Here is a 1,153,433-nt window from a genome sequence, read left to right as displayed (position 1 = left end):
GCATGCAAAGATGGTTCAACATAAGAAAATCCATCATATAAACAAACTGAAAAAGAAAAAACACATGATCATCTCACTAGATACTGAAAAAGCCTTTGACAAAACCCAACATCCCTTCATGATAAAGATCTTGGAGAAATCAGGAATAACAGGAACATACCTAAACATGATAAAAAACAATATACACCAAACCAACAGCCAACATCAAACTAGATGGAGAGAAACTCAAAGCGATTCCTCTAAAAGCAGGAACATGACAAGGCTGCCCACTTTCTCCATATCTCTTCAATATTGTACTTGAAGTTCTAGCTAGAGCAATAAGACAAGAAAAGGAGATCAAGGGGATACAAATTGGAAAGGAAGAAGTCAAACTTTTGCTATTTGCAGATGATATGATAGTCTACATAAGTGACCTGAAAAACTCTGCCAGGGGACTCCTACAGCTGATAAAAACCTTCAGCAAGGTAGCAGGATACAAAATTAACTAAAAAAATGAGTAGCCCTACTATATACAGATGATAAATGCAATGAGAAAGAAATCAGAAAAACATCACCCTTCTCAATATGCACAAACAACATAAAATATCTTGTGGTAATGGTAACCAAAAAAGTGAAAGACCTATACAATAAGAACTTTTAGCCTTTAAAGAAAGAAATTAAAGAAGATACCAGAAAATGGAAAGATCTCCCATGTTCTTGGATAGGTAGGATCAAAATAATAAAAATGGCAATCTTGCCAAAAGCAATCTACAGATTCAATGCAATACCCATCAAAATCCCAACACAGCTCTTCACAGATGTTGAAAGAACAATACCCAACTATATAAGGAAAAACAAAAGACCCAGGATAGCCAAAACAACCCTGTATAATAAAGGAACTTCTGGAGGTATCACCATCCCTGACTTCAAGCTCTAATATAGAGCCATAGTCCTGAAAACAGCTTGGAATTGGCACAAAAATAGACAGATAGACCAATGAAATCGAATTGAAAATCCTGATATAACCCACACACCCATGAACACCTGATTTTTGACAAAGAAGCTAAATCTATACAATGGAAAAACAATAGCATCTTCAACAAATGGTGCTGGCACGACTGGATTCGGACATGCAGATGATTGCAGATAGATCCATATATATCATCATGCAGAAAACTTAAGTCCAAATGGATCAAAGATCTCAACATAAATCCAACCACACTGAACCTTCTAGAAGAGAAAGTGGGAGATACCCTTGAGCAAATTGGTACAGGAGAGTGCTTCCTGAACATAACACCAGTAGCACAGACATTGAGATCTACAATTAATAAATGGGACCTCCTGAAACTGAGAAGCTTCTGTAAGGCAAAGGACACAGTCAGTAAGACAAAACAACAGCTCACAGAATGGGAAAAGATCTTCACCAACCCCACATCTCACAGAGGGCTGATTTCCAAAATATACAATGAACTCAAGAAGCTTGCTACCAAAACACCAATCAATGAAATTAAAAAGTGGGGTCCAAAACTAAGTAGAGAATTCTCAACAGAGGAATCTAAAATGGCTGAAAGATGCTTAAGAAAGTGCTCAAAATCCTTAGCCATCAGAGAAATGCAACTCAAAACAACTCTGAGATACCATCTTACACCAACCAGAATGGCTAAAATCAAAAACACTAATGACAGTCTATGCTGGAGAGGATGTGAGAAAAAGGAACACTCCTCCATTGCTGGTAGAAGTGCAAACTTGTAAGACCACTTTGGAAGTCAATATGGCGGTTGCTCAGAAAATGGGAATCAGTCTAACTCAAGATCCAGAAATTCCTCTCATGGGTAAATAACCAAATAATGCACATTCATACAACAAGGACATATGCTCACCCATGTTCATAGCAGCATTGTTTGTAATAGCCAGAACCTGGAAGCAACCTAGATGCCCCTCAACTGAAGAATGGATAGAGAAAATGTGGTACAGTTACACAATGGAGTACTACTCAGCAGAAAAAAAGCAATGGAATCTTGAAATTTGCAGGCAAATGGATGGAACTAGAAAAAAATCATCCTGAGTGAGGCAACCCAGTCACAAAAAGACAAACATGGTATATACTCACTCATATATGAATTTTAGACATAGAGCAAAGGATTACCAACCTACAATCCTCTTCACCAAGGGAACTAGGAAACAAGAAGGACTCTAAGAGAAAAATGCACGGATCCCGGGGAATGGGAAGGGGCAGGATGTTCTGATCTAATTGGGAGCATGAGGAGCCCTCATCCAGTGGCTGATGGAAGCAGAGGCTGATACCCACAGCTATACACTGAATTGAACTCTGGATCCCAGTTGCAGAAAGGGAGGAGTGAAGATCAAAGGGGTCAGGCTGGTGAAACCCACAGAAACAGCTAGCCTGAACAAGGGGGAGCACATGGACCTCAGACTGCTGTCTGGGAGTCCAGCACAGGAAAGATCCAGACCCCTGAGGGTGGATTTCAATGAGGAGGCCTCAGCACTCTATGGGCCCTCTGGTAGTGGATCAGTATTTTTCCTTGTTGTAAGAAGGGACTTTGAGAGCCCATCTCACATGAAGGGATGCTCTCTCCACCTGGACACATGGGGGAAGGCCCAGGTCCAGTCCAGGATGATGTGGTAGACTTTGGGGAGCCCCCATGTAGGGCCTTTCCCTCCTTGGGGAGCTGAGGGGAAATGGGGTAGGAGACTAGTAGGGAACTAGGGGGGAGGGGAGGGAGAGGGAGAAGGGATTGACATGTGAAGCAAGCTTGTTCCTTATTTGAACTAAAAAAAAAAAAAAGGTTAAAGAAGCAAGAACTAAAAAAAGAACTAAAAAGAAGAATTACACTAATAAGCAGACCCAAGAGAAGCAGTAAGTAGGAAATGCAGTTCACATGTCCTTCCATAGTAGCCAGGCCTCAGAGACTAGCTTCCTGAAGTCAGAGAAGCAAAGCAGCTAGCCATTAGCTCCTACCTCTACCTCAGCTCAGACCAAAGAGGCAACACTCCAACTGCTCCTGACTTCACTGCTCCTCAGATTCATTCAGACTGCTATGCTCTCCTCAACAAGGTTAAAGACTAATTCTTCAATACTGACTTTGCTTCTTCTTTTTATACCTCTCAAATCCTGGGATTAAAGACTTGTGATCCCAAGTGCTGAGATCACCTTTGTGTGATCTGGTTCTCTTTAGGACTGGATCAATTTCATGTAGCTCAATGTGGCCTTCCACTAACAGAGATCTGTCTGCTTGTCTCTTGAGTCCTGGGATTAAAGGTATGTGCCACCACTGCCTGGCTCTATGTCTAGCTAATATGGCTGCTGGAATTAAAGGTGTATATCATCCCTGCCTGGCTCTGTGACTTGTGACTAACTGCTTTCTGTACTCTCAGGCAACCTTTAATACATCATAAATAATATATCACCACAGGTAACTTAAGTATGAGTGTATTAGCTCCTTTTCTCTTGCTGCGATAAAACACCATGGCCAAGGCAATTTCGAAAAGGAAGAGTTTATTTAGGCTTACTGCTCTAGAGGTTTAGAGTCCACAATGCAGAAGAAGGTGGTTGGAACAGCAAGTTGATGAATGTTGTGACTGTATTTCCAGCAAGTTAAAATATGTCTTAAAAAAAAATAAAACACGTTATGGGAGCCCACTCAGAGGCAGTTTCTACTCAGTTTAAAGTCTTTATTCCAGCTGTCTGAGACTACACTTAGTATTTGGCACCTAAGTGTAGACCCCCAGCATTTGGACCAAGAGGATGTTAAAGGCCAAAACCACATCCTGGTATCTCACACAGCAGGGGGGATGGTTGCACAAGCAAGCAGTTTAACAAAAGCTAAGATGAGCTATTTGGGGCATTTCAGCCTCAGGTCCTAGAATAGAGTTGGGTAATTTTCCATGGGATTCTCCATCAAGGAGACCAAATTCTAGTTAAGCCTAAAATCGCCTTAGCAAGAATACAAGATGGAGGAACCTCTGCACTGTATTGCCCTGTCCCATTAAGGCACTTTTTTAGTTGTAATACTAACAATGAAACAGAAACTCACTAGTTGTGATCCGCCACTCCCCAGGATATGTTACACATGCCTCTGCCCTGTGGAATCAAGCTTACAGTGTGCATCTGCCTGCATAGATTTGTGACACAGCCCATGTCCAAAACACAAACAGAGAGAAAGAGGAGCTTTTCTCACTGAGCTGAGTCCCAGCACACTGTGCCTCTGCTTGCCCCCATTTGGAACCTGAGCTGCCTACAGAGACTGCCTGAGGCTGTCCTCATGGTCGCTTCCCTGAGAGACCTGCACCACATGTATTCTCTCACTGAAGTTAGATGAGATCTCAATGCAGCTGGTGGAGAAGAGATGAAGACAACACTTCTCTTGTGTCAGGAGACGTGGCTGACTGAAGGAAGCCAAAAGGCCCTCCAGCAGGGATGAGCTCTGTAGCCAGCAACACCACAAACCCACAGAAGTGCAAATCCAGATCCTAGAAAAAGCGCTCCCCTGAGATAGGTGCATAGTTCTGAAGATAAGCTACCACAAAGCCCTTTATTTCAAAATTGCCATTGTACTTGTTGATGAGGTCACTTGTGTCACAGGCAAAGCATGGACAAAGGCTGACACAGCAGTACCCTTTCCTCAGGGAGAGGAGAACCGGCCACAGAACAGAATCCCATTGGTCTTAACATGCTGAATGAAGAAAAGGAAGGGGTGATCGGCACAGAAGCAGGGGAGACGGGACAATGATGACCCCAGAATGAAAATGGCAGCTGTGGCAGCTGCAGCCTCTGTGCCCTCCTCGTTGACCTCCACAAAGGACTTGTGCACTACCTTGGACAGAAACAGGCCTTGCTTAGAAGACATTCCAGAAAAGTCTGCCCTGTCCTCAAAGGCATCAGTCATGCCCAGCTTGCACAGCACGTCCTTCATGTCATAATTCTCCTCCAGTTTAAACTGTGGGAGGAAAACCTCCACCTTTTCTTCATCCATCTTGTCCAGCCTTGTCCACTCTATTAATTCTCATAAGTTTTCCACCTAGAAGAGAGTCTAAGACTTCACAACAATGTTGTCACACAGGTCACTTGAGATGCTGGGGAGGCTCTACTGAGGGAAGTGTGACTGAAGGGAAATATGGCAGCTGGGAGGGGCTAAGGTGCAGCTCAGTGATGAGCATTTGACAAGCATGCTCTGGGACCTGGGTTCCACCCCAGCCTCACAAATAAGTGAAAGACAAAACATGATCATGGGAGCCTAGGAAGGCTGCCCCTGCAGAAACTCAAATGCCACTCAATTTCTCTCTCACAGCTCCATAAAGGTCTCATGATCCTTACCGTTCTCAAGTCAATGTGCTCATCTGGAAGCATGATGACCATGTTCAGCTCATTGCCAACATAGGGAAGCAACAGAACTGTGGTGGATCTCTCTTCCACATAGGTCATTTTAAAAGTAGACTCCTTTAACATCATTTGCACAGGTTTCTCTTCATTCTGTGAAGGATGGATAAATTTCAAGTCAAAACAAGACACAGGGGATACTTTGAACAACAAAGTCAGCCACTCTGTCTCTAACAGCACTTTGATTAAACTTCCAGAACATTCCATCAGCCCCACTTTGATTAAACTTCCAGAACATTCCATCAGCCCCTCAAACCTCTGGAGTAATTTAGAACTTACATGTGCCTTAAAGGCCAACTTTTTAAATCTTGGTCCTCAGAATAGAGTTTTGGGAGGGAGTAGCATCTTTAAGATTTGGGGCCTGGTAGGGGATGTTTAGGTCATTGGGATATGCCCTTGAAAGGGATTGCAGGACCCTGGCCTTTTTCCTTTCCTTCATTTTCTGGCCTTGAGGTGAACCATTTTGCTCCCCATCTGATCCCACTTCCCAGTCAGAACCCCCATAATAGGCCTAAATCCTGGATTCATCTCATCAGGAAGTGGAACCCCTAAAAATGTGTCAAATGAACCTTTTCTCATCTTAAGTTGATTATCTCCATATCTGTTAATACAGTGTCAGAGAGATGACTGGCCCAGTCCCCAAACAAGTGTGATGTGCTGGGCCAACAATTCTTCTCTACTGGTAATCTCATTTATTCTCAAGACTTTAAACATAATTCCCAAATTCACTGTTTTAACCCGGGCTTCTCCCTAAGACTCTAAACATACATTTTACTTTCTGTTTGACTTTTTCACTGAGAAAGAAAGCCCTGACTTAAGATGTAACCAAACCATGAGCTCCATATTTTCCTTGGCAAATTTGATCCACCTTACAACTATTGTCTGTCTTAGTCAGTGTTCTATTTCTGTGAGGAGACACCATGACCACAGCAACTCTTATAAAGGAAAACATTTAACTGGGTCTTTACAGGAAGCATGTAGGTGTGCAGCAGACATGGTGCTATAGAAGAAGTGGAGACTTCTACATCTGGATCAGCAGGCAACAGGAAGAGAGAGTGCCACTGGGCCTGAAACCCCAGTGACACACTTCTGTCAAGGTCACACCTACTCCAACAAGGTCACACCTCTTAGTGACACAACATTCAAGTATGACTCTGCGGAGGCCATTCTTATTTAAACTAACACACCGGCCCTCATACTCCCAGTTGTCACACCTGTCTGTTGTAGGAATCTATCAGAGTCACTGTATCAAAAATAAACGTTAGAACAGAATAGTTGTTGTTCACTGTATCTAAAGTAAATATCATGATGAATAGTTGTTTTATAGAAGTACTTTGATCTAGGAGAAATCATGATGGAAATCAGGGATTGTTTTCTGTGATTTATAAAGTTGTTTTTCTGAAGCAGCTTTACAGCCTTTGCATAACTTTCATCACAAGACAGTCCTGGCACACCTGGAATGGAGCTCTTGGATCATTGGGCACTGCAAACAGTACACAATAAATACTAAAGGGGTAGGGGTATGACGTTTTTCCTTCAGAAAAACATATAGATTACATCAGGGACTTTGGTATGAAGAACTTGTTTATCACAAAATCAACTTTGTATAACCATCAATAAATATGCCTTTGAACAGCTGTTTGAGGTTCAGTCCATCAGAGGCTGTTCCTCCCTGCTGCCAAGGCCTAAAATTCATCTTGGAGTGATCTTTTTTCTTTGATCATCTCATGCAACAAAAAACGTGTGACATTATAATGTAAATATCTGATATACAGATATCATTTCTTTCTCACACCCTGCATCTGCCTCATTACCATATTTTATCATCTATTCTTTGAAATATGATCAAAATATGACTTCTTTTTAAACTGCCACTGCCATCAGTACAGCCCTGGGATACTGTGATGATCTCCTTGTCATTGACCTCAGCACAGGATCCAGAGGTCCCAGCACAATGCAATGGTTCAACACCCAAGTGTGGCAGTACTCAAGTGCAGTGGTTATCAACTTGTGGGTTGCTACCCCCACAGTGGTCACAGACCAGATATCCTACATATCAGATATTTACACTATGATTCATAACAGTAGCAAGATTACAGTTATGAAATGGCAACAAAAAATTGTATGGTTGGTGGTTACCTATGTCAGGAAGCTCCACCCAGCCCCACTCCTCTCATTCCAGACCCCGCCTCTCAGAAAGCCTGACATTGGCAGCTCCTCCCCCTGTTTGCAGTGTGTAAAGTCTATGTACATATGGACATTAGGATTCTCTGTATAGCTCTAACTTCCTCCTTATCATCAAAGGGTAGCATCCTCTCTGTTCTCTACCATAGATCTACAAGCTGCTATTTAAAATGTTTTGGTAGTCTCTCTAAAATCCTGCACAGAACTCTCGTACTTCCTTTTCTGGCTTCCATAAATTCCTTTGTGTGCATTTTGAGCGATGCCTACATTTTAGATCATTTCAAATGTCATCATAACTAACTTCTAGCCAAGTGTTGCTTCACATAGTCATCCAAGTGGGTGTCAATATGTGCTTCCAATTAAGTGAGTTCTGAGAAGGAAAAGTATCCTGGAATGAACTAAATTCCTAAAAAGGCAATTGGCGTACAACGACAAAGACATGGGTCTTTCGGTTAGTTATGGAATCCCCCTCCATAGGAATGGTACCTGATAGAGATTCTCTGCTGATTCCAACTCCAGTCAGTCTTCAAAACTTATCTATGTACTTCTTGGTAAAAAAAAAAAATCCATATTTTTGTTGTTTTGTTTTGAAATAAAGTCTCATTATATAGACTAGAATAGCTTCAAACTCTGATCTCCTGCCCCTACCTTCCGTTGTTGACAGTCAAGAGCCATCATGCCCACCTGTAAAATCTAGTTTTTGCAAGAATTTTTGTTAGCTAACTAACCCCCCTTCAATACCTGCTCAGTCTTGATATCTAATCAGCCACCATGTCTTCCCAGACAGCATCTGCTCACCCTGACCCATCCTCAGCAAAAGCCAAGAATTGCCCATCACCTCTGGTGTTTGCTCCCAGTAATTTTCCACCTACCACACCATCCAATCTCTCTTCGGCTATAGATTACATGCTATACTGTGAATTGGGCACCAGTCTCTGTCTCCTGCCATAGTACCCCCATTGTTGATCATGATGATCCTTAGTAATGGTTTTCATGTTACAAGTCTCTCAGAATAATTAAGGATAGAATACTGTATCTTCTCTAATAATTTGTCAGAATTTTTTGGTTAGTTGGTTTTTTTTTGTTTTTCTTTTATTTTCAGATTTCTGTCTCTCATTGTTTCTCTGTCTCTCTGTCTTTCTCTGTTTCTGTATCTCTCTCCCTCCCTCTCTTTCTCTCTCTCTGTCATTTTCCACCCCCACATATGTGTGTGTGAGTGTGTGTGTGAGTGTGTGTGGTGTGTGTGTGTGAGTGTGTGTGTGTGTGTGTGTGTGTGTGTGTGTGTGTGTGCTTGTGTGTGTGTACGTACAGGGACTCACAAAGCTGAGGATAACTTGAATGTGCTTTGTAGCTGGGTGTAATCTTGAACCTCTGATTTACCTGCCTCTATCTCCTAAGTGCAGGGATTACAGGCTTGTAACATGATGGACCTTGGAGTTGAGGGAAGGCCAGCACGAGATACAGAAACAATGTGGTATCTATGAACATAGACAAGACAGAGTCATTCTGTCTCAGATGTTGCAACTAACATGGATCCAACCACTGTTTTCTAAAAGGTAGTAACCCAAAGCAAGACACTACTTGAAAGCAGTGACCCACACATGTACTGGGGTGCAGTGACACATTTTGATCTCACAATCCCATCTCCTACCACTCCGACACTGTGTTTCCTCTGTACTCTGATAGCTGCTGCTCTCGACAGTGGTCTATGACTGTGGTCTATGACAGTGATCTGTGGATGGACCGTTCAGCTTCTGTCTTCCTGCCTGAGAGGCTGAGCAGTCTGAGGCCTCCCATCTGGCCTCACCACCATAGCCATACTCACAGGAAGCCACACAAGCTTCTTCCCCAGCTTAATACCAAATGGCTTTTGCCGCACACAGTGAGCACACAGCTGGCTTCCAAGCAAATAATAAATGTGGTCCCATCATTGAGAACTTCACATTTGACCCCATGGCATCTCATCTTTACAATCTGTAACACAAGTGCCATTTGAATAGCTGTCTAAGGAGTGGGCATGGGAAGAGGGCTAGAGCCTGGGCTCTACAGGCTTCCTCATTTCCCAAGAGCAGGAGGAACCTATACTTCTAAGCAGAAGGGGCTTTCTAGACTGATACTCCTGCTCTTTCTGCAAGTGATGGTCTCTGGCCTTGCTCACGGTGAACATAGAGTTATCTGTGCGAGGAACTGACCAAGAGACACCCAAAAATAAGACATAAAAAAAACAAGAGGCAGCAGTTACTCTAGCTGAACCAAAGATATTGTTGCTGTCATGTCCAAAGGAAATTCCATTTCCCCAAATTCCAAAAGGCAGAAGGGACAAATGGCTATCTGTGGTACCTATGAGTATACCAAAGTACACACTGGCCTCCAGGCTCCCTCAGTATCACATTTCAAAGTCCATGCTGGCAGCCTGACTGTTCTCAGCTCTTTTTCTCTCTCCCACTTACCCTAAATTCCCTCCAGCTCAGGAGTTTCCCTCACTCCAGCTACTTGCTTAGTCTCCTTAAACCCTGGCTTTTCAGCTATGCTCTCTCTTATACACACATTCTCTCTGTCGTACTCTTTCTTCCTCACTCCTTCCTCCCTCTCTGCTCTCCTGCACTCTCTATCTCTCTGCTCGGCTCCTGCTTCCTTCATGGCTAGGTCCAGTCTGGTGTCCATGTTTATTATACTATTTATTTCTCCCTCTGGGCTCCTCTGGATACCTCTGGCTGTTCTCTTCCTCATATCTACAATAAAAACCTTCCTGTCAACCACACTGAGGAGCACAGGTCCTCTATACAATAGAGACTTCAGGAACTCCAGTGGTGCAATTGGTTATCTCCAGGAACTTACACAGTAGAGAGTCAGTGAAACAGAACACAAGGAGCACTTCATGGTGGTGGCTTCCAGCTGTATCAGCTGCAGGCACTTGCTGCCAGCCTTTTAGGATGCCCTGCTCTGGAACTCCAAAAGGCCCCTGATGGCCTTTAGTCACTACGTCAAGCCTGCAGTTACCTTGGATTCCAGAAACAAGATGGCTAAACATCTTTATGACAAGTGATTAAAACCACCCCCAACCAATCTTGAGACTCAGAAGACAGAGCATGCAGTTCTTTCTGGCTTCAAGGCTGCACCCAGAGCTGAAACAGTTGGAGCTGAAACAGAAGCTACATGCCCAAAGCAATGAGGACTTTATTGAGGCAACTTTCAGAAGCAGACTGGAGATAAAGATCAACCAGATTCTCCTAGACCAGAACTGATCAACTATGTGGACCCCTTGACCTCTGTCTGTTTCAACAGGGTTCATTTCAGCCTCCTGAAGAGGAACTTGAGGTCACTGGAGTCCCTTTTCTGTTCCTGTCCCCTGTGTGGCTGCGTTGATTAAACCTCCATTTCTGTATTTCACCATGACTGTGTCTTCCTTAGTTTGCTTATTATGACTCCTAAAACTGGGCTGTTTGTCCTATTACACCAGTAACACTATCATGTGTCAGCCCCATCTATCAATGTGAGCTGGAACTCAAAAGGCACAGTGTATATGTGTGGTCTGTCTGTCTGTCTGTCTGCTAATTCAGAGGGAGGGAATTTAGTCCCAATTTCCTCCAAACTTTCTACTATCTGGGCCAGCTGGAGGACAATTGCAGGCAGTCTGTCTGCAAATGTTTCTATCCTGGAATCCATGGTGAAGGTACCAAAGTTAACAAGGAGAAAAGCATCTGAAGAATTTCAATGGAGATTATAATCAATAGACTGTCAATGATATGCTTTTGCACAGTCACACAAATGTACACACTTACATACAACACATACATGTAGGGAGAATTCCCACATACCTGTAGCGCTGACCCTGCCTGTTTGGGCGTGGTCACAGGTATACAGAAGGGATGGGATAAAAGGACTGAGGAGGAGGCTCTGGCTCTCTTTCGGGGATTTCTCCAGTGAGTATTCCTTCTCAATAAATCTACCATTTAATAACCATATCCCATGTTCGATTCTGTTCCCTATCAGCTGTTCAGCAGCTGTTCAGGAATTGGCCCGAGATCCCGCGCCCACTTTTGCGGTGGTCGCCCCAGAACATACATATATAACCATACAAACACATTCACATACATGTACACATTCACATACAACACACACACATCCCCCCCCCCTCTCTCTCTCTCTCCTTCTATCTCTCTCTTCTTTTTTTATTTTTCCAACAGGCTGGGACTGATCACCCTACACCAAGGCAAGATGGCCATGACCCCAAGAAAGAGGTGGGGCTTCTTTTAAGCCTTACTGAGGGGAGTGTCTAAGGAAGTTAGGTCAATTTTTATATGATTGGCTTAAGCAAATGACAATCATATTAGCAAGTTCTAATTGGCTGGGGTTAGTCAGGTTCTAGTCAGGGGCTGGTCAGGGCTATAGTTTTCTATTTTTGGGGCACGCCTGGGTAAGTCCCAGGCCCTGTCCTTGAGCTGCTGTGGAGGCTGGCTCAGGCCTGGCCTGGCCAAGTACTGTATGTACCAGACCTCCTCCTTGTTGTCGGATGCTGGAGATTGATGTCCTTTATTTGTGGCTCTTCTCAGAAACTGCCTGTTTAGTCTCATGAACCTGAAACTGAGCCCTACTCTCTGAGAGAAGACTGAGCAGCCCATTATGGCATCTGCTCGGTCCTTTCAAGCCTGACTCACCTGAATGGCAAATCTCTCTCTCAGTCAACAAATTTAAATTTTATTGGTGTGATTATGATCTCAATTTCATTTAGTTCTCTTCACTTGGGTCTCTTTTATTCCTACCATCTTCTGTCGGTTCCAGTGCCAGCTATTTAAATAACCTTGCTTGGCTCATACGTTTTAATTTTCTTGCCTTTCTCAAGTGTGAGCCTGGAGAATGAGCAAAGGCAGATAGACTTGACTTTAAGGAGCTACTAAATGATAGTGTTAATCCCACCAATCAAGGATAAGACCACTACCACAATTTACAGCCAAAGTTTAAGCAAGCTTTAATTAAATACTGGCCAGGTGGATGGGTTCTGGCCAGGTCCATACTCAGGTTCCTGGAAAACACTAGAATCAAGTATGGCAAGGGGTTAAGAAGGAAAACCCACAATTCATTGCATTTCCCATCAGGTCCAATCAGGGGCAAGCATACATCCTGGTGTACCTCCAGCCTACATCCAATCAGGGGCAAGCTTACATCCTGATGTATTTCCTGCCTGGGAACTTCCTGCCCTTGTGTGATCAAGTACATCTGATACAAATGGATCCAACAAACTTGTTTAGGGGAGTGAAAGCATGTGGCTTGTTATCTGCCATAAACAATAGCCTCCAGTGTTTCAGGAACTATCTGTCCTTGAGCAAGAAGTTTGCAGATCAGAGGCATTTTTGTTTCATGGTTCTCTTGGGCATAGCAATTAAAACCTAAAATGTAACTTTGGCTCTCACATAGCAGATACATTTTAAACATTTTGTTTCCAGAATGAAGCCTTCATTATATGTCATAGAGCTAAAGACCACCAGGAAAAAACACAGACTCAATCTGAAGAAACCAGGTCCCCATTTCCACAGCCATAACAGCCTAACACATGCTTGCCTGACCTTACCTTGGTCACTAGGAGGTCAGATGCCTGCCTCATGGCAAGGAACCAATCAGAAGTTAGCTGGTAGTGCTATGCTTTACGGCTCTGGATGTGCTTTACGGACAAGTGCACAGCAATGATGTGCAGAGCATAGCAGTTGCCCTGGGAGGGCCTATGGGTCATAACAACTGGTTGGCCAATCAACACAGGCCAAGTCCTCCGAGCCTGGAGGCACACTAATCCTGAGCCTGTGCATACCCATAGACACTCCCCTTATGCTGCCCTATAAGATCTCGGTTCCGTGGCTTCTCGGGGTCTTTCCCCAGCCATCCACCATGGTGGGAGGATGAAAGGCCTGAGCTAAAAACCTCTTGCTGTTTGCATCAAGTTTTTGCCTCTGCCTGGTGATTGGGGTCACCAAAGTCCTGGGCCGAAATCCTGGGGGCCTGAGCCTTCGGGGGTCTTTCAAATCCAAATTATAATTAGATGAATTTATTGATGCTGCTCGCAGGGTGAGATCCCTAAGGCCAAATCGGAGAGTTGCCTCCCAAAATGGGCTGGGGAAAGGTTTTTAAAGGTGGAGACCATGACTGTCTCTTTCCTGTGGAATTGGCAGCTGCATGAGAAACTGCTCCACTCCCCTCACCTACACGAAGAGCTGTCTCTCTCCTCTGCACACAGGGATAAGGGGGCTGTGTCTCTCTCCTCTGCACACAGAGATAAGGGGGCTGTGTCTCTCTCCTCTGCACACAGGGATAAGGGGGCTGTGTCTCTCTCCTCTGCACACAGGGATAAGGGGGCTGTGTCTCTCTCCCCTGCACACAGGGATAAGGGGGCTGTGTCTTTCTCCTCAGCACACAGGGAAAAAGAGGCCAAGGGAGTTGTCTCACTCCCTATTGTACAACAAGAAGCAGGATTACAAAAACCAGAGAAAGAGGCTAATTAGTTCATAGCAGGTACATTATTCTGGGGGAGTAATGGGGACTGTACTGTGTATGTTTATCTTATTGATTGTTAAATAAAGTTCTGTTTGGCCAACGAAACAGCAAGTTAGACAGGACTAAGTGTCAAAGAGGATTCTGGGAAATGTAGTAGAGAAGTGCTGTTCCAGGCAGGAAGTGACATACCAAGGAGACTCATAAGCAAGGAGAAAGAGGAAGTGTCCTCTTTCCCCTTCACCTCCTTGAACGGCAGGATGTGAGCCACCAGCAAGGAGGGACGCCAATAAGGCATCCGATAAGATAAATCTTATAAAATATATAGATTTATGATAATTGAGACTGAGCTAACAGATGGGAATCCTAGTCATTGGCCAAGCAGCATTTGAACCTTGTATTAGGTTGTATTACTTTTCTGTGTATTCATTTGGGCCCTAACTCAGGCGGGCAGCTGGCGTAAAGCTCACAGGTGGCAGTGTGGCTCAGGCAGCTTTTGGCAGAAAGATTTATTGTAACAGGGAAGCTCATCTTTCAGTAGTTTAGGTTAAAGGTCCTGGGCTACCAAGAGACTGCCTGGTACAGTGGAGAGTCCTTAGCCATCACAATGTGTAGGGCAGGGCACAATTGTGAAATTATACTATGATAATATTTTCTTGGTTTGTGTTTTCACCCATTGTGGGACACTTAAAGGAATTTTCCCTTGTTGGGCTATTTTTCTATACTCAGAAAGTGACTTTGACCTTTCAGACTTTAATATTTTGTAAAATAGTTTTTTAAAAATACTATTTTAGGAGGAATTAGTGGATTCCCATCTTGGTGAGTGTAAAGCCAGTGAAACAATGTCAAGACATAGAAATCAGAGGAACCCCCATTTCCTACAGCAGACGAGGACAGCATAGGAGATATATCCAAAGCAATGCCCATGGCACTGTTTTTCAGAGAGTCTGTGCATATTTGAATGGGAAAGTGTATATGGTGTGGACATATTCCCAAGCATGCTCAGTTAGGGAGTAATATTCCTAAACAGGTTCAGTTAAAGGTCCTGATGTAAGCAGGAGAGATGAAAGACACAATGTAGGCATTCTTTGCTCATTCCTTTGCATCATTTCTTAATTTCTAATTTTCCCATTTTTCATATATATACATATGTAGTTGTCCTGACCCACGGGACAGCAACCTAGGGCAAGATATCCAGGGAGGGGAATGGGGGCAAGAGATTAGGAGAGAATGACCACAAGACAGAATTCTGATCAAGTGGCAAGTTTTATTTTTCCCAGGCTAGCTTATATAGTCAGTAGAGTAGGGTAAAGAGGAGAGGGAGAAGAGGCCAAGAGCCAGGTGTTAGTTTAAGCAGGATATCAGAAAACTATAGAAGGAGGATGTTGGCAGGGTAAAAGTTCATGGGTGATGGGGTGAAGGAGGGTTGCCTAGGTAAGTGGGCCTGTGGTTGGAACAAAGGATTGATGTCTGGGTCATATCATTCCTTCTGGGTGCTCATGCTTCTAGAAGCCATTTATAATCAAAAGACAGTTCTGTAACTGTGTGGCTTGCCAAGTTTGGCCTAAAGGTTCATGGCAAGCTGTATGAGTCCCAACACACACACACACACACACACACACACACCTACCACAGAGGTACGTCCTAGCCTTCAGGATTTTTTGGTTGTGAGCCTAGCCTTTAATGGCTGATCCATTATTCCAGCCCCAGTCTTCAGTTTTTTTGAGACAGGATCTCACTATGTGCTCCAGGTTAGCCTTGTACTTACCCTCTTATAGCCTTTTTTTCTGTTTCCTGAGTGCTGAAATTACAGGTTGCTTTAGAACATCTATATCTTGTGTGGTTTGTGTGTGTGTGACAGGAGGGAGCGAGGGAAGGAGAAAGTAAGTAAGGGAAGGGGGAGGGAGGGGAGAGAAAGACTGAGAATATCATCAGAGAGAAAAACAGTTTTTAGGGTCATGAATAAAATTTTTCTAGTTTCCAAAATGTCCTTAACAGATATTTGCCCAGGGGTGGTATAACTGGGTCATGTGGTAGGTAGTTCTACTTTTAATTTTTAATAAACCTCTGAATTGATTTCAATAACAGCTACACTAGTTTGCACTTCCATCAGTGGGAAATATAGATTCTTCTTTCCTTGTGTCTTCACCATTTGTTGTAAGAGTTCTTTCATTTTTTACTAATTTGTTTTTTATGTGCATATGTGTATGACTAAGTGTAAATATGTATACCACATGTATGCTTAAGCCCATGGTGGTCAAAAGAAGCCATTGAATTTCCTGGAAAAATATAGAGGTGATATGGCTGCCATGTAGGTACTGGGAACCAAATCTGGGTCCTCTGCAAGAGCAATAATTGCCCTTAACTGCTGAGCCAATTCTCTAGCACTTGTTTTAGGTTTCTTTAAGCCTATGACTGCCATTCTCATTCAAACCACCACATTCCACTCCTTGGCACCCATAGGCTCATGGCCATATCATAATGCAAAATGCATTTAGTCTAACTTCAAATTTCCCAAAGACTTTCCAGTCTCCACACTGCTTTAAAGTACATGTCTCTTCTGAGCCTCAAGACAATATTAACATGTTGTCTATAATCCTTTGTAAAAGCAAAGCAAAAAGCAAATTGCATACTTCCCACATATAATGACACAGAACATAAATTAACATGCCAAAAGAGAGCATAATGAGGAAGTACTGGGTGAAAGCAAAAATGAAACTGCAGCACAAATAATAAAAACAGAGAGACAGATATTGGTGTTCAAGCTGAAGATCAGAGAAGCAAAGCAGCTACCCACTAGCTCTTACCTCTACCAAGGCTGAAATGGAAATCCTGTCTCAGCTGTAACTGGAAACTGAATCTCCCATGAGACCCTTTGCTTCTTCCTTATATACCTCTCTAGTGCTAGGATTAAAGGAATGAGCTGTTACTCTTTTAGAGTGATTCACTCTCATGTAGTCCTGGGTGGCCTGAACTCACAGAGATTCATCTGCCTCTGTCTCCTGAGTCCTGGGATTAAAGGTATGGCCACTACTGCCTGACCTCTATGGCTGACTAGTGGCTTATTAACGTGTGTGGCTAACTAGTGGAATAGCTTTGCACTCTGATCTTCAGCCAAGCTTTGTTAGATCATAAACAAAACATCACCACACTTGACTTGCTTTGATGGCTAACTGTGATGTGTAAGCATGCATTAAAGAGAACAGAAAATATTTATCCACACCAACACAGGTGCACAATGTTCATGGCAGCATTATTCATTAATAACCAAAACATGGAAACACTGTAAGTACCTACAACCTCATGAAGGAATTAAAAAAAATCCTGGCTCTTTAAAAAAGACCAGGGAGAGACGGCAGGGGAACAAAGGAGAAGAATAATTGTGGGTTTTTTTTTTTCTGGTATTAAGAGAGACCTTCTGGGGAACCCTCACTCGATCCATTCATGGCTTCTCATTTCATGTCAGGCAGCTGTGTGGTATCATTAGCTGGAGGGAGAGATTAGATAAGTCCAGGTCATTCACCTTTATTCACAGTTTTAGAAGACAACATCCTCAGATGATCAGCACATCTACACGGGGAGCTGAGCAGAAGAATCTAACTCAAAGGCCAACTCAGCAAAGGTTTCAGACACAACATGAAGACCAAGCCTTTGCATCCATTCCAGCCACCCATTAGATATCTGAAGAGGCAGGGAAGAGTCAGTGTTTTCAACAGAGAAGGTGACCATGTCCCTAAAATGCACATGGCCGAGGTCTTTTCAACAAAAAAGCAAATGAGATGGTAGTAACATGTTGTCTAGCTGGGTGACCTCCAAAATGAGTGAGTTTTAAGTCGCTTAGAATGTGTGAAGATAGAGATTTTATTTAGTTTTTCCCTCAATAATAACACTAGCTACACTAGGCAGAAAGAATTAGAAAGCAGTAACAGTTATGCCATACTTCTGAATGTAGGTGACGCTCTACTAATCCATGGGCTCTTACACTGATTTTATCCATTTGTTGCTACCTGTAAATTCTGAAGCAGCCTTGGCCTCTCAACTTCACAGCGTTAGCCAGCTCTCCATTTCTACAACAAAATGCTCCATCTAATTGACTTATAATGTGACATTCCTTATCTGGCCCAATTTTGGAGGTTTCACTCTGAGGTTCACTAGCCTCATTGCTTTGAGCCTGTGACAGCATGGCATATCAAAGTGTGCTGCAGGAAACTGCTTAGTTCCTGGAAGCCAGAAAATGGCCAAGAGGACAATCAGGTGGCTGCAGGAAGTACTGAGTACTACGTCTTTAACAGAGGGAACTTTGATTATATAAGTAATGCTTACTTCTTGTTAGAAAGGGAAGTGAGATTACAGAAGAATGTGGTGTGAGGTCACTATTCTGACTTAATACCTGCTATACTTTTGCATTATAATTTTGAGTTGATTATAGTTTCTTTCTCCTCTCTCTCTCTCTCTCTCTCTCTCTCTCTCTCTTTCTCTTCTCTCTCTCTCTCAATCACTCTCCCTATATAAGTGAGAGTCTCTCCATCATTTGTACCCAAATTATCCTCTCCCCATGGTTCACTGTCTCACCCCAGCAGGGTCTCAGCTATCTGGTTCTGTGAGCTGGGCTTCTGGAAAGTTTCTTGTATTCAGTCATTATCTGAATCAATGCATCTGTTGCCCGCATTATCGTTTTCTTCTACATTACTGTCTTCTTTGCTTCTTAGCCTCTCTTCTTGATTCTAGCATGTCCCTTCACTGTGATTCAAGGACTCATACTTCAGACAGACCAGTTTTTACAAATAAAATTCGATTTGTGTAACTGAAGCTTAAATTTTAAGTATCTATTTACCTAGATATATACATACAAAATTCCTTAGTGCAGAAAAACCCTTTCATGATGCAATAGGCAAGGCTGAAATAAATCTTGCCAGGCTGATGGGGGAGGTCCTTCTTTGTAGATGTTTATCTTATGGTTGATAAATAAAACACTGTTGGCTAATAGGGAAGCAAGTTAGGCAGGGCTAGGAGAGGAGGATTCTGGGAAGTGTAGTAAAGAGAGGAGTTTCTATGTGATCCCCGGAAGAGAGGACACATGCCTCTGGCGTCCTCTACGAGTCTTTATAAAATATATAGATTAATGGTTGTGGTTGATACTTAAGACAGAGCTAGCAAACAAGAAATCCTAGTCATTGGCCAGCAGCATTGTAACTAATATTAATCTCTGTGTGTTATTTAGCGGCCTTATCTTGGCAGCAGAACTCAGGCGGCTGGCGCAGAGAGTTATCTTTACACCAGGCAATACACAGATGTGGTTGTAAAACTGGTGAGCTTACTGGGAGATTCTGGCCTTCTATGTCTCTAGATTCCAAGACATCTTCTGAAAGAGTTAAATACATTCCTGTCATTAGTGCTACTACATTTAAGCCCACAGCTTTAAATTCCACTAAAGATAATTGTGGTTGTCAGGCAGTCTTTCCTTGATTTTTTTTTTTTTTTGGTCAATTTAACACAACACAAGCTACAGTTATCTGGGAAAAGAAACCTCAATTGAGAAAAATGCCTCCATCAGACTGCATGTGTTGTTTTATTATTATTAATGACTGATGTAGGAAGATGCAGTCCATCAAGGGTGGTGGCATCCCCTAGGCAGGAGTTCTGGATAGCAGATAAAAACAGGCTGAGTAAGCCATAGGAGCAAGTCAGGAAGCAGCATTCTTCTGTGGCTTCTGCTTCACCTTCTGCCTCCAGGTTTCTGTCTTGAGTTCCTGCCCTGATTTCCTTCAATGACAGAGTGTGACCTGAGAAGCTGGAGTAAAGCCCTCCCCTCACACAAATTGCTTTTGGTCATGCTGGTTTTTTTCTTCACAGTGATAAAAGCCCTTTAATGAAGATACAGAGGAACCCTGAAACATAATGACAAGATCACGGAGAAGACTGTCCAGTGAGAAGCTGTACTTTTAGTGAACTTGGAGTTTCACAGGAAAGTGTGACTGGGTGAAGCCTGACCAATGCTATCACTACAATTGTTTATGTGCTTCCCTGGTTCTGAGGCCAGCAATGCTGTTCCATTGTTCTGATCTTGAAGTTATGATTTTTGGAAAAAAAACATATTAACATGGTGTCATGAACCCAGATTCCCGCTCTTCCCTGGACAATACTGGGAAATCTCAGAAAAAATAAATAAAATGTTCCTTCCTTTGACCTCGGTTTACCTACCATCTGGAAAAAAATCCTTGAAAATCAGGCAGAGAGGGGAGCATTTTCATAGATTCTGTGATGTACTAAGAATAACACAGTGGGGGATGATTTTGAATGGATAAGTAATCTATTCATATTCTCTTAATTATTAATTTCTTTGTGAATAGGCTTCATGTCTCTTGTGTGTCATTTTTATGAGGGGTATAAGAAATGAGAGAAGCTAATTATTCTTGACTAATACTTTATTTAATAATCTTTGTCCAGATCTAACTTCCAGCACTAGTCATATTATTTGCAACAAAGGGAATTTCCAGTAAGCTGTGTAGGACAGAGATAACCAACATATTTATGTTATTGTCTTTTTCAATTTTGGGATGGTTTGAACCTTGTAGGCTCAAGTGATCCTCTTGCCTCTGGGTCCCCAGTAGCTCAAACTATGGGCAGTGTCAACACAACTGGCTTCACACCATATTGCAATGATCAACATTTACTAAGACCCTTTTGCCAGTGTCAACAACCACATTAGCTATTTGATGCCTTAAATCATTATACAATTCTAACAACCAAAATGTCATGCTAGATATTAAAGCAAACTCTAAGGAGTTCTCTGTACTCCCTCTGAGTGTCAAACAACGAAGGTCATGACGTAGAGTGGCTTGCCATCAATTTATTAATAGCACATATCTCAGATATGGTAAGGCATGGCATAAGCTTGCCCTGGTGGTGCACAGCTATAGCACAAGATATTTGAATGCTTTGTTTTTCAGACAAGGCTTCTTTGTTTCACTCGGGTGGCTTAAACATTGAACTACTCATTTCAAGGGACTCTTTCAGAGTCCCTGGGACTATGGTGCTCCACCCTGAGGTGAAGGCTCCTCTAAGGCATAATGCCTCATGAAGGAAGTTAGGCCACTCTGTCTAAAGAAAAAATAATAATAAAAGCCTTAGGTAGATGGTTCAGTAGATAAGAGTTCTTACTCATAAGCATTAGTGTCTGAGTTCTAATGCCAAGCTTCCATATAAAAAGCCAGGTGTGACCACACACATTACACCCCTAACTCCTCCCTGTACTGTTTGGGAGTGAAGACAGGAGAATAACTGGAGCTTGCTGATTGACAGCCTAGCTTCAGGTTCAGTGAAATAATCTGCCTCAAAAAAAAAATAAGGTGGGGGGTTATAGAACAGGACATAGATGTCCTTTCTGGCCTCAGCATATGCAAATAGTGCCTCCCTAAATGCATACCCACTACACATTTTAAAATAAAATGTATTTGGTGTTTTTAAAACTTCATGACTCTGTACACACCTGTGAATTGATACAAATAATGACATAACTAGGTGACTTGTCAGGAAAATGTACAATTCCTTTGCCAATGATATCTTTTCTAATGCAACATTCTCCACAAAGGAATGGGCTAATGTTCCTTTTAAATTGGAGAAGTGAATTGTAATTACAAAGTCCATGGGAGTGCTCCTTAATGATGATGCTCAAAACAGGGGAGAAGTCCAGAAGAAGAGTCCTAAAAGCAATACTAAAACTCCAGTAAGACTAACATTGACGTATTTACCAACCTATTCTCTTTCCCAGTAGTGTTTGATCTGCTGGGGAAAACAGACAGGTGCAACTTGGGTGGTGGAGCTGCCTCATGCAGGTAGAGAGCATGGTCATTTGTGCTGATATTTTGTTTGTGATCTACAAATAAACTTGCCTGAAGATCAGAGAGTAGAGCTAAGCCACTAATTAGTCATAGAGGTCAGGCAGTGGTGGTACTTACCATTAGTACCAGCACAAAGGAGACAGAGGCAGACTCTGTGAGTTCAAGGCCACCCTGGGCTACACCATACCGATGCAGTCTAAAAATGAAACAGAGCTCACACAAAGGTGACTTCAGCACTTGGGATGACATGCCTTTAATCCCACTACTGAAGAGATGGAGATAGGAAGGGATATGCCTGGGCATAGAGAGGAATACAAGACAGGAGGAGACAGGAGCTCATGGCAGTCTAGGCAGTCAGTCTGAGGAGGCATTCAGTCTGAGGATTCCTGGACAGGATCATCCCTTTGGTCTGTGATAGAGATAAGAGATGGTGGCTAGCTGCTTTGCTTCTCTGATCCTTCAGCTTTCACCCCTGATAGCTGACTCTGTGTTTTATTTATTAAGACCTATTAGAATTTGTGCTACAGTCATTCTTACCCCCAAGACACCACTCATTTATCTGTGGTGAACCCCGAGCAAAGGGACAGAAAGTCTGTGGGTTCCAGCTGGGGCCACTCAAGAGCATGTCAGGAGTTCCCAAACTTAGGGTAGTCACCGGCACAGACTGAGGATTTCTTAGCTGAAATTCTTGAGACTAGAAGAGTTGTGTGTTGTTTATTGTTTTTACTCTTTGCTCTTTTGGGGGGCCACCACCCAGCTCCCAAATAAATCATACATGGAGGCTTATTATTTCTTATAAATGCATGGCCTTAGCTTGGTTTGTTTCTTGCCAGCTTTTCTTAACTTTAAATTATCCCATCTATCTTTTGCCTCTGGGCTTTTACCTTTCTCTCTTTCTGTATATCTTTTCTTTCCTTCTTATTCTGTGTCTGGTTGTGTGGCTGGCTCCTGGAGTCTTCCTCTCTTCCTTTTCTAGCTCCTTGATGTCCTTGATAGCCCCTTCTAGCCTCTCTCCTGCCTTGCTATTGGCTGTTCCGCTCGTTTATTAGGCCAATCAAAGTAACACAACTTTACAGAGTAAAACAAACGTAACATAAAAGAACACAACACATCTTTGCACCCTTAAACAAATGTTCCACCGCATAAACAAATGTAACACATCTTCAAGTAATACTCCACAACAGTTGTGGTTTCAGATTTTTTTTTTTGAGATGTTGGAATATTTGCATATATGTACTGAGTTACCGTGGGGTCTGAATATGGAATTAATTTATGTTTCACATACGTCCTGTGCACATAGCTGATACTATATGGTGTTTTAAATGATTTTGTAAAACAAAAATGATTTGAACTTGGGAGGTTTTGTCTTTTACACAAGAGAGACTTAGCCTTCGGTGCTAGATGAACAGCATCAAGTGTCTTTGGTGAGCACAAGTATGCCTGGCCATTGAGTACCTGAGTGTAGAAATGCCAACAAGGACCAGTGTTGATGCTTACAAGAAAGAGTTCCAAAGATACACAAATATCATTCTGCATTCTAAAGGGAGGGGCAAGCTGGGGTCCTCATAATTATGGGACATTAGCATGTACTTGGATCACCGTGAGCTCAATTGTGTCCCTCCATATTCATATTTCAAAGTCCAAATTCCTGGTACCTCAAGAAGGGACTGCATTTGGAGATGGTCTTGGTGGTGGTGATTAAGTTCTTTTTAAAGGCAGGAAAGAGGGGTCTCATTCAGCACAAGTAGTGACTTTACAAGATCACGTACTCCTACAGCATTCCAGAGTTTAAGAATCGGCTGTGGTTCCTGGTAGGACCTGCCTCCAGCACATCAGAGTGCAGGACACAGATTCCCAGGGTACTTTTGTTAGTTAAGAGGCTCTTGACATTAAGCCTAGTTATGAGAGCTGCCATGGCTACTCAAAAGATTCAGGAGAGGCCAGCAGAGCTGATGTGTGGGAGGCTGTGTGCTGGTCAGGCAGAGGTCAGGCAGATTCTCACAACAGGCACCTTAGAAGTACAGAAGGATGGAGCCAGTGGAAGTGCTGCTACAGGGGTGAGCCTAAAAGCTATGCCTTAATGCAAACTTCCCCATACCCCTGGAGGATAGGCGGTGCAGACTCTGGCTTCTAAGAAGCATTCTGGATCCCACTGTCTTATGCATGCTAGGCTGGCTAGCTTTGTGTCATCCTGACACAATGCTCCACTAGATTTCCTGTGGGCAAGCTGGTGACGCATTTTCTAAGTTAGTGATTGATGGAGGAGCACCTAGGCCATTTTGTTGAAGGAGAACTTGCTTCTGTTTATGCACGTGTTTCCTCATGGTCATGGAACAAAAGGCCAGAGAAAAGAGAACTCCGTAACACTGGAGTATGCGTACAGTGTAAGGATTCAGGCATTGTGCTCGCCTGGCCCCTGTCACCTGGCAGAAAGTACTCAGGCAGCACCCTGGTCAGTCCAGGGTTCCATGTCTGCTACATAGTCTGCATGAAGATGCAAAGGACACTTTAAAAGAAAACCCCTCACCCACTCCTGCTCTCTTTCCCACTGTTCCTCTGAAGGGGCAGACGGGACTTTTCTTGTCTTCCTCTTCTCTTCTGTCCTCTCTCTGTCTCTGTGTTTCTTTACTTCTTTTCTCTTTCCTTCCTTTATTTTCTTGCCTTACCCTCAATAAAACTTTCAATATGAGTCACGTCTACTGGTCTCTGTTTTCCATCCACCCGCCATCCATCACTGTACAGCCAGACCACGATCCTGCCATACACAGTCCCAGCCTGAGCCACTGTATTCCTAACATACAGACCAAAAGTAGGAGAAGGGAGAGAGATAAGTAAAATCCCCACTCTGTTCATTCTTTTTTCCTTATGGCTAAATAGTATGAGTGATGGGTCTGGTCGGGCGGGCAGGCAGGCAGGCAGAATGGTTCAGGAGGATAGACAAAGATCCTGGAGGCATTACCCATTCTGAATCCCTCAGTTGTGACCTTCCCTCTCTTCCTGTTCAAAAGATTCATGATAGTTTTTTTTCTCCAATCATAGTATGTATAATTCTGATTCATGACTTCTCTTTTTTTCCATATCAAGCTATTTCTCTGAGTTACATTGATGTGCAATGCACAAATATAAATTTGACCAGCTAGTCATACAAAAACTTACAATTAGGCACCCAATTTGGTGGCCCAAGCCTTTGATCCCAGCATTTAGGAGGCAGAAGCAGGCTTATCTCTGTGAATTCAAGGTCAGTCTGGCCTACAAAGTGAAATCCAGGTTAGCCAAGACTACATAGTGAAACACTATTTCAAAATAAACAAGCAATATACATATATGCATTTTTAAATCGGGCAGATTATACTTTTTAAACATCTCCATATCAGGTATTTTCCAGATCCTCTACTCTGGTGCCAATAACACAGAAGAGAAAATGAAAGGTTAGGTGTATTTATAAGAAAAAACATCTGCAGAATGCCTTGGACTAGAATTCACTGTCTGTTGAAGCCTGCTCCAACAAGTCAGCTTGGATACCTGAGTAGGTACATGAGGATTGAGAAATTGCAGATAAAAGAAACAGAAACAGAAACACAGGATAGATTCGGGAGGACTGCCCAGTCCATCCCTTTCGGCACACTGGACACCCGGAGTTTAATTTAGGACCTGTTTTTATACAGACTAGAGGCAAAGCAGAACAAAGAACAGCATAGTCAATAAATCATCCCCTGCTCAGTCCTTGAATCAGAGCAGGCAGGCTTGCTAACTATCATACGAGTCCTACTAGCAGCAAGCAGCTTCATACCCTATCTCTATGTGTCTTCTCTGCTGGCCTTCACCAACCTGCATCTTAAGATAATATGTTCTTTCCCATGGGCTTAATCAGGAATTTCTCACAACTCTCAAAGAGACTGAAATGAGAAAGCTTGAATTCAAAGGACCTGTAAGTGAAAATAGACTCCAGATGGAAACTGAGTCATTTGTGGGCTCCTACAACTGTCTAGTTGCATAGGTGCCTGGTTTAGCAAGCAGGGAGGTGATGTGGACACATGACGTCATCTGGATTTTAAGATTGACTCTGTTTTTCCACATAGAAAAAATAAACTACATATGAGAATTCCAGACTCTGGCAAATACAGGAAAGATAGCAAAATAAAGTTCCCTATTATTATAAATCTTTCCTCCATAAGCCGCCTGAGCCCTGCTGCCTGCCTGAGTTAGGGCCCAAATGAAACTTGTATTAGGTTCAAAGCTGCTTGGCCAATGACTAGGATTCCTCATCTGTTAGCTCAGTCTTAATTATCATAAATCTATATATTTTATAAGACTTATCAGATGCTTTATTGGCGTCCCTCCTTGCCGATGGATCACATTGTGCTGCTGGAGCAGGAGCAGAGGGGAAAGGGGACATACTTCCTGTTTCCTGCCTAGATCCTCACTTCTACTAAATTTCCCAGAATCCTCTTTGACTCCTAGTCCTTGCTTGCCATTGGCCAAACAGTATTTTATTCAACAATCAATAAGATAAACACACAAAGAAGTACATTCCCCATCAGTTCCCTTTCCAGGTTAAATTGGAGAAAACCAGATATGGGTGACATTAAAATTCCAGTCCTTTCTGCCTCTCCTTCCCTATTGCTAGGTTTGTTGAACTGTACTACCACACAGCTGAGGGAGCTCTGGAGATGGAATTCAGAGACTCTGCACATGCTCGGTTAGTGCTTGACAACTCAACAGCATCCCCAGCTGGGTTTTTTTTTTTTTTTCTGAGGTGTTGAATAGCTGGTCCTTCTGAAAAGCCAAGGCCAGCTTTTCTGGAAAGTGGACTAGGTCCCATGTTCATTATACCACAAGGCAGGATGTTTGAACCAAGTGGAGAACTGTAACAGTCCTGCCAGCCCAAGCATGAGAATATTCTAAAGAGATAGTGGTACTTTATTTTGGCTAACAACTATTTAAACATTGTTCCCCTATAAATTTCCATTCATGCAGGAACACCATGCTGGTGAAAGCAAAATTTCCAGAGCTGCCTAGAGAAAAACTGTCTCCCGGAAAGAGGTTTGATAGTTGTCCTTGCAGGACAGAATGGTATCAGGAAATGATGGGCAATGGTAGGCAGGGCCCACCTTGACTGCTTAGCTCCATCTACTCAGGTCTTCTGCTTTTAAACTCAGGTCAGGAATCTGACTGATGGACATGTGAGGTCACTGGGTCACTCTGTCCCTCTCCCCAATGTGGTCACATTGATTAATCCTCCTTTGTCTTCCTTTCACTATGAATTTGCCTCTTTTAATTTGCTTTTCAAGGAGAGATGGCCAAACCTGGCTTGTTAGGGCTGTGGGAGCACAGGCTGTGACTCTAACTGTTGATGGCATGATTGTTGTTTGTTTGTTTATTGTTTGTTTGTGATAGAGTCTCACTATGTAGTCCAGGCTTTCTGGAACTTGATCTATAGATCAGGCTGGCTTTGAACTCACAGAGATATACTTGTCTCTGCCTCTCAATTCTGGCATTACAAATGCCTGATTTATTTATTCATTTCAGTGTAAGTATATGATGATGACTCTTATTTGGGATTCATAGTTGGTGTCTTGTTAAACTAATTCTTCACATCCCAATCTTCACTTAAAATATATTGAGTCAAACTTTCCTGTGTTGTTTCCCATACAACATTTACATTAGATACTCAGTTTCCAGCCACCAAAGGTTGGGCACTTCCCAGCCTGAGCCAGCCTCCTGCCACTGTGAGGTCCACATTCTGATTCCAGGACAGGAGGAGGGTCAGAGGAGGCTGGGAGGTTGAAAAACTTGTGAGGAACCATGGACAAATAAGACACATTTATTCACTGTAGGTGAGGACCACTAGGCAGCCAGCCTCCAGAAGACACCCAGGCACACAATGACACATTCAGTCTGAACACAGGAAGGCACAGGCACACACACGTCCAGCACACAGGCCACATGGAAGTAGGGACAGAGACCTACAGGCAGGCTGCTGAAGGCAAAGACTCAGGCTCCTGCCTCTGAGCTGAAGGAACAGAAAGAAAACTGGGTTGGGCCTTGACGGTCTCTGAACACAACTTGAAAAAAAAAGATGCTCCATAGTGAGAGCATCTTTGGCGTTTGGAACCAGTGAACCCTGAGAAAGGGTCTGCAGTGGACCAATGAAGACGCCAATGATTACATCTGATCAAAGGAGCTTAAGTGAGAGGCATGAAGGCATGAAAGGAAGTTCTCTTAACAGAGGTCACACAGGTCTAGGAAGTGGCAGACAAAGGTTGTGACTAGGGAGGGCTAGGAGGATCTTTCCATTACCTGTATCTCACAGAGATGTCAGAGTCACCTGACATGTGCCATAGGGTGTAAGGATCTTTAATCTTGGAAAGATTTAGAATTTACCACAGAGATCTAGAAGTTAACCTGAACACTCAGAGAGTTGTTAATTTGGTGTCATGCAATTAAATGACAACATGATGATCATGATCATGGTGACTGCCCAGATAAGAACAGTAAAGGCGTTTGAGTAGACATTCTTGCAGGATAATCTATAAATGTCCAGTGAGCACATGAGCTTAGGACTGACATCATTATTCAACAGGGAAATAAAACTCAAAAACCATGATGAGTAAAACCACTTCACACCCATTGCTAAAATAAGAAAAGACAACCCACGCATGGAGAAACTGAAATTCATACCTGGCTGGTGGGGACATAAAATTTCATAGAAGTTTTCAAACTCGGATGGGTATTTCTTCAAAATGTTAGTTGTAGAGTGGCCACATGACCCAGAAATTTCTTTCCTTGGGCTGTACCCAGGGCAATTCCAGGAAATCATATGTCGACACATAAATTTATACATAAGTGTTCATTGTAAACTCAATAGTAGATAAAAGACAGAAACAATCTAATGCTGACCTTATCATAGACAATATTATTAATAATACCTTTAACCAGGACAAAAAATGAATGAATGACAAATGCTGTATTGACACAGCACAGAAAGACCAACAAAATTAAGAAGATTCAGAAAGAAATGAAGCCCTTCACCCTGAGTCTGATTAAGAGTGTTCTCAACCCAGGTAACACTTCCTTTGAAGGGTGGCAAAATATGCACAATACTCATTCTATACAGAGATGTGTCAAATGAGAATGTTAAAACAGTGATCATGTTTATAGCCTAAGCACACACAGTGTTGTTCTTTTGCTTCAAATGCTAGGATAAAGCTGGAAGGGGGTCCTGCATGGGGGATTATAGCAGATTCCATGGCCTACGAGGGTGGCTGTGGGGGGGCGCCAGGCAGACAGAGCTTGAGTGAGAAGTTTTATTAGAAAGGGGAGGGAGGGGAAGGAAAGAGAAAAGAGGTAAAGAGACACAGAGACAGAGGGAACAGAAGAGAAGGAGGAGACAGGAACAGAAAGAGAGGCGACCAGGGAGAGAGAAAAAGCAGAAAGAAGGGTAAGAGCAGTAAGAGAGCAAAAAGAACAGTACGAGGCAGAAAGAGCAGAAAGTGAGCATAAGTGAGCTGGGGTCTGTCTTTTAAGGGGTCCTTTGCACCTCCGTGCAGAATAGTTCTCATGGAACCCTGGGCTGACCAGAGTGCTGCCTGAGTGCATTCTGTCAGGTGACAGGGGCAGGTCAGCATCTTTGTCCTTTTGCAGAATATATCCTGCAGCTTCCTGGGAATCTTACAAGAAACCTTATTTACAATACAAGGCATGTCTAGCAGCCTTGCAATCCATGCTTTTATCCTATCACATTACAGTTGGAAGGCATCCCTAAAGTCACACACATGGGAACAAGAACTAGATCTTTGGTATGTGGGTAGCAGGGTAAGTTGCTGTAGTCCTGCCGGTTACAAGCCCCGAACAGAAACAATGTGGTAGATTTTGCGTTCAAAGGATTTTCTGGGTGGGAGAAGAGTGAGAACCATGTGCCATCAAACAGAAAGTACAGTGAAGTTGATGCCAATGATTTACTTAAGAAAGATGACATAGATGGCAAAGATCTGTGGAATCTGTGCTCTCAAGAGTGAGCATTGTTTTAAAGGGCGGGCTGTCTTCTAACAGAACTACATATAGAAAATGAAAGGGGAAAAAAAGGCCAGAGCATTTCATCCAGGTGGCATTGAGTAGCAAGTCTGTGTCCCATGCCCCAGTCACTGATGCCTTAAACCTTTCCTTAATGCTGAGTTTTGGAAAAGTCGGATTCATAAAAGAGGACCACATAGGACTACACATTTCATTCACAAGAAATGTCAGTGGCTGGGAAATACAGGCAGAAAATGCATTAGTGTTTGCCAGGAAAGAAGGGTGGGGGTAGTAGGGAATGGATATTGATAATAGGCAACCTCCCTCAGGGCGCTATTAAAATCTAGCATTCTCCAGGCAAAGGCATCTCCTAATACTTTCGCTTTCAGTTCTTGCCCCACCCCCTTGCATCCTCTTCACAGAGGCCAGAGCAAACTGCTTTTCTCCCCGCCCCTGATGACCCAGGGCTCTGAACAAGAAATCCCAGCCCTGTGGTAAATAAGGGGCCAGCTGACTCTGGTCGGCTGCTCAGCTAAGTTCCAGGGACATCCAGTCTGCAAATGCTGCTTTGAGAAGCCTCGAAAGCAGTAAGTGAGGGTGTCTGTCTCGGGTTGGGGCTATGGGACCCACAGTGGTGAGGTTTACAAGGCTGAGTCCAGAAGGGAACCCCAGAATTGTAGAGTTAGAAAAAGAGAGTAGACAGTTGGTGTCTGATGGGAATTTAAAAAGGCGATTTTTCTAGAAACCCCAGCTGGACAATGGCAACAAGGCTGGTCCTAGGGCTGGTGTCCTAGACTTGTCTTGGCCCCTCCTCAGCCAGACCTAGGTGCTGCAGGGTATCAGCAGCCTTCCCCACTGGCCTCTGTCCTGTTTCCTTTTGGGTCCTATCTCCTAGACAAGTTGACTGCCTCTGCTCTCTGCTCTCGGACCTGAAAAATGTGTCTTACCTCAGGGCTCTAGTACAAAGCGGAGCACTCTTTGTTTCTATTTATAAAATAATTCACTCATTGTTGACAAGAAGCCGCTTTATCTGGAGCATGCTTCCAGATGCTTAAAACCTAGGTGTCAGATATCTCCCTTGCCTTCAGAGAGCTCCAAGTATGGTGGGGACAGCAATCAGTAAGATAAAGGAATGCACTTAGGAGTGATGAACTGCCCTGGAATGGGACAGTTGCCCCAGAGTAGCAGAGCAGAGGAGTGAAGGAGAGAAGGGTGAGTAGTTTGAACTCAGTGGCAGAGGTGGGGCAGATGACCTTCTACTTGGAATAAACAGCACTTCAAGAATAGAAGCAACTTTAAAGAAACAACAGGATGGGCAGGAGTGTAGGGGTCGTAAGCTGAGTCAAGTGAGAAGACCAACCAGAGGGTAAGTCATTGAAATAAAGCAGCCCCTGCTTTCCTGAAGAGCCTTGGGAGACTTAAGGGGAGGAGTCAGAGGGTCTGGATACTCTCTCAAGATGCTGTGTCCATCGCCCTTGGGAGAGAGAAGGATGTGTCATGATGTTTAGAGGTTCCCTGAACATTTGAACTGCATTTTAACACAGTAAAAAGTGCTCTGGAACACACTTCCAGTGTTCCAAGGTCATAGGACAGCAAAACCACAGCCATGGGATGTGCAGGGACTCAGATCTGGGCTACAGTGCCTGGGGTAGTCACTTACTCTAGGCCACGCTGTCCATTCATCTGGAGTGAAGCATGCTTAAGAGTAAAGCAGCCTGGGTGCCATCGGCTGATCAAGAACACCTGAGCAGTCACTGCAGGTGGATGGTCCCTACTGCACAGCAGAGCTGATGACACCAGCCTGACTTAGGGTCTCATTCAGCATCTCAGTGTCTTTCCTGCAGACACTGCAAACATGGAGGCAGTGTCTAGTGTGCACCTGAACATCTCAGGGGAGTCTTCACAGGCAGACTTGGATGCAGCTTTGCTGAAGCCAGGCTGGAGGACCTGGATGCTCATGCCTGTTTTCTTCTTCCCTCGCTCTCCTCCTCCTCCTTCTCTGTATCCTTGACTCCACCATCTTCAGAGAGAGGAGCTGGGCAGTATGGAAGGAGACTAGAGTCCAGCTCTCTTGGCTGTGTCCTGGGTGTGCAGTCCTGATAATCTGAACTTCTGCCTTTGCAGATAACACAGACAATAGTTTTGTCTGCTGCCTTGACCACTTTTGATAATAATCTTAAAACTGAACAGACTTCAACCAAAAATGAATTTTTTAATCCAATTTAAATACTTAGGAGCTTCGAAATGAGAACTAAGAGTAGAGTCCTAGATTTCCTGAGTCAGATAAATGAACCTTCAATGTTGTGTTGAGTACCATTTCTCCTTTGCCTCCAGACTCTGCATCATGAATACTCTGTGTGAAGCAAATGGCTCCTTTGCCATCCGTCTTTTAAAGACCCTGTGTCAAAACAACCCTTCAGAAAATGTCTGTTACTCTCCTGTGAGCATCTCCTCTGCTCTAGCTATGGTCCTCTTGGGGGCGAAGGGAGACACCGCGGTCCAGATAACTCAGGTAAAGTTGTCTGATGCCCCACTTGCCTGAGAGCTGCTGAGAAGGGAGGGTAGGAATATGCACACATGGTTTCTTGGGGCAGGGGCTAAAGAGGGAGGGACAATGAGTTTTCCTCAGTAGTAACTTAGAGGGAACTCTCAAAATTTTGTCCAAACTTCACTTCAAAAATGGTGCATAAATAATTTCATTCTAGGCCTGGTATCACAGGTCTTTAATTCCAGCTACTAAGAAGACTAAGACAGGAGGATGCCTATTTAAGACTAGCCTGCGCAACTTAGTTTCAAATAAAAAAGAGTTGTTTTAAAAAGACAGCCGGAAGCTGTTAGGATTAAAGCTTAGGCTCAGCCCCAAGTACAGCAAAGGGAAAAGGGGGCTGAAATTATTTGAAACACAGGTTGCTCAATCTGTCTTACTTTTACAGCAGCAGACTTTGTCGTTATCCATTGGCAAGGAAGGGTAATTCCTGTTCTTAATTGTGTCCAACCTGCCTTGCGTCAGCTAAGATATTAAAGGGGGTAAAATGTGTGTAGCTAGTCCACATCCTGCCTGGATTAGCAGGTTAATTTATAGAGCCTCCTGTGAACATTGCAGATGATTAAGAATGAGTCTCTCCCATTCCGTATAAGGGTTGACATGCTCAGCCTTAACTCAGCGGGGAGGGGTTTGGTCCTGTCCCAGCTTAGTAATGTGCCAGACTTTGTTGACTGCCCATGGTATACCTTACCTGTTCGGAGGAGTGGATGAAGGGTGGGCTGGGGAGGCACTCGAAGGGTGGGTGAGAGGAGGGGTAGGAGGGAGAACTTTGGTTGGAATGTAAAATGAAATTTTAAAATGGGTCTCTGACCCCAGGGGTTCCAGGCAGGAGGCATTCAGCTGAGAAATAGCCCTTTGCATACCTGTCACAGTGGGAAATAGTGGTCACTGTTGCTGCAGGGTTTGCCAGGACTTTCTTTCTCATGAAGACCTTTTCAGGTATAACTGTTTATTATTATCATTTCCAAACGTGAGTGCGTGAGAACATGAAGATGAACACATGGAAAAGGCTTCTTCATAATTATTCTTTATGGTCTTTCTAGGTATTAGGTTCACTAATAAACACAGGGAGTTTGTGTATGTATATGGCACATGTGTGTGTGTGTGCATGCCTGTGTGTGTGTGTGTGTGTGTGTGTGTGCATGCCTGTGTGTGTGTGTGTGTGTGTGTGTGTGTGTGTGTGTGTGTGTGTGTGTGCATGCCTCTGTGTGTGTGTGTGTGTGCTTACACGGTGATATGCACTTCTTTAGGCAGAGGACAGCAGTAAATGCAGGTGTCTTCTCATCCCAGTGCTGGGATTACAGCCATATAGTACTGGACCCAACTTTTATGTGCATAGTGAGAATCCAACTCAAGAGCCTCATGTACTTCACTACCAGAGCCATCTCTTCAGCTTTAAAACTCCTTTATGCAGCCAAAGTGCTTTATCACTGAGCTCATAATATTTCATTCTTTTTCTTCACAGGCACTTGGTTTAAACACAGAAGAAGACATTCATCAAGGCTTCCAGGGGCTTCTCAGTAACCTGAACAAGCCCAACAGAAAGTATTCACTTAGAGTAGCCAACAGGCTCTTTGCAGAAAACACCTGTGAATTAATTCCAGTAAGTTGTGTCAGTAGAATGAAAACAATTGTATTTAAAATATTTATTGCTGTAGTCCTAGGAGAACAACCCTAAAGAACTTGAGAAAATTAAGGTCCAAGTTCTAGCCAGTGTGGTGGTACACATCTATAATGTATGAATTTGGAAAGCTGAGACAGGAAGGTCACAAGTTCTAGGACAGCCTAGTTCAAATAGTGAGACTCAATTCCTCAATTCCTTAAGCTTCCCACAATTCTATAATAATATTTTCAAATATTTTAAGTTTGACTACTTGTTATTTTCATTTATTCATGTCTGGTTATTCCTAGCTACAATGGCCTAGTGCACAAAGATGTTTGTTGCTTAAAGTGGCATCTCCACTAATTTTAGTTTAGTTTTGGTTTGTATTTTAATGCTATAGTATCAGACAGTCAGGAAGCTTGCTGACACTATAGTTTGCAATGTTACCTCCCTGAACATTTTTCTCTCCAAAGGCCTTTAAGGAGTCCTGTCTTCAGTTCTATGACTCGGGGATGGAGCAGCTGTCCTTTGTCAAAGCTCCAGAGGAGTCCAGGAAACACATAAACACGTGGGTCTCCAAACAGACTGAAGGTCAGAACTTCAAGTTATTTCACACCCCACATTCTTGTCCTTTCCATCCAACCCTCCCTCTTCTTCCTTCCCTCCTCTTTCTCTTAATTTCTCCTTGCCCCCTACTGACTAATCTCATGTCATTTCAGAGAGTCAAAGTGATGCAGACTTGCTAGGCTGCCTGGTATAATTCTGACCTCAGTGAATTCATGGAGGTTCTACTCAGACACTCACATTTTAAAAACAGACTTGTTTGTGCATTTCCTCAGGACAGAGGGGCTGATACAAATACCATGAAAACTCATGGACCCAATTTCCAGTCTAACAGGCTTTTTTTTTTCCTTTTCATTAGGATAAAAGGATGGTCTACAGGGTATCAGGGTCAAGTGACTCCACCATCTCTGAGACTGAGATGCACATGGAGACCTTCCCTGTATTATTGCCCTGGGGCTGCTTCTTCACACAGTCTGTGTTGCCTCAGCTCTCACCACCTTTACTTCTGAAGAGGACTCCTGTCTCTACTTCCACATTTCCTGCCCCAGACCCCTTACTTATATTTGATGGAACTAGACATGGTTTCCATTGAAGACACTTTGTCAGGGAGGCTCAGTAATATTGGCCTAAAAGAGCTTCCCATTTGCGGTTGAACCTTATTTGTTTTTATCTCTGATATGACATGTTCCAGGATTGGTCTTGGGGACCATTGGGATCATTTGAACCCTTCAGATGTCTCTGTACTACTAGACACATTACAATTTCTGCTAACAGAGAGAGTATGTGTGTGTGTGTAGAATGAGAGTCTTAAAGATTCAGCAATTATTTGCCAATTCTTGTTGGAGTCTTTACCTCTTGTGTGCTCTTGATATTGTTAGTTAGCAAGGATTCTGTTCTCCATTGGAAGGATTCTCTTTAATATAGAGGAAGGGAATCTGACCTGCATCATCTTTTCCAGGGATGGACAGCACTCCAAAGTATATAATAGCCATACCTCCTCACAAACTACTTTCTGCCTTTGAGCCTTTGATGTGTTGTGCTGTGTTAGAACTGGGCATGATGACGGAGTGGTAGGTGAGATGCTGTATTAAATGTTAGTGTATTAGTCAGAGCACAATGAATAAATATTACTAAGGGGATTTAATAGATTGGCATACACAATACAGGCTGAGTAGTCCCACAATGACCACTTGCACGTGCAAAGGGTGAGACTCTGGTAGCTGCCTAGTCTATGAGGCTGGAGACCTCAGCAATCTCAGCCTGGCATGGAAAGCCTAGAGGATCCAAAGAGCCACGAGTCTCAGTCCACATGAAAGCCAAAGCTACTGGGCCCCAGTGTCAGCTGAAAATGACAGTTCAGAGGAGTGAACAGTGCAGATGCACTCACCAGCAAGGACTGAAGGCAGGAGACAAAAGCAGGGCTGCTTCTCTCTCAGTCCTTTATATCAGGGCAGCACGGGAAGGAATTGCCCACTCTGGGGAGCATCCTCTCCATTAGTTACTCTATCTGGGAAATATTCTCACAGTCCTGCCCACAGGCATGTCTCTTAGTTGATTCCAGATCCAATCAAGATGGCAAGCAGCATTAGCACCCAGTGGGAGCTCTGGTCCCCTGGGACCCTTCCACATTTCCTGCTTCTTTGTTCTCCATCCCAGAGTCACATTTTCTGCTTTTCCCAAACCTGTTTTCCTTGAGAGACTTGGAAGTCTTTCACCATCATCACCTTATGTATGCTCCTCCAGTGTCAACGACCTTAAGGCCGACATGGGTGTTGGTGTCTTGCTTTGATTAGTTTTAATATTTTTATCCATATTCAGCAAATTTGAAAACAAGCTGCTTGGATCTACTCAGATGTCACATCAGTTTATTTCTCACATGTGTATAAAATGAACCTGAATGAAGTCTCTGCTTCCTCAAAAGGGAAAATTCCAGAGTTGCTGTCAGGATGCTCTGTTGATTCAGAGACCAGGCTGGTTTTTGTCAATGCCTTGTATTTCAAAGGAAGGTGGCATCAACAATTTCACAAAGATTGCACAATGGAAATGCCCTTTAAAATTAACAAGGTAAGGAATAGGATACAAATTCTTGCCAGTATGATGAAGAGCTTGCATGGAAATGTGGAATCCTGAATATGGCTCAGTGGCAGAAATGCACATCCTGTGTGGGGTGCTGGGTTCGATCCTCAGCCCAGAAAAAAAAGAGAGAGAAAAAAAACCAGAAAACCATTTGAGACTTACAATTCTGAATGAAAGGTTAATACCTATAGGAAAAATTTATAGGAATAAAGAATATTTTAAAACCTCTGTTATTTTAGATTCTGTTTGTGGCTTTTACATGTCCTGATAATTCCTTGTAAAATTATTGCTCCTGCTTCATTCTAGAAACTAAATTTTCCTTTAAGTTCAAGAAAACAGAAAGTTATATGTTAAGGTAGTATAATACTTGTATGGAGCACAAGGCAGAGTAGAAACAAACATACATTTATTTAATTTTTAAATTAAATTAAGTATTTTAAATTATTGGCCAATTTATCATTATTAAGCAGTATATATTGATTTCTTATGTTGAAACATTTGATTAAGATCACAATCTTAATTGGAGTAAAATTTGAATTAAAGTAGATTCTATAATACTTTTCCCAATCACTATAAAATATAATTTAATACATTTTGGAGCCTTATGAATGTTAAATTCCCCCGTTCCCTTTTTATTAGTAATAGTTTTAAAACTTTATAAGAGAATGAATTCTTTTATTGGGAAATTTAATATGTATTATTCATGGTCTGTAGAAAATTTTTATTTTTAGCGTACCACTGTAATTAAAATCTTCCCTGATGGCACACTTCTATATTTAAAAAAGATTGTTGGACTATGAGAACTGAACCAACTGGGTTAAATCACAGGAAGATTCATGAGGCTCTGTCCAGATGGCCCTTATCTTATAATTGGTTGAAGAGAATTTTCTGCTTTGTCTTGGGTCATGAGACTAATTTTATCAAAGAGATACATGGAGATCTGTCTAGACATTCCCCAACTTGTAATTTAACTGGGATTTTCCTTCTGTCTGCCTGGCTGGCAGGATGGAGCTGCACATGAGTCTGTGAGTGCCTGTGATCTGGAGCTCTCTGCTCTGTAATGGGTTAGAAGGTTGTAACCCATGGTGTACCTTTGAGCATGTGTGCTCCTGCTGCCAGGCTGTTTTCTGAGAGGATGGATCTGTGTGCAGTCCCGTTCACACCACTGTGAAAGCATTCCAGTCTACTTGATGAACGCTTTGCTGTTATTTATAGTTCATTATGCTGTTTCCTTAGATATGATGGTTGACCATAGTAAATGACAAAAATCCTACGTCTGATATGATGGTCATCTTTACATTAGTGTTTATTTTGGCTCATGATTCCAGAAATTTTAGCTGGGTCAGTTGTCCCAATCACTCCACGTTGCGGTGATGCAGTACAGCATGGTGAAAATGCGTAGGGAAGCTTGTTCAGCTCGAAGCAGTCAGGAAGCAAAAGAGAGAAACTGGAAGGGGCTGCAGAGCCAAAATCCCCTTCAGGGACACCCACTCTCCAACACTAACTTTCTCCCATCAGGCCCTACCACCTAAAGGTCCAGCTAGATCTCATTAGTGCCAATCTGTGGAGAAAGCCTTTGTGGATTATTTTAAAACTAAGTAGGACTTTAAAATATTAATATTTGAATGCCACATTCTTTTTTTCTGTGTAATGAATGCAACATCTTTCTATAGTTAGTTCTTGTCCTAGTTGTGGGTTTGGTTTGTTTGGGGTGTGTGTGTGTGTGTGTGTGTGTGTGTGTGTGTGTGTGTGTATTAGAGAAAGAGAGAGAGAGAGAATGAGGGGGAGGAGGGGGGAGGGAGGAGAGAGAGAGAGAGAGAGAGAGAGAGAGAGAGAGAGAGAGAGAGAGAGAGAACTTGACACAAGCTAGAACTATCTATTTGAGAAGAAAGGCTCTACATTGAAAAATTGCTTTTATAGGACTGGCCTAGAGGCAAGTCTGTTAGACACTTTTTTCATTAGTGATTGCTGTGGGCCCAGCCCACTGTGGGTAGAGTCAATCCTGGGCAGGAGGTCATGAGCTATGTAAGAGAGCAGTCTGAAAAATACATGGGGAACAAGCCAATAAGTAACATTCCTCCCTGGTTTGTGCCTGAGTTCCTGCTCTAACTTCCCTCAGTGATGTAATGTAACCTGAGAGTTGTAAGATGAAATAACCTCTTTGTTCCCTAAGGTGCTTTTGGTCATGGGGTTTTATTACAACTGTAGAAACCCTATCTACAACAGTCCCATATCTGCTTACACTCATTTTTTTTTTTATGAAAGCAGGAAGAGGCTGGCAGACATTGACTAAGTGTTCACTGGACCATGAATGGTTGCGTTTTCATTGTGAATGGTGAAAGCACTCCTGGCATCAACTCAGCTCATTTAGAAACCTTATGACCTCTCTCAATAACATCTTTTTATGTTCTTGATTTGTCTGTTCAGAAGGAGAAAAGGCCAGTGCAGATGATGTGTCGGGAAGACACTTTTCACCTCGCCTATGTGAATGAAGTACAGGCACAGGTGTTGGTGATGCCCTATGAGGGCATGGAGCTGAGCATGGTGGTCCTGCTCCCAGATGATGGTGTGGACCTCAGCAAGGTGAGGCAGGAGAGTCCTTAGCAATCACCACTCTAAATGTCTACTAGAAGAATCCATTGTCCCCATTGTCCTTTGACATTAGGACAGAATTCAATGTTTTTACCTTTCCAACTGCCATTTGAGTGGGTCCTACTCACAGACTGAGCCTCGAGCTGTGTACAGTCCCTGTGTCCTGGGATCAAAGCTGTGTCTGAGAATCCCATTGTGGGGTGTATGACCTTGACATATGACATAAGTCTAGCACAGTGAGTAGAACATAGTCCCCCCTCTGTAAATATAACCTAAATCATGATCTTTGTTATTGCTTTATTTTAATATCTGAGAAACAAAATAGAAGAAACCTAGCACTTTGACTTAACAAAGTGGAAGAGCAGAGGCCACCTGGCGAGGACAGAGTCAGGGACATCATTATGACACATCTTGTTCTTCTTTGCAGCAGATTACCCCACAGTGTGCCAGCCATCTTCTGAATTGAGGCCACTGGAGTGAGCATTATCTAAGGGGTCTTTGTAAGCAGAACAGCTCCCCTGGCTCTTGCCATCTAGCTCCTTGACTGCAGCATGGCTTCTCTAGTGTTAGCTGGGTTTTCGTCACTGACAAAGTGCCTGGCATGAATACCTAGGAGAGGAGGGATTGGCATCGCTCACAGATTCAGAGGGCTCATTTCAAGTTACCTGGTCCATCAATGGTTTCCATGGTGACAGGTGCATGTGGCAGAAACTACAGACCTTTAGTAAACAGGAAGCAGAGAAAGGAGAAGGGACAAAGGACCAAGGATGACCTTCATAGGTCCTTCCTTCATTCAACTAGACCCCCTCATGCCTCAATTATAGCTGCCTCCTAAAATGTTACCACCAGCTTTAGAATAAGGGTGAACCCTTGGACAGAATTTACATTCAAGCCATTAATAGCCCACAAACAAAACATAGAATCCCAGCCTGGATAGCCCTCCCTTCTAGTGTGACTCACACCATGAGTCTTTGCCAATTTTTATTTTTATTTTTGTTTTTTATCATCTATGGTTTATTGTCTTCAAAACTAAGTCTAGTTAAAAAAATAAAAAGCAAACACAACCTAAACCATAAACACCTGTACATGGACACCCATGAGAGTAAAAGGCGTCTCAGAAGGGATTTAGGAGAGGACGGCTAGGTCTTCCCAACCCTGAATTCCTTGGTCTCCATACCCACCAGGGAAGCCACATACAAGCTAGCAGGACAGTGAGACCTCACACTGGCTGACCATCTGAACAGGCAGTGTCCCCTGTAGGATGATGGAGCATACTGTGACCAGGAAGTGACTATGTGGTTCTGGCTGAGACCTCAACTGTGAATCTGAAAGTCTCTCATTCTGCTTTGTCAGCTGGAAAACAGTCTCACTTTTGAGAAGTTAACAGCCTGGACCAGACCAGACTTTATGAAGAGCACTGATGTTGAGGTTTTCCTTCCAAAATTTAAACTGCAAGAGGATTATGACATGGAGTCCGTGTTTCAGCAGTTGGGGATGGTGGATGTCTTCCACAGGGACAAGGCTGACTTGTCGGGAATGTCTCCAGAGAGAGACCTGTGCGTGTCCAAGTTTGTCCACAAGAGTGTTGTGGAGGTCAATGAAGAAGGCACCGAGGCTGCAGCAGCATCGGCTGTCATTGAATTTTGCTGTGCATCTGTTGTCCCAACATTCTGTGCAGACCACCCCTTCCTTTTCTTCATCAGGCACAACAAAACCAATAGCCTCCTGTTCTGTGGCAGGTTCTCATCTCCATAAAGGCACATTTACTCTGTGAGGAATAATTATCTCTTCAGCATTTCCACCACTCCCACAGCTCTGTGAGGACGGGCATATAGGGGACACCATGATTCAAGATGAGGTCATTTTCCTCCTGGCAGCCTGATCTTATGATGCCCATATTTATCTCCCCATATCCTAACACTCATCTGTGCCCTTTCCAGGTCTCAGGACCACAGAGTGGTTTGGTTTTCTGTTGTGTAAACAACAAAGGAGACACACAAATCCCACAAGATAGCCTACAAATTTCTCCAAGGTAATCCTAAATAAAGGCCCCCACTCCTGCACAGACAAGCCATGCCAGCTATATACACTGTGCTTTCCTGGCTCCTCAATTCTTGCCATCACTTGACTTAACCTGTATGAATGGTAGTAAATTCTTCTGTGGATGATAACAGCTACTGCAGTTTTCTTAGTATTGGTCCTTAATGCACATTTTAACTTTATTTTGCCCTGGGTGCAACACTGTGTTAGGTTGTGGATAGGTGCAGACACTGTGGTCCTCTAACTGCTGACCTTCAGATCTGCTTTCAACTCCTCTAGCTGTCATGACAGCTAGCTTGAACATGTAGAAGACATGCTTGTGTAGACCATCGTGGTTTTCTATCACTATTATACTTAAATTCTATGAAGTCAGTAAAGGCTATTTAAAATAAATTTCTTTTTCTCACCAACCATATGTGCACTTTGAACATTAATTGTGCCACTTAGAGCAGTTGCTTTATCTGTTAACCTTCTGCATCTTGGTTAATCACCCAATGAGACTCCAAGGTCACCAAGGGTCAGGGTTATATCTTACCTGTATGTGCTATATAGGCTCTACTGTGCCACTTACAGGGAGTTGTAAGTGATTTCACTGTGTAAGAGTAACATAACGGGGGCTGGAGAGATGGCACAGATGTTTTGGCTTCTGCTGGTTCCTGTATGCATACGGTGCATGTATCCTCACTCAAACTCACACACATGTAAGTTTATTTAAAAATAAAGAAATTTTTAAAGAAGAGTGCCATTAGTTTTATTAATGGTTGGATAGTACTACTATTGTGACTCTTTTTTATTTTTATTGCCATTATTCTTCTAACAAAATCAACACTTTATGGGTAAGCATCAGCATCTGTCAGTGAAATGCCGTTATCATATTGTCATTCCCGTTCAATCACATTGTGTCACCATCAAGCAATTCCTCTCCATTCTTCCTTCTTCTGTCTGTGTAACCATCAAGCTCTCCGTGTCTGTAGATTTACCTATCCTGGATATTTTATATACATTATGTCTTTGCTTTTTTCATGATGCCTTGAATGTACACAGATTTCTTTTCAATGAAGTTCTACTCATTTTCTATTGTTTTTGTCACTCAGTCTATCTGTCCATCAGCTAAGAATCCCACAGCCAAACTCAAGATTACAAAGAACTGCCCCTGTTTCCCTCCAAGGCTTTCAAGGTTTGTGCCTTTTATATAGATCACTGATCCAGTTTGAATTACATTTTATATAGGTCGTGAAGTAAGAGCCCAATGTGATTCTTTCATATATGAACATCCCGCTGTCCCAGTACTTGTGATTGTTTTTGAGTTGATGAGAAAGTGTTGATGACCAGTGAAAAAGGAAAAGCAATGCTTCAACTAGTGGGGTAGGGTAGAAGTTACTCACTTACATTGAATAACATTGTGAGACTGAAATAAAACATCAGAAATCAACAGGAAATGAAGAGGGACAGATAAAAAAAAAATCCCGGAAATTGACTGAGTATGTGAAGGTGCTTGCTGCCATGCCTAACCCTGGAGTTTGATTCCTGGAATGCAAGCAGTGGAAGAAGAACTGACTCCAGCAGGTTGTCCTCTGACCTCACCATGAGCACCACAGTTTACACACACACACACACACACACACACACACACACACACACACACACACACACACAAAGTTACTGCAAGTCAGATGAAATGAATCAGTAAGTTAATAATCAGAAAAATCAGTTTCCTATCAGGAAGTTAGTCTTCCCAAGGGAAGCCAGGAGGTCCGTATCATGACAGTGATAAGGCTAAGCCAGGACACACCCTGGTAATATCCTCAGTCAGCTATGTGTCCTGGGTTTCAGAAGGTTCACTCTAGGACATATCCCAGTGATGTTATCACACAAGTCCATGAAAGAAGAGTGAATTGGATGCTCTCTGAAGCTACATTTGTAGCAGCAAATGACAGACCCAATGTCCATCAGACATAGTAGATACGGGAAGTATGATGCACACTAAATTATGAATAGGAGTCAGAAAGCTATTGCTGAGTTCTTCCAGACCCTTAAAGAATTGAAACACCAGTGTTCCTCAGACTAAACATAAATAATAAAGGATGGAATTCTGTCAGACTTTTTCTTAGAGCTAGCATTATCTTGATACCAAAATGAGATAAAGACAGAAAACACATACCAAAAAGAAAATTATAGATCAATCCCCCTTAACACAGATGAACACAGATGCAAAAGAAAAAAAAAAAAAAACCAACAAAGTCCTTGGAAACGGAACACAAGAAAACATCAAGGAGATCATTTATCATGATTAAGCAGGTTTGTTCCAGAGATGTGGGAATGATGGCTGGTTAGTTTGTATCAACATGACAGAAACTAGAATCACCTGGGAACTGCAGTTGAGGAATTGACTCCCTCAGATAGGCCTGTGGGCTTCTCTGTGGAACAGTTTCTTAATTAAGGATTGATGTGGGTGGGCTCAGAGCACTATGGGACATGCTACCCCTGAACAAGTGGTCCTGGACTGTATAAGAAAACACCTTTAGTCAGCCATGGGGAGCAATCCAGTAAGCAGCATACCCCATAGTTTCTGCTTCAGTTCCTACCTCCAGGAACCGCTTTGGGCTCCAGTTCTTGCTTCTCTTGATGATGTAACTATGTAACCAAAGAACTGAAATAAACTCTGTTTTTCCCAAATTGCTTTTGGTCAGTGCCTTATCACAGCAACAGAAAGCAAACTAGGACAAGTGGTTCAATATATGCAAATCAATAGCTATAATACATGATATAAATGGACTCAAGGACACAGTCATATGGTCATCTTGATAAATGCAGAAAAGACTTCTTGACAAAAACTTAGATCCCTTCATAATAAAAATCCTGAAGAAACACAAGATAAAAGAAACATATCTGAACATAAAAAGCCTATATCTGGTGAGTGTAAAAATTAATATTATGCTTGGGAATATTAATACTTTTATGGGAAAAAACAAAGTATTTGCACTAAAATCAGTAATATAATGAAGGTTGACAAGGCTTCATCTTGTCAATGTAGTGTTGAAAATACTACCTAAAACAATAGAAGACAAGCAAATAGAAAAAATATACTATTAAAGGAAAAAGTCAAAGTATTGTTATTTGCAGATAATATGATTCTGTGTGAAAGAGATCCTAAAGACTCCACCAGAATATTCTTTTTTAAACTGATCCATTTATTTGTATGCATTTGAGTGTTTTGCCTGAATGTATGTCTTTGCACCAAGTGTATGCCTGATGCCTGCAGAGGTTGAAAGAGAGTGTTGGATTCCCTGGGACAGCAGTTACAGACAGTTGTGAGCTGTCTTGTGAGCAATGGAAATCAAACCTAGGTCCTCTTATAGAGCATCCAGTGTTCTTAACCACTGATCAATCTCTTCAGCCCCCAGGAAAATTCCGAGAGCTTGTGCAAACTTTCAGCAAAGTGACAGATTAAACAATTAACACAGAAAAATCAGCATCATTCTTATCTGCCAAAAGCAAACATGCCAAGGGGAAATACAGGCAAACAATCTCATTCTAAATTGCCTACAAAGATGACTTGGAATAAGCCCAACGGAAGAAGTGAATGACCTCTCTAATGGAAACTTCAAAAGACTCCAGAGAGAAATTGAAGAAGACAGTACATCAATAAACCTCCTCTCCCAGGCTCATGGCTTTCAACAGCATGAAATGGCCATCTTACTGAATGAATCATACAGATTCACTGCAATCACCATCCAACTGCCAACACCATTCATCATAGAAATAGAAAAAAGAAGTCTGAATAATTTGGAAGCACAAAAGACCTCAGATAGCCAATGTAATCCTGAGAAAAACCAGTAATGCTGGAAATATCACCATACCTAGTTTCAAGTTATACTACAAAGGACAGGGTGCTATTGCCCCCTAGGCAGGTACATCCACAAATGAAATAAAGTATCCAGACATAAGCCCATGTAGCTACAGCCAACTGACTCTTGACAAAGATGCCCAAAGCATAGAGATTGATAGTGCTGGGGATACCTGACATCTTCATGTAGGAATGAGACACTAAATACTTTTCTTTGACCTTACACAAAAATCAACTCCAAATGGAGCAAAGGCCTTAGCATAGGATCTCTGAAACTGCCGAAGAAGAAAGTGAAGACTGCCTTCAGAATGGGAGGCAGAGCATTAATACCCAGAATATATAAAGAACTCAGAAGCTAAATAAGAAAACAATTCTTTAAAAATGGACTAAGAAGCTGAAGATGAGTTTTCAAGAAAGTGAGATGAGCAGTCAGTGAATACTCCTGAAGACTTTAAACATACTTAGTTGCCAGGGAAACACAGCTGAAACTACTTTGAGCTTCCAATTCTTATCAGAATGGCTGCCATCAAGAAAACAAATGCCACCAAATGCTGGTGAGGATGTGGGAAAGCGGAGCCCATATGCACTCACTGTTTGTGTCTGAGAGTATAGATTAGAGCAGCCACTGTGAAAACCAGCACGGAGTTTTCTCAAAGAGTTTTCACAAAGCTACCATGCAACCCTACCGTACAACTCCCGGGTGTACAACCACAGGACTTTACATACTTAGATTCTTATCCACGTTCACTACAGTCGTGTTCACAATATCAAGGAAACAGACTCAACCTAGATGTTCATCAATACTTAAGCTGCCAGAACTGTGACACTCTCAGTTCCTCTTGTGCCACCTTCTCTGGTAGTGATATGTGCTCTGACACAGAGGTCACACTACTACTGACACAGAAGTTAAGAGTCACAATCATTCCCCTAGGGTTTCCAATGCAAATAAACATCTCAACACCAGAGCCCTACTTCTCTTCAGTGGCATCATGTGAGCACTCTGAGTCAAGTTTATATTTTAGTGAGTTGGACTTTCTGCCTTCTTCTTCCTATTTTTATTGACATTTGCTTCCTTTTACAAGAGCACTTCAACACAGATGACTTGTCTAGGCGCTCAAGTTTCGTGTCCCAACGCAGGAGACTTGCTTCACACTGTGCCTGTTACCTCCATGGAAAACACAGCTTTTTCAGCACTTGCTCATGAAGATTAGGAATTGTTTGCTTTAAAACAGAAACAATAAACCCCTAAGCACATTAACATTTTAGGGAGCCTATTTGAACATTCATGAACTGGGGCTAGGCCTCACTCAGAGGGCCTGATGGGAAATGAAGAGAGCATCTACAGACTCCAGATAAGAAAAAATAGTTTCCATGAGTTATAGTGGATTGTCTAGTTAGAGGTTAATTAATAATTAATAAAATTTCAGGTTGTTGCTTTTGAAGGACCCTAAGTTCTTGGTCTGGGCCCTAACTATCTTCACAGGAACCTGTACTAGGGACTGCGAGGGAATGAAGAAAGGACAGAGACATAGACACATGTTCAGAAAAGCTGTTGTCCAGTGGGGTGTGGGTGCTTTGATGGAGTCACACCCACTACCATGGCAACCCAGAAATTCAGCCAACAGGGAGAGGTTGGCTGTTGTAGGCAGGAGATCTCTGGAGGCAAGCAGTCTAGGGCTACCGTCACCTGGGAGGAAGAAGCTGCAGTTGCTAGTTTTTGTACACACTGGTCTCATGCTTGCACTCAGGTCTGGGAGGAGAGCTTTGCCATCCCTCTTAGCCTCATCCAGGTAAGACTTTGCCACTATCACGGGACTGAGGAATGAGGTCCTTGACACATGGCCATGCCCATGTCAGCAATACACATTCACGCAGGACTCCACTCTCTCAAGACCTCCTCCAAACCCTGTACCCAGCAGAGCAGATGAAAAACCTAGATGGAGTCTGTCACAGTAATCAAAGCTACCAAGCAAAATCTAAGTTGTCATCTGACCTTCAGACAAATCAGGAAAGGTAATAGTCAAGCTTCCCAAATCTGCAAAGCCACGAAGTCCCTCTGCTTTGGCTCTTACAAAAGGAAGTCAGCTTTCCCTCCTGTTACAAAATCAATAATTAAAAATCAACCAATCAATCAGTCAATCAATCAAACAAACAAAAAACTACTGTACTTGAAGGCCAGACTCATTGTGGCTCATTTTCAGAGGTCTGGATCTGTGGTTTCAGTAGTTTGGAGGCCCACAGTGTGGGAGAGCATCGTGGCAGGGGTGCAGGGTATAGGAAACTGCTTTCCCCACAGCAGACAGGAAACATAGCAGTTCTTCCAGGGCATACCCCTCAATGACACAGTGTCCTTCAAATTTTTTTCCTCTAAAGGTTATGTCACCTCTCAGTTGTGCCACAAGCTAGTGACTAAGCTTTTACCACATGGGCCTTTGAGGAAGAGCCCAGGTCCAAACCCTAGCACTGAGGTTAGTCAGTGAGTTAGTTTTCTATGATTCTGTCTTCTTGTCCCTGCTTATCAGGAAAATAACTTTAAAATGACTAATCTGTTTTTAGTTCTATCTTTATGCATTCCTTATCTTGTTCTCTGTGCATAAACACAGCCTCCTCTGCTCAGCTTTCCAAAATTCAAGTGCCCCCTCTGCTAATGATGCAAGCACTCTTAGGAGATAATTAGAACATCGTGTCATTCACATACATAGGAGTATGTTGTCTATTTCAAAAGAAAACCTTGTCTGTCTTTAACCCAAGCTGGAACACAGTAAGGCTGTATGTAGAAGATTTCTACAACTGGAAATGCAGATCTTTGAGAACGATAGCGGTTCTCAGGCCAGATGTACTTCACACAAGGACTCAGGTGCCAATCAACTGTCACCAAGTCAATCTGGACAGTTGATTTGAGTGTGTTGTCTGCTGCTAGTAATGACTAAGAACGAACACACACACACACACACACACACACACACACACACACACACACACACACACACTCACACAGGCAAACACACTTGTACAAGTAACCCAAAGGAAAACAGAGAAGCTCTCTGTAGTAGGGGGATTCCAAACTTGGAGAAATGCTGAGTTGCTTGTCAAGATTTTTTAAAGGTCTTAGGGCAGGAACCAAAGACTGAGATAATTCCTACTGAAATTAGTTCTCAGATCATCACATGGGTGGAGCTGATGGGGGCCAACAGAATCTGCATATTCCTCTGTCCCAGGCAAGGAACTGATCAAGGGCTGTTTATACACTGCTCATCCAATGGTGGTCATCATTGAAGCCCCATTCTGTCTGTCTCTGGATTGCTCTGTTAGCTGCTAATCTTGGCTCTCTGTTGGCTGCTATCCTTGGTCAACATTGCTAACCACTGCCTTGCAGTTCTTGCTGGTATTGACTGGTGTCTTGCTGATTCTTAACTGAACTATGCTCTCTTTTTTTTTCACGTTTCTGCACCCACTTGTGTTCCTACTTTGGGCCTTTCATTTACTCCCTTGGGGACACTAATTCCTGCCTCAATGGATACCAGAGTGCATGCCTACCTGTCACCAAAAACCCCACCAGAGACAGAGAGCAGGGAATACTTACTCTGCATTATGGATTGAAGTTTTGTCTGATTCTAGCTTAAGAATAAAGCAAGTCAAGTTTTTAGAAAGAAATTTGCTGAATGTTTGCTTTCGACATTGGCTTTTGTTTGGTGAGGCTTCCAGCTCCCACTTGCTATTGATGTTGGGCTTTGCTTTGCTCACATAGAGATGGAAAGTGTCACGTCCATTTGACTCAAATGGCCACTAAGTCAGATTATTTTCAACAGCTTCAGACTTCTATATAACTTTTAATTCACATCGCTTGACTTTCTGATTTAACTTAGCATTCTATCTTCTGGTTCCCATCTATGGTGTTAAAAGTGCAGGATTTCTTTCTCATTAAGGCTGAACAGAGTTACATTATTCCTGTATACACACATCATGCTTTATTTCCCTGCCTGCCACCATGCTCCCCATCATGATAATAATGGACTGAACCTCTGAAATTATAAGCAAGACACCCCAATTTAATGTTTTCTTTGTAAGAGTTGCTGTGGTCATGGTGTCTCTTCACAGCAATAAAGGCCCTAACTAAGACAACATGGTGGCTCTACTTTCAAATTTTGGAGCACACTCTATAGTGATTTCTGTAATATGTGTACAGATTTATTTTTCTACATACAAAGGGTTTATATGTAGTGTAAGAGTTTATCTTCTTCTTATCCTTGTGAAAATAAATTATCTCCATTGTTTAGGTTTCAATTTATATATACATTTTTAAAGTTTCATTGTATATAGTCATTGTACATGGTACTGTGCTAGAGAATGATGATTTCACACAGTGTACATTGTATATCGTGCACATCTTCCTTTTCTCTTGTCTTTATAACAACTTGAAGCCACAGGCAAGGCGGGATTCATATCTTCTTATTTTATATCTGAGGAACTGAGTGGGGAAAGGGAGTAGCTTGTCTTAGCTCAAACTAGACTCTTGTCTAAAATCATATGGATTGTAAACAAAAGTTGGGATGTAAGTTTAGGAATTTGACAGTGAAGATACAGGCAGGAGACAGAAGAAGGAAATCCAACTCCAAACTCATGGAAAGGGCTGACGCTTGAACATCCAAAAGATACACTAAGAAAAGTTGAGTAGTGCTCAGAGAGGAGCTAGCAGCACTCAGAGTCAGCAGGGAGACTCAGGGCGACTTGGTAGGTACCACACAGGCTGTGCTCACACTGAATTTCCCGTGTGTGATTGGGGTCACTGCACAGCCTCATTGAAAACTGGAACAGTTTCACTCTCCAATTCCAGAACCCAGCTGGTTTCCCGGCATGTCAGCTGAAGTATTTAATGAATAAACAATTCACATCTGACTCAGAGGATGCCAACTGAGGGAAGAGGCTGATGGGAGACTGGGAAGCAGAGGTGAAGGTGTAGGAAAGGGAAACCTACAGAAAACAAGGTGCCTCACCTGCTCAATGGGATCTCAGTGGCTTAACAGAGCAGTCACCTGCAGTCAAGTAGTGAGACTAAGAGATTTTGTAGGCCTCCAAGTAGAACTGATTCTTTTTCTAATTGTCTGATCAAAGAAAGAAACAGAGAAAGCAGGAGGGAGAGAGGAGCAACAAGGGAGGGCATGGTGGTCTAGTTCCTTCTGTTTCAGTTTCTCCTGCACCAGGGGAAACAGGAAAATCCTTCACAAACCCTTGTTTATATCTGCTGTCTGACATTCTGAGTGTCCTTTCCTGAGAAAGGCCACCACACCCTGCACAGCCTTTTTAGTCCTAAGCCTCCCATTCACACACATTGCACTATTTCTCTGGTGTGTGAATTCCTTCTAACTGAAAACCGTATTCCATGACAGCAGACCTAGGGTCCCTCCTGACTGATGCTGAAGAAGCCATTTTCTTGACATACAGGCTTCATTGACTTTGGCTGTGTACCTGAGGGTGGGATTGCAGGATCACACCGTAGTACTGTTTTTAGTTTTTGAAGAATCCTCTGTACTGTTTTCTGTAAGTCTCTATTGATTATATTATCCCCTCAAATACCGGGTGGGGGGGCACTCTTTATGTCACATCTTTCCTGATTTTTTTTTTTTTTTAGCCAACTCATCCAACATTTTAAGAACTGCAGGCCATCACTCTTTTTCTTATGTAGAAAATGTCTTTCCATCCATAAACACCTTCCCAGGCAGCAGACCTCAAACGTTCCTGTGGCAAGAGGTACAGAGGCTGGCTCTTAGTGAGAGGGTATGGTGGTCCCAAAGTTCACGTATTTGAACATTTGGTTCCCAGTTGGTGGCACTGTTTGGGAATAGAATGGAATCTTTAGGAGGTGGGGAAGTGCTTCACTGGGAAAGACTTTAAAAGTTAGCCTTACTTTTTGTCCTATTATCTCTCTGCTTCCTGTGTTTGGGTCATGTGGCCAGTCAGCTTCCTGTTGCTGCCACCATGCCTCAATCAGTGCCCTCCCCAACATTATACACACTGCACAGCCCTCTAGAACAGTGATTCTCAACCTGTAGATCACAACCCTCTGGTGGTCAAATGACCCTTTCACAAGGATTGCCTAAGACCATCAAAAACAAGGTCTTAGGAACTGAGACACCACTCCTCTAACTGTCGCCAGGCAGGCCCACATAAGATATGCAGATTTAAGTTGTGCAAGTAATGAACCTTCCAGACCAGGGATATGTGAACTATAGCCCCCAAGTCAGGCTCTTGGTTTTTTGCAAATAAAATTTTAACACACACACAAAGAGTACCTAACCAACTGAGGGGTGTGTGTGTGTGTGTGTACCCTTCTTTCTTTATGTTTTCATGACCAGGACTTTGAAACCTGGATCTAAATTCTTGTCCTGCTGCTAAGTCCCTGCCACCTTTACCTGGCTTCCAGTGAGTCTGCAACCCTCTTATGCAGACCAGGTCACAAACTGCATATATATATCTTCCCCTGGGCCCAACAATAAGCCACAGATTTTTCCCCAATTCAATCAATGCTTTTTCCATCATATAGCCTTTAGATATTGTTTTTATTCCTTTTTTATATCTTCTACCTCAGCTTTTACAGTGAAGGCATAGGGATCGCAGAATAGTGGGACAGCTTCTACCTCTAAATTTGCAGTGAAGCAGCTCCCACTCCCCTGCCAAGGACCCTTTTCCTATGCTATCTAATGGCACAATGGAAGATAGTGCTATGATAAAGCATGTGGGGGACCTTGGTGGATTCCATGCAAGAAGAGGGTGACCAATGGCGGGGGGGGGGGGCGGACATGCCAGGCAGACAGAACTTAGTGAGAAGTTTTATTAGAAAGGGAAAGGGGAAGGAAAGAGAAAAAAGGTAAAGGGGACACAGACACAGACACAGACACAGACACAGACACAGACACAGACACAGACACAGACACAGACACAGACACAGACACAGACACAGACACAGACACAGACACAGACACACAGAGAGGACAGAAGAGAAGAGGGAGACAGGAAAGGTCCTGTCTGTCCTGGGAAACAGCAGGAAAGAGAGAGGGAAAGAGGGCAGGAAAGAGAAAGTAGAAAGAGAGAAGCGTAAGTGGGCTGGGGTCTTTCTTTTAAAGGGGTTTTTTGCACCTGTGTGTAGACTAGTACTCATGGAACCCTAGGCTGACCAGGGTACTGCCTGAGTGCATTCTGCCAAGGAAGGGGGCAGGCCAGAATAATGCCTGAATCCTTATAGATGGTCTCCAAAGATATCTCCACAGTCGGTTTTAACTACCACAATCTCATCTTTCCCTATTCTGCAAGTAGATTGAAAATAAGGCATGGATACCATGCTGGCTTGGTTCTCCTTGGAGATTACTTGCTTTTTTCTTTTCTTTTCTTTCTTTCTTTCTTTTTTTAAATCGGACAAAGCCCAGTTGGTTCCACCTCTACACAAACTGTTTAGGCCAATCGACCATAGTGTAAACTTTTTGGTCCGAGTTTCATTTTCATTTTGAAGTGGAAGAAAACACAGTAAGAACAAACCCCCATGGCTGGCGAGCCCCCTGGAGAACTCTTTCTTAATGTGTATGGGGGCCTGGGCTCTGCGCCTAGCACTGAGATAAAGAACATCATTTCAAGAACAAAGCTTTCTCAGGTTTCAGAATTTCTCAGATATGAGGTGTAAAGCTTCTCATGACCCTGGATTCTTTGTCATGAAGATGAGAGACTTTTTCCACTCAGTTATCAGACAACATCCACAAAGGTTCAGGGTGTCCAATAATACATGAAACAGTACCAGTTAACTAGCTAGTGACAAATCAAATCAACTGGATGCTAATCTTAAACCAACTTCAAGGTACAGGAGAAGAGGACATTCTTAAGTTTCTGTTCCGTTTTCACTTGTGATTTACAACAAAGTGTACACCTCCCTCTGTGGTTTACAATGAAATTTGCACCTCCTTTCATAGCCCAGGGCAGAGGGGCATTAGTGTTAGGATGAGCTGCTACCTAGTACAGGCCCCAAGATTGAGGCTTACTTTAAGTCTCAAAAAAGACTTCAGGGATGGCTTAGTCATTGAAGTGCTTGCTGTACAAGCACGAGGACCAGGTTCCATCCCAAGTACCCACATAAAAAGCTGGTTTGGTGGCACATACTTGTAATCCCAGTGCCGAGGAGAAAGTGACAGGTAACAATTCCCTGGGACTTGTTGACTAGACAGCTTTGCCAAGTAAGGAGGCTGGGATTCTAGTGAGAGGCCCTATCAATAATGATGCTGGTGATGATAATTATAATGATGATTCCCAAAGAGGAGCACTTGAAGATGTCTGTTGGCCTCCACATGAATAAGCACTGACAACCACCACCACACATACTACATACATACATACATACATACATACATACATACATACATACTCAAAAGGACTTCAAACTAAACCATTGGGAGTATTAGTATTTTTACTATAAGTCCCAGCATCAAATACATTGAAACGATGAACAACTAGGAGTGTAATGTCCATCTCCAGTGTCAGTTGCTTGGGAGACTAAGGTGGGCGCTCACTTGAGTCCACTAAGGGCAATAGTCTCAAAACATATTGCACAGAAAATACCCTGGCACAGAACCAGGGTAATGTGTTGGCCCTAACCAGCATCCACCCCATCTGTGATCTGCTGGAGCATGTGAGGGGACCAGTCCTACAGACCTGCCGGGGTCCAGACTCGTCTGGGGTTCAGGACCCAAGGCAGGGAAGGGGTGCTGGCACAAGGAAAACTTCTGACCACCAAGAGAATTGCACTCAGGTGGCCCCGAATAGCTCACGCTGTCTTTACTTATACTTTTAACAGAGCTTTTCTCACCAGGGTTTTAAGAACAGCTTTATTATTGGCTTCTGCTTTTTGCTTTCAGAAATACATCACAATTTAAGAAATACATCATAATCATTATGAAAGTCCCATTTTCCCCTTTATACTTCCCCAAACACACCTCCCCACTCCCTACATAACTTTATTCTAGACACAGAGTTCAGCATTTTTGCCACTTAACTAAATATTGAGCCAGAGACATCTTGCTCTTGCAGCACTTACGTCAGCTGGCAGCTACTTGCAGTTACAAAGTTAAAAAGTAATAGACATGAGTACAATGCTTTTAGAACAACACCATTCAAGCCCAGACAATTCTTTCATGTCTGCAGACAATTTTTATAGAATTCCTTTTTCTTTAAGAGGGTCCCATGTCTCAATCTCTCTGTAAAAGATGGACCTTGGTAAGCCACTCTTTTGTCATCTCACTATGCCATACCTCTCCTGCCAAATATAAGCTCCTGTGTATGGTAAAGATGGGTCTATCCATCTCACGTTTTACATTGCATTTTTTTCCTCTTGGAGCATACCGGATCCTACCAATGGATCTATGTTTGGTGTCCAGTTGGCACTAAGTGTACTCCTGAGGCTTTTCCCCTATTCTGTGAATGCATGCCCTGCTCTTCTTTCCAGGACTGTGAGACATGGTTAATGTCCCAAGTATTGTTTTCTCATACATACCTAACTATTGAGTCAGAAAAGTTCCCAGGATTGGGAGTTGTAGTTAGTAATTCCAGATAAGAGATTTCTGAAGCATTAGCTCCCTGGTGAATCTTAGGGGGAAATATTTGAACAGGAACGGAATCTCCAGGGGAAATGACAGCTGTTGCATGTGTGACAACATAAAACTAAAAACCACCCAAAGAATCACCAATGTAACGAGAGAGAAAAGAGCCTGTGAGCTGCACAAATTTGCATATTCCTATGCTGCCCCATGGACTGCTGATCCTTGCCAAGTGAGAGTCCATTTCTACAGGTGCCTTTCCCCGAGGAAACCCACTGGACAGGTAGTCATATGCTGATCCCCTAGACTAGGCTGCACAGCTCCCAATACAGACCCAAAGCTTCAGGATCTCCACAACACAGGCAACAGGATACCTAAGAGGAGTCCCAGTGAGGGCCCAGCATTGATAGTATAGCAGAAACCAGAGACCTTGAACCAGACCAATGACTCTTTGCAAACAACATTTGCAAAATAAATCTTTATCCATAAAGATATATGGATAAAAGGGTTTACTGCATGACTCACTGTGTCATATTAGAGCTTCCATGATAAGATTAATTTTTCCTTCTCTTTTTTTCCCTCTTCTTTCTTCTTTTATTTTTTCTCTTAAATTTTAGTTTATGTTATTTGGGGCGGGGGTTGCAATGACAGAGGTAGATGCAAAGGGACAGGGAAATGAATGTAATGGAGATGCACGATGTGAAAGACACAAAGAATAAATAAAAAGAAAGTAAAAAATAGGCCAGGCAGTGGTGGCGCATGCCTTTAATCCCAGCACTCAGGAAGCAGGTGGATCTCTGTGAGTTCAAAACCAGCCTGGTCTACAAGAGCTGGTTCCAGGACAGCCTCCAAAACAATACAAAGAAACCCTGTCTCAAAAAACAAAACAAACAAACAAACAAACCCCCCCAAAAAGAATGCCCCATAAAAGAAACTACATAGCAATGTTTTCTGAATCTTATCATTGGAGATAGCACAATTTAATTAATGAATATAAAATTAGAGCTATGCCACATGGTTGGCATTTCTTCACTTTATTAAGTAAGCAGATAAAAAAAATTGGTCATGGGAGCTGAAGAGATGGCTCATCGTGTAAGAGTGCTTGCTTCACAAACCCCCAGCACCCTACGTAAAAACAGTTGGGTGTGACACTCACCTATTACTCCAGTGCTGGAAGGGTGGGCAGAGACAGAAAGTGTGCTGGGTCTTTCCAGCCAGCCTAGTCCAAAACTGGTGAACTCCAAGTTCAGTGAGAGACTTTGTCTCAGGGATAAACCAGATACTGATGGTTTCCCCTAATGTTCATGCATGTATACAGGTGAATACACACACACACACACACACACACACACACACACACACACACACACACACACACACACACACACACACACACACACACACACACACACACACACACACACACACACACACACACACACACACACACACACACACACACACACACACACACACACACACACACACACACACACACACACACACACACACACACACACACACACACACACACACACACACAGCACTCTTGGTCAGGGGCCTAGGACCCTGAGGATTTAAGTTTAGGGAGAATAAGAAAAGCAGTGTCTAAATTCTGGTTCATGTCTGGGAACTTAAAGCCCTCTTCTCTTTTCTTTCAGATAGAACAGATTGTCCAGCTGCCCAAAAGTTGTGCTGAGATCTCCAGGGTTGCAGCTTTTCTGGATCATCTTTCATGTTGAGGTGGGCTTTTCAGAGATGCAGCTGAATTTGAGTCATCCACGCTCCTTGTGAGTATTCCCTCACCCTTATTTTGTAAGTAGCCCCATAAAAGCTCATGGTTTACCAAGTTGGACTTTGGTAGAATGCATCACTATGAGTTCCCTATCTAGGGTGAATAGACATAGGGTGTGTGTGTGTGTGATTTCTCCCCAGAAAAGCTCCACACAGTGTGTGGGCATGGGAAAGCTAAGTCTTAAATACGCCTCACCACGGCTAGATCTCAGGTACCTATGGGAGAGAAAGAGCAGGTACAGGGAAGGTGACTGAAGGGCATGTGCTCAATCATGGATTTTTGTTGCTGTTGTTGTTGTTTTGTTTTGTTTTTGTTTTTGAGACAGGGTTTCTCTATGCAGCCCTGGCTGTACCAGAACTCATTTTGTGGACCAGGCTGGCCTCAAACTCAGAGGCCTGCCTCCCGCTTCTGCCTCCCTAGTGCTAGAATTAAAGGTGTGTGACACCACCACCCAGCCTCAATTGTCTGTTCATGTAAGCAATCTATGTGACTCTCCATAGGATGCAAGCTTAGAAGATGGCATTTAGTTCAACCTGAGAGATTGGCGTTTGCCGCCCCCGAGGTTCTACACAAGCCCAAGTGGGAAGCTGGCGGATTTGACAAAAGTAGTCCTTGTGTTCACGAAAAGTATCCTAGGCAAGTATTAGCCTCACGAACCACAAAGCACATGTGTTATCCACAGCAAAGGTAATTACAAAAAGCCTTAAGGTTCAGCCTCAAGGCCTTCACTCAGGGTACAAAAAGAGACACTACAATAAGCATGGGCTCCAAGTCTCAGGGCTATAGAAAAGAAATTTCTCACAATACATTCATCTATACATGTGCTCTTTATTGTTCTCTCTTTACTGTTCTCTATTCTAATTCTTTGTCCTAATGTCTATAATTTCTCAGCTCTAATTCTCTGTCTCAATTTTAATTCCAATTCTAATTCTTCTCCTCCTCCTTCATTTTCCTACTTACGTCTTCTTTCCACAATCTTATCCTTATTAGTATTTCTGCTAATTTCTGCCAGTCTTTCTCCAGTTACTGCCTCTCTCATCTCTCAAAATCTCTCTTCTCCCAGAGGCTTGAAGCAAAAGATAGGAGTTACAGAGTTAGCTCAGAGGGCATTTCTAAGCTAAGCAATAAAGGCAGAGTCATTGCCATGACAACATAAGGGCCCAAGGCCATAGGAGCAAAACTTCAACCAGACAGGGAGAGCACAACACTCAATGACAACTTTAAGACAAAGATCTGTTGTTAGTAGACTGGAAGGTGAAGAATAGGCATGCTTTAAGGTTAATATGAGTTTAGCTGAAGACAGCACTTTGCTATCTTCTGGCAGAGAGAATCTAGGACACTCTTATTTTCTGTCTCTGAGAGGTAAGGCTCAGCAACTGTAGACATGCTGTAATTCTTGTCCTTGGGCATCTATGAATGTCTCAATTGAGGTCTCTTTGTCTGGACACTATCACTGACCTACTGTCTGTCAAGGAAGATAGCTGTAGGAGGGCAGACTTCTAAGTTTATGCAAGGACCTGGTTGAGAGAGTAAAGGTATTAACTGTGATTACTTTCTTGCCAGAATCACGCATTGCTGGGGAGAGTCACCCAATATACCTATGCATAGGGAGAAATGTGCCCAGTGATTGATTAATACACTGCTGGAGTTTGGGGGATGAATCCCACCACAGAAAGGGAGCACTATGGCTTCACAGGGAATTTACATAAAGCACAGTGACTATTCATAAAGCAAACGCTCCCACCACCCTGCGTGTGGGCCTCCTCCGTCAGAATGTGTGATCCTGGTGGGTTAGCTTTGTGATTTGTCAGCTGACTCTCACTGCATAATTCTGCAGTCTGTAGCAGGGAATGGGAGGGTAATGGCATGTAGCTCAGCCGTATGAACTTTAAAATCAACTAAAAGGTGTAATGAGTTAAGTCTTGAAGGTTCTCTATAGGCTTTCTCTTGATTTGCCTTAGGCCTCTGGATAAAGATCTTCAACTAAGATGTCCAACCCTTCTAAATATGTCTTAACCATATAACCAAGAGAAAGAAAACAGTAGAGAGATTTGGGGAAATAGGACAGTCCATGTTGTACGTTTGGAAACTTTTATCCCGTGAGGATTGAGCTAATGTGAATGGACTGTTCATCTTCCCTTGAATCCCATCTATCTTAGGTACATGGTCTTAATTGGCATTATGGCTTCTATAGTTTAGAACTTAAATACTGTCCAAAAGCTCATGTATTGAAGGCTTAATCTGAGCTGATGACTTGAGGCAGTAGAAAATTTAAGAGACACCTGCCTCCCCTCCTCCCTCCTCTTCTCTCCTTTCTTTCCTCCTCCTCCTCTTCTTCCTGGATTTCATTAAGTGAGCATTTTTCTCTGCCACCTGTTTCCTGATGTGATGTATACTTTGTCACAGACCCAAAAGCAACATGGCTAGCAACCATAGACCAAAAACAGGAGCCCAAAGATCCTTCTTGTAAGTTGTTTCACCATAACAACAGAAAGAACACTCTCTCTCTCTCTCTCTCTCTCTCTCTCTCTCTCTCTCTCTCATACACACACACACAAAAAAAAATTGGTACTGAGAAATTGAGTCATTAATACAACTAGACAGGATGAGGTAGTTCAGAAGGCCTTGGAATTGGCATGCAATAGAGGTGTTTGGAGAAACCAGATAGAGAAAATATAGGATGTTATAATTGGAGCTTAAGGGAAATTCTAATGGGAGCTCAGAAGACCAGAATACTGGTGGTATGGAATGTGGAAAGTCAAGGCTATATTTTTGTTTTAGATAAAAATGAAGATACTGTTAGGAATTGGATCAGATACCAATCACATGATATCCTGGCAAAGAACTTGTCTACCTGTTGTTGTACACACCACGACGAGGCTGAGTTCAAAGATGGTGAACTACTTGTTTTTCTGGAAGACCTTTCAAGCATGATAGCTACCAGACAGTGGCATGGGTATTGCTGGCTCCTGTGGATAAGATTTAGAGTGAGAACTGGGAAAGCATAATAGAAGGATATTTTTTAACTTGCTACTTTATCAGAAAAGGGGGTATGTTTGTTAAGGCAATTAGCACCATTAAAAAGAAATCCAATAGGCACTGGGAAGATAGCTTAGTGGGTAGAGTGTTCACTCTGCAAGCATGGGGACCTGAGGTCAAATCCCCAGCACCTGAGTAATACCCAGGCACAGAGTGTGCATGTATAAACTCAGCACTGGGGCCGTGGGAAGACAAGTGGATCCCCAGAACCCACTTACTAGCCAGTGAGTTTTGAGAGATCCTGTCTCATTAACCAAGTAGAGAGCAACAGACAAAGACACCAAATGTTGGCCTATGGCCTCCACATGTACACATATAAGATAGCCACACACACACACACACACACACACACACACACACACACACACACACACAATACTTTATATGGGACAATAGGAAAGATAGCTGGATGCCATCACAGACTGAAGAGAGTTAACTTTTTTAATGACTTTGTTCTGCGGGGTGAGTTCTAACATACCCTGCTTGCACAGAGCTGCCTGGGGATTTTTCTTTAAGATGCATTTCCTCATATTTTATCCACCCCAGTACTCAGAAAACACCAGAGCCATGGTGCAAGTGGGCCTTCCCCTCACTACTGCTGGCTGGGATTGTGTAGGCCTCTACTGAGATTTCAAAAGAAAGCTTTGGAGGCCAGTGTGTGGCAGGACCAGTGCTGCTTCGAGAAGCCAGTCAAACATGGAAGAGTTAAGGTGGTGTTCCACACTCCTCCGCTGCCTAGGAAAGCTGTAGACAAAGAATAGATTCAGTCTCAAAGAGCAAGAGCAGCTGCAATGCACCAGCCAGACCACAGGAATGAGGATTCCCAAGCTGGTTAGAGCTTGTATTGTCCATCACATACTCTGGATGCCTGACAAAGCCAAGGGATTTAAGCTTTGCTGTGTTGGCCTTTGTTCTCATTCTGGTCTGATTCCCCCTTACTGTTTGCCATCCCCTCTTTTTGCAAAGGGAATGTTCACTTGCGACTGGATGTTGGACACAGGTGTAAGGTTCTTTGTGGTTTTCCATAGCTTCAACACTAAGTATGTCATGGGTCTCAGAGGACATTTGCACAGTGTTGGGACTGTTAGGAGTATCGGGGATTCTTAGAGACAGATTGAACTCATTTTGCTTTGTATGGGGGACATCGGCATTTAGGGACCTGGGATAGATTACTGTTTTGTATTTTAAATGTTTCCCCAAATTTATATGCTGAAGTTTGCCTTTCAGCTGACAGTGATGTTGGAAGACAGAGGAAACTTTAGGAGGTAGGGTCTCACTGGGAGAAGTAGTGGATGAGGTCTGCCTGTGAACGAGATTTTGCCACCTCAACCTTTCCATTCTGCATCTTTCCCTCTGGTCTCCACAGAGTGAGTAGTGCTCCATATGAAGCACTCACAGCTATGACATACAGTCTCATGATGGCTTCTGTTGGGCCCAAAAGGGGGACCAACTTCGGGAGACACACTTCAGAGTCACTCACAGGATGAAAGTTCGATGCAAAAGCAAAAGAATTTTATTCCAATGTGTTGCGGTCGCTCCCTGGGAAGAGAACAACCCCGAGTTTCCAAAGCAAGCAGTTTTTATGTCTTTTTGGTCACTAGAAAGGTGTATGACAACATACTGATTGGCTATAAACATACATGAGTCATTTACTGATTGGTTGGGAACTGAACTTACCATTTTGCCCACGATGGGTTTGCAATGTTATTTTGGTTTTTACACCTGCAAGGCCATGGGACAGCTAGTGGTTTTTCTGGGAACAGGGTGACTTATACTTATTTTCAAAACTTGGGTGCTCTGAAGCAGGGTAACCCATAACAATATTTAGAAACCAGACAGTTGTTGAAGATAATAACATTCCTTGGAAACTAGTAATAATAACAATTTCCAGAGACTGGTCAGCATGACGGACATTTCGTGTGTTCTTTTTCCCAGAGCTGTGTGTGTGTGGCCAGAGTGATTTTCAAATGCATGCTGGTGGGTATCAGGCTAGGTTGAGTTGCGGTCTTTCATTTCTAGGAAAATATGAATGAGTAACCACAGACTGAACTTCTGAGGTCACAAGCCAAAAGAAGCCTTCATATTTTGGAATGCTTATTCCATTAATTTTGTCACAATGCTAGAAGTATGACAGATATAGAAACTACCCCTCCCCTCAGCGTGTTCATGCTCTAGGGGTGGGAGGGGGTGGGGAGTGCTCTGCTAAGTTGGTAGCGACTTCTGGTTTCCTTAAAAGACAGAGGATGTGCACACTGAACTTGACAAAGAAAAAAGAACAAAGGAAGTTAGACCTTTGGGACACCTTCACAAAGTACAGCAGAGTGTTTCTTGTAAGAAGAAAGTGCAGGGCTGGAGAGATGGCTCTGAGGTTAAAGAAACTGGCTGCTGTCGCAGGATTTCTTTTGGGCCACCAACCAGCTCCCAAATCAAGAAACAGACTTATTAGTTATGAATGCTCGGCCTTATCTTAGCTCGTATTTTAACCTGTTTCTCTCTATGTTTTGTCTCAGGGCTTTTTTCCTTCCTCTCTCCTTCCTTCCCTCCCTCCCTTCCTCCCTCCCTCCCTCTCTCCCTTCCTTCCTTCCTTTCTTTCTTTCTTTCTTTTTCGTTCTTTCTTCCCATCTGTTCGTCTGTCTGTCTGTCCAACTTTCCTGCTTCTTGTGTCTGTCTGTCTGGCAGAACCTGGCTTATGGTTCCAGGGGCTCCCCCATTTCCCTCTCATTCTCCTCTCTCTCTCTCTCTCTCTCTCTCTCTCTCTCTCTCTCTCTCTGTCTCCCCCCTCTTTTTCTCCCCTTCTCCCCTAGATTTCTCCTCCTACTTATTCTCTCTGCCAGCCCCACCTATCCCTCTCCTGCCTAGCTATTGGCCATTCAGCTTTGTACTAGACCAATCAGGTGCCTTAAGCAGGTAAGGTGAAACAAATGCAACACATCTTTGCATAATTAAACAAATGCAGCACAAACAAATGTAACACACTTTCATGTAGTTAAAGAAACATTCTGCAGCATAAACAAATGTAACACATCTTTGCCTACTTAAAATAATATTCCATAACAGGATGCTCTTCTAGAGGACCCCAGTTCAATACCCAGTAATTACATTGTGGCTCATAACCATGTGTAACTCCAGTACTAGGAAATTAAATGCACTCTTCTGGCCTTCTCAGGCCAGGCACATATATGGGACACATGCCATATGTTGGCAATATACACTGAAGTAAAAAATAACTTAATTATTTTTAAAAAAAATAGGACATTGTAACAGTAAAGGTCATTTTCTGTAGAGTTGGTATCTCTTTATAATTTTGATTTGCATTCCCAAGTGATTATTGATTTTGAAAATTTTTTTATATTTTTTGTCTACTAGAATATCTTTTTTCATTTTTATTTTATTGTAAATAATTCTTTTTCATAAAATATATTCTCATTATGGTTTCCCCTCCTCCACCTCCTCCCACATCTTCCCCACATCCCCTCCTATCTAAATTCACACCTTTTGTTTCTCTCTCTCATTAGAAAAGAAATAGGCACCTATAAAGCAATAATAAAGTAAAAGAAAATAAGATAAAAAACTGGAATAAGACAAAAAAAAAAACCAGACCAAAGAAAAAACATAAGAAACACATAATAGACACAGAGACACACACATTCACTTATTCACAGAAATCATATAAGAACACAAAACTGGAAACAATAATATGTATACACACAAATGAGGTTTAAAAAAATAAAAATACCCAGACAAAGTGCATTATGAAACAAAGAACCTCCAAAACTGCCATTGAGCTTGCTTTGTGTTGCCCCATCTCCTACCCTTAAGAGCACTTGTTTCCCCAGTGAGACTCTGCTGAAGAAAACTAATTTTTCCTTGTTGAGTAGTTATAACTCGAGATAGGTCTTGGTGTATGAATGCTGTGTGGTATTTTGAATGCATTCTGATGTTTCTGAGACTGCCAATAAAATTTGTTTTGAGTCAGAGGGTGGGGCTAGCTGCTAGCTGACCAAAAATAACCATAGACATTTTGGAGGACTGAGGACAGATAGGCACTGGAAGTAGTAGGGCAGAGCTTACAGAGGGCCTTGACCTTTTTGGATCAAGGAACAAGAGAAAGAGGAGGAGGTCACTGATTGCTGCTCTGCGATGCTCTGATCATTCTGATACCTGACTCCCAAGTTTTTATTGATAAAGAATAATTAGATAAACACTTCATATGGGTGGGGACTTGTGTGCACTTTCCCTCTCAGCACTGAGACTGCATCTGGCCCACACTCATTCATGCCCTGTGTATGCTCCCACAGTCTCCTTTAGATCAAATGTGCACCTGTCCTGCTGTGTTTACAAGACCTTGTTTCCTCAGTGCCCTTCATCCTCTCGGGCTCTTACAATCTGCCGCCTCTGCAGAGTTCCCTGAATCCTGAGAGAAGGATTTGATGGAGACATCCAGTTAGACTGAGTGTTCCATGGTCTCTCATTTTCTGAACATTGTCCACATAGGGGGTCTCTATGTATGTATGTATTTGCTCCCATCTGCTGCAGGAAGAAGCTTCTCTGGTGATGGCTGAGCAAGACACTGATCTATGAGTATATATAGTTGGATGTCATTAAGAGTCATTTTACTGCAGCATTCCTTTAGCAGAACAGCAGTATTTGGCTTTCCTTAGGTCCCAGGCCTATCAAGTGTGGTCAATTTTGGAGAAAGTTCTTTGAGGTGCTGAGAAGAAGGTATATTCTTTTGTGTTTGGGTAAAATGTTTTATGAATATCTGCTATGTCCATTTGACTTATAATGTCATTTATCTCTAGCATTTCTCTGCTTCGTTTTTGTCTGGATGGCCTGTTTATTGGCAATAGTGGGCTACTGAAGTCATCCACTATCACCTTGTGAGGATCAGTATGTGATTTTATTGTAGTAGTGCTTCTTTCATGAATTGGGATGTCTTTGCATTTGTCATAAATGTTTAGAATTGCAATATCCTCTTAGTAGATTTTTCCATGGATGAATATGTAGTGTCCTCTATCTCTTTGCACTCTTTTTGATTTTAAGTTTATTTTGCCTGATATTAAAGTTACTATACCTGCTTGCTCCTTGTGCCCATTTGCTTGGAATATCTTTTCCCATTCTTTTAGTCTAAGATGGTAATTCTTGATGTTAAAATATGCGTCTTGGATGCAGCAAAAGGATGAATATTCTTTTCATATCCATTCTATTAGTCTGTGTCTTTTTATTGGGGAATTGAGACCATATATATTGAGAGTTATCAATTAGCAGTGTTTATTTATTACTGTTATTTTGTGTTGTTGTGGTGGTGTGGGTCCCCCCTTTTAATTTTCTGGTCTGAAATTATTTATCCCTTCTGTTTTCTTTGGTATGGTTAAGACCTCTTCAGGCTGCAGGTTTTTCTTCTAGAGCTTTCTGAAGGACTGGATTTGTTTATATATACTGTTTAAATTTGGTTTTATCATGAATTTTTTTCTATATATTGTGATTGAAAGTTTTGTGGGGTATAGTTGCCTAGGCTGGCATCTTTGGTCTCTTAAGACTTTCTAGAGCATCCATCCAGTCCCTGTTGACTTTTGGAGTCTCCACTGAGAAGTCAGGTGTTATTCTAAGAGGTTTGAATTATATATATATATTATATATATATATATATATATATATGCCACTTGATCATTTTCCCTTGTACTTTTAATATTCTTTCTTGGTTCTGTACATTTAATGTTTTGATTATTATGTGTTGACAGGACTTCTTTTTCTGGTCCAGTCTATTTGATATTCTGTGTGCTTCTTGTACCTTGACAGGTACTTTCTCCTTTAAGTTAGGGAAATTTTCTTCTGTGAACTTTTTTTATATTTTCTGCACCTTGACCTGAAGTCTTCTCCTTCCTCTATTTCTATTACTCATAAATTTGATCTTTTTAAACTGTTCAAGATTCCTGAATGTTTTGTGCCTGGAATTTTTTTAGATTTAACATTTTCATTGACTGAGGTATCTACTACTTCTACCTTTTCTTCAATGGTCAAGAGTCTTTCTCATCTGTAGCTTGTACTCTGTTGGTGAGGTGTACCTTTGGGGGATTTGCTTGACTTCCTAAAATTTTCTCTTCTTTTGTCTTTTTTTCTTTTCCAGTTTTACCTCGGTTTGCTTAGTGATTCCATTCCCACCTTCATGTCTTGAACTGTTTTCTTCATTCCATCCCGTTGTTTGTGTTTTCATAGATTTCAGTAATGAATTTACTCATATCCTCTTTACGGTCCTTGAATATATTCATAATGGCTATTTTGAAGTCCTTGTCTTGTGCTTCAACTATATTACATTGAGCTCTCATGGAGGCATATTGTCCTGGATATTATTGTGATTTTATGCTGGTTTCTAGGTATCTGGGTAGGGAGTGAATGTAATTCTAGGTGTTAATATCTGGTCTTGTCTTTGTTGGATGGGTGTTCTGTCCTTTGATTTCTGTTGCCTCTCTGATTCTTAGGAGAGTGTGGTGGTTGTGAGTTGCCTACTAGGAGGTACTTCTGACTCCTTGCCATGTGTGGCCAATAGGGGTCCTGGGTAGAAAGTGTTTCTAAGTATTGGCAACTGACTGAAAAGGATGGAGATGGGTTGAGAGGCTCCACATGAGAGAGGAAAGCTGGGTCTGCCACAAGGATCTTTAGAGACCCCAGGGAATGGAGGCAGAAATGAAAGAAGCCTATCTGGAATTCCTTGAGAAGTATCTGTTCATGTCCTTTGCCCATTTTTAGGGGTGATGTCAGACCATTTTATTCAGAGGTTTGGGCAAGAGCTGAAGGAATCCACACAATCTAATGTCCTCAACAAGGCAGAGCTTAATAGGATCACCATTGCTAAAGCTAAAATATTATTTTGTTGTTACTGTTACTGAGAATTTTAAGTTCCTTACATATTTTGGATATGAATCCTGTGTCATCTCACCCTAGTTAGAAAGACTATTATTTTTTAAATTGTACACAAATAACAGCAATTGTTGGTGAGGCTATTGAATTAATCACTTTTCCATGACTGTGGCCAAGATACCTAAGGGCCAACTTAAGAAGAAAAGATGTGTATGGTGTTAGTCTGGTTCATGGTGGGTTGGCCCTGTGTGCTTGGCAAAACATTCTGTTTATAAGTTAGAGCATGGGAAAAGTCAACCCGGATGCTGACTACTCATCACTAGGAACTGAGAAGGGTCGGAATTAGAGAAAGGCTGGATAATGGCTACCAGAAAACAGAAGTAATGAGTTCTAGTGTTCTTCTACACAGTGGGGAAACCAGAGTTCACAGTAATCTGTTGTATGTTTTATGCATAATTAGACAAGAGGAGCCTAAAGTCTTCAAACATAAAGCAATGACAAGAAAATGGAAACATTACTCTGATCTGGTCAACACCTATTGCACACATGTATTGAAATACCACGTTGCATATCAAGAATATATACAAGTACTGTAATTTAATCCAAAATCTTTTAATATGTAAGGAGGTAAAAGTGTTACCTATCATCATTTGACACTGTGTATGCTCACCAAATTGTCAGACTCTGCTCCACAAATTTGGACAACTAAAATAAAAATTTTAAGTTTTCTCTTTAGGACTGAGGTTCATTTCTATCATACAACAAGAAAATTTCCGAAATCTCTGGAAATGTTTAAAAAATCAGTGTTGGGATTTCATACATAATTTCTGAACCCACAGGTGTGGCTGCCAAGGTGACTAACTAGCAATGTACAGAGATGGGAATGAAACTAAGAGGCTTTCTCTGGAGGAATCGTGGCATCTCTCACTTGGTGTCAGTGTCAAAGAGACGTGCATGTCTGGATCCGGTTGAGAAGTAATTTTAGTAACTGAGCAATAAAGTGTGTGATGAGATGGTGGGAACCATGTCTGCTACTGTGGATAGGAAAATTACATTGAAGAAACTGAAAAACACTTCCTGGGCCACAAGGTCATCGTCAACGGCAATCAGTGACAGTGATATGATGAGATACGACGACAATGGCACTTTGTCTTTGTGGTCTTCCCCTAAAACCCACATTCTGGGTTGAACTATGAGAAAAATATCAAGCAGTAGGGAGACGCTACAGGAAGGGGCCAGGAAGTGGGGAGGACACACCCGCCGGCGGGAACACAGACCTCTCATTTGTCTGTCCCTGGCTCTTCACCTTCTTGGCCACAAAACAGTTGCATTTTGTGTCTATTGACCTGCCTTCAGAGGAACACAATCTAATGAAATTCCAGTCTCTCTGGTTCCTCCTTTTCCTTCTGCTATCTGTGCTTGTACTTTCACATTAGAATTCCCCATATCTCCTCATCCAGGAAACCTCAGAGACCCCCACCCCACCACCACCACTGGGGCCTGACCTTGCTATTAGCTAAACACTACAACTAAACAACTTGTAGCTATTCAGCTACAAGATCAACCTCTTTGCATAGTGAGCCCCTTCCAGAGACTTAGTCTTTGAGGATTTTGACTCAACCCACCTTCTTTTTTTTTTTTTTTTTTTTTTTTTGAATTACAAACAAGATTGAATTACATGACAATCCCAGTTCCCTTCTCCCTCCCTTCCTCCCCTACCACCCCCCAACTAAAACCCTACCTATCATATATCCTTTCTTCTAATCTACACCTGACTCAACCTTTCTGCTCCCTCATGACCTCTGCATCCTTCCTCTTTTTCCCTTCTCATTCTCGTAGTTCCCTCCCCCCTCTTCCCAAGCTCTCAATTTGCTCAGGGGATCATGACCCTTTCCCCTTCTCCAGGGTACAAAGTTTGTCTCTTTTAGGGTCCTCCTTGTTTACTAGTTTCTCTGGCAGTGTAGATTGTAGGCTGGTAATCCCTTACTCTATGTCTAAAATCCACATATGAGTGAGTACATAACATGATTGTCTTTTTGTGATTGGGTTACCTCGCTCAGAATGGTTTCTTCTAGTTCCATCCATTTTCCTGCAAATTTCAAGATTCCATTGTTTTTTTCTGCTGAGTAGTACTCCATTGTGTAAATGTACCACATTTTCTCTATCCATTCTTCAGTTGAGGGGCATCTAGGCTGCTTCCAGTTTCTGGCTATTACAAATAGTGCTGCTATGAACATTGTTGAACAGATGTCCTTGTTGTATGAATGTGCTTCTTTTGGGTATATGCCTAGGAGTGGAATTGCTGGATCTTGTGGTAGACTGATTCCCATTTTCTTGAGGAGTCGCCATATTGATTTCCAAAGTGGCTGTACAAGTTGGCACTCCCACCAGCATTGGAGAAGTGTTCCCTTTTCTCCACATCCTCTTCAGCATAAACTGTCATTGGTGTTTTTGATTTTAGCCATTTTAACAGGAGTAAAATGGTATCTCAGGGTTGTTTTGATTTGCATTTCCCTGATGGCTAAGGATGTTGAACACTTTCTTATGTGTCTTTCAGCCATTTTAGATTCCTCTATTGAGAATTGTCTATTTAGTTCTGTACCCCACTTTTTAATTGGATTGTTCGGTGTTTTAGAGACTAGCTTCTTGAGTTGTTTGTATATTTTGGAGATCAGCCCTCTGTCAGATGTAGGGTTAGTGAATATCTTTTCCTATTCTGTGGGCTGCCGTTTTGTCTTACTGACTGTGTCCTTTGCCTTACAGAAGCTTCTCAGTTTCAGGAAGTCCCATTTATTAATTGTTGATCTCAGTATCTGTGCTACTGGTGTTATGTTCAGGAAGCAGTCTCCTGTACTGATTAATTCAAGGATATTTCCCACTTTATCTTCTAATAGGTTCAGTGTGGCTGGGTTTATGTTGAGGTCTTTGATCCAATTTGACTTAAGTTTTGTGCAGGGCGAAAGGCTTGGGTCTATCTGTAGTCTTCTACATGTTTGCATCCAGTTATGCCAGCACCATTTGTCGAAGATGTTCTCTTTGTTCCAGCGTATATATTTGGATTGTTTGTCAAAAACCAGGTGTTCGCAGGTGTGTGGGTTAATATCAGGGTTTTCAACTCAATTCCATTGGTCTACCTGTCTATTTTTGTGCCAATACCAAGCTGTTTTCAGGACTACAGCTCTGTAATAGATCTTGAAGTCAGGGATGGTGATGCCTCAAGAAGTTCCTCTATTGTACAGGGTTGTTTTGGCTATTCTGGGTCTTTTGTTTCTCCATATAAAGCTGTCAACCCACTTTCTATATCAAGCAGCTCAAAAGGTGTCTTGCTTTCTTTGGGATTATGTGGAAGGTGATTGGAGCTATTACAAAGGCACCTGGCCCCCTAGGCAAGCAACAGGTTTAGGAGCCCCTGGGACTACCCACATGCTACAGGAAGAGGTTATAAATGAAGTGAGACGCAAAAGCCATTTCTCTCATAGTCTATTTTAGGCTTCAATAATGGAGTAGCATGGAATTAATTATCCTAATGAACAGAAACCTGTTTGGCACATGCTTCTGAAGGCTGAGAAGTCCAGGGTCTAGAGGTGTATCAGGCCATAGCCTTCTAGAATCCTGTCATGGCTGAAGATGGGAGGGTGAAAGGGGCTACACAAAGCAAGAGGTTGTCATTAATCCATTGGTGAGGGTAGAGTCCATGACTTAGCAGCTCTCTTCAGTGCCCAGTACTGTTGTGTTGGGTCTGGGGTCACACAGTGACCATAAGCAAACTTTATTCTAAGAAAAAAAAAATCATCAAGGGTCACAGCTAGCTGAGACCACAGCCAGAGTTCGGGCTTCTGAAACTGTGGCAATGGGGGCGGGTTCTGGTCCCCTTTTTATAACAAGAAGTAAGCATTAGGCATGGACAAAAGAATTTTTACAATTTCAAAGTTAAGCTTAGAGATATTTTGCTAAGATTTACAATTTTCTATAGCAAGGTTTTAGCTAAATTGAGTTTACATAGGCCTGCAGAATTCCTTCACAATTAATAGTGTTTGCAAGAACTTTACAGCTTTTTCTGGCGAAACTAGTTTCCCATAGCAGGGAAGGATATGAAACAGTGGAAAGCCAAAAGTCACATAGGAGAGACTTATCAAAAGGTAACCTTGGTCCATGGCAGTTATCAGCTGTAAAGGGGAGGGAAGTTAGGGCTAAAAGTTAACTCCTGGCTGCTGACACAGGTGCTAGGTGTAAGGCAAAAAGCCAATGTTAAAAGTTAATTGCTTGCTTCTTTTACAATTTGTATCCCCTTGATCACCTTTTGTTGTCTTATCGATCTAGCTAGAACTTGGAGTACTATATTGAATAGATATGGAGAGAGGGGACAGCCTTGTCTTGTTCCTGATTTCAGTGGGATGGCTTTGAGTTTCTCTCCATTTTAGTTTGATGTTGGCTGTTAACTTGCTATATATTATTTTTATTATGTTTAGGTATGTTCCTTATATCCCTGCTCCCTCCAAGACCTTTATCATGAAGGGATACTGAATTTTGCTGAAGGTTTTTTTAGCATCTAAAGAGATGATCATGTGGGGTTTTTTCTTTCAGTTTGTTTATATGGTGGATTACATTGATGGATTTTCATATGTTGAATCATCCCTGCATCTCTGGGATGAAGCCCACTTGGTGGTGTTGGTGGTGGATACTTTTCCTGATGTGTTCTTGAATTCAGTTAGCCAGTAGTTCATTGAATATTTTTGCATCAATGTTCATGAGGGAGACTGGTTTGTAATTATCTTAGCTATGTTTTTGTGTATCAGGGTAACTGTAACCTCATAAAAAGAGTTTGGAAATGTTCCTTCTGGTTTCTATTGTGTGGCATAATTTGAGAAGTATTGTTATTAGCTCTTCTTTGAGGTTCTGGTAAAATTCTGTGCTGAAATCATCTGGCCTTGAGCTGTTTTTTGGTTGAGAGACTTTTGATGACTGCTTCTATTTCCAGGGGGGTTATAGGCCTATTTAACTTGTTTATCTAGTCTTGATTTAATTTTTGTATGTGGCACTTATTCAGAAAACTATCCATTTTCTTTCAATTTTCCAATTTTGTAGAGTACTTTCTTAATGCTAATGAGAAAGGACAAACAGCTGCAGAAAGACACTGGACTACGGAAAAAAACTGCAGAACTGAATCAGCCGGTATACTTCAAAGATGAACTGACCTCTGTATGGAAACCAGGACATGTGTTTTTCTGGGGAAGGGGTTTAGCCTTTGTTTCCACAGGAGAAGGAAAAATTTGGATACCATCAAAGTTAATCAAGATTTGAGTCGAAAACGAAAAACCTCTCAATGAGGAAGAATGACAGGTAACATACCAAGGTATATCTCATAAACTGTATAGAAACCTCCCAAAGGAAAGGGAAGTTTTTTGCCTTTATCTTCACAGGACAACTCATCTCCAGAAGTCAAAGGACACTGCCTGGGTAGATACTTAAAGAAGAAGGTAGCTATAACCATCAAACAAAAGGAATGTGCCATATGGTTAACTGTACAGCTGTCTCTCAGAGAACCCTATTTCTCTTTATTTCCTAGTCCCTATTCAATTAAAACAATGCTGGCTTTAGAGTTGGATTTGGCTTTCCTCCTCTAAATCCAAGCAACATTGTTAAAATAAACTTCAGAGTTTCTGTATTATATCTAGAAGTCAATTGATGTAATACAGAATAGGAGAAAGATTAGGGACTGTCATTTGTCTTTTCTTGGCTTTTCTCTCAAGGTGTACACCCTTTCATAATTCTTATTTTCCCATGGTTGCCTTTCCCGGTATGAATACATATACAAACAAACACTTCTCTGCTAACATTTATGTTTGAGTCCCACACAGCCAATGAAGACCTGCCTGACAGCAATCCTGGACATTTCAGAAAGAAAATGGGCCACACCTCCTCGAGTACACTGGATCCAGCTTGCTTTGTTTCAACTGACACTCTGTCCAGAACTTCGGGTACTGACTTCAATCAACACAAGAACTTCAATCAAGATAAGGACTTCAACCTGGACCTTCAATAAAGCATCTCCCACCAGACACAGATGGGATATAACCCATTCAGGACTTCCATCATACTAACATTTCTTCCCACAGGACCCCACAGGCTGCCGTTGTCCCAGTTCAGCAGGAAGTAGCATGGAGAATACTACACCCCCTTTCCTTACTGTTGACACCTAGTTAGGGCGTCAGCATTAATCCTATTGTTTAATGTTGGGTTTGGAAGGAGGTGTTCAAGCTTGGACATCTCTTTCGGATGACTTTACGGTTTAGTTGGAATAGTTATAGTTAAGATGTGACATTAGTAGATTATTATAACCTTGTGTAATTCACCCTTATGATTTTTTTCACACATATAATACTTTAATTATTTTGAACAAAATATGAACCTGTCAGGTATTTACAATCTCCTTTCTTCTTATTGATTTGTTTGTGCAGCCACTCATTCATTCACTGAACAAACAATTATCAAGTGCAAATAAACTGCCATTGACTGGACCATTAGGATGCATCCAGGATTGTTAATGCTCTGTTAAGGAGAAGGAAACTAAGGAGCAGGAAGCCATGTGTTCAGAGTCACGTAAGTGATAGAGCTAGGATTCAAACTCGGGCCACCTGAGGATGCTGTTGGTGTTCAGTTAGTTTTGTTTCTGTATTACAGTATCACACCCACATAGCAGTTTATAACGATCTTTCTGCAGTGGATCTGATGCCTTCTTCTGGTCCTCCTCAGCACTGCATGCATACAATGCATAGACATACGTGCAGGCAAAACATCCATACACATAGAAACAACAACAAAAATAAGCAACCTGACATTTATACAACAGCAATGGTGCTGCTGTTCAGGCAGGGGCTTAAAATGAAGCATAAGCACTGACAGGTTAGAGCACACTAGATCAGAACATGTCACCTCTGTACCCTGAAGTGCAACACCTGTCAGAACCAGTTCTCCTAAAGGACCCACTTAGATGATGCATAGCCATGTGACTCATGGTTGCTATTGGACCCACACTAAACTCCAGGACCTAAAGCACACTGACCATTTCTCCAAGCACCTTTTCCTTGGCGTCAAGTGATCGAACCCGGTTTCTTAAAGCCAGAATCTCCTGGTCCAGCCTCTGGTTATGTTCTCTTGCTCTCAGTAAGTCAGCTGCATCACTTTCTTTCAGTTTTATCAGATTATTTTTCAACCTTTCAATTTCTAGTCGAGCATTCTCAAGTGCATCATCTAACTTCTTCTCTTGTGGCTCCTTAGCTCTCCTCTGGATCTCCTCCAAGGCCGCCTCCAGTCTCTGTGCCATGCTTTCCACTTCCCTGAAGAGGCAGTTCTGAGGCTCATTATCTTTAGTCAGGTCTTCATTCTGACGCTGAAATGATAAGTTAGTGATAAGCTAACAGCAAATGTGCTCTTAAGACACGTGGCTCCTGTCCGGCTTCAAGAACAGTAGAGAAAAGTGACGAACAGTACTAATACTCACGTGCATTTCTTGTATTAGGTTGAACCAATCAAAATCCTTGATACTGAAAGACCCCTGGAGGCTCAGGCCCCCAGGATCTTGGTCCAGGACCTCGACAACCCCAATCACTGGTCGGAGGCAGAAACTTGATGCAAACAGCACAAGGCTTGATTGTAGTTGTTTAATGAGCTAACCCCATGTTAGCTCAGGCCTTTCATCTATCCACCATGGTGGATGGCAGGGATGATAGATAATTTACACTGTTAAATTTTAATCCTCTTTTAGACTAAAAGGGGAATTGTAGGGGAAATGTTAGCTACACCTTCTTGGGGGCTGGTGCAGGTGATGCAGACCACGCACACTAGGGAATGGTCAATGATGTAGCAAGACCTTAAATATGAGGGTCACATGCAGGTGGCTCTCTCTGTCCCATGGTTCACCTGGTTGTACAGGACTGACTCCATCTCGTGAGTACTTTTTCTAATAAACTTCTGTTCATCAAACTTGCTCTGACTCCTTTGAGGTACATATTAATTGTGCCCCACTATAGGTAACTCTAACCAAACAAGTGAAAGACCTGTATGACAAGTCTTTGAAGAAACAAATTGACAAAGACATCAGAAAATGGAAAACTCTCCCATGCTCTTGGATAGGTAAGATTAACAGTAAAAATAGCAATCTTACCAAGAGCAATCTACAGATTCAATGCAATACCCACCAAAATCCCAGCAAAATTTTTCACAGACCTGGAAAGGACAATACTCAAATTCATATGGGGAAAAAAAAACAAGCCAAAACAATCCTGAACAATAAAGGAACTTCTGGAGGCATCACCATCCTTGACTTCAAACTCTACTATAAAACTACAGTAATGAAAACAGCTTGATATTGGCATAAAAACAGACAGGTGGATCAGTGGAATCAAATTGAAGACCCTGATATGAATCCACACAACTATGAATACCTGATTTTTGACAAAGAAGATAAAATTATAAAATGGAAAAAAAGAAAGCATCTTCAACAAATGGTGCTGGCATAACTGGACATTGACATGCAAATAGATACTTATCTCCCACCATGCTCAAAAATCCAAATGGATCAAAGACCTCAACATAAAACCAACCACACTGAACCTAATAGAAGAGAAAATGGGATGCAGCCTTCAGAGCATTGGCACGGGGAGACCACTTCCTAAATATCACATCAGTAGCACAGACACGTAGAGCAACAATTGATAAATGGGACCACCTGAAACTGAGAAGCTTCTATAAAGCAAAGGACATGGTCAACAAGACAAAATGGAAGCCTACAGAATGAGGAAAGATCTTCACCAACCCCAGATCTGACAGAGAACTGATCTCCAAAATATACAAAGAACTCAAGAAACTAGACATCAAAAGACTAAATAATCCAATAAAAAATTGAGGTACAGATCTAAAAAGAGAACTCTCAACAGAGAAATCTCAAATGGCCAAAAGACACTTAAGGAATTGCTCAGCATCCTTAAACGTCAGAGAAATGCAAATCAAAACAACTCTGAGATACCATCTTACACCTGTCAGAATGACTAAGATCAAATCTCCGATGACAGCTTATGCTGGAGAGGATGTGGAGCAAGGGGAACCCTCCTCCATTGCTAGTGGGAGTGCAAACTTGCGCACCTGCTTTGGAAATCAGCAGGCAAATGTATGGAACTAGAAAAAGCCATCTTGAGTGAGGTGACCCACACACAGAAAAACAAACATAATATGTATTCATTCATAAGCAGATATTAAACATAAAGCAAAGGACAACCAGACTACAACCCACAACCCTAGAGAACCAAGATAATAAAGAGGACACTAAGAGAAGCATACATGGATCCACCTTGTGCATGCAGAGGCAGAAGCAGGCAAAACAAACAAGCAAGCAAGCAAGCAAAAGGGGGGAAAGACAAGATCTCCTGAGTAAATTGGGAGAGTGGGAGGCGGGGGGAGGGTGGGAGGGGAGAGGGAAAGAATGAAAGGGAGTGGGTAGAATATATAGCTCAATAAAAAAATGGCAAAAAAAACCAAACCCAAAGTTAATCCCTTGCTGTGACAAAGCTGATGACAGTCTGCTCCCATTTCTTTTAGGCTTATAATTTTATATTTTTACATTTCTATACCTGGACCCTTCAGTTGGATTGGGGACCAACTTCCCAACCCATGCCATTAGGGTGTCTATCCAAACCATGGCAACTCCACTACTGAAGATTGCACAATACTGTGTGAGGGTTTGTGCTGTGATGTGTACACTAAACAGGGCTATGGAACCATGACCCACCTCAGAGACAGCTGACTTGTGGCTTGCTATCCAGCTGAGCAAACTTAACCCAGGGTGTCTGAAATTCTCTGTTTAAAGTGTATTGTCAGAAAAGTAGCTGACTCTGAGGATGGGTAGAAACTTTGACATCCCCAAATGTCTCATTTCAAATCTGTCTCTCGTGTTCTTTGTTTCTCTGAACTGGCCTGTCTGTCCCTGCTGATGAGTGATTGTAAGCGCAGAGCCATGGCTTACCGATCTTCATACAAAAGCTTTAAGTACTGCTGAAGTTTCCAACATGATGGGAGTTTCTCTGATTATTCATAATTAAGGCCTCTGGCCATATCTGGGTGTTTGCTAATGGAGGGATCATGGAAGACCTACAGGGAGTTTCTAGAAGAGAGGTTGACTGTGCCAAGTAGACTAAGTTCAAAACTTGAGAAACTGATTGGGGAATAGCAGTTCCTTTTTGTAATTATCCAAGAAGAGGAACTTGGTCTCATGCTGATTAAAAGAGGATTGTAACACAAATAATAAAAACCCAGAGACAGATATTGGGGTTCAAGCCAAAGATTGGAAAAGCAAAGCAGCCAAGCTATGAAAGACCTCTGACCTCTACCAGGGCTGGGGAAATCCTGACTTCAACGTGACTGGAGACTTAATCGCCCTGCTTCTGAATGCCCTGCTTCTATCTTATATACCTCTCTAGAGCTGGGATCCCAAGTGCTGAGATCTGCTTTGTGTGAGTGTTTCTGTTTTAGAATGATTCACTCTACATAACCCTGGGTGGTCTTGAACTCACAGAGATCCATCTTCCTTTGTCTCCTGAGTCCTGGGATTAAAGGTGTGTACCACCACTGCCCAGCTTCTATAGCTAACTAGTATGGGTTGGTGGAATTAAAGGTATCACTACTGCCTGGCTCTACGGCTGTGGCTAGCTTTGCATTTTGATCTCCAGTGGCTTTATTAAAACATAAATAATATATCACCACAACTGCCTGGGACTGGTTGTGATTTCTCACTTCTTTTTCTTAGAAAGCCAGAAAGCACCTTAGGTTCAGTTTGGGAATGTGAAGTTTAGCATGAAGAACTCCATTTTGATTTTTTAGTCTGGTATATTGGTGCTTAGTGCAGGAACTTAGTCCAAACCAATGACCACTTGAAATGCATGCTTGACCGGAGCTTCTGGATTGGTGACCACATCACAACACTGTGGGGCAGCATATCTAGTGAGTCCACAGAAACTCTACGTCTCCTTCCCAGATCCTTGCCCAGTGCATCGGCCCCATGATACAATTGATTCTAACTATACAGGATTTCTAAGTTCTCTGAATCAAATGAGACACAGGACTGAAAGTAAAAACCCAGAGGCCTGAGAAGGAGCATTGAGCAGAGACCAAGAGTAAAAGTTGTGCATGCAGAGGCAGAAGCAGGCAAAACAAACAAGCAAGCAAGCAAGCAAAAAAGCCAGTGCTCTAACTTGAGACAGTGAAAGAAAGCCTAGGGGCAGGAGCAGAGGAAAACCTCAACTGGCTTTTCCACGCTGTTTTTCCAGGCATTATTCCAGTAGTAGAATTCTAGCCGCCTGAGAGAGCAGAAACAGCTGGGTGGAGAGGGAAAAGCCATATGATTGTCAAGCATCTGGACATTCCAGAAGTCAGCCATGTTCATTGTAGAGTGGTGAATGCCTCCCCCTGGAGGGAGAAGCTGTACAGTGCAGATGAGTAGTAATATGTGTTCTGTTCTGGAGAAGAAAATGAAAGAACTGAAAGAGAGAGACCCTGAGAGGTTGGTGTTCCTGTTCTTGTGACTTTGGTCACTCAGCCCAACTGATTTATTCACAGGCACTTTTCTAGAATTGCCTTGTTTCCTACAACCACAGTCCACGGTCCAAAATTGCTCGGTGTCACCCAGCATCCTCATACCATTACAAGGAAAATTTGATCAGTTTGGTAATTTTGAGATACTCTTGTCAGAATGGCTAAAATCAATAACACCAATGACAGTCTATGCTGGAGAGGATGTGAAGAAAGACGAACACTCCTCCATTGCTGGTAGGAGTGCAAACTTGTACAACCACTCTGGAAATCAATATGGCAGTTTCTCAGGAAAATGGGAATCAGCCTACCTCAAGATCCAGCAATTCCTCTCTTGGGCATATACCCAAAGAATGCACATTCATACAAGGACATCTGTTCAACTATGTTCAGAGAAGCATTGTTTGTAACAGCCAGAACCTGGAAGCAACCTAGATGCCCCTCAATTGAAGAATGAATGTGGTACATTTACACAATGGAGTACTACTCAGTGGGAAAAAAAAAATGGAATCTTGAAATTCTCAGGAAAATGGATGGAACTAGAAGAAACCATCCTGAGTGAGGTAACCCAGTCACAATAAGATAAACATGGAATGTACTCACTCATATATGATTTTTACATATAGAGCAAAGGAGTACCAGTCTACAATCCACACTGCCAGAGGAGCTAGGAAACAAGGAGGACCCCAAGAGAAGATTGCATAGTCCCTTGAAGAAGGGGAGGAGGACAAGAACCCCTGAACAAAGTGGGAGGGGGAGTGGAGAGAAAGGAGGTGGGAAGGGAAGAAGGGGGGGGAGGAGAACAAAAGGACTGAGACAGGGGAGGAGTAGAGGAGGGCAAGAAAGGAGATGCCTTGATAGAGGGAGACAGTACAGGTATGGAGAGAGGTCTGGCACAGGGGAAATGTTAGGGGATCCACAGGGATGACCCCAACTAAGAATCCAGTGGTGGAGAAGATGCCATTGATGCCCTTCCTCTATAATGAGATTGATGTCTATCTTGGTTACCATTCCTAGAGCCTTCATCTAGTAGCTGTTCAAAACAGAAACAGGCACCCACAGCAAAGCACTGAACCATACTCCTGGAATCCAGTTGTGGAGAGGAAGGAGGGATGAGCAGAGGAGTCAAGATGGTGCTGCAGAAACTGGTAGAAACAGTTGACCTGACCTAGTGAGAGCATGGAGACCCCAGTCATAAAGGTTTGGTCTTGGACCAAACCAAGCCCTCTGAATGTGGTTGCCTGCTAGGCGGCCAATACAGTCTATGGGACCTCTAACAGCAGAGCCAGTCTTTAACCCTAGAGCACAAATGGACTTTGGGCGCCCATTCCCTATGAAGGGATACTATTGTAGCCCAGATACAGCAAAGAGGGCCTAGGCCCTCCCCCAAATGATATGACAAACTTTGAAGGTCCCTGGTGGAGGGCCTCACTATCCCTAGAAGAGTTGGGGGATGGGTTGGGGGGGCTGGTGGGGAACACGGGAGGATGGGAGGGCGAGGGAACGGGGGGATGGATATGTAGATATGATAGTAATTAAAGAATTTAAATAAAAATGGAAAAAATAAGTTATTTAAAACAAGTTAAAAGGGGCTGGCCTATAGCTCAGAGGCAGTTCATGTGTGAGGTCCTGGATTCCATGTTCAGTACCACAAAACAAACAAGGAAAAGAAAAAAAGGTTCAATACCTATTTAGACAAGTATTAAGTTGATTTTCACATTTCTCTTTAATATATAAATATAGACTATGACATACAAAATTCATTTTTAAGTGTTAATATTTCACATTACTTGAAGTACTTATGGATTATAGTAAACTATGTTTCGATTTGGAGTTATTTTTGTCTGAAATAAAATATAGTAGGGACCAGTGAGATGGCTCAGTGGGTAAAGGTACCTGTCACCAAGGCTGACAACTTGGGTTGGATCCCACATGGTAAAAGAAAAGACTCTACCTCTCCAAGGACTCTGATCTCCTCTTGTTCACTATATGTGGTGAACACACTGGGGTGTGCTCACATACTTGAACACCCACACACAATTAGTTAAAATGTAATAAAATTAAACATTATTATCCAGAGAGTAAAGTCATGGAAATCATTTGCCTTTACAGCCACTTTTCCTGTGGTGTGTCTTCATAATGCTGTTTATTTAGCTGTAAAGAAGAAGGAAATTCTGTCTTTTGCAAGACAATGAATGGAACTGAGATCATCATGTTAAGTGAAATAAACCAGTCTCAGAAAGAAAAATACAGCATTTTCCTTCAATGTGGAACCTAGATTTGTTTTTAAGACATGAAAGCAGAGTGACTATTGGGAAGGAGGACCCATGTTCCCACCAACAGAGACAAGAGACAGTAAAGCAGGTGTCAATCTGAGTGAAGTATGATGAAAATGTAATAATGAAAACCATTAGTTTGCATTATATAGGCTGAGTTTGAAAAAGAATCACACTTCACTATTTAGCAAAACACTACTGTGAGACTCATAATTCTTCATCAATTTAAAGTGTCACAAGTCCCCGCGAGACAGTTTCTAAACTGAATGTGAGGAGAACAAGCTAATACAAAATGCTTTCAAAGAGCGAAGGAAAGACTGTAAAGGTGTCTGTGGGAATTGTGAGCAATGGGTGTTGGGCACATGTGAAGGTCAAGACACAGCTAAGAGTAAATCACTCCTGCTTTCACCAGTTGGGCAGTAGCAGTGGCTAAGCCCAGTAGTGTCCCTTTTCATGACTTCAGTTACCCACAGCAAACCATGCTCCAAATATACCAACTGGAGAAGTCCGGAAATCCCAAGCTAATCCACCCTGTGCTACTTTGAGTATTGTGATGGAATTTTACACTACCTCATTATCTCGCCCAGGACATGCATTATTTCCTGGTCCAGAGTGGCCACGCTGTGGACACTAGTCACCTCTCAGCCACTTGGTCACCATCTTGGTTACCAGCTCCACTACCATGATCACTCAGGGCTTGTGAGGAGTTTGTAGTTTCTGACATCCTCCCCGAGGGAGCGGGTTTCACAACTCATCCCTCTGGGGTAAGAGAAAAACACTGCAATTAGAGTTAGGGAATAATAGGAGGAAAGTCCCAGAGAATTGGTGTTTTCAGTGATATTATAGGACAAGATGTGCCAGGAAGACTGGCAGGATGGGGCATATGGCAATACCCACACGTTTCTCCCAGATGACAGGGCTATAGATGAAATCTTCTAGCAGCCCAAGGTCAGGGAAGCTTCTTGTAGCAGCTGAGAGAAAGGGCAGAATGGGATGGAAGTTGTGTTCCCACATAGCCTAGGAGATGTACTTTGTTCAGAGGTCGTCCACTCAAAACCCATATACTGATGATATTCAGCCACTAGTATGGTATTATTAAGAGCTGGGGTCCTTGAGGACTCGTGGAGTGGTGGAGGGATCCCTCACATGTGGGATCAGGGCCCCTTTAGAGGGTTTCCCTGGTTAGTGTTTTGTCAGTGTGATATAAGCTAGGGTTATTTGGGTAGAGGGAACATGGATTGAGAAAATACTTGTTATAATAGCCGCACTTAATGGTAGGCCCCATGCCCAGCAGTAGATGACCAACACAAAATGAACTCGATAGTATTTTTATAGACTATGTGTGTCATATGTCTTTATTGGAGCTTGTTTTTTCCTTACCAGCCTTTCACTTGCATATTATAGTTTTTGATTTGGTGATTTTTTGAGTTGTGTGTGTGTGTCTCTGTGTGTGTTTCTTTGTTTTGTTTTTTAATTCTGGTTTGTTTGAATTTTGTTTATTTTTCTAAAGAGAGAGAAAAGGGTGTGATGGTGGATGGTTGAGGGAGGGTCTGGGGGCTTCAGAGAGGGGAAACCATGATCAGAATATATTGCATGGAAAATTATTTTTAATATGTACCATGGAAAGCAAGCCAGTAAGCGACAACTTCTGTATGGCCTCTGCTTCAGTTCCTGCCCTGAGCTCCTGTCTTGACTTCCCTTAGTGATGGTCTGTAACCTGAGTGGAAACCGAAATAATCTCCTCTCCAAGTTGCTTTTATCGTGGTGTTTTATCTCAGCAGTAGAAACCCTAACTAAGTCAGAGGCTTTGCATTGGTTGACATTTTCATCTCTTCTGCTCTGTGAGGATGATGTCCCTCCCCCTGGAGCACTCTCTGCTCTGTGAGGATGATGTCCCTTCTTCTGGAGCACTCTCTGCTCTGTGAGGATGATGTTACTTCCTCTGGAGCATTCAGCAAGCAGGCACCATCTTGGAAGAAGAGAGAAGCTGTCACCAAACATAGAACCTCCCAACACCTTGAACTTAAGCCTTCAGGCTCTGAAAGTGAGAGAAACATTTTTTTTTTCTTTTTTGAGGCAGGGTTTCTTTGTGGCTTTGGAGACTGTCCTAGAACTAGCTCTTGTAGACCAGACTGATCTCAAACTCACAGAAATCTGCCTGCCTCTGCCTGCCGAGTGCTGGGATTAAAGGCGTGTGCCACCACTGCCCGGTCCAGAAATAATTAAAAAAAAAACAAAAAACTACTCCATTTCATTATTTAGTTACAGCATCACAAACTAAGACATTAGCTTCATGTTTGTACTGTGGCTACAGCAACCACCCCCAAACATGACAATGGATTTGGCTGTGAGCGGTGGCAGAGGCTGGATGAGTTTGAGATGCACAATAGAAGGCCTCTAGATTTCTATTGATGGAGCATCAAGGATGACAAAGGTGACAGATCAGAAAGGGAGAGCTGTCGGGAAGATCCAAGCCCTTTGAGAGAGTTCTTAAATGCCATAGATCTAAATGTTGGCAGAAACATGGAAGGTGATGGTGGTTCTGAGTGTATCTAAGATAGAAACGAGGAAAACTGTGTGGGAAACCCATGGAAAGACTGGCTTCTCACAAAGTGACAGTGAACTTGACAGAATTAGGCTCATACCCTGATGCTTTGTGGGTGATAGGATGCAAAAGCAATGAACTAAGATATTTGGTGGAAATGAAAACAACAAAAACTCTGAGAAAATTGTTAAGAGTACTTGATTGCTTAACGTATAATAAAAGACGGAAACAAGCTAAAGACAGAATTTACAATCAAAAGAGAAGTCAGGTGTGATGTCACTCTGGGTGTGTGTGTGTGTGTGTGTGTGTGTGTGTGTGTGTGTGTGTGTGTAAGAGAGAGAGATGTGTGTGTAAGAGAGATGTGTGTATAAGATGTGTAAGAGATTTGTGAGAGATGTGTGTGTGTGTGTGTGTGTGTGTGTGTGAGAGAGAGAGAGAGAGAGACAGAGACAGAGAGAGAGAGAGATTGAGGGAAAGAGGGGGTTTTAGGCCCGTCGCGGATAGATTACCAGGGCTGATGCCATGTTGCTTTCTGCCGTCTCTTTTGCCAAGAGCAAGTCAAAAACCATTCTGGTGAGGTTAGTGAGCCAAGCTGGGATAGTTTTCTCCTTCAACCACAAGAGAAGCCGACACCAAGAGAAGCTGACTCTTCTGCATTATGATCCAATTGTGAACAAAGAAGTCCTCTTCATGGAACAGAAAAAAATACGATCCCTCTAAGCAGTGGATTGAAAATGAATTTGACTCATGAATGAGAAAATCCAGGGTGAGGCCCTGGCTCAGAACCCTGCAGTGTGTAACTGAAGAAGAGGAAGCCCACAGCATGGCCGCGGGTGAGGGGAAGGTCGTTGTAAAGGAACAGTGCCATGAAAGAAAGTTCTTCACAGAGACCAGATAGTTATCTTTCTGGATTTTTAAAAATTGGCATTAATAAAAAAAAAAAGTCAAAATAAAGAAAAAAAAAGAAAGAAAGAGGGGGTTAGGTAGGCTAGAAAGTACATGCCCAGGAAAGATGATAAAGGGTGTGCCCCAAACCAACCTTTGATAAAGAGATTAACATGGCCAGAAGCCAGGTGCTATTCATCACTACTGCAAGGACGAATGAGTCAAAGTCATCACAAGGATTATTCCAACTGCCATGCCCATCACAGACCCTATTACTCAAGCAGAAGAATTTCAAGGGAGGGACCCAGGGAGCTATGGGGCTTGGGATACCTCAGCTGCTTCCGCATTCCAGTGTGGCCCTCCTTGGTTCTGCTGCCCTTCGGGAAAGCTTTGGTGCTGAGTCAAGGTGTCTCAGGCCAGCCAGGTGCAGTGTGGCACGGTCTTCTGGATTTCAAGGAATTCCCAGGACCTGCTTAGAAAGAGAGTGGCGGCAGAGGTGGAGCCACCACGGAGGAAAGCCTACTGGAGCCGGGTGGTTGTGCCACTGTAGAGTGTCCGCAAGGAAGATGCTTCACAGAACTAAAGGTTGGGTCTCTTCCAAGATTTTGGACTGCAGAACATTATAAAGTGCAGCTGCAGTCTCAGAAAGCCACAAAACACTGGACTAGGCCCGTAAAAGCTGCTTCGTGAGCTCCACCTAGTGGTCAAGGGATGGAGTCCTCCAGAGCCCTGGACTCCCAACTACCCCGCCTGCCCTGAATGCCTGGCAGATGGAACCAGGGAGGTCTGACGCGCTTCTTCTCAAGCCTCAGACTGTCACAGTGCTTGTAACGCTGGGCTTTGGACGTTTGTGGAGACTACCACTTCTTTTTCTTCGCCTGTCACTGATTTCTTAAAAAAGGAATGTCTGTCCTAAGCTGGTCTCATTGTATTTTGAAAGAAATTGGCTTGTTTGATTTCACAGGCTCACTAAGAGTAATATTTAGAATCTCATATCTGATTTTGGTAATACTAGAATCAAGTTGGGGGCATGGAATGAATTTATTTTGTATGTGAAGGGGAGAGGGTCCGTTTATGTTATTATAATAAAACGTTTGAGGCTGGATAACCATGAATTCTCAGGGTTCGCGGCTCGGCATCTGAGACGACGCCCAAGGAAATGTACCGCATCACAGGGTAAGATTCCAAGATTCCAGAGCTGCTGAACTAACAGCTAAGGTACAGGGGCAGCCTGGCAAAGTCACAAGCACTGGACTCAAATAGCACTTAAGAGCTGGGGCGTGCGCGCCACCTAGTGGTCATGGGAGTGGTATTCTAGTATTCACTCAGGGGTCCCCACCCTGAGAACCTAACGTATTCTTTTTGTTTGTTTGTTTTGTTTTGTTTTGTTTCTCGAGACAGGGTTTCTCTGTGTAGCTTTGGAGCCTATCCTGGCACTCACTCTGTAGACTAGGCTGGCCTCGAAGTTCTTATTCACTTCTCGAAGCCCCCACCTCCCAAACACCACACATGAAGTTTCTACCTTCTAATAACTCACAATGGGGGTTATGCTCAGGGGACACACGCCAACCATATCCTAACTTTAGTAGACATGAGTTTGATGAGACCAAGACTGATGCAAGGGGACTGTTATTTGCGTGTTTGTTTTGTTTCTAAATTTCATATTGAAACTTAATCTTCTAACAGTATTAAAAAAGTGTGGGTGGGATTGAGACCCTTAAAAGAGGCATTCTGTCCTTTTTGTGATTCCACTTTCCATCTTTGAGTACACAGCAACAAGGTGAATTTTAAACGGGGGGGGGGCATGGGTGTGCACGCTGTAGCCCCTACACAGAGGTCAGAGGACGGATTTCTTTCTCTACTATGTGGGTTCCAAGCTTCAAACTCAAGTCCTTAGTGGTGCTTGGTGGCAAGCATATTGGCCCACTGAACCATCTCACCATCTTCATGGGCACCACATTGAAAGCAGACAGCAAATCTGCTGGCAACTTGACCTTGCAGAGCTGTCAGACAAATTTTCATTGTTTATAGTCCTCCAAGTCTTGGGTATTTTGATATACAGCACAATTGGGTTAAAACAGATAGGCACAACAGAATTCAGTTGCTGAATGGAAATGGTATATTAAAGATTGGACCCAGATGAGATACCAAGGGATCAATAGGCTCTGCAGGTGTATTTAGCAGGGACCGAGGAGTGACCTGTAATGGATGGTCTGGCTCCTTCTGTGGTTTAAGGTCCAGGGCTCAGAGGTATGCCCACTGATGGCTCTGTAAAACTGCCATCGTGTGGGTGCTCTGGGCATGGCTGCCATCTGGTCACTCTGTGGCTATCTTCTGACCTAGATGGACATAAACAATCTACCCAACAGGCCCTGCATAATTCAGGCCATGCTGGCCACCTCTACCAACACACCAGGCTGCATCTTTACTGGCTCCCATGCCATTGCCAACAGCCTGGATGCCTGGCCAGTGTGACAGCTGAATGAATGGACTGTCCAAGGATCCCTGTGTGGGGACATTGTTGCTCAATGGGGACATACACAGGTCACTTGTGTGGAGTTTGGGACTTCATGGCCACCCTTAAAAGAACTATGTTGTGTGTAAGTTCAGATCTCCCGGGGGGCTTCCTTCACTGGGACAAAGAAGCATCCTTCAATGTCCAAGCAACATAGCAGTGCATTCACATCCATGACACAGAATAAATCTGCATATCCTGTCACTCTCAGATCAATGGGATTATTAAAGGATGGAACATGGCTCCAACAGCAACTGAAGATGGGACCTCAAATGGCCTACTAGTCGGTGGTAGCATCTGACTAGGGCACATGGACATCAAACCTGCACTTCCAGTAGAAGGAAGTACTCTGCAGCACATACTGAGCTTGTATGTGGAGGTGGACAGGATAGCTCCTGACTACCATGCTTTGGTATGTATACCAGCCATTCTTTGACCTCTGCCCCTGTAGAGTGTACATCTTGCGGTTGCTGGTAGCTCAGGTCCTCCAGTGCTCCAGAAAGGAGCTCTGACTCCACCCTGGTGATGATGCCTTCCTTCGATGGGATCCCATGAGTGGGCAATGGAAACAAGGGATGTCAAGGTGCTCAGACCCCTCAGTACCACCAGGGCCACCTGGTCGTGGTAATGGTAGACATTATCACAGCTGTCAAGTTTGGACAGAATGTGACTTCCTTACTGAACTAGATTGATGAGTAAAGCAAATGAAATGAGTACATGGCTGCTTCAAGTGAGCTAAACATGGCCAGTAGACTGACCTGTGTCATAGGGGCAGGGAATTGAGAGAGGAGGGGGCAGGCAAGAGGAAGGACCAAGAGGCAAGAGAACCAAGAGAGTGCATGGCTGAAAGTAACAGGGTTATATAGGAAAGAGAACCTGGGGGAGGGGAGGGCAGGGAAAGGGGGGGGTGAAAAGGGAAGGGGAGGAGGGGAGGGAAGGGAAGGGAAGGGAAGAGAAACCCTGGGCTGGAGAGGTTTAGGGTAGGGGGCAGGCTAAGAAGAGCTGAGAGGAGCCTCTGGTACTAAGCCTAGAGACCAGCATTCTCTTTGGTATGCTAATAGGCACCACAGTTAACCATTTGTCCAGAGTTTCTTTGAGACCCAACACAAAGGTCATATTTTTTTCCAATTTCACACACACACACACACACACACACACACACACACACACACACACATATATATATATATATATGTACACTTATATGAAGTGGTTTTGATCTAAATGTGTTAGAGTTCAGGTGAACACAAACTCAAAGTATCAAGAAAAAAAAATTTTCAGAGCACTGTTATCCTTTTCTTTTGGCTTGTGCTGGGAATGGAACCTGACAAGTGCTTTCCCATGGAGCTGTACCTCCTGCCCCGTGTCTTGAATTTTAGTCTTTGGATTTTTATTTTAGCCTTTTTGGCCTGCTGTCAAGTAGGGGGCTCTTCAGTTTTTTTGGAAATAGCAGTGAAGTTGCCAGATCTGATCAAACCATAGCAACCTGACTATGGCAGCTGTAAACTCTATTCTCTTGTTGGTTTCCAGACTGAGCCTCTTTTCTTTGGGGGGGGGGCAGAAAATGGTATGTGTGTACACGTGTGTGTGTGTGTGTGTGTGTGTGTGTGTGTGTGTGTGTGCAGGTCCATGATATGTGTGCATATGGAAGCCAGAGGTAACATTGTGAGTCTGCCTCTATCATTCTCCACCTTATTTTGGGGGATAAGGTCTCCCACTGATCCAGTAGCCCACCCGCTCAACAAGACTAGCTGGCCACTGAGATGCTGTGAAGGATCTGCTTGTCCTACCCTACCCCCAGCACTAATAATTCAGCACTAAGAGATCTGAACTCGGGTTCTCAAGCATGGGTAAAGGAGTTACCAACCGAGCCATCTCCCCATCTCCCTTTCTCATTTTCATTAGGAATAAGTTCCCAGGTCCAACAAACACCAACCCACGAGGTGTGACCCTCACTAACAAACAGTAGGACTCTTTCTTTGTCCTTCTGAAGAGAGCCAAGAAGCAGTGAAACGGTCTGTGACATTCTAGATCCAGACACTTCAAGGGAGAATAGAGTCCTTCAAGGTAATGATGGCCTGTGCAAGTTAATTCTAATTTTAGTTCGATGGGGAGGAGATGTGTTCAAAGTTGTAGTTTAATAGTCGAGAATGGTGGCTTGGGGGCTTCTTCAGCCTGGTGTGGGCATTGAACTAGTCTTGGCACCTGAAAGGCAGAGCAGTCAAGGATGTTGCTTGGAACTGGCACTCTGCTACCTTATCCAAGGGGATCTTTTCCCCCAAGAGGCCACAAATATGCTTCTCCACCTCTACCCACAAGCCCACAAAAAGGACTCTTAGAGTTTTGCACTGTTTCAGTGGAACTCAAAAGGGAATCGTCTGACCTGTAAGAGGTGACATTTATCCTCTCGGGCCATTCCCACAGCTCAGGAAGTAATAATTTATTAGGTCTCTGAGAGAGAGAAAGGCTTAGAACCGAGTACGGATCCCCTAGAGTCCGCGGAAGCTTCTGCTTTCATTTTGCTAGCCCTGCAAACTGAGACTTAAGCAGTCACCCAGGAAGGAGCCTCTCCACCCCGCCCCAGCCTGCCAGGACGACACTCCCCTTCTGCATACTATAAGGGCTACAGCTGGCCCTGGGCGCTTCTTCCTAGAACTGCAGCAGCTGGAGCTGGACCTGCTACAGCAGGTAAGGCCCGCGGGTGGCTTCGTAGGGAGGTGGCTGGCAGGAGGAGGCCAGGCTTCTCCATACCGGTCTCTGGAACCTGCATGGTCCCTGCGCAGCACCCTCACCCAAGCGGCAACCAGGGACGACTCCGTGGATCCCCAGCGCCACCTCATGCCCAGGCCAGGGGAAGGATCCCAGCCAGAATTTTCTCCCCCTTCCCCCAACTCCCTTTTTGTACCTTGAACTAAGGGACAGTGCCCTGCAGCCCCACAGGGTCAATCCTGTCTGCAAGGAGGCTAGGAGGGGAGCGGGTGAGATCCTAGATCCTCAATAACGAGAACTGGACTTGGCCCAGGTTGCTAAGCAGCCACACACCTGTGATTTTCCTGAACGAACTGAGGCTTTGAGTAAAGAGACCCAGACTGGCTAGCAGGCGGCCCCCAAGCAACACTAACCCACTGCAGGCACCAGTTGTTTGCAAAAGGGACTGGGGAGAGTGTTCCTCTTCCTGTCACCCACAGCCTGACTCTGGGAGCCTGGCTTTCTGAAACTTGCCTATCCCACCACAGTTGAGAATGTTGAGAATGCAGCCTTGACCTCAGGCATGGAGAACTGAATCCCCAAAATGATAACATTGTTTTCTTTACCATGACTAGCTTGTGTGCAGAGTAGGTCGATGTGGTTTTCTGAATTCATTTGCCCAGATGAACAAGGAGTTGACTAACACTGGGGGGGAGGGAGGGAGAGAGAGAGAGAGAGAGAGAGAGAGAGAGAGAGAGAGAGAGAGAGAGAGAGAGAGAGAGAGAGAGAGAGAGAGAGAACTGTAATATGAGGGGCTGTGCCAAGGTCACATAGGTATCCAGAAGGTTAGAGTCATAAGACACGGGCCCTGGGCCTGTGTCACTGCTGAAGTCTGGCCTCAGCTTTGTGTGCTTAGGGGAATATTCTTGTCTCTTGGGAAAGACCAGATAGGTCGAGACTGAATGGGATGGGAAGCCCAGGAGATTTCAAACTGAGGTCTTAGGGGTGGTTGGCAAAGCTGAGGTAGATGGCCTTGCTGGTGTAATAGTTAGCAAGGTTCATTTCCCCTCTGTTGCAGCCTTCACCATGGAGCAGCTGAGCACAGCCAACAACCTCTTTGCCTTGGAGCTGTTCCGTTCCCTGAATGAAAACAACTCCACAGGAAACATCTTCATCTCTCCCTTCAGCATTTCATCTGCCTTAGCCATGGTCTTTCTGGGCACCAGAGGCAACACTGCAGCCCAGCTCTCTAAGGTTAGTGGAAGCAAAGCTGGCCAGCTCTCACCCCCTGCCAACAGCTGTGCCTCTGAGCTCTTCTCATCTGTGTTTTCTAAACCATGTTGAAGTGGATTCAGTAGCTGCTCGGGGTGCAGTCAGGCTTTCAGAAAAGTCCCAAAGAACAGTTCATTTTCTACCAGCTTTAACTGAACATAGGGCACTGTGAACAAAGACAGCAACAAAACCTGCAGGCTTGGTGCTCCTATTCCCGGGAGTGAGTCTGACAGCTTTCCTGTAAGCCCCATTCCCCACCTCCTCAGAGATGGCTGTTTCCTGTCTTCATTTTTCTTGGACCACCACTACTCATAAATCCTGCCTGCAATAGTATCACCTTTAAGCATGAGTGATGTGTAAACACGCTACAGTAGGCAGTTGGTGGTGGTTTGTAGGGACCAGGTAAAAGGCCCACCTGTCTGTGTTCCCATGGTTAACCGCCTGACTCTCTCCAGCCTCCTTTGACTGGCTGTGACTCTGCAGGAGGAGGGATTGGACAGTCCCTGTGGCCTGGTGAAAGGTTCTAACACTCCACCCCACCCTGAGAGAGAGAGCAGATCACTTTTGCCCCCCCTCCCCGAAGCTTCCTAGTCTTCCTTAATGAGTGTGAAGGGGACTCCTGCTCTTGGTGTTGAGAGGGGAATCCTGCTACCTTTGGAAGCCAAATAGGAATAGGGAAAGTGTTTCTTAACTGACCTGCCTCTAGACTCTGGACCTGAGGCTAGGTGCTTCTCAAAAGTTACATGTGAAGCAAGCTTGTTCCTAATTTGAACTAATAAAAAAAAAAAGTTACATTCACTTCAGTGTTGAAGGTTTTACAGGGACTGACAACTTCAGGGAAAAAAAAAGTCTCAAGGCTTTTTCCTCCCTGTTTCATTCTAGTAGGTGCATCTAAGTAGCAAACCCTGGTACCTCGGTGTGTAGCATGGACTGTGGACCCTCTGTGCTATCTGTCCTTTGTGTCATAGAGTGAGTAACCAGGCCAGGGCTCATAAAACCATAAAGAGCCCATTGATTTGCAACTCATAGATGAGGAATTAAACTCTCACCAGAGTAAACTTAGGGAAGTTATCTTTCAAGGGAGTGAGTTATGGACTCTAATAAGATAACCAAAGAAAAAAGCCTCAGTCAATCAGACTTACCGTTTAGGTCTCACTTATTTCACTGTTTATTTGTTTCTGAAATTTTTTTAAAAGCACAATTGTATATGCCTCAGAATATAAACATGAACATAATATAAACATTTAATCTCTTTTGGGGAAAAATCATATATAAACATTTAGTGTGTTAACCGTTCACATTTGTGAGACATTAAAAATTATTTAGAAGCCATGTCTAATGTCATTATTATGTCTCGCCAAGCCGTACATTTCCAGTTCATTTTGTTTGCTTTCCCAATTAATAAAACACTAGGTTGGAGCAAATAGTATTAGGATTAATTTGATGGAAGCAGACACCAGGGAATCACTTTATAACTTCAAAATAAATCATCGCATAAAGAATGTTTTCTTCACCTTAGACCTTTCATTTCGATGCCGTGGAGGATGTCCATTCAAGGTTTCAAAGCCTGAACGCCGAAGTGGGCAAACGTGGAGCCTCCCACATTCTGAAACTTGCTAACAGACTGTATGGAGAGAAGACCTACAATTTCCTTCCTGTAAGTGCCTAGCACTTCACATCCTGAAATTTCCTTAGGTGGTACAGTGATGGGGGATGTCCTTCTGTCAGCTGTGAATATGTTTCTCTTGTTGGTTGATGAATAAAGCTGTTTCAGCCAATGGACAGGCAGGATTTAGCCAGGCATGAAATCCAAACAGGAATAGAGAAAGGTAGTAGGCAGAGTCAGAGAGAGACGCCACGTAGCTGACGAGAAAGCAAGAGACCCGGGCATCACTGGTCAGGACCACATTCATATACACAGATTAATAGAAATGGGTTAATAATTAAGAGAGAGCTAGCCAATAAGAAGTCTGAGCCTTTGGCCAAGCAGTTTATAATGAATATAAGTTTATAATTAATATAAAGTTTATAATTAATTATTTGGGACTAAAATGGCGATGGGACCAGGCAGGAAGAAACTGCCGTCGATAGTACAGGCTTTTCCCAGCATGGCCATGTCTCAGGTCATTCATAAAAACAACAGAGAATGCATGTGGAGCTTTCATCTCATAGTCTTTCCATGAGATCTTCCTCCATGTTTTATTAAAACAAGAGCAGGACTGAGATGATGGCTCAGTGATAAGTGAGCTTCCTGTGCAAGCGTGAGAACCTGGGTTTGGGTCCCAGCACCCATGAAAGATGCCAGACATGGTCTCATATTTTCCTGTAAGCCCAGAAGTGTGGGGAATGGAGTTAGGAGAGTCATGGGCTTGTGGACCACCACCCTAGCCAGATTCAGGGAGAGACCTTGTTTGGAGGGAATAAGGCAGAGAGTAAGAGCAGGGTACCTGACACCCTTATCTGGCTTCCACAAATGCACAGGTTTGCACACCCATATATACACATGGTCACACACATACACCCCCCCCCACACACACACACACGCACCCACACACACATATGCACACACACAAAGCAAAAGCGGATCTGAAAAGCCACTTGAAGTTTAATCAACATTTGATGATTTATGAAATGTTGATGTGAGATTCAAAAAAGAATTAGTAACCTTTGTATTAACACCAGAAATGTTAAATAAAGGGCTGCACTTATCACTATTGGACTATAACCTTACAAAATAGTTGGGACAGTAAATTAGTGTTGTGTGCTTTTCAGTCCAACAGAAAAGTATAAAGGTTAGGTTTTAATTAAACTTTTTAATTACTTTTTATGACTTCTTTTCTTTTGGGGATTTTAGAAAACTTCTGCAGGAAATAGAAGTTATTCATGGCACTTTCTTTTCAAAAAAATAGGAATTCTTGGATTCAACTCAGAAAATGTATGGGGCTGACTTGGCTCAGGTGGATTTTCAGCATGCCTCTGAAGATGCAAGGAAGGCCATAAACCAGTGGGTCAAAGGTCAAACCGAAGGTGAGAGGCTGAGCAGCTCTGGCTGTTAGTCACCGTTCCCTTGCCATTGCTCACACCTAACACAATTAGCTTATGGAGAGAAAAGGCTGATTTTGACTCACAATTTTGGCAGTTTCAGTCTATAACCAATTGGCCCTATTGATCTGATCCTACGGCAATACAGTGCCTTGTGATGAGACAACATGACAGAAGAGCCCTGTTCAGCTCACTGGTGAATAAAAAGAAGGAGGGAGAGATCAGTGTTTTACCATCACTTTCAATAGCTGCATCCCTCCAAAGTAGGTTTGGTGATGAAGACCTACAGTCCCAGCACTTGGGAGACTGAGACAGGAGGATTGCTTTGAGTACATATGGCAAGACCCTGTCTCAAAAAAAAAAAAAAAAAAAAAAAAAAAAAGATAACACATTCCCCAGTGACCTAAAGACCCCTGACAAGCTCCCATCTCTTCTCTCCATACAGCCTTCCAGAGCTGTATGGCCCAGAAACAAAACCTTTAAGAAATGGGCATTCCAGGGAACCCTTCTGAACCACAGCAGAGCCATTGTGCACAGAGTCTTACTCCCCCTCCCTGACTTATGTGCACTGACACTTGGGATGCTGTTCCCTTTAATAAGGGACAACTTCAGATGTCAGAAGTTTATCAGTGGAGAAATGCAGACATGATTTAATGGAAACAGCTGAGCACCTATGGGTTCCCATAAACTACAATGTAAAGTAAAACCAACATTGAAATGCAGAATAAAATTAATAAAAATGCCTGTCCCAAAGTGTTTAGTGCTTGTATTGAAAGAAATGGGTTGAAGTCAGAATATTTTTGGCCAACATCTTTTCCAGTAATGGGGTAGTGAGTGACTCACCCGCTGGGCTCAATTCAGCTTTGGGATGGATGGATGAGTCAGCACCCAGGGGATCCCACCCAGCAGTGCATCAGGCTGTGGGGAGAGTGATTTCTGTTTCAATAGGCTTCTCCATTGCATAAGTCTCATCTCTTGGATGTTTGTTAAAAGTCCTTTTCATGCAAGCAGGTTTCTACTTAGCAGATTTGAAGACATAATTTGCCAGTGACCACTAAGAAATTTTGTTTTCTGTAAAAAAAAAAAAAAAAAAATCATTCTCAAAATAATGACTATTTGTTTAACATTGAGTTAAAACAAAATAAAGTGTGAAGTCTATATCTGAATCACATTCCAGGGTTAATAAATGATCAGTTCAAATTTGGAATTCCACTGTGGAGTTTTTAAAAAAAGATGGCTTTATCTTTTCAGGGAAAATTCCAGAACTGTTGGCTGAGGGTGTGGTTGACAGCATGACCAAACTTGTGCTGGTGAATGCCATCTACTTCAAGGGAATGTGGAGGGAGAAATTCAGGAAAAAGGACACAACTGATGCTCCCTTTCGACTGAATAAGGTCAAGTGACACTACCTTCCTGGGATGTTCATGGTTGTATGTGTATGAGTGCCAGGGATATGCCACAGGGCCTCACCCATTAAGCCAGGCTGTTACCACCAAGGACTCTACCCCAAGACCCCAAATTCCTCTCTTGTCTGAAAGACAAGAGGGAATAATTTGAGTGATTTTTTTTAACCATTCAGAAAGACACAAAAACAGTGAAGATGATGTATCAAAAGGAAAAATTTCCATTCGGTTACATCCGGGATCTGAAGTGCAAGGTGCTAGAGATGCCTTACCAGGGCGAAGAACTTAGCATGGTCATCCTGCTGCCAGAAGACATCGAGGATGAGTCCACGGGTCTTAAGAAGGTACCTGGTTCTCAGCATCATGACTCGTGTTTCCTTTCACTGTACTGCACGCACACTTCCCATGTATACACGCACCATATAGGCTTGCTGTGCATCCATAGACTTTACTGAAAATGCCTTGCCAGTACACCGCCATTGTTGTTAATATAGTCCATCAGAGCTTACCCTTCTGAGGCCTCATGTTTATACTGTTATTGGTATTATTATTACTTATTACTTGAAGTGCTCAAGTGCCTTGTGCTCAGTAAGTATTCTGTCACTGAGCCACACTCCCAGCCCAGAAGCCTACAGTTTAAATGTTCAGAATATCCGCTGCTTTCAGTGAGCCCTTGTGATAGAAACATCTAAGGATGTTAAGGGAAATGTGACAGTGATCAGTGGCCCCTCGCAGAAAGTCTCTCAAAGTAGCTTTAAAGAAAGTATAGTAAGAAGTGATTTACATCTTTGGGGATTTGGGTGTATCTTGACAGGATTAGAAGTAGACACAATTGTGAAGATTACAGTTTTCCCTCAGAAATCCCAGGCCACTGTGTGGCTTAGCTCTTGTTCCTTTCCAGCCTGCACTTGCAATCAAGAAGGACCCTGCTATCATTCTTGTGTACAGGATGGGGACTAAAATGAATGTGGTCTTTTTGCCTGTTGTATCTTCTTGCTAACTTTTTATTTTGTTACAAAATGATGCTCTAATCTCAAGAAAGACATTTTCACTATCCATAAAATAAATGGTTCTGCTCTAGTCCAATAGCAGAACAATAATATTTGATATTTACATGGTACTTACTGTGTGTCAAACCCTTTACATACGTCAATTTATTCAACTGTCACAAGAGTGCTACAAGGTTGGTGCCATTAGTGTCCCTAGTCTACATATCTATTCTATGCCATTCTACTGTGTTCTAACCTACTCTACTCCACTCCATGGACAAGGCCTTGCTGTGTGACCTAGATTGGCCTTAAGCTCACTGCTTTCTGTCAGTGGCTCCCAAATGCTGGGATTGCAGGCTGTGTGCCCCACGCCAGCCGCTTGTCCTTGTTTAAAATGAACTAAGACCCATACATTTTGTTCTTTTTTTATTTTCACCCAGGAGTTATTAAAGGTCACTTTAGCTACAGTGGAGCTTGAAGATCTCTACAACTTTAGGAGGTTTCAGAATATACACAAGAAACTTAGAAAATTTCCCTTGTACCATTTAAGCAAGTATGATAGTAAAACCTGTAATGGCCTAGCAAAGTGATTCAGTGTGATAGGGGTTTAGGAAACCTTGAGTGGATGGAGGAATTGATAGATTTGGGTGGACTGGATGAGGAGTAGAAGGGAAGAAGCTAATGAATGGAAGGAGTGAGTGAAGGAAAAAGAGATGGGTAGATGAGTGGATGATGGATGGAGAGAAAGATGGATGAGCAGATGAGCAGGAGAGTGGATGTGTGGATGACAGACACCTGTTCAATGTCTTTGTACTTAGACCCTCAAGGACCTAGAAAATAGTTCTTTTATATTCCACCAACTGACAGACAAAAATGAACTCTTCTAAGTAGAATCTATTTGGGCAGAAAGCTTGAAGGAAACCCTATGTGCAGCAGCAATTGTGAATCCATTCATTTAAATAGTACTGTATTACAGTCAACAATTAACTTTTTTCTGCCTTACATTGATTCTAGATTGAAGAGCAATTAACTTTGGAAAAACTTCGTGAATGGACCAAACATGAGAACTTGGAAAACATTGATGTCCATGTCAAATTGCCCAGATTCAAGCTGGAAGAGAGCTACACCCTCAACTCCAACCTTGGCAGCCTGGGAGTGCAGGATCTCTTTAGCAGTAGCAAGGCTGATCTGTCTGGCATGTCAGGATCCAGGGATCTTTTCATATCAAAAATTATCCACAAGTCCTTTGTGGAAGTGAATGAGGAGGGAACAGAGGCAGCCGCCGCCACAGGAGGCATTGCTACATTCGCCATGTTGATGCCTGAGGAAGAATTCACAGTGGACCACCCGTTCATTTTCTTCATTCGGCACAATCCCACGGCTAATGTGCTCTTCCTTGGCAGAGTTTGTTCCCCATAGAAGAGACTTTCGTGGTACAAGCCAGAGCTTAAGAGTTTTATCCCCTGAGATTTTAATGATGATACTTTTCTTTTGTCCTTGCCAATAAAGCCTCTACCCAGAAACCAATCTTTAGTTTTCTTTGTCTGTTTAACCCTGTTGGCTTTTTATATCCATGTCTTTTGGTATGGGTATCTATATTTTTTTACACTGAAAATAATCCACTGGCTGGTGTTGAGTGCAACAAGTCTATTTATTCTTTTGAATAAGTCAGATGTATAGATTCTTGACCATGAGGTAACCTATGGAATTGACATACTCTTCTGACAGGCATGAGAAGGTATGTCTTTTTTCAAAGACAGTTGTTTCTCAGGCTAGAATTAGAGTAAGGAGAGAGAGAGAGAGAGAGAGAGAGAGAGAGAGAGAGAGAACCAATAAGTAATTAATGAATCCCAAATAGCAATTGAAACCAGATGCACGTCTTTGGATGGGGCTTGAGATGCTGCATTCTGTTCTTCCATAAGACTGTTGATTCATTAGACTCTGCAAGTCAGATGATGCCCATTCTCCTCTCTCTCTGGTCCCATGCAAACTAAGGCTACATTCACAAGGGCAATTGGTGAATGAGGACAATTGGTAGTGATGACTCCGTTGCTTAAAAACAAAACTGTAACATATCACCAGGGAGCTTTTCTTCCTCTTCTCCCCACTCCCCCATTCAAATACTATCACCTACCATACTCCAGGTTCTCCTAGACCTAGGAGAAAAGAAAAGCAGTGCCTCTAGCTCTTTCTTTGGGGCTGTTTCCTTTATTTTGGATCTGGAATGTTTCTCCCAAAGACCCATGTATTAATAGATTTGTCCCTGGAGGGGATTACAGCCTCAGTTTCCTCTTTCTTCTACTCTGTCTCCATGTGAACAGTGTGGGCTTACTGCCTGCTCTGTGTCATTGCCATGTGGCTTTCCCACTGAGACCATGTGATCATGGACAAGAGTTTGAGACTGAGACCAAGTCATCCTTTGCTCTTTATAGACTGTTTATCTAAGGTACTTTTCATGGTAATGGGAAGCTAACACACTCGTCCAGCAAAAACCACTGTTTTCATTCTAAGTAGAGCTCATCATACAGAAGGGAAATTTCAAGAATATAAGCAACTCTGCTCAAATCCTTTTTACCTATGAGGTAACTACAACTATGTTGTCAAAGGTCAACCATATTTTAAGTTCCAGATCACAAAATGGATTCTGATTCACATTTTTTTTTTATTTTGGTGAGGCACATTTATTTCAAGTCATGATAAGCCAGTTAATGCAGCCCTTAAGACAACTAAAATTCGAAGCAATAATATAGTCAGCAACAAAATGCTAACAGAATGAGAGAAATTATTTCAAGAGTCAAGAGAAAACTGCAAACCCAGTGGCAAATTTGGCCACCTGTGCCTCAGCAGCACTTGTCAGTATGGTGGAGGTAATAAGGACTACATGGTGGATTGTATCACTGTTGAGGCAAAGGGGAAACAGAGTTTAGCCTTCCAAGAGTGGGACCCCATTTTCCTCCTCTTCGGCTTTTGCATGACCCCCAGAGTGTGCATGAAAAGTTTACAGTGCAGCTGTGCTGAAGCCACCAGACAACCCCAATTTCCTATCCTAGATCTGGATCTGCTGCCTGTGGGCGCATGCTGATGCAAACTAAAGTCACCTCTGTGGGGGCAGGAAAAGTTATCCTTAAGCCTCAAATCATCATTACAATCAACTTTCCGAGTACAGTATCCAGAGTATAATCAAAGATAACTGTTTGGGTGGGGAGCCATAGCAACAAAGACCCAAAGCAGCACAGACAAAAGAGAATGGAAATAATTGAAGACTCCAGACGTTGCCACCTCCCATACAAACTAGAGAACAACAGTTTTCGAAGATCAAGTCTATGAAAGCCAAGGTCAAACATTTCGGAAGGCAATTGCCAGCTTGCAAAAGACACTGCAAGTCCAATTGAAAAGGGACTGGAAATCCCACAGCTTAAAATATAATAGTAAATTATTCCCATAGAAAAACTCAGATAGCAAGAGAAAGAATTTGTGAATTTTAAAGTCTAATGAATCAAGCCATTTGAATGGTTAAGTGATTGACTAATTTTAGTTTCTTCTAGAAAGTCAAATGTAGTCAATAAACCTCCAAAATCAAAAGTATGGAAAAGACAGAAGGAATGGTAAGCATCTCCAAAGAGTTAGGATGAAGATGGTTAGGAGGTGGAGAGGGACACAGAGCAGAAAGATCTATAAAAAGCAAACATTTGGCCAAGGGAGATGGCTCAGTTGGTGAACTGCCTCCCTGCAAAGATGAAAGCCTGAGTTTGGATCACCAGCGCCCACATAAAAATACCCTGTCTGGAGGAGTACATCTATAACCTCCAATACTCTGCTGAGGGAGGATCCCTGCAGGCAACTGGCTCGTCAGCCTAGCCAGTCAGCAAGGTCCAAGTGCAGTGAGAGACAATGGTCAAACCATAGGGTGGAGAGTGGTGAGCTGTGGCCCCCAGTTCACATGCATGCATGTGAGTACACTGTAGATGGAGTTTTCTCTGGGCCACCAGCTCACAATTAATGATGGAGAGACTTCTAATTAATTATGAAAGCTTGGCTTTAGCTTAGGCTTGCTTTTAATTAGCCTTTTTAACTTAAATTAACCCATTTCCATTCATCTACATCTGTCCTGTACTGCCCATCCTGCTCCCTCTGTGTCTCTCTCACTCACCTAGATTTCTCCCCCTACTTGCTCCCTCTCTGCCCAGAAGACCCGCCTAGACCTCCTGCTTAGCTATTGGCCAATCAGCTTTTTATTACACAACCATAGCAATACACAATGTACAAATATTCCACAGCAATACACATACACATACACATATGTCCATGTGTAGAAACAGCCCACATAGGCAGACACCCATACCAACCAGGCATCTGTCCCCCATACACATACACAAAAAGAAATGCAGCTAATATTCAAAATGTATGTTTCAAACAAGATAAAAGGCATCAGTGCATACTCTAAATCCTAGTAGGGGAAACAAATAATTCTGTAGCATATGCAGAATTATTAAGAGAAGTCTTAATAATGCAGAAATCTTAAGACAAAGATCACAAAAAACAACCAAATAAAAGGTACTCGAGACAGAGAAGCCACACTGACAACACACAGCCACAGAAACTGTGAAAGCCAAGCCAAAGAGGGTTCTTCCAATGTAGGAGGAAAAGAAAACTCCAAAGCCTACCAACTTTAACTTAGTCCATATTTCGGAAAAATATTCTTCAAGATAAATTCAGATAAACAAAATCTAAGAGCATTGACTAAGCAGACTTTGCCTTTAAACCACTCTGAGAAATATTCTTATGCACAAGGAATGTCAGAGTTGAAAAGGGAAAATAAAGAACAAGGAAAATGTGCATACACGGTGAAATTAAACAAATATTGACCACATAAAACAGTAGCAATAGTGTCTAAAGAGTTTCCAATGTATATAGAATAAAAATAAATGATAATCCAGGTTTGGAGGCTTATGACTATAATTCTAGGTACCTAGCATGCTGGCACAAGATGATTATTTGAACTCACGTGTTTGAGACCAGCTGGCACAATATCACAATGTATTTAGACTATAATTCTAAATAAATAGAAATAAATGTTAATGTAGAGTTCACAGGATGGGGAATGGAGTTTAGTGCTCTCTGGTTCTTGGGCTAGAGGTATAGTTAAGTCTCTAGCACTTTCTTCCCTTAGAGAAAAGTTTCCCAGGTCCTTGCATTGTGTGGGAAGATAAGCCAGGGATGAGTGCTGAAATGCCTAAAGTCTAGAAGAACAGTATAGTGGTTCGACAGCTTCTAAATTAAACCAAAGAGAAGTAAAGAATGCACAATCAATCCAAAGAAGGCGAGAAAGAGGAAAGAGATCAAGATATAACGGGCATGAGAAACAAGATGGGATGTGAACCTAAGTATTTAAGTAGTTGCTTGGAATGGAAACTGACTAAATGTCTCAGTGAAGAGACAAAGGTGCCAAGTCTGGCTTGAAAAGGTATAATATTTAAAGGAAACAGAGATTTTCTATATGTTTGAGTAGGAAAGGTACTTTGCAAGTTCATGAGTTACACATGCAGTCCTTAGCTGTTGGCTCTATTTGGGGAAGTTCTGGAAACTTTAGAGGTGGGCTGAGCTGGAGTAAACAGATCACTGAGGTGCAGCTGTGGGGGCTGTTGTCTTATCTAGGACCCTTTCTGTCTCTCTCTGCTTCTCGTCTGTCCAGAAGTAAAGCAGAATCTCAGCCATGTGCCATCCACCGCCACAACCATGACGTAGTGCCAGGCTCCTGGGCTGAGAAACCAGGGAGTGGAACCTCTGGAGCCATCAGCTCACCCATCTTTCTGCCATTAAGTCACCTTTTGGGTGTTTGACTGTGACAATGAGAAAACGGACTTCTGGCCAGGACCGTGTCATCTTGTAAAGCTCCCCCACATTGGTTGAATTGTGGTAGTTACTTTAACTTTTTTATTTTAATGTTTAATTACATTAATTATACATAATAATAGATTTCATTGTGACAATTCATAATATGCATATGACTCAATACTATTTGCCTCCTGTCACCCTTTCTTTTTTTTAAATTTATTTATTTATTTATTTATTTATTTATTTATTTATTTATTGGTTTTTCGAGACAGGGTTTCTCTGTGGCTTTGGAGGCTGTCCTGGAACTAGCTCTTGTGGACCTAGGCTGGTCTCGAACTCACAGAGATCTGCCTGCCTCTGCCTCCTGAGTACTGGGATTAAAGGTGTGCACCACCAATGCCCGCTTAATTTATTTATTTTTAATTACTCATATTTACATATCCATCCCTCCATTCCCTCATCCTCCCCTCCTCTCCTCCTACCCAACCCACCCCAACCAACCCCCCAACTCCTCTCCAGGGATAGTGAGGCCCTCTACCAAGGACCTTCAAAGTCTGTCATATTGTTTGGGGGAGGGTCTAGACCCTCCTTCCTGTATCTGGGCTGCAATAGTATCCCTCCATAGGGAATGAGCTCCCAAAGTCCATTTGTGCTTTAGGGATAAACACTGGCTCGCTGTCATGGGCTCCTAGCTGGTATTACAGACCAATATCCCTCATGAACGTCAACACAAAAATATTCAACAAAATACTGGCAAATCGAATCCAAAAACACATCAGAGAAATCATCCACCATGATCAAGTGGGCTTTATCCCAGGAATGCAGGGATGGTTCAACATACAAAAATCCATCAATGTAATCCACTATATAAACAAACTGAAAAAGAAAAACCACATAATCATTTCGCTAGATGCTGAAAAAAGCCTTTGACAAAATCCAAAATCCCTTCATGATAAAGGTCTTGGAGAGATCAGGAATAACAGGAACATACCTAAACATGATAAAAGCATTTACAGCAACCAACAGCCAACATCAAACTAAATGATATTTGGTTTTTAGAGTCACCTTTTTCTCTAGGTTCTTGCCTTCCTGACTCATGGGCCCCAAGAAATGACCAACCAGGAATAATGTTTACCAATTACGTGATACTCTCTGTATCCTCAACTAGCTCAAAAAGAGAAACACTTCAATCTACCCTCACCTCTTTTCTTGAAAATGTGTAAGGACCCTTACGCCTTTATGAAGAGGAATCTATCCTCTGTGTCCAGCCATGCTGCTGTCTGATTGTCCACCTACAATGTTAATAACTCTTCTAATATCAACGCAAAGAACAATCTGACTCCAAGTCCCCCTTAAACTCCAAACTGGAAACATTTCACTGATGAACACACTTTGCAAACCTAACCATAGAGACAGATGTAGCTATATTAGTGCAAAGCAAAAATAACTTTTCCTATCCTAGAAATAGACATCTTATAAGACAAAGATTCAGTACACTAGGAAAATAAAAAGCTTTTAAAATTGTATGCACTCAGTAACATTCCTTCAAAATAAAAGAACAAAAATAGAAATTGAAGGAGAAATGTGTATGCAAAATGAGAAAAATGCATGTTCTTAGTAATTAATAAGATAATTAATAATTGATAATCTAGCAAGTTAATATAGTCTAGCTGATAGTTACTCAAAAATATAGAATTACTTTCAGAAAGAAAGGAGAAATTGCATAATGTTTTAGATTATTTTGTTAGAAAATTTAAATTATTAGTACTGAAGTTCAGTAAGATAGCTGGTTCAGTTTACAAAACTAATTTTTATGCCCCTATAATCTTAACACTTAAGTTTTTTTAAAGCACCATGAAGAGTAAATCAGAAACTACTCTAGTGTCCAAGAGTATGTCCAATAAAAGATGTTCAGGACTCTATATAGAAAACTACAAACATCACTGAGAGAAATATGAAGGAGATATAAATAGAGAGGTGTTTATTATTCTGGTCATTACTTGGTGATTTTAAATTTGTATTATTTTATTTGTGTGTTTGCGCATGTCTGTGTATGTAAACACATTCTTGCCTGTGTGTTTGTGTATGTGGAGGCCAAAGGTGTATATGAAATGTCCTCCTTTATTGCTCTCCATCTTATATTTTGAGACAAGGTGTCTCATAGCATCTGGAGACACCAGATGCTTTTCATTAGTTGGGCTGTCCAGAGGGCCCCTCTGTATCCATTTGTCTTCATTCCCAGTGTTGGTGTTGGAGATCTGACCTAAGGTCCTCATGTGTGTGATGTGAGCACTTTACTCACTGAGCTTTCTCCCTAGCTTATGATCCAGTATTTCAAAACATTATCTGTATCTGGAGCTATAAACCTCAATTACATCCATATCAGCTCCCTTTCGCTTTAGCTTATATGCTTTACCTTGAATGACAATGATCCCCATAGGCTCATATATTTGAATGCTTAGTCTACAGTTGGTGGTGCTGTTTGGGAAGGATTAAGTGTGCCTTGTTGGAGGAGGTGTGTTACTAGGAGGACTTTGAGGTTCCAAAGGCCCAGGCCATTCCAGGGCTCACCTCCCTCCCTCTCTTCCTGCCCTACCCCTCCCCCCGCACGTCATGATTGTTGTCTCCACATGTAAGTTCTCAGTTACTTACTGCTCCAGTGCCATGCCATGCCTGCCTGCTGCCATGCTCTTGCCATTATGGTCATGGAGTCACTCTTTGAAACTGTAGGCAAGCCTCCAATTCAATGCTTCCTTTTATAAATTGCCTTGGTCATGGTGTCTCTTCACAGCTACAGGTGAGTAGGTAAGACACCTTCTTTCCTATACAATGTGGCAAGTGCCTCTAATAGTTGTGTAATTTGAAAAGGCCAAGAATTTCCAAGACCATTGGGAAGATGAATCAGTAAGAGACACCACTGAGTCAAATGCTGTGGAAAAGATGTAGAACGATTTATGTGGAGCACGTTCAGAAGTGGAATACGACAGGAAGCCTAGAAGTCATCCCACACATTATGAGCCCTGTTTTCTGATGAGGAGGACCATTACTCCATTTCCCATTAGAGCCTGCCTGTGCCTCTAATTCAAGTGTGATCCCAGTTGCCCCAGATACTTTGGTGTCATATCACACAGTCAGTAAACTGAAGATGAAAAATATCCTTGATTTGTGTCTGTATTGGGCACATACAGATATTTAGTTCTTGTTATAACCCCCCAATCAATAAAACATAATGATGTATGTGATGCATATACTGTATCAAGATTCAAAGTCATTTAAAGGTGACTCAAACTCATATAGGGAAGGAAGTACATAGTTATGATATGGAAATGAATATTTTGCATTAGTATAGATTTTGGTTTATTGATACAAATTTAAGGTCAATTTGCTATAGGTATATTTCTTCTCTTGTTTAGGTATTGTGTTTATACAGCTCATTTAAACATATAATTAAATACAGATTATATATAGTCACCTGTAATAGTCAAAAAGAGGTTGGTTAGTTAGGTTTTCTAGATATATGGAGATATATTTGAAGGTCTTCAAACCTTTCAAAGACCTTCAGAATATGGCATTTAAAATAGTTTATTAGGGTTTTTCATGATTATGAGACACAACTGCTCCTGGCAATACCAATTACATCAGAAAGGAAGATGGGCATAAAAAAAACTCAGTATGGAGTTGTCTTCAATATGGCAAGACTAGCCATTGGGCAAGAAACTGCTCTTGCCTAGACTGTTTTGGCTGTATGGTACATAAACTGGACATGAAGGACCCACAGAAAAGTGACTGCTGAATTTGCAAAACAAGATGGGACAGTCCTTCAGGATTCCTGCTTCATGGGAGCGTCTGCCAGACATTCTGCAGGACACAGAGAAAAATGATTGACAAACTGCCAATACAGGCAGTTTAAATTTCCTGCTTCACTGAGAAGTCTGCCAGACACACTATGGCCTATGGGTTGAAGATGGAAGCTCCACAGTTAAAGAAGAACTTCGGGTGACTGTCCAGGCAGCGAGATGTCTCTGTCCAAAATTTCTGATTCAATCTGAGACTCAAGAGAGAGTACCTACCCCTGTGCTTCTCTACCTTCTGGTTACATCCACACCTGAAGCCACGCCCAAAGGGGTGTGGCCACTAACACAAATTCACTGGCAAGACCAGATGCCACTACATATAGTTATACAAACATTACCCCATTTGATATAAGGCACTTTAGTTCCTCTGTTTTCTAGCCACATGGGGCAGGAGGATAACCATATAGGGTGAGCTTGGAACCAAACCCCTACAGGTACATGGGGGCAGCTATTCCCATTGCTGCTTGTTACTCTCCACATTTAATTGATTTGAATTGAAAATCGCATGGCAGCTCTCCAGGGCAGAAAGTAAAAGGAGGAAACTTTCCATAAGTTGTTTTGGAACATTAGGAACCTATGTGGAAAAAAAAAAATTGTGGAGGCCCATATGTTTGGAAATCAATTCCACCCTGCCACGAGTTCAGGAGAGCATTGATTTCTAATGTCTTTCTAATGGCTGCAGGATGTCCTGGATTCAATGAAGAATGGCTCCTATCTAAATATCAATAGACTTTGGCCAGTGGGAGTTTGCACCCACCCGGAAGACTAAATGATACCTGCTGGTATGAAGTACCTGAAGGTGTCAGTACAGGCAGCTAAGGAGTATCTTTTGGATTAAAGGAAGTAATTGCTATCTGCCCTTAATACACAATAATAGATGTCTTCTGCCATTGTCCCCACCTTTGGATGATTACTTAAGATGATGCATAAATAAACTGGGCTTTTAGTATTAACTGACTGCCCTCCTGATATGATATTATGTCTCTGTCTTTTCTTTAATGCTGGATAGCTAGCCTTCTCTCATATACACTTCCCCACTCAGGAATGGACCCGGAGCAGTTCTGCTGGTTCTAATCACAGCCCCGAAGACATCAGTCCATGACATGTGGCCCCGCAACATGGGGCTAATACAGACAGGACCCGACAAAAAATGAAAGTGATTTTTATCTTACACCCTATGCAGAAATTAACAACAGAAGAACAACAGAAAGCAAAACAACAAAACATTCAGAAAGTTACATAAGAACAAATATGTTATCAACTTTTGGAAATAGTGTTCTTTTATTTGACTTTATCTTTTTAAAAAAATATTTATTCATATTTATATTTTAGTGTTTACCTACATGTATGGTGTACCTGTTGGCCATGGAGGGTGGCAAGAAGGTTTCAGTTAGGAACCTGGAGTTAAGGATGGTAAGTTGCCATGTGGTGCTGAATCCAGGTCCTCTGCAAGAAGAGCAAATATAAGGGCTAGAGAGATTGCTCAGCCGTTTAGAGCATTTGTTGCTCTTGAAGAGGACTTGTGTTTGATTCCCAACACCCATGCAGTGACTCACAACCATCTACAACTTCAGTACCAGAAGATCCAATGACCTCTTTTGGCTTCTGAGGGCACCATGCACGCACATGGTACACACACACACACACACACACACACACACACACACACACACACCAACCACACATGTAGGCATAAAAACTCTTGCATATAAAAAGAAAATACATAAATATCACACACAAAAAAGAAGAAAAAAAAAACATCAAGTGCTCTTAACTTCGAAACCATCTCTCCAGTTCTAAACAGTTGGACATTGTTCACGGCCCCACTGGGCTCAAGCCATCCTCCCACCTGAACCTTCTGAGTGGCTAGGTCTATTAATACACACCAACACATTCAGCTGCATTTGGACATTTTAGTATTTAGCTCAGATAAATTTACATTTAAACAAATTAAAAGTAAAAATCTCAAAGTTCTGCAAAACGCACCATTGAATTAAATGGCAGGTATCCTGATGGGAAACAGCCCCAAGGAGAGGTAAAGTCTAAATAAGGTCTGAGAGAATGTCCTGTGGCAACATCCCAATTCCAGAATTTTTCTCAATTTATCTCAAATGAAATAAAACACAGCTGAAGGCGGGGAGAGCTTTGTGACATCACAGTGGTATAAAACTGGCTTTCTAATATCTTCAGAGTTTTTGTAAGACTATCTTCAGTGACACAAGGAAAAAAATGACCACGTCTAAGAAGTTGGCAGGAGGAAAAAAATAAATAGAACAAAACTGAAGGTGTTTTTCATTCATTTACCTTTGTAAGGGTGCTTTACAAATCATTAAAATTAAGATAGATGTTTGATACATTTTGTGCTGGTCTGTTTCTTTAAATGTGATTACCCAAATTTTTCCTACTCAAGAAAATCAGGACATTGTTCCCTGGAAGTCTCATCTGAACAGAGCCTCATTTCCTGTTTAGGGTGAGAGAAATCACCAATACAGAACCAGAAATAACTTGGAGTGAACCTAGAGCCCAGGGCTGACATTTGTATGTCTATTGAGTATTAGCCCTGACATCATGACTTAGGTGCTATGGTCCTCATCCCATGGAGTAGCTTAGAGGAGAATGGGGTGGGGTGGGGGCATGTGCCTCCAAGCTCTGAGGTGCAGAAACCAACCTGACTCATTATAGAATTGAGTCCGTGAAGAGGAGCAGGTCTGCGCTATCCTGGAATTTTCTTACACTTCAATACCAACGCCCTTTCACTTGCTGCCAATTAAAATGAAACACTGATAATTTTACAATCTCCAATAAACTTGCTCTCAACAAGGCAGCTGAGACTGATGGAAGACAAGGTAAAAGACATTCCAGTGAACCTGTTGAGTTGCCATCTTTCCATGACAAAAATTCCAAATCTCTACAAACAGTCAACAACAATGACAACAAAATAACTGTTCACCTGGCACCTGGTGGTTGAGTCTGAGTTTAGCATGTCCAGACCCTGGATTTAACCTCCAGCACTGAAGTGAATCTACTAAATCAATGAGTGGGTGATCTAGTACATGAAATGAAAACAAGAGAAGGAGTTATTATATTTCAACCTTAGAGAATCTGATGGCTCAGAGACAGGTAGAGATTGTAAAGTATAAGAGAATTTCTGCAGCTGAACTCTCAGGGCCCTGATGCTATGTGTTCAAGGCGACAGCACTACTAAAATGCCAGGAATATGAACAAAGAGGTGTGTGGAGAAAGAGAACACAGTGAGGGAATAGCCCCAAAGGAAACCTCCAGTGTTCAGGAGAGCTATGCACTGTAAGAGCAAGTGGACCTTACTAAACAAGGCTTTCAAAGCGCCCTTGCGCCTGCCCTTCCTTCATTTTGTAGATTGTTACGCAAGACCCTATTGAGACTTTGTTTCAACGGAAGAAACTGTTTCACTGTATTTAAAAAGTGTAAATATTTTAACATTGCACATACTTTAGAGCCAGTTTTAAAAGAACGAAGATGTGTCACAAATTTCAGTTTTCTGTGTAAAATATCATATTAGTTTTAAATATTTAAGAAATTAAGCCTGTTGTGGTGGCACACACCGGTAGGATTTGCCCAAAGAAATTAAGTAAGATTCCCTCCCCTCCCTCACTTTCAACAAGGCTATGTTTCTTCCTTTGTCCTTCTCTTGCTGTTTTGAGACAGAGTCTTGCTACATATCCGAAACTGACCTCACACTTACAATTCTCCTACTTTAACCTTCTATGTGCTTGTATTTCATGCTTATGCCACTCGTTCATCACCTACATGTTTCTATTAAGATAATACAGTAAACATTAGTAATAGTTACCTGATTTCCCATGACATACAAAATGTTAGGATTTATGCATGTTTCAATTCATTATGTGCATGAGGGTGTGAGTGTGTGTGTGTGTGTGTGTGTGTGTGTGTGTGTGTGTGTGTGTGTGTGTGATAGTGGAGGTTCCTATGTATACAGGGACTCATGTGTGTTCAGGTGTGTTAAGCTAATGGAGCCAGCAAACCCCAGGGATCTGCCAATCTCCACTACCCCAGAGATGGGATTACAAGCACAAACCACCATGCCTGGAATTTTTTAAATTGATTATGAGCGTCAAACTCAGATCCTTGTAGGGCAAGCAAAATACTTTACCAACTAAACCATTTTCTCAGGCACCACTGATTGCTTTTGTGTTTAGTTAATAAAACAGCTCTCTAGTAACTAACTTGGCTAACTCATTGCTTTGGCTCACAGCAAGTCAATGTGAGGGCTGGTACTTTTAAATCTTCAGTATTGAGTGCCAACATTCTAGGAAGCTTAACCCCTACATAATCTAGCAAACTTGCATTCTAAATGTCTTTGTATATTTTCTTTTTCTGTCACAAAATACTTGAGGTGAGGTATTGACTCACTGTTCTGGAGGCTGGAAAGAAAAAAATACTTTCTGCCTCTGTTCAACATATGAGTCCTTTAGTGCTGCATCATAACAAGCGGCAGAGACAACCATTCTCCCCAGATTAACCCATAATTCCACCATAGTCTCTAATCAGAATCCCAGTTTACCAAACCAATTCCTTGGTTTCTCTGGAAGTGTAAACCAGTAAAAGAGGAGAGGGGAGTGGTCCTGTAAGACCCCCCCCTCGGAAAGCTCAGGCCTCCAGAATCTCAGCCCAGGACTTTGGCCACCCCAATCACCATGCGGAGTCGAAAGTTTGATGCAAACTGCATGAGGCTTTATTGTTGTTTAACGAGCTAACCCCATGTTACCTTGGGTCTTTCATCCACCCGCCATGGCGGATGGCCAGAAAAGACAGCTCGAAAGCGTCTGCATAGAGATCTTATAGGGCAGCATAAGGGGAGTGTGTAGAGGTATGCACAGGCTCAGGATTGGTGTGCCTCCAGGCTTGGAGGGTTTGCCCTGTGTTGATTGGTCAACTGGTTGTTATGGCCCATAGGCCCTCCCAGGGTGGTTGCTATGCTCTGCGTGTTATTGCTGTGCACTTGTCCAGTAAAGCACACCCAGAGCCGTAAAGCATAGCGCCACCAGCTAACTTCTGATTGGTTCCTTGTCACGAGGCAGGCATCTAACTTCTTAGTGATGAAGGCAAGGTCAGACAAGCAGGTGTTCAGCTGTTATGGCTGCCGAAATGGGGAGCTGGTCCCTTCAGTCCACCAACAGTCTTCAAACAGTCAGAAATGAGAAGCTGACAGTTGATAGAAGAGGACTCCATCCGGTGAGAAGTGCAGGAGAGAATGTGCCAATTGGTTGTCTAATCAAGGTGGTACCTAAAATCTGGGGAAACAGTGGGCCGAGCAGACGTTAGGTAGGGCAACTGTCTGTTCTCTGGGGGATAAATCAGTCTCACTTCATACCCTGAAATTTTCTTTCAAACCGATTAAAGAGTTAAATCTAAAAACCAAAATTCTGCATGCACAAGTACTGGAATAAACATTAATGTGCTGGTCTTCTGAACGACAGAACCTCAACTTTGAACTGCCTTCGTGAGATTGACCTATAGGCAAGTCTGTGGGGGCATTTTCTTGATTAAAGATTGATGTTAGACAGCCTGTCTCACTGTGGACAGTGCCACCCCGAGCATGTGGGCTTTGGTAGTATTAAGAAAGCAGGCTGAGTAAAGCCACGAATAACAAGCCAGCAATCAGCACTCCTCTGTGGCCTCTGCTTCACAGTTCTTGCTTGTGGTCCCTGCCTTGACTTCCTCAGTGAAGAATTGTGATCAGGACATGTAAGTCAAGGTGGTCGTGGTCTTTACAACAGCAGTAGGAAGTAACTGAGACAATTAGTATGGATTTGGTATCTCGGAAGACTGAAACTGACAAAAGATGTGACATGTGGCCAGGAGAGTGGCTCACTGTGGCCATATATCAGGGATAAAATGTTGATTGGATTGCCTCTCTATGCCTCTGAGGTGTAGGAGGCTCAAGATCCAAATGGAAAGTTCACTGTCCATCTATCAACAGATGAATGAAAACCTAATACAAATTCCTTCTTGCCATACATAGTTGCTGAGATTAAACTGTGGTAAGAACACAACTCAGAGCCCCAAGCGGTGTCAGTCTTGGAACCCACCTCCTCATGTTACTACTACACAGTTCTCGTTGATAATGATTTTGTACATCAATTATTGCAATTTCCCACATAAGGGTTGTCTTTGACTCACAAAACACATAAAACTCTTTATAAACATCATCAACTGTAGGGGCCATGGAAGTCTTTGTGTTCACAGGCATGAATTAGAGGAACCCGGAACGTTAAGCACACTGAGTTGCAAAACCTGTTTTCTTCCCAGAAGACTGGAGTGGATGTCCTTTGTATCCTGGCAACTTTTGTGAAATCTGTGTGACCAGAGACTTTTCCTAAACTGGACCCTCTGAGATCCTTCTCAGAAACTTATTTTTTCTCAATCTATAGAAGCTGTCTTTATGGAAGGTGTCACATGTACTTTACAAAGAGTTTCAATGTAGTCACATCTGATCTCATTTAGCTTACTTTGCTCCTCAGAGATTTAGGTATGCTTTGTTGTATACTGGGGATTGAGTTAAGCATCACACGAATCTTTTTCCACCAGTTGTGCGGAGTTTAAATATTTCTAAAATAAACAACTTGTGTTCAGACTCCCCAAGTTTGAATCAACACCAACTACTTAGTTGTGTTGACTCGAACTTCCTTCTTTCCTCTGGTAGCATGTCTCTCTGATACCCATGAAGGTCACAGGGGACCCCACAATCAATGATTTGGTAAATGAGGTTGTCTGCAAGTTGGCTGGTACCTCATGCTCAGTACAGTTAGCTAGGACAGATCAAAGATGACTCACAGAAAGAACACACTTGTATACTTGACCCCCAATCAAGAATGTCACCTTTCAGCACTCTGGAGGCTACAAGTCCCATCTAGAAACTGTCAAGGCATTTTGTCCATGTACCGTCTTCATTTTTATAGGCTGGGTCTTGTGCACATGCATGCATGAGCAACACGATCAATCCATTTTGAGTGAACAGCTTCCCTTGGGTAGGCAGCAGCATCCTTTGGCACTAAGGTGGTGTATTTGACTTTCAAGGGTATGTAAAGTCACAAAGAATTCCTGCCTTGAAACATGTGACATGAAATTCAAGGGACACCACCAAGAAATAAGAAGAGGAATAGTAGGAAGAATTTGGATCTTATTTTGTTTTTCTGGCCCTAGTCTTCCCTTTTCTCTTGGATGTTAAGAAACACTTGCTGTGGATACAGGCAATCTTGTTTCCCGTTACACAGGAAACCATTGTCTTCCTGAGCGGTTCAACCACAGTTTTGTTGGGATGACAAATCAAACCCCTGGAAGTCCTCTTTGTCAGCTAATTTTCTGGAAAAAAAAACAAACTGAAATCTGTATCATGTGACAGGTCGCAATGAAACAAAAGCAAAGTGATTGTTTAGTTTATACTCTTAAATATCCCACCAATCCAGAAATCAAGTGCTTCTCCCAGAAGAAAGACACCTGTCTCCCACCCCCACCCCAGCCCCTCCTCCCCTTGCATTTTACCTTCAGTCTTGAGCACATGACTTCCTAGTCCTCTGGGAGAGATTTTGCTTCATCTTGATCAGGAATACTGGCAAAGATTCTAAGAGGAAGGTATATCTCATATGATGTGGTACTTAAGTACCACAATTTTTTAAGCTTCACAGAAGCTTGTTTAATCCTCTCATCCAGCTAATGAGTTGGACATAATGTGTCCTCACTGCATAGATGATGAAATCATCAATAAACAGATGTTGCCCAAGTTGTCAACGGTCCCACAAACCAGCATTCACCCCAGAGAGCCTGCTCCCTACATCTGTGTGCTACACTGCCTCATACGAAGCCTCGCACAGCAAAGGGAGGGTGGGACCTCCAAGTGTGTCAGGACAACTGTAGTTGACAAAGCTTTGCCACAGGTCTTGGAGGTCATTGCTCAGATCCATTTGTCAATGTTTCTGCATCTTAGAAACTGCTAGCAACTGGAGAAGGGATGAGTAGAACAGACTTTGCTGGCACAGAGTATTTTAACAAGGAAAAGACCGGATGAGGACTCTGAGCATAAAAGCCAGGGTCTGTGAAACACAGATTCAAAGAACAAAGGAGACAGTCAGTCATCGTGCATATCCCACAGCCATGGAAACAAAGACTGTGACCCAATATATTGTAATGTTCCTTCAAATTCAACATCCTACAGACCTCATGGGCCTTGAATACATGGGACTCACTGGTCAAATGTTAGTGATCTAACCAGGGCCAGGATGATAAAATAAGATAATGTGGCATAATCTGGTGTAGGAAACAGAGGAAGGCTTGAGTGAGTGAAATCCTGAGTGAATGTGTATTTTGACCCAGTCCAGGCTTTGTCAAGGACACCCAAGGCCTCTCATACACATGGGAAGTCAGAAAAGCTGTTACCCATATGGTTCAGGCTCAAGAGAAACTGCAAGGTGTTTCCTCAGGAGTTGTGGTATGAGTGTTTAAGAAGACTGATCAGTGTGTACAATGACTGATAACTGCATCTTCCTCCTTCCCAATGTTTACAGCCTGACACTGCTCGCCCACAGAGATCTCCTGCTCTGGGATTAGTTATCCCCTCCCCCTGAATGGCCTAATAAACAGGCTGTGGTTCCAAGCTGCCACAGTAGTGGTTAGAGGAATACCTCCACACCACCCGCCACTGGAACCCAGTTTCGCTGTCCATGTCTCTATGTGTCTGTCTTCATTCCCTTGCCACCTCTAGCCAGGATTCTGAGACCCAATTCAGTAGGGATGGCGGCAATCTGGTTTCATTGTGCTAAGAAAATATACTCTAGTCACAGTACAATTCTAAACACACAAGAGACAAAAAACATCCTGGCTAGTGAAATGGATGTGTTGTCCTCAGAGAAGCAGAGGTTATATGTTTACAGATGGAATCAGGGAGCTGGATCCTTTGGCTCTTTGGAAAGTGTCCACCCTGATCTAGTCATGGCACAGTCATTTCTAGCTCAAAGATTTATGGGCTAATATAGAAGATTGCCAAGGGGTTATTACTGAAGGCTATCTCTTTTGACAACGTACCCTGTTGCCTGGCAACAGTTTCCTTGTTGATTCCTTATCTCTTCTTATCATTGTTCCTGTAACTTCTGCAAATCTGTCCTTATTCTGTTCCCTCCCACAGGAAATAAAGTTCCTTTATATCCTGGGATTGCCAGGCAGCAGGAGAAAATGAAGGATTCATCAAGCTTAATTGTGACATGAAAAGCTGGATACTTAGCTATTATTGCAGCTTCAACTACAGTTTGAGCTTAAAGCATTTCTCAAAACTCCCATCGGCTATTAAGGCACCCGCCTGCAAAGCCTGGGACAGCAACTGCAGTGAAGATGGAAAAAAGCAGGATGTGTAATTTCAGGGTTCAGGTTCCTGTGCTGGGACGATCTGGTCAGAACTAGACTGCCTACAGAGCAAGGGAGATCTGATCTTTTAATATAAAGCAAGAAGGCGCAGTCCCTTCTTTTAGCAATCAAAACTCTGGAAGAGTTTTAAGTAGATCAGATCAGGTTCATTTAAGTCAAGAGGAATTACGTTTTCAAGTATGTTTGTGGTCTGAGTGCATGTATGTATGTGTGGGTACCCGTGTGGTGTGTGTGTAGTACATGTGTGTGGAGGCCCAAAGTGTCTTCCTGGGTAATTCTACCTTATATATCAAGGCAGAGTCTCTCACTAAACCAGCAGCATGCCATTTCAGCTGGTCTAGCTAACCAGTTTGTCCTGGAATCGCCAGCTAGTACTACCAGTGATTGTCATGCCTACCCAGCTTTTCCATGAGTTCTTGGGCTCTGGAACACCAGCCTCACACTTGCCTGGCAAGGACTTCACCTTCTGGGCTTTTTCCTAGTCTCCAAAAGAAAGTTGGATAATTATTCCTGGTGGATCCCAAAGCTTCTAGCTATCTCTGACTAGTGCCAAGCTGCATCTGTTATCTTCAAATTTTATATACTTGTAGTTTGAAGTTGAAACACTTTGAACATTGTCGCCAGCTAGTGGCGCCATTTTGGCATGCTGCGAGCCTTTAGAAAGTAGGTCCTAGTGGCAGAAGTCTGTTATGGGATGGACAAAGAATGCCCGGCCCCCAGTTCCTGTGGAGCTCTCTGTTTCATTGTCTTCTGTGACATGAACAGCCTCTACACTTCCTTGCTATGTTTGCTAAGATGCTCTGCCATGCATTCCCAACATGATTGTCCCCCAAATCGTTTCTTCCTTAAAATAATTTTGCCACAGCAATGCAAAAGTAACCAATATAGGCCTCTTTAAGATGAAAAATGCTTGCCATGAAAATAATCATTAGTTGCCATTTACATCTTGGTGAAAAACAGTTATTTCTGTTTTTGGTGGGGATGAAGAATATGAGTTCAATAGTTGACAAAAGAGGAATCCCAAGGGCTGTGGGCTCAGGAGGAAACGACAAAACGATGCCTGACTTGGACACACTTGTTGTACTATGGCTTTTATAACACCGAATCCACAGATAACAATTACAGATGTATCTTCTTCATCATCAGCATTGCTACTTTCATCGTCCAAAGATCTGTAATTATAGATCCCTGTGGGGCTTATTAAAATCTATGCACATAACAGAGACTCAAAATACGTCAAGACAAAACTGGTGAAAATGAAAGTAGAAGTTGGCAAATCCACTATTACAGAGATCATGGCACACGAGTCTGGGAGACAGGACTTTTGAAATGGGCTAGCTTTGTAAGGAGGATGCCTGAGTTGGGTGGTGAACTGCAGGGCAGTTCTTCAGGGACCTTAGACCAATCTAGTCCCCTACCTACTTTTTCTTCTTTTTTGTTTGATTTTCAAGACAGGGTTTCTCTGTGTAACAGCTTGGCTGTCCTGGAACTTGCTTTGTAGACGGGGCTGGCCTTGAACTCACAGAGATCTGCCTGCCTCTGCCTCCCAAGAGCTGGGATTAAAGGCGTGCACCACCACTGTCTGGCCCTTACCTACTTCTTATTCTCAAAAACCTACATTCCTAAGAATGTTAGGAATATAATAGCACAAGAAAGAGGACTCTTCTAGAAATCAGCTGCCTTTCAGTGCTTTAGGTCAGTTTGTCAATTAGCCCTGGGAAAACAAATCCTTGGATAGCAAGATTTCAGCCTTTCCCAGTGGTGGGACAAGAAAGGCTTTCATGGCAGAAAATCTATCTACTCAAGCATTCCTGAGACTTGGGACTCAGCTCCAGGGGCACCCTGGGCTTCCACAATCTTGTGCTGCCTGCCTGTCTGTATATTTGTCTTCCCAGTTACTTCCCACTTCCAGGTAAGTGGAAACCAGCACACAGTAAGATGGCATCACAAAACCTTTCTGGACCTGTTTCCAGCAAAGATGTAGAGCCTAAGAGAACTAAGAGAAGGTCATGGGAGTTGGATTAAGCATTTGGAGTGGAGAAGCCAGCTTGGTTACTCACATGCTTTTGAAAAGTGTACTGTCTCATTAGTCTCTGTATCCAAAATTCATTTTTTTTTAAAATGTGCTATTTTTTGTGCTTGCAGACAGTATTAAGCAGTTAATTGGATGAGGGCTTGGTGTTCCTAAGCCTGCATAACTGGAAGAAGTTATGATCGAATGCATCATCTGTCAAACTGTAATTCTGATCTTTTTATCTCCACCCCGGTCAAGTTGCTGTCACACTGCAGGAATTAGATTAAGTGACTCAGACGTTCCTTTCCTGTCCTATGATTTGTCCTGTGGTGGAATCAGAGATTGTTGCCCAGCTCCACTTATTTATGTTTTAAAACACAAGGAAAGCAATCCTCAGAAGGACATCACAGAATGAACATTAAGCACACCTGGCTTTGCAGGTGTCAGAAAAACTACACCTGGACAGGTCCAAGCACAGCAAAGCAATGCCAGCCACTTCTGTAAAAACTCAGGACCATAGCAATACTCAAGACTACAGCGAAACACCTTTACTACGACCAGGATGGTGACTACACCAGGGACTTGGGAGTTCTATCACAAATACTTTTTCTGTACCCTGGCATTTTTGTCATTGTCAGTTAGTGCATGTCAAATATGATGGTGGCAAACCCTCTGAATGCGGGTGCCAGCTAGGAGCCCAAGACAGTCTATGGCTCCTCTGACAGTGGAGCCAGTCTTTATCCCTAGAGCACAAATGGATTTGGGAGCCCATTCCCTATGAAGGGATACTACTGCAGCCCAGATACAGCAAGGAGGGTCTAGACCCTTCCCCAAATGATATGACAGACTTTGAAGGTCCTTGGTAGAGGGCTTCACTATCCCTGGAGAGGAGTCGGGGGGGGATTGGTTGGGTAGGGAACATGGGAGGAGGGGAGGGCGAGGGAATGGGGGAGTGGGATATGTAAATATGAGTAATTAAAAATAATAAAACATTTAAAAAATATGGTGGCAGAAGGAGATTGTAACGAAGCTCCCACATTCCCATGGCCTAGCTCCATCATACACCCCACCTGACTTGTGCTTGTGGTGTGGCTACAGCCAAGACACACACTACATTGACTGGGATACAAATTACACAGCTTGCTTCGTGACAGGTCATGTGTATTTTGAGACAGGGTCTCACAAATTGAAGAAGTGGATTCCCAGACAACAGCAGAGTATAGTGTGACAAAAGCAGCAATGTGGTAAGGTTTTAAAAGTCATTATCAGAAATAGTAGACAGTCATGATTACACACACGGGTGTTTCATCTCTCAAAAGGCTGAGACAAGATGCTCGGTGCTGCAAGGTGACACCCTGTGAATTTCATTCTTCAGTGATGAGGTTGCACTGCCATTAAGTTCTACAGATGAATGAAGAAGACATAAAATAAAGATGGTAACTTTGACCATGAAATGGCCCAGGTATACATAGATGACTGGTCTGCCAACGAACTCTGGGAATGGGGACAGAGGACAAGGCTGGGCAGGGAGTGTGCAAAGGTCTTTATTCTTCTTACGAACTCCAGTTTGCAGGCTGTCCATCCTGTCACAGCCTATGTGGGTGGCACAGCTGGAGGTGTGCAGAACATGAACTGTGTGCCCCCTGGTGGCTCTGACTGCAGCCATCAAAAGTCCTGTGAAGACTGTTGTAGGTTGTGGAAAATCATGAGATGAAATAAGAAAAATCAAGCCATGAAACAGGTGATGTAGGGTCCCAACTTTCACATGCACACATACATTTGAAAAGTACCCAGAGAACATATAGTGCACCATTCATTATAATTGCCAATGAGGCAAATTGTCCCCCCCCACCTTTCTTTTTTGCATAAATGTTGCAGTGATCAAATGCTGCTTTTGTAATCAGCGAAACAGGTTCTGTTTAAAGATGTGACTTTATCTATCATGTTGATCATAAACACTAACACAACCTTGGCCAGCATTGGTCACTGGGCAGGTGGACTGGGTTGAGGTGCAGCTTCAGGAAGTTTGCTCCAGTCTCAGCCTGACTCTCACTGAAGAACAGCTTTGAGGACTACATCTACATAGGCCCCAGGGAAACATGATGCGTTCACTTTCTTATTTAGCAAGTATGTACTTTCACATTCTATATGCTAAGCAAGATGGAAATACAAAAATAAATCAAAGGCAGGGCCCATTCAGGAACCACACAACCTTTCTGTTCCTAGCACGCTTTGCCTCCTGACCTCCTTAGTTACAAGTTCAGTTTTGGTTGCAGCTGAAGGTGTGACATATCTCTGGGTGTGTTATAGGTTGTAACAACTAGCAGCCAAGAAGCTACCAACTTGCATGTGTGGTTTACATCTGGCCATTTGATTGTTCAGATATTTTCTCTAGTCCCTGAGGTGTGCAGGGAGTCTTCTCCAAGGTAGCAGTTGTATTCTCCACCATTCCCCTTCACACCCTCCTGTGTGATGTGTGTGGGTACATGTGGTGGCTGTGCAGACACTTACATGTGGAGACATGACGTTGATATCAGATATCTTCCTTAGTTACTCTCTACTTTAGGGTCTCTCAACTGAACCCAGAAGTTGCCAATTCTGGTCAAGCTAGCCAGCTTTGTCCTTGGAGTCCCATCTGTTTCCTAAGTGCTTAGATCGTAGGTGGCTATCACACCCTGCCTGCCTAAGGCACCTGATTGGTCTAATAAAAAACTGAACAGCCAACAGCAAGGGAGGAGGTATGGGTGGGACTTCCAAACAGGGAGAGTAAGTAGGAAGAAGAATTTAGGCTTAGAGAAATTTTTTAAAAAAGGAGACAACATGGAGATGTCAGGGGCCAGACAGACAGACATGGAGGAAGCAGGAAAGTGGGACATACAGAATGAAAGAAAAGTAAAAAGCCCTGAGGCAAAAACATAGATGAATAGAAACAGGTTAACTGAAAAGAGCTGGTGGGACAAGCCTAAGCTAAGTCTAAGCATTCATAATTAGTAATAAGTCTGTGTCTTTATTTGGGAGCTGGCTGATGACCCAAAGAAAAACTCCAACTACAAGTACTACAGTCTTTCACAGGCCACTTAAAACTACACAGGTACAGTCCTTAACAAAGAAAAAGAAGAGCTGGGTGTGGTGGCATACACCTGAATAATGCCAGCACCAGAGGAGCTGAGTGGGGAGGACTACAAGTTGAAGGGCAGCCTGGGCTACACAGGGAGATCCTGAATGAAAAACAAAAAACCTAATTTTTTGCCTTCCCAATCTTCTGGGGTTTTCTCATTCACAGTATCTATCCAGTTCTTGAAATGCAATGGTGGCAGACACCGGTGCCACCAACCCAAGGAGGAGGAACACTGAAGAGCTGAAGAGTACTTTGAAATAGTTTATTGGCTCATAAGACCTTTGCATATAAAAAAAATACCCAAATCACTATGCAGTATTAAATCACAATTACGTTTTCTTTTACCAATCAGAACTACCCAGAATATACATTTTTTAAAAGAAAAAAAAGCCTACTGAACAGAATTTTGAAATGACATTATGACTTAAATACTATGACAAAATAGATAATTCCTTATAACATTAATTAATTGCACAAAGCTGCCAGGTATTTTCATAAGCATAATCATTGCACAGAGTGCAAATGAACACAATTTCAATGGTACACATTTAGTTGAAGTAACCACCTCCATCTATGGAACTCTTAAAATCTGGCACAAAATGTTGGTCTGTTTTAACTTTTCCCAGGCAACATCTCCAAGATCCAGTGACTTCTGGCCTTCCTCAAGGTACAGGCATCCTAGTCATGGCCTAAAAGTCAACACCGCCTCTGCTTAAAGAAGTCAACCCCTCTCAGTTCCTCAGGCAGGTAGTCCTGGTCCACAGGCTCACTGTACATGGGGTTGTATTTGTAGCCTTTACCATAGCCCAAATCCTTCATTAGTCTGGTGGGTGCATTCCTCAGGTGCAGGGGTACGGGAGGCAGGGGCCCCTGATGATTCCGAAGACAGGCTTTCACATTGTTGTAGGCACTGTACACCTCAATGGATTTGGGGGCTCTGGCAAAATAGACCACACACTGGGCCAGAAGCACCTAGGACACAGAAAGGCATGTCACAGGAAAGATGCCAGAGTATTTTATGATCTCTTCTAGTTAATTCTAAGACAATTCCCATGTTTGTTTTAAAATTCATTTCTATAGCCCCGCCTCTTTTCACTTAGTCTGGACAATTAATAACAAATGGAGAAAAAGTCCTATGAGGTAAGAGGGAAGCTAGATCAATGATTCTCATTTAACCTAAGAACATCTCACTAAATGAAATATTTCTTAAGGAGTGATTCATAAAACAGATGACTGGGAAAGTGGTCCTGCATGGAGGTCAACTCCCAATTTCCTGTCCCCAGAAAGTCTGGAACACTTCTGAGCCCCAGGACACCTGAGGACAGTTTGAAAGCATGGTCTTATTTCTGGTGTAGTCCTATAATCTCAGTCACTCAGGAGGCTGAGGCAGGAAGACCTCAGGTTCAAGGCTTGACTGGGCTAGAGAATGGGTTAAGGACTATTTTGAACAACTTATAAGACCCTGTTTCAAAAAGCTAAAACAGGGCTGTGGCTATAGCACAGTGGTGGAGCATTTGACTAGCACACATGAGTTCTGGGTCTAAGCACCAATGTTACAAAAACAAAATCAAACCACAACTCATTGATAGGGAAATTCTCATCTCTCTAGGAGGCTAAGATTCAACATAACAAAGTTCAAAAGCTAAGCAGCTTGCTCAGTGGGCCTAGCACATCAGTGATGAAGGCAGGACTCACATCCAGATCCATAAAGCACAGGGCATAGAACAAAACAGATTTGCAAAGAACTGAGCTGGTACCTTACCTCACATTCAGGCATGCCTATAAAGTGACAACCTTGGTAGGCAGCAACTGCTTGTGCTAATGCTGACGGATCTGCCAGACCTGCCATGCATAAAAAGACCAAGAGAAGTTTAAGTCACAGCCCACTGCCGTCTGTGCTGCTGCCACCAGCAACTACAGTATGAAGACTTAGGAACACAACACCCAGCACAATTATACCAATTTATCTCTGATATCTGACCACATTAAGCAAAAAATATTTATTGAGTTATTGTTAGTGTCAAAAATGGCCTCTTGTGGATAAATATACAAATGCCATGAAGGCACTCACAAGATTTTTATGAAAATATGAAGTCTACGAGATTAAGAGGAAAACTTTCCTGATCTTCATCTTGAATGGTGTCCAGAATCTCCCATTTCTACCTCAAGAACTATCTGGCTGCAAAGCAAACCAAAAAATATCTCTTGTATTTCGTTATTCTAAATGATCTTGAAAGGTCATTCCCGAAGAAGAAACAGAAATGGTAACTATGCAAAGGACATGCATATGAAGAAACAGACCACTGAGCTCATGACATGTCTTTCTTTTCCTGCCTATTCTGCATGATTACATGACATTCTTCGTCCAAGAATAACCACACACCTCCTCTCACAACCCCTACTCCCACCCCACCCCCGCCCCAGACTCTCCTCCACTTACCAATGTCCTCACTGGCAAACCTCACAAGCCTCCTGGCTACATAGAGTGGGTCCTCCCCTCCCTCAAGCATCCGTGCCAGCCAGTAGAGGGAGGCATTCTGGTCAGAGCCACGCATAGCCTTGTGTAGGGCAGAGATGCAGTTGTAGTGTTCTTCTCCTGGACACCAGAGAGAGCACTGTCACTTGGCTGCCTTGTGTGCCTACCTGACATACAAAGCAGCACTAAACAGGTCCCAGGTATGTTGGGGAAGGCAGGTATCATAGCTGCCCTCCAGCCGTATTCAGTGAGGTGAACCCTGGATTATCCCCAGAGGACCTCACTCAGGGCCCCAGGACTGTTTTATAGCAAAGGCTTGTTCAAAGGAGAAACTCCTAGTGGCTGTAGACACTGGGGACACACAGACACAGATGGCAAAGGGAAGGGAGGGGACAGGCACTGTCAGCAGTGATCTCTACCACAGAGGATTGTCAGAGACAAGAGATGTGGGACTGACAGAATCTCATGTCCTGGTTCCATCTTCTGCCCCCATAGTCTATTTGAGTAAAACTAACTGGGCCTGGCATAGGCATTGGAATGGAGGCAAAGTGGCAGGAGCAGCTGTTAAAGCCCATTTGTTCCTCCATAACATTGCCAGCTGACACCCTGGTATCTGAAGCCCATGGTCATGAAACAGACTGGGGACACTTGTGAGGCAGGATCTCAGGAGACTGGCAGATGAACTAACGGTTCTTATCCTACAAGTATTGTAGCTCCATCCTCACCCTGGCCTCTGTCCATCCTTAATCCTCAATTCACAAGCAAATCAGCAAAATGTACTTTAGAAAAAACATTTAAGTACAGGAAACTAAAGCTAACAGTTGTTAAAAATAAGCAGTGTTCTCTAGCCCTTTTGTGCCTTTCTGACCATCCTCTCATGTAAATTTAAGGACAGGACACCTGAGACGGCAAAGAACACTCACTAGTCCTAAGTCCTTACAGAGAAGCACCTGTTTTGTGGTCATCATGAGCTACAACAATGCAACTGTGTTCTGGTGGGCACAGAACTCTGGCTCCAGAACAAATCCCAGCAGCTGCTAAGATGACATCTGGTCTTCAAATAGAAAGACAAGAAACTAGTCTGCCAAAGGGAAAATAGCTGCTAGGCTGATTGCAGGGCCCCAAACCTCCAATTCCTAAGGCAACTCAAGCCAGAAATGGCATGAGCCCAGTTACTAAACTTTTATGAATAATCAGTGCCCCCCACCTGGGGCTTCTCCAGTCAAGTGAGTCATGGACCCTGCCTAGATCCAAGTATCCTGGGTGATCTATATGGCTTTGGCCCCTTCTCTACCTCTCTGATGAGGGTGCTCCAAACCCTGCTCCCTCTACAGGGCAGGGCCTAGGGCTGGGAAGGGATAAGCAACCACCTCTAGCCCATTACTTATCTGTCAATCCTATACTCTCTAACACAGGCTACTCATCTTTACGGAGTTAACACAAGAGGTAATCCAGCTGGTACAGTGATCCAAAGAACAGGCTCTGGCCGGAGAAAGTTTGGACTTGAAACTCAAACTCACTATCAATGAAGACTTTGGCAAGTTTTCTATGCTTCGGGGTTCTCAATGGGCAAAATAGGGTTGTTTGAAACACACAGGCCTTGTACAGAGCAAGTACTACGGAAGAACTAACTATACATATTAGTGTTAATTGCTAACTTAAAACTAGAAATAATTCTACTTTTCCTTTTATTATATACTGCTTGATAGTTGGAAATTTCATATTAATAATCTAAAAGCCTGAGGTCAATTCAGGGCAGACCATTTGTTAGCAGTCAAATTCTTTCACTCTGATGTAGAGACACTTGAACTATTTACTGGATCCTACTAGTGGGCAACTGTGTTGTTTGTGACATTAAAAAAATAACTAAAAAGCCCTCTAATAATAGGGTTTGTTTGTTTGTTTTTGTTTTGCCTCATTGGTTATAAAAAAGCCCCAAGAGTCTAAGCTAATACATTTCCAGGGCAATGACTCTACAGTTCTTACTTATGGAGCAACCTGTAAAAGCATATTTCTTGAGAATGTAAATTATATTTACGTGTGTCTGAAAATCCCCTGTGGAGCAGACATGCTGGCATGGGCATGTATGAGCACACTGGTATTAGAAGAGCATCATGGATGGAGTCCTCAAGGCTGTGCTACCACATAGCTTCCACTGCCTTCAGCTCCTCGTGGGACAGCAAAGAGCTAGAAAGACAATGATCCCTCATACACAGCTCCGTAGGGCTGAACACCTCCAAGAATAACTCCTCTCAGTGACACAGTCTAGGTGGGGTGACGTTAGTGACTCTCCCAGGAGGCGTCGCAGAGGCACATGCAGGCAGTGAGAAAGCACATCTTGGGAAGTAAATAAAATTGGATTTGAGGATCACATGCTTTGTGAACTGAGTTTTCTATAAAGTAGGAATAATACTAATAAGCTACCTTCTAAGGTTGTTCTGAAAAATCTAAAAAAGAAAAAAACTGTAAAACATTTTATGGCTTTTAACCAGTGATCTGATAAATGTAAAAGATGGTCCAGTCAAAGGAAAGGCTCTTCTGGGACACTCAAAATGGAAGATGAAGGTCATTGCCATCGAGCCTCCAGGAAAAGGCATGAGCATTTGTTCACTTCTGAAAAGTGTTTGGCTTGTTCTCATCTCATGTTAGTATTTGGCTAAAAGCAAAAAACAGAGCTATGCCTAGATGTTTTACTTCTCAGGCTTTTCAAGGACTGACAAGACATTCAAAGGAGAGCATGTGAAAAGTCTCCTGGCTGAGGCCACATCCAAGACAACACAGGTGGGATGGGGTGCTCGCAATATGTGCTAGCGCTATTTTCACCACACAGTACTATTGGCTAGGAGTGCTTTGGTCACTCAGGATGTGCAACAAGCCAGCTCACTTGTGAGAAGGAGTGGCCAGGACCAAAGTCATTCTCCAGTCCCTCCCCAATCCTCTAGCCAGTAAGGAGAACTCTCACCATCAAGAAATACCAGAATAGAGGCATAGTAAATGAGAGACCTGGAAGTTGCAATCATCAACCTCTTTTTCTAGTAGGACTTTTAAAGACATGGACAAATGTTCTAGAATAGAGTTCTGCCTAATCTTCATTTCTACCTTTCATAAAAAGTTGCAAATATGCTGTGTTTATGATATTCATTTTCAGCTTACAGATTGAATAAGAGCTGGGATATCTGCCATCTATAAGCATATTTCTATGCAAATACCTAGTGCACAATGAAAAATTAAAAATTTTGAGGCTACTATAAAACAAAACTACAGATATCTTTGTAAACTTATCTTTTAGACTAAAAATGGAGGATTTTAACTCTCAAACAAACCAGTAAATCTTTACTCACTTACTTTGTAAATGACCACAAGAATCACTGTTAACTGAATTCACATGCTTTCAAACTGCTACGTTCTACCATGTGCTACCAGGCAGCAAGGGGAACTCTACATCTAACAACCTCCAATTTCAAACTCCCAAGTCTTCTTGATTCTTATCAGGGCAGCTTGTTTTATGCCTATTTTCAGAAAGGTCAGTCCTGTGTGTGGGGCTTACTTCTATGACAATATGCAGATTAAATTAAGAATCCGGGGTACGCTTTGGAACTGACTAAAAGTTAGAGGCTGGAAATAAGCCGTGGGCACGTGCTTGCCCCAGCGGTTCTCCAGTTGCCCTATTTCAATTCCTCACCTGCTCGGTCATATAAAATGTGGGACCGTTGTAGGCCTTCTTTCACATCATTCTCGGTGATCAGGACTCGGCTAGGAGAATAGGTTTGACTACTCTTCTTACAGAACATCTTCCTAGAGCTCAACCTGGCCAGCACTGCCAGCTGCAGTCCATTCAAGCCAGTCCGTGCATCACCATCACTAAGGTAAGCCAGAGTGTCCACTGCTTTATCTTCTATGAAGACAGAGGGCCTGCAATAGAAACCAGTGTTCATCACCAATGCATTCAAGTCACACCTCAGTCTTAATTAAACTTTAACTTTAATAAGCGTTCTAGTTCTGAATTCATATTGTTAACCTAGATAACTAAGCATTTTTTAGACTAAGAACTGACCAGATTTCCTAAGTCCTGAAGGTATGTCAGTACACTTTACCAGTCATGAGTTACAGGATATCTCACTCTGTCTCACAAGCTGGGGCTATCACATTCTATCTTATTAGCCATAGAAGACTTCACTGTTCAAGTTCCTTTACACAAGTTTGTACAAGGTAGGACACAGATGCTATGCAAAGTCACTATTGACAAGTGGGCTGTCTGTTTTTCACCTATAGAACAGTGAAAACTACAAGACATGCTAGCACATCATAACAGTGTATGGAAAGCTATTTCAAGGGTAAACCACATCTGATGACATAGGAATACGAAGATCACCCTCCAGACAGGATAAAGGCAGCTGCCTCTAATCAGAAAACCCAAATCCCTCATCTTACAAACAAACAAGGATCTCAATTGCTCTGGCAAGGAACAGGTGTTTGGAATTTTGGCTGTGGCATTCTTGGATGGCAGCATGTCACTTTCTGTGGGTACCAGTCACGCAAAACCTTTCCAGTGTAGTGAGGAGCAGCCTGGGAACTGATTAGAAGACTCTTCCAGAATTTGGGTAAGCCACATAACCTGTTAGGACTGGAATTAATACTAACACTTATTCATTTACATATTTTATTCTGTTTTGGGAGAAAACAGGGTCTCTCTATGTAGACCACTGTAGCCTTAACTTACAGCAATCTGCCCACCTGACTCCCAGTGCTGGGATTACACTACACGGTTCTGTCATTCGCTCTGAACACAATCACACTTCTAAGTTCAGACATTCATAAGGAAAGTCAAACTATGATTACTTTTCAAGCCTGATTTAGTAGATTTTCTCTTCCCAATCTAGTTAGCCATCTAACACATTTTATTATTTATGATATTTCTGATTGAGTAACTAGTTGTACTTTTTTGAAGGAAAAATATGCTTTTTTAAAATTTACAGTTCATTCTTGTCATTTCCCATCTTTGGTTGAAATTATTTATAGTAACAGTAAGTCCTGACCACAGCTGTTCAAACTAGCTACCTGGAAAACAGTGCACAGGGAACTAGGCAGGGCTGAGAAAGGATCTTCCAGGAGAAGAGGGATCCCGCTTATCTGCTCTTGTAGCATAGTGAGTTACTACCTACCCACCCTCAGAAGTGACTTGCAATCTCCATTTCACTCACAGGAAGATTTGTGTTTAATGTTTTAAAAACAGCCTCACAGGAGGGAGATAGAACTAGAAACAACAAAAAACTTACCAAAATTTACTTGAAAAAAGCTATTATGAAACTTAATCCTTTATATAGTAATACAAATAATTTTTAAAAATATGACACTCTTTTCTTTACCAAAGGTGTCTCAGATTTCTAGTTATTCATTACGTGTCTTAGGGTTTCTATTGCTGGGATTACACACCATCATCAAATGCAACTTGAAAACAAAAGGGTTTATTTCATCTCATATTTAAGGGAATTAAGAACAGGAACTCAAGGCAGGAACTGAAACAGAGGCCATGGAGGATCACTGCTTATTGGCTTGCTCTCCACGATTTCCTCAGCCTGCTTTCTTATACAACTTAGGACTACTAGCCCAAGGGTGGCATTGCCTCCCATGGGCTGGGCCCTCCCGCATCAATCATTAATCAATAAAATCTGAAACATTACCTAGAGGCAGGGACTCTCTCCATCCCTCTTCCCAAACGACTCTAGTGTATTAAGTTGACAAAAAAAGTAAGGACACTACAGTTCTCGTCATGTAGCTTTGTAACACTACTTTCTTTTCCTACTCTTAAGGACCACCTGAGTCCCAGAGCCTATAGTGACTGACCTTCTTCCTTTCAAAGGCGGCTCCAACCAGGGGACACATCACCAGGATAGTCAACATACATCTAGACTACACTCTTACCATCTGTCAAGCCTAGGAAACATTTCTCAGCTAGAGGTGGGACTTTCTGGAAGATGAATTAAAAGAAAATCAGAAGACACACACTAAAGAGAACATGTAAAGCAAGGACTGGAATCAGAGGGGTGCAGCCCAACTGTGTCTGAGAGAGAAGGGCATGCCAAGGAAGAAGGGGATGGGAAGAACAAAATTGCCTAAATACCCCCTTTCTGCCTTGGAACTAATAAAAACAATGCCTTCCATCTCCTAGGAAATCTTCTTAGCAAGTCAAAAAGTGGGAGCCCTAAACCATGAGGTGTGCTGTTGATCACTATTTTCATCTCAGCATCCCCCCAAAACACTGAATGTCATATTAGAGAATGTCAATTTTTGAAATTACTTCTAGTATCCTACAAAGACAGCAGAGGTAGAGATCTATCCTTCTGTTGGGATTCCAATGCCTGGTAGCTAACAGGCATTCAGTGCTTGGGTAATGAGTGGGTTAATTTAGCTTTCTAACCATTTTATGGCCAAACACTCATTTCTTTAAAAAACAAAAATTAGAAACCAAAATTTCTGTTTCCATAGAGATAACAACCACATTCATTTGTTAATTTTCCTTTATGACTGAACCAGCCATATTAAGTATAGCCAATGTTTAAAACAAAACTGGGATCATTCTGTATAGTTTTACATTCTTCACTTCCACAGCAAATGCACATATTAAACCTACAAAAAGTCAAAAAGATAGTAAACCACACATTGCCGGACTACTTTAAAATTAGCACTGTGGTATATGTGCCTTCCATGAGTGTGTCCTTTATTGTTTCAGAGATTTACAAACAGCACACTGACTAGGGCTTCAAGAGTGAACATGGGTGTATTCTCTTGGGAAAATCAGGGCCCTTCCTTAGACATTTAAACTTTTAACCAAATTGTATGTGTGTGGACACGTGTGTTGGTGCATGTGGAAGCCTCAGGCTGATATCTGATATATTCCTCAATTGCTATCTGATAGAGCTTGAACCCAGAGCTTGCCTGTGGGGCTCATCTAGGTAGCTGTCACTACAGGCAAGAGCACGACCCCAGGTTCTAAAGTACAGGCCATCTGCTATTGCAGTTTGCAGTCACAAGAGTCATCACTTCTTCAACCTTTTAGATATGATTCACATTGACAATGTCACCCATCTCTCCAGAGTATTTAAAAAGCAGGATAAAACTGTCAGCAACTCTGTTCAGGGGCTATGTTGATAGTACTCAATGCTCACAAGCAAATCACAAAATGAAAATCTCCTCTGAAGAATACTGTGCAGAAAGTTCTAAGGTGCTACCCACCACTTAGCTTCATCTGAACTCCTGCTTTTATAAGCTTGGAAGAGTAATGATAACATTAAGTGTATTAAAATACTCTGGGAGCAGTGAGATAGCTCTGCAGGTAAAGGTGGATGGTGTGTGTGCAAGCCTGGAGACCTGAGTTCAATTCTGAGGACCTATCTAAAGGAGGAGCTCCATGATACACACGCACGCACGCACGCACACAAATAAATACTTAGGGGTTAGAGAGATGACTCAGTGGCCAAGAGCATGTAGTACTCTTGCAGAGGACCTGAGTTTGGTTCCTAGAACCAACGTGGTGCAGCTTGCAACTCCTTAAAGCCTTTAATTCCTGCTCTGAGGGGGTCCAACACCTGGTTCTGGCCTCTTACAGCACCTGCATATACACACACACTGTACAAGCACATGCAGAGACACATTAATAACAAAAATCTTCTAAAAATTAAAACAACCTGTGATTGAATGAGACAAGGAGACAATTTATACTAAGAATGATAAAATAGGAGCCAGTGAAATAGCTTAGTGGGCAAATGTGCTTGCTACCAAGCCAAATGGTCTGAGAGTTCTCTCACATGAAGGAGAGAACTGACACCCAGAAATTGCCTTTTGTTCTACACACACACACACACACACACACACACACACACACACACACACACACACACACCCACCCACCCACCCACGCTCGAGGGGGTGGGGGCGGAAGAGGACTCACTTCAATTTGGAAAGAAATTTCAAAAGTTATAGAATTGAGAGTAAAATCTACTTAGGGAAAAGGCTGACCAAAATTTCATAGCCATCCTAGAATAAAATAATGAATAGTAAGTTATATGCCATTATGAAGTAATAAACGGGTTGGTAGGATGTCTTAGTGAGTAAAGGCATTTGCTGCTTAAGCCTAAATTCAATTCCTAGAACCCACATGGTGAAAGCAGAGATGATGTAAGTTGTCCTTTGACCTCCACATACACTTCATGGCATGCATGCACTAAAACCCACACACAAAATAAATGTAAAACAAAATAATTAAAAATAAATAGTACAGCCAAATGTGGTCGCCCATGACTTTAGGCAGCAGAAGCAGTAGCTCTGAGTTGGAGGCCAGCCTGACCTACACAGCAAGTTCTAAGAAGCCAGGGTAATACAGTGAGATGTCTTTTTTTTTTTTTTTTTTTTTTTTTTTTCAAACAAGCAACAACAACAAAAGGTGATAAAAGCTTCTGTAATGAGGAAAAAATGGCTAAACAAATGCATTGGAAAATACATTCTTGGTTAACAAGCCACAGAGGTAAAACAGTTAGTTCAAACTTCTCCACTTACATACAGAACAAGCTTTGATCCTAGCAGAGAAACACAGAAAACTCCCTCCCTCCTCTTTTCTAGAGGCCTGAACTCTTCCCCACATTAGTTGTTTTTGTTTGTTTGGTTTTTGTTGGGGAGGGTGACAGATGAGACTGCCAAGTGAAATTCCTTGTGACTTTATGGGAGAAGCAAAGACAGGCTGGTACTAAAAAGAAGCCAGGGCTGAAATACCCGCAAAGGTGCAGCAAGTGGCACTCACATATTGGTGTAGCCAACAGCTGGACTCAAGGTCAACTAAACAGGAGGGAAATCACGCCGGGTACTAGAAACCTTCCTGGGGCTAGTGAACCATAGATGGAAACCTAGCCCCCTTCCTGGGGCTAGTGAGACCACAGATCTTAGAAGACAATATACTACAAAACCAGCATATCTTACTACATTTGAAATGTTATCCTTATACCTACAAACAAGGGCAGCTATCATGCCTCATCAAAGAAGCTTCTATTGACAGCAAATGAAACCATCACAGAAAACCACAACTGGACACAATGCAGAGATCAACAGATCACAGAGCCCAGCCCCAATGGACAGATACATCCACATCATAGCTCCTGCATCTAGGCTTGGGGAGCAACACTTTGGGCAGGGAGGTTTGTTTCCAGGGCTGAAACACTAGTTAAGTTAGCTGTGAAACAATGTCTTCTAGAAACAGCTGCATAAACAAGACCTGGTCAATGGTAGTATCAACAGACATGCTAACCTGGGAGAAAATTTCACAGGGTCCCACCCCTAGACCAAAAACTATAGACAACTAATGACTGCTGGAGAAGAAGAATTAGCCTCTGGGAGGGAGGGGCTGCAGGGAGGAAGAGAAGGGGTAAAGCAATACAATTCTAATAATTAAAAATGTATTTTAAAAAGAAGATACAATGTATTCTATACTCATAATTTACTCTAGTTAGTATCTTCTACTGCAGTGTTTGACTATCTTTCTTTTGCTATTTGAATGGTTGAAAACATGTCAGAGGCAAACAAAATTTTTAAAAAATTAAAAAAAAAAAACTATTGAGAGAGAGTGGTAGAAATGAGGTCCTGTTAGCAGGTGTGGGGGTGTGAGAGGGGGAGTAAACAACATTTATAGCTCTCTTGCTTGGGGTCCATGAGGCTACCTTGCTTAGAATTCCTGGACTATAGACAAGAGCCATTACTTAGACACAGCAGCCTATACAAGGACAAGCACCCTGTTCACCTTCCATCCTGCTCTTAAAACCCTGCCTAGCTAGACAATCATGCAATTCTGGCTTTTCATGCCATCCTCTTCATCTCCACGGAGATGCATTCTACCTAGTTCCCAAACAACTGTTTCTTCAGAGGTGTTTTGCATATACACAAGTCCTTGATCTTCAGTCTTTATTGGCAGGTAATGTAGGATAATAGCAGTAGTTTGTACTCTCATTAGAGTACAAGATCACCATCCACAGAGTATACTTAGCCCTGCCCCCCCCCCTCCAAAATTAATGAAGCACACAGCACATTTCATTTTTCTGTATCATGGAATCAGAGTGTGTTTGCTATTCAACACATTATATCCAAAACATGTTTGTAATCCCAGCATTTGGGAAGTAGAAATCACTACAGATTACATTAAAGGCTAACCTGGATACAAAAGACCCTGACTCAAAAAACCAAAAGATAGATGGATGGATGGATGGATGGATGGATGGATGGACGGACGGACAGACGGACAGATGCAGGCAGGCAGACAGAACCTCTTTCCCTTTTTGAGATAGGGTCAAATGTAACTCAAGCTAGCCTAGGATGACTCTGAATTTCACATCCTCCTGAGTGCTGGATTATAGGTATATGTCATCATGCCATTTTTGCAGTGCTGGGGACCAAACCTAGGACCTCATGCATGCTAGTAAAGCACTTTACCAATTAAGCTACATCCCAAGTCCCAAGACAACAATGACTTCATATTTTTCTACTGTCATTACTCAGCATGTAAGTTTCAATTACTATATCCTTTGTTTTGTTTTAGACAAATACATTCATCTCATTATTAGCAAACGAGCTTTCATCTTCAGTGACAAAAATCACACTAGGCAACTGTTTTAAAATAATTTAACTAGGTGTAGTGTCACACCCCTTTAATCCCAGCACTGCAGAGGAAGGGGAATCTCTAAATTTGAGGCTAACCTAGTCTACAGAGTGAGTTCCAGGATAACCAGGACTACAAAGAGAAACCCTGTCAAGAAAAACAAACAGAAAAACAACAAAATTTAAAAAATTATGAATTATCACCAATCAAAGTTTGATTTGGATACCTGTCTTATACACTCAGAGTCTACAAATTCTTGGATGAAAAGGGTCACTAGTGTACAAAGTTTAAGGAACTCTCCTGTACACATGACCATAACTGGAGCCCTTTGCTCATCTGACTTCGATCACACTGCATGCTCACTACAGACACAGGAATGCACTTTTCAGCACTCAGCCAATATCTAGCATATGCAGGACTTTCAATGCTTCAGGAATTCTGAGATTAAAGGCCTAAGGAATTTATTTATTTATTTATTTATTTATTTATTTATTTAAAGAGCACGCGGGCGGGGATAGAGATGGGTGGATCTTAGTGGCTAATCTTGTGAAGGACCTGGGTGTGAACCCCAGCATCAAAACAAGCCAAGAAACTGAATACTTTTGTCCTCCTGTAATAGAGATGCACATATATACAGTGTGAGAGAACTCTATTTTACAAATACAGTCAAGTGGAGAAATAACACCCAAAGTAGTCCTAGATGCCATACCCATCATCTCACACACAGCCTTCAACATTCTAGAATTTCTCTGTGCAAGTTCCAGTTTCAATCTAGAGCACCAAAATACAACACATCAACACAATGCACACCCACTCTCCCAGAGAGGAATCAATGACTGGGGTCAGAGTCTTCTCTTCTAGCTTTATCAGTGTAACCAAATCTGATTACTATGTGTAAGAATGAACACACAGCTGACATCAGTTAACAGAGATTTGAAAGGAAAATTTTATACACAATTAACTGAAAGGCAACACATACTTTATTCTCATGGTTCCAGTACTGGAGTCATTAAGCAGTCTTGGTCAGCTTTCTTACCTATATTACTAAAAAAGGGGGGAGGGTGGCCCTGTAGTTCTCATCACCGGACAACTGCTGCAGAAACTTTGACCTCTCATGGTTTTATTTAAGAGTGAGTAAGCTGATGGAAGGGAGGGGGAGCATTATCCCAGCTCCATTTTTGTGAAATTGACAGTTGTTCTCATCAGCATGGCCACTGCTAATTGAACAATCTCATTCATTTATTAAAAATAGTTGGGGGCCATAGAGATGGCTCAGGGAGATGTGTTTGCTGTATGCCTGACTACGGAGTTTGATCCCCAGATCTGACAGTAAAAGGAAAGAACCTGAAAGTTACAAACGCAATGGGATACATTTGTTCTCTCTCTCTCTCTCTCTCTCTTTCTCTCTCTCCCCCTCTTCACTCCCTCCCCCCACATGCACACACACAAACTGCACAGGTTTAAAACACAATCTTACAAAATTGTACCAAGTACACTGTAAAGTATGCTGTTGGGTGATAAGGCACAAGAGCCACTAATTCACAGTGACTGCAATGTGGTTAGGCAGACATCAAACAAGTACACAAACAAGCGTGCAATTAAAAACTGTAAGTGCTGTAAAGGGGCTTAAAAGTATTCTGGGAAATAGAGAGAGTCAAGTACAGAGGACTATTTATTACATAGGGGCTTCAGTGGCTTATCTAGGCTACCAATAGGCAGGTCAACTTCAGATTCAGCCTACAAAGTGGTACACACCTTGCAGAGAACCCAACAAGTAATAACAAAATCATTTAAACTCTGTCTGCTCTTTTATTATGACTATGTGCTGACTGCTGTAAACAATGTCAGCAATAAAATACTCTCTGGCAAACTAAAAAAAAAAAAAAAAATTATTGGCAATTGAGGTGGTAGCTACTTCTTTCAGGAAGTCATCTAAAATGTGTTTCTTTTCCGGTGACCTATGACATATAACTTCTTGTCAGAAATGCTAGCAAGTCAGTAAATTATTGTAGCTAAGGCTAACTGCTATGGAACAATCTTTGTACACTGTAAATGTGCATTGCTCTCATTGTTAAAAAAAAAAGCTGACTGGCTGATAGCTGGGCTGATTGGGTCAGACAGCCTGACACAAAGAGAATTTGGGAAGGAACAGGGTGTGGTCAGAGGAGTCACCAGCAGTAGATATTCATGTGCCATGCTAATAAAGGTACTGCCAGGGCAGAGTATAAATAAGGAATATGGGTTAATTTAAAATGTAAAAGCTAGTTAGTAATAAGCCTGCGCTATTGGCTGAGCATTTATAAGTAATACTAAGCCTCTGAGTGGTTATTTGGGATATGGTTATTTGGAAGAGAAACATCCAACTACAGCTAATAACTTACTGTGCTTGTAGAAGATAAAAAGGAATATTTTTATTAAAGCAAAAGGTTCTCATACCTGGGCAATTATCTCCCATGAAGAGCAAAGAATAAACTCTCTCATATTAAAAGGTGGGATTTACTCATGACCTAACCAATCACCAAGGATGTAAAATATGCTTGGCAGGATTCTGTGAATATAAACAAGGACAACCTCCTGTTTTTTTTAACATTCCCAAGAAGGTGAAGGACAGAAACAAGCAAGAATGAAAAGAAGCCATAACTGGGATCAAATCTAAACCAATAATTGAGGAAATGTAAGACATGTCAGATACGGGAGGTTTGTACTGACTGTAATACAATTTTAGCAGGTCATGAGTGGCTGATTTATTCAGTATCTGACTCCCAGTTTAGTAACTATATGAAATCTGAATTCTTCTGCTGGATCTGCTCACACTACATGTGCCTGCAGATCACATAGAAATCTCTTAAAGCACAGAAACCCTTCTCATGGAGGATGGCTCCACAGTTCTACTGACTTCATTTCAATCATGGAAAAGCAGTGAGTGGGAAGTCTGGGAGAACTTGGATGATTCAGACCCATGAAACGACACACAAAGGACCCTGAATAAGCAGGACATAAAATTGCATATACATTACAACAACCAGCACATAAGATAATACCTACAGCTTAGGTAATTTTCTTTCCTTTCCTTTCCTTTTCCCTTTTCAATTTGCCTTTACCACATGCTGACATGAGTCTACAGTTGGTCCATGGATTCTCTGTATCCTCAAATTCAATCAATCTTTGACTGAAAAAGATCATTTTATTTATTGCATTTTACTAAACATGTACAAATCTTTCTCCCTTGTCACTAGTCCCTAAACAATAGAGGACAACACCTATTCATATAGCATTTATATTGTATTGGGCATTATAATCTAGGGAGGGTGGAAGCATAGCTCAGTGGTGTAGCATTTGTCTGTCATAAGCAGGGTATTGAGTTAACTGCAAAAAAAAAATTTAAAAATTTAAAACAATCTAATCAGAATTGAAAGTATGTGGGAATGGGAGAATGTATAAATTTAATGCAGACTGCATCTTTTTACATAAAGTATATATAAGTGCCTGCATATTATTTGTGAAGAGTCCTGGAACCAATCCCCTCTTAGGAACTGAGAGAAGACTATACTAGATACAATGACCTGAGAACTACCAAAGCCCCAGCCCACAAGGGCTTCTGATATGAGCACAATGGGCAGGTAACAGCAGGCCCTACACTTTTTTCTGGCCACATCCTAATGGCCATTCCATCACGACACTACTGTACTCTAATAGAAAAGCAACCTCATTCTGCCCAGGGTTCCTTGGCCAAATACTTCAACGTTTTCATGTGATATTCTTCCTACAAGATCTAATGGGAGAATCTAGACAGAGGGAGAACTGTTGAAATCCAAAACCCGAGAACTTTAACCCTCACTGAAGAGTGGCCCCACAACTTGGCCTTGGAGCAAGCAGCTGTCTGGCCCACAGAATGAGGAGGTGGGCAACAGTCTTTCCTCGGACCACACTGTGCCACTGCATTGTTTCAGCCAGCAAGCGAACAAATGACTTCTGAAGAACATTCCTAACAATAAAGGGAAACCTCTGACCCAAGAAATCAAATGGATTAACCATGACAAATGCTACAGGGTGGCATGACGAAGAGCTAAGGAACAAAAGGATTGAGACAGCCTCTTGTTTGTCACTTTCAATTAACTTCTTTATTTTCATGGAAATGAGTTTTGGAGTATGAAAAATGTTTTAAGCCCTTGTATGATTACAGTTATATTAACTTTCCCCCAATACTTTGAGAAACACACTGTGGAACAAAAAGAAATCAGAATCTAATGCAAATCTCCAAAGATTTATAAATTAATTCTAGAATAAGTATCTACTTCCTCTATTTAAAATAAGGCTTCCTATAGTCTTTCTAAACCTTTAAAACAAGTGAATGAGGAAACAGCATGAAGCATAAAAGCAAATGCCCAGTAACTACAATAACAAGGCAACATTAAAGCTCAAAGAGATGTAGACACACCTATTAGCCACAAGATGCACCTAAGAAGGGAACCTGAGGGAGGTCTTGAGGGCAGGATTAACACTTTCCTCCTTTATTTTCCTTACAGGCAGATGGACAGTTCTTCTCTGCCACCACCCCTCCACTGGCTGAGGCCCAGCCCTCTGGCCCTCTGCCAAGAGATTCTCAGGGAGGTGTGGGCGTCCAGGAGCTGCACACAATCTACTTACTCAGAGCTGCAGTTGCTGCTGTGGCTCAGAGGGTCAGTAGGACGGCTAGAGTCTAGGACATGGATTCCCAGTGAGTTGATAGCTCTCATTAAAATAGTCACCATTGCCTCTACTGGAAGCTTCTCAAGAACAATCACCCGACATCGGCTTAGAAGAGCAGCATTGACCTGGAAGGAAGGGTTCTCCGTGGTTGCACCAATCAGTGTGATCGTCCCACATTCCACGTGAGGAAGGAAAGTGTCCTAATCATGGGAGGAAAAGAGAAGACAGTGATTCTACTCAACAGTCATGTACAGAATCCTACGTAAGTTGTCTATCCACTCTTTCATTTTCCTAACTTTACCTTTTCAGTATACTCATCAGATACTGCAGATCAATTTCAAGAGTATCCTTCTTGAAATTAGTATATGTAAAGCTCAACTTTTGGGTGCAGTATCTAACCTGGTCTCTTGCTGGAAGAGTATGGTAGAATACCTACCTATAAGTACAATTCCAACAATTTCAACATAAACTGCTTTGCTTAGAAAAATACCTTCTACCCAATGCTGAACTGGTACACAGTGTGCACACCTGCACACCAGCTTTTTACAGAAGACCAGTGTTAGTAATTTTAAAATGGTCTTCCCCTACAAGTATTCAATCATCCTGTTACTGTTCTTAACATACTATTGAGTATACAACCACCAGACACTGTCTAAAAGGGAAATGCCAAGTCAATGGTCCCATATGAGACCTTGAAGTCAACATCAGGCAGACCTCTAATGTGTTGTTTTTACTCAAAAAGATTCAATTCCTACCTGCAGTTAAAAAGCTGCAACAATGTAAATCAAAGGGAAAAGTATGCCTAAAAAGCGATTTTTTTTTTTCTATTTGGGTAATTCAAAATGAAGCTTTATATAAAAACAAACTGTATCATCTTATTTATACAGGCCTTTAAATATTTAGATTATTTTACAATATTTATCTTGACAAGAGCTAGAAGGCACAGAAAACAGAAATAAGTTTAAACTTAAAAATACTGAGGAGAAATAAAACCATGAGTTTGTGTGTAAGTGTGTGTGTGTGGAGGGGGGAGAGGGAGGTTGTTGGTGGTGGTAAGAGCTAGAATCCAGAGTTTTCATAAGTTTGATCAGTGCTTTATACCCTAGCCTTAAAATGATCTGTAGATTGAGTTCAACTGGTCACAATATCCTTTTAGATGAAAAGTTCTAAAAGTTGGAAACTGGATCAAAAGATCTTTTTCTTACATGGGAAGCCCAGAGATAGAGCAATCATTTCATTTATCAGAGGGAGAAAGCATTCTCTTGCCATCTAAAAATACTTTATACATATATGCCTGAAGGATCGTGAGAAGAGTTAACATTGTTGCATTTGTATACTGCTTTATACTTTTCAAAGTGGTCTTAAATTCTATGTATCCTATTTTATGCACATAATATCTAAAGAGTAGTAAAAAGTTAATATACCTGCTGAGATTTATTGAACCGATGAATCTCATCAATAAAAAGGATGGTTTTCCTTTTGAAAAAGCTCTTTTCATTCTGAGCCTGCTTTATGACATCTCGCACGTCATTGGTCTTGGCATTTGTTGCAGACAATGTCACAAACCTTATGCTGTGCTTCTTGCTGTTGTTGGCTATGATGTGAGCCAAAGTGGTCTTAAAGAAGATGATAGACAAAGTTTGAAAACCTCATCAGACAGACTGGGCAGCATGCACAGGTACCACAAGCAGCATCATAACTATTTAACCAAATACACTGAACACAGAATGCTGAAACATAGAGAGTATAGAATTTTAAAAACATTACAAAAAAAAATAGGAAGATAGTTAATTCTGATTACCACCCCACCCCCCTAACTCCTTTTGATTCTTTTTTGGTAGACTCTTTAAGATCTTATGAATCCCGATAAAGAATAGCAGTCTTGATTTAGCAAAGCCAGGGTGACAGCTGTGACCTCTCACCAAAGAGAAAATTCTTTCTCCTTTGGCCAAGAGTATAATGTTGAAGGCCCTAGGATAAGAGCTGATCCCTGAACCAAGCTCAAATGGGAAGCCAGCAGATTAGCTGAGAAAAATAAAATGAACAGCTTCTGAGGGGGGATGATAAGCAGCTAGCGTGTGGAGATGGCTACGTGCCATTTCTGAAGTCCACTCTAGAAGGAAATTACAAGCAACAATTTGGTCTTATTACTACTCACCAGTAAACAAAGGAAAGACTGAAGAAGAAAAATCTCTTAATTCAGTACCTGGCACTTAATGGGTGCTCAATAAATATGTATTTGCCATAACTAACATAACACTACTGTTAGCAATTCAGTATTTAAAATGGGAATGAAGAAAAAGGCAAGGTTGCTTACTGAATGACAAACTATTCCTTAAGTGAAAGGTAGCACTTTATTTTCTGAAAGTTGGTACAGTTGAGTGCCATTCGATACTGGCTGCTTGGTAACAAATCCCAGCTTACCTGTGCCTTTTGGAATTAGGCTCCCCTGTCATATAGGCTTGTGACCATCACCAACTGCCTAACAGAGCAGACTTAGCCCAGTAAATCTCTTGCATTCAATCCCCCATGACTCACCACTCATCTCCCTGGGGACCTTTCAAAGCCTACAAGCATCAATAGCTGAATGCTCACTCTCATATTGTCACACAAATGTCAGAATTACTACCAATGCTACTGACCTAGCCCCTAAACAGAGTAAGCACCAAATCTGGGAGGGGTTGGCAAGATATCAACAACTAAACAATTAACATGTTATTTTGGAGGGTGGGGGAGTGGGCAGTAGCTCAATGATGGAGTAGAGTGCAAGGGCCAGGGCTTACAAATTTTTTTAGCTGGGGTACATAGGATTTATGCTTGACCAGAAAGAACATGAGTACAAGGAGGCACAATAGGAATGATGTATTGCAGAAAAATAAAGAGGTGTGGCTGAGAGATGAGCTGCAAAGAAAAACAGGGTAAACATGACAAATGTGCTTGTATATGAGGCAGCCTGAACCTCAAATCAAGAAGCCTTCTTTGCAATACAATCCTGAGTTCATTCTTTATTGTCCTATGGATGGGGCAACCTATAAACAGAATTGTCAATTTATCACATTTCTTCCAGTGACCTGTTCGCTAAACCCATAACATCCTGGACAATCTCTTCTGGCTGTGGTAAGATGACACACAGAACAGGACACTACAGCATTAATGCTTTTCTCAAGTGGAAGCCAATATGAGAAAGTTATGAAAATGCCTGTTGAAACGATGCACAGAAAGGGAGATTTCTATTAGTTCAAAAAACCAGTTAGAATAAACTAACTAGTGGAAAGGAAAGGAAGTATAACAGACAAAAATTTAATTACTTTTCCACAACAAATGGAATGTACAAAATGTTTCTTCCCCAATTTTTGCAGCATGCCCCTTGCTTGGAATTAGGTCACTAAAAAAATCAGGGACATGGTGGTACGTAGGAACAAAGATAGCTGGAAACTCAGTTCACATCTGCACATAAACCAAGAAATTCAGGCATTTTCCTTTGGAAAACGCCCAACAAGGAGGTCTTGGGAAACTAGGGGAATGACATACTAGCTTCCTCATTACAAACTCGGCTCACGCACCGGGACCGCGCCCCCAGGCTTCCCTCTCCCGAGGAGGGGTCGGGAATTCTGAGGACCGCACCCGGCCCTAGGCAAGAGTGGCACTCACCTTGCCGCAGCCTGGCGGGCCCCACAGGATGACCGAAGGGATCTCGTTGGTCTCCAGCAGCGAGCGGAGCAGAGTCTCCTGCCCCACGGCCCTACTCTGCCCGATGTAGTCCTGCAGCGTGTCGGGGCGCATCTTGTCTGCCAGCGGCTTGCCCTCCAGCATCTGTCGGATCTCCTCGGCTGCCAGCGCCCGGGGATGCGAGCGGCCCGCGCTGACTCCGAACGATGCATCGGCGGAGTCCGCGTCCCAGTGCCCGGGGTCCTCCTCGCCGTCCACGTCCGCGTCGCCATCGCCGTCCACCCCCGCCTCCTCCTCCTCCTGAGCCTCCGCCTCGTCCCAGCTGCGCGGAGAGGCACTGCCCGCCGCGGCGGCGGCCGCCGGCCTCTTCCCCAAGCCCTTCCGAGCCGGGCTGCTGGAGCGGGCCACCGGGAAGTCCGGGATGAGGCGCGCGCCGCTGGGCGTGGGCGGTGCGTCGTAGCTCTCACGGCTCTCGGTCTCGCCGCCGTCGTCGCCCTCCTCGCCCTCACCCTCGCTGCTCTCGGCCGCCGTCGGGGTGGCGGGCTGCTTCAGCGCCGAGCTCTCCGACAGCCGACGCCGCTTGGCGCCGGGAGGCGAGGGCCCCTTGGCCCGTTCCCCGGCGCGGTGCGAGCCGGCCGCTGGTTCCGCGTGCCCCGCGGGGTGCAGCAGCAGGCAGCGGTCCAGGTGCGAGTTGATGTGCGCGGCGGGCATCATCTGCTGGCACACGGGGCACTGCACCTGGTGCAGCTGCGACAGGAAGGGGTCGTCTTCCGGCCCGCTCACCTCCATGGTGGCCGCTGCCCTCCCCGGCGCCCGCGCGGGTGCACCTGCCCCTGTGAACGCCGATGCCCGCCGCTAGGCCCCGTGCCGCGCGACCCTCGCGCGGGGAGGCAGCAGGACGCGCGCGGGCCGAGGGAGGGCGCCGCTCATGCCTCACTTCCCGAGCTCCCGCGTCAACCCGCCCTCGGCCGGCAGCTGGCAACGCCTCGCGCGTCGTGTCGGGAAGTGTAGTCCAAAGCGGGCGGACTAGTCCGCAACCGTTTGCCCCAATCGCCGCCGGCAATTTCTCGCATTGCACTTTGGGAAATGTAGTTCCCTGCCACTAACCGGGCCTTTCCTCTGGTTCGGTCCCTGGGAATGGCCTTTCAGAGGCGTTGCTTGGACAGGCTTGGTGCGCGTGCGCACGCCTGCTCAGTGCCTGAAACAGCCGTCTTCCGCCCTTCGAGTAGTGCAAAAGCGGAGAGGAACTTGGGAACTTGGCTTTCCAGGATTTTGGCCTTCTGGGTGCGGAAACAGAGAGATGCTATAGTCAGGGGGAATTATTTGTATTAAAACAGAAACGAAGTGGAAACACCCCAAACGTGACTAGAAAACTGGAGAAAGGACCTCGGCCGGAAAAACGCAAGCCGCTAGCTACACAGGTGGACAAAAAAGTTCAACTCAGAAGGCAGCTCAAGAAAATGCAAATAAAAGGGTTTCTCTCCGTTGCCCCGTTATTTTCACCTAAAAGCCTGTCACCCAAAGTACTTGCTTAAGAGCTATCTCGTTGCTGATATAGCTGTAAGCTGGGAAGCACGCATTTTGTTCCCATAAAATGGTGGTGGGCATCCCTTAAAGGTGAGTTGCAGCAGACAGAAACGGGAAAGGAGTACCGTAGACTGTATAAAATCCTCGCTGGGTGTGGTGGTGCCTTTAATACCAGTAAAAAGGAGGTACAGACAGCTGGATCTCTGAGTTTGAAGCTAACCTAGTCTACATATTGAGGTTCAAGCCAGCCAGGGCTACATGATGAAGCCCTGTCTCAAACTTTTATTTTTACTTTTTGTTTAAAAAAAAAAAAAAGGAGGTGTGGTAGTCTACATCTATGTATTACTGTTTGTGATCTTATTATGCTTTTCTGTAAGTCACCCTTTTAAAAGATGCAAAGGGGGCTGGAAGAGGTGGCTTAGTAGTTAAGAGCTCTTCTTGCTGCTCTTGGAGGGGACCCTCATTAAGTTTGTTGCACCCACGTGGTGACTCAGAACAGGTAACTCCAGTCCCAGAGGAGCTGACTCCTTCTTGCCTCTGAGGACACTGAGCCTATATATACATACATACATACATACATACATACATACATACATACATACATGAGTGAGTCTTGTTAAGTTGCTACAGCTGTAGTTCTCAACCTCCTAAATGCCTTGGGGTACCAGAAGTATCAAACTTCCATTATTGTGTCATTGATAGTCAGAAATTACGTTTATTAAAGGAAAATGTTTATGAACTTTAACAAACACTGAGTATTTAACATACTACCCAACAGTATACCATTGAGAATTCTATAGAAACTCTTTACTGTTTCCCCACTGAAGGTTTAATTATATTAGTCTATGAAGTAATCTAGAAATAGCTAATGTGAAATGAAATGATTAATTCTGTTACTTTCCAAAGACGTAATAATATTAAATAAGAGAGGAACAAAGTGACAGGCTCCTCCTATTGGAAGAAGTAGCGTTTCTGGGGTGAAAGAAGGTGGCCCAGTCTCTGGGAGGGCCCCCTTTTTAATTTTGTTGTTTTGTGATGGAGATTGAAGCCTTGTGCATACTAACCATGTGTTCTACCCTGTCTCCATCCTAATCCTTTACACATGTCTTTTGTTCACATATAGAAACAAGCAAATTCTCCATATTCTATTTATAGCTATCTTATCTTACCTATCTATCTATCTATCTATCTTTATATCTATCTATCTATCTATCTATCTACCTACCTATCTATCTAATTAGCTAATTTACAAGACAAGACAAGAATAGAGTTGAGCCATTTGAATGTATTAGGAGGTTAAAATGTACTAGATTTAATTTCAAGTTATCTGGAATTGAGTGAATCACAGTGCGGCCCTGGGAAAAGCTACTAAACTTCTGGTCCTGTTTCCAAATATTAAGGAAGAATAAGGACCTCACCATCCATTGTGAGACCTAATGAAAGTAAAATGAGTATAATGCCCCTGCATTTCTTCTCAAACTTAGCTCTTTGAAGTTCAAGGTTTTCTCCACTAGATGGTGATGGTACAAAAATTAACCATACCAGCAAGCACAAAAAAAAAAAAAAAAAAAAAAAAAAAATCATTCTTTATTTTGTATTGCTTAGCCAAACTTAGTTTGTTTTTGAATCAGCATAAATCCAAATACTTGTGAACCCTGTGGTGAAATTACAGGAAATGAATTCTCTTCAAACCAAAAACCTAGAATTGGATTTTTCTCCTTTAGGACTTCTCTGATGGTTTTCAGCTGTCCTATAGTGCTTACTTTGAGCTGTGTTAACCATCTTCCTTCTCCTGCCTTAGAGTCAAGTGGGAACCATGGGGTTATCAGAGGCTGGGATAAAACCTTCTAACCTAGAAGTTCAATGAACACAACCATAATGTTACCCTGACTGCAGTACTTCGAGCCTCTTCAGGCTGCTGAACCTCTGAGCATTGCCTTGGACCCTCATCTCCATATTCAAATTTGGTGAATTCCATTCAGCCCTGTGGTCATTTGCCATTATTGCTCCATGATTCCATACCCTACAAAGTTCATGTTTTTCTTTGCTGTATTCTCTTGATTCTATGCCACATTGCTTATTAGGCTTATTCTATTACGTGATAGATATTTTCTTGGTACTGCAAATAGGACGTTTAAAATTCTCTTTCCTTACCTTTATTGTTATAAAAAAAAAAAGTATGGATTTTTAAAAGCTATTTCTTCCATACCTGTGGCTTCCTGGTAGTTTTAAGTGCTTTTAGGTCGACACTAATAATACCTGATCACTGTCTCAGGCACATATAAGCCAAGGTTATGGTGTCAGATTTTTTAAGACAGAAAGAGCTTCTGTTGAAGACTGACACTGACACAGGAAGCCTGTTCAGATTTATCATGCCATTTGTTAGCATCAATCCAGTTTATAGGAAGAGGGGAGAAACTGCTTACTAGCAGAATGGTAAGCAGTGGACTGTTCATGTGTCTTGTGCTCAAGCATAGACAGTCATGCCTTATCCCAGGTTGCATGTTTTATGTGCTCCTTTCAGTGAGAAGTATCTTGTTTTGTGTGAATGGTGAGTTTGTAACAGCAGAGGGCATCAGCTGAGCAAGCAGGTATCTTTTACCCATGCTCAACTTGAGATAGCTTAGCTCATGTTTTTTGCTGGTTTCTGGCAGGTTATAGAGGTAGTTCCGGCAAAACAACATCAAAGAGCTTTGTGCTTATTTACTTTATACCTAGTCCCTTGCCAGTTTCATTTTTAGCAAAGAAAAAAAAATGTATCTGATCTTTTTCCAGCTGGCACAGATTTTTCCAAAACTGGGGTTTTCCTGAGTGATAAGATGCCTGTGTTATGCAAATAAGGCAATGCCCAGTGTTCCCTAAGGTTGGAACTTGGACAGTGATTTAACAAATTTTGCCTATAGGATGAACCTCTAATAAAAAAACAAACCCAGTGGACTCTTAGTGGTGAACACACTGAAGTGAGGGAGGTAGCATGCCTTTCTAAGCAGAAAAGAAGGCATGGAGCACTATGCCTGGACCCCAGGCCATACTGCTATAGTTTGGAACTGGCGTGTCCCCCAAAGCCTTGTGTGCTAAAGCCTTATTTACCAACCTGTGGCACTATTGGGAGATGGTGGAACCTTTCTGAGATGAGTCCTAGTGGAAGTCGGGGCTCGGGAGGGGTGTCTTTGAAGAAGATATTGGAATCTAGCCCCTTCCTGTTTCCTTCCCTGCTCCATGGCTGCCATGAGGCAGTATTCTCCCCTTCATTTTTCTACCCTGATGTTCTAGTGCCTCACCACAGGCCCCAAAACAATGGGGTCAACTGATTCTGGTAGAACCTCCAAAACTGTGAATCCAGATAGCCTCTCCTTGTTTAAAGTTGTCTTAAGCATTTAGTTATAGCAATAGAAAGCTGACTATTACACCCTGCGTTGAGTAGTTGCAGGAATGGAATGAAGAAAGGACAAACACACACACACACACACACACACACACACACACACACACACACACACTGTAGCTGGAATAAGGTGGGAGTTTCTTTTATCTCTATGCCGGCAACCTGAAATCTCAGCATGTTTATTATATACATCCCAAAATGGGGTGGTGTGGCAAGAGGTGTTTGTTAGCCTGGTAGGAGGTTTCTGGAGGCCAGCAGTCTCAGGCCTTAAACATCAGGGAAGACGGAGCTGAAGTTGCCAGTCTTTGCACACACTGGCCAATTGTTCTTTAACATTGTACTTGGACTCCCGAGGAAAGCTTTGCCACCCATGTTGAGCCTGGCCCACTTGGGGAACCACCTTTGCCAATGTCCCATGGGTCCAAGGTTTTGGAGTGCTTGACAGGATTGTGTCCGTTGTCAACAATACACAGCACTTCATTCACTCAGGGCTTGCCCCTCTCCCTACACACACTCTTTGTGTCTCCTTTATAATGAAACTTTAGTCACTTACTCATAGTTTTTCTTTTCAGTGAATTCTGCTAACATTTCTACTTAACTATACCACATTTGTACCTTACCAGTTAGAAGTGAAGGTAGTTTTTAGGCTGTCAGTTTAGTGGGAGTCATTGTTTGGAGAGCATTGCCCTTAACCAGAGTAAAGAATGTACTAACTGAGCAGTTCAGAGTCAGAATTGAATTGCAGAAAACACAGCTGGTATCAGGATAATATTTTTTGAGTATTCTATTCTAATACAAAATATTGTCAAGTTTTTGGAGAAAGCATGTCTCTTTATCTTATGAACACTTGACAACATTCTGTATTAATCCTGACTTACAAGAAACAAAACTCTGTTAAAGGTACTTCCTTAACTTTGTGTCTTTTTTGCTTCAACCAGCACTGTTGTGATGTTTAATGATCAGAAGCACTCAACTCCCCGCCCTTGCACACCATGCCTAGAGTCCCCTGGGTTTGGAATGCTGGTTTCTTTCTGAATAGAGGTGTTATTGTTAGCATCTCCCTGGCCCCAGGCCGATTTGCTGCTCTTTGCCATATGCTTATTTGACCCTGACTGTCCCTCATAGCAGTTACCTGGCAGTATCCCTACTGCCAGTTTCTCTGTCTGTTTCCACTCCTCCTGCCAACCTCCACCAGAGGGTAAAGTTCTTCCCCTTGCCAGCTCAGGGCCTCACATGCTGTGGGCTGTGCTGGAACAGAATCAGTGGGTGAAAGCAACTGGGCAGGCCTAATGAGTAGGCTTAACTCATTTTGCCCAAGGCTAATGTTTGGAACATTCTGTTTCTTCTGGGAAAACCACCTGACTAGGGCTTCTAAAGAAGTAAAATACGATGAAGACTTACTGCTGATTTGGATATTTAGAGACCCAATAGAAAGGTCTTCAGCCGTGGTCTCACTAATGGACAGTTGTGAACACAGCTGAGTCTTTGAGGAACTTCTAGAGCTATGTAGGGGATATACTGGGCTCTGCTGGGTGCCCTCTGGGTTGAATGGCAAAGAAAGGAGAGATTAAGATACATTCCTTTAAAGGTATTTAAATTTTATTTGGAGATGAGTAATTGGTGCTGCCAGCATTTAATTATCCAGAAGAGAGAGAAAAGGAGTGAACATTGGCTCCTACCTGATCCCACATGACAAACAATGAATTCAAAATAGGTCCCTGGTCTCAATGTGAATTCTGTAGAACATCCACATCTCTTCATGGTTCTGTGTAGATGGTTTCTTAGAGAGGACACAAGTCGATCATTTGTTGAAAAGACATCTTTGGATGCTGGTCATAAAGACTCATGCCTATAATCCCTACAATTAAGAGGCAGAGAATAAGCAATCTCTACAAATGCAAGGCCAGCTTGGGGAACAAAACTTTTTTTAATTGAAAAAGGCAACTTTAAGAAAATGAAATTATAATCTACAGTTGAGGAAATAGAGAAAATAAATCTGTGTTCTGAATATGGAAAGAGGCCTTACTACAACAGTAAAATAAAATAACTCCATGGTAAATGGGTAAAAGTTCCAAGACAAGGTATTTGAATAACCAAACAAGGATACAAAATCAAATGCAAATTAAAACCACAACAGAGGTCACCCAATCCAAACCAGAATGCTATAAACAAAAACTACTGACAATATTACATTTCAGCTAAGAAAATAAATGATAAATATCAGACTATTTCTACTTGATGCTTCACTAGAAGCACTGTGATGTAAGAAAAAGAATAAAGAATAAAAGGGTTGGGCACTGTAACAGAAGAGTGACATGTCTTTATTCGTAGGTTGCATACACCAAAAAACTATGTATAGAAATATTACTATGAGTGATATCAGCTCAACAGTTTATCTGCTTAAAATATTCAATATTGTAAATAGGCACAGATAGAAATAAGCCTAAAATCAAAATGAGGTAGCATCACAAATATGAATTACCTAAGAATAAATCGATGAAAGATATGAAACTAGTGGACCTACTCTAGTTCATAAAAATTCCTATATGGAAAGTTCAAATTATGATATATTTAAAAATAAAATATAATAATATCAAATACAGTATAAATTTAAGTATAAATATTATAAATAAAACATAACATACCAAACAAAATATTTAAGACATATTTGAAAATTCTTACATAGTGATAAAAATAATAGAAAATTTATCAAAGCATAAGATTAAAACCCTTACATATACATTTATTGGAAGCAAAACATGCATATATGTATATACATAATATATGTACACATGTAAGAACTTCAACCATTTAGTCCTTAGAGACACAATTTAAATGTTTAAAATGCTATATTATTGCATGGTCACTAAATTAGCAAAAAATGTTAAAAGCAGAAACAAAGAAGCATCACTAGGACACTAGTGGGAATATATTGGTACTTATGTTTATATGCACTATAGTATGCATAGCAGCCCCAAACCAAAAACATCACAAACCAATCAATAGTATAACAAGAGCATAAATGGTATAGCTTTATAATGGGATGTTACATAAGTAAAACTGGCAGACAAAAAATATAATAAACTAGAGAAAGATGATTTGATAGATAAAATAAGTACTTAGATACCAATGAGTAACTTTAGAAAAGCATAGATCATATCTGTTGCAACAATCTTGTCTGACATTTTTCTATTATTTTCCCTATGTATTATCATTTACTGAATAATTATTGATAGTGTATCTTTTTATCCATAAAAATTAGGAACATAGCTGGGCATAGTTGCACACACCTTCAATCTCAGCACTTGGGAAGTAAAGGCAGGTGGATCACTATGAGTTTGAGGCCAGCCTGATCTACATAGTCAGCTCTAGGACAGCCGAAGCTACATAGTGAGCCCTGTCTCAAACAAAACAAAACAAAAAAAATTTGGAACCTACTACAAATACTGTTCTATAATCTTTCATTTTCTCCAAACTTGACCACTACATTTATTCTTATATTGACACATATGATTAATTAAACGATGTTTCTTTTTCTCATGGAAATACTATCCTATTTAAACAACTCTTATATTAACCTTTGATTTTAATGTTTTATTTAATGTATTATTATTATCATTATTATTGACAGTGCTGGATATTGAGTACCAGAGGCAGATACTCTTACCACTGAGCTACATCTTTACCCCCTAATTAATGTTTTAAATATTTTGAAAAAAATGTCACTATGATGCTGTCAAGGACAATATGTTGGTACAATCTACTCCTTTGAATAAAACTCTTAAAAATACATTGATGTGTTCTAAGGGTGTGCTCAAGGTGCCTTTCATAATGATTAGCTGACCTTTCATTTCCTACCAAGTGAGTGAAGAGTAGTAGCATCCATCCCACCTGGCCCAGCTTCTTTCACAGAGGAACCGGCAGTGCCTTTCAGTCTCATATTGGCTACAATGTGTCTTTTCAGACCACTGAAGAATCAATACTTTTGAACATAGAGAACAAAAACTAGCAACTTACTCTTAACTATTCTGTAGTTGCCCAGTTTTCCTTTACCTTTCAGAGTAAATAACAGATCCCAGACATGGATGAGGTTTTCACAGGTCTCTCCCCCATTACCGTGTCCCCTACTGCAGTGTTTTTCCTTGTGGAAAATTTCTCCCCTGAGCCTTGCCCTCTGGAAGAAGCTCGCCAGCTTTGGTAAGAAAGCATGACTTGAGGTTTGCACTTCTGTAATTTCATGCCTGGTTGCTATCATAAGCTGCTTCTAGGTCCTGAAATCCTCTTCCAATTTAGAAGGTAGAAAAGCATTTCTAAGCATGTCAGTATAAATACACCGTTCTCCCAATTCCTAAAACTAGAAAGCGATGATTCATGCTGTAGGATGAGGGTGTCACAAGTGGGCAGCAGCCTCCTAGACGCCTTGCACTTGTTTAGAATGCATAGTCTCAGCAGTAGTGTGAATTTTACCTTGTAGCAAGCTTCTTGCTTTCTTCTTTCTTACTTAGGCTTAAAGAACCAACAGAAGGGAGACACAAATGGGGGATGTGGAAAGAGGCAGGAAGAATCCTACAGACTTGGGATAGAATTATAAATATGTGTGATTAGTACATGATACAAAACACTAATATTTTCAGTTATGATCAGAAGCAATGACACCACAGTAGCAAGAAGCATCCTTGTGCCCAGTTCTTGATTTTTAAAGAGCATCTTCATGCAGTTTTGATTTTGATTTTGAAATGTCTTTCTTCTTTAAAAATAATAATAAAAAAACCATAAACACACAGAGTTCCTTGTAGCACTATACATAAAAGACCCAGAGACTGATATTGGGGTTCAGTCTTCAAGCTGAAGATCAGAAAAGCAAGCAGCTGGTCACTAGTTCTCACTCTACCTCAGACTGAAAGGCTATCCTGGCTCCACCAAACCTCAGACTGTAACCACTCCTCAGCATGCCTGGAGAATCCTGAGACTTCAATGTCTTCCTATCCTCAATGTGACTGGAGAATGAATGCTTGATACTGACTGCTGAAGACCCTGCTTCTATCTTTATACCTCTCTAGTGCTGGGATTATAGGCATGTGATCCCAGGTGCTGAGATCATTTTTGAGTGAGCTGTTTCTCTTTAGAACTGAATTAATCTTGTTTAGATCTGGGTAACCTTGAACTCACAGATCTGAGTCCTAGGATTAAAGGTGGGTATCACCATCTCCTAGCTCTGGCTGCTGGGATTAAAGGTGTGTGTCTGGTTTTTAAGGCTTGTAGCTGAGTTTGCTTTCTGAATCCTCAGGCAAGCTTTAGTAAATCAAAAATAATATCTCACCACAGTTCCTTTAAGGAATAGAAAATTCTAGAAATAGGGTAAAATGTAGAGGAAGTAAAGAGTAATCAAAAATAACATTGGTGTATCAAAAGTGCACAATAGCTAACACAGACACTCTCATTGACCAAATAGGCAACGATTTGAGCATCAAAATGAAGAATGTAAGGTGTTTTTTCATTTCTTCTTTGTGTGTTTGGTTTTGTTTTGTTTGATTTTATACTGACACTTAAAAGGGAGCGATACTGGTTCAAGATGGAAGCATTTTGATTTAAAAGAATACCAGTTAGTGGGTGTGGAAGAAATGGTAGGCTATTACATACACAATTACATAATCACCATTGTAACCCATCCAATCAAGAATAGATACTAAAGACCTAGGCAGTGAATTGCTGGAACACAGGATACTCATAGAGTTCTATAATATACATATCGCTTAGAAAGATAACTTTACATTAGAGAAATCTGGTGGATACCACCATAATCATATCATCAAATTTACCTTTACTAACTAATGATGGCACAGGTTGACATCATGTGCCATCTGTTGTGTTATCCTGAGAAAAATATAATATTTCTTTGGCTTTCTTGCCACAATTCTGACTTGATTCCATAAAGACACAATCAGGCAATTCAAACTGTGATAATTTATGAGGCTAAATTTGTCTGGAGTTTTCAAAAATAACAATTTCATGTAGAATAAAAGGAAAAAGAATGGGGTGACTGCTTCCTAAGTAGAGAGAAGAGGATTAAAAATAAAAAGACTTCACAGAGAATGCACTATGGGATATTTGATGGACCCTGTTATGTGAGAAAGGTCTTCTGAGGAGACATGCTCATATGTGTAGGGATGAAATCCCGTAAACAAACAAACAAACAAACAAACAAACAAACAAAACCCGGCAGCTTCCAGAAGGGAGACATAAACATCAGATGTGAAAAACTCTGACACTCAGTGATGAGAAGAAAATCGAATATGGCTATTTACTGTACTCTTCTTGTGATGCCTCTGCAGGTTGAAACTTTAAAATATCTTAAATTTATCCATTTTTAATTCAATGGGTGCCGAACCCAGGACTTCATGCATGATAGGCAAAGCACTTTCCTATTGAGCTATGTCCTCCTGCTGGAGCCATAGCCTTAGCCTCTAGGCTTCTCCCTCCACCCCCCAGATTAGAAAACAAAGGTGCACAACAAAATGGTATAAAAATCATATAAAGCTCTGGGAACTTATTCCCCAATTTATTTATGAACAGTATTGCAAGACGTACTTTGTTTCTAACGAAATATCATGTGCTGTTTTTTAATCAACATATCAATGCAGTGATAGATATTTGAATTCTACAATAAATAAAATAGAATACAATTAAAAGAACAACTAGCCCAACCACTATAGGAATAATTCACTAAAACAGAGGTTTTTAGTCTGTTTAAAGTAAATTTATTTTACATGATCTCATTTATATTTTATGCAGTTTTGTAGCACCTCTTTTGTTTTCATGTTTTAAACAGTAAAAGAAACACAGAAAATTTATTACATGCCTAGGAAATATTAGGTTTTTTTTTTTTTTGGTGTGTGTGTGTGTGGAAGGTCCTCATTTATGCTAGAAAGAACTCCGCCGCTGAAGTATGCCCACAGCCTGCCTAGGAGTTTTAGACTCCTTGGTTTTTGTTACAAAATATTTAGCTACTTACTCACTGTCACTTGGAAAATTTAAAGGTCTAATATCAAATGGACTGTAAACAAGTCTGGACACTTGGTAATATCATTACCCTCTTGGCCAAAAGTATCCCATCTACAAGGAGATAATAAGTGGTAGAAGCTAACTTCATACAGCACACATTTTATTAATTACAAAATCTCATGTTACATGGCATTTGTAATAGAGGAAAAATATGAGATTCCAGCTCTCTCCCACTCATCCTTTTCCCTTCCTCAGCCCCAGGTGACCCAGTACTGTGGGTTTAATTTATGCCTCCCTGGATCCCAGCCTTGGTCACTTGGAACAACCAGCTCCAAACTGCCCAGTAGCATTCCCTGCTCCCACTGCTTTTCACAAGATTACTTTTTATGAGTCATATTAAAACTATGTTTTCTTTTTCTTTGTGACATTATTAAAGTGTACTTTGCAGGTCATAAAACTCACTTATCTTAAGTATACAACTCAATAGTATTTTAAGACATTTGGTAAGTTGTGTAAGCATTAGGTAACATCATGCACCATCCAGTGAGATCCCAGGTACAGCTAATTCCTACTGACTGGCCTTTTTTTTTTTTTTTTTTTTTTTTTGATCCCATAGTATGTGGTCTTTGTCTCTGGCTTTTTTTTTTTTTTTGCACCATGTTTTAGTCCAGTTGTGTTATAGCAAACATCCATATTTTGTTTTTGACTAGTATTCCATTTGCATGGACATCCCACTTTGTAGTCTCCCCTCACCAAACTAACCAAAAGATGTTTGGGTTGGTTCTAATTGTGGCTATTGTGTGTACTGCACCCTCTACCATTTATGTTCTTGTGCTTTCATTTCTCTTCCCTATGCACCCAGAAGAACCAGACTTACAGAAAATAACTTAAACTGATATTCCACTTTCGAAAGCATCTGTGTCATTTTCCATTCCTATCCCCTGTCTGGTGAGAGCTGCCTTTCTTCCCATCCTAGCCATGCTTGTTTTCTCTATCTCTTTAAAACTAACACTTTCTTAGTAGAAGCAAATGCTATTTTTTTGTGATTTGATTTTTCATCTCCTGATGACTGATTCTTAGTGTTTCTATATTTATTTTCCCCTTGTCTATTCAAATCCTTCGTCCACTTTTAAAATTGGGATGTACGCCATCCTGTTAGTGAGTTGTAACAATCTGTTGTATGTTCTGGATACAAGCCCTTTATCAAATCTGTGCCATCAAAATTTCTTCTCCAGGCCATAGATGGTCTTTTAATTTTTTTCTAATGCTGTATTTTGAAGAGCAAATACTATGAATTTTGACAGAGTGCAACTTAACAATTTCTGCTTTTAGGGTCATAATCTCTGGTGCTTTAGGAAAGGTGTAAAATGTAATTGTTAGGTAGACAGCTGCAAGGAGGCAGTCTTTCATCTGCACTTTGATATCCATGACAATTGCTCCACTTTTGTGTGTAGAAGCCTTGGTGTTCTGGTGACATTCGAAAGCTGTGTATAAACAGAAACAATCAACATTTCCTGGCCTGCTTTGAATGCCAAGCAGAGTGTGAGTGTCAATGATGCTAGTTCATTGGCTTTTCAGATTTCAATCTCTTCCTTGGGTAGTGCAAATGTTGCCTGAAAAATCAAGGAATTCTGTGCTTCTGTATTCTTTTTTTGTTTTAGAGAATACTTTATTAGTTTTTGTAATCAAACCCACGTAAATAAGACCTTACATATTTAATACAGTGCATTGCCCCTGTACAAATGGAAAAAAAAATCAAGTTCAACATTTCTAGACCAATATGGCTGTTAATTTCTGAACAATGCCAACTCAACACAGTAAACTGGATACTTTTTTCCAAAGTTGACAGCACAGCTAAAGTTTCCAAAACTTCAATATATATATATTGAATATATACATATATATATATATATCAATAATAGCAGTATGCTATGCATTAGCAGCAACAGCTTTTCCAGGTTCTGCAGTCATTTGAACAAAATTGTAGAGACATCCAGCACACTCCATTTAAAAACAACAACAACAACAACAAAAAAGTTAGAAACAAACTCCCAGAAAACAGCACAGTTCTGTTACTCTTGTGGTACCTGGCACCAATTAGCTTCTCAATCATCATCTGGAAGGAAACCATTCTGAGCAACATCATTAAAAACAGCTCTGATAAAGCATGGTCACTACTATGTATCATAAAGCAGGTACACATAAGAGTGCGTACATATCACGTTTGTCCTTTTGTGATTGGGTTACCTCGCTCAGAATGATTTCTTTGAGTTCCATCCATTTTCCTGCAATTTCAAGATTCCATTGTTTTTTTCCTGCTCCATTGTGTAAATGTACCACATTTTCTCTATCCAGTCTTCTGTTGAGGGGCATCTAGGCTGCTTCCAGTTTCTGGCTATTACAAATAGTGCTGCTATGAACATGGTTGAACAGATGTCCTTGTTATATGAATGTGCTTCTTTTGGGTATATGTCTAGGAGTGGAATTGCTGGATCTTGTGGTAGACTCATTCCCATTTTCTTGAGGAGTCGCCATATTGATTTCCACAGTAGCTGTACGAGTTGGCACTCCCACCAGCAGTGGAGGAGTGTTCCTCTTTCTCCGCATCCTCTCCAGCATAAACTGTCATTGGTGTTTTTGATTTTAGCCATTCTGACAGGAGTAAGATGGTATCTCAGAGTGGTTTTGCTTTGCATTTCCCTGTGGCTAAGGGTGTTGAACACTTTCTCATGTGTCTTTCGTGCTTCTGTATTCTTGAGAATTTCATACATGTATACAATGAAATATATCCACCCCCATTTCCTCCTTCAATTCTTCCATATTCTTCCATGTCCCCGTCCCAACTTCATTTCCTCCTAAAAAGAATGATTTTCCCAGGGCTGGAGAGATGGCTCAGAAGTTAAGAGCACTGGCTGCTCTTCCAGAGGTCCTGAGTTCAATTCCCAGCAACCACACAATGGCTCACAACCATCTGTAATGAGATCTGATGTCCTCTTCTGGCCTATGGGGATACATGCAGACAGACCACTGTATGTATAATAAATAAATAAATCTTTAAAAAAAAAGAATGATTTTTCCCTTCCCCAGCAGTTATCAACTGCTAGCAAGAGGTGGGGTACAGAGAATACCCTTTTGGCCGGTTTGATCTTGTGCAGTTAACTCTAGCTGCAGTGAGTTCGTGAGTGTGAAGCCATTACGACAGCACATTACAGCAACCCTCTGTATCCTTCAGCGCTTACGATGCCTCCTTTTTAGTGATGTTCCCTGACATGTGGTAGTGACATGGTCGGGAGAGTGGTGGTGTGGATAAAGACTGAGCACTCAGGTTTTGCAATCAAGGATTTCTTGGCTCTGTGAGAGGCTGTTTTCATTTTGTCTTTATTTTCAAAAAGTCAAGTAAGCTTAAAATGTCAAGGAAACACTGAAAAAAATATTTTGATCATAGCTTTACTTTTAATTTTTCTAGTCATAATGAGCATCTTTAAGCATTCAGAGTATGTAGTGGTTATAGACTTCAGGTCTTGAAGCTACATAAAGGAGTATGAGGGTGCACAGAACACCTAGACTTTTGTGGTCAGCAATTGTATCAAGTGGCTTGTCCTTCAAGTCATCAAGCTTGAACAGCATGACTTAGCTGAACTGGGTCATTGTCACCAAAGTTTATAAGACAGACAGCATGAATTCTTTCAATTAACTAAAAAAATATTTAGGACATATAGATACAATCAAAATTGTTCTCTCCAGAGATTAAGTAGCAAATACTGTTGTGGAAATTACTTTATGTAAAGGTGTGCTACAATTGTTTATGCTGCATTTGCTTAACAGGTAAGGGTGTGTGTTTAATCATGTAAAGAAGTGTTGCATTTGTTTCACCTTGCCCGCCCAAGGCATCTGGTTGGTGTAATAAAAAACTGAACAGCCAATAGCTAGACAGGAGAGAGATAGGCTGAGTTGGCAAGCAGAGAGAATGAATAGGAGAAGAGAAGAGAGTGACAGGGAAGAGAAGGAGGAGAACGAGGGAGGCATAGAGGGACGTGCCGAGGACCAGAAGCCAGGCAGCTGCCAACCAGATAAAGAGAAACAGATTAAAATCAGAGCTAAGATAAGGTCAAGCATTTAAAACTAACAATAAATCTCTGAATCATGATTTGGGAACGGTTGGTGGCCCAGGAGAAAACCTGCCACAACATACTTATTGAGTACATATTCTATATGGGAATATCCATATGTAGATGGCTGTGCAAATTTGCATCTCCACCTTCACCCCTCCCATAGATCTCCATTTCTATGTCTACAGAGCTTGAATGTTTAATGAACTTGTCAAAAACTGAGCTCCAGACTTCCCACCTTAGCACCTCCCATGGCCATCCCATTTCACGTCACCTTTGTCCGTCACGCGCACAGTGGAAATCTGTAAATCATCCCACCAACTGTCTTTCCTTTGACCCTGTGTCTAATCCATCACAAATCCTGTTGACTCCAGACAAAATGTGGAAGCATGCATGGGATTCTAGAACCAAAAAAAAAGTTTTAGGGGAAAAATGAAGAAATTTAACTATTGGAGTTTGTTCATAGAAGTGTATCTGCTGGCCCTGGCTCTTGAATGCTTGGGACTTGGAGCCAAAGTGGTGGGAATCACGACTTCATTTTTATGGCGTGACTGGAGGATGTGGCTGCATGCATCTTCCTCATTCTGAGAAGGATTTGCCTCGCCAGCATTTGTCTACAGTTTAATCACACCTACAAACGGTAATCTGAAGTCAGTGTAGCCTTCTGAGGATACTTTATTGAATAATGTATCTTCTTCCTGAAGAACTACACTTTGGAATCCTAGAAAAATAGCAACAGTTCTGCTTTTCAAATAAGATTCTTCTGGGATCCTTCAAATGCCACTTAAAATGGAAAACACCATTTTTGTCTTGACTGGAAAACATTTATCTAAATTTAAAGAAAGGGAGGGAGGAAGAAGGGAGGGAGGGAGGGAGGGAGCGAGAGAGAGAGAGAGAGAGAGAGAGAGAGAGAGAGAGAGAGAGAGAGAGAGAGAGAGAGATCAAGCAAGGGTTCCAGAGGCTGTGGTGACAATGGATCACAGAGGGAGTAGTAAAGACTGAACAAAGGGTTTCAATTGTCTGTGTCATGAAGAATTAGAAAGCTGTCTATAATTCAATTTGTCAACAATGTAAGTTTTACATCAAGTAAATAAATCTAGGAACAGTAGACCTGGGAATGTGTTTTCTTCATCATGAATCAGGAAGAGTCATGGTGTCACCCATAAGGACAATTTCTGAGAAATCCACCTCTATTCTTTGTACCTACCTGGATAGGTACGCCTTTGACCTTTTTCCTAAACTAGAGAGAGTGGGAGACCTTTTAAATACAATAAGGATTGAGCAAATTAAACAATGCTTGCTAAATGCATTCAGAAGACACCACGCTACACTTGGATCTCTTCATAATCATCAAAACAAATGTTCATGTAACTGGGCTCCCATACCTTGCATCCTGGTAACTGCAATCAGGCCTGAGAGGGGTATGTGATCACCAAACACAAATCCAGCCCTGTAATTACAAGGGTACTGAGAGGGAAAGGTAAAGGTGATATTTCATCCAGCATTCTCAGTTCATCCTCTCCCTACCTGACCTTTGAAATGGAGCCATCAGCTTTGAAAGGCCTGGCATCTAAAATTAATATACTTCCCCATCTGACTAAGGAAGCAACAGCTGAGCAACATGAGATCAAGGAGCATATTAGTTTGAACAGGGGCTCAAAGTGGCATTTGGAGCAGCCACTTCCTCTGGTGGTAGACACTTGTCTTCCCAGATGACTTCTGCCCACTGAGAGTGAAGACTTACCAGAGAGTTCTGCAGTCTATTTGAATTTTGCAGATTCCTGTTATCTGCTGGAAAGAATCCTCTACTTGTGGAGTGGTTCAAACTCCAGGATGTCCTCCTACAGATGGTAATCACTTTAGTTTATTGTTAGAAGCTCTTTGCCAGTCTCTCTTCTCTCTCTATGTTGCTTTAAATAACAAGTCGCTCCAAACTTCAGGCAGAGTCAATGCTTAATATTTCTTTATGGAATGGTAATGTGTTAACCCCCCACACTGTTTTAATATGTTAATTTTCATGGCTTCCTGATCTAGTTTCAGTATTGCCTGTAATTCAACATTATATCTTAGTGACAGTTCATCATTAAATAGACATGTATCTGTCTTCTTATTTTAATAATTTTTTTCAGAGAAGTTTACAAAGTACTAATAATGATATGCAATGCATCTGTAGAGTTCTGGTTGATGTTATTTGCATTTTTTGAACCTAAGTTCTTTAGGCAATATATAGGATCTTGTAGAGCATTGACTTTACAATACTATATAAGTTTCGTACATTATTTTACTCTATGAATTGTAAAAATGAAAGGTGAAGTTTCATTGGCAGGATTAGAAATGATTGTGAAATCAAGCAAATTTCAGAGAATTTCCAGCAGGGGGCCCCGGGGACTAGCCACAGGAAAGCACAAATTCAAATCTTAATCTTTCTCTCTCTGTATAGCCAAGTAATGTGTAAATACACAGGTGCATGTATGTGTCTAGAATTGTTATTTGGTAGTGTGTGCATTACCTAATTTGTATGGAGAATATTTCAGAGAGAGCATGCAAAGCTGAGCTCAGTGCAATAAAAGGTGCTGGGTGCATTCTTCATATGAAATGGATTTCTTTTGAAAAATCAATACCAAATGTCTTAAGATGTAGGCAGGAGGACTTGGGGTGTGGCTCAGAGGTAGAAGTGCTTGCCTAACCTGTGTAGGTTATTGAGTTTAATCCCCAGCACTGAATAATTTAAAGATGGGGAAAAGGGGTTGCTGGTAGATAATTGTTGTGGTGGAGACACCACCCCCAAAGGTGGCACAATTTGCGAAGGAAGCCCCTCTTCCTGGACAAGCCTTTTTGCAGGACTGTGAGAAGCAAGCCTTGCAACCCCAGTCAAAAGCCCAGTCCTCACACTGTGTTTTAATCCACCACTTGATATGGCAGGAGAGTTTTAAATTTGCCCCTCATCTCCCACAGCTTGGTTGATTTTAGTCTGTGAAGAAAAAGCCTGATAATGAATAGATATCTAGAAAAAAAAACAGATGCTCACTGCATGAGAGTATGAAGCTCAAATCGGGGCAGCAGAGCATCTTTTATTGAGAGCCTGAAGGGACAGGAGTTTGGACTTCTGGGGTGAAAGCAAGTGAGAAGCCTCTGGAAGGTCGAGGGAGGGGTGAGTAGACATCCAGGATGCAAATAAAATCTTTCAGGTGGCAGCCGCCTGTGGTCATCTCCGTGGGGCAGGGGCTGGTCCCCTGTCTGATCTTGCTGTAGGTGACTCAGTCTTTCCTGGGTCATTTATTGCTTTTTAATGTAGATGGATATAAACTTCCTTTTACAAAAGGATTTTCCCAGCCACTCCTGTGTGTACAAAGGTCTGTGTTTCCTTTGAATAACCAACTTGAAATAAGCCCAATAAATATAACTGGGGTCTGATGTCTTACTTTCCATGTTATCATGTTTGGTTCGGTGAAGGATGTACTAGTCACCTGGGAGGGTGCTTCTTACTATTTGATTTTGTGGGAAAATGTAAAAATAAAAATATTTTCCTTTGAAAGTTCCAGCAATGGAGAAAGTTTCAGTTAGAATAGCAGCATTGCTCCTGATTTTGGAAGTCGATGGTGAATGAGTAACCTGAACTTGTCTCTCTTGTTTCCTTTCTTCCAGTCAGGAGAAAAGAGTACTGAAAAGTCAGGACTGTGTCCTGATTTACAAACCTGAGACTGTGGGAGATGAGAGCCCCACTCCTGACAGCAGCCTGCTCAGACTCACAACCAGCATGCTGAAGGTGAAAAGGCTGGAGGAGATCAGCTCCTGCCACAGCAGCAACCCCCTGGAGAAAGTGGCCTTTTTCCAGTGCATGGAGGAGGTGGAGAAGGTGAAATGTTTTCTGGAAGAGAATTCTAATGAGCTGGATCTACAAGCTGGAGACCATGAGGTAACCCTGTTGTCCCTTGTCTCGTGGGTGGTGCTCTTTTGACCCCTTTCAAGTTCCACGTTGTCACTTGTGTGTAGAACTGAAGAAACTGGAGAACGGATAGGTTTTATCCACTTCCCTGAGGCCTGTGTGTTGGGTTGGTTTTCAGAAGCCTTTGAATGTGCATTTTACCTGCAGTGGTGGAGGAATTTTGAAGTGAGTTTCTAGGCACTGGGAGTGTAGCTCAGTGGTAGAGGGTGTGCATAGCAAACCAGAGACCCAGGGTTCTGGATCATCACCCCCTCAATCAAAGACACATGCACACATACTCAGATACACATGTATATATACATGCATATTTATGGAATATGCTGTGGGCACACACTTTACAGAAGGCTCATGTTTGGGCTGAAAACAGAGAAGCACCATGGGGGACCTCTGTGCGGCTTCCAATTTCCCAAAGATCCTGAGCTCTGTAAGAAATGGAGCTATTGACAGCAAAGTCCAGAGAAGGGACATCATTCCTTGCTGCTAGCATGATGGTGGAACCCAGTGCCCACTGTGCAGAAGAAATGCTCTGAGCAGCACCAAATTCAAATTTGGAGTTGCCTAATCTGACCTGCGAGATGATAGGTGCTGTGAAAGTCAGCTGGTCAATACATCCAAAGCATGGTAAGCATTTATGGTGTGTGCACGGGGGGAAGAGTTGGTGTCAGCGTGAAAGGGAGAGTGGTCTAGTACTACCACCACAATATTGAAGAGACACCCCCACCCCCAACCACACCCTGCCAGGGGCCTCCACTCAAGCAAAGGCATATCCTTGACTACACGGTAGAAAAGAATTTCAAGATGATTAGGGAGAAACAAAGTTGGTAGGTTTATTAAATAGAGAAAAGAGCTAGTTTGTGCACAGACATTGGTGTGTGTGTGTGTGTGTGTGTGTGTGTGTGTGTGTGTGTGTGTGTGTGTGTGTGCCTGTGTGTTGTGAGAGAGGGGTGAAGGAGGGAGAGGGAAAACAATACATATACAAGACATGGGTATCTAAGTGTCTGCACAAAGGCCTCATATATGATTAAGGAGGTTTCTAAGTTACATTGTTTAAATGATGTGGGCTAGAGAGATGGCTGAGTGGGGAAAGGTGCTGACCATGCAAGCCTGGTGGCCTGAGTTAGAATCCAGGGACCCACATGAAGGTGGGCAGAAGAACTGATTCCACAGTACTGTCTTCTAACCCCCACACACGTGTGGTGACCCATGTGCTGTACCCTGTTTCTCTCACACATGTATAATACATAGGAAAAACTTAAACATATTGATTTACAACAGGTTTAAAGATTAAGGAAAACTTAAAAGTTAAGTAAAAATTATAGGGGCTAGAGAAATGGCTCCATGGCTAAGAGCACATACTGACTTTGAAAAGAATATGTGTTTGGTTCTCAGCTCACAACAGTCTGACTCCAATTCCAGGAGACCAAACGACTCTGGCCTCCTTGGCACAGCACTCCAGTGGATATACCCTGTACCTCAGACACATGATAAAAATTAACTTCTTTACTTATTTTTTCTTATCTTAAGGAATTTCCTTTTGCAACTGAAAGTGTAAGGTTATTTTACAATGTATATGGAATAGATTTGGGGCGACAGGAACACTAATATGATAAACCTCACAGTTCTAAACTCCTGGGCTCAAGCCATCCTCCAGCCACAGCCTCCCAGAGAGCTGGAACCATCTAGGTGCATGAAACCCTTCAGCTACTTAGATACAGAAGACGTAATTGTCATAGGCAAACTATGAGACACGAAAGACACTCTCGTAAGGACCATTAATAGCACAAACAAACAGAATTTATTTTCTCCTCATGAATTTCTGAAAGAAACAGAAAGACATGCATATTTCATCACTTTGCACAACAGAAATCAACTGACAGTTTATATGGATTTGATTATTTGTCAAGTACACTTGTTTTCATAATTCTGTGATATAATTTTGTTGCTGTTGTTGTTTGGATATTTTGAGAGAAAGAGAGGGGGAGAGAGAGAGGAGAGAGAGTGGAAAGAGAAGAGAGAGAGAAGAGAGGAGAGAGAGGAGAGAGAGGAGAGAGAGGAGAGAGAGAGAGAGAGAGAGAGAGAGAGAGAGAGAGAGAGAGAGAGAGAGAGGACCTTGTGTTGCTCAGGAAGTCCTTGAACTCCACATGTAGCTTAGGATGTCCTTGAGTTTCTGATCCTCTTGCCTCTGCCTTCTAAGTCCTAAGATGACAGTTATGTGCCACTGTGCCAAGGTTACGTGCTAGAACAGTTTAATTAACTGTCTTTCAAGTGTGAGGTAATGGTGAACTGGACTGTAAGCTTTCTTAGGAAAAATTACTTTTATAATTACCAACTGTTCTGAAAAGTTAGAAACCTAATTTGGAAGTTATATATTTTGGGGTTTGGGGGAAACATCGAGTCTGCAGAGACCCTAGAAGAAGTAAACAAACATTTTGTAGCAGGGTCTTTCTGGCTTCCATGCTACAGTTGACACCATTGAAGGTAGAAACCAGTGACAAGGAGTGCCATATGTCCTGTTCAGTTTTTTATTTATAAATGGAGAAGGCCCAGGGATGTCAGCAGTCAGCACCCTGTCTTCCTCTGGCCCTGTGTAGAATGGACAGGTACAGGGATCAGAGGCTCAGAGCTCTTTCTATGGTGGTCAAAGCCCTTCTATGGGTGCAGCACAGCCAGCAGGGCTGGCAGCTTGCAGGTAGAGAGGCTGCCTCAGCAACTCAGGTGTGTGGACACAGCTGGGCTACCATGGCTGTCTCCATCTTCTGCAGGACTGCAGGAGATCTTGACTGCACCACTCTTTTTTCTCCCGGGACTATTAAAAAGACCTGTCAACTTTCTCACTTCGCTCTCTTTTCTCCCCCTTCCCATTCTCTTTCTGAGAAGATTAGGGCTGCTAATGGCAGAAACATTTGCTAGCCGCACTGAAAGGCAATTTTCACTGGATTTCAGACACTCTGGGGACACAGCTTTGTTCTGGAAGCTTGAAATACAGTTTCCAAAAGCAACTTTATCTGCTCACAGTCCCAAGAGCAGGAAAACTGTATATAAATTTAACAACCTGTATTTGTTAAAATAGTTCAGTGAAACTCTTTTTTCTTTTCCGGCTCTTAACCAGGATTTTCTATTTCATTTATTTTCCCTTCACGGAGTTTATTTTAAACTACCTTTCTCTTCCTCTAGTTTTTTTTTTTTGGATGAATTATTAAATACTTCATATTCCACTTCTCTGTACTTGAAACATTTAATTTGTTTTATAATCTTAACTTTGTTTCTTTAATTTTGCTTCATTTTCCATTTGGTTCTGTTTTCTAATATCTTTTTCCTTTTTGTTACAATACTGTGAATTTAAAAAGGTTTATGACTTAAAGGGGCAAGTCATAGGCTTGCTTCCATTTTCTCATTTTCCATTCCATGGCTCAAAATTAAAGACTTTGAAGGGTGGCACAGGCCTCTCCCCAAGCAAGGAGCTGGAAATAGACAGAAAGTGACAGTTATCATCCCTAAGAAGAAGGGCACAGCTCACCTTCCCATCCCTGAGTCATTTCTCTTCTTCTCCCTTTATACCACACCTAGGAGCACTCTGATTCTTCAGCTCAGCCTCAGCCTCCACTGAGCATTAAATCTGTGCCATCACCAACACCCTGTATTCATCACTTCTGGGTCATCTCCAACCTGATTCCCCAGCAGCATCATTGTCTTACCTGCAAGATTTTGCACAGGTCAGGGATGTTCCCATCCTCTCTGAAATGCTCAATATGAAGCCTAGATTTTATATTTGCTCCTAGGCCATGCCCATGAGGACATCCACAATACTCCCTCAAAAGATCATCCACAAATGGAAACGGAACAAATAGATGAATAAAATATGCTTCCAGTAGATAGCCACATACCACTACACGCTAGATCTAAACTTGTTCAACATATGCATTGAAGTCAAGTAGCACTTAGCCAACAGCTGATCTGAGTGATGCGCTTAATAGCCACCAGGAAGTTATAAATACTAAATAGTTCTCACAACTATAATTACAATTACTTTGATATAATCAAATGCAGAGTTTTAATTAAATGATTATATTCATACTTTTGGTGCCAGGGACCCAACCCAAGGTCTCGAGAATATGCTACACCCTCAAGCCATACAAGAATATGCTATATCCCCCAAATAATATTTCTACATTTATACCTAAGATGATCTATGCCCACCTCCCTTGGTTTTCCCTACCTTCCTGTGTGATCCTATTTCCTGTTATTTCCCCTGAAGGCTTGGTCCCAAGTATAAAAATTAAGGGGCATTAGAGTATGTATGGATGGTCCTTTTACAAAACAAAGTCTTTGTGGGCCACTCCTCCAGAATTGTGCTTATAGGGCTTATTCAAGGGGGGTTACTTCTGAATCCACACTAATCATGATTTGAATGGAAAAGTCTCCTTTAGTAAGATCCAGGTTTCAGGGGTGGGAATGCGCTACAGTCGGTGGATGCTTCCATAGCATGCACGAAGCCTGAGTTTGAGCAGTAGCACCACATAAACTGGGCATCCCACTCTGTACCTGTAATCCTAGCATTTAGGAGGTAGAGGAGGGAGGATCAGAAGCTGAAGAGCATTCCGAGCTACACAGAATGTTTGAAGCCAGCCTGGGATGCATGAGACCATGTCTCAAACACAAAAGACACAAAATTCAAAATACAATACTACCAGCAACAAAAACAGGTTCAATTCTTCCATAGTCCCATCTAGAGGAGAGATTAGGATGGCCCAAATAAACACAGGCTCTCACAGTCCCTGGGATGTTTAAATGCTTCTCACAGATATTCAAAGACAGAACCAAACAAAAGTATTTCCTAGCCGGATGGGCAAAAGATGAGAGAGGGTTGGGTGAAGCATGGGTGTCTCTATTTTGATTGAGTTGGTTGTTTTAATAGCAGTTGACATTTCCTGACAGCTGGTGTGAAATTTTACCACCAGCCATATTCATAATTACTATTCTTAGATCTCAAAATAGCATAGTTAAGGATGACGATTTTTAATTTTTGAAGTTACATTCTTTCGAAAACCTTCCCCCCTTTTTTTTGCTCCTTGCCCTGAAATGGCAAGAGAAAGCTTCCTATCTGGCATTGGCCCAGAATAGGCAGCTGATACCAGTTACAACGCAGCTACTAGTCCTTGACCAGGGGACAAACACATGTGTGTCAGTATAAATTATCGCCAGCGATCTCCCTCAGTCCTTGCACCTGTCTCTGATCTGTCACAAAAAGCCATCATGTGTTTCCTTTTAAAGAAGCAGAGTATTAGTTGGTCGTGTAACCAGAGACACCCAGTGTAAGACTGCGCGCGCACGCACACACACGCACGCGCGCACACACACACACACACACACACACACACACACACAAATCCCATTGTGCTTCATGATGCCCACTCCTCAGAGCAGAGCAGGGAGCACAGAGAATTTAGAGAGTGGCTGTGCTGGATCAGGGCAGGGAAGGTGCCTTATAAATCCAGGGACTCCACAGCTGCTCCCAGAGAATGGACTCCACACTTCAAAGAAAAGACTTCTGGATTGTAGGTAGCGTGTGCCTTCTGTCGTCTTCAGTCTTCTGGCGCCTGTTTCGGTCAATGGTGACATGGGGAAGCCCCAAGCAGGCACCTGCACTTGAGGATGCACAGGTAGTGAAATCCTTTTGAATGAGGGCAGTTTCATTTGGCAATTTTATTTGAACATTTCCAGCCCAGGGGTAGTGTTCACCAAAGGCAGGATCCATGCCTTGCTGGACCTTGGCCCGGGATTACTGTCTCAGGAGGGGCTGGGATAATAATAGTGACATATGGCACCTTTCATCATTTCTAGCAATTGGACCAACTTTCGGGGAAATCTTGAAGCAGCTGTGTCAGGAATTAATTTAAGTTTGGGTATGAGAGCTAAAAATGATGTTGGCATCACTTCATTTTTGTTCTTTTTATATGTCCTAGTTATAAAAGAAAAAGATGTAAGATTTGTCCTGTTGATAAGAAGTCTGTTGTAAGCACAGCAATGAGGGGTGCCGAGTCCTTGGAATGTTGCCTTCCATGCTTTGGGCTGCTGCTGATAAGGTTTTTTTTTGTGGGACACAGAAGTTATTCCTGTGATGGAATTCTGTGGGCAAAATAGAATTCTAGAAGAGAAACAGTTCTCAGCCTAAAGACTGTAGTACTTTCCGAGAGAAGGTGTTCACTCCCAGGAAAACAGCTTTCTCTGTGTACTTGATTACCATCTGCTAAATCATTTCCAGACACGTTGGACAGTTTAGCAAACACTGCAGAAGACCATGTGGGCCAGGTCAGCACTCCTTTTGGGAGGCAGGCAGGCAGCAGTGTTTCTCGGCACCTTTTTGTCTTCCATCTTCTTCCAGCACTCCCTCCCCGCATGGACCTCTTCCATGAAATTTTACTTCCTTTCCTCATTTTTGTTCCTGAAGAGCTAGAGAGAGAGCTCAGTGAAGAGAGTTGGTGAAGTACTTACATTGCAGCCATGAGGGCATGATGAGTTTGACCCCAGAACCTGTGTAAAAATGACAGGCATGGTGACCCATCATGTAATATTAATGCTGCATCTCAGTGCTTAGTAGCTAGCTAGTCTAGCCTAATTAGTGAGCTTCGGATCAGTGAGAGACCTTGTTTCAAAGGGTGGTAGGTGATGTTCCTGAGGACAATGTCTAAGCACCCCTCCCAACACACACACTTACACAATATTGTTTGTGTGTGTACAGTGCTAAGAGTCGATCTCGAAGCCTTGAAGTTTCCAGGTAAATGTTGCTGAGCCACATTCCAGTCCTTCCCATGTAATTTATTTCTACGGATACCCTGTTTGATATGTATCTACCCTTGGGTACCTTGATGCATTCATTATGTGTATGCACATGCTTTGCACATACAAAGAAGAAGATTTTCTTCATCGCCTCTCCCCAAAGAAACAATGCCCCACTGGAGGGCTACTGCTGCAGTTGACAATACATGATTTACAGTTTAAAGATTTCCTGAAGGGGTGGTTTGGTAGCTGTGCATCCATGAAATATTTACATCTTATCCTATGAGAAGCCACAAGTTCTGCCTCTTGGTGGTGTTCAGATGACACAGCTCTATGCTTCCCCAAAGTGTGAACCTTTCTTGGGGTCCCTGCTACATGGACACTTGTGTGATTATCAAGTTCATATTCAGAAGAACAGCCAAATCTTGGAATAATTTATTAAATTACTTTATCCATCTTAGTTGAGGACAAGGTAAAATCAGTAGGAGAAAAACTGCAATAAAAACCTGATTTTAGGCATCATAGTTATCTATCTATTCAGACCCAGTCAGTTGCTGGTTCCCAAGCATTAATCATGTCTGGTTGTTTAATGCATCCTTTATGGGAAATATCAGAAGGACTGCATTTCTTCTGTGAGAAATTCTGTGAGGGCCTTCAGCTTCTGTGTAGAAAAGACTGGCATTCACTGAAGCTCTGAGGTGAGGACCACTGGAATTCCTACCTCTGCTAGCTGACAATGAAAAGGTTAGCAAGCATTTAGAAGTACCACACATGTGTTTTAAAGGTTCTTGTAGATTTTTAACTGTAAAGGAAAGCTCATTTATGTCAGATTTACAATGTAACTCTCATCTTTTTTCATCACTGGTGATTATTTACAACATTAACCACGGATTATCTTTGAAATTTGCCCAAGCACAGCAGTTTAGGGATTTTCTTTCACAGAGATGCCAGAGAATCCATTTGTAATGTTAACATGCTGTTTCTAGTCAAGAGGTAAAGGCTTTCCAATGTACTGGGTATAGATGTCTGCTCATGTAAAGTTCTATATGTGCTTGAATAAGTATACAGATGAGTAACCTTACTGTGTATGTTGTTTCCATGCTTCTGGATAATCAAAGTTATAATAATTTTATAAAATTTTGTTAGTTGTTATAATGTGAAGAAAATACCTTTATTTTCTGTCTCTAAAGTTGAGACACCATAATTAAATATATAATTGTTGCTAGTTATATCTATGTTTCTAGGCAAGAAAATGCTTAACACATGTGTTAATGAAATTCCTAAATATAATTTACCTGTGTTACTATCCATTTCCCCCAAACAATTAGGTTTGTAAAATGTCCATTTATCTATTAGCATTATCCAGACCTCTATTTTTCACAGACTATCTTCATAAGTTTCACTACACAATTGACTCTCTGTATCCATGAATTGCACATCTGTGAATCTAGCTAGCCATGGAGGAAACATTATGTCTGTACTGAACATCTGCAGACATTTTTCCTTATAATTATTCCCTAAATAATAGAGAATAACAGCTATCAGCAATAACACCGTGCTAAGTATTATAAGTAAGCCAGAGATGATTTAAAGCATAGGAGAAGAGGTACACGGCCATATGTCAACCTCGTGCCATTTTATACAAAAGACTTTGAAAGACTAGGGAGGGGTTCCAGGAACAGGTCTCCCAAGTATATGCCAAAGGATGTTCTTTCATGTTACTTATTTTTATTAATATTTTAACATGCCAACCCATTTAAAACATTTTTTAGCAAAAGCCAAAATGCAACAGTGTGCTAAGTACAGATTTTTCAAACACACAGCAACCCACGCACAACATAAATTTAAAAATGATTTGTTAGTTCGTGACCTCAGAGAACCTAAAATCTCTCACAACTAAGGTGGTCCCTGGGGCACCTGCAACAGAAACTCTTTCCAGATCTTTGCCCAGAGGCATTCATTCCTCATTTTCTGTCTAACATGTGGCAGTAAGTCCGAGGGATCTGAGGTAAGCAGGTAGCAACAGTCTTCTTTCTAGAGAAAAGGGAAAATTGATAATAAGAGGTGTTTACTATATAGAACATTGATATTGTGAAAGTTTTCTTAGGGTTTTTATGTGGCCAGCACAGTATGTCTAGTGTCTCCAAATTGCCACTCCTGAATTCCCACCAGAAAGCAGAACCTGAAACCAGGGCTTATGTTTGGATCCTTAATTTGGGAATTGACTCCTAGGAATAGGCATGGGACTCCCAAGTGTGAGTTAGTGAAAGAAGGAAGCCCCAGCATGATGCTCGCTAAGCTGATCACTATAGACAGGAGGCTCATAGTTGCATCTTTGTTGTAGGACTGAAGTCCACCTGGCTCTGTCTCTTTTGATAAGTTTAACAGGGCCTATAGTGTCTTCAGTTGCCTCTGTGTAAACATAACTCACCTGGTGTTCTCTCAGAAATGCCAGAGAACTCTAGGGAGGTGGCCAGCAGCTGTAGCTGTGAGGGGGACAGGAAGAGTCCCCATTTAGTTGCTTCAGCAATAGCTGGAGCAAAGGTAGATCAGACTGTGTAAAGAGCAGAGAGAGGAAGACATATTCAAATTCACAGATGTTTCAACATTTAGCCTTTAAGGTGTTGCAATCAAGATAGAGTTCTTTTGCTCATTGGGGAATTGATTTTTGTTGTTGTTGGTACCAGCTTATTTTTGTTTTGCCAGTTTCCAGCTTGTGGTGTTACCAGCTCATTTTTGGTATTGTTGGCTTTCTCAGGGAAAATTGCTCAATTTAAGATGAAAGGCCCATCAACTGAAACAAAGGACACCTGACCAATGCAGTAAGGATGAACTCAGAGTGGCCCCTCCAAGCCAGTGCTGAGGACTGCCCTGAGAACAGAGACAGCTTCCAGTCTTAACTCTTCCTCCCCAGGGTGTTCTTTATGATCTTTGAATAATGGTGTGTGCCTGTCCCTTTTTGACACACTGGCATACTCTTTGGGTAAAATAAAGTAGCATGTATACGTGAAAATGCTCTGTAAAATGTGAAGGCTGTAAATATTACTATTTTCAGTGCATGGCTGTCTTCCACATCTGGGCCTCAGACCCTTATGTCTTTGTACTGGCTGCTTTTGCATGTCAACTTGACACAAGCTAGAGGCGTCAGAGAGGAAGGAGCTTCAGTTGAGGAAGTGCCTCTATGAGATGCAGCTGTAAGGCATTTTCTCAATTAGTGATCAATGCGGTAGGTCCCAACCCATGGTGGGTGATGTCATCCATGAGCTGGTGGTCCTAAGTTCTATAAGAAAGCAGGTTGAGCAAGCCAGGGGAAGCAAGTCAGTGAGCAGCACCCTTCTGTGACCTCTACATCAGCTCCTGCCTCCAGGATCCTGCCCTGTTTGAGTTCCTATCCTGACTCCCTTCAGTGATGAACAGCATGTGGAAGTGTAAGCCAAATAAATCCTTTCTTCCCCAACTTGCTTTTGGTTATGGTGTTTCATTGCAGCAAAAGAAACCCTAAGACAGTCTTCTCATACATGGAGATGGCCTTAAGCATGGAGACAGCCTCTGTGTGTGTACTGTCTCCTAGTATTTATTTTAACATTTCTTTCAACCTTACCTACTGTTTTTCAGAGGGAAAAATCACCTGATTTATGAGCCCATTTTATACAATTAAGATGATATATGCTTTTTAAAATATATTCCTAAATCTTAAGTATTAGTCCTTGGCTCATGGCTTTACCCAGTTGGAGGTTCTGCTGCTTGTAGATTATGGTGGTGTTTTTTGGTATTTTTTTTTCATGTGTGTTGCTGCAGACCCCCCAAAGCACTGTACTGAGGTTGTGACTCAAAGATTGGGACTTGGGGTTCAGTTCTATGGTCAAATATGTGCCTAAGATGCACAAGGCTTTAGATTTTATTTCAGACAGACAGACAGACAGACAGACAGACAGACACACATACACACACACACACACACACAGAGAGAGAGCCTTAAAACATAGATCCCAAGGGACCTTGGAGGCCAGCTTGTCCAAATCTTCAGAAGGAGGACTCAAAACCCAAGAGGTGAAATGAACTTGTCCAGGATTCCTGACAGTGAGGGAGGACTCTGCTTTCTGAACATAAGGATTCTCTTCTGACTAATCTTCTGTGCTGCCAGAGCCTGTAGCATGAATAAACAAAAGACCCAGAGACTGATATTAGGGTTCAAGCTTCAAGCTGAAGATCAGAAAAGCAAAGCAGCTGGTCGCTAGCTCTTACTCTACCTCAGACTGAAAGTCGATCCTGGCTCCTCAGACTGTAACCTCTCCTCAGCATGGCTGGAGAATCCTCAGACTTCAGTGTCTTCCTATCCTCAATGGCTGCAAAATGAATGCCTGATACTGAGACCCTGCTCCTGTCTTATATACCTCCCTAATGCTGGGATTAAAGGCGCTTGATCCCAGGTGCTGAGACCATCTTTGTGTGAGCTGTTTCTCTTTAGGACTGCATCAGTCTTGTGTAGATCTGGGTGGCCTTGGACTCACAGAGATCCTTCTACCTTTTAATCTTGAGTTTTAGGATTAAAGGGGTGTACCACCACCTCCTAGCTTCTGGCTGCTGGGATTAAAGGTGTGTATCGTCACTGCCTGATCTCTATAGCTTGAGGCTGGCTTTGCTTTCTGAATCCTCGGGCAAACTTTAATTAATATATCACCCTAAGAGCCAGCATTTTTTTCAGAGTTCTTATCTCTATTGTCAGCACCACACCCCCAGTCCCCTGGCCCAAGATCTTCTGCAGCTTCCCACACTGGATCAAGAGCTGGCTCAGTTATTTGAGCCCTGCAGTCTGGTAAACCACCAGCCAGGCCCTGGAGCTTACACCTTGGCTCATGGTTCTAGCTCTGTACTAAGTGCCACTGGTGCTTAATTTCCATGGGTCCCAGTACCTCACCCAGCAGTTCTCTGAATGCCTGGGCATGGGAGCTGGAAGCCTGCACAGCAGGGGGTAAGTTCAGGCGGCAGTCTGTAACAGGTGTGGGGTTAATGGTCTTGTCAGTGGCCCAGACATCAGAAAATTCTAAAAAAAGGAAGTAACTAGGCTAGAAGTCAGTAGTGTGTGCACTCACATTCTGACGTATCTCACTACCTGTTACCTTACAGTGTTTGTATTCCACACATGAACAAGCTAGGCCGATTCCTACCTTTCCTATGAAGCTTAATGCTCCTATTAATAAAATTAGGATAAGAGGTAGGCATAAAAATGAAATATTAATGCATTCTTTCAATTCACAAATGTATCTAACCCACCCATATCAGAGTCTAATTAGTCACTTAAATCATTACATAGATTTTATGTGAATTTAGTTAAAAAGCAACTATTACCAAGCTAGAAGTGTTGGCCTTGCTTAGAGGCCAATAAAAGTTGTCAAACCATGACTCTAGTTTGAAGCAAAAATGCGTGAAATCCACTGACAAAAGCAATTTCATTTGCTCATGGTCTCTGATAGTCTCAAAAAGAGGCAGAACCTGTCAAAACAAGACTATTCCTGTAGGCATTAAACAGGATTAGATTGTGCCTTCTTTTCCTTTTGGGGACCCATTCAGATGACCTGGGAGGCCTTTATTATTTAGAAACATAAAGACTGATGGCATTAGGTCTCATTTAGTTCCGAACTTTCTAGAACAAGCATCTTACACTAAGGTATTATCCATCCCCAGTGTTGGGGATGCATCCTATGGTGGCTTGAATTTTGCACACATGCTACACCCCACTCCAATTTTTATGTTCTTAGGGTTATGTTTGCTGGTTACCTGTTTAGGATTTTTTGCCTTTAACCTTGTTGTAGTTCTTTATTTACCCAGTTATTTTATTGACAGATATGTAAATAGTTCTCACTGTGTGTCAGTACTTGCTCTAAGTACTTTAAAAATCAGGGTGTAATTCAGGCCCTTGCCTAGCTCTGTAAAGCCTTGGGCTCAGCCTCCAGTAATGCAACAGCAAAACTCTGTGACAGCCTCAGGAGATAGACCCGTCCCTGACTGATCTCTAGCGTTTATGCTGTGTGCTCCAGACATTGTGCTAAGTATTTCCCACAGTGTGTGTTCACCTTCACAGTAGCTCCATGGTGCTCTCTGTCATCAGGTACATGAGCTAAGACTTACTGGGACTAGGAACTTGATCAAAGTGGTATAGCGGCATTTCTGCCTGAATGCATTCATTTGCTCAACATTTAAAACTAGCACATAGGCTTAAGTGCAGAAACTTTTGCTAGAGTTTCTTTTAAAAAATAAATTTGTTTCTAAGAGAAGTTTTGGGCTCGTAGAAAAACCAAGAGAAAGTTACAAAGTTATGCATACATAACACCCCCCCATAGTTACACCCCCATAGCTGTGCATACATAGTCCATCTCCTACAGCACAGACCTATGAGCAAGTCTCCTAGCAGAACAGTGCTTTTCTTCTAACAAACAAGCCCTCACTGGTACTCTGTGTTTTATACTGAGCCTCACCCCTGGTGTTGTACAGTCTGTGGATTTGAACAAATGTAAAATTTCATGTGTATACCATTATAGTAATTTAAATAAAAAAACAAAGACATTAAGCATTTGTAGACAAACAGAATTTTCTAAAGGTGATTTGTTTTATCCTCATATGATCTGAAGTATTTTTTCAATTTAACAACTGTTTTAATTGTTTGCTCTTCAAATACCAATGTAGGAACCTGGTGGGTTTTAAATGTCTACAATGCCAACCAGCAAACCAAGGCTCTTGTTAGCAAATGTAACAGCGACCTCCAGTGGGAAGAAGTGGCAAAGACTCGTGTGTGTAAGGACCTTTCAGGCTTTGGGAGTTTTTCCTGCTGCTGAGGAAGCAACCCAGGGCCTTTTGCATGCTTGGCAAGTGCTTTACTACTGTGCTGCACCCCAGCCCAGGATATCTTTGTGGTTGTTCAAACCAATGCTAGCACTTTCTCAGCTCTGCTTGAGAAAAGACGAAATATCCTGGATCTGATTTATTTAAGTATACATAGTAAGGCTAGATTTTTGTTTTGTTTTTGTTTTTTGTTTTTTTGAGACAGGGTTTCTCTGTATTGATTTGGAACCTGTCCTGGCACTCACTCTGTAGACCAGACTGGCCTCCAACTCACAGATATCTGCCTGCCTCTGCCTCCTGAGTGTGGGGATTAAAGGATAGCACCACCAAAGCCTGGCTTAGGACATAAACTAATACCATGAGCTCTTAAATACTCTACTGTTTTGTCAATAGCTCATTTGAATTCAGTACTTTATCAACCCAATATAAGTCTTGACTATCAGCTGCAACTGACATTTCACCAAAGCTAGCTTTAGGAAGGCAGATAGTCCCAAAATATACTTCTTCTCTTTTTATAGCATGGCTTGATATTTTTTTCCTGGCAGACTTGCCTATTTGTATTTCACTTTACCGTAGTTTCACTTTGCAATGCAGATTGACATATGTATGGCCACATATTTGAATTTCATGTGGCCTCTTGCTGCCTCTGTGACACTAAGCATGTTCTGTAGAGCTCTTCAGTGCACCGAGATTAGTAATCTTAACCTCACAGAGTTATTGCCTAATGCAGTTTACGTGGTCCCTGGCACAGAGAAGACAATAAGCCCAGTAAAGAAAACAATACACTGCACTTGTGTGTAGACTGGACATGTGTGTAGACTGGACATAGGACCTCACACAAGCCTTCTTCATCTCTTAGCTCTGCCCTGGGCCCAATTCATTGAGCCACTGGGCCATTGCCCAACTGTCGGCCTCTTCTCTGGATCCTGATCTCTTTCCTGCTCAGAACAGAGCCCCACATTTACTGTCCTGGAAGACAAGTCTTCTCATGTATCATTGTGGTAGAAGTTTCCATGTTTCTGAGGCTCCTGGGCTGTGATCTTTAGACATCTTGATACTACACTATCAGGCTTGACTTTCCTCATCCCCATCATTACCTCTAACAGACGTCAGTACCGGATGTGATTTTTTGAAATATGTCTTACAGTTTTTCATCCCTATTGGAGTGATGGCAAAATGAGTTAGATGCATACATAAGAGTTGCCATAATATACCATGAGGAGGGAAAAAGGAGTTCCAGCATGAATGTTCTGCAGGACCAAGACCATCTACCTATGAATATGCAAATACTGTGTGATGGGATCCTGCTATCTGATGTGCATAAGAATCAAGCAACACAGGCTTCACAGACCTGAGTCAGGCAGAGGCCATTGTTTTTCTGGTTACACACGACTAAATATCCCTTGGGAGCCAGGGAGTGCACACCTAGGTCAAACCTGACGCACATTGTTTATAGAAATCACCAGCTCCGAAATGACAGTTACTATTGTCAGCTTAACAAAAGGAGCAGAAGACATTCTGTTGGTGTCAAGCATCTTGTCTTTCCAAATGATGCAGGGCTGTACCCGACTTGTACTTAGCTGGAAGACGCAGAAAAAGCTCTATTCTTCACTCTCTGCTTTCTTTGTTCCCTGAGAACTGTCATGAGTCCCAAGTTCAGGAGGCTGGTTACTGACATGGCATTGTATTCTAATGAAATTTGCTGGGAATAAATGGAAGACTGGAAAGTCAATGGCCATGACTCTTAATCTGGTCAAGTGTGTTCAATAAAAAAAACAAAACAAAAACAAATATCAGTCTTGCCTCATGTTCTGTGAAGACTGCACTGTGTTTGGTTCTTATAAATTAAATGATAGGATCCTACCACACAGCATTTACTTCATGCTTTTGGTTTAATAAAGGCATATTCATGTGAATGAAATTAGTTCTCATTTAACATTTTATTCATGCTAACTCCTACTACAGTCCATAAAATAAAGATTTATAGATGAAACTCATTAAAGTTTATTTTCAACTATTCCACTTCATTATTGTTTCCCAACTCATAATTAACAGCCTAGGGATCTATAAGATGGATGTGGGGGTTCATTTCTTTATTCTGGCATCCTTTGTACCCAAATCCATATCACTGGGGGAAATCACTCAATAGTTGTGTGACATTAGTCATTTGATTTTTCTTTGTCTCAGTTCTTGTGTCATCACATTGGTATAATAATGCCAACTTTGTCAAATTTTATGGGGGAAGGATTACAAAACCTGCTGTGCCTATAAGCAAGTGGCTTGGTGCCTGGTACAGAGATGCAACCTCCACATTGGCTCCTATCTCTGCTTCTTGGCTGTATTCCACACCTTTGATCATTTTCTCCCCCTGACCCTGAGATGGCTTTTGAAACCCTTGAAGACCAGATTCAAATCTCATGACAGTTAGTTCTAATCAACTTGGTTACAAGACCTTTCATATACACTGTTGAGGTACCCCGTGCCAGGTGTGTGGCTACTGTGGGTGTCCTTTATGGTCATTGCTGTGTTGCAGGCAAACCTTCCCGTGGCCAGGAGGCTAGAGCTCTCTCTCTCTGGGGATTATTCCCTGTTTATTTATTTTTGTGTCATATCTTTCAACAAGATAAGTTCATTTACATTTTGTGTACTGTTTATCTGTGGCTTTTAGGTCCAATTTCTTATTTCAAGTTTTAGACGTGAAGGTGACTAATATATTTACTCAAATACTTAGACAAAGTAATGAGTATGGCCAGTCAGGATATTTGAATACCTTTGGGTTTGCCTATTTTTTTCTGAGATCATCAAGAGGATAAAGGAGTGAATTTTAAATACGGTCAGTGTGGCCTGACACACTCTGACTGTCTTTATTAAATATCCAGCAATAAGAAAGACATCTGTCGTTCTGGGGGCCTTGTGTCCCCTCTGAAAAAGAAGGCAATCTGTCTCTCCTCAGTCAAAATGTGTTAACTGTTGTTCTGCAGTGACGCTAGTGCATTGGGAATTGTCTTCAATGACAGCAGTAAGGCACTGCCCAGGTTCTGGTGTCTCTTTTAGACTCAATCTAGAAAGATTAAACCAATGTAAATTATTTTATAGGTTCTGCTTGTCAGTTACTTTATGGTGATACAAAAATGGCCATTCACCACACACAGGGATCTCAGTCCTTAAACAGAGGCCATGCCTGCCAGGCAGCGTTGGTGTGGCCAGGGCATTTGTTCCAGATAGAAGCGCTCAGGCCCGCCCCATGTGCTCTCATCTAGGTGAATGATCGAATTTGAAAGCACCAGAATTTAATTACCTCCTGCAGTTGAAAAATGAGGGACTAAGTTTTTTTTTTCCCCATGAAAGCTGCAGAAATGTGACACTAGTAAAGCTGTGCATATATGCTTATCTAAGCAGTAGATGCAAGGACATATCCACATACATGTACCTTGAGTATATGTGTGCTTATAGTGGTGTGTGTGTGTGTGTGTGTGTGTGTGTGTGTGTGTGTGTGTGTGTGGTGTTCCCAAGCCTCCCTCAGGCTAGTCCTTGAGAACAAGGCAATATCCTTTCTTGAACATTTTAAGAGCATATTTTCCTTGATAAAATAAATATGTCTATTAATAGTTGTTTCCATTAGATTTCCCAGGCAGACAAAACATAGAACTTGTCCCTTAGCCAGTCAGATAAGCTGGGGTGAGGGGACATGTGAATGGCAGCACACCCTGCCTTCCCTGGAAGGGTCACATTCATCCCCAGGGAGGTGGTCTGGACATTAAGTCCTTTACCCATTAGAAAAGAGGCGATTGTGTGACAGGACACCAAGAGACTGTGCATCATGGAAATTCTTTGGTCTGCCCTTGTCAGCAAGGCAGCAGGTGGTTTAATTAAAAGCCATGTGTGTGCTGAGTAAAAGAACAGGCTGTGAGATTCTCTGTTGTCACCGAGTTACTCCTGCCAGGTGCTTGCTGGCAGGGTTTGTAAACATAAGTGGCAGAGAGCCTCTGGATTTCACTGCATTCTGTTGATGCTAAAGTTAGGTTTCCAGTACCCAGAGTCACATGGAAAGGTCAGTAGGGTCTGGAGCTTGGGGCTCCATCTGGGCTTTGCTCCTTTGTTAGATCAACCACCTTGACTTCTGGTGCATTATGAGACACTCTGATGAGTTATGTGTTAGGGAGAAGACCACTGAAATAAGCATCCCATGGGGTAAATAATCAGACTCCTAGGCCCACAAGAATTCTTTAGCAGAAACTGCTAGAATGGGGCCTGGGAGTCCATGTCTTTAATAACCCAAGGGTTCTGATGAAGAGCTTTGTTAGTTAGTGCTCTTCCTGGGCAGTCACTATTTGGATTTTGCTCTTTTTCCCTTTATGCTGTGGCTGGTAACTAAAAAGATAGTATGTAAATTCTGGCTATTTTTTTAGGCTACGAACCATTAAGTTTTAAAATACTGACTTCTTTCTGGGCTGACTACTCATTAACTCTGCCTCTTTTTATTAAGTTAATCTTTTGGCTGCTTAGATATCTTTGCAGAGTGATGCTGAGGACAAACATACCTTAGATCTCTTGAGTAAATGCTATAGGCCTAAGAGCTGATTGAGTTTTCTTCTTCTCTTGCTTGCTTGGTTTCTGTGGTCTTGCCTTACCCGATGGACAACTCTGGGGACTGTAGTTTTCACACACACTTTTCTATTGTCATTGTTATCGTTGTAACATTTTCTTTTTCTGGTTTGGTGCTGGGCATGGAATTCAGGACCTCACTGAGGAACATTGCAGCACACGTCTCCTACCTGTGTGTGAGTTAAATCAACACTAGAATAAGAGATGTATACGTGATTAAGATTTTGGTTAACTCATTGCCCATTGAATGAGAAAGCTTTCTTGATAAAAGGCTAGCTTCTTTTGAGGTTTTGTGTAAGGGAGTTAACAGGTAGATGAGGTAGCAAAAGCAGTAAGTTAAAAATAATTCTGAAGGATATAAACTATGATGGACTTGGATGGAGACTAGAGAATACCTTTGCTCTAGGTGAAAGCAGGTAGAAGGCGTCTTTCTGAACAATTATAAAGCAGTTCATCTTTCTGACATCTACTGAGGACTGACTAAAATCCATTTCCAAAGCATTAGCTTAAATCACATCTGAAAATAGACTTAGAGAGCAGACAGGGACAGAGGTCAAGGAAGGCTTAATGTCTGGGAGGAAGAGCCAAGACTGGGTGGAGGGAAGCCCAAACTTTATGAAACGTGGGTTACTCCCAGGAGAACCGAGGCACAGCCCAGTCCCTTTGGCCTTTCTTTCAAGACACTCTAGACTTTCAGTTTTAGCCTTAGTAGAAGACTGCAGTCTCCTGAGATGTTGATCTGACACTTTCCTGGACCCATCAGCTTTGCAGGCCTCAAGTATCACTTAGCACACATAGCATAGCATTGCAACCCCAGTGTCATTTCAGAGCTGGGTGATGAATTCTGGGAAGATCAGGCTCTTCTTGGGCAGACCCTGAGTCTGTATGTGGGGCCCAGGTTTCAGCTTCTGTAAACTAAAACACGAAGATCTGGTCTACTCTGCATAAGCTGATTCAGAAGGCTTCATGAAGCATTTCCTGTGTATCCAGATAGCCACAATGATCTTAGAGGAGGCCAAAGTCACAGGATTTCCTGTGTCTACCATGACTGACTATGGAACCTATACACACTTCTCCACCTTTCTGTGTAGGTAATGAAGCACAAGTTAATGTGTTTGCTCTCATCTAGACTTCTGTGGAAGATAAACAGAAACTATCTATAGAATGGTTAGCCCTGTGTCTCATATAAAGTTAGACTCAGCAAATACTAACTAAAATAATTATTAATACTATTGTTAATGTTACTCTAGGAAGTTGTTATTTTGTTGAGGTTGAAATGACTGATTATATAAATCAGGATGAAAACAAGACAGAAAATTTGAACATGGGTTTTGGATCCTGTAAGCTTCTGGGTGGGTCCTGTAATCTTCCAGGTGTGTCCCACAGATGCAGTCAAACTGATTTGGCTAGGTTGACTTCTGAGTCTGCTAGGAGGATTTTTTGTGTTCACTTATGTTTTGGAAAGTGAAATGCCCTCACATCCCATCAGCCTAATCGCCTGTGAACCTAACCACTATATAGTGGGACAACATTGTGATGATCTATTTTTTATTGATTATCTTCCTCTTGCTGCTACTTCATTTTCTTTACCAATATTCTCAAAATGCCAACTTCAGAACCAACTCTCCAGGTCCTTTTAGAATAAAATACAAATGAGGCATATGCTTTAGTTGGAATGCTCCCCAACACACACACACACACACACACACACACACACACACACACACACACACACACAGAGCCAATGTATTGGCCAGGTATGGTGGTGCATGCCTTTCATCCCCGCACTCAGGAGGCAGAGGCAAGTGAATTTTTGTGATTTTGAGACCAGCTTGGCTTATATAGTGAGTTTAGAACAGTGGGGTTATGTAGAGAGACCCTGTTTCAACCCCTCACCTCTCCAAAACACATATGTTAAAGGATTGTCATTGAGTTACTTCTGATGATGTTTGTTGCTGCTGTTGCTTCTGCTGCTGGTGGCAGCAGCGGTGGTGGTGGTGGTGGTGGTGGTGGTGGTGTGTGTGTGTGTGTGTGTGTGTGTGTGTGTGTGTGTTAGAGAAAGAGAGAGAGGGATAGAGAGAGAGAGGGAGAGAGACTTACAGAAGGTGGTGGACCTTCAGGAGGTGAGGCCAGCTTGGCACTATGGGAGGTGGTGGATCTTTAGGAATGGGGCCTATTAGATGGCATTCAGGACATTGGGAGCATGTACTTTGAAGGAATAGAGTGACCCTAGTTTTTTCCTACTTCTAGTCTTCACTTCTATGGCCATTTTTCTCTGCCACACATTTCTACCATGGGTACTGTCTCACCACTGACCCCAAAATAATAGGACCAAACGATGCTGTCTTGAAAGCTTAAAAACTGGGAGCTCAACTCAAGCATTGTTCTTTATAAAAGTTGATTGTCTTGAGTATATATAGTAATGAAGAGCTAACACAGCATGGAAAGCTGGAGTTAGAAGGAAGGACATCCACTTAACTTCATGAGGATTTACTGGGAATATTGGGTAGATAAGTGGTGAATAAAAGAACCCACTCAACCAACCACATCCCACCCCGGTCAGGTGATGAAGAAGGTTGCTAAGGGTTAAATGTAAGAGCAGGCATAGGAGAAGTCTAGCAGGGGGATTTAACCTAACCTGTAGAGTTAGTTAGAATGACTTCTTGAGCAAGAGTGGTTTTAACTGGCTCTGAATGATGGCTAGGTTAATCCAGGATGGCCTAGAGAAGGTACAACATGAAGGCTCAGTGAGTAGTTTATAGAAGGTAGGTCAGAGAATAGAGTGGTTGGGGGCCTTTTCTGACCTACCTTACTGGAGTCTCTAGAGAGTGGGATATCAAGGTGGCACAGTTTCCATTCTTCAGGCAGGACCTGTAACCTGTAATATTCTTCCCATATTTTGGTTACCGTTAAAAGTTAATTCTGGCAATCCCATAGCTCATTCCTGGGACGTCTTTGAAATAAAATTATACGTGGTGCCATTTCCCTTCCTTCTGAAATTCCTATTGCTATATTTTTAGTACATTTGGGGGGAGTAAAAAAGCATCACTTACTCCTAGTTTTCCACACAACCTCTCCTGATGACTACTTTCTTTTAAAGAGGTTTTCAAAGGCTCTGCAGCCTGAATTAGCTTCTCTGTGAGAAAAGGTCTTTTGTGGTTTATAAATTTTAATGCAGGATACTAACTGCCAGGATATTTTTGGACCACAACCAGGGCTTTAAGCAGCCTCCTGTAGCAGTTGAAATGAAGCCAACCTGACCTGCACCTGGACATAGGGTCCTTTCATCCTTCAAGTTCAAAGTCAGGGGACCTCCTGGTCTCGACCTTAGGACATCAAGACTTTCCTCTTAAAATCTGCTTCCTGGAAATAGGTCTTTGCTGTGCTGATGGATAATTTTTCACTTCATATTTTCTTAAGCTACATAAATTCTTCTGGCAAATAAGGAAAAAATAAGGTATGAGGGTCCACAGTCTCCTCTGTAGGAAACAGCACAAACCATTGCTGTCCTAGATTTTTAAATTCTTCATTAGCAACAGGGGATTCCTACACTGCTCTATTCATACCCTAGTCCTCTGTAGACACTGAACTTACTATTTTGATTAAAAGTGCTGAGTAAGAGAATGCTGCTGAAAATTACCCTCCTAAGCAAATGCCTGGGCCTTTAACCACACAGGGACCTGCTCTGCTCCCATGGCTGTGTGAAGGCCTCAATCAATGTGGCAATGAAGAAAAACTATGTTTTGAGACTTAGTGCCTGCCTTGTGCTTCATGCATCCCCTTTCCTTCTCCAATACCAGGAAATTCTCTTGGAATAGAGAGCCACTCCAAGCTAGCCAAGTGCAGTTTTGCAAAATTTAAAAAAGATGCTCCCTCTGGGGCCGTAGATTGACAAGGGCATCCTTCTACGTGCACTCTAGTCCCACATCTTGGCCAGCTGACATGCTCTTCTTTGGGCTTAGCCAAGGGAGCACAAGCTGGCTCACAGCAAATTTGACTCTCCAAAGAGCAGCTGTGTGCAGTGTCTGACCCATGCACTATGGGTGGCCATCTCTCTGGACACATCCCCCGTGCTTGGCCTTAGCCAGCTGCCCATTGATTGCAGCTGAGCTGCTGACCTTCGTCAGCAGGATGGATGGTGGGGTTTGGGTAAGGTTTAGGGAGAAAACCCAGCATTTAAAGATCAGCAGCTGCTTTCTGTGTGGAGGTGGGATGATCTCTTGAGCTAAGTGGTTCTTCCGAGGGTCGGGGACCTTTTGTGGTTATTTAAATGAAAAAAATCATAGAAGCCATTGCTTCTGAGATATATCCTAACAGTGTCCATTGTGTTTGTCAAAAACTCCCCTCCCAATGATCTCAGTGTGTAAATGCTAAAGAAAGCCCTCGAGAAGGAGCCTCCTAGAAAGAAATAAAATGAGGGTCAGGCTTACATAAGCACATTTGAAGAACTGAGTTCTATGTGAACACAGATGGCAGACATCAACAGGAAGTGGGGACATGCTGGGGACCATTGCATTGCAAGTAGGAATAGCAGCCACCAGAGACTTCATTATTATACTGTGCACTGGGGATGCAAACACAAGGCAAAGGTACCCAAACCCAGATACTGATGGGCACAGTTAAGGTTCTCCAGTTTCTTTCCTCCGGTTTCTTGGGGTCAGATCTGGGTAGATTCAGTAAGATCAAGGTCTCAGGGAGTCTTCTCATTGGGAGTAGAGCTAGCAAGTGCTTTGAAAAATAAGAGAAAGCACATATGAAGCTGAATGATTTCCATGTCATGGAGAAGCATACCACGTGCCAAGGAATTTTTGGTTGCTGTGGCAACTGGAACAGAAGTCTATTCTGTGGGCCCTCAGCTGGTTCTTAGCCTTCGCCTCCCCTGGAGTGTTCATGCCTAGGAAGCCAGAGGAGCAAGCAGGAAGAGAGAGGTCTTAGAGGGAGGGAATGCAGAGCCCACATGCAGATGGCCTCAAACAGGCTGAAGGCAAGCATGGGAAGGCAGATGGTCTTAGGCCACAGGGAACTGATTAAGGAACTTTCAACTTTCAAAGGCCAGGCATTGCCAACGTGTTTTATTTTGTTTCTCTTTCTGTGGATAATAAATAAAGGGTGAGTTAAATAAAAAGATGTAAAGTTGACCCTCTGGAAGGGAACTAACCCTCTGCCATTCTGCAGAAAATAGCCGGGTTTCACTGCACTGCTAGGTCCCCATGAAAAATAGTCAAGAGCAAAGTGCACTGCAGTGGGATTTGCTGCTTACACGTTCACTTTTATTTCCTGCTAGAGAAGGAATCCAGGGCTTTTTAGTGTTAGGCAAGTGCTTTACCATTAAACTATGCTCCCTCGTTCTTGGAACTGTTGTTTAAAAATAGGTATCAGTTCTGCTACTTAGCACTGTATGGCCTCAAATACATTACTTAGCTGTATAATGGGAGGGGGACTTAGCATGTATGAGTTAGAGGCAGACATTAAATAAGGACTCTCAGGACCAGAGTAAGCCCATCATAAATGATAGCTATTAATAGTGATCATAATGAGATAAGAACTAACTGTGCCCTTTTAAAAATACATTAAGCATTCCTGACCTAGGCAATAAAAGTCTATGATCTTCATGTTCAGATACAACTCTGAATTCTTATTTATTTATTTATTTATTTACTTATTTATTACAACTCTGATTTCTTAAGTATTCTGAAAGTTTAAATCACTGATATTGAAAAAGAGGAATGTTTTTTATTTATTCTTTCAGATTTTCATGCCATGTTTTTTTTTTTAAATCATATTCATTTTCCTTTCGAATTCATCCTGGATTTTCTCCCACCTCCCTACCAACCAAACTTCACATTCTCTCTCTCTCTCTCTCTCTCTCTCTCTCTCTCTCTCTCTCTCTCTCTCTCTCTCTCTCGTATGGCATGCTTCATGAATTTGGGTGTCATCCTTGCACGTGGGCCATGCTGATCTTCTCTGTATGGTCTCAATTTTAGTTTATGTGCTACTGAAGGGAACTAAGGATCACTGGCTTCTTTTCTGGGAAAGAGCACTGTCCCTAGGAGTCAGCTTCCAGCTCTCCTACCTGGAGTCTGGGGGCGTGGGAAGCAAGGGTCTCTGTGTCTCCCATTCTGCAGCTGACATCAGCCCTCCTGCACATATCTCCCTACACTTCTCAACTTCCATTTCATTCTAGAAGTTTGGGAGGCTTTCCAGAGTCTCCTACTTTTCTGGAAGGCAGACTCTTAGAGTAGCGGAAATTTCTCGTGCTCAAAGCAGAGCTGTAACTTTGTTTTGTTTTGGAGGGCAACAAACAGCCTTTGAGTTTTACTTAATGGAGTTCATTCTTTAAGACTCAGGAAGACAGGCAAAGAACAGAAAGCAAGTCCCAGGTGCCTTTTGGGTTCTACCCTTCTGCCTGCACCTCTGCAGTATGCAAAGGCCACCTTTTAGACCACACTCTGGGATGTCCACAATTTGGGTGCATTAGCTGCCACAAAATGAGTCTTTCCTGCTGTGAGGTAATAATGCCATGTGGAGGTATTTACTGGACAATTTATTGAGCCAGAGTTGTTTTTGGTTAAGTGTAGACAGAGCTGACAACCAGGGGCTACTTTGGTTTGCAGTTCCTTTGAGCCATTTCAACTTTTCTCTGTCCTTGCTCGTCTTTGGTGAAATCCCATCAACTCTGGGCATGGCATTTGTCTCCTCTGCCTTTGAGTAGTTTTGTCATGGGCAGAAAGGAGAGCACACCAGAGTTAAGCAAACACCTAACCCTGGAGATCTGGTTTCATGCTGTTTGCTTGCCTTCTAAAAATGCTTAAAATCATTTCTCTAAGAAATGAATATGGTTTTGTGTGCCCAGATCCCTTCTCTTTTCTCACCCACCCCACTCCATCTTCTCTGTTTTTATTACATCTGCCTAACCTGAAATGCTTCACTTGTTGAAATTCTGTCAGCAGAGTCTCAATACTATTATCGGACTTTCAAATGCAGTGCATTATTTCCTAAACATACCCAATGTGTGGACAAAGCCTTTTTTTACAAGCATTCTGATGCTCCTGCCCTCATGAGGTTTTTGGTATTACATGCAGCTGATAAAGCAATAAATGAGCCAAGAGAAAGATAGCGCCCTGGGGCAGCCTGCTTCTTGGGAGACCCCTCAAATCAATATTTTAAAGATAAGCGACCAGGAATGTTGGCCTCGGTATATAAAAACAGAACTTCCAAATACTGAGACAATTCTAACCCAGAATAGGCTTCTAAAGTAAGAATCTTGTGGCTAGATAGCCACCTGCCAGGCAGATCATAAAAGGTCAAATGCTCTGTATATACATGGTGCTTCTGAACTACATCTATTTAAAACAGGAAACCCAGACAAACTTTGAATTTTATTGATATGCTCTGCCAAGCACATCAATTTATTTAAAATGCTCTGCCTATCAAGATTTAACTTGAAAGAGAAGTTACAACATCTTACTTATCTACAGCGTACTTTCAAGATGCTTGAGTTTTGTGTTTCCTGTGTTATTAGAATAGGAGGCTCTCCCCATCCCATGTTCTTTATTACTAGTAGGACATTTGATAATTTTCTCTTTGTGTGGTGTGAAATTTGTGTCCTGCTTAAAACATTAGATTCAGTAGGCCTCCACTATTAACTCCATCATCACAGAATAGATTGCTCAAGATACCCAGTAAATGATAAGCTTTGGAGTAGGTTCCAGTGTCTTGGCCTTTTTTGGCAATAGATTAAAAAGAAAACAAGGAAGAAAGTCAAAGGATGAATTTCTTGTGTGTAGCCAGATGTCACTGTAGCTAATACTTAAGATAATCAACCTACAGGAGGACAGGGTTACCCGAGGGTCAGTTTTTGAGATGCCAGCTCATTGATTGAGCTGACTCAATGTTGTTAGGCTCCTGGTAGAGTAGCAGTACATCATGGTAGGAGTGTACAGCAAACCAAACCACTCATCCCTTGGTCAATAAGTAAAAGAGAACAGGGAGGGGTTGAGAGTCCCACAGTCCCCTTCTAAGACATACCTCCACCATCACCTGTGTCTTCCACTAGGCCCTCCCTCTCAAAGACTCTACTGCCTCCCAGTGGTACCACCCTGGAAGCCAAGCACATGTTCTTTTCTTAACAAATTCCTCCTGGCTGTCATTTAACCTTCATAGATCACATCTTAAGCATGGGCTGACAGAAGATTTCCAACTACTTTTCTATATAAGCCAGCTCTCAATTTCTCCTTAGTGGGATCAAAACCAGAGGTGCCTTTTTATAGCTCCTGCATAGTGGACCCTCTAGGATTCCTGTCCCTGTCCAAATCAAACCTTTATGGCTCCTTAGATTGCAGATGACTATGCAGTTACTAGAATGTCCAGTATGTGGATGGTTAATCTGAGGTAGATGCCGGACAAAGAGAAGTGTCACTTTTGTTTACAGGAAGAGAAAAATGTCATCTTTAAAACACTCAGCCAGGGTGTCAGCAACTGATCACAGGTGAGACTTGTGTGAGTGTTAGAAGCTTGATAAAGGACATCCCTCTAGGCAGAGATGACTGGAGCCAAAATGATCCATAGCCTGGCCATCTCCCCCCTGAGATCTCAATGATTGTCAAAGGCCAAGTTGTGAGCTTCTGAGGCTCTCTGACTAGACCATGAGTGAACAAGAAATACGGAAAGACAAACACAGACCCAGCACTGTCATCAAGGGCAGGAGAACCTTACCTAACTCAGGGCAAAGGAGGTCACCTGGCTATTTTGAGAAACCTTTGCATCTTCTCTGTTTCTGCATATTTGGTTGCTGGATTTCTTGAGTAGATTTGTTTCAAATCAGAGAGTTAAAGAGGACTTTCCTCCATCTTCTGGGAGGATGGGAAATAGAAGGACTATGTTTCAAATCTTACTTAGCCACTTTAGCAATTGCTGGCATTCTCATAGCCTTTTAAAAGTTAAGGAAAGGGCCTGGAGAGGTGGCTCAATGATAAAGAGCACTTCTTGTTTTTACAGAGGGTCTAGGTTCAGTTCCCAGAATGCACATGGTAGCTCACAAACATTTGTAACTCTAGTTCCAAGAGGACCAATATTACCTTCCGACCTCTGTGGGCACCAGGCATGCATGTGATATACACTCAAATATACAGACAGGATACTCACATGCATAAAATCTAATATAAGATAAAATTAAAGAATTATAAATATAAGAAACTTCTATTTTATTGAAGAAATGCTAATGATTGAGACGATATAACAATGAAGGTGCTAAATTTAGGAAGATCTATCTGTAACTGTAATATTAAGTGTTTAATATTGTTACATATGTGTATTTTTGATATAGTTATTATATACTTATGTGATCTGAAGACTCATAAAATTCTAAAAAGGTTTCAGGAGAACAGCAATCCTTACTCCTTTTCCCATTTCTTCTTCACCAGAGGTGCACATTTTCATTTAATTTACTGGTTCTTTTGGTACTTGCCTTGTATATCCAAATAGTATGTGTATGTTCTATTTGATTTTCATACTTAAGTTTTTTTTTTAAGAAAATGACTTCTTTAAAAAAGAAGATAAGAATTAGATTATCTCCCACCTTCCACCTACAACACACTCCTCATACACACAGCTTTTATCTCCAATACAGGTCCACACACACACACACACACACACACACACACACACACACACACACACTCACTCATAGATGGACATACATATATATATACTTATGTCATCCTTCCTGGTCCTGTTCTTCCAACATGGTGTTATTACAATTTTTTAAAAAATGCTAATCTGGAAAATCCTACACATGGCTGATAACAAGGTGGAAAATTATCATAACTTTATTCCTTTCTAAACTGTTCCCCCAGGCCTGGAGCTATTGGTTGCCTTGATCTAATTTTTTTTTTTTTTGGTTAGTAAAGAATAACATTTGCTCAAAACTGAGCTATATACTAATTATCAAGAACATTTCTACACACACTCAGATGTATTAGATAGTATACAAACTTATGTTCTTGGAGGAAATTCTTCAGATCAGCTTTGCTCTGTCTTGACTTTTTCCCACTGTATCCAAAGCACAGCTGGTGTGGTAGGAGGCTGTCGTTGGCAATGGATAGTCTCAGTTGCAATTTTTTTTAACTTCTCATTTAAGTGGACTATAATCTCCAGCTGCTTCCCGAGACATGATGGAGAGTTGTAAATTATTTTTAGACCTTATGTTTCTGAGTGTCTCTATTTTTCTATTTAACATGGTAACAGACTTACAGAGGTTCACTAAAGAACTCAAGATGCTTCTCCACCTTTTCTCTGTTCTATTTATGATTTAGCTTTCTTGGAGATGTTTAGTTCCAAAAATTCTACTCGTTCTACCTCCTCTCTAATCTTTTGACTGCGCTGTGTGTGTGTGTGTGTGTGTGTGTGTGTGTGTGTGTATGTGTGTGTGTGTATGTGTGTGTGTGTATGTGTGTGTGTATGTGTGTGTGTATGTGTGTGTGTGTGTGTGTGTATGTGTGTGATGTGTGTGTGTATGTGTGTGTGTATGTGTGTGTGTATGTGTGTGTATGTGTGTGTGTATGTGTGTGTGTGTATGTGTGTGTGTGTGTGTGTGTGTATGTGTGTGTGTATGTGTGTGTGTATGTGTGTGTGTGTATGTGTGTGTGTATGTGTGTGTGTGTATGTGTGTGTGTATGTGTGTGTGTGTGTGTGTGTGTGTGTGTGTATGTGTGTGTGTATGTGTGTGTGTGTATGTGTGTGTGTGTATGTGTGTGTGTGTATGTGTGTGTGTATGTGTGTGTATGTGTGTGTATGTGTGTGTGTGTATGTGTGTGTGTGTATGTGTGTGTGTGTATGTGTGTGTGTGTATGTGTGTGTGTGTATGTGTGTGTGTATGTGTGTGTGTATGTGTGTGTGTATGTGTGTGTGTGTATGTGTGTGTGTATGTGTGTGTGTATGTGTGTGTGTATGTGTGTGTGTGTATGTGTGTGTGTATGTGTGTGTGTGTGTGTGTGTGTGTGTGTGTGTTTATGTGTGTGTGTGTGTGCCATTCTCAAATCTCCTTACTGCTGTTTTAGTGACATCTGAGGAAGCAGCAAAGCATACTCTTTTCCCTCCTCCAACTCCACCCCCTCTTGCTTCCTTCTTTGTTCCCTGATATGCACTCAGTACTGGCCCGTTTGTGTGATGCTGGCTGGAGTAGTTTCCCCATGTGTGGGTGGACATAATTCAAGAGTGCTTGGTAGAAAAGGTGAAGAGGTGAGTTTCAAGTGGGAGTTTTCCTACTAAATGCATGTACCATGTTAGTGGCATTGGGACCTTACTATTCATTATTCTACTGTGAGGACTCTGGCATCATTGTTAGATACCCATTGATAGACAACTTCACATAGACACTGCTCATTTACAGCTAGAGATAATGGACTCAGTTAAAGTTTATCTTATTTGACTAGAAGAAAATTCAGTTTTAAAAGAGCCCTGTAGGTGTAGGTGTGGGTGTAGGTGTGTCTCATTGATAGGACCTATTGTCTAATACATGAAAGGCCTTGGATTCTATCCACAGCACTAAAAACAAAATTAATGGACAAGCTTACAAATTGGCTGCTAACACAGGTCAGAGAAAATCCTAGTGGTTATTATTGGAACCTGTGTGGATAGAAAAAAACAGTTCTTCCCATTACAAATGCTGCCTAGATGATATGAACCTGATGTTCCACACAGTTCGGTAACTTTCTAGTAGACTTCTTATCTATGTGAACTTTGGATTATTTTGGCTTATCCTTGTGAAAATGGTGGCAAGATCAATTGTGAAAGGTCAGGTGTCAGCAGAGGCAAACAGCACAAGGCTAGATGATACTGCATATTCACGAAGCCTGTTAATACTGACTTATTAGCACTGTCCATTTGGTATTTGGACAGAATGTTATTGTGTATTTTATTGCTTTAAACTGATAATTTTCCTGGGCCAAGCAAACTATGTCTCTGCCTTCCTTACAGTGTTGATGTTTGTTTTTTCTTCCCTTCCTTTCTGCTCCTCTTCTCTTCCTCCTTTCTCCTCTACCCCAGCTTAAAAAAAAATCTGTGTACTTTTTGTACGTGTGAAGCTGACGGGAATGTTTTTCCCCATGAGTGGGTGGATATAACTCAAGAATGTAGCCTGAGACTTAGCTGCACATCCTGCCCTTTGAAGAGTCTTTTTGTGAAGAATGCTGCCGTTTCCTGGGAAGCCAGGCAAAGACTTCGCTCAGAGCCAGCACCTATTTTCATTCAGTCTAGCACATGAGTGAGAGGGTGTCGGAAGGGTGAGAGAACACCCCATTGTGATTCTAGAACCTGGCCCTAGAAAGCCACCCAGAGACCTGAGGAGACAGGCTTTTCAGCTCATCAAAAGTTAAAATGACCTACCAACCCCTCACTTCTTAATGTAAGAAGGAGAAATATTCACCGACTCCCTCATAATGGCATCTGTGCTTCTGCTATTTGCTGTTGAAGAGAACAAAAACATGTCAGATGGCTATTTTTATTCATTATTCTTTCAAGTGAATATGATTTTTGCTAACCACGCAGTTATAAAGGCAACAGGATGACCCAGCAATCAGACATTCAGTGTTTCTGGGGGTTGTATGCATCTCCTTGCAGAGCCCTAGATATGGCAGATTGCATATGTAAAAATGTAAACCCTGTAACAAAGAAGTCCACAGTGCTAGTTAGAGTGTTAGTTTAGAGCCCAAATCTTTGACCCCACCCCCACCTCCCATGAGTCCAAAGTAGCTGCTGAGCTCCTGCTGCCATCCCGCTCTTCCCGAAGCTTGAAAAAGGAGAGATGATAGAAGAGCAGACAGTTCTCTGTGGAAGACTTTGATTCTTTCATGCTTATTTTACTGGCCACCATATCTGCAATGGAACCTGAAGGATGTGGCTTCACAGATATCTGTGTGGACAGCAGATGGGAGGGAGGAAATTTGCATAGATTCCTAGCAGCCTTTGGATTGTCTGGTTGGCAGATAATGCTGGGCTACATCTAGAAGAGTCTTGCTGTGTGGGTTGGAGACCACAAGACTCCGCACATCCACAACACTCCATGGATCTGGGAGAAATCTTAGGTATTGGTTCAAACTAGTTCTCCAAACAGGCCTTCGAAGATAGCAGTGAAGAACACGAGATGTGAAGTGGGAACGTGTGGCTCTGAGTCCCAGCTATTTCCTCCAGGAGAAGAGAAATACACATTGAGTGTTCCTTATCTGAAAAGCCTGGCATTGGACATGCTTTATATATTGAAATATTTGCATGTTATAATGACATATCTTGGAGATGGGGCTGAGGCCTAGTGAAACCCATGTATATTATTGATGCACACAATACACAGACTTACACTGTGGTTTTAGTATGTCATATGAGGCAGAGTGTGGTGTTTTTACTTGTAGTATTCTATGGCATTCCAGAAATTTCAAGTTTTAGATAACTTTGGTCTTCTGTTTTTTTGTTTCGGCTTTTTTTTTTTTCTTTTGTGAGAGTGTCTTAGTTCAGAGTCTCAAACACATCGTCCTCAATCAATAAGACTTCCAAGTTGAGTTAGCCCAAGACTTCCAATTTAGGAGTGGGCAAGAGCCCCATCTCTGAATCCCACTTAGTAGCTACTTGGGGTGGTACAAGGTCACAGGCCCTCTGTCAGCCACAAACACCCACAGCAGGTGTCAATTAGATTTCAGAGGTATGAGGCAGTCCATGCCCTGGAGGTCTGCTGGGGGATTGGCCTTATAGTTCAGGGTTTTCAATTTTTATACTAGCTCATTTACAGATGTTTGATCAGGTGTGAATTTCTACCAAGAAGACTATAAAAAAGAAATTTAACACATGAACCTGAAATGTCTTACGGAGGGGTCAGAATTTATGGGAACTACCGCTGGACTTTTAAAATATGAACAAAGTTGTTTTCTTTTTCATTTCCTTGTGCTGCTCTTGGAAGGAAAGTTCAGAAGTTCACAGTGGCCACACTGATTGCTGTCACAGAGCCACCTTTGCTCCTGTCTTTCCTTCTTCACCTTAACCATCTATCTGACATGTCTTTGAGTTCCAAGCCTCAGGAATTAAGGACATTGCAGAAAAGATCCCCTGCTCTTCTGGTGTGACACCTGTCTCTTTCCATTAGTAACAGAGGTCTGTAGAGCTCATCACATGTTGACCCAGTTGTAGGCATCTATTAAGTGATTATGGAAACCACCAGGCATAGAAAGTTGAGGCAAAAAAACAAAACAAAACAAAAAAGGCTTAATAGCTTGCTTAGATTGTGTGCTAAGAAATTACCAGGCCAGGATTTGAACCTAGGTTCTCAACCAATTATGGAGCACACACAGCAACCATTTTAATAAATGTGTCAGATTCCCCCGAAAAAGATCTGACTCTGTAGCCCAGGCTGGCCTTGAACTCATGGTAATCCTGCTATGAAAGCCCTCATATAATAATAATGCTGGGACTACAGGGGTGACCTTTCACGTCCACCAACTTTCAGCATCTCTCAGTGCACAGTTCAGGCTTTAAGTGCATTCATATGGTTGCACCCACTGGCCTCAGCTGTCTCCCGACACCCACTGACATCAACATCCCTGGAAGGCTTGATCTTCATAGACTGAAAGTACACCCAATAACTACCTGTTACCTTCTTAGCCCTGGGAAAATCTTGCTATGTTCTCTATCTTGTGGCTATATCTATTCCAAGTTCTCCTGTAAGTGCAGCCATATACTCTTTATCCTGTTTTGCATGATGAATTTCACTGAGAATAATGTTCTTCAGATTTGTCTATGTAGAAGCATGTTAGGCTGTCCTTCCTTCTTAATGCTGCTAACTATTACATTGTAAGTCTACTTATTCTTCTGTCCCTAGATGGTTGGGTGCCACCTCTTGATTGTTGTGAGTAGTATTGCTGTGGGCACCGGTATGCACCTCACCCTTTGTGATGACAGTTTTAGGTCAGTTTGACTTGAGCTAGGTTGTTTTGGAAGAAGGAAAGGAACCTCAATTGAGAAAATGCCCCCACCAGATTGACCTCTGGGCAAGCCTGTGCTGCCTGTTTTGATTGTAATTGATGTGGGAGGGGCCAACTCATTGTGGACAGTACCATCCCTGAGCTGGTTGTCCTAAGCTGAGAAAGCCATGAGGAGAAAGCCAGCAAGCGGCACTCCTCCATGGCTTCTTCAGTTCCTGCCCTTAGTCCTTTGATGATGGACTGTGATGTGGAAGTATAAGCAAAATAATCCTTTTCCTTCCCAATTTGCTTTTGGTCGTGGTGTTTTATCACAGCAATAGAAACTGAGACACTGCCTTTCGCTCTTTTGTGTATAGACCCAGAAGTCTCAGAAGTTCAATTGCTGCATCTCATGGAGGTATAAGTTCCATCTTTTGAGGGACTTCTGCATGCCTTATCATAGCACAGTACCATTTACTTTCCTGTCAACAACATACAAAAGCTCCAGTTTTTCCACTTCCTTAACAATGTCCCGTTCCTGACAATAGTCATTGTTGTAGAATGCACCTCATCATGGTTGGGTATATATTATTTTTCACACGAAGAAAAAGTCATTTTCACTCTGACTTTGGATGGGAGTGGTCATAACTTCTGCTTTGAAGAGGAAAAATTTATAAGCCTGATCCCCCACTGAATGGCAACCGAGGACACATTATCAGCCTATGCTTAGGCTAAAAGAGGGATGTGACCTTTAACAGGTACTGGCTGAGCCACCATCCTTGCTGTTCCTCACTGATCTCCCAGGAGAGTCTGGGCTGTGAAACCCTGTCCTGACTCCTTGGGTGGGGAATGTGCTGCCTAACACATTACTAGGGGCAGCTTTCTGTGGCTGTTATGTAAGACGGACAGTGTCTTTCCACGTGTGAGGGTCAAGTATGGACACTACTCCAATTTCAGAAGAGGTGACAAAGACTCAACACTGAGACCCACATATGGAGAACCTTCTATTTTAGCAGTAGACAGAGTATCAATGCACTGCTATGTTTGTGTAGTTCTTGAAAATGCTATTCAAGGGAAGACTAAATTGAGTTAACACTTCCTTATTTTCTTCTTTCTACACTTTCACTGTACATTATTCTCACAATTCTATGGAATACATTCAACAGACAGAGGCGGATCTTGTTTATGCCTTGCTCAAGGACACATGCTTGGTCAGAAGACATGGGATCCGATCCTATGTGCTATTCAGCTTTCTAATACTATGACAGAATACTTGAGATATTAGCTTATTAGGAGGAAAAGTGTATTTTGGTTCATGACTTCAGAGGTTTCAGTCCATAGTTTCTTGGCTCCATTGCCTTAGGCCTATGGCAAGGCAGGCCATCATGTGGGAAGTATGTGGTAAAGAAACTTTTCATGGGTGGGGTAGGAGGGGTGAGGGTGAGGGAAGGGAGAGGGAGAAGGGATTGACACGTGAAACAAGCTTGTTCCTAATTTGAACTAATAATTAAAAAAAGAAACTTTTCATCTAATGGTGACCAGAAATTAAAAAGAGAAAGGATGCTGAGGTCCCATTATCTCCTTCAAGGGCACAAGCATAGTGACCTAGGCTCTACCTCTTAAAGGCGCCACCGTCTCCCAGCACCATTGACTGGTGTCCAGACTTCTTACACATGGGTCTTTTGACAATGTTTATTCAGACAACAATATCCGGCATCCAGCTCCAAGTCAATCTTTGGTTTTTGACAGAGATGATCCCATGGTATGAACACTTGATGGATTTGAGTACCTTGCTTTCTCTAGGACTTTTTTGGGCTTGAGGAAAATTACTCTGTTGAGTGGTACAGAGAGTGCTCTCTTCTGCCTTGGTGTTTTAGAAGTCCAGTGCAGGAGTTCAACTTGGTGAAGATAGGCATATCCCAAGGAGTCATAGCTACCAAATCCCCCTGCAAACCATTAATGCTTCATTTGGTTCAGTCTCTTCTGTTTATCTTAAATTTATTTCTTTTTTGGTGTGTGTGTGTGTGTGGGGAGAGAGAGAGAGAGAGAGAGAGAGAGAGAGAGAGAGAGAGAGAGAATTTGTATGTGCTCATGTGTATAAATGTGCATGCAGATGCCAGAGGTCAAGCTTGAGTATTATTCCCCAGGAGCCATCGGTCTTATCCTCTGAGATGAGCTCTCTCATTGACCTGGAGCTTGCTGATGAGGCCAGAAGGCCCCAAGGACCTACACTTTTCTCTGCTTCTCCAGCAGTGGGATTTCAAGTGCCCACCACTATACTCAACTTTCTAAAAGAATTTTTTATTTATTTTAACTTTGGGGGGCATTGTATATCAACAGTGTATGTGTAGAGGTTAAAGGACAGGCTGGAGGAGTTTGTTCTCTTCTTTTAATTTGGACATCAAATTCAGGTTGTCAGGCTCTGCAGCAAACACTTTTGCCTGCTGAGCAAGTTTGTCACCAGCATTCCTGCCCTGTCTTTCAATGGTGGGTTCTAAAGATGTAACTTGGGGCCCCATTGTCTAACAAGCATTTTATCAAAGGAGCAATCTCTGAGATCCCCATCTTAAGTATAGAAATCATTGCAAATGACTATGATGATATAAATGACACCTTCTTCAAACACAATGGCATAGATTAATGAATTCATTGTTACTGTTGCAGTCAGAGAACACACCGACTACACACTGATTGTATCACTGGCAGTGTTCTTTGAATTACTGTTGTCTTTCAGCTTGGATTTCAGTGGTCTGAGGTTGGCACATAGGCTTCTAGAATTTGCTAAGTAGTCCTGTTTATCACAGAGGGTACATGGATGCCTGTGGATGCAGTTTATGAAGCCAATGAAAGACTAAAGGGAACCAGCTTAGCTTTCCAGCTCCTCTCCACAGAGCTCATCTATCAACTCAGGCAGTCTCTGCTGAACATGAGCCTCAAAGCATGCTGTTATGGGGACCAAAGAGCAGGGCTTGAGGGTGTTGGCTTAAAGGAACACTGGCAGAGACATGGTGATGGTTTCTTTAAATAAATCAGCTAACAATAGTCTCTTTCTTCTGCATTTTAAAGAAAAGATAGATAAAACTATTTCAAATGGCCCACTCTGGTCTATCCTCTGATATATATCTACATGGTATAACCTATGTTTCATGTTACAAATCTTAACCCAAGTGCCACAGTGCCATGGATAGACATCATGATTGGAAACACTTATCATTGTATGTTATTCTGGAAACATTTATCATTGTCTGTTGCTGTTTGGAATGAAATTCTCAGAACCTGATTTAAGGTTACATACCTTAATTTTTCCTTAAAAAAGATGTTCAACTTCACCTTTCTTAAAAGTTCCTTTCAGTTAATAGATAGCTGAATGTGTGTTTCAAATGTCCTTTATACTTCCCAGCTTCTCAGCACTGGCTGTTAGAGGCTGTGCAATTATCTACCTTCCACATTCTCCATTTACTGTAGCTCTCTGCAGTAAAGCTCAGGCAGGATACCCAGACAACTGTTCTTCTGTGTCAAAGCAAATGTGCAGTTACTTTGGAAAATTAAGATAACCTTGTCCCCATTTCATTTCATCCTTACTAAGCCAAAAGCAAGAAACTTGAATAAGACATTGTAACAGGAAATGGCAGCAGGGAGTGGATGCACCTCATCATTAAGTTGGGTTAATAACACATCCAAAACATTAAGACAAAGAAAGGAAGAGGGGAGAGTTTTAGAATCATGGGCATAGTAATGTATTGTTTATGATAAGATAGCATTTTTAATTATTAGTTTTATTATATGTATGCTTTGCCTGCATATATGTCTGTGCACCAAATGTGGGACTAGTGTCCTTGGAGGCCCAAAGAGGGCCTGAAACTGGAGTACAGACAGCTGTGAGCTGCCATGTGGGTACTGGGAATCAAAGGTGGTCCTTTGCAAGAGCAACAAATGCTCTTAACCATTGAACCAGCATTTCAGACTCTTATGGTAAACTCTCATCAGTCTGCCTCCTTGACCCTTGCCAACCATTTGAACAGCAAGTTTAAAGGGTACTGAAACAAAGCTTCTAATCTAAGGAACTGAGCAGCCCGAGAGCTCCCGACAGCACAGTTTCAAGCACCTGCTAGACTGCTGTCTCACTTGAAACTGAAAGTGTGCCCAGTGCCAGAAAACTTGTAGATGAGGAAAGTGTGGTATAGATGGAAAGTTTAGATGAGGAAATATGTGCTTTAAAAGTTTCAGTTTTAAAGACTTTACTTTTAATGTGTCCATCCTTTGAGATATCCTCTTGGTTATCAGAAATGATAATATCTAAAGGCTGATTTAGCTAAACATTTTAATGAAATTATCTCTTGTTTTACATTTATTTCTTCACTCATTTGTTATGTGTATGTGTCGGGGCAGGAGGGATTTGCTACCATATGCTCATAGAAGTCAAAGGACATCTTACAGGAGTAGGTTCTCATCTTCAGTCTGGTAGATCTCTAGGAATGAACCCAGGTTACCAGGCTTATTGGCAAGAACCTTTACTCACTGAGCAATCTTGCCTGCACCCATTTTTTTTCTTGAAATTCTATATATATTCATATGTGGAAGATTTTAGTTTGGCCTTGCACTATAGTTGACAGAGAATGAGGATGGTACTTTGCTTCTTTGTTGGCCTATGCTAGAGTCTCTCAACACATGCTGTTATTGTTTGGTGAATCATTAACCAAATCCAGAGAGGCCTTGGCTAGGGCTATGAAAGTCTGTCTACTAAAGACAAGGCAAGGTTCTCCAACTAAAAGTGATGGCATTTATACAGGTAACCCTAGGACAATTGTTCTCAACCTTGACTGAACATTAAAACCACATCAATTACAGGAGAAAAATGGACAATACTTAAAATGGGTGTTGAGAGCAGCTTTACCAGATTCTTAGCTATGTCCTCTGCTTGCTTATTGGATTCCTGATGCCATCTTCATGCCTAACTCCTGATGCTTGCAATGACCTTAGCTCCAAGTTCATTGAAAGGACCCCATTTCAAAGGAATAAGGTGGTTAGAACAGAACATCCAACATCCTCTGGCCTCCATGTACAGACAGGTGTGTGTGTGTGCGCGCGCACACACACACACACCCACACCCACACACATACACCCCCCACACACCTTTACAGTATAATCAAATGTTAAGATTTAGTAATTATTGTTTTAGAGGAATAAAGATACATTTTGAAATGATAGGTGTAGAGTTGAAGGCTGGACGAGTTTACCAAAAGGAACAGTAGCCGTGGTGAACAAGTCCAAGCATCTCCTAAGAGGATGGACACAACCTCAACTTTAATAGCTGCATGACTTGTAAATGGATCTTAGACTTTGTAGACTTTGTTTTAAAGGGTCCTATATCAGAGTTACTCATTGAGAAAGAAACCCCATGATTTTAAGGATTTGAGACATGCAGGATAATGTATATATTCCGGAAGAGGAACTCAGCTCTTTGTATAATATCAAAATTCTATGTGGAAGTACCCACTTCCTCTGTGGGAGCCAGAACTTGTAGTGATAAGGCGAAGGGCAAAGTAACAAGCTAAGAGGTGAAGAGGGCTAGGACACAGAGTCTTTGCTAACCAAGAGCTGCAGCCCTTGTCAGTAGCTGTGAGCTGCCAGGATCCTTAAGCACTGGGTGATTACCATGGCTCGTGTCAAAGTAAATACATACAGTTTCTGCTGTATGATCCCTTCTGTTTTGCTAACAGTTGATTCATTTCTTCCCCCCTCTCACAGTCAAGGTGACAAAGAAGACTGTACTGTGGGGCAAACCTGCAAAGTTAAACTCTGATAAGCAAAGGTCAACTCTGTATACACTAAAAAAAAGTCACTCACATAACCATTGCAGAAGAGTGAAACCACATGTAATGCTCAAAGGCCAAGTTTTAAAAGTGGGGTTTTCATTAAAGAATATTACTCATGAGCACAAACATAAATTTTCTTTATTCCGTGTGTGTGTGTGTGTGTGTGTGTGTGTGTGTGTTGTCTGTGTCTCAGAGTTGTCCTCTCAGGACAACTCTCAAGAGTTTGTTCTCCCCTTCTACTATGGGTCTGAGGGATCAAACTCATGTCCTCAAGCTTTCATAGCAAGTCTTTTTACACACTGAGCCATCTGGCTGGCCTAGCCACATTTTTAATATTTCTAAATACAAATATATTTGTAGATGCACTGCCAGATTTCCCAGCTTTTTTATTTTGAGCCAGTGTTTGAATTCAATAGGGGAACTTTCTTTAACATTGGTTATTCAAATGAAACATGGTTTGAAGAAAGTATGTCTCAGTATAAAGTTGAGATTATTGCTATCAGAATTCCTATTTCTAAATGTTAATAAGTTGGATCTTTTAGAAGGGGAAAGGTTATGTGTACTCTATGAACATGAATTTAGTTGAATTGGTACTAATAGAAACACTATTTTAGTAAAAACATAATTTAAATGGAATGCAATTTCATTAAAAATAAATACCCATTTTGTATAATAAACCAACCTTGGTTATTTCATCATTTGAAGAAATACAGATTTTAGAATTTTGAGTGGAAGGTTGGTTTTTTTTTTGGCACCTGGAATTTATTGTCATAATAATTTTAGTAGAGAAAAAAATTCAAGTGATACAAACTAAAAGAATTCATAAGATGTTCTCAACATATTTATAGCATCTACCTGGAGCCCAAGCTTGCTCGTTTTCACACCAGATTACTAGTATATTAGATAGGAGACCTTCATGCCAATACCATTAATTTTGTGGGAGTGAAGAAAAAATGAACAACAATATAGCAATTACACAAAAAGCACCTCTGTGCTCAGCTTTGATGGATGTTGCCACAGTGAGTTACGTATTTGAGCACATCTGCTCCACCAATAATGAGATCAGTTTGAGAAGTGTATCAGTATAGAACTGAATCAAATCAAAGTGAAAATTTTTATTAGTGATTGTTAAATGACAAATTGAACTGATCTCACTATATGTGTAATATAAGTATATTTAGGCCACCACTTAAATTTTAATACACAAAATAAGGATATATAATCAAAATAGCTGGGGAAAGTTACTTGTATGTTTTAAAGAAGTTTCTCATTTCACAATGTAGATTTCCTTTCTGCAATTTGTTCAACTATCTCAGGCGGTGATTTGTGTCCCATAAAAGCCTTTAGTAACTGGAAGAGAGCGCATGTATACAGTCCCGTGTTGTCTCATGCAGTGCTTGCTCGTGCTATGTGCTTCAGGTGGTTGCGTTTGTGCACTTCTGTAGGGCAGTGTTCACAGGGAAGAAAAAGTTCATTAAGCAGTTGGGAAAGCGCAGCTGCATGTAGTAAACACACATGGGGCATGACTTTATACGAGACTTCTAACTGGAAACAGACTTTAATTCTGCTCTTGGAATAGCCATAATTGAACCTTCCATCTGTGACTGTGGTGTGCTGCAGAAGCCAGCTGTCACCTCATTGTAAGCATTTATTTACTGCTGCTCTTGGTGTAGTGGAAGAAAGAGCAAATCTGTATCCATTTGCTTCCTGTGAGCACAGGCCCTGCCAAGTACATCCTTTCTTCTCCTCTGGAGAGTTCCTTTGGAGGCTTCCACTGCCAAGCAGGGGAGGTGGCTCTCATAGTTTTCACCCACTGCCCAGGCTAAGGCTGAGTCCAGTGCCTGTGGTATACAAGCGTTGCTAAATTAGATATCAAGCCCCCTCCCACCATGTGCAAGCCCTAGGATTTACAACAAATGGAATGTTGCGTTTGTGTTGTACTCTGTTCACCCTCAGAGAGAGCCTCAGATAGAGATACTTGGGAAACTTTGGTGACTGCGTCCAGCAGAACCCTGATTAAAGTCCCAGATGCAGTGAGACCCTGATCTTAAAGCCCAAGTTGAGCTTTTGTCTTCGGAGATGCAGACGTGAACCACAAATTTTAAGGAAAGAAGTATAGACTGCTTTTTGTTCCATGAGCTACAGAAACATTATTAATTAGGAGCCCCAGCACTGGGAAGCCATCTTCACAATGGAAGGCAGATTCCAGGAGTGAGAGTAGTTGACAAAGTACCTGAGAAGTGGGTTCTTGCATCAGAAGCTTCAGGGTATGGTCATTTATGTTGTCAGGCTTTCCTCTAGTTCCCCCACCATTCTGTGAGTTTTGTAAAGCAGAAAGGACAGTAGATAACACATGTGATGTATAATCAGACTATTACTTAATGGGTATTAAAAATATAGTAAAGACACTCCCCCTCCAGGCAAGTCTTCCTATGTTAACTAGGCTAGGCTAATCCTGAACTGCTGGGCAAAAGTGGCATTGCTTCAGCCTTATATACAGCTGGGACAATAGGGATAGTGCTCCCATGCCTGGATGTGAAGGACTTTAACAGTAACATGAAGAGACATTTATTTCACACCTGATTCAGTGTTAGGCATAGAAGTTTCATCAAATATTTCAAAGGAAATAGCTGCTGCCTGCTCTCGCCTTCTGGAAAAATTAGATTCTATAATTGCATTAAAGTGCACAATGGCAGTGGCAATGACTAACTCAGACCTCATCTTTCTCATCAGAAGGATCTGCTGTGCTAATGTCTCTCTGTGCTAACGTGTTAAAGGAGTTACATGTTGAGGAAGTTACAGCCGGTGCAGAAATGTAATAACAGATCTTAACCATGCACATTAAACAAATGAACATTTGTAGTGCATGTTCTGATTTTCATTAGGAATAATACATTTGCTGAGAAGGTGGCCAAATGGTAAATTACTTTACAAAACCACACTAGGAGTAGAGTTCCAGATGTTAGTGGTGACACAGACATTTGCAGTCCTATAAAGGTCCAAAAAGACTATAGTTTTTTCATAGAGGTACAGATTGGCAATTTTCCCTACATGAAAGTACTTTTAGGCACTAGAGGATTCTGGGAGCTGGGTATCAGGGTCTGCTGCTGAAAGAGAATAGTAAAGTGTATCCTATTGCGAGGTCTCAAGAAACATTTTATACAGGCATTCAATATGCTCGGTCACTGCCTGGAATTCGTCTCTCCCAACTTACTAATGAATGAAGCAATCACTCAACACTTGTCTGTCATATGCCGGACACAAAGTTAGATGTTAGAGATACTAATACGCCTAGGCAGGGTCAAACAGACCAATACTTCCACCATGGTCTGATGTTACACATGCGTGACATTCATGACTGACCAAGATAGAGAATGAGGATATGGGAGAAGCATTTTTGAGAAAAAAATCTACAGAGGAGCACTTTGCCAAGTTAGGTCTTGAATAAATGCATAGGAACTCCGAATGCTTTTTCAGACTATGCTTTATGCACCACTTACATGAGAATCACTCGCAAACCATGTTCTTGTGGCTCTAAGCCAAATTAAGAATATCACAAGGAAGGAGATTTATATATTTTAGGACCACATTCTTAAATTTTAATGTCCGTAGAATTTATCTGAGGACTGACTGAAATTCGGGTTCTAGGTAGCGAGGGAGGGCCTAAGGGCCTGAGATTATTCCCTCCCTCCCTCCCTCCCTCCCTCCCTCTCTTCCTCCCTCCCTCCTTCCCTCTCTCCCTCCTTCTCTCCCTCCCTCCCCCTTTCCCCCCCATCCCTTCCTTTTTTTCTTTTGTCTTGTGGTGACTGGACCCAGAGGTAAGCATGCCCGTCACCTGCTGTGCCTCTGAGCTGCTGCCCCAGCCCTTCTATGCATTTCTAATAGGCTTTCAGGTAATGCTACTGCTGTCCAGTCCACAGATCCATTTTGAATTGAAGGGGCCAGACACCTAAGGTTTAGTGAACTTAGGATGAATTAGGTTTTAAAAATATTTATTTACTTAATGCTATGTGCATGCTATGGCATGTGTATGGTCAGAAGACAACTTCTGGGAGTTAGTCCTCTCCTTTCACTATGTGGATTCCAGGGATTCAACCCAAGTTGTTAGGCTTTACCGGCAGAGCCATCTTACCACCCCTACCTCCAGTTATTTTTAATATAGGGTTCATTTTACTTATACCAAGTTTAGGGACATTTTGAAGAGCTTCATAGCTACCCCTTGCTTTAAAATGGTAACCTTCTAAAAGCCATTCTGATTCATAGTGAATTGCAGTTTTCCTACTTGTAGGGAACAAGCCATTAGGAGCTTTCAGTATTTTGCCCATTTAGTCTAAGTTTAGAAGGATCTCTGAGGTTTCTACTACCCAAACGCCACACATCCCCTCACCCTAAGAACACTGTTCTTCTGTCCAGGCTTCACCAGCACAGGACACCACAGAGAACTGGTCTGGGGGATGGAGTTGACAGGATTAATGCTTGGGGCAGGAGACAGGAGATGAAGGAATAAAAAGTCTAAAATAAAATGCATACTGAGAACACCAAGTGAAATGAATGCTCTTAAAACTGTCTTCAGTAGAAGAAATCAAAAGGTTTATTGGGTGATGAAAAAACACTGTAAACTTCATGGACAAATCTTCCAAGATTTAGTCTGATGTAGTATAAAAAGAATTTTACGTGTAAGACTCAGTTTAACCAGGTGACAGTAGAGGAACGATGATTCCATGGGAACTTGGTTTTTCATTCGCCGGCTCATGTCCACAATTTCTTAGATGCAGCACCACTGCTTTTAACATGCTCAAGTGTTATCCTGCCACAGAACCCTAAGGGGGCTAAAGGATACCGTGGCTTATGGTTTTCAGATTTACTTTTATATGAAGATCTATAAATAATCCTGGGACTTGTCAGATGATGTTTCTCCTCATCAGCTTGAGTCTTTCCCTGGCTACTTGAAACATTATGACCAAGAAGCAAGCAGAGGGTCTTCGGATAAAGGATCATAGGTGTGGTTAGGGATATTGGCTTTTTTATTTTACAGTTCTCCTTGGTTACTCCATGGTTCACTTTTGCAAGGGGATTTAGGATCCCCAGGGTGGTTCTTTAGACTGATTGCCACCTAATATTGTATACGTGGGTCCAGGGTGAGAAAGAGGAAGGATTTGTAGATGCTCTGCCCTGGATGAGGTCGAAGATGCATGCAGGTTTTGTGGGATTGAGGAATCAGCACTTGACAAGTAAAAAGGGAAACAAAGGATAGACAAGCCCAAACCAACACAGGTGATGGCAGTACCTTACAAGGGCTGCAGTATGTTGCAACCACACAACTGTGAGTGGGGTTAGGAGGACCTCAACATGCAGGATCCACTTCTTTTACTATCACTTTTATTCAAATCTTCAGGGTGGGGGGTCTACGCATTTAGAGCAAGAGTGTATGGAGCAAAAGAGGGCAGGCTGGGTCAACAGGTTTGGAAAAGTCATTGTCTGAGGAAAAGAATGAAGTCAAAAGGGCTCAGCATTCTATCTTGGGGCAGAGGGAAATAGAAAGAAACACAAGGAACTGAGAAATGGCTAAGTGGTTAAGAGTACTGGCTGCTCTTCCAGAGGACCTGGCTTTAATTCCCAGCACCCACCTGAGACTTACAACATAACTCCACTTCCAAAGGAACCAACACCCTCTTCCAGCCTTCTCAGGTTCTAGGCACACATGTAGTACATACACTCATAGGCAAAACACTCATACAATTAGGTAAAATAAGTAAAATTACAAAAGGAATATGAATCTTTTATAAGGTATCTTAGTCTAGTTCAGCTCAGCCATCTGGTATAAGATAAAGCAAAATTAGATTTGCATGACAGAGTACCCAGTGGGACTAAACATTTGGAAAAACGTATAATTTTCTTGTTTTAAACTTTTTTTTTCTAAAGTTGACAGAGATAGACTGGATAACAGTGTGGAAGGGATCATTCACAGCTGTGACCCATACATAGCATGTACCCTAACAGTGGTGGGGTAGACACTGGGGTTCCACACTCTTGTCTTCTGTGGCCAGCCTCTGTCACTGGTCTTCCAAAACTCTTTCAGACATATATCTGTGTAGGCTTTTTGTTTGGGGTTTGCTTAGCATGCATGAGGTCCTAGGTCCAACCCTCAATTAAAAAGAAAGAAAGAAAGAAAGAAAGAAAGAAAGAAAGAAAGGAAGGAAGGAAGGAAGGAAGACCTTTGTCAGCAAGGAATAGCCAAAGAGGATGAATGGAACAACATTGTACTATACTGGCTATTCCTCCCGGAGAAGATGGAGGAATAAGGCAGTTTGCTTTTAAAAATCAGAACAACAACAACAAGAAACCCAAAAGTCCATCTTATATGTTCATGTGTCTTCATTTGACAGTCTAGTTAGACTTTGCTGAACAGGCAGCTTTAACATCAGACCCTGAAGTCCAATTTTCATGGTTCTGAATGGAACACTGTTCACAGTTTTGTGGACACGTCCAAAGGCTTTCATTTTCTGGGCAGGGTTATTTACTCAGGTGACTGATTCTGCTTGATGTCATCCACAGCTCAGGGAGGAGCCGCTCCCTCCGTTCTGAGGTCAAAGCCAACAATTTCCTTCCTGGATTCTGTTGGTGAGACCCTGTCCTAGCTTACTCCTTGCCAGTGCCCACAGCCCACAGCACAGGCTGGCTGTGTGAGAATTCCTCCAGTCTGACCAGGGTATTTCCTTCATGTTTACAGCACAGGGAATTTGAGAGCATCTGCAGATGAAGATAAATAAATCTATTTGCAAACAATCTCTAAAATTAATCTTTGATCAGACTGGTGAGATGGTACAACAGACAAAGGTACTTGCTTAGCAATCTGTACTCAGTTTCCAGCCCCCACATAGTTGAAGGTGAGAATCAACTCCAGCAAGTTGCCTGCTCAGCTCCACACTCTGCTGTGGCACAGTAACTCTGAATAAAACATAAATAGACACAAGATTTTAAAATTAATCTTTTAAATTCAAATAGGGGAATGTAAGTATTTTGACTGTCTTTTTCTAAAAATCTTTCTCTTTGTGTCCTGTCAGGAATTATTTGTTCTCATTTCTCCCACTAAGAACCTAGTTAAAATTTAACAAAGTCATTTAAATTGTTATAATTTTGTTTTTATTACTAGACATTAGGTTAAAGTGACCAGAAATTGTTCACCATGGCATTGCCATAGCAACGAGATACAGAGCCACTCTTCAGGGTGCAGTTTTGGTTATGTCCCATGTGTGATGTTGTGATTTTACTGTTCTGAAGCAGCTATAATCCCCAAATACAGGGATGTGATTATCATGTAGCGTTTGTTCTAAAGTGAAGCAGAGGATGTGAGCAGCAAGTGGCAGGATGCGTTAGCAATGGTCCTCAGGGAACCCTGCTTGCCTGTGATGAAGTCTAATGGCGGAACACCCTCACCGGCAGAACCATTTCTTCCTCCCTTCATTGCACACTGCTTTCCTGAGCATTGTTTTAGAGTCCTAAACTCTCCTGTTCAAGTTCTAGAGAACCAAAAATAGAAGGCTCCATATTCCAGTTGGAGGACAGATGTGTCACTTGGTGGCACAAACACACAAAAATTGACTACAGTACTGTTGAAGTCTAGTGATGGTTCACTTTTACTGTCACTGTTAAGGTGAAGTCTTTTTTTTTTTTAAATTGGTTTTTAAAGAATAGTTTTTATTGAATAGATATGAAAGGAGTAGGCAAAGTTTTTTGTACTTGTGTGTTAATTTCCTGTTCAGTCATCTCACTGCTTCCAGGATTGTTGGGATGCAGCCCTGAAGTACAGGACAGAAAGGAACTCATGCCTGGGTAGTGGGTGCTCACCAATGTGCATGGTCGGTTCCTTTGGCAAGGCAAACTCTAGAGACAACAGGGTGTAAAGTGTGTGATGAGCAATGAAAGCAGGCATCTGAGCAGTGAATCTTGACCTCATATAGAGAGCAGATTGTAGAAAAAGAAAAACACTTTGTAAGCTCTAATTATGTACTTGTCCTTGAACCAGCTGACTAGAACTTTTTTTCCTCTTTCCAAAACAGAAAATTAAGAAAACTCAGAATATGAATGGGATAGTGTTGTCTAGTATTCTAGCTTGCTTTCTGTTACTGTGGTAAGCACCACGACTTGGGGGAAGAAAGGATTTGTTCAGTTTACACTTGCTGATTGCAGTGGATCCTCAAGGGAAGCCAGACCAGGGACACAAGGGAAGCAGAGGCAGGAACCATGGAAGAATGCTGTTGCTTACTGGCTTGCTCTCCATGGCTCCCTTAGCCTGCTTTCTTACACAACCCAGGACCGTCTGCCCAAGGGTAGTATTATTGCCACAGTGGATTGGGCTCTCTCACATCAATTATTAACAAGAAAATGTCCCGTAGACATGCTCTCGGGCCAGTCTGTTAGAGGGAGTTCCTCAGTTGAAGTTCTTTCTTCCCGGTGCTTAGTTTGTGTCGAGGTGACAAATCTAACCATCCTGCCTACAGAAATGTGTCTCTGAACTCTTTGATTTTACACAGTTATCAGTAAAAATTTATCACACTCTAAAATATTCACCAATTATATAGATTGCTAATGTGTGTGCATATTTATTTTTAGAAACAACATTTATTATAGTAACTCATAAATTATGTTTGCCTAATTTTGTTAATATATTTTTAAATATGTGAAATATAAATTTAATAAGAATTGTTATAAAAGATATCGGTAGGCAGTGGCAAAGGTATCTATGTACAAATACATACATATTTTTTTAATGACCGAATAGATGAATCTAAATGAAATGAACTCTTGTTCATCTCAGCCAGAACCGTGAATGCAGCAGAGGAGTGTCTTTCTGATTCACCCCTTTGCAGGATGATGAGAATGATTTTATGAATTTCTTCTTTAACAGCACCGACCCTGACTTCTACATTCATAGAAAACAAATGTCACTTTTGGACAACAGGTAAAATGATCCATAGAGAGCCATGTCCTGATTGAGGAACTCCTACAGAGGCCTTGGGATGCAAACTGAAAAGGCTGCAGCGTAAAGGTCCACGTGGTTGCTACACAGGGAGAGGAAAGGAAAAATACTACTTCTGTCTGTTAGAGACACTTCAGTTCCTCTAGATGTCAGCATCACACAGGGAAATGAAACTATAAATAGCCTGTGGCAATGAATGGAGCCTTGCATTATTTAAAGGGTAAAACACATGTGATGCATAATTACAAAAAGGAAAAGCATCCCTGCTTGGTGACTGGCTCCTGTGTCTTCAGCACTGACAGTTTCTGTGCTTGGCCAGGCCAGACTCTGCCTGAAGAGTGTGGACACCTCATGCTCATATTTGCTGCTGGATACTCGTGGCCTGACTAGCTCCACGGAGATAGCCAAATTCTTACTTTTACATATTTTGATGAGTTGAAATAAATGAACACACACCAGGTTTAATCATTATCAAGTTCACGTTTGCTCTTTCTGTAGTATCTATGCCACACAGGATAAATCACAAAGCATGGTGCCTACCACTATGCCAGACATTTTCATTTCAGAAGAGAAATTACCAAGAGACAGATATAAAATGCCATCAACACAATTTGTTAGAGTGCCTTATTTGACTAACTTGAATATAGACTTTTCAGAACTAAAATGAAACCATTTCTTTCTGCCCTCTTCCATGTAAATTGTAATCTTTTAGCTAAGGAACACATACGTCTTCCTTGCTGTGTTAATGTTTTTATTTTATGCCCCCGCTCTTCTTATTCTATGGTGTCTATTCTGCAGTAGATCCACGTCAGCTGTAACTATCCAGGTTGGCTAAAATCCTTTTCTATACCAGGAAAATAGTACAGAGTATGCTGCCACTTAGAGAACAGACCAAGTAGAGAGAAGAATTAGAATCCAGACTTGGTTATAAAATGAGCTTGATAGCCTCTCTCAAAGAGTTTCTGTGAATCATGAGTGAGTTAACCAAGTGCACTGAGGAATTTCTAGTAGACTTGTCTGTGCTCAATACATGTTAGCATCATTGTCATTCCCATTCTTATCACCATCATCATGACCACACTACCATCATCATCTTCACTGTTATCCCCATCATTGCAACACCATCACCACACCTCCATCATCACTATGCGATGTCTCTAGTTCGAGCACCATGGCCATCATAAACCCAGCACCTAGAAGGAAACAGACTGGCAAAAACAGTTCAGTGAAGTGTTACAAGGGACACTGGTATTGGCATAAGTGCCAAGTTCCGTGCCCACATACAGAAGCAGCTACTGACTTCACCTAAGGAAATTGAAGGACATTTTTCACTGACATCTCTGTACTTGACATAAAAGGGAGAGGCTTTCTATGGCTTTGATCTTCAACCTTGGCTTTCTATAGATGTTCTAACTGTGCCTTTGTGTGGTGAGGCGCCCATCTGGAAAAAAGGAAGCATTCCGAGTTATAAGCATATTTGCAATTTGTCTTTGTCCCTACAGTTGGCACTTACATGATCTCTCATATTTGCAGGGCAAATTGTGTTCTGCTCCAAAGAGTGGAGGGACTGATTTTCTGTGGCTTCATGGGATTTTATCAATTTACAATGTATAATTTAAAATTTGTGTGGATTAGGCTATTCTTTACCTTTCACACAGTGTATGGAAGGGTTTGTATGCTAATCTGGGAAGTATTGTGAGTACCGGTAACTGCTTGGGAGAAAGCTATCTTCTAGGGAAAGGAAGAGCCAGCTGTTAAGAAGCTCATTGCCTGGAGTGTGGGAGGACAGGAGGGACAGGGAACAGGGATTGGTATATAAAATAAGATTGTTTTTAATTTAAATAAAAATTTATTTTAAAAAAAGAAGCTCACTGACTTCATCTCCTGCAGGTAGTTTAGAAGTCATTCACATGTTCTCTGATTTTTCTTCAAATGATAAGTGAACCAAATCAAAACAACTAAAATGGAATTATATAATATAGTAGTTTCAACTTGGAACAATTTTTCCCTTAATCCTGAGGACATTTAGTAATCTTGGGAGATATTTTGCTTTATTAACATTATTTTTTAAGAAAATTAGCAACATTTCAAATAGACAAGAATAAGGTTGAGATTTTTTTTTTGCACTACAGGGTAAATATAGTCAGTAATAATGTATTATAAACAGTAAAACTAATTAATGTCTGGGGTCATTTTTGGTCACCACGGCTGGAAGGCAGAGTTCTGCTGGCACTGGTGAGGAGAGGCCAGGTATAATTCTAAATGTCCTATGGTGTTGTGATGCTCTGTACACAAAGAATTGCACAGCCCATGTCAGTAGCACTAAGGCTAAAGTGTGTATACAGTAGGTAACCTTGATTGCTTGATTGTACACCAACAGGCTGAGGAAAACGTGTGGTCCAACCCTGCACTGAATGAAAGGACAATTGTCACAGGTGGCAAGACATCAGCCTTCACAGGTAACATCCTTAGGAGACTTAATGGTTATGGAGATAGTTCTGCTATTACTCTTACTTGGTAGAAATCATATATTCCTACCTCCTATGGGGACGAGTGGTGTTTCTTTAAATATTTTTATCTGATTGGCTTTGGACTTAGAGTGACAAATAAGAAAATCTCTTGACACACAGTTTTCAGTCAGTTGGGCATATTTCATTCTGCTTTGCTTTTGAAAGCTTAAATCTGCTGTTAAAAAGAAGGTAGACTAGAGATGCCATTAAATGAAGCCAAAATTAAAGTGATCACGTGTATTCTTCATTAAAATGTTTTGTGTTCTGTGGCTTCTAGAGAGACCTGACCAGAAAGACCAGTTCTCCTCCGAGAAAGAAAAGGTTACCCAACTCAACAGGAAAAATGCGGAGAAGACCAGCACCTCTGAACTTCAGAGGAGTTGTGCCGTTGGTCATAAAGAAAGACAAGACAAGGCAGATTTTGTTCTGAGGAATTCCACGGAGCTAAGAGAGAATGCGGGTGGAAAAGATGGTCCATGCATAGGAAGTCTGGAGAGACAAGAAAGCAACATCCTGGGAGATAAACAGTACACTGTTCACAAAGGAGGGAAAAGTGGGTTTCCTTCTAAGGAAGATATCAGAGGAATAAAAGCTGAGCACAGAGTTTCAACAGCTGCAAGTGAAACAGTGCTGGACAAACATCCAACTGCAAATCAGCACATTGATGAAATGAACGGTGGCCCAACCCATGAAAGGTAGTGTTACGGTATTGCACATCCACAGCTGGTGTCTTTTATGGGCCTTTGTTCTATGGCATTTGAGGCCATTTTGAAAGAAAAATGAAGATGTTTTTAAAGGCAATGTTTAGAATGCACTCCTATCTTATATTGATACTTCATGGATACATTTTCCTATTATTCTATTCTTCTTCTTTCTTCTTGCCAATATTTTCAGTTATTTCCTTCCCCCTTCCTCCCCCACCTCTCTCCTTCTGTCCCTCCCTCCCCCTCTCAGTCCTTCCTCCCTCCCTTCCTTGCTTCCCTCCACTGGGGCTGGAGCTCAGGGCCTTGTTTCAGCTAAGCCTGTAATTCCTCCCTGACCCCCATTTGATTGTTTCTAAGTCTTACACCAACACTGAAATCACAAATTTGGGTATCTCCAGTAATCAATACTCTTTAAAAAAAACAAGTAAAAAGTTTTGTTGTTTAGCAATAAAAATCATATCCTCCCTAAGGCCAAGAATTAAATAATGATTATGTTGAGTTGTAAATTAAAAACCCAAATCTGAAGGAGTTGACCTAATCTATTATACGTTGGTTGTTCCTTGTATGAAGTAGACAATCAACCAAGTTTCTTCCTTAAAAGTAAAATTAAGAAGTGTCATGTACAAATTTAGGAATCTTTGTATCCAATTAAAGTTAGCTGCTTTAAGTATGGTGAGTATTTGTTTGCAGCAAAGGGGATCCAAATACCTCTGATGTCTTTTGGGGGTCTTTAAGACATAGCTGTTTCTTAGCTTTAATATAATATATTTAAAATTAATCTTGAAGAAATCTAATTTCTACATATTAAACACTGGTTATTATTGAGGTCCATCATGGCAAGATGTGCTTAGGAAAACCAGCAACTGCCAAAACATGCCAATTAAGCCAATTCTTCCATCAATAATAGTTCTTCTGTGGCTGTCAATCTTTAGAGAGATCACTGCTATAATTTCTATAATTTCTCTCTTCTATTTAGTTAGATTTCATAAACTACCACTTTTGTACTCAGAGTGAGGTCCTTGGAAGACTCTCTGTATCTTGTAACCTACTTGGATTTGATGACCTCAACTGCTGGACTAGTCACCTCTGTGTCACAGATACATCACCTGCACAAACACCATCCTAAGAAAGTTTCAGTTATAAGAGTTTTGACAGTATGAACATTTTGTCCTTGAAACATTGAGAGCTGCAAATGTATTTTATTTTCCAGGTGCATCAGTAATATAAAGGCCATTTCTACACCAGGAATCCTGGGAAATTCAGCATCAGGATCCACCTTCCAGAATGCCGAACAGACAGAGTCTGCTGGCAGCAGTAAGCGCAGAGTGGCAGAGGAGTGCTTCCTAAGTGAGGACAACAAAAAGAGCAGGATAGATGAAGTGAGTACGGGGGAAGAGCCCACAGCTAGCACAGAGGAAACCAGACAAGCCAGGTGCCTGGATGACAGACCCCAGGATGGAATGACAACCTCTAGAGAGAAAGACACAGCAGTTCTACTAGGTAGGAAATGCTTTTTGTTCTGGACTTTTAAAGCTTCCTAACTATCCCCAGCAAGCATTCCAATAGAATTTCTCTTATCTTAATAGCTTTAAGAAAACATATGCCATATTAATGCTATTAGTATATTTAACTTGAACACTCTTTGTGGGGTCAAAAGAAACAGTCCTATCTATCTATCATCTATCTATCTATCTATCTATCTATCTATCTATCTATCTATCTATCTATCTTAGGTGTATGTGAATATGTATGTAGAATATATGTGATGCTATAAACATGTGTGCTCAGGGTATGCACCTGTACATGTATGGAGCCCAGAGGAGGACACCAAGTGTCCTGCTCTATCATTTCCCACTATATTCCTTTGACACTGGAGCTTGGCTGGATCCATCAATAATGGGCACAACACTAGACTTTTGACATGGATCCTAGGGACCCTAACTCATGTCTTTAGGCTTGCACACAGAGCACTTTTACTCACAGAGAATCTTCCCAGCCTGAACAAAATCTGAAGCAGTAAATACTTCCTGAATAATTCTCTCCTGGATTTATTTCAAAGTATATTTATGGCATGAGAGGTGAATGTTAGACATCAAATTAGATACCATGAGATTTGTGCTATCTAAATATAAAAATGTTAAACTAATTAAACAAAATCAATATTACTATTTGGTAGTATATCTACAACAAGCTAAGTGACCACATGAAATATATATTGGATAAATGCCAGGTTTAAAGGACATAGCTGTTTTGGAGCCAGGCAGTGGTGGTGACCTTTAATCCCAGCACTCAGGAGGCAGAGGCAGGCAGATCTCTGAGCCAGTTTGGTCTACAGAGTGAGTTCCAGAACAGTCAAGATTGCGCAGAGAAACTGTCTCAGAAAACCAGTAAGTGAATAAATAAATAAATAAAATAAAGAACATAGCTTTTAAAAAACTCTCCTTTCTTTGTACCTTTGCTGTGTGTGTGCTGTAGCTGTTTTAATAAGGAAATGGGGATGAGCAAATGTGTGGACAGCAACTGTGGGAAAATATGAAGACCATTAGGAGAAGTATTATTGAGCAGCTATGCCTGGTAGCATTCATGCTGATACAGACCATCACTTAAGCATATGGGGTGGAAGGTGGAGAGTGGGAGAAACTGGATTGTAGCATATAACTTACAGTTTTATTGGGTGTTTTATTTCCATTCAGCCAGGAAAAATTCATCTCTGTACTTGAAATGCCTCTGAAATAAAGGCTAAAACATTTTAGAAAGCAGGGTACAGTATCAAATATTGCAATGACACAAGGAAATAATTCAACTTTCTCCAGTTTTCCTCTTTGCTTTAATTAAAATGTGAATCATACAGGAGCATTTTCCAAAAAGATGAATCAATTAATTTCTCTTGGTCAAATGAAAAGTGGTTTCAGGCTTGAAAGCATGAAAAGAAAACTGTGGTGCTGGAGATCAAACTAAGTATCTCTTCCATGCTAGGAAAATGCCTTCCCACTGAACTTCAGTTCCAGCCCCGATGTGTCTGACTGTCCTGGGATTACAGATTTTCACCGTTTTGCATTTTGTTAAAAGTCACCCTAAAGAGTTTGTGGATAACATTGTTTCTCAAAGATACCCGATAAGATATTCATGAGTCACAGACTATTCATACATGAAAAGGAAATTTATATTCTAGGGTCATTAGGAATAAGACAGGTGGCTGATTGTATACCAGTTTAACGAGCTGACCTTTATTATGAGACATGCTGCTTGATGCTGGAAGAAGGTCAGCCTTTTCCTCCTCCCCTTACAGACGATGGCCCTGCTCCTGCAGCCCCATTCGATCACCGGATTGTACTGGCCAAACATGCTGCAGTGGACAGTTTGTACACCGTGAGCAAATCTGAGATCCTAGGAGGGTGAGTGAGGCCCAGTTTGAACAATGTCTCAGTAAAAGCAGAGAGTCTTCCTGAGGCGGAGCCCAAGGTGGCAGAGATGTTTGTTGCTCTTGACTGGAGAACTGCAAACACTATAAAACAAACATTTAAGAGTTTTTAACCATTTTTGAAAATTGTCACTTGTCCCAGATGGTTGACGTGGTAGCTATACTTCCCATTTAGCATCTGTTTTATTTACCTTGTCATAATGTCTGAGAGTGGGAAAAACCCAGTATGAGTCACAAGAAGAAGGTCCTGGAACTGTCCAAAGCCAGCTTTAGCCCTTCAGGGATGAAATGCAGGAATGTTCTGATCTATGTATTTCCAGTGGTGTGCATTTCACCTTTCTATCATTCTGCCTGGTTTTCCATTTAGCTGTTACAGCATGAGGTGCTATTTTCGTTTCAATTGATTGCTTTCCTCACTGAAGAGCTCATCTGAGTGTCATCTAAGTGCACACTTTCTCTTAAAGAAGAAAGATTAGAGTTCATCAGGGGTCAGGGTTACACTGGGGACCTTTTCCTTTCCTCATTCATCCACAGTCTCCTGTAACTCAAAGCCTGCCTAACAGGATTTACTACAGGGGGTAACAAATTGTAGCATATATACAATCAACCCATGGGGAATATACATGATACCTCAGAGTGGTTTCCTCAGGACATTAACAGGCAACCAGTTAATTTTGTAAAGCCATGTCCTCTCCTTACCATTCCACATTCCTTTGCCCTCTGCCATGTAGAAACACCTGAACTTTTTCTTCCTTGACAACTGATCTTGGAGAACTCTCTACAGGCCCGTGGGGGATGGGATGAGGGAGAAATGAGGATTCAGAAACCCAAGTACAAGACTGTAGTGATTGTGTCTTCTGGGACGTCAGTGGCAAACCAGCAACTACACCTCTGAAGGATAATCGTTATTTGCAGAAGAAACTTTGAAATAATTCCCAGGCTTTGTGCTGCTTTGTGGGCCAAGGTTTGTCAGTGGCTCCTTTAAAAGTTCTCATCAGCCTCTTTGGGTGCAGTTGACTTTGAGGTCTGCCATTGCTTGTTGTTGGCTCACCTCAGCATTGGTGGCCATACCGTGCTAAACAAAAAACAAATAGGTGAGAAGAGCATAATTAAGTGTGTATTGTTTCAAGATGTGACATGCCCACCAAGTACATGTTGCTGTAAGTGGTGAGGATTTCTTACACAGTGGCTTATCTTTTACTCGGAGGAGAAATTGAAACAGGCTAAATACCATGGAATTCTTGGCAGTTTTCCTGGGTTCATCTCCTGTTCTGTGTCATTTGGGTATTTATATATTTGTCTCATCATTACGTTAAAAATCTCTCCCAATGTGTATAAAAGCTCAGCTACTAGGTGGCATTATTGGGAGATGGTGGAGCCTTTAAAAAGATGGAACCTAGCTGAATGAGATCAGGTCACTAGGCATATGTCCTTGAGGGCAGTAGTGAAACCTCAGTGACTTCTCATCCTCTTCTACCCTTTGCTTCCCGGCTGCCAGGAAGTGAGCAGCTCTTCTGCCACCATGAAATGCTGTGAGGCTACACACCCAAAGCAACAGGGCCAGTTGCCTGTAGCTAGAACCCTCTGAAATCATGAGTCAAAACAAACCTTGGTTCACACAATGGAATTCTGATGAACACAATGCTTCATGCCTGTGTTCGGGCTAGCATGAGACTACCAGTATGATATTCCAGCATGGATGCTATGAGGTGACCTCAATATCAAGGTCCTTCCAGAATAAATCATGTGAGATGCCCAGCAAGGAGATATCACTGGAGTCAGACAGCGATAGGACATCACTGCTGACCAGACAGTTCTAAGATTAGTGCTAATGAGGGGTAAAGACATCTTCTTAATGACAGTTACATGAGAAGTACTTGGGACTATGTTCATATGTGTGCCAGCACAGAGGGCCTCTATAGTGAATGTTGGAATTGAAGTCACCAATATGTTTTTGGTAATGCAGAGTAATTCTCCAAGATCCACCTACTTCCGTGGAGTTTGGGCTGCTACTACTCCTGTACACGCCAAACACAGTCACTCTTATCTCTGCAGGCAACAGTAATGTGGTCTTTTTCTGGTTCGTTGTTATGGAACCTTCCATTTCACTCTCTTCCATGTTAGCCACCAATGCACAAAGTAGAGACATGTGCCTTGCCTTACTTTATTAAATAAACATTAAGGGAAGCAAATCAAGTTGCTCATATGTGTGCACTTCTGAATATGATTACATAATTGAGAAGCTATAGTATTCTGTTTTCTATTATAATGAAATACTGAGGTCTGAGCAATATATAATGGACACAGGTTTAGTTAGTCTATAGTCCTGGAGAGTCAGGAGCATGGTACCAGCATCCACTTTGCTGTGGTGAAAGGTCCTTTTGCTGCATCACATCATAGTGCACATCATGGAGAGTGAGAGAAAGAGCTAGAAAGGAGGAGAGAGAAGAAGGGAAGAGACAGAGACACTAAAGGTGATAAGGTTTGCTTTATAACTACTCTTTCTTGAGAACTAACTAGAGCCCAATAAGAACTTTAACAATTCATTCTGAAGACCTCTAATGACACCGTTACTTACAACTAGGATCCAACTCTTTAAGGCTCTACGCAACTACCAACACCACCTCTGTTCTGATGACTCAGTTCTGATGACCACTTGAACCTAAGGGGATACATGTAAGCCATATCCATAGAAGCAGCTCTCCTGTAAAGCATTAAACTGACATCTGAGCTAACCTAAGAGTCTTCCTTGGGTCTCTTTGGCTACAATATGTACTTTTGATTTTATGTATCTATGTGCAATACTGTTATTATTTTATTTAAATGCAGTTTCTAGAATGATTTTTGATATCCCTGATCCACAGGTTTATTGATCATATGCTTACAAATTCCAATTTTCTACATTCATATGTATTCAGAAAGACTCTATGTTATCTACAGTAGTGGGTTTTTAAGTTTTTGTATCAAATCAGCTGAAAGTGCAGATTCTGGGGCCTCATCTTCCTATGTGCACAGGACAGATGCAGGGTCAAGGAGACTCTATTCTTTTTTCCCCCAGAAGTTATTTTTAATGTCTATGCTAAATAAATAACATTTCAACACAGGATAAGATTGTCAGATATTCATCTAAGTAAAATGTACAGAGATACATTAACAATTCAAATTCTAAAATCAACCATCTTCATAGGAAAAAAAGCCTTGATTAAAATTTTCAAGTTATTCCTCTTTTAAAAGTTAAATTTCATATTGGACAAAATAGATCAAATCTACCTTCCAAAATGAATTATGGCTTAAAATTAATCAATTACTTCAATGCCATGAGTTATGAATGCAACTTAGTCATCACTCTGCTTTAACCACCATCCTTAATTCAAAATTCAAGGGAAACCTGTGTACACCTACAGGAGATAGTGATCAGATTCCTCTGCCCCAAACAACACTAAATATTAGCATCCTGCTGAGGCAAATTAACTTCTAGGATTTAGGTCAAGACAGCAGACATGAATATAATTCAGGACATAAGATTTTTCAGGGCTTTCCCATTCCCTTTACATACCAGAGATTTGTAATGGACAATGTTTCTGACTTGGAGGAATAACAAAAGACAATCACAGCTTCCATGGGGCATATAGGAGACCCATAGAATTCACCTTGGGCAATGTCATTCCAGGTGCCGAGACATGCTTGCAATGCCTGGGAACTCATGTTGTCCACCTGGCAGGGACTGCTGCAGAGCCTTGTAGACTACCGTGCCTCACTAACTGTCTGTTCTTTGGCAGGGGGCGTTTTGGCCAGGTTCACAAGTGTGAAGAGAAAGCAACTGGCCTGAAGCTGGCTGCTAAAATCATTAAGATCAGAGGTGCAAAGGACAAGGTAAAGGCCACGGGAGGTGTCTCCTCTCCCTCTGGGCCAGCCTCCACCACACTAATGAACTCTTTCCTTCTCCTCAGGAGGACGTGAAGAACGAGATTAGTGTCATGAACCAGCTGGACCACGTGAACCTCATTCAGCTCTATGATGCCTTTGAGTCCAAGCATGATATCATTCTAGTCATGGAGTAGTAGGTGTCCTGTCCCTCCCATGCACCTTCACACACCTTCTGCACAACACCATGACTCAGCCAGAACCATGGGCAGTGCACCATTGGATCTGAGCTGCAGAAGACACGAGATCTTGTCAGAGTCAGAGGGGAAATTGCTTCTTAGTGCAATCTCCCAGTGTGACTCACTGATCAGATGCAGCAGGACAAAATAGATGGGGCCTGTATCTAAGCTCTGTTGTCCCAAACCAACTGTGCAACCTAGGGGAAAGTGGTTTGTGAGCTTTGTTTCCTTCAACAGTGATTTCCTTCACCTTTGGGCATATGTTCTGAACCTTTAATGGATGACTAAAATTGGGAACAGCGCTGAGCCTATCAGTGCTTAAATACCTATGGTAAAGATTAACTTATGAGTTAGCAGCTCATCATAAAATAAGTTGATTACAACAATATATCAAACAAAAATTATGTGAATGCAGTCTCTATCTTAGAATAGCCTGTGCTACACTGATCATAGGTGACCATGAGTAGCAAAATGAAGCTATGGATGGGGGGTGCTGGTTAAGTATTCCAGAACACAAAACACATCTAAAGCCCCTGATACCAGGCTAAGCAGTTTCATTTCAGAATCACTTATGTAAAGACTCAATAAGCTCAGGTGGCCTAGCATGTGATGCCCTGGTTTTCATCCAAGGTCTACAAAGTCCTACACCAGCACACCCACCACGAGTAGTTCTCAAGTAGTTCTACACCTAACATACATTGGAAGTGGGTTTGTTTTGTTTGCCATAGTACATTAGGCATTTGGAAAACTACTGTATCCGGCATCAGCCACATAGAAGCACTTTGCCATTAGACTTAGTCTCAAAAGGTGAAGACCTTGACTCATTGTCTGTTAATACTGGAATCCCACCTGAGTGTGTCCTTGAGTCCTCTTCATCCCCAATATCTGTTAAGTGACACACACAGACTCACCTAGAGTACATGCAGCCACTAATGACAGGGACTTAGAGACTTCGGTTGTATGACATTGAAGGTATATAATAAGGTACACTGAAGGTGTTCAACATAAGCATCGTGTATTCCATGCAGCAAAGAAGGCTAGGAAACAGCTGTTGCAAGAGCTAGAGGAGCTTGGGCAGCAACTTAGCACAAGAAACACATGTGGTGTTCATGGATTTTTCACCCCTTCCCTCTGCAGTGTGGAAGGTGGGGAGCTGTTTGATCGCATCATTGATGAAAACTGTAGTCTGACAGAGCTGGACACCATCCTGTTCATGAAGCAGATCTGTGAGGGGATAAGGTACATGCACCAGATGTATATCCTCCACTTGGATCTCAAGGTAGCGCATCCTTTTCACTCCATGAAATGTAGAGCGTCATTAGCCCTGGTCTGCATGTTCAGGGAAACATTATGTACCAGTCTTGGAAAGTTGTGTTGTCTCTGGTAATGTTCTCAGGAATTAATAATAATATGGAATTTTTTCCTTTTTTTTTTTTTGAGAGGTGTCTTGCCTCTTCACCTCCCCCAGCCATGAACTTCTGGGTTCAAGCTATCCTCTCAAATCCAGCCTCCTCATTTGGTGGGAGAGACTCATATCACACCGCCTAGCAAAATCAGGATTTTTATCTTATTCTCAACTCCTGTCACTACCTTCGGGGACTAATATTTGCATGCCCATCTTTAGAGCCTTTTGTTGAGATTATTATAAATGACCTCTATTAAATCAACACAGTTGGCCATTTCCTCACAAGTGTACAATTCAATCCAGCACCATCCCCACACTATTCCTGCCATCTCCTTGCTAGCAGGGGACATGGCAGGGGTCTTTTACTCTTCGATTCCCAAGTTGTAGCTACTGTTTCAGATTCTAAGAATCCCCAGTAGCCTCTTGAATTCTCCTAGGACATTCTGGTTTGGGATTTACTTTCTTATGGATTTGCTAAAACACCAAGTAGAAGCCCTAGAGAATGGAATTCAGGGCAGCTAGAGGGTGGGGCTGCAATGCCAAAGAGAAGGGAGGGTAGTTGTCACAAACCAGAAGCCCTGAGGGAAGCCAGTCCATTTCCTTCCTCCTCTTTCTCTCTCTTATTATGAAGTCTCCATCACTTTAGATACAACCAACAAAAGACTCAACCCTCGTAAGGCCGATCCAGCCTACGTTAGAGTTAGTATCATGAAGTGCATCTTCTTGTGTGGCTTGATCACTTTCTCATTTCCCTGTTTGCACAGCATGCCAGTGAGATAAATTGTGTATTCTATGTAACATACCATATATTGTAAGTCTCCAGGGAAGGTACAGCTGGATAAATCTAGCCTCCTTAAATAGGTTTCCATGGGCCTCTCTCTTCCCACAGCTTGGCTTCCCTCACTGTCTTGATTTATGTGCCTTGACTTTCCCATTTACCGTTGCATAGCGGGAGGAAGGGGGGGCATGGTACATAAAACGACAAAGTCAGAGGTTAAAAATCATTAGCAAAGTCCTTAGCTACAAACTCAATATGATAATGTGCATTTTTCAAGGAGCACTTTTGTTCACTGTGGATATTCTACAGATATTCCTAAAGGGATTTGATTGGCAACTGGAGCCAGGAGCTGACCTAGCATAAGTCAAATAGCTCCATCTGTGGCTTTGTAACATTGATTGAAGACTTGCAATGGGCAGTTTTAGTTATGGTTTATATATAAAGTTAATAATAAAGGTGACAGCTGGATGGGTCACGAAGGACCAGGTTTCTTCAGAGAGCTCCTTGGAAGAAAAAAGACTGAAGACATTGAGTTTGCATCCTTGCAGGGAGTCAAGAAGTGACTTAAAAGTATTCTTTGTAAATTTATTTTCTGAAAATCTTATCTGAGATGATAGACATTCTTAGTTTTAGTATCACAGAAATTATTTTTTTGAAGGGCCCTCAAAGATGTTTCTTTATATTCTGCAAAGGAATTTTGAGGATACCATGGTTTTCTTTGATAATGGAACAGCTTTTATTTGTTCAACCCATTGTTTAAATATGACTCCAGCTACTCTAGTATGGTACCCATCTCTGTATAAAATGGTTTTTACTCTCAGACATCTGTTTTAGAGACACTTTAGGAAAGGGCTTCCAAAGATATTATACACAAGCAAATGGACAATTAGATGTTGATATGGAGACACTACATCATTTCACAAAGTGTGTCTGGGTTTCTGCCTTGCTTGGAACTCCTTTCCACCAGACTGGATGTGGAAGGAGGTGTGGTCCATGTAAAGGATGGGTATAAAATCCCGGGTACCTGGCAACTTTGCTACGCCCCGCTCTTAGTGGAGTTGAAATTACAATTTAAGAGTTCTTGGCTCTTCTTTGAATATGCTATTTCTTTCTTTCTTTTTTTAATGGATGACCTTGGCTTTAAATGAAATTACTTATTTTTCCCAGACTTAAGGTTTTCTATCTCAATAAATATAGCTATATCGGCAGGACATTCCAGGGACACTAAGTAGTAGTGCTGTAGCTTGATTTCATCCCCTCCCCCAAGCCTGTCAGATTAGCAGGGCCAAGTTTTACTAGTGTCTAACTTCCAAGGGAACGCTTAGTCAAGGACTTTAAGCACTGAGACCGAGCTCAGCAAAACCTTGGAATTTTGGAGATGAAGAATGAGTAGGAGACAAAACCCTTCCTTTAGCATGCGACTCTCCCATAGACAAAGCACAAGGGAAAAATCTGGAGGTCAAAAATGTTGGCATTATATTGCGGATTCAGTGTGGCTGTTTAAGTGAATCAGGCCTTTTCTCTTGGAACTCGTAAATCTTGAGGGAAATATTCCTCCAAGAAGGAAATACACTTAATACTTTAACAGGAGGAGGGCTCTTTCAGTTCTGAACTGCGCTCCACCAGCCCGTTTGGAAAGTACTGGAACAGCCTCCTCTGTCTTTCTCTCCTCTAGAAGGCCCCTGCTTGAACTTGTCCATTATGGCAATCTGTAAAACCATGAAGAGGGACAGGCAGGGTAGTGCAAGGTTGGCAGGCTACCCACAACCTCATCCACCACATAATTAAAGGAGAAAATACCCACACAGACAAACCAGCTCCCTAGTGAAAGGCCTGATATGTTTTCCTGAGCATCTTGTATTTTTAGTTGTGGTTCGAGGACAATTTGAGTGAAAGATGGTTGTTTTCATTGCTAATGTGTCTCTTTCTCCTGGCAGCCTGAGAACATCCTGTGTGTGAATCGGGATGCTAAGCAAATAAAAATTATTGATTTTGGATTGGCCAGAAGGTATGTCTGTTCAGCTGTAAGTACAGGGATAGAAGTAGGAGATGAGATGCCAGTTCATTCTTTGCAAAGACTATCTGATATGCCCCAGATCTCATGCCTTCATTTAGAATTAACTTAATGAAAATTGCTTTTACCCTAACCCTGTTGGACTTTAGGTATGAACATTGAGAAGTTTCTATAATGCATGTTATAAAAAAGAAGTGAAAACTTAGTCCAGTGAAGTTTATTAACTTATAATGCATAAATCCAGAATTTGTGTTTATCATAATTTTTATATTTGTTCCATTTATAAAAAGAAGGTTTACTTTTAAAATGTTAGTAGTTTAAACAAGATGTAGAAGGTTCTGATTTCTTAGGGGAACAAATAATTTACTCGGGCATATTAACAGCTCAGCACATTAATGCCAGAAGTCAGATGCTGTGTGTTATTGCAGCATTGTGTCAGTTTGGAAGGATTTGTTCTGCCATGTGCACGCGAAGGACTGTGTCAGGGTATTAGTTACAATACCCTGTTTGGATGTGTCAGTTAGTCAGAGTGGCTGTCTTGTAACTGCTTCTGAATGAATATTAAGGTTTTATATTTTACTTTTGAACCTTTGGCATGTTAATCAGTTTTTAACACTAGCACAGATATGCAATTTCTGGTAAAAAGTTTATGTTTTGTTTACTGCATAACTGAAGTTAGTTTTGCCTTAGAGATGGTGCTGTTTTCAATGTTCATTAATTTTGATTTTTGATTGACACACCCAACCCTCCCACCTTGTTCCCTCAATTTCAGATACAAACCCAGAGAGAAGCTGAAAGTGAACTTTGGAACCCCAGAATTTCTTGCCCCTGAAGTTGTGAACTATGATTTTGTTTCCTTTCCTACGGATATGTGGAGTGTGGGCGTCATCACATACATGCTGTAAGCAGCTCTCCAGTCTCTCACACACCCATCCTTAACTCGGGAATATTCTAGGAGGCTTCAGATCTTCTAGAATAACACAGTGCTGTCTCCTATTGCTAAGGTTTTGTTGAGTCTTATAAGTGAAAGGAGTCAATTCCTTTTTCCACTGTATCTGAAAGAAAAAAAAAAGAGATCTGCATGTCTTCTTCACAGGTCACTTTGAGTCCCAGGATATCACTAAGAGTCCTGAACATAGTTTTAAAAAAAATCCTAGGCATTGATCTCTTCGGATCAGTAGACACTGATCTGCTTGGATTGCACCTCAGCAGTGACATTCTGGGGTTTGCCTTCTGAGTATGTGACAGTAGCTTTTCTTACCAGCTGTAAAATATTGGAAAAGACATTTTATTTGATTGTTTGAGATTTATTCAAGTATAGCTACAACCTTCAGTACTGCAGTTGCTTACTTGGGAGTTGGAATATGAAACATAGGCATGGTCCTGACAGCAATGATGTAGTATCTAAACTGCAACTAAAAACTATCTGTAAAAGATTGAAGACTGTTGAAAAAATACTTACCATGAATTCTGTGTCTTGTAGACTCAGTGGCTTGTCCCCTTTTTTGGGTGATAATGATGCAGAGACTCTGACCAATATCCTGGCATGCAGGTGGGATTTAGAAGATGAAGAATTTCAGGACATCTCAGAGGAGGCCAAGGAGTTCATCTCTAAGCTCCTAATTAAGGAGAAGAGGTAGCCAAATTCATCTCGTGTTGTGGGAGGAGTAGATGATTAGGTGCAGTCTGCACCCTGGAGTTAGTAGACCATTCCCTCAGTGACATCCATAATGCTCGAATAGGCTCTGGATGCAATGATGTTTGAATCCTTGATCCTTGCTAGAACTGTTTCAGTCATGAGGCTGGATGGGACTGAAGCACTCGTCTCTTTTTGACTTTTGTAATGAAGTTCCCTCCAGCAGTCAAGCCCTTCTGGTCGACCTCAGGTGACCTGCCCTCAATCCTTTTCATGTCTATCAACGTTCATGGGCCAGACAGTGCAATCTGCTTTTTGGACATCATTTCTTTTAATCACAGCCCTTAAGTGCCAGAGGAAGAAGTTTCTGTTGTGACTACTTTATGATGAGACAGTATGTAGTTAGCCTATGATCACATTGCTAGGAAGGGGCAGAAGTGACACTAAATGTAAGTTGATCTTCCTCCAAGCTTACATTGTAGGCTGTCAGATAGCCTTACATTTTTCTCGCATGCTAAAAACACATTAATTTAAATGTTAGTGGATGAACAAGTATGATATTAAAATATAGGGACTTGATTTTAAATTCATAGAGTGAGAAGGACGCTGTGAGTAGCCACTTTAGATGACTTTATATTTGAACTATATGACAGTAAGTCACATTTAAGATCTTCAGAGCCAATAACAGCTGCTTTATTGTCCTTATAGCATTTGGGCCCACTGATAAACATAATTGTGAAGGAATAGGAAAGAGAAAGTTATGGACAGTAGGAGAAAAAACCTAGGTAACTGGTAATGGTGGGGGATTCTTTTACAGTTAACTGGCTGACTATCACTAGGAAATAAGTCAAGAATGGTCTGAAACTCAGCTTTTACACTAGGCTGGCCTTGAACTCATAGAGATCTGCCTGCATCTATCTCCCAGGTGCCTCCTGAGATTAAAGGCATGCACCATCATGTCTGGCAAGATAGTTCTTTTTATAAAGAAATGATACAAACCAGTACATAAACCAATGGGGCCAGATCTGAGTCTCTAGAGCAATGGTTCTCAACCTTCCTAATGCTGTGACCCTTTAATACAGTTCCTCATGTTGTGATCCCCAACCATAAAATTATTTTCATTGCTACTTCATAACTGTAATGTTGCTACTGCTGTGAATCATAATGTAAATAATTTTGGAGATAGAGGTTTGCAGGAGTTGTGACACACAGGTTGAGAACCACTGCTCTAAAGTGTGAGGAGACTTAGCCGAATAATAACACCAGTCTGAGAAAAGGGGCAATTTAGAGAGTTAATTCATTTGTCCTTGACTTCTAGAGGCAATAACAGCCAAGCTTGTTATTGTTTTACATTTAAAGATCCTAGACAATACAGAGATGGAAAAATGCCAACTTTTTTCAACTTTGGAGGTTGAAAAACTGCATTTACTGTGAACTCTCTCTCTCTCTCTCTCTCTCTCTCTCTCTCTCTCTGTGTGTGTGTGTGTGTGTGTGTGTGTGTGTGTGTGTGTGTGTGGTGTAACTCCTGGAAACTGCTGTGATGTGTGGAGGTAATCACTGCAATTTCATGTAAGGAAAGTGATGCTGAGAGTCACCGAGTCAGAAGGCCAGTGCAGCGCAGACCCAGAAGCAGGTTTTCTGGACTCAGGCATCTTTAGTTCTGCCTACTCCCACAGTCTGGGGGCTCTTTAGTATCCAAGAAGTATCAGATCACATTTTGACAGATGAGCACCTAACTGAGTCTTCAAATCAACACTTGGATGAAGCTCAGGCCAAATATCACTGTCATCAAATAAGTATCTGGGGTCCAAAACTGAACCTGAAATATTATTAAAAGTCAGTTATGAGTACGGTCTTAGTGACTTAATAGATTTGAAACATTTTTCATTAGAGTTTAGGAATAATTATCTTTCAGCACCATCCCTGTGGAGTGGTCAAGGGACCCAACAGCAAAACCTTAGGGTACTAAGAGATGAGATTGGTGGAGCTGAGTTTTTAGTAACTTCTGTGAGGTCAGGGTCCTATAATGGTGATTTTTTTTTCCTCAACAACTTCATTGCAAGTAAAGACTGACATTTTGATATTTGACATCCAATAAAGCAATTGTATTGAGGTGATCCTCCACATTGAGGCTTCATGACTGCTAGAAAATATTTGATATTTTTCAGAAGTTGCACTCATAGTTTTAATTTGAATAGTTACTTTCATGCGATATTTTTCAGCACACCACGTAAGTTTATAAAGTTTAGAGTTAGGATGCAATATGGGCTTTATTAATCTTCATGTTATTTTTTGAAAATTTGTAACCTCCCTTTTCATCTCCATGAGAATATAGTTTCTTTTTATAAAGTAATCTAATATATTCTATTATGATTATGGTAACTCTTCCAGCTCTAAACTTGCCAAAACTCCTTCATTCAAAAGTTAGCAGACATATTGAAAAGACTTCCCATGCAAACAGCTTCTGTATTCATTGAGGGTTACTGTAGCATTTATCCTTATAATTAAGAGATGTGCATTTATTTCTTCATGGTCTAGTAAGAGTTCAATTTATGAAGTCCACATGTCATTTCACAGAATAATTACTTATGTTTGAAAAAAACATTCAATTATTATTAAGAATTTGATTATTGTCCTGATTGTATGACCAATGTTGTCACTGTGGTTAGAGCTATAATTCACATCTGGACATTTTCATTCCACACAAATCCAGAAGACAGGCTTCAGTGTGAGTTAGCCACTCCACCAAAACCTGTGAACAGAGCCAAAGAGAAATTGCTGATGTAGGCATGATTCGTGGGTTCCTCTAACAGGCTTCTGAATTTCCCTTTAGTTGGAGAATAAGTGCCAGCGAAGCTCTCAAGCACCCGTGGCTGTCAGACCACAAGCTCCACGCCAGACTGAGAGCACAGGTGACCATGCTTCCTGCTTCCTCTCCGTTTTCCACTTGCCTATCTCATCAGATTCTATAGATAACTCAGCCTGAGTTGAGACGCTGTGAGATTTCTCATAATGTCTTTGCTCACAGCAAATCTTGTGCTAGAAATAAATTGCTATTTGAGACATTAATGTTATATTTTATATATGCTTCACAGATTGCTTTTAGCATTATGAAATCATTGTATCTGTTGTAAAATGTATTGCACCACAAACTCACACACACACATATACAGATATATAGCCCAGGATATATAAAAACAGTTTGGAGAAGATATGTTAATATACATTTAGGAGAATTCTCTCTCTAACACAAAATTCACAATTCTAAAATCCATGTCTATCTTGTATACTTTATTCTCCTCTGGGTACCAGATCTTTGAATGCTCAGCTTGGTATGAGCATGTTTTAGCATATGTGAAAGAGATTTATATTGGAGACTAAAGTATTTATTGATGATAATGGAGTCCCCACTATTGTAATCTCTTAGGGTGAAATATCTCTCTGTTCCCATCACCTTAGTGTTTGCATTCCAACTCCCTCATCTTTTTTGGGGGCGTGGGTGGGTACAGATTTCATACATCCTAGATGTATCCACTTGGGTCTTCTCAGCCCTACATCAAACTCATTACCATCTTACCTCACTTTCAACCATCCTTCCAGCAAAGAATGCCCATTATATGGTACCAATCAGTCCATGAGCATCTCTTGTTTCCTTCCTGTCTCTGTCCCCCATTGCATATTTCATTAATATCCAAGTTCTGCACCTTGTATGTTCTAATTGCTTTAGGAATATCTCCAGCTCTCTTCAGTCCATGTTGCCCTTGCCTGGGACACCTGCTTCTAGAATTGCTACAGTAGCCTCCTAACTGCCTTCTCTGCCATATATGCTTTTTCCTTCCAAATAACCATGTTTTTTTTTTTTTTGAGATAACACAAAGGCAGATGTACCACATTAAGTAGCTTTACTCAACACTTAGGCTTAACTGGGATAGATGAACATGGAGACAGCAAGCAACCCCACCTTCCAGCCTCTACCTTATAAGGATGTCTCTGCTGTGTGCATTGGTTGAGTGGCCGGTGGCAGGCCTGGGACAGCACACACTCTCCACATTTCCATTTACTCCTGCTCTTCTCTTCATTGTCCACACTCCCTGGGGTTTGGAAAGGAACTTCTCTCCAACCAGCAAACCTTGGAATAACTACTTTAGGTTCTCACTTTTTCCACATCCAGTTTTTATTGAAATTAAATCTACATCTAAATTCAGCATCAGTACTGCGTTTTATTTGTGTCTGAATATACCTTTCCTTGATAATTGGTACTGATGCCAAATAAAAATAGACTTATTACCTAGCCAGTACTTCACCCAGACTGCATAAACTGCTTATTAGGGTGACCAACCTATTTTGAGCTCATTTTCCACCAATGTATTTTTAACCAGGAGTCTAAATACACTTTGACATGTCAGGACAATATAGAAACCACAGCCAGGAATTAATGACATTATACAGACTAAAAGCATTCAAAAGTATTTTTAATCATGTGACCACAACTACAAAAATCACCTTTTTGTTTTCCCACCCAACTGGTGACACTGAAGCAAACTGATATCACAGGAAAATAATTTTTAAAATTTCTGTGCATAAGTCTAGTTATTATTAAAGTTATACTTGCTGATGGGACATGTCCAGAACTTTACATTCAAATCACACCAAAGTGCACAGCAAATTAAATAAAAATATTAATACCTTAAAAAAATAAAGCTATGCTTGCATGGAGCTGGCTGTAACTGCTTTACAAAGATCAACACATGTAACCCTCACGCTGACCTCGTAAACCTGGAATTATTACAATTGCCATTATGTAGATGAGACCACCGAAGTGGAGGCAGGGGAGTGCTCGTGTATGGGCAGAGCTTTCTCATACTCCTGATGGATGGAAGGGGCTGGGAGCTTGTTTCCAGGCCCACTCTGGTGCTGTATATGTTTACATATGTTTGCTGTACCTGGGTGCCCAAATCCTGCCAGTGTATGGTACTTTTCAGTAAAATACAGGCTGAGCATCCCTTATCTATAGTGCTTGGGACAAGAAGTATTACAAATGTTGGATCTCTTTAGATTTTGGAATATTTTCATATATGAAATGATATATTGTATAATGAAAATCTATTCATCTATCTACATATATTTTCACATACATATGTATGTGTATATCTTAAGAATGGGACCCCATCTGGGCATGGAATTCCCTTGTTTTATGCACACTACACGCGTGCCGTCTTCAGGAAGTAGTGTGCAGTGTGTTCAGGGCACCTGCACTTTTATTATTAGCATACAAAGTCAGGAGTGGACTTTTCTACTTAATGGAGCTATGTTGTTGGAACTCAAAAAGTTTTAGATTTTGAAGCATTTTAAATTTCAGATTTTTGGATTAGGGGTACTAAACTTGTGTTGATACTAAATTTTTGCATATTTACCTTTGAAATAATCTAGTTCTTATATGTTGTCTAAAATAAGAATATACTTTGTATTAAAATGTCTATCTCTTAAATCTTCCCGTGCCCCTCAACACCCCTATCCACTACACTAGTCTTAACCAGAAGCAGCCATGCCCTTTAGTTGTCATAGCCCCAACACCATGAGTACTGGCTCTTCTGCTTTGCTAAAGTGGGCTTTGAGCAAACACACATTTGCAAATTAAATCCAGTGAGGGAGTGAGTGGGTTGACGCCGCTTCAGCGGAAGGAAGGGAACTGATGACTGGATGTGAGGAACAGAACAGGTGTGTCTATCAGAAGGTTGCTGACAATATTATCCTCTTGGATGTCTCTGGAAGATCACCATGAACCCAGAAGCAAATGATCAGTTCTTCACATGCTCTTCTATTGTAAATCAGAAACTGACAAAAGCTGTTCCAATCCCTCCTCCAATGTTTTGTTTCCCTAGAAGAACTGCAACTCTGGTGCTCAGAACCTCACAACCAAGTAACTCATGGAAGGAGTCTATTCAAAAGGTTGGTCTCAAGTTTCCCTACCTCCTCCCATGGGAACAAATACCATTACATTTGTTTGGGAATACCTGGGATTGCACCCCAGGAAAACCAGATTCCAATCATCATGAAAATGTACTCCTCTGTTCTTGGGAGCGTTTGCTGAGTGGTGTCTGTGTTGCTTACGTGAATGGGGTAGGAGGGAAACTGGGTATTGCTTGCACAGATACTGAGTGACGCAGACAGTGTTTGGGCTGGTGGGTAGGAAAGGCTCCAATCAGATTATTGTGTTTTCTTCTCTCCAGCTTTATCATGTCCTAGGAGAGGAAGTGCAGCTCCCTATTGTGTGGGTTGTAGGTAGTCCACTGTGCCAGCTTGCAGAGTGGCCCCACTGAGATAACACAGACAGAGACCTGAGAGTTCTTAGCTCAGTAGGCCCCAGGATTTGCACAGAAATTGTCTCAGGTTACCCTTATAGTTGTGATACCTGGGCAATGAAATAGCTCACCAGAGGCTATGCAAACTTCACCTGAAAACTGGAGTGAGATGCCCTGATATTCTAGAAGTTAAAACCTGCATTCCCCCACACAGCAGCTGCCTCTGACCCCAAGAAACATCATTCCACACAAACTCAGGTATGGTCCCTCAGTGCCATGTTCAGTTTTGTTGCACTATAAAAGATAGTTTGGGGCATGTCTTCTTTTATACCAATAATAAATTCAAGGCATCTTCTAGAGATGATAGAACAGCAGGGCACCAACCAAGAGATTTAGAAATCCCAACATTTAGGTTTTAGAAAGGGATATCTCCCTAATCTTAGACAGAAAGTCCACAGTCATTCTTGCAGCTAAATTTTAACAACTGCACAGGGCTTACATTTTTGCAGCAGGCAACTTGGTCTTTCTGCCCCTATCCCTACCCGCTTTTCATCTTGTGGTGCCTGGGACAAATCCAGAGCCTTATGTATGCTAAGCAAGTGCTCTAACCTTGAGCTCTTAATGGTTTTAATCTTTCATTCTGATCTGTATTTTTCTGGGCCCAGGGTTTCTGCTTGTCTGTCTGCCAGGATATAGTCTTTTAAGTGGCCTTGAATCTTTTAGAGAATAAGATGGAGAGGGAATAAATCAGTATATTATAGTCAAAAGGCTCAAACCAAGGTTTGGAAAGCATGTAGCCTTCTTTGTCAGGGTTATTTAAAAGTCTGCCATTTATTTTGGAATCTATGGACAGTCAAGGAGAAAGTTTGGGTTTTCTGTTTACAGGGCCATTCTTGTTTGTGAAAAATGGTTAGGGCAATAAAGTGAGATAGGTAGAGGAAGGAATCACTTTAAAGTCCACAGGAGCCCCAGGCCTAAGTGACAGCACCCAGCCACAGCCTGCGCCGACAGCTGTGAACAGCGAGGGCCCCAAAGCAGGCAGCACCAATCCCCATTTCCCCTCTCTGCAACCCTTTCCTTTAGAAGCAGTTTTATCCCCAGCCACCACAAACCCCCAGGGTTTGCCACAAACCACCTTCCCACAGAGAGCACTGGAGTCACTTTTGAGGCCTGGTGGGAATGAATGCACTGGGTGACAGGAGGTTGCATTCCAAGCGGGCCTGTCGCCAGGGTCTGTGGGGAAAGAATGAAGAGGAAATGGTGGTGGGAGGAGGTAAAATCCTTCCATGCCAAAGCTGTCACTTTGAACCCAGTGTGATGGAAGACAGTGCAGCCAATGTAGGGACAGAAAGGGAAGTAGTGAGCTGGTCACACCATACGACTGGGTACACTGCTGGAATTACTGAGCTCAGTCAGGTTTGCTTCCTGTCTGCCTCTCTTCCATGGGCTCCTCTAGCCCACTTTGGCCTTCAAGGATCCTTACGGGCCAGGAAGAATAATTTCCAATCTACACAATCAGCCTGCTTCATTATTTGCTTGCTTTCTCTTTAGTCTCAACTGTAGGGGTAGAACCTAGGCTCATGATTAATGCACAGGTGGTCTACCATGGTGCCCCTATTTTTATATTAAAATTTAAGTTTAAAGTATTAACTCAGGATGGCAAACTCCAGACCAGCCTGGCCTATAGAATGAGTTCCAGGTCCAAGCAGACAACTTACTAAATCCTGTCTTACGTTTTAAAATTATAAAAGAGAGGTGGGAGGCTACAGCTCATTGATACAGCTCACTCGGTATGTGCAAAGCCCTAGGTTCAATTCTGTTCATCACGCAACAAGAAAAAGGAGTGTGTGTGTGTGTGTGTGTGTGTGTGTGTGTGTGTGTAGGCAAGTATTGACACTGAGTAAACCCGCTTAGAAGATGAATGAGGCTTTTGGCAAGAACTTGTAAGTGAAACTAAGTTTGAGATGAATATTTTAAAAAACCTGGTGGTTAAAGGTTATTCTTGTGGAAAAGAAAGAGATATAGGTTCTATGAACAAGGCACAGTTCACAATGTAAACCGAGGTAAATAAGTCTCCTTCAGTTTGTTAGCGATTTCTTGATGCACCAATAAAACACTCAAGACCATCCTGGTGGCTTTCTGTCAGTTGTTCCCAATCTTGAGTCTTCTCCCATTTAGGAGGCATAAGAATTTAGATGCTGCATAAAAGTGAGTCCGAAGCCGGGCGGTGGTGGCACACGCCTTTAATCCCAGCACTCGGGAGGCAGAGGCAGGTGGATCTCTGTGAGTTCGAGACCAGCCTGGTCCAGTTCCAGGATAGCCTCCAAAGCCACAGAGAAAACCTGTCTTGAAAAACAAACAAACAAACAAAAAAGTGAGTCCAAGAAGCAACAATGTACAAACCTTGATTAGAATATGGTCTGCTCTCAGCCTTAGATCCATTCAACTATAGATAGAAAATAATTGGAGAAAGGAAAAAAAAAAAAAAAACCTGTAGGGAAAAAATGGGGAACTTGTCATCATTCCCTAAACAATGGAACACAATTATTCACAAAAGCATGTATGTTGCTGGTTAGTCACCTAGACATGATTTTAAACATGTGAGAAGCTGTTGGGTTCTATATAAATTTTGTGCTACTTTATGTAAGGGATTTTGGTTTCTGTGGATCTTGGCATCTGTGGAAAGGTCAGTGGGGAACTCCCCCCCCCCATACTGGGGACCGAATCCCCTGCCTGGCCCAAATTCTCACTTTAATGCTGAAATCAGGCTGGCTGTGGACTGATGACAACAGCATAGGAGTGGCTGCCGGTCCTATGAAACAAAGAGGGCCTTGTCTTTCAATATTGCAAATAATGTTAAAATGCTCACAGGGACTTAGAAAAAAAACCAACCAGCCCTGGTGAGCAGTGGAATCTGTCAAATGCTTTCTTTCTGTCTCACACACATACACACATACATTATGAAAAATCATCTGTGGTTTTCCTAAGGGGCACAACTGGCTAATTACAATTTTAAAGTCCTGCTGAATTAACAAGAGTGGTATTTTGTTTGCTTTGCAGGAAAACTGCTGCGGTTGTTTCTGCTTTGAGAAGGCTTCTGGAAATATCAGCAGTTCTGGTGCCTTGACCCCTGTGATGACTGGCAGCCGTAGCACTTGGGCAGCCTTGAACTTGAACTCAGAGAGGCTTTGCTGTGCTCAGTGGGTGACCCAGGGCCGCTCCTTAGGGACTCAGGCAGATGCCTACATCCCACTTAGTGCACAGAGGGGAGATGATGCTGTATTCTTGGCTTCTTGTTTGCTGATGTCCATTTTTAGTTTTGGATGTTAGTGGGGCAGCTGGTATGCGATGCTGTTTCTCAGACTACCAAAGCAGTGCTTGAGATGTAACACTGTGGAGGATGCATTTGGAGAGCGAAAACAGCTTCCAGTAGTTCGTTGCACTATGTTTCTCAAGAGGACAATTGTATCACCAGAAAAATTCTAAAGTTGGACACTTTGATTTGCATTTCTATGTGGTTTGAAATGGGATGAATCCTATGGATAGTCAGCTTGCTGGAACAGAGGCTTCTAAGGCAAGAGACATCACACGTGGCACCTTCTATGTATTCTGAACGCTCTCCCACGCGCAGCAGTTTCTACCCAGTAGCTGACTCCATGCTCAGATTCATAGCACACTTTTCACAGAGTGCTCTTTGCTCTGCTCGAACAGGCAAGTTTATCCCCATTAAACATGGTGGCTTGAGAAGGTGATGTAAAGGTGTCTATTTGTGGTTAGTCCTTAAAATGACAACCTTCAAAAGACAGTCACAAGAGCATCCCTCAAGGCCAGGTGTCACCAGTAGGAGATGGATCTGCTCATCCTGAGGAAGGACAATGCACGTATTCCAATGCTGGTAACTAGAAAGTGGCCCTCCAGCTTCTGAGAAAACTGAAACATTTAGAAGACCAATAATCACAGTTATGCAAATTCATGGCTGAAAATTCTCACAGGAGTCAACCGTTGTAAGGTGATAAGGCAAAACTGATTTCTGGTTATAAACTTTTCTTTTTGTTTTGTTTTTGAGACAGGGTCTCATTATGTAGCCTTGGCTGGGCTGCAATTTGCTATGTAGATCAGGCTGGCTTCAAACTCATAGATATCCATTTGCATCTGCTCCAGAGTTGTGGGATTAAAGGCACATACCACCATGCCTGGCATTGGATGCAAGCTTCTTATTTCCTAGCTCATGGGCTGTCAGATATTCAATAAGGAACATGAGCACTACTGTAGGTGACATTTAGGGGACAGAAAGCATTGGGGCTACAGAAAGCAAAAGGAGCAACATATTTGTGAGAAGATAAAACTTTGCACAGCTCCCTGAAATTTCACTGTGCATTCAGCCTCTCATTTCCAAATAGCTGTTGTGTTTAGCTCAGCAAAATAATGCCCCATTTTTAGCCATAAATTGATGTCACAATCTCAATGGGTAAGAATAACCTAGAGGCCCTGTCATTGAGGGCCAACTGAAGGCACATGGCTAATTGTCAAACCCCCACAGCCATAAGCATGCCCACCAATAACTAATGCCTCCTTATGGTATTTTCATTCCCAACTCTGAAGTAAAGGGGAAGTGCGTGCATTTAATGAAGGTTAGTACCCATTTTGTTGTTGGGCTTCCTCCAGCCAGTGTTCTCTTGCTGCAACACACGTCTTTCCTCCTTTGGTCCATTCTTTCATTCAAGATTGGTTTCTCATATCCCTATTAAGCTTAAAATCTTTGTCTTTATTCATTCATTCATTCATTCTTCCTTTATTCTTTTCTTTTTCATTTTTTTCACACATATATGCACACACACAGGAGCAGGGATGGGTCGGGGGAGCTCTGACTTCAATATTCTATTACTGTGCTATGTTTAGCTGATGCTGTTCACTGAATATGGAAAAAAATACAAGCCAGTGCATGCATTAATCCTCCTTGACCACAGCAGGCTGGCATTCACTCAAAAGCTAAATGGGACACAAGGGTCTGGTTGGAAACCCTGCATGGAAGGGCATTTTCAGTTCTAGGCATGAACTCTCCCCCAGACTGGGGCAGACATCTTCTGAAAGACATCAGCTTTCCTTCCAACTCATCTTGGCAGACACTTGGGCCTGCCACACGTGGAAGGGACAACTTAGGTCACAGATAGGCATGATTTCTTGGCCACCCCAGTCTACATGATGACCCCAGAATTAGTGGGTATGATCTCTTTAGTTTTGGTTTTCCAAGGTTTAGAAAGTAGACACCTGAGAGTGGCTCTTCCAATCTGCAGTTAAGGAAGGTGGGTAGCCCCAAGCCAGTGGCAGCATTTTATAGCCTAGTTCAGTCACCAAATTGATGATTGCAGACTGAGTTACAGAGGTGCAGGAGATGATCAGTCTGGCTTTGCCTGTCCCCTGGATCCACAGCCACACGAGGCTGCTCCAGCATGAGCCTGTAACTTGTTAGATGTCAGCAGCCGTGGGAAAGGAGCTTTGCAAAGCCAGGGAGTCAAACCGGGTGCCAGTGTGGACTCAGATGTGGAGTCTGGCTGTTTTGGGGCTCTCGTCATCAACTTTTCCAAGAGGTTATCAGGATTTTGAGGGCTGTCTCCCGCCACCTTCTTCATGAACCAGGAGGGCTCCGCTCACCTCCCTCTGATGCTCGGAGAAGCTGTGTTTGCTTGAGCTCATGGAAGCCACAAGGCTCTGGCTGGCACTTGCTGAGCACAGAGAGAAATAGCCTACAAATAACTTTGAAGTGTGTCCATGTTTGGAATTTGGAAGACACCAACACTTAGCCATGATAATTAAGAACAAGAAGAAAAGGGCTTATGCTCCCATTTGCTCCATAAAAAAACCTTTGCAAGAAATTCTTCCCTGAGAGAGCTTAGGGCAAAGCTTTACAGGTTAAATTAGGTAACACATATGTATTGAGACCCATTGGTTTATTTTTGGTGGCCTTTTTGTACAACTGATATCAATTTATTTTGTTTCTTTAAGAATATAAATAGGCATGTATACTTTGATGTTTTGAAGAACATGTGAAGGCTTGTGGAAATGAACATAGTCAATTTTCTTCTTGTTTTAGAATCAAAATATGGATTTTATACTAAGGAAATGAAAACTATGCTCTTAATTCATTCCTTCTCCTTCCCCTGCATCCCCGCTGCTCCCCGTTACTCCCTCGACTGGGCAATGGGTTGCCAATGTGCATAAATGTGCTTGTTTACTTTAGGCTGTGGGCCGGCCCATTTGGAAAATTTATTCACAAAAGTATAAGCAAGAGGGGGAGGCAGGGGCCTGTAGGCTGAAGCGGTTAGGCTCAGCTCTGTCATTCCTGTGGGTCTCACTGGCTGAAGCTCACTGCTCGGTGTCTCCAGAGCTCAGACACTGTGTGTGTTTTTACAATTTGTTCTTCACTTATTTCTTTTTTTCTTTAATTAGAATTAAGTCTGTCTTCTTCATTATGATATTCCTCTAAGAGCCAGCCAGCTGTTTGTCTGCATGCCTCCTCCCCCCTCCCCTCCCTCCCTCTTCCCTCCCCTCTTCCCTCCACTTTCCATGCTAGAAATGGACCCCAGGACTTTGCACATGCTAGGTGCATGTTGTACCACTGAGCTGCACATCAACTCCTCTGGGACTTTTTGAGATGAAAATTTATTTTCCAGATGGCAAAGTGCCTTCAGTGCCACAGGAAAGTAGATAAGTGACACATTCAATGCTGGCTTCCAGGTTCAAATCGTGTCCTTGTGCAGCTTGAAGTCTGCAGCTCCTCCAATGAGATGTCCCCAACATGTCCTCTTGCCCCATTTTGGTGAGGTGTGCTTTTCTAGGTGATTCTTATGTATACATAGTCTCACCTTCCATGAAGACATATAAAGAATGTGGCCACCAGCCAGGCGTTGGTGGCGCATGTCTTTAATCCCAGCACTCAGGAGGCAGAGGCAGGCGGATCTCTGTGAGTTCGAGGCCAGCCTGGTCTACAGAGTGAGTTCCAGAAAAAGCTCCAAAGCAATACAGAGAAATCCTGTCTCGAAAAAACAAAACAAAACAAAACAACAACAAAAAAGAATCTGACCTCCCATTCATTCAAAAGAACAGCAGACACCTGAGCCCTTAGTGCAGAAGCTGGACACGTGTGCATTTTGTTGTCACTCTTGCTGACAGATGTTAGTGTGTCCTGAAGAGGTTCATTCACACAGATCAGAACTGAAGTGGATTTTGTGGTGACCTCATATGTCATGTATATTTTTAAATTTCTGAATGTAGAAGGAAACTTCAGCTGTATTTCTTTGCCTTACGAAGGTGTACTGTAAGTCACATATATGTGTTGCATTAAAGAACAAAATGGGTCTTATTTCTCCTTGTTAATGATCTAAATTATTCAATAAAGAAGCCTTGGCAAATGCAGCACAAATCCCTTCCTTTGTGATGGTCTGATGATACCTGGCATTAGGATCTCTAAGGTGCTTCAAAGAAGCTTCATGTTTATAGGGGTTCCAGAACTAGCAGACAAACCCACAGGAGAAAAGTAGCTGTCCCACTTGAAGACATGGATGTTCCAATGTTCAGCTCTTTTTCCTATTGATCCAAAAATATTGACCACTGTGCGTGCCTGCATGTGTGCGTGCGTGCGTGCGTGCGTGCGTGCGTGTGTGTGTGTGTGTGTGTGTGTGTGTGTGTGTGTGTGTGTGTGTGTGTGTGTTCTGGGCCATAAAGAGTGGAGTATAACTGCCCAATGTTTTTAACACAGCTTCATGAGACCTCAGCATTCTCTGGTAAGAACTCCACACCATGGGGCCTCAGTGCCAAGTGGCTGCTCTGCCATAAACTACAATATTATTTTTTGGGGCTGAGTGTCAGCTCTGCAGATATGATTATTCAGCTCCCAACTCTGTGTGTACAGCTGGGGCAATGCCGGAACTGGTTGAGGCCTGCAGCCATGTGTTCTTGAGCTGTAGTGTCCCTACCCAAGCCAAGACATTCGTTTTCTAGTTCCTCTATTGAGGTGGGAAGGAGAAGCTTATTTGTTGCCACAGTAATGACACTCCCTTCTTGAACCCAGTCTCTCCAGCCTGAACCTTCATGTGAGACACTGGACTTGTTCTCCTCAGGAAGGAAGTCATATTCACTCACCACATCAGTGTTTATGAACCCAGTCCTCCTCAGATATAAGTTCTCAGTGTGCAGTCTCAAGAACCTGCCACTTGGGGCTGAAGGCCAGTCAACTCCTGTCCTCTTTTGTGAGGACAGGGTGAACTGGAGTAGACAGGTTTTTCTCTCTCAATATTCTGCAGAAGGAGGCTATCAGACCCTTCCTGGTTCCCTTTCTACTCCCTACCAGGAAAGTGGGACACCATTCTGGTCTTATAACCCTAGTTCTGAGAAGATAAAGGTTCCTTGGGGTCTTCCTGCCAGTGACTTCTTTCCACACCTCCTAATGTAGGTTTCCTCATTTTCAATTTTCTCTGACCATCACTAAGTATAAACACAGTCTCATATAAGAATTTCCTTTGTATGTTGGCTCGTGGGTCCCTCAACGATTACTGCTATTTTGGAAAACATACAAAATATTCTTCTACAAGTTAGGTAGCAACATGTCAGGGAGACAGGCCTCCTGTGGCAGGATAGCACTGTGATGCACCTCCCTGCAGCTACTCTGGTCCTTCTCAACACTCAGGCCTCCAGCTAATGGTGCTGCCACCAAGCATTCCTCCAGCAGAGACAAGCTGTCAAGGATGCAGTGCTAAAATTGTTCCCAGAGTCCCCATCTCATCAATGCAATGGACACAGTCAGGCAATAGAGCCAAGAATAGTCAGCACACAGCACTGGCCTCATTTCCTGTGCTCAGATAAAACTAAGAAAATAGGGACATAGCAACCATTGCTCTCTTCTCTGGAGCAACTAAAAGCTTCCAGTAGTTAGAAGCCAGTGAAGGTAATACATAGATTCTCCACTCATCCACATAACCAGTGTTCTAAGCAGGATTTGATACAAGGAGAAAAAAGGTTGGCTGAATTAGGAGACACATGCAAATGGTGACTAGCAAGTACACTTATGGACAGACAAACTTCTGTGTTAGTATGGAAAGGCTCTCACTTTGTAGCTTCTTAGGGTCTATGGAAGTGCCCCATATGGAGGGTTCACCCAATAGCAATATGGCAATATCTGCCGGTAGTAAAGTTACAGTCATGATTGAACCTTGGTTCATTCAACTGTCTATCTGGATCAGGCGACAGCATCCTAAATGAGTGGCTGAACAAAGAGGCAATGGAATTTGAAAGTCTGAGAGTCACTCTTCAGAGCATAGGCTTCTGGGATTTCAAATTCTTTATTACTTAGCATCAGATTGCCATGGAGCAGCATGGAGCATGCCTGTGGTCCCAGCTGCTTAAGAGGCTGAGGCAAGATGATCGATCATATGAACCTAGGAGTTGACGAGTAAGACCATGGATTATATTCCTATTATATTTTATTCTCATTCCTCATGTAAAGGTGCAAATATAAGTGCTGCATTTCTCACCAGTCACATATTAATTAGATTCTACTCATTTCACCAATTAAAAATAATTGAAATATCCATTATGCTAATTTAAAAACTTCTGTTATTGAACAAATAAATATAGGGAAAGAAGACAGGAATTCTAATTTTAAATGTTCCTTCCCAGCCTCTGGGGTACAGTGCTGATTAAGTCAGTATTTTCTGGATCTTTCCTCAGTTCTGTTTGAGTGTTTTATAAGAAATCACAAATAAATTCACTCTGCTTCGCCACAAAAATCTCACATAATCCCTCCTGGGGGGGGTAAAATCCTATTTTAGCTTCTCCCTTTAGTTTCTCACTGAGTTGGCTGAGGGACACACAAGTCCCTAGGAGTGGACATTCTCTGTTCCAAAATGCAAATATCATTAACACCCCACTCCCACCCCCAGCCCAGCATATCCAGAGCCCTTGCTGGGGACTGAACTGTTAAAAGAGAGCATTTACCCTCTTATGTCTAATGGGGAATGCTCCAGAGGAGACAGGAATCACCAAGGAAGACTGCTCCCAAGGACTCCAGGGCTACTCCACACCCCAGCAGAATGGCCTTCCTGAACCTCACTCCCTTTTAAGGTATTAAATCCTACAGTTTCTGTGGCGAGTTGAAATAGCAATGGCAAAGGTACCTCTGTAAGTCTCCATCTGCCTCCCTCCATGGCACACACTTCTTACCCTTTCACCTCAGTTTTATCATTGGGGAGCCTTAGATGGAGCACCCTGTAGAGATCTCAGGGTTCATTGCTGGTCTCCCGGGCTTCTCTCTTTTTTCCTTGAGTTCTCCACACTGAGGATCTTTTTATTTTACTTTCTGCAGTGTTGGGGATCTGGTTCAATGTCTTGGATGTGCTAAGCACATGTTCTACTCTTATCCAAACCTCCACCCCATGATTTATTTTTAAAATATAATCAGGTCCCTGTTAAAGGTTAGAAATTCTACAAGTATTGGTGTCCTATTAAGGTTTTTCATGTGTCCACGTGATAGCTTTCCCACACCATCTGTGGCATTTCCCTCACATCGTCAACCTAAAGCTATGCTAAAGCCACAGCTTTCTAGGCTTCTGATGGTTCACACTATGGCAACCTTTTCATGATTGGCCTTCATCGGGGGAATGTTTTAGATATTATAATGTAGATTCACCTGCCTTTAGAACACATGGGTATTGAAGGGTTAGGTCAATGGTGGTGGTGTTTGTCTTTATTATAACCATGAATAGAAAATCCATGTTGGGGCTGGAGGATCCATTTCTCAATGTTTCAGTGCAGAGCTGACAAACTGATACCAACCATGGCCGAAGCCTCAGTCCCTTGCCAGGTAGACTTTCCCAGGGGGCTGATTCTGTGACAGCAAGCCTCTCAGAGTGCTAATCTGGCAGGGAGAGATTAGCATGAGGATCCTTGCAGCAACACTCCAGAATTCTCACAATGCCCTTTAGTATGGAAGGAAACAGAATAGGAAAAGAGAATCATGGGGAGCATTCTGAGGCTGCTCATCGCTGTCCAATGTAAACAGTGGTTTCTGTCGCTCCCTGTCCCACAGAGGCTTAATATTAATTACAAACTGTTTGGTTTATAGTTCGGGCTTATTACTAACTAGCTCTTACAAGTAAATCAACCCATTTCTATTAATCTATGTATGTGGTTGTGGCTTTTACCAGTCTGCAGGCATGTTGTTTCTCTCTTGACTCCACCCCTCCTCATTTAGTCAGTTAGATTGTTCCACCTAATCTTATACGGCCTGGCTATTGGTCAAACAGCTTTTATTATTAACCAATAGGAACAATACATATTCACAGTATACAGAAGCATCTCATAGCAGTCCACCCTTTGGATCCCCAATGAGAAATGATCCTACTACTCAAAACATCCTCCCTCTTCAGTGCCCCTCAAAGTCAAGTTCCTCATGGCATCATCCCAAAGTCAAGAATATTATCTTCCAAGTCTAGTCTCACTGATGATGTATTTTCTTAAGGGAAGTTCTTCTTCTTCTTCTTCTTCTTCTTCTTCTTCTTCTTCTTCTTCTTCTTCTTCTTCTTCTTCTTCTTCTTCTTCTTTTGTTTTTTTTTTGTTTTTTGTTTTTTGTTTTTTTTTGTTTTTTGAGACAGGGTTTTTCTGTGTAGCTTTGGAGCCTATCCTGGCACTCACTCTGGAGACCAGGCTGGCCTCAAACTCACAGAGATCCTCCTGCCTCTGCCTCCCAAATTCCGGGATTAAAGGCCTGCACCACCAATGCCCGACTTGAGGGAAGTTCTTTAGATTTAGTTCTTGGAGTACAGTTTCTCTCAGTTCAGAGACAAGAAAACTGAAGAGAAGAGTTATTCTTCCCCTCCACAGATCCATGATAGGCAGTTGTAGACAGGTTACTACAGCAAGAGGAGGAGAGGAATCAAACCAGATGATCCACTGATCCAGAGCTGCTATGCAATTGAGCATATATAATGGGAGGCTCATTTTGGATTCAAGTTTACTAAGTCTGGTATTGTGGAAATTTGGTTCAATAGCCAGTTGTATGGGGTGCTGTGGCCCAATGGGCATAGTCTTCTCTGGAGATATGTGACCCAATAAGGACCGGGGGAAGGATCACATGCTCTTTCTTGGATGGTGTAGGAGCTGACAGATCCATGGCTTGGAGCTTCCTCATTGCCCTTTGGGAGCAAGGTTATGGTACCAGCGGTGGGGAGCTGGTCCCTCAATGGGAAGATTGGAGCAGCTAGTGACACAATCCAGATTCCTTATTCTGTTTTGTAATCATTGTTCACAGATTTTGATATTAATAAAAGGTAACACAATCCCCAGACTTCCCTTTTTATCTGACACCAACATGGGACTCTATTTGTAAACAGGTTTCTCTGTCCCACTCCATCCTGTAGCCACTTTCAAATAGTCACTCAAAGACTTATATTAAGTATTGATACTCAACCAATAGTTCAGACTTTTTATTACCTAATGCTTACATTTAAATTAACCCATATTTCTATGTTTTTGCCACATGGCTCAAGGTTTTTTACCTCATTATCTACACATCCTGCTTGTTTAGTGTCTGTCTGGCATCTCCTTTGACTCTGCCCTTCTTCTCCCCATCATTCTCAGTTTGGCTTTTCTGCCTAACTATCCTGTCTGTACTGGCCAGTCAACTTCTTCAGCAAATCAAATCAGAGCATAATTTACACATTGTACAGTAATATTGCACAGCAGTCCTAGGTCTGAATTCCATAGATCTTGGCTCCACCTTCCAGGCTTGGTTTTATCCTCCAAGTCATTCTTATCTGTTCCCAGGAAGTTGAGTGTGCAGGTGCAATTATGCATATCTGCCAGTAGAGTTCCATTCTGCAGAAGTTTGAGAGTACAGAGGTCATGTTGCTCTTGAGTTCTATCCTGCTACTTCAGTATAAGCTGATGATACCTCTGATGATATGAATATCCTAGAAACTTTATAGATTTCCTGTGGATCTTGAGAATGACTCCATTAGAAAAAGACTGTACCTGCAAGTCCTTCCAGATAAGCCCCTCTTTATTTTCGTTTTTTATAAACCCCTTGAAGATCTATTGTTTGACAGAATGTTTTTCTAAATCATAGTTCTTGGCATTTCTGAGGTCTTAGAAAGAATTTTAAGTTCCTGTTTAGGTCATATTTTTTACCAGCTTGCCTGGATTTGATCTTTGCTCAAAAGCCTATTCTTTGTCTTCCTTCCTTCCTTCCTTCCTTCCTTCCTTCCTTCCTTCCTTCCTTCCTTTTTTTCTTTATTTCTTCCTGCCTTCCTGCCTGTCTGTCTGCCCACTGTCCCATCTTCCTGTCTTCCTGTCTTTCTTCATTTTTAAGGGAGAAAAGATTTGTTTCAACTCCACAGTTCAAGGGTACAATCCATCATAGTAGTGGTTGGTACTGAAGCATGCAGTTTTCACTGCTGGGTGATACCATGAATGGTTTTTCTATCCCAGTGGCTTTCACAGCACATCTGGCACTATGAAAGCTAACCTGAAGAAAATTCTCAGGTCAGTTCCAGGTAGAGTTTTCTATGTTCTGCTACCAAAGTGTATTGTGTCTTCATCAATATGGCCTTATTGTCTAATTCTTGTGGGCAACCAAAAGCAACAGCAATAGCTTTCACTGGTGGGAGGGGGGAGTTTTGGGACCTTTCTGATGAACGTGGGAGGCATTCCACACCTGATACTGAGATTTTCACTTAATAACCCATGCTTTCTAGGGGAAGCACTGTTTGCCCATTCTGGATAACTGTGTTCAATCTCCTCTTGTGAAGACTTATATTTTAAAGTTAATTTATAAGGGAGTAGGTTTTCATACACCTTCAGGTTTGGTTGACTCATTTCTAATCCTTCCTTTCCCCTGTCCCATCACCTCCACCCCAGCTTAAACCTTTAACTGTACTCCAAAGTCTTGCCTCTCTCCTTTCATGACACATGTGTTCTACTATTCTTTCTTCTCTTCAGAAATCTTCCCTTCCCCCTCTCACTGGCCATTTCTACTTCCTGAGATCTACATATACTTCAAATTAGACACACAATTCTAAACTTCAAAGCTAGGATCCACATATAAGAAAACATGGGATATTTGTTTCCCTGGATCTAGATTACCTCAGCATAATATTTTCTAATTTCATCCATTTCCCTGCAAATATCACTTTATACATGCTTTTTTCCAAGGTTTATTTGCTTAGAATTCCCTTTTCTAAACTTTTATCCTGATAGTATCTATTTTCCATGATAACCTGTGTTTTCTGTAGACAACAAATAAGTGGTTCATTCTATTTTGACCCGACCTTCTAGTCTGAATCTTTTGGTTGGGTAATTGAGCCATTACTACTCAGAGCTATTTTTGAAATGTATATGTTAATTTCTGCCATTTTATTGATTTTGTAGTCTTTTTTTCTCTTCTTCTCTTTCTTAGTACTATTCTAGAATGGTTTATTCTTTTCTGTGGCCTTTCGGTTGGATTTTTCTCTTCATCCAGAAAAGTGCCTACAAGTATCTTCTGCAGAGATGGCTTAGTGCTCATAAATTCCTTTAGTCTATTTTTTTTTTCTGAGACAGGGTTTCTCTGTGTAGCTTTGGAGCCTATCCTGGAATTCGCTCTGGAGACCAGGCTGGCCTCGAACTCACAGAGATCTGCCTGCCTCTGCCTCCCGAGTGCTGGGATTAAAGGTGTGCTCCACCAACGCCCGGCCGTCTTTAGTCTATTTTTATCATTGAAAGTTTTTCTTTTCTAATTCTTCATTCAATTATGAGAGATAGCTTTGCTGGTTATAATATTCTGACCTGACAGCTGTTGTCTTTCAGAACTTAATATATACTATTCCAGTATCTGGGGGCTTTTAACATTTTTCAATTGAAGTTGAAAAATCTGGTCATCATTGTGATGGGCTTGGCTTTATTATGGCAACCTGTTTCTCTTTTGCTGCTTCCAATGTACTTCCTCTGCTCTGTATATTTACTGTTTTAATTATGACAAGGGAGTTGTTTTAATTTTGTTTTTTCTGGTTTTGACTGTTTGGTGTCCTAAATGCCTCCTATTGGACTGGCATGTTGTTTCCTAACTCTGGGAAATTTTAGTCATAATTCTTTTGAAAGTGTTTCCTATGCCTTTAGAATGAGATTCTCTTATCCACGTAATGAGTAAAGCTGGTCTTGTCACAGTGTTCTCTGTGTGTGTGTGTGTGTGTGTGTGTGTGTGTGTGTAATTCCCACTGTATCTTCTTATTAGTTTAGCTTTGTCCTTGTTGGATTGTCCCAGTACCTCTATCTTGTCCTCAAGCTCAGATATATTGTCCTCTTCTTGAACATCTATTGCTTAGATGTTTACTTTACAGAGTCTATTTGACTTACTGGCTTTATTTCCCACATTTCAGATTGGTTTGTCTTTAGTGTTTCCATCTTTTTGTTGAATGCCTATTTTGTATTATCCATCATACTTATAACCATTATTTTGAACACACTTATTACCATTATTTTGGATTATCTAGGATTTCATTTAATTCACTCTTAGTAAGTGTCATTGTTATAGGGTTGATAGTTTTTGGAGGAGTGTGTGTGTGTGTGTGTGTGTGTGTAGTAAGTGCATGTGTGTTTCCCTGTACATGTTTCTTATGTTACTACATTGGGATTTACACATCTGGTATTACTTCTTTGCTTCGTTCATTTTTAAAATCATCCATATTCTTTCAATTGAGGTATCTGCAATGTTCAAGTGGGACTTGGATGTGGTAGCATTGATTGTAATTTAGGAAATATTTTCCCAGATCAGGAGACCTGGGTGCCTGGTGTAAGTTTTATATTATCCCCTGCGTATGGTTTTAATTGGGAGCTCAACCACAGCTGCTATGATGTTACCATCATGCAATTTTCATACAATGGACCCTTTGCCTTCAGTAACCATTGAAGTGTAAACAAATAAGGGGTGTTTGGGGGTATATCTTGGTTTTAGTTAATAAAATTAGAACTGATAAGGATTAGTTATTAGGTTGGATTTGAAAAAGGCAAATACCTCAGGGTGGGTAAAGTAGCTAGGAGGGGGTCCACAGATTTTAGAAGTTGTTAAATTTCTATGGAAGTTTGTAATTAAGATGTGAAAGGAGGGGGGTGGGTAAAGATGAGAGAAAGAAGAAAAGGAATAGGAATAGAAGGGGAGAAGATGAGGCATGGCTGAAGTGTGGTAAACAACGCCTTACGGTAAAATGGGTAGAGATACAACAGTCATAAAGCCTAAATGAACAACGTTCAAAAAGAACAAAACCACAAGATGTATATGCAAGAAAAGAACTCAAATAGTAGAAAAGACAAGAAACAAACACCTATGGAAGGAATTGCTGGCACAGCTACACTGAGTTGAAAGGTGACATCCTTTAATCCCTCTGCTTTTAGTAGCTTCCTAGTGAGGCACCGCTGTTCTCTGCGACCCTGGTGTTCTCGGGGTTCCAGTCTGTGGAGAGAGGGAGGTTCCAAGTCCTTTACTGACAGCTGCCTGGACTCTTACACGCCAGTGTTCCTACTCCTGCAGTTCTGGTATCGCAACACTCCCCTTGTAGTTAGTTTCTGCCACTGTTCTCCCGGCAGCTTTATTCTGCAAGCCAGAGTGGGCAGGTGTGGAGAGGGCGCCTGCCTGGCTCCAATCTCAGCAGTACCGCTTGCTTCCCTGCAGAGAGATCCCTCAGACTTAATAAATTGAGGCAGAACCAAGCTCCTCCCCACTGCGTCAGGGCTGAACGAGGCATCCCACCATAGGGAATAGGTTCCAAAAAGCCAGCTCATGCTCCAGGGATAGGTCCTGGTTCCACTGTTAGGGGCCCCACAAACAGACCAAGCTACACAACATTGCCCACGTGCTGAGGGTCAAGTTCTGTCCCATGCAGGCTCCCTAGCTGTCAGTCTAGAGTCCATGAGCTCCCACAAGCTTGGGTCAGCTGTCTCTGTGAGTTTCCCCATCATGATTTTGAACCCCCTTGCTTATATAATCCTTCCTCCCTCTCTTCTACGGGACTCCTGAAGCTTGGCCTAGTACTTGGCTGTGATTTTCTGAATCTGCTTCCATCAGTTACTGGATGAAGGTTCTATAATGGCAATTAGGATAGTCACCAATCTGATTACAGGAGAAGGCCGGTTCAGGCATCATCTTCACTATTGCTAGGAGTCTTAGCTGGGATCATCCTTGTGAGGGGAAACTGTTGTTAACATGTAAAATAAATTAAAAAAATAATAAAAGGTTGGTCTACAGATGGTGTCTCCTGCTAAGACTATAAGATCAATCATACTGTGTGTGTACCGTTTTTTGCTGTTCTTTTTCACTGAATTTCAATGCAGTGGTGAGGCTTCTAGTCCGCCACTTTACCCAGAAGTCCTCTGTGTCAGTATTTTAAATATTAAAGCGGTTCCTTTTCCTAGGTGTTAACACCATTTGATGCCTGCAGTTGGAATTTCTGAATTCTCTCCATCTCCATCTCCCTCTCCCCCTTCCCTCCCCCCTCTCTCATTTATCAAGAGGCAAGAAGAAATTGGGAGTGCTGTCTGTGCTTCCTGCTGGATATCTCAGGTAGAGCATATAGTCCAGAAGCCCCCATTATTGCAGAGACATCCCGTTCCTGATGAACTTTCTACCAGCGAACAGCAGATCTTGTCTCCAGTTTCAAAGGGAATTTGCTTCACTGTCCTTAACATACTCACAATCTTCTCAAATGTTGCTAGGATTTCATGAATCACTCTTTTGGGTTCTTCCAGCTGTAAATCTTTTCAAAGTCTTCCCAGCTTCTTTGCATTGCTCTATATCAAGGCCTCTTTGGGGTTTCTCATGAAGTACTTAACTTGCACAGTACCTGGCTGAACATAGTACTCAGTCTACCGAGCAGTGTTCTACTGAGCACAACACCTTGGGTGCAGTCTTCTGCCTCACAGTGTCAACACTAGTGCAGTAGGCTTCTTTGTAATTCTAAAGTTATATGCATCTTCACTTTCTTTAAGTAATTTTTTATGAACTTTGAAAAAGAAAACAAAACTAGTCTTGTCTATCTGATGAACATCTAAATCCACCATTTCCCCACTCCTGGTGTCTCCATGACATTTTCTCTGTGTGGAAGTTATCATTTTATTTTCTAGCTATATTGATTTTTCTCTTCTACCTCTCCTCATTTCCTACAATCTTTGAAACACGGGAATTGAGGTCTTACTTTTGTCATATCATTTTTTTCCTCCAGTTCTAAGCAGATATAATCCCTGAGCATATATGTCCTTATTTGACTATAAGACTTACTGGGTAAAGTCCAAAATTATTTAAAAATGTATTTTCTTTTGCATTAGACACCTATTTTGTTTGCTTTCTATGTTTCATCCAGCAACTGATGGCAAAAGTATAAACCATTATAAAGTTAACTTTTCCTTAAGTAAGAATTATGGTCTGTATTCGTAATTTTAAATATTTTCTTTATACATATGCCTTAATATGTCAATTTGAAAGAAAATAACCCAACAAGATATCATAATTCTTACTAATTAATGTCTGAACTTTTCCCCTTCAATTATTTCACACACCTGTTCACTGTAAATTTCCTCATCCATTTTTATATCATATTAGAGTTGCTCAGAACTTGGATACACAGCTGAAGTTTTTCTGAATTTTAATTATTTTCAAATTAATTTTACTATTCTGGATAATTTTGAAATTACCCATATGTTTAATAAAATTAAACTTTATATTTGAAAATTAATATTTCTCTAAGTTTTCAAAAGATAGCATATGGTCTGCTTTTATGAATGCATTTCAAAAACTTGTTTAAAACTCCTTTCACTAAAAACCTTCTTATTTGTCCCAAATCTTATCATCCAACAATTAACTCAGCAGCTCACAGATTTCCATGGTGAAATACAAACTCATGCCAAGCCCACCTCTGCCAAGTTTACACAAGTCAGGTTCCAGCTTGGGTCACTGTTTTCTTGTGGAGGTTTTCAGTTTCCTTCTGCTTCACTCAGTGGTCTCTTGCTGCAGAGAGTGATGTTCTGTAAACTTGACTAACAACCACATGGGTCTCAGAGCATCACCTGCTGCTTGATTGAAGCCCTTGACAACACTGAGAACTTGGTGATGCCATGAGGAAGAACAGATTAGATAATGATGAGATGCCTCTCTCCCCAGGCTTTGCTCCTGTTGGACTATCTGTATGGACTTGCCATTCTCAAAACAGAATAGAGGGCACTAGGTTCATATAGGCAGACTGAGGTTTCTACCTGCTTACAGTAAACAGTGTTTACCCTGTATGTAATAATTTGTAAAGCATAATAACCAGCTATCTTCATTTGTCATTGGTAGTTGTTCAGTATGGTAGTACAGAGCCAACTAGGAGGATATAAGTGAAACAGATGCATTCGGCACACAAACCTTTTCACTATAAAAGTAATCACTTCATTTGACATATTCACCTAGACACAAGTACACACATTCTCAGAGTTGTGAATAGATGGTCCATTCTAATAGACCATGGTAGAAAAATAAAATTGACACAAAATGGAACTTCATTTGATCAACATAAACCTGACCTAAGGAATCAAACTCCTAAGCCAGCTCTCATCTGCTCATCATTCTGACTTCCTTTTACTGAGAAGCAGATAGAGTAATAACCATTGGATACCATGGGCCACATAAAGTAACCAGGAGTTACCGAAGGCACACTCACTTTGAAGCATGCCTAAAGCTTACACATTTGAGGGACTGTGGCCCTCCAATGCCGTCCTCTGTATCCAGGGTACTTTCTCAATGGTTTTCTTTGCTTGAATTATGTTTGAAGAGACTTTTCAGGAATGTCCCTGTGTCTCACATTGTCAAGGCACTGTGAAATCAGATGTGTTAAGGCCAGTGTGGCCATGTTCTGCTTGGGGTCTTTGGAACATCTTGATGCTTTTCATCAGATTTGAGAGCTTCCAGCCATTCCTTAGATACTATGTTTGCTCCCCCTTCTCTCTCGTACATCTAAGACCCAGTTGCGCAGGTAATGCCGTCCCACAAATAATCAAGGCTCTGCTCATCTCTTGATTCACTTTCACTCTGTCTTGCAGACAGCACAATCTCATTTGATCTGTTTTATGGATCATTTATACTTTATCCTGCTAATCCAAATCTATTTTTGGAATCCCCATGGTAAAATTTTCACTTCAGTTATTGTACTTGGTCAGCTGTAGACTCACTAATTAAAATAATGCTTTTGATATTTTCTCTTTGGTGATATACCACTTTCATATTTAACTTCTTTGGGCATTGTTTTCTTTGAAAATATTTCAAGAACCTATTTAAAAGGCTCTCTGTGCCTGGCATGTTGGTGTAGGGCTGTAAGGGTAGTACCTGGAAGGTGGAGGCAGATGGATTGCTGCAAGTTTAATACTGCCTGCACAGTGAGTTTTAGGTAAGCTGAGCTACATAGCAAGATCCTGTTTCCACAAAAGGTCCTGTGACAAGTCTCAGAATCAGACTCATTGGACAGTGTTGGACAGTGTTGGAAGTGCCAATTGACCATGTTTCTGTTGGACAATGTCAGTTGAGCATGTTTCTATTGGACAGTGTGTCTACCCTTTTGTGAGCCACATTGGCTTTTTCATTCAGGGTCTCATAGATTTTATTTTCATGAGAATTGGACATTTAAAGCAATAAAATGTGGCTACTCTAAAATTCAGATTCCTCCCTCCCCAGGCTCTGCTGTAGCTTCTTTGAGGATAAATGCCTGTCTAATCATTATTTTGTACTAATTCTGTGAAGTTTATATTCCCTGTCACTTTTGACCTCTTAAGTCTCTGCTTAGCCCCCTTAATTGGGGATCAAATTAAAGATTTGAGGAAGATATTTTCAAAGAATAACTGAAGATGAATTTTAAAAATAGTGATCATATAGAGAATTAATTTTTTAGGCACTTTTACTTTTTGCTGAAGAGCCTCCTCGGGACTGAGCCACATCTTAAATGCAACAGTAATTTAGATCTCTGCCTTAATGTTCACTTCCCATTTCCAAAAAGCTCAAAGCTAGAGGTGAGCGATTGTGTTTCTTGGGCATTTCTTCAGGATAGAGGCAGCCTGCACAGCACATGGGGACAGTATATGTCAGTCCTTTCCAAAGTCCCATTTGAACACTGAGTCCTCCAATTTTTTGTTTTGTTTTGTTTGGTTTGGTTTGGTTTGGTTTGATTTGGTTTGGTTTTTTTCGAGACAGGGTTTCTCTGTGTAGCTTTGGAGCCTATCCTGGCACTTGCTCTGGAAACAAGGCTGGCCTTGAACTCACAGAGATCTGCTTGCCTCTGCCTCCTGAGTGCTGGGATTAAAGGCGTGTGCCACCAATGCCTGGCTCAAATTTTTCTTTACAGCCTTTGTACAGTCTCTTATTTTGCACCAGCTGGCAACACCATGTCAGGCAACACAATTGCCAATGACTGTTGTCAGTAGACAACTGGGGCACAGGACTCCCCATACCGGCCGTTCATCCAGTGGGCTATCAGCTTGGTTTAAACCATAACAATCTCTGTGCAAGGGAATTCCTCCCAGATTTGCCGGTTAGATGTGATTGTGACAGTGCCCTCAGAACGGAAGTCTGAAGGGCTGTCACAGACATTGCACCCTGCCTGGAGTCCGTTTGGCTGCTGGATTTCAAGACCACTGTATGAATTTCTTCTCTCATTGCTATTATAGGCTCCTGACAAGAAGAAGGCGTTATTTTCACCTCATGATAGAGGTACAGTCCATCAGGGTGGCGAAGTCAGAGCAGCAGGAGCTTGAGGTAGCTAGTCACACTGTGTCTGCAGTCAGGAAACAGAGTGATGAAGGCCTGTGGTTTTCTCATAGAAGTACACATATGAACGTCCCATGCAGCATCCTCACAGATAAAGCTATGGCTACATTGACTCCTTCATGTCTGTGCTCTTTTGGTCGCAGAGTAGTGTCGCTGAGCTTTATACTCTGCTACCCCAAGTTAAAGTGAAATCTCGATGTGCTCGGAGAAGCAGGTCTGCCCAATGAGAAACAAGCCAGGGAAGCACTGAAGCATGTTTACTGTGCGAAAAGTCTTCTGCTGTCCAACATTCACAGTTATCACAGCTAACTGAGCTTATTTATACTTTGTGCCTGTCACTGTGCTGAGATCATTGTCTTATTCAGTCTTCAGAGCTATCCACACACTGTTAGGTCTTTGCTATAAACCAGTGGTTCTCAATCTGTGGGTCATGACCCCTTCAACAGAGCTCCAGATCCAAAAATATTTCCATTGCCATTCATAACAGTAGCAAAATTACCGTGATGAAATAACAACAAAATAATTTTAGGGTTGGGGGCCACCACAACATGAACAACTGTATTAAAGGGTTGCAGCTTTAGGAAGGTTGAGGACAAGTGCTATAAATCAATATTGTTTTTCAGCTAGATAACTCGAAGGTCATTAGGTTAGGAAGTGGTAAATTGAAGTTCACCTTCTGGGCTTTCCAGACTAAATTCTACCACATAGCTGCCAGAGCCCATCCACGGGCTCATGATAAACATCAGCCTGTGAGTGCTGGCCTGGCAAGCCAGGAGAGACTCAGGGAAGAATCCATTCGCTCAAGTTTAAACGACTTTCTGTTGTGGAAAACCTTCCCAGGGGCTCCTGAGAAGATGGTCCTCTGACATGTGATGGTAGCAAACAGCAGCTGTGCTCATCAAGGCAGCCAGCACCAGTGAGATTCTTTCTGATGTTTTAACTGGTAGCATGCTTCCGTTCTCTGTAAACTCTCACACGCTTGCCTCCCCACACAGTGTGTTATCCCTGGAAGGTAAGGATTGATCACATGCGTTCATATATGAAATGTCACAGACCAGCAATGATGAGGATGGATGGAAATCTCTCTCTCTCTCTCAAACACACACACACACACACACACACACACACACACACACACACACACACAGTGCTTCCTGCCTCTATGCTTGCCCTTGTTATGGAAGGCTATGATTCTAACCAGAAAGACAAGGATAGACATTTGAGAGAGTAGCTCAACACCTATCCTGGGTCCAGCTCCTGTTTACCCAGTTGGTTGTGAACGCATGTGTGAGCTCACTAAGGAAGATGCTTTGTGTCGATTGTCTGGTGTAGTGTCCATCTGTCCCATTAGTTCTATATTTGACTCCTAGTCCAAGGCTTTGTTCCTGTTTGTCGGCCATTCTGGGGCTATTTAGATTAGTTCAGGCTTTTTGTTGAGTATCATGTCCTCCTGAGGGTAGGCTGGCCTGGCACTTACCCATGGTGCTCAGTCAGGTTCTGGAAGTTTTGAGACAGACAAGCACCACCATTGGGCAAGGGCTTTGGTATGAAGAGCCTATTTACTATCTCCCTCATCTCACCCCACTGCTCTTCTAGGACCTGCCTGGAGTTGTGAGTCTCCTTTGCTGAGAGGAGTAGGCAAGAGTATGTTTCCAGATGTAAGCTTCTCAAAGAATGAGACCTTGACTCCCAACTCTGACTGGGGTGACTTCCCCTGAACAGGCAGGACACATTCAACTCATACTTTGAATCATGGCAGAAATAGGATGGGCCCTTCCTGTCAAAAATTTAAAGAGCATGGACTCATGCTCTGGCCTTTTGGCAACTGTCTGATCACCTTGATGCTCTGGTTACATGCCAGTGTATGGGGAACAACTCCAGGGTAAGGCTAGAGTATCAGATTGTCCCAAATACAGCTCACCTTCCATGTAGTTCTGGGGCCTTCACTGTAGGTGCAAGGCACAGGGGCAGGAAGTGTGCTTTGGAGGACCTGGCCAAAATTAAAGTTAAGCCACTGCATGTAACATGAATTAATAAAAGACCTAGAAACAGATATTGGGGTTCGAACTTCAAGCTGATGATCAGAAAAGCAAAGCAGTTGGCTGCTAGCTCTCACTTCTAGCTCAGGCTGAAAGGGCTGATCCATGAGCTCTTCACCAAGACTCAGACTGCTGACTCTCCTCAGTGTGGCTGGAGAATGAATGCCATCTCTGAGATCTTATTCATGTCTTAAATATTTCTCATGAGTCCTGGGATTAAAGGTGCATGATCCCAGGAGCTGAGATCATCTTTGTGTGAGCTGTTTCTCTTTAGGATTGGATCAATCTTGTGTAGATCTGGGTAGCCTTGGACTCACAGAGATCCATCAATCTCTTAATCCCGAATCCTAGGATTAAAGGTGTGTACCACCACCTCCTAGCTTCCGGTTGCTGGGATTAAAGGCATGTGCCTGACTTCTATGGCCTGTGGCTGACTTTGCTTTCTGAGTCCTCAGGCAAGTTTTAATAAATCATAAATAATATATCACCACAACTGCCCTGTCTGCACTCGTTCATTTGGGATGTGGTGTGGTCTAAGCCTCTTTTGTCCTAGAGTGGAGGAGACTCACAAGCTGGATCTACATCATAAAACTCAAGGGCCACTGACAACCCGTGGAAGTCTTCATGCTCACCACACTGCCTCCGAGCAGCCCTCCAGGGCTTAAACAGCAGCTCAGAATTAACTGCCCTGCCCTGTAGTTTTTCTAGGGCTCATATATTTGTGCATTTTTAGTCAGAGAGATTGCCCCTGACAGCTTTCTTCCCCTGGGCCCTGGTGTTAAGAAGCGGCCCATCCTCTGGCCCACCTGATTTCTGTGTGGCTGAAGCAAGAAGCTCTCAACATGCACAGGTGGGTGCCCTAGCCGTCTCCCTTCAGCCCCAGGATCTTTCATAAATCCCAGATAGTACCTTGTTCATGTGCACAAGGCCTGCAGCAGAGACTTCCACCAAAGGGAGTGTGAAGCCGGTGGGAAATACCAAGCTCCTTAATCCTTGGCAAAAAGCATTACTGCAGTTTGGATCTGAAATGACTATGACTCTCAGTGACCTGTGCTAGAGGCTGGGCTCCCAGCTCAGTGTCATTGTGAGGGGATGGAACCTTAATGGATGGGCCCAGTGGGAAGCCTTCTGATCACTGAAAGTGTGCCCTTGAAGGGACTACTGAGACCGAACCCCTCCAACTTTCACTTTTCTTCCCATCTGCCATGAGGTGAGAATGGTTGCTCTGCCATGTGTTCCCTTTGAGACATGCCAATTACCCACAGCCCAAGAGCAACTGGGTCAACTGGTCATAGATTGCATTCCAAAACTGTGAGCCACACTATGCTTTCTTAACAAGGTCATTGTTGCAGGCATCCATCCCATAAATGGACAATTTCTGATGCATGTTCTTCACGGTTCACAGCAGGTCACTTGAGGGCCAGCCCCGCTGCCCACTGTAGCCCAGTCACAGTCTCGGCTGACTTCTTACCATTCAGTCTCCTGTCTCAGGTCCTCACCTTGCTTTCTGGGATTGCTTTCCCAGCAAACCACCTGTATCAGCTACACATTCCAGACTCTGTTCTCAGAACAGTTCAAACTCAGACACCAACTTGATGACCCTGAAGCTGGGGCTACCGCACAAACTACCTGCTGGTAGAGTTGCTTCAGCTCCTCTAACGATGCACACAGGAGAAGAAAAGATACAGGGTTCTTTGCACAGTAGCCAACACAGTTATTTAGTTTTATTGTGGTCTTAGGATGAATGTTGCTTCCCCACTTCCCCTGCCATCTAAGACCTCCTCGGGAATTTCTGTATTCAGGATTCACTCTGCAGCCAACCAAGCTGATGGCTAGGACTCCTTGAGAATGGTGTTTATAAACTTTCCTCTAACCTGGGAAACAGCCACTTTCTCAAAAGGTCCCTGAGCCCTCACCAAAGTCGAGAGCCACAGAAGTGAGTGACACTGGTCACCAGTAGCTGAGGAGCAACACGTGTTGGCTGCCCCAGTGCAAATGCCACAGTGACAGTATTAAAAAGAGGCTGGATGGGGAGAAATGATCTGTTCTAGCTTTATTGAGTCATTATTTTCATGTCCTGAAGTTCAGATATTTGAAGCATACACTCTCTACATAGGGACATACATACCATAGGGACAGTGTGGTGACAGTTGGTGATTTCATCCAGCTGTCTACATATTCAGAAATGGGATGTTTCTGTGACTCTAGAATTTCCTAGTGTCCCTTTGAAGGCAGTCCTGTCCCCTGATCACGGATCAACAGTCCCTGGAAACCACTGACTACCTTGAGCCACTAGTTTTGCCTTTCCTAGATGTTTCCATAAAGACATCAAGCATCAAGCAATGTGTGCTCATTTACCTGCTTTCCGTGACTATGTTAGTGTGGAGCTGGGCTCCACATGCCCTACCCCACCCCCTTTCCCATGGCTCAGAGGTGTTCAGTGCTTAGCTTCTCAGACTGTTCATTTATCAAGCAATGATTCAATTGACCCATTTCCGGCTGTATCTGTCTTATAGGGACAGGAACAGTGACATTTGAGTCTATGTGGATTTGTGATTCATTTCGCCTAGGAAATCACCTGTGTGTGACCTGCTGGGGTCGTATGTCAGTGCATTTGTCCTATTTCCATGAGGTTTTCCAACGTGTTTGTACCAATTCTCTTTCCTGTCAGTAGACTGTAGGAGTTCCCATGGCCCCCCAGAGTCACAGCCATGCGGTGAGAGTCCGTGCGGTCTCCATGTGCTTTGCATTTGTATTTCTCTGATGTGTGGTACATTGAACAGCTTTTCAGATGATTATTGTTCGGCTGAGACTGCTGCTAAGCAATATACTAAAATACCCTTAAGGGATGCACCCACCTCTAGGGTGGATCTAATTACCCCTAACTTTTGGATAAAGATCCAAACTCTTTAGTAGTGGTTAAATGACAGAACCTCATTGCTCTTTGCAGAACTGGGGTTAAGACAGTACATTGTTCCCATGTTCCTAAAGGGGCTCGCAGGTAGGGACTCTCAAATGACCTCAGATTGAGACAGGCTGGTGGCAGATTCTGATTCTGATTCGTCTATTTTGTCATCATTTGGCAATAAGTGTCTGACATTGCCCCTCTAATCAGCTAAGCCCTCTGCTGTTTCTACCAGACTTAACAGATGGTGCTGTCTCATGCTTAGTTAGCAAGCCTGACAGTTGCTTTGCTGCGAAGCATTTCCTTCCACTGATATGGTCCATTTGGGGTTTGTAGGAAGGAAGACTCTCATTTGTTGTCCTGAAACTGGGAGAGCATGAGAAAGGCCTCATGTTGCTTGGCTCTTGGTCTCCAGTCTGTTGATGCCTCAGGTGTTTTCTTCCAAGTTGAGTCATTCTTTTAACTAAAGGCTTAGACTCCTGTGGGTGTAAATGTCTACCCAGACCTGTAAGTAGAGATGTAAGAGGGGACCTTAGAGGAACCAGAATCCCGAGGAAGGTAGCCATAAGGTAGGAATGCACATGAGAGGCAAATGAGATGGAATGAAATCAAATACAGATGCTATTGGGCTTCCCAGGAAGCAATTCCCAGGAGGCAGAGGCCAGTGCAATTCCTTGTCAGGGGAACCAGAGCTAAGGTGAAAAGAATCTCATCTTGTTTGTCAATTCAATAACCTTACCTATTTCCATGTATTGTTTCAAAGAAACACTCAAAAGCTAGGGAAAAAAAGACCCATGAACATATTTCTAGGAGAAGTTTAGAAGAGAGGATCTGGGGACTGCTGAGTCTTTCGAATAGCAAAGGGAAACCTCACCTTCTGGGACCTTAAAGGAGATGGAGACTCAAACAATGGTCTGATAGAAGAGAATGGCTGCTTTCCTAGTTGTGTGTGTATGCACACAGATGCACATGTATGAATGAGCTCATCCCCCACACATGGTATACCTGCATATGAACATGCACACGTATGTACTCATGAGCAAGAACACGTAGAACATGCTTGTGTGCAAAGGCACCTTGTGTGTGTATGTGGGGTGAGATGTGTGTATGTGGTGGATATGTGCATGGTGTCTGGGGCTCGCGGGTTGGGTGTGGGGGGAGGTGTCAGTGGGAAGAGTCCAGCAAAGGCAACTCTTCGGTTCTTACTGGCCCTTTACTCTTAGGGCAAGTTAACTGTCTTTAAGCCCTGAGCATTTTGAGTGAGGACAGAAAAACGGCATTCTAAGGCACAGTGTCTGAGGAATAATCCTTTGAGCAAGGAGGGGGTGCACAGGGCTCCCTCTGTTTGGGCTCTCACACCTGTGTTAATGATTTGTGCTTCTCTTTAGGACTATCATCTCACCCAGAGACCAGCACTCACTGCCACAGCTGGAGACATTAGCTCCTCTTCCTCCTTCTTTTTTAAGGTTTTCATTTTTAAAATGATTGATGGATCTTTTATTTTTATGTGTAGATGGTTTGCGAGCCTATGTGCCCCACAAGCTTGCAGGATCCCATGGCACAGAGGAAGTCATTGGATCCCCTGTAACTGGAGTTAGACAGTTGTGAACTGCCACGTGGGTTCTGGGAATTAAACCCCAGTCCTCTGGAAGAGCAGTCAGTACTCTTAAGCCCAGAGCCATCTCTCCAGCCCCTCCATCATCTTTGGCATTCCTATTGCTATACGAACGGTTGGAGTCTGAGTTGCCAAGATTGCTCATCCATTAAATCTGATCATGGCACCTTGTAAGCTATACTTACATGCATCGAGATACCACATTGGCTGGATACAGTGGCTCAGACTCATAACCCTAGCTATATGGGAGGCTGATGAAGTAGGAGGATGACAAGTTCAAGATCTTCCTGGGCTTTAAATGAATTCAAGCAACTGAATGAGATCCCATCTAGCAACAACAAAAATACAAAAAAGGGATTGGGGATATAGCTCAGTGATAGTGCAGGGGGAGTTTGCCTAATATTGAGATGCCCTGGGTACTGGAAAAAAGGAACTAGAAAGACCACATTATACCCAGCCCCTCATTTATATAGTTAAGTTACATGTCAGTTAAAAATAAAAGTAACTAAAACTAAGATGAGTTTTTGCCATCAGCATGCTCAGTTAGAGCAGCCCCTGAGTTCCATGTGCCACTGCCTGCAAAGCAGTCCTCTCCAGCCACAGTACGACCCATGGCTGGGCCAGCCAGTTTCAGCACACCACCCCAGCTGCTCGGAACTGAGCCATGAGGGTGCAGCCTGGTATGCAGCCTTGAGAATCTGTTCAGGCCATTTTCCCATGTAGCCTAGGTTAAAGACAACTGGTGGAGACAGAAGTCTGTGGCCCACGGAGTCTGGGGAAATGCCACCAACGATAAGTAAGATGATGAGGTGGGTTCCCGCCAGAAATTCTCACTGTTGCTCAGGCATTTGGCTAGCTCCATTGTCCCAAATAAAATGATAAGCATGACTGGGGCTCCCCATTCCCCCAGCATTTGCTCATACACGTTTGGTACTTACAACCCTTTGGGTAAATGAAGTGTGGCTGTGGAGCTTTTCATTTGGAAACTGGAAGTCAGATGAATATTAGGATGTGAAAAACAAGTAGTTTCTTCAGACCTACTTTGTTTTAAATATTCAAACACCCAACAGGCAGAGATGGCAAGCTTCCATGGGAAAGTCTGCCCGTCTTCCAGCCACAGCAATAGTCTGGGGTTTTCCTTCCCTGGTACATACAATAAAAGCACTTCAAATGCAAGTAAATACCGGTGATAAAATGCTGGTTTAGTCATTTAGTGGTGTTGCAGTCACCCACTCACACACAAACAGTGTCTGTGAGAGCCCATCATTGGCTGTAAACAGACTATATTTAGATGACTTCCCATCCCGTCTCCTTCCCAGACCTGGCCAGGGCTATGGTGGCTTCCCACTCAGTCATTTTTGTCCTTTGGGTCTTGTTCCCTCATAATCCAGGGTTTCTCACTTTTCCCAGGCTCCATGGAAACCACTGTGTGGTTGGACATCGGCATAGTGCCCCACCCAATCAGCACGGCTACCAGACCATGGGCAGCTCTGGCCACAAGAAGGGTGACTTTATGATGTTGGGGATGTGTGGTCTAGCCTGGCTGCTGCTCACCCTCCAGATGCCACCCAAGCACTAGGTCACAAGGGCTCTGAGGTTCCCCAAAGTCTGAGTGTCCTGCTTCCATCTTCCAGCCTACTTTTAGTTGGTGATGTCTGGGGTGTAGCAGAAGAAGGAAGCAGAGATAATGGGGAGTTCCAGAGGAGGCTGAGTCTTATCATGAACTGGCTCTCAGGAGATCCTGACTAATTCCACCGCTACTGCATTGCTTTCTGTTCTGAGACACCACAAGGAGAAATCGCCTTTTTGTAAAGCTCCCAGGCAGAGTGTGATTGCTATAGCAACCAGGAACAGGCAGCTGAACCACCTCAAGATGGTTGTGATAAAAACCCAGAAAATCCCCTTTGGCCATGGACAGGGGTCTGCTATGAGAAACAGCACAATTCTACTTTGGGGAAATACAGAATTGAATGTAGGGACTTGAAGGGATGTCTGCATTTCTTTCCACAATGGTGTTATTTACAGTTCAAAGGGGCAAATCCATCAATGTCTGCTCACAGGCAGATCTGTGCAGTGGGACACAATTCAGCCTCAACTAGAAAAGAGATTGGGACACGTGCTATTTGGATGGGACTGATGACTTAATGCTACATGCAACACACCAGTTGTAAAAGGGCAAGTATTATGATCCCCCTTCAGCGGGGAACTTGGAGTACTTAAATGCATGAGGACAGAATGTAGAACACTGGATGCCGAAAGCTAGGAGTTAATATTTAGCAGGTGTGGTTTTGGTCTGAGATGATGAAAAGAACCCAGGGGCTGGATGGCAGTGATGGTTGCGCGCAGGTGAATGTTCTTTTGGACAGCGACTGCCTCTACAAATGGTTAGATGGACAACTTTATATTAGGCATATTTTCCTACCATTTACAATAAGAAGATGCCTTAAAACCAGTGGACACTTGTTTCGATGGTAGAGGAATCACCCCTTCCCCATTTCACCAGAGCTCTACACTAGGCTCATCACTTGCCAGGTCCATGGTGGGGAAGGGCTGAGGCTTCAGAGCAAGGTTTGGCATTCACACATATTCCTCCCTTTGCTCATTCAGGGTTTCCTTTCCTGAATTGTGTTATTTATTACTTCATTCTAAAGCGTCATGTCTGGGTCTGGAGAGATCTCAGTGGTTAAGAGCACTGGCTGCTCTTGCCAAGGACTCAGGTTCAGTTCCCAGAACCCACACAGCAGCTCCCAGCTGCGTTGTAACTCCAGCTGCAGAGGATCTGACACCTTCTTCTGGCCTTCCTGGGTAACAGGCACACACGTGGTATACAGCCATACATGTAGATGAAACCCTCAGACATATAAAATACAAATATGTAAATCTTAGAAAATTAATCAACAATGAAACATCATCACTTGTTTTTAGGACTAACACTTCTACTGACCAGGCAACATGTCCCACACAAGAAAACACAGCCAGAAGGAAGCTTTGTTGTTTTTGTTTTGTATTGAGACAGGCCTCATGCAGCCCAGACTGGCTTGACCTCTCTGTGTAGCAATGACCTTGAACTCTGGACCCCTAGGTTTCCACCTCTGATAGCTGGAGTAACAGGCCTTTGCCACTGCCCCCGCTTTGGAGTTCTGTCACTAATATGCGGTATTTTTCTACTTCACATAAGCTGCCTTTGGAAGAACCTCCAAGGAAGGACTCTTTAAAAAGCCTACCTTACCCATCTTGTCCACACAAAGGTGTGGCAGGGTGAGGAGCAGGGATCTTTCAGTTTATGGAGAAACGGAGAGTTAAGCATCCACGATTATACTGCCTGCAGTGAAAAATACCAAAAGGAATATGCTGTTCTAGACTCCAGTGCTCCACCCAATTCCCAAGCACACTTCAGGTCTCTTCCCACCCTTAGGCTGGAGGAGTTTAAAGGGGCAGCCTGGGAGGAGGCTCCATCACCCGAACACAATCGCCTACCAGTGACTGTTCTTACTGGACCTAGAGGGAAGTACTGAAGTCAGGTTTTGGCTCATGGAGAACCTAAATTATAAGTTTATAGAGTACACAAAGTGAAAACTAAGCATAAAAATGTACAATAATGGAATGTGGCATTTTTGCTAATGCAAAAAAAATTAATAACATACTGTTACACTCTAACACAATGGAATTCTTAAATGGGTTTTTGTCTTCTGAGTCTTCATGGCCTCAGAGCTTCATTGGGGGAATTCTTCACATTTCTTAATTATGATTTCTTTGTGATTAGTGGGAAAATTTAGTACAGAGACACCCCCACACCCTGTGCAGCCTGCATTCTATGTGTGTCTTCCTCAAGTTGACCTCCAGAGGGCAGTGTTGTCATTCACTAGCACTCTGTGCCCCACCCCGTTGGGGGCTCTGGAACTCCTTCCAATCTCTAGTGCTTATAGTATTTTGTGTTACTATTTTTTGATTTATAAAGCGCCATTCCTCAAAAGATCTCTCCTCCCCTCCTTATGACCAGTTTCAGAGTACGTTGCAGAAGCAATCATGAGTAAGACATACAGGCCCCTCAAAGCATAGGGTGGTGGACTGACGGGAGTGTTCAAGTGGATAGACACAAAACAAACAAACAAACAAGCCTGGAGCACAGAACCTGGCCAGAGGCCAGAATCAGTCCTCGGATTGGTCCAGTCTTGCCCCTGGCTTCAGACTTGTGCTTCTCATGACTCAGGGAAGGATGTAAATGAACCCAGGGGGCCCACAACAGCAAGGCTGATGGCTGGAAGTGCTAACCCTGAGGGCCTGGGAGTAGGGTGTGTTATCAGTGGGTCTTTTTAAGGAGAGCTGAAAAAGATAGTAGCCTGTGGATGGGGGTTGAAAAAGAGCAGGTCATTAGTGGGGCAAATCAGAGATGCCTAGGTAGATGGGATAATAAAAATGAACAACCTGGTCAAAAAAGTAGTGATTAGAGTCAACAGATAACAGGAGATGGTGGAGTTGGCAGGTTGCTTGTGCCCAGCCAGGAAGAACAGGGCCCCTCCAAAGCTATTTGCCCCAAGCCTCTTAGCTCTACAACCAGGCTGCCACGTTTCATTTTCAGAAGTTCTCACAACCCTCCACCAAAGTGGGTGTTAGCTTCATTGTTTTCCAGATGAAAAAGCTGTGGGTCACATGTTCAAGGCTACACAGCCAAACAAGAGGAGCTGGGACACACATGCCCACTGGCTCCAAAACACCAGCTTCTGGTAAGGGTTTTGCTGGCTTCCCAAGCAAAGCTGTGTGACTGAGCACACAAGGGTGAGGCACATGAAGGATGTTCACCTTTATCACATGAGAGTTCTTGCCAACTGAGAGAAGGAGGGATGTTAGTGCTGGCCTTGACTGTACTTCTTACTGTCCTTGCCCAAGGGTGACAGGTAGCCTGGATGGCACTGGTCTAAAGTGGTCTGAGTTCCACCCTGCTCTTGTTCATCCTTCTCTGCTCAAGAAGCAGGTAGGAGAAGTCACAGTCTATAGGGACAAGGAGAAGACCTTGTCTGAGCACACATCCACAGACCGGTCAGAACAAGCCTCAAAGGGTGACATAGGCCATTGTCAGGCAGGACTAGCAGGTGGCATGTAAACCAGGTTAGAGAAAAAGGCAAGTTAGGGCTATAGGAGAAAAAGCCTTCAATGTGAGCCATATAAAATATCTTCTTTTATTATTTAAATAAGATCAGTCTTTCAGTGGATTGAGAAGTCTCTCTCTACTACAAAATTTTAAGATGTGATGGGAAAAGTCACCAGGAGTAGTTGATCGCACAATAAAACACGACTGTGTTCTTGTAGTGGGATGACACAAAGGACAACTGAGGTCCCAGAGAAATAACTTCAGCTAGAGGGTGTGGAACCAGGTGTCACTGAACCCCTTCACTCCCCTGCTATTTGGGTATGGATGACACGCCTCAGTCATTGGGAATTTTAATCTAAAGACAGGCAAGCTAGCCAAGGCGATTTGTCACCAGCTAACCTGTCAACTTTCTAAAAATTGGATCCCAAAGAATGGAAGGTGGGGGCGTGGCAGAGAAAAATAAAGAACAAAGGTGCTGTGGGTAGAAAGCTCAGCCTTGCGTATGGCTGAGCTGTCGTTTCCATGGTGGGCCCAGGTTTCGGTTGTGTAACCAGCAGCCAACTGTCATCTCTCAACAATGAAGCCCTGGTGAGGGCTCACTAGCCTATTTTTGTCTAACACATTCATGGACTCAATTCAAAAGCTCTGTGGTGCCAAGTGAAAATGAAGACAGGTTTGAGTCACAGCCACCTGGCTCTGCCCTTGGTGGGTGGCACTGGCAGGGCAAGATGGCCTGGAGTGGCATGTGGGGGTATGTGCTTGTGACTTGGGCTGGCTTCTACACTAAAAGGTAGATGTGTGGAAACAACATTCTCTGTCAGTGCAAATAGCACCCTCTGACACCCTTGCAACCCATGTCAGAGCATTAGAGTGTGGCATCAAACTTGTCAGCTCCAACTCTCTGGGGTTGTTGACCCCGAGAGAAGCATGGCTGTGGAAAGTGAGTCTCTCTGAGGACTTGGCTTGGAGTGTTTAAAAAAAATTGTTTAAAACCTTCACCACTTTCTGATCCTGCTCCCAGATACCTGGCATATGATTGACTTTCCATTTCAGATAATCCAAGGAGATAAATACTATTACACCCATTCTGCAGATGGAGGAACGGAAGCCCTCAGTAGCTGTATGGCTTATGCAGGTTACAGCTGATAGGGGCAGGCTTGGAATCTGAAGTCAGGTTTCTGATTCCCAACCTCTCCAGCCTCCTCCTTATTCCCATGTTTTCTTCTCATTAAAAAATACTTCATGAATTTGGCAAAATAAAGTGAAAACTCAACCCAAATGCCACTCTCTGTGGACTATAGGTGATAAAGAATGAGTTTGCACATGCTGGTAATCTCATCACTTGGAAAGGAGAGTCAGAAGATTGTGAGTTCAAAGACAGCATTGGTTTTGATAGACAGATAGATGATAGATAAATACATAGATAGATGATAGATAGGTGGTATGTGATAGATAGATAGATAGATAGATAGATAGATAGATAGATAGATAGATGGATAGATGGATAGATGGATAGATGGGAAGAGAAAAGAAAAATGTAAGAGAAAAAAGAAAGACTAGGTTATGGCTTCATCAGTTATAACCAACAAACAGCTCCACACTGCCCTGGTGAAGTGTCTCTTCCTCTTTCTGAAATGTCAGTAAACAAACAAACCCACAGGCATCTGAGGGCAGAGTGAATGGCTTTATAACACTTGGCATCCAGCGCCTCAGTGAAAGTGACTTTGTTTTTACTATTGACAAAATGTGTTACAATTTGTTTTTCTGAGTCAGAGGAGAGACACAAACTATTATTTTGCTATGGAGTGTTTGTGAGGTCCCAGTGGAAGAGGCTGTAATTTGATTTTAATGCACATTGACTGATAGCTTAATAATCCTAAAGAGAACAGACAGAGACCTGATAATAGAAGAAGAATTGGGGTTGCAAGATCTAAAAATTGTGATATCCAGGGAGGTCAGTAGATTAAAGATGAGATAGTTGTTTCTAGGCATTATATGTATCAGGAAAGAGGGCTTGCTGCAGAACAAACACATCCTGAGGTCTCAGTTACACAACTCAAGGGTCCCTGCTGTGTGTGGTCATTCACACCTATGCTTCCTGCAGTTAGGAGATGATGGAGGTAGAAGAAGAAGTTCAGTTTCAACTGTGTAGCAAGTTCAAGGCCAGTCTAGGCTTCATGAGACTCTGTCCCAACAAGCCAATAAATAAAAATATAAAAGTGTACTTCTTGCTCATTAAAGGCAACATTAGGTTGCTCTCCAGGACAGCTCTGGTCTACCTGTTGCCTTGACATTTGGAACACATGGCTCCCAAGGTCATCAAGGCAAGGAACAGAGACTCAGAGGACAGGTAGCAGCTTTTGTGATCATAGCCTAATGCCAAGATTGAGTTTGTGATCTGCCCAAGAAGGACCGGAGTCAGTTGGGGCTGCTGAGCCAGCCAGCTTTCAGCACGGGCTTTAAGTGGGGGGTCTTCATTTTTTCTAGGGTGTGTTGGCATGACTTGGGGTAATGGTTCTGGAATTTTGGAATCAGAACTGAATTCTGTGCTGGAAATGTTCATCAGTGGACTCGGGATGCACCTGAGCCAGACTGATGTCACAGGCAGGACCCTAATTACATCTTTTTCCAGACAATGCCGCATTCATAGGTTAAGGTGGATGCATGTTTTGGGCAGGAAAAGGAGTTATTCAACCCAACACAAACACCATTTGGGAAGGACAAATGTTACCATCATGTCATATATGGCCCAGACAGTTTCACAACAGAACTAAGCTTTTCTGATAAAACTGGAACCTTCTTTGGGTCCCCTTTTAGTCCCACTTATTTACGTGTTTCCTAGTCGGTCACAACCCCTGCTTAGTCAGATACAAATCCTTCCAGCCCACATTTTTTTGTTTTTGTATTTTCTTCTCAACTTATATTTTCCATAATTGAAGCTTAGGAAAGTTTTGTCTCCAGAAATTTGCATAATTGGCATCTTGTTAAAGTATTATTTAAGCCTGTTTTGCATAGTCAGCATTTCATTGGCAAGAACTATTCATATGGAAAGTCACACACTTAATCTTTTCATTCTGATGAATATTCTGTATTATATGAGTATGCTAAGTGCTACTTATCAAATCCATTGATGTTAGCAGTTTAGATTGTTTTCTTTTTTTTTTTCTTACAGACTCTATTAGTGCTCTTCAGAGAAATAGGATCAATAAGCTATACAGAGAGAACTTAAGTTATCTGTCTCTCTATCTAACACAGACAGAAATAGAGGTGAGAAGAAGGAAGAGGAGGTGGAGGGATGAAGAAGAGATAAAGAAGAGAACCCGAAGGAAGAGGAATAAAAGACAAGTGTGTCCTGTCTTCATATGCTGCAGTTTAGACCTCAATCTTCCCACGGACCCGTGTGCTAAAGGCCTGGTCCTGACCCATGGTGTCCCTGAGAGGCATTGGAGCCTTTAAAAATCAACCTAGGTTATTGAGAGTGTGCCTTGAAGGGGACTGCAGGACCTATTGCTCCCCTCTCTGTCTTTTGATTCTTTAGCCACCGCCATCCTGGTGTTCTGTCTCCCCCCAATTCCAAAAGCAGCAGGAGCAGGGTCAATAGACCTTGAACTGCAGCTTCTTTCAAAACTATGAACCAAAGCAGGATGTTCCTTCAAAGATCTATAACTGTCTCATTCTATGTAGAGTTCACCACACTTAGTTCATCATCTCAGCTGCACTGTTAGGGTGGAAGAAAGCAGCTGACACATTTAGAGGAGATACAACCACATACCCCCATGAGCTCCGGCAGCTCACCATGACAGCCACAACTTCTTACACGCTCACTCACAATTTGTAGGTTCAAACCCAGATCAACAGTGACTCTCTGGTCCTCCAATCCATTTTCAGGAACTCTAGCCACCCGGACATTTCAGGAACCTTCTCAGCATCTATATTACTCTTCAGAGATGGTGCCTTGCTTTCTCCCATCCATGTCTGTGCTTCCATTTATTCTTCCCAATGCTCTCCGTAATCCCAGCACTGGAGTTTCTCAGCCTTGGCATTCTTGGCAGCTGGGGACAGAGAACCTTTGTGGAGTGGAAGGGTCAACCTGTGCACTGTAGGATGTTTGCAGTGTCTGTGTGACTCTACCTACCTACTGGATGCAGGAGCACTCCCTGTTTTTTTTTTTTTTTTTTTTTTTTTTTTTGTGTGTGTGTGTGTGTGTGATGATCACAAATGTCTACAGACATTGTCAAATATATCCAGGCTAGCCCAATCACCCGCAGTGAAATCCAGAGACAAGGGAAACTCTGAAATACAGCAGATACTTCCAGGAAATCCTCTCTGACTGGGACATGCAGAAAGAGAGAGAAAGAGGGTGGGGGAGGTAAAAACATTCCCACCACCACCTGGTGCCTTCTCCAGCAGTACCTGCTTTCTGGTTGATCTAAAGATTTAGGTTCTGACCAGAATTTTCTGCCTGATTTGTAGAGGGAAATAATAACTTCATGAGTGAGACAAATCAAGAGTAAATACAGAAAGAATCTGTCTTTTATTTTGATGGCAGGAAATGATAGTAACCTAACAGGGAGCTTTGCTTAAATTTTCTGTCTCCTTAATTGAATTTTCTCCTTTGCTTTCACAGTGGGGACTGAGCTAGCAGATGTTATTATTGCACTCTGCCCTTTGATGTTAAGGAAGTTTAAGGCAACCAAGATAAATAGGAATAAGAGTCATCCTTTATTTATAGGTCAGCTATCTGTCAGTCACTGCAATGCAAGGCAAAGATCCCAGAAGAAGCAAAGATATTTTCCCTTTACCAAGATGCACACCATGCATTCACAGAGAATTTGTAACTGTGCTCACAGAGAGCTTTATGCAGTCAGACTGGGAGTTCATCTATTGACTGTCCATGTGGTAATTCAGGAAACAGTGAATGTCACAGCAAGTAGAGAAAAATGATTGCTTATACCCTGCTGAGAGAAGATAAGTAACAAAAACAAACAACAAACCACAAAATAAGAAGAGTAAGACAATAGTATCTTTTTTTTTTAAAAAAAGTTTATTTATTATGTATACAATATTTTGTCTGCATGTTTGCCTACACATCAGAAGAGAACACCAGATCTCATTATAGATGGTTGGGAGCCACCACATGGTTGCTGAGAATTGAACTCAGGTGGTGGCACACACCTATAATCCTAACAGAGGCAGGCAGATCTCTGTGGGTACAAGGCAAGCCTGGTCTACAGAGGAGTTCCAGAACAGGCTCCAAAGCTACACAGAGAAACCTTGTCTCAACAAACAAACAACAACAACAAAAAAAAACAAAACAAAATACAAACAAACAAAAAGACCTCAAAAAGAAGCTTGAGGTTCCTTAGTATACGGGATAAACAGCCATAGGGAGTTATCAAGACAGACTTAATTTACATTAAAATCAATCAGCTCTTATATCAAGGCAATGTTAAGGCAGTTTAAATATGATTGATTGAAGAACAGTGAAATGGTTGGACAACAACACAAATGTACTTCAGGAGGCTAGGGAGATGGCTGTTTGGATAATGTGTCTGCTACATAAGCATGAAGACCTGTATTCCCAGGGGCCATGTAAAAAGGCATGTTTAGTAGTGTGAAATTATAATCCTAGTGCTAGGAAGTATCACAGGGTCACAGGGGCCTGCTGGACAGTCAGTCTGACCAAATCATTTAGCTCCAGTTCAGTGATAGACTATTTCTCAAAAAGCTAGGTGGAAAGAGCTAGAGAAGACATACAACATTGACCTCTGGTCTCCATACACATATATGTGCACAGGTAAACACACACACACACACACACACACACACACACACACACACCACGTTCTTCATGCAACTTGCCTGTAGAATTAAAAATGAGCAGGAACTTCCTTTCATTATTAGGGATTGAATCCAAGGCCCTGTGTGCTAGGCAAAAACACTACCATTGAGCTCCATTTCCCAGATTGTTTTGATTTTTATTTTGGGACAGGGTCTCACTAAATTCCCTAGGTTGGCCACAGCCTGACCTAAGATCCTTTCATTTTTATTTTATTTTTTTTTGTAGCTTACAATTTTACAACTCTTTAAAAATATTTTAATTAACTCTTTGAAAAATTCATAAACATATTTTACTTATATTCCCCCCATTACTTTCTCCTCTCAGATCTACACCCAACCCCCCCACCAACCCAATTTTGTGTCTTCATTTTTTTTTTTTTTTTTTAACATACAGAGCCCAATTTGTACTGCCCAAATACTCTTGGGTGTGATATCTACCCTGGAGCTGGGTTGACCTACCAGGAGTCACACCCTTAAAGAAAACTAACTTACCTTCTCTTAACAGATATCAATTGCTGATAGCTCAGCAGCTAGGGGTGTGACTTTGGGTTATCCTCTCCTCCATGCTGGGATTTTGCCTGGCTTGAACTTGTGTAGGTTTTGAACATGCTGTTGAAACTGCTGTGAGGTCATGTGTGCAACTGCTGCTTGTGTTGTTGTAGTATCCCCTGCCTCTGGCTCCTCTAGTTGATGATTTCTGAGCCTTTGGGAAAGGAGTTTGATATAGATGTTCTACTTAGGGCTGAGCACACTGCAGTCTCTTATTCTCTATGTGTTAATTAATTGTACATCTCTGTATCGATTCTACTACAGGAAAAAGCTTCTGTAATGGAGATTGAGAGATATACTACTCTATGGATATAACAATAAGCCATTAGAAGTCAGTTTATACAACCGTTTAGCAGAATAATAATAGTTAACACCCCCTGACTACTACTGGCTAGCCATAGGTTCTTGACTCCAATAACAGTGCCAGGTGTGGGTTCCGTTTTGTGAAGCAAGCCTTAAAGCCAATCAGGAAATGTTTGGTAGCTCTAACCACATTTGCGCCACTGTTGCACAGGTGGGTATATCTTGCCAGGCCAATCATTATTGTAGTTCATAATGTTTGTAGCTGGGTCAGATAAATGTTCATAGTACTTTCCAGAACTATGACAGCTAGCCAGGAGCAATGAAACTTCTATGGCCTGGAATTATTTTATCTTCCTGCTTTAGCCTCTCAACTGTCTGGGATTATAGGCATAAATCATTCTGCCCAGCTGTATTTAATTTATCATAGTTTAAAAACTTGAGTTTCTAAGACAGTTGAGGGTTTCCCAATATAACCTAAATGGTTAAAGTGAAAAATAAATGTGCTGAGCTGGGGGTGTAGGTCAGTGGTAAAGCATGTGCTTAGCATAAGATTGAGTTTAATTCCCAGCACTAAAAACAAACAACAAACAAACAAACAAACAAATAAGATATGCCATCAGGTAAATGCATGAAACTAGAAAAAAATCTTGATTGAGGTATCTCAGACACAGAAAGACAAATATTGTATGTATTCACTTTTATGTGGATATTAGTTGTTAAGTCAATGGTAAACAAGCTAAAATCCATAGAACCACAGAGGTTAGATATAGAGTAAGGGACTAGAAGGTACAGATAGATCTTACTTAAAAATAGAAATAGAATATATAGTTATGGATGAATGGAGGTGTCTAGGATGGTGAGAGAGAGAATATTGGGAGAGACAGCTAAAACTAAGGGCTATTTGAAGAGCAGCGTGGAAAACGAATACAGTAGAAGTTTCCTAAAATGCACTCATATATGAAGGCAATCTAAATGAAATTGCCAAATAATGGAGAGACAAAATTCCAACTGGCTATCTCTTGCCAACCAAATGAAGCAGCCAGTACCAGAAATGGGTTACATCTTGTTGGCCAAAGAAGTCCCATGGGAATCCCCAAACAACACAAGCTGTTGGCAAGGCTATATGTTGTTCTTCACAAACTGATGGCCAGGCCCTATTGCTGAAACACCTACACAACTCATTGAACATGGAGCAGTTGATCTTGAGCCTTCACCCCCACATTCTAGTGTCTTCGGTATAGGAAGGTACTCAGCACACTACCAAAAGAGAAACATAAATACCAACCCAGACACAAACTTTTTGATCTACAATGGTGTCCTGCCTGCAAGATATACTAGGACAATGTTGTCACAAAGCTTGGGGGAGTAAGCAACCAATATTTGATTTGACATAAGGTCCACTCCACAAGATGGAACCCACACACCCAACACTGTTTGGGTGACCAAAAACCAGAGACTAGATACTCCAGAGACTTAGTATAAAACCAAAAACTATTATTGTTCTGAGAAAAAGGTAGACATTTTATGAAAAAGTGATTCCTAATGACATTCTGCTATACTCATAGATCTATGCCTTGCTCAGCCATCATCAGAGAAACTTCCTGCTGCAGCAGATGGGAGCAAACACAGAGACCCACCCTGGACAATGTGCAGAATTTGAGAGACCTTGGAACACTCAACCCTAAATGGGGTGTCTCCATTAATTCCCTTTCCCTCAGGGCTCCGGGAAACCTGCAGAAGACAAGGCAGAAAGTAAGAGGAGATGGAGGGTACCAAGAAAAAAAGGCCTTCTAAATCAACATGAACAAAGCTCATATGAACTCACAGAGACTGAGGCAGCATGCACAGGGCCTGCACTGGTCTGCCTCAGGTCTTCTGGGTATATATTATGGCTTCCAGTTTAGTGTTTTTATGGGACTCCTGAGTGTGCAAACAATCTGATTCCCGTGTCTTCTCTTGTGCTCTTTTCCTTCTCTTTGTTTGTCTTGTCTTATCTTACTGTATTTTATTATTAGCCCCTAGAATCCTGTTTTTTTTTCTTCTAATGAGAGACACAAAGGGAGTGGATTTGGATGGGAGGAGATGTGGGGAAGAACTGGGGGGAGCAGAGTGAAAGGAAACTGTAATCCAGATATATGGTGTGAGGGAAATAACTTATTTTCAATAAAACAAAAAATAAAAATAAAATAAAATAGAACACCATGACTAAGGCAAACATAAGTATGAAATAAATAAGAGCTTAAGGAGTTAAAAAGAATTGCTTTGATGGCTTTCTCATTAAGCCTTTATAAAAACAATCTAGAAAGTAAAATGCCACTGGAATTTTTTCAAAAATAGTAAATAATCATATTCTAATAAAAAGAATGAGATGTCATGATTTTGGGCGACTGGGTTTTATTTTTAACTCTGACAATGAAATATGACCACAAATCCAGTGGTTTGATAATGGAACTTTCCCATACTCTGAGGCTGGCTCTTCTGATGAGTGTTGGCTAAGGGTTTCCACATGAGCAGTGAGAGCTGATGGATGAATACATCCACTGTCTCAGATGATAACAATGAACAGATTCCCGGTGGCATAAACTGGGAAGAACATCCATCACAAGTTTCTGGATTCAGAGGCATAGCTGTAGAGACTTACTAGCAGTCCATGGCCAGGCTTAAGGCGCTGATGCACATCAACCCACGCCACTGTCATGTTCCCAAGACCACACACACTGTCTTGGTACATTGTCAAATGTGCAGGTATGTCTCAGTGTCATATCAAGTGAGAACGTTGCTCATGCCCACTTTCTGAACCTAGGCTGACCGTGTATTTCCCTCAACAGTTCTGTGGTCCCCAGAAAAGCTGGAAGAAAGCCACAGAAGGGGCATAGATCATTGGCCAAGACATACACTGTATTTGGAAATGTGTTGATTTGTACAGATGACCCTATCTGGGTGCTAACTGTTTTATTGTTGTTATTTGTTTATTTATTTATTTTTAAGACAGAAAGGTTTGCATTAGAATCCTTACTTTTTCCCCCTTAAACATTCGAGAACCCTAATGTTCTTTTACTGATTTTAAAATGCATCTGATCTAGTTGAAGGCAAGGAGATAGAGTCAAAACCTTTCATTTCCATCACACACAAATCTTAAAGCACATTTCTCAGCTAGGACAAGGGTAGCTGTGAGGCTAAGCAGACATCTCCCACTCAGCGGACACACAGTCTTTGGGGCAGAGTTTGAACATATCAACTGTCAGTCCACTGGGGAGCTCTGGGAAGCCAACCGGGGTGCCATTCACTGAAGAAAGAAAGGTTTTTCTAAATTGTTTCCATAGGAGAGAACTAACCACATGAATTTTTGCTTCAGACTATCTAGGCTATTTCTCAAAGTCTATGGAGGCTTTTCAAACCAGTTCCAAACATTTTTGTCAAGTTGAAATGGCTCTGACTCTCACTTCCAAGGGCAGAGACATATTTGAATGAATAGGGTGTGAGGTAGTTTTCTGAGAGTTGTTTGGATTTCAGGAAGTGAGCAAGATAAGCTGAATGGCCCTTTCCTGCGCTGACTCTAAAGAAAGAGAAAAAAGTCTTGACTGTGCCCAACGATGCTTGAGACAAACCACTAACATTTCCTAAGTTCAAAAGAACAGAAAAACCTAAGGAAAAGGGAAAATTACAACTAGAGGCTTGGGATGCAGCAGAGACATAGCAAAAGGGCCACACAGACTGTGACAAATGGGGACAAACATTCAGCTCCTGAGCATCTGTGTTTAGTGCTGTTTGTTTTTGTGTGGAGACTATTCGGTAAGAGGAAATGGAGGACACCTGCGGGTCTGCCCTGCTTCCCCTCCTTTCTCTCATAGTTTAGCGGGAAGAGAAGTCCTTGGTAGTACTGATCTACCATTCTATGGGCCATTTCAGAAAAGCTCTCTGAAGTAAAAAAGATGGTGTAGAGCTAGGGTGTATATTTCCTTTCATTTACTCATTTATTTATTTAAGACAAGCAAAGAGGCAGCCCGGTGTCACCTCCATTGTAGGGCAAACCAACATGTATAGGACGGTTTACATACAGACTTCTTTGGATGCCCTAGCTGCAATCCAAGCTCTTGGGCAATAAGAGGGGAGCTGTACTCTGATCTCTCAGGAGCTAGGCCTTGCAAACAGAAACTCAGGAATCCCAGGCTCCAGTAAACACCCACTCCTTACCATCCAGACAAACACTGTGGCCTGCAGCACTATCTGGGATGGAATCACACTGTCAGGAAACTTGGTTTGAAGTTTGGGGATGAGGGTGGAAGTGTGGGCTCCTGATGACTCCCACAAACATCCGTTCCGTGTTTCAAAGGTGACATGGTTTCAGTTTCATGGCTTCTGACCTTGGGCACATTTGGGACAGAGTCATACCACACCATGGGGTATGAAACTGCCCAATTCTCACTGTTCCTGCAGCAGGGGCTAGCTAGAGTTGGACCCCAAGAGTCTTCTAATAACTATTTATAGGAAAAAATCAAACCCAAGCCTTTCCTTTTCATTGTATTCCACAGAAGCTGAAAAATCCATAACAGAAAACATTCCAGGGCTGAGAATATTGCTCAGTCATAGAGCCCTTGCTTAATGTTTGTGAGGCCTGGATAAAAACAACCCACCAATCAACCAACCCATTTCTCCCAAGGAAGTGCCCAGACACTGATGCATGTACTGTTTGACTGGACTTGATTCACAAAGCACAGAGGGCCTGGGATCCCCACCTGGTCTGTTCTGGGAACTCGGCTATTTCTGGGTCAGCCAGTGAAGGGCACTGGCCAGGGCAAGCACACTATACACAGCTCTATCTATCTCTAGTTGCAGCTATTGACTGTGAATGGAACTCACATCACTGAGCCTAGTTTTCTCATCAGTAAACTCAACGGGGTTATCCAAACCCCACGGCAGACATAAAGCCAGAGAAGAGAATCTAGTGAAATGTCCAAGGACCTAGTGAAATGTCCAACCAGACACTTCAAAGACAATCTTTTTGTCCCATTTCTGCAGAAAGGTTGCTCTGGAGAATGGCTGACAAATCCAGTGACAGAAGGGACTGTTCCCTCTCAGAATAGGCTCACAGACAATTGTGTGTGTGTAAGGGGGGGGTACACAGTTTCCAGCCATCACCTTGCTAAGACCCTCACAGATCAGTCCATGAGCAGTTTCCAGGAGATCAATGATGATTATCAATGAATTTCTCTTTTAAATTGGTCCATCTGGGATAGTTGTGGGAGGACCAACAAAGAGGTTGGGCGAACAGAGGAGTGTTTGCCTCTCACCAATGTTCATGGATCTATGCTTGGCCTATTTGAGAACATTCCACTCTCTCCCCCAGAGAATGGAATCATGTTTTCTTATCTCTTAAGATCCAAGGGCTTGTGGTGGCACCTAAACACACTGTTGGGCCACATCCAAGTGTCTGTTACTTGGGTGCCTACAAGTGGCTTTCAAGCTCCTTATCCTTTCCCTGGCTCCGCCTCATCTCTACCCCTTAGGTTTCTCTCTACTCCACAGCAATTTCTGTGAGACCTGAACATGTCTTCCTTCACCCATGAATCCCAAAATAGCAACCAGGTTACTGTCTGATGGTAGAGAAGGCCGTAGAGACCATCTTCATACAAGGGAGACCAGAGTGACATTTGCTGAGGTCCCTCCCTGCATCAGTCTCAAATGTACCTTTCTTCCCATGTACCAGTTCATTTGAGATGTGAGACCCAGCTGCCCACCCGGCGCCTAGAGGAGAGGCTCTCTGGCTGCCTTCCCAGAGGGGTCACCTATCTGAGTCCTTCCTTGTTATGGGAGGGAATAAGCACCTGCCAGTGCCTGCGGCCACTTGATCCTAGCCTCACAGCACCCTGTGGGTGGTGAGAAGGCCAGAAAGAAGAGCCAGCTGGTGAAGGCGCCAGGCTTTGCCTTTTTCCCTAGTCACTAAGCAATTCTCTCGTCCCTGCAGGCACTTTACTGCTGAGATTCAGGGCGAAGGTATTTGAAGTCATGCCAGTAAAAGCTCTGGAAACAGGGATGGGAGCTTGTGCTGGAAGCCAGGACAGAGCCCCATGCTGATTCCCTATTCCTCTTATTTATTTGCATGATCTGAACTAATTTCTCAGCTGTAATCTACACCACCCACCACCTAGGAACTTCCCAGAAGTGTCCAGCAGGGGAGGGGTGGGAATGAGAAAGAATGTACCCCACTCTTAGGCAGTGTCCATGTAGCCTAAAGACTATTCCCAGACTGTCACAGCAGATTTAAAATAAGAAAAATATGTTGGCAACAAATAATCAATGGAGGATGCCCCAATTTTATAAGAGGACAGAGGTCTGACTGTATCAGAGCGTGAGTGGGCACACACAGGGACCAGGACTTACGTTCTGGTCCTTTTTCCTTGGATTTGTTTGCATTCATTCTGATCCTTAAAAGCTATTGGGACTTGAGGTGCCACTTACTGGTGAGGCACTTGCCCAGGTTTGTGCAATGCTTTGTGTTCCATTTCCAAGACTGAAAACAGAACAAAGACGTTTGCATTAGAAAACTTAAATGCATGTTGCTCAGTGAAAGAAGCCAGTCTGATATGGCCATATTATGTAAATTCCAACTAAATGTTGCCCTGGAAAGGACAAAATGAAGGAAATTGTGAAAAAAATAAAAAGCAAAAAGAAGAGAGAGGGAGAGAAGCTTAAGCAATTACTCAGAGTGAAATTATTCAGTGAGATACTATTGTGGTGGACACACACCACTATGCATCTGTCCAAATCCAAGCGCCTGCAACACCCAGAGTAAACGCTCGTGCAAACTCTGGTGAGCTTGGCGATGATGATATATTCATGTAGACTCATCAGTTTTAACAGATGTACCATGGGGTGAGTGTTGGTGGGGGAATGACTATAAATATGGGGATAGGAACGTATGGGAAATCTTTATACATTCTGTCCAATATTGCTTTGATCCTAAGATTGCTCTAAAAATAAAGTCTGATAACAATGAATTAAAAACATCATCTGTGTTGGGTATGGTGGTTTTTAACTGTAATTCCAGCACTTTTGATGCTGAGATAGGTTGGCCCATGTAAGTTTGGGGCTAGTCTGAGTTATGAGCTATGGAACAAGTTCAGCATGAGCTACATGGGGAACCCCTCTCTAAAAACAATCAGACAAATAAATACATGCTCACTATCTAGGGAGGCAGTGCCTCGTGGACTTGTGGAGACAACAGGAATGGTGTTTGTGCAACACTTTAGATGTACTTGCCACCACTGAGCTGCACACTTATTATATTTTATAGTGTGTGTTTCACTGTAATTAAATATTATCATTTATTTTGATGACTGACTTTTGGATGTCCCTTTCAGCTCTCCTCTGGCCCTGGTCCTGCTCTCCTGCCTCAGAAGCAGTAGCTGCAGGGTGCTACAGTGGAGAGCCATCCAATCCCTGAGAGTTGCTATCTATATAGTATGCAGATACCAAGCTGTTCAGCTGTTAAAGACTTAATCATCAAAACCTTGTTAAATAAATATTATTTTACCTTAAAACATGCAAGGGATTCTCTTTTTTATTTAGACTTAGAGAAATAAAATTATTCTCATATGTCTTGCTACTTTTTATTATATGTACATCAAAGGTAGAGAGAATCAGAATAAGCGAGATAGAGGGAGAAAGACAAACACAACAGCCCCTGGTCTCCCTGGGACACTGGTTCCAGGATCCTAAAAGGACACCAAAGCCCGCACATGCCCAAGTCCCATATGTGACATAAATAAATGTTTGCATAGAACCCACCCAGAGCTTTCTTTGCACTTTAAATCATGTCTAGCTGACTTACAATATGTAATACCAGGAACATTAATCTTGTTATACTAGATTATTTAAGGAATAATGAAGATAAGTCTTCACATGTTCAGTAAAAGCTAAATATTTATTTTCAAATATTTTGCATCACTGCTTGGTCTAAGTGGAGGATTTAGAAGCTGGAGGTTAGGGGGCTAACAGAACGACGGAAAAGCAGCTAATGGGCATTTGCTGTGGAGTGATGGATGGCCCAGGCTTACTAGCTCAAAGCAACACATGTGCAGGATGGGTCTGCAGCTTACTGAGTCCACAGTATGGAGGGCTGGGCTTTTGTTCTCAGTAAAGGCTGAGGTCAAGAAAAGGACTGAACTGGGTCCCCTGGAGGTTCTGGGGGAAAGTGTCTTTCCATCTCCTTTACACTCTGGGCAGAACCCAGGGCCTGTCATGGTAGAACTAAAGGCGCCATTTCCTCGCTAGTCATCTGTTGCTCCTCCATGACTTGTATTAGTTCCTTTGTGATGCTGTGGTGAATTCTTGATGGCTTCCAAGGGAAAGCTCACCTGGACTCAGGTTCAATCCTTCATGGTGGGAAGGCAAGTTCATGGTTGTGGGAGCACATAGCAGAGGCCCTTCACATCAAGCTGGACTTGGAAGCAGCAAGTGGCTGTGGCTAGAGTCTGGGTACTATATTCCAAGGATCACCCCTACTGACTGCCTAGGAATCTCCTGGCCCTATCTCCTAAAGGTTTCACAGTCTGCTCAAGTAGCATGACCAACTGGAAACAAGCATCCAAAACTTCAACCTCTGTAGAGTACTACAGATTCAAACCATGGCTGCTAATCTTTTTTTTTAATTGCCCCCCCCCCCGCCAGTGTGTGTGTGTGGGGGGGAGGGGATGAGTGTGTGTTTGCATTGTGTAATTGCACAAATGTGATGTACATGGATTTGTGTGCACATGAAAGAGTGGGGACCTGAGGCTGATGTCACATGCATTTCCATATCACCCTCTACCTTGAACAATGAAACAGGGTCTTTCCCTGAACCCAGAGGCCACCCTAGTTTGACTACCCAGCTGGACTTGGCCACCATTCCACTCAGACATTTACATGTGTTCTGGGGACTTGAACTCTACTCCTTGTGCTTTTCTGGCAACTGCTTAACCCTCTAAAACATCTCTCTCCATCTTCTAAGGATGAACTGGGTTTTCCTCTGCATCTTTCATCTTTGAGCCTTTCCAGCTAGGGTCTCTTACTCAGATTCAAGGGACATGGGTAATTGAGTTAGGTCCACAGGCAATTTTTCTGTCTTAAGGTGATGTGGTCCTGGACCATAATGACATCTATAAAACTCTTTCACAGCAGTACTTAATGTTGACCTGAGTGACAGGGAGACATATGCAGAGAATGCCTAGACTTCCACCTGCCCTAGGGGCCTTTGGGATATGTGAGGTTATTGGGTGAGTCACTTTGGGGTCCTCCATCCTGTGCTTGCTCTTCTCACATGGGTGGCGTGCTTGACCTCCATGCTTTGCTCCTGCAGACAGACATGAAGCCACAAGAGCTACTACACCTTCAAGGCCTAGAAGGAGAGCTGTGGAGTCTGTCTCTCTTCCCAGGCAGTGTGAACTTGGGCCAAGACCACCAACACAGGTGGTAATTGTGACAATTTTCTTTGAGATCAGATTACTGGCTGACCCCATCCCCTCCTGTCACACTCAGCCCCCACCCCTCCTCAGATGGAAATGATTTGTGGACCTTAAGTAAGTGTGCTCTAGAGGCAGAGCCCTTCCTAGGTACTTGCAAATGCCTTTGGCTCGGTCCCCCCATTCTCCAGGCATGCAACACACTTTGGTGATGCTGGTGATGACTGCTCTGAGATAATTGCTCAGAGGTGCGTATCTTTCTAATGGACAGTACAAAGAGAAAGGAAAGTGTGTCAATTACCAAAATTGTGATTTGGGTTAGGAGAATTAACTAAAGTTTGCTTTTGTTCTCTGTGGAGAAAGACTAGGGTAATTGTAAAAACATGGTAAATTATTCTGCCTAAAATGCTGTAAAGGATTAAAAACCATTTCTAGGTAATCCGTGCACTAAGTATCAACCATTTACTTGGATGAAGTGCTTTCTGCTTGCTTCCCAGCATTCCTATGCCAAGAAGGGGGATTCTTCTACTTGACTCCAAAGTAGCTTTTGTGAATGAAACTGTCTCCAGCTATCAGTGAACTTTCCAGAAATGGGGTCCACGGTAGGCTTTGTGTCCTTCCTCTTCTCCCTACTTCAGAGGTGAGCATCTGCGCGGAGTCTGTTGTTCTGGGTGGGAGTCAGGCTCTGCAGGTACAAATCCTACCACTAGAGATCTGCAAAGCCCTTGTAAAACTGTCACTCAAGAGACTGGCATACCATACAGAGGACAAAGCATGTGCTCCTGCCCTGCTGTCCTAGGGAATACAGGACCGTTGGAAATGTATCCTTGTGTCAAAGTCACTATACCATGCCACATACTTGCTAGAATCTCTCTAAATACTCTCTATATAGCTTTCTGAACACATTCACCAATCTTTGTATATTATGTAGTGCTAGATTATGGTTAGTCTTTGAAGTGTATATTTAGATTTCTTATAAAGCATCTTGGGAAATCTTTCTTGTTTAGACTTAAGAATAGTGATTTTATTCTCTCTCTCTCTCTCTCTCTCTCTGTGTGTGTGTGTGTGTGTGTGTGTGTGTGTGTGTGTGTGTGTGTGTTGCTAAGGACTCAACCCAGGGCTTCCCATATGCTAGGCAAATGCTGGACTACAAAGTTTCATGCTCACCTCTCTCTGTATTTTTCCTCTTTTTAGTCATTGTAGTCAGATTATTGTCAGCTAAAGAAGGCTACGGACTTCATTACCCTTCACACTGCAAAGGGCAATCTATTTGCTCCTCTGTAGAATCTGAGATCCTACTAGATTTGGGGCAGTTTGAAATTAATAATATACAACCTCTAGAGCAATTTTAAATTGACAGAAGGGTTGACTAGAAAGTATTGGGAGTTCTCACACACCTGACCCTCTGTGGCCCCCCCTCAAACATTTCCTCCACTGTTACACTTAGTGTATTCTATTTGTTACAGTGGAGAAGTTCTATTATTTAGATTTTAAGTGTTCCCAAAGGCCCATGTGTTAAAGGCTTGGCTCCCAACTTGGCACCACTGGCTGTTATGGAACCTTTAAGGGGTGGAGTCTACTGGGAAATTTTAAGTAGCTGAAGCTTGTGGCCTTAAAACGGGTTCTGGTACCCTGGTCTCTTTCTTCCCTCTTTTCTTTCCAGCTGCTGTGAGGGAAGCAGGCTGTTCTGCTGCACACTCCCAACCACAGTATTCTGCCCTGCCAAAGTTACAGAGACAATTAAATGTGGCCTAGAACCTCTAAAACCATGAGCTCCCAACAAGCCCTTTCTTGTGTCAGTTGGTACAACAATGCAACACCGACTAACACAAGGATTGGGTGCTGATGCTTCACTGTTAACTGAGCTGTGGAGTTCATGCTTTGGTTCATTCTCCGTGTTGTAACACCATAGGGTTTGATAAATGTATGGTGTCTTGTAGGTTTACTGCCCTGGAAATCTACTGCGTCCACAGACTCATCCCTCCCTCTCTCCCAACCCTTGGCATCACTGACATCTTTACTGCTTTTATACTTTTGCATTTTACAGAACTTTTCATGTCACTTTGTGTGTAGCATTTTCAGATTTGCAAATGCTAGATATAATAAGAAAAGTATGGTCTGTCACTTAGGTGACTGCATTAGCCTCCTCTCTGCTGCTGTAATAAAATACCCTGATGAAAGCAACTGAAGGAAGGAAGGATTTATTCTGGCTCACAGGTCCCCAGCAGGCACAGTCCGTAATGATGGGGACGACGTGGCAGCAGGAATGTTAGGCAGGGTGGGCAGTCAGGAAGCTGGCTGTTTACACTGCATCTCCACACAGGAAGCAGAGACAGAACAGAAGTGGGGACAGAGTATCTAACCTCAAAACCTGCCTCCGCTGATGGGCTTTCTCCACCAAAGCTCCACCTCCTAAAGGCTCTAAAACCTTCCCAAATGGCCTCACCAGGTAGGGACCAAGTGTTCTATCATGTGAGCCTATAGGGGACATTTTATATTCAAACCACAACGGTGACCAAATGGACTCTCCACATGTACTTTCATTAACTGAGACCAACACCACCATTTGTAGGAAAAGGGTGATTTTCTTCATATTTCAGCAATCTTGGGTATATGCGTGTCACACACATTTGTTTACAACTGGTCAAGTCAGCAACTTTCTCAGAAATAGGAAAATTCAGTTTCATGGTCATTATGAGAGTACTCTCACCAGCTTTCAACATTTTGGACCTGTCCGTATAACAGGCAGAGCATTTAACATCTTTACATGTATGCTCCGTATATTCACAGTTACAGCCTTCCTTTTCCCCTTCTCCCCCAAAGAGGAAGAAATGGAGGCTTACCAGTGTCACCTATCAGCAGGTGGCAGTGTTGGGCTTGGGACCCAAGTTATTTTTTGATGAGAGTCTATGGATTTAACCACTTAGCCGCTCATCAAAGGTGTATAAGAAATAGTATTTTGCATACCTTCAAATGGAGCCAAGGAATTCCCTAGGCATGGGCCAGTCTTCAGCTCACTGTGGGATTCTAGCAAACTCCTCCATGTGTATCATTCATAGACCCCCTACACATTCAACAGACCATTTTCTCCCAGCTTCTGTGTCTGGCACATTTTTGCTGCATGAAGTATGTAGGAAGATTAAAGAACTGGAAAGAACAAAGCATGAGAAAGTCTGCAGACTCACCTCCTCTGGATTTCAACTCCAGTTAAAATGCCTGAGGGTGACGGTGCCCTTGGTTACCTTTAGACTCCTGGAATGCCCATGTTCTCTAAGGCCAAACAGAGCACAATACTCTTTAAATTTCAAGTGTCCTCAAATTGAACTTTGTCCTTTATAATGGATGCTTGTTTAACAGGGGTTTCTTTTTCATGTCTTCTGCTCCAAGCTAAAGCCAGAGACTTTATGCGTTCATTTCTTTATCAGACATGCCTTGAATCCATCCTTGTATCAAATAGGAAGTGATGAACATTAGTAATCAAATGCTCCAAGTGCTATAGTGGAAGTCACCATCAGTACAACAAAGATACACAGCAGGGATTAATAAATTCTGCCTGTGGGTCATGGAAGGGTGGACCCAGGAGATGTTGCTTGGACTGATATTTAATAGGTATGATTGGGATGCATCAATGAAGAGTGGTGGAGAATAGCTGATCCTTCATACCTTTGGGTCTGCACAAATGCAGCATAGACAATACTTCCCGGCCAGACATTGCATCTACGCTGAACATGTACAAACCTTTCCTTGCCATTATTCCCTACACAACACAGTAGAATTAATTACTCTGCATTCACAATGTGTTAGTTATTACAACATCCAGAGATGATTTTTAAAGATATGGGAATATATGATTGATTATATAAAAACACCACTATTGCATTTTATGTGGGGGAGAGGCATATCCTGCTTTTTCTGAATCCTGGACCAATCCTGATCTTCTGAGGATACAAAGGATAGCTGTTTACATAATGTGTGTAGGGGGTGGGGGATAGTGGCACACTTGTTGAGTATGACACTGTTGGCATACCTGAAGTCTATGATTGGACAGGGGAATGGGGGTGTGGATTGAAGACTGGTGGCTAGGGAGTGGGGCAAGGGTGTAGCTATTGGACATGTAAGACATGCACTTGAGAAAGCACCGTATTTGTATATGTAAACATTAACTTCCATCTGGGATGTTTTCTACACTTTAAAAATACTCCTTCTCAATTCCTATTATTGTTCTGATACCATCATCAAATTCTTCTGCGATGTGGTGTTTATACCACCACAATTTTTGTTGTTGTTTTGACCAAATTCTCTGAAAAGTGTTATTTTCCCTATAGATGCAGGAAGTTCAGTTTTGAAAGAAAAAAAAACAGCTTTGAAAACAAAGCATTTCCTCCACTGAATTTAGAGCCCAGGAAAGTCTGCTGTGAGTCATCAGTCCCAGGCACATCCTGGCTCTGCCACTAAGTACAGCACAGCGCCCCCACCCAGTCACCTGAGCCTTCTGGGCCCCAGCTACTCTCGTTGGAAGATGTAAGGTGGGGCAGTTTACCATTCATCTCTCTTTCAGATCTCCCACGGAATGGCGGCTCTACCACACTTACTAACCTGTACACTAACTACCCTTGACGACACATTGCTATTTTGACAGTGCATAGGGTCTTTGCTGTGTGTCAATCTTCCACCTAACTCAGCTGGAGTCCATTAGTGTAAAGCTAACTCTCAGATCCCGGGCATCATAGCTACCAAAGGGAAACCACACTGGTGTGGTTAAATCCCAGCAGCTTCCAGTGGCAAGTCTGGTCCATGAAATATCTGTCTCCTTTGGTTGAGGCCATGCAGCACAAAGGTGATATGTTCCCATTTTTTTTTCTTATGTAAAAATGCTTCATTTTGTGTGCCTGTCAAAATAGTGTCTCACTGGATACACAGGAAGATCCGTGAAATATATGCAAGCAGCCGTGGTAGCTCTAGATTTGCTCAGAGAGTTTTAAAGAGAAACAGAGGGTTGCCACAGAATTTAGAAGTTGATGGGTTCTCTCTCTCTCTCTCTCTCTCTCTCTCTCTCTCTCTCTCTCTCTCTGGAGCACATTTGTTTTTCTCAGTCCCTTTAGTCTCTAAACGTCAGTAATAAGCCTCCTATGAAACATCAAGAGTCTGGTATCCAAGTTCATTTGCCACACAGACTGAATGGAGAGAACCTTCAGTCACAATGAAGAGCTTTCTATAGTTCGATGGAACACAAATACTCAGGGATGGCAGGGGTGGGAATAGAGAGGCTTTAACCTATTAAAAGGGTGTGTGTGTGTGTGTGTGTGTGTGTGTGTGTGTGTGCGTGTGTGTGTGTGTGTGTGTGTGTACACTTGTACACTAGCACACATGTAGGAATCAGAGGACAACTTGGAATCAGTCCACCTTGTGGACTACAGGGATTGAACTCAGGTAATCAGGCTTGCTAAACCGCCTTACTGCCTATTCCTTCCCCCTTTTATGTAAGAGCAAAACCAAGGAATCCCAGACTTTGCCTGTTCTCAAGTAGAATATTTATCTTGCAGGGAAAAAAAAAACTTGACAATATTTCTGTGGTAGTTGAATACTAATGGCCCCATAGTCTCATACATTTCACTACTTGGTTCCCAGTTTGTGGATTAGTTAGGAAGGATTAGGAGGCATGGTTTCATTGGAGGAGGTGTGTCACTGGGGGTGGGCTTGGATGTTTCAAAAGCCCACTCCAGACTCAGTCTCCGTCTCTCTCTGCCATGTGCTTATGGATCAGACGTGAACTCTCAGCTACTGCTCTGGTGCCTGCCTGCTGCCACGCCCCCTGCCATGACAGCCATGCACTCCCCCTCTGAAACTGTAAGAGAGTGCCCAATTGGATGACTTGTTTATTTTGTAAGTTCTCTTGGACATGGTGTCTCTCTTCACAGCAGTAAGGCAATTTCTGTAATTAAAATAAAGTATACTATAAGATAACCTCAAAGTGTCTTTTCAGATAAAGCATTTTAATTACATTTTCAAAATACTTCTGAAACATCATCTCTAGCGATAATGTATGTGGACCACATTAATACAAAGTAGAGGGCTGGGTATATAGCTTGAAGATAAATCACTTCTTAGCACACACATGGTCCTGGGCTGCAGCATCAGCACTGCAAAACTAAACAAAGAAAAGTGAAAACACTGGCCGGAACACCCTCAAACCTTTTTTCCTGAGAAAATTTTTACGTATTCCCAGATATATAAGTATATAAAATAGGTATATAAACCAAACTTTAAGTAATAGTAAGAGATAAAAAGTCTTAAAATAATTCTTTGGTGCTGCCAAGATAATTCAATGCCTAAAAGTATTTGTCATACAGGCTAATGATTCAGATCCCAGAACTGACTCTACAAAGTTGACCTCTGACCTCCACATGCATGCCAGGCACATGGACCCACTGATAGCACTACTATATAATCAGCACCAATACTATTAATAAATTTTAAATAGTTTTGGATATATATATATATATATATTTTAATGATAAAAGTCAATTTGTGCACTAATGAGGTGGATTGCTTGTTTATGGCCATATAAAGAGTTAAATCTTGGTTTATACTTGATACTACAGAACACAGGGCATCTTCAGCCTTTTTAAGTTGATCAATATTTTGATTTTATGATTGCCAATACTGAGAAAGCTTTTGCATAAATACACATATGAAGTAGCAGAAGTAAATTTAGTGCCAATTTTGAAATGGTTGAAAATTTTGTCTTAATCCCATGCCAAAATCATCAATCTTTTTAATGGAAATTAGGCAATTCAAACAGCAACTTTTTAAACTATCCTAACACAATAACTCTATTGTAAAAAATAAAACAACCAAGAAAGAAAACCCTTGCCAACTAAATGTAGATTCCACCCACGCCATCCTTGCCACAGCCCAGTGTTATCTTCCACAGAGTTGTGGGATGCTCTTTATTGTGACAGAGTTCTCCTTCCTACGTGTGTGGTATGAATGAGCTTGGACATCTGAGCTTTGACTGCAGAATATCTATAAGAAATAATATTTCAGGGGTGATATCTCAGTGTGTTTAGTGCTTACCACAAAAACATGAAGACCTGAATTCAAAACCTAACACCTACATGAAAAAGGCTGAACACAGTGTTGCAAACCTGTAATCCCAGTGCTGGGAGGAGAGCTAGATTGTTGGGGTTCAATGGCCAACTCTCTGAGCTTAATCAGTGAGCTTCAGGTACTCATGGGGACCCTGTCTCAAAAACTCAAAGTGGATAGTTCCTAATGAACAATATCCAAGAATGACTTCTGGCCTACATGGCACATACCCAGCTCCACCTGCACACACACACACACACACACACACACACACACACACACACACACACATCCAGTCACACACACACACACACAGCATGCATATGCATGAGCATGCACACATATCAGCACCTACACATACAAATACAAAAGAAATAATATTCTTATAGCACCGCAACACAACAGTAAGTTTTTTCACAGCTTGAAAAATTATGATACAATCCACGGTCACATTAATTTGATGCTTTCAATCAGAAGAATGGTGTTAGCAAACTATTCGGTATCTGTCCTATATAATTAGAACACCATATTTCTTTCTAGAAGAGCAGAACTTTGTACTTATAGTAAAGGCATCATGATTCATAATCTACAGAAGTCTTGAATCTGAGCCAAAGTATTGCAAAAGGCTTTACTGGCGATGCTGGTATGTTGGCATTGGCAGCTCAGTGTGCACACGCTGTATGTTCAGAATTCAAGGCTGAGGAGAAGTGGCATGGTGCAACACAGGCAAGTGGTGCAGAAATGTCTTAGATTAATTATACTTTTGATTTGGAATTAATTTTTGGCCCTGGGTTCCAAAACCTTTTACTGTTGCTAAGTTTTTGTCCCCCAGATTCAGTTATGTGACCCCCTACATGGGATTGGAACCCATAGTTTAAGAAGTGTGGACCTATACTCAAAATAGATGCCTCTGGGGGTTGTAACAGTTTGAACCTACAGCTCATGCTTTGAATTTTTGGTCCTCAGCTTGAGGTGTTACTTGAAGACTGGGGAGCCTTTAGGAGATGACCTTGGTGGGCATAAGCTCACTGTGGATAGATCCTTCTCAGTTATCCAAGTTTCTGGCTCTGTCCTGGACTCTCTGTGTCTTGTCAATGATATTCCTTCCCTACTGCAATGGCCTGAAATGAAAGTTCCAAGTCACAAACCAAGTAAACTCTTTCCTCCTCAAGTTGCTGTTGTTGAGCATTTTGTCATAGAGATGGGAAACAAAAATAAACAGTGGCTTCTGGATTTTAGTTGACTTTCATTCTTTTGAGTCTGTGTTACTGTATTTTTTAAAAATGAAAAACCTTTAAGTGTTTTCATAAAATGTTCGATTTCTCAAATCTTAAATCAGTATTTATGACATTGCTGAATATCATAGCCCTTCCTGTGGCCTCAGGGGCCATTTCATCCTTTGTTTTTAACTTTTCTTAGCTGGAAATGGGTTCACAGATAGACCTCATTAACTCAGAGACTGGTTTATCATGTGTGGAAGACAGCATAAAGATGACCATTCACTTCTTAGTCCTTGAAGTCTATGAGCATGGCCCCCTGGCATGGCAGAAGTGGCTTTGAAATTGCAAAGTTAAGATGTTACATAGAGCTGTGGAGTTGATCCTGGATTCCAACATTCCAGGACACTTACAAGGGTCTCAAGAGAGAGGAACAGAACATGACATGATAGAGGAGGAATTATGGGATGTGAGAACTGAGACTGCTGATTTAGGCTTTGAGTTTTGATGAAGTAAATCACAAAAGACATTCGTATATTTAGAAAATATTGAAAGTGTGAAGTGGGTTCTTCCCAATGCAACACAATTCTACACACAACTTGTTGTGGCCCAATGATACTCACTGTAGAATACTGACCTCCAAAGTAGTACCATAGCTGTCTTACATTGCTTTAAGTTATCATGCTTGAGAGAGTTTGTTACAATAGTAAGAAAACATGCACATCACTGTTCTCTCACTGAAGGTTTAGGACTAATCATAAAATATGATTTTCTGTCAGCATCTGTGAGCTATAGAGTCCAGGACAGATACCAAAATCCATGGATCCTCAATTTCCTTCTGAAACTGTATTTATGTGTGACCTACACATATATTTTTGTATATTTCTGTATGATTTAATTTATATCTTTCTTTTGCATGGGAGCCTAATAATGTATATCCTTTTTTAAATCAAATGTGACTTATGCATCTCCACATAAATAATCTCTAGCATCAACTCCTCCACTCTGTGCTGGGTGTCATCAGTTGTATGGGAAACCCCCTATCTGTAGCCATTCATCTTGCCATATGCTCTTCCTCAATCTTTATTTTTATTACTATTGTTGTTACTGTTTGTGCATTTGTGGTGTGTGTGTGTGTGTGTGTGTGTGTGTGTGTGTGTGTGTGTGTGTGTGTGTGTGTGTGCGCGCGCGCGCATGTTTGTTGGGAAGTCACATATCATAGAACTCATGTAGTGGCCGGAGGACAATTTTGTGAAGTCAATTCTCTCCTTCCATCTTAATTTTGATTTCTGGAATCAAATTCAAGATTGCCAGGCTTGGATAGCAGGTTCCTTTACTTGTTAAGCCATTTTGTGAGTCCCCTCCTCAGTTTTATGTATAATTTGTCTTCAAAAATACTACCAAAGATAAACCTACATTTGACCTCACTCTATCCCCCTAAATTTTCTCATATCCCAGTTCCATTTTAGTTCAAACAAAACTTTTCTAAGATAATTTATTCCTGTGACATCTCAAGAAAATTGTCCTTAACATTGCTGCATAAAAGCCAGATGTGTGTTAGCATATTGATCTATGACTGGAGTGGCCTTATTCAGTTCATTTCCCAAGGCTTAGATCACATATAGCTGATATTGAATGGAAAATGTCAAAAATAAGCAATTCAAATGTCTTAATTTTTATGTGACCCATTGGTCACTTGGTGGCAGCTCAGTTATCAGATCATCTACCATGGTGTTGCAGAACTATGTTAAAGTAACCATTATCATACTTAGGAGTATCCTTAAAGTGTAAGAGTGATGACTCTAGCAGCTTGCATACAACAAAGAAAGGGTACAATGTGTTCTCTTTGAGTAAAAAGGTGATAATTTATCTTAGGTTTCTGTGAATAGGAGCAAACATTGCTCATGGAGTTTGATACAGTCTGCAATTTAGGCATAACTGAGGATCTTAGACCAAGCTCCCAAAAGAGGTGAATGACTACACTTACTTTCCCTTTAGTCTTCTATGAGTCTGGTATCCATCCCCCCACCCACTTTGACCATTAGATATTCTTGAGGATGGGAATGGTAAAGCTTCATGTTGCTCCAGATTTACCATGCCATACTATGTTCATCATAAAGTTGTTGAACAGTAGATCAGCAGCTCCTAAGGAAAGAAGCATGGTATGTTCATTGACCACTGTTCCAAGCACCCAGCACCTGCCACAGTGAAGGCTCATGACACAGCACCTGAATCAATGAATGACTAGAAACAATGGTTATCATGCAAACACATAAAAAAAGAGACAATAACCAGGGCATAAAATTGGGTTCTAAGTTGATATGCACAAGATGTCAAAGCAATCCTATTTCATCAAAAACACAGCTAAATAAACAAAGCCTCACTGGGTTATAACTCAAAGGATTAAATATCTATGATCCCACACTGATAACAAACAAATGACTGAATAAATAAATGGTAAAGAATACAAACCTTTTGAACAGAAAATTCCAAATAGTTTGTATAGATACTCTGCCCTAAAGGAGGGAGAGCCTAACTCTCCATAATAAATTTGGGCTCAGACAGCACACATGTTATTTCTAAAATTACAGAAACTAGGGTTGCGATGGGCAGAACAATAAGTTTTCCTCAAGGAATATATACTTGCAGAATAAATCATTAGGAAAATAATATGGAATCGAGGGGTCTATATATCTATAATTTTAGTAGATAGTTATAAATTCCCTGTAATAGTTGAACTCATATTTTAGAAATGACTGTCTTATTCCCTTGTCACCATGATATCTTTTAAAGAATAAGTTTAGATCTGGCAAAATGGAATTTAAGAATAGTTTTATTCACATTTTAATTATTATGACTGAAGTTGATCATATCATGTACTTAGCTTTTTTTTGTCTATACAGTTTGGATCTGTTGTGTTCCCAAGACCCACCTGTTAAAGGCTTGACCCTGAAAGTCCATGGTGAGGTGATGGAACTTTCACAGCTCAACAGAAGGAAGCTAGGTCACCAGGGGTGTGAATAAAGGCATACTACCACTCCAGTCCTTCCTATTTCTTTCTTCTTCTCTTGGGCACCATGAAATGAGCATCTTGCTCTATCATGTGTTCCTGCCATGATGACCTACCTCCCCGAAGGCCCAAAGGCATTACTAAAGTCAAGTGGGAGAATGACCTGATACTACTGAAATCGTGAGCTAAAGATAAACCCTTCCCACTTTTCAAGTTGATTGACCTCAGGTTGGTGATGAAAAACTGTTTAAGACTCGTCATTCTCCCAGTAATCTGCTAAGAATTTGCATTTTTCTTGTTGACATGTGGGAATATTGAGAATTAGGCAAATCATCCCTTCACCTCTGTATGAATTGCTAGTACTGTCTTCATTTGGCTTATGGAGATTACTCTTGGATTTGGATTGACCCGGAACTGACCATGTTTTGGATCTCCTCGAGGATTCTGTTCTGTAGACTTGTATATTGATGTATAAAAATAAACATGAAGCTCAGTGGTTGCATGCTTTCTTAGCACCTGCAAGGCTCTGGGATTGCTGGAACTGCTCCAAAGACTGAATGGTGTGTGTGTGTGTGGTGTGTGTGTGTGTGTGTGTGTGTGCACGCACATGGGTGTGTGTTCATGTGTGTGTAGGTGTGTGTGCACATGCATGTGTTTTATTTGATTCTTTTTTTGGTATCAAAAGAGTAGGGTTTTCCCTAATTTGCAAGAATCTCTATGTAACACGTGTAATATTTTCCACCAGTCATTCAAATAAAATAATATTTAACATTTTCTCTGCATAAGCCAATCTTGGCACCCTGGCAAAATCTAAAATTTGCTAATTAAAGAATATTGACGCACAAAAATACTGTTTCATAACTCATGGATATAATTTTAATATATTTTGGTCCAAAGAAGAAAAAAAAGACATTAGAATTCTTTAAAGCTTTACAGAAAACATATAGGGATGATCACTGACTTGGAATCATTCCACTTATATTTTCAAATTTTTATGGTAGTGCCAAGGTAATAAACTGTGCTGTGAATTTTGAATTTGAGCCTTTACAAATCAAGTAAATGATAAGCAATCCAATCCTCCATTCCAGTGAACCACAACTCCCAGTCAGTCCCACAATCCCTAGCAGAAGCTAAGAATACACTCACTATTTCATCACTAGGCTAGGATGCTCAGTGAGCTAGGCAGAGTAAATGCATTTCAGTTTATGATATTTCAAAGGAAGATGAGCTCATTATTGTATAACCCCTACCACAAGTCAAGGAGCATCTATCTGTCTTGCCCTATTGCCTGCCAGTCCCTGGGCCATCACTAGCAGCTTTGCACTGAGTTGTGTTGTAAAGTGGTGTCAGGCAGAGCCCTCATCCCAGAATTCTGCATGTACATCTCTCGACAGCAAGGGTCCTAGTGGCTGGACAGCCCAAACGGAAAGTTACGGAGGAACACATCCTATCACACCTGCCTTATTCATGCTTTCTGCTGGCATCTAGGAGCCTCAGAAAAGCCCATGACCTTAACCATGGAGGTGTAGTGGAGCAGCATTCTGCTCCCTGAGGGAAGAGGTTACAAGGCTAACATTTTGAATGATTTTCTGTTGTTAAAAATGTGTGGTTTATCACAACCCTAAAAAATGCCAATGACTGGGATTATCCCATTTCTCCTTTCCTGTGTGCCTTCAATTAGCTGAATGAAAGCAAACCCAAGGCTTTGGAACATGAACTAGCTGGAGCAAAGTGACGCACACTTCAGCGAGATGAAAGAGTGGAACCCAGAAGCCTAATTAAAAGCAACTGAGAGACTAGTATTCGATCCAGAGTTTACTCACCTGAAAAAATAAACCAAGAGCCCTGGCAAGGCTGTACTGAAGGATTGTGGGAGAAAGGCTGAGAGGTTCATGAGGTCAGAGGAAGGCCTGGCTTGGAGGACACAGAACCTCACTATTCCTTCACTCTCAGAGTCAGAGGAAGGTCAGCCAGAGCCTCAGCCATGACTACACTGGGACTTCAAGACAGTTACCAGGAATGAGAGAAGAGGCCTCTGTCCCACATGACAAGGAAGCTAACTGTCTGTCTTTCAATGATGTGCCTTCTGTAACCTATCGAGAAGTACACAGTTAGTTAAACAGCATGCCCTCCCTGTTTTCCAAGCTTCCTTTTCACTTCATGCCCCTCCATTTCCTCTTTGCTCCCCACAACACATTACCTGTATTAACGTCAGAACATTTTTGTATATTCAGCATATGGACTGTTTTTGATGGCATGAGCTATCAAGAACTAACTGACAGAATTAGCCTCCTTTACCAAAAGGAAAATTCTCTTGGTTTTGAGATAAATCAAGCCCCAAGGTCAGTCAAGAGAGGAAAGAAATAAATGAGTCCCTCTTTCATACACTGCATATTTTTAACTTACAAATCAGCTCTCCAAGTGGAATACTGGCAAATAAAAACAGTTCCGTGATCGTTCTAAATGTAATTGCCATCTTGTCCAAGATTTTATTTGGAGTCAAGAGAAACGACTTAACCTAATTTTTTTGGCCCTTAACTGCAGAGGTGGGGGGGGGGACTTCATCTTTTTCCCTTCCAAGTTTGATATTCATTACCTCTGGTAGGGTGGGAGGTAGGGAATGTGGAAAGATGTATATGGTGTCTCCGAACAAATGCATCGGTTTCATTACTACAAATAACTGAGATGGCATTCCGTTGCTTGGAACAGTCTGCTCAGAAAGCAAACATGGGATGCTTCCAGCTCTGCAGGGTCATGGTTTGCTCTTCTCAGCTTCAGGCTTTGTCAGATAGACTTCTGTCTAACTGAGACGATTGACACTGGAGTGGAGTTCCCATTGCATGTTACAGAGCGGACTTAAGAAGTGACAGTCTGCTAAGAAGACCTCACAATGGCATTACTGCTGCCTCTGAAGAAATCTGAGAGCATCAGGTACCTCACACTTGACTGGTGTTTGCAGAGAGGTTTTTTTTCTTTTTTTTGAGCTACTGATGCCATGACCCTTACCTGAAAGCAGTTCGCCTTTATGTTTATGGAAACCCACGAGCATTCACTCTTATTCTTAGAGTTCTGTTCCCCCAACCTTCCTACTGATAAATAAAATCTGTAGTAGGGCATGGATTTGAATGGTATTCTTGTACTGGACCCAGCACACCAAACCAATATGGTGATGTTTGTACTAAAAGCAACTAATTCCTTCAGGAGTGTTTCTGGCAGTTTCAGCACCGGAGATTTAGTCAATTATAAGGGTTGGCTGATTCGAATAAGATTGTGGCATTGTAACCAATTAAATTGTCTTTTTGCCCGATTCCATTTCTCTGTCTATAAATACTGCCTGACCACAAAGCAAGCCAGAATGTTCTGGTTCTGATAGCTGCCCAATTCACAACCTCTGCTCAATCCAAGCATCTTTTGCAGGTGTGGGGTGTGGGAGGGTCTTTTTTTTCTCAAATTCAGTTAAATTTAAATCTCTCTAATGTCTTTCCCTTGACTCTCTTCTGCCATGCCTCCCACCTCCTTCCTTTTTTTTTTTTTTTTTTTTTTTTTTCTGTTTCTGCGTTTCCTGGCCTCTTGCTACGGTTTGGACAGGTGCCCATAACCTCATATGTTCAAGGCTTGGCTTCTAGGGTGCTGTTACTGGGAGACTGTGAAATCTTTAGATGGCTCAACTCGAGGTCCTTGAAGGATTATGGGGCCCCCTCACTTTCTCCTTTGCTTTCTGGTCCTAAGGTGAGCAGCTTTGTTCTGACATAATGTCCCTCCATAATGTGATACCACAGATCCAAAGCAAATGAGGCAATCAGTCACAGACCGGGCTCCAAGTTAACCTTTTCTCCTTGCAAGCTGAGTATCTTAGGGACTTCATCACAGTGATGGAAACTAACACGCATTATCTATTTCCCAGAAGGCCTGCTTTCTAAGATGGTTGTTTGTTCTTGTTCATTTTGGACTGCTTGCAGGCAGAGATTTCATCCGTTACATTTCTCAGTCCAGCTAGCACTAGCCTCTTTGCTTGATTCATATTTTCCTTTTGTCTCCTAGTTCCCAGTTATTTTCCCACTCATATCTTTGGGCACAGTGTAAGACTTTCATAGAGTCTATAAGAATTAGATAAATCATACATTCTTTTCATATGTGTGCAAATTGTTTTGGATGCATATGCATCAAATCTTTAAAAAATCAGTTAAATTATTTATTTATTTTATATCCCAGCTGTATATATCCCCTATCTCCTCTCCTCCCAGTGCCCCCCCAGCCCCTACCCCTCAATCTACTCCTCTGTTTCTGTTCAAGGGCAGACTGCCCATGGATAGCAACAAACATGACATATCAGGTTGCAGTAAGACTAAACACCTCCCCTTGTATTAAGGTTGGTCAAGGCAACCTTAATACTTACAAGCATGGGGAATAGAGTCCCAAAAGCCAGAAAAAAGAGTCAGAGACAGCCCCTGCTCCCACTGTTAAGAGACTCACAAGAGGACCAAACCACACAACAATCTGGACTTTGGAACTACAACAGAGATACAGGGTACTCATGAACAATTCAATGGACCTAGTTTTGTGTATTTCCTTGTATCCCTACTTTGGAACTACAACAGAGATAATGGGTAGTTATGTGCTATGGGTAGTTATGTGCCAGTTATAGCCTAGGTCAGTCGCAATATGCATCAGCTTCTGTAGGTAGGTGGCATGTAGTATAAATCATTTCCTTTTCTTTTGATTTTTCTCATACAAGAGAATGCTTTTAGGGATTGTCTAGTTTGCTGCACACAGAGCTCATACTACAAGTCGCTGCATAGATGGCCACTGTTCACAGGCTATGGTGTTACCACTGCTCCCTCCAAATACTGACAAAGGGAAGCACAGATCTTCTAGAGTGGGTGTTAGAACAGACACAGCCACACACAATAGCAGACAATACAAAAGCAATCTCTGGCCTTGAATCAATGGATAACTCTGACTGGGGGGTGGGGCAAAGTAATAACTCTAAAAAACCCTCTGTGATTGCCCATGTGACCCTGTGGACTTCCCTTTGAACCACATACCATGTGGTTATTTGGGGGTGGATGGTAAACATCCAAGAGCCCCTGAGGTCAGGACTGTGTTTTCTTGCAGACTGCTACCTGGCCCATCAAGTTGCTAGGAAACAGCTGAATCCTTATCAATACTTATTAGATGAGAGTAGTGATTAGCAGTTGAATTAATAATAATGATAAAAAAAAAACATGGTGCTTGAGGTCAGACACAAGCTGGGGTCAGCTCTGGCTACTCCACTGAATGATGTTCTCAACTGTCCTGAGTCTAGCATCTCCCCTAGAAAAGGGAGAGCAGAGTCAGGATAGCACAGCAGGGGTGATTATATGACACGAAAATGGCAGAGTGGCTCAAAAATACCTTTGCACTTAGATCTAATTCTGAGTAAAAGGAGTTATTTTCAATCCAGTCCTATAAGGGTTAATGTTCCATGAGGGCCATCAGAGAATGTGTATGCATAACTTGTCAGCTATAGGATACAAGGGCTTGCCGGATCATGGGTGACGGAGTCCTGACTCAACAGCACCAATCATTTCTAACTAGTCCAGGGAACACAATGAAGACTTTATAGATACGGCCATAATGTTACCTTAGGAACAGGAACACAGCAAGGGGCTGTACCTGTACAACAGGTACAAAAATGTTCTAAGCCCAACTTCATTATTGTTGTGTTACAGGTGCTTTATGGCATTTGGAAGAAGGTGAAGATGGATCAAGCGACAGACAGGACACAAAACCCAAGAGTTTTGTTACAAAAGGATTCAGCAAACTGTGACCTGTGCTAACTGCCCCACAATCCACTGCTGGTGGGATTGTCCTGTCTATGGCTACTTTCAAATGGAAGAGTTCACTAGTGCAGCAGATGACCTTGCCCTGCAGAGCCCGAGATGTTTATTCTTGGTCCCCCATACAGGAAGTTTGTTGGCTCTTAGCTTAGAAGGGGACACAGAACAACTATGTTTAATCTAAGAATCAGGTGACACAGTTATAACAGAAACATAATGATGGTGAAGCATCATTACAAGAGTTAATTTGTGTGTGTGTGTGTGTGTGTGTGTGTGTGTGTGTGTGAGAGAGAGAGAGAGAGAGAGAGAGAGAGAGAGAGAGAGAGAGACAGAGACAGAGAGAGAGAGATCTTTTAATAAGCCCATCCCTGAGAAGCTCAGACAATTCATTCTTGACAAATGCTTTTTCACAACAGAGTGGCAGAATATGTGACTTAGCTGTGAACTTGAGAGGTGAAATCCAAGCTCAAGCACACAGAGCTCTGTTTTCACATCCTCTACATTCTCAGCTCAGCTCAGCTTCCTTTATGAGTGCAGTGTGAATCCAGGAGATGGGTCCCACCCTAAGCCAACTGTACAACACACCTGCCTTACAGTCCCCACCAAAACTCCCTTTCTCACTAAGGTCCTCAAAAAAAAAATCCAGAAACATTTATTAAGGCACCCAAGGAAAAAAGAGCAAAGAATTAGATGACAGATGATGCAGATCTGAAAGTATCTCCCCTTTTAACAATAAAACCAGTAACTAATACTTTCCCAACTTTATTTTCCCAAACTTTTCAAGGAGAGCTGTTGCTACTACATAGAACCATGGAGCCATTTAATCTGTAGTTGTGTGCGTTTCATTTGGAGCATCTATAGAATCTGTGAAGCTAGAAAGAGACTATTGGTGTGGGGGGAGAGGGTGGGGGGGAAGCAAGGGGAGTTGGAGGAAAGACCTTGATGGAGGGGAGATAGTAGAGTGCAGGAGACATGAACGGGGAATAGAGGACAATGGTGAGGGGGGCTTAAAAGGGGAGAGCCATGGGAAGGTGGGCCGAGGAGTCCACTAACCTTAGGGCATCTCCCATTGGTTAGCTGGAGTTTGTGTTTCTGAAACAGCCAGCTCAAAGGGCACTGAAAGGATCTCTACCCACACTGACAGGCCCAGTTTCTTCTTCATTATTCTGACGGAACCCAGAAGGCCAATGTGAGTGTCTCTGAGTCAGAGCATGCTGGGAATATCACCGAGGTTCTTGTTGGTGTAGAATGAGATCAGTTTCTGAGCCTGACACATAACTGGCCCCTTTGTGGACTTTTTGATTCACTCTAATTCTCTAATGTGTGTCTTAGAATATTTTGGATTTTGCTTTATTTTCTTAAGGCTGTAAAGGACCTCCTTATGTTTCCATTCACTTTATTTTAACAGCAGTTTTTTTCTCTTAATGATTTTTTTTTCTGGAGCTATTTCTATGTGAAGGAAGTGTGGTTTTGTATTTGGAGGAAGCCATGTGTCTGTGGCCTGTTTTCTTTGACTGGTAGCAGAGTTTCAAATAGAAAAGGGCTTCACACACTGAGGAGTGTGGGCGGGGGCTATGGTTTTAGTGGTTCCCTAGACCCTCCCCTACCCCAACCCTCACCAGGAAAGGACGAGTTCTGTTGGAAGTGTACAGGAGACTGTATTTGTCCAACACAACACTTCTCACAACTGCAATAAACTAATTGTTGTGTAATTCGAGTATAACAACATATCCACAGCCATGCAATCATCATGCTGTGCACCATGGGTTTCAGGGAGAAGCCCTGCTGTGACCCTGAGGTGGGCATTGTGCTGGCACCTACTTATGAGACCTCCTGTAACCCCTAGCCTTGCTCACATCCTATCCCTACGATGTCACTCTCATGTTACAATGGATGGCTTAGCTGGGCTCACCCAACTTCACTATTTGGAGGATCTGACAGATATGAAGGGCAGGCTTTGACGTCACTCAGTGACAACTCAGGCACTTTCCTTCTACCAGGGACTAGTAGCTTACAAGGAACAATTTTTTCCATGACGTATGTAATTCTCTTTAAACAGGCCTAATCCAAAGGCCTGGAGAAGTACAGGGCAATTTTCTCACTGGGGCTTGTCACACAATCCACAGAACATGTAACCCACCACAGATTCCTTCTGGACCACAGGAGCTGATAGCAATTTGATAGTTGGTGTTCTCAGAAGCAAGGCCTTGCACCATAGTCTACTTTGTGCAGCATTCCAGGCTTGCAGCCCTTTTGTTTCATTTGATGTAGTAGATTGGATTATATTCCTCCAAAATAGTATTCTCAACCTTCCTAATGCTGTGACCCTTTAACACAGTGACCCCTAGTGATAAAATTATTTCCTAACTGTAATTTTGGTATTGTTATGAATTGTAATGTAAATACCCAATATGCAGGCTATCTGATATGCAACCCCCCTAAGGGTCACAGCCCACAGGTTGAAAACAAGTGCTCTAAGAGTTGTGTGTAGGTGCTAACCTCTGGCACCCATGAATGCATCTTTTCTTTCTATAACCGAGGATCTTGAAATGAGTTCGTTTTGTATTTGAGCTGCTATATTAGTTACTTGCTGCGTTAAAACACTATGACCAAAGAACTTATAGAATAAAGGGTTAGTTTTGGCCTTATAATTTCAGAGGGTCAGAGTCCTTAATGGCAGAGTGGAGGTAGCAGGTGGCAAGCACCTGAACCAGCATCTGAGAGCTCATATCTTGAACAACAAGCAGGGAAAAGAATGCAACAGGAGTGGCTTGTGGCTTTTGAAACCTCAAAGCCCGCCCAGAGTGACACATATCCTTCAACATGGCCACATTTTCTAATTCTTCCCAAACAGTTCCACAAACTGAGGATTGAAGGCGGGGTTTAAATGAGTTCACCAGACCCAAGATAAATGAAAAATAGGTGTTTTATTTGGGAAGAACTTACACAGATAAGATGCCACTACAGAGGATCAATTATTCAAACATATGAATCTTTGGGAACATTCTCATTTAAGTCACCACAGCGGGGTCCTGAATCCAATGGCAAATGCCCTTAGACAGAGGGGAAGATTTGAAACATATAGAAATAGATGTGAACAGTTGTCACATGAAGACAGAGGCAGAGACTGGAGTCCACTGCCATAAGCCAAGGAGACATAGACTATGGAAGGAAGAATATTTTCCTAGAGCCTTTGGATGGAGTGTGGTCTAGCGGCCAACATCCTTAGACTCCTGGCCTCCATAACTCAGAGAGAACAGTTTATGTTTTAAGCTACTTTATTGGTAGTATCAATTTGTTTCAGTAGCCCCAGGAAATAGTATATATATGGTCCCTGACCTCTGATGGAACACCAATGCATTTTCAATTTCATGAAACAGTGGAAACAGAGCTTCAGATTTGGAATTTGTCTCTTTCCCAAGCACCTTATTCTTTCTGGTCAGAGGCAAGTGGTATCTGGATTGACCCTACTGTGGTGAGAAGAAACCACCCCACCCACAGTGTGCTGTTCTAAGCTATGGTGGTGACTATGTTAGGGGGATTAAATGGCCTTTTGACTTGCAATATTTTCAATTTATGATAGGTTAGTCAGTCTAGAAGCACCTGTATCTGGGATATTTGCCAGGGATTATGCCTGCTATCTCCAAAACCTCTCAGATATTAGCCCTCCTCTTCATAGTAGATGTAAGAAGCAACATGTCCCTAACTCTGGAAGGGTGCCACAAGACACCAACCCCTGCATCTATGAAGCCTTTTTGATGATATGGTAGAGGCCAAATCATCAAGGAGCTTCTCCCACACGTTGCCATGGATGTGTCTGATCAGAATCCCCAATAGATCATGCTCTAATTAGCAGGGAATCCTCAACACAGTGGGAGATATGATATCCTATAGGTATCCAAGAAGTCTAGCTTTCCCCAGATTTTATATTACCAGGCAGGGCAGATGAGTGGTTAAAGCTTTGGGCAGAGTTGTGCATATATACTGCTGTCTGTTCAAGGCAACTGTGGTTGTATTCCTTTATATAAAGAGATACATATCAGTGGATACATTGTTCACCTGCTTTTTAAAAATGTCACAGATGATGAAGCAACTAAAATTGAGACAATGATTTTGAACTTTATCATTTGAAGAACTTCGTTCCCCTAGGCAGCAATGCTGATAGGTGAAATGGAAACTTGAATGGGGTTACCGACCCTGTGTCCTTCATGCTTTAAAGGATGGCCCAGCCTCATTTCTGCTATTTCTATAGAATTCGGTGTCTCTTTACTGACTCTTCTCTGGGACAGGGGCAGTTTCTGAGACTTCTACATGGCTTTCTCCATGACAGATGTGACTCCAATGACCAGTGGTACATTTTAGGGACAGGAAAATAAACTGATAGTCAAATGTGTCAGTTCTAATATTACCCTCAGGAATGGAGACAATGACTTCCAGTGGGTCTGTGAACATGTGTGCATGTTTGTGTGAATTTGTGAGGCCAGAAGAAAAATTCTAGTGCCATACCTCAGGTACCATCTCATTTTCATTTCAGACAGGTTTCTCACTGGCCTGTATATCTCCACATAGTTTAGACTGGCCAAATCATTGAGCCCCACGTGGGCATCAGCATGCCTGGCTTTAAAGTCAGGCCCTCCTCCTTGAGAGACAAGCACTTCACCTACTGAACTAACTTCGAAGGCTTCTTTAGTTGTGGGTTTTTTGTGTTTTGTTTTGTTTTGTTTTGTTTTGTTTTGACCTACTTTAGTCCTAAGCCAATGACCTACATCTAGTAGCTAGAAAAGGGGACAGCTGCCTGGGTCTCAGGCTTGTTCATTGTCATTACATTGGAGACTAGGAGACAGACCAGGGATATGGTGTAGATAATTGCTGAATTGTGGGGTAGTCTTTGTAGCTGTGCCCAGATTCTGTACAACGGTTCATTTTGGAGATAGGAAAATAAAGAAGAAATGAATAAGTCAGGAGAGAGATAGCATCGGTGCCTGGGGGCTTGACTAAGACAACACTAGGGCAATCAGGAACTCTTAGGAAGTCCGAGACTGGGAAAGAAGCAGTGAGGGATTTGAAGGCTGTGTTTGCATGTCTTTCAAATTTGTTTTAAGGCACAACATGATAAAAGAGCCTTTCAGTGTTTTGGTTCACTTTTCCTGTCCTTAATACCCTTTTATTGGTTTCTCCTTCAACTTTATACCTTTAGTTTAGTTTTGTTTGATGAAAAGTGGTTTTGGAATTATAGATCAGAAATGGAGAGATTCTTTGTGTGTTCTTTTCCTGGACCCAATAAAATCGTGAGACAGCTGTTGCCAAATGCTGTGGTTTGGGGGTCTCTCCTGCCATCTTCAATCCTTGCTCATGTGGGGTCTGAAATCATGAGTCTAGGAGCTGTTGTTACTCTAGTGGTTTTCCTATCACCCATTTTATAAATTCCATGAAATAAAATCACATTTTCCTATCCATTAACATATTTGATTAAATAACTGTGACCCCTCACTCCCTCATCCTCTGTTTCTCAGGGTTCATGTTCACTGTTATAGATAATGAAGTACCCCTTCCTCTCTCCTTCATGTACATGGGTGACCAGAAGTGTATACATTCAACTACTTACTCAGTTCCCAATATTTCCCAGCAATGTCCTGTATCCCACCTCTCTCTCTGTGTGTCTCTCTCTGCCTCTGTCTCTCTGTCTCTGTTTCTGTCTCTCTCTCTCTTTCTGTGTATGGTGGGAGGTACCAGCCATAACAGGACACAGTAGAAAGATAACATTCTTTTATCCTTTGAGAACACACGATTTAGTGGGGTAGACAAGATGGCCATATTAAATAAAGCAAATAAAGAAAGAAAGCTGTAGTGAGGGAATAAGAAAAATTATAACCATGACAATGAGTATTTGTTGAGCAATTAACAGCTAGTTGCCAAGCATTGTCTTAAGCACATCATGTGTGCTTAAGAAATATGAAATATTTCTTTTATTTTTTTAAGGTAGGAACTGTGATTGGCCCCACTTCCCAGGATAGATGATGAAGGCGCTGAAATTTTATATGACTTGGCCCAAATTGTACAGCAAACTGGTGGCATCTTGTTCTGGAGTCTGAGCTTGTAGTACACAGCCAGGTTGTTGCTGTGTGCGACAGAATACCAGAGAGTTACAAGGGAGGAGGATTCATAATGGCTGAGCCAGGCCTTGAGGAATACTCAGAAATGAAAGGTACAAAATCAGGGCATTTCCACAGACAGGGGATGATGGGGTGTCCATGTTATGAAGAGGAACACAAGCGGAGAGCAGTGTCATGGGGCCTAGATACAGGAACTGGCAAGGCAATTGCAGGTCCCAAGAAATGGTCTTTGGTTTATCAAAGTCTAGGGTCCCACAGGCCTGAGCCAGTACTGTCCTGGGTGAGACCTGTGCCTACAGCATGAATATATGAAATCTCCCAGTTTATTCCAATTTTTCTGTTTTGAAATTCCTTTTCTTTTACAGTATCTTTAATTTTAGCATGTTTCTGAGCAATGGCTTTGAGATCATGACCCAGAAGTCAGAAAAAGAGACATCATGAGATTGATCACCCAGAGGGCTAGACACAGATTCAATGGGAAGAAAGGGGAAAATCAAAGGCTCTGCCTGAGTCTCTGGATGTGTGCTCATGCTGGCAGAATTAGGAAAAAGAGACAATTTGGGGAAAGATGATCTCATTCTTGGATAATTTAAGTCTATGTGACACCAAAAAGGCCAAGGGGAGCCATCCAGACAACAGCTGGTGAAACAGTGGGAAGTCATTACTGATGATACAGATGTGTATTTTCTTCCCATTTCCAAGAAGTTCTATATTACCACTCCTACATTCTCTCATTGAAAACAAAACTCTTCTCTTATGGATGGCTATCAGAGTTTTGTAGAAACTTTCAGACACTTGTAGTCCTGTCTCTGTATCTGTGTTTCTATCACAAGCCTGGTAAATCTGCCCCTCTGGGGAAAGCAGTCCTGATTCCCGGCCAGGCCATCTTTTTAGCAGCCACAGACTCCTTTGGTGCTCTGGGAGTATGGCTCATTCATTATTTGTTGAGCTCCTGCTATCTTCACAGAGGGGGCTCTGACTTCAGTCAGATGATGCACTGTTCCAGCAGGGTTGGCTACCAAAGCAGAGCAGAAACACACAGTGACAGTTTCCTTTCACAGATGCTATCATGTGTGAGGCTGCTGCTGACTGGAAATGTGGATCATGTCAGGACCAGAGAACTCACTCTGAAACCACAGCCACAATGTGTGACTGTACAGGCCTGTGCTAGCCAGAGGTCAGGACCCAGGCCCTGTGGCAATGGGAGCTGTGAATGCATTGACTGAAATATGGACCCTGTTAGCAACACTTCATCCTCTCAGCCTCCATCCCCATGAGGCCTGGAAGACTCCATGAAAGTCTTTTAGTGCTGAGAATATACTTCCTGTGTTCCAGAGTCTCCTACCGACCTCCCCAGCCCTGAAAAGGCTTGGATTACAGCTCTGAAAGTGGCTTAAGAAAATACAGTGTTTAACAAAACTTATGAAAGCCAATTGTTTCTACTAGGTTCCTGCACTGGGTCCAGGAGACCAGACCTAACCAAAATGGAGTCTTTCTTACTAACTGCCAAATAAGTGAACTGAAACCTAAAGGAAGCAGATGGATCTGCTTTAACTCAAAAGGAAAACGTATCCTCAAGTAACCTGGTCTTACACACCAACAGGCTGTATGTGTTTCTAGTGCTCTGTTTTCATAATCTCCCATCACAAAAGCAACTATTCTGCCATTATACATGGAAGCTTGCACTCTATTTTTTTTTTTTAGAATAGAGGCTTGCATGATTCATAAATATCAAATAACAACAACTAGATTTACAAAATAGCTTTTTTGACTTTTGACAATTTGCACACAAAAGCTTTATGTACTGTCTTAATAGGCACAGAAGACAACTTTGGATCATCTCTGGAGTCCCTTTACTAGATTTTTATAAATCCCCTTAAAATAATCTGGAATTAGGGCTAATTATTTCTTACAGCCTATAGTTTGCTGGTGCGGTGGCCATGCCTGTGTTCTCCTTCACAGTGATGTGCCTTCTCCCTGCCAGGTTACTTGTAAATGGCAGACACCCTTCCTCATAAACTCCTATGACAAATGACTTTAGAAAGTGCTCCAAGAACAGCTTATGTCTTCTCTTCAAAAGGCAGCTCTGGATTTAAATGAGAAGAGATGGGTTGTTCACATGGACCTCTCTGGTTACTTTTCTTCTCATCTATCACAATATTAGACAAGGTGACCTCCAAAGTTCTCTCAAAATCTCAAATTACATTATTTCTGTAAAAATTGGGCCATTATTGAGCCTTAATCAAAGCATTTTTTTACACTTGCTAATACCAAGAGCTGGCAATGGTGGTGGAGGCCCTTGAACTCTGATAGACTGCATATTCATTGGAACTTTCTAGAAAATTGCCAGGCAATGTGAATTTAAAGAAATTAAAGTGTTGCATACATTTTTACCTTTTAAGAATCTATCCTAAATTCCTTCTTCCTGCTCATTAGTTGCCCCCACTCCCATTGAGGCACCATGCTCTACAAGGTCATGATGCCCTCCCTCTGTCTTGTGCACCCTGCCTGTGGCTTTCCCCAGTCTATATATAGTGTCTACTACTGCTCTGTTAGAATCTACTAGTGAATACCCACTAGAATAAATTTGTTATCTTAGGTCAAACCAGTTATAACCCATTAGACTCAACCAATGACTTTTCAGAATCAATCAGTGATGACCTACAAGACCCAATTAGTGATGATCTATATTCAGCCATTAACCTGTTATACTTAACCAGTGAACAACCAGAATCAAATTGTGACACAGTATAATTGTGTTGACAGACGTTTCTGTCCCACCCAATCCCACAGTTGTTTAGTCCCAAATAAACATACAGAGACTATATATCAATTATAAACTGTTTGGCCAATGGCTCAGGCTTCTTATAGGCTAGCTCTCTCTTAATTAAAAACCCATTTCTATTAATCTTTGTATCTCCTCATGGTCTTGGCTTACCAGAGAATGCCCAGATGTCCTATCTTCCTTGTAGTTACAAGGCATCTTCCTGATAACTCACTCTCTCCCTTCCTCTTCCCAGCATTCTGCTAGTCTGGTAGTCCCACCTATATTTCCTGTCTGGCTAGATCCTGCCTGCCCATAGACCAAAACAGCTTTATTCATCAACCAATAAGTGAATACAGAAGGACATCCCCCATCAGAATTGACTGCTGATCAGGAGCCTTTTGATGAAGTGGTATTAACAGATGGTCTAGAGCAGTGGTTCTCAACCTTCCTAATGCTGTGACCCTTTAATACAGTTTTTTATGTTGTGGTGATCCCCCACAACCATAAAATTATTTTGTTGCTACTTTATAACTATACATTTACTGGTGTTATGAATCATAATGTAAATATATGATAAGCAGGATATTAGATATGTGACCCCACAGTGGGGTCACAACCACAGGTGAGAACCACTGGTCTAGAGGTTAATGTGGATAGACATTCAATTACTGAACTTGACCAAGCCACAGAGCCAATGTCAAACACAGATGTGAATCAGGAAATCACACAGACACTGTGTCCTCTTCTGGCATTGAGACAGTCATCTCCAGCTTTCCAGAAAAAGCCAGTGAGGCCAGAGATGGTTACACTACAGACAGAGAGCTTCATGAGTAAAGACTTTAACCAGACTGGCACCTCAATGGAAAGAAGTGAGCATACCAAAGTGTAACTTTAATACAAAACAAAGTTTTCACTATCGCTGAGCTCTCCTCTACTTTCTGAGAACACTCTGATTTAGGAACAACACTACCTACCACTACCCTTCTGGATATTGTGTGACTGTAGAAAATGATGTAAATCTGAGATGCTCCAGCAAAGGAGAAAAAGTGAGGAATGAGGAAGTGATCCTGGGTAATGACTGTTGAATATTGTGCAGTAACGGGACAAATATTTGTGAATTATGTTCTGACCTTGTATGGGATTAATAAATATATATTCATTGGAGTCAGAAAAGAATCTATCCTAGAGAAACTGAAGCACAAATAAGATATATGTATATTCATTATTCATTCTGTCCCTATAGGAAATTAGAAACAATTTGACATCCAAAATGGGGTAGTGGTTAAATCAAGACACACGAATGACACATAAAATCTATGTTGTAACAGAATATTTGCGAGAATCATACTTGTTGTATGTTAGATACAATATATAAAGTAAATTTATAGTAGTCCTTACGTTTAGGAAAAAGATGAGTAATATATATGTGAACTTCAAAAAGCTGAAAATAAAATAAGCGCTAAAGTCATTATATCAGAAAAGTCACTTAAGTTTAAAAAATTCTTCATAGGGGTTGGAGAGATGACTTTGAGACCAAGAACAGTGGCTGCACTTCCAAAGGTTCCTGACTTGCTTCCCAGCACCAACATGGTGGCTCACAACTATCTGTGACACCAGTCCCAGACGATCCATTGTCTTCTTCTGGCCTCATGGGCACTGCATACATGTGGCACATAGCTGTACATGCTGACCAAAACACATATACATAAAATAAACAACTTCTATAAAATTCTCTGTGATTAAAATTTTTCTCTAATTAACATGCATATTTTATACTTAAAAAATAGGACAAATGTCACTCAATAGGACTTTAACCTCAAGAATATTTGTACTTTTCCCTAGTCCACCCTCTAAGTACAACTAAAACATCTGGGTATTGTATATAAAATAAATATGAAAACTTGAAGCACATGGAAAAAGAAGAATAACACTGGGAACCAAGGAGTAACACAGCAGTGAAGTTTCCTGGGATCTCTTGTCTTAAGACATCCAAGCTTTGGGGCAGAAGACAGCAATACCTCAGAAGCATCAACAGGCAGGGGTGGGAGTTGGGGGGCAGAAGGGATTGATTAACAAAACTTGTGCTCTCTTGGCCAAAGGACCAGGGATAGGGCAGATTCGCCAGCCAATCTCCACAGGAGAGAGCATTGGCCCCAACCACACATGAACAGCCAAATAAAACAGGGGAGAGCATTGCCTCCCCCCACACACAACAGCCAATCACCACAGGAGAGAGCATTGGCTCCATTCACACAACAACAGCCAAACAGGATGCCCAGTCTTCTTCCACTCTTGAGTCAGGAGCAAGGCCCTTCGCTCTGTGTCTAGGCTGAGCAAGGTATCTTTCCATAGGAAATGTGCTTCAAAAAGCCAATGCATGCATTAGGGATAGATCTTGGTGCTGTTGCCAGTGACCCCACAAATGCTCAAGTCATCCACTATCATCTGCATTCAGGGGTTCTAGTTTGCTCCTATTTAGGTTTCCCAGCTGTCAGTCTAGAGTTAGTGAGCTCTCACTAGCCTGTGTCTGCTGTCTCCATCCAGGTCTTGCCCTTTGCTTGTATTTTGTCTCCTCCCCCTCTTCACCTGGACTTCAGGAGCTTGGCCCAGTAGTTAGATGCGGACCTCTGCATCTTCTTCCATCAGTTACTGGATGAAGGTTCTTTGATGACTGTTATGGTAGCCCTCAATCTGATTACCGGCAAAGGCCAGTTCAGGCGCCCTCTCCACTATTGCTTAGAGTTTTATCTAGGGTCATCCTTGTGTATTCCTGGGAAAGTCTCTAGTGCCAGGTTTCCTCTATCAAGGTAATTCATTCCTTGTTCTCCCTCTCTGTCCTCCTACTGGACCATCCCATTCCCTCCTGTTTACCTTCACACTCCCCATTTTCCTTCCCCTCTCTCCTCCCATCCCCCCTCACTCCCATGATCTCAATTTATTCAGGAGATCTTGTTTATTTCCCCTTCCTAGTTGTATCCATGTATATCTCTCTTAGGGTCTTCTTTGCTACCTAGCTTCTCTGGGGTTGTGGACTGTAGGCTGGTTGTCCTTTGCTTTATGTCTATTATCCACTAATGAGTGAGTGCATACTGTGTTTATCTTTCTGTTACCTCACTCATAATTCTGATGCGAAATCCGTAAGGTTAGGATAACTTTTAATAGATAAATGCCAGCCAACATCAAGCCAGAGCGTACCAAAGCAGCAAGGCGAGAGAGTTCCCATGTGCCTTTAAAACCTCTCCCTGCGTCACCCCTGACATCACCTTGACCATACCCTTAAGGGCATGGTCCAGCACACCTGTAGATTCTGTATCCTGCCACATTGCTGCTAGGCGTGAGAATGCCCTCTTTTGAGTTGTTGCTCAAAGTGGTCCAAGAGACTTTTAAAACATTATAGACTATTTCTAGTGTCCATGGTTGCCCCCCAGAGATAGAAGGTAAATCTCTATTGCTGAAGATTCCATGCACTTAAGACACAGGGCCCAGATGCCTCTGAGCTGAATCTGACCTGAAAGCCCCCTCCCCGAGGACAGGCTTTTATGGTATGAGAAGGTGCCATGCGAGCTTCCAAATGAAGGAGGCAATCTACAGTCTTTCTCAGGTATAATGCCTATGAACCACAGCAGTTACCAACATTGCACAGTTACTCTCAAGGTTCAATAGTGACACATATACCTTCACCGCTCTATAACTGGACTTAATAAGTGTTCAAAAGGGGGGAAATATTCCTGTTAGTGGAAATCTAGCCAGCTACCCAGAGCTAGTAAAGTCAAGGATCTAGGAGGAAAGCCTACAATTTCCACTCCACTACACCATCATAGTCTCAAACCACATTCTAAATATGTGTCCTTATACCTATAGATGAGTGTCATCCATACCCCTCATTGAGGAAGCTTCTTTTTACAATAGACAGAGACTATGGATACAGAGAACCACAACCAATCAAAATGGAGAGTAGTGGAGCCCAGTCTCATCGGATCTGTCTACTACACAACTCCCACACCTGAGCCTCAGGACGCATAGTGGAAGAGGGGGAAGAAAGACTGTAAGCGACAGAGGACCAGGAGTTTGCTGTGAGACTGTCACTTAGGAATGTCAGAAACTATACTCATAAAAGCTCACTAACATGAGTTGAACAAGGACAACAATAAACATGCTAAAGTGATTAGAGGAAAGATGTGTGTGTGTCTGTGTGTAACAACTAATAATTACAAAAAAAAGAGGCCATGAAATTGAAGGAGAGCAGGGAGGGGCTTATGGGAGAGTATGGAAGGAGGAAAGGGAAGAGAAAAGGTAAAATGATATAATTAAACTATAATCTCAAAATATAAAAGAAATAATAATAGCCAACTTAAATTTTTAAAAAATAAGCAATAGTAAAATATTATTGGAGTCATTGCATAAGACTATAAAGAGTGTTGGCTAAGAGAATATAGCATCCTCACATAGGCACCAAACAACGGTGTTGTAAAATATGTAAAGAAAAATTAAGCATATAAATAGAATTGAATAGACAAATGGAAAACTCCAGTTATATTTAGAAATTCCAATAATGTTTCTCTCAGCAATTGGTGAAACAACTCCATGAAAATTTATCAAGGATTCAGCAAACCTCTATGACAGTATCAATGAAGAAGGTCTACTGGACAGGAACAGAACAATAGAAGAATGCAATGAAGCATTCACAGAAGTATATAACACATTATTGGCCAAAACATACCTCAGGAATTGTTTAATGTTTTAAGTCATATAGAGTACATTTCTGACTACAGTGAAATCAAACTATAAATTTATGACACAAGGATAGCAAAAAAAAAAAAAAATACCCAAGCATTGGGAAAGTAAACAACACATACATAAATGGCATGTAAGTTAAAGAGGAAATGTCAAGGAAATTGAAAAAAATATATCGAACTGAATGAAAATGAAAATTTAACACATCAAAATCCATAGAGGAGTGATAAAATCATAATGGCAGGGAAAATCTATCCTTGAATATTCAAATAGAAAAATAAGAAAAGGCTTCAGGTCAATAGTATTAGCTCCCACATCAGGAATCTAGAATGATTTTTTTTTAAATGAACATAAAAATTAAGAAAAGGAAATTAAAAGGGCAAAACTATCAAGCAATAAAACTGAAAAAACGTTTAAAAATCAGTTGACGAAACTCATTCTGTAGAAGGTAACGGTCAACAAAACTGACAGTCTGCTTCAACAGTTCAGTGCAAGAAGAAAGAAGTAAGGCATCATTGTGAATACCAAAAATGGCATGGATCTCACAAGCGATCCTGGAGCTGCCAGTTGGGCAAGGAAGCAGCACACACAAAAATAGAAGTTTGCCAACTTAAATAAATAATAGGCCAAATGAACCAAAACATTCTACAACTTGTCGAAAACAAAATATGTTATTTGAGTAGGCAGATCACCTGCAAAATTGAATTCAAAATTTCAAGACCCAAAAGTGAAATCTCAAGGCCCACCTCTTTTATTAGGGAACCCTACTCTATGTACACAGGACTGACATTAATGCTATGTAGTTCCTTTCAGAAGATACAAGTGAAAGAAACTCTTCCCAACTAGGTATTATTTAATTGATGTAGTATGTGGCTCTCATATGTGCTAGGCGTGGATTAAACTCAGCTACATCCCCACACCATCACAAGTATGTAGTGAGAGATCTATCAGATGCATCTGCTGTGTGGTCACAGATGCATATGTGAGCATGTGGGATTTGCTCTGGGGTCCAGGACAGGCTTGCTCTCTCTTGGTTCCGGTAAGGTCACAGAGAGCAGCTGGGCATTGATCCTCAGAGCTGGAACTTGTGGGTTATCGGTTTCTCATGTAAGTGACTTCTCCCCGAATAAAAGTAACCTATATTATCCTACTCCCATGTATCTCAATCTGTACATCCACACAAGAAGTTTTGTAAAGGTAATATTACTCTGATTAAAAATTCAGAAAAAGATATCATAAAAAACCCAGAAAATAAAAGACCAGTACAGATACAAAGTCTACTAGTAAAATATTAGCAAATAAAGCTTGGTAACACATTAAAAACATACATCATGACCAGGTAAGGTTTATTTCAGTAGTATAAACCTATTAAGTATTCAAAAATGAATTAATGTGACATTTATTACTAACATATTTTGAAATAAATAGTTAATTAGATAAATTAATACCAAATTAGTTAGAGAAAAGATGAGTGAAAAAATTTCTAAACCAATTCGTAAAAACTCAGAAAAATATAACCTAGAACTTCCTCACTTAAAAAATGTATTTTTATTATTTTATTGTATGGGTGTTTTGCTTGCATGTGTTTCTATGCACCACATGTGCCTGTTGCCTTCAGAGACCAACAGAGTATGCTGGATTCCCCTGGAACTTGCAGGTACAACCAGTAGTGAGTCACCACGTGTGTGGTCTGGAAGAGCAGACAGTGCTTTTAACTGTTGAGCCATCTCTCCAGCCCAGAGAACTTCTTCAGGTTGATAAAGAAAATCTACATAAAGCGTGTAGTTAACAGTACACTTAATTGTAAAAAACTTCATGCTTCCATCCTAACATTAGAAGTAAGGAAACTCTCATACATACAAGAAGTTTTATCCAGTGAAATAGAGCAAGAAAGTAAAACAAAAGGAACATAGATCACAGCAGAAGAAGTAAAACTATTGCTACTTGTAGATGATATGATGATCTAAGTGAAAAACTCGAGGGTATCTATAAAAATTCCTAAGTTAATAATATTAATAGTAAGCTAACAAATTCAGGAATGTTATAGGACTTATAAAAGTCAACTGAATTTCCATTCACTAGCCAAAAACATATAAAAACAAATGTAAAATACAACACAATTATAATCACTAAAAATAAGAAATAATGCAATGTAAATGTAAAAAGCTGCGTGGAATCTGCATGCAGAAAACTATAAGCTGATAATGAAGGAAATGAAAAGCAATCTAAATAAATGTGAAGACAGGCCCTATGTTAACAGAGTGAAAGAACCAGAACAATTAAGATGTCAGCTCTCTTTAAATTGATACACAGGTTATGGTAGACTAGGAAAAGTTATTTAAAAAATCGAGCTCATAATTCTGGGAACCTGTAAATATTCCCTTCTACAGTAAAAGAAGCTTGCCATGTGTGATTAAATGAAGTGTTTTAGATAGAGAGATCCTACACTAACTTTTCCTGAAGAGATGGGAACAAATGTCTGTTCACCACAGAAGAACACCAAATGACAGATCAAGATAAATACAGTTTCACCCAGGTACAACTTGGTAACACGAATGAATTCATTGAGCTTTACAGAGCATGAGCAAACAGTTCCAGGAGCAGGAGTGACCCTCCACCAAAAAACCCAGCTCCATCACGGATTACCTCAGGGAAGCAGCATCATGGAGTTCCACTCTCAATTAGCTTTCTACTTCCTATATATTCCAGCATCTCCCAAGATTCCTTGCATCTAAAGGAGGAGTAAGAGTTGGAATCCAAGGTGAGTCTCATGGCTCTCCTTAATGAGTGTTCACAGGGCATTTCCATTACCATAGACATGTAATTTATACCAACCAATGTGCTAAAAATGTCATCAGAGAGCATCAGAGGATGATTAGCTGAGATCTTTCTACTTTTTTGTGATCTGACTTCCAGCTATTTCTGCCAATGTTTTTGAAAAGTCTATTGATTTATGACTTTCATTGTTCTATTGAAGATGAAGTTTCTGTTGTGCCTGGTCCTGCCTCCCTTCAGCCGCAAATAAATATACAAAGACTTATATTAATTACAAATGGTTTGGCTGATGGGTCAGGCTTCTTATTGGTTAGCTTTCTCTTAATTATTAACCCATAACTACTAATCTATGTATTTCTACATGGTCTTATCTTACCGGAGACTGTCCAGCATCCTGTCTTCCCAACAGCTACCTGGCATCTTTCCCTCATGGCTTCTCTCTCCTCTACCCAGAATTCTCCTCATCTGGTAGCCCAATATATACTCCTTGCCTGGCTACTGGTCAATCAGTGTTTTATTCATCATCCAATAAGAGAAACATATATACAGAAGGACATTCCCCATCATTCTATTTCTGTAAAAACTTCTTAAATTCTATCTCATTGGAACACAGAATTTTGGATCATCATCTGTGCTCCCTGGGTATTAGTTATTTATCTTCGTCTTCAGAATAAAATATCTCTTATACCCTTTGACATAAGAGTCACATTTTGCTTTGAAAGCATTATCAAGTTAACAATTCCAATTAGCTGCAGAGCAAAAGCTATTGCTATAGGGATCAGGCTGCAGGATAGTCAGGGTTGAGAGTGAAGATGTAGTCAATCACAGTGACAAGGGAGTAGAACCAGGTTAGAACAGGAAGCTCCAAATAGGCAGGCAGGTGTCTAGACAGACAGATGGTGGTAGATTATTTATAAGACTTCTGTACTTGTTACGATCAGGCTCCGTACTACTATAAGTAACTCCACATTGTATAAAGCAGTGTTTTGTTTTGTTTGGTGTGTGCTTTGCCCTCGGTGACTCCGTTTTACAAAACTGACCACATTTTAAACGGTAGTATTGAGTAGGCATTGTAAACAGTAGGAGATCAAGTCAAGCAGGAACTCTAGAACAGTTAGAATCCCCTACCTGTTGGTCCTTGAAACATATCCATTGGCCAGTTGGTCAGTTGGTGGGGCCCGACCACACAGTGCTAAATTTTTAGCATTTAATGGAGTCTGTGTGAGGAAGTCGTAGCCTTCACTTGGTTTGGCATGTCTAATAAGTTCTTGAGTCTGGTTTCCCTGATCTGATTTTAATACACTCATGTTTCCTTCCATTCTTTCATCCCCAAAAGCTTTTAGAGCAGCACTCTCAGGATTAAGTCATATATCAGCCTATGCTATATGTGTGGTGCTGAACAATGGTTCTGTTTGCAGTTCTACTCAGAGATGTGTTCATTTTCAACCTCCAAAATGTGGTCAGTTTTGTAAAATGGAGTTACCCAGGGCAAGACACACACTGGAAAAAAAAAAGCCCACTGTTTTATACAATATGGAGTTGTTTACAGTATAGTACATAGTCTGATCGAAACACTTACAGAAGTCTTATTCTTAATTGCCAGAAGTTGAAGATGTCTAGTACGTAGATGAATGAGTAAAGAAATTGTGATGTTTTGTTCTAGTTTTCTTTCTGTCACTTTGATAAAACACTGACAAGAATCAACCTTGTGGAAGGTAACTGAAGCAGAAACCATGGAGGAACACTGATGACTAACTTATTTCTTCTGGGTTTCTCAGATACCTTTCTCATAGAACCCAGGACAAATTGCCCAGGGATAGCACTACCCATAGTGGGCTAAACCCTCCTGCATCAATTATCAATCAAGAAAATGTCCCACAGGTCAATATGATGGAGGCAATTCTTCAAAATTTCTTCTTTCCAGATGTCTCTTGTTTGTGTCAAGGTGACAAAAGCTAACCAGTACATGGGTGTCCCGTGCACGCTGTATTTTCTCGGCCGGCAAGAAATACACGCAGGACACTCGGATCCTTCTGCAGACAAGCTTTAATGCATAAGCTTACCAGAGCGGAGACACTGAACTAAGAAACCCATCCCTTAAAAAGGCTGACCAGCCGCCTGGGACGTGTTACCCTATGAATGGCTTCAGCTCCTCAGGCCAAATGAGCCACGGGATAGGCAGAGATCAAAGGAATGGAGATTACCCAGCGCCTGTGAAGTAATTTACATCTTGGTGTCTTCAGGCACCATTATTGTAATGGATAATGCAGGAACCGGCTCCCTACATATCCCCCTTTTTTTATTAATTAATGAAAAGGCTTTATATTTTTACAAGCAAATAGGTCACCCATATGTTGAGGGATAGAGGCAGAGGTTGAACCTTCCCAAATCAAACATTAAGACTGTGTACGAGAGTCGCCATCAGGCTGTTAGCTTGACCCGAAGTACTCTCGACCTGTCCTCTGCCGTTTTTCTGGGAAAGGGAGTCTCGGGGCAGGTAACCCTTATGCAGGTCAACGTACCTCTCAGAGAAGCCTGTATATTAGGCAACTCTGTGCGATGCCTTTGCTCAGCATCCCTCATTGGGGCTGCTCAAACCAGACACTCTACCCTGTGCAATGAGCCTAGGCTCCGGGTGTGCAAGAGCTGTCTGGCCGGCGGCCTATTGCTTAAGCATAGTTAGCCAAAATATAAGCGCTTGGGCGATCTCTCTTTAGTTTTGAGCCCTGGAGCTTACAGACCAGCCAGAGAAGTAACATCAATCCGCAAACGGCTGCATCAAACAATTCCACCCCCACCCCTTTTCTCATAGGCCAGCCAGAAGTAACAGCAATCCGCAAACGGCTGCATCAAACAATCCCACCCCCACCCCTATAGCGATACAATCTCTCCGCCAAGGACAGGAGTTAATCTGGATAACAATAGCGGCTCTCAACTCCCGGGGAGAGGGTGGAGTTCCGACTTTTGAAGGTCCGAAGGGGCTCTTTGGGTTGAGTCTTTTTGGGATCCACAGGGGATTCTCTTCATCCTGTGGAAAAACACAATATCGCTCCCCTGGATCTTATGAGAATAGGATCCAGGCCTCTCCAAAGATCAGTTAAAATATCTTTCCATTTTACCATTTCCTTTTGGCCTTTTAGGTTTTGAGGTGAGACGCTTGGCCCGAGCGTCAATGTTTATGAGGCTTTAAAGCCCCAGGCATTCCAGGCCTTTAAGAAGTGTTGAATAGCAGGCATGGCCTTTTCCCCTATTAAAGACTGGGAAAGCCATCTGTAATTTTCTCTGCTCCTCTGATGGTAGAAAGGAGTCGGTACCAAATAGTGGGGGTGCTGATGGAAGCACACCCACTGGATTAATAGGCGATGGCCTCATATTTGTTTTCACTTTTGGCAGCCGATATCTATCGGGGTGGTATCGTGCTGTCTCCTCCTCTAGCTCTGCTTCCTTGCTAGAGTCTAAAATCTCAGAGTCTGAGCTGCTCAGCTCCAAGGCCTCTAGTTTCGTTGTAGGGCAGAGGCTAGGTTTTGAGTCACCTAGCTGAGCTGTTTTCTCTAAAACTTTATCTCTTGAGCTTTTAGAGTCATCAGAGCTATCAAGATTTAAAGCTTTAAACTTATTTACAGAATCATCTAACAAATTATTCACTCCCTTGTCAGTAGACATCCCAGGAGGTCCTTTTTTCTTATTTGTTGTTGTTTCTCTTAACAAATTATTCACTCCCTTGTCACTAGACATCCCGGGAGGTCCTTTTTCCTTATATTTTATTGTTGGGCGCGCCCCATCTCTCACCACATTCGGTTTCTGATATGTAATTCTGGACTTCTTTAAGATTGTTACAACAGTGAGAAAAGTCAAAATAGCTCCTAGTAAAAGCATAGAAGCCTCTATATTAACCTCCCAAAATAGCAACATTCCCAAGCCAAAGTCCAGAAAAAACATACCTCTCCGAATTTACCACCCTGCAGTTCTGAATCTGCCTTGTAGCCAAGGTGTCTCCGCGGTGCCAGAGATGTTCACATGTTCCCGGGTTTCAGCACCATATGTCCCGCGCACGCTGTATTTTCTCAGCCGGCAAGAAATACACGCAGGACACTCGGATCCTTCTGCAGACAAGCTTTAATGCATAAGCTTACCAGAGCGGAGACACTGAACTAAGAAACCCATCCCTTAAAAAGGCTGACCAGCCGCCTGGGACGTGTTACCCTATGAATGGCTTCAGCTCCTCAGGCCAAATGAGCCACGGGATAGGCAGAGATCAAAGAAATGGAGATTACCCAGCGCCTGTGAAGTAATTTACATCTTGGTGTCTTCAGGCACCATTATTGTAATGGATAATGCAGGAACCGGCTCCCTACACATGGGTTTGTACAAAGGGACAGGATTCAGTCATGTAGAGTGCTGTTCTTTCAAAGGACCCGAATTCAGTTCTTAGCATCCAGGTTTTGTGGCTCCTGACTGCCTCTGACTCTAGATCTAAAGGGATCAGACTCCTTTGGTTTCCACAGGCATCCTCAAATACATTGGAGACATCCATACTGATATTCATAGGTACACATGAAAGTAATGAAAATGAATCTTAAGAGAAAGAGGAACCTAAAATGCTGATTTCTGAGTAAAAGAAGCCAATTTTAAAAGACTGCCTATTATGATTCCCTTTTATATGACATTTTAGAAAAGATAAAACCATAAAAGTGAACAAGTCCATGGTTTGGGGTATAGAGAGATCTGAATAGACTAAACAGAATTTTTTAGAGTTATGACATCTTTTTTTTTTTTTTTTTGGTTTTTCGAGACAGGATTTCTCTGTGGCCTTGGAGCCTATCCTGGAACTCGCTCTGTAGACCAGGCTGGCCTCCAACTCACAGAGATTCGCCTGCCTCTGCCTCCCGAGTGCTGGGATTAAAGGCATGTGCCACCAATGCCCGGCTGAGTTATGACATCTTTTATGGTGGACAATGATACCACGTCTTTGTCAAAACTTACTAGACCAGACAAAGATTTTCTTTGGTCAATAAATAGAATAATCCTGGAGGGTATTCTTAGCAGAAAGAATGGACCTTAATGCATAAGAATTTTTAAAAATAGGTTTAATGAGCCTTTGATGGAATATAGGCTACAACCAAACAATCTGAGAAAATTGTATGAAACTTTACTGAGAAGTCTAAAGGGAAAGGGTACTGATCTAAGCAACTCAAAACAAACGGGAAACTAAAGGTAAATTAACTAAGAATGTACCTAAACTATAGTGGACAGAGTTCTTTTTGTGAAAATGTAGCTTGCTGTCCTCTTTTTAAATTGTTGCTGCCTTTCAAGCCTCGTCTATCTGAATCAGCAACGCAGCTCCCTGCTGTCAGCAGCCTGAGAACTCAAGAGTAGCAGCAAGAGTAGCAGCCTGAGGGAATGCTACTCTTTCAAAGCTACAAAGGGAATATATCTAAATCTCTGTCCCTCTTAAAGAACTCAAGATTCAAACATTGAGGTGGAATTCTGCTCCTCTGAGAGGCTTAATAGCAAGTAGCTCACTACCTTTCCTACTTGAGTTTTTCCAGAAGTTCTAATGCTTCTCCTCACCCCTACTTAAAAACCCTTCTCCACCTGGCTCCTCCCTACCACTTCTGTCAGCTAGTGGCTGATGCAACCTCCTGGCTGCAGGTGAATTTAATTTAATCAAACACATCTTTGGATCATTAAACAAATGTTCTAGAGCATCAACAAAAGTAACACACCTTCAAACAATATGCTTCAACATTAGTTGGTCGAAAATCGTATGCAATCTGGTAATTGAACAATTAAAGTAGATGATACTGTTGGAAGTAGACAGACTGTTGGAGGCTGTAGACAATAATGAGGAAAGGTCTGAATGATGTGTATGACTGAAACAAACCCATGGTTTGTTAGAGAAATGTACAGATGATAGACTGAAAAATGCCTTTGGTTGTCTGCATATACACGGGTTTTCTTGTTCTGTTAGCTAAGAATGCCCAGAAGCTATGATGCAAGACCCAACTCTAGCACCCAGATCTATTCTCTAATTAATGTGTCCTTGTCATAGAGGAGTCAGATAGCTTCCATTTTTTTAGGAAGTTAGATAAAGGAGAAGGGGCCAGTAGAGAAGGAACTGGCAGAACCTGTTTCTATGTGAGTTTGACATAGGGTCGAGCCTTAAACTAATCTCAGAAGGAGACCTCTGCAAACAAGCTGAATTGGCTTCTGGTTGAACTCTACACCAACAGACACTGGATGCAGAACCTGAATTAGCTCAGCTTAGCTCAGAAGTTGTAGTTTTAGCTCAGACACCTCCCTCTGCGTTTGAATACCAGACTGGCTGTGACAGCATAGCTTCTATTGAATAAAATGTCTTCTCTGCAAATTTAGCTCAGAAGCTATGGATTTTAAAAGGCGCTGGCTCACTATCAGATGTTTGACCATGACCATAGGCCCTTGTCCTCCTTGGCTTCATGGTTCTTCTTCCACTTTAAAATTCTTGGTGGGTTTTTCTCCCATCAGGTGGGCATTTCCTGGTTCTCTGTTCTCCTACCTTGTCTCCCACCCAACCAAGTTCCTTACACCCATTCAGGTCAGAAAAAAGGAAGCCTCCTGTGGGGAGTGAGTGGACCCCTATAAGGACAACAGGACTTGAGTGTGGCCAGGTCAAGGACCCCAATGACTCAGACTCATGGGAACAAAGCCTTTTACTGGTTTGAGTACAGATATTGGCACCATGTGCAGAAAGTATCAAGCACAGTGTCTTAGTCACTGTTCTATTGCTGTGAAGAGAACCCATGACCCCCGAAATTCTCATAAAAGAATATTTAACGGGGAGGCTTGCTGACAGTTTCAGAAGTCCATTATCATCATGGCAGAGAGCATGGCAGCAAGCATGGCCCTGGATCAGTAGCTGAGAGCTATGTCCTTATCTGCAAGCAGGGGAAGGCAGGCAAAGAGAGAGAGAGAGAGAGAGAGAGAGAGAGAGAGAGAGAGAGAGAGAGAGAGAGGTTGGATATGGGCTTTTATAATCTCAACACCTACCCCAGTGACACACCTCCTCCGACAAGGCCATGCCTCCTAATCCTTCTTAAATGGTGCCACTCCCTATAACAAAACAGTCAAATAAATATATGAGTCTGTGGGGGCATTCTTATTCAAAGAACCACACACACACAGTTTTATAATACGAATAATAAAAACTCAGATGTTGGGATTCAAGCTGAAGATCAGAAAAGCAAAGCAGCCAGCCAGTAGCTCTTACCTCTACCAAGGCTGGAATGGAGATCCTGTCTTCCTTGTGACTGGAAACTGAATCTCCCATGAGACCCTTTGCTTCTTCCTTATATACCTCTCTAGTGCTGGGATTAAAGGCGTGAGCTCTGTTACTCTTTCAGACTGATTTCGCTCTCATGTAGCCCTGGGTGGCTTTGAACTCACAGAGATACATCTGTCTCTGTCTCCTGAGTCCTGAGATGAAAGGTGTGTGCCACCACTGTCCAGCTTCTATAGCTAACTAGTATGGCTGGCTTTGCATTCTGATGCCCAGGCAAGCTTTATTAAATCGTGAACAATATATCACCACACAGTTTCTTTTTCTGGGGACTGCAGTGGAAAACTACTTTCTGACAGATCCCCTACCAAGACTGGCTACCCCCTCCTCATTCAGCTATATATAATAAGCTCAGTGAGTTTCTGGGCTGTTGGTACCTCTTCATCAGAGCTCATGACACCTGATCCCAGCTTTTCTGTGCCTGTACCTGTTGCTTCTTCCTTCTCTGTTACCCCAGTCAGGTCAAGGCTAATTCATGCAGGTCGCTGCAGCCTTTCCATACAGGAGATCCAAGTTAATCAGGCTGTCTTAGTTAAGATTTCTATTGCTGTGGTGGAGCATCAAGTCCAGAAGCAATTTGAGAAAGAAGGAAAGGATTTAGTTCAGATCATATTTCCACATCATAGTTCATCATCACTGAAGGAAGTCAGAGCAGGAATTCAAGCAGTGTAGGAATCTGGGGGCAGGAGCTAAAGCAGAAGCCATGGAGGAGTGCTGCTTACTGGCTTGCTCCTTTATAGCTCACCATCATCTCAGAGTTGGCCCCACACACAATAGGCTGGGCCCTCCCACATCAATAACTAATTAAGAAAATGTACCATGGACTAGCCTACAGGCAAATCTCATGGAGGCATTTTCTCAATTGAGAGTTTCTCTCTTCCCAAATGACTCTAGGTTGTGTCAAGGTGACATAAAGCTAGCTAAGACAGGTTCAGGTATTGGGCATAAGGTTACCCCACTGAGGAGCCAGGCCGGACCCAAGCCTTGACCCCCTCCCTTGCTGTAGGAAGTTGCTTCTCCACTCAACAAAACTTTGTTGTGATAATAACACAGTGAACCTGGGAGCCACTGGCTCAGACTGACTTGGGTGGTTGTTGAGTTTCCAGCATCCTAGTTGTCAAGGCAACCTGAATGAAGAAATAGGCTATTTCTCTCACTGGGAACCCTACAACACTTGGGGAAGTTGCTGGTCCTAGGGTTGGGGAAGGGAATATTTAAGATGATCTTGGCTCTGCACTGTCTCGGAAACTTGTACATTCAAGTCTATTCCTAATAAAAAATACTTAATTTTTAAAGCAATAATCTATCCTTTTTTAAGATCTAGTATTTATATTAAAGATCTGCAAATCATACTGTTGTTTTAAAGTTAGTCATAGACTAACTTTAAATATATATATATACGCACACACACACATATATATATATATATATATATATGTATGTATTATATAAGGTAACACAGTATCTATGTTTTTAACTTCCATTTTGAGCTGGTCTCCAAGTTCAGACTGTATGCTAAGTAAGAAATAATCCCTATCCTCAGTAAATTCACATAGCCTTGATCTTGTGACCAGATGTTTGCATGTCTGGATGCTCAGAGTTGAAGAACTCACAACTTTCTTCATTGCCTAGCCCTAGGTATGTGACCCAGCTCTTAGGACCTATGTAGCATGCTCAGCCCGATATTTATGGGGGTTTTGTTTGTTTATTTGGTTTTGCTTTTGAACTATTGGTTGGTATTTCACAATCTATTGAGAAAACAGATAGCCAAAACTTCAGTAATGTAAGACCATCTAGTACTCTTAGCAAGCTGCCTAGTAATGCAGAAAGATGTAGAAAAATTCCTAAAAAGCCTCTGTGAACTACCATTGCCTCTTTATTTCTGTCAGTGTGGTCTTTCTTCTGTGTTCTTGGTCTTCACTAGCAATCCTGCTAGTGCCTGTTATATGATTGTCTCTCCGAGGCATTATACAGTTTCAGATCAGGGAGCATGCATGCCTCCTTTACTTAGCATTGCATTGTAAGTGCCCAGCACAGGGCCCAAGGGTCAATAGGTACTCAAATGTTTATTGAATAATCAATGAATTAAGTCAGTCCCTGCCCCTCGACATTTCCACCTTCTGATTACAGCCCTATGGATCAGAGCACACAAAGCCTGGAGGCGAGAAAGAAGAAAATACAAAACTGACTGTCATTGGGTGGAAAAAGCAAAGAAATATAATTTAAAAACAAACATGCACTACTATCGTTGGGAACTGTTGAGGTTTGAACGAGAAATGTCCCTCTTAAACTCTTGTATGTACACACGTGGTCTTTAGCTAGCAGTGCTGTTTTTGAAGCTTATGGAACCTTTAGGAGGTGTAGCCTTGGGGAGAGTGAACGTCACCAGGACTGGCTTTGAGCCTGGTCTCACTGCATGTGTGTTCTCTTTCTCTGATTCATCTGTGTGGAAAAATGTTATCAATCTTCCTTATGCCTGCCAGGACAGTCTGGGGCTACTATGCTCTCCCTAACTTTCTATTGTCAGACAATTTTATCACAGCGACAGAAAAGTAACTATTGTAGGAATATTTTTCTGCCTCCTTAAAGTTTGTAGTTGTTTTAAAACCCAGGTATGGAACATCGTGGGTGTTACTTCAAGGTAGCAACACAAAGCCACTGTATCTAGAACTCAAGCATCTGCTTTTGTTTCTGGTGCGATTGCCAGTCTATCAGGGGGCTTGGACTATAACATTTGATCCACCACCATGTAACCGGAGTACAAAAGTATCTCACTGCACAACCACAAACCAGCACTGACACACATCATTCTTTATTCAAAAGGTACGTGCTCCTGAACTCCTGCAGGCAGCTACTGGGTTTCCGCCACCTTTCAGAGCCAGGAGCCACTTCCCTAAGCCCCTTTTAAGCCCAGGTAAAAGCTCTAAATAATGTAATCCCTTCTGTGCTTTCAGCTTAACTGACAACGCTATTAATATTAATTAGTGCTAAAATGGAAGCAGCAAACAGTCTGTTTGTGGCTTCCCGTGTCACTCATTTTCTGTCTCTTATTTGGGCCACACATGTGGGTGGGAAGGACTTTTGCTTCGGGAATTAGTTAAGAATAAAAAGGATCATTTTGCATCCCACAAAGAAAAGCAGTTGCCTGTCTGCCCCAACAATCACCTCATACATTCCCATTGCCGTCTGCTGGAATCACAGGCGATTTCGATCCTGCCAGTTGGCAACTGTGGATTGCATTTTTAACTCACTGGGGAGTGAAGCAAGGAAAACATTTTTGTAAGACTGTTTAAAAATTATTTGCAAGGGAAACAATTTGAAAAAATGTGTGGCCATTTTCTTGATGTTGAAGAAATGCTATATCCAAAGTCCAATTCCAGTGGGCCAATTTTCTTCTGTGAGATTTATGAAGCAAAGGCTGCCAAGCAGACAGAAATCTAAATAGTAACATGTTTCCCTCTAACAGGACTCTAACTTAATAAGAATAATACGCAAAATACCCAGACAGTTTTATAGCACTCCAGTCATAGTATCCCACTTTCGCTTTGGAGCCCTGGGGATGACAAATACACTCTTGTATGTCACCACCAGCAGCCGCCTGGTAACTGGCTGTCAGGATGGCCCTGGCTGGCCTTTCAATCTTCCAAAATTAATTGGGAATTTCATTTCTCAATGAGCACGATTATGCCACATCTCTAGGCAATGCAATGTTTCCACTCAAAAGTCCCCCACTTGGTCTTGGCAGATTTCAGGTTTGAGAGTAATTCCCCGATTTTACCCAACACACAGCAGATTATCTGCAGGCTCTAATAGGACAGTTACACATGGCTTTTCTTTTTACTGTTTTTGGGGACATAGTATCTAAACCCAGCAGAGACCCTTCATAAAGTTGCAGACTAGGGCATCTCGGTATACATCAATATTCTAATCTGTTACTGCCTTTGACTTTGCCTCTAAGTCTTGTTTTAATTTTGAGAATGAGCATTTGATCCATGCTTCACACAAGGCAGTGAAAGACGGGTCCCTGGTACAAGGGATTCTGTTGCATTCACACTTGCGGCTGAGTTAGTCTGCTTTGAGCTGCGATTTGACCGTGCATTGACTCATTCTTGGCTGTGGTCTGCTTCTGCAGGATTGGCATGCATGCCTCTCTCCTCTCCACACAAGGCACACACCAACCTATTGCAGCATTATTTCCTGGTGAGAGCAAACATGCCTTTAGAGTCCTTCTCAGCACAGTGTTCCTTCTACATCAGCAATCCATTAAGTAAGCTCAGCATTGCCACCTACCCACTGCTTTTCAGGCTATTTACTTAGATAATTCAAGCAAATTACTCCTTAAAACAGTGTGGGAAAAGCAGCTTTGTACTCCATTAGGTAAAACAAAACAAAACACCCAATTCTGAGTGCCTGTCTTCTGCTCTTGCCCTTCCCGGTGGGCTTAATTTGAGCTGCTAATGTTACTTTCAATCTGTGGAAGAGCCATTTGCCTCTTCTGCCAAGTGGATTCCCTGCAATTTAGGGATACCAGGCTATGTCCCCAGCTCCAAGCACAGGATGGGAACATTGTTGATGCCCTGTGGATGTTCAGTGACCTAACCAAAAGTATCAGATGCCAGTGCCACAGCTGCAGTCCAGAGTTTCTGCAAGGGAAGCTACAGGCTTTCAAGGGTCCAGGATGCTCTTATATCATGGGACAAAACCAACCACAGCTAGAAAGGCATGAGTGGGGGCTCCTAGCTTTTTAATTGCAATTAGAACCACGAGGCAGCTATCAAAGTGCATTTGCTAAGCCAAAGTTTATCCAAACCCTGGGAACGCCTCAGTCAGCAAAACTGGACAGGAAACCCTCCCGAGAACAAGCTGTCTCAGAAGATTTCCGTTACCTGCTGCTTCTCGTCCGACTGAAAATACCTCCAGGGCAGCCTTTTGCATGGCGGTTTTGGCACTTCTTCCCCCAGATGGAGCCCAGAAGTGCAAAAGTGCACAGAAATCAAATGTCCTGGGAGGGGAGTTGATTAAATGTTTTCAAACCTCAAAAAAAGAAGAGAAATGAAAACGATCAGTTCAGGTAGAGTTCAAGTTTGGGGGTCAAGCTTGGGGGACCCCTGGGGCTCTTTTGTAGCAGGGCCATTAACTGACTCCTTGAAATTGTACCCTGGAGATCAGACCACGGGTGGCACTGCTAGCTCACAGCACTGCCATCTTTGTTTCGTGTGGTCTGTTGGTCACTGAATGAGTCCGGAATCCGGCTGTATTCTGCCTTCTAAAGCATCCATTCTGAGTCAGATGCTGTTTTTATTTTGCACATTTCCTCCCAACAAACTCCAAATGGCCAACTCCTTCAAGGACTGGCCTCTCCTGCCGAGAGAGACAGCATTGCTTCAAACTGCCTTTTCAGACTTTTAGCAGTCCAGTGATAGACTCCCAAGATGCTGATGATGGCACTGGCAAAACAAACAAAACGAAAACAAACAATCAAACAAAAGCTCAGCCTATGTACATTTGGTACTAAAAGCTTCCAAGGTTTTGGCCAGTGCTGAGGCCTTCCAGATGTCTGCTGTGGCTGCTTCCAGGTTGCACTGCTGTGTTCCTGGAGAGGAAACTCACTTCATTTTCATCTGGGTACAAGAACAATTCATGAAGAGACTGCTACAGTGATGGAGCTGCTGCCTCTCCCAGAGCTCTCCCAGTCTCACACTGTGGAACTGGCTACTTTTGCTAACCTTTAATTGTCGTTAGTGACCTTTATTTTCTATGTTGCTAGCCATCAAAAGCAGGGCCCACAGGATAGAAAACATCCTAGCCATGTGTTCTATCACCAATTTATAGTCCCAGACTATACTGGTTACTGTTTACAAAAGAAGGCTGATACCCCTTCAACTGAAAGAAAATGTATGTCAGAACATCTACAAATAACTAGATAGCAGACTGTTATAACTACTAACCACTGAGAAAACAGCTGCAGATAATGATTAAACAAATGGTATGGCTATGTTACAATAAAACTTTATTAATAAAAACAGGCTGCAGACCAGATTTGGCCCATCAGTTATTTGCTTATCCCTGTTTTAGATTCAACTATTTTTTCTTTTTATTTCAGTGTTGAGAGTTTAACTAGGAGAAGCTTCTCTTCACCTCCAACCCTTGACTCAACTTGTGTTTGTTCATTTGACACTTGATTTTGATAAAGGAATAAGAACCATGATGATAAACTACAGTTTACGCTGCCCAAGTATCATTTAAACACACATAATTATTTTACATTTTTTTCCATGCTTAAGGGAATTTTTCCTTATAACAGGCAGATGTTTCAGCCTAGCCCACCCTACTGAACAGGCCCCTCATATCATCACTCAGCAAGATGACCAGAGCTTGCTCAAGCTTTGACCTTGAAAGTAAACATTAGAAGTGTATAAGCACTTTTCATCTGAAGTCAGGAAACATTTCAATTTGATTGGTTCACAATCAGGCCTGTTTCTCACTTAGACAGAAACCTTCCTTCTCCCCCATGGATTCAGTTGTGACATAAGACTTTGTTCTGTGTCCAGACCTGCCAAAGCTGAGCCTGGTCCAAGGACCCCTACCGAGTCGGGTCTACCTGTGCCCAGAACTACAGCCCCCACCCCAAGAGATGGGATACAAGAGGTCAACCAGAGGTCACCTCTTCTCAGCACATCAGAGCATGTGCAGAAGCTATCTGATTGCACAGTTGGTTCCATTAGGTTAACATGTGCACAGCCAGCCACACAGGTGAAATTGATTTATGCCAGGCTTCAGAGGCCAGGGGCTGCCCACCATGTGGGAAGACTAGGATCCTTCTGACTTGGAAATTGTGAGAAATTCAATTTGAATGTGCACCCTTTTCACCCCTGAGGCAAGCCTGAGGCCACCTGAATCAAAACCAGATGGTTTCTCAGGCCTAAAGATAACAAATAGCAGTTCAGAGTCCCGTCGGCAGAGGACCACCAGAGCAAGGGCCAGTCAGACATGCAGCTGGCTGGCTTCTAGAACTACGCTGCGATGCATATTAATGTTCAGCAGATCTGGAGCGGAGTCTCAGCCCTCCCGCGACCCCGGTGCCTAAGAACATCCCATCATTGTAAACTGGTTATTTGAGACCGTTCAAGTGAAGCGCGGAACCCCTGTGCGCCGAGCCCCACTTCCTTGGCCATCTGCCCCGTGCAGGGACAGGTTTGCTTTGGCAGAGCAAGCAGGTGCCCTCCCAGCTTTGAGATCTGAGCTCCATCAGTCAGGAGTCAGCGGTGACCCAAAGTCTTGGGTGGCCGCCTTCACACACACACTTCCTGTCAGCTGATCCATCTGCCACCCACACACTGAATGTCCTGAGCTCCGAGATTCCTGAAGGAGGGGGCAGCCCACTCACAACCCCAGCCTGTCCCACTGGAATTACCAGAGCAGCTAGAAAATAAGGATCTGTTTTTCACAAACAAGGGAGGTGAGAATTTCAACATGAAGCCTGCGAAATGTGAGCTTTGAGCTGATCATTGAAATGGGACCTTATAACAAAAATTGGTAATGCCTAGAAGCTTCTTCCAAAATCACTTTTGAAAAAGAAAGAGGGAGTCATATAGGTTGTTTTTTTTTTTTTCTGTAGCTGGGTTTATTTGGGGACCCCAATCACATGGGCATCACCGAAATACGTCTCTCTTCCTCCTACCAGCCTATGGTTACATTTCTGTGTGTCCTACCAGAGACTCAGGAGAGCCCTAAGGAGCTCCATAAGTCACCAACCCAGTCTCCACTTCGTAAAAACAAAGCTGGGGAAGGCCCCAGGAATTTGGGGAGCTTGGCTTCTATTTATCTACTCAAAGTATAAGTCATTCATTTGAGTACTGAAGGCATAAATCATGCATTCAGATTACATCCCCTGCTGGACTTGCAAGTGTTTTCCTCCTGTTGCCCAAGCTCTGACCTTAGTCTCAACATGGAAAGTACCCATGAAATCCATGCTGACTTCAGGGACAGTGTGTGCTGGTCTGTGGACCTGGTACAGGCATAGGGGTCAATGCCTGGTAGCCAGCATACCCAGGCACCTGACATTTACTCCCCAAGAGAGAAAAGCACAGACTTAGTGGGGCTTTGCCCTCTCCATCTTTTCTCTTGCCTCATAGCAAGAATCAAGTGCAGGTGGCACTTCAAATTGCTTGTCTGCAGTGCAGAAGTGTCTTTGACATCTGGAATAGAGAGGGGAAGGCCTGCATGCAAGCATCCTCTCTGAAGACAAAGCTCCCAGAGGGCTGTGCCTAAAGTCAGGGTCTCACCGACCCTGAAATAGAAATAAAATAGACATCTGCCTTAGAGTCTTAACGAATCCTCTACAGTGTTAAGTCAGCCCAGGAAAGAGGGCTGTCCCAATTGCCACTGCATACAAAGGACCACTGAGAAGGGTGGTAAACAGGAAGGCTCTGTGCTCTGGGAAACAGAGATGAAGCTCCTTAGTAAGGACTTCCTGGATCTCTGTGGCATATGGCCCTTGTTTTCAAAAGTACTATACGTCTAGCACTTTGTTGGTGCTTCGTGTGCTTTAATTTTCACAGCGTCTTATATTATATGTGCTCGCATGAGAATAACAGCCTTCCAGAAAGTGTTTGGGCTGTGATGGGGGGCTCATCTATACAGATGGTCGACAGAGTTGCTGAGGGACCCTCACTCTTGTCCAAACTGTGTTCCTCAGGTGTCATCATGGCAGACAACTGCCTCCTAGGTAGCCATATTTGCTGGCCTAGTTTTCTTTGGGATGCGCTTAGGGTGATGGAGGTAAGGAGAAGCTCGAGATGTTGATCCAAGAGAAATGTAGGTATCACTCCCAGCAAAGACAATAGTTGCTGCCAGAATAACCATGTGAGTGTTAGGGTGTTAGGAAGCAGACACACATGCAGATGCACATGTGTGCTCATGCTATATACACTTGAGTATCTATACTTCAAGTGCTTACCCGTGTGGATAAACTGAAACTGTCACGGTACCAGGCTGAGGGGTTAGGAAGGAAGACAAAGAGGAAGATACTGAAACAATAGCTCCCTCAGTTCCATATTAGTCTATTTTTACTGCTGTGGCAAGACACCATGACCAAGGAAGCTTATACGGGGTTTATTTGGGCTTCTAGTTTCAGACAGTTAGAGTCCACGATGGCCGAGCGGAGGCAGCCGGCACAGTGGCTGGAACAGCAAACTGAGAGCTCACATCCTGAACTGCCAGCAGGAAACCGAGCCACCTGGGAATAGCAAGAGAATTAAAACTCAAAGCCCGCAGTCAGTGAAGCACTTCCTTCAGCAAGGACACACGACCCCACACCTACCTAAATAGCGCTACCAGCTGGGGACCAAGTATTCAAACACCTGAGCCTATCATGGGGACATTTCTCATCCCACCTTCTACCTTCCCACACGTTTGTCTGCACACCCATCACTTCAAGGATGTGTCAGGGGAAAGTCACCAGAGTGTTGGGAACAGAATCCATGCTCTGAAATGCCATGCTCCCAGACAATGCTGATATGAGGTCAAAGGAGAGTAGCCAAGGTGGCTGTGCTAGAAAAGAGGGGACAGGATTGGGTCCTGTCACGGAGGGAGTATGTGTGCACTTGCGACTGTAGGTAACTCCCAAGGCCTCTGTGGGTTTTCTGGGGAGAAACAGCTGAGGGGCAAACAGTGTTGGCAATGCCAGAGGTCTGAGGTTGCACCTTGGGTTAAGATGGACCAAGGACATCCACATCTCCACATCTCAGGCAAACTACAAAGGCGAGACAGTATTCGCTGAGTCCAAACTCAGAGTATTCAGTGCAGATGTTCAAAACTCACCACTGGAGTAGAATACATTTGAGTTCTTTCACGTGTGTGTGTGTGTGTGTGTGTGTGTGTGTGTGTGTGTGTGTGTGTGTGTCTTGGGGTGCACATGGAGCTAAAGTGTGAGGCGGGGAACAAATAGAAACAAGAAAGAGTCCACAATTGTTGACTATGGCTACTCCAATACCACAGTGGAATAAAGCCTCAGAGCATGGAAATCCACTCAAATCATCTAATCAGATCCTCTTGTCATGGTGCTGAGCCCTGGGCAAATTTTAAAGTCCTGCTGCACCTGATTACACTGTACAACATATAAAGACCTATTGCACAGTCTGGTGTTCCATGAATGGTGGATCAGGTTGGCATAGTGAGCCCAGGGTTAGGATGGGGAAAAGAATATAAATCTCAGAACTGACCTGGAAAACCTGATCCAGTGAACAAAAGCTTATTTGTGCAATTATGTGTTGGCAGTATTTTGTGCTCTCGCTCTCTCTCTCTCTCTCTCTCTCTCTCTCTCTCTCTCTCTCTGTGTGTGTGTGTGTGTGTGTGTGTTTTATTGGGGAAGACATTTAGTTGGCTGTAATTATGTGCACTAATTAAAACAATCTTCTGAATAACTGAATGGGAGTCATTGGCAGTGTTGGTACCCAGCCTATTCCAGCTGCAGAGGGCGCCAGTGATCCTACAGCAAGCAGCAAGGACAAATAATTAACACTTGCAGCTTATTTTTGTACTTTGAAAGAAACAGAGAAAGGGGTGAGTGGGGGGGGGGGGAAGAAAGATTCCTTTAAAGAAGCCTGGACCAAGATATATCTAGAAACCTACAAATGGCTAAAGCATGACTCCTGATGTTGGTAACAAATGCCATAGAACTTCTGAAGTAGCCAGCTCTGGAAGCCCCTAGCAATCCATAGAAAAGATTTCAGAGGCTCTTACAACACAAACAGGAAAAGAAAAAGACAATGACCTATGAAAGATAACATAGATTTTAATTGCTTTCTTTTACTAATTATCCATCCATCCATCCATCCACCCACCCATCCATCTACCTATCTACCTAAATCACAAAATATATGGTACACCTTACACATAAACAATACAACATAGTTTTAAAAAGAAAATCAAAGCGGCTGTTTCTGCTCATGCTGTCATCAGAGCAGGTCTGGTGTGGAGGATGTGGAGGTCTGGTCTGGTGAAGGCGGATGGGCCTTCACTGCTGCAGGTGACTGGAGAGATGTCTGCTCCAGGCTGGACACCAAGCAGCCAATCTGTTTTCACATTATTTGAAACCTTTACCTCAGGTGTAGTTTGGAGGAATGATATCAGTCAGTCAGAACAACGTTTGTGTTTGTATCCTTTCCCTTTGTATCTGATGGGTACAAGACTAGAATCCAGGGCCAGCTCACTCAGTAGAAGCTGGGTAGAACCAGCAGTGAGGAGGCATGGGACAGGATCATTGTCCATCAGGAATCATTTTCTCAGCCCTTACAGCTGAGTAGTAGTCCACATTGCATGGTTTTGCTCCCAAACCATTTTAAAGATTTTGGTGGGCAAAATCACAGTAGAAATTTAGCAAACAGTCCCACATGTGCCGTCTCTATATAAAATATATTTTGCTAGAGATAAAATTAGACTTCAGAAAAAAACTGAATCTTTTATTGGCAATTCACACATATTTTTCTGGAGTTTGGGCTTCTGAGTTGAGAGTTTATTTTTTCAACTATGGAGCCATTCCTCTTCATCTCTTCATGTGCAGCAACCCAGTGCAGGGGTGGGGGCTTGTTTGTTTTTTAACCTATTTTCTTTACATTTTTATACACCCTCCCTTTATATTTTTAAAGAAGTGTTGATGAATACAAGTGCCCATTTAAAATTAGGTCAGAGTTTGAACATTTCAACTCTCAATAGAGAGTCTGTAATTTTAATTTTTAAATTATGTATTTATCATTGTGTGTGAGTTGCAGAGACAGGCAACCTGGTCTTTGTATAGTGGTCAGAAGTTGATTCTGTGGAACCATTGCTCTCATCCCACCTTTATGTAGGTTTCAGGGATCAAACTCAACTTGTCATGCTTGGCACAGTGTCTTTAGCTGTTGAGTCATTTCATTGGCACTGTAATTTTAATTTTTAAATCCAAATCTGTTGTGGTCCATTGCAGAAAAAAAAAGTCTTATGCCTAATGAGGCTGTCAACCACCTTAATCCCTTTTTATGAACAGGACCTGCTAGTATGCACATGTGGATATTCACAGGTCAATTGCAAAACTGGTTCATTTACTGTTATATCTCTATGAGGGGAAAAGGAGAGAGATCGTAATTCATTTTAGGATGCAATAGAAAGCAAGGCTGATTAATCAGTTGACTAGTTCACAGGGGACTTTGGGGACGCAAATAGAGCCTGTTAGTAACCAATAAATCAGCATCAGGACTTTGGACAACTTCTTTAACCCAAGCCTTGTGATTTCAGCAACGAATTGAAATAATATAGCCATGGTTAGTGTGCTGCCTATCAAAAGAAATGATGGCTAGAAAATGTTTTGTGAAATCTAAATTACTACCCACTTCTGTATATAATTCCACACTATTACTATGTGTTTTATTACTAGTAATTTTCTATGTGTTTTTATATATGTATATATATTCATATATATGACTGCATTCTTACTAAAATTGAGGTTAAGCCATCTCATTTCATAAAGGTAAAACGTATTTTTTGACTTTTGCCAAAAGAAAGGTTTTTGCCCTTGGTCCAGTAGAACTGTATTCATTTTTAAAAAGAGAAATTTCTTAATGTGATTCTTATTTAACTCCTGTTCCTAAGACCAAGCCCCAGACACTAAAGTTCTCTATAAGGAACAGCACCTTTTTGTTTTGTTTTGTTTTGTTTTTTGTTTTTCGAGACAGGGTTTCTCTGTGGCTTTGGAGGCTGTCCGGGAACTAGCTCTTGTAGACCAGGCTGGTCTCGAATTCACTCACAGAGATCCACCTGCCTCTGCCTCCCAAGTGCTGGGATAAAAGGCATGTGCCACCAATGCACAGCACAGAACAGCACCTTTTGTGATCCTGAACAGACTTCATGTTTAGGTCTGTAAGATGGAGACCATCTGATGGCTGGAAAATAAATTACTTTCTCTTTCAAGGAATGTATGACCCCTGTCCTTTTTATTTTTTGGCTTAGGATGCAAACATTGGAGATGTTCTCTCACCTATAAATTCAAGACACACAAAGAAAGATACAGGCCAAGGCCTTCAGGCTTCCCGAGCCAGGCGCCACTGAATAGCTACCTCAAAGGTGGGCAGGACTGAGAGCTCACCAGACCTTTCATCAAGTTCACCAGAAGCCACAAGTACCATGCTGGACTCCGGAAGTCTCTTCTAGTTTCTAGAAAGGTATTCCAAGAATATAATCAGAATATGGGCAAGACTCTCACACAGGCTATGAATCAGAGTATGTTCAGAATAGCAACAGAAAAGGTGTTGTAATATATTTTTGCATGCATATGTACAATCATTGACATAGTATTTTCAAAGTTTGTTTACTAGGGTTGGAAAAGACTTCATGCTACAATGACTGCTAAAAGCTACAAAGTATAAGATCAAGAATATAAGGACTCTGGTTTCAAAAATGAAGATGTACACAGGGAAATACAAAGATTGAAAGAGGGTGGTTCAATGTTAATTCTTCAAAGGTATGTGTGTTTGCGGGGTAGACCTGGGGATAGCTTCATTGGTTAAATGCTTGCCTTGTAAGAATGGAGGCCTGAGTTTTGTCCCCAGAACTCATCTAAAAAAAAAAATGAAGAAGCAAGGGGTAGTGACACACACATGTAATCCCAACACCTAGGAAGCAGAATTTGAGTCCCCGAGGTTCACTGGCTAGTCAGTCCTGGCTTACTTCATGGGTTCCAGGTCAGTGAGAGACTCAGTGTCATGAGGATGGTGCCTGAAGCTGACCCCTGGCTTTCACCGCACCCCCACAGGAATATACACATATTCACATATATATGTACAGGCCCCAAAATAGATGTGTAGGTGAGACATTATACTGCTGAAAATACATTTTAAAATATAAGCATGGCAGTCATGCTTATAAACCTAGTTCACAGGAGAGAAGAGAATTGAAAGTTCAAGTCTAACCTAGGCTACTTAGCAACAACCTATCCCCCCAAAAGAGAGAGAGAGAGAGAGAGAGAGAGAGAGAGAGAGAGAGAGAGAGAGAGAGAGAGAGAGAAATTCAGGAAGAAAGGGAAAGAGAGCAAGGGGAAGAAAGGAGGAAAAAATAGTGGGTAATAATCATGGTCACTTTCTGGTGATGTATATGAGAAAATGCAACGCTTTTCTGGGTTATATAGATTTTTCTATAATAATCGTATGTTCTAATGGGGGCTGTTTTTTTTTTTTATCAAGAAAGTCTTTCAAAAGTGTAGGTTTTATCTGACTCAACAATGAATCTGTGAAATGTAAGAATACTTTGTCAACATTGGCTGACCTTTCTATAGCTTTTGTTCTTTTCAGTGCTGGGGAATGAACTAGCAGTCTCAATAGACTAGACAGACACTTAGTCTCTGAGCTATTTTCCTAGCCCAGCCACTCTTGGGAAATTACTGGTCATCTACTGAACTACTTGCTGTGTCTGTCACTAGGCTGTGACTGTGTCAACTTCACAAGCAAAGTAAGTAAAGGGACTTGAAAAGATAAATACATTTGCTTGTTGGTCCCGAAAATACTTTTAGTGATTTTTTTTTGTTGTTTTTTATGTTTAACAACTCAGTTTGGAAGCATGAACTAGACACCCACACCCCCCCCCCACACACACAGAGAGAGAGAGAGAGAGAGAGAGAGAGAGAGAGAGAGAGAGACAGACAGACAGACAGGCAGAGAGACAGACAGACAGACAGACAGACAGACAGACAGACAGACAGACAGACAGACAGACAGAGAGCTTGTGGCTTCCTGCTGCATCTCAAATGGTAGGGAAGCATTATACCACTGAGTTACATCTCAGTCCTCCACCTTCTTTTCTTTTTGTTTGAAACAGAACCTCACTATGTAGCCCAAGCTAGTCTCAGACTCTGCTGCCTTTGCCTGTAGTACTGGGATAACATACGTCATCACTGGGTGGGGGGGTGCTCTTTCTTTTGGAGACTGTGTCTAGCTAAATGGTTCTCAGAAATGGCAGTTCACATTTCTGCACAGGCTAGCACAACTCTTGATAGATGACCTTGACATCTTAAATTCAAATGCATTTCCTGAGCATGTTCTGAGTGGCACACAGCGTGGTGGGAACCTTAGCTGTGGGAGAAAGGTATAAGACACTGACAAAGACTGGTATTTCAGAAATGACTGAAGAAAGGGGGAGGTAGTAGGGCTCCACCCTTCTCTGGCCTTGCCACTACGAATTTCTGTACCTCAACCACTCTCCTTTCTTAATATTTTAGGTAAAGTTTACATGAAACCTACCCAGTAAAATGTAACATTTCTCTTCTGTCTGTAAATTGTGTGAAATGTCTGTGGTCAAGAGAACACACGGGAGATCAGAGATCATTGCTTCCTCTAGTCTCCTCTCTGACATATAAAGAAAACTGTATCACTGTGGTGGTTTGAGTAAGAATGACCCCCGTAGGCTCATATATTTGAATGCTTAGTTATCAGGGAATAACACTACTTAGGAGGGACTAGGAGGTGTGGCCTTGTTGGAGGAAGTATGTCACTGGGGTTGGGATTTGAGATTTCAAAAGGTCAAGCCAGGCCCAGTGACTTTTGCCCTTTCCTTCGGCCTGTGGATCCAGATGTAGAATTATCAGCTACTTCTCCAGCATCATGTCTGCCTGTGTGTTTCGATGCTTCCTGCCATGATAATAATGGACTGAATTGTTGAGACTGTAAGAAAGCCCTAATCAAATGCTTTCTTTTATAAGAGTTTCCAGGGTCATGGTGTCTCTTAATATCAATAGAACACTGACTAAGACAATCCAGTCAGCCCATATTATTCTATTAATAAAACATTAGCACTAATAATTAGGATCACCCAGGAATTAGAGTATTGTTCTTACTCCTAACAGCACACAGCTATCAGCTCATAGTTTTCCCTGATACTCCCATTTCCATGATACTTTGAGGTCCAGTCTTTGATGCTTGGGGTTCAGAACCGATTTCCTATATAGTGTTTAAAATATATCATATCAATAAAAAAGCCCTCTCCTCAGTTTATTACCAGTTTAAAAGACTCTCAATTAGTTTTCAGTAACCTGGCAAAGCTGGCAAAATCTATAGGGTGAACTCCTAGAATACATACCAGATCTATCAAGAAAATATTCTTCCAATTCCCTGTGTATGCTAAACACTTTTCATGTAGGCACAATGTATGTTCAATGTACATAAAAATGTACCTGTAGTGTGTGTTCAGTGTTCAGGCAACACTGTACAAACATCATAGTTTTTGTCTGAATGCATGTACCACATATGTATAGAGATACTCTATATGGCAATATATAAAGCACATGTACAATGCATGTGTATGTGTGAAATGGTTGTAAAGCACTTGTCACACAGCTGCTCCAGTTTTTATATGTACATAAACTCCTGGGAACCTCCTAGGTCTGGGAAGAGGGGCCTGACTATGTCCATGTAGCAAGACCCCCAGGTGTTGCTATTACTACCAGCCCATGAGCCCCATTTTAGTCAACAAGGATCTTTAGATTAATTTTGTTAAGAGAAATAAGAACATTGGAGGGCAATCTGAACTGTCAAAAAATAAAGATGTTCCTTTGTAAAGCATAAAAATGTGCCTGGGGGAATACTCGGAGATGCACGTGGGAATTTCATCTTTGGAAGGCTGTGCAAGGTTGAGTCACTGTTCCAGTGCATGTGAGACTAGAATCTCACAAAAGCCCTTGGGGCTGGGAGTTGCCATGAGTCAAGGATGGTTTGGCAGCTCAAAGCCTTGCAGGTAGGGTGTGAAAGTAACATGCCTTCAAACACACAGGCCAACTGAGATATGAAGTATACAAAATAAATGTCAGATGATATTATCTTCATCATTATTTTGCACAGTGTACTGGGTCCTGAGTTAGTGAGTTTGAATATAAAAGACAAACTATTCCTACTCTAGAAAACACTGGGTGGCACTGGAGATCTTTACCAAGAACTTAGTGTGGCATAGGCTTTGGCCATAGTGCAAGCTTTTACTTCCTTCTAATCATCAAGCAGAGCGTGAATGAATTTGTTTGTTTTATCATCAGTCTTAAGTAGACAGGTTGGTGTCTGTCCCTGGCCCCCATTTATATTTCTTAACCACCCATTTGTCTGTTTACCTGGTTATTATCTATTTATTCATGTATGTGGGGATATGCATGTATGCATGTATTCATTTTGTTCTACATTTACAGTTTCATGAGGTTGAAATTTCTTGGTGTTTACAGCTGCATGGGACTCATGGTATTTTATTTCATTCTGCTGTATTATGCATTGATCTTGGACACTGAGCAGGAACACAACTTTCCACTTGGGGTATACGATGATCTCTCTTTATGCTTGTTGACTACTGTCAACAGCAACAGCATTTGCTTAAGAGTGGGAAATTTGTTTTTATTTGTCTGAGTCTCTGATGAAAACTCTTTGGGAGGATGGGATTACCTAGTTCTTATCAGAAACTTTGTACTTTATCTGATTGGCTATGTCTAGAGAACTGTAGAGACGAAATGGGGCTTCAAAGTCTGAATTGTTATCAGTAGACTTGGCTGGAATAAAAGTGAATAGAGAAGCTCTGATCAAATATTTGTAGCAGCTGATACAAAGAACAAATGCATGCTCCAGTATGTTATTCCTTGTCTGTTACTTAGCTAACAGCCGGTTACTGACTACCTACTATCAGCAAGGAAGGATCTTAGTTGCTGTGGTGAAATATACAATGTCTTGACCCATGCAGTGCTTACTCTCCATATACGCAATGTAATGGTATGTGAATATGCACTGAAATTAGAATGTCTGTCCCAATGTGTATGTGCCTGGTGTGCATCTGTGGGTGTGGGTGCATGTTTATGAAATTGCCCATGCATGTAAGCGAGGAGTACACTCACAGGTTTGAGGTAAACATCACACAAGAGAACAGCAGAGGTGAGGCTAGAGCACAAGGTTTAGAAGATAAAGGCTCCTCTTGGGGTGACACCCACATTGGGACTTGAAAGACAAAATGAACAGGAATATACAGCCAGACAATGCATATGAGGAACAAAGGTGTTTTATCAAAGGAAAAATTGTACCAGAGGCCTAAGGAGAGACTGTTTTTGAATTAATAGAGCTATGAGTGTGGGTCAGGAAACCTTCGAGGTTCAACTTGGGGGAGACAAGTAGAGAAAGACCTAGGCTGAAGGATGCTTCAGGAGCTCATAGAATGTTTCATAACTCACCTGCAGCTAGGACAATAACCCCTGCAAGGCTCTTCTGTGCTTGTTCCTGGTAGAACCTGATCTTCAAACTTTGTCTCCACCCCTCCTTGGTGTAAGCATTGTGCAAGACACAAAAAGATCTAATTGTGGCAGGTGTGAGACAGAGGAGGAGGTTTGGCCTTTCCCTACACTCTTTGCAAACAATGACTGTTTCTATTTCCATCTTATAAAACATCCAAGGAAAGCTGTGGTTGCAATTCAGTAGTATTGCTCTTTCTGGCATGTACAAGGTCCCGAGTTCAACCCCCAGAATCAGAAAATTAAATACCTAAGACATAAGACATCAAAGTAGAATGAGACATTGGAATAAATGTTTTAATAGATACCACACTCCACTCCCCAGTACTGTCACAAGCATACAAGGTCACTTTTGTTTAGCCACCAGTTTGGACTATAAAGTAATGGATATAAAAGGCCTGATGGGGCTGTTTGGGCAGGTTTTCAAATAGTTCATCTCCAGCCAGGTGTTGGTGGCGCACACCTTTAATCCCAGCACTCGGGAGGCAGAGGCAGGCGGATCTCTGTGAGTTCAAGGCCAGCTTGGTCTCCAGAGTGAGTGCCGGGATAGGCTCCAAAGCTACACAGAGAAACCCTGTCTTGAAAAAAAAAATCAAATAGTTTATCTCCTATGCACACATAGCATTAGTGATGCACGGATGCAAACACAATGAAAGAGCCCCCAGGACAGCTTCAGTAGTGACCCCACCAAGAGGACTTAGGGCAGAGGTTCTCAGCATCCCAGCCTCTACTAAATTTAACACTACTTGCCAAGTAAAAGTCATTATTGAGAAAATGTGAAAGTCCAGCCAAGAGCTTGAGTGATGGAAAATTAAATATAGTTGAGACATAAAATTTTACAATACAGGGATTGTAGGGCCATTGGATGTCTTTCATAGTTTAAGAATGCAGTTCAGTGGACCATCTCTCAGCATTATCCTGAAAGCTTATACTTCTGATTAAAACCATAAAATCTATCCAGGAAAGAGTGAGCATACCTTAAATCCAAACATTCTACCACCTGGATGGCTAGTAGTCTCATTTTCCTTCTACCTTTAATTTAATTAAGGCAACCATGGCCAAAGCTGGAATTCTTGTATGTGAACTTTGTGTAGGAAATTCAAAGAAATCTGAGACTTTTAAAGATTATTTAAGAGTTTACACATAGGATCGTTTTCAGGGGTTACAAGCCAGGCCCAAATTTAGCCCAAGGCTTGGAAAAATGACCCGTAATCTGCCCTGGTGCTGCTTATCTGGAGGGGTGAAGGTTGTGTGGGGACACCAGCTCGGCTGTGTGAGTTGTCCTACAACCATCAGGCACTGGTGTGGAGGAGCTGGCAGTAGAGAGGGAGGTCATCTGGAGACAGGCTGGAGTTGAGTCCTGGCCATGGTCCTGCCCAGCTGTTGTTCAGTTCATTTCTACCTTGTCTGCTTCATTTACATCCACTTTCCCAACTCAGCCAGAATCACACGTTCTCATGTAATTGTACTGGCCTAGATGATGAGAGCATGGTGAGGTTTGGAATTACTGATGCCAAGATCCGTCACACTGGCGAGCATTGTGTACCGTGAACAAGAAGCCCAGAGGAATAGAAAAGTAATAAAATAATAATCATGGTTATGAGGTGTTTAGCAAATTCAAATTTCCATGAGATGAAAAATAATAAAAACACTTCTCAAGATCCGTCCATCATAACAGGAAGGAATCCGCGCTATTAAATCAGTTGGTTCCGTTTCAAAGGCATTTATCACCATCTTCCTATACCTGAGGTGCTTCAAAACACAACAGGAGTAAAAAGATGAGTCATGCATGCTTAGTCCTTCTCCATTTCTCACATGAGCCAATGGCAACACAGCCATGGGAATGGCAAATTTCAGTTGGTCACCAGCTCTGAGCCAGGGACTATCTAGACCCTGAGGCTATAAAGTTTACTGGGACAAATATTAGAAGCTCTTCCCCAGGATCTTACAGCTACATGACTAATGCCTTTGTTTCTGCCATATTAAAAGGACACCAACTCTCAGGACCAGAAAAGTCATCCTGTAGAACCATTACAGAGGTCTGAATGTTGTTAAAATTTAAGTCCAGCTTTTGGAAATCTGACCAAGAAGAGCAAACCAAATAGAAAAGTTAGAGAAATAGAGAAAAATTCCCAGCCACTTCTGCATGTTGAAGTCTGAGGTCTAAAGCATACACCCAGGTCAGCCACTTTTATCGTTCAAGGCTAATGGCTTCCATGCTCTAAAATAGGCTGCAAGGTTTGGCAAACAACAACTGCAAAACCAAAGAGCAAACGCAAGAAATGCAGATAAATTTCAATTCCAAACCAAGTTCCTCATCCAAAATTCAGATTCAACTGAGTGTCCTGTATGGAATCCACTAACCCTAATTACAACCCACCCTCCAGAGGAAGAGAGTGCTGAGTTGTGGAGGGATTATGTTGCATTTGTTGGAGCAAGCTCTATGCTGGAAGTTTCTCAGTATCGCCCCACTAACTTAGTCTTGCTCTCTGATATTTTAATTTTATTCACTTCTGATAGAAGCCAAAAATGTGTGCCTGTTTCTCTGAGGATGTCTGTAGCCTGTTACAGTTTTTTCCTACCCCTCCCATGATCCTTTGTCAGTTTCATTGGGCATCTATCAAATTGTTCAGTTCCTCGTTGTTTGAAAGAACTGTTGCTATGTGTGAAATCAGTGAATTAATGGTACATGGGAAATGATGCAGTACCTAGAACACTCTGGAAAAACCACTTGCCAATAGCCTAAATTTGTCTGAAAAAAAAAATCCAGAAAGGGGGAAGAAGAGGATAGCATCTGGGGATGTTCTGCTGAGGGTCTGGGACTAGAGCCCTCTATAGACAGCGCATTTGCTTTCAGACACAATGTCTACTCTCATTCTGATTGGTTAGATCTCTTTATTTGCTCAGCTGTAATTGAAGGCCCACATGGGAAGCACCACACTGGACAGGTAAAGATCTAGTGCAGTGCTTCTCAACCCGTGGGTCTTGACCCTCTGAAGGTTGAACAACGCTTTCACAGTTGTTGCATATCAGATACCCCGTATATCGAGATTTACATTACAATTCACAACAGTAGCAAAATTACAGTTATGAAGTGGCAACAAAAATAATTTTATGGTTGGGGCTTACCACAGCGTGAGGAACTGTATGAGCCAGCGCATTAGGGAGGTTGAGGAGCCTACTTTTGTGGAGCAATGGACCAGAGCCATGATGAAGCCTCATGGCTGTCAACCTTGTGTGGCTACTCTAAACTTAGTTAATAAAAGTCACATGTGGGGCCGTGAGTGTAGCTCAGTGGTAATACACTTGCCTGCTACATGTCAGGCCCCTGGATTCATTCTCAGCATGACACAAATGAAGTTAAATAAATAAGTAACAAGCAAATCACAAGCTGCTCTAGTCACATTTCAAGTACTCAGTGTCTGATCATGTGGGGCTGATGGTAGCAAAAATTATGTAAAATTTCCCAGAGTGTCACAGACCTGTGGAGCAGCAGGTTTCTGAGGAAAACAAATATGGAATGATTGAGCTTTCAATTCATTAACTGTAGTAATTATGATTATGTTGCATGGCATAAAATGGTCATTCAAGAAGTTGTGTGATGGAATAGAAAGAGAAGCCTCTTTGGAGAAGGGATCTTTGATGAGAAATGGGAATTGTGGGTTGAAAGTCACACACAATAGCTAATGAGCAAAGAGAACTGCCCAAGGACAATCAGCATGTGGTAATGTCTTGAGGTTGGCAGAAGAGGAATGTTTAAAGAATAGACAGAAAAAATGAGAAGAGGAGAGAGATGCAGGGAAGGCTAGAAAATGAGCCCAGAGCCTGAGGTGAGGACCTAGTCCTTATCTGAAGAGAGATCTACTGAGATGCCCAATTACAGTACTGTTCTGCCTGCATGGAAGTCAGAAGGGTGTGTGCATCATGGTCCAGTGAGACAGGTCACATAGTCTGCTAAGGGTCCTGATCTACAGAGCTGGCAGTCAATACCACCAGCCTGGTGGAGCAAACACAGAACTGTGTTTCCTTCCTCACAGTTCTGGAATCCTGAATTTAATATCAAGGTATGGGCAGGTCTGGTTTGTACTGAGGCTCCGCACATTGGCTTACAGATGCTATCTTCTCCCTGGATCTTCACTGTGTGTGTGTGTGTGTGTGTGTGTGTGTGTGTGTGTGTGTGTGTGAGAGAGAGAGAGAGAGAGAGAGAGAGAGAGAGAGAGAGAGAGTGTGTTTGTAAGAAAGAGAAAGACAGAGACACAGGGAGACACAGAGAGAGAGCATGCATGTATGCAATACATACATGTATGTGTTTGCGTGTATATAGATACATGTGTAGGGCAGGCCAGAAGTTGGTGTTATGGCTCTTTCTCTATCTAACACTCTTCATATTGTTATTGTTATTATTTTATTTTTAGATAGGATTGCTCACTGAATCTGGAGCTTGCCAGTTTGATTAAACTGATGGAGAACAAGCCCCAGGTATAACCTGTCTCTGCCTGCCCATTGCTGGGATTGCAGGCACATTCTGTCTCATTTAGCTGTTACAGGGATGCTAGAGATTTGAACTCCAGTCCTCATACTTGTGCTGCAAGCACTTTTTTGACTAAGCCACTACCCCAGCTCCTATTTAATGCATTTTCAACTGATGATGGTCTCAATTTATGAGTTAATTGAATTATAACTCTATGACCATACCCTCATCCATGACTTACCATTCATGGTAAGTCAAGGAACATCAGTATATAAAACCTGTTAATGAAATATCACAAAGAAGACAACGCATGGAGATGAGAAGGTCTCCAAATTTTTGATAGCATTGTTTTTATTTACTCTTCCATTATCAAACATTTTTGGAATATGTATTGGGGTTCAGGCCATATTTCACCACATGAGGAACATCAATGCACAAAACAGACAAAGGTACCTCCTCTAAGGAGCACATTACTATTTATAACAGTATCAAAATTACAGTTATGAAGTAGCAACGAAAATAATTTTATGGTTGGGGGTCTGCAGAGGGCCATGAGACAGTACAGCAGTGACAACTAGTATTTAACAAGTCAACGCACTACACGTTGTTGGAGAGTCCTACTTGGCAAAGCTGACTCACCAGGTGTTATTGGGGACCTCCACTTGGCAACATTGTGGGTTTATTGACTGTAAATGACTAGTTGTTTTCTGTCTGTAACTTTCTCAGGTATCGCTGCTATGCATCCCTAATAAGAACAGCTGTGGGGTTCTTCCCACGGCCCTTTGGTGGTATGTTTTATACCTGTTAGGTACACATATAACCGTGGATGGCCAGAAGGTGATTTTCTGCTTAAATTGTATAATATTGATGAACAAAAATAATAATTCCTAGTCACAAAAACAGTCTTTTACACAGACAAGCTAACCTTAGACTTCAGAACAAATTCAAAGCAGGCTGGTTGGCCCTGGAAACAATATCTGGTTGCCCCTAGAGACAAATACACAAGGTCATTCTCCCAGGTGTTGTTTACTGATTCAAAGCCAGAGCATGAAGCAACTTTAGTCTGCATGTAGTCCCAGTCTCAGGCTCAAGGTCCTGCTAACTAATTGTTATTGTTAAGTCTTGATTTCCAATGTCATTTTTTTTTTTTTGTCCTGGAAACCCTCACCAACTTAGAGCTACATGCATGGGTCAATGTGACATTCCTGATTTGAGAGAAACTACATGGGTTAAGTTTGCTGTGAGAGAAGAGACAGTGTAGAAGAGGCAGGAGACAGAGGAGAGGGAGACCACACACACACACACACACACACACACAGAGAGAGAGAGAGAGAGAGAGAGAGAGAGAGAGAGAGAGAGAGAGAGAGAGAGAGAAAGTGCTAAGAATCATATATAGAGCAAGATGGCTTTTTGAGAATATGAGGCCTAATCAAATCCTGGATGGGAGTGTCAGCCCAAATGACAAAGAGGGAAAGTTTCTAGGGCTAGGCAGTTTAATATCTCAATGGGAACATCACACCACAGTAAAGCGTGAGCACATTCAAATGTGGTGAGGCAAGCAGAAGTTTTTAGAGGAAAAAAAAACGAGGAGGGCTTTACAAGCTATTTTGAGTCAAATTACTCTTGGCTACAAGGCTGTACAAAGCTCCTGCCAGTCCAAGGGCGAACTGACGTTTGCTGTGCAGAAGTCCTCAGGAAGTGCTTTCGTGCAGGGTTGACGTGGTTCTAGAAGAGTCTTTATGATAGTTCTTGTTACCACGTTTGCATGGTAACATGAACTTTTAGCTTCACTGTTTTGTTCTCATGAGTACTTGACACAAATGGCTTCATTTCAATGCCAATGATTTTCACAGATGTAATGGTGTTACAGATGTGGATCGAGGGCAACAAACATTCCAGCCAGCAACCCTGAGATGCAAAATACCTGGAATGTTAAAGAGAGCAGGAAGACCACAGACGGCATCTACCTAGAGTTAATAAGGCTGTGTCAGATTTCATGGAGGTTTGGGACACTTCTTCAGGCCTGGAAGCAGCGTTTGAGCAGAGTAGTGTGGGCCACATTCCAGTGGGACTGAGAGAGCCATCATAATAGTAAGAAAACACAGGGGCAAGGGGAGCAGCATAGCACCATTTCAGAAGTCCATGGGAGTGACCCAGAAAAGAAAGCTGGCAATGATGCTCATGGTGTGGAATCCTGTGTCCTGGACAGAGCCTACAGCAACACCAGGTTTATATACATGGGACAGACTGGTTTACTTTCTAATTTTACTTGTAGTTGTCCCTCATTATCTTTAGAGGATTGGCTCATAGATCTGTAGGTACCCAAATCCTCATGTGCTCAAGAGTCTTGTACAAGATGGTATGTCATTCACATAGAACCTAAGTATATTTTCTCATCTATTTTAAGCGTTAAATCACGTGTATATTTTCTCTAATACCTAATACAATGTAGATGATATAGAAATAGTCATTATAGTTGTTTGTTTGAAGACCCTGTTTCAAAGGAAACATAAATACTGTTGTGCTTATGAGACAAGGTCTTGCTATGGAACACAGGCTGGCTTCAAGTTCACGGTTCTCCTTCTAGTCTCAAAGTGCTGGACTCTGGGAATGTACTACCACACCTTGCTGTGCTGTGCTGCTTGCTTGTTTTGCTTTGTTTTCAGGACAACAATGAGAAAAAAGATTCTGTCCATCTTTAATTCATGAAAAACTTTACAAGTAATTTTGACCCGTTGTTGGATGAATTAAAAATAGAATGTGTAGCTATTGAGAACCAATTATGAATGTTTCTCATTTAATGACTGTAATAGCTACATGAGAGAGAAAATATCTCTTTTTATAAATCCAAAAATGGGCTTTCAAAGTACAAACAACTAAATAACAGAATGCCATGCATACTCACATCTTACTCAGTGTCTTTATTTAAATTTATTCTTTATCTGTAAGTGTATAATATAGCATAACATAGAGTTTGCCATCTTAACCACTTTGAAGTACACAGCTCAGGGACGGTAAGTCCTGTTCTCATGCCGGTTGAGCCATCACACTTTCTATCTTCAGATAAACTCTGTATCCATTAAACAGCATCTTTTCAGTTTAATTGTTTGAAATACATTGATGCATTATATTACATTTACAAAAACAAAGTCACCTATCTCTACTCAGCTATTCTAGAGGTAATAAAAATTTGATGAGACTACAACATTTTTAATATTCTTTTAAGTTTTAAATCATAGTAAGTTATATACCAGGAGAACCACCTTTCTGAATGACTGGATAAATAAGAGGGAGAGCTGCTATGAAATGTAGTCACATGCCCTCTCAGTGCCCCCCTAAAAAGCCCCATTTTTTGTAGAGGCCCTGGAGGTCCAGAGGACAGTACACAGGAGTCTAGAAAACCAGAGACATTGCAGAACAAATCAGAGTCAAGTTAAACCAACTATCCACACCTGTACATAGCCATCCCCACAGTGTGAGTGCTGGGCTGTCAGTCTCACCTGGACAACCACAGTGCAACTGGCTTTCCAAAGGCTCTCAGAGTCACAGTCTTGGTTTTTTTCTTGCCACGAGCTCACCTCAGATCTTCCTGAGATGGTCAAGTGCTTTCCTAAAGACTTACTTGACTTTGAGGTGTTCTTATATGGGGGAGAGGTAGAAGTTTTTTGTATAGGAAAATAAAATGTCTTCCCAGAAACCCCAGCTAGAAACAGAAGACCTGGGAAGATGAGAAGGCTCTGTGGGTAAAGGCCACCTGCCAACAAGCCTGACAACCTGAGTCTGCTCTATTGGACCCATAGGGTAGGAGGAGAGAACCAATTCCCACAAGTTGTCATCTGTCCTGCACACGTGGGCTACAGTGAGTGTGCACGCACATGAGCACACACACACCCACACCAACCACTCTTACTTGTGTGCACACAAACACAAAATAAATTCAAGGTAATGAAAATTTAAAAGGAGATTGTAGGGGATGTTTTCGGCTTGCTGTATGGACTGCTGCCGTGGTGGCTGGCTAGGTAGCTCTGTAAGTAAAGCTTTTTCCCTATTAAAATCCCTTGTATTTTTACCTGGCTCTGTATTGGTGATTTCCCAATAGGAAAATATTGGAGATCTAAAAAGTATAGGAGATCTAAAGTAATCAAGAGTACCAACTGGGCACACCTATAATTCTAGCACTAAAAAGTGTACAGGGGAGAAGAGTACAGACAGTTGAAAGCCTGTATGGTTTATACTTACTTTTCCACCGGGTACTTTACTCTACCATTCTCAATGCCTCAATATTACTATCTGGCCTCATTGAGATAATTTGAGTATAAAAATCTATACAAGAAAAACACATTAAATATGCTTTAGTTCCAACACATAGCACACATTTGGTGAGTCTGTGTGTTGAAGTGAAACATAAGATACAACAACTTGGAGAGATTTTTTTTTTTATTTCTCCTATGAAGCAAGAATAACAGCTGCCTGTTGACCTTACCCTGAAGCCATTAGGACAGAACATAATGAAATGTGGATTTATATACAGAGAAACTCAAGGGAAACTTCAATTCCCATCAAGTATCTTGGTAAACACCACTTCCTTGCTAGGCAAATGCTCATATTTTCTGAACGTTTGCTTGCCTTTCAGTTTGGCCAGAACACAGATACCCAGTCTTGTTTCTCTCCGTAAATACCTCTGTACTGAGCCAAACAGCTGATAATGTATTAAATACTAGCCATCAAGCATTGTTATTTTATGTGTTACCTCATTTCATTCCCATAACAACTATAGGAAGTGAGTGTTGTTACCCTTTGTGGCAGTTACTAAGCCATTATAAAATCAACTCTGAAAACCATCAGGAACCTCGGACATGTTAAAATAAGTCTGTGAAGCTGGTCAGAAAACACCACGTATTGCATGACTGCACTTGTACTGAGTATGGAATGTCAAAAAGAGGAAAATCTATAGAGACAGAAATAGAGTGGCGGTTGCCAGGGACTGGGAAAGGGTAGAATGAAGAGTGACTACTAGTGGGTTCAGGGTTTCTTTTGGGAATGATTAAAATAGTTGTGGTGATAGTTGTGTGACTGTGAATATACTAAGGACTATTGAACTGTACACTTTAAATGTCCCAATTGTGGGTTTGTGATCAGTTACAGATACCAAGATAGTAGCAGCTTGCTATTTCCCCCAAAGTTCATACATTAAAGTCTGGATCCTCAGCTTGGTCCTTATGGGAGGTGGTGGATCTTTAAGGGCCTAATGGGAGGAGTTTAGGTCATTGTGGGATGTGCTCTCAGTGGGTATGCTGGGATGGATGATGGTCTTTTTTTTTTCCTTTTTTGATGCAGGTCATGAAGTAAAAGACTCTGCCATGTGATGCCACCCTGCAATCTTCCCTAGCCAATAGAGTCAATCAGTCACGGCTTGATCCCTTCAAACTGTGAGCTAAAATAGAGGTTGTTTCTCTCTCTCTCTCTCTCTCTCTCTCTCTCTCTCTCTCTCTCTCTCTCTCTCTTTGGTTTTTCCAGACAGGGTTTCTCTGTATAGCTTCGGAGCCTATCCTGGCACTCGATCTGGAGACCAGGCTGGCCTTGACACTCACAGAGATCCACCTGCCTCTGCCTCCCGAGTGCTGGGATTAAAGGTGTGCACCACCACCGCCTGGCTGAGGGTGTCTCTTTTTAAGTTGATTTAATTTAGTTTTTGTAACAGTGACAATTGACTACCACACAGCTACATGTGTCTTTATATATTTATGCAAATATTTTATAGATAGTTGTGTTAACTAAAGTAGAAGAAAACTATATTCAGTATCATGAAAACAGTTTTAAGGACCATAACAGGGTTTTGCCTAAAAGAGGGCCCATTAACTCATGTTCTCTTCTGGAAACTCCACTGGCTGGAGCTGCTCATGGAGACTGTGCCACCATTTGCCACCTCTATTTGGCTAGAACTAGGTATAGACAATGGGCTTCTTCCTACAGCTTTTGGAGTCTACACCAGGATGGTCCTCAACATTACAGCTGTGGGATACATCAAGTTCAGTGTTATTTGGATGGCAACTAGCTGCATATTTTGTGAATCTTGACACCACTGGATACACTTTTCTTTGAAGTCTGCAAAATTTCTTCAGGGAAGGCAGTTAACAGCAAAGTCTCAATAGACAGTACCCAATTTTCCTATGCTATGTCTATCCTCTGTGCTGACCCAAGTAAAGGCTGCAGCCCAACTGTGGTGCCACTGACCCAGAAAAAGGCAGCAGAGGAGGTGACCTCTGCATGCTTCCTACCACTCCCTATCGAGATGATGCAGGGAATAGTCGGAATATGTTGTGGGGCTGTGCCAAGAGTAGATTAGTTCTTTGTGTAACAGAGATGAATAATGAGCAGAGAGGCCCTTTAACTGGTCCTTGTGCTGCTGGCTGGTCATCCTCCTGCATCTGATCTTTTGAGACTGAACATGGTAAAGTCTGCAGGCAGGCTCATTTCCCTTCCTCCTTGAAGAGAGAAAGGAGTTGGCAGGGTCTTTGGTAAGGAGGGAAAGTATCACTTTCAGATAGACGAGCCTCTTTGCTTGGGTCATGCTATCCCCTTTTTGTGCCTGGCATTTGAACAGACAGCAGGATGCCATAGTTTCATTGCATTTCTTATTCAGAAAAGAGTCTTGGATATGACACTCATCAAAGCCATGCCTTCCATGATTGCAGGATCTGTACAGATGGGGACTGTCTCATTCCAGTGAATGGATAGACCTCAGTTGCCTCACAGAAACCACAAGTGCCTGATTATTTAATTTACTGTTGGCCTAAGCCTGGGGTTTAGTGTTAATAAGCAGCTGAGGATGCCTCAGTGGTCCTCTGGAAAGTGTTCAGCCACATCTCTCTACACTTACACAGTTCAGAATCTCCTGCCTGTGGAATGGTGTCACCAACAGTGGCCTAGATCTTCTCCAATGATGAACACAATTAAGATGACACACTCAGTCGTTCATGCACACAGGTCAACCTGGTGTAATCATTTAGTGAAACTCTTCCCAGGTGACTCTTCTTCTTTTTTAACATATTTATTTATTTTTTTATTTTTCCTTTTTAAATTTGAATTAGAAACAAGATTTTTTACATGTCAATCCCAGTTCCCTGTCCCTCCCCTCCTCCCCTGCCACCTCCCCAACTAAAACCCCACCTATCACATATCCTTTCTGCTCCCCAGGGAGGTTGAGGCCTTCCATGGGGGGGGGGGTCATCAGAGTCTGTTGTATCCTTTGGGATAGGGCCTAGGCCCATCCCCATGTGTCTTGGCTCAGGGAGTATTCCTCTACGTGGAATGGGCTCCCAAAGTCCACACCTATGCTAGGGATAAGTACTGATCTACTACAGGAGACCCTATAGATTTCCTTGGTCTCCTCTCTGACATTTGATATTTAGGGAATTTCACATGATGTGCCCTGTTTCTACTCATTTCCCAGTCCTTCCATCTCTGCTCTTCTATCCTGATGGTGGTTTGATAGAAATTGGCCCCCAAATGGAGTACTAATATTAGGAGGTTTAGCCTTGATGAAGTAGGTGTGGTCTAGTTGGAGGAAGTATGTCACAGTGGGGGTGGACTTTGAGATCTCTTAAATGCTCAAGCCACACCCAGTGAGACAGAACACTTCCTGTTGCTTTTAGATCAAGGTATAGAATTCTCCAGCACCATGTCTGCCTCCCTGCCATGATGATAATGGACTAAACCTCTGAAACTGTAAGCTGCCACCTCAATTAATTGTTTTCCTTAATAAGAACTGATGAGAGGGGGCTGGAGAGATGGCCCAACAGTTAAGAGCACTGACTGCTCTTTCAGAGGACCCCTCCACAGAAGTTCACAACTGTCTGCAACTCCTTTGCACCAATGCACATGTTTCAGGAGTTCATAGATGGGGTGGATGTTAGGGTGAGCCAACTCATTGCCCTGGATCTCTACCTAAGTGGTAGCTGAGTTGGTCAGCCTGTCATCTGCCCTGCATCCTCATTACCAGAGCAAGCTCTCCATCACTGCCCCCAGCTAGCTCATCCAGTGTCACAGGCAGCAAGTAGCAGGGCCCTCAAGGCTAGCTCACTAGCATCCACATCTATAGTCAGCTCTACTGTGCAGTCTTGGCAAAGTGCAGGGCCAGCTCTCCTGAGTGGCTGCAGCTGGTGAGGGGTAGGGCCAGCTCTCCTACTCTCATGTCCCTGAGACCAGTTCTCCTGACTGCCTCAAGTGGTGAGGGGCAAGGGGGAGGGCATCTTTCCCTCACCCTGCCAACACATGGCAGACAAAGAGAAGGGACAGGAGACAGCTCTCCCATTCTCACACCCTCGGGGCTGGCTCACCTGTACCCCTGCAACAGGGTGGGCTCTACTGTGCTGCCCAGGTCATCTCCCAATTACTGCAGTCAGTGGTGGTAGGAACAGCTCTCCTGCTCTCATGACTCCAGGGCCAGTTCTCCCGCCTACCAGATTTTATTGATTTTCATTATTATTACTTATTCCTGTTTTGTTGATTTTTTACTCCTGATATCAATTATTTCCTTCTGTCTACTTTGGGTTTAATTTTTCCCAAGGCCTTGAGATGTATCATTAAGTTATGTATTTGAGATCACTCTGATTTTGTAACATAGGCTCTTGGAACTAAAAGCCTCCTTCACTGTATTCCACAGATTTTGATATATTTTTAATTTTTTATCCCTTCTAGTAGTATTTTAATTTGCTTTTGACTTCTTCAGTGACCCAATTGTTGTTCAATAACAGTTGAGTCTTCATAAGTTCATGTACTTTCTGTGGTTTCTTTCACTGTTGATCTCTGGCTTTGTACCTTTGTGGTCAAATAGAATGCAGATCATTGCTTTAATTTTTCTGTATTTGTTGAGACCAGATTTGTGTACTAATATGTCAGTTTTAGAGTGTACTCATATACTATTGAAAAATGCATATTCTTTAGTATTTGGATTGCACATTCTATAGATGTGTTTAGTCTAATTGATTGATGGTGCCATTTAGCTCTACTGTTTGTTCGTTTTTCACCTAGATTACTTGTTTATTAGAGTGGCTTATTGAACTTACCTAATATCACTGTGTTGGGGTTAATGTGTGACTTTATATCTGCTAGTATTTATATTATGAAATTGAGTATGACTGTGTTCATTGTGTAGTGTATATAATTAGAATGGTTATGTCATCTTGTCTGCCTGTTATCCTCATCAGTATGAAGTAAGATTTTTTGTCTCTTCTGATATGTGTTGGCTTGAATTCTATTCTATCGGTTGTAAGAATGATGATTCCTGCTTGTTTCTTGGATTTATCTGCTTGCAATACATTTGTTCCCCTCTTTAAGCTAAGTTGGTGTCTATTTTCTTTGTTGAGGTGTGTTTCTTGTAGGCAGCAAAAAGTGGCCTCTTGTTTACTGATCCAATCTTCCCATCTGTGCTTCTTGATTGGGGATTTGGGACCAATAATACTCAGAGATGATACTCAGAATTATTATTGAAAGGTGCATTTTAATTCCTATCATTTTTTATTTTGTACTGTTTATTGTTTTTCTTAGTTTTCATTTGTTTAACTAATGTATTAACTTCTTTTGTTATTTATCTGTCGTTTGGGTGTGTTTACTATTCTCTTCCATTCAAAGTATTCATTCCAGTAGAAATGGCTTATCTTTGTAGAGATGTTTTATTGGATACAAATTGCTTCAAGCTGTTTTGTCATGGAAAGTTTTTGTTTTGCCTTCCATTATGACTAATAGTTTTCTTGAATATAGTATTCTGGTTGTTGTCAACAGTCTTTTAGGACTTAAAATGCATTGTTTCAAGTTATTCTGGATTTTAAACTTTACATTGAGAAATCAGCTGTTATTCTGATAATTTTATGTGTGACTTAAGCCTCTTTTGCGTCTTTCAACATTTTTTCCCTATATGTTTAGTGTCTCAACTATAATATTGCTTTACTTGTCCTGTCTATTTGGTATACTGTAAGGCTGTTGTACTTGGATAGCTGTCTTTACTTAGATTTGAGATTTTTTTCTATTTTTAAAAATGAATTATTTTGATTCTTCTCCTTCTATGTGAATAATTTGTAAATTTCATCTTTTCATAGTATTTCACTGATCCTATATGTTCTATTCATACATTTGAAAAATTGTCATTGATTTTAATTGAACAATCTTCTTCTATCTTATCCAAAGCCTGATGTTCTGACCTTTATATGACTCATTCTATTGGTAAGGATTTCCATTGAAGTTTTTATTTGGCTTATTGACTTTTTCTTCTCAGGTATCATTTCAGTTTGGTTTTTCTTCAGTATTTCTACCTTTTCGTTGAATTCTATTTTCATGTCCTTAATTGGCTTCTTTACTTAATTCAGCTATTTTTGTTTTCTTGGAATTCATTCAGAGGATGATTTGTGTCTTCTAAATTCATTCATGCATTTGTTTTTGTTCTCTTCGAGATTTTTGGACATATTTATTGTAACAAATATCTAAATTGTTCCAGAACAATTAAAAACTCAGGAGTCAGAAATTGAGATAAAGACCTGATAAATCCATATCAGAATGTCGATTAGCTGACTCTCTCTCTCCATGTTTTTCTGGAACCACCAGTCCCCAAATTCCCCCTGGAATTTCCTCTTCTCTCTTCCTGTCCCTCTCTAGCAAATCTCATCCTTCTTCCAAGAACTCTATGGCTAATCTTGGTCAGCTAATCACTGATTCTATCTTTGATTCAGGTATGTCTGTACAAACAATTCTCCTGCAACATTTCCTCCTATTTGTCTAAATATAAAGGAAAGGTTTTAATTCTAACACAGTAAAACTATATAAAATAAGAACAATTATCAAGTAAGAACTACATTCACAATGTCCAGTCAATTAGTATCTGGCAAATTCAAAGAATATATTCTATTATTTATCCTATCTTGATGAGTTCAAAGCTCTGTACCTAATTTAACTTCTGTCATACTAAGAACAACTGTAACTATAATTATCTAGTCTTAACTCCATCAAAGACCCCAGAAGGATATACTATTACCTGAGTAAACAGAAAGTATAGAGCAAGAAACTTCCAAAACTATAGAAACAACGGAGACATCTGGCTGCCTGGGCGGTAACCCAAGGTTCCTCCAAACTCTAAACTTCACAACTCCAATTTTACCTTGAATATTTGTCTTGGGCATGGTAGCTGCTTCCCACAGTTTCTTTCTGGAAAGTACCTTTGGCTGTTTATGTGGCAAAAAATTTTATTCTACTTCAAGTTTACAATTGATAGTTATTGGTTATAGTCACTTGATCTCAGAATACACACAAAATAAACTCAAAGTGAATTAAAGACTTATATATAAGATTTGAAGTCACAAAATACACAGAAAAAAATCTGGAGGGAACACTTCCTGATGTTGGCTTTGGTAATGAAATTTGGGTATGGGACCTAAAGCAAAACAAATAGATGTGATAATATCAAGCTATTAATAAAATGTTTCTGAACAACAAAGTCAACAAGAAAATGGAAAGACAGACTGCAGATATAGATAAAATATTTGCAAGCGAAAATTATCATTCAGAATGTGTAAGGAACCCATATAACTCAAAAGAAAGCTAATAACCCAAATTTTTAAAGAGCAAAGAATCTAAATAGACAATTTTTTTGAAAAGAAGACAAAAACACATGCCCAGCTACATTGTGTTAAGACAAGGAACCACTGGGAAATGCAAATTAATACCTCTGTACTCGTTTCTAACTGAACCTTGGCCTATATAACTATCTTTTAAATATGGAAATTAAGTATGAAGGGGTTAATCAACTTGCCCCAAGTCATAGAACCAACAAATAGAAAACCTAGGGTGGTGTGATTGTACAAGTTTTCAACCATAGTACAGAGACTAAGACTCTAAATTTAACTGATCACTGCACATGGAAAATGTACAGAAACCAGGAAAGTAGCACCTTTCCCTCCAAAGAGGATAGCTGCCTTCTCTTACCCACCTTTTGTCTTTGTAGGTATTTGTAACTCATGTCAGTCCAGCTCCTCTGAGAAGCAGAGCATCTGAGGCAAGCCAACGAGGTAACTTTTACTAAAGTTTCTTACTGGAAGAATCCCATTTCTGGACCTGCTTGAGAACTCCAGCCATGCTTAATCAATCTTTGAGCCACAGATTTTGGAAAACACATTCTTGGCAATGCCATCATTGGCAAGACCACAGGGGATGTGGCTTGAGGTTAGGTTTGCTATACTAGATTTCCTGGAAGGCAGTGTCTAAAGACTGCTTCACCATAGCTGCCACAATAATCCATTTCTAGATGCACATCTGAGGAGTTACTCATGACTTCTGTGAGCTTTCCTTCACTGAAATATGATGCCTAACTGAAGGCAGAGTTTAAATGAGTTCACCAGACCCAAGATAAATGATAACTAGGTATTTATTAGGGAAGCACCTACACAAATAATAGTAAATAACCACTGTGGTCTTCCTGCTCCAGAAGATACAGTCTCTGCCCTTCCAATACTCTCACCACAACCCACGAGAGTGACCCAGCTCCTCCTCTACCTTATAAGGGGTCACATCTGAACACCTGAAGCTATGCCCTTAGGGTGTGGCCACCACCACAAGTTCACTGGCAAAGCAAGATGCCACTACATTTTCCCTTTTTGTCTAAATAAGAGGGTTTTAAACCTGATACAAAAACCGTATAACAAATATCAAATATAGTCCAGGAGAAGGAAAGGTGAAAACATACACAAATTTAGACCTACAACCAGCAAGAACAACATTAAGCAAGAAACACATACTAAATGTCCAGTCCCAGGGTAATGGCATATAACAGAGATTACTCTGATGGCTGTCCTAGTCTAGAAAGTCTGAGTCCTGTCCTAATATGTTCTAGCTAAGATAAGAGGGGATATTAGCTGTGACTAACTGGTCTTCAACCTTATCAAAGACATGAAAAGGAAAATAATATTATTAGGCTAAGCAGGAAGTGCAAGCGAACAACTTCCTAAAGGTGCAAGAAATGACAGAAACAGAAGGCTACATGGACAATCACCCAAGGTCTCACAGTAATGTTGGGGCAACAACTTTGGCTAAGGCCTAGAATATCTGACAGACCATATCAGAAGCAGGAAAATTTGAAAGACTGTCCTACCCTGACTTGGCAAGCTTCAGCAGTCTCTTTGTGTTTATTTCCTACTAGTCCTGTCAGGTCAGTATGCCCAAAGTCAGCATTCGAGGCAGGGGCAGTTCTTTGCTCAAAAGGCCAGTATTTACAAGAAGAAAACAAACTCTAAAAGGAGTGTCATCAGTGCCCATCATACTCTCGGGAATAGTTTGGTGCTGTGTCTCATGTCAATGGAGTTCTAAATTATTAAAACATTTAAGTGCCATATTCTGTATGTCTTTGAAGTGTTTGGAGATCAAATATCTATGTTGGGTACATCTCTAGCACATAGAGAACCTGACTAACATCATTAGGTGTAAGAAACATGGGTAATTAGAAGGTTACATTGAACCTTCTGTGTTGACTTAACAGAGCCACAGGTACCTAGACCAACATTTTTGTGTGTCTATGGGATTAGCATTTGAGTAAATAAATCAGTAGACTGACCTCATTATGATAGCTAAGGGTATGAATAAAACAAGAGGTAAGAGGAAGAATTCATTCTTTTTTTTTTTTTTTGTCCTGCCTCACTTCTTGGGCTGGAAGATCCCATCCCAGTCTCCAGTTTGCAACATATTATGGTACTTCTAAGCCTCTATACTTACATAGGCCAATGCCTTGTTATTTGTCTCTCTCTCTCCATCTGTCTGTCTACTTGCCTGCCTGCCTGCCCATCAGTCTGTCTGTCTGTTTGTCTATCCCTCTATGGTGTTTTAATGAGAATTGTTTACCAACGCTCAAGTACTTGGTCCCCATTTGGTGGTGCTGTTTGAGGAGGTGGTTCTAGGTGAAATATGTCACTAGGGCCAGAGTTTGAGTGTTCATAGTATGGCCCCACTTGTATTGGCTTTCCGCTTTGTGTTTGGGCTTGATGATGTGACCTCTCAGCTTCCTGTAGCAGTTGCCATGCCTTCTGCTATCTGCCAGCTGCCAAGCCTCTACATTCTGATGGATTCTTATTCTTCTGAAACCAAGTTAAAATAAGCTCATCCTTCTATAAGTTGCTCTTGGTCATAGTGTTTTATCTCATTAACAGAACAGTTACTGATACAACATCATTCCAAACACTGTGTCCCTGCTTCTGTGATAAACTCTGACTGGTAGACAGAGTCAACTACAACCCTCAATAATGCAGTTAGTTGTTAGTTGTCACAACTAATACTTAGCACATCTTTTTCATCTATACACAATACACTGCAATCATGGATTCATGTTGTCATGATGGTCTTTGTGGACTGGAGATGGGACTCAAAACTTGGCATGTAAGTGAATGGCATCCACATTTCCATTCCACACTTACCTTTGGATGCCTGACTGAACCACTTGAGCTCTGTGCATAGTCCTGCTGACTTCACTGTGCAATTCATTTGGTTGTAGAAATCCCATTATATATGGGGATATTATCCACATATGTGTTGCTATGACCACAACATCTGTTAGGAACAACTCAAGGGAAGAAGGACTCATTTCACCATAGTTTTAGAAGTGTCAGTCAGTTGCGGCTAGGAAGGCAGGGATGGAGCATCTCAGACTGTCATGGCAGGAGCATGTAGCAGAGACAGTTCACCACGAGTAGAGAAGAAAGCAAAGAACATGTTGGAGTGAGGAACAGGTATAACTGTCAAAGGCTCATCTCTAGGTTCTGCCTTCTAAATGTTCCACAAACTTCCATAAATACTGTTGCTTGCTAGGAAACCAGCATTCAAAACATGAACCTGTGGGAGACATTTCAGATTCGGGTCCTGAATGTCCTACAACCAGTAGCTGTATCTGCGCCTTCTTTCTCAAAGAACATTCTGCAGACAATGCTCAGTGCATATGTCTGTGCTTCTAAGGGTCAAGCATTCTGCAAGCGCCTGGAGAGTGGTACTTACCAAGACTCACAAGGCAGATGAGGCAACCCATGACTGGAAGGGGTGCCCACCCTTAGAAATACAAACTAAAGGCTCTTCCAGGAGAAAAGAGGGCCCATATTAACTTTTCTCATTGTGTAGATGAAAACACCTGACACAACTTTAACAAGGAAAGGTTTTTATTTTGGCTCATAGTTTGGGGGTACAGCCTATCATGTTGTGGAAGCCATGGCAGCGAGAATATGAAGCAACAGGTGACATTATGCCCACAGTTGTGAAGCAAATAGAAAATAATGCTGGCACTCTGTTTGCTTCTCCCTTTTTATTCAGTTCAGGACTCAAGTTTATAGTGTGGCACCACCCGCATTCAGGAACAGATAGGAGCTGAAAGATGAGTTAGGTGGATTAAACAACTATGGTTATTGATTGATGGATAGGTGCAACTTTCCACATTCTTCTATCATACTCATCATTGGATCCTAGATGTGCCAACCCTATCCAGTGATGGAGAGCTGCTCTAAGCCCATCCAATGCCATGACTAGGTGGCTCCAGTGATAGTAGATAGTGGCCAGCCACTCATGACTAAATATCTTTACTTTATCCAGTCCTTGCTTCTGGTTAAAGCTACTTTCACCAGGTATTAAATGCCATGCTACATATGTGGTTGGCACAGCTTCACTCAGGACCTTTGAGAAATGTTCTGATATTTCTACTCGGGTTCAATGTGAATTCCCACTGCACACAGATAGTCTCACCGACATCTCATACACCACAAAGTCTGGCTGATTTCTCCATGGTCTAGTCTTGTTACAGGCATCTCTTAAAGGTAGCAGCCTTCCACGCTAGCCAGTGCTGGGCCAAAGCATGGTTTTGGTGTGCAACGCTACCTGAAGATCACAGCTCTAACTATGCAATGCACTCCCTCCTCTGGGGTTAGAATACATGATGCAATCACTTATTGGTTCCTTTGGAGAAGGTATCTTGGCATCTTAGTGACTCCTGGACTTCTAACCATTTACTCACCTGTCAGTCTTCAATTTTTCAGTGATTTAGCCACTACCTTTTGTACTCTACCACTACATTTGCCTCCAAGCAACTTGTCCTTATCGAGAGCATGAAGCTATCAACTGAATGAGGCAGTAGAACATTTTTCTGGATATCCAGTGTCTTTAGTTCCTTGGCTTAACAGAGGAAAGTTAACTAAAACACTCATGTACATTTCACATAAACACAAATGGTTCTGGTCTATTGTTTTGAATGGAAATAGAAAATACACCCACCAACTCAATATCAATTACCCGAGGCCTTATACACCTCCTCACCTGGCAACAGTACATCTGGCCCCGGACAGCATTTGCAACTGAAGTTGCTACTTCATTGAGCTCAGGGAGTCTCCATAATACAGAAGAAGTAGGAACTGTGTGCAGTGTTACATGGAAAATTACAAGACCAGAATGACTATGTGCAGAAATGTTCACAGCTGCTTGTGTATGGTAACACCTTAAATTTCTTCCTCTTTGTTCACTGGTTGGGGTGCTACATCAGTTCCTGCTGAGGAGATTCCTCCATTAGGTCTTGCTGCTCAGATGGTACCAACTACCAACTAGGTTTCTCTGCCTTTTCAGCAGAGCAGTTAGCCTGTATACATCCAGTTGCAAAGTTGCCTCGATAAAAAAGCAACATATGGAAATACCACAAATCCAAAGGGAGTACTGCTGCATAAAGTATATTTTGTCATAAATCACAGTTTTAACATTTTAAAACTATCTTTTCCTAAAGCATAGCCATTCAACCCAGGCTACACAGTTCCACTTTACTCATTGTCATAGCTCTAATTCAAGAGCGATGCTGCTCCTGCAGCATTTGATAGCAGTTACAACTTTAAAAAGGAGAAAGGCGACCAACATAGAAGAGATGACTTCTGAGGTCAAGTTAGCACCAACCCTGAGGCGGTTCAGAGTCAGGGGCCTCACTATTTGCAGTAAAGACCCATCACCTTTATCTTCCTGATGCCTCAATTAAATAAAGGCCCTGAGAGAGGGAGAGCCACCTCATCTTCTGACCCTTCCTTTATCACATTTCACAAACCCCACCTCATCCTCCAAAATGCCCACTCATTCCCTGCCAAGGAGAGAATTATTAGGTGCCAGCACATTCAATAGATTTGATTGTACTTGAAAATCTTCATTTACTGTAGCAGCCTCATTATTCTAAAAATATAATTGGAACCCAGACTGTTCCGACCTCAGGAAATAGGATGTAGCAAAGCTATGCAGAAATATTAACTTCACTGCAAAACAGGGCAGTCCTTTCCTCAGAGAAAGTAGAAGACCACCCCTACCTCCATCACCCCACCCCCATCACCCCACCTCATTCCACCCCCCCCATTACCCCCCTCCATCACCCCACCACACCCCCATCACCTCACCTCATTCCACCCCACCCCATCACTTCACCCCATCACCCCACCCCATTTCCCCACCTCCATCACCCCACCACACCAAACCTTGTCTTTGTCTCTGCTGAGGAACCCATGGAAGGCTGGATCTCAGGAACTTCAGACCACTTCTAAGAAAAACCTGCAGTCTACCCCCCAAAAGACAGAATTTCCACTGTCCTAAGACCATTAGCTTTTGGAGTAGACAATTGACATGGAACACTTTGGGTATGCGACATGGAAGCTGAGCGGACCATATGTTGTGATGACAAATGCCTAAAACATTTCAAAGGTTGAAGAAAAACAGAAGGAGGAGCAGTAAAAACCAAATCTGTGTAAGAGTTTATAAAAAGTAAGATGATAAGGGGCTGTCCAGCTCTGAAATCCTATTTCATGATACTTACCATGTTTTTGAAAATTGTTCATTCAATGGAGTTTAATTTATGTTTATAACACATAGTGCACCAAATAGTCAATGAAGAAATCTGGCTGGAGATTAATGATTTAGACTGTAAACTCTTCAGCAAGGAGGTTTAAAATAATTAGATGTTATCCCAAGTAAATGAACAAGGCCCAGGCTAAGCATAGCCTTTACATTTAAGCCTCAAAATAGCTGTGTCTTAGAGACCCCATTTGAGTTTGGTTTCCCTTTTTGGCATCAAGTTTTATGACCACATGTGACTTTATAAGAAGGACATCATTATATGCTCTCACTTGTACATATGAGCCATATTTGAATTTTCTAATTCCAGCCTGAACAAAGACTAGTTTGTAGTGTAACAAGACATATTTACTAGAACTAAAATGGCAGACTTATTGTAAGTTTTATAACATTAAAAATGCACTGGAAGTATTTTAGACCCCAAATAATTTATAGTCCTTAACATTTTTCAGTTGGGTTAAAAATACAAAGCCAAGACTAACTTCCAATAGAACTGAGCTTAGGATATGAACAGATAGTTCACAGGAAAAGGAAAATAGAATGTGTGAAATGTGGAGAAATGTTAATCCTATCTATTATGAAAGAAATGCAAATGAAACCTAGAGTGAAGTGTCACTTTCCACTCATTGGGTTGGCAAAATCCCATAAGCTATTGAGCTCTTGATATTTTGTACTAAGAAAATGCACACTCCTGTGCAGCACTGCTGGGGAGTGCCAGGGGCCACAGCCATAATTAAGGTTTATGTGACCGTGGAATGTTTCTTTAAGGGGTGGGCATCAGAACACAGACAGAAGGCAGAGGGGGAAAGGGTTGAGAGTAGAGGAAGTGATGAAAGAAGGAAATAAGGGGCAAGAGAGAGAAGAGCAGAGAGAGAGAGGAGATGTGAAGGGTGCAGAGGGCGGGAGGGAAGGAGATTTCGAGTGTAGTTGGATGATCAGCTTTGTGCAATAAGCTTTTATATATTTATTTATGAGTTTTGATTTGTTTTGCTATATATGTCAAATATATGCATAAGATACATTTTTCCCAAACAATTGCCGAGCCTTAAATGAAATCGACTTTTCTGAGGTTTGGGAAAGCATACTATTTGGCAGGGATTTTAGTCCTATCACCACAGATATGACAGAACCAGAGTTTTGTCTCTCTGTGGGCTTGCATGGTTCATGTTTTGAAATAGCTGTGGAGTAAAACAAAAATATACCCTCAATCATAAAGTGGGGAATTGTAGGCAGGAGTTTCTGTCCCACCTGGTCCCATAACCATTTAGCCCCAGATAAACACATGAAGACTTACATTGATTAGAAACTGGCTGGTGGCTCAGGCTTCTTATTGGCTAGCTCTCTCAATTATTAACCCATTTCTATTAAACTATGTATTTCAACAAGGCTGTGGCTTACCTGTAATGCTCCAGCATGCTACTCTTTTTGGCCCGCTACATGGCATCTCCCTGGTGATTTCTCTCTGCCTTCCTCTCCCTAGAATTCTCCTTGTCATGTAGCGCTGCCTATACTTCCTGCCTGGCTACTGGACAATCAGTGTTTTACCCATCAACCAAAAAGAGAAACATATATACAGTAAGACATCTCCCATCAGGGAATGTTAGAATTCACAAAGGAATCCACTTTAAAACAATTGAGCTTGCAGTCCCCAATACTAATATAATGGCTGTGAAACACCACAAAACACAGCACAACATATTAGAGTGACCCACAGGAGATGTACAAAGCAATATCCAGAAGTTCGCTGTGAGTAGGAGAGTTACACCATGTTAAATCTCACTCAGGCACACATCATGTGTACATGCACACGGTATACAATAAAAGACCTAATCAACCAATCATAAGGCAGTTCTGATTGCTATGTATCAAACTCTTTGTTAAATTTAAAAAGAGAAAATATGTCTTGTGGTTGTCATGCAGTAAAATTAGATACCAATAATAAAAATAGAAACTAATAACTGCTATTTAGGAATGAACCTACTATTTAGAACTCTTTTAAAGATCTTCTTAATTCTTCAACCACTTAAAAATCAAACCCCAAATCATAGGATATTTGGAAAACCATGTTAATGAATGTTTATATATTCAGTTTAGTTGTTCACCATCTTCAATAATAACAATCACTTACAAATGTAAACTAAGATTTAAAAGTAAAAAAAAAGTTAATGAAAACAAGATGGGTCATGACAAATGGAGCATAATTAAAGCAGTGATCAAAGAATATATATATATATATATATATATATATGCATATATATTGCTATTTGTGTGGTTAAAATAAACTATAAAAGCTGAGGAAGTTCCATGTGTACTTAAGAACATAGACAATAACAGAATAGACTGAAAGAAGTTAGAGAGAGTGTATTTCTATGGATAAAACTATAAATGACCAAAGTGCAAAACAGAAAATCAGTAATGTCAGTTAATAAACCAGCGTGTTAATTTTTTCAAAACTCCCATCAAAAGCACAAAAAGCAATGAAGGGACAAATACAAATATAAAACATTAGAAACTATAATGCAAACATAGAAAGGAATTATTGAACTATAAGATAAAACTTCATATAAATTTATATTAATTAGTGCATATAAAAATGTATTCACTATCAAAATTGACCTCCAAACATAAAAATCCATTCGGACCAATAGATATAGAATTAAAATTATTATTACATTATTATAGGCACTTTTAAAGTGCCCTAAATCTGAACAGATTTCCCCCCCTACCCTATAATGGATTTGCTTTCATGATCTTGGTATATAGTTCAGACTCGTCTCAGAGTGGAAGTCCTTTGACCTTGCCCTTCCCGTGCTGGCATGGTATATAAATACCACTCTGACAGTTAGCTTCATAGATTTTTAGCAAATGCTAAGTTATAGAAAATCCAATGCCATATATATTGTTTTAAAACATTCATATTCTTTATATGCAAATAGTATAACATAAGTTTGATAACAAAAGTTCCGCAAAATAATCACATTAAAGAGGACCCTGGTCAATTTAATGTATGAGTTATCATGGAGAGAACATATACAACAGTGTAAATAAGGTACAGGCTCATCTGAAGCAGAATCACTGGTGACGCTGAGCACTACAGGCTGGTGAGCAAGCCTTCAGTACATGGACCTTTGAGGCACACTAATCCAAATAATAACAAGCAGTATTTGTCACATCAGCAATAATAATTAGGAAATAAGAGTACCTACACCACTGTGATGACAAAAGGTAGCTCAGACATTGTAATTAGCCAGAACTGAGTCTAAAACACTGTCCTGAAGCCACTTTCCATGTAGCATGGAGGAAGAGTTCCATTTCTGGAGGCCAGATTTCATCAGCAAAGAGCTGAATCAATTAACGTTTACCTGCCAATTAGTAAACAACATGCAAAAATACAGAAAGAATAATAGGCACTTATGCCAAGAATTCAAAGACAATTCAGTTCTAGGGATCGCACCAATTAGTATCATTTGCCATACTAATATGTCTCAAAAAATGCTACATGCTCTCCAGGGATAATGAAATGCGTTGGTAAACCCATGATAATACAATAAGTAGTCCTTAGAAGAAAGTCCTTTTCTTAGCACACAATATAGAAGGCACCAAAACAAAAGATTGGTGAATCTTGTTATATAAACATTTTAAAAATTATTTCCAGGAAAGAATTCTACAAACAAAATGAAAACACTAAGCAATGAGATCTGAAACACCATCACAAGTCATTAAATAATAATTTTTATAACTTTCTTAACAGGGGAGAAATCCCCACAAAGCAATAATAAAAAGAGCCAATTACCAAAGGAAAAAGAGACAAGGATAAAAAAAAAATCCACCAAAAAGTGTATTATAAATGGTCCCTAAACATAGAAGAGAGATGTCCAACTTCACTTAAAGTAAGAAAATGAAGATTCCATTGTTTTTTTAACCACTGAGTAGTACTCCATCGTGTAAATGTACCACATTTTCTTTATCCATTCTTCAGTTGAGGGGCATCTAGGTTGCTTCCAGGTTCTGGCTATTACAAATAGTGCTGCTATGAACATAGTTGAACAGATGTCCTTGTGGTATGAATGTACATCCTTTGGGTATATGCCTAGGAGTGGAATTGCTGGGCTACCTTAAATGCCTCATAGAGCCTTCATCCAGTAGCTGATGGAAGCAGAATCAGAGATTCACAGCTAAGCACTGAGCTAAACTCCTGAAACCTAATTGTAGAGAGGGAAGAGTGATGAGCAAAGGGGTCAAGACCATGTTGGGGAAACCCACAGAAACAGCTGACCTGAGCAAGTGGGAGCTCACAGACTCCAGACTAATAGCTTGGAACCTGTATAAGACGGAACATGGGTATCAGTTGAGGGGCTTGGACAGTCTATGGGGCCGCTGACAGTGGAGTCAGTAATTATTCCTAGTGCATGAACTGACTTTTTGGAGCCCATTCCCTATGGAGGGATACTCTCTTAGCCTAGATACAGGGTGGGAGGGCCTTGGTCCTGCCCCAAATTATATGACAGACTTTGATGATCTCCCATGGGAGGCCTCACCCTCTCTGAGGAGTGGGTAGGGTGAGTGGGAGAACGGGAAAGAGAGGGAACTGGGATTTGTATGTAAAATAAAATCGTTTTTAATTTAAATAAAAATTAATAAAGAAAAGGTGAATACTATACTGAACTAGGAAACAAAGTTTTTAAAATGTAGCTCATATTTCATGCACATCATGAAATTTTATATATATGTATACATTTGCATTATACATAGATAGATGGATGGATGGATAGATAGATAGACAGATAGATAGATAGATAGATATGGATATGATTGTTGGCTGCCTGTACCATAAAGTAATGTCACAAGCCCGAGAGAAGACTTGTGCTAACTGTGATTCGTGCTTACACCATTTGTTAAAAAAGCATGTCTTGGGGAACTGATTCTAACAGTCTTAGGGGCAAATTCATAGATTTTAAAAAACTAAGAAGCTGCAGAACAGTATGCTAATGTGCTAGAGACTCAGCGAAACCCAGACACTAAGGAAGCCCCTGTAAGATGGGCTTGGACAGCCATGGTGCTTAGCTTGTCGTCAGGAGGTGTAATGTGACCGTGGGCTAGTGATGGGGTTCTGGACAATTGTGTGCAGACTCACCCTTCACCTTTCACTGTAAGTGCTTGTGCAGTTTTTGAATATTTGAAAAATCTATGCATAATATTTCTTTGAGAACAAAAACCTAAGCATCTGTCTCTGTGTTCTTTTTTCTCTGAGAAGGCCAAGGCTTTCGAGATGATGTGAAGAGCCATGCAGGATCACACAAAGTGCTAGATAGGGAACGCAGACATCACTTTCTACACACACCATCCCATTCCTCAGGTGTTTAGCCAATGTGGTAGAATATGCTATATGCTCCATATACATCACCTTTTCTAGCTGCCCCACAGCCCTTTGACTTTGATATTTGAATCTTTCATTTCACAAGTAGTTGGGCCTTCCAAGGCTCAGTGGAGAGCTGTCATGTCTGTGGCGGGCCTCACCTGCTTCTCCTCTGTCAGCACAGACTCTCATTCTCAGGCAGAATCTAGGACTGAGGCACAGGAGGAGGTCTTCTGCTATCAGTCAAGCGTGTGGGGAGCCCATGCAGCAGCAGTATGCTTGGAGCCTAAGCAAAAAGCCAAGCTAAAGTGAGTGTGGACAGAACCAGAGCCCAATCCAACCTTGGTACTTGAAAGGCAAAGTTTGCTGAGTGAGAATGGTCACAGGGCATGATGGTATGGCCTTCTCATGGAGGGCACCTTGGGCTTTGGAGCCTAAGGACACCTCTAGGATTCTGTTCCTCAAGGAAGAGCTCTCCATGGAGAACACAGCCACAGCTCAGCCACAGCAGGCAGGGGAGTGCTCCCTATGATATAACCATTCCATACTCAGGACAGGTAGGAGAGTAATCATCATGAAGGATAAGGACCCTGAACTCTCAAGACAGGAAAGAGAGTGTTCCCTAGGGAGGACACAGCCACAGCACACCTATGACAGGTAGAAGAATGCCCCTTATGGGAGACACAGCCATAGCATACCCAGAAGAGGTAGATGCCAAGGGTCTTCACATCTAGTGTAAGGATGAGTATACTCTCTCAGTTCCCACCACCCTGTGTGTACCTCACTAGGGCTTCCTGTTCCTCAAACTCACCTGGATTCAAGGACAAAGAGCTAACAAAGGACACAAAACTGACTAAAGAAGAAAGAAGAATAAATTTGGGAGGGTAATTAGCACTGCTTTTCTCACCAATCTCAATCGTTCAACAGTTACATTACAAGCAGAACTTCTAGGCTTCTCTCTTACTGCGTGTTCACAAGGGATTGATGGGCTCACTCTCTGGGTAAGAATAGTCTAGGCAGTTGAAGTGAGCTAAAGAAGACTAATATGTAATTATGAGCGCAAAACCACTCCAAATATCCAGCACATGTGTAGAAACTCAAAAGGAAACAGTCCAGGCATTTTCTATGATAGTTTTGTGTGGATTCCCATGGAAGTCAATACTAAAAGCACAAAGCCAAATGCACTCCAGAGACAAACTCTATCATTGTAAACCAGGATCACCACCGTCCCTACAGGACCACAGGGAGAGGGATGAAATCAAATCATAATTGTGAAAGTGTTTGTTCAAATAAAATGACCTAGGAAAACATAAGGTCATCTTATTTGATTATATATGCGAAAGAAATAATTTAATGTATACTCTTCCCAAACAGGCTTTTGGCAAGTACCTACCAAGACTCTAGTTACATGTGAGTGAGGAGCCCAGTAAGCCTGGAGGTCAGAAAACTCATCAGTGACTCAAATCATTCTTACCAATTTAAATAGATTTTAATCCAAAGAAAAACAGTAATTCATGACATAAAATTATACAAAATACAAATTTTATGTCCATAAATAAAGGTTTCCTTGGAACACAGTCTATGTGTTTACTGTTGACTATTGCATTTGGGAGCTGTAACCACAGGGAGAGCTAGCCATCAAGACCAAGACTGTGTGGCTTAAAGACGAAAATAGTTATTAACTGCCTCTTTACAGAGAAAAATATTGCTGGATAAGCGACAAAACATGAAACAAATGCCTTCAGCTATTGTGAGTCAAGTTTATTTATGACTAGCAAAGGAAGAAGTGGATCTGTATGCGGAAGGGAAAGGGGTTAAGCAAGGGGAGCTGGAAATGGGGTTTGTCTTTTAAGAATATACTTGCCTACAATCTGGGCTACTCAGAAAACTGAGGCAGCACGATTTTCCTGTCAGCCTGGGAAATACAGTGAGACTCTGGCTCAAAATAAGTAAGTGAACCAAAAACATAACAAAACAAAACAAAAACAAACAAACAAAAAAAACAAGTAAAACAACAACAAAAAAATTGATCTGAGGCATGTGCACAGCTGCAGGACTTTCTTGGAGTAGGTTCCCAAGGCTGATGCTGGTTTAAAACGTCCTATAAAGAGCCACTCTTTTCTCTGGGTGTGCACTTGCCGTACTGCTAAGTTAACAGTTGCCAAGACATTTTTGAGACACTGCATCTAACTGGATCATTGAAAAATAGAAGCCATTCATTCCAATCTTGGGATTTATCAATGGAATGTCATCAAGTACACTGACAAGTAACAGATGAAGGAAGGGAATTTGTCATTGGAGGGGGTTCACAGATGAAGAATAACCAAAAGAATTGGTTGGGAAAGCAAAACCAAAAACCAGAAGCCACCTCCCACTCAAGGAAGACCTGTGAATGGGAGCTAAAAGCCATGATTAAGGGCAGCAGAGAACAGTGGGCCTAGCAAACACCATGCCAAAGAGAGCAGGCTGCCAGAGGACATCACAGAAAACAAGCCTCCTGAAGCAGGCGGGATGCAGGAAACTCATGTCTTTCTTCTATCCCTGTCATGAAAGGAGGAAGGCCACTTATTTGTAGTGGGCTAACAGTTCTGACACCATATTCTATGAGACAGCTTGGTGCTGGTGACAGTGTTTATGTTCTACTTGTTACACACTCCATCAAGACAGATGCTGGTAGAGGGATGGTTTCTGATAGGACCGGGAAGGATTCTCAAAGAATAACAGAAAGAAAAGGACATTTGACAGGAACACAGGATTCACGGTAAACCCTACCTCCGGGAAGGGAACTGTAAGAGCAGTGTGGGTTCTATTGAAAGGCTCTGTGGAAGCCTTCTTCTCCTACCTAAGCTCCAAAGGGCTAGCCTTACACACCCACTTGTCGTTTGTTACTGTGAAGTGAGCTAGTCCTAGAATCACAGACCAGCATCAAAGGAGCCGTATCATGGACCCGACCCAACACTCCCTATCAAAACTGTTCTTACCCATCTTCCCAACTCCATGATAGTAAAGAGCTAAGGAATCTTCACGCATTGCACCAGCTCATTTCTGTTCTCCAGAAACTATGCTTCATTCTCACCTTTAACCCTATGACACTTAGCTAGGAGCCACAAGGGAACCTTGACAAGACTTGGTCCTTAACTACAACAGAGCTGGTCTATAGTATTGCACAGATGTCAAAGGCTTACATGAGTAGCTTTATTATAATGCTACAGAGAATATTTATTCCCACTTTATGGATGAGACAACTGAGGTCCAGGAAGGCAAAATGATTTGGCCTAGAAGCAGTAGCTGGTGAGCAGTGGACACAAGGCATGCCTGACTCTTCAGAAGCAAAGTCCTCAGCAGTCTCCAATCCCAGGACACACACTAGGAAGAAAATCACTGCAGGAACCCAGTACATTCCACAATAGTGACTCTTAGAATTTATATTAGCCCGACTTGTCTGTGGTTTGACTTCTATTTCAGTTACCTGAGGTCAAGTGCAACTTAAAATATTACGGGGAAAAAATCCCTAAATGCATAATTCAAAACTTTTAAATAGATTTTATTAGCACTACAGTGTATTATAATTATAATAATCATTTTATCATTAGTTACTCTCTTATTAATCTCTTACCATGGCCGATTTACAAATTAAGCTTTAGGATTTAGATGTGTATATGGGGGAAACTCAGTATCTGTCTATAGAGCTCTCTACCAGCCACAGACTGAGGCATATGCTGAGAGTCCTGAAATCATCACCAATGACAATGGCAGACAACTGAATGTCTATGTGACCATCCTCAAAGAACGGGTGTATCCTTTAAGGGGAAATAGCAGCTAGATGCTGAAGAGGTTGAGTATGGCCCCGTTGGCTTAGAAAGTCTTATGCGTAAAAGCTGCCCACCCATTCCCTTTGTCACTTTTCACTTCCTACAACTGAATGTTTAATATTCCTGGATGGAAAGACCTGCTACTGTTTCCAGTTTTCTCTGGTACCTGCGAGTGACAGAATCACAGTGTTCTGGGGAGGTAGACAGCATGAATTTGAATGATCTGATTGATGGCCAGGGAGCTTCCTAAAGTGAACTTGTGAACCACTCACAATTTTCCTTGGAAATAATCTGCACGGAATGATTCATCAATTTTATCTTTCACTTAAGAAATTCCATTGGGAGCGCTACACTCTGAAGTAATGCAACTCTTTTTTGGTTTGTTTTTTTGTTTTTTTGAGACAGGGTTTCTCTGTGTAGCTTTGGAGCCTATCCTGGCACTTGCTCTGGAGACGAAGCTGGCCTCGAACTCACAGAGATCCGCCTGCCTCTGCCTCCCGAATGCTGGGATTAAAAGCATGCACCACCAACGCCAGGCTAATACAACTCTTTTAAAGTTGCCTTTTTTTTTTTTCCCTAAATGCCAAAGGCCTTCTGAGGGTCAATGGTGACTTAAACACCTCAAGTGAGCAGTGCTGGAGATGTTGTGTTGAGTACACACTGCAGAGAGGCACCAGCAAGCATTTTCGATAACTGAACACAAGGCCACATTATGATCCATGTTTGCAGATGGGAAGCCAGAAGTTGGAGTTTAATGCTAGGAATATGCCCAAGAGCACATAACTGAAAAGTGGTGGAGCTGGCTTCAAAGTGCTCTGCCTGGCATGGATTCTTGCAGAAGAAATGCCAACTCTTTCCCACCTGTATCAGGGTGTCACTCTTCCCAGGCAAGGATCCCAATCTTCCTAGCTCTTTCTTGCTGTCTATATAGAAGGCAGGCACCCACTGCTCTCTTGCCTTGTTTTCTTTTGAGTCCACGAAATGAAAACAGCTCTCAGAAAAGACCCAATAAACTCACTGAAGGATCAAAAGTGCCCAGAGAAGCTCAATGTGTTCTGACTCTCAGGAGGCCAAAGTCCGTGGCCAGCAGATATCAAAGGCATGGGTCAATGTGGTTGGGATTTCAGGCTTCAGTGAGCCAAGGAGAAAATATTTTGAAAGGCAAGTTTCAAAGTCACACCACTAGCCAATACCCATAGAACCACACCCATTCTTCGAGTGTCATTTCTGTCCCTTGCTTCCTTGTACTCCTGAAGTTTGAGGTGTGTACACGGCTCCTTCCTGCAGTTGAAGGTCTGAACTGTCTTTACTTAAACAAATGACCCTCCCCCACCAACAAATCCTTGGAGGTATTCTTCACAAACTGAATATTGTTCTAAGCACCTTAGAAATGTAGATCCACACTCTCTTCATACTGCTGCGCCCATTTCACAGAGAGGGTAAGTAACTGGTCAGTGGGATGGAGGTCGTGGAACAGAAATCCAAGCCCAGTATATGTCTTTGATCCATTCTGATATTCAAACACAAGACTAACTGTTTGGTTTTCCTAGCCTGAGGGTTGTTCTCACATGAAAGAATGAAAGAGGACCACTGGAAGGGAAGGAAAATCAATGTTGATACTAACTCACTAAAACCAATAAGGGCTGAGGACCATAATTATATGCTGAAATTTCTCATATTAAAACCACAGAGTGAATTCAGTGAGCTGACAGCCTCAGCCTCAAACTCTGAGGCTCATGAAACACCGCAAGCACAGAAGACACATAGTGAATATGAAGACTCTATGACGTGTATACATTTAAAAATGGTGTGTGGTCCCTCTGTTTGAGGACAGCAAAGGGCTGGACTAAGTAACCCACTCTAAATATCAAAAGAAAGGGGAGATAGAAAGACACACACAAGTCACCTCGACTGTCTGGAATGCCACAGACCTGGTAACAACTCTGTCCTTGTGAGTTGCTCAGGGAGGAGAATTCTGAGCCTGGAGGATGGAAAGGCTGTTTGGTCCTTGGCTTTACCTTCCCATCCATCCATGACAAGGAAGATGGTTTCACCAGTTTCTCGTGCATGTTTACGTCAATTGTGAAGAGCTCTTGAGAAGCAGTTAAAGAAAAGAGTGCTCATAAAGGGAAGTGTATAGACTGTGGCATAGATTTTATTTACAATTTCCCATGGCAGTTTTAATCCTATTGGCCCTCCTTACCTTACTCTTCAGAGAACTTTTATCCACGAAACACAGTAAATTGTCCACCCTTGAAACACGAGATAGTTTTGTGACTCTGAGAGCATTATGGAAATTATAAATGATAAGGACGCTCTGAGCCAAATTTAAGTTTTATGTGACTCTCTATGATGAGAGCCTGACCCTTTGAGAGTTACAAATGTTCCCGAGACAGAGAAGATCCGATGTGCAGAAGCCAGCCTGCACTAAATCATATCGTGATACAATTATCTCCCAACAAAACATCCACGAATTGAAGGTCGAGCTGTGGGTTGCGAGGATGGTTAGGGAAACAGGGTCCCTCTTGTTAAAACAAAGCAATTAGTTTAATATATACTGTAGGGAAAGGAGAGAAGGGAAGGGAAATTCCCCTTGTCAAATGTCAAACATTTAGAATACTGCTTAAAGCAAAAGTAATAAGGTTCTCTTCATGAAAAAAAAAATTGGCCATATACCATGTCTAAATGCAAACATGTGTGTTCTTTATGTCCTAATTCATTTCAACTTCTGTTAACTGGGAATAGTTTTATGTGCCTTCTCAGCCATCCCCCTTCTCACTAGAACAAAAAATGTGTCAGAGGGCAGGGGCAGGAATGATGCCCACAGTCTCAAGTACATTTAGTTACCGTAAAATATTTAACAGCTCTACTATGGCTAAGCACCACCAAGCAGCTAGACAAACTTGAACTTACGGGGGTGGGGGATGTTAGTGCCTTGCTGCTGTTAATGTATCTCTTTTAGAGACACATTACATTTACAATTGTACACTTATAGGTTCTGACTCCCTTTCTGTGGATCAAGAACCAAATCTTCATTTCTCGAAGTTTGTGTACTTTGTCATTGAGAGGAGCAGCACTTCTCCTAGAGTTTTAGTCCTTGGTCACCTGCAGAGATTTTTTTTTGGTTTTTTGAGACAACTTTCTCCAACTCAAAAAGAGTTCTACCTCTGCCTCTGCCTCCTGAGTGCTGGGATTAAAGGCGTGCACTACAAATGTCCCTGCAAGTTTGTTGTTGTTGTTGTTGTTTCTTGTTTTTTGTTTCTTTTTTGAGACAGAGTCTTACTATGTAGCCCTGGCTGGCCTGGAACTTGCCCAGACTGACTGCAAACTCACAGGGATCCACCAGCACCAGCCTCCCAAAATGTTAGGATTAAAGACACGTGCCAGAAAGCCTGCTGGCCTGTAGAGGTTTTGTTGTTGTTGCTGTTTTTTAAATCAACCATGAAAACAAATTACTTGGATTCAATTAGGTTCATAGTCTATGGGTTCTTATAGGAAAAAAATCAAAAATAAGTTCTATATGTTACATGAAACAAAAGAATGATTTTCAAAAATAATTATACTGTAATAAAGACGTCTTACCCAAATGGGTGTCTACTCAGTTTATCTAAAAATGTAGAACATGTAAAATAATCTATATTTGAAAAATGCAAACAAAAAAGTTCATAACAATAGGTTGATCTTGTTAGAATGGGCTGAAATTGATGATGAAGGGCCACATGGAATTTTCTGGGGTTATAGAGGGTAATGTTTTATATCTTCTTAAGGATTTGGGTTACATATTTTTCAATATTCTGCAAATATACACTTAGGGTATACATTGCACTTTATGTTGATTTTATGTCAAAAGAGAAAAACTGTAAAACTCCAGTCAATGATGTACTTAAGGAGAAATGCATTGATTTCTGAATTTACTATTAAATTCATCCAGAAATAAGATGGCTTGAGGGGCAGGGAGAGAGAGATTTGATAATGCAAACACAGTAAAATGTAAAGAGTGACTATATGCTTTTCTATTAAACCCCTTCAACAGTCTCCTGATAAAGTGAGATTCCTCATAATGAGAAGTTACAGTACAAAGCAGAGAAGCACAAGTAGCTACCAAGCCAGGCCCACAGACCAAAGTTCAGAATGTCTCAGGCAAACTGGACACAGCACTATTCTAGATGGAAAGAGAAATCGTGCTTCTTTATTTAAATGTTCCTCAAGGCTGTTCTCGGGAGGCTAAGATACATATTTCCTCTAGATTATCTAACTATCTATCCAAGTCCACACGAAATAGCCTGGAGAGATGTCTCAGTGATTAAAAAAAAAAAAAAAAAAAAAAAAAAAAAAAAAAAGCACTGACTGTTTCTCTTCCAGAGGACCCAGATTCGATTCAGCATCCACAGGATGACTTACCACAGTCTATAACTCCAGTTCTAGGGGACCTGACTCACTCTTCTGGCTTTGCTGATACAGACATACATGCAAGCAAAACACCAATATACATGAGATATTATAATAATTTTTTGAAGTTCTCAAAGTCCTGCTGTTGAGGACCTATTTCTACCATCCAGGCTCCAGCTCCAGAAGGGTCCACAGCCTCCCCAAATAGCATCACAAACAGAGAAAGAAGCTCTCAAACTAGAAGACTCTGGAGCAACATTTCAGATCCAAACCCTAACACTTGTTTAGCATTTTTGTATCAATTCTGGTTAAAGGAAACATAAAAGACAGGCTTGAAGAATAAAGAAGCTAACCCAAGAGAGGCCAGGAATGGGTTATAGAATGAACACAGAAAATCATTAGTAAATAGCTAACTCTGGGGTTCTATTTGTTATATATACGGGTATGTATGAAGACCCAAGGGTCTTTTAAAATGAGTTTTTATTGTTTTAAATTATGTGTATGTGTGGGTGCCTGCAGAAAACTGAACAGTTGAGTCCTCCTGGAACTGTAGCTATAAGCAGTTGTGAGCTTCCTGGTATGGGTGTTGGGAATTAAACTCGGGTTCTCTGGAACAGTAGTAGCTGCTGAGCTGTCTCTCCAACTCTATGGAGAATTCTTACAAACCAACTTCTATATGTGCCCAGTAGATGACTGCATTTGGTAGCCAAAACCAGTTGTATGGCATCTGGAGGTAAAATCATGCTGTGTCCATTGATATCTTTGTGACAATAATATCAAACCCCATTACATCCAGAACTGAACTCACCAGGAGGAGGTAAATGAGGACAGCCTTGTGATTCTACAGGTGTGGCCTCTGCTCTCCAGTCCCAAGCTCTTTGGCTAGGATTAAGAGCAATCATTTGAGCAAAATGAGATCTCCCTTTATAAAAACAGATGAGATAGAGATCTTTACCTTTCATGTTTCCCTGAAACTGCTGGCTCCCTGCCATGTGTAAAACTCCTATCTGCTTGTGTTTTTAAGAAGGATGGCATCACCAAGCACTGGTATGCAGGACACTTTAGTCTTTCGGCATCCTGAGATTGAGCGTGGCGTTGTTCTGATATTGCTTAAAGCTGCCATCAAGAAAGGTGGCAACACTTGGCAGGGTGTGGGCAGTGAACAATGGGGCCCAGGCAGAGCATGCCAGGCAGTGGTGGCATCCTGGAATCCACATAGAGAATGTCACTGGCACTTGCTTATTATACAAACTTAAGATAGTGTACAGATCTTCCAAAGTCAAACTTTACCACTTTGATAAGGGAAGCAAGTGGCCTGGGGGGTCATGAATCTGCAAGTCTCATTAAATCAAGAGCAAAAAGGTGACCAAACCTGTGTTATGCCTAGAAAGGATTGTTTTTTAAGGTATTGGTGAAATTTGCTTTATATAGATGGAAAATTGCCAGACAAATACCAATGGTGTCATTTTATGGTAATTGTTTTGCCCTCTTTTGGTTTTGAAAACAACAGCTGTTTTAACAACAGGAAACGGTAGTGTTTTAGGTTTAAAATTCCTGCCCTCCCTTAGTCACACACAAGGTTTATAAGAAGCCACTTTATTTCAGTCTGTGGTGGGTGCATGTGCAATGGGTGCATTGTTATTGGTGAGCATGCAATGGGCACATGTGCAATGGGTAGCCACAGACAATCTTAGTCAAACTGGAAATTCCCATTACCTAGAGACATCAGAGCTGCCATAGCTTTGTGGTCCACTTCCTTCCTCTTGTGTGTGGGAACACAGGTGTGAACACACTGAAATCAGCATTGCAAAGGTACAGGAAAGGATTACATAGTGTTATACTTGATAACGATAAAGAAAAAATACACTGTCAGTTTATGAGATTACTACACCGCCCTTTCCATTGTTTTTGAGTGTGCTCCTTCTGCTTAGAAAGATAGGAGGCTGCAAAGCCATCTGTGTGGCACCAGCAGTTGCCTCGGCCATCTCTTGTTTACTGTGTCTCTTTGCATTATTTCCTCATGTGCCTCATTTAATCACATGCTATTTTGTTCATTATATCCCTAGAAGAATAGAATAGGCTGTAGGTGTGTGTGTGTGTGTGTGTGTGTGTGTGTGTGTGTGTGTGTGTGTGTGTGTGTGTGTGTGTCATACAGCCTAGGTATGTAGTAGTCTACCATCTAGGCTTGTGTAAGTATGGTTCACACCATAGCAAAGTCTCCTAGCAACAGATTTCTCAGGGCACATCCCATCACTAAGTAATACGTGACTACATTTATCCTCAAGTTAGTCAGTCAGCAATTATGCTGGGCTCTAACTCTAGTAATGAGGTGGGCACAGAGCTTAGATTGTTGGATATCTACATAATCATCACCTCAGCTTCAAGTGTGAAGCTGAACTCAGCTCAGTGCAGTCATCTGGGCACGTAGGTCTTTGACACAGTTGCTTAGTTTCCACTGATATTCAGCATTGTTTAGACAATGGCTTGTTACCTGCATCACCTACAGTAACTCTGTTGCTTTGATGCCTATTTGAGTGAAGGATGAATATATATGAAAAACAATTTAAATTAGAAAAGCCATAGAAATTGCTTTGGTAGAATGCCTTAAGATGTGAATTGAGTTCTGTTAATTAAACAGTGAACCAGATGCACAACAGATGCAGCAAAGTTCGTCCCCACAGTCCTCTTCCTTTTAATGGCCCAATCAGATGTCAGTCTCTGTTGTGGGATATTTTCATCATACCCTGACACTCTTGAGACTACCCAATAAAGTTATACCTTGAATCAGGGCATGGAGCCAGTGACTAGCTGACTGGGTTTGGTCACAAAGAAGTCAGCAATGTGGATAGAGAAGACTCACTGGAAGGAATGGGTGTGGATGAGAATTAGCACTTCCTCTTGGTTCTGGGAAGAGGGAAGAGATGAGTCTTTTATGGTATCTTCGGTCAAAAAGCAAGGTCAGCTAATCAGCCTCTCTACCCTGGCAGATTTTCACCCCAGCCTTTGACTTCTGATTCTTATCGATAAATAAAATGATAGAGACTTAATTTGTGGCATCAGCAGAGCCAGGGCTGCAGGACCAGAAGCTGCAGCTATGCCAGGCCGCCACCTGAGTGACCTGTGGGGCACTGACTGAGGTACAATGCCCACACCCTCCACAGATGATAATTAAAACAATGGATTCATGTGCAGCTGCTAAGCCGACAGGAAAACACTGTCTCCCTACAACTTCTCTCCTAGTTCTCTCCAAATTACTGCATGCCAGGGTTAATTGATTAATTGGTCAATTCCTTTGGTCCATCTCTCCCTTTCTCTTTTCCTATTGCTCTGTGGATATCAAACAGCTCCTTCTAGGTTTTCCATCACTCTTCCATGACTTTATCTTTGTCCAGTAAATACTTACAAGATGGGTAGGCCAAGACAGCATCCCCTTGGTGAGAGGGAGTCAGAAAGTGCAAATACATACTAATGATTTTCCCATCACATCCATGTTGATGGGGATAAAGACTCAGCTGTGCCACAAAGCAACAAAATGTCATTGTGATAAATGTGTTATTGGGGCCATTGTATCATGTGCAAATATGACACAGTGTGCTTACAAAAGCCTCTGTCCTACACACTTGGGTTATGTAATATAGTTATACAAGTAGACATTAATTGACTAAAGTGACTGTATGAATATTCAAAAATCTCCTTAGCCAAATCCTAACCCCTTTTCTAGGCTAAGAATAGAGCAAGATGGATAGACTGGATCCAATTCCTTCTATTAACTTCCTCTCCAGGCTTCTTCCCACAGAACTGGCTACAGGGGGTAAGTGGGAAATGTTCCGTGCTTTATCTTCCTAACCCAAATGTATGAACCATCAGGAACAAGGTGAAACCCTAGACTGAATCACGGCAATGGTGATCAGGTCCGTCCTTAACTCTGCCTTGTTAAATTGTCCATCTCCTGAATGGAAATGACTCGCTTTTACCCTCACATATTATTCAGAGATACAAGGATTTTTCTGGAAGGAAATTCACAGTTGGAATATAATCCACATGCTACTGGACTAAGGGGGATCTAGTCCCACGGAATCACTTAAGTCAGTAATATGGAGTCATCTACTTGTTCTCATTCTTCCATCTTGCAGGGTCTGCACAGTGTGGGTATGCAGCAATGAATACGCTGAAGTACCACATTTTTATTTTCATAAGAGAAAGGCAGATTGTTGCTTTCTGTGCTGAAAATGCCAGTGTGAGGTGGCAGGCATTTGATACTGTGGTCCCCTCCTGCTACACACTGGCTAGGGGTCAACTGCCCTGAGTTGACTCACCAGCATTTTGTCTCATTATGTACTGTGAAGCAGCCAACTGATCCACACCCTCCTAATCTTTCTGTCATTAGTGATTGGCCCTCATTCTGGCAGGTTTCTGGCTTGAAACTGAACACTTGTGACAAGTTCTACAAAGATGAGAATTTAGCCAAGGGGCTCTTTCGTCAATTAAGACATTTCATCCCACAATTGCCACCAGGGGCTTTCCAGGGCTCATGAGGCTCCCACTGCTGTCTGGATTTCAAGAATGAAAAGAAAAATGCAATCCCTTCTGAAGGCCTTCGTTCCATCACAGGGAAGGGGGTGCCTCACCCTCTCACTTAAACACTGGCTAGGAAGGAGCCATCCACACGAGAAGCACACTTCCCCATGAGTGACTGTCCACTGGTGACTTGAATTATCTAGACAGCCAAAGAAAATAAATCAGACCTGAGATACCACTTTGGGTCTGAATTATCCAAACTGGCTGTCTAACCAGGCTGCTAATTCAGACAGGTCCTAATTCACAGGAAAATTGCTGACATGTCTGCTACAGATGTTGAAAGTCAGCCTGGAGTTTCTCCATATTATGTTACACGATGAATGTATAGACATGTTTTTAAGTACAATATGCTTATTATATGGTGGTGCATATGTGACTTAAAGTCAACAGAAGCCTCAGGTGATTCTCTGGCTTATTTGTTCATTCATTTGTTTGTTTATTTGTCTATTTACTGTTGCTGTTGCCTCCCAATTCACAATTGGCTGTTCGGTGTAAAATACCCGGCTTTACTCTGATTGGCATTTTAAAAACATGCTTGTTTTTCTCAGGTCATATTTCCTTTTGAGATGATTTAGGAATTTTAATAAACTATAATCCAAAAGCTCTCAAGATGTTCTCGGTGGTCTTCTGGGAAGAAGATGAACCCAGGGCTGAAGCTGAATTATGTTTGAAAATGTAAAGGCCAAGCTGTCAGGTTCGTCCTGGGAGCCAGAGCAGCTGATTTATAGTATGGCCAAATTCCCCATGGACGTATAATCACTTCTTGTTCCCACTGCCTTTGGACATGTTGTGTAACTTAAGAATTTTAATGCAGATATAGACTCTGAAGCAAACACCAGCAAACACAAATCAAGCTTTGCTCGGAGCTTCAACTTCCACTCAGTGAGTAGCTCCAGTTAGCGATTACCTTCCATCTCTAGCATGCTGGTGAAACCAGACACTTGATGACAAATTTGGCTTCATGTACTAAATTTGTTCCCAAAGTTTCAGGTAGGTTATGTGAATGACATTGGTGAAAAACAACAGAAATCTTAGCTGGCTCTGAGGTGAATTAGCTTGGGTTTCAAGACATTTCATGGCTGGGTTTTGTGCAAAGCTGTCCTTAAACTTGGTGTTCTCCAGGCTCCTGAGACAGCTTTCTCTCAGCGCATTCTCAGGTAAGGTCCAGTTGTACCAAGAAAACAAACTGAAGAGGAGCAGAGGGAAAGTCCACTGGGGATTCTCCTGCAGAATTCATACATTCCTGCCTTTGTCTTGGGACTAACATGGTAAAAAGGGGAGAATTAAAATGTCTGGGTAAATGTCCAAAGTTAATATCTGAGAATCAAATGTTATCAATGATCTTACAGGTTCATTTTCTATAATTAATATAATTGTTTTTAGATTTGCACTTCCAAGGATATTCTTAAAACAACTGTTTCCCCTTCCTTCCTTCCTTCCTTCCTTCCTTCCTTCCTTCCTTCCTTCCTTCCTTCTCTCCCTCCCTCCCTCCCTCCCTCCCTCCCTCCCTCCCTTCCTTCCTTCCTTCTTTCTTTCCTTCCTTTCTTTCTCCCCCCCCCCAAATTCAGCAAACCACAAAGGGTAAGTGTGGTTGGGAAATGGAGGGCCAGTCTTTTCATAAATACAGTGATCACAAAATGCAATCAACAATGTCCTACCCAGTGATGATTCAATCTGAAAATACAGAGTGCAATACCAGTAACTGTGCCTGTGTGGGACTTACAGTCCCAGGGTGGAGACAGCCATTCTATATGACAGGAATGGAGTTAAATTACAGTTTTGAAAGGGACTTCAAAGAACAGACAGCACCAAGGTCTTCCAGCATGGAATTTGGCCCATTGGCAAAATTAAGAATTGACTCCCCTGCTGAGCCTGTGGAATGAGCAGGGATGGGATTCAATTAGGTAAAGCTAGGAGGAAATCACTGTTCAGGCACAGATGAATATTTGAGAAGGGACTTGTCAGAGGGTGAGGCTGGGGTGGGTCTGTCATTCAGTTAGGAGGGTTAAAACACATATGAGGTGACTGCAAAGATGACAGGCTCTTAAGCCACAGGAACACCATGTTCTCCTGAGGACAAACAAGAGAATGTCACCAATGGTTTTGAGTGTGTGTGCTTTTGTCTTACTGAGACACTAATTACAAATAGAAATGGTATAAGCCTGTTGTTACAGTTTGGATATCAAGCGTTTTCCTCATATATCTTATGTATTGAAGGACTGATCCCCAAGCAAAATAATAGCATGACACTCTTTTGTAAGATTCTGGAATCTTTCCAAAGTAGATCATAGCTAAAGGCATGTTTTAAGGAACAGCATCTTTTTCTATGACTCTCTTCCCTTCTGTTTCCTGTCCACTGCAATGTCAAGAATCTCCCCCAACACATGGTCCTGTATGTCACATTGGTATTTTTTCCAAGTGTATACGATGAAGCAACCAGGTACTGAATCCTCTGAAAGCATGAGTCAAAATAACTTCAAAATAACTCCTTCCTTTAAGTTATTTGTGCCAGGTTCTTTGTCATAGCACCCAGACAAGCAATTAGTATGCATATGGTGTGCAATGTGATATTTCAAAATACAAAGATGACATGAAATAATTATGACCATCTAGTGTTGTGTTTTGAGATTATTCTATCTTCAGGTAGGGACTCATTTTCGATTATCAAAACCTTCTGGTTTAAATAGAGAGATCGATGTCGATTATAGTGAGCTAGAGTACCCAACACTCCAGACTGCAGAGATAGGGGTCCTGATACAGGGAGAAAGGATGAGGAAGAGAGAGAGGATGGGGAGGAATATGGAAGGGTGAGGCAGGGTAGGGCATAGAAGGAGTAAAAGTCAGGTTGAGAAGAGATGAAAGAGAATAGAGGAGGGTTTAGATAGGTGAGGAGGAGGAGAGATGTCCAGAGGTTCAGAGAGGTTAGGATGGATGAGAGATGTCCAGAGATACAAAGAGGTGAGAATGGAATAGAGTGTAAAAAGATGAGGAAGGAGATAAAGAGGGAAGGAAAGAGTATGGAGGGGTGAGGCAGGAAGCAGGTGGCGGGGTAAGGAGAGTAGACACGTGGTGGAGAAGAGAAAAAGGTCAGGGACAAGAGACAGGGAAGATGGAAAGGTCAAAATGTCTGCTTGCTTTCACCTTGTGTGGGTTAGGAGTTATATACTCTTTTAGACAATGAACCCAGAAAACCCTAGGCTCCTAAGGGGAGTTGTCTAGAACATGCACAGATGGAAATGTATCTGCTGGCAATATCTCTCAAAGGTGAGCCAAGTGGTTTGAATCTCAGTGGGGAGGTCCAGGCCAAGAGCTACAGGGGTGAGTAAGTCTTAAACTCACAGAGGTGAAGCAGAAATATAACCCAGATTACTAATCTCTCTGGCTGCAGAAAGAGGGGGAGCAAAGCCTGAAATGGAAAAGCCACCATGCCACTCTGTTACTGCCTGGGGCTTGGAGGGGTGACATAGTCTCTAAGGCCAAGTGTGTGCCCCTCAATCCATCATTTCATTATGACTCCAGAGGGCAATGGGCTGGGAGAATCTGCCTCTGCTTTCACACTAAGAAAGTTCCCCTTTAAAATTTATTATTTTTATTTTATGCATATGAACATTTTGCTTGCATGTATGTCTGTGCACCACATGTGTGTCTAGTGCCCAAGGACACCAAAAGAGGACATGGGATCATCTGGAAATGGAGTTACAGATGGTTGTGAGCTACCACATAGATGCTAAAAATAGAACTCGGGTCATCTTAAGCATCTAAGAGAAGTTAATCACTGAGCCATCTTACCAGCCCCTAAAAATCATTTTCTTGTTCTCGGTTAGAAACAGGAATTAAGATCTTTCGGCTGAGGAAGTCACACTATGCTGATATCTTCTACAGAACATTGCTAAAACCTAGCTCTTCAAATGGCTGGGATGATACACATGTAGTACCATGCTTCCTTAAACTCTTTAACCCTCTGTCTGTGCTTCTGTAGAATACAGATGCTAGCAGCTGACTTCGCAGGACAGTATCTTTTAAAATTGCATGTTTGTGTGCATCTGGTAGGCTTACACCTGTATTACTGTTATCGTATTGCCATATTAAGGCAAACCATTATTATTGATACAGTTCCCAAATCTTTATTTCTGTAGCTTTCTTAATGTCCTTTACTTCTTGAAATGATCTGATAGTGTTATCATTTGCATCCTTCCTGTAGCTGCATGTAGAATGACAAGAGGGCTTGAGCTGTCTTGTAATACCATGGGATTAAAAGATTGGAGTTTGGGGTCAGTGAGATGTGTTACCATCTGAAGCCAAGCCTGACTATCTGAGCTCAAGCCCCAAGACCAACATGGTGGAGGAGAGAAAGACTCCTGCAAATTTTACTCTGACCTACAAAAACATGTGCATATACACTCATCTGCACACACACAGGAACACACACACACACACACACACATACACACACACACACACACACACACACACACACACACACACTGTGGCTCATATGCCCCCACTTCTGACCATTAAAATAAATAAATATAAGTTGTTTTTTTAAGTTGGACTGGGGAAAGGGCTCAGTAGGTAAAGTGCTTGTGTGAGCATAAGGACCTGACTTTGGGTTCCCAGTGAGCGCACGCTCACACACACACACACACACACACACACACACACACACACACACACGATTGTGGCCTTTGAAGACAAAGAAACAGTGGTTAGACACACCCTCGGCTGTGTCCTGGAACAAATACTTAACCTCCTTCACACAGTCCTTAATACAATCCAGCCTCAGAGGACATCAAAATTCAGCAAAGCACCTCTTATACACCAGGCACACCATTAATTTTCCATTAGTCCTTTTTTCTTCTTTTTAAACTTAATTTACTTTTATTTTATGTGCATTTGTGTTTTGCCTGCAGTTATGTTTGTATGAGAGTGTCAGATCTTGGAGTTATAGACAGTTGTTAGCTGTCATTTGGGTGCTGGGATTTGAACCTGGGTCCTTTGGGAGAGTAGTCAGTGCCCTTAACTGCTGAGCCATCTTTCTAGCCCCCCTTTTCCCTGCTTTTTCTGCTCTTCCCCAGTTTCCTTTTAGTGTGTGTGTGTGTGTGTGTGTGTGTGTGTGTGTGTGTGTGTGTGTGTGTGTCCTACACAGAAAGATGTTTCTCAATGTTTGGGACCCTGGGAAGTGTCTGCCTCCATGAGTTCCTGACTACTGACCACAATTTCTACACATAGTACGCTCAACACCCTGAGAGAGTTCATGAACCCAACAAGGCTCCCTGGGCAATTCCAGATCATAAAAACATGAAACATTAGACAGCTTTCAGAAAATCATTTCTAAATGCCTTTAACTCCCCAGAAATACTGCACCCTGGCCACACACTCTTCTTGGTGGTGTCAGCGGACACACAGCTGGCCCTGCCAGCCCTACAGCAGGGTGCAGCATCCAAGCCAAAGCCTTCAGCACCTGATGTTTCCATTGAACCTGCTCTGAGCTCAGTCTCCTGCTTCCTCTTCTTTGAGAGTCTCTGCCCCTTCTCTGAAAGCCCATCCAGATAGGAGAATAGCCACCCTGCACCCAGGATGCTCTAGCCTTAGTGTTCCTGGCTGTTTGCCAAGCTCTTTATGACTCTGACCCAGCATAAATAGGCGCAAACCCATGGGCAGGATGGTTATTTTTGGAAAGGCAATGATGTTTGCTTTGGGAAAAAAAAGTCATCAAGCAAGGAGTGAGAAATACTTTTCCTTTCGCTCAAAGATCACTTTTCTGGGGGCAATGTGGCCAGAACCAAATATCAAGGTGATTTTCTTTTCAAAGGATCAGCTTGTGAAACTTGCATAGGGTCTGTGTTCCATACTCCTTAGTCCCCAGGAGGTTGATGAGAGGGTGGGTGATGGTTTATGGTTGTCTTCCCAACTTGACATGTTGGTACCTAAGCCCCAAATTCACATGTTAAAGGTATCTGAGGTGACTGGATCCAGAAGACTGCCCTCGTGGAGAGATTCATCCATGTGTGGATTAAGTGACTGGTGAATTATCAAGGCAGTGACTTTATCATCAAAGTCACTTCCCACTGGCTTGCCTGCTCCTTCGGGCTGCCTGGTTGTCTCATCATGTCAAAACCCAGATGCAGAGCTCTCACCAGATGCCACACCATCATCTAACAGCCAATTTAGAGGAACAAAAGGAAGTTGTTAAGACCACCAGGGACGTGGAGTTTTCCTATTTTTCCTTATTAAGATAGTTTTTTATTGATTCTTTGGGAATTTCACATCATGTGCCCCAATCCCACTCATTTCCCAGTCCCTCCATATCCACTCTTCACCCTTGTAGTGTCCCCCTGTCAAAGAAAAAGCAAAAATGAAATGATAAAAACAAGATAAAAATAAAATATAAGAATATTAATTTAAAAACAAACAAAAAATAAAAGCAAACAAACAATAGCAACATTAACAAAAAAGCCCACCTCACTCCTCTATCTTCTTGCCTCTCTATTACCTCCTTGTCTTAGTGGCATTGGGAGCTGCTGTGTATCATGCAGCAGCCCTTCTGTCTAAACAGCTTAACTGTGTAATGTGTTGTTGGTCAGGTTCAAGGCCTCTGACTTCTGGTACTCCACCAATACTGGACCCTCCCTGAAACTCCTCTCAGATATCCTGCTGTTGCTGAGTCATGGGGATCCTTCGGTTATGGTTCTGCAGGACCAGTCCCTTCATGTGCTCCAGCAGGTCATAGATGGTGTAGATGACGGAGAGTGACAATTCAAAGCCCTGGATGTAGGCATGGGTGGGAGTTGAGTTGGTCTGACCCCTGAATGGGCTGCTGGGACCAACCACTCAGGTGAGGAGTAGGGCCAGTTCTCCCATGCTGGGGTCTCAGGGTTGGTGATGGGCAGGGTCAGCTCTCCTGGCTGGGTGGGACAGGCGTCTCCCCGGCCAGTGAGAGGGCAGAGTCAGCTGTGTACCTCAACACATTACCCAACATGTGGTTTAACACATGGTTCTCACGGGCCCCTGTGGCAACACAGGCAACAGACATCAACAGAGACCCCAGCTGAGGCAGGCCCATGGACACGGCCATGGTCAGCAGCAGCCTGGGCTCAGATGTCACCATGGCCCTGGGTGGCAGCACAGATCTCTCAGATGGGCTTGGACCCAGAAGTAGCATGCTTCCTGGACTCCAACATGGTCCTAGGTAGGAGCCCAGAACCTAGGAAGTCTCTTGGCTTTTGGATAGAATCATGGGATTTGTCCTTTTTTATGATTTGGATGCAAAGTGGGAGCCTGATTGAAAGAAGTTGATCACCAGGGACATGATTTTAAATATTATACGTAGTGCCTTGTCCCTCTCTGTCTCCTGTTTGCAGTCCACTGTGAGATGGGTACCCCTTCCATATGCTCCCCCTGTCATGATACATAGGGCCGAATGACCACACACAGAAGTCTCTGAAAAACCAGGACAAAAGTAATCTTTCTTCCTTTAAGTTGTCCTTTCAGGCATTTAGGTCACAGCTACATAAACCTAAGTAGCACACTTTCCATCACATTGTTCTTCAGAGTCAAAGAAAATCTAGGCAGTGTAGCCATCTTTTTCTGGTCAGTTGGAGACTCACCTAAGCTCCCCACCCTTCTGCCTGGGCCTCCATATGGCCTGCTCTGTGACTGTCCTTCCCATGTAGATGAAACTCACATTATTGTCACTCTAAGGGGATTGTCCATATATTTCTATGCTGTGATGATCTGTCATCCTCAACATCTACTTCCTAATAAAAATGAAAGAAAGTGCTTAATGGGTGCTAGTTAGGGAAGACAGCCTATAACACTGGGTGCAGAGCACTAGTAGTCAAGATATATGATGGTGCTGATGGTTACACCACATCATAAATATCTTTAGTGTTGCTCAGAACCTAGTACAATTAACTAAAAAATGGTTAAGATTCTATGGTATGCATGTTAATATATCTGGTTATGGTTTTGGTATTACTTATTGGCATAAAATACAAATAAAAATACTTAAGAATCAAGAAAAAACATTTTAGATCCCCACCCAAGTGTTCCTGCTCCATTTCGGGGTGTAGTGTTCTGACTTGATGCTGATGTTTCTGTTACATACATGTATCCCTTAAAACCAATCTTCTCATGGACTTATCTCCATCTTCTCCTTTGTAGGAACATGTACACAATGCCTGTCCTGTGATGGACACTGTGAAATGAAAATGGAGGAATCGCCCATGGAAATGGAGGAATAAAAGAGAAGGTGTGGAGCTAGCATTTTTAAGAGAACCCTAGTTAACTTAAATCGATCACTAAGACTTCTACTGTAAACACATTGTTATCTGTTATCTGGTGCTTCAGAGATTCTAACATTGTTCAGACATTTTGGGAGGCTGCTTAAATTTCTTATTAGCAGCTCAGAAATGCTCCAGAAGCCATTAGCTTACGTTAGTTTAAGGCCTCTAAATTCTTTCCTAATTACAGAGCCATTCAAAGTGGCTGGTTCAAGAGATGTACAGCTAACTTTACATTGGGAATATTTTGAGGGCAAACTAGTCCTGGGGATTATATTCCTTAATGACCTCTCTCAGTCACCCAGAAGGACTTGTCCTGGAGATTGCTGGAAAAGAGTGTTAGTTACATTGGCCAATGGGAGTCATGTTCAGTTTCCCTCTACTTCAGAACTCCCAGAGACATTCCTAGGACAAGCTGTTTGCTGTTGAGTTGTGGCAGCTTAAGACTGTAAGCCACTAAAGACAACAGGGTATATTATATATGAAAACCACCTTTCATCTGTCAAACACTTGGCAACCATGGAAAAATTATTATAGCCAATTCTCCCATGTGTGGCCTAAACTCTTGAATAAACTATTGCTTCTGAACAGAGCAACATCAAGTATTTGCCACATACTTTTTTTCCTAGATTCCCATTTGTGTTGTATACAAATCACAAAAGCAGAACAAAATATAACTGTTAAAGAGGTGGAAAACTGAGTCCCAGGTGGCAAGGCTTTCACCCAAACTCAGACCTCTTAACTCTTAACTCAGAGACATGCACTTGAAGGGTCCTCGGGGACTTTACTAATATTCGATTTCTCAGGGACATTCTGTGCTTTCCTGGGCAATATTTGATTGCTCCTCAAGAGACCAGCCAGCATTTAAGTATTGCACAGGGTGGAGGAGAAATAACTGAAATAAGAGGATTTTACTCTTGGACCCAGAGGCAAATGCATAATGCTATTCCATGAGTCAGAAAATAAAAAGTTATTTTCACATCAGTTTCTCCCAGTGAAAGTAGTTTCCAGGACTATGTTCATTCAGAGAGTACTTCCCATGTGCCAAGCCCTACTTCCAATATGTCACCTGCATCATCTCCTTTCCTCCTCGTGCTCACTTGTGAGCTGGATCTTGTCAAGTGCACTCACTACTGGAAGCAGAAACAAGGCACAGAGAGCAGCCCATGTAGCTTGAATTCAGCCGTACTTGAATCATTAATGTGTGGGTTTGGAGCAAGCACAGAGGGGGTTGCATCCTCCTGAATCCATGCAGGTGGATATCACTGTTTATTCAAAAAGCGTGTCACATCCATTCAACCTACCCAGCTTAGCTTACTTAATAAACATACTTCAAACACACATGTTATATTGAGCAAAATCATCTAGTTCAACACTCACTATTAAGTATAATATAGCACACCTGACTCATTGAATGCTAGACTGAAGGTAAAAAGCAATGGTTGTATGAGTTTGTTTTTGTGTCATTGGAAGATTGGAAATTCTTAAATATTGGGCCTGGAGCAATGGCTCGGCAGCTTAGAGCACTGGCTGCACTTCCAGAAGACCCGGGTTCGATTCCAAGCACCCATATGACAACTAGCAGTCATTTGTAACCCTAGTTCCAGAGGACTCCATGCCCACTGTGGTCTCTCCAGGCAATACATACACATGGTACAAAGACACATTCAGGAAAAACACCTCTATACATAAAATATATTTTTTAATCTTAAGTATTCTCAATATTCTTAACCACAGTTGTAGTATGTCACTATTAAGATATGTTTTATAAAAAATAAAAATCTTCCACAAACATCATTATAAAAATATCAACTTACCTTCTTAACAATATACTCATTAATTATACAGCAGAGAAGTGGGGTTTCATTTTTTTTTTTTTTTGCCAAATGCTTGTTTTATTGATTTCCTGGGTGGGGCAGGGTGGGGTGGTGGAGAGGATTAGAAAAGGTTTGTTTCCAGCTTCAAAGGACACTCACTCCCAAGCAGACCTTCATCCTTAATACGTGTGAACAGACACTATTCCTCCTGCTTTCAGGACACTTGAATTTAAGATGATGTGGACAGAATGCCTCTCTCTGAAATGCAGTGCACTCATCTGGACAGATGGGCACTCCATGGGCTCTAGTTCACAGGAGAAAGGGACTGGCACTTAAGCTTCAACAACAAATTTACAATAAAAACAACGCAACTTGTTTGACTTGTGGCAGGACTGATTACTAAGGGACCATTCAGCAATAATGGTCTTGAATATTTATAGCTAATGAAAATGCATTTAACCAAGGGACTGTTGATCCTAAGAACTGTGACATTTGTGAGTAAGGAAGGAATTCTAAGTCTGGATGTCAAATTTAGAGTAAAGTATCAGTAATTTCACAATGCAGTATCTATAAATAAAATACATGGATCAGAGAAGAGTTATATGAGTAATGTTAAAAAGAAAGTGCATATAGAACCCAGGAATACCTTTTCTGTTAGTTAATTTTGTCACTTATTCTAGTTCAGTAAAATGCTCACAAGGAAAATAACCTCTTAAGACAGAAGCCTGGTTATAACATTGCTGTTCAGAGCTTCATGATAGCAAATGCATGGATATTGATCAATTTCCCTGCTTTAGACTGATACTCATCTTGAAGCAGGTTATTTTGTAAGATAGAACATCCATGTTATACCTTGAGAAGTCAAGGCAGAAAGTCCAACTACAGGTCAGAGGGTTCACGAGAGCAACTAGACAGAGGTCTGTTTGTAGTTTTTGGTGTCCAGAACCTTTTTGCCACACATGGCACAGATGCCTTTTTTGTGAGCACAGCCTTGACAGTAATGAGAACCGGGCTGGTGTACAGAACTTTTACGGATCCTGCAAGTGGAGAACTTATTCTTTCCATATGGATCAAACCTTGCTTTTCTCAAAGTCAATGCTTTGTTTTCATTCAGCTTCCTTCCACCACTTTCTGTGGTGCTCCATGTATCATTTTTCCATGTATCTGGAGTGATAACGGTGCTGATTTTCTTTTCACATTTTCGCACACCATCCTTCTACAAACTGTCCCCTCAACAGCCTAAGCGGGAGCAGCTGCCAAAAGACTGAGAAGTGAGGTTTCTTGAGAAACCTATATTCACCCTTTACAGTGTGTTTCTCTCTCTATTGTTGCCCAGCCTTAAGTCATACTAGAGCCTTTTCTTAGTAAACCCCAGCTTTTCTCTACTACATAAGTTAAAAAAGCAAAACAAAACACCTACTTAGATAAGGCACACACACCCACCCAAAAGGACAAGGAAAGAATATGATGCCTGTCCCTTTGTGTTTTGACAACATGCAGATATATCTTGGTGAGGACACAGTGGATCAGCATCCATGTTGGTTTTGAGGTTTTATGAGACAACTCAGCAATGAGCTTGTCATTGCTGAAGTGGAGACAGGTAGGCTTGTTCCTCTTTAAACTATGGCTAATTCTCTCCTCTCTGTCTGTCTAGCATCAGCTTCTGCTGTGAGTCTCAGCCCAACTGTTCTTTCCAGACTCTTGAGGTCAGGTTAGACCCAGTAGTCATAGGCAATGAAAAACAGATCGTCCACAGAGATGCTTGAGAAGGCTGAAGGTGTTGAGGGTAACTAGTCCACTATGAAATCGCCTCAAGGAGATGACTAATTCATATGCCTTTGTATTCTTGAAACCATGACACAGTCACCAGCATTGAAAAACTAAGGATGGCCTGAGCACATGGACAGGGTGTGAACAGAGGTCCCAGCTGCTTGCCGTGTCCTAGTTTGCATCTACAGAGGCATGGAGAGTCTGAGATTCTTCAACTTCTGTGTCTGCTTTTGGACACCATAGAGTGAAGAGTGTGTGATGTGAGAATCATCTGGGGTTGCCAGGTCCCCCAAGACTCAAACAGAACTGGCAAAGCCTCAATCCCACATCCTGTGGGAAGCCCACAGCCCTGCCCAAAAGTGCTGCAGACTCTGTAGAGTGACATTCCCAAGGTCCTCTCTTGCTCAAATTTCCTGTCCTGTAGATCTCCCTATCTCATCCTTAGTTCATCTCCTGCCAGTGTTTTCTTCTCTTTGTCATGTGTTAGCTTACAACCATCCAAACCTTTGCTCAGCTTCACCCAACTCACACTAGTCAATGGGCATAGGCAAGACTGTATCAAGAGGACTAGAAGCAGCTATTTGGCTTGTGATGTTTTGTTATGGCAGCTCTAATGAGCAGGTGAGTTAAGAGAAGATACACATCCTCTCCCATTGTTGCCCCAATAAATACTTCCTTGGATGACTTTCCCCTCTGTCATCCCTGGGCTGCCCACTGGAAATGTTTCCAGTGTCTCACACTTTTTTGTGTACATTGTTGATGTCTAACTACAGTATTCGTTCACTTCCCATACAAGACATTTTATCCATCTCCGAATCATACCCTGACCAAATCATATCCTGACCTACAGACCATACCGCCATCTTTATGAACCAGCATGCCCACCTAGACACACTCCTAAGAAGACGTCTGAAGTTGATTCTTAAGAAGCAATGTCGACAACCAACTCCAACAGGAACTGCATGGGTCTGGGATACAGTGGGGGAAGATTGGTAATGAGGCGAATGAATTTACTATGAAAATACTGCTCTTATCTTACATGTGATGGTCATAAGAAAGTGCTGAGCCCAACATGCTCATATTGCCTTCATGGAAACGTGATTCTGAATGAGACCTGAGGGCAGCAAATCTCCATTCTGGACACAACAACAATCTGAGAGTCAATGTATTAGCAGGCTCTCACTACACTACCTAAGTCACCACCAAAGGCCTTGTTTATTCTTTGAAGAATACCCATTTTGTGCAGTGACCCATTCCATCCATGGTGACACATTATCTCTCGTCCCAAAACTGTGTCCCAAATATGTGTGTCCCTTTAAAATTCATGTGTTGAAATCAGTCCTCAATGTAGTGGTCTTAAGAGTCGGGGCTTTGAAAGTCAACATTCCAGGTTCATGGAGCCTCAAGTAGAGCATTTGTGACTTTGATAAAAGCTACAAAAAAAAAAATCCTTCATCCCTTCAAGCATGAACACAGTAAGAAGTTAGCCATTTGTGAACTAAGGAAGCTCCCCACCTCACCCCAGACATCAAATCTGCTGGTACTTGGTTCATGAGCATCTAGAGTCCCAAAATGTGAGCCATAAACCTGTTGTTTATAATCTGCCTGCTTTGTGTTATTTTGCTACAACTAACCAAATGGACTAAGACACTGTATTAATAACTTTTCTGTTGAAATACCATGACCAACGCAACTTACAGAAGGAAGGGTTTATTTGGGCTTACGATTCCAGGAAGATGTGTCCATCACCACGAGGAGGAAGGGCAGCAAGCTGCAGGCTCAGCAGCTGGAGTAGAATGCTGAGCACTTTCTTCTTGAATCTCAAGCAGGAAGCAGACAGAGCACTGGGGATGGCACAATGTTTTTTGAAACTTCCAAACACCTCCAGTGACATACTTCCTCCAGCAAGGCCACACCTCCTAAACCTACCCAAATAGCACCACAAACCTGGGGCCAAGTGTTCATTCTCATTCAAACCATTGCTGCTACCCAGGAAATATTCTGATTCCTTGTAACCCATTTTGTTCATCGCATTTCTCCCAGGAGGTAATTGGTATATTGATAAGGGTGAATCTCTTCGATGTCCCCTTCTGTTCTCTGGTGGGTGCTTGACTATGCAGCCTCCATGCAGCTAGCCAGTGGGTGGCAGGACAGACCAGAGGAGAACCTGGGTCTCCAGTGAAATTAATGAGCAGCTGTTCATGAGGTTGTAAATGCTTAAGCTGTTCAAGCTAGTTAGGACCAGACCTTAATGTTGTTTATCATTGAAAACATTCAATATATCCAGAGCACAGGATTCCTTCTACAAAATACGGATTAGATTGGATCTGTACCTTTCCAGGAGCAGTGGGGGGTGTTTTTAGTTCTCACAATAATTAGAGGGAATATATCTTATGATGTATCAGAGTATTACCAAAATAATTATTATTGCACATTCTACAAATTCTAGAATGTTCTGCAATACAGTTCTGACAGTGAAATCTTGATTATAACATTGAATATGTCTAGAATTTAATTCCATTTGTAGTAATATACAATAGCAACCTCTTATCTGAGGTTTTAGTTTTCCATGTCTTCAATTACCCAAATTAATCACAATAGGAAAATAGTAAGTGGAAAATTCTAGAAATAAGCAATTCTTAAGTCTTGAATAATTTTATTACAATGTATTATTATAATTACTCTAAAGTTAATGTGCCTAAGGTATACAATAAACACTGTAATGGATGTGTACTGGGAAAATACAGGAAATATATACATAGGGGTGAGAACTATCCTTTGCAGATAATGAAGTGCTAGAACAAGCACCAACTGTCTCAGCATAGTCTCACTCTGTGGGCATCACAACATCTGGGAATCTTTCTTCCTTCATTGCTGGAGTGGTTCCAACACATATGCACTCTTGGAAAGCTGTTTGGCAACTGCAACGTTGCTGGATGTGCAGCAGCCCCCAGGAAGCTGTTCCCTTTAGCATTATTGCAATCCAGATGACACTACAAAACACCCGCCTGACTTCCAGTGCCTCCTGGGAAAGCACTACTGAGCAATTATAATGGATAATTATGTCAATTTTTCAAATATGTTTTCAGGGGGGGGGGCTATATCATCTATTCATTTCTTCTGTGGGATGTCTCAGGGTGTTTTCAAAAGACAGTGGTAGTGGTGATGGTCCTAAAGATGTATATGTGTAAAAACTGGTTGAATCCTATCTGAGTCACCTGATCCCATCACATTGCCTTTGCTATAGTGTGTAGGGAAGAGCTTTGGGTCTGACAAAGTTCACAGCCACTTGATTAGGTCTTTTCCCAGACCAAAAAAAAAGTCCCCCCAGTTACATCACTGTTATATGAAGAATCTTGAGGTAGTGGCTGTAAACAGGTAAGCAACTCGCCAAAGTTATGTCTGCATAGAGCGCACAAGTTGACATTTTGGGGTTTAAACTTCTATTCAACTTTGCTAGATGAGAGGTTCCATGATAGCCACAGCCTGATTTGTGAGTGAAGGATCATTCCTGTGCAAATAGACAGAGCATCCTCTTGACTTGCCAAAGATAGATTTTAAGAAATCCAAGTGTGAAATCACTTTCAATTCCCTCCATGCCATTCTCAGGTCTGAACATTCCATGCCACTTTTAGGTCTGATGCCAATTAGTTTGTAAACTCTGTTATTCCTGTATATAGTTTGCATTTAGAGACTACTGCACATTAGACTCACTGACCCTAGAGACAATTGTCTGCTTCTTTTACACCTCCACTTTTAATAGACTTATATTGGTAGCTTGAAATCAACAGTGGAGGTAGTTTAACACCACAGAAATGGGCAGATATTACATACTGGGACTTTTTACCCCTGGATAACTGGTTATGAAACATGAAGAGCACAAAAGTACCCAAATCATAGGTGACACCTCTAATTGTCTGTTCCCTAAGATGTGACCAGATTTTGAACATATATCTCTAAGGTGGCAGACTCCTGTTTCGAAAATAGCACACTAACTATATATTTCTTTGAAGACTAAGAGTCTCCCTCTCTGTGACCAGACTATATCATACAATACCCTTTTCAGGAGGAGGTAAAAGATTTCCAGAAGGTGGTGGAAAGGTGAGCCTGAATAGGTGAGTTAGAGGAAAGTGAAAATGGGAGCCATCTGTGTTGTGGAAGGAAGCATGAATGTGGTGTGTGAGTATGCGTGAATGTGAGCGTAAGTGTGTGTGAGTGTGTGTGTGAGTGTGTGAGAGTGTGTGTGTGTGTGTGTGTGTGCAGTGATGGGAGGATGTATGGTACATGTAGTGGGTGCACGTGTGTGCATGTGTGAAAGCTGGCTAGAAATCAAAGCTAACAAACTCTGGCTCCAGCTAAGAGGTCTAACACAAACGGGCCAATTTCTGGAAGTTCATTAGCACTCTCTTACTGAATGGGGCTTGGCAATGGGCTTGTTTTCCATTGGCATGAGGCATTAAGAAAGGAACTGCCAACATATGTTTTAGCCAACCAGATTGTGATCTGGTTGCCCCACCTGAATCTCTTGCCAACCCAGCCTTTGCAATTAACACCTGGAAATCTCCAGGACTGGGTGGAAAGCAGATAAAAAGGCTCAGGGTTGGGGAAAACATGTGAAGGGGCTGGACTCATAAACAGACTTCATTGGCAGCCCTGTAATGTAACTAAACCTTATATCATGAGACAGGGAAGGATGCCCTGAGCAGGAATAGCCATGGCAAGTATAGAGTCTCTAGCACCATAGGACATCCCCAGCCAATAGAATACTCCCAGAGATCTCCATGCATCTGGGGCTTTGATATAAGTGTTGAAAGTGGAAGAGTGTAAGTGTTTCTCCTACAGCCACTCTGAAGGATTCTCTGCCCTCTTCCTGTCAGTTATCTGCTGTCCCCAGCCTCCCTCAAGTACACAGTCTTCTGGCTTTCTCCATTTCACTTCAAACCCATCCTAGAGCACGGTCTCAGGTCCACAGACTCTCCCTGCTAATCTCAAACCCATGCACATTCAGTCAGAAGGGATACTGGTCAGATGCAACTGCATGGCTGGCGTGTCATTCATCAAGGCACACCAAGAAAACACACACACACACACACACACACACACACACACACACACACACACACAAAAAAAAAAAAAAAAAAAAAAAAAATCCAAACTGTTTGTTAGGCAAGAAGACCTCAAAAATTCCATGGTAGAAATTGTGTAAGTTGTGTTTGTTTTCTAACCTTATAATACATAATTATATTATAATATGTATTACAATTTTAAGATCTATTTATTTCATGTGCGTGTCAATGCCTGTATGTATATATGTGCACCATGCGCATGCATGCCTCTAGCCTTCTGAGGACAAAAGAAGGTGTCAGATTTCCTCAAACTGGAGTTGTAGGTGTCTGTGAGCTGACCTGAACCCAGATCCTCTGCAAGAGCAGCAAGTGCTCTTAACCACTGAGTCATCTCTTCAACCCCTATCACAACTTTAAAAAAAAAAATCATCATCATAGCTTCTACAAAATAAACACATCAGTGTTTTTTTAGCATCTTTAACCAGTGCAGTAACCAATAAGGGGTTATTTGCAACTGATCAAAATAAGAGTTTAACAAGGATGAAAGAGAGCAGTGGAGGAGGAGAGGGCAGACAACGGCCATCCAGAACATGTTTGCATATTTCAAACTTGTCAAGAATTTCCCATTTTGTGTGTGTGCATGTCATTTTTATTGAATTTTTGTATCCCCAGACAAAAGCTACTTGTTACAGCAAGAACTCAACAATAGCTATTTAACTAATTTTGATTTTTTCCAAAAATATTTAGAGAAACATGTTTACAAAGAAGGATAAAATTATGGGTAGAAAACAGGTCATCGTATCAAGCAAAATAAGCCTTCCTCAGAAAGGCAAGTGTCTCCTGTGTTCTCCCACAGCAAAACTAGATTTAATATATATACAGAAACCAGGTATGGTGGTACATACATGGCATCCTAACCTTGGGAGACAGAAACAGGAGAATTCCCACAAGTTTGAGGCTGGTCTACATAGTGAGTACCAAATCAAGCAGAACTACATAATAAAACCGTGTGTCAAAAACTAACAAATGAATCCTCAAATCCATTTGTGAGGGTGAGGGTGTGTGTGTGTGTGTGTGTGTGTGTGTGTGATGAAACCAGGAAGGAAACCATGTTGGGGAAAAAAGTCTAAAAGAAGGGGGAAAGCAAGGGATGATAATGGGGAAATAAATACAAATACATATTTTTATCCTATATGTGAAAAATATATTTAAATGTATATCTAAATCTGCCAATTAATATAGCATGAAAGCTATGGGGCAAAGGGAACCAGGGGAGAGGACAAGGAAGGCTGGATGGGGGAGGGAGGTGAACATGAGAAAAGTACAATGATGTGCTTATATGAAATTGTCATAATGAATCCCATTAACTTTAACTAAAACACATTAATAAAAATAAACACTGTTGCCATAAACAAGTCACAGTAAGTGAGGGATTTACTGAAGCAATTCTGCTCAATTCTTTGAAATTCTGATTGTATGCCAAAAACTACATGGTGATCCATAATAGAAATTAGTTAATGATCCGTCACCTGTCAATCTAGATTTTCACTAAACTAATTAGATTTTATGAAAAGCAAAGAATTAGAAATAATCTCCTTGTTATCCTTATCTGAGTCATTACTTTCTCAACAATATTCTGGTGCCCCCGGGACCTGTTACCCCAATACAGTGCTCCATACTTAAAATGGAGTCTGATTCCAGTGAGCTGGTTTTATCTACTCAAGTGTCTATCTTTCTTGCTATCTATCTGTAACTGGCACATATAGGATTAAAGCAAAAACCTAACAGGAATCAAAATCAAAGAATGAATAGCTGTCAAGAATAGGCTTACTATAAAACAAACAAGGCTCAAGTTTCAGGTCCTTGCTTGTGGAATTTCTTCTGTGTTCATCCTTGATGCCAGAGGAAAGTGTCCATAGAAGCTTGCTACTTGAATCATCCTTAACACCATGCCCATGTGTTCACAGATTAAAAAAATGATAAGATAAAAGTTATAAAAGCAAGATCCTTTAATGCCAATGAATTGAGGTTTTTGCTGCTGCCTCTTAGAATCCATCTAAAGAAAACTGATGAACTGTTCCTCGTAGATAGATACATTTATGTTATTATTGCTACTTATTCTACTACACGGATGTTATTTAGGAATGTCTCTGTGGTGCACCAAATGGCCATCCAGTAGGAAAACCTGAAGATGCAGGAGCAGAGAGGAAGGTGATCACTGGAGCACCCAGCTGTGCCTGGTGGAAAAACAAGCAGCTCCAGCAGGTACAAATTCAAACCCTAGTTGAAGGACTCTTTCTCCAATCATCACTTACATCTCATTGCATACCCAGGCTTGTTAGCATCTTGTCACAACCAAAGTTCATTGTGTCTTGTTTTTTTTTTTCTTTTTCAATTGAGTGACATAGTGGATAAGTTGTGGATACATTCTTACAGTGTAGAAAGAGGAAGCATCCAGGATTTCTTTAATTTTATTTATTTTAATTACATACATATGTGGAGGTAGGTTTACAGAGGTACAGGTACCTGAGTATCAGAGGAGAGCATCAGATCTCCTGAAGCTGGAGTAAAGGGTAGTTCCCACATGGGTGCTGGGAACCAAGCTTGGGTCCTCTGAAACAAGCATTATGTGCTCTTAACTACTGAGCTATTTCTCTAGTACCAAGAGGAAATATTTAAATAAGTGAAGTACTGGTGTGGATAAATAGGAAGTGTCTTCTTTTATCAAGCCTAAGTGCAGTGGAATTAAGAGCCAGGGTGAACAAGGCCTGAGAGAGCAAATGGAGATTATGCTAAACTGGAGAACTGAATATTAACCAAAGATTATTCACAACATTCAAAGTAGTTTCACCAAGATGAATAGATTCTGAGTCAAAATTATGAAAAGGCCAGTGGGAATTTAATCAACAAAGGCTTAAGAATTGTACAGACATTCTGTCTTGTTGATCTGAGACAAATTCATTACATTAATGAAAATAGCACCAAGGAATTAAGAGTTATAGGAGGTTATTGTCTTGGACTTAAACTCCTTTGTTGGGCATTAACAGACCAAGAAGAAAAGAAAGAAAGAAAGAAAGAAAGAAAGAAAGAAAGAAAGAAAGAAAGAAAGAAAGAAAGAAAGAAGGAAAAAAGGAAGGAAAGGACAAAGAGGTAGGATGAGACACAGAGACAGAGAGAGATGGAGACACCAAAAGAGATTCTCAGTAAAGTTCCAGGACACCTAGTTGAAATGAAACTGTGTACCTGAACTTCTGAGAATTATAGGTAACAACTAAATTTCCCAAGCATGGCATTTTTCTTTTCTTTTCTTTTTTTGGTTTTTCAAGACAGGGTTTCTCTGTGTAGCTTTGGAGCCTATCCTGGCACTCACTCTGAACTCACAGAGATCCGCCTGCCTCTGCCTGCTGTTTGCTGGGATTAAAGGCGTGCACCACCAACGCCCAGCCCAAACATCACATTTTCAATCAGAGTGCTAATGAAGTCCTCCTGCTTGAATCCTAATGCATGAGAAGTGGCCAACTATCAGATGCTAACTAATCAGCATTTTCTCTGTCAGTCTCCAGGTCCCAACCCTTCAAGGATAGTATTGAGATGATTTACACATCTTTGTTTTTGTCTCTGCCTTCTTCAGCCTTTCTCTGTTTGTAAAATCAAACTCAGTCAGGCCATGGTAGTATACACATTTAATCACAGCACTTGGGTGGCAGAGGCAGGTGAATCTCTGTGAGTTCGAGGCCAGCCTGGTCTACAGACTGAATTCCAGGACAGGCTCCAAAGCTACACAGAGAAACCCTGTTTTGAAACAACCAAATAAAATAAATAAATAAATAAATAAATAAATAAATAAATGAACAAATAAATAAATAAATGAACAAATAAATATATTCAAACTCTCAGGCCACATCAGTACATATTCTGTTTTGTAAGTCAACATCCCCTGATTCTAGAATTGGAAATAAATGTAATTAAGATCTTCAAATGTTTTTATTCTTGTCTTTGGGCAAAGCTCAGAAGGTTGGCAATAAGAAACTTTTAGTAGAAGAATATGGTTAAATACATTTCACTAACATGAAAGTTTTTGATAGATGTTTCCCCACATTTTGACAACAATCATAAAATGTTCATTATATAACCAGGATTGAGTTGAAACCAAAAAGTTGTTTTTTTTCTAAATATTAAATAACAAAAATTAATTTTATATTGACCACTCTAAAAGGATATCTGAGTTATCTTTCTATTATCTCTGTAGGAGATGTACTAACAACTCTTGTGTGCCAAGGAGAGGCTATGACTAAAAAGGACACAAACAAATAGTGGAGAATCATCTTGGGGATTTGTCAAGAGCTGATGTAATTTAAAGAATTGTTCGTGGTTTGTAAAAGCTATACTTTTGTTTGAAAAGGTCTTATCATATGACTTTCTGTTATCTGCAACTGTCCTAGAAGAAGAGAAGCAATTGAAGACAGACATTTGTGTCTCTCAGACTTTGTCTATCAGACTACTGAAACAATGGAGTTCCCCAAGTAAAAACATTTCCCAGGAATCCCCTTTATGGAGCAAGAGAGAAGCAGAAGCCCAGTCCCAGCCAAAGGAGGAATTTGTCTTCCCAGAGGAGAGATTTCTACAGCTCTGATGATTTACCAGACTGATTGCTTCGAAGGACACATAGAGCTCAAAGATAGCTTGAAGATGAAAAGCCACACCTTAACTAGTACTATTCAGTTATGCATACCTCTTGCCATCTATTTAAACATAAACCCCATGTTAGACACCAAAGATGGACTTGTGGGGGTCAGTGGATACCTTTCTTTCTCTTCTCAACATGGCCACATTAAAAAAAAAAATCTCCTTTCTCTGCTTTTCACTATGACTTGTCTGTTTAATTGGCTTGTTGGAGAAAGATGAGTGAGCCTAGTTTACTGGGGCCTCCAGGGGTCAAGTTTCCGCACTAAAAACTTGAGGAACAACTTTGTTGAGTTAGCTAGGAAAAAGGACACCTTTTGAGTGCCAAGCCACTCACAACCAGTTGATTCCAAGTGAAAGATTAAACAGTCCCGTTCAATTGGTGGACTTACTTTATTCCAGGGCATTTCTTATCATTCCACTTTGACTGGCATGGCTATTTACTACCAAGGTATTCTATACCCATAGACTGGCCTGTGGTAAATTCTTCATGACCCATGTACCTTGGCACTCACCTTGTCCTTTCTAGGCTCATTTGATCTGGGTTCTTTATAAAATAGGTTGAATTTCTGCCATCTGTCTGACAGTAAGTCTAGATTCCTTGTCATTTGGGGACTTCTGAGCCATTAAGTTTCTACTGAGGCATTTGGGTGACTACTGCTTATGTGGCAGGAGTTATCTTTGGAAATTCTTAAGCAAATCTGGGATACTGGAGAACTATTTCTTTGAGTACTCCATTTGCATATGGCAGGAAGGCTTCTGCTAATAATTAACACGGAAGGGCTAAAGGACCACAGAGAAATGGGGCATCCAAAACAATCTCTACTGTAATTTGTATGACCATGAAAAGTATAAAGTCTGTTCTGTCCTGGTGCCCCCAAAGAGGGTTCTAACAGAACAATCATTTGTAAACTTATGTCTTCTCTGATTGTCCACTCTGAATTTGTAGGTGTTGTTTTAATGTGATTTTTTTTTGTGTGCCTAAAACAGTGTGAAGCAAAATTCCTCTAGAATTCCTGAAAATAATAATAACCGACTAATGTGCCTGTGGCTGTTTCATTTTTACCTATTTTCAAATCCTTTTGCACACTAAAATTACTATCCTTGGAAAGCCCAATTTAACCTTGTAGATATATGAGTACTTGGGTGATGAAGCTGCCCTCCCCCACCAGACACACAGACATCAGGTAGCTAAATGCAGGCATTTAAGAGTTAACTATAGCACCACTTGTGATAGCCTTTAATCCTAGCTAGGCAGAGGTAAACAGATCTCTGGGAGTTTGAGGCCAGCCTGGTCTGCATAAGGAGTTCCAGGCCAGCCAAAGCAACATAGAGAGACCCTGTTAAAAAAAAAAATGACAGAAAAAAAAAAAGAGTTAACTCTAGAATGAAAAACTGACTATTCGAGGTCTTTATCTCAGTCAGCTCTGACAAAAATACACAAAGTGAAATCTTAACTTTGAGCTTTGTAGTGGATCTTGTGCTTTCAAATGTAAGTAATGGAAACTGGGGTTGACAAGAAAAAATGTAGGGGAGGGGAGAGGGGACACAAAATGATTTGTGGCAAAGATCTAAAGCAGATGATCACCATTTGTCATCAATAGCTGGGGCTTAACTATGTGTTCCAAGACCTGATAAACCTACCTGCCTTAGAGAATTAAGTACTCTTAACTTTCTGAAACCTATTCAAATGGTATTTGGGGACCTATTAAAAATGTTTCATAAATCATTAAAATATTCTGAATATAGCACAAAAGGGTAGCTGATTTAAAGTTAGCCTTGTAGAAAGACAGTAACCATCTAAGATGTCCCACTGAAAGTACAATCTGTTTCTGTAAAGCATAATTCATTGAAACGTAAAATAACTTTTTGTTGTTACAAAATTTATTATTGGCTCTATAGATTTTGGTAAATATTTTCTTCCAAAACAGATTCTAGGAATATATTAAGTGTATTCATTTTTAATAATAAAGAGCAACAGAAATAAAAGGACAAAGGTGCTTTACATTAATCAAAATGCTACAACTGAAATTATTTTATTGGATTACTGTCATGAGCTCTATTCCAGGAATATCTTTTTTAAAAGTTCCTTAAAAAGTTTGTACAATAAGTTTTAATCATATTCACCCTCTTCCTTCCCTCCACCTCCAACTCTTTCCAGATTCAGTCTCCTTACCTTCCCACCCAACTTTGTAGCCCCCTTGTCCTGCAACAAAGACCAATTTGTGATACCCAAATATTCTTAGATGCCTGGCTTTCTGGAGCATGGTTGATTTGACAAGTGTTACATTCTTAGAGAAAACTGTCTTTCTTTCTTAGCAGCCAACATTTGCCAGTCAGTCCTAGACTAGGGGCTGTACTTTCCTGCCAAGTCCTCCTCTTCATGCTAGGATTTGGTCTGACATGGGCTTGCACAGATCTTATGAATACTCTCACAACTCACAAATACTCTCACAACTACTGTGAGCTTGTATGGGGAATTGCCCTGCTATGTCCAGAAGAATCTGTTCCCTTGTAGTCATCTACCACCTCTGGCTCTTATGTTCTTTGCACCCCTTCTTCAGCAATGGTCCCTGAGGCTTTAGAGAAGTGGGTACCAAATGTGTGTATCCTTTAAGGATTTTCCAGGAGTACTCATATATGTGATTGCTTTTATGAGATTTTTTTCTTACTATGACTATGTTACATATAAAACAATGGATATAGGGGGCAATGAGATGGTTCAGAAGGTAAAGGCACTTGTTCCTGGAACTAAAGGTCTGAATTCAACCCTCAGGACTCACATGATGGGTGGGAAACTTATTCATAGAAGTTGTCACCTCTCCTCTGACCTCTACGTGCATACACACAGACACAGACACACACACACACACACACACACACACACACAGACACACACACACACACAGACACACACACACACACACACAAATAAATGTTCTTTTTAAAAGATGAATAAATATGTTTGTCAAAGATGTCTTCTTAGATGTCCTTGTCATAATGAGAATTACAGGAGATATAGCACCTAAAGTCATTAACATTGGAATCTGAGTGAGTTATTATATTACTCCAAGTGGAATAGAAAAAAGGACCATGCCATTGAGTCTTACCCAAAAGAGAGATGGTGATTACTCTCTTGTATTTAAAAGATAACTAAATTGTTAGGATGATCTTTTGTTAAATCCTCAAAACATCTTTATTTTTTCCCTCATAAAAGTTTGAAACTGCTTTTTTCTAGGTGAATTTAAAATGTAAATATAAAAAATACATCTTTGGGGTGGGCCTATGTTGAGAGACATTTTTACAAGGCTTCTGTCTGGGCTCATGTATGTTATCATTGTTGAGATGCGTTAATTTTGCTTCTTAGAATAAAAACATTTTCATCAGCAGTAATCCATTGCTAATTATATATTTTATTATGGTAAATTTTATGAAATTGCATACATTAATAACTAATCTGGTGTGTATAGTATATCACATAATAAAATTGTCAAACTAAAACTCTTATTCACAGAAAAGGCAAGATGAGATTTAGAGCCTTTGTGTTTATTGGATTGTTCAAGTCAGTATTTATGCTGTAGCAGAAAATCTTCTTGTAGACTATGTAATATAATGTAACATAAATGCTGACAGTTGCAACAACATAGCAAAATGACTTTTGAAATTTTGATCTTTCTATTCTTCTTGCTTTTTAGATGTTATGTTTTAATGAGTGAATAAATACACAATGGTTACATCCTTAAATGACATTCCAATTTTTCTGGAGTATAGATATAAATTTATATTATGCTTATAAAACTGCATCTCTAAGAAAAGATTTATAGGTAATTAAGTTGACCTTAACAAAATGTTGTTTGTAAGGGTATTTTTTATGCTTTATATTAAAAGCAATTTTACTTTGTTAGACTGTTGGCCTGCTCTTAGTAAAATTTTAAAAGGGCTACCTTTCAAAAACCAGAATCTGATGTTTGATGTTTCCTTATTTGTTTTGTTTTTTTTTTTTTGGCAGATATTTTAACAGTATTAAGGTTCACTGAAGTTTTTGCTGAGATGGAAACCTTTTTAATGACTATGTGACAGATCTGGCTAAATAGGACTGGCACATAAAAGAGAAATACTTATACAAGAGGTGATAGGTTTACTTATGGTCGTTGATGCTACTCTCATAAGAATTTGTAACAAATGTTTCAAAATTGGATTGTGGGAGGAGATCAAAATGTAATGCACGGATGTAAAACAAAAGCCTCCTCTGTGTCTAAAGCAACACTGTGTTGTAGAATATTATTTTAACTAGGCAAAGGTGTGTTACATTTGTTTATACTGCATTTGTTTAATGATGTAAAGATGTGTGGCATTTGTTTCACCTTACCTGCTTATGGCACCTGATTGATCTAATAAAGAGCTGAATGGCCAATGGCTAGGCAGAGAAAGGATAGGTGGGGCTGTTGGACAGAGAGAATAAATAGGAGGAGAACTCTAGGCTTGAGAGAGGAAAGAAGAATGAGAGAAGGAGGAGAGAATGAGGGAGATGCCTGGGACAAGAAGGAGTAAGAAAGGTAGCAAGACCTAAGGCAAAAGGTAGATAAAGAGAAACAGGTTAATTTAAGTGGAAAAACCTAGTCAGAAACGTGCCTAAGCTAGCTCGAGTATTCAAAACTAACAGTAAGTCTCTGCCATGATTTGGGAGCTGGTTGGTGACCCAAAAGAAAAAGTCTGGTACAACACTGCTTTATTTAAAGAGTTTTACTTTCACATATTCCTTTTAATTAATTGATTTATTTTATGTCTATGTGTGTTTTGCCTGAATGTATGTGTAAGTGTACCGCATGTGCTCCTGGTGCCTCCTTTTTGTGGAGGCAAAAAAATGGCATCGGATCCTTTGAAACTGGAGTTACAACTGGTTGTGAGCTGCCATGCGAGCGTATCATTTAGTATTCATCATCTGTTTTCGTGAACTCCGAGCTCTGAAATTATGAGACGAGTTTGCTTGGACCAATGTCCTTGGCCTCTGAGTGAGCAGAGGCAAATGACACATGGAAACCACACCACCTCCCACACAGACACCTTTCTTGTGATGTAAATAGTGTGCCAAGAGCTTCCTCACAGAGATGAGCAAGAGCAAAAAGCAATCCTAGGTGCCCTTTACCTCCCACGTGTTCCCATGTATGCACTGCCAACTCTACTCCACCAACTCTCTCATGAATTTTGCAACCAAGTTTCTCCACAAGGCTATGCAAAGTTTTTCTTCAGCATTTTCTTTGCAGCTGAGAGAAAGAGGAAGATGAAGAGAGAAAGAGCCTTCTGGCCCTGGCCCGAGTCCTCAGCAGGGTGCTGCACTGGCCAGGGGATGACAGATGTTACTTCTTCCCTTGTGTGCTAGGGAGGCTGCTTTGGCCTGTTCCTTCCAAGTTAGCAAAACAGGGGTGGCTGCCAAGACAAACAACCGAGGTATGAGAGTTAACAGCTCGGGCGCACTGCGGTGTGAAGCGAACCCATGAAACGAGACATCAAGGATGCTGCTTGGAATAGCTTGAATGTCGAACATTCTTTCCCAGTGGAAGGACAGAGGGAGGGCTGCACATAGAAGTGTGGGAGACCTATCCTCGGCTGGACACAGAAAAGACCTCCAGGTGTCTCCTGGAGGAGAGGGATCAGGAGACGGTGCCCACTGCTCACCCACCTCGTGTTCAATACTCCTGCCATCCCCATCAAAAATAACATGGCTAATAAAAGGGCCTATCAAAAGAACCCTTGTAGTTTATAATCACTTTCATCTGGCTTCGGGAAACACAAGCATAAAATGTGTGTCTGGCAACTGCTGGGGCCAGGGAGCCAGGTTTATGTTAGCCAGGGCTGAGGACATTGGTGCGACTGACAGGCGAGGCAGACGATGGTTTATGGTCTTTAATGCCTGTGCTGACATAGAGGATCGGGACAAGATTTATTTTATGCCCAGGCCATCACAGAACACTGACACGCAGTCATTACAAGCCAGATGACAACTGGAATGCAGTAATCACTTGACGGGATATTTATTTGGTTTTTAAAGTTTTTTGATGAATCTGGTTTTCAGAGAGTGAGAGACCACTATTAAGTCGGACTATGCCATTATTACATCCAAACCATTATACGTTCTCTGGCCAATTATGTAATCCTATATGGAAAACATAACCAGAAGTAGGAAAAGCCCTGAGACCTGAGGGCTCGTTATTATAGGTCTCACTACCATAACTTCATTTGTGGTTACTACACACCCTAAATATTATTAATGGGCCAAGAGAACCCAATACTTGTAAAGTCTGGTCAGTATCATTAAATCTACGGCCCACTGTGACGGTGATTTTGATGGAGTGGCACTATGTATTAGATTACTTTTCTTGTGACGCATTCTACTACATTTCAGGTGATAAAGTAGGGAAATCCAAGCTGGACAGTTTTATTAAGTCCATTGTCAGCCTCAAGAATTCAACTCAGTTTCTGCAAACACATCCCCTTTTACATGAAGCCACCCAAAATGTTAAATATTTCTGCCTAACTTGTCTACATCTGACATTTTTAATGTTTCATGCTTCATTCAGATAAATAAAAGAGATCAGACACAACTGAGTGCTAGCCACTACTCTTATAAAATCTGGCATATCGCTTCCTGGGTAATCTTTGGTTCACTCCAAAGCAGTTAACTATCTTGTTTTTCTTTCTTTTCCAGGACTCTGCAAGCATATTTCACCAATCATTTTTTCTCCCCAGGAAAACCCATCATTTCCCCCAAAGCACCAGAAACAGGACTGCTCTGTGGTGGCTGCCATACACCTCTCTTCCCCCACCTCACCCATGGTTCTATGTCTGACTTGTCGGCTGAGTGCCCACAAGGCTCTACAAGACGTCAAAGCCTGATGTCTGTCTCTTCAGGCATGTCCACAGTATAAAAATTCACTGAGCTGTTTGCTTATGTGGGCATATTTCTGAGTTTAATTCACACCCCAAGAGAATAATTCGTGTTTTCAATATACATGAACCATAACCACGGAAGTGCTCTCACCATCTCTTCCTTGTTTTTAAGGCTGAGGACAATATAAGGCAAGCAATATCCTTTAATGTGCACTGGGATGTTGACAATGTGGGTGCAGCTTGTCATATTGAAGAGAAAGGGTGTAGGGGAGATCCAGGGGCTAGAATCCCATCACCCATCCCTTCATTGCTATTTTCAGTTCTTACTCCATCTTACACATCAGCTCTTGAGGCTGCGGGTGTGTCTTAGTGGTACAGCTCCTGTCTAGCATGTGTGAAGCCCTAGGTTTGGATTCTTCAGCAACACACACACACACACACACACACACACACACACACACACACACACACACACCACAAATGCACTTACTCATTGACTCTTCCCAGGTCACCTCTTTGCCCACTCTCTATTCAATTTCTACTTCTTTCTGTTTTAAGTTTTGTTTCATTTGTGCTTAACAAACTTCAAGAAGGGGAAAAACCAAATTGTATTGCTATGTATTTTCCCTTGGGTAAATCTATCCAAGGGATTAATTCTGGTGTTTTGTTTTGATTTTGACTTTTGATTGTGTTTTTGAGACAGGGTCTCTGAAACTTAACATGTAGACCAGGCTGACCTCAAACTCATAAAAATTCTCTTGCCTCTGCCTCTATAATTCTGGGATTAAAGCAAGTGTCACCATGCCTGGCCTTCATTCTGTTTAATTTAGCTAAACACCATTTTGTGATAACAGCAGACAAATCTCTCTCTCTCTCTCTCTCTCTCTCTCTCTCTCTCTCTCTCTCTCTCCCTCCCTCCCTCCCTCCCTCTCCCTCTCTCTATGGTTTTTTTAGGCATTTTCACTATATAGCCCAGGCTGGCCTTAACCTAGTGACCCTTTGCCTTGGCCTCTCAAATTATGGGATTACAGGTATGTTCCACCATGTTTCGTCACCTGGAAAAGTATTTCTAAGATGGCACCTAAAGCTGGAGAGTTGGGGTGCTCAGTCCCATTTTGTTCTCCAGGAACAGTCATGGGCCTCCTGAGCTGCCCTCAGGCCCAGCGTTTTAAGCCACCAGATTGTGTCTGCATATACCTTCTGTTCTGGTCCCTGTAGATCTGCTTTTCTGCCTTCTCCATGCCACCCAGGCCTTGCCTGTGTGCTGCCTCTGTTCTCTGCCTTCCAGCTGGATCTGGTATGGAGGATGAAGTTAGTCTACTTACCCTCAGCCCCCTTGATGAGAGCTGCTTGATGGGTTTCCATAGCTTACAAGTGGTTCCTCCCCTGAGTGTTCATGATAAGATGTGTGGTCCTCAGGCTGGTGGTATTGGGGATGGTATAGAACCTTTGGGTTCTTTAAGCTTTTGGGACAGCCATCTTTGGGAGCGATTATGTAGCTCCTGTAAGACTCATGACCTTTCATAGGGCAAATTATTTTGAGTGAGCACAACCCCTGAATCACTCTCTTACTCTGTGTTTGAAGTATGATCTTTCCTCTCCCACCTGCTCCCAGCAGGGTGCCATCCACAGCAGCTAGGAACTTGCCAAATACTGAATCAATAAGGCTGTCCAATCAATACTGGCCTCCCACCCTTCAAAACTGTGACCTGAATAAACTCCTTTTCTTATCTTTAGAAAGTAAGCCTGCTTCGGGTATTTCATTGCAGTAACAAAAATTGGTCTGGGACCCTTGAAGTGAGATGACAGCTCTTCTCAAGGTGACTACTAGCCACCCTCATCCCATTAGGTATAGGAGCACAGTGGTCCCAGCTGTAACCACAGTAACCCTTGTCCTTATTTCCTTGTACTCTACTGCCACCTTTATCAATAATCACCTCATTAACTTCCGATCAGGTTATTAACATTGGGGCACATCATAATTTCCTGTGGTGGCCCAAACTGATATGGATCAAAAAAGCAGCTCTGATCAAGCTCATTCCACAGCCTGAGTTTCCCCAAGGCTCAGGAGGATGCTCATGGCATCAGGAAGGAAAGAATTTGTGTTGCTCTCCAAAGTGTCCATTCAAAGTCTACATATCTAAGGGTGTTCTAGAATGCTTTTGTCCAAGTCCTTGACAGTGTACCTCACTATTCTGGGGTGTCTACACTGTACTACTGAGTGTTACTGGCCTCACTGGGAGGTAGAAGGTGGCTGGCCCACAGAGTCCCAAACAGATGATGCATACTCTGTATATGCAAGTAATAAACTGTGTAAGATTTCAAACAAGGATTTTGCTATGTCAACAGCACTAGATGACAAACAGATGTAACTGGCACCCTCCAAGCTGCTCATGGCTCTAGTCACACCACTACCAATAGTACCCTAAAGTATACCTTCAGCCATGGTTGTTTTCCTGGCTTTGTATTTTATGTGCCTTTTGTATTTTTGCTATTTGATCACAGTGTGGTTGTGGCAGTCATTGATAATGTTGTGCTGTTTGCTAACATGGCTCCACAGTTTTCCATCTTATGGACAGAACACAATATCCTTACGTATCATATTCTAGAATGTGTGGGTTCTTTCTATGCTGGGGATTATGAAAAAGTGTATTGCTGTGGCCTCTTCCATGTGTTTTTGTTGAATGGTTCCAGCATTTCTGTGGACATGTGTTGGACTATTTAAACTCAGGTGTTGGGAGATCCCAACAATTTTCTGAATGACTGTAGTATTTTTTATCCTCAGCAGACTTACGGTTTTAGTAACTTTCTGAATAAATGCTGATGTTAAATCCCTTTTGTTGGAATTCTGGGCCAAAGAAAGGCCCTGGTTTAAGACCCTTATGCAAAGACTTTTCCAGGCCCCTGGACATGCTGGAGAGAACTCTCAAATAAACTTGGAAGGGAAATCATCACAGTCTTGGAGCAATGGACCAGTAGGTCTCCACTCCTTCCTTTTCTAGCCCATGTTCCTAGTGCTCCTCAGACTAACCACATGCTCCCCTCTGACTAGAATTTGGAGAGGAGGAGGAGAGACAAAGTATAGACCAAAGCTAAGTGTAAACTTTTGGGAGTGAGTTGGAAAACAACTGAAGAAAAAACAGATTAATCCAGTCCTTAAAACTGTCCATTCTTTGTAGCATCCAGCTGGGGTGAGGAGTGGGTGTGTGGTGTTCTTCCAGAATGAGCTCCTTTTTTGCTTTCATCATCTGCCAAGAAGGAAAACAACATATTTGTTCTCATTGCGGTGGGTGTATAGGGAAATGTTATTGGATAAGGAATAATAAATGAAAAACAACTGTAGAGACCCCCCCCCCCCGCAACAGTTTTCAACAAGATGATTAAATGCTACTGGAATCTGACTAGTATGGAGTCTCTGTGTTTGGTTTTATAACATGGATAACTTAATAAGGTCCTTTTGCATTTATTCACAGCTCTAAACCTCTCTATTAATTTCCATTGGCTACACTATTGGATTATCTCAAGCTGTGTGGTTTAAAAAAAATAGTCATTTATTCTCTCAGCATTCTTATAGCCAGAAGTCTGAATCCAAGTAGAGAGTGGAGCATTCCCTTCAGTATCTTCCAGAGATGGTTGGCTCTATGCCCTTTGCCCAGCTCCTGGCAGTTGCTAGCCATCCCTGACATCCTTGGCTTGTAAAAATGTCATGTCAATCTCATTCATTCTTCCCATGACGTTCTGCCTGTGTGTGTGTCTGTGTTCAAATTCCCCTTTCATAAGGACATGTATGTTGAACTCAGGTTTCACCCTTCTCCCACATGACCTCACCTTGACTTAATTGCATTTTAAAAGACCTCATTTCCAAATAAAGTTCCATCTATAAGTGAAAGATACTTTTCAAATTGACATAACTCTTACATTATTCCTTCCTCCAAACAAATGTTTCTCTCAGGATCATCACTTTTGCTATTGAGATGGGAACCCAGATAGATGTCATGAGCCTTGAGCTGGAACCAGAAGGTGAGCTGGGGATAGAAGAGAGGATTTTTGACCCTCTTGTGATGCATGGAGCCCTACTGTTGCTATGAAGGAAACGGGAGATGAGAGGAGAGAGTAAATACAGAGGACAGCTTCAGGTAACCCTAGTTAAGGTCTTACAAGACAATAAACCTAGGAAGGGAACTGCCCAGGAGGGAAGACATTCTCTTCCTATACCCAGGGAGAAACAGGGACTTCCCACATTTTAGTAGCTAATCAACACTTGTTAATAACTCAATTCTTGACAACACAGTGAACCCAGCCCACCAAAGTAGAATATCTGCGAAGACACAGTCTTATCCATAGAGACTGTGTAAGCTTTCGTTTTCCCAGGAAGTTTCTCTCTTTTTATCAGAATATCTATCTAGCTGGGAATCTCCTGCAGATCTAGGAATGGTTCAGCTAACATCAGATTATTCACTGCCTTCTCCCAGCTTCTACTGAGTGTCACCATGATCTAGGACAGCAGATCTGCAAAGTCTGGTGATAGTCATGTAACTCCTGTGGTTCACAGTGAAAAACAAAGAAAGAAACTTCAAAGTCAGACACCTATTGAGACAATAAGGAGAAAATTAGTTCCAATTGATCATTTATATTATTATCCTACTAAAGGGTGTTGTTCATTAGTATAGCATATGCTTATCTACATGAGGCCCTGATTTCTTCACCGAGCTCCAAGAAAGAATAAAAAACAAACAAATAAGCAACAACAACAAGAAGAAAAACAAAAGGCAGACAGCTCTGATCAAGATGTGGATGTGGGGATCTTTTCTCCCCAAGCCCTAGATTTATTTACCTCAGGGCAGAGATACATTACCATGAGACATGTGTGGTCTCTCTCCTGCTGGGGATACCATGCATCCAGGACCTCCACTCCAGTTCACTGATACATGTTCATGGATAACCACAGCTGGACTGTGGTTTTTAACTGGCTTTCCTTTCTATTAAACTCACAAATACACTTCATGAAAGTGATATTTAAATTCAGTATAATGTCACTATTTCAGATATTCCCAACAGCATGTTGGGTGATAAATAATGACAGTGTCAAGTTCTGTATTTATGCCATTAATATACAATTAATAGTTAACACAATTAATGAAGTCATGGACAAAGGGGGAACAGATACATTTATGTTAAGAACTTAACAAGCTTCTCAGTGGTAGAAACACATCTAAAATTAAAACTAATGAGCTTAAGTAATCATTGGTTTTGAGAATGCCCTAAATGTACAGACTGTCAGGAATAATTTTTCTTTTAAGATTTATTTTATGGCTGTGTTTATAGCTTACTGGTAGAGAACCTGTCTATTCTGTACAAGGCTCTTGGTTTGATTCACAGTATTAGAGGAGGGAAGAGCTAGGGAAGAATGTGTCACCTCATGTTGAAGGGAAATAAGTAGATACACACTACAGCTTGAAATAATGGATGAATAATAGGAGATTTGAAGAGAGATTGTGTATCTGTTGTTGTCACCAGATAGTGGGGATAAACGCAAATATAATTTTTGAAACTATTATCATATACCAAATAAATAATAACTCATTAGTGGAGAAAATCCAACAAAAAATTTTGCAGCATAAATAAATAAATGAATATATGCTGCTCAGTACAAGGTCATTCTTGAGTGTGCGGTGCTAAATCATATGTAAGTCACAGAGAGTGCTAGGCAAATGCCCACCTACTGAGCCACACCCCCAGGCCTTTATTTTAACTATCTGAAAGTAAAGCATTAGACTTGAAACAAATTCTGCCTGGAAACAGAAGATTTTGGCAAGCTCTGTGATCTTTAGAGAATTCTCTGCCGGCTCCAAAGCCATGAGAAAACAGTCTCTGGATCAGCTTCAGTAAATCTTGCTTACTTTCACCCAAACACACTTTCTCTTTGTCTCTTGTGGATGTGACAGTGAACATCTCTCTAGAGTCAAATGACTTGCCTTCGACGTCAGTCAGAAAAGCCTGTGAGACACAACTCACCTGTATTATGAAGAAAACTCAAACAAGATATAACCTTTCCTTTCATCTATAATAAGGAGTTTTGTTCTAAAGAGATGGGGAAAATGATTATCCATAGAATCTTCTTCCACTCTTCCCCTTGGGTTGAGGCTTTATGCCCTGTAGAAGTAACTTGAGCAAGCCTACCCTAGCCTCACCTGCAGGCAACATAAACACAACCTGCAGTTAGAGAGCCAGAGAGGGTCTACAAGCCTGTGTTGGGGACTGGCTGCACACATGAAGAGCTGTGGACATGCTGTCCTTTGCCTAGGGACCAAAAAATGACTTGTTTCCCCAGGAACAGAACATGGGGGAGAAAATCTGATTTGATAGAAGCATTTTTAGTGTTTCAGGAAGATGCAGAAAGCTATGAGATTTCCTGAGATTGTCTATTGCCAAGGAGCACCTTAACCCCACCGTACATACGCGCATGCACACACACACACACACACACACACACACACACACACACACACACACACGTGCGCACTCGCACATGCGAACACACACTGTCCTGTGCATACACTGCTCTGTTCCCTTCTATTGGTTGGGGGTTGCCTTCCATACTTCCATACCAAGCTTCTGTATCTCACAGCACTTGTCCCTTTGAGGTCAGGTGTATTGTCACACAGGGTACAGAGGAGCTAAAGCAGGAGGCTAATCAAACACAAAGGGCTCCTTACTAAATAGATATTGTGGTTCACATAAGTTTGAATCCAGCCTGGACTACATGTTGAGCCCTAGTCTCAAAAACAAAAACAGATTGTTTTGTGTGTGTGTGTGTGTGTGTGTGTGTGTGTGTGTGTGTGTGTGTGTGTGTGTAAGAAGGCTTGGATTCTACCATCTCCCTCTCCATCCTGCCCCCAGCACTTCTTGAATCTCACCTGGGACTTTCCTGAGATGCTAGACCTCAGCAGAGCAAGCCAATGATTTGTCATGGTCATGGACGTGTGTGTGTGTGTGTGTGTGTGTGTGTGTGTGTGTGTGTGTGTGTGTAAGTGCATGAGAGGCTTGTGAGACAGATACCCATGAGGACTGGGTTGAGACTGCAAGACTTGTTTTCCCCTCTCAGTCAGGCCAGAACTGAATTCAGGAGCATGTGCCAAGCCACCCTGTCCTCTGTAATAATAAGTGCCACATCTACTTCAGGCTGAGGTTCTGGGAAAGAGGCAGCTGGGAACAGAGAACCGGCTCAACATTCCCCAAGCCAGGCCAGTGGGCCCTGCTCCACGCAGCTCCCTCGAGAGCACTTGTTTACTTGTGGTTCACATCCCTTGGTGTGCTACTTTTACTTCAAATCCGAGAGAAGGACAAAAGGCACCAAACGTGATGCACATTCTTGCCATAGTTCTCATCCATTGAGAACTCCAGAGTGTCAGGACTCTGTGGGAAAGGCTCTCCTCCAGAGACCTGCCCGCACCATGCCCCCTGCCACCACCGATTTCCTAATTACTGTGGTCTGGAGGGCTTTGCCTTAGTCGTAGATAAGGTCATCATTCTTGGCTGTTTGCTGGTCAAGTTCAAATTCTTCTCAGGTTCACATCAATCATTCCCACAGACAATCAAAACATTGCACATAAAAGAATATGTTGTCTTTGGTCTGAGTGTGTAAGGCTTCTGTCTGTGGAAATGCATGTATTTCTCGACTCCATCTCCCACCCTCCTCTCCCTCTCTCCTCCTACCTTCAGTTTGTGCGCTCTCTCTCTCTCTCTCTCTCTCTCTCTCTCTCTCTCTCTCTCTCTCTCTCTCTCCTCATTCTGGCCTTTCTTGTTTACCCTCTCTTCCACATTTCCTTCCCTCTCCTCCTTGTCTTTCTTACTTTTCTCTTCTCCTTTTTTCTCTTCTATCATGTCTCTCTCTCCATCTGTCTTTGTCTCCTCTCTTTCTTTTGCCATTTCTGTACACCTTCATGTCTTTGTGTGTCTTTCTCGGCCCATTTCTTTCTCCTCTCTCCTTCTTCTTCCTACTCCTTTCTTGCCGTCTTTCCCCTCCCTCTCTTTTTCTCTCTCTTTCCTCCCTCTTTTACTTCATGTTTGTCTCCTCTCTTTCCTCTGTTTTCCTCCCCATTCCCCAAACCCAAAGCCTGCCCTCACCCCAACACTGAGCTTCCAACCCAAGTGCCCTATTCACCAAGAAGAAACCGCAGAATGGAGAACAATTAGAACAGATACGATCCAGTGATCAAATATAGCTAATTTGTACCCATAATTCTTGGGAGTTACTTGTTCTGCTTCAATTTAAAAGATAGCTTCCAGACCACATGGTTCTTTTCCATAGGGACTGCCTTTTTGCTTTTAATTATTGAGTTTTAAGAATTCCTGCTGTAATTTGGGGTTAGCTTATAATTCCTGAAAAAGAAAAAAATCTAGTCCATAAATCCTGCTGTATTCAATCACTTCCAATAATAGGCTTCTGAGGTCAAATTCACCATCAATTAGCTGTGTTCTTCACAGAGAGGGTAAACCCAGGAGAGGCACTACAGACACTGAGCCCATATCCTTAAATGGTGGTGTGGTGGGGGGCTGGAAAATCCTTGGCAAAGAGCCTCGGCTGCATAAAATGTATAAGAAGAGCCTCAAAAATAGAATGTGCGGTGAGGGAAAATGAACTCTAAATACCAAGATTTCCCCTCCCACCCTAAGATATTCCGAGGGCTCCTCTGGTTGGCAGTTGGGTAATATTATCATACTTTGTTTCTTTAATGAATTCTATGGCTTCCCCTGCCTGTGGGTTTGACCCTGGAGTTAGAAGGCAGTGTGAACTCTCATTCCCACCCAGGTGCAAGTAGTAAAAGGGATCCTGAGCCACCAGCACTGGTGACAAAAGTGACAAAGCCTGAGAACCTCACAAGATACTAGAAGACCACACACACACACACACACACACACACACACACACACACACACACACACACACATTCGCACTCTCAACAGATGCCATCTGTGTGTACTTCATCTACTTTGCTTTTGTTTCCCGTACTCGGATGCTTCCACACACAGGGTTTCACTGACCTTGGTGTGCTCCCTCACCAAAATTGTTGGCTAACTCTAATTTGTTGGAGGCAGTCAGAGAGCCTGTATTTACACGCAACCAACTAACATAGAGCCCTTACCCTAAACACAATTTGTATTGGGTGCCACACCGGGAGATACTATCTACCTGTCCTGCTAGTCTTTGGTACTGAGTCCCAGATCACTCACCCCGGCCCACAAGCCTTTGCTACCACCTCATCTGTTCCTTCCCACAGAAGCAAATCCTGCTACAAATCCCCCTGGCTTCCGCTGCCTCCTGAAAATCCCAGTTCTTCCCCTGGTCCCTTACATGGTGTGTCCCCATTTCAGGAAATGAGACCAATAACCTATCTCTGCAACAGCAATCATTTCCTGACCCATTGGCCTCGCTGCCCTTGAATGATAACAAAATTCACCTTTGAAAACACAGGTGTTTCTAGTCACACACATCAGTGACGCAGGAATTAGCTTCTCAGGAAGAGCAAGTCCACTTTCCAGCAAACTGACCAGAGGAGAGGGGGTAAGAAAGGACACTAAGATATCTTTGAAGAATAAATATAGCATATATATATATATATATATATATATATATATATATGTATATATAATAGCATCCCTAATTCTGAATGTTTTCTGTTACATTTGCAACAATGTATATATTGTAAGAACCCATCCGTTAGATAACGCAGCCATTCATAGATCTCTGTGAGAACATTAGCAATGCTTCTCTGGAAAACTATTGAGAAAAAGTATGGTGTGTGTATATGTGTGTGTATATATGTTCATATACATGTGTGTGGATGCACATGCTTGTGTGTGCACGTGGAGGCCAGAGGTGGATGGCAGATGTCTTCTTCAACTATTTTCCACCTATTTATTGAATCATATTTTTATGTATTCTTTGAGTTGTTTTTTGCTTTGATTTTGTTTTGTTTGTTTGTTTTTGAGACAGGCTCTCTTACTGAACTTGGAGCTTGAAAATTCAGCTAGACTGGCTGGCCAGCAAGTCCCAGGGACTCTCCTGTCACTACCTTCCTGGTGCCGGGAATACAGGCTTACTATACCATCCCAAACTTTTACCACAGGTGCTGGGGATCCAAACTTGGGTCCTTGTTCTTATGCAGCATTTTACCCACTCTGCCAGCACTTCCTAAGCCCCTGGCACAAGTATTTAAAGACTTAAAAAGGCACATAACCTTTGATCCAGAAATTTGTCCTTTGCGAGTTTCTTAAAGAAAAACTATAAGTAAATAACAACATGATTGTCTGGAAGTATAGTTTGTAATTGATAAAGCGAGAGAGGCAAGATCACCAAGTAAACGGCTAATAACAGAAAACTCAGAAAGCAATGGTAACATAGAATATGGGGTGCTGTTATTCCATTAAAATGTGTTAATGTTTTGCAATGTTTGGAATGAAAGTTTAGTTTAAAATTTACTGCACAGAAACTGTTATAAACTGATAGGATCAATGAACATAGCCATGTAAGCCTGGGGATGTGATCCTTCAGCTAAAAAGCTGGCTGTACAAATGTGAGGACAGGAGTTTGGATTCCCAGAATCCATGGAAAAGCTGGGTGACCATGCTGGCCCACCTACAATTCTAACTCATCTATCTATGGGAGGCAGAGAAGGAAAATTGCCTGAGCGAACTAGTTAGCCATGAGTCAGTGAGAGACTCTGCCTCAGTGTATAATGTGGGAAGTGATTAAGGAAGACACGCTACAGGAGGCTCTGCCTCCACATGTACATATATCCATCCATACATACATACATACATACATACATACATACACACATGTGCGCCACACATATACATATGCAAAAAAAAGAAAAGAACTATGTATAACTCAGAGAATCCCAAATGAAGAGGTAAAGGACTTGTTACTGTGTGTTGTGACAAATGGAAAAGCAGTTATTAGTCAATAACGCCTTGAACACCTTAAGAGCACAAACCTCCAACCTGTGGTACCAATGCCTGTGAGGGATAACAGTAGCATCCCAGGTCTCTAAAAGGCTATCAGGGCACTGGGGACAGATATGTTACTCACAACAGGGTAGACAATGCTTATCTTTGGATGAAGAACTCATGATATTTTAAATTTTTTCTCCATTTTATTTGCTTATCTAACATGTCTACAATGACCATACTTCCTCTATACGTATAGACAATGTTTAGGACATATTTTTAAAGTTATAGAAGGAAGAGTCAGCCGGGCATTGTGGCACACGCCTTTAATCCTAGCACTCGGGAGGCAGAGGCAGGCGGATCTCTGAGTTCGAGACCAGCCTGGAAAAAACAAACAAACAAACAAACAAACAAACAAACAAAAAGAATGAAGAGTCAACTCATAAGAAGTAATGACATGCTTCAGCCAGGAGAAGAAATCATTCCAGTTTTAGTATTCCCAGATTACTGAAAATCACATGGGTATAAATGAGACTACCTTGTCTCATACAACATAGTTATTCCCACTTATCCAAGAGGGCTATGTTTCAGTACTCCCAGTAGATAATATGTTTTCTGCACAAATGTCAATATAGACTTTTAAGGTTATACCTAAAAGAAATACTTTACAGCTTCTCATATACAAATAGCCAGCTCCACCACTCTCACACTTTGGGTCCAGAACCTATGCTCAAGTAGTGCAATGCTGTGTGGTTAAACAGGTATTTAAGATAATATTAAGTGGCTGATGGATGAGGAGCATTTATAACATAGATATCCTGGACAAGGGATGTTCACCTCCAAATGTAGAACATGACAGAGTGAGATTTTTATAACACTATTCAAAAGCAGTAAATCACTGAAATCTTATTGTTTACTTCCAAAACTTTCCATTTTTTGTTTCCAGACTGCTGTTGACCGTGGGTAGCAGAATCCCAAGAAAGCAACTCCACAGAGAAGAGGAAACCTACTGATTTCTGGCCAAAGAATGAGGCAGAGTGTGGCTCCTGCTCTTTGGAAGTAGGATGGTCCCCCAGCCGGATGGCCTTGTACTTGCTGAAGAGCCCAGAGAGCAGCAGAGATACAAAGCTGGGGCCTATGGAGGAATACCAAACTGACAGGAATCCATTACTGTTACTACAAAGCTGAACCTGTTGTCTCTTAACAAACTGCTGCTCTGTTCACTACAAGCCAGCAACAGGATGGTGGCTCTCACCTGCCAGGCAGAGGCTGGATTCTGAGGGCAGAAAAGTGGACAGGACACAGATTCCATCTGTCTGGACAGATGCTAAACTTCAGCACCTTCTCACCAGATGAGGCAGAAAAGACAGTTCATGGAGAGATGGAAGCAGGTAGGATGAGATCCAACAAAAGGTTAAATTCCACCAGCTACCATGAAAGTTAAGCAGCCTGAGCCCTTGTAGAGTCCACCTCTCAGGCAATGAAAGATAATCCTACTCCTTGAGCACTTTCAGACAAATCAGCACATTGTATCACAAATTGTAGCCAAGACATCCACATCACACAAACCCCGGGTGGCATTACAAGTGTCAGGAAATTGTAATGGCTGTCCAGAAAATTGAAATAGAGTTTCAGTGCAGGAGACCTATGAGCTCAAGCTTTTTAAAGAAGAGCGTTTGACCCCCTAGGAGTGACTACATAGTGGCCACAGAGTGGCAAAGCATTGAAACCAGGAAGGAATTGTGAGCTAAGTTTGCAGACAGTGGGAAAGAGTTGGGAGCATGAGTTAGCGCATGGGTCAGTTCACAGTTAACAACGAAATACCATATGCTTGGGTAAATTAACCAGATACTGGGAACAACTTCCTCTCAAGATTTCAGGACAGAATTCAGAAATTTCTTTTTGATCTCACAAATTAGAGAACCTGCGAGTTACCCTCAACAACTGCAGCTCTGTGCCCATACGGCCGTTCTCATGCAGTTTGGCCTTTTACTTCATGTATAATTTCTATCTTTAAATTTTTTTTGATTATTCTGGGCCTCCAACGTTGCTTCTTATGTAGCTTGTAGACCTCCATAATGAAATCGTTCCTTCTTCCCAAATATGCTGCTCTTTCCAGTGAGTTCAGGTATTAGAATTCCTAATGATTCTGCATATTGGGGACAATTGCCTGGTTTAAAGATACAACAGGAGAAAGAACATCTGGAAAGAAATAGCGTTGCTAAATACTGAAGAGGAATACCTGTCAAAGGTACTTTTCCCATGGGAGAAAGTGCAGGGGTCTGAGGTGAGGAGACAGGCCTCTTGCACCTCTTTCTGTTTCACAGCTCCAGCAAGCATTTGGTGATTAAGGTGTGATGCAAGTATTTCAAATGGATCCCCCATTTTTTTCTCTCCTTCATGTTGTTAGTCTTGAAGAGCACTGGGTGTTAAAGATAAGCCAGGCTTTGAACAAAAGTTGGAACCAAGTATGACCAATCACTGTCACCCGTGCAAGGAGTCCTCTTCAATTAGCAACCTCACCCTCCTTCTCTACCCAGTCATGTCTTGCCCCATCCACCTCCAAGACAATACTTTCAATGGACAGTAATTTCATTTAAGGCCATACATGTCTATCCAGGTCTACAGTGTGCCGGGAGTTGATCGAATGTGTACCCACACTGACAGCTGCTCTCTCTGGGTGACTCCAAGAGTCCCAGCCTCCAGAAGCAGATACTCTGCTCAAGTAGCTACAACCCAGACCTTGTGCAAACCAACAGAGTGTGGGTAGTCCATTTCTTTATCCATAAAAGTGAAAACTGGCAAATATATGGCATGCTAACTCTTCCCATTCCCATGTCCATGGAGACATCATTAATCTATCTCTTGTGAGATCCATTGTGAAGTTATATCCCTTTCAACCCAGGGCTGTAAGCAGCCATTACCAGCCAACTCTATTGGCTTTTTAAATTAAAAATAAATGATCTGTGGGCTGAGGATGTAACTCAATGGTAAAGTTCTTTCCTAGAATGTACTTGGCTCTGGATTTGATCCGCAACTCTGAAAAATAAAATAAAAAATAATAGGCGTTTAATCCTGGGACCAAGCTTCCTCCAAGATCAAATGATCTATTGCTGCATTAGAGGACTGCAATGACAAAATAACATTAAGAAGGGTGTGGCAGACCTAATGATGTGTCCATCTTTCTGCTGTTAACATTAAGTGAATGCCAAACAAATTCCTTTTTTTTTTTTTATTGTATGTCTTTATGAAGTACATTAAGCATTTCTGTCCTGCCAGTCATCAGATGTCTTGGGAATTTCCTGGTCTTCTTTTATAGTCATTTAGAAATAAAGCATAAATATTTTCACTAATAGTTGCCCTACATGCAAAATTTAACCAAGAATGACTTTTCTCTGTTTTTTGGTGCCGCTTTCTGGCCTTCCTTCCACCCATCCTTCCTTTATGCTTCCCAGTCTCTAGTGACTAAGGATATATACAGTTCAGAGATAGAACACTGAGTTTGCAAGTACACAGCCCTGGATTTGATCCCAAACACACAGAGAGAACAAGGGGTGGGGGAGAAGAATGGAAGGAAGGGAGAGAAAGAAATTATCAAATTCTTTTAACATCTTGGTAAGCTAACTCTAAATTCGGTGATAAGCCCCATGCTGTTTAGTCAGGACAGTAGCACCTCTTCACATACTTTGAACTTGTTCCCAAATAAGATGTGTCATACCCGGCACAGTGGGACCTGTAGCACCAGTCTTCACTCCAGTGGAGAGACATGGGTCCCTCCTGTAAAGCATCATTTCATTGCTCAAGTGACCATATCTGATCATATTATGCAAGATCTTTTTCTTCTTCCTAATGTCATTTTTTCAAAATCTAGAAGAATCAGATGAAGACAGAAAGAAAGAACATTCCACCAGTCAAACAACTGGATGGATCTAGTAGTCTACGCATGTCGTGTTGTAATGAGAAGACAATCCCAAGTGGCGAGAACCCTTCACCTTGGTGGTTGGAACATCAGGCTGAGGGGCTCCTAACCTTAGAAAGCATAGTATGTGCTTTTTGCCTGTTACATGATGGGGAACTGATACTTTCCATGAATCTCTCTCCATAGGTCTGAAGGCTCTGAGGAGACAGACCCTGCTGAACCCATTTCTAAATCCTGGAGCCTGGGGTAGCACTCAATCCATCGCTGGTGCTTTTTGAGTGACTGGTCCTGTTAATTGTTCTTCCAGGAAGCAGACCTGGAAGTATAAAGGAGCTTTAGAAAGTGGCCTGCATCCTATCTGAGATGCATATCCCCTGCTGCTAAACAGTGAAAAGATCCCAAGAACCCTTTATTTCTCAGGACAATTTTTCTGGAAATATGAGCCAGAATATTGCTTCCAGGCTTGACTACAGTTTCTATTAGGTTGGTCCAATTTACCGCCTCTCCAGTGGGTACTTGATGTCCAGAGACATGGGGGAGGGTTGAAGAATCAACATCAGATGTGAGGACCATCCCAATCTTGGCCCTTGGGCAAAACACATCAACTTGAAATGGCAAAACCCCCAAGAAAGTTCATTAGAACATCTGGCACCTTATCAGGGATTTATCAAGCTTTCCCTGCATTGATCCAAACTCTGGTTTAATGAAAATCGCCTGTTGATGGACAATGAATGCCAAAAATATTTCCTTTTCTTTTCTTCCTCCTTTTGCTCCTCCTTCTTTCCCTCCCTCCTCAGCTTGCTCTCCTATAAATGTTAACTCTAAAATAGTGAAGAAGCTTCATATTTCTAAGCCTGTATAGACACTGTTTTTATCGAACATTTGTGCTTAGGTTAACCACTCTGTGTCAACATAAAATGAGTGTCATGGACATCCATCATTCCAGCGTGAGATGGGGAATTATGTGAGGTTGAATTACCCCCAACTTTTGCAACTGGGTTCTTGGCCAAGACAACATAACCTTTTGGTCTTAATTTGTATAAGTAAGAAAGATTTTCATATGTTTTACTGAATTTTAAGCTGGTAACTTTAAACCACTCACATGTTTCAATGAACTAATTGTTATTCCACTCTATTTGTGTGTGAGATGATTTAGCTCTAGCAGTTGCAATTATAAAATTAAAATAAAGAACTATATTCCAACAGAGTACAGCCCATCCACACAAATCAACAACCTTTGTTCACAGCCTGGGGGCAGAGGGTAATGGCTTTTGAAGCATCAAAATGTCCTCCCCATATGATTACCATATGCTCCTTTATTCCAAGCTCTCCTCTACGCCATTTGTATGCCTCAATTTTTATGATTCCTTCATTTACATGAATAAGTTACAATGTCATCCACCGAGACCAAGAAGAGGAGGTACAGTCAGAGACTAAATAAGGCACAACAAGACTTCAGGACCAGAATTCTCGGAGGTCTAAAATGGTCTAAGGATGGAAACTCAAGAGCCCCAGTGGTCTGGAAAACATGAAAGATACCAGAGTCTGGAAAGAGCAGTTAAAAGCCTAGGTCCTGGAAAACTGATGGGTGAGATTAGCAGATGGGAAAGATGAGTGGGCCAAAACCCACTCTGTTGGATCCTGCAACGGTGGCTACCTGCCATTATACATGTTTCCAAACCCATAGACTGTACAGTATCAAAAGCAAACCCTAATGCAAACCGTGGACTCCAGGGGATAATGACATGTCAGTGTGGGGTCATCGGTCGTAATGAATGTGCTGTCCTGGTTGGGGTGCTGGCAGCAGGGAGGCTGTGCACAATGAGGCATGGAAATGCTTTGTACTTGCTGCTCAGGTTTGCTGTGAATCTACAACTGCCCTAAAAACTTACTTTTAAAATCTAGTATAATCACTGGATTTTAAACAAAGATAATCTAAAATCATGCCATGTAGGGGAAGCTTGTGAGGGCGTGGTCAGGCACATCTGTAGCCAGCCCCTAAGTAGGCGTGGCTACAGCTTCCCCTACAATGCCACAAAGAACAGGTATAAGTTTGTCTAGGAGATATGGTATCACGTATGCACTATGAGATGTCCCTTTAGCAATAGAAAACTGGAGCTCATTGGTGACTACATGTATTTACTCAATGAATAATAAGTGTAAGTAAAAGCCAACTAGTCAAGTAAGAAAGTCCATTGGAATTAAATGCCAAGATAAAGTTTGGGAACATTAGACATGCCTTTTACATGGTATAAATGTGAAAAGACCTTTAGAAGTGATAAATGCCCACAAGAGAAACAGAAAAGCTCAGCCTACCTTCTGAAGTCTGTAAAGAATTTAATTGCAACCTAGCTCTGCTGAGTGCCAAGAGATGGAGCTAAGGCAGAGGATCAAAATCCATGGGCAAAGAATGTGGACAAAAGAGCAGAGGCTTCATGCTCTAGGAGCAGAGAACATATGGACCTTGACCACTAAACCTACAAAAGAGAGGTGTGATGCTTATGTTTCTCATTGTCTCATTTTTCCATCCTGTCTCTATCCCCATGTAAATTGTAGGCTATCTGGTCAACTGTCTTTATTTCATTTCTTTCCTTACTTTTAAGCTTGTTTTTCTTTAAATTTCACTGACAGTATATTTCACATTATAAAATCTTCAAATGCTATGAAGTGAATATCCCACCCAAGCTTCCCTCAGCTCCCCCACCAGAGCATTGCCTGAGAACTAGCGCCTACACATACACCTTCCTTCAGGGGCGTCCACTGGGATGAGATCTACATTTTTTGAATATATTGGGTGTTGCCCTCCCCTAAAGGGCCAGAAGTGGCTAATTTAAAAACCATAGAAGTTATAAATTAAAAGAAAGATATTGACCAAATGTAATTCTTGTGCCTCCTCTGGATCCCTGATGCAAACAAAAGAGCAGTTAGCACATTAAAAGGACATGGCTGAGGCCATATCAAATGTGAGCCCAGATGGGACATGAGGATGGCAATAAGGAGTGACATGTACAATGGATTCATGTCTGCGTACTTATGAATCCTCATGTTTTAAAGAAATAATAGGAAACCATAATGAAAGAGGTTACATAAACCCTGGGATTTGTTTCAAAATGGCACTGGGCAGGGGAGAGGGGGTAGAAATGAGACTGGAACAGGACTGACCATGAATGCGTGGATAATGGTCCTTGACGCTGCCTGGAGGATCACTGGAGCTTTGCTTTTGCATGTCCTTGGAATTTTCCATAACAAAATTTTAAAAAAAAGAAAAGAGCATGCTGCTCTGGCTGTTTCCCTGGCCCCACCTTGAATTCTTGCTGTCCTCAAGACCCGTTAAGTCCAGGACAACTGAGAAGTCTGAGGACTGGTGATAAGTTTGGCAAACAGAATTGAGAAGAGACACGGGGAGTCTAGGTGACACCGCTATGTAACCTGACAGCTCTGCCAAGATGAATGCTGGACTCTGGTGGGAACTCTGAGTGACATCCTTGCAGTGACAGCTTGGAGGCCCATGTCATCTTTGGGTAGGATAAATTCCCACATCCTGACTTAATTTGAAACATCCCTGCCCCATTGTGAAGAGGTGGAGATGTGAGGGCTTTAGAACAGCCAAGCAGGCTCTGCAAACGCACAGGGTAATTCTGCCTGGAATGTGGCGACCTGACACGCAATACTGAAGCAGATGTGGCTGGGAAGGGCCCGGGACTTTGCCCAGGAGTGTGCAGATGAGTGGAATATTTACTTTGAAAAGTAGCCTCTGTGGATGGGAAATGATTAATTCAACCATGAGGAATTTAGAATTCTACAGGGTGATGCCCTCGGGAAGAGAGGGCCCCTGTGAGAGGAGCTGATTGAGACAGCTCTGTGGTGTCCAGGCACACTGAAGTCCCTTCCTTCCCACACTCACGGGACCTGGACCGTGTGTCCAAACAGAAAAAAGTTGTGGTAAAAAGGGAGGAATGATCTGCTTACCTACTTTGAAGAAACATTTCCAAGAGAGTCAAAGTCTACAGGGTGGAAGGAAATATCTGGAATTTCTGTTAAGGAGTTGCAGTTAAAGCTTAATATCTCCAATATTAATCTCCAATTAAAGTTTAATATCCAGACTATCTAAAGAATTTCTACAGCACATCAAAAAGACAACCCAATACTGAGATACAAAAAGGTCTCAGATGTGTCTTCAAGGAACATACACAAATGCCCCTAATGCACATGAAATGATGCCAGCATCTTTGGTCACCAGGGACATGCAAATGAAAGCCACAAGGACATATCACTTTATATCCTCTGAGATGACTGCAATAATATTGTTTTAAACATGGAAAACGAGTACTGGTGAGGATGTGGAGAAATCAGAGCCCTCACACATGACTGGAGGGAGCTTGGGATGGCACAGCTGCAGTGGGAACAGTATAATAATTCCCCTAAAACCAAAACATAGAATTACCATGTGAATTCTGGGACACCAAGCTAGGACTTGGAAGGATAATTGTACATCAGTCTTGACACCATGTGGCCATCAACAGATGAATGGATAAACAAAATGCAGAGTGCATGTACGTGAAGTACTACTCAGTCATTAAAAACTATGAATTTTGATAGTCTACGTGGATGAAACTTGAAAATATTAAGCCAAGAAGCCAACATACAAAAATGTAAGTGTTATGTGGATCCTCTTCCAAGACATACTTCCAAGACACAGAAAAACATGGAGGAAGAAAGTACAGTAAAGGCTGCAAGATTGCTAAAATGGCACATTTAGTTATGTATGTTTTACTACATTTTGAAAATGTATTATAGATTTTTAAATTATACACTTAAAAGCAGGTGAATTTTATAAGATGTGACTTATATCTCAATAAACTGAAAACTTTAAAAATAACAGAAGCACATGCTGTTAGCCCGATGTCCATCAAGGCTGTGACTGCAGGAAGGGAGTCAGTCACCTGGCACCCACTGATAAATGAGGGGGTCTCAGCCCCAGTGGTGCCATTTCTGGCCATCAGAACTCTGTGCAGCCACTTCTCCATGGGAGTGAAGTCCTTCTGTGCCCTGAACAGCAATGCAGATGAGCCAGGTTCCAAGGCAGGTGTGCATCTTCAGATCTCTACCACTTTCGGGGAAGGGCCTCCCTTTATGCCTTATTAGCACCTTTGCCAATACGGGCCAGCATTAATATACTCAGCTTGCCTCTCACTCTGATGAATTTGAACAACCTAACCATTCACTCATCCTTAGGCGAGATGAGCTGCTGGGGGACACCTCTGGGAGGCTGGCTTGGGTCCTTCTTGCATAATTCAGGCTGGTGGGGAAAATCCTGTGAAGATCAACCTTGTCCTTCCACTGTGGCCTACTGCCCGGCCTCTAGACTCTTCTCCCTGAAGCTGTTCTTTCTCTGCCCTGGTAACACCTCTGCAGATGCCCTCACTCCCCAGTGACATGGGCCCCACTCTGCCTCCATGCAGGAGATGCATCCCACAAACATTTTCTGCCTGGCTAACAACACTGTTTCCTCATCCTGAAGACTTTCAAGGCCCTAGGCCCAGTTAGTTGACATTCCCTTGTGATCCCACCTTCCACACAGCTTAGAACACCATGTCTCTCTTTGGCAAATGGAGGTCTGGAGGACAGGGACACATGTCCATCCCTTTATTTCTTGGCACAGCAGCTGACAGATAATGGGCTTCCAAGTATTTGATGAGTGACTAAATTTTGGATAGATGGAAAGCAGGATCACCGCCTTGTTCTATCCAAGGATGACATTCACTCTGAAGGAGGGCAGGAGTCACTGCCCTTCTCTTAGAAAATGGTGTAGGTGGGCACTGGACCCGCACAACTAGAAGAAAGTGAAGAAGATCACATTTCTCTCCATTTGGTGTCCCCCACAGGGGCTTCCACTCTCCTCAGACCATCATGGAGCATGCCTCCCTTAGCTTTCAAATCACTAAAGACACTCCAAGTTCCTAAATATAATCCTCCATCTAGACCCATGAGCCGTGTCCCACCATACCCACAAGACAGATTAGATGCTGTTCTCTGGTACCTTCCACATGGCCTCTCTGTCACACCAGACATGTATGTTGAGTGGGCAGTGCAAAGGGAGGGAGCTAGCTTCTGTTTCCTTTTCTTCCTTTATCACACTAACATCTCCAAGATGCCTCATCTATGGTTTTCAGTCAAAACCATAGAAATAAAATGCCAGGCACGGTAGAGTCCATCTCAGCATTGAGGAAGATGAGGCTGGAAGAGCATGAGTTTGGATTACAGTGAGACTTTGCTTCAAAATTAAAAAAATAATAATTATAATGAAGGAAGAGGTAGCAAGAAATAAAGGAAGGGAGGGAGGAAATCATATTTTCTAATTTTCCATTTTCTACATATTATAGTTGAACATGAAAGGCAACAGTAGTGAATGTATTCTTTTCCGTGCCATGTCAGAGGTCCTTTTAATAGGACATCAACTATAAATCAGATAGCTTCCCAAGTCAAAGATGCTTAGCAATAGCAAGTCATCCACACTAGTCTAATTCCTACTCTACTCTCAAATCCACCCTAAGATTGCCCCAGGTGTCCCAGGGCCTAACTAAGTCCACTGCGCACCTCTCTTCGTGCTAATATGGAAACTACAGTCGGCTAAACATTTATTGTTTTCTCTTTAGTAAATGAGTATGTGTTGGTGATTTTTTATTGCACAATAAAACCAGCAGAAAATGAACTTGCTCCAGTGTGTCCCACTGTTTAAAACCACTGTACCTCCCCTCCCTTGCCCTATTCTTTATCTGGCATCCTGCCTTGACCTCAGCTCAGTGTTCAGTAGAGCGATGGCCACAGCCTCGGGCAGGGTGCTTCCACTGGCCAGGGTGTCCTGCTGTCTGCCCATTTGGGGATTCACATGGTATGGACAAACTCTGGGATCAGTTTGCACCCCAAGGGGACTTGGCCTCTGTGGATATTGCTTTTATAGACTCTGCTTGTTTCTGACTCTCGGTGTTTTTTTTTTTTTTTTTTTTATTACATTCCTTTGCAATTCTAGCATCTGTTTTTGTCAAGTCTTAATAAAGTTTGAACTGCTAAGCGAACTTTATGGAAATTGGTCACAGAAGCATATGCGGCACCTTTGGAGAAGCAGAGGCTAAACCGCCCCTGGGCTGCAGTGACAAAATAACCCGACAGTGTAGGTGAACAACATGGTTTGGCAGTGGGTTTCTGACGGGGTTTCCTAACTAGATTTCTCACAGCCTGCTGTCCAGCAAACTCTTCGTTTCTTTACGTCTGCGGCATACCACGGTTTTTCAGAAGTGCTTGTCTGCACAGCCTCGCTCCGGGAGACGCTTTACGGGCCGTAAGCACCACGTCTGCTTGGCTTGGCTTCTGCCTCGTGCTGTTTCCCCTGTAAGTCAAAACTCAGAACAATCAGACAAAGATACAACAGAATTTGTGTCTATAAGAGATAAAAATCAGCATCTTCCTTTTATGAAGTATGCTAAAAGTATGCTCTGTGTCATTCGGTCCACTGATCTGGCTAAGGCCACAGCCTGATCCAACAGTGTCTTGTGAGTCCTGAAAGACTCTGACCTCCTTCTGAATATACCGGAGCTGTAATTTCCCCCTCCCACCTCACACACTACCGTGGTGAAGAGTAATTCACCAACAGACCCAAACTAAGTGCTCATCTTTCTTGGGTGTGACTTTACCCATTTTCTTGAATAAAACAGATTTACAGAGCAATAAGCTCTGGCAGGTAACCCACCTCCCAAACCCTTCCTTATAATAAAACATTGATGGGACACTTTTTTATTTTAAAACTAATTTTATTATTATTATTTTGTTTTTTAATCCTGACCACAGTTTCACTCCCTCCTCTTCTCCTGCTCCCTGTCCTCCACCTCCTCTCTGCCCCACTCCCATCCTTTCCTCCTCTATTTCTATTCAGAAAAAGGCAGGCAGCCCACGGATAGCAACCAAACAAGACATAGCAAGTTGCAATAAGATTAAGCTCCTCCCCTGGTATTAAGGCTAGACAAGGTGAGGAACAGAGGCCCCAAAACCAGCAAAAGAGTCTGAGACAGCCCCTCCTTTTATAGTCAGGAGTCTGACAAGAAGTCAAATTTATACAACTTTAACATATATCCAGAGGGCCTACCTCTGGCCCCTTCAATCCCACCCACCACCCCCCATCTGCGGGATTAGATGGGACACTTTGAGAAACCATTTTGCCACCAACAACTAACTAAAATCTAGCAGTGCTGCACTGGAAGAAATAGAAGATTCTAGAATAAAAGACTTTAGACAAGGTTCTTCAGACCTAAGATATGACAAATGTAGCATGGGACCCAGAGGCATTTGAAAGCCACACTTGGCTAACACCGGGTGTTTACTCAGTGTCACGGTTAGAATACTAGGTGACCTCAGAGGTCAGCCTAAGTGATAGTCACCCTTGGGAGGAGGCACTGCTCCCAGACCTTGGTGACTCGAAAATAAACAGACATTTCTGCCCTGCCAAACAGACTGGGTAGAGGACACAACAAATGCTTGGATGTTGCAGGCCCTGAGTCAGCACTTGTCCAGCTCCTGGACTGGCTGCTGAGAATTGCCTTGGGTCTTTCCTTTTCTCTGTCATAATCTGATGCGATACAAGCAGGAAGAACAAACACGGCAAGAGTCTTACATCCTTTGTGACAATGCCACGCTGAAACTCACTAGAGACGGTTTTCAATCCCTTTCTGAATTCCCATCCAGAGTCTGCACACTTCACGCTGTTTTGCTTTTTAGAAAACTAATGGTCCAAATCCAGCCCCTCACTTCTGTTGACATTCTCACACCTGTGCTTCCAACAGCCAACAGCCAGGGGAACCACCTCTAGTTTGACAGACCTACTTAAACACCTGCCTTCGGCTTTCTCTACAGGCACACACAAAAGCATGCACTCCCTATAGTGGACAGTGGAGGGCGATGTTGTACCGATGTGTTCCCACACATCGGCCTCTCAGGAAACTTCCTTTCCAAGGGAAAAGGGCTCTTTCCCACAGTAATATGAACATGATGAACGATAATGAAAACAATAACTACACCAACATATTTTCCCCAGAAGTTCTTTTTATTTGTTCAGAGTGTGAATGTAGGACCCTTTAACTATGAGATGCTGAGATAAATGAATGGATTTTTGGAAAGGAATGAAAGCATCGAAAATACTTTCAAGACGGGCTTCCCAGACCCTGTAACTTGATGATTCTGACTACTGTATATTAGGAGTCTCATTACAAACCATTGTTCAGCAGTTTAAATATAATATAACAGCAATAAAACATAGAAACACTCAGATTAACATCTGGCCACAATCAGCCTGGTGTTGTAAACGAGACGCGCTGACTGCATTTCTCCGGGCACAAACCTGGCAAGAATGACAGAAAGACACACTTCTAAACCGAGAGCTGTGACAGCTGAATGTTATTTTCGACTGCTACACTTAAGATCCTCGCTAGCCACTTCTCCATTCCCTCCCCGAAGCCTAAACTCCAAAGACCCAATTTAATTCCTGCCTTTTCCGTTCCCACAGCAAACTGGCTTCTGCTTGACAGGGCCTCCTTTGTAGTTTCTTACTAGTCTGGTCGGATACTGCTCCACACCACACAGGTAACTTAATAAATCAATTTAAGAAGCATAGGCAAGTTTATGGCATGCTCAGAATATTCTAGGAGTACAAGCAGAGAAAGCTGGCTTTAATTCAAGCACACTTTCATAATTCCTAGGAGGGTTGCCAGATAGAATACAGGACAAGCACTTCAATTTGGTTTTCAGATAAGTAAGATGTTTTTAGTATAAGGAGATCCCATGTAATATGTGATCCCCACTTAACACTATAAAAGTACCTGTTATTTATCTGGAACTCAGATTTAATTGTTCTCTCCCAGGAAAGATGGACACTCTAAGACAGCAGGAGTTCACAAATGGAGTTCACAGTCTGTGTTGTGTGGAAATGGAAAGAGAAGTCTATGCATTCACATGCATTAAAAAATGCCCGCCGTTCAGGTTTGGGGAGAGATAGGAGACAGGTCTTTTTTCCCTTCATTACCCAGAAAGTATGCTGCTGCCAAGAGCCCGATGGAGATAATTTGGCTGATTTAATATTTGTAATGGTTTGAATGCAAAATGTTCCCCCACAGGCTGGGTTTTGGGTGTTTGTTCCCCAGCTGGCAGTACTGCAGTACTATTAAGGAGGCTGTGGAATATTTAGGAGGTGGGTCCTAGCCAGCAGCCCACATAGGTTAGTTACTAGGAGTTGGCTTTGACACGTTAAACCTGGCCTCTAGTTCCTGCTCCATTGTCTATTTCCTACTCCATTATAGTGATAAGCAGCTTCTGCCACTGTTTTCATGGCCGCAAACTGAGCTGCTCCACGGCATGCAACAGGAACTGCTCCAAGTCACAGAATGAAAATAAAAGGCACGGCTGCCCTTCCACCAAACATAGGTGGCAGAGCAAATAATCCATCTCAAATAACAGCTAACATGGCATCTGCTGCTCATGAACTTCGTTTCTATCTTAGCTGGACAAAGAGCCAGCCTATGCCCAGCAGTCAAGCGAATTAAGCATTTAAAAATGTTCCATAAGGCTTTCAGCAAACAAAAGGCAACCTGACCTACATGACACCACCCTCTGCCCCACCCCACCAGCAAGTTATATTTTTCCTTGGTGTAAAAGCAGAGAGAAGGGAATCCTTGTATACCATTGATGAGCTTGTACCCAGTACAACCATTCAGCCTAAAGGTTCTTAAGAACTAAAGTGTAGAGAAACCTTATGGTCCATCAACACTCTTCTGCACATGCATCCAAGGGGACTGTAGTCGGTATGTCTGCTGTCTTGGCCTCTGTATTCACTATAGCATAGTCCAAAGTAGCCAAGAGATAAAACTGAACCTAAGAGTCTGTTGACAGGTGGCTAGGTGAAGAAAATGTGACACACCACACACACTCACAGAGAGAGAGAGAAAGAGAGAGATGGTGAATAAAAAATTTTAAGTGGATAAAATTTTAAAACAATTGAAACTAATAGAAAAATAAAATTCTATTTTAAATTCTAAAAATTCAGCAGACAAATTTTTCTTTTTTCTTTGTAGTTCTGGGTATTGAACCCAGGACCTCACATGTGTCAAGAAAATGCTTTACCACTGAGCTACAATAACTTCATCTTTCCTTTTAAAAGACAAAAAGACTTTCAACCTAATAGAAGCAGAGTCACGTATGGCCTGTGCATTACAAAAGCTGTTGCTGTTGATGACATGCAAATCAAGGAATTCAAAACCCTTCAGACAGCAGTAACTAATGCCTCAAATCATCACTGGCTAATTAACTATAAATTAAGCAAAATGTGATGCCTTCTGCAGTCTTGGGGGTGAGAGCAGAGGGCAGGGTGAAGTCAGGGACAGAACATTTATAGAGCTTAGAGCTCTGGGTACAGGTTTGCAGATCTTTCATGGGAGAGATTGGTACAGGAATCATCACCTGGGGTCAGTGGGCTCAATGGAATGGTTGTTTTGACATGCTTTTGATGAGTAAATCAATGTCCTAATAACTAAGCTTTTTACCCAGGTGAGCAGATTTAAAAACAAAACAAAAAAAACCAATAAGTGATTATAGTGATTTATTGAAGAGTGAAAATTAAGCTTTGATTTCATCCTTATCTTCCTTGTACCATTTCCCTGGAACAAACATTGTGGGCATCCTGGTGTAAATGGACCCAAGTCTGTCTTCACACGGCAACCTTTGGTTTCACTGCAGCCCAAATGTAGTAATTGCTTAGTGAACACCTATCATATGCAAAGCTTTTTCCATATTTCATATACAAAGGTGTCTTGGATGTTCCTATTGCTTGGTAAGGAAACAAGTCTGAAAGGCACTGAGTTATCTGCAAAGCCCTCTTGCACCAATCACTGACTGATGATCTAGACTTTGCAATTATGTCTATCTTATTCATTATAGCAGAAATATAATGTGTTTACATAGATAGATACCAGTGTAAATAGGTACTGTAGAAACATGACAATTATTAGCAATACTAAAACTATTGGAAATTAGATTTTGTCCACTAAGATTGACAAGCAAAATATTGAGTCTGGCATAGACAGAAACTGAGGCAGGCTTCAAGCTTTTCATCTTAGTCTTCAGCAATGATTAGGACTGAAGGATGTAAAGCTGGCTTCCTTGGACCTCTGTCTGGAAACTTTCCCTCCCTTTGAGTACTTCTTGCAATGAGGAACATGACAGTTTCTGCCAGAAGTTCACCATCTGGCTCACTCAACTTAACTCTGTCTATTCTATTTACCCTGAAGCAGAAGGCTACCAACACCCCCAAACCCAGCTTCCAGCCCCAGCTTGCTGCTCAGAAATTGCCATTTAGACTTCATCTGAAGCTTGAGAAACTATGGGCTTACTTTCCTAAGGAATTAAATGGTTTTGAGCATTGTAGCAACTCCTCTTTCCCAAGGTAATCCATCAAAAACATGGCTTAAGTCACGATAACACCAAACCCCCAGTTTTCAAAGTCAGACATGAAATTATATCTCAGTGACTTCCTTTGACCCAAAAGAAAAATGCAAACTGGCCTTACTTAGTTCTTCATGTTAATCACGAAGGAAGAATGTTTTAAACACTGAGCCGATTAATGCTGTTTTTCAACCTTTCCCTCCTTGTGTTGGATGCCTGTTAAACTGCACTGTTTGTTTAAATCATCGGCTCCAGTGACCTTGCTCTCCATATTTATTATGCTTCGGATGAAATAATATTGTGGGCGTCCCCATTTTTTAAATTCCATGCTACTATAAAATATACAATGAATCTATCACTACCTTGGATGTGGTCACTTCTTTGAAACCGTCCCTGAGCTAGCTTCAAACCGTCCCTTTCTGAGAAACAAAGACCAACTCCTTCATTTGCTTTGGGAAGAGCTATCTGCTCTATTTTAAATGTAGAGCCCAGATGTGTGTTTTCTTTTTAATGGGGTTTTCTGTTTTTCTCATGCCTTGCCCAGACAATCTTCTATGGAAAACTGTTTTAGGGTAAATGCTGGCACCACGGGTTTTTACCGTAAAACATGGGGTCTTTGTGAATAAAAGGCAACGGTTTTCATAGGGCCTCAGAGCTCAACAGTAACAGCAACACTATACTCTGTCCTAGGATTTTACGAATATATTTCAGCATATTTGTATAATAATGATAACTTCAGTTTTAACTGTTCACGGTTAAAACATCTATGCTTATGTTAAGTCCTGTATTGCCTAAAATAAGATGACCTGGTCTTATAACTCTTTCTCTTTTAAAGAGGCTGTATCATTATAATAGAAATATACTCTATTTGCACAGTTAAATGCCATTTAAACACAAGTATTATAGTAACATAATTGTTGGCAATACTAAAGATAGTTGAAATTAAATAGTCATATATTGTGCATTACTAATCACTGAACTGAACTGGAATCCAGATGCAGAGAAGAACGATTGAAGAGCAAAGGGGTCCAGAGCAGGCTGGTGAAACCCATAGAAACAGCTGACCTGAACATCCGGGAACTCTTGCTCCCTAGACTGATAGCTGGGATACCAGCATGGGACTGTTCCAGACCATAGGAACATGGGTTTCAGTGAGGAAACCTCGGAAATCTACGGGACCTGCTGTAGTAGTTCAGTACTTATCCCTAGCATAGGTGTGGATGTTGGGAGCCCATTCCATATAGAGGAATACTCCCTAAGCCAAGACACACAGGGGTGGGCCTGGGCCCTATCCCAAAGGATATGATAGACTCTGATGACACCCTATGGAAGGCCTCACTATCCAGGGGGAGCAGAAAGGATATGTGATAGGTAGGGTTTTAGTTGAGGGAGGGGTGGTAGGGGAGAACAGGAGTGAGGGAACTGGGATTGTCATACAAAACAATCTTGTTTCTAATTAAAATAAAAAATCTCCAAAAAAAATTTTAATGAGAGAAAGGAGTATTTCGGAAGGGTTGAAGAAAGGAAAGAGGGGGGAAATAACGTAATTATACTATAATCACAAAAATTTAAATAATTGGCTATGAAACATGTGGTAAGAGAAATGGGAAAAAAGATTGACAGACAAGGATATTGGATAAACCATTTATTTCTACCCCTTCCAAACTATACGATCTCTTTAAGACCAAATGGAATGAATTATCGACTGTGAATTATGATTAGTGTTACAAGGAGCAAGTTGTCAAAAACTACGTAAACTCAGAGCCTTTATCTATTGCTACTCTGAAGAAGGAGCCCTTCCTAGATACTTTGTCCCAAAAGAAACCCCTCTCTGAATTTCTGAAAGCACACTAACATTTAGTGTACTATGTGTTTGTCTGGGGCATACAGGAAAGAGGAGAGTCTTTCACCACCACCCTCAAAAACTGAATTTTACTCCCTTTGGAGAAAGCATTGCCCTGTTGATTTTGAGGGCTTTAAAATGTAGAGAAAGATAGCAGCCACCAAAGTGCTGTGTAGAAAGAAGTTTATTCTACTTTTCTTTTATTAGTGTCAAAAGAATAAGAATAAATTAAAATAATAAATCTACACTTATTTGTATTTTGGTGGAGAAACTAATTTCAATTCTGAGCTGATTTTTTTTTCTCTTAAAGATCCCAGTTGCAATCATAGAGCAGCTGATCTGTACGAACTGAAAGTCCATATTGACCCTGCATCCACCTGGACCACAGGTCTATCCATGCCTCCTTTGCTCACCATCCACTTGTCAGCGGTTTACACTCCCAACAACCTCCATATTAAGAGACAAAGATTTGAAACCAAATGACCCTCAACTTGGGCTTACTCACCCACTAAAGAGACCACAAAAGTCCTAAGTGATTTGAAGAAGTAAGCAGTTCTGCGTGTTCTGAAACACCTGGAATCTAGAGAAAGCGTGATCCACCATATGGCTAGACTCAGAAGCTGCTCAGCATGGGAGTGTTTCCATAGCCCAGCACAAGATACAAATTTAGAATTTTAAGTATGATTTCTGCCTCATGTGATTGCCTTCATGTCGTGTCATGTTTTCATGTCACTGTTAATTAAAAAGTAACAATAAATTCAGCTATCAAATGTAGGGAACCATCATGTTACTAAAAAGAAAGATGGTGTCAAGTGACGATGGTGCTGAACCCCTCACACAGTCTGATGCAGTCTCTCTTCCGGTGGATATGCAAACCAAACTGCCGACCTCACTCATCCATGAGTGGGCTAACAAATTTTCCTTAAAACCCAAGTTCAGATGACAGCTTTAAACCGTACATAAAGGAATGGTGAGGAAGCCTTGGTGGAGGTCAGATTCTACTTCGAACTTAATTAAGAATTTCAACCATTCTAAGTTAAAATATGAGTTCCCAAATGGGGACAGCCCAAATGCAGTTTCAGAGCCAGTTGCCTCCTCTTGTTTTTCTCTCCAGCTCCATCCTCAGGCATGCTCGTAAAGGTTCACCTCCGCATCCCTGAGGCTGTGGGAGGACCTGCAGCTTTGGCAGGCCCTGGGCTCACTGAAAGCAGCTTTGCGCTAGCACTCCATTTATTTCTGAAATGCTGGCAAAGCTGAAAGAGGCTTCAATCCCACAAGGGGCAACATTTTTCTTCAGAAAAATTGTCAGCGCAGGTAAAACAGCTGTGTGCAAATTAAGAGAAATTAGCTATTGCGTCAAATTCCTGTAGTTGAGGATGATTTTCATTGACATAAACATACTGTATTCTAAAGTCATAAAAAGTAGTGTTTCCCAAATGAGATCCAGAGATACCAGTGATAGCGCGTGTGTGATCTATGGCCCATCTGAGAACGAGGCTGGGGAAATCACATCATCTCTAACTATCTGGCTGTTCCCACTCTTGTAACGGGGTACCCAGGCTCTGCAATTAAGTGGTGGGAGGAAGGTCACCCCAGGTGGAGATATGAGGACAGATTATACGCTTCTGACCCCCAGAAGGGAGCTGATGTCTTAGGTTGTCCCAGAGGTTGGCCTTGCCAAACACACAAGACAGTCCCCAACTCCTCTGTGATTTAGTAGCTGCTAAGAGCATGAATGCTGTGAGACAATTTTGAAACATATGTGTAAGTATTATAAGAAGTCTGGGACAAGCAATGGGCCAAGAAAGAAAGAAAATGCAATAAGACTTTATTTGTTAGTCTAGATTTTAAACTTGGCTACTATCTGTACAAAAACAAGAACAAGGGCATGTTTGGTGCCACAGGGTGAGCAATAGGAGAAGAAATTAGGAAAAAGGACAAGTCCCGTGGGAACAACCAAAGGGAGGGGACTAGGAGACTGTGGTGTATACATCCCTGTCAATCAGGGCGTCTCAAGGTCAGTTGTTTACTTCATCAATAACCAGGTACAGCCCCTGGACCAAGAGTTACCTATATTCATCTCTCAAGTGATACATCAGGATACATTTTTGATACTGAGTTCTGTAAGTTCCTACAGCATGGAAAGTTTTATAGTTCTTTATGATGGACTCTTTGTGGAGCCAGTTTGTCACAAAGGATTGATTAATTTTCAGGAATTTACAAATAAGTTTCCAAAAAGCGGTTATTATTAAAAATATATAGGTTTATAATTAAATAAGCTATATTGAAAACAAATAACAAGCCTGTTTAGTGATGCATTTATTTTAGCTATTACTTTTTCAGCCTAGTCTTTCAGTTTATATCCTGTGTTCAGAATTGCTTGTTGTATTATTTGAATAATGGTTTCCCCAGCATCTGTCACCTGATTCAGAATTTGTGTCCTCTCGTTAGCCTCTTTGGATCACCTTTCACCACTTGAGACTTTTGCCCTGTTCTTCCTATGCCAATGATTGTGACCTAGACATTCTAGGCTGCTATGGATGAGACCTGACAGGATCTTACTTGACTCCTATGGAAAACTGGTACTCTAGCTTTGGGAAACAGTCAAAACTACATAGGTGCAGGCATAAGTTCTAAACCACAATCTGCGGACCATGGCTTCGAGGCTGGTTCAGTTTTCAAGGCCACGCAGTACTAGGTGGCCGTGTCCTCCTTGTGTGGCATGCAGTGACTAACCTCTGACCTAGACCATGATCTTCAACTTGAGTCCTCAAAATATCCTGCAAAGCGCAGGGCGAACCTAGAATTTATTCATAAACAACTAGACAGGGTTGGCTTCCAGGACTCCTCTCCCAGGGTCTATTGAGTCTTCTCCGGTTCCCGCGGGCTGTGTTTTTTTGATCATCCATCTGGGGCCCTAGAACTTTAGTTACTTCACTCGGTTGAGCCCTTCCACAGCTGCACGCACATGCTAGACACAGAAAGAGAGCTGAGAGGAAAACAGTAAAGGTAGTCACCTCTGTCTCTGTTCTTTTCCCCATCAGCTTCCCACTTAAGACTCCTTGAAGAGCCTTACACCTCTGCTCTAGCTCCATAGCCACATTCAGTGAGGACAGGAAGGAGCCTACTGCTTTATATCCGGGCTCCTGGCTGCTCTACATCCGGGGCTCTCTGCCATCTTCTGTCCTCCCAACCAAGGCTGCTAACTATTCTGTATTCGTAAACCCCCATTTTTTTTTAATGACTCCTTTGAGTTTGTCCTTCGTGGATTCCTCCTTGTCACATATTCATCCCCCTGGACTTTGTCCAAATTTGAATAACTTCAAGCTATTGTCTCCCTCAGTCCAGATTCTGTAAAAGTAGTCGGGTGTGTGTTAGTTTTATCAGTAACTACATTTCCTTGTTCACTTGGACTAAAGTTTTAGAAACCCCATGTCTTTTGCATATGAATATCAGGCCTTTGTTACACTATTGCATTTGACCATTTTCTCTCAATTGCAGGAATCTGGAACTGTTAACATTCAGTTTTGGCTGTAGTTGGTCATTCTTGCATACTGATATCATTGGGAATTCTGTCACTATCATTTGCTTTCTGGGCTATCTGGGTCTCATGTAGCAAACACAAGCCAGCTTTATGTATTCTAAGGAAGCTGTGGAGTAGAAAGAGGTTGAGAAGGCTGCATCCTTCTTTGCATACTAACTTCCCTCAGCCCCTATAACACAACCCATGCCCTCCCTAAACATATCTAATTGCCAGAGTGCCTCTGCCGTGTCATACTGGGGTTCCATGTTTCAATGACTGACGAGCACATGATTTTTCAAAGTATAACACGTGGATATTTGACAGTTGTATAGGTCTCTAACCCACCACATACAGTGGAAGAAACTGAATTTGAGAAAGCTCTGGGACAAGTTCCTCTGGAGGATATGAGACAGCGAGCCAAATGGCATCAAAAGAGGAAAATAGAAGAAAAGAAATGTGAAGAGAAGAAAAGGAAACAGTGACCCAGCAGAACCTACCCCTGGCCCCATCAGCCTAGGTCCTTAGGAGGCCAACCTGTGCCATTGCCCAACAGAGCTGGGGTCCATCTAGCACCACGCAAAGCATAAACAACATTGCTGTATCCTGTTGGGATTTCTTTGTCAGAGATAATTAACTGGGATAAAAATGATGACTGTTCAGAAAAAAAAATCACTAAAAATGTAGAAGAGAAAATTATGGATCAATAAGTCAGAGACTGGTAAGGAAAAAGTTTCTAATCATGGAGAGAATTGAAGAAAACATCTTTTATAAACAAACTTCAATCATATACAAAAACATGACATAATAACCCCCAATAGGCTTCAATAACAATTAGTTGGTGACCAAGCTAGTTTTGCCTAGACTCTCCCTTCCTGGGGCCACCCACACTACCTCACTCCACTAAATAGTTTTGAAGCAAAATCCAGATCTGGAAACATTCCCTTCTCAACCCTGCAGAAATATGTGAGGGAGGGGGAATCTTCTCCAAGAAGCTCCATCTTCACTCCAAGGGAAAGTAACAGCTGAGAAGTGTGCAAGTAAAGCCATGGTGGGAAGTCTGCAGGAGAGAGTGGAGTTAGGTGAAGAAGAAACGGATATATCCTTAGGAATCATCCTCAGAATTTTATGTTTTTACGGAAGACACAAGAGTCCATTGTTATTTGTTTGTACTGAAGAAAGCATACACCAGAAACCAAGTAGTTCCTGGGGGACAAAGTCTGATTCTGAAGGAAGTCTCCCCACCCCATTTGGTTAAACATGAAAGAAACATATCTGAGCTGTATTGGTCCATGGTGGCAACAGGTTTTAAAATATATGGGCCATGACCATATTTTTAGAGTTTGTATTTATTTTGCTTCGTTCCACGAGATGTAAACTGGGATATTCAGTTATAAACTAGTATTTTATTGCTTCTGGGTAATTCCCCAAGAGAGGAAAACAAAGTACTTTGCCTACCAAAAAAAAAAGTGATAAATGCTTAATGAAACATCTAGACTTTTCCCACTTAAAGGTTAGACATGGTTTTAGAATGTTTTTATAAGCATCTGATATATTCCACCTGAATTTAGCTGATGAATCAAAGTCCAGGTATGTATACTGAAAGAGGAGACAGGCTTGTGGCATCCACATCTGGATTTATTCTTTAGTAAAAGGATTCCTATCCAGTGTGCATTCTATCATTAGGAAGGGTTGTGAGTTTCCCCACCCCCACCAAAAAACAAACAAACAAAAAAACACCAACTAGGAAACACCAGGGTTAACTAAATTACTAGCTACTTGGAAGGGAAAGTATGTCTATTTTCTCTGGTCCACACAGACACATCCACATACACTGTCCATAAAGGGATTTTTAATGTTCAGTTGTTTTAAAACTCACCTACTTCCTGAGAAGTGTGGGAAAAAAACAGAAATAAATAGGACAATGGGCCTTTGAATATGCAAAGATTTCCAAGCAAAAGAAGCAAACTAGCAAGGCCCTTACAATTCTGTCAAACTTAGTCCCTTTCTCAATGGGTACTAGAGCCAGAGGCCAGACCACGGACTAGCCAATCCCACTCATTCACTCCCAAGTCACCTCCAGGAGTGTGACTGGTAAAAGCTGCAGTTGTGAGCACCTGTGTGCAAATGTGCGCTCTGTGTGCAGAGCGTGGTCTCTCCCCACCCCTCCCCCTTATATTTCCTGTTACGGTGTTTTCTGCTGCCTCATTTTTATACCTCTGGTTTTCATTAAATAAAAGTCAGGAGTAGAAGACTGTAAATCTCTTTATGTTGTACGCAGCTCCAGGGCAGCAGGTCCTCATCCCTGCCTAAGGACCTCACTGCCAAAGCCAGGGTTCCAGCCCTGGGGGAGGGAGGGAGGCAGTGGGGCGGTAAGGGGGCCTTCTTGTCTAGGGACTGTGAACCTGAGTACGGTTTCTCTTCTGGGTTTGTTTGCTCAGCTGGAGGACACACTCTGCTCCAGGACTACCAGAGCTAGTGGAAAACAGCTTTCTCCAAGACCCGACAATCCATTTTAAAGCAGTTTGGAGCTAAGAGGGAAGCTGGCTTGATAGCCCATGCTCAGCTTTCCTTTTTTTCTCTGTACATGGAAATGTGAGCCTTGTAAACAGTTAATATTTCACACCCCACCTACATTTCACACCCCACACTACCCCTACAAAAATGGGGGACTCTCTAGAGCCTCCCCACCTTAGCCATGGGTGTCTTCGTATCGATCTCCTTGTTATGCCATCGTCTTGCTTTTCTCCTCTAATATACACAATGGCCACTGTCCATGTCCCAAGAGAAAATGCGTATCTTACCAATGTGTGCCATCCTTACAATGTCCTGCTGTCACCATGGGCTCAATATAGCAGGTGGAAAGTCTGGGGCCCATGAACACTCCAATGAGGATTTTAACCCATCTTTCTTTGTAACTGGCAGTGAAAGTTAACTCTCCAGAGCCTTGCCAGTGACTTTTGAGGAGAGACTCAAGGGAGATGGAGAAGAAACCCTGCCATTGTTCCTTCTCTCTCAACTGGAAGTGGTCCTAGAGCTTTAGTCAAGACTCTCAGGTGCCTTTTGATGAACATAGAAAGGACACCTTGGAATAAAGGCAGTGAGTGATCAGAGAGGACTCAGAAACTTCACACAGCTACTAACTAGGGGAGGGTCAGAGGAGCCAGCTCCAAACACCTTCAAGGTCTCCAGCTGTGCCTTCTACTCCACAGAGGCAAGGCTTGCTAACCTTCATGTGTCTCCAGTGAGGAGACAAACCCTACCCCATTAACCAGTAGTCCCAGCCTGAAAGCAGAGCCCAGAGGAAGAAGCATACTCGGCATCTATAATGTAAAGGCCCGTTCCAGGGGTCCTCTCCCTGGGCTTGGAAGGGGAGAGGAAAGCCTCTGTCTAAGCCTTATATTCTCAAGGACCAGGAAAATGTCACTAGGTAAAAAAGGGAAGAAAAGAATGGAAGAGAGCAATGGGAAAAGGGAGAGCCAACACATGACACACAGGAGGACAGGGAGATGTTCCTTGGCCTTGATTTGCCATAACTCTAGCTTCTAATTTCTAGTTGTCAGGATTCATTCCTATGATATAGAAGCTGAAGGGAACGCATACTCATCTTGAGAAAGACCCCACAACATCTCCAGATGTTTTGGGTTATCCTACAGAGAGGAGAAAAGCCTAGGCTGAGAGAAGTAAATATGTTCATTCCCTGAAAGGAGGAAGGTCACCAAGTGGGAATGGCTTCTACGCCTTTGGAACTATCACATTTCATCTGAGGAGCCAGGAATAAGATATCACTTGTTAACTCTGCTAATCCAGTAAGTAGACATCGGACAACTGAGCCATTATTTGGCCCTCTCTGCTCAGCACCCCCCCACACACAAGGAAACAATGTCCTGCTGAGGTTAGGTGTGGTGTGTGCTAAGATGAAATAAAACTTTCAGCAGCTTTAGAAAAGGCTGATTTTTGTTTTAGAGAACAGAACACGCTGAATCAGTAAGAGAGAGAAACTGTGGTCTCCCAACCCCTCCTCAGGAAATCTATCACTAGGAAACAATTGCATGGTTGAAATGGTGGGTAGTGATTTTTATCAAATCTACCCCCCCAACATGGAATTTGCAGTGTGTGTGTGTGTGTGTGTGTGTGTGTGTGTGTGTGTGTGTGTGTGTGTGTGTGTGGTTTTCTCCCTAACAAAATGTCTCAGAATTACGGGAGCACTCTTTAAACTAAAAGTCCCAGGTTCTCATTCTACTGATTAGAAAACCCAAAACCTGGGCAGGGGCCAGGGACACAGGAGCATGCAATTTCATGTAGCAGCATAGCCAGGACTGGAAATATGGCAGTATTTAGTAACACCAGACACCAGCGGAGAAACAGTAACACAGACACAGGAGTGGTAGGTACCCTGGCCACCTCAGAATTCTGCTCATTGTCACATTTCATCTAGGCTTTGGATCAGGGAAGTGGCTCTTTCTTTTCTCCTAGCACTCCTTCATAAAGTTTGAAAAAAAAAACACAATAAAGTTTGAACAACTTTGAGGGATGAGGGACAGGAGGTGGGAGCCAGAGCTCTGAGCCAGATCCCATGTGGAGTAAGAGGGATATGTGAGCTGAAGTTCCTGGAAACCTGAGCCCTCTGTAGCATTGTTCTGCATGACTTATAGGTGATTCACACACACTGGCCAGAGCTGGCTGGCTGTACTATCCTTCCTCATTCCCATAACACAGGACAGGGCATGACAGGTAAAGACAGAGGGTGAATTGAAAGTACAGGTTCAATGGCTCCTTTCTTTGGTGCCTGATCCCCTGACAATGACTGGCTTACTAGGAAGTATGATGCTGACAGGAGAGACAAGCTGACAGATGGAGTGAATCAAAGGCTAAACCACAATCAAGAAATCAGGAGTAGGCCCAGAAGACCATGGAGTATTTGCCAGCTCTGTGGCATCCCTAACTTTTCTTTCCACGGGCCTCCTGATAGACTTGTGTTATTTTGCCCATCCATGAGTCTTTCTTCTGCAAACAGTACCTCCTGGGGGAGGACAGGGACAGGGGTGGGGACCCTCTGTATACCAGCTCAGGTATTTTGAGGGTTGGTTGGACACCCAGCTTCTGGGCTTTGGAACACATACTGGACCACCAGAGCATTCCATCTGCCTGATCCCAATAATGGGCTTAAGGTGAGTTAACTGGTCAACCCAAGTCAAAGAGACTCTCCCTAGGGAAGTTTACTAGAAAGGAATTTCTACCATCCATGAAGGTAATGTGAGCCCACAGCACAAATCCAGGAAGTGCAAAGGCAAAACTGGGATACAGAGGGCAGAGGAACAAAGAGAGGCCATATCGAAATGACTTCATTAAAGTCTGTTATGGTTCAAATGTGTCTCCCAAAAGTTTTTGTGTTGCAAACTTAATCCCCAACATAATTCTAAATGTATGTGTTCATGGCATACAGAGGCTGAGGCCCTTGGAAGGTGGTTAGAATAAAGCATGGTCATGAGAGTAGTGATGAATGCCATTGGTGACTGTCTAAGATGAGAGAATACGTGAGTATGCCTGCTCTCTCCATGGAATGCCTTCCATGTGTTATGATGCAATGAGAAGGCTTTTGAGGATGCTGATGCCACACTGTTGAACTTCCTAGACTCCAGAATAATTCTATTCTATTTGTGTGCATGTATATGCATGCATGTGTTGCCCATATGTTGGTTTGTGCACATGCTTGTTGAGACCAGAGCATGATGCTGGGTGTCTTCCTCAATCATTCTCCACTTTGTTTTTTGAGACAAGATTTTTCACTGAAACTGTAGCTCATTGATTGCTTTGGATGGATGGCCAATGAACTCCAGGGATCTACCTCTCTCCAGTCCCCTGGCTCTGGGGCTATAAACAGAGGAACTTTCACACACAGCCTTTACATGGGCACTGGAAACCCAAACTCAGATCTTCATATTTTACTGACTGAGCACTCTCCCCATCCCTAAAATTCTATTATTTATTAGTTACCCAGTCTCAAGTATTTTGTTATAGCAACACAAAATAAAGACAAGTCTTTGGATGCATTGTGCCCAAGAGCAAATTTAATATTTACCCAATCTCAAGTATTTTGTTATAGTAACAGAAAATAAAGACAAGTCTTTGGATTCAGTGTGCCCAAGAGAAAATTTAATATAATTAATTCATTTCTTTCTTTCTTCTTTTCTTAACTGAATAGTAACATTTTTCATTTGACCAGACTAATAAAAGTATCATAATGTTAATGTCCATACATATCTGTGGAAAACGACAGGGCATTTCTGAAGCAACTTCAAATGTTCTTAGATTATGTCTGAGAATGTTAAGCCTAATTCCACCAAACATCAGAGGGGCTGCCTTCTTGCTAAGGCTGTCCTCAGCCTTGCTTGGGAGTGAAATGAAGACACAGTAGCAGGCTCCTGTGTATTCTTGCTTTCAGTGAAGCATGAAATAGGCAGCTAAGACTACTGTAGAGGCAGGTGTTGTTAGCCAGAGGAAAGAAAGGGGGAGAAAGACTACAAAGAGTGTCTTTGCAGGGCAGGCACATTTATAGATCATGACTGGAGAGCAAGAGTCAGGAAAGAAAAGAAAAATAATAGTAAAGGGACAGGCAGAGGGAGAGAGGGAGGCAAAGAGGCAGAAGGAGGGAGAGGAGGAAAGAGAAAGGAATGCAGTAGGAAATATCACTGCAGTCAGGAAAATAGAGAACTTTCAAAGATGAAATCCATTGGCAAAATCAAGAGCCACAGAAATGTCATAGAGTGGGAACACTGAAACATCCCCTGTGTCAGGGACCTTCTGACTAGCCTTTCCTCAGCATAATGATGCCATCACTTACACTGGGTATAGGGAGCTGTGTCCCTCCAGAAATCCCCTACGTCTCCCAAGACCACAATCTATCTTTCCCTCTCTCCCTCTTCTTATTCTCTCCTCCTCTCTCTTTCTCCTCTCTCTCCTGTCTTCTGCCCTTTTTCATGCTTCATGAATGTCTCTTTGACTCCCTCTGTGGTACACTTCGTCTTTGAAGCAGCACCTACCACACTGAAGGAAATAGTTCCTTCAAACATTTTCCTCTCTTACTAGATATGAGCTTCTCCAGGTTGGGATTCTGTATTGTTCATCATTTTCTTTTAAACCATTGGATTTAGATATAATTTACAAGTAGCAAAATGCACCATGCAAATCTTTTTGTTTTCATATATGTTCATCTTCATAGGCCCACCCAGATCCAGACAAACACATTCCTGGGGCCCCACATTCCTACCCTGACCCTTCTTAGTCAATATTATTAGAGATGTTAAATTCTTGAGCCATCTAAAAGACTTCCAGATGCTGGTGTACAGATAGCATAACTGTATGCAGCTCTCAATGTGAAAATGGAAATAAATGGAAGATATTCAATTTGAAATCAAAGCTACTTAGGCAGATGAGGCTGGCCAGGGAAGTGATGGGATTCATATTCCTCCCTGGAAGGACATCTGGATTAATGCAACTACTTTTGCACACACACGCAAATATGTCCAAACCAGGCCTTTGGCAAATACCTGGGGAGTAACATGACAGTCAACACATCGGATTCTGTATTTCTTGCAAGTAGCTGCTCCAGTTTTAGCTGGCTGGAGGTAAATACTGCTGGGATACAAGGAAAGCCTCAGATATCTCTGGGACAGCTGCGCTCAGACACCACAGTTTGAAGTGAGTGCCACTCCCTCCTGTCTCTTTCAAGAACAGACTCTGACCACAAGTTTGGCCTGCAATTGTGAGAGAAGATGTAAAATGTACCTTAAGGAAGGGATAGGAGGAACTGCATACTATGTGACTTCTGGTTTGGACCCAAGCCTTCTCATCCCATCTTACTGCTCTTGCACCTGCCCAGCCCAGCACCCTGGGGCACGGCTCTGATCCAAAGGGATTTATGGGTGTTTTTCTAAGTCTGTTCAGCCTCCTTGGAAACCATCCCAAGGGGGGAAGTAAGCCCCTGAATATTTAGCTTATAATGTTGATACAAAGTAATTAAAGAAATAATTTACCCAACGGGGGTGCTGATGAATTCAGGGTCATTTATCCTTGGTGGCTGGCAGATGGGGGTAAGAAATAGAGGACAAGTTTGAAAGAAAACAAAAGAGCACAAAGAGAGGTTAGGCCATGTGGCCTGGGGTCTGTCTCCAGAGGGAACAGATGCAGGTGTCTCTCAACACCCAACTGTCTCAGTCACTGCTAGCTAAACACAACAGCATTCATTTGCTCCACCATTCCACATTGATCCCATACCAGAATTTCAGAAGAAAATGGCCTGGAAAATGCATTCTAGGAAACAAAGACACTGAGTTTATCACTGTGGTAGAAGACTCTGAGGAAGTAGTGACACCAGGACAATGAATGGGTGGCTTGCTGGTGTTGGGGACCAGCTTTCTGAGGAGCTCTTCTCTCACAGGTTAAAAATTATGTGAGGGCTCAGAGACACTATTCACAAATGCAGGGACACCATTTGTGCTGGGGTCTCCTGGGGACCAGAATATTACCATGGTGGTTGTGTTGTCTTACTGGACACTGATGGATTTTAAGTTGCTTATTGCATTGCCTTGGTAAATTTATTCAGTTGTGTCAGGGGCCACAATACCTATGACTTGGAGCTTTGAATATACATGCACAATTAAGTTTACAAAGAGAGGGGCTGGATGGGTTACAGAAGCCTAATGTTTACCCACCAAATAAACCCCCAGCACATCCCTGCTGCCAGCACCATCCTCCTTCTCTATGCACCTGGAATTCCAGACAGTCCATAGACCACTGTTCACTGCTTGGCTAGAAACAGAAGGTGTAGGTCCAAGTAAATCAACACTTCCCCCAAAGGCAAGCACACAGTCTGCTAAGAAGTAGACGGTGAATAAATAGTTTTGTACTTGAAGCTATTATGACCCTCAGTAATATGCCCAAGGTCTAGTTTCTGAAGAATTCGCCTTATTCTAGTGACACTTGAATGCTTAGTTCTGACAACCACTTTCCCTTTCTTGCTCTGGCCCAACCCCAGTTCTCTTTGTTCCCACCACTCTGCTAGAACTGCTCTACCCAAGGACACTATTGTCCTTCATATGGCTAAATTGCATGGCCAATTTTCAGACCACTTAAGTGGTTGTTAGCAGGTTCACCCATCACCCATCACTCTTTCTCCTTGTTTCACTTTATTCCTTTAGACTTCAAGATGCTACACAATCTCTGTCCTGTTTCCTCTGGCTCCCATTCCAGTCTCCTCTGCTTGCTCTCCTCTACTCTCTGACCTTACATGGAGCTCCTGACGGTCACAGCTATGCCCTTTCCCGTCCCTCAGATCTATATTTGTGCCCTAGATCTCTAACCTGCCCCTCAGAAACTCATCCCAAAGACTTTATAGATGTCTAATGAACATCTCAACTTCCCTGTGTCTAAAAACAGATGAATGGGCTTCCCTCTCCCAGTATCAGCCTCCTGTCTCAGTTGATGGTGCCTGTGTTCAGATGGTGTTCATACTTCTTTCTCTTATACATTCCATCCTGTCCAAGTGGGGATTCTGTTGTCTGCTTTCCAAACTCATCACTTTGTTCTAAGAACCAATGCTTGTTCTGGCCTCTAACTTTTATAGAGCAGCCTTCCTGGATCATGAGTCTATCATTCATACCTTGGTCTATTTCTCCTTTCTCACAGCCTTCCTCATCTACTAATAGACCATATAACCTACTCATTTAGTGTATTAATTACCTGTCTTCTTTCTCTGGAAGATGAGCTGAAAAGGCCTGGGTCTTTGTCTTTTTGCTTCCCATTGCTCTCCAAACACCTAGATTAGTTCTGAACGCCGTAAGTGCTAAACTGTCTTGAGCAGAGACAATCTTCTTGGACTTCAAGAACCCACTTTGGGCAATTGTCAAATGCAGACTGTGTCTCAATCAGTTAAGGAATGGGACTCTGGGGGTGAGGTTGGGAAGCTGCATTTTGATTTAAGAAAAAAAGGGGGGCAGGGCCCCCCTTTTTTAAAGTCAGACTCCTGTCAGACTCCTGTGTGCCCTCTATCAGACTTCTGGCAGCCCCAGACCTGCTTCCTTTAGGAAACTTTTATTACTCTTCCTAACTCATTGTTTCCTTGTTAAATGAGTTTCTCTTGACTGACATTCAAAATGCCTCCCCTTGAACATGTAAAATACAAACTTCCCATGGGTAACCAACTTTCTACTCTCCCACCCTCACCTCCACCCAGGCTCACCAGGCTCTCCTGTCTTCTGACCATTCTGGTCTATTGTCAGCCTCTGACCATTTGGACCTTGCTGTCCCGGACTACACTTATCCCATTCACCTCTCTGCTTATCCCTTTTCTCTATCATGCTTTCTCAATCTATCAAATGTTACTAAGGACAACAGCCATTACAAACTCATGCTTTGTAGTCCTCATGGGGAATAGGACCTGCACAATAACCATATCTGGCCAGTTCCCCTATCTTCCTCCACCCACAAAGTTCACTCCTACTCTTTTACATTGATGACTAACATCATGAGCAATGGCCAAGATGTTAAATGTTCTCAATGTAAAATGAGAATCCTATTAATTCTGTACAACCAAATCAACAGGTAAATTTATAGTCTGAAGTGGGTGCTTATGTAACTGACTATCCAGACTTGGATTTCTGATGTGTGTCATCAAAACATCAAGTGGCTCTCAATATTGTTTTAATAAGTGTTGTAAATGTGGACTTATAAAACTGAAGAATGCTAATAAACTGAAGGGGGAATGGTGGTATTCCGGTTTAACCTGATATAACCTCTGGAACTTAACAGAACCATGTGGACTGGGGAAACGGCAAGTTGGCCTGGAAGGAGGAGGCCGATTCAGCAAGAACACAGAGGAAGCTCTTGGCTCCCAGATCCACCTCTGACTGAGTTATGGCTGCAGTCTTGCCCTTCTGGTTGTGATGGCCTGAGTCTCTCACCAGAGCCCTCATTTTCCTGTGCATTGAGCTAAAGTGTATTTCTCTGTTATAGCTAGGATGGACATGTACCTTTGTTTGCGTCAGACTGCCCCAGTATGAAGATGGAGAAAGTGTCCTTTCATTCCTCAAAGTATCTTAGTTTTAGATGATAAACTATTATTATCCTATGACAAAGGAATCCCAGTCAATGTACAAATCACTCTTCCCATTATCTTGAATAGAAACGTCTCCTTGGATTCTTCAAGGAGCCTGAAGCATGTGCCCCTATCACAGACAGCCTTAAGTTCATGTGGCTCCTACTTAGAAAGACCTTCTTTGTAAGACATCCTAAGTTGATGGCACAACACCAAGGATCATGCTGCAAAATAACTGGCAACTCATGTTGGTTGCCTTCCCTTAACAGTTCTGCTACTACTGCACCAGTAAACACATTTTGCCTGGCAACTTGGTATTGTAGTATGCAAGATCAAAGGCTGAGTAAGTGGACTTCTGACATTTCTCCCCCAGCTGCCTGCATAGCCACTATGGCACTGTGAAGGGAGCCAGCACAGAAGAAACTTCTAGTTTAGTTCCAGCATGGTTTCTTGGTTTTTCTGCAGTTAAAATGTATAGGATTTTCAGCAATAGGACCTTCTCATCCAGTTTTGATGAGCAAACAAGGACAATGAGCATAACCTTTATGGTGTGGGAAGGCCTCTGCAGGCTTCCTCTCCAACTCCTAGGGATGTAGCCCACCCCTGAAGCTTGTATTTTCTTTGAATAAGCCATGGCTTCTGGAATATGCTTTATCTATCATGCATGGTATCTCTGTCCAAAATTTTTCTAAAATTATGTTGGGTCAAAGAAAATATTTACGAGCATCTAAAAGACTATTTAAATACTCCCCTTTGATACTATTTATCTGTATGAGGCTATTTTTTTTTCTTCATAATATTTCAGTCAGAACATTTTACAACAGAATGAATACCAAGTGGATAGTGATTTGAGGGGGTGAGTTTCCAACATAATACAGAACAATAACCTATTTTGGGGCCCATAAAGATGGTTCCACTCCATCTTGACTAAAGGCCAGAGAGTTCAAAACTGTCCTTAGTATTCAGACCTAAATCTATTCAGACCTAAAGGTCAAAGGCATGGCTACAGTAGGATGTTTGATCGTGGCCTTGGGTGTCTTATCTAAATAACAACAGACTTGGTCTGAGGTGTGGTTACTCCTGACCCTCAAGACCTGATAACTAGAAATTAAATATAAGGTGTGGTTACTGAATCTTTGGAGAATTGAGGAAAAAAATGACTGTTTGTTCTATATGTATGATAGCATGTTCCCCTTTTTGGTTGAAATATTTAAGAATGGTGAAAAATAAACTGGGGGCATTCAGTATTGCCTGAATTGCCTTTCTGACATCTATCCTATGTCTCTATCTTTTCCTTTAATGTCTTTAGCTAGCCTTTCCCAAGCCACACTCCCCTCTCAGGTACAAAGCCTGGACAAGTTGGCTGGCTGCTACTGCAGCCCCCAAAACACAGCTTCCCACAGACCTACATGAACTTTCTTTCTTTATAAGGAACTGGCATATTGCCTCCACCTAATGTGCCATGTGGCAGCATGGGTGAGAGAAAGATGCCCTCCCCCATTGCCACCTGGCACTGGGGTCCTAAGAGTGAGCGAACTAGTCCTGCCCCTTGCCCCCTGCCCCCTGCCCCTGGCCCCTGCCCCCGCCCCCTGCCCCCTGCCCTTACCAGCTGCAACACACAGGAGAACAGAGCCCTGATCAGCACACTGGAGCTGGCCCTGTTGTCAAGGGCACAGGTGAGCCAGCCCTCAGGGTATGAGAGCAGGAGTGCTGACCCCTTCCCTTGCTTGTTTCCTACAGCAATTGGGAGAGAGGGCCCTGAACCTCACCTGGGCAAAACAGTAGAGCTATCCCTGGTGGTGTGAGTGTGGGTGACTCAGATCTGAGGACCTGAGAGCAGAACTGGCCCCACTCCTTGCTGCAGGCTACATTGTGTGAGCTAGCCTAGGCAGTGCAGGAATGCTCACTGGGGTAGTGACAATGAGGGAAAGCTGGCAGGCAAACCAACCTAGCTACCACCCAGGCCCAGAACCAGGGCTATGAGTTGGTCCACTCCAACATCCACCTCCTCTATGAACTGTTGGAGAATGAAGGGGATGAACCTACAGATCCAAAACAATGGGATCTCCACGACATAGGACAACAGCAGGATATCCAGGAGGAGTTCCAGAGAGAAGCTGTTATCAGTGGCAGTGGCAATAGTGGAAGCCAGAGACCTTGAGGTAGACCAATGACTCCTGGCAATGAACACTTGCAAGTAAAAGATAAAAGGGTAAACTTTGTGATTCAACAGGCCACACTACAGTTTCCATGACAGGATACTTCTTTTTTGCTTGTTTGTTTTTACTTTGTTGTTGTTGTTTGATATTTTTTTATTTTCTTTTAAATTTGATTTTATTGGGGGGGGCGCCGGGGTTGCAAGGGCAGAGGGTGGATATGAGGGGCCAGGGAGATAAGGGGGAATCAGAATGCCTGATGTAAAATCCACAAAGAATCAATAAAAGTAAAAGTAAAATAAAAAGAATTGGTCTAGAACAGTTTGTTGTAGCCACAAAAAAAAAAAAAAAAAAATGGATTCAGCTATTATTCCACAAGGCATTACTTTACATCTATTTTTTCCCCAGAAGTTTCCCTGGCCCTGAAGTCATGTCCCAGTTACATCTCCTCGAGGAGTTCCACTCACTCAAGGCAACTTTCCTGAGCAGTCACTAAGTCACTGTGCTGTGCTTTCCTTCTTTAGGTGCAGCCCTTTCTGGAATGAACGGTATATATTCACAGAGGGGAAAAAAAAAATGACAGTAAGCTTTCTGTGAATAGCTACATCATTTTCATTCCACTTCCTGTTTCCATCATTTAGAGTATTTATAGTTTTCCATTTGATCCCTTTTTTGGACAGACTGTTCATTTGGAAAAAGTGAAAAGACAAAATGATGGCTGAATGAGGTAGAGTACCCAGAACCTGGAGCTACCCACAACCTCACCAGCACTGCCTTCCGGCCCAAGGGTGCACTGCACCACAGAACCAGGCTGTGAAGCAGCAGGAGTGCCTATCACACAGAACTGGCATCAGACCTGCACAGAGCACACAGCATTCAACATGTAATGTCAGTGCTCCTGGAACAATTCATCAGCATCCGTGTGTGTGTGTGTGTGTGTGTGTGTGTGTGTGTGTGTGTGTGTGTGTGTGTACAAACACACTTGCAAAGAGTTAAAGCCATTGCCCAGAAAACGGAGCTATCACAGACAGATCAAATAGCTCTGTGGTTTCTGTCCCAAAGGAATCCAGAAAGGGAAGGCCTTTTAAAAGCAGCCTCCAGACAGTCTCTCAGGAGACTTTATTAGTAGAAACTAAAACCCAAATAACATGAGGTGAAAGCCATAGAATCAGGGTGCTTGTCCCAGAGACTTTTCCAACGGTCCATTTCTCAGGGCATGGTGACTTTTTGTGCCTGGAACAAATGATTCAGCACATTTCCCAGAATGGTTTTTCTAGCTTGTTCCTCTGCTGGGTGGGAGATGCAACCCGTCCATTTATAACATGTTAATTTTAGGGCAGAGTGAAAGCCACAGATCCAAAGTTCCAAAGCTAGCCCCAACCCAGAACCAAAATAGAACACACTAATACAGGTTCTGAGCTTTCCTGACTGGTGCCCCCCTAGGCCCTCACCCCACCCCCACCTGCTGCTGTAAAGCTTTCCCTACATTCTATGTTCCTCAGAGGAAAATGCCTGATTTCTTTGGAATCTCTCTGTTACATTGTGGGCCACTTCTTGGTTCCTTTCTTTTTTTTGCTTATGTCTAATCTGTCTGACCTTTAAGAAGAAGAAAAAAAATACCTCTAGACTTGGCTCCAAAAGCAGTCACCACACAAGAACAAATGCCGGGAGTGCCCAAGTTAAGTCACGCAAGGCCGAGGCACTCTCTTGTTGAAAGTGTATTTCCCTTAAAAGCCCCTCTACAGTCATGGCTTGCAACACAGTGATTAGAGAAAGCTGGCTTTCCCAGACAGTACAGAAAAGGGAGTGAGTCCCATAGCATTGAAGCCATGGGAGACACTGTGGACTGCTCCCAAAACGCAAAAAGTGAGAGGACATTGGCACTGTGGTTTGGTTGTCTTTTGTTCTCCAAGAGCTGATGTGCTGGAAGACTGGACTCCATGTGAGACTCTGAAGGTGGCTCTCTGAACATTTCCTGGGGAAGAGATCAAAGCTATTGAGGGAATGTGTCAGGTCTGGTGGGTCTGGATTTTTGCATCAATATGGATTGGTAAAAGCCAAGTTCAATTTTCTTAAATCTCTTGTTTTCTCACATTCCTATACTTCCTGCATGCACCTGCTTAGCCACTGTGTGGTAGCAGGTCCAGCGCCTCCAGCTCATGCTTTTAGACTTTCTAGGATAGTGAGCCAATGAAACCTCATTTCCTTATTAATTGCCCAGTCCCAGGTATTCTGTGATAGCAAAGCAAAATGGAACAAGAAGACTTGGTGCATTCTCGGGGGCATCTCTTAAAAGGGTGAGCAAACTTTGCACAAGACATCCTTAGGATGTAGAAGTAGCAAGGGTAGCATCAGGCAAGACTTCCACAGCCACTAAGAAACAGCTGTTCATGTGAACTCAGGTAATCCAACAAAAAACACGTGCAAAGTATGCTCTTCTTGAGATTTTATTTAAATGACTGTATAAAAATCGAAGCAAGGTAGTTAGCCTTATTAAGTAACTGAACCATTTGTCATAGTAAAGGAATGGGAATTGGGAGTTAGCATACTTCTCTACATTTCATTCAAGGGAGAAAGATGAGGAAAAACACATAATATATCTTAGGAACAGTAATGTCCTGTTATTGTTAAAAACTGCTGGGACCTCATTAGAGCCTATGAAAACATCCTCTGTGAGTGCTGAACGGCATAAATCTTCCATTGCCAGAAATGAAAGGAGGCAAGAGAGGGGAGAAAAAGGAAAAGAAAAAGAGGAAAATAAAACACGGGCTAGAATCATAGTCTACCTGCTAGTTTTCTGAACCAGAGGCTTCCAGGTTTGCCTGCCAAGTGGCTTCCCAAGATGACTTTCAATTCAGTGGCTTGATACAGTTGATCAGATTAGTAAACACACAGGACAGGTCTTTTTTCTTCATTGTTCACACCGCGGCCTCTCATGGATCCTAGTCCTTCCTTGAGGTGGCTTTTCATAAACTTCATCCTGAGACTAAAGCTGAGCCAATTAAAAAAAAAAAGCTTTATTTTTATTTTATGTGTACGTGTATCTCTGTGTCTATATGAATACCATGTGCTTCCTGGTGCCTGCAGAGACCAGAAGAGGGGAGTCAGACCCCCTGAAACTCAAGCTAGAGACCATTGTGAGCTGCCTGCTATGAGTGCTGGGAACTTAACCAGGATCCCTTGTAAGAGCAGCAAGTGCTCTTAACCCTGAGTCATCTCTCCAGCCCAAGCCAATTCTATAAAATTGAGCAAATTACCTAAACAAAGTCTCTAAAGCCAGTTACTGGCATACAGCCAAGAATACTCCTTTTGGCCAAATACATTTACAAAACTATAGTGAATGCACAGTCCATTTGGTCTCTTGTGGAACTAAAGTATGGCCACAGGTAATAAGTAATCGTGTCTTTTAGAAGCCAACAAGGATTATAGCTTCAGCAAGGAGCTACAGGGAATCAGCAGAACCTTCCTGGAAATGACACAAGCAGAAGTTATCAATGGAAAAAAAAGGAATCTCCTGGTGAAAAGATGTTTGATGCTCAATAAACACCATCCTTTTCTCTGTAAGAGAGATCAGCTGGACCCTCACCTGGCCCATTGAAACTGAAGTTTCAATGTTATTATCACATGCATAGAGGAAATGTGTTCCCCTGGTCTCTACATTTTACTGGCCATTAGTTTCAAGAAACTGAAGTTTCTCTGAGTATTATATAATTTTCCTAAAGTTTAATGTGAAAGGAAAATAATTAGATCTCCATTACAATGCAAGTCTGTAAGGAGTGGAGTGGAACTCGGTGGTAGAGCACTCACTCCCATGTCCAAGACCCTGTGCTGGAAATACTAACAACAATAATTAATTTAACAAATCAGTTTTCTGTTTACCTAAACATTAGATTTCTATATTAAAATTAAATGAATGTTCCAAAGATTTAATAAGTGTGGAGTCTTATTAATTTGTTAGGTATGTTAAAAAATTTGTCAAAATGAATCATTATACTCACACATTAACTAATCTACTAGAAACTAATTCCTTCTCTTAAGTTACTTCCCAGTTCTTTTGTTTGTATTCTACTTTCTTTCTAGAGTACAAATTTCACTTATTTAGCCAAGAAAGCCAGGCTGTCTTAGATTAGATATGATTGCAGATATGAATGTTGGGACCAAAGATCAAATTAGGCAATTTTTAAGAAAATTGTTGTCCAGCCACTTCTTCAAATCTCTTGAGACCTCTTTACTCAATCCATTAATACAGAAATTCTCCCTTTCATTGGTTTTGAAAAAATAGAATGTGTTTTAACCTTTCATGATCATAATCATCTTTTTACCAATACCAAAATAATGATCATTTAGCATTTTTGACTATTCAATACAAGCTTCGCTATGGTTTGAGTACGGGAAGTGAACTCAAATTTGGGTTCAGGTGTCAAGGGCTCTGCTCCCAGTGTGGTGCCATTAGGAGGTTGTGAGGAGTGGAGTGAATGTGTGCTGTTGACACGGGCACAGCCATGTTAAGGACCCAAATGCCTTTGACCCATGGGAGAGATAAACCCTTCCCCTGGTGAGGCACAGAGGGATGCCAAAGCCTTCCTCTAGTCCAAGTGCAAATGTTTTTGGTGTACACAGAAACCATCAACCGCAGCTTCCTCCTCTGGGATGACCACAGATGGAGACCAATCTGTAGAGAGATCCGCTAACATGATTAGCTAACCTGCTTCCTGTATTCAGCTGTGTGTTATAAGTCTGCCTCCTCCACTCAAATGGATGAAATAAATGGATGAAGTTTAGGGTTGCTGTTGCAGTTGGTACTCTCTATCAGAACAAGTATAGCCCACCGGATCCCAGCTTTCCTGTGCATATGTCTGCCCTTTTCTTAGTGTCTGTCCTTTCTTCATTCCCTTGATACCCCACTCAGGTTTCCAGGAGTAAGTCTTGCAGGATGCAACAAAAGGTACTGTAGGCTCTGAGCATGTAAAGCCCCAAGGCAGGTGTTCAGGTCATTGGGAATATGCCTATGAAAGGAATCATAAATTCCTAGTCTCTTCTCCTTATGTCCTAATTTATGAATGGGTACGTTTACCCTGCCTTTCACTGTTGCCATGATGTGCTGCCTCAACAAAAGCCCAAAACAAACGGGCCACTCTACCATGGACTGGGAGTTGCAGAGAATGAGCCAAAACAGACCTTCCCACTTTTGAGTCAACTGCCCAGAATAAGTTTCACTACAGTGGTATAAAGGGTACTGACAGAAGTTCATTTCTCAATTCCTGTTATATGCAAACCTTGGTCTAATATACCCAAGTCTAAAATTTTTGGTTTATTTGGTGACTAAAAATTATATTTTTTGCAATTATTAAAATCTATAATGTTGACATAAAGACATCAACAAAAACCCAATAGCACTTTCTCATCTACCTTTGTGTAGAAGAAGCTGAGGTCCTTCACATCTTTAAAACCCCAGATCTGCATTTTTTCCTCCATCTTCCTCTTTACAGGAAAACTTGATTAAATAAGTGCAACATGGAAATGAGCAGACATTCCCCATAGACATTCCTGGGCGAGAATTACATTAGTTTTCCTGTTACTGTAACAAAACACCCCCGACAAAAGCAAGTTGGGTAGAAAAGTGTTTATTTCAGCTCACAGTTTAATGGTATAGTCTACCACAGTGTGGAAGTAATGGCAACAGGAGCTTGAGGTGGCTGCTCACACCACATTCACAATCAGGAGGAGAAGAGTAGTGAATGTTCCCGTCTAGTTCACTTTCCCTTTTTCAGTTAGTCTAGAACCCTCAACCCAAGAATGGAGCCCCCACAATTAAGACCTGTCATCAGACTTCAATTAACCTAATATCAATGATCTCTCATAGGCTTGCTCAGAGCCTGGTCTTCTAGGTGATTCTATAGTACCCAGGAGGATGATCTATATTGGCCATATTTTCTGTTAAGCTTAACTTCACAGTTTTCATGTAAAAATGAATAGAAAACTTGGTCATAATTATGAAGCTTTGTCATCATTTCTCATTGCTTCAGCACAATAGTTCTCTAGGCATGGTACCCAGTTTGGCAGCATCACCTGGAAATTTGGAAGAATTAAAATTCCTGAGGGCTAGGAAGATGGCTCAGTTGCTAATGTGCCTACTGCTCAAGGTAAGGACCTGAGTTCCTATCTTCAATACCTATGTGCAAGCTAGATGCAGTGGTATAGACCTGTAACATCAAAGCTGGAGAAACAGAGCAGTTGAATCTCTGGAGATCATTGGCCAGCTATCCTAGCTAAATCAGTAAGTTCCTGGTTCAGCAAGAGAGACCGTGTCCCAAAAACTAAGGTGGAAATTGGTAAGGTGGCTAAGTGGGTAAAGGCATGGGCCACACAAGCCTGGTGAGCTGAAGTCAATACCAGTAGCTCACATGTGGAAGGAGAGAACTGGTTCCACAAAGTTGTCTCCTGGTCTTCTCACGCACACACTTACCATAGCATCATTCCCGCACACAGATATGTACATATGCATACAGAACATATAGTCAATAGTAATAAATTAAATTAACATTTAAAAGTTGTAGAATATATGAGGAAGGTATCTGATGTGAATCTCTGACCTCTACATGCACACATACACATATTCATGTGCACTCACATGCATGTGCATTGTGTACACACACACATACGTTCATGTATATACCTATATAGGTCCCACAAATAAATAGATATGTAAATAAACGATTCCCCTGTCCCTATCTCAAACTGAATGAAAGAGAAGTTCTCAGACCAGGATGCAGTGGTCTATGTCCTGGCAAGTCCAATTGTGTGCCGTGTGACCCTGGCACAGGATAAAGTGTGATGACCCTTGCACTAGAGAACTTTAACTTTTCTATAACCTCCTTGGTCATAAAGAGGTTTCCAAAATTTCAAGATCACTAATTTTTTTAAAGATGAAATCAGCAGGGATAAGTTTGTTATGGTCATAAGTAATCTGTTCTGGGAGAGGTGTTACCCCACATGTAAGAGTGTCCTTCTCCAGTCACGTCACAGGAGAGGGATGCAGTGGAGAAACACAACACTCTACAACCAAATTATAACTTGCGTCGAGAAAAATGAGTTGGGGATGTGCCTCAGTGAATAGAGTGCTTGCTTAGCATGTGCACGGGCTTGGGTTCAATCCCCAGATCTGGAAGTAAAGAAGACAAATGAGGAAGGGAGATAGACAGGGAATGGTGGGTGACGAAGGACAGAACGAAGGAAAAATGAGTCATTAGAGGGATGCATAGGGAGAGGAGGTAGAGATTTTTTTGCAAATGACCAAAAGTTCTAACACTAGAAAGACAATCTGCCTGCACAGGGCCTTCAGCTGCCCCCTCCTTACCTCTTCTAAAAAGTGGCCAAGCTACTGGGGCAAACTCACAACAGTGCAAAGGAAAGCTACCACGAATTCTTGATCTTTAGCCTTGGTTGGATTAAGAGTAAGTTCTCTTATCCCCTGTTTGTCCCCAGTCTGGTGGCCTCTCTGTCCCCCAGTGAAGTTCTTTCATGTGATCTTAACTTACCAAAACTCATCATCGCCACGTCGCACAGCCCTTCGTATTCTGAAGACAAAAGGAGCCACTCGGTTCAGATCACCTTTTGTAGATTAGCAGAGCCTCCCCTCAGCCACCTGAAGAAATCTGCCTGTCCCTCTCACCCCTCTCTACTTGTTCTTCACTGTCTCCTATGCAAGCTCACTTCCAACCACACATCAACATCAACAGACTAGCAAATTACTCTTGTTCTAATTACTTATTTAACTATTCAATCATTACATTTATTTATGTATCTTATATGCATGTGTATGCAGCTGAGTGTGTATGACTGCATCGTGTACATGCATGAGCCCTCAGTGGTCAGAGGAGGGCTTTGGAACTGGAGTTACAGGCAGTTGTGAGCTGCCAAGTGGGTGCTGGGAACTTGAACCCTGGTCCTTTGAAAAGGAAGTATTATTAACTGTTGAACCATCTCTCCATCCCCAGATCCTTCTTGCTTTAAGTCAAAACCACCCTATACCCCATGTTTTCCCCCAACTACTTGTTAATCTAATATGAAACCTGTGTAGGCAGACAAAGTAGCATATAGCTATAATCTTAGCACTCCAGAGACGAGGCAGCAAGGTAGGAAGATGGTGAATTTCTGAGGCCTGCCCAGTATACACAGTAAGATTCTGCCAAAAGCAAACAAACCCTACCCTAGGAGTCTGTATGTTAAGTTTCCTAAATTTCTACCTATTCACTCCGAACTGTTGTGTGATCTGATCACCAGAAAGGAAAGGAAGACTAAGCAAACATAATACCTCCCCTCAAATGAGGTCATGAGAACATACACCGAATTCTTCCTTGAGCCATTAGTGTGTTTTTTTTTCCCTTCTTTTCCACAGCAAAAACTCTGAACTTTGAAGTCTTCTCTCAGCTTTGTCCTGAAGGCCTGGGGGAAAATGGGGTTCTTCCTCCTTCGATTCTAGGCTTTGTTCTTCCGTTGCTCTTCCTCCTCACAAATCCCCCCACCTATGGATGAAGCAAGAGAGAGCAGAGGCAAGGCAGGGGAACTCTTATTCGACAGGCAGTGCATGTATCTAAAAAAGTGCTCTTCCATCCACAGGAGATAGATGCCAAGACCCCCCGTGGATGCCTGAAACCACTGATAGACCAGAACCTCTGCAGCTATGATTTTTCTGTGTATACAACCAATGATAGAATTTAATTCAGAAAGTGGGTATGGAAAAGCATCAACAGCAATAATCATCAAAGAGAACAATTATAATTACTCTAAGAGTTGAGATAAATCTTAACCTTTTTGGACCACAGTTAGCCATGGGAAGGTGAAGTCGCAAAGAATAAAGCTGTAGATGAGGAGAGACCACTGTGGGGGTCCCTGAAAAACTGCAGTGTTAGAGTCAGCTGCTACTCGGGCCACTGTACCTACCTACAGCAGCCCTTCCCCTCTTACAGACTGACAGGGTACCTACTGAGACATTGCCTGTGAATCTCTAGCTAGCAGACTTCCAGGTGCCAGGGTTTCTCAAGGGAAATGAATTTACATTAAAGAAAGCTTACATCCTGCTCCTGTCCTTTTTTCTGCCTCCTGCAGGAATTCCTCCTGGGAAGGAGAGAGCCCTGCAGTGCAACCACCTTCACCCTCAGAAATGTATGAGAAGAGACCCCCACTTCAGCCATGTGGGCCCTGATTTCCTGTCTTTACAGTCCCCACCATGCTGCCTATCTTTGGTGCTGGGGCTTGAACTCTTCTCATATCCCCTGTCATGCTGTTTTTTGTTTTTTGTTTTTTGTCTGTCCATGACATTAATAATTCTCCTAGTAAACTCCATAGGCCCAGTGATTCATCGGGGCATTACTCTTGAATGTCCATCTGAGACCTTCCAGTCTCTGGTCTTTGAATATGCAAAACTGACTGTCTTTCTGGTGCCTGTCTGTGGGACTAGTCCTCCAGATGTGTGCCTCTCACAGACTTTTGAGTAGTGCTTCCTTGAGCCATTTAGTATCCCTGATGTTGCAAACAACAGAGATTACCTTGTCTCTCTATTGGGGTCTCGCACCCTGCAGGCAGTCCTCTCATGTAAAGCCCACTTAAATTGTGACTCTGGACATTTATCTCCATCTATATGGAGGTCTTAGAAACCCTAAATGACTGAGCCTCCATTCAGAAAAGGAAAATAAATGAAGGCTGGATAAATATAAACCAAAAGAAAATAACATTTTAATGAATCAACGTGCTGGCAATAAAGTGAGGAGTCTATCTCACTTTGAAACTTGGAACCATCCGGGAGTTTCCAGTTTCAAAGTAAGACACAGAGCCTGGGAACCACAGAAAGTAACCAAGATCCAAACCCTTGATCTGAAGCTATGTACTGAACTCCGATGACCTTTCCTTTCCATCTGAGGGCTACATAGTGACATGAGAAACAGGAAATTAAGCCTTGAGCCCACCCAAGGTGAAGAGACTGCCACATAGAGTGAGGTCTGTAAGGCCACAGCCTTCTATGCTGAGACCAGGAACAAACCCAGTGAAGAAAGGGAAAGTTAAAAACATGCCTGTCTTAACTACAATCCTCTCTCACATGCAGATGCATTGGTATTTTGAACACAGACAATTTTAACTGAATCTGCTCTTAAATCCGCCATGCCCCTAGGCAACTGGTATCCGCCACCCCATCCAATAATAAATTCCCATAGACTCTCAAAAAGAACCCAATTTCAGTACAAGTCTCAAAAAAAAAAAATTCCAACAAAGTTTCAATGAACGTAAACACAGAAGGGAACATGGTACTGTTAAATTGAATTAAGTTTGGCTAAAAGCCACTTCCACCTATATTTTAATTTTAGCTTAAGGGTTTCTCTGTGCATCCTGCACTGTAACTTAGCATGTAATAAGTTTGCATTAAAGTGTAAGAGGACTGTGCCCAAACTAGAAGTAGAAGCAGTTGAGTCTCAGCCAATCAGAGCTGCTGAACTGTTAGCCAATCACAGCCTGAAAGCTGCCATATACAACAAATGCTAACTGCAGCCCATCAGGCTGTTTCTGTATGTATTTCTTTTTCTCTGGCTATAGAGAAACCTGCACATAGAGTGAAGTGGAACATTCTGGACTGTTTTCAATCTGAACAGCTGTATTCATAAAGCATTTCCTTGCATAAATAAATTATACTAAATTTAATTTACCTGATTTAAAATTTTTTATGTATATGTAGTGTGTGTGTGTGTGTGTGTGTGTGTGTGTGTGTGTGTGTGTGTGTGTGTGTAGTGTGCACATGTGTGTGGAGGCCAGAGACTGACATTTGGCTATCTTCCTCAATTACTCTCCCCTTTATATTTTGAGGCAGGGTGTCTCATTGGAAGCCAGAGCTCACCACTCAGCTGGTTTGGGTAGCCATCATCCTCTGGGGAATTCTGTCTTAGCTTCCCGAGTGCTGAAATTACACTGACTCTTATGTGGGTGAGGAGGATCTGGATCCTGAATGATCTTCACACTTAAGCACTTTACCCACAAAGCTATTTCCACACCCCCCGAAATTCTAATTTTTAATATCGTCATAAGCAACACCAAAGCACACATATACAACACATTCACACAGACACACACATTGCAGACTGAGGCCAACGGAAGGAGTCAAAAGACCAAACCTTGGGATATAAAATGTTTGCTAAGATCAGCAACTCTGAAAGGAAAAGAGGAAGCAAGACTAAACAGAAGGAGAAGGTGAACTGCAATGAAGCTTCAGCAAAATCCACACAGCCCAGCAGGGAGGAACTGGTGAGAAAACTACTTATGGGATGTCTAACACTGGGTCCAAACGTCCCTGAGATTCTCATCTAGGCCCTGGTGGCAAGCTACCTTGAATGTGACCAAGGAGCCCTTCTCTAAAAGTAAAGGCATTTGCTGACCTTCTTTCTCCTCAGTGGTAGGCATCAAATTTATCCTTAAAGAGGAATGAGGTGGTGTGCCTCTGTGTCTGATAGAGGAATGATAGACAGCTTGATAGACAAGACAAAGATTTTTATATAAAGTTTGGAGAGCTGGGTTGATAGCCAGAAAGAAAAAGACAAAACCTTCGAAGAAGATGAGTGTGGAGGAGCTAGGAAACAAGGAGGACCCCAGGAGAAGATTGCATAGTCCCTTGAAGAAGGGGATGGGGACAAGAACCCCTAGCCAAATTGGAGCCCCGGGGCAGGGAGAGGGAGAGTCTTCATCCAGTTGCTGTTCAAAGCAGAAACTGACGCCCATAGCTCAGCACTGAACCATACTACTGGAATTCAGTTGTGGAGAGGGAGGAGGGTTGAGCAAAGGAGCCAAGATGGGGATGAAGAGACCTGTAGAAACAGTGGACCTGACCTAATGATAGAATGGAGACCCTAATCATAAAGCTGAGGAAACAGAATAGGACCAAACCAAACCCTCTGAATGTGGGTACCAGCTAGGAGCTTAAGACAGTCTATGGCTCCTCTGACAGCGGAGCCAGTCTTTATCCCTAGAACACAAATGGACTTTGGGAGCCCATTCCCTATGGGGGGATACTATTGCAGCCCAGATACAGCAAGGAGGGCCTAGGCCCTCCCCCAAACAATATGACAGACTTTGTAGGTCCTTGGTGGAGGGCCTTACTATCCCTGGAGAGGAGTCAGGGTGTGGGTTGGGGTGGGTTGGGTGGGGAACATGGGAGGAGGGGAGGGTGATGGAATGGGGGGGATGGAAATGTAAATATGAATAATTAAAAATAATTAAAAATGGAAAAAAGAAGCTGAGTGTGGGGGCATATGCCTGTCATCTCAGCACACAAGAGGATGAGGAAAGGTTTCAAGTTCCTGGCTACCTTGGGCTACACAGTGAGTCCTACACCAGACAGGCTTCCATAGGAGACCCTTTCAAAATCCAAACCCAAACAAAGCAAAATAAAATCATAAAGGGAAGAAACTGCACAGAAGTTTAACTTATCAACAATAATCAAAGCCAAGAATGAGGGAGGTCTCTTCTCAGTACGCTGAGAGGAAATTACTGTCATATTTATTCAAATCCTTTTTCAGGAATGAAGAGATGAACTTTTCAAACAGATCACTCTAGAGAAAGTTTTTACTCTGATGTACCCTTACAAGCAGAAATATGAAAGTATATAGAAACATACTTTTTCTATAATAGAAAGCAACATATTTTATAGCCCTAAAATTCAGAACTTATTTTTCATCATAGAACTCTCTGAAGAGAGTGTAAACTACACCAGACTGGGAAAGGTTGGAAGAAGACACTCACAGCCTACACAGCTCACAAAGCTTGGTAACCAAGTGCCCGCTACTGATGAGAACAAAACAACTCAATGCAAAAGTGGGCAAATGACTCGAGCAGGATAGGAAATTCAAATGGGCAGTAAACATATTTCCAGCTTCTCAAACTTAGGAGTAATACAGGGTGTGAAAAACTAAAAATACAATGAGATGGCACTCTAGTTATCAAACTTGTTGAACTTTGATGACAGCAAATGCACGCTGTGGGGGAAGCACTTGGAACTTCACTGTTGTAGGGAATGTGAGCTGAGAGTGGGTGCTGCAGCTGAGAGGCATATTCTCAGGTTGGGAACTCTAAGACAGTCTTTTTCAAAAACTTCAGCTGGGGTTGAAAACAGACTGAGTTGGTCACACTGAGTAATTCTAGGAAGAGAACAATTTGTGAAAGAAAAAAAAAGCCTAATGGTAAATGGCTTGGCATGTTTGAGGGACTGAACGCCAGCCATTGTGGCTGGTGTAGAAGGAATAAAGGGCACATGGCCAGAATGGCACAGTATTAGGCTAAAGAGGCAGGTGGGGTCAGCCATGGTTATGATTTTTTTCAGATGGTTCTACAAATTTGTATTATAATCCCCCAACCAATGAGAAGCCATTAAAAGAAGTGACCATATCATATGTGCAAAGACCAGTCTGGTCAACACTAAGAAAAATGAATTGCTTGTATGTATGTATCTGCATGTGTGCGAATATGCATGTGTGTTCATGTGTGTTCGTGTGTGTGTGTGTGTGTGTGTGTGTGTGTGTGTGTGTGTGTGTGTGTACGTATATATAAAAGCAAACATAGAAATAATTCAAGGCATTAGCAATGGTGGCACAGTCTACAGGGGGGTAAACTGATTTTGAATATTCAAAACATTGTTAGCTGACTTTGAGGGTTCGTTCATGATAGTGAGGAAAGAAAACTTAAAGATATGCTCCGCTAGTGTCAGGGGTCTGGCTTGTAAGGCCAATGGCGTTGTGTTTCCATCCACTAAGATGAGAAGCAGTGGAAGATGACACTGAGTTCAGTTTGAAAGGTGTTGATTCTGTGACGATAATTGGCTGCTTACATGCTTGTTTTGGGTGTGTTTGATGAATAAATTTAGATTCGTTAGTGTCCTGGCATTGCTTACACTGATTCGTGGAGCCACTTGTCTTAATGCTGCGTGCAGGTTATCACTAGAGTACACTAATAGAGTGGGGAGATTATTTATACCTTGGTATTTGCCGAATGTGACAATTCACTCAGGTGATTGTGATCGTGATTCCTTCTCCTCCAGAGGGTGATTTGCTATCTGTTGACCAGCACACAGGTTTGAGTGTCACTGGGCAGCGGCTGGAAGTTCCCAGCTGTGCTTCATTAAGTAGAAACTCATTTTTCACACAGAGCTGAAGGTCTTAGCGTGGAGTTTGCTCATGCCCGCTCCATGAAGCTGCCCCTTATTGACACATGAATGGCTGCCAGACTCTCTGGACAGGTTGGGAATAATTTTATTAGAAGAGAATTAAAAAAGGAATTCTGTCAAAGAAACTCAGTTCTCCTCCTGTTTGGGGGCCTTGGTGATGTGGCAGGAATGTGAAAAAGTGTTAGGGGTTTACGTGCAAGTTTCATTTACTGCCTTTGGAACCATTTGTCCTTGCATCTCCTGGAGTGCCGTGGCCTGGTGCCAGTCCTGCATACACACCAGCACCAGGTGGCAGACCTCGTGCACACCTAGCCCCACCTGACCTCCCATCAGGCAGACGCAAGCAAAAAGCTCTGCCAGCGGCCTTCTTTCCACCCACAGAACCACACTTTTCCAGAAGCGCATGGGAACAGAGTTTAAGAAAATACAGTGGTCAAGGTGTTGGACAACTGGAGCAAGACGTGTGGCTAGTGCTACTGGAGGGAGGGCCCCCAGGGCCTATGGAGGAAGCACCAGACCTCCGTGGTTTGGTAGCAGCAACACCACCCCCATGTGCCTCTCTGGAGCCAGTAGCTACAATAATGGACAGGAGTACTTTCCTCTGGTTTAGGACTTCACACTTCCTCAAGCAGTTTCCCATTTGTTTTTTCCATTATCACTATAGAGTAAGCGCAAGTAGCAGTATGGCCCCCTGTTTTACAAATGTGGTAGCTAAGATCCAGAAAGTCTTGTGAGTGCTCCATTCCAGTCCCTTACAGTTAACACGGACCACCCAGCAACGCTACACTAAGGCTGGGTAAAATTCACCCCAAGTATTTTCCATTCATCTTCTCTCCAACATCTTACTTACTGTTGGCATCTCTGGTTTCCTAAACTCTCTAATTTCCCGGCCTTCTGTTAGTTCCAGGAAATGGCTTATATATTTGCACACACAATGGATCATTCCGTATGTAATTGTATCTATTAGTAACAGTATTCATTTCACCTAGTGAAACATCTGAACCACACAGGTTGTTTTTTAATACATTCCTAAGTGGAGTTCCAAGAAATGGCCATCTATGTTCATGTTTTGAAGGCTGGGGTGATGACTCAATGAATAAAGTAGTTGCCACACAAGTGTGTGTACTGGTGTTCAGATCCCAGCACAAATGCTCAGGCTATGAAAGCATCCTGCTTGTAATCCCAGGATTTGGGAAGTGGAGACAGGATCACAGAACAAGCTGACTATCTGGCCCAGCCTGAGAGCTCTGGTTTCAAATGGAGACTTTTCCTCAATACGTAAGATGGAGAGCAATTGAAAAGAATATAGCAGATGTTATCCTCTGGCCTCCACATGCAGAGGCAGATAGCTGCAAGAGCACCTGCACACACACATACCCCCCACATGCAAGCATTAATACACACATGCACATACACCACACACACACACACACACCAAAAGAATGTTTAAGTATGTTTATTCTGATTATAAGAACAATACATGTGTTCATATAACAAAATTAGGGAAGTCAGGAATAAGTCATCATCCATAATTAATATGCTAACAAAAATGTTAGCTGTGATAGGAACATGGTGGGGATAAATATATAGCCTATAAAGATGGCAATTTTCTTAGAAGAAGAGTCATTTGAGTATATAAGCAGCAGCACTTTCATGTCTGACAAGTATTTATGAACGGGAATACTCATATATATTTATATTAAAACAGTCTCACCCAGATGTAGCAGGCTTTCTTGGAACACCAGACCCCAAATGACAAGGAGACTTATTTATTTATTATGAATGTTCAGCCTTAGCTTAGGCTTGCTTCTAAATAGCTTTTTTCTTTGAGTTAATTTAATCCATTTCTAATAATCTATGTGCTGTCCTGAGTCTTGTTTATCTCATCTACATACTATCCATCCTGCCTTCCTATTTCCTCTATGGCTGGCTGGCTGGCTGGCCCCGGGGGTGGGCTGGCCTCTGGCAAACTGGCTTCTGGATGGCTCCTGGCTGGCTGGCTAGCTGGCTGGCTCCCCTTTTCTCTCTACTCATCAGCCCCACCATATCCCTCCTCTGCCTAGCTATTGGCTGTTTAGCTTTTTATTAGACCAATTAGGTGCCTTAGGCAGGTTGGGTAAAACAGCAGCATATCTTTACATAATTAAACAAATGAAGCATAAACAAATGCAACACGTCTTTACATCATTAAGCAATTATTCTACAACACAAACGAATGTAACACATCTTCACTTAATTAAACAAATATTCTGTCTCACAACATCAGGACACTTCCCTTGAATCTTTGGTGGAGCCCTGGGATCTATGGTGTTGTAAAATGTGCAGTGACTATGGTATTCACTCTCTAAGACATCCCCAACCATCCTTGTCTCCTGTTATTCATGCTCTTGTGTAGTTTCCTGCTATATTGGGCAGGGTTGACCTGTGTAAACAACAGGATATTTCCAGAAAAGCATGATTCATAAGGTCATATAATGAGAGCATGAGGTATCTTCCTTGATCTCTTCTGGACATTACACTGTAAGGAAATTCATGCTGGGAAGACCCCCATGAAGCTCCATAGACAGTGAGACATGGAGAAAAGCCAAGAGTGCCATCTTACACAGAGACCCTCCAGCTCTTTCCATTCTGGAGATGACCATGTCCCCAGCTGACCACTTTCCATTCACCTCAGGAAAGAATGTGACTCAAGCTACCCAGTGACACTGCTCTTCATTTCTGATTCAAGGAGACAAATCAAGACAAAGTTGACTGCTGGGGCTAGAGAGATTATTGGCTAAGAAGAGCACTGGCTGCTTTTCCAGAGGACCCAGGTTCAGTTCCCAGCACCCACGTGGCAGCTCACAACTGTCTTGAAACAACAGTCCCCAAGGTTGTCTGATTCCTTCTTCTGGACTCCAAGGACACTGCAAGCACATGGTGCAGTCATACATACATACATATATACATACATACATACATACATACATACATGCATGCACCTATACATATAATAAAATACATATAATAATATAAATACATCTTTCAAAAATGAGTGTTGGTCAATGATTTAAGTCACCAAGCTTTGAAATAATCAACATAACAATAGCTAACTAACATACTGGCTTTATATCAAGCAACCAATCTTCAATCTTGACTCTTGGAAACATATCTGGTCTCTTATTTTTTTAATTCTTTAAAATAGAAATAATAGTATCTACCTCAACATGTCCCTTTAGCAAACATAATCATACAAAACAGAAATTCTTGGCACACAATGTTTCTGGAGTAGCTGATTCATTTCCATATACACAGAACTTTCTTGTCTGCAGCACTAAAAGTCTTCAGGCCATGAAGACAGCGACAACTAGTCAATCCTTGAATTTGTTTAAAATCTAGTGAAAGTGAGAAATGTCAGTGGCAGATGGAAAACTAGAAATCTGACTACCAGGTGGACCTAGCCCACATCTGACTGGCCTGACATTCAGAGAGATGCAGTCGGTAGGATCTCTTTGCCATATCTCTGGAACCTGTTTCCCAGGTGTTATCTTGTTTCTTAGACATACTTCAGGACTTAGGAAACTCCCAGTTTTCTGGGAGGCTCTCCTGGATCTATCAAGGGATTACATAGTGGGCTCACCAGGCCTACCTGCAGTCATTTTCCCCAGCAGATGCAAGAGAGGCTGATCTAGAATCCAGATTTATTCAGAACATCCTACCAAACAAAGAAAGATCTGGAGATATGGAGGAAGCAACGCAACTCCACTAGAGAAAAATGCCTACACCAGCCTTCATCTGACCTCAGAGGCCTTCTCCAATCAGGGTCCTGACCATCCCTTTTGGGCCTCCAGATAACCCCAGGCATGTCTCAGACTCCTCAAAGCCTACCATCCTTAGGACCGTCCTCTTTTAGGTCTCCCTAGAATTTATGGCTTTACTCTTTTCCTCTTTGAGCATCTCTACAAATGCACACAGAAGCAACTTAAGGGAAGAAAGGTTCATTTTGGCTCATGGTTTGAGGGAACACGGTCAACTATGGCAGCTAGGTTGGTTCATCTTTGGCAGTAAGAGCCCATGGTAGAATTTGTTTATATCTCAGGGGATCAGGAAACAGATGGAACCAGAAGTAGGGCCAAGTTAGACCCCTTAAGACCCACCCCTAGTAGCCTACAGCTGCCAGCTAGATCCTACCTGCAAAATATTCTACAACCTTCCAAACTAGCCTCACCAGTTGGAGATCAAGTATTCAAATACAAAAGGCTGTGGGGGAATATTCCATGTTCAAACCATAACAAACACACCACCAGCTCTTTCTCATTCTTCAGGTCCACATCACAGCTAAAGCTCCCTGTAGAAAGTTCTGCAGACTTCAGGAAGCTGTTCTTGTGCCTGGTGTCTGCCCTGGGAGTGCTCCTGCTGTCGAGGCTTTCTCTCTGGTTATCCCACCAGCAAACAACAGGGTACATAAGCTCATGACTGTTCTTACTCAGCCCTTTGAGGGTACCTACCACGTAATATATACTAAGTAACCACTGGTTTAATGAATAAATATGTACATAGATGTCTGTCCCAATACTCTGATTTTTCCAAAGCCAGGCATTTGGAAAGCAAAACAAAATGTGTGAATGGTATAGTTTGCTCAGCTGATAAGCTAGTGGAGGGAAAGCAAGGCAAGGACTCCAGAGTTCTTTCTTTCTACCCAGAGGTAGATCACAATTGGACAGGCTACTCTGTAGCATTGGAAACACCTGTCCCAGAAGAGGCCAGGGGTGGCAGTAACTCATACAGAACATCCTGACATCTGTCTACAAAGATTGCTTAAGACGTCAAAGAGAAAAGGATTGAGTCTTGAACTTCCTTGCTTTCCTTTGGAAACAATATGACTAGACTCTTTGACAAACTCCAGTACCAACAGATTCTGCCCAGCAGAGGTCGGCTCTCAGCTACTGCATGATCCACCTGCAGACACAGACCTGGGTAGTCAGACAGGCTGGCTGACACACCAGAGAATGATTAGCAGGCAGATGCTGAAGCAGCTGGCCCTCTGGATGATTGGAGGCATGAGTGAGTACGCGTGCTGTAGCAGGGGCCTGTGGCTGGATTCCAAGGACTCCTACTTCATGTATCACGTGTCTGGTTGAAGACAAGGGAAAGAATGTCTTCCAGAAATCTCAGTCACCGACATCTGGTTTAGTGCTCTTTGCTGCAGCCCAAATAAAGTTACTTGCTACTTTTAAATCAGGTCAAAGTAAGTAGAAGGGAAAGATGTTGTAATAAGAAGACTTCATTCCATCTGGTAAACCAGAAAAAGGGCAAGGAAATGAGGAAGCCTTAGAAACAGGAGCTGGGCTTGAATGGGCAGCCAGCAGTCCATTCAGGGGGAGTAAATAGCGAAACAGCCTCTGCGACAGCTTGTCTGCCGAGGTGCTAAGCAGAGTGGGAAGCAACTCCACACTCTCAGGTTTGTTGCACTGGAATTTGCTGTTATTTGGAAGCAAAGCCAGAGGCTGTCTGTGGTTCTCCAACACAGGCTTGTTACCAAAGCATATAGTGTCAAACCAATTGGCTATAGCTCTCCCAGGGTAAGCAAAAGGCTCTAACAGTAGTTGGATGTCCTCATACATTTATGTATATTCACTAGTGTGATAGTTATGACTAAGGAGGTGCTGCCATGTCTGCTTCATGCCATAGAATTAAGTCCACACAATTAGAACTTTCCCAAGCCAAGGACCAAACTCATGCCCCCCACTCCCTATCCCCCACCCCTTTGCTTTATAGAGTCCACACTGTCTTCTGGTTCCACCAACACATTATCATCTTATGCCACTTTACACACAGGGCTGTGTGATTTTGGTTTCTAGCTCCAACTGGGATTCTACTGGGCTGCTGGATCCCAGTCACAGCAGGCTACGGCTGTACCATTCCCAGCAAGAATAAGCCTCCAAGCTAACTGTGTTTCAATTTGCCATCCTGCCTTCTGTGCTATTGGGATTTAGTATATTTTCCACAAGATGGAGCATCAAGGTAACTACATAAAACTCACACTCACTTATCCTTTTTTTTTTTCAAATTTGAAAAACTCAATTCCCCATATACTCACAGAGCCTTGTCTGGAATTAACCAGACAGTGATCTCCTTACATTATAGAGTGGGTGCGGAGTTAAGGATGTGAATTGAATTTACAGCGGTGGCCTTTTCTTGCCAGGAAACTCATCCAACCGAGATTGGAAAACCAACCCTCAAATCTTGGGTATTAATTGGACCCTTGGCCAAAACAATCATTCTATCAGCCAATTAAGGTCCTTGGATCAAGAGTACACTGTCACCCAGAGCCAGCCCCAAGCCCTCAACTTTGCCCCTTTGTCTCTAGTGACTTCGGTTTCCTCTCTTCAGTCTGTTGGCAAAACCTAAAGAATTGTTAAAGCTGCCCTGGACCCAGCTACCCAAGGATATATTTTTTAAAAGAAGCCACAGCTAGTTTGTTGAAAGTTGTGAAATGTTTGTGTGTATTCAACAAGGCTTCTGAGAGTCTGTTCTTCTAGAATAGGGCAAAGATAAATGGGGAGACAAAGGAGTAGGGATTTCAGAAGCCAGTTGATGGGTTGAAATAACATAGACAGCTTTTCAGATCCCCCTACCCCAGCCAGTGATAGAACTCGGGTTTTCCTGTCTGCTAAGGGGGGTTTTGGCCACTGGGCCACACTTCTTCTCCCTCTTTCTTTCCCTTATAGAGACTGGGTCTCAGGACCTGTAGTCTTGCTGTTTCCAGCCTCTTATGGCTGGCAAGCTCTAATGACAGATTTCCAGTAATGTTGACCATCTCTCATTGAAAAGACACAAAGGAATGCTCCAGCATCCTCTGGCCACAGATTAAGATCCAGACTCCATCATGTTCTGGTTATAAAACCCTGAGCAAGGAAATTAAATTCTCTAAAAGTCCCATGCTATGAACTTGAGGTTGCCAAAAGGTTTAAATGAAAACGACTTGACACATTTAACATATATAACTTATATATGCAATAAAGTTAGTAGCTATTATTCTCTTACAGCCATTTTTTCTAAATCCTCCCAAACTCAGACTCTTCTCTCTTGAAAAGAAGTCATAAAGCAGGCATTTCTGTGAGCTCCACCTCAGGATAATTGCTTTCTAACTTGGAGCAGTACTGCTTCAAAATAGCATGAAGAAGGACAAGGAAAACTGCTGTGGAAGACACTCTGGAGAGCTTCATAGTGTGCATCCCAAACTCCAGGCACTTCCCACTGGGTTTCCCCTGAGAATTTTTTATGTGACCCCATCCTATAGAGGAATATAAAGTAAGTATATAAAATCAAACACTTATTGAAAATAATCACTAAGAAATTAAAATAATTTTGGTATGCATGTGATTTTACTACCTATTAAAGATAGATAGCTGTTTATTTTTACATAAAATTGAAATGTTGGTCGAGTATTTGATGAGGCAGGATGCAGAGTATCTAACAATTTTCATAGCTCAATTTTCATAGATCAAATTCGGATTTTTTAAGTCAGTGATGAGAAAATGCTGATTAAATTAAAATATATAATATAATATTAAATAAATATGAAGTATGTTTAGGGCCATTTCAGAAGTTGCCAGAATTCTGTCTTAATCCCAAGCCAAAATTAATTTAGCAGTTTTTTTTAAATGAAACTTGTTAGCAAATCAACAAGTTCTAAAATCAAATTTTCTAACACAATAGAATCTAAAGATATAGTAATATTTTATAATTGCATTTTGAGAGATGATGCTAGAAAATATAAAAGGCTTTGTCTTCTGGAATTAAGTCATTGTGTTTCTAAAAGACCATAAAACTTTGTACTTACAGTTAAACACTGCAATTCACAATATACAATCACAAATCTGAGTCATAGTGTTCCAAGAAATGTTCTTTGGAGGTGTGTGGTGTGGCACACACAAAGCAAAGTATGTGTGCTGTCTGTTCTGAACAAAGGCTACAGTGAAGTCAAACATGCAACATGGGCAAACACTACCAGAAACACCTTGAATTCATTTTAGATCACTGCCTGATCAGAAGTAAAAAGCTGAGATGTAGACAGCCACCCCCAGGTACATGAATCAGGAAGTCTCTTTTGATATATGGCCAGAGAAGTAGAGAAATAATGCAATCATAATAGTTTTGGCCAAAGAGACCATGCTCACTTGGAAGACTCCAATCATTGAGGGGGAAGTGAAAGCTCTTTATGGATTTTATTATCTGAGAAGTGGCTTCAGGCACCAAGAGCATCTGAAACATTGAGGTGATTTCCCAATAGCATATAATCCATATGGCAGCCATAGATGCAATATTCACCAGTAGATAATAGTACTGGCTTGACATGAGCTAGGGGCATGGTCTCCAAATGATGATTATCAGCACAAGGCTCACTGGAGCAAGGAGCCATGAGCTGGCTACATGATGGCACCATTGAGCATTGTGCCAGTGTGCTCTGGCTATATGGAACAAAATTGGGTGCATGCAAAAGCACAGAAATATTTTGCTTAGTCTTTTCTGACATTATCTCTGATGGTTATCTAAATTTGTGGATGGTTGCCCAAGAATAACGGAGTGATTACTATCATGAAAACTCATGAAGTAACCTTGGAGTTCTTCACTTCTGAATCAAACATGAAGATTCTCATGGAGAAAAAACCATCTCTGACCATTTCACCTATGTTGTCTTCCTTGCATCTGCCCTGACCATCTAATCAATACTGACAACATAATTTATTTACTATTATATCAAAGTTATATGCCAAAAACTTCAAGGATTTTTTTTTATCAGAAAAGAGAAATCGTTCTTCAAGGCCAAGAGACCTAACAAAGCAGACTGCAAATTAAAAACTCAAGTGATAGGGAGTTCATAGGTGTGCCAAACATGACCTTGAGCTAGTACTCCAACAATCTCTGCTCTGTGTAGCCATCCATTGCTCTCATAACTATTAGGCAGTTCTGCAGCTAAACTAGGATACCTGCCCCCACCCCCAACTGCTCCAGTACCTAATTCACCACTGAAGACACGTCCAAGAGACTCTGAAGCCCTGTCACATCTACTTCACCCCAATCCTAGGAATAGCCCATGTGACCTGTAGACCCAATACATACCAAGATATCTAGGACAGGATTTTGTTCCAGGAGACATTCATTCAGAGTATCTAAAATTTAGAACCATAAGTATTACATTTAAAACCTGCTGTACTTATTAGCTGAAAATTAATTAATTCCTTTAGTAGTAGAGAAATAATAACATTAATAAAAATAAAAACAGTTATAAAACCACAAAAGTGAGCTGTTAGTCACATATACCCACTGTGCCAAGGTCTGTGAGTGAGTGTCTTAGTTTGCTTCCTATTGCTGTGGTAAATATCACAACCAAAGCAACTTGGAGAGGAAAGAGTTTGTTTGGCTTACACTTTTATGTCATATAGCCAATCATTGAGGGGAGTTAAGGCAAGAACTCAAGCAGAAGTAGAGACAGGAACCCTGGAGAAAGGCTGTTTACTGGTTTGCTTTCCATGGCTTGCTCAGATTGCTTTTCTCATATAATACCACTTACTCAGAGATGATACTACTCACAGTGGACTGCCCCCCCCCACTCCCTCAATTATTAATCAAGAAAATACCCCCATAGACTTGCACAGTCTAACAGAGATATCTCAATTGAGATTCTCCTCTTTCCAGATGACTCCAGTTCATGTTAAGTTGACAACAAACTAACCAGCAGCATAAGGCAGTCAACAAGACAAAGTCATGGTGTCTGCTTGGTGCTACCTACACTCATCTCCACCTTGTTGCCTAGACTTCTCACATCCTTCCTATTAAGAGCACAGCCTGGACCTAGGTGCAGGACTAAGAAGAAGAGAAAAGGAAAGTGACTATCAACTCTATGGTTAGTAGCCAACAATAGGTCCTCAGAGCTCTACTATACCCAACAGTGGGTCCTAAGCACTCTATTATACCCATACCTATCTTTTATCTTTTCTGAAACCCTTTGAGCCTCAGCAGATTGGCCCAATTTCCCATTAAAAACAAAAAGAAACAACAACAAAAACCAGCCCCTAAGAATAAGAACAAGTCAACTTCCTTGCACCAACACAAAAGCAAGTGCCATATACATTACGGAAGAGAGAAAGCTACCTCTAAAGATATCCTAAGGTCATTTTGGGTCATCTAAGGCAGCCCAAAATGAGGCTTTTGGATCAAGACTCTCCCTTGGGAGTGGTGCTCATTTCTTAGTCTGTGGCACTTCCTCCCTTCTGGAGCCTTTTGAGGACACTTCACAGAAGCTAAGTTTCCTTTTCACTGAAAGCATCCCGAGAGATTCTTGAGAGTAAGGTTAGAACATGGAAGGACTCTGCAATGATAGCCCTTGATACACAGAGTTCCAGTTCCTCAAACCACTTCCCACCACAGGATCAGATGTAATCCAGAAGCACAGAAGTGTGCCTGGCCTGACCAGATGCAAAGGTTGTCCTTCCTGGAATCTCTTCTTGCATTTAACTCCCTCCTCCCTTATGGGCATCCTCTCTATTCCCCAGCCCAAAGCAAAAGACTGGACTGGGCAGTGCCCTCATTGCTGGCATGAGCTCATCCATCCTGGAGAACACTCACAGTGTGGTGACCACTGAGACCAGTGTGGTGAGAATTGGGCAAGAGACCTGCTGCTGTCATCCTGGCTTTCCTCAGTTTGTGGCTGGAAGTTCTAGAGAGTGATTATTCCATGAAACCATTATATATATATATATATATATATATATATATATATATATATATATATATATATATCGAGACAGGGTTTCTCTGTAGCTTTGGAGGCTATATATATTCGAGACAGGGTTTTTCTGTGGCTTTGGAGGCTGTCCTGGCACTAGCTCTTGTAGACTGGTCTCGAACTCACAGAGATCCGCCTGCCTCTGCCTCCCGAGCGCTGGGATTAAAGGTGTGTGCCACCAATGCCCAGCTGAAACCAGGCATTATAATAAGTGCTACATGACTGGCAAATATGTAAATTAAAGAAAGGAATGGTTTAAAAACAAACAGAAATATGGTAAAATGATAATCAGTGAATGTATTAAGGTAGAGTATAAAGATGGGTAGACAGATTAAAGATAGATGGATACATAGATGATAGATATATGACAGATGGATGGATAGAAAGATAGATAGATAGATAGATAGATAGATAGATAGATAGATAGATAGATAGATAGACAGACAGATGAGCTTCCTATAAGCCACTGTGATTGTGTGAATATGAAAAGTCCTCTATGGGCTCACATTTTAAATATTTGTTCCCCAGAGGGTAGGACAATTTTTGGAGTTTGAGGAAACTTTAGGAAGTGGGGCCTAGATGCAGGAAGTAGGTCACTCGTACAGAGTCCTTGGGGGTATGTGCTGTGGCTCCTTTGGTGTTGCTTCTTGTCACCATGAAATGAATAACTGTCCTCCACCACATGCTACTCTCAATAATATCTTCCCAAAGCACTTGGAACCACACAACACAGACTGAACCCTTTAAAGCTATGAGCTGAGACAAAGCCTTTAACCCTTAGGTCACAGCTGAGAAGCTAACACCATCACCATAACAAAGTAAATACTTGTTGCTTCACACAGCGGTAATCTGTTGTCTCCAAGCACAGAAGTCAGAGATAAACTCATCAGTAGAGCATTGCTGCTTCAGAAGCCTTAGGAAAAGTCTGTCCTTGTTTTGTTTGGTTCGTTTTGTTTTTGTTTTTGTTTTGGTGTATGTATCTCCAGGTGTTTCTTGGCTTGAGGCTTCATCAACTCCCATCTGCCTGATGGAGATGTCCTTCTGTACGCTGTTAATGTGTTTCTCTTATTTGTTGATGAATAAAACAGTAGCCAGGCAGGAAGTATAGGCGGTGCTACCAGATGAGGAGAAGGACAGAGAAGCAGACTGAGAGATGCCATGTTGCCATTAAAGGAGTAACAGGTCCTGGCATTCTCCAGTAAGCCAAGACTACAGGCAGATACGTAGTTTAATAGAAATGAGTTAATAATTAAGAGAGAGCTAGTCAATAAGAAGCCTGAGCCATCGGTCAAACAGTTTCTAATTAATACAAGCCTCAGTGTGTTTATTTGGGACTAAGGCTGTGGGACCAGGCAGGACAGAAACTCATTCTATATCTGCCTGTGGTGGCCATGTGGTCTCCTCTGTGTCTGGCTATCCCTTCTCTGCATAGCTCTTACAAGGACATTTGTCATTGGATTTAAGATCTATCCACCTCATCCAGAATGTTCTCATCTCCAGACCTGTCACTTGATTATACCTGCAAAGACCCTCTGGTCACATTTACAGGCTCCAGGGATCAAGGACTCATGTATCTTTTTTCAACTATGTGTGTATGTGGGGGTGGGGAGTCACCATTCAGCACATTCCAGGTAGACAAACAATAATAGATAGGATACATATTATTTATATATATATATATATATATATATGTATATTATTATTATTATTAAATTTCACCCAGTGTCCAGTTTTACTTTTTTTTCCGCCTTAGATTTGTCACCATTGCAACTTAAGCACCTGTGAGTCGCTTGTGTTCATTTTACCATATCATGTTGGGTCACAAGCTCACGAAAGACTACATTTGTAAAAAGATAATTGCCAAACCAGATGCCAGAACTTCAGTAAGACACCCTATAATTCAAATCATGAGCCCCCCGGGCTGTGTTTTAAGAAGGCCAGTCCTATAATAACCGTATTGTGTGCAGCTCCCCATGGCCCTCCACATGCATAGGCACACAAAGGCCCCGTCACCTGGAAGCAGCTGACTCTCTAGGACCTGTTCAAGTGGACGTGCAGAGAGTGCTTGCTTGACATGTTTTTCTGCCAAGAAACAGTCTCCATGCCCACATCCCCCAGTACATGTGATCCTGGTCACGTAAGGTATGTCTGCAGAAAAGAGATATTTTCAAAGAGTAGCCACCTTTCTTCAATCTGATGCACCAGTGAGGAGGGAAAACTAAAGATTTCTTTCCTGCTTAATTTCCCATGTGCCAAGATCTGAAAGAGTGCCTTTGGTTCTCTTTGCCTTCCTGATTAGTCAGAGTGGGTATTTGCATCTGGATTAAATAGTGGCCCAGTTGGCACACACTGTACCTTGCCCCGAAGAAGGGGAGAATGTGAAATGGCTGAAATGAAAAAGGAAAGTTGTTTTTTTAAGTTTATAGCAGGAAGATATTTAAACATACAGTAGTTAGGCATAACAAGTATGTTTCTCATTTTAATCAATCAAACATCACTCATTTGTAACATCACATTTTTCTTCCTTTTGGCAAAAAATTCTATGATTCTGCCGATAAGACAGCAAATAGTCATATATTATTATTGCCACCAGCCAGCCACATTCCCATCAGTGTGCCAAAATCCTAGAGAAATTACCATTTTTATTTTTACAAGGAATTAATTCAGCCACTGTACAATATTTGCTTAGCCACGTAGCACAGAGCATGCTTGGCCCTGCGACAGAGGTGGACCTTCCACAGCTCCTCATCTCTAGGACACTTTTTGGCGTCTGGCTTGTGTCTGCTTGGTAGGAAAAGTTTCTGTTTTTATTTTTCATTTTATGCAAATGCTTTGGATCTCCCCAGATGTACTGCACATTTTTATTCAATATGCATGTGTGCATATCTGTGTGTATGTGTGTGTGTTTGCATGTGTGTGTGTATGATTAAGGCCTCGTGTAGTCCGATATTTACCCCTATACTGACTGCTATGACCATAGAGAGTAAGGAAATGTCTCATTCCCTGAGTGAAGCCCCTTACCTCTCTGAGAGCTTGCAAATATTCTATACAATGAGAATATTTTTACTACAAGAATCTTTGCCATGTCTCAACATCTCTTCATTTTCTCCTCTGAGTTTCTGTTGAAAGCTTTTTACTTAAAAAAAATCTTTGACTAAAAATTCCATTAATATATGAGAATTATGTAGGAAATAAAGTGAGCTAGGACTACTGTTATTCACTTATACTTAACAGTTTAATACCATATTATTAAATTTTCAGTTCCTATTAGTAAAATGGCATTTATATCCTGTTCAACTGACTGAATAAAAAAAACTCTATTCCTTAAAATCACAATGCCCAAATGCAAAATAAATTATAATGCTAAATTGCTTCTATTACTGAACAAAAATATAAAGCATAATATAAATGGTAAATTTTTCAGAAAACAGCTGGAAAATATTGTTCTCCTGACAGAAGTTACTTTAATTGTGAAACAATTCCCAAGCCAAGATATCAGCATTTAAATTCTTTGTCTGTCCCGTGGGCACTACTTTATGATTTTATGTTTAGCTAATAAAGGTTACTTCTGTTGTTTATTGACAGTTATGACTGTCAGTTACCAAACCAATAAAATACATGAACTCTACTATTTATCACAAGAAACTGTGTGGCTTTATGGACATATATGGTACTTTTTTCTGTGCACTTTATAGGTTTTGTAACCGATACCAAGGCTCTAAATATCTGAAACAGTGTCTGCCCTGAAGGCACTATTTCCCAGCTGTTACATTAAACTTAGTTACTACTTAATTGTAAGATGTTTTAATTTAATAAGTTTTATGGCTGTGTATTTAATTAGTATTCTACTCAGTCATCCAATTTGGTTTGTGCTAGGTGCCAGGTGCTCTGCGGGATGTAGGGGCTAAGTAAGATCTTCCCAGTTAAGGAAGAGTCAGACTTCCTGGTCTGCCTGATACTGATTTTCTAAGATTCCAGATGCTTTCGGATACTGAAATCGGAGTAGGGGTAATGGCCATTGCTTAAATAAATTAAGTTTGGCCTAAAGCTGCCTCCATATATGATGAACTGCAACCTAATTTGTCATGTAAACAGACTGTAACTTACCCTTACAATAAGTAGCTGAGTCTAAATTGCAAGCAAACAACTGTTTAAACTATGTTCAAATAAGGTCCACATAAGCTGTAAGTAATTAGGCTATTTGTATCTCACGTCCATTTTCTCTGGCTATAAATAGATGCCACTGTAGTGAAAGAGGGCTTTCTGATCCATTTTTTTTTTTTTGGTTTAGATTTCTGCCTGCTTCTAGAACCTATAAAGATATTCAAACCTAGGTTTGCTAGAATTTTTTTCTTAATTCATGTGCCTTTCTGCTTTACTCTAAAGATCATTTCAAACAAGAACACTTTACCATGGAGATCACAAATGTCAGTCACAGTAAGACAAGGAAAATAACAATATGATCTGAAGTCACCATAACCAGAAATGCTGTTTAATTTTATTGGATTAGAATTCTATTCCAGTGAACAGAAGGAAGCAGTGTTCAAAGTTGGGCATGCATGCATTGTGCACAGATTTACAGCTTCATCAGAAGTCTCAATGCTACCTAGATGCAGATGAGACATATTTACATGCAATATATATAGTTCTTAGTGTTCAAGATACATGGAATGTTGAACCATTTCCCCTTAAGGGAAAATAACCAGTAACCCTGGCTTATATGAAAATCTGATACTCGAGTCCTGTCTATAAAATGGCATGGCACTTGATTTAAATCTGTACACTTCCTCCCTTGGTGTTTTAGTCATCTCTAGAAGGTTTAACATATCTAATACAATGGACGTGCTGTGTAAATAGTTGTTATGTTACATTGTTAATGGAATAAGGATGAGAAAAAGAAATCTACACATTTTCAGCAATACTTATTTTGTTTATTTTTTTTTCAAAATAGTTTCCACCCATTAGATACACAAGCATGTGCAATCTTCAGACAGAGGTTGGGAATGTATTAATACATTCCTCTGGTCATGTATTTATAAACTAAGAGCCTTGATCTTTGTGTGTTTCCATTTAAAGATGCCTTGCCTTCCTTTATATGTATTGATGTGTTGGCATTGAATTCACAGCCAGTAGTGTCCTAACTCACACCTGATCAGAGAGAGACTAACACACACCACTCCATTAGACACATCATATCTCTCACACTGAGAAACAAGACAGCATTTCAGCAAGGTTCTCGTTGGTCATGTTACACAGCAAAACCACTACAAACTGCAAATAAATAAATAAATAAATAAATAAATAAACCAAGAAAAAAGCCGTGAGTGCACATGCAGAGCAGGGTCTTGGCCAGCCTCAGGTAGGTCTGTGCATGGCCACAGGCTTCCAAGTGAGCCCCAAATTGCTGTTGCGGGTATTAACTTGGAATTATTTTTTTTTAAATCAAATGGGCAACTTTGCAAACAGGGAGCATAATGAAGAACCAGTGTGCATGAGACATGAATACATTTCAAGCTTTTTATCCAGAAAAGGTAGACAGATTATTTCTCTTCTCCCTTCATCCCTCCTTCCCTCCCTCTTTCCTCCTGCCTCCCCCCGTTGGAAATGACGCCCAGGTCCTCACAAGCTAGGCAAAGCTCTGCCTCTGAGTTATATACTCCACTCCTACATCTTTGCATTGCCTCTATAATCAATATATTTCAGGAGACAATGCCCTCGAAGACTGCTTTCCAGATAATATGAAAACTGACACATAGCCTACCTAGTGCATACACCACCTATGACCTAATATTTTTCCAGTTTGTTTGAGCATCAAAAATGAACAAAACCGTGATGAATTTTATAATAAACAGGAAACATAATGAAAAGTAATTCATTGGGTAACATACCCACGAAAGATAAGTCCAGGTACTGGAGGGATGGAGCAGTGATTAAGAACACTTGCTGCTCTTCCAGAGGACCTCAGTTCAGTTCCCAGCACCTACACTGAGTGACTTTCAACCTATAACTCTAGCTCCAGAGGTTCTAGAGTTCTAGGGGTTCTCCAATGCCCTCTTTTGATACACACACACACACACACACACACACACACACACACACACACACCAAATAAAAATAAATCTTAAAAAGAAAAATACATATTTATGTTGGAAAAATAAATGAATTAATAAGTGAAAAAGTCAAGTTGGGGATGTAGCTCAATGGCAGACAGCTTGCTTAGAGAGAGAGAGAGAGAGAGAGAGAGAGAGAGAGAGAGAGAGAGATTTACCAAGGATATGTAAATTTTATTTTGTATCATTAGAGTGTTGCCTGAGTCCAGAGTAACACCATCAGCCAAATGACTTTGAAAGGTCTTTTGATGAGCCCAGGCAAGCCAACATCTATAGAACTGATCAAAAAAGGTTAGTTAAGTACCCTGGCCAGAAACATCAGGATGAATTCTAGCTGGTATGGGAAAAGTGCACTTCAGAAGTTATATAATTTTAAGCAAAATCCTCTCTAGCCTAGAATCCACGCTAAATGTAAAATAAATGATTAAAACAAAATTATTAAGAAATACAAGGAAATCATTCCTTTTGGACAAAGAAACCAAGTTCTCTGTGCAAACATTGTATTTGTCTATTATCTTTTTTTTCTCCCCAAATCTCACAGCACGGTAGCTACTCCAACCACAAAATGTGAAAAATAATTTCTATGCTGTTTTGTTTTCAAGCCTGCTTTCCTGAAATAAGTACAGAAATTATGCCACTAGTCATTCAAGTGCGGATTCCGCTGAGCACGTACCTGGGCAGACCCGCAGAGACAGGGCTTCGTGCCCTGCCTGCTTCTGCCTGCACTCCCCCACAGCCGGAGAATGCCTCAAGTGTTGCTGACCAATTTTCCCCGATTCGTGGTCATCGTCTGCCTCATTCCTGGAACAGGACAGTCTTGCTAAGTTTGCCCACGATCATTCAGACGTGGCAGCTAATCACACCCTACTCAGCGTTGCCTGGACTACTACCTGCTTTTCCCAGCCTTTGATTTGCCAGAGACCAAAGTGGAAGAGCATGAAGGGGAGAAGGGCTCATGAGCAGTAATTGTCTGTCCTCGATGCCTGAGGAATGGCAGGGGTTATTAGAATATGACAAGAATCTGGCAAGAGGGGATTAGGAAGCCAGGACCTAAACCAGAAGATGCAGTGGGGAGCACGGTAGAGAGGGTATTGAGAAGTAAGCCAGGATCAAATTAGAGCCGCTAGCTTTGTCCCTCATCAGCCTGGCGCTGGCTTGCTTCCTGAACCACACATGCCATCCATCTTCATTTCTGGCAGCTGACATTTGTCTATAACAAGGCATTCGTAAAAACGACACGATCCCAGAATGCCTTTTGTTTACGGGATGATATTCAACACAGTCCCTCTCTCTTACTCCATGTACCTAAAAGCATATTATGCCTCTTAATTTAACAAAAAACAATATCTTGTGCTTTCATGAATAGTCTTTTCACCTGGTTAATTTCAGTGTTACCCATTCATTTGGTGGATATGTGACTTCATTTTGAAAAAGAAGAGATTATAAGGGAGAAACCAGACTTGAACGGGCCTGGCTGTCAAGCTTAAGATCATCGTCTAAAGATTAATGTTCCCCTAACCATCTCTGTTAATAATGAGGGAGAGACCACTTTATTCATCCTATTGGGTTACATTCCTTAGTGATTTTTTTATCCTACTCTTAGAAACCACGATATCCAAACCATGACCTCCTTATTCAAAAAAAAAAAATTAAATTTACTTTATTTCAAATCAAGGAAACTTTCCCTACCAAATTAGACCGACATATGTTCATGCATAATCACTACATATTATTAGTGGTGCTGCAAAAGGCACTCAAGTGTGGGTCTTTCCTAACTCAGAGAGGAACTTACTTGTGCTCCTCCTGCACTCATTTCTTCCATATTCCACATAAATTCCCTCCCAAATCAGAGTATGTGCATCTTGCATCTCGTCTCCCACCACCTTTCTGACTGCGTATGTGTAAAGTATGTATATGTGTTAAGATCCACCTTCCTTTATCATCAATCCTTTGTCCCTAACTTAATGAATTCCTTAACGTGACTCAAGCATTCCTCTGCATGCACACATGTGATTTCACAATGTACACATAATTTGAATTCTATTGTATTTGCTTATCCTGAAGGCTCACCAACCTGGAGCTGCATCACATTCTTCATTCTTTCTGTTGGCTAAGGCTACTGGGAAAGCCATTCACACCAGCTCTGTGTTTGGAGAGGGGAATAAGATACTATGATTCCATTTCAACAGAGCATGGCCAGAACAGACACAAATTACCCAGAGTGCAGAATGGCACCTGGCCAGGGAGGTGCCTGCACAAATGGGGAGTGTGCTCTAACTGCCTGAGTCCTTTTCTGGGCCTCCCCCTTCTACTCTTCACTGTAGTTAGCTTTTCCCTGACGCTGCCTGCCTGCTTTCCTCCAGTGCTGAAATATAGTTTAGCGGAGTTCCCTCTCCTAGAGTGGGCAAAGCCTGGCACAATCCCTGCCACTACCAAGAAGAGGAGAATAGGAAGAAGAGGAAAACAGCAGCAAAGGAGATGATGGACTCATCACCGCACCATCGGTTCCTTTATCCAAGGAGCACTAAGAAGTGCTCACAATGCACCAGACAGGCTCTAGTCATAGCAAGTGAGCAAAACGAACATGGTCCCTATTTTCACATCACCAACAGTTCCATATGGGAGACAGGCACCAAAAAGTGGTAAGCTAGCATTGTGGCCCATGGAGAGCATTAGAGGAGTTACATACTGTTCTTCCCAAAGTTCTTGCCTGGTGCAACATCCCGAAGCCCTCCTGGCAACTGAGATGTGAAATATTCCAAGTTATTGAAGACCTTAAGATGTTTAGCACTTAAGAATCATTGCTCCTGGTCTTGTTTTAAACTCTGGGCTATTTAGAATTCCATCTTTCACTGACATAATTAGCACTAATGCTTTGCACATCCACAGAACCTTAGGGCTTCAAAGCAGGGCTGTGTAAGGAGGCAATCATTTTATATATTTGTTTTCATTTCTTGGAGATGAACAGGAGAAGAACTACTAAGATCACCACAATATCCCATGAGATGGACGTACTAGGGCTATTTTCATTTTTGTTTTAATTATTATATCTTTGTGTGGTGTATGTGTTACACACATAACACAGCACACACATGGAGGTCAGAGACAATTTATGGAACTCTGTTGTCTCCATCCACCAGGTAAGACTTGAGAATTGAACTCAGATCATTAATCTTGGCAGCAAGTACCCTTATCTACTGAGCCATCTCAGCACCTCACCTACATGTGCTATTTTCTAGATAAGGAAATGATCATTTCCAAGTGAGGTGACCATCTCAAGTCTACAGAGCTACTAGGTAGTGGCTGGCAGCCTTCCCTCTCCTCTAATACTGCTTGCATTGGATTTTATTAGAGTGACTTCCTTTGTGCACACTTGTTTTAATTGATTCTCTAAAAAACATATTAAGGATTGCTATGCAATGTTGCCATACATGTGCACATTGTGAAATGCTTAAATCAAAGTGTACATATCTAGTGCTTCAAAGGCTTATCGTCTGTCACTGTGTTGAAATATATGCTATCAATCATCTGTTACTGCTTTGCTCTTTAGTGAAATGCCAAGCCTATTTCTCCTCTATAGCTGTAACCCTAGGACAGCATCTCCCTGCCCCACCTCCCTTCTCTCCCCAGGCTCTGGGAGCCACAAGTCTACTCTTAGCTGCTATGAGAGCCACTATTTTATAATCCACATATGAATAAGATTTGTGATGTTTGTCTTTATGTGCTCTGCTTACTTCTTGTACTTAAGAGCTATTGTTCCACCCATGTTGACACAAATGACAGGATTTCATCCTTTTTGTGGCTGAATAGTGTTCCACTGTGCATGTGCACACTTTCTGCCCTAGGGAGATGAACTTGAGCAAGCAAAAACTTGAGCACACATGCTAATATGTAGGCACTGAAATGTAAATTTGATGTTTACTTTGCTGATTGTGTGCCCTCCATGAGCACAGACCTTCTATCTATACTATCACAGGTGAGTTCATTTATTCCCATTTATGCTCACTACTCCTTTTTGGTTTTGGTTTTTGCAGTGCCTTTACATGGTTGTGGATTGAGCCCAGGGCCTTGTGCACACTAAGTTCTACTACTGAGCTACACCCTCAGCCCTAGACACTTTATTTAATATGTGTACATTGTTCTATAACCTTTTTCGTGGATAGTATGTCATCTGCATCTACATAAGAAAATCTGCTTCCATTGTAACCATGAAGTGACATTCTATAATGTAGCAAACCACAATTTAACCAATCTCTTAGTTCTTTATTTTTTAATTACATTTATTTATGTGGATGGGGAGGTATATGAGTACACTGTGCATGTGTGGAGATCAGAAGACACCTTGCAGGAATGAGTTCTCTCCTTCTATCATGTGGGTCTTGGGGATGAAACCCAGGTTCATTAGACTTTGCATCAAGCACCATTTTGAGGAGAGTCCATTCTCCAGTTCTCTAACAGTCTCCTATCAATGGGCATTAAAATTCTGTGTTTTATTACCAAAATGCTACAATAAATATTATTATACATCCCCTGGCATGCTGAGAATTAAACTTGAGATAAGGTAGCTGTGTTGACTACAAGCTAGAGTCATCTGAGAAGAAGGAATATTTGGGGGGGGGGTACAAGGGAAGGGTCCAGCTTCTGAATTTCTGAATTTGGGTTAAGGTCTTGATCTCGCTGGGGCCTCCAAACATTAATCCCAAAGATGCAAGGAGAAAGACCACCAACTCAAATCATCATGGGCAAATTAATTAAAGTAAGCAATTAATTAAAGCAAGGTTTTTTATTTATGTACATGTGCTGACTCTCCCAAGGCATGGTTAAGGAGGTCATCATTGGAAATGGGTAAGATAACTGCTTTTATAGCTCAGTGGTAGGGAGCTTCCAAATGGGGGGATTTGGAGGGCAAAATAGGCAGGGTTACAGAAGCAGAACATAACAAGCTAGTCATAACAACATTTTGAAAGAATGGTAGAGTTGCAAGATGGTCATTACAACTTTTTTGAAGAACAGCATGATTGCAAGGTGATTGTAAAGTGGTCAGAACAACATGTGACAAAATAACCTTTTGGAACAATGGCATAGTTTTCATTCCTTGTAACAGGCAGTACAGAGTTATTTGTAGTTAAGGTTACAGGTGGGGCATAGCTCAATCCTTGGGGAACAGGTTTAATCATAAAGAGGAATGAATCTAGTTTGGAGAAGAAGGAATATTAATCAAGAAAATATTTCCATAGGGTTGGCATGTTGTTAAGTCTGTAGGACATATTCTTGATTGATGACTGTTGTGGGAAGGCCCAGCTCACATGGGCAGTGCCAAGCTGGCCAAATAGTCCTAGATGGTATAAGAAAGAAGGCTGAATAAATAATGAAGAACAAGCCAGTAAGCAGCACTCCTCTGTGGCCTCTGCTCCTCTTCCTGCCCTCCACATTCCTCCTTTGAGTTCCTTCCCTGACTTCCTGGATGGTGCATTATAACCTTTAATCTGAAATAAACCATTTCTTCCCCAAGTTGCTTTTGGTCATAGTGTTTTACACAGCAATTGAAAGCAATAGTCTTCAAGCTAGGCCTAGATACATGCCTGCAATCCTAGTACTAAGGAGGCTGAAAAGAAAAATGAATTTGAGGGCTTTCCAGGATACACAGTGAAGCCCAAAGAGGCACCTGTAGATAATGCTACTCCCCTTGACTTTCTGCATTCAGTGGTTCCATCCATCAGTCAGCCCCATCCTTATCCTTTTTCAGCTTAACATCTAAGACCTGCAGTGTTCTGCTCTCACAGTCTTCATTTCTTGCATAAAATCTTGTGCCATGAAGATGCTTTTGTTTTGTGAAGTGAGTATTTAAGTCACCATGACATCTTGCTGCCTTGTTTGTTTGTTTTTGCAAATCATCCCCAAATGCATGAGTAGAGCTAAGAGTCATATTCAAGTCTAACACTGAAGTCAAAGGCCCATTTAAAGCAAAGTCAAGAAAGCAGAACAACAAAGACCTGACCAAGAAGTTCCAGAACCTTTCCCCCATCTGGCTTATGCAGGTGAACTATAAGATGCAGTGCTCGCATGGAAAAAGCTAGGTCTCTCACAGGCCAGCAGAGAATACAAATGGATTTCCTATGCACCTCTTGCAGGCTGTATCCTTAGTGTAAATGGAATAGTGAGTATTCTTAGTGAAAAATAGCTTTGCAGTGGATTACTTAAGTGGTTCTACCACCTGTATTAGTATATTCATCGAGGATCTCTAAAGACTCACACACATATGTCATATATACGTGTGTGTGTGTGTGTGTGTGTGTGTGTGTGTGTGTGTGTGTGTGTGTGTGTGTGTATGACTTATTAGGGTGTCTTTCTTATAGGCTGTAGTCTGGGTAGTCCAATAATGGCTGTCTCCAGACAGGAAAGCCAAGATTCCAGTAATTGATCAGTCCAAGAGACTGTATGTCTCAACAGTCCAAGTTTTGTACTGGAGTCCATGAGGATTCCTAGAGAGCTGCTGGTCTTCAGTCTGTTGGAAGGCCCTGCTGCTTTAGGTTGCAGTCCACCATGTCTGGACAGCTATCCAAAAGGAAGGTAAGTAGGTGTTGTGCTCCCATCTGTATGATGGAACTGTGCTGCCAAATTGAAAATACAGCATACTATGAGACCTTTTAGATGATGCTCCAGCTGCTGTCCCCATCCTGTATTCCCTCACTTTGGAATAACGTTGAGCTGTCTTACTGGAGCTGACTCCCAGAAGGTTTTGTCATACTCACAGCCAGCCAAGCCTTGCCCACTGCCTCTGCTCCCTTTATACTTGGTGGCCAATAACCATGAGAACAGGGAGACCCCACATAGTCTAATTTTGAATCCTGAAGAAGTAGGTTCTAATCACAGCAATGGAATGCTTCGGGAATGGGATCGATGAACTTGCCAGTGATAGTAAGGGAAAGCAGACAAAAAAGCAAAAGCTTCCTTCTTCCACGTCCTGTTATATGGCTTGTCATTAGCAGGCTTGGTCCAAACTTGAGGTGGGTCTTCCTGCTTCAATCCAATTAAGAAAGTCCTATGGGGTATGCCCATATGTTTGGGTTTTAGTTGATTCCAGTTGTAATCAAGTTGGAAAACAAGATTAAAAACTACTTTTTCTACCTCAGAGAGTGATTGGGGAAATTCAATAAAATTGTATATTTGTTGTTCATTTGCTCTCATTCTTCATAACCACTATCAACCTGTAATGAGTCAGATAAGCAGTAGCACATTCAACATACATATAACTTACATTTCCTGCACTACCCTATGTCCTGGTGGCAACCAGCCTTAAGGACTAACAAAGATCCATAGTTTATAAAACTATTGGTTGGTTTGCCTATGTCTATAAAAATCCCCTAGAATTCAGGAAGGCCCTTTTATTTCTTTGTCACAGCTCTGCTCATTTTAACCATCTCCACACATTCACTAGTTTCTCTTAAGCATGCCTTCTCCAAGTATCCTGACATAGCATGTAGGTTCTTAACATGCATCGCACGAAGGGTGGGCAATCTTGCTTAAGATTTCCCTACCACCATGAAGAAAAATGCTAAAGAAACCTATTGGTGCAGAGCTGTTAAGAATTACATACATTTGCTTATCTGTTCTTCGTAACAGAATTGATCTAAAGAATGGTCTGGTGAATGGGAGACAAAGATCCACATGCTGGCTCTGCCCCAGGCTGAGAGAAGACAACACAGGCCGCCCAGCACTTTGTGGCTCTATTATGGTGAGCAAATATAGGGTGGAGTGTGGAAGAGAGAGAGAGAGAGAGAGAGAGAGAGAGAGAGAGAGAGAGAGAGAGAGAGAGAGAGAGAGAATGGTTCATGTCCTGTGGAGATAGGCAGACTCAAAGAGGTGAAGGTAGTGAGGAGTGGGATGAGGTAGAAGGCCTGTTTGCCACCAGGGACATGGCGATGTGGACCTGGGCTGCTGCCAAGGGCCATGTCTGCACCTGGGTCTCTGACACAGCCATGGTCTGTGTTGATTTCTGTGACTCCTGTTATCACTGAAGGCTGAGATGATAGGGCCGTACAGAGTTGGCCCTGCTGCCCTCACTAGGTGCAACAGGAGAGAGAACTGACAGCCCCTCACCAACTGCAGCACTCAAGAGAGCTGCTCCTGAACCTTGTCTGGGCAGCATGATGGAGCTGACCCTGTTAGCGGGTGCATGGGCCAGCTGGTCCTGAGGCTGGGAGAGTGGGAGAACTACTCCTGCCCCCTCCCACCTTCCATGTGGTGGCATGGGCAAGGGAAAGTTCGCCCTTCCCCCCCCCTCGGTCACCCTCATCTCTTACCACCTGTGGCAGGCATGAGAACTGATCCAGCCAGCCCGTCATCAGCTGCAGCCCTTGGGAGAGTGGGCCCTTCACTTTGCCTGGGCAGCACAGAAGAACTGACCTTGTTGAGGGTGCAGGCAAGCCTGCCCTGAGAATGTGAGCATGGAACATCCAGCCCCACCCCTCATCTGCCATATGGCAGTGAGAACGAGGGAGAGATCCCCATCCCCCCATTACCTGTGGCAGGTGGGAGAGCTGGCCCCGAGATCATGAGAACCAGAGAGTTGGCCCAGCTCCTCACCCACTGCAGCACTCAAGAAAGCAGGCCCTATCTATACCTCACCTGAGCAACACAGAGATTCTGACCCTGCTGGCCAGTGTGCAGGTGAGTGGCCCAGAGTGTGAGGGTAGTAGAGCTGGCCCCACTACTCATCTGTCATGCAGCAGTGTGGGCAAGGGAAAGATGCCCCCACTTGCCTCTTGGCCCTTGGCCCCTTAGCCCTCACCCCTCACCCACCTGCGGCAAGCTGGAAAGCCAGTCCCTGGGTCATGGGATGGAAGAGTTGTCCCTGCCCTTCACTGGCTACATCACTTGGGAAAGCAGGTCCTGTACCTTACCTGGCCAGCACTGTATTGCTGACCCTGCTGGTGGGGGTGCAGGTGAGCCTGCCCTGAGGTCATGAGAGAGGGAGCGCTGTCTCTGCACCCCTCATCTGCCATGTGGTGGTGAGCGTGAGAGAAAGATGCCCTCCCCACCCCCGAACACCTTGCAACTAACACTTGCAAGTAAATATGTATGGACCAAGGCGTACACTGTGGGACTCAGTGTCACACTTCAGCTTCCATGATAAGATTTTCATTCCTTTTTTTTTCCTTATGAATTTTATTTTGTTTTATCTTGGGGGGTTGTTGCAAGGGCAGAGGGCAGATGCAGAGGGATGGGGAGATGAGTGAGATCATGATGTGAAATCCACAAGGAAACAATAAAATGATTTTTAAAAAGAATTGCATACATTTAAAAGAGGTCTTCTTCATGAGGGCATTGTGAAAAACACAGTTGTAGTATCAGAGTATTAAGGCCAGCACTGGAAAGACTAGATCTGAGGTCCTGCTTGGAAAGGGCTACCTATGCTGACTAATGCAGTATAAAGGCTCTGAAAGTCCCATAATAACTTACCTGTTCAGTATTGTGTTGTATTGTGGTTTGAATGTGAAATGCTACCCATAAGCTCATGTGTTTGAACATTTGGTGCTTGGTTGGTTGGTGGTGGTGTTTTGGGGAAGGTTGCAGAACCTTTTGTCCCTGGCCTAGATGGCACAAATACGGCTGTTAGAGTTAGACTTGGGAGGTCATAAAACAGCTCTGCTTCTGACCTAAACTCTTGTTTCCTGATCCACTGAGATGTGAGTAATCGGTTGCATGTTCTCACTGCCACAGACAAGATGTGCCTGCCACCATACCTTCCCCACCACAGTGGACTGGGTGTCCTTTCAAACTTAGAACCAGAATAAATCCTTATCCCCTTAACTTGTTTCCTAGCAGGTATTTGACATAGCAACAAAAAAGGTAACTAAAACAGACCATTACTTGGACTTAATATTTTTGTCTTTTTGATAATTGTCACTCCAGTTGATCAATACACCACAGATGTGTATTGGAACACTATCCAGTGCTTTATAAAAATGTGTAGTGTGCTAAAATGGAAAATGTAAAATTACCCGTGCTTCCAGCTGCAGAGGCATGGCTTTCACTTGAGCTCTGGAATTTGATACCAACCTGGGTATATAGGGCAACACTGTCACAAGAACAAAAATGGGGAGGGGACACACAGAGAGAGACAGACAGGCACACACACACATAAACAAAGAGAAAGACAGGGACAGAGACAGACAGAGACTCTGGTCTGCTTTCCCAAGACTGAAAGGCAGGTAGGTAGACATATGTGAAATGTGAATTACAAAGAGGAGCCCTCTTGACCAGGCAAAGCCTTCCACACATCTCAGAATCCCTGTGCCACCACCTGCTTTCTCCATGTGACAGGGTAACGTTAAGAAGATTCACCGAGTCAGTGCACATAAGAGTACTCAGAGCAGCCCCATGCCCAGAGTAAATGCTCAATAAACATGTATATGGTTGCTGTATTGTTGTTGTTATTATTGTTATTAATCACTAAGGCTAACCATGTGAGGCTTCTTTGAAACCCTGACTGCAGTATATGTTCAGAACATTCTTTTGGTGGCAAATATTTTTTGAATCAACAAATGAACTGGCTGCCCCTAGGGCATGCTATTTTTACTGTTTTTAAAAATGGCTTTGCTCACTGTTCCGTGGGTGGGTGGGCAGATGTTTGCAATTACAGCCATACATGTGGTCCTCAGGTACGCCAGGGTTGGGGAGTCTAGCTTCAAGCAGCTCACCGCCGTATCCCGATCACAGGCCAAACCACACCAAATGGAAATGTACTAAAAGAGATGGGCAGAGTGAAACACTTTCTGAAAAACAGAAAAGTGAGTCATGCTCATAAAATACCGTTGCCGTGGAAATTCTTTACACACACTGGCCCTTGGGGTGGGGGAAGATTTCCGTGAACTGGTTTTTGGCCTTTGTCGAGAAGGTTGGTATTCTCACAATGGCTTCTCACTTCGTTATTGGTTGGACCAGAAGTCTACTTGGTGGCAAAAGAAAAGGCCTTCTCCATTCTGAGGTTGCATGAAGAAACTCCTTGTTTGAGGGCTGCAAACCCTGAAGCATATGCCTGTGTCTAGGAGCCTAATGGGTAGCAGCCATTGCTGAATGTATGGATTGTTTGGGTTCTTGTTTTCTTTGTTTTAGAATCATGAGGCAAAATAGTTACATGAGGGATTTCAGGCACTCTTCTTGTTGCTGCAGAAGTTTCCAGGGCCTGGAACATGGCAGCAGTAATTTGGAAAACTACTCAACCCACGGTTGTGTCATACCTAAGAGCTCTGCTGTTCCCATCGATGTGGCGTGTGTGTGTGTGTGTGTGTGTGTGTGTGTGTGTGTGTGTGTGTGCGCACGCGTGTGTCTGTTGAGTGTGTGTTGGGTATTATAATGTGGCTTGTGATGTATGTGTATACAGGGGGACAGAGATTTTAAGTATATGTGGCATGGCATGTATGTATATTGGTTATATATGAGTTGGGTATATACATGTTCTGGGTATATGTATTTAGTTTGTAGTGAGAATGAAGAGCAGTGTGTGTGTGTGTGTGTGTGTGTGTGTGTGTGTGTGTGTGTGTAAGGGATGTCAAGATCCTAGCATAGATAGGAAGCATTTCTATCCACAACTAGTAAACCCTTCTACAGTCTCTGCCTGAGTCAAGATTTTATGCTCACACACAATTCAGAGAAGGCTCTCCACCCAACTAATGGTTGGTATCTCAAGGATAATAACATACACATATCAAATGGATGGTGCCAACTATGGTGCTGTGCTGTGACTGTAACATACCAGGATAGTACATTTTCATGTTTTTATTATTGCTTTCTCTTTTGTCCCTGTTTCTCACCCCAGAACATAAGAGGAAACATCCAGAAAAGGAGGCAAATAGGTAAGTGTTAAGGTTTAAATTGGAAATGTTCTCTATGGGCTCATGTTCATCCTTAGAAGGGGACACAGCCTTGGGAGGTTGTGGAGCCTTTTGGAGGTTATGCCTACCAGTGGGTCTTTGAAGGTTTATAACCTGGCTATATTCCAACCACTCTCTGATCCCCATGATGTGAATAGGCACTGTCACATGCTCCCACTCCTGCTGTCCCCAAACCACGGACTCCACTATTCCCTTCACACCATGATGGACTGGATGGATATTCTGAAACCCTGAGCTAATGTCAATCTGCCCTACCTGACATTTCTCCTTCTGTCACAATGACGCAAAGGGCACCTTTAGAGGAAGTGAGGGGGATCAAGTGGAAAGGGGTGTAGAGCTGACGCATGAGACAGAGATGGGGAGAGGGCTGAGCAGGCATTTCTTGGCTGGCATTGTGGGTCTGGCACGTGCTTCTAAGAACCAACACCCTCCAGCCACCCGGAAACTGAGAACAATTGCCCGAGTGTACCTAAGGATAAGTGAATTAATGGTTCCAGAACTGTCATCGCCCCCTCACTCACGCGTTCTCACCTGTGACATGCTGGCTGGCTCAGGTTTTCAAGTTCAAAGCCAGCTTTGTACACCTATTCCCTTGTGGAACGTGTTGAATGTTCCCCACATGCACACTTCTACATAATTGTTGCATGTACTTCAGCTTAATGAGAATAACATAATATTCATGTAAGGAAACTCCAGGTGTTCTGGAACAGTGGTCTCTCAGATAAGCATGTTGAGAAGGCAGGGACACACTCACCAGATGTAGTCCTCCAGACCTGCACTCAAACCTTCCTTTAACCTATTTTAAGCCTTCCTTTAATCTATTTTCCTTGAGATGAGCCAAAACAAATGGTTATTATTGCCATACAGTGAACTGGTGTAAATAACAGCAACATGCAACTGGAAGGCTTTTGCAGTTCAGCTGTCTTCCCTGTAAAAAGCTGTGCTAAATAAACTTCTAACCTCTGCTCCATTTGTCTAAGGATTGTGAACATGTTCAAAAGACTCATTCACAAATTGTTTCAGCTACGGGGATCTTAGTGATCGTCTGCTGCAAACACCTCAGGCCCCAGTGCATGAGGTGACCTGTCTGGGGCCTTGGCGTGTTACAGGGAACTGATTAGAAACAGAATTGTGTCCTCGGCACCCAGCTTCCCCAGAACCCATTCAGGATGAGAATACCAAGAGGCTAAAAGCCAGCTGGCTCAGGATTGTCTTTTGTGGGAAGGTGGTTAACACAGACTTCAACTAATGAGCGACTTCTAAGAGGACCAGTTTGCAAACACCTACTCCCAATACATCCATGTGCCAACTGCTTAGTTTGTCTTGAGTAAAGATGCCCAAGGCCATTAACCAAAATTTGCCCAAGAGGGACTTATTCATAATTCATTGTCTTAAAAAATAAACCCTTTACAGAATAACATTCCTTTTCCCACATTGATCTGAGGCCATTGACATCTAGCTGGGATTGAAGCAAAAAGGAGAGGACTCACTAAGGAACATTCTGGAATTTGAAGTTAGTATTTTGAAACTCCTGTGGAATATGTGAGTTTGTCTTGCCCAGAAATGAAAGCAAAGTCACCTTCTTTGGGGGTAAGGTAAAATAGGCCCATATACCACAAGATCTGAGCATAAGACAGTTTGGCATGTACACACTGTTCTGTCTACTCTTACTTTTTGAGATTATGTGGGAACAGACTGGATGGGGAAAATGTACTTCTCCTTATCCTCATTGAAAAAGTGGCATAGAATTGAATGCCAGTGTGCCCTAAGCAAGGACAACCCCAGCAATAATATCCAGAAAATTTAACTCGCACTCCAGGCAAACAGCAAGGAGCAGAAATGTGGTTCTCAGGCCACTCACATGTATATGGCCCAGATATCTGTGGGTTTTCTTTTTTCTCATCCTCAAAAGTTTTGGTAATGTGTTTGAACACAGGCTCTTACCAAGAACTCCTTCCTGCCCTCATGCTAACTGTCACAGCTCAGATTTGATGAAGCAACTTGAAGCAGAAAGGAGTTATTCTGTTTGACAGTCTGAGGGGCACAGTCAATCATGATGCAGGAGGCATAGAGATAGAAGCGTAAGGCTGCTTGCTCTCACCCTGTGGTTCAAGAAGCAGAGCAAATGCTGGTTCTCTGCCAGCTTTCTCCTTTCCCTCTTTTATCCTATCTGGGCCTCCAGCCCATTGGAAGATGCCACCCACATACAGGGTGTGTCTTTCCTCATTTGTTAATACTTTCTGGAAACACCCTCTAGACACAGTCAAGGGTGTGCCTAACTATTTTCTAGGTGGCTCTCAGTCAAATTAACAATGAAGGTTAACCATCACACTTCCAAAATGTTGTCCCTCTCTGGGAATACCCAAATTTCCCTGTAAGGATGCTTTCATGCTGTCCCTCATATGCCAGCACACTGTGTAAAGCCATCCACTTGCTAGACTTACAGGAGGGTAGGAAGCAGGTCTGCTCTGTTCACAACTGTCCCCACCCAACCAGTGCACCTGGCACAATGTTCAACACGTGGAAAATAGTTTTTATTTGTTGGATAAAGAGGCAGGTGCATGTCCTTTCTTGGGTCAGAGGTCACAACCAAAATTCAGTTTAAATATTACTTCTCTGACACAGGAAGCCAGAGGCTACAAATTTGGGGGTTGAGGACTGGGGGCTTTGTGAATATTTGCATGAGGTTTGCACTTAAGAATCCTTCATCTAAAATTTCCAGTCCAAGACTTTGGGAGCCTCATCTTCATAAACAAAGATTTCAAATATTAGAGAAATGTTTTCATCTTTTATTTAATTATTTTACATTTTTGATTTTTGAGATTATGATATAATTATGTTTCTCCCTTCCCCTTTGCCCTACAAACCCTTCTATATACCCCTCTTTGCTCACTTTCAAGTTCATGACCCATTTTTTTTCGTTAATTGTTATTACATGTATATATGTACATACATATATATTTCTAAACATAGCATGTTCATTTATACAATGTTATTTTTTGTATGTTTTTTTGGGGCAACCATTTGTGTTAGATAACCAGTTGGGGTGCTCTTGGCCTGGAAGACTATTTTCTTGCTCTCATAATTCCTTAGTTGTCTATAGTTCTTTATATAGGGTTGAGGTCTTGTGGGCTTTTCCCTGTTCATTTTGCCTAGTGAAGTCATGAATATTGGAGGAGAACCTACAACCACTACTTTACTAAACCAGCATAATACTAACAATAATCCGAACATTTGTCCTTAGACCCACAGATAAGTGTAGTGTTCAACCCTCATCAAGGAAACTTCTCTTTGGAACAGATGGAAAACACTACAGAAAACCACAACCAATCAAAATGCACAATTGTGGAGCCCAGTCCCAATGGCTACATCTACAGAACATCCCCACTCATAAGGCTCAGGGAACATCACGAAAGAGGAGGCAGGAAGATTATAAGAGCCAGAACAGGGAGTTTGCTGTGAGATTGAGTCTCCTAGTAATGTCAGAAGCTACACCCAAAAAGTCTCACCGTAAGCTGAACATTGTCTTCCTTAAAAGTTTATCTAGAAGTATTTCAACAAAGTCTCCATTCATCCCGTGAACCTTTTTTTACTCAAAAGTCTACTTTGAAGTTGAAAACCAGGTCTCAGCTGGAGAACTCCTTCAAATGTACTATAGGTTGCCTGGCAAGTAGCCCACTCCTGTTACTCAGCACTCCAAAGTCTGAGGCTAGAGAAATCTGAGTTTGAAGCCTGCCTGATCTATATAGCAAGAACCTGTATCAAATAAAAAGGTAAGGCTGGAGACATGGTTCAATGTTTAAGACCACTTTCTGATCTTGCAGAGAACCAGAGTTCAGTTCCTAACACCTACACGACAGTTCCTAACAGTCTGTAACTCTAGTTGCAGGAGATCTAATGCCTTCTTCTGGCTTCCCTGGGCACCAGGAAAATACATGGTATACATACATGCATTAAGGCACACGCTCATATGCATAAACTATTTTGAAATAAAAGGGAGCTGTGTACACAGCACAGTGCCAGTGACTGCCTGGCATTTGATTGCAAAGGCATGATTCAATGCCAGTACTCTCCACCATCAAAACCAGCTTCAACCTACCAGACAGCCAACTTCTTCTGGTTTGTTATATTGTTTCAACAAAATTTTCTACAATTTCTGTATTTTAATTAACACACAGTCTCCAGTGGTGTTTTGGAGAAAAAAAGTCATTACCATGTTTCTGAACTAGGGTGTATACACTTGGGCCACAAGTGTACTAGCTTTGGTGGTGTGTTTGGAATCTAGTTGTAGAAAGCCTCAACTTTCCCTCAAAGTTATCAACGTCTTGGAGGTGCGATGCTTGCTGCTTTAGAGTCTTTGGAATGGTCTTTGTCAAAGGAAGAAAGTTTCTTTTTGCAGAGGTGGGAATGGAACCCAGGGCCTCAAGCATGCTTGGCCTATGACCCACCACTGAGCAATACTCTGAACACTGCTTCTACTTTTCTTTTGATCTGTTCTCTAACTCTGAAGGCCATCAATGCTTAAGCAAAACCATCAATGTGTCCAATTCCAGGGCTAGACTACTAAGGCCCTGCTTTCTTCTTCTTTTTAAATACATATTTATTTAAGTTTTGCATATGTATGTGCCTGAGTATGTTATGTACACCATGTGCATGCAGGAGCCCCTGGATATCAAAAGAAGAACTGGATTTCCATCTAGAACTGGAGTTACAGATGGCCTTGAACTATCATGTGTGTGCTAGGAATGGAACCAGGGTCCTCTGCAAGAGCAGTGAGGGATATTAACTTTTGAGCCATCTCTCCAGACTCTGAATTTTTTTTCAGCATGCTCTTTCACTGACTATAGAGCTCACCATTCCTACCGAGTGGCTGGCCAATAATCAGCCAGGACCTTGCCATCTCCATCCTTGCTCTAGTGACACTGGGTCAGGGTTTTTATCTGTGTGCTGGGGATTTGAACTTGGGTCATTCTGCTTGCACTCTACTGCTGAGCCATCTTCCCATCCACTCAATGTGTTAATCCTTTGTCCAAGAGATGGAATAGGTGCTTCTGGGTGAAATATAAAGGGGAACAGAAGAGATAAAACAACATTAGTCATGAGTTGAAAATGCTAATGCTGCATGATGGGTTCAGATAGGGAAGTTCACTGTGATAGTCTACGGTAGCACACATAGCTTTAAAGTAAAATACTTGCAAAATTAGTCTGCATTCCAATCCAGGGCTAGACTACAGAGGTCCCTATCTGAGGCCAGCAGGGTGGGCAGCTGTTTGAGGAGATTTTGAGGGGAAATATCCCCTCCTTTAGGAAGGAATTCCTTTCTCTGAGGTATCCTGTGTAGTTCTCCTTTCTCCATTTTTACTTTGTTGTTGAAACTTTCCTATTGGTCCTGAAGGATGAGTTTAAATGCTAGAGTTTGGTTCTGAAAGAATATCTATATATTTTGAGCTGCCTGAATTACTTTTATGTTTTACTTTGATACTCTTTATTTTACAGCTTCTTAGGTTTTTATCATATCTAGAGAGACCTTCCCCACTCCAATATTATTTTTCAGATTTATTTATTTTACGTGTATGAGTGTTTTGCCTCAATATATGTCTATGCACCACATGTGTGCCTGGTACCTGCAGAAATCAGAAATCAGATGAGAGCATCAGATCCCCTGGAGCTAGATATAAATGGTTGTGAGTAGCCATGTGAGTTCTGGGAATCAAATCTGAGTCCTCTGCAAGAACAAGTGCTCTTAACACCTGAGCCATCTCCTCAGACTCAATATTATATTTTGAATTACTTTCTGCTCTCATACAGTATTGATTTTTGCTTTTGGCATTTACAATGAACATTTTGACTGATTTACAAGCTAGATGGAGCCAGTGTTTGAGGCAAGGACCCAGTTTTATTCAACTTTCCTATGAGCCCAACCTCATTTGTTATTTGACCCATCAATTCCTCATTGACTTCTTGTCTCTTTCATCACAGTCTGAGTCTCTACAGGTATGAAGTGTTGCTCATGAGTCAGTGTTCCCTCTGTTCCTGGGATGGTTAAAACTCATAATTTCTTCTTCCTGCCTAACTAGATTGGCTAGCGCCACAAAAGATTGAACAGTCTGTGAAATGAGCATGTTAAAGTACATATGCTGGGTCAGTGAGATGACTCTGTGCTTGCTGCCAAACAATGCAAGCCTAATGACCTGGAACACACACAAAGAAAGAAATGACTCCACAAAGTTATCCTCTGACTTCCACACATGCCATGACACCTCACCCTCCCCCCCACACACAACACAATGCACATCATGCACACAGAGACAATATGTTTTAAGACTATGCATAGGTGACATGCATACCTATATATATATACCTAACTTTGGTGAGAATACTTTATATTTTCCACTAAGTGTAGCACTAGTTTGAGGCTGAAGTTGGCATGTTTTATTTTAAGGATTTATTTGGGTATTGCTAACTTCAGAAACAATGCCCAAACCTCAGAGACTTAATAAATAAAAGTTGCTGTTATTGTTTCTATCCTCAAACACAGTACATTTTGGGCCATGGCAGCTACATGAAGCTTTTTCATCCATGCAGTCCTGTAGGGCCTTGTGCTCTGCCTGCCATCCCTACTGCCCAGAGGCTGCCCTGATTCTTCACCTCTGACTGACAGGAAAGGGAGAGATCATGCAGGCAACTGTACTGGAGATGTCCTGAGACCCAGGCTATGCAGAGGTCAGTAGTGTTTCTTTCCATGTTTCTTTGCAAAACTATCTACAAAAGAAGTTTGATGTTTGTGCCCAGGAAGGAAAAGAAAAGTCAGAAAATACCTTCTATATCCATTGTCCTAATTATTTTCTGTCCTCCTGTGTGCATATCATCTATACACGTACTTTTACATGTATAAATATATTGTTTATTGCATCTGTTGGGACTGTTGTAATAGAAAATCTGAATACCCCATCTTATTTATCTCAAAGGTCCATGTACCTATACGGAGGAGCAGCTCTGTTTGCCCTGGTCATTCAAAAACCCAGACTGATGGAGGAACCATCTGACAAATATTTTCATGGTAACTAGAGCAGGTGCTACAATTTGGATACAGTTTCTTCCCCGGGATTCATGTATTGTAAACTTAGCTAATGGTGTAGTGACTCTGGGAAATGGTGTGATCTTTAATAGGTGGAATCTAGTAAAAGGTGATTGCATCATGATGTTGTCACTCTAAGATGGGATCAATGTTAATTTCTTTGAGTGAGTTAGTTCCCTGGAGAGAGTGGGTTGTTGTGAAGCAAGTTAGATGTCCCTCCCTCTCTTACTCTTCTTTTATGAACACATGATTCCTCACTTTTGTAGATGACCAATTCTATATTTGCCAGTCTATGAGAGTGTGGCACAGCCAGGGGAGACTTCCAGCATGCTGGTGCCATACTGTTTCAACACAAGAATCATTAGTTAGAGAAAGGTCTTTGTTACAGCAATGTAAAACAGACTGATTCAGATGATGCGTAAAAGGCTTTTAAAAGACAGCTATCACACTGCATTGACCAAGCAAGTTGCATGGCCATAGCTAAAAGGACAAGGACATGCCATTGTGTTCAGTGCTTTGACTCAGAGGTCATCATAAAAAAGTTAATTGTGGAGTTATCTACTTCCTTGCATGTACATAAAACTGTTAACAATGTGTTCCAAGGTCTGTCTCACGTCTAGTTTAAAGTTGCTTCTATTAGCATAGAAATGTACTAATATGGTTGGAAAACACTGACCTCATCCCAAGCATAGGCTAAAAGTTGGGACATTGTTAAATCCAGGGATTAAGGAACTGGGGAGGTTGCTCAGTGGTTATTGCTCTTGCAGAGAGCCAACACCCAAGTTGGGTGGCTCATAAACGCCACTTCCAGGGGATCTGATGCCTCTGATCTCATTAGGCACCAACACTTACATTCACACACACACACACACACACACACACACACACACACACTTACACTTTAAAATAATAATAATAATAATAATAATAATAATAATAATAATAATAAAAATAACTGAACACAAAGCAGGGGGCTGCGGGGCTGGAGAGATCAACAGCAGTTACGGGCACTAGCTGGCTGGCTCCGCTTGCAGAGGACTTGGGTTTGGCTCCCAGCCCCCCACATCAGTTGGGTCACAACTGCTTATATTCCATTTCCAAGGGCTCCAACACCACCTTCTGGCCTCTGCATGTACCTGCACCCATGTTGTAGACACACATATAAGCAAGCAGCCAAGCAAACATATGCTTAAATAAAAATAAAATTTAAAGCAGGGCGGGGTGGGGGGGTGTGCTGGAGAGATGGCCCAATGGTTAATAGTATGACTGTTCTCCCATAGGGTCAGAGTTGGATTCACAGCACCCATGTTGGGTCACCTGTAAATCCATCTCCAGAGGAATTAGATACCTCTGGTCTCTAGACCCCAGCCCTCACATGCTCATAGTCCCAGAAACATACATATTCACCTGATTAAAAATAATTAAATAAATTTAAAAACTAAACTATCCTTAAAACTTTTACAGCTTGATTGATTTCACGACTGTATATCCACCCCAACAGCCACTAAACTTTCTAGAGTCTGTCTAGAAAGAGCATGTCTACATTTGCTTATTGTAAAGCTAACAAATTGGTCCTTAAACATGGCTAGACCATTTCATAAGTCTCCATTCCAGGGACTAGAGCATACTGTAAGTAATGGTTTTAATTTCATTGGAATCTCTCAAATACCACAGAGATGGCAAGGCTAAGCTCTCTTTTAGCAAAGATCACATTTTGTGGAATTTAATTTTTTGGTGGTTTTAATTTTGTGAGACAGGATCTCACTATGTAGATCTGGCCATCCTGGAACTCAATATATGGACCAGGCTGGCCTTGAATCCACAGAGATCATCCTGCCTCTGCCTCCCAAGTGCTGGAATGAAGGAGTACTCCACTATGCCTGGCTGGAAATTATTTTTTAAGAAAAAAAATATTTTTAAATGATTAGATTTTCAATAGACCCTTCTTAAATTTTAGAAATACATTATTTTCTTTTTTCCTTATGAACTAGCATCTACAAAGTGTTATAAGAATAAAATATATATTCTAGGAAAAAAATCAATGAGTCCAAAATGAATTTTGTGATGGACATAATTATGAATTATATCCTTATTGTGTGCAACTAATTTGTTTACCATCCAATAACTTTTTTCTTGGTTTTCTGAGACAGGGTTTCACTGTGTAGCCCTAGCTGTCCTGGAACTAGCTCTTGTAGACCATGCTGGCCTCGAACTCACAGAGATCCACCTGCCTGTGCCTCCTGAGTGCTGGGATTAAAGGTGTGCCCCACTGATGCCTGGCTTCCACCCAATCATTATTCATAAGTGCATAGGCAATTCAGTAGGTCAGTGTGAAACCTGAGTTACAAGTGCAGTTTGGGACTTACCATTTTCCAAGGTTTGTGAAATGGGCAAACTGGGATGTAGGCAAATAATTATTTATGCTCAGTTGACAGCCTCTCCCCCAGTTTGTATCGTTAAAAAGATGTATGGAGCAGATGATCTGAGGAGTCTGGTTTTAGAGCTCAGATGTTGCTCCCCTCTGCCTCTTTCTGGCTTCACAAACCCTCTGTGCCCTCCCCTGTTGGCACTGTCAGACCATGTTTACTAAGAGCAGCCAGTATACCAGATCCATCGCCAGGTCACGGCAATACAAAGCAGCCACAAACCTGGGCCCTGTTCTGGAAGGAGTCACGCTGTGGTGAGGAAATGGATGAGAAAACTAGCGTAGCCCGCAAGAACTGCTTCAGTTTCCAGATGAAATCAGACCCTGCTCAAGCCTCCACCTGCAGACTGGCAGGAATTCCAGATCACAAACATGCATCTTCTTGTCCTCCTAAATTATCTAGGGGTCCTGGAGCTTTTTCCCAAGGAGGGACAGCCTTGTGGTCTCTTCCTGGGGAGGAACAGACAGCCCATTGGTCTCCCAGTCTGATCTAGCTTTTGCTAACCCATACTGTAGCAGGTGGGGTTCTTCCAAAGTTTGTTGCTCATCAGGATTCTACTACAGGTTTCCACACTCCTCTGTCCTCCACAGCATGAGTCCCCATCCATCACCAGCCTCAATGAGCTATGGCTTTAGAAACTCAGTCCTTCCAGACTGGCTTCCTGCACGCTCTTACAGTGTTTCACTTCCTCCAGGCACAGCTTTGGCGCCTTCATGGAATCACAATGACCCATCCTCCTTCCAGACCTGAGGGCTTCTCCAGTGGAGTAGTTATTTTCCTTTTCAGCCCCTGACATACAAAGGCTTTATGTTTTCTGTTTTCCATGAATTGCTGCCGTGACAAACCCTGGTCTGTGAACTACCTGGCAAGCAGGAGGTCTCTTCCCAGATGTTCCAGCAGCTCATTTTGTGGTCTTGAACCTGGGCCACCACTTGCTGTTGTGAAAGTTGTACATTGCACAACTTCGAGACAAGGAATCCTGGGTCAGAGGACAGATGCACACAAAGAAGGGATGGTTTACCAGAATGACTGTGCCAGTTTTCAGACTCATGAGCAATGTCCTGTCTCTACACATCCTTGTCAATCCTTGAGTCATCTGTCCTTGCTATTCAGATGGGTAGGAAATGGCTTCCATCACTATGATCTCTGGCCCACTGGTGACACTGGGATTTTATCATCTGTAATCTGTCTTGGTCATGAATTGCTATGGGAGGAACGTTTGTGTCTTACCATAACTCCTATGTTGGAATCCAATCCAAAGCAATGGTCGTAAGAGGTGAGGCCTTCAGGGGAAGATTAGTCATGAGAGGTATCTCTCATGATGAAAGTAGTGTGCTTATTTACTGACCAAGATCCTCCCGCAATGTGAAGAACCAAGACAACCATCTTTAAACCAAGATAACAGCCCTCACCAGAATCAAGCCATGCTGGCACTCTGCTCTCTGACTTCCAGCCCCCAGAAGCATGGGAAATAGACGTGTGTTGTTTATAAGCTCTCTAGTCTATAATAACTGGAGGGCTCTAAGCGTTCATGAGTACTCCAGAAACATCGTCTATGTAGAATATGTTAAGGGTGGTGAAAAATAAATTAGTCATCCCCTCCCAAACTATCATGTCTTTCAAGATCCTCAGAATGCTTCATCCACTTGGCCCTTACAGCCACACCGTGGAACTCATGGCACATCGTATTCCATCTTGTGAACTGGTGAGGGGCACACTGAAACAGGTGCTGCAGATGGGCAGGATTGAGGGCAACAGCATACGCATGAGATTTGCATTGAATTCAGCAATAATGCCACTTGAACTAATCGTTTAAATTATCCATGTTATACACTTTTTCTTATCCTGAACCTACATTCTCATTTAATAAGTATTTATGGAGTATCAGACTTTATGGATGGAGAAGACAGAGTACTACAAAGTATGAGGTCTCTAGGAACTTTCTTCCTCTAGAAGAAAAATGTATATAACTTTAAAATGCCATCACATTATAGACATGCCCAGAAGTCAGAGTGTTGGAACCATGTTCTTTTTCCAGTACCCAAGGACAGAGCTCCCATCCAAATGTGCAGTCTTTTGCCATGTTGCAGGAGGGATATGGGTGGCAGCTTCATGGACTGGACTTAATAGAGCCATGGGCAGCTAAGCAGAGCTGCCCAGCCTAACCTAGCAATAGCAGGGCCTTAGGGACATAGTGGTACCCACTACTTGTCACCCTGAGCTTCTAGCCTGTGCCAAGTATGTAATTCATTAATTTGAAACATGGCAGAGACATGTAACTCTCCCTGATGAACAGAAATACGAATCTACCTTGCATCCTGTACCAGATTCTTTGCTTGCAAATGGTATCCTCTCTCTGTGCTGTCACATGGTCATCCCTCTGCCTGTGTCTATGTGCTGTCTCCTCTCCATGTAAGAGCATAAATCCTATTGAATTAGGGCCCATCCTCATGTCTTCAGTATAATTTGGTTTCCTTGGTAAAGATTCTGTCTCCAAATATGACCACATATGAATTTGGCAGGCTAATACAATCCAGTCTTTGACAGGGAGAAGGCTCAGAAGTACATCATCCAACCAGCAAGCCTCCGTCCTGCACAGATGAGGGAGCAGTGGCTAGCAGATAAATATTCAACGCAGCAGCATTCCATACATGAAGCTGGCTTGAGTTTCATAGGCTTTGACTTCCCCCTGCCTTTTTCTATTGGCAAAGGTGACAGTCCAGAGCCTTGGAGTAGCCATAGCAATGGAGTAGGGCACCCGCACCACCAGGTTATACCAATAAAACAAACCCAGAGATGACAGCAACCAGAGCAGGTTCTGAAGGCCAGGGAATGTGTTCCTCTGTGACTCAGTAACTCAGTCATTACTTCCTCCCCCAAATTTCATACCAGAGAATTAAGTGGAACATTTTATTAAGTGTTTTCTCATATTTCATAGAAGGACTGGATTGATTTCAGGTACAAAAAAGCACAGTAAAGCTAAAATGTGGGATTGTGAAAGGAAAGAAAATTGGGTGATAGAATGTTGACATTATTAAAAAGCACAGCTAGTGAACATCCTTGCAAAGTGCAAAGATTCTCTTTGGAGACATCTGAAGACAGCCTGATCTATAGTGGAAAAGCCTTCACAAGCCCAGAGGCTTAGATGTTCAGACAATCCCAGTGTTCCCAGGGAAGGACAAACCTGGGAATTACAGAAAGCATATCGCAGAGTATGTTTAGATCAAATAACCAAATCACTCATCAATACCCTCAGTATTTGTAAAATGAAATCAACTGTAAGAATATCCTATTCAGAAAGATATATATGGGCCAAATCTTGAAATTTGCTTTGCAACTTACTAATGCAATTTAGTAGCATGTCTTGGAAGTCAAGAAAACAAGCAAAATGCATTTGTTTATCTCCCAAAACTCAACAACAGCAAATAATTCAGAAGTGGTACAAACTTAATTGGACATTCTTCCAAAGGTACAGAATGATCTTTAATCCTAATCTTTTGAGGCTGACCTTAAAGTTAGGCCCCATCTTCTGGCAGCATATAAAGGACATGGAAGAAGGCGGCTCTTTGCTCTTTGCCTGATTGCCCATGTTCTCACTGACAAGTTTACTCCCTCACAGGCATTAGAGCATACTTCTTTGGAATTCCTGTGTATACTGAAGACCAATTAAGATATCTAGCCTCATGAACTGAACAACTACTGAATTCTTGGGCCCTCCACTGGTAGACAGCCATTTTCAGACTATCAGGACCACAGCCTGTAAGCCACTCTAATAAATCCCTTTTCAATAGATAGATAGATACAAAGATGGATAGATGATAGATAGGGAGAAAGACAGACAATCATCCTATCATTTCTGTTTCTCTACAGAACCCTAACTAATACAGGCTGGGAGTATAACTCCACAGTAGAACATGACCTTAGCATGTAAAAAGCCCTAGGCTTTCTCCCCAGACAACCAACACACGCGCGCGCGCGCGCGCGCACACACACACACACACACACACACACACACACACACACACACACACACGGGGGGGGGGGGGGCAAGGTGTCTAGCAAATGTTATAGAGATATGGAGAAATGAAGGACTTGTGCATTGCCTGTGGCAATGTGAGAGGCGACAGTTGCAGCTGCAGGGCATGCGTATAATTAGGTGATCCCCCCAAAGGCTACACACAAAATTACTACAGATAATTGAAAGCAGACATTGAAACGATTAAAACAGACCAACCAGTGTACACCCACACCCATAGCAGTGTTAGTCACAACAGGCAAAAATGTGGAAGTAACTCCTGTCCATCCACAGATGAGTAAACAGCAGGGGTCATCTGTGGAATATCATTCAGCCACAAATAGAAGCGATGTGCTGGCACATGCCGCAACATGAGCTTGCTTTGCAGCTATTAGGCTAAGAAAAAGCAGCCAACCATAGAGGACTAAACTGCTTGGTTCTACTTCTGTGGGGGTACATAGACTAGAAAAATCTTTCTGGCCGGGCGTTGGTGGCTCATGCCCTTAATCCCAGCACTCGGGAGACAGAGGCAGGCGGATCTCTGTGAGTTAGAGGCCAGCCTGGTCTCTAGAGTGAGTGCCAGGATAGGCTCCAAAGCTACACAGAGAAACCCTGTCTCGAAAAACCAAAAAAAAAAAAAAAAATCTTTCTGATTAAAAAAAAAGAAACAAAACATAGTGGATTGTTTTCTACAGACTGAGGAAGGGGACTGTGGAGTTTGAGTTTAGGAGGTGCAAAGTTTTAGCCTGAAAAAAAAAAAAGGAAAAGAAAAGAAAAAGCCCTGAAACACACACAGCCACATGAATGTGTTTGATGCTACTGAATCAACACCCTACAATGGTTAAAATGAGGACTTTTGTGTAGTTTACATGTTTGAAATTCATTTGAAAGTCACTCTGGGTGTTTTGTGGAAGAGAAGCCGCCGGAAGGTGGAAAGTAAAGTGTTGGCCAGAATATGACCACGGTAACTTAGGCTAGAGAGTGGTTAAGACTAGAAGGTGAGGATATAGGTGGAACTAAGATTTAGGTCTGCCCCAAGGTTCCCACCTGATAGCATTAGTTTCCTAAAATGTTACGTTCTATACAGTAACACTAAGAAAAACTATTTCCTGTTTCATAAACTACATGGTCGGTGGGAGTGGGGGACACTTGTCTGTGGACAATCCTATTGTTGTTCATTTTATTTACTCTTTGGCTCTTTGGGGGGCCCACCACCCAGCTCCCAAATATATCATACAGTTTTATGCTTTCTTATGAATGCCTGGCCTTAGCTTGGCTTGTTTTTAGCCAGCTTTTCTTAAATTATCCCATCTACCTTTTGCTTCTAGGCTTTTATCTTTCTCTATTTCTGTATACATTTCTTTACTTCTTAATCCATGGCTTGCTGTGTAGTTGGGTGGCTGGTCCCTACATCTTCCTCCTCCTTTGATGCCTTGATCTCCCTTCTCTCTTTTTCTCCTTCTATTTACTCTCTCTGCATGCCAGCCCCACCAGTTTCTCTCTCCTGCCTGGCTATTGGCCATTCAGCTCCTTATTAGACCAATCAGGTGTTTTAGACTGGCAGAGTAACAGCTTCACAGAGTTAAACAAATGCAACATAAAATAATGCAACACATCTTTGCATCATTAAACAAATGTTCCACAGCATAAATGAATGTAACACATCTTAAAACAATACGCCACAACACAATTTACCTAATCTAATCACTGCTTTGAAGAATTCAGTATTACTCTTTATCATTAAATATAGCATTTTTTTGGAGGAAGAAAGAACTCCTGAATGCATTGAAAAGGTTGAAATGCAAGCAGCTGGCTAACCATCAGGTTATTCACCTGAACTTACTATGAAAATATTGCAGCCCAAATCCTCTAAGTTTGCCCTAGAATAACCCCAAGAATCCATATAACAAAGCATGGTGTTTCTCCACACTGAAAGAAGCCCTGGGCAGTGGTCGCCAAAGAAAACCAAGGTGAGGAAATTTCAATCTGTTATCAGAAGAGGATTCAAAATACTCACAAGAAGCTGAGTGCAGTGGTGCACACCTGTATGCTAGCACTTGGGAGAAAGAAACAAGATGATGGCAAGACCTTGTCTCAGAATATTAATAATAATAATAATAATAATAATAATAATAATAATAATAACAGAAATAATACATCAGCACTGTCTTTTTTTAAACCACTGTACTTTACTATTTGCACATATTTTGCCATAATAATACACACAGGAGACACTGAAGGGTGAGCCACTGAACAAGCCAGTGGTTGAATGAATGACTGAGTCAAAGACTAAATAGTTAACAGGACTCTCTGTGGGGTCTTTCTGCAGAGGGTTGTAAAGAAAGGATGAGGTTTGGTCATCGTGGCTTTACATGCATGAAGTCCTTGTTTCCCTTGGCGTCGTCATCAGTAAGTGTACAGTAGAAAGCATGATTCAAGAGCCTGAGGTTTTCTGAATTGCCTCCTCTTCCTCACCTATCAGCAGCTATACAACCCCCGCCTCCTTCAGTTCTAAGAACTATATGCAGCACTCATGTCTAATCATGAATTCAACCTTTGGTGAAGAGCTATTTTGAAATCACACAGACTGTTGATCTACTTTTTATATTTTATATATCAGCATGCAATATAATTTTTATGATGGTAGCAGTATAAACTTTTAAAATGTATTGACCTAAAGGATTGTTTTAAAATACTATGGGGGCATTTAGGATGTACACATCTGCCTTCCTAGGGATTCAGGAAGCTGACGCAGAAGGATTATAAGCTCAGGAGTGGGAGGCCACCCTGGGCTACATATTGAAACTCTGTCACAAAAACTAAATTAAGGAAGAGCTGAATACAGGCAATGAACATGAGCTGTAAAAGAAGATGTAATGCTAATTGTTTTTCTAGTTCTAATTCTGTCATGACTTTTGCTTTTGGATGGCAAATAAGTTGTAAAAAATGCATTCAATAGAAAAGGTATAAAATCCAGTGTGAGGCTCCACAGCTTCCGTTTCAGATAGCGACTCCTAACTGTCTTTGTGTCTGGCTATTTTCAGTGTGTGATTGTTTTTTATTTGTAACTTTTTTACAACAATTGTTTAAAATTAAGAATATGGTAGCATGCACTTCAGACAAAGACCTGGAAGACCCTAGCTAGATATAACTTGGAAGCCTTACCTTGGAAGACAACTTTCATAATATCTGAAGATATGCAAGCTATGTAAGCTGCCAAGGGAGAGAAACAAGCAATAATCCTACCCAGCTCCAATACATATGAACCACAACAATGGCATGGCACAGTAACCCTAAGTGTGCAATAGTGGCACTCATGTCTTAGAGGAAAGCAGTGGCCTTCCAGTCACACTTATGATCGTTCAACAGGAGGAAAATCATTCTTGGTCCTGGAAATCTAGCAAAATACTTCAGGCTAATGAGGTCATGGATCTGGAAGGTGAACCTACTACCCCACTTTACCAAACCAGCATAATTCCTAACACAATTCTAAATACTTGTCCTTATACCCACAGATAAGTACAGCTCTCACCACTCATCAAAGAAACTTCTCTTTGCAACAGAAAACCACAACCAGTAAAAATGCAGAAAACAAGTGATCATGCAGTGCCCAACCTCAGTCGATACATCTACAACACAACCCCTGTGTCCGAGGCTCAGGGAACATCGAGGAAGTGGGAGATAGAAGACCAGAAAATCTGCTTTGAGACTGTGCCTCCTCAAACTGACAGGGAAGCTTCACCCAGGATACTTCAGCAGCATGGCTGCCTAAACAAGGTCTGAAGAGTTACAATACCAATATACATGCTAATTTTATAGGGGGAAATGTTATGGGGCACCACCCTTAGATAAAGAACTACAAGTGTCTACAGAATGCTGAGAGTGGGGGAAATAGTCTTCCCTAGGGATGAGTTCCTGAACTGGCTATTGAATACCAAGTGGCCAGCCCTGAAATCATATACATACAAGTAACACTAAGTGAACTAAACATACTGTGTGTGTGTGTGTGTGTGTGTGTGTGTGTGTGTGTGTGTGTGTGTGTGTTTAACAATCACTTAAAGAAAAAGAAGCTACAATTTATTAAGGGGAAATCACTTACATGAAAAACCAATGACCCACATTGGTGCTCCGAGAATCCAGTCTCAGCAGCTCTCTGAGACCCAACCAGAACCAGTGAGAGAGAGAGAGATAAGTGCCCCTCTCCTCCAATCTTTATCCCACAAGCCTCTTATGCATCTGTGACTATGCCCAAATGGGTGTGGTCAGCGACACAGGTGCATAGAGGTCTCTCCCTACAAGGGGTAGACATCAAAGAGATTAAAGGGAAGAAAGTGAAGGGTGAAATGATGGGTTTATTTATTAATTTTTAAAAATCTAAAATTTTAATAAAAAAGAATATGGTAGGAATAGAATAGAGTAAGTAACATATTAACAATAAATATAAAACATTAAAATATCTTAATTTGATCATTCCCAAGTAAGAGCACTCATCCCATTAGGACATGAAACTCAAGCACCCACTGCTGATACAAATCACCATCCTATACTTTGAAGTTGGAGCCTCCTCCTCAGCCAGGCAGGCATCCTCTGGTCCTCTGACAAAATAAGATGGAATGTGGTGAGGCCAAGACTGTGTCTCCCATCTCAGAAACTGAGCACCATCTAATAGGGTGGTAGTCTGGAAGCAATGGACAAAGGAACTGAGCCTTAACTATAGAGAAAGCCTGGCAGCTCCCCAAAAGCCTTAAACCTTGCAAAGCACTGAGAACCACTTGTGCAGCCTTAGGGACAGGAACAAAATATTCCTTAGCCAAAATATGTCACCTTTGTGTGCCTATAACCACACTTACAGTTATTGGCACTCAGCATTCAATTTTATAAAAGTTATTTTGGAGGCTGACCCTCTAGTAGGGTTTTTGTGCTATATTGCTTTTAGGGTTTTATAATCATTGCTCGAGTGGGAATTGTTTCATTTTTAAAACTTGCAATTGTGAACTTCTGTCTATGAGTAAAGGCTATATAAGCTGTACTTCAAGTCAGGTAAACTGGGGAACTTGCCTGTGTTGTTGTTTGTAAGGAAATCTACATGTGTATTTCACACATGAGTTCAGAATTCTCTAAATCAGCTCTCCCAACACCACTGTTGATGCCTGTTTTCGGGTCTGAGTTTCTTTGGGGAGTGTATGTCGGTGTGTTATGCTGAGGAAAAAAAATCAAGAGCTTCTTGGATGATAGACAAATGATCTACCTCTGAACTACACCCCAAACTCACCCTGCTTGCTATGGGATTTAAAGGGCCTTTGCAGCTGTTGCAGCAGCAGAAATGTTGCTTGCATATATTTTCCCAGGCAGTTTCCATTGTTCACCAGCACTCTGTTTGAAGACGAGAGCAAATGGGAAGTGCAGTCACACTCCAGAAAAAGAAGGAAAAACATTCAATTCAACTGGCTATTCTAAAACAAACGTGGTGCAAACATATTTGTGAGAAGAAAATGTCTGTGAAGAGTATACACAAATAAAAAGCACAGTGCCTTTATAATTAAATCACCATTGAGATAATGCTCTGTGTGTGTCAATGAAGAGCTTTTTTTTTAACGGCATCAGCAACCACAGCCCCCACTCACTTTAATCCCCTCTACCAAACACTTAATGAATCCTGCCGCCACAACAGAAATATTTTTGGTTAGTATGTTTCGCCTCTCTCCCTTCATGTGTCTCTGCAGAGTGTGTATCCTTTTAAATGAACAGCCAGACAGTGGTGAATGCTTACAGTCCCAGCTCCACTGGATAGTCACATCAGCCCAAGGCCACAAAGCCTGCCTGTCCAGCCAAACTGGACCTTGTTTCTTTAAAAGAGACAGGAGAGGGGGTCAGGGTGTAGAAGAATGAAGAAAAATTACAACACTAGCACCACAAAGATTCATAACCAGTAAACTTAAACATAAGCACACCAGAGACAGTCTGTGGATGTGTGTTGTAAACACACACTCACAAGTGTGAAAACAACAGTCTAACATAAGGCATAATCCCATGAATACTGATGTCAAGGAAAATAAAGGAGTTTAAATTTTGGAATGACAGTTTACGCCATCCAAGTGACTACCTTGTATCACATTTCTGTGACGTTGACAAAACAGCCTTCCTCGGTGCAGCCAGCAGGTGGCAGGATTGACTGTGTACCAGAGGCTGGAACTTATTGTTTCAAAAGAGTAATTCCCAAGAAACACAAATGAGTTCATCTTATCTGTGTTTTGAAACTTTCAAAGATATTATTCCATCATATCAGAGACTACTGTGAACTCCCTTTGTAAAGCCTGATGATCCATCTATTTCTCTTGGCTCTGGGCACAACATTGAAGTGATGGGACATGTTTGGTTTCCAAACGCTAGTTAAATGGATAGACACTTTATCTGTTCCACAGCTAGCAAAGCACCACTGTTTACCTTGCCCAGGACAGAACCCCAGAACTGCATGGGAACTTCCTAAAAGCAAAACACTGAGCAAAGCGTGGATGTGAAACACACACAGATTTGGACCTCAACTGGTTGAAACAGTCCCTATGGCTTTGGGATTATGTACAGGACATACCCATTACAGTCATTCCAATCAGGATTCCCCCCACTCCCTGCTTCGAGAATTCTCTATCATTGTATTTTTATTTGATAGGTCTTTATCTGTGTTTTACTTTGTTTTGTTTTTCTTTACTTACTAAATGGAACCATCTCAGACATCATGACTTTGAATCACACCCAGAAGATAACCCAAGGCCCATCATATTGTCAAAGACACACATAAATGAAAACACTATTGATTCATAGAGGTAAAGTTTACTCAATTTTTTTTCTTGAGAAGGGTTTCTCTATGTAGTCCTGGCTATCCTGGAACTCACTCTATAGACCAGGCTAGCCTCGAACTCACAGGGATCCACCCACCTCTGCCTCTGTCTCTGCCTCGCAAGTGCTGGGAGTAAAAGCTTGTGCTACCACTGGGCTTACTTGATCTTTTTCACCAGCAGATTTTTCACTTTGCCTCACCAATCCCCTTTTTCAAAAGGCATTGCTGAGTTATCTGTCTTCTCTTGTACAGCCAGTTAGCAGACTTAATGGGCTAAATAGTGAACATTTTGGGCTTTGGGGACCAGGAAGCAGAGGGGATGCTTACACTCAAGGATGTGGAAACCATTCTTAGCTTGTGAACAATGTAACACACAGAGGCAGTCTTCAGGGGTAAGTTTTCCAAATAACTTAAAGACAATAAGCTGCCATGGGGTGTCCGGACAGACATCCCTCACTTATCTCGGTTTTGTTTTGTTTTCCAGCTTTATAGTGTTGCAAAACTGCACCAAACAGCTGTCTTGGTTTTGTGCTCAGCGAGTTACATGAAATTTTGTTATTATTACAGGCTTTGTGCTAGGCGACTTTACCCTGTTATGGCCACACTTCAAGTGGGAGAAAGCTGAGCTTTATGCCTGGTAAGTTGAGAATATTTGTATGCTTTGGATTTAAACAATACATATCAGGATCTAACCCCATCATGAGTTGAAGAACACCTATATTTTTTAAATCAAAACCCAGAGACTGAGAAAGATAAGACTATAGTTCTATGCACACACAGACACAGCCCACATACATGCACTGCATAGACACACACACACACACACACACACACACACACACACACACACACACACACCCTAAACTCCTGTTAAGCGTTGACTTTCAGTAGATTGAAGCAGAGGATCAGCCCTGCTAGAAACAAATCACCAACTCCCGACCCTGAAGCCCTGTACTGTACTAGACTAAAATTTTCCCCATTTAAAGAAGGATCTTGTTTAAAGCTGCAGAGCACTGCCGGTGAGAAGGCTCCGAGGGCAAAAGTACTTGCCCTAGGCCTGGTGATGTGAATTTGATCCTCAGCATCTGTATGGTGAAAGGACAGAACTGACTCCTGCCAATTGCCCTCTAATCCACATGTGCACACATACACATGCCTAAGGAAATGTAAAAATACTTTCAAAGAAATAAAGCTCCATGGCAGAATTTGATGCTGATCTTTAAGATATATATTGCTTATTTATATATAAATATATATGTATACATGTTCTATGTGTGTTTTCTATATGTGTGTGTGTGTGCTGGGGATTGAATTCAGGGCCTCATGCATGCTAAATACATACTCCACAATGGCTGCAAAACCAGCTTAAGCTCCTCTGTTTTTCAAATGCATGTTATCATTGAAAAACACAAAGGATGGGGAGATGCCTCGGTTGATAAAGAGCTCGACGTGCAAGCATGAAGACCTGAGTTCACATCCCAAGAACCCGTGCAAAAAAAAAAAAAAAAAAGCTGGGTACAGTGGTGTGGTGTGAGTCCGTAATCTCAGCACCAGGAGGCAGAGACTGGCAGGTCCCTGGGTTCCATTAGCAAGCTACTGTAGCTGAGTCAGTGCACTTTGTTCTGTGAGAGACCTTGTCTCAAAAATCTAGGTGGAAAATGACTGAGGAAAACTCAGGTTGACCTCTGACCTCCACATATGCATAGATGCACACATATGCAAGCATAAATACATGAATAAATAAATAAGTAGGCATAGGTGATAGCATCATATTATCTCATCTATGAGTGGGTATCTGAAGAAATTGATTTCACAGACGTTGACTGGCATGGTGGGGGAAGGGCAGAAGGGTGGGGAGAGTAGGAAGCAGGAAAAAGCCCATCAATGGGTACCAAGTTGTAGTTAAAGAAGTGAAGTATGTTCTGGGTGCTTTGAGAGGAAAAAAAGGAATTTGAACATTTTTACCATAAAGAAATGAATATGATGTAATATGTGCATGAATCAAAACATGTACTCTGTAAATACATACATTCTATGTGGCATTTAAAAATGAAATATTTATTTTTTTAAAAGAGATAGAATTCCTAGACCCCAAGTCAGACAGGTGCACAGTACTTATGATGGTGTCCCAGAGCTGGCCAGGGGCAGGAATGGCTGGAGAAGTGAGAGCCAGAAACACTCCCACCTGGAAAGCCACAATGTGGGGCCCAACAGACACCTTCAGTAAATGCCTTACCACAGCCTTTAAAGCTTAATGCTAATGACCCACGCCTTTGCATTTGTGCAAGCAACATTTCCCTTTTGTGTCATGAGCACAGTGGGCTCTCCAGAAGAGGTCTCACTGTCTTGCAGAACTGGACTGTATAAGCTGTCAGCCCACCTGCAGCCCAGACACAGGAGCACTGAGGCCACTGTCCTGCTGTCCCTTCCTCCTGTAAACTTGAGGGAATGAGGAGCCTTTGCTGAACTAGATGACAGTGCAAGCCAAGGTCTCAAAGGTCCCCTCTTCCTGTCACCAGCAGCAGAGGGTGATTAGCAAAGTTGTTAGTAGGAAAGGAATGACATGAGGTAAGAGACCACTCAATGACTATTTTCTTTGACTCAGAAATATGGTTAGAATATTCTCAGAATTTGCTTTTAAACATGAAGATGGCCTAGGGGTGTGACTTGGAACATGGGGATAGTGAGTATGAGAACAGTCTAGGCTTCACAGAAAGTTCAAGGCCATCCATGTCTACTGAGTTCAACTCCCAAAACTCACAGGGTAGAAGAGTTCTACTTAAATGCCATCATAGAACCTTCATCCAGTAGCTGATGGAAGCTGAAGCAGAGATCCACAGCTAAGCACTGAGCCGAACTCCTGGAATCCTGTTGTAGTGATGAGCAAAGGGGTCAAGACCATGCTGAGGAAACCCACAGAAACAACTGACCTGAGCAAGTGGAAGCTCATGGACCCCAGCCAGACATCTGAGAAAGCAGCATAAGACAGAACTAGGTCCCCTGAATGTGGATGACAGTTAGGAGGCCTGGGCCTCTGGGCGGTGAAACCAGTATTTATCCCTAGTGCACTAATGGACTTTGGGAGCCCATTTCCCCATGGAAGAATACTCCTTAGCCTAGATACACAGGGGAGGGCCAATGACCTGCCCCAAACAATGTGACAGACTTGATGATCCCCCCATGGAAGGCCTTACTCTCCCTAGGGAGTGGATAGAAGTAGGATGGGGGTGGAGGGGTGGGGGGAGAGGGAAGTGGGATTGATACACAAAATAAGATTGTTTCTAGTTTAAATTTTAAAAAAAAGATGGTTTAGCTATTGATAATCTGACAAATTTTAGCTTGCAAAACTTGGCTTTCAGAATCTTCTATGTAAGAGTGCTTGCATATCTATCCATCTGTGTACATATTTATTTGTATGCATATAGACACATGAATAATATACATATTCCATTTTAGGTATGCATGTAATATTTGTCCACATTACACGGATGGGGGATGTCCTTCTATATTTATTTTCCTCTTATTGGTTGCTGAATAAAACACTGGCCAATAGCCAGTAGAGGCAGGAATATAGGCAGGACTAGGAGATGAGGAGAATTCTGGAAAAAAGCAGGCAGGGAGAGCCCACCAAAAGAGACACCATGGAGGGCCCCGGAGGATAGGATGCGCCAGGTAATTCTCCGGTAAGATAAGACCATGTAGAAATACATAGAATAGTAGTTATAGGTTAATAATTAAGACAGAGCTAGCCAATAAGAAGTCCTAGCCATCAGCCAACAGTTTAATAATAATAATAATAATAATAATAATAATAATAATAATAATAATAAAATAGTTCTCCACATGTATGCTCCACATACAGGCACACACAAAACAAATAGATAAATGCAAATAATAATAATAATAATAATAATAATAATAATAATAATAATAATAATACCTTGGGCTGGGATGTAGCTCAGTGGTAGAACACTTGCCCAGCATGTGGAAAGCCCAAGTTCAATCAGAAGAAGGCAAAGGAAGCTGAGGAAACAAAATCAGACACCTGCACAAAATTAAATTGAAGCATCAGGCTTGGGGCTGCAACCTCCTGGAGAGTGGTTGAGCAGTAAGCATAAGGCCCAGGTTCAATCATAACACCAAATGAAACAACTAAATAGAATAGGAAATAAAATGAGAGAAGCCTCAAGGGGAATCAGGTGTTTCTAGACTGAATTCTGTCCAAGTGCCAGCATGTGTCCAGTGCCTTGAACTTGCAAAGCCTGATGCCTCTCGCATAACATACAGACATAGCAAAATGCTGTGCTAACTACTGAGTCACAGCAGCCAGCGTTGGTTTAAAATTTAGGGCTTCTGCTTTATGGGATACCCTGTGACCCATAAAACAAATTTTTATCCCAAAGTGGTACTTGCTCAGGGGGTTTCATGCTGCTGAAATGTGCCACTGTTGGGTCCTCATCACAAGGCCTGAAGAGCTGGATTCCAGGTTGCTGGCATAGTTAATACTCTGCTAAGTCATGACATCTTATGACCCACAACTATAACACCATTCAGCTTGTCTGCTTATCAATACCTACCTGTTCTAGACAGATGTTGACATTGGCTCCTTTATTTTATACTAGCTAAATACCAACCCCCCCATATGAAAGCAAACTCCAAAATTTTGCCTAAAACAAGCTGACTTCTGGAAGGCAAAGAAATATTTGCTCCCCAGCAAGTGGTCACATACATACCACAACACAAAATTACCAGTGCCCCCATCTTTTTTCCCACTTTGACGTGCCTTCCAAAACACTGAATTTTCATCAACTGAGCAGATTTTATAAATAATGTGAAATTTGTGTTTTCCACATTATTCTAACATGTTATTTCTGATTTTAAAGTGAACTTTTACTTTATTATTGTAGTTACATTCTCTCCCTCCATTCTCTCCTCTTCCTCCCTTCCTTTATTTGGATTACAAACAGGATTTTTTTTTTCCTTTGGTTTTTCGAGACAGGTTTCTTTGTGTAGCTTTGGAGCCTATCCTGGCACTCTCTCTGGAGACCAGGCTGGCCTCGAACTCACAGAGATCCACCTGCCTCTGCCTCCCAAGTGCAAACAGGATTGTTTTACATGACAATCCCAGTTCCCTTCTCCCTCCCGTCTTCCCCCATCCCCACCCCCAACTAAAACCCTACCTATCACATTTCCTTTCTGCTCCCCCTGCATGGTGAGGCCTTCCCTAGGGTGTCATCAGAGTCTATCTTATCCTTTGGGATAGGGCCTAGGCCCACCCGCGTGTGTCTAGGCTTAGGGAGTATTCCTCTATATTGAATGGGCTCCCAAAGTCCGAACTTATGCTAGAGATAAGTACTGAACCACTACAGGAGGTCCCGTAGATTTCCGAGGTTTCCTCACAGAAACCCATGTTCCTGGGGTGTGGATCAGTCCCATGCTGGTATCCCAGCTCTCAGTCTGGGGAGCAAGAGCTCCCCATTGTTCAGGTCAGCTGTTTCTGTGGGTTTCACTATCCTGGTCTGGACAACTTTGCTTTTCACTAGTCCTTATCTGCGACTGGATTCCAATTCAGTTCAGTGATTAGTTGTGGGTGTCTGCTTCTACTTTCACCAGCTGTTGGATGAAGGCTATAGGATGGCATATAAGACAGTCATCAAACTCATTATCAGGTGAGGGCATTTAAGGTAGCCTCTCCTCTGTTGCTTAGATTGTTGGTGTCATCTTTGTAGCTCTCCAGACATTTCCCTAGTGCCTGATTTCTCTGTAAACCTAAAATGTCTCCTTCTATTATGGTATCTCCTTTCTTGTTTTCTTCTAATCTTCTCCCGACTCAACTTTTCTGCTCCCTCATGTCCTCTGCATCCCTCCTCTTCTCCCCTTCTAATTCTCTAGCTCCCTCTCCCCCTTCCCGTGATCCCAATTTGCTCAGGAGATCTTGGCCCTTTCCCCTTTTCCAGGGGACCACGTATGTCTCTCTTAGGGTCCTCCTTGTTTATTAGCTTCTTTGACAGTGTGGATTGTAGGCTGGTAATCCTATACTCTATGTCTAAAATCCACATATGAGTGAGTACATATCATGTATGTCTTTTTTGCGATTGGGTTACTGTTACGATAAATCTTTCTGCCAAAAGCCGCCTGAGCCCCACCGCCACGTGTGAGCTTTACGCCAGCCGCCCGCCCGAGTTAGGCCCAAATGAATACACAGAAACTTGTATTAGGTTCAAAGCTGCTTGGCCAATGACTAGGATTCCTTATCTGTTAGCTCAGTCTTAATTATCATAAATCTATATATTTTATAAGACTTATCAGAAGCCTTATTGGCGTCCCTCCTTGCCGGTGGCTCACATCCTGCCGCTGGAGGAGGCAAAGGGGAAAGAGGGCACACTTCCTGTTTCTTCACTTAGATATGAGTCTCCTTGCCATGTCACTTCCTGCCTGGATCATCACTTCTCTACTACATTTCCCAGAATCCTCTTTGACTCCTAGTCCTTGCTTGCCATTGGCCAAACAGTATTTTATTCAACAATCAATAAGATAAACATACACAGAAGTACATTCCCCATCAGGTTACCTCACTCAGAATAGTTTCTTCTAGTTCCATCCATTTCCCTGCAAATTTCAAGATTCCATTGTTTTTTGCCACAGAGTGGTACTCCAATGTGTAAATGTACCACATTTTCTCTATCCATTTTTGGTTGAGGGGCATCTAGGCTGCTTCCAGGTTCTGGCTATTACAAATAGTGCTGCCATGAACATCATTGAACAGATGTTCTTGTTGTATGAATGTGCTTCTTTTGGGTATATGCCTAAGAGTGGAATTGCTGGATCTTGTGGTAGACTCATTCCCACTTTCCAGAGGAGTTGCCATGCTGATTTCCAAAGTGGCTATACAAGTTGGCATGCCCACCAGCAGTGGAGAAGTGTTCTCCTTTATCCACACCCTCTCCAGCATAAACTGTCATTAGTGTTTTTGATTTTGGCCATTCTGACAGGAGTAAGATGGTATCTCAGAGTTGTTTTGATTTGCATCCTGATGGCTAAGGATGTTGAACACTTTCTTATGTGTCTTTCAGCCACTTTAGATTCCTCTATTGAGAATTTTCTATTTAATTCCGTACCCCACTTTTTAATTGGATTGTTTGGTGTTTTGGAGACTAGCTTCTTGAGTTCTTTGTATATATATCAGCCCTCTGTCAGATATGGGGTTGGTGAATATCTTTTTGTAGTCTGTGGGCTGCCATTTTGTCTTGTTGACTGTGTCCTTTGCCTTACAGAAGCTTCTCAGTTTTAGGAGATCCCATTTATCAATTGTTGACCTCAGTGTCTGTGCTACTGGTGTAATGTTCAGGAAGCAGTCTCCTGTACCAATTAATTCAAAGATATTTCACACTTTGTCTTCTAATAGGTTCAGTGTAGCTGGATTTATGTTGAGGTCTTTGATCCATTTTGACTTAAGTTTTGTGCAAGGCAATAGGCTTGGGTCTAACTGCAGTCTTCTACATGTCCACAACCAATTATGCCAGCACCATTTGCTGAAGATGTTCTTTTTGTTCCATCGTATAAATTTGGATTGTTTATCAAAAATCAGGTGTTCATAGGTGTGTGGGTTAATATCAGGATTTTCACCTCTATTCCATTGGTATACCTGTGTATCTTTGTACCAATACCAAGCTGTTTTAAGGACTATAGCTCTGTAATAGAGCTTGAAGTCAGGGATGGTGATGCCTCCAGAAGTTCCTTTATTGTACAGGGTTGTTTTGGCTATTCTGGGTCTTTTGTTTCTCCATATAAAGTTAAGAACTGTTCTTTCAAAGTCTGTGAAGAATTGTGCTAGGATTTTGATGGGGATTGCATTGAATCTGTAGATTGCTTTTGGCAAGATTGCCATTTTTACTATGTTGCTTCTACCTATCCAAGAGCATGGGAGATCCTTCCATTTTCTGATACCTTGTTTAATTTCTTTCTTTAAAGAGTCAAAATTCTTATGGTACAGGTCTTTCATGTTTTTGGTTAGTGTTACCCCAAGGTATTTTATATTGTTTGTGGCAATTGTAAAGGGTGATGTTTCTCTGATTTCTTTCTCCACTAATGTGTCATCGGTGTATAGTAGGGCTACAGATTTTTTTGAGTTAATCTTGTATACTGTCACCTTGCTGAAGGTGTTTATCAGCGGTAGGAGTTCCCTGGTAGAGTTTTTCGGGTCACTAATATGGACTATCATATCATCTGCAAATAGTGAGAGTTTGACTTCTTCCTTTCTGATTTGTATTCCCTTGATCTCCTTTTGTTGTCTTATTGCTTTAGCTAAAACTTCAAGGACAATATTGAAGAGGTATGGAGAGAGTGTTTGTCTTGTCTTGAGCCTTGTCTTGTCCCTGATTTTAGAGGAATTGGATTGAGTTTCTCTCCATTTAATTTGATGTTGGCTGTTGGCTTGCTGTATATTGCTTTTATTATGTTTAGGTATGTTCCTGTTATCCCTGATTTCTCCAAGACCTGTATCATGAAGGGGTGTTGGATTTTGTCAAAGGCTTTTTCTGCATCTAGTGAGATGATCATGTGTTTTTTTTTCTCAGTCTGTTTATATGGTGGATTCCATTGATGGATTTTCATATGTTGAACCATCCTTGCATCCCTGGGATGAAGGCTACTTGGTCATGGTGGATGATTTCTCTGATGTGTTCTTGGATTCGATTTGCCAGTATTTTATTGAGTATTTTTGCATCAATGTTCATGAGGGAAATTGGTCTGGAATTCTCTTTCTTAGTTGTGTGTTTGTGTGGCTTAGGTATCAAGGTTATTGTAGCCTCGTAAAAAGGGTTTGGCAATGTCCCTTCTGCTTCTATTGTGTGGAACAATTTGAGGAGTATTGGTATTAGCTCTTCTTTGAATATCTGGTAGAATTCTGTAGTGAATCCATCTGGCCCTGGCCTTTTTTTGGTTGGGAGACTTTTGATGACTGCTTCTATTTCCTTAGAGTTATAGGTCTGTTTAAGTTGCTTATCTGTTCTTGATTCAATTTTGGTAAGTGATATCTGTCCAGAAAATTGTCCATTTCCTTTAAATTTTCAAATTTTATGGAGTACAGGTTTTCAAAGTATGACCTGAAGATTCTCTAGATTTCCTCAGTGTCTGTTGTTATGTCCCCCTTTTCATTTCTGATTTTGTTAATTTGCATGTTTTCTCTCTGCCTTTTGGTTAGTTTGGATAAAGGTTTTTTCTATCTTGTTGATTTTCTCAAAGAACCAACTCTTTGTTATATTGATTCTTTGAATTGTTTTCTTTGTTTCGACTTTATTGATTTCTGCCCTCAGTTTGATTATTTCCTGGCATCTTCTCCTTTGGGGTGAATTTGCTTCCACTTGCTCTAGAGCTTTCAGCTGTGATGTCAACTCTCTGGTGTGGCTATTCGCTAGTTTCTTCATGTGAGCACTTAGAGCTATGAACTTTCCTCTTAGTACTGCTTTCAAAGTGTCCCATAAGTTTGGGTATGTTGTATCTACATTCTCATTGAATTCTAGGAAGTTTTCATTTCTTTCTTTATTTCTTCCTTGACCCAGGAATGGTGCAATCGTGTGTTGTTCAATTTCCATGAGTTAGTAGGTTTTCTGCACTTTGTTTTGGTTTTGATTTCTAACTTTACAGCATGGTGGTCTAATAGGACACGGGATTATTCTAATTTTTTGTATCTGTTGAGGTTTGCTATGTTGCTGAGAACGTGGTTGATTTTTGAGAAGGTTCCATGCGATGCTGAAAAGAAGGTATATTCTTTTGTGTTTGGATAGAAAGTTCTATAGATGTCTGTTAATCCCAATTGGGTCATAATTTCTGTTAGTTCCTTTGTCTCTTTGTTAAGTTTCTGTTTGGTGGTCCTGTCCAGTGATGAGTGGGGTTTTGAAGTCTCCTACTATAACTGTGTGAGGTCTTATTTGTGCTTTGAGTTTTAATAATGTTTCTTTTACGAATGTTGGTGCCTTTTTATTTGGGCATAGATGTTTAGAATTGAGACTACTTCCTGATGGAGTTTTCCTGTGATGAATATGAAATGACCATCTTCATCTCTTTTGATTGATTTTAGCTTGAAGTCTAACTTGTTAGATACTAGGATAGCTACCCCAGCTCATTTCTTGTGTCCATTTGATTGGAATATCTTGTCCCAACCCTTTACTCTGAGGTAATGTCTGTCTTTGAATTTGAGGTGTGGTTCTTGTATGCAGCAGAAGGATGGATTCTGTCTTTGTATCCAATCAGTTAGCCTGTGTCTTTTTATAGGTGAGTTAAGACCATTAATATTGAGGAAAATTAAGGTCCATTGAGTGTTTATTCTTGTTTGTTTTTGATTTGTTGTTGGTACTGGTATTGTATGTGGATTTACCCTGCCTTTTATTTTGTGTTTTTGTAGAGTGGGATTATCTATTGCCTATGTTTATGCAAGTGTAGTTAATTTCCTTAGGTTGGAGTTTTCCTTCCAGTACTTTCTGTAGGGCTGGATTAGTGCTTACATATTGTTTAAATCTTGTTTTGTCGTGGAATATCTTGTTTTCTCTATTTATAGTGATTGAAAGCTTTGGTGGGTATAGTAGTCTGGGCTGGCATCCGTGTTCTCTCAGAGTTGGTAGAATATCTATCCAGGTCCTTCTGGCTTTCAGAGTTTCCATGGAGAAGTCTAGTGTAACTCTGATGGGTTTGCCTTTATATGTTACTTGGCCTTTTTCCCTTGCTGCTCTTAATATTTTTCTCTATTTTGTACGTTTGGTGTTTTAATTATTATGTGATGAGGACTTTCTTTTGTGATCTATTCTATTTGGCGTTCTGTAGGCTTCTTGTACTTTCATTAGCATGTCTTTCTTTAGGTTGGGGAAGTTTTCTTCTATGATTTTGTTGAATATGTTTTCTGCACCTTTGATTTGGGTTTCTTCACCTTCTTCTATACCTGTTATCCTTAGGTTTGGTCTTTTCACAGTGTCCCATATTTCCTGGATATTTTGTGTTATGAATTTGTTGGACTTCAGATTTTCTTTGCTTGATGAGTTTATTTCCTCTAGTTTATCTTCAGCGTCTGAGATTCTGTCTTCCATCTCCTGTATTCTGTTGCTTATGCTTGTATCCGTGGTTCCTGATTACTCAGCTTTTCCACTTCCATCATTCCCTCATTTTGTGTTTTCTTTATTTCTCTAATTCAGTTTTCATGTCCTGAACTGTTTCCTTCAGCTGTTTAATTGTATCTTCTTGGCTTTTTTGGCTTTCCTTGATTTCTTGCATCTTTTGGCTCGCCTTTTCTTCCATTTCTCTGAAGGATTATCTGATTTCCTCTCTTAGGTTCTCTATCATCTGCATGAACTTGTTTTTAAGGTTTCTCTCTTCTGCTTCTTCTGTGTTGGGATGTTCATGTTTTGCTGATGTCGAGTCCCTAGACTCTGGTGGTGTCATATTGGTTTTCCTGTTGTTGGATGTGTTCTTTTTTTTTTTTTTTTTTTGGTTTTTCGAGATAGGGTTTCTCTGTGTAGTTTTGGAGCCTATCCTGGCACTCTCTCTGGAGAGCAGGCTGGCCTCAAAACTCACAGAGATCCGCCTGCCTCTGCCTCCTGAGTGCTGGGATTAAAGGCGTGCACCACCAAGGCCCAGCGAATGTGTTCTCATATTGTCGTCTTCCCATCTCTTCTTCCAGTGGGTACAGGTAGTGTCACTTCCTTTCCTGGTGTGTATGGGACCAGTGTTCTCTTCAGGTGGGTGCAATTGGCTCCGATACTCTGATGGGTCTCAAGTTGGGTGCAGGCAGGTCTGAGGCACTTGCTCTCTAGATGGGTGAGAGCAGGACTGGTGCAGAGATGTCAGCAGACTCTGGGTTGCTTGGTCCTCATGGGTCAAGTCATCCTGTCTGTAGACCCTTGGGCAGGAGTTCCCAGAGTGGGCAGGCAGAAGTTGGGCCCAAGGCAGGGGCCGAAGCAGCTCACCTCTGCACTCTATGGAGGCCAGAATAGCCCAGCTATCTCAGCAGAGTCAGGGTCCCAGGGTCCTCAGGGACCAATACAGTCTGCCTACAGACCCTGGGTGAGATTTCCCTGGGTGGGCAGGCGGAAGTTGTTCTCAAGGCAGGGGCCGAGGCAGTTCACCTCTGCACTCTCTGCACTCTGTGGAGGCTGGAATAGCCCAGCGATCTCAGCAGAGTCAGGGCCCCAGGGTCCTCAGGGACCGATTCAGTCTGCCTCCTTCCATTTCTTTGTATTGAAATTTTCATACAATATATTTTGATCATGTTTCCCCTCCCCTAGCTCCTCCCTGATCTTCCCCACATCCCTACCCACCCAGCTTTACCTGTTCTCTTTCTCCCTTTCAAAATAGGAAACAACAAAATACAAATCGAACAAAAAAGTAAGGCAAAAATGCCAAAATAAAACAAGAAGTACACTAAAAAACCAACCAATCAAACAAAAAACCAAGGAGTTTGTTTTGTGTTGGTCAACTACTCTTGAGCTTACAGCTTGCCCTGGAATGTGGTTGACACACTCTGTAACACTCCTTTGAAGAAAACTGATTTTTCCATTTGCCAGTGGGTATCAATTGCAAAAAAAAAACTTCTTGATCAGGATTTGGACCTTGTTGGACCTTATGTCCACTTCCTCCTCTCAGTTTTGAGACCCTGTCAAGCTTGAACCTGTGCAGGTTTTATGTATGCTGCCGCAGTCTCTGTGAGTTTCTGTGTATCAGTCTGTGGGTTCTGGAAGTTACTGTTTCCTTGGACTCATTCATGGCCTCTGGATTTTACATCCTTTCCACTTTCTCCACATAGATCCCTGAGGGGAGGAGTTTTATGGAGGCTGAGTAGGACTGTGTCCTCTAAAGTTACCCACTCTTTGCACATTGGCCCATTGTGGGTCATTGTGCTAAAGACTTCCATTATTTTGCATGCACAGAATAGCACTGCAGAGCTTCTGGGGTATGTTACTTTAAGCCATGTACACTAGCCAGGGGCAGGGCCAATCAGATCCCATAGAGCAAAGTCTTTTGCTGAAGCTGTCCTGAATCAGAAGTCTTATTTTTGGCCATACGGTTTTAAGAAATGGATCTGAATGTTCTGACACTGCTTTGGGATGAAGAGTGTGTGGAATATGACAGAAAGGTAGAGAGGAGGAGAGATAAGTGAACTTGTGGGTACAATGTAAATTAGTGCAGCCGCTATGGGAACAGCACTGAAGTTCTTCAAAGAAAAAATATCCAACTATACAGATAGTGGGTACACACCTGAAGGAGTCTAAGTCAGCAGACACAGAGGTACCGCATTTGCATACATTGCAGCACTATGCATAGCCTGGATGTTCATCAACAGATAAATGATTGAAATTATATATATATTTAGACCTAAAGAATAACAAACTTGTGTCCTTTGCAGGAAACCACACAGAGTTGGATATCATCATGCCAAGCAAAATAAGCCAGATGAAGAAACACAAACATTCTATGTCTTTTCTAACACAGGACAGATTTTATACATCTTAAATCATGATCTCTCTCTCTCTCACAAACACACACACACACACACACACACACACACACACACACACACACACGTGCACACATGTTGCTTGGTATAGTGGCTTACATCTATAATCCTAGCACTTGGAGGCCGAGGCAAGAGAATTACTGCACGCTCAAGGCTAACCTAGGCTATATAATTGTAGGCTACAGTGTGAGACCTTGTTTCACAAAACAAAATGGACACCAATGTAGAAAGGAGACTGTGTATGGCAAGGATGGGGACCATAAGGAGAAAAAAGGGAATACAACAGAGGGCAGTGGGATAAATAGTAGCAATGCACATGATAAGCATGTGTGAAACAGTCAGAGAGTACTTTCTGCAAAGAATATATGCTCTTAAAAAAACACTGTATGGCAAGCAGTGGGGTCTTCCACCTTCCTTTTAAGCCTTCATTCAAGGGCAGCCAAAGTTACACAGAGAAACCCTGTCTCAAAAAAAAAATGAAAAAGTAAAAGTAAAATTAGTAGAGTAATTAAAAAAGCATGTCCTCCCACTTTGTTCAGGGGTTCTTGTCCCCTCCCCTTCTTTGAGGGACTATGCAATCTTCTCTTGGGGTCATCCCTGTTTCCTAGCTCCTCTGGCAGTATGAATTGTAGACTGGCAATCCTTTGCTCTATGTTTAAAATCATATATGAGTGAGTATATACCAGGATTATCCTTTTGTGACTGGGTTAGCTCACTCAGGATGGTTTCTTCTAGTTCCATCCATTTGCCTGAGAATTTCGAGTCCATTGTTTGTTTTGTTTTTTTTTTTTTTCTGCTAAGTAGTACTCCATTGTGTAAATGTACTACATTTTCTCTATCCAGTCTTCAGTTGAGGGGCATCTAGGTTGCTTCCAGGTTCTGGCTATTACAAATAATGCTACTATGGACATGGTTGAATATATGTCCTTATTATATGAATGTGCATTCTTTGGGTATATTGCTGGATCTCAAGGTAGGCTGACTCCCATTTTCCTGAGAAACTGCCATACTGATTTCCAAAGTGGTTGTACAAGTTTGCACTCCCACCAGCAATGAAGGAGTGTTCCTCTTCCTCCACATCCTCTCCAGCATAGACTGTCATTGGTGCTATTGATTTTAGCCATTCTGACAGGAGTAAGATGGTATCTCAGAGTGGTTTTGAGTTGCATTTCCCTGATGGCTAAGGGTGTTGAGCACTTTCTCGAGTGTCTTTCAGTCATTTTAGATTCCTCTGTTGAGAATTCTCTATTTAGTTCTGCTCTCCACTTTTTAATTGCATTGTTTGGTGTTTTGGCGGCTAGCTTCTTGAGGAGCATGGAACGTGGCTGGGGAGGAAGGAGGTGGGAAGGAAATAAGGAGAAGGGGAGGAGAACAAGAGGACTGAGACAGGGGAGGAATAGATGAGGGCAAGAAAGGAGATGCCTTGATAGAGGGAGACAGAACAGTTATGGAGAGAGGTCTGGCACAGGGGAAATGTTAGGGGTTCCACAGAGATGACCCAGCTAAGAATCCAAGCAGTGATGGAGAAAATGCAATTGATGCCCTTCCCCTATAATGAGATTGTTGTCTACCTTGGTTACCATTCCTAGAGCCTTCATCTGGTGGTTGTTCAAAGCAGAAACAGGCAGCCACAGCTAAGCAATGAACAATACCCCTAGAATCCAATTGTAGAGAGGGAGGAGGGATGAGCAAAGAAGCCACAATGGTGCTACAGAAACTATAGAAACAGTTGACCTGACCTAGTGAGGGCATGGAGACCCTAGTCATAAAGCTGTGGAAACAGATTTGGACCAAACCAAGCTTTCTGAATGTGGGTGCCAGCTAGGAGGCCAAGACAGTCTATGGGACCTCTAACAGTGGAGCAAGTCTTTAACCCTAGAGCACAAATGGTTTTTAGGAGCCAATAACCTATGGAGGGATACTATTGCAGCCCAGATACAGCAAGGAAAGCCTAGGACCACCCCAAAACCATATGACAGACTTTGAAGGTCCCTGGTAGAGGGCCTCACTAACCCTGGGGAGGAGTTGGGGGATGGGTTGGGGGGTTGGTGGGGAACATGGGAGTATGGGAAGGTGAGTGAATGGGGGGAATGGATATGTAAATATGAATAGTAATTAAAAATTTAAATAAAAAATAAGCCATGTCAAATGGAAAGTACCCAGAGAGTCTGGATAGTATATGTTATTGTGTTGTCTGAATTGCTTGATTGCTGAGGAAGGAGCAACAACTGCTGGCAGATATTTGATTATAAATGATGCTGGATTAATCCAATTTATGTATTTTGAAATGCCTTGATTTCTAAATTTAAGTCTAAGGGCATGTTACTTTGGAAAAGAGATTTGCCTTTTTGTTTCCACAAAAAATGAAAAGCTATGGATTCCCTCGAGTCTAATATGGTTTGATCAAGCAAGACCCCCTGAAACAGTGTCCCAGGTGATCTAACATCTAAAACACCTGGGACAATGCAGCCTTGCAGACTATTACAGCCAAGCTTTGGCCAGGTTTCTGTGTTTTTTCAGGATCCCCTTGGTACTGACAGTGCCCCCAAACAGCAGGAAGTAATTTGGAGAGAACAACGCCCAAATTCCCAAATATATTTATAAATGTTTGTTTTTATTTAAATGGGGTTGGTTATAAATGGTTAATGATCACAGCCAATCTCTTTTTAAAAGAAAAAAGGGAATATGCTATATCATATGCTATATTATATTTCTATATAAATGAATACTTTACATTGGCATGGATTTTGGCTTATTGATCCAATTTAAGGTCAATTTTGTTATATATATATATTTCTCCTCTTATTTAGGTATTGTGTCTATACAGTTCATTTAAAATGTATTATATAATTAAATACAGATTGTAGTCACCTATAATAGTCAAAACTTACAGTTAGGATAGTTAGGTTTTCTAGATATACAGAGATATACTTGAGATGGATAATCCTCAAACCTTTCAAAGACCTTCAAAATATGGCATTTAAAATGGTTTAGGTTTCTCCATGACAGTGAGTCACAACTGCTCACAATTGGCAACAACAATTACTTCAGAGAGGAAGATGGGCATCAAAGAAACCTTTATGGAGTTTGCTTTCAATATAGCAAGATCTAGCCATTTAGGCAAGAAACTTCTCTTGCCTGGACTGTTTGGCTGTATGTTGTATAAACTGGGCAGGCAGGACCCACAGAAAAGTGACTGCTGAATTTTCAAACAAGATGAAACAGTCCTGAAGGGTTCCTAATGGGGAAGTACTTCTGTGTATGTTTATCTTATTGATTGTTAAATAAAATTCTGTTTGGCCAATGAGACAGCAAGTTAGATGGGACTAGGAGTCAAAGAGGATTCTGGGAAATGTAGTAGAGACGTGTGATCCAGGCAGGAAGTAACATAGCAAGGAGACTCATATTTAAGCGAAGGAGAAACAGGAAGGGTCCCTTTTTCCCCTTCCTCCTCCAGTGGCAGGATGTGATCCACCGGCAAGGAGGGACACGAATAAGGCGTCCGATAAGATAAGTCTTATAAAAGATATAGGTTTATGATAGTTAAGACTGAGCTAACAGATGAGAATCCTAGTCATTGGCCAAGCAGCTTTGAACCTAATACAAGTTTCTGTGTATTCATTTGGGCCTAACTCCGGTGGGCAGCTGGCATAAAGTGCACACGTGGCGGTGGGGCTCAGGCGGCTTTTGGCAGAAAGATTTATGGTAACAGGTTCCTACTTCATGGAAGAGTCTGCCAGACATTCTTCAGGACACAGAGAAAAATGACTGACAAACTGCCAATACAGGTGGACAAATTTCCTGCATTTCTGAGAAGTCTGTCAGAGACTCTAGGCCTATGTACTGAAGATGGATGCTCCAATGTTACAGAGGAACTTTCGGTGATTGTCCAGGCAGTGAGATGTCTCTGTCAATTCTAGAGTTTATATATTATTCTTCTGTGGTCTTTGCTGGAGTTGAAGATAGATATTTATAGTTACAGTTTTCCTTAGTTATGATAAAAGATAAGTTACATATAAGATTTTAGACTTACAAAGATAGGATAGATGATAGACTATTTCTTTAAATTTTGTCAAATGTTAATGGACTAAATATTGTTAACTATAGTTCTTATTTGATAACTGTATTGCTATATATAATTTTACTATGCTAAAGTTAAAACCCTTCTTATTTAGACAGAAAGAGGAGATGATGGGGGATGTCCTTCTGTATATATGTTTCTCCTATTGGTTTATGAATAAAACACTGTTTGGCTGATTAGGCACAAAGACAGTGGAACCAGTAGATGAAGAGAATTCTGGGAAAGGTAGGCACAAGAAGACCATGAAACAGCCATGTAAGGACTGGGAAGAAAGGACACACCAGACATTCTCTGGTAAGTAAGACCACTTGGAAATACATAGATTAATAGAAATGGGTTAATAATTAAGACAGAGCTAGTCAATAAGAAGTCCTAGTCATGTGCCAACAGGTTTATAATTAATACAGCATCTGTGTGTTTATTTGGGGCTTAAGGGCTGCAGGACCAGGTGGGTCAAAAAACCACCAGCAATACTTCACTTGTCTTTATTTTTAGTTTGTTATTCTTGCCCTACCTCATGCATACATGTTTGTGTGTGTGTGATAGGGGAAGACAGACAGACAGAGAGAGACCTTTGGGCAGTCTCTTTTCCAGTTTAAGATAAGTACAAATGTCTTCACCCATAGGTGTGGCCTGGGGACTAACCCCTAGCAGTTTGATCTGCAGTTCTACAGTTTACTTTGGACCTAGTCTTATTTTTGTTCTAAATCTCTTTCAAAATGCCATACCTCAGCCAGGGTTATAATTGAGCTAACAGGGCTTGCTCCCATTCTACTTTCTGTTTTCAAATTAGGTCTCCAAAACAAGTTCAACTCCATTGACTAAATGAGATGTAAGGGCTACAGCTAGGTCAGCCCTTCCTTTAATTTGCTTCATTGTCTGCTTCATTGTTTGTTTTTCTGATCCAATTGGTTTAGTCTTGGATTTTCTATGGAAAGGTGAATTCTCTAAGCTTCTTTCTGTGTCTATCCATCTGGCCTCCATCCTGGCTAATTTTATGTCAACTTGACACAAGCTAAAGTCATATAAGAGGAGACAACCCCAACTGAGGAAGTGCCACCATAAGATCAAGCTTCAGGCAATCCTGTAAGGCCCTTTCTTAATTAGTGGTGCCATCCCTACACTGGTGGTCCTAGGTTCTACAAGGAAGCAGGTTGAATAATCCATGATGAGCAAGACAGTAAGCAGCACCCCTCCATGGCCTCTGCATCAGCTCCTGCCTCCAGGTTCCTGCCCTGTTTGAGTTTCTGCCCTAGCTTCCTTCCATAATAGACAATGGGTATAAAAGAGTAAGCCAAATAAGCCATTCCCTCGCCAACTGGCTTTTTGTCATAGTGTTTCATCATAGTAATAGTAACCTTAGCTAGGAAAACTTCTATCATCAGGACTCAACACCTGAGGTTCCAATCTACATGTGTTCAACACATGTCTGAGTTAGGTAACCCTGGATCCTATTCCTCCAAAGAATTCTAAATTTGCCTATGACAATGTACTAGCCATTTAGGTGGGAAGGTGAATTATAGCTTTTAATTCAGCTCAGGCCCCAGGGTTTCACTTTTATGGGGATCAAACTTAAGGCCTTCCATATGCTAGGTAAGGTCTCTACCACCTAGCAATACTCCCAGTCAGATCCACTATCTAGATTTTTCTTGCTAATATTTGTCAAATTGCTCATCAGCTTCAGCCAAAGAATCTTTTAGTGCAGTTATTTTTGAATTAGGATCCTGTTTTGAAGCCTTGACATACTAATCAAAAACTGCTGCCCATTTCCCCATATTATTCCCTTCTTCTCAGATGAACAATTCTTTGCCAATAAAATATCCCTCAGTGTATCTAATGTTCAAATAAATGGTGAAGCCAGCACACTTAAAATTCTAGTCAGAGGGTGATGAGTTGGTGCAGTGAGGAAATGTACTTGCTGTCCAGTCCAGTGATGTGAGTGATCCCTAGTACCCACAAGGTAGGAGAGAACTGACACTCTAAAGTCCCCTGACCTTCCCATGCCCTTGGTGGTGTGTGTAAGCTCAGACAGACACACACAGAAACACACACACTTGTGTACAATAGATAAACAGACGGACAGATAAATACAGTAAAATGATAGGCAGGATCAGGGGTGTAGCTCAGTGGTAGAATCCTTATTTAGCATAGAACAGTCCCGGGATCCACTCCAAGCACTGAGAAAGTGGGGAAGAGGGAGTGCCAAAATTAGGATCATACTCAGCAATATATTGGACATGGGAGGTTTTTAAGGTAGAAGAGAGAATTTGACACTTCAAGGATTCCCACAAGAACTGGCAGAGTTTGTCAGGAATGCAATGGTTGAACACCTGCATCCTGGACCCCAAAACTGGATTCTCTGCCACCTCTGAAAGCAGACTTGATAGTCTGCAATCCTAGATTCAGGGGTAGAGGGTGTCAGAAAGAGAGACAGAGACAGACAGAGAAAATGCTGTTTGGGAGATCTAATGCCAGTTTTTAAAACACAAAATCAAAATGAACATAAAATCTGGTGTCTTAGTTACTGTTCTATTGCTATGAAAAGATGTTATTTCCAAAGCAACTCTTTTTTTAAAACATATTTTTATTGATTCTTAAGGAATTTCACATCATGCACCCCAATCCCACTCAATTCCTAGTCCCTTCATCTCTACTTCTCACCCCTGTAGCATTTCCCCCAAAAGAAAATTTTAAAAAATACCAATTCAAAACAAAACAAAACAATATTCTTTGCTCCTCCATCTTTTCCAACTCTCCAACACCTCTTCATCATCTTAGCAGCATTGGGAACTGAGGTGTGTCATATAGTAGACTCTTTTGTCCACTCAGTTTTACTTGCAAATGTTCATAGCAATGAGTTGTTGGTCTGGTTCAAGGCCTCTGGCTTCTGATACATCATCAATACTGGACCCTCATTACAATTCCTCTCAGATATACCACTGTTACCTCTGGTAATGGAGATCCTGTGGCTATGGTTGTGTCAGGTCAGTCACTTCACACACTCTGGCAGGTCATAGATGAGGTAAATGTTGAGGTGGACCAATTCAAAGCCCTGGATGTAGATCTGGACCCAGCAGCAGCATGGCCCTTAGGGTAACACTGTGGTTTTTATATAATCATTTTTATAAATGTTACACGTATATTTTAATGAAAGACTATAAAACCCTTAAGATTCAGGCCGGGCGTTGGTGGCGCACACCTTTAATCCCAGCACTTGGAAGGCAGAGGCAGGTGGATCTCCGTGAGTTCGAGACCATCCTGGTCTACAAGAGCTAGTACCAGGACAGCCTCCAAAGCCACAGGTAAACCCTGTCTCAAAAACCAAAAAACCAAAAAAAAAAAAAACCTTAAGATTCCACAAAAATTCAGGTCTGATATCTCAGTGGATAAAGTGTCTAGCCTAACAACATGAGTTTGATGCCCAGAATACACATGATGGAAGGAGAAAAAAACTGACTCCTTGTCTTCTGATCTCCACATTCACAGTTTTTGAATGCTCAAAAGCATGCACACACACACACACACACACACACACACACACACACATGAATGTGTGTAAAAAATGTAAAAATCCATTAAAATAACCCAAAGAATTAATGAATGACAGGTTATAAAACCAATACACCAAAATCTGCTGCATTTCTGAACATTAACAAAGAACAATCTGAAAAGGAAATCAAGAAAAATCATGATGGGTGAGAAAGCCAAATGGAGATAAAGGAAAAAAGAAGGGTGGAGTGCAGGGAGATTTGAACCAGCAGCCCAAGAAATAAGATGTCAGAGGACCAGTAAAGCCACGGCCACATGGCAATACATAGATGAGTAAAAATGGGTTAATTTAAATGTAAGAGCTAGTTAGTAATAAGCCTGAGCTAATAGGCCAAACATTTCATAATTAATATTAAGCCTCTGAATGATTGTTTAAAAGCAGCTATGGGATGGGGTGGCACAGAAAAGCCTCAGTTTACAACAACTGCATTTACATAGCATCCAAAAGAATAAAAGAGTTGAGCATTAACCAAAGAAGTGAACGAGTGTTATACTTAAAACTGCAAAACACTGCAGAATACAGGAAGACAAAAACACAGAAGGACCTCCCTGTTCCTAGACCAAAGATTTAATATTGTCAGGACAGCAATAGTACCCACCATTGTAAATCTGTTCAATGCAACTGAATCACACACTTAAAATTGTTTAACCAGCATACTTTTATTGTGTACACTTTACCATAGCAATTGTGCTAGAAGAGAAACATTGTGTTCACTACAGATCAGAAAATTGAGACCCATCTGTGAAAGAGCAAAGTGAGACACACAGATAAGGAGCTTCCTAGTCTACTGAAGTGAGGAGAGCTTTGCCATGGAAGTGAGAATAGTCCCAGCAAGAAAAGCCCAATGTGTATCTCACAAAGAGTGGAAACCTATTCCACTTCACAATGGATGAAAATTAATCACTTCTATAAAAACCAGGGCATACTAAAGAAGAAATGAATTATTTCTTTTTTAATTTAATTATTTTTGAAATGAATTATTTAATGGCAAAATTTGTTTAATTCTCAATCCTTTTGGGAAAAAATAAGCAGCATCCTTGGGTGATCAACGCACAAGTGTGTGACATATAGTTCATTCTGAATGTATACTCTCCACATTCCCTGCAGTCTTGTTTATTTTGCCTACTGAATCTTTGAAATTATGAGAATGAAAATGTTTGCTGTATTTTTAAAAATATTATTAAGTATAGACAGACAGAGATTCATAAGGCCCATACATATGAAAGATAATCTTTATAATCAGTTATTTTAACCCACTTCCCTACATAACAGCATTTACTCTTATCCAAATTTTTACTTTGATTGCAACTCTTTGGTGTGTGTGTGTGTGTGTGTGTGTGTGTGTGTGTGTGTGTGTGTGTGCCAAATGGTGTCAAATGTGACTGACACTTTGCATCATTTTCCTTTTAAACATTTGAAGCCATCTAAGTCCTGAACATACCTAGACATAAACTCTTTAAATAACAAGGTGTTTAAAAATGTGTTCCAAGGTAAGCATGAAACAGACTTTTTGTGAACAGACATGTACAGAACCATCTAGTCAATGACCTTTTGACCCACTTACCAAGCTCTAAATCCCCCCATGAATAACATGATAAGTTTCCCCAAAGAAATATGCAGTCTGGGCTTGCAAGATGACATGGTGCTGACACCCAAAGTAGGTCAGTTAGAGTCTTCAGTGAACTATTTTGGGAAAGCTGAAAAATAGCTATTAGAAAAGGAACATACCCTCCAAACATCTTGGGGAAAGACCACACCCAGGGCAGCAGCATCAGCAATAGCATAAAGAGAAACCCCTCTTTCTCTCCTTGGCACTTGGCACTTAGCACTGTCAACTGACAGAGTGGGCTCAAGACATCATTTCAAAGGCTTCCCATTGAAGTTCAGGAGCCCAAGACCATCTATAGATCCCATTCTTGGGAAACTCAAACCAAGTGGGATGTGAATATATGCTAAAACCTGATAAACAAAGCACTGTGAGATTGTAGAAGAGAAACTGATTGTATCTAAATAGCATTCTGCCTGAAAATCTGGTAGAACTAAAGTATTGTCACATGGACTCCAAGCAGCATGGAGGACACTGGCAAGAGCTGCACAGGGCCAAAGGCAGCATGAACAGCTGGAGCCCTGACACAATTTGAAAAGATGTGACCAGATCTAGATTCCACATGTGAAGCCTAGTCACGGACCTGAACAAAATCTGTAATCCAAGTATCCAAAGGAAAACTTAGATGGAAAAATAGGATTTCCAAGTACAGAAAACCTCTCGGGGGCCAGGGAGGAACACAAGACAATCCAGGTGAAAGCCAAAAATCAGGCCAGCTAGTTTTCATAGCCTATATCTCCACCCAGCTCTCTTTCCTTAAGATCTATTCCATTGATGTTCAATGCCCAAGGTCACTTTAGCAGACTATCTTATCCCTGCTCTCTTTGTGCCTTATTTTGTTATACTTCCTTCCTTAGGGGAGATGCAATCAGTATCTACTTTATCTCCTAAAGTTTCAAAGACAAACCAGTGCACAATACCACTGAAGTTCATTCTGAAGAACCAATGAGTTTACTGGATTCCCTTACAGACCACAGGTGAAGTGTTGCATACAAAGGTGTAGATTCCCCCACCCACCCCACGCACACCTGGAAAGCCTTACCATGCAGGGATGAAGGCTTCCATGTAGAGGCATAGATGTTGCCTCCCTCTTTTAGTCATCTCTTGTCTCCCACACACTGCCAATAAACTCTAGGCCCTGCCTAAGGCTCCTGCAAATAAGGCAGAGTTGCATACAGCAGGTGGTCAGGAAAGGACAGATACTCCATGCTCCATGATTGGGTGTTAACAGTTAAGAAGGTCAGATGGGATAACCATTTTGCAAAGGATGCAGCTGAACTCCCCAACATGGCAGTTGTTTGGCTCAGAGGACAATCACACATAACACCCTATGTTGCAGCCCCCATTGATGGGGAAAGTCCTTCTGTGTATGTTTATCTTATTGGTTGTTGAATAAAGTACTGTTGGCCAATGAAGAAGCAAGTTAGGTGGGACTAGGAGTCAAGGAGGATTCTGGGAAATGTAGTAAAGATAAGTCTTGTGATCCAGGCAGGAAGTGACATAACAGGCAGACTCAGAATATAAACAGGAAATCACTTTCTTTCTCTTCCTCTTCCTCCTGCTCTCTGCTCTGGAGCCACCATGTGATCCCAGCAAGAAAAGCCGCCTGCCGCTGGCGTCCGATCAGATAAGACTTTATAAAATATATAGATTAAGAAACCCATTGACCAGCAGCATTGTACCTAATATAAGTCTCTGCGTGATATTTTGGCCGCCCACATGGCCGGTGGAACTCGGGTGGCTTGGTGTAAAGACTTATGTTACACCCCATTCCTTGTTTTTTCTTTTGACTTTTCTTCACCAAAAGAAGTCTGGCCTGGTTTGCAGGGCATGTGTGCCTCAGCCTCCTGAAAGATGGGACTGTTCTATGTAATCTGATAGCCCCTAGTCTACTTCTAGCCAAAGTTCTGGTTATCCCTATGATCCCCCCTCCTCTTTATATCATATAGCACTTTCTTTCTGTCATCCTACTGTTAGTCAATGGTCTTTTTATTAATAATTTTTAAAATGTTGTGTGTATGTCTGTGTGCCACATGCACTCTCGATGGATTTCACTTCTTTGCGTTCATAAACCTCCTTTTAAAACTTGTGCTTATGATTGCTGTGTAGTGTATACCTGATCATTTTGCCACTTAAATGTTTCACTAGCCTCTTTGTTTGTGTCATACTTCTGCCAATGACACACTGTTTTAGCCAGGGTTCTCTAGAGTAACAGAACTTATAGAATGAATCTCTCTTCTCTAGTCACTGTTCTATTGCTGTGGAGAGACACTCTAACTATGACAGCTTTTATGAAAGAAAGCATTTAATCAGGGTTTGCTTACAGTTTCAGAGGTTTAGTGCTCTATCCCCATGACAGGAAGCATGGTGGCACGCAGACAGACATGCCGCTGGGGAAGGAGCTGAGAGTTCTATATCCACAAGCGGCAGAAAGAGCCAGAGCACTGCCCCAATCCCCACCCCAGCAACAAGCTCCCTCCAATAAGGCTATACCAACAAGGTCACACCTACTCCAACAAGGCCACACCTCCTAATGCGATTCCCTAAGCATTTAAATCTATGAGTCTATGGGGGCCATTCCTTTTTAAACAACCATAGGTCTCTAGCACTCAATCCTATCTTAGTGTGGGGAAGTCTCCCCTTTATGGATAGTCCATGAGATCTTTTTTCTACCTGTCAATTCCTAAGGTGATTAAAACCAAAAGATTTGGTTTACCAGATCAACAGATTGTCCAATATTCCTTTATATTGTATGAATATATGTCTGTGATTGGTTTAATTAAGAAGCTGACTGGCCAATAGCTGAACAGGACAAGGTTAGGTGGGAGAAGCAGACTAAGAATACTGGGAAGAAAGGCAGTGATAGGAATCACCAGGCAGACAGAAAGGAAACAGGACATGTAAAAGCCACAAGCCTCAGGCAGCACATAGATTATTAGAATTAACGGATTAAATTAAGTTGGAAGAGCTAACTAACAATAAGCTTGAGCTATTGGCCAAGTGTTTATAATTAATAATAAACCTCTGAGTGGTTATTTGGGAAGCAGCTGACAGAACAGAGCTGATTGCGGCCCCATGAAAAACTCCACCTGTAGCAGATATTATCAAACACTGCTGTATTCTGCTTCCTAGATCTTGGACTTCATTTCCCCCTCGATTCTGGACAGGCAATGCCTTGCACCTTGGCAGATTGTTGATTTTTATATCTTTTACATTTGGTCTTGTGTTTTCATAAAAAAGTTAGTTCTAATAACCTACTCTGTATCAACAACTTCTTCTTGTCTTTCACTTCAGTCATATCTGCAGACAGATCTGCTATATATTCTACCCATGTTTCTAAATTGCTTGAATGTTTATAATAGGTATGCATTCCACTTGTAATCTACAAAAATAATAGATATTTCCACATTGAAAAAAATCTAGTTATGGTTATCTTTAAATTTTTCTAAAAATAATCTGTGCCTTGTTTTCCTATAAAGTCATTGTGGAAAACGACAAGGAGAAGTTATTTTTCCTGTTTCTGTTACAAGAGGAAGCTATCATTTGTGTCTTGAAATTAGAGGTTGGGTGAGGGCAGGGAGGGGACACCCAAGATAGTAGGCATGAGATCAGACTAGTCCTTAGGAATAAATAATTTATAAGCTCCCACATGCCCAGATGTGGTCTTATTTAGAAATAGATTATTTTCTGAGATAATTAAGATTAAAGTCATGATGTAGTAGGTTACGTGCTTAATCTAAATTACCGGTATACCACAAGGAAAGAAAATATAAAGACAAAGGACACAGGAATGTGAGCTGGGGGCCAGAGTGAGACATTCTTCTTTCAATGAGGAATCAATAGTCCCTTTAACAAATTGTGATGACATAATTGAATATCCATCTGCAAAATAATAAAAGTGGATCCAAAATGAAACTCAAAGTTTATCAAAGACTGGAAATGAATATATTTATCAATGAAAATATAATGGGAAAGCTTCAGGACATTGACCTTGACAATGGTAGCAAATACGTCATATGGCAAACAAAATGCACAACACAATGAAACTAATCTGTGTACTGAAAGGAAACATTTGCAATCATATATTTGATAAGTGGTTAACATTCAAAACATGTGAGGAATTCCCACAACTCACAGTGGGGAAAAACATTAAAAAATGAAACAAAGAATTTGAAAAAAACCCAAAAAACCATTTGTCCAAAGAAGACACAATTAGCCAGTGGGTACATGTAAAGACACTGAACACAGAGCTGGAGCGAGGAGTCACTGGGTAAAGCATTTGCCATGCAAGCATTACAGTCCTAAGTCCAGGATCCCAGGATCCACACAAGACCAGCACTCCTGTGATGAGATGGGAGACTGATATAGAGGAATATATGTTTGTTTTTTATGTGGAAAAGAGAAAACCCAGAACACATGTACAATTGATAAAATAGAATATTGTTTTGGTTTGTTTTTGTTTTTGTTTTTTGAGACAGGGTTTCTCTGTATTGTTTTGGAGCCTGTCTGGAACTCACTCTGTAGACCAGGCTGGCCTTGAATTCACAGAGATCTGCCTGCCTCTACCTCCTGAGTACTGGGATTAAAGGTGTGCACCACCGATGCCCGGCAAAATAGAACATTGTATAGTTGCTAAAAATATTTGCATGGAAGCTCCCCAAACAATTAAAACCATTATACGATCCAATAAACCCATTTCTGAGTATCTATCCAAAAGAATTTAAAATAAGGCCTTGAAGATATATTAACAGTGTCATAGTCACGCAAGCATTAGTCACAATAACCAAGACATGGAAATGACCTAAATGTCCACTGAAGGATGACTGGATAAAGAAAATGCAGTATACTGTGTCTATAAATAGACTATTATTCAGACCCGAAAAAGAAGAAAGTGGAATATATAGTACAACAGAAATATACTGGAGGACATTATAGCAAATGAAATAAGCCAGTCACTGTAATATGAAAAATAAAAGACCCAGAGACTGATATTGGGGTTCAAGCTTCAAGCTGAAGATCTGAGAAGCAAAGCAGCTGGCCACTAGCTCTTAACCTCTACCTCAGGCTGAAAGGGCTGATTCTGTCTCCACAAGCTCTCACAAAGCCTCAGACTGCTGCCTCTCCTTAGCATGGCTGGAGAATCCTGAGACTGACTCTGGAGACCCTGCTCCTATTTTTTATACTCTCTAGTGCTGGGATTAAAGGAGTGTGATATGTTACTCTTTTAGACTGATTCAATCTCATGTAGCCCTTGTTGGCCTTGAATTCAGAGAGATTCATCTTCCTTTGTCTCCTGAGTCCTGGGATTAAAGGTGTGTACCTGGCTTCTACGCCTAACTAATATGGCTGCTTTGCTATTTTGATCTCCAGAAGCTTTAATAAATCATAAACAATATATCACCATAAGTCACAGTTGGACAAACACTATATTACTTTTTAATAAGGTTTTTAGTATTCAAGCCCATAGATATAGAAAGTAGAGTGATAGTTGTCAAGGAATGGAAGAAATAGAAAACAGGGAATCATTATTCTGTAAATAAGGAATTTCATTCATCCAAGATGAAATTACCTGCATATCTACTGAACAGTAATGTATAAGTAGTTAATAATACACCAGACACATAAAAATCTTACTGAAAGGATATATTTCATATTATATGTCTTTTATGATAATAAAAAATAACTGTTATTATGAGCAGCCAATTATATTAGGAAACAACAATCACATACATTACTAGCAAGGCAAAGTAAGTTTTGGTATATATTTGGCAATATCCCACACAGACTCCCACTTTGAAACCTTTGGACTAGCAGTCCAACCTTTAGAGGACCTATCCTGTGATACATTTACACAGAATAAAACATTGCACAAAATGATTCCAAAATGGAATAATGTAATACACAAAATAAAACATAATGAAGTACTATATATGTGATACCCAAAAGGAACTAGAAGTGTCATGGTGGCTAGGGACTGAATATATGTATTTCACTCAGATTTGTTAAAACTTATTTAACTTTTGATATAACAGTATTTGGAGATGGCACATTTGGGGAGTTAATTAGGCTCAGAGGAGGTAATGAGGGATGGGACCCTAGATGGAAAAACTATCCTAATAAAAAGAGGATGAGAAATCAGCTTATTTCTCCCCACCATATGAAGATATCTCTAGATGATACCTCACAATATCCTCTATAAGGCAGGAAGCAACCCTTTGTGAAAACTAAATCTTCCAGCACCTTGATCTTGGACCTGCAACCTCTGAACTATGACAAACAAATGGGTATTGTGTAAGCCATTCAGTCTACAGTATTTTCTTATAACAGTCTGTCTCGTTACATTTCTGTTCTGTGATAAAATACCCTGACAAAAATCAACATAAAGGAGAAATGTTTTATTTTGGCTCACACCCTAGGGTATAGTCCTTCATAGTATACTGAAGAGAAATGGCAGCAGGACCTTAAGGAAGCTGGTTGCATTGTGACCACAGTCAAGAAACGGAAACAAGGAATACCTTCTCTTTTTTATACAGTCCAGGAGACCAGCCCAGGGAATGGTGCTACCCATAGTAGACAGATCTTACCACTTGAATGAACCTAATTAAGATAGTATCTTACCAGCATATCCACAGGCTCTTCTCCTAGCTAATTCTAGATCGCATCAAGTTGACAACTGAGATTAGACATCACACAGCCCTACCTGGCAAAGTCATGTGCTGTTATGGACTGGTCCTCAGAGTATGTTTTTAAGTGAGAAAAATGTAGAGAAATATCAGTGTGATTGGTTAATTGTGGGTGTCAGCTGGACTCAATGGAGGAGTGCTTAAAGGACTGGCAAAGCATTACTTCTAGTTGTGTCTGTGATGGTGTTTCCAGAGAATAACAGTATATGAGTGAGGAAAACTGGCTCTCAATGTGAACAAACAGTATCCAACCAGCTGGGGACCCAGGTAGAATGGGAAAATGGAAGAAGAGGGAAACATTCTTGTTTTTCCTTCCAGAGTAGGGAAAGTCTCTCCTGCTGCTGACCTTGGACACCAAACTCCATGTTCTTTGGGCTTTGGAATCTGTGAGTCACATCAGATGTCCTCTACGGACTTTTGAGGCTCAATATGAGACTAGGACTCATGGCTGGCCTCCCTGGTCCTAAGATCTTGTTAGACTGAGCCTCTGTTAGCTTCTCTGGCTCATGGAGGTTATCAGCCTCTGTAACTGTGTGAGGCGATCCTCTCATGCATCCCCTTTTACAAACATATGTTCTACTGATTCTTTCTCCAGAGACATCCACTGTCCCGGTAGGTATCATATGCTATCATGTATCTACACAGGAGGGAAATGCATGTGTGTGTTAACTGAAAAAATATTGATGATAAACCATAAAATTTTAAAATTATTTTTAAGAAGAAACAGTGCAGAAGAGATAGAAATAAGAAAAATGTTCAATTAGCTTTCTATTAATTTATTGTTGCTATAACAAGTTACCACAAACAGTGATTTTAAAAATGTATCTTGTTGTTCATAAATCAAGGTTTTCAGTGGGATGTAGAGTATCTTCGTTTTCCTTTCTCAGCTTCCACTGACTGCCCACTTTCCCTGCTTCATGTACATTCTCTTGCATTTCTTGGCTTCTCCAGACTGCCCACATTGCCTGTGTCCTGACTCTTCCTCATAGTCAAGGCCAGCACCATCTGGTGAAGCCCTTCTCTACCATCTCTCTGGTATGTTCTCTTCTGATCTGGTGGTGATACTGAAACAACGTGGGTAATCTAAGGCACTCTTCCTATTGTAAAGCCAGCTAATTATCAACCTTAATTCCACCTACAACTACATTCGACTTTATCATGTAATGTAGCACAAATTCTAATAGGTCTTAATAATAAAACTCAGAGTCAGCTATCAAGGGGTAAAAACTAAAGGATCAGAGAAGCAAAGCAGCCAGCCACTAGAGAGTTCTTACCTCTACCAATGCTCTGACCAAAGTGATGATCCTGTTTTCAGACTGCTAGCTCTGACTGTATTGTCAGACTAACTGCCTCAGATTGCACTGCTCCTCAGACTGCTTCAGACTGACTGCCTCCATCTCTAGGAATCCTCAGAATGCTCTGAGCTCTTGTCTCCCCTCTCCTTATATTCCTCTCTCCACCCAGCTATATCACTCCTGTCTCTTCCTCCCTAGTGCTGGGATTAAAGGCATGTGATCCCATATGCTAGGGCCACCTTTTCGTGAGCTCTGTTTCTCTTTTAGACAGATTCAACCTTGTGTGGTCCAGGGTGACCTTGAACTCACAGAGATCCCTCTGCCTCTGTCTCCCAAGTGCTGGGATTAAAGGTGTATGTCACCACTGCCTGGCCTCTATGGGTAACTAGTGGCTTAGCTCTGTACTCTGATCTTCAGGCAAACTTTATTTGTTTTAGCATAAGCAAAATATCACCACAATGTAAAGTCACATGCTCATATTACTTTTTACTATAAGCTATACAATATTTGACTTTGAAGCACAATTTTAATGAAAAAAGATATTTCCAAAACCTCTATAAGTTGAAAACAAAACAAAACAAATGAAGTTAAAAATTATCCTTTGGCTCCACCAATATGGAAGTCATGAGGAAGTAGAGTGGTTCCTTAGAAACTTTTGCATCCGTCAGTATTAGACAGTAGAGGGCAGAGACAGCAGGTAAGACCAGCAACAGATCATGTTCTCTAATGTTGCAGTTCTCAGGGATCAGGGCCCTTAGGTTGTAAGAACTACAGCTCTTTCATGTACTTACAAGGCTGAGATTCTTCAGTTTGTAGCAGCTGCTGGCATTGTAGCTTCCAGAAGAGCCTAGATATCAGCATTTCCCAGCAGCCAATGTTCCAGCTCCATATATTATCTTTGCCCAATAGAAGGAAGCAAAGTTCATTGGGAAGTTGGGTGGTACCCTGGCTTCCTCTTGCAAAGTGGGAGGTTTCTCACATTTCCACCCTATGGCTAATATTTGCTGGTAGCAATAAAATTGAATTTCACACTTTTATTTTTCCAATAGGCTATGCCAGTATGCAAGCAGAAACACACCCTGGTATTCAAATAAAGTAACTTCTGGGGTGGAAAAATGGCAAGTTAGCCTTATCCCATAAAACTTCAGAACTGATCTAAAACTGGTATACGAACTAAAGAACTCCAGCATGAGAAATAGAGGGGAAATAGTAAAACTAACATTTCAAGGGCCAAAAGATACATGGTATTTTTACTGGGATGTCCATAAGATGGATACTTCAGTGTTGCAGGTGAAATAGAACCAGGCTGTTTGTATACAGTCTTGTGTGCTTTCTATGGATTCTCATTATCTTCATGGTTTTTGCTTTTGGAAAAGAATTACTCAGCCCTGACGTTCTTTTGGTAATAAGACCTTTCCAAAGGGCTCTGGTCTATAGCACTCAATAAATCTTTTCAAACAGTAAAACTCAAGGCACATTTTTTTTCAATATCCCCAGAACAATATCCTGTCTCACAAAGTATTAAGATTAATACTAAACAAAGAGAATTCTTTAAAAATGTGCATACAGCTCAGCTTAGACTGGAGACTTTTAACACTTTAGACCCTCCTGAGGAAAGTCAGTGTTCTCAACAGGCTGATAATTAGGTTACTAAGACAGTATGACCCTTGAGTTGGGGGTGACATTCTGCCATCAACAACTTCAACAACTTGGTGAAGGGTAGGATATAAGGGGAGAAGTGTTGATATGTAACATGAATTTAAAAAAGAAGAAAGTGGGGGGAGGAAAGAAGGAAGGAAGGAAGGAAGGAAGGAAGGAAGGAAGGAAGGAAGGAAGGAAAGAAGGGGAACAGGGAGAGAGGAACATTCCAATCCATTTTGGGCTACATACCTCATTGTTCTGGATAAAAGCTTTTGAAAGCTTCCCAAATCTCAGGCTCCAAATCTCAGTCTCAGGAGATCCCTCACTTCAGCCTCCTTTAGTGGGCACCAGCTACTTTGTTCTGCATTTTTAGAGAGTCATTAAATCATGCCGTTTCCTTAAAACCTTGAGTTTACAGATCTCTGAGATCTAAACCATACTTCTGTGGAGAACCATTCAGATCTTCACACTTGCTATAAAAATTATTTTAAGGTGAAAGTATATAGAGCCACAAAAATGCAGAAAATCTTATCCGAACCTTGCTTTTCCGACTGCAGCAGACCCTCTGAAAAACACTGCCACCATTAACCCCATTCTTAGAGAATTCTCTGTGAAATCAGCCACCATGAAAGATTGTCCATGAGATTAGCATAAAAAAAGACCAATTGAGGTGATATCTTGCTTGTACAAATAAAGCCCATCTGAAGGTCAGAGAATGAAGCTTGCAACTAGCTAACAGTAGAGGTCTGGAGGTCTGTACAGAAAGACAGGAAATAAGGTAGCTGAGTGGAAACAGGATATAAGCAGGTGGAAAACAGGAACTTGCTCTTTTGTTGGCTGAGACACTAAGGAGGTAAGGTGTGGGGGTGGCTTGCTCTTCTTCTCTGATCTCTCAGCATTTTCCTCTATATCTAACTCTGGGTTTTTATTAATTAGACAATTAAGAACTACTTTTACAACCAATAGCACATTTTTCATGCTTTCTTAAAGCATAGAAACTACCCACTTCACTCCCACATCCTCTTTAATCAAGACTTGTATTTACATGCACATGCAAGTAAATCTCACCTTTTTATCCTTTTAATTATTCTTTTAATCTGTATTTGTCAGTTAGCTCACTGAACCCTGATCTTTCTAACTTAACATGGTAGTGAAGATTTTCAGCTTCTGAGACATGATCTAGAAGGTGGGAACAGCAAAATATGCATATTTAAAGACATAAAAACAACCTGTCAAGGCTAAAATAATGTAAGTGGAGAGCTTTGGCTGACAGGAATAATGTTTCTGGTTTTTGTTTGTTTAGGAGGTTGTTTGTTTTCTGTGGTACGTCTGTTTTGTTGAATTTTCTCCTGTGCTTTGCCTCTTAAGAATTGCTCTAAGCTGGTTCTGAGGCTTGCTGTGGGAGGGTTATGAAACCAGATCAGTCAGTGTTCAGGGAATCCACTTAAGTGGCATTTAATGAGCACCTCCTTGGCTCCAGGTCTTGAGATAAGTGATCAGAAATCCAGACAGGAAATGATATTTTTCTAGTTCCATCCATTTGCCTGCAAATTTCAAGATTCCATTGTTTTTTTTCCACTGAATAGTACTCCATTGTGTAAATGTACCACATTTTCTCCATCTATTCTTCAGTTGAGGGGCATCTAGGTTGCTTCCAGTTTCTGACTATTACAAATAATGCTGCTATGAACATGGTTGAACAGATATCCTTGTTGTATGAAATGTGCATCTTTTGAGTATATGCCTAAGAGTGGAATTGCTGGATCTTGTGGTAGACTGATTCCCATTTTCCTGAGGAATCACCATACTGATTTCCAAAATGGCTGTACAAGTTGGCACTCCCACCAGCAGTGGAGGAGTGATCCCCTTTCTCCACATCCTCTCCAGCATAAACTATCTTTGGTGTTTTTTAATTTAGCCCTTCTGACAGGAGTAAAATGGTATCTCAGAGTTGTTTTGATTTGCATTTCCCTGCGTGAGGTAACCCAGCCCCCAAAAGACAAAAATGGTATGTACTCATTCATATATGGATTTTAGATATAGAACAAAGAAGTAGCAGCCTACAATCCAGAACGCCAGAGAAGCTAGGAAACAAGGAAGACACTGAGAGAGACATACATGGTCCCCCAGAGAAGGGGAAAGGGACAAGATCTCCTAAGCTAATGGGGAGCATGGGGGGAGGGGGGAGGGAGTTAGAAGAAAGAGAAGGGGAGAAGAGGAGGGGAGAGGAGGACATGAGGGAACAGGAATATCTAGTTAGGGGAGGAATAGAGGAGAGCATGAAAAGAGATACCATCACAGAGGGAGCCATTATAGGTTTAAAGAGAATTCTGGCACTAGGGAAATGTTCAGAGGTCTACAAGGTTGACCCCAACTAACAACCTAAGTAATACTCAAGAGGCTGCCTTAAATGCCCTTCTCCAATAATGAGATTGATGACTACCTTGTATGCCATCCTTGTGCATTCATCCTGTAGCTGATGGAAGCAGATGCAGAAACCCACAGCTAAACACTGAGCTGAACTCTAGAATCCAGTTTCAGAGAGGGAGAAGTGATGAACAAAGGGGTCAAGACCAGGCTGGGGAAACCCTCAGAAACAGCTGACCCAAACAAGGGGTTGCTCATAGACCCCAGACTGATAGCTGGGAAACCAGCATAGGACGGTTCCAGACCCCCAGAAGGAAGAAGTCAGTTTGGAGGTCTGGACAATCTATGGGGCCACTGGTATTGGATCAGTATTTACCCCTAGTACACAAATGAACTTTGGGAACCCTCTCACATAGAGGGATACTCTCTCAGCCTAGACACACAGGGAGGGTCTAGGCCCTGCTCCAAATGATATGACAGACTTTGAAGATCCCCTAAGGAAGGGCTCACCCTCCCTGGGGAACAGAAAGGGGTTAGGAAAGGCGGTGGGTGGGGGATAGGGGAGAAGGGGAGGGAGAGGGAACTGAGATTGACAGGTAAAAGAAGCTTGTTTCTAATTTAAATAAAAAATACCTTGAAAAATGTTTTCTTTAGTGATTATCAGGTCAGTCTCCCTAGAAATGTTCACACAGGCATGCAGGCAGTTTTCCATAGTCCTAGAGAGCTCTTACTCCTATCAAGTTGTTAATCACAATTAATAGAAGGTGGGGGGCTGGGGGGAGTTCAAATGGCATAGCATGTATTTAAGACACTTAGGATGGAGTTGGGAGGTCACTGCCATTCAGAGGGCAAACACATCCACAGCTGAGTCTTTAAATGAGGCTGCAGATATGCTGGCTCCTCCATTTGAGTTACCCTTTAACACTCTACTGTTAATTTCTACTGACCTTCTAAATAAAGCACTCTTTCCCAGAAGGTACCCAGAGGCTAAGCCCATATCCACTCTCTTGATAACAAACAACCAAGCTTTTGCCAGCACCAATCACAACACTTTGGTTCTTTCTCTATTAAATACACACAGAACTCCCTGAGAAAGCTCAGCCAAGTCAGCTAAGGAGACAAAAAAAACACAAGATAGCTGGATCACAGGTGTAGGTAAGCACTTAATGACAGAGATTCATATGAACTCAAAAAGAAAAACAAAGATTAGTGCTTTAAAACCCAGCCAGCACCTGAGTCCACAGAACAGTCAGTGCATGCTTTGGTAGCAGATGGCAATTGTCTTCTGTATTCCTGGTGTGGGGTTTCAATGTCTTTGGTGATGGTATTAGCTGTTTTGATGAACTGTCTGAGTGGCTCATGGGCAGGAGGCATAACAGCTACCCAGACATGACTGCTGAGGGTAATTTTCTGTGAGGATTCTGTTAGGATTACAGCTCAAGGTGGGACGTTTAGTGAGTCCCATGGCAGGTGAAGGACAAACAATGGATGGGAGATAGACAGAACCTGCAGATGTGACTTATGTGTAAAGTTTACTGGGGGAAGGTAAGCAAGTAAGGGAAGGAAGGAGGGAAGAAAGAGAAAGATACAGAGAGAGACAGACAGATGCCTCCTCAGTGAAATGGCAGAAAAGAGAGGAGGGGAAGTAGGTGGAGTTTGCCACTTAAAGGGGCCTCTGCACCTGTGTACAGAACCAGGGGACTGCTTGCCATGCACAGAGGTAGCATACTTTGCCAGGCCTACAAGGGGTGGTGTTACAATAAATCTTTCTGCCAAAAGCCGCCAAGCCCCACCGCCATGTGTGCACTTTACGCTAGCCGACCACCCGAGTTAGGGCCCAAATGAATACACAGAAACTTGTATTAGGTTCAAATGCTGCTAGGGTTTCTCATCTGTTAGCTCAGTCTTAATTATCATAAATCTATATATTTTATAAGACTTCTCTTATAGAGGATTCCCTGGCATCCTCACTGGCACCCTCTTTTGCCAGTGGCTCACATGGCACCACTGGAGGAGGAAGGGGAAAAGGGACACTTCCTGTTTCTCCTTTCTTAAATATGAGTCTCCTTGCTATGTCACCTCCTGCCTGGAACACCACTTCTCTACTGCATTTCCCAGAATCTTCTTTGACTCCTAGTTCTGCCTAACTTGCTGCCACATTTTATTCAACAATCAATAAGATAAAAATACACAGAAGTACATTCCCCATCAGGGTGGGGTCAGGTTTGCCTGGATTATTACAGATTCTATCACACATTGTCAGCTTGTAGGACTTGGAGAAAGGGTTAATTTGAGTTTTAGTGATTAAAAAGAGAGAGAGAGAGAGAAGAAGAAGAAGAAGAAGGGAAGAGAAAAACTGGAAATGTCAGTCTGGAGAGTTGTAGCCAGATATTAGAAACCGAAATTCAAGCAAGTTCACCTTCCAGGTAGATAACAACCCCACCCTCAACAGTTAACAGCATTAGAATCTAGTGACAGGTGCTCTACAGGTCTCTGATAAAAAGGTCATTTTACTGTCTACAGTCAAGATTACCCTCAGTTCTACCAAAGGTAACCATGAAACTGTCACTTAGAAGCTGCTTTTGCCAAACTCTTCCTCCATGCTGCATAGACATGCTCACCTCTCAAAGTGTGGCTACCTAATCTAGTTTATTTTCATTGCAGCTGGAGACACAAAGGAACAACTTGGCCCTAAACCTGCTGTAGTCACCTTGGATTCCAGGAAGAGCAGAAACTTGTAGGGCAGAACTCCACCCCATTGTGAGATGATTATCAATGAGGGTGAGGCTGAACTACTCTGAAGTCATGAATTGTGTTCTGGGAACCAGACTTATCCATCCCATAAAAGCAATAAGTATTTTCCTAGACAACCTAGAAGAATCAGAGCTGAGGTAATAATCAGTGCACCTTGACCAAGATTGCTTAATTACACACACCTCTTCCTCCTTGCTCCATTTTTTTCTCTCTAAACTTGCAGTTCATATCAGCTCCCTAAAGATAAACTTGGGATCACAAGACCCCTTTGTCTCTTCTCTGTGTGTTGTTTAAACTTTCTCTCTCTGTTCTCCACCATTACTTGTCTCATCTTAATTACCAAATTGGTATGGGTGACCAATTCCAGCCTGCCAAGGCTGCCAGAACCTACCATAAAACTGCAGGTACAGTCAGGGTAAGACTTACTTGCTTGCAAAGCTGATTTAGTTCCATTAAATATGACTTGATTTGCCAGGCATATGTTGTACAGCTGTAATGTAATCTCAGTAGTCAGGAAGCAAACAGAAAGTTTGCAAGTAGAGGCCAGCCTTTGCTAAATGGGCTAAATATCATCAGAGAAAAGAGAAAAGGTTTCCGTGAGTCTGGAGAACAAAACATTAAAGAGACACCAACATTTCAAGCCAAAATCATAGGAAATTATCATCTGTGTAAGTTTATGTAGTTGCAAACAACTGATGCTTACTCAGCTTGATTTTGAGTTAGCAGTTTATGACTTTTTCTACTCAAGTTCTAGAAATTCTTGCCCAATTGTACTAGTCAGCTCTCCATTCCTGTGACAAAATACCTGAAGTAATTATATTAGTATCACATACCTATACAAATATAGTATTACCAAGATTAAACATCATTGTTATTGGACAATGCTACCCATGTCACTTAATATGATTTAACATATTAAATTAGCATAATAAAATTCAATTCTGTGCTTTACAAGGTGAGACATAGTTTCTGAGATTTTAGCAATGAAGACTTCATTCTAGAGAATGCAGTATGAACTCTCTGGAGGGATTTTAAGTAGAGAGAAAAATCAGAATTTGGCATATGAACAAAGAGAGGATGGTATGTCTTACATTAATCAGACGGGTTTTGGATTAAAATAATTTTCATTCTGGGTATTGAACCTAGGGGTTTATGCATACTAAACCTCTATGCATCCTCAAAGTGCCAGCCCCCAAAAGATTATTTTAGCAAGGTACAATGGCACACACCTACAATCCCAGCACTCAGGAAGCAGAGGCAGGAGACCCTTGAAAGTAGTCATGATAGAAAGGTTATGGAATGGAGGGTCAGGGAATAGGGGAGATAGGGGGCAGAGGAGGGAGGTTAACCAAAATTAAGGAAATATATAAAAAAAAGAGTCACATGGCTGTTGGCCACCATCTCAAGACAACTGCAATGATGGCAGATGAGTACAAGTAGAGTACCAGGATCAGGGCACTCAGTAGTAGAAACTGCTGACAGACTCCACAGGACCCAGGCTTGCAACTACCAATGTGAGTTGCTTTTATTCCCATCCCTGGCAAGCACTAGATCAAGCTCTGGCCCCTGTTAATTCTCTGCCCACCCCTTTTCTCATATTCCAGCTGTGGGCGTAATCTAACATTCTGTTTCTGTGTTCTTCACTTTTAAGGTCCTCTTTTCAAAGTTGCATTCGTTTACCTCAGTCCAGCTATCTTTCTTTCAAGTTGTCAGATTTGCCACTTCTCAAACCCTGAGTCTACCTGATCACTAAACCTTTATCTCTAACTTTCAAAAAGCCATAATCCTGTCTCCTGCTGAATATTAACATCTCACAAGAATCTTCATAAAATACTAGCAAACTGAATTCAACAGCACATCAAGATTAGACACTAAGACCAAGTGCCACCTGCCGTTGGAATGTGACATGATTGTGCTGAAGCAAATCCATCTGTGTGAAGCACCACCAGGACAGAATGAAAGATGAAAGGTCTCACTTTTGTGAGATCACTCACCAGGATCAGAAAGCACTAGACAAAGTTAAATATCCACACTAAACACACACTAGCCGCACAGTAGAAATAGACACAATTTCCTCAACATAATGAAAGATATTTATAAAAAGACCACAGATAACATCATATTCAGTGTGTATGTGGTGGGGGCACTGACATCCTTTCCTTTCAAAGCCATTCTTGTTATTTCTATTCAATATGGTCCTGGATATACTAGCCAAAGCAAGGTGGATGGAGTGGACCACTGCCTGATCAGATGGGAGAGCTGTCCCTGCCCCGCACCAGCTTCATCACTCAGTAGAGTGGTCCCAGCACCTTGCCTATGCCTCTGTAGCAGAGTAGATCTGTCCCTGGATGTGTAGGTGTGAGAGAGACAACCCTGGGGGCAAGCAGAAGAACTAACTCTTTGCCTTGCTCATTGTTGCAAGGGGTAAACTGTCCAGGGCATGCTGGAGAGCTCACCCTGGTGGTTAAGACAGAAGAGAGCTGGTGGGCTGACCAACCCTGCAACTACCCAGACCCAGAACCAGGGTTATAAGCTGGCCCACCCCAACATCCACCCCATCTATGATCTGCTGGAGGATGTGAAGGAGTCAGTTCTGCAGACCCAAAGCTGCAAGATCTCCAGGACACAGGGCAACAACAGGATATCCAAGAGGAGTCCCAGAGAGGGCCCAGCATTTATAGTGTAGCAGAAACTAGAGTCCTTGAAAAACACCAATGACTCTGCAATGAACACTTTCAAGTAAAGATATATGGATAAAAGGGTTTACTGTGTGACTCACTGTGTCATACTACAGATTCCATGATGAGATTTTTTTCTTTTTTTTTCTCTTAAATTTCATTTCATTTTATTTTGGGGGGGAGGTTTCAAGGGCAGAGGGCTGACACAAAGGGACAGGAAATGAATGGGATCAAGATGCATGCTGTGAAAGACACAAAGAATAAAAAGTTTAAGAAAAATATTGTATGAAAAAAGAGACTTTAATCAAACTCACCATTAGGTAGATTAGACCTGTTAGGATGCTTTTGTAAAGAGCCACAAGATGGCAAGTATAGGAAGGGTGCAGACAAAAAGTCAACCACTGCTGAGAAGACCACAAGCCAGGACCCTGACATAGCATAGAGCCTCCTGAAAAACTTAAAAGTGAAACTGCCAGGTGATCTAGCCATGGAATTTCTGGATATATGCCATAGAAAATTAAATCAGTATCTTTAAAAAAGAGTTGTGTGTGTGTGTGTGTGTGTGTGTGTGTGTGTGTGTGTGTGTGTGTGTGTTTGTGTGTGTCTGTGCCCCATGTGCCCACAGAGGCAAGAAGAGGGTGAGGGCACCAGATTTCTTGCAGCCAGAGTTACAGGCAGTTGTGAGCCACCTGACATGGGGGCTGGCAACCAAATTTAAGTCATTTGTAAGCACAGCAAGTATTCTAAGCCACTGAGTCATCTCTCCTGCCCTCGACTCATTATTTCAAAGAGACAGCTACGTTCTCATGTTCATTGTGGCTTTATTCACAATAACCAAGACACCTCTGTCCTTTGATGAATAGACAGAGAAAGATATGATGTATGTATATAATGGAATTTAATCAGCCTTAGAAGAGGTCATCTTGTCATTTGTGATAACATAGGTGAACCTCGAGCACACCAAGTGCCACAAGCAAGGGGCATAAAGAAAACTAGTACCTGGTCTCACTGACATGTGCTGCCAAAAACCAATTGAATAGAGTGAGGCTGAGGAGATGGAGCCTTGGGTGAGAGGAAATGCTCCTAGTTTGTGAGGACTTGAGTAAGAATTCCCAAACTCACGTGGTCTAATCCCCAGAGCTGTGAGACTAAGAATTCACTAATGAATACATATAAACAGAGGGTCTGTCAGGGCCAGATGACCTGTTGGACAGTATCTGACTAGGGGAGTGTGGATTAAGAAAGAGACACAAGACACAAGATAGAATCAGGAGGGCTCCCAGTGAATACTGTAGCAGCCCCCAAATTTACTTCTCATAGCCCTTTTACACCTAAAGCAAAAGGTGGCAGGGGAGACTTCCTTACCATAATTCAAGGAAGAAACAAACATATTCACCTCCTTAATTCTCAAAACATCTAGTAATCATGCTTTTGGCCAAACATTCTGTTATTTGGCCTTGAGAAGCAAGAAGAAGCTTGAACTCTCTGACCTTAAGTCAAGATGGAATGGAGTCACTGTGGCCTCCCACCAGGGGCGAGTGATATTCATCAGAAGCAGAACTGGAGGAAATGGGAAATTTTTGCTGAAAGGGTACAGAGCTGCAGCTGTGCACAGTGAGTCAACCTGGTGATCTGACGCACATCACAGTCAATACAGAGAACAATACTGCACTGTATCCTGCATTGGATATTACTAAAAGAGAGCAGATCTCAGGTACCTGCTCTACAAACCAAAGGGAACAATGGGAGCAAAAGGATGTGTTGGGGCTGGTGAGATGGCCCAGTGGATAGCTATGCTTGCTCTGCAAGCCTAGTGACCTGAGTTAAATCCCTGGGACCCATATAAAGGTGGAAGGAAAGAATGGACTCCACAAAGTTGTCTGATGACCTCCACATGTGTTGTGCCCCTCCCCCAATACTAATAATATTAAGTATTTTTTAAAAAGATGAATTGGTTTGCTTGCACATAGAAAGCATTCACAGAGTTCATGGAAACACTGTACTTTGTACCTCAAATATGGAAAATTTAGAAACAATTATCTCCGTGTACTTTCACCTCCATATCAGAATAACTTTTCTTATCTGATATCATTTGACTTCCTTAATCCTTTTACTACTTAACTAGCTTTTGTTTCCTCCCTGTTAAACAGATCTGATAGTATTTCCCATGCAATGATTTCCAGGATGAGAAGCTACACAAAACACCTATGACAGGACCTGGTGCATAGTGTGACTCAATCAATGGCACCTGAACATATTCTCCTGGTGGTCTGGTCACTGAAGTTCTCAGTAACTTGTACTGCTTTGTGTCCATCCTTCCTACTCCTTATGCTATTCACTTACCAACACAAGCTGTCAAATCACACTGACCTCACTCAACTTGTGACCTGTGCTCTCACACATTTTGTTATTATTATTTTTAAAAGAGTCATATAGCAAAGTTAGAAGAATTTTTTAAAAGATTTTATTTATTATGTATACAACATTCTGCTTCCATGTGTATCTGCACACCAAAAGAGGGCACCAGATCTCATAATAAATGGGTTGTGAGCCACCATGTGGTTGCTGGGAATTGAACTCAGGACCTCTGGAAGAACAGTCAGTGCTCGTAACCTCTGAGCCATCTCTCCAGCCCCAGTTAGAGGAATTTTAAAGCCAACATTGCAAGCATACCCAGTACATGAGCTCTGCTATGGTCATGCCACTATCTTTGCTTCCCCCTCTTCTTTCCTTCCTTCCTTCCTTCCTTCCTTCCTTCCTTCCTTCCTTCCTTCCTTCCTTCCTCCCTCCCTCTCTCTTTCTTTTTTGCATGTATTGTTTGTGGTGCATGAACATGTGTGTATACATGCTTACATGTATGAATACATTTGTGTGTGTTAGTACATGTGCACATGTCTGTGTATAGAGGCCAGATGTCACGTGTCTTCCTCAACCCCCTTCCACTCTCATGGAGAGCTCACCATTTTGACTAATCTTGCTAACCAACTTGCTCTGTCTCCCAAGTGCCAGAAATAGAGGTGTTGGCCCTGCCCACCTGGCATTCGGGTGGGTGCTAGGGACCCAAACTCTGATTCTAACAGGTACCCAAGTCCCCTTTCCCACTTCTTCATCCTTCTGTCCATTCTCACTTTTAAACACATTTCAAAGTAAGTTACAGATACTGATACACTCTCAACACTTCAAAATTCAAATCTTCAACTGAGATTTATATTTGTTTGTTGTGTTTCTATTATATTAAATTTACATATAATATACAAATCTTATATACATATCCACTGATATTTACAAACAAGCTCCTTATCAAGGTCCCTGGGGCTAAAGTGGTGGCACAGAGGGAGGACACGTATTTAAAATGTGTCTCAGTTAGGGTTTCTATTGCCGTGAAGAGACACCAGCAACTCTTATAAGGAAAACATTTAATTGAGGTGGTGGCATATAATTTCAGAGATTTAGTCCATTATCATCATGGTGGGGAGCATGGCGGTGGTGCTGGCTACATCTTGATCAGGAGGCAACAGGAAATGGACTGTCAAAATGAATGAAGCTTAAGCCTGCCCCACAGTGACATACTTCCTTCAATAATGCCACATCTACTCCAACAAGGCTACACATCCCAATAGTGCTACTCCCTTTGGGGTTATGGGGGCCAATTTCATTCTAAATACCATAGAATGTGTGTGGCCCTGGGATCAATCCCTAGCACCATTGAAACATAAATACACTTAAAGACAAGAATATATTACCATTGTTCTGGACTTTTCTCATCTCTGCTTCCTTGACCTTTTCTACTCAAAGTAATCTTTATTCTGATTTCTTTCCACCATCAATAGTTTTTGTCAGGTCCTTATTAATAACTACTAAGTAGTCTTCTCACAGATACTAGAATTATACTTCACTTGCCATAATTTACCCTCTTCCATATGCTAAAATAATCTAACATGTGGCTTTGTTATACCACCATGCCACCTGTCATATTTCACAAACTCCACTGCTTATGGAGTCCAAGAGACCAGCATTTCAGACTTTTCCATTTGTTTAGTACTCCAGATGGAAGGAAGGCTTTGCACATACTAGACGGTGCTTTTCTCTTGGCCCTAAGACCTTTCATAATGTGGCCTCATCGTCCTGAAGTGTAAAACCCTGAACCTCTCTCAAGGCACTACACACTCTCTTGGGTTTAGTTAGTGCAAGAAAAAACTGGACTATAGACACTTTGACAGGCAAAGTAGTGTCTTAAGCATTGTTTATGAGCACTACATGGAAGAGGATGCCTTTCCTTGCACCTAATTGGCATCCCATCAATATTCACGAAGTGAGGTGATGAGAAATGCTAAAAAGGGAAAGAATGAGTCTATGACTCTGGCACTGCTGTGGCCCGAGTGTGGATTAGTCATATTCCCCATGTCTGTCTCATAAGAATGTGATGAGGTAGACATTCAGCCATTTCCTCAAGGACCACGTAAGATTTAGGGATCAGAAGGGGGAAGAATTTATAAAGAGCTGGTGGGCAAGAAGAATTCATTGAAATTTTTTATTAGGATTATAAAGGATAATCTTATGCCACTGACAAGAAGATTTAAATATTTTCTAAGTTGGTTGTTGTATTGCTGAATCAACAACTAATTTTCCAGTTGCAAAAACAGCTGAGTGTGGCAGAGCCCAACTTGAGCTGTGTGTGGAAGCATCTGGGAGCTTTAATACTTATTGGTGCCCAGAGCAGCCCCAGTGATTCTAGATCCGTTTATCTGGCCCAGCCCAGGCACTGGTGAACTTTTAAAGGTCCCCAGTTGATTCAAATGTATAGTCACCACTGCTGGAGAAATGATTCTTTATACAAAGAGACCCAACCTTGTAGCTGTGATAAGTGCATAAGCAGGTTTATTGCCCCTGCCCTAGCTCAAGACACCAAGCAGGGAAGGAAAGAGATGATTCCATGCCAAAGGGGGGGGAGTTCATTTTTAACCACTCCTGGCAGTGAATGGCATGAATACAGCACACAGGGAAGGGTATTGGCAACAGAAACAGGTTCTTGCAAAGTGGAGCCCTTATCCTCAGAGCCAGAGGGGTGGATAAATAGCTAACTGAAACACAGCAACAAGAGGCTCCTGTAAATTCTGTTGTGTCATGTTGTCCTAGATCGGGCAGTTAAGGGTAGTAAAGGCAGTAGGAGTTCCTTAGGCAAAAATGACCACCAAATTTCTAAAACTATCTAAGCTGAAGATAACCAATATGTGCATTTTAGATATAAAGGATTTGAACAAATTGATGAAAGTCTATCACGGCCCCCAAGCTTTTGAACTCTTGGCATAGTGGAATAATCAGTCCTTGGTATCAATGGGAGTGGGTGAGGGAGTTGGATCCAGGACCCCTCAGCTATCAGAATTCACAGATACTCAAGTCCTTGTGTAAAATGGAACAGCATTGAAAGAACCCATGCACATTTTCCTGTGAAGTCCTCCTTTGATCACTTATGGTGCCAGGTACAATAAACACTTGTAATAGTTGTAAATGCATTGCACACTTAAAGAAGAACAAGAAAAGCATCTACATTTGTAAAGATGACGTTTTGTCTCAAATATTTTGCAGTCTTTGTTAGTTGAATCCATTGATGTGGAACCCAAACTAGGCTTACTGAGTTTTCCCATACTTTAGGAAACTGGAGGAGGTGGTGAAGGATACTTGTGTGGATGACAGTCAAGGTTTTAATGAGAAAATTGAATCTGGGCATAGTGGCACAAGCCTGTAATCCCTATGCTTGGAATGCTGAAATCTGAGGATGCCAGTTTCATGCCAGCTGACTATAGAATGAGACCAGAGGCATGTGGGAACTCTTTCAATTCAGTAGTGTTTAGTTTTATGTGAAGGGCTCTGGCTCTCTCTGGTCATACCCATGGTCTCATCAGTTTTGCTTGTCCAAAGACCAGAGACTGAAAGGTCCCAGATGGGCCTTCAAGAGGAACACTGTGATGAATTGTTGGAGTATGGGGTTTACCAGGGCAGGGGAGTTATTAATGCTGGTACTGTGCTTCATCCTGGCCCCTCCTATAGCTAGCCACTCTATTTCATTTAATGTGTACCTTTTGTTTGTTTGAACTTTTATGAAATTGCCTTATACAATGGGCTTTTGATTTACACACTTCAACCCCCAAACTACCAAAAATTGGGTAAAGTACCCTGAAATTAGGCGGGCTAAATATTAAAGAAAGATAAAGGAAGTCTGGTAAGAAGCTGTGGGAGGGACCATGCAGATCAGATTCCTGGAATGACAGTGACACAGAGATGTCAAAGTGAAGGGCTGGAGTGGAGCTTAGCAAATGTTAAGCCCTGGGTTTGAGCTCAGTTACCACAAACAAAGAGCAAACAAGCAACCAAAATTCACAGAGTTCTCACAGTTTGGATGCTCATGACAAGGACAAGGCTGTGAGAGTTGAGCTGTGATGGCAGATGACAGCACTAGTGCACATATCTGATCTAAATATCTAAATTTTTCTGTATCAAAATAATTAGAACCAGATATATCCATAGCTAAGAGAGCCTGCTTGGATGCAGTACTTCATGTCCCATAGGAGAGCACTTTCAAAGTCTGTGATAGTATGATCCACAGAGAAGATCAATTGGAGTTTAAATGCCACCCCCCCACTACCAAAGTCTTAAACTACCCTAAAGATGGCAGGCAACTTAGTGAGAGAAAATCAATGAGAATAATGCCAACCAAAACCCAAACTCTTTATGGTAATATGGTTGACTGCTATTAGAGACAAGTATAGCTAAGAATCTGATAAAAATATGCAAAAATGTAACACGATAATTTACTAATATTATTTTTGATGTTTAGATAATGAATAAAAATAAATTTTGAAAAATTGTCACAAGCTATACAAACAACTGTTCCTTTAAAAAAAAATCACTGCTTGGTTTTGTATTTCACCTCCAGGGCCCACCTCTGGTAACCATGCCCTAATAATCTGGCAGTAATCCATCTTGAAATTTTATTTTTATCTTACTTGGTTTTGTTTTACAGTGCTATGGATCCACCCCAGGGCCTTGTGTATCCTGCAGAGTTACAACCCAGAACCCCTCTTGACAGCTTGGATTTCAGAGACCTTGATTGCATCTTGCCCTTTTCACTGGACTCTGGCATTTGCTATCAGTTGTGGCGGCCTGGCCTCCCCTCTCCTTAGCTCTACAAGGACCACAGGTGGCTCTATGAACCACTCCCTGGTCCTTCTTCTCTCCTGCCTGAAAACTGAGACAAATAGAATTGACCCCACAAACAATGCATTTCCAATAAACAAAGTTACATGTAGCTAACAGAGAAGCTGGGTTCACCTATCTGGTAATGGTAGGTCAAGCGTCAAGGGAATGGGTGCACTGATGTAAGTCAGGTCTCAGGTTGGGCTAGAAGTGCAATTATAGCTGCAGGGCCACAGGCCTGCATAGTAAGTGTGCTCTTGTTTTTCCTGTTAGGTCTGGTCATTTCCCTCAGAAGCCTGCTGCAGTGTACCTGCTGCAGTCTCCAATGAAAAAAGAATGTCTAGGCTGGTGAGATGGCTCAACCAATAAGTCACTTGCTGCAGGGCTCAAAAACTGTGTTCAGTCTTTAGAAGAAGAGAAATGACTGCTGTAAGTTGTCCTCAGACATCCATTCAAGCACCACAGTGTATGAATGTGCATGTTCACAGGAATACACACACACACATACACACACACACACACACACACACACACACACACACACACACGTTAAAAGAAAACAGAATGCTCAAGAGAATGTTCAGTTAAGTGCATGAGACACTGCACACTTGGTGTGACCCAGATTAGGTAAAAAGGAGGAATAGCATCTATGGCAAAGGCCAAAGGGGACCAGAAGTGGAAGCTGCAGGGTACTTGGAAGAGTTTACTGAAGAAAACTGCTGACATGATGTGGCTACCCTGCTCTCTCCCTGTGGAAATGCATGGCTGAGTACTCTCCTGAAATACAAAGAGAAGGTCTTTGGTGGGACCGCATGGGTGTGTGTTCCTTTGCAGTCTAGGTGACATGAAGGACAGGCTTCAGGCTTGTGACCAGAGACAGAAAAGGGACAGAAGCAGGCCAGCTGTTCCTGAAGGTCAGATCTATGCTGCCTTCAAGGCTCATCAGATTCTTTCAGGGTGGAACTTGAGTGAATGGACACACAGAGCATGTGCAAGGCTTGTGAAAGAGCTAGCCACAGACCCTGACTGAGGTCCATCCCAAGGTTGTCCACAAGGAGAAGGGTTGTTTTTGTGAATGAAAGTTTCTTTTCAGGCAGTCAGTAGTCTTGTGGGAGGGGTGGAATCCAAAGGTACAATGCACACTAGCATTCATGAGGCCTTGGATCTGAGTCCCAGAACAGGGGGAAAAATATTTCAGGTGATGATTTATGTGGGATCAGCTTTTTCCCAGAGAAACTTTTGCTAGTGGAAAACACTATTTTAGATAAAAAAAAATTATTTGTGCAAAAGTTAGCTTTTTAGAGCTAGGTCCAAAGTTACTCAAATTAATCAAGTTTAAATAATTAATATGCCAAAAAGGTCTATTTTGGGGTGACATGTACAGATATTCTGAGTTGTGTTTTTCTGGTGTACTGAATCTAAAGGTCAGCAGTACCTAGCTGTAACAGTGCCTGGTCTGCACAGGTACACACAGAAATCTGCTGTGAAGGCCGAGTTAATAAAATCTTCAATCAACATTTAAAACTAGTTCTCTTTTGTTTTTCTTGAAAGTCAGCCAAAATAAAAAAAAAATGCTCACCATTTTTCATAAAAACTGACTGGACTTTAAGAGAACAGTAAGGAAATATTATCCTGACTTCCAACTTTTTAAGACTTTCAAGGGCAGTATTTGATTCTCTTGAATTTTTTTTGTTTGGTTCTTTATTTAATTTTATTTTGATATTTAAGACAGGGTCTTATTTTGTAGTCCTGCCTGGCCCAGCTTGATATTCTCTCTCTGTCTCTGTCTCTGTGTTTGTCTCTCTGTGTGCATGTGTCTCTGTCATCTATCTGTGTCTCTTGTCTCTGTCTGCCTCTCTCTGTATGTTTCTCTGTCTCTCTGTGTGTATATGTCTCTGTCCTCTGTATCTCTCTGTCCCTGTCTGTCTGTCTGTCTGTCTGTCTGTCTGTCTGTCTGTCTCTGTATGTGTCTCTGTCTCTCCGTCTCCCTCCATGTGTATATGTGCCTCTGCCTCTTTCTCTCTCTGAGACAAGGTCTCTTCTATCCCAAGCTGGCCTCCTGTTTAGAATTGATATTACATGTGTCACCATTACACCCAGTTTTATGTGGTGTTAGGGATTGAACCCAGAGCTTTGTGCAGGCCAGACAAGCACTCTATCATCCTGAACCCTTGAATCTCCTTTCTTTTTGCAGAAGTTCTGATGATTAGTCTCTGACATAGACCCAGAGATGAATACCGAATACAATAAGCTGGGAAGGGCTTCCAGGAATATGGAGTGAGAAAGGACATTCCTGACTTGAATGTCATGGTCCAAATGGATTAATTGTTAAGCTACCCTCACAAAATACAACTAATAAGAGAACTGTGCTATCTGTTTCCCATCAAGTTTCAATTCAGCTAGCATTAGCTGGGAATCTGTGGATGTGTTCTGGGCATGTTTGACGATATAAGGCACATATATAGTCCTCAGGAGCTGGAAGCCTGGGTTCTCTACTTTTTTCAGCAGTATAAATTCATGTCTCTATTTTGATTGAGCAGAATCCAAAGAGTACTTTATAGCAAACACAGTTTCTGTTGTTTACCTGCCTAAGAGTTTTGAATCAAGATAAAGAGAAAGGAAGTTAAAGGGGTTTGAATATTTTCCTAAAATGACTGAGACTTTCCATTCACTTTGAATTCTCCCTACTTTTCTCTTCTTTTACTTTTCCTTTCCCCCCTAAACTCTATATGGTTTATACTGGATCCTAGAGATGTTCATACAAATTGTACAGCTCTCCAGGGTAGGTGACTACAGTGTGTGACATTGTGAGTAAACACTTTGTAATTTCTTCTTTTTTGCATGTTCTCATCACCTTTTATATTCATTCACTCTTTATGTGAGGTTGGTTTTGTTACAGAACTTTATTTTTATTCTATTTATTTATTCTGGGTTTTTGAGACACCTTTTCTTTGTGTAGCCTTGGCTGTACTGGAACTTGCTCTGTAGACCAAGCTGGCTTGAACTCAAAGAGATATGCTCCCAGAGTGCTGGGCTTTAAAGGCATGCACCACCACCACCTAGATGTTACAGAACTTTAAAAGGTCAGTACCTGTCTACAGTTAAAATAGCCATTGTTAGCACCAGAAATACAAACTAAAGCAACATTGTAAAACTTCCATTTCTCATATTTTAGATGAGACTTTTTTCAATTTTATTAATTTAGATATATTGTTTATTTGAAAATTTGTCACTTAATAAATGCATCAATTTTCTACCACTTCCTACAAGCAGAGATTTTTTTGGATTTTCTCATAAAATATGTGATTAAGGAGCAAGAAAAGTTGCAATAACGTTTTTACTTTAGGATCTGAAGAAATGAGTTGTAATGTTTTCCTTGATTGGTTTAAACTCATGCCAATTAAAATTGAAATCAAGTTGGGAACCAGTATGCATGAAACCTGGGTTCAATCCCAGTAGTGAAATGAAGCGACAACAAACAAACACAAAAACCAAACAAAAACTGAATAGAAACCTGGCTTAATCAGAAGATATATCATATTTTTCAATCATCATAGATTTCAACTAGAAAGAAGAAGGGCTGTGGGGGGGGCAAGCCTAGGAAATCATGTGAAAATACCTTTTTATAACTTTTATATATCTTTTTCTTATTTTGGTGGTTCCTTTTTTGTATTATTTTTCTTTATAAAATTTAGAAAACATTGTTTTAATAAAGCAGCTATAATCTAAATGAAAACTAGGAACCTGTAGCTGAAACATAGAAATCATACTTAAAATCTTAAATACCTATTATAAATATAGGTAAGATTTATTCTATGTTTTTAAAACAAATTATTTGTTGAAGAGTTAAATCTTATTATTATAGGCATTTAGCAACTGTCATTGCTTTAAGATGCACTGTGTGTGTGTGTGGGGGGGGGGGCTCTCCAAAGCACAACCAAAAAGCAGGGTGGAAGTCAGTGATACCTGTTTCTTCCTGTTTTTAATCTCCTCACTTTTGGGTCATTTGGTTATTTGTTTACCTTTTGTCTTAGGTAGGGTTTCTATTGTTGTGAAGAGATACCATGATCATGGAAAATATTAGAAAAGAGAAACATTTAATTGGGACGGCTTACATTTTCAGAGGTTTAGTCCATTATCACCAAGGTGCGACATGGTGGTGTCCCATGCAGGCAGATATGGTGCTGGAGCAGGAGCTTGAGCATCCTACATATTGACCCACAAGCAACAGGAAGTGGTCTGTCTCACTGGGCATGACTTGAGCATTATACGAGACCTCAAAGCCTTCCTCCACAGTGACACACTGCCTTCAATAAGACCACACCTACTCCAACAAGGCTGCACCTCCTAATAGCGCCACTCCCTTTGGGGCCGTTTTTCCCCAAATAAAGAACTTTATAATTTATTTTCCCAAACACATGTAAAAGAGTTTTATTTTTATGCACTGAGACACATTAGGATGGTCTTATGGCTTTTTAAGTCTTTAAGCAGGTTTTCAAAATGAACACTTTCCCCACTTAGTTTCAAAATGTTAGAGTTGTATTTACTTTAGCTCAACAAATATAAGAACCTGTAACACCTTTTTTTTTTCAAAAGAGCAGTAGTAAAATAAATAACTGCATTAGTATACATGACATGGTTATATACATACACATACCTTAATATTGATCATAGTATTCAAGAACTTAAAATATGTAAGTAAAGTGGTCACAGATTTTGTTAATTCTGTCTTTAGATACAAGATGACAAAGACAAGTATGCAAAAACAATTGCCATGAGCATATATAACACATTTACAGTATGCTTCTTAGTGAGATAAAGTCTAAATTTCACGTCTTTGTATTTCTAAGATGTAAGAAAGAGTTTGTGAAAGGAAGAAGATGGAGGCTGACACTTCTTAAATTAGTATCATTCCCTATTTAAGAAAACCACCCAAGTCCCCTTTACAATTGGGGATTTTAAAATAACTTTTCATTTATTTGTTGAAAATTTAGTGTATTTGCACAATGTGTTTTTATCATATCCATCCACCATTACTCTCCAACTTCATGTCTTCCCTTATAAAATTAATAACCCTTAAGTTCAGATGGTGCTTCCTATGTACCCGAGTGTGGCCAAGCACTAGGACATGGGTAGCTACCAGTAGCCATGCCCCCAAAGGAGAGTGACTCTCTCTTTCTCAGCAACCATCCTCTGTCTATGACTCTGTCCCCCATTCATGCTAGAATTATAACTGGCTTGATCCTGTGCTCTGAGTTCAGCATCAACTACAAAACAGGCAAGCAAGCAAACCAACTGTTGCCAGCATTATAAAGACAAGATAGGTTCAACTAGCTCATTAGATCAGAGAGAACTTTCAGAAATATATAAAGAACACACTTTTAATCCCAGCACTTGGGAGGCAGAGTCAGGTGAATCTCTAAGTTTGAGGCCAGCCTGGTCCACAGAGTGAGTTCCAGGACAGCCAGAGCTACAGAGAGAAACCGTGTCTTAAAAAAAACAACCAAAGGAATGGAATTGTAAGACCCAATAGTTTTCTGTTTTTTTTTTAATCCAGCAACAATTAAGTAGGAAATATTAGGAAAACTACTTCCTATAAATCAGATATAATAATACAAAAATATCAGTACTCTGTCAAAAACTTTAAATGGGTGGGAAGCAACTTTATAAATATTTATATAAATGTTATGTTATCATTAAGTTAATGTTATTTTTGCTATGAAAAATCCCAATGCAATGAGTTTAGCATGCTGATTCTGCTTTCCTTTTCTTCTTTTTTTTTGGGGGTGGGGTGGGGGTGGGAGAAGGGGGCTGGGCAAGGAACCCAGAACTTGCATATATTGGGCTAGTGCTATACTCTTAAAGCTACACTTAGCCAAGATTCTGATATTTTCTAGGAAGAGAAAAATGCATAATAAAAAATAAACTTTGAAAATGAATAGAGATATTATAAAATAAGAGATATCACAAATGCTAAGTACTTGACACAGCTTTTATTTTAAACTTAGTATTGAAAAGGGAGTAGCTAATTAAGCCAATGGAAAAAGTCTCATATAAAATTAACATATAAATCACAATTTAAGATAAATGAAGGTAAAATATTGAATCAATGTGGAAAGGACAAACAATACATGGCTTTGAGATCTCTGTCAACTTAAAAAATATTATGTTTTATATAAAAATACAAACACAAGAAAAGATTGGAGGACAGTCATTTAATATTCTTTGAAGAGTATGATTTTAAACAAATTACCAGAAAGGAAACAAAGTGAAAAACAACTTAATAGGAGAGAATTTTTATAACATAGAAAATGACATCTACCATACTTAAAACACTATACTTTAATACTTTAAATACTTTAAACACTATAAAATGCTATGAAAAGATTAAGCCAATAAAAATAAGCAAAAGACATGCCAATTCAGAGAAAATAAAATAAAATCAGAGAGATAACCATTAGAAGGAAGTGCTCAACTTCACAAGTTATCAGAAACATGCAAATGTAAAATGAACTATCATTTTTAGCCATCTTGTCCTAAAAAAATTCCAGGAGAATCTTTCGCGTTGGGAATGATTCTACACATCATGTACTGGGAGATGTATCTGAAGGTTAAACCCAGTCCCACTTCCAACCAAAATGCTCTGACACCTGCTTCCCTGAGATGGGATGTTTGCTCTGGGTGGAAACGCACACCACAAGTACCTTATTTGAAGGGAGTTGACAGAATTTAGCCTGGCATGCCTTTGGATCAGAAAGTCAGCATATGGCAAACAGACCATAATTATTTGTGGACTTTATTCATGTTTATTCTGCAAATGACAAGGCATGGTTTTGTTGTGAAATAGCCACGTTTGGGTTTTATTCTTGGCACTGTCCTTTATTCACTAAGAAACCTTTAAACAAGTGACTTAACTTTCCTGTGCTCAAACTTCCTTATCTAGAAAACAAAGTTACTCCCTACTTTTTAAGGTTTGTGAGGAATACTAAAACAATATGTGCAGTGTTCCACTCAGTGGCTGCCACGCTGTCAGTGCTCAATATAGAGCCATTTTTATTCTCTTCCTTATGATCTTCTTTCTTATGGTTTCTCCTTTCTCATCTGAACCCTTTTGATATTTAAATCTAGCCTTCCTAGATCTGCCCTTGGGCTCTTCTCTATTATGTTGCCAACATGTTCATTAGAATCTTCCAAAGAAGTTGCTGTTCATTACTGTATCAATCCTTTGACAAATGTGCCATTTGTGATTTAAATGACCCCAAATATACATTCAAGTCCCCAGCTACTCGTACCCATAAATGTGACTTTGTTTGGAAACAGTATTCTTAGATATTAGGAAGTTAGGTTAAGACCACACTAGATTACCAGAGACTGTAAAACCAGTATGAATAGTGTCCTTATATAAAGAAGGAAATGGAAACAAACAAAAAGAACACCTTGTGATGTCAAAAGCAGATAATGGGGTCATATGTTTAACAAGCCAAATGAACCAAGGTTGCCAGCAATGAAAAACTGATAGGAGATTTCATTAGAGCCTACAGGGCTAACTACTTCCTTGTGGCACTTTAATTTGGGACTTTTAGTCCAAACTTTTTTGTTTCAGTTAAGCAAAATTTGTTACAGCAGTCCTATGAGGTTAATTGACTTTAAATTTGGATTTGCTAATAACTTGTTAAATGGATTATATGGTTTGGAGCTGAAAGATCCCCCACATGCTCATGTGCTTGAACACTTGGTCTACAGCGTTGAAGGAAGGGCTTAGCTGAATGAAGTGGTTCACTGAGAGATGTATCTGAAGGCTATACCCAATCTTGCTTCTGCCTCAAACCCTCTGGCACCTGGCCTCCTGAGACAAGAGTTGTTGCAGCCTTGAACTTCACTGTGCCTTTGCTGTCAGGATAGACTGGACTCCTTCAAACTCTAAGCCAAAATAAATCCTTCCCCTTCCCCATCTTACTTTGCTTCTGTGAGTATTTAATCACAGTGAAAAGTAATTAATGCAGATAGAGACAACACAAGGCTTTGGATAATCATGGATGAATTGCCTACAATAGAATATTTTGTCCACTTCAAGCCTTGTCTAGAAAAGGAGAGAATCATAAAAACATCTGCCTTTGGAAGTCCACCTACCATGTGGGAAGTCTAAAGGCTATGGGACTCCTACAAGTAAGGAAGTCCAGCATAGCCATCTGAAGCGGCTTCATGAAGAGAGAAACATCTATCATTGGAGAAATCAGAATAGAGTTTATTTATGAGCTCTCTACTTTGGAAAGGGGCTATGTGTATTACAGGCCTTCAAAGGACACTGCATGCAACAATGAGACAACAGACGGGAAAGACCCATGGTAGGCAGTCTTGTCTGCAGAATGATTTTATTAACCCTTTCATTCTCAAAGGTCCCCTGGTCCTGGGACCTCCTGGGACAGCACCTGCATTTTTCTTTTCAAACACATTACTTTCTACTAGTCAATTCAAGTGAGCTGAAGAGAAGAGCAGATATTCTAGATGCTTCTCTTTAGAATTTAAAACACAATGTGAAAGGATTAGAGACAGGACAATGATAACAGGTACTTCCTGCTCTATGACACTGAATGGCAAAGCAAACTTAAAGAGAAGCTGAGCCACTTTCTGGGAAAACACTATTTGGACAGCTTTATGATATCCTCACCTCTCGCATGCCTCCTAAACATTAGAAAGATGTCATGGCATTACTGGAAAGTAGAAGGTTTGTTTGCAATTTCTTGATCTTGTAGACAAAATAACTTAAGAATGGATCAGAAAGATAATTTTATTGTAGTTTGAGTGGAAAAAAACAAATAGGCCATCAGTTTGGAATCTTTGATGTAGTTAGATTTTTTCATTGCACTGTTGGCTCCCTGACAACGACACGGAGACTGATTATTAATTATGAAAGCTTGGCCGATAGCTTTGGCTTATTTCTATTAGCTCTTATAACTTAAATTAATCCCTTTCTATTAATTTACTTTCTGCCTTGTGGCTTTATTATCTCATCTCCATAGTGCCCATCCTGTTTGTTGTGCTTCTCCTGGTAACTTCACCTTCTTCTTCCCGGTGTTCACTCTGCCCCCCCCCCCAAATCCTGCTTAGCTATTGGCTGTTCAGCTTTTTATTAAACCAATTAGTGTGACACGTCTTCACAGTGTACAAAATATTATTCCACATTTCCCCCTTTTGTCTAAATATAAAGGAAACACTTTTAACTATAATATAGTAAGACCATATGCAATAATAACAATTATCAAGTAAGAATTACATTTACGATGTCCAGTCCATTTGTATTTGGCATATTAGGAAATATTCTATTATCTATCTTATCTTGATGAATTTAAAGTTTTATACCTGAGTCATTTTCTTTCATTGCCATCTTAAAACTATCTTTTTATATCTCAAAACATTTTTTTTAGATAAACAACTTAAGCTGTTATGTCTCTCAGCCTTATAAACTCTACATCTCTTATGTACATTTCTTTTCTGAATTTTGTAACAAGGAAAACTGTAAAACTACAACTATCTAGTCTTCAATTTCCATCAAAGACCCAAGAAGTGTAAAATATTATTTGAGTAGACATGAAGTGCAGAGAAAGCACATCCAAAACTATAGAAATGACTTCTATTTTAAAGTTAAGGCATTCTTAAAGTATCTAAGCTGGCTTAATTTAGTAGTCTCTTCCACAATCCAATGTTTCTCAGTGCTGTTGTCTGTTTATTAGTATTCCAAAAATGCAAAGTTAACAAAGTGCCATATAAGGTCTAAACTTCATGTGTACCAACATTTCCCATCCTTACATGTCTTCTTATTTTTTATTACTTTACTTCTCTCTTTAAAGACTTTATTATTTTTAAACTATTTTTATGATTGTCTATACCCTTTTTCTTAAGCCTACTCACATTGTTGAACACACTGTAACCTGTTTAGTTTTTTTCGCCCTTTGAACCTGCTTTACTGCATATCTGTAACCTTTTCTGTCTGCATAAAGCAAGGCCTTAAACCACAGTGCAGCTTAGCTCATAACACATTGGTGGCTCAAGCCTGTAGGCAGTAGTGTGTCTCTGTACTGTGGCCCCAAAAAGAGACCATGGTACTAGCAAGCTTCATTTGGCTCCATTTTTTTGTGTGTTTGGAAGCTTTTTAAAGCTTTCTCATGTTCTAGGTGGATATACGTGTCCCCACATTGAGCGCCAGGTGTAGTCAGACTTGTTCATTGGCCTTAAGACCCAGAGAAGCCTACTTCTCCAGGCTCCTGATTAAGCAAGCTGATTTCTCTTTGCCTTCAGATGCTGTAGCAGCCCACTGGCAGTAGCTTGACTGGTCCCTGGAATTCTATCATTTGGAACCCAGTTGGGATCTGTATTTCTCCAAATTTCCCTTTGACTGCTGCAAATTCACATGAGTTTTCCAAAGTGTCTAGCTATCTCAAAGTGTCAGCTCCCTAATCTAGCTGGATAGTTTTCAAAGCACATGTCTAGGAATGAGGAAATATATAATGTAAAGGATGTGTTGAAATTAAAATAAAAAATCAATCAAATAGACAAAACAAAACCCCTAAAACTACCTTTGAGGTCTGATATAGACATGCATTAAATTTACTACTTGGCAATAAAACCTGTTCTGGAAGTCTCCTCTGGGTCTCCCATTTCCACTACCCCATCAGGCATCCAGGAAGGTGAAACACAAAATGAAAGGAAAAAAACAAACAAAACTGGGAGAAGAGGACTGGGCCACGTGACCAAATGTCTGTGTTCCAGAAAATTTTAAGGGTCTTGCGATCCTCTGAAAATTCACTGGTACCAGGACATTTAATGAGTGCTGCCATTTTGGTTCATGCCACGTGGTACATTAGCCAATATGAAAGTGAATTCACACGGTCAACACCTCCCTTCATGCAATTGCTTGCAGAGCTCACTGTTAAGCCCACCCTATCTGGGGATTTCTTTTCTCTCTATCTAACATTTTTTGAGTGCTGACAAAAATCCTCAACCTGCTTGCCTTGACACTCAGAGCATGTTTGTTTTTTGAAGAAACTTCCTAGTGAGGCAGTTGCTCTGACTTCAGTATGTTCATTCTTTGAAGAAGCCTCCCAAGCCAGGCAGATACTCTGACTCCCATTGCTGAGCCATCCTGCCTCCTTAATGTTGATCTTAGAAAGCATGACTTTGCCTTCTCCTCTCCTCTGTCTTCTCCATGGTAGCTGCTAAAATCTTCAGCTGTCTGCCTTGTGATTTTTTTCCTCTCCAAGTTTCCTTCTGAGTCTGATTTTCAGTTCTTTTATCTAGAAGACTAAGAACCCACCAAAGGGACTCAATGTTCCCTGGTAATGACACTAAGTGGAGGATGTTTGTCATGAGTAGGTGACTCGGGTATCTCTTTTAGATAAGTTTAAGGTTATGGATGGGAAAGGTATGGTTAAGATGGGATATAGGTAGATTAACATATTTTCTAGTGAACTAACTTTAGAAACTGTTAGCTATAGATAACTTAAATTGTTAGATTCTTGTATTTGGCAGTTTAGGGTCTTTTTTCTGTTTACAATGTTTCACATGCAAATATAAAACTATCTTGATGTATATACACTTTTTATATTGGTATGACTTAGGATATCTTATCATTTTGCATTTTACAATTCTACCTCTAGCCAAGACATTTCAGTTCTATCTCTGTTATTGAGAATTATATATATATATATATATATATATATATATATATAGTTACAAATTTGAAGTCATTGTCCTTGCTACATATAGGTTTTAGGATTGTTTAAATTATTTTAGGAAGCTTTAGCCATTGTACAACTATGTTTATGAGAATTACAGATTATTACTACCCATGTTTCTTATCCATGAGATTAATCAGATGTAGATATTTGATCTTCAAACACTTCAGAGACTGGCAGGATATGGCATTTAAATATTTTAATATTCGTACTCCATTGACAAGAGACACAGTTGCTCCTGACAGCACCAAGCTATTCCCGAGAATATGTTGGGCACAGATGTCACTCCTGCTGGAGTCCTCAGCTAATGGCCTCTTGGGCAATGAACTGCCCTCACCTCGACCACTGTCCTACTGTGTTTGCAGGAGATAAACTTAGAAGACTGCTGAACCTTGCCAAGTCAGGGTAAGACAGCTTCCTACCTCCCTGCTTATGTGTTGGTCAGTCAGATACTCTAGGCCTTAGCCAAAGCTGGTTGCCCCTATACTTCTGTGAGACTTTGGGTGACAATCCAGGTAGCCTGATTTTTCTGTCTTTGCTACACCTTTTTGAAGTTGCTTGCCTGCACTTCTTGCCTACCCTAGTATTGTTATCTTCCTTCTCAGGTCTTTGATGAGGTTGAAGATTAGACTGTCACAATTATTGTTCTCTCTTCCTAGATAGAAATATTAGGTACATGACTTCAACTTTCCAGCCTAGGACAACTCTATAGTAATCCCTGTTATGCCTTCACCCTAGGACTGGATATGTAGTTCTCGCCTTTTGCTCTAGTTGCTTCACTGGCAATAGGTCTTAAGTGTGTTTGTTCTTACTTTTCCTTCTCCTAGAGCATACTTGATATTTGCTCTCTTTGCATATAGTTTTGTATCGAGCCTAAATCTTTTCTTTAGACTCTAAGGGGAATTGTAGTAAGATATCCACCCTGCCTGCACCTGTAGCTGCACCTGTTTGGGCGTGGTCACAGGTGCGGATGTGAGGGAGTGTACGTTAGATCTGGGGTCGGAGCACAGGTGGTCTCTCTCTTGCTTCTGGTTGGGTCACAGAGAGCAGCCTATGTGGTCCTTAGAGGGGGAACTTGAAGTGGCCATCTGATTCTTGTGTAAATGACTTCTCCTTGAATAAAATTATATTTAGCCTATATTGAGCCTAGTTCCGTGAATCTTGACTTGTGCATCCACAGTCATGTCAAAGGAGAGTCATTTCACTAAGGATCAGGGAGGGCACAAACAAAGCACAATTCAGCACCTTTTTGCTCTGAAGTGAATCCCCCAAAGCATGACTCCCAGAAGTGGAAAGAAACTCTCTAGGATGGAGGAGTGAATAAAGCAGTGACAAAACAAAACCACACTGTAAGATGTCTTGAGGTCTACTGAGAGCATGATAAATATGGTTGATAACAATATGCTATACTTTAAAAGTTGTGAGATGGTATACTTTAAGTGTTCTCAAAACAAAAATGATGAATATGAGTGATATAACATGTTAATTGGTTTAATTTAGCCATGCCATTGTGAACATACTGTATTATGTATCATAATTGTGTGATACATATGTGTGTATCATAAATGAATTTATTTATGAGCTAAATAAATGCATGAAAAAAAGAACAGGAAAGAGGTTATTGGTTAAAAGAACTTCTCACTCTTGCAGAGAACCCAGGTTCAGTTCTGTCATCTATCTGCATGGTGTCTCACAACTGCCTATGTCTCCAGTTCTAGGGGATATGGTGTCCTCTTATGTCCTCTGAGGGCTCCTAAACACATGTGGTATATATAAACTCAGGAAGGCAAGTACATAAAATAGGTAGTTAAATCTTCAAACAAAAGAATTATGTAAAACATTTAAGAATCGTTAGAATTTACTGATCATCCCAGGAGGTCTAACAGATTCTGTAGTGCACAGGATTCAAGGTGCTTCCTTTATAATCCAAGTTGCAGATTAGGACACATTCAATACCTTTACTGGGCATCAAATATAACAAGGAAGAGTAGAAGCCATTGCATGGTGCAGTGGACCACAACTGAAAGAGCTTGAGATTTATGACAGCACCTTGAATATGTTAAACATGTTAGTGCAAAATGGTGAGGTCTCCCTGGTAGGAGGAGACTGAGAATTTAAAATGCGACCAATAGCTTAACCTTGAGGCAGTTTGACATATTATAGGGATCAGACTGGTAGCCAGGTCCTGGAAAGTTTCCACAGGCATTCTAGGGTGTTTTATTACCTCATCTAATTTAAAGAACAATGTATTACTTCACCTCTAGTGTTTTATGTTATTGGAGATCCACTTTTATTGGGCAGGGCTTTAATTAATGGCACAAAAGGAGGCATGGACATGGGTATATTCTCAAATTCTGCAAGGAGAATGCTGAAAATAGGAGCCAAAAAAAAGACTTAACACATCATATGGTTTTCTCCTCTGGGTTTTCTGCCATGGGTGGAAAATGAGGCTGAGCTTTGCCAGAGTATATTCAAACTGAACAGTGCAGCAATGATTCTAAGGCACTGCTCATGTGCATTGCTAAACTCAGATTATCAAAATGGAAATCTTTTCCAAATTATCTTACCTTGAAAATTACTCATTTTAAAAAAGAATTCAATTAAATGAAAATGAAGAGGCAAGAGATAGAATGAGTTTAGGCACAACACATACTTGCAGGAGATAGACACACAGAGGCATATGATCTGGATATTGTACTTTCAGTAGCCATTTGCCTGAAGTTAAAGTTCTACCCAATGAAAAGCTGTATGAATGTTCATGTAAGATAAGTAAAGCTCTCCTTCCTTTTTATTAACACTCAGAGGTGTGATGGCATGTGTTGAAAGTTCAAGCAGCTTGGGAGGCTGAGACAGGAGGATCACATGTGTTCAAGAGTTTAAGACCAGCTTGGGCAACACAAAGAGATCCCATTTCAAAAAATTAAAATTAATTTAAAGCACAGTATCAATAAAACATTTTTAATTCTGTGGGTTCATTAGTGGTATATTCCTAAGTCAAAACCATGGGTTTTAGGAGTCCCTAGGAATTTCAGGGCTATCTCCCTGCCTTCTAATTTTGCTTGCAAACTGCTGCTTCTGCCATGTTCTCCATGGAAGATTGATGCAATATAATTTTATTTGAATAGAAAAGCAGGTATTTCTTTGTCTCATGCCAAGCAGAAGTTGATATCAGATGATTTTAATCTCAAAATCTAGCTCTTATATCCTGTTTCTTGCCTAAACTAGAAAACTGGTATAATTCTGAAGGAGAAGGATCAAAAATGGGGATGATATCTGTGTCTCCCCTGCAGGATTTCTCTTGCTTTATTTAATTCTTCCATCTCAATGAAACTCACACATGGTGTGGTCATTTCGCTGATCTTTCAGTCATACTTAAGACAGTCAAGTCTAGAGTTTAAATCTTTTGTACCACCATGTCAGTCAGTAGTCAAAGCCTGACACAAGACTGCTATTGACAAAGGTATTTCAAGCAGAAAGGGATTATATTGCTAGTTGGTTCTCTAAAGATGAATTAGAATGGCTTATAACTGATAGGAGCTGCATAGTCCCAATGTCTGTCTGTCGAATGCTGAGGCTGAGAAGCCACTAGCAACTCAGTTCATGAAGCTAAACTAATCTCAGCAGTTCTAATCATGCTTTCTTGGAAGATTCCTGGGGAAGTTGTATCCTGGCCACAGCAGAAGAAGACAATAGTAGCAGCAACTGCAACCATGGGGGTAGATACACTCACCAGCAAAAAGCAAAGGCAGGCAAGCAAGCAGCACAGATTTCCCAAAGACTCCTTTGTATCTAGGCTGTGCTTGGAAAATATCACCCACTATGGCAGGGTGTGTGTTGGGGTTTGGGGGGTGGGTATCTTCTCTGTTAATCCTTCTTGGAGAAGACCTCACAAATCTGAGTATCTGGACTGGGCCAAGTTGGGTGAAAGACACCCACAGGCCAGCCTGGGTCCTCATAGTCTGTGTGGGTAGGTGCCATTATGATAGGCAAATATATGGTGAAGAATTGGAGAGAAAGAGAAGCAGAAAGGTTCATGTATCATGGAAAGAGGCAGAATGGAAGACGTGTAGGTTGTGAGGAACAGGCTGATGTGAGACGCCTGCTTGCCAACCAGGTCCAGGGTGACATTCAGGCCCATACTGCTGCCAAGGGCCATGTCTGGGACATGGTCTTACCACAGCTGGGGTCTGTGTTCACATTCATGACCCATGTTGCCACCAAAGGCCACAAGGATGCCTGGGATCTGAGCCAACACCTATGACCATGCTGGTATCCAAGGGCCATGCTGTCATCTGGGGCCATACTGATTTGGGTGGCCTGTGCTGCCCCCAGGGTTATTATGACATCCCAGGCCAAGATGCTGCCTAGGGCTATGTCTGGGTCAGTGGCCCTGTAGCAGCCAGGGTCTGTGTTGATGTCCCATGTTACCACATGGGGTCATAGGAACAATGTGTGTTGAAATCTGAGGGCTGGGCTGGGTGAGCCCTGCCCTTCACTGTCCCTGCCCCACACTGGACACTGCAGCAGGAGACCTGATCTCCCCCCACACACTGGGGGAACATGACCACACCCCTCACCTCAAGTGTGTGACAGCAGGCTCTAAAGGCAGGAAACCTGGCTCCGTCCCTCACTTGAGGGGAATGGTCCCAGTGGCCAGACTGACAAGCTCAGTTACTCCCCAGACCCACATCTTGGGTCTTGGGTTGGCCCACCCTAACATCTACACCATCTGTGCCTTGCAGGAGCACATGTGTGAAGGAACTGGTCCTTCAGAATGAGATAGTTGATAGCTGAATCATCTCCATCACTCAATAGCAGGATATCTGAGAGGAGTTTCAGTGAGGGTACAGTAATGACAATATGCCAGAGGCCTTGAACAAGACCAATGACTTATTGCAATGAACATTTGTGAGTGAGGCTGATTGGACAAAAGGGTATACTGCATGACACATCATGACTCCCAATGTTATTATGTTATGAAACATTTCTTTACACTGTGTGAAGATGTGTCACTGTGATTGGTTTAATAAAGAGCTGAATGTCAATAGCTAGGCAGACAAATGTTAGGCTGGACTTCTGGGGACTCAGAGGACTCTGGGAAGAAGGAGAGACACTAGCAGACTCAGAGCAGGTCAGACATTTCATACCGAGGAGAGGTAACTGAGTCACATTGCAGAACATAGATTAAAATCATGGGCTAATTAGGTAATAAGAACTAGTTAGAAAAAAGCCTAAGCTAAGGGCAAGCTTTTACAATTATTAAGTCTCCATGTTGTTATTTGCAGGGTGGTGGTCCTGATAAGATGAGTTTACTACATCACTAGGACAAACGAAGAGATGGTGGAGAGTTGGGAAAGACAGAGGAGTGAGGTGGATGTTTTTGTTTGGTTGGTTTGGTTTTCTTTTGGAAGCAGATGTTGAAGGGGTGAGGGGAAGATATGAAGGGACTAGGGGATGATTAGGACTGAGATGCATGATTTGAAATTCACAAGGAATCAAGATCTGTATCTATATCTATCTATATATATCTGAGTATCTTATTTCATTCAGATCCCATTAGGTTGATAAGATTAAACCATGGCAGGGATTTAATACAGTAAAATATTAGTTACAAAATCCTCGTAAGAAAACATATTCATTAAAAAAATGAAATGTAGTTGGTCCTTTAATCCCAGGACTCAGGAGGCAGAGGCAGGTGGATCTCTGTGAGTTTGAGGCAAGCCTGGTCTACAGAGAGAGTTCCAGGATGGTGTGGCCAGGGCTGTTACACAGAGAAACACTTTCTCAAATCACTCCCACCAAGGAAATGTAATTACTATAATATCTAGTAATTCTACCCTGTGTGAAATGAACTTACTTGCACACAAAAACAAATCCATGAATGGTTGTAGCAGTTTCATTTATAAGAGCCTCAGTGTAGACACAGTCCAGAAATAATTCTGTAGATGAGTAGTTAAGCAAATTATGGTACATCCATATGACAGGATACTACACTACAATAAAAACAAATGAACTATTGTTCCATTAACTTTTCTTGAGAGGACATGAATAAACATGTGTTCATCCCAGACAAGGCAAAACAACAGACCAAAATATTATTCCATTCCAGTCTACCTTGGTAGAGTTTATTTAAGGTTACTTATGGGAGCATAGATAAAGCATTACCTAGAGGAACACTGACAACTTACAGGCACCCACATTACTGAATAAAAGCCACCATCCCACTCCCATTATCATTAATGACTTTTCTGTTTTGAGGTAGGTTGAAGAACTCGTGTCTAGAGTGCCTCATTAGCCCCTTGTGCTTTCACACATGAGTTTTCTCTCTCCTTCACAAGGGGATATTAATGGACAATCTTGTGAGGGGTTCCTGTTAACAGAGAGAGGACATAGTTCCACTATTAAACATAACATCAGGGAACCCTGGGTGAAAAAGCTAATCCCCAAACACTATAAGATCTATTTATAATAAATACTGTCCTAGTAATAAGATTTTTGAAATGGAGAACAAATGAGTAGTTTAAGAGTTAGAGATAGGGGTGGGGAGGAGATAAGGGTGGCCATGAAAAGTTAGCAGGAGGTGTCGATTATGGGTGGCAGTGGTGGAACTGTTTAGTGTCTTACTGTAGTAGTGGCCACTATACACATGTAAAACAGTCTTGTTTTTCATTATCTAATGGAGATTGGTTCCAGGATACTTCTGCATTCCTACTAGTCCTCTTCAATTATCAAAGTCCACAGAAGATCAAGAGTTTTGCATAAAGTAGTGTAGCGTAGAATATAAACTATGTATATCCTTCAGTATCCTTTACATCATCTTTAGATGACTTATAATACCTAATGCATCACAAATGCTGTGTAAGTAGTTTTTAACACTGTGTTACTTAGGGAATAACAAAAGGAGAATTGTCTATATATGTTCTTTATAGATACAAGTATTGCATTAGTCAGGGATTTCTAGAGGAACAGAACCAATAGTACAATGGATGGAAAGAGATTTATTAGATTGGCTTACATGGTAGAGACTAGGTAGCCTAAGAATGGTCATCTGCATGCTGGATAGTGTGGGATAACTAAGCTTCAATGGGCCTGACAGCTGGCCTAGAGCATGCACAGTAGATATGTCCTTACAATTGGCCTAGACTGATAGTAAGAGCATGTGTAGTAGATATTTCCTGACAGCCAGCTTGGGTCTACCAGAGGGCCTTGACAATAGCAGATGAGAGATGATGTGGACCTGTGGACAGAGACCATGTCACTTCAGCAGATGCCAACTCAGTGGATCTCCTCCCCTGGGGCAGGGTTGAGGGGTATATAAGGCTAACCCCTTCCTGGAATAAACTGAGCTTGTTGGTTCAACTTGTTCCCGATGATGCCTGTGTAATTGGTATTGTGCATACTCCCCGCCTGCCCAAGGGACACCCTTCAGGATCCTGCAACAAGATAGGATGAGAACCTGATAGCCATTCAGTCCATGAAGGAGGATACTTCAGCAACCTCAACTGAAGACTTTGAGTATTCCTGGAGAACTTCTAGTCTTTCACTCACGTTGGAGGGCTGAACCTGGGTTCTGTTATCTGCAAAAGATGGCAACAGCAGAGGCGGCACAAGCAAGATAGACACACTCACCAGCAAGAAGGGAAGCTGGTCAGGAAAAGTAGCACCGCTTTTTCCATGGAGTTCTTTAAATCTGGATGACTGCTGGAAGGTGCCACACACTATGGGGGAGGGTATTCTCTCTTCATCTAACCCTTCCTGGAAATACCCGAATAGACCAACCTAGAAGCAAGTCTTTTAGACTGATCCCAGATCCAGTCAAGGTGATAATTAAGATTAATCATCACAGGACTGGCCAGTTGGCTCAACAGATAAAGGCATTTGCTGCCAAGACTGACAACTTGAGATCCACTCCTGGACTCTACATGGTAGAAGGAAAGAACTGACTTCTATAACATGCCTGCTGACCTCCACAAGAGGACCAAGTATCCATAGCACTCCCACCCCCCACAAAAATAAATACATGCAATTAAAAAAAGATTAACCATCATAGATACTGTAGTATTAACTTCGTGGTACATAATCCAAATTTGGTGAAGTAGATGGATGCAGAATAAATGGATACAGGGGATGGTCTGTATTGATAGTTTGGGTCAGCTGGATTGTACATTGTAGGATGTTCAACAATAGTCCTGTACTTTAATTACTAAATATCAATAGTGCAGTTCCAGTTGTTACAGTAAAAAAAAATGTCTTCAGGCATTGTCAAATGTCCTCTAGATTGCAAGATCTCCCATGGTTGAGAATTACTACGCTAGACTCATACACTCCCTACTGTCTAATGGAATCTCATATTGTCCAGACTCTGTGCTGAACTACACATTCCCCTAAGGCAACTGGGGAAATTACAACAATGACACAAATCTCTTTCTTCCCTCTGTTGTTATCTGATGTATTGTGTCCCTCTATAATTTACATGTTGAAGTGTTAGACTTCACTGCATCAAAATTTGAGTCTTTAAAAAAGGTAACTGGGGGCTAGTTCAGTTGGTAGAGTATTTGCCTAGAATGCACAAAGTCCTGGGTTCGATTCCCAGGACCATATAAACATGGTGTGGTGGTCCTAATCTAAGCACTCAAGAGGTAGAGGCGTAGAGGCTGGAGGATAGAAATCTAAAGCCATTCTCAGTTATATAATGAATTACAGGCCAGCCTTGGACTACATGAGACCCTGTCTCAAAACAAAACAAAACAAAACAACCAAAACAAAACAAAACAAAAAACAAAACCTAACAAAAAATTAATCAAAAGCCATAAAAACAAAATAAAAATTTAAAAAATACATAAAAAGGAAAGGTAATTGGAAATAGGATATTGTTATTTTTAATCATTTTATTTATTTTTTAAAAACGTGTGAGCATGTGTATACTGTTGGGGTCAGAGGACAACTTGCAGGACTTAGTTCTTTTCTCTATGTGTGTCTGTGTGATTAGATTCAGGATGGCAGACTTGGTGGCAAATGCCTTTACCTATCAAGCCATCTTGCTGTCTGGGAAATAGGGTCTTTAATAAGGTAATTAAGGTAAAATGAGGTCATTCGGGTAGTCCCTAATCTTATATAACACAAGCACATATAAAGAACATCACGAGAAGATACAAAATCACATTTACAAGCAAAGGAGACTGCCTCAGAAGAAATCAACCCGTGATCTTGAACTCCCAGATTCCAAACTGTTTAAGCTACAGTTTGTTTTTCATCTCAGGTATTTTGTAAATATTTTCTTTACTCTCCTATGTCTCGGTCCTTCACTAGACCTTTCTCAGTCATTGTGCATCTACCAGGTAGAAGCAAATGTCAACAGACATAGCAGGAACCTCACTTCATGAAATTTGTCATGTACAGGTTTACTGACCTGTGCATTTTTGTCAATTGTTTCCTCATGCAGGTTGGGTGGGGCCAGAAACTTTACTGCTAAGAACTCCCAGCCCTCTAAGTAAATACTGTTTCTTGAATGGAGTTACTGAGAGCCTCCAAACTAGTTCCAAACTTTAGGAAAGTGCCAGAAGACTCAGAGAGCCAGGTTAGGGTTAAGGTTAGTCATTCCCCATATCTGTAACCCCACATAAGAGCCTTGAACCGCTAGTGCCCTTAAGAAATGTAAAACTGACTTCTCACAAAGACAGAAATTATTTAATAAAGTCGATGACCCCAGGCTTGTGGTGCCTGGATTTGCAATTCAGAGCTTTTTCCTACCAAAAACGTCAGCGATATCGGGATTCCTGGAAACCAAGGCCCAGGCAGGCAGCACCCTCTAACCCGTCACAGTCCGGCATCCTTCCTCTTCCAGAAGCCGGGCGCCCTCAGGCCCCGCCTCCTAGGGAGGCGTGGCTCAGCGTGGAGACCCCGGTTTGGGCGGGGCTTCAGGGGGCGCCGCTGACGCGTCGCTGCTGGGACGAGTGACGCGGCGCCAGCCAGGCCGCATCCTGGCTCCCGCCGCCCGCCCCGGCTGGGCCGGCCCGCCCCCCCGCTCCACGCCCGGCCTCCCGCGCGCCCTGTCAGACTGTGGCGGCCGCTGCAGCTCCGTGAGGCGACTGGCGCGCGCACCCACGTCTCTGTCGGCCCGCTGCCGGTTCCACGGTTCCACTCCTCCTTCCACTCGGCTGCACGCTCACCCGCCCGCGGCGACATGGCTCACGCTCCCGCTAGCTGCCCGAGCTCCAGGAACTCTGGGGACGGCGATAAGGGCAAGCCCAGGAAGGTGGCGCTCATCACGGGCATCACCGGCCAGGTGAGTGCGGGGCGGGGACCGGCGGCCTGTGGCCCCGGGGCACGTGGGTCGCCCCCCTCCGCGGCGCAGGGCCGCCGAGGCACGGGGAACCGCGCTCGGCGCGTCCCGGAAGGTGTGCTCGGCCCCGGGGTAAGACGGCTTCAGCCGGAGCTGCGTGGCTCTCTGCTCGCTCTGAGGGGTGTGAGCTTGTGCTGCGCATAGGACCACTCAGTCTCACCTGTCCTCTGGCTGACAGTGACGTTTCTTCCACAGGGCCCAAGAGAGGGCTTGGGAGGAATCTAGCACTTTGCAGATCCAGGTGCCCGGAAGGAAAAGGGCTATATCTGTCAATATGTGTGTGGAGTCACTTCGCTCACCTACTCACCTGCCGCCTGCAAGTGCATGGGACACCAGCTGCTGCTGTGTTTTGGTTACTTCTTACCAGAGTTCTGGGTGGCAAGCAGACAATAGGAGTTACAGATTATTTTTATTCTTAATGTTTGCACACTTTTCCCTTCCCCATACAAACTTGTGAGAGTCACGTTTTCACACATTTTGGGGCGTAGCTTGACAGAGTGGTCCAAAACTTTCTAATTCTAGAGAGCAGCATTTCTAATTCCAAAGACACGCACTCCTTGGGTGAGGTAATTAGGCTGTGCTGTCTTGAATGTTGGGACCCCATGTGGAAAGCTGAACTTGGCAAAGATAGTCATCTCCTAGAGGTGGTGTAACAGGTAGGGCCAACCACTGCTTTATCTACTAACTGTGCAGTGTGAGATTCAGAGATGTTGAAGCAATGTCTTCCGATGGCCGTCAAAGTAATACTAAAACAAAGATGATAGCTAATATGCACCACACCTGCGTACTTACTGTAGCATAGTCACTTGGTTAATACTGATTCTGTATTAGTTACCACATCAAAGAACTTATTTCCAATTTTAGATGTAGAATTTGAGGCCTAGGAGTTTGAATTTTCTGAAGCCCATCAGATAGAAAGTTTCTTGTTGGGACTGTACCTGGTCTCAAAGTTCTCTAGTATTACAAAGGAGCAGATACATAGTCCCCTCACATTAGAGTATTTCCATACTGAATACTTAAAAACTTTTTTTCAGATATTACTGCATCTTGTTTAAAGTACTTACAATGAATAAATGTTTAGAAACTAGTAAAATAGAAGGGTAGGGAAAGGATCAAAGATTGAAGAAGAAAACCTTAAGTCTGGGACCCTCAGGAGGTGCTCTACTATTGAACTCCCCCCCCCACCAGAGATGTCCTCTCTCTCTTTTTGATGCTAGAGGTCTCTTGCAGGTGCTTCTCTTCTCCCAAGTTCTCAGACTGATTCTAAAGCTCAGATGTTTGCTACATTCAGTAGACTTTTATTTTGTATTGTCAAGAAATTTAGTTAGGATGCTGTGTGCCATATTAGTATAGCTTGTATCAATTTAAGTGGCCAGCATTTTGAATCAGTGCAACTTGGAAGTGGAATCTTATTAAACAGTTGAAAACTGTTTGGTAGATTCTTCATGAAGAGGAAGGCTTGGAAGTGCCCCACCCCCACCCCAAGCAAGAGTTCTCCTGAAGCACTATGCTCAGCATATCATTTCTGAACCAGAAGTTTTTGTTTTCTAACTTCATTTCCAACTCCAAACAACTGCTTTACTCCCATGTTTGAAAATCAGATCCTTCTGAGCTTCACTCTGCTGCCCATCACTTCCCTGCCACATCTCTCACTATTTTTTCCTTGCTTGCTTGGTGTTGCCTAGGCCTCCCACTGTACAACACTGTACCAAATTAATTCTGTAGCTGCCACAGCTGTTTGCCAATGAGTTGAATGCTTCTGTTTGGCTTATTTTCTAGGATAGTGATTCTTACCTTGAGTTCCAAGTACCCTTGAAGGACTGTGACATTAATTCAAGGATCCATACCTTATTGTACATTTTCTTAATAGTATTGGTTGGGGACGTACTGAGCTACTCACTCTTGTAGGTATTCCATATATCCTCACCCAAGAGACAAGAGTAATTTGTATTTGAGTGGGTGGTTGGCACTGAGTGGACAGTAAGGCTTGGAAGTAGTGTTTTTATGTCCCTCCCCTGGAGTTTCTCCTGGAGGCTAACAAGTAAGATTGTGTCCTTTTGGTCATATACCTAATGAGCATGAGAGCTGAAATCTTCAAGAGACACTCATTCCATTGCTCTAAGCCACCTTGCTATATTATCTTTAGTAAGTCACATATATTTACATTGGGTTGGGGGGTAGTTGAGTCAAGTGGCCCTGCCCTGACACTTAGGTTTCATGTGAAGGTTTTAAATGGGTCCCAGATACCTACTTGAGACTAGTGGAGACAGGTATCTTGTTGGCTCTGTGTTTGTAGTCTTACTTTCCAGCTTCTTATTCTGACTCTCTCCTCCTGTCTACTCTTGACTCAGTAATAGTTGTGTTTCCTTTTCCAAAGTGTGCACCTTATTGTATTACCTTCACAAAAAGTCAGGCTCTGGCTTTGCACTGCTGTTCAGGCTCTCTGCCAGCTATTCTCAAAGCTTTCCCCCATTGTCTAATGATGTTTGCTGTCCTTTTATTGTGCTCATGAAAATGATCTTGCTGTTCTTTGAGTATTATTGCCTTGTACCTCATTGGAGCCATTATTTGAAGGTGAATGGGCAAGTTCTATTCTTTTTATCTTGACAACATGCTTCAATGTTCTGACAATAATACTGCCAAGTAGAGCCACACAAGCAATTTTTTTAGCACATACTCCTGTTGGTTCTATAGATAAATTTAAATCTCATTTTCACCCAATTACCTCCCACGAGGATTTTAGTGGGTTATGAGAAATGTTGACTTAATTTCCCCATTATTAGAACACATCTTTAATGTGTATAAGTGTGCAGGATTGCTTTGAGGTTGCTGGTGGTACAAAGATCTGTACCATATATTCTGTACCTACTAAGATCTTTGAGGAGCTGAAGACAATGCACATGGAAGGACCCATAAAGCAGTATTGTTGTCTGACATTTCTGTCCCACCAGGTCCCACAGCCATTTAGTCTCAAATAAACACACAGAGACTTATATTTATTATAAACTGTTTGGCTGATGGCTTAGGCTTCTTACTGGCTAGCTCTTTCTTAATTATTGATCCATTTCTATTCAATTATGTATTGTCTGGAGGCTGTGGCTTACCTGTACTGCTCTGGAATGTTACTCCTTTGGTGTCTCTCTGGCAACTCTCAGTGTTTTCTCTTCCCAGCATTCTTAGTCTGGTAGCCCTGCCTATACTTCCTGCGTGGTTACTGGCCAACCAGCATTTATTCACCAATCAATAAGAAAAACATACATTCACAGCATACAATGGTGAGTAAGCATTCAAATATATGAGCCTGTGGGGGCCATTCTCATTCATACCCCGATAGTCACCATCTTACCTGTTCTTGTGATGTTAACAGGCTTTCTTTGTGTTATGAAGTCCACGATATACCTATGTAATGTGCTCCTATATTTGTATGTATATGTTAGTACTGGGGGAGGGGTACTAGAGATAGAGCATTCTCACTGAGCTATGGTTCTGGTTCTTCCTTATCTTTTGAAATAAGCTCTAAATCTTTTTATTAGACAAAAACCATCACTAGGTGTGTAGGCAAACCAGAATTATTTGGCTATGATTCCTTGGCAGAAATCTTATATGAGGAGTGAGGCTTACAATTTACTTGTCAGTATTATGGATGCTTGGTAGGTAATTATTTGGGTGAGGGTTCAGGAGAGCAGTCATAAACATTAGTAGAATGATTATTGGGGACTAACACTTTGTATAAACTATCTTATATGACCACAGATGGTACCTAGCTTTAGAAACTATGTTTGCTGGGCTCAAGAAATTTCTTTAAAAGATAGGGTTACACTGTATAGTGCAGGCACATCTATAATTTACTATGTAACATAGACTGGCATTAGATTCAGTTAAAGCAGTCTCCCTCCTTCAGTTTCTTGAGTGTTGTGATTACATGCATTTGCCTACTAGTTTGGTTTTAAAAATGTCTGTAAATCTGAGAAGTGCTTTTTATGTTCATTGGGTTATGTTACTATGATCAGCTAACAGAGAAAGCTGCAGTAAGGGTAGGCCTGAAAGTGGAGTACTGTGACTTCTGAAAAGTATACCGAGGCTCCACCTTTTTTCTTGGTTCCCTTGAGGGCTCTAACAGTAAAGAGTTAGGGTTTCTATTGCTGTGAGGAGACACTATGATTATGGAAACTCTTGTAAAGGACAAACATTTAATTGGGATGGCTTACATTTTCAGATGTTTAGTGCATTATCACCATAGTATGACATGGTGGTCTGCCCACAGACATGGTACTGGAGAAGGATCTGAGAGTCCTGTATCTTGACCTGCAGGCAACAGGAAGTGGTCTGAAACACTGGATATATCTTGAGCATAGGAGACCTCACAGCCCACCCCACAGTGATACACTCCCTCCAACAAGGCTACACCTACTCCAACAAAGCCTTTTTTCCTAATAGTGCCACTTCCAGTGAGCTTAGGGGGGGCATTTACTTTCAAACTACAACAAATGGTCACAGTGAGGAGCCTTTCCTCACCTATAAACTTCTTATTGCTAAAGTTCAAGAGCAGTAGCCAATAATGAAATCCATTATTATTAATTTTTGAGGTGGGAGAGTTTGGAGTTGGCAGTAGGCAGTTCATGTGATTCTCAAAGGTAGTTATTACCTGGGCTGGCCCTCAGAAGTACATTGTTGGAGGTTATTTATACCCACAGAGTGCTGTGAGTTCTGAGATCATGTGTTCATGCCAGCATCCAGTGTGGTGGAGGGAAGCAGATATTTGATTGTGTGGTCATTACAAGTTGTTCCTAGCCTACTTCCACTTGTGTAATGATGATGGGAGTGTTGCAGTTCCCATGCTAGGCACTTGTTTTTAAGCTTTACATTTGGCCTATTCACTTTTTAAATTTTTTTCTTTCCCTTAAATATCTAAGTACTAATTTAGGGTTCCCTCCGTGGTTAATTTATCTTTTCTTATGGAAGAGATTGCATTCTAATGCAGATATCCTATGCTTGATTATAGAAGTTGTTAGTAATAATGATTAATCCATTCCATCATATTTTGAGTGCTAACTCTGTGTCAGGTACTTGGGTTATAATGGATAACAACAGATTACAGTTGCTATTTATGATATTGATGTACTAGTAGTGATGATAATAAATATGATTATAATAATGAACCCGTGTTAAGAATTTACTTTATGCCAGATACTATTCAAAGTGCTTTACATTTTGATCAAAATACATTATTTGTTGAAGCAACAGGACACTTATTAACCCTAAGGGGCACAGAGGTTCAGATTATTCCCAAATGTCAGTGAGTCAGTTTGCAAAGTCAGATTTCAAATATAAATCTCAATACTTCTGTCTTCTACTAGATTTAGAATTAGCATCAATAAACAAGTTCTAAGTGTAAATAACTAAATTGTAAAATTGTATATCAAATTTAAAGATTTTCAAATCTTCTTTTAAGATTAGGTTTTGTGTAGTCCAGGCTGGCCTCAGCCTCACTATGTAGCCAAGGATGGCCTTGAATTTCTCATCTTCCCACCTCTAGTTCCATTTGCCTTTCCCAGTACTGGGATTTCAGGCATGCACTGCATACCTGATCTATGGTATTTGAGTTACATGAGTTAATTCATTGGAATGAACTTGTTGATAATAAATCCTGAAGATGGAGACTGTTGCAGAGTGGAATAGAATGATTTGGTTTTCAAGACCAACTTGAACTTGAGTTCCTGTATTACTAATTCTAGGATACATGGCTTTGGGTAAGTTTGCTACATAGTAGGAGTCCTTTGCTTTATTATGAGAATAGATCTTTCTTCCCAGAGATAGCAATAACTTTTTTTTTGCATTTTAGAAAAGGAAGCTGAGTGGATAGGTATTGACAGTAAGTCTTTTTTCATGAGGAATGCATAGCGAGAAGGGAAAGTTTTGTGGTATTTGAAATAAACACAAGAGAACAGAGTTCTGCTAGGCCATCCAATTTGTTTCCAGTTTGTCTTGTGGACTGAGTTTACAAAGCATATCTTGTTTTATCTTCTCATAAGAGGATTGTGAGCAGTAACTTCTACTCTAAATCTTCTTGCTGGGATTTGCAGTCCTCGGATGAAAGATTTGTTATAATTGGAGATGAAAGGGATATCTTGAGCATTGCCCTGCTTTTATCAAAGACTGCTGCTATGTGTCTTTACATTATATGTAATGAAGTGCTGTGTGTGGAGGGTCAGAGGCTGGGTTTTAACTCCATTTACTCGTGTGGCCTTCCTGTTTCCTGAGTTAGTTTCTCAGTTTGCAATGTGGTTACCATGTGATTCTAGTCTGTTATTACTATAAAGTGCTATGACTTTACCATTATATGCTAATTGCAGTTTTGTGTAAAATGTAAAAAATGATATTTTTGTATTTAGCAGTACAGTCATTTAGTATCAGTTTCAAAGATAAGGCAATAGGAGAATTTTAAAAATGGAACCAGTGAACTCTTTATTGCATTTATCCTTAAGTGTATAAGCTAGGAAGGAATCATACAAGAATTGTATTTGACTAGAATTTGTTAGTGAGGCTGAAATGAAAAATCTGAGCTATTCATCTTTGTAGAATGAACCAAATCAACAAAGTGTGTAGTTTTGGGGGGAGTGCTGGGAGATTTTCAAAATTCCTGTTATCTCTTTTTCTATGAATTATTAAAAATATGCAAACATTTGTTTGAATCTCAGGTTCATATAGTTGAGAGTTTCAGTTTAGCAAATATTTATGGAGATGCACTGTGTGCAGAGCTAGGCACTGGGGATGTAGCAATGGACAAAGGAAGTGCGATTTTATTTTTAAGGAGTTGATAGACTAATGGTGTAGCTGTGAAATGAATAATCTTATTGCCATGCTAGAAAGAAATTAATTATTGTATTATAAGAAGACCTGCCCTTAAAAATCTTGTAAAATACCATTAATGAAACAAGTTAATTGATGATCTCCACTGAGGTCTCTCACTGAAAGTTCATTTTCACATTTTCTTCTTTAAAGAAGGCTTTCATTAAGTTGCCCAGGCAAACCTTGGACTTACTATCTTTTTTCCTCCTTTCCCTCCTGAGTGACTGGATATCAGCAGGCATAGCTGCATTGAGTATCTTTTACCAAGGAAGCTTATGATTTTAAATGCCATGTTTGAGAAAGAATTTATTGTGAAGGGTTTGGGATCTGAACATGTTGGTTAGAGCACATACTTCTCTTGCAGAGGACCTGAGCTTGGTTCCTAGCACACAAGTCAGGAAGCTCAAAAATGCATGTAACTCCTGCTCTAGGGCATTTTGACATCCTTTCCTAAGAGACATCCACAGCCACAAACTTACATAATAGACACATGTACATATGTATAATTAAAAAAATAAAGACAGGGTCTCTCTGAGTTTGCCTAAGTGGCCTTGAACTCTGGTCTCAGGTGGTTCTGTTCCTCTGAAACACATGGATTACAGGACTGTGGCACCATGTCCAGTGTGAAGATGTGCCACCAAGGGATTACCTATGTGCTGCTTTCTTTTTCTTTTATAATCAGGAATATTTTGCATAGGTAAGTAGTTAAAGAATGGAAGCTGGAAAGCCAGCTTTTGAATTATGAGGTATAAGGCAGAGGGGGAGAAACAAGCCTAGTAGTAAATGAAAGGTAATGGGGTATAGCAGTATTTTATGATGAGCTACATGTAGGAACCTTAGAAATTGAAGATATATTGACCTCAAGACAAGTCTGGAGACTATCTGGATGACTGTATTGGTGGGGTGTCATGTAAGCCATAATTCACATATGGAGGTCAGAGGACAACTTGGGGGAGTAGGATCTGTCCTTCCACTCTGTGGTGTTATGATAAATCTTTCTGCCAAAGCCACCGGAGCCCTACCACCACGTGGGTGGTCTCCACCAGCCACCCGAATTCTGCCCGCCGCGTGGATGGACAAAATAATACAGAGACATATTAGGTACAAAGCTGCTTGGCCAATGACTAGGATTCTCATCTGCTAGCTCAGTCTTAATTATCATAAATCTATATATTTTAAAAGACTTATAGAGGATGCCTTCTGCTGGCACCCTCTCTTGCCGGTGGATCACATTGCACCGCTGGAGGAAGATCGGAGGGGAAAAAGGGCACTTCCTGTTTCTCCTTGCTTAAATGAGTCTCCTTGCTATGTCACTTCCTGCCTGGAACACCACTTCTCTACTACATTTCCCAGAATCCTCTTTGACTCCTAGTCCTGTCTAACTTGCTGTCTCATTGGCCAAACAAGTACTTTATCCAATAATCAATAAGATGAACATACCCAGTACATTCCCCATCACTGTGGGACCTGGGGATTGAACTCAGGTTGACAGGTTTAGTGACAAGCACCTTTACCCACTGAGTCATCTCAGCAGCCCAGTATTTATAAACTTTTTAACCATGATAAGTTGGTATTTTGTAGGTATATTCAGGTGCCAGTAGAATTTTTCGGTGATCAATACTGGTAAATGTAGGCCCCTTTATTGACTTATAGTGGACTCTTTTAACATGTTGGAAGAGATCCATAGGTCAAAGTGCAAATAGGGAACATCCTTCTGCTTGAGTGGAGCTATTCAAAGGAGAAAAGTAACAGGAACCTTGATTGTCAAGAGTTGTTGGAATTCTGGTATTTTTCTACAGTTGCAGACTTACAAGGTAACCTACAGTTCTATGCATGATGACAGAAGACATCAGGGTCAGGGCCAAATGACATTATTTCTTATCGACCTCTAGGGAGTATGAATTTGTATCTATGTAGTTGTTTTCATAGCATTCTCCTGCTTTGCTTCTAAGACCTGTCATGGTGGCATGATGAGTATAGATGAACAGTGCCTAATCTTTGGTTATGCACTACAGTTGAGAAAATCTGAGGTTAGGAAACTCCCAATTATTATTGATATGGAATCTTGTTATGTTTCCCAGACTGGTCTTGAACTAGTAGAAACAAGTGGCCCAATGCATCTTGAGTTACTAGCATGTGTTTCCACACCCAGCTAGAAAACCCTTATCTTTTAACAGGGAGTTTGTTGGTATGACTAGAGTCATCTTGGGAAAAGGAACCTCAATTGAGAACATGCCTCAGCCATGTTGGCCAGTAGACAAGTCTGTGGGCATTTTCTTGGTTAATGATTGGTCTGAGAGCTCCTAGCCTGGTCAGGGGTCCTGGGTTGTACAAAAAAGTATGCCGAGCAAGTCATGAAGAATAAATAAGTAAGCAGCATTCCTCCTTAGTTATACTTCAGTTCCTGCCTTCAGGTTCTTGCCTTGCCTCCCCTTCATAATGGGGAGCTGTAAGATGAAACAAACTCCCTCCTTCTGTTGCTTTAGGTCATGATGTTTTATCACAGCAACAGAAAGCAGACAGATAGTAAACCTGCCCAGTCTTTGCCAGAGGGGAGCATTAACTTTATTGTTTTGGAGCTTCAGAGACAGACATTGACTCTATCTTAAAGGCTATCAACTTTATATGTGTTCTGAGAAAATGGTACGGAGCAAAAGTAACCAGTGCTTTTGATTATGAGGCATGCAGAAAAAGAGATTGCCCTTTGTCCTTCTTAGTTTTTGTCAATTTGACACAAGCTAGAGTCATCTGAAAGGAGGGAACTTCAACTGAGAAAATAACCTCTATAGGATCCAGCAGTAGGACATTTTCTTAATTAGTGATTGATGGGGGAGGGCCCAGCCCATCATGGGTGGTGCTATCCCTGCACTGGTGGTCTCAGGTACTGTAAGGAAGCAGACTGAGCAAGCCTTGGGGAACAAGCCAGTAAGCAGCACTAGTCCATGTTCTCTGCATCAGAACCTGTCTCCAGGTTCCTGCTCTGCTTGAGTTCTTGTCCTGGCTTCCTTCAATGATGGACTACAATGTGGGAGCCAAATAAACTCTTTCCTCCCCAAGTTGCTTTTGGTCATAGTATTTCATCACTGTAACAGAAACCGTAAGTATGACACCCTTGAGAACTGCCTTCCCTGCCTCATTGTGTTACAGAATTTCCCAGCTTAACAATGCAACACAGCTTTTTATGGGTCTCTGTAGGGCACTTGAGCTTCTCTTGGATGCTTTCTTTCTTTCTTTTTTCCTGTCTCTCTCCTTTAAGAACAGAATGCTAAGATCTGGACTTAGGTGCCTGGTGTTTCCCCCCACTTAGGTGCTGGAGACTGTACTCAGGGCCTTGTGCATGTTAGGAATGCTTTGCAATGTTGAGGCAGCCCTCAGCCCAGATGCCTAGTGTGGACTGGAGGCACATTTTCTTCTATTCAGAAGAGTGGTGCTAAACTAGGCTTTCCTGTGGTGAAATATTTACTGTTTAATCTGATGTATTAGTCTCTGTGGCTTAAAGAATTCTGTTACAGAAGAGCCTTTGTCATCACTTTCCTTGAATGGTATTCTGTTTGGGTGATTACAGCTAAGGCTTAGATATAGCCTCATATCTTTGGTCCTGGGAGAGAGGAATGCAAGCTATCAAATGCTTCAAATGTATTCACTAAGTAATTTCTCTTGATACTTCAAAAAGGCTTATTTATTATTTTTATTTTATGTGCATCATTGTTTTTCCTGTATCCATGTCTGGATATCACATGCATGCCTAATCCCTTCAGAGGCCCAAAGAGTTAGTTGGTAGCCACCATGTGGATGATGATTATTAATCTTGGATCCTCTGTAAGATTAAGAAGTTCTCTGAACCACCGAGTTACCTCTCCAGCCCCTCTTGCTGTTGTTGTTGTTATTATTGGTTTTTTTTAGAAGCATATCTAATTTAAACTTTTACCTTACTTTTTGATGTCAATGATAATATTTTTTGAGAATGTTTGTCTTGTGTTTACTCTATGATAATAGTTTTTGTCAATGTAAGAAAACAGATCCTTCCAGATTTTCTTAAGAGTCCTTTAAATTATGTTTTGATCTTTATAAGTTTTGATGTTGTCTTTGGAATGTAGTGTAGAAACATTCCAGTGTAGTCTAGCCACACATTTTATTAAATGCTTTGGGACCCCAAAGATCTTTATTAGGGCTGGGGATGTAGCTAAGTGTTAAGAGTATTGCCTGGCACACATGAAGCCCTGGATTCAATTTATACAGAGCCACCAAAGAAACCTCTCCCAAATAAAACAACAACAACAAAAACTAAAGAAAAGATATGCTTTCCTTAGGTAAGTGGAACCTCCTAGGAAGGAATAAGAAAGATTGTGAAGGGAGAATCAAAAGAACTACCTTCCATTGGATCCGCTAAGGGGTAGTCTGAAGGGGGAAGGAATAGCTTTGTCTTACTTTTGTGTTTATAGCTAGCACAAGTGACTTTTAGGATGATGGTCTCCATGAGAAGAAGGACTATTTCACTACTGTGTTCTTAGCACAGTGCTTAAAATATGGTAGGTCCCTGATAAATGCTTGTTGAATACTCCGAAGTTACTCTCACGTCTATAAAACTGGAAAACATGTATTGGTGAAAGAGGAGTGGGATTGTAGGTGTAATACTTTGGAAGGAAACAGATAACTAGAACCCCTGAGCTGAATCTAGTTGCCATGCATTTTTGCAAATACTTGTGTTGGAGCATAGTGATATCTGTTTGTTTCAATAGTTTCTGTCTCCAGATTGTTACCTACAGCAGAGACTGTGACTTCCAAGACCTCAAGTATTTATGATGTGGCTCATTACTGAAGCCTTTTGCCAAATGTACTGTAGAGCTGTGTTCCTCATGAAGACGGTAGAGTAGTGAATAATATGGAACCAGGGAGGTCTGAGTGTTTTGTTTTTTTGGGGGGATGGGGACTGAGAGGTGAATGGGAAACTATGGAATAATATAAATTTACTATTAGTGATGCATTTAGTATATTTATCATGATCATATTGTATAACCACTTATCACTGTAGTTTCATAATTTCTATAGCTCTAAAATGTAACTCCATTCTCATTGATTATGAAATATATGATCTGTGTGTGTAACTTCTTTTACTTAGCCAGATTGTCTTGTCTTGTTTTCTATTGCTGCAGCACAACCTGAGACCAGATACATTTCTAAAGGAAAGAGGTTTATTTTGGCTCATAGTTTTAGACCGGGAAGTGTAGGATTTGCACTAAACTGCTGCTTTAGTTCATTGAGGAAAGTAGGCTAGTGTGGATAGGAGAGATCACATGGCGACAAAGGAAGCAAGAGAAAGCTGAACTCTATTTATAATAATGAGGTCTTGTAGTGACCAGTATAGTCCTCTGAAATCAAGATGGCACTCATTTATCATGAAGGCTGTGCCACTACAACCAAGACATTGCCTACTCAGCTCTACTTTCCATACTGTCCTATTGAAGAATTAGATTCCAGCATGATTTTGGGTGGCGATGAACAATAGTACTTACGTTTTTATGTTGTAGCATGGGCCATAACTTTATTTCCTTTTATGGTTAAATAGTATTATATTATGGATGTACCACATCTTGTTTATTGTTGATGTCATGTGAGTTGTTGTTCACCTTCGGCCTTTGGGAATAATGATGCATTGAACATTCCTGTACAGGTACCTGTTTGAGTACCTGTTTTCAGTTCTTGTTGGTATATATGCTTGGAAGAATTGCAGGACAAATTTTAAGGGGGCTTAGTGTTACAAGTACTTCACACACCATCAGGAAAAAACGAAGCATGAGAAGTTCCTTTTGATTTGGCATCCAGGTTTCAGTGGAGTTAAGGAAACAGCAGCCAGAGTACAGTTAGTACAAGCAGGTCTTGGCTATGTTTGTAAGGTTTGTCTGAGAAGGGCAGGACAGTTCCTCCTCCTCTTCTTCCTCCTCCTCCTCTCCTCCTTCTCCTTCTTCTTTTCTAAGAAGGTCAGCACATTTGCTGTATAGATTTGAACAGGTAGGCAGGGTTTCTCTATACACTTGAACAAGGAGGTGGAATTATCACATACAATGAACAAGGAGGCGGGCTTGACTTATAAGCCCTCTTAGCTCAGTAGACAGTTTCTCTTCTGTTCTCTCTATTCTACCAAAGGGTAGAATATTTTTGCTTTAGTTTGGGTCTTTGTGTGTAGCCCTGGCTAATCTTGAATTCTCAGTCTCCCTACTTATAGTTCCTCAGTACTGGGGTTATAGGTGTGTGCTAGCATATCGACCCTTAGGAACACTTTGTATGTATCATGATGGGAGGAAAAAAAATCTTTGCAGTGAGAGAAACAAGAGGAGTGAAGGGTACTGGAAGTCTGGAGGCTCTGCAGTAGTGCTGTGCCTTGTAGGGCTACTCTGCCATGAGCTGTGGATGTTCTGGTTGTGAAGCCTGAGTCAGCTGTTTAGTCTGCATGTTGGGTTTCATGGATTTCTTTTCTATTTCTCAACAGATTGGTTTCTATTGCTTCCAAGTAAGTTCTTTGACTGAGGTAGGATAAAAAGTAATGGATTATAATAGTGGCTGACTGTTGAGAAAGGGGATCAGAAACTGGTTTCCAGGTGCTTCAAGAATACATGGAAGTGGACCAGGCCACATAGGGAGATTGGGATTTGATTAATGTGGGCCAGTAAATTTCATGGGTGTGAAGTGCTGATGGTCTTGGGGTCTGGTGTTTCAGAAGTGATCTGTAGGACTAGGGATAAGGTATTTCTTGAGACTTAGCCTTTTGCACCTGAGAGAATGAGAAAGAAGGAATAGGAATCTTGAATGTCAACAGCTTCCACTTTTTATGTAGGCAGTTTTTTTTTTTCTTGGTTTTTTGAGGCAGGGTTTCTCTGTGGCTTTGGAGGCTGTCCTGGAACTTGCTCTTGTAGAACAGGCTGGTCTCGAACTCACAGAGATCCGCCTGCCTCTGCCTCCCAAGTGCTGGGATTAAAGGCGTGCTCCACCAATGCCCGGCTATATATGCAGGTTTTAAAAAACTTGAGATTGATATATAGTGGCCAAGTTTGAAATAATTGAAAATATTAACCTTAGGTAGGACAGATTATTGTCTGCTGTCAATCATTTAGTTAAAAGGATATTTTATTCACTAAAGTTAAGGACATGCTGTCTGGCATGTATGACCACTAGGTTATACTTTTAGTTATGTAAATTACTTTAATAAACATTATTTTTTTTCAAAGAATGGATATATCTATGTCATAGATTCAGCATTAGTCTGTAAAGTTTGGGAACCATCTCAATGATTTACTGAGGGAAAAACAAAGAAAGAAAAAAATCACTTATTGTGGGAAATAACTAATACAGAGTCAGGTAGAAATATAAGTGTATTTAACAGGTAAAAGCCTTACTTATAGAGTGACCTAGCCAGCCAGTGTGGCAGCGGTCTGTATGCAAGCCCAAAAAGTGAAACCGCAAGAGAAAATGCAATATCGCTCTATGTCACCCTGACCACGCCCTCGAAAGCCTGGTTAGGCACACCTGTAGCCATCCCTAAGTAGGCATGGCTACAGCTTCCCCTACAATTCCCTGTTTAGTCTAAAAGAGGATTAAAACTTAACAGTATAAAGTATCCAAAATTAATAATCATAAGGTAAAATATAAGAAGTTACAACAATCTGCTTATGTCACATCCTAACTATTTTAACTAAACCCTAAAGTCATCTGAAAGAGGTGTCCAAGCCTGAACACCTCCTTCCAATCCCAACCATAAACAATAGGAAGCTATCCCTAACTAGGTTTATACACTATCCTAAGTGATAACAATGGGGAAGGGGGCGTAGCATCCTCCCAGTTACTTCCTGCTGAAATGGGACGATGATAGTCATGTGGGGTCCTGTAGGAAGAATATATTAGTGTATTAAAAAGTCTTGAATGGATTGTATCCAGTCCATGTTAGTTGGGATTCTCTTGATAGAAGATCTCGCTTGATATCCTCAACTTGATTGAAGTCAGTATCCGAAGGTTTGGCCGGAGTGTCAGTTGAAATGGAGCAAGTTGGATCCAGTGCAGTCGAGGAGGTGTGGCCCATTTTCTTTCCAGGGTGTCCAGGGATTGCTGTCAGGCAGGTCTTCATTGGCTGTGTGGGACTCAAACATAAACAGTTAGCAGAGAAATGTTTGCTTGTGTATGTACACATGCTGGGGAATGCAACCATGAGAGCATAACAATTATGAAAGGGTGTACACCTTGAGAGAAAGATCCAAGAAAAGACAAAGACAGTCCCCAAATTCTTCTTTTATTCTGTATTACATCAATTGGCTTCTTGATACAACACAGAAACACTAAAGTTTAGTTAAATAACGTGCTTGGATTTTAGAGGAGGAAAGCCAAATCCACCTCTAAATCCAGCATTGGTTTAATTGAATAGGGACTAGGAAATAAAGAGAAATAGAGTTTTTTGAGAGACAGCTGTAAAGTTTACCATATGGCATGTTCCTTTTGTTTGATGGTTATAGCTACCTTTTCTTCTTAAGTATCTACCCATGCAGTGTCCTTTGCCTTCTGAAGGTGAGTTTTCCTGTGAAGCTAAAAGCAAAACACTTCCCTTTCCTTTGGGAGGTTTCTATTTAGTTTATGAGATATACCTTAGTAGAATACCTGTCATTTGTCCTCGTTGAGAGGTTTTTCCTTTTCCACTCGAATCTTGATCAACTTTGATGGTATCCAAAGTTTTTCTTCTCCTGTAGAAACCAATGCAAAACCCCTACCCCAACGTAACACATGTCCTGGTTTCCATACAGAGGTTAGTACAAGTATACCGGCTGATTGAGTTCAGCAGTTTTTTCCGTAGTCCAGTGTCTTTCTGCAGCTGTTTGTCCTTTTTCATTGGCATTAAGAACGTTTAGTGTTAATAAAGCATTATGCAACCTATGTTTGGGGGGGGGTTTAGTTTTCCAAGCTGGTTTGTTGAGCATCTCCTTAAGTGTTCTATTAGATCTCTCAACCACTGCTTGTCCTATAGGATTGTGTGGTATACCAGTAACATGCTTTATGTTATAATATTTGAAAAATTGTTCCAATTTTGTAGAGACATATGCTGGAGCATTGTCAGTTTTATTTGGGCAGGTATGCCCATAACTGGCATCACCTCTAGCAGGTGTGTAATAACAGAATCAGCTTTTTCCAGAGTTAAGAGCAGTAGCCCATTGGAACCCTGAGAATGTGTCTATAGTATGATGCACATATTTCAAATTTCCAAACTCTGCAAATTGAAAGACATCCATCTGCCAAACCTCATTTCTCCGAATGCCCTTAGGATTACAACCTGCTGGTAATGGAGTTTGATTATAAAAGGAACAAGTAGGACAGTTTTTCACTATCTCCTTGGCTTGTTGCCAAGTGATGGAGAAGTCCTTTTTCAAACCTTTGCTATTTACATGATGTTTCTTATGAAATTCTGAGGCTTCTAGCACACTTCCAATTAATAAACGATCAATCTCATCATTGCCTTGTGCTAGTGGGCCTGGTAGACCCGTATGGGATCTGATATGTGTAATGTATATAGGATTACTTCTGTTTCTGATAGTTTCTCTGTAAAAACAGAGTAGTTAATTCTGTATTATCAGGAACAAATTCTGCAGTCTCAATGTGTAATACGACTCTCTCTGCATATTGAGAATCAGTAACTATATTAAGAGGTTCTGTAAAATTCATAAGTACCATGAGAATTGCATATAATTCTGCCTTCTGTACAGATGTATATGGACTTTGAACTACTTTACTTACCTCACCTGCTTTATGACTTGCCTTACTTGATTTGTTGGCATCAGTGTAGAAGGTAAGAACTCCAGAAATGGGAGTTTGTCTTACAATACGTGGAAGAATCCAGACTGTCTTTTTTATGAATTTAATTCTGTCAGTTTTGGCATAGTTGTTGCTAATTGTTCCCAAAAAGTCAGTAAGAGCTATTTGCCAATATTCATTATCCTTCCATAAGGAGGAAATTTCTTCATTAGTTAAAGGTACTATAATTTCTGCTGGATCTTTTCCAGTCAGTTGACGAAGTCTTAATTTTCCCTTTAAAATCAAATCAGAAATCTTTTATATATATGTCTTTAACTTTTTATTCTGTTTATGTGGCAGAAATATCCATTCCAATATAGTGTATTCCCTTTGCATCAGAATTCCAGAAGGGTATTCTCTGGATGGCAAGATAACCAGAATACAGTCTAAATCAAGGTTTATCCGAAATACATGCACATCCAATATTCTGTTTTCTACCCATTGTAACTCTTTTTCTGCCTCAGCAGATAATATTCTCGGACTGTTTAGGTCCTTATCACCTTTAAGGGCCATTTTTAAATGCTTTAAGTCATGTCCTTCTATACCAATAATCGTCTGCAATTGAGAAATTTCTCCTAATAATTTCTGAAGAGAATTAAGAGTTTGATACTGATCTCTCCTAATTTGTATCCCTTTCTGTCCTTCCGGTCCAATGCAGACCATGAGTTAACACTCTGTCGAACTCTAGATAGAGTTCCAATTCCTAAAAATTGTACATTTGCCTCTCTAAGAGGCCATTTCTGAGGCCAAGACTTTTGAGTAATAATAGTTACATCCGCCCCAGTGTCCACTAAGCCAGAAATAACTTTATTATTAATTTTCACTTTCAACTGAGACCTTTTATCATTAATAGAAGCTTGCCAAAATATGCATTTCTCATTTTGTCCATTCACACTTGATTCTTCATCACTATTCAAACTACCATCTAGAGCAGTATCATTTTTCACAATAGGCAATGAACTATCTATTGGTACTGTCTGTGAGAGATTGTCCCTGGTCAATTTACATTCATTGGTCCAGTGTCTGCCCTTACCACATCTTCTACACAATCCAGGAGGCAGTGGCCTTCCATATGAGGCATTTTTAGAATTCATTTGTCTACAATTTCTCTTAGTATGTCCCATTTTACCACAGTTGAAACATCTAGGTTCCTGGAGCCTTCGTGGTCTCCAGGGGAAGGCTCTTCCTACCCAAGGTTCTGGTTCATAGTAGTAGTAACCTCTAGCCTCTTGGTATCTATGTTGACCTCTGTAAGGTGCTTCTCCTTGCCAAGCCCTTACATCCTCACCTCTAGACCTTTTAATTTCCTGTTGCCGTTTTAAACCTTTGGAGATGGCTTCTCCTACCCAAGCTCCAGTATCTTGCACATTATAGTCAATGTTGGCTGCATACAAAACCCATTCTTCTAGCGGAGCTGATCTGATCTTTAAAGGCAAAAGTATTCTTTTGCATATTGGGTTTGCATTCTCATAAGCTATAGTATATATAATTGATTGTCTTGTTTCTGGATCTGTTACCTGTAATTCTACTGCCCTAGTTAACTTTTGTAAGAAGTCCTGGAACTGTTCTGTAGGTCCCTGTTCTATTCTGGTATAATAAGCTTCTAGGTGTTCTCCTGGCTCATGAACCTTATCCCAGACATTTAATGCTGCTTTCCTGCATAGGGACAGTATATCGTCATCATATTCAGCCTGAACCTGTGGGTCAGCATAAATACCCTGACCAAGAAGCTTATCTAGAGGGGCTTTAAAACCTTCCTTTATGCCCTGACGCTCAAGGAGCTTTGCCTCTTCCCTTACTAATGCCTTCCACTGGATTTGGCATGAATTCTCAAGTACAGCTGCTACCAATCGTTCCCAATCTGTGGGTGTCACCCTGTTAAAGGTTGCCCATGAATGTAATAGCTGTTTTACGTATGGGCTATGGAGACCATATGAGACAACTGATTCTTTAATATTCTTAAGATCCTTCAGCTGTATAGGTTGCCATTCATAAGCCATCGTCCATGAGGGTGTTTCTTAGAAGCTGGCTTTTCTACCATGGTAGCTGGGTACACTAATGCTGTACAAGTAACAACCTTAGAAGAATAGTTACGATACCTGGGTGGAGTAGGTGCCTAGGATTGGAGTGATTCTGCTTCTGAGGCATCCCAATGATCTTTAAGCCTAGTAATGATATCCTTTTGAAAAGTTTCAATCTCCTTAATCATAAAATGTTCCAAGCATGTTAGTGAATCTGTAAATTGCTCTAACTGCTCATTTACATGTTTTTCTAGGTCTTTAATATGATCATCCTTAGGCAGCATCTGGATGGCATGGAAACTGCCTTCTAGCTATTGGTGTCTAGATTCGAGGTCATGATTTACTGATTTTGAGTCCTCAGCAATCGGCCGTATGGACCTATGTAATCTGTCAGCCCTGTACTGTAAATTATCTTCCAAACATTCAAATCTACATTCAAATTGTGATCTGCTACCTTGGATGCTTCAATAATTGATTGAATGCCATTGTCCAATTCTTCAGCCCTATCCTGGGTATCTTGCACCTTTGCATCTAATTTCTGGGTAACATTGCCTATCTCAGTTTCTAGCTGGCTACAGATATTTTTTAGCTCATCATGGTCTTCTGACAGCCTAGCCTCTAAGGTCTCAGACATGGCATAAATGCGCTGCATCTCATCTTGTGTAACAGACAGCCCTGTCTTTAGTGTATTGGACACAGAGCCAAGCTTATAATCCAATTTCTGTTTCACTTGCTGCACAATTGTGGTCTGACCTAATCTGTTCTCCAAAACCTCATTGCGTAAAGCTGTTATTTCCTGTAAGTAGGTGGTGAGGTTATCCTTATCCCGATTCCCGAGTCCTCTGGCTAGTAATACTATTTGTACCAGCAAGGTAACTGCCATTACGGCATATAGGCCGGTAATTGGCAGATTAGCATCCTCCTCAAACAGTGAATTCACATAATAAGCAAAAATATTACCAATTTTAGCAAATGATAAATATTCCGCCATAATTTTACCTGATTTCTACTCCAGATGCAGTAAATATATTTGACCAGCAGGTAGCACAGGCGTTCAGTTAGTCGGAGCCGTTTGGCAGCAGTCAGTCAGCGGTGGAGAGAGGTCACAAAAGCGGCTGCGCTTATCTTAGAGAGTATACGGTCTTGTGGCTGCAACCACTGAAACAGATGCAGCTTTCCCGCAGCAGTGGCCAGGGGAAGCCTCTGCTGAAAGCCGAGGCCTACGTGACTCTAGGCAGCTAGAAACTGTCTCTGAGCTGGGTGGATGGTTCTGAGCAGCTCAGCTGCAGCGGGTTGGCTGCTAGCCGGGACACCTGTGGAGAGAGGGCGCTTTCCGGGCCTAGGCCTCGGCCCCCATGGAACCCACAGCCTGACCCAAATGGGGTGTAGGTTTCCAATATCCCGCTTCTGACAACCAGATATTGTGGGAAATTACCAATACGGAGTCAGGTAGAAATATAAGGGTATTTAATAGCGAAAAGCCTTACTTACAGAGCGACCTAGCCAGTGTGGCAGCAGTCTGTATGCAAGCCCAAAAGTGAAACCGCAAGAGAAAACGTATTGCTGTATGTCACCCTGACCACGCCCTCGCAAGCGTGGTTAGGCACACTTGTAGCCAGCTCCTAAGTAGGCGTGGCTACAGCTTCCCCTACAATTACTTGGCTGATTCTTAGAACTCTAATGAAGATTTCCTAAAAGTAGAGAGCTTCTCTTAAATCTCTGGTGACATTGTTTTGGTCTACAATAAAATATAAAACACATCAGCTCATGAGTATATGACCTAGAGTAGAGCCCAGTATTGGATACTGGGGCTGTCTGGAAGGGCACTGTTTGTAGCATATAAAACTTCATCCTTCCTGGAGACCGTTTGATATTGAGCACCATACAAGGTGCTTTGGAAGCATTAGGTAGCTAATTACATGGGTTTCATTTTTTTTCCACAAAGCCAGGAAAGTCAGGAGCCCCACTGAGTCATTCCAGTTATGGTTCTGCAGCTATGCTAAGCTATGCTAAATATATGAATATTCATAAAAGGAAAATTCAAACTATTTCATTGTTATCGGTGTCTTGAAACCGAAATAAAATTTTGGGATGATTCTAGGAAGTGACAAGTCTTGTAATTTTGACCAGGAGCTTTTGTCCCTGACCCCCCACCATTTTTTATGATGTTGATACTAGACATTCAGTTGATTTTATTCCATGGTAACCCTTGGGTATATGCTCTGTGTATTCTGGCTTTAAATATGTTTTGAAATTGAGTAGGACAAGTATTAGAATCCCCTTTCTTTCAGCTTTTCAATACCTTATAGTATACCACATTATATTCATTTAAAATTTCTTTTCTCATCTGTTCTGTTATTTTGACTAGTTTAGGGAATTCTAAGTTATTTTAACTTGTACAGAGTTTTCTGTCTATTGAGCTGACTTTTAATTTTTATTGATGCTGAACATGTAGGTTTTAACCATTTTAAGCATAACCACAAGTTTGTACTTTTGCCAGACTTAAGAGAATTTTGGCTTTAATCACTAATAACTAGAGAATATTAAACAAATTCTTTAATCTAGGCCAAGGAAATGATGGGAAACCAGGCTGGAAACCTTAGGAGGCTTATAGTGTAAGGCATAGTGATTAGTAGGGTGCTTAAGGTTGAGTCTAGGAAACCTGAAATTGCTGTTTTGTTCTTTGAAAGGTGCAGATCTTTTAGCCTTTATGGGAGTTTTGTTTTTCCCCCATCATCTCTTTAAATACACATTTCAGGAAATAAATGTAAATATTTAGAGAGAAGGCATCTGATTTTCTTTTAGCTTTTTTAAGGTTAAAATTTATAGTGTGTATTATATAATATAAAATTTAGTAGGACATTGAATGATGTGGATCGTAGTTAATGCTTTGATTTGGGAGAGATTTCAGAAATGAATCTTCTGATGGGACCCAGAAGAGGAAGTGAGTCATTGCCTCTACTGAGAGGGTAGATGAAGGCTGTCATGAAAGAGGTGGCACTTTTGTTGCTGGAACATCATGGTCTGAGATTGCTCTTCATGATCTGTGGGAAGGAATCAGCCTGGAGGTTTACAGAGTAGATCTCACTCAGAGCAACAGGTGCTGTTTAGTTTTCCTCGGGTAGAACAACCAAGCATGTTTTGAAAGGTTATCTTTGGAATGTGACTTTAAAAAAAACATTTATTTTTATTTATGTTTTTGTGTCTGTGTGAGTATATGCTGGTATACAAAGAGACCAGAAAAGGGCATCAGAATCCATGGAGCTGGAGTTAAGAGGTGGTTGTAAGCTGCATCATGTGGGTAATGGGGATGGAACTCAGGGCTTCTAGGAGAGCAGCAGAGCTCTAACTGCTGAGCCACCTATTAAGTATCAACAGTTATTTTAAACCACGCAAGTATGTGTGCGTGCATGCGTGTGTGTGTGTGTGTGTGTGTGTGTGTGTGTGTGTGTGCGTGCGTGCGTGCGTGCGTGCGTGCGTGTGTGTGTGTGTGTGTGTAGTGTGCCATTGCTTTTGGAGATCAGAGAACAATTTTGTGGTTTCATTTCTCTTCTTCAACCTTTATGGGGGTTCTGGGGATCAAACTCAGGTTGTTAGGCCATATGATAATTGTTTATTTGCTTAGTCATTTTTCCAGGCCTATACTTTAACAATTTTTGTGTTTTACATAATTGTAAGAAGATTGTGTTAAGAAAATAGGCATATAATCTGTTTCTGGTGTTTGACTCCTTGTCCTAAGAGAAATCATAAGTGAGCCAGATGAATGTTATGATCCTTGACTCAGTGTTTTCTGAGTACCTTGAACAAATTTCTAAATCTCTATACATCATCCTTTTTTCTGTGCCAGGAAGTAAATAACACATTTTCTCTACCAGGAAGTGAAAGTATCATATGTAATTGTAATTAGAAATGGGAACATTATTATCTGTCATTTTGGGCTTTACTTGTATACTAGGCTTTTATGCTAGCTATATACTACTCCTTGACATCTTTTTCCTGTAGTTCACAATTATTTTCTAAGTACTTTTGTTCCACAGTTAACTGAATACACAGATGTAGAAGCCATAGCTAGAGATGACTACTTGTATTTGATTTTATCTGAAACTGGCCTTGGACAGTGGGAATCATACCCAGGTCCTCTGCAAGAGCAACAAGTGGTCTTAACCATTGAACAATAACTCCTTTTTCTTTGGAATAGTTTTGCCCATTTAATGAAGGGTTCACCATGTTGGGCATAGTGGTGAATCACTATAATCCTAATACTTGGGGTTGGGGGCTGAGGCAGAAAGATCTTCAGTATGAAGCTGAATGACATTTATGTTGACATTCTTGCTGCTTATATCAAAGTAAAGCCAAGAACTCTTAGGCAGGTATCTGTCACCCTTATTTCTATAGGAAAAGTAAGTGGAGGTAAACTGTACTTTGCTGAGATTGATACATATATTTGTTACTGAAAGGGCGATCTGAAGAATTAACTGTTTTCCTTTTACTTCATATTTCACAATGTGGAGTCTGCAAAGACCTGAGCCAAGTGCTGACAAAGTGTCCTGTTTCTGACTATGGCCATGAGTCCATTTCCCCCCTTCCCTACAAATGCAGCACAGAACTGAGAAAATGAAAACTAGGGAGTCCTGCATCAGATAGTGGCCTGGTGTTCTCTGCAACAACATATGTGTGTGTGTGTGTGTGTGTGTGTGTGTGTGTGTGTGTGTGTGTCCATCCTTCCATCCTAAGGAGATTGGGCCCTGTCTTTTTACCTGCTTGTATGACCAGTAAGATTCAGCTGCCATTGTGATCCAAAAGGTGGTAGATCCTAGGGCAGTAATAGTCTTGTCCTACTCATATCAGCCTTTCAGCTGCAGTCTGACTAATACTTACTATGCAGTGTGCCTAATAATACTCACCTATGCAGTGTGTCTAATAATACTCACCTATGCAGTGTGTCTAATAATACTCTCTTGTCCCCTTTTTTCCCCTCTGCTCTTCCTCCTCGAGCGGTGGGATGTGATCCACTGACAAGGAGGGACGCCAATAAGGCATCCGATAAGATAAGTCTTATAAAATATATAGATTTATGATAATTAAGACTGAGCTAACAGATGGGAATCCTAGTCATTGGCCAAGCAGCATTTGAACCTAATACAAGTCTCTCTGTGCATTAATTTGGGCCCTAATTCAGGCGGGCTAAAGAGCTGGTGTAAAGAGCACATGTGGCAGCGGTGGGGCTCGGGCGGCTTATGGCGGAAAGATTTATCGTAACACTCACCTATGCAGTGTGTCTAATTTGAGTGAGATGATGTTATTTAGGGCCATGATTAGTACATTAGTTTTTGGCATTTTATATATCCAGATGCTTTAAAACAGATTCCTGAAGATCACATTTCCAGATGTTCATATTTTGTTTCTCCATTTTTTGGTAAAGAAGTTATGATACCTTTGTTGTTAGGAATATTGTTCTGGTATATTTCCCTGTTTTAGTTATTTGAAATTACTATATTATACTATTTGATTAAATTTAATTATATCCCATAGAATGATAGAATTTGCTGTATTTTTACTCTTTTTATTTTATTTATTTTAGAAACAATCATATTTTACATATCAATCCCCCTATTCACTCACCCTCCCATGCTCCCATGCCCCTCACTGACCCCCAAACCAACCCCCACCCACTCCCCAGGTATGGTGAGACCTTCCATGGGGGAATCATCAAAGTCTGTCACATCATTTGGGGGAGGGTTAAGGCCCTCTTTCATGTATCTGGGCTGCAATCCCTCCATAGGGAATGGGCTCCCAAAGTCCACTTGTGCACGAGGGATAAATACTGGCTCCACTGTTAGAGGTTCCATAGCCTGCCCAGGCTTCTTAGCTGGCACCCACATTCATAGGACTTGTTTCAGTCCAATCCTGGTTCCCCAGCTTTATGACTAGGGTCTCCATGCTCTCACTAGGTCAGGTCAACTGTTTCTGTGGGTTTCTCCAGCACTGTCTTGGCTCCTTTGCTCATCCCTCCTCCCTCTCCACAATTGGATTCCAGGAGTATGGCTCAGTGTTTAGCTGTGGGTGCCTGCTTCTGCTTTGATCAGCTACTGGATGAAGGCTCTAGGAATGGTAACCAAGGTAATCATCAGTCTCATTACAGGAGAAGGGCATCAAAGGCAGCATCTCCACTACTGCCTAGATTGCTAGTTGGGGTCATCCCTGTGGATCTCTGAACATTTCCCTAGTGTCAGACCGCTCTCTAAACCTATACTGGCTCCTTCTATCAAGGCATCTCCTTTCTTGCCCTCCTCTATTCCTCCCCTGCCTCAGTCCTCCTGATCCCTCATGTCTTCCTCCCACCTCCTCTTTGCCCCTTCTCTTTTTCCCACCTCCCTCTTCTCTTCCTGCCACGCTCCCAATTTGCTTAGGGGTTCTTGTCCCTTTCCCCTTCTTCGGGGGACCATGTGTTTTTCTGTTGGGGTCCTCCTTGTTTCCTAGTTTCTCTGGTGGTGTGGATTGTAGGCTGATCATCCTTTGATCTATATCTAATATCCATATATGAGTGAGTACATACCACTCTTGTCTTTCAGTGATTGCATTACCTCACTCAGGATGTTTTCCTCCAGTTCCATCCATTTGACTGCTTATTTCAAGATTTCATTGTTTTTTTTCAGCTGAGTAATACTCCATTTTGTAAATGTACCACATTTTCTCCATTCATTCTTCGTTTGAGGGGCATCTAGGTTGCTTTCAGGTTCTGGTTATTACAAACAATGCTGCTGTGAACATAGTTGAACATATGTCCTTGTTGTATGAATGTGTATTTTTTTGGTTATATGCTCAGGAGTGGAATTTCTGGGTCTTGAGGTACACTGATACCCATTTTCCTGATAAACTGTAATACTGATTTCCAAAGTGGTTGTACAAGTTTGCACTCCCACCAGCAATGGAGGAATGTTCTTCTTTGTCCACATCCTCTCCATCATAGACTGTCATTGGTGTTTTTAATTTTAGCCATTCTGGCCTGTGTAAGATGGTATCTCAGAGTTGTTTTGAGTTGCATTTCCCTGATGGCTAAGGGTGTTGAGCATTTTCTTATGTGTTTTTCAACCATTTTAGATTCCTCTATTGAGAATTCTCTATTTAGTTTTGTACACCACTGTCAAATTGGATTGTTTGGTGTTTTGGTGGCTAGCTTCTTGAATTCTTTGTAAATTTTGGAAATCATCCCTCTGTCACATTTGTGGTTGGTGGAGATCTTTTCCCATTCTGTGGGCTGCCATTTTGTCTTGTTGACTGTATCCTTTGCCTTACAGAAGCTTCTCAGTTTCAGGAGGTCCTATTTATTAATTGTAAATCTCAGTGTCTGTGCTGCTGGTGTAATGTTCAGGAAGTGGTCTCCTATACCAATTTGTTCAAGGGTACCTCCCACTTTCTCTTGTAAGAGGTTCAGTGTGGCTGGATTTATGTTGAGGTCTTTGATCCATTTGGACTTAAGTTTTGTGTATGGTGATCGACATGGATCTATCTGCAATCTTCTACACACCAGCATTATGCCAGCACCATTTGTTGAAGATGCTATCTTTCTTCAATTTTATATATTTAGCATCTTTGTCAAAAATAAGGTGTTCGTAGGTGCGTGGGTTAATATCAGGCTTTTCAATTCGATTTCATTGCTCTATCTGTCTATTTTTGTGCCAATACCAAGCTGTTTTCAGAACTATGACTCTATAATAGAGCTTGAAATCAGGGATGGTGATGCCACCAGAAGATTATTTATTGTACAGTGTTGTTTTGGCTATTCTGGGTTTTTTGTTATTCCATATGAAGTTGAGTATTGTTCTTTCAAGGTCTGTGAAGAACTGTGTTGGGATTTTGTTGGGTTTGCGTTGACTCTGTAGATTACTTTTGGCAAGATTGCCATTTTAACTATGTTGATTCTACCTATCCAAGGCCATGGGAGATCTGTCCATTTTCTGATATCTTCTTTAATTTCTCTCTTTAAAGTCTCAAAGTTCTTACTGTACAGGTCTTTCACTTTTTTGGTTAGTGTTACCCCAAGATATTTTTATGTTGCTTGTGGATATTGTGAAGGGTGATTTCTTTCTCATTGCATTTATCATCTGTATGAAGTAGGGCTACTGATTTTTTTGAGTTTATTTTGTATCCTGCTACTTTGCTGAAGGGGTTTATCAGCTGTAGGAGTTCCCTGGTCGAGTTTTTTGGGTCACTTATGTAGACTATCATATCATCTGCAATTAGTGAAAGTTTGACTTCTTCCTTTCCAATTTGTATACCTTTGATCTCCTTTTGTTGTCTTATTGCTCTAGCTAGAACTTCAAGTACAATATTGAAGAGATAAGGAGAGAGTTGATGGCCTTGTCTTCTTGATTTTAGAGGAATCATATTGAGTTTCTCTCCATTTAGTTTGATATTGGCTGTTGGTTTGCTGTATATTGCTTTTATTATGTTTAGGTATGTTCCTGTTATCCCTGATCTCTCTAACATCTTTATCATGAAGTGGTATTGGATTTTGTCAAAGGCTTTTTCAGCATCTAGAGAGATGATCATGTGGTTTTTCTTTTTCAGTTTTTTGTATAGTGGATTACATTGATGGATTTTTGTGTGTTGAACCATCCCTGAATCCCTGGATGAAGCCTACTTGATCATGGTGGATGATTTCTCTGATGTGTTCTTGGATTTGATTTGCCAGTATTTTGTTGAGTATTTTTGTATCAATGTTCATGAGGGATATTTGTCTGTAGTTCTTTTTCTTAGTTGTCTTTGTGTGGCTTGGGTACCAAGTTAATTGTAGCCTTGTTAAAAGAGTTTAACCATGTCTCTTCTGCTTCTATTTTGTGGAACAGTTTGAGGAGTACTGGATTAGCTCTTCTTTGAATTTGTGGTAGACTTCTGCACTGAAACCATCTGTCCCTTGGCCTTTTTTCGTTGGAGACTTTTGCTGGCTGCTTCTATTTCATTAGGGGTTACAGGTCTGCTTAAATTGCCCTGATTTAACTTTAGTAAGTGATATGTATCCAGAAAATTGTTCATTTCCTTTCAATTTTCTAATTTTGTGTAGTACTGGTTTTTAAAGTATGCTCTGATGATTCTCTGGATTTCCTCAGTGTCTGTTTGATGTCCCTCTTTTCATTTCTAATTTTGTTAAATTAGCATGCTCTCTCTCTGCCTTTTGGTTAGTTTGGATAGAGGTTTGTCTATCTTGTTGATTTTCTGAAAGAATCAACTCCTTTTTTTTTTCATTGATTCTTTGTATTGTGTTCTTTGTTTCTACTTTATTGATTTCAGCCCTTAGTTTGATTATTTCCTGGCATCTCCCCCTTGGGATGAGTTTGCTTCTTTTTGTTCTATGGCTTTCAGTTGTGCTGTTAATTCTCTAGTGTAGCTATTTTCCAGTTTCTTCATGTGGGCACTTAGTGCTATGAACTTTCCCCTGAGCACTGCTTTCAAAGTGTCCCATGATTTTTGGTGTGTGTGTCTTCTTCATTCTTGTTGAATTCTAGGAAGTCTTTAATTCCTTTTTTAAATTTCTTCCTTGATCCAGGAATTGTGCAATTGTGCATTGTTTAATTTCCATGAGTTTGGGGGTTGTCTGCAATTTGTGTTGTTGTTGAATTCTAACTTTACACCATGATGATCCAATAGGATACAGGGGATTATTCCAATTTTTTTTTTAATCTGTTGAGGTTTGCTATGTTGCTGAGTGTGTGGTCGATTTTAGAGAAGTTTCCATGTGGTGCTGAGAAGAAGGTATATTCTTTTGTGTTTGGCTTAGAATGTTCTGTAGATGTTTGTCAAACCCAGTTGGTCCATAACTTCTGTTAGTTTCTTTGTTAAGTTTCTGTCTGGTAGTTCTGTGCAGTGGTGAGAATGGGTTGTTGAAGTCTCCCACCATAAGTGTATGAGGTTTAATGTGTGATTTGAGCTTTAGCAATGTTTCTTTTACGAATGTGTATGCCTTCGTATTTGGGGCAGATATGTTCAGAATTGAGACTTCATCTTGATGGACTTTTCCTGTGCTGAATATGAAATGACCTTATTCTTCTGGTTTGATTGATTTTAGTTTGAAGTCTAATTTGTTAGATATTAGGATTGCTACACCAGCTTGTTTCTTGTGTCCATTTGATTGGAGAATCTTTTCCCAACCCTTTACTCTGAGGCAACGTCAGTCTTTGATGTTGAAATGTGTTTCTTGTATGCAGCAGAAGGATGGATTCTGTCTTCGTATCCATTCTGTTAGTCTGTGTCTTTTCATAGGCAAGTTAAGACCATTGACATTGAGGGATATTAATGACCATTGTTGTTACGTCTTGTTTGTTTTGGGTTTGTTGTTGTCTCTCCATGGTGTAGGTGGACCAAGACTTCAGTGTGGGCAACTCTGGATGGTCGGGCCTCTCCTTATGTTCTGCTCACTCAAGTGGAGGGCATAGTGGGGCCAAGACTAAGTGGAGGGTGGAAGGGGAAGAGGGGAGGGGGGGGCAAGACTCCCAGTGGTCCATCCTGCCGGGGTGGGTCTACTACACTTGGAGCAAACCCAGGAAGTTTGATTCTTTTAGACAGTTACAGGTTAAAATTGGACTCTCAGGTGCACATACTAATCATGATTTTGTAGTTCTGTAGTTCTGACATCTTCTCTCTTCCTCTTTTCCTGAGGCAGAGTCTCAGATGGCTCACTTCACAGCTCTTAATCTAGCTATGCACTTAATTCGGGCTGTCTTGAACTTTCAGGATTCCTGATCTGTACTTGAGAGGAGATCTTAAACTTCCCTAGAAATCAGGATTCTGCATCCAAGCTCAGTTTGGTATAAAATCCATTACAATTAGTCCTCTCTAGTTGTGGCTTCTACACCTGAGTTTTCAGTTAACCATGGAACAAAAATACTTAAAAAAATTGCATCTGTACTGAACATGGAAACTTTCTTCTTGTCCTCTACACAAGGTAACATAACTGTTGAGACAGCATTAGTTTTGCAGTAGGCATTGAAAATAAGCTGAAGCTAGTTTTAAAGTATGTAAGAAGATGTGTTCAGCCTATGTAGATACTACATTGTTTTGTATAAGGTGGTCAAACATATATATATATATATATATATATATATATATATATATATGCACAAACACATATGTTATGTGTCTTGGAACAAATCCTTTGTGAATAACAAAGGATGCTATATGCAATTGGCTAGTTCCTACATGTTGAAAACTAGGGATCCTTTATCCTAGGAGGGTTGAAGAGGGAGAGCTTCACAAGGTTCTATCTGGATTTTTCTGTTGATTTTTCTGTTCTTGAAAATTGGCCCTGTGTTATACAGCCACAGTAACATCTTGGAAAGCTTTGGTAAAGGCAAAAGTATAAATCAAGTAACCATGACCTTTTCAATATTGTTCTTCCATTATTTACAGAAAACTATGTTGGTCTCCCTTGCTAATTATTTTTCTCTCTTTTTGTTGTCCCACTTTGCTGTTTTTCCTTTTGAGCCTCCTTTTCCCTTTCAGTTTAGGCTTTCTAGGGTTAGATGGAACAGCTTATCATCTGGGGGTAAAGTTTATATGCTAAGAAGTAGCAGTGACTGGAGAGTTGTAGTGGCAGCCTTGCCTTCCTGTGGTCCAGGTGCGATTACCAGTGAGTGGTCATCATGCTTCAGAAGAGTTTATGGAACAAACATTGGAAATTTATGTTAATAGCTCCAGAAGGAACATATGTGGTGTTTGTAGGTCAGGGTCCAGATGGAAACTGTCACTCTCTATCACCCTTGAATAATTTCCTTATTCTGTTCTGTATTAGAGTTTTGCAACATTACCTTCTGATCCCAGCTTCCTGGACAGTTGCAGGTGCTTTTCTAACTTCTTTATGCTGTGATATTTATCATGAGTATTGTTTTATGGCAAATATTGATCTGGGTGCAAGCTGAGAATCCTAAGGGTTAGCAGATGAGTCATCATTTGCACATAAAATGAACCTCAGAAGAGGGTTGTGGTGTAGGAGCAGGAAACAGTACAAGTTGTAATGGCAGCTTGCTCTACACCTGTGTTTAACAAAACCAGCAGGGCAAAGGGTAGTCCTTAACTCCAGTGTTTGAAGTTGTATGGATACATGTGTGTGGAAATCCTTTCTATGTCAGTTCTTAGAGGGGGGAATTGAGGGAATTGTTAGCTCCCCCGCCCTAGTTTTCTTTTTATGTAAAATCTATTTCATGGTAGGAGTTAAAGGTCACAGTCTGGCACATAATTAATACTTAATGTTGACTTACTTTTAATTATTCTGGATGTTAGTTCCTATGATCTAAACTTCTTTTCCTGAAGACATGGCTATAATTTGAGAGGACGATTCAACAATTTTTTTTCTGTGCATATCCACCAGTTAAGTATGCTTTTATGCAGGCTGTGATGTTAGTCAGCAAATGATAGGCTTATAGCTTTATTCTTTATCATCATTTCTTTTGTGACACAGTACCAAACTTGTATACAGAATAGTTCTCACAGCTGATCCCTTTGCCTCATAACTATAAGCATATATAAAATATTTAAAAACTAGTCAACATATTCTTTTGAGAATAATTTCTTTTCTAGAACATAAACTGTGTCCTTTAAGTTTGAAATAATTTGGTTGCAAGTTGAAATAGTTAACAACTTCTTGACACATTTGTAGGATTCCCAATATTATAACTTAAATGAAAGTGGTAAGTTGTCTAGGTCTGATGCTAGAGGTCAGTGTTGGACTGGTGATCAGTATTGTAATTTAGAGATCTCTATCCTAAAACTGGAGCTAATCTAGAAGTCAGTGGTCCAGCATTTGTGTCAATATGATGATTTGTGCTGACATTTACAAGGCCATCCTCAGCTTTTATTTCACAGCCTACTGTCTTTAATCACAGTAACTGCTTTCTTATATCTCACTGCATTTGGCTATGTTTCCCATCACACCCTACAATGTTATCATACAGGTTATGTTTTATGCTGAATCAGTGTTAACTTGTTTTCTTACTTGCTTTGTTACAACTCTTGTTATTGCTGGACATTCCCCCCCCTTGAATGTCCATTCCTGATTGGTTTACTCTCTATCTCATTTCTGCTTTCAGCTTGTGTTTGAAGGTAGGCACACTCCAATGTCCTGTTCCTACTTTGTTTTGTGTATATGAAAGACCTCCGAAGAGGTACTTTCGTAGAAGGAGACCCGCACCCAGGAATCAGCGAAACCACGAACTTTGGATGCAAAAGCAAGAGGCTTTATTAGTAGCGCTGGTACCCCGGGGCTTAGCTTTTGGTAGGCTAAGCCCCGAGCCAAGGGAGAGGGGTCCTTATATAGCTAAAAAGCACAGTGCAGAAGCGAAAAGCATAGTTACAGGGATTCTATTGGACAATTTAATGAGGTACAGAGTTATTTTAGGTCAGTATATTCTCAAGGTCTGCACCTGGTACAACAGACCCAATTCCCCCCTCCGCGTCCAGATGGCTGACCTTGGGACGGAGGTTCCCCATCGGGCGGGGGGGGGGCGTCCTCTCCCCGCTCGGCCCCAGCCCCGGGGCGCGGCGCCAGGCGGGCGGGCCTGGGTCGAGGGCCCCCCGCCTGGGTGAACCGGCTTGGGAGGGAGCCAGCCGCCAGGCGTGTGGGAGTGCGCGCGCGCGCGCGCGTTCGGGAGTGTCACCGAGAGAGAACCAGCCAGGGGGCGGGGTCTTTCATATATAGCTGCAATCTGCCTGTCTTGTTAATGCCTCAGCACTGCCTGAAGCCTAAGTTTGTTTCTGAATTCAAGACCCTTAATTGAAATGCCTCAATATATCTATGAAGGTATTTCCTGCTCCACAAATCAGTCCTTCCATTCCCTATGCTCCTCACCCACCCTAATGCAGAGTAGCACCATTATCCAGCCATAGTCAAAAATCCAGGAGTCATTTTCTTTCTCTACCTTTGTGTCTTGTCAGCATGTCCTATTCATTTTAGTTCTGTAATGTTGCTTTGGCATTTGCTTCATTGCTGGTCCTTTTAGCCCGAATTAATTTCTGTGTCTCATCCTGGTCACCATTTACCTGGTCACTCTTTAGTCTTTCTGTAATCTGATCATGTCACTCCTTTGCCTAAGGCTCCTTATCCCAGAGGGAAGCTCAGTCCTTTGTTTATGTGTTTATATAATCTAGCCATTTTGTACTACTGACAATTTCTTGAACTCAGAATATCAGTTCTCTAGAGAAACAGAACCAGTAGACTGTGTATAACCAGAAAAAGACAAGATTATCTTAAGGGACTTGTTTCTGCCTTAGAGGTAGGAGGAGGGAGGGAGGACTGGCATGCTGTAGACCCAAAGAGGAGTTGATGGGGAAGCTCCCTGTATCTGGAAACCTTGCTTCTCCAGTTAAAGCCTTTCATTTGATGCTGTCTGCTGATGTAAATGTTAATGTATCTGAAAAATAACTTTCCACCAGCATCTGGGCTTGTATTGAACCAATAGTCTGGGTATGATAGCCTAGCTAAGTTGACATGCAAAGTTATCCATTGTAGTATTTTCCTCCACTTGGTCTATACCCAAGTTGCCCGAGAAAATTACTGTGATACCTTCTGGCCACCTGCCACTTCTGGAAACCTGCCACTTATGTTTGTCTGCCTTGACCTTTTCATACCAGGATAGAATTTCCTTTTTCTGTTCTAATCTACTAGAGGTTACCTCTATTACAGTTGCTTTTCTGTAACCATTGTTTCCTTGCCTGTAGTCCCTCACATTACACATGCCTCAAGGGCAAATCTTCTGTTCTGTTTACATTTACCATGCAGTAAACAGTGGGGTGTCTGATGCTTGTGTAAGTGAATGAATGAGTGAAATAATGATTGGAGACAAGTATTTCGAAAGGCCTGAGGCAGGAGTGAGAGTGGAAGCTTTTGAGGAGTAAGGCAGTGGTTTTGGAGTCATCTTAGAGTTGAGGCACAGAGTGAACTGTGGACTTCATGGGAGCCCATGTATATAGATTCCCAAGGAAATAATTGTTGCATTAGAGAGGATCAGAATGAGCCCCAAAAGCTCTGAACTGGGTCCCAGAGCACACTTCTTCCAGAAGTGCTGGTCTAGTGACTTCCAGAGCATTCAGGCTCTTTGGTGCTATGATAGATTCCCTGACTCAAAGCTCAGTGTTTGGTGTTTGTTGCTCATCAGCCCCTGCAGAAACTTGCCCATCTGTTGTTTTCCTTATCTTGGAGAATAACACAGGTGGAACATACATGATTCTTGAATTTCCTGTTTACTAAAGCCTGCCTTATTATGGCTCTTCAGCTTTCACTTTCTTATTTTGTCCTTAATTATGGGGCAGCCTTTTAAAGGGGCAGCACCAGATTCCTGCTTGCTGTGTTGATAGTGATAACAGTCTGAAGTTTCTTTTCGTTCTTCATAGCACTGTAAGAAATTTGGTTTGTTTGTTTGTTGGGCGTTTCTATAATGTGAATAAATTTCTATTTTTTCCTCTCATACTATGAAGTTCACCAATCTTGTTACTGGAAAAAAAAATTTTAGATGATACAATTTATTTTTATTGCATTTAATTTTTGAGGATTTTGTATGTGAATATTGTGTTTATATCATTTCCACCACCGTTTTCCTCTCTTCAGTTCCTTTTGTGTCCTTTCCACTCTTCAAATTCACAGATCCCTATTGGTTAATTGTTAGTTATGTAAGTTTAGAAGTTTGTGAATACAATCTTCTGAGTGCCTTTAGTGAATTGAACTCAGGACTTCACACATGCTAGGTATGTGCTCTTCTACTGAGGTATGTCACCTAACCTCCAGGAATTACAATCTTTATGATGATTTCACTGCTTTTATTTCCTTGTCAAACATAAATCTGGAGACAGGCAGTATTCAGAGAATATGCAAATTCTTTGAGGTGGTCTTGGGAGGATGTTAAATTGTCAACATGTTCATATGTACACTTATTTAAATCCTGGAGGAATACCTTGAACTCTAATTTTCCCAAGTAGAAAATAACTAAAACTAGAGCCACTTAAGAAGTTAGTAATTGAGGCATTGCTGTTTTATAATTGAAACAGTATGCCTTGAAAATCTATGCTTGGGTTAGTAGGCCTTTTCTTTATTACTCAGAAAATGTCATCTCTAGTTGACTTTTTAATCAATTGAATTACAGAAAACAGTAACACAGCTTCTCAGTGAAAAATAAGTAGGCACTAAAACATTAACCCCCACATACCTTCACTATACTACTTAATAGAATGAGCTGTACTGTAATTCAAGAAGGATGGGTTAAATTATTGCCCATTGTTGAAATTTCAGTTAAATATTAGGTGATTTTACTGGGAAAAGTGACAGGAAAGTTACAGTTTTGGAATGTATACGTATTAGGGTTTACAGGGCTTAATTGTGGTTTCACTTTGGCTCACCTAAACGAGAGAAACACAAACTCGGTAGCCAAGTTATTTATTTGAGTGTATATTTCCTGGGACTTTAGAGTTCTGTAGCAATTTTCTAGACTAATTTTCTGACCCTACAGCATGGATTATTGTGGGATGCTAACATGAAAGCACCATTCCTTTCCAGCCTGTCCTGTCTCTTGGGAGCTTTACAGCTTTTCCCTTTGCAGCTTTTGGTGGTAAGGGACCTCACCAAAGAGGTTAGCATTGATCTATGATACTTCCTTTGAATTGACCTTGTTTAGTTTAAAATGTAAATTGAAGAATTGTAAGAGAAAGAATAATTGACTGTATTTTAGTAACATATTAAAAACAAGCAAGTTATTTTAAAAGTAGGTACATTGTTAACTTTTTTTTTTTCTTTTTGCTCTGGAATGAAACTTCCCAAACTTGTGTTTGTCATATATCCACCATATGCAGAAACACAGGAATTTATTACTTTGGAAAGGATCATTGTGAATGTATCCAAAAGAGACACTTTCCTTTTATTTTCTGGTGCATGTGTGAGAGAGACTTAAATAGATGAATGAGATAGTGGAAACTATGTGTGGTTTGGTAAAGCGCAAAGAGGTGGAAGGTGGAAATATTTCTAATATTTCTAATATATAGAAGTTATATTACTAGTTAGTTTTTTGTCACCTTGACCGACCTTCGTGACAGAGACAACTGAAAGGAGGAGTTACTTGGCTGAGCATGTTTGAAAGTTCAGGGCATTAAGATGGAGAGGGCATGGTGGAGCATCAGTTCACATGGCAGGTCACGAAGCAGAAAGTGAATGTGGAAGTGACCAAGAATATGTCTTGTAAGCATCCACCCCATACAGTGATCTTCCCGCAAGGCCTCGCCATCTGCAGTTTCTAAAACATCCCCAAACAGTGCTACTCAACTGGGGATCAAGTGTCAGCTTATGGGAGACATTCAAATCTTAATATCAGTGATGAGGACAAAGGAGAAAGCTACCTCTGTCATATCATATGGCCATGATGCATTCTATCTCTCTTTGGAATTATAAAACTTCTCAAATATCTACTGCTTATTTCCTTTTTTTAAATTTCATTGGTACATATTGAGCAACCTGCCCTTTGCTAACTCATCCACTTAAGAATCACTCTTGGGTTGGATGTGGGAGTTGGACTGGGGTGGACTGGTTAAACATAATGGGGATTTAGAAAGCCTCATAGTCAACATTTCTTGAGCATTTTCTATGTGTCAGGCTGAATTCTAAGTTTTTAGAATAATTTATTTTTTTCCTACTGTACTAAGATAGGTATGGAAACAGAGGCAAGTAGGAGTAAGTTTGGCTAGATTTGAACCACATACCTGGCATTCTAATGCTGTTCTCTGATTCCAGAGTTTATATCCCCAAAGTGCAGCCCATAGAAAATAAAGAAGCATGCTCAATTCATAGGTAGAACACTCAATTATTTGAAAATTGTAGTGTACAGCAATTATTGCCCTTTTCACTAATTTAATGACATACCATGCCATAAGCTATTTTCATGTGTTACTGGGTTATTGGGCTCTTTTACTATGCTTTCATGAATGTGGGTGATGGTGGTAGCATGTTCTGAGGCTCTGAGCTCAGTGACCACTTGTCACTTGAGTGGCATTAAACACTGTGATAAATTGTGTAAATAATGTGATGGTATGCCCATGGTAGGGTTTCCCCCAGGCTTTTAATTTATTGTGTCTTTTTAAAAGAGACCCATCAGGTTTTTAGAAGTTTCAGTAAATGCCTGCTTCATTTTTCTAAATATAATTTTTTCTTTTTTAACAGTTGTATTACCCCCCACCCCAGTTTGGGGTGCGTGTGTGTGTGTGTGTGTGTGTGTGTGTGTGTGTGTGTGTGTGATATGTGCTGCCACAGAGCTTCTGTACAGTTCATAGGATAACTTTCAGGAGTAAGTTCTCTTTTGACTCAGGTGGTCAGGCTTATGTGGTAAGCTCTTTTACCCTCTGAGCCATTTTGCCAGGGCTAATGCAGTTTTTCTTAAATTTAATCTTTTAAATATTTGTTAATATTTTGTGTGTGTGTGTGTGTGTGTGTGTGTGTGTGTGTGTGTGTGTGTAAAATACACATTTGGTACAGGATGCGGATCATGTCGTTTATCCTTTTCATTAATTAGTACCTGCTTTCAGATCACAAGCATGTTGGTTTCTCTGGTTGTGAAACAGTTGGTCTTTACTAACCGACAGCTCTCTGTTGTGTAGGAGTGCTCCCCCTAGAGGGTAAAGATGAGCAAGCCAGCCAGTTTAGGGATTAGTACCAATCTGAGGAAACAATTAGGTCTTGTTTAGTGGCCCAGACTTTTTGATTTCCTTTACTTGGAGTATCTTCCTTTATGTAGTTCTCTGGCTTATTGTGAGGCTACCATTGTTCCTTTATAGTTAGAATAAAAACAAACCAAAAGCTTTCCTGTCATATAATAGTTCTTAGTGTCTACTATCATTTAAAATTCAAAGTGTTTATTTTAACACCAGAAAATTAGGAAGTAATATCAAGAGTAAAATATTGTATAAGATAAAATATTTAGTTGTTGGCTTATTTATTGTCTTGATTTATTTAGTTTTTTTCTATAATGAACTGGCACTCATTTGGACAAAGAGGAACACTATTAACAACTGGGGAGATGAAAATCTACAATAGGTATCTTGGAGCATTAAAAGTGGCTTCTTCGAGGAAGGATGCAGAGGTCATGAGGGAAAAGAAAGGTTGAGTCAGGTGAAGAAGAAGGGTATGTGATAGGTAGGGTTTTAGTTGGGGGTTGGCAGGGGAGGAAGGGAGGGAGAAGGGAACTGTGATTGTCATGTAAATCAATCTTCTTTCTAATTCAAATAAAAAATGATAAAAAAAGAAAGGTTGTGAGACTGCTTAAAATAAAGAAAAAGTGGCTTCTTCACTAAGCTTGAGATAAAGGTGAGTGAAATTCCCACTCTTGCTTTGGTGACAGGTTCAGGTTAGCATCTGTGTTAGTAGTTAATTGCTGGGTCATTGACAACAGCTGATAGTTTCACCACAGCAGTTATACCCTCTTATCTCCTTAAAGAGGGGGATAATGAGTGTTCTGAGACATGTTTCATAACTTTATTACTGTAGTCCAGGCTTAAGGATTCAGTGATATTTAGCAACAATGAAGAAATGTAAAACGTGCTTTAAAATTATAGGTTTTACATTTCCACATCTTGGAATACTGTTTTCTAGTGTGCTTTTATATCCCTTTGGGTAATTGAGCTGTTATCATGCTCTTCCATAGTTTGGCAGAATGTTTTGATTAATATGTAGAGAGTTCCTTTTAAGCATCCAAGATCAGTGGATCAAAATCTACCTATCCCACCTCTACATGGTCCCTCAACGTTCTAGGAATGTTGTATGGACACCATGCATGACACTATATGGCTTTGTGTGGCTGTTAAGTGTATGCATTGGGAGTCAGGAATAGTAGCTGATATTTAAAGCTCTTCCACTGAGCTGACAATTATTATTAATCGAATTGTTTAACTGTTCTTTGTGATGGTTTTGTTATTTCTGAAGTCTGGACTACTGAGTGCAAACAAGCTAACCGTGTTGTTCATTCGTGGCACCCTGGAGACAGAACTGGCTTCCTGAAAATGGTGGTGGAGACCTTAATGATCTGAGAAAGGATCTGTCTATCTTTCCTGCTTTACTTCTTTTGCCCAAGCATTTTGTGTGCCGGGACTATTACTGCCTCATTGCAAGCACATATGCATTCAACTTCCTGGTTCTTCAGATCCTATTTGATTAATTATTTAAAAGTTTAATTTATGCATAGGTATGTGTATCTGTGTGTCTGTGTGCTGGGTTTGAGTGTGGGTAAACACAGAGGCCAGAAGAGGGTGTTAGATCCCTTGAAGCTGGAATTATAGGCAGTTTGACCATGGTAGGTGCCAAGTCATTCAGAAGAACAGTTAGCACTCCTAACCACTGACTTATCTCTCCAGCCTTAGAAATCCTATTTTAGAAAAATAGTGCCTATTTTTATCTCCCTTGAGGAATTTTTTGGTATAACAATTCCTTATAGTCCTTAGAAAATTGCTTGTGGCACTGTTAATCTTGTAGTTTTCCCAGAAGAGCTCTTTAGGGGGAAAGAGGACTCTGTCTGAGACTTGGTTTTATTTTTATACTATGATGATATACTGAAAGCTCTTGGGGATATATTCATCCCACTAACAAATATTTATTGAGCACTTGCTAGGTGCTAGAAAGAGTTCCAGGAACAATGGTGACAAATCAAGGGATAATTTAAATAAAAATATTTAGATAAAAATAAAATTTGTAAGTTTTATTGTAATTCTAATCCCTGAGCTTAGAGCAAATAAGCTCAGTATTTTATTTTCCTAGTGACATGGACAACCAGCTAGTTGCTTACTGTTTTAGTTAGGGTCACTATTGCTGTGGTGAAACACCATGACCAAAAGCAACTTGAGTAGGAAAGAGTTTATTTCACTCACAGTTCTATATAACAGTTCAACATCAAAAGCAATGAGGGCAGGATATCATACAGAGCAGGAACCTGGAGGCAGGAGCTGATGCAGAGGCCATGCAGAGATGCTGCTTACTGGCATACTTTACATGGTTTGATCAGCCTGCTTTTTTACAGAATCTAGGACCACCAGCCCAGGGTGGCCCCATCTACAATGGGCTGGGCCCTCCATCATCAATCACTAAGAAAATACTCTACAAGATTGCATACAGCCCAGTATTGTGGAGGCATTTTCTTTTTTTTTTCTTTTAGAAAAATCTTATTTTACATATCAATCCCCACATTCCCTTGCCCTCCTCCCATGCCCCCCACTAACCCCTCCCAACCCACCCCCACCTACTCCTCCAGGATAGTTAGGCCCTCCATGGGAGACCATCAAAGTCCATCACATCATTTGGGGCCTAGTCCCCCTTTCCTGTATCTGGGCTGCAATAGTAGCCCTTCATAGGGAATGGGTTCCCAAAGTCCATTTGTGACTAGGGATAAACACTGGCTCCAATGTTAGAGTAGAGGTCCCATAGACTCCCCAGGCCTCCTAGCTAGCACCCACATTCAGAGGGCTTGGTTCAGTCCAATCCTGGTTCCCCAGCTTTATGTCTAGGGTCTCCATGCTCTCACTAGGTCAGGTCAACTGTTTCTGTGGGTTTCTCCAGCACTGTCTTGGCTCCTTTGCTCATCCCTCCTCCCTCTCCACAACTGGATTCCAGGAGTATGGCTCAGTGTTTAGCTGTGGGTGCCTGCTTCTGCTTTGATCAGCTACTGGATGAAGGCTCTAGGAATGGTAACCAAGGTAATCATCAGTCTCATTATAGGGGAAGGGCATCAGAGGCAGCATCTCTACCACTTCATAGATTCTTAGTTGGGATCATCCCTGTGGATCTCTGAACATTTCCCTAGTGCCAGACTTCTCTCTAAACCTAGACTTGCTCCCTCTATCAAGGCATCTCCTTTCTTGTCCTCCTCTGTTCCTCCCCTGTATCAGTCCTCTTGATCCCTCTTGTTCTCCCCCTTCCCACCTCCCTCTTCTCTTTCCCCATGCTCCCAATTTGCTCAGGGGTTCTTGTCCCTTTCCCCTTCTTCGGGGAACCATGCGTTCTTCTCTTGGGGTCCTCCTTGTTTCCTAGTTTCTCTGGTGGTGTGGATTGTAGGCTGATCATCCTTTGATCTATGTCTAATATCCATATATGAGTGAGTACATACCCTGCTTGTCTTTCTGTTATTGGGTTAAAATTCGAAGGCAAATGGCTAGAACTGGAGGAATTTTCTTAATTGAGGTTTTTCTCCCTTCAGTTGATTTTAGCTTGTGTCAAGTTGACGTAAAACCCATCCAGCATACTTACTGTTTATCTTTTTCACCCTGTAAGCATAATTCTTAGTATGATTATTATCATCATTATCAATCATCATTATTTGTGGGTCTGATCATACTTAGTTAAAAGATGGCATTTTCAGTTTCTTCAGTAGTTATGTAATTCCATGAGTGAATTCTGGCTAATGAGTAGAAGAGAAAGTACTTTGTAAAGCTTCTGGGAAAGATTGTTAAGAGATTTGCTTTCTTTTACCTTCTACTTTCTTGCTACCTGGTATATGGTTGTGATGTATGGAGCACAAGTTAAGTACTCTGAGGTTGGAAGAAAGAAGGATAGTCAGTGATAAACTGTTAACCACAGGGATCAACAGCTCTGTTTTGATTGCAGATTTCTTTATATGGCTTGTGTTCAGTTGTTATATGCAACTCTATTTAACTTTACAAGAACAAACATCTGTTTCTTTTTCTTTTCCTACCTCTGTCTCTTCCTTTCTCCCCTTCTTTTGTTTATTTCTTCATCATCATCATTTTTTCTTTGTTTTTGAGACAGAGTTTTTCTACACAGCCCTAGATGTCATGGAACTCACTATGTAGACCAGGCAGGCTTTGAACTCACTGAGATCCACTTGCCTCTGACTCTCAAGTGCTAGGATTAGAGGTGCCACCATGCCTGGTGATGCAAACCCTTATTTTCATGATTCTCTCTAACCTCAATGCATACCTTAATACTTTCAGTCAGCTGATTCTGTGAGTGGGGTTTCTTAATGTGTGTCCTTTCCATATGATCTTGATGTCTTGGTAGTGTCATTCCAGATTGTAGGCAAGGAAGTATTCAGATTAATAATTGACTGTCAGCTGGACTGCTTCTAAACAAACATTCTGGAAAATACTACAAAATAGTGGATTCTAAGCTGTACTCTCTGAATCAATAATACTGGATGAAGCCTAGGGATGTCTTAGGGATTTCAAGATTGTTCTCCAAACATAGTGAATCAGAACTCAGTATGGTGAACATAATTTGTGTTTTAATGAGTGATTTGCTTGTAGGCTAAAGTTTAATGACCAGTGTTGTGGGACAGAGATGTAAATTATTGGTAGAGCATTTGCCTAGCACATGGCAGACTCAGTTTCTAGCACTGAAAAAAAAACAAGCAAAGAAACAAATAAAAAACCCCATCATTGTCACCACCACCCGCCACCACCACCACGACAGAAAGCATTGCTGTTTGATCTTCTGCATTTTGTCATTCAGAAAATAACATGGCCAGGGAACAGTGGGTGAGTAGGTTTGAAGTTGCTGAGGATGACTACTTAATTGTTTCACCATATTTATTACTAAACAGATAAATGAACACTTCAGAAAATGGAAAAATTCATGCACAAGATTAAGCATACTTGCCAGGCAGTAGGAACACATCTCGGTGTCTCCAGAGGCACCTCTGTCAGTTAATGTGGCCTTCAAGATGAAAACCTAGAACCATTTAGAACCAAAAGCAAATGAATGTTGCTTCAAGAGGAAACACTGATAACATATTTGTGTTATTTGTGCTTTTAATGTTCCTCTGTATCACTATAAAACTATTTCAACAGATGTGGACAAATTGCTTGAAAAAAGACAGCCTACTCAAATTGGCCCACAATGAATAGAACACAAGTGCTGTACTTTAACTATTAAAGAAATTGATGTCATCAAAAACCTGTCTCATACACATAGAAGAGCCCAATGAACAAATAAACAGTTCAACACTGGAAGGCTTTTACTGAAAGTTGACAAAGGAGTCAAATGAAGGAATTGAGAATAGCAGGCATAGAAGCACAGGCCTAAAAACCTACCTTGGTAAGGTGTCAATGTTTAGGCACCACATTGTCAAGGACCCATGAAAATTTGATGAGCTGTATGTGCATTATACAAATATAAGTGGAAACATGCACAAGTTAATTAAGTTAGGAGAAATTTGAGCCTGATTCATGACTCAGCAACCCTCCTTTGCTGTGTTGGTAGTGGGCTGTAGAGGGCAATAGCAAACAGGCTTTTAGAACATGATGCGTCCTAGAACTTGGAGAATATTGTGAAGGATAAACCCACTCAAATAGCTGCAGGCCTAGTTTTGTAGTTGCTTGACATACTTCCTTAGGAATATGTTATTCCAGTTAAGGAGGTTTTGACAGTTAGACAGTACAAAGATACTCATTCTCAAGGCAAATTGTACCCCCTTCTCTCCTTGTCTGTAAGGAAAATGTAAAATGCAGGTCTGGATTGATTCACAATAGTTTTAGTAATAATTTTCGTTTTTATAAAAAAACATTTGCCTTCTTAAGTTATGCAATCACATAAAGTTGTTTTTGTTTCTTCTTTTGTGAAGATGTTTTCCCCATGACACCCTCACCCTCAAACTTCTGCCTTACCACATGGTTTTGTTGTTGAAGTATACCTATCTACTAAGAAAACATGACAAAGCCCTTGGAGTCAGCCTCAGCCATTTATAGTTATGTGCTATCCAAATTAGAAGCTGTTTTTAAAAGCACACTTCTTTTTATAGCTAACCACTTTCTCCATATCATTACAGAAAATATTAAAAAAAATCTTTACAAGTCTTGACATAAAAAGTAAAAATTTTATTTACATGTCATAGTAGTATTCATACTGAGGTTTCACAGTGGGCCTACTGTCCCATTCTAAAGAAACTTGGCACTTCGTCTAAGAGTAAGTCAATCACAGGAACTTAATCATAAATGCCCTGGTTTCCTGCAAACATATACCTCTTAACAGCTGACTCTCACTAGGCACAAATTTAAATAGTAGTTGGCTGCAGGGCCTGACAGGGAAGGCAGTATTATTCTCAAATTGAGGAATTGTTTTTCATAAATTTCTTTTCTTACATACTCTTTTCCAATTTTACCATCATTTTTCATTTTAATATTGAACAAATGTCTTCATAGTGACAGGAAAAACTATATTGAATCAATAAATGTTAACTGTCTTCCAGCCCTGCAGTGGCCTAAAATAGCTCTACTACATAAGCATCAGCCTTTTATTAATTGGACAGGCCTTCAAAAAATGAGAGAAAGTAATTTATGCTGGCAGTTTGATTAACAGGCTTCCTATGAACACACATTCCTATAAAGTTAACAAGTAGGAACCATTCACGACACACAAGAACAGTTCATAGAAACCTTTCAAAGGAAAATAGAATGTAACTCCCATGGTAAATGGGGTGCTTCGCCTAGTTCAGGCACTTTTGTTACTTGACTCAGGTGACTTTCTCCAGGCCCTGTCAAGTGTGAGAGGCAGGACTTACCTTATCCTTCTTAGATCAGTCAGGGTTTTTTTAGAGCAGAAGTAGCCTATGTTATTCAGGAATTCTTCTTCCTGGACCCCCTGCTCACGCTAGAAAGTACTAGAACATAAGTCACAAGGTCAGCCTCAGAGCCTGCAACTTCTGTGACTGTTCCTGGTTATCTGTTCCTGGATTCTCAGGCTAAGGCAAACAGATATTCAGAAGTTCAACTAAACATTCAATTACACCTACTGTTAGAGAATGCTGTTTGTTGGGAGGGGTAATGGAAAGTAGTAGGGGAGAGAGAGAAGGAGGAACTTGGCAATAGTATTACATGACAGTTAAGGTCACTTCTAAATTATCCAGAGCCAGCCAGCTAGGTGCAACTCTCACTTTGTCATAATGTGATTGTTTACTTTAAGGTTATATGTGTTCACATCATTTTTGTGAACAACAATAATAATGATTGAATGATGTAGCATTGGAAAATCCTAAGGTGAGCACAAATAAATAATAGTTTCCCCCTCTAAAACTTGTTTCTGTAAGCTTAATACTAGCTTAAATTTTTTCATCTCTTTTCATTCTTAAAATATTTTAAGTATCATCTGTCTTGTCTCATCCCATCTTGTCATGGAAATGTATGTCATTACATTGACCTGAACAGTTGACAATTCATGGGATAAACTTGATTTCAGCACATTTATCACATAAAGCTAAAGACATTTTAGCCCTTTTAGCTTTGGGAGGTATACCTGAGAAGTTCTGAGGAAGTTTTTGCCTTATTTCTCATAGGTACATTTATCTTTTCCATTAATTCAAATTGCATTTTTGCTTGAATTATTTGATATTTGAGGAATTGTTGTATAACATCAGCATTACTTACAGCATCAGACTCTTGAGTTATGGTGGGAGTCACTTTCCATACACAGAATATACTATGATTTTTTTCTTAGTTCTTGCCCCAAGGCTGCTGCATTCAATGAGGCATTCTGTGGTTGCTTATAGTAACCACTAGTGAAGCACCAAAGAGCCATACCCTATCCCCCAGGAGTACACGTCTCTTGTACTCCATGGCCCCTCTTCCATTTTTTGCTTGATGTATTTTAAGATCTGTCATCAATACAGTTCTCCTTTAAGAAAAGCCTTTTTCATGAAGTTACCCTCTTATTTGTTTAAAAGGCTGCAATTTTAAATTCCTGATAACGTTCTTTGTTTGGCAATTTTCTCGGGTATTAATTAGCCATGCCATTCAGTGCTTGCATTGCACATCTAAGGCTATTTTGGTTGATTGTGGCAGAACATAATAGTCTATTCTATTCATACAGGTTTTAGACTCCTGGAAAGTTCCATCATGTGGAAATAACTAACTCTCAAGGAAACCATAAAATTGTCTGGTAATGAGAAGAAGTACTATATGCCTCAAATACCCCAGACTCTCTCTCTCTAGACTCTCTCAACACAGTGATTAGTGTGGCTATAAGTTGGAAGCTGGACCATATTGTCCTTCCTCCTCAAACTTCCAATGACTTCAAAACTCATCCAGATAAAGTCAAGACTTTCCTCTGGTCTGCTGAAACCCTCTAACCAGTTGTTCCTGTCACATCATTGTCCTCACTTTTCTCCTACTTCCACTAGCTGGCTTCACTTATGATGCTCTGTCTTCCTCATAGAGAGTTAATCTTCATAAATGTAGGGATGTAATATGTTTACTGATAGAATTTCCATAGCCTACCATAGCATCTGACACATAGTAAATGTGCAATGAATACTTGTCTAATAAGTGAATCAAGCCACTTGTACTGGTCTTAGGCTTCCAAATGGCTGACACCTCACCCCCATATCATGTATGATCTCTAAGTGCTTTCAGTCTGCATTGGTTGGAATAGCACTTACTATTTGGCTTAGGCTTTTTACCATTTATCTTTTAAGATGTTATATGTTTGTTGTTTTTGATATTTTTTGCATCTGCTCTGGACTGGGTGCTAATTGTAGTCATGGCTAAAAAGTGATTAGCAAGTGATGAAGCATCTTTGTTCAGGAGTTTGCTTTTGAATGAAGAATAATAAAATAAGTGAGGTTAATTTCAATAAATTATAAATACATGAAAAGAATTTTGTGAATAGAAATTTAATTTTCTTGGAGCCAGGGCATTGCATTAGGTTATTTGGAAGAAGATTTGAAATTTTAATTTTATTTTGTGTGTATGAGTGTTTTATCTGTATGTATGTGTGTGTAATGCTTGCGTGCCTGCTGTCCTCAGAGACCACAAGAGGGCATCAGATTCTCCAGAACTGGAGTTATATTTGGTTGTGAGCTACCATCTGGGAGCTGGGAACAGAACCCAAGTCCTAAGTGTTCTTAAGCATCTAGCCATCTCTCCAGCCCCAGAAGTCTTTTTGAGGACATGTCATAGGAAATGAAAATGAAGACAAGGGACAGAAGTCTAGAGGATGTGTATCAGGCAGCAAATTGTGTTCTAGGAGGGCTCATATTGCTGCACTGTTTATACAAGAGAGAGGAAGAGAGAGGGGGAGGGAGGGAAGAAGGGAGAAAGGAAGTGGAGCCGTTAAGGGGAGAAGGTACAAGGAGACATTTTTGTGTTTGACTTTATAGGCTAGTAGTAGTATTTATATTTTACATTTGATTTATCTTTTATAGAGATCTTTGTCTCCCTGAGAGAAGTTGTGTCAGAGAATAGATTTACTTTGGGTTCCTATTAAGATCTAACAGATTTTAGTACAGTGCTTAATTTTTATTGTCATTAATGAAATTAAAATCATTCTTTAATGAGTGGCTTTTAGGAAAATTTTGGTTGTTAAATAAACAATAGTGTGTGTTATGGATATAAAAGTTTAAACACAAAGTAAATAGTCAAAATATTTTTATCATTGTGTTCAATAAGAAATGTACAGTGTTGCATTATAAAGATTTTATGAAGAAGGAAATTATATTTTCAAATATTATAGAGTAGGAAGGTGAATAGATGGCTTAAAACTAGAGATTTGGGGCTGGTAAGATGCCTCAGAGGGTAAAGATATTTACTGCCAAGTACGATGACCCAAATTTAATCCCTGGGTTAATGGTGAAAGCAGAGAACCTGGCTTCTGCAAGTTGTACACACACACACATACACACGGTATATAGAAAACCAAGAGCTTTAAAGAAATTGGAGATTCTTCTCACCGTGTATGCATCTTTGCAGGAAAAGCAAAGCCATTACTAAGCCTGAGTTAATGACTTCCCCCTTCTGTTTCTCATTCTAAGGTAGTCTTAGAGATGGGTCTCTTTTTGGCTTCCTCCTGGTCTCAGACTCTGCCCCTAGTGGTCGTTTTCTTTAGGGAATTTCACAAACTTTCTCATATACTTCAGGGAGCTCAGGAGAGACAGAGAGAGAGAGAGAGAGAGAGAGAGAGAGAGAGAGAGAGAGAGAGAGAGAGAGAGAGAGAGAGAGAGAGAGAGAGAGAGAGAGAGTGTGTGTGTGTGTGTGTGTGTGTGTGTGTATGTGTGTGTGTACGCATTATTTCCAGGTTATAGATGGGCAAGAATGGTTAGAAAAGGTTACACTGTGCAGCATTTCTTTGATAAATGACGTGGTTGTCATTAGAACCCAGGCCTTCTGATTTGGGTGTGTATTACCTTCCACTAGTATTTGTGTTGTTTCTGAATCACACCCTGAGAAAGTGAACTCACAGTGGGATCTTCCACTTGTGAGAAGGTAGTAGCCCATCATCTATGTAGGTGACTGTAGTTGGCTATTCATACTGTCCTTTGGACTTTATGATAGTTCTGTCATTGGTCTTCCAACACTGGCTGTGTCAAGGAGCACCTGTGATTAAGAAGTGTGACAAAATTCAGCCATGCCACCCTGATAGAGTGCTTCCAGGAAGTAGGATACTTAGATTTTCACTGGGGTAAATGTCAAGTGTCCATCACACATTTGATATGTTCACAGCATAGCCAGAGCTTCTCTAGCAACAGTGTTCCCTTGTTAAGGGGAACAGTGCAGAGCCAAGCAGGCCTTTTACTGGAAATATCTTCATTTTTATAGACCTGGCCCCTGAAGTGGTCAGGTTTAGCAACTTTGGAGACCACACAGGGAGCAGAGCTGCAGGAACAGTTGGCAACAAAGACCCCTCCTTGCAGCCAAATGGTCTTTGCCTGAAACTGTCCGCCTTCCTCAGGAAACGAGTCTTTTAATAGCAGTCTACCCTGCACTGAGGACCTGGTCTAGGCGATGAAGAGAGAGGCATCCTGTGAAGACTTCTTTCCATTCAGCATTTCCACTCAATGAGCTCTGTGGTCTTTGAGTTTCTTGGATGAGTCAGGAATGTGGAGTGCTTTGAGAGGAGCCTGGAGGAAAGCCTTTGGCATCTGGGCCTGGTACATATTCCAGTACATCCAGAGGTGGGAGTAGAGCCCATAATGGTTATGCAAGCTTCTTAATTGTATTTCTTTACTGTGGAGTTTATTGATTCTACACTGAAGAGGAATGAGGAAGTTTCAGGAGGCTCTAGACTGCTGCTATAGACCGCTTATTGAATAGTTCTAAGTTTTACCTTAAGTCCTTGCCTTTTAAAATAATTTTTAGCTTATATTAATTATACATAATAGTAACTTTCATTATGGCGTTTTCATACATGTACATAATGCATTTCAATCATATCGACCTGGTTTTTCTTAATCTTTTTTGTCTCCTTTCCTACTCCTGTTAATCCATTTCTTTTCCTAATTACACCTGTGTGTGTGTGTGTGTGTGTGTGTGTGTGTGTGTGTGTGTGTGTATGTGTGTGTGTGTGTCTGTGTGTTTATGAATTTCATTGAGGTTGCTTACAGGAGCATGTACACCTTGCCAGTGGCTGTACTACTGAATAAAATACTAATCCCTTACCAGTCTTTACCTTTGTACAAATCTTCAGAGAAGAATGGTGACATAAGTTCACTTCTTCCATGACAAGGTGCTGGTAGGCCTAATCTTGTGCTCTTGTGACCTCTCAAGAGTGCAGCAGGCAGGGCTGGAGAGATGGCTAGTGCTTAGCAGCACTTGCTGCTCTTGTAGAAGACCCAGGTTCATTTCCTAGCACCTACATCTGGTGGCTCATGACTGCCTGTAACTCTGGTTCTAAGAGATCCAATGATTTCTTCTGACTTCTGTGGACATGTGGTACACACACACACACACACACACACACACACACACACACAGATACACTGTCACATTATACCTAGAAGCCACTTTACAGCTTCCTCCAGTTCTTATAATCTTTCTACTCCATTTTCCTTTTGTTACCTGAGCATAGGAGGGATGCTATTTAGGGCTGCATATTCAACAGCCCTTTCTTCTCAATACTTTGACTGGTTATGAGTCCCTTCAGATACCACTGACTACTGTGAAAAGAAGCTTCTCTGACTGAAGCTGAATGTAGCACTATTCTGTGGGCACAGTTATTTAGAAGACAGTTTGACAGACATATTGTATCCATTTAGCAAAAAACAACAATAGCTTTCTTATTGGGGACTGTGACCTCCTCAACCACAGGCTTTTAACTGTAATAGCAAACTTGAATTCCTTCCTGTGTATTGGACATTGGATCCAGTCAGAAAGTACTTACCTACCTACTTGCCACTATTGTACCAGTGACTCATCTTGCCTTGGCATCCCTGGATTGTTCTAAGAAATAAAATTTTATATTATCAGCATGATTGGAATTGTTAATAAGGCACCCCAGTTGTTAAACTTTTTAAGTTTAAAGTTATGCTTAAAGCCCATTTCTATAAAGGTTTGATTGACCAAGTAGACTCAGAACTCCATTGTTTCTGTGGAGTGTGTGTGTGTGTGTGTGTGTGTGTGTGTGTGTGTGTGTGTGTGTGTGTAATAAATTGATTCTTGCTCTGTTACTTAGGCTGGTCTTGAAATTTTGGGCTCAGATAATATTCCTGCCTTAGCCTGTCTTAGTAGTTGTGTCTACAAGCAAATTGTCCCCGTGCCCAGAAAGTTACAGAGATTGGTGCACTACTTCCTTCTGTGTTGCTGACAGACCCATCATCCTTTTGAAGTTAAATTAGCCTTGTCATGAACTTCCTAGAACTAGGAAAGAATTAAATCATCCACAGGCAATCCTATAGTGTTTTTAAATATTTGTTTATTTTTTGAGTTTGTTTGAATTCATGTTGAGAAAATACAACAAAACTTGGAGAAGCCTAATGTAGATTTTGGGGGAATGTCTTTCCTACTTAGCAGTGTACTTTTAGTGCTTCTGCCTGCTCTTGAGGCTTTGTGATGCTCACTGTTGCTATCTTTTAGTAAGTGGGAAATTCCTTGTGTGGTTGGCACTGAAAGCATCATGCTGTGTGCACAGCGCCAGGTGTTTACTGGTGCTATATTACCGGTGCTATAGGAAAACAGACCACCAGGTGGCTCCAGGATATAGTGTCTGCAGTGTTCAGTCCTGGCTAAGTTTTGGAGTTACTGGTGCTTCAGGGAGGGCATTTGATATGAGCCATTGTAGAAATTATTTACACTTCCACATAGTTTCAGAATGCTATGGGAGAAGGCTGGTTGCTTTGAATAATCATTGACTGACATTTACAAGTATTTTGCATACAGACACCTCTGTTAGAATAATAGAACAGATTGGACTCCCCCCCCCCCCCGATAAGTACTAAATTGTCATCTTGGAAGCTTGTTGTCGTCGTGACAGTTTACTTATATATTTATAACTTATTTTGACCTATACTTTCCTCATTTGCAGATAAAACAAATAGATGTTTTACCCCACGCCCTTTTTCAGTATTGGGGTTTGAATTTAGTGCCTCATGCATATGGGCAAGCACAGCCTCACTGAGATACATCTCTAGTCTTAAGTATGCTTTTTCAATGTAAATTGTGAGTTGGTTTATATTATATAATTTCTATACATATGTTCTTTAGAAAATAAAGAAGGTACATTATAGTTAGGAAATTAGCATGCCAGTTTTATGGATTTTTTTAATGCTTTCTAAAGAGTTAAATATTCCAATTTTTTCCCATGGAAAGTTTCTGTATAGCTTCCCATCTATGTCAGGAGAAAAGTTGTTATTTTGCTTTAGCACATGTATACATTAAAATTAAAGTATATTACCCATTGCCCTTAGCAGATCAAGATAGTCATTTTGGTTTTTATATTTTTATGTCTTTAGTTCAGAATCCCTGGAATTAATTTCTTTCTGATAAGTGTAAAGCCTATTGGAAAGTAACATACCTCATCAAAACTTTGATGTCCACTTTCCTGTTTATTTAGACCATAATTTTTAGGCAGAATCATTAGGTTTTATCACTTATGTTACAGAATATGAACAGTCCTTTTTATTTGTATGAATTACAGGCATTTTTTGTAGAAAAAATCTTTTCCTATCAACTCTATATAAGTATAATTATCTTAGAATGCAAACCAAGGTCTTTACTGATATTATTAAAAATAATGTTTTTCTTTTCTTTATAGTGAAGGCTGATAATTCCAAAGATAGTTTGAGAAGTGACTGTGGCTAGCAGCATGATGATTACTAAACATTGCTACTGTACTTGGCAGAAGCAGTGATACTGTGTCTAAAAGTCTTTATATATTCAGTTGACTATGCTAATTTTCCCTTTTTGTGCATGGTTAGTCAAGTAATACCTAAGAAATCTAAACAATGGATCTTTGTTAAGGTCTTTAATTTTGCCAGGGAAATTAATATGGTTTTAAAAAACTGTTCTGCTTGTAAGCTGTATAAAGGAACCCATTTGAATTTTCCCCTTCCTCCATGATTAGGAAAATACAACAACCAAAAAGTATATGTCCAGCAACAGTTTTCAATCTTAGTGACCTTGGCTTGGTGTGAAAATGGAACTATTTTGTTATAGTCACAAAGGAATTGGGATGTGGAATATGTTGATCAATAAGGATGGGAATAAATTTAGTAGAAAATGCTTTAAGGTACAGTTTAATGTTACTGTGTTTGTGTATTGGGTTTAAACTACAAGTTTATGTGTGTTTTATTGAACTGTGTTCAGACTGGGGTGTAGTTAAGTAGCACAGTTCTTACATTGCATGAGTGAAGTGGTCAGTCTGACTCGAAGTACTCTACAGAGATCAACAGTGACAGTGTTCTATGAAGAGTTAACTTTGATCTTTAAGAATCATGAGGTTATTTCCACAGCTTAAAAGTCTCACATCTAGAATTTTTTCCATTGTTGTAATGTTATTTCTTTTTGCATTAATGTTTTTTTGCAGTTTTAGTTGGTATATTGCTTCAGAAATTACTGTGAACTTAAAATTGAAGATTTTAACTAAAATAGAATTCGTGTGTAGGCTTTAGTGGGACTTTGATTGGTAGATCCTCCCCCACGTCTTCAGTCCAAACTGCTGACAAAACTGATTAGGTCAGGATTTCCTGGGACTGGGGAACAAAGTAACTTGATTTGTATCGTGATGAATTAAGAAAGACAGGTGATATTTATAATGGTCTCCCCCCAAGCCCCTAGAAATTCACTAAGCTTCCGTTATTCTGGTGTTCATGTGGCCATTTTTCGGGCATTTGCCAATTTTCTAGATACGGAATGGGATTTCTAGGTAATATCTTCTTCCTTGGAGCTGAGGACTGAGCCTTGTGCTTGCTAGGCAAGTGCTGTACCTTTGAGCTAAATCTCCAACCCCTAGATAATATCCTTTGACTGCACATTATTTTTAAAAAATCTGTTTAATGTTTTTATTACACAAAAAGAGAAACAAAGTCCTTGGCCCAGCACTTGCATGGCGTATTATGTTGCCGCCCTGGAACATTTTGGTAATATGCCTCAAGGCTGGTAGCCCTTCATCTTGCACTAGTGATGTTGGTTGTTTCATAAATCTTTCTAAAAAACCTTTTTATGTGTATGAATGCTTTGACTACATGGATGTTTGTGCACTGTGTACCTACAGAGGTTAGAAGAGTGTTGTGTTGGATCTCCTGGAATTGGAATTACTGATGGGGGTGAGCTGGGAATTGACCCAGGGCCTTTGCAAGAGCAACAAGTGTTCTTAACCACTGAGATATCTCTCCAGCCCGTGTCATCATTTTTTAAAAATGTATTTATTTTACATCCTGGCTATAGTTTCCCCTCCCTCCTCTCCTCCCAGCCCCTCCCTCCACCTTCTGCTCTCACCCCACAATCTAGTCCTCCTCTGTTTCTGTTCATGAAAGGGCAGGTCTCCTGTGGATATCAATAAAACATGGCATGTCGAGTTGCAGTAAGACTAAGCATCTCCCCTTGTATTAAGGCTCGGCAAGGCAACCCAGTATGAGGAGTAGGGTCCCAAAACCCAGTAAAAAAGTCAGAGACAGCCCTTGCTCCCACTGTTAGGAGTACCACAAGAGGACCAAGCTGCATACTGTAACATATATGCAGAGTGCCTTGGTCAGTCCCATGTAGGCTTCCTGGTTGTTGATTAAGTTTCTGTGAGCTCCTATGAGCACAGGTTGGTTGATTTTGTGGGTTTTCTTGTGGTGTCCTTGACCCCTCAGGGTCCTACAATCCTTTTTCCCTGTCTTGAGCAGCATTCCCCAGGCTCTGCCTAATGTTTGACTGTGGGTCTGCATCTGCTTCTATCAATTGTTAGATGAAGCCTCTCTGATAACAATTAGGCTAGTATGAATCTATGAGTATAGTATAATATTGTTAGGCATCATTGCATTGACATTTTTTTCTCCCTCCCAGTTGTGTTTTGGTTGTATTCCTAGGTCTCTGGGTCATCTAGCCTGTGGATTCTGGTGCTTCAGGCAGTGTCAGGGGGTGGCCTTACTCTCCTGGCATGTTATTTTATATATATTTTATTTTTTAAATCCATTTTCCATACCAACCACAGTTCCCCCTCCCCCAACCTCTCTCCGCACCTCTCCCCAACCCACTCCCCATCCACTCGTCAGGAAAGGTAAGGCCTCTCATGGGGAGTCAACAAAGTCTGGCACATTCAGTTGATGCAGGACAACCCCCTCAACCCCATCAAGGTTGAGCAAGGCACCCCACCATATGGAATGGGATTCAGAAAGCCAGATCATGCCCTAGGAGAAAGCCAGATCATGCACTAGGGATAGCTCATGGTCCCAATGCAAGGGGTCCCACAAACAGACCAGGCTACAAAACTGTCACCCACATGCAGAGGGCCTGGTTCAGTCCCATGCACACTCCCCAGCTGTCAGACTGGAGTCCCAGCTAAGATTCTTGGCATGGGATTTAAGCTAGTTTTGTCATCATTTTTGATATGGTCAACTTTGTAATAAAATACTGCTCACTTTTTTTTTAAAGTCCCATGCTTTGCATATCATGTCTATGTAAAAACTAAGTTAGCATCTATTCTCAGACACTTACAAATACATTCTTTTCCCCACATGAATTTCAGCAAGACATTAGAAAGTCATAATTCTGGATAACCATTGGCTGTCCTGGATGTCATGAGATCTATATCATTCCTGATCTCCATTCACCAATACTATTAGCATCCCAGTGATATGACAGTCAGAATGGCTCTATAAATTCCTAAGACCCTCCTTTCAGGGGGAATGAAGTCTGCTAGAGCCAGTGTGTAAGCCTCAGTGAATTTCTCAGCTGTGTTCCTTTCCATAGCAAGCTCAGAGCTTTCCCCGAGGCTGCAGAGGGAGAGCCACTTGCACTGTGTTCTTCTCCGAGAACATCTTTGTGTAAGAAAACTGCAGCATGTGCAGCAAGTCAGAGGCTGCACGGTCACCTGGGCCTGAGAGGGATTCAGGAAAACAGAATCTTCTGTCATTTAAATATGACCTATTTTCCACTTGTCTTTACATTCTCCCCTGTATTTTGACAACCCTTTGGAGTCTTGGCCAAGAGGACTGTGCCCTCAGGAAGCATCGGGTAGGAATTCTACCTTGCCCTTCATGACAAGGGAAATCATGAGCAGAAATATAGCTTCTGAGTCCATGGTGTTCTCATCTCTGAAAATGAGGCTCACAAAACAACACACAACTGAAAACTGAGTTTTGTGTCATAGGGAGTGAGTGCCTATGACACAAAAAGGTTTGCCTTTTAACCCTCCCCCATAGAGGGTTGGACAATAATTTGAGTATTACCCACCCTTCTTAAACAAAAGGAAAGCAGGCAAACCCCAGATAGGAGTTAAGGTTCCTCTGATAACTATACTATCTTTGCTCCTTGAATAAAAACATTTAGAGAAAAAAAAAACCCCAAAAACAAAACAACAGAATTCTTGTAGTTTACAGTGTTAGGTTTCCAATCCACGTTTGTTTCCAGCTTCCTCTATCTCTTTTTCTCCAGAAAGAAACTATTAATTAAAGCATTTTACAGTTGTAATAAAATTTGCAATAAAAGATGATTTTTTTATTGGCTTTCCTACTTTTATGCCCTAACCTCTATGAGAGGAAAAAAAGAGAGGAATTGAAGCCAGGAGCTGACTTGACTGCATGCAGAAGTTGTTGGTATCTGTAAAGCATTCCTCCCTGATACCACAAACCATCCCATTGCTGGCTGAGTGTCATAATTTCCATCCAAAGAACTTTTTGCTGGCCACTGTAAGCAGCCTAATCATTTAGGAGTTGTGAGTTGTCCTGGCTACAAAAAGTTTCAGCAGAACTACTTCTCTGTTGAAGGAGTTGGAAACTTCAGCCATCAGCAATCTAGAAGCTTATCAAAGCCATTCCCCACAACCAGTGGAGTATAGACTGAGAAGTAATTATTTTAAAATCTGAAGTATGTTTCCAGGCTTCCAGAGAGGTGTAGTTTCACATTCTACAAATGCCATCAAAGTGAATATGCTTTGTAAGTGTATTCTGATGGCAAAGGCTGCATGTTACGAACTGCAATATGAGCAGACAGTAACAGCAGTGGCTCACTCTTGGCTTCTTGGACTCCATCCCAGATGTACTTATAATTTCTTAGGGTAGGACCTGGGAGATCTTTGCCTTGAATAAATTCCTCAGTTGGTTCTGATAATCATGTGTATTTGAGAATTGTCATTATGGATTAGAAAAAAGAATGCTTCAAATATAAGGTCCCTTGCATTACTAGTTGTCTACTTGGTATCTCTCCCTGAATCCCAAATGATAGTAAACATGACACACACCCTAAGCACCCCCTCACCTCCAGCTCCCAATTCTGTTACTTGCTTTACTTAGGTTCCTGGCACCCAGGCCACAAACACTATCCTTTGAATAGTTTTCTCTTCTTTTACCCATCTCAACAGCCAGTTACCTGGGTTCTGTCTCTTCCTTTTCTCTTATCCATTCTGTTCTTTTTCTGGCTGTATTTTTGTTAACCCTTACTTGAGTCTTTCTGGCTTACTGATGAATTGGTTTAGTCTTCTCCACTCGTTCATATAACTGTGTAATTGTTTTCTTAGGGCAGTAGCCTGATATTGTAAATTACACCCGTAGTCTAGCAGTCTACAACCATACCGTCATTCCACATATGATTCTCTTCCACGTATCTGTCTCAAACTTTGGCCATAAAGAACAATTTGCTGTCCTTTTGCCTCCCTCACTTTTCCAAGTCCAGCACATTTTTGCTTATAGTTAGTGTCCTCCCTCCTAAGGCCTTGCCTTTTATTCTCTTACTGTGCTGTTCTTCATAACTCTGCTCAGTTTTTGTCCTAAAGAAAGGAGTCATATCCCCCTTTTCTTTGCCATATTCATGTTTGTCCACTCCAGTACTTTCTCAGGGGTTACAACTTTTGGTTTTACTTTAGTCTTGTGACTGCCTGCCAACTTCATAGAATGAGCTGGGGAGATGGCTCAGTGGCTGAAGTCCTTGCTGTGCAAGTGTGAGAGCTTGAGTTTGAATCCCCAGATCTTATATAAAAGCAAGACACAGTAGTGAAAATGCCTGTGATTCCAGTACTCCTATGTGGAGGTGGGTGTCAGAGAAAGAGGCTCCCTAGAAACTCACTGGCTAAAGAACCAGACTTGCATAGCAATGAGAAACACAGAGCCCCACCCTCAAATACGGTGGAAGGCAAGGATCAGCATCCAAAGTTGTCCTCTGACTTCCTGTTTTCCATGACACATAACAATTATGTTCCAATCTCACACATTCACATACATGCACATAACATATCCTCTCTTTCTCCCCCCTCTCTTTCTCTCTCTCTCTCTTTCTCAATAACTGGGACTTGGTACCTCTGCAGCACTGGGCTAACCCTGGTCATTGTAGATGGGACAACAATTGTTGAATTCTTCAGCATTGGCATTCCATTGCTGCAAAGAATAAAGACAGAAATCTACTGTTTTTTTTCTACCTTGAGAATGAACCCCCTCCATATTACAATGGTACTTTTCATCTCAGGATGGAAGCAATGTGACAAACAAATAGTGTTTTTCAAGCCTAACAATAATAGGTATAGAAGAAGGCAAAGAAGCCCAGCTCAAAGGTGCAGAAAACATGTTCAACAAAAATATAGAAGAAAACTTTTCCAACCTAAAGAAGGACATGCCTATGAAAGTACAAGAAGCTTACAGCACACCAAATAGACTGGACCAAATAAAAGTCCCCTCACTACATAATAATCAAAACACCAAACATACAGAATAAAGAAAGAATATTAAGAGCAGCACAGGAAAAAGGCCAAGTGACACATAAAGGTGGACCTGTCAGAATTACACCTGACTTCTCAATGGAAACTCTGAAAGCCCAGAAGGTCCTGGATAGATGTTCTACAAACACTAAGAGACCATGGATGCCAGCCCAGACTACTATACCTACAGTTACTTTTATGAATGTGGCTGGTGAAGGAAGACTATCTCTGATAACAAATGATAACATTGTAAAGTCTATAAGTCAGAAATGGTACAGGGTAAAGTATTAACACATGGTTATCTAGAAATTAGAAATCAGTTGAGATGTTTTACTAAACAGACAAAATATTTTTTAATATGGGATATCACTTAGTTAAAAGTATAAAATTTATTACATAATCAATTATGTATGACATACATTATATATCATATATACATACTTGTATTATGTGTCCATATACATGTGTATATGGTGTATTTACATATATATACATGCATATTTTGTGTGTGTGTGTGTGTGTGTGTGTGTGTGTGTGTGTGTGTGTGTGTGTGTGTGTAATTTAAAACACCTACTAGAGAGCCTTAGTATATTCCCACTTAGTAATTTTAGGCCTTCACCTCAATAGTTGCATCTGCATAAGTGAACTTGGGTAGGTGGTTGTGTGGTTTTACGTTCTTGCTTGACAAAATAGATCTTAAAAAATTAAATTAATAAAAACAAGCTTAGACAGTGTTATTTAGAGAAAATGCTTAAAGGTAGCTGAAAAGAACACTAAATCTAGAGCTAAAATTCTTCTAACATGTTCAATTTGTAATGAGAAGACTAGCTTGTATATTGTTTCTCTAAATAATTGTAGAGGCTACAATTGTTACAGATTCCACTTATCTGAGTTGTTTCAGATATTCAGGTATTTTAATAGAAATCTCTAAGCAATGTCCTTGACCTTCATTTGGGTAAATTGAATAGGCAGACTTATTCTAGGTTCCATTAACTGGTGCTATTGCCTTTTCTAAAGGATGGGCCTGATCTTTGGTTGCAATAACATGAACATTGGTAGTAGTTCTTGAATTGTTACATGAATAATATTCTAATAGCATTATATACCAAAACTTTTCAATAGTTTTCACAGTTCTAAAAATCAACAGCTATTGTTTTCTACTTTTGTTTTTGTATTTCTGAGGAAAAGAGGTACTTTTAAGGAGAGAGATGAGTGGGCATCATACCCAGCTTCTGTGCACTGCTATAGTCTGCCCTTTTTTTTTTTTACATGCAATTTCATACATCTTTTATTTCTTTTTTTTTGAGGGTTTTATATGTGAGTACTCTGTATTTTCATCCTTTCCATTTCCATTCTCTTCCCTTCTCCAGTTCCTATTGTGTTCCTCAGATATCCACTGGCCTCCTTTTCTGTGTTTATTTTACACACACACACACACACACACACACACACACACACACACACACACACACACTCTCTCTCCACCCTACCGAATCCAGTTAGTGTTGCCTTTAATTGCATGTGTCCAAGGTTGATCCCTTAGTATTGAGGTCTTTTCCCTCAAAACAACAACAAATCAAATAAGCAACCATAACCAATAAACAACCATAAACCAAACTGGTTATTACTCCCTCAGCAGCCATTGACTCTCTGTAGCTCCTTACCTAGGCATGGAACCTTGTAAAATTTTCTCTCATCTATGTTGGCATGATGTTGAGAGCTGTGGTTTTTTTATGGGTCTTATGCTGGCAACCATATTATAGGAGAGTGGAACTCCCTGTTCTGTCCAGAAGACACCACCAGGCAGCAGTTGTCCAGGTCCTCAGGCTCTTACAGTCTTCATACTCCACTCTTCCACAATGTCTTTTGAGCCTTAGGTGTAGGGATTATGTTATTGATGTCCCTTTTGGGGCTGGGCACCTGTGGTCACTTACCCTCCACATTTTGACCAGTTGGGAAGCCAGCAGTCTATCTCCTGCAAAAAAGATGGATGAGAGCTGCACTTTATCTCCCGGTTCCTTCTCAGTTTCTATTTCTATATATGACGTGGGGAGGAAGTGTCCAATGAAACATACTTCCCAAGGGTTTCCAGCTAGCTTTAATGGCTTAAAATCCTCAGAAAAAGAAACCCTATTTATTTGTTATTTTAGAAATTCTCAATAATATTTTTGGAATTAAACTGAGGGTTTATTCATTCTAGTTATTTGTTCCAAAGTGACATTACTTATGTCTTAATTCATTCTACAAATGAACAAATTGCTAAAGTATGAAGTATCAATAGACACTGTGGGTTAAGATACATCTCTATCATAATAAGAAAAATTGAAAAATTCACATTTTTTTATTTCACAAAACTTTATTTTCCAAGTCACCTTTGTTTTCTGGACTTTTTTTTTAAAATTTAGTCAATGCATAAGAAGAAAAGATGAAATTTATCACCAAACTGGAATTAACACAGTGTGGTAATATATTGTTAATGATCTAGTATAGCCACTGAGATCAGTTTGCAAAGCCAGCCACACTTGTTAGCTATAGAAACTAGTGGTAGCACACACCTTTTTTCCAAGGACTCATGAAAAAGGTAGATGGATCTCTGAGTCCAAGACTGCCCTGGGCTACTGGACAGTGAATCTGAGCTCAGGTCTTTAATACCAGGATTTGAGAGGTATAAAAGGTAGAGACACTCAGTATGAGATTAGTCTCTAGTCACACTGAGGAGAGCATAGCAGTTTGAGTGAATCTGAGGAGCAATGAAGTCAGGAGCAGTTTGAGAATCACCCGTTTGATCTGGGCTGAGGTAAGAGCTAGTGGCTGGCTTCTTTGCTTTTCTCATTTTCAGCTTGAAGCTTGAACCCCAATACCAGTTTCTGGATCATTTATTTATTGTGTTACACCACAGTGGTCCTAGCTTGTAGCCATGGGTACAGCTGAGAAAACATTGATTTTGGTGATTACCTTTTTGTCATGTCTCTCAGGAAAGATCCCAGGGTTTGACTTGTTGTGGGTTGTGCAGGGTGATATCCTGACATTCTATTATTATCTGAGATAATGCCTTTGATATTTTCAAATATGCCTTAATTTTGCACAATCTCTGGTATCTTTTGCCTGTGCTAGTAGACAGTTTTGCCAGTCTAGCTTCTTGGGTTCACTCTCGTGTGCCCCTGAGCAGTCCTGCAGCTGCTATCACTCCAGAACATAGGCCCAAATGCACTGCATGATTAATCCAGTGGAAACTAACTTGTGCTTCCTTACTGGTCCTTGTCAAGAAATTGAGTTATTAAATCATTTTTAGTTTTAGTGTGAAAAGATGGAGGACTCACCTTAAATTTTGTTTCTATTTCTAGATGATGATTTAATTGGTTGATTTTTGGCGGTGTCTGCTTATGTTGCTATAACAGCAAGGGTGGATGTGCTTTTTGGGTGTTGATCATTGAGCCTTTAGAACAGTGGTTCTCAACCACTTTAATGCTATGACCCTTTAATAATACAGTTTGTCATGTAAAATAGAACTTTACATTTATCCTTCTCTTTGTAACTTAATGTAATGTCTAGTTAGTTAGAATTAAATTGTCTAAGAAGAATGGATACATTTAAACTGTCTTATGTGTCTCCAGTGTCTGCTTTTTGAACCCTTCTAAATTCCTGGCCTTATGTCCTTGCCCGCCTTCTTCCCTTCCATGCCCTGTGAAAACATGGAAGCATCTGGTATGTGTTAGTGTTAGCAGCTCACTGTCTGGGTGCAGGTGCCTGGAAACTTCTCATTATGAAGTTGGGATCATCTTTTTGATTAAGGTTTTCAGCCCTTCCTTCTTATTTTTATTTAAAGCTTCTTGTCACAAACTCTAGATTTGTGCTTTAACTTCCATAGTACTTTCCTGCGAATCATTCACTCTCCTTTTGGAAAACAATTGTTGGTATAGGTGTAGGCAGGAAGATTTTTGTGTAGTAAGAACAGAACCAAAGGTATATGTTTTCTCTTGTCTATGTTTTATTATATTTTCTAATTATTGATAAATGATAGACTTGTTTTAGAAATAACCTATATTTTGTACTTTAATTTTATGCTAGTATTATGAAATTTCTAATATATTTCCTTTAAAATTGGTTACTAATTTTACTGTTTTTGCAACTGAGAATGTGATTCTGTGTGTACTGCAACTTTGAATTTTTATACTGTCTCAGTAGATTAGCAATTTGAAAAATGCTCTGTGGGTGCTTAAAAGTAAGGTATGTGTGTGTATACATGCGTGTGTGCATGTGATTTACAATTCTCTATAATTGATAAGGTTTCCCTGTGGAACACATCAGACTGAAACATGTCTACTCTTTTGAATCTAGGAGGTTTGTGAGGTTCTCGTGCTATTTTAATAAGTGTTGCTTTTTATCTTTTTAATTCTTTCAGGTCACTGATACTTCACACAGAAATTCATAGTTATTATATCTTACTTATTATTCCATATAATACTTTTGCTTTGAATTATACTGTGTCTTATGTTGATATTGCCAGTCCTTCTTTTTATCTGTTTGTGGATATCTGATGTGGTTATTTTCAGAGATCGTATCTTACCTTTTCCTCTTAATTTTAGAGGCTCGTCTTTAATGAAGAGGTAAATATTAGTGATGTCCATCATTACAGATAGGTGTAGACATATTTCTGCCTCCTTAGTTTTGCTTGTTATGTATTCTTGACTAGCATAGGGTTGGAAGACCTTGTCTTTTTTGTTATATGTTGTCATTTTTTTTTTGTGATGCCTTCTGCATTACTTGTAGGATATCTATTTCTTTTTCTGTAATCCGAGAGAGAAAGCATTTCAGATTTGTCTGTCATGTAGATTGTTTCTTTGACTTTTACTTGTGGGTCTTGTCTCTTGTTCTGTATGGATTTAATTTTTTCTTGCAATTTTAGTTCTTTCATGTTCATTTTTTATTTTATTGGTTGATTGGTTGATTGATTGATTGCTTTTTCAAGATAGGATTTCTCTGTGTAACAGCCCTGGCTGACCTAGAACTCCTTTTGTAGACCAGGCTGGCCTTGAACTTAGAGATCATCCTGTCTCTGCCTCTGGAGTGTGAGGATTAAAAGCTTGCACCACCACACCTGGCTCCTGTTATTTTTTTATTTTTTACTTCTCCTCGTGTTTTTTTTTTTTTTTCCTTAAATTCTTTTGGGTGGTTGGTTGTATTTTATTTTTCTTTTTAAAAAGATGTCTTTGTACATTCAAGTGAGAATAGTAGAGTTTTGTGATACTTGCTTCTGTTTCCTATATTATATTGCTATTGTTAATGTTACTATTATTATTATTACTACTTGGTTTTTGAGACAGGGTTTCTCTGTGTAGCCCTGGCTGTTCTAGAACTCGCTCTGTAGACTGTACTGGAACTTGCTTTGTAGACCAGACTGGCCTCCAACTCAGAAATCTACCTGCATCTGCTTCCTGAATGGTGGTGTTAAAAGTGTGTGTGTGACCACTGCCAGTCATTGCTGTTGTTACTGTTATCATTACATTTATTTATTTATTTATTTGTTTGTTTGTTTGTTTGTTTGAGATAGGGACTCTCTCTTTAGTCCTGGCTGTCCTGAAAGTTACTATGAAGACCAGACTGGATTTGAAATTACAGAGACCCTCGCATCTCTCTACCTCTTGAGTTATGTGGTTAAAGGCATGAACCACCACGCTATTTATAATATATTATGAAATATATTATTTTAGATAATGTAATGTCTTTAGTATGATCATGATATTTACTTTTCCTGTGATGGCTATCCACCTATAAGAACACTATTGTGTTAGTTTTATTTTCTCTTCATAAATGTGAGCTGTTTTTAGAGAACATCTCAGGAGCTGCCTTTGTATGAAAGTTGATGTAAATTAATGATGGGATTGGACACCCATGGAAAGATGTCACGTGTGTCTGGATGTGATTAATCCTTCTAGGTCTATGTGAGTGGACAAGAGGTTGATCTAGAGCTTTATCATCTGGCCACCCAAGAGTGGACAGGAGGGGTTAGTGTTGGCTCTTGTCACCTAATTGAGTTGCTGTTGTAGACCTTGGAGCCAGGGTGTACTTTTGGTGTCTGCATTTTTCTAGACTGAAGTTGATTTCCTTTATCTGAGACATCTTGTCTTACATTCTCCCTTATTCCCCTTTAGAAGGGCTAGGTGAGATTGCTAAAATCAAATTGCTGACAAAATGGTGATTCAGAAGAGGAACGGTGGACTAGAATGTTTGCCTATTATTTCAAAGATTTAAAAATTTGCAATATATTTAAATAAATAAATAAAAATATAGTAATATAGTGAATTCCATCAGTCATCTGTTTTGCTTCAATAATATTGGTATATTACTAATATTATTTAGTCTATACTACTATTTTTGAAACTCCCAGATACAATATTTATTTTACTGATGAATTTTATAAAATGTTCTTTTAGATAATAAGGGCTTATTAAAAAAGAAAAAATTATTATGTCAAAATATAGTCATTCTGAAGTATTATAAAATAGTCAATCAGTGTTTACATTTCTATGATTATTTTTCTTTTACAGTTTATTTGCATTAGTGCTTAAGGAAAGTCAGCATACTGAAATAGGTTTCTTCACAGTTTCTTTTTAATTTTTCTCTTTCTTCAAAATTATTGTTATTGAATATATCAGATATATTTGTCTCAACCAGTTCCCCACATCATTCTTTACTACTTGTAGCTTTTTGTTTTCATATACTGTGTTCTTATACTTGAGAACATGCATAAGGTTTTTAAAAATTACACGCACTTGTGTGAAATTTTTTTTGTGTTTTATTCCTCCTATTTAAAAACATGGACTCCTTAGTTAATGCTTACAAGTTCCTGAATTTACTGACTGATTTATATTTTCCAGTTTTAGTACTTGGAGTTTGATTTTCAGATGTACAATAATTTTTTTCAGTTTGAAAGAAAAGTTACTGGCAAAAAGTTAACTGGACAAATGGTGAGCCTTAAACATAATTGTGCCTTAATTAGTTTAGGGAATATATATATATATATATATATATATATATATATATGTTATATGTTAGAAGAAACTAACCTAGAATAATCAGGAAATAACAGTATTTTCTTACAATTTTATAGAGAAAGTAGGATTCATTGTTCTTTGATGCCATCAGACTGCACATTCTACAGCAGCCCAGAATTCTGTAATCAGCAGTTTGCAGTTTTCTGGGCATCTGTTTCTTGAGTCTGTATACGGTAGTTACGTTTGCTAGAGAGACTATGTGAGTTAATCAGATCTTTGAAAGACTTGTAGGAAGTAAAGGGAGAAATCAGTTACTCTTAATTGCTTCTGCTATCCAAGCAGACAAAATATTGTATTCCCCATTTGCCCTGTAGTTGATTTAAAGTATTACAAAGATGTTGAATGAGCTCTTTTTTTTTGTTGTGGAATATCACTTTAACTGTGTGAAAGTGTGTTACATTTGTTTATGTTTCAATATTACTTTAACTATGTAAAGACATGGTGCATTTATTTATGCTACATTTGTTTAACAAAGTAAAGATGTGCTGCTTTGCCTGTCTAAAGCACCGGATTTGTCTAATAAAAAGCTGAATGTGCATTAAGGTACCCTCTCCACTATGAACTGGATTCTTAGCTGGGATCATCCTTGAGGAGTGGATGGCAGGTATGGTGGGGAGAAGGTGGGGGATGGGAGGACAGAGAGAGAGGGAACTGAGAATGGTACATAAAATAAGATTGTTTTAAAAATAAAAAATAATAAAAAGTGAAAAAGGTGAATGGCCAATACTAGGCAGTAGAGAGAGATGTGTGGGGCTGGAGAATAGCGAATACGTAGGAGAGAAGAGAGAAGAGAACCAGGGAAAGAGGGAGACTCCTGGGGCCAGGTGGCTGCCAGCCAGCCAGACATGGAGTAGGACATGCAGAATGAGAGAGAGGGGAAAAAGCCCTGAGGCAAAACATAGATGAAGAGCAACAGGTTAAATTGAATTGTAAGAGTTTGTGAGATAAGCATATGATGAGACATAGCATTCATAACTAGTAGTAAGTCTCCTTGTCATGATTTGGGAGTTGGTTTGTGGTCCAAAAGAAAGCCTGCTACACTATTTTAGTTTTTTTGAAAGGGTATTTTTCAACTGAACTGTTAATTTTTTAAAAGACTTATTTTTTTCATTTTGTTCATGTATATGTGTGTGTTTCTGCATGAGTGACTGCTGTGAATGTGCAGGTGCCTGCAGAGGCCAGGAGAGGGCCCTGGATCCTCTGGAGCTGGCATTATACATTCTGAGCTGCCTGTATGTGGCTTACTGCGAACCAAACTTGGGTCCCCTGGAAGAATAGCAAGCATTTTCAACTCCTGAGCGATTTTTCTAGCTCCTTGTTAACTTTTACAATTCATTATATTTGTAGTAACTCTTTCTACCAAGTTCCTTAGCATGCCTTCTAGCTTTTACCTTGACCTTGGTTTATGTTGGGTAAGTTGAACAGTGTTTATATTTGAGGTTATCCTAGATATGAAATAGTGAGTAAACTCCACTTTTATCTTAAGAGACTACATAGGTTGTGAAAACAAAGTCTACAGATGAATCTCAGTATGCTTTTTCAATTATTCTTTCAATCTAGCTTATAGTTTTTAGTATGTATGTTCTAATCCTTACTATATTCATATATCTTGTCAATATAATGTATCCAGACAGAATTTAAAATATGAATGAATATTTGTCTTTTTCTTGAGTATAGATGCTTAAGGATGTACGAAAATCGAGAACAAACCTTTTTTCCTTTAAATATTCAGTAATTTCATTTTAGTAATTTTAATTTCAATTGATACATTAAACATATTTAGACATCGAGTCTTTATCCCATTTTTAGAGTTTGTTTTAAAATAAGCAGTTGATGTATTCTAGCTAATATTTGAAGAATGTAATGGACTGATTCAACTTAAGAAAGAACATTAAGGAAAAGAAAAAGCATAGAAAAATCTAATTTTGTGATTTATTTGATAAATGCATAGTTAGTTTTTTTAGCATATCCTCTATGAAATCAGCACATAAATACACTGTACAAATTACTTAATAATTATTTGTAGTTCCATTTGATGGTTGATGTTTAAATTATGTGAAATTTCTGGTTCCACAGTCTGAGGTTTACATTTCATTAGCAGTAAAGTGGTTTTTGTTTTATACCCAAGCTCTTCTAACTGTTCTCAGACTTGAAATGATACAGGTACAATGTCCAGGTACAAAGGAATGTTTGTTCATAGATAATTTTATGGTAAATAGCTTAAATTACATATCTACTCTGTGCAGTTTGTAGAAACTCAAGAAGGGGAAATTGGAAATAATTGAAACAAGACTATTACTCATAAACCTTATCATTTGAAAAGGGAGAAAAGGAGGAAAGGGATTAGAAAAATAAAAGATAAAGACTCAGAAAAAGTGGTCTTTACTCTTTGGAAACATGAAGCCATGCCTGTGAAATAGAGCCACAGCTTTATTTGGTCACTTGCTTCAGTGTTGCTTACATTTACCTTGGGTATATTTTAGAAATTGAGGAGACCTTATATTCTAAACAAAGTTCTTTAGACTCCCAGATTGTCATTTGTCAACCTAAAAAAGGAAGTAGTGGGTAACTGCCCACAATGTGGGTGGAGAATCAAAAAGGAAAAGTCAAAATATAATCCTCAAGGTATTAAGGGACTGATGAAAAGAGCAGTTTGTGCAATTCAATATGGTTGGACGTTGTGGCGGTAGAAGTATATGCAACTTCTGGGACAAGGAGATAAGAGCTGCTAGAATTCTTACAAGTCTGAACCCTCCAGCCTGACGAGCTCGGTGTAGACACTCTTGGTGGAAATTTGAAATAGCTACATGGTACACTATTTCTCTTGGCTTGTAGGTGACTTTTATAGTTTCTGTTCATTGTTAGAACAGTTACTGTCACTGGGTGATATACCATCATTCATCATTTTATACTAGTTTCTAAGATAAATGTCACCAATCTTAATTTGACATCTGAAGGCTTTGCTCAGACTTTTCTTTGATAGTCTCACATCTGCACAGTAGTGCTGGCATCAGAGTGACAATTAGAAATCGATGAGGCTGCTATTCCTTATATTGAAATCAATCATTTTGGCCAGGCATTGGTGGTACATGCCTTTAATCCCAGCACTCGGGATCCCGGCAGAGGCAAGTGGATCTCTGAGTTTGAGGCCAGCCTGGTCTCCAGAGCGAGTGCCAGGATAGGCTCCAAAGCTACACAGAGAAACCCTGTCTCGAAAAAAAAAATCATTTTGAAATTGTGATAGAGCAGATAAAGTAATATAATGGAGTGGTATTGGCACACAGGATGATAGGTGTAAGGGAAGCTGCAGTGGCTCCAGAGCCTGAGATCAGGAGGGACTTCAGCCTCCTGTGAAGCAGTTGGATAATACTGTTATTTCCTGTAACCAGCACCTTCTCTTAAACGTTCTGAAACTTGTAGGTTCCAAATCAGATTGTGAAGTCAGCTATGAGGGAGATATATAGAGGATATATTTACTTTTTATTTGTTGGAATGTTATGAAAACCTGGTATGCCTGATTATGTTATTTGAGCCAGCAATAATTTTACTACTACTATGACTATTTTAGGTATGAAGTTTAAAATTCTAACCTTGAACACATGAAACTGGAAAAATAAAAACCCAAATCTGCTCTTTTATCTAAGTAATAAATTTCTGCTTTTCTAACCAGACTAGTAGTTTCATATTCCAAAAGTAAAAAGAAAAAAATGATGGGAAAAATGTTGAGGACAGATACCTACTGTTTGATTTAGCTATAGAAAACCACACTATTGATTTATGGCACCCTAGCATTTTGTTTCATAGGAGGAGTGTTTAAGAACCAATGAACCTGCCAAGTCAGTACCTTTTCACTAATGCGAAAGTGGCCTCCTACACTGTGGCTGACTTAGTTTGGGGTGTATATGGGACTGGACCCTGGGTACTTACTGTGGTCAGGTATTCTTTTTGTTCAATAGAAAATTGCCTGTGTTTATATTTCTTAAATAGCTTCTGAAATGCATATCCTGGTATGGCTCAGGAGCCAATTTAGTTTCCAGAGATTTTGTTTATGAACACTGTGACCTTATCAGGCATAGACAATTTCCTGTGTCATTAAGATGTTCCTTGGCAGAATATTATTTTTCTTGGTGAATGTATCATGGTATAAAACACATACAGAGTCAGATGTTTTTCTGAGTGAATTACATGTATTGTCATTTATCTGTTTTTGAGATCTTGTTTTTGAGTTTACTGACAGCCACTCCTGTAGTTAGTGACTTGCTTAGATGGGGTCTTGGCTTTCTCTCCTTTTATTCTGACTTTTAGCAGCCTGAGTCACAGCCAGAAAGTCCTCCGAAGCCAACCATTTACCTCTTATTTGTATTTCAGGGACAGTTTAGGAAATGGTAACTTTGCCTAAAACAGGAGTGTTTGGTTTTTCAATGGAATAATAAAGATATCTTTTGTTGTCCTATATGTGTTCTTGTTCTTTCCTAGAATACATGGTCTGAGGGGTGTGATCCACCCTAATAGAAAAAATAACTCAAAACAGACAAACCAACCCCAAAGCTCCTTTGAAGCTTCCTGGGGGATCTCCCTCTTGCCTTATATGGAAATCTTATCTGGAAGTGGTACCATGGCTTCTTAAATCACTTTGTTGTCATGTAAATAGCTTGTTTCATCAATAATGGAAACTAACACATACAGAGAATTAAATGTCAGTTATTCAAAATTAATTTACCATAATACTTTTGACAGATGTTTATTTAAAATGTTTCAAAGAAAGTTTTTTTTTTTTTAAATTCAGGTTGTGTGATTAACTAAAAGTATATATTTGGAGAAGTTACTTTTAATCTTTTTTTTTGTAATTTCAGTTTTACTAGTGTTACATCAAGTTCTTCATATGCTTATTCCAATATTGCAACTGAATTACAATTTTTGTTTTTTAATAGTTTTTCCCTCTGATTTGAACAATTGTCTTTGTGGAATTATTATTAATATTTTAAGAATTAATATCATAGGAGAAGTTGTTAGACCTGGTTTGAATCTTTGTCCTCCCTAGCTTATAATTGATCCTTCCTTCTTTCTTTTCCTTCTGTAATCTCTCTCCTTGTAAGACTAACTTTTGTGAATCCCAGTGTAAGCAGGCATGTTTGTAAGCAATAACTAAAGGTTTTAGTGTCATGACCTCCAGTCTTGTAAGGAATGAGTTGATCAGGAATGAGTTGATCAGACACATCTTTTATGCCAGTTGAGGAAGAAAAAGCTACAGTGTACCTGGGTGGGCTGGCTTGGGTCTTTAAAGGAGGCCTAAGTGAAGGTTGCTGGAGTGAAAGTCATCAGTCACTATTTCTCAAGTTCCTCTCTGGCCTTTCCTCTTCTCCCCTAGTATCCAGGAAGTCGCAACAACTTAGTAGTAATCAAATGGTTACCAATTATCCAAAGCAGTTTATGCTGTGTTAAACAGTTTGGGTTCATGCCTCTTATTGGTTTGGAATTTTCTGTCCTGAGGTTCTGTGGACATTATCAGGTCCATATAACTGATGGGGCGCACCATTTTATTTTGACTTCTAGATGTTATTTGTTATAGTTGATGGGAAATTTTGCTTGACAATTCTTTTTTCCTTTTTTTCAGATAAAACCAGTTTTTCCAAGGAATATTTATGTTTTACTTTTGTGTTACAGATTTAACCATTTTCTAAAAGTGTTTCTTTAATCTAAGCTAAAGAATTACATGGTTGGGGGGTGGTATTTGAATTTAAACTGACCTAGATTTTTGGCTTCTCTCTCTCTCTCTCTCTCTCTCTCTCTCTCTCTCTCTCTCTCTCTCTCTCTCTCTCTCCTTCTCCTCTCCTCTCCCCCTTCTCATCCCCCCCCCTGTGTGTGTGTGTGTGTGTGTGTGTGTGTGTGTGTGTGTGTGTGTGTGTGTGTGTGTGTTTGTGTGTGTGTGTTTAACATCTCTGACTTATGAAGGGAAAATAGAAGTGGAACCAGAAAGGTGACGAGAAGGCCACTGTGTGTGGGAGTTGAACATGAAAGAATGGGGCTTTTATGAGGAGGGAAGTATTGATGTGGTTTTGGGACCTGAGGTTTGTTTTCCTTTCAGCCACTATCTATGAGACAATAGTGACTTAAAACTATATTGGCAGGCAGGTTTTAATGCCCATTTCCAAACAGAGATGTCTCTCTAAGATACACAGGGAAGACTAACATAGACTGCACATATTTGTTCTGCTTCTCATTTTACCCTTGAGGAATGAAAGAATCCCGTGGAACACTGCCAGCATTAGTTTAGGCTGAAACATATAATTGTATTGGGTAATAAAGGAATTTAAAAATTCTTGTTGTTTTTCCTGTGGCTTTCTTTCACAAATCAGACTAATGGTGAAATGCTTTAGCAAGTGTTCCCATTCATCTCCGACTGATGTAAGAACCCTAGTACCTTGTGGTTTCATAATTACTGAAGCCCTAATTTCTTTGGCAACTCTTTTCTCTGTGTGTAGATTTTCCTTTTGGCAGCAAAAATGTTTACTCACATGCCATGATGAGCACTAGCATTCCTGGTCTGATGGAGGTAACACTTGTACACTGATGGATTAGCCACAGTGAGATAATCTTTTCTGTACAGGTCAGCAGACTAGCTGCCATTGATCACTGGGCTGAGCTATCGATATCTGATCACTTTCTCATGTCTAGGATTACATACAATGATTCTGAACCTGGAAGTTTTTATTTTAGCACAGAAATTATAGCATCATGCCCATATTCAACAAACCAAGGAATATGAATGCACCTAAATGTTTTAGAGGAGTGTTTTCTAGAACCTTGCTGTCCAAATAGATGAACAGTGTCCCCTGAGAGCCAGTGAGACCCAGAATCTCTGTTTCAGTCTGGTCCTGTGCTCTAGAAAATGTTCAGGTAATAAAGAAGACATACTGTGCTGTCCTGTAGTTAGTGGGGGTTTTAGTGTGTCTGCTAGTCATTGCAGCATTCTTCACCAGAGCTAAACAACCTTTCAGTGTAAAGAGTAAAGATGTGTTATCTGCATGGCTGGAGCAAAGCAATCTGACTCCTCTTGCTGTGTTTCTGATAGTCATTTGGTGATCAGTTTTTATTCTTTTCTATAACAGTAGCAGAGAAAACTCATGGCATGTGGTTCTTTTACTCAAAACCCTGAATGATTTTTTTCTTTCTTCTTATTTTAATAGGACATTGAAGGAAACATGAGCTGTTTGCTGTGTGTAAAGAAAATAAAAAACATATTGAGTAGAAATTGAAAAGCTCTTAATCTGAGAGACAAACTAATGTTTATCCCAAATCACAAATGTATGCATTTACATATTAGTAGTAATAAAATTTGACTCATAGTTTCTGTTTTTACTCATGCTCGGATATAAAGAAAATAATTTATAGGCTATGTAATGAAATTTAAAAATACTAGATTTTAAAATAAAATGTAAGTACTAATGCAATCTTATTTTTATATTTACCAAAGAAATATTCCAAGGCTAAAATTTAAAAGTCAGTAAGTTCCAGGTCTCCTGTAAAAGCCAATAATTGTTTGTTTCTGTGTTTGAATCTCCTTTAGTCACATATCTCACTTCTTATTTATTGATCATGTGCAGTGGGCCAAGTCTGTCCAGAACAGAACTTTATTACATTGCCATTTGTTTGGTGAGAACATTTTAAATAGTCAGTATGGTATGCATCACCACCGGAAGATGTTTTTTGAGTGACTGGTAGTTTATCTGTCTATAGATTTTTTCCCCTAAAAATGATGTCATATAGCCTTTATGTATGGGAGAGTCAGCAGCTTTTAGGTACTGTGTGTTAATCATTTAAACCTTGAATCAGATAGTGATAGCAACTCAAAAGATTTGAAATAAGAAAGCACTATGCTATTTATTTAGAAATTTCTTAACTACTGGAAAAGCTCATATCTGTCATACCTTTTAAGTACCTTGTCTTTCTTGATTTGTTAAAAAAGTAAAATTAAAACCATGCTGATTCATGTAATAAAAGCCAGAAGTAATAATGCATGTTTCAAAATTTCTTTTGTGATTTATATTTTTATGATTTTATAAGTAGGTTAAGGCATGTTTTCACATTATGATCTTTCCTACTTGATTTTATTAACATAACTTTAACTGACATTTGTGGAATATTGACAGCTTATTCTTGTTCTTCACTAGAAGAATAAGTCAACACCTGGATGGAACTGCTGAATAAGCAGGACTTGGCATTAGGATACTTTTGCATTTCATTTGTCTTAAGCATGTGGTAGCCAAAGGGCTCCATTAACATGGAAGTCTTATGAATACAATTTCTGAATTTGAAAAATCTAAAATAGTTATGTACTTATTATCTAGTGGTTGGGACAGACTAATTTTTTCTTGTTAGCCACATACAGTTAGGTTAAAATGTTGTACTGTCATACATTGGTGGTAAGGAAGTAAAATACTTCATCTTAAAGAAGGACCATTTGTGAGACAGGTCAAATTTTTTTTTTGAGCGTTTTGTTATAAGATCCAGTCCCAAAAGGCATCCACCCAAATGGTAATTACCTTTCATGTCAGGGTGTGGATCTACTTCAGTCTTGAAAACTGTCCAACTTTCTGACTTCTTCATTGTCTGTCAGGTTAGGAGGAAAAAATCATTCTCCTTTTTTTTTTTTTACAGTCAGTTCCTGTGATGTTTGTCTATTAAATATAGTTAATAGAAAACAGTGAAGATAGGAAAGATGAACTTAGCTGTAGGTCAGTGGTTCTCAACCTGTGAGTTGCAGCCTTTGGGGTTGAATGACCTTTTCACAGGGGTCACCATTTTAAAACATAGGTATCTATATTACAGTTCATAACAGTAGCAAAATTACAGTTATGAAGTTGTAATGAAAATAATTTCATGGTTTAATAGAGTTAATTTCAACTCTATTAAAGATTGTAGCATAAGCAAGGTTGCAAGCCACTGCTGTAGGTAATCTTTAATTGATTAATAAGAACAAACATCCTAATGATAATTTTGTGCTATATGATACTGGGTATAAAAAGGCCCATTTAAAGAAATTAACATCTTTTTCTTTGTTGTCAACCTTTATCAAGAGCTTGTGAAAAGGAATGAAAGCATCTTTCAAAGAAGAGTCTTACCTTGGGAAAGGTTTAGAAAATATTTATATGATTGTGTCTAGCTTCTTCAGGTGACACATACATGTGGTACACTTATGTGCATAAAATAAAAATAATAAAGTGTCACTGCATGCATTATAAGTTGAAAATAAAGAAATATCATGTAATGTTTGATTATCTGTCATTTTTAAGACTATTAGATCTATTCATATGAAATATACTTTTGAATTTTTGGAATTTCATCATGGTTAGATTTTTTAATATACTAGTCTAAGCTAAATCCTAGTTGTCATTATTCATCTCCTCAGTAAGCAACTTTTATTGAATTGCCTATAGCCAGATAAAAATCAGCAGATCATTGGGTTAAGTCAGAAGTTCATGTCCTTGATGATACTTTGAAAAAACATTCAGCTTCTAGCTTGATCATTTATAAAACTGAATTTTATGCTTATATTTTTTTGGTTTAACTAATGTTCTAACAATCTGAAAAGTAAAACTATGTGCACGTTTTGGGTGGCACCAGACAGTGACTGTCTGGAAGCAAGTGGTATAAGCTGGGGTGGAAAATTTTTTACTGACTTTGAGTTGGAAAAGAGTAGGTGCATACTTGTGGTCATTGCCCTTCTTTCCTACTTTATGTGCCAACATCTGAAATAGGGATCTTAACCACTTCCCACTATCTTAATTTAATTTTGAATTTGAGTGCCTTTTGAACATTACTTTTTGTGTATAAATATAAATTATTAACAACAATCTGAATAGAAAGGAATTTAGTATGTTATTTTCATATTGAGTAGAATTTCTGAAACAGAGGTAAAAGAATCCCCAAGTAATATTGTTTTATGTATCCACAAACCATTTTTCTTTTAGCTCTAGAAAAATGTTTACTGGATCAACAGCTTAAAAGAAATACCCATTTTTTCCACATTTGTATATAAAGTTTACCATGAAATATCAAAATCTTTTAATTTAAAATTTTAAAAATGTAGTTGTGATAGGATTGTATGAATCACTGGGAAACAATTAAGACTGCTTACCTATGTAAACATTAAAAGTAGATTTGATACATCTATTCCCACATTGTACATAAAAGTGTAAGACCAAATAGGTACAAATTGAAAATCTCTTTTTATAAGCCTGAGCTGTCATGGTCCATGCCTTTGATCCTCCAAGCACCTAGTCAGTGAATGTGGGTTTGTGGGTTCAAGGTCTGTTTGCTTTATGTTGCATGTAAGACTGCCTTAAAACTTTGTCTTTCTACATCCTGCAGTGGAGGCTCCTCTTGTCACATTTACCTTAATGCGTTTCCATAAGAAAACAACCTTTTTCAGTATGTGAAAATTATGCTTCCTCATTTTGATTTATATTTATTTCATTTTAAGTAGAAGTTAGACCTTTGGATATATATTTATAAGTCCATTTCTATATAAGCTTCTATATAAACTATTGACTGTCAACTGTCATTTGCTTACTATCAGTTGCCTTTTTTTTTATCTTTTTGGTGAAACTTTCTTTGTTTATGTGGACATTAATTTTCCTAATTTGATTTTTAAGGTTTTGGGGTCTCTTGTTTTTGACTATATAGAAATTTTTAGTTTCCCAGTAGTTAGTTAAATCATCAGTCTTTTGCTTTTCTGATATCTGGATTTTGGGATCTAATTAAATAATTTCGGCTTTAAGATTATTTGTTCATATGTCCATTTGTTATCTAGTATCTTAATTGTTTCATTTTTCTCTTTAAAAATATTTTTATTTTTATTTATGTGTATCATCTGTGTGAGTTTTCCACATGTGTATGAGTGATGGGTTGGCCAGAGTGGGAGTGAGATCACCTGGAGCTGGAATAACATGTGATTGTGACCTACCTGATAATGGGTGCTGGGAACCAAACTTGGTCCTCTAGAAGAGCTGCAAGTATTCTTAACTGCTGAGCCACTTCTCCAGCCCATATCATTTTTAACTTGTATTATATCTGAAATTCATTTTGATGTGAAGAATGGATTTGTTATATTTTCAAAATGACATTTCCAGTGTCATTTATTGAATAATCTAGTTTTTCCTATTTGCTAGAACATGGTACCCATGTTACATAGCATTCTTGTATTTGTGACTCTGTCTAGGATTTGATTGATGTCTTTGTTATGATATCATATTTTTGTGGCATGTAATTTTCATCACTAGCATAATTCCATCTTTACTATTCATCCATTTTTACCCAGAATTTCAGGTTATTCTTGCCTGTTTATATGACTAGAACATATAATCTTGTCACTTTCTTCCCAACCTCTCACTCAATAATTAATTGAAAGTTAATTAGGGTACAATGTGTATCTACATAATGTTGCGTCTCCAAAGACCAAATGTTGTATTACAATGTTGTTAAATGTTTTCTGTTTTAAGTACTTTAATAGTTTTATTTCATGTGAGAATTATTTAGGAAAATTTTCTTTTTCTTTTTTGTTAGGGTTCCTACCAATATCTTGCTTACTCTGTTTTTATGTATTCAGATGTCACTTATATTACAAATGGATTCTTTCCCCCAGTATACTTAACTGATGATATTATGTTTAAGTTGAAAGCACTTGATTTTGAGTAACAGTTTTAGAGTTAATTAACTTAAAAAGCTTGATATTTTTAGGTAAACAAATATGAATAGCATGATGATTATTTTTGGCTTTTCTTTCAATATCACTGGGTAATAGCAGCAACCAATTCCATGCCTCTTAAATACTTTACAAGTTACAAGTTGACCAAACCTTTACTGAGTTAAATTTGATTTAAGCAGCTTTTCTAGAAAGTTACTCCCAAATTTAGCATTCTTTTAACAAAGGCATTTTAAGTATTCTTCAAGGAATAAGACCACATTCTAACAAAGTAAAAAAATTATGAACTTAGACATTTGCATTATATTAATCTTTCATGCTAAAGAAATGTTTATGACATTGATTTATAAGATTCCTGGCATTTAATTATGACATGGTTCCTTGTAGAAGGAGATTATAGTTAAATAAATGCCCATTTAAATTAGTATTTCTCAAAATTATTTGTAAAGTCCTATGACATTTTAAAGAGTTCACATAAAATTAGTAATTATATATTTGTTTCGATTTATCTTAGCAAAAATTTCTTTACTCTATTTCTATCCTGTGCTATGATTGATACTTAAAATGAGGTTAAATGACTTGATTAAAGTAAAGTTTAAAATTTCTAAAACTCTTAAACTATTTTAAATATTGGAAACTTATACATATGTAAATATATGTTTTTAGAGTTCAAGAGCTGTTTATGTGTATTTCCTTAGAAGCAGTGCTTATAGAAAATAATACAATACTTGAAGATTGTTATGAATTAGAAGTTATACTAAGAATACTGATTGTCACCTCACTAATTGATTATAGGAATTACTTATTACTGCTATCTTGACTGATTATGCAACTAGCCCCTGGGTTTCTAACAAATTTATTGAAAACAGTATACACTTAAAATTTACTCTGATTCATAATGTTTGCCTTGGGGATATTCAGTGAATCAACATTAAGCAGATATGAATTTCAAAATTATTTATTTGTGTGTGTGTGTGTGTGTGTGTGTGTGTGTATGTGTGTGCGCGCGTGCACACAGGATCACACACACATGACTTTGGGGAGCACATTCTTTATGCCATGAGATCTTGGGATCAAACTCAGGTTATCAGGCTTGCATGAGAAGTGCCTTTACCTACTGAGACATCTTGCTGACTCATGATTTTATTATTTTTAACTCTGTGTGTGTGGTGTGTGGTGTGTGTGTGTGTGTGTGTGTGTGTGTGTGTGTGTGTGTGTGTGTGTGTGTGTGTCCTGCCGGCGAACTCATGCATGTGCATACACATATGAGTGCAGGTGCTTTCCGAGGCCAGAAGAGGGTGTCAGATCCTTTGAAGCTAGAGGTAAGGAAGTTGTGAGCTGGGCTGTCAGCATGGGTGCTGGCATCCCGCCTGGAGTCCTCTGCAAGCACTGTAAGCATGCTTAACCCCTGAGCCATCTTCCTCTCTCTTCCCAGAATCATCTTTACCTTTATTATACCTAGACAAATGCATACAAATTTGCTGCCACAGTACCTTTGTGGATGCTGTGGCAGTTCAGATATCTCTAAAGGAAATTATCGAGTATCATGCAGTTCAATCACATTCATATTCAACATTTTCAAACTAATTAGGAACTATGAACTTAGTGTTGTCAACGTACATTTTTGTGGACTAGAAAGAGATAGCCTATATTAAGTATTATATAATGATAGAGGTAGTGATAATTAGAAATTTTAGTCAACCAAAAAGGATTTCAAATTTACTTAGTAGTTAGAAATAGGACTTAGTTTATGACCATTATCTATAAAATTACAGAGACATACAGTCTTTTGAAGATTCTTTAGTTTCAGTTATTACCAATCCTTATTCCAGAGTAATTGCTTGCTTACGATAGGTGGAAATAATTTTAGAGACCAGTTTAGAATTTCACGACCTAATTTTGTAGATTTAAATGGAAACCAAAAGAATAGATTTTTCCCAGAGACAGTACAGTCAATGGTTAAAACCAATCTGTTGTTAGACTTTCCACTCTTGAAACTTTGTGGAGACAGCTTTGTAGAAGTTTGAGAAGTGGGCTTAAGAACCAGAAATACACACTGAAAATTTTAGGTGTATTTCAACCTTGATTGGAAGTTACTCAGTTTGTTTCCATCCTTCCCAGTACCCAGTGGCACTTATGTGTTTGTACTTGTTTCCAAATGGAAATCATTTTTCAAGTCTTTATATTTTCTTATATAAAAATTTTTGAAAGAAATGATATATTACAAACTATCTCAGTGTTTGTCTCCAGCATATTGTTATTACTGTGATAGAATTTAGGGTGCATGTAAACACGCGCGCATACACACACACACACACACACACACACACACACACACACAGAGTAAAGGATGATAGTCCTAAAATTTTTTTCTTCCACTTCTAGTATGTAAGGTAATTTTTAAGACAGATTGAAAAACAAAAGAAGAAAAGGGAAAAGAAAACTTCATGGCCCAAGCCTTGAGACTTAATGCCTACCACTCCAGTTGGGATCCGCTGTGTCCCGAGTCTCTCCACAGCTTGTAAAGGTGGTTAAAAATAGTTGCAGTTGGGTTCTGTCGACCAGCAAATAGGGAAAGCTGGAGGCGTGTTGGTGAAATATACTTCAAAGTAATTTCTTTTGACGTGTTTAAAAGGCTTCTTTGTAAATGCACTTTTAAATAGTAGTTCTGTTTCCTAGAATCCACGCAAAAACATAAAATGGGCTGCATTCAGGAGAACTGGCGTGGGAACATTTTCAGCTCAGTTACTGCTTGTGTTGGGACAGCTGCTCCACTTGTGCATTGCTCCGTTAATTTTAAAGGTCCTAAATTTAGGTGGCTAGAACAGCTTTCTGTGGTAGGATTTTACACAATCCTCACTTGCATGTTTATTGTGTGCCTGTTCACAGAAGTGTTGTGGTTAAATTATCCACCTATTAGGTTTTAAATAGGAGGAAATATGTATAAATATGCCAATATTTGCTAGTGGTTTGATTTTTTTCTTTTTAAAAGATATATCTTATTCTCTTTCCTCTGTTTCTAAAATTTCAAATTGTTTCCATTTGCATGCAGTGGAATCCAGAGCATGCACATGGTGAGCAGGCATTTGGCCCCTGAGCTATACCTGTACCCAGTTCTTTATCTCATTGTATCACTGATTTATTCCCTGTTGATGAGAAACTACCTTTTCTCTTTTAATTATTGAAATATAAACGGTCTGCGGTAATTTTAGGCAAGCAAAAGGACAGTTGTGGTTCTGTTTGTTTTTTTTATTTATTTTTTTCCTGTGTTTTATATTTCTGAAGTTTTTATTTTCCTATTGGTTAAATGATGTCACTGAGTTGACCTATAGGGCATCTCCAAGTGTCCTGTTCTGATTCCTAACAGCACTACTGGCAGTGCAGTGGCATCTGGGCCTGGAGTGTGCTGAGTTTCTGTAAGCATGGAAGAGTAGTCAGTTATTCACCTCTGCTTCCTATGGTACTCTTTTATTCATATGTGCTGCCCCATGGGTTACTCAGGTTTGGGGTTTTTGCTCTCTAACTCTGCTACCTCTTTTCACACAGTGGAGTGACCCACCAGGAGATGATGTTTTGGTGAGTCCAAGCCCATAGGCCAAAGGAGACTTTTAAGTCTCATGTTTATACTTTGCTGCCCTGCTTAGGACTTCAGTGACTTTGAATCACTGAAAGACCCATTAACTGGAGGGTTTCACACTACAAATCTGTATTTACCACACTTGGTTTAGTCACACCAGCAATTAATTTATTTTGGATCAGCTCCCTTAGCAAGGAACTTAAGGTTTTACTACTCCAAAAATGCTTTTGAAAGTTATTTACCCTCTTGCTCACTCAACATCTGACAAAAATGTGAAAATGTTTCCAGGAATAGTAAAAATGTGTTTCTGAGCACTGGGTTGAGACAGGGAGTTTAATTCTATGGTACGGGCACTCCACTTGAGAGTGCCCAGCATACAGCAACCTTTATATGGATTGTACACCAGATTCTCTTATATTGGGTATTCTAGCATACTTCAAATTGAATTTATATTTAGATAAAAAAAAACAAACTGTCAGCAGCACATCTGTTTCATTATGCTTAAAATGTAGTTACTTTTAATTTCTAAGTTGCTGACTTATCTAGTGTGATCAGGGGGAATTGCTGTAAATTTATAGCATTTACTAGACTTGGATACATTATATTTTTTGGAGAATCATAGAGAAACATTCAGTGTTCTTTAGTATGATTTGTTTTATATGAATCTGATTAAGAAATGAAATCCTGTGAAATGAACAAGATTATTGCCATTGTCTTGATGGATGATGATGGCATATGGATGAGTGGGGTCAAATAGATAAATGTAGTAGATGCAGTGTGATATTCTGGGAATGCTGCAGTGGTTTCCAGTGCCTTCACGCCAGACTAGAGATAATTAATGTCAACGTTCCAAAATTATAGCAATCTAATGTCTGTAGGTTTTTCTTCCCCATTTGGAATTTTATCAAAATATCCTTCTGGAACAAGTCACTGGAAACTTTAAGTTCAGTGTCTCATGCATCTCTTTTGGGCTGGCAACCAGCATCACGTACCGCTGTAATTAGGGACTCTCAACTTGTGTGTGAGAGTGAGGGGAAGCGGTATTGCTTTTCCACTCTTGGCAGAGCCTGCCATGTCAGAGGTTTCAGTGATTACAGAATTGATTGTCTTCATGATTTTTTTAGATCAACACTTTCACATTTTGGCCAAGTGGTTACTTTTTCTTTAGGCTTCAACAAAACCGAACAGTTTTCTAAATACTTCTGTTTTTCTCTTCATTCCAGGTGATGCACTTGGGAAGAACAAGTCAAATAGGATCCCATTTTCTTTTGCTTTCAGTTCTTCAGTGCTAGTTTATACTCCACCACCTCTGTTAGCAGCTTGTACTTTTAGGTCTTCCTATTCTTGGGGTACATCATTCCCTCTTATGAAGAGTTTGTCTTTTCTTCTTTCTGTTAACTAAATATCTCTACATCTTCAAAAGATCAGCTTATCATTTTTGAGAGAGGTAATTGTTATTGTAATTTTTGGTAGATATTGCCTAATAGCTAAGTCTATTTCTGTTTTATGTTTAGGGGGAAATGAGCTAGTTACACTTTCCAAGAAGAACATATTAATTTCAGGAGGTATTTTCAGAATAAAGACACTTGTCTTACTTATGGAGGAACCTAGTATATAGTTAAGAACCAAGAAATTTTGATATTCTATTAGAAAGAAATTTAGGGAAGGAATTGCAAAAGATTGCTTAAAGGAAGAAATACATCATAGTGGATTACCTGAAGAAGCTATGGAGCTTGACATTTTTAGATATTATCATAGAATCATAGCGCCTTAGAACTACAGATGATTTAACTTAATTCCATTCTGGCCTTACTTACCCAGAGGTAACCTGCTAGGTTTGATGATTTTGCCTTTCTCATATAATTTTCATTGTTACCATCCTGTAAACACCTTTATATCTCTCAGGCTTATAGCCTATATCTTCAGGTATGAATAATATCAATACTGGAAAATGAGTAACTTTTGTCTTGTATATTTACAGTTCACAAGAATATGTTCTATACTCTGTAGTTTTAAAAGAACACATTTTTGCTGATAGTTAATTGTTATGATAAATCTTTCTACCAAAGCCGCCCGAGCCCTACCACCACGTGGGCAGTCTCCGCCAGCTGCCCCAGTTCTGCCCCCCCACACGTGGATGGACAAAATAATACAGAGACATATTAGGTACAATGCTGCTTGACCAATGACTAGGATTCCTCATTTGCTAGCTCAGTCTTAATTATCATAAATCTATATATTTTATAAGACTTATCTTATCGGACGCCTTGTTGGCGTCCTCACTTGCTGGTGGATCACATCCTGCTGCTGGAGGAGGAAGGGGAAAAGGGGACCCTTCCTATTTCTCCTTGCTCAAATATGAGTCTCTTTGCTATATCACTTCCGGCCTGGATCACCACTTCTCTACTACATTTCCCAGAATCCTCTTTGACCCCGAGTCCCGTCTAACTTGCTGTCTCATTGGCCAAACAGTATTTTATTTAAAATCAATAAGATAAACATACACAGTACATTCCCCATCAGTTGATATTGGTAGATGTTTTACATTTTGCCTAATCTAGTAAATATGAAATGTAATTTTCATTTTCATGATTGCTGGTGGAGATAAGTGTCGTAGTCCATCTTCTGTTGTTACAAAAACACCTGAAGCCTGTGCTTATAAAGAGAAGTTCATTAGCTTATAGTTTTGGAGGCTAAAAGTTTAAGATTAAATGACCCCATCCTTTGGCTGCATCATTGTTGCATTGCAGAGAAATAGAAAGGCAACTGATTGTGAACAGCAGAGTCCAAGCATTTATTACTGCCTTGTTTTATAACAGCCCATCCTTGAAGAGGCTAGGTTACTTTATGAAATACCCATTAATATTTTCCTTAGGTACCTTAGCTACCTATTCCTAGACCCCAGCTCTTAAACCTTTCAATACTTATATACTGAGGACTAAGCTTCCATCACATGAATTGTTTGGGACACATTCATATCTAAGCCACATTCAAATCATGGCACTGAGCATCTTTCATAGGATTACCAGAGGTCTGTGATTAATCTCAAATAGCATATTTACTTGTGCATTTGCAAGTATTTTTTATTCTGTTATCTTTTAAAAACTGATATTTAGGACTTCTTATGTATTCAAGGTATCAAATGGTCCTGTTATGGGAGTACCTAGACTATATTTAATAAACTCTTGATAAACAGAGCTAAAATGCAAACCTTTTCATGCTACTTTCAGCCTTCATCTCCATCCTCATCTACTGTTTTCCCAGGACACTGGCTCCAGTAACATTCAGTACTTGCAGCTCCCAGGGATGACCAGGGTTCCTCTCCATAAGGCAATTTGTCTTCCTGAAAGCCTTTCTTCTACTTTTTCCTCTTTCAGAGTCCCACTTTTCATTTAGTATTTACTTAAAGTGCTACCTTCTTTGCAGGTCCTTCTACTCTTCCAGGTCCATTTACTGTGTCCATCATAGCCATACTTAGAGCTGCTCTGGTATCATACTGACACTGTTCCGGAGACAGGCAAGGTGGTGGGATGTGAGAAGTCAGGCAGTCTGTGTTTGTTAATTCTCTTGATATTTTGACACTTTGTAAATGTTTGTGGTGGAAGAGAGACTGTTTTTCCCAAACCTACCTGGTTAGAGACAGCCAGGGCTCAGCTGAGAGCATATCCTTGATATGGCTGAACTTCCTTTCTCTCATCAGGCACTTTAGGAGACTATCTTCTTTCCAGGGCCCAGTGCTAGGCAGCTATGTACCATCCCAATGGCTCAGAGTCCACCAAAATTTCTTACACTAGTCAGCCTTGGCCTGCTCATCTTGTCTGCCTTGCTTTCCTGAAATCCAGAAAAGGCACTCAGACTTGGCTCTCCTCTTACTCCTGTCCCTTCTGCTTCTAATTGTTCCAGTACTTCTCCATCTGGCCCTGAATGGTGTGGGCTGGGCCTGTTGTGTGGGACCTTTGAGGATAGTAAACTTTGTTTTACTTAGTCTCTACTACATTCCTTCTTGTGGCTGCACCTGATTGACTATCATCAAAAGAACATAGACAATCTGGCTTTGGACATTCAAGTCACTGTTTTGTAGATGTGTAGCCAGACTTCACATCCTCATCTTTAAAACTGGAATAATCACGGAACCCATTCAGTTGTTCAGAGGGCTAACACTTAGAACCTGCTCCTAGCTTGCTGCTCATGGTAAATACTGACTGTTCAGTTCGTATTACCACTGACAGTTGTTGCATCTATTGATAGAAGCGACTCTCATCTCTTGCTCTGCATCCAGAATACTTGTTGATGCATCAGCAGATGTCTGACACATGAGTGAGCAGAATAATAAACATGGCAGGAAGAATTAGAGCCAGGATCTGAAATACTTATGAAAATGATTGTTTTCATTTGCTTAGACCTTTGAGAATGAGGAAATAGTTAATTGAGAACCATAACTCTGTAACTCCTTTACTATAAAGAATTGTGATCTCTTCACATGAGCCCATGGTTCTAAACTATGGTTTGATAAGCCTAGCTCCCCTACCTGGCAACTAGAACATTATATACTAAGCACTTTCATTTCTTGAATTTCCCTCCCTCCTACCTTCCTTCCCTCCCTTTCCTTGGTCCTACAACTTGTCTTTTCGTGTGCTAGGCTAAGTGTCCAACACTGAGTGACTTCTAGCCTATATTTGACTCCTATGTAAGTATCATTGGAAAAGGCATTTAGTTGGAGGGAAAAAAATCAAATAGAATAAGGAAAAGAGAAAAGAAAACCTTTAATATAGGCAATAGAAATCAGGTAGATTGTTACTAAGGAGTAGAGAGGCCTGCTACAGCCTGTATTTTAGAAGCCAGAAGATCTAGGACTTTGACCTGGGTAATATGGATGGAGCGGATACAGCAGTGAGTTTTGAGAGTACTTTACAGATGGTATTAGCTTGTGTGGTTCTGCAGATAAAGCATCACCAATGCTAAAGAATTTGAGAATTTGAGTTCTCATATTTGAAGACAAGTGATTAATAATAAAGTGTTGATATTTAAGTTTCCAATATCATTAGGTCATTGGTGCATCTTCTTGGAGACCTAGGACTTATGAGTTTGGAAATGTCAGGGCATTGGATATTAGTTGTGAGCTGTGAATGCATTGCAAGCCAATGGCACATCAGTGTGCAAAGTCATAGTGGATATAGTAGTCATGGTGCTGTCTCTGAATCCTACAGCTTAGCAGGGAAAGCACTTAGTCCACTGTGCTACTGCTGGTTAAACATAGCCTATTGTATCAGTGGTTGTGGGGGAAGTCCAGTGTGCTTTGTAGGGTTCTCAAAGCTGGGATCTCACTTGGCTGGAGCAGAAGGGAATGATTCCTGTGGGGTGAAGACTGAAACAACACCTACAATTTTATATGTTGTACTGAGTGAGTGTGTCAAGGACAGGGCAGACAGGACAGCTGAGCATGAGGAGCAGCCTGTATGACTCTTAGCAGGCACAGCCAGGAGACCTTAAAGAAGGCTGGTATGGTAGGCAGGATAATACCAGGGAGGAGTGTCACCCCAAACCCTGTGGTTCATGACAGTGATTGACTAGTGGTTCATAGAGTAGAAATTCTTTTCTTTCAACTGCCTTGCTTCCCACCCTACCTGGTCATCAGATGGCCACTCTTATTCTTTTGGGTCCTTTGTTAGTTTACTAGGGCTGCCTTGACAAAGTACTGCAGACAGAAGGTGTAACAGCCTAGAAGAGTAGTTACCCTCATGAAGGTGTTAGTGGGGTTGGCTTCTGAAGATGATGGGAGAGAATCTATTTTATCCCTTTCAATCCTTGGGCAGTTTACTGGCCATCTGTGGCATTTTGGGCTTGTGCAGTAACCCTGATCCCTGCCTTTATTTTCAAATGGAATCCTCCTACTTGTATCCAGATTTCTCCATTTTATAAGGAGAACAGTCATATTGGGTTAGAGGTTTACTCTGCTCCAGTATGATTTCATTCTAACAAAATTCATTTGCAGTGAACTAACTTCCAAGTGCAGCTACATTCTGAGATATTGGTGAGTTAGAATTTTACAGTGTGAACCTGGAGGAGACAAAATCCAAATTGTTATTGTTACTACTTCTCTACTCTCTTCTTTTTCTCTTTCTCCCTCCCCTCCTATCTTCTCCTCTTCCACTTTTCTTTCTTTCCCTTCCAGTAGGAACATGAACTTTGTCTTAAGGGCCAGAATGAAAGCAAAATTGAAGTGGGCTCTATACTAAACTCAAAGTCAATCTTAAATAACATGTTTTTATTCAAATGCTGTAGTTTATCTTATAAGAAAATACAAGTGCAATCTAGGCAGTGGTGTAGAGGATAACCTAAGTGCCCTTCCCCTAAAATGAGATTGATGACTACTTTTTATGCCATCCTAGAGCCCTCATCCAGTGGCTGATGGAAGCAGAGGCAGACACCCACAGATATACACTGAACTGAACTGTGAAACCTAGTTGCAGAGAGGGAGGAATGAAGATCAAAGGGGTCGGTACCAGGCTGGTGAAACCCACAGAAACAGCTGGCCTGTACAAGGGGGAGCACATGGACCCCAGACTGCTGTCTGGGAGGCCAGCACAGGGCTGATCCAGATCCCTGAACATGGATGTCAATTAGGAGGCCTCTGCACTCTAGGGGACCCCTGGTAGTTGGTTAGTATTTTTCCCTGGTGTAAGAAGGGACTTTGAGAGCCCATCCCACGTGAAGGGATGCATTCTCGGCCTGGATACATGGAAGAGGGCCTAGGCCCAGCCCAGGATGATGTGGTGGACTTTGGGGAGCCCTGGTGGAGGGCCCTATCCTGCCCAGTGGGGAATTGAGGGTGGATAGGGTGGGGGTATGTGGGACGTTGGGGGGAGGGATGGGGGAAGGGAAGGGAGAGGGAGAAGGGATTGACATATGAAGCAAGCTTGTTCCTAATTTGAACTAATAAAAATTTTTTTTTAAAAAAAGAAAATACAAGTGCTTATTTGGGAACTAACCTATAAGATGATTCCTCCTAAATGGATGTGATTTAGATTCAATCTGAAAATGAGTTGAACCTAGATTTATGCTGAAGGGTAGTGAGAGGGAAGAACACAGGAGAGAACATGGTGGGGGTAGGTAGAGGGAGAGGGGAGGGAGGGTGAGTATATGAACAGGAGAGCACATACAACCCAAACAAAGTAGATTTCCTGGCATGTAATTATTGTTTGCAGGAGGAGGTGAAGCCTCAGTCTTGGAGGTTTTAGTGTCACAAGGTGTGGCTGTTGGCTCTTTGTGTTCAGAAGCACAGTATAAATACTGTGGCTTCTATCTGACCTTGTCATTCTTGTTTTCCATACTGTGTTTTACCAAGCTGGGGAGCCTGTTGTTTATTCAAATAAACAATTTTACATGGGCTATTTTTTCTCCTTTCCTCTCTAGTTCAGCCTGCTCAGAAGACATACTCCATTATAGGTCAGTATTAACAGTTTTATGAATGCTAAAATTCAGCTGATAGATGTCCTGAGTAAGCTTGTATGCTAGCAGCTATTCGGAAGGATCCAGCCTGAGTGCACAGATTTGTTAGTCTTTTGAAGTTTGCCATAATTTAAAACATTGTCTTATTCAGTTATTATTCTAGCTCTGCATGTAGGCATGACAAACAGGTCTGTGGCCAGTTTGGGGGTGTAGTCTTAGAATTGGAGGAAGTGCATCATTTGTTAGGATCATTTTCCTACCTGGTGTGGATTTTTTTTCTCCTTCAACAGTAGCAACTTGCTTGCCAGTTTCCACAAGAGTCATTCAGATCAATAAGGAGCTGCTTACTGTCATTTTACATTGGTATATTCCATTCCCTTGATTTTTTTTCAAGTTTGGCTTCTCTTGACCCCTTTGGGGTTCATTTTCTCAGTTATATGTTGGCACTTCACTTACATGAACCTATTTACATTCAACTGCATTTGGATATTGTTCTCCAGGAACTGTACTCTCTCATTGTTTCCTGTTGTTTCTCAGTTGTTACCATGTGAAGCTTCTTTAGCTTGTTGGGAAGAACAACCCTGCCCAAGATGTTGTTCTGTAGGGTACAGTGCTTACTTTTGTCTGGGTGCCTGCTCAGTTGCTCCCAAGTTGTATTTCCCAAAGAAGCTTTTCTACTGTGTGGAGCCACCCAGATCGAGATCACAGGGCCAGAGTCTCATCTTATGAGCAGCTTCTTGCAACATTTTCCAAAAGTTGTCAAGAGGAATATTAAAAGTGAATAGGTGATGGCTTCTACCATCTACCCTTCATTATAAACAATTTATAGGATAGGTAAAGAGTTTGAATAGTGCTTAGTGAGTCCCTGTGCCTCTTTTGCTTCCTGTCTCATGCTCTTTGTGACATGAAGATAATTAGATCACTCTTCTAAGGTAATTGTGTGAAAGTTATATTAATTCATGTAAATGTTTACGATCTTATAACTACACTAACAGCTAAATGGTAGCCAGAAGCCATATGGTTATTAAACAGCTAATATTTGGTTAAAACACTGAGGGGATAAAGTTTTTAAATGGCAGTATTGCCAAATATAACTTCATTAAAGGAGCAACTTTCTTGTTTGGGAATGAGTGGTTGATATTCAATATATTTAACAAATACACCATGCTGATCTTGGTGTTTAATTTATTCTTATATATGTTAACTGATACATTTGTTTTGACATTAACTAATTTGAGTATTAACTATATTATAACATTATAGTGTATTCATTTGAATATTAATATTGATCTACAGAGAACATGAACATTATCACTTGATTAAATTCAGGTGCATAGGCTGGTGAGATGATTCAGTGGGAAAAGATACTTGTTGGAGAAGCCTGGGGACCTCAGCTGAATCCCTGAATCCTACATAAAGGTGGAAGGAGAAAACTGACCCTATAGTTATCCTCTGACCTCTACACACACATACATACACACACACACACACACACACACACACACACACACACACACCATGGCATATGTGTCTTCCTCCATCATGTACATGTGGGTACACACAATAATAATAATAATAATAATAATAATAATAATAATATATTAAATAATTATTAAGAATTATTACTGTTACTCTTAAAACAAAGAAGGGCAAATTTCTAAATTTAAAATGTAGGTATCCGAACAACACTGCTTCAAAAATGAGTACAGATAATTAATATTAACACCAAAGTTAGGAAGAAAAGAGTTTCAACATGAATGACACTTGTGCTTTGCTATGCCAAAGCAAGAGAAATAGACTGTGTATGAAAATATTTTGAAGAAAATCAAACATTTCCAGAAAATTCTGATTTGATCAGAAATTTCCTCTCAAATGTTAAAAAACAAACACAGAAACAGTGTATTTAGTTGCCCAAAATTTAATGCCCAATAAATTTTGAATTTTTAACCAAAAAATTTGACAAAGCCTATATTTTTGGCCACCTAGAGAATACATTGTACTTACATACAAAAGAAATCAATTTTAGGTGGTAATATGGCAAAAATATTTTAGTTATTGAAATTTTAATAGAAAATTATAAGTAAAGGCAAAAGCTTATTGGATAAAAATTTAAACTAAAATCTTTAACTAAATTAGTAAAAACTTGCTTGAATGCAAGAGCTTTCTAACAGAATGAAAGATCAGGTATTTGAAATTTGAACACTTTTAAGTACTTTGGCTTTAGAGGAGTTGGTTGATACATGATCTACTATATTTCATAGGACTGAAAATTTTGTACAAAAATGTGAATTTGTGGCTCAGAGTATCAGATTCATAGCATAGATAATTTTGAATGCTCATATTTCAAAGAATATCAGATATGTATGGAAAAATTTGCTATGTTAGTAGTTTTGCTATATTAGGTTAAATATTTACATTTTAGAGTGTAAATATTAAAATCAGTCATGTTTTTGATGATGTATCTCATTATTTTCAATAGAAAACTATCAAGAGTTGTCTTAGACACAATAAAGTTGTTCAACCTACATGTGCAAATCCATAATTACTGACAATTTGTAGGTCTGTTGAAAGGAATAGAGGACAAAAAAAAAGCATTAATCTTGTGTTCTTTGCTTACATTCATTGGTGGAATCATGGGTGGTTTTACAAATTGTAGTGTAGTATGTGCCCGACACATGATCTTTGTTTGTTTAAGATAGGAATGTTTGCAAAATACTCAGTGTATACAGAGAAAACATGGCATTGAGTAGCTTTGCATTTTAAACTTAGATTGCACTGTTTTGAATGAGGTAATTTGAAATTTTCAAGATAGAAAAAACTAATTTGTGACCTTATTAAGAAAGTATGAGAATTTATGTTGAAATTGAAGTTTTTCATAGTAGGAGTCAATACTGTGATTTTTACACATATTTCTATTGACTCCATACATTTATTTTTTTAAATACCATTGAATCATTTGACTGCAGAACTTAAAAAGACTTTAAATATACTGATACATTTGGGATTACTTTCCAGTTTATCTAAATGTACTTTTGAATTTATTGTTAATTCAGCTTTGGCACAAGAATTCTTGCGCTTGCATCAACATGTATTTTTTAACTTTTTATTTGTATTTATTATCTTTATTTTTATTTATTTGTTTGGGTATTTTGGCTGCATATATATTTGTGCACTCTGTGTGCAGTGCCTGCAGAGAACAGAAGGTGTCAGATCCCCTGGGATTAGAGTTACAGGTGGTTATGAGCAGTCATGTGGAATTGAACACAGATCCTCTTCAAGAACAGCAGGTGTTGTTAGCCTCTGAGGAGTCTTTCCATTCCCAATAAATATAGTTTTGAAAGTTAATGCTTTTATATCACAGTCAAATCAGTTATTTAAAACAGTAACAACAAACCATCAAGTCATGTGAAACTCAAAGAAAAGTGGCTTTTTGATACACAATTCTTTTTATTTGCATGAGTTTTCATATAAATTTACTCATTGATTAGAAGTGCTATGAACTCTTATTCTGATTGAAATAATTTTGATTTGATTAAGGAAGAATTATTGTGGAACCTATATTGTAGTTAGGATGTAATAACTTTGTTTTCAATTTGCTAAGTTCTTTTTCTCTATGACCTTGTACAATGGATTTGCTTTTATGAACTCTTAATTTTTGTTTTAAAAGTTTTTAAAATATATTCATTGTGTGTATGTATGTGGGTATGGCAGAGTTCAGAGGACAACTTATGGGACATGACTTTCTTCTAGTACTATGTGGGTTCCAGGAATCAAATTCAGGTCTCAAGTTTGACATCAAGTGCCTGTAACTGCTGAGCTATCTCACTGATACAGATTTCAGTTTTCCAATCTGGATAAATGAAGATATCTTAACTATTCAAAAAGATGTTATTAAATATATGTGACAAAATTATGTAGAGTACTTAACAACTGTAGTAATTATAATATTTTAGAAGGTCTCATTTAGCTAAAATCAATAAATAGTACAATACTATATAATAGAGCTACAGTGCTAAATACAAAAAATATATGCCATGATGTGAAGTTGAATGAATCATACCTATAAGGCTAGGTAGTTTAGATATGTGACCTAACCTATAAAATGTTGTCATATCCCAAATGCAAGTCCCAGGAGACAGGTTAGCTGGGAAGCAAAAGCAGAGGCTAGACATTTAAGTATTATGAGATTAGACTAAAAGGTATGTGTGAATCAGAGGCAGCTGCTCTTTAGTTTCAACACTGAAATTAATTAAACTCTTTTCAGCTCAAGTCTCTGGCCTGCTGGGAAATTTAGAGCGGGTTGCTACTGAGATCCATCTAGGGATGGTGTCCAATCCCCGTTGGGAACTCCATTTTCCCTCCTAGAGAGCCCTATCACCCCTTCTTCAAAATGTGTGGTATAACACATAAATGCCTAAATTGAATTTTATCAGCTGAACCTGTCTCAGAAGTCAGCTTCCAAAGCAATCAGTATTCTTTGTTCTTAGATTTGTTTGTACCCTTGATGAAGAATACTCCATCTGTTCTTGTTGGCATTGGCTTTATCACCTGAAGCTTTCTGGGTGGATGCTGACACATTTCTGCATTGCACTCACATACACACAATTGAGTGTCAACTGTCTTTAAGTGATTTTATTTTCTTTTATTTGGTTTTTTGAGGACAGGGTTTCGATAGGTAGCCCTGGCTGACCTGGAACTCACTCTGTAGACCAGGCTGGTCTTGAACTCACATAGATTAGCATGTTTCTGCCTCCCTAGTGCTGGAATTAAAGGCAGGTGCCACAGCACCTGGATGTTTAAATGGTTTTTAATTTGCTTGAAGTATATATAGCATGTCTTTTTTGTTGTTTTTGTGCCTAGAGTTTTCCATATGTCAATAAGCAAATGCTTTACTTCTGAGCTGTGTCTTCAACTCCGCAAATCATAGTTATTAACTTATATTTTTCTGTATTGATTTTGTTTTCTACATAGCAAACATTCCATAGGGATAGAGCAGATCTGTAGGGAGCCAGAAATGAGATTTACATCACTCTCTACATAGCTGAGAGCAATCCTAACTGATTAAACAAATTAATTATAGGTCTCAAAGAAATAGGTTAAAATAATAGTATTATATACAAATAAACCCTTTTGGAAGCCATAGTGACATTTTAGCAACAACCTTTTTAACAGATGTCAGCAAAATGGGGAAGGATAATTAGTGTTCATCTTGTATTACTCTATTGACTTTTAGATGCTATAAGCAGGTATATGTTTTGCTTTTCTTCCAAAGCTATGACACAGATTATAAAGAGAAACACACATGAAGACATTAATAAATCAAGTAAACACTATAATTTCGTAATTTTCTCTTCCATAGGAAATGTCTTTTTTTTCCCCCTAAGTTTTGAAGGTTTAATTCCTTGTGGCCTAGTGCATTGGTCAGAAGCCATTCTACTTTCCTTCAAGGACCCACAAACATTCATCTCTTCTGTCCAGTACTTGAGTTATTAGTGCTAAAGAAACACAGCCTTGTATTGTATGGACAGTCACTTTGACAGATAGTAGGGAAAGCAAAAGGAAAGGGAAAGGAATTTAATTTGTAAAATATGTACAGTTTTAGTTTTGGTATAGTTACAGCTGTGTACTGTATAGTTATGCAAGAAGCTTACTGGTAATTTATTATTGGCATTCCTGTACCTTCATAAAAGCCCTTATCTGGAGTGCTGATATATAGAAACTTTTAGCAACTATATTGTTCCAAATTTGAAAGAAGGTATTTACACAACCTCTAAACTAGCCTATTAGGTGGATATGCTTCCCTCTGTTGTTTTCTTTTTCTTTTTCTTTTTTTTCCCTGCTGTTCCTGATTTCATGCTCAGGTGGGGTTATTGATTTCTTCAGGGCACTGTGTTATCCAGTGTAGAAAATGGCTTTTCTTTTATCCACAGAGCTTTTCCCCTCCAGCTTTCACATCTACCACAATTCTCACTAGCTGTACAGGTTACTGCTTATTATTTTCATCCTATCCACATGTGAGTGTGCTGATGCATGTGAAAGCTGGAGGACTTAGCCAGTATTGAAGCATTATGTTATCTAAGCCAGGAAATGCCTGGCTGCCCAGATACTTCACAGAGCAATAGGGCAGGAATTGAATCTCTTATTTCCTTCCTGTCCTTCTCCATTTCGTTATACCCATGGCCTCAACTAGGTGTTTGATATCCATTATTTCTGCTTGCTTTCAACTACTAATAGTTTATAGGAGTCAGTTCTATGTTAAAATATTTGTAGGTCCAGAGCTGCTGATGGATGGCACTGCTCATAGCATTCGGTACACACCTGCATTAATAGTAATAAAGAAAATGCTCAACAGGTATTCCCACATGTAAGTCTGATGAAGGCAGTTTCTCAGTTTGTGGTTCTCTCTCCTCAGGCATGTCAAGTTGACACTCAAGATTGACCATCACACTATTAGACCTTAAGTCAATTAATCTGAATTTGCCTTGTTTTTTCCCTTTAAATGGAGGTAATAAGAGTGGCATCATCATAGAAATTTTGTGTGAGTATACACGTGACTAGATGAGGAACACCTCAAGCACACATGACATACATACATACATATGACACACATATTCCAAGGCTCACTCTTATGCCTTTTACTGTTAGCAGAGCCAGAGAGGTCGCTCAACAGGTAGAGAGGAGCTTGCATAAAGGCCTCATGGTTTGAATTTGATCCTTGGATCCCTAAAAATTGGCAGGAAAGAACTGACTCTCCTGAGAGTTGATTTTCTACCTCCATATCTGCATCATTGCACACACACTCGATCACCCCCCACACACATAATAAATGATATTTAAAAACAAACACTTCAACATGAGTGGCAGGAATGGTGGCAGGGGCCCAGAGATATAGGAAGGAAAAATAGGTTCAAAGTGAAGGAGCTTACATAAAAGGGAAAAACAGGCAGAAAGGGAATAGAGGGCAGGGGAGGAGGGAAGGGAGAGGGAACTGGGATTGACATGTAAAACAAGCTTGTTTCTAATTTAAATAATAAAAAGGAATAACAGTGGCTAGGGTTCTGTGGCAATGAAAGCTGGACTACCCAGTCCATATGTGTGCTTTTAGAAAGTGCCTTTAGTTTTGCTTTTGTTACCTTTCAAACATTTATGGGACTGTATGTGTTAGGGCATTGGCATGTTTTGCCTTTTTTCTAATCATTTTATTAAAATGTATTTTCTTATTAATAAAGGCTTCCTCTCCACCTCCTTGTTTCCCTCTCCCCCATTAATCCCATTTTCCTTAGACTTACTGATTTACAGAAAGTTGTTTTGATCCGTTGGAATTAATGTTTTTATGATAATACAAAATATGCCTGGAGTTCACATTTGTTATTTGTTTTCTTGTTAACTCAATAAACTAAAGACATACAATATTCATTTGCAATTTAGAAGGAACATATATTTCAGCCTAGGTGGTTAGGATCTTTACTGGCCAAAAGCCTGTTAAATCATTTCAATTTTTGACTGGTTTTCGTGGAAAGTAAAAATTGAATAGGTTCATGTTTTCTAGATACTTTAAAAATAAACTGATTGACAAAAATGGTTAGGAACTGTTCTGAAAATAAGTTAAAGGATAAAAAAGAACAGTTGCCAGAATGAATGATATGTAGTGGCACTTCCATAAAAACTCTCTAGCTGGCTTTGGTGGGGGGACTCACCAAAGAATTAAATTTGCCATTTTTAGGTGTTAGCACATGAGTCCTGACAACATATTGTATAGCTACCTACCACTAAAATCAAGGCATATTTTGTCAGTAACTTGATTACCTTGAAAGTCTCCTCATGCTCCTTTGGTGGCAAGCATTGTTCTTTTAATAGTTTTTTAAAATTTTAATTAAAGTATAATTACATCATTTCTTCCTTCCCCTTCCCTCCCTTCTAATTCTCCCATTCTTCCCCTAAGTCCCTTTCAAACTCATGACCTTTTTTCTTTGATATTACGTTGTGCTCACATGCATTTTATTTATATAAATATATATGTGTATATGTTTGTATATATGTATAAGACACATAAATATGCAAATATAACCTACTGAGTCCATTTAGCGTTGATTGTATGTATGCGATTTCAAGGCTGACCACTTAGTATCTCTGGGGAAGACTAATTCTCCTCTCATCAGACATTTATGTCCTATAGTTCTTTGTCCTGGGGTAGGACTCTTTGAGAATCCCCTCTCGTGTTAGCATGTATATTGTATTGTCATCATTTGGGTCTTGTTTAGTCACCCATACTGTTGCCATATCCATAATGTTTCTGTTATTCCTTGGAGACAACATCTCACAGTAGACATCCTAGTCCTCTAGCTCTTACAGTGCTTCATCTCTCTCAAAGGATACTGTTTCAAAAAGTTGTGATGTTGAACTTTGTGTTCAGTGTTGTGCACTCGCACGTGTTCGTGCGCGCACACACACACACACACACACACACACACACACACACACACACACACACACACGTGTGGAAAATAAAGAAAAACAATGACAATAAAGGACTACTTTTAAAAGGTGTTTGCTATTTGATAGATTCAAATATTAGGTATAATTGGGGCTGTCTCCTTCATTTTCTGACTCCTGGGTCATGGTAAACAATGTATAGGATGACTGGAGGTGATTTACCTTTCTGGAAACTGACGATTAATATTAACCTTGCACTCACCACCCATCACTGAGAAGCCAGGCTTGGCTGCAGAGTCATTATTCCTTCTTAGCATGTAAGAGCCACTGAGCACATGCCTAAAGGGCCCCTTTCCTGGTGGAGAAAAAAAGGTGGCTACAGAGGGTCTTGGCTGGGCATAATCATCTTGTTTGTTTAGATGTAGTTGACTTTCGTTTTGAGTTGCTATGATCCTCTCTATAAAAAAGTAAGTGGAAGCAAAAGTCTATTCTTTGGTGATAGCAACTTGTATGGAGAAATAATTTTGAATTTTAAAGAATACAAGATGGAAACACATCTTTGAAATATAATTTTGCTATTTAGTCAGTTATTGTTATATTCATCTTTATTGATTTTGTTCTTGTTCTTCTTGCAGTAATGTGCTAGACTAAGCATCTTATTTGCTCAGCTTAATCAGTAGTTTGTTCTTTTCCTTTTACAGAGTTAAGTTTTGGGTTTTGTTGTATTGAGGCAGTGTTTTATGTGTAGTCCAGGCTACCTCTTTCAGTCCTTTTGCCTCAGCTTTCTGAGTGCTGGGGTGATAGGTGCACACCTTCATGCTGGATTGTTTAGATTTTAGTGCAGAATTCTGAGCTCTGGGATTTTAGAGACTTGCTTTTTATTATTATTTTTTTTTTTGGTATGTGAAGGCATGCCAGTTCTATTCTTCTAGTGTGTGATTTTACACTAAACACTTCATTGCTTTGCATCTCAATTTCCTGATCTGTAAAACGAGAGCATTAGATTAAGTGGTCCCTATGGTGTTTTGAATCCTGAGTTTGACATAGATAGTATCCAGTGATTTGCTACAAACATGAGCCAGGTGTCAATACTTGTTAAATATATTCGACTCCTGTATGCTTCATAGCCCCCTGATTAAATAAATGGAAAACCTCATTCTGATTTAAAATAAAATCTGCCTCTAATAATTGATGTGATATATAGTTCTTATTGTAAATTCATAATACGTTGATGTTGATTAGCTAAAAAGATCCTTTTTTCGGATGCATGTCTATTGTTGTTTCTTGAGAGTCTCACAGTGTAGCCCAGACTTTCCTGTAAACTATTCAGCACAGGCTGGCTTAAACTCTTGGGAATCCTCAGCAAAAGATGATTCTTTTTATAATAATTAAAATATATAGAGGGAAAGAGAATAGAAGGCTTTGCAGACAAGCTCTTTCTCCTCATACATATGTTGTATTCTGTCTCCTACTAGGAGTGTTCAACCTTTTGATATTGTCACTTTGCATTCATAGAGTTCATGATTGAGAACCACTCACAGTTTAATTACAAAAAAGCCAAAAATTATGTCATAACATTTTAAGAAATTTTTATTTTGTTTTATGCCACATTGATTGTTATCCTTGGCCTCATGCTGTCCATGGACAACAGATGAGACATGCCTGAGTGAGACTGATCTCACTCAGCAGTGTGGTTTCTTCCATCTTACTCTTTCAAAACTGCTGTCAAATTGTGCCTAAAGGGAAGCCATGTGAGTTAGCATGCATTCCAGAGGTGACAAACTCCCCTGAACATCAGAGTTATGTTTTCTCCCTTTTCATTTGTTCATATTGACTCGAAATACATTGGTAGAAAACAGAAAAGAAACACTAGCACTTAGGTTATAGGATGGTAGCATTTGTCTGCTCATTGAGTTTGCAGTCCTGTTAGTACGTCCCCAGTCATTTCCCATCTATGGCTATTGATAAAAGGGGATAAACCTTTCTGTGTTTGTAGATTTGGACTTTTACATAGTGTTCCTATAATAGTTGAAGTATGATCCTGCTGATTTCTAGAATAGTGATTAAGTTTAATGTGACTCTCTGTGGGATATTTCTCACTGCCCCATGGAAACTGACCAGTATGTAAATACATGATAGATATAAGGCACACAGAAGCCTGTAAAAAGGCATCATCCCTCCTACATATATTTACTACCAGAGGAGTCCCTTTCTACAGAGCTCTGTGGTGCCTCACAGGCATGTGCTTGCCCAGAAACAAGACCTGGGAAGTCTTAGGCACCCATCTTTTCTTTCTCTTCTGAGCTCTGGAGTATTCTAAAATTACAGGATTTCTCCATGTGGAGGTCACTTGATTAAAACTGGAAGTTCTGTTTAATCTATAAAACATCCTGTAATGGAAAAGGGCCAAATCAAGTTAGTGTGAAAATAAACCCTTTAATGGTCTTTGATTACTTTGTCAGGGTTTGACATGTTTTGGTAGCTCCTAGGGGAATAGTGGGGAAGATTATGTTCTAGCTCAGATAATGAAAGAGTTGGATTCTAGTTCTGGTTTAATCAATAACTAGTTGTGTGATATTATGCTACATCTTGGTTACCTGAGATGCTGTATGGTTGTTTACCCTCTTCGAGTTCTTGTGTGAGAAAATAAGCAGAAAATGTTTCTGTGTCTTGAAGATAGTAAACCATAGTGATTGCCTCAAATGCTCTGGAATTTCATATAAAATCAATACCTCCAATAACCATATGAAGAATTAAATTTAAAAAAGTCACAGTTGGGATATTATCTCTAATGAAAATGCCTTTTTTTTAAAAAAAAAATGACTTTTGAACCTGGCTGGAATTTACCACTGGGTTCTAGCAAATGTGCAAATCTAGCTCATTTCCTTTGGTTTCAAGATTCAACTGTCAGAACCCAATGTTACTTTTCAGGTTCTTGATGTGGCATCTTAGTCATTAGTCGGATTGGAGCATTTTCATATCATTCATCCTTCTGGTTTGGCTGCATGCTCAGATACCATGTCTCCTAGGAGTCCCCGAGGGCCAGTGGGGAGGATGAGGGGGAGGCCAGCTGAGCTCCTGGGCTAGAGACCAAGAGCCCTTGCTCGGCTCGTTTCCCACTCATTGTGCAGCCTGGGCCCTATCACTGGAGGGGCCTGGCAAGGAAACGAGGAGGAAGTGAGTGCCACTGCTGGTTCAGAATGTTCCAGTGTGGTTGGAAAGTTTGAGGAGCAGCCTGGGTGAGAAGAACAAGACCTTAGTGACAGGGTTCAGTCCTGGTCAGGTCTGTTTCACATCAGCTTTCTGAATAATCAGAGCTCTCCCTACCCAGGGAGGTTCAGAACAGTAAGCAATAACACCCCGCCCACCATTCTATGTGAGTATGGCAGAACATTAAGCATTCTGTTTTATGCCATGTGGATAGTGAAGAGAGTGTAGTGTTGGACGCTTCAAGGTAACAATGCTTTAAGCAAAGCAAGTCTGCTTTCTAGAATTTTTTTTGCCAAATTACAGTAAGTGCAGCTATTTTCTTTAATACTGCTTTGTTATCTATTGATTCACAGGGCTGCCTCTCCACACACACCTGCAACAACAACAACAGCAACAACAACAACAAAACCAAAAAACCAAAAAAAAAAAAAAAACAAAAAACCAAACCAAACAAAACAAAACACCTTCCAGCGATCATATAGGCCAGCTGGGTTTATCCTACCTTGAATCAGTCAGCCTTGTGATTTGATTTGGGGAACACATAAATATGTGTAAACCTATACACATTGTAAGATTGAGATGAAAAGGCCTCTTCTCCATGCAGCTCTATAAACCAGAATATTTATTTCAAAAAGTCAGAAGAAAATCTGCTGGAATTTTTAATGGACCACAGAATGTGCCCTTTGTATGCCTGGCCTTGCCATTCTGCTTGAATTCATGCAGGACTTCTGAATTAACCTTGTAAACACTCACTTGGCAGCCCTGTCATTTTCAGGACCCATCGGTGTCTCCAGTACTAACTTTAGGTCAGATCATGACAATACTAAAATTTCGCCATCCCCGACTCGCTCCCCCCCCCCCGGAATATCTGGAAGGGATTTCTGAACCTCAAAGGGATATTTTAAACTTTTTCAAACTGATGAAACCTAAGAAAAACCCCAACAACTCCAGTTGCTTTTCAGAACACAAATTTGTGTTAATTGGAGCCTTAGTTTTACATTTAAGTCTGAGTTGAATAGAAGGAACCCCCATTGGGGTAAAAAGCTGAAGAGCAATTAATTATGGGATTGGCTCTAAAATGTAAGACCCAGTCCTTTTTCTGAAAGTTGCCAGTATTCCTCAAATAGTAATAGTTCAACCATTGGCCTCAGACTAATTTAATTAGATATCTGTCATACTTATTTCTCTCTTAGAATGTCATGAAATTATTTAACTAGAAAGTCCCATCTAGAAATTTCTAAAGCAATCATTATTACCAGTTGAGACTCTTAGTGTATTCAGCTAGCTCCTCCTTAAGGCAGGAATCACTGCATGTTTTAAGATCAACTCATATGAAGTAGTTATTTTTTTTTAATATTTTGATGTTGTTGCTATTTTATTTTTTAAACTTTATTTAAATTAGAAACAATCTTATTTTACATATCAATCCCAGTTCCCTCTCATCTTCCCATGCCCCCCACTGACCCCTGTCCCATCCCCGATTCACTCCCCAGGGCCTGTGAGGCCTTCCATGAGAGAATCATCAAAATTTGTCAAGTCACTTGGGGCAGGGCCTAGGCTTTCCCCAGTGTACCTAGGCTAAGAGAGTAACCCTCCGTAGGAAATGGGCTCCTGAAGTTGGTTCATGCACTATGAAGTAGTTATTATTTTATCTGAGAAGTAACAATTTCCTCTTTAGAAGGTTGTTTGTATATACACACACACATATATGGTAAAGCAGTTTTAATTGAACCCCATCCCATAAACCATCTAAACCCTCTATGCTTCAAATCCTCTAAACTTGGTGGCTTTCTACAGCCCTAGAGCTTAGCTGCTAACTGGTCCCTGAAACCTTCTGTGGAGGTTCTCACCTTCCTGCATAGTACTTCCAGCCTTCTCCACAATTCTGTGGAGTCATTCTCAGTAATGTCAACACCTTGTGCTCTCTGTCTCCTTTTGAAGTTGCCACTTCCCTTTTTAAATATCATCTCCATGAGAATTTGTTGTATTCCTATGGTACCAAGTTATTTTGCTTTGCAAACATATTTGCATGTTTCACATAGCCTGTAAGTGGTAAAACTTGAACCCAAATCCATGTGATACTGAAACTTTGTGCTCTCTTCTGTTGCTCTGATTATTTGCTTGGGTTTTCATTTCTTCCTTCCTTCAGCAATGCTTATATAAGTTACTGTATTCTTTGTTAATAGTCAAACACTATTTGGTGTTGGTTGTCATTATCAGTTTTGTTTTTATTTTGGTTGCTGTGATTTTTATTCTGTTCAACTTGCCTTTCATATGATGGTCTCAAAACTCTCAGTATCTATCACAATTCTGTACCAGCCACAATTGGTCTAACACTTCTCAATTTTCCCTCTCTCTCCAGGATGGCTCATACTTGGCAGAATTCCTGCTGGAGAAAGGATACGAGGTGAGTGACTCAGTGCTCCTGGGGTTGCCCTGCACTGCTAGGATGCAGCTGCTTTGCTTCCTCTGTGTGTGCTTTCCACGGAAACTCTGATAACAAATCAGAATCCAAGCACGACTCTGCCGTGGCGCCGGTGATGCTGCCAGCTCATTGTGCTGTCTATCTGCTGGTGAGCACACGGGGTTCAGCTGTTCTGCATGTCTCCCTTGTTCTCTGATAAAGCAGCAGCCTGCATGAGCCTGACTGTAAGAATGTTAGGGTTAATTTATGATGTAATGTGCTACATTAAAAAGTTCCACTCATGGTGAAGTCACTTAATTTGGAAATTGCACAGAGCAATAAAAACCAAGCTGATCTTTGGCAAGCCCGCATGAAAGATTTACACCTGGAGGTGTTTGCTTTCTAACAGGCAGCTGTATGGTTTATGGAAGATGAATCTGTGTGATTCATGTTGGTGCTGTTATCATTGTGGTTTGTTCTTCAACATTAGAAATAAATTTTCTATTAAATTTGATGTAGTTTAGTGAATACTTTTCAAGAATATTTTCTGGATGTCCTAATGTGTCAATTCATGATCTATAGAGAACAAAAACTTATACACTGACCCATCACTGGCATACTTTGGTAATGTTTATATTATTAGTTTTACATTTTGTCTTTACTTTCATCAGTTGCAGCAATTTGTATAAAAATGTACAGTTGGAAAAATGTAAAAGAACTGCAAGGAATTTGGCTTGTTAACAGGATTTGATGAAAATGGGATTAGTTTTCTTATTGTAAGTCAATATTTTCTGATATCTTTGATTATAATAAGTCATAGCAGTGTTTAGAATCTTCTCTTTTCTTGTATAGTAGTTCTATGTCTTGCAATACCAAAGTAAGACAAGTATAATTATGGGAGTACCTATGTACACATATGTCTCTAGGAATAGATTGTTATAGTAATTGAGAGGCAAAAAATTCAAAACAACAAAGTATTTTAGAGCAGGTTATAAGTAGTACAAAAACATTGGTTTTAGGAAAATGCTGTTGTCTATTCAAGGTGTTAACCTAAATGTTAATAAATAACAGAAATACATGTTAGGGATACATCTGAAGTGCTGCTATACAGATATGTAGGATCTGCTGCTAAGAGATATGTGGTAGCCAGTGATTCGAATGAATTGTCAAGGAACCAGGATAAGAATCTGTGTAAGCTAAGTCATTGAGTTGTTGAAGATGGGGATGATATGTTGAGTGATGCTCTAATAACAAGGGTGTTGAGATATATTTTGAAGCTGACCTGTGATACTATGAGTAGAAATTAAGTTGGAAGTACTAATCAGTGACTGAGTGTAGTCTGGAGACAAGAAAGTGTGTGTGAGACTGTATGCTGTGTACTGAGAAGACTAGTGGATGGGCAGGCCTTGGGACTGGTTATATTGTGTAGACTAATCATTTGAGCTAGGAGAGCTGCACATGTGTTGCTGTTAGTGCTATTGAAGAAGGCAGGGAAGACTGGCATGGCAAAGTCAAGTTCTATTCAGGTGCATCAGGCTTCAGAGGGAGGATGAAAGATTTGCAAATTAGATGCAGTGAGATTTTAAGACTGCCCAGGGAGCTGCAAATGTTTTAATTTCATTAGCATTTGAAGTTAAAAGAGCAGATTTGATTCCTTTACAGAAAGGCAGCAGAAGACTTACTTGGCAAATCACAGTTTAATGGGAGGAATTTATCACAGACACAATGAGATGAGAGTAGTGAGATCCATAAATTGTTAGAAACTATGGTTGGTAATTCATGGGGAAGGGACAAGACAGGGCAGAGAGGACAAGCAGAAATTTTTCCACTCAATGTGGTAAAAGTGTGAGCTGTGTGTAGTCGGTAAGAGTAAAGGGTTTTTGTGTGTGTTGTATTAATTTCACTGATCTGCTTTCCTCAGTTTTAGGAGATGATTGCTATCATTGTAGAATGATCTTTTAGGAGGAGTCTGATGGTGAAGCGGGCTTTATCCCTTTTTTTATGCTTAGGTCACAGTAAACATTAGAATGATTAGCAAAAAACAGAAAGCATTGGAAAATTTCCAGGTTTTCCAGCTGCAATTCTTAGTTATTCAAGACCACAAGCAGTATAGAATTAGAATATGTGTAGTTGAATGACAGGGAACATGTCTGACCACATCTGAATCCAGAGGTCAGTGACAGCAATTTTGGTGGAATATAGACATCTTCCCAAATAGACTCTCAACCTTTTGGATGGACCCACCTCAGGTTCTGTTAGAGGCTGGTTCAGAAGTTTGGTATTGTCCTTTCTTATGTGTCCTTGGGTGTGGTTGATGCTGCTTCTCTGTGAACAGATAGGGTACTACTGTACAAAGACCAGATACAGTCTAATGAATGACTTGACTGGGTGAGCCAGTGGGGGACTTACTTCCAAACTATTTAAGAATTGTTTATTACATTAAAATTTTTTACTTTGTGTGCATTTGTGTGTGTGTGTGTGTGTGCTGCAGCATATGTGTGAAGGTCAGAAGACAACTGGTGGCAGCTAAATTACACTCAGGTCATCATGTTTGGCAGCACATGCTTTTATGTTCCAAGCCATCTTGCTGACTTTACACTCTGAACTACTTTGACTTCATTCACATTCAGTTGCTATTAAAAATCAGGAAGCTTAAAAATAACTAGAAACAACATAGGTTTGGTAGCAAAGTGTGGGCCACGAACAGGTCAGCTCTGTAAGAGGCTGCTTTGTTCTTTACTAGAAGAGGCAGACTTTGATTTGCTGTTAGTGACACAGTCAGCCTGGCATACAGAAGGAGGCCAGTAGAGGAGCACAGCAAGTTCAGTGGGGAAAATAAGTTAATTAGCTCCTTTGCTTTTATTGTACTTATAAAACAATGAAAAATTACAACAGGCATAGAGAATTTTTATCAAAGAGCAGTATGTATGCAAAGAAATAACATTTTTTGAATTAATGGGGACTAAGAAGTTTATTAGAATCAATAAAGCCAATAACAGACAGACAGAGACAGAGAGTCAGTAGCATGACAGGGACTCCAAGGAACTCCAGCACCAGACACAGAGAGGCTGGGTTTCTGAAGAGCATCAGATCCCTAGGAATAGCATTTATCAACAGCATGTTGAGTAAGATTTAATTACTCCTTTGTCCATGTACCTTTTGCTTCCTGAAGCTTGGAACATATTTAATGTGGGCACTGTAACATTTGGTCACATTCTGAATGGATCCTCTAACGTAAAATACAGTTGTCTTTTGATAATCTGCAAGGGGATCTGTTATAGGAGTCTCTGCACATATCAAAGTCTGAGGACACTTGAATTACATATATAAAATGTTATGGTATTGTGTATTGCACATATATATGCATATATATATATATATTCTTTCTTTTGTATACTTTAAATCACTAAGATAGTTATTATACCCAATGCCACACAAATATTATATAACTAGCTACATTAATTGGGGAACAAATAAAAGTCTGTCTTTGTTCAGCACAGATGGATGAAGCTGCAGTTTGTTGACTCCATGGTTGTAGAGTCTATGGATATTGAGGTTCATCTGTATTATTTCTGTCTCAGTTCTTACTGAGAAGACATAAGGTATAATAGTTTTTATTGTTGCTTGCTTCTTGGCTTTTACACAGGATTAAAACATTGAAAAAAGGTATCACATCCATCCTTGTTTATTGTTATTATTTTCTATAGTTAACTATTATTATTATTATTATTATTATTATTATTATTATTATTATTATTATTATTATTTAGAGAAAGGGTCTTGCTAAATAGCCCAGGCTTGCTTAGAATTTATGATGCTCCTGTCTTCACCTACCATGTTCTGGGATTACAGGAATGTGCTACCATGTCTGATTCTCTTGTTCCTCCTTTAGTATCTGCAGATGTCTTCATTGTGAGGAGAATCAAGAATTATCAGGCTTTATGGGCAGTTACCCTGAAGATACTTTCTATCCCTTACATATACTGGATATATTCTGTAGCTTGTTAATCTAAATGTCCGTTTCCTTTTATTCCATGTTGACCAGCACAGATCAAGGAGCTGAATAAGCAATCTAGTTCTCATAGCATTCAGCCCTGGGACTTGGGTACTGGGTGGCTTTTATTTAAATTCTCTGTTCTTGCTGGCTGTGTGTCCTCAGTCCAATTTCTTGACCCATCTAAGATGGTGTTTTCTTTCTTTCCATTTTTTTTTGTTGTTCTATAAGTAGGGATGGTGAGCATATATGTCTATTGTGCAAGATTCTTTGGCGAGTGAGGTGAGAGTGCATGTGTGAAATACTTAGCTAGTGGAGCTTTGTGAGTCACAGGATGCCTCTTTATATAGGAGTGGTGGAGAGAGTGAAGGGTGACAGTCTAACTCATGAATTACAACATTGAAAGTAGGCATGTTTTCTTGCCTAGGATCCAAGACTTGTGCATTTCTTAACATTTTCAGGGAAAAAAGATCAATAGGAGTGAAACCTGCCATGGAAGTGCATTCTAGCTTCAAGTACCTTCTCAGTACTGCAATTTTAGATAGCTGACAACATGGGGTGACCACTATAATGTGTGCTTTGTTTGCACAGAGAAAAAAATGTGATTATAAAGACAATACTAAAAAAAGATCAAGGCAAACTCTCCAAAAGATAACATGCATCTGTGAATATAAGAGAATCTGTCTTTAATAATCTGACATCAACAACACAACATATCAGAATTTAAAATAAAGAATAGGTACTTCATGGGTTTCCTTTCCAGGAAAGAACATGACTGCCTCTCCTGAGATGGAGTATCAAAGCAGAAAAGAGACTGAATTCAAACCCTGGTATTATGTGTGGGGAGTGTTTTAGACTATGGACATCTTCCTGGTCCTTCCTTGATCTGAGATGATTTTTTGTTTCAGAAGCTTGGTAGTTTGGTTAGCAAAAAGGCCATTCTTCATATAGATTTTGTTTTCAAACTGCACTGTATACTGGCAGCATAGAGCAAGTGTGCCCCTTGACTGCCATGGTATAAGCTAGGTGTGTCAGGCAGTGCTCTCACTTGTGGTATGGTGATTGTGAAGATTTGCCTTACCACCAGTTAAGGCCAGTGTCTGCTATGTGGTCACTACTGTGTAAATGTCAACTGCTGATACAATCTAGGTGATCCATGCTTTCCAAAGATGAATGGCATTAACCATCCTTAGGAGCCATCCTCCTCCAAGAACAATTTAGACACTGGAGAACTTGTAATCCAGTGGTGTGAATCACCTCTCTTCCTAAGTAATGAAAAAGCTTTTCTTTGTTTTAGCACCTACTTTGAACTCAACGTTTTGAAATCAAGCCATCTTTGTTTTTATATTCAACCTGAAATTTTCCTCTTTGACAGTTGACTGAGGCATGAGATTTGTTTGTTAAAACATACTCTTCCAGTTAAGAACTTAGGTAATCCTAGCTATTAATTAATAACAGTACTGATTAAGTTTATGTAAAGATCACTTGGCCTGTTTATTTTGTTTGCTTTTCTAACCCACATCTCCTTTTCTCCCCATATCTTGGGAAAAGACCTATTTCTTTCTTACTGTAAAGAGAAAGCTGCTAATCTCAAATTCTTAACTAGATTATGCAGTTTGCACACATTTTGGCTTGTCTTAATGTTTGTATTTCACCTGCCTCAGAAGCAGACAGACTCAGCTTTCATTAGTTCTTAGAATAATACCTGCTGTCATGGATTAAGTATTTGGCAAGTCTTTCTTCCCGTCTACACACATGCCAAATTTGGGAGTAAGTGGAAATTCAAACACATTTTTATTGGAGAAAAACATAACAAAAGCTAGTGTTTGTTGATTGTCTTTGTAGCTGTGACATTGAAGACATTGGTTTTATTTGCTCTGATTTGGTGTCCCAGTCTGTTAAGATTGTAGAATATTCTTACTAAGCCTTGCACATTTGTATGTTTAGGGCAATTCTGTGTGCTTTGTCTATTGAAATATGTGATTTCTCTAGAATTTAGTAATTAAGAGAAAGGTGGCCAAATAATAATTATACTTTAATTATCAAATAACTTATATTTTTATAACAAAGAAAATTTCCACTGAATACAGCAACTTACATTGGAGAAATTTGAATATTAGGAATAACTTTGGTATAAACACCAAGTTTCTTATGCACTAGTGTATATGTAAAATTGTCCCTTACTTAAAAATACTAATCAATTTTGTATATCAGTTTGACTTTATAATCCAGTAGCAACTTGCAAAATTGGAGACCATAAAATACAATTAATTATAATCTAAATAATAACACATTTCTATTTAATGCTTCCTAAATCTTAATGTTTGCTTCCTAAAATGTCAGCCAAGTTTACAACATTTCTAAGGTATTTTCATATTTACCAACTTTTCTTGGGTTTTATTCTTTTGGAAAGTGGTGTTGAGTGCTTTTCTCTGGGCAAAAGCAGTTAACTAACAGAATTGTTAATTGTGGGCTTGCCATAGCCTTAGAGAAGTCAGTTTCTTGTGTATGCCATGTAAAACGGCGATGACATTTCTTACTGTTTGAAAGAAAGCCTTATATGCTTATAATTCCCCTTTGCACTTGGAATGTTTGAGTCATGCCAGGGATTAATTTTGGTTTGAAATAGACAGAAAACGATTGAGTTAAAATATAGAAGTGTATTCAGCTGTAAACGAAATGAATCTACCCAACATTAGAAAGAACACTTCTAAAATAAGTCAAGGATTAAAACTGCCACCAGTGCAACTGGAACTTCGGCAGTTGGTGACATAAGCTGGTGTTAGCATTGGCAGTACAGAGGGAGAAATCTTGACACAAGGAGGAAATGGGACCAAGTGTGGAACAATTTCTCTCATGTGTCAGACACAGTGGTCTTTTCTTTAGTATCAGCCAGGTATGCCTTGCTGTTCAGTGACCATATCCCTTCACTCTGACCATGGCCAAATCAAGATTTCTTTTAAGTCTTCCTTCCTTCCTTCCTTCCTTCCTTCCTTCCTTCCTTCCTTCCTTCCTTCCTTCCTTTCTTTCTTTCTTTCTTTCTTTCTTTCTTTCTTTCTGTCTTTTATGTCTTAAGTTTGTAATGTATAATCTTTTCCTTAATCTTTATAGTTTGACTTTCTAACTTTTCCACATAGATTAACAATAGCAGCTTCTCTCTGACTATATCTGTGCCTCCAGAAATTGATATAATAGTATGAAGTAGAACTGGGAACTCAGGGTAACTGTGGAAACCTTTTATGCTCTGTGTTTAATAGGTCAAAAGCAGTTTCACAGCTGCAGCCTTAGTTTTGCCTTCACTTTCAAATCAGAAATATTTTTGTCATCAGTATGACTGTGTTTGTTTAGAAGACAAACTTGCGTATCTGTGACTATGCATGAAGCCTTGTAATTATCTAATTATTTACATTGAGATTAGCAGTACAAACCCTGGATAAGGTCAGAAGCAGTGTGCACACAGGCAGTAGTGAGGCAGAAAGTAACCAGTAGAACTGTTTCTCATAATTTAAAAATACCATCTAGAAGTACTACTTGTACTTTTTTTATAGAACTATACATTAGCAGATGAAATTCTGAGTTGCTTATGCATCCTAATTTTATATTTATTATTTACTTTTATATTTTATACTTAAAACTCAGGTTCATGGAATTGTACGGCGATCCAGTTCATTTAATACAGGTCGAATTGAACATTTATATAAGAATCCACAGGCTCATATTGAAGGAAGTAAGTAATTTTCTTCCTGTTGCTTCTTATTTTTAGATATTTTCTAATATCATTATTCATAACCCATATAGTCACAATTTTTTCCTCAGGAATTACTTCAGTGAATAGCACCTGACCTGCAAGCTGGGGAAACCTTCCTTGTAGCTGCCCTAGGCTGAGTGCCATCTTGGTTTGATTATTAGAGTGATATTCAGTAGATAGCTTTAAGAGAAATAGGCAAAACATAACTTTAGTCAGCCTTCTTCAGTCCAGGTTTTCCTGTTCCTTCAAGTAACACTAGTTCTCTATTAAAAGAGCACTCTTTGTTTTTTATAGTTGGTTTAATTTATTCAAGTCAATTGATCTTTGCACATTGATATTTTTGAATATTCATTCATGTTTTATTCTGAGTTTTATAATTTTTATTAAAATTAAAAAATATTATTTAAAACATTTTATACAATCTGTTTTGATCATTTTTTCTCCTTCTTCCAAATCCTCCCAGGTCCTCCCTACCCATGTAATTCATGTACATTTGAATTTTATAATAATTCTTAAAGATCTGTCCAAATCTTGATAGTGATTCAAATTATATTTAAATTGCATTAAAGATCACTATCAGGACTTACTAGCTTTCTTACTTTTGTTGCTATTAATTAATTTGCCTGTGAGAGCAGTATCATTTAGATAGCACATCACAATATTTCCTCACTTGATCTCCTCACTCAGGTGGCTAAAGAGACTATTTTGTACATGGAGACACAGAAAGATTGTGACTTTATCAAGGTCATATGCCACGATAAGGGCAGAGCTCAGCAGTTGGACACAGGGCTTTTAAGTCTGTGTGTTACTTAGTGTCTCTGACTACCAGGGATGATACAGTGGGATTTGTAACCCCAAAATGATTTAGGTTTTAATTGTAAAAAGAGTTGAAGTTTGGGTTACTTTTAGCTATTGGTATCATTAGGAAGGTGATCCAGTTGTCCATGGAATAGGCTTTCCACTTTATGTTTAAGTCACTCGTGTATCTTCTTGGAAGTTATTATATGTTGAATAGCTCTTATAAAAGTTTTAAGAACTTGAGAATTTTAGATTTGGATTTTTTCAGGTTTATAATAAGATGGCTCATAAATAGGACCCAACTATTCACATATGATTTATAATGTTTCATATGTATTATATACATAATTTAGATAATATTTTAAATTATTTTGTGCATGAACAGTTTTCATGGTATGGATATTTTCATTTGTGACATTACATTGTCAGAATTTTAAAAATTTTAGGATTTTGGATCATGTCACATTTTAAAATTTCAGATGAGAAGTACTCAATATGTATATTTTGTGTGTGCAAAATGATACCATCATTGAATCTAGATGTAGACCAAGCTAGCAAACTGCTCACAATGAAGTCAATATAGGGATCAGCTTCAGTGTATAAATCTGGATAGATTGATTGTCCATTAAAGAGTTATGTTACTATCACAGACATATCATAGCTGGCTTAAGGACATACACGGTAAGATTCTTAAAGCTCACAAGATGGTATCTAAACAAAATTACTCTAAAAGAGCTATCTTCTCTTTACCAGTGTGTTGTAGATTTCTTTAGAGGGTATATACATTATTCCAGGGTGATATTTGTCCAGATTTCACTTTTATATAACACATGTTTTAAATTAATCATAGCCATATGATAATTGCCTAACATCTTCAGGATATTACCATTGTTTTAAAATAAGTCTATTTGGATATACTATTACAAATCCACAAAGACCTTTCTTTATACATTATATGTTTATTAAAGATAAAAGTAATACTCTGACACTCAAGAACCATCAAATACAATGTTTCTGTTTTGTGTTGGTGGAAGGGGATTGGAACACATGGCAGGATCTTGTTAAGTAGTTCAAGCTAACTTCAAACTCAAGATCCTTCAGTGTTCCAAGTACTGGGTTTGCAGGGGTGGGCAGTCACACCTGGGAACACCAGTTTGACCTTCATTTTCATATGTGAATAATACATATTTCAGTTTTGATATTGAAATGTTTCTCTTGTTATCTCATATCTTGATGATCTTTTTATAAATCTTAAAGACATGAAGTTGCACTATGGTGACCTCACCGACAGCACCTGCCTAGTAAAAATCATCAATGAAGTCAAACCTACAGAGATCTACAATCTTGGTGCCCAGAGCCATGTCAAGGTAAGCTCTTCTCATTGCCATGGCTTCTTTGGCTGTGCCTTTGTAGTGTTCTCTATTCACTCACATTTGTTGTTTCTCAATACAATAGCAACCACTAGTTCTTATCAAGTTTAGTCTTCAGTATTAGTTTGGGAATTCATCCTAATAAAAATACTCATAAATTTTTAAGGTGAGGTTTCTGTTACTCAACAGTACAATGAAATCTTTCAAGTAACATTGATGTAGCAATTTGCATTCCTTTTAGGTTGTTCCCTATATTCAAGAGCCTCTGTTCAGACATTTTGTATCAATGTGTGAGAGAAGTATTTGTTAAAATGTTAGGAGTAGCTCATTAAAATATATTAATGTTTATTTTTGATGGTGGCTATATGCCTGGGTTAATGGACATACTTATGTTATAATATATTCTTAAAATGATATTCTTTGGGTTGCAATCACATGTTGAAGTTAGCTTAATTATTTGTTGTGAATTGTGACAAGAGTAGAGTAAGCTTTTTTTTTTTTAACTTTTCCTCTTACTGTGATACTCTTAATGTTGATTTCCTCCCTGTATTCAGATTATCTGGTGCTCTGCCCATCTTTCTTTAGTCATTCTATCTGGAACAAGTCATAGTAAACTTGAGAAGCTCTCCCTAGCCTTCCAGCTTCTGCTTGACTCAGGTTTTTGTGACTGTGCCCTGATGCTTCCTTGGGTAAATGAAATTTGAAGCCAGGGTTGATTCATTCTATTTAGGTACCTATTCAATCAAGTGGTTAGTAGAGCTTAGAAATAAAAACAAATGGCTCTAAGTTTTAAAAAAAACCATAAATATCTATCCATGTTTTTTTTCCTTTGTTCAAAAAAACAAATGCAACAATTCTTATTGGAGTATTTAAGGTATTTCATGTTTCTCTAGATTTTTCTTTTTTTCTTTTCTTTTTTATTTAAATTAGAAACAAGCTTGGTTTACCTGTCATTCCCAGTTCCCCCTCCCTCGCCTCCTCCTCTGCCCCCCACTAACCCCCTACCCCATCCCCTTTCTGCTCCCCAGGGAGGTTGAGGCCTTCAATGGGGGATCTTTAAATTCTGTCATATCATTTGGAGCAGGGCCTAGCCCCTCCCAGTGTGTCTAGGCTGAGAGAGTATCCTTGTATGTGGAGTGGGCTCCCAGAGTCCATTGGTCTACTAGGAATAAATACTGATTTACTACTAGAGGCCCAATAGATTAACCAGACCCCCAAACTGACATCCTCATTCAGGGGGCCCAGAACAGTCCTATGCTGGTTTCCCAACTATCAGTCCGCATTTTGACTCCCCATTTTGTACAGAATGGGGGCAATATACCTGCTTTCTACACCTCTGCTGCTTAAGCAGGAATTAGGACCTGGGTTAATGAACAATGGAATAAACTTAGTCATAAAACAGCAAATTTGAGAAAATTGAGGGTGAGTCCTTGGATTGCAGAGTCTTTGGACTCAACATTTAAAAGCTCTGGCTGCTTTTGCAGTGTACTTGGTTTTGATACCCAGCACCAACATGATGGCTTACAAACATCTGAAACACAAGTCTCAGGACATCCAACACCGTCTTCTGATTTCTTGAAGCACCAGCAACACATGTAATAAAACACAGGCAAAACACTCATACACATAAAATAAATACATCTTAAAAATAAAAACAAATAGTAAGTTGTATATTATTACTATTGCTATTATTATTATTGTTGTAGTTTTTCCATTTGAGATTGGCCTATTTTTCTCTGAGATATACCTGAAGATTTACACAGAGATTTCTTATCTGCCTGTACTGATTAGAAAAACAAAGCAAAATCCTATCTTTCTCTTTCTTTCTTCCTGTTTTTTCTTTGGGTGCCGAGGATGGAACACAGGATCTCACATGGCAAACACATGCCAGAGCTACATTCTTTGTCCTCTTGGTTTCTTAATCTACAAGTCATTCTGTGTTATATGTGGGCTTAAAATCTGGCCTTTGAAAGCCTGAGGGTCTATATATTCTGCAGATGGAGCTGTTCTCTAAGGGATTTTCAGTGTTTGTTTCACCATGGTAATGGCATGTCTTAGGATTCTGTTTGAGAGATTATCCTATTTTCTATATTGAGAATTAGTTCTATCATTCCAGGAATAAGGACTCTTTCCCCTTAATTAAAGCAGTTAGCCTATCTTCATACTTCTTTTGATATTCTGATGGCAAGAGTATATTCCAGACAAAAATGGGGTATTTGACAATTCCCATTTTGCTTTTCAATTTCCCCATAAACTAACATTATGAGATGATGGAGAAAATTTATGTTTATCTATAGTAACCTTCCCCCTACCATTTTAGTAGGTAAAATGTAATTGTCTTTTACTTTCTCCAAAATATTTTTAAGGTTCTCCAGTGTGTTACATTTTCTTGAGTTGTAGTGAGCACAATAGTGCTTATTAGATATCATTCTGCAGTGATTGTCCTATTAAAAATTGTAAGCAGACATTGTTGGTTTGATTTGTTCTAAATTACTACAAACATAAATTTATCTGTTTTATGGTATTTTAGCTGCTTTTCTTAAAGGGTGAGTTAGTTGGTAGGAATGGTGGTTAATTAGGATTTAGAAGACATTTATGTATTCATTCAAGTGTGAGGTGAGTATATTTGTGTTGTGTGAACTTGTATGCCATAGTGCGTGTGGGGAGGAGAGAAGACAATTTGCAGTAGTTGGATCTCTTTCTGCCGTGTGTATTCTGAGGATCAAACTCAGGTCATCTGGCTTTGCAGCAAGTGCCTTTACACACTGAGTCATTTCATGCCTAAGAATTTTGGTTTTTTAAATAATCTAATCTTTCAACAAATATTTATTGTGCATATACTTCATACAAAATATGGTATATTAGAGAACAGAGAGGTGTATGAAATCTACTTCTGCTGTTGAGGGATTAATCTTAGTAGGGGTGATTGATGCAAGTGACAGAAGTTTGCACAGCAGCTTTGAGTGTGTAATGGCAGGTGAGAGGGAACTCACTCTGAGGGACTGGATGGCATCAAGGAGGAGAGGGAGAACATTAGCTCTGGTCCTAAGGTATATGGCTGCTATTTACAGATGTGTTAGGAAGTGGAACATTGAAATGGAGGTAATAACATAAAGCCAAGAATAAGAACGGAGGAAAGATTGGCCATGAATACTGAAAAGAAATGTGAAAGTGAAGTAGGCATTGAGTTGGGCTATGCCATGCAGCTTGTGTGTGTTTTCAACAAAGAAGAACCTGGTTTAGACATGAATTTTAGAGGTTAGAATCTACAGATGAGTATATAAAGATGTAGGTATTGCATGAGTATATTGACTTCATAAAGGGGATAAGGATTGAAAAGATCACCTGGTGGGATGAGTGGACTCTTCTATGGTCTCTAGATAGCAGGTAAAACACTAGTGCTCAGGGACCAGATAATTGATGCAACAGCTATGAGATGTTGTACTACCAGCACTTGATGAACACTTGGATGAGCACACTGTGGTGCTTGATAGTCTGTTGGGTTGTAAATTCAGCTCTCAGAGTCCTTAAGATAGTGGTTGGTGGCTGGAGAAAAGGAGATAGAAGACTGTAGGAAACTTGCTCTGTAGAAGGTGTGGGAGGCAAAGTAGGATAGCAGAAACCAAGGAGACAAGAGGCAGTGGGTGGAATTAAGCCTCATAAGTTAAAAATGTAGACCTTCCTAGGAAGAAGGGAATAGAGGACAAGGAAGAGATCACTGACCTTAGCCATAAGGCTGAAGATCTGCGTGTAATGTTTCTGTTAGTTTGCTATTTCATTGCTGGGGTTGGAAACCACGTCCTCATGCATGTAGATGAGTATTTGCTTACTGAGCCATACCCCATATCTGTCTAAGGACTTTAAAAAAGAACATTTGAAGCAGCTGTAGTAGGACTGAACAGAGGACTAACACAGGAGTTTCAGTAGTGGAGGAGTTAAAAGGGAAGTGTAAAATGAGTGGATTATTTTCAAGGAATTTCCTGGTAGAAGAAGAGCTTATATCCCGGTCTCCTCAAAATTGCTAGGCCTTGTCTCCAGAGTCTTTGATTTCTGAAGTTCAGGGCAAAGGTGAGAACTTTTGATTTTTTTTTAAGACAGTTTCCAGATAGTCATAAGCCTAGGTTTTTGGCCATATTTTGGGAAACAGTTCTCTAGCATTTCAGGTGTATAGGTTCATTCATACAGTTGCTATAAATGCATTCATCTTAGACTTTCCCCTTTTAATGTACCAGCTTCTGAATCTGATGTTAAATAGTTCTGCTAATAACCAGTTCATGACAATGTGAGACTTTGGCCCCAAGGACACCTACAATCAAGAATGGTGAGAATGAGGAGAGGCTAGAGTGAATCTGGTGTACTCAAGTTCTCCCCAGTCAGAAGTCTTTTTCCAAGTAGTGTGTAGCCTATGAGTATTGGTACTTTGCAGAATCCTCCTTATTTAGAGACAAAGCATGAATACAATCAGTGTCTTCTAGCCCATACATTTTTATACCCCTGTGCTTTGAGCTAAAGTAAGTTAATTCTTAGGCATGGATAGTAGACACTGAGAAGGGGGGTTGGCCAAGGCCCCAGTATACTCACAGCTCATGTAGCTCCACCTGCCAGTTGAAGTATGTTACTTTTCACTTTGGTTACTCAAAGTTGTATTTCAGGTTTCAGATTTTGGTCTGTTTTATTATCAAGGGATTAAAATATTTAATTTGCTATAAATTCACCATGTTATTCTATGCTAATATTTTTAATGTATTTACTGTGTTCACAGAATTTTTTAACTAAAAATTTGTTTCTGACTGATGAAATAATTTCAGTAAGATTAACAAAAAATAACATGCTATTTTGTAATATTTTGAGAGATGTTCTAATATTAGCATATTTTATATTTAATTTTGAATTCTTGACTTCCAGACTGGGCATTGTTTGTGTTGGACTCACATTGTACAGAATAAACTCTTCTATCACTCACACTTCCAGTTAATTTGATGTGGGCCATAGTATGCTAAAAGTAAGGAAAATAAAATAATAGGAAGCTGGTCTGGCTTCCTGAAGGAAACCAATGAAGATGAAATTGCTTCTTGGAATGAGCCCATAGCAATCTGGGAAATACTGACTGAAGACATTTTTCTGAATCATAAACAGTAAAATTATGACTCATGAAGTAGTTCATTGAAAGGCTGATTGGATCTTACGTGGGAGAAAGTGAAGGATGACTGCAATGTGCCAGTTATTAAAAGCAGTTAAACCTAGCATAATGACATCATCCCAATAGGAACAAATGATACCATTTATAGTCCTGCCCATCTTGAGAGAAAACAGAAATGTTTTAGGAACTTTTATTGAGATTTTTTTCTTAATTCTTTGTGAATAATATTTCTTATCTGTTCAGCATTTTCTATAGTTACACTTTTGGAATTTGTCTACTGTTTTTCATAGCTTCTTTGGTGATTTTGCATCTCTTACATAGTATTGATGAGATCTTTCCACAGTGAACCTAGTCCAGTGTGGGTTGCATCTACCTTGCAACACTATGCTGGAATTGGCTTGAAGTTTTCAAACCTATGAAAATTACTCAGTTGTAAGGCAGTCATGAACTTGAGAAATAATTTAATATGACTTTCAGTTTTACAAATTTGGTCATCTGCTCAAATTATACATTTGGTTACTGACAAATCCAGGATGAGAACTCAGGTCTTCATATTATATAATTTATTTTAATGACCAATAAAGAAAGCAATTATCTCTACCAATGGTAATTCTGACATAAAGTAGTCTTCATAAAGTTCCAGCTTCCCCCACATTGCTGTTTCTTCTTGTACGAACTTCTTCCCTAGTGTCTGTGGTGTAGATATTCTTCTTGGTTTAGTTTTGAGATGATTTTTCAAATCCCTTTCAGTGCTAAGGATTATTATTATATCTCCTTCAAAATTTCTCTTATTCAACATGACTGACTCCATAGTTTGCATTCCTCATCTAATCCTTTAATTTTCCATCTTACTTTCCCTTTTAGTTCTTTGAGTTACTTTTTTGTTTAGCTTTGTTTTGTTTTTCTATAACAGTAAGGAGGCCTGATTGCTTTGGTTGTAGGGATAAGTTAGAGCAGACCAGATGGGTGTGAGCTGCGATTTCCTTTCCATACTTGTGCAGATCAGCGGGTAGATTCTGAATAAAGAAGCCCAAAGGGAATTGAGTCTATGTAGGCTCAGAAAGATAGTCATAAAGCAGAGTTGTTTGTGAGTCAAGGGGATAGTTGTAGTAGTGACCAGTTCCTAAGTCAGAATCAGGGAGAGATAAGATAGAAAAGCAAGTCCAGCAAATGAAACTAGGAATAAAAGCAGGCATGGGAATTACACTGGTAGGCCCTGGAAAGAGCCTAAGCAATTTAATTCAACAATCATCTATTTCCTGGAGGTTCTGAGTTGCAATTTACAGCTTGATAACTAATCATATGCTGCACTGAGAGATTATGGTGGGAAAGGAAGGTTTTCTTGGTTAGTATAAGGCTGAACTAGTTATAACACAAAACAAAACTATAGCAGCTTGGCCTTTTATTGTACAGTTATTGTAGAACGGGGTAGACCATTAAAACTCCACAATGAACATCTGAAAGGGACTGTTTTTCTGTGTTGTTACTCATTCATTTATTTATTTTGGACTCTGGAGGCCTAGCAGGGAGGTGTGAGCAGGAAAATGAGTAGACAGGGAACATTGCTATTGTGGTTAGAAGAAATATCCTTAAATATGAGTCAGGGCCTGTCACCATGGTCTACACAGTTGCATGGTAGAGTTCATTATGTCACTGTAGATGAACGTGGTCATCTATCTTTCTTCACTAGTAGCTGCCTTGTACTATATCCCATGCAGAATTCATGGTGTTGGTTGGCAGTTGTAATCATCATCAGTATAGGGATTAAATGTAATAAATAGTGCATTGGGATTTTCTCATGATAACTGGTATGGGAAAGGAATCTTAAACTAGGATCTTAAACCCTGAACACATCCTGAACTTCACATCCAATGGCTGTCTTATCTCTCCTAAGACTGACCTTCTGGGTTTTCCATGATTTCAAGTCCTGGTCATATCATGAGCTGATGGGGGCTTCTTAAAAGAGTCTGTTTTCTTCAGTGAACTACTCACCTTAGATTTTAGTCTCGTCTACTGTTGTTCTTCCGTGAACATTTGTTCTTGCATTGAACTGTAACACTCCTTAGATACCATCTACCTCAGTTTCTTGATGAAACCAACCTTTATTGAAAGCACACCTTTATGCCAAGAGCCATGTTTAACCTGTTTGCAGTATGCACCATCATTCTCAGTGAGTAGGTCAGCAATGAATGCTTTAGGCAATGAGGAAAGGAAATGCAAATTATCTATTCTTCCACCTCCCCACCCCAGTCTTTCTGTGCTCTCTGTTCACAGTTCAGGCTAACATGAGTCAGATTATCCTGAGAAGTGAAGTGGATGGGGCTAAAATTCCATGGTCAACATGCTAGTCAGTACTGCTTCTGCCTAGGATGAAGGTTTTGGTTTGCTTTAGCTGAGCTTTGAAGTGATAAGCAAGACTGTTTTCCTTGGTCAAATGCCTGTAATTCCTGTGCTGAAATATAAGCTTGTATAGCATATTCTAAAAGGGGAAATGATGTATGGGGCACTTTGTTTTCTATTACATGGGCCATAGAATTCTGAGGTGGCAGTGCTCTTGGCAATAATCCAGACCATGCCCTTGTTTCACAAGTGCCTGCCTGAGATTGCCAGCTGATGGGCAGCCAAGATCTGTCTACCCTTGAATACAGTGCTGATTCCAGTCTGTCTTCTTGTGCTACTAAGCTGAGATGACCAAAGGTAGGAGTAGGGTATGGATGCCATTGAACTATGACAGAAGTCTTACCTCTGTTGTCATTTCTATCATTTACTATGAAAAATGAAGTTTCATTATAATAGGTTGAATTAAGACATTTTTCCTTGCTGGAGGGAAATGTTTATAATTAATCCCATATGAGTCGTATTTTTATAACTAGGCAGCTCTCTGAATATAATGTAGGATGCTCCTTGAGAACACCAATGATACTAAAATAAATTAGTATACAGGGAAAGTACAAACATATAGAATTAACTCATCTGAAATGATCACATTTTGTTCATTTATTAATATGTATAAATTACAACTGTTAAGACTCTGAAGATAACTTACTTTGCTTAATAGTACCTGAAGTGATAGTCAAATGTTATTTGAGGAAGTTGTTATATTACCATATGCAGTTCTTGAATGTGCTCAGAGCAGCAAAAAATCCTCCAGTTTGTTAGCACATTGTGAATCTTGAAATAATTCAGAGGCCTAAGGAACAGAAAGCTATAGTTTTATAGAGAACCATTAGTTCAGTCTTGAGAATATAAGGGTTTATAATGTTTTTCATCTAGACTGCTTTGCATGTGTGGGTTCATGCATGCTTACTGTTTCTCAAAAAATGTGACTTCTTTAAAGAGGAAGTTAGTAGGTGACATGACCAACATCTATGTGGTAGGTGGTAAACGTCTGATATGACTAAGGACTGTTGTCTTTTATTTGTTTGTTTTTGTTCAGCAGCCCCCATTTCTTTCTGAATAGTTGTTGTCTGTCTTCTGTGTAGGCACAGTCCCTATGATATTTAAAATACTTGGTAATCATTTTAGTTTATTATAAGGAGAATTTGTGATAAGGACATCTTTTTATTTTATAATTTAACATTCTCATTTATGCCACATAAACTTTAATACTATGAATATGGTCAGTCAGTTTCATGATCCCTAGGATCCCTTTTTAAATCCTATTTTCACGAGGATAGGTAGGCATGTACACTGTTGATGGGGGTCTCTGTGTGTCATCTGGCTCACATTTTTCTTGGAAGCCTGCTATAGATTTAAGCAATTGAATTCAAATCTAAAACCACTTAAAAAGTCCTTTATAGTCCATTAAGAATTTTTATGGGAGAGAACACTCTATGAAAGTTCTCCTTTTCTTGTTCAAACAGAATGTTCTGTTTTATTAGATCTAGGTGGTATTGTAATTTTGATAACAGCTAATAATGTTTGGAATTTTGTATATAATTAATGGACCACACAAAGGTGTATTTGTTAGCTTTTCCAACCTTAATCTGTTTACAGTAGTAGCTTTTTATTAAACAAAACCTTAAAGTAGTAAGTATTTCAGTGCAGTTTATGCATATTAAGCTAAAATTAATTAAAATGGATAAATCTTCATGTTTATCTAAATGTTCATGTCCAGATGAATTTGTAAATACTAATGGGAGGAAATTTTAAATCACTAGTAAATGTATTGTGAGTGAACCTAATTTTTCTTTTGCTTTTATGATAAATGAAACAAATTTTAGAATTCCTAATTAGATGAGTATACAAATAATAATATTGTTTAATATTTGAAGGCAGATGTATTTTCCTTCCTCTCAGGTTGGAGAACATAGTTGAGGAATTAAGTTTTCTTTTAAAATATTAATAGAATTTGATTTTAAGCACGATTCTTACTTTATCATTTTAGTACATGTAGTGTTTATGAAATTTATTTTGTTATAGTTGAGTTCTTAAAATTGGGATAAAAAGATAAAATGAAACCTTTTCTAATTTAAATAAACTTAATGAATAAGGACCTTTTATTTTAGTTTCTGTGTAAATCATTAATTGATACTTTGTCAGTACCCACAACAAGAAAACTTTAATGGATTTCATGGTGTGTACTTTTAAAAATGTTAATATCAAAGATTAATAGACATAATTGTTGTTTTTAAATAATAACCAATGTATCTTTGGCATGTTTATTTTAAAATATGCAATTAATTAGAGTTGCTTTATAAAACTGTATGAAGTCTTGTTTGGTCTGTTGTAACTGTTAAGTTCATCATTAGAACTTGAGAACTCTTTAGCAGATGTTGCATTGCATTTCAAGGATAAGCTAGCTTTTGTATGCTAATAGTCCTGATGAGTAAAATGAAATTTTACAGAGATACCGTTGGAGACTTGGAAGGAGCATTATTAGGGCTTTTCACTGTTTGGTGACTCAGGGTCAGTGTCCCTCTCCGTGCTGCTTTTCTCTTTTAGTACTGTCAACAAATCAGACCTCCAATTTTTAAAGGACACTCCAGAACCAGGACTTTTCCTGACTCTCAGTTGGCCTTCTTTCCTGTATTTGGGTTAGTGGAGAGGCTCCTTTTGTTTGCGGTTCTACTCCTGTGTAGCTCACTCTGGAGTGTGGGCCTGTTGTGCATTTGTTAAGATCACTCATAGCCAGGCTCAGAGAGTCTTCTCTGGAGAGAAGCATTTTGGTGTTGATGAGCAGGAAAATGATTACATCAAAGTATTTGTTTTTAAATCACAAGAGCAAATACTACTTTTCTTTTTACTTTATATTAAATATTATGAAAAGTGTTTTGGCTAAGTGGTCATTCAATTGTCACTTGGCAAGATATTTAAATGACACTTTTTGTAAAAATTAATTTCTTGAAATTATTTAAGTGTCTCAATCTTTTACTTTTATCTTTTTCAATTGTTAACTCTTTAAAAATTACTGCATTAATGAAAACTTATCAGTGTTTATAATGGGAGAAAAACTTTTGGCTGTGCTAAAATACTAGGTTAAATAGTGTACTTTTGTAAGTCAGTTTTGATAAATTTGCTTCACAGAGGAAGCCATAGAAATTCTCAGAAAGCCTTTGAACTTTGGTAGGAAGTCAGATTATTGCTGATTCTCCTTTATCTAGATGAGAAACAGGATTCCTTTGGGGACTCAAGAAAATTTTCTATGGCATGGATGATTGTTATGCTTTTTTATACACATAGATGGCAGCAAAGTGTCACAGACAAAGGAGGTCAGCCTTGTCTTTCTCATGAAAGATAGTGACAATACAATCTGATTTCCATCAGCTTAGCTCCCTGGGTTCTTTCTGTAAGTAAATCTAAAATAAGAAAGAAAGCTCCTATTGATAACATGGAAGGAGGATGGAGGAAGCTGTGGGGGAACTATAATAGACTGAATTTCTGGACAGATCCCAGGTGGGAAATCTTAATCCTTTCAGGTATGTCTTCTATTGTAAGATGACTGCAAGAGTTATGATATTGTGCATGTCAAAATAAAAAGACAGCAAGGGCAGAGTGGTGTAAGGGAAGAGAGAAGTAAAAGAGAAACTTGACAAAAAGTCTCAGCATCGAGCAATGGTCTGCTGTCTGTGAGTACTGTAGGGTTTGGCCTGCATGGCTGCTTTTTAGTTAAGAAAGTTACAAAGAGGAAATGTCAGTCCACGAATCAGGCAAACATTCCATGGGAACATTTGCTCAAATGTCAGCATTTTAGAAAATAGAACTGCAGTCTATTATGGCCCAGTCTCCAGGCTGGATTTTTCTATTAAATACACAAGTACAAATGTGTTTGTTCAGAATACGTTCTCAATTAACAAGTCATTTTGTGCCTTAATTAGCATTCCTATATAATGACACAATCACTGTAGAGGATGACAGTCATCATTATAATTAATATTTAATATGTGTCTGGTTCTGACAACCTTTCTGTGTGTTCTCACAAACTTCTAGGTAATTTTCAAGTTTTAGAATTTCATTTAGTAAAATCACAGCCACGAACAGACAGGAGGAGATGAGGAAGTGGAAGCATGCTCATTAGAGACTGCAGTCTGGAAGTGAGTTATAGAATCACAGTTGATAACAAGTCCTGGACAATCAAATCACAGTGGTCTCTTACTGTTTACAAACACTGCTCAAGGAATGGCAATGTTATTTAAGAAAATATTTTCTCCACCCTTATTTTTTTTTTTTTAATCTCCTCAGGCGACTTAGTATCATAGACTAATCACTGTGTCACAAAATTGATTCTAAAGGTGTGTAAAACAACTTGCTTAAATGCAGTATCTGGCAATTCTCTCTTGTGACAGCAACTTACTTCTCACATAATTATTTTCCTAGTAAATTTGATATCTTAACAACCCCTTCCCTCATTTCAGAGTTCAAAAAGTAACACTTAATATAATTTATTTCTCATAGTTAATAAAGGCTTACTTGGGAGTGTTGCCGTTCACTCTCTAGCTGCCTCAGCCAAGTGAGGTCAGGAGGGAACGTGGTGGCCAGGCAGAAGGTGGTTTCCAGTATCACTTTGCTGGGGACTGTAATGGCCTCAATGGGGTTAGAATGATGTATAAAACATATTTTGACTGCTGCTTATTACTTATTAATGATTAAATGATTTTTCTCTGCTGTATATTGATAAGAAATGATATATACTTAGGTAGTCTTTCTCTCTTAAACTATCTACTGTGTTAATTTTAATCTGTATACACAGTAAGTTCTGTGTTACTCTGTTTTTAGCATGGCTACACAAATAAAACTACACAAATTTTTATTTGTATACATATAATTATTGATAATTTTAATTAACTTAGTAAAATTAAATAAGTTGAACTTTCATCATCCTACATGTTTAAAAACCGAAATATAAGTTGTTTGAATTCAGTTATATATAGATTCTTTGGTAAGTCATTAATGAAATAGCAAATATTTGTTAATGAGCTTTAGATTACTGTATTCTACTTAAAAATAATTTTAAATCATAATATAATATGATTATAGGTAATGGTATTCCTTTTAATTGCTTAGCTCATTTGGTAAACATTAGGTTAAGGCTATATGCTTTTTTTTTTTTTTTAGTAGAATGGCATCTTACGTATTATTTATTTGACCTTTTCTTTGCCACGGTTTTCATAAAAAGGACAGGATTGCAACACCACTTCCTCAAACTTCTTGGTTTCAAAAGTCTTATGTCTCACACAGCCAAATATGAGTGATTTGTATTGCTTACTAACAGAAGAACATTGTTCTCTACTTAAAAACAAACTGCTGCTTTTATGAGTTATCATTGGTATATTAATTTTTCCTGATAATACTTTGTTTTATATGAGCAGTTAATTTTTGAATAATTAATAAAATATTTTGATTTACTTATAACCTCTGAAATACATTTTTAAAGTATACATTTTATGAATAGCTTTTGATGTTTTTTCAAACTAAAATGGGTCTTACATGAGTTAACATTTCAATGTTTTATTGGCATTTTACAACAAATTTTAATTTATGACCACTTTAAATTTGTTTACATGAGTAAACATTAAAATTTTTTAGCATTAATGCTTAAGTGATATTTGTCTTACTTGATTTTTCAAATTATGTCGACATTAATGTTCTTAATGAAATAGTGTTCTAGTTGATAGTAAAACGGGTCCACTCTATTGTTTGAGTTATGGTACCAGAAAATTTAAATACTATTCTTAGTTTTTTTTTTTTGTTCTTGTTTTACTCAAAATGTGTTCTGTTATCTGATATAAAATAATTCAAAATGATAAATACTTTTTAAACTCAATTGATAGATGAGGGGTTATAATCATTAAATTATTTTTTCATCTGTTCATTATCTTTCATCAAGTACTAATGAGCAGTGGGTAAAGGAAATGTGAATATTATAGGGTTCAATTTGGGGCCCAAACTGCATTTTCTTTTTTCTTTTTTATAGGGTCCATGGTACCAAACACCCACATTTAGAAGTGTATTGGCAGTGTTTGTATTCTTTGGGGAGTGCTTTCACAAAGAATGTGCCCTTTCATTGTGAGAAATTTTTCTAGACTTCAGCATATACTCTACTGCTTCCCCCTCGTTTTCTTACTGAGGATCCTTCAGGTCAAAGCATCTTATATTATGTGGGTCTTGATGGTGCAACTTTATTGGCCCAAGATTCAGAGACTAATATATAAAGCAGATACAAGTTTCCAAAGTGTGAAATGCTAGCTTGTATTTTTATTCTTTAGATGGCTTTCATAGATTTTCTTTTTTTAAAGTGTGTTGATTGTAAAGCATATCTGGGAAGTATTTATAGGTATATAATGGTGGAAAAGATGTGTCTTAATGGACAACATAAACATCCTAATTAAACACTTAAATCTGGTTGGAGATCTTAGCCAGAAACTAATAAAAATATATTCCTTACAATGTAGCATCAATTAAGTACTAAATATTACTTATAGTAAAATCTTTTCAGTAAAATTTAAAGGTCTTTTAAAGGAACTCAGTGTTAGCACACATGCTCATGTAGATTTAATAGAAATAGTTCATATTATTTTATTTTCATTCATATTAAAATTGAAATTAGATGGTTTTAACTCATCTGTTTAATTTCCTTGCATTTATAGAGAAAATACTAGTACATTTGAATTTTTTCTTTTAGTAAAATTAACTATTGAACAGGAGTTACGTGTTTTGTTTTGTTTTGTTTATTTTTTTTCTCACATGTGAGTAAGGCAGCCATAAAGGCTGAGGTTTCATGCTTTAACGTATTTCTTTTGCTTACGGAAAGAGCCTTGAGCACAGGTCAGCATAGGATATCTTGTATGCTACTCTGTGTTTTTTAAAATACTAGCTCCGTGAACCAAAAACTACACATAGCATTTTGACTTTTCACTGATGCAGACTTTGTTGCTGTCATGTACTTCCTCTATTTTTTTCTCTTCCATCTGCACTAGTCAAACTTAAGCTAAAGACATATGCTTGCTGCTACCTATCAAATCTCTTACTGGATAATCTAGTTTATTTAAATTCTACTGAATGTAGACCTTCACAAGTAGAGCTTTATAAAATGAAGTAAAATAATTGTTGCATATAAACATATCTTAATGAAATATCAGTATATGGTAAAAATATTGATTATCGTAACTTGTAGAATGTTAGCGTACTAAACATGACTAACTTCTGAAAATTCACAGTTATCTATTAAGAATTCATCATAAATCTCCAAGATAACTCCAAGGTTGGCATATGAACTGAGAGTTTCACTCTAAGAACAATTTATATACATTTATTTACATGGCTTGGGTAATAAAATCCTTCACTTCAGGCCTTATTAACATACAGCTGTCATTGGTATACTGAAATAAAATATTTTCTAAATGTTAGAATGGGATATTTGTGCATGCATGCGTGTTTGCGTGCATGTGTGTGAAAAACAAGAGAACTATACTTGTTAATTTTTATATGATGTAAGGAAGACTCTGAATGAAACACATAGCCTTGACAGGATTCATTTTCCTCGTCTGTGGAATGGGAGTGAGTGGAAAAGAGTTTTTGTCACATGCTTTATAAAATCTGTTTCAAAGTCAAGTTCTATCATTGTTATTATCTTTTAAAATGCCATTATGTTTTTAATATAAAATATGTATTCAGTCTAATCTAAGCTAAGTACAAATCAGATCTAAGGTTAGAAGATTTAGTATCTTTTAAAAATATTATTTGGGAGAATAATTACTTGACAGAATTTAGTATAAAGTGATTTTTTCTAGAAATATTTCATTTTATTTTAAAAGTTGGCTTATATCTTTTTAAATGTTTAATGCAGAATAATGGAAACTATGATATTGAAAAAAGCATTATGCTTCATTCTTTTCCACTAAACAAATGAAAGTTGAATGTTCCATGAGCATCAGTAGTACATTTACTATTGAAATATCTTTTAAGAAAAAAATTAGTTTGTAAATATTGGCCACAAAATAAAAATTTATGCAAATTTTTTCTGAATACTACATGCTGATTTTTCTTTAAGGAATTCCTATATGTGCATTTCTATAAATTTATCTAGTCATATGAGTAAATTTAAATGTCAATATTAATTTGTTCCTACATTTAACTGTAATATTTCTATATGTCTTTCTTAAAAATTGGGGACTATTGCAGAGAATGTATTGTGGCCTAAATTTGGCCAAAAGGGAAAGCTGGAAACAAACAAACAAACCATTTTCATGATCCAATTAAGGAGGTTGGGGTTGTAGAAGGAAAACCTCTAAATATTGTAGATGACTTTTATTCAAGTACAGTTTTCTGGGAAGTTTCTGCTTAATGAATTGTTAATACATTTTTAAAGAAGAAAGAAATTTGTATGATGACTTTGTTACTTTTAAAGTACATATTTGATTTAAACATTATAAGGCAGCATTGGCGCTTCACTGAATGTCTGCTCAGCGAGAGTTTATAATGTGAAGTGTATTGGTTGGTTATAAATGATCTTAAAGAACAAACTGAAAAAATTTAAAATGTATTTAAAGGTTGTTTTGTAAACCAGCCCTCCCCTCCCCAAAGATGCTAAGAATTAAAGCTTTAATTCTGTTAGATTGGACTGGTTAAATGGCTTACAATACTGAGGATCAAACCCAAGGACTTGCACATGGTAAGCAAGCACTCTATTCCCAAGGTACACATCTAGCTCATTTATTTATTTATTTTTGATTGAGGAGTTGTTATTGATTCCTTTGGTTTATTAAACACAAAAATACATCAGTTAATAACACTTATTTTCTTTCTTTTTAAACTTTGTATTCCCAAATAAAAGTTCCCAATATCGTAACTACATAGATTGAATTATTTTTAAGTTATGCTAATTCTGTTTCTAACTTTCCATCATTTCATATAGTCAAGGAGGCAAACTTGTCCTTAAGTTTTTAAAAGCTTATTATAAACATTATGTTTTAGTTGATCTTTAGTTGGCTTTAATTAAGGCATTCTGAAGATATTTGCTGCTGTATACTTTGTATAAGTTTCCTTATAAGTCTTGTGGAAATTTTTAGTTTTATGGAAGGATTGCTCTTAAGTACAACTGAAAAACTTAGATATTCCCATCCACTGCCTTCTCTGAAATTGTCTTAAGGAGTTAAAATGCTTTAAACTATAATTTTAACTTATATTTAAATCTTCAGCTTGATCTTTGTTCTTTGCTATCCACAAGAAAATCTAGAGCGACCTTAACCAGATTACTTTCTTTGTCACTGAAATTTCACTCTATTAAAGAGCAACTAAAAAAATAAACCATTAAATAACTTACATAATTTCTTTTATAGATTAGCTTTTTAAAAATAAAAATACAGAAGTATTTACTCCACTTCTCTGGGAGTTTCTAATACTTTTCATTGTTTTGTTCTTGTTTAAAAAGCTGGGTTGCATAGTACTTGGAAATAGTCATCTGCTACAATTAATGCCAATAGATTTTGTTTTTGACATACTTCTTTTTATCGTTACTGGTGATTACCTTCCAACAACTGGAAAAGCCTAGTCTAATTCCTTCATTTTGTATATTAGGTGACTGAATCTCAAGGATATTAAATTCCTCCTTTTGAGTGGCTGTAGGTCAAACAGCCTGGTTATTTGGGGCAGCACTGTGGTCAGAGTGGAAGCTTGCTTTCTTACTCGTCATTCAGAGCTAAATCTTCTCTACTCATGGCCTCTCACTTGCTTTGTCAAAGTATGACATGGATGGATTGCCTGGAATTCTTTCAAAGCCTTTCCTGTGTAATAATGATGGCAAGCAATTTCAAGCATTTGTCAGGGGCCACTAATACATGTTGTGACAGCAGTTTAAGGGGGGGGGGAGAGGTGAATTTATTACTAATAAAACATTAAAACCCTTATATTTAAAGCCAAACATAATTTACATGCAGTTTCAGCCCTCAACCAGTCACCTGTCTGTCTGTGATTTAGCTGCTGCCCCTTTCTCTTCTCAGAAGCATTCATCCTGCTGTGGCTGACCCTGGGCCCTCCCCCAGCAGATAGGTGGTAGCTGAGTCTTTAGAGGGCTTTGACTGGAACCATCTGTTCTGCTCTCTCCATGAACAATGGTCTAGGGCCCTCTTCCATCAGAGCTCATGTATATAATTATTTGTAATAGTAAAATATTGAAGTGAGTTTTGAGATTACAAAACATTCAGTAATCTGTATCAGTCTTTGATATTTGGATTTGGGTAATTTTAAATTTCTTTGTTCTTGTTTTTGTTCACTTATTACCTACAACTTACAAACTTTATGGTTTTTCTTTTTTCCAAATAAAATTATTTTCTTTGTTTTTACAAAGCATAGTACTACTAAGGTGCTACTTATTATTAAGTATACTATTATTACATAAAATATATATCTGTGTTTAGTAACTATGTTTTGAAAAAGACAGCTTGCTTGGCTCATATGTATATTTCATAATATTACAATTGACAAGCACTAACTAAAATAGATGTTCATATGCACAGACACAGCTAAAATACAAAGGATGCCAGATTCTGATGACATGTGTTCATTACATACGACTTGTTGGGGTTTGGTGAGACAGATACATGCTTTAGTACTCCTGCCTCTCTGTTTCAACTGGGAATCCATTCTGTTTGTCACAGGTCAAGAAGGTTTTCATTGTTCCCAGGCTTGTGGAGTGTGTGTGTGTGTGTGTGTGTGTGTGTGTGTGTGTGTGTGTGTGTGTGTGTGTGTCATCCTTTCCTCCTTTTCTCCCTCCTTCCCTCTCTACATTAGTCCTAGAATTGCCAAGTAATATACAAATTTATATAGAGATTAACTATTGAAATGCATTTCAGAAGTAACCATTTATTGCTCTTCATGATTGTGATCCGACCTCTTAACAACTGTTACTCAACTTGTCCTTTACCTTAAAATGGTAAACTGTTGGCTGTAGCTGTTTCTTCTATGTCACCTAACAACATGTTTCTTAATTCTGAAGCACACAGGATGGTTCCCTGATTAGGTTGTACTTGAATAGTGCTTAGATTTATAAATATTTTTTTTCTTCAACAAAACCCAGTTCTAGAGATAATAAAAATATGCATATTTAGCTAGAATTTATAAAATATATTTTATTTCTCTATAGAGAAATAAATACCATATATGGGTATGCCCTGCTTTAAGATGACTGGATGCGTAAATACCCGAATTTAGAAAGCAAATTAGAGAGTGTCTGTTTTATTAATTTCAGAATTATTTTAATGAACTTTCTGTGTCATTTCAATATTAGCCTTTAGTCTTTACTAAATCATAAGAGCAATATATATAATCTACTTAGTATGTCTCTAATTAATAATGGGGTTGAATCACTTTACAGATTATTCATTGTCTTGTTCCTTTTTGTGACATGCATTTCTCTAGCCTCTGCCTATTCAGTTTTTCAGCTTTTTAACTTGCTGATTTGTAGGAATCCCTATTAATCTTTATATCAGTTGTATGTGTAGTAAGTATATTCCTTCACTTTGCTAGTTCTATACTAGCTTTGTGCTATCCTTCACACAACATAAATCTTGAGTTTTGTTCAGGTCAGCTCCCCTTTTATGGGTCTATCTGTGATGTGTTTGAGAAATCCTCTTGTAGAGCATGCTTTTCACAATGTTGAGAACATTTCACTGCTGAAGTTGTCATCTGGCGCATTCAATCTATTATTGAAAGGATACATACACTAAATTCAATTAGTCTAAGTGACCTAAGTTTCCTGTAAATCTATAATTCTTAGTCTATTACAGATAAACTAAAGATAATGTTCCATGTAGTATAAAGTATCACATTTGTTAACAGCACCCAGTGTTTTAGACATTCTGTGACATCACTGATTCTCAGCTGCATCACTGTTTGACAGCTTTCTGATGAAACTGCGATAAAATTCTTTCTTACCACTTCGATGCTTTCTTACTGATAGGTTTACGCAGTTCTATCAAAATGTTGATTATATCATGACTTATTCTTATATTCTCATCTCAAAAATAAGCAAAAGGAAATATTTTATTTGGTACTGAGTATTTGATTTATATTTGTAACACCCATGTGCTATAACTGAGCACTATCGTCAGCACTTGTTTTTTATTTTTATAAGAAAGCATAGAATTGTGGGCATTCTTCTAGTGACAGATGGCTGCTTCTTAATACTAAAGTTGTTCTTTATTTTAGATCCTTACTATATATGGTAACATTGAATTGTAGTGCCATTAAGAGTAAAATACATAATACAAGATATGCCATTACAGAAGCCATAACAGTGTTGATTTATCTCCATACATTGTTAAGCAGTGACATCTGTGGAACTACTGTCACTTGAGTAATCATGACTATAAGGCACTACATGATTTCACATATGTCAAAATTGGGAAAAAGCCTCACTTAGGATTCATGGCCTCTAACATTATATTGTCACTCTAGGCACATATATTTGTTGTTTGAGGAATAGTACCATTTATTCCATGTCTTCCCTATCACCAAAAGTGCCTACTTGTTTGATTTGTAATGAGAAAACCCCACATGGAATCCCCTTTTATCCCTCATGTTCGTATACCTGTACCTCCCATATTATACACTGTTGAGGGAATAGTCATAGACCTACCCTAGCAGCCAGAAGTATTTTCCCAGGCATTCTGTTCTTACCATTTATTTTATTTTATTTTTTTGTAGTAAGTCATCTGTAGAACTACTGGCTTCTTTCATTCACTTTGGTTCCTGCTTGTGTGGGCTTCTCCACATGTGAAGCTGGTGGTCTTTGTCCATAGCCCTTCTGTATTAGATTACTTTCTTGCCAAGAAAGCTGTTTTTTTATATTGAGCTGAGATATGCTTCTTTGTAATCTCTTTACCAGTGATTCCACCTCTCCCTCCCTGCATCCTGGACTATGCCATAACTGCTTGCCCCTGTCTCCAGTACAGCTATTTCGACTTAAGATTTTAAATATATCCTGAAATCTGTTCTTTCCCCAATTGCTTGGTGTACGGGTGAAGTGTGGAATGTGTGTATAGTTTGACCTATGGCACTTGGAAGTGGGATATTTTGTTGTTACCATTGTGTAGATATAATTTTATTTTATTTTTGGTCTGTTGAAATTAAACTAAAGCTCCTGGTCTGTTAGTGAGCATCCAGTGTAATTAAAGTCATTCCAGGCATTAATGCTCTCTTATGCCTGCAGTTGCTCTCTGTTGTTGTTTCCTGTGTCACCTGCAAGGACAAATCAAAAATGAAAACAACAACAACCACAAAAGTTTCTTGAAAACCTGTTTCTGATTTCTTTCCTTTTGTATCATATCATCTAAAACTTCTAAATGAACATTTGTTTCTAAATTACAAAAATAAGATAACATATTTTGGGGGGAAAGTTACCTGTGTCTTGCTGGTGAAGTTTTGGGTCTGATGTTTTTCTTTTTACTATTTTCAAATATTTTTGAAAGATATAAAATCATAATATTTAATTATTTTTGAAAATTAAAATTTTAGTAGAAACTTTACAATATGTAATTTCATCGACTGCATAATTTTACATGAGTCATTCACCTTGAAGAATCATTCAGAATAATGAATTTTAACTTTGTTTATATTGAACATTATAATTCAAATGTTTTCTTAAGGATTATTTTTTATTTTGATTTTTCTTCCTGACCATCTGGAATAAGTATGGTTAAAGGTGGTAACTAGTTCACCTATTGTCAGAGGAATACCTTGGGTATGTGCTGACATTTGGAATGCTCTGTATAACAAGAGATAACCTTGTTTTTGTTTTCTTAAAATCATTGTTCTTATTTTATAGAAAGTAGAAGAATGTTGCAGAAAAATTTGCCCTATTTGTAAATTTTTCAATATTTCTGTGTTGTTTTAATCATGAGAATGTGTTGTGATCTTTTTTAATAAGGAAAATTTAAAATCCCAATAGTAATGGCAGAGACTGAGTTTGTTTGCACTTAATTCTTAGTTCATTTAGTTATACCTCAAAAGACTGATCATGGCATAAGTATTTAACTTAGTTTGGGGGACACTATAGGTTTTTGTTTGGTTTGTTTTGCCTTCTGTACAGTTTCAACAAAGATTTCAAGATGTACCTGAGAAAACAGAATAATGGCTTTTTAATTTATAAATTTATAATCATAATTATCAGGTTTATACCTATAGTCCCTTAATTTTTCTGGTAATTTCAAATTATCTCTCCTTATCTGCCACTTTACCTTGTTTAGAATATTATCCATATTGCTATTTGATTGAAGCCACCCAAACACTGATGTGTGTCTAATTTTTACCTGGGAATTTCTGGATGAAATTTTATTTTTACTTTGGGGAGAGTGGCATTGGATTTGCATCTTTTCTGCTTCTAAAAGAAAACTCAAGTCCATTTTTAGGAATACCAGAGGTTAAGACATCACTGTGTACATTTATTGTACTTGCTAATGCTATAGGATCTCAGTGTCTCAGTTGTGAACAAGCTTCACTCTGCATCTGAATTAAATTTCAATTTAAGTGTTTGCAACAGGACAGGCACTAAGCTATACCAGGCCCTGCCAAGATGCCAGGAATGTTAAGACTGTAATGGCCTTTGTCTTCTGTTATCACACCTTAATGAGAGCCATCACTGTAGCAGGAGAAAACAAGAAACACTGTGTGATGTGAAATGAGAGGATGATTTCTTCTAAGGATGAGAGAGATTAGAAAAGGAAATTTTCAAGGAAATTTTTAGATATGGCTTTGTTTTAGCTAGAACGATTGAAGTTATATTTTGCTAGGATGCAAACAAAGGAGAAAGGAACAAAGGGAGTAGCTTTTCTGAGACAGGATTGCTTGATGGTATGTAGATACTTCATCAGGATTAGCAAGTATACCCTGAGACCTAACTTAAGCTACTCCCCTCTTGTCATGGCAGTCCATTCTTGCCTCAAACAAACCTGAATAAAAAAAAAATCTACTTTTGTCTCTGTCACGTTTACTATCCTTATTTCTATCCCCTTTGCCACCTCACTTGCCTTGGGAATTCATGTGAAACAAGTTTAATTATGCTGTTATGTTTCTACTCTTGAAATATTTGGAAAGAGCAGTTTTCCTATATAGACAGCCAGCTCCCCAACCCTGCCACTGCCTGACTATTTCTGTTCAAAGCCATACAGTCCTAATTTTTTTCTGGGCTTGTTCTTAGTGTTACAGATTTAAAGGTCATAGTCTCCTAGTTCTTATCTGTTCAGCACATCTCTTGCCTTCATCAGGAGTAAAGGTCAGAGTGAATTACTTTACATAGATGTAGTTTGACTAGCTTGCAAACAAGAGTATCATTCCCTTTGTTCTTTTTTCTTTTCTTTTCTTTTCTTTTTTCTTTTCTTTTCTTTTTTAAATCAAACTATTGTCTTTCAGACTGTGGTGGTGATGCCCTGTTCTGTTTCAGTGACCATTCCAAACTGCCCTCTTGTATGTCTACTCACATTAACTGTACTTAGACTGTACTTGTATCCTGTTGTTACCTGACATTTAATGAATTCCTGGGAGTCCAAAGAAAACTGGAGAAAATTTGAGTACCTATAATAGAAAATGCAAGAACTAAATTCATTTCCCCTGAAGTTTTAATGTGTTTTGATCTATTGAACTTGTTAAATGCATGAGCCTGTGTTTTATATAGCTAATGGTATTTTGGATCTCCTTTTGATATGTGTTGGTTTCACATCCATCCAAACATCTGGTGTGGATATTTTAGACCACATTGGGTTTTCTATCAGCATGCTTTAAAAGTAAGCAATTCAGCTAAACATTATGAAGTCTTCTATACTATAAACGAAGGAGCAATTTAGTTGGCAATGCAAAAGTGGAATGTAGAATGAAAATGAAATGAGATAAATTCCCCCTAGAGGCAGTCTACATTGTACACCCTGTAGGGATGAATGCTGATATTGTACATAAAGTGTACTTTTATAAAAGCTTAGAATTTCCAAATATTTATCATGGCAGTATTTTATACTTAAATCCCATAATGAATGTAGTGTCATTTTCTCTTTAGTTCTGATAGTTTAAACTAATAAGTGATGAGACCTTGAAACATCAGCTAAATCCTTTGATACTCCAAAACATGTATTATACTTTGGTTATGAGAGGTTGTTCAAATTATTTTATGCTATTATAAACATAGTAAGAGCTCAAATGTTTTAAAATATTTGTTTTAATTTGAAGTGGTATCAGCATAAATCAAAGTACCATTCTAAAAACTGTGCTTTTAAGTTACCATGATTAAGTCTGAGAAACAAGGGTTGTTTTTGTTGTTTTAGTTGTGATTGGGATGCTAGAAAGCAATGAAAGTGGTTCATTTTATAAGTTTCTAAGTTTTAAAAATCTGGTCCTATTTATTCAATGACAATATTACTTTTGAAATTAAGATTTATTGATATTAAGAATGTGCATCATTACATGTATTTTTCTGTATGATTGCTGGCCCAGTAGTTGAAGAGTTCTCAGTGGTAAAGTTGCTTTACAACTATCAGAAGAATATGCTAGTCTCAGTTTTATAGATATTTATTTTCTTAAGTAACCGAATTTCCTGCACTTGTTCACTACTTATTTCCCAGCACATTTGAGACTGGGTATTTCCTTAGTTGGCTACAGTTCTTTTTGTTCATATAAATTTAAATTTATTATTTTGTTTAATAGTGAAGAATACTATGTATGATTGTTTTGTTCAAGTCATCATTTGAATACAATTATGAACGCAGGGTATGAAATTCTTTATAATTCCACTAAGATAATTAAAGAACTAAGCTGGGCATACGCTTGCTATGAGTTACATATCAAGGCCCTGTCTCAAACAAAACAAAACAAAACAAAAACCCTAACAAATAACTGAGAACTTAAGAAATAGAAAACTGTTATCTGCAAATACTAATGGGACAGTAGAGGAGATAAGTTATCTCCTGTAGGTTGTTTAAATCATGGGGCATTTGTCCTTTTGGCAAATGGGACTTCAATTTTTGGCAGTCCTGTGTGGTGAAAGGGGAAAGCAAAATCAGGTTTTAGGGAAAATTAGATTTAAGCCCTTTCATCACCCCCAAGGAGCCAAGGAAGACTTGCTTTTGTTCTAGTAGAGTTGAGGTGCAGGGGATTTCTGAGATGGTGTGATCTTGTTTAAGCCTTCAGCCTATTGAGACCAGAACACCATTTCCATGGGGATCTGCAAACCTTTAAGCCTAGGATTAAGTTACAGGTGTTTAGGAATTTGTAGAACCACTTGGTTCCTGACAGAAGCTAACAGAATTTTCTCTGGAGAGAACTGCTACCAATTAGATCCAAGAGTAATTTTTAAAAGGCCATGAACAGTACATGGCAAAAAACAACAAGGCACTCAAGAAAAAGAAGTTTCTAGTAAGAGGTCTCTTCTCATATCTTCTTTCTGCTCTTACATTTTCAATTCCAGAATGTTTTATTTCTAATTCCTAGTTTTCTTCCTAAATTCATTAGTAAATCTAGTGCAGGGTAAGTAACTTGGTTTTGTCTTTTGGTAGTTTCTTTATGAATGTTCCTAAGTGTGCAACTTGATAGACTTGCTATTTGGGGTATGGCTGAAAACCATTTATGAGTGTGATTCATTTCCATACTAGTTTAGTAGAAATTCACCTGTAGTTTATCTCAGAATTGGGATGTTTTTAAAACTTGGTTCTGAAAGAAGGGACAGCCCTGACATGATTATTGTCACGCTGTGGTCTATCATTTGACCTACTCATTTTTCCATGTGCCAACATTGTGTTAGCGTTACTTAGCTCATCAGCATTCTCTCTTAGCAATGAAGTGAAGGATGAAGTGAAGAAGTAGTGCCAATAGCATCTAGCAGAGCTTCTCAACCTCTGTTGTGGTTCTCAATCCTTTTGGGGGGTCGAATGACCCTTTAACAGGGGCCACATAGCAGATATCCTGCATATCAGATATTTATATTATGATTCATAACAGCAGCAAAATTATGGTTATGAAATGGCAATGAAAATAATTTTATGGTTCAGAGTCACCACAACATGAGGAACTATAGTAAAGAGTCACAACATTGGGAACATTGAGAACCACTGGTAATGCATGGCATAAGGCTTGGATTTTTTTTCTTTCCCATTGAAATTTCCCAGGATTAGAATCAAGTATGTATTCAGAAATGACCAGTTTTAGAGAAAACTGTGTTATCTCTAGAACTGATAGATATATACTTTATTTTATGTAAACCAAAGATAAAAACCTTAAATTTGCACAAAAGAAAAGCATGAAATTATTTTACATAACCCAAAGGCTTTAATTTTGGGAATATTGAGGCCAGAAAAATGAATTTTTAACCCAGGGAACACTTATGGTGATAGAAATCATTCACTTTAACTGGAACTTGGTAGTTTTCAAAAGAAATCCTGTATTTTAAATTTTTATATTAACCCAGGCATAGAGGTGCACACCTTTAATGGCAGCACTGTGTAGGCAGAGGCAGGTGGCAGATCTCTGTGAGTTCCAGGACAGCTAAGTCTACATAGTGAGTCTTAGGACAGCCAGTGCTAAACAGTGAGGCCCTCTATGGAACAAAACAAAAACAAACAAACAAACAAAAGAATAAAATCTTCCTATTAATTCTAGGACATGGGCAAAATAGATTCCTGTATATTGTCATTTTATAGGCAATATGATGTCTAGCTAACCTTGGTTCTTGCAAATATCTTTGAGATCATTTTTAGGTGCTTTTATTGAACTTGCACCATCTCTATCATCCCTATATAGTCTCATCAATCCTGCATTAAAAATTCTATTACCATGTCTAATGTAGCCTTGTACCCTTAGTAAGACAATGGACTTTTCTTCCATGGTATTCTCATTTTTCAGACCCATATTCCATGATGTAATATTTTATTATTGCTGTTTACTTCTCATTTAATCTCCTTTCTAGCCAATTCTCATTCTTCTGTTCTCTGGGTAGATTTTATTGTTTAGCAGAGAAGTAGGAAGCTGATACCAAAACCAGTCAGTCGATTAATTAATCAATCAAATTTTTCTTTTTTTCCTTAGATGAATTTATTGGTGTTAGAGAAGCTTGAGTGACTCATAGGTTGCTATACCACTAAAAGGTCCCAAATACCTACTTACCAAGCTCCTTTCTTACTTTACTTTACTTTATCTCATTATTTTACTTGACTTTTTGTTTTTAAAGATGGGGGTCTCATGTAGCCCAGGATTTCCTTAAACTCACCTGATCCTTCTGCCTGGGATTATAGGAATGTGCCACAATACCCAACAACAGAATTAATTTCTAAGTCCACAAATGTTCAATTCCTATGGGGTTAGTTAAAACAAAAGCTTTACTTAATTATAAATAAATATGTCAGTAGAATTTATCCAATAATATCAATTAAGAATCTAAGGACATTGAACTTGTAAAATATGATAGTCAATATTGTTTGTAGATATTTCATTTAATATACTATTGTGCCAAAAAATTTTCAATGATGATACAGCTAATGGACAAATAAGCATCATCTATTAGGTTTAGGATAACCAACAGCCTTAAACTTATTTTGGCAGGAAAAAGGTGACTCTCAGAGAATCTAAACATTGGTTATGACTAAGTGCTAATACTCATAGTTAAGCCAGGAAAGCATTTATAGAGTACCTGCTGTTCTACCCAGAACAGTGAGGATATGCAGTGAGGAAATGAGAAGAAGGGATGAAATGATAAGGCTATATACATAGTCAACCTCTTTTAGAAGAGGTGATTCTCATATATTTCTTCTAAGATTGAATTCAGAAAATAATTCATAGGTACCCAAAAACCATTTTTATTCTACCAATGTTAAGACCACCTTCCTACTCTTTAGATTAATATTGTTACTGGTAATTTGCTACATTTGCAAGGCTAAATTCTACAACTTGAAATGTCTGCAATTAGGACATTTTTACTCAGAAAGAAGTAATTTTAATTTTTTAAACAGAATTTTAAGGTCTAGCATTAGCCCATTTAATGTACTAGTGTCTAGGGACTGGTTGGACTTTCTTTTGGGCCACTAGCTCATAAATAACAACACGGAGACTTATTATTAATTATGAAAGCTTGGCTTTAGCTTAGGCTTTTCCCCAACTAACTCATAAACTTAAATTAACCTATTTCTGTTACTATATATTCTGCCACATGGCTCAGTTATCTCTACTTTGTTCTGTATGTCCAACTTCAGTGTCTTGCTGGTGTCTCTCATTCATCTAGATTCATCCCAAGTTCCTCTGCCCTCAAGATGCACCTATTCTCTCCTGCCTAGCTATTGGCCATCCAGCTCTTTATTAATCCAATCATGGTGACACATCTTCATACAGTGTAAACAAATATTCCACATCAGACTGGACTATGACATTTTTTTATTGTCCTTGTAATCTGTCCTGCCAGAACTTCTGAGGATCTCCAAATCAATCCATACTGGCAGCAGCATAGATTTTATGTGAAGAACAGTTTAACCCATGTTCCTATAGTGGTACTGGAAAAGCCTATATGAACTCAGATCCTCATAAATTACATCTGTGGCTATAATTCTTCAGTGCTCTAGTTAAACATTTCCACAAGGTTTTTATCTTAGTATTTTATTTGGAGCAATGTTGTGATTTTCAAGTAATTTCGCTTATGGAAGGTCCTGAGTCTATGATGGACATTGAGAGATATTTCAGAGTGTTTGTTGTTGTTGTTGTTGTTATTATTATTATTATTATTATTATTATTATTATTATTTGTGCAAGGTAGCAGCAAACACATGGCAATAATAATATATTAGAAAAACCATCATGGTTTACCCTAAAATACTCTTTCAAAGCTCTTCCTTAATAGTTATACCCTTTAAGTGCTCTGAAATACACTTTGCCACATTTTCCTTATGTCATTTATTTTGCCAACACAGCCCAGAAGGGAACAAAACCCACTTAACTGATGTGCACAGGCACAATGAAGATTAGCAACAACTTTTTTGTAAAAAGTCTGTTATTTGAATCAAACTGTACAAAGGCTCTGAGCAGCACTTTCTACTAATGACGTGTCACAGCTCCTTGGGTGACCACTAAGTAGCAATTCTGAAGAGGAATGGCAGCATGCTATTGACTCTTGGTAAGCTATTCCCTGATGACTTCAATGGAGACACTACCTTGCTTTGAAAGGTCCTGGGTCACAGTCAAGTATTTGTATTATATTAGAATGAGAATTGAAGATGGAATGTTATATTCAGAATAATTTGACTAAGATATGTGAACCATGTCTTAGAACAAAAGGGGTTTTAGAGTTTGTAGAAAGACGAAAAGTGGAACAGCCATTTGTGTAGGATTTTTATAGATTTTTCTACTCCTGAAAATATTGGGGCACATGCTCACTGATTCAAGATGCATAATGGCAGGGCAGATAAGACTTGAGGTAGACTTAGACTTTTGATTAGTGAAATGTTCTTCTTGGTGTAATATTAAAAAGTGTAGGCATGTATGTTTTAGACTGTGACAATATTCATGTAGATATCCCAACAAACAAAGAAGAGAGCAGAAATAGCATAGTATTGCGCCATCCACTTAGATTCATTCTCTGTACTGAATTACATGAATATTTTATTAGTTGGGAGACAAACTCAGAGAGCCTTTGTGTTTTAGGACCAAAAGATTAATGAATGAACAGAGAGCTTAAATTTGAATATGTCATTATTTGACCCTGAAGATGTTTAGGTTTTCTGTGGTAGATTGTTCTGATGAGATTGTGAAAAAGTAAGAAGTTTAAAAGACTATGACCACTGGAATGTTGTTAGGTAAGGTGCATAGGCAGTTAATCAAGCAAAAATGTTCTTAATTGAATATGGAATGTTATATTCAAAATTACTTGACTAAGTGAGAAAACAAATTTGATTAATATGCTATACTAAAAAATTCTAGGTGGTTCAGAAAAAATGTGCAAGTAATGAAAATAATGTGACCATAAGATATTTATTCAGGAAAGGGAATAGAATGAGAAGAAGGTGTTATGAGGGTGGGCCTGTTGTGTAGCTATTTCTAAACTATGGGTTTTACAAATTTAAGCTTCAGCATTGGCCAAACACTGTTACAGAAAAGGAATACTTAGAAATGGTGCTCTGCTTATGTTTTTACTTTTCTAAAGTAGGGATAACACTGAAAAAAGTAAGTAGCTGGATTTCTTTTTACTGACTACTGAATTTGCTTGTAGATTTGTGTGACTAATTCCAAGAGTGATTCTTCCCTTAGTATTGATAAAAAGTATCTGAAGCAGGGGATAGCCTTTTTTGGTTTGTTCAAAGTATATGTAACTAACCCTCATTAGAAAGCTGAAGAATTTTATTTGGATTGTTTTATTACAGCTACTATTTGAAAAATGAAGGGTAATTGGCTAATCTAGGATCTGGGAGCTATTTTAGAGATTGGAAAATTGGATCTCCATCTGCCACTTGAATAAACAAGCAACTTCTCAGATGTGAGCCCAAGAAGTTGATATGGAAGGATTTGTTTATGGGACTGTCTGTGATCATTGGCTTATGATCTTTCTGATTTAGACAATCATTTGTTCCCTTTCCTCAATTCCAGAAATTCATTGTCAATGCATTATAGATATTTGTGTTTGGAAAGAAAATCTTGTAAGAAAACTATCTATGGGGGCAAAAAGAAAAGCTATGTCACACATAGGAACAAATGTAGACTTTATAATTTGACCTGAACACTGTAAACAGGAAAGTGTCACCTGCATTTACCTAAATTATGGTGTACTTTATTCTTTGCACATAGAGAATATTTAATGAAATATATGTTAATTTGGTTTTCTCTACCCATAACTACCATGGAGACATGCAATTATGATTGAGTGAAATAATTTGGAATATTATTTAATTTGAATATTGTATATTTTGAATATTGCTTATTTCATCTCTCCTGTTTTATTCAAGTAAAGAATCATATCTATTAATGTGGGATATTTGAAATATGTATCTCCCAATTAACTTGTGTGTTTTGATAATAATATACTTCTACTTGTATGTAGCTGTTAGGGATCAATAGCAAATTATAAGTATATTACAATTTTTAAATTACTTGATAGACTTGCCTACAAAACTATTGATACTTTAAGAATACTCAAATGTCATAAAGATTCGAGAAACTGAAGACTTTGTGTAAAATTAAGTCAGACTTTGCCTTTTGAAGCTGTTGGCATGGCGTTCATCTCCTAGCCATTGGAAGGTATCTAGGCCATTTTTTCAGAACAGTTAGAACTAATCAAAATATCAGAAGAACTGTTCAGTTGATACTCTGAAGACATATTTTAGTTGTAACTAATTTGATCTTAGTCTTCTTTCTTAAGTAGTTGGTTTTGACTTTTTCTTCTTATTTAATTTAATTTTGTAATGTAAGCCAATAGAACAGCTCAGGTTGCTTTAGAATTGTACTTTTTTTTGAGATGTTATAAATACTTAAAGAATTACAGATTATTTAATGCTAGGTCCTACTTTCACCAATTAACTTTGATGGAAGATTTTCTATTGTCTTTGGAGATCTGGTCTTGATTTAGGTTTAAGCCATTTGGATAAGATTTTAAGGAAGAGTGATTATGGAAGATATTAGCATTTATTAAGTGCCTGACATTGTGCTGAAGTCTTTATGTTTTTGAGACATCTCATCTTATATTAATGAAAAACACAGTTCCTGGTTTCTCTCTATTGTCTGGTTTACCCTTAGAGCCTGGATTTGCCAGGTCATTTGCTTTTTTAATGACTAATGATGGATAGTCCTGATTGTTAGAAAATAATTATACCTCTAAAAAGATACCTAGATACCTTGTTATAAAGGATAGTTAGACTTGAAGTCTTTGCCAGGAAACAAATTGGACAGTTGTATCTTTAAACCACATTGAAGCTTTTTTTTTTTTTTTTTTTTTTTTTTTTTTGTACATTTGACAAGGTCTTTCACTATACATCCCTGAATGACCTGGAATTCTAGAGTCTCCTCCCTCACTGTATTGAATATGTGGATTACAGGTTTGTACCACTATGCTCTGAGAGCTTCAGGCTTATTATTTGTCAAATTGGGATGTTGAATGAGATCAGTGCTTTCAAGCTTTAAAGAAAATGTAATTCCCCACTTTTTTCCCCATTGTGGTCACACGGAATGTATTTTGTTTTTGTTTTTGTTTTTTTTTTTTTTGGTTGTTTTTTTTTTTTTTTTTTTTTTTGGTTTTTCAAGACAGGGTTTCTCTGTGTAGCTTTGGAGCCTATCCTGGCACTCGCTCTGGAGATCAGGCTGGCCTCGAACTCACAGAGATCCGTCTGCCTCTGCCTCCCGAGTGCTGGGATTAAAGGCGTGTGCCACCAATGCCCGGCCTAGGAATGTATTTTTAAAAGCTTTTCAGCACATGTGTATTACAAACAAAAGTCTTATAAAATAATATTTGACATTACAATGTACACTGTACTTTCTTTTTAAGTATCATTTTAGTAGATTGCTTTCATAACCTATAACAATCACTTTTTTGGTTTGGTAACACTGGGTTAAATTGATTATTTTTTCAGATTTAGTAATTAAGATGAAGAATATTAAATATCTTCATTTAAAGTATTTTGGCTTCCAAAGAGCAAATTGAGCTTTTAGCAATGATGAGTTGTAAACCTCATTGAAATGAGGAGGGCAGCCATGAGAGCTGTGTCCTGAGAAGGTACTACTGTCATGATAGGCTATCAGCAGTCAACAGCAGGCAGCAACAGACTCTGTTGGCTGTGCTTTGTGCTGGCAGGCTCTCATTCTTTGGAGTTGAAGTCATCACACCTCAAGAAGCAGGATTGGAATAGCAGATGGGCTAGGAAAAGGAGAGAGATGTGGCAATAGTGTATGCTACTTGTCTTTTCCTGATGATGGAAAGAATTTGAAGAGCAACAAGGGAAGTTGTTAGAGATTCCAATCTAAGTCTTAATGTTACAGAGAATTGAAGTCCTGTTACTTGGTTGATCCACATGAAATATCTATTATTTAGATTCCCAAATAATTTTTTAGTAGTAGTGTTTAATTGTTCAACACAGTAACTAAGGTAAAAACTGAGTAAGTTACAGAAATGCACTAACCTCAGTACTTCATCTTCACGTTCCACTCTTCTTCACTGCTTCAGGGATAGACTTTATTCAATTATAAAGCCTCACTAAATGGGGCCCAGTAGTTGTGGCACACTCCTGTAATCCTAGTACTTGAGAGGCAGAGGCAGAGGCAGAGAGAGAGAGAGGCAGAGAGAGAGAGAGGCAGAGAGAGAGAGAGGCAGAGAGAGAGGCAGAGAGGCAGAGGCAGAGGCAGAGGCAGATTGATCTCTATGAATTTTAGCCCCCCCCCCCCTCTACAAAGTGAGTTCCAGGATAGCCAGGCCAATACAGAGAAACCCTGTCTTGAAAAACAAAACAACAACAACAAAAAGCAGCTCACTAAAAGATACTTTTGTATCCTAATAGCATATTCTAACAGAAACAGGAAACATGAAGATTAAATGAATACTTGATCATCATGTATATAGACATGCCTATTGAAGGCAGATATTCACTGATTTTTATAGATTTTTCATAAAAATAACCTCAACACTTTTCTTCCCACCCTGTGTGTGTGTGTGTGTGTGTGTGTGTGTGTGAGAGAGAGAGAGAGAGAGAGAGAGCGAGAGAGAGAGAGAGAGAGAGAGAGAGAGAGAGAGAGAGAGAGAGATCTAATTCAGTATTTCTGAGGGAAGAGTGGTTTCAGTGTTCCTAATAGATCCTAAGTTTATTTAATAAGTAAGGATTGTGTTTTATAATTTTTAAATAAAATTTGTGAGATTTTAATCTAACATATGGTTTGATAAATAAAAGTTGTAAAACAGCCCTCTAGCCAGAAATGCCATTTTTAAAGGAGTAAACAAGTTACTTTCCTAGACTCCTGCTGAGTGACTTCTATATGCAAACAAATGTTCTTCCTATCCAGGGTCCCTAGATAGTATAGAGTAGCTAGGTATATTCAGAGAACCTGCTCCACGCCTAAACCTAGCACTTTCCACTGAGGTGTTATGCTACTTTCCACACAAAGTGATTACAGAAGTTAGCATGAATAGTGTGGCAGATGGGTTTATATTAGTTTTCCTTGTGTACTGCCTGTGTAATTTAAACATTTTACTGTTGAAAACAAAACTGTTAGATGTATACAAAACTGTTAGATGTATTTCTAAGGATGTGTTATGGAAGCTCAAATGGCTTAAAAGAAAACAAAGTATGTGTATTTAGGCTATCTAAACCCATGAATAAGAATGTAGCCCTCAGGTACTGCATCAGTGCTTTCCTGGATGCCATCATGCTTCCCTCCATGATGATTCTGATCCATCTAACAAAGGTCAGCTCCAGCTAACTTTTACATCTAGGAAAAAAAGATGTGTCTGGATTTGACCAGCTATAGAAATTTCAAATATTTATTGAAATGGCATCCAGTATAGGAAAATTGGGCCCACATTAGAGCTCAATGGATAACAAAGGGAAAATGTTCTAGCAGCTTATTTTATTTGTCTCTGCTATAATCCAATGCAATGGTCTTTGAAAGAATGATGCCTGTTGTTCTTGGCATTTATTGATTTTGTTCCACACAGGGTAAGGGATCTACTGCTTGTCCTAAAATGATGAAATTGAGAGAAGACTGGTTTTGGATGACTTCCAGTATCTTTCCTTAAACATAAGTTTGCAGAAATTAGTTATTCAAATATAAGCCATAGCTTCATAATCTATTCCCTGCTGCTGTAAAAGCAGACCTCAAGGATATGCTCCTAGATTTTGGAAAGAATTGGAAATTTCAACATATTTTAGATAGCAACATTACTTCTCTGTGACCAGATTCATTTAAACAAATAGCTAGGTAACTTACCTTAAGTACCATAATGCTCTGTGGGTACATTCCTCCAGATGACTCCTGAGATGTGTCTCATGAAACCTTGAAGAGCTGAAGTATCAGGGTTGGAGACTGAAGTATCAGGGTCTAATGATTTGAAGAGACACCATTACCAAGGCAGATCTTATAAAGTAATTTGAGCTTGCTTACAGTTTCTGAGGTTTAGTCCATTATCATCATGGTGGGGAGCATGGTGGCATGCAAGAAGGCACTGGAGCAGTGCCTGATCCATAGGCAGAGACCGACTCTGGGCTTGGCATGGGCTGTTGAACCCTCAAAGCCCATCCCCAGTAACACTTTCTCCACACCTCCTAATTCTTTTAAATAGTGCTATTCCTTGGTGAGCCTATGGGGTCCATTTTTATTCAAACCACCATGGAAGCTAAATATATTTCTCCCTTATTCTTTTAGATCTTAAACATTTTATGGATCTACATAATTGTTTTTAAGATGATTTATTAATTTAAACAATAAATTGACCGTAACTTTTTTCTGTAGCAAAAGTGAAGGAAAAGCTCAGTGTCTAAAACATGAAATGTATTAATAGCTAAATGCATACACAGACACACTCAACACAAAGCTTCCTGCTTGGAGTGAACCTTCTGACTCTTTGTTGATTTCATGATCAATAAAGAGTTCTCCAATCAGCAGAAGACGTTACGATCACTTGTTCTGATTTTCTTTTCCTTTGTGGCCTTAATGGAAGTATCTGCATTTCAGAAATGAAAATGAGGCTTGGATGTGTGATGTGGCCAGTCCACTATCACATCAGGGTGTCTGCTGTAAGGTGAGAAACAGAGGCATATGTCATTTAGTTTTTTTTCATAGAGGTTTGGAGCTTGATGGTTTACAATTTTAATTTTTATGAATGCAAGGTATCTTTTATTGTTGTTTTTCATAGCCAGTTTAGTTTCATTGAAAATGGGATGCTGATTCTCTGCTAGAGATCCAGTCTCTACTACATCATAGTATCCTATGTTTATTGTTCCTTAATTGAGTTCCTGTTTAATATGAGGTAGTTGTGTGGGTTATGTACATTTGTATGACATTGCTTTTGTCCTTAAGGAATTGATTACCCATTTAGGGTAGAGAGATTCAAGGAAAGGAATTATTAAGTGCTTTATTCATTCTGACTTTTGTTCCCCTTATAAATAGAAGGATCCTTAAAATTTGTTAAAGTCAATTCACATGACTAAAAGACCCAAAGAAAAAAATCTGTGTTGAAAAATGAATAAATAAGATAGCTGATATTCCTATGCATTATAGCCTCAAAGATTCTAATTTAGCCATTGTAGCCAGTTGAAATAAGAATTTAGGGTTGGCCTGTCCCAAAGGATATGATCCCAAAGGATACGATAGACTCTGATGACACCCTATGGTCTCACCATCCACGGCTGAGCAGAAAGGATATGTGATAGGTAGGATTTTAATTGGGGAGGAAGTGGTGGGGGAGGACGGGAGGGAGCGGGAACTGGGATTGTCATGTAAAACAATCTTGTTTTTAATTCAAATAAAAAAATCTGCAAAAAACAAAAAAGGAATTTAGGGTTGGCAGTTTATAATTCTGGTTTTGACCCAGTTAACTTCTGGGACACACCCACAGGGAAGTACAGATTTTTCAGAGCAGCTGTGAATAATTGGACAGTGGACAAAGCAAGCCATTTGGAAAAATATAGGGTTCTGTACCTTGGCTTGACGTGGCAGTGATGTGTTTTGTTGTTTGGGAGTAAGGCCAAGGTTTCCATGGGTAAGCAAGAATGAGGAAGTATTACTAAGAGTCACTATGTGTTAATGGGAGATGATAGCAGTTGAGCCAGTCATGAGTTAATAATCAGGCAGTGTCCCATGAGATGATGTCATACATTGCTTTTGCTGCTAGGAATCCCTTGCACACAACTGCATTCAGAAATCAGGAATTCAGAGAAAGGAGAGTATGTATGGTAAGAAAGGATGGTAGAGAAGCAAGAAATTGTGGCATCTCAGAAACCAAGATTGAGGATGTCTTGGTTTTAAAGTGTTGATGACGGCAGGGGTATTGCCACTGACTAACAACTGTGTATTAGAGAGCCCTAGCTGTTTCCCGGGCCTACTTTAGGATCATGTGCCTTACAGACGATAGTTGTGTTAGTGTTGATATTGTGATAAACATAATGATGAGAGTGAATTCTGTTGGTGTATTTGAGTACTGTCTTGGTCTTTGCTCAATCTCTTCTCCCATTAGATTGCTATATGTTAAAGAACATATACATTATTACTACATCATGATTTGCTTTTGTTTCTAATTTAATAAAAAATGGAAAAAATTTTGAAAGTTTTAAAAAATATATAGTAGAGGCCAGACAGTGGTGGCACATACCTTTAATCCCAGCAGTTGGGAGGGAGAGGCAGGTGGAGCTGAGTTTGAGACCAGTGTGGTCTACAAGATATAGTTCCAGGACAGCCTCCAAAACCACAGAGAAACCCTGTCTCAAAACCGCCCCTCCCCTCCCAAAATATATAAATATAGATTACATTTGTAACTTCATACCATTTGTTTTATATTTTGAACAACAACAGCAACACAACACAGCACAAACAAAACAAAATGCTACTTTGAGAATCTTTGCATAGGCTTCCTAGATTGCGAGAGATGTCACATGAGAAAAATGTCAGCTAGCAGCCAGGAGGAAATGTTCAGCAAAGAAAGAACAAGTGTGTTTCAAATGTGTAAGTGGGGTTGATTAAGATGGCCCTTTCCCCAGTCTGCCCCCTATATTCTTCCTCTGCTCCCTCTATTTGGATTTCTTTTAAACTTTTCTTTATCTTGTTATTTCTTATTCCCATTTCACATATACTTTATTAGAATTTGACACCCAAGTTTTAAAGATCTGACATACCAAAATAATCCTACAGCCTGAATTGCCTTTCAATATCAATTACGTATGACAATATAATTCGTAACAGGATCTGTTTGGGGGGTAATGGAAAATATTCTTTGTGTTTTGAAAATCACTTTATTAAGTGCCAGTTGTTGGTGTTTTAAATTTGTGAGGTATCTTTTCCATATGGTCTATAATTAATTATTCATTCCTCATATCTTTATTTGTATATTACCTGTTTATATAACTTGTCCATCACCTGTGTATGTAGTAGACTAATACATATGTTAATTCATCACTACTTCTAACCAGTAGTGTTAGAGACATTAACAAGCTTTATTCATTGCTGCTCTTTTTAAACACTTGCCTATTGCTAACCTTCATTAGCCTTTTCTGGGGTTCTCTAAGCACCTTTGACATGGAACAAAAGTGACTTTTGTCTTGTTATGGACATAGCCCAATTTGCTTGACATAATGACAGGTGAGACCTTAGGGCTGTTGAGACATTGTATTCCACAAGTGCTTTGTTTCCTCCAAATTGTGTTTTGACTTTCATGTTTCAGATAGCCATTGTGGCATTGAGCTCCTTTATTGGGTTTGGAATATGTCTGCAAGAGCTGACCTTATAGAGTGTAACTACAGGGCTACCAGTATCTTCATCATTTCATATATCCTGTTTATCGGTTTGATCATACTATTGGTTTTATTGTTAGCTTTTATTATATTTTTATTTCTTTATATACATAGTATCCCATTATGAAAAGTGTAACAACTGTGTTTATGGTAATTAACTGAATAGTATTGGCTGTAATTTACTGAAAGTTGCATTTGTGTGCTTTTACACTTGGTCTTTTAAGTTTTAAAATAGATTTTCTTTTTTTATCATTACTTGCAAATTACAAGTCACAACAAACCTCCACTACTTTAGATGAGTGAACTCCAAAACAAATTAAAATTTTTCCTCATAGTGTGTCATTAACATAAGAAATAACCGAATAAACTGTTACAGCAAGAAGTGATGCAAAAACTAGTAGGCTAATCTCAACTCTGCAGGATATTAAAGTATTCCACGTGGGGAGTGACTTTTCTTCTTTCAGATGAAAACATTCTTATGTAACATCTTTTGAACTACAAGGACTATGGCAGGATTAGGAGGTAGATGTCACCCAGATTCTCTGTTCCCCTGCACTTTGATGTGGTAACTTTTGCTTTTGGCATTTAGGGCAAGTGCTTTGTTTATATCAGCTGACCAAAACAAACAAACAAACAAACAGAAAACTAGACTGAATAGTATTGGCTGTAATTTACTGAATGTTGTGTGTTCTGTTTCTGATACCTCTAATTCTTCAAGTAAGAAGGAACTATTAATATATGAACTAAGGCTGAGGAAGTTATTGAATTTGTCTCAAAATTTTGTTGAGAATTAAAACAATTCCATACTATTTGTTGCCAGGTCTTCATGTTCTGCCTCATCTCTCAGTATAGGCTACAGAACAGATTTTTAAGATTAAGTGAACACTGTAACTAAAAACTTAGTTCTTTGGTCATTCAACAAATTTATTATTTTTTTTGTAATTTTATTTTTACTTTTTAAAATAAACAATAAAAATGATTAGCCTTGAAATTCTACCATATATATTTATAATGTGATTTAAATATATGTATGCTAAGACAAGATTTTTCTTATTTTAGTGCAAAATAATATCTGCCATTAATTCTTATAATCTTCAGAAATAACTACTTTAATCCCAATGCTCCCAAGTGTACATAACTCTTTTTCACCATAATCAAGTAAATTAATACCTAATATACTTATAATTTTGATTTTCAATTAGATATACTTGTTTAGCTCTGTAGAATTCCTAAGATCTGGATACAGTTGATCCTCTGTTTGGGTTCTGCTTTTCTGGATTCAACCAAGGATGGGAAATAATTGAAAGAAAAGAAGTTGCATTTTCATTCATTCCTAGGCAATGCACTATAATACAGCTTTACATTTGTATTGCATTAGGTATTATATGTACTAGTGATAAATTAAGTGTGTATGTATGTGTACCTTTGTGAATTGATGTGCATCACCTGTGTGCAGACATTATGAAGTTACAGATGTGAGTTACAGATGATTGTGAGGAGCTAGGTGGGTGCTGGGAAACAAGTCTGTATCCTCTCCAAGAACAGTAAGGGGTCTTAACAGAACTATCCCTTCAGCCCCTTGAAATTTGTTTTACAAATTATTTTTATTCTTTGAGAATTTCATACATGCATATGGAATATTTTTATCATATTGTACCTGCCTTCCCAGATTTACTCCTCCACATATTCAGAACTTTGTATTCTTCCTTTATATCAATCCATCAAGTCGAATTTATGTTGTCCATACATTCATGGGTATGGAGTCATCCACTGGAGCATGGATCACCTTCCAGGGGCCACACCTATTAAAGAAAACAAAAACAAAAACAAAAACTGGCCTTTTTCTTCCCAAGAAGCCATCAGATGTCAGTAGCACATAAGCTAGGGGAAATGCTCTTAAGTCCCCTCCACCATGTTGATTAACTTGATTTTGTGCAGATCTTGTTGCAGGTAACCACATCTGCTGTGAGTTCCTGAGTGTGGTGGTCCTGTCATGCCAACAAGACACTACTTTTCTCTAGTCCTTCTTGACAGATGCCTATTAAAAGTCTTCTGCCTCTTCGGATGTAGGTCCTGAGCTTTGGGGGCAAAGGATGTGATATAAATGCCCATCTGTGGTTGTGTACATCACTGACAATTATTCTCTGTATTTTGACTAGTTCTAAGTTTCTCTGTACAAAAACTTCTCTGAAGAACTGTGAGAGCTTCAGTAACCTATGGAGATAGAGGAAAGAATTTAGAGGATAGTTTGATACTATGCCTATTTAACAAAATTTTAGTAAGTTTGCCCCCTGGGACATGTGAGCTCCCCAGCCATGAATTCTTTACCAGATTTATAGAGCCAAGCATATGTTTTCTATTGTTGAGTGGGTCATAAGTCCAATAAATGCCAGGAGTGTGATAGCTTCCCTCAAATTGTTGGTCAAGGGTTTCTGCAGACCCCTAATGCAGTATAGGCTATTGCCATTGCCCTTGATTTTCCAACAGACACACGTTAACCACAGGGCATGGAAAAATAAGTTGGTAATGACCAAGATGGTTCATCCTTGCTGGCTATCTTTCACAATACAGGAAGATGTTTTACACAGAATACTGGTGAGGGGTCGGGGATTCATCAACATTCTTACTAAACTGTGAACCTCTTGAGCTACAATAGTCATCCTATGGCAAAATATGCCATCATTGTTTCAGTAATGATTGGAATGTTTGGGGGGTAACCAACCACTTTCTGGTAAGAGACGATTTTTTTTAAGTATACAGTAGGAGGTGTATGTATAGGCTATTTGTAAGTTCTGCACTTTTTATATAAAATATTGAAACATTTGAGAGTTTTAGTGTTTTAAAGAAACCAATAACCTGGGAACAAAGGAATACTATATATTTATTGAGGGGAGAAAGAAACCCCAAAAAAGGCCTGCTGCACTTGCTATGTGGGACTCCCTAGTGCCCACTCTAGGGCATGAGGAAGATTCTTCTCTCAGGACCCCTCATATGACCACAGATAGGAAATTGCTTCAAGGCCAATGCAGGGAATATTGCTGGCGGTGCTTTCTTTGGTTTCTTATGCTGATCTGTGCATAACTGTGGTCAAGAATGATTAACATATAGTTCTCAATTTTACTCAGCTGCCAAACTTTTAGCAGTAGGAAATAACCCAAGCCAGCAACCTTGCAGTGGTTTAAGATTTCAGGTTTTAAAGTCAGAACTCATAGCTATAAAAGCATCTGAAAAGTTTTTAATATATTGCAAGATGAAGAATGACTTATGAAATAGTTTAAGTCTGCATACATCCTTTCCTCATCAATCCTCTTGTCTATTTTTTTATTTGGGTCTATGGTAAGGATTGGTAATCCCCAAAATGAGTTATAAGCAATTTTAAATAATTACTCAAAATATTTTTTGGTTAATATATAATGTCATCTTCAATCTCTAGAATAGCATGTTGTACTTACAGACAGGTTTTGGGGGAAACAAGTGATCTATAGAAAAATGTATTTTCCTTTATTTCCAAAATCTCTTACAGACTTTTAGTTTCTATGAGGTGTAAGGAACGTAGGGTGACTAGAGAAAGTAGTGGATAAAAATCTGGTCCATTCTGTCAGAGTTTTCAGGGCCTGGCTGCACGCTTACTTATTGTACCTTCCCCTTCTACCTTGAGGTACATGCCATCTTGACTTTCCTGCTGACCTTGGGACCATCAATCTTGCTTCTGTCCAAGGGCCTCTTCTGCCTGGCAGTTTAGAAGTTTGTTTCCACCTCCCTATTTTTTTTTTGTTGCCCCTAGAGTTTGCCTACTCATTGAGGTGTCATTATGTGTAACTTACAGTATGCCAGTTGCCAGTCCCTAGGCCCGTTCTCCACAGCATTCAACACTACCTAGTATGCTTCATATATTTTGCATCTATGTTTCCTGTCCTTTCCCACTGAAGAACAAGACCCATGAAGGCAAAAATTTGTATTCTTGAACCAATGTCCTGGGTATGGGGTGGTGAGGATCTCTGGTAGGTGCTCAGGTATAATTGTTTGAATGAGTAGATGAAGAGATTTTTATACTCACAGAATTTAGAACTGCTGATGGATATGCAGAATCTTAATTCTTGTGAGGAAGATTCAAACCAAGTTAAGGTTAGCATTATTTCCTCAACTGTGGGATTGTCATCATCATCATCATCATCATTTTTAAAAATATATTTAGGGAATTATTATGGGCAGCTATAGTTTAAGCCACTTTCTAGTCTTCTTTGTAGAATTATGTAATATATAATAGATAAAGTTGATAAAATAACAGAACCAAACAAAAAAATAGAGGCATTAAATTACAGATGCCCATGGCAAAAACTCTGGAATCAGATTGCCACTCTTTAAATTCTGTCTCATCATATCCCTTCTCTGTGACCTTCCCTTTTTGAATCTCAATTTTGTTATCTCTAAAGTGAATAAATAGTATTGGTCTTACAGGACTTTTTGAGTTAAATGAACTTAATCAGTATCCTCACCCCATTCCCTAGGTGGATACATTCCAAGACCTCCAATAGATGCCTAAAAGTGTAGATAATATTGAACCCTAAATATGTTGTATTTGGTCTTGTATGCCTACAATAAAGCATAATTCTGACTTGGACACTGTCAGATTAACATAATGAGGTAGAAATGTAATTTACTGGAAAACTTATTTGAATCTCAATATTTCCTATTTGTACTATAGTCACTTTTCTTTTTGTGATATCCTACAGTGCCTATATGATGGTATGGAGTAAGGTAAAGGACATTGCCAGTATGAGATAGCATTGGGTTACTAGCTTAAGTGTTAATGGAACACCAGCTCCTCAATACCCCAGGAGTATAACTGAAAGTAGGGATCACACGGAGCACGGATATGCTGGTCAAATGCATATCCCCAGCAAGCATGGAGAGGGATTGGATGAAATTTCAGTATGCTACCCAGAATACAGTGAAATTTAAAACTTACGAATTGCTTATTTCTAGAATTTTCCTTTAATATATTTTGGACTGCTAGCTGAAATTGTAGAGGAGGGAAACACTAGTGTATAGCACCTCATTTCATTGACTCTAAATTGTACATGCTATCAGATCTATGTACTTAGGAGGAGATATCTAACTATAGAATGTGCTTGCACTTGGCAAGGCTTTTTCTTACTGTGTGGAACTCATGGATTGTTTTGAAATTATTGTTTTCTTAGGCTCATTTATTTTATGAACTATAAATGATGAGACATTCTTCTGATGATAAAGAGAATGCCTGAGCTTCTTCTTTAAACTTAATGACTGTAGTTATAATTATAATTTTAAACAACTAAAAAACACATAGGTATATATGCATAATTCCAGCTTCTGTAGGTAGAATCATGAGGATCAGTTTAGTATCTGCCTTAGCAACATCAGGAGTTAGAGGCAAGCCTGGGATATATGAAACTCTGTCTGAAAAGCAAGTAAATAAATGAATAAATAGCTCAAGCAAACAATTCAAATTTACAGCTTCAAAAACTATTAAGCATTTTTTATGTGTTGGAGACTGTGTTAAGTATTCAGTTTTCATAATATTAATAAAAGTTTTATTTTAAGTGGTTATTTTGAAGCAGGAAGAAAATTCTGAACTAATATTCAAATACATTTGGCTTCAAAACTCAGTCTGCTAATCATTATGTTGTACCAAGTTTACTATTTAATCCATAGATAGATGCATAATACACAAGGACTTATTTTAAGATCAATTAGTAAGAACTATACAATGGAAAGTCCAAGTTCATATTTACTCCATGAACAATGTAGTCATTTATGCAAAATTATAATGTATGAAGTTAATAGAGGACATAGTCCAGGAGGAGGAAAGTAATTTGATATCCTTACAGCAGGACCTGGCCAGTGTAATACCAGAGCCATTGTACACAGATGTGATAGCATGTTCGAAGACTGTGAATGCCATGTAGTGAACAGCAGACTAAGAGCAGCTGGTAGTTGTCACTATGGCTGGTTTTGAATATTTAAACCAATACATCCAGGTGTGGTTATCTGTAAATTTATTCTTCTTGGGACTTAATGATCTTTATGAATTAAAAGTGGTGATTTTGACACATGTGGGAAATTTCTTTCTTTTGGCTTATTGATTCTTCCTGAAACTCTATAGAAATATTTTAATATTGCCTCACAAATTCCCCAAATCTCTTTTTTCTTATTCACAATTTTTCTGTTACTGAAACTTTACAGCTTTCATTACTATAGTTATCTTCCTTGGTCTTATGATCCCGGTAATAATTTCATTTTCTGTGTAACAAAACCTATTATATTTTAAAATAATGGTTTCAGTTATAGATTTTTTTTTCTTCCCGAGACAAGATCTTGCTGTGTAATCCACCCTGGCCTCAACTTTATGAGTCTCTTGCTTCCACCTCCTAGAGGTAATCCAAGTAAAATGATCAACACACATTGCCACATCCCTTCTAAAATTCCTTTATCTGTTTTCTTATTTATGTTGTTTTTATTTCATTCTGTTTTAACATGCTTTTAAAAAGTTCTTTATTAAAATTAAAGTATCTGCTTAAAAGTCCCTATGTGGAAGATGGCCTTTTTCTCTGTGTCTCTTCTTCTGTGGGTATTGCCCACACCCATCATCCTCTGAATTGCTATCACCTGAGACTGAAAACCATTACTTCAATTGGGAGCATATTTCCAGTTGACAGAGTGAAGCAAGGCTGTTCTGGAAAGCACAGCAATGGACAGTAGTGGTACTGCTATCTGCTCAATTTCTCTAGCACAATTCAATGAAGGAATTTTTAAAGGACACTCAATGGTATACCTCACTCTCAAGGTTCCCCCCCCACCCCCGAGGATGATACCAAACTCTATGACCAGTATTTTCTGAGAGTTGACCAGGAAACACTTTGGGAACTTATTTTAGCTGCAAACTTAGATATTAAAAATTAGTGAAAGTGCAAGGCTGCTGTCCTGTTGTCAATGATCAAGGATCACCCTCCTGGGGATCTTTGTAAGACCTTCAGTACCAATAACTCCCAATAAGAGGATTCTGTTAATGACTGAAGTGTAATAGTTTAAAACATTGTTCTCCTTGGTTATTTTTATAAAAATTTCACTATAAATTTGCTACAGTGATATGTCCTGTGTGACCACAGTAATTGCCCCCTTCCCTGTCTAGCTCGTTGTTTGGTAAAGTTATTTTGATTGATCCAGGTTAGCTGGGGGATACTGCCAGAGTTGTGTGCTCAGAAGTCTTAGTGTTCACTGTGCAAGACAGTCATCCAATGGGTTATATGAAATGTCAATTGCAGTAAGACTATAATCTAGGATGTGAATTGGTCATTGGTTTTAGCATATATTTAGGGTGCTTCTCATTTTTTAGCCATCTGGAATTTTTCAAAAGAAAAAAATAAACCTAAAAAGTGGAATTTATATTGGGTATCAGCAAATTTCTTGTTGTCCACATGTACATTTGAGCTTATGTGTTTTACACAGATACAGGTCTATATAAAATATATACATATATGTAGAAAAATATTTCTACTTGAATGTGAAACTAACCATATTTACTATAAGGTTTAGGATGGATTTTGTAAATACTTGTAGTCTTATAACCACTGTTCATTTTTCTTTAGCATTGTCAACAAGTATAGAAAATTTGTCAAAAGTGATACTAACATTTCTCTATTCAAATAATGTACAAATATGAATCCTAAAGATTAGTTTAGACTCTGGACAAGAATGATGTGCAGATTCAGTAAGCATTGTAGAGGTGTTTTTTGTCAGTGATAATTGAGTAATTTCTGAATATTGTTGTTCTTTAGGATTGAATAATGACTGTTTCCATGATAATGTCATTATTTCCAGGTAAAGATCAAAATAAAATTGTACTAAACAAATGTACTCTTAGGTGTTTTTCAGTTTAATCATTTAGATCATACAAATGTTATACAGATTGGTTTATTTTGTTTTCTGGGTTTACAATTTTTAAATAGGAACTACCTTAACAAGTGCTAAGATTAGATTTGCAGTATTATCCGTAAGAATGAGCTTGTTATTACATTTTCAGGCATGCATGTAATGTATTCTGCATATATTCACCCTCCATTACCTTCTCTGTACCCATTCCTTCTAGTCTCTCTTCTACTTGCTTTCTTTCATTCTTTTTGAGGGAGGGCAATGAGTTTAATTAGGGATACCCACAAGAGTATAGGTGAGAGATTATGTATAAATGCATGTTCAATTTACCAGTATCTACACTACTGAAGAAAATATCTCTTCCTTGCCAACAACCATTAAATGCTTATAGATCTGAGACTTCCAGGATCTTTCTTGTTACCTATTACTAATTGCCTGTGTGTTCCAAGAGAGAGGCGAGGGCCTGGTGAAACTCCCTTTCTAACATTTTTTAGCTGTCTTTACATCTTGAGGAATTGTGGGGCCTTTGAACCCATCTATGACAGTATTTCAATTGGCTCTGTTTTGTACAGGTCTTGTGCAGAGAAGCACAACTGCTGTTATTTAAGAGTCCAGAAGTTATGTCATTCCTTGAAAATACTATTCCATAACAACTCGAACTTTTCTTCTGTCTCATACCATTCTTTCTGCATCCTCTTCTCTGGGTTCACTGAGTATTGGAGGTGGTGTTTTACATGTTTAATTAAGCTGAGCATTCGCTAGTCCTTTTTTCTCATTACCTTGACTATTTATGAATCTGTAGTAAGCACCTCTCATTGCAAAAATAGGTTTCTCTGATCAAAGCCAAGAGCAGTACTAATCAATGTGCACAAAAATAAATATTTTGAAGGTATATTGATAGGAAAATCATGTTCATTTAAGAAAACAACCAGCATAATTTCCCCAATAGAGCCTATTACTTCCCCAGCCAGAGGTTGACTAGATTTACAAAACCATGTGGAGCAGACCCTGAATGCAATTTTTAAAAGTTGTTGGTTACCCTTTAACTGTCATGCCACTACTGCATTAGTGGATATATCTTGCCTGGCAGGTACATAGTATAGCAGGTAGGGTCCACAGCTGAGTTAAACTATTCATGACAATTCTCTCTCCAGCATCCCATATAGCACTTTCTAGTACTATGAAAGCTAGCTAGCGATTATGTTCCCAACTTAGTTCCAGCTTGATTTTTCTCTTTCCTGAAAATAAAACATGTAATGTCTTCAGCAGTAGGATTTTACCATTTAGTTATGGTGGGCACCCAACTGTGTAGGGGCAGTTGTGTAGGAGATTCAGGGGCTTCCATACCCAACAGCTTGTAGGTAGGTTGTCTGCTCCTGGTACTTAGATTTACATTTAACTACTTTATAACTTCTGGGAGAAGCTTTATCTACTCACACCATGTTCTTCTGTTTGAACTATTTTATTTTGAATTAACATCAGTATTTGTTTTGAATGAACTACAGTTTTCATTCTTATCCTTTGGCACTGTTATGAGTGCTTATCAACGGGGTTGCTGAAATAAAAAAAAACACAAAGAAACCAAAATAATTCATTTTGAACTTTAAAATATTTCTAATTATTTTCAATCTCTGTGTATATGTACAAACTTATGTTTTGTATTCAGTCACTTTGTGCCATAGCATTCATGTGAAGGTTAGAGAACAACTTTTGTTGGTGGTGAATCCCTTCTATATTTTGAAACAAGGTCTCTGTTTTTTTGTTTTGTTTTGTTTTGTTGTTTTTTTTGTTTTTGTTTTTTCTGCTGTGGCTACTGGACTAATTGGCCTTCAGGTTTGCAGGGATTTTCCTGTCTCTGCTTCTCATCTCTCCACAGGGACACTGTAGATACAGATGCATGTGTTGAGTCCAGCTTTCATAAATTGAAACTGGCTATTATTTTGGAGCCCAATTAAGAACCCTGTTATAATATTTAAAATGACTTCAGAAAAGGTCATTATTTGCAGAAAAACAGAGCCACAGTTTTCCTTTTGATTTTTTTTTAAATGAAAAGAGAAATTTAAACTTCGGGATCTGATCACTATTGAGATTATTAGTCATACTAAAATTTTATCCTGAAATAAGGAAGAATAATAACAAATGACACCCACTCCTAGATGAATAGAATAGAAGAGTCTACAATTCCAAGTGGAAGAATAAATCAATAAATTTAAAAATATTATGGAGCAACATATAAAACGTCTTATTTAAAGTATGATTATTGATTGACAGTTCAAACCCCAAAAATCTGATAATAGAATGAGAGAAATCCCACAGTAGCGAATTAACAAAGCACCTGAAAGCTCTAGAACAAAAAGAAGCTATTTCACTCAGGAGGAGTAGACAACAGGAAATAATCAAATTGAGGGCTTCAATCAATAAAATAGAAACAAAGAGAACAATGGAAAGAATCAGTAAAACAAAGGGTTGGCTCTTCAAGAAAATGAACAAGACAGACAAACCCTTTTCCAAACTAACCAAAGGCAGAGAGAGAATATCCAAATTAACAAAATCAGAAATGAAAAGGGGACATAACAACAGACACTGAGGAAATCCAGAGAATCATCAGGTCATACTTTGAAAACGTGTATGCCACAAAATTGGAAATAAAAGAAATGGACAACTTTCTAAATAGGTACCGCATACCAAAATTAAATCGAGACTAGATAAACAAATTAAATAGACTTATAACCCTGAAGAAAATAGAAGAAGCAGTCATCAGAAGTCTCCCAATGATAAAAAAGCCTGGGGCTGGATGGTTTCAGTGCAGAATTCTACCAGAACGTCAAAGAAGAGCTAAGACATATACCCCTCAAACTATTCCAAACAATAGAAACATAAGGAACATTGCCAAATGCTGCTGGAAGTTTTCTTGTCCTGCCAGGTCCCGCCGACCTTCTCAGTCTCAAATGAACACATGACGACTTATATTAATTATTAAACTGTTTGTCTGACGTTTAGGGCTACTTATTGGCTATCTCTGTATTAATTATTAACCAGTTTCTATAAATCTATGTATTTCCATGTGGTCTTGACTTTCCAGAGGATGCCCGGACCTCTTACTCCTTCATAATCTACATTGCAACTCTTTCCAGTGCTTCTCTGCCTACCTTTCCTGGAATTCACCTTGTCTCCTAGCCCCACCTCTATCGGCCAACAGTGTTTTATTCATCAACCAATAAGAGAAACATATATACAGAAGGACATCTCCCATCAGCCAAACTCCTTTTATGAGGCTACAGTAACCCTGATAACCAGACCACACAAGGATGCAAAGAAAGAAAGAAAGAAAAGAAAGAAAGGAAGGAAGAAAGAAAGAAAGAAAGAAAGAAAGAAAGAAAGAAAGAGGAAGAGAACTATAGACCAATCCCCTTCATGAACATTGATACAAAAATACTCAACAAAATACTGGCAAACCAAATCCAAGAACACATTTAAAAAAAAATCATCCACCACAATAATGAGGGAATTAAGTGTCTTTTATCAAGTATGTATTTTTCAAAAAAAAAAATTAAAGATTTATTTATTTATTTATTGTGTATTGAGTGTTTTTCCTTAATGTATATATGTGCACCATATGTGTGCCTGGTGCTTGTGGAGGTCAGAAGGCATAGGATCCCCTGCAACTCGAGTTTGGATGGTTGAGAGTCACCATTTAGGTGCAGGGACTTGAACTTGGGGCCTCTATTAGAACAGCAAACGTTCTTAACTACTGACCCATGTCTTCAGCTCTAAGTAGATAGTTTTAAATCTATGAATTTAGCTATTAAATAATAAAAAATTTAACATTCAAGATAATGACTGTTTAAGTTAAAGAGTTATTTATGAAACTAGTAATACAAACTATTATATAAATAAGTACAAACAGCATTCACTACAAAAAAGCATTCAGAGTTGAATCAGAAATTTTCTTTGCCACGTTTTCTAAAATTGGAAGTCATTTTCTCATGATTTCCCCTTGTTATCTTTTTTTTTAAAAAAAAATAATTCATTGGTTAGGGTGTTTGTCTCCAGTTTTAGTGGTATTCTGTAATTAGTATGAATTGTCATGTTGACATAATTTCAAATAATGGGGGGAAAGGGAATGCTCTGCCATCTTCTAGGGTAGTGGTTCTCAATCTTTGGGTCATGACCCCTTTGGGACAGAATGACTGTGTCACAGGGATCACATTTAGGATATCCTACTTATCAGGTAGTTTTGTTATAATCCAAAACAGTGGTATAATATAATTACAGTTATGAAATAGTAATGAAAATAATTTATGCGTAGGATTGCAACATTAGGAAGGTTGAAAACCACCATTCCAGGGGATTGTCTGAATTGCCATTGCATTGGTTGTGTGGGAAAAATCCATCTTAATTGTGAGGGGAACCATTCCTTATGTAGTATCCTGAACTGTATAAAGTAGAAAAGGTAAACTGAATACTATCATCCCTTGCCCTGATTATGGATAAAACATGATCAGCTCCCTCAAGTTCCTGCCACTCTGAATTTCCCACTGTGCTAGCCTGGAACTATAACCTAAAATAAGCATGTCTCCCATATGTTGAATTTGACAGGATATATTATTACAATAATAGTAAAAGAAGCCATATCCCATCCATTAAAGTGACTTCCTTGGGGAGGTAGACTATATCTAACACATGTATCTACCATGAGAGGAAGTGGTCACAGAGAGGATGATATATATTAATCTTTACAAATACATATTTGTAAAGGTAGTTTTGCTTTCCTTATCTTCATTTTTCCCCACATTACTTGTAGTTCCATGTTTGTATCACTTTCATTTAAACCATCTCTGATTTTTTCCCAAAATTGTGTATTTGTTTAAAGCAGTGTTACAGTATTTAAAGGATGTTGATATTTAAAATTGTATCAAGTGGTATATTCAAAAGACTACCTTGAGTCCTCTTGATGACTTCTGATTCCCACTTTTCCCAGTGCTTGACCTCTCTTGCAGGCCAAAGCATGGGAGGCTAGGTGATGACTTGCATCTTCTGTCTCTCCAAGTATGTGTTAGTAGGTAGCATTTTAATTTTTTATTTTAATTAGAAAGAAGATTATTTTACATGTTAATCCCAGGTTCCTCTCCCTCCCCTCCTCTCCTACCCCCTCCATCTAACACCCTACCTATCCCATACCCTATCTGCTCCCCAGGGAGGGTGAGGCCTTCCATAGGGGGTCTTCAAAGTCTATCATATCCTTTGGGATAGAGCCTAGGCCAACTCCCTTGTGTCTAGGCTCAGGGAGTATCCCTCCATGTGGGATGGGCTTCCAGAGTCCATTCCTGTGCTAGGGATAAGTACACTATGGGGGCCCATAGATTTCCAAGGTCTCACTGATACCCACATTCAGGGGGTCTGGATCTGTCCCATGCTGGTTTCCCAGCTATGAGTCTGGGGACCAAGAGCTCTCCCTTATTCAGGTCAGCTGTTTCTATGAGTTTCACCAGCCTGGTATGGACCCCTATGCTCATGCGTCCTCCTTCTCTGCAACTGGATTTCAGTTCAGTTCAAGGTTTAGCTGTGGGTATCTGCTTCTACTTCCACGAGCTGCTGGCCTCTCCTCTGTTGCTTAGATTGTTAGTTGGTGTCATCTTTGTAGCTCTCCAGTGCCTGATTTCTCTTTAAACCTATAATGTCTCCCTCTATTATATTATCTCTTATTTTGCTCTCTTCCTTTTTTCCCCCAAGTCAACCTCCCTGACCCATCATGGGTAGAGGAAGCTCATCAGTGGGGCCATGTGCTGAGTGCTCCTCACTCCCTGGCCCCTGGGAAAGTCTGAGACTGGGGCCTAAGAGGACCTAACAGGGCCCTCCCTGAAAGGGGAGGTGAGTTCCCAAAGATCAGGGCTCCACGAGTGGGCAGACTAGGCAGGAGAGGCCCCGAGTAGGTAGCATTTTAGTTGAAACATTTCACTTGTTTGTTTTCTTTAAACTTTGCAAAATGCCATTAATGCCAAGATTACCCTGTAAATATGTGTCAGAAAAACAGTTGAATTAATTGATCTGAGAAAAAAAATGCCATAGGTTCTGTATTGTCATTTACGATCATATTAGTTAGTGTTTCTCTTTCTAGGCAACTGAAATACACTCCATTTTTCATTTTTTCGACTCATTGTTTTTCCTTGGGTATACTACAGTACTAAGTCACTTGTGAGTGTAATTTTTTTCTTCTTTCTAAAGCAGGCTTTGCAGTAATTAGAAATTATGTATACAGGTACATGTACATATGTGTATTTTTATACACATGGGGGCATACATTTGTACACAATGCAGTAAGTTTTTAAACATATCTGCTTAGGGCCATAGAGAAAATATTCTGCAAATAAAGCTTCTTCATTTAGAAGGAAAAACATACCTTAAGGTTCATGGATGAGGTCTTTGTAACTGTGAGTAAATGAACAAGCGAATAGCTATACAGTTTTATTTTATTCAAGTTTTATGTGACATGGGGATTTTGGAAGTGAAACCCCAAAGAAAAGAAATGCGGTGGCTCTTTTTCTTTTCTTTCTTTCTTTTTTTTTTAAATTCTGAGCTTGGTGAGGGATGGGCAGTAGGCAAAAGTCTGATTGGAAGTCACATGCTATGATCTGGTGTTAGTAAGCTCATTCAACATAGAGCCAGACAAGCTGCTTCAGTTGAGAGGGCCCTTCCTGTTTCTCCTGGTCGGTTCTCAGTACCAAGATGCATAACTGGTAGTAGAACAGTCTCAGTCCAGTCTCAAACCTTTGATTCTACCTCACAGAATCCTCTACAACTTTGTGAGCATTCATGGTTTCCCTTCACAGTTAATGTATGTGTCTTCTAAAACACAATATATGAATATTGAATATATAAATAATGTTATTCACATGTTTGTTATAAATAATAGTCCTTCCTGATCGCGAGCTAAGTAGAGCACCTAAGTATTTTCCTGGTACATGTTCTGAATAGCAAACCACCTCTAATTTCTCATAGTCACTGACTCTTTCTTTAAAAACATTCTTGCTTATAACATTATAAATCCTTAATGAATGTCTGTCAAGCAGATGCTAAATACAGAACTTGATATTCCTTAGCATTGATATATTCTTGCGAGTGGTCAACCACACTACTGAACCTGCTTTGAATCCTTCTGTGGATGTGGATACCTGCCTGCCCTCCTTTGCCAGTCTCTGAACTGTTATGTAGATGATGATGTGCCTTAGTCTGTGTTGTGCTGCCATAACAGAATACCACAGCGTGTGTAAATCACAGACAAGAGAAGTTTATTTAGATCATATATTTGGAGGCTTGAAAGTCTAGGATTCAGGAACTGCATCTGAGAAGAACCTTCTTGCTATGTTGTAATGTGATGAAAGGAATCTCAGAGAATTTTTGGTTTAGTAACAAAGCACTGTTTTGTTAACCAGCATTAAACGATATTAATCCATTTTGTTAACTCATTCCCCTTTATTTTTTATGATCACATCTTCCAATGTCATATCAGTAGCAACTGAATTTCAACATGAATTTTCTAGATGAATTTCATACCATAGCAGGAGCCACTGGATTCATAGAAAGTCTGCTGTTAGAATTAGAGGTCTCTAGTCTACATATCTAAAAGAGGGGCACATTTTTAAAGGAAAACATTCATTAGGGTTAGTGTGGAATGATATTGCCCAACTAGTTGGAAATTCCAAATTCCAAATTCCAAAATAATTAAATTCATTTTGTTAATAAAAATTTAGAGATACTTTTTGTCCCTGTGTTACTCCACAGCCAGTGATCTGATCATTTTCAGGGAAAATGTCATCTTTCATACTTTATGTCTAGGGGAGAATGAATTGTGAAGAATGCTTTTGAGAAACAGCATATAAAGAAAGGTTTTATGATATATATATCATATCAAAGAATTGGTCTTACTGTTATCCAAAGGAACACTGAAGCAGGCAGGTCCACTGGAGGTTCAGGATCAGGGGTGAATGCCAAATGAACACGATGTGAAAGTAAAGACTCCCAAACAAGCCAACATTCATTCCTGGGAGTGGGTCCTTCTGGCAGCCTTTCCAGCTTTTGCCAGTATAGCTTGCTTATCAAAGCACTTTATCAGTGGAGAAGGGATGTGGGTTAACCACTTCACTTAGCTTTAGCTTCCCAGCTCACAATCTGTCAGCAAACAGCTGCTTTTCAACATGTACGCCCTGTACTGTGCAGCTGATGCCTGACTGGGGACAAAGCCAGCTTTGTGGCAGGAAGGGGGCAGGAAGGAGCCGACCTTCAATGAAAAGTGACTAAGCCCAACTTCAAACTTTAATTTATAAAGGTTCTTTGGTGAGCTATGCATACCCTCTGTTTTATTTCAAGGTTCAAGGTTAGCTTTAAAAGCATGACTTACTGAGACAGGTAGACGGTAGATATAGTGTGGTTGGCGTGGTACAGCTTTATCTCTATAAGCCAGGCTGTGCTGCCTGACTTCTTTCTGCCACTTTTCTCTTTCTTCTCATTCTTCTGTTCCTTTATTTTCATGTACCATTGTCTTTCTGTCTTCGCTTCACTCTACATAGAAATAATGTATAAGTTACCAGCAACTTTTAGATGGTAGTGCTAAAGCAAGCCTAGTTTTAGTGTCTGTAAATTCACAAGAGCAACAGAACTGATCCCAATCAATACATTCACTCTATGGTAAGTCACTAATATGTAGGCTTCTTTTATAACCAAATAAACACGATATACGTGGTAGAAACTGATGTCATGGATGCATAGTTTTCTCTTCAGAGTGCAATGTAGGTTTGCATCTCAGAATGTAATTCACTTACCTGCACCATGGTTTATTTCTAGTTCATTCATGGCTGGAAGTAGTGTCTGGATGGCTCATTCTGGGGCAGAATGAGCATAACCCCTTGCTCATCTGACTAAGGAGGGGCATACATCTTGAACCAGCATATTTCAAAAGAAAAGTTTCATTCAAAAGCTTTTAACATAGCATAGCAGTTATCTGGCTAATTCCACAGAACAGATCAGTTAAGCTTGTCTCCCTATTGGCCTATTCATTTTTCTCTGCTAGGATTTTCATTTCTTTCCTACCTCTTCAGTATATAAAAAACAATGTTGAAAAAGCATAACCCAAAAAGACTTAGTGAGTTGAAGTTGAAGTGGCCTGAGCAAGTTTACACCAGACACAAAGCTTTTTAAGCATTGGCTCCTTTCCTAGCCCTGTCAGTGGTGATGCCTTTGTCAGAAAAATCGTGTGTGATCCACAGAGTGGCTATCAGAGCCTTTTTCCTTTCCTTCACCAGTTCAGGTCGCTCATCCTGCAGTGTCTGATTTATCTCCAGAGAATAATTCCATGAAGGATGAATAGAAACTGAGGCAACTAGTGTAGTGGCTACTTACTGGCTCAAGATATGTTCTGGAAGCTGGGCTGTATTAATTTAAAGTATAATGTTTATGTAACAGGTTTCACTGTGCAAATTAGTATACAAGAGGATCTGAAGTCTTCTGAAAAAGCTGCTTGTTTTTGCCTTATTTAAAGCTTATTTTCCACATAGAATCCTGAAGGTGAGGATAATTGTTTACCTTCCGTACATCCAATACTTATTTCCTGACATAAGAGAATTATTATTAATGAGTATATACAATCCTGTTGTTTCACATTCCATTTGCATTTTGCCTGATGTAAGGCTCTTTGGAATGACGAATACTGTGATAAGTTACCTTTGTGGGACAGCTAACACCTAGGTCTAGAAGACCTTCCTATGAAGGAAGTGGGCCATGGCTTAGATTTCTTAGCACCAATAGGTAGTAAGGCTTGGGAAAGCAGTGCTTTGTTTTCAGTTAGCAAGCTTCAGAAAGAATCAATAAACTAGTTTATTTCTGAGATGTGTATTTATGAACACAGATTCATAGTCTTGTGTTGATGTATTTAGATGGTTATCCAACCAAGACATAATTTATCAACACCTTGTTATCTTAAATACTTTACTTAGCAGGGTCATAAATCCTCCGTAAAGGGACTTTATTTTGCCACTTAAGTCTTCCTGGTTTCCTTCATTGACTTTAAAAGGGCATTCAGGGTTGACTAAATTTTCATTAGGCACTTAATTTCTTAACTATTAAAGTCAGGAAAGAATACTGTCATCTAAGCCTTCATGGAATATTAAACTGAAGGCTGAGACAGACCACAGGCCAACCTTGTCAATAATGGGGTGATTCCTAGAGAAGAGTTTGAAATCCTCTCTTATGCTACCATTCTGTGGTATTTTGTTTTCTTAAAGAACTCAGTTATGTAAGCCTATAGGGTTCTAATAATTTGAGGGGATACAGAAGTATATAATAGAAACACTAAAGCCAGAAATATGTGAAATAGAAACCAAGTAAGGTTGGGATGTGTGAGGGCAGAACAATAGGTGATTCCTTGGAAGAAAGAAGGCATATGTAGAGATCCCCTTAGTTGGGTAGGGCCAAAAAGTAAGTTTTGGGATTTGGGAAATTAAGAGGAGTATGTCCAGGTGGGAAGACTTGACTCCTGAGGAGAGAACCTTTGATGACTAGTGGCATGTCATCCTGAAGCCCCCATGTCCTTCAGTCTGCATGAGGACACCTGAGAGCAGACATCAGTTACAGACATGGTCTGCATATGAATTCTGGGATGATTCCATCCTCCATGTCGCAAGTTCCTGAGTACAGTGTAACTGTGATAATGTAGCAGGAAGTCTAGAAGGACGTGGTGAAGATGTAGTGGGTCCCATAAACTTGTCAAGGTCTGCTTTCCATCTGCTGTCCTCAGCTCATATGCTCTTGCCCTCCTATAATCAGAGTGTGAGCTTCCAGGCAAGGAAGAACTTGGTTGAATTTTTATACCTGCTCTTGAATTTGGCCTCTTTAATATGATACATCATATAGATTTTGACAAGTTATACTGTATACATGTGAGAATTTAAAGATGAAAAGGATGCATACTGGGTCTAAAGTGGTAGATTGAAGGTAGAGAATGTGATTAGTATATGGCAGCCTCCATCCCTCCAAACTAATGCCTTAATATTTTGGAATAATGTTTTTCACTTTCCAGCCTCCCTGAGTGCTTTAAAGGATTTCTCACAAGTTCTCAGGCCACACTCTTCTGGATGGTGCTGATCTAGGCCCACAGGCCACATGCAGCTCAGGTTCAGTGATGAAAGTTACATGGATTACCTTTTGTGTAGACAGGTCATAGTAATGAAATTATTAAATATTTCTTTTCTGACTAATAATTGTTATATTTTTAAAGAGTTGTGATAAAAATCAATAACAATTTTTATATGTAATTTTGAAAATTTAAAATTCTGAACAGAACATGTTTGCTGGCCTTTTTAGTTTTTTTAAATGTTTTAATTTTTTTCTATTTTTTAATTTAAATTAGAAACAAGCCTCTCCCTCCTCCTCTCCCATGCCCCCATTAGCCCCTTATCCCATCCCCATTCTGCCCCCCAGGGAGGGTGAGGCCTTCCATGGAGGATCTTCAGAGTCTGTCATATTATTTGGAGCAGGGCCTAGGCCCTCCACCTGTGTCAAGGCAGAGAAAGCATCCTTCTATGTGGAATGGGCTCCCAAAGTCCTTTCGTATGCTAGGGGTAAATACTGATCTACTACCAGAGGCCCCATAGATTGCCGAGGCCTCCTCTCTAACAACCACATTCAGGGGGTCTGGATCAGTCCTATGCTGCTTTCGCTGCTATCATTCTAGGGTCTATGAGCTCCCCCTTGTTCAGGTCAGCTGTTTCTGTGGGTTTCACCAGCCTGTTCTTGACCCCTTTGCTCATCAGTCCTCCCTCTCTACAACTGGATTCCAGGAGTTCAGTTCATTGTTTAGCTGTGGGTATCTGCTTCTGCTTCTATCAGCTACTGGATGAAGGCTCTAGGATGGCATATAAGGTAGTCATTAATCTCATTATCAAAGGAGGGCATTTAAGGTAGCTTCTCCACTGTTGCTTAGATTGTTAGTTGATGTCATCCTTGTAGATCTCTGGACATTTCCCTAGTGCCTGATGTCTCTTTAAACCTATAATGCCTCCCTCTACTATGGTATCTTTTTATCTTACTCTCCTCTATTCTTTTTTATTTTATTATTTATTTATTTTTATTAGAAAGAAAATTATTTTACATGTCAATCCCAGGTCCCTTTCCCTTCCCTCCTCCCCTACCCCCCCAATTAACACCCTACATATCCCATACCCTTTCTGCTCCCCCGGGAGAGTGAGGCATTTCATAGGAGGTCTTCAAAGTCTGTCTTATTCATTCAGATAGGGCCTAAGCAAACTCCCTTGTGTCTAGGCTCAGGGAGTATCCCTCCATGTGGGATGGGCTCCCAAAGTCTATTCCTATGCTAGGAATAAGTACTGATCCACTACAAGAGGTCCCATAGATTTCCAAGGTCTCCTCACTGACACCCATATTCAGGGGTCTGAATCAGTCCCATGCTGGTTTCCCAGCTGTCATTCTGGGGATCAAGAGCTCTCCCTTGTTCAGGTCAGCTGTTTCTATGGTTTCACCATCCTGGTGTGGACCCCTTTGCTCATCAGTCCTCCTTCTCTGCAACTGGATTCCAGTTCAGTTCAAGGTTTAGCTGTGGGTGTCTCCTTCTACTTCCACCAGCTGTTGGATGAAGGCTATACTATGTCCTATGAATTAGTCATCAATCTCATTATCAGGAGAGGGCATTTAAGGTAGTCTCTCCTCTGTTGCTTAGATTGTTAGTTGGTGTCATCTTTATAGATCTCCAGACATTTCCCTAGTGCCTGATTTCTCTTTAAACCTATATTGTCTCCCTCTATTATATTATCTCTTATCTTGCTTTCTTCTGTTCTTCCCCCAAGTCAACCTCCCTGTCCCATCATGTCTTCCTCACCCCTCCTCTTCTCCCCTTCTCATTCTCTTAGTTCCCTCTCCCCTCCCCCCATGCTCCCAATTTGCTCAGGAGATCTTGTCCCTTCCTGCTTCTCCAGGGGACTATGTTTGTCTCTCCTAGGGTCCTCCTTGTTTACCAGATTCTCTGGCAGTGTGGATTGTAGGCTGGTAATCCTTTACTCTATGTCTAAAATGCACATATGAGTGAGTACATAACATGTTTGTCTTTTTGTGACTGGGTTTCCTCACTCAGAATGGTTTCTTCTAGTTCCATCCATTTGCCTTCGAATTTCAAGATTCCATTGTCTCCCCACCTCCCCCCAGTAGTACTCCATTGTGTAAATGTACCACATTTTCTCTATCCATTATTCAGTTGAGGGGCATCTAGGCTGCTTCCAGTTTCTGGCTATTACAAATAATGCTACAATGAACATTGTTGAACAGATGTCCTTTTGTATGAATGTGCTTCCTTTGGGTATATGCCTAAGAGTGGAATTACTGGATCTTGTGGTAGACTGATTCCATCCTGAGGAATCCCCATACAGATTTCCAAGTGACTGTACCAGTTGGCACTCCCACCAGCAGTGGAGGAGTGTTCCTCTTTCTCCTCATCCTCTCCAGCATAAACTGTCATTAGTGTTTTTGATTTTAGCCATTCTGGCTGGTGTGAGATGGTATCTCAGAGTTGTTTTGATTTGCATTTTCCTGATGGCTAAGGATGTTGAACACTTTCTTATGTGTCTTTCAGCCATTTTAGATTTCTCTATTGAGAATTGTCTATTTAGTTCTGTACCCACTTTTTAACTGGATTATTTGGTGTTTTGGAAACTAGCTTGTTGAGTTCTTTGTAAATTTTGGAGATCAGCCCTCTGTAGGATGTGGGGTTGGTGAATATCTTTTCCCAATCCATAGGCTGTCTTTTTGTCTTGTTGACTGTGTCCTTTGCCTTACAGAAGCTTCTCAGTTTCAGGAGGTCTCATTTATTATTCTTCCCCCTACTCAACCTTCCTGCTCTCTCATGTCCTCCTCTCCCCTCCCCTTGACCCCTCCTCTTCTAGCTTCCTCTCCCCTTCCCTCATTGCTGGCCTTTTTAAATTATAAAAGTTGTAAATTTTTTTTGCAAAATTTAAGTAGTAAAATTAAAATTAAAAACTTAAAAGGAAATCATACATGCCATCCAATAATTTCCACAATTTTATGTCTACTTTTATAATTTTTACACATCTAAAATATCTCTGTGTGTGAGTGTGTGTGTGTTTCCTGATAGATAAACTCAATTGAACTTGCAAAAATGTTCATACTAGTTTTCAAGTCAATAGATTTCACTGTTGTAATTTTAAAGGTTAAATTTTTATCATGTAAGTTTTTCCTTTTATTGAAAACATTTTCTCACATAATATGTCCTGATTATGGTTCCCCTCCCTCTACTCCTCCTAGTTCCTCTGCAGCTCCCCTTCCCTTCACCCCTCATCCAGATTCATCCCCTTTCTGTCTCTCATTAGAAAGCAAACAGGCCTCTAAGGGATAAAAATAAAATATGGTAAGATAAACAAAACTGATACAGCAGAATTGGACAAGCCAAACAAACAGAAGGAAAAGAACCCAAAAGAAGGCACAAGAAAAAGAGACCTACTTGTTTATACACTCTGTATTCCCATTAAAAACATTAATGGGGAAGCCTCGATAGATATGCAAATGGTACTCTTTTTGCTCTTTTTGCCTCCTGTTCTGCAGGGTTTCCTAAGCTTTGAGGGAAAGAATTTTCTGGAGTCATCCCATTTAGGACTAAGTGTTCCAAGTTCTCTCACTCTGCATTGTCTGGTTGTGGGTCTTTGTTTCCATGTGCTGTGGGAGGAAGCATTTCTGATCATAGCTGAGCATGGCACTGATCTGAGTATAGAAAAATCTCAGTAAGAGTCATCTAATTGCTATTTTTGTTTACTTAATTTGTTTATTTTGTAGAACCAGTACCATTTGGTTTTACCCTAGTTCCCTAAATGTAATTAATTTTTTTTGAGAATTTTATAAGTGAGTACTTCATTTACATCATTTCCACTCCTCAGCCTTCCCTACTTCTCAAATCATGGTCTTTCAGTTTACATACACATTCACATGTATATTATAGCCTGGAGAGTCCAATTAGTGTTTCTAGTGTTGTCTAGTCTCAGGTTCTTGGTTACCCTAGCAGTATCATGTATGGATTCCATTGCTGGGTTGTTTGGTCTTAGCCTGGACAAATGGCTAAGGTGCCAATTTAACATATCAAAGCAGCCAGGTTTTCCTGAATCCCTCAGTCCCTACCTGTTACAGGGTGTGGGTAGCACACCCCATTCCCTACCCTAAACTTCTCCAGCCCAGGATCTAGTCTACCCTTTCCCAAATTGCCCTTCCCTATGTAATCTAGGCATTTTGGTTAGATGGCCCTTATTTATCCTTTACTCTCCTTGCATTCCCCTATCCCTTTCCCCCTTTCCTCAAATAGCCCTGCTCAGGGCCATGTTCACTCTGGACTGTCCCAGATGTCCCTGCCTCTGGCTATCCTCTCTACAATAAATAATAAATAAATCCTCTTCTATCTACAATAAACCTTCTCTTCCACTGTACCTAGGAGCAATCATGTCCTTCCTTTTTGTTTCTTTTTTTTCATTCAGTAGAGTGTACTTTAAGTCAAATTAGACATTGGTTGGTTACTCCCACAAGCTTTGTGCTACCATTGCCCTAGCATATTTGCAGGCAGGACAGCATTATAGATCAGAGACTTTGTGGCTAGGTTAGTGTATACTTATCTCTTTTGATAGCCTGTAGAGTACCTTCTATTAACAAAGATACTTGAACACAGGAGTGATAGTTCTACATGGGTACCAACTTGACCTCTCAATGAATTGTGTGGGTGTTGTCTTCAGCAATGGTGACTTGCTGTCAGTTTGTGGAAAGCAACCTATCGTCTTCACAACAGCCTGGGTTGTTTGGAGATTTCCATGAGACCCCTTTGGCCAACAACTCATTTAGATGTAATCCAATCCTGGTACTGGAAGCTTCATTTGGTGACAAGAGATGGCCAATTAGAGTTTTTGTCTACCTGGTATTTGGTGATTTCATTAGTTTGCCTTTATATTTGCATGTATTTTAGGAAGCTTCTATTATTTTAGGTTTCCACACAACCCCCCCCCAGTAGACGACCTTAATTATAACTGTCTCTCCTATATTTGGTATTTGTTGGTCTTTTAAAAAATGTAATTAATTTTTTTTGAGAATTTTATAAGTGAGTACTTCATTTACATCATTTCCACTCCTCAGCCTTCCCTACTTCTCAAATCATGGTCTTTCAGTTTACACACACATTCACATGTATATTATAGCCTGGAGAGTCCAATTAGTGTTTCTTGTGTGTCTTTGTTTGGAATTAATCACGTGGGAGTGGATAATGTATCAGGGGACTCATCCCTGGGACAGACTCCTCCTCCCTCTGTTAGAAGGTATTAAATGCCTGTAGCTCTTCAATTAGGGACAGGACATTGTGGGATCTCCCCCACAAAGCTGGTATATTAACTGGTATTGTCATTGTGAGGGTCTTGTTAGGCAATCATATTTTTGAGCTTTATGTGTGCAGCTTCCCTGTCATATATTTCCTGACGCTGTCTTGTAGCAGAAATCCTGGTCCTCTGCCTCTCACAATCTGTTCCCCCCCTCCTCTGTTATGTTTTCTGAACCTTACATATAAGGATGTGTTGTAGATGTACCAAGTGGGGGTGACCACCCTATCATCATTTGTTGCCTGTATTATGGCTTTCTTTAATGGTGTCTGCTGTAAAACAAGCTGCTTTTATGATAAGGGAAACCTATACTTGTCTGTGGATATAAAGATAAATATTTAGATTGCAGTTAGAAATTATACTGGTTTAGCGAATTGCAGCAATATGGTCTCTTCTAGGGTCTCACAGACACAGTCCGTGAGCTAGGTTTATAGTACTGGGTATGAATTCCCTCCTTTTGAGTGGACCTGAAGTCCAATTGAATGGATCTGAGTTATCCCCAAGACATAAGTACTACTGTTGCACTCAGAGTCAGCTTACCATTCTGGTCATTGTTGTGGTTTGTAACCTTTACAGCTGGGTTGTGTCTGTTGATTACTTTTTCCTCATGGCAGCTTTCATAACACTTTTGGATACTAAGAGAGCTACCTGTCAGGGAGAAGGCTTTCAGGTCAGTTCTACCGGGATTCTGCCAAGTCCTGTGTTCAAAATATGTAGTGCCTTGAGTATGTGGGTCTTATCTTCAGGTTCTGGTAGAAAACCAAGGACAGCAGCAATGAAATATACTATTTGGAGCATCTTTAACAGCTCTGACCAGGAACTTGAAGGCATGATTCTCATGCCTGATATTGATAGTGGGGTTTGGAATGTTATCCCGTGAACTAATATAACTTCATAAGTAAGGAACATGCATACATACATACATACATACATACATACATACATTACACACATATATGTGTTCACACACAGAGAGCTTAGTTTGCTTTTGATAACTGTGGTAAACACCATGACCAAAAGCAACTTGGCAAAAAGAATTCATCTTACACTTCCATATAATAGTCCATCACTGAGGGAAATCAGGACAAGAGCTCAAGGAGAAATTAAAATAGAGACCATGGAGCAATGCTGCTTACTAGCTTGTTCTCATGGCTCACTTAGCTTAATTTTTTATAGATAAACCCATGGCTACTTTCCCAGGAGTGACACCATCCTCAGTGAGCTGGATTCTCCCACATCAGTCATTAATCAAGACAATGCCTCACATAATTACCTGCAAGCCAGTCTGCTGGAGGCATCTTCTAGTTGAGGTTCTCTCTTCCCAGATGACTTCAGTTAAGCTAGGCTGAAAAATAACCCTAATCAGTAAATGTACGTATTTTTAAGGAAATATGAAAGAATATGCTTCACAATATCTTTTTCAGAAGGTCAGTGCTCAGGTTTTGTTTAAAATGTTTTTAGTTTTTTTTTCTTCTTTATTTTGGGATGATGTGTTAAGATAAGTTGCCACTCTATAGCCTAGGTTGGCCTGGAATTTTGATGTAGACCAGACAGCTAGGCCTTATATTCACGGCTGTTCAATTGCATCACTCTTCTGAGGGCCAGGAATGCATCACACCTGGATAGAATGTGTTTTAGAGTAATGTAATTTAGAGTTATTTGGATATATTTTGCATGCTCTTAAACTCAAGAATTAAAGTGGGTTTGGTAAAAATGAATATATATCTTATGACTGCATTCTGCTTCAGATTAATGACTGGAACATTTGCTAGTAGTCTTTATTAGGTTCACCTTGGCATTTGTCAAAAAAAAAAAAAGAAAGAAAAGAAAAAAAAAGAAAGCTCTTCTTAATCTCAAGGCTTCTTAAAGAGACTCATTAGAAACAGAACCCTGGAATCTGTGTATGATTAAGTCTGCCTAGAGATTCTGACATGTGACTTGGTTTTGGAGCCACCCATTCCTATATTTGGCTCTAAGACATCCTGTCTAGGCTCATCTTAGTGCAAATGATGCAATAAAGGCTGTAGCAATGAATGTTGATGATTAGGCCTCAAAGGAACTTCTAGAAGGGTCTCATCACAAGAGTACTTTTTTGTGTGTACATTTATTCTTATGGGTCAACATTGCCACCCTTTTCTTTGAGAGATGCGGATACCAAGGAACAGAGAAGGATAATCAGAGTAAATCAAGATGTTTGCTCCATTCTTTACAGCTCTAAATGTTTACCTTTTTCAGAAAGTCTGAAAAATTTTTCTTGGGCTCTGTTACAAAAACAATTAGTGCCTTCCCTCAAATAATATCATAGTTGTTGAGTGCACCATTGCTCCCATTTATGAGTTTAAGTATGGTATGATTTAGATTAGGAACCATTTTATTTGTGACAGTATGCTTGGGTTTTTGGTATCTTTCAATAATTATTTGTTGATTAATGAAATATTAAATTCTTGATTTAATGTTTTTATGTAATTATCATTCCATTGGTCAAAATATTGACTTAAACTACAAATTAAGGAAGTTTATATTAACTAAATCCAGGGGTTGAAAATATGGAATTCTAAAGATCTCAGTCTTTTTCTGAATTATCATTCATTCATCTGTTCACATGATTTAATAAACATTTACCTATGAATAAATACCTGTAAATTAGCTTAACCATCGGTTTTATTTTATTTAATCATGTATGATTTTTAAATCAGAATTCTTAAAAATGAGATGGCACAGCCTCAATCATTGCTGGGATTGTGCTGGTTATTTCTACAAGGAAGGAATTGTCAAAAGATGAGAAGATTGCAGTAAAGGAGATGGATGAGAAACATAAGGAACTCCATACTGAACCACTGTGATTTGAGAATGCAACCACCAGAAGAGTAATTTGCAAATGAACTCAGATTGTAAATGTATAAACATGGGATGAGAAGAACCTTAAAAGTTGTCTTTTTTAGGGTTTCTGTTGCTGCAACAAAACACTATGACCAAAAAGCAAAGTTGGGGAGGAAAGCGTTTACTTGGCTTACAGTTCCAGATCATGTAGTCCATCGTTAGAGTTAGAACAGGAACTCTTAAGAAGAGCTGGAACCTGGAGGCAGGAGCTGATGCAGGCCATGGAGGACAGCTGCTTACAGGCTTGCTTTCCCTGGCTTGCTCAGCCTGCTTTCATATAGAACTCAGGACCACCAGCTCAGGGAAGACACCACCCACTATGGAATGCCCCCCCCCAATGAATCACTAATTGAAAAAATGCCTCACAGCTGGATCTCATGGAGGCATTTCCTCAACTGAGGCTCCTTCCTCTCTGATGACTCTAGCTTGCGTCAAGTTGACACACAAAACCAGCCAGTACAAAAGATTACTGTTTTCTTGGTTAACATCACGTATTTGTAATGGTGAAACTTTTTCTCATAAATACACACAGCTAGACATTGTCATTACCAATCTTAAAATTAGGTGAATGTCGTATATATGCAGGTCCGGTGTAAAACCCAAAACTTAGATTGAATAATTAAAATAATTTATGCTTAATATTGCAGCATGTGAATAGCAAACATTCCACAGTAGAATATGTACCAGCCTCATTTTGTGATTGAAGCTGCCTTTCTATATACCTTGAGTTTTATACATAATAAGCTCTGTTTTATGAAATAAAACATTTTAAGCTAAAAAGAAAAATCCCAAATTGGTTTCTTCAGTGTCACTGTTTTATAAGAATCAATAAATTGATAGGAAATCAGTAAGAAGCACTATATTATATCTAGAAATATGACTTATATTCAGTTTTGCCATGACTTTGGGGGAAGATACATCAACTAACTGTGAATTAGTTATCAGTTAGTGATGATACTGTGCCTTGAAGAAATAGTGCTATTTAAAAGGAGAGTATCCAGGTTAAAGATACTATAAGAGGCATTAAACGTAATTTTCTTTTTACCCTTATGGTATGGTGCTGAGAAGTCAGATGCCTTGTGAGCAAGCCCCTGTCTTTCCCTTTGCCTGTGTCTGTATATTTATTTTTATAAGCTTTTTAGGGAAGAAATTATTTGTTCATGAATGTATGTCTGTCTGTATATATGTATGTATTATGTATGTAAGTACATAGGAACATACATATGTATATGTATATATCCAATAATTGAAAGTAATACCTGGTAGACATACAGCTAATTTTTAATGAATGAGTGAATTTCAGACCTTATTTCAAAAATTATTAAGGAGCCCTAGTGACTATGAGGATACAATAAACTAAAGGATTATATTTTTAGTATTGGTGAAGAAGAAAGTTGGGTAGTGAGAAAGTATAGGTAGCAAAATAAGATACTGCCAAGAACAAGAGTGGTAAATATGACATTCATGAAATTTTGTGGACAGAGGGAGGAGTGAAGATTTGGCCCATCATAAATTCCAGCTGTCATGTTATCATGTGTCCACTATATCATAAGGGTAAAAAGAAAATTAGGTTTACTGCCTCTTATAGTGTCTTTAACCTGGATTACTCTCCTTTTAAATGCTCAACATAGATCACTGAGAGTTAGAGGCATTGCTTTGTGCCCTGGATACCACCAGCCCCAGAAACAGTGCACTGGTTATGAACTGGTGGTACCAAGCCATAGATGAGTAGCAACTGAGCATTACCTTTGCTGAGATTTCACTCTACATTTGGTTCTTTAGAGATCCTCACATCTGTCATCTTTACTCACCTCTTATGGATCTTTATTTATGCACATTTCAGTAAACATTCTGATTATATAATTATATTTTCTCATATTTTTCTCCCACCTCTATTTTATATTAAACACACACTACCATTACCCCAACATTGCAATTCTGTACTTCCAGTGTTTTTTAACAGAAAGAATTAGGCAGTGATAAAAAATAGCTTATAATTCATGAAATACTTCACTAATATGATATTCTACCTATGAACTCTACAGAGGCCAGATAAAGGCAACTATGACCAGAAATTGGAGGCACACTATGAGCCTCGTTGTGTTACACTCTGCTTGTGGACTGCTGCTCACTCCCCTGGCATCTCTGCCTGAGCACTTCCAGCCTGTCTGGATATATCTGCTTTCTTTGTTCTTTACCCCTACATCCTCATTGCTTTCTTCTTTATCATTTTCAAGGTATTCAACTGTCATATTCAGAAGGAGACTTGATCTTGGCATCCCACCTAAATTTGTTCCATCTTTCACTCTAACACATGCTTCTACTTGGTGATTTTACCAGATACTCAGTAGTAGGTTAAATTCTTCATTTGCTTATCCTAGTGAGTGTCTTTCCCTTCTGTTAGTTCTAGTATGGTGGGTATTTTTATCTGTTCATTTACTTCTATAGCACCACTCTTTATAATTCCTGGAATGTACACAGGGTTGGGGAATGGACCGTGTGAGAGAATGTTAGAAGTGGATCCTTGTGACCTTCCTGAGTGCAGGAGCCCATGGAGAGGGAGAAGCTCTCTAGTTCTCTGCCTCTCTGTGGAACTTATTAGAAAAGCACAGTTGTAGGCCTCATCAACATCTGCTGCATCAGGAGATGCATTTTAACAGGATGTTCCTTTATGCACATTAGAGCAGAGAACATTGAGTTTAGCATAGCCTGCACCTGGCCTGTTTCACTTACTTATATTACATGCTTTGTGCCATAGGCATTTGAATTTTCAACCCTGGCATTGGGAGTAATATGATCATTTTTACGTGTGAGAGAACTGACACAGTAGTAATTGATTTTGTTTATAATAAAGCAATTGGAGAAATCTTATTGTATTCAAGTTGCCTCCTAACTGTAATACTCATGTCTTAGGCTTTTCACATTTTAGTGAAATGTGGACTGTATGACACCACATCTCTCAGCAATGTGCTTTGACCTAAAGTATATTCACATTTTAGTGAACCACTTAATAGCAGTTTTACTATGTTTGTCTTGTGCACATGGTCTTGTTTGGAGCCAATACATATTTTGGCACGTGTACTCTTTTGTAAAGTTATATATTAGCTTCACCACCAGAAAGTGAGAGTTGTAAAGGAACAGTTATAGTAAGTCTTTAAATTCTTCTTGGTATACATGACATTGATCCCCAGAGAGGAGTTAGATCCCCAAGACTTACATTGGTCAAGTCAGTTGTACAAATTGTTTGCTGCAAATCCCTGGGAAATTTAAGATAAGAAGGCATTATTTATATATGGAGTAAAGTTCATGTAAAATAGGAAATGGGCCACTTGAAATTGTGTGCCCTCTCTCAAACTCTCCCTACAAATTCTTAGATGCTAAAATAATAACACTAAAATAGCCCTCCAGGTGCTTCACTGTCTTTTTTCTTAGCTTTCTCACTTCAGAAGCCCAACACAGGTATTCCCACACTGTATCCTCAATGTACTTTGAAAAAAAAAATGAGGGTATGTCTGTTCTTGTTTGCTTTCATTTTTGAAGTGTTCTTTTAAAGGAGGCAAGATGGAAAGTTTGGGATCTTATTGGAAGAGAGAGACAACAACTTGCAGAGATGGCCTCTGACTCCTGAACATAGGACACTATGGAAGTGGCATTGCTCTCTCTGAATGTTCATATGGGTACATGTCTTCTCCAGCTACCTGCCTGTACTGTTGCCATAGCACATTATCCTTGCTATCTCATAGGGAGTAAAACAGCTTAATGGGTTGATAGAAGGCATGCCAATAGTCTTATAGTAGAGGGTGTGATTAGGACCAGGGTAATATTCCTCTAAGAACGCACCATGTAGAGAGTAGTATTTCATATACTACAATCCTTAAATTTAACTTACTATTTAATGAAAATGACCTTTTTAAAAGTGATGCTATCCCAGTTGTAGGTAAATATTTTAAGGTGGGCTCTCTGTTTTGGGACTGTCACGGTGAAACATTTTGAGTGTATGTACACAACTATTTTGTAACATAACCCTACTTGGCCTCAGAATACAATTTAAATTATTTTATGATAAGAGCTATTTTTGATATAAGTCTTTCAGGATGAATAGTCCTCCAGAATTAAGTTCTTCATGTCCATGAAGAATACGATGGGTGAGTTTATGAACCATGCGCTTTCATCACAAAGGCAGTTTTTAGGAATTGCCAGTACTCTGCACAGATTCTAGTGGGTTTTGTCATCCCCAGAGTTTACCTATTTTAGCATATTTTTAGTTGAGGTAATAAGTCACTATGCAGTGAGAGGAAATGGGGCTGATTCAGGCAAGGCAGCATGATAAATTGGACAGTCATCTCCAGAGCAATTAAATAACAATTAGAATTTATTGTAGTTGAAGAACATCTGAGGAAATTGTTTGTATGTATGCAAGAGGAAGAGATACAGACACACAGAGGTGGAAGAATCCAAAAAGTGATTGCTAAAATTAAACTAAATGACTATTTGCTGAGCTATCAGATTTATTCTATTTTAAACCTTAACACAATGCTTTACAGTTCATAGTTAATATTTTTAAATTAGAGTAAAAGTCTTAGGGAATCTCTGCCTTCTTATTCCCCATGGTAAAAAAAAAAAAATGCACAGCAAAGCCATTTATCTTGCATAATTATCCTCATAAACTTTAAAGTATGCCTCTCTCCAAAACATTATTGGCGTTGATCCTGGCATACAGTCATCACACCAGTAATTGCAGCTCTTAACTGGAATATAGTCCTCAGTATTTACTAGCCCCTGTTATGAAGACATAAATCATTTAATAAAACGGTGAGTGGACACATTGCTTGTCGTTTTGTTTATTTTAAGCATGCTCTGTGGGTCTTCTGCATGAAAGCTCAAGCCGTCTGGGGCTGGTTTTGTGGACTGTGCTTATCATTGACAGAAAGCAGTGTGTGTGCATCCTGCAGACCCATTTCCTTATTTAAAGTGGGCATCCTTCCTCCACTGAGATGTGCTTCCTTTTTCATTACAGGACTGGAGACGAAGCCTTTGTAAGCCCTTAAAGGCACATCCCTTCCAAATGACCTTTTGTCCTGAATGGCTAAGATGTATTGTTCAGTCCACTCGGAATTGCATGGGGTATCCTAGGAATTTTTGTTTTGGTTAATTAAATTTGGAAATGTGTCATTTTTTCCCATTATAAAGCATAAATGAAAGTCTAGTGAAATTGATTTTGCTGTTCTGGTAGAGGAGATAATCATAGGGATAAATGATTTGGTGCATAAAACTATGTTTACCTTTTCTTTACTGAGAAACCTGAAACATGTTTAACTTCAATTAAGTGATCTTTTCCTTTTGAAGGGTGTTCTATATCCACATCATGATGCTAAGCAAGCTAACCTTCATTAATTGTTCTAAACAGAATGAGACTGCTGGCTTAGATGGGAGTATCTTTATACTTAAAAATTACTAAAATAGAAATAAAAACAAAGTATATTGAAATACTTCAGATGTTTTCTTATAGGTTAGACTTTTTGAAGTAGGCCTTTTATAATAGCTGTCTTTAAGCATGCTCATTCCCAGAAATTTGTATTTAATGATTTGAAGCTTTTTAGAACCTTTGTTCAGAGAACCATAGACACTGGACTTTTCGTGAGGCAACAAGTGCAGAAAAGAGTTCTAGTGCCAGTTTCATGTGCCTCGGCCATGATAGAAAGCCATGTGATTGCTGCAACAGACTTTTAGTGTTCTTCTTAGACATGTTCCTATTTTGTAGATGATTTCTGAACTTTATGCTTTTTCATTGTACGTCCATCTTTAGTAAGATAACTTTATTTGTAAACTCTATAATGTGTACATGATAGCCTCTTTTTCTGCTAGCTACATATTTTCTGTTTTTTCTTCCAACTTTTATATGGGTTCTGAGGATTGAATTCAGATCCTCAAGCCTGTGTGCAAGCACCTTTACTATTGAGCTTTATTGGCAGCCCTTGCAGTCCTTTCTCGATAACATCTCAGAATTAGTATAAAGCTTTTCATGTAGGCAGTATTCAATAAAACAATTAAGGCATACAATTTGTGTTGCAAAGCAACTAATTTAGAAATGTTTAATAGGTGCTATTCCATTTACCTAGCTGAAGCTCATTTTGCTATGCTTTCAAACTAGTCACTGGGAAAATTGTTTAGGAAATATTGAAAATGCTTGAGTAGTGAAGAAAATGTTAATGCTTAAATTGCATGCTTTGCTTATGGCATGTACAAATTCTACAAAGACAAAAACGATATTTGCAATAAGCTTGCATCTGTAGCAAATGGAGAAAATAAAACTGACCTCCCAGGTGCTGATGGTTTTTAAAATAATGTAGTTTTGTTTTGTTTTTGTTTTTGTTTGTTTGTTTCCTTTTTTGGGTGAGAAAAAAGATCTGTGGCTTAAACTTTGTCCTGCTTATAAATTATAAATGCCTTTTTAGTTGACTTTTATGTTTGTAAAAAATCGCCTTATGCTTATTTTCTACTTCATTAATTTGGGGTGCATACTGAGGTGTTAGTACAGGGCTGGGAAAGGAGAACAGATGGGGCCCAGTATGGGGAGTGAAGGTGAAGGCCTGGGAACCAAGGCCCTGAGCAGCCTTTGGGTGTGAAGTAAAAAAACATAGGGCACTTTCTACACCTTGAGATGAAGAGAGACACTTGCTCATCAACCCCAGGGTGTCTGTGGCCAGGACCAGGTGGTGGCTCTTTGGCTTTTCTTTGATTTTTGTACAGTTTTTAGTGGGTAGCCATTGAACTACATTTCTTACTATTAAACATTTCATGTTTAAAACATAACAAACTAAGGATTTGATCAAAATGCACTGAGATCTTAAGATTAATTTCAAGAATTCATTTATTGTAAAAATTATGAAGAATATGTGAATATTTTTAAGTCTTTTTAAATCAGTACATCTTAGGGTCATGATATCTTGATAATTTAACATACGACTAGTCAAGTTGTATAATTTCTGGAGCTCAGTCTTTATTTCCTGTGTAAGTTTCTGAGGCACAGGAAAGAACTTACCCATTTTCAATTTAACTGCTTCAGATGGAAACATACACAGTCCTCCAGAGACCATCTTGAGCTTAAGGTATAAACAGTAAAATGTCTTTTATCTTCATCATTTGTACAGAATGTCAGCTTCATTTGCTTGGTTAATAGTGGCACCTGTAAATTTATATTTGAATTGAAGCTTGATTTGAATGCTTTCAAGTACAAAAGGAAGTTCTTGTATGGATGTAGTGTGGGATGTATGTCCCTATTAAGAGTTGTAAATTTTATTTCCAAAAGGCTCTAAAGCAAACTCCTAATAGAATTGTCATATCCTGGCCATTCCCCAGGCATTCAGGAAATAGTTATTGGATGTGCAAACATTATTGTCTTCATATTTAGAAAACTAAACTGGTACTTTAGGTTTTTTAGTTCTTTCAATATTTTGTATCAGACTTTAATTTATGGATTAACAGTATTAAATACAAGTAGAAAGAAACTACATTTATTTTGAAAATAAAAATCAACTTTACCTGTAATTTCATTGAGCTATTTTATTCTATTTCTTTGTCTCTTGAATGCAATGATCATTCGTTTTAGTATGTTTCTAAATAACTACATTGAAGATCATATTCTTTCAGAGTATTGTATTTTCTCACTATCTGTGTGTACTTACTTGTTTTTTCATTGTATGATTACCATACCTATTAGTAGACGTTTTTTCCAGGACTTGGTATATTCTTTTTCTTGTCAATACTGGTATATTTGTTGCATTTTTTTCATTTGTTTGTCTATTTGAGAGCAGATATCACTCTGTCACCCAGGCTGGTCTGGAACTCATTCATTAATTCAAACTGACTGAAATCCTCTTACTTTAATGTCTTATGTGGCGATTAGAGATGTGTATCACAACAACAGATTAAATCTTCAATTTAAACCAAAAAAGTATTGGTATTGAAAAAATCAGCTTTTAAATATTTGCTTGAGGTTTGTTTTTTTTTAATTTTTTAAATTTCACCACATCAGTTACTCAGTATTGTTTTGATTTTATTGAGCACTCAATAAAATAGTTTTCTCAAATAACTTTGATACTTTGATATTTCTATTATTATTCTACTAATTATATATATTTCAAACTCAGTTTTATTCTCTTTTGCCTTTATAATGAGTTATTTTATTTATATTAATGTTCCTACATATCTGATCTGCTTATTTCAATATTGTTAGTTTGTAATTTCTGCTTTTTCTTTGCATTTTATGTTTTTCTTGCCTGTGGCTACTTTGAATTTTATGTCTCATCCCTCAGCTTCTAGCTCATAATTTATAATGTAAATTCTTTTTATGCTTAATTTTAACTACATCATGAAGTTTAAATAAAAATAATAGTGTTCTACTCCGAATGCTTGAACTCTGACCTATTATCCATTTTTTAGTATGCTTACCAGTAATATAATTCTTCCACTTGCCTGTTTTTCAGATTAATTTTTTGTCTTTCGTCATTTTCAGCATGGCTGATAATTACCATGATTGCATGTAGCCACTAGTTTTATTCATTGTTACTTCTTCCATCCAGCCCTTTTTTGTGTGTGTGTGTTAGGATCTCTTGTGTTCAAGTTTGCTCTTCTCAATGACTTCTTTGAAGTTATCTGAATTATATAGACTCTGCTTTTGTCTAAAAATGTCTTTATGTTCCTATAATATTGAAATGGCACTTTGGCTAATTGAAAAATTCTAATCTGTCTTTTTTGGCAATATGAAAGTATTGTACCTCTTGCTTTTTTCTACTGGTATAATTATTATTCTTTATAAATAATCTCTTCTCCTTTTAAGACTTTTTCTTACTTTTTTAAATTCTGAGAGTATAAATATATATTTATGGTAATGTAATTCACCTGTGAGTTGAGAATAGTTTCCAGTATGTTGTTAAGTGAAAGCCAAATCAGCTCTTTAACAAGTGTCCCAAACACCTCTAGGAGCACTGGTTCTTAACTCTTTACTGAGATCATAGGACCCACACCCAAATGTCTGGACTTTCTTAATACTAAGACCAAGGGTCTGTGTATTAAAGGAAATAAATTATAGAAAACAATTATAAATTTAAGAATCATTTATGAAATTAAGTTACACAGTTTTTATTCTTTGACAGTTTCGTATGTGTACATGATGCATTTTGATTATTCTTCACTCCACCCTCATTTATCAGCCTTCTACCCAAGTCAACTGCCTCCCCATACAACAAGTCTCTTTCTCACTTCGTATCTTTTTGTTTTGTGACCCACTGAGTTTAACTAGGGATGTCAATGTGAATGTAGATGTGAAACTATCCACTGAAGCATGGTAGATCTGCTAGTGACTAAACTAAAGGCAATAATTTCCTCGTCATCAGAATAAGTTAATAGCCACTTTGATAGCCCTGTTTGTAGACTCAGTTTTGTGCAGGCTCAGTGTAGGCAATCATCTACCTCTTACATTCTTTCTGGTGTCTCTTCCATAGTGTTACCTGTTGCTTAGAAGGGGTGGTGTAGATGTCCTGTTTAGGACTGAGCCATTCAGAGTCATTTAGTCTCAGTATCATGAACACACAAATCTCTGTTTTCAGGACCCACACTGCAAAAGGAAGCTTCTCTAATCAAGACTGAGAGCAGCATTTGTCTGTGGGTATGATCATAATAAATAGTTAGAAGGTAGTTTGACTCCTTGTGCAATTGAGCAAAACAACGGTAGTAACTTTCCCATAGGGCCTGTGACCACCATAACCATGTGTTCTTGAGTGTGTTTACATTACCAAGCATGAATTCCCTCTGGTGAAGTTGTCCTTAAATAAAATAAAGAGAATCGTTGGTTACTGCTACAGTAGCTTCACCACTATTGAGTCTGTGGGAATATCTTTCTTGGAAGGTTGCTAGTATAGCACACAGGGTCCACAGCTGACAGTTCTTCAAGAAGCCTGTATGGCAACCTCTAGTACCGTAAAAGCTACCAGCAAGGAGAAGTTTCCCGCTTCCTTCCATCTCAGTTCCAGATGATTTGTCCATACCCTGCAACTGAAGCTTATGATGTATCTATCATCAGTAGTGTCTTACAGTCTGATTCTGGTGGGCAGCCAAGAGCAATAGCAATAGACCAAATAGATAAAGTTTTGCAGGGACAAGTGTCTAAGTCAGTGGTTCTCTACCTTCCTAATGCTGTAGCTCTTTAATACAGTTCCTCATGTTGTGGTGACCCCCAACCATAAAATTATTTCATTGCTTAATTCATTATATATGATTCATTATATATGAATCATAATGTAAAATCTGATATGCGGGATATCTTTTAGGCAACTCTTACAGGGGTTGTAACCCTCAGGTTAAGAAACACTGCTCAAAGTAGTTACATAGCTTTAAACTTATTAGAACTTTGGGTTTTTCCTTTTTGTGTGCTCTAAGGTTTTAATGTTATATGATTAGGATACTTAAATTTCACTGATGATGACATCACTACATATGAAGTAAAATCTTAATGTCTTCAATTTAATCAGATACACAGTTGATAGAATGAAATTTGAAACTGCTTATTTTAGTGGTATACTTTTAAAATATTGTGTAACTAACAAGTTCAATTTACTACTATTGAGTAAAGTAGTTTTACTTTGTAGTGTCTGTTATTACTAGTGGATTTGGTAAGTGATTTTTATTTATGATTTCTACTCCTTTTCTTTAAAATGTTTGTTTAGAAAATTTTCATACACAAATATTTTACTTACGTTATTTCCACTCATCACTTTCGCTGAGCCTGTTTAGTGTTGGGGTTGTTCTCCTGTAGATATGGTAGACATGTTTAGGCCAACTACTTGGGTGTGGTTAACCTATCAAACAGTTTGTCTAGAGAGAAAACAGATTTTCCCTTTCTCAGCAGCCATTCATCTAAGGGCAGGTCTTGTAAAATTTCCCCTATCCATGTTGGCATGTCAACTGGTGTTGCCTTATCTTATGCAGGTCTTGTTTAGTAATCATATCATTGAGATTCCATGGGTACAGCATCCCTCTAATGTCTAGAAGACACTATCTTTCAGCAGACATCCTGGTCTCTGGTTCTTAGAATCTTTCTGTCCTTTCTTTCATGATATTCCCTGAGCCTTACATATATGAGTTGGTGTGTGGATGTACCAGTTAGAGATGGACACCCCACAGTCACGTATTCTCTGTGTTTTGGCTAGCTGTAGATCTCTGTAGTATCCTCTCTGTCTGTTGCAATATTAAATTTTAAAAAATTACTGACACCTGGGACTGGAGAGATGGCTCAGTGCTTAAGAGCATTTGATGCTTTTATAGAGGACTCAGGTTCCATTTCCAGTACCCACATGGAGGCTCATAACTGCCAAACTCCAGGTCCAGGGGATCTGATGCCCTCTTCTGACCTCTATAGCCACTGTGCTCTCATGGTGTTCATATATCCATTCAGACAAAAAGTCATACACATAAAATGATAATCAAAAATCTCTTAGAAATTATTATATCCTTATATTTTAAATATTGGAAAGCATCATTGTACTACTTTTTACCTTTCATAAATATAAAATAATAATAGAAAAATGCCACAGAATTGTCAGTTGTCTCTAAAGACCTGGATGGAAGCCAGTCAGGTACTATTGTTCTTGGGCTTACATCCTACACCCATTCATTTCCATTGAGTACCATGGAGATACACCCATCCAGTTTGTCTGCCATAAACCCTTCATTCACCATACAGTCAGAGTGTTTTTAAGTTTTGCTCCATGTTAGTTCCATTGCTTCCCGCTCTTGTGATGCTGTGTCTGCCTGAGGTTGCTGTGGCTTACAGTTGCTGTTTCTGTTGCTGTCTGTTATGAGGTTTTATAAAGCCTGGGTAGGTTTCAACTGAAAGCCTTTCCTCAACATCAGGCCCAGCCTTTCTTGTCCTTGGGCTTAATAGGGTTATTCAAAGGCCTTTTGATATCAGCAATTTCATGATGTTGAGAAAGAGACATTGGCCAACTCTTAGTGAGAGTGCCATTGTCAACTTCCAAATCTAGACTGTCCTCCAAGTTTGGCTTTCAGCTGGCAGCATGTTTATTGTGATTATAACCTTATCTGGTGACTAGAGCACAAAAAATTCTGTGGTATGGTGGGGCAGCATTTCTATTGGTAAGTGAACACGATGAGACCTTACTTGGGACATTGTTAAAATAGATATAGATGTATGCCAGTGAACCCAGATGTATATTTTTAAAATTGTATCTCCAAACTAAACCTGGTAGTACATGCCTTTAATACAGCCATCAGGAGTCAGAGGCAAGTGGATCTCCATGAGTTCGAGAACATTTAGGTTTACAAAATGAGTTCCAGGACAGTAAAGGCTGTTACAAAAAATACCTTGTCTCAACAAACAAACTGAAAATCGTAATCTACAATGAATTGGGTACTAGCTTAGCTTTATCTAGGAAACTGAGTTTTATAAACTGAATTAAAGAGAATATCAAAGATGAAGAGAACCATAAATATTTTGCATGGTCATATTAATTTTTTTGCCATTTTTTTTTTTACTTTGTGTCTTTAATTTTGTATTTCTGGTTGAGAATGATTGAGTCCATGTACTTTTGGACTAAGCATTTAAATATTCATTTCATGCTTCTTGGTATATTGGAAAAAGGTAAGTAAATTAGTTTGTTATTGATTATCTTTTCAAAGCCACTACAACTTGGGTGTCAGCTGTTGATGACTACTGTTTTTTTTTTTTTTAATTTCATAGTCAGCTGCTATATATCTCTTCTTCTCTATTGTGTTCCTATATTTTAAGCTTAGTAGATGAAGAAGATGAACATTTGGTGCTTTGGAGTGGCTGATTATAAATAGACCAGAAACTAGCAACAAGCTGGCCTGCTTTTTCACTAATGGCCCTTTTTCAAACACTTAAAAGCAAATGATTCATCAAATAGAATCACTACAAGCAGAAACATGCCGATTTGTAGAATTTGACTCCTCCTAATCAGACTGAAGCAACAGGATGCAGAGTTCCTGCTCTGCACCTGATTAAAGCCAAATGGAGGAGGACCAGCTGTCCCAGGAGGAAGCCCAGGACCATCTCAGTTGGGGGCAGAACAGCCACAGAAAGTTAGAGGAAAATGGCTTTAAAAATACTTTCTACGTGTGTTTTATTTTCCAGATATGCTTAGTAGATAAGCACATATTCAGTCACAGGGTTGCAGTGGCTTTTTTCTCAAAGCAACACAACATGTACTATTTAAGGAAAACAATAAATCTATTGATGTATGATTTAAGCAAAATTTCTTCCTGTAGATGTGTTATTTTTGGATAATGCTTTATTATCCTAATTTTACTGGATTGTCCCTTTAGGCATTTATTGAAACTTTTAAAACAACCACTCTCTTGACTTTTATTAAATATTAATAGTTTTCACCTTTAAATATCTATTAAGCATTTTTTTCTAATAAGGGTTCTCTGATTATGATTTTTTTAAATTTCCGGATTCATTGGAGTGTTTTCCCACATTGCGGTAAAGCATTATGAAAATGTACTATTGTTATTTTAACACTATTATACCTTTCAGAGCTAAAGCTCTGCTTCCCTAAAAATATTTTTTTGGTTTTTAAATGGAAGCTTTCTACTTCTCCTAATTTAAAGTTTATGTCTGAGGAAGTGCTTAAAAGCTTGATTTTTTTATACTAGTTTCTGTAGCTTTGTTTTGTTTTTGTATGATTTTGATAATTGATATATATATACATTACCTTTTAATTCTTAACTGTAAGCTTTATGTGTATATGTTACATGTTGACATATGAATAATGTCTTTAATTGTCATAGTTTTATATGAACTTAATTATTCCTATAGGCAATCTTCTTAAAGTGTCATTTCATTTTGATAGGTATCAGAAATATCTTTTGAATTAGTTGTATAAACAAGCTTATAAGACTCCATAGCAGTTTTCTGTACATTGCTAACTAAAATCTTTAAATTTAACATGTGATTTCAGCTATCAAGATCCACAGAGGCATCACAGGAAAGGGAACTAATACCAGGATCACACTGAACAAACAAAAAGTCCTGGACAAAATACTCAGAACCGAATCCAATAACAAAAAGAATGCATTTCTTGAACCAATGAGATTTATCTCAGGAATGAAAGTTTTATTTCACACTTAAAACTGTCTAATATAATGCACCTTATTTTTAGAAAAAAAGAATTGAACACGTTATAATAATTTTAGAAGACAGAAAAAAAAACCTTGAAATTTCAAAAAATAAAATAATCCACATCTGTGTCATGATATTCAACATACTAGGGCAAGAAGAGAATTTCCTTAACTTATAAAAGATACCTACAAAATCCCCATTGCTGAACCTGATCTAATAGTGACATATCAATCTTCTCTTCTCTGTGGAGGTTCTAGTCTAGGCTAGTAGGTAAGAAAAAGAAGTAGGGTGCAGTAACTTAGAAGCAAAACTACCTTTAAATGATGGTGACATGATCTTGTATATTGTATAGAGATGACACTGAGGAGTAGATTAGAAGCTGTTTCTATTGATGAGTGAGTTCAGCCAAAATTAAGGATGTAAGGTAAAAATCATTTGTTTTCTAACCATTGTCAATGGACAACAAATACATAAAACCAGGAGGGAAATGCAAAGGAAATCACAAGAAGATAACCTATGTCATGCCTACTAGAACTAATGTAATGGAAAGACCAGTGTGCAAAGAGTACTGCACTTCTATACTTGTAGTGTAAATGTAGAGATTTCTGGGCACTTTGGAATCATTCTGTCATTTTGATGGCTCTTCAAAAGGTTAAATATTACTGTGTGACATTTTGCTCCTGGTTATATACATTAAATAAATTAAAGTGTATATTCATACAAAAACTTGTACATAAATGTTCTTAGTTGCTATAAAAATATGCTTATTAGCTAGAAGATAAAAACAAGCTAAGTTCCTGACTACAGACAGATATATCAGTATAAATGTATATATATGAACAACAAAATATTATTGGGCCATCAAAGGGTGGTGGAGCATATATTGATGCTACAACTTGGATATACCTTGAAAACACCATCAATAAATTAGTAAAGAACATACGTGATTTGACACTTTATGAAATGTCCTGAACAGGCAAATCTAAAGAGAGGAAACCTTAATTAATGTTTGTGTAGGCCGTGGGTTTGTGGAGAAATGACTAGTTGTTTATAAAAGGTGTGGGATTTCTTTTGAGTGTGACAAAAGTGTGCTAAAATTAATTATGTTGGCTGTTATATAATTCTATATATGAGAAGCTATTGAATTATACATTTAAATATTTCACACTTATTTAAGCTTGTCAGACTTAGTGGCAAGTGCCTTTATCCACTGATCCATCTTACTATCCCCCAAACTACATGTTTTTGAACAAATTAATTATATGGTGTGTGAAAATATAAATAGTCCCCTACAATTTTATAGTTTGAGGCTCTGTCTATTTAGATATGACTTGGATACACCAATGTAGTTCCGTTCTTGAAGAATTAGTGTAAACTTTAAAACTTTGAAGCAGATTATATATGTTAAACTACTGGTACTAAAAATAGATTGTCAAGGTTAACACTTGGAGGATGAGAGATGTAGCTAAGTGGTAGAGCCCTTACTCAGCATGTGACTTTATTTCCCAAGATTGCAAAAACAAGCAATACTGAGAAAATGAAAGCTGTAAAGAATTTTATAACTAAAGAGTCAATAGGAAACAAAAGAATGGGAAGGATGTTATTTATTAGTCAAGGATCATAGGAAGTTAATGGATGACAGGAACCACATGCTGCATTGTTAAACTTTTTGGATTAAAAATAAAGGTGAAGCCTACTCCTTGTTGAATATAGTGAAGAATGCAGTTTTTCTACAGATTGAGTAACAATATAGGCCCATTTTTTACTTGAATATTTTGTCTGTGCAGGAGCCCTTTAAAACCTTACCTCTGAGGTGGTCCTTTTGCCTTCACTTTTCACCTGCTGTTTGGGTGCATCCTGTGAGTGTCTCTTTCCTCTGTCTGGTGCCTCCAAGGGCTTCCTCAGTGCTCTGTGTCATGATAGGGTGCAACAAGGACCTTGGCAGGAAGCCCCACCACACAGGCCATGCAGAGTGAGCTTATGTGGGGAGTTTTACTGGGAGAAGGGAAGGGAGTGGGGAATGGGAAGGGAGAGAGGGGAAAAAGAAAGAGAGAGAAGGAGAGAGAGAAGAAAGAAAGAGATAGGAGAAAGAAATAGGAAAAGACCTGCCTCTCTTCATAGGAACAGAGGGGAAGAGAAAGAGGGAGTGGGTGGAACTTGTCTCTTAAAGGAACCTTTTATGCCTACATACAGAGCCAGGGTACAGCTTGCCATGGGCCACAAGGGGCGGGGCCAAGGTGTGCCTGGATGCTAACACTCTGTCCTGAGCAGTTTGTTCCTTGCTGTACTCTAACTTAAGTGCCACACGATTTTCACAATATTGTTTCGTTGGCCAAATGACACAAATCATTTTCTAGACTTAGAAGATGTTTTATGTGTAAGGGAGCAGCAGTATTCCCTCAGAACCCCCAAGACCAATTTCTCAACACAAAGAAGGGAAAATTTTGTCTTAATTATGATACATATTTGTATAGGATCTGTGGGTCATGGGAAGCTATGGTCTCTGCACTGTAACTGAATTTTAGAGTGAACATGGATAACAGATATAAAATCTTTTTTCTTTAGGTTAAAACGTGGAAAATAGATGAATTTTGGAAATGTAGACATTGATGGGGAAAAGGCTGTCTTTTATCTAGTTTATATATTTACATAGTTATGTACTCTCATAGTTACACACAATGATTTACCAGAAAATTGTTTACATGCATATAGGATTAAGAGGCCACTGTGCTTAGACCTAAAAACATCATAGAACAGATTCCCCCACTCCTTTGAAAGGATGTCTCATAGGGGAGATCCAGGAGTTTTGGGTTATGTCTGGTTTCATTAGACATTAGTTACAGTCTTGCTAGAAATTCCGGGGAGCCCTCTTGAATATTTAGTTGAATTAATAAAATAAATTTAAAATGGACTCAATTGGAAGCTTGTGATTAAGTTTTCTTACAGTCTAGGAGGACAGGCAAGCTGTGAAAATCAGCAACAATCTGGAAGAGGAGGGACATGTAGGGGAGTTAGAGAGAAACTCACATCTCTGAGTTGGGATGGAATGGTCAAAAGTGGGGGTAGCAAGCAGCCACACGCAGCAAGCAACTTCGTGACTAAAGATGGTAGTGTCACAGGAAGAATAAGGAAGCCCAAGGTGCCAGAGAAAACATGTTTATCCTTTGGCCAGTATTTGAAAATAATTTTTAAAAATGTACAGGTTTAACAGAGCTGCATTACACTGCTCTTTAAGCAACTGTACCAAGAGAGGGGTTTCTAGGAAGGAAAAGTACAGTATCTCATTGAGAGGATCATTATTTCTCTCATCTTTTTATCACAGCTTTGGAGAAATCGGCCTTTTTGAGGTATGGTCTCTTGGCCAGGTGATTGACAGGCAGGCCCAGGTTGATTAACTCTTAAGGAAGGTGACAATGCTATACAGTATTCTAATCTTCGAAACAGATTAGAATGCCACTTTCACATTTAGAGTCAGAGGTATATTCCATTATTTTTTTGAGTGGGAGGAAATAGTCATCCTTAGCAGCCTTCAAAACTACCATAAATAATAAGACCTCAGATCTTTGAGATTCAAACCTATTGGTTCCGGAAATTTGGCCATATGTTTAGAGGTAATGTTTGCATGCCCTCTACCTCATGTGAGTCTTGGGAAGCTGGATATAACTCTTTAAGAAATACCCCTGTGTGTCAGTTAGGAAATATAGAGTGTAGAGTCCTCAGAATATGTGAGTGTACCTTCAGGGATGTTTTGAAATTATGTATTCCAAAATGTGACTGGTCAACCAAGAATTGGAACTGAATACACACTTAACCATTTTCCCCTTTAGTATAGGATATAGATGCCCACCATATTTGAGTTATTATAAGATTTTAAAGAAATTCTGGATACAGTATAATGAGACTAATAGTAGCACTTACTACTATTTCTTGTTTTTATTTTTACAAATTGGGTTATGAATCAACCAACTTTCTTTTCATATGGTAATTAGCTAAGTAGATAAAGAGATGAGAACAAATAACATCAAACTTCAAAAGGAAAAGTCAAGTTCCGTTATGTAAAGAAAAAAATAACAAGGTAACTTAAGAACACAGTGAATACAGCATCAAGATATGTAATATTTTTAATGTAAAAGATAAAAACTAGAAATTGCAATATTATAGGCATGGCTCAGAGTCTAGAGGCCACTTGCTGTGATTCCCAGGTTCTTGTTCCCAGAACAAAGAATTGGACAAAGAACACATGGATAATGATAGAAATAGAGGCACTTTATTCTAAGGAAGTGGGCAGAGAGCTGAGAAAAGTTCTAAACTCAAATGAGCTTAGGTTGTGAGAGTATTGACCCTTTATGAGCCATCTCCAGCATCTGCATGTTTCATGTTTCATGTTCTTACCTGTAGCCCTGGGTTGGGAAGGGTTTACAGTCTTTTCTGTCAGTTGACTTCTTTCATATGTTAATATTATGTCTATTTTCTTTATTTTACTAGCCTGTCACATCAAGAGGAAATCCATGAACCTAAAGCCTTGAATTTTAAATAGATTCTTCAATGCAAATAACCAGAGAGAGAATGCTCTCTAGAGATTTCTGTAGTTAGAACTGTACAATAATGTTATCTTTTAATTATAGGAAAGCTCAGAGTGTGTTAGGCTTGTTACTTGCTTTAGTTATTTGATCACTCAGCAGGGCACTTTATATTCCTCAACACTACCAGTGGCCTCACTTTCTCAAAGCAGAAAACAAGCAAGCTCTCAAGGGTGTGGTTTCATGGCAGTGGAGACACTTCTCTTTATTTCATGCCTCGTAATTATTAAAGCATGAGAGTTTTACGAAATCATTCTACCCCATCAGAACCTGTTCAGATCAGTTTGGAAGATTTCAAGTCATTTGATATTTTCTGTTGTGTACTCAGGGGAACATGGAGTACCCTGTGAAAATTTCTTTTATGCCACCTTTTCTTCTTTTTACTTTTCCTTCTCCCCTCCCCCATCTTCTCTACCTGTTCTTTTTCTATAGAAAGTAGGGTTTTTTTTCCCCCATTCAATATATTCTGATTAGGGTTTCCCCTCCTACTCTTTCCTTCAGGGTTCACAACCTTTCTGTCTGTTCTTTGAAAACAAAAAAGGAATAATAATCTAAGGAATAATAATAAAATAAAATAAAAATAAATTGGAATAGGACAAAACAAACAGAAGAAATAGCACCAGAAAGACAGCACACACACACACACACACACACACACACACACACACACACACAGGAGTCCCATAAAAACAAAAAACTTGAAGCTATAAAATATACTCAAAGGACATCTTTGAAGACTTGTTGTCTTATAAGGTCAAGTCAGTGCATCCTTTTGTTTTGTTTTGTTTTGTTTTGTTTTGTTTTGTTTTTAAACCTTAAGGTCCTGTGTAACTTTTTCTTAACTCAGGGAAAATTTAAGATGAGTAATTATATGGCAGATTACTATTTTTTTCCTACATAGAATATATTTCTATATATTACCTGAAACACTTTTTTGGGGGGGCATTAAACAATAGAAAAGATAGTTGAAATTATTAAAGGAAGACAAAATAAAATGATGTGATGTTAAAAGATTTTTGTTCTTAGTAACTATAGAGTATATACACATGAAATAGTAGAAAAAATATATTCATGTTTAGGTTTTCATTTCAATACATACAATTCCTATATTATGATAAGAAATTTATGTTAAGAAATCTGTTATACTGGGTGGTGGTGGCGCATGCCTTTAATCCCAGCACTTTGAAGGCAGAGGCAGGCGAATCTCTGTAAGTTCGAAACCAGCCTGGTCTACAAGAGCTAGTTCTAGGACAGCCTCCAAAGTCACAGAGAAACCCTGTCTCGAACCCCCCCCAAAAAAGCTGTTGCTATGAGCAGAAATTGACTTTTTTTTATTACCCCTGAAAACAGTGGGTTTTGTAGTTTCCGTAGTTCTGTCTGTGCACGTAGGTAAATGAAGCTATAGATAAGCATGTGGAGGGAAGTGGAGGGCATGCCTGCCCATGGCAGTGGTGACAGCTGTGATTGAGAGTTGTGCCAGAGACATGTCTCAAGAGATTGCTAGTGTATACATTCAGTGGTAGCCATGTGGAGAAATCTGTGCTATCGGGTGAATTCTGTGGTGATCACCAGAGTTGAGAGTGTCTTTGATAGGAAGACAGAGAAGTAGAGGACAGCTCAAGTTGTGTCCAGAAACCAGTGAGAGGGCAGGTTCTGTTTTGAGGGGCATGAGTCAAATGCAGCCCAAGGAAACACCCTGTGGTCTGAAGCCCTGAATTTAAGTGGTGGCCAGTTGGTGTGTCTCTGTGGTTTTCCATGAGGTTGGACACTGCTTGGAAATGGAGAAGACAAATGGTTAGGTTTAAATTGGATTAGCATGAGTCACAAGGTGAAATAGTCTTGGTAGAGTAAGAAAGGTGACATACCTAATGTATGCAGGCTGTTTTTTTTTTTAATATTTCAAGATTTCTGATGGAAAAGAAGCCAGCAGAAATGAAAACTGTTAAACCAGCATTCACATGTCAAAATTCCAGGTGATTTAGGCTGTAACTCCAGTCTCTGTCTGTTCCAGGACACATAAATTTGTCTCTGCCTTACAGAGTTGAAGTCATAAAGAAGCAGTTGTTTTATGAGAAGTAAGTGGCCATTATAGACTGCCTCTGACAAGAATTTTCTTACCTCTAGCTTAGACTGTACAGATGAATTCCCTGAAACCTAGTGGTACCTAATATCTTGCATGAGGCCTTGTATTTTGAGGTAATTTAAAACCTTATTAATCCTAGCCCCATTGAGTCAGGATTTGAGCTATTCCAGATCACTCTTTATTAGAAGTCAGCATAACATTCTCTGAAAAGGTTCCAGTAAGAAAACTAATAGTGCAAACAAGATTTTAGAGAGAGTGTTCAAACTACTTAAAGTAGGACTTTGTTGATAAGTACCCTTAAGTGCCTCTTAAGTAGTAGAGAATGCTCACCTACTTATAAACTATGTATTCATTACAAATCACACTTCTTCAGTTGTGAAATGTATGGATTGACAATACATACCATTTTATTAGTTTAATTTTAGTTTCTGTGTTTTATAGATGGGTTTCATCAGCTAATGTCAAACATTAGCTCATACAATTTTCTCAAGAGCAACATTAAGTTCAGACACTAGAAATGGATTCTTTGTTAAAGGAGGGAGGGTCTGCTTGGCCAACTGCTACTTCACCTGCAGTGATTAGTTCTGTCTCTTCTCTTCCCACACCAGGTTAGGAAATCCAGGGAAGAAAGTATTCAGGATTTTTTTAAAGGTACCTGGTTGACTTATCAAACATGTACAATATATTATCTTACAGTCCAGAAAGCTTTACTATGTAGGAATAGAGGACTGAACCCCCAGAGGATAAAATCTATATCAGGTCTTCTGTGTCTGTCAGACAACCGTGGTATATAATGCCATAGTCTAAAGAAGACTTAAGACATGGAATCTTTGAATTTTAAAGTCTGCATTTAGTTGCAAAAGTTTTTAAAATGGCTAAATTCTCAAATTCTACATTGAAATAATCATTAATTTTTCATTAGTTATAATATATATTGGCCATTTTCCCCTGTCCTCTCCCTCTCTCTTAACTTCCCTTTGCTCATCCTCGCTTTATCTCCTCCTTCCTCTTCTTTTCTCTCATTCTCTTTCATTTCTATGATTGAGGTTGTTCCCAGGTAATGGACTGGGAGTGCTTTCACACTAAAATGGACTTCTCAGCCCTCCAGCAGGTCATAACAGCCAATGGTGGAGGAGTCTAAATGCTAAAGCACAAATATGTTTTTATCTGTGCCAGAAACTTGGGACGTACTAACCATCTTCTGCATCTGCAGCATTGGGAAGGGCTCACAATCAATAGCATTTGAGTTCAATAGCAGTTAAAAATAATGAGCCTGGCTGTGCAGTAGGGCAATACTTCGAAAAGTATTGATTATCTCTGACCTTTGAAAAGTGCTAATTATTTCTGAAGTAATTTTATATTTCCACATTATCTTAGTTAGATTTCCATTGCTGTGATAATACAGTATGACCTAAAGCATCTTTGACTTAGATATCTCAGTTCACACTCCGTTCCTGAGGAAGCCAAAACGGGAACTTGGAGACAAGAAGTGAAGCAGAGGTCATAGAGGAGTGCTGCTTACTGACTTGCTCCCTGTGCCTTGCTCAGTCTGCTTTCCTATACAATCCAGGGCCACCGGACCAGGGATGGCACTGCCCATAGTAGGGTGGTCCCTCACACATCAATCACAGTCAAGAAAATGCCCCACAGGCCTGCCCATATGCTAGTCTGATAGAGACATTTTCTAAATTGAAGTTCCCTAATTTATGTCAAGGTGACCAAAAATGAACCAAAACACACAACAAAATAAATTAGAAACCTCAACATCCTGTTATATTCTTTTGTTCTCCACTCTGTCTGCTTTGAGATTATAAAGAAAATACTATTAGAGGAGAATTCCTTGCTGCAGCTCCTTATTTCTAGGAAGTCTTGTTCATCAAGTGTCTTTGGAATCTGCTGCCCCTTCGAGATTCCTGCTTTAATGTTCTTTTGGGTGTTGTTTAAATGACAAGTGCATTCCAAATTTACTGTTTAATGACCAGAATGCTTACATTGGGCACTGAACTTTGTGTGACTTTGATTTGTTGACATTTTAAGTAAATTATTTTGTTTATGGCTTCCCAGTTTGCAAAATTGAAATTTTATATAGTATCCCCTTATCTCAGAGGCATGTTAAGGATATTAACAACATGTTATCTGTGGCTTAGTAAGGTTTGGTGCTCATGAGTAAGCATCTTGGCATCTGTTAATATCACTGTTGTTGAGTTTCTCTTCACTCAGGTCCTTATGAGACAGAATTTTTACTATGAGGTTCCTCTACAAGTATGTTAGCTTATGGAACATGTAGTTTATTGTCATGTACTTTGTAGAAGATGGTTTTATGTTAGCAAGAGTTCTTCTACATATTCATATAGGGATTATGAGTCTAAATGTATTCTTATCCTTTGCATCCCCTACTTTATATAGTTATATAACCAGTTTTAGGAAATCCCAACTCTGCAAAAGAACTTTCACTTATACACCAAGAACTTTCTGATATCTTGGTGAGAGCACTACATTTTTCTGACATTATTTTGAAATATCAATTTGTGAAAACAAAAACCGTATATTGTGTTTGAAATCCATTTTAGGCATAGTACTTGAAAGGTACTACTCATCAAGCACATGTTGGATTTAATTTTATTTTCTAAGCATGGTGATGGTAATTTCTCTAAGTAGGTAAAATGCCTTTCCTGGGATTCTTAGATATGATATGGTTTATACTTATGAAGTAATGCTGCATGGCCAGAGCCTTCTTCATCTATATGATATTAGTAGGGATTAGGGTTTCTGTAACAAGTTTTTTTTTTTCAGTTGAAGGCATAAATAGTAGTAATATTGAAAGAACTATTTGAAGGTTGATTGTCTCATTTTAATGGGATAGAAAACTGACTGAAGTACTTGAAGTAAAACCATGATGGGAAACCACTTCATATTCACTATAATAGAGGTAGATTCAGAAGTAATGAAATCACAATTATTGGCAAACTAGAGACCTGGAACCTTAATATTCTGCTGCTGAGAATGTTAAATCATACTGGAAGTCTTAGAAACAACAGCTCCTCAAATCATTTAATAAAAAGCTATCATATGGTCTAATAAGTCCACGTTTAGGTATCTACCCAAAGAAATGAAAGTATAGGCCTCTGTGGACAAAAGTATTTATAGCAGTGTTATTCTTAGCAACTAGAAGAGGGAAATGGCCCAAATGTCATTTTTTGTTCTTAAAAGGGAATAAAGTACCATTTTATGCTTCAATGCTGGTAAAACTTGAAAACAAAAGAAAGTAGTCACAAATGGGCATCTGTACATGCTATTTTGAATACAGGTAAGTAGAGGCATAAAGTTCTTGAGAGCTATCTAATTCCCTAAGTAGAGAATGGTCCCTCTCAGTGTTTCAATCCCAGACATTTCCACGTCTGTCTTTGTGTCTATCCCTGCAGCCAGCACAAGGCAGAATGGAAAAGTATCCCTGGCTTATTAGAAGCCCTGCAAGAAACTTGTGAGACTACCCCATGTACCTTTTGGAGGATAAGGAGGGAGTCTAGTCAGGAAGCATAGCTTTCATTAAAATTCTTTTCCTGACTTTACATCATTGGTACATGGTGATTGTGTGAGTGTGTGTGTGTGTGTGTGTGTGTGTGTGTGTGTGTGTGTGTGTGTCTGTGTGTATGTGTCTGTGTGTGTGTGTCTGTCTGTCTGTCTGTTTGTCTGTCTGTCTGTCTCTCTCTCTCTCTCTCTCTCTCTCTCTCTCTCTCTCTCTCTCTCTCTCTGTGTGTGTGTGTGTGTGTGTGTGTGTGTGTGTGTGTGTGTGTGTGTGTGTGTGTGTGTGTGTGTTCTAACAAATGAAGCTTGCCTGAAGATCAGAGAAGCAAAGTGACCAGCCACTAGAGAGTTCTTACCTCTACCAAAGGGGTGATCTTGTAACTTTTTGGACTCACCAGACTAGGATAGATACAGAGTATTTTCTTTGAATTTGTCAAATGCAAATGGACTAGACATTGTTGGTGTGGTTATTGCCTATATATTGTATGTAGTTATTGTAATTATCATATATAGTTTTTCTTACATTAGTTATAATCATTTTTATTTTAGACAAAAAAATAGGAAATTTGATGATACTTTGTTTATGATCTAGTAAGGCTTGCATGAAGATCAGAATGCCCTAAAGAACTTGTCTAGTCTTCACTCTCGTTCCTCTCTTGAGGTGTCTCTTCATTACTTGTATACAGCCTATCTTGCCTGCCCTTTGGAAACTGGGATCCCTGCTCTTAACCACTGAGCCATCTCTCCAGCTTATGTATTCCACATTTTAAGCATTATATTATATTACATTTTAAAAATACATTTCTCTTGATTAATGTACTTTTCTTATACATATTCTGTAATAATATTTCAAGGTCTCCTAATAGCTAGGTATAGATTCTGAGAAATTGAGGATAGAGTCACAGGTTAGAGTTAAAATCAGAGTGTAAAAGATGGACAGGTATGTAGAGATGAGGGGAGCAGGTCTCCTGCCTCCCACTATAAACCACTTGTGGCACAGCCACATTGTTTGTTCATTTGTCCTCTCCAAATATCTTAGTGGTAGCTCCTGGATTATGCCAAGGATACAACTTGGCTGAGGCTTTCTTGGGTTTGTATATTATTCTAGAACACTGATTGTCAACCTTCCTAATGCTTCAATACTTTGGTACAATTTCTCATACTGTGGAGGTAAAATTATTTTTGTTGGTATTTCATGACTGTAATTTTGCTACTGCTATGAATTGTCATATAAATATCTGTATTTTCTGATGCTCTTAGGCAACCCCTGTAAAAGGGTTATTAGACTCTCAAAGAGGTCATGACCCACAGGTTGAGAACCACTGTTCTAAGGCTTTGGGGGGAGAATGCTTCACTATCTGTCTATATAATGTAATAACCAGCTCAGCACTGGTTACTTTTCCTAAATCAGGCTTTCTGTACTACAGAATGCCTTTAGTTTTCTTTCTTGGAATGTGCCCTTCTCTGCTTTCTCCTTAGAGATGCTATTCAAACTTTCCTTGAGTTTTTGTGACTGTAGCAATTTCAGTTGTGGGTGGGACAAATACATGTGACCACTGTTTCTTCCTGAAGGCAATTGTCTGTGTCTCTGAGTATGGCCCTGCCTAGCCAAGATAGGTTGTCCAACATTAGGACTCAGCATCAATATAGTCCTGTGAGGTTCTCGACTCCCTGTGACGTATTGACCTGCCTGACCTTCATCTCTATGCTTATCTTTAGTCTCTAGTTCTTCTTTCACCTTAAACAGATTTTGATAATAATTTTTCTTTGCACATATATATTGCATATTTACTATATGTTCATTAATGTCAAAAATTTTGCTTTATTCATGTCTTTTTGTTCTCAGACCCTTCACAGTACCTCTAGGTTTACTGTTACGTACTTGTTTATTGAATTTTCTTATTTCTTACTTCTGACACTCTGAAAATTATAAGCGTATAAATCATGAATCTAGTGCATCATTTCCCTTTTGGAAAGCTGAAACAGCCTGAATTGTTTTCAGAAATGAAGATAATATCACTGAAGAGTGTTACCCTCTACTTTTACAAACCATCTTTATATCATGATTATGTCTATATTTGTTTCAATTGAAGAAAAAATGAAAAGCTGTGAGTATGTAGGTCTACATATTTGGGGATATGGCAGTCTATGTGGGTTTTTTTTTTTTTTGTGTGTGTGTGTGTGTGTGAAAATAACAATAAAATAGACAGTGTAAGTTTGTATTTGAGAACCAAAGATTCTATGTGTAAACTGAAGGAAGATGGAAATTGTTCAGATTCCTGGGTGTACATATACTGATAAAACCAACTCTGACATTCCTTCTGTAAGCTTCCCACAGTCATGCCAATAGAGCACCTGCTGTTATGGATCATTTTAAAGGTTACTGCCTTCTCCTTCTTGGGGCACTAAAAAATGCTTTTAAGCCAAGATTTTTAGGTTTATCTTAGTTTTATTTCATATTACTCTAATGAAATACCCTAACAAAAACTAGTTAAGGAAGAAATTATTTATTTGGTTCACAATTCCACATTACAGTACATCATTGTGTTGAGGTGGCGGGAACTTGAAGCAGCCAGTCACAGCCAAGAGCAAGGGGCAATGAATCAAAGCATCCAGGCCTATGTTCACTTCGCTTTTTATGTAGTTCAGAACTTCAAGCTCAAGGAATGTTGCACCTGACACTGGGCAGTTCTTCCTATCTGAATTAAGATAAGGAAATTACTCACTCATTGTCATGCACAGAGGCCATTCTCCTAGGTTGTTCCAAGTTATATGAAGTTGACAATTAAAAGCAACCATCATGTGTTATATCCTACCTGGCTAAAGAACAGTTGTGAAATGAGAGGTGTGGGTTTGGGGGTTGGGGGTAGTTAATTTCTCATTGCTGTGATGCAGTACCTTACGGAAACTATTCAAAGAAGGAGAGATATATGTGGTCTCATAGTTTCATGGTGGCAGGAATGTAAGGTGGTTTTCTCCCAACCTGCCAGATCAGGAAACAGAGTGCTCAGACTTCAAGAAGAGTTGTGATAGAACCTGCAATAAACACTCTCCCAGTGATCTATTTCCTGCAGCAAGACTCCACCTACTGAAGAGTGCTTACTTACCAAAGCAGTGCTTCCAACTGGAACCAGGTGTTGAAATACAGAAACCATAGATGGGGCAGAAGTTCATAGCAATGTGTGTTCTCATGGCAGGGCCCTTAGCGCTGAGACTAATTATGAATAGCTACAGGGCTTTTCTGACATGGCAAGTCAAGCTGACCTTAAAATGAAGGAATCCTAGAAGATTGGGTTCTAGAGCATAGACTTCATCTTCTAGCATTAATTCTAAGGAAACTCTAAAAACATGTGTAAGTAGTTTCTGGTAATTTTTGAGACTGAAGAATAAAGAATTGATGAAAATAGTTCTAAAGTAACGTATACAGAAGTATCTGTCTGCTGTGGCCTCTAAGTTAGTATGAAGGTAAACCTATCCCTTCTGTGATAAGAAGGAGTAAGCAATTCTGAGTGGTCTGATATGGGTATTGGGAATGGAATTCAGGTCTTCTGGAAGAGCAGGACACACCCTTAACTACTGAACATCTCTCCAATTGATATTTTATTATTTTCAGCTATGTGTATGTATGTCTGCCTGTGTTGGGGAATATACACATGAGGGAAGGTTGCCTGTAGATGCCAAAACTGGGCAGATCACCTGCAACTAGAGTTACAAGTAGTTGAAAGCCTCCCAATTTGGGTGTTGGAAACTGAAATTGGGTTCTATAGAAGAGCAGAACACACTGTCAACTGAGCTGCACCATCTCTTCAGCCAAAGATTATTCTTCTCAAAGCATTTGATAATGCTAGAATGTGGATAGTGGGCTCCCTGAAGGGAAAGAAGTAGGGTTTTTTAGTATACCCTTGAAGGCAATGTATATATGAGAAGAAGGGGCTGGAAATCAGCCAAGAGCTGACTTACCCAATAGGAAAAAAGGATTTTCTCCTGTGATGGGGTCAGGAAAGAAGAAAGAAGGAAATGATTTTGTGTGTGTGTGTGTGAAAGAAGTGAACCTTTTGCTTATTTCTGTGTGTATAGTGAGATACTCTGCTGGAAAATGAGATAAATTGGAAAGCTGATAAGAATGGTGAGTGCATGGTAGGTAACCCAAAATCGAGTTTCTTAAGAAGACAGAAAGAGGTTCTTAGATCTGTAACTCAATGGTAGAGCAATTGGATAGCCCCCTGAGTTTTACCCCCAGCTTGAAGGACTGAAAGTGACAAGCCTACATGGCACATTGACTACTCTACTGACATTGGTGTCTTTAAGTCTACAGTAAATTCAGGCTCATTCTTAGGCAGTGAAGGAATTAGAGTATGGAGAAGGGCACAATTAGTTGGTTCAGATGCTGGGATTTGCTTTGTGTCTGGTATTGGTAAAATGCAGACATCTTCTGAGCAAAGGATTTTCTTCAAGAACGTATAATGCCAAGGGCAGAGAGACTCAGCAGGCAAAGACCATCATCTTAGTGGTTGATGGTCCTTAAGTCTTTAGTTGTGAGAAACATTCATGGTGGTATTGTAAGCTAAGAAATGTGAGTATCCCTCTTTTACATTTAAAGTATCTAAAGCATGGGATGGTCTGTGTTCAAGGCAGCTCCAGACTGTCTTCACCCAATACTGCTGATATTCCCCAGAGCATGGGGGTTGGGGCCAGCTTGGGCAAAGAGTTTTCCCTGGGAAGCAACTTTGGATCCTGGATGGGTGTACAGGATACTGGAATTAGAGAGTAGGGATTGAAAGGTAGCAAGTTGGCCATTGTTTTACCTTCCTTGGTTTAGAAAACAGCAACCTTAGCTTAGTAGCCAGCATTCTACCTTGCATATTCTTGAGATACAGTTTGTATTGTATAAGAAAATTGAGGGACCCCTCAGGGCTCAGATAGTCTCAAGGAAGAGGAGGAAGAAAGAGTATAAGAGCCAGAGCAGATGAAAGACAGCAAGAAAACAAGACCTTCTGAATCAGCATGATTAAAGGTCATATGAACTCACAGAGACTGGAACAATATGGACAGTGCTTGCATATGTCTGCAGCAGGTCCTCTATGTATATATTATGGTTTCCAGTGTAGTATTTTTATGGGATTCCTAAATGCAAACAAATGGATCTCTGATTCTTGTGCCTTCTCTTGGGCTTTTTTCCTTCTCTTTATTTTTCTTGTCCAACTCTATTGTGATAGTTTTTATTTTATATTATATTATATTTTGTTATATTTTATTACTATCATTCCTTAGGAAACTGCTTGCTTTCTAATGAGACAGAAATGGAGTGGATCTGGTTGGAAGAGAATGTGGCAAGGAACTGGGAGGAATAGAGGCAAGGGTATAATTGTGATATATGTGGGGGAGGGAATCTATTTTCAATAAAAGGGGAGAAAAGAAAAGGGAGGGAAATATTTCTTAAGATCAACATGCATTGGCAGGTTAGAGATATGGTTCAGGGTAGAGTATTTGCTTAGCATGTACCAGACCCTGGGGTCTATCTCCAGTGCAAGGGTTTTGTTGTTATTGTTTGTTTTGTTTATGTGGGAGTACCATGATGAAACTGATGTTCCTTTCCTCAACTTTCAAATAACAAGCTAGATGACTTCTCTGGGTACCCTTCATCCCCAGTACTATGGAATCTGTTAAGTTTTTCACAGAAGTCTGTGTTACTTAACAACTGAATGGGCAGAGATGGGATGATCTGTACATTCAGTGAATAATTCAAAATTTATCTCAAAGTTAATGTGAAGTGTCAGCAGCTTCTGGACAAAGACTTGCCAGACGTTTCTGTATGTCATGCTAAGGAAAGAAATAGAGGTAGGGTATATTTAGAGGAGCTTGTATAAACTGCCACAATCTAAACCCAGTATGGTAACATAAAACTGCAATCCGAGCACTCACTTAGAGATAGATAGAGGTAGGAGGCTCAGAGTTCCAAGTCCTTCTTTCCTACATAACTACTTGAAGATCAATCTGCTATGCATGGGACCCTGCCTCAAAAACAAAAAGCAGAAACCAACCAACCAACAAAACCCCTGCCATTACTGTGATGAACTTCATGGCAGCAAGTTAATAGGTTGACCCCTTCCCATATGCTGTGCCTGAATGAAAGGCTTTTGTTCATTTTCTATGCAATGATATTTATACATAGTTAAACTCTGATACTGATTCATTCATAGGACAGGAGTATGGCATTGTCAGTTTATAGAAAAAGCAGCTGTCAAGGTGTGAAGTCAGAGAAGCATCAGCTGTTTGGTATACAGACATAGGTCCCAATTGAACCCCTGTCTTCAGCTCCATTTTCTGTCTTATTTTGAAGGAATTGATATTCAGTTATTTTCCATTAGGTAGAGTATGGACTGCATCTTATTTGGCCACAGGAAAATACACAGTTGATTTCTGTTGTAGGAAACAGGGCACCATGTGGGCATGTGACCACACTGGCCTTCTTCCTCTGTCTTGTATAAAGAACATTCTATAAGGCTGATCTGTTGCCAGGACCTAATCACCCTTTTCTTACTAATACAGAATCATAAGTATGTAGTAATTCCAAGCCTTGCATCTCTGCTGTAAACCATAAAAGTTACATGTGTTTGAACCAAAGTGACCTGGTTATATCATCTTCACTTAGCACTGGACCCATGCCCTCCTCCACCATCAAACCTTTATTTGTTTATTGTGTATGTGTGTTTGGTCACACATTTACCACTGTCCGCACATGGAGATCACAGTGTCCACATGTAGAACCCACAGGATAGCCCATGACAGTTGATTGTCTCCTCTATGAGTCCCACTGATTGAATTGAGGTCGTCAGGTTTGGTGGCATGAACCTTTGCTTGCTGAGCCATCTCACTGGTCCTTATGCAGGCATTGACTTCTTGCATATTTTCTACCACTTTTGACTTAAGACTAAACAGAATATAAGAAACCATATGCAATACATACAACATTTTAGCTGCTATCTTGTTATATCTTTATCTTAAAATCAAAAGGAAATAACTAATTCTATACATTAGATTTTTCAAATACTTTGATTTTTGTGACCCATTTTGCATGTATTTGGAAGAATTAACCTTAAATGTACTGGCATCCTTGGGATTTCTGTTTCCTATTTTGCTTCCTTGTTTGGTCTGTTCATATCATCCTAATCAGCTCTGCTTATGTTTAAATGACCACAAGAGTGTGGATTTTGAATATTTGTGGTTATAATTCTTCACTGGAAAGAATGGTACTTCCACGGATTATTTTCTCTTAGAAGTTCTCCCTCCAAAAGGTAATTGTTCTTTGTATTTCTTTTAATGTCTGTTTATCACAAAGAGCCTTTTTATCTTTTACTTATTCAATAAGTTTTCTGTGCATTTAACCTTTTTCCTTGCTTGAGAGGCTTTGGGGATATGCTGAGGCCTGTGCCAAGCATGCTGTGGCTCTGAGGACAGATCTCAGCTTCAGGGCACACTTACCCTTGCCAGACAGGACTACACAAGGAGCCATTAGGTCTGTATGTACTGTGTCATGGTTCAGCACAGAGCTTGGCATGCACTCGATATGGGAGAAAGCTCACAAATCTTTCTGCAGTCTCAGTGTTAGTTATTGATGTTTACAGTCATAGCTTTGGCACACTAAGAATCATCGTGTTATGCTATTTCTACTGCTTTAGATAGTAGTGAGAATTGCAGAAACACAAACATCAAGAGATCTCAATATTATGACATTCAAATAATCAGGAAAATCAATTCGTTTCCTGCTGAAATAAGGATTTCTAGTTACTGGAGAGCTGCAGTAGCTGACTATATTGTGGAGGTCTCATCTTTTTGGAGTCTGGGAGACAAAGAGGAACCTCTCCAAGTTTTGTGAGTAGCCATTATCCACTGCACCTGTCCATCCCCCCCCCTTTCTCCATGTGCCATGCTCTCTGTCTCCCATTTTGCTTTCCAGTTCTGTATGAAAAACCCTTTTTCTGAGTACTCAGGATGTTTCTGTTATTCAAATACTAAACAGTCTCCAGGATTCTTTCATGCTTACAGTGAGTGTCCTTTCTCTCTGATTTAAAGACAATGCTTTCTTTTGGAGTGAATATACAAGTCTATAAAAACAAGGCCTTTCTTCTTTGGGGACCTCTGAGACCTTCTTCACCCCAGAGCAATCCTTCATTCCTTTTTTTTTTTTTTTTTTTTTTTTTTTTGCCTCTCTAGCCTGACCATGCAGCAGCCTGTCCATTCTGTGTAGGAGCTTGCACAGCATTTTCAAACACTGCCTTTGCTCTGCCTGCCACCAGCACCCGAGGTTCTATAGCTCCAGGCTTCTAGCTATTGAGCTCCATTTATTTCTTCTTTTTCCTCTTTAGTTACAAAATGCTTCTTGAAAAACATTGTCTTAACCACCACATTGTAACTCATAGAATTTCCTATGCTCCCTTATCTCAGTCTTACATCATTCAAATCTGTCACATGAAGTTAACTTTCTTAAATGTTTTTCTATTTATTCTCAGAAATATAAGACAATCCAGAATTTGGGCCTCTCTGACTCTTCATTCATCCTCTGAAGTCCCTCTTAGTTCCTTTGAACTTCATAGTCTGTCCTTATGGCTACCATCAGCATTGTTGTTTTAAGTAAGATTTTAGCAGAATAATCTGTGACAACTCTGTAGACCATTAAATTAGTAATAACATGGTGAAATAAACAAAACTAGAAGCACAATTCAAATTTGGGGATAGAGATTTAATAATTTTGAGTGTGGTGGCCTCATAGCACTCTTATACTGTTTTTATGTTGCAGTGTTGATCTACGTGAAGTCTTCCATCTATAAAGGAGTTTGCTGATAGTACTGTGCTTCTGTAGTGTCACATTCATTCTTAGCAGAGTAAGGCAGCTTTCTTTATATGTTTTCTGCACTTGTCAAGGAAATGTAGTCTAGATTACATAGAAAAACAAAATAAGTTCTGGGTCCCTGTTGATGGCAAGTTAGAAGTTTCATCAGTTTGTCTCTGTTGAGTCTCACCATGTGTGGACGTGCGTGTGTGTGTGTGTGTGTGTGTGTGTGTGTGTGTGTGTGTGGTGTGTGTGTATGTGTGTGTGTGTGTGTGTGTGTGGTGTGTGTGTGGTGTGTGTGTGTGTGTGTGGTGTGTGTGTGTGTGTGTGTGTGTGTGTGTGTGTGTGTGTGTGTGTGTGTGTGTGTGTGTGATGTGATGTGTGTTTTATACCAGTCATACTGCAATGCCACTTGCCTGGGCAGTTAATCTTGAAATAAAAGCAAGAGTATCCTGTAGTAGGGAAAGAGGGTTGTAAACTCTCATTTGACCTTAGTAAACTCACTGGGAAGGTCATTTTCTCAGTCATGAAGAACAGTCACAGATTGCCTGTGCTTTAAAACCTCAACTCATTGTAATAAATCTCGAAGGAAAACAAGGTTCTTACAAATAAATGTTGACATTTGAAATTGTAGGCATTTGCTCATTTTCTAGGATCATTTTTCATGCTGTCATAAATATGCCACTGTACCAGGCTGAACACCATGAAGTTCTGGAATAACAAAGTGATTCCATTTAGAATGAGGGAATGGTGCCCATTTCTCAAATGCCAAGTGAGCACTGGAAGCCAGGTGCAAATTCTAACTTGCCTATCTTCTTTACAGCATGTTTCAAGACTGGTAAATTTCTGCCACCTTTCTCAAAGACCAACCCCAATTTGAGTAGCCCATCTCTTTCTATTTGAGCAGTCACCCTTCCTCTCTTGTTCCCTCTTCAGAAAACTTTTAAGTTTTGGCTTGTGTTCCTGATGTTTTTGCTGGAAGCTGTATGTCAGAAGAGCACAGGGGTCTTTGGCATCTTTTCTTGCTGAGAGACTGTTGGATTGTTTTGTAGCCATGTCCCATTTTTCAGTTCTAATAACTTGAGCCTTGCTGATTGTATGTTTTGTTTTTAATAATTGTTTTTGATTCTTTAAGAAATCTGTTCTTTTTTCCGCTTCATTTTGGCCTGCTTTAAGCATGGGTTTTAGTCAGCTGTGGTGGTACATTCCTTAATCGTAGTACCTGGAAGGCAGAGGCAGGCAGATCTCTGTGAGTTTGAGGCCAGCCTGGTCTACAGAGCAAGTTTAAACTTTAAAATCATTTTCAGAAGTTTTATTTATTCTAGATCAATTCTTAATTACAGAGATTACTGATCATTATTCTTAATATTGATGTTCACTTTTTAAAATTGTGTGCTGGGAATGTTACTTACTCTGTGGGAGATTGCTTGTGTAGCAAGAACAAGGCCCTGGATTAGATCATCATCACCAAGAGGAAAAGAAAAAGAATTATGACTCTATATGCGGTGGGATTCCTTCCTTCCCCCCACTCTATCTATATTGTCAATGCTTATGTGGATTTTAAATGTATACCTAGAGTCTGTATGCATCCAGCTTAAGACTCACCTAAACTTTGTCTTAAGGATACTTGTCTCTGTTTTTGTTGATGTTGTTTAGTGTGTGTGTGTGTATGCTTTGTGGTGGTTAGTGGTAGTGTGTGTGTTTAAAATACTTAGGTCTATATTAAAGAAATCAGTGTAACCTAGCTGTTCTTGATGCTAAGGCAGAAGGATCACTTGAATCCAGGAGATCCAGTACTGCTTAGGCAGTATCACTGGACTACTATCCCACAAATAAATAAATAAATAAATAAATAAATAAATAAATAAATAAATAAATAAACTGTTCTCCCTTTGTGCATTGGAAGGTCTGCTTCAACCCTTGATGGCACCATCAAGCCTGGCACTTTGAGCCTTGATGTCCACTTGGCTAATTCCTGTCCAGATTCTAACATGTTTGTAGCTTTATGTTTCCTTAGCTTCTGCTGTTTGGGGTCAGGCCTTCACAGCCATTTCTTTTTAACTTTCTCCATTTAAATTCCATCACTGTTATGCTTAAGAATGGCAGTGCTGGGGAGTTATGGCCTTAAAACATGGCCATATATTTCTTATGTTGACTTCATTACTTAAACTGAGGTGTTTGAACTATATTTGGAAGCTCTGAATGAACAAGACATTTTTAGATAAGGGGATTCAATGAGATTTTAGAATTTAGAATAATGATTCTAGTATCAGGGTTAATGCTTTATAGTAAGGCATAACAAATGTCAGACAACATTCTGCTTCTAGGGAAGAGGGTAATGAACTACCCAGGGTGTGAAATAAATTGATGAATGGATGCAGGATATTAGTCTTAGAAGCAGCAGTGGGAGACTGGGCAATGTGCTGTTGATAACTGAAAATCCTTTCTGGACCCTCAGGGTAGACATCTTGATCTTATGCTTCAGTTCCTAGTTATTTTGCATAAAAGGTTAATTGACATTGTCTCTCCCAATCCTCAAATGAGTACTGACTAGACACTTACCTGGTATTTTCAGTTGTATAGAAAATAAGGACTGGAGAAGACTAATAATTAGTAAAAGAGAAACTGAGGCTTAATTAGAATGATTTATTTGCCAGGCTTGTCCCATTGGGAAAGTGCAGATCACCAAGGCCTAGAAGTTTAGTGACTAGAGATAAATAACTTTGTTTCACATCTTTTAGTCACATATACACAAGCATCTTTTCCCTTACTGAAAAAGTGGGTTTTGCCCATGAGAAATTTCAGTTTCTAATGTTTTAGGACTTTTTATTTTTTGTTTTACATTTTTTATAAAACTTTAATTTGTGATGATTTTGCCTTCTCTTGCAGTTAATATTTTTTCTTTCATTCCCTGTTTGCCTACTATGATGTAAGTATAAAATCATTCTCTTCTACCCACAGGAGTCTACTTGTCTCACATCAGTTCACAGATCCCAGGGATATAGACATTGGCCAACCTTTAAGTAGTATAATCATAAGGAAAAGAAAATCAGACTTGTCTTACTCAGAGTGACCTGTTCTCCCATAAAATGTAAAGTCTGGGTTACATATTAGTTTCACTGTAGGGACAAGACAACACAAATTCAAGCACAACATGTGCCTCAGTTTAATAGTTCATACACAGGCCTGTAATCCCAGCAGATAAAAAGGAGAGCATAGCCAGAGGCAGAGATCTGAGAGAGTCCAGAATGAACATGACCCTGAGCAGAGCCATATGAGGAGGGGTGATGGGAGCCCTCGGGAGACAAAGAGGCCAGGAGAGTAGACCAAAAGCATTGCTGGATTATATAGGGAAAGGCAGGTAGGGAAAGGGCAGCCCAGAACCTGGGCTGGAGTTTAGGGTAGGAGGTAGGATATGCCAGCTAGAAGGACCCTTTAACAGATGGGGACTCAGGGGTGCTCAGAGAACCTGGCAGCCAGGTGTGCTTTGATGTGTTAAATAGGCACCTCAGTTAGCCTTTGTCCTGGGTTTGAGATCTAACACAAGGGTGTGAGTCCAATAATTACTTTTCCTGCTCTTTTTTGAATATGAATGTATTTAAATCTTGAAATGGTCTGTTTTGAAGTGTCACCATGTTTCATGATTTTTTTGTGTGTGTTACCTCTTGTGGTCTTGAGTATTCTATTCCTAATGTAGCTTTATACATTTTTTGAAGAGACAAGGGACATTTAAAATTTACACTGTGAACTCCCTTTCCCAGAAATTTTGCAAACCTTCAAATGAAGACAACCCCTAAACCACCCACTGCTAGGGTCTTTTTTTTTTCTTTTTACCTTTCCAGAATGCAGGATTTTAATTTCGCTTTACTTCTCTCTGTGGCTATTGATTGGATTGGATTAGCAGTGCAACTTTGGAGCAAGCATCTTGTCTGCTGTTGGCATTTAGGTTAAAGGAGTGGGGATGTTCTCTCAGGCCATGTTGACAGTAATAGCTTTCTTTGATATGGTATTTGTCAGGCCTCTGATAATTTGGCTTAATTATATCCACAGTTTTTCCCCCATCTCTCCCTGTCCATGTGGTCCTTAGGCTTTTAAAGAATTTTGAGTTAGTAGCAATGCACTTTAATACCCACAAAGCTTCTTGACTTTCTGTCACAGTGTTATCTTAATTCATCAGTTCTCTACATTTGGAAACAAGGAGGTTGAAACACGGCAGGTGCATTATTGTCATCATTACTGTGATGAACCTTTTCTTTCTCTTTAAAATTCCTATAATCAAATATGGAATAGTCACTGCTGCTATACCAGAATAAGAATGGAGTACTGAACAAACATCTAAACAATGCATCTAACTTATGAAAACTTGTACAAACCAGTTGCTAGTTGAAAATTCTTTGAATTAAGTTACTGTCTTGCCTACTAGTGTGGCTCCAAATCTGTTTATACAAACCCTACACATAAACCTGTGGATACCTGAAACCCCACTATAGAGACTATGGGCCATATGGTAGATTCTCAGAGTCATTAACCTTTGCATAAGTTCACATTTTTGTTCAGTTATTTTGTGTATTGACTTAGAGAACCTGGAACTGGAGATACAGTTATACAGTTATGTTTACTTGCAAGAGCAATTCAGGACAGATTTTAAGGAATAGACTGAAGATTGTTGGAGAATACAAAAGTAGCAGGGATTCATGACTCAAACATTAATACTAAAGTAGGAAAGAAAAATACCAATATTTGAGAAATGATGATTACCAGACATCCTTCTGGGTCCTCTGATCTTCCTTATATTAGCAATAAGAGTCAAAAGATTAGGTAAAGGGTTATAATGAGATTAGCTTCCCAAGAAGAAGGTGAACCCCTCATAAGATAGACCAACTTTGCAATGTAATAAAAGTACAGCACCCTATGTCCTTTGACTTTTACTGCTACCTTTCAATAAGATTTTATTAGCAAAATAATTTAAACTCATGAAAACATTTTTATTGAACAGATATTTTGGTGTCTTGTTTACTAAGCACTCCAAAATATTGGGAATGGGACAATGGAAAAGGCAATGGAGTTGCATAGTGCTTCACATAGCCTTTCCTTTAGAGCATTGTACATTGTAGGGTTTTTTACTTTGTCCGGTGTAACCCCCATGAAAATTTTACATGTACATCTTAATTTACCTTTGAGTTTATAAAGGTTAACAAAGATTTCACTTGTTTTTATGGCTGGAATTTTTAGCTGGGTAATTAACATATGAATGTGTTCCAACCTATAATTATAAATGTTTTTAAGTAAAATTGTAGCTACAAGATAAGAAAAATATCATATAAAATTGTGTGTGGATCCAGGCCTTGATCTAGGCTAGGAGAATTCCAGTGTAGGCTCAGAGCACTGCACACAGTGAGTAAGCCATATTGAACTAGTCTTCTGCATGGCCTTGGCCATAGCTGTCTCCTCAGAGCCTCTTGTTAAGCTGTAGAGGAATAGACAGAATGTTCCATCATAGCATCTACTCATCTGTGTAAACCCAGAACTCACCTCCTGAAACATAGCCACTACTGAAACATACATAGCCAATGTGCTTTTTTTCCTGCTGCTTATTCTTAATCCCCAGCCCCAATGCCACACATCACTGCTGCTATGCATATCCACAGCTTGCACCTCTTATCCACTTCCTCATGTAACTTTTTCCTGAATGAACTTTTCTTCGATTTTTCTTTTTAAGTCTCAGAGTGCCATGGCCACACATTGTAAGCCTCTCACCAGAGAATCCCTACAGTATCTTTTGTATCTTTTTCCTGCCTCTTACTCGTCTACACCCACAAAATAACTAGCAGGGTAGCTGGAGGCAGGGTTCTGTTTTCCTACCGTGTGTTTCCTGTAACCAGCCCTCATTTCCCATAGAGTCAGCCCCACACCTGCTTGACTCTACCAACCCTGGTGAAAAGATTTGTATGTGGGCCCAGCTAGTAAGTAAAGTCTAGCTTTCCCTACTGACTCCTCTTTACTAGGAAGAGCTAACTCAAGATGGAAAGCACTGTTTTATTGTTGCCCTCTTTGATTCATAACTTTCTCTGGCAGAGGAGCTGTAAACAGAGCACACTGCGACTACTTGTGTGGTCTGAGACATTTTCCACACAAGGCATCATGAACTTCCCTTGAAACTTTTGTTAGAGGAAGCATTTTTCTTGTCTTTTGGCTTTGTTTCACTATATTTAGTTCTTTCACAGACAAACCACTTTCTCTGAGATGACATGGAATCATGAAATTTTGAGTAGTTTATTGAGGTGTGTATGTTCACATGTGTGCATGTGTGTGTCATCCTTGGACACTCTCCACCTCTCACCAAACCTGGAGCTCACTGATTCTACTAGAGTGGCTAGCCAGCAAGCCGAAGAATCCTCTATCTCTACCTCTCCATTGATGGTATCACAGGCACAGGACTACTGAACCCAGACTTTTTATGTGGGTACTGGAGCTAGAGCTCAGGTTCTTATGCTTGCATGGCACATACTTTATCCATTGGGCCATTTCCCTATGAGACTTTTAAAGTGAAATTTGCTCCATATGTGGTTTGTTCTATTATTAATTGTTTAATGATGTCATTTAGGGTCAAGTACTAAACTTCAGGCTTAAAAGCTTCTTAATCATTCTAGTGAGATTTCTTAGTAGCCACTATGTAACAGGTACTCTTCTGTATAGTGGGAACAACTACAAAATTGAAACCAAACCAAACCAAACAAACAGCAGCAAAACTGTCTTTAGGATGCCTGTAGGCCAGTTTGCTGAAGGAGGCCTAGGGTTCAGTGTAGTGACTGCTCCAAGTCACAGTACTCTGGAGCTGGTGGGGTGCACTCAGATATTCCAGGTTAGCAGATTCAGAAAAGGATCTAGGAAGACTGGGCAGAGAACGGGGAGCACACTGGCTCTGCAGCAGTACCTCTGGGTAGGCAAGAGGGACTCAAATGAGGGAGCCAAGGAATTATAAGGGGCCGAAGAGGCAAACAGGAAATGTGTCTGTCTTCAAAGTCTGCCATATTTCCATCTTCCAGTTGAAGATCCTGAAAGATTCATCCTTATTCATCATTTTTCTTTACATCTTAATTGCTTCTATGGAAATTTCTTTCCTATTGAACTTACTCAGTTTTCTCCTAGTTTTTGTGGCTTTATTTTTATATTTGTGAATTTGATATTTAAATGTCATTAATTTACATACAGTCTTCAGATACTGTGCAGATACATAGATATTGCAGATAAGATACAAGTCTGTAACGGTAAGGCTTTACTCCAAACCAACCGAGCCCTGCTGCCAAGTGAGCACTTTCCGCCAGGCTGCCTGAGTTCGCCCGCTGCCACATTAATGTCCCAAGTAACACAGAGAGACTTATATTAGGTACAAATGCTGCTTGGCCAACTAACTAGGATTTCTTACTTGCTAGCTCAGTCTTAAGTATCAACCATAAAGACTTATCTTATCGGATGGCAGCTGCTGGTGTCTTCTCTTGCCAGGATCACATGGCAGCTCCAGAGCAGAGAGCAGGAGGAAGAGGAAAAGGGATGACTTCCTTTTTGCCCTTGCTTTTATATGAGTCTCCCTGATATGTCACTTCCTGCCTGTATCACAAGACTTCTTTTTACTACATTTCCCAGAATCCTCTTTGACTCCTAGTCCCACCTAACTTGTTGGCCAAACAGTGCTTTATTCAACAATCAATAAGATAAACATACACAGAAGGACCTCCCCCAACACAAGTCTATCATCATGAAACTTACATGTATATAGCTAGGTAATAAGCAGACAGATCAAAATTTGCAAGGAAGAAGAAATGATAATGTAGATAAATATAGAGGGGATTAATGCTGGCTTCTTTTAGAGCAGTAGTTCTCAACCCTTTGGGTGGGTCTCATATCATTTGCCCTGTATTTCAGATATTTACATTTTGGGATTCATAGCAGTAGAAAACTTAGTTATGAAGTAGTAGCAGAAATAATTTTATAGTTGGAGTTCATAACAGCATGGGGAACTGTATTAAAGGGTCACAGTGTTAGGAAGGTTGAGAACCTATGTGTTAGAGGGTTTAAGAGAACTGAATGTTAGTGACAGGAAAGGGTGCAGTGGGAAGGGTGCCTTCATTCTCTGTAGGGACAGCAGAGGAAATACTTGAAATAGAACAGACTAGACACAGTTCGAGAGAGCTAGATGGCCACAGCGGCCAACTGGATCATTAGAGCAGGAGTAGTGCCTGGGATGGGTAGGGAGGGAATCATCTGAAGTGGTTGAGGCCAGTTTGTCATTATCCATAAAGTGAGCATTGGGGGAGCTAGTGTAAGGGGTAAGAAGGCTTGGATCTTTGTGAACTAGGAAGGGAAGGAATAGTTGGATGAGTCCTAAGCTTTGTTTTAGATAGATACCCTTTATATGGAGACAGAGACAGAGGTAGAAAGAGCTTTGGGAAGAACATCTTGAATTCAGTTTAACTGAGGCAGTATTTGGCAGACAAAGTAAGCAAAGGAAAACTTAGGATTTTGGAGTCATGTTCATAGTGATGGTGAGATGGTTATTGAAGTGGTCACATGCCTAGAATGTGGGTAGAAGGAGAAAAGCCACCTCTTCTGAACATGTACACTGAGTCCTGGGCCTGAAGCAGATATGTCCTAGATCTGGTAGAACAGCATCACAAACTGGAGGGCTGCCATCAATTGAGTGTGAAGGGATCTGGAAGAACATGAGGTCCAGAAACAGGTGAAGAGGTATTCTAGAGAGGGAGTTAGGGCAGGGTTTGGTAGACTTGGTTTTTTTCCTTATTTTATTTTCTTTCTGATTCATCTGTTCTCTTTGGCATATGAAAGAAGATGCTGCTCAACAAGTCACCATGCCTCTGAAAAATACAGATCTTTTTTATGACTAGTCAAAATATAGAATATGTATGTTTTACATACATACAGGCATTCAGTGGAATCTGAACTTTAAATTTTGAATTTAGGTCTTCACTGAGTTAGTGATAAGAGGCCAATATACTATGTCTCCAGTACAGGCAGCCCTGTAATCCCAAGTAGAAACCATTTGCTGAGCTAAGATGTACAAGGCTTGCAAAGTATCTGAACTTCCAGTTGAGAGTGTGTTTTTTGGGGTGAGGTGGGTCATCAAATTGAAACTCCTGGAATGTCAGTGTTGAGAATATAGGAAAGAAACAGTAATTTTTAAACTACTTCCTTTGGCTATTAAGTATCACTATAGTTTTAATTCAGAGGTCAGAAAGCTGTTTCTATAATGGGCCAGATAATACTCTCAGCTTTGTGAGAGTTACGTTCTATGGAACAAATTCATTCAGTCCAGTGATTGTAGTGTGAAAACAACTGTGGAAAACATGTAAAAGTGTGAGTGTGGCTGTGTCCTATAAAACTTTATTTCATAGTGGGCAGCTGGCCAGATTTGGCCCATGGGCTGTAACTCTCCAGACCTCTAGTGTTTTGAGACTCATACTCTTAACCTTTGAAGGTTGAAGCTATAAAGTACTGTTTTGACTGGTATGGACATATGGACATATGGAAGTTGGACCCCTAATTATATACAAAATTAATTCAAAATAATCATAGAAATTTAAGGGACTACAATTTAAACATAGAATACATCATATAAGTACACATTGATTTTAGCTTATACAAAAAGCCATTGTTTAAAATGATGAGAAGGGAACCCTCATGATGTGAAGAATTTTCAGGAGACTTGTGCCAGAATGTAGAAGAAGCTATCACAGCTTTAAAAAATGGGCAAAGGATTCCACTTACACAGATGGTCACTAAGTGCATGAGAAGACCCTCAATGTCCTTAGTCCCAGGAAAATGCATATCAAGACCACAAGCATGACTGTAACCTAAGACCACAAAAGTTGTTGGTTAATATATGGAGAGATCAGAACCCTTATTTGAATCAGTCAGTGAGACTGAAATGGTGCAGCAACTTTGGAAAAACATTAAATATAGTGTTACCACATATCCTGACACCTGTACACCTAGATAACCGTATCTAAGAAAGATGAAAACATTAAGAGAAGGAAGTTAGTTGTAGAAGCCCACGTATTAATCTCATTCATAAGAATGTTTACAGTAGGTAAATGGATAAAGGAAAAAGAAGAGTGATCAGTGACTGTCCAGATCTGAGTGGGAGCTGGGGAATTGACTACTGATAGCTACAGAGTGTTTGGGGAGTGATAAAATGCTCTGAAGTAAGATGGTAATGATGATTGCATAGTACTGTGAATTATGAAAACCATTAAATTGTAAACTTTAAAATAGCAAGTTTTATAGTATCTCTATAAACTATTTTATAGTACATTTTATGTATCTCTATAAAGTATTATTTAAAAAGAATAAAATGGACTGGGAATAGTGGTGCATACTTTTAATCTCAGCACTCAGATTTCAGGGAATTTGGGGCAGGTGGATTTCAGAGAATTTGGGGCTAGCCTGGTCTACATATAGTGACCTAGGTCAGCCAGGGCTATATAGTGAGACCTGTCACACTAAAATAAAATAAAACAAATTGAGTTGCCTCAATTTGTAAGAGCATTTGCTTTGCAAGCAAGAGGATCTGAGTTCAAGTGTCCTGCACCTATATAAAAGCTAGCTATGGTCATTTATACCTATAATACCAGTTTTGGGGAATAGGGATCAACAGATTTGGGGAGCTTGCTAGCCAGTAGGCCTAGTTCAAAACATGAGTTTCAATTGTACCCTGTCTCAGAAAATATGGTGGATAGACATAGAGGAAGATATATAGCATCTTCCTTAGGCCTCTGTGTGGTGTCTACAATGATATATGTGTTTCTACAAAACACACACACACACACACACACACACACACACACACACACACATACACACACACACACAATGGGGGTTATAAAATGACCTTATTTTTACTTTGTGCCTTTTTAAACATTGTGAATTTTGCTTTTTAATTTCCAGGCTACCCCCTAAGCTTTACATATAGCCCCAGATGACATGGATGTAATAGGTGGAGTCCTTAGTGAGCAGTTGATCAGCTCTTAACAGTGCCATATACCAGTGTATAGATCATGACTTCTGTCCAAGGGATGCTCAGTAGCCACTAAATAATGAAAGCCAATGGTGTTACTTACCCTATTCACAAGTCTGTCCATATGAATATGGTAATTTATACTACACTGATATACCAGGATTTAAAATAAGGTTCATTTACTTATCATGTGTAGAAGTTATTTAAGAAATAAATCTAGAAATCACATGGTCCTGGTTAGTTTTTTGTTTTGGTTTGATTTGGTTTTTTTTGTCAACTTGATACAAACTAAAATTATCTGAGAAAAGGAACCCAAATTGAGAAAATGCTTCCATCAGATTGATTATAGGCAAGTCAGTAGTATTCTTTACTTGTTTAATGATTGATGTAAGTGGGCCTAGCCCACCAAGCAGTACCAGCCTTGGGCTTTTGATCCTGGCTTGTATAGGAAAGCAGGATGAGTAAGTAAGACATGGACATCAAGCCAGTAAGCAGCATTCCTCTGTGGCTTCTGCTTCAGTTCCCACTTACAGGTTCCTGCCTTGAGTTCCTTGCCTGATTTTCCTCTATGATGGACTGTGATTGGGATTTACAAGCTAAATAAACTGTTTCCTTCCTAGGTTGCTTTTGGTTACGTTCATTATTACAGAAATAGAAACCTAACTAAGAATATGACTGTTTCCTTGAAAATCTGGAATGTGTTGTATCACATCTCAGTACCCTCTTTAAAATCAGTTCATGTACATATTAGCATTTTGCTACATCCACTGTCACTGATGAATTGCTTTAGCACAATCTCTATAAACAGCTTAGGAAAATAAGGTCATATTGGATCTAATTTCTATTTAAAGTGGTTTAAAGTGATCTGTGTGATTATATATATATATATATATATATATATATATATATATATATATATATTCATTCCAGTTATTCTTGTGCCCTTATTTAAAAAAAAAAAAAAACAGTTAAAAGTCACATGTTCATGTTCTCAGTCTTTGGTGCATAAATGTCAACTGGGGCTCTTTTAAACCCTGAATTTTTCTAAATCCCCACCTCCAAGAGTTTGGTTTAAACTGATTTTTTTAATGAATACCTTTTGAAGAATAGAGCATTGTCTCATCATGCAAAGCTTCTCAGGGATTCAGCTAGCATGTTGAAGAAACATAAGGGTGTTAAATTGTTTGTCACAAGTGCTGAATAAATATTGACGTAGTCTTCAGCTATTCTATACTGGAAGTAGATGATATTCTCATTGGAAATTCTGTTAGGAAGTAACCCTTCTTGTCTTCTTACCTGCATAGAATCCCAGGATATAAAACTTGTGCTTGTCGCCCTTGCCATTGTCTCTCACTGGTGGCCTTTATTGCATCTCATATCTGCCTTCTCTTTCCAGATTTCCTTTGACTTAGCAGAGTACACTGCAGATGTTGATGGAGTTGGCACCTTGCGGCTTCTGGATGCAATTAAGACTTGTGGCCTTATAAATTCTGTGAAGTTCTACCAGGCCTCAACTAGTGAACTGTATGGAAAAGTGCAAGAAATACCCCAGAAAGAGACCACCCCTTTCTATCCAAGGTCGCCCTATGGTAAGAATTCCTGTGCCCAGCTGTATGTGAGGCTCTCTGCAGGTGTGGGGATGTTTCTGCTTTCTTTCTGCACATGTTTCACAGCTGAAGTCCTTTGGGTGTGAGATTGACATTCAGATAGACTAAAGTGACTGGACTTGTTGGGAAACATACTGTATGCATTATTGCCGTTGCCTCCAGGTGAAATTAACACCTCATTCACCAATCCCTGTTCATCCAAACTTTCTACCCACATCACTTTAAATAGAAATTAGACCCAATATGACTCCTTTTTTCCTAAGCTGTTTATAGAGATTGTGCTGGAGCAGTGAGCTTTTGTGTTTGTTTGTTTGTTTTGTAATTTTCCCCATGAAAATTTCTCTAAACTCAAACCTAAGAGGGAAAAAAAAAAAACAGACTTATATGTGCCACACTTGTAAAAAAAAATCATGAAAGATGTATATGATATTTTAAACAGTTTGAATATTAAGATCACAATTTCTATTTTAAAAACAATCTTGTTTTACATATCAATCACCCAATTCCCTTGCCTTCCCATCCTCCCATTCCCCCCACTGATCCCCCGACACAACCCCACCCACTCCCCAAGGATAGTGAGGCTTTCCACAGGGGATCATCAAAGCCTGTCACATCATTTGGGGGAGGACCTAGGCCCTCTTTCCTGTATCTGGGCTGCAATAGTATCTCTCCATAAGGAATGGTAAACACTAGGTCCATTGTTAGAGGTCCCATAGCCTGCCCAGGCCTCCTACCTAGCACCCACATTCAGAGGGCTTGATTTGGTCCAATGCTGCTTCCCCAGCTTTATGACTAGGGTCTCCATGCTCTCACTAGGTCAGGTCAGGAGTTTCTAGGGGTTTCTCCAGCATGGTCTTGGCTCTTTTGCTCATCCCTCCTCCCTCTCTACAACTGGATTCCAGCAGTATGGCTCAGTGTTTAGCTGTGGGTGCCTGCTTCTGCTTCGATCAGCTACTGGATGAAGGCTCTAGGTTGGCAAGCAGGTAGTCATCAGTCTCATTATAGGGGAAGGGCATCAAAGGCAGCCTCTCCACTACTGCCTAGATTCTTAGTTGGGGTCATCCCTGTGGATCTCTGAACATTTCCCTAGTGCCAGACCTCTCTCTAAACCTATACTTGCTCCTTCTATCAAGGTATCTCCTTTCTTGACCTCTTCTATTCCTCCCCTGTCTCAGTCTTCCTGATCCCTCTTGTTCTCTTCTCCCCTCCTCTTCTCTTCTTCCTACCTCCCTCCTCTCTCCCCCCATGCTCCCAATTTGCTCAGGGGTTCTTGTCCCACTCCCCTTCTTTGGGGTACCATGTGTTTTTCTCTTGGGATCCTCCTTGTTTCCTAGTTTCTCTGGTGGTGTGGAATGTAGGCTGGTAGTCCTTTTCTCTATATCTAATATCCGTATATGCGTGAGTACATACCATGCTTGTCTTTCTGTGATTGGGTTACCTCACTCAGGATATTTTCTTCCAGTTCCATCCATTTGACTTCGAATTTCAAGATTTCATTTTTTTCCCCTGCTGAGTAGTACTCCATTATGTAAATGTACCACATTTTCTCTATCCATTCTTTGGTTGAGGGGCATCTAGGTTGCTTCTAGGTTCTATTACAAACAACATACTTTGTTGAACATATGTCCTTGTTGTATGAATGTTCATTCTTTGGGTATATGCCCAAGAGTAGAATTGCTAAATATTGAGGTAGACTGATTCCCATTTTCTTGAGGAGTCGCCATATTGATTTCCAAAGTGACTGTACAAGTTGACACTCCCACCAGCAATGGAGGAGTGATCGTCTTTCTCCACATGCTCTCCAGCATAGACTGTCATTGATGTTTTTTATTTTAGCCACTCTGGCCCATGTAAGATGGTATCTCAGAGTTGTTTTAGTTGCATTTCCCTGATAGCTAAGGATGTTGAGCACTTTCTTAAGTGTCTTTCAGCCATTTTAAATTCTCTATTGATAATTATTTATCATTATCTAAAAGTGTATGTGCGTGCACGCACCTGCGTGTACATTTGAGGGAGTTGGGGAGACAGAGATGGACACAGTGAAAGAGAGACAGAGAGAGCTAAGAAAGATGAACTTGATATATTGTATAGTATAGTTGAATAAATGAGATGGTAAAAGAATTAATTATGAATGTTGCAAATTAAGGAATTTTATTTCTAATGCATATGATTAATTGACACACAATGTTTGTTTTGTCCTGTGATTCATATTAGCCATTTTAATGCATTATAAATGACATTTTGTCAGTTATTACTGATTAAGGTGAATGAAAAGCACAGTCCTTTATAGTAAACTTTGTCTTTAAAAAATTATTCCAACAGGAGCAGCCAAACTTTATGCCTATTGGATTGTAGTGAACTTTCGAGAGGCTTATAATCTCTTTGCGGTGAACGGCATTCTCTTCAATCATGAGAGTCCTAGAAGAGGTCAGTGAGTATGTTATCAAAGGAGAATTTGAGACTTTAACCACAGGAAATGGTGTATGTATATTCTGTTGATATTCTATAGGTTGAATGAGTTAACATCTACATATGTTATAAATGTCTGTGGTAAATGAAGAAATATAAACCAGCTTTAATTTATAAGAACTTTAGAAAAATTCTATGTGAAAAGCTGGACTGTGTGCCAAATTTACTAGTTTCATTAGTAGTTTTCAACCCAAGTATTGGCAAATTTCTGTGTGAATGCAAAGAATGAGAAAAGCTGCTGGTGGTTTCTGTCACTCATTACTGTTTACCTAGACTCAACCAGCTGAAAAGTAAGTCTCTTCCCTTTACATTCCATTAGAGAGACACCAGAAATGATTGTTTCTAAAAGATACTCTAAAATCATTTTGAAATAAGTTCTTAAGCATTATTGTTTTTGTTTGTTTGCTTTCCTGAAAACTTTATTTGCTTGCATGGGCTTAGTTATCATTGAGACTATTGGCAATATTTCTGTTTTCAATATTTAGTTTCTCATGTTTTAGTTAAACATGAGAAATATTAACCAAGCTACGTGTATTCTTATGGGAATAGAACCCACAATATCATTCTTTTCAAAGTAAAAATTATTTGTATAATCTAAATCAAAGACATTTTATTAAATTGAATGGCCATTTAGTCTTAGAGTGTAAGAATAAATAAGAAGACTTATAAATTGCTTCTTGCCCAATAACTAATAAGACATAACTATTTCAGTGAAATTTTATGTGACTATATACTCAAGTAATTAAGCCAACAAATCATAGAGAAAGATTAAAGTGACAGGTTTATAAAGGTGTCTTTAGCATCACATATTTTTTATTTTATAATTGCTTCAGTTAACAATTCCCATGACGGGCTGTTAAAGCATGAATGCCAACTTCCCATCTCTGATAACACACACACACACACACACACACACACACACACACACACACACACACACACCATTTCTTTAATTAATTTTATGTTCTGGGTATTGCTGGTAAGGGGATGTGGAAAGATAAGAGGGTTTTCTTTTTCCCTTGCAGCATCTGGTGTGTGCAGCAGGACAGGGTGGGGTGGGTGTAGGGCCACTTTAGGAATCTTCTTGCTGATGGTAAGCCTGTCTCTTTTATCACAAGCATGTTTGTATGTTTTGTTGGATTTCTGTATTTTTTTCCTCTTCAACCTGACCCATTCCTCCTATCCCTTCCACAAAAAAGTAAAAGTTAATTGCTGTAAGTCAGGTTAAGAGAGGAAAAAGCAATCTTAGGCTATACAGTAAAAAGATAATTTAAATATAATGTCTCTGCCAGTGCTCTATTTGTACTCTGTAAATGAAGCCTTTTTCATTAATATTGTTTTCTGAATTTTAAAATGTAATTATTTGTGAATTTCAAAGAAAAAATTAAAATGTTGCAGGAGGTCAAAAAAAAGTTCCTTACCTCATTTATATTAAGTTTCCTGTCACCAGAGTCGCTATTAACATGCCCAGAAATGTTCTTCATGCTTTCAGACCTGCAAAGATAGTTTTCCTGTATGTCATTCTGCAATGTAGGTGTCTGTTAAGTGTTCGTTAGACTTAATCTTGGGCATAACCATAACTTAGCAGGTGAAAGCTCTTTCTGTAGAAACCTTAAGACCTGAGTTTGACCCTCCAGAACTCACATTGGAGAGCTAACCCTCAAACATTGTCCTCTAACCTCTACATATGTGCTATGAAGTAATTCTGTCTGCCTGTCCATACGTACCTAGACATAAATAGACACACACCCACACAAGCTAAAATAAAACTACTAAGAAGGTTATCACATTAAGTTTATTAAATTAAATAAAATGTGACCTTGTAATATAAGCCATTTTATTTTATATTACATATACAGAAGTCAGTGGTATTCCATTTTTAACCTCCATTTATATAATCAAATAATTAAAAATAGAAATATGAATATATGTTTATACTAGCTTTGATAAAACTCCTGAACTCTTATACAGCATTTTTAAAACTTAAAAATTAAAATAAAGTTAATATGAAAGTAATTCTTTTAAAAATTAACCATTGTTTTCTCGAGGAACCAAAAAAAAAGCATTGTTTTCTGTGGGGACATTTGTGCCAGACTGAAACTATCTTAAAGGAGGATTATACTGTGTTTTTACATCTCTAACATCTGAAGTCATATCATTGTGTTAATAGGCACTAGGTAAATATTTTTGAAGAAAGAATGAGTATCTCCTATTTCAGAAAAACTTTTATTGACTTAAATTTAGGATATCAGAATTAGAAAACAGTAAAAATTTATAGGAGAGTTTTTAATGAATGTTATTTTAAGGTTCCATACAAATAGTAATTAAAACTTACACAAACTATTTGTAGTAATGATTCAGTCTGGTATACCTTGATGAGCATTATACACTTTTAAATTCTTTTTGTAAATTTTTTTATTAGTTCAAATTAGGAACAAGCTTACTTCCCAAGTCAATCCCTTCACCCTCTGCCTCCCCTCCCCCAAGCCCTCCCCTAAACCCCCACATGCCCCCGACCCCATCCATCCTCCACTCCCCAGGTAGGTTAGGGCCCTAAATGGGGGAAATTCTTAATATGTTCAACTACAGATTTGTAAACTCTTGACATGGGTATGGCTGTGATGATTTCCTTTTCTTTGGAGATGCAAACTTAATTATTCATTGGGAAAAATTGTTTATTATCTAAACTACTTAATTTCTATAAGAAAATTGACATATATAGAATTTTGCTTTTATTCTTAGATGTATTTGAAAAACTAGAGTTAGTAAAACTGTGATGCCATAGGGATATTATTGATATAGATTAAAGCATGAGAAAATTTAAAAAAAGATTCTTTGCTTCATTAAAGTATCTCATACATAATGACACGAGTTTTTTTAAATATACTATTTACCAGTAGTTGACTCTTTCTCCACCACCAACCCCTACCTGGTCTTACTTCACCATATGGCCCAGGGTGATTTCAATATGAGATCTTACTGCTTCGGAATTACAAGTGTGTTCCACCATATCTGCAAAATCACTCTTCTATTTGAGACTGCTCTGTAAATTAGAACATTATAATGAAGTCTACTTAGTAAATCTAGCAATAATGTTTACATTTGCCTTTATTATTCATTGCATTAGAAGGTAAAATAAGACTATTTATCACCTATGTCTTGCAATCAGTCCACTATATTTTAATTAGTATATGTCCAGAATACTTTGGTATGTCATGATTACAGATTTGTCAATTTGTAAATAATATTAACAGAAATTTATTCAGAATAAAATAAAATGTATTTACATTAACATTAGGAAAACACCAAAACCAGATATATCCTACATCTAAGTTCAAAAGATTGAAAAAATTAAGTGATTAAATTAAACTGGATTTCCTAACTTTGATGATTATGGCATCATAATTAAAGGGTGAAATTAATGTGATATTGAATGCTCTTGGTTTTTGTTTTCAATGTGACTGTAGAATTAGAGGCTTGGATTTCCTGCAGCTAAGTGAGTCTCCCAGTCAGGGTCCAGTCTGGAAAAGGATGGTCAGGCCAGGAGTATGCCTAGTGAACACTGCCCAGTGCACAGAGTGGCCAGACCAGGCTCCCACTCTGAAGACATCAGCCCTGTGAGATGTAAGAAGTATATTTCAGTGCAGCTGTTTGGGTGAGGATGTGTTTCTTATACTTACTCACAGTTTTTTATCAGTAGGGAAGTCTGGGCACGGTAGTGGCAGCTGCCTCTAGAGCAGACAGTAGACTGAAGAGGTGAAATTGGAGTAAATGTACCTACCTCCTTGGCTGCTAGTTAGTTTATCAGTGGTGAGGAACATACAGTGATTGACTTCATCCCAAGACATCAATGACCTGAGTAAAAATTTAGGTTCCATGTGGATGGTGTGCCTCTTCTACTCCTCCCACTCTTTCTTTCCTTTAAATGCTTAAGAACAGGACATTTGGAAATAGTAGCATAGCTCAATGGCAGAACACTTGCCTAGCTAGCATGCATGTAGTCTTGGGTTCTAGTTTTACAGAAACCTAGAGTATGGCATTTGCTCAGCTAGGGTAAAATATTATCTCCTCTCAGAAAGTTTTGAGTTTTTCATTCCCCTTCCATATCTGTTAGAATAATAATGTATGAGATATGTAACACAGGTTCTTCTCTGGTTGTAGTCTTTAAAGACAATAGCAATTATATCTTCCTCTAGAATTCCTTGGTTTCCCTAGAATTTCCCTAGAATGCTGAAGCCTAGTGTGTACCATCAAACGGTGTCCTGTGCTCATCTTACTGTGTATTTCACCACTCATCTTCACTGAGCTGAAGAATCAGTAGTAGCTTTTCATTATCATCTTCTATAAAAGTACTATAATAGTGAAAAACTTAGGAATAACTGATTGGTGGTTTAATGCTCCAAAAGTTCTTTTGGAGACATTTTGGCTTCTTTGTTTAACATGTATTCTTTATATATGCAGGCAGATTCATGCATAGTTCTATTTTTCTAATTTTTATAACTAAGATTATACAATAAGTCCTTTGAAAGAACTAGGAAAAATAGCCAGCTATCCCAATATACTTTGAAAATTTATGGGGTAAAGACATTTATAGATCATTCATCCTATGTTTTCATGAATGAAAGAACTAAGATCGTAAATCTAACAAATGTCAGCTGAGTCTCAAAATGATCCTAGGAGAGGGGAGCCATATGAACCTTCTTTAGATATGGAACCTGTATGTAGGAATTTAAAAAGTCTGTGTGAATGTATGTATTCATGTATACAAGTATATTTCTGTGGGAAAGGGTATATGCGTGCCTGGCACATGTGTTGAAGTCAGAGTATAACTGTGATTGCTGGCCCTCAAGCACCTTCCACCTTTTGTTTGACACAGTCTGTCACTGGCCTGCAGCTTTGCATTCCTGATGCCCTCAGAGTTGAGAAGAGAGTGTTGGATCCTTTGGAACTAGAACTACAGATGATTGTGAGCTACTATGTGGGTTCTGGGAACTAAACCTGGGTCATATGCAAGAGCTGCAAGTGCTCTTAACCACTGGACCATCTCCCCAGCCCATAAAACATTATTTTTAATAAAGTATAAATGTGATGTGAAACAAATGGCTGGAGTATAAATAAGCTGTCAAAGAAATAAAACTAATAAAATACATTAAAAATCATGAGGCAAAACCCAGTTTATAAAGTACTTAAGATAATTAGCAGTTTAGCACTGGCCACAAATGGATGGTGTGCTGCCACTGTTTGGATTTTGAGCCATTTTTAGATGATATAGCACATTCCTCTAAATATGGGCTTCATAAGAAATCATATATATTTGTCTAAACACAGTGTTCACCTCAGTGACATTTTCAGGTTCATGAACTTGTGGGTTTAGTAGTAGTCTTGAGCATTTGTTGAGATGCTAAGTATCTGTTTTGTAAAAGTCTATTATTATAAATTAATCTTCATGATTTTTAAGCTGCAATTCCTATACAAAATTAATTACATAAATTATAGTAAATCTTAAAATAATTTCCTCTTTGTTGTATTCAAAATTATACTGTTTATTTTTTGCTTTAAAGATCACTTTCATACTCTTGGTGAAGCTAGGGGAGTGAGAGGTTGGGAGAGTGACTTTGTCCCCCAGAATGACATGTCCAGTGTCTGGAGATACTTCTGGTTGTCACAACTGCCTGATAGTTGCTACATAGGTAGATACTGGGAACTATGCTGAACATCTTACAACACATAAGAGCGTCCCTCATAATAAACAACAACAACAACACCAAAAACAAACAAATAAACAACAACAAAAAAGGACAACCACCCGAAAAAAATAATAGCAGTGGAGTTGAACATAAGAAACCAATGCCCTAGAGCTTCATTTAAAAAAATCTTCTTAGAGAACCTGCATGAATGTCATTTATAACAGTAGATGTTGGAGTTGGATGCTTTTAGTCCCAGCCCCCTGGAAGTAGAGGCAGGCAGATCTCTGTGAGTTCAAGGTCCTCTTGGTCTATAAAGTAAGTTCCAGGCCAGCAGGAGCTATGTAGCGAAAACATGTCTCAAGAAACAAACAAAGAAACAAAAAATAAGATACTGAATCTTTTATGGAGCTACAGGAAGTATTTAACACTCTTGTTTCTATAGCTGCACATGAGACTATGAATCATTTAATCTTACATGCCAGACCCAGTTCAGGAAAGCAGTCAGCAGAGCTGCAATATAAGGACTTTGACCTACTCTTTCAAGATTGAGTTCTCACTTTAACCACCTGGTGATCCATAGGACCCACATCCCACCCCCACTTATGTTTAGCTGTTACCTTCAACAAGAAAAAAAATCTCTCAGTATTTGTTAATAAACAACCATTAAATTAAAACAGGTTCCAGGTAATCTTTTACTACACATAATTAAAGCAATAAAGTGTGAGAGACTTCCTATAAATGAGAGTTTTCCTTCAAAATTTTTTAAATTCATTTCCAATTTGACGCTCTAAGAGATAATACAATACATAATATTAGAAAGCACCCTTTCTTCCCATGTGAATGTTCCACAGATTTGCAATTTGCAAATGACAGTCACACTGCTATAGTAAGGAACAAGCAAACCAGTGTCACCAGCTCCATATTTTATTTGTATCTTTATCAAAGGTGTTTGGGTGATTTCTTTTATAGATGAGTATCTGAACCTTAACTCACTGGTGGTGGTGGGGTGGACAACAATTGCTACCCGTTTTGAAATCAGGGTGTGAATTAATCTCCTATTGGACTTCATGGGGCCTTAATAGATTTTAACAACCATTTTGCCTGTTCACAGGTGGTTAGTTGTTGGCTACAAATCTTGTATTTCTGGTTGGAGTACAAAGTGATATCTCATTTGCTAATGTATGTATGGATGATAATAGTCCACAGATACCATGTACCTGGGATTTTAGTGCTGTCTGGCCTGTCTTATTCTAGGTGGATAGATGCAGTATAATTGCTTAGCCATGAATGGCTTCTGAACCGATTCTTGTATTACTGGAAGTGGTTATTACTATCAAACTGCTAAGTTAAGATGATACTTATACAATTGTCTAATTGAATCAAAGGGGTGTTTTTCTCCATATGTTTCATAATTTATAAGTAACATTTTTTGAAACCAAATTGTTAACTGCTGCCACACCTGCTAGGCAGCTTTTTGCTCAGGCTACTTTAATCCTCTATGTCAAGTTATTCATTCAGACCTCATTTTCCTCATTTGCACATGGGAAGGATGGCCACACCTGAGAGTACATAGTGAGAGTCATCTGCCTTATCAGTTCACTGTGCAGGTAATAAGGGAGAATATATGAAAAAGCTTATCAAGCATGCCTTGTGCGTGTTAGCATTCTTTGCTTGCTTTCACTTTTTTTCTTTCCTATTCATTTCTTTTCTACTGCATTCAACTTTCAAGTAAAATTCTGTAAGACTCAGCTCTTTGGTGGGATTCTAGTTACTCTTGAGTAAGAGTTGGGCAGTAAGGAATAAAGTTAGCAAAATCCATGACTGCAGGATTTACTGAATTTGTGTAGTCAGGAGGCATTTATGGATTCCAAAAAGATAAAAATGGAAGTGGTCTTGTAGAATTGCTTTCATTGTGTGAAAAGCCATTTGTACAGGGGATTCTGACAAGTAAGCCAATTCTATTTGAACTAGGAAAGTGGAAAACAAAACAAAATAGAATTAAAGAATAATAGACAGATACCAAAACTATGAAAGATCATCTAGGAAATTTCTAAATATTGTTTATAGCCTCTCATCTAGTTTTATTAATGATCCTGGGAATATCATTTGTGAAGAACATAAGGCTTTATTTAAAAAATACAATCCAGAAAAAGAAATATTCACTTTGCCTTTTGGATATACCACCGAGAAGCATATAGATATACATTTGTGCAGTGTCGTGCAATGCTGTGTATGGACTCTAGGACCTCACACATGCTTATGGAAACTCTACCATGGAACTGTGTCTCATGGTTATGATTTAAATGATAAGCTATGTGACTTTAAAAATTTTTTTTGAGACTACAAGATAATTACATCATTTTACACCCCCCTTTCAAAATTGTGGCCTCTTTTTCTTTAGTTGTTGTTGTGTATGAGTATATTCCTAAATATATAAATAAGCCTGCTCAGTCCATATAATGTTGCTTTATGCACATGTTTATAATGTACTTGTATGTAATGTTACTTGTATGTATATGTTTGGTTTTGGATAACCAGTTGGTGTGCTTTTCTCGGGGGAAGACTTTCTGCAGCTCTCAGCATTCTTTAGTTGCCTGTAGTTCTTTGTGAGGGGTTGAGGTTTCATGGGCATTCTTCTTTCCAAATTAGAATGTTGGTGCTGTTTTGTTCTACTCATATTTAGATAGCTGTGTTGGTGAGACTTCATGGGTATACTTTTGATATTTCTAAGAGACACAATCTCACAGAAAGCTCCTGGTTCCTCTTGCCCTTATAATCTTTTGTTCGGTCTTTTGTAATAATCCCTGAGCCTTGGATGCAGTTCTGTTGTAGATATTTCAGTTGACACTGGACTCTATAACTCTGCATTTTGATTGGTTGTGGTTGTCTATAATGATCACTGTCTGTTACAAACAGACATTTCCTTGATGATGGTGGAGAACCACACTTATCAGTGGATATAAGGACAAATATTTATAATATAGTTAGGTATTATTCTGGTTTAGTAAAGTAGTATTTGGCGGGTTTTCCTCCGAGATTCGTGGCTTCACTAACCCTGGGTAGTTCACCTGGTTTCCAGTACCAGGCATAATCTCCCTTTTAGTGAGGGGTCTTAAGTCCAATTAAAGAGCTGTTACTGTCAAGATATGCTTCCCACTACATAACTTTTAGGATTATTGTGCCATGCTGGTCATTATTGTTCATAGGTATCATAGCTGGGTAAGACTATTGGTCATTTCCTTCCTTTGTCTGAAGTTCATGCTGTCTTACCCAAAAGGGACTTACCTTCTATCTCTGTAGGGCAACTGAGGGCAATAGCAATAGCCTGTAATGTTTGGGAGTCTCTTGAACAATCATTACAAACAACTCAAAAGAGGGCTTCTCATGCTTGATGTTGTTTATAATTGTTACTGTTATATGGTCTGTGCCTCTTGGGGGAAAACAGTCAGCCTAGATGGAAAATTTTTATTTAAACTATACAGGGGTGTGTGTGTGTGTGTGTGTGTGTGTGTGTGTGTGTGTGTGTGTGTGTGTGTGTATGGTTAATACTATGATTCCTTAGGACTTTTTCAGAAATCATTACTGTTGTTTTACCCGACAATCTCCTTCAGTATTTATTTCCTTCCCTCTCCCCAACTACAGTCCCTAATCCCTGTTTTGTTTCCCTCTTCACTTGTACACTGCTGTTCTACATTTTTCTTTGAATCAAAATGCCACATTGGGTTTTCTTTTCAAAAACTAGATCCTTTTAGTGTTTGCTATAGAACTTTAGCCTCATCTAATATTTCTTGGATGCTGAGAATAGAACCCTAGACTTCAAGTATTCCTAGCACTTGCGCTACCACTGATCCACACCCTTTGCCCCTCCTCCTAATTGCCTCAGGTTGAGATACAGACCTAATAACCTGCCCAGATTCAGGCAGGCCCTACCACATATTAAAGAAGTGTCTTTATATTCATTTCTCAACCTCTGTGAGCCATGGTTTACTCATCTGTGAAACTGGATGATAATAGACTTCACTTAAGGTTATTATGGGCATTAAAGGAAATAGTGTAAGTGAAGCTATTAACACATTATCATCACTACTGTGACCACTACTAGTTTTCCACCTAGAGAAATGGATTCAGTTTGTATCTCCTCACAACTTCAAATATAATAATAATATAGGTTGGAATATATTGCTGTGGTAGTTACTTGACTATCATACTCAAGGCCAAGTCTTGCTACCAGTGCCATGAAAATAAATACAAACAAATAAATAGGAATAATAAGTAGGGTAATGAATAAAGGAATAAATTGTTTATTTAATTTGTTTTTCCTGGGCAAAGCATGAAACTTTGAAGCTTCTTTAGTGGTAATTAAATAGTTAAGATGTGAGAAAGTAGTGAATGGATATAATGCTAAAAAATGGTCTGTTCTTCTATCATGTGTGTGATACATACTTAATATCCAAGTATTGTTTTGTAGATATTCTTGATGTGGGCTGATTCTAATGATTAACAATTCGTTGCTGTTAAAAGAATATATTTTAACAGCAAATTAATTTTTATGATAGTAGAACAATCTTCTAGAGCCTCTAGCAAGACACCTGATGGAATTATTTTTGATGTTGTAATAGAGTGCTAAAGCAGAGTGTACCTGAGATTACTGACTTGTGGGGATACAATTGAAGAAGTGAATTCTCAACAGTAATGCTGCCTTAACACCACCACCATAATGACACGAGTAGACTTGCCAACACAGACACGGGAAATATACATATATATGTACATGCAACAATAATAATTAAAGAAGAGATCATGAACTTGAGAAGGGGGAAATTACAGTACATTTGTGGCCTGTCCCTTCTGTCACACTTTGTTTCCCTATATGAGGCTTTTTTTCAGTCCTATTCAGGTTTTCCAAACCTTCAAATGCACTAGCATGTTTTCACTAATTAACATCAGTGAAAAAGTAAGAAATATAAAAGCAAAGCTTTCACCCCAGTGATGGGGGAAGTGCTTCTATGTACGTGTTTGTCTTACTAGATGATAAATAAAGTACTGTTTGGCCAATGAGGTAGCAAGTTAGGCAAGACTAGAGGTCTAGGAGGATTCTGGGAAATGTAGTAAGAAGTGGTGATCTAGGCAGGAAGTGACATAGCAGGGAGACTCATATTTAAGGAAGGACAAACAGGAAGTGGGCCCTTTTACCCCCTTGGCTCTTCCTCCAGCGGCACGATGTGATCCACCGACAAGAGAAGTCGCCAATGAAAGGCGTCTGATAAGAAAAGTCTTATAAAATATATAGATTTATGATGATTAAGACTGAGCTAGCAGATGAGAAATCCTAGTCATTGGCCAAGCAGCATTTGTACCTAATAGAAGTCTGTGTATTATTTTGTCCATCCACGTGGCAGGCAGAACTCAGGCAGCTGGCGGAGACTGCCCACATGTTGGTAGGGCTCTGACTGCTTTTGGTGGAAAGATTTATCGGAACACCCCAATTTTGTTACATAGTTGGCATAGAAACCGGGAATGAAGCTAGCCGAGGACTAGGTTTGTTTGTCAGTGGTCTCAAGCTTTGTCTCATGGTACTTAGTTTATAGACACTATGCTATGCATCTCAGTCATATCTGGAAAATAGAACCTTTCATATTCAAGATCTCTTCAAATCATAAATTTATGTGATTACTAAATCTGCTTTCTTTTGACTTTCTTAGCAGTATTTATTCTGATTTGTTGAATATCGAATCACAGACATTGCTTTCATGCAGATCAAGTACCAGCTGGATGAGTTGTGTTCCGACTCCAAAATTCAATGCTAAGTCCATAGAATGAGTAAGAAGGAGGGAGGGAGGGGGGACATCTGTTTTCTTGTGTACTACGTTCTATACTAGTTAGCTTTCTTATTTCTGTGACTAAAATACCTGAGGCAACAATTTAAGATTTATTTTGGCTCATGATTTCAGGGTGTTCAGATCATGGTTGCTTATTCCCATGTGCTTTGGCTTTGGGCACAAGTATGTGGATGGAGAGGCAGACAATAGAGTGGAAGTATAGGAAAAGGGCAGGGCAAGATACTGCCCTAGGGGCACAGCCCCATTGACCTACTTCTTCCAGCTAGTCTCTACCTCCCAAAGTTCCCACCACCTCCCAGATAGCCCCACCAGTTGGGAACCAGGTGTTCAACACATGAGGCAGTGTGTGATGCTTTGTATTCAAACCATTGCATAGCATAATGGTGGCATGTCCTCAAAACATTTACACATGGTTTTGTTTTATTGTGTTTGCTCCTTAAGTATTTTTTCCCAGAATGAAGCCTTCACTTTCACTTGTTACAGCTGCTGTTACTGCTTTGATCAAACCCATATGCACTATCCTATATGTTAGTATTCAGGCATCTCTACTGGCCTGTCCTTGGGGTTCTGGCAGAATATGCCCTCACATGTAGCCACTAAGAGCACCACCTCCCCCCCCTCTCTCATCTCATTCTTTCTGTCTACCCCTCTCTCCCTCTTTCCTCTCTCCCACTGCTCCTGTCCCCAGAGGCTGGTCTCCCCCACTTTCCCCTTTTTATGATACTTTCCCCCTAATTAAGAAAAAAAAAACTCTCCACTTGAACTCTGTTGCATGGTGTCTTTCTCAAGCCACTTTTTAAAAATTACAGCACTGTACATCCCTCTCTCCTTAGGCCTTTGAATGGGAAGCCCAAAGGAATGGTACCTCAAGAAGGAGTAGATAACCTTTTATTTAAAAAGACTATATATGACAAGGAATATAAAAAATTCCCTTCCTTGGGTTTTTGTTCTCTGATCATTTACACATATGCATAGACAGACAGACAGACAGACGGACAGACAGACAGACTGACAAACAGACACACACACACACACACACACACACACACACACACACACACTTTTCATATGAATACTTAGTGGTCAGCCTTTATTTCTAATTATTCTTACTCTTAGAATCAAGACCTTCTTTAAAAACCCAAAGTCCAAGTAAACTTTCTAGTGACTGTGACTACAGAGGATACAATGTTGCTTGCTTTCCTTATAACCTCCCCCCTATATTTATTTACCTTCAGGATTTTGCATGCATTTGCTTCTCTGTGATAGGAAAGAATAATAAAACCATATCATAAGAGCTAAGTAAGATCATCAAGATCATGGTGGGTGGAGACACAGTTGCTCATTTTATAGACATTAGCCCTAATTTCCTATCAGATGAAGAATTTGAATCAAAGACCTTTTGAAGAGTTTCTTACTTTGTACTCTTCATGCTGTGATGGCTGTAAGCCAGTGATGTTTCTTTAGAATTACTTTGAACATGAAATTCACATAAAGTGGCCCTGCTTTACTTTTAAATGTCACTACACTCTTGAACTGGGATGCAAGCCGAAATAAAATTTTAGTCAAAGAGTTTTAAGTTTGAGCACTGTCAGCTAAATATATAAACACTGTCATTCTGTGAAATAGCCATATGAATTCTAAAATAAACCACAAATATAAAATGATATGTGGTTGAATCATTTGTTTAATGCTAATGTCATTCCTGAAAAAAAGGGGGGGAGTTGATTTCACAAGATTATATTTGTATCTCTGTATTGTGACTCTTAGGTATATTTGAATGTGCTTATAAAGAAGAGGTACTCCTTCTTGTTTAAATTGTTCCCAAGTTCTTCCAGTGGGGGAAAAGGTCCTGTGTAGAGACCTCCACACATAGGAAAGCAGACGGTAAATTTACATGTGTTCAGTATGGACACAAGCTGCCTGATATAGCCAGGTAATTACTTTGTCATTACTTGACATCAGTGGCCCTCCCTTGATGTGTTGAAGTATGTATGACCTTGAGAAACAAGTGTATCCCATTCAGAGTTTAAGCATGCCTAAGAATTTGGAGCTATCACAGAAGAAATAATTAGGCTCGTTGTATGTTGTTTTTATAAAGAGATTTCATGGTATTTAAACCACTGAAAATCCCTGCTTCCTTTCTCTCCTTGCTAAGAAAAGGGTGACTAACCATCTATCATGTGTTGGGTACCATCCAGACACCATTGAAAGTGAGAAACATAATGCTTGTCATTAAAAACTTGCAGTTGGGACAAGAAAACTGAAGCTTAGTGGTATATAATAAGAGCATGTAATCTTTTCAAGGTCTACTCCTTGTGGGATAGCCTGGGATATGCACAGAGATGATAACTGAGATGCCCAACAGAAGGGGCACAGTGTGGATGGGAGAGCTTATGGTACCCACAGAAATGATAACTGAGGTATCCAGCAGTAAAAGGGGCACAGTGTGAACACAAATTTTCCTGCCAATAGAAGGGCATGCTAGAAGAGACTTTTTCTTACTGAGGGGGTCTGTAAATAAAGATATGACTGGTATATCTGTACCATATGGCACAACTGTTAAGGGGCACATGATAAGGACACCTGGCCTCTATGGCTAGCTAGTAAGGCTGCTGGAATTAAAGATGTGTATCATCACTGCATGGACCTATGGCTGTGGCTAGCTTTGCATTTCGATCCCCAGCTGCTTTTTAGATCATAAACAATATATCATCACAAGGTCCTTCCTTGGCTGTGGCTGATCCTCAGCCACATATAGCAGGAGACAAGATTCTTTGGGCAAACACAAGTAGTCTGTCCCTCTGAAACAAATTTGGTGCAGTCAGATTGGTAGAGTCAGGCCAACCCCACTAGTGCTAGGCACCAAGAGAGAGAGCACAGTATTGCCCTTGGTGTGATATGAAAACCAGTTAACTACTCTGATTGTGGCCTGTTAGAAGGTATTCAGAAAAGCTGCTTAATTAAGAGTGTTTGGGCAGTTGAGCAGCCACAATGCTATTAAGGGAAAGGGAGTGTTTTAGGCTTCAAGAGCAAATAGAAGCCTTCACCCATCATTTGTGCACAGCACACCAGTCCAGTTTCTCCCACATCACTATGTCTTTCCTTTCAGCTTGCAAATATGTTACTTTCTCTCCCTTTCTGAAAATCATCACCACTTTCCTACCTTGCAGGAAACGCTTTCAGGAAAGTGTCTGTCTACATGAATCGTGTCTGAGATATTTCTATTCTAGACTGCTATTCTTTCCCCATCCCCACATAGTGTTGCTGTGGATGGAACCCAGGACCTTGAACATACTAAACAGACTCTTCTGGTCGCACCCCAGACCTCTTCATCCTGTCTCCAGTCCTATCCTCTCCAGGAGTTTTTCCAAACTCCTCAGAAGTTGTCTGATTCAGTCATGAGTCACCTTTGGGCTGCTGTACCTGTGGTCACTTCACCATCTGTTTTTCCTTTTTTTTTTTTTCATTTCATAGAAGCTTTTTGGGCACTCCCTGGACACAGGTTTGCAGACTTTCCTCCTCCTCTGTCTGACCCTAAATGGGTCAGTGTCAATGAACTTGGTTTGTGGACCATTTGTTTTATTGTTCACTTCCCTCTTGGTGGTCTCAGCCAGTCCCCGGACTTGAAATGGATGGTTCCCAAATGTGTACTCTCAGCTGCCACCCCCCCTCGCAGGGCCAGACTGAGTTACATTAATTTAGTGATTAAAATTTGCCTTTGTATAGTCATAATTTAAAGATTTCATATTCAACAGCTCTCTGAGAACTTGTTCAGTGCATAAAATGAATGGAATGACTTGAAATGACAGCTTATTTTTGGATGATGTTGCTTTTTATATGTAAATTTGTTTTGATTGCTTGGGATTTATTTGTCAGTGATCTTCTGTTTGACTAAAGTGGTGTTTTTGTCTCCTTGGAGATTATGACAACTTTGCAGAATCCTTTGTTGTCTCACCTAAGGGATACACATGATAGTCCCCAAAAAGGAGTTTTTGGCCCCAAGGTCAACAATACCAAAGTCAAGAGAAACTCTTAAATAAGGATTTATGAATTTATGAATCTGTCTGTGGTAATGCACTGCAAATTTGATGAAAATAACAAAATTCTTTGAACAGCAGTTTAAGCACATACTTATAAGTACTTGCCAAAAGATAGCACCCCTCCTAAAAATGCACATTGTGCATTGTCCTCTTTCAAGCCTGGGATTCTTTTAAACATGCCCGCTGGATTGTGAGTACCTGCAGTTAAATAGTGTTGCTCTTGGCAAGGCTTGGTGAGCAAAATGAGGTATGGTCTCTGTGATCTCAGTAGTGTGCTCAGCCAGCCATGACCTTCTCAGTGCCTCTTCTTTCTACACCCTGTCTACACCAAGCCACAGCCCAGGCAGTTCTCAGTGGGGTGGCCAGAGATTACCACAGGGGAAAATCAGGGCCCCAACCAGAGGTTCACCTGGGGTTCAGGATGAATTGGAATGACTTCTTGTTTGCAAACTTTGTACTTTATGTAGCCTCAGAAAAGTCTTAAATGAAGTATGGGGCAATGGAATAGAATTTTTATGAGAAAAACTACTGTTTCTTCAAATACAATTTATATGCTGACAGGTAAAATTTTATAAATATGTGTATTTACCCATGTGCACATACAATCTTGTTTATATATTTACATTCACATAGAAAATATTACAACATATTCATAATTGTTATGCTTCTCAGGGATAAATTGGTCAAGTTTAGAACTGTGAAGAACAGACCTTTGAAATGCAGTCGTTTTGATTAGCATGCTACATTTAGTCCTTACTTACATGTTGTAGGATTTTGATCCATTTATCATGTTTATCCTTGTTTGTCCTCTTCTTCATGTTGTACTGTACACACATGCACATTTGTATACATATATACATGAAGAATATCAAATTTATTGATTTCAGTTAAGTATACTATTCATACCTGAAAGGCAATGCAGTGTCTCTGGTTTAATACTGGTCATTTAAGTGATATGTTTTTATTAATTTTGTCACTTTTTCCCTTCAGTTTTTGTTTTAAAAGGTATGTGACTACAAGGATATTATGTTGATGTACCCAGTGACATCATGCTAGAAAGCTTAGATTATTGAGAATTATATATATATGTATCTACACTTGCACATGTATATACATTGATGTTAACATCAGACATAGGACCAAAGCCAGGATACTAGGAATTTGCTGTGGCTCAGGATCTGACTCACTTTCTAATGTGTTGGTGCTAGTTTAGCTTCGCAACCATCTGGTCATTTATTGTCACAGGAATGAGGCAGTGTCCAGGGTAGAACCACAGTCAACATGATGGTTATCAAGACCTCATAAGAAACAAAATGTAGTTACCTAGAATGTGAAAATTTATAAGTAATTGCAATTATAAGTTTTGGTATTTTAAGTAATAGTATAGACAAAATTAGAAGTAATGGTATAGACAAAAAAGTGAAACAAATTTTAGCTTTGCACATGGGTTTTATGTTTTTGTATATGGATTCAGCATATAAAAACATAGAAAACAGGTTTCTGAACCTTCAAAGTGAAAATAAAAATAAATAAATGTGTCAGAGGTGACATGACATTCTTAAACCACCCAGAACGACAGGGCAGGTCATCTTCCTGGAGATCTGTCTTCCTGACATTCCTTTTCTGTTGGCAGGCAGGGAGCTCAGGGACATCAACACAGCATCTTATTTCATACTCTCACTGCTATCAGGCAGTACTTATGTACTTAAGAAATGCTCACATGTGGCAATAGATAGAAGAGCAGAACCCCGTGTGTGAGTTAAAGGTGGTCCTTGTGTATAGTAGTTTCTTCTGGGTTGTATGAAAAGTCAGCACTGACTTTAGTAGAAAGAAATATCATTCTCCTAACCTCCTCTGGGCTTTTTAGATTACAGTTGCTAAATAGGAAGTCTCACTGGAGGGACAAGGCAGCAGTCTACTGTTAGTCAAAGTCATCAGCAATAACAACTAAATCAGTTGAGAATAGCTTGTGGTACTAAAATACCTGTCACCCAAGTACAAAGCAGGATGATGGTCTGCCCCACTCCTCACCCCCAGCAGGATTCCAAAATCTTCTTAATTTACTCTTTTATCTGAAGTGATTTCATTCTAAAATGGTTGATGTAAACTCAAAAACTTCACCTCAGCTGCCTTTTCTCCACTGCTATGGAAGTATGTAAAGACAGATGAAAGAGAAAGAAAAAAGTAAAGGTTTATATTAAACATAGGCAAGGCATCAAGTGTTGTATAACAGAAGTGCTTTTCATTGATGTGGCCTTTGAACTGTAACTCTTACTTGGTCCCATGTGCCTATTATGATCCCAACCTGGAGGTGAGGCAGGTGAGAACTTCCAATGCCTACTTAGAGCACAGTTGCTTAAAATATCTCTCCACTCTTGCCCTTATCAACAGAGAGTTTTGTTTTGTTGTTTTGAGACAGGGTTTCTCTATGTAGTACTGGAGCTCTCTGTGTAGACCAGGCTGGCCTCGAACTCATTGAGGTATGAGTGTTTGGATATCAAAGCTATATGTCACACTTAGCTCATACCAGAGACATTTTTATAAAAATTCAGGCATACAGACATATGAAAAAACATATTACATTAAATATGACTACTAATAAATCACAATTATTTTAAACCAGTCTGTGTTATACACATAAATTTATCGTTTACTAAATATTTTAATGCTAAACTTATTAATGCTGGGAATGCCCCCCCCGCATAAATACATAGTAAAAAAATGTCATAAGAAGATCTATTTCATAAATTATTGGAAATTCTGTCCTAATCCTAAGAAAAAATTGTTTTAATGAAAAATCAGCTACTTAGCACTTGTCCCTCTATTAATTTTACCTTTCTTATTTAATATTTTTATTTATCTTTAATAATTTAATGCATGCATACAATGTATCTTTATCATATTTGTTCTCCTCCCTCTGTGGACATAGTGGGACAGGGTGGGCATACACTTGGACACTTGTCCTGTCCATAGGCAAATCTTCAACCTCATAGAGCTTCTTTACCTTAACAGATACCTGTACATTTGGGGTAATTGTCAAATGTCTCAAACCCCATTTTGTGAATTGTCCTAAAGACTTAGTATTCATGTGATAAACAATAAAAATTAAAGGAATGGATTTAGAAAATATATTTTAAGCTTCTTAAGACTTAACTAGTGAAACCTATGGCTACAAAAGTAATTTAAAAATTAAACATGAAATTAAAAAAATCTATTCACAATTACATCAAGATGAATAAAAGTAGTTAGAAACAGATTTTAAAAGGAAATACTACTTTTCCCTCTCTGGAAATTACTTAATTACTTGTGAAATTTAGTGACTTAAACAAATAGAAAAATATCTCCTGTACTTACTGACTGGAAAGCATACAGTTGTTACAATGGAAGTATTCTTCATATTGAGCTATGGATTTAAATGCAATGCATGAAAGCCACAATATTCATTTTTGCATACCTTCAAAGTTGATCCTAAAATTCATGTGAAATTACAAGGGAAGAAAATAGCCAAGGCAGTCCTTAAAAGAGCCAAGTCATACTTCCTCTTTTTAAAACTTACCAAGAACCTGCAGTCAACAAGATGTTGTCACTAATGTAATAATAGACACATTTGTCATAGGAGTGGTGTTGAAAGTCAGAAATAAACTTTTCTTGGTGGTTGGGTTTCAAAAGGATGCCAGTTCAGTGGATGAAGAATTGCTTTCCTAGTAGGCAGTGGGACAGCTGGATATCATCATGCAAATGATGAAACCTGGGCCTTTTTACTATACCAGATATGAAATTAGTAATGGTGCCAATCCAAATATAAGAACAAACAGGTACATAAAAGGAATATATAAATGTCTCTGCAACTTGATATTGGACAAAACCTTGAGCAGCATCACAGTGCCATATATAACCAAGCCAAAATAGGCAAATTGGACTTGATCAAAACAAAAACAAAAAATCCCAACACCAACAAAATTCATACTTCTATGAGTACCAGTGAAAGAGTGAAGATAGTGTGCACAGTGAGAAAATGTTTTCGTAGACTAGGATTCAGAGTGTATACAATTCTATAATTAAAAGTTTTGCTATCCATTTAAAACTTCCCAATAAGCATATGAAAACATAGATTGTTGGTTTAATTACTTTTTAGAAATAGACATTCAAAGCCAATCTAGTACCTACTGAGGTGGCAGTAGTAAAGAACACACACCAAGCCAAGTGTTGGAGAGAATGCTCAGGAATGAGAGGCCTACTCCACTGCTGTGGAAATATAAAATGGTTCATCCCCTTTGAAAACTGGTTGACAGTTCCTTGTAGGCTATAACATACAGCAACTGTGTGACCTACCAATTCCACACCTATGTATAATCCCAAAAGAAATTAAACATATGTCCACACAAAACCTTGTACATAAATGTTCACATTAGCTTTATTCACAATAGCTTAACAATGGAAACTATGTCCACCTGCTAATGGCTGAGCAAATAAAATGTATTGTTTCTCTATTGAAGAACATTAGCCATACAATTTTAATGATGTCTTAATCAAGGTACAACATGTGTAACCCTCCTGTTATTCTAAATAAAATGATCACAAAAGAATTATATGAAGTATCTATTATAGGCAAATCTAAAGATAAGTGTTTCAGCATGGTCCTCTGGCCCACTTCTTCTCTCTGCACTGACTGACAGTAGGCCATACTTATTTATTTCCAGATGTGGAGTAAGTGCTCAGGTAATCCTGGGCAGAAGATAAGTCAAATGCAGTCAGATATCCCTTTGGACTTAAAGAAAGAAAGAAAGAAAGAGAGAGAGAGAGAGAGAGAGAGAGAGAGAGAGAGAGAGAGAGAGAGAGAGAGAGAGAGAGAGAGAGGAAGGAAGGAAGGAAGGAAGGAAGGAAGGAAGGAAGGAAGGAAGGAAAGAAAGAAAAGAACCATTAGTTTACTGGCAATAGAAAAAATCTCACTAATTCTTATTGTGATCTTACGCTAATACTTTGCTATGACTTGTTATATTCATATGCTTTGAGGTGATAGCTTAGTCCTGACAGTGAGGACATAAATCAGTATTTCATTACAAACTTAAGTTTATGGTAAGTCCATAGAAGATTAAAATTTTTCAAAACAAAAATTTCCACTAAATGTTTCATTTTAAAAGGCTTTTTCTTGGTGGTCCTTTATATTTTGTCAGTTGCCATGGAAAGCTGAATGATTTCTTTTGTTGTTATCAGGTTGTTTTGAGATAGTTCTCTTGTGTTCAAGCTGGTCTCAAACTCCAATCTTCTTGCCTCCACTTCTTGAGAGCTGGGATTTTAGCTGTGTATCACTTCCCCCATCTTCAGTTTCTTAAGACTTCCATAAGATGCTGGAAGCTTTAAACATTTGGTTTTCCTTGTCATTCTCATTGTGCTTTTAATGATACAAGAATGTTTAGAGCTTGTGTTTGAACTTGTAGTCTATATCCTTGTCAAAGTTTATAAAAACTATTTAGAAATATCTCACTTGTTCCTATATTTCCCTCCCTCCCTCCCTCCCTCCCTCCCTCCTCCCTCCCTCCCTATCTTTCCTCTTACCCTCTCCCTATATAAATGTAGATATAATTTTAATAAATATATTAAGTTATGGCATACATATATACATTTTGAGATTAGGGTCTTACTATATAGCCCAGGGTATCCTGGACCTCATGATCATCCTGTCTCAGTCTCCCTCATGGTGATACTACAGGTCTGAACAACCATATCCAACTTGAGGCTTCACCTCTTTACCTGAGAATGAGTAAAGAAGAATAATAAAGTAAAGGTGGATGGAAGTTATCATTAAGAAACAGGAAATTAAAACGTTTTTAATTTAATTGCAATACGTTTGTCAATTTATGGCACATTTATCCACACATTTCAAATATTTGTACAAAATTCAGAAGTCCATTTTCATAGATGACATTTACATGAAATTGGAAAATGATCTTACAGTAAGTTTGGTACAAAGAAACTCTTGACTTGGAACTGTATCATATTTTATATTTGGTTGGATGTGCAGGTTTCTGGATGAGAGTGAGCACCACTTATTTTGTTAAGAGAAAGGCAGTCCAAAGAAATTCTTGTTGGGTTTCCTGTAACTAGTTTTACCCTGTGAATGGTTACTTTCCTCCCTCTTCCCATGGGCCCTAAAATAGCTTTATTAATAGAAATATATGATGTTTGTGTTTTAAAAAAAAATCAGGGTGGTCTTAGATGTCTGTCTTCCAATCTGGCATTTCCCTTTACACAACCCTTTAGAAATTTCTGTTTAAAAACTGGCATTCCAATAGCTTTTCTTTGGCCTAAAGCCTGGGTTACACATTGAAACAGCAAATTAGGAATGTTAAGACATCCTCCAAAGAAGAAATGTTTGTTATGAAAGTAGAGCTGATATGACACTTAGAATTAGAGCTTCTTAACTTCTCTAAATGACAGCTAATGATCGTTCTTCTTTTTATATTATTATTTTAGGGGGGACATGGGATGAAAGAAATGCCTAGAGGCTGATACTGTGTTTGGTTCACCAAACTCTTAAATGTCAAATGTACTCTACTGATAATACATCTTTTGTCTCTTTTTAGGAGCTAATTTTGTTACTCGAAAAATTAGCCGGTCAGTAGCTAAGATTTACCTTGGACAACTGGAATGTTTCAGTTTGGGAAATCTGGACGCCAAACGAGACTGGGGCCATGCCAAGGACTATGTCGAGGTAGGAACTGACTCATTACATTAAAAGTGTCTGTATCAGTTGACACTTCAAATGCCAGGCCTGCAGTGAGAAGCTTGACCTAGAAGTGGTCAGATATAAGCTTCTGCTGACACAAATATGGTTAAACATGTTAAACTCTGTGTAAGGCTGCATAGCTCAGGAGTATAGATTGAGTGATGAATGTTACTTAACAAAGACATCTTTCCCAAATTTTCTTTTTATTTGATTGAAACAAAAGTGTTGGCCAGTACATTGAATGACAGGTATGTAAGTTAGTGTGTATAGTATTGGAAGATTATTCTTCACTTTATAAAGTTTTTATCCTACCTGACTTGTTTCATATTTTCCTCCTTTCCCACTATGGCATTCACAATACCACCAGTTCTCAAATCTTCAACAAATAACATCCAGTTTTGGTTTATTTAATCTAAGATCTTTAATATGCAGTCTCTCAAGTACCGCTCAGAATACTGGTGTCATGGAGCTTTAGGTTCTATCCTAAAGAGTCTGGTTATAAGCCTACATACTTATTGCCATTGCACACCACTGAGCTTTACACATCATGGTACTGTTGCAAAATATTATGGTATAGTTAGAAAGTTAATGATGGTGTAGTTAAAGTTTTCCACTCTTGAAATTCCTATAAATTATGTTAAACTTAGTTTTTTATTACTGAGTTACATACAAATAGTATTATTTTCTTTTTGCTTTCTTTTAAACAAATTTTCCTTTCCTCTGATTACCTTGTTTTTAAATATCTATTGCTGGAGAAATTGGAACCTTAAATGGAAGCAAGCTTTATGACAATAAGCATGTTATTTTCTCAATAATATTCATGGTGTTTAGCTTGCTGTTGTTCATGTGCATATACTTAGAAAGAAAAACTGTACTTAGAACTCAGAAATTCACTAAATTTTGAAGGTAAAGGAGATACTCCACCACATTTTGAAAACACTTCATCTGGGTTATGCTTTCTCTTCATTCTTTTTTATCAGCATGCCTTTGAGATGAACATATGTAAACCTTAGCAGAAGGAGTGAGAAATGACATTTTTTAATTAGACAAAAGATCCAATATAAAGCAATAAGACTGTTAAATATGCACATAAATGATGAGAGACTTTTGTTAGAACCAGTGGCCCTGTGTCCTTCTCACACTGGAAAAATCAAATAACACTTCTAAGAGGTACAGCCAGATCTTCACACAAAGGCCTGTTTGTATTCATATAAAAATTAAAAATTCATGAACATTTTGAATTAAATACTTTCAGAAGGTTGTCTCAAATGAAGTCACTGTTGTAAGTGCTTAACAAGATTGTGTAGTACAATATACCCTAAAGCCAAAATATGAAAAGATCCACCTGAGATTACAGTGATTAGTTCTTTTAATAAAAATAGGAAAGTGTCACATGGCACACAACCCAGTCACTTACACAGAGTAAGGCCTTCTACTTGAAAGCTCAGGCTTTTTCATTCTACAAGACAAGTGGTTTTGTGTATGGAGGATTCTCTTGGGGTTCCAACAGTAACAATATGTTGCTGGTGTAAGAAGATTTTTTATAATTCTCATTTATATATTCTGAAATAAATCTAAATTACTTGGTTCCTGGAAAAAGAAATACCATTATTTGAAAATTTGTAGTTTGCTACTTTTTATTTAGAGAAATAGTGTCATTTCTTCTGGTTCTAAGTTTATTAAAATGAGATTAATTTAGAGACTTGAAATTACAGTTTTTGGCCAAAATTAAAGGCAACACGTCATAAAAGTACAGAGGAGCATGTCTTACTTAAGAAACATGTGTTTCCTGACAAGTGATCAGCTTATTGGCAGGTATAGATCAGACAGGCCATTCTGGTGTCTCATTTACACATATTAATTGCAAACAGTACCTCTCATTTAAACATAAAACTGTTGGTAAATCTAGAGGTTTTACATTTAGGTGTGGAGAACAATTGCTTTTCTTGCTTCGACATGGTAGACCCCAACAGTGAGGTGAATCAGTGCTCTGCTCAAACCTGTTGTACCTCAATTTACTCATCTGTGAAATGACGTAAGAGCTCTAAAAAAATGCTTGCCACAATGTTGGGAATGTGATACAGACTCCCTTTGTCTCATAAATGTTTGTATATCAATTCATACAGTCATTTCTTGATCCTGTTACAGTCCTGTTCTGTAGATTTAAATACTTTAAGAATAATTTAATTGGGAAAAATACATTTCAACTTGAAGAATAAATGTTAAAACTGCATTAAATTATGATCTATTCTGAATAAACAAGTTGTCACAACTTTTCCAGGGTCTTTTTTATAAACATTTTAAAGTATTTAGAATGCTGACCACCCTTATTCTATAATTAACACTAAATACTACAGCATTTTAAAAAGTACTATTTACTAATTACCATAGTGCTAATGGCTGGAAATTTTAAATCTTAATTTACTCAAACATAATGTATCAAGTTTTCATATTTCTCATAAAACATAGCTAGATTCCTGAAACTTTCCACTTTTTTATTATTTTCTTTACTATTTCTCTGGGCTGGTGTGACCTGCACAGCTTAGGGATTGACTTGACTAGACTGAGAGTCACAAAGAAAGGATACACAGACATGTGTATAGAAAAGCTGGGATTGGATGGGTTATGCGCTCTGATGGAAAGACATCAACAGTCTGGAAATTAGGAAGTTTGTTTTATACATCTAAATAGAAGATGCAGATTTATTGTATTAATAAGGGTGTGGGTTATTAAATACAGCTGAATAAGGAGGTAGGTTTAGCTCATCTTGGTAGAGAGGAACTCTATAGGGGAGCAAACCCAGCTTTCAATATCTAGAAGTTGGAGGAATTTGCAGTTGGCATTTTCCTAGTTAATGTGTTCTGCACACACTGTCAACATCTCAACACAGATTGGGGAAGGTATTGATGTTCCCATGTGTTTGAAGCATTGGTCTCCTTAATGTGTCAGTGCTCCAATCAACAGCACATATTTACTCAGAACTTCATGTGTTCCCCAAACTGGGCCCTTTGTATGTTGTCATGTTTGCTTTTCTTCATGAACACTGAAGGAACTCATAGTGAGTATGACAGGGTACTGGTCATGGACTCTCTATTCAAGCAAATTCCCATGGTAAATGTTGTAGCTAGGATGGTGGAATATTGTCAAGGAAAGAGCTTTTGAGTTAATTTTCTTCAATATGGACTTAGTTAAGAAGTACCATAGTCGCAGTTCTAATTGCTACTAATCACAATTTTATATGCTTTATTTAAAGCCATATAAGACTGAAAAGAAAGCTATAATATACAAAATTAAGCATTTTTTTATATTCCATTGACTGCCTCAAACACATGACATCTGACTGTGCTGTGTGGCCAGCTTAGGTTGAGGTAGGGACCCAAGCTTTCTTGACCTAGGAACCCTTTAAACAAAACAACAAGTATAGATACATAATAATATTCTATAAAGTGGGGTCATGTGTTTATGTTACAATAAATCTTTCTGCCATAAGCCTCCAAGCCCCACTGCCACGTTTGCGCTTTATGCCAGCCGCCTGCCCAAGTTAGGGCCCAAATTAATACACAGAGGGACTTGTATTAGGTTCAAATGCCGCTTGGCCAATGACTAGGACTTCTCATCTGCTAGCTCAGTCTTAATTATCAAAAATCTATATATGTTATAAGACTTATCTTTATAGAGAATGCCTTTTGCTGGCACCCTTTCTTGCCGGTGGCTCACATCCTGCCGCTGGAGGATGCGAAGGAGAAAGGGGGACACTTCCTGTTTCCTTTGCTTAAATATGAGTCTCCTTGCTATATCACTTCCTGCCTGGATCACTCTTCTCTACTACATTTCCCAGAATCCTCTTTGACTTCTAGTCCTGTCTAACTTGCTGTCTCATTGGCCAAACAGTATTTTATTCAATAATCAATAAGATAAACATACAAAGAAGTACATTCCCCATCATGCTTACATCACAATTTTGATAACATTTTTATTAATAAGCTATGACATTTGGCCCATGTTGATAAAATTTTCCAGAACATAATTCTAGCCAGGAAATACTGGATAAGCTCATTGGCAGGAGCCATCCAGAAATACACACTTAGCACAAGAGATTTCCTTTCCCTTGGTCGTACCACCTTTCCAGAACCTGACAAAAGACATTTTTCAGTTGTCTTTCTAGAAATGTTTGGCTTGTTAGAAAAACATAGAAACAATAATATTCCTCTAAATAAAGATGTGTTATTGTATTTTTCAAAGATTGCATTTAATAACTCCTTGTATAGTTAGAAGGTTTCATTTTCCAATGGAAGGTATGTGTATAAGTATACACAGTATCATAAATATATGTATATACATACATATGTAAATGTATATTTGTGTGGTGTGTGTATATACAGTATATATATATATATATATATATATATATAGAGAGAGAGAGAGAGAGAGAGAAAGAGAGAGTATGGTATATATAGTGTATGTGAGCTTGTGTGTATGTGTGCAGAGTATGGTGTAAATAGTATGTGTGTATAAAGAGTGGTGTGGGTGTGTGTAAAGAGTATGGTGTGTATAGTTATATGTGTGTAGTATGTTTTTGTGTTTGGGTGTGTTTCTAGGGATGGAACTTTCTACCTGATGGGCTAGTATTGGAGTAAGGTCTCTTTTATTTCCAAGCACAGCCGGGTGAAACACAGGCCAGAGCTAGGTTAAGAACCCAGCCAGCGCGGCCAGAACAAAAAGAGAGAGCCCCGTCCCCATGTGCAGTCCTTTAAGAAGCCCCCTTTACGTCATCCCGGCTTTCCTTCACCCCGCCCTTATGGGCGAGTCCCCAGGTCCACCTGGTACCTGCCCCAGGACTATTGGGTGGGGCTAGGGTGACTCCCTACAATTCCCCTTTTAGTCTAAGAGAGGATTAAAACTTAATAGTGTAAAATATCCAAAACTAACAATCATAAGGGTGGAATACAAGAATATATAATAATCCGCTATGATACAGGCTGACTTACAAAATATGGGCTTACAGGCTAGTGCTCTGTAACTGAGCTATGTTCTAGCCTATGGAAAAAAACTTTAAAGTTTTAAATGTATCATATTTTTAAGATAAGAAAATATAGGAAGTCATCACTCTTTGTTTCATATTTTCAATCTTGATAGTTTGGGAATAATTGCCTAAGATTAGCTCTGTTCCAAAATCATTAAGTGTAGGCTCCATCTAGTTATAGTCGTGGTGAAAGACACTTGCCCTTCTGTATTTCTCAATTAAATACCTGATTTCAACATCTGGCCTCCACACACATATACAGATATATTTGAACATGCATATGTCTGGATATACATGTAAGTGTAAGGAGTTAGAAAAACACATGGAATGGAGTTACAGATTCTATAGGCATAGAGACTATGGGCATGGGATAGGAAACTGTAAATGGCATTTATAGGTCTCATGAGTAGTAGCATTTAACATTACTTGTTCTCTGCTCTCTAGCCATTACCATTGATGAGACAAGATGCCATATCCTACACATGGGCCTGACATATTATATTAAAGAGAACCCTGGTTCTGGTCCTCAAATTGATCTCCAGGAAAAGAGTGTTAAAAGTTCTCTTTACACTTAGATGATACAATCACATTCCCTGTGTACAGATTTCTCCATCTCCTCTTCCCATCTGCCTGCCTTCCACCTCCATTGTTGTATATAGGCCTCCACCTCCATTCCTAGGTCCATTTCCCAGCTTCATTTACCTGATAGCTACTTCTTCCCATGGATGAATGAAAGCTTTTTAATTCCAATAGCAAGATTATATGTGCAGTGTAGAAGGAATACCCTCATTACATAGGATACCGCATAAGCTCACAGATAGTTACTCTACAGCATTATGGAAAGGGAAAATTGTATTGGCAATCAGTATTTTTATATTCCTGTGCTATATACATATAAATATATCTCTCCAAAATTCTTGTCTCCTCTCTTTATTTTCTCTTCTTTTTCCTTTTCTTCCTCTCTCTTATTCTCTCTTTCTTCTTTGCCCCCCCCACCAAAAAAAAAAAAAACTAAAAGGCAAAAATCCCTCTTTTAAATTCATTGTCGGACATAATTTGGCTTTATTCTACTTAAGGTCACCTTTATTGCAGGAAATCATTTACCTAAATTACATGGTGTGTCCTCATGGAGTCTGGCAGGGAGGATGGGGATGGGCCTGTTGCTTTCTGGACCATTAGAGTGCCCACGCTGGGCCCAGGTTCCTGGGCTTGGCCTCAGAGGACCTTTAATACAAACAGTTAATTGTGCCCTTTATCCAAACCCACAAAACCAAATGCTCCAAGCTGAACATCCCCTTAAGTAAAGAAACATTTTATTTTTGCTCCTATTTACTCCGCACTAGGAAATGTCTCTTCTGCTTATTCTCTTCAGTGGGATTATAACAACATCGATACTGGTGGTTGAGGTCTAGACAAGATTTCCAGGTTCCTGGCCTCTTCTGTATAGAATTAAAATAAAGGCTAACACAAATTACATTAAAGGTTCACACAGATTGTAATTTAACAGCAAGACTTTACTCAAAGCAAAGCTGTAGAATCCATATCAGGCTATACTGCAATGTCGGGGCCACAAGAATGAAGATACTCATGCGCCTTGATTATTGTTTGGGACTTTTTGTTTTTTAAGTTGTTACTAAGGTGGTTCTCTGTTTGGACTGGCAGGTATAGATCATATAAACCTTTGCGTACTTTGCACATTCTTTCTCCGTATCACATCTAGTTTTGACGATATGCATGCCCAGTTATGCATAGGCATAAGATGGTCAATAATAAATTATCCCTAAAGGTTTTCTTGAGTTCACAAATGTCTTCCTTAGGCCTGAGGCTATGTATTGTTTCTCAGGGAACCTTTAAAGTAGGTCCTCAATCTTTTTCATCTTAATTTTAAATTCCAACTTTATTTGAAGCCCAACTTACATAGTACGGAACAAATTCCAGTAAATATATATAGTAGGTTATCTCAATCAATTGTTCACAGACTATTTATTTATAAATTGGTACCCTTTTAAAATTTTATGAAAATGAGATGTACATATGAGATGTGTGTTATTGTAGACATTTTCTTAACCTAAGTTATTTTCCATTCACTGAACATGATTTTAGCACATTTTTGTTGATGGAGGTATGATGGGTTTCCAGGATTCCAGTAAGATGAGTTCAAGGACCTGCAGTAAAGAAAATGCAGTTCTAACTGTATGCTCTTATGCTGTCAGGTTCTTCTAACAGAAGAAAATTAGAATTTAGATTCAACTATTAGACTTTACTCCTATTTTAATGTCTTATCTGAGTAGACAAAAATATAAAAGTGCAAGTCCACTGACCCTGATTTACAAAAAATAAAGAAAAAGAAAAAAACACAAAAATAGCACTTATTTATTAAGCCCAGTGTGTCCTGTGTCTGATAATATGACATGTGGCAGTTTAGAATCCTCTTTATTGATGGGCTAGCCCAGCTTCTAAGGGTCTCATTTACTGGAGAGCCCCTCTTGGTAGACACAGATTTCTATTGCTGGTTACTAAACATCTTTAGAGTTTTGTGTTTCTTTCCTTCTCATCTTTTACTAACTCCAACACACAAAATTTTGGAGCAAGACACCTTCCAGTAAGGAGCTTCATTTTTAAACATACATAGCATTGTACTTACAGTTCCTTGTGTGTAAGGTGCTTGGCATGGAATCCAGGGGTGTGCTATGCTTGAGTATGCACTGAAACGTAGAGCTACGTCCCTGAAAGCTTAAAGGTTTCTATTCAGACTTACTTCACAGGAGGGGTAAAAAAACAAAGCAGGCTGTACAGAAAGAAGAAATTAGAGCTCTCTGCAGTGTTGGATGAGGCTCTTGGTGGGTGTGACCTCATTTCCTGCCTGTTGCTTGACTCCTACACATTGAGATGACAGGTCCCAGTTCCTCAGTCTGTTACAAAGCCTCTGACTCACAGAGTAATGATGGTGGCTGGGCATCTGTGTTGGAGGGGACAAGAGGCATTCCAGGCAGATGACTGTGGCCTCCTACCTCTAGCTACCAAGCACATGGCACAGTAATACCTACCTCTTATTCACCAGGAAAAGACAAACATTGGGATCCCAATAGTGTCACAGCTTTTTTCTTTTCTTCACACAATGTGTCCTTGATGCAAATAATGACCTGGTGATTGTAATTGTATCTTAAATTTCAAGTTTAAACATAAATACAGGAATCTTTCATCATACCTCTTCTTAAACTCAGAAAGAATATTATACTCCTGGCTTTTGATGTCCTGTGACTTGCATTTTTGCATTTGGTTTCTCCCAAGAAACATTTGACTCTGACTAGGACAGGCAAGAGAAAGGGCTGGCGCTGCAAGAAGGTTCCCTTCCTTCCCTGAAGTCCTTGCTTGGTGCCTGTGCTGGGGTTCATTCCTGTATCCTGACTCTTTAGTTCTTGGTTTCCAGGCCCAATGTTGGTATCTGGGCTATCCTTGTAATATTTCAAAGCTTCTTTTCACTGACTTTAAATATTCACTTTTGTGTGTTTGCCTGCATGGATATGTACATACTGTGTGTGTGTGTGTGTGTGTGTGTGTGTGTGTGTGTGTGTGTGTGTGTGTGTGTGTGTGTGTGTGTGCCTACAATGGCCAGCAGCAGATGCCAGCTCCCCTAGAACACAGATGGTTGTGAGCTGCCATTTGGTTTCTGGAACACTAAACCTAAGTCCTCTGCAAGAACAATAACTGCTCTTAACCACTTAACCATGTCTCCATCATACTTCACTGCTTTTAAAGGGTGGCCATTGCACAGTTTTATACATTTCAATAGGTGTACAAATAGTAACACTAATTTTAAAAATTATCTGTCTGGTCACTGACCTTCTAAGTTCTCCCCTTATTCAACTCCAACATGAGAAGTGGAATAAAAACCACTGTGAAATATTTGAAGAGCTAGAAGTTACAAAGCAAAGTCTTACATTCTAAACAGGAGACTTCCTCTTCAGTATTAGTTGTACAATCATATAATTTGAGAAAGATATAACCTCTGAACAGGAAATACAAGTTTTGCAGAACTCATGTCATTTGATCCTTATCTTTAAAAAAACAAATAAAACACACACACACACACACACACACACACACACACACACACACACACACACACACACACACACACACACACACACACACACACACACACACACACACACACACACACAACACACACACACACACACACACACACACACACACACACACACACACACACACACACCCACCAGGGTGGTTTAAATTCCATTGTCTTTTGTCAGGGGATCTGAAAGTTACATTGTGGTTAACTATCTGTCAGGCCCTTTGGGAAACAGCAAACTTGACTGGCTTGGGCCAGTGAGTCATCTATTAATATTATCCCTGATGAATTATAGGTTTACTAACTTAAGTATGTGTGGCATAGGACCCTAGGATCATACAAGTCTAATGAGGCTCAAAGAAAGCAGAGTGGCTTAGACACTTGAATGGGATCTCTCCTAACTCCTAGACCCTGATGTTCTGTGTCCTTAGCTGCTCTTTCCTTCATGTATCGAAATCATTTTCCCTTTTCCACTCCCTTCATTCCTTACTTCCCTTGCTTTTCTCTCCCTTCAGAGTGTCAGATAGGGCCCTGCTCTCCCAGCAGGGTACTGTGACAAGGGGACAGTGATTTGAATGTAAGCCTCTTTACCCCATACCTTTGTGCATCAGCAGACCATAAGCAGTGTGCAAAGCATTGCATGATACAGTTTCTTACTCATTTCTTTCTCTTGAAGTTCTGCTTTCCATGTGGAATGGAATAAAAGTACACATGAGAATAAATGGCTAGATTACACAAGTCAGAGCTGGATAGATAATAGTCTACTTGGAAGTCTTTTCCGACAAGATTCACACCTGCAAGAACCGTGGATTTCAGCACAGCTCTTGACTTTTCAGAGGCTGTTAGGCAGCCGATTTTGTTTTTGGATTTTTTTTCTTTATTTTAAAACAATCTTTTCTCATTTTACATACCAGTGCCAATTCCCACTCTCTTCCCTCCTCTTGCTCTCCCCACCTTCCCCCTCCCTACCCCACTCCCATCCAGTCCTCAGAGAGAGTAAGCCTTCCCATTGGGAGTCAGTGAGGTCTGGCTCATTACTTTGAAGCAGGGCCAAGGCCATATCCCTTCAAAGAGAATGGGCTCCTAAAAACCAGTTCAAACACTAGGAATAAATCCTGGTCCCACTGCCAGTGGCCCCACAGACTGCCCAAGCCATACAACTGTCACCCACATTCATAGGGCCTAGTTTGGTCCTATGCAAGTTCCCCATCTGTCATTTCAGAATCAGTGACTCCCAGTAGCTCAGGTTAGCTGTTTCTGTGGGTATCCCCAAAATGGTTTTGACCCTTTGCTCATATTATCCCTCCTCCGTCTCTTCAACTGGACTCTGGGAGCTCAGCCCAGGGCTTAGCTGTGGATCTCGGTATCTGCTTCCATCAGTTGCTGGGTGAAGGTTCTATGATGATAATTCAGATAGTCATCAATCTGATTACAGAAGAAGAGTTCAAATACCCTCTCCACTAATGCTTAGTGTCTTAGCTGGGGGTCATCCTTGTGGATTCCTGAGAATTTCCTTAGTGGTTAGGCAATCAATTTTGAGCAACAGAGAAGTCCTTCCCACTCCCACATTTGTGAACAACTGTAGTTCTTACTGTCTTTGCTTTTCAGAAAACACCATTTTGTGTTGGGGATTTAGCTCAGTGGTAGAGGGCTTACCTAGCAAGCTCAATGCTCTTGGTTTGCTCCTCAGATCCAGGGTGTGTTTTCTGGGAAGTAGGAAAAACACCTTTCCTCCCATATCTGAAAATGTTCACTCAGCTTTTCATGACCTTGAAAATGTTACTTGTTATTGTTCACTGTGTAAACTGCTAAACTTGACCATTTTAATTTTGTTTTCACAAAAGTCTTATAAGATATTGTCTTTCTTTCCCACTCAAGCCCAGAGAGAAGGCAGAATGTAAGTCACTAGGTAGGCCCCTTTCTGTGCATCATACATTAGACCTCACCGAACTCTGCTGGCTCTTTACCTGTCTGTGTTCTCACAACTGCTGCCATATCATTTTTCTACGATGCAGATGCATTAATGACATTCCATGTCCTGGACCAGGACCACCTTGCCTCTTTGGAGTTATGTCCCAGCTACCTAGGCCTTTCTGCTTCCATGAATGTGGCTGTGCACATGGACCCTGTGGACTTCTTGGGCTGTCAGTGTGCCCTACTACTAGTGTTTTCTTAAGATTCTGGAATATTTCAGGGTCAGCCCTGAGCTGCCTCTCTGTCTTTCGTCTTTCTTAGAGACAGATCTCTTTCCATTCTGTTCTCCTAACTTACCCAAACAACTCACTGTTGCCTCATTGGTCCTCTGGCTAATCTTCATTTATATCTCCCCAGTGCCCTGGTACTCTGCTGATTTATTAATGATTGCCCAATTATGTCAGCAACCCCCTACCAGATCAGCCTCATGGGTTTGTCTAATTCAGACACTGAAGAATCCTACATCTTGTCTCCCAGCCTCTTCTGCTGACAGTATAGATTTTTCACTATTCAGAGCCACTGTAAGTTCACAACAAAACAGAGTTTCACAATTTTATGTTTTGCTTCATATGTCAATAGAGGCATGCATGAAGTCCAAAGGTTTGCAACTAGTGGCCAGCACATCCCTCAGATGCCAGCAGGGTGTTTGGTATCCTTCCAAGCCTTCTGTGATCCCAGGCAGACAGCAACTCTTGTCCTCTGCACTTTACACCTGGACCAGGTAGACGGATGTGGCCAGGGTCAGGGCAAAGAAGGACACAGAGCTCCAATTTCCCGCTCAAGGATGTCATTAGCCACAGGCCAATCTACTTGAGGGGCATCTAGGCAGCCTGGCATTGTGCTTCACAGATTCTAATGGAAGATATGGGGTAAGTAAGTGCTCTCCAAGAGTTCCTGGGAGTTTGTACACACAAAACCAGGTGCCCTAGAAGACACTTGCCCAGGTATAGACTAGGGGAGCCTTGTGCATATGTTTTTCCTCCTAAGAAACCAACTTAGATTTCTTTGTCAAGTGTCCCCCTGCCTGTAGACTTTATATAGTGGGGAATAATCACATTTTACATGGTGTATAAGAAGCCAGAGTACACACTGTAGTTACTTGAGACTATATTTAAAGCTTCACCTTCAGAAACTCCAGTGTTCTATTCCCAACATTCATATCCAGCAGTTTCATTTGTAACTCCAGCTTCAGGAAATCCAATGCCTCTGGCCTGTGGAGACACCAACACACATGTCACACACCCACACACAGTATCACACAATAGCACAGAATTTCTAAAAATTAAAAAAAAAATTGGGGGGTAGGGCTGGAGAGTTAGTTCAACAGCTAAGAGCTCCTACTGCTTTACAGAGGACCCAAGTTTAGTTCTAAGAACTCATCTCAGATAGCTTACAGCCACCTGGAACTCTAGCTCCTGGAGATTCCATAGTCTTCTAGACCTAAAAGACACCTACACTCACAGGCATATACTCATAGTAGACACATGTACATAATTTAAAATAATAAAAGTAAATCTTTAAAGACTCACCTAAAAAACTGATTTCAGGACATTTGCAGATGCTCAGTGATATTACCTTCAGTTCATTGCAGCATTACCCACAGAACATCCTCAGAAGCCTTTTTCTGTCAGCAGAACCACAGGCCTATTTATGGGATTAATCTATTGTATAACTTCTCCTCTTAACATGTATTTATCAATGCAGATTGTAACATAATAATGTAAAACCAACTGTGCTTCATTTATATACATCTCCATCTATATTTCTATTATACTCTCTCTGCATTTTTGCTTTTGACCTATTAGTACTTTTTTGGATTTATACAGGAGGAAAAAATGCTCTCTCAGCAGAACCATCTGGCTTATTTCCTGTTCCTGTGCTGCTTTGTGTACTTTTGCAAGGTCACCCTGCGGCTTTCTGAGAGCTGGTGTTACACTGGTGGTCTTGTAGCTCAACTGCAGTGATGGGAACTTACACTGCAAGTTCCTTTAAAGTCTGATGTTTCCAAGGTGCAAGATTGCATGTTGTCATTCTTCATATAGTATTCTGTTTTTGTCCTGGTATCTAGAGTAGTGTCTTTTCAAAAAGAATTACACTGTTCTGTTCTTTAAGGAAGAAGTTTCTGCCAGAATATATATTTTCTTTTTAATGTTTATTTCAATTGTACGTGTGTGTGTGTGTGTGTGTGTGTGTGTGTGTGTGTGTGTGTGTGTCTGTCTGTCTGTCTGTCTGTCTGTCTGTCTGTCTGTCTGTCTGTCTGTCTGTCTGTGGTTATATGCACATGTGTGCAGGTGTCTACAGAGACCAGAGGTATGAGATTCTCTGGGAGCTGGAGTGACAGATTGTTTGTAAGCTACCCAGTGTGAGTTAACAATAAAGGATTGAATTTGTAATGGATAATTTAAAGCATGCAAATCATATAATGAAAGAATTGTACAAAGTCCACATTCTGTATACAGAAGTGAGATAAACCTAATTTTCAAAGACAGTTTGCAGCTGCACAGATGGCAGAGCTGTTAAGAGTGTTCGCTGCCCTTCTAGAGGACAGGAATTTGATTCCCAGAAACCATGTTGTGCAGTTCACAGTTGTTAGCTACAGTTCCAAAGAATCTGACGCCCTCTTCTGGCCTCTGCAGACACTCACACACATGTGCATACTCACATGAAGACACAAATAGCTATAAATCCTTTTACAAAGCAGTTTGTAATGCTGCTTTGGCCCTTCATTCCTCACAGCAAAGGCCAACTGATCATTTGACTTACTTCCAAAAGAGTGTAACCACAGCTTACAAGTCTGTAATTTTATGTTGTGATATTCCACAAATACTAAATTTTTCTGACCCTTGTTTTCCATTTTATGAAATACTATATTTTAATATAGCATCTTTGTTTTAGAAACAAACATCAAATTGTGTTTTCTCTATTCCTCCCTCTTTTCCCTGATTCATAACAAATACACTCTAGAGTTGACATTGAGATCAGTACTGGGTCAGGAGTTTTGGGGTCTTTTGTCCTTTTTTAATGTAAATTTTTATTGATTCTTTGTGGATTTCCCATCATAAATCTCTATCCCACTCATCTCCCTGTCCCTTCACATCTGTCCTTTGCCTTTGTAAACTACCCCACCCCACACTAAAACAAAATACAATTTAAAAGGAAAGAAAGAAAATCTCATCGTGGAAGTTCTATGTGACACAGTGAGTCACACAGTGGACTCTTTAGTACACATATCTTGCAAGTGTTCATTGCAATGAGGTATTGTCTGGTTCGGGGCCTCTGGTTTCTACCACAGTATTGATAAGGGGCCCTCAATGGGACTCCTCTTAGATATGCGCTTATTGTCCTGTGTCATGGAGATCCTACAGCTTTGGATCTGCAGGACAGACCCCTTCACAGCTTCAGCAGATCTTAGAAGGGGTAGATGTTGAGGTGGCCAACTTATAGGCGTAGTTCTTGGCATGGGTGGTTGTTGGGTTGGTCAGCTCACCAGCTCTCCCTCATCCTCACCACCAGAGTGAGCTCTCCAGCACCACCCTGGCTAGCTCACCTTATGTAGTAAGCAGCAAGGGGTGGGACAGTTCTCCTGGTCTCACACCCTTGGGCTGGCTCTCTCACACCTGCACTACCAGAGCCAGCTCTACTGTATTGCCCAGGTGAGGTACAGGGGCCACTCTCCCTAGTGCTGCCACTGTCAAGCTTTCTTGCTCTTGTGACCTCAGGGCCAGCTCTCCCACCTGCCATAGACTGTGTAAGGGGAAAGGTCTTGCCCACACCACAGAGCCACCATCAATAGGGTCAGCTCTACTATGCTGAAGTGCAGGGCCCAATTTCCAGAGTGCCACATCTGGTGAGGGGTGAGGGTGGGGAGGACATCTTTCCCTCATCCTTGCCACCACATGGCAGATGAGGGGTTTGGGGCCAGCTCTCCAACTCTCATAGCCACAGGGCAGACTCACCCATGCCCCCACCAACAAGGTCAGCTCTATTGTGCTGCCCATACAAGATGCAGGGCCTGCTTTCCAGAGTGCTGCAAGTGAAGTGCCAGGCCAGCTCTCCCATTCTCATGACATCAGGTCTAGCTCTCCAATCTGCCACAGGTTGTGTGGGGGGGGGGGAGGAGGTGGGGATCTCTCCCTTGCTCACACAACTGTGTGGTAGGTAAGGAGCTGTTCTTTTTATCATTGTTGTTGCTGGGAATGGAGCCTAAGATGGGTACATTAGACCAAATGTTTTACTTCCAAGCTAAATCTCTAGTGAAGAGTGTGTTTTACAACTCTTTGTACTTAAAGTTTGGGCAAGACAATGAATGGATAGTGTTTGTCCCAGTGCCTGTCACATAGAAAGACCTATAAAATGGAGGTCTTCTACAACCTTAAAGTAGATCCTTGCTTTGGGCAATAGGAATGGTAAGTGCCAAAGCTTTGAAAGCTCATATTCCACCCAGGATGATATTTAAAAATCTTTATATATAACCTTAGACTTGCACATTTTTTAGAGAAAGTATTAAGGGTTAGAAGCTTTGAAATAAATTTGCTATCAAAGGATTCAACTGTTTGAGGCATTGTTTCCCCTACACCCTAATTAGTTTGTGATCCTGTGAAGACCCTATTTAATCCTCATGCTGCTTGAAAGTGGGCATGGTTGGAAAGGACACTCAGATTTAATTTTAAGAGAGAGGAAGAAAGTTAAAAATTGAGGCTAATAAAAGTTAATGAGGAACACTTAAATCTTTTAATGGTTCAATTCATGTTGCAAGTCAGAATGGTACATGCCATTATACACTCGTGGCAACATCCTCTTTGGCTACAGTTCTTTTCCCTTGAAAATAAGCAAGTGGGGCATATAAGGCATGTCAAATACTCATGATTTCTATTCATCCTTTTGACAAATTCCACATTTTTAAGAAGGAGAAAGGAGCTAGCAGTAGGAAATTAAAATAGAAAGGTATGTTTACTCTACCATTTCTTAGTTATAACACCAACCAGAATATAAAACATAGTTATCAGCTAAGTGACCACCTCTTCTCTTTGTGCTTAAATTTGTATTTTGGGATGGGAAACATTCTTCAAACCCATAGGGTACACTTAATATGCCAGGCTTTGTTTGTTTAATTTTGTTTTGTTGTTACTGTTTTTGTTTGCTTGTTTTGAGAATTGTTAGAAGAGCATCCTGTATTAATGGTCTAAAGATAGAACAGTTCAAGTTTTCCTGCTGTTTTCTGTGAGATATTAACATGCTTTCAGAGATGATCCCTTTTAGAAATGCTACTTTCCCATGCTCCTACTCTCTTATAACCCATATCAAGTTTAGATATGCAATTCTTGCTAATTCCTTTGCTTAAAAACTGTCCCAGACTTCCATTTGTTCTGACTGTTCAGGCTATGGGAGACTGTCTCATGTCAGATCCCTTTAGAGAGGTGTTTCAGTGACTAAGACACAAAACTAAGTGAGATCAGCTACATGAAACACAGAAGGTTTCTAAAATATTTCCAGGGAATAGAACGAAGAAAGTGCCTTTTGTTATTTAATTGATCAATTGATTTCCAGAGATAGTGCTTTTGTTTGTTTTCTTTTGGGATAGATGCTGGAGAAGAAACCTGGAGCCTCCCATATGGAAAGCAAATGCTGTATCATTAAATCGCATCCCTAGTCATCTATTTTTCTTTTTTTATATTTTTTATTTTAATTAGAAAGAAGATTGTTTTACTTGTTAATCCAAGGTACCTCTCCCTCCTCTCCTCCCCTGGCCCCCCAACTAACACCCTACCTATCCCATACCTTTTCCCCAGGGAGGGTGAGACCTTCCATAAGGGGGTCTTCAAAGTCTGTCATATCCTTTGGGATAGGGCCTAGGCCAGTCCCCTTGTGGCTAGGCTCAGGGAGTATCCCTCCATGTGGAATAGGCTCCCAGAGTCCATTCCTATGCTAGGGATAAGTACTGATCCACTACAAGGGGCCCCATAGATTTCCAAGGTCTCCTCACTGACCACATTAAGGGGGTCTGGATCAGTCCCATGCTGGTTTCTCAACTATCAGTCTGGGGACCAAGAACTCTCCCTTGTTCAGGCCAGCTGTTTCTGTGGGTTTCATCATCCTGGTATGGACCCCTATGCTCATTCGTCCTCCTTCTCTGCAGCTGGATTTCAGTTCAGTTCAAGGTTTAGCTGTGGGTATCTGCTTCTACTTCCTCGAGCTGCTGGATGAAGGCTATAGGATGGCTTATGAATTAGTCATCAATCTCATAATCAGAAAAGGGCATTTAAGGTAGCCTCTCCTCTGAGCAGCTTTTCTATAGCAAATGTTTAAAACTAAATACTTAACTGTTCTAAAGAAAAACTGTCATATTTCCCAGCAAGTATCAACCTCATCTTGGGTTTGGTTGGTTGTTTTTGTTTTTTAGGTGAATGAATAAGCACATACTTCCACAAATTTTCTATATGGAGCCTTAATATTACATTTTAGTACCTGCTCTCTTCTTGAACTGTAATTATGGAGGTGACATTGATTGTGTGGGCTGATGCCAGGTGCTTGTGTGCCATAGTGAGAAGTGCCCCTCCTGAAGGATTTGGGTATTCAGCTTTCTGATGTCACTACTTCTGTTTCAGAAAAACCATTCTGGTTGTGCCCTCTTCAGAGTTAGGCACCAGATTTCTGTGTAGTTTTAGATTCATAGTCTAAGAGTGTGATTTCAGCTTAAGAGACAGCCTTCCATATAGGCATTATAAAATAAATGATGTTTTAAAATACCTGGTACAGAACAGTACTCTGTACTAAAGAGTTTATTTTTTTTGTTCTAACATTGTATATTTCCTTAGTGACAAAGAATTTATATAGCCTGATACACTACACCCTCATTCACCCCCACAACTTTCACCAGGTATTTTGGACTATTGAAAGCTGATATCTATTTTTGTTTATATCACTGGATGAAAGATGCTAATTAAAGTACTCTCTGATAGATATATCATTTAAGCTACATATATAAAGTACATAATTGTATATAATGCTACATATTCTCACTGTGTGATAACTCAGGGGTAAAATGCATACTTAGCTTTTTGGAGGCCCAGGATTTGATCTCTAGTAACAATAATAAGCATTTTGGTAGTACTAAAAAAGAAAACCTTCTGGAAACCACACTAAAATACTAAATAATAAAATAGGCCCAAGTTAAGAGCATATGTAGTCCTTGCATAGACTGAGTTTGATTCCCAGCATTTATATTAGGAAGCTCCCAACTGCCTGTAACTCCAGCTCCAGGGGAATCTGACATGCCTCTGACCTCCTCAGAGGTCATGTGCACACACACACACACACACACACACACACACACACACACACACACACACACACTAATAAAAATATTTTTAAAATAATGAAAACATAACATTAACACTACTACTATATTTAAAACAACCAACCTCCAATATTACTTAATAAGTAATGAATATTTTTAAATTATTGAAAATTTTTATATATTTTTGTTTTAAGTTTTGAAATTTCAGTAAAATTTAACACTGTATAGTTCATTTCCACCAGAAACCTACTTACTTATGTTGCATTATGAGACAGGACCTGCCATCATGAATGCTGGGTATTTGTTTATTTAACATTTTCTTCTGGCAGGTCAAATACTAGATTGTGCACTTTGCCTTTATCTCTGTGGTTGGTCACATCACTAATGTCTCACTGATTCTCACCTTGCCTCCATTGATCAGCTGATGGGCCCCTACCATCCCAACCCTATCCCCTGTGGTATCCTCAAGGGGAATGTTTAGGAAGTTTAGGAGTGACCATAGCCAGTACCACATGCAGTTAAAAGCCTCAGCCTTCTAGAATACTTATTGTCTGTGGATAAAAGCAGTCACTAGGGAATCTCATTGAGGGACTGCTGGATACTAGTCCAAGACAGAGCAGTTTACACCTCACAGCAAGACCTTGGGAGTCATTAGGAGCTTGCAATTTTCTAAATTCTTAATTATGTATGTGTGTATATGTTTATATAGATATGTGCACATGAGAGCTGGTGACTTGGGAACCAGAGTGGATTGAGCTCCCTAGAGCTGGAGTTATAGGCAGTTGTGAGCCGTCCAGTGTGAGTGCTGGGAACTGAGCCCAGGTCCAATGCTAGAGCACTAAGGCTTTTTCAACCACTAAGTTCTCTCTCCAACTCTGAGTTTTTAAGCAAAGAACCCAATAAAACATCTAGTTGCTGACATAGAATAAACTGAAAGAACAACTGTGTGTTTTAGTCTTTGGACTGTTCTTTCTTCTGATGGTCAATTCAGAAGTGTGCAGAACCTCAGTTGTCAAACAGACTGAGTGGCTATTCTCCTCGGAGGCTTTTATGCAACACTTTTCTCTTTGGATTTTTGTACTCCATTTAAAGACTGTGGTACCACACTGCTTGCAGAAGCCCTCTTTGGTACAAAGGACCTTTACTAAGACTTAAGTTCATTTTGTTCTTGATGAAATTTTACAGGCATTTATAACTTTACTGGTATAGCACACATCTAAGTTTTTCAGTGTTGTTCTGATGCCCTTTTCATTTACTGAGCCTCATCCTTCCCATGTTCTCCAGGCACATTTCTACACAGGGGGTCACATGCTGTCACTTCTATGGGTCTGGCATGCCTTACCTTCATGGCTAACCTTAAATCAGAGGCAAATCTAAGGTTTTTAGCCAAGGACACTTGATTTCTGCTATAATCTTCTGTTACTTAAAACTTTGAAGAGCATAAAGAGTGTGATAGATATTAAGTGTCTAGCTATCAGTGGGCAAGCAGCACAAAGAACTCTATGCTTCTCCAGGAATCCAGGAACCTTGACACAGAAACAGCATAGTGTCACAGTGATAGTTATAAGAGGTGACTGGAAATAAAGGAATAAGGCAGATGGGGACACTAAGCTTTACATACCTGTATGTGAACTGTGCTAATGAAATGAAGATAGCACCACCTTTATTGAAGTAATGTCACAATTCAAATTGTATGTGTCTCAAAGAAACATCTTGAAGCTATTTCTTAGAGAAGTCTAGAATAAAACCAATCCACATTTTAAACTATGTTAGATTGAACTTTTAAGTAGAAAAATGTGAGGTACCTATAAAAACAATGTATGGCTCAAGCCACAGCATTGTGACAGCATGCATGTCTAGCAGGTCAGAGGCCCTGGGTCCTATGTCCCATCATACCACACACACACACACACACACACACACACACACACACACACACACCTTACTTGTCAATTGTTTTACATGTAGATACACATCTTACTCTTTTTCACCTCATTTGACCTTTAAATTTGATTTGTACTTTCGTAAATGTATGCCCCTTTCCTGGAGGCCCAGAAAGGATCTTTCATGATAGGTCCCTAATTGACTTGCTTAGTGATATACAAATCACTGGCATTTGCTTTACAGAGCAACTGGTCCGCTCGCTTGGGAAAAGAAATGAACCATAGCAAAGTTCAAAGTTTCCCTCTGAATATTCCTATTAACTAATAATTGAGTGTGCTGAAATAAAAGAATAGGTTAACAGGAGAAAGGGCAGCCAAATTTATTTTTTATATTTATTTTATTTTTTATTTGAATTAGAAACAAGATTGTTTTACATGTCAATCCCAGTTCCCTCTCCCTCCCCTCCTCCCCTACCACCTCCCCAACTAAAACCCTACCTGTCACATATCTTTTCTGCTCCCCAGGGAGAGTGAGGCCTTCCATAGGGGTCATCAGAGCCTATCATATCCTTTGGGATAGGTCCTAGGCCCACCCCTGTGTGTCTTGGCTCAGAGAGTATCCCTCTATGTGGAATGGGCTCCCAAAGTCCACACCTATGCTAGGGATAAGTACTGATCTACTACAGGAGATCCCATAGATTTCTAAGGTCTCCTCACTGAAACCCACATTCCTGGGGTCTAGATCAGTCCCATGTTGGTTTCCCAGCTATCAGTCTGGGGACCAAGAGCTCCCTGATGTTCAGGTCAGCTGTTTCTGTGGGTTTCACCAGCCTGGTCTGGAACCTTTTGCTCACCACTAGTCTTTCTCTGCAACTGGATTCCAGTTCATTTCAGTGAATAGTTGTGGGAGTCTGCTTCTACTTCCACCAGCTGCTGGATAAAGGATATAGGGTGGAATATAAGTCAGTCATCATTCTCATTATCAGGGGAGGGCATTTAAGGTAGCCTCTCCTCTGTTGCTTAGATTGTTAGTTGGTGTCATCTTTGTAGATCTCCAGACATTTCCCTAGTGCCTAATTTCTCATTAAACCTAAAATGTCTCCCTCTATTATGGTATCTCCTTTCTTGTTTTCTTCTATTCTTCCCCCTACTCAACCTTTCTGCTCCCTCATGTCCTCCTCACCCCTCCTCATCTCCCCTTCTCATTCTCCTAGCTCCCTCTCCCCTCCTCCCATGCTCCCAATTTGCTCAGATCTTGTCCCTTTCCCCTTCTCCAGGGGACCATGTATGTCTCTCTTAGGGTCCTTCTTGTTTACTAGCTTCTCTGGCAGTCTGGATTGTAGGCTGATAATCCTTTACTCTATGCCTAAAATCCACATATGAGTGAGTACATACCATATTTATTTTTTTGTGATTGGGTTACCTCGCTCAGAATGGTTTCTTCGAGTTCCATCCATTTTCCTGCAAATTTCAAGTTTCTATTGTTTTTATCTGCAAGTGTCCTTGGCTAAAAACCTTAGATTTGCCTCAGATTTAAGGTTAGCCATGAAGGTAAGGCATGCCAGACCCATAGAAGTGACAGCATGTGACCCCCCCTGTGTAGAAATGTGCCTGGAGAACATGGGAAGGATGAGGCTCAGTAAATGAAAAGGGCATCAGAACAACACTGAAAAACTTAGATGTGTGCTATACCAGTAAAGTTATAAATGCCTGTAAAATTTCATCAAGAACAAAGTCTTAGTAAAGGTCCTTCTGCAAGCAGTGTGGTACCACAGTCTTTAAATGGAGTACAAAAATCCAAAGAGAAAAGTGTTGCATAAAAGCCTCCGAGGAGAATAGCCACTCAGTCTGTTTGACAACTGAGGTATAGATGTACCACATTTTCTCTATCCATTCTTCAGTTGAGGGGCATCTAGGTTGCTTCCAGGTTCTGGCTATTAAAAATAGTGCTGCGATGAACATTGTTGAACAGATGTACTTGTATGAATGTGCTTCTTTTGGGTATCTGCCTAATAGAGGAATTGCTGGATCTTGTGGTAGACTGATTCCCATTTTCCTGAGGAGTCACCATACTGATTTCCAAAGTGGCTGTACAAGTTGGCACTCCCACCAGCAGTAGAGGAGTGTTCCCCTTTCTCCACATCCTCTCCAGCATAAACTGAATTGGTGTTTTTGATTTTGGCCATTCTGACAGGAGTAAGATGGTATCTCAGAGTTGTTTTGATTTGCATTTCCCTGATGGCTAAGGATGTTGAACACTTTCTTATGTGTCTTTCAGCCATTTTGGATTCCTCTATTGAGAATTGTCTATTTAGTTCTGTAACACACTTTTTAATTGGATTGTTTGGTGTTTTGGAGACTAACTTCTTGAGTTCTTTTTGTATTTGGAAAATCAGCCCTCTGTCAGATGTGGGATTGGTGAAGATATTTTCCCATTCTGTGGGCTGTCATTTTGTCTTACTGACTGTGTCCTTTGCCTTACAGAAGCTTCTCAGTTTCAGGAGGTCCCATTTATTAATTGTGGATCTCAATGTCTGTGCTACTGTTGTAGTGTTCAGGAAGCGGTCTCCTGTATGAATTAATTCAAGGGTATTTCCCACTTTCTCTTCTGTTATGTTTAGTGTGGCTGGGTTTATGGTGATGTCTTTAATACATTTAGACTTAAGTTTTGTGCATGGCGATAGACATGGATCTATCTGCAGTCTTCTACATGCCAGCATCCAGTTATGCCAGCACCATTTGTTGATGATACTTTTTTTATTCCATGGTATAAATTTAGTTTCTTTGTCAAAAATCAGGTGTTCATGGGTGTGTGGATTAATATCAGGGTTTTCAACTCGATTCCATTGGTCTACCTGTATATTTTTGTGCCAATACCAAGCTTTTTTCAGGACTATTGCTCTGTAATAGAGCTTGAAGTCAGGGATGGTGATGCCTCCAGAAGTTCCTTTATTGTACAGTGTTATTTTGGTTCTCCTTTGTCTTTTGTTTTTCCATATAAAGTTGAGGATTGTTCTTTCAAGGTCTGTGAAGAATTGTGCTGGGATTTTGATGGGGATTGCATTGAATCTGTAGATTGCTTTTGGCAAGATTGCCATGCACGGAAGCCATATAAAATATGAAACACAGTGAACTGCAGATGATCCAAGCTTAAGAAATAGAGGAAGAAGAGGACTCTCTGGGCATTATGAGGTGGGGAATATGTTTTAGAAAAGGTGAGTAATGAGCCTGGGAAAAAATCCGAAGCTGGTAGAAAGCTGTTCTGGGCGCTGCTGTGATGTTTGATTTCTAGTTTTTTACTCTGGTGTATTTGACTGTAGTAGACAAGGAAAAACCTTTCAGAGAAGAAAATAGCTTCCTAGTATTTGCTGCTCCAGGGCATTCTCACTTGGAAGTCCAAAGCATTGATTCTAGAGGTTTTCCTTCTGAGTCCCAGCAAGTGTCCTAAAGGGAGTATTAGTATGTTTTAAAGAACTCTTTGAGGTGGAAAAATTGTAGGAGCATTCATGTCACATCTCCTTGTTTATTCCTGTATAGGCCTATGGTAGAGATTGATTTTTGAACTATTTAAAGCTCCATTTAAAGTATTTTTAGAAACTTATCAGTATTTGTGGATCATATCATATGGTTTGGTTTTAGGTTTTTGTTTGATTCAACATTGTAGACTTGTGCACTGGACTGTGGTACTTTTTTTAGTTAGCACTAAGCCTCTGTTATCTACTCTAACACCTCTCTGTCCTGGGAAGCTTGAAGTTATCTGAGTCTGTGCTTGTGTGGTTTCATATTAAAGTAGGCGTTCACACACACACACACACACACACACACACACACACACACACACACACACACACACACACACACACACACACACACACACACACACACACTCACACAGAGGGAGGGCTCTTCGGGGGCTCCATGGTTCCCAGAAGCCTTTAACTAAATGAGAGAAAAAATACCCATAGGAAGCCGATGTTAGATTTTGTGCTTACAGACACAAACATGGGTATCACTGTCCTTAGCCCTCAGTCTCCTGTCTGGAGACTAGTAGGAACTTGGGGATTCCAACAAGTCAGCCTCAAAGATAAAGGAGTGTGTACTAGAGACTTGTGCTTCTCTGGGGACTGAGGCCCAACTTAGGGATTCACTGCTACTCCAAGTTTCTTCCCAGAGATGCCTTACACAGTTGCACTCATACCCTGTAAAGTCATTCTCACACACCAACACTCATACCTGAGTTCTATGTATTTGCACTGCATCAGAAACATAGGTACTTTGAGGTCCTAATGTGGTAGCCTGGGAACCCATGGCCAGGGAACAGGTGGGACTTTATTAACAAAGATGCTTTAACAATGATCATCTGAAGCACACCAGGCAATATCCAGGCCCTGGGAAAGCTGTAGAGAGCCATCAATGGACATTACTCTGAGAGCCCTATGGTCTGATTATGAGTGATGAGGTGTCACCATTCTGGTAGGCCTTGTTCAAGGACAGGGCAGTGGGCACAGGTTAAGGCCTCAGCCTGGAAATTTACCCAGGACAGAATTCACTAGTTAAGTCAACTTTTTTTTTTTTTTTGTCTTTGTTTAATCAAATAACCTTGCCTTCTTTTGACTTAAGCTGACTGCCTGAGGAAAGGATATCTGAGGTAAAAGGCAAGAAACCTTGGTCGTCCTGAAGATGGCAAATGGGAATTTCACAACTCCCCAGTTATTACCCACCCTTCCAAAATGTAAATTCGGACTTTGACTTCAGGGCAGTCTTTTTTCCAGAGTAAGGCATCCTATACTAAACCTGTCAGCCAACAACTGCAGGGACAATTAACTATTTTCTCACCATTGATTACATTTATTCTATTCTGTGCATGCTCATGTTATTTAAATCTTAGGTTTTTAAAAACAGCTTTCTCTGAGGCCATTTTCCTCCACCCCTAGTGCCCTATGGCCCTGGAAAGTCTGGAGGTCTTGTCCTGACACCACGTGCTCGACAATCAACAGCGCTTTTCTGTTCTGAGCCTGCCCTCCTCCCCAAAGCTGAAATAAATCAAAGTTGGTTGAGACTCAGTCGTAATAAATCAAGACCTGTCCAAAGCTGGAGCCTGCCCAGTCAAAATGTCATACTGTGGCTTTCACTGAGGATTAATTAAAGGCCTGATATAAAGCCCAGATGTGCTGCAGGAGAGCAGCCGGCTGCCTGGTGGCCATGTCTCCCAGGTTCCTGCCCACCCAAGAACATGGAGGAGGCAGATAGAAAGGCATTCAGGATTGGGAGGGTACAAAAAGGGAGGCACCCATCATCGCATTTGGATGGACTTTATCTAGTATGCAGAAAATAGGATTTTCCAGTGAAGCAAAATAAATAAAATAACAAAATAAAGGCCTTTAGGCTATGTACACTCAGTGCTTTAAGGGGAGAGTGTAATAGATCAGAAATCTTGTTTTAACTAAGGAGACTGAAGAACAAGAACCAAGTAAGTGTTTCATTACTATAAAACTAATGTGAGATTGATGTGTGTTTTGTACTGATGTACATTTCCTTGACAAAGGACACTGTAGAATAAGCTTTTCTCATTTGTTTCTGTGTTGTTTTCACAGGAAGCTCACTTTGATAAGAAAAGGTTCAGGTTCTTAATTTCTCCCAGTTCTGCCCAGGCCTACATCTTTCCATATGGCCATCCATAAAGGCACTTCATTAGGTTTCTAGTAGAAGAATTAAATGAGAATATGTATTCTCTCTGAGCTAGTTCTCCATATGTATACAGTACTACATTGATACAGAAATTAAAAATATTCAAAACCCTGTATAATAGCCCTGTGGGTGATTTGTATACTTGCTGACCACTGAAAATCACCTGTTTAGAAACTATAGAAAACATAAAGTAAAGCTACTGATTACTATGCATAATTTTGCCAGGTAGTTTGTTAGGAGAAAGAAGATTCTTTGTGACCAGGACTTACAATTTTATAAGGCATATCTTTATGTTGGTCGACATTAATTGTTACCAATGGAAATTCAAGTTACCAAAAAAAAAAAAAAAAAAAAAAAAAAAAAAAAAAAAAAAAAAAAAAAAAAAAAAACAGAGCTGCTCATGGTGTTACATTGACATTTAAACTACAGAAGTGATCTTAAGGAATCTGAAGTCTGCTGCATAAGAATTTGTTAGTCTTTTGCACTTCTCCAGTCACAAGTGACCATGTGTAACATCTTAGTGGTTTTGTCCCATATAATCACTCAAATATTGAGGTTGAGTTAGAACTCTCCAGCAATTTCAGCACTTTCCCAAACATTCTACATGTTTTTCTTCTGATTACTGAAGACTGGCAGATCATTCCAGATTATTAAGTATCTAACAGCATATTTTTTCTAAGTGTCTCTTCAAGAGCTCCTGTTGTAGTTAATTATCTAGAAAAAGCAACTTACTACAATTGTGCATTTCCATTAGTCTAGATGTTAATATTTTCAGAAGGATTACCATTTCATGCTTTATTTTTTTAGTCAATAAATAAATTGTTTTCATCGATGCCTTTTAATCTATATTTTAATTTAAGTGAAGCTTAAGAGCCTGTGGCAGAGAGAAGACTGAATTTTAGGAGTCAAGAAATTTAGAAAAATAAGCTGTCCTCATTGTCCATTTTAAATGCCCTTGTTTGTTCCTCAATATATGGGCTTTAATTCTACTCTTCTAGAATTTGGGGCCACTTATCACTGGGAAAATGGCAGAGGGTCTACTCTCACCACTAGATTATTCTTTCATATTTATGTTTTGGGGTTATTTACACCTTTAGATAAAATTATCCTAGGCCAAAGTCCCCTAGTTCCACAGTGCTCCCTGCCCTCTTCACATTATGCGCATGCGGACTTAGTAATATAATTAATCATGTAGTTGTTCATGAATCTGCTAACCCAGCTGAATCCTGGAGAGGCAGGGTATTCTTCATGTGTCTCTGTGGCATTTAATACACACAGGACAATGGGATAGGCAAAGGCAGACTTCTAGCTACTCTTTTGAGCTAAAGAGGGACATTGGTGTGTCATTGTCTCAGCACACTGAGGCACCACAGATTTCTCTGACAGCCTCTAAAACCATTGTATAAAAGAAGCAACAGAATTTATAGTCTATAAAGAATTTTGGAAGATATATTAGCTCTTTTATTTGGTTGGCTTTTAACCCATGTAAGCACTAATAATAATCCTCAGCTGGTCTGAAGGATATGGTGGCATAGTTTCTAGAATTGTCTTTTCATTATATACTCTTTTAAAAAAAAAATTGTAATCATGGTTAGGTGAGAAGCTAAGTTTACCAACCTTGGTGTAGCTTTAGTAAGAGTTACCACATATATATTTAGAATTAACACTAAATGTTAAAAGTCAAAAAGACTACCTTAAAAAGTTTGTTAAATTCACAATCAGATTCAAGTCCATCAGCTGAAAGAGGGTGCCATGTTTGCCCTCAGGAGTGGGGGACCAAGGCCTTTGGAACCAAGATCCTACATCTCTGTCACTTGGGTCAATGGAAGGCAGTTTGATTCTGCTGCTGATAGGTTTCTTCCCTCATTTTATGTATGTGTGTGTGGATATGCAGAGACTGGAGGACTATACATCTTCATCCACCTCTGTCTTTCTTATTCACTTGAGACAGAGTCTTCAGTGAACTTGAAGCTTACCATTTCAGCTAAGCTGGCTACCAACACCTGCCTGTCTCTGTCCCCCAGTGCTGGGGTTACAAGTACACATGGGTGGGGATTTGAACTCTGGTATTCATGTTTACGTGGCAAGTGCTCTTACCTGTTGATCCATTTCTCCAGCCCTTGTTTCTCTTTTTGATGTTTACTGAAGATATTTTTGTTGACAGTAAATGTTTAAGGAAATGGCCTGAGTCCCTAGTATGACACTGGCTTAGTGTACCTTTTTGACACAGCTGCATAGCCAAGCTCTCTGCAGGTGACAGCCTACATTTTCATTTTCACAGTGTAACATTTTTTACTAGAAGTTAAATCATAAACTTCTACTCTGATAATATATGGAAATAAAGACCAAAAGAAATAAAAATTTGTTCAGTTATATAGCCAGAGCTACCAAGAGGTCCTTTAATCCTCCGGGCTGACTCTTCATTGTTCCCTTCTGCTATTCCAGATTCCCTTTACTATATATGATATCATATCTTGCATTAGCTGAAAAAAATGAATAGAAGTTGGCCTTAAACCTTATGCTTCATTTCTGAAAAATGCATCATCATATGCTTATGATATGACTATCTTATTTGTACTAAACTTAAATATGAAAACTTAAAAACTTCATAATTAGATCCCCCATGGAGAGCCTCACCCTCCCTGGGTTGTAGAGGGGGGATGGGGTGAGAGCTTAGGGGGGAGCATTGGTTGGGGCAGAGGAGGATAAGGAAGTTGGGATTGAAATGTGAAGTACGCTTGTGACTAATTTAATAAATAAATAAATAAATAAATAAATAAATAAATAAATAAATACTTAATAATTTAGGCCAGGTGTTGGTGGCACACACCTTTAATCCCGGCACTCGGGAGGCAGAGGCAGACAGATCTCTGTGAGTTTGAGGCCAGCCTGGTCTACAGAGCAAGTTCCAGGACAGCCTCCAAAACAATACAGAGAAACCCTGTCTCGAAAAAACAAACAAACAAAAAACTTCATAATTTATGAAATGTGATATGTTTTCCTGGATGGGTTCTTTGCAACACAATCTTAATAATAATAGTAATAATAATAATAATTAATAAATAAGTGCATATTTTGTAAAACAGAGGAGGTGGATGTTAAAAGACATGTGATTGCCACTGTAAGTTTTGCACTAGAACATCAACAATTTAATTTTTTTCCTTTACAGAATATTTTTGATGCTGTTTGTTATAGACTTTACATGGTAGTTCTTGTTACATTTTCAGTGTCTGCTTGAATACTGTTTGTTCTTGGGTGGTCATCCACCTTGTATTGAAACCCTGAGGAGACTCCCCACACCTCCAGGCTTTCTCTTTATTTACTGGGCCAATGGCCCTGAATGTTGAATGGGCCTTTTAGCAACTTTTTTTGATGAAAATATGGCTCCTCAAAGCTCTCCTTTCTAGGAAAGGACACTATTTGTATTGAGTGGATGTATACTGCTAGTTACAAATGTGGAGGTGGGAGGTGCCCCTTCTCCTGTGACTGACCATAGAACACCTGACTTGGGTCTTCTCATGGCTTTAAAGGCGTTACTGCTCTCACCCTTTCTTCACTGCCAATCCCAACTGATGTTGTCTTTAACAAGATGAGGCCATGCTTACAGACCAGTGTGAGCTACAGTTCTACTAAGGTTTGAGGGGACTGAGTCTGGGCTTTGAAATGTAATATTTTTTATAGTAAACTTATTAAACTTCTGTTTTCTTCCATCATTTCCTGAAATGGCCTGAGGGTTTTCTCTCATTATTCAGTGTAGTTTTAGTATGCTTCTCGGTGACCTGCTTGCCTTTTTAGTGAAGCTATTCCTTAATCTTGTGGATCACCTTTATTCTACTTGAGCATTGCAACAATGGTTCTCTTGTACTTCCTCTCCATGTAGCCAGAATGTACGGTGCCATTTTTAAAAGTTTTCTCCTACTCATAAAGTTAGATGCTATTAAGTATGCCAGCACATCTGTATCAAATCAAACCATTCAAAAGTCAAAAAGCATAGTTATCATGTATATGTGACACAACTCACTAAGTACAGCTGTAGCTTAGGAAAGAAAAACAACAGCAATGACTGTTTGCCATGTGCCTGCTCTATTTACCACTCACTACAAAGACAGGTTAGGTAGAAGAACTGAGGAAGAGAGCGATAGTCGACAGGGAAGCAAGCAAGCTTTCCTTCTAACTTAGTGCTTCTGCTGCCTCTTTCTACTCTCTTGGTAAAAACAGCATTTGTGAGGGGTGTTCACAAGTTCATGAAGCACTTGTGTGTACATTCTTTCAGTTCTTTTCTTGCACGGCATCATCCCAATTGTAATTGACTCATTTATATCGTCAGCCTTGGTCTTTCTCATCAACTGTATCAGACACACTAGAACAGCAGCTGAATCTGCCCTGTTTGTCCAATAGTCCAACAGGCATGTTCCAGTACAGACTAGTGTAAGGTTTCTTAACTCAATACACAATGGGTCTACAGCAGCCCCTAATTAGTGTTATTATTTGAAGAAGTTGTGAAAAGACAGTTTGTTTCTAGTGGGTTTTCTCACTGAAATTCTGAAAGTCTCTATTTTTCTTCACAAAGTAGTATCAAACATGCAAAGCCAGGGCCACAAAGGAGTTTTTCGCTAGTTTTCATGGTAAGCATTGTGTGTCAAACCAGATTTCACAGCAGCCAACCTAGGTTTAAACTATATAATTGTTAAAGGCAAGATTTGGGTAAATTGCAATCATTAAAAATAAGAAGTCCACATATACATAATTATTCTTATTATAAAAAATAATTTACTCACTTATAGGTATATTTTATATGTTTCAGTTTTCCAGTGACATTGGGTGATCAAAAGTTCATTTTTTCCAAAGCTTCCATTTTTTTAACACTGGTATTTGGCTTTAGTTTTTTTAATGATTAGAATACTACTTTTTTCATTGTACTTTGAAAATTATAATTGCCATTTTTTAGTCTGTATATGCACTTTCACTATAAGCATTTTAATCATACTTGCAATAACTAAAACAATTGTGGAGTCACTCATACTAAGGTGATAGTACTATAGAAAAGGTATGTACTAGTAGGAGGGCCATGCCAGCAGATTGCTGGTACAGGAAACAGAGATCACATCTTCAGCCACATACAGAATACAGGGGCTGGGAGAGAACACAGATGAACTAGAAGTGAGGTAAGGTTATAACCACTTGTAGTGACATACTTTCTCTGGTAGGACTGTACCTCTTGAAGGTTCCCTAACCTCTTCAAACAGTTCCACCAGCTGAGGACTGGTTCAAGTTCCTGATCCTACAGAGTGCATTTCTCTTTCAAACCAGCACAGCTCTGCTTCCAGAGACACTCGAATCTCACTCCCTGTTCATCCCTGTGACTATCATTTAGGACTGGGACATGGACGTCTAACCCCTATGTCTCAGGGTTAGGTGTTTGATGGTTGTGGTGACACTTTTGATGACACAGAGCCCATGCCATCATCTGAAGTATAAACCTAATCATTTAATTCCCTATTTCAGATTACCTCACAGTACTACCTAATTCAGATAGTACCAGGCATCATACAGGTCCCTTCATGCCCCAGTTCTGCTTCAGTCTCCCTCATCTTTGACATCTGCCTTGCATGCCTTCTTTCCTCACAGGACAAATGCACTTAACATGTTATAGAGTTTAGAGGGTTTGTTAATGTCTGGCAATACTGCATGATGCCCAGTTTGGAGTCACCTCCTCCTTCATCTCGCCTGTTCACACTTGGTCCCCTTACATATTAACTTCTTAGTGTGGGAACATGGTTCTTTCTGGTTTTCCTCCCAGCTGAGTTTTCCGTAATGACCTCTCTTCTCGAAAGGGAGTAATTCTCACCTCCTAGGGACATCCAGCAATGTCAGGAGACACTTTTGCTTTTCATTTTTGCCCAGTACAATGGGGAGGTAAAGGCATCTTAGTATATAGAAGTCAAACATGTTTCTAAACATCCTTCAAACACAGGACATGGGGAAAAAAGATCTAGCTCAAAGTGCTGTGTTTGCAAGATTACGCTAAACTTCTACTCCTTAGAGAAGTGTCTTTAGCCCAAGCTCCTTCCTACCCCAGATCTACTGTGTTTTACTGTGGCTCTTGGGAAATTCCTTTCTTATACTTAGTTTTACTCTTCCATATCCCTTATAGGCTGTGCTCCTTGGTGTTAGAAGCCACAATTAAACCAGCTGTTAACCTCAGAGCCTGCACTGTGACTCAGCAAGAAATATCATAGTCATGCCTCACTCAAGGACATTGAGTATTTTTTTGAGAATTGTGTCATTTAGCAATTTTACCCTTGAAAATATCATAGAGTACACATCCACAAACTAAGATGTGGCCACATCCAAAGGCCACATAATTTTACATGACCATGTATTTGGCCTGCTGACTAGAAAAGCATTGTACACATGACTACCTCAGTACAACAAGTGAAGAAAGAAATAGGTGGTGGAACATGGGAAGGCAAATTTTATCTCTTCCCATTAGGTCAGCTCTGGGAATATTTCTATATCTAGTGCTGAATGCTTAGTAACCTGCCTTAGAATAAGTACACTGCTAAACAGACCTCAAACTTTGTGAAGCTCAGTCTCCTTTATAAAAATAGTTCTAAAATACAAATTTATCATCCCTATCTTTTACTGTCTAATACTTTTGGAAAACTATTCTGTGGTATTTGTATGTTTCTGTTTATTGGATTAGACATATAACTTTTCTATATGATAATAAATTGTTTTCTGTGCGATAATAAACATTTAGTGAAAATGAAATAAATGTATATTAATACTCTGAACCTATTAAGAAGGCATGTGTAATGGTGCAAAGTTTTAATCCCAGCAGTGGGAATCTGATTTAGGACTGCTGCAAGATCAAAGCCAACCTCTGAAAATCTAGCTCAAATCTGAAAGAGACTGAGAGGGGGGGAAAAAAAGCAGCATTCACGATTTAACACCATTACTACTCTCTTCCATTGTTGTTTTACTGTTACCAGATGTTTTAATATAAAAATTAGGTGCTTACTTAAGGAAGGAGATATAGTCTACAGCTAGATAATTTCATTTTAATTTATGAGACAGGATCTCTTTACATAGCCCTGGCTGGCTCACTGTGTAGACTAGGCAAGCTTTGAACTGACAGCGATCCACCTGCCTCTGCTTTGGGAGGGCTTGGATTAAAGGCATGTACCACTATGCCTGGCCTCATATTATTTTAATAGAACAACACACCAATGATGAAGTATAAAATACCTAACACAAAATATTCATGCCTACCATATAAAATACAAAAACAAAAACCCTTTTACTCATAAATCTTGGCTTTTCTTTGAAAGGAAGATCAGGTTAGAAGTATGAATAAAATATTACAATCACTTAAAGCATTAAGTTCTTAAATTTTGAATAATTTTCAAGAACATAATAGGTCAGAGTTTTTCAATTTATTGAATTAAAATGAGACAAAATGAAAAGTCATGTTTATTTTTCTCAGGTGTCCTGTTGTTAGTTACCTACATATTTTTATCAGTTTAGTGACTTTTTGTCTTTCTGTGTATACTGACTTTCCCAATGATGACTTCTGCCCATCTGAATGCAGTGTGAGAACCCCCTTCCTGCCCAGTCTTAACCTGACTCAGGAGCACCTCCTTCCAGGAGCTTCCTTTGGGCCAGAAATAAACCCAAAGGTCTGTGTTTTGTAAAAAGGTTCGTGGCAGGTTATGCATTTTTCAGTGTGTTTTTTAAGGGCTTGGCTGAGCTAATTTAATTTCTTATGTTCATTAATTCCTCTCCTTCCACCTCCACCCCCTTCTGAATAAACGGCCCTTCACACGAATCCAATTTACTTTCAATACACCTTATTCACAGTGCCTTTTATTGCAAGCTGCGTTCCGGCCAGCTGTAAGGTTGCCTGGCTGCCTCAGGTTTCCTGATTTAGGTCTGGGAATGATTTCAGCATGGCAAAATCTTTTCACTGGCCAATTTGGAAAACAGGATTCAATTTGTGAGGAAAGCCCAACATGGCAACTGAGAATGAAAAGGGATGGAACAGGTTTGGAAGGGAGGCTGTCAGAGAAAAGATGAAGAGCTTCACCGTTCTCTTCCTGGTGTAGCTTTCCTTTCCCTCACTGGTCTTCTGCATTCTCTCTCCAAACCAGGTAGGTTGCTGGGGAGGAGGGGACTAAAGCCAGAACCACTATTTGGCCTTGCACGTTCATCACGCTCACTGGGATTTAGCAGCTATGATGGTTTTATCCCAGGACTCTAGAAACAAGGAGCTAATGTGGAACCCACAGGCAGTGGGAAGGAAAGGAGCCCCAGTGTCAGGGTGAAGCTCCATACAGAAGTAAAGTTGCACTCTATTATTTAGGAACCCATTGGGAAGCAGAAGCTGGGCAACTGTATCTGTGACTGAGAGACTGACTGACTCTGAGGAAGCCACTGACTAAAGTGGGCCAAGGTCAGCTATGTACAATGAGAAATAGCAAGTTCCCTTTGGCAAACTCCAGTGAGCTCAAAGCACCCTGTTAAATTGGGGGCTGTCTGTTGGATTCAAAAGTTATTTTAAGTGATTCATATGGGATGCTTAAAAGCTCGTAAAAGGTATATTTATTGCAGACTTTAGTAGTGACATATTATGCAAATGTACACCAGCAGATTCTGGATTCCCATGGCAAATTGTTTTCTAGTCTGGGGAAGACATTTTCTAGATAAAGGTTGTCTAGGTGTTGTGGCTTTGTTTTCCAGGTGTATAGTGTTTCTCAAAAGAAACAAATGCCATATTTAAATGTAAGTACACTTTAATAACAGATGCTTCTTGCATTTGTACTATATTGCTTCTACTTTGCAGGGTTGTTGTATCACAATGAGCAAATCTTTCCTATGCTAAATTCTGAATGATTTCAAATGTCTAGTAACTTTAGAATGTAATCACTGATATATACCATGTTCAACTCTATTATTGAGGAATAGTTCCTGCATGTTGGCAATAATCTGGGTTTCTAGAGCATATAGAAGGGTACGAGCCTGGTCAAGGAAGCTACAAAAATAATGTCTCAGTTCTTGTCAGCCTCCTATCATGCTTGCCTCTTATTTCTGTGCATAGCAGTGAGCCGGACAGTGCATTAAAACACTGATTTTGGTCCTCAGCCCAGATTTTCTCGTGTGGTAGACTTTAGTGGGACCCAAGTATCTGCATTCATAACAAGTTCCCTAGCCTTACAGTTGTTGCCCCTTGGCTGCTTCATTTTCAGGACTACAGTTCTAGTCATCTTCAGCATAAACCACAATCACAGAGAGGCAAGAAAGTCACAAAAACCTGTCTCTGGCTAAATTAGAGGCTCAAGTGTCTCCAGAAAGTGGATAGTTGTTTTAAAATAATAACACAGGCATTTGTAGTACCAGTTTGTCTAGCATCCCTTATGTGTGTTCCCTGGATACCTGGCAGCTTTGGAGACCAGATTAGATAATAGGATTGTTTCTCAGCTTCTCAGCTTTTCTGACAATGCATGAGTGAGATTTTGATTAAGTGAAGTGTAACTAAGAGTTGAAAGGACATAGGAAACAACCTGTAGAATAGAAATCATATGGTTTGACAAGTGCCTTCCCCTGGGAAGGAAAGGAAAGGGTTAGAGATGATTTCATGGGTAAGACCAGGAAAATGGGGGCAGTACCATTAAAGAAATACAGAAACTGGCTTTGGAAGAAATAATATTTAATTTTTAATATATTAATCTGTATTTTATAGTTGATTAATATTTCACAATGATACCAAGATAGTGAGAGTCATGAGAAAAAGAACCTTATACCATATATAAAACCTTAGCTTTGAGGGCAAAACATCTCATAGCTGTAAATAAAAGACCCAAGCCTTTATCATTCCTAGAAGAGAACACAGAGTCTGGAGTTGGTAGCGCACGCCTTTAATCCCAGCACTCGGGAGGCAGAGGCAGGTGGATCTCTATGAGCTCAAGGCCAGCCTGGTCTTCAGAGCTACACAGAGAAACCTTGTCTGGAAAAACCAAAAGAAGAAGGAGGAGGAGGAGGAAGAAGGAGAAGGAGGAAAAAGGAGAAGGAAGAAGGAGGAAGGAGGAAGAGAACACAGAAGAGAGTCTTCCCAAGGGAATGCCTTTTTATATATCCCCATGCAACAAAAGAAATGATAGATATATTGTATACTACCAAAGTTTAAAACTTTATAGGACACCATTAAGAAGGTGAAAGGTAACCAGCAGAATGGGGGAAAATATTTGCAAAATGTGTACATAGTAAGATACTTTGTAGGATAAATAAAGTACACTAGTAGCTCAATGATGAAAAGGCAAGTAACATGATCAAAAGTAGTCCAAAGGCCTGAATACAAAGTCCTGGGAGATAATCTACTTCCTAGAGGTAATTAAGCCTCGAATTTAGCCAGAGGGTGATTTTTACAACCTTCTTGCCTCTTCATGATTGTGGTACAGGCTAAAGATGAGATAGAACTATAGTCCTGATAATGAGGCAGTCAAGAAGCAACAACCACATGACAAGGGAACTTGTTATGATTACAGATTCTTAGGTCCCACTCAAACCTTCCACATAAGAAAGCCTGGGCTGATTACAAAAAGCAATATATTAATGCACTGTCCAGGTCATTGCTATGCATGCTAGATGCTTGAGAAGCAGTTGGCAAGGACAGCAGTAGAGGCATTGTGGTAGTTTATATGTAATTGGCTGCCATAATCTCGAGGTGGCACTGTTAGAAGGTGTGGCTTTGTTGGAGTGGGTACAGCCTTGTTGGAGGAAGTGTGTCACTATGGTGGCAGGCTTTGAGGTTTCCTATGCTCAGGATACTGCCCAGTATCTCAGTTGACTTCCTGTTGCCTGCAAAATGTAGGACTCTCAGTTATTCCTCCAGCACCACATCTGCCTGCATGATGCCATGCTCCCCACCATGACGATAATGGACCTGAACCTCTGAAACTATAAGCAAGCCCCAATTAAATGTTTTCCTTTGTAAGAGTTGCCATGGTCAAGATATCTTTTCACAGCAGTAGACACCCCAACTAAGACAGGCATAAAGAGCCTAAATCAGTGATTCTTAACCTTCCTAATGCTCCAGTCCTTTAATAAAGTTCCTCCTGTTACCGTGACCCCCAACCATAAAATTATTTCATTACTACTTCATTAGTGAAATTTTGCTACTGTTATGAATCATAATGTAAATATATGATATACAGTTTATTTGATATGTGACCTCCAGAGGTGTCACAACTCACAGGTTGAGAAACATTGACCTATACAACATCACCAGAGTATGAAGGTTACCTATCAACATCAACACCTCTTCTACATGCTCAGATCATCAGGAAGATGTTCTCATGACTATTATGCACAAGAAAAGATGTACATAATTAGTGGCTAAAGGATTAAAATCAAAATTATGGTGAAATACCATTTTGTAACCATTAGAATAGCTATGAGCATACATTAGGAAAGTAAAACTGTTCATTCATTTTGTAAAATAGCTTGGTACTTTCTTAAAATGTTCATTATATGTGATATAGTTAAGAAAAATGAAAACACATATCCGTAAAAAAAAACTTGTGGAGGGCTGTGTATAGCAACATTTCCTTCAGTGGTCCAAAAGTAGAACATCAGTTGACATAATATCCATCAACTCCTGAACAGATAAATGAATGCGCTATGTGCATACAATAGCATATTATTCAGTCAAGAAAAGAATGAAGTACTGATGCATTCTATAACATGGATGAGATTCATAAATAGCCTACATTAGAGAAAATTAGCCCCAAAATAGCATGACATATCCTATTTATTTGAACTTTCTAGAGTTGATAAGTATATATATTTCTACAGAAAGTAGATTAACAACTTAAAGATGTAAGACCAGGGATAGAGAATGGCTGCAAGTAAGTAAAAAATTACTTTAATCTTGCCCTGTCCCAAGATTAAATTAGTATGATTATATTATATTTCAACATCCACTTGAATTAGATATGATTAAATGGGTGAATATTTATGGTCTGCAAATTATATATCTATGAAGATGCCTTTAGAAGGCATTATCTTAAATAACACTATTCTGTGTTGGGTGAAATCTCGTGTATGTTTGGAAGTTAGGAAGCATGTGCGACTCTCTTCTCTGATATAAGTAGGCTGTGGACTGGAATGGTGTGCCCATGAAGAACATAGAAAACTGAAGCTATTTGAATGCAAACTCAAATGGGAACTCTCTTTTTAAGGATCAGGAAGAATCAGATGGACATCTCTCACTGTAAGGAGATAGCCAAGATAGCACAAAACTATGGAAGTGAAGGAGAGGCAGACTGATAAAGAGTTCAGACTTGCAGAAGTAACTTGAAATCACAGTGGTACCATTGAGTTGGGTGATGTTTGGAATGTGACAATCAGGTTTTAGTGACTGTGTGCAATATGAGTGAGAGCTTAAGGAAAATTGCAGAGCTTATAGAGTTTAGCCAGAAAAAGCAAGAAGTTGTTGAAAGTTCAGGAAGTTTTATATTGTTGATATGTTATAGAGGAAGGACAGACATTTAGAGGAAGGGCAGAGCCAACAGGGTGTTGATTGAAAACAAAGGTAGAGCATAGGGAGACTCAAATAAAATTAAGAATCCAAGTGTTAGGAGCATTTAGTGCCCTGTGCATGCCTTCAAATACCTGGGTTTTTTTCTTTATGGAGGCAGGAAAAAATTGTAGTGTAAACTTGCCTTTCCTAGTGAAAAATATACTCACATATGTTGATAACTTATAACTGTGTAAAAATGTCCCCATATTTGAGGGCTGCCGGGCACCTGGCGTTTCACTGTGACTCTTTTTGCCATCATTCTGTGGATTTCTATATGCATGTGCTCTTGCTTCTCAAAAACCTACTTGCAAGGGTTCTGTTAGGATTACTATGAAGAATATTAATGAATTACATAGCCATTAAGTAATTGGTACAGAAGAAGGCTTTAAAATGAACTCTTTTCTGAATTCCATCCCAGGGCAAGTGTCTTCCCACACTGTGTGTGTTTTCCCCTCTGAAATTAGCATGATAGAGGTAGGGACCTCAACTACCTATTAATATGGATAAATGAAAACACTCATTAGTGCATAGTCTATTGTCCTCTAAGGTCGTTTACCAATTTTATTAACAACAGCTGCTTCCATTACTATTGAGAGTAAAAATGCTAACAATGGAAGAAAAATCAGGAAAGATTTCTGCCAGCTGCTGATGAGGACTACCAGTAAGAATGAGCACTACTGACTTCATCATTGACACTAAGTAAAGCCATACATTGATAGACTTAGAGCTTCCTAAGAACCACATCTCATTTGTTACTACAACAGCTAGACAGTGTTGTCTCCATCATTGAGACTTCAATCTTCTTTCCTTTAGTCAGTAATATTGATAAATAAAACAAGTACAACTCCTGATCATGTTATTTTATTAAGTATAAATAAAATGAAATAAGTAGCAGTCTATACTACAAGCTTGGTGGGCTATAAAATGCCCTAGCAAGTAATCTAATCATTCATTTTCTTATTTAGGATAATACTAATGAAGAGACTGTCAGATTTATAGGCCTCTATAAATGAAATGTCTTACTATAAAGCCTCTTTGTGTTCACAGAAACTGGGTTTCTAATTTGTGTTTACCTTTCCATCTCTGATACGTGATGAAGTTACTTGATTTATTGCAGAATAAAATCTGTGCCAATTCTGGTCATTATCATTTTTCCATTGATATTTTAGTGCTTGTTACAGTAAAATTCCAACAGAATTACACAACTGAGAAAGAATGATTTGATAGGTCCTAAAAGTGTATACCCTAATGGATTTCTGATGGAGATTGAACTTGATGGCAGTATGTTAAGTTCTTGAAGTTGGAAATTAATGTTATATTTTTAGGGGACATTCTTGGCATTGCTTTTACTGTTTTAGAGGAGGAGGAGATGAATATCATAACTTTTCTTCTTTTCTCAGACAAGTGACCAAGTAAGAATTTTTTTTAATAAGTTACAGAAACATTCAGTTTAAATAGCATGCTGTGATTCTCAGCCCAGTGACTTGGTTTCAGCGTGCCCTTGGCATTTCTGTAGACAGCAGTACTGAGAGCAGTATGGGAACCACTCATGGTCTGTGCCAGCGCAGACCAAGGTCCAGAAGTCTCCTTTATTTGGAGACATGGGACAAGAGGAAAACATGACACTGGCCCCTCATCTTTGTGCCTCAGACAGACCCCCACCTATAGTGCAAGACCAAGTCTTCACTTTCCAGACCCACTGAAGAACAAGGCTACATGGAGAGGTAGTAATATAGAACACAAAAGACAAAGCCTTTTCAGGGAATCAACCAGCCAGGGACTAACAGTATTTGCTTGTCCTAGGACACGGAGAACTTGACCAGCCTAAGGCAATGATAACATGACCTCATACTTCCGGTATGATCTTTACACACCAAACCTTTATGTTTCTACACTATGAAAACACTGCTATGTCCTGTTGCCTTTGTAGTCTCCAGCCAGTGTCAGTTTAGATATATGCCACCATTTCTTCTATTCTTTTTGGTATGAGAAGTGATATGAGATCCAGATTAAGCACTTTTCTTCTTTCCTTGGATTCACAGACACATTCATTTGATATATGGCAAAGATAAACAGCAGAACCAGAGAGTGAGTGGGAGAATCCACTTATTGTAAGATAGCTTTCCTTTTTCAACTTCAAAATGAGAAATAATTATATTTATCTCCATGTCATGGTGATAACTGGACTGTAAATTAATTTCCATGTAGGCTTTTCTAATAAATTTTAGTTTTACGCTTTCCAGAACCAGAAGTCCAGGATGGCATCTTGAGGTCAAGTGCTCTGAGCCTTCTGACCCCACTTCTTTACAACAAGAGCTGTATCCCCTCAGATCCATAAATTATTGGAAACTTCCTTCTCAGAGGAAAGGTGCCAGATTGCTTAAACAGGTTCCCATTTTATCCGAGTACTGTGTCCATTTTTCAGTCATTTCAGTATGGTTTCCTCTAATAGTTAAGTCAGCATTTCAGAATTTACCATGGAGCAGTGAGTTGATGGATGAGTGCTACAAGTGTGTGACTTGTATAAATTTTGAGCATCTGCTAGTAAATGTCTTTCTTCTCTTCAGGCAATATAGAAGTGATTAGCTCTGCGGTCCAGCAGATTGGAGCACAATAGCTGAGCATACTTCTTAATGAGTAAATCCTCACTAACCGGAACACTCATAATTAACTGTTTTTAAAATATACTACCCACAGAATATACCCCCTGAAAAGCATGTGAAATGACTTCAGAGCCTGAGGGCAATTGTGAACATTCACAAAAAGAATAAGACACTAACATCAAACAATGGGTTATTTGCATTCCAGAGTCAGTTGTCACTTACTGGCTGAGGGTTCTGCTGGCTGGCCTATGGACTGCATTATGTTATCCTCAAAAATAAATGCTAGGATCTGTAATATTGTCACATTCCCTACCATATTTGGTAAATTGAACTAGCTTGGCCCTTTACGGGGTGATAAAAATGCCAGTTTGATTAAGACATCAGCAACTACCATTCTTATATGTAGACCATCCCTGTATGACACTGTAGCATTTACTCCCCAGGTCTTTGAGATTTGTGCTTTTAAAAATGTAATTGTTTGAAATATATATATAGTTAGAATATGAATAGTTAGAAGCTTGTCACATTAAATATTTGACATGGTGCCTGCACAAGTTGATAGGGAAAATAAGGTACATGAGTGGAACAAAGATGATTAAGTATTCAAGTGCTACGTATGATATTTCATATTCATATGTGTGATAACACAAGAAATATTATACATGATCATAGTTCATTTCCTTTAATTTGAGATTCTGTAATTCCATTTAATAAATCTTTGTTAAGTGGTAACTGTAAATTAAATAATATATAGGTGGCCATGTTTCATTAATTCTTAATGAACAATCCTCAAAACTAGGTAACAATTGGAAAATATTTTAAGTAAGCATATGACGTTTGTCTTCCAAATTTTATTTGGTCAATAATGTAGAATATAGTGACAGGAGAAATGGCGCAATGGTGAGGCACCCATACTGCTCTTTCAGAGGACCCGAGTTATTCCCAGCACCCACATCAGGTGGCTCACAAACCCCTGTAACTCTAATTCCAAAGGTTTCTGATACCCTTGCCTCTGTGGACACCTGCTCTCATATGTATATACCCATACACAGACATATTCCATAATTTAAAATAATAAAATAAATTTTAAAATAAGTGATTTAAAATAATGTGGAATATAAAATGTATTCAGTCACCATTTGTGAGTATTTTATATTTAGCTCAAATAACATTAAAATTCCAATATTGGTATTTTAATGATGAAATTTTGAAAATTACTTGGACCAGTATAAAAAATAATATGTATGCTTTTTAAGTCCAAGAAACAATCTCTGAATGTCTTGCATACTTGAATCTGCTTCACTGTCTATGTGTGAGTTAATGATTCTCCTAAGTTCTCTCAGTAAATAAAGTTTTCTAAGAGTCCTTCCAGCCCTCAGTCTACTGTGTTATAATGTATAATAATATTTATTTCCACTTAAATTGGCCTCTAAAATACTTAATTATTATTAGTATTAGCAGCATTTAAAATTCATTGATTAATGTATAAAAATAATTTAGATCAGTGAAGAGATGGGTGCTTGGAATATAGTTGAATAATAGACCACTTGAGGAGCGTGCATGAGGCTAGCTTTGATCCCCAGGAATGTAGAAAAAAATTAAAGCACAACGTAGAGTTGTGATAAGAAATTAAGATCTTAAATGTTTACTTATTTTCAGAGTCACAAACTGCATATGTGTAGAAAGTGTTTTCTTTCTATGGATAGTGGCTTATCTTCCTTCTTTCAAGATAGCTGCTATCATTGACCCTCCTAGAAGATAATTAAATCCTTACCTGTCTGTCATGATAGACATCAACTTAATTTTACAGGTGGAAAAAATAGGAGCTAAGCCAACAAGATAAAAAGTGCTGGGTGGCCTGTGATTTTTGTTGTTGTTGTTATATCTTGTTGACATAACATCTAAATATATTCTCAGATATCATCTTATAATGTCTTCAAGAGAATGCCAGAGAGGTAATTTGAATTTGTCTGTAACCAAAGTAGTGGTTATGAACTAGGATTAATAACTGTGTTAGCTGAAAGGCTATCCTGGACTAAATTGGGGCCTAATAAGTGACTGCTGGTAGACATACTCCTGTAATTTTCAGGACATGTGCACCTAGTTCAGATCAACTTTTAAAGTCCAGAATAGACTGGTTAATCACATTATGGTCTAAATGTTTCTCAAAACAAGAGGATGAAGAAATAGGAGAGGCAGGGAGGTTGAGGAGAACCTGTACCTTGGTCACACACTTCACACACACTCTGCTAAGTATTGCTAGTGCATCTACCCTTCTTAGGGCAGATCTTTGAGTTCTTCTCCTCTAATGTGAAGTCCATCATTTTTCATTTCTCTTGGTTTTAATGGATCCTGGGTCATCTTCAATCTAGTTTGAAAACAATATATTTTAATTAGTTTGTTGTTCTGTCCTAAGAGCACCTGTGATGGCAGGGACTTTGTCTTATTTCTAGTATTTTCTTCATATTTGAATGTGCATTATGTACTAATGTGTGTCCACATGTATAAATATCCTTGTACATATTCAATGTTACCAATTTCTAAGAAATTTTATAATTGTATTTCCATTTTTTGAAAAGTGTTAGAAAGCACTATGGGTCCATGTCAAAAGCACCTGTGCCTTATTTCTTTGTGTGTCCAGTTCAAAAGAATGAAAAGAAGCAGAGGTAAAATGACCACAAGTTCCAAGGAGAAGTTGAAGCTTCAGAGTAAGTGCTATTTTGGAAAATATTAAATGAAAACACAACCACTAAGGGACCAAAGGATGCAAAGAATTCTCAGCCCCCTTTGACTGAAAAAAAAAAAAAAAGAAAATACCCAATTTAGACAGCATAAACTGTATGTTCTAGTTTGAAAATGCCACACCATGTATTTAAGCCAAATGTCTTCCTTAGTTGACTTAGAAAAGTAGTTCTAAAAATAAAGCACTTAACCGAAAATAAACCTGCTTGTATGTATATTCAAAAATAATCATTTTTATTATCTTTTGTCCACAAAGGTTCACTGGCATAGGAGCTTGTCTAGAGGAAAAGTCTTTAACCTTTTCAATGACTTGCAAGACTTTGAGTTGCCCTGCTGTCTGTAGTTCTGGGCGGTTTTGTCTGCCTTCTTCTACCAGTAATTCTTAACAGATCCTCCTCTGACTGTTGGCCAACTTGCCAGATCTTGAGTGATGTCTTTTGTTTCATCCTGCTGTGCATCTTGCAGGAAAGCCATCACTCTTGATCCTTTAAGTAATCTGAATCCTGTTATTTCCAGTCAACTCCACAGGATTTCGGAGCTGATTTCTAAGTCTGCTTAAAACCTGGAATGTGAGATGAGGGGTTTTCTGAAAACATAGCAATTTTTTGATAGTTTTATCTGTCTTGTTTACCTTGATTTAACTGTAATTACATGTTTTGCAGTTTTATGTACAATATATTATACCTCAAGAGACATTTATTTGAATCTTAGTATTGCCCTTGCAAGACTTCAAGGCATGATGTACCTTAAGTAGTTGTTTGAGTCACTTTTCTTGAAAAAGGCTCCAACTTTTGTTTTTTCCTAGAAGATAAGTCATTTCAATTTCCAATCTGTCTTTTTATGTGTGTGTGTGCACATTTTCCTGTCTATTCGACAACTACTCACAGTCTCAGGTTTCCTTCACCTTCCACTTTGTTTGGGACAGAAACTCTGTTGTTCATTGCCATTCATGTCCAGTTAGCTGGCCCACAAGTGTCTATGGGTTCTCCTCTCTCTGCCTCCCATTTTTCAATAAATGTACTGGGGTTACAAACTCTCATTGCCATCCCAGCTTTTACTTAGGCTTTGGATCCTCTTCTTCTCCTTGCCTTCTCCCCTCTTATTTGTTCTCCTCTTCTTTTTCCTTTCTTTTGTATGCTTATTTTCAAGACATGAGTCTGGTTATAAATGGATTAAGACATGGAACTGCATAGCTTCTCTATTTTATTTTATTTTTTGATTCTTGCATCTCTACTGTGTGTCCCAAGTTAATTTTGTCGCTAGCTCATTTATTAGGAAGATGCAACTTTTCCAACTGGTCTTTATTATTTCTTCATGTCTTCCCTCTTTCCTCCTACCTGGTTTTAACTCATTAATTTACCAAACAGAAAGGCACACATTTCTAAAATTTCCCATTTTTCTATCCCTGAAATATACTTCAGTAATGATTTTGCCACTAATTTTTAAAGTAAAAGAATGTTCATGTTTTGTGTTCTTCCTTGGTTTGTGCTCTCATATTTCATCAATAATTTGTTCTTTTTCTAGTTTGGGTTTTCTAAACACTATTACCTAATAGTAATATATAATTATTTATTTCAGTGTTCACATGGATTGAATAGTGAATCCATATAGGTAGGAATAAGTAGTGCTTCTCCAGACCTGAGTCACCATCAGTATTTGGAAACTGAGTGTTGAGCTTACAGATTTGCACCACCACACTGGCCTTCATTTTTGTAAAATTATAATTTTGGCTTATTTTGGCCATCAAGTCACTTGAATCCACTTTGTATCCTTAGTAGTCCAGTACAGTGTTCTTCATTCTAAGGTTACCTAGAATTCTGAGAACTCCCATGGTCCTTCTTTTGACCTTCTTTGCATTTTTTAATAGCTAAGAAGTCCTTCTCCTTATATCTAAACAGTTTTTAATTTTTTGGACCCAATTTCCATTTAAATAAAAAGTAACTAGTGAATTATTTTGGGATCTACAGTGAAATGCTAGAAATAATCTTTATATTTTTCCTGCTTTTTGAGACAGGGTTTCTCTGCATACTTTTGCCTGTCCTGGAATTCACTCTGTACACCAGGCTTGCTTTGAAATTACTCTGCTTGCCTCGGCATTCCAAGTGCTGAGATTAAAGGTGTGTGCCACCACACCCAGTTACTCTATTTCTTTTTTAAGGACTTTATCCTTTTTCTTTTCTCTCCCAAGCCTAAGTATATTTTTAAACACACTATAAACTGTTTAGAGGTTTTTCTTTTTCTCTCTGAATCTGTCTTTACTGTATATCTCTATCTTTTTTTCTGGCCACAAGTCTTTTATCTGCTAAACAACATTGCTAAAAGTATGTTTACTGCCAGCACTGGGAGCTGTGCTCACTGCCTCAAATCTTGTCTATCTCTATCTTTTGTGCTCATTTATTTAGCAGATATTTCTTAAATACCAGCTATTTGTTAAGACTTTCCCATGACTACACGGAAACAGTGTGTAACAAAGGAGCATGCTCACTGATGCCAGCTGTATGCACTGGTTCCTGAAACCTAGTTCTATTGTGAAAACGCTGGTGTGTGACTCCTTTCTTTTATTTGTCTGCTGGAGAGCCCGTGAGGGAAGCATCACTGCTTAAGGCTTAGTGAATTTTGTTCATAAGAAATTTTTTTCACTTACCTGATAACCTTACCTAGTTCTTGGAAGATTTTCTAGAAAATATACTTTGTAAATGCCTCAATTCTTATTTCTCTGGATTAAGTAACATCTGTTTAAATCATTAACATATGCATCTCAGACATGTGAAAGCTTTCTATTTTGCCACAGGTGGGGTTCTGTATAGCCAGCAGAAATGTTCTAGCCTAGCCCCACAGAACTAAAAGTCATGTATATGTGTCTGTGCACCTCTTGGGGAAAATTTGTAGAGCCAAGAATTCCTCCATGGCTTCTGTTTGTGAAGGTTAACATGTCACCTGATCCCTGAGAAATTTGTGGTAGTGAAAATGGGAGCCTCATGTCTAGGGAATAGATTAGTTCTCATTGATTTGCAAGGAATGTTTAAGGATTTTTCAAAGAGATGGCATTTCTGCAGACAGTTGTGTGTCTCAGCTACTGGGAACAAGAAGGTAGCCAGTCATGTGACCAAGTGAACTGCAGTGAGACGAGAGATGGCTGACTCCCTAATTGTAAACTTTTGCTCCAAATGACAGATTTTTTTGTTTTTACCTGAAAATCTTCCAGTTCATACAGTTAACTGCTCAAAGTATCAATCAGAATACATGGAGACCCCTAAAACTCCAACCACATGCCAGGATATTAAGAACAGAGGTGCTTTGTGGTGGATGGGCAAACAAGCAATGTTGCTAAACATTTAGTCCATGAGTCATTCTGAGTATATTACAAGTGACCTGCATTTGGTCTGTCATACTTGTGCTCCTACACACCCCAGTGAGCTTTACATTCTCAGTAGGAAAGTGAGAGTTTTGACAGAAAAAGACATACCTTCAGTCTTTCTGGGTTTTTTTATCGGGCCCCTTTTTATTTTTCCCACGGGTAGTTCCACTGGCCATCTGGGATCCTATTGTAAAGTGAGACCACATGTTTGTGCCTCTAGCTGTGAGACTTCAGAATTCTCCAAAGTCAGACCAACCCACAAGTGGCCTTGATAGTCAGCCCCAGCAGCATGACTTCCCTTAAGGACATTCAGGGGAAGACAAAACTGGCCCTGAGGTCATCAGCTTGTGAGAAATCTACCCCAGATCAGACACTTTGCTGTTACTCTGAGGACCATGGCGATGAAACATGTTAGAAGGACATTGTGATATTGAGGCCTCCCACCGTAGATGCCACCAAGACATCTTTCCTACCAAGACCCTTGGGTCTGGTTTTCCCACTGTAAGGACATGTGAAACTGATCAGAGATCTCTTCACATCAGAGAACTAATCATTTTTGTTTGCCCTTAACAGTATATTACCAAAAAACGTTTGGTGAGTAAACAAACCAAAATGCCTTTGGGAATGCTAGCATTTGTGTTGTGAGTTGGTTTCCAGAAGGCATTTCCTTTCACCAGTGCTCAGAATGACACTCAATGATTTTATACACAGTGGTAAGAAAGGGAGAAAGCACAGAAGTTCAGCTTGGGAGCCAGGCTTGACCTTGGTCACCTTCAGCCTCCTAAGCATCCTACCAACTCAATACCTCAGCTCCCCAAAAAACTGAGTCAAATTTGTTTCTCTAACAAATTGCCTTATAGATTTCTATCTGCTCTGCAAATTACATCCTCCATAAAAGAATGTAAATCAGCAAAACATCCCTCTTACATTTCATTGCAAGACCACCTTCTTTTTACCACTTCAGCTCAGACACCACAGCTGGAAATTTTCCTTAACACTACAAGCATAAATTCTCTTAAAAAAAAAAAATGAAAACACAGAGCTGGACATGACTCGGAGATGAAGAGCACACATTACTCCTAAAAGGACCAGAAATCTGTTCCCAGAATTCACATCAGGTAACTCACAACTCCCTGTGACAGGAGATCCACAGGGATCTTACGCCTTTGGCCTTTGTGAGCACCTGTATTCACATGCACATATGCACACCCAGACATACACCCATGCATATAGTTTTAAAATAATAAAAATATTTCTAATGAGTATTTAAAAGTATGGATGCTTACATATATTAAAACATAATTATATGCTATTCTCTTTTATTTACTTGATGTTTTATTGGAGTTCTTTCATTTGAATGTACTGGCAGATAAATTCAGTATCATTAGATTTCAGGTAATCTTTAACATAAATATTTGACTTGCACTTGCTTACCACTTACAAAGTGAGGATAGGATGGACTCCCAGTCAAGATTTATAAACCCCAGTGAGAGCCTGTGGTTCCAACTCTTCCTGCTTATCCAGGAGACCTGACCTGGCCTATTGTTTGTCATCATGTGTTATTTTGAGCAAATTTTACTTTGTAAAGTTTAGTTTAACATAATATTTGACCAATAGAAGTTATGAAACCATTTGGCAACAATGCAAGAAGAAAATACAGAAAGCAGTGTATCACAGAATATGGTGATTTTCAATGTGGATGATGGCAAGACTGCTAAAACATGCTTTCCTAGGTTTTGTACCTGCCTATGAAGTTTTGATGCATAAAAGTTTGAATAGAGAATGGGTTTTATTGTGAATATAAATTAATAAGCAACTAAAAGTATTCTATATCATTTACATACATCTTTAAACCTTTCTAATTCATTATTCAAAGATTTTTTTTGTGTAAACTTTCCAGTCATTGTATGTATGAATAGAAAAAAATACTGTTATAAAGTAGATTTGATTATATAAGCTTATTCAAATTATAAGATTTGAATCACAACAATTAAGATTTTTCTTTTAAGGGAATTAATATGTATTAACTTAAACGCAATTTGGGGAACAGAACTTTACTGAAATCCTTACACTGTTTTTATAAGTCCATGAGTTTGTATTTTGCTTCCAATACTACAGATCAAACTAAAGACCTCTACTACTGAGTCAGTTCTTCTCATGGATATGGAGGTGTGTGGTGTGTGTGTGTGTGTGTGTGTGTGTGTGTGTATGTGTGTGTATGTGTATGTGTATGTGTATGTGTATGTGTATGTGTGTGTGGCCATGCCCACCTAGCCTCTATATGTTGCTTTTATAAAGAGTTGATGACATCTCCCTTTTTGGAGGGGCCAGGAGGAGATAGGGACCTATTGTGTATACCAGGCTGCCCTTGCACTTGCAGTGATCTTTCTGCTTCATACTCTTCAGTGGTGGAATTGTAAAAGTGAGATACCTAGCCTCGATATATCCTTCTTTTATACTTGGGAATTAATACTCATAATAATTGCAGACAAATATTTTGCTACTTGTTTTGTTATTTCTCTTACAAGATCCCTAAGCATAGAAGTAGCATGGATGTATGTTATTACAAAGGACATGCCATCCCTCCATGGTCCCTACACCGTGCCTGGTTATTAAAAATAATATAAATAAGACTGCCCCTATTGTCCCCAGGCTGTTACTAGTAGAGATTATAGGGCTATCCCCTTTTGCCAAAAATAATTGAGCTGGAGATGTAAAAATTTATATCAAAATTGAAAGGAAACATCTACCTCTTCACTGTTCTCTTTCAGTAACAGCTATTAGCTTTCACATTTTTAAAATTTATTTTTCATGCCAGCAAACTAACAAGCCTGAAATTCAAGCTGAAGTGAAAAATTAAGTCTAAAACCTAGTAAATCCTGGCAGTGGAGGCCATTTTGGGGTGTTGCACCTCTGAGCGTGCTGTCTCAAGGTTTTACCACTCTATTGTGGATAGTGATCACCTTTCTTCTATAAACTGTAATTACAATGGGGCTGCAAGAATTTCTGGACCATGAAAGTACAGTCATGGGTAGCTTCATATGACTGAAGTAGACATATATTATAAGAGGCCTTAATGGGCTCTGGTTGCTGTAACTTTGGAAGAGGTTGACGCTTGCCTTAGTCAATCATGGCCTCATCTAAACAATATAGGGTGTTATGTTTTTCTGCTGTCACCAGCTTCTACCCACTAAGCTAATCTTTCACCACACAAGCCTCACCAAGATGCTTGAATCCACATATAGAGAGTAGGCCCTTTACCATTTAAAGTAATGGCTTTCTACTTTAAGTCTTTCTCAGTCCTTCTCTCTTCGTGCTGCTTTCTTCAGTGCTTCCTGGGTGTTGCAGGCAATGAGAAAGTTCCCAAATGGGTGTGCTGCTGTTTCATTTCTCCCTGTCTCCACTTGGGGTGTGTACCCTGATCCAGGGGAAAGTCACCCTCTATAGGCATCCTTCTGGGCTTGGTTGGTGGTGGAGTGAGTGAATGATGAGGATGTGAACCGATCTCAAGTGAACATTTTCTTTAGAAAAACTGTAGGGGGTGTCTAAAAGCATTCACCGTGTGATGTGCAGTTAATATTGCAGTAGTCATGACCCTCTCGCCTCGCACAGACACCCTTTGATCTTCAAAGCATCTTCTTACCATTCAGTTCTTAATTCTGACACCCTGTGAGGTAGGTTTTTACTGCCTTCACTTTGCCTATAAAGACAGTGACAAACACAGCCTGTGAGAGTGGAGTAGGTAACTTGCTGTGGGTATAGCCCTCACTGTCCTGGTGTCTCCTGAACTCTTCTTCTCTGAAACAGTTCACACAGAGCCACTGAAGTCAAAAGTTTACTAGTTTCCAGAAACCTCTGTGATGCAATAATCCCACACCACTTGTTGCTCTTGGAAATACAGAACATCCTGGCTCTGCAGTCCCAGGGCTGCTTACAGCAGCAAAGCATAGCCTGAAAACACGTAAACAGCTGTTAGGGGTGGCAGAGGCGAGTGTAACAGAATAGGCTGCCAAATTCTTGACTGCCATATGTGCTGTGTAATGCTTGTCATCTCAAGCGAGTCATTAAAAGGTTTCGTCTTAATGGGGCTTTGAAGTGCCTGGACAGCTTGAGCGCATCTATAAATTGCCACAAACAGCCCTCTGACTGAGTTAGCTAATTGCTTGCTCTTTGACTTATTAGGATCAACTGAGTTAAATAATTTGTCACATGTGTGGCTCGTAATAAATAATGTGACTAGCCAGTTTGTGAGCTGTTTCAGTGATATATTGTACCCCTTTTGGATGTTGTCACATGTAGCTAGCAAATGTGGGCTCTTTTATCCTCAGAACTATCGTACCCCCCCAAAAAAAAAAAACAGAGTAAATTTTGAAGGCGCAATGGGGGAAATTTTTAAAAGGAGTCTGGTTACAAACAAATGAATTCACTTCGTCAACTTTTCCATAAAGAAGTAATCATCATTTCCTTGAATATTAGGCAAATATGTCGCATGTCATGCAAGTCATAGGCAAAAAATATAAATATTAAGTATTGAATTCTTACATATAATCTTGATTGTGTTATTATAGTTCAAATAATAAAATATAATCTATTTCCCTGGTGAATACAAACTGTCCCTACCATCCTGCCTAGGGTATGTCTCCAGGTTAGCCCACATCTGCATTTAGGCCATCATTCATGTCTGATTGTTGTGAGGGCATTGTCATCTATAGGAAGAAGAGAAAAGCCAGTAATGGGAGGGGCTGGTGATTTGAAGGGTGGATCTGGGGAAGGTGACTACTTAATCCTACGAGAAAGAATGCTTCCTAGAAGCAGCTAGAATGATGCTTTATTTGTCTAACAATGCTAGTCTAGAGCATGAAAGGTGCCAGCACCGCTGTGCCACTGACTTCACTATCAATAAGATGATAATGTTCCCATTCAGAAAAAGAAGGGAGGGAGGGAGAGAGAAGAGAGAGGGAGGAGAGAAAATAAGGAGGGAAGGAGGGAGGGAGAGAGAACTATCTGGTCATATTGTTACTCTTAATCTGGACCATGTTCACATTACAAGATACATAAATGATTTCATTATTAGCCACAAAAGGTAAGAACAGCAATTTCCTTGTGCTTAACATGGGAGAAGTGTGTCTTAAGCTAAGTTGACTAGGGTTTTCTTTTAGAAATTGGGAAATGAACTTATACAATTTCATTAAGTGGTGCTTTCTGCAACAAAGAAGGAAAGGGCAATGTGCAACTTACCAAATGTTTCTTCAGCATTTTATTTCATAACTATTTGTCCTTGTTTTTCAACTGAAACAATAGTAGCTGTAACTAATACTTTCTAATGATATGTTTTTAAAAATTAAAATCTACATATCTCAATTTAAAATTAATAGTTTTTCTATTTTCTCAAACAACCTTTCTTCAAATATGTTTACTTGGGCTTTACTATATCACTATGCTTGAACCTGAGACAACAAGCAATAAAAATTTCAAAAAGCCTCAAAAATAGTGAGGCCTCAGAAGTCATACACAGGTCCCAGCTGTTAGGACCCAAGCCAGTCTACCTCCTTTTCCTGGACAGCCTTTCTGCTAACTCTCCTATGGATGCTGTTAGTGATTAGATAATAGTTTGTGTATAGGATGTGGACAGGGCTCTGGATGTATGTACTCCTTTGGGAAAGGAATCTCCCTTTGCTTTCTAGTTAGGGAAAACACCCAAACCAAATTGTTTTATATGCAATCTAGTGAATGTCTGCAACAGCCCAGACTTCCCTCCAACATATGGGAAATGTGACATGTTAGTTCTCTGGTTGCTATTATCTTTATTTCTATATTTACTATAAGATATATCTGTAAGGTGTTTATCAAACTGTATAATTTCTGCCTTCTCAAAAACATTTTTAAAACTCCATTTTTATATTTTGTATTATTTCACTAATGATGTGTATTTTGCATCTGTTTTGAATGAAATTCCTGAGTTCTTAATTTATATCTCTATATCTTGGATGTAAGGGAAACAATTACTCTACTACAGAAATACATATAATGAAAATTATATTTAGAAGTATGTATCTGAAGGTAATTGGCATCAAACCCTTTCCTTCCCTGAAATGATAGTGTGTGGAGACCATGCTCACATCCAGCCTGAGACTCCTCAGATCACCAGCAAAGAAGCTCTGTGGCAGTTCATCTTGAATTGCTCTGCAACTGAGCTCCAAATAAGTTTGGGGAGGGTGGCGTTGTGTATTGAACTGGGATACGTGCTGCTTCTAAGGGCTGAGTGGGTAAAGTTTGTAGAAGGTTGGAGCTGTGTAAGGTACTCATCCTTGGCTTGTCTACTGGCAGAGGTAATGGAAGATACACCTGAGCTTTCTTATTGGTCATCTAGCTATGAGGAACAAGGAGAGACAGGAAGAAACCAGGTGGGTTTTACTGCTTCTTCCAAAGGGAATACTGCTCTAGGTAGCTACTGAATCAAAGTAGAATTGAAAATCTCCACACTCAAATACCAAAGACTGTATAGTACTTTGAATGAGAAGGGTGCCCTATAGGCTCTCTGGCATTTGAACACTTGATCACCATTCAGTGGTACTGTTTGGGGAGGGTTCGGAGATATGGTCTTGCTGGAGGAAGTAAGTCACTGGGAGGGTAGGCTTTGTAGTTTCAAAGGCTCTCACCATTCTTAGTTCCCTCCCTCCCTCCCTTCCTCCCTCTCTCCCTCCCTCTCTCCCTCCCCTCATACTTGCACTTTGGAAATGTGAGTACTCAGCTTCCTGCCTCATCCAGCATGCTTCTGCTCTGCAATCATGGACCCTTATCTTCTAGAACCATTAGCCAAAATACACTCTTTCTTCCTTGAGTCTCCCTGGTCATGATGTTTTATCACAACAACAAAACAGTAACTAATACAGGGAGTATGTCTGGCAATATCACAGTCATATGTCCACATATTGTGACCTCATTCTCTGCTCTACATAGAAAAGCAGACATCAATCCTTTGGTATTCGTACCATGGCTGAGACCCATGCTATGGAGGAAAGTTCTTCTGCAAGGCACACAACTACTCCTGCCTATGGGGTTTCTCCATGTGCTTGTGACAACCAAACATCCCAGCAAACTGGGAACAATAGAAGCCTTCATTACTAGGTGCTCCACAATGTGAGAGGGGAGTCACCCACCAGACATGTTTCTTTGCAGGCTTGTGATCCCCAACTGTATTCAGTGCTGCTTGCTTTTCAGGAGGTCTGTAACCTTTTTCTCCTTGTTCTTTAACATTGAAAATAGTTTCCTGTATAAGCACTTTTGTTATTTCAATCTCCTTCCTCCTTGGTTTCAGATTGTGTGCTTGTCCCCAACTATATCAGTTACTCTCTGAACCCTCAAACAGTCCAGGCCTTTGCCAAGGGGCAGGGTCTGACAATCCTTCAGCTTGTGCCAAGAAAACATCTGAAGTTACTGCTTGAAAATGCCACAGTGACAGCCCACTGCTTTCTGAACCCTGATTCTGACTCTTAATAATATCCCCATAGAGAATCTTCCTTGTGAGCTTACCCTAGGCTGTAAAGTATGCCTGTGCCTCTGGTGTAGGAATGTGATTTCCAAAACACAACAAAATCACAACAAATGAATGATTTAGCATCTAGAAGCACACTTTTGGAAACTTTAGCAGTTATGTTAATCATTGTCCCTATAAGACTTCACATATATTTTGTCAGAAAAAAAAAGCATTCCTGAAGAACTGATATTGTACTTTAGTCCAGCAGTGTGCACTGCATAAGACAGCAGGCTATGCCTGGCTTGCCCCACCTTCTTACCTCCTGAGACCTCACTCACAAGCTCCAACAGAAAGACTCTCAGCTCTGCAACAAAATCTTCACTGCCACAATACACTCCAGATCCCTATTTTTATTTTCTCTTTGCACTTTAGCTTTTCTCTTGTAGTAAGATTGTAAGATACCATATTTTAGCTATCTTTAGAAGTAGATATCAATTCTAAATGGATAATTAAAATATAGAACATTTAAATCATAAAATATACATACAGAGCCTACTTTCGATTTCATGTAATAGGAAATTTTTTTCCTTTTATAAGATTCTGAATTGTTGAACTTCAATTGAATGTTGAGCCTCTGGATTTTCAGTCACATTTTGCATATTCTGGAGCTACCAACATTTATTATAACTTTCATAGTACAACATACAGTAAAGATGCCTGAATTTGAATTTATGGATTTGGGAGTAAATCTTCACTCTTATACTTTTGATACCAAAGGGACAGATTTTCATCTGTAAAATTCTTAAAGAATCTTCAAAATCATTAAACAGAATAAAGAAAGTAGAAATGGTACCTTGGTGTTCTCAAGATGGTGGCTTTCAATGTCCTTCCTTTAATCCTGGCTCTAGGTTGAGTAAAATGCTCCATAAATTATAATTAAATGAGGAAACTAGGCACACTCCACACAAGTCACAGCTGTCTTCCTGAGCATGGAGAATTGCCCCATATTTATTTTCTCAGTGGAGAAAAACTTTCCAGTTTCCCTGATTAGCCAGGGTAGACCATCTACTAAAGGCTGAACAGCTGCTGAGAGGGAAGTATGTTTAGTACCCTCCCTTCCTTTGGCCCTTCTGCAGATGAGAAGGACAACTGCAGGTAATGAGCTGTTATGATTTTACAACTCTAAAACACCTATGCTTTAATATTATTATTCGTGTGTGTGTGTGTGTGTGTGTGTGTGTGTGTGTGTGTGTGTGTGTGTGTGTGTGTGTGTAAGACACAGTTTCACTATGTAGCCCTGGCTGTCCTGGAAATAGCTCTGTAGACCAGGCTAGCCTCAAAGATCCACCTGCCTCTGCCTCTTGAGTGCTGGGAATAAAGGTATGCGCCACCACAGCCCAGCCCATGTGTTTTCTTAATAAATGTTCTTCTAAGCCTTGTTCAGATTTTATTGTAACTTGTTTTCTCTGGATTTTTATTTATGGACTAATATTTATGTCATTCTAGTCATCCTTATGAGTAGTTCAAAATTACTCAAAGAATGGAAATCTGTGGATCTATAGTGAGTCTTCCTATTGATAAACAGAGAACTCTCAGGGCTCGGAACATTAGTGCGCCGATGTGCTTTGAAGCCACATGTCCACTGTGTGCTAGAGTCCAGATGGATGGATTCCAGATTGGTCCTTATGATTAGTGTGTATATTTGCCTGCAAACACTATCAAATATGTCGGATACAACCTTACCGGTATTTTGTCACACTCATGATAGTTGTGCTTTATGGTAGTGTAAAAGTTTTGATTAACATGTCAAAAAACACAGTGCTTTTTTCTTTATAGAAAAACAATTTCTATAATGTCACCCTATTTAACCAAATTAGACTATTCTTTAAGAAAATGTAGTTATTGGAGCTGGAGAGGTGGCTCAGCAGTGGAGAGCACTTCTTGAGAGGACTTGGGTTTTGTACCCAGCACTCACATGCTCACTCACAACCACTTGTAACTCCAAATCCAGGGGATCCCACCCCATCTTTTGGCCTCTGTGGTCACTGTATACACATGGTTCACAGACATACATGTAGGTGAAACAGAAACAAATAGTAAATGTTTTTTTACATGCACGTGAAATAATAAACCTTCAAAATAAAAACAAAATGCAGTTAGGCGAACCTTTTTAACATTAAACATTGTCAGAACTTATAATCATTTCAAATTCAAAGCTGTTTCTGCATTTACTGAAGAACTCTCCAGAATTAACATCTGAAGAAAGCTAAGAATCTCTGTGGATTATTTTAAGTAAATTTGTAAGTGTGGCTACGTAGATTCTGGCAATTTGTCAGGAGCCTAATTTTGCATAAATATGAAAACACTGGTTCATTTTTTGTTATTGTTGACTGAAAAGTAAGTAGAACAGTTACTGTACTAGAAAGCAGGAAGCTTGTCTGTGTTGTGACTCAGTGAGTGTCACACGTGAGTTGGGTGATTTTCATCCTGGAGAGGCCATGAGCCTCTCAGTGGTCTGCTGGGCTGGGGGTGGTGGCAAGTACCCGCAGGAGCTCTTGCATCTGTGGCAGCTTGTAGCCTCCATGACTCCATACTCTAAAACACTTTAACTTAACAAATACATTTTATTGTATTACCTTCCTAGGAATTAAAAACAAAGGAAAAATATATTGTAATTATAATTTTTTAAGCATCATCGTATTCTTTTTCTTGGTCTCGGTAGATTTAGTTGGACTTCAAAGAGCTCTTCTGATCTAGACCTTCCCCCTTTACACATGGAAAGCCAAACGATTAGCTGCAGTTAGCTCATGCTACCTGCTTTCTGTATAGCACTCAGTAGCTCCAACCACTTAACATTGTTAAGCCTTTCCCCCCTCTGTAATGTAAACTCTGTGAAGCTTGGGCCTTTTAAAAGTGTATGCCCTTCACTAAGTGAGTTTAATACAATACCATCTTTGTTCTCTGCAGCGTTGCAGATTCATGTGTGTACACATACACACACACAGTCTAATATTTATCTGGTCTGGAAGAAGCATTAATCTCTAATTACTATATAAACATTTTAAACAGGTGTGGAATAACTGCACTCTCAAAAATGCTGTGTTTATCTCCTGCATGCCTGATGGCATAGGCCTCTGCCTGACGGCTTTTACCTCCCTGCACTGGCAGCGGGTAAAGGGCAAAGAAATGCCCCAAATCCCACATGAATTAGAAATTTCTGGTTATAAATTATGCACCATCATAACATCCTTTACCACAGATTGCTAGCCAGGAATTGAGTATGGGGCAGTTTGTACCAGAAAAAAAAAAAAATGTGTTTTTCTGTGTTGGTTGGGGTGAGGTAGGTGGGTTATGAGCTGTGCATACATCCCTGTGCCTTTTCTCTTCCTGTGGATTGTACTCTCTCAGCCGCCCTTTCCTGGGGCTGTGCACGGAGTGTGTGGTGTGAGGAGATATAATACAGCATTTTTCTAGCTGCTCTAAGAACAATGAGGGCTCTGTGAGCAAGACCTCAGCTGCTGCAGACGGCTTCTCTGGGTGGAATGGCAACAGAGCCCAGGTTCAAAGCCACTGGCCTCCAAGTGCTTTAACTCACTATTTTATTTTCTTCTCTAACCTCTCTTTTTTTCTTCCTTCCTCCCTCTCTCCCTTCCCTCTTTCCTTCCTTTATTCCTTAAGCCTTCTGAGGTCTCTTGCTTGGTAGAAAGCTGAACAGTAACTCTCTGTAATCAGATTAAATTTAATCAAATGAAGACTGGGATATGCTCTCCTGTCCTTTATTCTCCTCCTCTTCTTCACCATGGGTTTCATCACTCTGACTTATTTTGTTGTGAAATTTCACCCCAGGTCTGCATTTGGGAAAAGCAGGCCAATGGATGTTTCAGCAGCCTTCCTTTATTAGATATTACACAAAGTAGTATCATTTCCCTTATGCTTTTGCAGCTATTGCAAATCCATCAGGCTGGATGGAGGTGCAGATGTAAAATGAAAGGCTGTCCAGTCAAGGACAAAGTGAGGGAGGAGGGGCTCTGAAAACAATTCCTCATTGGAAGCACTTCTTTCCAAAAGCATTGCATGTAAGTGAATAGAGGCAGCTGACTAAGATGGGAGGTTTTGGTCAATTTTATATTCTGAGGCTGAGCAGAGCATGACTGGAGTATGAATGGTGAAAAGCCCATGACCCAACACTAAAAATGATTCTTGTTATGTATGTTTATATCTTCTCTATTATGTTTCCCATATGAAATGTAAAAACACAACATGGGAGTCAATTCTAAACCACATTGCTCTAAACCTAAGATGCATGTTAAGGTAGACCCAGCTCAATGTCTTTTTGTGCATCTGGTCTGAAGGGAACTGGCAACCTGGCAGCACCAGAGTGTGCAGCAGCTTAGCCTTTGACAAGCTCTGTTCTTCTTGGGATGAGGAGAGATCAGGTTTCCAATTTGTTAAGCTAAAGGCAGTGTGGTGATACACTGACAGGTCTGGTTCTGATTTTTAAGTGGTGTTAAAAAGGTCAGGGTTCACATTTTTCCCATTTTATCCTGAGTTCATCACCAGCAAATCTACCTTTGCCCCATTAAATGAACGAAAACCAGAAAGTGTAGCATGAGTTTTTCCCTTCCCCATAGGATATATACCACCACCACCACCACCACTAAAAAGAAAAGTTCTCATCATTTTAAGCTCTGTGCCACAGGGTTAGTTATCTAATAGTTGAAATGATCAATTAACATTTCTTTTGTTTGTTTTTCTTGTTGCTGGGTTTTGTTTGAAAGGTTTTTTTTTTTCTTTTTTTTTTCTTTTTCTTTTTTTGAGACAGGATTTCTTTGTATAGCCCTGGCTGTCCTGGAATTCATTCTGTAGACTGACCACACTGGCCTAGAACACAGAGATCTGCCTGCCTCTGCCTCTGCCTCTGCCTCTGCCTCTGCCTCTGCCTCTGCCTCTGCCTCTGCCTCTGCTCTCTGCTCTGCCTCTGCCTCTCCTCTGCCTCTGCCTGCCTCTGCCTCTCTGCCTCTGCCTCTGCCTCTCCTCTGCCTCTGCCTCTCTGCTTCTGCCTCTGCCTCTCTCTCTGCCTCTGCCTCTCTCTGCCTCTGCCTCTCTCTCTGCCTCTGCCTCTCTCTCTCTGCTTCTGCCTCTCTCTCTCTGCCTCTGCCTCTCCTCTGCATGAAAGGGATGCACCATCACTGCCTGACTTAACATTTCTTACAATAGTAAAACAAAAATAAGTTTAACCTCTGAATTAATAATCAAGTGCTGTTCAACTTATTTTCCTTTTCTCATGGTTTTCTAATTTACATCTGTTTTAAACATATTTCTGAGAACTATGTATGTCACAATATGGTAAAAATATCTGTTTTCTAAGATAAGCATCAAAAATAGCTTCCCAAATCCATGCTTTGAAAAAATTATCCAAGTGTCATTCTTACAAAGTAATACCAATAAATATTGGTAAAAACACTACAAAAATATATTATGTTTCATCTCTTTGAGATTCCATCTTGAACTGATGACAAACTAGAAAATCCAATTCTTTTTTTTGGGGGGAGGGGGTTTCAATACAGGGTTTCTCTGTGGCTTTGGAGGCTCTTGTAGACCAGGCACACAGTGATCTGCCTGCCTCTGCCTCCTGAGTTCTGGGATTAAAGGTATGCACCACCACCACCCGGCATGAAAATCTAATTTTTAATTTGTAAAATGTGGCTTAATGGTTTTATAAATAAAATTTTATGGCCTACCACTCTTAGATAATTTAATTATTTCAGGTGGAAATGGCCACCTTTTCCCCACTGCTGGTTCACTGGCTAATTTGCACAAAATTGATTAGTGTCTATTAAATGACATATACAAGAACACACAGTTTTGAAATTTTTGAGATAGTGATAATTATTACATTTATTAATTAAAAACATGTTTGGAGTGGTGGAAAAGGTAGTGATTTATAGATTGTCTAGCTATAATCAGCTACACTGATTATACCGATTTCTGAAGACATCAATCTCTAGTTCTTTAGTGTTTAAATATGTATTTCATAAATTAAAAGACCAACTTGAGAGGTATCAGAATCTTTAACTTATTAGTAATAAAATAAATATCTTATTCCTGTCCCATTTTTTTAAACAGATAAACAGGCTAGCCTGGTGCTTCATATAAATTTAGAGGTGCTAAATTTACTAGAAAGTTATTTTGTATCCTATTTACACTGGAATCATGAGATACACACACACAGTGTTTCTATGTTTAGAAGTGTCATATGAGGATATAGTGTAGCCATGTTACATGATCTTTTAGTTTTTCATCTGGAGCCTTCTGCAACTCCACTCCCCTTACACATTAAAGTGTACTTAAGCTGGGAAAATATACCCTCTAAAGTGAAATTTGAAGACATTTTCCTTTTTACTTGCTGGAATTTTTCCTATGAAGAATTTCCCTCTACATGTTAAAAATCCAAACAAAACACTAGGTTATGTATGTGCTTAACACCTCCTGAGCTAATTCATGCGTCACCTAGTGAAGATCTCAGGAACTTCGTTAGTCTCTACAGGCACCAAGAAAGGCCCTCAAAGCAAGAGACAGTGTGCAGGAGGTGCTTGCTGAAATCGCTTCTTCCCTGAGTAACCTGTTAAAAAGTAACTGTTGCTAGTTTGGCTTCTGAGTAGTTACCACCTCGAGTAAATTATCCATGCCTGCAGTAGTCGCATTTCTGGCTGCAGGGAGTTTGCTCCCTGTGTAAGTTGTTTACACAGGCATTTCATTTGGAAGAGATAACTGCCTGGAAAGACTTTCAACAATGTATTATAAACACTGTGTCTAAGATTTATAACTTGCTCTCCACCTGGAGGTTTTCATGTTATAGCTATTATTTTATCCCAAAGAAGAGTATACCTCACTGGGACAAAATAATAATAAATCAGAATTTTCACCTAGGGAAATATTATATGAGTAGAATGTTAGGTGTTTTCAAGTTAATTTGACAGGGTTGTCAATCCTCAGTATCGCTGCATGCAGCTGGGAGAGATCCTTTGGCAGACACCAGTCAGTGCAAGCTCTAGCAAGCTGTGGAAATTTATAAGTCACTGAATCCTCTTATGGCAGAGTTTAATGTCTGTTAACCTATTGTAATTAATTCAAAGAATTCTGGAGATAGCTTGGAATTCTGTACGTACACCTTGTGGAGCTGTAGTCTGTCTGTTAGATGTATCTGTGATGGTTGCACTGGATCCACATTCATGCAAAAGTGGCCTTTTGTCTTTATTGCCTGTTGTTCAGAGTGTGTTTATATAAAAGGGACAAACATTATTTTAGTTTAAAATATTTTTAAAAATAATTTTTTCTATCCTGGTACTAATAGATCACCCACAGCCTCTGAAATATGTAAACAAATTTAAGTCATTACATAAAATATTATTTTTGGTATGACTTATGGTGAGTCCTATGGAGTCCTTGTGCTGTTGTGTCCATACTTTTATCATCATCTATCTCTTTGTTCCAATTATTTTCCATAAATTCCTTAAATACTCAAAAATTTAATGGAACTAAAATGGAGATAGTTAAGAATGTGGTAGAAGTAACTTTTTCCTGGAGGGTGTTTGGACAGAAGAGGAGATAGGTATTGTGTTCATGTGTATGCGTGGGGGCTAGAGGTCAACATCTGGTGTCTTACTCCGCCATTCTCCTTGTTTGCTTACTGCTAGCCTGGCTCCAGTGTGCCTCAGGGATCCTCCTTATCCCACCTCAGGAGCCCTGGGAATTACAGGCTTTTTCCATGAGTGCTGGGGTCTGAATTCAAGTCCTCATGCTTGCACAGCAAGTACCTTACACATAGACCATCTGCCCAGCCCTGCAGTTCTTACTTTACTTTAACAAGGATAACTCATGTTATAATTTATAATAATAAAATAAAATGATATGATATGTCTTTGTAATCTTAGCCTTTTGTTTATGTTGTTGTTGTTGTTCAGAAATGAAATCAAGAGGGGCAGTGTGTTTACAAGATCTTCGCTTACCTATCCTTGAGGACTGGTGTAATGGGTTCAAATTGTCTGTAATACACAAAAGAGAGAAAAGGAGTAAGTTGGGGATTTGAGAACAGGCAAACATCTCCTAGCCAATCAGCTGATTTCAATTCCTTTGTGACTCTTGGGATATGATTTTGGGGGGGGTGGGAGGAGAGAGAAAGTGATAATGGCCTTGACATCCAAGGAATTCTGTCAAGATGGTCAGGAACTTCCTGGGAACATTTTCCTCTAACACAAAAGACCATGACCCCCGAATGTCAGCTGTATAGTCACATGAAAGCTCAGGTGTATGGTGCCAGAGTAGACCTTGCTGGTTCTTTAGACGCTTCTTGCTCATTGTGTGTACCTTTTTGTTTAAATACATCACCTCTCTCTCTCTCTCTCTCTCTCTTTTTCTCTCTCCTCTCTCTCTCTCTCTCTGTGTGTGTGTGTGTGTGTGTGTGTGTGTGTGTGTGTGTGTGTGTGTGTGTGTGTGTTTCTTCCTACAATGACCACTTCATATATAAATGTGAGCCCAGAGGCACAGAGGCATCTGGTTTCCTGCTCCTTTGGATACTGAAGATATCTTCACCTTATGCTTTTCTCCCTTCAGATGACTCGTAAATCTTTTCTCTGGTGACATAGCTCAGAACCAGACGTCTTATTTGGTTTAACAGCACAGTAACTAGAAGGCAGAGCAAAGGCAGATCTTGTTTCTGTAAGTACAGTCTTGAATCAAGAAGCATGATATTTCATTGCCTCGTCAGTGGGCTCTGGGCCAAGTTGTGTATATGTATGTCTACTGCTAACTGACTGGCAGCTAACAGCATAGGCTGAGGGAAGGCACCTTGCCTTGTGCAGTAATCACAATGAAATCGGAAATGCTCAGATTCTTATCTTCTCTCAACTGTGACTGGTCACTGTACAATTCAGCATGTTGGAGAAAGCTTTCCTTCCCCATCCAATTACAAAATTCAAACCTGAGGCCCTCTTCTTCATAGTTGACAACATGAGACTTATTCTCCTATCCCTGTTTTTGGCATCATACATATATTAGTGAAAACTGTCAGCTGTTTCCTTTTTAAGGGTAGGTTTATGAAGGTGTAATCTATATGCAGTTGAATTCACCCTTTTGAGTCGTAGTTTTATATGTTTAGTTTTCATTTTATGTTGATTTGTTTTAAACTTTTTTATTTTTTTAATTACAATTGAAATAAAGCAAACAAGCAAGCAAACAGAAACCTATATACAGAAATTAACCAGACACAAAGACTACACAACTCAGTGAGCTTCTATACAAATTGAATAGCCATTTGGAATGTAAGTTATGGATTTCATACTTTTACTCTCAAGTATAATTTTATGCACTTATCTATCACCAAAAATGAAAAGTTCACAGAAGATTTAAAACTAGAAAACAATTAATTAGCTTTATATCCTCTTTCATAACTTATGTTTAAAACCTGCATTCAATCCTTCCACATCCCTTAGCCTTTCTTGGTCTCTTTTCTACATTCTATACTGTACCCAAATGCACAATTATTTATACATAAACATGTATTATAGGCTAGCTTCCATATATGAGGGAGAATATACTTTTTCTTGTTTCTCAGACTGCAAAACATCACTTTTTCTTCTTTTTTATTTAAATTAGAAACAAGCTTCTTTCACATGTCAATCTCAGTTCCCACTCTCTCCCCTCCTCCTCTGTCCCCCACTGACTCCCTACTCCAACCTCTTTCTGCTCCCCAAGGAGGGTGAGGCCTTCCATGGGAGGTCTTTAAAGTCTGTCATATCATTTGGAGCAGGTCCTAGACCCTCCCCAGTGTGTCTAGGCTGGGAGAGTACCCCTCTCTGAGGAGAGGGCTTCCAAAGTTCATTTGTGTACTAGGGGTAAATACTGATCCACTACCAGTGGCCCCATAGATTGTCCAGACCTTCAAACTGACTTTCTCCTTCAGGGAGTCTGGAACTGTCCTATGCTGGTTTCCCAGCCATCAGTCTGGGGTCTATGAGCAACCCCTTGTTCAGGTCAGCTGTTTCTGTGGGGCAAAACATCACTTAATATTATATATTCTAAATCCATCCATTTCCCCATAAATTTTGTGTTTTAATTTTTCTTTAGACATGAATAGTATGTATGTATGTATATATATATATATACATATGAATGTATATATGAAACCTATTATATGAATAATGAAAAATTGGTATATATATTTCATTAGTCAGCTGTTGACAGACAACTAGGTTTATTCCATTTCTTTGTTACAGTAAAAAAAAAAAGCAGCAATAAACATGGAGTGCAGGTTATTTTTTAATGCCATATAACCATCAACATAAACAAGATATAAAACAACCCATCACCCACATCATCCCTCAACCCTGACTACTTCATAATCCATTTCTGACACATCAATTCCTATTCCTATGGTCTTTCCTTTTACAGAATTTCCAGAAGATCATAGAACTGAAATTGTACAGTAGGCAGCTTCTTGAGGCTATTTTCCTCTTAGCATGTGCATCTGAGATTCATCCAGTTTGCTGTACCACTAGCTCATTCCTTTAGTACTGTTAAGAGCAGTGGTGGATGGAGAGATGGGCAGTGGTTAAGAGCACTTGTTTCTCTTCCAGAGGAGCGGGATTCATTTTCCCACACCCCATCACAATTCACAACTGTCTGCAACTCTAGTTCCAGGATATCTTCTGGCCTTCACAGGTAGTAGTCACTCATGTGACACATGAGTATACATTCAAACAAACACTCGTGCAACACTCGGGAGGCAGAGGCAGGCGGATCTCTGTGAGTTCGAGGCCAGCCTGGTCTCCAGAGCAAGTGACAGGATAGGCTCCAAAGCTACACAGAGAAACCCTGTCTCAAAAAAACAAAATAATAGTAATAATAATAATAATAATAATAAATCTTAAAAGAAAAATAGTCAGTCCTATATATTAACTGAAAAAGTGAAATGATTTATCACATTTTATTCTATTTCAAATTTGTTTTCCCAACAAATTTTAATATATACAATCAAAATTTGTGATGCATTGATTGGTTTTAGACTTGCATCCCTTCTCTTAACACTGTTGTTATTTAAGGCCTATTGTTGTTTTAGATCCTTTTTTCTCAGTTTCTTTTTCGCGGCAAATAGAAGCCTAGGACAGTCTTCATGCTAAAGTAGACGGTTCATCTAGATTGTAAGTGTCTAATTCAGTCAGGTTAAAATGGGATTTCTCTCTCCCTTAACAATTTTACTTAAGCTTTCTTTTCTGAAAATAAGGCCTGAATTAAGGAACTAGGTATATAGCTCAGCAGTAAAGTGTGTTGAGTATGCACAAAGCCCTGTGTTCCATCCTAAGCACTGCAAAAAAGAATAAAATAAAACAAAGACAGGATGCATCTGAAGGCTTTTAATAAATAAATCATAATACAAGTAATTTAAAACTCAGTGTGCTTTTTGTTTGTATGCAGTCTGTTGGTTTGATTGAGTTCAACTGTGACTGTCATGATGCTGTAGAAATCACTGGGGTAGGCCCCAGGCTTTGTGGCTGGTACATGCTTCTGTGTCTTCAGTGACTTGAGATGCTTCCCAGCTCTTTCATAGGGCTCTTGCCTTTTGGTGAGCCGCTTAAAAAGAAGAGCTTTAAGGTCATTTTTCTTCAACTTAAAGAATATAAAATAAGAGCCATGCCTTGTGGGTGATATCTATAATCCCAGGGTTAAGAGGTTAAGGCAAAAGAATACTAAGTTTAAGGCTAGCCTGGGATACAGAAAAGACCTTTCTCCATAAAGAAAAAATTATCTAATATGACTTTAGAATCAGAATTATAATGAGGCATAAACTTGTCTATTGGCAGCTTCTGATAGCTAAGCTGTTACAGTTTCTTCTTTTCCAAATTAAATGTATTGAAAGTTTTAGCTGGCATACTATATTATGGATTAGTTTAATTTAACCTTCTTCCTAAGAAATGTTTTGTTTTGTTTTTGTCTGTTCTGTGTAAAGAAGTACATTTTCATTGATACTTTGTAGGGGGTTATTATCCAAACAGGAACATTTGAAGACACCATGTTTGTCAGCACTCCTAAAACAGCACATGTTCCTAGTCAGAATCCTTTTTTTGATAAGGCATCCGTGTCTCTGGCCAATCTCCTACACAAATGCAGTGTCTAGCTGACAACAAGGATTATGTGATAGCATGCTTGGCAATTAGTCACTTCTAGGGAGCCAGATCTTCCCTGAAGTGTTTTATCACAAAGGTCTTAATGCAATTCTCTTGAAGTACAAACCCATAGAACTCGATTAGAGAACCTGATACCAGTGCTTCTGATTTCATCCAGGTCCCAAGAAAACAGAATAAAACACTGAAATGTGGAGAAAATTTCCTCCCTTTAATGTCCCCTATGAATGCTAATAAACAATCTAAACCCATTAAAATTCTGTTTTGAAAAATTTGGTAGGGGTCAGGAGAAATGGCTCAGTACTGCTCCTGCAGAGGGCCTGAGTTCTGTTGACAGCACCTTCATCAGACAGCTAATAGCCATCTGTTGTTCTAGGGAATCCAACAGGTTCTTGTGGACTCTGAGGGCACTGGCATGCATGCACACACACACACATGCATATGTGCACATTGGTAAAATAAAATACATCACTAAAGAAGGGTAGATAAATTTTAACCTCTCATACAGACAGTAAGAAAAAATGTCATCTTTGTTGAGTTCTGAGGTCAGATGATCATTCTTTGTATCAGTGATCCCAGAAATCTGTGAAATGTCAATGTCTTCTTCATCTTACCCTAAGGAGAGCTGTAGGAACTCCACACCCATTGTCCCAGGGTGTCAGAAATAAACATTTCAGATTTTCCCTTGCCCCTGTTCAGTACATTTCTTTGCCCCCTCTATCACTCTTTCGTACCATACAGTGCTCTTCTCAGCAAAAGAAAACCAAACTAAGTAACTGGAAATAAGTAGAACCTTAACCAAATACTAGTGTGAAGTTGTAGGAAAAAAATGGAAATGTAATGACAAGCAAAGCATTGTTATTGAAAGGATTTGGGGAAAAAGCCTCTTTCACTTTGCTGGCCCCGTTAGGAAGCTTGGCCTCTGGTAGAAAGCCATACAGCTGCACACAATATAAAGTCAGGTTAACAACATATTTGGTGCGTTTATAACTTCCCTGGGGCATTTTAACATTAAAAATAGTGGTTGTTAAACCCATCCATCTGAACTTACATGTGAGCTTACTTTGCAAGAAATGAGGGGTAACATATAAGTTCTTTTCTCTGGATTTTATTATTTTTAGCAATTTTACATTATATTTTCTTTTTTGTTTTTATATTCAGTTATTTGGAGATGTAAGGTAATTGGATAAGACTCCCAATGCTCAGCTCCATAACTTTACTTTTATACAATGTGATATAGATCTTTATAAATATAGGAGGTACTTTGCTCTTCTAAAGGGTAACAATGATCTTTATTAACACATACACTAGATTTTAACATGGTGTGCTCCAGGAGTCGTGAGCACATGGGGTGGATGGTTGGCATGGTAGGACTTCACCTTAGAATTGGTTTGATGTACCTTCAGGCTGAACATTGATACCTTGGTGTATTTTGATTAAAGTCACAGTTCTAACAGCAGTGGCAGCTACTAGACTGTCAAATGGTAGCAGCTATATTTATGACCTTAGTTAATAAAGATAAGGAATCTACACATGGACCATGAATAAGTTCTACTATAAAATGTAATTAATAACACTAATACATCTTACCCCTTGTAATGAAAAAAAAGCAGAAAGATCCATTCTTGATTTGTCCAGATGGTTGCATTTCTCATTGAAGTTCTCAAACCCATGCAAAGGAATATATTTTTAACCTTAAGAGGCATGCTCATAGAAAGAACGTACAACACCTTTGAAAAATATCTCATACTGTGACCTTAAAATCAACCAGCCATTAGCCAGAGTTATAGTTTCCAAGATTCAAAGAACTGAGGTTACTGGAATAGGCATTCACCATCAGCCCTGGCCCAGGGTAAGAATAGCAGAGTCCACTATTACATCACTGCGTTGGAAAATACTGCCGGAATAGTCCTGTACTTCCCTATAATGTCGTAAATGCAGCTCTGAGACCATCTCATTTTCAAAATTAGAAAATAGAAGACCTGTTTGGTTGCACTAGATTGAAGTTAGACAAATGTTTCTAAGAATCTTTTCCCATCAGACTTGGGCATGTCAGCCAAGGGCCAAGTATCTAGTCTCTCTACAAGAAGGTTTCTGTACTGTAGCATTGGCCTGGTGAATTATAAAGGTTTTCATCAAGCAGCTATATTCACCAAAATCAGTGGGTAAAAATAGTTACGACACTTTAAACACACGCTCTGCATCGTCATGTCAGCTACTGTGTTTGATTCATGGTAATAATCCTAGCTGTGAAATATAAAGCAACTCACTGTGACAGTCTTCTGATTACAGAGAAATTTAGATATTTTTTTCTGGTTTTTTGAGACAGGGTTTCTCTGTATAGCTTTGGAGCCTGTCCTGGAACTCGCTCTGGAGACCAGGCTGGCCTCGAAATCGCAGAGATCTGCCTGCCTCTGCCTCCCGAGTGCTGGGATTAAAGGTGTGCACCACCAATGCCCAGCAATTTAGATATTCTTAAATGTTAAGATGATCATTGTTCAGCCACGAAGAATTCTCAAGGGTGTTGACGTGACTGTGGGGATACTCTGCAGGTGAGAGACTAGATACACAGATACACAATGTAGTTGTGAATAGGTGTTTACAAATGCAGTGTCCCACCTCCCAAATCCATTTATACATATCTTTGCTTGGATATGTTTCATGATAGTAGTGTGTAGAAAAAAGGATAGATGATATTGTGCCTAAAAACTTTAAAACCTAAATTTAAAATCCATTTTCAAATGTTCTTTTTTCTGGAAGACTAAATTTATGTGTATACTTTTCCTGAAAAATAGTTTCCATGTCAATTTGCTAGTTGGTCCTCTGATAGTTAGACTGCATTTTGTTCAATAAAGTTGATATTTTTATGTCATTTAAATTTGTGACACTGTGTAGATAACAAAGTAATTAAAACTGTTCTAACAAGCTCAGTATATGAGGTTAGCCTTCTGTGAACTTTGACCTGACTCACTAGAATAGAGCTGCATCCTGTTTACTACTGACTGGACAATCCCAGCAAACTTCTTACTGTATACCTACTTTACTATGGAAGCCTTTCTTCCCTGTAATAGTTCATTTCAGGGTCACTAAGACTTGCTCCTTGATTCATGGTTTGAGCAATATTGACACTGATGTCCAAGAATAGAATGGGGATTTTGCTTTAAAATTTTCAACTGTGCTGGTCTTGTGTCTTCTCTATGGATGATTATTAAGGCACATAGAGCCACCCAAGATCTTGCCTGACACAAAGTAGAGCACCAGCTGGTTTCTGGAACAGACATAAAATACACCAAATTCCAGATGAGTCTGTCTTACATAAGACAAGGAGGAACTGAAGATGGGCATCTGCTGTAACTGAGGATTTCAACTTTTTCAGACACCTCCACACTCTGGCCTCTCAGCATACAGGCACTATTGCATATCTTCTCTTTCCTTTTCCTAGTCATCTCTGTGCTTTAAAAGAAAGTATGACAAAAGAAATATACCAGGAAAAACTAATCGGAAGCTTCCAAGTCTCCTTTCCCTAAACTTAAATAGAAAGTGAAACAAAATGAAGTAGCATTCCCAGACAGTAGGTAAGGGGATGATTTGAATGTGGTTTATAGCACCCACTTGAGAACCACCCAGCCCTGGTAAAGTGACCACAAATGTCTCCAGAGAGTACCATGTGTCCCTTTGGAAAAAAAAGCCTTCCCTAGTTGAGAAATTATGTTTAAAAAGGATGGACATTATCTTTCAGGTTAATGCTGAAAGATAACACTTTTTTTTTTTTTTTTTTGTCACTACACTGTTGAATTTGGGTGTTTAGAACCACAATATTAGAGATTTAAGTCTGAAGTCCTGGTCTGGTAGATGGTATTTTCCCCTTGATTTCTGTAAAATTATGCCATTAAGATATACTCAATTTGTTGGACACACACACACACACACACACACACACACACACCAGTCATCATTCCCTTAAGTTCAAAATCATATACATTGTAAATAAGACTTTTAAGGAGAAGATATTTTCTAGTTTTACACACTGAAATAATTTCTGCCACCAAATTTTCCTGGGTGTGAAGTTTTACAACTGAGATATTAATCCTTGAAAAGAGATTTTTTTTTAATAATGGAAATGCTGACACAACCTTAGCACCCTACTCCAAATGGCATCATTATATTATTCCTCTCTTGACTGTGTCCATGTTTTAAGAACAGAGGTGGCATTGTCTGCCTCTGAATAGTGCTAAAGGACTGAGGTGGAGAAAAAAAAATTGGCACTGATATCAGAGTAGGGGAAATAACTTAAAATAAAAAATACACCTTGCATGCATGACTCATTCATTCAACTCAAGGGATTTTGTAAAAGGAATAAGTAGGCTTGATCCACGTGGGACTTATATGGTTCACCATCTATGTGTAAATCAAGCTGATAATAATGCTGTTTAGGTACATGTTTCAAATTAAATTTTGAACTACTTTAAACCCATTGCCTTCTTATGACTATTCTATTTAGTAAACCAATCGCTGCTTTGTTCAGTCACTAAATATTTGAAATTTGGGTACACTTAGTAGCTCTAAATGGGTAGTCTGGAAAGCTTGAGTTCATGTTTTCTTTCTTTTTCTAAGTAAGTGCATGAAAACGCATGCTTACACGTGCATGAGGCACGTGAGAACACACACACACACACACACACACACACACACACACACACACACACACACACGCACACACACATACACCATATAATCTTGAGCCAAGTTTTTATAAGAAGGCCTGATTCTTTGTGCTTGGTATTGGGAATATTGCATGTCTTTGGTACTTCTCAGTTTCCTATATATACTTGGTGAATAGGAATGAAAATAAAGGGATTTTTCACAAGGCACCTACATTTCTCTTCCTTCTCAACAAAACCAAAATTCTCTATGTGATAAATAGACTGCCCTACTGTTTCAGTTTCACACTGTCCTACCTTTCCCAGCAACAAGAAAAACAACAACTAGAAGGGTAGTTAGTTAAAAAATTCAAGAGAAAAATAGGGAAGAAAATAAAATATTAAATTATTAAATATTAATTATTAAAACACTAAATTATCAAAGAACAATAGGAAGGAGCTTGAGTGAATCTCAGTGGTAAAGTGGTGGAGCGTAATTCAGTGGTTGATCCCAGGAAAGGACGGAGAAGGAGGGGTGGAGGGAGGGAAGGAGGAAGGCTGGATGGCTATATCTTTTTGGTTGTTTTGAGGCAGGGTTTCTCTGTGTAACAACCATGGTTGTCCTGGAACTCACTTTCTAGACCAAGCTAGCCTGGAACTCACAGAGATCTGCCTGCCTCTGTCTCCCAAGTGCTGGAATTAACTGTGTGAGCCACCACGCCCAGCTAGCTGTTACCCTTTTTTTTTTTTAAGTGTATTCTTTAACAATTGTGTGTGAAGGTTTTTTGTTTTTTTGTTTTTTGTTTTGTTTTTTTTTGTTTTTTTTTTTTTTTGCTTGTAAGTCTATGTCCCACATGTGTGCTTTGTCAACAGAGGCCATGAGAGGGTACTGGATCTCATTGAACTGGAGTTAAGTGTAGTTATGAGCTACTGTGTGGGTGCTGGCAGTTGAACCTGGGTCCTCTGGAAGAGCAGCTGGTACTCATAACTGCTAAGTTATGTCTCCAATCCAGAGAGCTATACCTTTTAATAAAAGAAAAGCTTGTAGAAAATACAAGAAATGGTGAAATAGTTTGTTTTGTTTTGTTTTAACTGATTTTCTGTCTGGCATAGGGCAGAAAGTGTTTCACTGTGTAGAATGAAAAGGAGACCAAACATTCCTATGTGTTTTGACCCTGAGGGGAGATAGTTGGTAGAGAGCTTGCCCAAGAAGTACAAAGCCCCAAAGCCCCACTGACTATCACCTATTATCCCAATATTAGAAGTTCAAATCATCCTCCACTGAGACTGGTATGGGCTGCTTGAGACTGCCTTAAAACTAAACAAAACTACACAACAACAAAAATCCTCTTGAGTTCTGTCAAGAAAGCCTCTTATTGTTATGGTGAAAAGCCTTCTAAGGATTTTAACTGAAAAGAAACACTGGGAGGTTTATTTGTGCCTAAATTCTCAGCTGAATACTATACACTTGCACTGAGTCAATTCAAAAGACATTTTGTGAGACCTTGAAATGTCAGCTCTCAGAGAAGTACGGGATAACAAGTATAGACATATGACTTGAATTCAGTCTCCCTCCAGAGCTGTGGTATCATTAACCATAAAGGAGAGATGCATGTGTCCAGAACAAAGTAAAGAAGCACTAGCCAGGAAGGCATATACATCCTTATCTCCCTCCTTGGTACCCTGGTGAAAAGTTATTCAGTCTGTTACTGGCAGAGCAAGGAGATGGTTATTCCTGGGTTAGAAACTGCCCAAGCTGGAAAGCATGCCTATGGTCTGTGGTATGGGGTCTGTTTCATGGTCTTTCATTGCTTGCTCATTTAAAAGCATTGATTCTTCCCAAATAAGAAAGTATTATGGACATCAAAAGCATTTCATGGTCTGTGATGCTTTTTGTCTTTTGATTTTCCTTTTGGAAAGCCATGCGAGGTGGGAGCTGATTCTGCAATCCTAAAGGTCAACTGAGGGCTTCATGTACAGTGGACAAACATTCTACTCCTGAGTTATTCCCCTAGCCCAATATTACTTGTCTTCAGTTGTTTTTTTTTTTTAAATGCTGTTTTCATTGTGAAGTGATATGAGCAAACATCTAAAACTTTCTTGTTGCAATAAAATACCTGTTTTCTTGTTTTTACGACTGTCCACATTGATGGCAAGTGAAAGGTTGGAAGACAGCCTTAATTACAGTTAATCTCTCAGCCTTGCTTTTATTGTTTAGAACAGACATGCTGGGTTTCAAAATATCTTAATGAAAATGTCTTATGCTTCATCCCTTCTCTCTCTCTCTCTCTCTCTCTCTCTCTCTCTTTCCTGATGTGAAAGAAATAGTGATTGATGTGACATCCCTGTCCACAACTCTGCTGGTAAATCTCTCAAAGCCCTTAACCTTGTGCAGCCTGCTGGATACAGCATTTGCTGTTGTTTATAGTCTCTTATCCCTGAGATTGGCTTTCCATGTAATAAAGTACTAAAAATCTCGTCAAGTGGGATCAACTTGGGTGTTCTGCGGTTTGCATGGTGGTGGTTCTGCCTAATTCCCACAGCAGAGAGGGGTGTTCGAGAGAGCATCACATCCTGGAGAACAAAAGTCAGCGGGTTGCCAGCTGAGCAAGCCCGCCCAGTGCACAGGTTTGGGTAACAGCAGTATTTCTCAAAGGGAGGGCAGTGACACCAGCAGGGTTGGTCTTAGGAAGCAGTTGCAGGTCTGGATCCAATAATGTATCATTGACTGCGTCTGGAATAGATCGCTGGATAAATTAAGTGAACTCTTACCCTGCTGGGAGCTTTCTGCTGTGTGCTCTGTGCTTATTAGCCTCCTAGCCCTCATTTGACCCTGTTCACTTTTTGAATTAATGCATCTCCAATTCCCTAATCTAGCCTTGAAAAAAAATCTCATGTTTCTTTGTTTCCACCCAATTTAAGGAAATAGCTGAGGAGTTTTCAACTATTTACCCAGAGGCAAAATTAACAGGTGCATTCAGGGTTATTGTAAAGCTCATCAAATACCCTGAAGGCCTGGCCCATTTCCAGTTGTGATAAACAAGCCAGCATTGTAAATTAATTGAGAACTTTCAAAGATAAGAAGTGGTATTTGGTGACTGAGATAAAGTTTAACATGCAGGGGCAGGGGAGCTTCACTGCCACAAGTATTTTGACACTTATGTCCATGGTAATGAGTTTGTTATAAATACAACTGGGGTAATAGACACTGTCTGGGAATGCATTATATCCGGTAGCAGCTTAGCACAGGAAGAACTATTCAGGAGGTTGCCATCTGCTGCCAGCCTATGGCACTATTTGAAAGTAGCCCCCAGGAGGACCAGCACCTACAAGAAGGGGAGCAGCATTGAAGTGTACCAGGAGGAAGAGGATGGATCTGACATTCCACACAGGAACACGCGGGGTCACAGATGGGGAAACAAATGGTGTCTTAAATGCAGGCAAAATCTTTGGGTACAAAGGCTCTTTAAGACTTAACTTCCTTCTTATGAAAAATGAACTCATATTTTGCAAAGAACACCTACTTTTTTCTGAGCACTTCTAGCTCTATGAAAAGGTTTTGAAAAGTTCTTTGTTAGCCAGAGTAAAAAGATTGCAAAACTATGTTATAATAATCTCAATGTGTGGTTTATATAATATAGCAAAGAACTTCCATCTCATCATACTGCTTATCTTCATATAACAGGATAAATCTTGTAGTATATTCTTCAGAATGAGCAGAAAAGATTAGGAAAATCAAATTCAAGGGAAAATAGCAACCATAGTTCTATGATTTGTTTTTGCAATGAATGTTTATTCTGTATAACTTGAGACATTTACTGGAGATTTAGAAGCTGGTTGCAAATAAAGAGACTTCATGCATTCTTATCAATAAATTTCTGAGAGAATATAAGGAATAATAAAGTCATTTCATTCTTTACCCTGTGTCACCTCCTATATGAAATGTTGACATAGACATCAGGTCATTAAATTACTTCTTTCATGCATTGTCTGCACGTTGTCACAGAGATGTGTGTCTAAAAAAATCATATAGTCTATATACTTACATGGGTCATATTCCTTTATGAGCACCAAGGTTTGTATTAGATCTTTTTTTCTTAAATTCACCAGTTTTCTGTCTATTTGCTAAGTATTAGGAATCAAACATAGGACCTTCAGTGTGCCTGATAGCAAATTCTCACTGAGTATTTGCTTAGCAATTCAATCAAAGAGTAAGCAAATCACATGAATAAAGAGCCATGCTTTACCCTAACCTGCAAATCTAGGACAGGCACACTGCTGGATACCTGCAAGAGAATAAGTAAAAGAGCTAGAAGAGACAGCACTTCCTTAAAATGCATAAATAAATGACCAAAGGGGGAGAGTCAAGAGCAGTACTTAAGATATCAAAGTTAGAATAAAGTGCTTCCCAATTTAAAGGCAGTGAAGAGTGAATCGTGCACCCTTAAAATTCTGTTGAGCAGAGGCAGAGTATGAGGGCTGGGAACAGAGACTGCAAGATGAAACACACATTCAAGCCTCATGCCCTTACTGGAAGAAGGCAGGATGAGATGATGAAATGGGGATACAGAGAATTGAAGCAGAGCTAAGAAGTCTACATGTCACCCCACAGGCATTGATGAGCCAGGGAGATTAGACCTTAGCAGGATTTGCAGCATGCTTCAAGATTAAACCGGGCAGTGCCTGGACCACCCACTTCCTTCCATCTCCCAGCCTAGGGACTCATTTCAGTGACACTTCCTCAGAGAAGCTTCCCCAACAAACGTGTGACTTACTGCCCTCTTTATATCTTCGGTATCTTTATGTCTCTTCCATAAATCTTGTCTTACACTTTCCTTCCTCTAAAACTTTGACCTTCCCATAGAACTGTGTACTCCGGGAACAGAGATCACATCTGTCCAAACAACAAGTGGCACAAACTAGAGGCTCAGCCTGCATGGGCAGAGATGTTGCATAAAATGTATCAAGCAATTAATTAGTGCAGGGCAAATGGAATGAATTAATAGTGACTCAGGCATTAGATGCTATCCTTACAGGAGGCAGGTGGTACATTAGGAGTATTCCTGTATAAGAAATACATGGGTTGACACATGTTCAACATTAAAGAAACCATGTTCTGTACTGGATGTACTGAGGGTGACATGTTGTTTGGGATATTGTGACTAGAGATAGTAAGGGTGGACATGTGGGAAAGAACTCAGAATGTGAGAGTTAACTCAGGTAATGCTTAAAACTCCAAGTGCTGGAGCGATGCCACAGAGGTTAAGGACATGTACTCTCACAGAGGACAAGAATATCCAGATGGGCTGGCTAATGACAGCTTGTAACTCTAGATCCAGAAGGATCCAATGCCTCTGACCTCCATGGATGCCTGCACTCACATGCACATACCCACACAAATGCAAAATTAAAGTAATAAAAATAAACCTTAAAAAATACAAGCTATACATATAGTTTCTGTTTTCTTGATCTCCTGAGCATTTCTAACGATGAAGATTTTACCCACAGCTCCTGTCACCTTTTTTGTCATCATCTAGATGCCTCCCCTCTCCAAAGAACACATTATGATGCTCCGATGTGTATACTGAGTGTGCCAAGGATGAATCCAACTGCTTTTCTTATGTATCTTCATTATTTAAAAGGGTCCTTTCCATTTGTATTGCTTGGCCCTGTCTGCCCTCTTGCTTTAATGGAGTTCACTCTGATGATTTTGATACATCCTCGGAGACACAGTTGTAAAAGTCCTAAGTGTTTGAAAGTGCATGTAGCCATGCTGTGTGACAGTGTGCTCTTGGTTCCACATACTTGCAGCTTCCTCTCTCCACCCAGAATGTCTTCCCATCATGCTTGGCCTGGCTCAGTCCCCTTTCCTTACTTATTACAAGTTGCGTTTTTTAATCACAAAGGAGATAAAGGTTTGCAGCCATGAATTTTAGAATATGCAGAGAACTTCTGCTTCCTAAACCTTTTCCCCATCACTTTCAACTTAGCTTGCCCCTCTTTTCTGTCCTCTACAGAGAGAAATGTTCAAAATTTTAAAATAAGTTATGTATTATTTTACTCCATTGTTGTAGTTTTGTTTCTTATGCTTGGATTTGGGAACTATATGGCATTATAAATCATGGTGTTTGGAATATATGCTGATTGTCCATCTTCTGTTATCAGGGAAAACATGGGCAAGTGACTCTCCCACTGAATTTATAGTTCTTGCTGTCATGAATATCTGTGCACTCATACTGAAGATAAAGCTTACTGACATGGTGAGGATAAGTTGCTTAACTGAAGACTGACACCACAGCTGTAGCCTATGCAAGTCTATGCAGTGTCTCTTCCTCTCCCTTTTCTGACAGAACCATAAAGGCCCATGGTATGAGACAAAGCAGGATAAGAAGCCACCTTGTACTTAGCCAGGTTGACTTTAGCCATTAAAACTCTTGTATTGGAGAGAGCCCCTGTACAACCTAGTCTCTAGTACTGTAGCTTTCCCTTCCTGATTGTTCATTGATGTGACTCTTTTCTAGTCCAGAAACCCATATAGCCATGGCAGGGTTGACAACTGTCTCTGTTGACCCACATAGGTATTGCCTACTTTGTTCATAAATAGACATGTCTAGTGGAAGCTGGCATCACCTGACACTTTGAGGGTCCCTCTTGGGTATAGGAACATCAGCTTATGATATGTCTTCTACTACTCAGGCAGACATCAGCCACACAAGAGGATTAGCTATTTTGTTAAAACTCTGAAATGTGAGCCTCTATATCTTACTGCAGCCTTTGAAAGCAAAACTTTAGGTACTCCCTTAGAAGTTGGGGTATATTTATCATCCTTCAAGTGCAAGAACATATTAAGGCCAGAGCTGTGACCTTACTCATATGATATATATTACCTCCTATGACATCTGGAATTGGACTTGTCCTTCCTATTGGCTGATCTAGAGTTATGTAGGACCCAAGCTGTCTCTTTTCTCTACTGTTTGCAGTGTGGTTCTTGTGGCCATAGACTAGCTGGCAGGGATAGTGAAAATCCTGTTCTTCCTCTAGAAGAGCAGGAGGCTCTGGCCTTGGCTTTCCCCATAGTCCCTACAGACCTGTTCTTCCATCTCCTTAGCTAGAGTTGTGTCACTTACTAGTCGGAGGATGGGATTGTCCCCAGGTTCCCAGACTAGACCCATGAGCAACCCCTGGGAGGCATGCGGACAAGAATGAGCACTCAGGCTGGATTTCCTTTAGAAAGGAGGGGGTGGATATACCTAGACCACCTTAACACAGCAACTACAAAAGACTTCTGAAAAGAAATTTGCATGCTACCTTTTAGTAAATAGTCAGGAGCAGCAAAGGAAGCAACTTCAATTCTATTGTACAGTACAGTTCAGAAGTTTGAAGTAGAAAGTCTTTTGGAGAGAAACCTAAGTATATGCTATTGAGAATAGTTAGAGTGCTAGATAAGCCTGTGTGTGTCACACCCAACTGTGAGCACCACTCCTGGGAGTATCAGACCAGATAGGAGGAAGTTCCTGAATTAGCACAATGGAAAATGGAGGAAGTGGCATTTACAGCAGTCTTATGAGGTAGCAGCAGGACTTCCTGGGCAGTGGGATAAGAGCAAAGGTGGAGAATGAGGCAAATGATGGCTTAGAAGCAGGCCTTAGTTCTTGGCCACTGAAAAAAGTACCTGAGTCAGGTCTTATCTCCTTCTGTCTCTGTACCTGCCTGTTCATGAAGACAACCTGTGATAGTGAACCCTGTGGTAGTGACGTTGCAGCTAAGTAGGGAAACGTATGCAAAATAGTAATCTTAATTTATTTTCTGATTAATAGCTTTACCTTAACCTGTTCATGGAAATGTGTTAAATGACCAATAGAATTTTTTTTTTTTTTTTTTTTGGTTTTTCAAGACAGGGTTTCTATGTGTAGCTTTGGAGCCTATCCTGGCACTCACTCTGGAGACCAGGCTGGCCTCGAACTCACAGAGATCCGCCTGCCTCTGCCTCCCGAGTGCTGGGATTAAAGGCTTGCGCCACCAACACCCAGCAACCAATAGAATTTGTTTGGGTGATGTAAAAAGCAAATCATTTAAAAAATGATTGGGTGATTTTTAATTAGCTGTAATATTGATTTTAAGTAAAAATCCGTATTTTCAGAAACCTAAGCATTTGATTACGTTACTTGTTAATTTTTTAGTTCCACACTAAGTTTTATTTTTTTGGTTAGAATTTCAAAGAAAGAATACTATTTTCCTGTATCATGTTTCTTAAAATGACCGAAATATACTTAGTTGGCCTCCTGACTACATGAAGTTCACCTTTGAACTAAGGCCAAGCAAGGAACGCCTTGAAATATTTCAGGATGTTCTGAAAGCAGGGGATTTCTTTTTAGCACTTCCAGCATGTTAGCACTCCCCAAAGACAAATGCTGTGACTTAGCAGCCTTGTCTTTTTACTGCATAGGGTCTTTTCTCATTATTAGAACCTTACTTATTAATGCTTGAAAAAGAATCCTAGATAATTTAAAATGTATCGTTGTTGAATTTCTGATGCCTAAATTCTGTGCACTGTTTTCCAGTGTGTCTTGTGCACTGTTTTCCAGTGTGTCTTCCTTGGGGAAACGTGAAAGAAATTTGACTCATAAATTTAGTCTCTGCTAGTTAGTTGAACGTGAACTGTAAATGCAGTATGCTGGGGTGATACAGTAGTCCACTGCACCAAAGAATAACTGGTAGCCACAGACAGTCTGTTAGGGTTTCTATTGCTGTGATAAAACCATGACCAAAAGCAACTTGGGGAGGAAAGGGTATATTCCAACTCTCAGAGCACACTGCATCACTGAGGGAAGTAAGAATAGGAAATCATGGCAGGAATCTGGAGACAGGAACAAAAGCAGAAACCATAGAAGAATGGTGCTTACTAGCTTGCTGTCATGGTTTGCTCAGGCTGCTTTCCCATACATCCCAGGACCACCTGCCCAGGGGTGTACTACCCACAATGCACTGGACACTCCCACTTTAATCACTAATTTAGAAAATGCCCCATAGGCTTGCCTACAGACCAGTCTTGTGGTAACACTTCCTCAGTTAAGATTCATTCTTCCCAAATATGTCTAGGTTTGTAGAACCAGCACATCTAGGAAGCACCAGACAGCTACTGAAATACTTCTCCTGACCTCCAAAACTCCCTGCGGTTCCAGTCAGCAACACACATATTGCCACTAGTTTACAGGTTTCTATTTTCTTTTTAAAGTCTAGTTGATTCACATTCAGGTTTTGGCTCCCTACAGGAAGTAGGCTTCTGGATCATCTGACCCTCAGCACTTAGAACCTCCATTTGTATTCTTCATGGAAGTGCCACTGACCCAGACAAGCTTTAAAGTAGTCAAAACTACCATCTGGCTTCAATTTAGATTCAGCTATGGTCCCTCATTAGCAGTGCACACATCTCTTCTTCCCTTCCTTGTACCAGGTCAAGGCTGTAGAAGGGTATCTGGATACATGCTTCTATTTTTCTGGCTCTGATTTTTTTCTCACTTCTTTCTGCTTGCAAAAGCCTAATTGACATTTCTTGTCAGTGTGTTTGCCATTTTAAAGCTGTATTCATGGCTACAGTGCTTATTTCATACCTATTTAAAAGGTTATTCTGAAATCATCGAGAACAGGTGGAGTACCTTCCCAGTGACGCCTGGCTACATGTCAGCAGAACAGCATCCAGTATTCATTTCTCTTTTCAAACTGGATGTTTTTAATGCGGGCTCTTCCCTCACTCCTCCCCATTTTGATTAAAATTCATTTCTAAAATTCTAGCATGGGAGAAGACTTTATGTATAGATATTGTAGGAGTTTGATGTGAGTGCAGAAACAAACAGTTCCTTCCTGGAAATGCTTTTAATGGGGTATCCTGCTGCCTAGGAAAACTCTAGGCAATTAAAAAGTATACCTCCCAAAACAAGTTGGCATGGCATAGATTCTAAGGATCTCCACATTTTTAATGGGCTGCCCAGAGCTTCTAAAGCAGCAAATCTGCTCCACCTGTCCTGTGCTGCAGGCTCCTCATGTGGTCTTGACAGCTTGCCCTTTCTTCCATGGCACATGGACATCGAGCCAGTGCTTTCAGCTTTGCCTCATGGAGCTCCTTATGGAATAACAGATTTTGTGTCCAGTTCCAGCATTAGTTAGAACAGTGCATATGACTTGGAGTTGACCAGAGTGCTCAGAATGATGGATCTGGGATATACTTGAAGGGATAATTGTACACAACCATTTTAAAAGCTGGTAAATATTTAAGGGTCAGAGGTTAAACGTTAAAGCCACCGCGCTTGGGCTCAGCTCCATAAAGTATCAAGAATGACTGCTAATTAAATACAGGGTATATTTCACCAAAGGGAAATAAATTTGACAGCTTACAACCAATACTGGATTACCACCTTATAGAGGTTAGGGATCACGCTAGTAATTGTAGGTGGTTTTCAGTGTTTAACCCAGTACTAATCGAGAGGATGATTGCTTACAGTTACAGATTACCACGCTACACAAAGTTAAGTCTTGTGAGCCAAAAGTATTACCAAAAGGCATACATATCCGGGTCCCCTGCTCACTTTTTGTTTAAAAATAAATGTCTGTGGGTGTTCCAGAGCAAATCTCAAAAACAAATGCAGTAAAGGCTATACCCACTTTTTCTTAAGCTGAAAATGCAGTGATTAATAATTGCCAACTGGAGCCATAGCCAAGCTTGATTTTAAATGAATTAGATTTCCAAACCAGTACAGCAACTTGATGTAGCAGAATAAATAGCTCTAAAAAGGCCTAAGCATCTCTTTCCTAGTCACACACTTGTCATTATATATGGGTACTACAGCATTTGTGTATGCTCAGCATTCCTAGAGGGATATGTAATTTGGACGCTACTTTGGATGCCCCACCTCAGGGAAGAAGCTATGATGAGATATATGTTATGAATACTAAGTAAACAGAGTAATTGTAATATTTTAATAGCTGTGTTTACATGCAGATCTTGAGATTATTGATGCATTAGGTGATTTATGGGCCTATATTAAGTAAATCACACTTGGAATGCTGTTCCAAAGAATGAGTCACCAAATGCTGCCCTTGCCCCCTTCCTCTTTCTTAGGGAGAGAAATAAAAGGAATGACTCCCTTCCTCCCTGTGCCATCTTTAATGCAGAAATCACCCTATGTAAATGAGCATGCTTTTTTGTCTTTGCAAAATGCTTTTGATATTTTATTTCTTTGAAGAAAAATTGTCAAGCCCTGAATTTAAGAGATACATTAATGTGGTGGGGGGAGCTAAAGTCATCCCTAGGATTGTAGTTTCTCTGGGCTGAACTAATTGCTGCATAATCTTTACTTGAGGTATTCCCTAAATCAATTAAGTTGTTAGGAATAATTTCAATAATTCTAGTGTTTGAGAGAACTACATGGCAAATAGGATTCCCCTTAATTAAACTTTTAAATTCAGAGTCTTATCTAAGTCTGGAGCCACCTATTCTGTATTAAGTCTATCTGTATTCACTTAGCTATAAAGGAAATTTTTTTAACTATGTCTGGCTCTAAGTAATTAGTTTGCAAATTTGTAACATGAGATGTTGGGGGAGCCTTGTTGGAAAGGAGCAGAGCCTCCTCCCTTTTCTTTTTATTACCTTTTCCTGAGTCTGGAGGCTTCTTGCAAGGACTAAACATTCCTGTTCAGTTGGTAGGAGGTTTGCACTTAGAGTGTGCATTACCTCCAGACAGGCACCTGCCCCTAACCCTTCCACACTCTTTTCAGGGTTTGTGTTTTATCAGTTCCTTCAGAGAACTTGTTGGGCAAGTGAACCTGGGGTTCTCATCCCTCCCTCTGCTCTCTGTGAGTCCTACAAGTCCTTCCTTTGAGCAGTGCACACAGAGTTGCCAGTCCTGTGTATAGCTGTGGGAAAATGCAAAGTCCCAGTGTGAATGCATCCTGGGCCTCTTCCCCATCACTGGGAAAGGAACTCCTGGCCAGGAAGACTTCATTAGCCTAAAAAAACCTGAGAGTTCAGCCTGAGCTTTAACTCTTTGGCTCCTCTACAGTATTCCACTGAGCAGGTATGAGTATCTCCTGACAAAAGCTCAAGTCCTTTTCTTAATATGTATTGCTTAGCTCCACAGACAATTTTCTCAGTGTCTTTCTTTAGCAGACAAGGGTTAATCCTACTGCATGCCTGTCTTTAGAAAAGCCAGGTTTGTGTCCAGGGATTCCCACGCTGGTTTTTACTTTTAGTAATACTATTAAACAAATGACAGATTAAAAAGCTAATGCATTGCATTTTACAGGAATCTGAATCCTAAATAAAATGCTGTATTTGGGGTTTTCCATTCTGCATTTATATAGTTTTGTGATAGCAAACAATATGCTACAAAGAAATAGGTACCACCCTTGCACAATAAAAAGTCTTTCTCTCCCCTACTTGAATATACAAATATACTAAACATTTGACATTCCTCTGTTTTCCAAGTTTATCTGAATCTGAACAAGTGGTGCGCCTAAATAAACTAAATGTCTTTTCCTAAGGAGCACTATTTCTACTCATTTTAATGTTATTTAAATTTTATTTTTAAAAGACTTAAAATACCACAATAGAACATTCTGAATGTTAAACCTGTTATGAACATAATCACAAGAGTTAGAGGAAATTGAACAAATAAAATATGAAGACCTTCACTTCCTCTATGTGATTTTTTAGCCCTTTCTTAAACTTTCTCTATTGTAAACTTAAGACAAAGCCTTATCAGCAAGTAGCATAAAGTTGCAGCTGGATCCCATTAAATCCCTCTGTCAAGCTATTCTTCTTCATTACCTTCCTCCTGACAGCACTTGCTCTGCACAGAAAATGTAACTTTGTGATAGAGATTTATGTAATTCAGGTGTCCTCAATTCTGAGCTTGGCTTAGAAGAATGAGGGATTTGCAAGACACCATAGAATTTTATAAGAGGAGAAAAGGATTATTCTAAAATCTTAAATGAAGAAGCAAAATTTAATGTAACCAGTTCATCAAACACTGTTACCCAGTCTCCCTTTCAGAAACAACTTCCAAAATGAGACTATTTTTGTGCAAACTGAAATAACTGGTAGATTGCATTTCTGCTTAAAGACATGAGCAGCAGCTCTTTCCAAGTGTTTTTCAGATTTAGTGAAACTCGAAATGCCTTTACTTAGTAACATAATAGAAAATCCTATGCTGGGTGGCTAACCAGAAATACAGATCAGAGTAAGAAAGAGCAAGGTGGAGGCCTTTCAGTTTATTAGCACTACACAGCAGTCGTAGCTCCTCAGTAAGCACTTCTTAGGCCTCTGCTGTCCTTTATATGTCAAATCAGAGTCCAGGCTTAAACATTGTTTTCAGAAACATAACAAAACCACTGGGAAAAGAGATTTGAATCTGTTCAGCCTGATAACACGTTGAAATTTTTTTAAAAAATACATAAAAAGTAAAGCAAATTAAAAAAAAAAAAACCTGATCATTAAATTAATAGTGTCATCCTTCTGGATATAATACTTTTTTTTTTACCATATTACCAATTGCTGCTTTAAAATATTGCCACAGTCAATGGCACTTATTAAAATTTTATTTATGAGTCTTCATCAACTGTTCAAATGATATGTCTGTCCCCAGCCTATACTTATTATTTAAATAAGAATTTAGGGTGGGGTATGGTAGTTTCAAGACAGGGTTTCTTTGGTTGCCTTGGCTGTCCTAAAACTAACTTTGTAGACCCAGCTGGCCTTGAACTCACAGAGATCCTCCTGCTTCTGACTCCTGAGAGTGCTGGGATTAAAGGCATGTGCCACCATCACCCAACTAAGAATAGTTTTTAAATATAAAAATGTATAAAATAGGTCATCTAGACTAAGTGATTGCAAGCCTAATTCAGTAATTAGAATGAGAATATTAGGATATTTTTTGTTTATTCATATTATCATTATCTCCTGAGTTAGCTTGTTTTTTTTGTTTGTTTGTTTTTTGTTATTGCTGCTGTTCATTTGTTTGTTAAAACAGAATCTTACACTGTAGCTCAGGCTAACCTGGAATGCAATATATATATCCAGATTGACCTAGAACTCATGGCTGTCTTCTCACTTCAGCCTTCTAATTTCTGGGATTGCAGGCATGAGCTACTATGTTTGCCTTACATATCCCCTTATTTCAACTTTATTTCACATTACTTCCTGTAAAAGCAAAGCAAAGTTTTATATAAGTGCTCCCCACAAGTTAGGAGTTTACTTTTTCTGCTCTAAGAATAGAAAATGTAGACCACTGCCCTGGATTCCTCCCTACCTCAGCTTTAGTTGTCTCTGCCCTATCCCTGACTGTCTGTCCCTATGTGTTCTTCATCTGACTGTTTCTTCATGTCCTCAAGAAGGCACCAAGACAGACTCTCCACCTAGCACTATTGCTCTGGTTGCTAGTCTGAATAAGCACTTAACCCTGGCTTGCTATCCTCTCCCCTCCTTTCTCTTTCTTGCTCAGTCCTCCTGTTAAGTAAAAGATACATGCTTTTAGCACATGGGGGGGGGGGTAGAGCATGCCTTTGGCACTCGGGAGGATATAGAGGCAGGCAGGTCTCTGTGAGTTCCAGGTCAGCAAGAGTCACATGGTGAGACCCTGTCTCAAAAATAAATAAATGAATAAATAAAGAGATAGACAGGGGGCTGGAGAGATGGCTCAGTGTTTAAGAGCACTGGCTGCTCTTTCAGAGAAACCGGGTTCAATTCCCAGCACCCACATGACAGCTCACAACTGTCTGTTACTTCAGTTTCAGGGGATCTGATACCTTTACACCAATACACATAAAATAAAATTAAATAAATTTTAAAAAGAGAGAGATAGATAATACATACATACTTATCTCAAGATTTTGGCAGCTGTCACCTCTTACAAAGTTGTGTATTACCTCATCCACTCCTCCTAGCAGACCTCTGAGGTAGGAGGTTTTATTCCTATGTATGGAACTGAAGATTTCAGAGATTAAAAGGAATTTCCAGGAAAATATAGGCAGCAAATGGTAGCTTCTGTATTTGAACTCAGTACTACTGACTAAAAGCTTTAAAACGTTTCATTAGCTTGCTGCAGGACATCTGAGCTGAGACTGCTTTGATTTGTACCTCAAGATATTCGACAGCATCGAAACCTCTTAGAGATGGCGGTGGTTACTATCGTGCCCCTTCCATGTGATACCTAGAGGACTGGTAAAACTACATCTTAGAAGATATAAAAATTCATAACAGGATACAGCAATGTTTGTTACAGACAGACAGATGACAAAGTTCTGTTATGAAACAAACTTAAAGTCTCAAAACACTAAATACAGCCTTTGAATGACAGCTACAGAACAGAATCGTAGCAATGTTTAAAAAACCAATGGCCTTTTTTCTGAGTGAGTTTTCTTTTCCTTTTCTCTAGCCAAGAAAAGGAGAGCCCATCCCCATCAATAGAAAGCTAATATCTAAATTCAAAATTTCAACTGATGACATATTTATAATGTGGTTTCTTACAGCTGTCAAAACGTAAAACGATATCATGAAACAAACTCCTTTCAGAGATGATAAATTGAGATGGCAAGGTTGGGATAGCATGCAGATTCTGTAGTGCCAGGCAGGGAGTAGAGTAAGAATTAAACTGTGGCTACTTGGTTGCAGCAGGAAGAGAAGCAATCAGGGGAGAGTCCCAAGGACATGCCTTGTTAATTTTTGAAGTTTTAACCATATGAGTGCAACATCTGGTTTTTGAAAAGTAGTTACATAGGAATTATTGCATGTGATAACTTAATTAACTGCTCTTCAATTAGTTTGCTTTAAGAATAGTGTCCTATGTTCAGATCGGAAGTGTGCTGTTGCTTAAACCAAATCTTACAAAAGCACAGTAAATAAAGGCTTTTGTTGTGTTTTGTTCCTTAATGAAAGAGGGAGTTGCTGCCTCTCACATAGATGTCATTCACTAAGACAAGATGGATCCCAACTGGAACCAATGGACAGAAGATGTATCATGGTGCCTGTGACACTCAATAACCCCTGGCACCCTGGGACCTCAGAGCAATTGCTCAGAAGTTCGGCATTGTAGGTCTGGTTCTGCTCTGCCAGATGGAAATTAGTACCTTAAAATAGCACAGCCTTTCTACTGGGAACATTTTAAATGGAATCTCTTTTACATTTAAATGCTTTTATACCTTCAGTAGTCCATTAATAAAACCTTATACAATATCTTGTATTTTTTTGCTAATTGATGAAATCACTAATAGGTGATTTAATTTCAAACAATTTGAACTGTTTTGACCTTCAGTTCTGTAACTTTCCTGATTTCCATTTTAACTAGACACACACACACACACACACACACACACACACACACACACACACACAGCTCTCTGTGTACTGCTGTCTGGTGTGGAACTTGCTTTGTAGATCATGCTGACTTGGAACTCAGAGATTGTTCTGCCTCAGGCTCCTGTGTGCTGGGGTTGAAGGTGTGCACCACTATGCCCAGCTCTGACCACTGTGTTTTAAAATACTAATCCTTGTCTAAATAAAGATAATTAAGTAAAATTTACTTATTTATTATAAATTTTAGCCAAGATCTAAGCTCTGCCTTATTAATTTGGTGTTGATATGCATGCATCTTCCTTTATGAATAAATAGGAGGAACACTGGATTAGGTAGAATGTACACATTGTGATTCTCAGGTGACACATTTCCTGTTTAGAGCCTGACTAGAAATAAAGAAAAGCTTATCCATAGCTGCAAATTTTACTCTGTTTACTTAGGAATAACTCAGTTTTAGTGTTAATTTCTTTATCCATAAGATATATTTATCTTACCCTAGAATTGTGAAAGTTTTTCAACTCACTACACTTTCATCTGATGAAAATTATTCTTTAAACAACGTTGGTTATAGCTTTAAACTTTGCTGGAAGAACTAGGCCATCCAAAATATGTGTGGGGTGTAAAGTTTTGTTTTCTGCACAAAGATTTTTTTTCATGAGTCTGGACATTTCTTTCTTGAGTAATTTACCATTTAATTACATTGTGTTATGCTGTCTCAGGAAGGGGAGGGGAAGGAAAAGGAAGAAAAAAACAAAAAAAAGTTTTTTTTTTTTAAGGTTCAAGACATTCAGGATTTAGATTTCACCTTATAAAATTTTATTACAGTGTCCTCCTCCCCTCTCTATGCCATGAAATAGTGAATCACTCCTGCTGGTCTCTGAGGACAGTTGCTGTTCTCATGTTTTATCCTGACACCTCAGGGATGAGCTTTCCATGTGAAGGAAGGAGGACATTTCATGCATTCAGTCTTATTCTGGGGCTTCCCCTTTTCTAACAGTCTCTTATACATCGAGTTTGGGTAGTGAAGCCCAGCGGGTGGTGACATTTGATCAATTCCCCTGCTGATTAATGTGCCTGAGGGTCCATGCCACCCTTTGCCCCCTTCCAGTGTGTTAGCTATAAAAAAAAAAAAAAAAAAAAAAAAAAAAAAGTGGCTTTCATAGGCTGCTGCGCCGGGCACAGGGCCAGCGGCGCCAGCAATTTTCCGTCCTTTGTATGAGTGATCAGAGGCCAACCCGAAGCCACTGACAGTGGTTGTACTCAATGCTGCTAATGATCTTCAGTAGCAGAAGACTTCCTTCCTCCTGTGGCCTGAATGTTCTGCTAGGGAAATGTGTGATTTGGAAAGACGCCACAGAGACAGTCTGATAAAGTTCATTGTATGCTTCACACCTCCTGGTCTATTGCAGGCCAAGCTCTGCGCAAAGGGAGAGAATGAGAAGTTCACTTCAAGTTAAAAAGTCTTTCTGTAAATGTGCTTTCTGAAATGCAGTAAACTCCCATTGTTAGTCTTTGTCCTTGTCCACACCCACCCAGCCTAAATGTTTACAGTCAAGTGAACCATCAGATACCAGGTGGTTTTTAAGCTCAAGTCTTTGGCTATTTCTATCTTCACCTATCTTCCTTTTTCATCCTGAACATCTAGCTAGTTCCACAGTCAATTATTACTATGTAGCAATGCCCATTCAGCTGCCTTTCTGCAATTGGCTGTCTATGTCTGCTTCTCCCTAAAACAGAAACGACAAAGTGAAATTGAAGGAACCTCTTACCCTCATTCAGTTCTAGCCCAACTGTGTAAGTACTAGTAGTCATCGTTTACTTCAGCTTCCTTGTAACTGTTTATTTGACAGTCAGCTGTGACCATGAAAAAACTATGCCTTAGAATAATTTTGAAAATTCATGAAGAGATAGAAATGAAGCAGGTAAAAGTTGCTGCCAACTACCTCCAAAGTCTTATGCCCTGACAGCATAGATCCTAGTGTACACAAGAACTAGTCTGCCACAGATGGGACATGTGGCTTTGTAGTGTGCTGCCTTGCCCTGGCCATTTTTACACCAATGAATCCTCAGCAAACTACACTAAAAGACTGTTTTTTACTACCTCTAGTGGCCTGACATTCTATAAAGGTTGTTTTTAGCTTATTAAGCGGTGTTTGCCCTAAAAGCTGACTCTGGGACTTTCCCATCTCCCATAATCCTTTAGCTGAGTATTTTATAATCATACCAAGCATATTGACATTAAAACTAGCCTCTGTTTGGCATTTTACAGCTCATACTTCCCACTCCAATAAGAGGAAGTATTATTGTGATTCCTCATTTTACTGGAGAGACTGAGAAATGGCCCACTGTTAAGTAGCACATGAAGAGGCCAAGGCCTTCATGATGTTATCACCCAACCAAGGGGGAAAAGGACTCAGCCACTGATTTATCCTTTGGTTCCAGAAGTATAACTTGAAGAAGCATAGTCATTCGTCTTGGAGCATCAAGCTGATGTTCAGGAGGCAAGTGTGGCCAATGATGTAATTTAGAGGGAGGAAAGCCATTAACTTCTTCTAATCCTATAATAATGGTATGGCTTTTATAGCCTATCTGATACAATTTACAAATGGCCTCAACAGAGTAACTGCTGGGTTGTCTGCTTTGGAAACATTAAACCTTCTATTCATTGACAAAATAAAGCCAACAGGAATATATTGAGTTGCTTTTGAAGAACAATTCAAAATGAATGATAATGTCCTGTCATTTTCTAGATGTGAGTGAAGGGGGAGGTAATTTTATGGAGTGTTTGTGTAAATTACCCCGTATTAGTGCAAAAGTTCTGTATAGTATCAAAGACACCATAGCACTGGCACTTAATTCTGCATCAATATCAGACAGTATTTTTATCTTGCTGATAATTTTCAGGTACAGATTTCTGAAAAGATGCTAAGTATATTTTATAATTCTCTATGTCCTAGGCAAAAATGATTATATCAAAGAGTTTCTGTTTAGCTGTTTGTTATTATTTTGTTTAAACTAGAAAACATTTTTAATTGGGGGATGTGGAAAAACCAATTTCTTGGATTTTTTTCCTGCCCATCTCTCTTTCTCAGTCCTAATTACACACTGAATCCCTGCGGTATACCAGCCACTGTGACTGGCTATCATTGGTGTGATTGAATATGTGGATACATGCCTGAATGGACACATTCACTCATGTTAACATGTTTAGAGTGGTAGTTTTCAATGTGGTGTGATGTGTACAGATATTTTTATTAATGGGGAGAGTCACTTTATCTGTTGAAAGTACAGGCTACTAAGATATCTAAAAATGCCTAAGGTGAAGACTAGGGGTATAGTTCTGTGGTAGGATGTTTTCCTAGTATGTAAGAGGCCCTGGTTTAATCCCTAGCACAAAAAAATATGCATAAATGTACAAGTACACATACACATACAATTTCACAACTAAATGTAATTTGATATAAAATTCTAATAGCATCAAAGTTGAAAATCCCTAATCTACAAGTGCACTACATAGAACAATACCAGATGATGTGATTTCTGTATTTACACTATTTCAGGTGGTGGCCATTGGCCACATGAAAAATTCGAGCACTTCAGATAATGCATATTGTAACTACATAGTTGGCTTTTTTACTATTTTAATTAATTTAAAATTAAATTTAAAGCTATATTGAAATTTTTAAAATACAAAATGGCTATCATGTTGGACATAGTGAATCTAAAAGAAAGGATTAAAAAGCAGTGATCAGGGTTCCCTGGAAGATAATTCTTAAAAACCAAAGCGTGACACACATGTGCGTGTTCAGAGAGACAGACAGAGGCAGACACACAGACATACCAACCAACTTGAGTGAGGGCTAGGAAAAGCTTTTCAGAAACAATATACAGGGGATTTTATTTTTAATTTCTAAGATTATAATATAACCACTTCTGCCATTAGGGAATGGTTCTTGAAGTACTAAGCACCATTTGTGACTATCTAAAGTAACTTAGAATATGATGTGACATGATTCCCTTGCTTTCCCAGAGACAATATTCATTTACAAATAATAAAATTAGGTGTCACTTAGGAGATAGTTCAGTCAGTAAAGTGCTTGCCATTCAAGTATGTAAACCTGAATTTAATTCACGGAACCTACTTAAAAATCCAGGCATAGTGGCACTTGCTATCTTCCTAACATTAGGACTATGAGAATCAATGGATCCCTGAGTCTCACTGGCCAGTTAACAACTCAGTCAGTTCCTGTCTAGTGAGAGACCCTGTCTCAAAACCAAAACAAAACCTACCAGGGTAACTAGATTGCTCTTGAGAAATGATACACAAGTTTGTCCTCTGGTTTCCACATGCATATGCAAGAACATACACACATGTATACATACACACATGTATACACACAAGAAGAAATGGGATCGAGAGGAATGTCTACTCATGACATATTTTCAACATGCTTATATAGACATTTAAAATCACACATATGTGGGGGTGGAGAGATAGCTCAGTAGTTAAAGAGTACTGGTTGCTCTTCCTAGCAGCCACATGGCAATTCACAACTGTCTATGACTCCAGTTCCAGGGGATCCAGCATCCTCACACAGACATACATGTGGGCAAAACACCAATGCACATAAAATAAAATAAAAAATAAATTATAGAATCACATATTATATATTCATGGATATATATATATGCATTCATTGAGAAATGTGTATACCATATTTTCTCATTTTTCGTTTTCTAAAACAGGTTTTCCCTAGTTCTTTGGTGTCATCTGTGCAGTCACCATTCATCCCCTGAAGTTACCTACAAGTTTTGGAAGAACATATCTTCTAAGGCAATCTAAATTATTTGAGAAATACTAAATTTAAGCTTGTGCCTGATTTCATCTTTGGACATTTTATTCTATAGTATATGCAATCCTGTACAACATTGATGTAGGTCATTTTTCTTTTGTTCTCCCTGCACATTGCATTTTAATCTTATCTTTGAGGGGCTTTACACCATTCAATATCTGCAGTTGTGAGACTTTTGTAGTATGTAATACATCCTTTGATAAATTTCTTGCCTTTCTTTATTGCAAATTGTATGCCAGTTATACACTGACACTTAAAATTAACATCCAAAAGTTTTCAGATGTTTGAATGGTATTCCAAAAGGATAATTAAGAGTTTGTAAGAGGTCTTTTGTAAATGAGATAGGATACCGGTTAGGAGGTGGGATCAACCCATGCATTGATTTCTAACTCCATAGGCTCCTTTCAAAATGCATAAAAGAATAAAAGCTTTCTATACTTATCAAAATGAAGAATGGACTAGGGTTTTATCTATTTGTTCAAAAAAGGAGTAATTCAATTATTTGCATGGACTAAACAAACTATAGGCTATGTCTTAAAACAGAACTTGCCAAGCTTTCACACTCCATAGTAGCATTTCAGACAGCACTGAGGCTTTCCATGCTGAGCAAGGTCCCAGGTGACACAGGACACATCTTGAAGGTCAAGTCAGTAGAGAAGGATAGAAGATCCCAGAGCACATAGGGTAAAACCATCATAATCTACTACTAAAACTAAGTGTTTGGTCTGGTTTTGGGGGGCAGTCCTCAGTATGAAATATAGCTGACCCTACTCCCATTGTCAGAGTACAACTTCATATGGAAGTCTGCAGCTTACCTTACCCCTCTTGTCAATTATCATTAATATCCATAGAGAGATTCAAAAGAACAAAATTTTCATTACACAGAATTAGATACTGTAAAAGCAATAATCAAAGGACAAGCAAAAGTACTTGAGTAGTAAAACATATAATTGCTAAAATAAATATTTCCACAGAAACATGGGTAGATAGAGCTAAAACTATGCCAGGACATAAAAAAAAGATACATAGAAAATTGAGGGCAAAGATAAGTGCATAGCAAATAAATCAAGGGGTCTCAAGTTTCTGAGTAAAAGTCATAGGGGGAAAACCACACAAACCTTTGAAAGGGCCTATGGAAGCTGATGAAGATGAATGAGGCTAGTCCTTCCATACAGTCAACCACTACGTATAACAAAACAGTCAGGAAGATAAACACAGGCCATACCCAGCCAAACAAACAGACCAACATAGATGCTTCCTATTACCAATAGCAGAAGCCATTGAACAAGGCTTGAAGAGTTGAACAAGGCTTTTAGAATTCTGAAAGAAAATTAAAATTTTGTCCACATATAAAATTTATATTTGATCAAACTGTCTTTATCCAGCCACTGTTGGTTAGTAAGAAGGTCAGCATTGTAAAATAGGACTTTAAAAATGGAAAATGCAGTTGAGTATAATGTATACTGTGAAGTGAGGCTGTTTTAACTGCCTCATTAATTTGGAGATCAAAAATATCTATTTTTACAATACCTGCTAATAATTTGTTGATGGTGTTCACACTTTAGTAATGTACAATTATGCATACCAACAACACAGTTAAGCATTCCAGTAATCTTAGAAGTTTTCATTTGTATCAAAACAGTTTACTAATGTAAATGATGTACTTATATATCAATACATATCTCATAACTCAACATGCTGCTCTTGCTGCTTCTCTTTCAACAGGTACTCTTATATGGCTTGCCAATTAAACTTGTACTTTTTGCAGAATAGCTTAACAGGGCCAGTTTTCAATCCGCTGTATTTCATGCCTAAAGTTTTATATTGCATTGGGTTTGCTATATGCTAATAAATTTAAAAGAAGGTGTTTTATGATTTTTTTTACAAAATTGGTAAATTCTATATACCCTGTGAATGTGTCCTTACAAAACTCAGAGTATTTGAAGTATAGCATACAATTCAAACTTCATCGGGAATATTTTCTGCTAATCCTTTGCTTTGGTGCATGGAAAGAAGACCCAAGGCATGTTCCTTGTATAATTCTAAAGTGGTGACTGATTGCATGAACAGTTTTACTTATTTGCAAGTAAAGGATTTAGATGGGGGGAAAGGTTTTAAAAGCTCTTATGTAGTTTCTTTCCCACCTTTACACTCTAACAACTTGTGACCCACAAAAGTATAATTTCAAAAACCCACATATTTAGTAAGCATATACACTGACATGTAAAACCATATCTGAGAGATAAAAGACAGCAAATGCCCAGTACTCCGTTCAAGTCAGTCAAACCATTGCTGAGAATGGGTGTGTTAATAATAACTCAAAAGTACTGAGTATTTGAAACATAGCAGGCACTTAACATGCTTTAAATCCATTTAATCCTTCCATCCTTACTCTTTTATCTCCACTTGGAAGGGAAGCAATTTATATATTTACAAATGGCTATTTAGGTAATTCACAGTGGATGGGGCGTCTGATCCTAATTCAATACCCACACTTTTACTGCAAGCACTTTGCTGTCCTGAGAACCTCACAGGGGAGACAAGCAGGAGAATATAGGAGCATACGAAATGTGGAAATATGGTGATACCCAGCAGGAATGATGGAATGGCAGCATTTTTTAAAGGTGTGGATATATGCAGGCATATGAATAGTTGATTGACACAGATTGAAACTCAGGCTACAGATGGAAGTGAGAATGATGTAAAAAGAATGGGACTATCTATGAATCCCTTAGATGTGTATACAACCCCAGCATTTCAGTCCAGTAGTGTGGAGAGGTATTAGATTTGCAGAGTATTAATACAAATTGCCCTTGAGCAGCAGTGCCTTCCCTAGATAGTGAGTCAAGAAGGAACGTCATCACATAGCAAAGTTCAAGGGTCCTGAACTAAAGAAGTGGCAATGAAAGCAGATGAGAATGGTGAATCAAGATAAGTTGTTAGATGATAGAAAGAAAGGATAATCACATGGTCAAATGGTAACTTTAGATATGAGTTACTGCAGAGGTGGGTTTCTCAGGAAGACATACAAAGAACATCATGCATTTGAAATACTGTTGGTGCTCAGAACACTGAAGTGAATATGTTTGAAATGCCATTCTGGCCTAGAGAGATGGCTCTGTGGTTAAGAGCACATGCTGCCCTTGAAGAGGACTCAAGGTCGATTCCCAGAACCTATATGGCAGCTCATAACCAGCTGTTAATTCCAGCTCTGTGGGGTTCAGGCAGCTTTTGGCAAAAAGATTTATCGTAACAATGACCTTTTTAAAAATAGATTTTACACTAGGCTGAGTTCACAGCAATTTAGCATATCACTTATAGTTTCTTCCTCAGCTACCTACAAGCCTCACCATACTCCAAAGTGTGTTCACAGCTGTCTATATTTCATTAAAAACCTAGATGCATTAATAATCTCCTCTGAAGCTGCAATCATTTGAGCCTCTAGGTCTCAAATCTTACCCTTCCTGCTCCATTCTCCTCACCTGGTTGCTCTTGCCTCCTTGAACTAACCATTCTTAATTGTCTCAGTTGGCAGGACTTTGGATACCTGAATAACCAACCCCACGTTTTGTTTTCCACCCTTCTGCTTTACTGAAAATATGAATAATTTTTTAAGATATGCTGTTTTGGTGTGGGAAGAGGTCAAGAGTGTTGGGGTTGTTTTATGAGTCAAGCAACTTTCAAAGGAATTTTTAGATTCTTATTTGAAAATGTACATTTACTAATAGAATTTGACAGATTTCAAGAATCTGATGGACTCCCTGCAGTCTCTCCATGTGCCAGGATTAAACATTCTTAAACTGTGAGTGATGACACACACTTGTAATCCCAGCTTTTAGGAGGCTGAGGCAGGAAGACCACAAGTTCTAGACCAGCCTGAAATACAAAGTAAAACTCTCTCAAATGAACAACCCAAAAGATCTAGAAACACAAATATTTGAAGACATATTAGTTGGCGAATTTAGTAGGAAACAGTGTGTAAAGAAAAAAGAAGAGCAGCATGTTCACAAGTTTAGAGAGCTGAAATGCTAGGTGCCAGGAAGGGAGATGATGAATCCTTCATTGGGAAGGGCCTTAGAGACCAGGTTCTCTCCCAGCAAGGCTGTGGTCAGCTTTTTATTGGGAAGATGACTTCTGAAAAATTGTAGATCTGATGAGTAGACTCATATGTATATTGTCATTCCCACTTTTACACAGAGCTGTGTGAAAAGATGCCAGATTTTAAACTGTGATGACAAACGAGATAATATGAAATGTGATCAGTTTGATTTAAAGCTATATAGTGTCCATTTCTTTATGGCAATCTCTGACCCAAGGAGAAGATCAACAACTAGTGGTTACTTACTGTACCGTATGAAACTCTAGAGGTTATAAAAGTCAGGTAATATTTTTATGCAAAGTTAGATAGCTTTTGCAAATAGGTGGGTTTTGTTTGTAAATAAACTTTTCTAACTATTTCACACATTTCTCTAGCTGTACTAAATCTTTTTAGTGAGTTTTAAATTTAAAAGGTATGAAAGGCTATTGAAATTGAGAGGATATTTAGAAAAGTGGAAATCCTAATGTATAAGTGACACAGTAGTATGTTGAAATATATATGCTGGTATTTTATAATTTAGAAAAACTATGTCTTCTCCCAAATTTCTCTTTGTAAGGGAAATATTTGAGCATAAATATATATGTAATACTTTTTGTCTTTAAGGTAATTTTACAATGCAGACTATTTTTAAAATAATAATACTTAAGAGCTTAAAATAGTTAAATGCCCTTTTATTAGTCAGAATAGATATGTAATCTGAATTCATGTAAAAAAAAGTCTCTGGGGGTGTAAATCTATTTCGACCATAAGCCAGGTATAGTAGCACATGCCTGTAATTCTAGCACTTGGGAGACTGAGACAGAAGCATTGAAACTTCAAGATCAGCCTAGGTTACATATATATATATATATATATATATATATATATATATATATATATATCCTCACTTAAAATTAAAAAAATAAATTCAAACATTCTTCTATTTTCAGTTTGTGTGTTCATCATGATGTCTTAACAGATAATCTACTAAGTTTTGTTTCATTTTGAAGTGCTGGGGATTGAACCCAGGGCCTTGCACATGCTAAACAAGTGCTTTCTTGGTGAGCTATAGCCTCTTAACAGATAATTTCACTTCTTAATTCCTCTCTTCTGCCTGTTGGAACTTTAACTTCTCAAGATTTTTTAAAAGCATTCTTGCTCATCCATAAATAACTTAACATTTTTCTGGAATTACCTAATGAAACAAAAAATATATAATTGAGCATGATATGTTTCCATGATTCCTTTCTTCTAAAATTTGTCAAATATTACTGATTTTGTGGTATTTTTAAATGTAAATCTCCCTCTCCCTTACTTTCATCTTAAGAAACTTACTTCTTGAGAAAATAATCGAAAGAGAAAATAATCGAAGCACTGTCAAAATTACCAGGAATATGTGACCTAACCTTTACTCGGTGCTTCTCAGAATGAGCTTCTTAATGTCTGTGGGCTTTCTAAGCCATCACACAGTTTAGAATGTATCTTGAATGCATCCATGCTAAGTAACTTTGTAATATTGACATTTTGTGTGGAAACATTCAAATTATGTCAAAAACTGGTCTTTTCTGCATCTGTCCTTCTCTGTGGAGAGTGGCACCATTTTATTACACAGGACGCAGTGAACAAGCAGTCGGTTGTCATGGCCGTCTGTTTCCTGGTAGTTTACACACCAGAAGCTGAAATCTGAGAATGGCACTTGAAGGAAAACAAAGAGCTTTACAGTATTTTTTTTTTTCTTTTCAGGAAAACACACAGAAGCTAATTTTAGCTTCTTGATCAAATTGACCCAGCCTTTAACCCTGGCAAACGTTACCACAACACACTTCCAATAGACAATAGTTTGCATACCAGCATCACACTGGAAACAGATGTGCATGCCTAACTGGCCTCTTTTTCCCCTCCAAGACTGAGCTTGCCACTGTAGTCAAATCCGAAAGGCTTTCCTTTGTGATTGGGGAACAAACCAGTTCTTCTTTCAAATTTCAGACTACGAACTTTCATGATTTCTTAAGAAAAATTGTATTATGTTTTGACAGAGCTTTGAAATACCATTTACTAAAGAAACATCTCTGTCTTCAGTGTGATATTTTAAAGGAAAGAAAGAACAAAATTGTTTGCAGCCTGGCTGCCTGTGAATGATGGTTACACAGTTTATACATTAAGGCTTTTGGAATGTGGACAATCACTTCTTTTACTTTTTCACCAAGTCTTCTATAGTTTATATATAGCAGGATTTCATTACCAAAGAAACTCCAGTCTCCTCTTTACTCCTGTCCATGTTGGCCTGCTAGGGCTTGTTGCCTGAAGCCAGCAGTGGTGGCTCTGCCAGAGCCCATGACTTTCTGGTTCTAAAACTGGCTTCCTAGCTCTAAAAGAGACAGTGGTAGGGGTAGGGGATTCATGGTTTAGGATTATTTAACTCAGGCTCTTCTGGAGCATCTGGGAAGACCTGCTGTCTTCTGACATCCTAGGCATCTGCAGTTTTGCCAGGGGACAAGAAACAAACATCTCCTGTTCTTCCAGTGAGGAAAAGGAATGTTTCCATCTCATTCACTGTAACAGTTATTTCTCTCAGGATAGCCTTTATCTCTCTGCGACAGCAAAAATTGGGTCTAATGTATGTATCCATATAATAGTCTACAAATGTAAATCTTAATGTGTAACTTCTTAGAAAATACTTTCCACAAGGTTTTTGTTTTGTTTTAAATTCCTATATGAAACATACTGGCTCCACAACTTTCCGATGTTGTGCAACAAGTTAAAGACAGATGAGTCTGAGCTTAAACCCCATTTATACCCAAGTGCATAGAGCCACTAAGGAACCCGCACAGCCCTCTGTCCTCACTGGTGTAGGCAGAGAGACCTTTAACTGATGACTCATATTGATGAAATGGTGATTTGGGAGACTGAATGTTTCAAACTTTCAGACTTAATAGTTACAGGGCATTGTGTTTATTATGTTGTTTATCGGAACTTTAGAAATTAAATGAATTTATTCTCCAGTGGGCACAAATGAGTTGCCCACCTGTATACATTTCTTTTTTTTTTGGAACATCAAGAATATTGCTTATCCCTGTAGATGAATTGTTTACCTTAAATTTTAATAGAATTTTAGGAGTCTTAGTTAGAATTATAACATAGCTAGGTGTAATTTCTTATACATGAAATTACATAAAGCAAATAAATCTTGGGCTGCTGAAACAATCAGGAGTTTCATATTGAATGTATTAAATAAAAATTCAAGCTTTATAGGATACATAAGCAGTCAGTGATGAGATTCACATGAAAATTTTTTTCTTATACTTGCAAATTAGTATCTAATAGCAACCCTTGAACTTTGTGAAGGGAATTTAAACTATTTTCCTGGAATTTTTGTTTGACTGCCAAAGGGTAAAATTCTCACTGGATTTTGATTGTGAAATCCAATCTTTTTTGTGTGCATGTTTTTATTGCCAAAGGATTCTTTATCCATATTTTTCTTTTTCCTAATAAAGTTTATGTCTTTTCTTTCAATAATACATGGCAGATAATAAACCTAAATACTTCTCCCATTTAAAATTTCTGCTAAATATATTTCAAGACTTTGAAATTAAGTTTCATTTCATTAATGCTGAGTCAAAGATACACAGCTTACATGCTTTAATCATTAAGAAACATGCACTCTTATAAAATAATGGTCTTGTGATCAAAGAACTTTCATATTTGCTCCAGACAGATTTTATGTGATGTCAATATTTATTGATTACAGATTACCAAAATAAATACTCAAGTTTACAGCATTAATTTCTGCTTAGCATGAAGCATCCTAATCTATATTTGCCCTCTTTTATTTTACTGTATTTCACTAGGATGATTTTTTATCCCTATTGCATTCATTTCTTATAGTTTGACTCTATGGGAAGGCTAGTCCCTAGAATCAGTGTGTAAATGGGCATAAAGAAATGTCCTTTTAATAAGAAATCTCTTCTGTGTTACCATCCTGGTATGGCAAGTTACAACCAGAGACTTTTCACAAGTGCTGTGAAGTGCATTGACTAGATTCTACTTTAGTTTATGCAAAGAATTGCTAACAGTAGTTGCATTGTAGATTCCTGGGTCTTTTGCTAGAACTGTTTCTATTAGTAGCTCTATAAAATAGGTGGCTTAATCCTGAGTTTGAGACAGAGGGATAAAGTGATTTATGTAAGGCCATGTAAGTAATAAATCAGTGATCTAGGATTTAAACCCAGGTTCTTCACCTAACTCCAAAATGCAAACAGAAATGCCACTTATTTGTTATTTGTGTATGTTTGCATATACATTTATATGTGTATATGTACTTAGTGTTTATACTACAATAGCCATTATTTCTTTTCTCATTTTTTGAAGGAAAGTAATTCTTACTATGAGAAAATCTGAATTTGAGTCATTCAAGCCATCTGTCCTTGATACTCTAGTTTTTTTTTTAAACTTTTCCCTTGGCAAATATATTGTAATAGGCCTACTTAGGTTCTGTAGAAATGTACCAGATCTAGAGGATACTTTTGTATTTGGTAGTCTGAGTACCCAATGCCATATTTATACCACAGGTGGACATGCAGTCATGTACATTCAGATGTTGTATTTACATTCTTTAGTCTCTGTGGATTTCTGTTGGTCTGGTGATTATGAGGTGTATTTTTAAGGCTAACATTGTATTCCCCAAATCTAGTGCATCAGGTTTGTTTTTTTGTTTGCAGAGTCCTGGCATTACCATTTCTCTTTGTAGTTTTCTTTAAAAGCAAAAAAACAAAAAACAAACAAAAAAAAAAAAAACAGGAGAAAGAAACAGACTGAGTACATCCTTCTATTATAATCTTCCAGACAGGCTTTCTTTTTTTCCTGCTAACAATACTTGCCCTGTCTTCCTGAGGTGCAATCACCTTGATACTTTAGGAGAAGCAGGATGAACAAGCTCCCCACAGACCCAAGTTGCCTCTCTACCCTGGCCTCATTAGGAGCTGTTTGACCTCACAAGGATAGAAGCAATCAAATCATTTGATGGGCTGCAGAGTAAATAGCATACTGAGCACTTGTTTGTACTTTTATATGTTTTTATGGTTAATGTTTTCAGTGACCCATATTATAAAGTAAACCATAACTACTTCTATAAGCATGTTTCAGTAGTAAAGCAAAACTGTATATTCCTAGATATTTATATCATTTCACTCAAGCCCTCAGAGTAAAACTTTTTGGGGGGGAGAGAGATTTCTTCCCAAACATTTCAGTTAGAAACTCAATTTCATACTCTTGGCAGTCTTATGTATAGGTTTTCTTACATGATTGTTGAATAACATGTTATTATACGAGGGGGAAGAATAGTTCTTTTGTTGGCTGTATTACATTTTGTGGTGAAATTGGAGAAAACAAATCATTAAGGAAGTCTATTTTGGTTCAAGACATTACACACTTATGACGAGTCTGTTTTTTAACCTTGCCAACTTAAAAGAAAATGCAGACCCATTTGTATTAGAACAGGAAAGCATGTTCTAGATTGCAATCTGTCAGTAGCATCGTGTGTTGGGGGTGGGGAACATATGAAAGCGAGTAGTGGATTAAGTATACATACATGCATGCCAGTTTATGTAGAGTTATGCTACTTTTCTTAGATGTGGTCACTACTAATTTACTAATTACTAATTTTCTATATACTGCTCTGTAAGGAAGGAAAAGAGTTTTCTTCATGAAATGTTAAACTCTTACAGCCCCCGCCTCTAGGCTTGTTTCCCTCTGGCACTATCCCAGGTTTTCTATATCACTATCTCTCTTCTGAAACCGTCAAAGAATGCCTTATGCTCAACAGACAAAAAAGAGAAACTCTGCAACTTAAAAATAAAACACACAAACAGCAACAACTTAAAAAATATGATTGTATGCCTGCTGTATTTTCAAGCAAAAAGGGATGAAAAGGTCAGGCACTAGTGACACACCTTTAATCCCAGCACTTGGAAGACAGAAGTAGGGGGATCTCTGTGAGTTCAAGGCCAGCCTAGTTTACAGATGGAGTTCCAGGACAGCCAGTGCTACACAGAGAACTACCCCATCTTGAAAAATACAAGAGGGATGGAGGGAGGGATGGATGGAGGGAGGGAGGGATGGAGGAAGGGAGGGAGGAAGGGAGGGAGGGAGGGAGGGAGGGAGGAGGGAGGGAGGGAGGGAGGGAGGGAGGGAAAAAAAGAAATATGTGGAATTCAGACATCATTTGGGTGAGCCCAGCATTAGTTGAAACAGGTAGGGTAAGCTTAATAACTCTTAATATAATTATGTGACCTTTTGTTAGTTATAATAGGAATATTAAAGAATTATTCATAGTAAAATTATAAAAGTAGAATATATGCCAAAATGTTTTATAGCATATTCTGAATTATCATTAACCATTTACCATATTACATATCTTTATCATACATCATTATTTTAGAAGAGAGTTCTATCCCAGTCCCCACTGTTGGCAGTTGATGGCTACTGGGAGAAAAAAAAAAAATGTTGTTTTGCTTTAGGAGTATGGCCCTTGTTAGGTTGCCCATACTCTGGTAGTTAGCCACACACCCATATCCATGCCCATATAGGCAGCTCTAGTTAGACTTTCTGGGTTTAAAGAACATATTTAAAGCACTTTAAGTTGAAAGTGGGGAGGTGTTAAGATGGGGGTCCTGGAACAGTTTGGGGGAGATGAGTTGATATTATTAAAAATCATTGCATTCAAACATGAAATTCTCAAAAAAAAAAAGCATGGTTGAGAAAAAGAAGAAACAAATGCTATAATTGGATGTGGATATATGTAACTGTTGCTTTGTGGGGCCACTGTGGTGTAGTGATCAGGGAGTCCTGAGATTTGGAAAGAGACAAAACTGGAGTCTATTCTTTATTTGACATCATCAAAGATAGCTAAGGAAACTCTCTGGACCTAGTTTCCTTATCTAAGTCATAAAACTATTTGCCTAAGATGTAACAATGATGAAAAGAGATGACAGCTACTACTGCTGGTACATGGCAGAGCCCATTGAGATGTCACCCAGGACTTTCCTAAGAACAGGAGGGCTCTTCTGAATACTGAGCAAATGTATGGGTTACTTAATTAACTAATTAATGATTACTGTTCCTCATACTCCCCATCATTCCCAATCATCTGACAAGATCATCCCCAGCACAGTTGTTCAGCTCCCTTGGGAACATCATGAGGAGCACTCTTGCCTCCCATCCTCTTTCCCTCCCCTCCCTTTTTGCCTGCCTCCTTCCCTTTACTGGTTTAACCCAGAGTTTGCACACTTGTTAAATGTGTACCTTAACGTACATTCTCATCCCTAGTTTCTGGGACTCACACATTTCTTATTGTTGACAGAAAAGACTCTTAAGGAACATTGCTTATCAGAAGTGAGAAATGTATTGGTACCACAGAGGAATTTTTTTTCATCCAAATTTCTTACTTTTCCTCTTTGCTCTGTGATGCTTTGTTAGCCTAAGTTTTCTTTTGGAAGAAATTGGAAAAGTGGAAACAAAGCTAGATACCACTGTAAGGTCTACAATAAGCCAGGGCCTTCTAGATGACTGGCATCAATACAGCCAGCTATTGTAGGACATGTCTTCACTGCCCTACTACTGGGGTTCTTTTCTATGTAAAATTAAAAAGAAAAAGAAAAAGGAGTTGGAAGGCTCATTCTGTGTGAATAGGAATCCGTTTATTTTAAAACTCTCATTTGATCACCCTTACTGGTTCTTTTCAATAAAAGATGTTTGAAAGTATGTGACTCATCACAAAGAAAAACAAATTCAAATTCCTTTCTTTTTTGTTTCCCAAAATTATGGATTATCCCATGCCCTCAGTAACTATGTAGAAGGTCAACTATTAGGGCCACATGGAGCCATTGACTGTGTCCAGGTATTAGCTCACATTCGGTCAGGGAATAGGACCATGAACTGCCTTCTGTTAGAAGTGGCAGGAAAAGTGAAAGCCCTCATATTTTCTACTTCAACTCTTTTACATATGTGAAGAAGCTACTAGTGTTTTGTTTTGTGGACCCATCACCTATTCTGTTTCACTTGTACTTAATGTGTGTCATTGAAGCAAAAAAGTGACACGTAGTCTCATGTCTAAGGTAAACTACTGAACTTCTTCAGCAGATGAATTAGGTTTTTTTTGACAAAAGATCTATAATTCAGGAAGAAAATATCTTACATGAAGCATTTCCCCATACGAAGGGACACAAGGTTTCTGTGTGAATGTGATATACTATCTTCATGAGGAATTGAAGACAAAGAATTTATTCAACATTAAAGAGTAGGATTTTTTAAAACAATTGTATCATGTTTAGACAGGGATATTTTATAACATGCATTTTGTCTTTTAATTTATGGTGTTCTATTCCTTTCCTATACTGTCCCCAAATATTGCCTGGTGTTTTTGTTTTGTTTTTTTTTTACATTTGGTTTAATATAAACACTTCCTTTTCTTAGGACAGATATATTGAATTCAGAATGCTTCATTCTATTATTTTTAATTGGAAAAATACTGGGATATTTTAGAAAATGATGAAATAAACAACAATAATTTATTGGTTTTGTTGAACAAAGTTTAGAAGCTAAAACAGAACATTTGCTTTGTGCAAGTAATTTGGGGTAAAATAAATTTGGTACCTCAAAAATCCAGTAGAATTTAACTAAATGTGAATGTATAACTTTAAATTATCATAAACCAAATATGCATATCACACTCACATACTATTACTTCAAAAGCATAAAATACCTTCAGATAAAATTTGTTCTTCTACCTCAAAGTTCTTTTGAACTCCATACATTACATTGCTTCCTCATATTGTCTTAGTTATTTAAGTCTTCATAAAATCCCACACATGTTTAAATTGCTCTTTCACCTCATGGCACATCCACAAACATAGAGGATACAGCTTGGGTGGTCCCAAGTACTCCAAAAGCAGCTGCACTCATTTTTTTCTCTGGGTACTCTTATCTTGGGCATTAAATGTTAAAAACATTGTTAGACTTCTTATAAGGTCCCAGTATACTTTAAGATCCCCAAATGTGCATGTCCTTAGGAAGCAGGAGGTAGATCTTGCAGTTGTGGTCCTTGGGCTGTGGGGTGCTTCTTGTTGCAGATGCTCCTCCTCATTCCTGCAGGAGGAGGAATGTTTCCCAGCTCTGCTCGCTCCAAGCCTTCTTTAGATGCTACAGCTTTACTCAACTGTTAGGCCAACACTGACACTCTGATCTGGCTTAAAATCACACCATCAATCTTAGTTTTTCTAGTTAACATGTCAGAATCTGCTAAAATGAAAATGGAAACAGAAAAGTTGAGTAGGTTTTACATTGCCTTGGAGCTCTGTTTCATTCTGGAATTACAGTGCTGCTTCCATCATACTCAATTTTGTAATTTGCATTTATTCCCTTCTGTGAAGCCAAATATTGCTGTTAATGCTAAACAATGTGTGCTATTGTGTGCTATTCTGTGATTTCCTAGAAATAATTCACTTTGCAGTGGTAAAACAACAAATTCTGTATTTAGTTGTCTTATGCTACAAAAAAAACGCTAGGGGTGAGGAAGGTTGTGTTAAACCATACATGCAGAGCACAAACTACTAGAGCCTGGATTACTATAGGAAAAGCAGATTGTTTCTTCTCTCCCTGGAAGATTGGCAGTGTCTCTTGGGGATGTTGTAATCCTTGGAAAGATGTTCATTTCAAAACCTCTGGGAGTGTTCTCGGCATTCTCCACCATAACAATAATAGCTATCAAGAACTAATAACTCCCAGGGCTCTGCTTTAGGCGTTTTATGATTCTTACTGTCTCCTGGGACATCATGCAAAGTTTTCAAAGCAAAGGGAATCCCAAATCAGCCTGTACTGGTTTTTAGATGAAGTTAGGCATGGCTTAAAGATAACAGTTTCCCAAGTAGCCTCCTCTGGCTGTTGAGTTCCAGGTTTCACTTTTAATCCTTTTTCTAAGAACCTTTGCAATAAGTATCTTTTAGAACATAGGCACTATTTTTCAAGATTCCTGTACTTATTTTTAATCTCATTTCTGGAGCATAGTTGCAAAGACTTATATAAGAGATAAATTCTAGAACACTTTAGTAAAATAGAAAAATAGAGTTGTGTTCCCACTAGTTTTTTTTTTTTTTTTTTTTTTGGTTTGTTGGATTTTTGTTTTTCTGCATCAAATTGTGACATTTCTCCCCACTAAAAGGAATCTGCTTTCCTATCTTTGAGACTTATAATGTATACCAACATATATCTCAAAGTGCTGAGCTGTGTGGGTTCCTCAGTGCCGGTTTGTGGACTGCATGTAAGCCACTGGGGAAGAGGGTTGGACTCATCTGTCCTCCATTCCCATGCCTCTGGCTTACTATGGTCTCTCCGTGCCCCAGGAGTCCTCTGTTCATCTTCCCTTTCTTGTTTTCCTCTTCCTCTTAATATTGTCCCTCATATTTTTTTCTTCCTGGAATTCCTCAATGGTTCTATAGCTGCCAATGATGAAAACCTCTAGTTTTCCTTCTTTTTCTCATGATCCCTTTAGCTACAGAAAGTCTAGAATTCTCTGTTTCTTCATCTAGTTCTTATTTGTTGACTCAAATCCTCTTCTTAAGTGATCTTTCCATCATTCTCCTATATTCTACAACCTCTCTGCTTGTGAACAGTTCTTCATTATGCAAGGTCCTCTGCTAAAAACTCTACCTCTTCCACCATTCAAAATTGACTCTTCCTGCCACTGTGCTACCATAGCATGCATGCAGATGCTTCTAGAATTCATCAAATGATAGTTGTAATTCTAGGCCCTTCTCAGCTGTGATTCCCACCATAGTAGAAAGATAATTCTGTTTGTATACATTTAGTTCTGTGCTTGGAATATAGTTACATTGTAATCATTCATTGAATAAAAGCTTCTAATTTTGAAGTGTTGAAGCAGAGCATTTTAAAAGTAGGTACTTAATTTCTGGATTAGCTATCCAAGGATAATAGTTCCATGAAAAAGTCCTTACTTCAGTCAATCACCAAACTTGTACAAAGAATATCAGCAAAATAGAAATAGTAGCTGAGGGCTGTACCATCATTAAATTTGAAGTACCTACTGTGTGGTGAAGTCTTCCAGTGAGGCAGGAAGGTGTGTATGAAATTGTTCTAAGCTTGTAACAAGAAGCAAGACACCAATTTCCATTAATCCCTCAAAAGCATTGTCGTCTTCCTTTTAAATGAATTTGGGGGTTTGGAGAGATGGCTCAGCAGTTAAGGGTTCTGGATGCTTTTCCAGAGGACCTGGGTTGAATTCTCAACACCCACATGGCAGCTTGCAACTGTCTGTAACTCCAGTTGCAGAGGGTCCAACACCCTCACAAAGATATACATGCAGGCCAAACACCAATGTCAATAAAATAAAAACAAATCGTTTTTTTTTAAATTGATCAAAATATTTTTAATTATCAAATAATTTTATGCATTAAAGATATACTAAAATATTATAATGGGACTGGTGGCACATGCCCATAATCCCCACACTTGAATGATAAGCAGAAAGAGGGAAAGTTTGAGGCCACCCTGGGCTACATAGCATAATCTTTTTTCAAAAACCCAAGAATGAAAATCTTTGTAATTGAAATCAAGACTCATTTATTTTCATTTACCAAAGGTGTGTTGCATCACCCATTCTGCAAGACTCCACAGACTAGATGATGCTACTTAGTATGATGTGCTTGTCGTATAATAACAATCTCAGAACTGTGTTCTTAGAGAGTTTCTGTGAACAAACACAAATTTCTCTTTGATGAAGGTCAAAAATACTTAAAATAATTAACTCATCATCTTAATTTCAGAGAGAAATGAATTTACCTAGCATTGCCTTTGCAGGTCATTCTAAGCAATAGGTACAGCAAAGGAAGTCTTTAAAATCTCTCCTCTCAACACATGATGAACTCATCAACAAGACTGTACTCCATTTTATCTGAATGTTCACCAAACCATTGCAAATCATTCTGCAGAATTTGAGGGGAAGGAAAAGGGAAGTGTGAGAGGGACAGACTGTGAACATACACAATATCAAAATTGCAGCATAATTTAGAGTTTCCATAATCATTCTTCTTAAATGTAAAGATACCTAATTTTAACCATTAAATGGTGTCATGAAGAAATTAGCTGCATCACTGAAGGAATAATCCCTCTACATTCAGTATGATCTTGTCAATGTATTGCCTGTCTACAAGGTAAGACTAACCCCTACTTGGCTAAGGAGTCCCTCCTGAGTTGTTTCTCCTTCATACACTTACCTTCCTGTTCCTCACCACCACTATCTTCTCAGGATCTTTGTGCCTCTTTCACCCAATCTGTCCCACCTGTCCTCTGCTTTGTCCCATTCCTCCCCTCCTGTTTTGCCCACTTGTTTCCTGCTGTGATCTTAGGTACCTCTTGAATGCTGCCTGCCATACCACAGGGACCTACCCTTTGAAAACACATGGGACACTTCTTAAGTTACAACAGCCAGTTCGTTCTTCAGAATGTAAGAACTTCACCGGTGGGGGGCAGGGCATGCCCTATTAATCTCTACACTATTCTGACCTAGGTACTGTCATACAGCAAGTGCTCTGTGTATCTTTGCTACATAAGAGGAAGAGTTCCTCATTGTATTTTAAAAAGCATTGCAGTGTTTCAAAATCACAGATCCAGATTTGTCTTTGGGACAGAAGATGCACAGTGCTTACTGTCTGATATTTTCTGTGAATTTTGAAACTGTGGTGATTATTTCAAGTCTGGGTCCAGTTTCCCCTTTTTGAAGCTACCAGGTAAGTTCAGTCATTGTAATACATTCCCACCAAGTGACATAAGTCTTCCCTGCATGCTTGTCCCATCACTTTCCTTCCTCCAAAATACCACTTCTTAGGGTTCTGTACTCTTCGTTAGTCCCCTTCGTTGCTGTGTCTGTCATTTACACATGTGCTGGGCTGGTTCCTGTTACTTGGCCTACAAATCTGTCCTATGTCATCTCTTTTGAGTAATTTATAACCTCTATAAAATCCACAAAGAGGCACTTTTTTACATTTTGAGTAATGGCAAGAAAAAATTGCCCTGGGAATCAAAAATCCAGTGAGTCATAGATTATTTTGTTATTTATGATGAGAGAGTGGTCATTGACAATATTTGGCAATTTTACAGCTATGAACCTAGGCTATTGTGCTTTAGAATGTAATTTATTAAGCAAATAAAAGTTGCGCTGGTAATGGGTCCTGTTAAATCTTGGGAAGCATTGAGCTCCAGACCCACACAGCTGTAGAAGTTTCATACTAGTCACATACATCTCAGATGTCTGGACACTAATATTTTACACTTACTTCATGGTTTTATTTGTTCAGTTGCCTTTATATTCTTGATTGGATTCTAACCAACCACTTTCATTTAAGATGTCATCAACTTGAGTAGTGAAGGAGGAGCCTGAAGAAAATGAAATTAATATATATTTTTTAAAAACATAAATCCCTCTTTCTTAGATATGACATTTAGTTAATCCAAGCCATAAAAAATACCAGATGTGTTTGCAGAAAACACTAATATAAAGTTATCTCAGAGAAAGAAAAAGACAAGAACCTAAAGCTGTTAACTTACCCAATGGAGAGAAATAATAAATACACTTAGGTACAGATGTGTAGTTGGTGTGTGGTTGCTTAGACAAGAGTATGCATGTACCAGTACAAGTATGAATGAGCACACTTAGAATTTCATTTAAAACTTTCACCTCTATCCCTATGTTGTAAGCTCGACTTCAGCTTAATAATTAGTGGCATTCCAGCCATCCTTATTTTAGTGTGTATGGAGAAAAGGAAATCTTGAAATTCTCAACAAAGTTAGTTAACGTTTTTCTAAATAGTAACATTGGGCAGCTAGAAATCCATCTGCTTTGGGATAATTACCCTTCCATATGTCTGAGAGCAGTGAGAATTAGAGATGATCAGTTATTTCAAACTTAACCAGTTTGAAATACTCTCAAAAATCTAGGTCAGGATTTCCCATTTTCTCCTTAGTGATTAAGATGAAAGCTTCTCGATATTTAAAACTGATACACCAAACTTGAGTATGCATATAGGTACAATGTGATGTTCTGTTACATCCTCCTATTTATCTGCTATGTGCAGATTTCCTAACAGAGACAGGTACCAGGGACATGCCTGAGCAAATGGACAAGTTACTTTGCTGCCAACACTTTTGATTTTACTTCTCAGGACAAATGGCAGTCATTATTCAGAAAATGACTGGCCTCTTAGCTTTTCCTTATCAATACCTAGTTTTTATATAGTCTAGAAAGCAATGTTCTCTTCTAGTTGAGGCAGTATTTTCTAGTCGCTGGGCAGTTTATTCACTTTCTTTGTGTTTTCTTCTAATGAGAAGTTTCTAGTATCAGAAATTTAGTCAGTTTTCTTTCTTTGTGATCCTTCCTAAGAAATCCTGTGTTGGCTTACAGTCATGAGAAGATACTCTGCTACCTTGAGTAGCTATGATTTTACCATTGCTATGTATGGCTGTGATCTACCTCAAGTTAATTTTATTCGTGGTGAAGTGGGCTAGCATTCTTTCCAGCCAGTTGCTCTACAACCTGACTAGAAATGTTTTCTCTTCCACCAATGAATGACTCTGACACCTTTGATCAATTAAAAATTAGAATAAATACAGACATGCTAAGCATTGTGGTAGACACCTGTAATCTCAGCACTCAAGAGACTGGAGCAGAAGGATTGCTGAGTTATAGACTAGCTTAGGCTACATGAGACTTACATGTCTCCAAAAAGGAAAAATGGAATGGTAAAACTTTTTGCCCTATAGGCCAGATAAAAAGCAGTCCCGAATCCCGAAGTTCCAGGATCATGCTTGGAGAAGCATTGCCTGGTATAGTTAGAATACCTAATGGGAGCTACATATAGCAGTTGGACAACACACCTGTGACCCTGCAAAAACAGCACATATGTAGAGCCTGACAACACATCAAAACAGATTTTTAATATATGCTTCTCCTACTCAAAAAATAATCAGCATATCTTAAAACATATAAAAACATAGTAGGAAAATAGCACACAAATGTCAATTCACAAAAATCAGTATATAATAAAATGAATTTGTATAGCTTTGAACATCTGAAAGAGCTAAACAAATAAGTTACTTATAGAACTTGTTATAAAGATGACTGGTCAAAATTCAGTATATAATAAAATGAATTTGTATAGCTTTGAACATCTGAAAGAGCTAAACAAATAAGTTACTTATGGAACTTGTTATAAAGATGACTGGTCAAAATTCAGGGGAAACTGATGATGGGGTACCCACTCTCATTTGATCCACTTAGAGCGAAACACCGTCATCTAAGACTCAGAAAACATTAAAGAAAAGTTGGTGGGAAAATCCTAAGACCCAGAGGACCAGAACATCTTCTGTGAGAGAGTGTCTTCTACATATGACAGGGAAGCTACACCCATAAAACTTCAAAAATATAGTCACTAAACAAGACCCACACAGTAGCAATACCAGTTCACATGCCAGTGTGGATAAGGAAAATCTCACAAGGTCTTACCCTGAAATGAAGAGGTACATGAAATTAATGGCTGCTGAATATGGAAAATCATATTACCTAATCCTAAACACCCCCCACACACACACACACACACATATATATGTGTGTGTGTGTGTGTGTGTGTGTGTGTGTGTGTGTGTGTGTGTGCAATACTAAATGGGTTCAGCAGGTGTGTGCTTGTGTGTGTGTGTGTAACAATAATTAAAGAAAAAGACATGTATTTGAAAGGGGCCATGGGAAGAGCTGTAGGGGAAGAAGAGGATGGAAATGTTGTAAATACAGTGCTCAGATATGAAATCCCAAAAAATAAATTTAAAATAAAAAGGCAATATAAAGATAGAGGTATAAATTTTGTGATTGAAGTCAAACCTATCACCTCACAAATAAGATAAAATGGGGAGCTAATTGGCCCTTCCTGAGAGGTACTAAGATACCTATTTTCATATTACTTTGAGATACAAAGCCATTTGACCTATTTAGAAGGTTGAATAAAGGATAACTGGAGCATAGCCTGGTGTTTTCTCTCAAACAAAAGCTTTAGTGTTGTTGAAGCACTTGGAAACTTCTGCTGCGTTACTAAAATTCTGTGTCTTAATGTTTGACAAAGAGTGTTAAGGAGATGATAAGACAGGCCAGGAAGATGGCTTGCTGGGAAAGCCTGACAACCTGAGTTAGATTTTAGGGTTCCACACAGGGAAGGCGAGGGCTGACTCCTGCAAGTTATCCTCGGCCTTACACATAAACGCTGTGACACATTCTTATACCAGATGCATGTGTGTATGCACATGCGCACACACACATATTTAAAATATAATAAAATTGTTGAAATAAGATATTCTGGTAACATTTCAGCTATCATTGGAAATAAGCAGATGATAGTAAGCATTTTTAAAATTTTAAAACACAAAATAGATAAAACACTGTGGCATGTAAAAATCAAATTCTGTACTTTGAAGTGAATGCATATATGAAGATAAAGCGTTTTAGTGATCTGGTAGAAGAAGCACCTGTCAGCTTGCTAGCAACATCTGAAAGACACAGTATGCTCTGAAGTTCTGATTCCCTAGCAAAACTGGCATAAAGGATGTGATTTTCACTCACAATCCTAGAAGAGGAAAGCAGAGAGTAGTAAGGGGAGTGGAGGTGTTGAGACCAAGTTCCAATGGTGATGTCAAACCTCAGAGTAAGCCAAGGTGGTCCTGGTGTGTCAGGGGCCTTAGACCACTAGCTGGATGTGATTTCAGATTGAAGGGCAGTGCAGGGCATTGCAAAGGCTTCCGTTAGAACCATGTAGGGTGTGATAGGTTAAACCCTCCAAGGAGCTTATAAGCACTGGCAAGCTGCAAGAAGAGTTTTATTGTTTCTGCTTCTTCAGAGAAAATGCATTTCTGAATCAAATTGACCATAAAGCAGTTACAGAATAAAGACTATAAAAGAAACAAAAAATGTAACAAGCTCTCTCCAGCCCAGTAGTGGTCTATACTTAGGGGATCTGGCTTGTTCTGGTGAACAACCACATTTCACTTACCCTTCCACAGAAACCCCTAGGATTTTGGCAACGCATTCATACTGCCTACTCACACTCAGAGACATTAAATGGCACATGTGAGCTAAAAGCAACAAAAAGAATGTACTCCCTCAGTTGCAGCACAGCCACTGTATCCTGTGGCTAGTGTGTACAGGGTTAGATTTTGCTCATGAATGCCCCTCCACTCTCTCCCACCTCATTTCCCTTCCATGTAACCAAATCCGCCCAGCAACTGGAGGCCCAAACAATCTTGTTAACTTAAAAGTTTTCCTGCAGATTTATTGACCCAGTAGAGTTAAACAGAGTAAGTGTTGATCAACACCTCACAGGTATTTTTTTAATTATTGGACTGGCATCTCCGGGGCCTAATAAAAATTTGCAGTGAGAGTTAGTAATAAAGTGACTATTATATTTATTTATTTGTGGGGGAGGAAGCATTTTAGTTATTCTAAAAGAAACCTCTACTTCTTCCCATAAATTGTAGCTGTAGCCTTGATAACACCATGCTGAACAATACGGTTTCCATGGCTGCTCATTGAAAGAGATTAAACTATAATTAAACTACACTATGAATAAAGGAGAGTTGGGAAAAAAAGGAAGGAAAAAAACTGTGGTTTTCATAAAGCAGAAAAGCAGTACATTGACTGGTGTTTACAGCCCAGAAACTTTTTTTCCCTTTTTGACTACAAAACAGTCTTATTTTTAGCCAGCCAAGGTTTTGCAAGAATGCCGTATCAGTCCCACAGTTCTGTGCTTTGAAATAATTGCAGCAAGCTGGTCCCAAATCAGCAGTAACTGACTGCAAGGCAGGAGGGAAACATTGCTCAAATGCACAGTGCTGATGAAATTTGCCATAACACTATGAATTATGGCGACTGCCTTTGTGAGGTTTCACATAATGGGAAAAAAGAAGTTAACTAGATCTTAATTGAACGTACAGCTACATAATATCCTTTTGTTTAGGCTCAAAAATGGATTTTTTTAAACCTCCTTATCAGTGCAGCTATTAAATATTGTGGCTCTCCAGCTATCAGTCTCCGATCAGCACAGTTAGTGCATTTTACCTTCCAAGGAAGTGCACTTTGAGCCAGCTGGAGCACGAGAAATGGAGGAGCTGGAGAAAGTCATAATTGAAACAGGCGACTGCACAGTACAGACAGGAAATAAAAGGAAGACTGGCCCTCCAACGGATTAAATTAGATGTTTCAGATTCAGACAGTATCAGGAAAAAGAAGACTTATGTGAGAGGGGGGAAAGGTAACAGTAAGTTCATTCAGTTGAGCCCCCCTCCTTCTCACACTACACATGTTTTTGCTGGAATCTCGCTGTGCCGCCCGCCCTGTAGGGCAGACTCTGCACTGCCTTGATTCTGCCAAACAACAGTGAACAGGTCCCTGCCTTAATGTCACACTATCCTCTCCCTTCTGCCTGCCCTCTCCTTCTTAGAGTCCTTTGGTATTCTATTTCCATAAATTAGGCGTGAAATTATGTTGGGCTGAGGATACATGATTTCAGCTGTTTTATAGTTAGAAAAGAAAATCTTTTAGACCTAAAGCAAAAACATTTTTAAATATACTTCCTGCCTATTAGTTTGAGATATGCCTATTACAGATAATGCATGCTTTGTAGGAACTTTCGTCTTTCCTTTTGATCTCATGGAATTCTGTCTTCTCCTTCAGTTCATATAGCATTTACTGAGTACCTACTGAATACAAGACCTAAAACTAAGTAGTATCTGCATATCTGTACACTGAATACAACTGTGTAATATATGTGCAGTTCACATTCCTAAGTGAAGACTTATGTTTTAAGGATTTTTACACAGCAGATTTTTATTTTGCACTTAACTACTGAAACTAGTTCAACATTTTCTTGTTTCTCTTTCCTTATGTGATTCTGCATCTCTTTTTCTATTTAAGCAAATACAGCCTCTATTTAACAAAATTTGCTTTATATATCCAATTCCAACTTTGTTGCTGGAAGTAGTTAAGACTCGTCTTTTAAGTTCAGTGAGTGCCTTTAATAAGGGAGGGCAGGTAGCAATATACAAGGACCTTGCTCTGAGATGGATATGAACACATGAGATGGATGTAGACTTCAATAGGCTCAGAAATCTCATCTTCCTTCATTGTCTTCTCAAAGCTAATAAATAATGGGATTGATGACTCTTATTTTCTATCTTCTGTAACTTTTCTGAGAGCACATACCACAGTATTATTGGAGCATGGCCCTTCTGCATGGGGCTGACATAGAGGCAGGCATCCTTTGCTCAGGTGTGATAGCTGTTTAGCTTCTTGAATTGAGCCCTGGGAAAATTCCCATACAGACATCTGCTTCATTTGCCCTGCTTGCTGATGAGAGTGAAGTGAGACTGGGCAGCATCGTGTGAATAGAATTTGCATGGAAAATATTGTGGGTTGTTTCCACTCCAGCTGGACAGCTTTATACAGCTATAAACCTTTATTGCTGCATTAAGTTCTGTTCAAAGGGTATGAATCTCTGATACTCATGGTCCAACAAAACTGTTACCCATTATCTACTGAACAGCTACCAAGATCAGCAAATTGGACAACAGCAATAACAAAATATATGCACTGTGCGTTCTCCAGCATTCTCATTCTTCAGGAGTTTGCCTTTATAAACCTAAAAAGAACAAGCTGAAAATTCACCTTAAAGACTGTCTGGCATTGCTACCTCACAGAGCATATTTCTCCATTCTTGAAAAGTAATTTCAAAATAAATCTCAAAAGATGAGGGAATTTTACAGAGAACACTGGTTTCTGAAACTGTGAACATTGTTCTTACCACTGGCCAGTATTGAGCCATTCCCTGGAGCACAACGAAGCAGATTGTGTCTGTGGAGTATCATTTTCAGGAGCAAGTGTGGAGCAGCAAGGCTGGCTGCTAAGATCTAGCACCTCAATAGATTTAAGCCCAGGCATGCACTTGAGGATTTGTAACCCCAAGAGCTCTCTTCATCCATTCTTCCCAAAAGTTGCCTCTAATAACAGGATGTCCTTTAGCATGGCTTGGTCTTTGGATGCCCAAGCCTGTGACTGCATTCAGATTCAGAATTACATTTATTTATTTATTTATTTATTTATTTATTTATTTATTTATTTTTGCTGTGGAGTGGCTGTGTCTGTTTACCCCTTCAGAAAAGTTGATTCCAATGAAGTTACCCTGAAAAAATAATGATAGTGAGATATGCAGAACTTTATGCCATTTGCTTTTAAATGGCACATCCTTTGGACTTCACAGTAGCCCCCCCCCATAAAAAAGGTTGCTATTATTATCCACTTTCACAGACTTAGAGGCTTTGCAAAAGGACCAGTGTTATTGTGATCTGAATAGTGAATACAAACCTGGGGTTGCTGAAATTCACACCTGGGGTCCTTAGAACTAAAAGACTCATTATTTCTGGGTATCACATTACTTAAATTGGACTCTTTTACTTTGATGATGAAGACCTTGATGTTCAGATGGAATGGTTTCCAAAAACAAAACTGAATGATAGGAAAGGAGAGGTTAGAGGTAGCTCCAAGGAGCTGATTCCATGACCATTCTCCTGGTCTTTTCTCTTCCAGAGCTGACTTGGAAATCTCATCAAGGAGTAATTTTTATTAAAAAAAAAAAAATGGGGGCATGCATGACCAACAGAACCCATGATGAATTTGTAGATCCTAGTTAATCTCCAGCCATGTAAATGTGGGAACACAGTAATGTTTCTATCTATTCGGAAAGGGTGTCCTCCAGCCAGTACATGATGGCATAGAATGCTTGATGGTGACTTGGTAGTTCTCATCCTGAAATTTCCACATGCCTGTCAGTTATGGTAATTCATTGTTATTGTTATATAGAATATGCAGTTCTCCAGAACCATCTTTCTAGTCTTTTCTATGGGTCTAATCCCCTTCATCCTTACATGGTGCCAGTTTGCCTTCATCTTATTAACCTTCTAGGGTCTTAGGATCACTAAAATGGCTGAGCAGGTAAAAGTATCTGCCAACAAGCCTGAAAACCCAAATTCTATCTCCAGAAACCATACATGGTGGAAGGAGATAAGTAAATCCTTAAATTGTCCTCTGACCATTCACTACACATGTTCTATGTCTGCCAGGTGTGTGCACATAAACATACACATATCCATAAAATAAATAAAAAAATGAAAGCATGGCTTGATCATAATTTTTCTACCATGTTGGTTTGAATGAGATTGTCCCCTAAAGTCTCCTATGTTTGAGTACTTTGTTCCTAGTTTGGGAAACTGTTAGGAAAGGATTAGGAGGTGAGGCCTTCTTGGTTCCTCCAAGAAGTTCCCTGTGTGTCACAGGGAACTGGCTTTGAGGCTTCAAAAGATTCAGGAAACTCTGAGTTGAACTGGTGCCTAACTGGAAGCTTCACCACTATTAACTGTCATTCATGGTTCTAGAAAGTACTCTCACACTGCTAGGGGAAAAGGGCAATTGTCCATATAACTCAACTATAAACCTTGCAAGATATCCTGGTGCTATAGTGGTACAAATGTTATGAGAGTAACTAACTGCTTTTTTTAAATTAGATCTAAAGCTTACTCCATGAGATGGAACCCATACCTGACCCTGCTAAAGTGACCAAGAACCTGAGACTAGATTGGTCATGGGCCTATGGGGAAACCTCATACTATTATTCTGCTGAAGACATATATAAACAAAATGCTATCTAATAACATACTGGTGTACCCCATAAATCAGTGCCTTGCCCAGGTCATATTAGAGAAGCTTCTTCTTGCAGTAGATGGAAGTTAACACAGATACCCACAACTGGACAATATGCAGTGAGGAAGAGACTTTGGAGCACCCAATCCTAAACAGGATGTCTTCACCCAACCCCTCTCCTCAAGATTAGGGATCTATGTGAAAGAGGAGGTAGAAAGATTGTCAAGGCAGAAGGTAGTGGATGACTCCAAGAACAGTGTCATCCAGACACAACAGGCCAGCTGCACATATGAACTCACAGAGACTGTGTAGCAGGCAAAAGACTTGTACAGGTTCAAGCCAATCAGATCCTAGAGAGGGGTGTGAACATGAGGTCCCATTTCTAACCAAGAAGATTTTTGCAGTTGATATCTATTGACAAAGGAGAAGTCATTTTTCTATAATGGAGTAACATAGGTTATATCAACAACACTCTAGGGAAGGCCCATGCCCATGATTAGTTAGGCAACACAAAACAAACTCCATGGTATTCTTGTGATTTTTTTTGTTTTGGCACATTTTTGTCAACGTCTTTTGATTGTTTTCATTTTTATTTTCATGTGGGTTTTATTGTTTTTTTATTTTTTTGCTTTTGAGAGAAAGCAAGAACAAAGTTTGGTACATAGGGAGGTGAAGAGGATCTGGGGAAAGTTGGGGGAAGGATAAAAACATAATCAAAATATATTGCATGAACAAAATTTAATCAGAAAAAAATAGTAATAATACAAAAAGGCTCACACCATCCCCACTCTGTTCTCTATCTCTGCCGCCTTCTTGTGGATCAAGATGTGAGCTTTGAGCTATTGTTCAAGCCACCTGCTACCATGCCTTCACTGTGACAACATAGATTCTAATCCTCTGGAACCATAAGCAAAATTAAAGTCATCATAAGTTGCCTGGGTCAAGTTGTTTCATAAGAAACATAGAAAAGTAACCAATATCTACTTTAAAACAATGTACCTGGGATAGTGAGATGACTCGGCAGATAAAGAGTCACTGCTATCAAGCCTGATGACCTGAGTTCAATCCCTGGGCCCCACATAATAGAATGAGAGAATTGAGTCCTGCAAGTTAATCTCACTTCCACAGACATGCTGTAGCTTATGTACAAATATACACATGCATATAATAAATAAAATAAATGTATAAATAACTTTTTTAATACTTTGATCAAAGTTATCACAGTTTCAAGGCAAAATCAGATCTTAGTTAACTGACTTAAGCGCTTTAGGGCAGAGACCTTAATGTGTCTCACAGTCCTCCAAATCACTTCATGCTAAAGCTTAGGCCTTTCTAGCTAGTCACAACCACCTCTGTATCTAGGCTTTCACATTTATCATTAGGGATTGAATGCAGACTAAGTCCAAGGTTTTAAAGAGAACCTGTTTTTAACTGTGTGTACGTGGAAAGGGCAGCATACTGGGCCTGACTGCCTGCCCCTCACCACAGGCCCTTGTTCCTGTCACTTCTCTAGTTCTTCTTTGTCCTGCAAGATATCCTGGGGGCTGGCAGGAATGAAAGTTTATGGATTTTAATTTAGAAGTAGGTAGTGGCCACTGAATGTCTCTGGTGGCTCATGGAGTGTTACCAGCCTGAATACTGTATGTACAACAGAAGTAAGTAGGGATTGCTAAGCAGGTTCTGCTTCCTGCCTGACAAAACTCATGTGGCTGCTCCCTTCAGAAGCATGGTTTGGAGCAAGGAAAGTGCAGGTTTGTGTTGCCATTGATGTGTCATAACCTGTAGTTCACACTCAAAGTGTGGGTGTCAACAAAACTCTTGCTTACTCCCCAAGGGCATCAACTGCCAAAAAACAAAACAAACAAACAAACAAACAAAATGGGTTCCAATTGCAAAGAATGTGCTGGCAAGCAGAACTTTATAATACCCTCTTCTGTTTAATGTTTACAGGACATTCATTTGGAGGATCCCAAATGTATAACACACTCAAAGAAAGGGGGTACTAGATGTTTGGGACTGCTAGGAGGGGTAATGTTCTACTGCATCTAATAAGAAGCCTGTACACTTCTCATCACAGTTCAGTTTTAATGTACCAGATACCCTCACAGAGGCCAGAGGCCTGCACAGGACTTCTGATTCTGCAGACTTAGGTCTTATACATGAACAAGGGGCAAAAAAAAAATGTCTTTGTACTTCTTTTAAAATACACTTGCTTTTATATTTATCCATTATAGTCATTTACCATGTGGAAGTAAGTTTTTCCATGGAGCTTCTACAGCCCTAAAGCCTTTCCCTGAAGACAGGAGGAGTGTGTGTGTGTGTGTGTGTGTGTGTGTGTGTGTGTGTGTGTGTGTGTGATGTACAATTAAAAATAAAACAGTAAATCAAAACTTAGGCAAGGCTGAGCTGCTTTACTATGCAGTAACAGTAATGAAGTTTCTGGAACTACAGAAAGAATATTTGTCTGACGGTAGTACAGACGGAGTGGAACCAGACCAGAAATGTGGCAGCATGGTCTTCTTTAGCTACTTTGTTCAGAAGCTGCCTAATTCCAGAAGGACTTATGAATGTGAAAAACCAGGAAATAACTGTGACATTCCTAGCATTAAAACCAGAAAAATGAGTTAGAGACAAAATTGAAATAGAAAACCCCAGTACCCTAGCTGTCACCAGAACATAAGATCCCTGGTCTGTTAGCAAATCTGTCCTGGTGTGTGCTAAGGCAAGGTTTCTAATCATGGAGAAGTCCCCACTGTAGCCTTCCCTGGCAATCTTTGGAATTATCGTCCTTTAGAACCATACTTCCCAGGTACAGATATTGGCTCTGCAACTTCCTTGCTGCGAAATGCCAGGCAGATCTAAGTTCTTTATGTTTGTGTCTTCTGCATTTGTAAAGTGAGATAGTACTTATTTCACGGGACCCTAGTAGGGAGGAACAGAGTAATATATGTGAACTGCTGGATCTAAGAGTGTCTAAAATGTTAGTGACCAGATGAAGAGGGTGGTGATTGTAATGACTTACCTGCCACCATATTTACCAGACAGATTAGAAGAAAGTCAGCATAAGCAGAGTCAAGCCTATGGTGGTGTCTGGCCTAAACTCAGGAGAGCATTCCTGATGCCTTTTCCCCATGGTGAACTACCTGGACATTTCTTGTATAGCTGTAAACATTAGTCAGAATCCTCTGTTGTATATAGACTAACTTCATCCTTCCTACATTCCTGAGCAATTTGAATAAGCACTTCTCATCAGAAGCAAGAAAACTTTCTCTGACATGTTATTAGTGAAAGGTTGAAAAATCCCAGTGAGCATATCAAATAAACTATAGTTAGATGGAACAAATCTGAGGAAATGCTGAGGAAGGGAAACCTGGCTCTCTGCTTCCAAGTTTCCTGCTTCTAAAACAAAGGCAGATTTTGGACAGAAAATGCATCAGATTCATATTATATGTTAGTTATTTTAATTGAAGTACGATGGTAATCAATTAATTATTATGTCACCATGGAGCAAATATATTCAAGAACTTAATATTTCACAATTGAAATAAATTTGACTATAGTGATTTGAGGGGCTGTGTTATCCCAACGCAAATTTCCAAGACTGCATCAAATGTGAAACGCTAAAATGGCTTGATTGCTAAGAGTATTTGGGGAAGAGGTGGGAGGTGTCTCAGTGATTGACCACTTGTCCAGCATGCATGTGTGTTCTGATCTCCACCACACCCCCAAATAAAAGAAAGAAAAGGGTTCATAGAATCCAGATGCAGATGTCCTTGTTTATTTAAATGTTCTGTGCCACTTCAGTTTGTGTGGCACCGCTGTTCCCAAGGTTTGTCTCAATGAAGTGGTTTTTCGAGAACATTTAAGACTGAAAAACCATTGGGAGAATAGCTATACGTGTTTAAAGTAATAGCTGTGAGTGTAAAAATTAGGAATGTATCTGTTTACTGTGGAAGTTTCCATGAGTTTATCATGAATCAGGACAGAACCCACTGTGTGGGTACAGAATGGGAAAGTGGCTGGTGAGCACTTTCCTTGTTAAATTTGCCCTCCTGTGAAAAGCATGAGCTTTTCTGCCCAGCTGCCTGCCCGACCGTCCTACCTCCTGCCTGCTTGCTTGCTTGGGGTGCAGTTGTTTGTTTTGTTATGTTTTTTTAATGTGAGACAGTCTCATTGCATAACCGTGGCAGGCCTGGAGTCTCAAAACCCAGAGAGATGCCTCTGCCTCTGCCTCTGCCTCTGCCTCTGCCTCTCTGCCTCTCTGCCTCTCTGCCTCTCTCTGCCTCTCTCTGCCTCTCTGCCTCTCCCTCTCCCTCTCCCTCTGCCTCTGCCTCTGCTGTAGCAAAATTAAAGGTATGGGTCCCCATGCCCTGCTGAAGCCCCATCTTTCTTTAGAGGCATATGTCAACTTTTTCTTTCCATTTAAAACTAAACTAGTCTCACATAAGCCTACAAAGCCCTTTCTATCACTTCACCTCCTACCATCCTTTGGGAACTCCTCATTCTTCTTGCTTTTAGCTAAATAAAGATACCAGTTCATTTGTCAAACTTTTTTTTTAACTTTTAAGTCATGGGCATTTCAGAGAAGCTCTGAGAGGTGAGCTGTGCTAGCCGAGAGTTTATACGGATTCAGGAATGCTACACAAAATAAGAATCTACAATTCCAGGTGGCCATAAAATTGTAGAATGTAGGGGAAACTGATGGTAATTACATCATTTTAAAGTGAGAGGCATCTCTTCACAGAAGGCAACGCCAACATTTTCTGGGGTGGCTAAAGAACATACAGATGTCCTAGAGTTGATAACATTCACTAGACACAGATCAGATTCCTCAACTTCATAGATAGCTTAATGTCCTAAGTTAGATTTTCATCTCATAAACTAAGAAAGTGTTTATACCTTCCTGTTCTGGTTCACATTTACTTAAAAGGGAATTTATGAATTCACCTGAATTTCTTATTACTGTTCTGAAGTCAGCTAGAACTCTTAGGCTTAGGTTTATCCTTTGAATTGTCTCATGTTTCCTAAAACCATATTGAAAATACATCATTTTATCACAATGACTAGTATAGACGATAGGATACCTGAGAATTCCCAGGAAATTTCCCACAGTGCTCTCAAAAGAGACCTCAGGAAGTCATGGGGATACACATGAAAAGAATTAAGAAAGGCCTGGAGACTAAAGATATGAGGACTATAGAAAATGGTCAGGACTGAAAGCATCTTATAAGATTTTCCTAAGAGATCTGAGCATGTGTACCTGAAAACCCTGAACTTGGGTAGAGGCAGAAGAATAAGGAGTTGAGGAAGGCTACATGTAGCTCAGGCACACATGACAGCATGTCTCAAAAACAAACTAATAATAATAATAACAACAACACACAAAGGGCTGGACAGATTGCTCACTAGGTAAAGACATTTGCTAGGCAAGCCTGTTGACCTGAGTTTGATCCCCAATGTGTGTGTGTGTGTGTGTGTGTGTGTGTGTGTGTGTGTGTGTTGTTTTTGTTTTTTTACAATGTCAACCTGAATCAAACTTGGGGAGTCTGGTGCCCAGGTGGTTTATTCCCAACAAATTTAAACAAAGTATAATTTGGAAAAAGTTTCCTGGTGTAATACAATCCCCAGTGTATGAGGAAGTGAATCATAACAAAATTTGATCAGGGTACATTTCATTTCTTCCAAGAAGATGAGTTCTAGAGTTTTGCTACTTGTATTAGCTTGAGAGCCTAAGGAAGGATATTGCTCAGTCTCAGTCATAGAGATAGCATAGAGGTCATCTGGGCTATTAGCTCCCTGTGGTCCTGGTTGTGGGAGCTTAGGGAAGCCTCTGTCTATACAGATAATGTAAGGGTCATTTAGATTACTAGCCACTTCCAGTCCTGGTTGTGGGAGCTTGCTATGGCTTGGCCCAACATATAATACAGATCACCAGGCAGTTAATCACCTCCAACTCCCAGCTTTCTGGATGGAAGAACAGGTTTTCCATCTTTCCCATTGGAAAGACAATCCTGTGTGCTGAACATTCCTGGTGCTTCCAACACCCAGCCCTCTTCCTCTCACAGTGTGTGAATTGGCTTCATCCTAGACAAGCCAATGTTAATAAAAGAGTTTAGGTTCTAAAGCCAAACAACTAAGAGTGAAAGCCAACTCTGCCATTATTCTGCATTGGCCTGGACAGGTTTCTTAGCCTTCATAAATCTCTCTCTGCTAATTTATAAAAAAAAGAAAGAAAGAAAAAGAAAAGAAAGAAAACACTTAGAGTGCCTATAATGCTGGGGGGGGGGTTATTGTCAGTTCATGCCCTAAATACTGAAGTATTGGTACCTTTCTTGAAAATGGCAAAACTCTGTCTCAAAAAAAGAATTATTATTGTTGTTGATGGTGTCATCATCATTACTATTTGACAAGTTTCCTAGTCCCATGGAGGGAGCATAAGAAACTTCTTGGGATTTCTTGAATAATCTTTCTCAGATGATTGGGGGGTGGAGGACCTTGTAGGTTTTGGACCAGAACATGTCTTGCTGGAAAGACCAACTGTGTACCTCCTAGTTGGGGTATTGAGCAACATGGGGTCAGCCTAGACCTCCAAAGAGTGGAGGAGCTGGCTATTGAGTCCAACCTCATGGTCAGTGGTTCCAATGGCCCTGACTAGGAAATGAAGCCCTTGTAAGAACTCTGATTAAGATGCTTAGTGGAGCCAGGTGATAGGGTGCAGGTCTTTGATCCCAGCACTTGGGAGGTAGAGGCAGGCCGATCTATGTTGAGTTCAGGACTACTGAACAAGTGTTAGGACAGACTCTAAAGCTACACAGAGAAACCCTGTCTTGAAAAGCAAAAACAAAAACAAAAACAAAAGAAAGAAAAAGAAAAAAAGAAAAAAACTTAGTGGAATTTCCTGATGTCTTGATCACACAGAACTGTATAGACTCGAGTCTCTGCCCTGTCTCCATGCCTTGTGACTATTTCCTCAGTGCCTACTTCTACCTTGTATGCCAAATCTTTCCTCATTGCCTGTTCTGACCTCTATGTATTGAATATTCCAACCTGAATCTAGACAACTGAAAGAGAAGGTAAGCATCCTACCAAGGTTAGACAGAGAGTGTGGATTAAAACTGGGCCTTTGGCCTTGCTGCCCCAAGGCTGCCTTATCCCCCTCCTCTGTGCTGCCTCCCACTTGCCCTGTCTTAGACACCAGTATTTGCATTTCCATCCTCTGTGCATGTTCTTCTGTAAGGGCAGCCACCAAGGCCTTAAGTGAAGGGGTTAATAAGCATATGTACCACAAGTAAGACATTTTAAGTAATATTCTCTTTTCTCTAGTCAAGCATTTGGAACAGCCTTTGGATTTTATTTATTTCTGTTCTAGGTCTAAATTCTCTCTTTGATATCCAGGAAAATAACTTTACACACAACCCTCCATTTGAATGTTCAGCTGCACAGGTTTTGTTCTTTCACTTTCATATATCTGTACTGAGAGACTTTACACATTAATTGTTCTGCAAAAAAAAAGTCAAACCAATTAATGTGAAAACAGGCAACTTAAAGTCAAATGACTATTTCAAGACCTGTTTTTTTCCGTTATTTTAAGCGAACTCCCCATTCATGCAGCCAGGTCAGAGCACCAATAAGAAGGGGCCTCTCCTGCTCCAAAATGGACTTATCGCATGGTGAGCAGCTGGGATTTACATGGAGGCTCATTAAATAAAACAGCAGTGGCAGCTCCCTCCTGCTGAGTACACTTGGAGGTACAGTACCTGAGCTCTCACAATCTTCACTGCTCTTTGCTACTTTGTTTTATGCCTTTCCCATTTTTCTTTCTGTTCTTGACATTTTCTGACCTCACAGTACTTTTATTATTATTTTTATTGCTACTATAACAATGATAACTTAAGGGTCTGATTTATATGATGGCAACTTGGCCAGGGGGAGAAGGCATGCCCCCAAAAATGCAGTAAATGTTCAAGTCTATTAGCCTTTTGTTTTTATTAAGTGGGAAACATCCATTTTGTTTTGCCCAGATGAGTGTGGAGAGTCCTGAATAACTGCAGGATTGCATTTGCTAGTGGATCCATCACTATGTATGAGTGGTAGGGTAATGGAAAGACTGTAGTGTGTCAGTTCAGGCATCATAAACACCAGTCAGTCAGCTCCCTGATTATATTTCTTTTTCTGAGGAATCAATAGTCATTCTTTCCTTTGTTTTATTTTACAAAAGAATTATTTTAAAATTATTATAAATAATAAATGCACCAATTATTGACATATTGTCTTAATTGTAATAATTCCACAGGTTAATGTCTCAGTCCTGCTGTCACAGTAGAAGCTAGTAGAAGAGTTTGTAATTGCTATTTTGACCCTCTGCTGATCTCAGTCCATAGGAGGCACACTACTTAACTCAAATGTAGGCAACACCTGGGTAGAACACTTTCCCAGAGGTAACAGCCAGAATTGAGGCTGCTCATCCCAAGATATGGCTTATGAGCCTGGGATTCTGAGATGCTACTCCTCCCCAGGAAGCTTTGACAGTATGACCTTACAGCATGGGCATAAGCATCCCATTCCCAGAGGTAGAGCCCTCCTCTTGTCCTAGCCTCCTGGCCCTGGCTAGCAGACTTGCCCTCCTAGAATCTCTATCTCAACCATACTTGTTGAATGCTTATTGTGGTGGACATTGCCATTTCCATTCTTCTACATAGTAGTTACCAGCTTTATAATGGCTGTGATTCAAAGAAAATTAGTAAACTAATTAATAAATTAATGTAGTTTTGTTGTACTGATGACATCTTTTGTTTTCCTACTAAAATAACATCATTCTGTGCAGGATATATGGCTTTGAACCCTCCTAAGACAGTTTAAGTTCTAAGATCTATATCTTCATTCTCCAAATGCTCAGTCTACACCATGACATCATGCAGAAATAGTAGCACACTGGCTACTGGTTGCTGGTGACATCATGGAGAAATAGTAGCACACTGAGTGGGTGTTTTCCCTGTACCATTCTCATATTTGCTATCTCACTCAATAAAATACTTGAACTGCCTTGTTGAACTACCTCTATAGACCTCTTACTTCTGCATTAGTATGTGCATTTAGCTTTGTTTCTAGGAACAAAGGACATTTCCACCAAGGGTATTTCATTCTTTCATTGGAGTAAGTGGGACCTGGATGGTGAGTAGAAATTAGAGCCCTTCTGAAACCCGCCTTGTACATAGCTTGGTCCAGTTACTGGCACAGTGATAATTCCAGCAATTGTCATAGCCATCTCTACAGTCCAATTTGTTCTAAAACCTCTTCCAAAGTGTCTTTCAGCTGGCTAGATTAGAGTGACTAGTAATAAAAAGTGATGCAAGCCCCAGGTGATCTGTTCCCATGGGGATCTAAACAACTATCAAATGAGGTATCTCAGTTTAACCCAAAGAGAGACAGACATCCTCGAGGACTCGTGTGTGTGTGTGTGCGCGTGTACACACACACACACACACACACACACACACACACACACACACACACACACAGAGAGAGAGAGAGAGAGAGAGAGAGAGAGAGAGAGAGAGAGAGAGAGAGAGAGAGAGAGAGAGAGAGAGAACACTTATGGGAAGGAGCTAGGGCCCACAGCAGACAGTCATCATTGGCCCCCACATAAATAAAGGCCATCTTTCCAATGAGTCAGACCACCAGCATCCTGAAAATCAGGCCTTACATAATAAGGCCAACACAAAGAATTCATGGACATAGAAATAGTTATTTTAGGAAACTAAATTTTGAGGAAGAAATTTCCATTATACAGTAATAGTTTACCAGGTCATCATTTCATACACCAATCCCACTAAGTGAATAAGGTTCATATCTAACCCTCAATATACTTCCACACTTGGCACACCATGGCCCCATAGTGAAAATGCTGGCTACACACACTCTCACCCAGGATGCCAAGCCTGAGCCACATCAACATGAAACCAGGGAACTTTATTTCCTTTCTGATGATAAAGCACCTGAAGTTTTGACTCTGGGAACTTCAAGGTAAACATTGTTTTTTTCCCTATCTGAGGAAGATGAAAACAGGCTTGCACTCTGTTCTAATTTGCTTTTCTGTTGATTTGATAAACACCATGAACAAAAGCAAATTTGGGAAGGAAAAGGTTTATTTCATGACACTTCAGGCTCACGGTCCATCATGGAAGGAGTCAGGGTGGGAACTCAAGCAGGGATAGCATCAGTAGCCATGAAGGTAAGATGCTCATAGGCTTGCTACTGGATCCAGTTCTGCTACCTTTCTTATATAATCTGCCTGGGGATGGTATACCCATAGTGGGCTGGGCCCTCCCATGTCAAATAACAATCAAGAAAATATCATTAAAGAGGGAATCACAGGACAGTCTGGTGCAAGTAGTTCTTGAGGTTTCCTCTTCCCAGATATGTCAAGTTGACAATCAAGATTAGCCACCACAGGCTTTGCTTTCTATGACCCATGCTCCTTTGGATTGTTCTGTCAGGAGTCTTTCCTCGTGCCTATTTAGAGCAGAATGAATGGTCTTAGTCATTTCCAGTCTTTCTTCTCCCTCTCTTTTGTTATTCATTGACTGGAAATGAAAGTCTCTGAGCCCCTAGGAGTAGGAAGATTCACAGGTTGAAAGGAAAGACCCTGACCTTTGAATTATCACATGGAATACTCTCTTTAAATATCCAGCTGAGGAGCTGAAGAATTTGCTCAGTGGTTAAGGCGCTTTTGCTCATGTAGAGGACCTGGATTCAATTCCTGAGACCTACATGATGGCTCACAGCCATCTGTAACTCTGTCCACACGGGAACTCTGTTGGCCTTCATAGGCACCACATAGGCATATGGTACACAGACATGTATACAGACAAAAAAAAATGTACATAAATCATAAAATAACTAAAAATATATGTGACTCCAGCTGAACCAAGAACAAGAATAGAGAGTGCATGCTCTTTTGTGGAACTACCTTCAAGCTTCAGCACTGTAATCACAGCCACCTTTGCCTTTTGAACACTTGAAATAAGGGGCCATTCTGGTGTAGTTTGTTGACATTTAAATGTAAATTACATGTTGGATTGGATTTCAAAGACAAAAAATAAGTAAGTAAAATATCTCATAATTATATGAATTACAAAAAATAAAATAATATTTTAGACATATTAGGTTAAATAACAATAAAGTCATGTCACTCATTTCTTATTATTTTTTTAATGTGGCTACTAATATCACATACATAGCTAACTGCATTTCTGGTAGACAGGGCCATGATAAGGCAGGGCTTTCAGGGTTCTTCTGTTATAACAGAATATAATCTTAGCAAATGAGTTGGTTGACTGTAATATGATCTCACTGACCAATTCTTCTGAAACATGACCTCTTAAGCTTTTCCAATTGTGAGCCCTTCGTGCTCACAGAATGTATTTATGGTCCCCAATATATAGGAATAAATAATATGTACACAATTCAAACATTGATATAAATTCATAAAGAAATTAATTGTAAGATAATTTCTTGGTATACATATAATTTTACTGTGTAATAAAAATCAAATCAAATTTAAATATTAGTGGGACAGATGTGAGACATTTTACATAAAGAATTAAATTTTGCTTGAATATTTGGTACTATAAGACACAAAATCTTCAGTGCTTTTCAGAGTTGATCAGTATTATGATTTTATAATAATCAGTACTGAAAGTAACACTTCCTATAAAGATATAATATAAAATGCCAAAAGTATGTGTGAGAGCATTTCAGAAATTATTTGAAACTTTGTCCTTATCCTAAGCCAAAATTTATTTAACCACTTTTTGTGAAATCACAAATCAATAATTCAGACATTCCAACAATACAATCTAAATTTGCACTGACTTTAGACTTACATTCTGAAGAATAAGAAAATAATACAAATGTCTTTTTTCATACACCATTCTGTCATGCCACTCGGTGCCGAGGAATGCTTCCTGAAACACCTCAGCTCAGATTTGTACTTTTTATAGAAACAGAATGGTTGGATCCCATAATGGCATCCAGTTATGGGATATGCAACTTATGACTCATCTGATAAAACTTTTTTCTTGCTACTTGTCAGCATTTTTCTTAACCTACTAACTGTAGTTCTGGGTTTCTTTCTTTTTAACTTCATGCTCAATATTTATTTAGACTATAAATAAAAACATTGTTCAATTTTATTTTTCAATTATAAACCATCTGGATTGGCTATACCCAAACATGAATTATTTCCTTAATCCTGCTTGTCGAATATAAGCTCCCTGCTAGGAAACAATGGGCTGATATTTTAGGGCTTAGAGATATCACTGAAGCTTTATCTAGCACATTTTTATTTCTAACTTTGCCCTCTGAGGCTGCAAAGCCACCCTCTGTGTTTTTTTAGGAGATAAATTATCAGTATAATACAGATTATTTTCATACAAAACATACTGTAGAAACCTTCTCTCTCTTAGTGCTTTCAGAGTAGTAATGTCCAAGAAGGATTTTAGTTTAAATTATTGTTGGTTCATTGTTGACATCTGCAAGATGTATTTGTAATAAATCAAAGAATAAAATGAGTCTGTGTTACATGAAGTGCAAAGAAAACCCAGCTTCCCTGTGTCTGTCTTAGTAAAGTTTCTCATCCAAAAGAGGCCTGAGCCTAATTGTTTGGAAGCATTGAGTTGTTTTACTCTGTGTTCTCTAGAAGTGCCAACAGGTACAAGCCACAGGACAGAGCCTTGTGTCCAAGAGTTCCTCTTCAACAGTTTACCTCCTGAGAAGCCTTTCATTTTTTGCATTGTTTAAGGCATCTCTACTCAGGCAGACTGGGCTCTGGCCTCAGGCAGCCCTGCAACCCTTTTGTCTGTTCTGACACTGATCTCTGCTCTGCTTTCAACACCAGATAGACCTAGGAGCAGGAAGACATGCAACATCCTGGCAGTAGCAAGAGAGGGATTTGAGCATGTACAGATGAACTGTCAAATGTCATGCTTAGATGTGGCTTTGTCTTGCTTGTAATCTCAGGGTCATGGTTTCGAGTCCTACATTGGGTGCCAAAATGTAAAAGGAGTTCTTAATTGGGCTAAGTAATAAAAACCTGGAGTCAGATATAGAGGAAAATGATGAGAGATCAGAGAGAAGGAGCAAGCCACCACCACACCTTACCTCCTTAGCATCTCAGCAGACAAAAGAGCAAGTTACTGTTTCCCCCTGCTTATATCCTGTTTCTGCCCAGCTACCTCACTTCCTGTCTGTCTGTACAGACCTCCAGACCTCTATGGTTAGCTAGTGGAAAGTTCCATTCTCTTACCCTCAGACAAGCTTTATTTGTACAAGCAAGATATTGCCATACTTAGAAATTTACTTTTTTTGAATCATTTTTTATTTGAATTAGAAACAAGATTGATTTACATGACAATCCAAGTTCCCTTCATCCTCCTGTCCTCCCCTACCACCCCCCCAACTAAAACCCTACCTCTCACATACCCTTTCTTCAATTCTTCACCTGACTCAACCTTTCTGCTCACTCATGACCTCTGCATCCTTCCTCTTCTTCCCTTCTCATTCTCGTAGCTCCCTCCCCCCTCTTTAGGGGATTGCGACTCTTTCCCCTTCTCCAGGGGACAATGTTTGTCTCTTTTAGGGTCCTCCTTGTTTACTAGTTTCTCTGGCAGTGTGAATTGTAGGCTGGTAATCCTTTACTCTATGTCTAAAATCCACATATGAGTGAGTACATATCATGTTTGTCTTTTTGTGATTGGGTTGCCTCACTCAGATTTCTTCTAGTGCCTGCAAATTTCAAGATTCCATTGTTTTTTTCCACTGAGTAGTACTCCAATGTGTAAATGTACCACATTTTCTCTATCCATTCTTCGGTTGAGGGGCATCTAAGCTGCTTCCAGTTTCTGGCTATTACAAATAGTGCTGCTATGAACATTGTTGAACAGGTGTTCTTGTTGTATGAATGTGCTTCTTTGGGGTATATTCCTAGAAGTGGAATTGCTGGATCTTGTGGTAGACTGATTCCTATTTTCTTGAGGAGTCGCCATACTGATTTCCAAAGTGGCTGTACAAATTGGCACTCCCTCCAGCAGTGGAGAAATGTTCCCCTTTCTCCACATCCTCTCCAGAATAAACTGTCATTGGTGTTTTGATTTTTAGCCATTCTGACAGGAGTAAGATGGTATCTCAGAGTTGTTTTGATTTGCATTTCCCTGATGGCTAAGGATGTTAAACACTTTCTTATGTGTCTTTCAGCCACTTTAGATTCCGCTATTGAAAATTGTCTATTTAGTTCTGTACCCCACTTTTTAATTGGATTGTTTGGTGTTTTGGAGACTAGCTTCTTGAGTTCTTTGTATATTTTGGAGATCAGCCGTCTGTCAGATGTAGGGTTGGTGAGTATCTTTTCCCAGTCTGTGGGCTGCCGTTTTGTCTTGCTGACTGTGTCCTTTGCCTTACAGAAGCTTCTCAGTTTTAGGAGGTCCCATTTATCAATTGTTGACCTCAGTATCTGTGCTACTGATGTAATGTTCAGGAAGCAGTCTCCTGTACCAATTAATTCAAGAATATTTCACACTTTGTCTTCTAATAGGTTCAGTGTAGCTGGATTTATGTTGAGGTCTTTGGTCCATTTTGACTTAAGTTTTGTGCAAGGCGATAGGCTTGGGTCTAACTGCAGTCTTCTACATGTCTGCAACCAGTTATGCCAGCACCATTTGTTGAAGATGTTCTCTTTGTTCCATCATATAAATTTGGATTGTTTATCAAAAATCAGGTGTTCATAGGTGTGTGGGTTAATATCAGGGTTTTCACCTCTATTCCATTGATCTACCTGTCTATCTTTGTACCAATACCAAGCTGTTTTAAGGACTATAGCTCTGTAATAGAGCTTGAAGTCAGGGATGGTGATGCCTCCAGAAGTTCCATTATTGTACAGGGTTGTTTTGGCTATTCTGGGTATTTCGTTTCTCCATATAAAGTTAAGAACTGTTCTTTCAAGGTCTGTGAAGAATTGTGCTGGGACTTTGAAGGGGATTGCATTGAATCTGTAGATTGCTTTTGGCAAGATTGCCATTTTTACTATGTTGCTTCTACCTATCCAAGAACATGGAAGATCCTTCCATTTTTCTGGTACCTTGTTTAATTTCTTTCTTTAGAGACTCAAAATTCTTATGGTACAGGTCTTTCATGTTTTTGGTTAGTGTTACCCCAAGGTATTTTATGTTGTTTGTGGCAATTGTAAAGGGTGAAGTTTCTCTGATTTTTCTCCACTAATGTGTCATCAGTGTATAGTAGGGCTACAGATTTTTTTGAGTTGATCTTGTATACTGTCACTTTACTGAAGGTGTTTATCAGCGGTAGGAGTTCCCTGGTAGAGTTTTTCGGGTCACTAATATAGACTATCATATCATCTACAAATAGTGAGAGTTTGACTTCTTCCTTTCTGATTTGTATTCCCTTGTTCTTCTTTTGTTGTCTTATTGCTTTAGCTAAAACTTCAAGGACAATATTGAAGAGGTATGGAGAGAGTGGTTAGCCTTGTCTTGTCCCTGATTTTAGAGGAATTGCATTGAGTTTCTCTCCATTTAATTTGATGTTGGCTGTTGGCTTGCTTTTATTATGTTTAGGTATGTTCCTGTTATCCCTGATTTCTCCAAGACCTTTATCATGAAGGGGTGTTGGATTTTGTCAAAGGCTTTTTCGGCATCTAGTGAGATGATCATGTGGTTTTTTTCCTCAGTCTGTTTATATGGTGGGTTACATTGATGGATTTTCATATGTTGAACCATCCTTGCATCCCTGGGATGAAGCCTACTTGATCATGGTGGATGATTTCTCTGATGTGTTCTTGGATTCGATTTGCCAGTATTTATTGAGTATTTTTGCATCAATGTTCATGAGGGATATTGGTCTGTAATTCTCTTTCTTAGTTGTGTGTTTGTGTGGCTTAGGTATCAAGGTTATTGTAGCCTTGTAAAAAGAGTTTGGCAATGTCCATTCTGCTTCTATTGTGTAGAACAATTTGAGGAGTATTGGTTTTAGCTCTTCTTTGAATATCTGGTAGAATTCTGCAGTGAATCCATCTGGCCCTGGGCTTTTTTTTGGTTGGGAGACTTCTGATGACTGCTTCAATTTCATTAGGGGTTATAGGCCTACTTAAGTTGCTTATCTGTTCTTGATTTAATTTTGGGAAGTGAAATCTGTCCAGAAAATTGTCCATTTCCTTTAGATTTTCGAATTTTGAGGAATATAGGTTTTCGAAGTATGACCTGATGATTCTCTGGATTTCCTCTGTGTCTGTTGTTATGTCCCCCTTTTCATTCCTGATTTTATTAATCTACATGTTCACTCTCTGCTGTTTGGTAAGTTTGGATAAAGGTTTGTCTATCTTGTTGATTTTCTCGAAGAACCAACTCTTTGTTGTATTGATTCTTTGTATTGTTCTCCTAGTTTCTAGTTTATTGATTTCAGCCCTCAATTTGATAATTTCCTGGCATCTGCTGCTCCGGGGTGTGTTGGCTTCTTTGTTTTCTAAAGCTTTCAGTTGTGCTGTTAATTCTCTAGTGTGATTATTCTCCTGTTTCTTCATGTGGGCATTTAGTGCTATGAACTTTCCTTTTAGCACTGCTTTTAAAGTGTCCCATAGGTTTGGATATGTTGTGTCCGAATTCTCATTGAATTCTAGGAAATCTTTAATTTCTTTTTTTATTTCTTCCTAGACCCAGGAATTGTGCAATTGGGTGTTACTTAATTTCCATGAGTTTGTATTTTTTCTGTAACTCATGTTGTTGTTGAATTCTAACTTTAAAGCATGGTGGTCTGGTAAGATTCAGGGGTTATTTCAATTTTTTTGTACCTGTTGAGATTTGCTATGTTGCCAAGTATGTGGTCGATTTTCGAGAAGGTTCCGTGTGGTGCTGAGAAGAAGGTAAATTGTTTTGTATTTGGATGGAATGTTCTATAGATATCTGTTAAGTCCAATTGCACCATAACTTCTATTAGTTCCTTTGTTTCTTTGTTAAGTTTCTGTCTGGTGTTCCTGTCCGGTGGGTGAGAGTGGGGTGTTGAAGTCTCCCACTATAAGTGTGTGCGGTTTTACGTGTGATTTGAGTTTTAGTAATGTTTCTTTTACAAACACGGATACCTTTGTATTTGGGGCATAAATGTTCAGAATTGAGACTTCATCCTGATGGATTTCTCCTGTGATGAGTAGGAAGTGACCTCCTTCATCTCTTTTGATTGATTTTAGTTTAAAGTCCAATTTGTTGGATATTAGGATTGCTACCCCCACTTGTTTCTTGGGTCCATTTGAAATTTCCTTTTTAAAAGCCCACTGGTTGGTAACATACAAGGTATACCTTTTAAGGGCTGATAGTTGAACATTTTTGCCTACCAGGAAAAGAACCTGGATTTGATTTCTAACACCACCAAAACCAAAAGGAAAGAAAAAAGAGGAAAATCTGCTTTCTATTACAACAGATTTAACTTCTTGCTATCTTGTGGTTGTTAGGGTTTTGGTCTTGGTGTTTTTGTTTGTATGTCTGGTTTGGTTTGGTTTTTAGTTTTTTGAAACAGGGTTTCTCTGTATAGCCCTAGCAATCCCTCTGTAAAGCAGGCTAGCCTCCATCTCAGAGATCCACCTGCCACTGCCTGAGGTGTGCTGGGGTTAAAGGATCGAAATCCTAACAACCTACCCTACCATCAGAACTCAGGGACTGGAAAGGTCAAGGCCTCATGATTTACCCAAACTAACCTTAAAGTATTACATCTTTTTTGTTGCAAATCGACAAAAAGCCTGTGACCTTTTGGTGTGACTCTGATCTCATTGGTATGCTAGAGTAATTTCATTATCAGATAGCCTGTACCCATTCTTTTCAAGTTTTCTCTGCTATGTGTTAAAATTGTCAGCCTTTTGAAAAGATTTATTTTTTATTGTGTGTGTGTGTGTGTGTGTGTGTGTGTGTGTGTGTGTGTGTGTGTGTGTGTTTTGCCTGCATGTGTGTTTGTGTACCTCTTGTGTGCCTGTTGCCCACAGAGAGCAGATAAGGACAGAATACCCTGAAACTGGAATGACAAAGGATGTAAGATGCCATGTGACTGCTGGGAATCAAACTTGAGTCCTCTGGAAGACCAGCCATCTCTTCAGCCCTCAGATTGCCAGCTCTTAAAATAGCTAAATTGTATCTAGTCCAGCAGCATAGTCATTTTCTTTGTGGAACAGCTCTTCCCATGAATAATGATAATGAGTATTTTATTCATTGAGTTGAACACGAGGGAGACAAAGTGTTGCCCTATCCTCAGGGAGTATGCAGACTCCTGGAGGCATAACTAGATGTGTAGACAACTAAAATGTCAGCATTTCCAGCTCCAGGCACCTGAGGACAAAGACCTGATGCAGAAAAGACAAATCCACTAGTAAGCTGTTTAAAATTCAGCCTCCTAGGCACTTCCTTTTTGCTCTTTCTGGTAGAAGTAATAATACCTCTCACAGGCTTGCACTGAAGATAGTAAAATATCTTCTGAGTCAGGGTATATCAGCCACACTGTAGGAATTCAGTAAAAGTGTCTTACAAGTATTCATATTATTATGATCTGTGTTGCCATCTCACCCTTATTTATCCCTTCCTAATAATTTCTAATATTTGCTTTTGTCGATATTTAGACTGAACAAGCACTAAGATTCAGACATGGAGCTTTAAGGCATTTCTGTACAAAGTCTCCTGGTGAAGACCTTTCATCCCCCTGTGGGCGATGCAAAACTTGTATTTGATGTGGTCCCATTTACTGTAAATGTGGATTTTTATTGGTCCTAGCCAATAAAAATCTAAATTTAGAATAATTGTTAGGACCAATAAAAGTCAGGAACTTAAAAGAAACCATTAGGAGATTAAGGTTCTGGGGCTTTTCGTGGCCTCTATCAGAAAAAGTTAATGTTCTCAAAGTTCAAACTTCACTAAGAGCTGGGTAAAGTGTTTCTTAGTATTCACCCAGGGTAGGTGTGGAGTCTTCAGTGCTTTGTTTTCTCTCTTGTCTTAAGCTATATGTTAATTGGGTCTTTGCTAGAATTTTCTTTTGGACAGAATTGGAGTAAGGAAGTTAATGAGAGAATCAGGTCAAATCCTGTGTGTGGACAGAAGAGGCTTAATTCTCTCCCCAACCCCTTGAAGTTTCAATAGAATTCCATTGAATTAATTTTACTCATAATAAAATCCATGGTGTTTTCAAGGCTGCCTCAAGACTCAGATCCTCTTGATCCAAGCACAACAGCCTGTTGCTGTGCAGTCTGTTGAACTTGGCAGCTAGGCCCAGGGGCTGGGATTCCTATTTGAAGTTAGCCTATTATACCCTGCTCATCAGTATTTCAGAACAGCTGGGATTCTCTGAAAATCACCTGGGGGGGGGGTAGCTTGAAAGGATTGTGCCACTTTTAAATTGTTATTTCTACAATCTTAAGTTGTAAAAAGTCCCCAGGACCATTAAGAATATTTGAATCTGATGACTCATCTTCCAGTACTAAGTTGAAAGGAAAGGAAGTTCTAACCAGCAGGGTTCATTCCTGAGGAGAATCGCAGCAGGATGTTAGTCCTTGACAATTCAGTAGGTTTAGCCACCAAGTGATTTACATGAGGGAATCAGGAGGACATTATGAGGATAAAAGTTGGCCTGGAACAGTAGAAGGATCTTGTCCTAGAGTTGGCCTCTAGCCACAGCACTAGATCCACCTGAGGTCAAGTGGGCAATTCCCTCTGGGGAATAGGTGGGAGATAAGACAAAGCCAGCCCAGAGTGCAAAACAAGGCAGCCCTTATCAAGGCCTCAGTAACACAGCACCAGGAATCTGCTGTAGAGAGAACAACCAGCAGCAACAGAACCCATTCTGAGCTTTGTTACTTGACCCAGAACCTGAGTGGGAATAAGGTATCTTCAAGGAAGGCCAAGAAACCATACCTACCTCTAATCCCAAAGCAGAAGACCACTTGCTTATCATTGGTTAACAGAGAGCTTCTTTCTTTTGTTTGTTTGTTTACTTTGATTTGATTTTTTTTATTTATTTATTTTAAACAGGGTCTCTCTACTTAGCCCTGGCTGTCCTGGAGCTCACTATGTAGACCAGGCTGGTCTCAAAAAATCCACCTGCCTCTGCCTCTAGAGTCCTGGAATTGAAGGCCTGGGCCACCAGCCAGGCCAGGAAGCTTTTTAAAATAAGCAGGTTTTTTTAGTTCCCTCTTTGATTCCTGTATCTTACAAGCCTGTGATTTTCCCCAGTGTTTGTCAACATGGGGATTTTACAGAGCAGATTAGTGTTTGTCTACCTGCAACCTACTTCCCACAGAAGTGCTCCAGTTAGGATGCAAATAAAGGGAAAGAAGAATCTGGTTCTAGTATTTTTTGTTTGTTTGTTTGGTTGGTTGGTTTAGCTTTAAGTTTGATTCCTTGATGTGAGAGTTTGAAACTCATAGATGACAAAGAAATACATGGTTAAATTGGACTATATCAAAAGGTGTAGAACCCAGTAAACTTTCCTGACTGCACATATAAAAGATGCCTCGGGTTTATTTGGGGCCTACAATTAAATGACACTTCACCTGAGTGAATACTAACGCATGTGTCACATCGAGCCTTTCACTGGGACTGTCATCCTATCAGTTGTCAGGCATACATGCAACATGAGCTTGTGGAGGAGACAGTGAACTGTTCCATTTTGATACCAACATATAGGCAGAGGGGAGGAGCAGACATCTGTTCTTGTCAGGCAGATAACAGGAAGGCTCCATACTAGGACTGCTCACTTCTCAGACTGGGAAGCTGGGAGGAAGTAGTTTCCCACTAACAGCCAAAGCCCCTGGATGCCATGAATAAGCCAAATATTAATAGGAGTCTTGAGGCAGAGACAGCACCTCTCTGGCCCTCCAACTCGCAAGCCAACGGGGATACTTCCTAGGAGCTCAGCACCACTGCCTCTCAGGTATATTGATGGCCATAGCAGTTGTTGCCATTTATTGGGCAACAACAAACAGTGCCAAATCTGAGGCACTGTTTCCCGCTTTCTACAGGCAGGACACCAGCACACAGAGAAGCAAGCAATTTGTCCAAGAGGATTAGAACTCATTATTTAGAAAACAGAGCTTGTGTTCACATATAAAATTAAAAAAAAAAATCTTCCACACCAACAACAGGCCACAAATGGAGGAAAGTAATTCTTTACATTTGGCCCTGTATAAAGATACGGTTATTTCGCACAGTGAAGAGGTGATTTACGAGAAAGGAGCACTAGATGCTCTTCCAGAGCACCTGGATTCAATCCCAGAACCCACATAGTGGCTCACAGCAATTCGTTCCAGGGGACCTGACACCCATTTCTGGCCTCCAGCCTCTGAGGGCACCAGAAATGCAAGTAGTACACAGACAAAACATTCTGGCAAAACACTGATACATGTAAAATAAAAATAAATATGTCCTGTGTATAGACAGACAGACAGACAGACAGACAGACAGACAGACAGACACACACACACACACACACACATACACACACACACACACACACTCTTTCTTGGGCCCCCAGCTTACAGGAATTGTTGGAGGGTTTTGTGCTCATGCTAAACTCAAAACTGGACTCGCAAGGCATAAGGTAGACTCTGGGGAAGGGTAATTTTTCCAGCAACTTTGGTATCAAGCCGATGTGTCTGTTGATATTCCAACTCCTCTACAGAGTTTCCAGCAACAAAAATGCAGAGTTGGTTTAATTAAATTTATGACCCTTAACAAATTAAAAAAGAAATTGAACTTGGCTAGTTGTGTTTTTATTATGTGTCTCTTAGAGGAAGATTTACAAATTTGCTTGACTACTGCTTAGATACTGTTCTTCTAGTGACAGACAACAAAAGAGCATTTTCTGAACATTTCCTATTAGAGACATTCCTTTTCACACAGCTGTGTGCATGAGATGAGGGTGTCTGCAAGCTTTCTTGTAGGACTATCTTTGGACCATCAGCCTACAAATAATGACCTGGAGATTTATTATTAATTATTAATAATAAATTAAAAATTACCTTAGGCTTTTTCCCAACTAGCTCTTATTACTTAATCCATTTTTTTTAATCTACATTCTGCCAAGTGACTCGGTTATCTCTTCTTAGTAAGGCACATCTGACTTCCTCCGAATCTGCTGGCAAAATCAAGGGCCTAAATTTCTCATCCTCGTCCTCTCTTGCCCCGGAAATCCCACCTATCTCTTTTGCATAGCTACTGCCCATTCAGCTCTTTATTAAACCAGTCACAGTGATTTATCTTCCCATAGTGTAAGTAAATTATCTGCAACACAGCTACATCATCTCTCACCGGAAAACTACAGACTCAAGATCTTTTCTATTTCATTTCTAGAAACTTCTCAAGTTACTCACAGTCCCAATTAACTAAAAGGTTATCTTTATCTGTGGTCCATTTTGAAGAGGAGCTAGAGAAAGAGGCCCTGCTGAATCTCAGGCGGTTAATTCCCCAAGAGTGTGAACTTTAGCCTCAGAGAGGTCATCTGGAAGCCACAAGGACCCTTGCAAATCCACAAGCATGCTGATTGTCCATATCAGGATGAAGTGGCACTGGGACTGGTTAAAAGGCTTAGGGCTCCAGGGCTCAGATAGAACATCTGGGGGCTTAGAGACAAGTTTCCCAGCAAATAGCATATTTGGTTTAAAAAAAAAAAAAAAAAAAAAAACCTATGGCATGACCACAGAGAGAAATGTTAGAAAAGCTGACCCACAACCACATTGTGGGGACAGTGGTGACCGCCTCTACTCTCATTTGTAAACAGACTGAAACTCTTTGCCCCTTAGATCCCATGAGCACCACTCCTCACTCCCTCATCCCACCAGGCCTGGTCCAGGGAACCACCTGGAGGCAGTGCCAGCTCTGCCAGGTGACTGGCAGGCCTTTGAAGGGCCAGGCTTTGGCAATAAGAAACCAGAACTGGGAGGGCAGCGGGGTATTGAGGTTGAAAAAACATTTGTGACTTTTTTTCTGCTATATAGGAAAAGAAAGAAAGGAAGGAAGGAAGGAAGGAAGAGAAAGAATGAGAGAGAGAGAGAGAGAGAGAGAGAGAGAGAGAGAGAGAGAGAGAGGGGAAGAAAGAAAGAATCCAAAGAGCAGAGCTCCAAGTGTGGAGCTGGTAGAGCCCAGACCCACAATGGTCTGGGCTGCCTGCAACAGCAGGCTTTTTTCCTGCTGCCAGGAAGGAAAGTTCCCTCCAGTGACAGACAAAAGTAATAGATTTGGGGCAAGTCTAGGCCTTCAGAGGTTATAGTGAAAATTAATGGAGGGCCACATTAACTAATGTTACTCTAATCCTGCAGTTTGGGGCATTGGACTGAATTTCTGTTTTACAGCATGTTTTACAAACTAACCTGCTTTAGATCTTGGCCTACTCCAGGCTGGAGGGAGCTCTAGGTCAGGAAACCTGCCCCCTCTTGCATTCCACAGTTGCTCTGCCACCCCTCTGTGTGGTGCCTGCTGCTTCACTCTGCAGTCATCTCCCCTGAACCTTTCACATCAGCTCATTTATCTTTCAGGTGTTATAATAATTGACTTCAATCAGTATTCCATTATCCTAAACAGGCAATTATCCACATTGTCACTTTTGCATTTGCTCTTTTGACCCAAGGGTCACAGAGGCCCTAGTGTAACAGAATCCAGCAAAATTATTCCCTTACCTGTCATATAAATAGTCATCCCAGCAAAATGAGACCCAAGGGGGCTTTTGGAGAGGTGTTGAGAAGGCCAGTCTAACTCGATCCTTTATTCTGCTCTTTAAGGAATGCAGTACTGTTTTGGCACTCTATCAAAATAAAACAAAGTTCCATTTTTCAGCTTCTTTTTTTTAATGCATGCACCTCTGAGCTTACAAATGCTTCTTTGTGGTCCTCTTTATTGAAATTTCCATTCAGCTCTTCCATCTGTTAGCTGTGTTTACCTCTATTTCTAGTGAAAGAATTCAGCATTTCACCTTTATTTAGGGTGTAAGGTCATAAAACTGTCTGGATTATTTCAGCTATATTTATGCCAAGCTTAATATTGCTTCTTTAACAGGGTTAGCGCTTTTAATTCCCAGGTTCATTATTCCCCATGTGCAGACTAAAGAGAACAGATTGCAGCTTATAACAAAGAAGGTATGCTGCACCCTCCTCCATCATCCAAAGAAGAATGTCCCACAAATGTAGCTTCACCCAGAGCACACCAAATTAAACTTTAGTTTTGTCCACTGCCTGTGGCTGCTGAATGTACTTTATTGTCCTCCAGGAGGAGAGGCATGCTACACATCGTTTCTCATTTCCTAGAAATATTAATGCCCCCATTTCCTAGAAATATCAATGTTACTGATTTGACTCTTGGGTCTTGGGAAACCTCAGAGTAGTGGTGTTACAGGGCTGTTGAAGTGGAGGCACTCAGGGGGAGCTGATATGTGTACATACTTGAATTTCTCAAAACTGCTTCAGCCTTCAACAATGAAATGAACGTATACCAACAAGAAACACAGAAATATTATAAAATAAAAATACAACCATCTCTCTTTGTAGAAGTTGCCACATTAAAAACCAAGGATTCACACCTTCCCTGTGACAGTGTGGGCTTTAAGGAGGTGACATGTGTTAATGGAATGCTATGGGTAGGATTCAGATGCCTAGGTTGGAGAGAAGCTGCCCTGTGATGTTAGCACAGTGGTGAATTTGACCTCTGCTTCTCCTGAGTCCCATGGGAGCAGTGCCACCCCTTCAGTGGTGGTGTGAGGACTTAGATGTGTGGGAAACTTGGGTGGTTCCTAGCACCTGATGGGCATCCATCCAGCAGTAGATTGATGCCAAATCCTGCCAGATAAGAGATGTCTAGAACTTATTTCTAAAGCCATTTGTTTTTATATTGGTGGTTGTCTGACACCTCATCACCTGTGACCCATCACTAGAGCACTGCCCTCTGATGTACCAGTTATTTCTGTTGCTGCTGCTGAGGTTGGAGTCATGTCTTCTAGGACTTGGAAGAAAATACATCAGTCTTCACCTACCTATCCCAGGGCTTCCTGGATTCACAGTCTTTTTCTGGAAGACTTGTTGAGTGCCAGGGAGATGGACACTTAGCTCGGTTGAAGGTCTGAGGGAGAGCCTGGGATGTTAGTATTTGACTCTTGAGTGGCAACGTTACTGCACCACAGACCAACACTATTATATTCTGCAGATTGTGTGTGCAATGTCATGAAAGCAGAGACACTTTAGGTTAAATTGCAATTCATTGTACTTTACCATAATTTATTTAAAGAAAAAAAGCAGCTGAATCATGACTTTCCAACCTCAAAAGAAAATAAAGAAGAGGAATTTATTCATTGTTTGACCAGAAATGGTTAAGACAAGTCTTTGCTCTGTGTCCCTAGAGTATGATTATTTCCAGTCCTGAATGGTCATAGTTTTCTATGTAGCCAGGGATAAAGGAACTGTGCCTCATAGTTTAGCCAGTCTACATTAGTCCAGGGTGGTAGCAATGAAGAGGTTCAGCAAGCACAGAAAGGCAGGTGACAACATGGGCACTATAGCACTCAGAATACTGTGATCATAAAACCCACACACCTTTCAATTACACATTTGTTTTTCTTTTACGCTACATAAAAAAAGAAATACTTTTTAATAGAACATTTAGAGAAATTGAAAGAAAGAATAACCAACACTTGGAAAAACCATCTATTGCTCATACTTTTTAAAATTATAAGATGATTTCTTTATCCCAACAATCTAACCCAGGACCGTGTACATGCTATACAAAGACTAGATTATCCCCCATGGAACCCTTCCGTGTGTGTGTGTGTGTGTGTGTGTGTGTGTGTGTGTGTGTGTGTGTATAGGATTCAAAATAATGTTTGGACCTTGCTAGGCATAAGACTAGGAAGCTGGACATGTCTATATGGATGTCATTCTTACAGACAATGTAGTTTGTATACTTGGGATAATTTTCTAGCAAGCAGAAGAATTACCATATTATAAGTCAGCATACTCATATAATTTTTCAACAGAATAAAATGTGAATTCTCTTTTTTCTAATGCAAGCAAACATCTACTTCTTTTTAGTAGCCACCTATGTAATGGGTGATGGTTGTATGATGGTTACCATTGACACTGCCATAGTCCTGGCCCTTCCTCCATCTCCAAAGACATGAAATTGAGTTGAGAATAAAGATGACTCAGAAGATCTCACTGGAGTTGCTCAGAAAACTTCCCACCTTAGAGCTGAAGGGGTGACTCAGTGTCTAAGAGCACTCACTTGCTGCTCTTACAAAGAAGCAGGGTTCAGTCCCCAGCTCTCACAGATTACGACCATGTATAAGTCCAGTTCCAGGGCATCTGACACTCGGTCTCAGGAACCAGGCATGCACATGATACACATAAAAACATACATACAAACACTTTCTACATTAAAATAAGTCAATCTAAGAAGTATCTTTGTGGGCGTTGAGACGAGCAGAACATGTTCAAGCTATTCTATGGGTGAATGGGTCAATATGAGGAATTTCCTGGGACCCTGGTCTTCTAACTAAATAGTTACCTTTACTATATTTTGATCTTTGAGGAAAGCCTGGGATGGTTAGTCTTTTTGTCAACTTAATACAAGCTGGCATCAACTGAGAAGACAGAACCTGGTTAAGAAAATGCCTGGAAGACAGTATATCAAAAGCATACAATCTTCTGGTCTGCTTAGCTGGGATCCAGGCACATCACTTTGAAGCCTGTGCACATAGAGCTATTCGTAGATGGTCTGATGCCTCAGTCTAGCAATCTAGGGATAGAAAAGACACATACTCTTCATGGAGCTGTGAAATGGGATGAAAGAAACTGACTTTTCTCACACACACACACACACAGAAAAAAAAAAAAGAAAGACAAAAGAAAAAAAATAAAAACCCCTGTGTTGCTTACTATTAAAGGATCTGCATTTGTGATTTAGCCAGAGTGGTGGGTGCAGAAAGGTTACTGCAGTAAGGAAGGGACTTGTTTCTTGGCTTGTTATTGAAACCAGAGTATTGTGCACAGTAACTTAGAAAGCAGTGCATCTCAGAGCTGACCTCCCACCCACTCCAATTTTGCTGCTTTACAAGCACAAACGAGAATTTGAGAAGAGAGTTTGTTCCTTTTTCTCTTTGAGTCAAGTCATGTTTACCCTGATGTGAGTTTCTGAACAGGAACTTGCTGCACATATGTTTTCAATGTGACCGTGGCCTGAAACATCTTTCCTAGCTAATAGAGGGAAGGACAGAGTGTGTGCACTGGTGCACATGCTTGCCTGTGTCGGCACATTTACACACAGTCATCATTTGAGGATGCTGATAGACCCTAATCCACTTTAATAATGTAGTGAGAGATTGCATCATGCTTTGTTTTACAAAATATGAAAACTATCTGCAGCTGTGAAGGAATAACCCGCTTAATTTATCCAAGAGGCTGCCTCTCTTACTTGTGGGATATATTCCATATCTCATATCAACTCACTGATGCAGGAAGATCACATAATAGATGATGTGAAACAAGCATGTCATTTCCACAGCAGGGGAGGTTAAACCCTGTGACATCTGAGTGATGAGGCACAAGCGAATTGGAAAGACAGTATATCTCTCCACACCAGATAATATACTGTCTTTCATTCTGCGACTGCGTTTGTATTTGTGAGACAGCTGAGAGAAAAGCTAAAGGATGTGCAAGTCTTCATGTTTTGACTTGTCTAAGATCTTTCCTGTGGCATAGACGGTGTACTCTGGGAACTTTAAAGAAAACAACAATGGCATTCTACTTCTAAGACTTCCATGCCTTAATTTTTTTGTTTTCCTAATATTGTAATTTCTGTGTTCAAAATGGAAGCAACTACTCAGAAATTCAGTTTTTCTCCTTTGTGTCCAAAAATTTATAGTTTAGAATTAGTTGAGCTTTTGACCTGCTGGTAAATATTCAAAGTCTGTTCTCATAAACTATGAAGGAATTTGATGAGCCTCAAAAACAAGCCTACATCCTGAGATGCTAATCTCTCTCTGTTTCCCAAGAAGACTGAATTCTTGGCTATTTCCACTCTCTCTTAACAGGAATGGAGTAGGTAGAACTCATGGATCAGGTGCTATTCTGGAAAACTGAGCTGCCAAACTACCCAGTGCATATCCAGTTGGTATCTGGCCTGTGGCATAGTGAAATGAAATGCTCTCTTTTCTTGCCACATAATAAAACTGGCATATCATATATGTTAAGGTTTCCTTCTATACACATACACCTGCCCAAGAGGTAGCCCCCTTTCTCTATCTTTATCACTCTGCTTATCATTCCTAGATCATGAACCCTTTTAATGAAACACATAATGCAAATACATAATTCATGCCTAGCAGAATGAATTGGGCACCGTGAACTTTAGTTAATAATCTTGTTCAAAGACTGGAGCTTTACTTGAGGCATTGGTACTGGATTAAATAGTGATGCTTTACAAGTATTCACAACTGTTGAAAAGACCATGGTTAATCCAGATCAACGAGCAAGTCCCTTCACCTGTTTAACCTTTTCTTGAGTTTATAAAAGAGCCCAAGTCCTCTGACCTCTCTGAGTACAGATACAGCATCTTCCTTACACCCATATTCTGATTTCTTCTGCAGTTCAGATTATCAGGCATTGCCATTTACAAAGAATGTCCCTTTTCAGTGTGAGTCGCATAATGACTACTAAAAATTCCTTGCGCAATATTTTCACTTTCTATTTCACTCTGAAAATGTATCCCAACTTTATAAGAAATATCATGTTGAAGTGTGTAGGTGATGTGTTCAATAAAACTCCCCTTCCAAAAACCAGCTGTTAGAACCTGCAGAAGAGTACAGACAAAGCGATGATGACCATTTGGGCCCTTGGTAATGTCACAGAATCCTCTGAGCTGTCCTCTCCACAAGCTCTTGACTATATCTAAGTGCTTATAAACTATCCCTAGTACTGATTTATTTAAGTGTGATTTATAAAGTGTCTGTCTCTTGCTGGGCACTCCTGGGGCTTATCCACTGAAATTCTGAAAATCCTGCTGCACTTACAGTTGTCTTTTTAATTTACATAAAAAGTCAAACCATCATCTGTCTCTTTTCTTACTGGAGATGAAAAGAACAACTCAGGAAGCTGTGTACATCAGATTATTTCCATGTGTTTTACAGAACACTTCCTAATCATAAAGAATTTTTTCCTTGTCCTTAGCATGTTCCATTCATTGTCTTCTTTTGCTTCTTTTCCTTGTGACTCTAACTAAGAATAGCACATGGTTGTAGAGAGTCTTAAGAGCAGTAAGTTATAACCATATGGCATTTTGTGTAATTTGGTAGGAAAACAGCATCAGCTGCAATCTGTAGTACCTGATGTCAGTGATCCACTACTATATGCCAGCCATCATTATAGAAACTTTACATTCTTTTTTCATTTTATTTTTTAAAAATAAACCTATAAAAGAAACATTATGATCCTTAATTTACCTCATGATCAAGTGAGATGACTTGTCCAGCATTCCCATCACTAAGTAACAAAGCTGGGATCCAAACTTGGGTTCATCCACAGCTTTGACCTTCCTTGTGTCTTCTTCATCCTTTTAGGAAGATCAGACAATAGGTGCCAGCACAGCCATCCTTGTTAGCTACAGTTGAACGTGAACATGGTGTCTTTGACTATCTAATACAGTGGTTCTCAACTTGTGGGTCATGACCCCTTTGTGGTCACCACAACAACTATATTAAAGGGTAGCAGCATTATGAAGGTGCATTATGAAGGTTGAGAACCACAGTTCTAGTAGCTTCTGTGTTCCAGAGCAGTTGTACATTCAGGCTCAGGGGTCTAAACTCCAAAAGAATATGATAATTTGAGAAAGGATCAGGACCTCTGTAGCTTGTAAAATATATCAAATAATTGCGTTTTAAAAGTGGCTTTGTCTTATAAAATATGTCACTTTTACTTAATTTTAGTTTATATAGTATATGAAACTAGTAAAGGATACTTGAGTAACTTATTCAGAGAACAGACATTCTTGTTTTTTTTCTGAAAATGAGAATGAAAACCTATGTGAAAGTTTATATCAAACCACAGACTGAGCACCAGGTCAAGCACTTAGGAAGACTCATTCAGTTAGCACTGTGGCAATTCTGTTTCTTACTAGATTGCGATTTTAAGGAAATATTATCAGAACAGTTGACTGGTTGCTTTTGCTTCGTCTGCTTAAATGGTCCTTTGTGCTCACAAAGAAGACACATTGAATGATCACAGTTAAGACTGACATCTTGCTTTCACTTTTCTAGTAGAAATTTTTGCTTTCCTACTCAATAGTTGGCTCTCAACACAGGAAGGCAAGTTTGACTTCATAAAACCAACAACTAACATTTACACAGTGGCTTTCCCTGACAAAGCAAGTACTGTTCCTTACACTGTCTCTCTCCTGTGCTGGAGGTCATGTCACAGCCTCTAGATCTGTGAGGAGGAAGCTGCTATTCCACAACCACTCTGGGCAGTCCTATGGACAGTGTCTCCAATTTAGCCTGTACCTGTCCCATAGTCAAGTCTCTACCTATGAGACTATCTCTCATACTCCTTTGAACCCTCATAGCTATTGGTACCTTAAAGTTTTTCTTCAGCAAAGCCCAGTGGAAATCATGGTTTTATTTCCATAATTAAAAATTTATAACACAAGGTCTACAGAGATCACTCAATCCCTTGAAATCTCACATAGGAACAAAACCATGTGTGCATTCACACATTCATGTCATTTTCATTAAAGAGGGAAGTTTTACTTTCTGCTATTCTCAAAGGGATCCATGACATAGTAAAGTTAATAACTACTTTTAAAAATTAAGCAGATAGCTATGAAATATTTGAAGATTTTATTTAGTATTCATAACAAAAGATGAAATCATCAGGAACTTAAATTTAACTTAACTGTTATCTGAGCCAATGGTTTGGTTTGTTGGAAAATAAATAGGGTTAAAGCTTCAGCTTTTGTTGTCCTGTTGGGCAATTTAGTAATTAATGGAATAGTTCTGTGACCAAGGATTTCACCGAGTTACACATTTTCAAAATACCCATGATCGAGGGAACAGGAATAACAATCAACCCCATCCCTATATTTCCTGGGTTATTTTTATTTCTGCAATGTGTGTTTTAACTTGTACTTTATTTAAGAAGTAAGTCACCATGGGCTCAGACAGCCTGAATTGGAGGTGTTTCTTAACTCACTTTTTGACATTTGGCATTCAGGCAGTTTAATTTTATTTATTCGCAGATTAGACTGTATACCTCCTCTATACTCAGCCTTCTGGAAGAAAGGTCTATTTCCTCTTTATTTTCACCTTCCTGCTGCCAGTATGTAGTGTGTGTTGCTTCATGTTAGTCATCATGAAGTGTTAGTTGCCATAGTACACAGAATCACCAAGTCAAAATAGAGGACTTTTCTAGGAACTAACTATACCAGTAGATAACTAGCAAACCATTTTTATCATTGCACACTTTGCTGCCTACAGAATGTATGACAATCCTAGTAAGACACTTCCTTCAATCTGCACATTCTGCATTTTATCTCTTACAGTAGTCAAGCAATAGTGAAACAAATCCAAAATGGAAAATGTTGAATCTAAAGAGATGACTCATCAGTAAAGAGTGCCTGGTGCTGTTGCGTAGCACCTGGGTTCAGATGCTAGCTCCTGTGTCCAGTGGCTCATAACTGCTTATAACACCAATTCTACAGGATCCAAAGCTCTTTTCTGGCTTCCATGAGTATTATATGTACATGCCCATTACACACAAACACACACATGTATGTTTTTAAATGGAAAATGTCTAAAACTACAAAAATGAGAAATCCAAGCATATCTCTGTTAGTCTATAAATTGTCAGTAGGTAAATAATAATTATAAATTCCATTTTCACAAATTACAAATACTGAAATGAAACAAAAGATGTTTTTGATTGCTATGGCAAGGTTTTTTCAGGCAGTCCAAAATTCATTGTTGTCTTCACAGTTTTTAAATGTAATATTAATTTTTGAGAATTTTATACATGTGTAAAATGTATTTTGGTCATATTCACTCCTTGCTCTTCCCACATCCACCTCTATCCCCTCCCAACTTACTGTCTTCTTTATTTTTTCCTGTCCACTGTTTCCAGTTTGTGCTGCCCATAGCCTACTAGAAAACAAAGTAGAACATAACAGTGAGACAATACCTAATAAAGAACATCCCTTCATTGAAGAATGAACAGACATAGCATATCCTTAGTAGATGAAAATCCAAGCGATATATACAAATTTGTATGCTTTAGCATTTTATCTTGTGGACACCTGCCACTTCTGAAATTAAAATATTTAGCACACAGAATCGTCAAGCCCAGTCCCAACAGATACATCTATAACATAACTCCTACACCTAAGGATTAGGGATCATTTCAGGAGGGTGGAAAGATTCTAAAAACCAGAGGGACAGTAAGTTTGCTGTGAGACTGTCTCCTAGAAATGTCAGTAGCTATACCCATAAAGTCAAACTAACATGCTGCATAAACATGACCTGAGCAAGGATGACACCAATAGACATAACAAATGCAAAAAGGGGAAAACTCATGAGACCTCAACCCTAGACAAAGAACTACAGGCAACTAAAGAATGCTGAGAACAGAAGAAATAGTCCTCCATGGAAGGAAGATCATACCAATTCGTTATCCAGTACCAAATGATGAGCCCTAAAAGTATATACATACGAGAACATTATGCTTTTTATATATTTAGGAACATACACATAAAACAACAATTAAAGAAAAAGAGACCACGAATTTGAAAGAGAACCAAAAAAAAAAAAAAAAGAGTATATGGGAGGGTTTGGAGGGAAGAAAAGGAAAGGGAAATGATACACTATTATCATAATTATCTCAAAAATTTAAATTTTAGAAGCAAATGATGAAATCACTAGGTTTATACATATCTCATTGTCTTGTCATTTTAAATATTTACAATGTATTCTTTCAAATATTTCTAGATTTAACATTTAACAGTAAAGATTTCCCATGACATTTTATGCCTTACTAATTTAACGTTAGATATTCCTATGTTTACACATATACATACAATTAATGGCTCATATTGCCAATGAAAGTTTGCTGTTTTCATGATTTTAAAGATATTTAAAAATCAAAGTGATGAAATGTTTATTTTCTTTACCTCTGAATCTCCTGCTTCATAAAGTAACACATAAACAAACCATATTATTTATTTTAACAGCAGTATATTTGCTTTATGCCTCTATCACAAAGCCAAGGTTTGTCCATCAGTGGTCAATGCATACATCACAAAGATGATATTGCAATCAATGAACTGTCACAGGAAAGTCAAAATACAAACAGCCAGCATTGCTACAACAGTTTAAAGCTGGGATTAACTTGGATCACCTAGTCTTCTGCTTTTAATGAAATTCCCTCCCTTGTATTTTCATGTTTGGGAGAGAGTCCAAAGTTATCTCATGCTAATTTAGTTAGGCAGTGCCCTCCGGGGGTGTCACAGGCTTCCCTGACCTCTCCAGAGGAGATGCAGTGAAGGGATGGGGAGAATTAAACATTCCTAAGAAATTGGAAAGCAGCAACCCCCCAGAGAGTTTGCAAAGAAACTAGCTCCAGACTCAGCTGCCAGAGCCTCAAGTCACCTTTTCAGCACTTACTTGACGTCTCTCTCAGTCCCATCTGGCTTGACTCAGAGGTCAGCCTGGGGACTAGGGAGAAGTGGCAGCTCAGAGAAGAATTCAAGGGAGGTCCAGCTGAGGCACATTCTGTTTTTGTCTTTTGCTATTGTCTGCAATATATTCAAGAAGATGGGCAGAGTACAGTTAAGTTCTGGCTGTCTTCTTTGAAACACTCAGAATTGACTTTAGATGAACTAGTACTTAAGCTTCTCAAATAGGAAGCCCTTTATTCTTCCGGGCTAGAACTTAAGACTTCTTGTTATTTGCATTGCATAAGATGTCTATGAGCAGTTGCTTCATAACTATGTATGCTAAAGAGAATGTTTTCTCTTATGCATCTAATGTAATAGGAGAGGGATCTGAGAAATGTTTTCAGTTCTAAAATTATATTCCCTATTATGGTTTATATTTCCTATGTAAAGAATTTCAAAAAAGTAGGAAAATGAGTGGAGTCCACCTAAAAAGCCACATTTTATAAACTGTTCTTTTTGTTTTCTCCTAACCTGGATTAAGTTCAGTGCTCATTGAATTGATGGTATGAGAGGGTAGTGTGGGGTTCCTGAACAACTTTACATTTAAAGTCAGATTTCTTAGAGAAAACTTCTCAGGGAATTCCTCTAAGGTCAGATGCCCCAGATCTCACCCTTCAGTATAGACAGGGTATCAGCCCGTTGTTGTGGTTTGAAATTTTGTTTCTAACATAACCCTGGTTTTTGTTTGTTGGTTGGTTGGTTGCTTTTTGTTTGTTTGTTTGTTTGTTTGTTTAGCAAGGTAGATGGCAGCACAGACCACATATAGCCAGAAGTTCTAGTGAGGCTGATTCAACTCCCTTTTTGGGAACAGTCTTCTGGAAATTCAAGCTGGTTGCATCTCAGGAAAGCATTCACGCAGGCAGTATCCTGGCCCATCTTAGACCCACTAGTTCTAGGCAAAAGAAGTGAGAAGTCACTTTTCAAAGCAAGGTAATTTGTTTAGTAGAAAAAGTTAGCATCGAGTTTGAGATATGAGATGTAAATACACTGCCTATTTCTTCATTGGCTTCTGTTGTGATCCTCCTGAAGGCATTCTTTCTTCACCATTTGACCTAGGAGTCAACTTCCAAGACAGGTGTGGATTCTGACACTGAGCCTGTTACCAGCTGGGAAGAACACCTCTTGGAAGCCCACTTTCCTTACTGCCAAAGCCAAAAAAAAAAAAAAGCCTACCAGCTCTCGAGTTCTCTGTGATACCATTCCCATTAGCTTAAGTTCCTAACTTAATAGTTTCTCTGTCCAAAGCAAGACAGCAGGAGGAGGGAAGCGGGAGAGGGCCATCACAGTAATCATCACCATGACAAAGTCAAGCATCCTGATGCTGTACCCAAGGGGGGAGTGCATTTCTTTATAAAGACAAAAATCATCTCCGCTTCAGACACTCACCTCGCATTTCATATAGCTTTCAGAAAGCATAGCTGTCTGACCACAGTGAGAGAGGATGTGTGTGGTTGGGGGCTGAAGTCAAAAAGCTAATCAGGGAAACAGGCATATTTCAAAGGAGCCAGCAAAAGGCTTCCACACTCTCAGCCTTTGACATTAGAAACTGTGGGACAGGAAGAAAGAAGAGCTCTGAATGCTTCTCAGAGAAGCCTTCCTTCCCAAGGCCTCTAGCTTTGTGGCTATCTCCAGGCCCTATCCCAGGGTGTGAAGGAGTTAATGGGCCGTGTGAGCCCTCACCCCCATCAGGGAGTGTCTCTGGGCCCCAAAGAGAATCTGGCACAGGATGTGTTTTCATGGAACTGCTTATCAAAAACTAAGCTTCTGCTGTTTCATTTCGACGGGTAGATGGGGTGGAAAACTGGCCGAGGGAGCAGGAAATTTGCCTTGTGTTCCTGCTCAGCCGCCATGTGACCCTGTTGCAGGTCAGACTTGTAAGCATGTCTCAGTTTCTCCATCTGTAAACTTAAACAATGAGTTAACCTTACTTGGTTTTCTTACATGAGTGCTGGGGGAAAGCCTCCTGATGGTTCTCTCCAGAGCTATGGCAAAAGAACACTTAGGCGCCTCCATCCTGCTCTCTTGTGGGTTCAGGCTGCCCAGTTGCCCTCTTATCTGTATGAAAAAGTTTTCAAACGACAGCCTTCAGTGCTTACTAATGGGTTGTATTCCTACCTAGCCTTGTTAACACTATCCCAGCTCTAGGAAGACAGTGGAGGAGCTAAGAGGCCTTTTGCCAAAATAAACGGTAAAGCTTGGAAACACTTGGGCCAAGATAATTAGGAAAATGATGTTGAATAAAGGATGGCATTAAGGTTCTGGTATGCTTACATTACAATCTGGTTCCAAACAGCACAATCTGCAGTGTGTGATCAGTTTTTAAAGGTTTTTGTCTCTTTGTTTTGTTTTTGGTTTTGTTTAATTTGGTGTCTACTTGTTAAGGGATTTGGTTTAAATCTTTTGCTCACCCTTCTGTTTAGACTCTACTTACAGGTTTTTCTTCCTCACTGAGAAGTCAAGGTGGAAATACAGTTTTTTAAAAAATCTAAATTACTATTTAGAAATAAATGCTCTTTAACAAAAGAGTGGCACTTATCAACAAATAATGCATCTCACTATTGAGAAAACAAGGCCAACCACTTGGAAATGCCTCCCTGTACAATATAAAATTATTTTCTTGAAGTAGCAGAAACCTACACATAAGATGTGCATGCATGTGTGCATGCGTGGGCATGCGTACTCATGTGCACACACACACACACACACTCACACACACACACACACACACACACACGCACACACGCGCACACACACCACACATTCACACTGCCAGAGATTTGTGCCCTTTTCAAAGTTTGACCCTAACCTACCCATTTAGTCAGGGAGTCAGAAATACCTAAGGATGAAATGTTGAAGGCCCTGATTCTGTTCTAAAATACATTTTAGAAGAATTGGCTCTCTGAAAAATACTGTGTTTCTATGTTTGGTATGATAACATCCCAGGGAATTATCACATCATATCTTGAGGATCATTATGGAACACTGATCTCTCAGATAGTAACCCAGGAATTCTTTCCAATAATATTATTGTTTATAATAGCAATAATATTTGGTAGATCACAAAGTGCTCTCCATTTATTATTGCATGGGATATCTAAAACCCTCAAACCTGTGTAAGAAAATCATGGGTGAAATAAGTTAAGGAAATAGTCTAAAGCAACCAGCCTACCCAGCCACAGACCTAACTAAGTTCTTTTCACAACATAATGGGGAAACCGTCCCTTCATGTCCATTCATTTTTCTGTAAAAAATACTCCATTTGGATAGATGAACACACCCACGCGCCTCACCTCTTGTCTCTGTGGCCATTTCAGTTCACACTTCTTATACATCCCCCCCTCCCCCGGGGAGGAGGGGGCTGTTAAGCACACATGTGTGTATAAGTACATAAGTGAGGCGACCAGAGGACAACTTTGGGTGTCTTTCCTTGGGAACCATCTATCTACCTTTCTTTTTTTGAGGCAGTCTCTCCCTGAACTAGACTCACTATTCCACTAGGTGAGCTAGACCAGTGAACCTAGGGGATTCTCCTGTCTCTTCCTCTGCCCCAGCACTTCCATTACAAGCACAGGCCACCACTCCTGGCTTTTCATGTTGGTTCTAGAAAAACAACTCAGGTTTTCAAATAGGCTGTCTCTGCAGTCCACAATTTTGTTTGGATTTCATATTTTTACATTTCTGCTCCCAAATCCTCCCACAGGTGTAAAGAGTACCTTCTATCATGTATAAAAGTATGTATGTTATTGTATATACTTCCTAAGCGGCTGGTGTTGCTTTTATTGCTGAGAACAAGATTATTTCAGACAAATAAACACAACATTGTCTTCTCTCTTCTCTCCTGTTGGCTTCTAGTTACCCTCCAGTTGGCAGGGGGTTGCAGGGGCAGAACCAGCAGGTGGCGCTGTCTCCTCCTAGTGTGCATCCTCCTGAGCCCTGGCACTGCATATTTTGGAGCAAATGGTTAGTCCCTGCCCCTTTCCATGGTGGTCCTAGAAAAGTTCCGATCTAATACTAAGTGGGAGACAGCAATGTGTCCTTCAGAAAAACTGGTTCCCACTGCCTTAAGCCATTATGATGCCAACTGGAATGTCCTGTTGTCCTTATTGATTACCTCAAAGCAAACACCCCGAAGTCCATTGTAGGAACACAATACTTGGGCTTTTTTCTGCTTTTTTTTTTAATTCCTGTTTTTCCTGAAGTGCATTACACACAGAGCAATCAATGTAAAAGAAAATAGAAAGGAAGGAACAATTATGGTGCTGTCACTTAACCAAGTTTGTTCTCACACTGACCCCACTCTCTAATATGTGCACACTCTGTCTATAATTCAGCCTGATAGCAAGAAGAGTGCCCTGAAGGGGACATTTCTCACTAAGCAGTTACATTACTCTTAGGGTGAGTCTGGGGCTTTATTCCTGTGTCTTTGGAGAAGTAATTTACTGGAAGTTTATTTGTAAGACTTAATTCACTGATTCTTCAGCCTAATTGTACCGTCCTCATATTCCACTCAAAACTGAATTGATTCTTTGCTATTGTAGCTCAGAGGATGCACTCTAGAGGACAGAACATAGGAGCTAGTAAATTGGGAAGAGACAGCTGGGTTTGTATTCTGAATGACCCACACTCCATTTTTGGAGTGTCTCAAAGCAGGCCTGGCAGTCACCCTCACCTGCCTTGTTTTCCCCTCTCCAGCCTCAGAACAAAGCTTATCAAAACTGTAGGATGTGCATCGTGATTACCACTCGACTTACTAGCTCACTCGCTGGAGCAGTCAAAGTGTGCCAGTGGTCTGGAGACATGTAGACTACTACAAAATTGCCAGATTTTAAAATAGTGATTTTTAATTTTTCTAGAATAGTATGTAGATTCTCTTTAATGTCATTCTTTAATAAAGTGATCAGCATTCCATAGGATCTCAAAGCAAAGACTAAAATCTAGAGAAATGGCATTAAAATTTGGTTTGAGTCCTGTCAGTTTGAGTCATTCTGAAAAACTTTCCACTGAAGTACAATACAGTGAAAACACCATCTAGTTCTTTGAGAGCAGTGAGTGTGAATGTGCTGGGCACAGAACATGCCACTGGAAGGCTGAACATTGCCCAGCTCCCCAAGAAGGTTCAGATCACAGTTAGTATCTGCTTTTCATAAACACCACTCAAAGTGCTCTTTCTCTGAAGGTTGGAGACTGAGAGAATGAAGCACACATCCTCTCCAGGCCAAGAGTTGCGTCATTAGCCCTGTGTGATCAATAAGTACATTGTGGTGGTGATTTCATAGCTGATTAACTGATGTGTCTACAAGCCAACACTTGACTTGAAAGGCTGGTCTGGCTGCTTGCTGTGTGAGCGTGGCCTTCGCTAGCCTGCCTGGCAGCCAGCTCTGAGCTGCGTTGTCCCAACCGCAGCCTGGGTACAGCCCTCAGTTTCATCGTGAGTAACCTATCAGCCAGAGCCTGCACTTCTGTGAAAGAATGGGCATTTTGTCTTTTCAGTCAGTACCAAACAACAAGATAATTAGTATTAGGGAGGAGAAAAAGATGAATAGAAACTACTTCCGATACCTGATTATGGGCACTTCACCTTTGATAGAGATAAATGGGAACAGCAAGCCAAGAATGTGTGACAACACAGAAAAGTTAACTTGATAGAAACTACCAGTGTGTCTCTGTCGATGCTAAATGACAGTGTTTCTTGGCTTTTCTTGAATTGATTTCCATTGCATTGCCTTTGATTTATGTCAAGATCTGAGAGCTCCATCTTGGAGTTTTTGCATTCTTCTTACTGGCTTTCTGTTTCATTTTTAATTAAGTAAAGGTTTTAGTTTTGTCTTTTTTAGCTTTTTGTTTGTTTTTTCCTCTGGCATTAATATCACCAGATGTGGGGTAAATAAATCATTGTATACTTGAGGTAAAAAGTGGGAGGAAAACTAAATGTGTTAAAGATTCTTGCTTTTCGTTACTAGTGAGATTGCCCAACTGGAGTGTCTCTGTTTTATTTTGCCTCCAACCAACATCTGATGATCTGTAATAAAGCACTATGTAAATAATTTAACATATTAAAAGAACAATATTTTGACACTCATTGTCACAAAAAAATACAACACAAAAATAGTGTTCAAGGAAAGAATGAAATACTGTTCATTCGCCAGGCGTAGGTGGTGCACACCTTTAATCCCAGCACTCGGGAGGCAGAGGCAGGCAGATCTCTGTGAGTTCGAGACCAGCCTGGTCTCCAGAGCAAGTGCCAGGATAGGCTCCAAAGCTACACAGAGAAACCCTGTCTCAAAAAACCAATATATATATATATATATATATATATTTGTTCGTTCATTCACATGAAATAAAAGTTAAAATGTATTATATTAACAGAAAAGAGTTATCTTAGATCTTAGTCTCTAATGTTGCTTATCATGTTATATAGTAGTAAGTTTTTTGTTAGCAATATTGAGCAATTATTGATGCTCAATATTGGTGCTGGTAAAACTATTGAAATTTTAGTCACCAAAAAATAAATAGTAACTTCCATGGTCTAATAAATTATCAATTTCTTTAAAGATTCTTTAAAAATATTTTTAGCTATCTCAAAGTTTTCAAATACTCAAGAACATATTTTGATAATGCTAATTTATCATAGGCTTGCTTTTCTAGATTTTGTATAGTTATGTATGCTTAAAAATTTTAAAGTCTCCCGTGACTCTCTTTATATATATTTTAATAATTGTGTATATAGAACAAATTTTTTTATTTGTATTTTAAATATTGGAGAACAAAATGGGATATTTTGTTTACTTTTGTGTAGTATGGATTTGCTCTTGTTAAGGAAGGGGTGTGTGTGTGTGTGTGTGTGTGTGTGTGTGTGTTGAATGATGGGTAATTTCTCCTGTGTCAATGTTCTCACACATAACTGTTAGGATCATTATTTTCTTAAATGTGGATGGCTTCCCTTTTGATCAAAAACATTGCAGAGCCAGCAGCTAGGAATCTTTGTAATAAACCCATGAGGAACACAAGTTAAACCAAGGCAGGTGAGCAGTTTGAACACCCATAAAACAGAGATCATTTACTGATTATAGTGGGCATTTTCAAATTTAGCAAATAAAATTACAGGACGAATTACAGCTATTCTATACAAGCATATTTTTAAGAGTACAGATAGAAAAGTGACTTTCACCTGGACACTATGACTTTTTTAATTGGACTCTCTAGGGATACCCATTTTAAATGTTTCCATGAATAAATCAAACGAGACACTAAGTTCTCAATTACTAAAATAGTCATCAGCCTTGCTCACTATTGCTGTTATTGTTACACAAGAGCTGAAGGATGGTCACAGACAGTAGCACACTGATGAACAACAACCCTGTTCTCATGCTGGCACCTCTTCCATGGCAGAGTACACTTGGGTTGCCACTAGGCACATGGTACTTCCCCACAGAATCCTCCATTCACCCCTTAGAACAGGTACATGACTTGTCCCTAGACTTGCAAGTCCATAACTCATGCTTTGCCTCTAGCTGTCTTCATCTGAGTTTGTTGGCACACAGAACAGAAACCAACTCAATTAAAGCAAAAGAGATCTGTCATAGGAGCCTTGGGTATACTTCTCAGGCTCAGAATGTGAACTTACTTTGTTCAATGCTTCTGTCCTCTTCTCTCATTCTCCTTTCTGACTCCTCTACTCTTACAAGTTTCCTTCTTTGTGCTGGGCTTACATCCACTGGGCAATCCTTCCCTCTCTATCAGTATTGAGTAGGTTCCAGAAGCCTTGGTGCATACTGCCTTGTTGGCTTGGTTCAGTGTCTATGTCATCTTTGACACTGTGATCGATCCAGACTTGTCAGGTCTCCATCCATTATAAGGAAGTTGGTTAGTCAGGAAGCAAAGGGACAAGTCACCTGGTTCAGTGACAGCTGGAGTGGTGGGCAGGGCCAGTCCTACTTACTGGGAGGAAAGTTTTATTTAGAAAGGAGCCATGACTGCTGGCTCACAGACACCACAAGGAGTTTACATCTTTTCTACATAAGTTTTGAAAGTCCCCAACCCAGGCACAGCATCTATTCTGTCTGTCCCTTCCTAGAACATCTCCAGAGCCTAGCATCTAGCAGGTAGTCCATAAATGTTTTAACTGCTGGATCTGCTGTCAGGGTCAGCCTGAAACAGTTCCTCACCTGCTCTTATGACATTTTCTCTAGGAAATGCTTTACCACAGTATAGCAGAAAGCACTTGAGGGAGCTGAAGCTCCAGCCCCAGCTCTGCACTGAAGTGGGTGTGTGACTGTAGGCGAGCCACTTAATCTCTCTGGTTTCAGTTGCTTCATCTTCAGAGTAAGTTGAATTGAATGAGAACACCTCTGAGGCCCCTTCCAGCTATAAAATTCTGTGGCTCTGACTAACTGACTCGGGATTTAACTCACCCCACCCTATAGGCTGTCTTTCCTTCCCTTTGCCATTTATGGGTACAAGAGTTTTGTCACGGGGATGGACCAGTCATTCTCCCAAGCTACATAATCATTGTCATCACCCGTCTCCTGATAATAAATAATAGGGTTGGCTTGGGGTTTTTGTTTTTTGGGTTTTTTCTTTTTGTTTTTTTTTTTGTTATTGTTGTTGTTGTTGTTTGTTTTTTTAGCACTTCCTATATCATGGGTAAACTTGCAGACGCTTTAGATGTTCGTTAATTTATTCTTAACCAACCCTATAAGATAGGATATTCTTTAAACTGAGTATCAGGTTAGTTTACCATCAGTTACCTGTAAGCATCAGGCTCGAATTGAATTCCAAATAGTCTGATGCCAAGCCTTCCCCAAGAGAGCTCTGGGTATGTTCAGAGCAGCACTCCAGCCTCCCCATGGACTTGTCGCATATACATGCTCTCTGGAGCCATCCAGGCCTTTCAGTTAGAATTCTCTGTGCTAAGGAGGGCCAGCCATCTCTTTTGATCTCCCAGATGATCCTGATATATGCTAAAATTTGAGAATTCTGCCCCCTTTATCACATCTCACAAACCCATAAATGTTCTCTGGGTGTTTATCACAGGTATTCTGACAGGAAATAGGCTATATGCTCTCCTTGCCTATTTGTGGATAATTGAGGCAGGCACTCAAATGCCACTGCCAATACAGGTGAACCTGGATATGCTATTTTTCAAGCTCATTTACTTTCCTGGGTTAACATGACTGTTGAAATGGATGCAGAAGTCAGGGTGTGGGCACAGTGAGTAAAGATGAGGGGACACGTGGGATTATTTCTCCAGAAGTGTTCTTCCTCCACAAAACCCTAGGGTCTCCCAGAAGGATTGTGCAGGCAGGATTAGGATAGTGTATCTTACAGTAGGCTTCTATCCTTAATCAAAGCCTGCTCTTTGCCTTACACTGTCCAGCATGGCATGCCCTCATGTGGACATGGAGCTCTTCTGATTTGATCTGTGCTATAAGTGCAAAGATTTAGAAAATAGTAAAGCTATGTAAAATACCTGTATGATGTTTATATAATGATAAAATACTAATATATTGGATCAAATAAAACATTAAAACTAGCTTCTTGCTTTTGTAATGAGGCAGATAGAAAATTTTAATTATTTTTTTCAGATAGAAATTTAAACTATATTTGGGCTGATACTTCCCTGATATTAGTACATGGGATAGTAGTTATTGGGAAAGAGAGGACTATGACAACACTGGGACATGCTATTGAAAGGAATGTAGAACCATCCGGGAAGTGAGATTCTCAAGGTCAGACCTGATGGTTTGGACCAGCTTGATGAGTATGGTCATTGAAAGGCAAATAGATTAGAAGAGATTTACATAGCACAGCCAGGAACTAAAAGCAAGGAGGTGGCCAATAAGGTGTTCATAAGTGTAAAGAAACTTTCTCTACCACTCTTAGGGCTTCTATATTGCCCCTGCTGTGCCAGACATTAATTCTAGAATGGCTTACCTGAGTATTTGAGTGGGAGCAGGTAATTGGAAACACCTGGCTGAGGTAGGTGGCTGGGTGTGCTCCAGGAAACAACAGTAGTGATGTTGGGGCCAAGTTAGAACACTTGTCAAATTAGAGTGACCTGAAAGTGAGCTTCTACATCCCAGGTGCCAGTCTTTGAATTATTTTTCCATCATGTAAACCAATTATTGGACAATTTAAGAATATATGGAGCTTCACAAAGAGACTGAAAGTGTAGATCCAGGCATGCTGTGGTAGAGCAGGGCTCTTTCCAGTACCAGGACAGCCTGGGCTACATGGAGAGTTCCAGGCCATCCTGAGACCCTGTCTCAAACAAATACACACAGCTGTAGGAATTTGCTGCAATACCTAAACATTCGTCTGGTATTACAGCCCTTACACAATGTGCTTTTGTGATAGATTCTCCTAGAAATGAATGTTATAACCCCACCTGTCCGGCACATCTCTTTGCAGTATGACTATATCCATAAGAAGAGAAATTCTATTTCCCCTATGTTTGATAGTGGGCTTATTGTAACCAAAAGCTTGCATAGAAAGTGATAGATAACAGCTAATAGGCTTGCTGCTCCCTTCCCCCCACAATCAGTTTTTTACCCAGTTGAAAAAGTACAACAGATATATTGAGCAAAGCAACGCTTGAGTGGTTCCACTTGTCTCAGAGAAGGCCAGAAAAGTCTTGCACACTGACCCAGGGCAGGAAAGTTTTATAGATTGTAGGCAAGAGGTGATGATGTGTCTGCCACAAGCTGGGTTTGTGCCCAAGTATAGTCAAACCAGAGTGCTTAGCTAGGGACTTGGGAGCTTGGCAGCAACAGTGGAGGAAGCTGCAGGAGTCTCAAGAATGTGGAACTGGACTTCTGGTGCCTTTCCTTTGTTAGGAAACTCTCTGGGCTGGAAGGGTTTAGAGAGGGAGGGGAGGGAGGGGAGGGAGGGGGGAGGGAGGGAGGGAGGGGGGAGAGGGGAGGGAGGAGGAAGGAAGGAAGGAAGGAAGGAAGGAAGGAAGGAAGGAAGGAAGGAAGGAAGGAAGGAAGAAGAAAGGGACAGGGAGAGAGGAGAATGAGGCTTCCTGGATCATACAGGGGCGAACCAGAAGCTCCAACAGAATATCAACTTCCAGGACAAGCTCTTAAAAGCTTGTCAGCTCTGTTCATAATAGGAACAGATACAATGTAAAGAAACTTGAGGCAGGCTGATAAATGATGGGGGCCACTTCAGTGAAGAATGACCATGAGGAATCCTGAATGTAGGTAAGACTAAGCACTGAGATCTGAGAGGGAAGCCATCACCATTCCATAGCCCAACCTGTCCACATAGCCAGTATCACCAGGAATCAAGATGAGCCCTGTCCTCTGAGTCCTCCAGAAGTTCTGGGCAACAAAAAAACAAAGTCACTATGTTTTAGAATGGTTTATGCCATCACAATTGATCAATTTATTTTCATCTTTTCACTCAGGTTCTTTTATACATCACTTTTTCAAACCTAAAAATTTTTCATTAAAAACACCATAGAAATTACTCATATGTACTTAATTACATATGTGTTATTATTATCTCAATTATCCTTATAGTTAAGACTTGTCCAGTGACAGTAAGCCAAAAGTATTTTTAAAGATATTGTTAATCCCACTAGATCAGAATAAGACCACTACCACAATTTTTGAGCCAAATTTGAAGCAAGCTTTATTAGATACTGGCCAGGACAATGGACACTGGCTAGGTCCATACCTGGGATTCCCAGAGTATGAATTACATTATAAACCCTGGATTACATTAGTCAAAGGCTTATAAAGGTGAACCCCCTCAAGGCTATGTCCTTCCTGCCTTTGTCCAATCAGATGCAAACATACATCCTGACATATTTCCTCCCTATATACCTTCTCCAAGCACACAGTCTGTGAAGTTGGGACAACCAAGCTTGTTTATAGAAGTGGAAACAGTGGCTTGTTATCTTACATGAACAACACCCCCTAGCATTCCAGAAAGTTATCTATCCTTGGGCAAGTGGAGCTTACAGGTTGTAGGCATTTTTATTATATAGATCTCTTAAGCATAGTTATTTAAACTTGAAACATAATGCTAACCCTCACAATGTTTTTCTAGATATGTACTATTTTAATTAATATATTTATTAATTCTTTGAGAATTTCATACAATGTGTTTTATACTATTCAACCTTTGTGTTCTTTTTTTTCTTTTTTGATGACCCACTAAGTCCAGTTTATGTTGCTCATATACTTCTAGCTGTGGAATCACCACACTGGAACATGGTAGAACTATCAAGTACCACACCCTTAAAGAAAACTGATTCTCCTTCCCTCAGAAGCCATAGGTTGCCAGGAACTTCTTAGTGAGCAATAGGGGCTAATGAGCCCTTCCCCATTCTATGCTGGAATTTTGACTAGCTTCATCTTGTATAGGCAACCACAGCTGCTGTGAGTTCATGAATATAGCAATCCTATCATGTCGAGAAGACAATGTTTCATGTCAGTCCGCCCTAAACTCTGGTCTTACAATCTTTCCACCCTACCTTCCTTGACGGTCTCAACCAGGGATTGGGGAAATAATAGAGATATCTTATTTGTGGCTGAACACTACACTGATATTTATTTTCTGCCATTTGATCAGTTGGGGATTTCTGCTCTATCCAATATCTACCGCACAAAGAAACATCTCTAATGAGGTATGAAAGCTGCAATAATCTATAAATATAGAGATATGAATTTAGAAAGCAGTTTGATACTATTTCCATTTATCAAAATAACATTAGTAGGTCTACCCATAGGGCCTGTGAGCTCTGCAACCATGGATTCTTGGCCATGTTTACAGTACCATGCATATTTCTCCTTCTGTGGAATAGGCATCAAGCCCAATCAGAATGTGGTTGGTTACCCCCATATCATCTGTGCCAATATTATACTGCAGAGGCACAGATAATGATTCACAGGACTAGGTTCAAATATAGGTTAAATTTAATTTATTTTGGGGAGAATTCACTTACACAAGAAGCAGATGGCCCCCGCAGGCTCCTGCTCTAAGGATTAGCACAGGCTGCTATCTGTGACTGGACCTTTTGCAAGAGAGAGCCACCTGTCTGGACTACAGACCTAAATTCACTCCCCATCATGTCCTCACAGTGCTACAGGCAAGGTGGGATGGATATCTCACTACAGTTCCCCTTTTAGTCTAAAGAAAAAGATTTAGGCTTGATACAAAACTACATACAAAGACAGCAAATATCAAGTATGCTCTAGGAGAAGGAAAAGTAAGGACAAACACACTTAAGACCTATTGCCAGTGAAGCAACTAGAGCAAAAGGCGAGAACTACATATCCAGTCCTAGGGTAAAGGCATATCAGGGATTACTATAGAGTTGTCCTAAGCTGGAAAGTTGAAGTCTTGCACCTAATATTTCTATCTAGGAAGAGAGAACAATAATTGTGACAGTCTATTCTTCAACTTCATCAAAGATATGAGGAGGATAACAATACTAAAGTAGGCAGGAAGTACAGGCAAGCAACTTCCAAAAGGTGCAGTGAAGACAGAAACAGCAGGCTACCTGGGCAGTCACCCAAAGTCTCACAGCAGTATAGGGGCAACCAGCTTTGGCTAAGGCCTAGAGTATCTGAGTGACCAACACAGAAGCAGGGAGGTGGAAAGGCTGTCTTACCCTGACTTGACAAGGTTAAGTAGTCTTCTAAGTTTATCTCCTGTAAGCACAGTAGAACAGCATGTCCAAAGTCAGCGGTTGAAGTGGGGGCAGTTCTTTACCCAAGAGGCCATTAGCCAAGGCGAGAATGGACTCCAGAAGGAGTGACATCGGTGCTCAGCATTTTCTTGGAAATAGCTTGGTGCTGTCAGGAGCAATTGTGCCTCATGTCAACAGAGTGCTAATATTAAAACATTTAAATTCCATATTCTGATACTTAACCTTGCTACAGCCTGTCATTATTGTAGGTCACAGGATTGATAGCTGAGTAAGATTGTTTATGATACCACCCTCCCCACCAGTAGTCTACATAGTATCTTCTGGAACCATAAAAGCTAGCCAGCAGGGAGGATTCTTCCTGGTTGGTACCATGTAATTTCTCATGGATGTCTCGTGACCAAAGTAGTTGGTGTCTTCAGCAATAAGGTCAAGTTCCAATGGGCAACTAAGAGAAATGGGAGTAATCAGTATTTTGGGGGGATCTCCAGGATACCTGTAATCAGTATCTGAAGAGGGGGGTTATCCTACATTTTAACACTTGTCTGTTTGACAACCTGTGGCTTCTGGGAGTACCATCTTTTATATGTTATTTGTAACCTTGATGTAGCTGATATTGGTCTTGAATTCCTAATCCTTTTGCCTCTGCCTTTCAAGTACTAGAATTACAAGTGTGAGCCACACCTGCTTTTAAATAACGAAGGACAATTCTTTATACACTCATCCATGGCACATGATGTTGAGCATTATATCCAGTTTGTTATATAGCCCTAATCTTTTGAGACATTATGCTTTAAAATGAATGTAAAGAAAGAAATATTTAAATGACCAAACTATTTGAATTCAGTATTTGCTCCTTTAGACATCATGAAATAAATAACAAAAACCATGTAAGAAATAGCTTTAACAGTGGAAATGGCCATAACAAGTTATAAGATATATGGGGCAGATGCCATTAAATTTAGTAGGAAAATGCATACGTACACACATACATACACATACACACACGTATGCGCTTGCGCGCGTGCGCGCGCGCGCGCACACACACACACACACACACACACACACACACACACACACACACCTGAGTAATAATTTATTGTGTGAATGTACTATATTTTCTTTAGCCATACTTACATTGAGAGACAACTAGGTTGTGCCCAGTTTCTGGCTGTTGTGAATAGAGCAGCAATGAACATGGTTGAGTAAGTATCCTTGTGGTATGGTGAAGTTTCCTTTGTGTATATGCCCAAGAGTGGTATAGCTGGATCTTGAGGTAGATCAAGTCCCATCCTTCCAAGGAACCTCAATATGGATTTCCATAGTGGCTGTACAAGTTTGCACTTGTACAATGGAAGAATGTTCCCCTTGTTCCACATCTTCAACAACATGAGCTGTCACTTGTGTTGCTGATCTTAGCCGTTCTGATAGGTGTAAGATGGAATCTCAAAGTAATTTTGATTTACAGTCTTCCAATGACTAAGGATACTGAACATTTCTTAAAGTGTTCTCAGCCATTTGAGTTTCCTTTATTAGGTTTGTACCCCCATTTTTAAAATTAGATTATTTGGGGTATTTGGTATCTAGTTTATTGAGTTCTTTATATATTTTGGATATTAATCTTCTACTCTATATGAAGTGATTAAAAATATTTTCCACTCTGTAGGCTGCCACTGAATGGCATTATCCTTTGCCTTTCAGAAGTTTTTCAGTTTCGTGAGGTCCCATTTATTAATTGTTGATCTTAAGAATTTCTTATCTATTAGTTCTTCCTGCTCAGTAACTATATCTTTAAAATACCTAATGTCACTCAATGTCATCTGTATACATGTCACTGGTTTTGGCCATGTATAAGTTGAGAGGGCCATCATTTTCCTATACTTCATCCTGATTAACATAGTTTTATTTGTCTTAATTGGGTTATTGGATTTTTTTCTCAGAAATGTTGAGGAACTAAGCATAGAGGCACATGTATGCAATTCCAGTACTTGGGAGGTAGAGGCAAGGAGGATCAGGAGTTCATGGCCAGCTTCAGCGACATAGTAAATTTGAGACCAACCTGAACTTTATGAGAGCCTATCTCAATACAAAACAAAGTCATAGTAGACAGGCTTTCTGGTGCTAATCCTGAGACTTACCTCCATGAGTTATACAGAGCCTAAGGGTTGGCCTACCTTAATCCATTGAGGTGCCAAAACCCAAACTGTGACTACCAAGCTATCATGAAGAAAACTTCAACAAAGTAAAATCTAAATATAAAATAGACATAAAAGGAGTCCCACGTGGCATCCTTCATTTCCAACTTTACTTTTGTTTTGTTCAAATTCTCCTTTTTGTGGGGAGGGGGGTTCAATACAGAGTTTCTTTGTATTGCTGTCCTGAAACTCCCTCTGTAGAACAGGCTGGCCTCAAACTCAGAGATTCACCTGCCTCTGCCTCCCAAGTGCTGGGATTAAAGGCAGATGTCACCACTGCCCAGCAAACTGACCTTTTCTTAATCATTGTTTTACCATAGATTTTTGTTTAGTTGGTTGGTAAGTTAGTCAGTTAGTTTGGTTTGATTTTTTTCTTACTGAAGATTAAACCCACAGTCTTGTATTTGGTGTTCAAATTCTCTACACTGAGCTGTATCTCTACCCTGGATTGTTTGTATTAGAATTATTTCCTAGATTTTCTCCCCTATATTATGTGCATATATCTATATAATTATTGTTTTATGACAATTAGCACACAAATAAACACATAATAAATAAATAGCTTATAAGCACAAAAATGCCAAGCTTAACAAAGCAGCAGTCAAATGCACATAGTTAAACATCACCTTGATTAACCAGTCTTGTTATTCATGGTGCCAACTCAGTTAATCAGTGTTCGTGGTTTGGATACTGAACTGAGGATTAATGGCAAAGTGGAAGCAATTGTAGGATCCAGATTTTTAAGACAAACACACATCATACCCCAGAAGGCATGCATGGAATCAGTGTAGTCAGTCGTCTGTGGTGATGTCCTTTTGGTGTTCTCCTTCACTGGGCCACTGTGAGCAGCCACTGGAGCTGGCAACTTACTGAGCAAGGAAGACTGGCCTCTCACCAGAACCTCCTGAAACTCTTGTAGTCACATTTATCATTGAAGAGCTGAACAGAAGACTATGAAAGGGTTTTTTTGTCTGAAACTTTGAAATGTAAAGTTTTTATTTCTCTCAATCAGATTTCTAAAACAGGTTAACTATATAGGCGCAATAAAGTATATTACAGATATAATATCTACACCCATCTCAACTTGGCTGTCAAATGTCAATTGTACAGCATCAGATTTCCCTTAACCTAATGGGTCTTGAATGCAAAATATATTGAGATATGAGTTGAAACTGTATTTGAGGAAGTAGCTAAGTCAGTCACGTCCCTAAAGGGCACCAGAAGAATGTCTGATGACTCCTGCTTTTCCTCTTTGTTTCCTTGAGAGACAGAAGAGAACACTGGCCTCTAAAACATGTAACCTCATAACTGCTTCTGTCTTCAAAAGCCAAAGCTAGGTGGTGATTTGCTCATAGCCCATGGCCCATCCTGTCATGGGTCATGTGGTTCCACATGTGAACAGGAAGGTGAGAATGGGTGAACTATCACCTCGGTTGTGCCATCCATCAGAGAACAAATGGAGCAGATCCATGTGTGCAGCTGAACATGGAGGTGAGGGCTGTGTCCTCCTCACACAAGATCCTTTGTCTCCCGGACATGATCTAGCATTAGGAAGGGATGCACTGGGCCTAGACTTTGTAGCAAATTACTAACCCATTATCACACTAGAACACAGGATCGTTTATCTTCTAATCCAGAGTGTCACCTGTTCTTCATTTACCAGTCAATAATCATTAATTATTCTCTGTGGAAATTTAAACAAAGGCCTTTCCCTCTATTAAAAACCAGTAAACTCTTTAGCAATAACAAATAGATCTGGAATTGTATATCCTTTCCCTACTCATTCCCAGACTGGAGTCTGGCACAGAATGAACTGTAGAGGAAATGCCTAGAAATTGATAGGTCAAAGGCCCCAGATAGTCTGATGGAAAGAAAAGAGCAGACTCTTAGCTCTGGCTCCCTTGAAAGCAAGAGGTTCCCACTGACCTGTGAGGAATATACAGGTCCAAAGACCTGGCCTTGCCTCCTGTACACAGACCTATAGCAACCAGAAGCCATTCTTGTCCTTTCTACTAAGCCTTTGTTTCCTTCTACATGAAAAAAGAAAGAAACAAACAAATCAACAGGAGATTTAAAGAAAAAAAATCAGCTGAGTGGTCCTGCAATGTCTACTAAAATGTTGTTTTTAGAATGCAAATCTGAGTCAAACACACTTGATTGTATTTACCCTGTTCACATCTAATCCCTCAGACAAATGTTCAAACAGAAATTCTAACTAGAAACATAATTTTCTCTAAAACTCTAAATAGTTTTGACAAAAGCCAAAACGTGTGTGTGTGTGTGTGTGTGTGTGTGTGTGTGTGTGTGTGTGTGTGTGTGTGTGTGTCTTAATGTGTCTGTGTGTGTGGATGCATATGCATACATGTATGTGCCTTGGCATGCTGCAGGCTTTCACCCAATCAAGAGAGGTAAAAGGGTTGCCTTAGTTGGAAAGGGCACCAAAGGGCAGCTTGGGACCAGGTAGTACACATTGCTTTGTGTGGTTGGTTCACAGTGAGAAAGCAAGATCTCATCCCAGCAGCTAGACTCAGGATTCTAGTCCAGAACATAGGAGCAGAGGTCAACTTTTTTAGACAAATTAGGAGAGAGCATATATTCCAAGTTATGAGGCACATGATCAATCAGAGCCTAATAGGAGCACAAGGGCTGTGCTCATATGTGAATACCAGCTACACCTTAGTTTTAAAAATTATTTGTGTGTTTGTGTGTGTGTGAGAGAGAGAGAGAGACAGAGACAGAGACAGAGACAGAGGGGGGGCGGGGAGAGTGTGCAGGTGCCCATGGAAGATAGAGAGCTCAGATATCTGGAACATTGGAGCAGCAATTGGCCTTGCCTGATGTGAGTACTGGCAATCAAATTCCTGTCTTCTGGGAGAGCAGTGAGTAGTCTGACTTGACCATTTCTCCAGCCCTATAATCTATATCCATGTATGTATGTATGTATGTATGTATGTATGTATGTATGTATGTATGTATGTATCCTGTACAGATGATATGTAATTCTAAGCTATGGAAACTGTAGACCTACATGACACTGATAACTGCTTTTCTAAGCAAACAGAGTCAATTGTGGAAGTTGCTCCTAGTCCACGGTTCAAAATGTGCCAACCATTTTCTCTAACTCTCAGTATGTACATATATCATACTATGAAGATTAAACATCTGATTTTGGCAACTTATTAAAATGCTAGCAGTTTCTACTATGTATTATGCTAATGATGTTCCTTTTTTAATTATTTTTTATTAGTTCAAGTTAGGGAACAAGCTTGTTTCACATGTAAGTCCCTTCTCCTTCTCCCTTCCCTCACCCCATCCCTCCTCCCCCACCCCCAACCTACCCCCACCCCATCCACCCACCACTCCCCAGGCAGGGTAGGGCCCTCAACAGGGTCTCTGCAAAGGCCACCAAATCTTCCTGTGCTGGGCCTGGGCCCTTCCCCATGTGTTCAGGGCAAGAGTGCATCCCTTTATATGGGATGGGCTCTCAAATTCCCTTCTTACACCAGGGAAAAATACTAATCCACTCCCAGAGGCTCCCTGGAGTGCAGAGGCCTCCTTATTGACATCCATGTTCAGGGATCTGGATCAGTCTTGTACTGGCCTCCCAGACAGCATCTGGGGTCGATGTGCTTTCCCTTGTTCAGGCCAACTGTTTCTGTGGGTTTCTCCAACCTGGTACAGACCCCTTCGATCTTCATTCCTCCCTCTCTTCAACTAAATTCCAGATTTCAGCTCGGCGTGTATCTGTGAATGTCTGTCTTTGCTTCCATCAGCCACTGGATGAGGGCTCTAGGATGGCATAAAGAGAAGTCATCAATCTCATTTTAGGGGAAGGGCTTTTAGGTTATCCTCCCACCATTGCCTGGATTGTCAGATCGAGTCATCCTTGTAGGTCTCTGGAGATCTCCCTGATTCCAGATCTCTTCTTGGACATATAGTGGCTCCCTCTAATATGGTATCTCTCATCCCGCTCTCTCTCCTCTATTCTTCCCCTAACTCAATATTTCTGCTCCTCCATTTCATCTCCTCTACTCCTCTTCTCTTGCTCTTATTGTGGCAGCTCCCTCTCCCCTACCCTCATGCTCCCAATTAGCTCAGGAGTTCATGCCACTTCCCATTCCTGGGGTCCATTTATCCCTTAGAGTCCTTCATGTTTCCTAGTTTCTTTGGTGAAGAGGATTATAGGTTGGTAATCCTTTGCTCTATGTCTAAAATTCATATATGAGTGAGTACATACCATGTTTGTCTTTTTGTGACTGGGTTACCTCACTCAGGATGGTTTCTTCTAGTTCCATCCATTTGCCTGTGAATTTCAAGATTCCATTGCTTTTTTCTGCTGAGTAGTACTCCATTGTATAAATGTACCACATTTTCTCTATCCATTCTTCAGTTGAGGGGCATCTAGGTTGCTTCCAGGTTCTGGCTATTACAAACAATGCTGCTATGAACATGGTTGAACATATGTCCTTGTTGTATGAACATGCACTATTTGGGTATATACCCAAGAGAGGAATGGCTGGATCTTGAGGTAGACTGATTCCCATTTTTCTGAGCAACCGCCATACTGATTTCCAGAGTGGTCTTACAAGTTCACACTCCCACCAGCAATGGAGGAGTGTTCCTTTTTCTCCACATCCTCTCCAGCATAGATTGTCATTGGTATTTTTGATTTTAGCCATTCTGACAGGTGTGAGGTGGTATCTCAGAGTTGTTTTGAGTTGCATTTCTCTGATGGCCAAGGATTTTGAGCACTTTCTTAAGTGTCTTTCAGCCATTTCAGATTCCTCTGTTGAGAATTCTCTATTTCTGCACCCCACTTTTTAATTTCATTGATTGGTGTTTTGGTGGCTAGCTTCTTGTGTATTTTGGAAATCAGCCCTCTGTCAGATGTGGGATCGGTGAAGATCTTTCCCCATTCTGTGGGTGGTCGTTTTGTCTTACTGAGTGTGTCCTTTGCCTTGCAGAAGCTTCTCAGTTTCAGGAGGTCCCATTTATTAATTGCAGACATCAGTGTCTGTGCTACTGGCATAATGTTCAGGAAGCGGTCTCCTGTGCCAGTTTGTTCAAGGGTAATTCTCACTTTCTCTTCTAGAAGATTCAGTGTGGCTGGATTTGTGGTGAGATCTTTGATCCATTTGCAATTAAGTTTCGTGCATGGTGACAGGTATGGATCTATCTGCAATCTTCTGCATGTCCGAATCCAATTGTGCCAGCACCATTTCTTGAAGATGCTATCTTTTTTCCATTGTATAGATTTAGCACCTTTGTCAAAAATAAGGTGTTCGTAGGTACGTGGGTTAATATCAGGGTTTTCAATTAGATTCCATTGGTCTGTCTATTTTTGTGCCAATACCAAGCTGTTTTCAGAACTATGGCTCTATAGTAGAACTTGAAGTCAGGGATGGTGATGCCTCCAGAAGATCCTTTATTGTAAAGAGTTGTTTTGGCTATCCTGAGTTTTTTTTTTATTTTTCCATATTAAGTTGTATTGTTCTTTCAATGTCTGTGAAAAACTGTGTTGGGATTTTGATGGGGATTGCATTGAATCTGTAGATTGCTTTTGGCAGGATTGCCATTTTTACTATGTTAATTCTACCTATCCAAGAGCATGGGAGATCTTTCCATTTTCTGGTATCTTCTTTAATTTCTTTCTTTAAAGTCTCAAAGTTCTTATTGTACAGTCTTTCACTTTTTTGGTTAGTGTTACCCCAAGATATTGTATGTTGCTTGTGGATATTGTGAAAGGTGATGTTTCCCTGATTTCTTTCTCATTGGATTTATCATCTGTATATAGTAGGGCTACTGATTTTTTTTTTACTTGATTTTGTATCCTGCTACCATGTTGAAGGTGTTTATCAGCTGTAGGGTTCCCTGGTAGAGTTTTTCGGATCACTAATGTAGACTATCATGTCATCTGCAAATAGTGAAAGTTTGACTTCTTCCTTTCCAATTTGTATCCCTTTGATCCCCTTTTCTTGTCTTATTGCTCTAGCTAGAACTTCAAGTACAATATTGAAGAGATATGGAGAGAGTGGACAGCCTTGTCTTGTTCCTGATTTTAGAGGAAACGCTTTGAGTTTCTCTCCATTTAGTTTGATGTTGGCTATTGGTTTGGTGTATATTGCGTTTATCATGTTTAGATATGTTCCTGTTATTCCTGTTCTCTCCAAGATCTTTATCATGAAGGGATGTTGGATTTTGTCAAAGGCTTTTTCAGCGTCTAGTGAGATGATCATGTGGTTTTTCTTTTTCAGTTTGTTTATATGGTGGATTACATTGATGGATTTTCGTATGTTGAACCATCCTTGCATCCCTGGGATGAAGCCTACTTGATCATGGTGGATGATTTTTCTGATAAGTTCTTGAATTCGATTCTCTAGATTTCCTCAGTGTCCATTGTTATATCCCCCTTTTCATTTCTGATTTTGTTAGTTAGCATATTCTCTCTCTGCATTTTGGTTAGTTTGGCTACAGGTTTGTCTCTCTTGTTAATCTTCTCAAAGAACCAACTCTTTGTTTCATTGATTCTTTGTACTGTTTTCCTAGTTTCTACTTTATTGACTTCGGTCCTCAGGTTGATTATTTCCTGACATCTACTCTTCCTTGGTGAGTTTGCTTCTTTTTGCTCTAAAGCTTTCAGTTGTTCTGTCAATTCTCTAATGTGACTTTTCTCCAGTTTCTTCATGTGAGCACTTAGTGCTATGAACTTTTCTCTTAGCACTGCTTTCAGAGCATCCCATTAGTTTTCGTATGTTGTGTCTACATTCTAATTAAATTCTAGGAAGTCTTTAATTTCTTTTTTTGTTTCTTCCTCAACCCAGGAATGGTACAACTGGGTGTTATTCATTTTCCACAAATATGTAGGTTTTCTGCAATTCGCATTGCTGTTGAATTCTAGCTTTAATGCATGGTGATCTGATAAGATACAGGGGGTTATTTCAATTCTTTTGTAACTGTGGAGGTTTGCTTTGCTGCCAACTATGTGGTCAATTTTTGAGAAGGTTCTATGTGGCACTGAGAAGAAGGTATATTCTTCTGTGTTTGGATGGAATGTTCTATAGATATCTGTTAAACCCAGTTGGGTCATAACTTCTATCAGATTCTTTGTTTCTTTGTTAAGTTTCTGTCTGGCAGTCCTGTCTAGTAGTGTAGGGGTGTGTGTGGTTTTATGTGTGGTTTGAGCTTTAGTAATGTTTCTTTTACAAATGCGGGTGCCTTTGTATTTAGGGCATAGATGTTCAGGATTCAGACTTCATCTTGATGGACTTTTCCTGTGATGAGTATGAAATGCCCTTCTTCATCTCTTTTGATTGATTTTAGTTTGAAGTCTAATTTGTTAGATATTAGGATTGCTACACCAGCTTGTTTCTTGTGCCCATTTGATTGGAAAATCTTTTCCCTTTCTTTTACTCTGAGGTAACACCTGTCTTTGAAGTTGAGGTGTGTTTCTTGTAAACAGCAAAAGGATGGATTCTGTCTTCGTATCCATTTTGTTAGCCTATATCTTTTTATGGGTAAGTTAAGACCATTGACATTTAGGGATATTAATGTCCATTGTTTGTTGGTTCTTGTTTGTTTTGGATTTATTGTTGGTGGTGTCATTGTGTGTGGATTTTGCCCTCCTGTTTCTTTTTGTGTTTGGTAAAATTAGATTATCTATTGCCTGTGTTTTTGTGAGTGTAGTTATGTTCGTTGGGTTGGAGTTTTCCTTCCAGAACCTTCTGTAGTGCTGGATTTGTGGGTATGTGTTGTTTAAATCTGTTTTTGTCATGGAATATCTTGTTTTCTCCATCTATAGTAATGGGTACAGTAGTCTGGACTGACATCCATGCTCCCTTAGTGCTTGTAGGGTATCTATCCAAGACCTCTGGCTTTCAGATTTTCCATTGAGAAGTCGGGTGTGATTCTGATTGGTTTGCCTTTATATGTTACTTGGCCTTTTTCCTTTGCTGCTCTTAATATTTTCTCTTTATTCTGTAGATTTGGTGTTTTGATTATTATGTGTCGGGGGGGGGACTTCTTTTTGTGGTCCAGTCTGTTTGGTGTTCTGTAAGCTTCTTGTACTTTCACAGGCATATCCTTCTGTAAGTTGGGGAAGTTTTCTTCTATGATTTTGTTGAATATGTTTTCTGTACCTTTGAGCAGTGTTTCTTCACTTTCTTCTATACCTATTATTCTTAGGTTTGGTCTTTTTACGGTGTCCCATATTTCCTGGATATTTTGTGTTAGGGATTTGTTGGACTTGAGATTTTCTTTGGTTGATGAATGTATATCCTCTAGTGAGTCTTCAATAGCTGAGATTCTCTCTTCCATCTCCTGAATTCTATTAGTTATACTCACATCTTTAGTTCCTGATCGTTTATCCAGCCTTTCCATTTCCAGCATGGCCTCATTCTGTGTTTTCTTTATTGTGTCTATTTCAGCTTTCAGGCTTTGAACTGTTTCAAGAGCTTCCTTCACTTGTTTGGTTGTTTTTTCTTGGGTTTCTTTAGATTCTTTAAGAGATTTGTTTATTTCTTGAATTTTTTTGTTTGTCTTTTCCTCCATTTCGTGTAATTTTTTGCTTGCTTTTTCTTTTATTTCTTTAAGGGATTTTCTTGTTTCCTCTTTAAAGGTCTCTATTGTCTTGCCGAGATAATTTTTGAGGCCCATCTCTTCTTCATGCTCTGTGTTGGGCTTTTCAGATCTTGCTGGAGTGGAGTCCCTAGATTTTGGTGGTGTCATATTGGTCTTTCTGTTGTTGAGTGAGTTCTTATTCTGTCTTCTTCCCATATCTTCTTCCAGTGGGTCCAGGTGGGGGTCTCTCTATCTCCTCTTGTGACCGAGTGGTGTGTGGGGGCCAGGAATTCAATGTCCGCAGCTCTGGATGGTCTTGCCTCTCCTGGTAGTCTCCTCACTCTGAAGCAGTTAGGCCTCCATAGGGGGTCAGGTCGGTGGGACGGGAAGGAAGAGTGGGGTGTTTCCAGACTCAGGGAGTTCCTCCCTGCCGGAGCAGGTCTACTCCAAGCGGGCGCAGGACCAGAGAGATCGGGGTGAATGGGGCTTTGGACCGGAGTTGGGTAAGAACAGAACAGAGGGTCACTCACCTCGTTATGGATCAGGTCGGCGGAAAGGGCTCCTTTTTTTTTTTTTTTTTTTTTTTTCTGCTAAGCTTTTCACTTCAATGTTGAGAAATGGAATTCTACTTTTGAGGACTTTGAAAAGACTTTTTTCTTGCCTGACATCTGTGACATGAAGGACAATTAAACAATGCTTCTGGGATTATTCTTGCATAGATATTCTATACAAAGGTTATATGTTATATATTATATTCATTGGATATTGATAAACATTTTCCTCTTAAGTTATGGTCTAGAGACCTGCTGTATAGGAATCTCCTGGTCTGCTAAAGATAAAGATTCCTAGAATCCATGACTGGGACAAGTGTTCTCCAAATTTTCTGATGTAAATTAAATTATGAGAGACACCTTCAGTAATTATAATACTGCAATAAGTTCACACTCATTTTCTAACTCTAACTTTCCATATCCAATCATGTGCTTTGATAAGGTTACAGTCCCACAGTGATCACAAAGTAACTTTCACATGGCTTTACTTATTTCTCTCTAGGCTATGTGGCTGATGTTACAAAATGATGAACCAGAGGACTTTGTCATAGCTACTGGGGAAGTTCATAGTGTCCGTGAATTTGTTGAGAAATCATTCATGCACATTGGAAAGACCATTGTGTAAGTACACCTGCTGGTTGCTTGCAGCTGGCTCACCAGGTATTTGTTGTTCATACTCCTCCACTCGATCTGCTTCCCATCTCCCTCTCTCAGTGTCTTGTAAATGGCATAGGAGGTCCTTTGTGAGTCTCATAGCCAGCTCTAGTTAGCATGTCAAATCTTTATCACTTTCTAAACAAGGCTTCTCAAGATTTGCTTTTATTTTTTAATTTTTAATATTTTTTCAACTTAATTTATGGTAAGGTAAATTCTGTGCTGCATAATGACTTTACTACAGATAACTGTATCCTTTTATGAGACCAACATGAAGACATTACTCAATATTTTTCAGTACTTTCATATATACATACATACATATACACACATAAAGTGGGTTTTTTGATACAATATTTCTCTGTGTAACCCTGGCTGTCCTGGAACTTTCTCAGTACACCAGACTGGCCTCAAACTCAGAGATTCATCTGCCTCTGCCTCTGCCTCCTGAGTGCTGGGATTAAAACTGTGTTCCACCACTACCCAGAGAGGAGTTTCAGATGTGTAATGCTTTTCTTTTCCCTGGGCCACTAGGAATAACTGTGACCTAATACTCTGTTATACTCTACTTGTTTGTATGTCTTACAAACAATTACCTAAATGCAACAATCTGTCAATCCCTGAAGCTGAGACTGATCTTGATCTGCATTCCAGCAAATGGTGTGCTGTCTTTCATACAAGCTCATCCAGTACAGCACATGCACCACTCAGGCCTGTGGCATCACACAAAATCTTATTGGAATATGAAAACAATTTGATAAATCACTACAGAGAATTCTTTTTCCAGTTTAATTATAATATACAGTTTGATGGTATTTATTGCAGTCAGCGTGTTATACGACCATCATCACTATCCATTTCCAAACTTTTCCATCATACTAAGCAATAAAAACAATAACTCCTCCTTTTATTCTCCTACCTGGTAATTTTTGCTCTATGAATTTGCTGGTTCTATGTAGCTCCTGGCAGTATAATTGTTTACATGTGTGTTTTCGTGTCTATCCTTTTTGCTTATCACAGTGCTTTAAAGATTCATCGATGTGGTCTCATTTCATTTCTTTTTTTTTAAAGACTGATAAGTAGCTGGATGTAGTAATATAAGCCTATAATCTCTGATCTCAGGGAGCTGTCAGGAGTACTAGGGATGTAAAGCCAACCTGAGCTACATATCTATCAAGATCCTTTGTCTTAAAGACAAAAAAATGAATAATATTTTGTGGCTATATGTTATATTTTATTAATCTGTTTCTCTGTTTCTTGGACACCTCAGTTCTTTTTATCTTGTAAGCTATTGCCAATAACACAGATGTGAATATCAATGCCTATGTTGGTCCTGCCTTCAGGCTTTTCATGTGTTATATTTGGGTGTAGAATTTGTATGTCATATGGTAATATGTTTAACTTTTTAAGGTGCAGATAAACTATTTCCCAAGATTCCTTTTTAAAACTGAAAAAGATTATGTTTCCTAGTCATGATGAAATAAAAGAAATTGGGCTTAACCTTTTCTACTTATTTGTTTGTTTGTTTGTTTGTTTTTGTTTTTGAGACAGGGTCTCTCTACAGAGCCCTAGCTGTCTTGGAACTCTCTGTAATGAACAGACTGGCCTTGAACTCTCAGGGGTTCATATGCTTCTGCCTCCCAGAGTGCTGAAATTAAAGTGCCCCCATGCCTGGCTAAACTTATCCTTTTAACTGGTAAACTAAATTAAATATGTGAAAATGTTGTTCTAGGCATTGGGCAAAGACACTATAGGACTATGGTCCCTAATAGATTATCAGGGTCAAGTTCTGAATTGCAGTTACCCCTTTCCTGGGGTCATAGTGAACCACGAGTTTAGAAATGGACCCCAATGAGTGATACTCCATTGTGTAAATGCACCACATTTTATTTATTCTTCGGTTTAGGGGCATCTAGCTTGTTTCCAGGTTCATACTATAACAAATAATACTGCTATGAACATAGTTGAGCAAATGTCCTTGTGGCATGAATGTGCATCCTTTGGATATATACCTTTGGGTGTAGGTCTTGAGGTAGATTGATTACCAATTTTCTGAGAAACTGCCATACTGATTACCAAAGTGACTGTATAAGTTTGCACTCCCACCAGCAGTGGAGGAGTGTTCCCCTTACTCTACATCCTTTTTAGCACAGGCTGTCATCAGTGTTTTCTATCTTAGCCATTCTGACAGGTATAAGATGGTATCTCAGAGTCATTTTGATTTGCATTTCCCTGATGGCTAAGGATGTTGAGCAATTCCTTAAATGTCTTTCATTCATTTGAGTTTCTTCTGTGGAGCATTCTCTGTTTAGATCTGTACCCCTACTTCTTACTGAATATGGATGACAGTTATGTGGCTTGACCTGTTGGGAAGGGGGCTGGCAGTGGGACCAGAAGCTATGTAGGGTGTATGAACTGGCTTTTTGGAGTCCATTTCCTGTGGTGGGATACCTTGTTTAGCCTTAATACAGTGGGGAGGGGTTTGGTCCTGCCTCAACTTGGTATGCCAGACTTTGTTGACTTCCCAAGGAAGGCCTTACCCCCTCTGAGGAGTGAAAGCAGAGTAGAAAGAGAGGATGGGGGTAGAAGAAGAGGAGGGAGTAGGAAGTGGGGTTTGTATGTAAAACAACAAAAGTATTTTTAAATAAAAAAGAAAAGTAAATTAAAGAAATGGACTGACCCCCACTGCCCACCAAGCTGAGAACTGTACTAAGAATCTGAAGGAGCTAGACTTTGTGGTGCAGAGCATTAGAAAGATGTGATTTATTTAAAATCAAAAATAAAATATCTCTAGAGATCTGCACAGAGATCCTCTTGAATCTTTGCTGAATAATACTAAAGCATAGGTATATGACAAGCTCCACAAGCTTAGACAAAGAGCAGCCTTAGAGCAACGAGCTGACTGTTTCTTCAGGTTCACTCAAGAATAGATCCAGATATCTTCAAGAGAGCACCCTGAAGACGGCTTAGTGTAGTCAAGATTCCAGAAAGTTCTGCCTCAATAACAGGATAACCCCAACAGGAGAGGGTGCTCTAGAGTCAGAGTAACAAAGTTTAAATAGAGGTCCTCAGAGATCTACTAGAACACAAATAACAGCTTCTGGCCATTATGAAGCCCAACAGTCTTCAAGGGGAATGGTAAAATTTTGATGCTGGACTACATATAATTCATTAAATTCAGGTTTCAGTCCAATATTAGTAGGTGTGTCAAAAAGCAAGAAAACATATCCACATAATCCACAGCCAGAATAGCTGTCAAACACTGAAAACAGACTAAGGACTAATGAAGATGATATAAACACACAAAGATATTAAGATAACTGTTGTAACTCTGTTCGTTTACTTTTAGAAAGATATAGGCACCTTGGAGACAAAATATTTTTATTTATTTTTTCTTTTATTATTTTAATTTCATTTTCATTCAACCAAAGTTCTCCCTCCCATCCCTCCTCCCACCCCCTCACCTTCCCCACAGCCCACCCCTCATCCACTTTTCCCAACAAGTAAGGGGACTCATAGGGAGAAAGTCTGGCACATTAAGTTGGGGCAGAACAAAGCCTGCCCCACTGTGTTGAGGCTGAGTATGGCATCCATCATTGGGAATGTGCGGCTCCAACAAGCTAGCTCATGCACCAGGAATAGCTCCTGGTCCTACTGCCAGGGGCCCCTCTGCTAGCACAAGCTTCACAATTGTCTCCCCCATGCAGAGGGCCTATTTCAGTCCCATGGAAACTCCACAGCTGTTGGTCCAGAGTTCATGAGTTTCCACGAGCTTAGTTCAGCTGTCTCTGTAGATTTCTCCTTCATGATCTCGATTTCCCTTGCTCATGTATTTCCTCCTCCCTGTCATCGACTGGATTCCCAAAATTTAGCCTGGTACTTAGTTGTGGCTCTCTGCATCTGGTTCCATCAATTACTAGATGAAGTCTAGCTTCTCTGGAACTATGGATTATAATCTGGTTATCCTTTGCTTTACATCTAATATCCATTTATGAGTGAGTGCATACCCTGTTTGTCTTTATGAATCTAGTTCCATCCATTTGCCTGCAGTTTTCATGATGTCATTGTTTTTTAGCACTGAATAGTACTCCATTGTATAAAGTGCCACATTTTTTTTTATCCTTTCTTTAGTTGATGGCCATCTAGGTTGTTCCAGGTTCTAGCTATTACAAATAATGCTGCTATGAGCATTGTTGAGCAAGTGTCCTTGTGGTATGATTGTGCATCCTTTGGGTATATGCCCAAGAGTGGAATGCCTGGTTCTTGAGGTAGATTCATTCCTAATTTTCTGAGAAACTGCCATACTGATTTCCAAAATGGCTGTACAGGTTTGCACTCCTACCAGCAGTGGAGAAGTGTTCCCCTGACTCCACATCCTCTCCAGCATAAGCTGTCCTCAGTATTTTTAATCATAGCCTTTCTGACAGGTGTAAGATGGTATCTCAGAGTCATTTTGATTTGCATTTTGCTGACGATTAAGGATGTTGAGCAATTCCTTAAATGTCTTTTGGTCATTTGAGTTTCTTCTGTTGAGAATTCTCTGTTTAGTTCTGTACCCCATTTTTAATTGGATTATTTGGTATTTTGATGTCTAGTTTCTTGAGTTCTTTATATATTTTGGAGATTAGCCTTCTGTCAGACATGGGGTTGGTGAAGATCTTTTCCCATTATGTAGGCTGTCCTTCAGAGTCCTAGGGTTAAAGAGGTTTAGCATTACATCCTTTTAATCTGTGGTAGGAATCAAGCCAAGGATCTCCTGCATGTTATTTAACACAGTCACAAGATGCAGGTGCTATACATAAAAGTCGATTGTTTTTAAGTATAAATATAAAAACAATTACAACTGAAATAAAAATGCCACTCACAGGAGATTAGAAAACATGACACTTTAGAGGGTGACCTTAACAACACATGAAATGCTTGTGTTTTCAAAATTTTAGAAGAGTTTGGCAAAACCCTAAATAATGAGAAATACATCATGTTTTTGTCTTGAAGAACTCAATGTTGATGTTTGCTTTCTTTGAATCAATGGATAGATTCAGTATAATCCAGTCAGAGTGACATGGTGTTTTTAAAGACAGAAATTAGCAAGCTAAGTGTGGCATAGCAGATCACATCTATATTCCTGCCACCAGGGAAGCTGAAGCAAGAGGATTGCAAATGTGAAGCCAGCCTGAGATAAACCTTGAGATGAAAGAGGAGGGAATGGGAGGCAACTGTAAATCTCACATGGAAATGCAGAGGGCCCAGTGTTGTTTTAGAAAAGGCCAAGACTGTCCAACACTTACTGCTACATTTTAAGGTTTCTTTAAAGTTTAAACTGTATGGTGTTGTCATGAAGCCACCCACAGACCAACAGAATACAATAAAAATTATATTAAAAGATCCATGTTTATATGACCAACTGAATTCCCACAAAGATGTCAACATAATTCAGTTGGAAGTAGATTTTCTCTTTTTAATTATTTTTATTTTGTGTTCATTGGTGTTTTGCCTGCATGTGTGTCTGTGTAAGGGTGTCAGAAGCCCTGGAACTGGAGTGACAGACAGGTGTGAGCTGCCATGTGGGTGCTGGGAATTGAACCTGGGTACCTCTGGAAGAGCAGTCAGTGCTCCTAACCACTGAGCCATCTCTCCAGCACGTAGATTGTCTTTTCAACAGATGATGCTGGAACAATGCAGGAGTGGCAGGGGATGGAGGGCAGGTGAAAGTCAGATATTTCATACCATAAAATAATGGATCATAGATCTACATGTTAAGAAACAAAACTAAAAAAAAAAGTCTAGATGAAAATATAGTAGAAATGTTTTATAAGCTTGATAGATTTCTAAATGGTTTTGTTACTGAGTTGATGAAATTTTAAAGGTTGTATTTTACTTTTTAATTATGTGTGTGTGGGGGGGTAAGTTGTGCATGTGACTGCAGATACCCTCAGAGTCCAGAAAAGGGCACTTGATCTCCTGGATCTGGAGGGACATGCAGTTGTGAGCTTCCTGATATGGACGCTAGGAACCAAACTCAGGTCCTCTTCAAGAGCTGTGCATGATCATAGCCACTGAGCCTTCACTCCAGCTCTGGTGAATGAATTCTCATATTTTATATGAGTAGTAGTATCCTAGTCTGTTCTTTGTTGTGGTACCTTTTCAAATAGCAAATATATTACATTTTTGTAGTTTTGTCACTTTATGGCATTTATGTTGTGTACATGGCCTTATTGAATGTATAGGTCAATATGGGAGAAAGGGGAAGATTTCTCACTCCAGGAAAAAGGTAAGGATGATTTGTTTTAATGGAGGTTGGGATATTAGGTCAGTGGTAATGCTTCCCAGTCATGTATGAAACCTGGATTTCATCCTAGCACTAAAAGAGGAAACAGTGATATTCATAAAATCAGTGATATGGCTTAAAATCTCTGCCCTTTGAATGGCACCAGACAAAATAAAAGGTTGAGGTCATAGTCTGGAAGAAAAGAAAATTATATATATATATATATATATATATATATATATATATATATCAAAAATATTTCTATCTAAAGTTTTTAATTTTATTAATTCAATAATAAGAAGATAAGTCAAGCCCAGCATTGTGGTGTACAGCTATAGCCCCAGATTTGAGAAGGCAGAGGCAAAAAGACCTGCTCAAGGCCTCGTCTCAAAAGAGAAATTAAAAAAAAAAAACAGACAATGCACTCAAAAATGAGAAAATTTTTGAATAATACCTGTGCAAGAAAAGAAAATGGTCAGTGTGATTGGGTATTTGAGCAAAGCACATTGAAACTATGAACTAATATCAAAATTGTCCTTTAAGAATGGCCAGAATACAAAAACTAACTATGCTAAATGTTGATGAAGATGTAAAGTAGTCTAAGTAACAGTACTGTGCAATCACTTTGAGAAATAGTTTTGCTTTCTTATAAAATCTAACCAATATTTACTATGCCACTAGCAATTCTTGATATTTTTTAGAGAATATTGAAAATATATACAAAGCAACTTACAATGAATATGCATAACATTCTTGTTATAATGACACATTATCTCTCCCAGTATCTAATAAACCAATATGTAGATAATCAAATGTAACACTACTCAGTGAAGAAAAGGTATAAATTATTGATATATGTAATAATATTAATGAATCATTAAATCTTAATTATGCCTAAATGAAAGACACAAGGAAGGACATACTATATGATTTTTTCACCATTTTTTATCTAAATTAGAAACAAGATTGTTTTACATGTCAATCCCAGTTCCCTCTTCCTCCCCTCCTCTCCTGCACCCCACTAACACCCTATCTATCCCATACCCTTTCTGCTCCCCAGAGAGGGTGAGGCCTTCCATTGGGGGTTCTTCAGAGTCTGTCATATCCTTTGGGATAGGGCCTAGGCCCTCCCCAGTGTGTCTAGGCTGAGGGAGTATCCCTCTATGTGGAATGGGCTCCCAAAGTACTTATTCCCATACTAGGGATAAGTACTGATCCACTACAAGAGGTCCTATAGATTTCCGAGGTCTCCTCACTGACACCCACATTCATGGGGTCTGGATCAGTCCTATGCTGGTTTCCCAGATATCAGTCCGGGAACCATGAGCGCCCCCTTTTTCAAGTCAGCTATTTCTGTGGGTTTCACCAGCCTGGTCTTGACCCCTTTGCTCATTACTCCTCCCTCTCTGAAACTGGATTCCAGTTTAGTTCAGTGTTTAGAAGTGGGTGTCTGCTTCTACTTCCATCAGCTGCTGGATGAAGGCTCTAGGATGGCATATAAGTTAGTCATCAATCTCATTATCAGGGGAGGGCATTTAAGGTAGCCTCTCTCTGTTGCTTAGTTTGTTAGTTGGTGTCATCCTTGTAGATCTACAGACATTTCCCTAGTACCTGATTTCTCTTTAAACCTATAGTGGATCCTTGTATTGTGGTATCTCTTATCTTTCTCTCCTCTATTCCTCTCCTGACTCAACCTTCCTGCTCCCTCATGTCCTCCTCACCTCTACTCTTCTCCCCTTCTCATTCTCCTATCTCCCTCTCCCCTCCTCACATGCTCCCAATTTTTTCAGGAGTTCTTGTCCCTCTCCCCTTCTTCAAGGACCATGTATGTCTCTCTTAAGGTTCTCCTTGTTTCTTAGATTCTCTGGTGGTGTGGATTGTAGGCTGGTAATCCTTTGCCCTATGTCTGAAACCCATATATGAGTGCATACTATATGATTTAAACAATACTATATGATTTAAATGATATCCTAAGAAAGATGAAGTGGTGTGCCAGAAAGCCAAACAATGTTTGCCCAAGCATGACTACTGTGTAAATGGCCATCTCTCACACCGAATTACAGCCTAGGAAACACATCTCTAAATAATGTGTGAGTGACTGGGAATCTTCTGGATGGTAGGAATCTTGATTGTGGTGGTGTTTACAGGAGTACATGAATTTTTCTGTTATATGTATATCTGTTATATATTTTTACCTGTAAATTATACCTCAACCTAATTGATTTTATATGAATAGAAAATAAGAAACTTCTAAGACATCATTGTAGAAATATGTGAGTTAACTTATTATGTAACTATTGAACACAAATATGATTAAAAATACATAGCTATGGTGACATTCAATGAAAAAATAAGTCAGGATGCAGGTCTCAAAATAATCTGCATACCCTGCAGATGTACATGTGACACATCACAAGAAGATGTGGGATTTGTAGGTTATATGGTCCCGTCCCATGGGGGGCTCTTGGTGTAGCCTGCCTGCAGGGGTCTTTCCTGCTCACCTGCTGCTATGGCTGACACGGGTGGTGGAAGGTCCCAAAGTTTTGCCCCAGAACCTAGGCCCTAGAGGCTGTGTGATCCAGATGGGAAGCTGGTCACTCACCTCTCAGTCCTCTTTGTCAGGCTTTGAGGATGGTTTCTATGTGGTGGCACTCTGGTGGCTTTTAGCTTTCTGCCCTATACTTTTCCTTTTTGAATTTTTTTCTTAGATTTATTTCATTGTGTGTGTGTGTGTGTGTGTGTGTGTGTGTGTGTGTGTGTGTGTTGCCAGTATGTATAGGTGTGCACCACATGTGTTCCTGGTGCCTGCAGGGGTCAGAAGATGATGTGGGATGTCCTGGAACTGGAGTTAAGGTGATTGTGAGCCACCATATGGGTGCTTGATACTAAACCTCCAGCTTCTGCAAGAGCATCAAATGCTCTTAACCTCTGAGCCGTCTCTCCAGACTGCCCTTCACCTCCTACCACCATACATTTCTCTGATTCCCAAATACTAGAATTAGCTTGTATGCCTTTGTGATAAAAAGTCAGTCTTAAACACATCTTTTAATTCAGGACACTGTGGGCTCAGTGCTTATCTCTTGTCTTTTACACAATAGGATGCTATTCTGAGGTCTAGTTTATTTAGAAAAATCTGTGCATGGAAAGCAATTCAGGAGAACTACCAGACATATTCAAAAGTTAAAGAACTTTTTAACTTAGTTTCACCAGAATCTTCTAAGCTTCATACATGTATGCATATATATGTATACATATACATATATACATATATATATATATATATATATATATATATATTTACTGTTTAGTCTTAGATGTAGGACCCAGCACCTTTTGTATTCAACAAACATACTCTACTCCCAAGCATAATCTTCAGATTTACAGTAAAATCCTATACAAGCAACTGTGTCCACTAGGGACTGACTTCCTGGCATTCATGTGACTCCTTACCATGCTCCTAAGGATGAGCCTTGTCAGTACTGGCTTTTCCTCAGCAGAGAAAGCCTAGTGTGGTAACACAGTCAGTGTCACTAGATTGTACTAGAAATTCCTGGCACTGAGCTCTTTTGAAAGTGTTGTTAACCACCATTGTCTGATGTTTCAGATAATAGATCAAAATATAACAACTTTTAATGGCATGCTAAACATTGACTTTGACTATTCATAACTCTTTGGTGATATCCAAAGTTTTATCACCTTCTTCCAAAAGGATATGAAATATGCCTTTAGGATGAGTCTCCTTAGTTGCAGCCTGCCACACTAGTGATTCTTGCCACTTTGGCAATGTGTATCTCATGCCTGTTTCAGGTTTTTCTGTCCTATCATTGGAGTCGAATGTCTAGAAACACATTCCCCCAACGTATGTTCTTCAAACATATATAAAAATGTAGAAAAATCCCACATTTGACTTCACAGGAGGAGTCACATTGAGCACAGCTATCCTAAATACACCGTTTAAAATCACCATCACATTGTCTGGTGAAATAACTCAACAGGTAAAGGAACAATGTATGGCCAAGCCTGATGACCTGATTTCAGTTCCCAAAGGCTCATGTGATAGAAGGAAAAAATGACTCCTGAAAAACTGTCATCTGACTTCTACATGGATGCTCCCCACATACATACATAATAAAGTTTCTGTCAGGTTATACATGTATGTATAAAAACTAAGTGAACTTTAATTTAGATTATAGTCTTATCTAAATATATATCTTACTTTATATGTGTGTAGATATTCTAGAATCCCTCCAAAGAAGTAGCCAAAATTCTAGTCTTGGGTGTTTCTAATAAGTGATATATATTCAACCTGTAATTTTCCAAAATGTACAAACTTATATCTCAAGATCACACAATAACGCTATTTATCTATAACTTATTTTTTACTGTTTGTTTTTCCACTGACTGTCCTCTGGATCTTCCTGGGCCCCATGCATCAGCATACCAATCTCAGGGAAACTATAGGCAATGCCACCTGTTTGAGGCAGTCTACAGTAAGCCATATAGCTGTGAGCCTTTAAAGGGGCAGCTAGGCTTTCTTGGGAACAGTGTCCATATAGTAAAAAGAAAGCAATTTAGGAAAAACTAGATAAAGAAGGCACACTAGGGTCTAAACAAATCTTAGATGGCTGTTACAAATGATTTGAGAAGCATGTTTTTATAGGACTTCTGGAATGCCATTGTCCCCCTCCTCTGCAGTGTCAATATGTGAGTTTCACTATATAACAAGCAACTACAATCTCAAGTAGTAAGTGAAAATTTTCAGATTGACAGATCAGAAGTGTAAGTAGCATGACACAATCTCAATAAGTATATATCCTGACAAGACACAGATCATCTATTTGTCTACTGTATCTACACTTTGATGTTCCCCACCAAATAGTAATATAGTAGATACAACTGGTTATGAGATTAGCTGCCATGCTCAAGAAGCCCCTCTTTTACTTAATAATTGCTCAAAAATGCAAGAATGGTAATGCTAGCAATTTATTATAGAATATCATGATATGTGTTCTATTTTATTCAATAGTTGTCAACCTCTTATTGACCTAACAAACTTTATCATAGGTGTATATGTGTGAAGTAAAGCAGTATTCTGTGTTTAGTGCAGTCCATGGCTGCAGGCTTCTTTGGCAGTCTAATAGTGTGTCGCCAAAGGTTAGGGAGACTGCTACACATACTTCTCTCTCCTAAGAATTCTTAATTTATCTCGTGGCCTGATCTGTTGCATTTGAAAGCTCATCCCTATCTGTACACATGTGATGTAATAGTATGGTTGTAAGCCAGGCATAGTGCCACTTTCCTGGGCTGGAATCCCAGATTACTGACTTTCTAGGGCAACTATTTTTCTTCCTGCCTTTGTTTTCCCAACTGTAACACAGAGATACTAAGAGTCTACCACAGAGATGAGGTAAGGAGGGAACAGGCTAATAGCATCTGTCAGTGCCAGACTAAGCTTAAGCTCTACATAAGCATCTGCTGTTTAATGACTGAAAAAGATAGTTAGGGTCTTGTGATCATCTGTAGGCCAGTCCCCATAGCCAAAGTGTGGGACTGGATCTCAGGCTGTGTCCTGTGGTCAAGGGAGGAAGTCTGTGATGGACCGCTCCCTCGGTGGAGAGTCAGTAGTTAGAATAGAAGGGGAGCAGAACCTTTGCCAATAGTAGGGTGCTGTTCCTAAAGGAAGACTGCAAGTCATAGGGTAGACAAAGGCTGCATGTGCACATGAGTTAGTTCCAGAACTAGGGTACTGTTTGAATGATGAACAAAGCTAGGTAAGAATTCCAGTGTCCTTCCCATCAAGAGTGGAAGAACTAGAATCTGACTGCAGTTTCTGATTCAAGAGTCACCTCTAGGGGTTTGCACTATAAATAAGCACTGATAGCTATAACGCTTTTCTGGCATGTAAGGCCCTGAGTTAGATACTAAGCACTGCAAACACACAGAGAGAGACATAAACACACACACACACACACACACACACACACACACACGTGCACTAACACACATATACACATGCACATATGCATGTATATGCATGCTCACACACATACACACATATATACCACACTTGTGCACATACACACATATATATACCATATATTCACACACACGTGTATGTACACACATGCACATACGTAATATTCCACATACACACATACATACAGATAGACACACACATACACAGCTACCACAGATGCACGGTGATTTACTTGCACTTTTCATCCTTCCTGGCCTTATCCTTTCATAATCTTCTGAGTTTTTCAAAAACTTAGCAATGGTATTGACAGGACAGCAGTGCTGTGCTTACACACCTGTGGGACAAGGACCCCCAGCTGAATACAGGAGAACAAAGAAGCTACACTTGCTTTGGAGGCTTTCAAGAACTTAAATTTTGGTGAAATAAACTAAGACCTAAAAGAGTTGTGAAGAGTTTCCCTGAGTAGTTTAATCTTAAGTACTTTTACTAGAAGCAAATCCCCTAAACCCCAACACCTTTCCCAAGTTGCTCAGCTCCTCCTTGCCACCTTGGGTCTGTGGTCAGAAGGAGTTGACCAGCATGTTTCATAGCCTTCAGTACTCACGGTAGCTGCCATGGTATCATTCTATAAATATTTAATTGAGCACAAATAGATGTTTCCCAAAGCTAGCCTGGGCCAGAGTCCTTCTAGCATTGCCCGTCATTACTCTAATTTCTCTAGGTACATGATTACTAGAGATTCACTCTGGCATTGTGGTAAAATTATGCAAAGCTACCATACTACCTCCCTAGGGGCTGTACAAGCTACTCTGCTAAGAAGAGGAGGTGAGAATTTGAATTCAGTTCGAGGCATGGAGAAGGAGGAATAGGATTGACTCCAAAGACAGAATCAGCAGGATTTGATGAGGCACAGGATAATAACCAAATGTTCTAGCTTCATCAGTGCCACCATTAACAGAAAAGCCTTTGTTCTTATGATGTTTGCCTTGGATTTTTAATTCATTAGGATGTGGTCACTGGTGTATCTAAGGTTTGGTTTGAGCCTTAGGTGATGGACACATTGCTTAGGCAGCCCTGATTCTAGTCCCTATACAGTTGCATCAGTTCATTAGGTAGAAGATCTGTTCTGGCTGAATCTAGTAAGTCCTCAAGTAACTGACTCCCTGACTCCCAGCACATACCTACCATATGTAGACACTCAGTGCCTATGTCCTTGCCCTCCTCGTCTTCTCTCAAAGCCATGCTCCTCAAAGAGAATCAGAAGATTTTTTTTGTCCTTGAGAAGAGTAGACTCTAATTGGGTGGCAGTTAATAGAAACACATAATTTATAAACATGAAGAAATCTATGTGGCCTTATGCAAAAATGCCCTACATCAATTCCAAAGTCAGGGCAACATGATCAAAATGAGAGGGATGCATGCAGAATGATAGAATGAATCCAACCCTTTCCCATATGGGAGATGTGGATGGTAGTTGAGAAGAGGGAAAGTAGCCCAGGTGGGTGGACCATATGAGAAATGCATAGCAGCATATGCCAGTGAACTATGTGTTTACCAGGCAAGCCAGTAAGCTGGGTGGACCAGCTTGACCACATGGGCCACTAAAGAGTTACATGCTCCTACAGTCTCCTCTCTTTCCCCAGCTACTACCCACATATCTCTCAGCTGTTAGTTTAGACCTCTTCCACCGCCAACACCCTCACCTCAGCCAGCTCTGCCAGGGGCCTCTTCTGGGGTTCAACAGTGTCCTGTCTATCTCTTACCATCATTCACTCAGGAGATTGTGTGACAATGAGCTCTAAGGTCCTGAAAGACAGGTCCCAGGTCTTGTACTTGGCTTATCAGAGTGACCGGGCACAGATTTATAGAGGTGGTAGGAAGACGGATAGAGTTATAGGGTTGTATGTATAGAAGTCACTAAGGCCAGTGCTATGGCTGAAAGCCTTCCTCCTCTCAGTCCTGTAGTAAGACTGACACTTTTCTTTTTATTATGACCCCTAATAGTTCTCCCTATACTATTTGGGGTGAGTAATAACACCCCAACCGAATTGAAGGAAATAAGTAAAAGTGAAGCAAAGGGCCAGAGCACATTCAGCAGTCCTGTAAATTCAGTGCAGAAGCACTCAGAATTCTCTCATTGCCAGTCTCAGCTGAGGAGACTCATCCCTGGTCTTTTGTTCTTTTCATCTCTTGCCCTTCTTTCCATAGGTATTCACCTTTTTGCTTATGCCAGTATGGTGTATTTCCTGGAGATAAAGCATAAGAAAAGGTGATGTAAAAGTAGAGTTTGCCTCTGTCTCAGTCATAGGGATGGAACATGAAGAAAGGATGGGCCACCTTTACTAAAAATGTTGGGCATGGCCTGCTCACACACAAAAATAGTGTGGTGCTCATATCATAGGGCAGCAGCCCTATCACCTCATGCCAGCCACAGGAAGAAAGGCATGTGAGTCCAAGTTGATGCCTTGACTCCAAGGCCTGGCCTTGCTGTCTTGGCTATGGTACCCCTTACTTTTATGACTCCCATAAATCATTGAGCCCTGGGAACTTGTTTCTGCCATTTACCAAATGCAGATTACACTATCAGCCTAACAGCTAGCAGGATTTAACCGTTAACATTCTTAAGGACCTGAAACAAAGAGTGCAAGATAGCTGTTAACTATTAGGAAGTACTTTGTGTATCCAGGTTGTTTTAAATTTTACAATTTGTCATTGTTATTCACTAACCACAACATAAACAGCTGGACTTCTTGCTGCCAGAAACCCTTATGAAAAATAACAACCATTTAATGTCCTGGGAGAATTCTGAGGAGGCATGAGGAAGGCTGTTGTCTATTTCAGCAGCAATGGGCAAGAATGTATGAGGCAGATACACTCATCTATGCATAGTGCCAAGTAGACAAGTACTGTCATCTGACATCTGGTGTGGGAAGACCATGGCTAGATCTGTTTTCTTGAACATGAGCTTTCCTTCTCTCCTCGCTCTTCTTTCCTGACCATTGAGAATCAAACTCTCCCTCTTTTTTTTGCCCCAGGACACTGGGCCTGCACTCCTCTAACCTACACTGCCCTTCCTCCTCGTCCCCTCTACCTTGATAACAGGTAACCCACAGTTCCTCTTCTGCTTCATTTTAAAATCTCAACATACTGTGCCAACAGCTTTTCTACCAGTCCCACATCCTCTTTCACATTTGGCCATTGGCATTTGATACTGCTGACCACCCACTATCAAGTGCCTCTCTCTTCTTAATTTCTAAGGCCACTCTCTACCATTGGCCTGTCTCCTAGAGGCAGCTCCTCCCTAGGATTCTCACAAATTCAGCTCCCACCTGAAAGACATTTCTTAGATACTACAGCTGCCAGCATGTTTGTACGTCCAAAAGTATTGGCCTTCCCTATGTCTGAGGCAAAGTGACCTGGGGGGAAGTCAGTTTGTTAAGGAAGGCATGGGACAGAAAGCTTGCGCCTGAAGCAAAGTTCTGACTAAGCCAGGATGGAGCTCATCATAGATCATTCTATGATGTCTTTATCTGCCATACAAAAGGGCTATCAGGAAGAGCTGGCCTATTATGACCCAAGATTTGTCAAGCTCATTATTTGTTTATGGTTTTCTTACTTCAACTTTCAAGTTATTAGTTGTTTTTTGTTTGTTTTGTTTTTGTTTTAATCATATAACTTAATCTCCATTCTTTCTACAAGAATTGTTGCAATTCACATCATTCTCTCTCCCTCCACCTTCCTAGTGAGCCCCATGTGTTACGTTATGGGGGAAGTCTTTCAGATCTTTCTGTTGGAAATGTGCCTTGTTCTGCTCTGGTAAATTATCTTGGTTTATTGCAAGGTAATTATTCAGTTCATTCTATTTTTCTTTGTTAAAATCCTATTGTGCCTTTTTGCCCTTTCAGCTGGTTATTGTGGCATTTATGGCTGTGCTTCTAAATGACTTGTGATTCTGGGTCTTGGTTTTTCCCTTCTAGGTACTATCTGTTGGCTGATATTGTCCAACATGGTAGCATTGTTCTCTTTTCCTTCACATGCCCCAAACCTCCATTTTTGTACTACACTATTATTATATTTTAATTTTTTGTGATCTCAGCATTCTGTGTTTTCATGACTGAAACTCCCAAAAAACTTTGACTACATTTACTATCATGAACAATTATCATTTGTTTATCACACTCCTCTTAGATGAGTTTTGTCTTTTTGGCTCATTTTCTATGTGTTTATCACCAACTTAACCCTAAGCATTGTCCTGGCTTTCCAAATCACCTGTCAAGGTTTCAGAGCACCCATGTTAACCTATTGGTCATGTTTTTCTCGAGTGGAAACCTTCTGGTCTGACTCAGTCTGAACTGTCAGAAGTATTGGCATCCAAAGTCTTCCTTCACACAATCCAAAGGACTCAACAGCTTCTCTCTTAAGTTATAACCCCTATTTGCTGGCACCATTTTCAAAACACTAGTGTATCTCAAAATATCCTTTAGTCTATCCTCAGAATTAGCAATGGACCTATTCATGTTTTCAAGATAGAAATAATTTTCTTTCAGTATTTGCAGTGTTAAGCTGAGTCTTGAGGAGCCATCTGACTCCCAGCCTTGTCTCTTCATTTGGAAAGGTGGCTGTAGTCTTACTTGGTCTCAGTGCTCTGAAACTCCATGTGAGGTGGATTTACTTACATGGATATGAGCCACTTTTTGTCTACAAATGCATGTGCTTCTGCTCTGGTTAACTTTCTTGACTTATCTTAAGACAATTAACTTTGCTCCATTTTCCTGTATTCTCTTCCTAGATATCCTATTATACTGGACTCCTGAGCAGTCTTCAAATTCTCCTAACTTCCTTCTTCCTTAAGATAATTTGCCATGCTCCATTTCTTATGGACTGTCTTTCTGGCAATCTATTATACTGGCTCCTGTGCACTCTTGTATTTTCTTAACCTTTCTGTCTTTTCATGTCTCTATCTTTTTGCACTATTTTTCTAGGAAATCTCTTCAACTTCTTTTCAATTTTGAGTTCCTGGTTTTCTTATTCAAGTTCTAAAATCTCTTCTGTTTCAAATTGTCCTTTTAAAAAATGTTTTATTTGTTTATTTTTATCTTATGTATACATTTATCTGTGTGAGGGTATTGGATCTCCTGGAGCTGGAGTTACAGACAGTTGTGAGTTACCATGTTGGGGCTGGGAATGCAACTGGGGTCCTCTGGAAGAGCAGTGTTGCTCTTAACTACTGAGTCCAGCCCTCAAGTTGTCCTTTTTTAAATGTAGTAGTTTATAATATATCTTTGTTATCTTTACTATATCTCTGAGAAAATGCATGGTGGTATATGTGAAAGTTTGCTTTTGATTTTAATTCTCGGTTACTTGTTCTGTTTCCTCAAAGGTCTTTTTTTGGTTTGGTTTGTTGTTCAGCCTCTCTCATATGTGTGTAATAATGCTTCATTTTCTGGTTATATTTGAAAATGGGGGACCTAAGAAGCTACTTGGGAGCTTTGAAGACATAGTTAGAACTTACCTATAGTTATCTGTGTCACTATGAGGTGATCTGACAGGGCCATTTAGGTATAAAGTCTCTGATGCCCAGGGGACACCTCCCAGTCTACCCTTTGGAAGGAAGTAGACCTGACTGCCACCTGCTGGAGCATGGACAGGAATCTCCGCCTTCAGCACTCACTAAATTTCCTGTTTTCAGTATCTGGGCCTACCCTTCCCTGGGCCTCTGACCTTCAGTCCAGTGACCTTCTTTACCAGTTTGGGTGAGGCAGTTGCCCACTGAGGAAAAAGGGGGAGATGAGGAGCAAGTTGCACTCCCAGAGCATGCTAGCATTTCTGCAAATGCAAACGGGGTTCATCTCAGCTTTCCCACCGTGGCTTCTGCTGAATCTTCTGGCACTCATCCATTTGTCTTCTAGTTTTCAAAACTGGATTCTTCTAGTCTCTTCCCTGTTCTTTCAGCCCTCATGAATTTACTGATTTTGAAAGGAACCTGCAGGATGAACAAACCACCATCCCTCTTCAGATACTGGTGGGTCTTCCAGGATCCTTCTGTTTCATTTCCTACACTAAGCCCTGCCTCCTCCTCCTGTAGCCGTGTGAAACAGCCTGTCTTGAAGTTAAATACTGAGTTCCTGGGACTTTTCAGTCACAAAGAGAAGTTTGCCTCTCTAGTCATCAAAAGCAGTAGTCCTAAAAGTTATTTCTTTCTCTTGTTACCTCAACAGGACTTCTGGTTGAGTAGATTTCTTATTGTGCTGATAATGGAACCCAGGACTTTGAACGTGAAATGCAAGTGCTGTACCCCCTGAGCCACAAGAAATCCTTAGCTCCATAAGTTAGTGGTTTTATATGTTTATTTTTAGCATCTATTATACATAGTTATATAATAATGGGTTTCATTGTGACATTTTTATACACAGGTATAGTGTGTTTTTTATCATATTCACCTCCATTACTTTCTCTGGTTCCCCTGACAGTCTTGCTGACCTCCTTCCTCTTACTATCTAGTCTCTCCTGTGTGTGTGTGTGTGTGTGTGTGTGTGTGTGTGTGTTTAGGTTCCATTTGGGCTGCTTACAGGAACATGGATAAGGATTTGTTTACAGGAAAATGGGTACCTTGCCAGTGGCTTTACCACAGAAGAAAATACTCATTAACTGTGTTTTAATAGAACCTTGTCTTTTTCATTAGAGTGGTTTGGTTTCTCTCTTCCTTTCTGATTTTTTTCCTTTTCTAATGCTTATTAGGACAATTTAGTTTTAAAACTGAATTATACAGGATCCCTGCCTAAGGAGCTGCCAATCTAAATTAGTGGGTAGTAATTCCTGTTAATTAGCTGAATCCTCTACTCCCTGTCAAGACATGGTCATTTCTTTGACACTGAAGTTCTGCTTTGAGTTATAGCCTCGCTTGTTAGGACAAGTTAGCTATTACCATTCATGTGTTAACACAAGTGTTTCTTGTATTGTAACTGGGTGATTTTGGCCCTTGGCAGAAACTTTTGCTTAGTGCCCTCATGCAGATCTACTGCAAGTGAGAAAATGGTTTCTTTGAACTCGTTCTGCTGTGACCCATTTCATGGTTTCCATTTGATTTTTCAGTATGGCTGAATCAATTATGGAGGGCAAGACTGTTCAGACTGTAGTCAATAGTTTATAAGCTGGAAGCCCAGCAGACAGTGTTCAGACAGCCACAAGAAAAGCTTGTTGGGTTCTCAGACCAAAAGTGCCAAAGTCACATTAACCCCAAGCCTGCCTGTAGGCTTGCACTTAATGAGCTCCTGAGGTGAGGAGTAGCTTTCCTTCAACCTTTACCCTTTTGACTAGTGTTACAAATCTCAAGTGTTTATTGTGATAGCAAACCAACGACAGAGAAACAGTAGTCAGTTCTAAATTCTTATTTATAACAATCTGCTGTAAATAAGAATGAAATTCTGGCCAGCAAAATGCATCATGTGTAAAGGGTGCTTACCTCCAATTATTATGGCCTGAGTTTGATCTCTGGAATCCACATGGCAGAAACAGAAGACCAACTCTCAAAAGTTCTCTCTCTCTCTCTCTCTCTCTCTCTCTCTCTCTCTCTCTCTCTCACACACACACACACACACACACACACACACAGAGAGAGAGAGAGAGAGAGAGAGAGAGAGAGAGTAAACAAATGTAAAAAGAAAAATGCCTTCTTTCATGACTATGAAAGATGACACGGTCAAATCCACTGAATCATAGGAACAGCCCTGACCTTGGCCCAAGGCCTCAATGATGCCTGCTTTTTACTGCCCTTGGGGAAAAGGATGGGTTTTACAGATTCAAGGGGTAGCTTGGGAGAAAAGATGGTGAAGTGGAAGAAACGGGGTCAGGGGTAGTATGTATATTAAGTCAGTTTAGCTACAAATGGGGGGAAATGTCATGAATGTTGTTTCTGTTAGCCCTTTGGCTCAGCTGGAGACACGTTCCTAGAGGTATCTATCTGTTAGGACTGTGTCTCTTTGTACAGTATGAAATGTAAATAAAAATATAGTTAAAAGATGTGTATAGTTTATTCTTTTGTTTATTGAAAGCTTAATCAATGAGATTCTACCAAAATAATCAACTGATTATTAGATTCTGAGTTCCCCAAAATTATGACAACCAAATATCCTTTTTGTGAGATATTAGTCAAATGTAAGGTATGCTCAAGAGACACAGTGAGGGTTGTCAGTATATCAGGCTATCTCATTGTAAGATATCTTTTCTGCCCAAACACCTGCACACTGCTGTGATGTGAGTTTTCCAAACAAATTGCTCTGAAATTTTCTACTCTATATTATTTGCCAAATTATCTACCCAACATTAAGAAGTTAAGTCTAATGAGTAGATTACCAGATACTTCTGTTTTGGTTGATCAAGATACAATTTATGAGAAGGTGACTGCTTATGTAGTTTATATAGTTCAACATAATATACTATTATTCTCTGTGTCATGGGGTGGTTCTTATTTCCGCTTTGAGTCCACTGGGAAATTCAGCAAGCCAACAAACTGAATATTCCTTCAATAGACATATAGTTCCCCTCTTCTGCCAAGAGATGACTTGACAAAATATTCATATCATTAATCAAAAATAAAGTTTGTGGATCCAGTCTGTACACATGCTGTTTTGAAATATCACCTTCTTCAGTATTTAATGTTCATTTTCGGAGGCATCTGTTACATAGTAAAGTAACCATTGAATGTTCTTTCCTTCCCTTTGGTCCTCTCAGAGTGATCTGTGGAGCACACAAAATTGTCTGTGTTCATCCCAGCTGATAAATTGAACTCATTCTAAGGGTAAACACTGAAGTCAAACTTGTCAGATTTTTTTTCATTTCTTTCCTTGCCAAAAAATATAGAAATAAACTTTATAGTGTATTCTTTTATTGGAATATTAGATTATAGAAATTCCAAGATCAGCAGTAAATCAAGGGCCTTCTTTTCCTTTCTTCTCTTTTCTGGGGAGGACACTATATTGACCTTGAATCTAAGGTTTCCTGATCCCTGACCTAGCCTCTCAAATAGCTGAAATTACAGATGTTCATCAACAGGCCCAACTCCAGTTGCTCCATTTATGAAAAAATGAAAACATAAGGCGGGTAAGTAGAGTTTCCTATGAAAAGCTACTCTTGGAGCCTAGGAGCTTATGTCTCCTATACAGCATACACCTAGAGGGTCATGGTGGATCCATCCTTCCTGTTGTCAACCTCAAATGTTTAGTGAGGCAAGCAAGCTCCAGTCTCAGAACATCCCAGCCAAGTCAGGGAGATCATGCTAGAGGACAAGAAATGAACAACTAATTGTACACTTTGGAGAGGCTTCCTCATCTCTGGTGAAGTGATGAGGCCTCCATCACATGCACATAATTCGGGGATGAACACTATGGCCAGCAAGGTATGGAACTTCTCATGAAATAGGGTGCACGGACTGATACTAAGTGTGCCTAAAATACGAATGAAAAGAAAAGTAAAGGGGGAAATAAATGATTATTTATAATTTATTATATTATATATTTTATTATATATTATATATTATATTAAATATCATATATTATATATTATATTAAATTTATTATATTTATTATATATTATATAAATAATATAATATATTATTTATAATTAATTCACAATAATTGGCTACAAAGAATAATCTTAAAAATACAAAAAAAAATCTTTTGAGACCCCTGAAAGTTATCCAATTCCTTTTTTTTTCATCTATTTATGTCTAAAGTCTCAGTTTTGAATTCATCTTGATTTTTCTTTAAAAGGAAGGAGTGGGGTGGTGAAACTTCCTTTCAAACAAATACAGAAAGTTTTGAAAGCCACAATTGCTCTAATAACAAGGTTGAGGGCGGGCCTGCTCCTGCTGTTAATGCACTTATGCCCTCCTGCAGGGAGAAGACAGGCAAGCCATCCTGAGCACCACAGTGTGGCCACATGCTACCAAGCAATTAAGAATTGATTGTTTGTCTTCTTTGCAGGTGGGAAGGAAAGAATGAAAATGAAGTGGGCAGATGTAAAGAGACCGGCAAAATTCATGTGACTGTGGATCTGAAATACTACCGACCAACTGAAGTGGTAAGGACTCCCTCACCACCCAATGTGTGACCACACTTGGCCAGGTGGCTGGGAAAATGCCCTCATGGAATGCTTGCTGCCAACCTTCAAAGCTCTGTAACACGCCTCTCTGGCATACTCCACAAGGCACTTCCCAAACGAGAACAGGGAGAATTAAGTTTGAGATACCATTCTCACCACAAAAATCCTTTGCTCTATAAAGAAAAACAAGAGTAAAACACGCCCAGGAAAATAGTTGATTTCAGAAATGGGGAGAGCATAGTTTGAACAAATCCCATCTCATTGGTCTGGTCTGAGGGATGATCCGTGATACCCATAAGATGTCTGCTTTACCAACCCCTAGACCTGCAGGGTTTCTAGGGCCAGAAGCCATTTTTACCTGCCACCTGTCTTGCTTGCTGTATGTGCACACTCTCACACAAATCACTAACATACTTATGCATCTGGCACCAAGTCACATGTACACAAGTCATAAAAGACCTCCCTCACACTATAAGGCTCGGCTCAGATACCATCCTATTCACTGATCCTTTTCTAGCCAATAATCTACTACCACTAACATTTTTCCCCTGTCTCTATAATTGCCTTGTACATTCTGGGACAGTGGTTTTTAACCTTCCTAATGCTGTGGTCCTTTAATATAGTTTCTCATGTTGTAGTGACCCCCAACCATAAAATTATTTTCATTGTCATTCCATAACTGTAATTTTGCTACTGTTATGAATCATAATATAAATATCGGTGTTTTCCAGTGGTCTTAGATAACCTCTGTGAAAGGGTCATTCGACCCCCAAGGGGTCATGACCCACTGGTTGATAACCACTGCTCCAGGACCTGTTATAATCATTTGTTTTCATGTTTTTCTCCTTTTGCCTGACTCTGAATTGTTTGACGATAGAGACTTTGGGGAGAAAAAAGGGCAAAAGTCTAACAAGATAGTTGTTTAATACTGACTGGTAGGTGGACAGATAAATTTTTTAAATAGAGGAGTTCCCATATTAGAAAAGAATTTAAGAACCAGGGAAATGGCCCAGTGGATAAAGGTGCTTGCTGCCAAGGCTAATGACCTGAATTTGATGCCCAGAACCCACATGGTAGAAGGAAAGAACAACCCCTGAAAGTTGTCCTCTGACTTCCAAAGACATGTGTTAGACCATATGCATATACATATACACAATAATTTTTAAAAAGAGAAATAAATTGTTATTGTCAATAGTATATACTGTTAGTACAAGACATCTTCTGTTCTAAGTTTATATAAATGTATAACATGATATCACTGATTGATGTGATCCATACTCATATGATAACAAAACTAAAGGTGTTTAAAATGAATTTTAATGGAAAGCAGGGTCTTCAGAGAGAGGAGGTCAGGAAGTGTATAGTGAGTGGCTAGGGAATAGAACCTTTAGAACCTTTTTTTCTGGGTTGTGAACCAAATTCTGGTGTGTCATACAACCTTCAGTGATTGGGAAAAGCCAGTGAAGACAGATTAAGAGTGAAATGTGTGGTCATTGCCCACTCTTTGAAATGTGTTGCTTTATGCTGTCCCCCCTCAAAAGGGCTGTGCCCAGTGTGTGCCTCTTACACACAAAATGAAATCCATACAAAGGAAGCGAACAGTGGCTTAGGAGAAGTAGGGCTGTGGAGTCCTGCATTGTCCCCACAGGGCGTGGCCACGCTTTGACACAGAGAATGATTGTTCTTAGCTAATGGTGAGTGGGTGTGCCTAGGAGAGGATGTGCCTGTCCCTGGGGGAGGAAGATCCTAGCCATGCTGCTGCTGACACAGCGAGGACCTCCTCTAAAGCCCCTGTCCTAAAGGGCTGTAAGGGCACCATTTCTCTAAAATACTTCACAAGTCATGTATAAGGACAAATTTTTCTTCTCATAAATAAAGAAGGTCACTTCAGAGTAGAAACTACCTTGACAGCAAAATCTTTGTTCTCATAGCCACTTAGACATGACTCTTTCTCTGACACCAAAATAGTTTCAAAAACTAGGAAGTCATTAAGAATGGCTTGTCTGTCATTCTCATTTAGGCAAGGTGTGGGATTGATAAGGACCCAGAACAAAAGAATCTGTAGAACAGGAAGAGGACCCTCTGACTAACAAGGCTGTTCTTGAATCCTCACCGACCCCCTTTCCTGCCCCACTGCATCCCTCCCTTCCCACTCTTTGTTCATTCAAATGCTATCATCCTACCTGTTCTGCAACTCTCTTGACACCAGCATTGTTTGAACATAAGAGTGGTGTCTGATTTCATATGCAGGCTTGCTGCCCCTTTTCCCTTGGCTGGCTCTCCCACAGATTCTCTTTACTGCACGGTTATAGATCTTATTCTGTGTTTCATCCTTCTGAGCCTGTAGGCTGCATTCACTTCATTTACCACACTTCACCCCTGTATTCAATTGCCCATGCTTTCCTTCCATAGTGAAACTAAACTTTTAACCCCATTCCTCAAAACAAGTTCTCTGAAACTTGGATCAACCTGAAGTGACAGGCTTTCTGTGGAGTTGCCTCCAGGGTGACAGTGTTCTTCCAGTTGAAAGGTGACTACATTATAAACACGCTTTTTCCAAATGCGGAACCCTGTCAGCCATAAGAATTCATTTCCTTTGAGTCCAGCCTCAGAGACATGTGAAATGAGCAGACTCTAAGAAGTAAAAGAAGAACAGACATTGATTCCTCTATCCAAACTAGTCCTTTCCTTCTCAGAGCTCAGTCTGTCCTGTTTGTCCCAGGGGCTTCTTGTTAGGCTTCTATATTAGCATGAAGGGTATAGGTTTTTCTTCTGGATCAAGAGCTCCAACTCGTGATTAGAGCTGACTGTGGTATGTCTTTTGGTACCCTACCTATGAGTCTTTATGGCTTCTTTGGGTACTGAGGAGTTTTGCTAACACAGAAAGCTTAAGCTGGGAAATTAAGCTTTCCACTTCCCACAGCCTCTGAGTTCAGAGGATTCAGGGATGGCGATACAGATGCCTGAATTCTATGATACTTGGGACTACTGCCTTGGGCTGGATGATAGCTCAGTGTAAATCCCTTTTCTACATGTTCAAAGCCCCATTTTCCATCCCCAGATCTGTAAAAGAAAACAAAATAAAACACTCCTGCCTTACATGTAATTTCCTTACATACACTTTGTGACACACAGATTTATTACATAATACACTCATTTCTGGTTTTAGTTTTTGTGTATGGGTGTTTTGTCTGAATGTATGTCTGTGTACCACATGGTACCCATGGAAGTCAGAAGACATGGAAGAATCACATGAAACAGGAATTGCAGTCAGTTGTTAGCTACCATGTGGGGGCTAGGAGTCAAACCCAGATCTTCTGGAAGAATAGCAAGTACTCTTAACCAAGGTACCATCTCTACAGGCCCAGGCTAAAGTCATAGTCTATGAAATGTGGGCCTTTGACCAGACTGTCTGCATTTTGCCCCTGTCAGTTACTGGATGTGTATATAATCTTAGGCGAGTTACTTAAATTTCTCCATGTTTCTGTTTCTTCACTGTTAAAAATAGGATTAATTATAAATTTTTTAAAACAATTATTTGAGGATGAAAGGAGTCAGTTACAGTATCTGACAAAAATAAATATCTAATATACTAGCTACATTCGTTTATTTATTCCTTCCCTAAATATTTACCCCCATACTCCTAAACTCTGATAATGCAATGGTGAACAAACTGACTCATCCTCAGTAAATGTGGTAGATATGTAGATGCCATCAGTCTGAAAAGTAGACTGTCACCATCAGAAATAGGTACAGATCAATCATAGCGCTCTGGCAAAGGTCACCGAGGCTTCAGCTACTCTGTGTTGTGTATGTTATAAAGTTTATATTAAATTATATATTTAAACATCGATGCTTTTTCTCTCTTGGTTTTTATCCTTTCATTTTTTTCTTAACATTCAGTAGCTGTTCAGTGTTACAGACATATCAAAGAAATATGAATAATTGATACTGACCTAACAATTCCAGACCTACAAAGATGTCTTCTTTTTCTTTGAAAATTTTTAATTTGAAAAATCCTAAAAGGAGAGATTACTCTAATGTCCATCCTCTTGTGCCAGATTTTTAATGACATCAAATGACCAGCTCAGTGCACCAAAAAGAAAAAAGTATTTTGCTTTGTTTTCATTGAAACTACCTGAAATACATTTTTATTTTTCCTTTTTTCTTTTCTTTTTTTTTTTTTCCTTGTGGAGAACTTTAGGAAATGAGGCAAAGGACCAAAAATCAAGTGTTTTTCTTGAAAAAGAAAAGTATCTTGGCTTAAACTCTGCTGACATTTATTAGCATTTCCCTCTCACAATATCATTAATATTTAACTTTCATTTTCTTCCCATTGTGTTTTTATGTCCTTGGTTATGATTGGTTTTTTTTATTTGAACATCTTAAATTGATTTCTAATTACTATAGATATTCAGGGGAAAATCCATGGATTACTGTATAAAACTACGAAGGCAGTAACTTCAAAGAAGTCCATCAGGCCAGCTAGCTTTCCTCCAGTGAGAACATGTGGTCTGTTCCTAATCAAATTACCATATGCTTTGCTGAGTTGTCCCCTCTGCCCCCCATAAACTTTTCCTAATATTTTTCTGTAAATGATGTTAAGCTAAATGGCCTATAATTGCTTGCTCTATCTCATAGCCTTGTTTAGAATAATGGTATGTAACACTTTCCAGACCTCAGGAATCTGATCTGTCATCAGAGGATGTGTATAAGTAGCAGTTCAAGCGTCCCTCCACTCTGTCACTAAGTACCTGGGGTAAAAAGCTCTTGTGTTCACCCGGCTGGCCTTTTGTTCTGAAACTCCCCTGCCCTCCTTTGCTGTTCTCACCACCTTCTCACACTTGGCTCTTAGGGCAGGAAATGAGATCCCTCTGTGCTATCCCTCGCTCCAACCCTGGTGGTGGTCAGCCCATGGCTTAAGTCCTGATCCTATGACCTTAAAGTTCTCATGCCCCCTTCCACTCCTGCTTGCTTTTGTTCTTTGCTCTGACTGGTGGGAGCTGAGGTCAGAGGAGGCATAGAGACCTGATTATAGGCTAGTGCATCTCTTCCGGTGCTGCTGGACCTGTAAAAGAAGTCAGGCTGCTGATTCAGGAAGGTCCTTGCAGTTTTAACTTCTTGCCACATTCTGCTTTCACAGCTACATGACCATCAGTGGTTGGAATGCTGTCAGTAGTGCCCAGTCATAATGCTTCCTCTTCTGAATTATTCTTGGGCTTCTCACTACTCAATTTTATAAATAGTTTATATCTCTAAATCACTGTTTATTTTTTTAAGCCTCCCTCTTAGGCTCCTCATTCTAATCTTTATATCCTTCCTTAATCACATTGCCCTTTCCTGCCCCTTTCCTTCCTTGGACTTAACCAAAAGAGCTTTAAATTTCAATCTCCTCAGTTGATTCTCAAATATTCCACTGTGTATTTTCTATCCTTCATAAAATCGCATTGAAACCCCTTGGGGGCATATACCTTTCCTGCTGAAGCCTGTGATCGTTCCCTGCAGCTGGCCCTCTTGAGAGCAATTCATGACTAATGAAATAGCAATTATAATTGTGTACAGAGTATAGTGTCCTCAGCTTTTCTCCTGCCTCTGTTTTTCTTATAACATCATTAAAAACTCAAAAATCTATCTATACAGCTAAATACATTCCATTACTTAAATTTTGTTTTGATCCTTAAGCTTAGCTGGTATCCTTATTGTCAGTACTTTTATGACTTGCATCAGTATTGAACCTCTCTGGAATCTGTCCCTTTTTCAATATATAGGAGACATATATATATATGCATGTAATGACTATCTTCATTTATAATCCTAATACTGACTGTTTCACATCCACACAATAATTTCCAGAATATATTTTAGCATCTGCCTGTTTACTGCAGGAAGAACAGTTAGCCTGAGCTTGGCTCATGCTTAGATTGGCTTTCATGTGTTATTTATCTCTCCATTACTATGACAAACACCAGGGAGAAGCAATTTAAAGCAGGAGAGATTATTCTGTCGCATGGTGTCATCCCATGGCTGGCTCACTCTGTTTCTGAGTTGGTGGTGAAGCAAAGCACTGTGGCAAAGGTTGAGCTGCTTTCCTTATTGCAACCAGGCAGAGAGAGAATGGGAAGGAAGAAGAGGGGTCAGATAGAGGGTGTGGACAAGGTGTATCACAAGTGACCTGCCTCCCCTAAGTAGCCCCCACCACCCAATAATGCCATGAATCTACCAGTGAAAGAATCAGTTGATTAGATGGGAGACCTCCAGATCCAATCAGCTTTCAATGATTGAATCATCCAGTGTGGTGCCAAGCCTTACAACAAAAGCCATTTGGATTCATATGCCAGCCATAGCATATGAATCACCTAGAGTGCTGCAGTTTCCTATGAGAGATCAGTCTGTGGCCAGGCGATTGCCTGTACCATCTTTCTCATCCCAAAAATTATTCTGAAATTTAAACACATACATCATTTGCTAGTCTTTAAAATCAACAATGCTCTTTCTGTTCTACCAAGCCATATTTATCTTCTGAATTAACTAATCAAAACAAGCAAACGAAAACAAAACAAAAAACACTGTTCATACAGGTTTTGGGTTTTTTTGATTTTTGTTTTTTTCTGGTTTTTCAAGACAGGGTTTCTCTGTGTAGCCTTCACTGTCTCAGAACTCACTCTGTAGACCAGGCTGGCCTTAAACTCAGAGATCCACCTGCCTCTGCCTCCTGAGTGCTGGGATTAAAGGCATGCACCACCAATGTCCAGCTTATAGAGGTTTTATAAGGAATATTGTTTGCAGTACGGAAGTATTCTTCTCTCACCCTATATGCTTTATGCTTTCAATAAGGTTATTTTTCTGTTGTTATTGTTGTTGTTATTTTGGTTTTTGTTGTAGTTGTTTTGTTTTTTTTTGTTGTTGTTGTTGTTGCTTTTGAATCAGGATTTCTCAGTGTAGCCCTGGCTTCCCTGGAACTTACTCTGAAAATCAGGCTGGCCTTGAATTCAGAGATCAGATTGCCTCTGCCTCCAGAGTGCTGAGATTAAGGGCATGCACCACCACCAAGCTAAGGTAATAATTCTTTATCAGATGTAATTTCTTCCTATCATATTCTTCCTTTGGGGAACGGTTTTATTTAATATTCATCTGATTATGCATATGGGTGTTTTGCCTGCACATACACCTGCACACCAGAAGAAGGCATGGGATCCCATGGGACTGCATTTACAGATGGTTGTGAGCTGCCATGTAGGTGCTGGGAATTGAACTCAGGTCCTGTGGAAGAGCAGCCATTGCTCTTAACTTCTGAACCATCTCTCCAGGTCCAATTTGGAAAGAGTCCTGCTGTCCAGGTATCAAGTATCTCCAGTCTACTAAATATAGCCTATGTATCTCCTTTAGGCTCTACCCTACTGTCACTCTGGATGCTTTCCCTTGCCTTGCTCCTTAAACCCTTGGCTCAGGAGTCTGGTTTCTCCATTTACTGTCACATCTACTAGCAGAATTGATATGTCATCTGGCTAATTTTCCATAAGGCTGCAAGGTGAAATATCCACAAATGATTATTCCTTGATACAGCTCTGATCTGCCTCATGGACAAGAATGTTCAACATGTGGTTCCATTGACCTTTGTTCAGGGATAAGCATTGTTCTTGACAGAAAAATCGAGTTTATGTGTTTTGTCATGCAGAGATAAATGGCTAGTTTCCTGGCTGAGTCAGGTGTACCCTGCTTCATGAAAACTGGTGTGAGAATGCTAGACTAAAAGCCTAGAGGAGAGTGACCATGAGTGGAGTACAGGGAGTAAAACATACCTTGGGTTTTAGTGTTCATTGCAGGAATCCTGTAGATTTTTTTAATATTTAATTTTATATGTATTTTGCCTACATGTGTGCTCAGTACCCTCGGAGGCCAGAAGTGGCATTGGGTCTCCTGGGGCTAGAGTTATAGATAGCTATTGTCAGCTGCCCTGTGGGTGCTGGGAATGAAAACTTGATCTGCTGGAACAGTAATCAGTACTCTTAATCACTGAGCCATCTTTCCAGTCTCCCCTGTAGATATTTTAAATACCTTCTGATCCATCTTCACAGTTTCTCAATATTACATCAAGATATAAAAGGGAAATGTGTTGTATATGATTGAGGTCTTGGAGATCCAGTGGAAAGAGTGTTCATTGAATTCCTGTCATGGAAACTTAGTTCTAATTGTAACATCCTGAAGCCACACAGCAGAGACTATGGAGCTTTAAGGGAAGATTAACAAGGTTTTCACTGACATAGAGCAATGATGGTGAGAAAAGCAGGCCATTGCAAAGATGAGGCTGTGGGATTAGAGATCAGAAGGAACAGCGCATGTGGGGAAATAGCCTGAGCAGAGAAAGACATCAGTACCAGAGAATGGGAGAGTGAGGGACAGCCCAGATAAGAGGTCAAGGAGAAAACTAGCTTGTGGAGAATGACCCTGTCACATTGAAGATATCCATGTGGCAAGAACAAAAAGGCAGAGTGGGCTGGAGGCCTAGGGTAAAGGAAGGAGGTCAGGACTAGGGTCAGATGTGCAAGAGGCATGAGTGGAAGCCATGAGATGACCTTCCCAAAAGAGCATTTCTGAAAGTGCACACAAGGAGGGAGATGGGAGTACACCTAGGGAGTTAGTCTCAAATATAGGAAGATCTGAAGTCCAGGGGGTGAGTCTTTAATCCCAGCACTCAAAAAGCTGAGGCAGGCAGATCTCTGTGAGTTTGAGGCTACCCTGGTCTACATAGCTAGTTCCAAGACAACCAGGGCTATGTAAAGAGACCTTGTCTCAAAAATAACCAAAACACACACACACACACACTTGTATCCCATCTGCATAGGCCCAGATAAAACTGTCCACCATCCTCTGCCTTCCGGCTCAAGGGCTAAAAAGAGTTTCTATTAGCTGGTAGATGAGGACAATAACCCAGCTCAGGTAAACTGAGTTCCACAAGTAAGCAGTACACAATTATTGTATACATTGCATAGAATTTGAGTTAAAAGTGTTTTAGAGCAGAAAATAAAAGGGCTGTGTAAATATTAACTTCTTGTGCTCTGTATTATCTTTTTCATAGTCTACTTATTAATAATTATCCTCCTCATCCTCATTTTACTCTTGTGAGGTCAGTAGTTATCAAAAGACACCTTCTGGAACTTGGTCTTCAACTCCTGAGATTTTCTTTTAAGTACTTACTTTATACTTAGACAAACTAATATAGGAAGAAATAACAGCTATTTAGTACTGACAGATCTGTGTTCCTGGATTCAGGGCTAAGAGGAGGATCATGGTAAAGGTAGGATCATGTTGGACTGTTAACCCTCTTCTGATTCTGCTTACACTGTGTATTCATGAACTTTGTGAATGGCGCTAAGATAACATTCTTCTGCTGCTCCTCTGGCCTTAACGTCCCCATCAGGTGAAAGCAGTCACCCAGGACAGCTGACTGACATCCACTCAGCATTTAACTAACAACCACCCCTTCACTTATGGCTCATCAGTGTTTCAAAAGCATGTCTGTGCTTGTGGCTTGTGCCTTAAAGATGTTCCTTCAATAATCCAAAAATATGGGTTTAATTTCCTATTGCTGCTGTAACAAATTACATGAACTTCTAAACTCTGTTAGTGTGAACTCCCATCATTTAACAGAGGGCAGTCAGAAATCCATAACTTGGCTAAAGTCAGACTGTTGACAGCATCATATTCCTTTAGAAACTCAATGGAAGGTTTTCTGTTCATTACTCGGATGGTTATTAGTTGTTCAGAAATCACTTTGAGTAGGAGGGTGGAACATTGACAGTGGCTCATTGTCCATTGATTAATTCATAACATCCACTTTCACACATACAAATAACAGACTTTCATGAAGTCAAAGGGAGATCCCTCCAAAGCCCCAGGACCAACTTCCTAATGAAAGAGAAATTGAAAGTAGATTTGATGAATTTTCTATCTAAAGAGAGTTAGAAATCAGAAAGGGAAAGGAAGGCTGTGTCCAGTTGGGTAGGAGATGCCACTATTATACACCAGCAGTTAGACTCAGGCTGCCAGGAAGCCTAAAAAGGGAACTGTCGTCATTATCACCCCACCCACCCTTGGCTAACCTCTCACCTGTCCTGAAACAAGTCCCTTTGTCTGCACCTCTGGCAGATATGGCCTTCTACATGTCCCTCCCTCTCTTTTGTCTCTTCCCTTCTTCCTGTATTTTCTTCCTTTATTTTTCCTCCTTTTGTTCTTCCCTTCCCTTCACTTCATGCTGAGTTTTCAGGCCAGCCATATGACTTTCTTACACTGCACATAGCATAACTGATTCTGAGACCAGCAGCCTGTCTTTTGATAACTGCCATCTGACCCTGATGTGCTCAAATCCCAGAGAATGTCCCCTCACTTGTTCCATTAAGTTAGTTAAACACTTTTGTGTTTGAGACAGATTCTTAAACAGTTCCCAGCTGTCCTAGAAATTCAAAGGCAGAGTGGAGAGAACCTCCCTTGCATGAGAGAATTGTTTATATCATAAGCAGCAGTCCTTAATAGTCCTTTAAAGAAGATCAAGCTAAAGACACTTTGAATTTTCTTTTTTACATATTCTTTGGTGTCCATAATAAAAAGTTTCCCTTTCTTACAGGGATTTTGTTGAGAACGAATTTGATTCCAAGTTTCTTAGTGATATCAGAAAGATAGTTTGCATTTTAAAGCCAGGTTGTTCCCATTCAGTTTCAAAAATAGGTGAGATAAAAGTGTTCTTAACATGATCATCTGCTGGATCTTGGGGACTATGTAAGTTTTCTCTGAAACCAGTTGATAAGAGTTATTTGTTTCTGAATGAGTCTTCATTTCAGATTATTAGAAAGAACTGTATTTGAAAGAAAATATAGTAGTAATTTAAATATATCTTATTTGCTTATATTGTAAGTATATAATGTATGTCTCAACACCTTTATTCCCAGTTTTCATGCTTTAGTAGATCTTCTAAAAGCTCCTGGCCTCTCTTTACTTCTGTTTTCTCCCTGTGATGTAGCAATGGATATATTGACCTGTGACCTCAGTGAACACGTTATAGAAGTGAGTGAATTCTTAGTTTTGAGGTACTGTACAAATGTCAACCTCTTGGTGAAGCTCTTACTACCTGAAGCAAAGTCAACTGACCCCTTTGTAGAGCACTTGCCCATCATAGTAGGATGTTTCATTTTCACCTGGGCAGAGAATGACATGATATCCTTGATGAAAGAATGTGTACACATCAACAGAGAGCCATTCTCATGGTTTCCAGTCAACTCCAGTATCACCAAAATCACTCAGTAGTATATTAAATTATAATGAAATTCCAAATAGCAGAGGGAAGAAGAAAATTCTCTGGTTTTCTTTCCATTTGATATTCTGTGGTAAAATGACTGCCAATGTTCATCCAACCTTTAAAGTATCCTGACTCCATCTTTAAACCTTTCTACCTATATATTCTTCTCTAGTTCTTTCATTTTGTGACCCTTACCTTCTATCATTTTTTTCAGATAGCCCCTTCATTTTTCTTCTTACATTCTAAAATTTTGGCCTTCATAAATAGTTTCCCTACATCCATCCTTGCCGTTTTCTCTTTAATTTATTCCAGTCATCTCACACAAGCTCAACCTGAGTTATTTTTGGTTCTTCTTCATAGGGAGAGCTGGGGGCGGCAATAGTGAAGCCAGCCCTACCCTATAATTTCATCAGAGTAAGGTGCCTCTACCCCCACAGTATGAGGACAGAGTGAACAGTCTGACAACTTATGTGAAGATTATGGGTACTGTACAAATAATATACATACAAAGGGCATCTTAGGTGACTTCTGTCTAAAGAAAGTATCTTGTGAAAAATGTTAATTTGCAGTGGAAGCACAAAGAAATAGCCCTTTTGGATTTACTGATCAGATGAATGGCAGGAACATGGCTCAAAACGGTGATTTTCCTTTTGGTTCCTTGTGCTTCATTCTGCCAGCTGTGTCCGTCTGTTTTATATAACATGTGTCAGTGTGTGAGTATGGGGCATAGGGAAGTCCATTGAGCCAATCCTACTTTGCTGTTGGAGAGATAAAACACTGTCTTGGTGAATCAGCACCTCCCACTTGTCTCAAAGGTGGGATGGTTGCTTATGCCAATGCATTGTCTCCTCATTCAGCCGATGAGGAGGGGAGTGGGAGGCAGCCACAGGGAGGAGACTAAACAAACAGCCCAAGCCCTGGATCCCAGTGTGGGTGCCAGGAGCATCCAGGGTTTGTGACCAGTTGTCACATGTGATGCTGAGCAACCTTACTAAGTGATTCCAGAAAGGAGGTGAAAAGATAACACAGGAATCCACTGGAGAAGTAGGACATTGTAGTCAGTGTGGAGAGCAGTGGCTAAAGGGGTGTCTCTAATCATCGTTTCATTTAACTCATCTAGGAGGAGACTACTAGGTAGGAGGAGCCTGCCCCATTGTTTAGATTTATCTGCAAAACATATTCTAGAGTTAGTTGCTTATCCATTGACTGTGCTCATAATGAGTCTACCATGGTCCTTCCATCTTCTCAGTCTCATGTCAGTGGCTGGCTCTATGTAGTCTGTGTTTACAGAATCATGTTTTTGAAGAATCATAAATTTAATGGTGTAGTTTTCAAATGGCTTTACCTATCTGCTCTCTGTTCCCATTCATTGCTGAACATTTGCCAGACTTTCTGATTCATATTACTTTCTTTTACCTCTTCCCCAATTAAATAATATTTATATTGTTCTTCTGTCAACCTCTGTTGAAATCCAAACATAACAAAAAACCTTGGCTTACTATAAATAGCCTCCTTTTCTTCTTCTTCTTCTTCTTCTTCTTCTTCTTCTTCTTCTTCTTCTTCTTCTTCTTCTTCTTCTTCTTCCTCTCTCTCTCTCTCTCTCTCTCTCTCTATTTCTCTGTGTGTGTGTGTGTGCATGTGTGTATAAGAGAAAGAGGTGTGTGTATGAGAGAGGTGTGTGTATGAGAGAGAGGTGTGTGAGAGAGTGAGAAAGAGAGAGAGACTTTTTCTGAAAGAATTCAACTCTTCTTGTTTTCCTTCTCCATCTTCATAGTTTGTCAGTCAATTTAACTTTATTTCTGATCCCTAATGGAGCCATCATGGGTTGATGATAAGTCACCATTTATTCTGCATATTCTGTTTGAGTTTGCACCAACTTTGCTAGGAAGGTATGCCAAGATTGTGTTTTGGTTGTTTTTTTTTTTTTTATATGAACCATTGGCAATGACATTGGTTTATTCATCTGAAGGAAACAATGAAAGATACTTTGGTCAAGATAATTGGGGGTAGAGATGGAAGGCAGCATTGCTAAGTTCTGTGTTTGGTTACCTGTATCTTCAACTCTTTACGTCATCTCAGTTTTCCCAGCATCTGAATGAAGAATGATCATTCTAAATTTCACAAAACAGTTTGTGAATGTGTTGAGATCATACGATCAAAGAGATTATTGAAAGTCAATGTGATTTCTATCAAAGAAAGGGACTCCTCAAAGAGGTCTGAATCAATCAGCCTAAATTATCCATCATCTTTTCTATCTGTTAGAAGCTTCAAACCTCTATCTCCTTTTCCCTCTTGATCTTAGATTCTATTTCCAAGTGTTGGAGAGGGTTAAAGAGAAATTCACTGTCATGGGATGTGTCAGGCATTAGTTAATGCTCAGGTGACAACTTAGCCAAGGTTTGCAGGGTATGTTCTGTTGTCTGTTGCAAAGCAGACATCACATAGCCAGAATGTCAGCCCCAAATGCTCACAGTATCATTTTCCATGCCAGAAAAATCTCCTTACCTAGCTCATCCCATGTAGCCAACAGTGTCTTAAATCTATACTTCCCCAAAACTGGCTGGAAAGATGGATCTCCAGAAGTTTCCCTAGTCACTTCCAATGCAAGAAAGGGAATGGCAGGCAGCTTGGTTCCTTAGAGGCAGATAGACTGTGCCTGTGGAGATAAACAAGGTGATTTACAAACCATATCTACACTTACTTTATGTGAAGAATGCTAAGGGGCACGCCAACACCACAGGCCACATACATAGCAAGTTCATTGTGAAAGGGGCAAGATGGGTTTCGTTGTGACTTAAAGTTAGAGCCACTGTAAACTAGTGTTTACCATGAGTTCTTAGAAGATGACCTTGGGCCCATTTGTCCCTAGGCAGTACTACTAACCTAAGTAGAATTACTGTCATATTTTGTAAAGGGTCAGCACCTTAGTCACTAGTTTTTAAAGTAGTCCCTCAGCCTCAGATGGAAAGCCATAAATACACACTTTGCCAGAGTTTGTCCTGACACCAGTAAGGCAGTAACTTGGACAACCCAAGACAACAAGAGTCTGAGAAGCCAGCTTCAAGGCCATCCAAACATGTGCTGTTGAGATGTGTGCCCTTGATCTGCATTCAGAGCAACGGAGATGCCTTAGTTGTCTCTGACCCTTTCAGTTCCATTAACTTCATTGAAAATACGATAAAAACTGGTTCTGTCTGGGGAAAATGCTCGCAATTCAGCCTTGTGCATCTAATAGTAGGAGGGGTTTCATTCCTTCCAGTCCCCCATGCTTAGAAAATCAGATTGCAGGGCCACCTATGGCCTCTCTCTTCTGTAGCCTCAAGGTTTTATCTTAGAATAGGAAGAATTTCTTATTTTATAAATATATATTTTTGCTGATCATACTTATACCTGCATCACTTCTGGTCTGTGGCCAGCCTTTCTCAAGTTTGTAACTAAACTCTTTATAAACTCATATGGCTGCTTTAGAAGAACTTGTTGTTCCCTCCCCAATGGAACAAAAGGCTCATGCCAACAGAGCTTGCATATTGGACCTCACTTCTGTACTGAATCACAGTTAGAACCAAACTGATGATCTAATCTTAGAAATCGATCCACAGTCTTGTCTCTCCCTGCTCCAGCCCCTCTCATAGTCCAAGGGCATCAGAGCTAGGGAGGAGCTCAGGAAACTAGTGTGTTTTGCAGATATGTGTTGCTACTTTGTGGTGAGACCACATACAGTGGCCCCATATAATCCCTTAGTATGCTGTAGCTCTATAAGACTGAGACCATGGCCATATTCACACTATAACAGGTGAAGAAGGGGCCACTAGGTATCTAATTATTAATGAATGACAGAGATAAACATATACAAGAAAATCAGGAATCATCTGGCTGTGTGATTGACACATTTGATCTGTGAGGCAGATGGACTCTTTAGCAAGCCTGTAAGTAGACCTACTGGGTTCCTTGGACAGCCTGTGGTGAGGTGTCTTGGGAATGTTCTCAGGCTCCTCTCATCTGGTAGACAGTAGAATAGAAGTTGGGCATTCTGAAACAAAGGCAAGGTGACAAGCAGGGTGCTGGTGAGCGACCCTTCTCCAAGAGGGTTGATGAGCCGTGATTCTTTCTTGAGATAGATCCAACTTTAACAGGAGCCCTGGCTTCAGAGACTTGGGCATAGTAAGAGTAATTTTCAAGACCTGAAATCATTTACATGAAGTTAACTTGATAGGTTTGGGGTTTGACATAATATACTTATATATCGATATAATTTTTATTGACCATTTCCAGAAATGAATGTACAATCAATTAAGCAAGAGCTACCACACAAGACGTTGACTCTTGGTTCTTAGGCTTTGCCTCAGCTAAGCCAGACAGAGTCACAGCCAGGGAAAAGAGAGTCTCTCTCTCTCTCTCTCTCTCTCTCTCTCTCTCTCTCTCTGTCTGTCTCTCTCTCTCCCTCTCTCTCTCTCTCTCTCTCTCTCTCTCTCTCTCTCTCTCTCTGTCTCTCTCTCCAAATCCCAAGTGCCTATTATGATGTAATTTGTAATTTTATTTTTATAAAATAAAATAATATACAATGTGTGTTTCCTGAGTATATGCCTGCATTACCATGTGTGTACATGCCTAGTGTCCATAGAGGTCAGAAGAAGTTGTTAGATCCCCTAGAACTGGAGTTGCAGTTGTTTGTGAGCCACCATGTGGGTGATAGGTCCTCTTCAAGTCCTCTTAACCTCTTATCGCTCCTGCCCCTTGAACTCTTATTTTGGCACATACCTCTCAGTTCCAACTCTAACTCCTACTTACAGCATTTTTTTCTTGGTCATCTCCTTTTCTTTTCTTTAATGTGAATAAGCAGATGACTCACTAGCTGTGTGTGCATAGCCAGGAAATCAAGTTCTTGCTTTAGAAAATAGAGAGGCCAGGGCCTTGGCCATGTCATTTGTCATTTCTCTTCTGTGGTGATCAGCTAAAAATATAAGTTAAATGAACTTGTTCCCTGGCTCCTGAGGACAGGCAGTGAAGACCATTGTGTAGGTAGTGGCTTGTGCCATGGTTTGAGGGTGTGACTTCTTTTCCTGCCTTCTGTAGCATGGAGCCTGCCTATGATTTCCTACCTCAGACCTAAGAGCATTGTCTTTACTATCTTCATTTCAGATGAGGAAACAAGACCAACAATGGGCCAAATGACTTCCCCAAGGATGCATTGTATGACACAATCATTTGCCAGGCTATCCTTCATCATCCTTCCCTTCCCCAGGACCATGTTACCTGGGCTGTACATAGCAAATAACAAAAACCCAGAGACAGATATTGGGGTTCAAGCTGAAGATCAGAACAGCAGCCATCCACTAGAGAGTTCTCACCTCTACCAATGCTCAAACTGAAGGGGTGATCCACTGAACCTCATATTGCATCTACAGACTGCACTGCTCTCTACCAAACCTCTGAATCCTAGACTGCTCCTCATATTCACTCAGGATACAGTAAGTTCCTGTATCCTCCTGCCTTATATTCCTCTCTCCACCCAGCTGTATCATTCCTATCTCCATCTCCCTAGTGCTGGGATTAAAGGAGTGAGCTCTGTCATTATTTTTGACTGATTCACTCTTATATAGCCCTGGCTGGCCTTGAACTCAGAGAGATCCATCTGCCTGACTCCTGAGTCCTGGGTTTAAAGGTGTATGCCACCACTGCTTGGCTTCTATGGCTATGACTGGCTTTGCATTCTGAGCCTTCATGCAAGCTTTATTAAATCATAAATAATATGTAACCATAGGGCTGCCTAAAATCTTTGTTCTTCAATCCCTGAGGCCTTCGGGAATAGCTTCTCCCCAACCGCCGCTCACCCCTTTCTCGGTTCTTCTGACTTAGGGCCTCACAAGCACTAAGGAGATGGACACTGCTTTCCTACTTTTCTGAAGACTGGCCTGTCTTGCCCAGTCTCTGGAACACCTCCTTAGTAGACTATAACTACAAACCATACTTGGACCTAACTTGGCATGACTGCTGTGCAGTTGGAGATCTCAGCTGGCCAGCAGCAGAGGCACCAAGCCTGGAGCCTCTGAACAATTTTCTGAGAGTGAAAAGTGTCAAGGCCCAACAATGGCTCTTTGTCCTTTCTATGTGTGACTGACACATTCTTTTACTGAGCAGAGCTACTTCTGAGTTACATTGAAAGGAAAGCCCAGGGCCAGTGAGATGGCTCAGCAGATAAAGGTGATTGCTACCAAGCCTGACAACTTCTGACCTCCATATGAGGACCATGGCATGCACCACACACACTCAAATAAATAAAATATAAGAAAATTTTAAATGCATAAAAACTAAAAGAACACCAGATCTGTGGGACATAGAATATGACTGGCCCTTTGAGTTTCCAGTGCCCAAGAGGTATGATGAAGGCTAACCTGTTGTCACTGTCTTTCTTTAAGGTGCCCTTGGGGTTTCTAGCATAGATCCTGACCTTTCAATTTAAAATATTCTGGAGCTTGGGATATTCTAGAGTTCAGTAATAGAGCACTGGCCCAGCATGATCACATCCCTGGGCTGATCACTAACAGTGACAAAAACAAAAACAAAATAAATACTCATCTAGTGAGGTTATAGTGTGAAGAAAACACAAACACACTTTGCCAAGTTCTAAAGCCTTACCCAACTGTGACCTGATATTGCAGCCTCCTCTCAGGTGCTGCCGTCAGCCCTCAACTGTGTTGTTAATATGCTCTTTCATGCCACACTGACTTGCTTATCCATGTACAGAGGAGATTCAGACCACTTATGTGGTACCTTCCTCTGTGAGTCTGTTCCTAGACTGACAAGGCCTCAGGAGGGTTCTGATTGCAAACCCACTCTACCATCCCTCCCTTTACCCTTATCTGCCCTTTAGTTTCTCTGAACACGCTTCAGTGCTCGAAGGGAATGCTGCCTTGCAGAAGGGTGACACATCAAGTGTCAGAAAAGTTAAAGACTTCTAGTCATTTCCCTTCCTAGCTTTGAGATACATAAAGATTCCATGTTTTGTTTCACATGTTTTTCTAAAAGTGGTGAATAAATGTCTCCTTTCTTGACTTTCTGTTGTTTGGAGGGTATGGATGGTCTCCTGATACTTCAGGATGCCTCATCTCTATGCTATTAAAGTTGAATGAGTAGTGCATTTGTTTATTGTCTTTTCACTGTATCTTATACTATTTATTAAAAAGTGTTTAAGAGTACTTAACTATCCATGTGGACTGTAAGAGAAGTCTAGTACAGGAACAAATTTTGAACTTGAAAACATCTTTCTTCCAGGAAGCTTGTTTTAATGACAGTAGCACCACAGCACTTGCCATGAAAATCTGTTTTCCTAAAAACATATCTAGAATATAGACAAAAATATTTTATCTGTACTTAGTTACTGTATATGAAATTATTGTCCATATATGTCCCAAGTTACACATCTGGATAATGATGGCATGTGTCTCTCAGGAAGAGTGGAGACAGAGAAGACAGGAAGCCAGCAGTGTGTTCCTAGCATATTATGTCAAGCCTGTGCAAGGGCTGACCTAGGGGAGACAGAGACACATGGCCACATCTTTCAAGCATCTTCCCCAGAAAAGGGTAACAAAGCTCTGAAGCAGGGCCTTTGACAGAATTGTCCTCTAGTTCCTTCTCTCATTTTGTGTCTCTTCAATCTGTCATTAATCCTTCTTTACCAATAAGTATTTTTAAGCCATGTATAAATAAATAGGTGGGTGGACAATGAAATACTTTTTAAAATCGGAATTTTTTCAGCCCATTTTTACCTTAAAACCTTACAACTTGATTTTGTTTCTTTAAAGTCACATAAATATGGTTAGCAGAGACGTGGTTCTGGTGGGTACCGTGGAGATGTAATTTTAATTCCTTCTATTCCCAACCAATAATAATATTGAAATTTTGAGTAAACAACATTTGAGAGGTACTGAAATCCGAGAGCCACTTAACTGCTAAAATACTACTCTGTTATCCACAAACCACCAGTTATAAGTGGTTCCATGCCCGGTTCAGTTGACAGCAAGCAAATTTGGAAAGTTACAAGCTAGGAACCAGTGAAAGATGCCAAATGCTTCCTCGCCTTCCCCTAAAGTATTGGCATGAGCATTTGCCTTTAAAGTAATTTCCTTTGATTTTTAAGATCTGTTGGATGACATGATGTCCAGCCACAGGGATCATTAAGCACAATGCTTCCCTTTAGTGCTGAGTGAAAACGGAGTTATAACAGATATGCATTATTATGGCTAAAATTGTGTGAGAAATCCTGTGTACAGGTGGGGTATTGTGGTCACACACATCCATCAATATCTCTACAGGAGGAGCCTTATTCCTATAGAACTATCAGTGTCTGTGGTATTTAGAAGATAGGCCTCCAAGAGGGCTCCCTTAGCTTTCTGTGTTTTCCATATGTTACTGGTGAATTCAAAAGACTTTCAAAACATGTACTCCGTTAGTGAGACCTCATGCTGTTCTTATCCGTTAGTTATTCTGTATTTGCTTCAAGTTAGAACAAACAGGCAAGAAAACCTGAGTGCATCTCTTGCCTCTTCTTCCCTTCATCAGTCTATCCTCTAACCTAAACCTTGATGTTTTGCCCATTTGTCACTCAAACTCATTGTCCTTCACCTCTCATTTTTGTACCATCCTCCAACTCTGACTTGGCCTTTGCCCCTTCTCAGACCCATCAGCCTGATGCTGGCAGCATCCCCACAAACTGACCCTGTTCTCCATTGCCCAACACCCATAGATATGCAGTGCTTTCTATCACTGTCTGGCTCCAGCTGTGGATGACCTGGTGGTGCCTGCTACCTCCCAGGACCTCAATTTCATCATCATTTCTATCCTCCTTATTTCTGGCCTCTCTCTAGAAATGGTGCGATTTCCCAGGAGTGAGATAAACATTTCAATCCTGTGAGACTTGTGCTTACAGCTCATGCCTTCTGTAGCCCTCAGCCATCATTCCAAGGTATTTAGGAGTTACAAATATTTTCTCATAGTTCATTTGACTACAAAGCATCTGACACAAGACTGTTCGTTGCCTGGTTTTTATCATTTTGTTACATTTTGAGACAGGTCTCCCTTTCTAGTGTTTGATGACCTCAAACTTGCTATATAGACCATGCTAGCCTCAAACTCATAGAGATGTGTATGTCTCTGCCTCCAAGTGCTGGGATTAAAGGCGTGTGCCACCATTCCTAGCAACTATCTTTTTATCATTCCATGTTAAGTATGCCTATACCTTGCTGAAAGACTCTTAGGTTTTATTTTAAGGTATCATCAAGGCACTTCTGGATTGTCAAGATAGGATTAGGACAAACATAAATTAACCACCTTGATATTGAAAGTAGAAGGGGGACCCAGTCAGATGTAGCCTAGGGCCAGTGTAGGCCAAGAATATCTACATGGAACCTGAGAGCCAGTGTCCCAGTTACTGCACGCTTTTCCACTGTATTTCAAGCATCATGCCTGGCATGTGACAGGCCATCAAAACCTGCTAATGGAATTAAACTTTACTAGTCAATCTTCATTCTTCAGTGGGGTTTGGTATTCTCTGTATGACCAGCAACTCATCATCCAAGTCACAAATACAGAGGAAACATCTTTATGGTATTCGACCAGCATTTTAACCACAAATCAGTGATCCTAAACCCACTTCATGATCCAGTTCTAAAGGGACCTTTTAGATCAAACAAAGGCAAAATTACCCATCACCTAAAAAAACAGTAGAATAAGAGCTATCATAATCAAGTATTCAGAATATTAATCCCAAAGCAAGCCCCAGCAGGGAGGGACTATGCTAAAGTTTATTACTTCCTGCATGTTAGTTTTTTCTCTTCAGACATTGGAAATGGCTGAAAGATCCAATATGCTGCATTTACTAAGCATATATTGCATCCTAAGCACTGTTTGCTCATTTAATCTCTCTTTCTCGCGTCCTCCCCCCCCCCCGTGTGCGTCTCCCCCCCCCCCGTGTGTGTGTGTGTGTGTGTGTGTGTGTGTGTGTGTGTGTGTGTGTGCCTTCAACTGTATGTAGAGGCCAGAGGACAACTTTGGGTTTTCTATTTTTTTTTTTTATTAAAGATGAAGCACACCATTTTGGTTGGACTAACTACCAGTAAGCCCCTAGACCTGCTTATTTCTACCTCCCAGCAATGGAGTTATAGACAGGTGCAACAAAGTCCAGCTTTTCCATGAGTTCTGAGGATCTGAACTCAGGTCCTCATGGTTGCAAGCATTTACCTACTGAGCCATTTCTCTAGCCCCCTCATTTTATACCTTCAGTGATGTTGCCGTATTCACTTGTCCAGGTCTTCTGTAGTGTGCCTCTGGTTTCCTGAAGTTTCTTTCTGTTTAGTTCTGCAGCATTTATTTTCTTTCTCCAACAGGCAGTCTTAACTCATACTGTACCAACCTCTTTTCTGCATATGCTCATTCTCTCCTGGCTTTTCCACTCCTTGACCTATTCCCTTCTACCTTCTTCATGGAGACTGCATTGCTTTGCCAGTCTTCACAGCCCCCTGTAATTGTTCCAAGTGCTATCTATACCTCATCTCTACCAGGCAGGGTTTTCTCTTTAGCCTGAGATTCTTCTGTTCTTATACTAGAGCTGATCCTACCCCCTACAGCCTTCATTCTCTTTTGGATCACACTATTGTGTTGATAGCCAGCATCACCCAACTCAATCCTTGAAGACAGCGTTGTGTGTTAATGAGTGTTGTCATCAATATTAATCTCATTTCCTTTCAAAAATGATAACTTGTTACAGTCAAGAACTGTATCTTGTTTTGCTATTATATTTTCTGCAATACCTGGCAATACAGCAGAAAACTGACACATGATAAAGCCTGGGAATGATAAGCCTAAGAAAGCAAAGACTTTCAGAAACTTCTGACTGTATCTTTGAGTTTATTTTTAAAGAAGTCCATATCAAAAGTGAGAAAAGAGGAGCAGAGGTATGCTGAAGTGTTGTGGGTGACCCTGCTCGGACACTCCTTGGGGTAGGTTATGAGAAGATGAGGTACCAAGGACTCAGGCACTGGGAGTCAGTGAGTAGCTGAGCATGCTGCAGGCTCATTTATTAAGGAAGTTAGGCCTGCCTTTATACCCCCTCCCAGGCTCAGGCAGCTGACTCTGCTGCATTGTCCTTTCCTCATTGGTGTCTCTGGTTGGGTGTCTCTTCCTCAGCAGTCTCTGGGGGAGAGGCAGGCTTGGCTCAGGGAGGAAGTGCCTGCTGCACATGCTAATGCCGGCTGGCCTGGGCACCTGGGCAGCACAACTGCAGCTTGGCTAGGCTGGCAGCAGTTTCTCCTACACTGAGGAGTACCAGGAAAACCCTGGGTTCCTCAATGATCAGTATGCTCCCTGTGACCCAAGTGCTTACTGAAGTTCCCCAAAGTGTACATAAACCTTAGGCTATGTTCACAGCATTGTGATGTTCAAAGACAGACCATGACTCTTTTATACACCCTGCTGTTATAGGCTGGTAGAAATATTGAGAACAGTGGCCAGTGTGCTGCCTCACAACCTCACTGTAGTATGGGAAAAGGTATTTCTATGTTTATATGTAAAGGACTGAAGTGGGGGACTATTTTATTTTTAAAAATGCAGATTAACTGTGAATTGAACTCAGAGTCTTGTGCATACTAAACATACACTCTATCATTGACCTATATCCCCAGCCCACAAAATAGTTTTTAATCAAATTCCAGTCAATAGAATGGGCATTTTCCAAAAGCAACTTTTTTTCTGTAATGAAAATCTCTATATGAGCTGCCAGCTCTTTTGGAGTGACAGGGTATGTCTGGATATAGTGTATTATTCTGGAAATGAGCTGTTGAAGGTTAAAAAAAAAGTGAACTCAGTAAAAATATTTACAAACTAGTAGCTAAAGCATCTGCTTTCTTTGAGGCAGCAGTGAGACAGAAGCAGAGAAGGAAAGATGATGTAAAGTGAACCTTCCTGTGCATGTGTGCTCCCACCCAGCTCTGTCATTGCCCAAGTAGGGAACCCACTGCACCACCAGCTAACTTGAGCTTAAGAGAGAATTCAGCATCCTCATTATGAGCTGTGTGGATGCATCGATATCTCCATGAGGGCGTAAGTTGGCACTTGAGTGCCTCATTGGCTGTATGGGCTTTGGTCCAAATGCATTAAGAAATCCTCTGTGGATAGTAATCTGAAGTACAAAAACCTGCAGTCATAAATCAACAGAATGGATCGTCTCTCTTCTTAGTATGGACTAGGACACAGTTGTCCCAGAGCTAAAGACACTTATCCAGGTAGGAAGGAAACTAGTTCTCTACACCTCACTGTTGATGCCCAGTGTCCCTTAGCACTTAGCTTAAATGCCGGCAAAATCTTTTCCATAGAAATGTGTAAGGCTCCTCAACATTCAGCAGCATGCCCAGAAACAGGTGTTATGCATTGGGTTCTTGAGTGGACAGAGAGTGTTTAATCAATCAAGTTGATATAGAAGAGTAGATACTCTTTAGTAACTCAGCCTTGGCTCTGCCACTGTTGTTGTGTTTCCTTAAGCCTTACTCTGACTCTGTAACCAAGTCATGCTCAGCATCCCTGTTGCTCACAAGTCTTTTTTTATTCTACAATGAATAAGGGATGGACAGTGCCTGTTTCTTACAGAAAGTCAGTCTCATGCCACTATTATCAATGTCAGATTGTATCCAACTTTAATACTTTACTTAGAAACAGGCAATTTGACCATGTTATTGTTTCCCTGCTTCAGAGTCTGTTCGGTCAGAAAGGGTCATTCAGGATTGAGGTCTTCTCACAACCTGCTCAGAGAACTTGGTTGTGTAACATTGCTGACATTCAGTCTGCCTGTCATGAATCAGCTTGTAGTCACATTGGAAAGCCTTTTTCTCTTTATTTATATATAATATGAAAATAAGAACTCTACTCTAGAGGCCTTAGATTTGATGTACCAGTATGACAAAATAAAATACAATAAATTAGGTCATTTTTAACTCTGTAATGGACAAAAATACTCCTTTGTCAACGATAGGGTGTGTATCCTTTACAATTGTGCAGAACCATATTGCAGTTTTAACTCTACAGATAAACTGGAGAGACTGTTGACAGGTGGGCCTTCCATCCTGGAAGTGTGTGACCAGACCATAAAGGAAGATGAGACATACAGTCATCAGGGAAGGACTGAGATGTTGTGGTTTTCATTTCATTCACTTTGAGATGAGAACATTGTGTATATACAGTGAAACAATCAAGAAATGCAGCTGTCGTTTTAATAATAAATGTAGATTAAGTAGCAAATAAGAGTCAGTTAATTATAAATCAATCTCACCACAAGTCCAGTTTGCACCAATAAGGATGTTCTGTGAGGGGGAGGGATGGCTTGGCAAACATGGTACAGACAGACCTCCAGCCACTGTACAGAGGACTACCTCATGCTTCTTCAGAAGACTTATGAGGACTACTGGGTCTGGGCCATAGCACTGGCCCCAGCCTGAGCTCCGGTTTTGTGTACTTTGCTATTCTGATTTATGAATGGGGTAAATTACCATTGACCCCTCTTGACTCCCTCTAATTTCCATCAATTATCTTTCAAAGTCTGGTTGAGATCTCAGATTTCCAGAAAGAAATATGATATAGATCTTTGAATCCCACATTTCTGTGCCTGATAAAGTGTTGCTCAGGCTGGCATCATAGCCTGATCATCATCTCCTGGCATCATAGGAGAGATGAGGACCTCATAATGTGTGGCTCCTTTGCCCCCACTCCCTGCCATCTCAGTCCATCCTGTGTATGTTGGCTGCATCAGAAAGCACAGCTGGAGAGGGCAGTAACCCAGGAACAGGCACCATTGTCCTATGTACCCATCTTCCCTGAGTCTTAGCCCCATGCCCAGGTCTTCTCTAACCCCATCCTCCTTTGTCCAGCCACAAGTATTTAAAATGTAGACTCCTCCCTGAGTGGCTCCTCACTGGTGTTGAGTCACTAGGATTCAAAGATTGTAGCTTTGCTTCCCACTAGGAGTAACCTCATGATTTGGATTCCGTGAAGCTTGCTACATGCTCTCTGTTCCACTCTTCCTTAAGGGTCTAAGGAGGTCGTTTGAGGTGAGTCTAAGTTTGGTTTCTTGTGATGCTTCTGTGACTATAAAAAGGAAATTGAGGGACTACAGTTTTTCCCAGCAAGCAGAATAATGCAATTCACAACCAAATTAAAACTTCCCATAAAAGTAGTTGAATACACTGGGGCTGGAGAGATGGATCAGGGATTAAGAGCACTGGCTGGTCTTCCACAGGACCCAGGTTCAATTCCTAGCACCCACATGGCAGCTCACAACTGTCGGTAACTCCCATTCCTAGGGATCCAATACCCTCACAGAGACATGCATACAGGCAAAACACCAATGTACATAAAATACAAATAAATAGATTATTTTAAGAAGTAATTGAATACACAAATGAGAAGTTTTTAAATTAATAATTTTTAAATTTTTCCTATACAAATAAGTTAGAGTATTCAGATTTTCAGAAATGCTTCTTTTCTTGATGTTTCTGTCATTATTAGCCATTCAGTATTTCAAATAAAATAGCAGCTTCTGTGGTCTGAATAGAGGAAGAAAAGGTCAAGTTGGGTCTGTCTCATTTTTTCTGGGAGCTCATGTGTTTAAGGGGAGGGTCCCCATAGATAAAGAATGCTAAATTATCTGACTTTTATAGATTTCACAAAAGCTTATGTGACCTGGTGTGAGACTTGCTTGCTACTGCTGTGCATGAGGAACTAGCTGTGCTCCAGAGCCATACCAGGAAGAAAACTGGACCTATTAGGTGATGCACCAGATCTCTATGGTGAACAGAGCAGTGTCCCCACCCTAAAGACATCTGCACCCTAGTCTGAGAGCTGGAATATTACCTTGCATGGTAAAGACAGTAGACACCTACATGGGATCTTGGGAGGGATCTCAGACCAGGAAACGGTTCTGGATATTCAAGTGACCCTGCTTATAAGGTGGGACAATCTCTTTGCCTACTTTCACTCCTGCTCTTGGCCACTCATAAATGGAAGATTAGAGAAATAGATGTCATATAACTTATAGTGCATTGTTAGGACTGTCCTGATGCCTTACAGGTTTGTTCTCTCACTATGTATAAGCAGAAGTATATCATAAGTCAGCTGTACTTCCAGCATTCAAGAGTTAGAAGCAGAAAGATCATGAGCTTGAGGACAGCATAAGCTGAAAGCATGCCTCAAAAAATAAAATAGAAATGAAAACAAGCTTTGTCACAGACATGCATGAGTAGGAAATGCCTAAAAAGTATAGGGCTCAGCTACATCCATGGAGTCTGGCATCCACTGAGGCCTTTGAAGCTGTAGTAAAGGGTACTTCAGTAACTACAGGGGCTATTTATGAAGCAGCCAGGAGAATCAAGTCAGAGAAGATAAGAGGTCAGAAGCAGTGATCCCAGTGACATGAAGAGGTGCTATGAAATGGGCAGCCTCAGAAAACAGAAGGTGGAGAAGAGATTCTCCTGGAGCCTTCCTCAGGCCAGTCCTACCCACACCCACGATGAACTACAGAGCCAACAGTCTCAGTAATATGTTAGGGATGGCAGCCCGAGTAAGATAGTCCCTGTCCATTCTCTGCCAGCATTACTTCTAGCCCAGTCCAGCTCATGCCTCTGGCTGCCCCGCCCTCACTCCTGCAAGTCCTTCTAGCTGCTTTTCTTTTTCTCTATCCCCATTTTCTCTGCTCCTCTTCCTTTTGTAAATATTTATTTTAACATGTATGTGTGTCTGAGTGTGTGTATGTGTACCACATGTGTGCACAGAGGCCAGAAGAAGGTGCTAGATCCCATGAAACTAGAGTTGCAGGCAGTTTATGAGCCACCTGATGTGGATGCTAAGAACCTAGCTGGGGTCCTCTGCACAAGCAGCAAGTGTGTTAACCACTGAGCCGTCTTACTAGTTCTTATTCCATGTTCTTACCTTCTTTCGGCTTATTTCCAACCTGAAACAGTGTCTTCTTTTTCTCCATTCCCATTTTTCTCTGATAGAAGAGCAATTCAGAATGCCACACTCAACCAGTTAACCAGTTAACATACTGAGTACATACAGTACATAGACTGGCAGGTCATGTCAAGCAAACAACCAGTGTCTATCACATATTTCCACCTTTATACCATTTCTTGAGCGTGTGTGTGTGTGTGTGTGTGTGTGTGTGTGTGTGTGTGTGTGTGTATGTAGAGGTCAGAAGTCAACCTTTTATGTGGTTTTCCTTAGGAACCATCCTCCACCATTTTTTTCTCTTTCTTTCTTTCTTCTTTTTTTTTTTTTTTTTTTGTTTTGTTTTGCTTTGTTTTGATACAAGGTCCCTCACTGGGACCTGCAGCTTGCTGCTTGGGCTGGACTCAGCAGCTGGTAAGCTCCAGAGATCCTTCTTTCCTTGATTCTCTTGCTGGGGTTACAAGTATGTGCAACTATGCAAGCTTTTTTTTTTTTTAACACTGGTGGTGTGGAATCAGACTCAGGATGTATAGTAGGTAATTACCAATACGGAGTCAGGTAGAAATATAAGGGTATTTAATAGGGAAAAGCCTTACTTACAGAGCGAACCAGCCAGCCGGTGGTAGTCTGTACAGCAAGAAGCAAAGAGAAACCGAAACCGAAAACGCAGTCCCCCTACTCACTCTGACCACGCCCTCACAAGCCCTCAGGTACTCTTGTAGCCAGCCCCTAAGAAGGCGTAGCTACAGCTTCCCCTACAAGGATGCTTGCATACCAAGCACTTTACTAACTGAGCTGTCTTCCTACCCTCTAACTTTGTAACATTTCTAATAGTTGTGCCACCTTTTTCTGTTTCCATGTAGGATACTGTGTTAATCTGTTGTCATGAACATATACATAGAATCTTCTGGCTATGTGTCCGGAATACTTTTGGAATTTCCTTTGGCATTCATAGTCCTAAAAAGAACTTAACTATTCCTTTCCAAGGAAATACACATCTCCACTAACAAAGAAAAAGGGAAAGAGGGAAGGAAGAAACCAGACCCATAGTGTCCTAACAGGCATGTCCAGCCACTGCTGACCTCTGTCTAGATGTATGGGGTCATACATACACAGAACCATGGCTCAAAGGCTCCACTACCACCTGTCTTAGTGCCAGACTCCTGGCACCAAGTGCTTTTGCTCTTCCATCTCAACTTTCTGGACTTGATTTAAAGCAGAAGCCTGAGTAAGCTATCTCCAGAACTTCTCATATCCCTATTCATGTCTTTAAAGTCTCCAGAGATGAAAGGATGCCACCACAAACTGCTCTGTTCCTCTTGCAAACAGAAGACAGATCCTGCTAAATTTATGTGCAGTGAAGAAGAGACCATTCCTTATGTCCCTGCCTATGTATTTGTAGTGTATAGGGCAGGGCCCTTCAGAGAAACCAGGTTGCATTTTAAAGATTTAGGTTCCAACTTCCTAGGTGTCACTGCCCATTCCAGGCCTCATCTCCAGGAATATTTCACATGCATATCCTATATAAACACAGCAGTGTGTATATATATGTGTGTCTGTATACAGAGAACTAAAGTATACATTAGCCAAGATAAACCACTTGCCAAAGCTTTAATCTCCCCAGGAGGGAGCAAGCCAAGTACCAGCTGAAGAAAGGAACCCTAACTCAGTCAGGATAGAAGCTCCTCTTCCTCTTCTGTCTCTGCTCTTAGTTCACATGCATAAATAATGTTCACATGTGGCCACAGACAATGTAACATTCATGACTTGCCCCTTGAAGAAGCCTTTATTGTGGGTATCTTACTTTTTGTAGTCTGTGTTTGATACACCCAGTCATATTGAATTCCTGGGGAAGAAGGGAGCCAGAATATGCTGGTTGTTTCCTGCAAGCAGGTCTGAAGTGGGTGGAGGAAGAAACTACCTTATCAGTGGCTGTGGATTCCATTCTCCTGGTGGTTGCTCTAATTTCTACATCTACTCCACTTCAACACTTCTGAACTTGACCTACCCGTAGCCTTTGGTTCATGCACTTCCCAAACCCTGGTTCTCCTAACGATTTAGATGGTGCTTCTGGGGTTGACTGGGCCCACTGGCCACATTTTGAAAAATGTAAGTTTAAAGAATCAGAGTATAGTGTTCTATTTTTCTATATTAAGGACTATTTTGGTCCTTATCTAAGTCTTTATATATTTATAATTTTAAATGCTTTTCTTCAGCCACTCCTATTCTTTAATGGAGAGAAAGTCATTCTGGGGCAGAATGTAGCAGACTTAGCATCAGCATGTCTGGGCTTTGGTCCTGCCCCTTCCAGCTGCTGCCTGTATAATGTACATCCAGCCATCTTTGTATATGTGCTGAAATTTGAACACCTGCTAGTATGTGCTGATTATACATTCTGTCATTGAGCTATACCTGAGTCGTCTTTTACCTCCTTACTTACTTTCTTCCTCTCTGAAATGAGCACAAAAGTTCCTATCCCACCTTACTCCTTAGCTTGTCTTAGGGAGAATGGAAATGAGGTTTGTGAAACTGTCAGTAACCTGTCAAAGCACTATCCGTTATTAAACTGTCTGCTGTTCCCAATGCAAGGTTTGGTTTAAGTGGAGGCGAAACAACATAGCTAAAGTAGCCAGAATTACCAAAGAACAGAAGAAACTTCTCAGGGAGAGAGATGATCCTTTAACTACTCTTTTTGGTTTTTTGAGATAGGGTTCCTCTATATGGCCCTGGCTGTCCTGGAACTCACTCCATAGACCAGGCTTGCCTCAAACTCACAGAGATCTCCCTGCCTCTGCCTCCTGAGTGCTGGAATTAAAGCATGAATCACCACCATCAGGATCCCTTTAAATATTTTTTAAAGGTATCTAGCACTCCTGTGGTCCATCCCCAAGTGGTGCATCGAGTCAGACTCAAGGAATGTGGCTAGCTTTGCAGTGTTCTCTTACAGCACATAGGTTAGAGGTATGTGGCAGAAGGCTAGGCATAGGCTTCCTTAGAGCCAGAACACTTTAACATATTTACTACACTCATTTTCTTTGGCTGAAAAAATTGGGAGCCCTAGAACAGCAGACCAAGATCACAGGACAAAGCTACCCTCCTGCATACTTTTTTTCTCTTTTTCATTTTCTTTGTGAATAGTGTCTTGGCATCTTATTCACATACTAAACACACCCCTACTGCCCACCCAGCACTCTGGTTTTCTAAAAAGCTCCAGCTTTGAAAGCACATTTTATCTAATGGTTGCATTCAGCCTACTTCCAGGTCCTAAGCTACCTCACCACTGAATGTCTTCATGCTAAGGCTCTAAATATGTACCATAGCAAACCTGGATCCCAGGACAGGAGGTGCAAGAGTCTCAGAGGAACAGAAAAGTCCTCTGAGAATTTTGCTAACAGCTACTCCCCTCCATTTGTCATGGCCACATATATCAATGTTCATGTCAAGAAAAGTCTGTTGGGCATCATCTACCAATGTGTTAGAGGCCCTTCTATAATTATATCTAGTATTCAGAAAATGTATTCTGTGTATGCTACAGTCACCCCATCACCTCTTAACTCTCCTGAAACAAGCCACATAAGTAAAGCATTCATGTTAAGCACAATACCTTGCTAGACCCAGTCAGAGAACACTTTGCACTAAGATATCTGTCATTCTACAGAGTGAAATTACCAATGCACTAACATTTCATATACTATTTCAAATCATCCATTGGCTCAGATATTCTACATAAATTCCCTTAGAAATTCTCAGCTTAAGGCTACAAAGAATCAGTCTTCAGCATCAACACTCTTGTGACATTAGTTGATAAGCTGATCTAGAAGCTTCATTGTCTTTAATCCTACTAAATGACCCCCAAGAAAAGTTTGATTTTTAAAAATAAGCACATTAAATAACTATGAATTTATCATGCTTTATATGTAAGGGACAGAATATTTGCAAACAACCAGAAGAAATCCTATTTGAAGTAGCATTTTCCTCTGTAATACTATGAAGATGTTCTATAGTTCAAAAGCATTAATTACACCTATGAAGCAGAGCTCTGCTTACCATACTCAACCTAAGCAGGAATCTAGAAAAGCAATAGTTAAGAGTTAAAAAGTTGGGCTGGAGAGATGGCTCAGAGGTTAAGAGCACCGTCTGCTCTTCCAGGGGTCCTGAGTTCAATTCCCAGCAACCACATGGTGGCTCACAACCATCCATTATGAGATCTGGTGCCCTCTTCTGGTGTGCAGATATACATGGAAGCAGAATGTTGTAAACATAATAAATAAATAAAATCTTTAAAAAAAAACAGTTAAAAAGTTAAAAGGCAATTAAGAGCATATACCACTCTTGAAGAAGAGCCAGGTTTGGTTCCAGTACCACTTGACAGCTCACAAACATCCTTAACTCCAGTTCCAGGGAACCTGATGTCCTCTTCTGACATCTGAGGGCTCCAGGTATACACATGGTGCACATATGTAGATGTAGGCAAAACACTCATACACATAAAACTAAATAAGTCTTTTGAAAAGAAAAGAAAATAGGTCCAGTTTTTAAAAGATCTTACAACCTTTGTATGAGTTCTTAGAACATTCATGGCATATTCATTCATTAAATCAGAGGCAGAAGAGAAAAATTCTGTTCAGCAATATCCAGGGCTCCTAACTCCTAAGACACTCTCAGAAACATATATGCACACTCATATGTGCACACAGGAGTTAATGTGCTACATCAAATGCTTGGCACAGACATTTATTTGTTCTGTGACTTTTTACACATAAACTTGTACCATGAACCTCATTTCTGTCTGTATAAAATACAGAATGTAGTGCCTGTCTTTGAGGGTCGTTGCATGAATCAGCTATGATAATGGCACATAACAAGTACTTAGCAAATAGCAGTGTAACACTTCATTGACTTTAGCATGAAAATCTTTTTAATAACCTTTTTTTTTTTTTTTTTGGTTTTTCGAGACAGGCTTTCTCTGTGTAGCTTTGGAGCCTATCCTGGCACTCACTATGGAGACCAGGCTGGCCTCGAACTCACAGAGATCCACCTGCCTCTGCCTCCCACTGTGCCACCAACACCCAGCAAGAAGAGAATAACGTGCTTCCCTGACTGGGAATTGAATCCAGGCCGCGGTAGTGAGAGCGCCGAATCCTAACCACTAGACCACCGGGGGAGGGGGGGTCACCTTTATTAACCTTAAAATTGGGATCTTTACAAAAGTTGATGATGACTACTGCACTGTATCATAGCTTAATGGGCAGGTTTTTCCCCCTTGGGGGTAAATAATAAAATATTATTACCTCTGAATTCAGTGGCAGCTGAGAGTTGAATAAATAGTGATCACTGTTCTGTCCTGTCATTGGAGAAGGTTCCATACACTTAAGTGATGATAATGTGTCATTCTAATAACTGTGGCTATGTGTGTACATATGTGTGTGTTTGTGCATGTGCGTGTGTGTGCATGCATACATGTGTGTTCATGTGAGCCCTGGATACTTTCTTTGATGCACTAAGAGGTATAAGGGATAGAAACACAGGCTTTCCAATCTGACAAACCAAGTTTTTCAACCCTGTCACTAGCTATGTAATCATGGTCACGTTACATGGCCTTATAAGTATAACTTTATACTTTTAAGTATTTTCTTTATAACACTGTTCTAACAAGATGACATAGCATGTGTATCATTAAGAGGTGGTAAGTAGCACATGCTCAGTCAATCATAGGGACATAGACTAGTAAATATGCTTGTTAGTAATAGAGAATTATCCTTTGTCATTTAGTTTAATTTTCCTAAAAGACAAAAAAGTAATCCAAAGTCTACAATTAGAAAAAAAATCATCCTGAATGAGGTAACCCACACCCAGAAAGACAAAGATGGTATGTACTCACTCATAAGTGGATATTAGATGTAAACCAAAGGATAACCATGTTAAGTATTTGGCCCCAGAGAAGGTAGGTAACAAGTAGGACCCTAAGAGGGATACATGGATCTCCCTGGAAAGAGGAACTAGATGAGATATCCTGAGTAAACTGTGGGCTGGGGGGTGGAATAGAGGGGAAGAGATGGGGGATCAGGATGGTTGAGTTGGGAACAGGACAGAGGAGGAGAGTAATGAAAGAGATATCTTGATAGAGGGGGCCTTTATGGGGTTAGGGGGAAAGCTGGTACAAGGGAAACTACCAGGAACCCACAAGGATAACCCCAGCTAAAACTCCTTAGCAATAGTGAAGAGGGTGCCTGAACTGGCCTTCCCCTGTAATCAGATTGGTTACTACCCTAATTGTTATCATGGAGACTTCATCCAGTGCCTGATGGAAGTAGATACAGAGATCCACATCCAGGCACTGTGCCAAGCTCCGGGAGTCCAGTTGAACAAAGGGAGGAGGGATTATATGAGCAAGGTGAGGTCAAGATCTTGATGGGGAAACCCACAGAGATACTGACCTCAGCTTGTAGGAGCTCACAGACTCTTGGCAGACAGCTAGGGAGCCAACATGGGACCTACCTAGGACCTCTGCATCTGGGTGACAATTGTGTAGCTTGGTCTTTTGTGGGGCTCCAAGCAGTAGAACTAGTACCTGTCCCTGGTGCATGAGCTGGCTCTTTAGAGCATACTCCCTATGGTGGGATGCCTTGTTCAGCTAGGATGTATGGGGCCTGAACTTGGTCCTGCCTCAACTTGATATGCTATGCTTTCTTGATTCCCATGGGAAGCCATCTGAATGGAGATGGAGGAGGAGTGGATGGGGGTAGGGTAGAAGGGAGGTAGAGGGAGGGAATGGGAGGAGAAGAGGGTGGGAAAACTGTTGTTGGTATGTAAAATAAAAAAACACATGATGAATAAGAAAGGGAAAAAAGTAATCCAAAGTCAACCCTTGCCAAATTGGTGATCACATTGTATGTTAGCCATGATTAAGCAAAGATGGGTGCTAGAGACTAGATTTACCTACTGCTTGAAGGAAAACAGAGAAAACAGTACAAAATATATAAGAAAATTGGTTTCCATATATTACATGTTAGACCTCAGAGTATAGGGTCTCATAAAAATGTAGAACAAATGAGGTGAGGCTTTCATTTTCCCCAGCCCCACTGTGGGAGCGTTCTAAGATATACCATGGGGCAAGAGTCAAGCACTACCAGCACATCTCCTACATTGAGGGGGCAGAGTAAAAGTTCAGGACAGAGAACAAGAAGAAGGAGAGAGGTAAAACAAATAGGAAGAAAGTGATTTGACTGAACAGCTGCCAACCTCTGTATAGGTCCTTACTTCTACAGAGCATAGTGATCAACATGAGAATGTAAGGACCAATCCGAGGCTAAGGAGAGCCACCCAAAGAGATTATCAAGAACAGCACTGAGTGTTCACACAGGGCTTGGGATTCTGCCTGATCCTACCAGACAGACTGGAAAAGCTAAGGTCTTGCACAGAGGGATGAGAAGGTGGGCAGGGTCTCTCCTCCATAGTGAGGATTTATAATCAAGGGCGGGACACAACCCTGTAGCCTTACAAATCATGGAAAGAAGCACCTAAAGTACCTAGCTTTCAAATAACTTCACTGGTTCCCAAAACAAAGTCCAAGAATATAGGAATGCAAAAGTGTCTATTGCCCTTGTATGATAAAGTTTATAATTTATAATGTCTAATCAAAAATGATATGCTTAGGTATGGTGGCAGATGCTTGTAATCCCAGTACTTGGGAGGCAGAGGAAAAGATTGACTGTATGTTCAAGGCTAGCCTGGTGTACACAGTGAGTTCTAAGATAGCCAAGAGGACCCTGTCTTCAAATAGAGTACTGCCCAAAAGAAAATTACTATACTTACAAAAAAAAGTAGGGAATATATTCTGTAATAAATATGGAAGGAACCAATCAAAACTAATATAGAACTGACACAGATGTTAGAATGACATACAGTGATGTTGAACTAGTTTCCGGGAGCCCTGGTGTATATATTAAGGTCAATAGAAGGAAGAATGAACTTAGAATGGGCAGAAAAAGTCTGTAAGATGCCAATCACGGTATATTAAACAATGCAAAGAAAGAAATGAGTGAATTAGTGACAGAATGAGTTCTGGGGAACAACTCCTGGGCACCTTAATGCACACACAGTTATATTACCTAAAAAATGTGGGAAACAACATAAGTTACTTTAAGAAAAACTAACAACAGTTTTTCAAACTGCAGTTACACTTTTATGAAAAGTATAAACACAAAGATCCAAGAAGAAAAAGGAAGAAAAAGAAACCCTAGAACCCAAGCAATATGAGGAAAACTGCCTTACTGCCTTTTGATCAACCAGGACAAATGGGACACTAAAGAGAGAAATGCTAAAGACAGCCAGATTGAAAAGAGCAATGCTCAATATTGAAACTACAGTGAGAAAGAGGACTATTCAGTGCATGTAACAAATACACCCTAGAAAAGATGAGCAGCTTAAAAGTCCTGTAACTATGCCATCTAAAACTGGTTTGTGTGTTTAGGGGTGCTAGAATGAAGCCAGGGCCTTGCATGAGCCAAGCAAACTAGACCGAGCTACATCCCAGTTTCTAAACCTGATTTTCAGTGTGACTTGTATGTAGACTCACCATTAAAGCAGTTCCCAAGGAAATTTCCCAAAAATATCTGTAACTAAGACTAGTATAACCTTAGGCTTCCAAGATGATTTCATAGTTCATTTATGTATCTAAATATGTACCCAGTTTTATTTTGTGTAACAACAACAGTCTTATTATTTGTGGTTAGGCTTTGAATATACCTACAAGTATTTCAACTTGGTCTCTATGATGTTGAAAGCTAATTCTGAATATTCATTAAATATTAAGTCAAGTGTATAGTCCATTTGACTCAAGAAAATCATGGCTCTTTATTAGAATTTTTAGGTAACATTTATGAAGGCCTGCTTGTTTGAATCTACTATATATACATGCTCTAGGAGCTAGAGCTGTAAGGTAATCCTCAAGTCAGACTTATGAGTGGCAGAAAGACAACTTGAGCAAAAGCCCTGGGAAGGGACATTATAAAGGCAACAAAAGCAGAGAGGAAAGACTTGTGTCATACAATGACTGCACCCAGGGAGCTTTGGGTTCACTGCTCAGGGATGCCCAGAACATAACCTGCCTGAATACCCAGTTGCTTATGTTTAGTTTTGAATTTCGATTCTGCCTGGATTGTAATTCAGGGGGAGTGTCTCTCAATTGCTCCATTGCTAGATGGCATTAGTCATAGGTACGTCGTTCAGAAAATAAAAAGTTACTTTATAATAGCTAGTGAAAGCTTTCAGGCATTCATTGAGAGGGAGTTTTAAAGGCCTGCACTTAAGTAATTTTATGAGCTCTCTTGGCTCATGTTTGTAGTGTTGGGCGTGGACAAAGATGATGAAGAAGAGCAAGCGGTCATGAGTCCTTATGTGATCATTTGAAATACAGGCAGCCACATAGGCCACACCTCCTCTCTCCACTGGCTAAAAATGTGTGTTACAATTGTAGTTCAGTAGCACTTGCTTGGCTCATGCAAGACCCTGGGTTTATCTTAACCACCCCCAAAAAAACTCACTCATGCTCACATACATACATACATGCATACACACACACACACACACACACACACACACACACACACACACACACACACATTTTCAGTGGTGTGGTCACAGTACTTTTACATTTGTTCTGCTCATCAGCTGTACTAGGGCATATTATTACAAGCTTTAAAGCAGTGGTTCTCAACCCATGGATCATGACCCCTTTGGGGATCAAACAACTCTTTCACAGGGTTCACCTAGGACCATTGGAAAACACAGATATTTACATTACAATTCATATCAGTAGCAAAATTACAGCTATGAAGTAGCAACAAAAATAATTTTATGGTTGGGAGTCACCACAACATGAGGAACAGTATTAAAGAGTCACAGTATTAGGAAGGTTGAGAAACCATTGCTTTAAAGAATCTTCCTCCTTACATTGAGTGTTGACAGAAAATCCAAAAAACTTGCCTGTCCATATATAGGCTGTTGGAGCTGATGGTGACATCAAAGTTATAAGTGCAACCCTTCTAACAAGACCACAGCATAAGATCTAATCTACTTGCACACACACACACACACACACACACACAAATGCACATTCTCTGATGTGATTCATGCTATCTCCTAGGTAAATGATAATACTTTCAATTTTTATCATTTATTTCCCTCCCTCCCAGAATTTGTATGACTATATGGAGAGGTGACTTATTTTTCCTGAAAAACTTATTTCTTGAAAAAAATAATGCCATATGCTGCCAAAGCTACCACCTCAGATATCTACACATGTCCCAAAAATATTAGTAGCTGTATTTATAGAACTGTAATTTTTTTCCTATCTTTATGCCTAGTAAGACTGTGCCAGTGATGTCACTAAGTTGCAAATGCAATATAAAGTTCCCTGGCCAGCCTCTGTTCAGGAGATGGTCAACAGGCTCTGTAGACTGTGGCTCAGCAACCACCGTGTGCTTTAAATACGGCAGGTTTCAGTAAAGATTCACATAGGTGCTGTGAGAAACATTAAACTTAGGTGGTACAGGAAACTGATATACTTGACTACTAGAGAAAGATCCAAGTACAAGAGAGTTCAAGAGCTCTGTAGACAGGCCTGTGTCTAATTGAATCTGTACGACGGGGAAAGGCAAACCTTGCAGAGTCTCTGAAACTATTAGAGGTGATATGCCTGAGTAGTAGGAGGTTCCCAGAACATGTGACTGTCTTCTATTGGAACCAAGTCAACTCTGAGTCCTCTTTCTCTCTTTAATACTCTTAAATTTATCCATCAGCAAGTTCTACCCTCTCTCCTTTAGAAACAAACCCAGACCCAGGCTTTCCTTATGCAGCCTTGCTAGATGGAGCTGCCATCCCATCTTCCTGGACTTCCTGGGAGCATCCTCACTGCCTTCCTTCCCTCTAGCAGCACGTTCCTAAGGCAGCAGCCAGAATAAAAAGAGACCTTAGTACCCCTTTCTGCAGACCTTCTTGTGACTTCCTGTCTCTCCCAGAAAGGAATACCACAGAGGTCAGTGTTGCCAACCCTACCTAGCCTCCAGGACAGAACCTAGCTCCTGCCCTCTCACCCCACTGGCCTCTCTCCACCCACTCTGACCCTTCCACTTGCCTCAGGGCACTGACATGCTTTTCCTCCAGAAGGCAGAAGGCAGTACTGCTCCTCACCCCTCAGTCTGTGTCAGAAGTTTCAATGGGACAGTCTCCCTATGTCACACCTGTATCCACCATGGGCATCGCCCTTCCCGGGAGGATGTCCACTACATGTCAGCACCCTGCCTAATGTGTTCCTGAGGTTTGAGTTGGTTTCTGGGATACAGTGGTGCTTCAACCTGTCAAGAGTTAACACTGACCCTACACATTATTAGGAAAGAGGCCTGGAATGCAGTGGGAAGAGTTCTGAACTGAAATTCACAACACCTGGGCTTGAATCTGAGCCCTGACCTTGATACTCAGCACCTGTCTGACCTTAGCCAACACCAAGACCTAGTAATAGATGTGTTCTCCTTCCCTGAAGTTGGAGCCTGGGCAGATTCTGGCACAGACACATTGAGCCTATGAAAGTCAGGAGAGTCTGTGCCATGTGCTAGCTAGCTGTTCACCACTTGGAGAGGGACTTGATAGCATGTGCTATTCAGTTTTCTGTTGTAGAGGAATTTCCTGCTGGTGAGGAGGGTAGGGGTATGTACAAGGTACCTCTGGAGCCTGCAAGTGGGGCAGCCTCCATCCTGGAGCACATTGTAGCTATGTTGCTAAAACTGGGGATTTAGTTTTTACCCTGTCTGTGATTCTAAGGTTTTAATCTTTCTTTACTTAAATATTTGAGATTAAGAAAATGAAATGTCTTAATATTTCAACAAATGCCCATAGCTCTAAAACTAAATTGAAGTGCTGCCAATTTCAGTAATCTGAAAAAAAGATGTTTTTCTTTTATATTATACAAAAATATAGCTTTATCATTTGAGAATTTCACTCTTGCATGCAATGTAGTAATCTCATTTTTAAAAAAGTGTTTGGTGCATCATGGGGGTGATAACACTTATTTATCCATTCCTTTACTTTTCCAGTGCCTCATGATGACTCTAGCAGTGCCTGCTCTGAAACACTGGTCAAATTGAAGTCAGAGCACCCTGTGTCAGCATGTTGTGTGATCTTACCTGGAACTGCCATAGCAAACATACCAAAATGATTTCTTACTAGGAAAGAAGGGGTCATTTACACTAGTCCATCCAATAGTCTCAGGACACAACTACAAGTCGACAAGGAGAATCAGCTTATGCATCTTTATGTATAGATACTTTATTAAGCGGCTGTGTGTACATATACAGCTAATGTGACTCATCACTGGGGCAGTAGGAAGCTTCGTGTCTTAGAGTCCAAGGAAAAAAAACATTTTGCAGGGAAAAAGAGACAGAGTGTTATAGAGCCTGTTGACACTCACTCATCAGCTTCTACTCTAGAAGTCTTTCCAGCTGATCTTCCAGCAAGAGCCTTGTAATTATGCAGCCACGCACTTGCTTTTGGGTGTGGCTTCCCTGATTGCATACTTAAGCACAGATTACAAATATTTGGCAGGATTCCTCCCTCTGTGGGAACTAGACAAGTCATAACTCCATGAGCACTCTACACTGTTGTGCAGGAAAGAGGCCGCGTCATCTCAGGTTTCAGAGTGCAGAGCTTGAGAAACTCAACTCAGCCCTCAGCTTGCAGCTTCTGCCTACGGCCAGGAAAGGCTTGGTAATAAGAGTGACTGATGCCTCTTCCTCCACCACCTCCACACAATACCAAGGCAGACCAGAACCCTCCAGAGAGTTTCCAGTATAGATTGGCTTTGTGGATTAAAAATGACTATGTGCAATGCCTTAAGGTATTGTGACTGGACATGGGAGAGAAATCTAGTCATTTCTGTTCTTGTACCAAAAAGGACTTCAGTATGTGATATCCAGCAATGTGCTGAAGACTGTCATTGATTGTTAGCACTTGAGAAGTGACTGAAGCCAAGAAATGTTGAGTGAAATGGCCATAATTCCTTCCTACTGAGATTCAGTGCCTGAAATTGCCACCTGGCCCTTCTAGTACCTCTCTATATCCTTTATAGAATTTTCTCAGGTGAATGTCACACCCTCAGTCCCACTATCACTACAAGTCAAAGAATGGGTATCTGTTCACCATTGCATGAACATGCAAACATACACAAATATGAGTGGATAATATCTCAGTATATAGGCCCCTTTTAAGTCTGGAAATGTCAACAGCTTTGTAATGTCAATGTAGAGATAAAGAATATACTGTCAAATAGCATTTTATTACATTTTAATAATGAGGTTTTTATTTTATTAAAATTACTTAGCAACAGAAAAACCACATTGCTTGTATAACTAAAACTCAAGAGTAATAACAACACTTTGCATTTCTTAACTTCCTTTATCTTAGTGGGGGGTTAGAAATTACATATGGTAATGAGGTTCCATGATTCTGGTTTGGGTGGGGGTTGTTTTTATTTTCATGTAAATAATTTTTAGGACACTTTTGTGTCCAAAGTGCTTGCAGGACATAAGCAACATATAGACTTAAGAACAGTGTGGCTTCAATAATGAGTGACTTTAACTCAGGCACAGGCCTGTGATCTCATAGACCACCAGCTAGTACAATAGTTGATTTAACCCCCAGGTCTTTGGGTAAAACTAAGCTAAAATTAAATCACCCACTTTCAGTGCATACTTTTGGGAGTTTAGCAGGGTTGTTCTTGCCTAGGCTCACCGAATACCCTCTCCTGTCCTTACCACCATGAAGCAGAGCCATTTCCTACCCAGACAAAGCTTCTTCCCTTTCTGTAGCAGTGTCTTCCACAGTTCAACCACCTGAGACTGTCACAGGGATGGAATCATTTGATCTGTGTCTTCTTTCATGCATGATTCTTCCATCTTCTGTGTTTCATGCATGTTCAGAGTCACTTTATATTTATTTACATGTGTGGTTAAGCGCTGTTTGCACACTCACAAACTGAAGGTTCCGGGGCTATTTTCTTTTGGGATCTGAACATTGGTGCTGTGAATATTCACATGCAAGGCTTATGCTGACATGTGTTTTCGTGGACGGGACTGATGGTATGCACATACAGGAAGGGTATGTGTAATTGGTAAGAAGAGTCTGCCCAAACATCTCCCAAAGTGCCCTTTCCCATTCTCGCCATCGATATAAGAATGTCACCTGCCGCACATCCTGGTACTCACTTGTTACTTCAGGAGTCATCTCAGCAGCACTACAAAGTTCAGTACTGTTCTTAGTGTCCCCATTTTGCAGAAAAGGAAATTAAAGAACAGGTGACTAATGTGGAATACCTAGCCAAGAGATGGGTAAAGTCAGTCTTGGCCACTGAATGTCAAATCAAAACCCACTATTTTAGGACCAAAATCACTACACTTCAATGTAGAACAGTTTTATTGATAATCTAAAGGATTTAGAATATAATTTGACTAGTTACATGTAAAAAGCCAAGAGCTTACTAACCTCATTTCATGAAGTATAGGTTCAAAGGAACCAAAAAGTATGTTTAGATACAACAAGAGAGGCAAAATACCTCTCCTATCTTTAGGTTTTATTCTGAAAATCGTGCCATTTCTATATGCTCACAGCTCTCCTTCCTCAAAGGCAATTAAAATAACCAGCCACATTCTAATTCCTGAATTTATGAGAAAATCTAGCACCAGAGCCAGGATACCTGGGCTTCTGACATCAACAAAGTTACTGAGTTAAGTTGTGTTGGAGCTTAAGGCAGAGATCCTTAAAATCTGAAGACCCCAGTGCAGTAAATGTGTGCCATAGGAGCCAGTTCAGAAGCCACGGGAAACTGCAGCTCCAGGCAGTCACTCCAACAGAGCTGCATGTGTATGTGGCTGTTCCCTCCTTTTGGGGATCCATACAGAGCCCCATTTTGGGGATCTCCAGGACCAACTTGGACAATAAAAGAGCTTCCTTTCATTGAATTTAGGTGCCAGTAAATTTCACACACATGCCATGTTTCAGATTCAGTTTCTGTAAAATAAGCCTTTCAACAGTGGGCCCACATTTCCTGGATGAGTTGTCTGCAGCCTGGCCTGGGTCAAAGTAGATTGACAACTGGCAAAGCGACTAGAGCAGCCAAAGGGCACCCAGCAGAATCTATTCTGTGTTTGTGTGCTTGACCAGTAGTGCCAGGAGTGAGACGATAGCTAAGTGGGGTGGAGGATGGGGAAGGTGCAAGGTGGCACTTGCTTGGCTCTCAGTCCTGCCTTCCATCATTTGGCTAAAGGTGTGGCGTGGTGCAGAGTGTGAGAAGGTCTGTTGGGACAAGCTCCTTGTCCTCTTTGCTTCATGTTTGTCTTAGAATAAAATTGTAGAATTTGGCCAGGGAGATCGCTTAGCAAGTAAAGACACTTGGAACGAGGCTTGGTGACCTGAGTTCAATCCCAGGGACCCAAATGGTGGAAGGAAAAAACTGACTCCAGCAAGTTTTCCTCTACTTGCACACACAAACACCCCCACCTACCCCACATACATATACATACGCAAGTATAATTTTTAAAAGCCTTTATAAAGTAGTGATTAATAAAAGGTATAAATTATAAACTAAAATTAACCTCATCAAATTAAATTGCATTTACTTGGAAAGTTAAGGTGTAACTTTTTAGTAAACATAAAAGATTTGAAAGAAAGAGCATTAAATGTAGATGAAAAATGCAAAAGCTGAGAAGCTTGTAGTTGAAAGGACCCTGACTTGAAGACAGACAGTCCATAATGTTGTCACACAGACAAATTAACTGACTGGTCAGTCTGTCAGTTGGTTGGTTCAGTTGGTTGATTGGTATGTTTGTTTTTAGAAATTTATAGAATTTTCTGTATTACCCCTAAGGGCTTTATTGTGATGGTTCATATCAAAAGCCTGGTGGGATTTGATGTTCTTTGTATACCCTGGTTTTCTGGGGGACCTGGTCCATCCACTGTCAGCTGACTGCCTCTCTAACAATGATAGGCTGCTCCTGGGTATGCTCCTTCTGCCACCTGGGCCTCTTCACCTGGCACACACTCTGTTTTCCAGTTTTATCCTGAACACAAGATCTTCCAGCATTTCTAACAACTTCAGTTCTAAACCCTGAAGGCTGTTTTCTTCCTGTGCCACTTTTGGATCTGTGTGCAGAAACACAGCAGATTGAGAAATAATCAAGTTACCCAACCATGTGACAGGATTTACAGTGTGATGTCACACAACCCAGTCAGGCAGAAGGTTGTGCCACAGTCTAGCAGGTACCGGCATGTCTGGGTGAGAAGAAACTATCAAGAGGCAGATGCTCAGACACATTCCCCTCTTGCATGGACCACTTATGTTCATAACATATGTATGTGTGAGAACTGTGTGCTTGTGTGTATAAGTATGTGTGTGCGTGTGCGCGTGCGCGTGTGTGTGTGTGTGTGTGTGTGTGTGTGTGTGTGTGTGTGTGTGTGTGTGTGTGTATTGCTTCTCATTCTAAGGACATGTCGGGATGTGTTGAATGTCAGGACAGACTAAGAATCAAATTATCTGGGAACTCCATATATGACTTTTCTTTAGGGTAATTGGTCATAGTATGTATGAATTTTGTCCAGAAGGTCACTATGTCAGAAGCAACAGACTCTCCAGCTATCTTCCTGGCACCAGGTACTGGTGTAAGCACACATATGTGCAGGCTTTCTGAAATTTGCCTCATATCCTAAGGAAGACATAGTTCTTACAGAAGCCATTGTGTGGCTCTGACATATGAATGTGTGCCATCATTGTCACCTTACTGCTAGAGCCCTTTTATTTAACACAAAAGTCACAAGGACCTAATCAATGTGACATTGCTTGAGCTGGGTCACCTTCCAAGAGTGGGAGCCCAGAAGGCAGATATCAGGCATAAGTTTGTGAAACCAAGGCATAGGATGGGGTCAGAAATGACCTCTATCCCAAGTCATAGGTGTGACAGTACTAAAAAGGTATGAGGTCTGAGAGGGAAAGTAGTAATCCAGGCACAGGGGTGCTGATAGTTGTGGTTGGGACTTTAGGACATTTAGTTACTGATACACTTCAGACCATATTCACCGACACCTTCCAACACATTCTGCCCACTAACTGTACTATCAGAACCATGTATTATCTTTTTGGAATATACCAGAAGGAGGCAGATTGATGGAGGGTACAAAGATGGGTGACAACTTCCAAGAAATGTTGAAGTTGCCTCTGAGGCTTGGTGGCAGTGGGCCCCTGATGTTAAAGACAGTATATTCTCCTAGGCAGCAGACTCTCCTCTTTGTGACTAACTAAAAATATAATCTACAAAGTAGGCATCATTTCACCATGCAGCATTCATCCTAAAGTGTGAAATTATAGACTAACAGAAATTAATGATCATGGTAGCAGGATTTTGTGCAGTGTGTCTATGGTTGTCTGTGCTATGTCATCTAAGAACAATATATTCTATTGTCAATCTTTTATTTTGTTTTCTTTCTTTTTTTTCCTCTCTTGTCTCCAGGAGACCAATTAATTGTTCAAAGGTAATATACAGAGGAGATTTCAAGAGCGTTTACTTTGGCACAGTCTGTGCCCCTTTGTGGTCTGGCTGACAATAAAGCTAGAATTTGTTTTGTAATGACGGTTCCAGTTGGACTGGAATCCCTTTGAAGTTCCTGCAGTTTGCTGTTGTGAGAGCTCAAGATATTATTTGACTGCAATAAAACACTCTCTGTGTGTTATCAAAATATGGTGCACATTGAACTGTAGCAACTCACAGTGACTGAATTCCCTTTGGCGGTGTCCACCATGAGTGGAGCCTGCAGCACAAAAAGATGTGCATTCCTCTCCATCCATTTAGAGTATAATCCTCACTGGGAGCCTTTCATGGATCTGAGCCTCCCCCAAGGTCAGTACCAACCAGTATGGAAACAGATCAAATGTGAAGAGTGGCATTAGCCAGGGCACACTCACCTTGCCTGGTAATTATGAGAGAGTCCCATGCCAGTTGTTCTAAAGGTTCGCCTTCTCTTGCATCAGCTGACCTAAATTATTCAATGATGTTGTCACCTCTAAATAAATATAGTCATTGTCCTGATCTCTATTTATATTTTAAAACTCTTTCCCACCCACCCCCACAGCCTGGAACAATCCATGTACCACAGTAGAACAGGGTGTCAGAGGCATGTGTACACCAATTTAGAGTCAGAGCTAAAGTGGGGCTTCACACAGGCTACTACTTCTCTGAGCTACAGTGTACTCAGGGCAGACGGATTTGGGAACCACAAAAGAGCCACAGCAAAACTGAGCCTTCCTTCATTAGCACAGTGTGTGAGACAGAGAACAGTGTGTGTGTGGGGGGGGGTGTAGTTGTGGATGTGTGTAGGTGTGTGTGTGTGGATGTGTGTGGGTGTGGGTATATGGAGGTGTGTGTGTGGAGGTGGGCTTTGGTCACATAAATGTTCTGAGGTGTGTTTCAGTGAGGGTCATTTTAGCAACTGGCACTCATTTAATCAGTGTTTTTCACTGAAATCATATCCAGGTATCAGGATGTGTAATGGTGCGTACTTTCCTTGAAAAAGCAACTCCTGCCTTCACAGTTTTAGCAACTGTGCTGTATTCCACTGCATGTATAAATAAAAAGACTTAGGGACTTGATTGTGACATGTGTGTGTGTGTCTCTAATTTGGAGGACAAGTTGCGGGAGTCAGTTCACTTCTTCCACTGTGTGAGGCTTAATAATTGAATTCAAATTGTCAGTGTTGGCAGCAAGCATTATTTTTTTTACCTGCTGAGCCATCCAGCTAGGCCATGTTTAGGGTTATTAATGATGGGTTCCACATTATCAAAAGAAATACTGAAAAAATATTTTGACACAGGGGAATCCCTCCTGGTAGGAATTATAAAAGTATCATGTGGAAAAAATAATTAGATAACTCATTTTAGTACTTCACCCACAGCTGAAACTGAAGTTAAAATGCTGCATAAACCCTGCCTGTTTTCTGTCCCTGTCCCTGTCTTGTATGTTACTTTGGATTCACAGCAAGATGGTACCTTCCTTCATCAGACAGTATGTAGGAAGAGAGTAATTTGTATGTATGTGTGCTGTCCAAGTTGCATTAAGTTGAGGACAAAATGATGCTAGAAGTCCTCTGAACGCACTCCAGGTTTCAGTCTAGCATATATGAGGACAGGAAGCCATCTCTATATCCTCAGCAAAGGAAGAAAGTGAAACAACTGAAAGTCAGAAACCCTTTCTGGAAACATCAGAAAATCAAGATTGCCAAGCAAACCACTGCCCCTGGGTTGGAGAAATCTATGAACACAGAGAAGAGCTTACCCAAGGCAGACGCTGGTGTTGAAGTCAGCAGGAGCCCCTGAAGGCCAGAGACAAAGGCTGTGGATCATATAGACTAACAGTTAAAATTCTCCCAAGATTGGGCCTACACTTGCACCAGTTTTACCTCCTATCAGTTTCTCAAAGTAAAGCTCATGGGGGATGGGAGTATCTTATGTTTGGGGGAAGAAGAGAAGGAATATAACAACCACAACTCCTTCTTAACGACAGCTGTCCCTCAGGGAGAGATCTACCACAGCCTAACTACCTGAAGTAAGACAAACATCAACTTCAGCCTCATTCCAGACTCTGTTGAAGAAAGAGAAATCAAAGAAAATGGTGGGGGGGGGTGGACAAAAGCAAAGCCACTATAAGAAAGTATAAAGGACTGCATCCAGTAGTAAACACAGCCGGATTCCTAGCTCCCATACTAAGCACCTGTTTAAGCAGGGTCCTGATCCCAGTACACCATTCTGGCTTCTAACTATTGGGCATGCTAAAAGGCAGTAAACACAGTGTGAGCAGGCAAAGCAAACATCAGAAACATATTCACCTGCAAATGAATCATCAAATTTGGACCTTAAAATTGTTACTGTGATTATAACTAAGTGCTCAGTGGGTAAAAGGGGGCAGGGGGACAGACAGTGTGCAAGAACAGGTGGGTAATATAGGCAGAAATCTGGGAACTCAGAGAGCTAACATCAAAAAGACACATCAGAAATAAAAATCATTGCAACATGGTGAAAAATGCCCTAGGTGAGCTCATGAGAACACCAGACACTGCCAAAAAATTAGACTGAAGGCTTGTAAGTAGAAACTTGTAATATTTCAAAGCAAGCAGAAATAACAGAACAAAAAAAAACTGAGAAAATAGACCATTTGCAGGAGGTGTAACACATACATAGTGGGAATACTAAATGAAGTAAAGAGGGAAATAGAAATAATTAAGGGGAAAAACAGCTGATGTGTTTTCAAGTATAGGTTATCTTTAAGAAACGTACTTTATTTTTCTTTTTAAAACTTTTTTTTCTTTTTTTAATTTGTTGTTGTTTGTTTTGTTAAGACAAGGTTTCTCTGTATAAACCAGGTGGGCCTTTCTCTGCCTCCTAAGTGCTAGTATTAAAGGCATGTGCCACTGCACCTGACTGGTCTTATTTTTTCATACAGTGTATTTTGACTATATTCTTTCCACTTCCCCAGATCCTCCCACCCAACTTCATGACCTATATCCCCCCATCAAAATACAGGAAAAACAACAAAAATCAAACAGACAAGCTAAAAAAGAAAACTCAGTAAGATAAAAGGAAGGAAGGAAGGAAGGAAGGAAGGAAGGAAGGAAGGAAGGAAGGAAGGAAAGAAGGAAAGAAGGAAGGAACAATGGCACACAGGAAAACCACAGAATTCACTTTGTGTTGGCCAACTGCCTTTGGACATGAGGCCTGTCCTGGAGTGTGGTTGATATACCTAGTGACACTCCACTGGTGAAAACTGATTTTTCCCTTTCCCAGCAGGTATCAATTGCAAATACCTTCTTGGTTAGGAGCAGGACTTTGTGTCTACCTTCTCTACTCAGGATTGTCAAAAAAAAAAAAAAACACTTTAATTAAACTAGAAGAAAAATAAAGAGTAAAGGAGTGAAGAACACTATATATATAGATGCTAACACTCAGCAAAAGAAAACTGGAATGGTTCGTTTTAGACAGGACAGACTCATTAACAAAAAAAAAGTATTCAATGAAAAAAGGGATATTACCTAGGGATAAGGAAGTAAATTTTCCAAGGATGCATAACAGTTATTCCACAAAGTACACAAGGGAAAATGCCTAAAGCCACAGGAGAAGTAGATAAATTCTCTATTACAGTTGCACATGTCAGTACCCTTGTATAAGAAATAGACAAATCCACCCATCAGGTATAAAATGAGTAAGGATATAGTATGTCAACAATCACTCAAAGAAAGTCTACTTGACATTCGTAGAATAGTTCAATCAACAAAGCCAAAAAATACATTCCTCTCAAGCTCACATGAAATTTTCACTAGGGTCATAAAATGAACCTAAGAAATTTAAAAAGCTAGACATCAGTTGACCTATGCTAGCAGACAACAGTGAAATAAACTACAAATCAGTAATGAACATTTTAAAAGGTTTGTTCATTAAATAACATGATCAAAGTAGTATCAAGAGAGACCATCAGTTTCTACAATATTTTAAATGTGACTAATCAAAAGTTATGAGATACTGCAAAAGCAACAGTCATATATGAAGTAGATCATTTGAATAAGCCTGTATCAAGAAAACACTTTGAATTGAGAATAAATGACCTTACAACACAAAAAGCAACAGGCTAAATGACTTCACTGCTAAATTCTACCAGGTGTTTGAAGAAGAAATTGTATCTATTCCCTATAATGTCTCTCAGAAAATAAAAAGAGTGGGAAACTTCCTAAGTTGTTGTAAATCTAGTACTAACACAGATAAAGGAAGAAAAAATTGAACCAATATCTATCACAAACATAGGTGCAAACTTTTCAAACCAAATCAAATACAACTGTATATAAGAAAAGAAATATATGTAACATCAGTAGGTTAAAGAAGAAAATCACAGGAAAACAGAATATGCAAAGCGTTTAGCTAAATCAGATATATAATCGTATTTTTTTAAGTCTCAGCGAGTTAGGAATATAGGATGCCTCCCTTAAAACCATGAAAAGTATCTACAAAAATACAGCTAACACTTGCCATCACCCTGGACTGCCTGAGTTCAGTCCTCAGAACACACTTGGTAGAAGGAGAGAAGAGACTCCCACATGTTCTCTGGCCTCCCCATGCACATGCATGTACATGCATAGTAATGTAAAAACATTCAATATAATGTCCCTTCTCACCTCTAGCATTCAACATTGCAGTGGAAGTCATTGGTAATATTGTAGAATAAGATAAAGGAATAAACAATAGCCTAGCATGATGACACACTCCTTTCATTCCAGCACTCAGGAGGTAGTGACAGGAGGATTCTGTTAGTTCAATGCCAGCCTGGTCTACAAAGCAAGTTCCAGGACAGTTGGGCTGTTAAACAGAGAAACACTATGGAGGGAGGGGGGAATAAACAACGTATAGACTGGGATGGAAGAAATAACACTGTCTTTGTTCACAGATGGCATGAAGGTCTGTATAGGAAATCTTTTTATATATTTTTATTTTATGTATATTAGTATTTTGACTGTATTATGTCTGTGTGAGGATGTTGGAAAGTTATAGACAGTTGTGTGCTACTATGTGGATGCTGGGAATTGAACCTGAGTACTCTGGAAGACCAGCCAGTGCTCTTAACCACTGAGCCATCTCTCCATCCCCTATATAGGAAATCTTAAAAAATAAAAAGTCAGGGAATTCATAGGGAATTTTAGCAACATTGCAGGGTACAGACTAATAAATAAACATTATTTATTTTCTTGTATTCCAGCAAAGAACAAGTGCAAATTAAAATGTAAAACATCATTTACATTGATGCTATAAGTGGAGAAATACTTATATTTGACAAAGCATGCTTAAGGTATAAATAAGGGAATACACAGTACTCTATTGGAATAAAAGATGATCTAAATAAGAGGAGAGAAATTCCATAATAATGATAGACAAACTCAGTATTAATTACCTATTGCTGAGACTTTTCCAAACGTGAGCTATAGATGTAATTAAATCTCAAACAAAATCCTCAAAATAACTTGTGGATATTGGTAACTGATAACAATTTAAACAGAAAGGTATAAATCCCAAAATAATTAACACAATACTGAAGAGCAAAGTTGGACACTGATACTACCTGACTTCAGGACTTAGCATAAAGCTAAAATGATAAGGACAAGTTGGTACTAGTAAAAGCACAGACTAATAAAGAATAAATAGAAATTTAGATTCATACAAACCTACCCAGCTGAACTTTGACAAAGGAGAAAAGGAAAAGAGTAGGCAGTCATTTGAATGATTTGTACTAGACCATTTGGATATTCACATGCAAATGATGGATACAGACACTATTCTTACGTTGTTTGTAAAACAAACTGAAAATGTGCCATAGGTCTTAATATAAAATGTGCAACTATGAAGCTTCTAGAGGATATCATAAGAGCAAAATATAGGCACCTGGGTTTTGCTGGTGAATTTTTACAATGCAAAAAACACTGTTCCTGAAAGAAAAGGGTGAGAAGTAGAAAGCCAGTGAATTTCAAAATCCAGAACACTAAACACTACCAAGTTCTAGGGAAGGTGTAGGACACCAGGTACTCTCATTCACTGCTGTTGACAATTGCAAATGGTGCAGCCACTTCATTGAAAAGCTAAATGTTATACCGTCCAAAACACAATCGTGCTGGTAGGCAGATGCCCAATTACATTAAAACTAATCTCTAGGTAAAAACCTACACTTGCCCTTTATAGCAACTTTATGTAAAATTGACAAGTAAACCATAAGGGTCCCCTTCTATGAGTGACTGACAAACTGTGTTCCTACCAGGGAATGCTATTCATTGATAAGCAGATAAGATCAGGGCAAGGGTATGGTCACATACCTACAATCCCAGCACTTTGGAGGCAGAGACAGAAGGACCAGAAGTTTGAAGCCAGCCTGGGCTACATGGTAATCCCTGTCTCAAACAAAAAGAATCTAGTTTCTTATTATTAAGTACAATATTAGATAAGACTGTTTTTGTTGATGTTTTTCAAATTTGATGAGAATGTTTTAAAATTCAAATGAGTTTTGTCAAATGCTTTAAGTACATTGTTTATTCACATAATTCTTTAGACTACTAATGTGATGTATCCCATTAATTGAGTTGTCAACCATTAAAAGAAGAAACCATGGGAGAATATTAAATGCATATTACTGAGTGAGAGAAGCTAGTCTAAGAAGGCTAAATACTGTGTGATACCAACTGTATGACAAGGAAGAACTAGAGAGAATAAAAAAACCTAATGATTGCCCAGATCCAGGGGGAGAAGGGCGAGATGAACAAGCAAAGCACAGGGTTATGTGGGGCACAGCACTGTTCTGTGTGCAGCATGACATCATATGTGATCAAAGCTCACAGAACTATGCAATACGAAGTGAACCTGTGCAAGCTGTGGACTTGGTTAAAAGAATGCATTAACATTGGTTCAGCAGTTGTAACAAACATACTCCAGTGTACGTTGTTAATTATACTGGGAATTGTGCAGGACAGGGGGAAGGGAATGCAGAAGGACTGTGCTTTCTGTGTAGCTGTTTTTAAATTGTATAGAGGTGTGTCTCTGCGTATGTGAGAGCATGTATCACAGCAGTTGTGTAGAGGTGATGGACAGCCCTATAGAGTCAGCTCTCTCCCACCACCTTTAAGAGTGTTCTAGGGATCAAACACAGGTTGCCAGGCTAATATGGCAAGCAACTTTGCCTTCATTGAATTATCTTGTCAGCCCTCTGTGTATTTTTTGTAAAGCTAAAAATTTAGGTATGCTTTTAAAAGTGATTAATCACTGTGATAAGCTAAATGAGGAGAGTTTACATAGAGAAAGAATCATCATGACAGTGAAATAGTGGGAAGGGGAGAGTGGGTCTGATGAGACCATTGGCATCATCATTTCTAGCAATCTGGCAGGCATGAGTCTATAGAGGCCTGGTTATGCCAAGGGTTAGCAGACTGGATGGCCTGAATCAGTGTTAGTGAAAATGGAGAGTACCCCCGACTTAACCAAATCCTGAATTTCATTTGTTTTCACCAAAGTTCAAGCCGGTGGTAGATCTGCTTGATCTTCTGCCAGCTGCAGTTGGCTGATGAACGGCTTGCTCTGTGCTGCATGTAACAACATGGATTGAAGAACTGGGTGGTACTTAAGGATCCCTGCTGAAATGCGGTTCCTGGGTAAGCCTAGCAGACAATGTTGTCTTCCTTCTGCATACAGATAGATAGAAGGAATCATCCACAGCCCAGTGGCACCTCCAAGTTCCAAGCAACATGGCACAGAAAGCATCGTGGGGCAGTCTCCTTAAAAAGAATCCTGTAAGAGGGTAGCATGAGGCAGGCCACATAACCTGTAAAAAAGCAGGCCCAAGATATGTGCCCCAGTGTTTAGGTGCTCTGGAGGTGCCATTTTAGGCAAAGGCATCCTGCCTTCTGGGAATGTGCTACCTCCCCTGCTGGCAATACACTCATTCCTTTTTTTAATCCCAGGTGCCCTCTCTGATCTCATTTTTGGACTCTTTATCTCCCAACATCAGATTTCATTTACTAAGGACACCAGCTGTCATGAGTGTACTGTGTCAGAAATGATAGGCAGAGGTAGTATTTTATACAATGTTAGACTTTATTACAGTTACAGTTAACTTGCAAACTCTGTCAAATTCACTGCCTCTAAATCACCAAGTATTATTTTGTTTCATAGAAATGGCCATTGGTAATCAGTAGGTTTTTTTCATTGCAGTCTTAATTATTAGTATTTTCAGATCATACATTACATTCACATAGTCTCTCTCTCTCTCTCTCTCTCTCTCTCTCTCTCTCTCTCTCTCTCTCTCTCTGTGTGTGTGTGTGTGTGTGTTGTGTGTGTGGTGTGTGTGTGTGTGTGTGTGTGTGTACAGAATGGCTAAGGAAGGATTAAAGAGGCTGCACAGTTCAGAAGTGCTATCTTGAAATCAGAACTAAATTCCCTAGGATTGTAGAGAACCAGAAAATAAGTTTTACAAACTATAGGCACAGAGCTATTTAAGACACAGTTGTCAGATACAGGCTGGGTGGCAAGCAGTGTCGAGTGTTGGTTTGAAGTCAGCTGAGTGTCATAGTCAGGAGAAACTATTCACAAGCTAGAGCCTAAAGACAAAGGCACAGGTCCTTCAATGTGGCAATTTTGCTGATGAAGGTTCATGATAAGTGACCAGGTGGCAGGTCAGTGTGCTTGCCACATCACAGTCTTGATGTTTGTTTTATAGTCCTGAGTGAGAGTGTTACATCTGGTGTGATTGATACACTCATGTTTTTAGTATGATTTGATATATTCATAGGTGTCATTATTTGTTGGCACAAAACAATTATTGGTGTGTGCCTGTTGTGCTGATGATGATTGTTTACTTGGGTCACCCAGATACAGCATTCTTTCTTGGCACTTACTTTTAAAATGGAGTCACTCAGATCAAAGCTATTAGATACATCAAGTAACCCAAGGCAGGGTCATTGTGTTCTCCTCACCAGCCATTATGAAATGCCTCCTTTTCCACTTTACCTGTAGTGTATATATTGTGGCAGAGGATGTCTGACTTGGAATTGGAAAGTTCAGGGGGACTCAGTGTCTAAGAATTACCACTACTACAGAATCTAGACAAAACACTGCTTATGCTTCTGCATGCCTACACAAGCCATGCTCACAAACTGCCTTCTATCACCCTTCTCTTCTCTCATCCCTTTTGACACTTCCCCTTCTTTACTACTCCATTTTTATCCCTGCAGCTCACCCTCCTTTGCACCCCCCGCCCCCGTTCTCCCCTATCTTTCGTTGTCCTATCCACCTTGTCATTCATGCATCATGTCTTGGCCACTGATTCCTTTTATTATCTAGGGAAACCTAGTATAACAATTCAAGTTAGCTAATACTATGCAAATTAGCCCACACACATCATTGTCAAGCCAGAACATGGTTATACTGAAGACTAATGCAGGAAAAACTCTGTTTCTGTAGAAATACAGTGAGGAGTAGATGATGTTAGATCTGTAACCTTGTCAATTGTTTTAATATATTACATTCATATTTAGGAACTGTCATAATACTTGACAGCAGTAATTCAGTACTTTCATATATTTCTTTGTGGATTACACTTATATACATTTGTGATGACATGCCCTTCATCAGTACCCTCTGGTTGTAGTTTGGTGGGTGGTAGTAATGTTCCAGGCCTGATTCCACGGGGAAGGCATTCACTTTCTGGTCATTGTGGTGCTTCAAATAGAAGAATGGCCCCACAGGAAAGCTGCCTGCACTTGCTTGCTTACTCCAAACAGAACATGAGTAAAAGCAGCCTTTTAAACACATGTGCCAACATGCATATATCTGTAACCTCCATACAGAGTGACAAGCCTGCCTGCCATCAGGCTCAGGCAGGCTGGCAACTCCGTTGGTCACAAGTTGCTGAGAAAGGCAAGCTCAGGGTGGCTGATTGACACCTTGGAGCAGTCATGATGTTTGGATATTTGGGGCAGGGGGCTTCACAGGTTCCTGTAGTTTGTAGGAGAGCAGGTCTTTGCCTTATGAAACCCCTATCTCCCCCACCCTTGCTCCTTCACTCCATCACTGCTGAGAGGTGAGCAACATGGAAATGAGCTGCATCGTCTCAAATTTCAAAAAGCCCTGTAGCTACATGGTGACAGCAGAGCTCTGAGCAAGAGCCCGCCCTGCAGCACAAGAGGAAGATGAACAACTTGTAAGAGGTGTGGCTCATTGCATCCCGCCTCAGAGCAAGAGTCTTCATGTTTTCCGAGTGAAGATGCATTGTTTTAAGATGTACTAGGTACTTACCCCAGGCATTGGTTTGACCTGCAGATGACTTCAGCTTTTGGAATTGTGGAATGTAGAATGAAAACTAAAAATATAGCTGTAGACAAAAGGCACAAGAGATTGTTATCTCCAGTGCTAGTGAACTGTTCCCCTGAGAAAACTGTCTTGCGGAATAGCTTTATTAGCTCTTTCTTATTTTGTGTCTTTCTTATCACACCACCTAGAAAATACATTAATGCAATTTTTTTTTCTCACACTTATCCCAGTGTAAAGAAAGTAACTTCATTTAAAAGTGTTTGTTTAAAACATCATTGGGCTGGGATGATGACTGAGTGAAGTGCTTGCCCTGTAAATATGAAGACCTGAATTCAGTCCTCAGAACCCATGTAAAAAATCCAGGCATGGTAGGATACCTTTGTAGGTCTCTGCTGAGGCTGAGACAGGAAGATTCCCTGAGGCACACTGTCCAGTCAGCCTAATGGCTGAAGTCCAAGCCAAGTGAAAGACCTTGTTTCAAAAAACAAAGTGGAAGGCACCTAAGGAATGACACCTTAAGTTGACTTCTGGCCTCCATATTGCATAAGTGTACCTTTGTGTGAGTGCAAACTTGTTGTGCTTGTATGTTCTCATGGATACATGTGTACACACACACACACACACACACACACACACACACACACACACACACACACACAGTGAAAACCTAAACTGAGGGTATTGTTCAGGATAGATCATATGCAAAGCCTTGGGTTCCATCCAGCATTACCAAAAAAAAAAAAGCCTGTATTACTATCCCTTAAAAATACAAGTTCCACATTCCATCTTGAATTACCATTCAGTAAAAAAGCTTTATCTTCTTACCAGAAAGTCTGTATGTGCAGTCTTCTCAATATTAGATTACATGAAACAACATTTTTTGAGATAGACATGATACATGCCTGTAATATACATTCAGGGGGATCTCAGGTACCAGGCCAGCCTAGGCTACACAGAAAACTCACATGTCAAATAAAAACACCTAATTTTGAAATAGCTCTTTCAAGTCATGACAAGAAGAATAGTGTTTGTTTATGATTCCTGAAAGGCAAATGTAGCGCCTGTGGTCAGCATCCTTTTCTTTCCTCATCTCAAAACCACCCACTTGTGCCACCTGGCAGAAGGCCCCATCTTTCCCTGGGCCACCTTAGGCTGCCCCAGATCTTTCCTGAGTTGAAACATACTGCCCAGCTCTTATTTAATTCTTCCAGGACATAGGGGTCTTATTCAAGATCACCTCTTTTTTTTATACCGAATATGTTTCTGAAGCCCACCAGCCCCCACTCCACCATCTTCAATCCCTGGGAAGCCTCCGGGTTCTTTTTCATCACACAGCCACTGTTGGTAGTTGTTGGTATCCACATAAAGGCTTCAAAGCTTGCTAAAGTGCCGCAGAATGCCAGGACCTCATTCTGGGTACTCACAGAAATGGGACAGTGTCCATTTGTGTTCCTTTTTGTTTATGTCAGAAGAAGGTATTATTTGCAAAGTACACGAATTTTCTCTAAACAAATTATTCAGGTGTTTACTGAATCAGAGTCAGAAAGAGCCTAAAAGATGACCTGTTGTAAAGTCATCAAGACAGCATTTGTGTAATGATGTCATGGAATCAGAACTGCAAGCCTGGAAGAACCTGAGATATTTTCTCCTCTAAATTCACAGAGGTGAGGAGGCCTAGCCCCAGAGAGATCCTAAGCTTGCCTGAATCTCCACCAATTCTGGTAGCCATGCCTAGAGCCTGGCTTTCCATTGGCCAGCATGACATAGATATCTCCCCCCTCTTTAAAGATTAGATTATCTGTTTTGTGTTTTGATAAAAGATGTCACTAAGTAGCCCAGGTTGACCTTGAACATACAGTCCTGCTGCCCAAGCCTCACAAGTATTGGTATAACAGGTATGTGCAACTACACCTAATTTACAGTACTTCTGGTCAGACAATAAGGCACTGACAGTTTCTTAGAGCTGGGTATTCCATGTTAAGGCTATGGAAAGGTATTCATGAATTAAAACAATATGGACTTAAGTTAGAACTATCATTCTGTCGTCTGTGATTCTTTTTGAATCAAATGTGTCTGAGGTTTGGCAGAATCCCTCTTGTTTTTCTGGGTCTACACTTTTGTGTGATGTTGACACAAGAGTCTCTCTGTGTAGTTCTCGCTGTCCTGGAACTTACTCTGTAGACCAAGCTGGCCTTGAACTCACAGAGATCCACCTGTATCTGCCTCCCAAGTGCGCCACCAACGCCCAGCTATGAGTTCAGCCTTTTATACTTGTTTGGCTTGGCCAAATTCAGAGGATGTATTGATTCTTGAATTACATATCTTTTTATATGTTCCAAAAATCATTATTTCTAAATTTATAGGCATTTCCCCCTTAATGGAGAGCATGTTCTACCTGTTTTCTAGAATTTCACATTTATAACTCAAAGACTTTTTCCCAAACTGATATTTTAAAGTAATTTTCATAGAGCACTGGAGAGATTGGTTATCAGTTAAGAGAACTTACTGATCTTGCAGAGGACCTGGGTTCAATTCCCAGCACCCACATGTGGCTCACAAGCATCTGTAACTCCAGTTTCAGGGAATCTGATTGCCGCTTGTGGCCTCCATAGGCACCAAGCACACACGTAGTGCACATACATACACTCGGGTACAAAACTAAAACACAACAATCAATAGATATTTTTAAGTTTATAATTCTTGTAAGAGCTTAATAAGCTTTGAAATAAGTAGGACACAATCCATCATACGCAGCAGTGTCCAATTTTAGCCCACTAACAAAAGGTGGTAGATAGTATCCACTTAGCTTATTTCAAAGCTAAGCGACTAAATAATCTTTTATACAAAGAAAACACCAAAAAAGAAAATACACACTCATAAGTTTGGACTTTTGCTTTGAAGTAACATTACATTAAAGGCTGGTGGTGGTGGAGGAGGAGGAGGAAGAGGAGGAAGAGGAGGAGGAGGAGGTGGTGGTGGTGGTGGTGGAGGAAGAGGAGGTGGTGGTGGTGGTGTTGTCTGTATTCATGCCTATAAGTGGGTATGTATAGGATAGAAGTCAACATAGGATGTCCCCCTCTGTCTCTCTCCACTTTACCTTTTTATTTAAGGATTTTATAGCTGAGTACACAGCGCTTCCATCCTTCCCATCCTCCTCCCCATTCCAATTCTTCCTGTGCCTCCCCATCAACCCCCTCTCAAATTCATGACCTCTCTTCAATATTTATTGAATGTACTGAGTATTTACATGGATTTAGAACTGACCTCTTAGCACTAGGGTCTCATCCCTGAAGAAATAAAGGAAAGGAAAACTGGTAACCCCTCCCTCAACAACTACTTCACCTAGAGATGGAGCCTTGTGGTCTTTGCAGGTCTCATGCTGGCAGTCATATTCTTGAAAGTTCATAGATACAATATCCCTGTCCTGTCCAGAAGAAACAGTCACACAGCAGTAATCCTGGACCTCAGGCTCTTTATGTCTGTCCATTCTTCCAGTATTCCCTGAGTCTTAGGTATAGGAATTGTGTTACAGTTGTTCCTTTGGGGGCTGGGCACCCCACAATCACTTGTTCTTTGCATTCTGAAAAGTTGATTCCATATTGTTCTTTGAGACAGGGTCTGTTATTGAACCTTGAGTTTACCAATTTACTTTACTGGCTGGCCTTTGGGCCTCTTGCATCCTGCCTTTGCCTTCCAGTGCTGGATTATAAGCATTCAAGGCCACATTGAGCTTTTTGTAGGTGTTTGGAATCCAAACTTAAGTCCATATTCCTGTGCATCAAATACTTGATGAATTATTGAGCCATCTCTCAGTTCCCCATTGGTGTATATTTATTAATTTATAAGTTCACTAATATATTCTAAAAATTTCATGAAATATCTAAGTTTCTTTTACTTGAAAAATTCTATGGGCTAGGATTATAGCTCATTGGTAAAATGCTAACCTAGCATACAACAGGCCCTGGATGTGGTAGCCATTAACAAGGAGAAAAAAAGATAAATATTAACAAATAAATAACTAGCCACTTACTGCCTTTATCCATCCCAGAGCATGTGTATAGATCAGATACTATAGAGAGTCAGTCCTGTGCAATGTGGGGAAAAGTATAACTTTATCTAAGATGCATAAATAGGGAAGAGTTTCTTTCAAACTTTCTTTCATTTATTACAAAGAAGCTTAACAAGGACAGTGAATATGTTTCTTTCCTCTAAATGTACCAATCACATTTTTAATAGCTACCTTAGAGTACACATTTTAAAAAAGACAGTAATTAAAATGTATTTATTTCTAAAAATAAAAAAGTGTTTCAGACCACCTTCTACCCACTTGTAGGCTGCCATTATACCAACTAGTCCCAAGAAAGGACTGTCACCATCAATTTTTCCTCTTTAAAGGATTCTAATTCTTTCAGCATGTTCATATGGTTTTATAAAGCCCCAGATGCCCAGCAAATCCCCTTGGTGTTGTAAGACAAGATTGCTGTTAAAAAATGTTTAGGCTTAGTCAGCTTCTTCTTGCTGCTGACTGCATGAGGGGCTCTGGGAAATGGTGTTTATACTAAGCTCAAATTGATAGGGCAAGTTTAATGCAATTGGGTCAAAGGTACAACTGCTTAGCTGGTCTCATCAACCACTCAGGTTTCGGCATGGGTTTATAAGGAGAGGTCTGTAATGATAACATCTGGCTGCTTGAGTTTGACTGTGTTTTGCCTGCCATGATTGAAGGGAATTTAATGGTGAGGAGGGGGAAACATAGGGCAATTTCGTTCTTGAGTTATGGTTCCAGATAGAAAAGGCAAAACAGCAGACTTTGATCTGCTCAGCTCTGGCCATGTAACAGTTTGTTGATGAGATTTGTTTCTTACAGCTCCATCCCTTGGGTTAAGCCATCCCTCAGGACAGGGGCAGGGTGTTGTGGGTATAACTGCCACCAAGCTCTTACTAGTCTTACTCAAATTCCTCTTTCTGATTGTGCTTCTCGGCTCTGGCTCATTGCTCTTTAGGGACTCCAAGGCTACTTACACTCAGTAGAAGTGACAGTACTGCTCCTTAGAATGTTCTATAAATATCATTGACCAGCTGGAAGAGGTGATTACATGGAGTGCTAGACAAAGGGTGAATAAATGGCTGGTGTCTGGCTGAGTTCATGTTGTCAAAGAAAAGGAGCTTAGAAGTTTGCTCCCACCATTCCTATTAGCTTACATAGTGCCAGGGATACAAGGACACTGTGGCCTCAAGAACTAAAAACACACATAAATGTGTCATAAATCTTCTCTAGACATTTAAAGAATTCTGGACTTTTACCGTTGAGCATTGAGTGCCTTCATAACTTTTTAAGTCTACAAGAACATTCTTGTAAAATAAGGAAATAGACAAATATATTAGTTACCTTTTTCATCCCTGTGACTACAATATCCAACAGAAACAATTTGAAGGAGGAAAGTATTTATTTGGGTTCACAGTTTCAGAGAGTTTCAGTCCAATGGTGGGAAAACAGAGCAGTTCAGTTCATAGAGTCAGAGGCGTATGATAGAGGCTTTTCATATCAAAGCCCTACTTTTAGTAATTTATCTCTGCCAGCCAGTCAGTCCTCACCTTCCAACCTCCTAGAGGCTCCATGGCTTCACAGATTAGCACCACCAACTAGGGAACATGTATTCAAAACATGAATCTGTGAGGGACTTTAGATTCAAACTATACAGTGTTCAAAGACAAACCAGTTCACAAACTCTGAGCAGGAGAGGAAGCCCAGCCTGCCTGCCTGTCGTGTGAGATAGGGGGCAGGGACTCTGAGATAAACATTGGGTGTCCTCTCTAGTACCTAACAACTTTGGTCTCTTGATGACTCACAGGGCATCTGCTCTTAGACCCATTACAGAGGACAGCTGCTCAATCTATATGCCAACTACATATTGTCCCTGTGCATAGGAGAGACTGTAGTGATATATTTAAAAGCTCTCCATAAGCTTGAAGCCTGCCTGCATGGTGTCAGTAGAGCTGCTCCATTGACAGTTCACATGACTGGACCCTGTTAGCATGTCAGAGGTCACTAACTCCTCTGAGACAGCAGAGCTGTAAATGTTGTCCCCATATGGAAACATTCTATTGTAGTCCTTAAACTAACTGAACACACTAAATCCAAGAACACCAAACAGATTTGCTAAGGTGCTATTTAGATGAGGCATATTCAGGGATGTATGGCCATAGTCTAAGATGATATTTAGAAAGATGGGACTTTTTCACAGAGCATGCTGAACACCACATTTAAAACGTGGCCCCATCCCATTGCCTATTACATCAACGTGGCCCCACCCTGTTGCCTGTTACAGCAACAATATGTGGCCACCAGTGAGAAGAAGGGAAGCCCCGGCCCCCCATACTGGCAAAGTTTCCTGAAACACCCTGTCTGATACTCATTCCTACCCCTAAGGAATTTTGGCAAGTCCTTAATAATGTCACCTAAGCCTTTGTTGGCTGGTATACTATAACAAAGAAGGACTCTCTCTCTCTACTCTTAAATTAATATTTTACTCTTACTTTCAGTGTTACCTGGAGTCATAGTGGTTATTCATCTTGTAACATTAAACACATGCACAACCTTATACACTAGTCAGAGATAAACTGCCAACTGCCTGTTTCATGAATCGGGCCTGTCCAAGGGTGTTAGAGACGTGCAAAGCCAACTGTGTGTACAGAAGGATATATGTATATTTACATAGCACATGGGTCATGGGGTACAGGATTGTGATGCATACTACTGAAGTAAAATACGTTAATTCCATATTGAAGACACTTCTAACTTCAGTTTTAGAATGTTTTTTACTGTCTTATACCCTTGCTATCAATGAGATCATGAAAAATCTCTTCCTGCCTGTGAAGTCTTTATTGGTATAAAATAACTAGGATTTTCCAAATTAAATATTATTTAAACATTAAATATTGCATCGCACGACCCAATTGTGAGTCTGGAACCACAGTTGCAAAGGGAGTAATTTACTTGAAGCTCAATTGTTCCAATAGGGCAGACCACTGGCTTTTGTTGTTGTTGTTGCTTTTACGTGTGTGTGTGTGTGTGTGTGTGTGTGTGTGTGTGTGTGTGTGTGTGTGTGTGTGTGTGTGTTTGTGTTCTCTATGAGTGTAGGTGGGGAGTGGGCATGGATGTGGAAGACAGAGGACAACTTGCAGGAGTCTTTTCTGTCATTTTACTATGTGAGTCCTAGAGGTCACCAGGCTTGGCAGCAAGTGCCTTTACCTGCCAAGTCATCTGTCATCTGCCTGCCTGCAGATCTCTTCTTAGCAAGTGGGTTTTAACAGCACAGCACAGCCACTCCCTACATTCATCTCAGTGCTCATGGAAGTGAATGCCATGCAAGAACCCCCCACATCCTGATACTTGGACACACAGGACAGTGGAGGTCATAGGGGAGCAAGCAGGAACCTTGAGAGTCAAGGAAACCCATGATGATCAAAAACTCTCATGGCCAGAAGATCAGTGCAAACTTTGACTGGTTTTCACTGAGTAGATTCTTATCCTGTAAAAAATTCTGAAAATCCTTTAAGCTGGTTTGGGGTAAAAGAATAAATAACATTTCAGAATTAATTTGATAAATCACCTATGTAACTGGGTTACTTTCTTTTCTTTTTAGTACTTTTTTTAAGTTTACAAAATAATGGGTTCCATTATGACATTTTCATACATGTTATTGTGCTTTGCTCATATTTCCCCCAGCCACTACCTTTCCCTTTCTCTTCCCTCTCCCTCATCACTTCCCTAGCCAAAAAGAAATAGTATATTCTTTCATAGTATATGATGTTTCTTTGTTGGTTAGATACAAGCATTTATCAGCTAAGTTCTGCTTACTGTGTGTTAGCACTGTTCCAGGCTGAGGCTTGCTTTAGGATCCTTATAGCTAGAAGGGACCCCAGATACCATAAAGAACAATGGTACTCCAGTTCATTGTTCTTTATAGGGCAAACTCAACTAGATATGTTACTGGAGTAAATGGTGATAAGGGAAGGCTTCTCTAATAATGAGATGATGCAGGAGATCTATGAAGAAACTAAAGGAACAAGCCACTCCCCTCTCCAGGGGAAGAAATGTTCTAAAGAGGGCAGTGTAAAGGCCCTGGGGCAAGTGTGTACTTCTTTCTCAAGTGAAGGAAACTGCAGCTGGGCCAAAGTACTTGGCAGGACATAAACAAGAAGTAGGTGGTAAAAAGAGAAGAGCCATAGGCCACTCACATAAGATACCTTGGGCCCTCGGGATGAGAGAAGAGCTCGCTTTGCAGTGCTGTCCTAAAAGAGATGACCTCTTTGGGGAATTTCCCTTGAGTCAGTCAGAACAGGAAGCAGTGCAGGTGTGCAGTTTAGCAAAACTGTGGAGGCAGCAACTACCTATGGAGCCAGCACACTGAGCCTGCTTCCTAATGCTCCAACTAACTATAGGAATCTCATGAGCTCTACCTTGACCAGTGCGTCCCAGAAGCCTCAGCAAAGATTGCAGAGTTGTTGGAGTTGAAATTCTCTCCCTTCCCTTCCCAGCACATACTCTAGGAAAGCTGTAAGAGCTAAGTCAGTCTGCAGTCTAATCACAGACCTCCTTTCCAAGCCGTAAATACCGAGTTGTTTTTCTGCGTAGCCCGGGATGTCCTTTAACTTGCTATGTAGACCAGACTGGCCTCAGACTCAGAGATCAGCCTGCCTCTGCAGGAATCAAAAGCATGTGTCACCATGCCCAGCTTTGAGCAGTAAGCTCTATGGACACAGATTCTTTAGGTTTGACATCTCCCTAAAGGACAGCAGAGAAATGTCATTTTTGAAAGGAAGGTATTAATGCTTTCTTAAAATATCCAGGAAAAGGGGACATAGGAAGATTTTATTTAAAAAATGGAAACTAGTGTCATCTGACAGTTTCTTCAGGGGGGGATTTGTACAAGCTTTGCATCTGAATCTTCATTCATTCATTAATTCCACAAACCTCTCTCCAGAGCAGCCAATAGCCCTCAACACCTGGCCCAACTGTGTGTCAGGCAGTAGTAACAAATCCTGTGCCGCCTGTCCCCCAGTAGCCAACGGGGTGTGGGGAGGGGGATTCTAGACATTTTCCTTGACAGGACAGTCTGAATATATTAACATAAACCAGTTCATGTGACATCACCATCTACATCACTATTCCTGGAGTATTTCACTGAGTTACACTGAGAGCATTAGACTAGTCCTAAGAATGAACAGGCTAGAAAACTAGTGATGCAAACACCCCTATCCCTCCCACAGCCCTGCCCCGCCCCAGCTCTATCCTCAGACCAACAGTGGTGATTTTAAAGTGAGTTTTAACCCCTTAATGCCAGGTTGTCAGTCATCCACAGCCATAGTTGCCACCATTCTTATAGCCTCTAAGTCCACACCTCCCAACTCTCACCCTCCCTGACTCCATGGGTGTGAGCCATGACACCTAGACTTGATTCTAATGCTATGTGAGCATTGGCCTATTGTTTCTCAAGTTTACAAGAAGTCTATGGTGATTTTCACCTGGTAGATCAATTGCCAAGTGCCTGCTACACAAAAGGCACCAAAGGTGCTACTTCTCCCCATTCCCTCCCTGCTCTCCCCCAGGTCCTTTCCAGTCACCCAGGCCACTACCCCCAACACCAGAACCTACCTTTCCAGGGTTAGGTCTTTGTGCCCAGCTCGCATTCCTGTCAATGCCACCTCTCAGCAATGCCTTCGGTTCCTCCATGTGGGTTTCTGGTGGTTTTGTTGTGGTTTCCTTTAGTTTTGATGACTCAGATAATGAACTTCTTTGGCCTATGTTTCCTCTTTTTCTCTATTTTCTCCTTCCTCACTCACACACTCTTTAGCCCTAACATCTGGCAATAACAACTGCTGGACCTGTCTGGGCCTTTCTTCTCATGGGAAAGCTCTACACATTCTGAAGATAGCAAGTATCCTTAGCAAGCTCGTTCTTACTGGACTACTGGCCAGTGCATTAATCTGTGATGGGAATAACCTGCTTAGGAGTATTCTGCCTTACCCAGTGACTTCCCAAAGGCCCTATTTCCAGATTCCATTACCATACGACTTTGGGTTTTCAGTAGGAATGCTGGGGCACATACACTCAGACCATAGCTTGCATGTGGAGGTAGCTTGCTGACACAGGTGCTACCTGTCACTATCCTCATGACAATTCTTCCAGGTTGAAATAACCTGGGGTGGAGTGGGACAAGGACTGCCAGCACCCAAGGACTTGCCCCCTCCCACAGCATGCCAGTGAGTGTCCTGCCTGTGGCCACGGGCTCACCTGTTCTGAGTAGCTGAACAAGTGAGCCTGCTGACCCCACCATCACACAGCTCTATGTGCAGTGGATCAGGTGCTTCTAATTTACATTCTCAGACCCACTCTAGGTTTGTTGTGTGGCCGCAAGCAAGCCACTTAACCTGTCTGCTTCCTTATATGTCAAACAGAGATAATAATACTTAACGACATCACAGGGGTGTAGTGTATATTAATTAATTAATGTTTGTAAAGAGCTTTGAAGACGCGGAGCTGCCTAAGTGTTTAAGTATTCTGATGATAGTCCTTGCTTATGATTAGAGCCTTCCCAGGTTCCTAGACCATCACTCACTGATTACAACCAGGATCTAATAGCACCTGCTGTGCAATCCATGCAGCGCTCTCCGGCATTACCCCTGAGAATTGAATCTAAATGGATTTATAATTTGAAAAAGATGTTGTTCGGTCTGTGCCCAAACTCTGAGCCAGTTATGGAGCTTGCTAGCAATTTTCCAGAAGCCAGGAGGACTGCATAGAGGCATTGGCTGTAAATGGCGCTCACTGTAATTGCTTTCATCTTTTATGTGGTGCTACTCAGATAGAGATTGAAAACTGCTTGCTGGGACTTGTGGTCTCCTCAGGCCATATCTCAAGGTCACAGTAGGGAAAATAGAGGCCATATGGTGTGACCAGCACTGATTTATATACAAATACATGAAATCTGCTGGAAAGAATGAAAGTCCCTAATGTGCTTGTCTTCTAAGCAGCTCTGTGAGAGATTCCAGGTGCTGAGTGTGAATATTCTTGACCACTCCTCCTGTGTGGCCACATCTGTCATAAAAAGACTTCAGAGCAGGGTTTGGTTTGGATGTTAGATGTACATTACATCCTATGTAATGTCATATGCACATATCTCACAAGCCAGGTAAATGGTTTAGATTCAGATACTATATAGCTAATGATCAAAATTTTAAAAAATCCATTCCCGCCGGGCATTGGTGGTGCACGCCTTTAATCCCAGCACTCAGGAGGCAGAGAAAGGCAGATCTCTGTGAGTTCAAGGCCAGCCTGGTCTCCAGAGTGAGTGCTAGGATAGGCTCCAAAGCTACACAGAGAAACCCTGTCTTGAAAAACAAAACAAAACAATTCATTCCCAAATGTTTTTAGAGTTTGAGCTATTACTCAAGTAGTCTACATAGTTATCAAAATCAAAATCCACCCAGCATTGGCACACTTGATCATATTTTGTCTTAAGACTCTAACCAAAGACATGAGTTTTCATTTCTATTCTGCAGGATAGGGATGTTATGTATATTAGTTAATGTTTGTAAAGGGCTTTAGAGATGCAGAGCCGCCTGGGTTTTCCAGATTCATAAAGCTAAAGTGGCCTCCTCAGTTTTTCTTGGTACTTTAGTTGCTCTCAGATATTTGATGTTTTAAACTTAACAATATTATCAGTGAGGCCTACAGGATGGTTCAGTGGATAAAGTTGCTTGTCCCACAAGCCAGAAAAAGATAACCAACTTGATAAATGTGTCTGAAGTTGTCCTCTGACCTACACACACACACACACACACACACACACACACACACACACACACACACACACACACACACGATTTCTAAATAAATAATAAAAAGGAATTAAAACTTTAGGATTGTAAGACTCCTGGAACAGCTACAGTCCTAGTTTTACCTTAAAGGGCTTTTCCAGTCCCACAAGGATCTCTTGGAATGTAGTCAGCACATGGAGAGGTGGCTTGTTGAAGCCTACTCTGTGCTTATCATCCAGAGGTAATTAGCAGAGGCTTGCTTTCCAGTCTGCAGCAAGGGAGCTAGAGCTCATGTGTGAACAAGTGAGCACCTCATTTTGTTCAGGCTGCTTAGGCACCTGCTTGGAGAACATAGCAAGACCTTTGAGATGGGGAGAAGTAATGGGACAGTCATGCCAAGCTTGCAGACAAGCTAGTCACCCTACATTGACTTCTCACAGGGCAGCACAGAGTACCCAATTTAAAACTCCCTTTTCTGGACAACATGTTAACTTGTTAGGAAACTAAGCTGGATTTTAAATGTGTGTTATATATTATATATTATATAAATGCAGGTTATATAATAACTATATTGATCTTTTTGCTGGAAGCTGAAGTTTTTTTTGAAGGTAACCTGGAATTTATTGTAATAAATATTGGAGTGGAATATGTCCACTACCTTACATCCATTTGTTGTAACTAGAACCGTTGTGGAATTGGAGGGGATCAGAGAGGGAGAGAACACCTCCCCTTTGACCATCCTTGGCTTCAGCCACCTTGTTGCCACTTTGTTGCTCTGTATCCACCCCTATTGTCCCTTACTCTGTCTCACCAGGCACACTGAATGTAGATCATAGGTACAACATATAGTTGTACATATAGTTGAACATGTAGTTCATGTTCAGAGCCAGATATCAGATGCAATGGAAAGCAACATCAAAGTAGGATGTTCATGATTCGATCCCTCACAAAAATGCCATGGCCCAGTTAGAAAACTTTGCTCAAGGATCTTATTGGGGTAGGTGTTCTAAAATCAACTTACTAATAATCTTTTTAGGATAAGTAGTCTAAAATTAACTTACAAAGATGATTGCAAAAGAGTTGCTGAAGACCATGAAATTACATGATTGAATGTATGAGCTCTATGGTATATAAAACATGCAACCATGAAGTTTGGAAGAAAACAGAAAATCCTAAGATTCTCCAGTGTAGGATCTCCTCCAGGACTTCCAACCTAGCATTTCCAGCTCCCTCCACTGACACAGGAATATTGACACATCTCTATAGCCAGGGTCTGATTTGTGCCCTAGGATTGAGGAACTCCTTATTAGCTCACCAGGTGGCCCTTCACAACCTCAGAAGGCTGCCTTTAGAGGTTGCTAGTAAACCAAAATCTATCTGCATGTACTGTCTGCATTTACCTACCCAAAGCTAGCCCATTGCCTCTCCCTTGGCAACCCTACTTGGGGACCTTTTCTCTAAGCAAAACTGTGTCTCCCTTTTCCTTGGATATTTATAGCCAATAGCTCAGCACAACCTGTGCAAGCAGAGTACCATGCTTCAAGATGCTCCAAACCTGGTGCCTCAGTGCCTCATATCTGAGAGGAAAACTGGGCTACATAAATTCAGGCATTTTGGTTTTACCTTAGGTTTTCTTTGTTGTTGTTTTGTTTTTATTCAGAGAATATTTTATTGGTTTTGCCTTTGTATGTGGTAATAGGAATTGAAACTAGTCTCATATGTTTGAAATACATCCTCTACTATTGAAAGGTATCCCCAGCCTTTAAAGAAATTTTAAGAGAGAGTGCCACTGTTGTCATGCTCAGTAGCTGTCAACTGGGTGAACATTGTATCATGAAGTACTGGACTGAAACAGGGAGTTTGCCATCCACCTGTCCAATGCTGCATATGCCTTGTCTCCCCTTTGTGCAGGCACCTGTGTGTCTGGGCTCTGCTGGGAATGGCAATGGTCAGCAGTTGGTGGGACTCTGAGCTTCAGTGAACAGTTGAGTGAAATGTGACTTGACAAATGGTAGCTTCAGCTTAGAAACAATGGCATTAAAGAAGCAACTGCCAGATAAAAATCAGTATTTTACTCAAACCCCTATATAGAAATAGCACCATATAGACTTTCATTTTGAAGGATCATAGTCTGTATAAAGTTAGTTCCTGATGGACTGTACAAAGAGAAGAGAGGCAAATAACCCTCAGAGTCTTTTCATTTAGGATTCAGGGACACGTTTTCTAGATAATCATTCTGAAATTTATCCCCACACACACAGTCATCAAAGTCCCCACCCTGAGTCATTCCATGAGAATGCTCTAAAATTGCTGGCCCCAGCAAGGGTGAGGCAGGGCTGAGGAGAGAGGCCCAGTCTTTTAAAGTCTACTGTTCCCAGGACTCCGCACTAACTGGAAAGTGAGGGAAGGTGTTAGTGACTGGGGGAAGGGTCTAGAATTCCTTTTGTTACAGGGATTTTTTCCTTTAGACATAATGAATAAAATTAATGGACAAGAGTTTTGCTTAACTCTCCCAGGAGAAAGACAGAGGGAGGGATAGGAATGCATGAGTGCAGCCTGCCCTGGCTGTCATTTAGGATGGAAATGCCTTACCTCCCTCCACCATGTGCTGAAGGAATTCTGAGGACAGGAAATCTGGTCTCGCTTCACAAACCTGGGCAGTGAAAAAGCCGTGTGAATACCAGTTAATAAATGCCTAGGTCTGTTTTTAACAGTGGAGGGTATCAGTGTCCTGCTTGAAAGCATTCCTAAGCTAGCCAATGTTATAAAATAATAGAGAAGTCTGACATCTTTATTGTGGCATAAGTTACTATATAGCAGTTATCTACTAGCTCATCTGGTTTTTATGATCCCTGAGGTAACTGTCATGCAGATTCCACCAGCCACACTTGTCCACAGCTCAGCTTCTCATTTCAGCACCTGCCTAACTGCATAAGCACCACACTCAGCAACGAAACTAATAGGCTGTCTGCATCTGCAGTGTACATGAACGTACATAGAAACACACACACACACACACACACACACACACACTTACCTGCACTATATCCTTTTCACTCCCAGCTCTGGGAAACATCCATGAAGCAGTTACTCTGCTATACCCTTGGGGCCCAGTATGATGGGCTTCATGCTCATCAGAAATCCGGTGGCTTCAAAGATCCCTGTGAGTGCTTCCTGATCAGACATTATGAATCACTCAAGAGAACCAGGCTCCTAGGTAACTGACATCCATCCTGTTGGAAGAAAACCTTCTTAGCTATCCCCTCTGCAGCAGAAAGGGGGCTGGGAGCTTTGGGAAATGCTGCACCTGTGACTACTATCCTACACACACACACACACACACACACACACACACACACACACACACACACACACACACAGTTCCCAGCATGGGACAGTGGGAAGCCACACCAATCTCTCCTTGTGACGCCTGTAAGTCACTGTAAAGTTGGCTTCCATAAAGGCCTCTTCAGCTCTGCTCCAGCACAGTGTTCATGGTGTACATCCAGTCCTTTTGCTGATAGAATCTCATTTATGCAGTGTGCATCCAGGAACCCAGCCTAATCTGGAAGAGTGAATTTACACTTCCAAACATCAAATCATCCCTTCCTTACCACCTGCAGTAGCTCACTGTTTACTTCCAGGATTTTGGATAGGGGTGTGCTGAATCCATTGATAACCTGGGGTGGTGATCTTCCTGCTCCCAACAACAGTAAGCCTTTTGATCCATAAACACATGATGACTTTCCATTTATATTTGTCTCTTACTTGTATTTTTTTTCTTACATGTTTTTTGAAGTCTTGTTGTAAGTATAACTCCATCATTGGTCTGTCAAAAAAAATGTAGTATTTGCCCTATAGCAGCTACTACTGTCCACCCCAGGTTATCTATCAGGTGAGCTGGCCTTGAGGATATGTGAGTGGGATTGCTGGCCACACACCCCTCATCTGCCTTGTGGTGGAGAAGGTAAGGGCAAGATGACTTACCCCTTGCCCCTGCCACCTGTGGTAGGCAAGGGAGCTGACCCTCCTCCTTACCAGCTGCAGCACTCAGGAAACTGGGCCTTACACCTCACCTGGACAGCACAGGAGAGCTGACTGGGGTACAGGTGAACTGGCTCTGAAAAATGTGAGCATAGATCTGGACTGGCTCCTCATCTGCCATACAGTGGTGTGAGCAAGGAAGAGATGCCCTCCACCTACCTCTGCCCCTTTCCTCTCACCAGATGTAGCACTCCGGAGAATGGCCCCTGCACCTTGCCTGGGCAATACAGTAGAGCTGGTCCTGATGGTCCAGGTGTGGGAGAACCAACCCTGAGGACAGGAAAGCAGGAGAAATGCCCCTGCCTGTCCCTTTGCTCATTGCTGCAAGGGCTGAACTATCTGGGGCAACACTGGAGAGCTCACCCTGATGTTGAGGATGGTGAAGAGCTGGCGGGCTGACCAACCCTGAAATCACTCAGACCTAGAGCCAGGGTTATGAGCTGGTCCACCCCAACATCCACTCCATGTAAAGGAGCCTGACCCACAGATCCAAAGCTGCAGGATCTCCACAACACAGGGCAACAACAGGATAGCCAAGAGGAGATCCAGTGAGGGCCCGCATTAGTAGTGCAACAGAAACCAGAGGGCTTGAGCCAGACCAATGACTCTGCAATGAACATTTGCAAGTAATATATATGTATAAAAGGGTTTACTGTATAGCTTCCATGGTGGATTTTCCTTTTTTTTTTTCTTTTTTCTCTTAAATTTTATTTTATCTTGAGGGGTTTCAAGGGCAAAGGGGGGATATGAAGGGACAGGAAAATGAATGGGTTTGAGATGCATGATGTGAAAGACACAAAAAATAAATAAAAAGAAAGTTTAAAAAATATTAGACATTCTTACCTCCTGGATGCAAACCACAGGTAGCGATGGGCGTCTGAGTGAGCTTGTCCCATCTGTTGAGAAGAGTTTCTGATGTGACATGAAATGTGCTTTGAGGAGAGTCATGCAAGGCTAACTAGAACACTCCAACAGTAGTGGGCTCATTTCTCCTTGTTCCCCAAGCTCACTTCCTGAGAGTAGACAGCCATACTACTCAGTGGCTAGAAAGGGTTAATGTGACACACACCCATGAACCCAGACTATGGCAGCTGTTTGCGTGCAATCTGAAACCTCACATGCAAAGAGTATTTTGAGGAAAGTGTCATAGCTGCCTTTTTTAAGATAAGAAATATATACTTCCATAGTTTTAGATTTTTCCCTTACAATACACTTGTGATGCTCCTTCTCTCAGGGTCTGTGTAATGTCATATTCTCGGCCATTGTGTCATGAAATAAAGAAGAGTACAGATTCCAACAGGAGTTAGAGATGTGCTGTGGTTTAGATTCATTATCAGAAAGTCCTCTACAACAGCTGGCAGAAAAACCAGTCAACACTGTGTAGGCCCAGGACCACCATAGTGGCTTTGCATTGAGACCAGTAAAATACAGCTATTTTACAAAAAAAAAAAAGATTTTATTTAAAATTGTTCATAGTTACATTTCATTATTTCAGAGTTGTAATTAGCTAACTGACCTATGAGTTGAAATATTACAAAGCTTAACTGATCTGACAGTTCTTTAGGCAAAACTATCATGCATTTTATTGAGGTAGGGGAAACCATGCTTTTCCTTGTTTACAGAAAAACTTAATTGTTAATTCCTACCATGTGTTCAAGGCAATGCCTTACAGTGAAGGCAAAGCACAAGAGCTTGGCAGAACTATGCTGTCTTGGTCCTTCACACAGCCTGTATGACTGGTGCTAGTTGTAGAATTGGGAGTCATGCTCATGAAGCAGCCCCCAGAGCAATGTGAAGATACTCTTAAGAGCCTCCTGTGATGCCACATAAGTGGACAGCTCAGAGAGCAGGACACTGGAAAAGAAGGTTTCTTCCTAATGAGGTCAGTATTGAATGGCCAGATGTGAAATTCCATACACCCTTACTGCTCTTTAGACTGCCACACAGAACATCGCACTGCTTAAGTTGTTGCTTCCAAGAACTACAGTGGGAGATCTTGAAAAGTGGGTACCACAAACCACTGCCCAAAGCATGGAACTGAAGGCCACATAACCAGGAGAAAATTATGTATGTGGGGGTTCCCTTTAGGAAGCACAGGCCTTGTTCGAATGGATAATACATGAGGCAGAGGGCTTTTCTCATTGGAGCCCCTGCAGTTTAGACCACCTGCCTTATAAAGGTAGTAAGGTAAGCCCAGGCATGGGGATAGCAGGTCACTTAGGCTCCAGTACTATAGGAGGCTGTCCCTGAAGTGACAGAACCATGGCAGTAAGTATAGATGGAGAGAGTCTAACCATATGTCCCTCTCCACGCTGGCCTAAGACCTTGTCAGGACTCAGCCCAGATAACCTCTCCTCTGAAGAAGGACACCCATCCCCTGCAGGACACTCCCTCCTCTGCACTGTGCTATCTCTTCTGCATTGTGCTGTCCCTTCAGTCTGTTCAGTCACTGGTCATTAGCATCTCATTACAATGGATTGTTGATGTTGACAGGTGTCTGTTCCCTGCTCTGAACATCTGGAAATATTGTTTTTGATGCTTTTCCACCTTCCCAAGGACAATGTTCTTTTCAGCCAGCAGAGAACACTATTTCTGAAGTTTGTTTTTGGATTGTTGTTCCTAAAGTTTGGATGGAACACTTTCTGAACTCCTGTCTCCACATACATCCAAAAACCCCTGTCTCTCCAGAACCTGAGAATTATCTGACTCCACTAATGTCCTGGCCCTTCCTCTGTGCCTCCCAAATCTTCCATTTTCCATGTTGCACACACAAGTGAAGAGCTCTGGAAGGTGAAAGGTTGGATGGAAGGGTTACATCTCAGCTGTTATGCCATTTTAACAGCATGTGCTTGCGGGACAGGCCTATTCAGGAAGTTGCCTGCTCAATGTTTCTGGCAGAACATCGATCTTCTTCTACCAACCGCCTATTCCTGACTAGCTAGCTCTTATCACATCTACTTAGAGTAGTTCAGTACATTCTTCCTTAAACTACTGCCCAGCAGAGCTAGAAAGGGGACAGAAAACCTAACCACTCCATCCCAAGGGATCCAGCAAGGTGGCTACTTGAGAGAGGCTGAGACTCCACAGACTCTTCAGACCTGGTTTGAACCAATCTCTCCACACTGCCCACTATAATTGGCTAGGTGTATCAGGCTCCTAGAACATGGAATGCAGCAGGTATTAATGCTGCTCCAGTGAGTGTGTAAGCATAGATGTTGGAGCCCTCAGAAGGTGCTAGATCCTGATGAACCCATCTCATCAGAAATACAGGATGTGGTATGAAAGGAACTGACAATAAACTATGAAAGAAGGTTGGGATCAAGTTATCAGAAATTTTAAAATCAGGGTGAGAGTCTTGACTGTATTTGCCAGGAAATCAAGGTTCCTAGGTAGGGAATCAGAAAGACTAAGAGATGGACAAAGCCTCAGACAGTCAGGCCCTCAGCAAGGTTGTGTGTATGAAAAACAATATAGTGTTGCTGTGTGAGCACTTGAGGGCTTGGGCTACCGTGACAACAAAAAGAGAAGAAAGAAAGGTCTGAGGGAAAAAAATGCTAAGAATGGATTATAGCAAGACATAACAGGAGCTAAGCTGGCTATGGTGTTAAGTCTAAGTGTTGGGTGTGGGCATAAATGTTAACAAAGCATTAGGGAAAAGAGCTAGTGTGTTCAGTTGGAAGAAATGCTGTCATCAGTTTTAATACCATCATCCCTGGATCTAGTCAGCAAATTGCAGTTAAATGCCTGTTGTGCATAAAGCTCTGCCTGAGGATAGAGCAACACAAAACATGAACAGCTGTGGCTTCAGAGTTTACAGTCTGTGCTGGCCAATGGCAAAGGAGCAAATAAGTAACAGAATGATTTCCATCACTATAGAAGCTTTCTGGAAATGAGGAGCCACTATGAGAGCAGTTGGGTCATAGCCTACATGAGTGCCTCTTTAGACATCAGGACTTTGGGGTACCATGTCTTTGAATGTAGCTGGGAAGCAAGAAAAGAATGCAGGCCTGGCACTGGGAGAAATGAGGCTGAAGGCAGAGATGGTGATGTTCCCAGGAGATGTAACAGCAGAAACCATTGATAGAAAGGGGTCCCCTTAAGATTTTCCAACAGCCAGGAGCAGAGCTGTGGGCTTGAAGAATTAGTGCAAAGGGGGAGCAGTGAGAAAACTAGGGACACCAGTCAGGGCATCTCAAGAAATGCTAGGAAAGCTGAGAGCCTCAGGGTCCCAAGCCACTTGGGATCCTGGACAGCAGGCCAGGAGACTTGGGAACAAGAAGGTACCCACTTGCAGAGTGCGTGAAACTTGCTTGGTGACTTCTAGTGATGTGGCTAACAGGAGGTGGAGCCAGACACCAACAGTCACTAGAAACTCACTGTACACTCTGCCCTACTGAGCTTTCAGTCACTTGGGGAAGCAAACAAAGGCAGAAGAGGGCAGGGAGTATTAATATCACCACTTGTCCCCACTCATAACTGTGACAGAACAAGGCCTCACATTCCTCATCTGCAATGAGGCAACAGTCATGCCACAGACGGCTAGAGAAGTAGATGATGCAGAGGCATGAGCAAGGATACAGGCATGAAAATGCCAGTGGTGGGACTATGAAGGGGATCCTGAGAGAGTCTCATAGTTGCCTTGGCCTTCCCTTAGCTCCCAGCCCTGCTCCCCCTCAGGGTACATGGGGCCTCAGTGCTCTTGACTGGAATTCTGGGGTAAAAGTAGTAATGGATAGAAGGCTCCAGCCCCTGTCACCACACAGGAGATTCTCATGGATTGATTCTAGCATGAATTTTACTTCCTGGAATGGGGAGAATGTAAACAAGAAAACTAGAAAAAGCAAGATGCAAGGTAGTCAGGAAGGCATTTGCAAAGGTCAAGTGGCAGTATCCCAAGCCCATCAGGAGCCTAGCTTAGCTGCTCTGTGCCATTTCTCAGGCCTGTTTGCAAAAGGCAAAGGCAACAAGGCTGGGGCCATGTTGAGATAGATCTATATGCAGGCAGAGGCATTGAGGTACCAACTGCTCACAGGCTGGAAGCACAGCACAGCAGTGGCTGCCAGGACAGACTGGCCACAGGCCATAGCCACAGTCTACCTATTCTCTCAGGTGTGATGAGGGTCTTCCTGGCAGGTCCTTGGGAAAGAGTGACTGACTAGAGACTGCCTCCAGGAGCTGAGATAAGAGGAGCAGACAACCTGATGCCTGCCTATCCCAGGGATGAGCATCAGGCACTCCTGGGGAGAAATGGTCCTTGAAGCTCCATCTCCCAAGAGTGCTTTCTGCCAGTGTTTTTCCCCTTCCCTCCCAGTCAATATTTTAAAAAGATTTGAAACCCTAACTTTCTTCATTTATGTCAAGGACATCATAGAGGAGTGAACAATATAGGAGTCCCTGGAAGTTGGGGCAACTGAACAAGAGACCCTGGGGTGAGGCAGTGGCTAAGCCATGGTAAGGTCTCCATTTGCTTCTGGATACATGGATTTTACTTAAATTTTATTTTATCTTATGTGTTTGATGTCTGTGCACAATGTGCATGCCTGAGCTGGGTAGTGGTAGTGCACGCCTTTAATCCCAGCACTTGGGAGGCAGAGGCAGGAGGATCTCTGTGAGTTCAAGGCCAGCCTGGTCTACAAAGCTACACAGAGAAACCATGATTCAAAAAAACAAAACAAAACAAAATGTACATGCCTGGTACCCACGTAGGCCAGAATAGGGTGTCAGATCCTCTGGAACTGTAATTAAATGGCCATGAACCACTAGATGGGTGCTGGGAATTGAACCCCAGGTACTCTGAAAGAATAGCCAGTGCTCTCAACTGCTGAGCCATCTGTCTAACACTGGATTCCGTTTCAAAGCAGGTTCTATTTTCCCTACAATACATATGTATACCCCAAAGTAGATCACCTAAGGATGTTCTTCCTGAGGACCTCAGAGACCATGGTTCATTCAGTCAACACTGCCAGCAGCTATTGGGCCTTCCTGATGTTCCAGTAATAATTGTGGGCCATGGTCCCCATGAGACTTCATTCTCTAGCAGAAGGCAGAAAGCAGGATGACCTTAACTACAGGGAAGTGGCCCTCTTGAAGGGATTATAAGAGGGAATACATTTTCTCTCTGACAAATCCAAAATTTTCAAGTGGACCAGAAAGACTTTCATAGAACCAATAGCTTTGGGATACTCTCTTTTTTTTCCAAGACAGGGTTTCTCTGTGTAGCTTTGTAGACCAGGCTGGCCTTCGAACACACATAGATCCGCCTGCCTCTGCCTCCCGAATGCTGGGGTTAAAGGTGTGCGCCACCACTGCTGGGTTTGGGGTAGTCTTAAAGACACCAATGTCTAAGGTGTGATTCCCAAGCAGAGAAGAGACATACAAAAGAGAGGGACTATATAGGGAACAGAAAAGCCAGGGCCACCCCCATGGAAGAGCTAAGTAAGGGAGCATTCTGATATGTTCCCATTGTGTGGGGGAAAGAAGTGTGCTTCACTCCTACTTCCCCTTGCATGAAAGTGGACTCCAAATGTGGCAGGGCCACCAAGAACACTCAAAAGTGAACAGACTGACCATTGTATAATGCTTCCCCTTTAAACTGAGTCCTCAAAAGTAAAGGGAAGAGCTGGGTCAAATGGTAGTTCTATCTTTAATTTTTTAAGAAACATCATGCTAGCTTCTAAAATGTCTGTACTAGTTTGCACTTCCCCTGGAGGTAAATAAGGATTGCTCTTTCTCCACTACTCACCAGCATTTTTAGTTTGTTTGTTTGTTTGATTGATTGATTGATTGCTTTTTTTGTTGGTTTTTTTTTTTGTTGGGTTTTTTTTTTTTTTTTTGAGGTAGTTTCTCTGCATAGCCAGACTGCCCTCAAACTCAGAGATTCAGCTGTTTTTGCCTCCCAAGTGCTAGGATTAAAGGCATGTGCCACCACCACCAAGCCATTTGTTTTTTTAATGATAGCCATTATGGGTGGATAAATGGAAACTCAAAGTACTTTAATTTGCATTTTACTCATAGCTAAGGATGTTGAACACTTTGCAAAATATGTATTGGCCATTTGCTTTTCTTCTTTGGATAACTGTCCGTTTCATTAGCCTTTTTGTTGATTAGCAGTTTGGGGGTTTTGGTGTCTAGTTTTTATGCTTCTTTACATATTGTAGATATTAGCCCCCTAACTGGCATTTAGCTTGCTTTTCTCCCATTCCTTAGGCCAGCTGCTTACTGTGCTGATAGTTTTGTCTGCTTGGCTATTTTTAAAGCTATAGTCTATGATACTGAGGTTCTGTTTGGAATCTTCTTCTTGCCTGTATCATATTTTCTGTTTTCCTCTAGAAATATCAGTTTTCTGGGTTTGGTTTGTTTTCTTTTGTTTTGATCTTTGAAAAAGAGTCTTAATGTATATCCCTAGCTAGCCTGGAAGTCACTACATAGAGTAGGCTGGCATCAAACCCACAGAGATGCCCCTGCCTCTACCTCAGAGTGTTGAGGTTAAATGTGTATGTCACCACACCTGACAGTATTTCAGATTTTAAGATCGTTAATTACTTTGAATTGATTCTTGTGCAGGGTGAGAGACATGAATCTAATTTCATTCTTCTGCCAGTATATATCCAGTTTTTCCAGCAGCTTTTGTTGACTGTGATGCCTTTTTCCAGGATATGTTCTGTATAGGCTATTAAACTAGAAAGGAGACCATGAGAAGGAAAAAGATGCTGAAGAAGAGTTTCATGGGACAGGAAATCAAAAAGGGTACTGGGGTAGAAGGGTAGAAGGGGATGCAGGGAAGCGAGGGGAAGCGGGGAAGAGGAGAATCAACAAAAACAAAGTTTGGTTTAAAATGCCAGAATGACTGGAGCTGGGCATTGTGCTGCCTGCCTTTAGTCTCAGGACTTGGGAAATGCTGTGAGTTTGAGACCAGCCTAGTCTACATAGCAAGTTTCAGGCCAGCTAGGGCTACATATAGTGAAACCTTGTCTCAGGAGAAAAGAAAAATACCATATGAAACTTAATACTTTGAATGATGATTTAAATAAAACATAAATAATTTAAAAATAAAAATTGCAGTAAGAAATAATTAATTAAAACTTAAAAAGGAAAGGGGGAGCTAGGAGACAGAGGAAAACTGTCCAAGAGAAACAAGCCATCAGTGATTAGCTGCTGAAGTGTGTTGCTCAGGGTTGCTCACCTACCTGGAAGGTTAACAGCCTGTTCTCACATTTACCTTCTGTGCCACCTTAGAATCTCTATCTTTGCCCATTGGGAAGTTGAGTCACCTGGTATGGATCAAAGTGGCCCTTCAGGTTCTGCCACTGCTAGGGTCCAACAGGTCCTTTCTGTGCTGGACACCACCCTGACTTTCTGAGAGGTGTTTCCTTCCTATAACAAAAGATAAATCTTTTTTCTTGAAAGACCTGCTATATCTGTGCCCTGGGTGTGGTCCCCTGTGGCACTCTTTGCATTCCATCAGTTAGTTGAGCATATCCTTCCATTCTCCTTTACTAAAGTGATGGCATGGAATAAGTTGTCCCTGAGAAACTTGAGAACATCACCCCCTGACTTATGTCCCTAAGGAATTATGGGATATACATAAATGAGTGGGAATTGAGTGAGCCCTTTGACTCCTCAGTTTTTCCAGGATTTGGAACTCCTTACACACAGAATACTCTCTAGGGGCCAGGGCCTCCTGAAATGAGTTCAACCACAAGGATCTTCACATTGGCCCCCAAGACTACCTGCAGGCAGAATATGACAGGTATCTAAAGAAAGAAATTTATCCCAAAGTCTTTTGGAGAGAAAGGTTTGTTTGAGGTTTTGGGGGTTTTGTTTTGTTTTGTTTTTGTATTGACTTATTTGGTGCATGTGTGGGCACATGTATGTGTGGGTACACTCACCCTTGCATGTGTATACGTAGGCCAGAAGTTGGTATAAGATGTTGTTCTCTATTGATTTCCACTTTATTTTTGAGCGTCTCACCAAACCTGGAGCTCACTAACTGTAACAGCCTGTTCAGCTGTGTCTGGGGATCTGAACTCCCATCCTCAAGCTTGTGCTCCAAGGACTTTTCCTACTGAAGCATTCCCTCATCCTGTGTTTTTATTTATCTTTTTTTTTTTTTTTTTGAGACAAAGTCACTGGCCCAGAACTTGATGTGTGTACTAGGCTGGCATCCAACTCACCATCTTCCTGACTCAGCCTCCTTAGAGTTGGGGTAGCAGGTATGGAACACCACACTCAGCTCACAGATCTGTCTTGGCAAAGCCATAAATCACTACCTCACCCTGGAGTCACAATCTCCCATAACAGCTTCCTCATCAGAGTTTCAGCACTATGAAATTCAAGGTTTCTGATTATCAGTCCCTCCCCCTGGGCCCAGCCCCAGGAGCTTCCTCCCTAGGTGTATGTTCTTCCACTGAAATTCTACCATTCCATCAGCCAAGACTGTCTGCTTCCTCATCCCTAGGCAGCATTCCTGACCACCATTATTTCATTTTCCTTACTGTACTTAGTCCTACCTAGTTTCTCTTTGCTTGTGGAGTGACACTATAAAGGGCATTAGCCACCTGCTGGCTAAGTAGACCAGTGTCTTGGGGATGCCAAAATGAGACAGCCCACCCTACAGCTCAAAAGAATGACACTGTCTATCTAGTTTCCTAGAGGCATGTCCCTATCTGACTTGGCTTCTTATGTGGGGTATACATCAGGGAAGGAGGTGGGACTAAATAGATGTATGCATATTAGGCTAGAACTAGAGACATTCAAGGTTGGGGATGACTGGGTATGTGGCCTCACACTGGCAAGGGCTCAGCAAGTCAACATCTATGCCATGAAACAGGGGGTAGAATAAATAACTAAATCTACAGTGAAGTATGACTCTAGAATTTCAACCGAAGTCTCTTTGACCCCAAATTCAGCAGGCTTTTATGGTGTTAAAGTATGATGAGTAGGAAGAAGAGGGTTCCAGCTTAGAAGAATTTTCTATATGCAAATATATTTAAGGGCTGCATAAATTGCTATAACTGCAGAATTTACATGGGCAGATATTTGAAGCCAGTATCACAAAGCAGCTTTGAAGGCCTGAGTGTCCTTCCATGGGAATTAGTTTGATTCTCTTGGCTCTAGTAAAGCCATAAAGATATATGCATACAGTAGCTGATATTTGAGTATCTGCTCACATCAGCCATTTGTGTCATCTTGCCTCTTTATCAATAGCAGATATTGTATTATAGGCCTATTGAGAGTCAGGTCATACAAAAAAAAAAATACTAGAAAGAACTGGAACTCCACTTAAAAAGATCTGGCAACAAGGTCCGTGCTGAACTAGTGCTAATTGCTGCGCATCCAAGGTCCGCCCCAGGCCTTATAGAAATTCCTAAAAGGTTCTCGGACCCCTCCCTAGGCCTTGCATTACTTTCTTGTACTTTGATACCTTATCCTTGGTCTCCTGACCCTAGAAATTTTATGCCGGGCGGTGGTGGAGCACGCCTTTAATCCCAGCACTCAGAAGGCAGAGGCAGGCAGATCTCTGTTAGTGTGAGACCAGCCTGGTCTACGAGAGCTAGTTCCAGGACAGCCACCAAAGCCACAGAGAAAACCTGTCTCAGAAAAAAAAAAAAAAAAACTAGAAAAAAAATTTTTGAGTGCCGCCACTGCTTTAATTTGTGTACCCTTCCTCTGTTTCTCATGAAGGGGCCTAAATCCTAGAAGCTTCCTGGAGGGAGTTCTTGACATGTTATCTCACTGTTTATTTTTACATGTGCTTCAGTAAGTAGCCTGCTGAACATAGGGTACTGTTACTGTCCACTACAGGGTCCATTTCCATACTCCTCATGGACCCTCTTCAAGTTGCAATCCTACCCTGCATGCCAGAGTCTTTCAGGCTCTACCACCTGATCTTCCCCTTGTCCAGACACTTGTAATTTATTACCATTTGCTTGCTAGTTTCCATCATTGACTTTGAGCTCCTTGGACTCACTATGGCCACTGGTTCATAAATGATAGATGGATAAATGAATGAATGTTTCGAATGTTGCTAGGATTCAATGAGAAAAATAGAGTGGGAGGTCTTTTGTGGTAACTTTTGCTATCGCTATAGAGTAGTAATAATTTAAGATAACCCCTTCTTTCTGAATCTGAATTCTCAGTAGCCAAGCTGAAAAATCAAGTTGCTTTTGCTGAAGTCTTTGGCTATCTTGCATTCTACGGACTTGCTCTCCTATTGCCTAAGTGCATAGACCCTAACAATGCAGTCTTCTTCATACTATAGACCCTGAAAACTGTAGAAGTCTGCATCCTCAGGACCAATTTATTTCTGTTGGGAATGGTCATGGTAATGGATAATTAAGATCCAGGCAATTTGCTTTAGTTCTGTGTTGAAGTAGTTTCAAAGAAAAGAGTGTTGTGATGGAGTCAGATTCTAAGCATTTCCCAAGCCCTTTAAGTTCTCATGCCAAGCCATTCCAACTATTCTTTTGTAGTCCTAGAAAGCAAGCAGTTCCTTGAAGAATCTAGTTCTACTGAAGAAAGTCCTCTGGGAGCATCTTAGCCTTAGAGCTCCAGGGGCTGGTAGGCAGAGAAATAACCTTCCATAGGAAAATGACTTGGTCTTTATTTGCTTTTAAATACAAAGTTCAAAATCATAACCATTCCAGATGATGTGTAAGGAATCCAAAGTAATCCAATCAAAGATGCCTTCTCTTCTACCTCTACCAAACCATTCATCTCAAAAAACAAAAAACAAACAAACAAACCAAAAAAAACCATTTATCTCTGACTGTGGTGGGGGGCGGGGATAAAATCAGTTTTTATTTTGAGATTCCCAAACTTTCTTCAAGCTCTTCCTCAAGACACTGATTTCATCCCTGTATGTCGTAATAACCCACCCTTACTTTCTAAGATTCCCATCTCCATCTCCATAAGTGAACTATTTTAATTGATACGAGTGGTTTACTAGCAACCATAGTTTTTCTGGACCTCTGTGGAATAAAAACATACTTATTTTATGTTTGTCTTTTTGTTTTTAGTACTAAGAACTCAGCCTTGTATTTCCTAGGCAAGTTTTCTACCCCTGAGCTATATTCTCAGACCTTGCTTTTTTTGAGACAGGGTCTTTTTGCACAGCCCAAGCTTTTCTATAATTCTATATATATCCCATTTTAACCTCATATTCATGATCTTCCTACCCCTGCCTTCTAAGTGCTGGGACTATAGGTATACACCACAGTAGCTCTATCTGGGTCTTCAGTAAGTTCTTTTCCAGGGTATGTAATTTGTCCCCACTCACAGCTTCTATGTAGAGGTTGAACACATGCCTCTGTATACTGTTCTCAACTGTCCAACTAAAAGAGAAGATTCCTGAGAGACAAGATACAGGCTAGCAGGCCCAATCCTTGTATTCAGGCCTGGATTTGAGTCTAGGCCCCATTCCAAGTGAAAATGAGCAAGTTATCTAATTTGCTGGGCCTATGTTTCCTTACCTTCCATTTAAGACTCTTAGCAGGGATAAACTACATGGAGCATTAAATGGGTTGGATAAATAGATCCAAAGAGAATCCCAATAAATCAGTATTGACTCTAAACGGTCCCTGATTCCCTTACTACTAAACCAAGCTAGAACCCATCCTGAGCCACCACCCTCAGCTTATAATGTCTAAGTTACCTGACTTCCCTGATCCCCCTGTTTGACTCAGTCTCAGTGCTGAGCACTAACCAGTCCAGCCAAATGGAAGAAAATGTGGCCTGCGACATGGCCACTGCAGCCACCACTATGGGATTTCACCTGACAGCAGTGGATGGGGATCAACACAAGCCACATGTGTTGGAGCAGGCTCTGAGAGCAGGCTGTGCAGGGGAAGCAGGCCAAGAACATGCAGTTGAGGGGCATTATCATTCCTCATGTGGTCCCAGGTAGGTGTGGATGATCTGGGCAGGCCCACTATAGGCCTGATAGAGCAGGTATAATGGTGGGCACTGAGGCCTCCTGTGTGCCCATGATTGATGTGGCTTGTGTGTCAGGCTCGGGCTCAGCATCTCAGCCACAGATATCTCATCCTTCCTAAGGAGCCACACCAATTCCAGCCTTTCTGGAATGTTTAGGGTAGCCAGAGAGATGTTCCCTTCCTGAGTCCTTAAATCTGGTCATGGTCTTTGTGTACAGGACTTGCTGACTTGGCAGTGAAAGTAACATCTGCACCACCTTCAATTCCAAACTAGCCCTTTCATCTTTGGATAAATCATTACAGCAACTAAACTTCCCAAAACTCAAGATTCCAAGACTTCCATAGCTTACCTTGTTCTGTGTAGACAGGCCAACTTTTTTCACCAATGGGCCTCTGGAAAATGGGTGTGGTCAGAAGTTGAGAACCATGCATGGCTCTTAAGCTACACTGATCTTCCTCCCTGGGTTTATTTGCAGAGCACATCATGTGCATCAGAGACAAGAGGCTCCTGCTTGGTTGTTTTGCCAGTTGACTAAGCAGAAAAATCACTATGGATGTGGCCCTTCCTTGAGTGCATAGCTTATGCTGTAAGGAACTCATTTGTCCCTTTATGTTCTCTAACATTTGGCAGGGAGAGATCTCTGTTGCATCATCTCTTAGCCCCCTTTGTCATTAGGAGAATAGAATGTTGCAGTGGCACACTGCTTTGGAAATATTCTGTGGATAAAGTGTCTTAAGATGTAAAGGTGTTGCTGAAGATTTGCATCCTAAAGACAGGCATAGAGATTAGTACCTCCACAGTAGAACTCTTGTATAGCATGCAAGAGGTTTTCAGATCATCTCCAGTACAGCAATAATAATAATAATGATCCTAACTCATTAAATCAATCAGTAAAGACAGAAACAGAGGACAGATCATTGGTACAACATAGAATTGTGACAGCCATGCTCCTCAGAGATGGCAGTGGATTATGTAACAAGGCATGATTTTCTTTAATGGTCTCATAGTCAATAATTTCTCACATCTGGACTGAGCTGTCATTTCCAAAGCATATTCACATACACTGAAGTGCTGTTTTCATCATGCTGGCAGACTATGATCCCAACTTATTTGGTCTGTGGACAGGAAGCCGTACTCCATCACAGGCCGTCATTTAGATCAGACCCTCGGCCTTGTCAGCAAGGCCAGCACTGAGGGCAAACAAAGCACCTGCCAAGGGCGACTGTGCAGGGTGTCACACTTGGAGTCCCCACCAAAGCTTTCATCAAAGCCAGCCTGATTATTTTCCACTGCGTTTTCCTGAAAGGATGTTATGATTTTCTAGATGTTTGGTGGCTGGCGATAAATCAGGCTTTTATGATGTCATGTGAAAGGCCACCTCTCGGACTTCCTCTAGCCGCAAGTGGAGAATAAAAGTAGGACGTGTTGGTAGAGCACAGTAGACACAGCTTGGCTTAACCCTTTCCTCACTTGTCCACCAGCTCAGGTCACAGAGGAAGTTCAGTATTCCTTTCACACGAGTAGCCAGGATTCATGAAAGCAGAATTGCTTTTGGGTGATAAGTAGTCTCAGGGCTTTTGGCATCGTATCAAGTCATGACCAGAAAATACCTCCCATAGAATATGACAGAAAAGGTTATCAGAAGCTTAACAAAAGTAACCTTTAGAGAGCCTCTGTTCTATAATGTGGGAAATAAGAAGTTGCCTTGGAGCAACTAGTGAGCTACAATGCAATGTCTTGTAGCATTATAAATTCATGAATGCCTTTGAGAGAATGGGAGATTTCTCATTTAAGCCAGGATCCAGGATCCTTGTCTCCTCATCTGCATCCTATCAATCCATAAGTTTTTCTGTGTTCTGCTTCCCCAGTTATCTTTCCATGGCCACACTCTACCACCACTGTCATCTAGGAACCCCTCTTTCACCACTGTGGCCCAGACATCTTAACTGGTCTCCTCTCCTGTCCTTGACTCCTCTGATCTAGGACAGAATACACAGATGTCTCTGAAAACCTCTGTGCTTAAACTCTCCAGGACCCAGAGAAAAGTTCAGAATCCCTGTTTATCAGTGCTAAGATGGTAAGGAACTGCTTCTCTGACCTTTCAAAGATATACACATACTCACACAGTACATACAGCATATGGTGAAAACTCTAAAGGAAAATAGGTTCCAGTGATGTGTCCCACCCTTAGAATCTGGTCAGAGAGAAGACTCCTTAGCCACCTAGGGGTGTTCAGGGCTCCTGCTTTCCACTAGCCAGACAAGAAATGAAAAGAGGTGACATTTCAGTTAGCCCTCAGAGGTTCTTGCTGTCCTCTTTGGCCAGAAAAAGGACAGCCTTGCTAATGCACACTCCAGGAGGTGTCTGAGCTCAGCAGCCAGGTCCTTAGCCTCCCAGAGCCATCAGGGTATCATGATGAGTCTTCACAGCAGTAGCCCAGACCTGGCCTCTACAGAGTAGTTAGGTCTCTTACCTAAATATCAAAGAGTAGCTGACTGTAAGAGCAGAGGGTCCTGCATAAGAGCTTAGTACAGAGAGAAAAATCAATTGTTCCGTAAATCAGTATGAACAGCTAGAAGTCAGTGTCATATTTTTGAAAATTCCCACCCCCCAAAAAAAATTTAAGAACATTATTGTTGAGATAAAAGTTAGGTGAAATGAGCAGATGTTAACTGCAGTTGAATTGGTTCTGACAAAAGCATTGGCTCCTCTAACATGCTTCTGTCCACCTAGGGGACATTCATTAATCCCCCCGGCCCCCGACGTCTCTAGCATCTTGCTAGTCAGTATCCTCCCTTTGGTCACTACTCTTGTATCACCATGACTGAGTTGGTTCTATAACAACATATTTATTGAATTACACAGTGGCTGCATTTCCATGTCAACCTCTCTCCACCATTGGCATGTACTGACATCATCATATGCTGACATATTATTTAGAAGTCTCTTTGCCTCTCACATTAATGTGGCACAAGTACACTGTTTTCCTTGGAGGGCTTGGTCCTTTGAACATTGTGACTACTAGACCAAGAATCAGAAATGCTGCTTTCTCTAGTCTAAGCCTCAGCCACTAGATGGCTTCATGACATCTGGCTGAAATATCTCCTCAGATAGGCATGGGGATTCTGTTCTTCTCATGGAAAAACGAAGGAAGAGTAGCAGGTAGCCATGCAGTATAGATCTCCACAGCCCGCTGAATCTTTCTTAGCCTTGATGGTGGGAACACAACTAAAGAAGAAGTCAAACTGGAAAGCCTTAGGATCTGTATTAATGCTTATCTTTCCTCTGTGCCTCAAGAAACTCACAAATGCCAGATAGTTGTTTGAGTTTTTCCTCAAGAAGCTCCTTGAGGAGGCAGCCAAATGCAGGGTCTTGTGTGGTAGCTGCCCTTGTTTATACAGCTAGCCCTCCTACCATAAGTTCTGGGGAAGTGCTGCTGGAATGTGTGGATGCAGCCCTCTTACATCATTTCCATCTAGTTTGGGGAAAGAGAGAGGAGGAGGCAAAGCATGGGTAGATAGATAGGTAAGTTACTGAAGAGAGACTTCTTGAACTAGGAGACCTTAATATGCTATATAAGTTGAGAAACACCTAAAGGAAAAATAACCCCTTTTTTATTGTAAGGAGATTTGTATTAGTTATAATGTTCTTTTCCGAGTGTGTTCAAAGTAAGGGTAGGGATTTTCTCTAAGCTGATAGATTGCCTAACAAACAAGAAGGAAGCAAGCTTAAGGAAAATTGCCTTTGTCTTGTGCAATCCGGGATGCCCCATGGCCTCAGTTGTCTTCCTGGATAAGAGGGTGCAGGCTCAAGATAAGCTGGATAACAGAGTTGGGCTTTTAGTTCTAAGACACTTTGTAGAGAACTTTCATCTCTAGAAAGAGGCCTCTAAAGCAGATATAAAATCTCCTGAGTTGCATCTTGAGTGTAGCTGTCTTCAAGTTTAATTATCTGAACTCTGCAAAGTGCTTTGAGTGCAGAAAGTGCTAAGTGGCAAAAGAAATGCAGCCTGCATCTTATGTCCAGAATGCCACTTGCTAATTATGTCACAACAGTCCCTAATCGGTCCACTTAAAGGTACTTTATCTCCTTTCCTCGGGGTTTATGCCACCTCCTACTAGCATGGGCAAATCTTTACACCCCAGATCCAGTTATTAACAGTAGCCAGTAATTTTCTAAGAAGATGGTGCTGACTTTGAAGCCTGGAATGCTGAGGTCACTAACAATCTTATCTCCCTGTCATTAAGTGGCCCTTACATTATAAGTGTGAGTCACCACCACCACCCCCATCAGCTGGTTAGGATGAACTTTAGTGAAGGAATTAGGACCAGAGGGCTTCAGTTATAGTAAGTCATTCAATTCACTTTCCCTGTGTTTGTGCTACTGTAAGCACTAGGCTTCGAAACCCTGTGTAAAAGGAAGAAAAAAAAAGTTAATTCCATGACTAAAACTGTAGACAAAGAACAGGTACAGAGGGGCCATAAATCTGGATGTTGTAAGATGACTTCCTCAGACTCTTGCCTGTTGCCTGTTAGACCTCTGCCTGTAAGCATGTAACTTGGCCATGCTAAGGGCATTGCTCCTTAGAAATTATTTCCTTTGCTTCATTCACAGTGGGCTTATTGGAATGGGCTAAACCTGGGTACCATAAGGTCATACAGATGATTGGTAGAACTGTTCCTGGGTTGGTTCCCCTTTCTATGCTTCAGTGAAAGCTCTGTAGCAGGTGAGTGATGGGTAATCAGCAGACAGGCAGTAGTGGAGAATGCCAAACTGCTAAGGGAGATGCTACAGTTTGGTTAGTATGAATCCTGTGGTGTGTACGATCCAGTCCACAGGGGAGAATGGACATTACCCATGTCTCATACTTGTTGGCCTGAGAGAACATTCTCAAGACTCACTAAAACTCTAAAGGGAAATTAATAATCTGAGAGTCCATACTTCTCCCCTTCCCCAATACAGTCATCCCTCAGCATTGTCAGAGAATTGGTTCCAGGGTCCCCCTCTGACACCAAAATCCTCAGATACTTAAGACCCTATGGAAGATGATTTGCAGACCTATATATGTCTTCCTGCACTCAGTGAATCATCCTAGGAAACTTAGTGCCTAACACAGTGTGGACGCTGTCAGCAGGTGTTTTTATCACTAGGCAACAATGACAAACATGGCATCTGCATATCTTCAATACCGGTGTCTATTTCTCTGTTATTTTTAACCAATGCTTACTTAATTCTGCATATGCAAAGTCCACAGATTTGGAGGACCAGCTATAAATATGTTGTCTGTGTAATTTGTAGAGTTTTGAGGGTTTTTTGTTTTGTTTTTGTTTTTTTGTTTGTTTTTTTTTTGCCTAACTGTATTTCTCTACTTATGCTAACTATATTTTTTAAAGTATAAAGTGGAAAAAATATGTGTATGTCATGTTATATTGATAGATAGACACATTAGGAAGAAGACACATCCTCGTTCACTTTCTGGAACGTTCTGGACAGTGGTAACCTCTTTTATAAGTGTGTGGGGCCCACATATAAATGGATGTTTCTTTCCTTTGTTTGGTACCTCTTAGTTGCTGCTGCATAGTCTCTCACAGAAAAATGGGATCAGTAAAGAAACCACAGGATCTTAAAGATCCCTTAAGAGGAGACACCATCCCGAAGAACAGGCAGCATGACTAACAGGTTCTTGAGTGAGCCCACCAGTGGAGTGCACCATGGAAGTGTTGAGCTCCAAGCAGTGGTTTTAGTCTAAGGCCATGTAAGACTGCCCATAGCCAATGGGCCTGCAGTGTCCTTTGTGCAGAAACTAGACAGCTTTTGCAGGCCTGCCCCTCTGCTTTATGTCCCATGCTGTGCTACACTCTGGAATGGTGCTTTGTGATGCTGGCCAAGCACCACATCAGTTTAGCTCTGGGGCAGTCTGTCAGCCCTGCTCAATGGACAGTCCCCTGAGCCCACTTCCTGAACAGACTGAGACAACCTGCTCTTTTCTCATTGTCTCTTATCACCCTTGTCATTAAAGGAGAGGTCTGGCGTCAACTTCAATCTTTGCTATTCTAAAGCAGTCCAGGGGAGGAGAGGGAAATGCTCTGAGGTTAGCTCTGTCCCTGGGTAGGATTAAGCCATGGGTAAATTCCAGCATAAGAGAGCTAAAACTACACAGGTCATTGAAAAGAACATTGTAGGCTGGGGGAGTAGGGAGGTGGAGGCGGGGGGCTCTTCAGGCTTCTTTCTCCCCTTTCCTCCGTGCTCCCCTCCATGTCTGTCTAGAATCTTGATTGGGGATGTGCAGTGCAACTTCAAAGACTTCCCTGAAGTTCTGTTGTTTTTGTTTTGTTTTTAGCAGTTCTGTGTTTCCCAAGAGAAGCTTTATCCTAGGAGGGAAGCTTGCCTCCTCACTCCATTAGCATAAAGTCAGATCAAGGACCTAACTCTCTGGCATTCTTCTATTCCCTTGGAACCTAAGTTAGTCTTCAATTTCACTTTGCTAAGAAAAGCAGGAGGGGAAAATGAGTATTTTTATGCCACTCACAGCTCCATGTCTTAAATTCCTGAAGATGTTTAGCCAAGGTTTCCATCAGGCTAGGTTTTCCTTAGTCACATCCCTGCCTTTGCACCTTCTTGTCTATGGCACTCAAAAATCAATTTCTTTCAATATGTACATTAGAAATTTAACAGCACCCAGCCAAGAGCTCTTATGTTCTTTAAATCTCTGCCCCACCAGATGTTCCTTCCACAAACCTGCTGAGGAAACCCAATCCAACTTGTAATTCAAGCTAAATGTTATAATTTCCCCAAATCAAACTTAGAGAAAAGGAAGAAAAAGAAATGAGGGTGTGAGCTTGGTGTTATCCTGCATGATCCAGTTTAGTGTACTGAAGGGATTTAATTTGTATAAGAACAATCAAAATCACATTAGGGGAGGAAAGGTAACCTGTGTGGCTGAAAGGTGTCTTGTTATCGTGACAGCAATGTGCAGGGAGCCCAGAGATCTTCACAAAAGTGGCCTCTAATTAGAGGAGACAATAATGGCAGGGTGAACCCTCCTTTTCTGGATTGTGTTAACTGCTGTGGGCTCAGGAACTGGCCTAATGACTTCCCCGGGACTTGGTCTGGCGCTTTATCTATCCACTATAACAAGACTGAGAGCCAGGAAAGCCGAGATTTTGTTGCAGCAAACCATCCCCTTTTCTCGGGCTGATGCTTGCATCTCCATTGCCGTGAAAGCTACCATGTGTGGGTGCTCCAGCTACAAGACACACTCGCAGGGGCAAATGAGCTGGGGTCTGTGGGAGATAGCTTGTCTGCAGATTTCCCTCTTCCTTATGCTGTTTAGCTGTTGTAAAATGCTTAGTTAAGCCTAATTGAATTTGACAATAATAAATTACATATTGAAACTATAGTTCACCTAAGGAATAGCAGTGACAATGGCAAGGTACCAGAAGCCAAATTTAGGAAATGTCATATTCACATTAAAATGCTTCAAATTTTTCTTAGAGTTTTGTTGCTGTTTTTTTTTTTTTCAGAAAAACTCCAGACCACCCATTTTATGAAGTTCTTTCTAGAAATTCTATAGAAAACTCAACATAAAATCATCACTTTAATTCCAGTTTTACCTCTGTTGTCGTATGTTGGCTATAAACCTATGAAGAACCAAAATGTAGAGCAGTATACATAAACACATTCCTTTCATTTGTCATTAGGAGCTTCTTGGCCCTATTGGAGGGATTTTGTGGAAGTTCAAATGTCTTAAAAGACTTAAGTATAAAAGGAGTGCATATCATGGTCTTTCTTCCCACATCCTTGTGTGAGCACAGCAACTCCTGGCTTCCCTGTAGGAGTCCAGCTCCCAACCCTGACTTCTCTGCGGGTCAGAGGAAATGATGTTTAGAGGAGCATTTCCTGTCTGCCCTCCTGTCCAGCACTGTGTGCCTTCACACGCAGGCCTTGTCATGCCACCCCTGAAGTTTGCCTGAGCCAGGAATCTTACAAATGGAACAAACCATTGGCCAGATCCTGTGGTAGAAAATAAGTTTTTTGGTGGGTTTTTTTTTTTTTTTTTTTTTTGAGACAGGGTTTCTCTGTGTAACCCTAACTGGCCTGGAACTGGAACTCACTCAGTAGACCAGACTGATCTTGAACTCAGATATCTGCCTGCCTCTGCCTCTTGCTTGGTGGAATTAAAGGCGTGCGCCACCATCCCCTGTTTAGTAAGATATTTCTATTAGGACAGTGAAGTACAAAGTACACTGGGTTGATGGGGCAAAGGGGAGCTCAGTGGTAGAGCATTTGCCTAACGGAAGAAAAAGTTGATGGGACAGAAACATGTTGACTCAGTGGCAACTGGCAAGAAGAGTGACTGTTTGTTCTGATAGGACCACATGTTCTCCCTTCCCAAGGCCTCTTGATCTAATTAGCTTTCAGGGAGACAGAGCTTTGGCAGAAGGCTAAGGAATCGCCGAGGCTTCAGCCTAAGAGAGGGCTCAAAACTAAATTGGGAAGTTTAGCTGGGCCTGTCTCTGGTTTCAATGAAATACTTTTACAGTGTATTTAGTAGTGTCTGTTGCTAAGCTTTTGAAAACCATTTTTCTTTTTCCTTAATTGTAGTTGCCTGGTTGTTTTTATATTATGAGCTACTTGTAGAAAAATACAGGAAACATAATTACAATACAAAGCTCCCTTTCCCAAGCCTACTGAGATCATTTGAAACCAAACTGAGTTTTAGGGCTTTTTTTAACTGTATGTTCACAGCCATGAATTGCATCCATGCTGTACTGGTTGATTTACAGCCGGTGGAATGTGATTCAACAGTAACCATGTTCTCCTGAAACTGCTGTAGGACTGAGAGAGGGGCAGGAGGACGTTGCTTCATGACTCCAAGTTACACAGCTTCCTCTGGGGAAAAAGAAGGAATATCTTTGTGTGGCTTTTACACTAAAAGAGAAGCATTATAAAAGTATATACAAGTTTATTTAGGGAGAGTAAAGAGAAATAAATTACTTGGTTTGTTTTTCCACTACATTGGCAGCTCCAGGTAGCACTGTGCTAAAAATGCTAATTACTAATTCTTGTATCCTACCTTTCCTGGGGAGTCTGGAAATGGGCTTTTAGGCCAGCAGAAATAACTTGCTTCACTTTGGTTAACACTCTGGGGAGGAAGTGGGTACTTCAGCATATTGTGAAATGCAAAGCCTTCGGGAATTTGATTTATTCAAGTCTAAAAAGCAATGATGGATGATTGAGAATCAGAGTCCCTGAATGTCCTCTGCTAGAGGAAGGACTAGGCAGGGAAATGGAATCCAGGTGAACACCTGGTGGGAAGTACAAATAGCTTGTACCTAATACTCTGGCCTACCCATCTGAAATCCAGAACAAAGTGGCTTTGCCCGCCAAGTTCAAGAGAGTCCATTTACTACAACTTAGTTATCTGTGGCAGTCACTCGGAGCAGCTGCTCAATTTGTTGTCCAATAGTGTACAGCTAAAATAGAGTATCTTGATGGAGTACTTATCACCATAAAGATCCCCTTTTGTTCCTCCTGCCTTCCCAACCCCTGGCTATTTTGCATCGCAGCATATGCACCATTGGATGTTCTCATGCAAATATACCTAACTGGCTTTTTCTGTCTTTTCCCTTGCCTCCCTCCTTTCCTTCCTTTCTTCCCTTTAAACTCGTCTTGAAATCTCCATTTAGTCTTGAGACCTGCAATACAGAACTGCGTGAGGCTGAAGACACAGGATTTTCATCTTTGCGTTTCTTGTTTGCTGCCAGTCTTCTTCCTTCCAAGGGAGCCTCTTAAATAAACGAAAGTGAACTTCTCTTGCTAGATTATCCAGCTCGACTACATATGTGTTTCCCTCCCCATAAAGTCAGAACTGAGCAAGCAAACCAGGAGGCTTGACCTCAGCTTTATGCATACAGCCCAGCCCTGGGCTGAGACAGTGGTCACTGGACTCCTCTGAAAGTCAACCTTGAAGAAGCAGCTGGAGGTGACAAGAGCTAGAGAAAGAGCCTGGGCTGACCAGGTGCTTGGTCTCAGATCCACGGGGTCTGAAACTGAGGTTTGCGTTTGTACCATGAGTCAAGAAAGAAAGCCCCGTTTTCTAAGGAAAAAAGAGAACAGTAGATTATAACATACCCTCTACTGAGGCCGGGAAATGGAAGTTTCAGTTTAGGAGCTTGTGAGTGAGCTGCTAGCTTGCTGAGAACTGTCTTCACCTTAGCAAAGCCAGAGCTGAGCAGAGGTGACTCCAAGCCCAGAGCTCCCTCGCTGGCCTGCGTGCCTGGCCGCCTGTAACTGCTGCCCTGGCTGCCCCAAAAGCTGGAGAGCGGAGGGGGGAGGGGAGGCGGGGTTTCCGCTGACTCTGAATCCCGGACGGAGACTCAGGTGCCACGGACAGGGCAAAGATAGTAGACCTAAGGCTGGATCTGGAGGAGGGTGAATGGGTTCTAGGGATCGGACCCCACAGATGGGTCGGAGTCCTGCGAGTTGAGGACCTGAAATGGCCATTCTGCAGCGAACTCCGTGTCTTGAACATTCAGGCATGATTTACCCCTGGCCTTTCCCGAGAAGTACAGTAATTCGAAACACTTTTCCCAGTAGCTCTCCTGACAACTTAATATCAAAAAATAAAAAAAAAAAAAACAGCCATCAGCGTCACTAGGACGAGGTAGAGCCAGGGGGTTGGGCCGGAGTTGGGGATGGCTCACTCGCAAGGTCCTAGTTTTAACGGGACTGTACTATACCTGCTGAGACAGATTGGGAAAGGGGTGCACGCCAGAGCACCTGCAAACACACCTCTTCTGCCCTCTCTCCGCAGGACTTCCTGCAGGGAGACTGCTCCAAGGCGCAGCAGAAACTGAACTGGAAGCCCCGCGTTGCCTTTGACGTAAGTTGTGTCTCCAGTGCAAGTTCTCACAGATGTTATGTGTGAGCCCTTGCTGGCATGCTGTGGTCAGGTTGGAGACCTTTCAGGGCCCTGGGAGGAGGTATTGCGGGAGAGAGTGACAGAAACTCCGCCCTCACCGACCCCCCCCCCCCAATCTTGGTGCAGGAGCTGGTGAGGGAGATGGTGCAAGCCGATGTGGAGCTCATGAGAACCAACCCCAACGCCTGAGCACCTCTACAAAAAATTCGCGAGACATGGACTATGGTGCAGAGCCAGCCAACCAGAGTCCAGCCACTCCTGAGACCATCGACCATAAACCCTCGACTGCCTGTGTCGTCCCCACAGCTAAGAGCTGGGCCACAGGTTTGTGGGCACCAGGACGGGGACACTCCAGAGCTAAGGCCACTTCGCTTTTGTCAAAGGCTCCTCTGAATGATTTTGGGAAATCAAGAAGTTTAAAATCACATACTCATTTTACTTGAAATTATGTCACTAGACAACTTAAATTTTTGAGTCTTGAGATTGTTTTTCTCTTTTCTTATTAAATGATCTTTCTATGAACCAGCACCAACAGAGTCACTGTGTATGTTTTCTCCTGTTATACTGCAGGCAGTTTATGCCCCCCAAGAAAAACAAAATCCACAGCTGGGGATGGAGTATTCTTGGTTCCTTTAGGAAAGGCCCTGTTGAGAAGACCCCCCCCCTAGCCTGAGCTGCCCTCGGCAGAGCATCTGGTTAAGCCTCTGCCTTGGACATACCTATCCCCTGCTGAATTGAAGCATTCACAGCCCTTCTGGTCTCTGCTGATTTTAATTAGAACCACTGAGCTCTCACCCTCTCAGGAAAAAAGGGCTGATGAAACAGGGGTTAAAAGAGGAAACTTGGTGGTGAGTAAATATTGTTGGAGCACACATGTGAAAGCCCCTGGGCGACCCAGACCTGAGCCCAGCCCCGGGCTGCCCCTAACCCAAGCCTCTTCTGTGGTCTCTCGTGCACTCTTCATTTCCAGCCTCTTCTCATTGGTACTAGGCCACTTTTTAAACTGAATTTTGACTCAATAATTCAATCCAGTGCCTAATATGTAATATACCAGCTGATGCTTCAACTGCATCAACATGAATTAGAGGTTATGATAAAAAGACTTAGAACCCAGGATCCAGCTTCACTGAGTTTATCGTTTAGATGCTAGAATTCTGGCCACAGGCCTGCATCCCTGAGCCGCTGTGTACCGTGCTGCCACAGGTGAACACCCCCAGAGGGCAAGCAAGGATTTGTTTGCAGGTATACACTCTGGCATGAAATAGTATTCTGGCTTAGAACAAATTAGGTCAGGTCTCTTCTCCCCCTCGCTCCCCTTCCAAGCAAAATAAAATAAAACTTCAGCGAATGGCATTCCAATCTTTGCACTTGCATGAGACTGAGGGTGAACTATTTCCGAATGTCTTCACAGGCAGGTTTATGATCTGGGGGAGGACTAGGGCTCCAGGGCTGGTGCAGAGAGGGCTCTTTGTGGAGCTCTCTGTGTTGTGAGAGCATTCTGGCTGGGGCAGCCTCAGCCCCCATGGAGCAGAACTAGGGCAGCCAGGCTGGCCCACCCGGTTCTCAGAAGCCACCCCAAGAAGAGCCTGCTGTTTCTATTCCCAAGTGGGATGCTGCTAATTGGAAGCAGATGGTCTCTGGGAGGTGGGGCTTCTGGGACTGGGAAGGCTGGGGGACATGTATACATGTGCCTTCACACATGGACATGCACTGGCACCCACACCTGAAACACATATCCACTCACATATCCAAACGCATTCACTTGCGAACATGCCATCTCGCACACTATCACACACAAACCCTTGCAAACATACTCAGAAGTCCATTATCCCATCACACATACTCTCGAGTGTCATAGCTAATCACATGCTCCTTGGCCTTGACCTTGATGCACAAGCCTTCCTCTGACAACCTAAGTCCCTCTTCAATGCTCAGAAAAAGCCATTCCAAAGGCCTGGAGGCCCGCAGTGTTTAATTCAATGTTTGGTGGCTTTCTAGCCCAAAGCCATAATGAGCTCCTTAGGGCAGACCAGGAGAAGACCTGGGCAGGGATTCTGTATGACTCCAGTGAAGCTAAATGGGCATGAGCATGGATTTCTGAAAGAAGTCTTTTTAATAGCAACCTTGTCGCTATTTATGTCCTCTCAATCACTGTTGGGGGGCTCCTTTGGATTTTTGATTGTGTGTGTGTGTGTGTGTGTGTGTGTGTGTGTGTGTGTGTGTGTGTGTGTGTGTGCGTGTGTTTAAAAGAAGAAAAACAGCAGTTGCACTCCAGAATTTAACTTTATTAGCTGAAAGAATTCCATGCAATCATCTTCAAGACCTAATTAAAGCGTTTCTTCTATCTTACCTTAATTTCAGTGATTCTTGTGTGTCCATACTTCTCCTCTCCCCCCACCCTGCTCTGCAAGCATTGGGCATTTTTAGATATTATCACACCTCTCCAAGCTTGACACTGTTGTAAAAACTAAGAGTTAAGTTATTAGTATTCTCAGTTACGCCAGAGGCAAATCCACATTTGTTTTTCAGAGAAAGGTCAAGTGTTTGGGAACTAGGGCACCACTGGTTTAGCACCCTTCAGACCTGCTTATGCTCTGTCTACTGCCCTTTGTCTTTAATTCTGAAACAGTGAGCTCAGCCTGCCAGCTTCTGCAACTGCATAGGGAGCAGGCAGAGTTGGGACTGCCAATCTGAAGGGAAGGTTGGGAAAACTATGTTCCCATGGGAGAAGAACCAGAAGGAACCCTAAATGAAGGGAAGGTATGTGAGGCGAGGGGCACATCCAGCAGAATTGCTTTGGGCTTCTTTTCATTGCCTTTAATCACCTTCACCAAAGCCAGTCTCAGAACCCCGCAGAAGCCTGTCAGTCAATCAGGTGACAGGCTACACACGTCTTCCCTGTGTCGTTGAAGCTAGAAGATGAAAGCAACACTGTAAGCTTTCATTTTAAAATAATTCCCTGGGTACTAGGGATATATCTCAGTGTGAAAGACTTGTCTAGTAGATAGACTTTGGATTTATACATAGCAGCACTAAATAAATAAAAGACCTTAAGTGTATCAATAAAAAACAACTTTGGTTCTACCACAAAAGAGAACAAAGCATCAGGCACCTTCTGCATATTTGGGGATTAAAACCGGACAGTCTGTTTAGTTGTGCTCCAATTGATCCAATTTCTTTCATGTCTTCCAGGATCTTTGCTGCACCCTTAAGTACTCAGCAGGCAGCATGGGTGGGGAGAGCTTCCACCCAGGTTTTACACAAAGATTGTGTGTTCCTGTGTGCTTGTCTTACAAGAGATCAACATGTCCCAATATGACATCTGTACCTCCCCAAAAGTTACCTCAAAGACAGCACTAAAAACTTGCACAAGTAACAATAGCATCTGAGACACACTGCAGTTCTGGAAGCTAGGCCACCTTGACAGCCCTGGCTTCCCATGGTCCACAGTGTCTTCTGAGAGCAATGGAGACTAGGCCTTGAGGTCCCATGCTGCCCTAGACCTCCCATGTGTTCATCTGGGCTACATGGAATAAGCATTCAGGGAGTGTACCTGGCTATGGCCACTGGGCCTGAAGCCTTTGGCTGTCCTTAAAGGGCGATGCTGTGCCCTTCCCTCACCACCCCACCCTACAGTTTCCTCCCTCCAAATGTATTCAGAGTGGACTCTCTCCCAGAGACCCAGGAACTTTCCAAGGTCCCACCCCACCCACCCTCACTCAAGTCCTTTACAGTCCTCTACCAAAGGGTCTGCTCCTAGCAAACAACCTGATCTCTTGGCCTGACCTCTTGCCCTAATCCCCAGTCCCTACCCATCTTCCAGGGTCAAGGGGTCGTATTCTGCCAGCCAATTCACAGCCTCAGCTGCCCCTCTGGCCTCTGAATTCCTGGGTGCCTGCTAGAGTGAGCACGGCTGGTGTGCTGGTGAAGAACTACGACCTGCTGATGCCAAAGGCTTGTCTTCTACTGATCACCTCAGCTCACTGAGGTTTTGAGTCTCCTGGTTTCCTAACTGTGACCTTGAAGGGGGGGGGGGCGGAGGAGGCATGCAACACTGGATCATCCAACCAAAGATTCCTGGGGATGCACCTATCCAACCTCAGCCACCACCCACCCTCCAACTCCACAGCCTTAAACCCAGCAGATGGAGTGAGGAAGCACTGTCCCTCAAAAGAAAAGAGCCCTGGCTGCTAAAATATGCCCTGTCCTAGACACCGGAGAGAATCGCAGCTCTGGGTCGAAGGCACAAAAGCTGGGGAGTCTTGGGAAGTCAATTGAAAACCGAGGCTCCACCAACCACAGGGCTCCAAGTGAGACAGTGGGCCCAGGCCGGCCGGAGAGGAAGCAGCACAGCCCGACGTTGGACTGCAGTGGCGGGCTATGGGCAAGGGAATGTATATTTGGAAGGGGTCAGGACCTCGACTGGAGTCTGGCTTTTTATGGCGAGGAAGCTGACTGGGAAGGGCTTTCTGGCTTTCCTGTTGTGCCACTTTATCCCCCGCCCCCGTCCCTCCTGGCAGCGCTGCTTGCTGAGCATGGTTGCCCCAGAGATGGGGGAAGGCCTTTTCCCTGACGTCCAGGTCCGGGACCAGGGACCGCGGCCGGATAGTGACCATGTTCAGGGCGGGCAGGGCCTACCCTGGAATCAACGGACAAATACGGGAAATGCCACATTCTCCCACTGTCACCAAATACATTGCTGTAAATCACTTTCCTGCACCTCCCAGATAGTCTGGATGCTGAGCTGAGCATGAGTGGGTCAAGGAGGCTGCGGAGAGAGCCCCTTGGGGTTCGGGGACTTTCAATGTCGGACCTAGTTTTCTCAGAAAACCTAGCACCCATCCTCCCCAAGGCTCTCTTCAGGACACTTGAAGAAGAAGCCTTGGCTGCCGTGCTCCTCTCTTGCCTAGTGTCCTTCTTCCTAGGTAGTCTGATAAACTCCTCTTTGAAGGCACCGAGGGAAAACCCTGGTTCCTGGGGCACTGCTGCCGGGGGCTTCTAGGAGTCCAGAAAATCTCCCAGGCCCAGAACAGGCTGCTGGAGAACTTCAGGCAGGACTGAGCTTAACTTTGGGAACTGCCTCTCACACAGGCTTCCCCCCCCCCCCGTAGGCCTGCCAAGGCCCCATCTGAGCAGCTTGCAGCGCTGATTTTGCCCAACTCAGAGGTCAGTTTTCACCGCTCCTCTACCAGCAGATTTTTAAAGAATGCGATCGCCACGCTGAAACTTGTACCACATCCCTGATGGCTTACAGGCCTGCGGCCATTAAGGGTCCGCGCACAGCAGGGGAACAACGACCCGTTTTTTGTTTGTTTGTTTGTTTTTTGATAATGACGGAAATTCGGAGGCCTTGAGAGTTACAGGCGCTAAACGTGTTGGTTTTCCTGCATTTACCCTAGGGTAGAAAAATGGGAGGGCTTCTCTCTCCTCTCCTTTAAATCATTTCCAAAGTCTTCTAAACACTTGTGTTTCCCAAACTCAAATTCCCTGAAACCAAGAGTCTCCCTTCAGTCTTTTCTGTGCCTCTCTAGGGTGAAATGCCAGACCTCCACTTCCCAGCTCCGACTATCCACCCACTGCTGGTCTTGAGCTCATAAATAGCTCTCCCATGCCCACTCACATAGATGAAGCTATCTATGTTCACTTAAGGGCAAAGGACCGGCTTGCCCACAGTCCCCTTCTCAGGAGTCCCCTACAGGGGCAGCAGGAAGAAGTTGCAAAGACTAGTCCAAGTCCATAAGAGGCTCTACAGACTGGGAGGCCCTTGGGCAGTGTAGAGCAAAAGATGCTCTCTGGGAGAAGACAAGAAGAGGCTATCCTGAGAGCACAGAACCTGAAGAAGGGCCCCATGACTTTTTGGAGTCACTCTCAAACCCAGGCCCAGAGATTCTGAGCTGGAAACAATGTCAGGCCCAATCTTAAGTCACTGCAGGCAGACCTCCCCTCTTAGGGACAGCTCCAGCCCTCATGTACGTGGAAGGAAATTCCAGATCCTACTGCATTGCCTATAATACGCTCAATATGCTACAAATTTAAAACCAGTGAAGGAAAAAATCAAGTAAACAACAAAAAAAACTAATATAAAACAGAGTTTCTTTGGAAACAAGGTAAGATGGAAGAGGAGGCAATAAAGGTCTGAAGTTGAGCTCTCTGTGCCTTATTTTGGTTTCCAATAAGATGGACATGGTACATTTTGTTCAATTTTCCACCCCTAATCACGTTGAGAACCTTGGATGGGTTTTGGAGCTGGAAGTCATTTAATTGGGTATTGTTCCTTTCTCAACCTGACTTGGAGGCAGCACCTGCCCATCTGGCTCTCCTCTGGCCCCAACTCTACCCCATACCTGGACACTAACTAGGTTCATGTCCAGACCACCCCCCCCAAAGTCTTAGTGGAGGATGAGCAATGGGGCCACCAGAGGTAGTGCAAGCTTCCGGGGGGGGGGGGTGTATCACATTCAGAGACCCTTTGGGGACCCAAAGATTTTTTGTGGGGCAAGAGGAAGGATGGCATAAACTGACATCGAGAAAAAAGGATAGTGACATAAACACACTGAATCAAATGGCATATAGAAAATAAGGTGTTGAAATAAAGGGGTGGGGAATTCAGCCCAGAGAAGTTCCAGCTGTGATTGTAGAGCCTATATAACAAGGAAAACTGCCTGGAGGAACAGGGGGAGGCTTTGGGCCATATTATCAACCCAGATAGGAAAATCAGGGCAGTAGAATTTCTTGAAGCTGGCAATTGGTCCCTCTGGCAAATTTCTGTGGGTTTCCCTTCCTGCCAAATGTCCACTATCAGAATATATCAGATTTCACGTGCCAAGGGCCTTGAGCTTCTGGAACCCTCTTCTCTGCCCCTGGTCCTCAGGCAGTGCGATGAGGCCTCTGGCATGTCCCTTGGTCCCTTTCTCCCCAAGCCCTAATCTCTCTGACTGGCCCCACCATCATCGTCTGCCCTGCCTAGCCAGCTTAATTACTTAGCTATCATCAATCTTACCCTTAACAGCATATTTGTTTATTCACTGGTGGGAAAAGCTAATGGCTTCATGAACCAGTCTTGAGATGAGTAGACAGGAGTCAAAAATGAAGGCCCTCTAACACCACTCAGTATGCCAGGGTAGGGGCTTTAGAGTAGGGACTCAAAAGCTTTTCTCAATAATTCAAGATGTGGGGAAAGGGAAAAAAGGAACCTGTTACTCCAACTATTCTTTGTCGGATGCCACTGACAGCCTCACAGGACAAGGCCTGGTAAGTAAGGTCACCTCTTGGTCTTCTAAGGCTGCCTGGCCAGGTGGCCTGAACGATCAGAGTTTGGGGCCTCAGGGTTCTATACCACTTTGAACATAACAAATGGTCCTGTACCTTCAAGACAGAGAATCCCAGTAACTAGGGTGGGAGGGGAGTTGGATGTGCTGGTGTTCTTCGCCTTTCAAAGTTAAAGAAGCCCAAAAGGGCTATAAGACACTCTGGTGGCAGAAAGCAGCCCAGAGATCACAGAGGACCAGCACACTGAGCCCTTATTACTCTGCTAGCATCTATTATTAATGACACAAACCGTGTGGAATGATAAATTGTAAAATGCATGGTTGTTTGCATGCAGCCTGTTGAAAAGGGCCTGCTAACTACACTATCCTGGAAAACAGCACGTGTTCCTACCACAGGTAGGACGCCAAATGCAAGATTTTACATGGCTCATACCACACTGGCATTTGCGTATGAATTGCTAAGAAAAATGTGCTCTGTTTCTCCTTTGGGGACAAAATACTATCTATCCTAATGATTTCTACAGAGACAATTTACAAAATGAGCAGACTTGTCACCTGCATTCTGCATGTCACCAGTAGGATAATTTCCAAATGCGCTGGCTATCTGTTAACTATCAAGCAGTTTCTCTTACAAGATTTACTGAAAAACTGCAAACCAACCATATAAGCCACTAAGGAATAAGTCATTCCAAGTCAAAAAGAAGAAAAAAATAAAAAAGAATGGCAGAGATGGTTTCTTTCTCTTAATCTAGGTATGAGGGTCCGAAAGCAAGTGTATAGACAATAGAAAACATTACACATACACATTTTTTTTAAAGTCACGAGTAGCTCTCTTCTTCAATTAATTAGCACATGACTCAGAACTACTGCAGAGACAACTCTCGCATTAATAACAATGTGTATAACACAAACATCTTCCTAGACATGCACATCTTCCATTCTTAATTTTTAAAACCTCCAAACAGAAGAGGAAGTTCTCCTCCAGACAGTATGGAAACATCCGACATCCGAGGAGTTGCTGCGAGGGGCTCCTCGGGAGCCACAAAGTCACACTAGAAACCCGCTCCTCCAGCTGCGCAGCCAGAAAGGGAAAAGCAAGGGGCACCCACAGAACTACCACTCCTAGGAGCCAGACATTCTTTCCCTTTGCTGCACCCCTATACGGCTACAAGGGCGACAGAGCTGGGGATGGCCTCGTTTCCCTTGGTCTCCTGGGCCTGGATTGGACTAGCTGCGGCCTAGATGTCCTCAGGACCCAAGGCCTAGGTGGAGTAGATGCGAGGGTCGCGGGCTCTTAGACCCGAATTTACAGAACCCTCGCTCACCCTCCTGCGGCCTCAGGCGTTTGTGGCTCAAATAATTCCTGTCCCTGTCACACTCGGCGCTAGGTCACAGCGGGCGCCTGGGGCAGATTGGTGTGGCCCCGGCAGGGGCTAGCTGATCAACGCAACTGGGCTCGCGCGCCTGCGGAGGCTGCGGGACACGTTGTCACCCGTGAGCAATGAAGTGCCTGTGACCTTTACACCGGGTCCGGGGCTCCTAAACACACGTGTGTCTCAAAAACAAAGGCGGCGGCGAGCGAGGAGGAAACAGGAGTAGCGAGGCCAGGCCGTGGGCCAGCCACAGCCGCGGGGCGAGGAAGGCAGCGGGCGCTGCGGGTGCGGGACACAGAGGCCCTCGAGGCCACTGGTCCCGCCACCGCGGCCCGGGTCCCCACGCTCCAGCCCCCGACCTTCCTTCGGCGCAGTCTTCTGGGCACCCCGACCCCGCTGTGATGAACCCATCCGACTCAAGCTGGAGGGAGGGTGTCGGGGTCTCCATTTGCCCCACAGACTACTTTCGGGAAGAGGCCACCGGGACCCGAGCGGGAACCGGAGGGCGGCGGTGGCGGCGGCGGCGGCGGCGGGGCGGGGGCGCGCGGGAGGAGGAAGCGGCTGCGAACGCAAACAGAAGCCGGCCGCCGCAGCGGGTAATTACCCCTCATTAGCTCAGGAGCCTTCCCGGCCCCGAGCGGCGTCCTGGAGGCCGGCGTCGGGGCTGGACGCCACTCCGAAATGCTCGGGCGCCCGGAGGGGCCCAGCTGCAAAGCCGGAGGTCGGCCGCGGGTCTCCATTCGCCACCCCTAGCCCAAACAGATGAAACGGACATACCGAGAACCGGCCAGCCCTCTCCGGTCCGGCCTTGGGTCGCTCAACAAGGGGACAGGGCCATCGGTCACCTGCTCAGGTCTCCCGCAGGCCTAGACAATGCCCAGCTCTGGGTGTTTAATTCCCAGCTCCACACTGGACTCCCCAAAGTAAAGTTGGGCTCCAACTCCTAGAGTTTTGTAAATAGACTCTACCTTCTCTCCCCTTCCCGCCCCGTCCCCTGAAAGGGGTAACCTGAGGGCGGAGGGGGGGGGGGCAGCCTAGGTACTCAAGGCTAGGACAGTCCAGAAAACACTTATAGCTGCAGTGAGGCCAGCCCCAGCCGGCCTGCCCGGAGGAGACGCCCTGCCAGCGCCACTGTGAGCTTCCCTGGCTATTAAGTTACCGCTTTGAGCGGCGGGAACCCAGAGAATCAGAGGCCACGTAAGGCAGTTTTTGACTGAAATTAGAGTGTATTTATTTGCAGCAATCCTTTAACAATGATCAAATTTTGACAACAAGCAACAGCAATTACTGCTTAAGTGTTGCCTCTAGATAGGAGCGGCAGATAGGAACCTGCTTTATCTCGAAAACAAACTGAAGGCCTGAATGTCTGTAATCAAACCGCCATCTCCCAAAGTCTGATTGACAGGGCAGATCACCCTAAGATAATGAATTTATTACATTTCCTGGGTTATTTACAAAAGGGGGGAGGGCCAGTCCGGATTGCCCCCTAGGTGTAACTGTAAATTTACAAGAAAAAATTGGTTTGAAAAGAAACCACCCTAGACTAATGTTCTTTCTGCCTTCTTACTCTTCCGGCTGGTTATTGCTGTAAATGCTCAAAAACAATTGTTCTACAAACATATCTCCTAAAAGTTTCCCCAGGATTAAATATCCATTTCCAACCCACAGTATATTTATATTAAATCCTTCTGTGTGCTACATGAAGAATTGTAACTATGGGTGAGTTATATACATACGTTTAAAAACTAGTTTATTTTTCCACTTACAAAGGAATGAAACTGATAGAAAAAAAATCGATTTGGCATCTGGCTCACAGGTATGTATAACACCATTGCAATCTATGTGGGACAGGAAAGCCACTGCCCAGCTGTGAGTGTCTTGAGGCATCTCAGCATCTCTGAGCACAAGTACCACGATGGTAACACGGCTGCTGATTCATGGCCTTAAAAATTGCCAAATCATGTTTTGTAGTTACTGAGGAAAAGTATTTGTTCATATGCCAACTCAGATGTGTTTAGGAAATTATCTTTTTAATAGCCACAAAGCAAGCTGACTATATAGCACGTTTTGCAGAGAATGCTGTAGGAAAAAAAAATCTAAACAATTTTTAAAAATGCTTCTAGCAAAATTTGACATGAACTACAGGAGGTTTTCTCCACATTTCAGAAATGTGGCAGAGATTAGGGAACTCTACAATGTCTGCTCTGAAATCTTCCCTTTATATTAAAGCTGTATTAAAGTATCCAGACATATAGGTCTTATTCAAACTGAATGGCAATTTATTTATAAACAAACAATGGATATGATCAACAAAAAGAAAAGGATGATAGAATGAGATTAATACAGTTTCCCTTTTTATAACGAGAGAAAAGGCACATTTTAAAGTTTCAGGCAATTTAACTTTAAAAGCTTTTGGAACACTTTCTTGGTGTTTGGTCCGTCACATCCAACTACAAATTAAAAATAAATTACTATGTTGCAATTTACATTTAAAAACAAGTCCAGGAATAAAAAGAAAGCGATTTTCATAAACAGGGACTTTCCCCTTCTTTCATCATAGGATAAAATACTATCTTACAGGTGAGAGGCAAGGCAGAGGGACAAGACGAAGGAGCAGGAAAGTCTCTGAACGCAAGAGGAAACTTACGTGGTATCTGCAGTAAACTGCCCTTTAATAAACCATGGTTTTTGCTGTCTGTACAAAATAGTTTACCGTTTTGCTTACTTAGATAAGGCAAAGTGGCGGAGGCTCTACGTTACTTTTAGGAAAATCGGTTGTCTTTGAGCTGGTGCTGGGGAGTTGAATACCGGGAGAGATTCTGTTCGCTGGTGTGATGAATTTTCTCAGGTTTTAAAATTTGTATGTTTTTAGTTTCGATTTTGCAGTGTTGGGTTCTTTTACTGTTCCTGCTCTGGGGTTCCGTTCTGTTCGGCTCTGAGGGTTCCGGGGATGGAGTCAGAATTTACTACAGTCATAGACGAAAGCCCCCGACGTGCGGTACAGGGACTGGCTGGTAGGAAAAGCCATCTGACAGCTACTATTTCCATTCACCGGAGAGTTGTTCAACCCTATCCGCTGAGACTCGAACATCTCCCGCACCGAGTGGAAGTTCTGCTGCTGCCCAGGATAGCCCGCGGCCGCCGCCGCCGCCGCCGCGCTCGCCAAGTGGCCCAGGTCTCCACCTGCCTGGTTCAGGTACCATGATGTGAGCCGGCCTTGGTGGGCTGCAGGATGGTGGCTGGCCTCCTGGCCGCCCCCTCCGTGACTCAGGGACGAGGAGCTGCTGCTGGTGACTGGGGGCAGTGAGTAGTCAGGCAGGGGGTCGTCTACCGCCGCGCTGCCCGCGCCCCCGGGCGGGCCCTGCAAGTGGCCGCCGCGCTCGCCCGCCGCGTACAGGCTCATGGCCTGCAGGTTGCAGTGGTAGGTGCCCGCGCCCCCGGTGGCCCCCGCGCTGCCCCCGCCGCCGCCGCCGCCGCCACCGCCGCCTCCCGAGCTGCCCGCACTGGAGCTCTGGCTGCAGGGGGAGCTGTAGAGGGAGCTCTGGCCGGGCGAGTAGGCGCCCAACGCCAGCGGGGGCGCGATGCCCGCCCGCGAGGACGCTGCCGCCGCCGAGGCCAGGAGGCCCGAGCCGAGCTCCGCGGCCGAGCCCTGGGGCGACCCCCGCAGCGACGTCATGATGTTGTCCACGCTGAAGCCCTGGCTGTGGTGCGGCGGCTGAGCGGGCTGTGGAGGCGGCGCGGGCTCTGCAGTGTCCAGGCTGAGCGGCCGCGCCGACGGCAGGCTGCCCGGGGGGCTGTTCCCGCTCGACAGGCTGCTGCTGCTGCTGTCGGGGCTCTCGATTTTGGGCACCGTGGCGGCGCTGCCGCTGCCTAGGGCGGCAGCCGGGGACAGGGGCTGGGGCGGCGAGGGACACGTACCGTTCTCTGTCTTGATGTCCTGGATGCGCACGGGTGGCGGCTGCGGCCCGGGAGCGGAACCCTCGGCCTGTTCCGGGGGCGCGGGCGCGGGCGCGGGCTGGCGACCGGCCGGCGGCGGCGGCGGTTCCTGGAGGTGCAGCCTGCCCTTCTCCTCCTTGTCCTTCACCGCGTCCTTCTTCTTGAAGCGCCGCCGCCGCCGCAGGAAGCTGCCGTTCTCGAACATGTTGTAGGAGTCCGGGTCGAGCGTCCAGTAACTGCCCTTGCCCGGTTTCTTGTCGTCGCGGGGCACTTTGACGAAGCACTCGTTGAGCGAGAGGTTGTGGCGGATGCTGTTCTGCCAGCCCTGTTTATTGTCCCGGTAGAAAGGGAAGCGGTCCATGATAAACTGGTAGATGCCATTCAGGGTGATCTTCTTGTCCGGGGCATTCTGGATGGCCATGGTGATCAGAGCGATGTAGCTGTAGGGCGGCTTCACCATGTCCTTGGGCTGCGGCTGCGGCGTGTAAGGCCCGTAGGCGCGCGCCATGCTGCCCGGGTACTGTTCAGCGTGCGCGGGGTGCGAGTACACGCTCATAGGGGCCGGCATGGCGGTGTAGCCGCCCCCGGCCGCCGCCGCCGCCGCGCGGTAGTAGCTCTGCTCGCCGCCGAGGTAGGGCACCACTCCCAGGGAGTTGGGGCTGGACACGGAGTAGCGCGCCTGCATGGCCCCGGCTCGCCGCCGCCCGGCGCAGCCCGCTGCCCCCCACCCTCGCTCGGGCCGGGCCGCGCCGCACCGGCCGCCGAGTCCGAGTCCGAGTCCGAGTCTGAGTCCGGGCCGCGCCGAGCTGCTGCGGGCCCCGCCGGGCTGCGTCTGTCCCGGCCGCGGCGGCCTCCTTCTGCCTGGGGCCGCTCGGCCTGTCCCTGCGCTCGCCTGGCGCCTCGCACCCCCCCTCAGTTCCCGCGCGGGCAGCTAGGGAGGGGAGCTGCACAGGGAGGGGGCCGGACGAGAAGCCGCAAGTAACGAGGAACGCGCAGAGTAACTTCAGGCGCAGTCTGGGCAAAAAAAAAAAAAAGAGACAAAAGTTAAAAAAAAAAAAAAATCCCAAAAACAAGAAGGCGCCCGGCTCGCCACACTGCTTGCGCCTTCCAGGAGACACTGCTCGGGGCTGCTGGCGAAGGCGGCCAAATAACCAGGGGCGGGGGCAGCGCGCCGGCCGCCTTCCCGGGCCCCCGCGTCACCTTTTCTCAGTCTCTTGCGCCGGCCGCTTAAGGAAGCATTGGGAAAACTTCTGAACTTTTGAGCATCCGTCACCCAGGCGAGGACTTTTTTACGCAGTTACATTTTTTTCCGGGCAGCGGAGCCCCGCCCCGCCACGGAGGCGGCAGCCAATGGGAGGCCAGAGCCGCCTCTGAATGAGCCAGAGGCCGAGCCCTGCCGGCCCGCTCCCGGCCGCTGGAGGACTGCGGGGCTGACCACACGCGCGCCGGCTGCTCGGGCCCGGCGCCCGCACCCCTGCCCACAGCTCGCGATCGGTTCTTCCACCGCACCCAGCCACTCACTGTCAAACACTGCCCCTTGCTCCCTGCGGTCCTCGGGGACTCCCATTGTTCCCTCAGACTTTCCGAGTCTTCACCGGGGTGGGGGTGGGAGGCAGGACCCTTGTTGCGTTCACCATTCCCAGGCCTCCACCGAGTCCTCGATTCTCCCCTGCACAGGGTCTGCCTCAATCCTTAGTCTGTCTGTCTGTCTGGCTGGCTGTCTCCAGCGCCTGGGTTTCTCCGGCCTTCCCAGCCCTCCGCCTGTCCCCTGGCCTCTCTATTCCGAACCTCCCTCCCCCGGCTATCAGCGGTCACACCGACGCCCCTTCCTTGCTCCGCCGGCAGGTTCTCCAGTCCGGTTCTAGGGTCCGAAGGTTCAGTCACAGCTGCCGGGTTTCCAGTGGGGACCAACGTGGTATTTCGGATGCCTAGCCCCACACCCTAGTCGCAGTGAGAGGAGGGGTTAGAAACCTCCCCGAAACTTCAGAACTTGGTTCAGCTGATAGACTGTGTAGGCCAGGCTGAGGAGCTCGGGGTTGTTGGGCGTTCCAGGGCTTAAAGAAGCCAGAGAGTTCGGGCTAGGAGGATTCCAGAAGTTTCGTTAGCAAACCATGCGCAGCCTCTCTGTCCTGCCCAAAGCATTTTGGTTCAAAGGGCCAGTTAAGTTCAAAGGGCTCGGTGACAACAGTAGGTATAATGATGAAAAGAGTCAGAAAATATGTCCCAGAACTTAAGGTTTCTCCAATCCACCCTCCATCTTTATCCATCCTGGGGCAGCTGTCTCAGAGAGACAGTCTGTGTTAGGGGAAGTGTTCAGAATCGCACCTACAAGACGGCTCAAGATTCTGAAGAGATAAGCCTCGAATGATCCTTGATATTGGCGATTATACCCAAGGTCTGCAGCCTCTGAGTTACTAGAACGAGATGGGGAGAGAGGATCTGAGAGGGGGGAAATGGAGGATCTGAGAGGACGGGCCTCCCTCTGCCTGCAAAGGGACCCTGCATTTCAGCAACTGTTCCAGAACAAAAAGAAAAAGAAAGAAAGAAAACTTTGACTCGGAGTGGACACCAGGTCGTTTACTAGAAGCAAGGGGGTGACGGATTTGAGAACCTGTGAAAGAGCGTCTGTGACTCACTTTGCACCTGGGTTCCTCTGATTTCTGGTAATTTTTTAACTCAAGGGCTTGCTGGGAGTCCCTTTTGGTTTATCCTCCTTCCCTCACTTTTACACACACACACACACACACACACACACACACACACACACACACACACCACTGTAGCCCCCTTGGTAGATGACAAGGACGCTAATTATATTCAGTAGGAACAGCTCGGTGTTGCTTAAACATACATACATGTAAATGTAATTTCACAATGTGTTTCTAGAATACACACACAACACACACACACACACACACACACACACACACACACACACACACACACACGAGACAGTTGCATCCTAGCCTCCAGCACATTTGGGCTCACTTGAGACCCTCCTCCCAAAAGTTTGCAAGCCCAAGGCACTGTTGAATTGGGAGAAGGACCAGATTTCTCAGCGGAAGAGTCAGTAGTGGATTTCTAAAGATACTTGGATGTGGAGAGAGTATGGTGAAAGTCCCGAGGCTAAAAAAATAAATTCGTGTCACCGACGGCCTCACCAGCCGGCTTTAAATTCTGGGTCTTGCTGTAGCCGGAGTACAATTAGAAAGTGATCGTCCTGGACACCTTGGCATTTGGTTTTTAAGCTGTGTGTGTACAACCAGCTGTGCGGGGTGATGAACGCAGCTTTTAGCAACTTGTTTGTTTTCCGAATGTGGTGTTTTCACATTCCAACGGGCGGGGTTCTGCAAAAGACAATGTGCGGGACTACCCTCCCTAGCCCCCAGGCCCTAGTTGCTCTCTCATCCCCAGCACAGAGAAGTGTAAACAGTTTATTCTGTAAACAACAAATCGAATAGCAGTGGTGTTCTCTGTTGCCCTCCCGGCTTTGGGTATAAAAATTGCCATTGTGAAATTCCTATTTGGCATGGGGGGGTGGTTTTTCAAAGATCAACTTTCCATGGTTTGGCTCTGGACAATCGCCAGGAAAAGATATTTGCATTTGGTTTTTATATGCTTACTCGGAAGCAAACCTCAAGTGAACGGTTTGATTGTATTTCAAGCACTCACTATTTTATTATTGTTGTTACTGGCTGTTGCTTGAACATGAAGATGCAGTCTTGAAGGGCGGAGTCACAAACTAAAGTTTTCATTTTCGAGATGAAGTTTGGGTACCCCTTTTCTGTTGTGCCATGGCTAATCATTCTGCCGCCTTCTCTACATCTCGTGACTTGATTGGAAGAAATACCACAGGACCCCTTGGGCATCTTTTTTGACACCTTAGGTACTGGCAGCTTGAAAGCCCCCGCAGGCGACAGCGGTAATGAATGTTTGGCGGAATGGTGGCTGGGAGCAGCCGACCCTCATTCTCCTCTCTGACCTGCCAGGAGAGGTTACAATTCCCCGGGCCCACCGAAGGGATCTTAGCTTTGAGGCGGGGGGGGGGGGCATGACGTCACATTAATGGTTAAAAAACAAGGCCTCTGTGGGCCCCTCCTGCACAAAAACACCGGGCAGCGGGATGTGGCGAGAGCTCCTGGAATGCCCGGATTGGGGACGTGGTGACACCACAGGAATGGGGAGTGGGGCCAAGGGCCAGCAACACCAAGGCGGGTCACCAGAACCTGGAAAAGCTATTTTCTGAAGTAAGGATCGGATTGGGGGCCGAGTGCAGAAATTCATTCCTGCAGGGTGTGAAGCAGATCCGCTTGTGTGAGGTACCCTCCAGGTTCTACTCAGTCCAGGCCGACTATGTGATTCCTTCGCCCCTTTTGGGGAGTTTCCCTCTCTTGGTTCAGAGTTTAGACCTCGAAGCCCATGAGTGGGTATTGAGGGTCCTGTGTGCTGGTCCCAGTGGCCCAACGTAGTCCCAGATTTGAGAGAGGGGGCAATTCTGCAGGGCTTCCCAGGAGGCTGGGGTCAGTAGAAGCTGCACCCCACCCCCCCAAAGATGGAGTGGGACGTGGACAATCGTCCCAGAAGTGCTTGTGGAAAACTTCCCACGAGGCTACCATGACAGACAAGCAGGGCAAAGTCCGTTTGGAGGTGTCTTAAAACTATTTAGAGAATTTCCTTAGTTCTCCATTTGGCCCTTTTCCTTACCCGAAGCCCTCGGGAGGGGAGGATGTCCTGGGGTCAAAGCCCGTTATTCGTTATCAAACGTCAGGCGGCATGTAGAGTTTGTCATTAGTGTGACTTTTCACCAGAGGGAGGAGGCAGGGGGTGGGGGCAACACCTGGGTGGCTGGTGACTTCCTCCTTAGGAGGCTTGACAGCAGAGCGTCAGTTCTTAACGAGGTTCCTCTAATCCAACCCCTTTTTTTGAATAATTCCTACAAAAAAGAAAAAAAAAAACGAAAACCGCGTTTGTCTTTCGATTACTTCAAACACAAATGATTACATTGCTTATCTATGCGGTTAAATTAATCGGATAGTCACCCATTTAGACGTGGCCCTCCACGGGAACTTTATATGAGATAATTTAATGTCATCTTCCAAGTCCTCAAGGTTAGTCTTCTTGGCCTTTCTAATTGCTGAGAGAGAGAGAGAGAGAGAGAGAGAGAGAGAGAGAGAGAGAGAGAGAGAGCGCCAACACCTGCTCTTTAACCCCTGGGGTGTACCCATTTGTCACCCCTCTGCGGGAAAGTGCCACTCTTCCAAGTTTTTCCCGGTTCAGAGCGGAGTTGAACCATAAAGGGGCCACAAACCATGGGGAAAAAAAAATGAATCTTTAACTTTGGAGCCTGGTCACAAAGGACTCGGGCCTTCCTTTGTCTAGGAAGAGGTAGATAAAGAGCCAAACTGGTACCTCTTTTAAAAAAAGAAGAAGAAGAAGAAGAAGAAGAAGAAGAAGAAGAAGAAGAAGAAGAAGAAGAAGAAGAAGAAGAAGAAGAAGAAGAAGAAGAAGAAGAAGAAGAAGAAGAACGGTGGGCAGTGGGAAAGGGTGGATTGTGTTTGCCTGCGCCTTGGTTCCTCAAGATATGTAGATCCCCAACAGATTCTAACAGCCAAACTTTAGGACCCGAGAAGGAAAGGACCCTTCATTTCCTAACCTCTGTTCATCACTGGTGATCTGTAAAATGCAAGCAGGCCCCCTGACCTGGGAGACTCGCGTTTTCCAGAAACTGCCGGGTGCGAGCTGCAGCCGCCGGCCGGCTGTTGGGTAGTGGGGCGAAGGCCAGCGCCTTCCCCAGGCTGCAGTGGAAAGTTTGCGCTTCCGAACTCACACCGCTGGACCATAGGTTTTGCGGAGAAATGTGCTCCGAGAGACTGACCCGCAAATGATTCGAGATGCTCAGGCCAGTGAAGATGGTTGCACCTTGCAGACTGAGGGCTAGTCCCAGGTCACCTGCCCAAAACCCAAGCACCAGTGCCATAGCGAGTCTGTCTTTCTGCCTTCCACGGTGCCCTTCTCAGATGCTACCAGCCGGCTTGCGGTCCTCACTAGCCCCGGCTCTGGGACTCTCCCCACAGTGCACCTCGTTGTACCCTGGGGCCAGCTGCCAGTGGAGACCTAGAGCGCGCAAGGAGGTCTACCGCACAACCCTCATTTTCTGGGAGATCAGAAGCAAGGCCCTGAGCTAAAGCTGGATGTTTGCACCTCTTAAGATACAACACAAAAAAATTAGCATTTGGCCCGGCGCTAGGTCGGATGCTCCCAAGCGATCTGAAATGGAATTGGTGGCGCGGGGACCCTCAGCTCCTTCCCGCCTGTGCATGCTTTCCACTACCCCGGCAGAAAAGGCAAGAAAGGAGGCAACGTATGGAACCCCGGACCACTGGGCAGCTCCAGGCCGAGCTCCCTGGCTGGGCGCGCGCGCGCAGATCTCTTGGCCTGTCTCGAGCCCGGAGCAGCAAGAACGGCTGGGACACTACGCGTGCTCTGAGCGCCCCCTGCCGCCCGAGTCTTCACCTCCGCGTCGCCTCTGGTCGTCCGGGCTCCAGAGGCTGGCGGAGGAAGGTCCCTTCCTTTCCGGAGCCTCTCGGGGGAAGCGGGTTGACCGAGGACCTTGCGGCTGGAAGGCATCCCCCACGGGCTCTGGCTCCCTGTTTTTGCAGGCAGCAACTCTCACTTCCCCAAAGACCCCCGGGACTAGTCCCATCCCGATGAGCATCTCCCCAGGAATAGATTTGGGACGTTCTTCCTAGAGCCGGAAGTGACCTGAGATGGGGCTTTCAGCCACCGGCGACACATTCCTTCCAGGAGGCCCCTTTAAATGGATGTACACATTACAGAAAAAGCAAAGCCGCTTCACGGAGTGAATTACTTTCTGGGGGATGCCAAGGAATGCATTTACAGGCCGCCAGGTCTGCCAATAAAAGTTGCAAATGAAGACTGCTGGTTTCCAGGAAAATGTACTTCTGTTTTTAAAACACTCCTTAGTCTTAATTACCAAAAACTGAACCTCCAAAGAACCGGTTTAAAGAACAGGACTAGTGAGTGGCAGTGATGGTGGCTGTTGGTGAGGTCTCACACCCCCGCATGCATTTACACACCCGAACTCGCCGCGTGAGAACAGACCATGCACACCTACGGCCTTACCAATGCAGAGGCGCGCCAGTATTTACATACACTGCAGACATAGACACAAGCTCAGCTCTGGCACCCGGGAAGGTATGCATTCGGATTAGTGAATGCTGTTTAGTTTGGAAGTGAGGCTGTAAGAAAAGACAAACTATGGCAAATACAGAAGCAAGTGGCCTCAGAATATTAGACAGAATATTTGCACAGAAATGTGTGCAAAGGAGGAGGCATTTACTCCATCGTGCTTAGCTATGGCTGCCACAACCCTTTTAAACACCAATTGTTGACCAGGCTTAAACTGTAAGATTGGGCAACAAATCCAGAATTGGTTTTTCTCCCCTTTAGTGTTGAGCATTGAATCCAGGGCCCCTAGCATGCTGAGCCCTGGCTGCAACCTTGAATAACACCCCCAACTGCCCCCCCCATTACTTTTAGGAAAGGTCTTCTTTTGTTTGGGGTTACAAAGACCCCAGCTGGAATTAGAAAATCTCTCCACTCAAGGAATGAAACAACTATACCCCAGCTCAACCCCTGCCCCCCAAAGCTTGGTTTTGGGGCAGCAATATCAATGCTAATGAAAGGTGAGTGTGTTCCATAGGCCTTTCTCTCTTCTTCAGCACAGACACTAATAAGCACGCTAATAAGGATACTTAAGATGCTTGGAGCACTTATGTTGTCATCCTGCTAAGTGCTACAAATAAGCATTCCATTTAACCCTCACGAGGACCCTGACATTGATGCTATTATCTGCATCTTACACGTGAGAAAGGGAAGCTTAAAGAGAATAAATATCCTGCCAAGAGGATATATAACCTCCCAGTTTGACTCACTGTGTCTCCTTGGGCCTTAACATGCCACCTGTAAATACATAGTTTATGTGCCAATGAGAGAGGGAAGTTTAAATTATTCAATGTCACAAATGGCACATTTTACCTTTCCTTCAGATATCAATTTTAAAATACATTTCAAATCAATGATACCTTTACTAAACAATTAGTCATCATGCATGTGGTGCATGCTTTTTTTTCCTTTGGCCTGATTCTAGCAGCTGGGCACACACAGGATGCCCTTTTCAGGACTTCTCTTCTAAGCTCTATTTGAGTAACTATGGAAAGTACATATCAATACTTAATATACTATGTATGTGAAATGCCTTGGGCTTGAGCTGGGATAGTTTATCTGCATACCTATACATGACTTCAGAGCTGCTCACATTGGGAGGGGATGAACATGAGCTGGATAAATGCTATAAAATAAAAGTATGTTCATGTATAAATCTTTATATTAGTGAATGAACTCAGGACTGCACAATTAGACAAGTATCTCACACCAAGTTGCCCAGACTGATTTTGAACTCAAGATTCTTTTCCCTCTGCCTCCTGAACCTGGGGGAATAAATCCTGCTAGCAGTTATATTTTCTCTCTCTTTGGAAGCTATTGATGACTTTCCCTATTTAGTTTCTTCAAGGTTGTTTCTCCACCTCTATGGTGTCTCTGTCTTTACACTTAGCTACAGCCACTGATCTCAGGGACCAGCTAGCCAGGACCTTGCACCTAGGAAACTGCAGAACCCTATGGCAAGGTTGGGAGTGTTCCTCTCAGTCCTTATTGCAAGATAAGGGGGTTAGGAAGGCATGGCCTATACTAACTGTGGTTATCTCTATAAAGGGTCTCGCACCAGGACCCCTGAATCATCAAAGTCAGATTGTTTGAATCACAGGGGACAAGGGGGACATTCTAAGGCTTAGGAGAGTAAACTGGCTCACAATAAGGCAGGGATTCTACTTAGTACTGGCAAAGTTTAGTCTAGCCTTGCCACAGCACACCACCGAGTTCCTCCACCTTAAATCCCAACCAAGGCTCTAATGTCTGATGCAGGTGACAACCTTAGGTTGCTTGGAGAAGAGAGTAGGAGCAGGTCACAGCAATGGAGTAAGGTGGAAAGGAGAGAAAGCAAGCCAATGGCAAAAGGCCTTTCTTCAGAAACATCCCACTGCTCATCTGGGGGTTTGGTCTGGAAGATTGAGCCAACAACGTGGTAAAGGACCTAGAGTAAGAACTGAAAGGGGCCCTGAAATCTTAGGCAGGTCCAGGGCCCAGCGCAGTGCTGGAGTGGAGATGCTTGGCCACCATCTACCAAAAAGGGTAGGGGGGGCTCTGCTTTCCCATGGACCAATATATATGTCAGGGGCTGTAGTGACCACTAAGGTGATGCCCAGAGAGCCTGAAAAGGGCCCATGAGCCCCAGTCCTGAACCACTGTATTTCTTCACTGCTGGCCAGTACAGGTTTTGGCCGCTATCAAGCCAGACTGCCCCCAGTGCCTGCTGACTACTGTGACAGTCTAGGACTGCCCTGCTTCTCTTCAAGCCCATCAGGCTGGCATCTGAGTGCCTTTGTTTGCCACAGCATAGAGGAAGGTCCCTTTGCAGGCGGCTGCTGTGTTCACACAGGCCACAGGCACACACTAGAAACCCTGAGCAGGACCTGTGTTTAGTCTACCTCGCTGATGTCCTTCCTGAACAGATGGGAAAAGGAAACGAGTCTCTCAGCCATTCTGCCTCCCAGTACCCCTGTCCATCCATCATTTTCTCACTTACCGTCACATCATGGGGTGGCAAATTCCTGCCTGACTATTGGGTAGAGTGGGGGCTG

The 1,153,433-nt window shown here is 40.6% G+C and overlaps 9 protein-coding genes, 1 long non-coding RNA gene, 1 other non-coding gene and 1 pseudogene across 13 annotated transcripts; 6 read left to right on the top strand and 6 right to left on the bottom strand.

Annotated features, from left to right (window-relative positions):
* Window positions 1–4,550: 4,550 nt before the first annotated feature.
* Window positions 4,551–8,236, bottom strand: LOC113835000 (serpin B6-like). The gene is made up of 3 exons (XM_027409286.2): window positions 8,210–8,236; window positions 5,260–5,470; window positions 4,551–5,002 (listed from the first exon to the last, which is right to left on the bottom strand). Exons 1-3 carry the CDS (start codon window positions 8,234–8,236, stop codon window positions 4,623–4,625), a joined length of 618 nt encoding a protein of 205 aa, XP_027265087.2. The 3' UTR covers window positions 4,551–4,622.
* Window positions 8,237–30,306: 22,070 nt separating this feature from the next.
* On the top strand, window positions 30,307–42,054 carry LOC100757562 (serpin B9). Its single transcript, XM_027409282.2, has 7 exons — window positions 30,307–30,482; window positions 32,230–32,407; window positions 33,906–34,043; window positions 34,517–34,634; window positions 36,529–36,671; window positions 39,111–39,266; window positions 40,629–42,054. Exons 2-7 carry the CDS (start codon window positions 32,240–32,242, stop codon window positions 41,028–41,030), a joined length of 1,125 nt encoding a protein of 374 aa, XP_027265083.1. The 5' UTR covers window positions 30,307–30,482; window positions 32,230–32,239; the 3' UTR covers window positions 41,031–42,054.
* A 39,552-nt stretch (window positions 42,055–81,606) lies between these two features.
* LOC100761037 lies at window positions 81,607–84,414 on the bottom strand. Its single transcript, XR_003484099.2, has 2 exons — window positions 84,043–84,414; window positions 81,607–82,251 (listed from the first exon to the last, which is right to left on the bottom strand). It is a non-coding gene; the product is annotated as an uncharacterized LOC100761037 (transcript).
* Window positions 83,350–83,547, top strand: LOC100757276 (39S ribosomal protein L33, mitochondrial-like). Its single transcript, XM_035442888.1, has one exon. It carries the CDS (start codon window positions 83,350–83,352, stop codon window positions 83,545–83,547), a length of 198 nt encoding a protein of 65 aa, XP_035298779.1.
* Window positions 84,415–88,722: 4,308 nt separating the features above from the next.
* Serpinb1 (serpin family B member 1) lies at window positions 88,723–97,148 on the top strand. Of its 2 annotated transcripts, none has more exons than XM_027409287.2 (7): window positions 88,723–88,915; window positions 89,994–90,169; window positions 91,707–91,844; window positions 93,097–93,214; window positions 94,481–94,623; window positions 94,809–94,976; window positions 96,636–97,148. In XM_027409287.2, exons 2-7 carry the CDS (start codon window positions 90,002–90,004, stop codon window positions 97,038–97,040), a joined length of 1,140 nt encoding a protein of 379 aa, XP_027265088.1. In that variant the 5' UTR covers window positions 88,723–88,915; window positions 89,994–90,001; the 3' UTR covers window positions 97,041–97,148. The 2 variants fall into 2 exon arrangements, with proteins under 2 accessions (XP_027265088.1, XP_027265089.1); XM_027409288.2 differs by lacking the exon at window positions 88,723–88,915 and adding an exon at window positions 89,738–89,760.
* A 22,956-nt stretch (window positions 97,149–120,104) lies between these two features.
* On the bottom strand, window positions 120,105–142,302 carry Wrnip1 (WRN helicase interacting protein 1). The gene is made up of 7 exons (XM_027409289.2): window positions 141,309–142,302; window positions 139,082–139,273; window positions 137,616–137,857; window positions 126,015–126,244; window positions 122,297–122,452; window positions 121,619–121,698; window positions 120,105–120,828 (listed from the first exon to the last, which is right to left on the bottom strand). The coding sequence occupies exons 1-7, from the start codon at window positions 142,113–142,115 to the stop codon at window positions 120,553–120,555; spliced, it is 1,983 nt and encodes a 660-aa protein (XP_027265090.1). The 5' UTR covers window positions 142,116–142,302; the 3' UTR covers window positions 120,105–120,552.
* Window positions 142,303–161,001: 18,699 nt separating this feature from the next.
* Window positions 161,002–231,751, top strand: Mylk4 (myosin light chain kinase family member 4). 2 transcript variants are annotated; one of them, XM_035441522.1, is made up of 13 exons: window positions 161,107–161,265; window positions 211,637–211,715; window positions 212,044–212,461; window positions 213,681–213,970; window positions 215,760–215,865; window positions 219,671–219,764; window positions 219,842–219,951; window positions 221,132–221,273; window positions 224,115–224,185; window positions 224,964–225,092; window positions 225,675–225,827; window positions 228,661–228,739; window positions 231,710–231,751. In XM_035441522.1, the coding sequence occupies exons 1-13, from the start codon at window positions 161,107–161,109 to the stop codon at window positions 231,749–231,751; spliced, it is 1,872 nt and encodes a 623-aa protein (XP_035297413.1). The 2 variants fall into 2 exon arrangements, with proteins under 2 accessions (XP_035297414.1, XP_035297413.1); XM_035441523.1 differs by lacking the exons at window positions 212,044–212,461; window positions 213,681–213,970 and having other exon boundaries at window positions 161,002–161,265.
* LOC113831276 lies at window positions 185,419–185,523 on the bottom strand (annotated as a pseudogene).
* Window positions 231,752–392,302: 160,551 nt separating the features above from the next.
* Window positions 392,303–394,046, bottom strand: LOC100760745 (cysteine-rich PDZ-binding protein-like). The gene is made up of 2 exons (XM_035441725.1): window positions 394,041–394,046; window positions 392,303–392,629 (listed from the first exon to the last, which is right to left on the bottom strand). Exons 1-2 carry the CDS (start codon window positions 394,044–394,046, stop codon window positions 392,321–392,323), a joined length of 315 nt encoding a protein of 104 aa, XP_035297616.1. The 3' UTR covers window positions 392,303–392,320.
* Window positions 394,047–555,950: 161,904 nt separating this feature from the next.
* On the top strand, window positions 555,951–566,582 carry LOC118238610. The gene is made up of 2 exons (XR_004769371.1): window positions 555,951–556,730; window positions 566,293–566,582. It is a non-coding gene; the product is annotated as an uncharacterized LOC118238610 (long non-coding RNA).
* A 21,669-nt stretch (window positions 566,583–588,251) lies between these two features.
* Window positions 588,252–1,131,605, top strand: Gmds (GDP-mannose 4,6-dehydratase). The gene is made up of 11 exons (NM_001246696.1): window positions 588,252–588,482; window positions 690,077–690,121; window positions 697,752–697,839; window positions 699,916–700,025; window positions 810,852–811,044; window positions 813,385–813,489; window positions 835,683–835,810; window positions 1,013,666–1,013,784; window positions 1,036,043–1,036,139; window positions 1,130,970–1,131,038; window positions 1,131,204–1,131,605. Exons 1-11 carry the CDS (start codon window positions 588,381–588,383, stop codon window positions 1,131,264–1,131,266), a joined length of 1,119 nt encoding a protein of 372 aa, NP_001233625.1. The 5' UTR covers window positions 588,252–588,380; the 3' UTR covers window positions 1,131,267–1,131,605.
* Window positions 1,131,606–1,141,974: 10,369 nt separating this feature from the next.
* LOC113835001 (forkhead box protein C1) lies at window positions 1,141,975–1,144,959 on the bottom strand. The gene has a single exon (XM_027409290.2). It carries the CDS (start codon window positions 1,144,337–1,144,339, stop codon window positions 1,142,675–1,142,677), a length of 1,665 nt encoding a protein of 554 aa, XP_027265091.1. The 5' UTR covers window positions 1,144,340–1,144,959; the 3' UTR covers window positions 1,141,975–1,142,674.
* Between the last annotated feature and the right edge of the window lie 8,474 nt (window positions 1,144,960–1,153,433).

The sequence above is a fragment of the Cricetulus griseus genome, chromosome 3 (assembly GCF_003668045.3).
Source record: "Cricetulus griseus strain 17A/GY chromosome 3, alternate assembly CriGri-PICRH-1.0, whole genome shotgun sequence".
Classification (NCBI taxonomy): Eukaryota; Metazoa; Chordata; class Mammalia; order Rodentia; family Cricetidae; genus Cricetulus; species Cricetulus griseus.
Note: the sequence above shows the minus strand (reverse complement) of the source record. Positions and strands in the feature narration are given on the sequence as shown.

What these genes read in the sequence shown, in the direction of transcription:
- Serpinb1 (XM_027409287.2), top strand. Translation starts at nt 90,002, where the DNA reads ATGGAGCAGCTGAGCACAGCCAACAACCTCTTTGCCTTGGAGCTGTTC. An exon ending in CTGCAGCCCAGCTCTCTAAG is followed by an intron (nt 90,170 to 91,706) that starts GTTAGTGGAAGC and finishes TCTTCACCTTAG; the next exon opens with ACCTTTCATTTCGATGCCGT. An exon ending in AGACCTACAATTTCCTTCCT is followed by an intron (nt 91,845 to 93,096) that starts GTAAGTGCCTAG and finishes TCAAAAAAATAG; the next exon opens with GAATTCTTGGATTCAACTCA.
- LOC113835001 (XM_027409290.2), bottom strand. Translation starts at nt 1,144,339, where the DNA reads ATGCAGGCGCGCTACTCCGTGTCCAGCCCCAACTCCCTGGGAGTGGTG.
- Mylk4 (XM_035441522.1), top strand. Translation starts at nt 161,107, where the DNA reads ATGCTGAAGGTGAAAAGGCTGGAGGAGATCAGCTCCTGCCACAGCAGC. An exon ending in CAAGACATCAGCCTTCACAG is followed by an intron (nt 211,716 to 212,043) that starts GTAACATCCTTA and finishes TGTGGCTTCTAG; the next exon opens with AGAGACCTGACCAGAAAGAC. An exon ending in AAATCTGAGATCCTAGGAGG is followed by an intron (nt 215,866 to 219,670) that starts GTGAGTGAGGCC and finishes GTTCTTTGGCAG; the next exon opens with GGGGCGTTTTGGCCAGGTTC.
- Gmds (NM_001246696.1), top strand. Translation starts at nt 588,381, where the DNA reads ATGGCTCACGCTCCCGCTAGCTGCCCGAGCTCCAGGAACTCTGGGGAC. An exon ending in ACAGGCTCATATTGAAGGAA is followed by an intron (nt 697,840 to 699,915) that starts GTAAGTAATTTT and finishes TAAATCTTAAAG; the next exon opens with ACATGAAGTTGCACTATGGT. An exon ending in GTGCCCAGAGCCATGTCAAG is followed by an intron (nt 700,026 to 810,851) that starts GTAAGCTCTTCT and finishes TTCTCTTTCCAG; the next exon opens with ATTTCCTTTGACTTAGCAGA.
- LOC100757276 (XM_035442888.1), top strand. Translation starts at nt 83,350, where the DNA reads ATGTTGCTTTCTGCCGTCTCTTTTGCCAAGAGCAAGTCAAAAACCATT.
- LOC113835000 (XM_027409286.2), bottom strand. Translation starts at nt 8,236, where the DNA reads ATGGCTCTTGACTGTCAACAACGGAAG. An exon ending in TTGACTGTCAACAACGGAAG is followed by an intron (nt 5,471 to 8,209) that starts GTAGGGGCAGGA and finishes CATCCTTCACAG; the next exon opens with AATGAAGAGAAACCTGTGCA. An exon ending in AGAAATTGAGTGGCATTTGA is followed by an intron (nt 5,003 to 5,259) that starts GTTTCTGCAGGG and finishes AAAACTTATGAG; the next exon opens with AATTAATAGAGTGGACAAGG.
- Wrnip1 (XM_027409289.2), bottom strand. Translation starts at nt 142,115, where the DNA reads ATGGAGGTGAGCGGGCCGGAAGACGACCCCTTCCTGTCGCAGCTGCAC. An exon ending in CATTTTATATGACCGAGCAG is followed by an intron (nt 122,453 to 126,014) that starts GTGAGGAATTGA and finishes TCTGGTGTCCAG; the next exon opens with GAGAAGAACACTACAACTGC. An exon ending in GTTTGCCAGTGAGGACATTG is followed by an intron (nt 121,699 to 122,296) that starts GTAAGTGGAGGA and finishes TATGCATGGCAG; the next exon opens with GTCTGGCAGATCCGTCAGCA.
- LOC100757562 (XM_027409282.2), top strand. Translation starts at nt 32,240, where the DNA reads ATGAATACTCTGTGTGAAGCAAATGGCTCCTTTGCCATCCGTCTTTTA. An exon ending in ACACCTGTGAATTAATTCCA is followed by an intron (nt 34,044 to 34,516) that starts GTAAGTTGTGTC and finishes TTCTCTCCAAAG; the next exon opens with GCCTTTAAGGAGTCCTGTCT. An exon ending in ATGGTGTGGACCTCAGCAAG is followed by an intron (nt 39,267 to 40,628) that starts GTGAGGCAGGAG and finishes CTGCTTTGTCAG; the next exon opens with CTGGAAAACAGTCTCACTTT.